The sequence below is a fragment of the Ambystoma mexicanum genome, chromosome 2p, assembly GCF_040938575.1.
Source record: "Ambystoma mexicanum isolate Mex_15411 chromosome 2p, UKY_AmexF1_1, whole genome shotgun sequence".
Classification (NCBI taxonomy): Eukaryota; Metazoa; Chordata; class Amphibia; order Caudata; family Ambystomatidae; genus Ambystoma; species Ambystoma mexicanum.
In genome coordinates this window covers 1,222,227,329-1,223,380,761 of record NC_090923.1, presented here as the reverse complement: position 1 = coordinate 1,223,380,761, position 1,153,433 = coordinate 1,222,227,329, and the positions used below count along the sequence as shown (strand labels likewise).

General features: G+C 46.5%; 1 protein-coding gene across 8 annotated transcripts; it reads right to left on the bottom strand.

Annotated features, from left to right (window-relative positions):
* Positions 1-314,236: 314,236 nt before the first annotated feature.
* Positions 314,237-887,239, bottom strand: CCDC120 (coiled-coil domain containing 120). 8 transcript variants are annotated; one of them, XM_069645499.1, is made up of 14 exons: positions 886,744-887,239; positions 864,217-864,266; positions 846,270-846,319; positions 511,278-511,384; positions 414,433-414,599; positions 413,594-413,690; positions 377,193-377,326; positions 366,682-366,801; positions 362,646-362,874; positions 362,095-362,151; positions 327,023-327,209; positions 325,292-325,393; positions 323,557-324,579; positions 314,237-316,332 (listed from the first exon to the last, which is right to left on the bottom strand). In XM_069645499.1, exons 5-14 carry the CDS (start codon positions 414,472-414,474, stop codon positions 316,215-316,217), a joined length of 2,109 nt encoding a protein of 702 aa, XP_069501600.1. In that variant the 5' UTR covers positions 414,475-414,599; positions 511,278-511,384; positions 846,270-846,319; positions 864,217-864,266; positions 886,744-887,239; the 3' UTR covers positions 314,237-316,214. The 8 variants fall into 8 exon arrangements, with proteins under 8 accessions (XP_069501600.1, XP_069501602.1, XP_069501601.1 ...); XM_069645501.1 differs by lacking the exons at positions 846,270-846,319; positions 864,217-864,266 and adding an exon at positions 429,722-430,065; XM_069645500.1 differs by lacking the exons at positions 846,270-846,319; positions 864,217-864,266; positions 886,744-887,239 and adding exons at positions 429,722-430,065; positions 572,736-573,078.
* Between the last annotated feature and the right edge of the window lie 266,194 nt (positions 887,240-1,153,433).

Below are 1,153,433 nucleotides of genomic sequence, written 5' to 3'. Positions count from 1 at the left end.
TGCAACCAGTGGTTCTCCTGATGTTTTGGACTACAACTACCTTGACCATGCACCCTTGGATAGGCTGGTTTGGGCCGATGGGAGTTGTACTCCACATATGGAGATCCAGAGGATGCTGACCCCTGCACTAACCCTATGCAAGTACCACTGCAATTATGTTGGCAGGCCACTTCATCAATAAACAATAAAAGTCCACACAGAACACATTTGGCAGACCGACCTAATAACTTGCAATAGATCCAATTAAACAGGATGCAATTTAAATGCAAACTATCAATTCGTTTTCTATAACTGATAAGCAGTTTGCCAATACATTTTTTTATTGACTATAAATAGAAGTACAACATGTCTAAAGTCACCAGAAGTCATTTATACCCAAGACATAAAATGACGAACAATGCAGCATTTTAGTGCACATTAGTGAGAAGAGGGTCTGTAAAATGTAAATAAAGCGTTGCTTCATGAATGGACACAAATAAATGGATATGATAAAAAGGCCCTGGAAGTTTTCTGTGTAAGAGTTGGTGTTGCACAGGCTAGTGCCCCTATACTGCATGCTTGCCCCATCAATGCTGTCTAAGGAAAAGTTCTGAGGTTTCATAAATCAAAAAGTTCAATGTTAAAGGAAAGTCGTGGCAGAATACTAAGTATGCAGCACTTTGTTGCAACAGGCAGGCCAATTTTTTTTTAGTCCTTTATTATGCATAAATAGTATGGTAATGTTTTTTATAAAGCGCCTATACACAGGTAGTGTTTCAAAGCGCTCGAGGGTGGGGTGGTTTAGAATAGTCGCTCAGAGCCTTTGAAATTGTGAGACGATAACAGCCTGCACAGACAGAGTAAGTGGAAAAAACAGCTGCGATACAGAAAATAGGCCTAATGGCTATTCTGTGTTTTTTTCAAGAGCACATTAAGGGGTGAAGACAAGAGAGGACAGACGATTTTTAGGCAGAGATGCATTCAGATCGTGCAAGACGGTCGAAGGGAGAGGGGTGGGTAAGTGCACCCAGTCGGTAGAGGCTGGGATAAGTGCAGGCGGCCAGTCAGCTAAGCTGTATGGAAGAGGAGGGAGAGGTGGAAGGGTAGAGAGCTAGGTTAGCAGGGTAGGGGGGGGGGGAGAAGGAGAAGAGTAAGGTCTTGAGGTGTTTCCGGACTTAAGAAGATCAGGCTCAAGACAAAGGGCGGCAGGGAGGCTATTCCAGAGGGAGGCACCTGCTGAGGATAAGGATCTCCCTCCAAATCTCTGCTTGGAGAACCGGCTCACTCGCAGAAGGTTGCAGGTAGAGGAGTGGAGGGCTCGAGAGGGACAGTATTTGGGTAGGTAATGTGGCAGGTAAGTAGGTCCCAGGCCCTAGAAAGCCTTGTGGACAATGCAGAGGGTCTTGAATTTGATCCTTGTAGCCACAGGGAGCCAGTGAAGGGATTTCAGCGCCAGAGAGATGCGGTCCCTAGGCTGGAGGCCAAGACTAACTCTTGCATTTCTGTAATGGATGAGATGCAGAGGACGCAGGGAGGTTGAGATAAAGTTTACAAAATTTAAGACTAAAATTCATAAAACGATATTATTCACAATGCATTAATACAATAAACATTTCATCTGCCATCCTTCCGTGGAGCAACATAGTCACCGGCTAGTAAAGACCAATAAGGGGAAGAAAGGGAGAAGGAAAATTAATAAAAACCCTTTACTGATGGATACATACATAAACATCTTTGGATATCGCCTCTTTTAAATCTCCAAAGTGTACATATACAAAGCCCACTTTAATCCAACCCGATCCACTCTACATGAACTGCTTCACTTCGTTAGCAGTCGTCATAAGTTTATGTAAACGCACTCAATTCAATACTTCGTAGTTACTGACAGACTATTTCGAATGTTCCAGATGGAAAGGTTCTGCAAATCAGCCCAAGAATGTCAGATGAAAGACAACATTTTCCCCATGATAGATACAAAGCAGGTCCTGCGTTTTTTGTAATAAATGAGGGCATTTTAATGCTAGGTGTTTCAGCGTCTCAACTTCCGGTCACACAGAACCAACAGATATTGACGAACGCCTCTTTTTTCGACAGCAGTCCGTTTTCTTTTGTGAAAAGCGTATTGAGCCTGAAACTCAAGTATTACACAATTTCTTAGAAGACAAGGTCGGAGGCGAATGTCAACCCTTTTGTGCACTATTCTCAGGTCAAGGAATCTTTTGTTAAGACGCCCTCACACGTTTGACACCAATCGGCTCTCCAAAGTAATTTAATGTTTTTTTTGTTTTTAAACGCCCCCGCGTTTGCCATTACCCTCTCATAATTTAGGCCATGGCATTCTAAAAGCCTTCCGCAATTTGTGATAGGTCAATTTGTGGTCACCTGGATCTCCCCCGAAAAGGTAGCAAACAGGGAAGCAGCTGGCAGGAATTCCAGCTTTCTACATAACGATTTTTCCCCCCCATAATATACTTGCATTCAAAACGTACCACAATCACAGGGACTGCAGCTCACAGGGAAAGGGTCCTTTTCAAAAAAGATCCTTCAAAGGTGATGAATCTCAATGCCGTAGAGAAAAGCTGGGACCATTTTGGCTTCGTAGAATTTTCATGCAGGTAGCAACGAGAATGTTCCATAATTAAGATGTGCATCTGAATAGCCAAAGGAATAACCCTCTCACAATAGAAGGCTGTTAAACGACTTTTACTTGGCTGGACTGAGAGGAGATGAAAAAGGAAAGGTACTTTAACGCATTAACCACCTCCAATGGTTGGCCTTTTAGTCAACCACCAGATCTTTCCTTGCACCCCATTGCAAATAATACGGCTTTGGTTTTAACCGTGTTCATCAGCAAATCGTTATGTCTTCGGTCTCAAATGCACTTAGCAGCCATTGTAACCTAACAGGGGTTTGATCCATCAGCATGTCTTCATCCACGTAGGATATCAACGGGATCCTGGCCCCCCCCCCCCCCTAAGGTTTGGCGCGATAAGGAGGATTCACTAGTACACCTGCCTAAATCTACTAAACGAATGTTGAATAGAAAGGGGGTCAGGCTACATGCCTGGCGCCGACCACTCGGAGGGGGAATTTCTCAGATGAGGTCGCCCTCCAGATCTAAAAAATCCTAATGGTTGTGTTGGTATGAACGTAGATTAATATTCTTAGTAAGGCACTCATCAGTGCCAGATCCCTTAGTTTTGTCCAAAGAATGCCACAAATTACCCGATCGAATACCAGGGGGAGGTCCATGGTGGCTGCAACAATATTCATATCGACCTCTCCCCAGACTAACTCCTGGACATTAGCACATATCCTGCACAGGTTGTCCCGACTCCTGCCCTAATACCAACTTGGTTCGGACAAAGAATGTTCTTTCGTCGGCCCATCTTGTTAATTCCAGTAGCAGGAGAGAAGCGAACATTTTGGAGTAACATCCAATAGATATCGGGCTGTAACGTGAAAGGGGACAATCGGCAAACCCCTTTTAAAAATGGGTACCAAGTGCAACTGTTTCCAGGTATGTGGAGTTTGCCTTCCATTTACAAGTGCCTGAAACAAACAAAATCGCACAATAGCTTGGCCGACATCTTAGCACTAGTTCTCAGCACCAAATTGCTCAGTCCATTCTGACCCGGGGCCTTTGATTTGCTGCTCTTTATGATCAAGATTTCGATTTGATCACGAATACACAAGCTCACCTCTGACTCCAGGTTATGCGAGGCCATATTGTCCTGTTCGTAAAGCTTTACAAGTGGTCAGTCCATATACTCTCTTCGCTGAGGTTCGCCTGTGCCAGGTACTGGAAGACTTCACCTTGGTTTACCAACCTCCACTACCAGACGTCGGATTTCCTCTTTGTACAGGCCAACATTCTTTCTCCATCCATCGGATGTTGAGAGTCTAATTATCAATTACGGACCTATATAATCTCTACACTTCTGGCGAAAACACCATTGGGATTACAAACTGCATTGAATAGAATACAAGGATATATGGACAAGAATGAATTGGTTATCAATGTTACCAAAACTAAAATCATAACTAACGCCGCAGACACAAAGAAAGAAGCAACCGGTCTTCTACGTAAAAGAAAAACTCTAGCAAGTCCGCACGTATAAATATTTAGGCATATGGATCAATCCGAAACTGAGCGAAGTTGGTTGATGCATTTAAAATCCAAGGCCAAATCCTTGTCAAGGCAAGGCGCGATTATACACCAAAAATATGGCAAATTCTCCATTAAACCTGCTGTTACTTTTTTACAGACAAAAAATAACGCCAATTCTAACGTATGGCGGAGAAACATCAATAAACATAAATCAAGCCATATGAGAGCAAATAGAGGCAATCTACTGGAGGAAAGTCCTAGCGCTACCTCAATCAACACCTATGCCAAGGATAAGATATGAACTAGGCCTACAGTCGTTGCGCTCAATAGTCATGTGGAAAACCTTGGATCTCTTTTGTAAACTTAACGGAGAATATATACCAACGCTCAATATCCTGAGAACAGACTTACACGCCAATGATACTGTACTGATTAGATGGAAAGAAGCCGCTAGGAAGATATGCGCTGAAAAAGAGATAACCATGGATATGCTAATAAACAGGCCACAGAAAGCGAAAAAAACAACTTGCAAGAACTGATTGGATTAACACCCAAAATAGGAAGATTCTTTATAAACTAACTTTAAGGTGAGATGGCGAAGCATGATCATTGAATGAACTTCCTAACTATCTCAGCCTCTTCGCCAATCGCCAAATCAGGGATAAGTTTCAAAGATTTAGAATGAATCTGCTCTAAACTCGAGAGATCATCAGGAAAAGAAGCCTCAAAGAAATCAGTAAATCGTGCAGATTCTGCAAAAAAGACTAGAAACCATCAAGCATATCGTCATGGAATGGTAAGCACTAAACCATGAACGTGTTGAATTCAGCCAAAAATATTCCAGTGCTCCAACAGAGCTAGAAGAATCTGAATGTTGGTCCGAGATACTGATTGGGAACAATAGACGAATGGTTACCACCATTGTACATTTCTGGACACTCATATCTGCAGATGAATACTCTGTGGAAGCATGTGCACTTTGAAGACATCTTTAATGTATCATTACTAAATAATGACATAATCCGAATTTTATCTGAACTAAAAGTAAGGTTTAAGATATAAACCATAAACATTATCAATTACATGTAGACAAGATGGCTCTTTAAGTCACTGATCCCAACGTTTTGATATAGCATGCTAAAGAACAAGGTACTTACCCCTGGTAACGTTCTTTCGACTGGATGTTCCTCCAACGTATTCCTCATCTTTGACAGACTCCCAAAGCAGTATTTACGATAGGAAGAGGGTGTAGAATTTATAAATTAAGGATTTTCCAGGGCAGAGTAAAGTACTGCCTTACCAAAGGCAACGTCTTGATAATGGGTAGCATCCAGACAATAATGCTTTGTAAACGGGTGTATGGATGATCACGTTGCAGCATCACCTATTCCCACTAGGAACTCCCCTTTGAAGGGCTGTAGGCGTAGCCATGCCCCTGGTGGAATGAGCATGCAAACCTTCTGGAGGGTCTTTGTCTGCTAGCCTGTAGCATTCAGATATGGTAACAGCGATCCATCTAGACAAGGTCTGTTTGGAAACAGCCTGGCCTAATTTGTGTCCTGTGTAGCCTATAAAAAGTTGGTCATCCATTCTCAACTTTGACCTTCCGGAGATGTAAAAATGTAACTCTCTCCTAGGATCCAGTCTGTGAAGCCTTTCCTCTTCCTTATCAAGATGAGGTGGAGGGTAGAAGGCACGTAGAACAATGTTAGAACTTCTATGAAAGTCTGAAACTACCTTTGGCCAGAAGGAGTGTTTTACCCTTAACACAATCCTGTCCTTGTGGAACATGGTAAAAGGTGGCTTGGAAAAAATGCCTGCAACTCGCTCAGTCTACGGGCTGATGGTAGAGCTACCAATAGTATTGTCTTAAAGGTTAACAACCTTAACGGACATGTGTGCAAAAAGGTGCAAATGGAGCACACATCATAAGTTTCAAAACCAGGTTGAGGTCCCAACCCGGAACCTGAAAAGAAGATGGAGGGAACACATTAGCGAGCCCTTTTAGAAAAGGAGTCACCAGTGGGATCTTGAATTAAGAAAATTCTTCTGATGAGCACTGCCAAGTAACCCTTAATAGTGCCAACCTGAAAACCTTTATTTGCTAATGAAAGCAAAAACGGATAAAATATCCTGAGTTTTACACTGAAAAGAATCAACATTTGTTTCTCTGCAACAGTTGCAAAACATATTCCAACAGCAACGGTAGAGACTTTGTTGCTGGCCTTCTGGCTGAAAGAAACACCTCCATAACGTCATCCGGGAGGTCTCAATCCTTCTATCTCAGCCTTTCAGAAACCAAGCATGAAGGTTGAGTCATGACCTCTGAATGGAGAACCCGACCCACCGAGAGAAGGTCCTTTTTGTGGAAGGCGCATGGGAGACAGATAGACATGTCCAGAAGGTCTGGGTACCACATTCACCTGGCCCAATCTGTAGCAATTAGGATCATGCGTTTCCTGAATCTTCTCAAACTCCTGATTACATGAGGAAACTCATACAGGAGTGGAAACTCCCAGTCCACCACAGCGTCTCCTAGAGCTCCTCTTGGGGGAATTCCCTTAACGGTACTGCTCGCACTTTTGATTGACACTGGTCGCGAACAGATTCACATGAGGGGTTCTCCAAAGAGTGAAGATCACTTGAAGGATTTCCTGAGCTAGTTCCCACTCATGGGAGACTGCTCTGCCTGCTCAGAGCGTATGCCGCAGTGTTCTCCTCCCCGGCTAGGTGAACTGCCGATATGGAGATTCCTGCTCGATTTGCCCAATACCAGAACTGCATTGCCTCTGTGCACAGTGGTAGTGACCCAACAACTCCTTTCTTGTGGAGTTAGTACATGGCCACTGTGTGGTAATTATCAGGACATGCTTTCCTCATACAGAGAGCAGAAAAGCCTTCAGTGCTAGTCCGATTGCTCTCAGCTCCAAAAGATTGATGTGTAGTTTGGACTCCGATGGAGACCAACGACCGCTGATTGTCAGATCGTTGGCGTGGGCTCCCACCCCGTGAGTGAGGCGCCTGTCACTACTGTAATCTCTGGCCATGGTTGCCAAAAAGGTTCTCCCTTCGGAATATTTTCCTTGCAGGCCCAACTCAGAAGATCCTGTAAGACTCTGGATGGAAACTGATGTCAGTCCGACATCCTTCCTGAGAATTTGGACCATTGTGTTCTGAGAGCACATTGAAGGGATCTCATTATTAAGCGGGCCTCCGGCACCAGAAAAATGCAGAATGCCATGAGGCCGAGCAACCTAAAAGAAAATAAAAAGCCAGAAGACATTGGGCACTCTGAAATTTGGTTATCATCTGGAAAATTTCTTGAGCCCTCACATCGGGTGGCGAGCTCTTTCCCAAGGATGTATCCATCACAGCTCCGATGTATTGGAGCTTTTGGGAAGGTGTCATATGGGTCTTCTTGAAATTGAGGGAGAAGCCCTGTGAAGAGAGTGGCAGGTAATTTTGAGATGATTCCGGGCTTGTTCTGGAGCATGCACCCTGATCAGCCAATCGTCCAGGTAGGGCTAGACATGAATCCCTCTCTCCCGAGACTCGCTGAATCACCGCCATCAATTTGGTGAAAACCCTCAGGGCTGAGGTCAGCCCGAATGGCAGGACTCAAAATTGATAGTGCGAGCCACCAACCGAGGTATTCTCTCGGGTAGAGATGATTGGCACATGAAAATAAGCATCCTGAAGGTCCAATGACCCCAACCAATCCTGAAGTTTGAGTGCCTGAAGGAGCTGAGAAAGAGGGACCATCTTGAACTTGTCCTTCCTGAGGAACTTGTTCAAGTATTTCAAGTCCAAGATGGGTCTCAGTCCTTTGTCCTTTTTTGGGGGATCATAAAAATATAGGGAATACTAACACTTGTTCCTCTTAGGCACCAGTTCTATAGCACCTTTCTCTAGCAGTTAAAATGTCCTGCACAAGGAGCGGATCCGGAGTCTTCAAAGAGTGTTTCCCCAGTGGATTGCTCTGAGGCCTCTTTCCTCTTTATAAAAAGGAAGGCAGTAACCGCGGGCTATTGTTTCCAGAGCCTAAGCATCTGAAGTAAATGTCTCAGCATTCTTCTAGATGCTGAGACAGTCTGCCCCACACTGGTGTGTTGTGACTCAAGCCCTCAGAGTGGTTTTGTAGCAGCTGTTGCAGAGGCCGATGGTAAAGTGGCTGTTGCTTGAGCTGGCTTAGCACCTCTACCTCGTCCACCATGAGGACATGGTCTTTGGCCTCTTTGACTGGCCATTCCCCTCGCCCCTCTAAATGAGTAGTAGTGAAAAGATCTACCCCTCCAAGGTTGTCTGCTAGGACTAAAAAGGCTGAGGTTGCCTAACAGCAGCACCTAAAGATTTGGCCGCCACCTTTGAGGTCTGCAACCACAAGGCTCTTGTCAGCCTTAGTGCCAGAAAGATGAGACCTGTCAAATGGCATGTTGAGAAGTCTAACCTACACATCAGCCATGGACCTGCTGATGCCATCTGCAGAAACCAATCCAGATTGAAGGGACTCGCACATGGCTTCCTTGCCATCCTTAATAGCTAAGAAGCCATCCTTTTTATCCCCTTCAGGAATATGCTCTGCCGCCATAGAAATACACTGCCATAGAGTGTACAAGAACTTTGCAAGGGCACAAGTGGAATTGTCAGATTTTAATGTAATGCTCCCAGCAGAAAATACCTTTCTCGCCCATCCATCTACGTGCTTGTCGTCCCTATCAGGAGGGATGGTAGGGTATGCAGCTTGTTTCGAAGTAGCCGTAGCTGCCTGGACCAGCATACTCTCCGGATTGGGGTGTTTGACAGGTAGCTGGGGGTCGCTACTGGAGGGGCGGTATTTTTTGTTGAGATGTGCGTCGACTGCCGGATTAGTTTCCGGTCTCCCAATTCCTGGCCACCCTTTTTTGAAGTAGCATATGGAAAGGCAAAACTGGATCAGTAGGTGGACCCTTGTCCAGAATGTCAGTTAGATCATCTTGATCACAGGGGGCTGGAGGCCTTGACCAACCCAAGTATTCAACAACCTTAGACAGTAGCTGCCTGTAAGAGGAGTCAGCATGCTCCCCTGGTTCTGATCTTCCGAACTCTGGAGAGGTGTCAATTCCACTTGCATTGTGCAAACTGTCATAGATCTTGCATTTTGCTTTCCTCTGAAATAAGGCATTCAGGCACATTAGGTGTACCATACTGAAGCCCAAAAGGGGCATCTTCATCATCTGAACGTTCTTCCTCCTCAAAAATGTAAGTTACTGAATTAAGTATATATTTTTTTTCTGGTTTTGAAACCAGAGGCTTCGACTTTGTCAATGTTTTCTTTGACAGTGCCTTTTTGGGGGGGGGGGGGGGGGGGGAAGGTCACTAGGTTGTAAGGGTTTAGCTGGAAAAATTGGTGCAGCTGGTGCCGACGGTTTCGGCGTCAATATAGACACTGGCGTAAATATCAACACTGCTGTCGATGGCAGACAGTTTAGTCGGGGTCGAGGGCCTGATGGGTGTCATAGGCACCAACGGCGCGGAGGGTGTCGATGACCTCGATCTGTCCCCATGTCTCGAGTGATCCTTTTTCAGAACGCAGCCTCGAGGGCTCTCGATGCGGATCACACCTTTTACTCAGGCTCGAGGGCGTGCCCAAGTTTTAAGCCGAGACCACTACTTTCTGGCTTCCTTGGAAAGCTCGGTCAGAGGGGGACTGTCTTTCAAAGCTTTTTAGCATTTCCACACGGACAGCTTCCCATTCTGCGGTTGTGGACTTTTTGGACAGGCATGCAACTCTGTCGGGGGAACCGTCAGACATGGACGAAGGTGAACTGTGGTGCCGTCTCTTCGAAGACTGTACGCTTGGCCTTATTCCTCCGAGGAGAGTTGACTATCGGTCAAAGGTCCAGCAAGTCGGGACTTAGGGAACTTAGAATCTTTTCTTACCTTACGCTTGCTTCCCCTTTCGTTACCTCCAGTCTCTCCCGCCCCACCCCCACCAGTCATGGACTGGCACAAGCATTTGTATCGTGGTCCTCTCCGAGACACCACAGGCAGATTATTCAATTCAGGTTGGTTAAGGACATCTTCGATCCGCAGTCTCTACATTTTTTTTTAACCGGACTCAAGTGTCGATGGTGTAGACATGATCGTCGAGTTGTTCGAAAACAAAATAGAAGCTATAACTTTCACAAGTTATGAGGCGCGCCAAGTTTCTCACGAAGCAAACGCGTTTGCAGAAAAACAGAACTGAGGCCAACAGGCCCCATGCGTGCTGCAGATAACCTCCGATGATGTCACCCTGGACGGATGCCTTCGAGACGCCATCAACGCACGCCGCCCTCTGCCGAAAATGTTTTTTGTAGCAGCTGAAGCTGAACAGAACATGTCAAAGATGATGAATAGGTTGGAGGACACAATCCATTCGAATAACACTTTCAGGAGAGGGCATGGCCAGTAACGACCCTCAAGCCCGAGCCAGGTAGGCCCAAATGCAGCATTCCAGCCCTGTGCATCTATGAATCCATACTTATCCCTATAGGACTGAGCCACAATCTAGGGTGTGGATATATTTGTTTTTAAAGTAACCAGGCTTTTGCACAATTCATGCTTTCCTTAAAAATAAATTATACAGGTCTGGGATTTGAAATAACTTTGCAGGAGTCACACAAGTGAGTGGGCGGGATGACTGGGGCGGGGTGGGGGGGTGGGGGGCGGTCGAGACGAGGCACTACAGTAGAGACTCTTTGGCATTGTAAGAGTGGAGGAGACGATTACTGCCGACTCTCGCTCGCTCCCCCCCCTCCCCCATTAGTCCTGTTGAACTGGTAGTGAACACAGAAAAGAGGGTGGGGAAAGCCCTGATGGCAAGAGAGGAATGCAGGGGGAGGGGGAGGGGAGATAAGTTTTCCTAGAGGAGGCCCATTTAAATCGCAAGCTAAAGTGTCAAAATTATTTAGCAAACCTACAGAACTATGTAGCAAACTTACGTGACAACCCTTTCTGCCTTGAAATTCAGAGAAACTCGGTCAGGAACTCAATGCCATGTTGAGGTGCTACATACATTATACATCATTGCCTGCTACTGTGGCTAGGGGCAATTTAGCATAAAGTTTCAAAAAGCATTCTAGCAGTGTTTTCGCTCACTTTTTTCAGCCTAAACAAGTATGAAGGTTAGGGGGAGTAGGGGGGCACAAACAGAGTCCAGAGTCGATGGAAGTCGGCAGAAATGAGAATAAAATCCAAGAGGATATGGACATCTGCGTTGGCCAACCAGCCAACTGGTATTCCCACATTTCAAACTAAATGCCTTCCCAAGATCAGAAATCAAAAAGGTTAAATAAAGATGGGGCAACAACGCAGCCCTGGTGCAGAACTTGACATCTGTAATGGCTCCGACAGAACACCTTGGGAATTCAGTCAAATCTGAAAATTGTGAATTATGAAAATAACTCAGTATGTTAAGTAATTGGCCAGACCCACTTCAAGTACTTCGACTACAATAACAACCCAACCATGGTAAAATCCACAAACCATGCAAATTGTTTTGTTTAACATTTTGAATACAGGTTCTTGTTTGCAGGTAGCTTAAAATTAGACCATTTATTTAGGTGCCTAGATGTTTTAAAAGCACATTGGTTTATATCTTACATACCAAGCTAGCGACAAACTATCCAGTTAAGAGTACTGAACAAACTGTTTCACTACAAACATCTAGTAAAGCTATTGTGTGATAATTCTTAGGCTGCGCCCCATTCCCTGGTTTGAAAACTGGAATTATTTGATTAGTTTTCCAGGAAGAGGTGTGTGATGAGTTCTTAATCACATGGTCAAATTTTTAAAATTCTAGAACGCAAGGCAGGGTTGTTCCTCAAGGTAAGATTAGATGGACCATCTGGTCCTGGTGAACGACATTTTTTTTAATGGTTTCTGAGAGATAGTCTACAACATAGTTTGGCAATCAGTCGGACTGCTGATTAAAGGAGTTCCACGAAGGAGGAGCATGCAGAAGCTGGTAGTCATTTACCCATTGTACCCCAAGTACGTGTTAATCAGGAAATTGAATAGTATGAAGACCATTTCAAATAACTTTCAGAATTTGTCATAATCAAGCTACTAAGCATCAGCTGTGAATCCTTCGGTGTAATTGCTACGTGTAGCTCTGCACCAAGTTTTTTTTTTTAAAAAAAACCTTTATTTTAGCTTAGCAATTTCGGTTTTTCCGTTGTAAAGAAGAGGTTTTAACTAATGCTTTCAAAAGCATAAAGGAGGTGCGTTTTGCTTTTCCTGAATGGTTGCGTCAAATGTGTGATTATATCTAAACATTCCCGGTTTCTTATCAAAGTTCTTAGCAAAAGGCAGTAAAGATGCGCACACAATCAGATGAGAATGCATCATTAAATAATACCAGCGAAAATGTGCCCACCTCAATATTTAGATGGAAATTAAAACCGCTAGTGAAGCAAGGATTCCATCTAAGCCTATTGGCTCCCAAATTGATCTTTACAGGAGGTACCTGGCTGAATTTAGAGGCGAGCAAGGTGTCAACACTTCATTCAGCGTAAATGGGAAGATGATTACTTTTGTCAATTTCCAGTACGTTAAAGAACATTTATCAAAGACATTGCGAGACAAACATGTAATCCAAAAATCGATTTAGCTAGGCCACAAAACCAAGTATGATGAGCAGGAATATCCCCACAAATGTACATTTTTTACTTTCAATTACTTTGTGTATCCCTACTTTAGAGATATTCGAATAGTTCAGTGCAATAGGAGCCTTTCCAAAACACACAGTTGCATTGCTGCCTTTAAAAATTTGTAATTTTTTTAAAATTACCATGTCTGTCTCTATGTAGACCGCATTGATGGACTTACAGACCCCTACAATGGGGGGAAACCACAGACACGTCCAACATCCTAATGATGAGGACAAGCAACTTGCGCACAAACTTTTTTTTAAATTGTTTTTGATGTGGTCTAAATTATAACAGTAATGTCCATTTTCTATTGAACAATGGTATGGCTACATACATGTGATGCTACATCGACCACTATTCTGAAGTCAACAGCAACCTCACTCACTTTTCAAGTCATTTCTTTACAATATTCCTACAGTTCAGAATGCTCTTGTTGACGCTGGCATATCGATCTACTCCCTACTAATCCTGAAAAAGCCAAAACACAACTTTACCGTTATGATTGGATTGTGACTCAGATTTGTGCATGTTATGTAGATTTCGATCTGAATTTGTTTCCACACACGAGATTCAGACAAATGGGATATACATTTTAACATTTCCTTCCACATCTGTTCACTCTCAAATGTTGAGATTACGTCTGAATCTGTGCCCTACCAATCAAATTCTAGCTAGATGAGGTATAATCTCTAAAAATCAAGCTTTGTCGATTCTGTAAAAATCTAAGGCAGTTAGAGACTCATTGAATAGTCGAATACCCGACACTCACTGGTTTACGAGAACAGTACTTTCGAAATCTATTGCAATTTTCATGTGTGCGCTCGCCTTATGAAATTTGGAGCTCCTGAATTACGAGCAACAGAACTGTTATACATATTGCACTTACCCAATTTATAAAAACAATTCTCCCTTGCGTCCTGTCCTCTAAGGGAAATTGAAAATGTTACTCTGAACAAAATCTGTTACAAAGCACAAACCAATGTAATAATATTTTAAATATTCCATGAAACAAATGGTTTCCTTTTACTAAAACTGTTTTCTTGTGTAAACAAATCATTCATGTATTAGTATGAAGCTATGTTCTAACAGTGATTTTGTCTTGATTGATGTTTCAGAATGATGTAGTGTAATGTTTATTAAATATTTGTTTTATCATGTAACTAAAAGTGTAATTTTGAAAGGTTGAATTTTTCAGCCAAATCAAATAAAAGAAAATATACCGACAGATCAGACTATACAAAAATGTATTTGTATTTGTTCAAGTTCAGCTTAAAACAGATTGATTATTGGTATGTATATTAGCTTTTCATACTAATCGCTGTAAGGCTTCTTTGTTAATATGAACTATCTTTTACATGTAATTTTAGTTTTTTAATGTTCTCTCTTTATTATTACAATTACTGTTATGTAGGCGGAGCCTGGAACTTCAACATACTATTCTTCTACTACAACCTGTCTGGAGGAGGTATGAGAAGTGATAATAACTATTAGTATACATCAATAAATTAACTCTTTTTTACATTTAAGATAATGGTTTGTGGATAATTTGCATTACAGTCAGCAAATATCAACAACCTTGATGTATTTAGCGCAGAAACACATGCAACAATTAAAGTAAACCTTCAGAAAAATGGACTGTCACTGAATGATGAATGGTGTAGGTTTTTGTTTATAAACTTAAACTGCTTAGCGAAAAATTGAAGCAGTGAAATAAAAACAACATTACAACGCATTAAAGGGACAACAACTTAGTCAATATGTTTTGCAGGATGATCTTGCACAAACTCCCTGAAGGTTATCAGGTAGTTTTCAAATATGCCTTTTCAAAATGTTATATGTACAGTGGCCGACTTTAGGTCAATAGTAATTTAAGATTGTGAAAGCAAACGTAAAATGCTATTTAAAACAGACAATATTCCCCGTTCCCCAATACATGTGGACAAATCGGAGAGATCACACAGAAATAAGTGAAGCACCTTCGCTACTGATTGACAATTGTGCTCGTGATGTGGACTTCACTCTTCCTAGTGTTGAGGACTTATCCACCTCCATAGAATCGCAAACCACTATACTTATGGACGATTGGTTATTAAAAGGAACCAAAATACATTGTATTCAACTTCTGCCCAATTGAGATTAGGAAAATGATTAAATGCGTTCATAAATTGCATAGGAGGATTAGTAAAGTTTACTAGTGTAGTCAAAGGCACCAACCTGAAGATCAAGGGTAGCGGCATAACTCATTTTCATGGTCTGCTCAAGCTGTACTTGGAAAAATGCCTACTGGAAATTTACTTTGTTCATCTGATCAATGTACAGTACAATTTCACGTTTTTCTACCCTTGTGGGACTCACCCAGGACTACAAATATAAGGAGGATTTCTTGTTCCCCACTATTAGCCAAACATGGACACTAACAGATGTTGGACAATGAGCTTGCTGGCAAAAGGCTCTGGCTTGGTGACAGTCCAGGTTTCTCTGCTAAATACTGCACTAACCACTTCCAAGACGTGGAAACCAAAAACATTGTGATTTCAGTCGTCGGGAAGTATCTGAATGTACATATTCTGTTGCCATGGAAAAATATGGTTTCATCAAATCCATTCAAATTCTGCAATTCAGAGGAATGCAAATAGACCAGATAGCCACAGCCATGCAAGAGCAGTTCACAGACAAAGCAGCAATATTTGTATTTGTTTATTATTTATAGAGGGCACCTACCTAACCCTGAGGTATCTGAGCGCTTGAGCATATACAAGGTTGTTACAATAACAGAAGCAGTAAGTTAATACAGTTCACGATACAATAAAATAGTTCTTAGGGCCAGGTTACACAAGGTCAGGGTGGAGGTGGCAATCGACAAAACAGGAATGAAACAGACAAGCTCCAGTTCATTCTAGATACGTAGTGATCAGGTTAGTTACGTAGTGATCAGGTTAGTTAGGCAATGAGCCAAACATTTACTTTAGGTCTGAAGGAACAGAAAGAGGGTTCTGCTCCGATAGCTGTAGGGAAGGAGTTCCAGCATTTCGCTGCCAGCACTGGTAAGTGCGACCCCCCTGCCGTTTTCAATTTAAACTTAGTTATATTAAGGCAGTCCATTTAGGTGGGTCTGCTGCCATGAGAATTTGTCTGACCGATATTGTGGAGCTATGTTGGCCAAACATTTATGTGTAATGACGAGTGTGCGAAGTTTAATTCTGTCACATACTGGTAGCCAGTGAGAGTAGCGTCTGGTGGATGAGATATGGCTCGAACATGGTATGCTCAAAGCACAGCGCAAGGCATTGTTCTGAAGAACTTGGAATGTGTTCAGATTGTGCTTGGAGGAGCCAAGGAATAGAGTGTTACAATAGTCCAATTTGGACACGATCAAGGCCCTGGCTAGAGTAAGGCAGCTATTAGTGGATAGAAAAGGTTTGCAGGCATCGATGAGTTTATTGGTGTATGCAGTGGTTGAAGCTGTAGAATGTACCTGTTTTTTATCTGAAAGGGTGGAATCTAAGTAGACACCGAAGGTTTTAACTTCTTTGGCAACTTTGATGGTGTTACCATCGATGTTAAGCTTGGGTGCCGAGAATTAAGAGCTCCGTCTTGTCATTTAAGCAGAGGCTGTGTGTGGCCATCCAGCACTGTATTTCACTGTAGATTTCATTCATCTTTTCGGCCTGTCTCTCATAGCAACCAGTGAGGGTGATGAGGACCAGAGTGTCATCTGCATAGTTTGTATAGGTCACACCCAGGTTGTCAAGACGTTCAAAGAGGAGCTTAGTAAATATATTATAAAGGGTGGGAGAAACACAGGAGCCTTGGGGTACTCCATAGTGGATGGGTACAGGGTCGGCGGGTGCAGTGGGAGCGAAGACTCTTGTTGCTCTATTAGTGAGGAAGGAGTGGATCCAACTGGCAGCATTTGGTGAGAATGCTGATGCAGAGGATAGATGTGAAGTCAACATTTGGGCGTCAACAAGGTCAAATGCTGCCGAGAGGTCCAGCAGGAGCAAGAGGGCCAGTTTGCCATTGTCTTTGGCTTTGTCCATCTGGATCTTTAGATCCAGAAGGGCCGTTTCCATTCCATGTCTAGGTCTAAAGCCTGATTGACGAAGGCCGAGAAGATGGTCTTACAAATGTTTTTGAATTTGAAGATGCGCTACTCTATTATCTTTAGCAGAAATGGGACCATGGTTATAGGTCTGAAGTTTGTAGGTATATTTGGATCTACGTTGGGTTTTTTGAGGGGCATGACCCACGCCTCTGAGGATTTTAGGGACTATGCAGTATTTGAAGGATAAATTGATCAGAGTTGAGATGAAAGGTGCTAGTTCTTTTGCTTAATAATTGAAGTAGAGCAGGTGTCACCCTGGCAATTCGAAGATTTGAGGCCTAAGATTATTTTAGTCACTTCTTCGCTGGATATTGGAGAGAAGTGGAAGGGTGGACATGGGGGCCGATGTGGAGTAGGCACATTGGGTGGGTGTTCAGGGCGAGACCAATCTGACTCGATTTTGTTTTGTAGTAAGACTCATTTGTCTGACAAAGCTTTCTGGATATTTGCACACCAGGCTTTGTCTTTGGTGCAGGCCTCTGTGGGAGGTGCTGGAGACTCGTTCTCTTAGGATAGAAAAGAGCTCTTTAGTGCCAGATTTGGCGTTCAGAATTCTGGTATTGTAGATCTCTTTGTATTGGTAATGGCAGTTTTGTAAGTGGTTGCTAACAAAGTGAAGCTAGGCTTGTGGGGCAGGGGGTGGGAATGGAGATTTTCTCCAATTGGCTTCAGATATCCTTTTGATATTACGCAGAGATTTTAGTTCAGCTGTGAACAATTGTTTAGATGGTCAATCGGTTTAGCCTTTCTGAATTTCATAGGTGTGATTTGATTTAGTGCATGTTCAATGGTGTTGCTGTACAAGTCAACCAATGATGCAGGGTCAAAGTTGGAGTTGTGAGGAAGATCCGTAATGGATTGTAGCAAAGGTAGAAAGGTTGTCTAGTGTTAAGTTGCATTTGTTCCTTGTGAGAGTTGGAGGGGCTAGGGCGGCCTGGGTGGTATTGTAGGTGTCTACCAGGATAGAGGAGATGCAATGGTGGTCGGACCAGGCACATTGGGCATTAGTTGTGGAGCAGTTCAGGTCAGCCAGCCAATCCAGCGTTCTACCTTTGGAGTGGGTAGGTTCATTGATGTGATGTATAGCAGCATTAGAATCATTAGCGTCATGAAGGCCTAAATTAAGGTCTCCCAGGAAAATGATTAGAGAGCCCATTTTGGTATTTTGTAAAAGGAGGTGGATGATATCTTCTTCAAAAGGAGGAGATATCACCTGGGGGTCAGTAAATGAGGTGGAAAAAGATGGTGCGGGTGTTGGAGAGCGGGAGTTTCACTGAGAGCGTAGGCCTATGTTGGCAAATTCTCTGATTTTCAGATGGGATGTGGCTATAAAGGCCATTCCGCCACCTTTACCGGAGTCTCTGTCTGCAGAGACGATGGTGTAGTTGTCTGGGATGGCTAACAAGAGGGAATGACCAGCAGCTGGGTGAAGGCAGCTTTCTATTACTGCAAGGAAATCCAGATTGTTAGTTGAAATGAGGTTGGCAATGTCCAGAGCGTGGGCGACCAGAGAACGTGCATTGACAAGGGCACCTTTAAAAGGGAAGGGGAGACAGTGGCTGCTGCAGTATGCCTGGCATCAATGGTAGGGGCGGCATGTTTGCACATGCGAGTAGGGGGGAATGGGTTGTTTGGGCACTGGTCAACCTGTTGTTGTCAGGAGGATCTAGAGCTTTGTGAGAAGTCTTGCTAGGAGGAAAGCGGGAGCCTAATCTAGTGTTTGTCATACTAAGCGGGCAGGGCACTAGAGGTGTTGGCTGAGTGGCAAAGGGGGTGATCCCTTCCACTGGGGTGATGGAGGTTGCACGGGTGGGGGGTGGCCGTTATTGTAGTAGCTGAGGAGCTAGGAGGTTTGGACTGTAGAGAAGGTAGGAATTTGGTGGGAACTATGGAATGAAAAATTGGTAAGAGGGTAGCCATGGTAAGCGTAACTCTGTAGGGAAGCCATAAAGGAGGATTGCCTCCTAGGTCGAGGTAGTTTGGTGTTGTGGCACAGATAACTGGTGATCTGGCACGTTGCAAAAGCGATTTCGAAACAAATGACAGCTGCTGGGAAGAAATAAAAAAAGAAAAAAAAAAAAAAAAGCTACAGAAAACATTTTACATTGGTCACAGTCTATCAGTAAGCATCTTTGGTGGATCTGTAGATATTCCGCTTGAAAGATGGCTTTCTTTGATACACCAATGTTCTAACACACACTGGGTGGGGTTGGGAGGACGAACATTTCCACGAATGGGCACATAGACCATTGAGCAGGTAGCAGGAGCGTAAGAAAAGGTGGTTGGGCCCTGGCTCCCCCTCCTCACAGCAATTGATTGTGCACGACAAAATACTTTAAAAAGACATGAGGGGACTCCCAAAGTTCTGCCAAACTGGATATTTGGAGGTGTTCCACAACATGTGCCTTACATAAAGGCCTAAAAGGTTGCATTTTGGCATAGACTGTATGGAGTTCAGAACAAGACTGCCTGTACTTGCACACAATGAGAATGTAGGAAGGGAACAAACAGAAACTGCCGGGTTGCCATGTTACAACAAGGAGTTGACCAAAAGAAGCAAACAGTGGGTGACAAAGCCAATCTTCCAGCAGATGGATTTGTTAAAGATCTGACATTGAATGTGCTGGCCATGTAAACACATGGAATTGATCCAGATTTTGTTTCCAGGGCCCAGTCTATGCCACAGAACATTGCAAAAGAGGTTTGCTCTCCCAAATGTGAACTTGTTGAAAGGTTGAAGATTCAAATAATGTGTGGCTCTCTTTTGAACAAAGCCAGTTTTCAAGCTTTTGCACAGTTTGGAAACGCCTTGTACAATAAATGGAATAGTAGGTCAATTGAGATGTAATTGTCAAATAATGTATTTTTAATTTATTTGTCAAGTCACTAGGCAGGACTTCAAATTTCAATTTTTCATTGATTTGTGTATTTATTACCATCAATATAATTGATTTATATTAAAACAAAGGTCCATCTGATTATTTCATGTATGTGACTCAAATCAAATGTAGAAGAGACTGGTGAGTTTAAAACCAACAGCTACCAGGAGCTACTTTTGGTTCCCCAGGCAAACTAATTGAACGCTATAAACTAGCTCCTTGTTCCCTAGTGGTAGCTCCTGGTGACCAGTTACCGCTGGATACCCAAGCACTGCTTGTAATTCCCGCTTATCCAATCCTAATTTCGAGCCCTCTTTGTAATGAACATGCAATAGTTGCAGAATCTAAGAAGAAAATTGAAGCAGCAGACATACAGAAACTCAATGTCTCCAGAGCTCTGGTCCTCTCCAGGCTGGACTACTACAACAGCCTCTTCCTCAATCTGCCTAAATCCTCCCTTCGCCCCCTTCAAATAATCCAGAATAGAACTGCAAGATTTATCCTTGGCCTCAAGCCCAGGAACTGCTTCTCTCGAGCCCAAAATTATCTCCACTTGCTCCTGGTGGCTGCAAGGATCAAGTTCATGACCCTCCGAATCCTCCACAGGGCTTTCTGGGTCCAGGGACCCCACTACATCCGACTCTTTCCCTAAATACCTCCCTCTTAGAGACCTTCAGTCATCTAGCTGCAATTCTCTGCAGACCAGATGCAATTTCTAGCGGAGTGTGGGGTAGATCTCCTTCCTCTGCAGGAGCATCCCTCTGGAATTGGCTCCCTGCCCCTCTGAGGCTTCTGCCTGATCTCCTTCAGTTCTGGAAGATTCTCAAGACTCAACTTTTCTCTTCTTCATCCCACCCCCTGCTAATGCCGCCCCCCCCCCCCCTCAGTCACATTGACTGGCTACCTGGTCCCTTCTGAACAACACAGGGCACCAGGCCCTCCTTGCCCAGTATACCCCAGCACCCTGTCTTCCTGCCCCCAACCTGCATTTGCCCTCCTGTGCCCCTACCCTCCCCCCAAAGCAGGCGTGCATCCCTACCGAGCCTTGTCCACCCAGTCTTTGCGCTTTGCATTTGGTCCTCACTCCCTACTTCCCCTGGCACTTGCCGACCTTGCCTAGCTCCATTGGCCCTCTTCCTTCTTCCTTTCTCCCTTCCTCCCTGCATCCCTCCCTCCTCCTCCTCCCTGCACTTGTATACCTCCTCTTACCCCCACACCTCCCTCTCACCCTAGCATTTTCCCTTTCTGCCCCGACCCACACCTCCTACCCACCCCCCCCCTGTGCACTTCTTGTTACTGATCTTGCATGATCCGAATGACAAGTCTTAGTGGGACCGTTATTGTTTTTTTCCCTGCCCCTCTTTTGTCTCGTGGCACCTTAAAGACACGTTTGTGTATAGGCGCTTCGCAAATAACCAATAAATGAATACAATAAAGTCTAACCTCCCTGGCAAGTAGGATCATGATCAGTGGCTGCATATAGCCATAGACGAAAGATTTATGTGCAACAGTGTCAGCCAACATTGAAATAACGGGCGAAGGAATAAGTCTTGCTAATGTGCACTATGAACAATCGTGCTAAACTTTATCTGAGGATTAAATTTGTCCGCCCCAATTCATTGCCATCAGTCCTCAGGGACGGGCTAAATGGTGGGAATGTACAGGCCTTGAATAAATTCCAAGAAAAAAATCTGCTTTTCTTTCAGGAGATAGGTTGGACCCCTAAATGGTAATATGGCGAGGGTTGAATGCTAAAATCTCTTAAAGAGGTAGCACAGAAATGGGACTGGGTGGTCAGTCAGGATGCGGTAGTGAAACTGAAATCTACATACGTTCTATAAAATGCTGTTTAAATATTTTAAAAAAATGTAAAACTGCTACCCTCACCTGCAATGCACCGAATCTTCATGGATATTAGATTAAACAGACTGAATGTCTTAGAAGAAAGGGGAGCCTGGACTGACATGCCTGCCGAACTTCGAACCTGCAGAATATGCTCTGATCAGTGTGTTAAAATCAGCTAGGCAAGTATTGACAGGCTGCTCCAAAATGAGTCGTATCGATAAAAAATACTTTGCCAAAATTGAGTATGATGATGAATATATCAAATCTGAGGTATTCTGGCTACGTTGTCTCAGGATATAATAAAGGATTGATAGTTGCAATTACTCAAATTTGGAAACATGTCAACATGTATCTTCGCAAGTTTGAGGAAGAAGTCAAGCTGCTGATACATCTTGATCAGACATGTTAAAAGCAATATGGAGAAATTAATGTAGTGCAACAGTCTGCCTCTCTTTTGTTTCTTCTTTTTCCCAATAATATTGAAGACTAAATTGTTTACTTCTGATCAGTAAATTCTGTAATTATGAATTTGTTTAAAGGTTATAACTAAATCCACAAGTGGCCTTTGCACATTTACATCTTACTCTGGAGGCCCACATGTGGAGGACTACCAGGTGTGCATGGATCAATGTGGAAATCAATACAACTGCTGGAATATATAATACACACAGATGCCAGTAAGCCTTTCAAAACTGCACTCATTCAAGGCATGCTGGAATTTTAGTAATGCTTTTTTTCCCTTTTTATTGTTGCTCATGTCGCCCTAGCTTCAACAGACCACCCAGCCTAGTGCGAAATCACCATCCCCTCCACCCCTCACTTCGCAGTCAGTCTGTGCCGTCTCTATATATTAACCTATAAGTACTGGCAATAACTTCCAGTCAAGATTAATTCAAAAGTTAGTTAATTGAATACTTGATTAGTTACCATTAATAAATTCATTAGATTCTAAATTTAAGAAAAAAAATAGTCATGGTTTAATCTCATGTGTTCTCACACTTATCAATGTATTAAGAATGTGCTGTAAATGTATCATAATTCAAATGATTTCTTCACAATCAAATTCGAAACAAAAATTACAAAGGTTCAATAAAAAGCTCTTTCAAGAGTTAATATCTCTTCTTCAGGAGCAACAAAATCCTACATAAACTAAATTATTCTTTTGAATTGTATTAAATCATAATGCATAGTAATCGTGCATTTGTTTTCCTTTTGTAGAAATGGTTCCATATTCCAACATTACAGCCTTAGGCGTTAGAAAGCGCTGTAGTCAGTAACTGAAGTCCTATGAGTTTATTTACTGCACTACAATTCCCAATAGCCCTTTCACAGTACGCGATTACGTTCGCCCTACCAGCACGCTGTGTATATAATGCTGTTGCTTAGCAATGAGCAGTTGCTGGTCACGGCATCGGCGAAGCATATCGCTTGTGAGAAACGTGAACTTGAATCCACCATATGTAATCTGAACGGACTTGTGATTTAATGATAAGAATGGGCACAGCCACGTAGTAATGAACACGTTCTATCCCATAGAGAAGTGAAAGGATTTTATCACGATCGCAAGTGAAGCATTTGAACACACTAAGCGAGGCGCAGTGCTATGAATACATACTGTCCTTCACCTGAAAACAATCTAGAGGTGAGCATTATGTACAATTCTTTCCAGCATCAACTCTAGTATACAGGAATTACAGAGCATGCATCCCGTGCTCTATGAGTGACTAACCATTAGGCTTAGCGGACAAACTGATGATTTCAAGGCATACCAGTTTAAGAATGTGTAATGTATAGAGTGATGTAACCAAGCACTCACACACATACCTGTATTGCGGGGCAATGAACTTACTTTGAAGATGTCATACACAAGCTAAATATGGCTACAAATATATGAAAGTGGAATCTTCTACTGTGTAGAGGACCAAAATACCTGATTCAGGTAATATAATGTAACTATTTATCCACATTCATTAAGTAATGTGTGGATATAAGTTTGGACATCTACAATTTTCAATTATTAATAACAGTGTCATTTGTATCGATTGCAGGGGACACTTCATTACCACACTAGAACAAGAGTAACCATTACTCCCCATGGGGATATGAGCTTATGTGAACAGACAAAGTGATGTTGGAATATGGAACCACTTCTACATAAGGAAAACTAATGCACGGTTACTATGCATTCGAATCTTTTGAATTGTATATAGGACGTTGTTGCTCCTCAAGAAGAGAGATTAACTCTCAAAACGCGTTGAGCTTTTTACTGAACCTTTGTAATTTTTGTGTTTTGAATTTGATTGATAAGTATCATTCAAATGATTTCTTCACACAGTATTAAGATTATGGTATGAGGTATGTGTATGAGAATAAACCATAACTATTTTTTCTTAAATTTTGAATCTAATGAATTAATGGTAACTAATCAATTAACCAATTAATTTTTGACTGGAAGTTATTGCCAGTACGTATAGGTGTGCAGGGGGCGGGAGTGGCCATAAGACTATGGGTACTTCATTATTTCCTTGACTTTTGTTACCAGAGTCATTTCATTCTCCCCCGCAACCTTTATTCTCATTAACACCCCAGGAGCTCTGAAAAATATGAACTTTGAACTCAGTTTCTCCAAAAAACGGTGTGCTTGTTCTCTATTTTTGTTCAGTAGTCTATATATTAACCCACCGCTTTTTCTTCCAATTCTGTTTAGTTCAGAAAGGAATTGGCCCACTTTGGCCCCAAAAACTGCCCCACGCTATTAGATTTTTTTTGGGACATTGCCCTATTGAAGTATAAGGAAATCTGAGCGTTTACACCTCGCCGAGTGTCATCTTTGAAAGAAAACGTAAATGTTGTGGGGCCAGGAGTATTGATACCGTTCAAATGGAAGTAAATGTTTTCATATGTGGGACACTTCTAATAATTTGCTTTTTTTCACTGCACAGATTGCCATTAATTCTGCTCAATTTTGTGGGATGTTCCCAAAACAAAACTTCCTCCGACATGCTGTGAGCACTGGATGAAGGGTCGCAATTGATGTGTACTTAAATCTACTGCACTAACAATTTGAAGGGCGAAATGTGTTGCATATCCATTAAGAAAGCTTACGTAGGAATGTTACGTTTATATTACTGAGCTCCGTCTTTCGAAGCGGTTGGTCATCCATCACAAAGGGAGAATGGAAACAAAAGATGCAATGTAAGCAAAGTTTTAAATAATATTTATACAAGCGAGGATGCTGTATGCTAAATGATTAATGTTATGGACGGAAGTTCGATTGGACGCAAATAGACATTGTACCAGTTAATTGTAACTTAAAATTGATAGATAAATATGTACTGTACATATACAATTTTAAATTGGGTACTGAAATATATTTTTACATAGCTATATTATACTGATGTGCACCTGTCCTGGGTACAGTTTTACTCCAACTGCAAATTGGACAGTAACCATCAATAACGCATCTGTGACCATCATCTGGGACGATCGCCAGACACCAATTTGCGATTGCAGTTCCAAGGAGCAACATGGCAGCCTATAGGTTCTGAAAACATGCAGATGTGAAAGTGTTGCATTTGAAATTTAAACCATTAATTTCTTCTCTGTAATGGAACGTAACATGCGCAGATCAGAAATCGGCGATGGAAGATAACTATGTGAAGAATGCAAAGACTGGGATTAATCAATCGATGAACAGAATCAGCATTATAAAAATATCACTGCTCACACTTAAACCAAAAAATTGGAACCATGCGATGTTTGCTAGCTATAACCTGGATCAGAAAAGTGTGTCATGTTTTCGTGGACTTAATTACCGCTTTTCAGCGTTATGTCAAAATTAAAAGTACTTGTTACGCTCCCGACTATTGCGATTTTCATAAACAGTTTATCATTTTTGTTAAAAGAAACAAGTTTTGCGTCTGTTGGGGAGATGTATGTTTATATTCCTGGTTAGATAACATTATCACGTTGGTGATGACAGATTACGTTTGGCTACGCTGCCAACTAACGTCGTTAAAATAGGTGGAGCTCATAGACAGCATCTAGTGATGTCATCGTTAGGGGCGGATGATCTGAATTAGTGCTGCGAGGGCACTTGAATTTAGGGCGATGGATCAATAGCTAAGATCAGCACAAGATGGCCGTACCCGCAAGTGTTAAAAGTGAGAAAACCTCTGGTAAGATGCATTGGAATTTTTAAATGTTTTTATTTAAGAACAATAGACGTAGGATCTAAAATACATGCCTGGTCGATTGGGACAAAAACCTCTTTAAGATTATTCCCCAAGCACACAAAGCCAGTCAGTCCGCCCCCAACACCCCCCACCCTGGAAGGGAATCTTTAGTATAATCCATTAATGGCTGTGAAGAGTCCACTTCGAAGTCATAGGATAAATAATTAGGTTCTCCAGCGATAATACTACTATTAGAGTGAGATGTGATTAAACAAGCCACTTGAGATATTCTTAAGGGGTTCCAACAGACAGTGAGCAGAAATGAATAATTCACACCTTGATATATAGAGGGGTCCCATGACATTTCTACACCTTGGACAAAGGGCTTACTATCTGACCAGTTCTTCTGTGCAATGCCCAAATGGATTATTACACCAATCTTCAGGTCGCATAAGAGCGACTCTTAGTACCTTTAATGCCTGGGTTTAGTAGTGTGGTGAATCAGTCAAGAATGAGTTTCTCTCACAGCCAAGACTCTTGTAGTAAAAAGATCAAGACAGAAGGAAATTGTTTGAAAAGGTTACCGTGACCTTAAGTATTCCAGGAAGTATTTTTATTGCCTGGAGCCTAAAGCTGTTGCATATTCACTGAATCTTTAGAAGTGTTAGGTTGCAAGGAGTTTGCCAGGCAAAACCAGTCTTTCCAGGTTGAGAATCTATTTGAAGTCATGGTAGCCGATAGACTACTTCTAACCACTTCTAACTGTGGGATGAGATATCACAACGAATCTGTTAAGTACCTCCTGCTTTTGGTCATAATACAAACTCTTAGGGGCCCATGGCGGATGGATTCACTATTGCCACGCTTTTCGCATAAATCTTAACCCATGCTCAAAAGAGAAGCTGGCTGCCTGTAATAAGGTCTACATAATTATTTGTGACCACACATGTACACATACTGGATCATAAACAGAATCACTGTGGAACTCCACCTTGTTGTCCAACCTTAGAGGCCAGTGATCTTAACTATGGAACTGTACGATAGTACATTAGAGCCATCATCCAATACTAAAGCCCTTTCTACTATGATCCGATACAGTGATGAAAGCGAAGGAAATAGCCTTATGTACAGATGGGACAAAAATTAAATTTGAGTGTCTCCAGTTATGGGTATTGGCCAGAAGCACCAAATAGGTAAATGATTGCCTTTATTAATTCATTCAGTAGTTGTAATAAGTTCTGCCTTGGATATCAATTCCTTGTCTGAGTAAATCGGTAACTGAAGCACAACATTACTAATACTAACGTCCGGAATATCATCCTCCAGGTCATTGATGATGGGATCGGCAGCCCTCGATTTTATAGTGGAAGAAATGTTTCCTTGCAGGTTCTTAAATCATTTTGTAAACTTTTTTACCCCAGAAGGTGACTCCTCTTCGTCGACCAGTTTCCTTAAAAGTTTCTTTTAAATTATATAAATCTCCTAGAGCCAGTAGGGTTGATAGTATTGTCACCTTTCTGGTTCTAAGGTGTTTTTTTTCCTGTGGTTTAACTTTGGGACTGCCACGTCTTTCTCCTTTGAAAGAAAATTACATAATTTAGGGTCTCCCGACTCAATTGACAGTCTAGTGGTTCGGACTCCTTCATGTGCCCTAGGATAGAGACTACTTGAGGCGCCAGAGTTAAAGAGCCTATTAAATGTACAGGTGACAGATGTGTGCACTGTGTCTCCTCATTAAGAGGCATAGAGAACCATATTCACTGGTGCTTACCCCGGATTCTATTTGTTGGGGGGAAAGGATGAATTGAAGGAGTATTTGGACGTTGTTCTGGGTCGGAATAAAACCTTTAATAAGTGAAACTCTAGCAAAGCCTTTACATCATTGTGATTTTCTTTTGTTTTCATATACTCTACCTAATGAGTTGAGAACAAAGTTTAGTGCGGCTATGGAGGAAGGACCCAACGTCGATTAGCACAAGGAGCCATACATCATGCCTCTGGTGTTGCCCATTATTTCTTTTATGAAGGACAGGGGCAATCTTTGAAACCTCTCTCGATACCATCTTGAATTTTGGCCCGATTTACAAAAGAAGTAGAAGCAACTGGTACCAAATTTACTGTTGTAGGCAGGTGATTAGTATGAAAGGCATGTACATTTTCACTTTTAAAAAGAAAAAAAAAAAAAAGCCTCCATAAAAATGTTGCTGTGCGATTGGAAAAATAGAAAACAGCCATACTAGCATGCCGCAGTGTTCAAAGCTAGTCAGAATTCTTATATGTAGTTGTAAATAAGCCCCTGGACCTCGTCCCATTCTATGACAATGTCATACCTTTTTAACTGCCCTTCCTTGCATGGCAGTAGAAAAATTACCAAGTGCTTTGGCGCACTGCAAGGAGGAGGATGCTGCTTGGAAAACTAAATAGATATTTGAAAATGAATCAAGGGATGACCTATATTATCCAATTTGTTCGCTCAAAAATCCAGGGTAAATCAATGGCCAAAAATTGCATGCGTTGAATCTTCTATGTATCCATGCCTTACTTTTTGCAGCAACGGAAGCTGGAAACCTCATAACAAAGTTGTGCAGTTCACCTCTGTAGCAAGGAGCATAGACAGTTTGCTTTGAGGCCATGCTTCTTCCATTTTGCCAGGCAAAGTTTTACCCCATATTGAAATATGGGGAAATACCACAGTGAATGTAATAGAATGTGCGCACACACCAAAAAATAAAAACAAACATTACTTTCTTTAAATAAAGACAGCACATTTGTGCATAGAATATTGGGGTTCCCATTTTGCACACTGGAATTCACAGAATGAAGGGAGATTAAGTGCTTTCAATCAGAATATTCCCTGCCTTGTTGCCCACACTTTTTGTAAAAATAAGAGGGTGGTGTAAGTATTCAAAACAACTTATTTGGTTTGAGATATTGGAGCACCTCCTTTAATACGCTCATGCCCCCATTGGTTTTGGAGAGGTGGAACTGCACTCATTTAATTAGGTCAATCCTCGAGATTATGTACTGGCAACAACATTTTATTTAGAAAAAAATATTGCCAAAGAAAGTGACTTCAGGGTTAGTATGTAGGGGCAGGCTACAGTACGTATATATGTGAACCTACTTGAAGATGCTCAACATCTGGGAACTATCCCCTTCCCAAGACTTAGAATATTTAAAGTCACAAAAGTAGGATTAACCCGATTGCCTGCGAAAGCAATTGTACTGCAATTGATCGGTGTGTGATCATTTGGTGGGGTGGAAAAATGAGCATCTCCATTTGCTATGTTCTAGGAGGTACAAAAGACCACATTTGAATGAGAATAGAATATTTTAAAGAGGAAAGGGGCGCAAATGTTTCTTCTAGAAATGGAGTAATCTCCAATACTTGGTAACATATTAAGTAGGAGGGTTGGCGCCCGAGAGTCCAACTAAGATGGTAGTGCTTATGCAAATGAACCCAGCCTGAGAATCAGTAATGATCCTGGTAGAAAAAGCGATCTGCTCACACCCAGACTAGATCAGTGTGGGGAGCGCTGCACCAGGGAACTGATAATTACCAGCGGCTCTAGTGCACTATAGGTCGAAGATTCACATCCGGTGGTACATACACGGCAGAGGAAGGGAGGGCCTGGATGCTGCTCGTGTCCAACGGAACGAGGAAGGCAGAGACGGCCACTTGCGAGGAACAGCTGTGGGACACTGGACAGGTTCTGAACCACCGGCTACATTGATCAGCCGCAGTTAAAGAAGTCAGAGACAGTACATAATCAGCCAGGGTCTGACGTGGAAAGCGAGGCATCGAGCGAACAGCCAGGTGGCACGTGAGGCAGCGCCATCACGCAAGGGAGAGCTCCGCTGTCTGAAAGTGCACCCAGTTGGCAGGACGTTGGTGGACAGTGCTCAGTGTGCTGAGGCAGACATTGGGCTGTGCCACAAGGTAGGTGAGGACAACGCTGAAACCGGGTGGCCTGTCCATAGGCCCAGGTGAAGAACTACAGTGAAGGGGTTGGATGGGCACCAGGAGGAGGCCCTTGCAAAGTTAACATTCTGGTAATCGATGACTGGATGCCAAGGGTGCCAATACAACAGAGATGGGAGGCTGGTGATCCCCATTGGAGCGGACTGGAATAGTGGAGCCAGACTCTGTGGTCTGAGGGGGGGGGCTGCAGGTGGGTTTGGGTCTGCAGAACCATTTGTGAGGTTGTCTATGGGCTGGAGCGACCGAGATCCAGCTACCCAGACGGAGAGTGTGTGAACTCGCTGCGGGACCGTGTTCAGACCCCCAGCACTATGTGAGCGCACAGGTGGAGCAGCTAGCACAACATAATGGAAAAGGGCGATAAGCATCAACATAAGCTGCCCTTAAAAGCCACGCTGGCTTTAAAAAAAAAGTATAAAAACAGCTGTGTGCACCCCCCACTGTACAGGCCAGTGGAGAGCAGAGTGGGCTAATGGAGAAGGACCCCTTCACCTAGCTGAAAATAATGAATTCTGCAACTTCAAACTGGGATAAATCAGCTGGATGCCCTTGCAGGAAAGGTACACTTAGTACAAACGAGGCTTGGCGAGCACGGGGCTCAACTGGATAAGAATGAAAACGAAATATCGGAACTGGACGAAATATCTGAATCAACTGTCTAAAAACTTCCAGTAAAGGGTCCCTAAAAGCAGTATAGGGCAACAAATGGATATCTGGAGAACCGTGCTCAGCGGAGCAACCAAGATGTTTGGAATTCATGATAAGCAGATACAAGGTCCAATGGAGAAATATGTTGAGACTATGTACATATTTGTTTGGTCAGGATTAGCTCTCACCAATGTTGACAATCTCAGTCATACCATCAAGGTCAATCCTTGCGAAAATTCTCAATTATCACGACAGAAAGACTATCTTGGGCTTAGCCAGGCCAAAGGGAGACCTACAATATGATGGCAACAGAATAAAAATATTTCTGGGCTTTTCAACGATGGTTCAACCCACTAGGACAATGTTCCAAGGAGTCAAACGACTACTGTGGGAAAAGACATTCCATGTTGTTCCCTGCCAAATTGAGGCATGTGTAGGAGTGTAAGGATATTTGGCGTGTTACAGCACAGAGTACAGCACTACTGCACTGGTAGCAATTTTTTTTATGCAGCACCACCACAAGGGTGCGGTGCATTGCTATATGTGTTACCAGATTAACAAGGAAAGACAGGCTATTCAGTCAAAAACGATTTTAACATATAAGATGCAAATCTATTTTTACAGTTAAAAGCACACGTGCACATTCAAAAATGCACACTATTTTTCACCTGAAATGCCTATGGTGCAAGAGACACATTTGAAAATTAATAACTAACATTACTCATAAATAACCTGACTAATAAAATTGAATTTAACATAACCCACTAATAAAAATGTGTCTCCACTGCAGAAATAGGCCTACTCTGAAGGTGAACTTTTAAACGCACATTCATTTTTTTTTTCGTTTTCTCTGCTGCTCTGTCCACATAACTACAGGAAGCAAAAGGGCTCGAAAGAACAGGAAATCAGTTGGTTACAAAGTATTACTATAAAAATGAGCCATTGTGTAGAGAGGGAGGAGATGGCATGATTGATTCTGATTGGAGCAGCGTCGTAGCAAGTATCATGCTAGAGGCAGTGATTGGGGTTTTGCTGGGGGGAGTTTGAAGAGAGAGGGAGGACAGTGGAGATTGAGAGCTGGGAGGACCTGTTTTTTCCTGGTTGGAGCATTTCTGCTGAAAAAGCTGAGAGTTCCAGGCAATGACCCCGGTTTGAAAACGAAAGGCGCTCGTTTCACTGGGGTTAATCTTCAAGGGAGCCACATTCAGAAAGAGAACAGCTGAAGAAAACTCGGGCTGAACAGATAAGGTAATTACATAACTGTGGGAGCTGAGTGTGTACGAGAATATTCAGTCAGTGTAGGAAAGGAGATTCCTGTGCCTTAATCACATGTTAATGTTGCAAATCGAGTTCTTTTCTCCGCCACTCTCTTTTCAGTGTATCACAGACAATGCTGTTACTGTGCTATTTTATTTATTTCTGTAAAGAGTGAGATCGTGTTTAAATGCAACTTTTATAATACAGAAAAATATTTGAAAGCAGACGGGTGGTGTGTTTTATATTTACCAATACAGTGCTGATGATGAGGGGAGATTTTTAAACAGTGCAATTGTCATTTTAAGACAGATGTGTGCATGATCATATTCAGTGTGGACAGTTGAGAGTGATTGTTTGTAGCATAGCTCGTTGGAGGTACATGAGCCAACGGGAAGAGGGACTCTCTGGACATAGTTCCCTACCGTATATAAGGTAGTGGAAATTACCACAAAATTACCACATATAGCTCTCTGTCGTAAATAAGTCAGTGAGATCGCCCATGGTGGCACACTAACACTAACACTGAAAATGTGGTATTCCTGAAATGTAGGTCTGAGGTCTCCTCTAGTGATTACACGAAAAATCTAAGCAAAGATAAGGGATTCTGGACATTGGGGCCACAAATAAAACAAGGGAATTATGCTCACCAAAATACCACCAACCACGCATACCAACCACGCATACCAAATATGCATGTCTGGGTGCTGAAATAATGCATGTCCACTGTATTATTGTTGCACATGGCCCAATCTGAATACAAGGAGTGATTGTTGCCAAGTTATTTTTCGGCGGTAATAAAATACCGTCAGGCCCCAAATCTCCACAAAATACCCAACAGGAGGGCCTCTTTCATGTATTTGTATCTCCCGAAGCAGCCAGAATCTTTGCAGAAAAGACTTGTTAGCGGAAGAAACAAGAGCGCAGCGGAAAAACCACCACTTGAATGTGAAGAGTGATATTGGACGATGTTATAGGGTGATCCTCCAGGGAGTTTTTGCAGACTATATGCTTATATGAATGTGGCAATAGTCAAGGAGCTGGGGGAACACTACCAGCGGTCGCCTTTTTGGATCAGGCTGGCTGAGAAACTGGACGTTTTGAGCAACCCCTTGCGAATACCGCATGCTGGTTTTTAGGGGCTGGCGGGGTCCCGAGTCAATTGGGGTTGCCAGATTGGGCCGGAGAAGGGTCCATTTGAATCAGGTTGTGTCGAGTAGTTTTTTAATGATTGGCAGTGAGAAATACAATGCACTAGAGGACCAATGTCCTGAAGGGTACGGGCATGAGGCCGATAGGCAGGCACACGATATGTACTACTTAATGCAACACCAGGTATGGCGGACACTAGATTGGGAGTAACTGGGAGGGACGGGAAGGCTAAGATGAAAGGGTGTAACCCAGAGAGGGTCAAAATAGCCACATGGAATGTACTGTAAAGTAATAACCAGCATAAAACTAGATGTTGTATATGCGCAGGCACAATATTAAGGTCACGTTTCTCCGTGCTGGAATTAATGATTTATGCAGCTCCTTCTGCCTCTCTCCACACGGGCTCCTCCTCCAACAATATGGGTGGGAAAAATAAATAAATAATAAAAGACTCTGGCCCCCAGACCACTTCTCCTTCACTTCACTCCGCCAAAACATATCAACACACTGTTGAACCTGCATTTGGGATATCCATGACTAAAAGTTGTTTCGGGGAAAGGCCCAAATGCTCTTCCACAGGAAGATTTTCAAACTGACACATTGAGGCAGCAGGCACTCATGTGGTTGCTTTCAACAAGGCTCCTTTGGTATGCACCACCAAGGATTTGGCTGGAGTAATTTCCAAAAACAAACCTTCAATTCCGTCATGTACCAACCCAAAGGAATAGAGGTAAGAACTTCAGACAAGTAGCATAATGGGCGTCCATAGTAAGCTTACCTACCACTCCAATTCAATGCCAGGAGCTGGATAGTAGTCTTGCCCTTTTTCTTTTCAACCAGGGAAAACTGAGCCATGGAACAAAGATTGTTTCATGCTTAGAATTCTACACACCTTTTAGGCACGCCATTTCTCTTCCTATCCCGTTCTTAGTGCCTTTTATGTCTCTGCAGTGGTTGGCACAAAGGTTTGCACCCAGCGGTTAGCCTCAGCGATGCCAACTCTTTTGTTCTGTTGAAAGGCACTCATCTCCTCAAAGATAATCATCTTTTGGTGGACTGGTTCATGAAATGCTATCTCAAGGAGGCTTACGTTACAGCCCTGATTTTATCAAGTCACTGTAGTTACTCCAGTTCTGTTGGAAAGGGTAAACACGACGTCTTTCCATTCGGTCTCTCTTCCACCCTGTGGCGTTCATCAAATTACCAAGTGTGAGCAGATGCTCAAGCCCTCTGCCAGGCCAAACTCCGTCTTATCCAGCAAGTGGATCACACCAACCCTTTTCAAAATCTTAGGAATATAAGAGAGCTACTTGGTGTCCCAATAAAAAGTAAAAATTAGTCCTCAGATCACACACAGAGTTCAATTCCCCTAGAAATCTCTCAATGTCCGAAGTCTCCAACACGTTTATCTCAGGTTCTTAGCAAGAAGTGTAGAGGTCTCTTCGAGCCAAGCAATTTATCCCCAAGCATCACCACACCCAGTCACCTCTGCAGTGGTCTTGTATACTCGGACATCTCTTCTCGAGCCCAGAGTAGAACTGTTAAGGTGCCTCCAAAAGACAAAATATCTTTAGCACTCCCCAGCGCTGATCAGAGAATAGCAGGCAGCTCCTCTGGCCGGGGGGGAGGGGGGGTGAGAGCAACTATTAGGACATTTCTACAGTAGTGAGGGGGGGGGGGCGCTTGTGGTCAGTCGCAGAGAAATACCTTGACATCAACTGAATGGAACGCCCGAGGGGATTCTTTGTCATCAAGAGCCTCCCCCAAAGAAAGTCCCTGTTTGCACACTTCTCCACAATGCGTCTGCTAGTCAATAAACCAGCAAACTAGGACGTGCCAAACAGTTCTGGCATTATAGTCTCAGCCATCACATGATCAGTCAAAACAGATTATCTTGCAGGATTTCACTACATGATTGTGCATTGCACTCCTGCCACTGCCAGAAAATGCATCCTCTTTTTTTTGGCCCCGACAACCATTTGAGGCCTCCATGCCTTGCCTTCCTCTTCAGGTTTAGTCTGGATCTGTAAGCCTTGACCTATTGAAACAATCTCTTTAGGGTAAGCCGCAAGGCCTCTTTGTTGCCATTCATCATGACCTCTAGTCAATGGTCCACACAATCTTGTGTTTCAGCTCTTCTAAAGCTTTCTATGGATTCTTCAAATCAGCTTCCTACGTTTCGTCTTCCGAATAATCCCTTTCTCACCCCAATCGTTCTAGATAGACCACGATCATGAAAGCATGGCTGAATTCAGGCACACCTTCAATGTGCCAGGCCTTTCAAGAGACTAATGAGATAAAAAAAAAATCATGCGCCCCAAGAAAAAACAGAACCATGCATTGGCCTGGTCTCTATGGGCTGGCTAGGGCTCTGGTTCGTCTAACACTACACAACTCATGGTAGCTATTTTCAGTCTGCTCCATTTACTGAACGCAAATGCATTGATTGCCAATGTTTTTCTATCAGCTATAATGGCCAGTCCTGCTCACGTTGACCATGTCACTAAAAAAGTATGCCTCATTAAACAGTTAATGAGCTTTGCAACTTCAGCTCTGTCCTGTCCCTAAATAATTTGTGCTGTGTACAAATGGGCCTTTCTCATTTATCTGCTGAAAACTCATCCACTTCTTTAAGGTTGTTTCCACTAAGCTGGAGATTCTTCTGTACCTCATTTCCTTTCATGGAGATTACGAATTGTGAAGACTGGATGTGGCAAACCAAATTTACACTGTTGTGTGTTTTTTTTTTTCATTTCTTACAGAGTGTTGTTCGAGCTCCAATTACCTCACCAGTGTTACATGATAATGCTGTGTTTTATGCAAATCATTGAGAAACACGTAAATCGAACAGCTGACCTACAGCCTCAGACTAACCCTCAACTACTTATCTGCTTCCAGAAACCTCACCTTCCAGGGACTTCCACCACCACATCCAGGTGGATCAGATGGGTTACATCCTTACCTAGCATGGACATATTCTTCTTTGGTGCCCATTCCACTTGTGGGGCAATAGACGCCAGAGCCTTCAAGGTTGGTTCCCTCTTGAAAAAGATTCAAAAGGCTACCGACTGGTCCAATAAAAATCGACTCTGAAGACTTAATTTCAAAACAGATGAAGTTCATCACACTTTGGCAGGTTGATCGGCTTTAAATTAGGCTTCCTTTTTTACCCAAAATGCCAGTTTTCCTAGATAGTGTGATGCAACAATAACTAAAAACATAATGGCAAGTATGCCTCCACACCCTGCCTCGTCATTTAATATATTTTAGAGGTGCTTATTCATTTTAGCTTCCAGACATAGCCACGGATAGGACAACAGTTCTGTGAAAAAAATTCAAGTTAAGAAGGAGGACTTCATTGGGGTGCTGCAACTATCGCTAAACCAGCACATCAGAGAAACTAATCCTATAACATCAATGGCTGCCTTATGAATGCCAGCTGGGATAATTGTACATTATCCTTTTTATAGCACTGTTTTGGTCATTGCTGATGTTTGGATGATTAAAGAAAGCTAAAGCATAAATACTCTGGGTCTTTAATAAAATTTTGATTCTATGTGACAATTATGGAGAAAACTCAGCACTTTGCTTAAGGAGTGGACTGGCAAAGTGTAGTGGATTTCCCCAGTATCACACGATTTTGGTGATGTTGGGGAGCTGGGATTGAAAACCACGTCTCCTTGTTCCCATTTCTAGATCTTCCCATCAGTGACACCAGGCCTTCCACAAATATATCCTCAATGTGCTTTGGGTCACGATTGATGCAAGGGCTACATTTGTACATTATTGTTGAAGTTGGGGCAGAGAGCATTGCTCTGGATACACAAATGCGGCAAGTGACTTATGTAGTTCTAGTAGCTTGCCAGGTTTTGCACCCTGTTCAAAATCAATAAAGCAATAACATGGCACAACTGTCTAAAGTGAAGAATGAGAAGACAATGGGTCATGTCCAGAAGCAGCAATGCTCAGATACATACTTTAAGCCTTTTTAGTGCAGGTGCAAACATACCACGTGAGAAACAATCTCAACCCCAGAATACACTGCTAACGAGGTAAAGCTGCAATATCACATCAGCCGAAATGCAATGGGTTCTCTGCCTCCTCATTAAAAAAATAAATAAAGAAGCGGTGTTGTAAAACCAGGTACTATTTATGTGCATCAATCAAAAGGAAGTGGTTATTGTTAAATGATACACTACCTCACATTTTTGTTAAAAAGATACACCTATTGAAAAACTGGGGTTGACGGGTACAAATCTGGCCAACAAAAAAAAATAAACAGCTACAATAAGGGAAGGGTTACTACATAACGGAGATTAGAAAATTACTTTTCCAATATATTTTATTGTACTAGGGTGCAGTATCTAGTAGTAACTCGGCCAGCTGTAATAAATGTACCTCAAAGATATATGGCTGAATAATAAGACCAAGATGTTTGCTGCTCATTTAGTATTTTAAACTGGGTAGTCATCGGATTAGAACAGTCAAAGGAGCAGAGAAACATTTCTTCTTTGGAACTGTCTACTCCTCTGTAAAATAGCTATTCAACATATACAGCCCTATCCTTTTTTAGAGAAGACCAGATACTGCATTTTATAAACGTATCATATTCGAGCTGCAAAAAAAAAAAAATGCTTTTATGCACACAAAAAATGCATTTATACTGTTCTAAATCGTTTACATTTGTAATGCTTCGATTGGATTTATGCAAAAGGTAGAGCTAGATTTGAATAGCAATTGTATAAAATTATATATTACACATATGATTGATTGGACGGCTATGCTGGCCTTGCGCTAATCAAATATCCTAAAGGGGATACAAAAAAGATGGGATGAGAAACGTAAAGAAATCATTCGTGGACTAAAGGGCCGACACATGGGAGAAGGTTAAGGAAATATATTGGACAGGTAGCAGCCGTTTAGCTCACGTTTTAAAGAAACCAGCCAAAAGAAAGGCAGAATCAATACTATACACACTTGGAACACATCAGCTTTAGTGCGTCAAATACAGATTCCCGTTCAACTTTAGGGGAACTATTAATGCTCGTTTCTTTCCTTTGAGGGGGGGGGGCGTAAAGGGGCAAGTCCCGATGTATGTTATCTTAAGCCCCAAAGGGTTGGGCATTTGGCAAACCAAAAATCTGGCATGGCATAGCTGAGCTACGTTTTGCCTACACATCTGTTTCTGCAAAGCCACATCTTTACAATACTTAGTACATTTCATGTTCATATTATTTCATAAATGCAGTTGCAGGATACATCAATCTGAAGCATATATGACACAAAATAGGGGTCGTTAGTGCTCCTCCGGGTTGTGTGCCATTGCACCTTATTTCTATCATCCCATACACGTGGTTAAAGAAGAAAGCCGTCAGTTCAGAATGGGCACGTAACATTTTGCAGCGCCAGGACTCTGGAAAGTGGCAGTCGAAGACTTCCAGTGGCCCCACTGAGACTACTCCAACTTGGAGGAGTCTTCTGCTAACTACTTGCAATTCATACAAGCCCTCGTGCGGTCAGTAGGATGCTACCATGTGATGCTGGGCTTCGCTAGTCTAAATACGCACCACATGCACTTTTTGATGGATATTTACTGATGGGGTCCGGAGGTTTGTAGGTCAGTAAAGTAGGAAGGTGACTTCAATGGAATCAACCGTCAGTAAAGTAACATGGCCAATTCGTGTATTTTTAGGGGTGAGGTCTTTAGCCTCGGGTGTCTGCATAGTATGGAATCTGATCGCGGAAGAACGATTCCTAATGGCTTCTGAGGTTCGGGGGTATGCTTTATGGACATGGGGGTTTTCGGTACCTGAAGAAATTGACTTTCTTGGGAAGAGTTATTTTAAAGGGCAATCTACCGTCTTGTAAGTCATACTGAATGTTTAAAAGAGCATAGATGCAGATTGGAAACTTCCTGGTGGGGGCGGGTTCGTTGAATTGGAAGATATTTGAAAGCAGTTAGTGAGGCGTGTATGTCACTTGAGTGACAGAGGTATCCTTCAAAGATGTGGGCGGGTGTTAAGGGGGCGGTAACCTAGATTTACTTCAGATAGCCTGTGGTATGTTCATTGTGCGCCTCTAATTGTGCCCTCGTTTATAGGGTCAGGTGTTCACTTTCCGTGGTGCAGTCAGTGGCAGCCTGTGCGAGTGCCGAGCTCTTCCAGCAGTAGAGTGCTTGGCAGTCTGTAAGGGCTGATTCAGGGACAGGAGGGGTGATCTTTCAATGTCTCTTTGGAAAGTCGACATCTGTTGGAGAAGAATCGCTTAGTGGGTAAGTATTTAATTGAAAGAAGTGGGTGTCTTCATAGGCCCCGCTCTACCACCCGTTCCCACACAACCAGTTCCAGTCTTACCCCCTCCGGTGCCGAGGCCCGCTCCCGGGCTCACCCCGCTGCTCCACAAGATGCTGGCGCCGATGCTGTCGGTTGATAGGTCTAAGTAGCCTTCCTGCTCTGCCAGCCCAGAGCGTGCTGATTGGTCACACCGGAAAGCAGGGTCGCAAGACCGGCGAAGAGTTGCACGCTGATTGGCCAGACCGGGTGGGACAAAAGGGAGCACGCGACACCGGCGAAGACCAGCACACTGATTGGCCAGACCGGAGAGGTGAAGTGGTATAGCGACAACGGCGCGCAGAGGGTGACACACAAACTGTATGCTTATTGGTCCGACTGGCGGGAGAGACGGGCGCGCGCGGTGCTGTCGTTATTGGAGAAGGCGCGCGCGGGACACGCTGGTGCAAGTCGCGAGATGGTTAAACGAGAGGCGGTGCATAGACTGAAAGAAAGGTTCTACGCATGCTCACAACGAATAGACCTCCAATATTGAGTAGCAGGCCTGAGCGCGAAGACCCGCCTCCCTTCTTGGAACATGCCAACGGAGGGGGGGCACTAACGAGAGGAAGCTTCCCACAGCTCGCTGCTCACGAAATGTCTACATGGCATTAATAGATTTGTTTAATTGACTGCCCGGCCTTCTTCACAGAAAGCCGATGGAGGTAGCTGAAAAAGGGACTAACACTAGCAATCACCCCCTACACCTTGTACTTGGTAGCGCCATCTGAAGGTGTGTCTAGTGCCAGTGGGCTCGCTGGGAATTGTAGTACTTCGTTGGCTTCAGTGCCACATGTGTAGCATGGAGGAACTAGGCTGCCCCGGAGGCAGCTTCAAGAAGCGCTTAAGAAGCAGCTGGGGGAATTAATAGACGGAGGGGGTGTAGTGAAATAACTTTGTGATAAATGTACAAGTAACACCAGTACATTTAGCTTATTAATTAGTTTAATAGGAGGAGCCCCCGAAACGGGCTTTCTCATTCAAGCTACGTCTTCGTGTATGATTCCATCAACATTCTGGAATCGTAACTATGGTAACACTTAACATTCTTACAGGGGGGATAGGGCTTTGCTCGCATGTATCATTTATTTGGTTTTTATAAGGCCAACTGCACGTTCAATTACTTTGTAGACCCTCCAAATGGAAAGAAAAGGGTGTTCGTTAAGTGCAAGGGAGGGAGCATGGAGAAGAGCAAAATAAGAAAATATATAAATACTGATGGGGAAAGAAGGTACAAGTGACTACCAGTGCTTTGAAGTGCAGGTACTCGCCAGTCTACAGTGGTAGTCTACAGTGGTAGAAGTGTACCGAAAAAAGTGGAATTGTGGTCTCAGCAGGGGAGAGGGTAGGCGGAAGCATGGCATACCTCTCAACCCACCACTTAGGCTCCTCTCTCACCAGCCAAGATCCCTACACGCCAATAGGAATCAATGGGCTTTCATCCGCCAAATACGAAATCAGGTGTTTTCACCCGCCTAGGGGCCATGAAAGGTTCAGAGCTGTGGCATAGTTCAACATGTGAAAAGGGGCCTCATTACAAGTCTGCTGGTCTGGAATTAAGGGTGCCGGTACATTGCCATTCCGGGCTGCCAGACTACAACTGTACCTGCCGGGGCCTCTGTGCCCAGAAGTTCTGAACTGCCGGGCGCATTGGCCCCAGTAAGCACAGTTTTCACTGAGGCACCGTTAGCAACGGTGCCAGTGCTTCTGTCTCCCCACTCCCATAGAGTCCTATGGAATGGGGACTTACAATTCCCGCCGCCTGAGTTCCCGGGCCACCAGGACTTGCAATGTCCTGGTGGCACCAGGATCTCAGGCGGCGGAAAAAGTGTTATGGGGTTGACGGTAGAACCAACGGGTTACCGACAACCTTGTAATGAGGCCCAATGTGTTCCGTCCGGGGCATTGCAATAGTTTAAGTGACTAGTAACTAAGTCTCCTATTACAACTTTACATTTGCACAAGCACATGAATGGAGAAATCCCTCTGTATAGAATGTGGTATTGAATATGGTCGTAAAAAGTAGAGGAATGGTAAATGGAAAAAAATATAAGTAGTGGAACACCACTCCTGACCGTTCCCGCTCACTTTGATCACTGCCAGTCTAGACTTTAAGTGGGATGGGGCTCAGCCTTGGGCAGTCTTAAAATCACTCTCAAGCTGGAGCCCGGCCGAGGATCATTGACCCATTTCAATTACTCTCACAATGCGTGTAATTTTCCAACTACATTTTCCTAGTTCTCGATTTGTCTCACTTTCTATGTGTGTCACACTGTTTGTATCTCATTCTCTATTTGTGTCAATTTCTATATGTCTCACTCCCCACAATCCCACTTCAGTTATGTTCACACACCCTCATTAAATCTCTGTGCAGAGTCGGGGTCCTGGGAGCATTCTCTGCTGAAACATCTCATTGTTTCCAACCAAAATCTCAGCATAATGGTTTGCTGTTTGAACATTACGTTTACATTTGATTCTGTCAGCCTAACGCAACCTTCTCTAAAAGACGCTCATCAATCACAGACTGATTTTGACCTATTTTGACACTGGTATTGCCATGTGTAAAATATGCCAGGCTTTGAGTATTTTTGCAGGCAATGCACAGTGAGATTACATTATTTGCCAAGGATCAAACACCTTGGTTAAGCAGTGTGTTTGGGATTCTTTCACACAAACGTTTCATTTGTTGTTATGCATTGTGTTAAGAAAATTTGAATATCCATATAAAATGTGACTTTCTTTTTTGTGTGTCAAACTAGCAGATAACATGGCTGTAAATTAAAAGGGGAGTTTTAATATTGCTCACTTTCATTATCTAATTATAAGGAATTTAGTAGGTAACTGGAGCTGTGTGTGGGTTTTCTTTTTTTCCAAATCGAATTTTATTAATTTTAAAACAACAATTACAGTACAGTCATGAACAATGTACATATGCAAGAGACTACACTTCTCCCATATCCTCCCACCAAAGCATTCAACATTCTAACCCAATTCCCTGCAAAACTCACACCCGCCCATCAAACCCTATCCATAAGGACTCACCCACAGGTATGGTTCCCATAGACAAAAAATAAACCTGTGCCCTGCTGTCTCTAATCACAGTACACAAAAAGAACCCCCCACATCCCCCTTTTAAGCTGCCTATTCAGGGAACACTATCAAGGGCTCTATCAATCCTTCAGGTTGGCCAGTTCTTGGTGTAAACCTCCACATTTCTCAATCATCGTCTTGACTCCTATATTTAGTCACAAAGAGAAACCACTCCAGCTCAATATCACACTGCAATTCCTTAAAGGGATGGTCTAGTAAAAATGTTTATTTAAAAAATAGATAGGCAAGATAAAAAAACAAATACTAGCATTCTCCGTTTTAAAACTTCCTATGTAAAATTTTGAGCTATTCAAGCTCAAAATTCGCAAAAGCAAGCACATGGGCGCATCCATTTTGTGAAATGGAGGCCCTCCTGTGCTGGCTTTTGCGGCACTAATGAAGGAAAAGCCAGCCAGCTGTAGTAAACAAAGGCTACCGCTGGGTGGCTTTCCCTTCATTAGTGCTGTAGGCGGAGGACGGGGACCGGAGACCAGAGCAGGAAAGCTGCAGCTGAATCTCGGTAAGTGCTATTTATTTTTTTTAAAAAAATAAGCACTAGCTGCAGTTTTTTTTCTAAGTTTTCCGGGCTGGAGGAGCCCGGAAAACTTAGAAATAAAACCGCAGCTTTAAAAATGTTGTATTTATGTTTGCGGTCGGCTTTGAAGCGACCGCAAACATAAATACAACGTTATTGTGTTGGAAAACGCTGCGGTTTTTCTTTCCAAGTTTCTCAGGCTCCTCTGGCTTGGAGGAGCCTGAGAAACTCGGAAAGAAAAACCGCAGCGTTTTCCAACACAACTGCGTTGTTTCTGCCTGAATCTGCTTTCCCATTTGGGGTTCTCGGGCTCCCCACGGGAGCCCGAAAGCCCCAAATGGGAAAGCAGATTTAGGCAGACAACGCAGCATTTAGCATTTCCCATTTGGGTCTCTCGGGCTCCCCACGGGGAGCCCGAGAGCCCCAAATGGGAAATCAGCTGTAGGTAGAAACACTATGCGGCATGTAAAAAAAACCGCGTTGTGTTTCTGCCTGCTGTGGCTTTCACTTTGGGTCTCCGGTGCTCCCACCGGAGACCCAAAGTGATAGCCACAGCAGGCAGAAACACACGCGGTTGTGTTGGAAAACGCTGCGGTTTTTCTTTCCAAGTATCTCAGGCTCTCTCCTCACAGATTCTTGTGGTGCGTGCCTCAATGGCCTGCCTCAGGGAAGCAGTGTTGTCGCACCCCTCCTGCCTTGCCTGGGCACTGTCTGCGACAAACTGCCTCACTGGGGCTGTGAGCTCCTCCTGACGATGTGCTGCATGTCCTATCTGCTGCACCCCCGCCTGTACACCAGTGGAGGGTGCATGTGTGACATCCCCAAATCCATGTGGGTCCTCTGTGGGACTCATGCTCCCTTGTACGGCCTCCCCTCCAGACTGCTCCGGTGTGGTGTTGTGGTAGGAGTAGACAGGTGTGAACTGGGGGGATGGGGCGGGACTGGGTGTTGCAGGAAGGTCCGAGGAGTCGTCCTCGACAGGTACACATACCTGGCCCTGCACATCATCATCTGTCTGGGGTGCCCTAGCTGCTGCCTCCCCAAAAGAGCTGTTCTCTGCTGATTGTGCCCCATCGCCCACCGTCTCCTGTGCAGGTGTCACAGGTGTTGTGGGGACTGTGGTAATGTGCCTTAGCGGCACCAGTGCCGTGGCATCCTGAGCTGTTTTTGACTTCAGTGCCTGTCGTGGCTTGTCTGGGCCTTTTGAAGTGGAAGGCCTGTTGCCTTCATCCCAGGCCCTCTTCCGGGGTGTAGTCGCCTGTGGGGGTGAATCCTGGGGCTCGCTGTCAGGATTTGAGCCTGTGGGGTACCAAGAGAGGGACGGCATGAGTGATGGTTTGACAAGCATCATGCATACATTAGTATTATTGCTCTTCTATACCTTAGATGGGATTAGGCAGTGGAGATTTGATGATCACGTTGCTTGCTATATGGGTGCAGCATGCAGGCATCTGTCGGGGTCACTCATGTTGGGGCGGGCGTATGCTATGTGACATGCATTTCTGTTGTGGGCTGCGTGCAGTGTGACTTATGCCATTTTCATATTTGTATGGTGTGTGTCAGGTATGGCATTGCCATGCTGCATGCATGTGTCTGTGCTGCGGACGGCATCTAGGCAGGGATGTGTCAATGTGGACTGACAAATTGGTGGACTATCATCATACTTAGCATTACAGTGTTTTCTTAGGACACTCATCGCCTTCCGCTGATGAGGTGGCGTCACGCTCCATCTCACCCACACCTTCTATGGCCTCTATGCCAATCGTGCTGGCGCAGATCTCCTCCCACCGGCTTAGCTTTATGGGTGAGCTAGGACCACCGCCAGTAGTCATGGCCTGGCTCCGGTTTGCGGACAGAATGTTCCTCACTCTGAGGCGCAGGTCGTCCCAGTGCTTGCGGACATCCTTAATGGTGCGGGAGTTGTTGCCTGCTGCGCTGACTTTCTGGGCAACAAGTTGCCAGATCTCTTTCTTTTTTGTTTGCACTTCCCTCTTGAGGCTGTTTGCAAAAACGACCTCTGCATTGTCTGCAAGTGTCTTCTTGGCCAGCATAGTGAGTTCATCTTCATTGAAGCGCTCTTTGCACTGCCGGGAAGCGCCTTTCTTTACTGTCTTGGGCATGATGCTGGTGCTGTGGGTTGATTTCTGTAGTCAGAAAGAGGATCCAGATCCTGTGTGGTGAGGATGGCAATGGATTGTGTTTTTAAAGATGGCCGCCATGCTCATTCCCGTTCCTGTGCGATGACGCTATTTCCGGTCCCGCTTATTTACAGTCACCGCTGATAGCGGTGCCCGCTAATGCCGTAACCATTGATGCCGGTAGTGTTGCCTGCGCTTTCCATGATGCCGCTAAGGGCAATTTTTTGGACTTCAGCGGCATACCGGTAATGTCGTTACCAGTATGGCGCAAAGTTTGTGCACCCAAACTCGTAATAGCCCTCTATTAGCGGGCTCTTTACTACACGGACGCGGTATTTGCTCCATGCCGGTAAGGACTGTTCCTTACCTCCAACCTCGTAATGACCCCCTATGTGTCATTTGATCCAAGGGATTTAGCCCTCTTCATCTCCCACTAACCCAAATAGAACCAACCACAGATCGAGCACCCTCTCTATGTGATCCAGATCTCTTATCCAAGACAGCACCTCAGGCAAGTAAGTTTGCATCAGCAACACAAACGGAGAGAACTGGTACCCAATTACATGCAAGAAAGCCAAGCTGCAGTATATTTCCACCGGTGCAAGAGTTTAATTGGTGTGCTACTGATATTGGGAAGCCACAGATATCTTGGTCATCCCTGACATATTTTCCTCTAGAGCCTGTCTTCAATCACCTGCTCCAGGTCCACCTGAAAGTTCTCCCAGGCTTTCAAGGGATCCTAGGGGACTGCCACCACCAAGAAGTCTTCCAGCTTTGAGATCCTTCCCTTATCTCTCCTAGACATCATCAAAGCCTGTTCGAAAGGCATAAGGACCCTCCGCAAATTGTCCCCCTGCATTCTCGCCAACATCACCCCATCATGCTGTAGATATTGAAAGAACGATAACTCCTGTAGGCGAGTGATGGAGAGTAACTCCCCCGTGCACATAATTGTCCTGCTTTTTTAAGTCCCCCTCCATATCACTCCTGAATCCTATTGGCACCAACAATGCTGTTTCTAATAGCAGGTGCCCATACAAAACTCAATGGAGAGGGCCATGTAGAGAAGCACTTGCTGTCATCCCTTTCCTGCCACACATCCCACAATACAGCCAGTACAAAATGATGTTGAATTCTGTACTTCTCGGGGCCCACAACCAATCTGCAACTGTAACCAGATGTAATACCACATTTTCTAGCTCCGCCCACTGTTTCTTGTATGCTGAGTCCAAGTGGTCAACAACAACCCTTAGTTGCGCAACCTTGTAATACAACCACTCACCTCTCCTTTCTCTTTAGGGAAAAGCAGAGTCGCATAACTGATCCTATGGTTCTCCTTCCCCCACAAAAGTCTCAAAATATCCCTTTTTATATCCCCCAAAAGACACATTGCACAATCACTGGCAACATAGAAGCCTCTGGAGTATATTCATTTTTATCGTGTTCAGACTCGCGATCCACAATAAGGTCTTTCTACCCTACCTCTCCATGTCCTTTTTGATCGTGACCCACAACTCCTCATCAATTTCCGTTAAGATCTCATTAAGGTTGTTTGGCACATTTATCCCCAAATACTGAAGACTCTTTTCCATTCTAACAAAGCCTGTGAAAATGTGCCCATTGACATAAAAGTGGCCTTTGATTTATTCACCTTAAACCCTGAATGTTTCCCGTATTCCTCAACCTCCGTAAGCATGTGCACCGTGCGCAGGATTTCTTATGTATAGCAGCACATAATCAGCAAACAACACTATCTTATACTCCCGTCCCTGAACGCAAACCCCCTAAACTGCGACATTCTGTCTAAGCCTCACAGCAAGAGACTCCATTACCAAGGCATAGAGCAGGGGCGACAGGGGGCATCCCTATCAAGTACCTCGCTCTAAAGGGATTTCCGCAGAGCCAACACCATTTTTTGCTACCTTTGCAATAGCGGTGGAGTACTGCTGAGTCACCCACGTGATCCAGGGCGACCAAAGCGCAGCAATATGCTCTTCAGAAAGGATCAGTAGACCCTATCTAACGCTTTCTCAGCATCCATCGCCAATAGTCTGCATGGGCCTCTTACGGGAGCTTAAGAAGATTCAGGGCTTTGTCAAGTTGTCTAGCCCTTGCCTTCCACGAACAAAGCCTACCTGACCCCATGAACAAGTTCTGAGAGGCACTCCTCCAGCCTGGAAGCCAGGACTCTTGTAAGGATCTTGGCATCCACGTTTAGTAGGGAGATATGTCTATAAGAGGAGCATAGCGACCCATCCTTACCCCTCCTTTGCAATCACTGATATAATCGCATTAAAAAAGGAAGGTACCGGTCATTACCCAAATTCACACCGTTATATATTTTAACCAGGAACGGTGCCAAAACATCTCTATACGTCTTATAAAAGCATGCAGAGAAACCATCTTCCCCAGCACTTTTCCTACCTTAAGACCTTGAATCGCAACTCTAACCTCTTCCAAGGTAATGCCCTGCTCCAAAGCCTGAACCTGCCCCACCTTTAATTTTGGAAGTCCTGTTCCCTCAAGGTATTCTTCCATTTCAGTGGGATCAACCTCAGCTCCCTACCATCGAGCATCCAAAAATAGAAGGCAAAACACTCCACTGCCTCCCCTGGCCTACTCCATTTGTTACCATACTCATCTATTATTATGCGCACCCTCCTCTTATCGAAGGACCTTAAGTCTATTAGCCCGTAGCGATCACGCCCATCACCTTTTTCATAGTACTGCTGTTTGACTGCCCTCAAGTCCTGATAGACCAAGCTGTCTTCCTGTAATGCTACTCTTACCCTGCAAATATTGTGAGGGGTCAGAAATTAGAGCCGGACACATGGTTGTCATGTTCTTGTTAAAGATATTTGTTAAATGAAAATGCCTCTAACCCTATGCTAAAGAAGAGTTTACCTATCTCTAAACCAAAACTAAGGAGTCTGTCTGCATCAGGAAGTCAATAACTGAAAAGCAGTCCTTGTGTCCAAAACCTCCTATCCTGACCATTGCACTACAAACAAAACAACACAAATCTTCAACTTGATACTGGCAAAAAGTGTTCACAACTGAAGAAAGAATAGTTCCAACAAAATTGTTCTCCAAGGTGGAAGGATCCAGAGGGTCGACCCTTTCCCTGGATTCTTAAGTAGGATGACAATAGTCTCTTTTACTGACAGTTCTTTTGTATCTTGCCATGTTTCACAAGGTTCCTGTTTAAGCAACACGTTCTGAAACAGGCTTTCTTTAACTGGTAAACGCACCTACCATTTCCACCAACTGATATCCCAGCAATACTGGGATATTACTGGTAGCGGAACAACTGGTAAATCCCCATTCAATGGAGTCCCATAGGACTCCATGGGGGGATTTGCCAGTATTCTGGACACCAGCAAAACCAGTGCCAAGAATTCTCAGGAAACAATGGCAATTCTGATTTCTCACCTATGTCTTCAGGTGATTCCTCGTCCTGCTCACCTTTCTTCTTGCGTCTTCTAGTTCCACGCTTCTTTACTTTCTTAGTGAAGAGATAAGAGCGAGCTCCTCCGGAGGCCACCTTGCCTGGTTGAGGAACAAGCCAAGCAGAAGGGACCGTGTGGAGCCAACCCCCTAACAGGGAAAATGCCTTTCAGCGTAAAAAACCCTGACGGTGTATCCGATGTTGCTGACTGGAAGATGATGCATAATAGGAGGCAATAATAGCCGGTGGAACACCGCTTAAGATGATGAGTACCGACGGGGAAAACTGGAACAAAAGGCAGCGTGGGTAACCGTTCCAAAGGAAAAAGAAGACAGAAGCAAGGAGGGTCCAAAAACCAAGACAGGAGGAAGATGTATAAGGAACCAAGCCAGGAAGGAGAAAAAACAAAGGTGAAAGGGAGTCCAGGGAAAAAACACAGAAGCAAGGGAGGCAGGAGGAGGGCAATTACACGAGAGCGAGACTTGGCAGCGTCTGACCCGATAGAAGGAGGGTTACAACGCACCGAGTGGGAAGGCTGGTCGGAAGATAAACAAACAGCGCCCATTTTAGGGGAACACTAGACTGCGGATGACGGTCGGCGAGGATGTTGAAAACCAGCCTCGCCACCAGCATCTACATAAGCTCCAGCGGTTGGTTGTGACAGTATGCCTCCTCCCTACCTGAGGTCCCCCAGTCTTACCTGGCTATCTCCTATGAAACTGACAAATCAGTCGAGGTGCATTGATGTTTCGGGTAGGTTCCCAGGTCCTTTGTTCTTCTGAAAAGTCTTTCCAAAGAACCAAGTATTGTAGAGTTCCATGTCTGTATCGTGAATCTATGAGTCTGGATACTTAATATTTTTCAGATGTATCAGCCCTTTACTTGCTCTGTGTTAGACTCCGGTTCCACCTCCCCTATCTCCTCACCTGATTCTTCAGAGGATAGATCCTTGAGAGGATTCTTCTTCTTTGGAAGCTTCTTCTTCTTGTTGCTAGATGACTTGTCCTTATAAATCCAGACCTTCCTTTCGCGGAGATAAGGTCTTTCCCCTCCAGAGGCCACCGTGACAGTAGTGGGAACCTGTCTTGGGTGCCTCCAGTGGTGCCAGCCTCACTTTCAGGGAAAAAGCCAAAGCAGAAAAAACCCTGTAGATCTTGATGGTAGGAGATGAGGTGGACAGTCCTTGATAACCCAGGCCGTTGGAAGAAATAATCTCTCCTAGCAGAAACCGCTGTGGGCCGACGCTGAAGGTGGATAGCGAAGGCTGACTGGAAGTAAACAGATGTCCGCGACCAGTTTCCCAGACAGAGCTCGGAATAAGACTTGCAGGTAGAACCTTTCGATAGCAACAAGGAAATCGTAAGTAAGTAGCAGGATAATAGACGAAAAAGAGGAAAGGAAAGGAGAATAAATGGCCTAAGAAGGAAACCCGAAATGCATACCCAGTGAAAGGAATAGATGGCAAGATACCGCAGAGTAGAAAATAAACCAGATACAGGAAGAGAGTGCCGCTTTCCGAGCGGAGCCGAACAAAAGTTGGAAGTACCGGAAGACAAATGTAAGTAGCAAACAGTGCCGCGCACAGAGAAGGCTGCAGGCAGCAGGGAAGGAACGGCGAGAAGCCGAGCAGGAAAGTAGGAGGAGCCACGTACCCAGGTAAGCAAGACAGCAAGGCACTGAAGCAGTGAAACCGCGGAGTACACGCCGTGAACCCAAAGATTAGATGGTAGGGTTGTAGCGCGGCAGAATACGAAAGAAGGAAATGCAGCGAGAAACAAAGGTTGTACAAGATTAGGATATAGTTGGAAACTAAGGCGGCTAAGAAAGCCCAATGGAAGGTAAAAACTAGAGAGTAACGGAGCGTTAGCGTGCAAGAAGCAAACACAGATACAACGCACCGCACAAGGGGGCGGAGTCAGTACTTATAGAGTCCTCCGCCATATTGGATGAGGACTAGAGCGAGGTAACCGCTAGCTAGTGCCGCCAGCGGTTCCATAACTTCCACCCCTGATTCCTGACACTCTGTCCCTTAATATTGCAAAAAATAGGATCTTGAAGACGAGTCTTATGAAGGGAGGTATGAAAGACTGGATGTATCCTTCTTAGTCTCTGAGGTAGTTTCAGTCGCTAAAAGCCACAGGATTGAGCATAGTTTGTATTTCAAATGGACCGATGTACCGTGGAGAAAACTTGGTGGGTCGAACGTCCCAGGATGGGTTCCTTCTTCTGCTACGGTCGGCAGTCACATTGTAGGTCTACTTACTCCTTTCCAAATTTTGAAGAGCTTCTTTATGGGTTTGAGATATGGTCTCCAAAAGGGCATCTACAGATGGAATCTTGGAAGCTGGGAACCCTGTAGTTGGAAGGTGTCTGAGATGGTATCCGTAGGTGCAGAAAAATGGACTCATACCAGTAGCAGAGTGTATGGTTTTGTTATAGGCAAACTCTGCAAAGGGTAATAGGTCAGACCAGTTGTCCTGTTCTGGGTTACTATAGCAACATAGTTACTGCTCTAGGGTGGCATTGAGTTGTTCTGTCTGGCCATTACTTTGCGGGTGATATCCCAAAGACAGTGCACAGTGGATTCCCAGACATTTAATGAAAGTAGCCCAGAATATAGAAATAAACTGAGAACCTCTAACCGGTACAGTGGTGTGTGGAAACCATGTAATTTGACTATGTCCTTAAGGAAGACTGGGGCTGTTAGAGGGGCTGAAGGAAGTCCTGCTAGCGGTGAAATATTTGCTAGTTTGCGGAATGAATCAACTATAACCGTTAGGGCAGGATGTCCTCTACCAGGAACAGCCTCATATGAGAACAGGGATGCAGACCCATTGGCTGAACATTGCAGTTTTGAAGTTCAGATGTGTTGTAACCTCACAGAAAGTCAGCATTAAGGTTGGCACCTGTGTTTTGTGAATTTTAAGTGCTTCCATGTTAGGTGAGCAATTGTTGCAGTATCTCCATGAAAGGAAGCAATATTTCAAAATCTTCATTAAGCAAGCTGAGAAAAAAGTGGAAAAAATGTAGGAGGAGCTACTTGATTGTTTGGTACCTTGAGGGCCATTTAAGGAAGGCCTCTCAGGTTGGCCCTGAATCCTGCTGTGCCCATTGTCTTCGTGAATCCTTGCCTACATTTTTTGTTCCCTTGCAACATTACATGCCTCGCTGACCTGTGCAACTGTTTTCACTCTGCCCACTGCTTCTATGCTCTTTTCACAGTTTTATTCTCTGTTCTCCTCTCCCTTCCCCCTTTTTTCTCTCCCCCTCTTACTTTTTCTATGCACTTACTCCATCTGATTGGTCCCGGACCTATTATGATAGTAACTTTTTTTGTCTCCTCTCCTCCGCCTCACTTGTCCCCCCCCACCCTCCAGCACTATCTGACATGTTGTCAGGCCTAGTACGATAGTCGCTTGTTTTGTTCCTCACCCCCTTCTCTACCCCTCTCCTTCACCTTGTGTAATTCTCCGGCTCTACCAGAAATGTCGTCAGGTTTAGTAGTGTAGTCGCCTGTCTGTTTCCCATTTCCTTCCTATTTGTGTCTTAGCACTTGCACTATCTGAAATGTCAGTAGGCCTAGAATGATTGTTTTTCGACATCCTTGGCCCTCCTCCTATCCCCACCTGCGAGGCCAAGAACCTTGGTGTCACCTTTGATTCCACACTCTACTTCTCCGCCCACATCGCTGATGTATCAAAAAAGTCAAACCTCCTACTGCACCTCCTCAGAGGTATTCTTCCTTTCCTCTCTTTCCCCCAGAAGCTCACTGTCTCCCAAGCTCTGGTTCTCTCTAAGTTGGACTATTGCAACAGCCTCTTTCTTAATCTACCTGCTTCTACTCTCCGCCCTTTACAACTTATCCAGAACAGGACTGCGAGACTTGTCCTTGGCCTGAAGCCCTGGGATCGTATCTCTCCAGCTCTGAAATCTCCCCATTGACTCCCAGTGGATGCAAGGATTAAATTCAAAACCCTCTGCATTGTCCACAAGGCTTTCTGGGGCCTGGGTCCAACATACCTTCAGCTATCCCTCCGCAAATACCTCCCATCTCGAGCACTCCGCTCCTCTACCTCTAACTCCCTCAGGGTCAGTCGTTTCTCAAAGAAACGCGCTGGGGGTAGATCTCTGTCTTCGGCTGGGGCCTCCCTCTGGAACAGCCTCCCTACCACTCTAAAACTTGAGGAGAACCATCTCCGGTTCCGGAAGCACCTCAAAACATTCCTCTTTGCTTCTGCCTTCTCCTTCCCTCTCCCCTGTTGATTCCACTCTCCCTCGGCAACATGCACCTGGCCACCCTCTGTCCTCCGGTCCCAGGTACCTGCTCATCTTGCCACCCTCACGCACTGCCTCCGGGCCACCCCCTGCAATGGGATCTGTATCTGTACCCATACAGCCCTCCCCTTCTCTTCCTGCACTTTCAGACCTACACGGCCTGCTGCCATAAACCCAGCACTTGCCACTTGCTGGCTGCACTCCGATTGTTTGTTGCCTTTTATTTATTATTTTACTATTATTTTTGTTTTTTCCTTCTCGCTCCGCACTCTCCTTTTGTTCCCTCTCCCATGCACTTCTCCCCCTTATCTCTCTACCCTGCACTTGCACGTTCTAAATGTCAATGGGCCTAGTAAGATCGTGGTTTTTGTTCTCCCCTGTTCCCTTTCCCTTGCCTTGGCGCGCTCTGAAACACCTGTGTATGAGTGCGATAGAAATAAAATATCATATCATATCATTCTTATTGTTCACAGCCTGTAAGAATGTTTTGTATTTTTCCCTTGTTCCCTCCCTTTGTTGTGAAGTGTTTTGAAACACATTGCGTATAGGCGCTATATAAATAAACCATCATATCATATCAAGGGGGGAGATCGACAATGAAGTCTCTAGAGACGTGTTACCAGGGTCCTGTAGGAGGAGGTTTTTGTTGAAGTAACCCTAAGATGTACTTGTTTCGAGCACAACATGGGCATGAAGATACGTACTGCCTCACATCCCTGTTCACAGTGGACCATCAGAAGTAACGGTTGATTAATTCCAAGGTGGCAGCTTGTCCTCTGTGTCCCGCTGTTTGTTGATAATGGCACCATGACATTGCCAACACCTGGAGATCCTGTGTGGGTGTAAACAATCTCTTCTCCTGAAAGAGAAGTCCTTGTTTGGAGTACAAGGTTGGATAGGAACCTTTTTGCTTGCAAGTCCCGAATTCCTTGGAAGCGTCCTTGACTTCCTGTAAGAAGGTCTCGATCTCCCCAATGAAGTGTTTTCCTGCCAGGATCCTTTCACAACTCTGGTATTTACCAGAGGAATCACCTATGCTTCGTGATAAAGCATTAACTAATACGTTCTCCTTGCCTGGTATATATGAAATCACAAAATCAAATTGGGAGAAAAAGTAAGCCCATCTAGCGTGTCTGGTGTTGTGGCATTCCATCTGCTGAAGAATGCGGAGGTTACGATGATCCGTTAGGACTTCAAATGGATAGGAAGCTCCCTGTAAAAGGTTGCAGCATTCTTCACACGCTTGACGGATAGCCAGCAACTCCTTTACCAGGACGGAATCATTCCTTTCGCTGGGGGTGAGGGTACAGGAATAGTATGCCACAGGACGCGCTCTGAAACACATGTGTATGAGCACAATACAAATAAAATATCATATCATTACCACCCACTCCTTTCTGAAGAAGTATTGCCCCCAGTGCACCTCCGGAAGCATTGGTCTCAACCATAAAGGGAGTGATCTGGTTGTTGGAGAATAGGAGCCGAACAGAAGGCTGTCTTGAGTTTCTGGAAGGCAGAATCGGCTACAAGACTCCATTCAAAGTGTACTCCCTTCTTTAGCAAAACTGTTACTGGGAAAATGATGTTAATGTTAGTGCGCGGTCCAAATGTCCTTTAACATTATCACCACCAGAGTGGTCCCCTGGCACTCTGGCAGCTTTGAAAGAGGAAGGGAAAGGCGGTTAGTGGGAAGTAGTTGGAAAAGTGCAAGAGAGCAGTGATGTGCTGTTGGCGGCCTCAGCCCGGTGGGTCCATTGGCTGGGCCTAGGTTGTTTTGCGGCTGGTAGTTGTCGTGTACTGTTGTGCAAGTCTATGTGTGTTTTTTGTTTTGTTGTTGCAATGTAGTGAAGTTTTTGCAGTTTGCTGTGCTGTAGGTTTGTGGTTGTGTTTGGTTTGGAGTTTGAGAGGTGTATGCAGAGGGGGAAATTGTTAGTGCAATTGTGTTAGGCGATCCTCTGCACACCGATCCACTGCACACCAGAATACTGCTCACATTTCCCTAACACCTCTCTCCAGGGTTCGAGGCTCATGTGATTCGGTTTACCCAAAGGACCGAAAGCTCTGTACCAGGTATGATTTACGGGCTCGATTGCAACCCTTCCTGCACTGGCAGTTGCCATGGAGAACATACAGCAGAAGAGGCGGCGTTACATCTACATGCCGATCGGTCACTTGCTCACGTGATCCAGAGTGGCGTTCATCACGTGACCTTGGTGGACGTCACATGATCCCGAAACGCTCAGTATATAAGGCTTGAGACACGGAACACTCATTGCTTCTCAGCTGTCTTCAGACCCTGTTTGGCGTTACGTTTTGGTTTGCTTTCCTGGTTTACCTTGATCTTGGAACTCTCTCTTGGACACCTTCGGATTACCGCTTTGTACCTTTGCTTGGAACTGTTTACCTGTTGCTGGATTTCGGACACGACCCTGACTTGCCCTTGGATCTTCCCTTGGTACCTTGTTGAACTTTTATGCCATTTCCCTTTTTGGGATTCAAGTCACGCCTTCAGTCCTACAGGTGGTTTATCCTGCATCCACACTTGTCTGCGGTCCTCATGTTCTAGGGACCGCCTCATCTGAGTCTCAAACCTCCCTCCTAGGTTTCCTGAGTTTTCTAAACACCGGATAGGTAAGGCTATTCAGATCCTTTGGTTATTGTGATTATATACTGTAATTGCCTTGTACTTAACCTTGCTCTTTTTGACAGCAGCATTGGTGTTCCAGAGGTTCCGTGGATCCGGGAAGTAACATCTCCCACCTGTGGCCCCAAAGGTCGCACAGCGGGTTTCTTTTAGTTCCCCTGTGCGTCACTTGAGGACGGAGGTTTCAACGGTCTACACGACACTCAAGTCAGAACAAATTGGTTAGTTGGCATCTTTATCCTGAATTGAGGCGCTGGGCTTCTGTAATTTCCCCAGGTGGGGTTCGGCAGTTCCCCTCTGCCTCTGTTTAGATCTTGGTCCGTCCGACCTTCGAGGTCCCTTTCACATCTGGTCCCCTCCTTCCCCAGTCTTCCCTTCTCACTCATACGGCTAGCGCACCTGCCCATGTCCACAGCTCATATATTGTGGTGATTGCTAATATCCCAATAATTCCACTATACTGTGGTACCCCGTGGCAATTTACAGACGAATGCAGTTGTTGGGTGGGAAGTTGATTCCGTCTCAGTTTGGGTGTCGCCTGTGTTCCCCTCTAACCTACGTTCTTCATCCAGTTGCTGTGGGAGCTTCTTTACATCGGGAGATGTCCACCGTCTGTACTGGAGGTTGTCCGAGTCCAGTTAATTCATCCCTTTCCTTTCCGATTCGGTTTTCAGTTTGAGTCTGTGGTGTTGAAGAGCCAGGTTTTTAGTAATTTCCTAAATTTTAGGTGATTTTTGGTGTTTCTTATGTCTTTTGGGATGTTGTTCCAGGTTTTTGTGGTTAAGTGATAGAAGGAGGTGCCTCCCAGTTTCTTCTTGAGGTATGGTTTAGGTTCCAGGCAGCTTTCATTGCTTGACCTGATGGGTCCTGATGGTTTGTAGATTGTTATTTTCTTTTGTAGGAGTCTGCTCCCTGTCCACTGATTGCCCTGTGCGTTATACACATTGTTTTGAAGGTGATGCGATGTTTTATTGGGAGCCAGTATAGTGTTTTTAGGGCAGGGGTGATGTGTTCTCTTCTTGACAGTTTGAGGAGTAGCCTGGCTGCTGCATTTTGGATCCATTGTAGTTTCTTCAGGAGGTATTCTGGAATTCCGAGGTAGAGGCTGTTTGCATAGTCGATACTTGGCATGATGAGGGCAATGATAGTGAGTGTTTTGTGAATGAAGGAGAGGAAAATTAGGATTCTTTTGCCGTGTGGAGGAGAAAGAAACATTTGTTGACTGTTGCGTTTACTTGTGGTTCTAAGGTTAGGGTGTTGTCCATCAGGACTCCCAGATTTTTTACTGCCTTAGATGTTGATGGTGCGGTTCCCATTTCCGTTGGCCACGGGATGGTGATTTCGTTCTCTTGGTCTTTGGATATGAACATGATTTCTGTCTTTCCTGGATTGATTTTCAGGTTGTTGGCAGCCATCCAGTTGAAGACTTCTTGTAGACACTTGATTAGGGTTGAATCATCAGTTTGGGTGTCATTGATTTTGTAGATGATTTGGGCATCATCTGCGTAGTTGTAGCAGTTGATGTTGTACTTTTTGAAGATTCGGATAACCAGAGTTTGGTAGATGTTGAAATACAGTGGTGATAGTGAGGATCCTTGTGGCACTCCCCAGTCGTTAACTTTTGGAGCGGATTTGAAGGGTTTAATCCATACGGTTTCTGTTCTGTCTGCTAGGAATGATTTAGTCCAGAGTAGTGCTGTGTCTGTTATGCCTTTGTCTTCTAGTCTTTTGGTTAGGGTGTCATGACTAACTGTGTCGAAGGCTGCGGAGAAGTCGAGTAGAATGAGGGCTGAGGTGTTCGATTCTGCGTTGGTTTTTAGGTCGTCCCAGATGGATAGTAGTGCTGTTTCCGTTCCTCTTGCGGGTCTGAAACCGACTTGGTCTTGGTCCAGCAAGTGGTGTTTTTCTATGTATTCTTGGGTTTGTTTATATACCAAGGTTTCCAGGAGTTTTGCCGGGTAGGGAATGTTTGAGATTGGCCTGTAGTTGGAGAGGTCTTCTGTGTCGCCACTTGTGTTTTTCAGAAGTGGTTCGATATATGCTGATTTGAAGATCTTTGGTACAGTTCCTGTTGCTAGAGAAATGTTCATAGGGTTTCTGTAGTATTCTGCTGGCGTTCCTTGTGCAAGGATTGATTTGTAGATGTCCGGGGGACAAGGATCCATGGGTGTTCCAGCTTTCTTGCTGTGTTTTACCAGCAATGCGAATGCCTGTGCTGATATTTCAGGAACGTTTTTTAGTTTGTGCTGAGGTTCTGTGATGGGTTCACTTTGCAGTATGTTGTGGTCAGTTGGTATGTTTTGTATGAATTGTCGTATGTCGTTGATTTTTTTTTTAAGTGGTCTGCCAGGTCGTTGCATAGTTTCTCTGAGGGGGTTAGGGTGTTGTTGCAGCCTGGTGGGTTTCTCATCTCTTTAATGATGTTAAACATTTCTTTTTGTGTGTCGGCGGCATTGGTGATTCTGTCATCATAATGCCCTTTCTTCGCCTTTTTGAATTTCCTTCTTGTATGCGCGGATTTGTCTCTGGAACAGTGTTTTTTTGTCCGGGTTGTATTCTTTTCTCCATTCCAGTTTAATTTTTGTGTTTTCTTTTTTCATGATGCTTAATAGTGGGGTAAACCATTTTGCCATTGCTCTTATATTTGATTCCTGGTCGAACTCTTACTGAGGTGTGGGTTTTGGGGTGTCAGCGTCTTCGAAAAGTTCTTCTAGGTTCTCACTCAGGTTTTTGTTTTCATCGGGTTTGTCTTCCATGAGTTGTGGTTGTCGATTGGAAGTTCTTCTTGCTTTAGTGATGAAAGGTGTTATCACATCAGAGGTATGTTTGTTGTTTCTTGTGTTATTCATCCTTCTTCTGCACGATTGTGTGGGGTAGTTTGATGTTGCGGCTTCTAGCGTTGGGTTGGTTTGCTCTGGTGACCCATGATCGACGAGGTAAGGAGTTAAGTAGAGGGATTTGTCTCTTCTCTCAGTGTTGGTTCTATTCTTGTTCCTAACTTCGGGGGTGTGTTCTGTAGTTGTGGTTCTTTGTTGCTGTTCCAGAGTGTTTGTTGCTTCTTCTATTTTTCTTTCTCTCGGGATGGGTCGTTTGTGCGGCATTGTAAGAGGTTGTTTAGTCTTTATTAGTTTGCTGATGTCCAGTTGGTTCTGCTTAGGTCTGGTTGTCTTGTGGTGTCGTAATGTGCGTGTAGGGCTGTCCGCTAACAGTTAGGTCTCTGTCTGTGGGTGGTATTTCTGCCAGATGTTGTCGGCTCATTCAGTTGCTGTCTAGAGAGGGGTAGGGGAGGTGGATTAGGGGTTATATCGTTAGGTGTACTCAGTGGCTCTCTTTAGTGTCCGTCTCCGTATACGTGGTTCACTGCAGTGAGCAAGCAGTGAGGGTTTAAGGAGGATATCAGCGGGGTTCGGGAGACCTGTCTAAGGATCTGTCAATGAGATCTGAATATCGTGCTATGCAATCTAGAACTGGAACCCCTACTAAGCTTGAGAGACCTGTATCGCGTGAGAGAGACCTATCAATGTAATCTAGATATCACACAATCCAATTTGGACACAGAGACACCTGCTAAATTTGAGAGACCTGTATAGTGGGAGAAAGGCCTATCAATGCAATCTAGCTAACACATAGTGCAAATTTGGACTCTGAGGCCCTGTTGGATTTGAGAGAGAGCCCTGTCAAACGTTCTAGATATGACACAATGCAGAATGCAATTTGGACACAGAGAGCCCTGCTAAATTTGAGAGACATGTATAGTGGGAGAGAGGCCTATCAATGCAATGTAGATATCTTACAGTGCAATTTGGAGATAGAACCCCCTATTAGATTTGAGAGACCTGTATAGTGGAAGAGAGGTCTATTAATGCAATTTAGATATCATACGGTGCAATTTGGACACAGAGACCTCTACTCAATTTGAGAGACCTGTATAGCCGGAGGGAGGTCTATCAATGCAATGTAGATATCATACAGTGCAATTTGGAGATAGAACCCCTACTATATTTGAGAGACCTGTATATTGGGAGAGAGGCTTATCAATGCAATTTAGCTATCACACAGTGCAAATTTGGACACAGAGGCCCTGTTGGATTTGAGAGAGAGGCCTGTCAAAGCGGTCTAGATATCACACAATGCACAAGGCAATTTGGACACAGAGAGCCCTGCTACATTTGAGAGGCCTGTATAGTGGGAGAGAGGACTATCAATGCAATCTAGATATCATACAGTGCAATTTGGACACAGAGGGCCATCCTAAATGTGAGAGACCTGTATAGTGGCAGAGAGGCCTATCAATGCAATCTAGATATCATACAGTGCTATTTGGAGATACAACCCCTACTAGATCTGAGAGACCCGTATAGTGGGAGAGAGGCCTATCAATGCCACCTAGCTATCACACAGTGCAAACCTGGACACAGAGGCCCTGTTGAATTTGCGAGAGAGGCCTGTGAAGGCGCTCTAGATATCACAATGCACAATGCAATTTGGACACAAAGAGCCCTGCTAAATTTGAGAGACCTGTATACTGGGAGAAAGGCCCATCAATGCAATCTAGACATCATACATTGCAATTTGGAGATAGAACCCCTACTAGATTTGAGAGACAAGTATAGTGGGAGCGAGGCCTATCAATGCAATCTAGCTATCACACAGTGCAAATTTGGACACAGAGGCCCTTTTGGGTTTGAGAGAGGGTCCTGTCAAAGTGTTCTAGATATCACACAATGCAATTTGGAAACAGAGAGCCCTACTAAATTTGAGAGACCTGTATAGTGGGAGAGTGGGGCCTATCAAAGCATTCCAGACATCACACAATGCAATTTGGACACAGAGAGCCCTGCCAAGCTTGAGAGACCTGTATAGTGGCAGAGAGGCCCATCAATGCAATCTGAAATGTCTGAAAATGTATGAATTAATTTCCTATAGAAGTTGGCGAGACCTAGAAATCGCTGGACTTACTTGACAGATCTAGGTTCTGGCCACTGACCGATAGCCTGAGTGTTCCTCAGACCCTTTGGACCCCTTCCTCGGTAAGGATGAATCCTAGGTAAGATAACGTAGAGGAATGAAAAACACATTTCTCCAGTTTGGCCAGCATGTTGTGTTGAAGAAGACGGAGCAAGACCTCTGTGATATGTCGTCTATGTTCTATCATAGAAGTAGAATAGATTAGGATGCCGTCAAGATATACCACAACCGAAGAGAATAGGTCATCAGCGAAGATCTTATCCATAAATCGCTGAAACACAGCTGGGGTGTTAACAAGTCCAAACACCATTACTTGATATTCGTAATGACCTAGAGGAGTCCGGAATGGCGTCTTCCATTCATCGTCCTCTCTAATGAAAAGCAAATGATAGGCCCGTGGAAATCGAGCTTGGTGAATACCCTGGCTCCCGGAACAGATTCAAACACATCCCTTATTAATGGCATTGGGTATCAGTCTCATATGGTTAGACTGTTGAGTCTGCTGTAATCGATGCAGGGCCTCGGCTCCTTCGAGTTCTTCTTGGGGATGAAGAATGAAGAGGCTCCAGCAGCAGATTTAGACTCACAAATGAAACCATGTTGAAGATTACAGTCCAGGTATTCTCTCTGGGCCTTCCTTTCTAGTAAGGATAAAGGAAACATCCTGCCGCATGGTAGTGTCTGATAGATGGTCGATGGCACAGTCCTCCATGCGATGTGGGGGTAATTCTCTGGGTGTAACCTCCTCAAAGACGTCATGGAAGTTCTGGTAATGATGAGGTATAGAGAGCACCACTGATGACGACAAGGTGATGGGAGCTCCAGCTTGTGAAACGTCAATCTCTTTCTTGAGACAGAATTGAGAGTAGTATTGTGATTGGAATTGGATGGTATTTAAGGTCCAGTCAATCGTCGGATTATGCTTCCGCAACCAAGGAATACCCAGAATAACTGGGAAGTGAGCTGCATGAATAAGGTCAAAATAAATGTCTTCTTCATGATGAAATAAAGATATGTGCACAGGACCGGTTTAGGTTAACAGAGACCCATCTAACCCTTCAACTGGAATAGGCTCCTTCTTGTTCTATCTGGGAATTTCTCTTTCCATGGCCCATGCAACATCCATAAAGTTCCCTGCTGCTCCGCAGTCTAACATAGCTTGCACTTCAAAGGGAGGTCTGTTAGCTATGGTCAACCACACACAGAGCAACATCAGACAATTGTCTTCGGTTACATCCTTCCTTTGAGTGTGATAACAGGGACTTGTGATTCATTCCCCGCCCTTAGCCCTGCTTAAGGTCGGGGGGTTTCATTTCCCTGGCAGCACGGAGGAACTTCCGGACAATTTTGCAAAAGGTGTTTATTGGACCCACAGTTCATGCATAGACCCTGGTCTCTCCTCTTCTTCCCTTCTTCTGGTGTCAAAGGGCCTCTGGCTGTTCCTATTTGCATTCGTTCTTCACCTCTGGTACCTTCAGCTTGATAGGGTATTGGTGGAGGTGGGGCCTGAAAACCTCTGGTTCTTTTTCTTTCAGTTCTTCTTTCTGCCAGACAGTATTCAATCTGAAGTGATAACGACACCAATTCCTGGAAAGTAGCCGGTCTGGCTACCCTGGCTAATTCATCTTTGATCTCCTCATGCAGCCATCTCAGTAATATGGTCTTTTGAGCTGTCTTGGGCCAGCGGCCTCACATGCCATTTTCTGGAAAATCGAGACGTCAGAATGGATGTCTGAAAACCCCTGATGTACGTCCAACAAGTTTTCGATTGAAGAAAAGAGTACTTCAGGTCTCTCAAAACGCTCCTTAAAGAGTCTGACGAAATGATTATAGTCATTTAAAGAAGGATCTGATGTGGTAACCATGGGTGTAGCATTACCCACTAGATTAGATATACAAAAACAACCCTTGCTAGGTCGGATTCATAGAACCTTGGGCGGAAGGTGTAGTATACCAGACAGGCATCTAAGAATTCCACCAGCCGATGTGGTGCAACGTCATATTTCCCAAAAGGGAATTCTAAGGGCAGAAGATCACCTCTCTGGTCTTCTCTAACAGCTACTTGTTGCCTTAGAGCGACAGTCTCTGATCTCAGGTTCTGTACCTCCACAGTGAGTCCTTGACGGGCCACAACAAGTTCTTGATATTGTTCCAGGCTGGCCATTGCTGGTTCTAGGCATTGCAATCTCTCAGGTTACAATGGCAATTCTGATCCCTCACCTCACAATCTTCAGGTAATTCCTCTTCTTGCTCACCTTTCTTCTTACGTCTTCTAGTCCACGCTTCTTCTCTTTCTTAGTGAAGAGATGAGGATGAACCCCTCTGGAGGCCACCATGCCTGGTTGTGGAACAAGCCAGGCAGAAAGCACCCTGTGGAGCCAACCCCTTAACAGGGAAAAAGCCTTTCGGCGTAAAAAACCCTGACTGTGTATCCGATGTTGCTGCCTGGAAGATGGTGGAAGGATTCCAGGTCCGTAATAGGAGGCAATAATAGCCGGTGGACCACAGCTCAAGGTGATGAGTTCCAACAGGGAAAACCATAATAAAAGGCAGCGCGAGCAAAAGTTCCAAAGGAAAAAGAAGGCAGAAGCAAGGAGGGTCCAAAAACCAAGATGGAAGGAAGATGGAAAAGGAACCAAGCAAGGACAGAGAAAAAATAAAGGCGAAAGGGAATGCAGGGAAAAAATATAGAAGCAAGGGAGATGGAAGGAGGGCAATTACACGAGAGCGAGACTCAGCAACGTCTGACCAGATAGAAGGAGGGTTGCAGTGCACTGAGTGGGACAGTTGGCTGGGAAATAAACAAACAGCGGCCATCTGAGGGGAATACTAGACTGCATGATGGTCGGCGAGGATGTTGGAAACTAGCCTCGCCGCCAGCATCTCCATAAGCTCCAGCGGTTGTCTGTGACAATAATATAGGCTGTTTTATGCCAGTGGGGGCGGAAGCTACCTCCAGCTCTTTACTGGAGGTTAGTCAAGTTACCCCGTCGGCATACTTGTACTCTGCTAGTCTGGTAAAGTGCTGGTATATGTTAATACCAGCCCTTTATTACCAGACCACAGGGTCACAATGAAGCCCACTGTCTTTCTTTAACACCAATCTCTCTTTGGCTAAGAAAACACTGTCTTTCTTTATAGCCAATCTCTCCTTGGTTCTGAAAACATTGGGCCCGACCCTGCCGGTCCGGAAAGAACAGTGGTGGTAAAACCGCTGCCACCGTTCTTTCTGGACTGGCTAATTAAGAGTCCTGCAGGCGGGAGGTGTCACTCCCACCAGGTCTGACCTGGCGGGTTTAACACCACCCGCCTGCAGGCGGACATGAAAACACCGGCTCTATCATAGACGGAACGGTGTTTCCATTGTCCACATCCCCTATGGGGCTCCATGGGAATGGGGACTTAAACAATTCCGCCTCCGGAATTCCTGGGTCACCGGGGTCATAATGCCCCGGTGATTTCGGGAATCACGGAGGCGGAATGGTAATATGAGTCCGGCGGTAACCTGCCTGTTTTTCCGGCTCGGTTACCGTCAGACTCGTAATGAGGCCTATTGTCTTTCTTTAACATCCCTGGAAGCTTTGCAAATGGCCTGGTATACTCCCCAACCAGGTTTCTTTATGCAATGTCAACTGCCTGGTGTACTCTCCTGCCAGGACTCTTTATGCAACATCAACTGCCTGGTGTATTCGCCTGCCAGGTCTTCACTTGTGAATCTCACTTGCCTGGTGTACGCCCCTGCCAGGACTTCTTATCTGTTTCAATTTCCCAGTATCTTTCTTTGCTAGGGCTTTGCATGTGTTTCAATTGCCTGGTGTCTTGCTTTGCCTGGGCTTCTCATGTTTTTCAATTGCCTGGTGTCTAGCTTTGCCAGGCCTTCTTGTGTATTTCAATTGCCTGGTGTTGTGCTTTGCCAGGGCTTCTTTTCTGCATTCAAACAATCTTCTCCCAGTGTTGATAACAGTATTACCTTCAATTTGCGGTTGGCACGGTCACCGGAAACGTCCCGGGGTCCGCCTTTGGCTTTGTGTAGATTTACCTGTTTTATCCAGCGTTTCCAGTCTGGTTCGCTCTGCTGCAGTATGTTGCTTTTACCCACTTTCCCCACTGAAGTGTGCAGACGTTCTTCAGCTTCCTTTGCGGCTCCACAGTCACTCACCTGCTTCCCTTCAGGTTCCGGAATGGAGAACGCCGCCATCTCAACCTACCGAGCACCCAGGACCTCTTTTGCGGCTCCCACATCTCCACGGCGCTCCAGTCTCCGACACAGGATCAATCCCTCTGTTGTGGTTGTTTTCCTTGCTCTGCCACACCAGTATGTGATCGCTGCATTTCCGAGACGTAGGACAGAAGCCCACGTCTTCTCCTGCACTGCGTCTCCGAATAGTGAGCTTGCCAAGATTAAATATCCCACAAACAGGTGCCTCGGAAAAACAACTAGACGGCATATTGTATTTCAAGCGCTTGGTACCTTGTTCAAACTTCTGCATCTTCCTCGTCTCAGTACTTGGGGAATTCTGGGAGTTGAGGTCCATAGGTGTCATTGGACACATGATATTTGAACAGTTCTTCTTAGTGATTTTACTTAAAGGTATTTCAGAAGGAAAGGTGTTGGAGCTTTGTGTGTTTGTGTCATAGGTGGATGTTTGACCAGAAATATAATAATAATTTGTTTCAAATAGTGTTTTAATCTAAAGCGCTTTACATAGGACATATTTACATACATTACTATTATGTTATGTTACTATTATGTGATGTTACATATTACTATATGAAGAAGAAGTTTCTTTACTTCTTCTACAAGGGGGAACAAGTATTTGACAATATGCCATTAGGGTCTCGGGTATTAGTGGGTCTTCCTCATGGAAAAAGATCTTGGGTATCAGAGGATCTTCTTCATGGCAACAGGGGAGATCCTGTGTCTTGTCCAATAAAGTCAGGACATCTCCCCGGTAGTTGTCTCCTCCCATGTGGTCCACCCCCATGTGGTCCACCCTCATAAAGCCGCCCCCAGGATCAGTTAGCAGCTGCCAGTCCCTGGCCACATGGGAGGAGGTCACCGCTAGGGAATCCGTGATGACTCCATTGGATTCATTACAATATCCCTTAAAATCTCCACTCTATTCTCCCAACCCGTCCCATACCCTTTTTCTAGAATTCTGGCAGCTCCCTGGAGCTCGGCCATAAGAGCTCCACTGGCCTTCCTCTTGGATGCCTCTGCTATGAAGCGCCCCCTCACCATGACCATAGCAGTCTCCCGCACCGTTTTCCCGGCGCCTTCCTCTTTAAAAAAATGTCGTATCTCATTGCCATGCCAGCTCGTTTTACCCCTCATTACGGTTTCAAGCTTTATTGCAACTTTCATAATTTCATGGTCCGACCATGATATCGGAACTATGTCAGCGTTCCTCAGAAGGTACTCCTTCCCTTCCAACACTAGGAGGTAATCGATTCTGGTGTAAGTCTTATGCACCAGAGAGAAAAAGGTGTATATCCCCTTTCGCCTTGATGAAGCTCTCTCCAAGCATCACACCAAAAGTAATCCTGTGTTCTTTAAATCGTGTGCCCCCTAGTCCCTCTGTGTCGTGCTGGCTGGTATCCATTGCCACCCTGTCTATATTTGGCTCCTTAATAGCATTACAATCCTCCCTACCACTGTGGTACCCTCTGCCCATTTTTGTATATGCTGTGCCGCCCCTCAAATATAGTCAACGTCTGGTCCTAGGTAACAAAACAGTTTTCCTTTTTTCAGCCTTAGCACAACTTATTGGCGAACCTTATGTATTTTAAGTAATAGTATATTTAATGTGAAAACGTTGCTGTCAAAATGCCTGCACGTTGGTTCCTAAATCTGAGGCTGATCAGACTTGTAGAAATTCAAGTTATATGTAAAAAGAACGGAGACCGATTATGTTGCGCCCATCTTGCAATTGTCACTTGATGTATGTAGTAAAAGAAAATTTCTTCGAGTATTAAGTTTTAACAAAAATAAGAGTCTTTTCCAACTTTTATCTTACTTGATAAAAGAAGCTTTAATTTTCAGAAAAAACTTCAAAAACCTATGTTAAGGTCTTTAACAGATAAGTAACATCCTCATGTTAAGGTCTTTAACAGAAAAATAACCTCCTCGACATGTGTTTTTCTGTCTTATATTGGCAGACAGTTCTTTAGGAGGAAAAGAAAGCCTTACATTCGGCTTTAAACGTGGCAAAACAGCTAAAATAAAATAGCAATTTACATCAGTCATACGGTTTTAGCTAGAAAGCTCATATCTGTTTCTTATTGGTTTAAGGACTTGCCTTTTTAGAAGAAAATAAACTATAACCACATATTTATAAACCAAAATCGAAGTCTCTGCTTCATGAACCACGGTCATTGATTGCACGTTTGAAAAGTTGACTAGAAGTTTTATATGCATAGTGTGTTCCCAGGGATAGTATTGTGAAGGTAGGGAAGGGGACAGAAAAGCTGGGCTTGGTAAATTGCACATACTCTAGTTCAACTACTTTTTATAAGGGGAAGCTGCACAATTTCTATACCCAAAAATAATCGCCCCCTTACCAACGTCTGGTCCTGTATTTTCCCCTTGACCATGAGGAGTCTCCCCTCCCGATTCACCTTCGTGACTATATCATCTACCTTGACGTCCCTACCTTGCATTATTCCTACACCCCTGCTCTTTGCAGCATTGGGGACCAATATGTTTGTGAGACAACTTCACCCGAACTACTTGGTTCCTCACCCTTTTTCATGTGCATTTCTTGTAGAAAAAAGTCAGACACCACACACTACTACTCCTTAGAAACTCCCTCGCCAGTCGTCAGTAATACCCGTTTTGTTGGTGAATTCAACCCACTCATGTTCATGGAAGCAAACATCAGCCTCCTATCAACACAGTCACCCATCACTCTGTATGTGGTGTCTATCACCCTTCCATCCAGTGCTAACACTGAGGCCCCCAGTCAACGCTTTGCATTTCCCCTAACAAAGTAATCCCCGGAGTTCGAGGGGCCCGTCGCCCAGCGACGTCCTGTAATGGCGTCCACCTTCAGCATGCTCCCTCCAATCACTGCAGTACCTTTGCTTCTCCACGTAGCAAGGATTCACGTGCCTGGAGCCCTCCAAGGACGTCCTGTGCCATTGGCTCCGCTACAGTCCCGAGATTATTTTCCACCTCATACTCATATCCCTCCAGACTGCCGATGCCACCACCGTGCAATCCGGTTACAGGCACGCTGCATCCAGTTAGTAATTAGTAGGGGGGGATTCCTTGTTAGTTCTTGGATCTGTGGTGTAAATGATAATATTATTCATTATAAATCTTATAAATCTTAGATTTCTTTGCTGGCACATAGAGGCTGGAAGGGGTCCCAATGGAGGAGGGTCGGGCATATGGTAGAGACGCAGGATTAGTGCTTCCAAGATAAATGATTTAAGTCTCCATGGTATTGAGGAAGAGGTGGTTGTCTATTAGCCAATCCGAAGAAGGCAATCAGGGATCCAGCGCAGGTCAGCCGAAGAGACATGGAGGTGGAAATCAATTTGCATATCATACTCATAAATCTGAAAAATGGCAGTATGTGGTCTACAGAAATCTGCCACAGGTTTTTGATATTCATTGAATAGCCAACGTGATAGGATGGAGCCTCCACAGACTAGAGGGGATGGTTTTGAAAGAAAAGGACCAGGCCTGACCTGGCATTCTCTGTCTATCAGAAAAGAGGAGTCTAGAATCAGATATGCCAAAGGATTCCACAGGCTAGTTTCGAAGGGTGGTGTGATCAACGAAATCAAAAGCTGCCAAGTTATTCAAAAAGATGAGAATGGTTGTCTCGTTCGTATCTAGAGACTCAGAATTTCTTGATGGCTTAATTAAGAGGAGGGATTTCAGGGATTCCAAACCCAAATTGAGACTTTTTAAGGGTGCGGTAAAAAGGCAGATGTCACAAGCCTTATCTGTCTCACATCAATGTAGCCAAGATCCAGTTGAGATGTAAGGCAAGATTTTGCCATTCTGATAGGCTTTGACTGGAGGCAGTTATGATCATACCACAGAAGAGGGGGTGCCAGGATATTGGATTAAGGATTGGTGAGATGGTCAAAATAGCATGCAATGTGTGTCCTCCAGAATGGGTGGGGCTCGTAGCCAAGGAGTTACACACATCGGAGTGGGGGATGTGATTCTTGTGCTTTGCAATGAGAGTGCCATTCTCAAAGGTTTTGACTACAAATTCAGCGGTGCAGGGATTTGGTTTGAATGTACCCTCTTATACCCCCAGTTTGTTCTGTCATAGTCTTTCTTCTGTCTCTTAGTGATGTTTTCTGAGATCTTCATTGTCTCAGCTCCCCTCTTCCTCATCCCAGTGTTTGTAGAAGAAACCAGTGTGGAGGGATTGTGGGAGTTGTAGTTTTTTTTTGATTAATTAGGGGAAAACTGTATGGGGTATTTGTCCAAATAAACGGGATAAATGTGCAATGGTAAATACATGCATTTGTGTGGTTTCACAGAAAGTTACTGGGGCATAATGGAACTGGTTTGACAATATTCTATTTCAACTGAAGGAATGTCGGGTGGTGGCATATCTGAGACAAGGGGATAGTCTTGCGGTTGTAATACGTGGGATGGTAATTGTAATTTCTTTCTCCTGGTTCTCCCATGCTTCCTTTCTGATTTGGTACTTGTTGGAATTAGGGAAGGGGTAACAGAATTAGGGAGGGGGTAACGGGACAGGATTTAGAATAACCTACAAAGGGGCAGGAAGTGTCAAAGGGGGGGGGACACCGCATCTCACCATCGGATGTCTCACCCCCATTCCCCGAGGATCCCTCTCCCAGATGATCCTACCGCACTTGTCCACCCCCAGGGTCTGGATCCAAGGGCGATGGCCATGCCCTGGCCACCTGAGAAAGAGATCCCCAGGGTTCAGACAGTGAGACACCTTCAGGTTTCTCACACTACTCAATAAGGAGGTGCATGTTACACATATATCATTCCTATTCTATTGGGTCTTAGAAACAAACTTTCATGTATTTGTCCATCTCCTTAAAAGGGGAAACAAACAAATGAGACCTTCATATCACGCTTGATGCTGAGTCCAGCCTCTAAGCACGGGACTGGGTATTGAACCCATTCTGATCAATGTTATCTTGCTTCCAAGACAAGCACGTTGCCCATGACCTTTCCTCCTGGCCCATTGGTGAAACATAGGAGTCAACAATTTTGATGCAAGGATTACATCTACGTGCTTGTTTTTTTATTTATTATTTTGGGGGAATTTAAGGCAAGTAGATGGAAAGGTAATTATCGAGTAGTTACAGACAATGTCACATGGCGAAGTAGCCATGTTGGTGAAGGAGAGGAACTGAGCTCAAGAGGTCAAGGAAACTACAAAGGTGAGTACAAGGACAGAAGCGATTAGCGAGGGGCAAAGCAGACAGCAAAGCAGGAGATCGCCGGGAGACAAAAACACTAGGCGCAGGTGAAGAGAATATTGGGTAACAAAGAAGGAGTAAAATGAAGCAGAAATGCAGAATGGAGATCGAGGAAAAAGGATAGAGAGACACTTTCAGCAACCACAGCAGGAAGAGAAAAAGAGGGGCACTAGCAGCAGTCAGAGGCCATGCCAAGTCAGGAGTGAGTCCAAGAGAAGTAAGCAGAGTGTAGATGGGTAGCCGAAGAGCAGCTGCAGTGGTGTGAAGCACAGGGTAGGCAGAGTAGTGCACAAGTAGGAGTACACTATTTAGGTCAGTGGAGGAGAACAAGAGGGGTGGAGTTAGACAAAACGTTCAGACGAGAGGCTTGAGGGGACAGGAAGCATTCCAGGCCAGAGAGGCGTGCAAGAAAAAACAGAGTAGCAACCAGCTATCTGTTGCCAATAATTACAAAGGCAAAAATGCACCCAAAGTGGAGGAGGCAAACCAGGAAGTAGTGAGCAAAGCAGAGCAGAGAAGAGAGATGGTAGGTGACAACAGCACAGCAGATGTAAAGGTTAGGAGGGACACACAATAGAGAGGATATTCTGCAGGGCAAAGAAAAAGGAACGATTAGTGCAATAGAATTGCTAGAGGTGGCGAGGCAAGCAGCTAGGGGAGGGGAGAGACCGAATGCTAGGTTAGAGAGTCTCAGGAGGTGCGCAATAAGGGTTGTACACTATAAGGCAGTTTATCTGAGATGACGAAGGGCAACAACAGGGTATAGTGAATCAATGCATGGGGCTAACAAATTGTCAGACAGAAGCAGAGACATCTGTGGCAGGGAGATGAGGCAGCGAGAGTCAGATATTAGGGCCCAGGAAGAGTGGAGGTGATGGGTTATAGGATGTACCCATTTGCAAAACCCATTTGTGGAGCTGGCATCTCCCAACTGACTTAATGAAGGCCCAGCATCCAGGCACAGCACACCAATCTGATGGCACTCCTCAGCTAAAAAGAGGCAATTCAAGCTCAGAGCAGGCATTTCAGATCATAGGGGCAATCAGCAGTGCTTCCATTTTGTGATGTGTTTGTAGTGATGATCTTCTGGCAGAGAACCCAGGCTCTGGGAGGTGTCAGAAGGTAGGATGACAAATCCTGGGAGATCGGCGCTGCTTTTGGTGGGGGTGCCCCTTCTCCATGAAGCCAAGCAGGTGAGGCCACTACCCAAGAGTCCTGACGGTGGTACTCAGAGGGAGGATCTCATGGGCAGGGAAAACCCCATTGAGAGTGATGACGATCCCCGGAGAATGCGGTACCCCTTTGGCCCTCCGACTTCTCCTTATCAACACTCTCCTACCACCCTATCAGTTACCCCATGTATTTTTGCTATCCATCCCAAGTAGAGGCCACTGAGAAGGAAAAGATCCATAAGGTGCGTGATAACAATACTAGGACGAGGAAGAAGCCAAGAGCAAGGTAGATCAATAATGCAAACCAAGGCACATACTGTAGTCTCTCGATTGATCCCATTGGCCAGCTGTCATTAAAAACGAGCGAGGGAAGAGAACAATGGCCTCTTCATCTCGGCTGGGACCGAGAGCTTGGCAGGCTACGTGCTGAAGGACAGAGCAGAGAAGCAGACAGTGTCCAGAAGAGAAGCGCACCCGCGAGAGACCCACAAAGCAGGAAGAATATCGGAGAGGAGGAGTTACACTCACCAGTGACCGATGGTGCTGGGGCACAGAGAAAACAACGCCAACCTACTGAAGAGACCCACGGAAGACCAGGGAAGGTCCTAGTTAGCCAGAGAAGCTGCAGAAGATCCTGCAAACAACTGGAGGGCAACGGCCAAGACTCTGCAGGTTCTAGGGTGGCTAAGTCCAGGGTTGGGGAGACCCAGAGGGTGCAGGAGGCCCTAGGAAAAGTATTGAGTGACTCTTCACCGAGACAGAGCAACCAGTGGTCATTAATGCCAATGGAGTTGGGTTCTGACCATTTTTTTAACAAATTTACATGATAGATTTTGTCCATGGCGGTTCGGTCGGGTTGGTGTACTCAGTAGCTAACCGGACCCACCACGTCCAAATTACATAAGGTCCCCTCCATCTGGCCAGTAGTTTGTTGGTACTAGTGGGTAATAGCACCAGTACCTGGTCGCCCGGCTGGAAGGTTCTCATCTCACTTCCCTTATGATATGCCTTTTCTTATTAGTTTGAGCTTGACCTAGATTTTCCTTGTCCAACGATCTTAGGCTATTCAGATATTCCTTCAAGTCCTCAGCATATTCGGTTAGAGGTACTTCTTCGTTGTTCTCCCATTTTTCTTTCACGAGATCAAGGATGGTACGAGGTTGTCTTCTGAATAGTAATTCAAAAGGTGAGAAACCTGTAGAGGACTGTGGTGTATCACGCAACACCATAAGAATCAATGGGAGCGCTCAATCCCAGTTCTTTCTGTTCTGACTTGAGAGTCGTGTAGACCGAAGATACCCCCGTCCTCAAGTGACGCACAGGGAAACCAAAAGTACTCCCTGTGTGACCTTTGGGGCCACAGGTGGGAGATGTTGCTGCCTGGATCCACGGAGCCTCAAGAACCACAAAGCTGATGTAGGAAAAACGATATTAAGTACCAGGCAATAACAGTAATGCAATGCAGTGTATAACAAGTTGAAAGGGTCTTACCTATCCAATGGGTTAGAATGCGGTAAACCTAGTGGTGGTTCGAGACTCAAGTGCGTGGTAGCCCCAAGTCCTGCAGGGACCAGCGCTACGTGTGGTTGCAGGCTAACCCACCTGAGCGAAGGGTTTGCTTGTGTAGCGTAACTGCCAGAGAACAAGAACGTAGCCAAAGTACTTTCAAGTGTCCAAGGGAAATCCACATGCAATGTGAAGGACGGTCCAAGAGTCGGCAACGAGGTAACAGTTCCAAGGTGACAAAGCAAAAGGGAAAGCCAAAGAAGTCCAGGTGAGTAATCGAAGGTCAAGGTAATTCCAGGAAGCTAAACAAGACGTAACGCCAAACAGGGTCCAGAAGACAGCTGAAAAGCGAAGACTGTTTCGCGTATCAAGCGTTTTGTATTGGGCGCTTCCTGGTCACGTGATGCATACTGCTGTCACGTGACGGACGCCGCGAACCACGTGATCTGGTAGAATCAGCTGGGCGATGCGGAAGTGTTCTGCCGATCCTCCTAGCTTTTGATCTCCATGACAACTGCCAGTGCAAAAAATGATGTAGGCGAGCCTGCATATTGCACCTGGCACGCGGTAATCGGTCCTGCGGGGCAACCAAAGGACATGAGTCTCGCACCCTGGAAATGTTGTGCGAGGGGGAGGAAGGTGTAGCGGAAATGCTAGCAGTGTTCTGGGGTGTGTGTGGATGAGTGACAGAGTGCCTAACAGAGCCCCCCCCCCAAGGGCCCACAACCTCGTGGGCAGGACGGATGGTCCAGGTGAAAACGGGCCACCAGTCGTGGAGCATGGACATCCACGGCCGAGACCCAAGAACGTTCCTACGGACCATACCCCGTCCAGTCCACCAAGTACTGCAGACGGCCCCTAAAAAAACGAGAACCCAGGATAGCAGATACCTCAAACACATCAGGGGTAGACAAAGATACCGGGGCCACCGGGGCACAGAGACGGGAAGCATCGGGGCAAGGTTTGAGAAGGGAGACATGGAGAACGGGGTGAATGCGCCAGGAAGCCGGGAGAACTAGACGGTAAGCCAGCGGATTGATCACCTGAGAGATCACATAGGGACCAACAAACCGGGGAAAAAGCTTGCCACAACCAGCCAGGCGCAGATGACGAGAGGACAGCCATACACGGGAACCCACAGAAAAAGCCGGGGCAGCCAAGCGTTTCCCATCAACACCCGCCTTCATAGAGGCTTTTGACTCCCCGAGGTGAGCAAGGGTACGTGCATGAACAGAAGACAGGTCCCTAAGGCAAGCCGCAGCAGCAGGATTCGAGGCCACGGAGAAATCAGGGACGGGCAACACCCTGGGATGCTGACCGTATAGGGCGTAGAAAGGAGACTGGCCCATAGAAGAATGAAGCGCGTTGTTCTAGGCGAATTCGGCGAGGCGCAAAATGCCCAGCCAGGAGGTCTGCTGCTGTATAACCAGGCAGCGCAAATACTGCTCCATGGACTGATTAGTCCGCTCAGTCTGTCCGTCGGTCTCGGGATGGTAGGCCGAGGAAAACCGTGTATCAATGCCAAGCAGCTTAGTCAATGCACGCCAAAAGCGTGAGGAAAATTGAGAACCACGGTCAGGGATGAGAATGGAGGGAAGCCCAAACAAAGAGAACACAGATTCAAAAAACAAGTCTGCCAGGACTGGAGCTGTGGCAATCCCCTTACACGGAACAAATCGGGCCATCTTAGTAAATGAATCCACTACCACCAAGATGGTATGAAAATCCCGAACCCTGGGGAGATCGGTCACAAAATCCATGGTTAATGTGTGCCATGGCCTCAGGGTTATGGGTAGCGGTAACAGAAGTCCTATCGGACGACCCCTTCGGTGTTTGCATTGCGCGCAAATGGAGCAAGTGTTCACATAACCCTCTACATCACGCTTCATGGAGGGCCACCAACACCATAGTTTAAGGAGGTCCATGGTGCGTTTCTGGCTGGGATATCCATTGACGGGAGCGTCATGGGACCATTCGAGGGCCAAATTACGGGTGTCGGGTGTGGGTAGAAACAGGCGATCGTGGACAAAGGGCAACCCTTCATGGTAAACCGGGTCCCACTCCTGCAGTTGGTCAGGGTGACCTCTTGTCCATTCCCGCACTGAATCCAACAAAGGGAGAGAGGGCGTACAAAGACAAACCACGTGGCATTTGTCGAGAAGAGTCTCAGGGTAACTTGGAAGGGAGACCCCGCCTGGAGAACGAGATAGGGCATCCGCCTTACCATGTGTGACCCCAGGGCGATGCATGATGCAGAAATCAAAAGCATCAAAAAACAGATGCCACCTGACTGGTCTACTATTGATACACTTCAGTGAAGCCATGTCCTGCAAGTTCTGGTGATCAGAGTACACAGTGACTTGATGTCTGGCCCCCAGGAGATGGTGCCACCAAACCCGAAAGGCATCCATTATCACAAGGAGCTCCTTCTCCGTCACCGTATAATGGGCCTCAGTACTGGTGAACTTGCGGGAATGATACGCTACCGCATGAAGTTTGCCAGAGGTAGGACAGATCTGTGACAGGACAGCACCGAGGGCGAATGAAGAAGCATCTGCTTCGACTACAAAAGGGAGCTCAGGATTGGGGTGTGGAGAACCGGAGCTGTGGTGAAAGCGGTTTTGAGTGCCTCAAAGGAATCCTGCTGCTCTTTCTGCCAATGATAGGGTACCTGGGGACTGGTTAAAGTTGTAAGAGGTGCTACAATAGCAGAAAACGAAGAAATTAAGAGTCTACAGAAGTTGGCGAAGCCCAAAAACGCCTGTAAAGCCTTGAGTGTCTGGGGAACCGGCCATTCCAGGACCGCTCGTACCTTAGATTCATTCATTGCTAGTCCTCCATGGGTGATGTGGAAGCTCAGAAACTCAACAGAACTTTGGTGGAATTGGTATTTTTCAGGTTTGGCAAATAGGGAATGTTCCCTAAGGCGAGATAGAACTTCTCGGACATGCTGCACGTGCTCATCCAGATTTTGTGAAAAGATAAGGATATCGTCCAAGTACACTACCATGAATACGTCCAGAATGTCCCTGAAGATGTCGTTCATAAAACGCTGGAAAGTTGCCGGGGCATTGCACAAGCCAAAGGGCATGACTAGGTATTCGTATAATCCATAGCGAGTACAGAAGGCGGTTTTCCACTCATCCCCCTCGCGGACGCGTACCAAATTGTACGCACCCCGTAAGTCTAGTTTGGTGAAAATGGATGCGTGAGACAAATGGTCCAGAAGTGACGTGATCAAAGGGATCGGGTTTCTATCTTTTTTAATAATAGCATTGAGGCAGCGGTAGTCCACACAGGGACGGAGGTCCCCTTCCTTTTTTGGGACAAAGAAAATGGGACTCGCGGCTGGTGAAGCAGAAGGGCGTATGTGACCTCGCTGTAAGGCTTTCTGTACGTATAATTTCAAGGCCTGTTCCTCTGAGGGGGATAAGGAATAGATCCTACCCGAGAGAATGACAGAGTCAGAGACTAGCTCTATCGGACAGTCGTAAGACCAGTGAGAGGAAGCGCCTCAGAGGAGCCACGGTCAAACACCTTCTCGTAATCCCCATACACAGGCGGAACCCCGTTGGCAATCACCCCAATAGTGTGTGTGCCAGGGGACATGGGCCCATTGTCTTCCACCATGAGATGTGCTATAGTGCCCAGGGCCTGTGACAGCGTGTCGACCCCATGATGATCCAGGAGACAGTAGTTTTGACAGATCTCTGATTCAAAGACAACAGTACCCTTTTTCCAGTCAATGAGTGGGTTATGATCATGTAACAAGGGTATTCCTAATATGATGCCAAACTGGGGCATGGAAATCAAGTCAAAACTCATCGTCTCCGTGTGGATGTCCTGAATGGTCAATAAAAGGGGCGCAGTTTGGTGCTTGATCGGACCAGAAATCAAAGCAGTCCCGTCCACGGCTTGTACCGGTTCGGGTCAGGACTTAACTACTAAAGGTAAGTTGAGCGTGTGAGCCAAGGCAATGTCTATAAAGTTCCCCGTGGCACCCGAATCTATGATTATCATGACTGAGTGAGAAACACCCGAAGAGGGACGCAGGATGGCCTGCACAAAAATGGGGTGTATGCGACCAAAAGCAGGAGGTGTGGCCGAGGATGAAGATTGAGTGCTCGACCTAGTCCTCGGATCTACGGCCGAGCAGTCCAAAAAACCTGAGGCTTATTTGGACGATGGGGGCACTCCTTAACATAATGTCCTGTTAAACCACAATAGTAACATGCGTTGTCCACCCTCCTCTGTTCCCTTTCTAGAGAGGTAATGGGACTCCGTATTCTCCCCACTTGCATGGGTTCTTCTGAGGCGGATGCAGTTGGAGTGACGTGTGCTGACTGAGAGAACCCCAACTCAGCCCTGCGCTCAGATCGACGTGCGTCAACCTGCTGCGCCAGATCGACGAGTTCTTGATACTGAGTGGGCAAGGAGGGAACCATTGACAGTGCATCCTTCATAGGATTATTCAGACCCCTGTAAAAAACCACTGCCCATTTACTTTCTGGCCATGAGGTCTCTGCGACCAACTGGTTGAAGTGTGTAATGTAGTATATAAGGGAACCCCTGCTCTGGGCTAACTCAAGTAACTCGAAATCCCTGGACTGCACCTTATATCTGGTGTCGAAGACTCGGGACATTTCAGCCACGAGGAGGTCGAAGTCATAGGGCCTCATTACACAGATGGCAGTAAGGATTTACCGGTACCGGTAAAATATCGGTACCGGTAAATCCTTACCGCCTTACTACGAGGTCCCTTTGCGGGTTGGGGGATTTAACACCTGCTTTTTGCAGGCGTTAAAAACCAACCCGCAAAGGGACCCAGGGAGCTAATTACGGTACCGCAATTTGCGGTACCGTAATTAGCACCTTCCCCATTCCCATTGAGCCCTATGGGGCAGAAATGGGAATGGGGAAGGGCAATGGTGGAAGGGGGAATTACCGCCCCGCCAACCTTGGAATGGGGCGGTAATTCCCCTTTCCGCCAAGGCTGTGCCGGTATTTTACTGGCATGAACCATGGCGCTAATAGCACCATGGTTCTCCGCCATCCGTGTAATGAGGCCCATAGAGTGCAGGGCTGTTATTCTCTAACAATGGATTAGCCCAGGCAGCGGCTGTACCTGCCAAATGCGATAAGGTAAAGGCTGCTTTGGTGGTTGCATCAGGGAAGGTCAGAGGTCTACACAAGAAGTGTAGTTTACACTGATTGATAAAGGTCCTGAATTTCTTGGGATCGCCATGATAGCGTTCAGGAGCTGCTAACGGGAAGGGTGTTGGGAGAACTACGGGAGCTGGGGTGGGGGTGCTAGGCACCGGAGGTGGTGTGGGTGGAGTGGCAGCATCCCCGAATTCGGGGTCTGCAGGGAGGGGATGCTATACGCTCTGTATGGAGTCTAGCCTTTGGTGTATAACCGTATTTGCCACGGCCATACCTGCCCGTAATACTGTGATAGCCTGAACTAGCGCGGCCATGGGTTTGTCCGTGGATCCCTGCATGGTCCAACACGACTATACGGCTTCTCAGTCTGTTCTGACTTGAGAGTCGTGTAGACCGAAGATACCTCCTTTCTCAAGTGATGCACAGGGAAACCAAAAGTACTCCCTGTGCGACCTTTGGGGCCACAGGTGGGAGATGTCGCTGCCTGGATCCACAGAGCCTCAAGAACCACAAAGCTGCTGTAGGAAAAATGATATTAAGTACCAGGCAATAACAGTAATGCAATGCAGTGTATAACAAGTTGAAAGGGTCTTACCTATCCAATGGGTCAGAATGCGGTAAACCTAGTGGTGGTTCGAGACTCAAGTGCATGGCAGCCCCAAGTCCTGCAGGGACCAGCGCTGCGTGTGGTCGCAGGCTAACCCACCTGAGCGAAGGGTTTGGTTGCGTAGCGTAACTGCCAGAGAACAAGAACGTAGCCAAAGTACTTTCAAGTGTCCAAGGGAAATGCACGTGCAGTCTGAAGGACGGTCCAAGAGTCGGCAACGAGGTAACAGTTCCAAGGTGACAAAGCAAAAGGGAAATCCAAAGAAGTCCAGGTGAGTAATCCGAGGTCAAGGTAATTCCAGGAAGCTAAACAAGACGTAACGCCAAACAGGGTCCAGAAGACAGCTGAAAAGCGAGGACTGTTTCGCGTATCAAGCGTTTTGTATTGGGCGCTTCCTGGTCACGTGACACGTACTGCTGTCACGTGATGGACACCGCAAACCACGTGATCTGGTAGAATCAGCTGGGCGATGCGGAAGTGTTCTGCCGATCCTCCTAGCGTGCGATCTCCATGGCAACTGCCAGTGCAAAAATGATGTAGGCGAGCCTGCATATTGCACCTGGCACGCGGTAATCGGTCCTGCGGGGCAACCAAAGGACGTGAGTCTCGCACCCTGGAAATGTTGTGCGAGTGGGAGGAAGGTGTAGCGAAAATGCTAGCAGTGTTCTGGGGTGTGTGTGGATGAGTGACAGAGTGCCTAACCCTTTCCTTCTGGTCCTGTTACTCTTCGTAACATCGTTTCAATGGTTTTATTGTATCTCTCCACAAGTCCGTCCATTTGTGGATGGTATTGTAACGCTCACCTGGTATCCATGGGGACGTCACTCAGCCTGTTCTGACCTCTTACGACCTCAAACCCTTCCCTGGAGTCTACTTGACTAGAGACTGGGCCTGAAACACAGGATTGGCAGAGTTTAACTCCCTATTGTCTCTGTGTGCTTGAACCCCTTATTCCCCGGGGTCCAACTTCTCCCTTTGATCCACAGCTCACCTTGTTTTCTTGGAAAGTGTGCTCACCATCGTGCTTTCAGCGCAGGGGTGCATTGATTGATGCGGGCTCGTTGCTGCCTAGTTACTTGACTGGCAAGAGTCTGAAAGGTAAGTATAATGATTCTTTTGAACAGTTCTCTAACTTCGTTCCTTTCCTTCTTTAGATGATGGCCGGCGTCCAGGGATGGTGACGTGCTGCTGAGATGAGTAGCGCTGAAGGTGAGTGAGAGCGCGATGAGCGATGCAACCCTTTCGTATTTGTATTGAACTGAGTTCTTTTTCTGTGTCTTTTAGGTGCCGCGACGTTTTCAGCGTGGATGCCGGTTATGAAGAAGAAATGCGGTGAGTAAGCGCGATATGCGGCGCCTCTAGATGTTTCCACTCTAACCTGGAGTGTTTTTTTCCTCTTGCAGATGGATGAGAATGTCGCAAACGTCGGTAATGTCCTCTTCTTCAGACGACAACACAATTTTTCCCCCTTTCCCCGACTCCTCACCTTCCACTTTCTTCTTTGATTTTTCTTTCTTGAGGCTTGTAGGTCTCTCTTTTTTTTAATGAAGATAAGGACATCCTCGGTAGGATGCCACCATGCCACCTAAAAAGGTGTAACGGGGGTAACCCCTCCAGGAACGCCAATAAGGGGAAAAAGCCAGAGACTTCCTTCAGGAAAATGAGGTGAACGTGGCTGAGCACGGTGGAGTATGGTAAGATTCTGGCACACGCTGGTCTGGTAAGTACAAGGGCTGGGCAAAAGTCACTCCAGGAAACATGCAGTAGTAGGGTACACAGCAGATCCAGTAGGATCGAGTGTCAGACAAGGGCAATCCAAAAGACAGGCTGAGGTCGGGTACACAGCAGATCAGTAGGCTCGAGGGTCAGACAAGGGCAATCCAAAAGACAGGCTGAGGTCCGGTACACAGCAGATCAGGAGTAAACAGGAAAGGAAAAGGTAAGAAGGAGTAAAGGAAGAATGCGGGCTGAGAAAAAAAGGGGGGACCCGAAAGGAAATAAGGAATAAGAGGGAGGGGAAGAGCAAAAGAAGGGAAAAGGAGGCTAGGGGAAAGCAGCAAACCGTGAGGAGCACGAAAGTGCTAAAAATACCAAAATATAAACTAAACAAGAGAAAGAGCAAGACGGAGGGATACAAGCAAGTACACAGAGGGAGCGACAGCAACACAGGGAGAAACCCGGAAACGTTGCAACGCGTCCGTAACCAGGAAGTACGGACCTATATACTTCCGGCTACGTACGCGTGCAACAACTAGAACGATGCGGGAGGAAACGGAAGACGTGCCGGGAAACGATATGGCGGACAATAACGCCAGCGATTCCACACCCGCCATCCTTGCCGTGATAGGACAGAGAAGTTCCGGAGACAGAGTTCCCCCAGAGCATCTGGGATTCAGGTAAACGTTTGAAGCTCGTATAGACATTAAAAAATAAGCGAAGATTTGCTGAATGCTTACTAATGCCTTTTTTCTGTTCTTTTCCCTTTTCCTTAGGAAGCGGTGTGCCGAGATGGGAATGACACCACCGAAGATGCCCGCAGAACAGAAGGAGCGATGAATGATGGGCAGAAGTGCTGCAAGGTAAGGCTGTTCCTAACAGTGTTCTTGTTCTTGCAGGAGCTGAACGCAGAAGAAAGATGCAGGCCTACTGGAGACCGATCCGAACACGGTGAGTGTCACGCTGCAGGTGCAGAAAACACAAAGCATGTTTCTCAGCCTGGGCATGGCTTAAATAGTCTCTGGGTATCCCAGGTGTCTCTGGGCTGAATCACACCCAAAAGACTAGACTGCACATGCAGTTCTGGGAACCGAAATATGTGAGGGCATCCATCTTGTCCCCATCAATGCACTACAAGTCCAATCCCCAATGTTATCTTATGGGAATGAGTGAGTCTGGTGCCACAAGCACCAAGTCTGACTCCAAGTGGGTCTTTGGAGGGATGGAGAGGCCCTTGAGGGCCATGTAGGTGATCATGGCCTGGCTCCAGACTGACATCTTGGAGGGCTGGGGACATGAGGGGCAGGAATCATGACAGGTATACAGACATCTCCAGTTGTTTTATTTGCAGTCATTCACATACTTGGTGTAGCACTGTCGACATGAAATGAATCCCCTGGTCTGTGAGGACTTCAGGCGGTAGTCCCACTCTTGCGAAGAACGGTATTAGTTGATCACAACCCTGTCATGCTGAAATTCCCTTCAGAGTTCCAGGTACCTTGTTGTGTAATCAACGATAACCAGAAGATACTTATGTCCTCAACAAGCAGGCTCAAGGGGTCCCACTATGTCCATGCCGATTCTTTGGAAGGGGAGGGTTATCAAAGGCATTTGTTGCAATGGTTCCCTTGCTGGTAATGTCATGAGCCATCGGACGTGGCCCTTCTGGACTTCCTGGTCCCTGACCCATAGGGGCTTGCACTCAGCAGTACTCCCAAAATGGCCGTCGAACGTGGAACGCAGTTTACCAGTTTCCGCACCGCACGCACTACGTTCCATAAAGCGGACACACCCCCATGGCCCTGCGTGTCTCAACGCTATCGCTTGCCGTGGCTAGACGTGTGCTCTTTAGTTCGCTTTGCTAATCCTTTGATTCCTGGTTCCCGGTCCCCATAAATTCCTCCTCCTTCATTCCTCCCCTTTGTTTTGTCCTCTACTGCATCCCGGATCTCTGTGCACTCATCTCCCCGAGTGCGCTCTTCTCCGTTTCCTGGACTTTTCCCGGACATCTGAATGTTCCCAGAAGACGGGACGCTGAACGCACGCTGGAACCCGAGGACCTACGCACAGGGTTATACAAGACCCGAACTGTGCGAAAGAAGACTCCACCGAAGAACCCCAACAAACAACACAGACAGGTGAGAAGGGGGGAAACCTGTGACAGGTAAGGCTCCACTGGTCAGTTGACAAATTGCACATTCCTTACAAAATTTGGCTACATCGCCATATATTCCGGGCCAATAAAATCTTTTCAGGATATTTTGTTGGATTTTTAACAATGCCATGTGCCCCCACAAGGGAGGTTGTGAGCCAATTGTAAGACGATCATATGATATGCCTTTGGTAATACCAGTTGTTCCTTCTTATTCCCGTCTTCGGCTTTATATACTCGATACACCAACCCATGGCGGTAGGTGAACCCAGGTCCCTTTTCCACATCAGGGTCTGTCCCCCGGAGGGCCCCATCTTTGGCAACTTTAAGGGTTGGATCGCTAAGTGTTTCTCCACGGATGGATTCCTCATGGTCCTCTAGATTCCAACTGATAGGTTGGGTTAAGTCTGAAGATAGAAGTGTTTGTGGCAGTCTGGGCATTTCAATACTGGCTGATAGATCAGCCGACCGACTGGATTTCAGAGCAGCCGTTAAGGGTATTGCAATCTTCGAAAATTCAGGGATAAAACAGCGAAAATAGCTGACAAAACAGAGGAAGGCCCATATCTGTTTCTTCATTGTAGGCACAGGAATTCTGACAATGACCTCGATCTTCGTGAGTTGTGGTCCAATAGTACCCCCACCAACAGTATAACCCAGATACCTGGTTACCTGTGCTCTAATAACTGTTTTCCTCGGATTAGTATGTAGTCCAACCAGTTCCAACGCCCTGATCACCCTGTCCAGGTGAAACAGATGTTCCTCCCATGAGTCGCTGTAGATCACGATATCATCCAGATAAGCTGCTGCATACGTGTCGTGAGGCTCCAGAATGATGTTCATCAGTGTCTGAAAGGTCGCAGGGGCTCCATGCAACCCAAAGGGTAGTACCTTGAATTGATATAAACCCTGAGGGCTAGAAAAGGCAGTCTTCTCTCAATCAGAGCGTCTTAAGGGGATTTACCAATAATCATTGGTGAGGTCTATGATACTGAAGTATTATGCTGAGCCAAGTCTTTCCAACAACTCATCCACTCTAGGTATAGGATATGCCTCATAATTGGATAGGGAGTTTAGTTGTCTGTAGTCCATAGATCCATCCGGGTTGGGTACTAAGGCTATAGGTGAACACGGGGGTCTGGGGCCCTGTAAGAATTCAAGGATTCCAGCAGGTATTTGTATGCAGTATGATTTATTCACTGAGATACTTCAGCAAAGAAAATATTGCAAAAATAATGTCCCTTTAAAGTTTCTTCACTGTCAAGGGTTTCTCTGTGGTTCCCACCACCTTTCTGAGCTGTCGTCTGAAGCCCCGCAATATGGCACCCTTCATTGTGGGACGCCGTCATCATGGCAGCGATAGATGCTGTGTTGTTGCTGTGGACTGTTGCACCGCAGGTAAGGGTGTGCACCCGTTCTGACACCCAGGCGGAAGGTGCCTCATGTTGCATGTTGTAAGGAGTTGCGGGCTTGAACTGAGTAAGGGCAGTCGTCCAGGCTCTATGAGGTGGAAAGACATATGTGAGAAGGCATAATGTGCGTAGGCAAGAGGACGTCCAGGCTGGTCAGGCAGCTGAGGTGGGACACCCATGCCGGTCGCATCTCAGAGGGCCATAAAGGGGAAATACTTCCCTAACGGCAGTAAAGAAGAATACAAACGTTGTATCTACAAGTGGTACACATAGACCTTGGCAGGAGAGTAAACCAAGGCTGTGGGTCAAAGTGAAGTCGGATAAAGAGAGCTGCGAGAGGGAAAGCGTTGAGGACCCTATTTGACAGGAGAATGAACCATGGGAGTACTGAGAACAGGGTCTGGGACCCATGGCAATTGGGAGGAAGATCTGAATCTTTCTTCCTCGTCGCAGTACCTGGAAGCCGTGTCTGCTTACAAAGGGTCTGGGACCGTCAACCCAGCTTGGGAAAGACATCCAGGCTGTTCTTCTTTATCACAGTACCTGGAAGCCGGGTCTGCTCGCAAGGGTCTGGGATCCTTAACACAGCTTGGGAAAGGCATCCAGGTTGTTCTTCATCACAGTACCTGGAAGCCTGATCTGCTCACAAGGGTCTGGGACCCTCAACACAGCTTGGGAATGACAACCAGGTTGTCCTTCTTTGCAGCAGTACCTCGAAGCGGTACTCTTGTCCGCTCACAAGGGTCAGGGACCCTCGGCTCGGCTTGGAAGAGAGTATCCAGGCTGTTCCTATTTGTCACTGCACAGGGAGCCAGGTTGGCTCAACAGCATCTGGGACCCGTTTCTTTTCAACCAAGAGAAGACAGACATTTTATGAACCCTAAAGGGACTAAAAGTGGAGGGAACCAACGCTTTGGAACTTTTGGGGAACTTTAATTGTTTGGAGCAAATTATTTAGTTTGAACTTTAATGGCTAATTCCAAAACAGGGCCGCTGGTGACCAGCCCAGAGACATTTTTTACCTTATAAAAAAGGTTAGGATTTGGACACAGGACTTTGAACTTGACTTTGGACATTCTGACACAGACAGTTTCATTAGCTACCTTTGTTGAGGCAAGGAAACCCCTTTTAGAGATAGGGCTAGTTAGGATTTTCTCCAAAACCCAGTTTTTGTTATTAATAAAAGTCTTCACCAATCAACAAACCACCCTTGTGTCCGAGCCTTACTCCTGCACCTCTCATGAGGGTTACTATAACCAGGGGAGTACAGGCAGTGTGGTAGGGGCCAGATGTCACTGGAAGTTCAACCACTCGGCTTACACTCACTTTTTACAAAACAAATACTTTAATTTACTTGAAATATACCCGGTGACCTATACAAAATAAGCAATGACAAAGCCACTAGCTTGGGCTTTCTGGGTGATGATAGTGTTTACTTTTTTGCTATGTATTATATGGAGATATGGTGATTAGTCATCAGGATCAGTGAATATGACTGCAGGCCGCTGCACAGCACGGCACTTGAGCTAGGTACAGACTCAGAAATCTTTCCAGCTCTGATGCACTTGTGTGCTGGGACCAACCTCATCGCTCTTTATCACGCTGATGCTACCCGCATCACATCGGAATGTGGGTGGAATGCCTTGACTGCCACTGCAATCTTTGTGTTGGCATGGACATTGGGACAACCCTGTCTTTAAGAATGCAGCTCGGGGTCAGTAGCTGGCCCCGTCCGCATCCTGCTTTCTGAGGGTCCTACCTATCGTTCCGTGAGGACAATGTGGCCTCACATGCTCTCACGGAGCCAAACAGCAGGTACATTTGACCTTCAGACCATACGCCTTCAGACCATACCAATGGTACATAAGGCGCTATATAAATGCAAAGTAACATAACATAACATAACAAAATATAAGCATATGAAATAACATAAGGCAAGTCCCCAAGCATTTATACTGTTCTATAACAAAAGACATTGCTCAGGCAGCATTTTGTCAGGTGGTGTTTCTCTTCTTCTGCACAAACAAATGTCCACTAATGGTCAATTTCCTGACCACTCAACGTTCTATATGCAGTCGTATTCCACTGTGACTCTGGCACACCGCCTCACCCAGCCCTCGTGGCAAACAAAGCAGGAGAGCAGAAGCAGGATGTGGGTTGCTGATTCTGCAAATTCATTTGGCATTGTGCATCTGCATGTTCTCCTGTGATTCTCAGAAAGCTCCTGGTAGCAGTCAAGGTTGTGTGTGATTTGCCAAGAATTCAAGGTTGCTCAGGCAAAGGTTACTTGCGATGAGCTGCACACTAAAGAGAAAACATTTTCAGTTTCGGGGTAGAGGAGGGAACATCACAAAATGTAGACCTTCAGTAAAATAGGGTTTGTAATGCTAACAGGTGCTGCTACTTTTTCTTTGAATCCAAAACCATTCCACCTTACATTAAAAAAGATTCTCCAAGTTCTCCATCACTTTTCTCGAACACCTTTCCCTAGTTATCACAAATAGCTGTCTGCAGATAGTCTGCTGATTATTATCCACCTCAATACACCAATCAAACATGTTACACGACGCAGAACAAACATCAACATTGAACTCCAGTTTCTTCTTTTTTTATTTAAACCTTTTTTAAATAAAAGCAAGATCATCATACACAAGAATCATAACAGATCCAGTAAACCAATAACAAGAGAAAACCCGAAAAGAAAAATTAAAACGGAAAAGACAAACCCATGCGGGGAGGGTCAGGGCAGTGAACACAGAAAGTTAGGTATAATGCAGATCAGTCTAAGCAAGTCCAAATAAGTCCAAATTTTTCCGGGCTGAGGCCATAGTGAGACTTGACCCCATCCACACACAATACAATTTTCCATCCCCAACAGGGTAGCAGCCATGTGTTGGGCCTCGAATCCTTCAACAGTGAGGCACAGACTCCTTACCCTTTTACCTTCCCACCTGTTCCCAACCCAGAAGTACACCAACCATCCCAGTCACACCGATATCATTTTCCTTCAAATGTACTGTTCAAACAAGTCCCAAAGGTGTTGCGTCTTTTCAATCCCTCGCCTATTGACATATGCCCGTCCCTCCAATATACACAGACTGGATACCAAACCCTTCCAGACTTTCATGAGCGGGCCATCCAGCGATTTCAAGTTAACCAAAATGGCTTTCCGGGCAGCGAACAGCAGACTGCAGCTTGACCACATTGACATCATCATGGCATCTTCCAACCCATACCAAAAATCACAGCTTTAGGTTCAAGAGCTAAGGTTACCCCTGATATCCCCACAGTGCCCTGCCTCTCCCCCCAAAACCTTTGTACCACAGGGCAAGACCAAAACATGTGACCCAGAACTCCAGTTTCTATATCCATAACTCACATTGGTTTGTAAATGGGGAGGAGAAGGAATCCTAGCATTTTTATTTGTAGCCTGGTCTGGCAGGTCAGTGCATAACATGTTGCTTCATCAAGCATTATCGTGGCTTTGATAAGTCTCTGTATGCATGTTGCTTGTTTTTATCATTGATAACACCACCATAGATATTCTATCAAATATTTATGTTTAATTGCACCCAACACTATGGTGGAACTTCCCTGTGTGTGATAGGTATCTTCTTCCCTAGTGTATGCTCTGACAAAGTAGTTATCAATTTGAAAAACAGATTTGTTCCAATATCACTAATTCACTTGTCGCAGACTGTGATATTTTCTTCACTCCTTGCCTTGTTCATAGCCTTTGCAATGCAGTGTACTGTTCACCTGCACAAAATTGGGGATTGTAGGGAGCCTCATCACATTGTTGTCCAGCCACAGCTCCTCTTTGGATACCGAGCAACCGCACAAGTATGTGATACCACACAGCCACAACATTCACTTATTAGGTGTCTCCATGTAACATTAACTACCTTTACCAATGGGGGTCGGGTGGTGCTAAAATGTTAGAGTATGCATCTGCTATGTCCCCAAGTGCTTGGAAATCACTACTGACTCAAGTTCATCATCTCACCCCTGTGCCTTTGATGTGCCCCTTCTTGTGAGGAGGTCCTCTGCCTGGCTGTTGGGACTGCACGTTCGGTGACTCAAGGGTCTCGGTCTCTTTGCATCAAACTAATTATTTCGCAGAATTTGTGAGACCTGCAGTGAACTCCAACGCTTTGCGGATACAGTGTTACTACTCCAAATTCATAGGAAGAAAAGGTACAGTATCATTGCTCCCTGGCAAGAGATTATCAGTCCCGCAATACAGTGTTTTAATTTCACCATTGGCAGAATTTGAAAGAGAAACGGTGTTTACAGAGCATTACCAGTGCGCTTCCATCATCTAATGCAGGGACTGGAAGCACAGGAGAGCTCTGCATAGGCAGCACCAGATAGGGTTGGAGAAGGATAACTAATTTCCAAGATAGCTGATAGGCCAGGTACAGGCTTGGTCCAGCCCTCTAAACAGCCATAGGTGCAGTCAAGAGCAACAACTAATCCAAGCCCTCACTCAAGTGCAAACCCTCACTAACAGTCTTACCCATGGGGAGGATAGAGCGCTGTATAAAAGCATTTCGTCACAGTTTCTCAGGGCAGATGGTTGGAGAAGGTTTTGGCAGGAGGTGGCAGAGTGTTGGAGTGCGAAATGAGGAGTGGTAAGGAGGTGCTGAATACGAGAGGGGGAGAAGACAGTGGAAGAACTGGCAGTCAGAGAAAAAGACGTGGTGATGACAAAAGAGGAGAATGTGGTAACAAGTGAGGAGTAGGTGGTAGTCGGAGTGGAGGAAGTGGTGGCAACAGCAGAAGAGGTGCAGGGCTCAAGTTCATGGTGCATGCAAGTGGACAGTGTGCCCCCACTTTTTTCAGAGGGCACCTTGATATGCTCATTTCTGGTGTCCCTGCATTCAGTTGGTATGTTAATGAGTTCCCCCACTTTGCTTTTTGGGCTTGACCCCTTAGTATTGACAGCAGAGCAGGAGGTGGTAATAAGGCAGTGGAAGAGAAAACATCTGAGGAGGAGGGCATCCCCCTGCTCGAAAGGCTAGTAAGACATAAAATGGTTAAGTTGCCTCAAGGCAGGATGAAGAGGCTGGTGGAGGAACAAGACCCAGGCAAGAGGAGTACTCGGGTTAATTAATTATAATTATACCATAACAGCAAGTGGTTTCTAAGCATGGGATCGGGATTCAAACCTGTGTTGCACTGTCTTGTGTCCAAGACAAACGAATTGCCCCTGAGCTATCCTTCCTCCCCCAGGAGGAACAAGGAACAGGCCCAAGACTTGAGGGAGGATGGACCCCAGAACTGAGAAAATGTGAGGTTTCAACTCTCAGCTGCAGTGACACCTTGATCCTCCTCATCCCAAAAGTGATACTATGGCTACGCCAGCAACTGGCCCAAGAGAAAGTTCTATTGACAGGCTTTTTGCGTCTGAGGAACGAGGATAGAGAATCCCTGGAGAACTTGAATCTTCACTGGGAGGTGAGACATTACAACACCCAGTGTGAGAGACTTGGCTTTTGTTTTTATCTTTCAACCCCATTTGTATTGGGTTTTGTGTCTATAAAAGTGTCTGAACTATCCGTCCATAGTCAATCTTTTATGCATCCTGTATGGCTCTCCTTACAAAAGTGTGAGAAACAGTAATATTTATCTCGGATAAGGGCAGCCGTTTCTCTTGCACCCAACAGAAAAATCAGTAAAGTGTGTCAACGTCACAGTTGATAGGCTTGCTGTGAAAGACTGGGACACCAACTATGTGATACTACCTGTAGGGGTGCGACATGGTGGATCCCCCAATGCTCCTCCATTCTTCTTAGATGCCCCATGCCATACTCATGGTCACCCTTACAGAACGATAGTGTCACCAAGAAAAAATGTGTACACCATGAGCACTGAGTGGATTATCCAATATTTCCATGTTATAGCGTGAGTGGAAGTGGGAAATCCCCAGGAAAGATTTGACATTTATGTAATAGAAGTGGGTGGTTTGCCAAGTATGTCGAGCCCCGTACACAATTCCAGAGTATGACTTGGTAAACAGTCCACATTGGGTGTGCAAGGCCCGTGATGGAAAGCTGGGAGCTGTGGCAGGTTAGAAGAAGAACAGAAGACTGTGATTTGCCATTTCACTGTAGTCGTTTATTGAGAGAAAAGTGAAAACCCATAACTTTCCCTATGCTACAGGTATTCCCTACCTACCAGACTAACTAAGGTGCTCATCAGTCATCGGTGAAAGTCCCAAATCGGATTCAGTACACTGTCCAAAACAAAGCTGTTCTGAACCTACCCCTATTAGAACAGCTAAGGCACAGGAGAATGACCCCCTTCTCCTGTATGCTGGGGTTTCCCCAAGTTCAGTTCAATATAGTATTCGTAAGTAGCTTTTATCAACCACTCACATCAAATTGTACAGTTCAGAAACTGGATTCTTCCAGGTTTCAATGGTTTCCTTCACTTGCTTTTTCTTCTTTCTCTTTTTATTCCCTTCTCATTTCAATGCTTTATCTCGACTGGGGCGAATATGACCATTCCAGTAACGAGCCTCACCCTTTTCAGGTATTCTCAATACTTTATCTTGACTGGGAAGAATATGACCATTCCAGTTACGAGCCTCACCCTTTTCAGGTATTCTCAATACTTTATCTTGACTGGGAAGAATATGACCATTCCAGTAACGAGCCTCACCCTTTTCAGGTATTCTCAATACTTTATCTTGACTGGGAAGAATATGACCATTCCAGTAACGAGCCTCACCCTTTTCAGGTATTCTCAATACTTTATCTTGACTGGGAAGAATATGAGTGTTCCAGGAATAATTCTCACTCACTCCCGTTTTGCCCATGAGCTGTATTTTGTGAGGTAATGTCACTGGGATCCTTAATAGACTGGGATCTTCTCCTTGTGTCAGAATGGCTTCTTTCCTTTTCAAGTGTATTACACACAGCTTCTCCACTCTTCTTGTGCTTGCTTTACTCTGCAACACCAAATGTGGTATTAACGATGTTCATGCACCTACTGGTCCACCGCATCCGGCTAGCGGTCACGCCACCACTTTTCCTCTGCTCCGACTCAGGATGCCTTTTGGTGCATCCTCCCTTCACCTCAGCATTTGGCACCCTTCCGTTTACCAACACGTTGCGTTGGCGGCTTCACTCTGCTCTCTTTCTCACATCGGACGAGGCGCGTCCTGAACGCCTTCAGCGGGTCTCTACCAGCTGATTTCAAACTCCCGCGCTCTCTTGCTTCCCAGGGCCCGCATCTTAGTTTTATGATTTTCACATGGGGCTTCCCTGGTACCTTATCAAAGTCCTTTTTTTCTTTTGGAATCATACTCAGCATGTTTCCAATTATCTTCTTTGTTCCAGTTTTCTTAAAGCTTTTTTTCATAGACACCAATGATGTATCTGGTGCACAATAACAAATGTTGATTTGTTCTTTATAGGGTTTAAATGACAACGGGGTAGTGATACTTTGTTTAGGGAGGTCCTTACAGGTACGGGAGTCCTTGTCCCCAGAGGGAGGGTCCCTCCTGGTGAGGTCCTGTTGCCTCTACCCCTAGGAAAGGTATTGTGTAGTGTGCTTACCTCCCTAGCCTCACAGGGAAAGGCTCCCCCTGGGGAGAAGGGAAAGAATGCCGCAATTAATCACATATCCCAGCCAGAATCGCAAAGCATCAGAGAAATTCAAACAGATTTGACCCACGTGCAGGCTCTTGGCGAGAAAGTAAACTTACGCACACCATTTATAGCACAAACACTGGAGCACTGAGCAGGGGAGTTGCTAGGTCTGGAAAAGACCCGGGGCTAAGCTGATGTCGGAACTGTTGGGACTGGGGGCTAGCTAGTCTTTTGGCTGTAGCTCCTGAGATTCTATCCGGGGCTACAACCAAAAGATCAGGTGCTATAGCCCCCTTAGTCCCCCCCTAGCAACGCCCCTGGCACTGAGCCACCATTGCCAGGCCTCAGTGTGCACCACAATGACCGGAGCATCTGAAGCTAGGAGAGTGGCGCTTTCCATGTTGGCTCTACTGCGGTGGCATTTTCCGCACTAAAATACCCAGGATCCCATGCTAGCCTGTACCCCAGCAGCACTATGCCTCCTAATGGTGCCAGCAGCGTTTGGCATTTAGAAATTACTTCAGAACCTGCTGCTGTTGGATATATGCATGAGTGGCGTTCTGTTATGTCCCCCTACTTGACCATGGATCTTTGGTTGCTTGGACCAATCTTGTGGGTTCTCCATTTGTTATATAAAGTATTGGACACCAGCTGTTACCAGGCCCTCATCGGATTTGGGATTGCCCTTGGACTTTCCCCACTATTGTGACTTTGGTCTTTCGGTGATCAGGACTCTGGACTGGATTTACACTCGGTTTGTTGGACACCGCAGATTGGAACTTCGCTTGGAGTGAACTTTTCCCTTTGGATCCCTTGTTCTTTCCTGGAATCCTGGACTATTTGAACTCTTGGACAACGTGCTCCTGTAATCTCCTGGTTCTCTCGTCCCTGCTTTCCGAACAGGGTTTCCTGAAAGGCTTTCATCAGTGGGATGTACCCACATAGAGGTTTGCCAGGCATTGGTCTTGATATTGGGAGGCTGGAGAAGGGAAAGCTACTAGTAATTGTACTAATTCAGGCTTTCACCTCCTTTTTCAGCCTTCAGGGGAGAGCTTTGAAGCATTGCTCCCTGACCTTTCCGGTAACTAGTGCTCCGACAGCCTTTTCTTTGATGACCTGTGGGTGATCAGGTGGACAGGAAGATCTTGTCCCTGCCTTAGAAAGAGCCCCAGCTGGTCTCAGATCAGTACATCATGACAAATTAAGAAGACACGGTCCTCATCCGGGAACAAGATGGGAGCTGCTGTAGACCCCTTAGCCACAGTCATGAAGGCCATAGGGGCGCTCGGATAGATATGATGGCTAATGCTAAACTGCACTATGGCATAGATGCAATACTGTGTGTGCAGCAGCTGCTAAGCAGCTGAATTCGGCAACACCCCAGCTACTCCTCCAGCTCCCCTGCTTCACGGTGCTCTGGGGTCCTTCTGAGAGGACGCCTGCTTCTGCCACTCCATCGGTAGGCTTGGGAACCCTGAGATACTCCACCTCGGTTTGGCACCCTGTTCCCATTGGCCCCACTGAAGCGCTTTTAATGACATCCAAAATCTTTTTGCACCTTCATTAATCGGTGCAAGTTGCCATTCTTGTGCAGGTCTATGGCTTTTCCTAAAGAAGTCGATACGCTTGTCTTCTCCTCCCATCTACATAAAACATGTCATCATGCAACCAGTTCATGGGTTCATGGGAGGGTGACCGCACACTAACCGATGAGCACGTGTCTTTTTTCACTGCAGAGTAATTTTGTGCCTACCAATAATATTCAAATATGATGAGGTAGCACATTTTTATGGGATGGTTTATGGGTGGGATCTTAGATAAGAATTGTCCAATCATTAGTTGGGGACATATAGAATTATATATGTAGATTAGTAGAGTGAGCCAATGACCAGGAGAGAGAGGTTTTCATAACTGTGACATCAAAATGCCTATAAACCTGCTGTTTCCTGTTGAGTGGTGGAGAAAATCTTGAGTGAGAGCTTGGCTGTTAATCTTGCTTTCCCCCCAGTTCATATTGCAATTAAAACTATATGTATATATGTAGATTAGTAGAGTGAGCCAATGACCAGGAGAGAGAGGTTTTCATAACTGTGACATCAAAATGCCTATAAACCTGCTGTTTCCTGTTGAGTGGTGGAGAAATTCTTGAGTGAGAGCTTGGCTGTTAATCTTGCTTTCCCCCCAGTTCATATTGCAATTAAAACTGGGTTACCTTGTATTTGGCATACCACAATCACTCTGTGTTGTCTCTTTTTTGGCAAATAACAGTTAGAGGGCTATTTGGTTTTTGACCTTTGGTTATCATCTGGTAGCAGAGTAGGGTTGGCGTTTGTGGACGTTGGGGTGCCCTGCAACTCTCCATTTTGGACAGCGGACCGATCTGGGGAGCAGATTAAATGTGTTGGTTGTGCACAACTTAACAGGAAGTACAGCTCGGGTCGGCTTTGGAGTGGAACCCTGCCTGATCTTCCACCCCCCACTGGAAGCAACAGGAGGAGCTGGCCAATTTAGGGTAGCCCAGGACCCACAACCCTCAAAGGTCCACGGAAACGTGAGTATGCTAGGTGCATGGTAACAAATGGGAGGTGGAACATTTATTGTATGATAGTTAAGAAACTGAAGTTGATTAAGGATAGCCCTAGACGAGGTCTTGAAAGACTGCACTGTAGGGCCGGTGAGGGCCCAACCTTCTTTTGAGGGTAGAGTTAAAGAGACAGAGAGATAAGGATACCCGGGGCAAAAGAAAGAAACTGGAAGAAAGCTGTATTTTATTTTGTTGTATTGTGTTTTTATTGATTACATTGTTGATTGCCAACATTGGGCCTCATTACAACTCAGGCGTTAAGGGTTAACGCCGTCGTTAACCCTTAACGCCTGATTCCGATTTTAACGGCTGCTTTTAGCAGCCGTTAAAATCCATGGCGCTAAACCGCCTTGGTGCTAATTACGCCACCGTAATTTACGGTGGCGTAATTAGCGCCTTCCCCACTCCCGTAATGCCCTATGGGGCAAAAATGGGAATGGGGAAGGGTAAAATGGGAAATGGGGATTTACTGCCCCACTCACCTTGGAATGGGGCGGTAAATACGCCATCCACCATGGTGTAAACATAGTTTACACCATGGTGGTAAAGTTGGCGTACTTACCGCCTGGGTCGTAATGACCCCCATTGTGTTTTGTTGTGAGACAGGTCCTGTAGAGGTGGGTTTTTCTTTGTGTGTTGTAGAGTAAGTATGAGCATTTAGATTGTGAGCGGATTTTGTTGTTGTGACCCAGAGGTAGGATTTGGATATTGGTGAGTGGCCCAAGACAATAAAGACTGATTTAATAGGTGGTGTATATTTGAAGTAGGGAGGAGGCGTGAGGGAAATGTGTGAGAGAATTGCAAAGACTATTTCTGTTCTAATTATTGGTAAACTAACCACTATTTTGCATGGTCTATTCTGTGTAAGTGCCAAGCTGTGCGCTGCTTAAAACTTGCTACCATGTCAGATACCCCAATAATTCATCTATGCAAAGCATTTCCTAGATATAGGGCCAAAATCATTAAGTATCATGCTGAGTGGGTGAAAGGAACTGCTGGGAAGATGTACCTGTTGTGTCCACAAGAGGGCACTCACTGTAAAAATGTATTCCAACACATGTGCACATACTTACACGCCACACACAAGGGCAGGAAGCTCAAGAACAGGCTTGGTGTATTAGAACCCTGAAAGGCCTTTGAGAAAGAAACAGAAGGGCCTAAGCAGGAATGGATGGTTAATATGTGTCAGAGGGAGCGCAAGCAGCCCACAGCCTCACCGCCTCCTCCCTCCAAGGAAAGCGCTTATACACAGCCAACAACTCCGCCATCACCAGCTGAGGGAGGCATCCACACACAATTCACAGTACCGCGTCTGTATGAGCCTCGACCATCCCAGGAATATACCCGGTACAAGCAGCAGCTGTTGAGTATAGTAATCCCAGGTATGAATCCGCTGATGAGGAAAGTGATGATAGTAGGAGAAGGGTGACATTGGTAAAAGGAAAGCCACCAATAGTGCAAATGAAGAATGAAGCATGGCACAGCTCAGAGACACAGTTAAGGGATGGAGAAGAGTAAAGAGGGCTACATAGCTTAGAAAAGCATCTTAGAGCAGCTAAGGAAGAGCTCCGTAGGTCACAGGGTAAGAAGCATACCCATAGGTAATCGAGAGTGTGGAGAGACTATAATGGAACCAGAGAAATGGGTAGGAAGAAGAATATTGTTGGAACTCGATGGGAAAGGCACAGAAAATATTTATGTAGCGTATGAAGAAATGAAGGAAGCAGCCCGAGAGGAAGTCAGGAGGGGGACACAGGAAGAGATAGAGCAAAATGCACAAAGGGAGAAAGAGATGGGACGGAGAGAAGCAGCAGAGAAGATGCAGAGAGAGGAACAGGAAAGACAAAGAAGTAAAAGGGAGGTAGGAGAAAGGGATGAGTATGTAAAGAGGTTAAATGAGAAGAACAGGAAAATAGCAAGAGAAAGGGAAGAAATTGAAAAAATTAGGAAGGAGATGAGCCAATGGATGAGCATAAATATGATACCAGAGATGTGGGAGAAGAGAGTGGGACAATAACCCCAGTTACCAGGGGCAGAGATGCGTTGCCAGAGATAATGAGCCGAACATATGTAAGGGAGCCTGTTAAGGGAGTGAGTTTTGATCTCATACTTGAGTATGACGACAGTTTAGAAAGTGACAGAGGGACAGATTGGGTAGACATTGATGATGAAGAGGGGGGAGAAGAGGAAGTACAAACCCCACAAATGGATACCACACGACCAGGCATAGGAGAGATAGCAGATTTGCTTGGGCCAAACTTAAGCCTATATCCACCCCTCACATCATTACTCCCCATAAATGAAGACCATAAATCACCATATTTCTTAAGAAACTTGCCAGAACGCCAGCGGCACCGTGTAGCTGAGACATTGAAAAGGAGAACTCGCGCAGCATCCACTTTGCATATGAAATGGGTCACACAATTCCCACTGCTCCACAAGGCATTAGGGCAACCCCACTATACTCCATGGAATCAGACAGATAAAAATAACTTGATGGATAAGCTGCCGTCATTGATAGCAGGGGCGAGCCGGTGGATCGACAAGCTAGAGAGAGAGAGACAGCTGGGATAGCATTAGCTATAGGTGACATGACAAGCCTATTTGCATCCATATTGGGTGACCAGGCAGAGGATGCGTGGAAGCGATCAGGCTATTTTGCAGTGATAGAACATAACACCACTAAATATGATGTGTCACCATTTAATAATTGTAGAGCTAATGTATAGAAGGCCCTGAGGGTGCTATTTCCAGATCAATCTGACAAGAGCGCCATAATGACTAGGAAGATGGGGCCTACTTAGGAACCCGTTGTTTATATTTCAAGACATTAAAGAACATTGTGTAATAATTAGACAAATTACGAGGAATTTGAATACACCGAAAGGTTACCTTAGAGAAACACCAGTCGTTCTCCCTCCTATGCTTCCTTCTTCAGAAATGGTTCCGACAGGGGTAGAGAATGAGTGCCTCCCTGAGACCCTTCCTCCGCCTTCAATACAAGGATTAAGGAGGGGAAGGACCCCAGGGAAACCCTCTGGAGAAGAAAACCCTGTGTCGACGGCCACTGGATAGATGTCGTCTGTCTGGAGAGGTTTTTGATACCCGGACTATCCGCTGGAGGGGAGCCGTCTGGATAAAGACAGAGGAAAGTGGTAAGTTTAAGAAGGGTAAGTAGAAGGCAGAATATGGGTAGAGAAGACGAGGAGTACCTGATTGGAAGGGGGATACGACTTATCGGGCTATATTGTAGGTCTTCCGATGAGACGCGGATAGGAGTAACCTCGAGGACGTCCCAGGAAGAGAATGAGTCTCAAATCTCAATGCTGCGGATCGGACCCCGCATATCCCTGCTTCTGAATAGGTGAAATAATATCAGGTGTCAATTCTGGTTCTTCTTCTAACCCCCGGATATACTAGGGACTGACTATCAATTCTCACGTACCGCACGCCAGGGAGGAATTCTCACTAGCGAACCGATCAGTGAGGTTCAGCTCGTAACGAGTGTGGCTGAGAGAGTACACTCGAGTCTCCGATGTCGTGCAAGAGTTGGGAGAAGGAGTCAAGTCTGAAACAGGTGAATGAAAGGGTAGAATTACACAGAAGGAATGACAAACAAACTAGTATGCAATAGATCCTAGTATCGAACTCACGAAGCGCTGTTGTGGAAGAGTAGCAACGCATCCGTGCGTTGTCCGCAGGAACAGATGAACCGGCTCCGGAGCAGGGGGGCGGTCCTTCCACCGCGCGGCCTTGGTGTAAGTCTAGACCCACACCATCCGTAGCGGCGGCCATCTTGGGAGTAAAGATGGCCGCAATCCGTCTAAGAGACCATCTATGCCAGTGACCATGGTCTCCGCAGGGGCGTGACAGTATGCCCCCTCCGAAGGGCAGGGGCCCCCGGCTTCCCCGGATGGTTACGGAAGAACCGGCGAATAAGAGCCGGTGCATGCATGGCAGAGGCAGGTTCCCAGGAACGATCAGCAGGAGAATAACCTTGCCAGTCAATCAAAAACTGAAGGCGACCTCGAAAGATACGAGAGTCACAAATATCCGCCACTTCATATTCAGGACCTGACTGGGTAGATACCGGAGGAGGGTGAGTATTCCTTAATCTTGAAAACCGATCATACACATCTTTCTTCAGTTGGGACACATGAAACACAGGATGAATCCGGGACCAAGAAGGGGGAAGCCTGAGTTTGAAAGCAGAGGAACCCAACTTCCGTAGTATGGGAAAGGGTTCGAAATATTTAGGAGACAGCTTGGACGGGACCAGATGCCGTGGTAAGAAACGAGAGGCCAGCCATACCAAATCACCTGTCTTCAGGGAGGGCGCTGGAGAACGGTGTTTGTCCGCAAACCGTTTGACTCTATCCTGAGCCTCAAGTAGCGAAGATTTGGCCGCCAAATGACCTGTCTGGATAACTTGAAGTAGGTTATCCACATCTGGAAATCGTGATGAAGAGGGAAGGCCAGTAGGAAAACAGGAAGGGTGAAATCCATATGAGCAAAAAAAAAGGACTGGAACCCAGAGCGGAATGACGGGAGTTCTTGTAGGCAAACTCCGCCAATGGTAATAGAGAAACCCAGTTGTCCTGTGAAGCTGAGATGTAGCAGCGCAAATAGCCCTCCAATGTCTGGTTCAGTCGTTCTGTCTGGCCGTTAGTTTGAGGATGGAAGCCAGAACTCAATGCTCGGGAGATATTAAGGCTCTTACATATCTGTTGCCAATAACGTGAAGTATATTGGGAACCACGATCGGAGATGATAGTTTCTGGAAGCCCATGGAGCGTGAAGATCCGTGAAAGGAAACTTTTCGCCATCTGAGCTGCAGTGGGAATGCATGGTAGTAGATGTAGTAGTAGCAGATGTCGCCACTCCTCAAAGGCTCTCTTAATAGCTAATAATTCCTTTTCGAGGACCGAGTAATTGATCTCCGAAGGTGAGAGTGTCTTAGATAGATAGGCCACAGGACACTCGTCTCCTTGTTCATTTTCTTGAAGTAGAACGGCACCTACCGCATGGTGCGAGGTGTCCGATTCTACAATGAACTTCTTGTTTTGGTCAGGGGTGAGGAGTATAGGTTCCTTGGTGAAATTTTCCTTGAGACTCTCAAAGGCTATTTGAGCCCTGTCTGACCAAAAGAACTTTGCATTCTTCTTAAGGAGAGCCGTCATAGGGAGGATCTTCTCCGAATAGTGGGGAATGAAGCGCCTATAAAAGTTGGCGAATCCCAAGAATCTCTGCAGATCTTTAACACACAGTGGAACTGGCCATTCCGTTATAGCAGAGATCTTCCTGGGATCCATGGCAACTCCCTCGGCGGATAGTATATAACCCAAATAGGCCACTCTATCCTTGTGGAATTCACACTTGTCTAACTTGAAAAAAGATGATTCTCCTCTAGTCTCTGCAAGACTTCCTTCACATGTCGGATATGGTCAGACATGGAAACTGAGAAGACCAGTATGTCGTCTAAATAGACAATGAAGGTATGTAGAAGTATATCCGAGAATATGTGATCCATAAAACGTTGGAAAACAGCTGGGGCATTGGAAAGTCCGAATGGCATCACTTTGTATTCATAGTGGCCCAAGGGAGTATGAAAGGCGGTTTTCCATTCATCCCCCGCGCGGATTCGGATAAGATGGTAAGCTCCACGTAGGTCTAGCTTGGTAAATATCTTGGCACCCTTTACTGCCTCAAGAATATCCGGGATTAAGGGCATCGGGTAGCGATCCGGAGTGGTGATCTTGTTCAAACCCCGATAGTCTACACATGGTCTGAGTTCTGTCGAATCCTTCTTAGGGATAAAGAACAGTGAGGCGCCAGCTGGAGAAGTGGATTCCTGAATGAGGCCGCTATGTAAGTTCTTCTGGAGATACTCCTTTAGGACTTCCCGTTCGCGCGCTGATAGTATATACATGCGCCCAAAAGGGATTGGAACATCAGGATCAAGTTCTAGGGTGCAATCATCTCTACGATGGGGAGGTAATTCAGCGAATTCTGAATCGGAAAATACTACTTGAAATTCTTGGTAGTCAGGAGGAATCTCCTGGATGTTATGTAACACTGAAGTAGAGCAATTCCTTTCTTGGACGGAGTGTGTGGAACGGAACCCCAACGCTCCACCAGAAAGGCAATGAGTAAGGCAATGTTCCGATCCTAGAAAAATTGTGCCGGCCTTCCAATTGATGTATGGATTATGGGCTCTAAGCCACGGTAACCCCAATATCAAGGGATAATGTGCTGTGCGAATGACATCGAATACGATAGTCTCTTGATGAGATGCAATCTTCATTTGAATAGGTCTTGTTTGTTCCCTGATAGGACTGGAAATTAGTGGACTTCCGTCCACAGATTCTACTGGGACAGCAATGGTCTTAAGGGAGCATGGTATATTCTTGTCGTTCTTCCAATGGGTGTCTACAAAATTCCCCGCAGCTCCGCAATCAATCAATGCGGGAACCAAAATTGGCTCGGAGGTGCCCCATGCCATTGAAACCTGTATGACAATCATGGGAAGATCGGGTGTGTCTGTGACTTGAGAAGTTAAAGACATGGTTGAGGAAACTGTTATTGGCTCCCTAGCCGCGGTTCCCCGTGCGGTTGGGAGGAAGCGTTTCCCTGTCGTTAGGTAGGGGTGATTGGGCAATCCTGTACTGGGTGGTCTTTGGACCCACAATACATGCACAAGCCTTTAGTTCTCCGTCGATTACGTTATTCCGAGGTGAGTCTACCTCTTCCTCTTGTGATTCCTATCTGCATAGGTTCATCTATTGGGGTCTTCATAGGACTAGGAGGATGCGTAGTCAATGGTCTCATAGAACGATTTCGACGTCGTTCTCTGAGCCTTTCCTGTAGACGGTAATCCATCTGCATCACTAATGTAATCATTTCCGCTAGGTTGGGAGGTCGGGACACTCTAGACACCTCGTCTTTAAGTTCCTCATTCAAACCCCTACGAAATAGTGTTACCAGAGCATCATCAGCCCAAGAGGTTCCAGCAGCAAGCTGTTTAAAAGAGGTGATATAAGACAGTAGATCCTGTGATCCCTGTTTGAAGTCTAATAATTGCTCTTGGGAAGAAACTGTGATCTCTTGTCTACTAAACATGGACCTAAGACTGTTCAGAAAGGCGGGATAGGAGTCTAGCAGAGCGTTGTTTGTCACGACCACTGGTGTAGCCCATGCCAATGCCGGTCCAGTCAAGTTAGCTATCATATGTCCCACCTTGTCACGATCATTCTGAAAGAAGGCCGTTTTGAATGAAAACTGGACAGTACATGCTTCGATAAACGCTTTAAGTTTGTGGGGATTCCCATCATATAAACCCCCTGGAATGGGACCTGGAGGTAATTCTGAACAACTAGGTACCCTTCCAATCTGTTGTCTCAAGAAGGCATTTTCCTGCTTTAATGCCTGTACTTCCGCAGTCAAAGACTGGACTGCAGAAACCAATTGCTGCTGTTGGGCTGCGTCCATGGTATCTCCTAGAACTATCGAGTTCTTTAAGGCAACCGTTCAGCACCTGGGAAGCCCCAGTATAGTCTTTCTTCTAATATTTTTGGGCATTGCTAACTGTAATAATTAGACAAATTGCGAGGAATTTGAATACACCGAAAGGTTCCTTAGAGAAACACCAGTCGGTCTCCCTCCTATGCTTCCTTCTTCAGAAATGGTTCCGACAGGGGTAGAGAATGAGTGCCTCCCTGAGACCCTTCCTCCGCCTTCAATACAAGGATTAAGGAGGGGAAGAACCCCAGGGAAACCCTCTGGGGAAGAAAACCCTGTGTCGACGGCCACTGGATAGATGTCGTCTGTCTGGAGAGGTTTTTGATCCCGGACTATCCGCTGGAGGGGAGCCGTCTGGATAAAGACAGAGGAAAGTGGTAAGTTTAAGAAGGGTAAGTAGAAGGCAGAATATGGGTAGAGAAGACGAGGAGTACCTGATTGGAAGGGGGATACGACTTATCGGGCTATATTGTAGGTCTTCCGATGAGACGCGGATAGGAGTAACCTCGAGGACGTCCCAGGAAGAGAATGAGTCTCAAATCTCAATGCTGCGGATCGGACCCCGCATATCCCTACTTCTGAATAGGTGAAATAATATCAGGTGTCAATTCTGGTTCTTCTTCTAACCCCCGGATATACTAGGGACTGACTATCAATTCTCACGTACCGCACGCCAGGGAGGAATTCTCACTAGCGAACCGATCAGTGAGGTTCAGCTCGTAACGAGTGTGGCTGAGAGAGTACACTCGAGTCTCCGATGTCGTGCAAGAGTTGGGAGAAGCAGTCAAGTCTGAAACAGGTGAATGAAAGGGTAGAATTACACAGAAGGAATGACAAACAAACTAGTATGCAATAGATCCTAGTATCGAACTCACGAAGCGCTGTTGTGGAAGAGTAGCAACGCATCCGTGCGTTGTCCGCAGGAACAGATGAACCGGCTCCGGAGCAGGAGGGCGGTCCTTCCACCGCGCGGCCTTGGTGTAAGTCTACACCCACACCATCCGTAGCGGTGGCCATCTTGGGAGTAAAGATGGCCGCAATTCGTCTAAGAGACCATCTATGTGTCAGGAGTGGCACTCTATTAAGAGTGGCACAGGACACCCAGAAAGGGTTTGGGTGGTTGTGCCAAATAAAGTGGACAGATAAGAACACACACAGCGGAAAGGAAAGAGAACGAAGAGTAAGCAAGAGTAGCAAGGGAAAAGATACAGAATGAATACCCTCTTGGGGTGTATGCAGATATAGGAAAAGAGTATTCCACGAACCTTGGAAATACTCTAGCCTTCTGCACAGTTTGCTATAACAGAGGCCCACGCTGATTGCTCATGACTTGGAACAGCAGCTCCGGGTGTCTGTAATGTAGAAACAGGACAAGGGAAGGGGCAGAGGTTGACTGATGGGAACCAACAGACAAGCTCTGTACAAAAGGGTCTACAAACAGTACAAGAGAAGATACTACAGACAAATCCAGTAAAGGAGGTGATAGCAAACTAGCAGAAGGAAATGAAAGGAAAGTCGTGTAACAGGATAGGATAGCAGAGGACAGTAAGGAACAAGGTTGAGAGCTCAGTGGAGCAGGAAAGCAATGAGTAAGCCCACAGGGGTAGGACTGTAAGGTAGAACGCCCAGAGGAAAAGGGCTTAGGGCAGCAGAGTAAAGCAGACTGCACGGCAAGGATCCCGTAAGGGCCGGGCAGTAAGGAGTGAACCCTGAGGGACAGGGCCGATGAACGTAGAAGGTAGCAGAGGACTGTAGAGAGCTGCTAGGCCGAGAACCCAGCGGAAAAGGTAGGTAATAGGCAGCGAAGCGGGATAAGCTGCAAAGTAGGAAGGCCCAGAGGACAAGGGCTGTAGGTAGCCAGAGAGAGGTAGGCTGCAGAGCAGGGAGCCCCAGAGGACAAGGGCTGAAGGCAGCCGGAGTGAGGCAGGCTGCTGGGCAGGGAGCCCAGAGGACAAGGGCTGAGGCAGGAAAGCAGCAGAGCGTGATCAGCTGCAATGTAGAGGGTACGCAGGGCAAGGGCGGAGGCTGGAAGGCAGCAGAGCGTGATCGGCTGCAATGTGGAGAGCCCGGCAGGGCAAGGGCGAAGGCTGGAAGGCAGCAGAGCGTGATCCGCTGTAATGTGGAGAGCCCGGCAGGGCAAGGGCAGAGACTGGAAGGCAGCAGAGCGTGATCCGCTGTAATGTGGAGAGCCCGGCAGGGCAAGGGCGAAGGCTGGAAGGCAGCAGAGCGTGATCCGCTGCAATGTGGAGAGCCCGGCAGGGCAAGGGCGAAGGCTGGAAGGCAGCAGAGCGTGATCCGCTGCAGTGTGGAGAGCCCGGCAGGGCAAGGGCGAAGGCTGGAAGGCAGCAGAGCGTGATCCGCTGCAATGTGGAGAGCCCGGCAGGGCAAGGGCGAAGGCTGGAAGGCAGCAGAGCGTGATCCGCTGCAATGTGGAGAGCCCGGCAGGGCAAGGGCGAAGGCTGGAAGGCAGCAGAGCGTGATCCGCTGCAATGTGGAGAGCCCGGCAGGGCAAGGGCGGAGACTGGAAGACAGCAGAGCGTGATCCGCTGCAATGTGGAGAGCCCGGCAGGGCAAGGGCGAAGGCTGGAAGGCAGCAGAGCGTGATCCGCTGTAATGTGGAGAGCCCAGAGGAGCAGGGCTGTGAGGCAGGGAGCCTGGAAGGCTATGGCTGGAGGCAGCAGGGTGGAGCAAGCAACAAGGCAGGGTCCAAGCAGGAGTGAAGGTAAGCAGCATACAAGATCCGTAGAAAGAAGCAAAAGGTGGAGGAAGAACTCTCAGATGCAAGAGGCTGAGCCACTGCAGGCAGCAGCCTTTATACTGCCTAGCCCAGCACAGAGGCAGGCTAATTGGTTGCACCTGGCTAAACACACCTGCAGGCAATCGGCCACCTCCCTTTCTGTTCCTGGGCTGGTGGAAGCAGGGCAAGTCTCTAGGGCTTCTGGGGGGTGTAGTTCCATTGATAACCAATAGGAACAGCCAGGAATCAATGCTTGTAGCCAGGTGCATTATGGTATGCGTAGTTTGTTGGAAATAATAATTAAGCAGCAAAGTCTCGCAAATGGGAAATAATGTTTCCAAAGTAAATATAGATAGATCCAAGAGTCTGTTGTAAATAAATGATAAACATATAGTCCAAATTGAGCGTAAATGGAGGCGCCCATGGCGCAGGCATGACAGTATGCCCCTCTCCAGGCCCCTCTCCAGGCCCCTCTCCAGGTTCCCTGAAGACCGACCTATAGGAAGAATGTCTGTCACACCGTACAAGAGTCTTACTCCAAAAAGGCAAAACATGAAGCACCAGAAACGGGTTGCAAGGTGAGAGTCTTGAATGGCTGTAGAGAGTATCAAGGCGGTAGCAACTGGGTGTGTGGGTGTCATGAGAGAGCCAGCGGGCTGGAACGCACCTGAGACTGGTAGAGTAGAGTCTGGCAGTCTTAGTGCTATAGATACACCAGCAGAAACAACTGGAGCAGTAGTCTTAACAGGAAAACCCTTCGCTGACCCTGCAACAGTTAGCATGGCGGATGTAGGATCAGGAAGAGAAGGTGCTGAGGGATCAGGTTGTGTAGCAGAGGATTCTGCTGCAGCGAGCACAGCTGCGAAGGAAGTAGAAATCTGGGAATCGGGAGCATCAGAATTAGCAGTAGCTTCAGGAATCACAGTAGCTATAGCAGCCTCAAGATTTGCAGCAGAGACTTGAGGAGTCTCAAATGTGGCAGGGAGTTTAGGAACCACAGCAGCAGGAAGATCATGGATTGCAGTTGGAAGTTCGGGTGCTGTAGCAGCTACAGATAGTTCAGGTGTTGCAACTACTGGTAGATCGGGTACCACAACCACTGGCGATTCAGGGGGTATCGAAGAAACTGAAGATGTTGATTGCTCAAGAGTGTTGTCTGATAGCACAGCCACACTTTGGCAAGCCCCGCTTGCCAACTCAGCATGCTCGGTGTGAACTGCGCCAGTCTCTTCAGCTGCCATTGTCATTTCAGAAGAGGTTGTAAGTGTGAGTACTGGACAATAGGCAAGGGTGAGGGCGGAACCATCCTTTGACTCAGAGGGATTTCCAATCAGAAGACCACCCTTGTTTTGTGGTGTAATGGCTGTGTGCGTGATTTGACCCACCGGAGGAGTTAATTCTTTTCTGTCAGTACAACAACCTGAGTTTCTGTGGCTGGAAGGTGAAAAAGCTGTGTCAGTCTTTAGAAGGGATACATATGCTATATTTAGGTCTTCCATCTGCTTGGTATAAGTCTGTATACTTTTCTGTATGGCAATTCCAGGCCTTATCATGTCGATCTCTAAAGATAAGATGTCAGGTGTTGGACATAGTGTCAGATGGTCTGGTGACTTGTGTCCCTTCATAAGATTCTTATAATGCAAATAAACAAAGTCATCATAGAGGTCTTCGGTCTTTCTTTTAAGGCGTAGGAGTTGTTTGTGTAGCAGGTAAGTATCATTAGTTTGATCTAAAGCTTCAGAAGCTGGTGTGGCAGAAAATTCGGTTGTAGCAATGGGAAGACTGACCTTAGGGTTATTGTGGTTAGTAGATACTGTGGAAGCATTAAGACAACCAATGGTTAGTATAGGTCTTTTGTACCCAGGACCAGATGCACAAACCTCAGGATAATGACTGCCCTGTCCTGTCAAATAAGGGTTTCCAGCATTCTGGGGAGCTTGCCAAGCTGATCTTGCGCATATCACTCTGGCAACAGCGTATTCTGGTTTAGAGTCTCCCACAATGAGTGCTATATCCTTGGCTGTTGCGGTGTTAGAAGGCTTGTCAGAAGACGCAGGAGTGTTTTTCACTGTTTGGTTTAACAAGATCTGTAAGAATTCATTATCTTGCTGTAGCTCTGCAACAGATAAGGACTGCGGGTCATAGTCGCAAATGTCATAATAATTGTACATGGAAGAAGGGTCAGCTAGCCAGTGAGTATAGTACCGTGCTTGTAAATCTTTGTTTACTAAGGCGAGACTGTCCTTTAGACTAAGGTTCTTGTTTGCTGTCTTTAGGGAAACCATAGGTTTATGCAAAGGTTTCTTAACCCGAAAGGAAAGCATCTTTGTTCTGTGTGTGCCTTTCCGGCCTATGGAACAAGAAATCTTTAGCTCTTGCATTCTGTCAGGAGTGGCACTCTATTAAGAGTGGCACAGGACACCCAGAAAGGGTTTGGGTGGTTGTGCCAAATAAAGTGGACAGATAAGAACACACACAGCGGAAAGGAAAGAGAACGAAGAGTAAGCAAGAGTAGCAAGGGAAAAGATACAGAATGAATACCCTCTTGGGGTGTATGCAGATATAGGAAAAGAGTATTCCACGAACCTTGGAAATACTCTAGCCTTCTGCACAGTTTGCTATAACAGAGGCCCACGCTGATTGCTCATGACTTGGAACAGCAGCTCCGGGTGTCTGTAATGTAGAAACAGGACAAGGGAAGGGGCAGAGGTTGACTGATGGGAACCAACAGACAAGCTCTGTACAAAAGGGTCTACAAACAGTACAAGAGAAGATACTACAGACAAATCCAGTAAAGGAGGTGATAGCAAACTAGCAGAAGGAAATGAAAGGAAAGTCGTGTACCAGGATAGGATAGCAGAGGACAGTAAGGAACAAGGTTGAGAGCTCAGAGGAGCAGGAAAGCAATGAGTAAGCCCACAGGGGTAGGACTGTAAGGTAGAACGCCCAGAGGAAAAGGGCTTAGGGCAGCAGAGTAAAGCAGACTGCACGGCAAGGATCCCGTAAGGGCCGGGCAGTAAGGAGTGAACCCTGAGGGACAGGGCCGATGAACGTAGACGGTAGCAGAGGACCGTAGAGAGCTGCTAGGCCGAGAACCCAGCGGAAAAGGTAGGTAGTAGGCAGCGAAGCGGGATAAGCTGCAAAGTAGGAAGGCCCAGAGGACAAGGGCTGTAGGTAGCCAGAGAGAGGTAGGCTGCAGAGCAGGGAGCCCCAGAGGACAAGGGCTGAAGGCAGCCGGAGTGAGGCAGGCTGCAGGGCAGGGAGCCCAGAGGACAAGGGCTGAGGCAGGAAAGCAGCAGAGCGTGATCAGCTGCAATGTAGAGGGTACGCAGGGCAAGGGCGGAGGCTGGAAGGCAGCAGAGCGTGATCGGCTGCAATGTGGAGAGCCCGGCAGGGCAAGGGCGGAGGCTGGAAGGCAGCAGAGCGTGATCGGCTGCAATGTGGAGAGCCCGGCAGGGCAAGGGCGAAGGCTGGAAGGCAGCAGAGCGTGATCCGCTGTAATGTGGAGAGCCCGGCAGGGCAAGGGCAGAGACTGGAAGGCAGCAGAGCGTGATCCGCTGTAATGTGGAGAGCCCGGCAGGGCAAGGGCGAAGGCTGGAAGGCAGCAGAGCGTGATCCGCTGCAATGTGGAGAGCCCGGCAGGGCAAGGGCGAAGGCTGGAAGGCAGCAGAGCGTGATCCGCTGCAGTGTGGAGAGCCCGGCAGGGCAAGGGCGAAGGCTGGAAGGCAGCAGAGCGTGATCCGCTGCAATGTGGAGAGCCCGGCAGGGCAAGGGCGAAGGCTGGAAGGCAGCAGAGCGTGATCCGCTGCAATGTGGAGAGCCCGGCAGGGCAAGGGCGAAGGCTGGAAGGCAGCAGAGCGTGATCCGCTGCAATGTGGAGAGCCCGGCAGGGCAAGGGCGGAGACTGGAAGACAGCAGAGCGTGATCCGCTGCAATGTGGAGAGCCCGGCAGGGCAAGGGCGAAGGCTGGAAGGCAGCAGAGCGTGATCCGCTGTAATGTGGAGAGCCCAGAGGAGCAGGGCTGTGAGGCAGGGAGCCTGGAAGGCTATGGCTGGAGGCAGCAGGGTGGAGCAAGCAACAGGGCAGGGTCCAAGCAGGAGTGAAGGTAAGCAGCATACAAGATCCGTAGAAAGAAGCAAAAGGTGGAGGAAGAACTCTCAGATGCAAGAGGCTGAGCCACTGCAGGCAGCAGTCTTTATACTGCCTAGCCCAGCACAGAGGCAGGCTAATTGGTTGCACCTGGCTAAACACACCTGCAGGCAATCGGCCACCTCCCTTTCTGTTCCTGGGCTGGTGGAAGCAGGGCAAGTCTCTAGGGCTTCTGGGGGGTGTAGTTCCATTGATAACCAATAGGAACAGCCAGGAATCAATGCTTGTAGCCAGGTGCATTATGGTATGCGTAGTTTGTTGGAAATAATAATTAAGCAGCAAAGTCTCGCAAATGGGAAATAAAGTTTCCAAAGTAAATATAGATAGATCCAAGAGTCTGTTGTAAATAAATGATAAACATATAGTCCAAATTGAGCGTAAATGGATGCGCCCATGGCGCAGGCATGACACTATGCCACAGTGACCATGGTCTCCGCAGGGCCTTGACACATTGGCATTTGGAAACTAAAGACCATTGGGATAAAAATATACCAGTGTTTTATCATATTATATGTCAGGGCCTACCTGAAGAAGTACAGAGGCAGTTAAAAAAGACTGGGGATTGAAATGAGACCATGGTCAGAGATACAATTAACTCTTACACTGAAGGTTAAAGCAGGAGAAGGATCAAAAGAAAATAGAGGAAAGGCAAACAGAAGAGGCAAAATTGATGCAGAAGAAATTATCCAAAATGGCGGTAGAAGGAGCTGTATTCATAAATACAGGAGATGGGATTAATGGACAGGGAGCTGTCATGCCACAGCAGGGCATGGGTGGTTATTTTGCAGGAAGAGGTGAGAGTCGTTTTAACCCAGAGGAGGAAGAGGATTTGTTCACAGATGGAGAGGATTTGGGTTTGTGGGGGACAGTTTCACTTTCAGAGGACCTGGGGGCACTGGAGCAGTATGTTGGACATGTGGAAAGTAGGACACATTTCACGGGTGTGTAGAGTAGAGGAGCAATGCAGCAAGGTGCAATGCCGTATAGGCCAAGAGGAGGGATAGCATATCCAGCACCATATGGTGCACCACAGCAAACCTATGAGTACTATGACTACACACAATATTCACCAGATCAGACACAAGCACAGCAGGTGCAGCAACCCCAACGGCCACAGATACAGCCACAGATAGCACCCCAACAACCACAACAGACATTAGCACAGCAACCACAGAGTGCAGTGCAATCGCAACAAGCAGTGACACAGTGGGATAAAAATATTCTGCCCACAGACATCACGGAGAGGAGGAGTTACAGCCGTTGGGGGGTACCCTTTCTCAAGGACAGGACTGAACATGTATCTCCAATATGACAGCCCACAGAATAGCTTGATGTGCCCTATCCTATCAGTAACCACAGACACTGAACAGGAACAGAGGGTGGAAATATCTATAGGCGACCAGACTCTTTCTTTCTTAGTTTACACTGAGACAACAACATCCTGTGACAGTAGGAGATCAGCTGATAGCTATCCCATTCCTGTATTCCAGGAAGACACCTGTTAACATATTGGGAAGAAATCCTATGGCCAAACTCAATATGTCAATATCATTCACAGAAGACGGCATAATATGCTCTACATCAGGCATACATTTCCAGACAGCAAAAGAATACATACAAGCCTTTCATAGGCAGAAAGTACAGAGGGGAGTACCAGTGGATCCTGAAGTATTTTTCTATGGAGTACAAGTGATGTTAGCATGGCTTCCACGCATTGAGGGACAGTTATTGAGACTACCCAAAGAACTTTTTATTCAGAACACAAATACCTGCAGATGTAACTGAAGGGGAACTGGTTAAAATTGAGCAAGAGATGGCTGTAGTGAGGGAGGATAGAATGATTTTACACGGCACTGATGAGGAGGTTGACTACAGTGACTGTGATGATGAGGTATTGTTTGAGATGAATATACCATGTCAATTGAGAATAGAGTATACAGAGGTGCCACAACAAATAATTTATAGAAGAAGATTTGGCAAGGGTACCACGCACCCTATGGATGACCTTTCCATATGGTGTGGGGATGTTAAAAGGAATAGGAGCAGTAAAAATAAAATTAAAGAAAGGGGCAATTTTACCTCGAGTAAAACAGTATCCAATGTCCAAAGAAGCATATGAGGGTATTTTTATGAAACATTAAATGTGCTCACTAAGCAGGGAGTGATAGCGCCATCAGAATCTCCATGCAACACAGCAGTATACATAGTGGAAAATCACAGGGAGTGTCGTGGAGATTTTTTATTTACTTTACTTTACATTTATAAAGTGCACAAAACTCCCGGGCATCAAGGGTTAGCATGATTGCGTGACACACTACATAAGGACTGGATGTATTGCCTTCTGCTGGCTCCTTTTGCCCTGCGCAATCAGCAAGGCTCAGACGATCACTTGACTCCTTATGAGTTGGTTACTATACTGAATACACAGGAAAACCCTACACTGTGGACCCGGGTATTACCATAACCAGGTATACTGAAAGATTATCCAGAGGACTACATTCAAGAAATGTGTATCAAAAATATTTATTTAGCTTGATACAAAAATTGTAAATGGCAATTAATCATGTATGAATCAACACTAAAAGTCACAATTAGGTTGCAGGTAAAATGACATTTAAAACAGGGTAGATGACACAATTCATTTCTACACTGAACTATTCAATCATTCATTCAACAGACATCCTCATACAAACATACACATACAAAAATGCTTACATATACATTTTAGATCAAATTCAAATGACAACATAGAAATAAATTGTTTAAATATTTGACAAATTAGCAATATGTCGCCAAACTTTGGAATGGATCTTAATAGTAATTGCAATGTGCTTGATCACATCTCCAGCTAGTTTCAGTTTCTGACCGGTTTCGACGTGTTGGATTATTTTATCCACGTCTTCATCAGGGAATCCAAATATTATACTAAAACAAAATATAAATGAAAAGATATTAATGGGAAAAGCTAAAAAACAAGAACATTATTTATGTAAAAACCCACAACAATACAAATACAAATAAGCCAATTCATGAACGTGCACCAAAGATTAATCAATTACGTATCTCACATGCCAGGGTGCACTCATTTTTATTAATGTAGTGCCCCAAGTTTCTGAGTGCCTATAGGTTAGTGAGGCCAGTGATGAGCCTCTGAAATGTGGTGGTGGGAAACTGACACCTGAGGAGACCAACCCAACACTATACCACTTATGAGGTTTAAAAAAGCCGCTGTGTTTGAAAATGCATTAAAGCAAAATTTGAGAATACCTAATTATCCAATTACTAGCTCCATGAGCATAGGGAGCTGTGACTGCAACTTATTTTCTGCAACCATGAATCTTAAACTAAATCAAAACCAAATAAGCAAATTGGACTACCGAAAAGGTCAGTCATTCTTAAAAACTTATCAGAGAAAACCATCTCACCTCACATGTAGAAAGGCAGCACGGCACGTCTCTCTTGAAATCAATGATGCCCTCACTGTAGTGACACGTTTTTTTATGCAATTGTCGAAACATGGACTAGCAGTCATCAACGGTAGTACTTGAACAGGGGAAAGTGTGTATTCCATTTCAGCTGCACTAGGCAGAATCTAAACAGGTGGATGAAAAAAGAGGGGGGGCAGATGACGTACACCCATACACCCAACCTTTTTTTCCCACAACCTGTAAGATTGTAACAATTCTAAACCCTTGTATAACTTATACGCATGTTATATCAGAATATAGCAAGGACTTGATCCTCAATCATGGACTCACCAGCGGAGTGGGATTCTTGAACACGTCTGTGTCCGTGGGTTAGGAGAACCGATGCTATAGGAATCCCCCTGAAGCCCCTCTCTCACTCTGTGACAAAAGCCCCAGACGGACAGAAGAACTCCAGGGAAACCCTGGGGGGGGGGGGATAAAACCCTGTATGTCTGGAAATCGTCTGCTTCGGGTGTTTCTTCTAGGCAGGAGCTGATTCAGAGCTGTGGTGTCTACTCATAAAAGATGAGATTGACATGGTAAGTAATAATAGATAAAAGATACAGTAAGGTAAGTAATGAAAGAGAAGCGGATGAGATTCACCCCTTTAAATGTTGACTGCGGTGAGAAATGACACATAGACCGAAGATCTTGAACCTTGGAAGGCTTCACTACCAAAGAAATTAGTGTTAGACAAGAATAGTGAGAAGGAACAGTGACTGGGGGCCTCATTACAACCCTGGCGTAAGGGGGTAACGGCGCCGTAAAAGGCTGCAGTGCCGTTAAACCCTTAACGCCCGATTCACACTTTAACGCCTGCTTTTTGCAGGCGTTAAAGTCCAACCCGCTAAGGGACCTTGGTGCTAATTACGGCACCGTAATTTACAGTGCCGTAATTAGCGCCTTCCCCATTCCCATTGAGCCCTATGGGCCAAAAATGGGAATGGGGAAGGGGCCATTGAATGGGGATTTACTGCCCCGCCAACCTTGGAGTGGGGCGGTAAATCCGCCATCCACCATGGCGGAATCCGGCATGGACCATGGTGCTAATAGCACCATGGTCCAACGCCAGGGTTGTAATGAGGCCCTGGGTGTCTACCGACTGGTATGTACCTGATATGCGCAACAGGATTGTGTCTGAGCTGTGAATCAAATGTTGTATATTGCTTCCTGTAAGGAGAGGACTGAAATATAGAAGATTACAGAGTTAGGCGAAGAACTAGTGATTGAGCTGAACTAAGAAGCTAGCACTGCCCTTCGTACCTCAGAGGAAGCCGGGGAAAGATTGGAGTTGGAACCCGAAGGAGAAATCAGTGTAAGTGCAAGCATTCGTTCCGGGAGCTCTGGAGCTGAGTTTTCAGATCCGCGGGTGAAAGTTAAATCGCGCTGATAAGTAGAAAACAGAAACAGAAAGTGAGCATGAATAGAGTTCGTAAGATGGACAGGAAGACAAAGCCTAAATTCGTACTTACGAAGTGTTGTTTTGGCAGAGTAGCAACGCATCTGCTTGTTGGAGAGAGAGCCAGGTATGCTGTGCGCGGTGTAGGTGGCGGAGTCAAACTGCCATTCGGGAGTCGAACAACTAGACTGCAGCAAGTGGAATGAACTGCCATTTTAGGTGAAAAAATGGATGCCACATACCTTCGAGTCCAACGATGCTAGAGGGACCAGCGCCTCCTAAGGAGCGTGACAGTATGCCCCCTCCGAAGGGCCGAGGCACCTGGTTTACCAGGGTGACAATGATAGAAGGGACGAATCAAATAGGGGGTATGGACAGCAGAAGCGGGTTCCCAAGAATGATCCGCCTGCGAATAACCACGCCAATCAACCAGGTACTGAAGACGACCCCGGTAATAGCGGGCCAGCCACTTCAAACTCATGGCCCGAAGGAGTAGAAACAGGAGGGGGACGAGAACCCTTGAGTCTAGAAAAACGGTCCACCACATCTTTCTTCAGCTGGAAACGTGGAAAACAGGGTGAATCCGGGACCAAGACGGAGGGAGCCGGAGACGAAAGGCAGCAGATCCCACACACTGTAGAATAGGGAAGGGACCGAAGTACTTAGGAGACAGCTCAGAAGGCACCAAGTGACGGGGCAGAAAGTGAGAAGCCAACCATACATGATCGCCTGGAACCAACCGTGGGGCTGGAGTACGGCGTCTGTCGGCAAAACGTTTGGCACGTTCTTGAGCGGCCAAAAGAGAGTTCCGAGCAGACCGCTGGCCCTCCCGTATGTCCAATAGTAAACTGTCCACATCAGGAAACTTTAACGGGGAAGAGAGACCCACAGGAAAACAGGTAGGATGGAAACCATATGAGCAAAAGAAAGGGCTGGCGTTCAGTGCAGAATGTCTAGAGTTATTATAGGCAAATTGTGCCATGGGCAACAATTCGCATCAGTTGTCCTGGGAGGCTGAAATATAACTGTCATGTCTTCGGGTAGTTCCTACGGCCATGTCCCGACACCCAGTCCAGTGACCTACCCCTCCCATTCACCTGTCTCCCGGGGCTCACGCAGGCAACCCAGTTTGGCTCGCGCGCTAGCCAAACAAACGCCATACACCCTACAGTCACGATTGCGGCCGTTTCTCCATTGGCAGTTGCCATGGAGATTAGGCCACCGCACGAGCAGTAACACACTCGCTCGTACCGTTGTGGCCCGATCACGTGACCCGAGGAAACGGTCACGTGCCCCGGGTTCGCGGTCACGTGACTCCGTTTAACATCATGTGACCAGGAAGCGGACGATATTTAAGCAGTGCAGTGCCGGTATCCTACGCTTCACAGCTGGTTTACCAGGATAACTCTGGTGGCTTTCTTACCTTTGTTGCTTACCTGGCTTCCTTGGACTTGGCTTTCGTTTTCTGGACTTCTTGTGGATCACGCTTGGATTTGGCTGCTTCGGCTTTTCTGCTCATCACGGCTCCTGACCCCCGACTGAACTACGGACTTCCTCTGGATCACGTTTTTTGTTTTTCCCTTTGGTTCGGACGGCTCTTCCTGGCTTCAGACCTTCTTCTGCAACGGATCTCTTTTGGGCCTACCTGATTGCACCTCTGCACGGGTAATCTCACTCTCCAGTTGGTGGCTGCCATCTGATTACCTGGGGCCCATCTACAATACACTCTCCAGGTGGAGACTGGCGATGAACATCTAGATCTATCCCGCAGGGTGGGTCCTACGTGAGTCCCGGAACCATCCTCCCGTTCAGGTTCACCATCCCTTTCATCAGATCCCCGGTAAGACTCTGATTGTCTTCGGATTATTGTATGTAGTATCCTGTCTGCTTGGTATCTAACCATTGCCTTTTTTCACAGCTGCCTTGGGGTTCCTAGTACTTCGGTTCCGGCTTCGGATTATCTCCACCTGCGGCCTCAAAGGTTGCACAGGGAGTGATTTAGTGATTCTCCCTGTGCGGCACTTGGGGACAGAGGTCTTCTATATCTTCACGACTCTCAACACAAGACAATAACAACGTAAGTATCCTTCAAGTGTCTGATTTAGGCGCTCTGTCTGTCTATTGGTTTGCGGATGGAAACTAGAACTCAGAGCCCTGTTGATGTGAAGACTCTTGCAGACCTGGCGCCAGTATCGCGAGGTATATTGCGTCCCTCTATCTGAGACATTGGCATCAGGGAGACCGTGCAGTGAAAATATCCGTTCAATGAAGATTCTCGCCATTTGAGCGGCAGTGGGAACCTGTGGAAGCGGAATGAAATGAGCCATTTTTGTAAAGTAGTCCACGGCCACCATGATTGTCGTACAACCCTCGGAAACGGGTAAATCCACCACAAAATTGGTAGAAATAAGTTGCCAAGGACGAACAGGAATGGGCATCGTGGAAAGAAGGCCCAGCGGGGCAGAACGTGGGGATTTGGTTTGTAAACAGGTAGAGCATGCTGAGACGTAATCCTGTATATCTCTGCCCAAATCAGGCCACCAGAAATGTTGTAGAACCAATTCAGTTGTGTTGGCAATACTTCTATGTCCAGCCATCTGAGAATCATGACATAATTGCATCACAGTTCTTCTGAGATTCTCTGAAGGAACGAATAAACGTTTCTCACGGTAGGCACATCCTTGGGACAACACCAGTTTCAGGTTATCCAGAACAGCAGGATCTGCTTCCAGAAGGTGTTTCGTAGCTTCTGCGACTGATTGCAAAAATGTAGTAACCACCTGTAGAAATACGGCTCTGGGAAAGAGGGGTTCTGACCGAAAAGGGTTAGAAAACGTGGTGTCGTTTCTTGATAAAGCGTTGGCCTTGAGATTGATTCTGCCAGGAATAAAAGTAAAAATAATCTCGTAAGGAGAAAAAAATGTGCCCAGCGGCTTGTCTACTGTTCCGTGTTTGGGCATATTGTAGGGCACGAAGGTTACTGTGATCGGTTCGAACTTCGATAGCATGACAAGCTCCCAACAAAAGATGTCGCCATTCCTCGAAGGCCCGTTTGATAGCAAGCAGTTCTTTCTGCAGGACGTTGTAATTCCGTTCGGAAGGAGAAAGAGTCTTGGACATGTAAGCCACGGGACATTCCACTCCCTGGTTATTCTCTTGTAGTAAGACTGCTCCTAATGCATAGTGAGATGCATCCGACTCTACAATAAACCTCTTAGTTCGATTAAGGGTTTATAAGAATCAGTCTGGATACGAAGCACTTTTTGAGATTTTCAAATGACCATTGAGCTGCATCTGACCAACAGAAAACCGCTCCCTTCTTGAGAAGGGCGGTCATTGGTAAAATCTCTTCCAAATAATTGGGAATGAAACGCCGAAAAAATTAGCGAAACCGAGGAACCTCTGAAGTTCTTTAACACTGCCAGGAGCAGTCCATTCGGTAATTGCAGAAACCTTTTGTGGATCCATGGATACTCCTTTGGCCGATAAGATGTATCCCAGATACGCCACCCTTTCCTTGTGAAACTCACATTTGTCCAATCTACAATATAGGTGGTTATCAGACAGTCTTTGGAGTACCTACGTGACGTGTTGAATGTGTGCAGCCGTGGAGGAAGAGAAGACCAGGATATCATCCAGATACACGATTACTGAGTGAAGAAGGAGATCGGAGAAGATGTGATCCATGAAGCGCTGGAAGACGGCAGGGGTGTTAGAGAGACCAAAAGGCATAACTCGATACTCATAATGCCCAAAAGGTGTACGGAAAGCCGTCTTCCATTCGTTGCCAGCTCGAATACGGATAAGCTGGTAAGCCCCACAGAGATCCAGTTTCGTACAGATTACAGCCCCTTTTACTGCCTCAAGAAAGTCAGATGAGTGGCATGGGAAATCTATCGGGGATAGTGATCTTATTCAATCCACGGTAGTCAATGCATGGTCTGAGTTCCGTAGTGTCCTTTTTAGGAACGAAAAATAAAGAAGCCCCCGCAGGTGACATGGATTCTGCAATAAGACCCTGACATAATTTCTTTTGAAGGTATTCTTTAAGAACTTCTTTTGCTCTGGATGATAAAATGTACATACGCCCAAATGGAATAGGGGCATCAGGCACCAATTCGAGAGCACAGTCAACTCTCCGGTGAGGTGGTAGTTCTGCATATTCTGTATTAGAAAATACTGTATGAAACGTCTGATAGATGTCAGAAACATCCTGTATATGATTAAGTACAGTGGCGTTAGGCTTGCGTTCTTGGGAGGAAGACACAGGATGAAAACCCAAGGCACCACTCGAAAGGCAGTTTCCTATACAGTATTCTGAACCCATAAAGAATGTTCCAGCCGTCCAGCCGTCCAGTTAATATATGGGTTATGAACCCTAAGACAGGGTAATCCAAGTATTATTGGATAATGGGTAGTTTGAATGATATTGAGTATGATGGTTTCACTATGGGAAGCTATCTTCATCAGAAGAGATTGTGTCTGTTCTGTAATGGGCCCAGAAACCAGTGGGCTTCCGTCTACTGACTCCATCGGAATAGCTAGGGATTTTAATGAACTAGGTATTCCCATCCGTTTCGCCCATTGATAATCAATAAAATTACCAGCAGCCCCGCAGTCTATCAAGGCAGGCACCTCCACAGGTTCTGCTGTTTTCCATAGGAGGGTAATGCGTAGAACGACCATGGGAAGCTCAGGGACTTCTGTAATCTGAGAATGCACATGTACAGGTGAGGAACCTTTCGCTAATTCCCTATCCGTGGTTCCCCTAACAGTCGGGTGCGCACGTTTCCCTGCCCCCTAACAGGAGCAATGGGACAATTCTGCACAGCATGATCCTTCGCCCCACAATACATGCATAGTTTTAGTTGACGAAGTCTGTTTCGTTCATCTGGAGTCAAGCGACTGCGTGTCAAACCAATCTGCATAGGCTCGTCTGTTTGGGCTTTAGTGGTAGCGGAGAAGGGAAGTTCAGAAGAAATTTGCGGGTTTCTAGTTTTACGACGTTCCCTATGTCTTTCTTGTAAGCGGTAATCCATTTGCATCACAATGGAAATCAATTCTGTGAGATTAGGGGGTGAGGCACTCTATATACCTCATCCTTTAATTCCTCATTTAGTCCTCTTCTAAATAGCGTGATGAGAGCATCATCAGCTCATGAAGTGCCTGCTGCCAATTGTTTGAACCTGGTAATATACGATAATAAGTCTTGCGACCCTTGTTTGAAATCTAAAAGCTGTTCTTGAGCTGAAACTGTGATTTCTTGCCTCTCAAACATGGTCCTAAGGCTATTCAAAAAGTCCTGGTAAGAATCCAGCAAGGGATTATTAGTGGTAACCAATGGGGTAGCCCAAGCTAAGGCGGGACCAGTTAGATTTGAAATCATGTGCCCTACTTTGTCACAATCACTGTGGAAAAATGCAGATTTAAATGAAATCTGGACAGTACAAGCTTCTATGAAAGCTTTTAATTTATGAGGATCCCCATCATCTGAACCCCCAGGAATTGGACCGGGAGGCAATTCGGAACAACTAGGAGTCCTTCCCAATGACTGAACAGCAGTCAGCAATTGCTGTTGCTGAGCGGGGTCCATTTTAAGAACCGACAGTCAACCAGAGACCACTAGCAAGGGTCCAGTTCCTGCTCTACTCGATATTTCTTTTAATTATGCGTTGCTAACTGTAAGATTGTAACAATTATAAACCATTGTATAACTTATACACATGTTATATCAGAATATAGCAAGGACTGGATCCTCAATCTTGGACTCAACAGCAGAGTGGGATTCTTGAACACGTCTGTGTCCGTGGCTTAGGAGAACCGATGCTATAGGAATCCCCCTGAAACCCCTCTCTCACTCTGTGACAAAAGCCCCAGATGGAGGGAAGAACTCCAGGGAAACCCTCGGGGGGGAATAAAACTCTGTGCGTCTGGAAATTGTCTGGTTCATGTGTTTCTTCTAGGCAGGAGCTGATTCAAAGCTGTGGTGTCTACTCAGAAAAGATGAGATTGACATGGTGAGTAATAATAGACAAAAGATACAGTAAGGTAAGTAATGAAAGAGAAGCAGACGAGATTCATCCCTTTAAATATTGACTGCGGTGAGAAATGACACATAGACCGAAGATCTTGAACCTTGGAAGGCTTCACTATCAAAGAAATGAGTGTTAGACAAGAATAGTGAGAAGGAACAGTGACTGGGTTTCTACCGACTGGTATGTACCTGATATGCGCAACAGGATTGTGTCTGAGCTGTGAATCAAATGTTGTATATTGCTTCCTGTAACGAGACGACTGAAATATAGAAGATTACAGAGTTAGGCGAAGAACTAGTGATTGAGCTGAACTAAGAAGCTAGCACTGCACTTCGTACCACAGAAGACGCCGGGGAAAGATTGGAGTTGGAACCCGAAGGAGAGATCAGTGTAAGCGCAAGCGTTCGTTCCGGGAGCTCTGGAGCTGAGTTTTCAGATCTGCAGGTGAAAGTCAAATCGCGCTGATAAGTAGAAAACAGAAACGGAAAGTGAGCATGAATAGAGTTCGTAAGATGGACAGGAAGACAAAGCCTAGGTCCGTACTTACGAAGCGTTGTTTTGGCAGAGTAGCAACGCATCTGCTTGTTGGAGAGAGAGCCAGGTATGCTGTGCGCAGCGTAGGGGGCGCGGTCAAACTGCCATTCGGGAGTCGCACAACTAGACTGCAGCAAGCGGAATGAACCGCCATTTTAGGAGAAAAAATGTATGCCGCACACCATAGAGTCCAACAATGCCAGAGTGTCATGCCGTCCTGGAAACTATGGGGAAGTTGGCGGCGCCATTATTAGTTCCATCACGTTCTTAGCACGTTCTTTGGCAGCGGTCTAGTTTCTTCCAAGATGGCCACCGACAGCGAATAAACACACAACACAGCTTCGCCTATGCGCGTTGCACCTCGGATTTTCCGTGCTACACGTTCTCACTCCATTTGCCTTACCGTAGCTGTTTTTCTCCGTTTCCTGCTTCTGCCCTTGTTTTTGCTCTGTTCCTCCTCCTCACTTTCTCTTTCCGCTCCTCTTCGTGTCCGGGATACGCTCCTGTATCTCCCATTGCCTTTTGTTTTTTCCTCTCTCCCTGTTTTCCTCCTGTTGGCCATCCGGCTCCTTCCTTTTAGTTTCCTCATTCCCCTTTGGTTTCGTGCTTCCCGTTGCTTCTTGCTTACCTGTGGTTCCCTGCTTGCTCCTAGCTTCCGCTGTTCCTTTCTTTCTTTCTTCTCTTGTATGCATCGGCTGCTCCTTCTGTCCCCAGCGTCCGGTACTGTGTGCCTTTTCAACGTTCATTTTGGATTCCTTCCGCCCTGCCAGGGTGGAAGCCAGCAGTCAGATTTACAAGAGCCTTGGGATCTACTTGAGGAAGATTTCATTAAGGAACGGACTCTCGTCTTCATTGACACAAGCAGCAGTCTCCTTGAGACTAAGGATCTTCCGGATAAGACTCACAGGGTTTTTATACCTGGAGGCCTTTCCCTGTAATTTTGGGCTAGCTCCTGGGGAGACTACCCTGTTGGGGAGCACCTGAGTGACAGGCTGGCTATGGAGAGAGACCCTATCTTCTTCAAAGGAAGGAAAAGAAAGGAAACCCTCTTCAGAAGAGCTCCAAGAAGAAAAAGAAGACCCCTGAAGAGGAGTCACTGGAGGTCTCAGGTGAGGAGGAAGGGAGGGAGGAAACACCAGGTATTGACACAGAGGGACCAGCGCCTCCTAAGGGGCGTGACACAACCACATAACGAGCATAAATCGTCACTCCACATGTGCATTGTGTTAAACCAGGGCTGGTTTCCCCTGATTATAGATGCCCCATTACCAAACATTCTCATCGAGGGGCATACTCAAGAGGTGAAACCAATAAGCAGCCCGATGTTGTTAACTGGAGTGCTAAACTCACTCACTGTCTATTATATCCATATCTTGATAAATGAAAAAACAACTGCACATGATAAATGAACCAGGGTCACTATACGCCACTAACCCGGACTCCTTCCTATTATTTACCATCCTACTGTCTTAATTTTAGCCATTGCAACCGCCAAGCGGGGAAGCTATATAGCACCATTAGCTTTGGTAATCCTTTGATTCCTGGTTCCCGGTCCCCATAAATTTCTCCTCCTTCATTCCTCCCCTTTGTTTTGTCCTCTATTGGATCCCGGATCTCCGTGCACTCATTTCCCTTAGTGCGCTCTTCGCTGTTTCCTGGACTTTTCCCGGACATCTGAATGTTCCCAGAAGACGGGACGCTGAACGCACGCTGGAACCCGAGGACATATGCACAGGGTTATACAAACAAGAACGGAACTGTGCGAAAGAAGACTCCACCGAAGAACCCCAACAAACAACATAGACAGGTGAGAAGGGGGGAAATCTGTGACAGATTGAGACGCCAACAAACTGATACAGATACTGACATGGAGGCTGCAGTTCAAGATCACATGCGCGGCATGCAAGAGTTAACCACAGAAGTTCAGAATCTCAAAACTGAGAATGCCGCGTTAAAACAACTTGTCCTGTCACGTGATTCCGCGACAAAGGAAAGTGTATTGCTGGGCAGAGTAGTGGATAAACATGATGGCTCATCAAAGAACCTTCGTGGCTTCCTTGATTCGTGTTTAGTGCACTTTACCTTTAAGCCCTACTACTTTTCCATCCCCAGGGCAAAGGTGGGTTTTATGATTTCGCATCTTTCTGGGAATGCATTGACCTGGGCTACGCCTTTGGTTAATTCCGGAGATGCCCTCCTGGATGATTATGATGGGTTCGTACGGGCTCTAAAGAACAGGTTTACAGTGCCCAAGAACGTCTATTGGATTTCCAACAAGGTTCCCAGGATATGCTTACCTATGTAACACGCTTTAAGCAACTGACCAAGGAAGCAGATTGGTCATCGGAGGCCTGCTTTACCCTATTTTGGAGAGGACTAAATGAAGAGATAAAAGATGAGCTAGCCAGGGTAGCTTGCCCAGGTTCCTTCCAGGCTCTTATGGACCTCTCATTACAAATAGACTTTCGTATCCAGGAAAGGAAGGCGGAAAGGAAGAAGACAAAAATGCCTTACCAAAAGACCTCTATTGAATCTTCCTCTAAACCCGAGCCCACTTCTGCCCCGACCACAGACCCAGAACCCATGCAGCTGGGGGCTTTCCGTGGACCTATATCCCCGCAAGATAGATTGCGACGGATTCATAACTTGTGTATGTACTGTGCCTCAGATAAACATCTTGTGAGAGAATGCCCCTTGGCCCCTCCACGGCGTTCGGGAAACGCCAGCTCCTGATCCTAGATGGAGCACAGCTTCGGGAGAGAGATGTTTGCTCCACATCTATTCCATCATTGAACTCTCCTGGACAAAACAAACTTGTGATCTTGCAGGCGTTTCTATCGCCGTCCAAGAAAGAAACCTACCCCATTGGGGCATTAGTGGATTGTGGAGCCATGGGGATTTTTATAGATCAGGATTGTGTCACTACCCACCACATTCCATATGAAACTCGAGACATCACGCAACCTGTAGAGGCCATCGATGGAAGACCTCTTTCTTCAGGACCCATAACCCTGCAAACGAAAGAGATCCAGCTCTTGATAAACCATCATCAAGAGCTGATCAAATTTGACATCATAAAATCTGCCCATTATCCAATGGTACTGGGTATGCCCTGGTTGCAGAAGCACAGCCCATACATCAACTGGGCAGCAGGATCCTTGTTTCTTGGCTTCGAACATTGTATGTCTCACTGTCTATCCCTGGATTCCTCGTCAAGACCCTCTGAAGGTACACTGACAGACCATGCAAGGCCCGTTCACGGTCTCCAGTATTATCCAGGTCACCAGGGCCTATCAGGATTACACTGATGTGTTTTCAACTGCCATAGTCCAAGCCCTACCCCCTCACAGACCTGGAGACTGCGCTATTGATACTGAACCCTCAGCAGTGATTCCCTTTGGAAGGATGTTCATCCTATCAGAACCAGAGAAAAGGGTCCTCTGAGAATACTTGGATACCAACCTAGAAAATGGCACCATACGACCATCCAAATCCCCGGCGGGAGCTTCGTTATTTTTCGTTCCCAAGAAAGATACTAAGGAGCTTATACCATTTCTTGATTATCGTGGTCTTAATCAATGCACCCTCAAGGACCGCTAGCCATTGCCCTTAATTTCGGATATCCTGGAAGCGGTGAGAGGAGCTGTAGTCTTCCCGAAATTGGATCTCAGAGGTGCCTACCATCTGATCCGTATAAAGGCAGGTGACGAATGGAAAACAGCCTTTAGAACACCCTTTGGTCACTTTGAATACCTGGTTATGCCCTTCGGACTCGCCAATGCCCCAGCGGTTTTCCAATGTTTTATGGACCGGGTGTTCTCCGATATGCTGTTCCTCTTCGTCATAGTTTACCTGGACGATATACTGATATACTCCAAGGACCATCTTAAGCATGAAGAGCATGTCAAGGCAGTTTTACAGCGGCTACGTGAACATAAGCTCCTGGCTAAACCTGAGAAATGCCTTTTACATGTCTCTACTGTTCACTGTCTCGGATTTGTCCTTAGCCCAGAAGGAATTGGAATGGACCACTCAAAAGTAAATTCCATACTATCCTGGCCTGTTCCAACTACTGTGAAACAGGTTCAATCCTTCCTGGGACTTGCCAGCTTCTACCGGAAATTCATACTTTCCTTTTCGGAGATAGTTCAACCGATCATTACATTATTGAAGAAGGATACCCCCTACCTCCGGACAGCAGCCCAAGATGAGGCATTGCAACGATTGAAGTCGTACTTTACACAAGCCCCCATCCTGGCTCAACCTGACATTGACTGACCTTTCCTAGTGGAGACGGATGCCTCCAACTATGCCATCGGAGCAGTCCTGAAGCAGGAATTTGAGGACAAGATAGAACACCCCATTGCTTATCTCTCGCAAACCCTAACTCCTAGCGAGACCCATTATTCTGTTCTGGAAAAGGAACTGATAGCCATCCTTCAAGCCTTTACAGAGTGGCGTCATCTACTCCTGGGAGCTAAACATCCGGTTCAGGTCCGTACGGATCATCGGAACCTTCAAGTTCTACAATCCCTGGAATGTAGGCATAGTCGTCAAGCACGTTTTGCCTTTTTCTTTGCCCAGTACTAGTTCCAAATCCATCATGTTCCTGGAACACACAACATAATTGCTGACGCCTTATCCCGGCGTCCCGACTACGAAACTCTTGACAACCGATCCTTCCCAAAGATGTTTCCCCATACAATTTTCGTAGCACAAGCAATCACTCTCCTGGAAGACATTCGGCTTCAAATTCAGTCCTCTGAGATCTGGAAGGAATTTACTGGGAAGAATCGATGGAATCTTAAAACAAAAGATGGGTATTTGTTCAAGGATAATGGCCTGGTCATCCCCACGCAGAGACTGCGACAAAGGATTACAAGCCTCTGTCATGATACCCTTCATTCAGGACATCGTGGCATAACCAACACTCTCCGTTTGATACAAAGACAGTTTTGGTGGCCAAAAATGAAAGTTGACGTCCAGCAGTACATCCAAGCATGTGCAGTCTGCAGTCAAAACAAGCATGACAAGAGGCCGGCGGGTCTCCTACTCCAACCAACGCTACCAACTAGACCCTCGGAATTCATCGCTACGGACTTTATTGTGGAACTACCACCTTCCAGGGGATACACAACTATCATGGTTACCATTGATTTATTCACACACATGGCTCATTTTACGCCCTTGTATAAACTATAATCTTCCTCAGAACTCGCTGGAATTTTCCTGGAACACGTATTCCGACTTCATGGACTTCCTTCCAAGATCATATCAGACAGAGGACCTCAATACATATCTCAATTCTGGAAACACCTATGCCGTATACTAGGAATCCAACAGGCTCTCTCCTCAGGTTATCATCCACAGACCAACGGAGCCACAGAACGTGTGAACCAAACCCTGGAGCAATATCTTCGTTGATTCTCCACCAAGGTCCAGGACGATTGGTCACTCCTAATACCTGTGGCTGAATTCACCTACAACAATTCGGATCACTCATCTGTCAAGACCAGCCCCTTTTTCTGCAGCCAAGGATTCCACCCTGCGGTTCTGCCATCCATTCTCCCACATCCCACACCAGTTCCTACAGTCGACTCCTGGATAGAAACCCTCATCAACGTGCACAAGGAAGCCAAAGAACACCTCAAAAGGGCCCGAACTAACACCAAGCGCTATGCGGACTCCAAATGGAGACCAGGACCTTCCTATGCAGTGGGTGATAAGGTCTGGCTATCCTCAAAACTTCTGCTTCGACACCTACGACCTAATAAGTTGGCTCCTCGGTACTATGGCCCCTTTTCCATAAAGGAAATCATTAACACAGTGGCCTTCTGACTCAAACTACCAGATTCCTGGAAGAGGATCCACCCAGTGTTTCATACGTCTCTAATGAAACCATACGTCCAGACCTCCCGGTCTGCTCCAAGATCTACCCCTGTGATTGTTGATGACCAGTTAGAATACGAAGTCTCCAGAATATGTGACTCCAGGTACAGACGTGGTCAGCTACAGTATCTGGTTGAGTGGAAAGGGTACAAACCCAGTGAACGCACCTGGGAACCAGTCTCAAACCTAAATGCCCCCAGACTACTTCAAAGGTACCATCTTATACACCCGGGCAAACCCGGAGGAACAGGCCTTCAGAGGAGGCATGCTGTCATGAGCCATCGGACGCGCCCCTTCTGGACTTCCTGGTCCCTGACCCATAGGGGCTTGCACTCAGCAGTACTCCCAACATGGCCGTTGAACACGGAACACAGAACACGGTTTACCAGTTTCCACGGCGCACGCACTACGTTCTATAAAGCAGACACGCCCCCGCGGCCCTGCGCGTTTCAACGCTATCGCTTGCCGTGGCTAGACATGTGCTCCGTAGTTCGCTTTGCTAATCCTCTGATTCCTGGTTCCCGGTCCCCCTAAATTCTTCCTCCTTCATTCCTCCCCTTTGTTTTGTCCTCTATTGCATCCCGGATCTCCGTGCACTCGTTTCCCCGAGTGCGCTCTTTGCCGTTTCCTGGACTTTTCCCGGACATCTGAACGTTCCCAGAAGACGGGACGCTGAACGCACGCTGGAACCCGAGGACCTGCACAGGGTTATACAAGACCCGAACTGTGCGAAAGAAGACTCCTCCGTAAGAACCCCAACAAACAACAGACAGGTGAGAAGGGGGGAAACCTGTGACAGACACATTAAAGATGGGTAAAACTTAATTTACCACCGGTATGCCGAGTTGTGTGTTTGGAAGTCCCGAAATGCAATGTCACACAGTGGGGCATTCGACATTAGCATGTTGTGGCAGGGATGTCATTTCACCAAAAGGCCAGGAGTAGTGGAAGTGACATCACATGACCTCTGATGACATCATATGAAGTGATGTCATTTGACCCAACCCTGAAGTGACGTCACGGGGAGCGATGGAACATGGGCCCTTGACAAATCAGGAAGAGGCATCACATAGCATTGTTCCTAAGTACAGAACGAAAAATATAGTTATATCACATCAACATGATGTGATATACATTTCAGACAAGAACAGACCACCATATGTATCGTTAATATCAGTGTGTATCGATCCATATTATCAAATTACTGTGAATGCAAGCAGACGTCCTAGGCCAAATGATAATGATGTGTCATTATAAAGCACCTACGCTACCTCAGAAGGATGAATGGCTGAGTTGAGGTGAAGTGTGCCTGAAATAAACCTTTAATGAGTCTAGCAATTATTGTATAGAATTCCAGAAAGACAAATTATTTGTTATTCCTATTCTTTCTCAAAGTGTTACACTTGTGCAGCACTGTTTTCTTCTTTTTTTTTTTCAAGAGGCCCGAACAAGAAACCAACCACTCCATAAACAAGGAGCCAGGAACTTACATTTAAAAAAGAAAAAAAAGTGTATTTTTGTGTATTTTCTTTAGGGGTTGCAAGGAAGACCACAGAGGTAGCAAGCAAGTCCACAGGGGTCACAGTTGCGCCCCTGCCGACCCTCAAATGACGTCCCTGTGTTGTGGGCTGCTCGGCCTTCCTGGAAATATTTGCGGCCTCTGCGACCGCCCCTTGCTCAAAACGGTTGACCACCCAATTGATCGTTGTTAGATATTTGGTTACTCGTGTCTTCATTCCCCTAATTACTAGATGAGGTATCTGAAAACGTGACCTATCTTTTTCTACCAGTGACCCCATTAGGTCCTGAATTGGATTTCCAGAGCAATTGATAGCTAAAGTCATTTGCCTAATATGGGTATACTAATTCCTTCTTTAAAAAAAAGGGAAATGTCTATTTTAAGTTTATTTGTCTTTTTCCCAAAAAACATGTAACTACTGTGAGGGCATCATTGATTTCAAGAGAGGCGTGCTGCCTCGCAACATGTGAGGTGAGATGGTTTTCTCTGATAAGTTTTTAAGAATGATTGACCTTTTTGGTTGCCCAATTTGCTGATTTGGTTTTGATTTAGTTTTAGATTCACAGTTGCAGAAAATAAGTTTCAGTCACAGCTCCCTATGCTCATGGAGCCAGTGATTGGATAATTAGCTATTCTCAAATTTAGCTTTAATACATTTTCAAACACCGTGGCTCTTTTAAACATCACATTAATAAAAATGAGTGCCCCCTGGCAAGTGAGATTCGTAATTGATTAATTTCTTTGATGCACGTGCACGTGAATTGGTTTATTTGTATTTGTAGTGTTGTGGGCTTTTACATAAATAATTTTATTGTTTTTTTAGCTTTTCCGTTAATATCTTTTCAATTATATTTTGTTTTAGTATTATATTTGGATTCCCTGATGAAGACGTGGATAAAATAATCCAACACGTTGAAACTGGTCGCAAACTGAAACTAGTTGGAGATGTGATCAAGCACATTGCAATTACTATTAAGATCCATTCCAAAGTTTGCCGACATATTGTTGATTTGTCAAATATTTCAAAGATTGTTTTCTATGTTGTCATTTGAATTTTATCTAAAATGTATATGTAAGCATTTGTGTGTGTGTATGTTTGTATGAGGATGTCTGTTGAATTAATGATTGAATAGTTCAGTGTAGAAATGAATTGTGTCATCTACACTGTTTTAAATGTCATTTTACCTGCAACCTAATTGTGACTTTTAGTGTTGATTCATACATGATTAATTGTCATTTACAATTTTTGTATCAAGCTAAATAAATATTTTTGATGCAGATTTCTTGCATTTAGTCCTCTCGATAATCTTTCAGTATACCTCCTTATGAGTTGGTGACAACTCGCAGAATGCATGTGCCCATTACCTCCCCCATGCGCGCGCATACAGATGCCCAAAGCACTGCAACTGCGTTTGTAAATGAGTTACACGACTATTTGAGGTCCATGACTAAATACCTCTCGCTTTCATTTCTTGACAGGAAAGGAAAAGTGGGGAGGTATCGCTAAAGGCACAGAAAAACCAAATAGAATTGATTACCACTGCAGTTGTCAACTTGTTTCTGTGGGTCAACAAAAGACGATACAAGAGTGCCACCTCCCTGCCCAACTACCAGGATCCCGAGGGAGAAGAAAACGAAACCAGAACCAGGACAAGAGCTCAAGTGCATGCTGAGAAAGAAGATAAAAGGAACTTGAGAATGAAGAAGATATGAATCACATTGCACCACTCGAGGAACACTGATGCTGTACTATCACTGGAACAGTAAGAAAGGAGTTGATGCTGATGATTTTTTTAACGCATCACCAGCATAGCATTAAGGACTATTTTTCACAAGAACATACATCTATAACAGACTATTATTTCTACTCTTCTATCTTTACATTTTTATTGAGACTATTTTTCTACTATTTTTCACAAGAGCATTCATCTTTAACAGACTGTTTTTTCTACTTTTGTGTCTTCATATTTTTATTGGGATGATTTTTTATCTTCCACATCTTTATATATGTTATTTATATCAGCGCTATTTTTCTATTTTTCAATGAACTACATAATAGTGGAAGTGGTTTGAAAATCATCAATCAAATCTTTTATTATTAGCATTATAACTGGTTGTAAAATGTTTTGAAAAAGGTATATACAGCTCGCCTCACTCACCATTGAAAAATAGTATGAATGTTTTCATATCCTTATGTTCCTGATATCTTCATAATATCCTGATCAATACACCACAGGACTCATCTACACATGACAGACATTATGGCTATTGCGGTCCTTCTGTTTTCCTTTCTCTTTTGTTGTTTTTATTTCTTATTTTATCTCACACTGCATTTAACTGATTATAATAAGATAAATGTGTCCCTATGGCATAATGTTGGGGAAGAAGTTAAAAACCAAGTAGATTTCTGAGTTAGGAAATGGTATTCCGCCCAGTTGTGGAGACAGTAAGGGCTAGGAGAAGTATTGCAGATGATGAATATTATATGAAAATGTATTTTCATAATTCCATAAATATTGAACTAAACTCATGGTATAGGTAAATGGAGAAGGTGGGGAGAGAGAGATAAAGGCAAAGCTGCTTTGTTTGCTCACTTATGCTCTATGCCAGGACAGCCTCTGGAGTATTTATTCTTCAAGAAGTACCCGAGTACAGAGCACACTGCTTGGTACATCTCGCAGTATGCCAGACCAGAGGACAAATTAAAGAACAATTGGCCATGATGAAGTATCTCACAGTATCAGAATTCCCATATGTAGACAACTATGTAAAAGAGGCACACATGATTGAGAACATAAGAATGGTAAGGTGCTCAAGTACATGCTATCAGGTCCAAAAAGAGGAAATGTCGAAGTAGTGGATCACCAAATATTAAGGTGTAGAGATGCGCAGTTTAATTTGATACCTCATTGTGCCGACAGACCGCAATTGCATATAAAAGGGAAAGTATATTCCTCAGGGGGATGGGTTGATGGAATAATGGGATGCAAAGCAGTGGCAATATGGACTGCACCAATAGAAGTGATAAAAAACACAGAGTGTGCTGTGAGGAATGGAAAGAAACTGCAACATTTTTAACATGGGTGGAAGATGAAGCAGGACCACTACCGATAACCAAACTACAAGCACCGACATTATGCTTTAGAAATAATGGTTCAGTAAAGCTTGGTGACAATGAAGGGTGCAAACGCATTATGTATTTACCAGGTATGAAAGTTGGCACAGCTGTACTAATGGACCATTACTGGGCCTGCGGCACAAGAGTTTACATGCAGCTGGGGTGGCATATGTACAGTAGTGCTACTAAATGCACCAGCATTAGTAATACCACAAAGTGAGGTTGACATTGGGACTTTTCCTTCAATGGCGCACAACAGGAAGAAAAGATCCCAAGGCCTAAAACGCACAAAAAGAACAAACTATTTTTACAAAGAAGCCAATGCTGCATTTGATGAAATCCCACAGAGTCATACGTTGTTTGGTAAAACAACAACGTTCTTCACATCCTTTCTAATGCCCGGCCTGCAAGCAGCAGCAATTGCACATTGGATCCAGATAACTAGGTGGGAACTGTTACAAACAACTAATGCCACAATTAAAGGCTTTAATGCCATCAAGGAGGAGTTACGATCGGTCAGATTGATGACCCTACAGAACAGGTATGATCTGGACCTCCTCACAGCCATGGAGGGAGGAGTGTGCGCAAAGATAGGGCCATGTTGCTGTACATATGTAACCGCACATGATGAGGAGAATGGGACCTTAACAGAGGGGTATTAGTATATTTGTTCGCATATATTTGGCCGAAGTACATTTGACCGAATTTGGCCTGTACCATTCAATGAAATATATTCAAACACATTGGCTAATGCATACTGAACATGTGGAGCTGGGTTTGCGGGGGTGACCCCCACTGCCCATGTCCGGTGTGTATTAGCCTTCGAGGGTTGCTGGGGTGTCCCCCACTTCCTTGATATTGGAAGCAGGGGACGAAAAAAATTGAAAAAGGGACCCAGCTACGATGGATCTGACCAGCGTTAGAGGGACGGATCTGACACTGCAGGGTTGAAGTGGACCAGGCGGCGAATAAGCAGGTAAGTAGGGAAGGGGGGGTGGGAGGTGGTGGGTGTGGGCAGTGGTGTTTTACCATTTGAGAATTGCTTGCACGCAGGCTGTTTTTTTTCGAACAGTTTGCCGCAATCAATTTTAATACGATCAAACACCCCTAAACAGACAGAGGCCATATAATCCCTGAAAAATCTGCATGATAAAATGGAGGAGGAAGTGGATGACATTGAGGACGATAGATGGTTCAGTTATCTATTCTCCTTGATGTCTACCTGGCTGACAGATGCATTCAAATTCCTGTTGGCAATTTTGGTACTGGTCTGGTCCTAATGGCTTTTTGCATCCCGAGAATAGCAATAAGCCAATGTAAAAAGACTGTCAAGAAGACACTCCAAATGACAGTAATGGTTAATGTGACTGACACTATACATCAGTGCACACAAACTGATGATGAAGTTTACTGTCCCATGTACTCATTGGGTCAGCCAGCTACACAACCTGGAGCATTGTTTACATGCCCAAAAGATACCCATAACTACAATAAGCACTGGAGGAAATGTGACGACAATGGCGAGTGCTAACTTATGACATGTAGTCCAGCCGAATACGTAGCACAAGGACGTAACTTGAGGGGGGGTCACCAGACTGTGGCTGCCCAAGGATGGCTATAATATAATGAGACAAAATGAAGGAGCGGGGAATGTAGTGGGGCAATTATTGACTAGAGAGCACGATCAAGCTCTGCCCCCCTCTCTCGCCCAAAGGAAACAAATGTATAAGATTAAAAAGGACACATTTGAAACTGCCCTTTAAATTCTCCTGGAAATGCAGCTGGCACAAAGAATAGTGAGTTTCGCTACACAAGTAGGGGACAGATAAGGAATTAGCTTGCACAATTAGTGTGTTTTAAAATAGAATAGATTAGGTGACAGGAAGGCATGTACCCAAGATAGGGACTCACTATACAAGTAGGGCAGAACGCCTCTAGGCAGATATGGTTGCTGTTACCCACAGGCAGAGACATCATGTGCGATGCATGCACCAGGTACTCTGTAGATGGCAAGCAAATTTGTCCTGCAGAGGAAAATAATGTGACATGCTGCCACCAATTTTAAATTGCTTCAGCACAGCAGAGAATTGAGCTCTGCAGCTTTAAGAAAAGGCCCCAGTTAATCACGCTTGAAGAAATACATTTAAATCAGGAAATGCTGTGGCAGCTGAACATAGCTGCTTCCAAGGAATGTGAAAACCCAAGACTTCGTAGGGGAGGGTTACATGGCGGAACAAGATGTCATTGTTTGCATCCAACTGTCAAGGTGAATCAAGTTACAATAACACGGCAGCCTGTTTGAGGTTATGGGGTGGAATGAAAATCCCAGGACGTTCATAAGTAGTTGGCAGATTAATGTCCCTGCGATCAGCTAGGCGGGACCGAGAAACGTGATGCGACTAAAAAGATAAGTAAGTACCGCACATGTGGTGAAAGCAGAATGACTCATAGTAATAGTTATTAATAAATGTCTCAAGACCGGGATGGCACGGTCTGCAAGAACAGGTCTTTGAGACTCGAGACATCATGGCGGGGACAATATGAGCTGTTTTATTTAATTAAAGAACAAAGGCGATACGCTTGTCTTCTCCTCCCATCTACATAAAACATGTAATCATGCAGCCAGTTCATGGAGAGTGTGACCGCATGCTAACCGATGAGCACATGTCTTTTTTCACCGCAGAAGTAGTTTAGGGCCTACCAATAATATTCAAGTATGATGAGGTAGCACATTTTTATGGGATGTTTTATGGGTGGGATCTTAGATAAGAATTGTCCAATTATTAGTTGTGAATATATAGAATTATATATGTAGCTTAGTAGAGGGAGCCAATGACCAGGAGCGATAGGTTTTCATAACCGTGACATCAAAATGCATTTAAAACCTGCTGTTTCCTGTTGAGTGGTGGAGAAATTCTTGAGTGAGAGCTTGGCTGTTAATCTTGCTTTTCCCCCCAGTTTTTATTGCAATTAAAACTGGGTTACCCTGCATTTGGCATACCACAATCACTCTTTGTTGTCTCTTTTTTGGCAAATACCCGGTAGAGGGCTATTTGACTTTTGACCTCTGGTTATCAGGAGTACATTGCAAGGTTTAATGAGCTAGCTTTGGAGACCTAATGGCCAAATGTAAAAAGCCTTCTGATTTCTAGCAAGGACTCAACAGCTCCCTCAAAGACACACTGGCCGGAGTTCCTGCTGTTCCTAGCTCTTATTCGGGCATGGTTGAGCTGGCCTTGCAGTTGGATGCCCAACAGGTGGAACTATCAGGGGAGCAATGCCTGTTCTGGTTCCACTTTGTTCCTGGGATTTCAGGGGAATCGGCCCAAACTGTTCCACCACCTGAACCCATGCAAATTGTGGTATGCGCCCTCTGCTTACACGGGAAGAATGGAAAGGAGGATGGACACCAGCCTCTGTGTGAACTGTGGGAAGTTGGGAATTTCATCAAGGAATGCCCACAACGACCCACGGAGAAGGTGGAAAACTACCCGGCTCACTCGTAGACAAGGCCACTCAAGTAAGCCTCTTTGAATTATGTGATCCTGCAAGTTACATTTACCGTACTTGGACAGGATGAGATAAGGACTTCAGTGCTAGTAGATTCTGGTGCCATGGGAGCAACATGGATCTTGATTTCACATGTAACCATTGAATCCCAGTGACACTCAAAGCTGTTCCAGAGTCCGTATGGGCTGTGGATGGTACCACCTTCACTTCTTTGGTATGGGAACAGACTGTAGGGTTTCTCCTGACAGGGTTAGAACAGCCCCATACTTAGAACCTTCACCTTAACCTTGGATTTTCTTTCTGCTCAATATTTTGGAGTAATCCTGGGCATACCCTGACCACATACACACAATCCTCTCATAGATTGGGCACAAAGAGAGGTTCTGTTTGTCTGTGCATTTTGTCAAAACTATTGTTTCTCAGCAGCAGAACAACCTGCAAACCCAGATATGGCATTAGCCATGGGTCCACACTTGGTGGCTTGGGTGGAGTCTGGCGTACCAAAAAAAAGAATATTCTGAGAACCTTGATGTGTTCGATAAGAAACAGGCAGAACATTTACCACCACACAGACTGTATGGCTGCCCCATACACCTGACCGGGGGGGTGTAGTACTGCCCTCTCACAGGATATACTCACTGTAATGCCTTTCATTAAAACAAAGCATCTGTGCGCAGTGCATTTCCGGTGCTCCCAGAGCCATACTGGACATTTTTATTCAGGCCTCAGTGAAATCTGCACATTTTCTTTAGGCTTCAGTGAAAGCTGCATTTTGATGTGAATCTGTAACGTGGTTTGTATTATTTCTTTGCAGCCAGCATTCCACTGGCAAACATGTTTTCTCGCTTTTGCATTGCTTCAAGGACTGTTTTGAATAAAGGTAAGAGCTGGTTCCTGATAACGTTGCAAAGCTGAAGAAAGGATATGTAGCTGTTTTTGCGCTTTCATAAGAAAGGGAGGTGTTTTACCTATTGTGGTTTCCATAGGTCACACCGCCTGGGGGTCTGTGGGAACTGTCAACAGTTAGAGACTTTGAAAGCTAGAAAGTTCTGGAAAATGTCATCACGCATTTGTGGGAGGCTTAAAATGAGGGGCCCTGGGGATGGTTAGGCAGAATCTTTCTGTTAAGAGTGGACGCACTGCTTCCATGCCGATTGATGCTAAAATCTCTCTGCCTACCTGTTTTTTTAGCTTTTCAGTGCAAGCCTGGCGAGATGAGGATTTCTTTTGCGGTGGCTTCAACAGTGAAGTATTTGTAGACTTTTTACATTCTTTCTATGTATAGTAATTATTCATTAATTTATTATGTTGATTCATGTATTTTGTGTGTGAATAAAAGGACAAAGAGACATTTTTTGCAGTTTGACTGAGTGCTTGTGTGCATAATTGTCCTTCATTGTGTAACGTTTCTTCATATTGTGGTCTGAGGCTGTGAAATATTTTCTGTGCACTTTAGAAGTAAAACATAAGGCGCTGTGAGCAGGATTGCCTTGTGATGTGGAATTCCAGGCATTCAGGGATCTGTGCTTAAATGCTGGTCGACAAAAGATTTATGTTGAAAGTGAGTTTTCTTTTCTTTTCTTGGCAGTGGTTCTTTGGATAAACGTTCTGTGTGTGCGCTTGATGTTCATAGGCTACTGTGCATAGAGCATTTTAAATTATTGTAAATAAGACTACCTTGTTTAAGAAGAAAGATAGGGGTTCTCCACAGGCAGAGATTGCTTAATTGTTATTCCTGGCTGCGTGAAGAGCTCATATGATAAATTGGAAAAGGAATGGGCATGCAGTGCTGGGCTGAGCAAGCTATGGGATGAAGGTTTGGGTGTTGCTGAGCCTGCAGAAGTTGTGTTTTGTTTACAAGTCCGTGTAGAAAAAGGGAAAGAATTTGCTGCTCTTGGGGAAGGGGCTGGATTCTCTTGCATGCATATAGAAAAATGCACCAGAAGAACGTTGAATTAAGCAAGGATATTTTACACTTATAAAAGGAACTGGCTGCTGAGAAGCACATTGCATTGATGCAGCAATTACAATTTAAAAATATGGCATGGTAAAGCAAATAAGTTCCAAGAAGTTGCTAAAGGAGCGTCTGTCAGAGTTGCTCGATATAAATATAAAAAACACGTGGCAATGTAAATAAGAGAAAGGTGGTTGCTTTGATCGCCACGTCAGGGCTGCACTAAGATTAGGATTCGGACCTAGATAAATGGGATAATGATATTTTGAATTCCACTGACTCAGAATGTAGCTCAGAGGTAAAAGAAGAATCTGAATTGAACCGGGATGAGAAGGTTGTTACTGCTAAGCCAGTAACAAGGCATAGGGCTGTCCTCCATCCCCATAACCCAGGGGAGGGGGGTTGTGGATTTGACTACACTTAAAGGTTATACACAACAGGAGGTTGGTAAAATTATTACTAGATTGAGGCAGAAGTCAGGGGAGCCCCTACTTGCCTGGATGGTGAGAATGTTCGATGGAGGGGCCGGGGCGCTCTTGGTAGACTGGGCCTCCTCAAGATATGAATTGCCAAGCTTCGCAAGTATCTCTGGTGGACCTGGCGGCCCAAGGGTGTAACTGCAAACATCCTATCACCACGGAATATCCTATCACCACAGATTGGCCCACTGAGGAAAAGAAGTGGTGTATATTGAAGAAGGCAGTTAAAAAAAATCAGAGAACATGCTATGAAGGATGCAATTCATGTAGCTGAACCAGTACATTTTGGGGTGGTGCCACTGGCAGTGTCAACCAGAAATATGGTCATAAGAACTGTCATAGGAACTGCCCCACCCGCATATAAGAGTGGATAGAGTCCTACGGGAGTGGGGACCCAGAAGCACCGGCACCGTTGTTAATGGTGCCGGTGCTTCCGTAATAGCTTTGCCTACCATGACCACTATGCCTGTCAGGGTCAGACCTGTCGGGCACAGCGGCTCCGGCAGGCAAATGCGTAGTTTGCCGGTCCCGAAACAAGGGTGCCGATGAGATTACCGGCAGACCCTTATTTCTGGACTGGCAAACTCGGCATGAGGCCCAATGACTCTTTAGTGGAGGATTCTTATGTGCGGCAATCGTTTTCCATCTAAGAATATTGCAAATTCTGTTAAGAAACAAACCTTACCTTACCCAGACAGTGACTTACAATATCGCTCATGGTGATAAGTGCTATAACATGACTTGTGAACCTGTCCGGTCCTGAAAACCAAGAACTGTCCTTGAGATAAACACATTCAAAGACCTTCTCTGAAGAGGGTCCTGCAGTCTTTTTTCCAACATCAAAGGGCGTTGATCAAAAGAAGTCCTTAAATATGAGCACTTATTGTGCACAATTTCTGCAATACCCCCAACACTTGAAGGTATGTCCAAGCTTCCGTCTTTCATGGGAAGCCCATTATCTAACGGAATAGCCGGAACTTCCTTTGCTGGCATAACCATCTGGTTATCATGAATCGAGGCCCTCTGAGGGATTATACCCGGGATATCATCCAAGACTATGTTCTTCCCCTTGGACGGCCCCTTCTCGGACGGCTCCCTTGAATCTTTTGGAGGCAAGCCTCCCATCTTACTCCTCAGGAAAATCGGAGCGATCTTTAAGGGGTCGCACAGAGTATCGGTCTGGATCCCTACCGTAGCTTTTATAGTCAATGGGTTGATTGCCTCAGGAACAAAAGAAATTTCATTTTTAGCCTTTTTTCTTTTTTTCCCCAATGCTCACTTGGGGATTTTTCCCAGACTTTTTTTGATTACTCCCTGCTTCAGAGTCCACAAATTTCAATGTTTGGATAACATGGTTCACATAAATGCCCCTAGTTTTCTTGCTTTTTGAGCGTTTTGAAGTCTTTGGCTCGGGACCACAGCCACTGAATCCTCGACAGAGGCTAACTGGTGCTTTTTCCACCTTTTTTGTTTTTTCTATTGATCTTATTGGGTTTTTCTTTGGAGGCCTTGCCCTTCAAGGGTGCCCTTCTAGGAAAGGAGCTCACAATGAACCTCTGTGTCTCAACGTCTTCTGTAGATTGGGCAAGACATATGAATTCCTCTGAAGTTGAAGCCGAAAGGGGTGTATCATCCATTATTATATCAGAAGGCTCACTCCTCGGGTTTACTAAGCCCAGAGTACATCTTGTATGGTGCAAACAATGGCCACCCATGATCTCTTCAGCTAGGTCGATATTCAGAGCCTTGAATTGCTCCTTCACCCCTTGCCATTCCTTCTGTAGGGAATCCATTTTTCCAGATTGTTTCTTAGTGTCCTCTCAGATCTCTTTTAGGGCATCAAATATAGAGCCATTAATTGCGGATTTCAAATCTACCAGTGTAGATTCATTAACATCCAGGTCCTTCGTTATTTCCAGCAAAAAGCCGGAATGCTGTCGAACTTCCATTTATTTTTATTTTTTTTATTGGAATTGTATTGATTTTGAAACGTAAGGGTAATGCACACTGGTACACTCTTGTTGTCTTCACATTGTTACATCATTATAGTATTATGTTTTAACAAGGACCAAAGAAATATCACAATTAACTTTCCCTTCCCTTTTGCGTTAAGTTAGTTTCTGTCCATTCCCCCTCCCCCAAGATGGTCAGTCGGTTTCATCCGAATCGTTGGCAAGAACTTAGTCTGTGTTCAGTGCGAGCTGGGATGTTTATCTCGGTTGGTGTGCGTGTGTTCATGTTGTGCGACAGGCCTCTTCACCTATGGATTGGTGCGTGGTGTTCGGCTCTCATGTGAATGTGTAGCTTACGGAAACCCCAGGTCTTCGAGTTGTCTTTGTCTTTGGTTTGGGACATATATTGTGGCAAAGTCACTCCAGGTTTCTTCATGGCGTGCTGCTTTTCCATGGAGGGCCGCCGTGATTTTCTCCATCGTATATATATTTGTTGCAATGCTAATCCATTCCTTTTTGCTGGGAGGTGTGGAGATTTCCATTTGATGACTAGGCCGGCTCTCGCCGCTAGAAGCAGCGGGGATGCGAGTCCCTTTATCCTGATTAGTTTGTTATCTTCCTCTCAGGATTATGGATGTTAGCATGTACCACACTTTAGATGGAATTCTTGACTTAATCCTGCTTCGCATCTAGACATGATTATGAATTTTAGCACGTACCACACTTGGATGGAAATTCTTGAATTTAGTCTGCGCCGCATCTAGACAGGATTGTGAATGCTAGCATGCACCACACTTAGATGAAACTGTGAATGATGACAATCATGATCACTAGCCTTTCTCACATCTAGACAGAATTTTGAAATTAGCAAGCGCCACACACTCAGAAGGAATAGTGAATGATAGCAAATATCACATCTAGACACAATTGCAAGGACTGAAAGGCCAACTAACCAATCCAATAACAATCTCTTCTCTCTGCATATACCGCTCAAACTCTAACCAAACACAACCACAACCCTAATACGCAGCAATCCGCACAAACTTCACTACACTGCAACAACAAAATAAACCACACATAGACTTGCACAACAGCACACAACGACTACGGACCGCAAACACCCCAAGCCCAACCAACGGACCCACCGGGCTGAGGCTGCCAACAGCAAATCACTGCTCTCTTGCACTTTTCCAGCTTATTCCCACTAACTCACCCCCCCACCCCTCTCCCTCTTTCAGAGCCGCCAGAGCGCCAGGGGACCACTCCGGTGGTGATAATGCACGTATAAATATCCTTTAACATTAACATTCTAGGCCGAATAAAGTCAGGAGGGGAGTTGAGTTTCTTTCAATGCTGTCTATTTGTTTAATCCATCTGAGCACCTCATTCCAGTATATGCAGACTTTGGGGCAGTCCCACCACATGTGCCAATAGTTGGCGTTCGTTCCGCATTGTCTCCAGCATTTCGGGCTGTTGGTCTGGTACGTTTTCGATAGTTTGTGGGGGTCATATTGCCATCTGTGAAGTCATTTTATTGCGTGTAGTTTGTATTGTGCGGCGATTGATATTCGGGATGGTGTTTTTCAGATTGTGTCCCATGCATGTTGGTCGAATTCTCTGTTGAAGTCCTTGTCCCATTTCTCTTTAAGGCGGAGGCTAGGGTCCTGGTCTTTACCGATCAGAGTGCTATACATGCGTGCTATCAGGCCTTTATTCGTGGAGGTTGTGTCAAGAATTTTCTCGAAGGCGGTGAGTTCTCTACGTATCTTGGTTTTCCATTCTCCTTTGGATAGGACGCCCTTCAAACGTAGATAGAGGAGGAAGATCGGTATTGGGTGCAGTTGGAGGGCTTCCTCCAGTTCAGTAATTGCTATGAATTTGTTGTCTCTCCATAGCTGTCCGACCCTTTTGAGTCCCACAGCGAACCAGGTTTGATATCTGGGATGTTCTGGGATTTCTTCTCTAACTCCTGGGGCCCATAGGTGGCTCATGGGGGATGGCCATGTGGTTACTCCCGTCATTCCTTTTCCTTCCTTCCATATGTTCCATATCGTTCCCAGTATTGGATGGTCGCGTAGTTTTCGCGTGAGTTTTGGACTGGGGACCCATAGCCATTCTGAGAGCATCACGGAGGTCAGGTTATCGTTGTCCAGCTGTACCCATTGCAAGTCTTTCCTGTCTCTTAGGTGAGGAACGAGGACTCTTAGCTGGGCCGCCTGGTAGTATCGCTCGATATCGGGGAGGCCGAACCCCCCTTGGTCTTTGGGTAATATGAGGGTTTTGTAGGGTATTCTGGGTTTCTTCCCTTTCCACAGGAATCTGGTTATTGCCCTTTTTACTTGTTTAAAGAAGTCTTCGGGGATCGTCACAGGGAGAACATGGAAAGGATATAAGAAGCGTGGGAGACTAACCATCTTGATGGCGTTCAAGTGTCCCATCAAAGAGATCGTGAGGGCTCGCCATTTTGCGAGGTCCACGTTAAATGCGGTAAGAAGTTGGGGGAAGTTGGCCTTGTATATGTCAGCGACGTCTCTCGTCCGGTTGATGCCCAGGTATCGGAGTGTGGGGCCTCCGATGGTAAGGCCCAGTTGATTGAATTCTGCTTTCTGGCTCGTGGTGGATTCATGTAGTGGGAAGAGAATGGATTTGGTTCTGTTACTTTTGAAGCCTGATAGTGAGCCATATTTTTCAATGAGTTGAATCACTAGGTGGATTGATGTCATCGGATTTTGTACATGATATGATATGATATGATATGGCATTTATAATGCGCCTATACACAAGTGTTACATGGAGTAAAATATCATCTGCATATAGGGCAAACTTATATTCCCTTCCGTGCACACGCAGGCCCTCGATGCCTTTGTCTGTTCTGAGCGCGAACAATATTGCCGAGGGGGGCATCCTTGCCTCGTGCCTCTGCTCAGTAGGAACCAGCGAGAGTACTGAGAGTTCACTGTTACGGATGCTCGAGGAGAAGTGTATACTGCTTTGATTCCTTGCTGAAGAGCAGGGCCAAGGCCTATTTTCTTTAGTGTTGCTTCCAGGAAGTTCCTTTCGACTCTATCAAACACCTTCTCCGCATCGATTGAGAATAGTGCATGTGTATTTGGAATTTTCTTGGCTTTGTGTATGAGGTGGAGGGTCTTGCGGGGGGAATCTGCTCCCTGTCTACCAAGGATAAATCCAACCTGGTCGTTGTGGATGACGGCGGGCATGTGTGTTTCCAACCGTGCAGTGAGGACCCGCGTGTACATTTTGGCGTCTATATTTAGGAGGGAAATAGGGCGGTAGGAAGCGCACTGCTTGGGGTCTTTGCCATCTTTGGGGATGGCCGTGATTAGAGCTTCAGAGAAGGATTCAGGTGCGGAACCGGTTTGGAGGATGTGGTTAAAGAGCTCAGCCATAAATGGAAGGAGGGTATCAATGAAGGTTTTGTAGAACCCTGCCGTGTAGCCATCGTTTCCAGGGGCTTTCCCTGTTGGGAGCCTTTTGATTGCATCTTCTATTTCTTTATCTGTGATGGGGACGTCAAGGGCTTGTGCTATTTCCTGGGATAGACTTGGGATAGTTATCTTGTCCATATATTCTGTGATTACCCTCTCATCTGGTATGGTATCTGAGGTGTACAGTTTCTCATAGACGTCGGCAAAAGCTTCAGGGATGTTAGTGGGGTGATCCCCGTGGGGGTCATTCTCATTTTCTATAGTTGACACCCATCTTTCTTTATGTTGTCCACTGAGCCTGGCTGCAAGCAGTGCGTCTGCTTTGTCCCTTTTCTCGTAATGTTTCTGTTTCAGATATTGGAGTTTGCGCACGGTTTGGTCAGTTTCCAATTGTTGCAGTTTCTCTCTCTTCCTGGTTGCCTCTGCTATTTCTTTTTCTCTCTCAGTGCCGGCGGATTGGGCGCTAAGGTCGAATTGTGCTATTTTGTTTCTGAGCTTATTTTCTATCAGATGACGTTCCCTTTTCTTTGCTGCTCCTTCTTTGATTAGTATGCCTCTCCATGTGGCTTTCCCTGCCTCCCATACCATGTTTTTCGAGACTTCACCAGAGTTATTTCGTTCGATGTATTCGCAAATGTCCTTCACAAATTGTTCTTGGAATATTGGGTCCTTCCAGAGCGTTTCATTGCAGCGCCATTCCGAGCTTCTGTGGAGGAGCGCCATCCGGCTGAGGGTGACTGTGACCATGTCGTGATCTGACCACGTTATGGGGATATTTTCGATGTGGACAATGCCTCTGTTAACTCTGGTGTGAGGTAAATGTAGTCGATTCTGGTATATGTGGTGTGTGGTGTGGAGTAGAATTTGAAGCTTGTTTGCTGGGGGTTCATATGGCACCATGCGTCTTTGAGTTTGTAGGTGTCCATCATGTTTATTACTTCTGAACGGCCGGTCTCAGGTGGGTTATTCGCCCGTGGGTTGCCGCCTTGTCTGTCCAGTGTCGGATCTGCCCACATATTGAAGTCGCCTAGGATCACTTCGCCTTCTGCTTCAATCATGACTTTGGGAACTATATGTTGGAGGAACCTGGACTGTCCAGAATTGGGGGCAAATATGGAGGCAAGTGTGATGGTAGTGCCCTGTATCTTGCCGACCAGCATGATTGCTCTGCCGCTTACATCTGCCTAAGTTTTCAAGACTTCAAATTGGAGTCCTTTGCTGATTAGGATGCCGACGCCAGATTTCCTGAGTGGGCTTGAGCCCCAGTATTCGGTGCCGGTCCTGGCGTACAGAACTCTACTTTCTTCCCCTTTAATGTATCTAGTTTCCTGTAAGAAGAGTATGTCGAGGTCCGCCCTTTTGAATTCCCTGGTCACTAGTGACCTCTTGGTGGGGGCATTGAGTCCCTTGACATTCAGTTTCCCAATTTTAATTGTGCTGAGCCTGTCACTTACAGTGTTGCAGTTATTGGCCATTGGTATGTTTTCTTTGTTTGTTCACCGGGTCCCATCTTTTATCGCTGGATGCCAACGAGATTGGAGTGTTCTGTTGAATGTGCCTGACCGTCTTGAGTTTCAATGTTTTTATCTCCCCTCCCCTAACCCTCCCCTCAGAGTTCTGCAAACTAATACCCCCTTCCCTCCACCTTCGTTCTCCTTCTTTCCCTCTACTGTCGAGGGCTTCCATCCAAGATTGGTGGTGTCCGATTCGTACTGGGTGAAAACTGTCAGTTCAACGTCGGACCACCGGTGGGAACCGTTACCGCATGGTCCTTATTGCGAATACAATCATTTTAACATTTTGAGTCCTGGAAGATGGTTATCTGGGCTCCTCCGAGGGTGAGGGGACCTCCAGATCTGGCTTTCTCTAGAATCCTGGCTATGTCCTGGCATCAATGAAATCTGGCGAGGACTGATCTTGGGCCACAGGTGGTCCTCCAGCCCTTTGTATTCTCTCTGTTTTGGGCTCATCGATATCTTCGTCCGCCTTCAGGATTTTGATAATGTTGTGAATTGTTTTTTTGAGATCTTCTTCTGTTTCACCTTCGTGTTCCGGAATGCCGAAAAAACGTAGGCTGTTTCTTCTCTCACAGTTCTCTAAATTGTCCATTTTTAGTCGAATTTTCTCCTCTCTTTTCTCAATTTCTCGTATTCTGAGGTCCATTTGAGTTTCGAGGGCATCTATGGAGACTTGATTATTCTCAACCCCTTCTAGTCTTTCCTCAATGTTGTCTATTCTCTATGTTATCTTATCTATTTTATCGCCAAGATTGGCCCCCATAGTTTTTATTTTGTTCAAGAGGGCTGCGATGTCACCTTTGGTGGCTGCTGCACCTATCTCAGAGGCATCCATTGTCTCTTTGTTCTTGTTCCTTGATGTCGGTGGGAGTAGATTATAGGCATATCTGGCCAGTTTCATCTTAACGTTCATGGGGTGATTACTGTGACAGAGGAGGCACACACCCCTAGTTCGGGGGCACAACCCTCTGCGCTACAGTGTGTCCGATGGCTTTAGAATGATTCCAGGTTATTGGTCGGTGATTAGACTACCGCATGCGCAGAAGGCCAATGGGGGGTGCGTAGATCTCTTTGGTTAATCTTTGAGCACCGTCTGGTCCATTTGTGGTCAGGAGTTATTTAGGTCGCCTTCTGGTTCCCAGATGAGTGCTGCGTTGCATTCTTGCAGCAACTTGGAACAGATTTCTCTTCGGGGCGCCCTTGTTTGTTTATGTTTGGTGGGGGCTATGATCTGAGTCTGGTGTTTCTTTTCACTCTGGTGTGGGGTAATATGCTGGTCTTCTGCACTCGGGTGTTGTTATGTGTTCATTAGTGGGGTCCTGTGTGAGAGTGCATGGATGGTAACATAGGTGGCTTTTCCCCTCTTTTGCCAGTTCTCTTCGCTAGGCGTGCGGTAGGATGCATTTCTTGGATGTTGGCTGGGTGTTCTGTTGGTTCTGGTGATGTTGCTCTGTGCGTGCACGGTTCGTCGGGGCGTCGGGGGCAGCTTTAGTGAGGTGTGCAGACTTATCTTTTGCTGTATCTCATTCACTTACTTCGGATGAGGTACACAGGAGTTAATTGTGGAGACGCTCAGGGTTTGCGTTGCGTGGCAGCATTGACATGGTTATGTCCCTGGAGCTCTCATATCAATAGGTGGGTGCTCTGGCCTCTCTTCCCTCCTCCTCTCGCCGCCGGACGCCACCTGGGGCTGGCCTGGTGATGGCACACTGGCTACTGGAGTCGATGATCATTCGGCGGGGGGTATCGTGTTGGGACCCCCGGGGCCTCCCGCGGGGTTGGAGACATCCGCCCGCGGGGTACTGCGCTTCCGGGTGGTGTGGCCTCGCAGGCCCTACCGCTCTGTGGATGTTGGGGGGCCTCTGCTTGCCGCGGACACTCGGGAGGCCTCCTCCGATCCTCGGGGACACACAGGCTGGAGTTCATTGCAGGGAGGTCCCTCTAAGCCTGCTGCACATGCAATATTTACACTGCTTCACCCCCCGCCTGGATGGAGGGTGCGGGGGGAACCGAGAAAGGTGTTCTGCGGGCCGCTTGCCCAGGCGACTGCTATCCCCGGAGATCCATTTCCAGGCTGGTGCGTAGGTTTCTGGAAGTTTTACTTTCACTTTTGAAGTGTCCTGTGGCATGCAACTTCAGACGATGGTTTCTCACCTTTCCTCAGTCGGATTTTGTTCGCGTTTTCTCCTGGGGTGGGTCTTTAGACAGCCTCTCCTCAGTTTGTTTTTGGGGGGGGGGGTCGTGAGACGGGGGCTCAAGTCACGTCGCGGACCTACGGCAGAGGAGCTCACACGGAGTAGAAACTCATCTGTGCGCCCCCTGGTGGTCTGAACTTCCATTTTTAAGACTTCAAAGACTTTGACCAAGGAGCTAAGAACAAAGTTTAGAGCGGTAAGTGTTGGAACTGAATCATTATGCACCTCGGCCGTCTGTGAATCCTTATGTTTAAAGTGGATCCTGGGTTCCTTTCATTTTGGACCTTTGCATTTTTCATTCGCCACTTTGGAAACCCCCATCAAGGCAGAAATGGCGTTTAACCCGAACGAGGAGTCTAGGGCGATGTGGGGGGCCAAATACGTTCCTCCCTCCCTGTCAGAGCCCTGTAAATTCATGCCATCGGACGTGTTACAATTACCATCCTCCTTAAGCAGAGGTGAGAACTTCTCCCTGACAGCCTGTTGGACAACATTCAGAGTATGTGATCCTCTTGATGGAAATAATTCTGATATAGTGTTCTTTAATGTGGTCGCAGTAAGTGTATACTCCACATTTGATGGGAGCACGCCCCTCATGACCGAATGAATAGGAGTAGACTCAGATGAGGCCTGTTTGTTGCCTTTATTATTTATTTATTGTTATTTATCTGTTTCTCCTCTGCTTCGCACTTTCCACTTCTCCCCCCTTCCATGCACTTTTCCCCTCCACCTCTCCCTTGCACTTGCATGTTCTCAATGTCACTGGGCCTAGTAAGATCGCTGTTTTGTTCTCCCCTGTTCCCCTCCCTTGACTTGTCGCGCTCTGAAACACTTGTGTAGGAGCGCGATAGAAATAAAATATCAATATCAATATCACATCAACGGCAGCAAAACCACTTGTGCCTGAACCAGTAGGCACTTGGTTGTCTTTTACAAATTGACTGTCCAGTGGAAAAAACCGACTCCCATCTGCCGGATAGGGTTTAAAGATCGATTTTTCCCTCGTCCCAGGGGTTTTTACATGCTCCGCAAGAATCTCCAGTCTTGAGGTCATCCCCAACACTATATAATCGAGCCATCACCTTCTGTTTTCTTTTGAGTGATTGCACTATTTGAAAAAGGCACACAGCACCGGGAACCTTATTTGGTTCCCGGTGCAGAGTTTTTTTTGAGTCTATAATAGGGCCTCATTACGACCCTATGGGAGCTCAAATGGGAATGGGGATGGGTTTTTTCAATGAGGAATTACTGGGTCCTCCAAGGTTGGAATGGCCCCGTAATTCCTCATTGAAGGAATCCGGAGCTGGAACCCGGTATGGAGGTAGCCATGCCCTTATCAAGGGCATGGCTACCTCCATAATTGTAATGAGGCCCTCTGACAAGTAATGACCTCGTTTCTCTCACTCTCCTCCACCCTGGTTTCAGACTGGGTGTCCTCTAAGTAGCACACTCTACCTGCCCACGACCGACTAATTCCTCCAGCCATTTTCTGGCCAACTCTAGCTCACTTCTCTCTTTACATTTTTGTATATATTACCGTACTGCATCATCTGCATCTTCAGGTTATACACTGCCTCTTTTATATATATGGTTTGTTTTTTGATGTGTAACTAAGCTGTAATTTGTATTTGTGTATACTGGTGTGTAACTAAGCTGTAAGTTATCTTATGCAATGCGCCCTGATACTCACGGGTCTGGTGCGCAATACAAGTAATAAAACAAACAAAACAAACAAACACACTCCAAGGTATATAATGACAATAGAATGGTCAGGGAAAGAACAGCAGAATCTTCTTGAGCTCTGTTCAGCTGAAATTGCCCAGAGTGTTACAGCCAGGACTGGCGCTGGGCGTGTGCGGCTGCACTTGGCCCCACGCCTAGTAGGGACCCGCACCAGGCTGCAGTGCGGGCCGTGTGCTCAGAATCCAGAAGCTTGCTGTAGTGCACTCTAAGCTCATGGGCGGAACACACTGCAGCATGCATGATGACGGGGAATCTGCCGGCAAATCTTTTCCAAGTGGCTGTTGTTCCTCGAGGTTTGGTGAGGTAACGTGTCACCTGTCAACCTCGTGCTGCGACTCTGGGGAGACAACCCTCCCTCAAAAGCACTGTTGATAGCTTTTTTCTTAAATTAGAGCGTTTAAAGTGGGTGCAATTTACTATTGATGGCCTTTTTATAGCGCTCATCCTGACAGATTGTCCATATCGACTAGTCTGTGCTTGTTGGTTCCGCAAAGTGCTGTTCAGCACTCCGCACGTCTTCTTCATCTCAGTCATACCATGATTGTTCTCCACTGGGTAACTGATGATCTTCCTCATCTCTGTTTTAAGATAGGATTCACATGGGTAGTCCTTACTCTTCCTTGTCTGAGTATAAGGTAGTGAGATAGAATGGTCTACCTTACGTGTGTAGATGGAAAATTGTGGGACTAATTAACCCTGTCTCAGGTAAGAGGGTGACAGAGGTTGTAAGGGGGGCGTGGATACCGCGCCCTCCCTGATATGTCGTCCCTCATCTCATAAGGGGTTCCTCTCACCATGTGATCCTTCCACGATGCACCACAGTGGGACTATTGGACTGTGGCCACAGCACTCTGACCACATGAGATGGGTCTCCCCCCATGGGAGAAGGGACGACATCCAAGGATTTGTCACAGCGTCCCACAGGCACAGCGTTAACACCTCTCCGTTATCGGCATATTATGTGGGCAATAGGACATTTGCATCTGAAAGACAGCAGGAGCGCCCCAGTTAACAACCAAGCATGTGGTCCCATCCAGGACAATTAACGTGAGTCAAGTAAACGATCTGATTTTTCAGACTTCCAACACAGACTATTTGTAGTCTTCCATTCAGGATGTGGAAAATAAAGCTGCAATCAGACTCTTCTGGCTAAGTAAAAGGAGTTATACATTGCCAGGTTGCTGATTTGTGCACTTTGTAAGCAGTCTCTATGTGACAGTAATATTGTAAATTACACAAGAGCGTGGAGCCCCTCTACTGGGAACGAACATGGGTCACATACCCTATTCTATGGAAAGCGGAGCTTCTCTAAGGCACAGTGAGCAAGGGGTCCATGTCTGGAGTACCCTGGGTTACTTAGGGTGAAACCCCAATTACACAAGAGTGTGGGAGCCTCTCTGAGAACGAACATGGGTCAAATAACCTGTTGTATGGAATTTCCTCCAATTAGGAGAGTCTACAACCATGCTTTAGCTCGTTGCACCCTTCACAGAGAAGACATATTCATTTGCATATCCGTCTGGTCTGCTCTGTTCTGTAATATTGCAGTTCTTGAAAACCACAACTTAAACATTTGTAACATCTGGAGTGCAAAAGGTATATTGACAAGTGCCAAAGTGTGGTTATTCAAAGTCCACGACCCTAGGCAAATAATGTTATTTCACTGGGCCACATTTTACATACAGTGTAAATTGCATGCAGGGGATCACAAACATTTGCATGAATGTGCCATCAGGGCCCTATTAGGACTGATTTTTCTAGACTCTGGCCTGGTGGACAGATTTATAGAAGGCCTACCTATATTGTGAAAGGGACAACTTTGGGAGCTGTAGCCAAACCAGTTAAAGGTAGCAGTTACGAGAGTTCTAGGCTAAGTCTCAAGATGTGGTGAGCTTGTAAAGGGTCCACAATGAGTACACACAATGGGAATCACAAATTACACTTAGACAGTGTGTATAAAAATCTAGGTTATTTATTTATGGCCAAACAACACTATGCAAAATGACTACTAACAGGTAGAAGTATCGCACAACACAAATAATAGACTAGATATATACAGTCACTAGAGTAGGGCATACTCGAAATCAAAACCCTGTAAAAGAAAGTACAGATGGTGTATGCTCTACAGATCCACAGAGAATTAACCCCAACTTCAAAAGTCCTTCCCCAAGTTGTCTGAGGCCTTATGCCCAAAGCTTCAGGAAAAGTTCCGAAATAGTTCGTGACACTTGAAAAAAATGAAGGTACGGTCTCTGGGGGTCCAGTCAATGATTCCAAGGGTTAGAGGTCAAGTTATTCTAACTAATAAAAGTGTCCCCAACTTTGAAAGGGCTGGGCGAGCAAGCTATGGCAAAGCCAAAGTATTGTAAAAGTTTTAGAAAAGTTTGCAAAACCTTTAGGAGCAGGTAAGAACCACTGTAGCTCACCCCCCGTACTCCGATTCTTCACAGGACTTGGCAAGTCAATGAAAGAGGGTCTGAGGTAACTTCCCTCCGTCAACCTCAGTCCTGGATTTGTAGGGGTTGCATGTTCGAGCAGCTCTCCGTTCGGTGTCTTTAGATGGTGCAAGGACTCTCGGATGAAGAATGCAGAAAAACATGATGCAGGACCCATCTCAGGATTGGACTGGACTCAGCTAAGCTGTTTCAGACAGCGGTCACTGCAACACGGCGACGCAAAGGGACTCACTTGTTGCGTCAGACTTTCCCTCCTATCTCAGCTTCCCTTCACGCTAGGACTCAGAAATTCTGCTGAAGTAAGTCTTGTAAGACAAGAAGAGGATTCCCCAAGTGTCAGGCCTCAACGCGGAACGGCGATGTCAGCAGCAGCACGGTAGCCCAGACTGAGAGCTGGTCAGCCACAGGGCAGTCCCTGGACACATCCGAAGGCTCTTCTTCGCAGGGTACTGAGCAGACATCAGGAATTGATGATCCCTTTACTCCACGGGCCACAGCTCCCCTGCAGGACTGCTGAAGATCAATAGCAAGACAGGGCTCTTCCAGGACAGCAGCAGAATTAGTTGGTCGCCAGGCCTCCTTCAGACGGTATTAGCCTAATTGTTCGTTTTTAATTGATCAAATGGTACATTTGACTGAATTCTGCCAGTACCATTCGATCGATTATAAACAAACAATTAGGCTAATACATAACAACCATGTGGAACAGAGGTTGCCCAGGTGTCCTGCGCTCCCAATGTTCGGTATGTGTTGCCTTGGGGAAATGCAGGGGTGTCCCCTGCTTTCTCAACATGGAAGGCGGGGGACCGAACAAAAAAGAAAAATAGAAAAAGGGACCCTGCAGCATCAGATTTGACCCACGTTAGAGGGACGATCGAACGCTGCAGGGGTGAAGGGGACTTGGCGGCAACCAAACAGGAAAGTAGTGGAGGGGTGCGGGTGCATTTTGGTATAAGTTCGTTCGTCGGATGATTGTTTGCATGCGAGCAGTTTTTCTTTGAACAGTTCACCGCAAACAATTATCAGATGAACCAACGACCCCAAACCCTTCAGACGGGTCTCCGGTCACCTCATGGATCTCACAGCTGGACAGGAATCTTGGCTCTGTCAGGTTACTCCAAGATCTCTCTAGAGTGGGTGCAGAATCCTATTTTAAAATTGCATGTAGATATTTGTAGAATCGCGATTAGAAGCTTTAACCTTTAGTCTTTTTTAATGTTTTAATTTTCGTCATTTCCGTAACAACTGCTTCGCATTGTTTGTTTTACCTTTGTGCTTGATTTGAAAGGGAAATGCTAGTTTAGGCATTGAATTTGGGCATAAACAGAACGCAAGCAGAACTAGAGTAACGCTGCCTTCTGCACGCGTTCAGGGCCTCAGGAAACTACAATCCCCAGCAGGATTGTAGTTATCCAATCACATCTCTTTTCAAACCCGGCGCGAACGCGCTGGCGCGCACGGGCAGGCACAGTCTGCTTTAGTCTGTGCAAGGAGGAGCTAGGTGGTCCTCAGAGGTAAGAGAGGCAGCGACCCTGTTAACCCCATAGGCGTAGCTTAAGCGATCAGTAGTGCCCCCTCTGCACACTTGGTGGTTAATTAGGCCTCAGGCACGTAGCGGGCTGGCCACAGGAACAGTAATGTTGGAGCCCTCTATGGAGACGAGGAGCAATCAGGAAGGTGTTGACTCCCAGCAACATTCTAATAATACACCAGCATAACAGTGTGTCATAGGGAGCACAGAGTTTTCCACAAAACAGCCTAATATTAAGTCAAGGCAGAGTAAAGTATGCACACAAGACACTGTAACCCTGAAAATAGGCCTCCTAAACACACGCTTACTAAACAAACACGCCCTTAGCGTTCATGACCTAATCAAAGAGAGGGACTTAGACCTCCTTTGCTTAACAGAAATCTGGCTGAAGGAGCCTATTGGCCCAGTAGCCTCAACCGCTGTCCCAGAGGGATATATCTTGTATAATAAAAACACAGACAAGGGACAGGGCGGTGGAGTGGCAGTAATAGCCAAAGAAGCCCTACACCTCTTCAAAGCTAGCTTTGAATGTATAGGTTGCGAGTCCATTCAACTAAAACTGACCTACACACCTAACAACTGTCTGAATATCATTGTGGTATACAGACCCCCCTCTCTAATCGCAGATTTTGAAAATGAGGTTGCTGTTCAAATTAGCAAGCTACTCTCGGTAAACTCCTCCACTGTATTAGTAGGCGATATGAACAGGTGGCAGGGGAACCCAGTAGATAAAGAGGCTATGGCATTGGAAAAGTCCTTGAACAACATGGGTTTTTATACAATAAATAACAACCCCACAACACCTCAAGGGAAACAACTGGACTGGATTTGTACTAACAACCTACAGTCAGCGCAAGACTCCACTGAGCCTTGTATTTGGTCCGACCACAGTTTGGTCACTTTTGAGATAATATTAGAACCCCCTCCCAAAAGGCAGAAAAATCCTCATGTGGAAATTCGGAGCAGGAATTTTAAGAATTTAGGGCCCAAACTTCTAAAACCTTGTTTACAGCAAATCTTAGAGTCATTTGCAGAAAATGATAGCTCCGAGCTCATGCTATCAAAATACACCACACATTTGCAAAAATTAGTAGACAAGCATGCCCCTTTAAAAAATAAAGTCAGTCAGGAAAAATAACAACCAATGCAAATGGTATAATGATAAAATCAGAATACTTAAACAAGCGAAACGTGCCAAAGAAAGAGTGTGGCTACGGAACCAAACCCAAGAAAATAGGAATGACTGGAAACGTATAGATAATGAGTATAGAAAGGCAGTCAAAGAAGCTAAATTAAACTATTATAACAAAGAAATTGAGCAAGCCGCTAATTCAATGAGTAAACTCTTTGAAATACTCAAGACAATTGAAAAACCCAAGGTACTCTCATTACCCCATAATCCATCTAAAGACTGTGATAGAGTGCAAGAAGCATTTGCCGCAAACATTTTAAAAGCCAAAAACAATATAATACAAGCAAGGGACTCTACTAGCTCAGAAACTCGCCCCACTGAAAACCCTCTATCTGAAAATAGAGAAAATTTCAGTTTTGAAGCCATCACGGAGGAGGATTTTTGTCGGGTGCTGACCAAAATGAAACCTACCTCTTGTGCGGAGAACACACTGCCCACAAAGATCATTCTGGACAACAAAGAACTTTTCGCATCCACTCTTACTAGAATAATCAATGCCTCGTTTTTAGAGAGAAAAGTTCCAAACACCATTAAAGAGGTCACAATAACCCCCCTTGTCAAGAAGGCGGGTCTGGACCCCAAAGATCAAAGCAACCTACGCCCTATAACTGAATCGAATTTTGTTCTGAAGATATTGGACACAATTGCCACGAATCAGTTGCAAAAACATGTGGAAACCTTAGAGATGCTACACAACCAGCAATCAGTCTTCAGAACAGCTCACAGCACTGAGTCAGCTATGCTTGACTTACAATCACACATGCTAGAGTTCATTGACAAGGGTAAATCGGGGATGCTCATGCTGCTGGACCTCAGCGCGGCGTTCGATCTGGTGGACCATCAGTTGCTCCAAGCTGCATTAGATAAAATTGCTGGCTGCTCTCCTCCAGCATTGGCTTGGATAGCGTCCTTCTTGAGTGACAGGAAGGCAACAATTCACTGGGGCGATACATTTTCAGAAGCGGCCCCTACCATGTTTGGAGTTCCTCAAGGAGCCAGTCTGTCTCCTTTGTTGTTTAACTTATACATGCAAAGCCTCTGTGACCTACTAGAAAGCATCAGTGTATTTTTCACAAACTACGCCGATGATACACATCTGGTTTTTGAATTAACAGGAGACTATGTTACAGATAGCACCAAAATAGAGGTGGTCTATAAGGTCATCGACATCTGGATGCAGAGACATTGGATGTGCCTTAATAATAGTAAGACAGAACTTATGATTTTCGGATCTCGCCACGTAAGATCCAAGCTAGGAGCCCAATATAAGGAGTTTGCGATAAAAGAAGCCACCATCCCAGTGTTACCACAAGTTAAAACACTAGGGATGATGGTGGAAGCATCAGCGGGTGCCGAAGCCCAAGTTAATTACTTGTCTAAAAACAATGCATATTACATGCGCTTGTTAAGAGCCATCACACCCTACATTAGCAAAGCAAATACTGCCAATATCGCAAGGGCGATTATACTGTCTTGCCTGGACTACGGCAATGCTCTGTTAATGGGAGCTACCAAGAGGGAGTTACAGAGATGTCAGGTTATGCAGAACGATGCCGTTCGTATTGTCAAGAGAATTAAATACGGCAAACACATATCGGCAGGAAGGAAAGATCTTCACTGGCTTAGAATGGAAGAGAGTCAATTTTAAGGCCATGATGATCGTACACAGATGTTTATTTGGTGTGGCGCCTTCCTACTTTAAAGAAAAGTTCTCGCTTTACACACCTAAGAGAAGCCTTAGATCAGCCAATGTAGGCTTCCTGGTGATCCCAGAGGTTAGTCGGGCAGCGGGAAGAGGTAGAGCTTTCTCGGTCAGGGCAGCCAAGTTTTGGAATAGGATCCCAACAAACCTGAGACAGGAAAGTAATTACATCACCTTTAGGAAATCACTGAAAACATTCTTATTTCAGTAAATACCAAGGTAACAGGCACTTTCTAGGTATAGCTATGGCTAACCTAGAATTCAATCTTCCTTTATCCTCCTATTTTCATGCAAATCTTTTCTCTTAGGTTTTCTCCGCGCCCTGATGCCTGCGGGCTTTCGGCGCGATACAAGCACATAGAAATAGAAATAGAAATAGAAATAGGGGTCCTCTTCTTATCCCAAAAGCCAGGTAAGAGCAGAAACTCCCACTAGCCAATAGCAGAACTAGCCCCACACACACCGTAGCAGTGGTCCAATCAGGACCACTGGCAGTAACACTCATTCATACCACTCAGACACATGGAAACCAGTTTGTGGATGGGGACCAGACAGTCCCAGCCCACATCCTGCCAGAAAACACACATAGCCCTCCAGTAGCCCGCCAAAAGCTTCTGCTCTCCTGGTCACTGGAAATCCATATAAGGATTTTCCTGGCCTCACAGCCCAGGAAAAAAGCTAAAAGACAAGATGGCCAAAGGACAATTGAAAAACCTTGTGGCATGGCCATGTTTGGTCACTAGCCACAGTTAGTAGCAAAACATGGTTAACACGGTAAGGCTAAAACGAAAAGCACCAAAAAATGCTAAAACGTTACTGCTGCCACCAGCTTGTCCATTTAGCACACCTAGAGTAATCAAAATGTATTAGTCTAGGGCAAAGATAAAAGTGTACCCCATCGTACTGCATTGTAAAATGCATGGTACAATGATAAAAGTTACAAGTGATAACAAGTTACTAATAGTAGTAACTAAGTAACAAGACTAATGGAAACAATGTTTCCCAGTACTCACAGCCTGAAGTACATGTCAGTTTCCCCATAACAGATGATCAAATGATAGTGTAGTGAAGCTTAAGGTTTCACTGCACTGTAAAATGTCCTGGTCAGGATAAAAAATAAAAGCAAAACGTTTGGGGGTCTATTAAAATGGAAGGAAAGGTGCAGTAAAGTGAAATATTTCCCAACACCCGCCCCTCCTCCCCAAAGACTAGGAGCAGGGGGAACTACTCCACCCCAGGATGGGTACTCTGTTGCAGTCGGTTATCCCAGTTGGACAGACCATTACAATTGCTAAATTTGGGATCTGGCCTAGAACCAACAGTGAAGTTAAAATCCTGCAGATGCATTCACCACCTGAGCCACTTTGGATTATCTCCCTTAATATCCACCAACCACTCCAAAGCCTTAGGGTGAGCATACACAGTGAAGTGAGTTCCAAGGAGGTAGGACCTCAACTTCCTAAGACACCATATGATGGGAAAACATATTTTCTCCACCTGGGGCCACCGTCTCCATGCCTAAACGGGTAGCTGATATGACTTATAGGTTGTTCCTCACCTTTGTAATCAAGGTGTGAACGTTTCCCAACTATCCGAGTGTCATAGGCATCTGTCTGCAAGAAGAAAGGTCTCTTCCAATCAGTTGCCCTTAAACCAGGGGCCTGTCTAAGGATTCTTTCAGGCCATCTCACACTCAAGGGTCCATAAGAATTCTTTAGGTCCCCTATGAGTAGTGAGGGCAGTCAGAGTGGCAGCTATATTGCTATAGCTTGCCACCTTACTCTTGTGTTTCCCAGTGAGGCACAGGAAAGTCCTCACTTGGGCTTGGGTAGTGGGGGTTGCCCAGTCCTGCACATGAAGTACTTCACTGACAAGAGGTTGCATCTTGTCTCCACATACACCAACTTTATGCTCAAGGAAGGCCAATGGCTCCTCTTCAGTTTGACACTTGGTTGTCTCCCGGAACAAGTTGGCCTGATGAAGGTCCTAAGACCCAGCCTCTCGGGTTATTCCCAGTTCCTTCCAAGTGGGGGTTTAATCTGCCATGTCATCCAGACATGTATTGCTGAGATTAATTTCCTCATTCAGAACAGGGGCTAATCTCATTTGACAGGTGTCATTTGCAGCCACCAATCCAGAAGTCTATACATTGAAGTAAGGATCTGAAAAGGCAGAAACTGTTGTCTCCTCTTCAGCATAGACTCCAAGGGATATGTTGTCGTGTCCTGCAAAGAGACCAAAAGGGAAACTGTACTTTTCAGTACAGAGCTGATACATACTCTCCACTAATAGGTAACAAATTGGTGTATCTGTCTTGGGGACAGACTACAGAGCTCCAGTGTCCATTCATAATCCCAAACTGGCTCTGCCTGTATGTTCCTCCAGGTCCTCAGAACTGGACTCTAGACAGCTAGAGTGCTTAAACACTCCTTGTTCCAACACAGGGTGGATCTCACACCAACTGTCAGAACTTCTTGTCAGGTCTGAACCACCACAACACCAACACCTGGTGGGTTCACCAACTCCCAGAATACAGTCTGGTTTACACCAATCTGTTATTAAGGTTTTCAGTGACAAGGGGGGAGATTGCCTGAGCACAGGGCACGGAGACTCACAGATTTATCTGGCTCCCTCTTTGTAGCCATACACAGGGCTCCAATTCTACCAAGACAAGTTTATGGCAACCTGGACAGGTCCACCAAGGCCACTTGAATAGACTCTCTTGCCAAGCTGTGAAACATGGCAAGGCCCAGACCACTTACATGTGTTCAGGGATTTCCTAAATAGGTTTGGCAGGTGAAGGTCCCACCTCCTTCTCTGGGGCTCACAACAAACGTAGGAGAGATCTGACAGTTCTCTCTCTCTCTCAGACCATCTTCCTGTGGATGACAGATAAGTGACACTTGACAGGTCATTTCACTCTCCCTCCACTGGGTCTGACCACTAGTGAGTACAGCAAAGGAGCTAACTCTGGGACTGTCATTCAGTAGGGCATCAATGACTGACTTGGCAGTCATTCTTTGTAGGTAAGCATTAAGGCATAAGGTGTTGTGATCAGCAACCACCAACTTCAATTTACTGCCCGAGGTCTCCAGGGGCAAAGGGCTAAACAAAGTAGGCCTTGCCTCGTGTACAAATGGGCTCACTCCTAAAAGTGATCTCTGGGGTATGTGAATACTTGTCTCACTTCTGTCAACCTGGTGACAGAGAGGGAGACTCCTGCAGTGGGCTTCTTCTGGGACCCCTATCATGGGCCAGCAAGAAAGTGTGTTAGACCACTCTGGTGGTATCCTTACACTAGGATGCACCACTAGGCGAATTTCACCCCCCAACTGTAGGAGGAAGAGCCTCACCCCCCGAGAAACCTCCAATCTCTCAAGGTTTTCTCTGATGGGCTCTGTCGGCTTACTTTCTAGTAACCCGTCTTCCTGTTATATCCTTTGCTTCACTGGAGGGACACTGCCCCACTGGAAGCAGACCTTTCTCCAAAGGTGCTAGGTAGGATGGTTTCCTTCTTTGTTGGCCCATACTAATCTCTCCCTGAGGGATCTCCTCTACCAGCATGCTAGGTAGCTTAGGATCCCTAGATTTTCTGTGAGTCCTTCTTCCAAACCAGGAATAGAGACTCTACCAACTACCTCAACAGATGTTGTAGGTAGGACACAGGGAATCTTCTTGTTCCCTATGTCTCTTCTTCTGACTCCTCTGGCCATGGGTTTCCCCTTAGGTCTATGCTTTACCTTAGGCTTGGCTAAGGCAGCCTGATTCTGAGACCAAATGCTTGAAGGGTCTGTTAGGACCTACGTCTTGAAGACTGATCTCACTTAGAAAGCTTCTAGGAACAGCTCTCCTAACATTGGCAAATGCCCTGACCAGTTCTCTACTCACAGCTCTGCTGACATATGCTACTAGAACATTGACAGAGGGCCCATCAGTCAACTGAGTATCCCCCCACAGGACTTCTGGCAAGGCCCTGTGGGTTTACCCTTGAAGAAGCTACTTCAGTTGGACTGGCCCCATGTTCCTAACAGTCGAGGTACTTATACCTACTACATGAAAACTATCCTCAGAGAACACTTGACTAAGGAGCACGTATGGGATGGGAACAGAAGTTCCAGTACTACTATATTCCAAAGAGTCCAGTCTGTCTTCAGACTCTTCACCAGCGGGGAAGTAATCTAAATGGAAGGACACCCTGCAATCTCTTGTTCCTCATACTGAGAGAAGGCCAGACTTGCACAGTGGACCCCCACTTACCTCTTATCCTTACACCTGGGGTCCCCCTTCTCAGATGTAATAAGTCCCACTGGATGTTGACACTTAAGGATGCTTAGAGAGACCACTCTCATGCTTGGGAGTTTTAGTCCCACTACCATGACCTGACTCTGGTGTCTTCCCCTCATTAAACCTTTTGTGGGGCTTCTTGGACATAGGTTTATCTGTACCCCACCACCCGTTTTCTCCTTCTGCTTCTTTCCCTCCTCCTGCTTACATAAAGCAGGCTTGTCCTTAGGGGACGCTCTATGTGAGACACATACATCAGCAGCAATGGCTAGCCTCTTCAGCTATAACTCCTTTGAGTCAGCCAAATGCTACTTAATGCTCTAGGGAACAAGAGACGAAACTATGCTCAAGCATGACCAAATGTATCATGCCCTCAAAGTTGGTTACCTGATAACCTTCTACCCAGCCACACACGTTTTTTTAAGACACAGCATCAAAAATCACACAGGTCCCACATCTTTCTTTTGTACTCTCTAAATCTCCTCAAATATTGTGCAGGAGTCTTCCCAACCTTTAAGATGAGAGTTTGATTAAGGTTTCCAAATATTGCCTGTCAGTTTGGACATTTCCATAATGGCACTGCAGCCGGAATGGGGCAGTCTGCTGAGCAACCATGCAATTCTATCAGCATCGCCCACTTCTTGTACTTCACATGCATACTCAAAAGGTATAAGCCAACCAATTATGTCATTCTTATCTTCATACATACTAGGAAGATCTTTTGGGAATCTAGAATGTGAAGAGGACCTGGCACCATCCCCAGATCCTCTGGAAGAACCTTGTGAAGCCTGAATCTTAACATGCTCCATCTGGTGATCTCTGTCCTTCTGCCTCTGAACTCTCACAAATTCTAACCTGGCCATATTGAACTCAAGCCCTTTTTCCTTAAGCCTGAGCTTCTCCTTTTTCAGGTCAAACTGTGCCTCAGCATCTGAGGTGGTTACAGATAAAAGTCCAGAAGCTTCACTTTCCTCCTCATTTTCCTCGCCACTAGAAACTGCAGTGGCAGCAACTCCATTGCTGCTGCTGGGTCCATCCCCAGCCCCACTGCCAGTACCATTAGATAAGGGGGGTACACCTTTGCACTTCTCAGAATCAATTCAGCTTTATTGCCAGAGACTGTTAGGCCCCTGTCACTACACAACTTTTTAAAGTGATCCACTTTAGAAGAACCTAATTAGTGAAAGTAACTGTCTCCGTGTTATCTATATCAGTAGATGACTGTTAACTACTAGGCAATCAAAAATCACAGTGTACTGTGTAAGTATTATCTGGACACACCACCAGTGCACTACACTCAGGTACCCAATACTGATCAATTTCACAAAACACTCACTCTCCGCCCTCTGCAACTCATCCAGAACAGAACTGCGAGACTTGTCCTTGGCCTCAAGCCCAGGGACCGTATCTCTCCAGGACTGAAATCTCTACACTGGCTCCCAGTGGCTGCGAGGATTAAGTTCAAAACCCTCTGTATTGTCCACAAGGCCTTCTGGGGCCTGGGGCTTAAATACCTTCAACTCTCTCTTCCTAAATATCTTCCTTCCGAGCCCTTCTCTCATCCGTCTCCAACTCCCTCAGGGTCAGCCGCTTCTCGAAGCAACGAGCTGGGGGTAGATCTCTCTCTGCGGCAGGGGCCTCCCTCTGGAACAGCCTTCCTGCCTCCCTGAAACTTGAGGAGAACCATCTCCGGTTCCGGAAGCACCTCAAAACCTTCCTCTTTGCTTCTGCTTTCTCTCTCCCTCTCCCCTGCTAAATTCTTCACTGAAACTGCACTGAATCTGCAACTGGGCCACTCTCACCGACCTCGGTCCTGGGCCCAGCCATTCTCCACTTGCACTGCCTCCCTGGCAACCCCTGCACTGCGGGACTGTCTCTGTATCCCTACAGCCCCCCCTTCCCAGCACTTGCCTGCACTTACCTTGCACTTGCCACCAGCTAGCCCTATTTATTTATTTTATTCTACTTACCTTGTACTGCACTTCCCCCCTCCCCTTCCCCTTGCACTTTTTCCCTTCCCCCTACCCCTGCACTTGCACAATCTAAATGACACCTGGCCTAGTAGGATCTTTGTCTGTCTTCCCCTTGTTCCCCCCTACCTGCCTCGTCGCGCCTTGAAACACTTGTGTATAGGCACGTTACAAATGCCATATCATATCATATCATCATATCATATCATATCAGATGTTAAGTGGAGAGGGTCATCCCACCGCTGTACACCAACTTGTTAGGACTGATTTAATATGCTCTGGCCTACTAGACAGATGCATAGAAGGCTAACCTATATTGTGACAGGGACAACTCTGGGAGCTGTAGCCAAACCAGTTCGAGTTAGCAGTGATGAGAGGTCTAGGCTAAGTCTCAAGAGGTGGTGAGCTTATAAAGGGTCCGCAATGAGTACACACAATGGGAATCACACATTACTCTTAGACAGGATGGATAAAAATACAGTTATTTATTTATGGCCAAACAACACTATGAAAAATGTCTACTAAGAGGTAGAAGTATCACACAACACTAATAATAGATTACATGTATACAGACACTAGAGTAGGGCTGGAAAAAATTAAGGTTGTGTCTCTGGGATCCAGTGAACAATTCCAAGGGTTAGAGGAAAAGTTACTCTAACTAACAAAAGTGTCCCCAAATTCCAGAAGGCTTGCAAAGCCAAAGTATTGTAAAGGTTTTAGAAAAGTTAGCACAACTTTTAAAGGGAATTGAGGGTCAGGTAAGAACCACTGTAACTCACCCCCCGTACTCCAATTCTTCACAGGACTTGGGAGGTCAATGGAAGAAGGTCCGAGGTCTCTTTTCCCGCCGTCAGCCTCAGTTCTTGATTCGTAGGGGTTGCAAGTTCGAGCAGCTCTCCGGTCGGTGTCTTTAGCTGGTGCAAGGACTCTCGGATGAAGAGTTCAGAAAAACACGATACAGGACCCCTCTCAGGACTGGATTCAACTAGGTAAGCTGTTTGAGACGGCGGTCACCGCAGCACAGAGATGCAAAGGGACTCACTTGTCGTGGTCAGACTTTCCCTCCTATCTTGGGTCCCCTTGGCGCTAGGACTCCGCTGGGCTAAGTCTTGTAAGACATGCTGAGGATTCGCCAAGGTCCAGGCATCCACACAGAACAGCGACGTCGGCAGCACGGTAGCCCATTCAGAGCTGGTCAGCCACAGGGCAGTCCCGGGACACTTCCTAAGGCTCTTCTTCGCAGGGTACCGAGCAGACATCAGGAATGGATGTTCCCTCCACTCCACTGGTCGGAGCTCCCCGCAGGACTGCTGAAGATCAATAGCAAGACAGGGCTCTTCCAGGACAGCAGCCGAAGTTCCTCCTTCAGACGGGTCTCCGGTCTCCTCACAGTTCTCACAGCTGGATAGGAGTCTTGGCTCCTTCAGGTTACTCCGTGATCTCTCCAGAATGGGTGCAGTGGTCCTCTTCTTATCCCAAAAGCGGGGTAAGAGCAGAAACTCTCACTAGCCAATAGCAGAACTAGCCCCACACACACCCCAGCAGTAAACCAATCAGGACCACTGGCGGGAACACTGATACATAACACTCAGACACACTGAACCCAGTTTTTGGATTGGGACCAGACAGTCCCAGCCCACATCCTGCCAGCAAACGTGCATAGCCCCCCAGTAGCCAGCCAGAAGCTTCTGCTTTTCTGGGCACTGAAAGTCCATATAAGGATTTTCTGGCCTCACAGGCCAGGAAGGAAAGACAAGATGGCCAAAGGACAAGCGAAAAGCCTTGTGACATGCCCATGTTTGGTCACTAACAACATTAACCAAAAGAAGACAAAAAGGGCTACTAGATAAAGCTGCGAAATTCGTCCCCCTTAACTCGGCCTACGCTCGTTTCAAAACATAAAGAATCTCGCAGCCTCCATATAGGACCCCCTCTTAGGTATTGAAATTCACCAAAGGTCGAAAATTACAAACAGTAAACCATATACACCACTGAATGGTCTAAATCAGTATAATATTTTATTAAATTGACATGTTGAACTGTTCAATTTTCTTACAAGAAATATATTTGTTAAAAACAAACAATCACTAGAAGCCTAAAATCACATTAAGAATCTCGTAAACATCCTTACTCATAATAAAGTGCACAGTGAACCCAAAACTATTGGGAAAATATTTCTTTTTAAAAAAAGGGAAAATAGGCTCTGCTACAAACAACTAACTTCATTGTCAAGTTGTAAGAACAGAGTAAAAAAGACCCAATCTCATGAAAACTTTGCGTTTTGATACTAAACTTAGTGGGAGTCCCTACTATACCGGGTACAACCTCTCTATAACAAATACCTGGTTCGGTGAATCCGCCTGATGTAGGATTGGCGGTTCTAAACAGTTAAATATAACTTTAGTGTATCAAGATGTTGGCAATAATACAACATCATCATAAACCCAACATGTTTCATTCTCAAACAACGATTTATACAATTGCGAGAAATTCATCAGGGGTGGAGCAAAAAAACGACAAAAATAATAGGTCTTGGAACTGAAAACTTCAGACACTTCGGTTTAGTTTCCTTCACGGTGAATATCATTTACCTAGGGGGAACAATATGGAGAAAACAGCTATAAGTAAAAGCTGTGAATACTATGCATAGCTCAAGAAACAGCAGGATTGTTAATTACACCACTGTGAGCTTACCGTCAACGTTATCAAGTAAACTGTGAAGGGACGGGTAGGTAAAGGTATCTTCTTAGTAGATACAGATGAATCTAGAACAGACAATATAACAACGCTTAAGGAAAAAACTCATCACGGGATTTGCAACCTCAAAACATTTATAATTTTAGCCTAAATATTACAAAAACAGATTATCCAAAGGATGGATGAATTAATGAAGGGTCTCTTACAGGCGGAGTGTACTCCAAAGAATGAATAGATGGATAGACAACTAGAACTCTTAACATTCTAATATTTTGTTAGTATATTACATAGTTCGCCTATTCTGAAGTCTGCAGGAAAACATTCAGAAACTGTTGAACATGTAGCAACTGTTCAGCTAAAGTTTGAAGACCAAAGTGGTCAGCGTCTTGACATATAGCAACATTTACCTTGTGTTCTAAGTACCTATACGTTCACTCTCGCCAACTCCAATATGTGGGGACTGGTACTAGCCCATTATGGACTTATCCCCGATGGCAGAAAGGACAAGATGAAAAAACCGCTCAGCGTAGATACGTGTGTTCTCAGTCGTATACAATGGCGAACTCCTGGATAAAAAGAAGGAGAGACGCCATGAGTGGGACCATTTAGGCATAAAAGTAGCTGTTAGAAAAATGTCTCGTTAACCGATGTATAAAGTGGCAATACACGATAACCGCCTCAACACTAGCCGTTGTTTAGCCTCTGTGAATTCTGAAGGTAACTGAGCTCGATCATTACTTACTTCATGTCAGTTTGTCGAACTCGCGAGCTTCTGTTTCCAGTTTACGAATTCGGGCCGCCGTCGACTGTGTTGACGGATGTGACGAATTTTTAAAAGCTCCGCGTCGGAGATTGTGAAACAAGAACACCTGTATAGGGAATTGCTGGCTGTTTAGTTAAAGGGGCAGCGCCCGTTAGGTAACACAAGGGAGCCGAGCTCAAGCCAAAATAACCTACTAGAGAGAAATGGGCACTGGTCTGAGAATTGCAGTAGAAAACTTGCACTGCATATCCATTCGGTACTACTCGGTAAAGCTAGCGAAAACTAGGAAAAACGGAACTAGAGTTTTACATGCTATTCCAATCGATGGCTTCGTTTAGTCCGATCTCTGTTGTATTGCACAAAAAAATTAACCAGGTTTCTTTAGTTAATAGACGTTTCGTAACAGAGTCACCATCCGAGCCAGCAGCAATATGCAATAACACGGTCCATCTAAGTTCATCTGCTTTGTGGTTCATAACCACAAAATGGCCTACCATAGGTGCTGTCATCACTTTATTCTTAATGCAACTCCTGTGTTCGGAGATTCTTACTTTCACTTTGCGTTTGGTCATTCCTATGTACATTTTACCACAGGGGCACCATATTGCATAAACCACATTGCTAGAATTGCAGTTAGTAAAGGTTTTTTGTAACCAAAGTTTCTTAAGGCCAATATCAACATGCAATGTTCTGCTAGTAAGTATACAATTGGTACAATGGCCACACGGTGCATGGCCCACCGTTTTTGGTAGACCCCACATTTCAGTAACACTCTTTTGCCGGTGTTGACCTCTGGAGATGTCATTCTTCGTGAGGAGTTCTTTGAGGTTGGGTCCTCTTTTGAATGCACACATAGGTGGATCTAACGGGCATTCGCCTTGTCGGAGGATGTGCCAATTTTTCGTAATAATTTTTACGACTTGATTAGCTAAAGGGCTGAAAGTGCTAACAAACACTAAGTTTTTACTTTCTGTGGACTTGTCCCGATATTCTAGAAGTGCGCCTCGGTCATTGTTCACGGACCTCTTGTAAGCACGCTTAATAATCTTTTCAGGATAACTTCGTGCTTTCAATTTGGACCCTAAGGCTTGAGCTTCTTGACGGAAAATATCACGTGTAGAGCTGTTTCTTTTAAGGCGCAGAAATTGGCCAAACGGAAGATTTTCCCTCGTATGTCTAGGGTGGCAGCTCCTAAATTCTAATAGTGAGTTGCGGTCGGTGGGTTTATGAAAAGGTTTGACTTTCAAAATATTTAACCCGCTATCTACCCAGATGGTAACATCTAGAAAGTTAAGTTCCTTGTTGCTATGGGTGGAAGTGAACTTCAAATGTCGGTTTTGTTTATTGATCCATTCTACAAATTCTTCAAACATGGCCAAAGTGCCATTCCAGATGATTAATATATCATCAATATAGCGTCGCCACAACCCCAGATTGTTAAAAAAGGGGTTAGAGGGGTTGTAAATCACACCTCTTTCAAAACTTTCTACGTATAGGTTAGCTGCTGAGGGGGCAACTGATGACCCCATGGCTGTGCCATGAACTTGATGGTATAGCTGGCCATTGAACCCGAAATAATTTTCGGTTAAGGCCATCTCGGCGCACCACAGAATGAAACTATTGGGTACTTTGCCCTTTGTTCTTTTGGTTAGGAGTGTTTCTTCCAAAACTTGTAATGTATCCTGCTGGGGGATACAAGTATAGAGAGACACTATGTCAAGACTAACCATTAACTGCTGATGAGGGTCGAATTGCATGTCTTCAACCATGTTAATCACTTCTGTGGTATCTTGTACAAAGGAATACATGGCTGCGACATGTGGTTTAAGATACCTGTCGGCAAACCGCGAGAGTGGTTCTAAAATCGCACCAGTACCTGAGACAATCGGACGTCCCGGAGGGTTCACCATTGTCTTATGAATTTTTGGAAGAATGTAGAATTTCGGTATAGTGGGATCTTTAACTTGTAAATAATCGCACTCTTGTTGACATATCCAACCACGTTCAAGTGCCTTCTCTACTTTGTTGGTAATGAGTGCGGCCAAACGTTTAGTAGGATCTTCCGTGATGGGTTGGTAGAAACTTTTATCGTTGAGTTGGCGTAAACATTCATTAATGTAATCACTCCTGTTAAGCATGACTACCGCTCCTCCTTTGTCCGCTTTTCGCAAAATGATATCAGGATGACCGGCCAAGTTTTTAACTGCCAATCGTTCTGAATTGCTCATATTCTGGAAGATATGTTGTGGTTGTAGATTTTCGAGGCGTTCGATATCATGCCACACTCTCTTCGTAAACACAATCGCTTCGGGTGTAAAGCTGGCTGCCGGAGGGTTAAAAGAAGATTTATTACGAAAACCGCTTTCATTGTTCTGGTCGTCATAACTGTTCTGGAAAAAATATTGTTGCAAGTGAATTTTGCGTAGCAATTGTTCAACTTCCACACGTGTGCGGAACTTATCATAATGAACTGTTGGGACAAAACCCAACCCTTTATTAATCACAGAAACCTCTTCAGCTGATGGACTATAAGTCGATAGATTTACTAATAGGGTCTGTTGCTGCGCAGCACTCGGGGAGCTAGCCACAGTTAGTAGCCACATGCGGTAAACGTTGTAAGTCAAAAACAAAAAGTACCAAAAAGTTGTAAAAAGTCACACGTCTGAGTGTTAGTCTATGACAAAATCAAAAAGGGTACCCCATTGTACTGCATTGTAAAATGCATGGAACAAGGATAAAAGTTACCACAAGTGACAAGTTACTAAAAGTAGTAACTAAGTAACAAGACATAGGGAAACAATGTTTCCCAGTACTGACAGCCTGAAGGACATGTCAGTTTCCCCATAACAGATGAGCAAAAGACAGTGTAGTGAAGCTTAAGGCTTCACTGCTCTGTAGAAAGTACAGTTCAAGATCAAAAATAAAAGCAAACAGTTTGGGGTTCCATTAAAATGGAAGGAAAGGTGCAGTAAAGAGAAATATTTGTTAACAGGCCCCTGCATGTATTTTTCAATTTTTGTAAAGCAAATTGCAAAAAAACAAGTATAAAAGAAGACACAATCACATATGCACTCATTTTTATAAAGGTATACATGTTTCATGGAATTTACACTTTGAAGGAAACATTTACAATGGATTTGTGTGGATTTTGTTTGCCTTTAATGGGTGCTACACACAGACAGATAAAATAAAAATATATTGGTTTTATGTCAGTATGAAAATCTTGCGCTGACGTAAACCGGAGTGGTTTTTGTAGGCAGGAAGTGAAAATAGAAACTTATTTCACCTCCCGTCTTCCAATCGGCCTGCAAAATGCGATAGAAATAGGCTTACGTCTCACTTTGCCGCCCCGGGACTTGGAGAATTAGCCCTACTACATCTTATCTGACAACATTGGGAACCCCTAGAAGTGATACCGTTCATGCTATTCATTAAAAAAAAACTCACAATGGGGCTGATTTTTTGTTGTTACGAACAAAATGGTGTCCTCTAATGTTTCTCAGCTATTGGTCCCACAGGCTGTCACCTAGAATGTAGAGCTGGGAGAGACTGGCTGGGCTCAAACCGGAAACTTGGGGCAGTGCCTGCCCAAAGCAGGGCGTGGCCACGAACCCCGAGAGCAAAATGTGTTTTAAAAAAGAAAAGAAAAAAAATAAAAAAAAAATAACGTGCCCAGCCTGACTTCCGGTCCAGGCCACCTGACTTTCAGTCCCACCCCAAGCCCTCATTGATTGAAAGGTGTGAGGGTGAAGAGCGTAGAGGAGTTTTGGTACTTGGGGGTGATTTTGGATAGGAAGTTGAACTGGAATTTGCAGGTGGATGGTGTGGTGGATAAGTGTAAATGTAGGTTGAATTTGTTGCGGGCGGTGTCTGGGAAAGAGTGGGGTGCGCAGCAGAACTGTTTACGAATGTTGTATAAGGGGTTGAATTTGAGTGTGATGGATTTTGGATGCCAGGTGGCAGTGGGTTTCACAGCGAGTCAGAAGCTGTGGTTGGATAGGGTGCAGGCGAGGGCATTGAGGGTGTGTTTGGGTGTGATGAGGTCCTCTCCAGTGAATGCGGTGCAGGTGCTTGTGGGGGAGATGACATTGGGGTTGAGGAGGGATGCGTTGAATATGAGGTGGTGGGTGAAGTGCAGTGAGAAGAGTGTGGCTCATCCGGTGCGTGAATGTTTGAAGTATAATTGGAGGTTTGACTACTATGGGGACCGGTGGAGGAGGAAGGGGGGCACTTTAGGGGTTTCACATGTGGGAGAAGGGGGTGCAGTGGGGTGTGGGCGAGTTGTTGGCTGTGACGGGTACGGATTTGGTGAGATGGCCGATGTGGATGATGGGGTCTCCAAAGGTGTGTTTAGAGTTGGCGAGTGTGGTGTCGAAGAAGCGGGGTTTGCGGGGTGAGATCAAGACTTTGGGTCAGGCGTATTTGGCAGGGAAGGAAGGATGCAAGGTGTTCACGGATGGTTTGAAAGATCCTATGTCTGGGAGATTGGGTATGGCGTATTATTTGGAAAGCACTGGGGAGTATAAAGTGGGGCGACTGTCGAATGATGTGTCTATTTGTACGGCTGAGTTGGTGGCGATTGCATTGGCGATTGATAGGGTGTGCGAGTTGGGGTATGAGAAGGTGGTGGTGTTCTCGGATTCATTGAGTGGGTTGCAGGCGATTGTGGCAGGGGATGGTGATAGGAAGGATGTGATTTTGGACATCAGGAGGAAGATTGATCGGTGTGTGCGTGGGGGAATGGATTTGGAGTTGGCGTGGGTCCCCAGTCACAGTGGCATTTTGGATAATGAGTTGGTGGATATGGCGGCGGGTGAGGGTATGAGGAGGGGAACGGTTGATGTGAGGTTGCCTTTGAGTGTGGATGAGGTGAAGGCTGTGGTGGTGAGACGGGTCATGGATGAGTGGCAGGAGAGGTGGGTGAGTGGGGTGAAGGGCAGGTGGATGTTTGGTGTTCGTGGGAAAGTGTCGGTGAAGGTGGATGCGGGGAGTCTGGAATGGAGGAGGGGGGAGGAGGTGATGCTGAATCGGTTGAGGATAGGGCATGTGGGGCTGAATGACTGTCTGTTTCATGTGGGGAAGCGTGAGTCGAGGGACTGTGCGGTGTGTGGGGTGCCTGAGACTGTGGGACATTTTCTGCTTAGGTGTGAGAGACATGTTGAGGAGAGAGAATTGATGAGGGTTCAGTTGTCTGCGCTGGGTGTGGCTGAGCTGAGTGGGAAGGCTTTACTGGGAGGTGACGGAGTGAGAGGCAGGAGGAGGAGCAGTGTGCTGTTGGATTTTGTGAGGCAGACGCGGCGGTGGGAGGAGTTGTAAGTTTATGTGAGCTAAGTATTGATTGGTGGGTTAGGTGCACATCATCCTTTAGGATGGGGAAGCGCCTGCGTGGGTCCGCCCACGCATTCGATAATTAAGAAGAGGAAGAAGAACCCTCATTGATTGGCTGGGACAGGACAGGAGTGCTTCCCAGCATGACATGCAGCAGCTGGCGGCAAATTCAAAGGTAAGCCAGCACAAAGAGTTGGTAGGCGCTGCCTACCAACTCTTTGTGCTCCTCTGGCATGCACTCCCCTTCCCAACTTCTCAGGTGCTTCCCCCACCCCCAAAATGCAGCCATCCCCTTTTATTTTATTTATTTATTTGACATTTGCATGGCGCCTACACACAGGTGTTTCCCTTCCCCCAACCCCTCCAACCTCCCCAAAACACCAGTGCAGACCCTATACCCTAGTTACAGCCCCTTTTCTTGCCCCAGCACACTTTAGCCCCTTTTCTTGACCCCAGCCCAGTTTAGCCCATTTTCTTGTCCCAGTGCCCAGTCCCATTTAGCTCCTGTTCCTACCCAGTCCCTTTTCTTGCCCGAGTCCCTTCTAGCTCCTTTTCATGTCCCCTTTAGCCCCGTTTCTCATCCCAGTCCCTTGTATTCCCTTGTCCAGCCCCTTTAGACACTTGCCTTGCCCCCAGAGGCGTCTAAGGCCTTTTCTTGCCCCCAGTCACCTTTCTGGTCCCCCAGCCCCTGACACAGGCCCCTCCCCTGTTTTACAAGAACTTTCCCCCAGCTCGTGTTTGGCCCTAAGAGCCAGGCCAGCTCCCCTGGCTCGGCCCTACCCCTGAATTCCCTGGCTCTCCCAGGTCTACTAGAAATTGGTTACTGTAACGCCAGGCCTAGACCAGTACCATTGCACTAGATTTCACAGGATTAAATCTACTCACCATCCAGTCAGGGCACCTGAGAGTCTAGTTTAGTGGTTGGATTGCAGCAGAACCAAAACGAATGTCCTCGCCTGCTACTGGAAGTCACGGAATAGCTTGGGCCAGGCTGAGATCTGGCCCACAGGAGAATGAGTACAAGGCTTTTCTATGCCCTGTAGGCTATGCTATTGGGTGATGGATAGCACATCTTCTGTCAGGATCTGGGAGCGCAAGGGACGGGTAGGGAACAAGCAGGGCAAGGCTGCTTTAATGGAGTACAGAAAAAGTGGGGCTCGGCGTGGCCCGTTAGACATGTTGCAGGTTGTCGATAGGGCTGTTAATGTACGCTCTAGGCGATGTAAAATGTTTGTGGGGTAGCTGGCAGGGGGGCATTTAAGGAGAGCGTGGAGAGTTGTGCTGCTGTACCTGTAGTCGGTTAGTGTGGTGCTTAGAGAAACGTATTGTAGACACCTAGCTTGGGATGGTGTGCACATTTCATTGTTTTAACCTGTGGTTCGGTTTTGGAGTTGTTTGGGGTCGGTTAGGACGAAAGGTAAAATGATGTAGAGGTGGCTATTATGCCATACCTTGCTCAGTTGACCACGCCAATAACTGTGGAGAATCTTTTTGACTTTGTAAACATAGGAAGTTGTTTGTTTATAGCCATTCAAATCCCCCTTTCTCCACCTCTGATGCATTGTTCTGCGATATTATGCAATGTCAGGTTAGGCCAGGCTACTCTGTGCTAGTGCGCAAATTCAGGGCCCACAAATTGTAGTCAGTTGCCTAGCGCCTACCTTCTGATGGCCCGCTGCCACCTCAAAGACACTCCAGTGATAGTGCCATTCCGACTTCATTATTTATTGTTGATTTGTACAGGGGTGATGGGGGAGGGAGGGAGGAAGGCAGCCCACTTGCCACTCGCATTTCTTGGAGCATTTATATCAGAGTTGGCACTATATGAGACTTTTTTTTCCAGGGGTAGCCAGCGCCGGATCTTCAAGGCCGGTGTGAAGTGGTCCAGCGCTTTGAGACGCAGGACCAGTCTAGCCGCTTTGGTCTGCATCTCTTAAAGGATGTGTTTAAGATATTTTGGAAGACCAAAGTCTAAGATGCTGCAGTCGTCTAGGGTGGCTAAAACCATAGCTCCAGTGACTTCGATGTTGTGTTGCATGTTCAGGAAAGGCATATGTAGGTGAAAATGGCACGATTTGGAAAGTTCTCTGACCTGCTGGCTAAAGGAGAGTTTGTCAGTAAAGAAGAGGCCAAAGTGTATCTGCTTCAGTGATTGGTGTGGGGATGAGAGACGAGGAAGAAGGCCAAGTGTGGGGGAGTGCAGGGTGAGAAGAGGCCAAGAGAAGAATCTTTGTTTTATCCACAATTAGGCTCAGGTGATCAATAGCCCAATCTTGGAAGGTGGCCAAGCACATAGACACGCGTATTGCAGAACTGACAGAAAGTGGCACCTTGAAGAACATCGGGGTATCATCAGCAGAAAGCTGGAAAGGAGTATTGAACGTGTCCAGCAAGCCTGCATGAGATTTCATATAGCAGTAGAAAAAGAGTGGGGCAAGCACAGAGCCTTGGGGGACTCCTGTGTTAGCGGGTACATGTTTGCATCAGGAGGACCCTAATTTCACTTGAGGGGTTCTGCCAGATAGGAGGAAATCTGATGTAGTGCCAGCCCCTGGATGCCCAGGGAGCTCTGAAGACTTTGAAGCAGGATGACGTGATTGACTGTATCAAAGGTGGCTGACAAGTCAAATAAAAGCAGAACGGCAGGGGAGGGGGCGGGGGGGTTCTCCTCCACCATGGACAGTTTAATGTCAGGCTCTTATCCAGAAGTTTATGTTTGGGGTTCATGATCCCTGGTAAAACCAGAAAACTAAAATGGGAAATATAAGGTGAGATCTCTGTTAAATACTGTGCAATATCCTGAGACAACACAACCAATACATTTGTTGATTTCATATGAATATTAATAATACGTTTCCCATGAGAATATTTACAAACATCACAGGCAAATGGTTTATTTGAAAGCACATTCCGTAACTTAGAGAGGATTTAAGTACAAGCTAGCAGGGGTAGCCCACCGGCTCCTCAGCACATGTCATGAACCAGGAAGCTCTCCCTGTTTCCTGGTTCCTGTCTACATGGACCGTGGGAGCTGGACGCAAAGAGTAGTTAAGGAGGCTACATCTTGTCGAGTCTGGAGGGAAACAGATAAGTGGGAACGCTTTTTTTTCTGTGGCATGCATGCGTGTAAGGATTTTATGTATGCATGAATGTGTGTGCATGCACATGTGAATGTCAATGGGTGTCGTAAGTGCAATTACGTTTGCGAGGGACTGTCTGTAAAGGCACGTGTATGAATGAATGCAGTCTGAATGGTGTGCATGGGTGCACGTGCACATGTTGGTGAGAATGCAGTGTGAATGTTTTGGGTGTTTGTGTGTGAATTAGAGAAGCTGTATGGGTGCTTGACTTGTGGATGAATGTGTATGAATGGGTGTGTATGTGGGTGTGTGTATGTCTGCACGCGCGCCTGTATGCTATGGTGTGGCCCAAGGGGATTGGAGCATCAACATTTTTTGACAAGGGTATGGCATGTTTTACTGGCGTTTTTAGGCAAACCAAAGCCAACTTAATGAGTGTTGTTATGTGGAGGAGGGGTTTGGTTGGGCGGAGGCTACTACAGTGGGGCTGGTGGCCTGCATCTTTTCTTACTGTGGCATGGAATTTTGTAATCTCATTAAGGGCAAAGCTTACATGATGAGTGTTCTTACATGGGGGAGGGGAGGGCATGTTTCCTTATTGTGACAAAGCATTATTTACTGGTGTCAATGTCAAAGACAACATTATTTTAATTGGATTGTAATTGGTTATCTATAGCGCTCTTAATACCCAGAGGTTTCTAAGCGCAGGACCGGGGATCAAACCTCACAGTGTTCTTACATGGAGGGGGCATTTGAGCAGCCTGCAGGGCAATGTTTTCTTACGGATGTTTGTCTCTGGAGGACAGCTCAGGGGCAACACGCTCATCTTGGAAGCAAGATGATGCAGAGCAACACAGCTTCAATCCCCGAGTCCACGCTTTGAAACCTCTGGGTATTAAGCACGGTATAAATAACCAATTATAATTACTGTGGGTTCGCATTTTTTACTGGCATTAGGGGGCAAATACAACACGATGAGTGTCCTCATATGGAGGAGGGGGCGCATTTGTGCATTCAGCAATGACATGTTTTCTTACTGTGGCATGGCATTTTTATATTGACATTAGGTGAAAGCCAATAGGATAATGTTTTTATGTGGGGATACAGGCATGTATTGGCAGAGCCAGTATGAACATGTTTTACTATAGTATTATTAATTGCATAATGGGCAAAGAACGTTTCTTATGTGGGTATACTGGCATATATCGGTGTACCAGCATGGACATATATGGGCACAATCAGCATGCAAATATTGTTTACACTGGCATATAGTGGACTAAGGCATTATGAGCATTCATTGGAAAATGTTCCTGCCCATTGTGGGTGACTTGGCACCTAATGGATTTTTTTTAATGTCTTACTCTACAAGACCCATTGTAAATTGTGTAGCATTTTACCACATTTTTCACAAAGCGTACGGTAACAATCACCAGTTTCACCCCATTATTTAAAAAATGATCTTGTGGAGGAGAAACCTCCTGAAACCTTCTTGGATGGTGCGGGCTTCCTCCCTACGCCCGGTCGCCTCCTCACATTCAGGCGGGGCCAGAACGAGCCCCCTTCCCTCTGAGGGTGGCCCTTGGGGTGGGCCCTATTTCATGAGCTTCAGGGCCCACTTGTTTGACAATCCTGGCCACGCCTCTGAGAACAGCAGTTGATCTGTTAGGTGCTGGGTGGAGGCCTGATTGGTGGTTGTGTAGAAGATGGTGTTTTTCGCAGTAGGCTAAGAGTTGGTTTCTGGTACTTGGTTCTATAATCTTGCCCCTCAACTGATTGTTTAAAATTGGGCAACAGCAATGAGGGGCCAGCTGGCATTTGTTTTCAGGACGGGGCACAATGCTCACTTCAACATGAGAAAAGGAGCAGTTGATGAGGGTGGTTAAGACACAGGCCAAGATGATCATTTTTTTTTGTTACAGTGATTGTAGGGCAGGGGGGCTTTGCAGTGAGGAGGCATTCATTTTAGAAACAGTCTTGATCACATTGTTAGAGGTAATGGGCTGGGAAGAGAAGGCATCTGCAACGTGGGTTGGGCATCTGTGGGGGTAAGTTTGGCCTACCCACGGGGCGGACGTTGTGAGAGATTTTAGTTACCCCAGAAGACGGCTGCAGGGACATCAGCTTGCAAAACCAGGAGTGTCCGAAAGGGTCTGGGGGGGGGGGGTCACTAAGCTGCTATGTACGTAGCTCGTTTTGGGACCTCAAGAACACGTCCCATAATGTTTTATCAATTCCTCATTTATAACTGTGCTTACTCTAAGCGTGGACCTGGGGATCGAACCTGTATTGCTCTGCGCTTTGCCCCCCGAGCTGTCCTTCTATACATCAGTAATTCTAAGGGATTAGGTTTTGCATGCGTTACACAGCATCTCCGACTTTCAAGAGGCACTGGCGGCTCTTGGCTGCAGCACGCCCTCTCTATCCATCTCCATCACTCTCGCCTCTGTGGATCTAACACTGCTAGCGGCATGGACAGGATTGTAGAGGCGCATGAAGTTGAGCCAAGCGTCATCATGTTTTTTGGGCACAGACAGCCTTGATGTTTTTCAGTGGCAATGCTAGCATATATTATTTGGACAGGAGTCAGAAATGTCTTTCTGCGCACCCAACTTAAAAGGGGGTAGCAATGGCATGTATTGTTTAGACAACTTCCCACGCTTGGTAACTTTTTAAGACATTGGGCCTACTAGAGGATGCATATTGTACTCACAACCAGAGCTAAATGCAAATAAAGATTTAGGAGCAGCTACTGTGTTCATGCTCTTACATCATGGAATACATGATTTTGAAATTGTATTAGCTAACTATGTGTGTGTGTGGCACACTTTAGCCCCATGATCCCACGCCCCAGTGGTCATAGGTCACATCCCCAATTTCATGGCTGCACCTTTTCAAACTGTTGAGAGCCACCGGGGCCTTGGCTACAGCGGACCAGTAGAAGGAGTAAGACCCGGAGTGGAGTGGAGCAGGATCGAGTAGGTCAACAGAAATCACGCACGGAAGTTACAGTCTGGCCCAGGCGCAAGAAGCAGCAACACAAGTAAGGCACTTGATATCGTTGTGGGATCCCGGAGGCCGCAAAGGACACCCGAGGTCTCACTGCAAGCCGCAACTGTCTGTAGCAGAGCAAGGGGACTAATCCAGAAAGCTGGGCGCTGGAGCCGAAAGGAAGGTACATGCTAGCTACCGCCTCATCCCCAACGCAGGCCCTCGCTGCTAATACAGGAAGAGCGTGGACAACAGCACTTTGCACGCAGTACAGGAGGCCATGCACCCACTACCGCTCGTGCTTATCTGTATGCAGACAGGGCTGGATTAAGATTCTGGAGGGCCCAGAGACTTAGAGCATCTCTGCAGAAAACGTATTATCCAGTCGAGTGATCTTGGATTGGAACCTATAACCATCAGGCTACACGCATCTCTGCAGCAGGCACATTGACATGCACAGCTATCCTACTAGGATTGGAATCCAGCTGCTGCGCTACCACGCCAGTTTACCCTAGGTGATTTTGAAAACATGCATAGTCCTCCATAGCAGCTACTGTTTACATACAGTGATTGATAGATGCAGAAGAGTTGTCTGATGAAATAGAATTTGTGACGTCCATTCGAATTGAACTCCCTCCCCAGTTCCTAACAGGAACAGTTACCCTGTATAATGGCACCCCTCTTACCACCGTGTAAAGAACGAAATGCTGACAAGTGAACATTTGCGAGTGCGATTTGTGAGAACTGTGCAAACGTTACACATATTGTGATGTCAAAAAAAAAAACAAAGCTGGAGATTAGTAGTACGTATGATGGCGCAGCTAAAAGAGCAACGTCGCAGTTGACCTTTGAGCCCGCCTCTACACAGCTCTTGTGTTTGTGCTGAATGGTGTCGCCTCCCAGCCATTCCTGTGACTTGCACACCCATTCACTAGCCGGTGCCAAACGAGGCAACACAATACATCATTATCAAGTGTGTCTTCAGCGAGAACTCTTTGCATGAGAGCATGATCAGCCAGGATGTGGTGGAGCTTTAAAGAAGTGCTGCAAACAACCCAGAAACTTAAAGTGGTCATTTTAGTGTTCTAGTATAGTCATGTGTCATATTGCCCGACAGCCAATAGAAAGTGCTCCCTTAGCTACACACCTCCAGGCCATCTTCAGATTTGGCGTAGCGCACGTAAAGCGGCAAGCGGGGTAGGCGGGAGGGTCACATGTGACTCTATGAAAGATACCAGTGCTGGAGAACAGGATTCACAGGCAAGTAATTTATTCCTTCTCCAGCATTGGACCTTTCATAGATTCCCATGCTGTATGAATAGATTACACAGCAGTACCAAATAACCACAATGGGCGTAGGTAAGCTCCTTCAAGAAACACTTACCACAAGAGACACTCACCTTACGCAAACAGGTTATGCAGAACCACCTGGCTGACCTTGGAATCCTCTGTGGAATCCCTGTTGACACAGTAAAACCATGTAAAGGTATGCACAGACCTCCAGGTCGCAACCCTGCAGATGTCCAGCAAGGGGGCCCTGGTGAGGAAAGCTTAGTGGCAGCAACAGCCCTTGAAGAATGAGCCATGCGCTTGCCCAGGAGAGGCCTGCCAGCTAATGACAGAATGATATGCAGGAGGAAAGCCACCTGGCAATCGATTTGGAAAGTGCATTTCCCATTCCAGAAGGACCAAAAGTCACAAAGATCTGTGAGTGCTGAATGTCTTTGTGCAAACGACATACATTCTGAAAGCTTGCATGGTTCCATGTGTTAAAATCGCAGCAGAAATGGCCGTGGACACAAAATATTGCGGCAAAAAGGCAGTGGTTTTGATGCCGCAATCCATGTAAAGGATGCGGGGGAAAACCCTGCAACACCCGGACCCATTATATCAGCCACCCCTGCTCGCCTTAAGTGGTGTAATGGGGTACACCTTTAACGGGTCAAACTACAGCATTTTTGCCGCGATGTTTTGTTCTGGCAACATTTTTGCCGCTATTTTATAACTGCATAACGCTCGCACCACATCTAGAGTGTGTAGAGGATGTTTCACAGGTGAGGAAGGTGTACCAAAGAAAATGGGCAACACCACTGGTTCATTGAGGTGAAACGACAAAGGAACCTTGTGCGCAGCACCACCTTGGACTTGTGGAAAACCAAATAGGGAAGCTTGCAGGAAAAAGCCTGAATTTCATCTACCTATCTAGCTGAGGTGATTGCAACCAAGGGAGCAGTCTTCCAGGATAGGAACTTGAGGGAGAATTTATGCAGTGGCTCAAAGGTAGGGCCCATGAGCATTGAGAGGACGACATTCAACTCCAAGGCTGGGGCCCGTCACCGGACAGGCTGAAACAAAGCGTCCTTTGAGGAACTCCTTGACCAAGCGGTGCAACCACAGAAATGGTGTGGAAGTGTAATGAGTATAGCGTGAGATTGCTGCAATGTGCATTTTGATGGAGTAACGCACCAGACCTGCCCTAGCCAAGGATAGCAGTTATGGCAGGACGTCTTCAGGCTGAGCGTTGAAAGGGCCAAGGCCCTGACCCACACACCAGCAGGAAAAACGTTTCTATTTACTCCTGCAACAGGCAAGCATGGAAGAAGCGCAAGCCCTTGCCAGAATGTCCTTACAGTCTTTTCAGTAGCAGAATATTGCCAAATTCTTGGAGCATAGGAGCCAGGCCGTCAGATTCAGGGAGCCCGGATCATGGTGCAACACTGCGCCGCTGCTCCTGGACAGAAGATTGCACAGGGGAGGTAGCTTCATGGACGGGACCTGAAAGAAAGGGATTCAACATTCCAATGCAAAAGAACAGCTTCTTATAAGAAACAAATGCGTTTATGCCAGGAAAGCAGTTTTATTGCATGCTAACGATCGGGAGGGGCTAGTCAGTTCCTTGGAGCTGAAAACGAACCAGATTCTCTCTGAATGACTACAAAGTTACAGTCTATAAATCCTGTTAGACAATTTACATAATCAGAAATATTTTGTTATAAAGGCATCTCCCAATCCTCCATTGGCTAACTCTAATACAGAGTAATTTAATCCCCTTCGTTCTAAAACCCCATTGGAAACATACACAAAGTGCAACCCCTTTGACATGTGATTTTCTTTCATAGTTAGATATGACAGTCCACATAACAGATTTATCTTTCATGAATAACTCAGTTTATTGTTCAGACTATGTGATAGAAACCCAAATGGTGATTGTGTCAGGCTTTCCATAAACACTTTAAGGCATGGGGAGGGAGAGAAATAAATAAGCACACCTTTGAAGCAGCAGTAAAAATCTTTATCCTCCCAGATGCTCCAGGCATCCCATATCATTTTCCCTGCATACTTTCACGTAATCCAATTTGCAACTGCCATCTCAAGTCATACAACCTTCTGCATTAATTCTACTTATTTCTGTGAAAGCCCATCAGCTCTCAATTAAACCCTCAATGTAGCCGGACCTTTCTGGTCATCATAAAACAAGCTTTCATGCTCCTAGGGAAATTACACTTTGCATCCAAGAACCCAATCCGGCCATACAAATCTAACAAATTGATTTCTATTCTGTGCTCGCCAGGCCTTTGCGAGGTTATCACAATTGCCCATATGCTCTCCAAACCAAGCAAAAACCATCCCTGCGAATCTAGGGACTCTGCAGCCTACTAAGACTTCCAAGTCGGTAAAACCTGCATTCTGCAAAGTCTCCATGTTCCCATCGTGAACCCCATATTTTCCAATGCCCTCAATGTGCCTGCAATCTAAACCATTGTTGAATTCCCACGTTAGTTTCCCCTTCAATTAACTCCTCTCTCACATGCATAAAGCTCCCCACTGCATACTTCTGAGCGCAAACAAATTGTACATCGCACAATACATTGTATCCATGCTACTGCTTCTCATGTTGATCCCTACTGTGACTCTAAAATGTGTCCAATGCGATGAACCAGCAATGATTCCCCCAGAAAACCTGGCCTGGGACCCTTCTAATGTGGCCAGGGAAAGGCAGACACTTTCTGATCCCAACCCTCGCGGTGGTGATCTGTGGGAGGATCACATATAGGGATGGGGGGAGTAGATCAGGAAGAACAGGAAACCCCCTTGTTCAACTTTCCCCAAAGCCCCACTCTTCTAATGGCTTATTGTAAAACAAAGACATAAGAAAACATAATTTTCCCATAATGGACTTCAAGTCCCATATTTCACTAGGTACTTAGACGAAGAAGAGGGCTGAAAAGGTGCATGTTGTAGGAGTGGTCAGTTAATTAATGCAGATGACTCACACCTGAGCAGACAAAGGCTTAAAAGGCTCCCTCAGGTGCAGGCCATAGAGTTGGCGTTGTTGGTGAAGAGTAGAAGAAGCCAGAATCAGAAGCGGCGTGGTCCGTGCTGGCATCCCAGGCAGAAGCTGGAGGAGAGAGAAGACACCACGACCAGATATCAGCTGCTGTTCCTGAGAGGGTAATTGCCCCCATAAATCTGAAGTGCAGAGGTTGTGCCGCGGGAAGTGTGCAGGAGGAAAGCGTTCCCCCTTTTGACCTGTTCTGCAGAGGCTGTACAGCGGGAAGTCTGCAGGAGGCTGTCTCCGGTGGCTGGCGTGCACCAGAGGGCCTCAGGAGTGAGAGGAGCTCCAATTGGAAGTGGCGTGGGTGAAGGCAGACTAAATGAAGCAGTTTGCCGGGTCGCATGGAGCTACAACATCAGATGTCCTGTGAGCGGCAAGGTTAACAGAGGAGCATCTCTTACCTGGTGAGTTCACAATCAGTCAGTGACCCACGGCACGCTCTGTCCCCGCTTGCGTGTTGAAAGCAGACATTCCGCGAGTGAGCAATGCTCGCGCAGAAGCAAAAGTAGTGCAGGGAACAGTTTTGAATAACAAACTATTGCAAAGCAGCAGAAGCAATATGACTATAACCTTAAAGGCGTGAGTCTGTAGAAACCCAGCAACCCGAAGGGGCAACTTTGTTAAGAGTTAATGTCAATAAGCATTGCCCAAGCCAAGAGAGACTGAACCCAAGGCAAACGCAACCTAGCCAATATTTTATTTATTTATTGTGTCATGGTTTATCAACACACCTTTCACAATTTAATACAAACAGCAATTTACACTCAAATCATAAAAACAAACAGCTTCACATAATAACCTTTAGGTAACCAAAACCTTCTTCCCTACTTTAAAAAACATGTATGCATAAAAACTATTTCGTGATCATCCACACATGCTAAAACCAATAAAACAGAATTCATACTAAAATACTTCTTAATAGGACAAATAACATTTCATGTCAAACAAATGCAACAGACTTATCATACGATGCAGAGTGCGAAGCAAAAGGAGTAGCTAAGTAAAAGCTCTTTCTTAATGTGCTACCTGAAAGACATAAAGTGCTAACTGCCTATTAGCAGCTATTTCATTTCATCTATAAAATCAGATTAACACATTTCATATCATAACCCAGTGCAGCAACATGATCAAAAAGTGCAAACTGGTAAGTGCAAAAAGTAACTAATTTAAATTCTTTCTTGAAGTACTAGCTTAGAGAAAAAAGGGGCTAGGATCCTTTTAGGAGCTATTTCAATTAGTCTAAAAAGTATGGTTTATAACACACTAAAATACACAATAGCGTGACAATCAGAGTCAGGAAGGCAATTAATCAGCCTTAAAGATTAGGTTAACATATCTCATTACGGCTACAGACAACATATAGTCTGGGGCAATCAACAAACGATGCCACATACACTCCCAAGTCTGAATTCCACATTTTGTCATACTTCTGCAGAGTGGTGCCCTGACCTCCTTTTGTATGTAAAAGGAACTTGGGGTTGGCCTCGCTAAGTTACATAGGGTTATTCAGACGTGGACCCCTTGCTCACTGTTCTTAGAGAGGCACAGCTCCACCTCACTGATAAGGCCCAACTAGGCCGAAACACGTGTCTCGGGTTGCTGTTGGTATTCTTGTTCAGAGGAGGATTGCCATAAAATGTCAGTGTTGGACTGCTCAAATGGGCGGGACAAAGACTAATATGCAAATGGACATTCTTCCTTTGTGAAAGGTACTGTGAGCTAAACCATGTGGCTGCCGACTCTGAGTGGGTACATTCCCACAGAACAGCTTATCATGCCAAGTTCTATCTTGCAGAAGGGCACCCTGACCTCATTTTATCTGCCAAATGCTTCTATGTGCATTTCCATCAAAGCACTACATGAGATCATCAGATGTTTCAAAGTCTCAATATCGATGTGGAAGAAACTACATATTCTCTCCTTTCTGGCTATTTTCGCTCTCGCTTCGATAACTTCGTTGGTGGGATAAAGATTAAGTTTGACTCTTAGAACGTTTCTACATGATTTTGAGATATGTTTTTGCAAATATGGTTGTAGAACCTTAAAAGATTTTACATCGCTATAAAAGTGATCATACATTTCGTACCTCGCCAACAAGTTTCTATTAGCAACTCAATCCTGTTCTAAGAGTTTTTTTCTTTACCCAAGATCAGCCTCATTGGAGTCGATTTTGGTGAGTATACGTAAACACACAACCACCCATTTGCTCAATACTTTACATGAGCCATTACTCCATAAATCTTTAAGCATGGCAAATAAAGTATTCTCAATGGTATACTCAAAGGGAGGTCCAAAACCCTCTTTCATATTCTTGATTCAGTCTTTATCCAGTCCCAACCTTCCTCAAATGTCTACACCATGAATCAACCGTGGTATAATCTTCTGGTTATACATAGTAACCAATGGAGCCAATGAGAAAAGCCCATATTGCTTATCGAGTAATCGCAGCTGCGCTGCAGCACTTCCTGTACTAGCTTTATTATGGGCATCACGTTCTTGTTGAGACTCCTTATTACAAAATAGGACACAGAGGTATTTAAAATGTTTCACAACGCTAAGTTTCTGATTTCAACTAACCAGTTCTAGGATTTTTTCTTTACATTTTTTTCAAGGGATTCCTTACAAGCATTCTGGACTTGGGGATATTAACTTTAAGATCCATACCTTTAAAAAATAGATTAACAGCCTCTAGCGAATGTTGTAGTCCGATTGGTGTATAATCAATTAACACCAGGTCATCCGCGTAGAAGAGATAATCAAACTTGTATGTTTCCCGATCTAAGAGGGTTCGCACCCACACTCTTAAGGCTATCCCCAATGCCAGAAATATACACATTTAAAAGAAAGGGGGCTAGCACACATCCCCGGTGAAGGATCCACTTACTAAAAACCCAGTTGGATACATTTCCCTGCGGATCCAGTTTGATCTGGAGCCTTGTGTCTCAGTGGAGTTCATGCAGCATGCCAACAGAGAAGAAGGGTAACCCTGTAATTGCATGATTTCCAAAGTTCACATCTAATAACACAATCAAAGGCCTTAGTTATATCCAAGAAGGCAAAATATAAATATTGATTTGCTGCCCTGGTGTTATGCAACCCAATATTTCCTTGATAACTACAACCACAAAAAGTATACGTGCATATTAAGAAAAGGATACACGAAGGATCCGGGTCTTTCTTCTCAACCTCCAGTGACGAATCCTCAAGGAAGAATCCTTTCCACTGATTCCCCTCACTGCCTGAAGTAATATACAGCCATAGTGAAGAATCAATTGAAAGGATGAATAACTATGCACAGCCTCCAATCTGTTATAAGAAAACAAATTGGTAAATAACAGCACTTCCACTGGGATATCCTAATTCGCCACTAAAGTGTGCACTAACCTTAATTGAATAGATGACTTGATGATGAAGAACCGTGATGCTCCAGATGAATCCAAAATAAAGAAAAACAACGACAAGGAAGGGAATGTTAGTAGGAAGCTAATCCCGAACGGAACAAGGGTTGAACTAGAGTCGGGATGGTGCAGTCTGGATAGCGTTCATTGTTCAATGCACAAAACAAAATCCTTAATTCTCCAACATGGTAAGCTGTTAGGTTCTCACTTAAGTGCAGTACATTAATCACCCTTGAAGATTTAATGAGTCCAAACTAATATACTCCAATGATGAAAACAGTATAAAATAGGAACTCAAAACCCCACTGGGTTGTAAGGCAGTTTCACCCAATGGAGCAAAAAATAGCACTTCCGTACTTCTGGAAGTAAGTTGGAGGATTCTATAAGGAAATTAGTAATGACAAAGTCTCATACCTTTAATAAACATAACCAGCCTCTGCGGTTGAAACAGCCCCTGGCAGGACCGCTACGTAGAATGCTCTGCAGCTGGTAGTTCACAGAGGGAAGCTGGAATCGTCCCGCGTATAAAGCCACTGACAGGGGAAACCGATGTGGCCGGCAGGGAAACCGCTGTATGGAAATGGTGGAGTAGCAGATGAAAGCCGCCGGAATGAAGCGTCCTAAATGGCTGAAACAGAAACCTCCGGGAAGATGAAGGAAAGCAGTTCGGGAGTAACCGAACAGTCCACGAGGAAAAACCTCAATCAGATGCACAGAGCGTTCTGAGGAAAGGACCTAAATACGTGCCCTAGACACGGGACTGATCATGTAAACCAACTCAGATTTCAATATCGTTTGGCAGGAAGCTTGGAGAAGTCTCCATTTAGTATAGAAAGGGTTGGCTGCCGTTCTAAAGGCGTAAGGATTCTTGCTGCTACCATGCCTCACAGGTGAGTGCATGACAGTACCATCCCCAAAAGGCATCTCCACACCCCTTCTTTCAGGGAACCTACGGAGTAACCATGGTGCATGAATGTTGTCCAGCAGTTTCCATGTCCGGTCTTCAGGGCCATAACCCTTCTAGTCAATCAAATAGTAAGGTTTGCCCTGACGCATTCTCATGTCCATGATCGATTTCACCTCATATTCATCGGAACCTCTAACCTTTACAGCCAAAGGTCTAACAGATAATCTGGTTTTAGTATCACATGGTTTGATCAAAGAAACATGAAATACGGGATGTACCCTCCATCGAGTAGGTAACTCCAGACCAACAGCTACAGGATTGATAATTCTGTTAATGACAAACGGACCATTGAACCGTGGAAGGAGTTTCTTCTTGCCAGGTATCTTCAAATTTTTTGCAGATAACCATACTTTCATCCCAACCCGATATACGGGTGCAGATGTTCTCTTGGCATCTGCGTAACGTTTGGTAGTCTGTTGAAAACAGACCAATTGTTGTTGGACTCTTGTATGCAAGGATGTTAAATCTCTCAGAGTGCATTTTGATGCTGGATTGTCTGACGTTAGGTCAAGATCCAATGGAATGGACCTGGTATGTTGTCCATAAAGGACAAAAAACGGAGTGCTACCAATAGACGAATGAAGTGAATTGTTGTCCACAAACTCCGCTGCTGGTAACATAGACAACCAATCGGACTAATACTGCAAACACAGACATCGTAAATACTGTTCCATGGTATTATTAGTTCTTTCGGTTTGTCCATCCGTTTGAGGATGAAAAGAGCTAGACATTCTGTCATCAATCAGCAGAGCAGAAGTAAGCGCTTTCCAAAAAAGTGAAGAAAACTGAGAGCCTCTGTCAGTAATGATGATAGATGGTAGGCTGAAAAAGCGAAAAACATGTCGTAAAAATAGATCTGCTATTACTGCAGCAGTTGGTAGGCCCTTACATGGTATGAACAGGGCAAGTTTGGTAAAGTAATCCACTACAACCCATATGGTGTTAAAACCATGTTCTAGCGGCAACTCAACCACAAAATCCATAGAAATCATATAACATGGTTTATGAGGTACTGGTAGTGTTTGCATCAGCCCCATGGGTTTGCCAGGCCGATTTTTGCACTGAGCACATACGGAACATGAATTGACATAGTCGATCACGTCTCTGGACATGGTAGGCCCCCAACACCATCTTTTCAGTAGTTCAACAGTCTTCTTTTGCCCGGGATGAGCCGCCATAACTGAATCATGTCCCCAACGTATGGCTCTGGAAGGAATGTCTTCAGTAGGAAGATACAAGAGCCCTTGCATAAAAGGGAGACCCTTTTGGATATCCAAATTCTGTGATTGTGCTTCCTGCGGGTGATGCAATACCCACTCCTGTAAATCATGTTTTAATGAAGAATGGGCAGAACAGATACAAACAACATGATTTACCACTAAAGGATGGGGTTCTGTTCTGACTTTGTCAGTTCCCAAACGTGACAATGCATCCGCTTTGATTACTTCACGTGAAGGACGGTAGGTAATCTGGAAATCAAACTGAGAAAAGAACACATGCCATCTGGCTTGACGTGCAGTTAGACATTTCATTGTCTTGAAGGCTTGGAGGTTCCGATGATTCGAATATATTATCACTGGATGTTTGGCTCCTAAAAGATGATGGCGTCATTCTTGTAATGCGTCTTGGATCGCCAGGAGTTCTAGTTCTGTCACTGTATAATTGCGTTCATATGGATTAAGCTTGCGTGAGAAAAAAGCCACAGGTTGCTCTTCATTGCTGTCTGGACAGATTTGAGAAAGGATGGCCCCTACTGCAATATTAGAAGCGTCCGCCTCTACAAAAAATGGTAGATTGATATCAGGATGTTGTAAAACAGGCGCAGTGGTAAAGGCCTCCTTCAAGGTTTCAAATGACTTCTGTGCTTCTTTGTTCCAGACAATGGACAATTTTGAACTGGCGAGGGCTGTTAACAGCGCTACCGTTTGTGAGAAGAACTTGATAAAGCGCCAGTAAAAATTGGCGAATCCTAAAAAGGACTGCAAAGCTTTCGTATTGTTGGGTGTTGGCCAGTTCAAAATGGCCTTAACCTTAGAATTACTCATACGTACTCCTGTACTGGTAATGTCATAACCTAAGAATTCCACCTCATGAGTATGAAATACGCACTTTTCAGCCTTCACAAAACAATTTGTGCTCTCGTAGTCTGCTTAATAGTCTGCTTAATACTTGAGTGACATGACGTATATGTTCTTGGAGTGATGAAGAGTAAATGAGGATATCATCTAAATAGATGACCACAAACTGATCTAGAATGTCTCTAGAAATGTAATTCATAAAAAATTGAAAAGTAGCAGGGGCATTGCATAGTCCGAATGGCATAACAAGATACTCAGAGTCCATATCGAGTTTTGAAAGCAGTTTTCCATTCGTCATCCTCACAAATGCGTACCAGATTGTATGCCCCTCGAAGATCTAGCTTTGTGAAAATGACTGATGAGCCCAATTGGTCTAACAAGACACTGATTAATGGTAATGGATATTGTTTTTTTACAGTTAACTCGTTGATTGCTCTGTAGTCAATACAAGGTCTAAGATCTCCGTCTTTTTTTGGGACAAAAACAATAGAGAGGCTGCAGGTGACTGTGATGGACGAATGAAACCCATCTTGAGTGCCTTATCAATGTATTCCTTGAGAACTACATCTTCCTTCTGAGTTAAAGAATATACTCTTCCTGTTGGAACCTTAGAGCCTGGAAGCAGTTCTATTTGACAATCGTAAGGACGATGGGGTGGTAGATGGTCAGCCCTGCCTTTGTCAAAAACATCACAAAAGGTGTGGTATTCTTGTGGAACTTGAATATCAGGCGAAGATACTGCTCCGATAGTAAATGCTGTGTCTAATAGGGAAGCAACAGATGACTCTCTGACCAATTCATTGTCTTTGAAGCAATGCTCATTGCAATATGAGGAAGGATACTGTATTTGACCTGTCTTCCAATCAATGAAGGGATTATGGAGGCTCAACCAAGTGATACCAAGAATTAGTTTGTACTGAGGTGCTGCAATCGAATACTACTTCCTCAGTATGTCCATTGCATTGAGTCACCTCAATAGGAATAGTTTCTTTAGTAACCAACCCAGAAGTAAGAATAGAACCATCAACGGTGTTAACGGTTTCAGGTACCTTCTTAGTCATTCTAGGTATGGCAGCCTTGTTCAGAAAAGACTGATCAATATAATTGTTAGTAGCCCCCGAATCAATCATTGCCTGAGTTTGTATCTTACCACTGTGGAAGAGTAATTCCACTGTAATTGCAATGGGAGCAGTCTTACTGGAGTAAATTTTAAAACTTGGTACAGAGACCCCTATTTAGGCCGAGTCTTGGCATTTCCCGGATGCCGATTTGATTTCTTTGGGCATGCGACCAACAAATGATCTGCAGAACCACAATACATGCAGAGATTGTTCATTCATCTGTTCTCCCTTTCAGCATTCGAAAGACGCCCACATATGGCCCCTATCTGCATGGGCTTGGGGTCACAGGGAACCACCACTGAAGGATCAGACTGTGCCATTGAGGGCAAAAACGGCTTCTTTTCTCCCTTACGAGCGTTTCTGCGAGCGTCTATTTGTAGAATGAGGTCAAGAAGCTCATTAAACCCCACAGGTACCACCGGTACAGTGGATATTGCGTCTTTAAGATCCTCCCACTGTCCTTTGTAAAAAACAGCTTGCCTTCTTCTCCTCAGGCCAACTTGTTTCAGCAGTTAACTGATTGAATCTGGCCAGATATGACAATAAGGGTTGAGTACCCTGTTGAAGGTTCAATAACTCCAAATCATTAGATTGAGTGGCATATCGCATGTTGAACACCTTACTCATTGCTTCTAATAAAGCGTCACAGTTATATAACAATGGACTGTTGTTTTCAAGCAACGGATTGGCCCATGCTGCTGCCGTGCCACCCAAATAGGACAACACAAATGCCGCCTTGGTGGTTAAATCCGGAAATGAACTTGGCCGACACAAAAAATGCAAACGCCACTGGTTAATAAACGTACGATATGTTTTGGGATCTCCAGTGAACCTCTCTGGAGGAGCGAGAGGAAATTGAGTAGGCATCAGCACTGATTCCCTTGGAGGTATAGATGAGCCTGAAGCCGAAGTGCCAGCTGCGGGAATCCCACTACCTTGTTGCAGAGATGCACGCATTTAATCCTGAAGGACATCCATGCGATGACACAACATATCCCGGGCAGTTATCATCTCATTCCGTAGATCTGCTATCAGCCTTTTTAAGGCTTCCAGAGGATCTACTACCTCCTCCGATTCTGTCATGCAACCCAATATTTCCTTGATAACTACAACCACAAAAAGGATACATGTATATTAAGAAAAGGATACACGAAGGATCTGGGTCTTCTCAACCTTCAGTGACGAATCCTCAAGGAAGAATCCTTTCCACTGATTCCCCTCACTGCCTGAAGTAATATACAGCCAGAGTGAAGAATCAATTGAAAGGATGAATAACTATGCACAGCCTCCAAACTGTTACAAGAAAACAAATTGGTAAATAACAGCACTTCCACTGGGATATCCTAATTCGCCACTAAGTTCTGCACTAACCTTAATTGATTAGATGACTTGATGATGAAGAACCTTGATGCTCCAGATGAATCCAAAATAAAGAAAAACAACGACAAGGAAGGGAATGTTAGTAGGAAGCTAATCCCGAACGGAACAAGGGTTGAACTAGAGTTGGGATGGTGCAGTCTGGATGGCGTTCATTGTTCAATGCACAAAACAAAATCCTTAATTTTCCAACATGGTAAGCTGTTAGGTTCTCACTTAAGTGCAGTACATTAATCACCCTTGAAGATTTAATGAGTCGAAAATAATATACTCCAATGATGAAAACAGTATAAAATAGGACCTCAAAAACCCCACTGGGTTGTAAGGCAGTTTCTCCCAATGGAGCAGAAAATAGCACTTCCGTACTTCTGGAAGTAAGTTGGAGGATTCTATAAGGAAATTAGTAATGACAAAGTCTCGCACCTTTAATAAACATAACTAGCCTCCGCGGTTGAAACAGCCTCTGGCAGGACCGCCGCATAGAATGCTCTGCAGCTGGTAGTTCACGGAGGGAAGCTGGAATCGTCCCGCGTATAAAGCCGCTGACAGGGGAAACCGATGTGGCCGGCAGGGAAGCCGCCTCTTCAATGAACGTGCTCTGTAATTGCACGCAGCCTGTAGAATCCTTTGTGTGTAAAAGGTGAACACGAGGAGTTGCCGATGGAAGCTGGCGTGGCCGGCAGGGAGGCCGCCGTATGGAAATGGTGGAGTAGCAGATGAAAGCCGAAGCTGGCGTGGCCGGCAGGGAAACCGCTGTATGGAAATGGTGGAGTAGCAGATGAAACCCACCGGAATGAAGCGTCCAAAATGGCTGAAACAGAATACTCCGGGAAGATGAAGGAAAGCAGTTCGGGAGTAACAGAACAGTCCACGAGGAAAACTTCAATCAGAAGCACAGAGCGTTCTGAGGAAAGGACCTAAATACGTGCCCTAGACACGTGACTGATCATGTGAACCAACTCAGATTTCAATATCGTTTGGCAGGAAACTTGGAGAACAGTCTCCATTTAGTATAGAACGGTTTGGCTGCCGTTCTAAAGGCGTAAGGATTCTTGCTGCTACCATGCCTCACAGGTGAGTTCATGACACCTTGCCTGTTTTATCAATAAACGCAACACAAGGCAATTTGAGAAGACGTTGGATCCTTTTTTAAACTCGGATTGCCTCGACCAGATGTTAAGGGCTCGTAAGATTAATGTATAGAAGATTTTATAGTACGCATCCAGGAGCGATATCGGCCGATAATTGGAAGGATTCAGCCCATTCCCTGATTTAAAAATAACCACTGTTGCATCCTTTCATGAGCATGGAAAAATGCGATGTCTCTTGATGTTGTGGTATATATCGAGCAAAACCTTTGCAAAACCTTTGCCCAAAGCGATTCATCAGATTTGAAAGTCATGTTCGAAAGACCATCTGGTCCAGGGGCATTTGAGGCTTTTGATTTTAAAATTGCACATCGGCTATCATCGTATAAATGAAGTGAAGGATATAGCAAGAAGGTGACTCACTATGCATTACAGTAATTGACTGATCACCATCAGAGTACTTAAAACTTGATAAAGGGTCTTAAAATGCCACTCCCACACTTGTCCCACAACTGGTAGTGCTTGCATAGAGCTCTGTTGGTCAACAGATTTTAACAAAGGCCAAAAATGTGAACCACCATTAGGCTGGAGACTATAAAGCATTGATTTGGCATCATTCCGATGCATATGTCGGTGGCTTTTCACCCAATTGGTATATGCTTGCCTCAATTATTTTACCATGGTAATGGCTGCCTCTCCTTGCTTCATGAGTAATCATACCTTTTGTTCTCTTTTTTCATGTAGGACCCTAATATCACATTTACGGGAATGATGGTGCATTTATGAAACCCTTAATAAGATTCCTTGTTGAAAACGAACCCTTTAACAAGTTTTGGAGCAGGGACACAAAATCGGAAGGCTCCATCTCAAAAATCTTTCCTTTGTCATATTGCTTATTCATTTGCGAGTTAAAACTCATAGATATAGATGGCCTCCGTATTATAGCATGGTCTCTTGCTCTAATTTCCAAACATAGATTTGTAATCTTTGTAATGTCACTTATAGTTTTATTGACCAATGTCACAACAACCTGGAATTATCTCTACCTTTTTGGGATGTCACCTTAAAATCTTTGCACCTAGGAAAAAGGTTGTGAGAAAGAAATATGTAGTCTAAAGTAGGCTCTGCAAAAGAACTTCGCCATGTACATTGCGCCGGTATTTTACCTGTTTGATTCCCATTTAAAAATCTCATACTCCACTCCTCAAGAGTGCTTCTAATAATATGCCCTCTGTCCCTCGCAGCCACTGAAGACCTTCAGTGGCTGAAGGTTTGGCAGTTTCCCAAATAGAGTCAACACATATCTTCTGTTCAAAGGGAATGCTCCTCTTACTGAAAACTTAAGTTCCAGGTTAATATATAATAGAACATCTCCCTTCTAACTAAACTGTGATTTTCAGCCCCTAAGGGCACGTCTCAAATTTGTGGAAGTGGTAATTGATCAGTCCTTTTGTATTCTTGTTGGAGCGGCTCCTTCATCAGGTCAGTATGTTTCTTCTCCAACTGAGCAATCAATTTCTTTCTCTTATCTTCCAATAAAAGGAAGATCGGGAAATCATTAACCGGGACACACGTTTTTTGGGTGCCTGGTATAAATGGTGCTGCATTTGATGACAAAGACGAGATATGATATGATATGGCATTTGTAACGCGCCTATACACAAGTGTTTCAAGGCGCGACGAGGCAGGGAGGGTGGAACAAGGGGAAGACAGACAACAATCCTACTAGGCCAGGTGTCATTCAGACCGCGCAAGTGCAGGGGTAGGGGGAAGGGAAAAAGTGCAAGGGGAAGGGGGAGGGGGAGGGGAGTGCAGTACAAATAAGTAGAATAGAAATAAAATAATAAATAAATAGGGCCAGCTGGTGGCAAGTGCTGGGGTGGGGGGCTGTAGTGATACAGAGACAGTCCCGCAGTGCAGGGGTTGCCAGGGAGGCAGTGCAAGTGAAGAGTGACTGGGCCCAGGACCGAGGTCGGTGAGAGTGGCCCAGTTGCAGAATCAGTGCAGTTTTGGTGAAGAATTTAGCAGGGGAGAGGGAGAGAGAAAGCAGAAGTGAAGAGGAAGGTTTTGAGGTGCTTCCGGAACCGGAGATGGTTCTCCTCAAGTTTCAGGGAGGCAGGAAGGCTGTTCCAGAGGGAGGCCTCTGCCGCGGAGAGAGATCTACCCCCAGCTCATGCTTCGAGAAGCGGCTGACCCTGAGGGAGTTGGAGACGGATGAGCGTAGGGCTCGGGAAGGAAGATATATAGGAAGAGAGAGTTGAAGGTATTTAGGCCCCAGGCCCCAGAAGGCCTTGTGGACAATGCAGAGGGTTTTGAACTTAATCCTTGCAGCCACTGGGAGTCAGTGTAGAGATTTCAGTCCTGGAGAGATACGGTCCCTGGGCTTGAGGCCAAGGACAAGTCTCGCAGTTCTGTTCTGGATGAGTTGCAGAGGGCGGAGAGTGGAGGCAGGCAGATTAAGATAGAGGCTGTTACAGTAGTCCAGCTTCGAGAGAACCAGGGCTCGGGAGACAGTGAGCTTCTGGGGGAAGGAGAGGAAGGGAAGAATACCTATGAGGAGGTGCAGCTGGTAATGTGACTTCTTAGAGACGTCAGATATATGAGGAGAGAAGGAGAGTGTGGAGTCGAAGATGACCCCGAGGTTTTTTGCCTTGCAGGTAGGAGCAGGAAGAGGGCCAAGAGAGGCCGGCCAGAGAGCTGCAGGGAAGGAGGGAGTGGGTGTGCCGATGAGTAGGATCTCAGTCTTACTAGCATTAAGGCAGAGGTCATTGGCAGCACACCATTCCTGGATAGCAGACAGACAGTCAGAGATGAGGGAGAGGAGGAGGCCGAGGGTAGCCTGAAAATGAGCTGGGTATCGTCTGCATAGCACTGAAAGTTGGGGCAGAGGGCGGCGATGCGGTGGGCAAGGAGTGCCAGATACTGATTGAACAGCCAGGGAGAGAGATTAGATCCCTGGGGAATGCCACAGGTGGAGAAAAAGATGTCAGAGAGGAAGGACCCAAGTTGGACCTGGGAGGGTTGATTGGAAAGGAAAGAGGTCAGCCACGCCAGAGCCTGACCAGTGATACCCAGGTTATCACGGAGACGGTTGAGCAGGATGGCATGGTTGACAGTGTCAAAGGCAGAAGAGAGATCGAGCAGAATGAGAACAAACGGAGTGTTGGAGTCGAGGTTCAAGAGCAGGTCCTCATGGATGTTCAGGAGAGCAGAGGGGCATAGTTAATGCTCTCATCCCAATTTCACCCACCACCTTTGCCACTACAATTGCAGTTTGATCATCTTCTATATGTTTCAGTAATTAGTCTAAATCCTCTTCTTCTGTATAAAGTGGGGAGATGTTAAAGTTAAATTGACGAGATAAACCGGCCTTAATTCACAAATGGGTTCTAAAGATTCGTATTCAAACCACTACCCACCTTTTTATTGTTTTTATTTTGATTTGTGTGGTTTGATAGAGGCTCTTGTTCAAAGCCCACTGTTTGATGCTGTGCTAAAGGAAAAATCTTTTCAGAGGCTACTTTCAATTCTGTTAATTTTGAGGGACCCATCCTTGGGGATTCCTCTTAATTTTTATCCATCGGGGAACCCATTACAAATTTCAGGTACCACAAAAACGCCAGGGAGCACTTTCTTCCCTGTTGTGGCATATGTCAGCGTAGGACCCTCAATACATTGCTCATCCGTTGTTTGTCTTTCCTTCGACCCCGTAGTAGAAGGAATATTATTTGTTAAGTCCAATGGGCTAGTCATGTGGTCAAGATCTAAAATAGTCTGACTATCAACCACTAATGACTTAACTTCCGTGAGATCACAAACAGGCACCCCCATGGATCCCATTTGTTCTTCCGAGGCCACCTTAGTTATTAGAGTATCGCTTGTCATAACATAGCCCTCTATAAATATTCATTTTTGCACACTGGTCACGCAATTCAGCTTGAATTTCTCTTAATGCATAATGAACTAAGTTGTGGCCTTTATCCATTGTATTCAGGATTCTTGACAGAACCGGAAAAGAAAAGGCATCAATAATTTGCTTCCCTTGTGATGAGTCCGGCAAGTTTTGGGGGTTTTGGCGCTTTGAAATGCAATTCTGTTGTATAAAGCGCTTTACAAGTGCTCAATAAAATAAATGATTTTCCAGGACAACATCATGATCCTCTGTTTGCACACGAGTAGAGGGTAACTCCTCCACCAAAAATGATACTGTAGGTCTCATGGATTTATCAAGTAGTATTGGAGATGACTGTGTCACTGTTTTTGGGGTTGCTCTGAATAGGCCCACTTCCTCCTTCTGTCTCATACAGGACTACAAGTAACACCAGAAACAATAGACTGTTGAACACGTTTCTATAGCTCTTGTGAAACAGGAGCAAGCATAGATACTTCCGAAATTAAGTCTATGTTCTGACAGTCTAATAGGTCTTCTGCATCAATGTGCTCCAGAGAACATGAAGCCTTTGAGGTCTCGGCCTCTAGGTGCAAATTGATGTTTAGTATACCACCGTGAACATTTCCCAAATTAGGTTAACTACCCTGAACATTTCCCAAATCAGAGGTGGGACCCATCAGGGGTATTCTACAATACTCTCTTTCTATTCTTTCTCTGGTTCGACACACTTTGCCGGACGCACCGTGGATGCTCTTATCTCCTCAGACATCCCCCTCTCTAACCCTCTCACCACTCCTCTCTCTTGGACTGGCCACTTTCTGCTCTCCTCGCACCTGAAACTCTCTGTCCCACAGGCTAAGCCAACCTCAGCACTGCCACCTACCTTCTCGGTCATTCGGCCCATTAAGCGTGTGTCAGTGCATGTCATGAACTTCAGATCACGCCCCTTTTGGACCTCCTGGTCCATGTCTCAACGGGGCTTACATTCCGTACTACTTCCAACAGGGCCGTCCAGAGCTGAAGCCCTTGCTCGCTCCATGCACTGAACGCAGCGTGATCTATTTATAGACCACGCTTTCCGCGGCTCCGCGCGTCTCAATGCTATTGCAGAGTAGCCTCAGACGTGTGTTCGTAGCTCGCGGTATTGTTTCCTTTGTCCCAGTGCTATTACCCGCTCCTGACCCTTTCCCCCTTCCTGATTCCGAGCATTACTAGCCTTTCACAGACTCCCGGATTCCTGGACTCCGCGCTCCTGGAACTAAACGCAACCTGGAACCAGACGAACCCGAGCAGCGCTGTTCAAGACCAGGAGTGTTCGCAAGAAGGCAGCGATCGAAGACACCGGCAAACACCGGACCCAGGTGAGAAGGGGGGAACTCCTTGACAGTGCATGCCTTTGCCTCTACATTCTCTGCCCCTCCTACGCCTGCGGCTGATTCAGACTCTGACACAGCCCTCTCTGACCTGTATCTCCAACAATCTGGACATCCTTGCCCCGGTCATGAGAATCCACCTGAATCCTACCTCCAAGTGCAACTTTTGGTATGAGTCCTATCTCGCCGCCCTGAAACGCAAGTGCAGGGTGGCTGAGAGAAGTAGAGAGCTAAGAGCACCTCCTCTAACAAACTAGCCTGCTGCCTGTTCCAAAGGCAATACAGGCACTCTGTCCTGTCCAAGAAGAGAGCCCACATCCAAGCACGCCTCTCTGCAGCCCCTAACACAGCCAAACTCTTTAAAATCTTCAAGGAGCTGGCCAATCCTTCTGCAGTCTCCACCTCTCCTGTTCCCTCCCAGGCCCTCTGTACGGCTCTGGCTTCTCACTTCACCACTAAAACTCAGGACATCCTGTCCCCTCTCTCCTCTTCCTCTTCCTCTCTCGGCCCCCTCTGGCCGCCTCTCCCTGTCCTTTCTCTTCTTTCTCTCAGACAACACCCAACAAGGTTTCTAGACAAGTCTGATCTATGAAAGGGTCATCCAAAAAGGTGCTCCACTGCTCCTCCAGAACCCTCAAGGACAACATTGACACTCTCGCTCCAGCCTTGGCCGATTTCTGCAATCAATCCTTCGCCACTGGATCTTTCCCCACTCTTCTCAAGCACTCCCTTAAGCAACCCCTCCTTAAAAAGCCTTCTGCCGATCCGACCTGTCTGGCAAACTACCGCCTGATCTCTATCACTCTTTTCATAGGCAAACTCCTGGAAAAGCTGGCCATCTACCAGCTACTCTACACACGGAATATGTTGGTTGTCTCCATGACCATCAGTCTGGCTTCAGAGCAGCCAGACGCATGGAAACTGCTCTCCTGAACACCCATGAAGATCTGCGCACTAATCTGAATTGCAGCCTTCCTTCTGTCCTCATCCTCCTTGACCTTTCCTCTACTTTTGACATGGTCAATCACCCCATCCTGATCAATCGACTCAGTGAGAACCTGGGCATCATGGATCAGGCCTTGGAGTGGTTGACCTCCTTCCTCCTGGACCGACCCTTCCAGGTCCTACTTGGTCTCCTTTCTCTCCACCACCGCTCTTCCCACATGTGGTGTTTCCCAGGGCTCTTTCCTCTCACCCTGGCTCTTCAATATCTTCTTGGTCTCTTTGGCCCACCTGATCTCTACCTTCTCCTCTAACTTTCACTGTTATGCGGATGGCACTCAGTTCTCTTCCAGGCTCCCCTCATCCTCCTCTCATCTCTCTCTCATTCCTCTCTGTCCGTGATTCAGGATTGGTGCGCCTCCGACGATCTCTGTCTTAATACCGGTAAGATGCAGATCCTTCTCATTGGGATCCCTGCTCCGGCTTTCCCTCTCACTCTGGCTACCCACCCTCCTTGGGCCATCTTCCTTCACCTTCCTGTGTGGCAAAAAAAAACCTTGGTGCCATCTTCGACTCCATTCTCTCCTCAAATCACAGACCTTGCCAAGAAGGCCCACTATCAGCTGCACATCCTGAGAGGTATTCTTCCTTTTCCCACTTTCCCCCAGAAGCTCATTGTCTCCGGAGCCCTGCTTCTCTCTAGGCTGGACTACTGCAACAGCCACTTTCTCAATCTGCCTTCCTCTACTCTCTGACCTCTGCAACTAATCCAGAACAGGACTGCAAGTCTTGTCCTTGGCCTGTAGCTCAGGGACTGTATCTCTACAGCCCTGAAATCTCTTCACTGGCTCCCTGTGGCTGCAAGGATCAGGTTCAAGACCCTCTGCATCATCCACAAGGCTTTCTGGGGCCAGGGCCTGCACTACATCCAACTCTCTCTTCCAGAATACCTTCCTTCTCGAGCACTTTGCTCAGCTACCTCCTGAGTGTCAGACACTTCTTCAGGCATAGCATGGGGGGTAGATCTCTCTCCTCTGCAGGGCCTCCCTCTGGAAGGGCCTTGCTGCCCCTCTCAAACTTGAACCGGACCACCTAAAGTTCCAGAAGCAGCTCAAGACCTTCATTTTCTCCTCTGCTTTCTTTCTCTTACTCCTCTGCTCACCTACCTATCTTCTGCGCAGGCTGGTTGCTTGACTACCCTCAGAGTCTCACTAGGTACCAAGCTCCTCCATGATCAGTCTCCCCCTGCACTGCCTGCGGGCCTACTGCACACTTATGGGATGTAACTGTAACCCTAAAGTACCCTGCCTCCTTGCACTTACCTAGAGCTGCACTGCCATGGCTGCACTTACTCAGAGCAATGCTGCTCTGATTTCATTTCCCACTTCCCCCTTCTCCCTGCAATTTGCGTTGTTGCACTAGCACGATCTGAATGACACAAGACCTACTAAGATTGTATGTCTCGTCTTCCCTCCCTTGTCTTATCGCGCCTAGAAACACTTGTGTACAGGCGCGTTATAGATGACATATGCAGGACTAGTGTCCCTGATTTCTGATGATCAACTTGTACTACCCTTTCTGCCATAGTCGGTGCCATTTAGCTTTTAGACTATCAGTCTGATGCAATGATGTCAATTGCACAGATAATGAACGATTTATCCAGACTTTTTTTTAGTGTCATTTTACTTATAGATGACATGGCAGACTTCATCACTTTAGTACCACTCCTAAGACCATATATCATATGAGCATAGAAATACCAAAGTGCTGGGGCCTACTTAGAGTGTCAAGTTAAGCTGCCCCAAATGGACCCAATGATATCTAATTTCAGATAAACACTCAATTAGGCAGGATACTTTTCAGTCAAACAAGCGGCCCAAAACGATCACTGCTATGCGCCAAAGTCTGCCACAGACCGAACAGTAATCCCTCAAGTCGTCAGGGTCCAGAAGGCTACCTCGGAGGACTGGGACCATCCACTGTGCTTTGCTGGTTTATTTCGGTAGGTGGATTGACAACAAATCGCAACACAGTTCGCCACTCCCTCCGGGTGACGGCTGCTTTTGACTTACGAGGCTGCTGTATGACTGGCCTTCTGTCACACTGAAAAAAGTGGTCCTCTTTTAATAATAGTACATCAAAAGCATTCAAGCTGTTTTAAACGGTTAAGTGTTACCAAAATATAAACAGGGCTTTATAAGGCAGTAGATAAAAATACTCCAATACGTTTTAACTTTAAGTAATAATCCGACTTACATCTGCTCCAGCCTTATTCCACAAGAACTTACTAAATTAGCAGAGGTACCGGGGCGAAGGCGGAGACTCGCTCGGTTTCCTCTACACGTTGCAGCCGTAGGGGCCACAGGAATACAGTAAAACTCCTGCGCACTCCGCCAACAGCAGAAGGGGGCTAATGCAAGGTTTATAAACTATGAAATGTGTTGCCCATATTGTATACAACTTATGGTGCAGGATGGGATAAACACACACTGCCAAAACTGGGAGAGGCAGGAAGAGACCCTATCCCTGTCAGTCTTTGGTTGCTTGTGTAGTGGGGAAACAAGAGTGGCAAAAATGCTGCCCTTCTGGGAAAAGATATCCAGAAGGAGAGGATCATCATTTTGCAGAAGAGTATTAATGAGTACCAATGTGAATCTTGTTTCCCCGAAGAGTTGTTGAAAGCTTTGAAGCTGCAATTTGTTGAATGCTATGAAGCTGTTGTAACCTCTTGTCAGTTGACAATTACCACAAAAGCACTTGTTATTGTAAAACGCTGTTTGCACAGGGGAGTATACCCGGATGGCAAATCTTTGGAGATTGCAGGCCTGGCATGGAAGCAGGTCAGGTAGAAGTTGAAGGAGTGCTAGAAGGTGGTCCTGACAGACATTTAATGTGTTGGTAGTACTAGTAGGGGAAGAGCTGTGTATGGCTGTTGTGGAGAAGTTGTCTCTTTTTGAGTTATCAGAGCGTCAAATCATCCTGGCCAAGATAACATTGTTGACACTATCCCCCTCCTCCCACCATCAACTTCCCAGCATGGCCACTCATAGCAATCAGTGTCCCACAGTCCTTCGCAAACGTGGCCTCTTCGCCCCCCACACCTCATGCCAGACCCTGGTGATTTAGGCACAGAAGGTGGTGTGGCTGTCCCTGCTGTGTGCCCTGCTGTGACCCTTCTGTGGGTGTGATTGAGGTGGAAGGGACAGAGGCTGTCCCAGGTTTGTTTAGTGGTTGTACCTCCGTGCTCTGCCGGATGGCCTGCGCCAGTGCAGAGACTCCTCTGTCATCTCCCTCACACGCTGGGCGTACAGTGGTAGGGCAGCCATGTTGGCTGTTGTCTCTGTCCTATTTTGCGCAATGGCACGCACAATCCTGCGTGGTTGTAGGCATCCTGTGATGTTTGTGGATCACACACAGGAGTCACTAGCAATGACAATCAGCTGGATATCTTACAGAGCCCTTTGATTGAGCACCCACGCGGTGCTGGACTACTCTGTCAAAGGTATTGTATTTTGCTTTGTAAATTAAATCTCTAATCAGCAGTTCAAATTTACTTGCGACTTTTATCACACACTTTTAACAATGTTGCTTAGTAAACGTCTTCTTTCTTTAACTATTAAATTTGTTTATTGTTATTTTAAATACCTCTTCTCTTGTCTGCAGGTTTTCAGAAAGCGGAGGAAAAATACATTTGGAAGATGCAGTGGCTGCGGAAGAAACTGACTGAAATTGCACCGACTACAAACGAAAACTGTTGACTGAAGGTGCTGCGGCGGTGAGTGAACCTTCTGGCGGAAGATGCTTCAACTACGAGCGAAGACTGCTGACTGAAGATGCTGCAGCGGTGAGTGAAACTTCTGACGGAAGATGATGCAATTATGAGCGAAGACTGCTGACTGAAGATGCTTTGGTTGTGAGTGAAACTTCTGATGGAAGCTATTTGCTTCTGAGATAACCTTAGACAGGTAAGTCTTTTCTATTAACTTAGGGAACTCTGTAGTTTGCTGTACAACTAATGTCTCTATTATCTCCTTTTCCAGGTTCTGTGAGGAGAAACGTTGGTAGCGTTACCCGCTGTCAGCGGAGCAGACGCAAAGTGCGCGTTCCAGCAGAAGTGGGCTTAAATAGCTCCCTCTGCAATATGAATAGAACGTGCTGCAACTTATAAAAGGACCTTGCGGCGGCCATGTTTAGAATATGGAATTACTGTAAAACATCTCAAAAGGCTATGGAAGTGTATGCTGAGAATAATGTAAATGCCATGTGTGCTAGGCTAACACCCACCTTTGACCTGCTGTTGTAATTAATATTCTACGCCTAGCCTGAAAGCCTGAATGAGGGCTGTGCCCACTGACTGGGATCATGACAGATTTCTCCCCCAAAACCACTCCCAAGGATTGACCTTCCGGCCCTGGCTTAGTGGGGTGATTCTGATGAAACCTCTGAAGCAATTTGGGAGCATGAATATGTGAACTAGGATCCCAATTCCTGTCCTTTGGGCCAAACCCTCTCCAATCCACAAGGTAGAATAATGTTCTTTTGACAATCTTGGAATCTAACATTTCTTTCACTAAGAATTCTGGTACACCGTCTATGATCAGGGGTTTTGGAGATGGTTGTAGTCTGGTCCCTGGATTCATTGGTTTTAGCAGGGAAACATGGAATACAGGATGAATTTGCATGTGAGAGGGTAGGTTCAATCTTACCTCTACAGGTTTAACAATGGCTTCCACAGAGAATGGGCCCAGAAATCTAGGCTGGAATTTACGTGGGCCCTTAGGTGCAATGTGTTTCGAAGACAACCATACCTTGTCTCCCACTTTATACTCTGGAGATTTTCTTCAAAGTTTATCTGCAAATTTCCTTTGGCTTTCCTTTGCTGTAGTCAAATGTCTCAGAACCTCTTTTTGTACCTGGGTGATGTTCTCATGAATATTCTGTACTGCTGGCATTTCTAAGGATTCTGTTGGATCAAAGGTAGATGTTCGAGAATGTGAACTGTTGAGGATGTAAAAAGGGGTGTAAACTGTGGAAGTGTGTTCAGAGTTATTATAAGAATACTCTGCTACCCAAAGGACATCCACTCAAGAACTATCTATCTGGTGGAGAAGACATCAAAGGTATTGTTCTAGAGTCTGATTGGTTCTCTCAGTTTTACCTTCAGTTTGTGGTGGCTAGTAGATAAACATACTTCAATTTTATCCAACTCACAACATTTCCTCCAGAACTGAGAGACAAACGGACTCCCTCTATCAGAGATCACCGCAAATGAAAATCCATGAAGACGCACAATTTGCTCTAGGAACACCTTTGCTAAAACTGATGACGTAGGAAGCCCCTTGTGGGCAATGAAATGAGCCATTTTGGAAAACAAGTCCACCACTACAAGGATTGTGTTATAACCTGAACAAGGGGAGCAACTCAGTAATTAAACCCATAGAAATGGTATGCCGAGGCGCCGGTGGGACAGGTAACGGTTGAAGAAGTTCTGCTGGTCTCTACATTGAGCTTTTAATTTGGGCACAAATTCCACAAGTTTGGATGAAATCTATGATATCCTTGCGCCATGTTGGCCACCAAAAATGTCTTTTGATCTTGGCTGTGGTCTTTGTGATTCCACGGTGGCCTTCTAGTGGGGCCTCATGGTAATCTGCCATGACCTTCCTCTGTAGCTCCTGGCAGGTAAAGACGACTCTGGAAATAAGGTAAACCTTCTTGAATGCAAAACTTGGGTCCTTTTGACTTCCCGGCTTCTAATTCTTAAGGGGTCATGCTGAGTTGAATCTGTGACTTTAGATCTTCTTCGGAAGATCCAGTGACTCCCAGGACCTTTTCTTCTGGAATTATATTTACTGGATCTGAAGTACCTTGGATCTCTTCTTTCTCTCCAAACCGTGACAAGGCATCCGCTTTACCGTTCTTTACTCCTGGGCAGTACGTTATAACAAAGTCATATTCCACAAAAAACAATGCCCAGCAGAATTGTCGGGATGATTGAGCCTTTGAATTGCGTAAATATTGCAGATTGCGGTGGTCAGTGAAAACTGACGGTATGCCGGTCCCCCAATAAATGGTGTCTCCATTCCTTGAAAGCATTGTTTATTGCTAGTAATTCCTTATCTTTGATACTGTCATTTTATTCTGTAGTTGAAAACATTTTAGACCAGAAGGCCAGTGGATGCAGTTGTCCCATTTCGGTATCTTTCTGAGATAATACAGCTCCCATTGCTTGTAGCGATGGGTGTGTGACGCATGGCCACTTGTTCTTTGGCCTGCTTGTGGGGAGGGCAGGGTGCCCATGCTGGGGGAGGTTACGTTTGACATGCATGCTTGTGGTCCTTCATGGCCCAACATCCCCTCCCCATGTGGCACTCACATGGTGGGGGGGTGGCTTAGTCCATGGCACTGGCATGGCTCTACGGGGCACTGCTGTGCAGCCAGCAAGGCTGAACGGTGGTGCATGGTGATTGGCATGCTGGGCACATGTCAGTGTGGGGGACGTGTACTTCCCTGTCGTGTGTCTGCCATGCCAAAACGGGGCAGGTCAACTGGGCCCGCTAAATGCTGGTGTGACTGCTGCATGGTGTTGTGGTCGCTCATGCACCTCAATCCTCCTGCCACAGAGTGCACCAGTAGGGGTGTGGTGTTATGTTGAGGTGTCTCCTAGAAGGGTGAAGGCGGGGTGGGAGGTCGGGATTGCCACTAGGGAGTCACTGAGTGTGGTAGCAAGTGTTGGTTGTAGCAGGGGGGTTCTGTAGATGAGCAAGAAGCTGTGGGTGTGCGAGGGGCTGAGGATGAAAATTGCTAGGAGCGATTCACGGTCTGCGTTGCATACCTGTACCTCCGAGTGCGAGATATATAGGTGCGGTTTGTAGAGGATGGTAATCCCACTTGCTCTGCTAGCTCCATTGTGAGTGATGAGAGTGTAATTGGGGGGGGGGGGGAATTCCTCATGTGCGATGAGTCGGATGTCGCTGGAGAACCAGGTTTCAGTGATGAACAGGATGTCTGGGTTTTCAGAGGAGATGTCATCGTAAATGTTGTGTCTGTTTTTGGGGACAGATCTGGCATTGAGCAGAAAGCATGAGTGTGTGAAAGAGGTGAGCTTATGGCCCTTGGAAACGTGCATCTGTTACTGGATGGGATTACACCAGAATAATTCTAAGTCCAAATAACCGGACAAACTCAAGAAGATGGCAAGCTGCTGTTTTATTAGCAATTATATAAAACAGGGAGTTTACAACAAACATCAACGGACGTACGCTCATTCTCTCCACGACTTCCACATGAAATACAATGATATACTTTCTTTGTGCGTCAGAATGATGTCATGCTACGTAACAATAGTGAAAAACCTATCAAAGGCTGGGATTGGTTAAGGGACATATCTAGATATACAATCATATAAGAGCTAGGTTTGTTATTGGCTGTCAGATATCAGGTGGACAATTTATGACTACCTCTTCATACGTGTCATTTAAGAAAAATCCGTTACATACTGTTTCATTGGTTTCTCAAGCTAAAAGGTCCTTCGTTATATGGACTAATACACTTGGTTTGGCACGCTTGTGCCATGTCTGGAACATTCAATTCAATTAGCAGCACATAAACCAAGACCCAGTTGCAAGTAGATAGGACATGGAGCTGCCCTACCACCCAATCAGCCCAACATCTCTCATCACCCAGGCCTTCTGCCATGAAATTCTCTTTGTACTTGGCTTTGCAGAGTATTATTGTCCTAGGAATGCAACAGGAGTGAGGTCACTCGCCATTGTGTCTGGAACTCCAAGTTCAAGCCCTATTTTCAGCCTTGACTCACGTGACAAGAGACCACGATTCTGTTCATTCTGCAAGCTTTTAAATGCTTTAATGAATAAAGACTTGGCATCTTCTGTGTTCTTTCTTGCACCTTAACTTGAGAGGATTCATCCTCCGCACAAATGTTCCTCTTCAGTGTAGATGGCTGACCTCGACTTCTCAGTTCTTGACTTCCGGCCAGACAGCCTCCCAACACAGCTCTGACAACCTGCTATTCTACTGCAACACTGCCTTTCATTTTCTCTTCTTTGGGCTTACTTATTTCATGATACCAATGTCCAGTTTCTGTACAATGGCTGCTCCATCTGCATTCTATTCACTACTTGTAGCTAGCCTATACAATAACTTTATCTATCTTGCGTTTCAGCCTATGTACATTCATTATATTTCTGGAGCTCTTTCTAATGTGTAATCTTCTTCTTTTGCACTTTTAAGGTTCCCTTGATTCTTTACTTCATCATTTCTCCTCTAGGATTCATGCATTGTCTTTATTCAGTATTTCACGACTCTGTGCACACTGTTTTATGATGTCATCAGTCCATTTTCTAAGCTCTTTCTCATATTCCTTCAGGGATATCCTCCTGCAGGCTGCCATCAACGCAAGGGTACATTCAATATGGTTTTCTTAATGGATACCGTCTTCCAAATACTAGCTGCATTATTGGCACAATAGCTGTTAGACATGGCACGGTCTCATGTCTCCAATACAGGGGAGGCAGTGTGCTAGGACCTCCTGCCGCTGTGTATGTCTGCTCCTCTAAAGAGGGGTTGGGATAGTGGACCCCTGGGGAAGTGGGCGTGGCATGGCAGGAGGGTTGGATAGGGAACATATTGGGGGGGAATTCCACAGTGGAAGTGGGGAGCACGAGGGTGTTGTGGTGCCAGTGGAGGTGATTGTAGAGGGGGCAGGTGGGGAGGAAGGGAAGGGAGTATATGTCTGTGGGGTCTTGACTGTCTCTGCTGTTATGAAGGAGGGGTGGAGGCTCTGAGCGTTTCTTAGAGTCTCCGGAAAGAGTTTGTCCTGTGTGTTATTTGGGGTGGATGTCGGGTGTGGAAGGGGAGAGTGGAAGGAGTTGTGGGAAGCCGGTAGGAGTGCTGGTGGGGGGGAAGTGGCGAGAGGGGTTTATAAGCGAGGAAGTCACGGAGTGGAATTGGAATGATGGGAGGGGTGTGAGGTTTGGCCTAGTGGCAAGTTGCAGATTTCCCAGGAGCAGGTTGTTTGTGTCAGGGGTGATTGTTGATTCGTTAAAGAGGGATTTAACTGGACAAGGGAAGATGGGGGATGATATGGTTGTGGACAGGGGAGGTGGAGGCAGATAACGGGAGGGGGAGTATTCGCCTACATGCAATACAGGTAATGCCCAAAAGTATTAATGTGGCGTTAGCACTGTGTTCCAAGGGCTGGATTAGGGGTGGGGGATAACTGCCCAGCAGCCCGAGTTAATGGCCTGAGTGAAACAAGGTCAGTTAACGAGGGCCCCTGGCCGTTACCCCATTCCAGCTCTTGGAACGGGGTGATATCCCCATTAGCAGCCCACGTTAGCAAAGCGGCAACGCAGGTTGGTAAAAAAAAAAGTATTTACATTCATTTAATGGGACACCATCCGCGTCACATTCAATTAATGAAAATACTTATCCAAAATTCCTGCCATGGTTGCAGAAGGCAGGGTGTTGTAAGGAGCCCCTCTTCTATTACCACGGAGGCCAGAAAAGCAAGGAGGGAAGCTGCTATGTTTTGGATATTTCTTCTCTGTAAAAGACAGTGAGCTAAAGAATCTGGTAAGGTTCTCGTTGCCAGGACTGATGTCTGGCAGAGAGACTCCCAGGACCCCCTTGTTAATTTGGATAATTTAAGCAGCTTTGGGTCTCACCCTAAGTTATGAGGGGAATGCAGACGTGGATATCTTGCTCACTATTCTTAGAGAGGCACAGCTCCACCCTACTGATGAGGTCCAACCAGACCGAAATATGTGTCTGGGGTTGCTGTTGGTACTCTTGTTCATAGGAGAATTGTCTAGCATTTCAGTGTTGGACTGTGTCATGCGATGAAGAATTGGGTGCTTGACAAATACCCTCCTTGGTTCCCTCCTCCTCCTCCTCACCTGTACTGGGTTCTTCTGATGAACCGTCTGTGTCTATGGCTCTCCTTTCTCTCCAGAGGTCCAGTCCTTTCTTGTTGAGTTTGGGACGAGCTCCTCCGGAGGCCACCTTGCCTGCTGGCAGACAGCAAGGCAGAGGGGGCCCTCAGGGAGTCCGCCCCCAAAACCAGGGAAAAGCGTGGCTGAAAAACCCTGGTGTGCTGGAATGTAGTCAGCACTACGGATGTAAAGGCAGGAGGCTTTCCGTTGAAGAAGATGAGAGGACTTAAATTCCCAGAAGACACTGCTGGAGGCGGGCTGGCGTGGGTATCCGGAGCGGCTGCTTGGAGGGATACAGTAGCCGAGGAATAAGGAAGAGGGCTGCAGAATGCTGCGGTGGAAAGGAGCGTACAATGGCAGCAGTGCGCAAAACAGGGAGAGGACACAGAAGGCACTCGAGCGGGAGAAGGAACAAGGGCTATTCAAGCGGGGGAAAAGAGGGGAGGAGGAAGCACCAGGAGGGATAAAGGGCTAGGAGCCGAGCGGGCAATCACTGCAGGCGGACAAGAGGAGGCAAGCGGGGAATCACAAGCGGAGCAAGAGAGGAGCACTAGCGTACGAACCTGGCGAGGAAAGCAAGGTTGCAACGCGTCGACTACCGCGTGTGATGCCTATTTGTATGCGTCATGACGGTGACGTGCAGTGCGTGGGAGACTAGACCGCTGGTGGAGGAACGGGATCAGCCCTTCCATTGGCTCCATAGCTTCCATGGAGCGCGTGTCATGACAGACTGCCCCAGGGCAAGACAAAGTGTCATGATCACCTCCAGGGTTGAAGGTTGGGCACCAGGTATGCAGCCCAGCAAGGGTTCTTTGTGCAGATCTGTGGGGGGGCTAGATGGTTATTAGCACGGCGTACCAGGCATTCTTCACACTCCTCAGCATCCGATTCACAGTGGGCTCCCATAGAGATCTAATGGTTTATTAATTTCCTTAAGATGGCCGCCTTGCGGTTCACAGCAGGAACAACAATAGAGAACTAGTAGTTGGGCATGGAGGACTATATAAGCCCCGCCCGTGCCATAACACGCGCTTTGCGTTAGTTCCGCTGACAGCGTTGTGTAACGCTCACCGGCCCTTTGCTCCCAGTCCTGTAAAGATAATAGAAAAGTCATGTTATGAACTTATCAAGTTACCAGAAAATCCACAGACCAAAGATTCAACGTACCTGACAAGATGTTTCTGCAGCCGCAGTACTCCAGCAGGTGGAAACTTCCTCCGAGTTCTGCGCTGCAGTCTGCCATTTTCTTCTTCAGCCGCGACTTCACCATAGATACTTCGACCGCTGTTAAAACCTGCAAGACAAGGTATTTAGTTAAAGAAAGACACTTAAGAATTTGTCACGAGTGAAAATAAAACTATGCGCTTACTTACTCTAAGCTCCTACGAACTTTCAGAGCATTCCAAAGCCCGGCCTCACAGAGAGCGAATCTGCAGCTTGGTCACAAAGGCACATATCACTGCTCACCTTTTCAAATTACGTGTGCATGCTTATCTCAAGAGAAGACGATGCCCGTGTTTCCTCAAGTGAGATTCTTTCCTCAGCAAACCTGCAATAGAAAGAGAGAGAATTAAGACTTTCATCAAGAGAAACTATCTCTCCAGTCAATACTTTCCCTCAGATGCTTCAACACTCAAGTGACTACAGTAAAGCCCACTCAAGCATCAAGACACTTACCACCTTGAGGCTTTTCAACGTTTTTCCAGTCTGAAGTATCCTTGTTTTTTATTTATTTATTTATTTTATTACATTTGTTATACGCCCAGACCCGGGGGTATCACGGCGTAGTTACAGACGATGAGAGAATGCAATCTTAAATGTGAACACAGAAATACACAGGAATAACAGTCAATAATATACAACAATATACAAAATAGTCAGCTATGTACAGTTAATTGGAGCGGATTGGTGCTCTGGTTCAGTTAGTACTTGTTGAATAGCCAAGTCTTCAAAGAGCTTTTGAATTTTGGGAAGGATGTTTCGTTCATAATGTGAGTGGGTAGAGCGTTCCAATGTTTGGGAGCCAGTATTTTGAAGCTACTACCCCCTGCTTTCTCTCTTTTGTATCTGGGGGTTTCAAGGTATGCGTTTTTATTGGATCTGAGGAGTCTGGTCTGGGGCCTCTTCATGACTATGTTGTTGAGGTATTTAGGTGCTTTGTTGGCCATGCATTTGTGAGTGATGATCAAGGTTTTAAATAAGATTCTAGCTTGGATAGGGAGCCAGTGATGGTCTCTTCTGGTGTTAGAGATATGTTCAGATTTTTTGATGCCAAGGGCTGCTCTGAGGGCCTTGTTCTGCATGAGTTGAAGTTTGGCTATGTTGGCTTTGGAGGTGCCAAGGAAAAGGATATTACAATAGTCTAGCTTAGACAGTATGAGTGCTCTGGCTAGCGTAACACAGTTATTGGCTGAGAGGAGTTTGCGGCTAAGGGAGAGGAGTTTGGAAGTGTAAGAGGTGGACGAGGCTAATGTGTTTACTTGTTTAGACATGGATAGTGTTGCATCTAAGTAAACGCCAAGGGTCTTGACTTGTTTAAGAACGGGGATTATGGTGCCATCGATGGTGAATGATTTGAAAGCGGGCTCAAGGGTATCGATTTTGCTGGAGGAGCCTAGTATGCGGAGCTCGGTTTTGTCATCGTTGAGACAAAGGCTATTATTTGCCATCCAGTTTTGAATGATTTAGTAGATTTGGTTGACCAGGAGTGAGTCTTCTTCGTGGTTACCTGAGAGTGGAATGAGGATTTGGGTGTCATCGGCGAAGTTAGTATAGATGACACCCATGGCATCCAAAGCTGCGAATAGTAGCTTAGTATAGGCATTATACAGAGTGGTGGATAGGCAGGAGCCTTGCGGCACACCTGCAGGGACTGGCACCAGGTCTGCTGATTCTTTGCCGATGGATACTCTGGTGGTCCTGTCTGCCAAGTATGATTTGATTCAGTTGGTGGCATTCTGAGCTAGGTTGAAATTGTTTGCTAGAGTGTTACAGAGTTTATCGTGGTCAACCAGATCAAAGGCCGCTGAGAGGTCCAGGAGCATTAGTAGACAGAGTTTACCTGCTTCTCTAGTGGCATCCATTTGGATCTTCAGATCAAGGAGGGCTGTCTCTGTGCTATGGTTGGGACAGAATCCTGACTGACAGTCTCCTAACAGTTGATGGTGTTCCAGATGGTTCTGAATTTGGCAGTAGGCTATTTTATCAATTATTTTTAGGAGAAATGGGACCGTTGTGATAGGTCGGTAGTTGGTGGGTATTGACGGGTCCAGGGATGTTTTTTTTAGAAGTGGTGTCACCCAAGCTTTTGCGATACTGGTGGGGACTGTGTTTGTGAGGAAAGAGGCATTGACGAATTTGGTGATGATAGGTGTAAGGGTGGGGGCGCAGAGTTTCACTAGGTGGGAAGGGAATTGGTCTTCTTTACAGTTGGAGGCTTTGAGTTTCGTTATGGTGTCAAATACTTCTTTGTTAGAAACTGGTGTGAATTGAAATGAGGGGCCAGTAGTGGTATTTGATGTGGTCATTGATATGGTGGGTGGAGTTTTGTCAGCTAGGAGTGTTCTTTTACTATCGATTTTGTTTTGCAGTAGGAGGATTTTGGATGAGAGGGCGCTTTGTATAGTGGTGCACCAGTCTTTACTAGAGTTGGTAGGTGCTGAGGTTTGACAGGGGTTTTCAAGCTCTCTAAGGATGGTAAACAGTTCTTTGCTGTCTGAGGACGCATTAGTAATACAGAGGTTAAAGGCATTGGCTTTTTGGGTGATTATTGCCGATTTGTATGTTTTGTTGGCTTCAGCAAAGGCTAATGCTGATTCTGGGGTATTGTTTTTCTTATGGAGGTGTTCAAGTGATCTTTTTGTGCGTCTTAAGGCTACAAGTTCCTCATTAAACCAAAAACAGGATCGTTTGTCGGGTCTTCGGGTTTTAGTGGTGATGGGAGCAAGTAGATCAATAGTTTGGGTGAGGCATTGTTGGTATTGTTCTGCTAGATAGGAAGGGTTGTTGGTACCTAGAACCGTATGGGCAAGAGCAGCACAAGGCTGGAGTGAGTTTGTCAGATGAGAGCTTTTTGATATTTCTGGTTTCAAAGGTGTCTGGTTTTTTGGGAGTGATGTGATCTGTACTAATATTGTCTATTGTGAAGTTGATTACAAGGTGATCTGACCATTTAACTGGGAGGATGGAGTCAATGGAGACTTGAGAGTTAAGAGTGAGAAGCCAGTCCAGGGTTCTTCCTTTGGAGTGGGTGGGTTTGTCTATCAGTTGTGCGAAGTTCATTTCTGACATAGCTGTATAGAAGGTGGATGCATCAGAGTCCAGGGGGTCATTGTATCCTAGGTTGAAGTCACCGAGGACTAAGCATTTAGTTTTAGGCTTGATGAGGGGAGTTAGGAGTAGCGGGATGTCCAAATCGGGGTGTGTATTTTTATTGGGTGATCTGTACACCACTAAGAAGTTGGTAGTGGTTTTGGGGTTGGAAGTATACTTTACTAGTAGGAGTTCATAACCTTGTATCTGTTCTATTGGGCAGTCTCTGATTTCCAGAGTGGTTTTGGCTATTATGGCAACTCCACCTCCTTGGGTGTTTGTCCTATCTGTTCTGAAGATGCTGAATCGCGGGGGAATAGCAAGGGCTAGTAGTGGTCCTTCCGCTGGGTGAAGCCAAGTTTCAGTGACTACCAGCATATCAAGATGTTGGTCCTCGATAAGGTCATGGATATCTATTGCACCCCTCAATATCAATGCACCCCTGCACAAAAGCAGGATGGAGAGCTCCCTAATAAAAAAGCACAGGTGAGAAGGCCAACGGGGCATCCAGATAGTAAAAGGGCACTCATTAGGTGGGGAGGGGTAAAGCCATAGTATAGTGACCTGCATTAGGTTAATTCCATGTCCCCTTTCCTTTCTCTCTTTTGACCACAGGGGGTATTCCTGTTTATCCAGTATTTTGCAGATGACAAGGGTATACAGGCCATTACGCTCCTGCAGAGATAAGGTAAGCGTTACACAAAGACTGATATGTTTTGGATATTTCTTCTCTGTGAAAGACAGTGAGCTAAAGAATCTGGGTAAGGCTTTCGTAGCCAGGACTGATGTCTGGCAGAGAGACTCAAAGGACCCCCTTGTTAATTTGCATGATTCAAGTAGCTTTGGGTCTCACCCTAAATTACTAGGGGAATCCAGGCGTGGACCCCTTGCTCACTATTCTTAGAGAGGCACAGCTCCACCCTACTGATGAGGTCCAACCAGACCAAAACACGTGTCTGGGGTTGCTGTTGGTACTCTTGTTCAGAGGACAATTGCCTAGCATTTTGGTGCTGAACTGCCCCAGGGCAGAGCAAAGACCGATATGTTTTGGATATTTCCCCTCTGTGAAAGACAGTGAGCTAAAACATCTTGGTAAGGCTCTTGTAACCATGACTGATGTCTGGCAGAGAGACCTCCAGGACCCCCCTTGTTAATGGACAACTTGATGAAAGACTGAGATCACGAGGGTACGCCAGAAGACTGCTTACCAGATTCCAAAAATTGTCTAGATTTACAGACATAGAAGCCCTTCTGACCCTTTGGAACGAAATAGAAAATGAGAACAAACAGATGACATGTGTTATTTCAGATGGTAGCCATGCTTTCCTGGTTAAACAATGTATAAGCAGATACTGGCCATTAGTGCAACTGAACCTACCTGGTGAACCACTACCATGCTTTGCTTTTAAACGGGCTAAGAACTTGTGGGACCATCTGGTCCATTCGGAATTCACCCGAGAGGCCCCATGAAAAGGCCTTTGGAATTTATGTGCTATTATGATACACTTTCCCTGTGAAAACGGTGTTGCTTGCAAGTTCACCAAGAAAAGGCAATCATTCACCATAGACGAGAGGGTCTGGACACTTCACAATCTGACCAACTGTAAAACAAACCAAGTAGTCTACTGTATGGAGTGCCCATGTGGCCTGCTTTACGTGGGACAAACCAGAGATCTATCCATACTCTATCTCAGAACACATATCGAAGATTTGCTGTAGAAATGTCACAGCACTCATGTAAATCACTGTATTGAGTATCAACATTTACCCAATGACTTACTGTGGTGGGTACTCGATATAGTCAAAGAAACACCCAACATCCAGAGAAGTTTACTGGAAAAAAGGAGTCTGTTGAATCCACAGACTCGACTCCTTTAATAATGGACTCAACAAGGAATTTCAACCCCTCTAATATACTTTAGCGACTTGCTTCGCTAACAGTAGGTCCACATACCCTCTCGACCATTCTGCCTCCTGACCCGCTAACAGTAGGTCCACAGACCCTCTCGACCATTCTGCCTCCTGACGCGAGGGTCTCTTTAGGGGCAGTCATCTCTACAGTCCAGTTATTTAATTGTCCACTCTCAGGCCATATTTTGTGATCAATTGTGCAGCAACTGGGTTGATCAAATATCCCCCAGAGCTGACGTCTCACTTCAATTAATTGCAGAGAACTTGGCACTTTACCCACCATCATTGTTCCTTGCCCCATGCCACCTTACAGCAATTCTGAGCTCTGGTGCCCCTCAGATGTGCTACATTTATCACAATCGTGGGCACTAATTTACACTCATTTGTTTGTTGGGTCCGTTAATTGCATTGGACTCGCCTTATGAGCAGGGGCCCATTCAGGAGCACTACGCTCTGTACTTCTAAATGCTTTTTTTTCATCCCGGGCAGTTTACGTGCCAAATGACATATTCTACCATTTGGACCTTACTTCTGTCTGCACTGACCGTTAACACAGTATTTCTCATGAGGCAACAGTCACACATGACGTGGCTTGGAGGTAACGGAACTTCATCCATTTATTGTACACAATACGCAATACCATAGCAACGATGGGATTACGTCATCGCGTTGTGCCTGGGCTGGCAAATCCGAGCCAAATCCCACTCAGTTCGGGAGTGATTTTCACGGGACGGATTATAGTCAGCCATCTGGCGGATACACTAGCAGCATTTTAAGTTTTAAGGGCAAGTTCGAATTTACAGCCGACATGACCTGCCATGACGCATTTCTGTGCCGGCACCTTTCAGCACTACTTTTAGTAATGCTAGCACATTATCCACAGATTGCACGTATACTTTGATGGAAGTCGCCGCCAGGATATACTCTGTATACTCTCTCCCACTATACAGGACTCTCAAACCTAGCTGTGTTTAGGATTGTACTCAACTATTCTGTTAGGCGTAGACCTCTCTCCCAACATACAGGACTCTCGAACCTTGCAGTGTTTAGTATTGTACCCAACTGTTCAAACGACTCTCAGATCTAGCTGTGTTTAGGATTGTACTCAATTATTGTGTTGGGCGTGTGCCTCTCTCCCACTATACAGGACTCTTAAACCTAGCTGTGTTTAGTATTGTACCCAACTGCTCAATTGACTCTCAAATCTAGCTGCGTTTGGTATTGTGCTCAATTGTTCTGTTGGGCGTCGGCCTCCCTCCCACTGTGCAGGACTCTAGGCTTTAGCTGCGTTTGAGATTGTGCTCAATTGTTCGGTTGGGCGTAGGCCTCTCTCCCACTGTGCGGGACTCTCAGACCTGGCTGTGTCTAGTATTGTACCCGACTGTTCAATGAACAGATTTCCATTTCATGTGTAATTTTCCCTCCAGTTGTATACCCCCCAACTTTTTGCTGATGTTTAACACCATAGTCTGACTTTTCCAGAGGAGCCCAGCCTTCTGCTACACTCCTCTAAGCTTTTCTCTCACTTTGTATGGGGAAACCGACATGCCCTTAAGACAATCAGTACTGGTAGACTTTGTGTTCCCTTAGTCCTTTCCTGTGTTGCAACTTTTCTGCACCATGTAACAAGTGTTCAATGTACCTTCCTGTACAGTGCACTTGGGTCTATTAGTCATTTCCAAAGGCCCTAGATACTCTTGAAGGATTTTTTAGGAGAAGTGCAGATGTGCCTTGGACAGGGCTGGTGACAGCTTATCATTTCGTATATTTTTAACCCTTTCCTGCCAGCTAAACCGCGATTACCGCCTTTGGCACGAATAGGTGGCCTGGCTCCAAAATGCCCATGCCACAAGGTACTATGTCCTGTCCTTTGGCCATCTTGCCCCTTCACCTTCCCCAGGTCGAGCCGACACGGCCCAATCCTTATTTGGGCATGCATTTTCCTGTGAAGCGCCATGCTTTCACAGGCTTCTGCAAGCCTTGTGTGTGCCTCCAGGATGTGGGCTGGGATGTCTGTTCCCAATACACATCCTGGGTGCCAGAGAGTCTGTAGTGCTGTGAATGCCTGGGACCACCGTGGTCCATGATTCCACGTATGGTATGCCTGTATGTGAGAAGATCTCCCATTGGGTCCTCTTCATTTTGGCACAAAGGAGATTCTGGATAAGAGAAGGTCCCAAACACCCATACCATGTCGATCTCTGGAGTTCTCACTGAACGAAGGATAGGATCCAAGTATCCTGAAACTAAGAAGCTGAGTCGAGGAACCGCAGGTGACTAGCTGGAAGATTTGGCACCGCAGCCTGAGCCTTTTCAGTCGCCCGATTTGAAGATACCGAAAAATAAACATTTATCCTAAGTTATATTATTTAATGGTGATTTTCGCAGCCATGTTCCGTGTTCAGGATCAGAACCCTAGTCGTCCCAATTGCAGGCACAGAGCTTGGCTACTGTGCCACTTGGAACTGCTTGTAAATCCACTGACAAAAGTCAGTATCACGTTATGCTTCTGCAGGCCGCCTGTAGTACCACAGTTGGCCTCGTGCGGCCCCAGGACAGTCTTTCTTAAGCAAGCTGCTCTTGTTTGCCAGAGATGTTGGAGGGGCTGGGGCAGGATCAGGATCATTGTGACCACGCAATGAAAATATCACAGTAGCACTGCTGCTCGCCTGGAAATGTTCAAAATAATATTTTAAAAAATGGTGCAATTTCTTTCCAAATTCCACACCGTACATTTCCACTTTAAATCACTTCCATGACACAAGTACACCCACTTTTAGTACATTAAGCAATCCATAGACACGCTGTACAGTAGAAGCCTACCAGGGCAGTTCAGCAGGTTGACAGACCGATGCTGAGATGTTATATATTCAAAACTACAGGTTGTTAATCGTATGACTTTTTGCAATGCATTATAAACAACGTGCTATACAATGTGTTTGGCCAGGGTATGGGTGGGCTGGTTGCTTGCTTATATTCAGGGCTGAGGTGAGGATATTTCTGCCCCTGTGAAAATCAAAAGTTGGCACCCATGAACCCTCAGTTTAATTTCCTAAAAACTGCTGTCAGCATAACAGAAGCATTTGTGATTAACCAGTTTGACAAGCATATCACATCTTTATAAATATAACTTGTGCTAAAACACAGAGGGGCACACAAATAATAATGATGTGTTATTTATATAGCGCCTTAATCCAAAGCGCTTTACAGAGCACATATTTACATGCAATATCACCCAACTGAAATTGGTACGTGTATCGACCTCAGAAGGATGAAAGGCTGAGTTGGCCTTGCCGGGATTTTAACCTGCGACCTGCAGATCACGCTCAGATAGCAGCAGCGAGCGCTTAACCCGCTGAGCTATCTTACCGGCAAATAACAGAGTATGTGTGGTGTCTGACAAATAAAAACATTTCAAAGAAAACTTTTGAACGCAAGCAACATTTTTCAATTTGGAAATTACTTTTTTTTTATTTGGAAAATAATAGTGTGCCTAGCATGTAGAAAGCCTGCATAAAACGCAAAGGAAGGGGCACAAAAATTACTGGATATTTGTATGGTAGTCCAACAAATATCTGTCTTTTTGAGACAGCTACTAATAAATAATAATGCAACAAAGAGGTTTTTGAAGTTCTTAATATATTCGTGAAGGCATAGGTTATTCCATCGGTTTATAGAGGGGAAATAATCGAGCCAAAAAAATATTGGTAAAAATTCCGAGACTTATAAATATCCCCACCCCGATATCGTCCGCTAGTAGCTCTCCACTGTTGGCATCCACTACAAGTAGCTCTAGCTAACGTAAAGGTTGGAGACCCCCTGTCCTAGAAGGTCTGCGAAGATGCTTCGACCCATTGGAATACTGGGACCAACTATTCTCGGCACCTTGATCAAACCCTGCAAGTAAGCCTTCTTGGAAGTGTCCCTGGGCCAACCAGTGGGCTGACGAGCTTACGCAGACTCTTCGCCCTGATACTGCTGCCGTTTTGAGGTACGACGCAAGCTCTGTGTTCACGGCACTCTCACGCCGAATTTTGTACACTTGGCCTTCCCAGGTCTGGAGTAAAGTGAGTGCTCCCGAACCGGAGTATACACGGTTACCGTGTCGCCCAGCCGTGGTGACGAACTTTGTAGGTGCACTGCATTTGTGCCCCTCTTGCCCCTGAAGCCTGCTGCAGTGAAACTGACTTGATCCATCGACCAGGAGCAGAGAAGTCGCTGCTGTCCCGTTTGGGAATCATCTCTGTACCTTCGTCGCTGAAAGCCGCCGAGCTGCCAAATGGACGCACTTGAACCTGCAACCGAAGTGGACTGGACTGCCGAAGTTTGGTCCGGATTGCGCCAGGGGTCGGTGAGTAATCGTAACCCTAACCGGTGGCCCCTAGTGCCTCCAACCATTTTTACGCACGAGTGGCCCCTGGAGGCCCCTCTCCTTTCCACTGCTAGTACAAACTATTCCCAACTCTTGGAATTGACTCTGCCCTCAAGTGGAGACCCTCCCCGAATAGTGGCAACCTATTCTTCATCGCCTCACCCACCTTCCTGAGCTGCTACAGACCCTTGAAGAGACCCCGTTTTGCCCATTTGAACTACTGTGTGCGCTAGCATTGCATGTACATTTGAGCATTAGGCTCCACTCTTAGGGATTGGACTGCCTCTTAGTTAGGGGTGTGTTGGATGCAGAAGGGACTAAAGACTATTTGCACTGCCTGTGTCCTCCCCCTTTTAGGTTTTGGACCCATTTCGTGCATTAATCCTTTAGACCCCATTGGTCTTGTATATATGTATTTAGATAGGATTGTGTTGACTTAATAGTATTACTGTGATTTGATTTCTGTGTTGAAACTCAAAGGCCTTGAAATAAATGTATTTGTATTTTTAATATATCTACACCTGACTGGGAGTGATTTGTAATTGTCCTTTACTCTGTGTGCTCATTGAGGTCTTTCAGTCACCCTCACCCCTCCTGAGACCTAGTCTTGACCGCCGCCAAGCTACCTTGATTGGTCTGGCTTGTCCAGAAGGTTACCGTGTTCCAAGAAACTAGGCTGGCCTCCTGAACCTCTGCCCACCAGGTCAGAGTTCAGAAATCCATCTTAACAACTCTCAAAACTAGCTGTGTTTAGTATTGTACTCAACAGTAGCTCATTTGCTCTGCTAGGCGTGGGCCTCTCTCCCACTGTGCGGGACCCTCACACCTAGCTGTGCTCAGTCACTACTTGAAGCCAAGCCTCTCCCGCTGCCCAGTCACCTCAGATCTAGGCGCTGAATGATTACTCCCTAAAACCCAGACCTCCTCTATCTACCAAGGGGTCCCGAAACCAGCTACTCGAACCAACGTTCGAGACCATTTGAAACAGGGTCCTCCCACCCGTCCGGTCCCCAATTGAAGCGTAAATCACTACCTGCCATTATTGATCATCCACACCGGTGAAACCAAGTCCAACTTCCTGCCAATACCCTGAGATCTATCACTACTCTCTCTAACTGAGTCCTAAACCACCCGACAGCCGAACACCCACCTCCCATAAAACTCTCGACAGTGCACCCATAGGAAACACACCCGACCCAACCAGAACCTGAGAGCATCCAAGCATATCAAGACTAAAGTAACATCAATACTGTGCATGCACAATACACCACAGAGGACTACTTGCCCTGCTACCTCTGCACCGTGAACCAAAATGCCCCGACCTAGAAAGGGACGCCGTGAAAGAGAGCAAGATCTTGCAACAATGGCCATGGACACACAAAGCCAACAACACCCAGCAGAAGCAACCTCAAATTCATGAATCACTTCGCCTAACATGGTTACCACCAGAACAAACCACATAAGAGAAAAACCCTTATATCTTACACCTTACCTCGCGACAACCACGAAGCGTTGATACCTCAACAACAATGAAATCACGACACATACAAAGAATCCCCCAAAACACCCAGAAAAAAGAAGGGAGCACCCAATAAGAGAGTGGGATAATTCCAACCGCCTTACCCCATACTTCACAAAAACAGATGGCCACCATCGACATCCACAACACACCAGACAAGACAATGAAACTTTGGTAACCAAAAACCCTACCATTAACCTAACAGACCGATTCAATGAAGAAGAAGCCATTGCTAATCTTCAACCAATTGTCACCACTAGAGAAGCATCGCAATCGAACAGCCATGCTATTAACCTAGTGGACCACTTCAATGAAGAAGCAGCCATCGCTGTTCTTCATCCAATAAACATCAACACAGAAACACCACAACGGAACAACTGCAAACCAGAAAAAGGAACAACCAATAAACAAAACCACACCAAGAAAATCCACTGTAACCTAATAAACGCAAGATCAATGTTCAAACATTCAACCGAAATATACGACCTCCTTTCCGATGGAGGTATCGACATCCTATTTGTAACTGAAACATGGCTAGACAACAACTACAAGATCACCCTCAACTGCCTGCTGGAAAACCTCAAATGCATCCAAGCAAACAGGAAAACTAAAAGAGGGGGCAGGGGGAGGGAGGAAATGGCAATTATCCACTAGGAACACCTGGCTATCAAACTGGAAGATCCATTAAACATCGATAAATGTGAATCCTTAATACTACGCCTATTAGTAAGCCCCAAGACAAACCTAAAATTCATACTGATATACAGACCATCAACCTATGATGCAACCTTCGTAGATGCCTTCACGGAAGCAATCACCTTCCTAGCCATCAAGCACAATCTGATCATCCTCAGAGATTTCAACATCTGGTTTGATGAAGAAACCACAACCACACAAAAATCTTTAAAACGCCCAACTACCAGCAATTAATCTACAACAACTAGCCAAAGGAGCAACACACTCGGCAGGGCATACACTTGATGCAATCTTCGCAAATAAAGAACTCATTACCACGTCACCCCCAATTCAAATACTCTGGAGCGACCACCTCATCATTGCATTCATAATCACAATGGCCGTTCCAATGAACAAGCAACAAGACAAACCACCAATCACCATGAAAAGAAACTGGAGAACCATCACAAACTCCAACCTAACAGAACTCCTCGAACTCAGCAAACCACAAGCAACAATTATGGAAGAAGCTGACCTGGACAAAAAGTAGCTTTACTCCACACTTGGATCGTAACAACCCTAGACGACATCGCCAAAGAAAAACCTTTCACTCCCGAATGAAAAAAAACAATGGCAAAATGGTTCACCCCACTACTCAGCTCCAAGAAAAGAAAAAAAAGAAAACTAGAATAAAAAAGGAGGATCAACAACAATGCTGCAAACAAACTGAAATTTCTGCAACAGATCTGCTCATGCAAAAAGGAAATACAAAAAATGAAGAGGAAACATTACGATAACCGAATCTTCAAAGCACCAAACACCCAAAATGAACTCTTCAAAATCATAAATGAAATAAAAAACCCACCGGGATTCAACAACACGCCAATTCCATCGATGAAACTATTCAATGACCTAGGAGACCACTTCAAAAATAAAATCATCACCATCCAAAAAACCATACAAAGCAGACCACGCGATCACACTACAGACCCCACCTAAGCTCACGAGGAACATCTGGACAAACTACAGAGCTTTCCCGAAATATCAGTGGAGACTTTTATCAAACTGGTAAATCAAAGCAACAAATCAGGCTCTCCCGAAGACCCATGCCCCCCGGACATATCCAAATCTATTCTCAAACAAGGAACTCCCATGGAATACCATAGGACCGTCCTCAACCTTTCGATCTCAACAAGTAAAGTACCACAGGCCTTCAAATCGGTATACATCAGGCTGCTACTCAAAGACACAACAGGAAACGTAGAGGACTTATCCAACTACATACCCATCGTCAATGTCCCGTATATAGCCAAACTGCTAGAAACGTACGTTTACAAAACTACCCAAGAATTCATAGAAGAGCACTACTAGACCAGGCACAAGTTGGCTTCAGACCAATGAGAGGAACGGAATCAGCTCTCCTCTCAATATGGGACGACTTAAAAGCAAACACAGACTCGGACAACAGTACTGCCTTGATACTTCTTGACCTATCCGCAGCATTCGACACAGTCAACCACAACATCCTTATATCGAGACTAGAAGGACTGGGAATAACAGACACTGCCCTACTATGGGTCAAATCCTTCCTAAAAAACGGAACGGAAACCGTATGGATGAAACCTTTCAAGTCCAACCCAAGAGACTCCACATGCGGAGTACCACAAGGATCATCTTTCTCCCCGCTTTTATTCAGCATCTGCCTATATCTATTAATCAAAATCATCAAAAGACACGGCCTCACCTGCTACAACTACGCCGACGACACACAAATAATCTTCAAAATACAAGACACCCGAGAAGAAAGCACAACACTAGAGAACTGCCTTTGTGATATATTCAATTGGATGAACTTGAACCACCTCAAAATGAACCCAGGCAAAACAGAGATAATGATCGTCACAAAAAACGAGGAGACATCGACTACATCCCTTGTCCAAGAGAACTCGGTACAACCCCTGCACCATCATCAATTGTAAAAAACCTGGGGGTCCTGATGGACAACAATCTCACTCTAGAGCCACAAGTAAATGCACTACTCAAGAAATGCTTCTTTCTCCTGCGAGCGGCAAAAAGAATCCTGCCGTTCCTGTCATTTGCAAACAAAACACTTACCATCATCGCTCTGGTCACGTCAAGAGTAGATTATGCCAATAGCCTATACCTGGGTATGCCCAAACGACTTCTATAAAAACAACAACGCATACAAAATACAGCAGCCAGACTCCTTCTCAAACTACCCCGAAGAGAACACATCACACCCACGCTAAAAATACTACATTGGCTAACGATAAAACAACTAATAAAATTCAAATCAATGTGCATCACGCACAGAGTAATAAACAACCAAGGTGCAGAATTCCGGAGAGATAAATTCCGCCTAAACCAGCTGCCAAGAATGCTCAGATCAAGCGACGACATCCACCTGGAACCGAAACCCTACAACAGAAGAAAACTCGGAGGATCCTCTTTCTCTCACCAGGCACCGAAAACTTGGGATGACCTACCAAAGAATATACAGAACACAAGAAACCACCTAGTATTCAGGAAACTGCTCAAATCCTGGCTCTTCACTGAGTAGCTAGAAGACCACCCACAAGAAGACCCACACCACCAAAACAACGATGAATAAAGATACCGATCCCGGTTCCCACCAAACAACCGAACATGAACAGAATCCAAGGAACGCACTCCACGACATACAACAAGACATAATGAGAGCTAGCCACCAGAGGAGGAGGCTTCAGACTGAACACATAGACAGACCAAGACGGTAGCACTTAGACGACTCTCCCATAGCATCCCGGCCTGTACCACATCCGAAGTTCCACCCCCCCCTCTCCCCTGCTATAGACACATATTTGGTATTTGGTCCCTTACTCCCATGACTTTCTCAACCATTTACGTTCGCCCAGTTGATATGTTCCAGGCTTCTACCTGGCTTTTGGACACACCATCATTTTCCTTTTTTCTTTTTACATTGATTAGATTCTTTTGATGTTCCCTTGCATGATTTGAGTCCCTTTGCAGCAACAGGATACGCGGCTAGGCACGGGTCCTTTCTAGCTCTCCCAGTGAACCTGTTGCCCCATGAGAAATACTGTGTTGCCGGTAAGCGCAGACAGAAATAATGCCCCCCAACACCCTCCCGGGGGACAACGTGAAGTCGGTGCCCCTGCCTGTGTGCAAGCGCATACAGGGAGACCTTGCCATATACATGGTCGAGGCATCTTTTTATTTCCTTTTTTTCACATTGGTATGCATGCCAGCTGTTAGGGTTGCCCCTCTTCCTGTCTTTTCCTTTCTCAGTCTCCCGACCCTCAGCACTATAGGGATCAGAGATACTCAAGCCTAGGGAAGCAGTTGCTCTTATGTGAGCTACAAGGAAACTAACCCTAATTACAGTTGCATTACGAGTGCAGTACCAGCTCTGCTGCTGCCGCCGGCCATCAAGACGGGAGAAGATGCATGGAGCACAGCCTCCCCACCTTTAGGGTAAGTGATACAGTGCGCCAACTGGGCTTTTTGCTCATTTTTAGGTTCACTTCTGGAATGACACTGAAACACTGTTATATGTCCCTACAAGGTCTTCGAACATGCCCTGAGGAAGGCAATTCGACCACCAGCGTCGACTGCCGAAACATGTTACAATCAGAGGCTCTGACAAGCAGTCAGGTCCCGCCAATAGTATTGAGAAACATCACACACGTTGGCAGACCCCCCCCTGTAGAAAATACTCTAGTGATTGATAACCGTGTACCCAAACATACAGGTGATGCCAGGAATTAGTTATATGAATCTAGCTAACTGTAAACCAAGTTTATGACTAGGTCACACATGCTTGTATATTTTCAACAATTATAGATTCAGAATTGAACATGAAAAGAAAACCAAATGATTAGACATTTCGATCAAGCCCTATAAGATTGTTGGGACACAAGTACAACATTACTTGCGTTACTTCTTAATTCTGGACCGGTTCTTGATTTCAATCTTTTGTTTTATATCTTCCCTATACACACTCTTCTAACTGGTCTATATTGGGTTGGCAAGAAGGGACATTTGCCGCGACTCTGGCAACCTCACCCCTCTTTTTCTGGTGTTCCATTCTCTTTCAATTTTATGCCCAAGGTTCTGCCCTTTGGCCCTCTGCTAGTTTGTGTTTAAATGTTTTATTTGCATTTTGCCATTTTCGATATTAGATGTCCATATTTAAACACAAAAACATTGATGGAATAAAGATTTGTCTTTTACAGGAACATTTCCACAACCATTATAAGTTTTGTTCTGTTGTTGTATTTAGCAGTGCTTATCCAGGACGACAACAAGCGGGATATCAGGTCCAGATACCCACATACGTCTACATTTATTAAAACAATTCGAGGTGGGATCATATGTTTTATGCATTTGTTAGACTCCTAGGTGAGCTACGAATATCTCTTGCGGCTATATTCACTCCAGGTGGAGGTCGCACCTTCAGCATGGCGCCATGTTGGGCCACTGTCGCTCCAGATCGTCGTTCCCAGCTCTACCTCGGAAGCTTTACGGGCAGGAACTGCACTGATGTCCCTTGCAGGAGCACTCGTCTCCTGTTTGACTCCACTGCGAGTCGGGTAGACACTGTGCTACTCTATGGATCCGGGAGAGGAGGGTTGCAGGCTTTGCCTTCAGATCACAGTCCCCCTCCTGTGCCTTCTCCCTTCAATTGTTTTTGTCCTTTGGTCCTTGCTACCTCATAGGTTGTAGTGTAGCTGCTCACCCAATGCAGGGTGCCATTTATTCAGGACTAAGCATTTAGATCTGGCTTGTGGGTTTGCTCCCCAATCCACCCGCATATAAGTGCTCACATAAGGTCTTGCCAACAAAGAACTGACCGGCTCCTCTGTAAGGGACAGGAGATCACTGTAGTCGTGGTATGGGCCCAGCGCGGCAGTGGGATGCTGCCATATTCGCCATATACTAACTCTATGAAGCTTGTGTTTTTTAGCATTCCAGCTCTGGTAGGCCGGCTTACCTGAGCGGTGGAGACCCCTATGGGGTCAGTGCCAAAGGTGATTGCTCCATTTCACCACAGCTCTTGAGGAGAGAGAGGGTGTCCCAGTTTCACTCCTGTATGTGCTACCAGCCAGACCATCTGGGAACAAATCCCATAAACGCTGTTTGGATGTCGCTCTGTGAAGGTAAACTCGCCCGTTGGTTTGGCGGTTCTTGGATTGCATGTTGCACCATTTAGCTTTTAGCAGCCGGATAAGCCCATTGTCTGATACATAACATTGGTATAGACTGCATGTTGCTTCTTAAATAACAATCATAGGTTGTAAACTCATTGTATAATATTGTTGGAACTCTTCCACCTCTGAGTTCATCGATGCACTGCTTAGGTTCTGCAACCCTGGTTTTAAAGGCACTGCCTCTGCAAGCCCTAAAATAAATACTGTCCACTAGTCTGGACACACCAGTTAGGGTGTAGTTTCAGATATGAAAACAGGAACAAAAGATGACTTGCCCTCGATGCAGCCTTCTCATGCCAACACATGAATAACATGTTCCACAAAAGCAAGGCTTTTGCTTAACTTCGAGGTTCTCCGACCTCCACATGTTGCGGGCTAAACAAATAATTATTATTATTTAAAATGTTGCATTTATATAGCACTACGAACCCTCGGGCATCTGGGCGCTGCTTATCATTACCCACGGTGTGTGGTGCTCATTTATCGACCTCGGAAGGTTGAAAGTCTGAGTTTGGCCCCGCCGCGATTTGAACCTGTGTCGGCAGCCTGTGCACCGATGTCAAAGCGAGCTCTGAACGGCAACGAGCATAGCATCCGATGAGATGTCTATGGACCTTTTGTTCTACAGTCCTAGAGAAAAAGAAAATCCTAAAGATGGAGTATTTTTCAACCTCTACTGGAAAGACAGAGCACATTCTACTCAGGAGTTAGACCAAATGCACCCAAGTTCATAACTGCCTAGCGCAAATTGAACTAAGATGAGTTTCCCTACTCCCCGTGACTATTTTTTTGCTTCCTCATCGACTATGACTTTACCTTCATTCCCGCCTCTGGCTTCAGAACTGACGTCCAAGCCTTGGTCCTCTCACTAGATGGCACAACGACCTCCCGCCCTCTGCTTTGCCGAGGTCCGTAATGCCACCCTGGTCCACTGACAGCTGCCAGCATGTGTCAGCCTGTGCCAACAAGCAACTGATTAGCCTGCATCCCCTCCTATCCACCATCGCGGAGCTGCACTGGCTATTAGCCCTGCAAGGCTGCACCATCTTAAAAACATATTTAGAGGAAATGAGGAGAAGGAACGTAAGCAGAAAATGTTTGAGACTAAGAGGGCGGTGTAAAGTGATTGGCTGGGGTGTTGCAGGTGTGGGGGCATAAACTTCAAGTTATAAGGGCAAAAGTTTTAGGATGGTTTCAAGTTCGGCCCATATTAAATACAAGACAATGACAGCCAACGCACTGACCCACCTAGCTACAAAGAAAATCTCCTGAGGTTAGTGAAGCACCTGAAGGCACAACAGTTTCAGACTGGAAAACAAGCAGCAGAAAACTTGTGAACAGGCCTCTTTCTGTTACACTCTAAGCATCTGAAACACACAAACTCACAGACTTCCCGCACTCTTTTTTGCGCTTCAAGAAAAAACTCAAAAGACACTGCCTTTTGAAGAACACCTCAGTAATCTGATGCCTGCTGCTCTTTTTCACCACTTAGCAAGCCCCACCCACCTGGTGCCTTCCTGGTTGCTGCTCTTTTTCCCTACTTAAGGAGCCCTCCAGCCTCTTTTCCTTTGCAGATGGGGAGCAGGTGCAAGTGGATCTAGGTCACCTGGCCTAAGCCCCGCTCTCCTGGTACCTTCCAGCCTGCTGCTCTTTTTCACCACTTAGCAAGTTCTGCCCACCTGGTGCCTTCCTGGTTGCCGCTCTTTTTCCTTACTTAAGGAGCCCTCCAGCCTCTTTTCCTTTGCAGATGGGAAGCAGGTGCAAGTGGATCTAGGTCATCTGGCCTAATCCCCGCCCACCTGGTGCCTTCCTGTTTGCGGCTCTTTTTCACCACTTAGCAAGCCCCGCCCTCCTGGTGCCTTCATGTTTCACGCTCTTTTTCACAATTTAGCAAGCACCACTCACCTTCTTAGCCCTGCCTCTTCCTTCCTGCTCCGAACTATTAGATCAAGGGCGTCTCTCGCCCGGGCGCCCTAAGTGAAGGGCAGACGAAGAAAAGGGGAATTCCTGTTTGGACCTGTTCGGACCAGGAGGACCCAGGGCCCGACCCCCTGCTCAGACAGCAGGTAGGCATGCACCAACATGTGTTACTCCCTCTGGTCCCCCCGTGATGTTCCCTTGTGCGCCCCCATTCTCGCACACAGGTGTTGCCTGTTTTGCTTGATTCTTCTACCCTGCTCCTCCCTCATCCCACTCAAGCCTACTACTGCAGGAGTCTGTCCTGATACATTCTGGTTTCACCATCACCGTCTTGTGGACAATGCTGGATTTGACTTTTATGGACTTCATTCATTCATGGTGCGTCGCCCTTTCTCAACTCTCATGCTGAACTTCTTTTGCTTCTTGTACTCATGGTGGCCCTGAATCATGCTGGTCCCATCTTCATCTTGTATCCTGGCTTGCAACATTATGTGTTACTACTGACTTCTGCAATTGTATTCACTCTCCCCTCTTGCTTCTCCACTCTTTTGACTGCTAACTCTCTGTTCTCTCCTCCTTTCCCTTCTCCCTTTTCCTATCTCCTACCTTTACTTTCTTCTATGCACTTACTCTATCAGAATTGTCCCTGGACCTAGTATGATAGCAACCTCGTCTGTCTCCTTCTCCCTCCCCTTACTGTTTTTTTCCTCCCCAGCCCCCTTCCAGCACTGAAATGTCGTCAGGCCTAATATGATAGTCGCTTGTTTTGTTCCTCCCCTACCTTTCTACACCCCTCTCCCTCACCTCTTGTTTTTTTTTCCGGCTCTACCAGAAATGTCAGGCCTAGTACAATAGTCGCCTGTCTGTTTCCATTTCCTTCCCGCTCTCCCCCTCCCTTCCTTTTCTATGTTTTAGCTCTTGCACTATCTGAAATGTCGTCAGGCCCAGTACGATAGTTAATTTCACATCCTTACTGTTCAGGGCCTGTAAGAATGTCATTGTTTTTTCCCTTGTTCCCTCCCTTGCCTTGAGGCGCTTTGAAACACATTGTGTTAGGCGCTATATAAATAAACTATCATATCAATGCAAACTGTCGGGCGGCACAACTCGTTCCCTGCACCATTTCTTCCTGCCTTTCAGCACTCCCTATTGTCACAGATTACTACCCAAGATTAGGAAATACTTTACTTAAATTCAGTGCTTGCACAACTTAATTACAAGGAAACCCATGCTCCCATCTGCATATGGGTGGACAATGCTGGAATGACCCGTGAAGATCCCACAGTGAGAGACCACGCTGCTCACCCAGGGCCATGCTGTTGAACTGAGAGGCAGATGAAAGCTAGGACCCAGCATGCTGCTGTTGAAGGGGAACATAAAATTAAAAATAGGGGCCAGGGGTTTTATGTCTTCCGGTCTCTGCCTATCCTGGTTGTTGTGTACACGAAGCGCGCATGCGCGGCCCAGCGGGCCGGCGCATGTGCGCTAGTTAATAAAGGCAGTGCCCGGGCAGTTCGCGCCGGAGCACCGGAACGAGCAGACGTCTCCGGCGTGTGTTCTTGAGCGCTGCCTACGCGCGCTGGTGTCCCGACCCTGGGAGGCCCGCGCACCACCACAGGGCTTCCCCAGGGCACAACACTGGCGACGAGGAGGCACGGACTGCTTCCGTGCTCCGACAGCTTCGGAGAGATGGAAAGTCTTCCGTATTACGGACCCGCGGAGCGCCGGCGGCCATTTTGAGTTCACTCGCTCCCCTCTTCACACGTGGCGGCAGTGGTTGCAGCCCAAAAGGGTGCTCGTGCGCCACATACCAGCTGTGTTGGAGGTCACAGACAATTTTTGGAAAACCCACAGTCCTGCAGGCGCAGGGCTGTGGCATTTAAGAAGAAAGAAGTGGGTTTCTACACCCCAATACTACCACAAGACCAGGACAAGCCGCCTTTCTCTCAAGAAAGACAACTGTGAGTACGTGACGCAGAAATGGGAGAAGAGACCGACGATGAGGGTGCCGCTGCCCCAATCCCCCGCAGATCTCGCAGCTCCCTAGCCCCCATGCCTGAATTCGATACTACTGGCCCCCCTTCCAAGCTGGGCCCAAAGTGGCTATTGTGGGTCAAGAGACTAGATATGTTCTTCAGGGCATCGGGGCTGAACGATGATGACACCAAAATCGCGACTATGATCTACTCGGCAGGCGCAGAAGTCCACAAGATCTACGACTCCCTCGTCATCCCCGTGGTCACGTATGATGCAGTCAAGCAGGCACTCAAAGACCATTTCCTCCCCATGGCTAACGTGGATTTTGATAGATTTGTCATGGGTGCCGAAAGGCAACTAGACGACGAGCCCCTAGACAAATTTTGTGCCCGTCTGAGACACCTGGCGACCTCCTGCAGATGGGTCGATGAGGAAGAAATGGTCCGCAACCAACTACTGCAGGGGTGCAGCTCCGGCAAACTTCGAAGGCAGGTACTGAGAGAACCTGGCTTGACCCTCCAGCAAATTTTGGACCTGGGAAGAGCACATGAGCTAGTGGAAGCCAGAGGTGCGAAAATGGACGCTGCCACGCGACCGAAGAACGACGAAGACGCATTTGTTGTGGGGCGGTCAGCAGCAGGAAGGTCAAGGTGGGCGTCAAGAAGGCCTGATACCCCGCCCACGCCAGGCAACACCTCATCGTGCTCCTACTGTGGGTATGACCTCCCCCACAGCGGTGAATGCCCGGCGAAGTCGAGAACGTGCGGCCGGTGTGGCACACCGGGGCACTACGCCAGGATGTGCCGGGCTGCCGCCCCTGTTGCGGCAGGAAGAGGACCGGAGAGAGTTGGACGGGGAGGCGCTCGCAGAGTGAGAGGCATCTCTTCAATCGATCAGGGCCTGCAGGACCTGGACATCGCGGAAGAAGAAGAGGAGGAGGAAGAGGTTTTCTTCATCTCCAGCATCGTAAAAGGCCCTGGCACGAGGCGCCAACCCACATGCACTGTCAACATCGATGATGTCCCCACCCCCATTCTCATTGACACTGGGGCTTCGGTCTGCGTGCTAGCCACCAAACATTATGAGGCCCTGCCAGGCCCACCGGAGCTGTCAGCATCCATGGCACGAATATATGCATTCTGTGGGGACACCCCCCTTCCCATCCAAGGCGTGTTCATTGCCCCGGTTTCTCATGGACAAAACACCATCAAAGCAAGATTCTTTGTCACCAGCGTCAGCCCACATTCCCTGCTGAGCTGTGCGGCGTCAGAAGCACTCGACATTGTCCGTTTCACGTTTGGGGTATACCACGCCGATCTAAAAAGCATGCTGCACAGGTTTGAAACTCTCTTCAAGGGCATTGGCAAACTGAAAGCAGAGCCCGTTCGCTTACACATCGACAAGTCCGTAAGGCCGACAGCCCTCAAACATCGCCGGATTCCTTTTCACTTAAGAGCCCAAGTGGAAGAGGAGTTGCAACAGCTGGTCGACCGGGACATCATTGAAAGAGTGGAAGGCCCCACCCCTTGGGTGTCGCCCATTGTGGTAGCCCCAAAGCCGAAACAGCCGGGGGCGGTACGCATCTGCTGGACATGAGGCTCCCAAATGCCGCCATCAAAAGGGAGCGTCACCTCACACCCACTCTAGACGACATCGTTGGAGAACTCCAAGGTGCCAAAGTCTTCTCCAAACTGGACCTCAGATCTGGGTACCACCAGTTGGAGCTACACCCCGAGTCGAGGTACATTACGACATTCACTACTCCCGAGGGGTTGTACCAGTACAAGAGACTAAACTTTGGAATCTCGTCCGCGGCAGAGGTCTTCCAGAATGCCATCAGAGGAGCCCTGTCCGGACTGAAAGGTGTCATTAACATGTCCGACGACATCTTAGTCTTCGCCAAGTCGGAAATTGAACACCTTAAACGGCTAGAGAAAACTTTTGAGAGACTACAGGCAGTGGGCCTGACCCTGCACCAAGAAAAGTGCGAATTCCTCAAAGACCGACTGGAATTCTTTGGGTTCACCTTCCATGCGGGGGGCATATCCCCAGACCCTGGAAAAGTGAGGGACATAAGGGATGCGCCTCCACCCACATCACCGGCGGAGGTTCGGAGCTTCTTGGGGATGGTCAACTACTGCGGCCGTTTCATCAAAGACCTAGCCTCTCTGTCGGAACCACTGAGGGCACTTACGAGGAATGACGTGACTTGGCAGTGGACGGAGATTGAACAACGATCCTTCAAAGCCATCAAAGAAGCCCTGTCAGAGCAGGAGACAATGGCCTATTTCAACCCCAGCCGGGAATCGGAGATTGTGGTCGATGCCAGCCCGGTGGGACTGGGGGCAGTACTCATGCAGGCAGACGAACTAGGGGTCATGAGGTCCATAGCATATGCCAGCAAAGCCCTCACCGACACAGAAAAGCGGTACTCCCAGATAGAAAAGGAAGCCCTCGCCATCCTGTGGGGGTGCAAACACTTTAGAATTTACATCCTCGGCAAACCCGTCGTCGTGATTACGGACCACAAACCCCTGATTCCTATCCTGTCGGGAACGTCATCCAAACCGCCTCCCCGCATCGAAAGATGGATGCTGTCCCTCATTGAATACGGCATCAAGCTAGTTTACCGCCCAGGCACCCATAACCCAGCCGACTACCTTTCTCGCCACCCAGGCACGAGGAACACCCAGAGTCCCGTAGAGGTAGCAGACGCTGGAGACGCCGTGCATCTCGTCATTGAATCAGCCCTGCCAGTAGCCTTGTCGAGAGAGGACATTGCGGACGACTCGAACTCCGAAGAGGCGTTCCTAAGAGTGAAAAGGGCGGTGGCCACAGGAGAGTGGCGGGACGTCCTTCTAAACAATGCCAGGAGGAACCCCGAGGTACAAAGGTACCTACAACTGCTGTGGAAAGCTCGACACGAGCTCTCGGTGTCCACGGACGGCCTGTTGCTGCGAGGGAACCAGATTGTGATCCCCAGGTCGTTGGTCATGAGAGTCCTCCAGTAGGCCCTCACAGGGCACCAGGGCATGGCCAAGATGAAGGCACGCCTCAGGCTGAAGGTCTGGTTCCCTGATCTGGAGCACAGGGTAGCCGAGTTTGTGAGGACCTGCATTCCCTGCCAGGCCACGAGTCCTGTGGAAAGAGGCCCACCCATCCAGGCCATGGAACGGAGCAACGTGCCATGGGGAACGGTGCACGCAGATTTCGGCTCGACAGGAAGAGGCCTATATTTCCTGGTGGTCACAGACCAGTGGTCGGGGTATCCGGAAGTGGAACTCGTGGAATCCACCGGCAGCGATCACACCATCCTGGCGATGGACAAAATCTTCGCCACCCATGGGTTCCCATTTGGGATTTGCTCAGACAATGGAGCGCCGTTCCAAGGACAGCGGTTTGCCAGATACTGCGCGGAACGAGGCATCAAGCACCGGAAGGTAATCCTGCTATGGCCAAGGGCCAATGGAGAGGTTGAGCGTTTCATGCGGACACTAAACAAAATTTTTCGTATTTCTGTCAATGGAGGGGAGGACCTGCGACACAACCTAATCGACTTTCTCCGTGAGTACCGGTCCACCCCACATCGATCCACCGGAATCGCGGCCGCTGAGGCACTGTTCAAGCGAATACCCAGAGGGCTGATACCCGAAGCGGGAGACCGACGCCCAGGTGTGATCGATAGCGCACGGGTGACAGCAGACAGAGCAGCGAGAAACGAGAGCGAGACAACAAGGCGGAGGCTGCCAGGAAAAAAGATAGCAGTAGGAGATACCGTCCTAGTCCGGAACAGGAAACCGGAAGGGAAACTCTCGATGACTTACGAAACCCAGCCAATGGGGGTAACTCATGTCAAAGGGTCAATGGTCACAGCTGCGAATGCGCGAGGGACGGTAACCAGAAACGTGTCCTTCTTCAAGCGCATAGGACCCGTGGCCACGGAGGAAGAAACCAGTCCTGCCGAAGGACAAGCAGCAGAGGCACCGCAGGAAGGCGGTGAACCGCCCGGGGACCCTGGGGGGCCAGAGGACCTCGAGAGAGGCTCGCCCAGGTACCCGCGCAGGGAAGGACGCCGTCCACCCCAAAGGTTCCAAGATTTCATCATGGACTCGGCAGCCTGAGTAACGAAGCCTGTTAAGTACAGTTTGATTTGAGCCACGTTGGCTCCCCTGTTTAATGTGTTTGTTGTTTGGGGGAAAAGGAGGGATGTTGTGTACATGAAGCGCGCATGCACGGCCCAGCGGGCCGGCGCATGCGCGCTAGTTAATAAAGGCGGTGCCCGGGCAGTTCGCGCCGGAGCACCGGAACGAGCAGACGTCTCTGGCATGTGTTCTTGCGCGCTGCCTACGCGCGCTGGTGTCCCGACCCTGGGAGGCCCGCGCACCACCACAGGGCTTCCCCAGGGCACAACATGGTGACATCACCAGGGTGGGCGCAGACAGGAAGCCTAGAAGCCCCGCTTCCCGCACCCTCTAAGTACAGGGCAACTGGTGTAGGTCACAGGAACCCATGGAAGGCCATGCAGCTTAGTAATAACCCAAGGTGAGGAGAGGGGAAGATCCCCGACTATACAAAAGCAGAGCCAGCAAATCATTTTGAGTGTGGGAAGCCGCAGTACGGGATGCTGGAGCTGCTGAGCCTTCCTGGGAACTTAAAGAGCAGCTGTCAAGTGGCAAAGAGACTGCAGGGTTTCCTTCCTGCAATGCGGGCACCTCAACCCAGGCGAGGCCCGCACCGATAAGCGCTACTCTCTGGGGCCAGATAATTTAACCTTTCTGCATTTCCCTGCTTCCCTGGATTCCAGGGTTTTCAGTCACGTGCTGGGACAGGCTGCCACATGCCGACAGTTGTCAGTGGACCAGGGTGGGATTACGGACCTTAGCAAAGAGGGGTGTTGTCGCCATCTAGTGAGCTGCCAAGTGCCAAGGAGACTGCAGAGTTTCATTTCTGCAATGCAAGTGCCTCAACCCAGGTGAGGCAAGTACCCATTGGTGCTACTCTTTTAGGACAGCTACATTAACACTTTAGGCACTGATCTTCTTCCCTGCCCTCCCTCAACACGCTGAGGACACACATGCACTCCTCATTCTTCATATGGCATTCTATGGTTATGGACCTCGCAACAAATCTAGCCCCCCGATGTGCACCCTCCCCCGGCTAAATCTGGCACCTGCTTGTCATGTCGCCTCTGCCATGTCCTGCCACTCTCTCTGGCCCAGATCCAAAAGGCTTCTTAACCAGGACTGAAGCAATGCCTACAGTAATTCTGCTCCTTTGTGTCCCACCATAATTGGTGATATACAGTGATTGTGCTATCTGATATCACATCACAATTCTGCCCCTTGGTGTCCCACTGTAATTGCTGCTATTTTGTGATTTTGCCCCTGATGCTTAACCGCAATTCTCTCTTGAATACACACCATACTCTCTGCTATGCTGCGTTTGTGTTCCCTGGTGTCCCAGTGCAACATGTGCGTTATGCTGCGATTTGGCTTTCAGGGTATCCCAGAGGACGTTCTGCTATACTTTAATGTGTGGCATATTACCATCAGCTCCCTTGTGCCCAATGCTGTTAGTGCCCTATAATGATTTACTTCTAATGTCATTTACAAGACTATTGCACCAACTCATAGCATGCTCAGTGATTGCTAGGCTCCACACCAGATTTCTGCCCTCTCTGGAATCCCTATGCTAAACCCTCCTCAGTAATTATTCTCACCCACTCTCTACTTCAGGGATCCACAACCTTTGGCTCCCTAGAGATTTGACTACAACTGCCATCAGCCCAAGCAAGCATCGTCATTGTTGAGGAATCCTGGGCGTCGTAGTCTAAAATATCTGGAGAGCTACATGTTGCAGACCCCCAGGTCCACTTGGTACCCGCTGCTGCATGCTCCCTGTGTTCCCCCCATACCCACCGGGTTACCCCTATTCTCAGTTAGGACCAGCGATGACACACTGGTCACTGCAAGACATACCAGTGCAAACAAGAGAACCTGAGGAGGTCTCCAACCTGAAGGACACCACTACCGAGATGTTGCACAAGGGCTACCCCTACCAAGATGTTTCCACAGAGAGACAAGTGCCCTACCTAGACTCCACTAACCTCCCCACATCAACATTCCCAACTTGTACACTCAGACATACTATACACAAACCAACTCAGACACTGCAATTTAATAGCCTTCCCAACAGAAATCAAACACCAAAACTCTACACCTCTACAACCCAACTTGGATATCACAGCAAATGCCTCCTAGTACCATGGGCTCATGAGGCATCCCTCTGTACAAGAATGCCTTTATGTTGTTGGAATAGAACACCAAGAAACAGACCCGCCTGTAGGGCTCAGGGTGCTTCCAGCCTGCAAGTGTCATGCCTGCCAATGGCTTCTCCTCGACGTCTTGTCATTCAGCCAGGCGAACGGCTAGACCGTTCTACACTCGCTGGCGGCTGTTTAATAAACTACTCGGCAAAAGAATACGTTGACATTATTCACAAACATTTGGTAATGAATTGTACTTTGTTTACTTACCTTCCTTCTATTCCACCTTCATGTGCGTAGTGCCTCTTTAAGGACTTTCCGGCATACGCGATAGCCAGTTGACAATGCGTTGGTCATGTGTTACGCGCTAATCAGCTGACACGTACTTAAACCCGGAAGTTCCGGTATTCGGCGCTTCTGATCGTCGTTGGTTCTACGTTCTGGAGCCGTTGCTCTTGCTTCTTTCCTTGCTCCTCCACGGAATACGCTTGGCTACTCGATCTCCTATTGAGTCGCCGTCCTGGTTGCATTACACTGTGACAGCCATCTGAATATTCCGAACTCTGCAACCTCCCGAAGCGGCACCTGCAGTCTTTCCCGCGGGGCCATTATCCAGTATTGGCTGCCCCCGCTGTCCTGGCCGCATTACCCTGCGACTGCCACCTGAATATTCCGAACATTCTGCAGCCTCCTATTGTTGTACCTGCAGCTCTTACCGAGGGGCTGCGCTCTGGATTCACCATTCCTCTCCATTGTCTCCAACCAGCTATATTCACGGAGCGAACATTCTTACTCCTTCTAAGGTGAGAGAGGTTTCCTCTACTCTCTTCTGTTGTACAACCTCTGAGGGCAATTCCTGCAAAGGATTTACCAGCTTGTATTTCGGTTCTTCTCATCCCACAAACTTCCATTTTTACTCCAATCCTGTCTCTGTTCTTGACCTCCATACATCAAGTGCACTGAGACTTTATGGACGCTATCCTGCGTGCACCATCCCAAATCTAGTGTGGCCCTCATTTCGTGCGGGTTAGTTTTTCCCTACTAACCTTCCTTTCCCTGTCGTTGGTTAGGAGTCTTCTATTGTGGGGATTACTAAAGACACAACAGTAGCAGGTTGATCGTTCCTACATACTTCTCGCCTTTAATAGAAAACAGGTCAGTGGCTTTTCGAACCGAAACATACTGTCTTATATTGTCTCAATCAGCTCCTAATATCTTCTTTATCCTTCTCCTAACAGGCTGGTGGTTCCTATATACTTACTCGCCCTTTCCACTGATTCCTCCCTTGGGCTGTTTCCTTAACAGTCAAAGAGTGCAGTCAGTTGGAAGGTCGTTATTCAACAGATACTAGGTACATCGAGTCATCTGGAAGACTCTACGTGTATCCTTTTGGTAAAATCTACCCTACATGTATCCTTTTATGCTGGTATTCTGTACAATTGTTGGTTTATTGAAGTTACCAAATCCATTTCTCATGGATTTATAACAGGATTTCTAACAGAATCAGAAGCCTAAAAATGGAGGGTTCCGATCCCATAACTGTACTCACTCAGCTGGTGGCTGACCTGAGACAGGAAATGATATCAGCTCAGGATACATTGCGCCACCGTATGGACATGCTGCAAGATGCCATGCACGCATCGCCACAGGGGGTGGCAGGCTTGAATCCCGTGGCCTCGGGTTCGGGTCCCCAGGCCACCCAAAGGGACCCCGTACAGGTGCTCATGCCAACCCAGTTTCCTTTGGCCCCTCCGGAGAGGTTTATGGGGGAACCTAGGAACTTTCGCACCTTTGTAAACCAGTGTCGGCTTCACTTCCTATGTCGACCCAGCTCTTTCCCAGATTTGACCACTAAAGCAGCGTTTGTGCTGTTGTATCTAGGGGGAACGGCTGCGGCATGGGCTAATCCTTTGCTCAAATCAAACAGTCCTTTGTTGTATGACTGTGACGCTCTATTGTTGGCCTTGGATAAAATTTTCGATATGCGACACGCTACCCAGGCTACGGATCTTGAACTATTAAACTTACAGCAAGGCAATCAGACCTTATTGGCCTACCTTGCTCGTTTCAATCAACTCACAGCAGAAACCCAATGGCCTGAGGACAAGAAGTCAGCAGTCTTCTATAAAGGCTTATCTGAAGAGTTGAAAGACGCCTTGTCAGCGGTCCCTGTGGTTCCGTCAGCGTTTTCGGACCTTCTAGATCTGGTCCTCCAAATAGACGCCCGACGATCCGCCAGGAAAGGAGAAAAGAAACCCTTCATGTCAACACCTGGTCGTTCTGAAGCTTCTCAGTCCGCTACTTGCGAACCAGAACCCATGCAAATAGGCGCAGTACGTGGCCGTCTGTCTAATTCTGAACGTGAAAACCGCCGCAAGAACAACTTATGCATGTACTGTGGCTCCTCTGAACACATATTAGCGTCTCGCCCCAAGAAACCGCCTAGAAAGACGGGAAACGTCAAAGCTCGGCAATAGCAGGGGTCCCTTTGCCGAGTACCAAGCAGGACTCCTCTGTCTACATGGCTTCCTCCATATCAGTACCTGTGTCCTTAGAATTTAACGGGACGACTTTACAATCCCAAGCTATGCTTGATTCAGGTGCCTCTAATTGCTACATGGATGTAACGTTTGTGGCCCGGTCAGCTATACCCACGGTTCCTAAATTGGTTCCAGAAGCAGTTCATAACATCGATGGTTCTTCTTTGTCTTCCGGGTTGGTAACAGAAGAGACCATCCCTATTAAGCTGTCTTTACCTGACGGTCACACGGAACCTCTGGTCTTTGATGTGATAGCTGCACCTCAATACCCATTGATCTTGGGATTGTCATGGCTCAAACTGCATAATCCTATCATTGACTGGACCACAGGCCTCATTCAATACCCCTTGGATTTTTGCAACAATAAGTGCCTTCCGGGAACTAAAGGGAGCCATTCTCCAGTGTTGGCATTCCTAGTGGGGGCTCCTAGCATCGGCTCGCTTACTAACAAATCCATCCTGGTACCTCGGGAGTATGGGGCATACGCCGATGTGTTTGATAAAGGTAAAGCAGAAGTGTTACCACCTCACAGGCCTTATGACTGTCCTATAGAGTTGGTGGCTGGCGCCAAGACTCCTACAGGGCGTGTCTATTCACTTACCCAACGGGAGGATGAAGTACCGAAAGAGTACATCGATAAAACACTGGAAAACGGTTTTATTCGCTCTTCCCGGTCACCAGCTGCTTCACCCCTGTTCTTCGTCCCGAAGAAAGAAGGGGACCTACGCCCGTGCATTGACTATAGGGCCCTCAATGCTATCACTGTAAAAAATCAGTACCCGTTACCGTTAATCAATGTACTCCTAGACCAACTGGGTGCTTCTGTCATCTTCACTAAACTGGACTTGCGGGGGGCGTACAATCTCGTCCGTATTCGACAGGGCGACGAATGGAAGACCGCTTTTAAGACCCGGTACGGTCTCTATGCGTTTTTAGTCATGCCTTTCGGATTGTGCAACGCCCCCGCAACGTTCCAATATTTTATGAATGATATCTTCAGCGACTACATTGATCAATTCATGGTCGTCTACCTAGATGACATCCTGATCTATTCGACCTCCATGGAGGATCACCTCACACATGTTACCAAAGTACTTCAAAGATTGAGAGAAAACCACGTATTCGTTAAAGCCGAAAAATGTGTTTTCCACACTCAGGAAGTTGAATTCCTAGGGTATATCATCACCAGTAAGGGGGTGAGAATGAGTCATTCCAAGGTCAAAGCAATCCTAGACTGGCCTGTTCCTAACTCAGTCAAAACCTTACAATCCTTCCTGGGCTTCGCAAATTTTTATCAGAGATTCATCCACTCTTTTTCTAAGACAGTAGCACCGCTCACAGCCTTGACCAGTCCTAAAGCTCCATTTCGCTGGTCGACAGAGGCACAAAAGGCCTTCGATATGCTGAAAGAGGCCTTTACATCAGCCCCTGTCCTACAGCATCCCGATCCTGATACACCCTTTATAGTAGAGGCTGACGCTTCCAGCTTGGCTATAGGGGCTATCCTCTCACAGGAATGTGCGTACACTAGAGAGGAACACCCAGTGGTGTTTTTCTCACGTAAATTAGCCCCTTATGAAAGGAACTACACTGTCACAGAGAAAGAGTTACTCGAGATAAAAGACGCGTTCTTAACATGGAGACAGCATCTTCTTGGGGCAAAACATCCGGTACTTGTGTATTCAGACCATCGCAATCTTCAAGAAATAAAATCGATGAAATGCCTAACTGCTAGACAAGCTCATTGGCACTCGTTCTTTGCCCAGTTCGACTTCCATATCGCTTATCGTCCAGCCAAAGACCACACCAAAGCAGACGCATTGTCACGTCTCCATTCTGGTCGGGTCGATGGTGTTGACCCAAAACCCACTTTATTGGCAGAAAAGGTTATTTGCAGTTGTTCTGTTCAACCTTCCCTCAAACAGGAAATAACCAAATGGGTCTCGCAAAACCCACAAAAGGTTTTGGAATTGAATCTGGATGTCAACGATGGTCTCCCGTACTACAACGGTCTTTTATATCTACCCACGGACAAGACTCGTCTCAAGGCACTGGAATGGAGTCATGACTCATTAGTCGCGGCCCATCCTGGTCAAAAGAAAACGTTGGAATTGGTTCAGCGATGGTCTTGGCGGCTGGGTATGTCACGGGATATCATAGACTACGTTTCTTCCTGTGCTATATGCGCTCAATGTAAAAACACATCGAGAAAACCCATGGGATTGCTGCAGCCTTTACCAGTGCCTCACAAACCTTGGTACATGGTTTCTATGGACTTTGTAGTGGAACTACCTCCCGTACAGGGATTTAACACGGTGTGGGTTGTCGTTGATTACTTCACTAAAATGGCCCTGTTCATACCTTGTCAAGGTATTCCTACTGCCATTGTCTTGGCGGATCTCTTTCTGAAACACGTCTTCCGATTTTTTGGTCTTCCTGCAGTAGTGATCACAGACAGGGGATCGCAGTTCGCTTCTCGTTTCTGGAAGGCTTTAACATCTACATTTTTGATGGACATACGTCTGTCTAGTTCTTATCACCCTCAGACTGACGGGCAGACAGAACGGGTTAATGGTGTCATGGAACAGTATCTACGATGTCTATTGCTACAACATCAGACCTCCTGGCTTGCAGTTCTGCCTGCGGCCGAATTTGCGTATAATAACTCGGTGCATGCCTCCACTGGTGTATCACCGTTTTACGCACTTTACGGTCAGCATCCTCGTTCCATTCCTGTTCATCCTGAATTGCCCGGTTCTGTCCCTGGGGCGGTCAACAAACTACGGAACATCACTTCCCTACAGGCCAGGATCAAAAAGAACCTGGACGAAGCCCAAGGTCGCTCAAACAGCATGCTGACAAACACAGACTTGTCGCTCCTCAATACAAAGTTGGTATGTCAGTCTGGCTATCCACCAAACATCTGAAAATACCTGGAAAAAAGAAACTGCTACCCCGTTTTGTAGGTCCTTATAGGATTACTAAAGTACTTAACCCTGTGGCCGTCCGTTTGGCACTGCCTTCTCGTTGGAGGGTTGACCCAGTGTTTCACGTCTCTCTCGTTAAACCTTTGGCCGCTGGAACTCGGTTGCCGGTTAAGCCTCTAGCAGTCTCGGTACAAGGTTCAGAGGAGTACGAGGTGAAGGCTATTCTGGATGTTAGGTTGCATGCAGGGGTTCCTCACTATCTTATTGATTGGAAGGGTTACGGCCCTGAGGATCGTTCCTGGGAACCATTGTCCAACATCCATGTCCCCGCTCTGTTGCGCCGGTTTCACGCTTCTAGGGGGGGTGGGGCGCTCTTTGGGGGATGGCACTGTCATGCCTGCCAATGGCTTCTCCTCGACGTCTTGTCATTCAGCCCAGCCAACGGCTAGACCGTTCTACACTCGCTGGCGGCTGTTTATTAAACTACCCGGCAAAAGAATACGTTGACATTATTCACAAACATTTGGTTATGAATTGTACTTTGTTTACTTACCTTCCTTCTATTCCACCTTCATGTGCGTAGTGCCTCTTTAAGGACTTTCCGGCATACGCGATAGCCAGTTGACAATGCGTTGGTCATGTGTTACGCGCTAATCAGCTGACACGTACTCAAACCCGGAAGTTCCGGTATTCAGCGCTTCTGATCGTCGTTAGTTCTACGTTCTACGTTCCGGAGCCGTTGCTCTTGCTTCTTTCCTTGCTCCTCCACGGAATACGCTTGGCTACTCGATCTCCTATTGGGTCGCCGTCCTGGCTGCATTACACTGTGACAGCCACCTGAATATTCCGAACTCTGCAACCTCCCGAATCGGCACCTGCAGTCTTTCCCGCGGGGCCATTATCCAGTATTGGCTGCCCCCGCTGTCCTGGCCGCATTACCCTGTGACTGTCACCTGAATATTCTGCAGCCTCCTATTGTTGTACCTGCAGCTCTTTCCGAGGGGCTGCGCTCTGGATTCACCATTCCTCTCCATTGTCTCCAACCAGCTATATTCACGGAGCGAACATTCTTACTCCTTCAAAGGTGAGAGAGGTTTCCTCTACTCTCTTCTGTTGTACAACCTCTGAGGGCAATTCCTGCAAAGGACTTACTAGCTTGTATTTCGGTTCTTCTCATCCCACAAACTTTCATTTTTACTCCAATCCTGTCTCTGTTCTTCACCTCCATACATCAAGTGCACTGAGACTTTATGGACGCTATCCTGGGTGCACCATCCCGAATCTAGTGTGGCCCTCGTTTCGTGCGGGTTAGTTTTTTCCTACTAACCTTCCTTTCCCTGTCGTTGGTTAGGAGTCTTCTATTGTGGGGATTACTAAAGACACAACAGTAGCAGGTTGATCGTTCCTACATACTTCTCGCCCTTAATAGAAAACAGGTCAGTGGCTTTTTGAACCGTAACATACTGTCTTATATTGTCTCAATCAGCTCCTAATATCTTCTTTATCCTTCTCCTAACAGGCTGGTGGTTCCTATATACTTACTCGCCCTTTCCACTGATTCCTCCCTTGGGCTGTTTCCTTAACAGTAAAAGAGTGCCGTCAGTTGGAAGGTCGCTATTCAACAGATACTAGATACATCGAGTCATCTGGAAGACTCTACGTGTATCCTTTTGGTAAAATCTACCCTACATGTATCCTTTTATGCTGGTATTCTGTACAATTGTTGGTTTATTGAAGTTACCAAATCCATTTCTCATGGATTTATAACAGGATTTCTAACAGCAAGCCCCCATGCAACCTCAAAGCTGCCAGGCATGTTCCCCCTCTCCCCACTGACCTAACCCACACCCCTCTCTTCGAGGTCCACCAGAGCACCTGGAGACAATGAAAGTGGCAGCAGAGTTCTGTATAAAATCATCAGTCTTCAAAGGTTCGAAGGAGTACAATGATTTAGAGGAGGAGAAGGAAGTAACTGAAGGGGGTAACTATATATTGGTGGGTGTATGTTATGTTACTTGCCATTTATATAGCGCTCTACATATCATTGGTATGACCTCAAAGCGCTGGTAGGTTGAACGCCCTCTGGAACCATAGTTCTGGTCAGTAGAGAGAGATAGTGTCGTAGGGTGCGTGTGTGCAGCTGATGTAATGGCCGGGTGGTAGCTGCATCCTAGTGTTAGGTGTGGTGCTGGAGATATCAGTTGAATGTGTGCAGTCTGGTGGGTGGACATCCAGACTGGACTTCTGGCTGCGTTAGGCCTGAAGGACGCATATTTGAGCAACAATGCCGGAATGTGCTCGGCTAGCTGCTGCATTTTATTAGGGTGATGAGGTGTTCATGGGCCTGTATTCGTATGTGAACAGCTAGGCCAAATTAATTAGGCTTATAGCTGTGTTCTAGTTTAATGATGGTGTATAGTAGAGAGTAAGCGTAGTGATGTGATATGATGGTTATCTTGAGAGTGCCCGAGACCAGGCACATGAACAGGATGGCAGGGAACATAGCGACACATGGACACAGAGACAGAGGGCTGGGTTTACAGCGAGAGGGGGGGGGGGGAGATACGGATATATAGCAACAGCACGGGGAACAGGAAGACAGGGTACACAGTGATACATGTGTGGGGCGTGTTGACATCAACATTCGTATTTCTATCCAGATGCGATTCAGGCTAATGATCACAGCTTCACCCAAGTGTGCGGCATGCCAACATTTGCATTTCTATCTACAAGCGCCACAGGCTAACGTTCACAATCCTGTCAGGGTCTGGCGCAGGCTAATGTTCACTGTTCTAACTGAGTACTCCATTAATTCCATCAATTTTCCTCAATTTCATCCGGTCAATCCTTTTCTTCCATTCCCTCCATTCCACCGACTTCATCCATTACATTCATTCCATCTATTTCATCCACTCCACCCATTCCATCCACTCGGTCCATTCCATCCCCCCACACCATCCATCGATTCCATTCCATCCATCCATTCTATCCATTCTATACATTTCATCCATTTCCATATTATCCATACTATTCATTTCATCCACCCCATCCACTCCATCTGCCCCATTCATTCTGTCCACTATGTCCATTCCATCCATTTCATCCATTCTATCTATTCCACACACTCTATCCATTTTATCTATTCCGTTAATTCCATCTATCTCATTCATTCCATCCATCCACTCTATCCATTTTATCTATTCCGTCCATTCCATCTATCTCATCCATTCTATCCACTCCATCCGTTCACTCCGTCCATTCCATCCATTTCATCCATTCCAACCATTCTATGCACCCCGTCTACTCTATCCATTCCATCCATCTCTATCCATCTCATCCATTCCATCCACTCAATCTGGTACATCCACTCCATCTACTCCATCCACTTAATTTATTCCATTCATTCTGTCCATTTCACACATTGCATCCACTCCACCCATTTCCTCCACTCAGCCCCCTCCATCCACCTCATCCACTACACCTATTCCATCCATTTCATTCATTCCACCCATTTTATGCGTTCCATACATCCGCCTCATCCATCCATTCCATCCACTCAGTTCACTCGGTCTACTCCATCCGTTCCATCAATCAATTATGTTAGGGTTGTTGTACCGTGCGCTGTTGCCACTTGCATGGTTTCTTGGCGCTTTGGTAGGTCTGTAAAGCAAGGGAGCTGGAGAGTATGTTAGTAGGACTGAGCGGGAGAAAAGAGCAAGGGAGCTGTGATGGGCTCTGGCAGCTTCAGTTCGGTTGACACTGTGCACTGAGCATAGGTGTGTTTTTTTTGGTTTGTGCCTGCCATGTGCTGCTGGGAGAGGCTGTGTGGGGGTGGTTTCGTTGTTGTGTACGATTGCCATCCAATGATAGGTTAGTAGTAAGAGCAGGAACATTATTTGGAATCGTCCTTAAATTTGACTGCATTACATGAAAATAGGCCTCTCCCAACTCAAGATGGCGTGAGGGCGAAAGCCGATTGAATATCTCTTTGCAGTTAGGTGGTTTGGATTTTCACTGAAGGTTCTAACAGTCCTTCACACATCTGGCTTCAAGGAGCAGCTTTTCTTCTGCAGCTTTACTTCAGAAATGGGTCTTAAGTTAACTGGATGGGGACCATTGCTGTGAGGCACAGCGCAGTAGTGGGGGGCCAATAGCATATTCCAATGCAGACACAGTGCTAGGCCACAGTTGGTTGAAGGAGAGATTCGTGTACTCCACAGCTGACTCAAAATAGTGTCTACACAGGCAGATAGAACTCGAAGACACATGTTTGTGCATATATGATTGGAAAGTTGGAGGATTTAAAGGACATGGCTTGTAAAATGTAACTAGATCGGAATGATCTACATAAAATAAATTGATCGTTTTTTTATTATAGAAGAGACTAGTTCAAGTGTCCAGAATTAATTTAAAAGTACTTCACATTTCAAATAGCAGGCTTAGATAGTAGAAGGCGTAATTCAACAGTCGGCTGTAGTTTTAAATGAAAACTTTGGGCATCAAAACTGGAACAAACAAAAAGACATAAAGACACCAACTAGAAAGAACTAAAAATAACAAAACCTCAAGACCAGGGTCTTCATTGGGTAGCCTTCAGCAGTGGTCGAAGTGAGTGGGAGCGGTGCTCCTCTTTTCTTAAAACATTTTACTGTTCCTATACTTCATTTATAAAAAGAAACCGTTGCGGAATGGTTTCGTTTTAAAATAAAAGTGCAGGAAGAATTTGAAACTTGCACTGCACTGAAACTTCCCTTAAACAGCAGTAGGCGCATGTTTTTGGGGGTTTGTATTGTGTGTGTGAGGGGGTGTGGCAATAGAGTTTGTGGGGGTGGAGGGGGTGGTTGTAAGGCCAGTAGGGAACACAGTTCCACTACTTCTTTTCATATGATATGATAGGTTATTGATAACGCGCTTAATACCCAGAGGTTTCTAAGCCCGGAGCCGGACCCAAGAAGGGGCGATGAAAGCCTTAAGATCGAGGTCTCACTAATGTCCTGACTTAAACTGAGAAACATCTTGACTCATTTGTAGCTTCCAAGTAAATGCTTTAAACTTAGTCCAAAAAACAAGGGGAAAGAGAGGGGAGGCAAAAGACCAGCCTTGCGGTAGGCAGCCTTCACAGCTGCCTTCTGCAAAGTTGACCTTTTGTTTGCGGGGTTGAACCCCATTTCATTTCCTTTAGGAACTGGCACCCATTCCTGCACAATGGTGCTATTGGGGCAACACTTTGTAAATACAGACTGAATGCAGGGTGGTGCCCCCATCATCACGGAAGTTGCAGGCAGGCCTGGGGTAAACTGATGCACACAACCCGGGGGGGAGGGGCATGTCAAATTGTATGGCTTCTTCAGCTTGACACTGTACTAAACCACCAAATTAGATGTAAAACACCTGTGTCTCTAACCCGAATACGGGGGGAGAGAGGATTATTAAGCCGCCTCTCTTCCTAGAACCTTTCCCTAGGGAACATTGATGTACCACTTGTCAAAAAGAAGGCCGAAAAGGCACAGCTAGAAAGTGGTTACCCTACACTGCTGAGCTATAATCTTTTTCCATTGGATGTAGTGACTAGATTGAATTGACCTTAGAGGTGTGGATGCAATCCACCTACCTTCCAGACTGGATTTCAAGGGAGGACTAACATTTGGTCCTGGGGCAAGTGCAACTCAGTGGCCCACGGTGCAGCAGCCCCAGCCCATGCTTCGTGGCCCCAAGCACCGTTGTCTATGCATACCTGGATGCTAGAGATAAGGAATATTCACAATAGAATAATATATAGGCAGGGCCCCGGGTCAGTACCCCATAACCCAGGTGGCCATAATTATACAGGCATGCATTCATATATTAATGCAGTGCGCTTGGCAGCCAAACACTTATAGGTCTGTGGCGCATAAAGGATACAAGTAGACGGGCCCTCGTGGCACCTCAGGTGGATACATTCTTGGGTTCCCCTGTCTCTTGTATGCCATTTGTTTTTAACATCTTTTAATGTTATAAGTCACACTATGTAGACTGAAGGCATCAATAAGTAGGTTTCTGGGGACTATCTGCACTGAAGCACTTGCAAGCTGAACCAGCACAGCAAATTAAGCACAACATCCATTCCTTGTTTTTTTTAGTTTGTATATTTCACTTAGTTCTTCTAATGGAAACTCTTATTTACTCCCAATATTAACAAATATGTGGAATGGGTGGTAAAGGGATTTGCCCAGGATCGAACTTTGGTTGTGTAGGAAAACTGCAATTGTATCCCAGTTCCCCCGTTTCAAAATGTTATATCTTCTCCTACATCCTCTCCCTGAAGCTGTCCACCTCACCCACAAGCACTATCAGAATCCGCCGCACCAAACAGCCTCCTGGCCCAACCCTAAGCGTCAAAGAGAATCTTCTTCATGTCCTTGGAGACAATGGAAAGGCTTAATAAAAAATTCTCCTCCTGAGTGACCTAAACTTGGGACTCGATGATCCTGAGGACCTTCATGCCTCCTCAGTATCCAACTGCCTCAAGGCACTAAGCTTTAGGCATTGTATCAACAATCCAACCCATGCTAAGGGCCACACGTTGTACCGGATTGCAGACCTCAACTGCCAGATTGCCATTGGATCTCACTCCCCTTGCCCATGGCCAGACCACCATATTATCGATTTTATCATCCCACACTCCAAGATGCTCAAACCCACTACCTTACCCCTACAACCCTGACTGGTGCGCAGCTCGCCTACTCTTACCAAAGAACGCATCCTTCCTTTGCTAGACACGCCTAAACTAAAGCCTCCATACTTGAAGGATCCCAATATTTTGGCAGTCCTCTATGTCTCCACCTTAAGCACTGCAGTTAACACCACTGCCTCTCTAGCACCTCACAGAGCCAAACCTGTCAAGACACTCAAACTCTTGGTTCACCCAGACATCCCAGAACTCCGTAACAAAAAATGGCTTGCAGAATTGAGCTGGGGAAAAAAACCTTGCGACAACCTGAGACTGGAGTACATTAAGGTATCGAAGGTATACAAACAAGCAATTATCTCTGCAAAATCCACCTCCTTTAATTCCAGAATCGCTAATGCCAAGTCAGGCACCAGAGAGGTTTTCACCATCCTTCGAGAAATCAAAACCCCTGCCACCCCTCCTTCCTCCCTGACCAAGGACGAAGCCTGATGTAGCAATGTTCAAACTGCTATGCTTAACAAAATGGATACACTTAATAACAAACTCCTTATCAATGAAGCCAGCCTGCACTCACCTCCCTGTTTCTCAGTCACTTCTACTACCCCTACGTCCTCGAGCCTCCTCATCCCACAGTTCACTGAGTTGGAAGTCTTAGCCATCCTAGGGAGCCTAAAACCCTCCAGGTACAAAGGGGATATTTGTCCTGCCACCATCATCAATGACTATTCCGAAATCCTAGCACCATTCATTACTACTTTCATCAATGCCTCTTTTTCTGCAGGAATAGTGCCCGCTAGCCGAAAGGAAGCCTGGGTACTTCCTCTGCTGAACAAATCCTCCCTTGACCCTGCAGTTCCTAATAACTATCGGCCCATCACTACCGTCCCTTTCTTACTGAACATATTAGAGCAGTTCATCTACAAGTTCAGCATTATTTGGAAACCAACCAGATCCTGGGAATTCCGCCAGTCAGGGTTCCGCCCATGCCATTGCACGGAATCAGCACTTCTCGACTTAAACCAGATGGATGAGATCAGGGATGAGGGGAAGCCCGCCCTCCTCCTCCTTCTTCTTGATCTGTTGGCTGCATTCGACCTGGTCGACCATAACAATTCTCCGTTACCACCTTAATACCTCAGCTAACTTCTCCCCTGAAGCTACAACATGGGTTGCCTCCTTTCTAGAGGGGACCGTCATGAGAGTTTTTGCTGAAAACACCAGCGTCTTGCCAACTTCCATCCCATGTGGGGTACCACAAGGATCTTGCATATCCCCCATGCTCTACAACATCGTCACCAGACCCCTCTATGACATTCTGGACTGCATCAGCATAGCCTACACCAACTATGCCAACAATACAGAAATCATCCTGCTCATTGGTAACTATGCTGAAGACTTCAACTCCCTCAATGCCGCATACTCCACCATTCAGGCCTGGATGGCAGTGAACCGCCTTTGCCTGAATGAAGACAAGACAGATCCTGCTGGTAGGCCCCTGCGGTGTTAAAAAAAAAACCTCAAACAATATTCAGCATTCAAAATTGATGAGATTCTGGCCCCTGTCTTTTTTTCACTGAAGATGCTAGGTGTCTACCTTGACTCCACCCTCTCAGTGTCCCACTAAGTGAACGCGATCACCTCCTCCGCAGCCTACATGACCAAACTGATAAATGCATCCAGACCCTTTCTGTCTACAGATAGCTGCCTAACCATTGCACAAGCAGTCATTGGTTCCAGGCTTGACTATTGTAACATCCTCGTCACCGGGAAACTCATCCAAAAACCTCCAGAAGATGCAAGTCCTACAAAATAATGCTCTCCGAGCAGCTCTCAACATCCTCGAATGTTAACACATCTCCGCAGCCAGTAGAGTATCACACTGGCTAACAATTTGCAAAGTATTATCTTTAAAACCTTGTCCACTACCGACAACTGTCTCTCCAACGCTGCCTCCCCTACCTTTCACAGAAAATCTCCAGAGCCCACTTGTCCAGGCCAACCAGGACCCCATACGCTCACCACCTCCTCCAGCCTAAAGTCAAATGTTATAAAGCTGGAAGTATGAGCTTCCCCTGTATTGCAGCCAAACAGTGGCACTCCTTGCCTCCCTCCTTGAGAGCTGAGCCATCATACTGGGCATTCCGGAGATCCCTCAAAACCTGGTTGTTTGCCTAGTCTGGGATACATTCTCTCTTGTACCTCTGTCTGATGCAACTTATGTATTTATTGGGTATTTATAATGGGTCTATACATATACTGTCAACTATTTTCTGTTTATTGCAAGTAACTGGTCTCTGTAACAGCACCTTGATGCCTCCGGGTTGTTTATGTGCTTTATAAATGAATAAAGAAATAAATACAGTGCAGTGTGTCCAGGAGTGCAGGCCCAGTGTATCTACACAGTGAGCTAAGCTTTAAAAGGATAAAGCAGTATAGAACCGTATAACGCTCAGTGCACGAACCAGCAGGGGTAATGCAAACTGTAAAGAATGGGATCCTGAATAAGTAGAAGGATATTGGGGAACAAAGGTCGACCTATTTCCCTGTTTTGATGACCATTTTATTACCGTGCCATCTTCTTTAGGACCAAGCGATTCATTTGTTCTATTTTTTGGACAGGTCACATTGCTCAGTTAAGTACGGATATAGTGGCCATCCCGTGACCTATAAGAAAGGACATCATTTTTCAGTTTCCAAGTTGCTACTTAAACTGCTATATTTTCATCTATACAAAAGGCAAAACCGTGGGGGAACGGTGTAAAACCCGGAACGGGCTGGAACACTACCCTAATATATAAAATGGCAGCAAAATTCACCTGAAAATGATGCAAACACACATGAAGAACATTTTGGAAATGGGGAAGGTTGAACAATGTGCTGTCATTAACCCATTACTGCCCAAAATCTACATTTTCACACGAAAAAGGACCTCTGGGAAGCAGGAATTGACTGTTCGCTGGGACGATCTCTGGGGATTTTGCCTTGGTTGTGGGGCTGACCTGGATGATCCAAGAAGTCAATATATGGCACTTTTCCACAAGCTAGATCAGGGCTTTATGTCATTTTTCAGGGAGCTGTCCATGCTGAACCGCGAATATTGATCAACAGTGTTATGTGAAGTCAAGCCTGTTTTGATGTAAGTTGTCCATTGGTACGTTGTGGATTGTGGTGGATCTGGGACATGTCTGGTGTATTTTGGTAAAGACGTTGCCTATGTTAGTTGAAAGAAGTTGAAATTTGGTTTGTTCTTGCATGTTGATTTAACTTTTGCCTCCACAGGTCAGTCAGAATTTGGACGTGAGAATAGGGCAAGGATTTATGGGGGTTACTTGTGTGTGTTGTGATCACTGGGTGGCCTAGCAAACCACCTTGTGGGGTTAGACAGTTTTGTTCGTGTTTTGTGTGGCAGGGTAGTGCCAGCCACCTGGGCTGCTAGCTGCCAGCACATGGCACACCACAGCACTTTGGGGAGGTATGTGCCCGTGCCATTTGCGTTCATGGTTGTGGCTGGAGAAATGTTGAGTGTAGTTTACCTCATTAGTTTGTTTCTGTGGAGGTGGACCCCACACTCACATGTTTTTATTGCCATTTAGTCAAGTGTGCTTTGCCATTGTGTGTTGGGGGGACCCCAGTACCCTTTGTGGGGGTGTCGCTCCCACACCTTGGATGTGGTGGTCTCAACCTATGTTTTGTTCTTGTGGTTGGGGTGCTCCTTGTTGGGGCACTGGTGGTGCATTTTCATGTGCCATCTATTTGCGGTGGTGTAGTGTTGCTTGTCTGTCGAGCAGCCTCAGTGTTGGTTTGGTTAGGTGATAAAGTGGTTTTGTTTGGTTCCGGTGGGTAGTCGGCAGTCGTTCCGAGGGGTGTGGGGCTGGTCCCCTGTGTGAGTTTCTGCTGTTTGGTCAACATTGTGGATGGTGACGTGTTTTGGGCTGTGATGCTTTTCTAGCATTTCATTGGTAGGAATGTTTAGGGGATTTTATTTATTTTAATTTAATTTATTTAAATATGGTCCCGAAGGCCCGCAGGCATTGATTGGGGCTCAAGGTAACATCAACACCAAAAGACATACAGAAAGACGGGACAGAAGTCAGGGAAGTTGGGTCAAGTCAAAGGGAGCATTACTTAAAAAGAAAGTTTTGTAGCTTTGTTGGAATCGTGTATTGTTTTGTTCTTGTCTCAAGGTTAAGGGGAGAGAATTCCAAAGGTTGGCTGAGCGGACTGGGAAGGATTTTCCCAGTCTGTGAGCCCGATTGACGCTTGAGATGGTTTGAGTGGCCAGTTTCCGTGTTCAGAGCAAGGTTTATAGTGACTGAATATTGTACCTGTCATGGTTCGTTCCTTGGCGGGCAGTTGTAAGTGGGCTGCTGGATTGAGTGGGTGCCGGTGGATGTCTCTTATGTCTTTCTGTACTTGAAGATCCTTTTGTACTTACCTGCTACCTAATATCCTAGAAACTTGTATGTAAGTAAAGAAGATACCTACCCCTGCCTGGCCTCCCTGTGTCATCACTGAAGTACCCAATTAACATAATGCAAAAGAAGTGAAACATTTCACCTCATACATCAAATACTACTGTAACAGTGGTAACAGTGCAGAAGTAGTCTATGTATGTTGTGCCAAATCCCAAGCTATTTCCCATGAGGCCAGGGAGGTGAGGCCGCTACCCGATAATCTCCCTGGGGGTGGTACTCAGCAGGTGGATTGAATGGGGAGGGAAATCCCTCATGGGGCCAGTGACAATCGACTTGGGAGAATGCGGTATTCCCCTCCTTCACTTCTGTCCTCTACTTCCCATCACCCAACTCAGTCCCCACTTTCCTTATCTTCTATTCAGACCCTTCTGTTCCCCCATACTTTGTATGTTACAGTGGAGTGAAATGTATAATTCACACGAATGGGATGAGGAAGAGGGAGACTCACCCTAACTTAATGCAAAGGATTACTGAGATGAAGGAGGCAAAATCCCACCGTGGAACCAACACACACGGTACAGTTGTCAAGAAGCAATCCCAATCATAAAAAGGGAAGGACTCCTGGTCGGTGGAATCCGCCCTGGAGGAGCAAGGAACAAGATGCTTGTTCTTTGCCATAGAATACAAAGTCTAAGAGCTGAGACGCAGAGGCGTGTAGCAAGCAGAGAGAGGTCCAAGCAAGGCGGACCTGGCCAGAGGCAGGGAGAAAGGAAGCCAAACCGCCGAAAGCAGACCGAGAACGAAGACACAGGCAGCCGGAGACACCAGTAAGAATCCGGAGCTGTGGAACCGCGGGAAAGAGAATGCCAAACACAGCTGCAGCAGACAAACTCTGCTCTGCTACCTGATGAGACTGGAGACCACCCAGACGATTCCCAAAGTTAGGGAAAGGGTTGGGCTGGTGGTGAGGGCATTAAGGGAGCTAGAGCAGCTGAAAACCCATGCAGGCATATCCCAAAGAGCACACAGGGATGCAAGTGGCACTTTATTTGATACAAACTATGTAAATCATGCAAATATATTCCGAAGAGCACAAGGGGATAGCAGTGACAATGTATGTGATACAGATTTGATAAATCACGCAAATACATCCTGGAGAGTACAAAGGGTTGAAAGAACTATGAGAATGTGGTAAAGCAAAGATGTCATCCTAAAGATTTCAAAAGGATAAAAGAGGATACTCAGACAAATGACAACCTCAAGAAAATACCTATTTGTGATAGTACCTGGCAGGGGAGTATACCAGGTCTGTCCGAGTGGTTGGTATGGTTTTTGGGTTGTTGGGCTCAGCCATATGGGTATTTAAGAGGGGTATGACAGTGGCCATCCAATGAAAGGAACAGCACAAAAAAGGGGATAGGGAGGTGCAGTTTAGCGATGTCAGTCCTTTAACATTCTGGGGTACGAAGGGGTCTGTGGGCGCACAGGAAGGGTTGGCAGAGCAGAGGATGGCAAGTGTGGAAAAAATCTGAGTGAATGGGGGATGAGAATGTGGGATAGTGGAGATAAGGTACTGAGGAGTGGGAGGGAAAGGAGGCTAGTGAGATCAGGGATTTTGAAGCCTTTTGCAGTGAGAGACGAAAGAATTAAGTGTGGTCGGGGGGGAGAAGGGTAAAAACCGATGGTCCTGGATAGTTTGTGACAGTAGAAATGGAGAGAAGAGATGAGGTTGGTGTAGCAGTGTGATGTGACAGAGTGCAGGATGTAACAGAGTATAGGGAGTGATTCCTTGTAGGCGACAAGAAGAACCTGGGAAAGGATTTTACAGCAGTGATGGATGTCCATGTAGTATGATGAATCAGTAGTGATTCCCCCCCAGAATCTTGACCTGGGACTCTTCTCATGTGGCTAGGGGAAGGCAGATGCTTCCTGATCCCAACCCTGCGGATGGTGTTCTGCGGGAGGATCACATGGGGTGGGAACAGGCCAGGAGGAAGGAGAAACTCCATTGTTTAATTTTCCCTGAAACCCCAATCTTGGAATGGCTTATTGTAAGGTAGAAGAAGTTAGGAAAACTAACTTGGTTGGCAGGGACTTCAAGTCCCATAATTCCTTCAGTACTGGGACGAGGAAGGGGGATGCAGAGGAATATTGCTGTGGGAGCAGTCAGCTCATTAGTGTAAAAGACCTACACCTAAGAGAGACTGAGAGGCACAAAAAGCCCCCTCAGGTGCAGGAAGAGGGAGAACATGAACAGCAGGAGCAGTAGGAGAGGAGAAAGCAGTGCGGGCTGCAGAGGAAAGTGAAGCTGACGTGAGAGAATGCTGGGACCATTGTGCAACCAAGAGCGGTGTCAAGTCCTGAGAGGGTCTTTGCCTTGAGCTTTTTCTGTTGCAAAGGTTGCGCAGTGGGAAGCGTAAGAAAGGAATGCTTGCTCATTGAAGGCTCGTTGTGCAGAGGTTGTGCAGCAGGAAGAGGAAGTAGCGAGTGAAGTCTACCCTCGTTAAAGGCTTTAGGTGGCTGGGTTGCACCTGAGCCTCTGTGGAGCAGAGGAAGCCCCGATTTTGAGTGGTGTGAGGGAAGGTGGACCAGAAAGGCTGTTTGCCTGACCACGAGGAGCCACAATGATAGAAGACCTGCGAACACCAAGCAGAGCTAGATCGAGCGACTTACCTTGTGAGTTCACAGCTTGCAAGTGACTACGGAGCGCTCTGATGCTATCCACGGCAGGCATTTTCACTCGCATGTGCGTGAGAGAAGCAATGATTACAATTCTGAATACCGAACCGTACAAAACCAACAAATGTTTTACTTATTAAACCAAAGTGACTGTGCAAGCAAGCATGTGAGTTGGTGGAAGGGCCAAAAACCCTGTGACGAAGCTTTAGTCCAAACAAAAGCGTACAAACAATACCAAGCCAAGAATATTAAAAAACCCAGCAATACTAATACAACAACCATTGCTCAAGGTCTCGGGAGGATAGCTCAGGGGCAACATGCTCGCCTTACAAGCAAGACGACATGGAGCACCAGAGGTCTGATCCCCGGGTCCGCGCTTAGAAACCTCTGGGTATTAAGCGCGTTATAAATAACCTATCATATCAAATAACCTATCAAGACAAGAGGGGAATAATGGGAACCCCAAGAGCTGTAAGAAATTCTATTTATGTGTTGTGAAATACAGATCACTAGATGATATAAGCACACATTGCCAAAGCCAAGACAGAAATAGTGTAAGACCACTTTCTGGTCACTATTTGGTTGTTGGTGTAGAGGGGAAAGAAAGGTGGCAACAAGGCTGCCCTTCTGAAGAAAATTATCCAGAGGGAGAGAATCATAGTTCCAGAGGAATCCTAAAGAGTACTAATGTGATTCCTTGTTTCACCGAAAATGGTTTAAAGTGTGATGCTAACTAAACCTTGTGAAGTTGTTGTTCTTAGATGGAAGTTACCACTGAAGCACACTTTGTTCTTTTGTGAAGTATTAGACGGGCAGGCGAGTAAACCTGTGTGGCAAGTTGCTGAAGTAGAAGTCCTGGCATGACTGAAAACCAGGTAGTTGATGAGAGTGCGAAACTGTGGTTCTAACAAAGAACTCTAAGTCTGTTCTTATTCCGGGAGGAGTTGAAACACACTATTTCTTTTAAAATCAAAGGTATGGAATGGAATGGAATAGATGGAATGGAATAGATTTTGTAAAGTGCAACATTTGCCTGAGGGCATCTTGGTGCTCCCTACAGAGCAGTGAAAGAGATAGCCTAGAAAAGAAACATTTTCAGAGCTTTGCGAAAAGCCTGAGGAATCGGGGTAGCTCTGAGAGAAAGAGATAGAGAATTCCAGAGAACTTAGAAAGCGCGGCCACCAATGCAGCTATACCTGACCGATGGAACAGTCAGCAAGCAAGCGTTAGCTGACCACACAGCATGGCTCGGGATGTAGGGCGAGAAGTTTGCCATGAGGTATTCCACCCCCTGACCATAGAAAGCTCGGTGGACCAGGCAAAAGGCATTGAATTGAATATGTTTGGCCACCGGCAGACAATGGAGTTTGCGGAGAACAGGGGAGATGCGACAGCCACGAGAAGTAGAAGTCATCAATTGGGCAGCAGCATTCTGAAGGACTTGCAGGCCATGAAGTATATAAGCAAGTTGGCCAAAGTACAGAGTGTTGCAATAGTACAATGAGGATGTAACCAGAGCAGAAATGACTAAGACACAGAGATGCTCCGGGATATAGGGGAATGACCCAACACAAGAGCCTCCACTGAAAATGGCCCCGCTGGCACACTGAGCTGGCTTGCGACTGCATGGACAAGGACGCAGTCAGTTTAACCCCAAGGTCCTTGACCATTGAGACTGACTGAGGAAAGGGGCCCAGGGAGGCAGGCAGAAAGCTGGCATCCAAAGAGTAGCATCTGTGGGGCCGGGGTGGGGCGGGGGGTGGCACCACCAAAACCTCGGTTTTATCACCGTCCACTTTAAGCCAGTTGGAATTCATCCATTCTCCCAAGGCCTCCAGACAGGCACGAAATCTGGCAGCTGACTCAGGGCTGGAGAGATCCAGACAAACCAGTATCTGCGTGTCGTCAGTGTAGGAATAACAGAGGAAGCCGTGAGAGAATATCAGTTGGCAGTCAAAGGCTGGATGTAGACATTAAATATGACCGGGGAGATGGCAGACCCTTGAGGAACCCCACATGATCTAGCCATAGCTGCAGGAAAAAAAGGAGGGAGTGATAGAATTTGACAACGGTCGGAGAGGAAGGAAGAGAACCAATCAAGGACGGTGCCCGAGAGGCCGGCACCTGCCAGGTGGCCTAGCAGGACTCCATGATCAATGATGTCAAAGGCGGCTGATGGGTCCTATAGAATCAGAGCACTGATGCTGCCCTCATCATGAGTCTGCGCCAAGTCGTGCATGGCAGAGACCAGGACACACTCGGTCCCACGTCCTGGGCGAAACCCTTATTGTGAGGGGTGAAAGAAAGGATTCCTGAAGAAAAATGGAGAGTAGTGGACAGACCAGGGATTCAAGAAGTTTCTTCAGGAATGGTAAAAGAGATAGGACGGAAGTTAGAAGGGATCAGTGGATCCAACAAGGGTTTCTTTAACAGTGGGATAACAGTGGGCAGTTTAAGGGAGGCCAGGATCACTCCCACAGAGAGGGATGTATTAACTGCTTCTGTCAACAAATGAGCAATGTGAGGAAGGGCATCATTGATAAGATGAAGAGGAATAGGATCAAGAGGGGATGATGACCTGAGCTTAGTAACAGCAGTAGTCACTTCCAGAACAGAGAAAGTAGGAAACACAGAGCAAGAAGCGGCCGGCGGAGGCTCAGATGGCTCAATATCATTTGTTGCTATTTAAGTTAGCTGTTTGTACCATTTGCTGCTATTTTAAAGTTAGTTGTTTGTACCATGTGCTACTATTTTAAAGTTAGCTATTAGTACCATTTGCTGCTATTTTAAAGTTAGCTGTTACTAGCATTTGCTGCAATTTTAAAGCTAGCTATTAGTACTATTTGCTGCTTTTTTGACCTTGGCTACACCCAGTGACTACCCTGTGCTACCCCCATCCTGCCTTTCCCCCATCCTGTCCCTGCCCCAACCCCCCTCTGCTACTCTCGCTTTTATTTCCCCTCCTCCACAACACCTATGGCACTCTCTGTCTCTCCTATTATTTCTAACGGTTTACCCATTGACTATTCTACCCTTCTCACCAAGTCTGGTAGGAAGAAGTTCAAAAAGGATATTTTGGCCTCTAATCCTGCTCTCCCTATCGCTGACACCTACTCCAGAGCTTCCTCTAGACAGACCCTCACCGACATCCTCTTTGTCGTTCCTTTGCCACACCTTTGGACTCTTCATATAGTCTCTGTGCTCTCTCCCTACTCTTCCTCACCTATTAATGGTGGCACCCAGTGGGAGGCACTCCTGGACCCCCTTCCACTCCTCTAAGGTAATCATTAATGTCTACTTTAATGGCACCGTCATGGTCCAAGGCCCTCAGGCCAACCTTCTCTTTGATAGATGCTTCCCACGCCTCATCAATTTCCTTTCTTCTCCTGCTGTCCTATCTCTCCCTTCTTCCGCTTTCTTGCCTGCCCCTCTGCCTCCTCCTTGGCTACCTTGCCCTCTCCTCCTTCCTCTTCTGTCCCCCCTCGAGCTCTTTCTACACCTCTGCAGGGCATACCTCTGATTTGTACCCCTCCCCGTAAGTCTTTCAAGGATGGCAACCTTCTCCATATTGCCACTCTCAACTCTCGCACAGCTGTCAAACACTCCTCTGACATCTGCCACCTCCTGAAGAACTTGACCTAGATGACCACAGTCTCACCAAGACAAGGTTCACGGCCAGCTCTGTCACAGGCCTTGACACTCTCATCCCCGATAGCTACTGACCCTCTCTGTGCCCAGATCCAACCGTTCCGGCGGGGGGTAGACTTAATCTTCCAGGAGTAGATTCCTGCCTCTGTCATTCCTATGCAGGCTTACTCCTCTTTCAAATGCCTTGTCTGCAGGCTTTCTCTCTCTCCTGGCCACTCTCTTACCGTGGCTACTATCTATTGGCCACTTGGTCAAATCACCTCCTTCCTCTCTGAGTGGGTGGACCTCACCTCTTCCCTCCTGGCCTCAACCACTCAACTCCTCCCTCTTGGAGACTTCAACATCCATCTTGATGCTTCCTGTGCCACCTCTGGACACTTCCGCGACCTCTGCGACTCTCTCTCTCTCTTTCTATTCTCCCATCTGGCCCGACTCACTCTGCTGGGCACACTCTGGATGCTGTGATCACTTCAGACCTTCCCCTCTCTATCCCTCTGACCACTCCTCTCTCCTGTAGTGATCACTCTCTCCTTTCCTCCCATCTCTCCCCCTCAGGCCAAGCCAACTCCAACAATGCCACCTACCTTCTTGGTCATCCGACCCATGAAACTTGAGTCAGTTGAGGCTTTCGCTAACACTTTCTCTTCCCTTCCTCCTCCTCCTCTGGCAACTCGCATCCTGACACAGCCCTTTCCATGCTCTACTCTTCTATCTCTGATACTCTTGATGTTCTTGCCCCTGTCTTGAAGATCCGCTTGAAGCCCAAAGCCAAGTGCAACTCTTGGTATGACTCTGACATAGTTACCCTTAAACGCAAGTGTAGGGTGGTTAAGAGGAAATGGCGGGCTTCTTGTGCATCCTCTGACAAACTGGCCTGCTCCAAAGGCAATACTGGCTCCTTGCCGCACTTAGAAAAGAGCCCATATCCAAGCCTGCGTCTTTGCAGCATCTAACAACTGAGACAAACTCTTTAAAATCTGCAAGGAGCTGGCCAACCATGCGGCAGTCTCTACCTCTCCTGTCACCTCCCAGGCCATCTGCATGGCCCTTGCCTTTCATTTCATCTAAAATAATCCAGGACATCCTGTCCACCCTCTTAACCTCTCCTCCTCCCGCTTCTCTCTCCGCTACCTCTGGCCCCCCTGCAGCCGCCTCTCTTCCCTCTTTCTAATTTTTTCCTCTGTTCTCCCCCGACGAGATTTCCAGAAGGTCCCATCTATGAAAGTCTCATCAAAACAGGTTATTTCCTGTTCGTCCAAAACCGTCAAGGACCACATCGACACCCTTGCTCCTGCTCTAGCCGACTTCTGTAACCACTCCTTCGCCTCTGGAGACTTCCCCTCCCCTCTGAAGCACTCTCTTGTGCACCCTCTTCTCAAGAAACCCATAACCGACCCTTCTTGCCCTGCTAACTATCGCCCGATCTCTATCAATCCTTTCCTGGGAAAACTTCTGGAAAAGCTGTCCATCTCCCAGCTTAATCTTCACATCGATTCTGTTGGTTGTTTCCATGACCATCAGTCTGGCTTCAGAGCTGCCAGAAGCAAGGAAAGTGCTCTCCTGAGCATCTGTGAAGACCTGCTCTCCAACCTTGATTCTAATATTCCATCTGTCCTCATCCTACTTGATCTTTCTTCTGTCTTTGACACGGCCAACCATGTCATCCTGCTCAATTGCCTCTGTGATAACCTTGGTATCACTGATCAGGCCATGGCCTGGCTGACCACCTTCCTTTCCAACCGACCCTCCCAGGTCCAACTTGGGTCCTTCCTTTCCTCTATCTCACTTTCTACAAGTGGTGTTCCCCAGGGGTCTAACCTCTCTCCTTGGCACTTCAACCAATACCTGGCACAGCTTGCCCACTGCATTGCTGCTCTCTGCTCAAACTTTCAGTGCTATACGGGTTGACACCCAATTTGTTTTCAGGCTCCCCTCTGCCACCTCTTCTTCCTCTCTCATCTCTGACTGTCTGCAATCCAGGTGTGGTGCACCGCCAACAACCTCTGCCTTAATGCCAGTAAAACAGAGATCCTCCTCATCGGCACACCTGCACCTTCCTTTACTGTCACTCTCTGGCTGGCCTGCCTTGGCCTTCCCCCTGCTCCCACTTGCGAGGCTAAGAAACTCTGGGTCATCTTTGACTCCACGCTTTGCTTATTCTCCACACATCTCTGACGTCTCAAAAAAGTCCAACTACCACCTGCACCTCCTCAGAGGTATTCTTCCTTTCCTCTCCTTCCCCAGAAGCTCACTGTCTGCAGAGCTCTGGTTCTCTCTAGACTGGACTATTGCAACAGCCTCTTTCTAAATCTGCCTGCAACCACTCTGCACCCTCGGCAGTTCATCCAGAACAGGACTGCGAGACTTGTCCTTGGTCTCAAGCCCTGGGATTGTATCTCTCCAGCCCTGAAATCTCTTTATTGACTCCCAGTGGCTGAAAGGATTAAATTCAAGACCCTTTGCATTGTCCACACGGCTTTATCGGGCCTGGGTCCACAATACTTTGAACTCTCCCTCCGTAAATACCTTCCTACTTGAGCTCTTCACTCCTTCACCTCCAACTCCCACCGGGTCAGTCGCTTCTCCAAGCAACGAGTTGGGGGTAGATCCCTTTCCTCGGCTGGGGCCTCCATCTGGAACACCCTCCCTGCCCTCTGAAACTTGAGGACCATCTTCGGTTCCGGAAACACCTCAAGACCTTCCTCTTTGCTTCTGCCTTCGCTCTTCCTCTCCCCTGCAAATCTGTCTGCTTTGGCACCGGGCCTACACCTTATTTTCGCACTTAAACCTGCTGGCCACACTATCTGTTGTTCTATCATGTGTTAAGCACTTTCCACTCCTCCCCTGCCCCTCGCACTTTCCCCTTCCCTCTCCCCTGCACTTGCACGTTCTCAATGTCACTGGGCCTAGTAAGATCGTTGTTTTATCCTCCATTGTTTCTCCCCCTTTGCCTCGTTGCGTTCTGAAACACTTGTGTATGGGTGCGATACAAATAAAATATATCAATATCAGCCTCAAAAGAAAGGTGAGTAACAGCAATATTCGATTGAATAGAAATTATTTTATCCATAAAACACGTGGACAAGGAATTACAGAGGGCCTGAGAGGAGGGAACAGGAACCGGTAAGCCAGTAGAGTGATTACAAACCGCTTTGAACAACTTCCTGGAGTGATTCACAGACGTTTCAATAAGAGATGTAACGTAAGAGATGCGTATTTCATGGCACATGAAATGGCAAGGTGATACTTGGAGGTGACCAGAGACCAGGCAAGCTTGTCCCTGGGGGTATAAGAGCGCCTCCACTTTCGCTCCATCTGCCTGCATTGTAGGCAAAGGGCACGCAGGTCGTCCATGAACCACTGCTCAGAGGGGCATGAAGATAGCCTCGATGTCTTGAGCAGAGCAAGGCTGTCTGCAACGCCGCTGGACTAATTTGGCTGGTGGAGCAGATGGCGGGCCCTTAATACCCCAGGTGAAGGGAACAAGAAAATGATCAGACCACGGGATTTGAAAGGCTGCAAAAAGAGTGATCTCAGCATCTGCTGAGAAAAGCAGGTCCAAGGTGTAACCTAAGGAATGGGTCTGTTCATTAGCCTGCTGGGTGAGGGAGAGTTCTTTCATAGAGGACAGAAAGCTTTGAACCTTAAAGTTCTCCACCTCATTGACCTTAAGATTAAAGTCACCCACAATTGTAATTGGTTATTTATAACGCGCTTAATACCCAGAGGTTTCGAAGCGCAGGCCCGGGGATCGAACCTGCGTTGCTCCACATTGTCTTGCTACCAAGGCAAGCATGTTGCCCCAGAGCTACCCTCCCGACACAATGGCATATTATCCTGACAAAGACAGTTGTTGTTTACTTGAAGGAGACACATGTAAAACCTGTTCTTACTCCAGGAGGAGTTGGAACCTATCACTTCTTTTTGTACATTGTTGATACAACTGAACTTTTTATTATCAAGTTTTGAATCTGCAAGAACTGTGTTGGAACTTTGTGGCCAAACAGAATTTCCTGATTTCTTATGAACTGTGGAGCAAAACCTTGCTCAAACCTGGGGAACGGGAATTAACCCAGGATATGAGAAGAGGCAGTGGCCATATTGTGAATGTGGTTTTATGTTATATTGTTATATATAATTGTTGGATTGAACTGCCATACATTTCCTTATTGATTTATTGAATGAACAAGTGTGAGGGAAAAATATTCTTTTGTTAGAGTGTTTTCTTTAGTTTATTTTAGATGGGGAAATCCTTGTCAGGGTAGGGATACTGACGCTTTTATCCAAACTTTTTATTTAATAAAATGGCTAAAGTAGAAAACTCTTCACAAAGTTGTCCGCCTCACATTTCCTACCACTCACAATAGGTTCTGAGATGCTGGATGGTTGGGGAAATCCAAGGTTCAGGCCACAGGCAAGAGGGATAATGGTACTTAACGAGAGCACTAGTGCTAGGTTAAAATCTTGGAAGGCCTTCTCACCAGAGTTGGTAACAGATGGAAAGACCACCTAACGGAAGTGCCTGACTTTATTCAGATGAGGAGTTATTTAGTCCAGTGAGTTTCAGAAAAATTGGGTCGACTGATTGGGGAAGGTGACCAGAAAATTGTCAGAGTATGAGCAGTCAAGGTGAAGACAGTGGCCGCAGTCATGTTCGGCAGGTTGAATTGCCAGGAGTTCAGTGGCAGAGATTTGATTAAGAGGTCCAAGTCATTGGAAAAGAGAGATTGAAGACTCAAGGGGGTCAATAGATGAGAATTGTGCAAGAGGAGGTGGAGCAAGGAGCTGAATACAGATGTACTCAAAAGAAAATGAGATTAAGTCATTGGGGCGAGAGGTGGATGGCGTGAGCTCCAGGGCAGCCTTGCCTGAACAGCCATCGGCTAAGGACCAGAGGCAAAGGGAAGCGCCCTCCAGAGCAGCTCCACTCCCTGTTTGCCCCTGTTAGCCCATGGACGCCTGACGTAAACAATCTACAGTGACTGACAAGGTAAAAGTGGTGTGGGCGGGGAATACAGCCATTACTGTACTCCAGTAAAACACCACTCTTATTATATATCTACCTGCATTACATATTTTGCATTAAAGCTAAATGTGTAAGTTAGACCTGCGTTTCTTCTAACTAACGGTACTAAAAACGATCAAATTCTGCATACTGAACTGCAAACTCTGGCCTGGACACAACCATACCTCTACCGCACCACAACCTGCATGCACTTCACAACAACCAACCCAGCATAAAACCAAACCATGCACAATCATACCTCTGCACCACATGCCAGACACCAACCAAAAATGCAGCAATGCCCAGTGACCGGTTTCTCCGAACTGAAGCTGCCAACAGTACCTCAAAGCACTCTTGCTCTTTTCTCTCTCAATCCCACTAACAACCCCTCCACCCCAAAACTCCTGACATTGCAGATCTGCCAGTGTGCCAAGAGACTACACCAGTGGCAACATTGTGCGGTACAAGATCTCATAACATTAACATCATTTGCCAGTTATGGTATCAAATGCCCAGCTTCTTCCACAATATGCTCAAGCACTTCTGTGATACGACTGTGCTCTTCTGCCATACAGCATACCCTCATACATTTAACTGACAAGTCCTACTCCATATATTCAGGTACTGGCAGAGACATCACTATAGACCATATTCATGAGTAATGGGTTAATGTCAGGCATCATTTAACCTTTCTCATTTCCAAATGTTCTTCATGTGTGTTTGTATCATTTTCCGGTGTGTTTCGCTGCCATTTTATATATTAGGGTACCGTTCCGGGTACTTTTTTGTGGTAAAATGTAGATTTTGGGCAGTAATGGGTTATCGACAGCATATTGGTAGAGCTTTCTCATTTCAAAATGTTCTTCATGTGTGTTTGCATCATTTTCAGATGAGTTTCGCAGCCGTTTTATATATTAGGGTAGCGTTCCGGCCCGTTCCGGGTACTTTTTCGTGATAAAATGTAGATTTTGGGCAGTAATGGGTTAATGACAGCATATTGGTGGAGCTTTCCCCGTTTCAAAATGTTCTTCATGTGTGTTTGCATCATTTTCAGGCGAGTTTCGCTGCCGTTTTATATATTAGGGTAGCGTTCCGAGTACTTTTTCATGATAAAATGTAGATTTTGGCAGTCATGGGTTATTGACAGTATATTGATGCACCTTTCTCATTTTAAAATGTTCTTCATGTGTGTTTGCATCATTTTCAGGTGAGTTTTGCTGCCGTTTTATATATTAGGGTAGCGTTCCGGCCCGTTCTGTGTACTTTTTCATGATAAAATGTAGATTTCGGGCAGTAATGGGTTAATAACAGCATATTGGTGGAGCTTTCTCATTTAAAAATGTTCTTCATGTGTGTTTGTATCATTTTCAGGTGAGTTTCGCTGCCATTTTATATGTTAGGGTAGAGTTCCGGCCCGTTCCGGCTACTTTTTTGTGATAAAATACAGATTTTGGGCAGTAATGGGTGAATGACAGCATATTGGTGGAGCTTTCTCATTTCAGAATGTTTTTCATTTGGAACACCCAAGAAGAATGTGGCTAGAGTCCGACCTCATCACCCCATACATCACAAGAACAGAAGGACACCAGCACCATACCGGACATAACAACGACGAAGATCTGATAACCAACAACCCAAACATGAACCTACCCGACCAATTCAACGAAGAAGAAGCCGTCACACACCGTCACCTAACCAGCACAAACAGAGAAGCAACACCACTGAACAGCCAAGCTGCCAATCTAGCAGACTGCTCCAATGAAGATGCAGCTTCCGCTGATCCTCATACACCCTCCTACAATGAAGATGCAGTCTTTGCTGATCCTCATCCACCCCAACTCAACGCCAATAGCGATGCACGGAAACCAAACAACCACAAACCAAAACAAGGAATAACCAACAAACAAAACCACACCAAAAAGATCCACTGCAACCTCATCAATGCAAGGTCAATGTCCCAATATGCCACCGAGATATACGATCTGCTCTGCGATGGAGGAATCAACATCTTATTTGTAACAGAAACCTGGCTAGACGACAATTACAAGATCACCCTCAACAACTGCTTGCCTGAATACTTCAAATGCGTCCAATCAAACAGAAAAACCAAAAGAGGGGGAGGGCTGGCAATCATTCACAAGGAACACCTGGATATTGTACTGGAGGACCCACTAATCATCGATAAATGTGAATCCCTAATCATACGTCTGGCAGTAACACCCAAAACAAACTTGAAATTCGTACCAATATATAGACCACCAACCTACGATGCAACCTTCGTAGACTTCTTCACAGAAGCAGTCAGTGTCCTAGCCATCAAACACAATCACCTGATAGTCCTAGGAGACTTCAACATCTGGTTTGAAGGAGAAAGCACGACCATACAAAAATCGCTAACCAGCCAACTAGCAGCAATGAACCTACAACAACTAGTCAAAGGAGCAACCCACTCGGCAGGGCATACACTTGACGCAATCTTCGCGAACAAACTACTCCTCACCATGGCACCCCCAATTCAAATACCCTGGAGCGACCACCTCATCATCCCCTTTGTAATCAAAATGACCACGCTAAGAAACAGTCAACCGGACAAAACAACGAAAACCATGAAAAGAAATTGGAGAACCATCAAAAACTACAACCTGAACGAACTCCTGGAGCTAAACAAACCACACCCAACACTCATGGAAGATGATGACCTCGACAAAAAGGTAAGCCTGCTGCTTTCCTGGATTATAACTACTATAGACAACATCGCCAAAGAAAAACCCTTCACTTCTTCTAATAAACGGTCAATGGCAAAATGGTTCTCCCCACTACTTAGCACCATGAAAAGAAAAAACAGAATACTAGAACTTGATTGGAGAAAAAAAAACGACGCAGCGAACAAACTGAAATTCCTACAACACAACCGGGCTTACAAAAAGGAAATACAAAAAGCTAAGAGGAAACACTACGACAACAGAATCTTCGAAGCACCAAACACCCAAAAAGAGCTCTTCAAAATGATTAAGGAAATCCAAAACCCTCCAGGATGTAACAACACACCACCTCTGTCCGCGAAACTCTGCAACGACCTTGCAGACCACTTCAATAACAAAATCACCAACATCCAACAAACCATACAAAGCAGACCGTCTGATCTGACCACAACCCCATTTTATACCGGGGAGGAACACCCTAACAAACTACAAAGCTTTCCAAAAATATCAGTGGAGACATTCGTCAAACTGGTGAATGAAAGCAATAACTCAGGGTCCCCCGAAGACCGCTGCCCACCAGACATATACAAATCCATTATTTTTTTTTAATATAACATTTTATTGTTTTTTATTAACACAAAGAAAACATACCGCCCCGACCAACGGGGTAACCAATACTTCCCTTTCCCACCCATTCGTAGTTCCACACCTTGCTTTACATACAGAGGAGCTTAGCATAACCAGACATTTTACCACATTAATATTACGCAGGCTGGTTCCCTTACGAGTCCTTGGGTTTTAGCACAGTCTATCCATATAGGTTACTGCTCAGTGTGCATCTTCCCATTTTTGTCATATTTTCTGAGCTTTCTCAGGACTTCCCCGGGCTGTATATACTCTTTTTTCCATTGCAATACAAATGTCCACATCTGTGATCCATTGCTCATAAGTCGGTGCTGTTGCAGAGCCCCAGAGTTACGCTATATTTTTTTTGAGTATTGCAGAGGTGGTAGATAAAAACGCTTTTTCATAACGTGTTAGCTCGATATCCTCTTCTATTCCCAGCAGTAGTTGTTTGGGGCTCATGTGAATTCTTTTGCCCATTACCCTTGACAGTTCGCTGCAGCACTGCTGCCAGTATTGTTGGATGACGGCACATTCCCACAGTATGTGATAATAGGAGCCTTCCTCCCTTTTACATCTCAAGCAGTGCGGGTCAGTGGTTTTCCCCCAGTTAAATAGTGCTACCCTCGGGTAATAGATTCTATACAGTATGTTCAGTTGTATTAACCTGAACCTGGAGGAGATAGCCACCTCTCTGGGGAACATTAGTGCAGCCACCCAGTCCTCTGGAAATATGGCGCCCACATCCCTTTCCCACTTGGCCTTCAAACCTGACAGTTCTTTCGTGGCGAAAGAAGTTATGGCACCATATAAGGTGGACGTGACTTTGTGTCTAACCATTTCTGGGAATAGGTTGCGTTCCAGCGGGGAGTAGTCTGGCATGTCTATCATATCGGGGAGATGAACCTGTAGCGCATGTTTAAGCTGCACATAGTGGTACTGTTCATTAGGGGGAAGTGTAAAGGTAGTAGCTAAAACTTCGAATGGTATTATTTTGTTTTCTCTCACTACGTCCCCAATTTTCGTAATGCCTAGTTGGGACCAGGAGTGCCATTTAGGGAGTTTGTTCACTTCCGGGAGGTGTGTTATTCCACAGTGGTTGTGCTGGGGTTAGCTTTCCATCCCAGCCTAAGTATTTGTGAGTATCTGACCATATCAGAGTTATATGTGTCTGCATGGATGGGACTGCAGCCCAGTCTTTTGGGCAATAGAGGTATTTCATGATGGGTCTTTCTTGTGGGTTGGAATCCGGCATTCTATTGTGCGGTAGTGTGGTGTCCCCCGTGTAGTTTATCATTTATTATTGTCATTTGACTGGCCCAGTAATAAGTTTGTAGCTGGGGAGTCAGATTCCGCCTTCCCATATGGATCTTTGTAGGGTCGTGAGTGCCAGGCGTGGGCGTCCCCCTTTCCATAGTAGTTTCCTGAGTGTTTGATCTATTCTATGAAACTCACTGGGCGCTATGGGTAGTGGAGCATTTTGTAATATATAAAGAAAGCGGGGGAGTGCCATCATTTTGAAAAGTGCAGCGCGCCTAATAGTGTAAGTGGTAAGGACATCCAATGTTTGACGTCATCTTTGAACCTTAACATTATAGGGAGTAAGTTCTTGGACACATAGTCTGTTAGTTTATGTGTAATTTGTATGCCTAAGTATCTAAATTGCTCCTTTTCAATGCGGTATGGGCATTCGTCTGGCACTGCATTGTCTATCTGCCTCACTGGGAAAAGTATGGATTTAGACCAGTTGCCGCGAAGGCCGCTGAACATGCCGTATCTTTTTAACAATTGCGTCACGATAGGGCAAGAGTCACGTGGGTCCTGTAGGTATATTAGCAGGTCATCTGCGTATAAGGACACCTTGTCCTCCCAGTCTTCTGCCCACCTGAATCCACTCCATGTTTGTGTGGATCTTAGTAGGATTGCTAAAGGTTCGATCGCTAATGCGAATATCACAGCTTCGGGAAGGTGGTATAGCAGCTTAACCCAGCTCATGAAGTACGGTCCTATACCCATTCGTTGCATAATCGCCCATATTGCTTCCCAATAAACAGAGTCAAAAGCCTTTTCAAAGTCTATAGCCAGCAAGGCCAGGGGGCTCTGCAACCCAGGTAGTTTTTCCAGTGCTGTATGTAGTCTATATAGATTTTGTCTAGTGGATCTCTGCGGCATGAACCCGCACTGGTCTGGGTGTACCAGTGTGTGTATAACTTGCTGTAGCCGGTTGGCCAGTACCTTTGCAAGTATCTTGGCCTCGCAGTTTATTAGGGAGATGGGTCTGTAAGAGCTGCACCTGTCAGGTGGTTTATCCGCTTTTGGCAAAACTATTATCGTGGCTTTCATAAGGTCTGGGGGGAGGCAACCCTGTGAATGTGAGTGTTGAAAAAGGCGCAGCACGTGCGGGGAGATTACATTTGCGCCAATTTTCTTTCATATTTCGACTGGGAAGCCGTTTGGACCTGGGGTTTTCCCTGATTGGAGTTCTGACATTGCCTGGGTTATTTCTTGCTCAGTGATTTCTTGTTCTAATATGTTGAGCTGTTGCACACTTAAAGTAGGGAGAGTGATTTCGTCCAGTATGTCAGTCGATAGCGGTGAGGATGGTGCTCTGTACAGTTCTGTGTAGTACTTTGCGAACCCCTCCGCTATGTCCTGGTCTGTTACTAGTGGATCTGGTCCTTCCGTTATTAGTTTCCTGACTTGGGTAAGGCCCAACTCCCTACGTTCTAGCCATGCTAGTATTTTCCTGGCTTTGTCCCCTGTCCCGTATACCCTTGCTCGCATCGCTGCGTGTGCTTGTTTAGCGTTGTTTAAAGTTATGTGTTGCAGCTGTTTTTGTGCTAATTGTAGAGTACGGTGCGTTGCGGGTTGGTCATGGGTCATATGCTCAACCTCTGCGTTCTGCACCTTTATTTCGGCTTCACGTATTGCTTCTAGATGTTTTTTTCTGTGGGCTGAGGTCCAGGTTAATACAGTCTTTAGTGCCTCCCATAGCGTTATCAGGCTGTCTACAGAGTCAATATTCATTTCAAAGTACGATTCGGTGACCTTTTGAATATGTTCTACCAGTTCTGGGAATCCTAGGTAGTAACTGTTTAATCTACAGCTGGGTGAGGGGATTGATCTGTTGGTCTTAATCTTTATTGAGTGGAGAGTGATCTGATATACCTCTGGTGAGTAGGTGTCCCTCACATGCTTCATGTAATTGCTTAATGGTAGGAAAAAATAATCTAGCCTGGACAGTGAGGCATGTGCTCCAGAGTGGTATGAGTATTCTCTTGTGTTGGGATGCAATGATCTCCATACGGCTTGCAGCCCCAGAGCATTAGTGAATGTGGCGAGTTTAGTGCGTGCTTCTGGACCTCACATGTGTTCTGTCAATGTCTACATTCATTACTTCATTGACGTCTCCCCCAATTAGTGTAAGATCTGCAGAGTTGGTGGCGAGTAGGGGCGTAATTTCATTGGTCAGAGAGGTTAGTAGATTGGGTGGTGCATATACAGCGGTCATGGATATGGTGCGTTCCCAGAGGGTTCCTGTTGTGTGTACGAATCTGCCTCCCGTGTCCTGTGTAACAGTATTGAGTATATATGGGAGTCTTTTGTGTACTAGGATTAATACCCCTCCCGATCCCATCGTGAAACTGGCGTGTAATGCCAATCTGTAGTTCGAGCGTTTAAATAATGTGCAGTTTGTACCAGCGAGATGCGTCTCAGTTAGGAAAGCTATGTCTGGGGAGTTTCGGTTCAATGCCTGCAGGACCAGTCGCCTTTTGATGCTATTAACGAGCCCGTTTACATTCCATGTCATCACCCGGATGGTTCTATTGCTGTTCATGTTGGAGGTTCCTGCCATTTGAGCTGTGTGACTATAGTGACGTTGTGTTGGGTATTTAGAGATGCTGCGTGATACAGCGGCCTGTCCAGGGATTGGTCGTGATCGTGCGTAAGGTGGTTTTCTGTCGAGACATATGTACTCCAGTGTTTTGCGTGGCTTATTAGCAAGGAAGATGTTACCATGCGTGTGTCGGAACTGGTGCGGTGCTTAACATTACAACTTTGATCCCACCACCCCCACCCCATACTCCACCCAACTTGAAGCATCTGCCGCCAATATAACAAATTGAACACACTGTCAAAAGGACAGTCAACTCATTAACTAATAACTATTACCCTATTTTCTTTTCTCTACTCGTTCTGCCACACCACCCAGATTGTTCACAATCCTCACGGAACTCGGGATCGTAGGTGGTGGCCCTTAGGGGCCCGCTGCTTACATCATGTTCCTTTGACGGATTTACGGCAAAGTGTTAACAGGGTTTGACAGTACCCTTGCATGAGTGTCTAGTGCGTGCCCTGGTGAAGTCTCGCTGGGTGTAGATCAGTTGCCATACCTGGTTTACTGCGTCAATTTTCTATCTCTTGAGCCGGATCATTCGGTTCCAGTCGAGGGGGGAGCCGCCCTCGTCGCCCTCCGTCTCCCGGGAATCTGGGCCTGCCCCCAGGGTCCGGGATCCTCGGGTCCCAGTTCCCGGCGATATGTGTCTCGGCCCATTTCCAGGCCTCTTTTGGGTCCGTAAAGTGCACCGTGGTGCCATTGTGCTGGATCTTGAGTTGTGCCGGGAAAAGCAGTCCATATTTGATGTTCATGGAGTGCAGTTTCCTCTTTAGATGTTCGAAGGATTGCCTGGCTTTTTGGACTTCCCGGGTGTAGTCAGGGAAGAACGCGATTTTGGAGCCATTGTATGTAGTCGGGCCTCCGGATCGGGCCATCTGCAGTATTGCGTCCCTGTCCCGGTAATTCAATAGCTTTGCGATGCCGGTCCTCGGAGGGGCCCCAGGTATTGGGCGCCCTGATGGTACTCGATGGGCTCTCTCTATTGAAAAGAAATTAGAGAAGGATTTCGGTGCCGCCAGGTCCGCCAGCAATTGCTCGAGGAAGAGTTCCATACTGGGACCTTCTGCCCCTTCCGGCACTCCCAAAATGTGAATATTGTTATGGCGTGATCTGCCCTCTCCCTCCTCCACTCCTGCTTCCAGAGATTTTAGACATGTGATTGCCTGTGATAGCTGCAGGTGGACCCCGCCAAGATCGTCCTCTACGTTCGAGACCCTCTGTTCTACTTCCCCTGTGTGAGAGGACAACTTTTGGAGGTTGTGTCGGAGGAATGAGACCTCTGCTGGGATGCCATCCATTTTTTTCTCCATTGAGGAGCGAGAAGTAGCGTTGGCGGCCATCACATCCTTTAATGTCAGGTCTCCAGCCTCAGAGGGGGAGGCCGTCGGTGGTTCCACCTCCATTGCAGTGGTGGGGGTGCTAGTTGCGTATTGGTCCATGGTGCTTTGCGTGGTTCCCAGTTTCGTTTTATCTTTGCCCATGGTGTGGGAATCGTTGTGGGTCCCCTGCTCGTACTTTGTGTGTGCGGCCTGTGGTGATCTCCACCTCCCCCCACCTGTGTACTAGACGACAGGCAGCCTAATTTCGATCCGTGCCACCGCGGCCCAGACAGCAGGTATCAGGGCCTTGTGTTTTCTGCTCCGCCCAATACCAGGCCTTTAGTCACGTCCTCACTGTTCTTGTGACGGCACCCGTTATCGGCTCCTCTTATCTACCCCACAGTAGGTATGTGGTGCCACGCCGGGGTTTCATATGTATGTGGTCAATCAGCATATGAGTGCCATGGGGGGGGGGGGACACTTCTTGCAGGCTTGAGATCGAGCGCCCTCTGGGCTACGGCAGAGTTGCATATCCGGATTTGCTGTTCTCCAGTAAGGCCACCCTTCCGGGTATGCGTGGGAGTCAACTCTTCCAGTCGTTGGAGTGTGGGGATCCAGCGAGTGCTAAATAAACGGTTTAGGGTCCCTTTTTTGGGGGTCCCCCCTGCGTTGTATGTGCTCAGGTCTATGGTATTGCTCTGGGTACAGGATAGCGTTCTGGGTTTCCGCACCGTGCCGTGGCTGTCCACCTGTTGCCACCGCTATACGTCCCCTGTGCCTCCCCCCTCGGGTCTTGGGGAAGGTGGCAGCCGTATTTGCCGTGGTATCTGGCCGGTTCCCTCCGTGCTTGGGCCCAGAGCCTACTCTAGTGTTTACGTGAGGTTGGTGGTGGGGTGCGGGGCAATGCTGGTTGGCTCACCTCGTTTCAGGCTTATATGCAGGTTCCCAGATCATCGTCGGGTCGGTGGCGCGGAGCTCCACACCCGCACCGCCGGGTTGCCGGCCACACCACTCGACACAGGCAGGGTCGGGCTCTGCGCAGGGGGTCCAGCGGATTGGGTGGTGTTCGTTGCCCCGCGGTGCAGCATGATGTGTCCGGGGCACCAGCGCTTGTCTCACCCCTCGACCCAGTCGTGTGTGTGTCTCTGACACTGCGTAGGTCCAGCTGGCAATCTAGGATCCCGCCGGGCCAGTGCACGCTTGTGTTCCGCGGACCCGTGTGAAGGAGATGGCTCCGGGTCCCTCCTCCCCTACTTGCAGTGCTTCGGCGACCCATGTCTTCCTCAGTCATTGTCCGCGGCGGCCATTTTGGCGGGCATTTCCTCGCGCCCAGGGGGCCTCCGGGCTTGTCGAAGTAGATGCAGAGCGGATTTCGTCCGGGAGTCAGGATTTCTTCCAGGCGTGCTATACCGCTTTAGGTCGGCTCGGGTGTCTTTCCAGGCCGTTTTGGTCCGTCCAAAGGATATTTAAACAGGATATCGCGGGGGCCAGAAGGAGCTCACGGGACTCACGTCCTTGCTGCTCGCATGCTGGCCACGCCCCCCTATACAAATCGATTCTTAAACAAGGAACGCCCATGGAATATCACAGGAACGTCCTCAACCATTCCATCGCAACTGGGAAAGTGCCACAAGCCTTCAAAACGGCATACATCAGGCCACTACTCAAAGATACAGCAGGAAACGTAGAGGACCTCTCCAACTACAGACCTATCTCCAATATACCGTATATATTTGTATTTGTTTATTTATAACGCGCATGCCATCAGGCCCAGAGGTATCAGGGCGCAATTTGTACAGCCAAGCTGCTCAAAACGTACATGTGCAAAACAACCCAAGAGTTTATAGAAGAGCACGACCTACTAGACCAGGCACAAGTTGGCTTCAGACCACTGAGAGGAACGGAATCGGCTCTACTCTCAATATGGGACGATCTAAAATTCAACACAGACTCAGACAACAGCACTGCCTTGATACTCCTAGACCTATCGGCAGCATTTGACACAGTCGACCATGACACCCTCATAACGAGATTAGAAGGACTTGGAATAACAGACACCACCCTACTATGGATCAAATCCTTCCTAACAAACAGAACGGAAACCGTATGGATGAAACCCTTCAAATCCAGATTGAGAGATTCCACCTGTGGAGTACCACAAGGATCATCCTTCTCCCCACTACTATTCAACATCTACCTGTATCTACTTATCCGAATCATCAAAGGCCACGGCCACACCTGCTACAGCTTCGCTCAAGATACACAAATAATCTTCAAAATACAAGACAACCTGGAAAGAAACAATGCTAGAAAATTGCCTCTGCAATGTATTCTTCTGGATGAACTCCAACTCCCTCAAAATCAACTCAGGCAAAACTGAAATAATGATTGTCACAAAAAATGGAGGATAAAACCAATTCATCCCTTGACCAAGCGAACTCGGGACAACCCCAGCACCCTCGCCGATTGTAAAAAACCTGGGGGTACTGATGGACAATAATCTCACGCTAGAGCCACAAGTAAACGCTCTCGTCAAGAAATGCTTCTTCCTCCTGCGAGCGGCAAAGAGAATCTTACCTTTCCTATCGTTCGCCAACAAAACAACCACCATCATTGCCCTCGTCATGTCCAAGGTAGACTATGCCAATAGCCTATGCCTAGGGATGCCTGAACGACGCCTAAGAAAACTACAATGCACTCAAAACGCGGCAGCCAGACTACTTCTGAAATTACCCTGGAGAGAACACACTGCACCAGCGCTGAAAACACTACATTGGCTACCAATAAAACAACGAATAAAATTCAAAACAATGTGCATTACGCACAGAGCAGTACACAATGAAGGCGCTGAGTTCCTAAGAGACAAACTGCGCCTACATCAACCAACAAGAACGCTCAGATCAAGCATGGACATCCGCCTAGAACCGAAGCCCTACAACAAAAGAAAACTTGAGGATCCTCCTTCTCTCACCAAGCCCCGAAAACCTGGAACGACCTTCCAAAGTACATACGTAACACGAGAAACCACCTATTGTTCAGGAAATTAATCAAAACCTGGCTCTTCATGTCATAACTATAAAGACTGGCCACAGGGGCACGGACATAACTAAAAACATCAATGAACGTAGAGCGACCACGATACACACCGATCAATCAATGGGAAAGGATGAGGTAAATATCCCACGGCATACTAAAGGACCAAACGGGAGACAGTCGCAATACGACCAAAGACAGTAAACATAGCAAACTAAGACAGAAAGACTAGAACGAATCATCAAGAGGACCAGGACCTAACTAGGACCGTCCCCAACAGCCCTTAGAACAAGACAGAGAGGAAAAGGAAGCCCTGCATCACGGGCCCAATGCAATGGGTGAGAAACAGAATGTTCCATCACTACACACGGCCCACCAATACAAAGCAGGAAGCACAATGCCCCACCACACAAAACTACAACTAAACATCAGTCCCAAGGATATTCACCCCACGGAAATCAAAGAACTAGTCAGGACAGAAGGATACAAACGTCTGAATACACACGCTCACCAAGACGGATCCACTAGGACAACACTTCAACACGACCCCAAGCTAAAATTCCCCATTGGAATGGTCTGGTTTGTCAAAAGAGACCATCTGTGCCTCACTTGTGGGACACGCAGTGTTTTTAGCAGCAGATATCATTGATAGCTTAATGGAGGGAAAGTTCTCTCTCCTTTTCTTTTAGATAGGCGGCACAGCGCAGTTGACCTATACATTCCTTGTGTGCTATCTGCTGATACTGTTTATAATGTTGCAGAATGCATTTGTCTTATACCTGTGAATAGCTTTCCCCCCCAGTCTGATATCTCTTCCTACAACAGTTTGACACAAAGGTAGCTTTCTAGAGAAAATAAACTCAATTCCAACTCCCCCACGCTCTAAAATAAAGACATATACAAATGTATAGCGTGCATTGGGTAGGAATGATTGACATTCATTTACATGTTTAATCTGAGGAAGGGATGCAATATTTGTTTTCAGGTAGTGTTGTTCTCTCTTTGAGACTTAGGCTGAGGGATGCCCATACCCCAGATATTGTCTTAGTTCAGCAATCATTTACCTTTTCTGTGGGAGAATTGTGACTGACAAGAGAAGGCGGTCTAAGTGGGCCAGGGACAATTCAGCCTGGCTCATGCACTTGAACTATGGCCATATATAGAACAGCACTCTATTACACCATGCATGAGTGAGCCCATTTGTATAGTGCAAATATACTTTACAACAAATCGCCACCATTTTATAAGCACAGTGAGGTAAAGGGATTTGGACACAAGGATAACAACATATGTTGAAGTCGGGAGGTCAGGATTTGAGCCCATGTCCTATGGTTGCACAGTTTGCAATTTGGCAGTAGATTGCATCCACTAATGGGCCAAAATGGAACGCATGAAATCATGCATTGTGCAGGCTGCCAATCACAGGCTTTCCCTCTGGAGGTTAATGTGGGTAAGGTGCACCCGGACACATCGACCACATTGTACTCCAAAGCTATGGGGTGGGGGGCGCACAGGGCCATTTAGCGGAAAGCAGAACTTCTGCAGTTTCACATACACTTTATCAACATGCCATGTTAATTTACTAATCTATCTAATCATCTTTCAATAAAAGGCACTTTGCAACACGGCCCATGGAATCCTACACCATATTAATAGCAATGCTCTCCGATCAAGTTTTCTGATGGGAATATATTATATGGGTGTAACTGGAAGATGCTGCTAAATTTGAGGGCAGTATGCGTTTGTGGACATTGGATAGGAGCATGGCACGTACTGTGACCACTGAGACAAGCACATTCATAGTACATGCTTCAAGTGGAAATATAGATCAGTACTCTTGCCCATTATGAAATATGCACCAAGCACTGCTTGGGCTTCTAATAACCCTTCCTGAATTTTCCATTTGAAATGCACTGCCGTCTGAAGGGCTGCAAGCATTTTTTGGGTAATTCAACATGAAAGTATCACTTGTTTTCAATTTAAGAGCAGCTGGTTGCATGCATGGAAACATTGTGTTTGAAGGCACACAGGGGTATCAGAAATAATTTTTTGGTGTGTGCACGGGAGTCCGGATGAAGCATAATACACACATTACGCCAGAAACATGCCTTTTCTGGTGGAATATAGCTCCTGCAAATCGGTTCGGAATAAAATCCTCATATCAATTCAAGGGAAAGTCTGTCAAAGAGGTACTCTCAGGATTAAGCAATCATGACTATCCGAATCATAATGCAAGCCAACTTTGTTGAAATGCATGGTGTCTCTGGGTAAACACAAAGTCTGATATCCTTTCCCCTTTAATGACACTTGAAATCCCAGATCAACATAGAACATTGAAAATGTGGTAGATGCAGGAAAGCCACACCTCCCCCATTCATTTATTTGTGATATCCCTTCAATGGTGGCGGTGTGTGGCAAGATTTACTTAACAGCTGGCAACCTCCCAACCGATCTGGTGACCTGCAAGCCAGGACCATTAACATGGTCTCCAGCCTAAAATGATAGCCTCCGCAGTGCCACTGCCTGGCAACCCAGACTGACGTACATGCGACAATGTTAGATGCGGACCATGAAAAAATAAACAAGCGACTGGTCACTTTCAAGTACTTTTATGTGAACTGATGGGGGAATACTCGGTTTAGGCTCGTAAAGCACTGTGACCATCAATTCGGGAACTCGTTGCTGGAACAGCATGTCCGGCCAATTGAAGTTGGGTGAGCAGATTTTGAGGCTGTATCAGTTAACCGGGATTCTATACGCGGAGAGGAGCTGGTTCATGGCATCTTTTTCTTTAGGCATATAAAGGCAGATCCATTGATGAATACTAGAGTTTAGGAATTAGATTTATTCCATATCAAAAGAGGTTTTTTGAATCTATTAGAAGAGTAAGTTGATAAAGGATAATGTATGAGTTTTTGGTAGGCAATATTGAATATACATACTGAACTTAATTGACAGCTTTATAGCCCATGAAGGATACACTGGGATATACGAGGCAACACTGCAAAGTCACAAAACAACCGATTATGCAGTCAGAATTTTGGGGTTAAAGAGAATTCACTGAAGGGGCTATGTTTTAGGAGAAACTTCTAAGAATATCTTTTGTCTTTGATTGTATTTGAATTTCTCTTTACTTGAAGATTAAAACAATATAGTACAGACACTGAGAGCACCTATATTATGGCTGAAGTGATTGTATGCTGAAGTTTATTAAGGGGAAATCCCGTTTTGGAGTGCACCTGGATTACTTGTTGGTGTCAAAAAGGTCATGTTTGTTTAGTCATGAAAAATAAAATAACAGTTGGTCACCACCATGACAGACACACACACACACACACACACGCGCCCCTATCGCATGCTTGTAAAGTAAGCTGCTGTTGAAATAATTCAGTAACATATTTAACGCACTTGCTTGCTGACAAGTTGGAGGGCGCCCTTGGAAATAAGGACAGGAAAAAGTGTGTCCTGAATCTTAAATTAATATTAGTTGTCAAATTAACAGAATCAAGACGCAAGAAGCACATACAGTGTCACATTGTATTTTGCAGCTGCTCTGCTCATGATTTATAGATGAAAGCCAGCGCGGCCGTGTTGACTGACTACGAACTAGCTCAGTGTATGAAGCACCGCTCTCTAGACTGCCAAGGCTGCAACTTGCACAGTTTCGAATCCTGGCAGGGGCGATTGTGTGAGTCACTGGCTAGGCTAGGCTTGGTCGTGGCTCCTGAAACGTGAAGTACATAGTCATTTTAAATAAACACAGGGAGGAGTAATTATTACAATTTACAGCCATCTCAAGGAGAGGACATTTCTGCTCTCCTTCAGCTTACTCCGGTTACGAGCCCAGGCCGCCCCTGATTGTAATGAGCCTGTGGTGCAGGAGTTGGCTGTGGTTCACCCGCACTTCATCCGTCGGCGGAACACAGAACTCTTTACCAAAAAGTTACAACCAAAGAAATTATTTAACAAACTGATACGGGTCAACCCCTCATCCTTTGATTTTATTTCATCAGCGGTAGACAATGCACAAGAAAGAAACCCAAATTAAAACGATGTATGCGTTCTGGTGTCAACCATCAATATAGTGCCCCCAAAACCGCGATTGTCAACTGGTTTCTGCTGTAGAACTGTTCCAGGACATAGTGAAAATCAGAGTCAAGCCTAGTTTACTAAAGAAATCCTTTAGGAAGGGTTACTTGTGGCCAGTAGCTCACCCGCTCCTTAACCCTTCCCGTGGCTACACTATTAAGCTGTAACAGATGACGCTGAACAAGGTCCGATCCTGGGTTCTCAACTAGTCAAGCTATTTACAGAATACTAAAGAGCCGCCGGACACAAATATTTACTGGTGCCCGACTTCCCGGTGCCACCCGGAGAGTGCAACCTCTGCGGGCCGGAAAGTCCATATGACTCTATGGCAATGGGGACACGGAAGCACTGGCACCGCTGTTAACTGTGCCGGTGCTTCTGTGGGTATCAGGTAATAATATCGCCACATATATGGTCGCCGTAAATAATATTGCCAGGAAAATGTTGTGGCGATATTATTTGGGTGACCATATATATGGCGACAGGGGCAAAAAAAAAGGGGGTTGCGGTGGTGTCCCCCACATGTTCCATGCAATAATGTATGCAATAATGTCGCCACAAAAAACGACCATTTTTCGGCAATATTTTTGCATGGCGATATTTTTGTGGCGACATTATTACATGGAACCCTTCTGTGACAGATCTGCCTACCGTGGCCACTGTGCCTGGCAGGGTCAGTCCTCTCGCGCACAGCGGCTCCGGCAGTTAGACCTGTAATATGCTGGTCCGGAATCAACAGTGCCGGTAAGCTTACTTGAGGCCCAGAGTCCATTACAATTTTCGGTGACTCGCCTTTCACCGGCATGCCTTTCACCTAGACCTACTCATGTTTCCAGGTTTCTCTTAACTTTTGTTAGAAACGTGTGGACCCCTTTATGGCAGGCGAATCCTGCATGGAAACCGAGGCACATCACTGATCACAGTTTCCTGACAATCACCAAATAGCTAATGGCTGCTAGGTCAGTTCTTAAAGGGGAAAAAATAAAAGAAAAATGCGTCTGCACCCTTTGACTCCCTTGGTTTACAGGGCACTGGAAATTAGAATGCGGGGCGGTTGAACATTAGAAGAAGCTTATTGGTGAACAGGGCCACAATTTAGGACAAAACGTACTGCAAAAGCAGCAAGTTGAATGGGTGGGGGTCACGTGCTGTACCAAACAAACGCACAAAAGAAAGACGACAGAATTCCTTTTTTGGAGAGTCTGCTGTTGAAACGTTATGGGACCCCTAAACGTTTTACTCTTCCTCTTTCTTTTCGAGACCTCTGGATAATTTTTGTGGTCAGAGTGACTTCTACTGAAGTCCCCTGCCACTAAAACACTTTAGTACATGGTCTTAAGTAGCTCACATGGCTCCTAGGAAAGAGGTACTTTTTAAGCACCCCATTTTGGCTCTCAGGAGTTTTTAATCACCCTACATTGGTTTAGAAGATTAGGCCTGCAACAGCTGTAATTAGGTTTTGGCATCAACCAGGGTCCCGATTTACCACGTTAGTAGTCCAGTATACCTTTTTGTTAGCCTTTTCGGTACTGAAGTATTTTTAGAAGTCCCACTCTCAGACATTTTGGTTTTGGGCCTTTTCTTTGTTTAGGGAAAACCAAGGCAGGCTCAAAATGGCCGCTGTGCAAACATGGGGGGCTGACTCTGAACCCTGTCAAATAACCTATATAACGGTTTGGATTAGTTTAAACTGGTTCCACTTCCTGACCCTATACAATTCAAGTTCCTTATTGGTCATTAGTCCATCAACTACACTCGCATTATGCACTATTCGTTGCTACTTTTGAAAGAGTATTTTTTTGTAGCGATCTTCACAATTATTAAACTGATTGTTCTATAATTCTTTGGATGCGTTTCCATCCTGCCATGATCAGCGTCCCTTAACACATACTTGCATTGAGCGTGTTCTCAGGTGAGAACATACACACCTTATTTCTATGATTTGGCAACATAATGTATAATTCCTAAGCAATCTTTATGGATTAGTGTTTAAGAATGCAGCATGACGTTGATAACAATTAAAAATATGTTTTCATTAGGTGTATTGATGAATTGCTGCTTATGAGTAAAAGTAGTATGGAAAAGTCTACAGACTTCCTAGTCTTTGGAACACTGAGTTCAGGACGATGGTTTCTCCTCCAGCAAAAGGAAAATCACCCTCAATGGAGGCCTCGAGGTACATCTCTGCCAAGGGAACTTGGCTGGTGGGCATAGATGTTATAGTGAGAGAGTGTAAGGAACCAGCATGTTTGCATGTAGCTCAGTGACTTGCAGTACACAGGTGTCACCTAACCACCGAGGTGGTGTAGACATGACAGCAGAAGTTGAGGGCTTGGTGGGCCAGGAGGACAGATGTTCACTAGGGTAGGGGCTGTGTTCTACGTGCTGGTGGATTCGGTTACTTGACAGGAAGGAGACTATTGTACTCTGTTGGGGAGGGGCATTGTTCAACTGTCACTGTTTGTTTTTTGCTTCGGCCACTATACCTAACCTTTACATAGCGTCTCTTTTGTCAGGTGGCCCTCTTTGCTAAGGGGCTGTTGGGAGTGTCTGGTAGTGCTGTAGGGTGCTTTCCTGTAAAATACTTGTGGAGCTGGAAGTGTTGGAACCAGGAAGCTGAGGGGTTTCGCAGAGCAGCCGCGTGGTGGTGCAGTGATGGCAGGCCCACTCGCATGCCTGGAAGACTGAGGCGGCTCACAGCGCAGCAGAGTTGGGGGATCCTGCTTTCCCTTCTGAGCAGTCCAGAGGACGAGGCTGGCTCCTCGGGAATGATTGGGCGGCAACAGGGCGACGTACCGGGCCCGGAGTGAGAAGGTAGTAGGAGACCGATGTGGGTTTGGTGCAGCGTGTTACTCCGGTCAATGCCCAGTGGCCAAATATTGCCAGTGAAAAATATTATGCTGGGCCATTGAATGTTGGGAGATGAAGTCAGTTTGTGAACAGAAGATGTACAACTACAAGCCAGAATGCCGAGCGCTTGGCAGCAGGCTGACAAGGGAGTTACATCATCATTGAGTGCCTTTATATCTCTTTGGAGTAATAGGTTCAGATTAGTCTCTGGCCTAGTGTTGTTAAAATATGATTTTTACAGAATAGTTTCCATAACTAGACAGAAGGGCTTACTCTGCATAATGGTGACTTGCATCACCCCACAGTTTTGAATAGTCATATATGCTGAAATAAATGGAGAAACAGTCCATTGGTATGTTTCGATAATTGGGAAAGCCAGGTTGCTGCGTTTTGCATTTTACTGACATAGTGCCCAGGCTTCTTACATTAAAAACATTCAGCATTTATCTGGACTGTGGAGTTATTTTGTTCTGCCAGATTTGGCCATTACACATAAAGTAGCGGGAAAGTGTCAATTGGCTAGCTTATGATTGGGGGAAGGAGAAAGTGGTTGGGCATGACCACATAACTCCCTCTCCAATGCCCAAGTGTAGGCAAGTCCTGAAAACTGAACAGCCACTCCCAGTAGGAACATCACACAATTTCAACTACTCCAAGATTCTCCCACTGATTAGACGCCATAGAAAGAATAGATTTTGTTTACATAAAGGGATGTGGTGGGGTGTTAAGGGGAATACGGCAGACAAACTGTATTGATGAATAGAGAAGGTGGACCCTGAGATGGAGCCATGTTGGGTAGGCAAAAAGACCCTCTCAGAAGAAGCAAAGGAAGTAGAAGAGATACTTCACCTACACAGTTGGGGAGAAAGGATAGGGGCAAACAAAGCTCCCACAGCAGAGGTGTATATGATATTAAAAACTTTCTAAAGTGTAATATTTGATTTATGAATCTATATATATATTTTAATTTTTTAATTTTATTTACTTGATTAAATCACATTAGCGATTTTTATAAGAAGTTGTGTTAAGGTTCATTTGCTGTCTCAGAACAGCGAGAAGAGTAGTAGGTCAGGTTAAAAGTTTAAAGTTCCGTATGGGCGGAGTTGTCCTTGTAGTCAAGCTTCAGACTGAGCCCCACTCCTTTAAAAATTTTTTCCAAAGGCGGTTTGGAGGGTTTTTGTTGTCGCTATGACCCATGAAGTCTTTTCACTGTTAATAAGGCGTAGCCACCAAGTGGCTTTGTCGCAAAGGAGTGCTGGAGAAGAGTGATGTTTTAGGTATGTCCTTCGAGCGACTTGTGTTTCTGGACAATCTATATATTTACATAGATGTACTCATCACGTATCATGTTTTTGAATGCGCCGTTTCATGTAGGCCTTTTGCATTTACTTTTGGACAGACTTATATTACTTTAGGGGGAAACTGTTGACTTAATTAGTACATGCTATGTTTTGGAACGAGTTTCACCCCAGCTTTTAGGTTTACGTAACCCCATCAGGCTTCTCCTTTACATTGTATAACCTCTGTGACGGTATCTGGACTTTTCATCGAAATCCAAAGCATCTAAGACCTTTCCATCGAATTTTATTCAACGAAAATACTTTCCATCAAAATGCATTTTCGTTGAATAAAATTCGATGGATTTTTTACATTTAAAATTAGGGTTAGGGTATGGGGTAGGGTAAGGGGTAGGGCAAGGGTTAGATTTAGGGTTAGGGTTAGTGTAAGGGGTTGGACAAGGGTTAGATTTAGGGTAAGGGGTTGGGCAAGGGTTAGGTTTAGGGTTAGTGTAAGGGATGGGGCAAGGGTTAGATTTTGGGTTAGTGTAAGGGGTTGGGCAAGTGTTAGAATTAAAGTAAGGGGTGGGGTAAGGGTTAGTGTAGGGGGTAGGGCAAGGGGTACAGTTAGTGTAAGGGGTAGGGCAAGGGTTGGAATTAGGGTAAGGGGTGGGCCAAGGGTTAGGGTTTTGTTGTTTTCGGAGTTGGGGGAGGGGTTTGGGGGGAACCTCCCCCCAGAAAATGTTTTTTTTTTTTAAATGCAACGTTACATGAAGCTGGCCAGTGCCAACATCCTTTGAAGATTTCAGTACTGGAGAAATCCATGTAACGTTTTAATGTTAAGAAAATGCATCAAAATGCTATTTTTTACATTTAAAAGTCCATATCCTTCTAAACTTGTCCATTTATATATTCGATGGACTGGTTTCGGTGGAAATGCACTTTTACATGTAAAAGGAAGAATTTCGATGGAATGGCATTCGATGCATTTCCATCGATGGATATGCATTTTGATGCATTTCCATCAATGGAAAGACCTGACCTGTTTGCACTCTATGAGTCACAGTGCATCGCTGCTACTGGATGTATGACAAACATTACTTACACTATAATTGTCTTTTTGTGGCTTGTATCTGCTTAGAATCACATGCACAGGCCACCATCGATTGGTTGGGGCGGAGTGTTCTATCTTGTCTTTGTTTTCGAATTCGAAAATAGGGAGCCAACAGGGGCATTGCTGTTACATCATCCCTATACTACCGACGTCCTGAGATTATGTTTTTTCTCTTAGGCTAATGCACACTTTTTTTTTTTTACTGTGCTTTCACTTCAAAACAGGGAGTATGGGTGGGTACATGCGATTCTAAGCAGATACAAATTACAGAAAGATTACTGGGTAAGTCATGTTCATCTTCTGAAGCTTTTGAATCTGCTTAGATTCACATACTTTGCATAGGTTAGCAAGTAGTACCCAATTAATGAGGCAGGAGAGCTGAACGGACAATAGAAAATAGATGCTTTTAAACTGCTTGCCCCACCTTTGAGTATGCTCTCGCTTGTGTATCTACAAAATAATGCTGTGTGAACATGTGCACTGAACTGCTTGTTGCCGCTTTAAAGATTGCTTCCAGAGGTACATTTGCAATGAAAGCGAGTGCTGCTGCTGTGCTGCATGTAGAGTTGGCCTTAGATGTAAAAGGAAGCAACCTTTGGAAAGGATATAACAATGTTGTATGCACCTAACAATCAATTTGGCAATGTGTTTTGCAACTAGCTCTCCCCTTCCCCCTAATGCCATGGAGACAAAGAAGTCAGCTGTTTTACAGAATGTCTTTGTTCTCTTGAGGAATTATATCACTGCCATGAGGGGTAAACAATGCTAACCTTCGTATCTTGTATTTCCTCTAGGAACTGCTTGCTTTGTCTTGGATTTAGGTATGGAGTGTGTGGAGGCGCACTCTGTGTTAAATACTTTCCTTCTTGGAATAAGATCAATTCCTATGGTCCTTAAGTGGATTTCAAGGTGCTCCCAGCTAGTAGTGTGCTACCTCTACTCTAACAAAATGTGAAAAGAAATGGTACAACGAAAACCTCGTTGTACAAACTGAGGCACGGCATAAGGCAAAACAAATTTTGCTCCGGGTTCTTTTGCAATTACCAAAAACTTAGTAGTACATCATTCAATTGGTGCATGTTAATTTAAATTAATCATCTTTATAGTTATAAAATACATTTATTTTCATATAATCATTACTGTTTCAAGATTCAAGTTATACATCGCAAACAAAAATGTAATTCACTCATATACATTTTTTCTGACAATACATAATGCTTTCACATGTTTTCTCATGTGTTACAAACTGTTAATTGTTCACGTGATCCAATAATCTTGATAGGTTTCCAAATCTAGTTGCCTATCTTCTAAACTACACGTTTCAGGCAATTAATGCCCTTCTTCAGATTTTAAAGAGTATTGGATTATTTTCTGTAAAACAAATATTACATAATATATTCAAATTATTTTTATATTATGTTTTTTCTGAAAACTAAGAATTACACTTTTACTAGCTCAAAACTAATGAACTAACCTTTAGAATTTGTATCAAGAGAAAAGCTTGCTGCCCAGACAGGGTCAATTTCCAAAGCTGTAATGATAAAAAATGAAATGTGTGTCACCATAAAGTGATCGTCAGTAAATGGGGCGGTGGTGTGCAGAGGGAACAGCCGCTGTGGTAAGCGCTGGTACCCTGTGCGCATCACCTAATTTATACGAGTCTCAAGAGCGATACATATTTTAAGGAGTTGCATTTTTCACTCACCACTGTTAAAGCAGTTGAGTCTGTGGGTCACTGCCACTGTCTCATATGTTGTTTACATGTCGGCAAACCCTGAAAAAAACATCAGGGGTAAATCTTAGGAAACGTACTGGATGCGGTTATCAAAGATTCTAACCCAAGACCCATTATTATAGGTATACGAGCAAAGTAGAAATTGGGAAGGACCCCGAATAAGCTGTTCCAAAAAGCTTGTCATTTACCAACTTCGGTTATCTTGAAGCAAGCAAGCAACTGCCTACATACGATCAAGGTAGGAGATATGTGGAAAGGGGAATAGTCATTAGAATCTTTGATAACCGCATCCAGTACGTTTCCTAGGATTTACCCCTGATGTTTTGTTTTGCCTTTGCAGTGCCTCAGTTTGTTCAACAAGGTTTTTGTTGTACCATTTCTTTTCACATTTTGTCTTGGATTTAGACAACATCTTTTCGTTAATGGAAAATCCCAATTCATTTAGATTTGTCTTGCTCTGTGCTCTTTCGCATTATTAACCAGCCATCTAGGTAAGGGCACACTGAAACTCCTATGCACCACAGATGCGCCGTTGCTTGGTGACTACACAAGGTGCCAAAGCAAATCCAAAAGGAAGTACATTGAATCGAAATGCATTTTGTCTATTTTGAAACAGATATTTCCGATGACCAGTGAGCATTGAATTATTAAAATCTGTATCTTTCATATCCATTGTTGCCATGCAGTCTCCTTTCTTTAGTAGGGGAATGACCTCTTGAAGTATAGTTATTCTGACTTTTTTGGCTTGACATATTTGTTTCTGGGCCTTCTGTCTAGTACCAGCTTCTTTGTTTTGTTTCTTTTGGGAACTAGAAAGTAAAGTGAATACATTGTATTGTGTTTATTTGTATAGCGCACAAGGCCCGAGGGCAACCGGGCACATTATTTAGTTAGAGTCAGCTTACATAGAAGGATTTACATTTAGAATATACAAAATATGATTGTGACATAATCAAAGGTATACAATTTACAATATACAAGTGACATAATCGAATGTATACAATTTACAGGATAGGGCAGAATGCAATGGCAGAGACATACAAATAGCCTGTGGTGTCATAGAATATTGTAACAGGCAATAGTCATCCTTAGTCGAGGGTGGATAGCCAGCTTTGGCATTACGCTTGAAGGCAGTGAAGGAAGGTTCAGCTCTGAGTGGGTTGGCTAGTGTGTTCCACAGCTTGGCTGCTATGACAGGGAAACTGCGATCTCCAGATTTTTGGAGGTTGAACCGTGGGATGACAAGGCAATTAGTGTGTGCGCTTCTGAGAGGTCTCGCAGCTGAGTGCGAGATGAACCTGTTGGAAAGGTGGCTGGGGGCTAGGTTAGCAATACTTTTATGTGTGAGTACCAAGGCTTTAAGGTAGACTCTTTGGGTAACAGAGCCAGCGAAGGCTCCGTCTGTATTCGGAGATATGTGCAGTTCTAGGAATGTTCAGGGCCGCTCTAATAGCGTTGTTTTGGATGATTTGAAGTTTTCTGATATTGTATTGGTTAGTGCCCAGATAGAAGGCATTGCAGTAATCGATTTTGGAGAGGACAAGAGTCCTGGCTAGAGTTGTGCAATTGGCAAGAGACAGGAAAGGGCGGCAAGCTGTGATAAGCTTGCAAGTGTAAGATGCGGCTGAGGAGACTGCATTAGTTTGTCTGGATAGGGAGAGGGTGGAATCAAGATACATACCTAATCTCTTGGTGTCCTTGGCCACTTTGATGGAGTTACCATCGACGCTGAAGGACTTGAATGAGGAGTCAAGTTTACTGAGTTTTTGGGGTGAACCTAAGATGAGGAGCTCAGTCTTCGTCATTTAAACACAGTTCATGCTGCGCCATCCAGGCCGGGATGACTTGATAAATGGCGTTGATAGCTATGGAGTCAATTTTGTGGTCACCCGTGATGGGAATAAGTATTTGGGTATCGTCAGCGTAGTTGGTGTACGTGACGCCCATACGGTCCAGTATGTCAAATAGAGGTTTTGTGAAAACGTTGTAGAGTATCGGGGACACACATGACCCTTGGGTGACACCACATGTGACAGGGGAAGGTTGAGCAGCGGCAGAGGGGGAGAAGACCCTCATAGATCTATTGTCCAGGAATGATGTAATCCAAGCTGTGGCTTTCTCCGAGAAGTTAGCCGCTGATTTAGTGGCAGAGGATTTGATGATTGACTAAATCGAATGCTGCAGAGAGGTCTAGAAGGAGTAAGAGAGACAGGTTTCCCTTATCTTTTAAGTCTTCTATTTGTGTTTTTAAATCTAGTAACACAGTTTCTGTGCAATGGTGAGGAAGGAAGCCCGATTGCCTAAGACCCAGAAGGTTGTTGGATTCAAGATAATCTTGGATCTGCAGGTATGCCGCTCGATCGAGAATTTTTAAAAGAAATGGCACTATACTGATAGGTCTGTAGTTGGTAGGAGTGTTAGCGTTCAAGGTAGGTTTTTTCAGTAAGGGAATAACCCAGGAGTCCTTGAGGTGGTCAGGGACGATCCCCGACTTGAAGGAGTTTATGAGTGTAGTGATGAAAGGCGCCAGGTGCAGTGAGGCCTACTTGATAATAGTGGCAGGGCAGGAGTCACCCTGACAGTTAGAGGGCTTAAGACTGTTAATGATGTGTTCAACTTCAGAAATAGAGAGGGGTGAGAAGCAGAAAGGTTGCTGACGTTCAGTATTCGGTTTGTAGTTAGCCTGAGGGGCAAGCTGTGCTATAAAGGAGTGTAGACTGTTTTTTTCTCATTGATTTTGGTTTGGAGCATAGCATTTTTTCCCAAGAGAGCCTCTTGGATGTTTGTGCACCAAGCGCTGTCTTTGGAGCAGGTGTCTGGAGGAGTAGCAGGCGATTCCAGTTCCTTTATGATTTTGAATAGCTCCTTGGTGTTCGATCGGGCCTGTTCAATACCTTTATAGTATGTTTCTTTTTTAGCAGCCAGTATGGCTTCTTTGTAACTTAAAGTGGCTAGAGCCATGCTTGCTTTATTGGATTCCGTGGGGTGGCTTCTCCAACGAGCTTCAAGGGTCCTTTTTTCCTTACGTAGGGATCTTAGCTGAGGCATGAACCAAGTGTTAAGGTGAGCCCGGGGGTTTAGGTTTCCGTAGTTTTGAGGGAGCGATAAGATCAAGTGCCTTTAGCATAGTCTGATTGTAACTGTCGACCAGGACAGTAGGGTCCGTACATGCAGAGGCAAGATCATCGAGGGAGGGGAGGATAAGTGGGATAAGTTTAGCACACGTTATGTTGCTCTTGTTCCTAGTGGACATGGCAGGTGCTATGTTAGGGATGGGGTGAATGATTTTAGTGGGGATGCTAAATGTGATAAGGTGATTGTCCGTTCAGGCACATGGTAAGTTGGAGTTGACCTTAGAATCACAGTTAAGGTCAGCTATCCAATCTAGGATTCTGCCCTTAGAGTGAGCAGGTGCAGTGACACGTTGTATGAAGACTAGATTGAGTAGTAAGCTGTTGACATCATGGGCCGATGCATCGTTAGGGTCAGAGAGGCCTAAATTGAAATCACCTAGTATGATGATTTGTGAGGTAGTCTTGGTGTTTTCAGACAGGGTGTGGGCGAGATCCTCAATAAAGGTAGATATGGGGTCAGGAGGCCTGTATATTATGTGGATGGTGATGGAGAGATGGCGAGCTTCGCTGTGAGGGATTCTGCTGATTTGAATTGGCAAGGAGTGGAAAGCCGGAGATTTAGCACGGTTTTGTGGATAATAGCTATACCTCCGCCTTTAGTTTGAGCAGTGTTACGGTCATTTCTGATGATTGTGTATCCTTCAGGGAGTGCAAGGGATAGAAGGGGACATAAGGCCGCATGGAGCCAAGTTTCAGTAACAGCTATGAGGTCGAGGTCATGAGTAGTGATAAGATCCACCATGTCAAGGGAATGGGCCGTGAGAGACCTGGAATTGATCAATGCTGCCTTAATGCATGTTGAGGGTTGTGTATTAACCGGTGAGGTGCATGCATCAGGGGTGGGTACTAACAAAGGTGTGTTCAAGGAAGGGGTGTCCATGGAGGGGATAGGCGTATGGTGATAGGTAACTGCTGTATGCTTGATGTCAGATAGTTTGGCAGGTTGGGCCCTGCTAGAGCGGTGGTAAAAGGTGTGGGGAAGTCTGGACCCTAGTCTAGAATTTCTCAATGAGACAGAACAAGGTTGGTTGGGTGTAGGTTTCCTGGCGAAGTCATGTAGCCAAAGAGCTGGGTCGTTGAGGTAAGGGTTGGTCAGAGGGCCATCCATGGTTGAGTGAAAAGGGAGTTGTTGGTGTAAGTTGACAAAGGTACCCCTAGGGTGTTGTATGTGCATAGTAGGGTAGGTGTACAATGTGTTGGGAGTCACAGAAGGGTGACAAAAGGACGTGTGTGTGTATTTCTGTAGTGGTGCTGCTATGGGGGTGTTGCGGCTGGGTAATGCTGAGTCTGTATGTGCAATAATAGTGAACAAGAGGCAAAATAAATTGACATAGAATAAATGCTGCACTCTGGGGATGCATAATAACAGGGGAGAAGGCAAGAGGGTTATCAGTTACTCAGTGAACCCGGCAAATAAAGCGTGCAGTGCCGTGTCGTGTCAGTTTCAAAAAGGCAATGTAATGGGCACATAGCAGTTCAAGACAGTGGAAATATGTTCAGCAGGCAAATAAGAATTCAATAAGGCAGTGCATTGGGCACATAGCAGTTCAGGGCAGTGGGAATACGTTCAGCAGGCAAATAAGAATTCAATAAGGCAGTGCATTGGGCACATAGCAGTTCAGGAGAGTGGGAATATGTTCAGCAGGCAGATAAGAATTCAACAAGGCAGTGCAGTAGGCATCAAAGCAGGTCTAAACTATGTACGATCTGCAAGCACATGGGCATACGCTACAGTCCAGGTGTTCACAGGTAAAAGCCAGGCAGGTGACCAACGTTGTAGTGGGCGGGACGATCACCCAGTGTGCGATCCGCAAGAGAGTAGCGCAGTGGACCAAAATCAACAGTAAATGGCAGAGCGAGGGGTCACGTAAAGTTCTGTGCAATGGGGCATACACTCAATTGACATTCCGCAGGCAGGTCAAAGAACGAATACGTAACAAAGTCGGCGGCCGTGCAGAGCGGTAACAGGCCAATTAAAACAAGAGTGCTAACAATGACAGCCCAAGTGCCAGGCTTGAAATGATGACTTAAAGGCTGAGTATACGCGCCAAAGTAGTGGAGAGGACGTATCCGATACCGTGAGGAAGGGGGCGAGGCTAACACGCAGGGGAAAATATACACGCTAGTACATCAAGCGACGTGTTGCTAATGGACAGAGATGTGTGCCTTGTAGCCTGATAGGAGAGCATGGCATCATAATTGAATATATGTACTCGCGTAAACATTGCTTGGTTTATCTGATTTTGAGGCACCTGCTCTATGGCTCCCTAGGGTGGTGGGGTCTTTATTGCCTCCTGGTGATTTTGGGTTGACCCGGCAGTAGTTTTCTGCATCTTGGAGGCAGATCACAATTTGCGTATAAACTCAAGCAATAGCCTTGCTTGCCTGTGGAACGCACCCACTTGCCAGATGCTATCCCCGCCCACGTGTGGGTACATGATGTAATTCACCCCCCTAAAGGAGTGACATGGGCAGAGTCCTGTGTCAGTTAGTTATTGTTTAGTGGTAGTAGCTGCCGTTCTTGGGGTTTGTTCTCTACCGTGACCTCTGCCATGCCTGTATTGAGGTTGGGGTCCAGAGGAAGTTGAGTGATGGGAACCTTGGCTGGCATACCACGTACTGGAACCTAATGAGTATGTGTATTGTGTAGCAGCTTGCAAATCGTGTTGGGAAAGAAAAATGCACCAGTTATCAGAGGCTACCCTAGGCTGGAAAGGTTTGTTTGTAATTTAATTTAGAATTTTTATTGCTTTGTGCTTTTTAAAAATCTTTTCCAAAGAGCATTATCCACTTCCCGAAAAGCGCGATTCTTACACAGGCACATCTGGTACTTTCTGCTAACTGTCGGCCTGCAGAATTTTTGTTTACTGGATTTTCTGATGGCTGTCCCTTAACAAATATTGTATTTATTCTGTATTTTAACTGTTCTGGAACCTCCTTTATGAGATCATCCATTTGATCCCATTGTGATCGGTTGTATCTTGCCATTAAGAGGGTACCACTTGCAATGTGCACTCCATAGGCAGCTAACGTGGATACCTTGCAACCAAGAGCATATTTTCTTTCCGTGTTGTAGTGACAACCAGAAAATCTGGAGTTAAATGACCCTTGATGTAGACTGGGTCAAAGAGTGGGATTATATTTCTTTCTATTCTAGGGTGAACAGCCTTTTTTATGACTGGTTGGCCAGTGAAGCTGGGACTCTGATGGATTACAACCAAGGAATGTACTGGGGCTACAGTCTTCCTTTCGTGCAAAATATCCTTGATAAAAATCAGTATCATCATCTGATGCGTAGTTTCTATTCCAAATTGGTCTGGTGCTTTTCTTATGAGATCATTGTAAAGACTTGATCATCGCGAGTGAGGCAGTTATGGATGGCTCCACCTTATCTGGGGAAGGCATAGGGTATTCCTCAGGCCTAATAACATTTAGGATTCCCAGGTCTTCGAAAAACAAACATCCTTATCAAACAAATCTTAATCTTGGCCTGCATGCTCTATCTGGACCTTGGGCTTTTTAATGGGCTCTACATAGTCAATACAGTCTTGTTTTCTTTAGAATCATTGTCCAACTTTATTATGCAAAGGACCCCTTGAATGAAAATATTGTTTCTAGGCCCCTTGTACAAGCCATACACGCATGTATTTCCTATTAAATGCTTATATTTTCTATTTAAAACAGTCCCCGTAATCCCGTTTTAAAGATCTTCTTTGCACCGCTGTCATCTTTGGGCCCTTGAAGACCACAGTTTTAAACAGATGTTTTTCTATGAATCCATAAAAGAGGTAATCCTATTCATTGGCGAATGGAACGGTTCTTTTGTCCATTTCTCATCTTGAGTTGCAGATGGGCCCAAATCTTCCTGTTTAATTATATTTGCAAGATGGACGACACCTTTCTTTTTCAATGTTAGTAAGAGTGCCATCCTCCTCAGTTGTAGCATGTGAAGTAACTTATGTCTGTGTGTTTTGGGTTTCCGAGGGAGAATTTAGCCATTATTGCTCCACAGCATCGCTCGATGTCTGCCCTACAGAGCTGGGGGCCGACTGTGAGGAAACAGACTTTTCCTCAGTTCAAATCTGTTCCTCGGTTTTACTCTCGGAACAGACGCTGGTTTCTTGGGAGTGGAGTTTCTCCGCAGTAGTGGTGGTGGTGGATTCACCCAGACACTTAATTATCTGCATACCGTCTGCAGCCCAGCATTTTGCTGGACCTTCTTTTAATGTTTTGGGCCTAAAGAGGCGATGAGCTGGGCACCGTTCCTGCTTATGATACCACGGACGACAACTATTACACACACGGTGTGAATCTTTACAGTCAAACCTTGAGTTTCTGGAGGGGTAACACTTAAACAGAGTATCCTCCATGGGAGCTGAATGTAAACCAGGAGCTTGAAAATGTAAAGGAAAGTGAAGAAAATTGAGAGGCTGTTCAAGGTAAATGATTTCCCCCAATCTCCCTACTGTTAAGCCTTTTGGCATAGGGACTATATCCGATGTCGCTGAGCTCACATTTCGACTGTCTTTCATTGCAGTCAATGTGTCACGTTCAGTGTCAAAGTGGAATTAACAATGTTCTCGTACAGTAACAACTGCTAGAACTAATAAAGTCTGCATTTTGCGTCCAACCCGATGGTGGTGGGAAAAAAAAAATAAACAATCTGAAGACAGTCTTTCTCTGCTTTTCATCTCCTTCCCCCAGAAGCTCACTGTCTCCAAAGCTCCGGTTCTCTCTAGGTTGGACTGTTGTAACAGCTGCTTTCTAAATCTACCTGCTTCTACTCTCCACCCTCTGGAACTAATCCAGAACAGGACTGCAAGACTTGTCATTGACCTCAAACCCTGGGATCGCATCTCTCCAGCTCTGAAATCTCTCCATTGGCTCCCAGTGGATGCAAGGATTACTTTCAAAACCCTCTGCATTGTCCACAAAGCTTTCTGGGGCAGGGTCCAAAATACATTCAGCTATCCCTCCGCAAATACCTCCCCTCTCGAGCTCTTCGCTCCTCTACCTCCAACTGCCTCCAACTGCCTCAGGGTCATTCGTGTTTAAAAGAAATGAGCTGGGGTAGCTCTCCGTCTTCGGCTGGGGCCTCCCTCTGGAACAGCCTCCCTGCCACTCTAGAACTTGAGGAGAACCATCTCTGGTTCCGGAAGCACCTTAAGACCTTCCTCTTTGCTTTTGCCTTCGCTCCTCCTCTCCACTGCTGATCTGTTCTCTCATGGCACCGTGCACTTGGCCACCCTCTGTCCTCCGGGCCCAGGTACCTGCTCACACTGCCACCCCCCCCGCACTGCCTCCAGGCCACCCATGCACTGGGGTCTGTATCTGTACCCATACAGCCCCCCCCTTTTTCTTCCTGCACTTATCAGACCTACCCTATCTGCTGCCTTAAACCCAGCACTTGCCACTTGCTGGCGGCACTACCACTGTTTGTTGCCTTTATTATTTATTATTGATCTGTTTCTCCTTCGCTCCGCACTTTCCAATTCTCCCCACTTCCATGCACTTTTCCCCTCCCCCTCTCTTCATTCTCAATCTTACTGGTCCTAGTAAGATCATTGTTTTGTTCTTCCCCTGTTCCCCTCCCTTGCTTTGTCGCACTCTGAAACACTTGTGTATGAACGCGATAGAAATAAAATATCAAATCAAGCCACAGGTGGGATCATGGGTAGCTGTACACGTAGCATAGGGATAATGTAACTGCAACAACCCTGTCAACAATCTCCCTTTTCGATTTCAAAGACAAGATAGAACCCGCTCCACCATTCACAATATGGACACTGATACAAAGCATCTAAATCTAAGCAGATTGGCACTCCTCATAAATTAGTATACCATAATTTATGTGGCATAGTTGCTCACACCAATGGTAGCAGATTGAGTTTACATTGCAGTTACAATATGCCAATTCATCATCCCTGCATATTTCACACTTCGCATTAGTGAATTTGTCCTCATTAACCATTCCAACTGCAACTCATTGGCTGGCCACCATAACATGTGCATCATTTCCAACACAGCAGAGTTCTCCAAGTACCCCGGTTAACTGACACCCCACAGAAAGAGCACGCCAAGTACTCCGGGTGTCGACACCCCACAAGATGCCTGTGCTGGAAGATCACATTCTTCAACTTCAGCAACTCCAATTCAGAAAGCCAAGCATGACCACACCTCATCATGAAAATGCAAAAAAGAAAGAAATTGCACACCCTATATTATAAATAAATTGTTAGTCTCGGTTAAAGAAATTCAAAGCTCCAATGGCTTGTTCAGTCATTAAATACTCTTTAGGGGTGTGGGGGAGAAAACCAACAACCTCGGTATCAAAGGTCAGTAATATAATGAAAAACATGGAATTCCTATTAATAATAGGAACTCCCGTCCCCTGCACACCTCTTGATATTGGAAACAAGATCCAACCAAAATTTAAATAAATGTCATCATTTTCACTAGTTTATGTTTTTGGAACAGCTAAATTCGTAAATCATTTTGTTTTGTAATTCTTAATTAGAACACCCCTAAATAGTATTTAACGACTGAACAAGCCATTGGAGCTTTGAATTTCTTTAACAGAGACTAACAACTTATTTATAATATAGGGTGTGCAATTTCATTCTTTTTTGCATTTTCTAGTATAGTATGTCATTGATTTGGTGAGGTATCGACACAAAATTAGCACCCCACCACTCTGAAGTGAATACCCTGGTTCTTTTCATCAGAAGATTGCATTTATTTTAGAAAAGGACCTTACAAGTAAACATGCAAAAACGTTCGCATTTACAGAAGAGGAAGCTGTACGGATATTGGGCTTAATAAAAAGTACAGGGAAACCAACGACAACTCAGGACAAACCATATAGAATCATCAATGACCTAGAAAAACTCATTAGGAGAGAAATAGCACAGAAACTACATGCTACAACCCTCACTGAATATTATAAATCACAAAAAATACAGAGAGGACTACGAATTGATCTTAAGCCAACACTCTGCAAGGACAACAGCGATTTTGTGGCTAGATGGGAATGCATTTTAAATAAATGCTCACTGGCCCGAATTCTTCTTACAATTGAAGAACTACCTTCATCATTATCTAAACAAGATACAGAAATAACAGAATTGAAAGATCAACTAGTTTCGTTAACCTCTGTAGATGAATTGAAGAATGTTTTGGCATTTACTAATGAGAAATTAGATTCATATAAGAAAGTCATAGAACAGAGGAAGATCTGAAAATACCGCAGAGATACATTGGATTATTCAAGGGACATAGTATTCACGTGGCAAGAATATTACCATCAGCAGAATCAGCAATTTCAAAATTCAAAACAAAGAACACCTCCACACAAAACACCAAGAAAAGGAAGTAAAAGCACAGATCCATCAAGTGAAATATCAAGTGAGGGAAGAGAACCAATATCTACACAACCATTACCATCAACATCAGGAGTCACCCCGATAGGAACAACTCCAACACCCCAAATTCAAGAAGTTCAACATGACACTCCTAATTTTTTAGAAGACGGCGAGTGCGAAGAGGAAGGAAGAAAGCTAAGGAGCAAAAAGAAAACCCCAACTTGATCATAAATATTTCAAGTTTTCAATAAACAACAACTGGACCTGCTCAGTTTAGGTTTATCCTTTGTACCAACAAACCAAACAAATCTGTTTGGAAGTGAACTTATTTAAACTAATAAGGAAAATGAAATTGAAATTATTTTTTGATTCTATATCACCAATGCAAGAGAGATCAACATCATTTGACACATTAGAAATGAAGCCCAAAAGTAATTTCATCCCTAATGTTAGAAATTCGACCATAGATTTGTTCGAGATAAAAATGAAGAAAGATCTGAGGTCCATGAAATTTGCAGAAGTTAGACAACAAAATCTTGGGAAACATCAACACAGAATACTTCAAGAATTAGCAAATGACAGGACGATCGAGATTAAACCAGCTGACAAGGGGGGGCGCAATAGTTATAATGGATGCTGAGTTATATAAACAACGCTGCCTGTCCTTACTCGAAGATACTAACACCTACATGATTCTTGAGCATGATCCAACAAAAGAGATCCAACGTATGATTGAAGTAGTGGTGAATGAAGCAGCAGAAGAAATGTGGATCACAGAGAAAACCAAGGATTTTCTATTGAATAAAAATCCAATTCTTCCGGTATTCTACGGATTACCTAAAGTTCACAAAAATCTAACAAATCCTCCATTCAGGCCGATTGTGGCAGCGACCGAAAGTGTTTTTGATCCACTGTCTAGGTACCTGAATAAGTTACTTCAACCAATTATTCAGGCAACATCAACTTATCTAAGAGATACCCCTCACCTATTGAATATTTTGAACATGTTAGATCAAGTTGAAGAGAACTGGATACTGTTCACACTTGACGTACAATCTTTGTACACATCAATCCCGCATGAAGGAGGACTGGAAGCTCTAGAATGGCTGTTACTTCAACAAGAATTTTTTCCATGCAATAAAACCTTTGCTATTCAACCTGCCAAGATGATTCTTTACAACAATTACTTTAGATTTTAAGGTCAATATTATTTACAGATATCAGGAACTTCAATGGGGGCAGCCATGGCCCGGCATATGCAAATACTTTTATGTTTTATTTCGAAACTCGGCATGTTCTAGAAAATCCAAGATGGTCAGACAAATTGATAATGTGGCGACGTTATATTGATGACATTTTTGCAATATGTAGAGGCACAACAAGTTTCATTGTATACCTGAATTCATGTAACAGCCGTATTAAGTTTACCCTTGAAATTGGAACACCGGCAGTACATTTCCTAGATACAAGGATCTACCCAGAAAATGGGAAATTGCAAACAACGATTTAAAGGAAACCCACTGATGTGAATAACAGTTTATTCTTCATGAGCCATCGCCCTCAACACCTGAAAAACAATTTACCTCTAAGCCAATTGCAAAGAATCAAACGGATTGTCTCAAATGAAAATACATATGCGGAAGCAGAGAGAGAATTGATTCTACGATTTGGAGAGAGGATTCCCAGAAAAAATTCTAACAGAAGCTAAAGAGAAGTTCCAAGTAAAAAACAGATCAGATCTTCTGATTCAAAAAACTAAACAAGACAAGGATAATCCTCCATTGATCTACCTGTCATAATACTCCACAAAAAGTAGACAAATTAAAAGGATATTGCATAAAAATTGGAAAATTACTAGATTGGACCCACAACTCTGTACTTTGTTCCCAAAACCACCACTAATGGCCTACACAAGAGGAAGAAATTGATGGGACTCATTGGTAAAGGCAGAGAGAACAAGTACAACACAACAACGGTTATTGTTGAAACCAAAAAAAGGAACATTTCCATGTTTAAACTGTAGCCAGTGTAACAATATCCAAAAAGGTCCAATAATCAGACATCCATACACAGGTCAAAAGATCAACTTACAACACTTTGCCACCTGCGAGAACAAATGTGTAATATATGGACTAATTTGCCCATGGGGCAAATATTATGTTGGCCAGACGCTGAGACGGGTGAAAGACCGCATCTCGGAACATAAGTCTAACATAAGAACAGGAAATTTGAAGTCACTGGTTGCAAGACACTTTAGAGATCACAAACATACAATTTCACAACTCAAATTTGTTGTTCTTGAAATCATTACACGACCAGCCAGAGGAGGGAACCTACAACAAATCCTATCCCATAGAGAAATGTTCTGGGTACACAAATTAGATGCCTTTGAACCTAGAGGCATGAATGAAGAGTATTCTCTGACTGTATTCTTATGAAAAACAACAATGAAATAGTGAGATGACTAGCAGGTGTTGCTGTGGAAAATGTTGATTGATGTTCCCTTGAATTTTCCCTTGTCATCAATATTTGTTATTTATACCTGCCTTTATATTCATTTTCATATTGTTGTATAAGTAATAATCAAGGTGAAATGATGCGGAATAATGGAAAGACAGCTTATTGAACTGCACATTGGTGAAACAAAACGAACAATGAATATGTGTTGACATACCATTCAGTATAAAAGACTACAATTCCCAGAATTCCACACCATCAGATGAAATACCTCTATATACACTATTAGATATAGATACCTCTCGACTACAAATAAACTCATGCCCGCAAGTGCTTGTAGACATATCCACTCGTTGAGCATTGCTATTCCCAACAGTTAGATGTTTCTAACCACACGAGTTTAATGTGGGACAAAGTGTGGGACAAAGTGAGAGATTGAAATGTCTTTGTAGGTCCGTGGCCACTACAACTCCCAGAAGTCTAGGACATCACGTGACGGAGATCATATGTCACATGACAGTAAATCACACGTCACATGACTTTAAATAATCATAGATAGTGAGTGAACCGTGTTACTCGCGAGAAAGCTGTAGGACAAATCCTTTGAGGCGAGGAAATCATTGATATATCTCTTGAGGCGAGGAAATCACCGACATAGGTAAGAATGCAGACGGACCAGTATCTAAAAATGAGTAATACGTAGTTGATCATTTAAAACACTTACACACATTCTTCGTGTAGATTTTTTGAGAACCAACGGGAATGGACTTCTGTGCTGGGATTGTTAACATCACTATTACCCCATACTGCAGCAACACACAGGTAACACACTGACTTTTGAATCTTAAATTTTTAGAATTTGAAAAGTGTTTTTTCAGCCTGACCCATATTATTATACCTTATATAGAATGTAAGCTGACTAGGCATTACGGTGGATAAACACGACGATACACTGTATTACAGAATCTGGAAACACACAGGACTTGACAATACTCAGGTAGGAACAAGGATACTTATCCTTCTAACACCGTAGTGACGAGTTGATCTAACCATTATCTAATACACATATCACTATTATTATTCTCAGAACATATAGAACTGTCTCATAAGATGAAGTTTCCATCATTCCACATCAAAATGGACAATTGAAGTCCTAAAGAAAAAGAAAAACACTGGTTTTGTGTTTGGAAGAGAAGTTATTTGTTGAAATTTAGATTTAGTTAGAGGATTGCTGAATTATCATTATTAGGAAATAATATGTTTAATGAAATAGTTATTGCTCCTGAAGAAGAGAGGCATACTCTCGAAACGCGTAAAGCTCCCTATCAAGAATATTTTGTTTTTTATGTAACCATGAGTGAACTGAACTCTGATTTTTGTTGAAAATAAGCACTAAAAACATCATGTGGATAAAATAATAATTTCTGTATAATACTGTGTCTATTGAAACTTGCTTTCTAATTAAGAATTACAAAACAAAATGATTTACTAGTGAAAATGACGACATTTATTTAAATTTTGGTTGGATCTTGTTTCCAATATCAAGAGGTGTGAGGGGACGGGAGTTCTTATTATTAATAGGAATTCCATGTTTTTTCACACCTCATCATGACGCACGCACCAGAGAATGCAGAACACATATTCTCGACAGTCATCACAGTTCACTAAACACATTAAGATAAACCTCCCTTACTGTTTTACTTAAAGCATTGAACCTATGCAGATTAAATTCTAATTCAATGTTCTTCAGTAAAAATCCAGCCTGTAAACTAAAACTACCACATTACCCCATTAATGTAGGAGGTCCATGTCCTAACTAACTTTAAAACACAAAGTTCAACCTATAAAAGAAGGGGTTACTACACAGCTAAAATTAGTGAAGACTAAACCTCAGCAATACAAAACTAAATGCACAATAAATCCCTCTAAACAAAGGCCACGACTTCCAAAATACAAGCACACCAACAGATGTAGAATATTAAACAGGCCTCACATTACACTATTCCAAAACCCTAATGTGGATTAAACTCTAAAGCCTCTCTGTTCAATTGATATCTCCCTGAAGAAATTCAAGAAATCAGGATCCAATTCCTGGAGTACCAACAAATTGCTCTTTTCCGGACTTTCCACTAAAGCACCACATAAAGGACAGACACTTGAAAGAAGAGCTGCTCTCTTCTCCATCACTGTCTCGTGGTGCTGTCCAAAACAGTGTACACAGGTTTCCCCCACAGTACCTTTATGGAGACAGGTCCACCTTCCTCTCCGGCCATTTTTCTCACAAAGGGAACTACTTCCTTCTTCATTCTAGCAAGATTAGCCCGTTTCACGTGGATCCCACAAGAGCCATCAATATCACAGGCATGCCTCACTTATGCAAGTAGGTCTGCCCCTTGCAGTTCACCAGTTTCCTCTAGCAAAGTCCCAGTTAGCTCTTCTCTGGCCCGCACTGCTTTACTTCTTATGCCACATCTGGATACTGGCTCCTTCGCTGCCCCTCGCGGACATAACTGGTTCCTGCAGTCACTACTGGCCTGGGTTGGCTGCCCCTCGCAGAGTCCAAACTTAGTAATATTGCTGTGTGAGGCATTCAATCCTATCAGCCTCTTGCAACGCTGGTTTGTCTGCACCTGCCCCTTGCAGACTCTTTAGGCCCCCCAAAGTTTGTCTACCCCCCCTGCAGACCCGATGGGCCCTGCAGTGTCTTGTCGACCCATTGCAGACCGGGTAGGCCCCTGGCCCGGCAATATCTTTGTCTGCCCCTTGCAGACCAGATAGACCCCTAGGGCATAGTGCTGCCTCCTCACATCAATGACTGGCCCTCACTCCCCAACAGTATCTTCCTCAACCTGCCTCTTATTTCCCTCCGCCCCCTTCAACTAATCAGAATAGGACAACAAGACTTATCCTTGACCTCAAGCCCAGGGACCACATTTCCCCTGCCCTAAATTCTCTCCACTGGCTCCCGGTGACCGCAAAGATCAAATTCAAGATCCATTGCCTCATCCACAAAGCTGTATGCGGCCTGGTACCTCTTTACATACAGCTTTCCCTCCCTAAACACCTCCTGGCCAGAGTCCTTTGGTCATCTGGCTCCAACTCCCTGCAGGTCAAACGTTTCTGCAAGCAGAGAGTGGGAGGTAGATCCCTTTCCTCGGCTGGCTCATCCCTCTCGAAAAGCCTCCCTCCCCCCTTCAGACTTGAGCCGGATCTTCTTAAGTTCCGTAAACGTCTCAAGACTTTACTTTTCTCCTCTTCCTTCCCTCTCCCCCTCCCCTGCTAACTCTCCATCCGCAGTTGTGACTGGGACATGGTCCCTTCAGAGTCATACAGGGGCCAGACCACCCCCTACCTGACCCCTCAGCATCCTTTGCCAGCACGTGCCTTCGGGCTCTGTTGAGGACCAGCCCAAGTTGCTCGTGCCTGCCACCGCACTCACCCCTGCCCCTTTTTCCCCTGGCTCTTGCCGCCTTGGCCCTCCCAGCACTTGCCCGACCCCACCCCTGCACTTTTCCCTTACCCCCTTCCCTTGGCACTTACCACCTTGTCGTGCACTTGCACAGTAGGATTGTCACAATAGCCAATATAACTGTTTTTGCCGTTTGATTCCCATGTCTCCCCCCGCCACCCATCTTATCTTGTGGCGCCTGGAAACACCTGTGTATAGGTGCCATATAAATATCTATTAAATTAATAAATTACAAATTGACTGATGGCTTTACCAGCACTTGTTCAGCCCGCTTTAAGGACTCACGCAAAGGGTACCTGTGGCTCATAGGTCACTAAGCCCCCTCTCTAAAAGCAAAGGGAGGATGTTTAAAGTGTAGAGCTCTCCAATTACAGGGCGGTGTATGAACTTTATTTTACCTATTAGTTCTTAAATTGGTTTATTACTTTCTATGTCTTTTTGTTCACTTACTTTGCTACATTAGTGTTCTATTGCTGATCTTACTGTGTTTCAAGGTTTTGGTGTGATCTAACCAGAGGATCCCAAAAGTGAATGTGTTTGAATTATGTGGTAAAGCAGAAGGACTCAGACTACTGTGGGCCATAGTTAAAGATGTTTATGAAATCAAAAATAAAACGCCTAACTAGCCCCATCACTACGAGGGAAGTTCACTACCTAGCAAGACTAACTAAGGGTGCACGTCAATTACAAAGTGAAACGTCTTCTGCCTGAATCCCAAACAACTAACTAGGCCTACCACTTTAGAAAACACCCAACTGAAAGGAGAACAAAAGGAGAAGCTTGCACACATGCCTCATTATGGGCCTGTGTCTGGCCTGAGTTGCGATGGACGTGTTCCCAGTCACAAAATTCCACTAAAACACAATAATATAGTCTGTACAAGCTTCTCAGAGACCTCCTTGGTATATATTATAAGTATCTTCAGTATGGATTTCACTCTCCCCTTCGACAAAGAAAACTGTGCCTTAGGTTTTCCTCTTCCAACTTTATTTCAAATCCCTCCAGGATTACTTGACAAGACACTTTTCAGTCTCCCACTTTCTTAGCTCTGGGACTCCCCAAAGTCCGGTGGTTCTTAGTTAGGTGTCTTTTTTCACAACACTAGTATTTATTTTAGGATGTCTGCTTGTTAGGGTACTGTTCCCCTGACCTTATGCCCTTGGCTAGCCTTGCTGCAGAATATTCACCTTTCTTTCACTCTGGTTTTCATCATAAGTATGAGTGTTCGTCTTTAGTAGCCTTGTTGGCTATTCCAGCCTTGATATAGTTTCTCTTAGGTTTCTGTGCTTTCGGCAGCTATCCTAAACATAACATTTGCATCTTTCACTCGGTTTTCCGGACCTGCGTCGGTTTCGGTACTCTGTGAAACCAACCGTTACAAGCCTAACTGGCATCCACGCCTTGATAGTGTCTTTGTTCCCATCAGTACCTCTTTCGGTAAAACAAGTGCTTGCCAGATGGAGCTCGGGATCCTATTGTATCTCTGGTTTCAGATGCCTGGCGCGCGGCCCACCACTGATTTTCAGTGCTCACACCACCAGAGAAGACTGGTGCCTTCCCATTGCATCTCTTGTGACCAGAGCCTCTTGCTTCGTCAAGGCACCCACCAGTCCAGCCTCAAGCAAGTGGGCCTCACTTCCTTTAACGCCACCGCTGGCGCTGCAGATTGATGTGGCTCCACCCATCCAGGACGTCATTGATTCACAGGTTTGCCTCGGTTTAGCAGTTCACCTTCCTCCGTATGGGTCTCGCCTCCATTCACAGTATGCTTTCCTTATGCACGTCATTGGAAGGGAATAGTTTACCTGTTACTCCAGTTCTCCAGCGTTGGTATCTTTCATGGATTCACATGCTGTGAATATTTCCCGTCAGGCTGAGAAACCTCAGTAACTTTAACTTAGCGTTTTCCTATGGAAAACTGCGACACTTAGTGTTCCATCAATGTTCTTTTTGAGTGCCGGCAGCCACACCAATAGGACGTCTGATATAAATAGCCTGCCCCCGCGGCTTCAATTCTGATTTTAACCTCCAAATTAGAGGAAACCCAAACCAAAAGTCGACTGCAGGGGCGGCCGGTGGCCGCATGTGAATCAATGAAAGATACCAACGCTGGAGAAATGGAGTTACAGGTAAGAAACTACTCCCTTCTCCAGCATTGGATCTTTCATGGATTCACATGCTGTGAATAGGATTATATAGCAGTATGACAACTTGGGGGTGCATGACAGGCAAACCACACCCCATGCCGAAAGACATGACAATGAATTCAACAAATGAAATGTACCCCCAGACATGATAACACAAACAGCAAGGCAAAAAAAACAATAAAACACCCCCTGAAGCTGCGGGGCCTACCTTACTGAAACAGGCATTGGAGGACTGCCCGTCCCACCTGTACATCTTCCACATGCTGCTGCCCCAGACAGTAGTGCCTGGTGAAGGTATGCAGCACCGCCCAGGAAGCCGCATGGCAAATGTCGACAAGCGGTATACCAGCCAATAGCCCTGCCGATGACGCAGTGGACCGTGTAGAATGGGCCTTAGGAGTGCCCCTCAAAAGCTTGTCAAGTTTTGCATGACGAAATGAAATTGTAGAGGAGACTCAACAGGAAAGTCCTTGCTTGGAGATAGACAGCCCCTTGTTGGAGGGACCAAAAGCCACAAACGGCTGTTTCGACTTCCGGAAGTCTTGCGTACGGTTCAGATAAAACTTCAATGCCCTTTTGATGTCCAGAGAATGCATGGCTTTTTCTGCCAGCATGGACGCATTAGCAAAGAACGAGGGTAAGGCAATCGAAGCAAGTTTGTGAAACGCTGACGGCACTTTCGGGATAAAGTGCGGATTAGTAGCCAGGAGAACCTTGTCCCTCAAATCTCAGATATGTTGCGTCAATGACCAGTGCCTGCAATTTCCACACCCGTCTGGCTGACGTGATCGCAACCAGAAATGCGACTTTCCACAAGAGGAACTTCAAGGAAGCAGTTGCTCTAGGTTCAAACGGTGGTTTCATCAAAGCAGAAATAACCACATTGAGGCTCCACACTGGTGCAAACCTCTTCTCCGGGGGAAATGGCCGAAACAGTCCTTTCAGAAAATGTTTAACCAACCGATCACTAAACAGTGGAGTTGCATGGCACCGTCTTGTGAACCTGGAAATTGCGGCCAAATGCACCTTAATTGATGATAACGCCAGGCCCCCTTGCACAAGATGTAATAAGAAAAAGTGATTTCCTAAATAGGAAAACTACGTCCCCTGCACACTGTCAAAAAGGCGTGAGCCTAAGTGTTGTTTAAGAATTCCAAGGATAAGTAGCTATTCAGGGCTCCCACTAGGGGAAACATCCGAACAGATAACAGCCTTCTATTTTAATTATGTAATACATTTTTTCTAGGCATTTCTAACATTAATTACAAGGCAAAACTGTGCCATAAAATTATGCTTGACAACTTTGAGATAGATTTTCATTATACAGTTTTTAATTTACAAAAATTATGTAAGTTGGCCCAACGCGTTTTGAGTTTATCACTCTTCATCAGGGGCAATAATTCATTTTCATATACATTTCGATGAAAAAAGGAAACATTTAAATTATATCCAAAAGTAAGAGTTATAATTACTCAAGTACAGTTACAGTTTTTCAAATTCCATGGTTCACAAGGTATGCAACAATCTTGGTAAAGTCTATCCTGGATCACAGTTAGTTACATTTTATCCTATTTCTATAGGACATTTTAAGAAAACCATCATGTCTGTTTAGATATTATGGTGGGCTTGATGCTGGAAAAAATATATATTTGATGCTTACCAAAAACTGAAGAAAAATGAACTGGTTCTTCTGACTGTTAATTGGGGAACCGTTGTGGTGTTTAGCCTATCGACGTAGGTTAAATAACGTGATTTGCCGGACCTATAGAGGTAATAGATGCATGTCAAATTTTGGATGAGTCTAGATGTTGGTTAACCACCATGTTATTATAGAGTATCACTAGACCTTCTTACCAGGTCTTGGTTCTTAAGAAGATATAGGTATCTTGGGCATCGTTGAAAAAAAGATGCAGGTTTTGCTTCAATAGTTGGTAGGTGTAGATTTAGCTAATTCCCATTCTGGTGTGAGCCCCAGTGCGGAAGGCTAAAACAGGGGATAAGGATAGAGAGATTCAAGCTAACGGCTATTAAGTATTAAAATCTTGTAGCCAAGTAAAAAATGTTGTTGCACTTACTCAAAACAACATGTCAGTCCACATGCGGAAGTGCCCAGTCTGTAGTTCTTGGTAAGGTAGTTATCTTCAAGAGTGTTCTAATCTATGGCTCTATAAATCATGAGGAAGAAGGAGTGTTGCTGTGTCGTGGGTTTTTAGACAGAGATGGGGGTCATTTGGTTCCTGAGACTCCCGTGGTCAACCCAATGTGGAAGCAATAAATGCTGCGATATTTTGTTTTAAATCTAATCCTCTTGACAAAACATGTAAGGTACGAAAAGGAGGCAAGTATCTAAAAAAAAATCATATTTTTAATATATGTAAAATAATGAGGAAACAATCAACAAGAAATACAAAAAAAAAAGGAAAAGCAATAACATAGGCCTCAAATCACATGAAACAATTTGGTGTAGTGTGGCACACACCTGAACTTAGTCTGTTATTTAATCACAGAAAAAGATAAGTTTGATTCAAAGCAGTGGTGTCCAAGTAACAACAGAGATGCAGAAAGGAGAAAGGTAAAAAAGTGAGGTAGGCTGAAAATATAGACAGGAAAAGTACAGCGAGAGTTAGCAGCAAACAGTGGGGACAGGGGTGTATCTGCCTGTCCCAACACAATTTCAGGAGCAAATCAAAACGGTCAACGTTGTGTTGTGCTGCTATGGTTGGGAAGTGAGTCCTCAATGTTCCCAGTAAAAAAGTCTGGAGAGATAAATGTAAACAGAAGGAATCCTGGTATTGCTTCTCAGGTATATAATCTTTTTCCAAGGTTTGCCAAGACCTATAGTCACAGGGACAGAGGGTATTTTCCATCCATTAGCTATCTACCTTGATACAGCACAACAACGGGCAGTACAAGACACCCCAATTTACCTGAAGGACTCTACCCATTTGCTGAATATAATTAACTCCATTAATTTGATAGAAGATAATCTAATTCTCTTCACGATGGATGTCAACAGCCTGTACACCTCAATCCCACACAAAGAGGGTATAGAATCATTAGAATGGTTCTTACTATTAAACAACCAAGTCAACATCCATAAAGTACTAGCAATGGAATTAATCAATATCATACTTTACAATAATTATTTCAAGCATAATGGCCAATTCTATTTGCAAATCTCAGGAACATCTATGGGGTCATCAGTGGCACCATCATATGCAAATATATTTATGTACCATTTTGAAACAACCTTTCTTCTACAAAATCCACAATGGAAAGACAAAATCAAATGTTGGCAACGCTATATTGATATCATCTTTGGAATATGGCTAGGAACGGAATGTGAACTGTTATAATTTTTTTAATACCTAAACAGCTGCATTGAGAGAATTGGATTTATAATGAAATCAGTAATCCAACAGTCAACTTCTTGGACGTAACAGTAGAAAGATCAGGACTTGGTCTTAAGACAAAAATCTACAGGAAACAAACAGATGTCAACAGCTGTTTACATAACAGCAGCTTTCACCCAAAACACTTGAAGGAGAATCTCTCTTACAGCCAACTGTTAAGAGCAAAACGAAGCACATCAGATACAGACACGTTACAAACCGAATACGAAACCATGAAGAAAAGATTCACCGAGAGAGGCCACCCAACTGACATCCAGAAAGCAATAACAAGGATGGATTCACAAGAAAGAAAGGCACTACTGAGAAGTAACACCAAACAAGATCCAAAAAACCTAATACATTCACTTAAATACTCAAGCCAAAGTTTCCAGGTGAAAAGGATCATACACAAGAACTGGGACCTGATTAAATCAGACAATACTCTACGAGAACTATTCCCGGATCCACCTATGATGGCCTATAAGCGTGGCAGAAACTTGCGAGAACAACTCATCAAAGCGGAAAAGCTAAAAAAAAAAAACTCCACAAACAACTCTAAGCAAACAAAAAGATGGAACATTCCCATGCCTCCGCTGCCAACACTGCAATAACATTATTAAAGATGACCATGTACGACATCCAAACATGGGCAAAAAAATCCCCTTAAGACACTATGCAACATGTGATAGCAAAAATGTTATCTATGCCATCCGCTGACCCTGTGGCATCTATTATGTGGGCAAAACAAACAGAAAAGCCAAAGAAAGATGGACAGATCACAAGTCCTCCATCAGAACTAAGAATACTAAATCTCCACTCTACAGACATTACAGGGACCAGAATCATAACATCTCTCAGCTAAGAATGATCATACTGGATGTACTACACCCACTTCCAAGAGGAGGAGATCTACCCAAACAATTAGCACAAATTGAACTAATTTTGGATTCAATGACTTGATGCCATGACTCCATTGGGTATGAACGAAGATTACTATCTTGAACCATTCCTCTAAACACACTACTTCACTATGCCGACCGCTAACAGAGGTGAATCTTATCCGACCAAAGATGGGATTTAGGTAGATTCCTACATACAGTCCCCTTTTTCAAAAATAACCATGCATTACAACAAAGCTTTAAAAAAAAGCCAGATCCAACAAGGCTACTAGCATTACTAATGTAACATATACCATTGTATTTACAAATGTATTAGAAATAGAAATCTATGACTATACTTTGGATTGTGGGAACCGTCGAAGATTGTACACCCACACATACGGGTCAGCAATTGGAATAATACATTGTGTGTAAAATAGGCCTAAATATGAGGTTTGTGGGCATCACCATCAAATGTTTGCTTGAATTACTAACTTATGTATTTACCTACTGCTAAGTCAAATGTAAACAGGATCCAATGATAGGTTAACAAACACGAGATTACGACCTACTTTTCAAATATCACTTTTTTTAATTCGAATCTTTTCCAGAACCAACTATTCCACCCCCCATTTTTGGGATGTCAAATGTATTCCCATGGCTACAGCTATATTCCACTGCCCAGATCTATCGCTGCTAAAAATAGCTCATATCTAAGAGACTAAAAAATGCTCTGTACTGAGTTTACAACCCTTTGGTTGTATTACAAATTGTATCGATGCTCATAATTTTACTCATGTAAAAGTAGTAACACCTTTGTGTACAATTAAGGATACTCATTCTTTCATTCTGGTAACCACATGCTCATCACAAGATATGGCATCACCTTTTTTTTTTAAATTAATTTTGCTAATTTCGAGTTCTGTGACAGCCGCACCCCCTTTAGTCACAGCATCATTTTGCTGTTATGAATGGTAACACTATCCCCAAAAAAAACATTATATGGCTGTAATCATTACTTAAAAGGGATACCCAACTTCCATTTCAGCATTCATCAAACTGCTGAACATCTTCTATTTTGACAGAATCCTTACAACCTTAATTTAACGCGCCGCTCGCGCGAGTGACGCCAAACTCTAATGTAAACATGAGTGACGCATGCGCAAGTGACGTCACGCGCATTGCCGCATATATAAATATCGGCAAAATTTAATATGGCAGACGCGGATCCTGCACGGATAACCTTGGAACCAGCTCCTGCATATGACCCTAAAAGAAAAGAATACAAGTAGTAAGTACATCTGCAACCACAAATAGTGTACAATTTATTAGACTAGAACTAGCATACTTACCTTCTGTATCTCGATTCCCATAGGAAAATCATTCTGCTTATGCTGAGCCATAGATTAGAACACTCTTGAAGATAACAACCATACCAAGAACTACAGACTGGGCACTTCCCTAGGTGGACTCACATGTTTTGAGTAAGTGCAACAACATTTTCTACTTGGCTACAAGATTTTAATACTTAATAGCCCTTAGCTTGAATCTCTCTATCCTTATCCCCTGTTTTAGCCTTTTGCACTGGGGCTCACACCAGAAAGGGAATTAGCTAAATCTACACCTACCAACTATAGAAGCAAAACCAGCATCTTTTCTTCACTGATGCCCAAGATACCTATATCTTCTTAAGAACCAAGACTGGGTAAGAAGGTCTAGTGATACTCTATAACAACATGTTGGTTAACCAACATCTAGACTCATCCAAAATTTTACATGCATCTATTACCTCTATAGTTCGGGCAAATCACGTTATTTAACCTACGCCGATAGGCTAAACACCACAACTGTTCCCCAATTAACTGGAAGAACAACCAGTTAATTTTTCTTTAGTTTTTGGTAAGCATCATATATATATATTTTTTCTAGCACAAAGCCTACTATAATGTGTAAACAGACATGATGGTTTTCTTAAAAAGTCCTATAGAAATAGGATAAAATGTAACTAACTGTGATCCAGGATAGACTTTACCAAGATTGTTGCATACCTTGTGAACCATGGAATTTGAAAAACTGTAAATGTACTTGAGTAATCATAACTCAGATTTTTGGATATATTTTCTTCATAAGTGAATAATTTAAATGTTTCCTTTTTTCATAGAAATGCATATGAAAACAAATTATTGTGCCTGATGAAGAGTGATAGAAACTCGAAACGCGTTGGGTCAACTTACATCATTTGTGTAAAAAAAAACAGTATATTGAAAATCTATCTCAAAGTTGTCAAGCATAATTTTATAGCCCAGTTTGCCTTGTACTTAATGTGTCAGAAATGCCTAGAAAAAATCTATTACATAATTAAAATAGAAGGCCATTATATGTTCGGATGTTTCCCCCAGTGGGAGCCCTGAATAGCTACTTAGCCTTCGAATTCTTAAACAACACTTAGGCTCACACCTTTTTGACAGTGTGCAGGGGACGTAGTTTTCCTATTTAGGAAATCACTTTTTCTTTGACTTACTTTCCAGCCTAGATACCAAGGCTGAGCACTTCTCCCCCGCACCTATATTTACCCTTATATGAGACCTAATTATCTCAATTTTCTTTTCACAAACTAAAACAAACATTGTCCAGAAAAAGGTGTGCTTGGTGTAGTGTTCACTTTTGCAAGAAGTAATAAGTACAGGAAAATCTGGGCTGGAGAGACGTCCAATGGCTGTACCTATTGGTGCCCCTCACACCAGGCACAGAACCTTGCCCATTTATGACTATACAACACATTGGTAGAAGGGGCCCTCGCCGCCTACAGGATCCGACGACACTCCTGTGAGATACCTAGATAACCGAACTCGGCATGGTCAGGAGCCACACAGCCAGGCTGAGAGATGCTGGATCGATCGTGATGCCACACTCTGCCTTTGTCCTGCGACGGGAGATCCTGTTGCGCTCCTAGACGAATGGCTCCCTGACAGCTAGATGAAGGAGATCTGAGAACCATGTCTGCCTGGGCCAGATTGGGGCTACCAAAATCACTCTGCACTGGTACTTGCGCATCCACTGGATTGTTCTCTGAGTCAGTGGAAACGGTGGAAACTCATACACGAAGAGACCCGTCCAGGGGAACGAGAACACATCAACCATTGACTCCGGATGAGCCACTCTGCTGGCAAACCCTGGACACTGCTCGTTTTCCTGCATGGCGAACAGGTCCAGCGGGGGAGACCTCCATTTTCGTAAGATTTTTGCAACCTGCTCCTTCTTCATCCGCCACTCGTGCAGCTGACTGGTGTCCCTGCTGAGCGCATCTGCCTGAACATTCGGAACCCCCGGCAGATTGAAAGCTACAATATGGATCCCTTGAGCCAGGGACCAATGCCAGACCTACTGAGCCTCCTTTGACAGGACCCTGGAATGCGTACCGCCCTGCTTTCTCAAATAGAACATCGTGGTGGTATTGTCTGTCAACACCCGCACCACTGCTCCTTGAATGCGAGGTAGAAACAACTTCAGAGCCCGGTGCACCACTCTCAATTCCAGCATGTTGATATGCAACAATGTCTCCTCCCGAGACAATAGGCCCCATACCTGTGACTTGTTGAGGTGTGCCCCACCCCACCTGGGAAGAGTCTGCCACGATCGTAAACTGAAACTCTGGTTCCAGCAGGGGCATGCCCCGTATGAGATTGTCTGATCAAGTCCACCACCGAAGGGCTTTTACCAGCCCCCTGTCGACGACTACTTTGCCAGACCACAAGCCTCGACTCTACGACCACCTGTCTGTGAGGAATTCCTGCACTGGTCTCATGAAAAGGCAGGAATTTGGAATGAGCGGAATGCAAGACGCCATGTCTCCCAACAGCGACATGTAACTTCCAGCTGAGACCACCCGACCATGGTCCTACTCACCAGATCTGGACCGCAACTTCACCACTCTTTTGCTGGAAGGTTTCACCAGATTTTCCTGGGTGAGAAATTGAGCCCCCAGAAACGCCAACTCCCTGGAAGGCGTCAGATAGGATTTTTCGAAGTTGACGGTGAATCCCAGCCATTGCAATAGGCCCATGGTCGCCACGAGAGACTTCCAAGTCCATACCGACGACAGACCCCTTACCAACCAATCGTCCAGGTAGGGGTAAACATGATGGCCTTCCCTGCGGAGGAAGGCTGCCACCGGAGCCAGGCACTTTGTAAATGTCCTGGGAGACGACTTCAGGCCAAACGGGAGGACATGGAAATTGGTAATATTCCTCCCCCACCACAAAACGCAGGAACTTGCAGGGATTTTGCCTCATCAGGATGTGAAAGTAGGCGTCTTCCAGATCGAACGACGCCAGGAACTCTCCTGGTTGCACCAAGCGGATGACATCCTGAAGTGTGAGCATCTTGAACTTCAGGCGTTGCAGATTCTTGTTTAGCAGCCAAAGATCTAGAATAGGCCTCCACTTGCCATTGGGCTTTTTGATGACAAAATACTGGGAGTACACCCCCTGGCCCTGTTCCGAGACTGGAACTGGCTCTATTGCCCCTTTCACTAGCATGAGTACGTCCTCCTGGCACAAGACTGGAAGATGCGGGTGCGCCACATACACGGGCGGAATGGGGACACGGAAACTCCCGAGTGGCCGAGACGTGCTGTATTCAGCACCCAGAGGTCTGACGTGATAAGTTGCCACTCGTCGACGTGGTTCACCACCCTGTCCCCCCCCTACCCCCCCAGGCCGATTGCCCATATGGCAGTCACTGTTGAGACTTCGACTGCCGCCCTTTAGCAGCCGAGGCATGTATACCTTTCTTGCGCTGTGCTTGAAAGTCTCTTCTGAGCCGACTGGAACGAGCACCTGTAGCATTGAGATGAATAGCTGAGGCGCCCGTAACTTCTGTCTCGAGAGGCGGCAAGCCGGGCATTACCAGAGGCTCCACGAAAGGCCCGAAATGAGCGAAATGAACGGCCACTCTGCAGGGAACCTAAAGACTTCGCCGTCTCAGTATCCTCTTTCATTCCCTTCAGGGCCTCGTCGATCTTTTCACCAAACAAGTGTTCACCCTCACAGGGCATAGACGACCTTATGCTGGACTTACGGGTGAAAATCTGTGCACCTCAGCCAAGCTTGCCGGAGTACCACACCATTATTGATTCGCTTAAAACCAGACTCTGCAAGGTCCACTGCAATGTTGATGCTGTGGTTGGTGGCCTCCGCCCCATTACAAACCAGCAGCATTGCCTCCTTGCGGTGTTGCTCCGGGAGATGATCGGGCCAGCCTGTGCCACATCTCCCTGTCATACCTGGCCATAAAAGCCAAGGAATTTGCAGCTTTCACCGTGGTAGTCCCCACAGTCAGGACCTTCTTCCCAAATGCGTCCTGCTTTCTGGCTTCACTGTCTGGGGGCGCAACACTTGTGTTGGCTTCTGGCCTTGCGGCTAGCCACCACCAAGACCACAGACTCGGGTGTGGGCTGCGACACAAGACATTTGGGGGTGGACTTGGGCGCCTTGAACCTCTTTTCCAGACACCCCTTCAGTGCAGGTTCAAAAAAAGGGTGGCACATCGTGCGCAGATCCTCCTGCCACACGTGATCCAGAATTCGAACCGAGAAGACTGCCTTCCATCGCTTTCCCATATGGTCTAAGAGAAAACAGTCTTTTCCATCTTCTACAGGAGCCAGGCCAAACTCCTGACATGCTTTTGCCATCATGGCGTGGAATGCCCCAACATCATCCAGTGGAGACGGTTGAGCCAGGCTACTAGGCTGTACCACCTCAGGATCCGTATCAGACCACCTTCAAACCACAGGTAGCACAAGGCCTAAAAAGCGATTTTTTCTGGGCCACAGATGACATACTGGCCACATATGAAAAAGCATGTGTAAACACGAAGATAAACACGAGGGGATCCCAACAGTTTGGAGAAGGTTGAAATCTGAAGGGAAGCCGCGGGGTGGGGCTATTTATATCAGACATCCTATTGGTGTTGCTGGGGGGCGGCACCCAAAAAGAACGTCGATAGGACACTAAAGTGTCAAAGTTTTCCATAGGAAAATGCTAAGTTAAAGTCACTGAGGTTTCCCAGCCTGACGACAGGAAATATTAACAGCATGTGAATCCATGAAAGATCCCATGCTGGGGAATGCATGGAAACGTGTCAGTCTTCCTTGATCATAGCATTCAGGTGAGGTTCAGCATTACCCAAAGCCAATAGAGTCAAAAAAAGAATCTTTGTGGATTATGTTTGTAACAGGGAATGCCAATGTCTTTCCAACATGAATGTATGCAGAAAGGGTGGTTTGGACTGGGAGTTCCTTATTGGAATGCAAGTCCTTGTCCCCAAGAGGGGAGTCACTCCCATTGAGGTCCCACTTGCCTAGACCCCTAGGGCACGTCTGGCTTAGAGGGCTCACGTCCCTAACGTCAGCGGGAGTGGCTCCCCTCTGCGGAGAAGGAACACATTGTCCAGATTCATCACAATTAGTGTGTGTGTAGTGATTCCTTACGTGGGATTTTTGATTGAGAGTCGTCCAAGGCCTAAATAAATAGAACTGTATTTTTGTACATTCGGCCTAACCTCTGTAATTAAGAGTGCTCTGTGTAAATGTACCCTTCACCCCTCTCACAGCCTCCTAGGTCTAAGCCTCACTGTTCAGTCACAGTGCCCAAACAGACGCTGGCTAGACATTAGGGTGTGTTCGGTTTCATCAGAATAGGGTGGCCTCTCAATCTGTCCACAGGACAGATTCTGAAAATCCATCCAGTCATGAAAGGTGGTTTCACTGCCTTCTTCCACATTGTGGATCCCTGCATTCACTTTTTTACACAACCCATCCTTCACAGTTACCTCAAAGTTTGCTTGTCATTTCCAGATTTTTCCCAGGCATTTGCAGCGTGCACCTAAAATAAATGCTACGACAATTCAGGCTCCCCCACTTCCAAGTGCTTTCCAACCACATGTTGGGCCATCGCACAACCATGCTTTCACTAATTCCAGTGCATCTGCCACAGTACTAGAAAGCACCATCCCTGGAGGATGTGTTTACCAAGAGACCCATTATTTCCCCCCTTTCGGGATTGCATTCGTCTTGATTCACTGCCTACCACAATGCATGCACCCTTACTTATACAACCGAATTCCCTCCAGCACAATCCCATCATATCTTCCAAATGTATTAATTCTGTGCATCCCAATCCCATTCCAGCTTTTCCTTGTCCAGGTTTTCCTTTCTTCTTCCTCCGCAAACTATGACCTGGTTTCTCCGGCAGTGGCACAGTGCATCAATTTCTCGGGCAAGGTGGCAACGCTCTTAAGACCACTATGGTGGCGATTGGCACAGCATACAAACTCTAGAACATAAGATTCATCAATAACTCAGCTTGGCTTTTTGGCAACGTTACTATTGGCTAGGCTTGTTACTCCGTTTTCATTTCATATAAATGAAAAGCCATTGTGGTCATTTTTGCATGTCTTTATTGTTAAATCTGTTTGAATGCGAACCAACATCAGTCAGTTATGTAATAAAAACAATATACATTGATATTATCGTTTATTAGTGGATGAAAACAAAGCGAGCAAAACAATTACCTCCTACAAAAAAGGGGCAGTGTATTTTTTATATAAATTTATTATCTCTTTACAAGTGAATTGTTTTACATAATACAACAACATTCAAGTCAAACAGTTAACTAGCTGTTTAGAAGGCAGAGTGAAAACAAGTTGGTAACGTGAATGCAAAGTGAAAGGCGGAAGACCAGCTACCGTCTTTTTTACTGTGGGACCTCTTCCCTACTTCTCACGGAAAAGAAGAAACAAGACTACTCCTAAAACATTTGCCAATTAGGAGAACAGAACAAGGACTAGATAGCGAAAGACTACACTTGGACAGTAGCAAGGGACTGAAGGCTGCATTGTAGCCATCTTGGATTGAAGTATTGTATGGCTGCCATCTTGCACTGGATGCAGTTTCCCAAAATAATGTCAAAATAGTGTTGCAGTTCCATTAACATTTGTATTGTTACGTCAATAAGAAAATAGATCAAGGCATTTGGGAAACATATTTCACTTATTTAAATGCATCAAAATGTAAAACTGGTTTCATATTGGTACACAAACGGCTGTAAACAGGATTTAAAATTTATTTTTGAAGCTGAAGAAAAACATTACCATTCTTGGGAACACCTCCGTATTAGTGGGCATTTGGGGTAAGACTGGTGACCCCAATCATTAGATGTGTTGGTGTGACCAGACCGTTGCGTTCTCCCTTAATTCCATATTACTGAAGCTGAAAAGGACTGTCCACCCATTAAAGCAACATAGTTCAGTTCATAGTGGTAAAAAAATGGTATTCTCAAATAAAAAAAATATACTCATTATGAAAAAATAAGGCTACACAAGGCTCTGAGGGAGTTACAGTGCACTCCCCTATAGCCAAGACTTGGTTTGGGCCAAGGCAGCAACACATACAAGTATGTCATAGTTGTGAGACTATGATATGTTCTCTTTATCTGTGAGGTTGGTGCTGCAATTTAAAGAACACAACGATCACTTAATCAAAACCAAGGGGTAAAGTCAACATTTGACATTTCTCTGGCTAGGGACTCTTTGTGCATAATGATTAGATATTTAATGTACTTGCAATATCTGCAGGTTTTTGTTAGGTAATTAATTAGTTCTCAATCGAGTGTGGGGTACTGCCTGCCAAAAGAGACCAGGCCCCGTTGTGTCCAATCACTTGCCAGAGTGGCACTGTTTCGCAGACACTTAACATCAGAGAATTCAAATAAAGGACTTAACGGGCTTTCCCAGTGGGTGATAATTCAAGGTCCCAAAGTGGGAGATTACTGGCCCAATAATGAGACGCTTTCATTTGGGTTCCACCAATAGGAAACACTTGATACGCCCAATAATGGAACCCTTTTGTCCTTGTAGGGATAAACACGCTACAGCCTTCAACAGGGGGCAATTTAGCTACCACAATAAGGAGGATTTTTAGGCCAAAACAGAAGTCGGAAGTAGAAGCAGCATAGCTAGAGGCAGAAGGTGTTTGCGGGAGTGAAGTCTGATTCAGGAGAAGGGTTTCGGGTGAAGAGGGAGGTCGCCTGTCCAAATCAACAAGAGACAACAGACAAACATCTTCACAGCATGCAGAAAGCGCATTCTAGCATGGACTCTGAAAACACGCCTATCCCATTTTTAAAAACAAAACGTTTTTTAAAAAACACATATCCCTCCCACACAGAGACACAAACAAATAATACACTTAAAACAGTCTTGAAGTCAGGCAATCCCATGTTGGAGTTCAGGCATTGCGTGTTCCATTGCACGACGAAACGTGGCCCACCTGGCTCCATGGTCAGCATTTGTGACCGGCAACTCACGTGTTCGTTTTTTTAGTTTATTTTAATACGGTTTTATCTATGGTTTTAGCGTTCTTACACCAAAGTCCCTGGGGAGTTCACATCTCTCTCCAGTGGGAAACCCCGATCGAACATGACGAGTCCGTTCAAAGGATTGCTCAGTTCCTCCTCGTACAGAAATTCAGTGTAGTGTCTTTGGGAGAAGAAGGGGGAGGTACACATTTTGGAAAGAGGGTGGGGGAGGAGGGGTGCCAGCCAAGGAATGCAGGAAGGAAAAAAGGAGCAGAGAAAATAATTGTTAAGCAGAGAGGCAATTACTTAGCGATACAGTGACAGAGGAGGGGTTTGTTGGTGTTTAGAGAAGCGTGTTGCAGGCAGACATGGATTTAGGATCTCTGAAATGGTGATGGGATTCTATGGGAAAATGCCCTCATGTGTGCCGCTTGCTAAAAGATTTGATGTTACCATACGCGTGGACTTCAATTTCACGGATGCCCTTAATGGCATTGTGCACATAGCCTGGGACGGATATTTAAGGAACAAGTAGGTGTGTATTCAACAGCATTTATCAATCATGTGCATAAAGAGACAGCATCAGAGAGCTTCTAGCTAGTGGTCAGGGAATGGCAGAATTACACTTACCTGAGGAAATGGTAAAAATGACTTTCCCAAGCACCAGTCAGTCACAACTTGTGACTATATCCATCTATGGAAGGAGTACCAAGATCCCAGAGACCTTTTTTTGTTTATAGCTATCAAACATCTAGTGGGTCTAAAGTGATGTAACATAACAGCTGGAATAGAACCTCTTCAGCCGGACATCTGGATCAGTGCTACCAGCAGTCAAGCGATCATCAATGGTCAGTGTTGACAGGGGTGATCCTGGAGCAGATATTGCCTTGCCTCACTGTCTGCTAATGTGTCTAGCTTTGTAGTCATCTCACAGCTGGAACAATTCTTGGATGAGGCTGGTTTCTTTGATGTCTCACAATCTGGATTCTGCCAAGATCCGTGGGGTGCATCATTTGCTGATAGCCATGGACAGATATTATACTTTAATCCTAGTCAGACATGGAAGGCAAGCATGGGATCCAATGTTTTGCTTGCTACCCAATACCATCATTGGGTCATGCGAGGAATCAGTCTTGTGCCCTCTACTGTTCAATAGTTGATAACATTGACACTCGGTGTGTGACGCAAGAACGTAGGCATCAGTCTGAGCCAGTCCTGAGACAGCCGCAGAATGCCTTGAATCTTGTTTCCCTGAAGTCGCCAACCAGGTGGAAACACACTGGCTGAAACTGAGCCAAGATAAGATAGAGTGATAATAGTTGTGGGTTTGCCAGGACAACTGAGGTTAGTCATGGGAGAGTAGGAGCTGCCGTTAATGGCATGCAACTTCTAAGCATGGTGTGCTATCTCAGCAACCTTTTTGATGTCATCCTTGGCATGCATGTACAGGTGCATCGCCAGTCTTGGCTGTATTTTTTGTATTCACGACAGTCCGAATATTGAATGTGTCCCTCCTGTCACACACCTTTTCACTGTGGTAATGCACTAAATTGAAGGATCCCATTGTGCTTGAGCTGGCACAGAATTCTGCATCATGTTTCCTGCCCAGAGTGTGCTGTCCCATTTCTGTGCTACCAGTTATTTTTCATTTCAAATAAAAGTTGGACAATATGACCGTCAACATTTTTCAGTGCATTGGGCCACAATAAGAATTCTTTTATGGTGCGCTCAAGGATGACCCTGCACAACTTGCAGTCCTCAGAGGAGCCGTTCATTGCTGTGGGAAATTCACGGAACGTGTGGAAGTTAAATCTCTGAAAGTAGCTCCAGGTGTATAGAATTCTCAGCACACTGCTTGAAGCGTCACATCGATGATGTACCTGTTGTGGGTATGATGTAAGAGCCATTAATTGTGGTCTAGCCTTTCCCTTCTGATGTGAATACTAGGGTCTCTTCATTAGGATGGGCAATGCCTTGACGCAAGCCCTCACAACCTTCCTCACCACCTGCCTGACTCTGGGAAGAAGACACTCGGAGGAGAGGTGGCACGAGAGGTGGGGAGGGTAATGGCCCCCTAGGTGTGCAGCCGGCCCTACCTGCAACCCCATAGGCTTGTAAGGAACAGAGTAAAGGTTAACAATTAGTTGATATACCCTCTCCAAGTACCTCCACTCCATTGGCTATTATATGGTACCCATTATGGTCCTTTACAGGAAGTACTGCAGGGATATCGAAGGCTGTAAGTCCAGAACCCATCGGCATGAGGATGAACCAGACAGTACGAAGACGAAATAAGTTCAATAAGGGATCCACTGTGTCAGTATGCAATTTTGCGAAAGTCCTAATCCGAAGAGGTGGTATCAGTCCACCCACTCCGGCTGGTCTGATAAACAGCAAGGTGTTGCTCCAGCAGGCCCACCTTTGAATTCATGGGCAGCAGAGGGACGGCTCCCAACAAGTCAATCTTGGAGAACACTGCACCAACTGGGCATTCATCTGGGTTGAGCGAAACAAAAAGGGGTTCCAAGAAAAAAAGAGACACCAGCTCGGCAGAACAGGTTAGACCTTCAGCGGCATGGAGGAGCTCGGAAGGTTAGAAATTGGACTTTTTAATGTGCGTATTGCATGTGCATGCATGGGGTCCATGGGAGATGTAGTCTCCATTCCCAAGAGCTGTACAGTGAGCCCTTAACTCTGGGCTTAGGCACGCTGCCACACAACACTTTCTCATATTTTTTCTGAAGTGTTCCTTTTCCTTAACGGCGGCCTGGTAACAATCGAAGGTTTCAGATTTCCATGGCATGATCCTCGCAGAAAAGCACACCCATTCAAACGACGGTGTGGTTTCAGGTAAGAGGTATCCTGCAGGATCAAGGACCCGGGACAGTCTACACACCACATTTACCAATACATAGGTGACTCATCGTTTTAAGGTTACTTCCAGTATACTACATGCAAGTAGCAAGGAGGATTCATTTGAATCATTAAGTACTCCTACAGCATTCACAGTGTTACTAAACACTAGACTATTAAAAGATTAATGAAGACTATAACTGAATGGAACTAACTTGACTAAATGGAATATCACAATACACCCACAGCACGGGAGCGAATTGTGTAAATTAGGAAAGTAATGAAATAGCCATTGCCCCGATGAAGCTCACCAAAGGTTGTGAATAAGTATGTCCTTGTGAGCAAACACGTGTTGGCACTTAGATGGCACATCAAGTAAATGATTTAGAGACGGTACAAGAATACAAAGTACCAGATGTTTGTGTGTGTTGTAAATTCAATGTACACACGAGGTGGAGTTTAATTTTCAAGAAGACTACAGAAATTAGTTTCAGACAAAGAATTTGAATAGAATTGCGATTGCCAAGAAAATGTGCATGTTCTTTGGATTGAGATATCTTAGAAAGCTCACTTCTTTCGATCAGAACACCATTTTGTGAAAGATTTAAGGATGGGAGTTTCTTTTTTTTTTGTGTTCCAATTTGAACTAGGATACGATTTCAAAAATGTTATACTAAACTAAGAAATCGTGAAATAAAATATTTACTTGCGTTTATCAATACACTCTACTAAGTTTCAGCTCTGTAAAGAGATGATCCATGAAACATTATGCACAATTTAAAGGATTATTTTGTAGAGGAATACTGCTTTCCGGTAAGAGTTGGTTCTTGCTCTCCAGAAATGGATTCTTTCAGTTCCCAGTAACGTTACCATCTCCTGTCCAGGTCACCTTGAGACGTGCCTCTGCAATCTCAATAACACAGCAGCGCCTGCTGAGGCATAAAGCGTCAGAAGACTATTAAAGTAAAATGGAAATGCTCTGGAGAAATGCTCTGCCAAATCTAAAATCAGCTCTAGTGCCACAAGTCCAAATATATAAAATAGAATTGGTTATTTATAACACGCTTAATACCGAGAGGTTTCTAAGCGCGGACCCGGGGATAGAACCTCTGTTGCTCTGCGTCAGCTTGCTTCCAAGGCGAGCGTGTGGCCCCTGAGCTATCCTCCTGAGAAGAAAACAAACACAAACTATTGTGAAATAGAAGCACAATGCCTACCTATCTCAGTCAGGGAAATGTTCCTTTTAAATGCATGGGGAACAGGATTTGCTGTTGCAAAGTACTTTTTTTTTTAAGCCACCCAGCAAAGGTTTATTTCAGCTTTGTGAAAACGTAAAAACAATACACTTGAACGCCACATTTGTGATAGTATTCCTTTTACCACCAAATCCCATAAAGAATGGGTTATTTTATTAGAATTGTATTCTGGAACAGTGGTTGGACTAATCGACACTACTTTACAACTGCAGGAGTAAATAGAAGAAATAAAATTGTAAGTAAGAGCACAGCCAAAAAGGCCAGCATTTCACAAATCCTTTTTACTGATATAGTAACTAAAAGCTGCATTGATTCACAAATTGTTCCAGGAGCTTAACGGGTGGACCCATCAAGACTCCTAGGAGGGGAAGGCATGAGGACATAATCTGAAGAATGTTTCCTTTCAGCCTTACAGACTGAAGGGGGAGGGGCATGAGTTTGGTGTAATGGCCAACCCTCAAGTTATTGCCCAAGGGTTCATGAACCATCCAGACGTTTAGAAAACTTAGTGCATGCCGCAGTGCAACAAAAAAGGCTGATCTTCAAGTCAGGATGTTTGGAATAAGGTCTACAGTAGAGATTATAGGATGCGTTCCAAGCATTCAGATTGGCTGAGAGGGGATCTAGAATGGTATCCTCGTGTTAACACCTATTCTTCCATTACAGAAGCTGTGAAGACTACTCCAAATCCTAATCGTAGAAACTAAAAACGGGAGAAATTAAAATGAAAGGCTTGCCTTTGCAAGTTAGTAGAAATGACTGTCGAATAGATTTGTTTCCTGAAAGCCAACTAGCTCAGGGAGTTACCAGACACCTTGTAGACCGTGGTGGTATCAGCATTTCCTAATTTCCAAAGCCAAGACTTAAATCCAGCTACGAGGCATCCAGTTTCAGATTAAAAGGAGGATCCTTTGAAAGAGGGCTCTCCTGGATGTCCATACTCAAGCCGAACCCCTAAATAACAAGTGCTTTCTCAAAGAGACTTCCTTAACCAGGATTACCAAGTACAGCGACAGGAGAGTCAAAACAGAGATGGTGGCCATTTGCATACCCTCCTGATGACCCCAAAGGATCATGCTTCATCAGAAGAACACTAGTTGGCTAGAGTTAGTTCTAGATTAGAAATATTTACCCAATGTACTTGTTTGGCATGAGCCATGCATGAGACCATTGGCTATCTTCATCAGGACAAGCTGAACATGCGAATATTCAGCGGCTGTTCAATCCTTTTGCAAGGAGTCTCACACAGGAGCGGATATAGGTTTCATTTTGTCACTAGTTTAATTCAGGCCATGTTAGGAGGAATGCCTGCTATAACTTCTAGGCACTGTCCACTCTTCTTCATGGCAAGAAGGTCTTCTGTGACCATCTGTGGGGTGCGAATGAAAACAAGGATTACTTGTTTTGATTTAGTGCTTGCTGAGGAGTCGTGCAGTCTGAGTAAATAATGAGTTTTACTGTCACACAATTCCTTTCTGCCCAGAATTTCGCTGCATGTTACAAAGTGATCTGCCACCTCTCCAGGATCATTAAACCCTCTTCTGCTGGTTCCATCCAGGACCAGTGTGATAATGTGGCTTCTACAATAATCTCAGCTGCCTGTCAGGGAGGATTTTGTGGTTGCCATTTTTTTAGAACAAAATCATTGTGTGCAGCCGGAGTTGAAAAACGGGGGCTGAAATTAGGTAATGCAAAAAGGAGCCCTCCATTTCCTGCACATAGTTTTGATCAGAAAAGTGTACCCAATTGATTCAGAACCTCGCAAACCCTCCCCACAAAAGGCTCCCAACATAAGCACTGAAGCCAGGGTAGTTGAAGTCCTGTCCACTAAGACTGTAGGGGGCAAATCCAATAGAGGAAGATAATCCCTGTGCAGAAGGCTCCCACCAGCCAATGGCCAACATGAAACTTACTGAACAAGGCCTACTCCAAGTGTCGAAGGGCCATAACAAGGGTGCATCTGATGAGTAGCAGGAAATCCTGAAAGAACGGCTCTCTTCAGTGTTTGAGATGATGCAAGGCTTAGCATAGATTTGTCGCCTATCCGTGGAAAGAGGACATACAGCATCACTGGCCATCTTTCAAATGGCCTCCGTCTTCCAGTTCCTGCCCTCCAAGCAGCAACACCAGAGGCTATACGGCATGGTTTAGGAGAGAAGCCCAAGGCCGCTAGTCGACTTTCCTGAAACTCCAGAACTTCACTGAATACTGAAGAAACCGAAGCTCATTTTTGTCTTTCCTGTTTTCTTCCTGTGATGATTGAAAAAAATGGTGTAGTCTGTCCTACCGCTATGTGTAGAAGATTGCCCAAATGGATACAGTCCAGAGAGGATTCGGTTAACTGGCACCAAACCAGTTACACCATTAGCAAAGAAAGATGACGACTAAAATCAGAGGCAAGGGATTTGCAGCAAGTCTGAAAAAAAGACTAGGTGGGTTGGGCCATCTTTTAGCACCATAACAGCTAAGCAATCTCATCTGATGAACCAAAACGGAAAGAGATCTTTGAAAGCCAACAGGCAAAGCAGCCATTTGATCTGTCAATACCCTTGATATAGGCAGTTTTGCAGGATCGCTGCAGCAAAGCACGCAAACCACAAACGCTTAATGCCAAACCTTGCAGACAGGGTTTCTGTCAAAAAAAAGAATCCCACGTGAGGTTCCAAAGTTCGGCAGCTGGTGGAAACCGTGACCCAATCATCAGGCAGTAATGAAGAATTAGAGGTTTGGCAGACCTTTAAAGAACTTTCTGGAAGTGCTGCTTGAGGGATTATTCCAGTTGTGAGGTTACTACATTCTTGACCAAATTAAATACAAAACAAGACTTGCAGGACAGTTTATTTTGCTGCGGTCTTCTATAAAGTAGGCCAGTGCTTAAGGTTGGAATTTCCAAATTGTGACTGAGAGGAGAGGTGGGAGATCTCTGTGAAGTGTAGGATTCCAGTGGCATGGGGTGAGGGAGACACCATTCAAGTAAAGGATGCCAGCGATAGAGAGCATAAAGAGAAGTGCACTGCGGTGAGTGTAAGAGCCAGTGATGTGAGGAATAAGGGAGACTCCATTGAAGTGTGCGATGCTAGTGATGCGGAAATGGAAGGTGACTCAAACACAACATAAGACTAAAGTGAAACAGGGTGTTCAATCCTTTCATATTGTGACACCTTAATCTAGCCTGGAGACCCTCCATCCAGTGTACCAAAGAAAAACCTGTCAAATAAAAGGTTGAAGCGTGGAATGGAAGATGGGGAAGAATAAGGGGTAATGTGAATGATCTGGTTTACGAGAGCATTCCATACCTGCTGGCTAGTGGGGGCCCGTTGAAGCTCATGGAGTGAGACATAGGAGAGCTTGAGTAGTACTGGTCCTGCTGGCCGACATCGTAATAGCGCTGGTTATGCTGTGGCTGCTGGGGAAGCCTCCTATCCAGAGGAGGCCTATGCCCTGCGGCATTGCGAATGTACCAGTCACGCAGTCCTTCTAGGGCCAAGGCTTTGTGCATTCTACGGTCCGCAGGGTCTGGGCCTGGGCACCTCTGTTGGCTTCTCGACCGTGGGGTGTGGTGGGCCCTAGGAGTGGATGCATCGTGCTGCCAGTGCTGCTGGAATTGGGCCTCAGGCTCAATGGGTACATGTGGCCCACAGGATTTAGTGCGTGTCACTTTAGCTCTGTGTGCCTCGGCCCGGCTCCTCAGGCCGGGGCTGTCCATGTAGGCATAGGATTGTGAAGGCCCAGGGTGAGGGGCAACAAAGTCCTGGTGGTTGGATGTATGCCCATCCCTTCTTGAGAAGTGACCAATCCCATCTGGCTCTTGCCAGACTCTTCCATCAGGCTCCACCCACATCCTCCCATCTGATTCCACCCAAACTCTCCCATTTGGCTCTGCCCAGATCCTCCCTTCTGGCTCTGCCCAACCCCGGGTCTGCTGCTTCCCTATGTAGTAGTCCAGCAGGATGTCTCCATAAAGCTGCTTGCTTGGTTGGGGTGGAGGGTTGTTGGTCCTGGGAGTCCGGGCAGTGTTGAGCCTCTCATACTGGTAGTGGGGATGCTGGTGTGGGTCCGGACTGGAGTAAGCTGTATTCTGCGTGGAGAAACCCCTGTCACTGGTGAGGGCCTCGGAGCTCTTGAAGGGTGGCTTGACTGAAGCGTATAGAGGCTCATTTTCATTGGAGAGTTCACTTGTGGTGCGCTCAATCAAGGCCTCCGAGCTGTTGCTGCGCCTGCTCCGCGCAGTGTACAAGGCAGCCCGGTCGTTAGGGAAGCCCATCTGAGAATCCTGGCTGCCGGACCACTGGCGATTCTGAAGACCTACACCTTCAGGCCTAGAATGAGAAGAAAAGACTAGTCACCATTGTGCAATACAAATCCCAGCCGTGAGGGATGGTTACTTATAACTCTTACCACTATCCAGAGGGTGCCCAAGATGTGCAGGTGGCAGATGTGGAATAAACCATTATCCTGTTTTATGGGCCTTCTCATATTGCTTAACAATATGCCTCCTTGCTCAATAGAAGGCTCTTTTTCACTACCTCACCAATGGTAAAACAATCAGGAATGAACCCAAAATTGTCACTCTATCCCATGCTGCGAAATAATCCAGTGGAAAATCAGGTTGGAGGACCGCATCAGAAAAGAGGCTTCATACTACTTGGACACACCCTGTGTCTTTCTGCTAGGAATTTGCCCACTACCATCTGAACTCTGTTTACTACACACTCTGCATAGAAATCAAGAGAGCACCCACATTCACTGATGCAAGAAATGGCGGCATCTTCAGCGTAAATGTCCTCTAAGATAGCTAGCCATTACCTTCCTCTGTTGGCCACCTCCAGAGAGCCCCTACCCCCGCATTACAATGTTGGGATCCTTCCTCTTTATGATGCGCTGAAGGGGGCCTAAAACAGGAACTTGTTTGAGAAGAACATTTCACTACATGGGACATTGTCGTCACAGGTTGAAGGGAGCTACTGTATACCACACTCCGCTCACCATTTAATCGCTCTCAAAAGACTTGATGGGATCAACTGCTCCTACCTCAGATGGTTGCCACTTAAGGCGTTCCTAGTCAGCACTGGGGTCGCAGGGACGCTTCTCCCTTCGAAACTGGAGACACTCCTCGGGAAGGTTCTTGTTGGGCTGGAGGAAGTTGTTGGGATTTAGAAAAGGGGAGCATTAGAGATACAAGGAGGGTATACATGTGAATGAACATCCCTGTGTCAACAGGGACAGGGTGCAACAAAATCAAAATCTTCGTCCGACAGTGGCATGCCACAACCATTCACAAAAGATCACTTAGCTCTGCCCTGATGCACAAAATAAAAGCCACTGTACAACAGCCTGCCTTGTGCCAAGTTATTCATATGCAGGGATGGAAATTGAGATTTGATGAAAGCAGCTCCTGGGTATTGGCTGTCACCCGGTAGGTAGGAGCTACCTCAGGAGAATCCAGAGCTAGTATTCAGCACGCCGCTAATCTAACATTCGCATGAGATGCAAACACTACATTTTTGTACAAGAGGTATGTTCCATTCTGCTTTAAATGTGCCGTAGATGTGCCCTTTAATCACCTTTATTCATGTTATCAAACAGACATATCACACCTATATGTTTGTATGATGCCAGTTGGCATGGGGAGTCAAATGTAGCTCCTGGTAACTGTTGGTTTCAAGCTAACCAGGCTCTCCTAAACTAGAAGCAGGAGCTAAATGGCTCCCAGCAATTTCAAACCCTGATATGCCATCCCTTCCTAAGCTACCATACAACATCCCTGCCCAAATTAAAGGCCATTTCAAAAAGGGACTACCCCAAACTAACCAAATGAAATACCATTGTACAGGATCCCTGCTCAGACACGGGAACTTCTGCTTATTCATGCTCAAAGTGAGGCCATCTGGCAGCCAACCTGGAGCGAAATTAGGCTGTATATTAAGCACATCCCATCAGATAGTCTTCCTGCCAAATGACAGACCCTTGCACGTTAGGTTTGCCCGAGCTAAGGTCTGTAGCATCACATTAATCAAAGGTCAAAGACAAGGCCTCCACACAGCACTGTTGCCCGTCAAAGTGCCCATTGTGCAGCATTCATTTCTAAGCTTGTGTCATGCATGCCTTACTAAGGCCACCAAAAAGCATATATGCCCAACGATGGGCCATCTCATAGAAGCTTTCACCTAACACAACATTGAGCAACACGCCTGCTCAGAGAAGAGTTTATTGTGCTGCGCTCCTCTCTGCAAAATACAAGACAAGCCATTGTGCAGAGAACTCCTCTCCAAGCCACTGTAAAGGATTCCTCTCCAAAGACGATGTCCAAGAAGAGGCCATCCTATATCATGCCTGCCCCAACAAAGGTTGCATTACAGAATTCCATTTGAGATGATCTATTTTTAGGATTTCCCTGCCCAAGGAACATCCCTAGCTGAAAATAGTCAATTGTATTGCATCCCTGCCCAAGGCCAAACCATTGTAGAGCAGCTGTACATCAAGATGTCAATGTAAAGCATTCCTGCCCATACATGTCGAACCACATTCTTGTTCAATTACAGGGCATTGTTGAGTATCATTGCACAGAGAAGAGTCATTATGGAGCATTCCTTGGGCAACCACAATGACCAATAGAATACGCCCATCTAAAGACAGAAAGGGAAGTCAGATTCCAAAGAGTATTGTTTTTGGGGGAAATAGCTGGCACTGATGCGCTACAGTGGTTTGGACTTATTTCTCACGGGGGTCTTATGTTCTACATGGCTCGCAGCTGTTCCTTACCTTGTAGGACTGGCCACCGAATTGCGTCGGTTCTTTATTTCACAGTAGATCTCGGCTGGGGAGAATTTGTAGCCAGGCCTGCGATCAGGACTGCTGGATACAGCCCTCATGTGATCTCTGCCCCTTGGTGGAGAAGGCCGGTCTGGCAGCAGGTGAGGCTTGGACCCGGAAAAACCATGAGACTCATCTGAGGAGGAAAGAATGACAAAAAAGGAAGCAGTCAGTCGAACCACCAGAAAGGCAAAGTCCCAATAATTCTCACAAGGCCCCCAAACAAGTTTGGTACAATGCAAGTAATGTGCCCGGAAGTGATCAAGCTGAAGGCAGTAACAGTAGAGTGGTGGGACAGCATGCTGCATTGCGGGCTGGCATGGTGGGTCACTCTGTACGTCAGCCCTACAGAAAGATAGGTACATAAGAATAAAACACAGCTTTATCAATTAGAAGGAGCAAATCTGAAATTAATAACCCTGGCCTACGAATGTAAATCCATGTCAACCTTGTTCACAGGAGAAGTCTTGTTTCATGGGTTAATCTTGAAAGAATACGAGTGATTCCCTGCCCTGTGCCACCAGGTTCAATGAGGACAGGGATTATTTTGTGTTCCTTTCACAGTCCTAACGCTAGACTCTTGAGCAGCTCCTACACGCTTTGTGGGCAATGTCCAAGATCATGTTTCAGAGCGTGCCAACATGCTCGGGGCTAAGCATACCCTCCAGACACGTGGTCCTGCCACCTAAAGGCCCAGGGCTGAAGCTGCAGTGACACACTGGCCCAGAACTGAGGTGCTGCGGCCTACTGGCCAAGACGCTGTCCAGGTTATATCACAGAACCTACATTGTCATGCACGTCCCTGAAGTGCCCTATGCATTAAGTTCGCCTCCAGTTATCAAGTTGAAGACCTACACCAAAAACCTGTTTCTAAAATGAATGTGCTATGTTTTTATAGAATGTGTGGAGGCAGCTGATTTGCTATTCTGTTTCATTTAGGTTTTCCAGATTAGTGGGGCTGAGGGAACAGATAGATCCGTGACCGCTCTTCCGGGTATTCATATCTGTATGGATGATCATGCTTTTCTAAGAAATCCACGGAGGCATCCAGCGCAGTACATATTGCATTTTATGTAGATAGCAAACCAACTCAAAAGTCTTCTCTCTATCCACACAGTGCCTTGGGATTGTCGGTAAGAGGGCTTTTCAGAATCAGCCATGTGGCCAGATTCTGAGAGGCCACCCCTTTCAGGTGAACAGGAAAAGACACGAATGTCTAGCCAAGCTATTAATGTATTGTGACTATGCAGTAAGGCTTACCCTTAGTGTGGGGGTGGCAGAAGGGTGAATTTAAGTTCACACACAGAGCACTCCTAATTCAACATGGGATGTATACAAATTGTTATATTTATTATGCCTTGAACAAGCTTATCAGCCACATATCACGGCTAAGTAAACTACTAAACATACACCATCAACACATTAACATTCACCTTGCCTTGGCTGCAGAGCATCTACACCTTACTTTTAACACAGTTAGACCAGACTTCTAGAACACTACTATAATAGAGCAAGTGAAGACAAAAGTTAAGTAATAAACCAGTTTGAGAACAAGTAAAGAAGAGAAAAACGCCATGCACAGCAGTAGAACAATATGGCCTTACACTTTAAAAAGTCCTTCCCTTGTTAAATGAGAGGATGCCTCCGGTCCTAAATGTTATAAGCCCCAATGTAACCCTTTGTAGGGGCATAGAGTCTTAAGAAGGCTAAACCAGTGTTGGCAACCTCAGCAGGCAGATGCAAGTGTCTCAAGTAGTAAAGAACAAAAGGAAGCAAAGTTGAAAGGAGATCCTCTACCAATTCCACAATCTTGGGGGACCAGAAGGGGATGGGGGGGATCCTTGGCTAGAACGCCACTGATCACGACCAGCCAACGTATAGGTAGGTTTTGGACAATGCGCTGGTTAAACCCTATGGAGGTAGGTGCTGTAGAAACCAGTATGTTAACTCACCTGCTGTACTCCAATCTTGTCAGGAACCACTTTAGAGGCTCCCTAATCAGCCTGGCCCACTTAAAGTCTTCGCTCCATTGGAGGGATTTTATAGGGGTTTTGGGGGACAGGGGAGTTGCTGGTGCGGAGATCATTTTCAGCTTTTAGATTTATGTCTGGCTAGTCTGTGGTTCTGCGCTCTGGTGAGACAGGTTCTGGCTCTGGACAGCTGGATGAACCTGGTGCAATGCAGAAATTACCACAACATTGTTGACAACCTTGGAAGATGCCCAGGACACAAGGCAGCCAGGAGACAGTGATGGCCACATCAATCAAACAGCAGAAGATTACCTTTATGGCTGAAACAATGAAGCTGGTCTTACAAAGCCCTTCTTTATGCCGGAGAGCAGCAACTGCAGGAGAATCCCTCGTTTCACTAGTAGAGGGTCTGCAGAGTCCTACGTCTGAGCTCGGGATGCAATTGATGCAGCGAGGTAGCCCAGGCGGGAGCTGACCAGGCCACAGGGTGTTCCTTTGGCACTTCTGAAGGCTTCCAAAGGCAGGATACTGGAGCAGGGGTTGAGACTGGTTGTTCTCCACTGTGAGGAGCCAGGATTGAGACGTGGACACAGTCTACGACTTATTTATTTCAAATGAAAAGGGGGTTGGAAAATGCTTTGATGCCCCTTAAGAGGAATTTCCCTGCCTAAAGTAAATATGAAGGCTCTGTCCAGTGCCAAGATGTCCAAATCAGAATGTCCTGTGCCCAAACTACTATTTTGGCCTTCACATTCTAAAAATAATGCAAAGGTGAAAAGGCTAATGTCTTTGACCTTGAAAGAGCACACATGTTAAAAAAAAAAAAAAAAAAAAAAAAGGAAAGGAGTAACTCCAACACAAAAGTTCCCAATGGATAAAGTTCACAGTTCCAGAGGATGGCTCCCTTCCCCTGGATTTCTCTTCCATGCACTTTAAACCCTTAAGGATACACGTTTTCCTTGGCTTCTCTGGTCAACAGGACAAACGGTATGCAACTTGGGAGTTTAGTCTTAATTATGTAGGATACCTGGTGTACTCATTTGACAGGTTTCTTCTCTTTAATATAATTTCAACCCAGTCTCTGGCTATATCCGATGCATACTCGTATCAGGACTTCCTTATGTGATTTACTTTACACACTGTCCAACTTGACTTTGCCTGGTATACTCTCCTGCCTGGGCTCTCTTATGCGCTTCACTGAATACACTTGCAGACGTGACAAGGAACAAGTTACTTACCTGTAACTGTTGTTCTCCAGCATGGGTCTGGCATGGATTCACATGCTCATGAATATTCCCCGTCGTCAGGCTGGGAATCCTCGGTAAAGAAAAAACCAGTATCAGTTTCGTTTCTGATCTGTCTTTCGTAGTAATAACCAATCACTGGTCTCTGCGTCATACTGACCACAGCCAATGACTGCCCTCTACCTAAGCACCGCCTCTGGCAGCCATCTTCAGATTTGGAAGCACGTGAAGTGGCAGTATGACCAAGTGAAGAGCCGCAGAGGGGTAGGCGGGAGGGTTCGCATGTGAATCCATGCCAGACCCATGCTGGAGAACAACAGTTACAGGTAAGTAACTTGTTCCTTCTCCAGCATGGGGTCTGGCATGGATTCACATGCTCATGAATAAAGAATACATAGCAGTACACACATGCACAACCACGGGAGGTGGCAAAGGCTCAACATTAAGCATCACATCAACTCAACATTAAGCATCTTACCTCCTCACCAGGCTCACCTCAGGCGAACAGGTTGCGCAGCACTGCTTGGCCGACCCTGGACTCCTCCCTGGAATCCCGGTCGACGCAGTAGAATTTCGTGAAGGTGTGCGTCGACCTCCACGTAGCAGCCCTGCATATGTCCAGCAGGGGCACACCAGATAGGAACGCCGTGGTAGCTGCGATCGCTCTGGTGGAATGGGCTCTCGGACGGCCAGGCAGCGGTCGGTTTGCCAACCGGTGACAGTACATGATACAGCCGGAGAGCCATCTGGAGATGGAAGCCTTCGAGAGAGCCTTCCCCTGATTGACAGGTCCAAAGTTCACAAAGAGTTGTGACGTCTTCCGAAAACCTTTCGTGCGGTCCACGTAGAACTTCAGCGCTCTAGCTACATCCAGCGAGTGCAAAGTCCTCTCAGCCGGCGACGAAGGCGACGGGAAGAACACAGGTAACACCAAGGGTTCGTTGAGATGAAAGTCCGACGGTACCTTGGGCATGAAGGAGGGGTGCGTCCTGAGCACTACCCTCGTGTCGTGGAAAGTCAAGTACGGGGCCTTGCAGGAAAGGGCCTGGATCTCTCCCACTCGTCGTGCGGAGGTGATGGCCACGAGAAAAGCTGTTTTCCACGATAGAAACTTCAACGGGGCCGAGTGCAGAGGCTCGAACGGAGGTCCCATGAGCTTGGTCAGCACCACGTTGAGCTCCCACGCCGGGGCCGGAGCCTTCACCGGCGGGAACGATCTGAACAGTCCCTTCATGAACTCTTTCACCAGACGATGAGACCACAAGGACGTCCGGCCCGTGGTTCTGGTGTATCGGGAGATCGCAGCAAGATGAATCTTGATGGACGCGTGTGCCAGACCAGCTTTGGCCAGCGTCAGCAGGTACGGCAGCACTTGGGGAGCCGTAATCCGTAGAGGGTTAATCTTCTGTGCGTGGCACCAGACAGAGAACCTCTTCCATTTGTGTCCGTAGCATTTAAGAGTCGAGGACGCCCTGGCCTTTGCAAGAACCTCTCTGCAATCGGCCGGTATGTCGTATCCTCCAAACTCTAGCGCTGCAGGAGCCAGGCCTGCAAGTTCAGCGACTTCGGGTCGTGGTGGAGGATGGCGCCTCCTTCCCTGGAGAGTAGATCCGCGTCCGCCGGCAGCTTGATTGGCGGGGACGCCGACAAGTCCAGAAGGTCCGGGAACCATATCTGCCTCGGCCACGCAGGTGCGACGAGGATCATCCTGCACCGTGACCTCTTGAGCTGGTTGACGAGCCGGATTAGCAGAGGCAAGGGAGGGAACGCGTAGAGGAACAGGCCCTCCCAGGGGAACGAGAAAGCATCGCCCATGCTCCTCGTCTGGGGAAACCTGCTGGCGAACCTCCGGCACTTGGTGTTCGTCGCCGTCGCGAACAGGTCGATCTGGGGTGTGCCCCACCGTCGGAAGAGGCGATCCACCAAATCCTGCCGTAGTTCCCACTCGTGGCACGAGCGCAGCTCCCTGCTGAGTGAGTCGGCGATGGTGTTTTTTATCCCTGCCAGATGAAACGGCACCAGAAGAATCCCTTGGGCGACGGCCCAATGCCACAGGTCCTGCGCCTCCTTGGACAGCGCTGGGGACCTGGTTCCGCCCTGTTTCCTGATGTAAAACATGGTGGTGGTGTTGTCGGTGAAGATCCTCACCACCTTGCCCTTGAGGGACGGAAGGAAGGACCTGAGGGCCCAAAACACTGCACGGAGCTCCAGGACGTTGATATGCAGGGACTTCTCCGTCGGGAGCCAGAGTCCCCTTGCGTGCAGATTTTCGGTGTGCGCTCCCCACCCTTCTAGGGAGGCATCCGTGGTCACAGTCACCTGGTGGGCTGGGGTCTGGAAGTCCATGCCCGCCGTCAGATGCGCGCGGGTGCCCCACCACCGTATCGCTCGTCGGAAACTCTCGTCGAGCTTGATCCTTTCCTCGAAGCTGCCCGTCGTCTGGATCCAGCGCGCATCCAGGAACTCTTGCAACGGGCGCATCCGGAGCCTGCACATGGGAATGAGGTAGATGCAGGAAGACATCATCCCGAGGAGGGACTTGATGGACCTCACCTTGGCCGCGTCGGCCACCAACATCCGTTGCACCTTGCCCAAGATGGTCCTGGTCCTCTCCTCCGACGGGGAGGCCAGAAGGGACACTGTGTCGAGCCTCGCTCCCAGAAACAGTGCGACTTGCGCGGGCACCAGGTGGGATTTGGCGTAGTTCACGGAGAATCCCAGGTCCGTGAGGAGTTGGACGGTCCTTGCCGTGTGGACCACGGCAAGCTCCCTCGTCTTGGCGCGGATGAGCCAGTCGTCCAGGTAGGGGTAGACGTGAATCCCCTCGCGGCGCAGCTGCGCCGCCACCGGTGCGAGGCACTTGGTGAAAACCCTGGGTGCCGACCGTAGTCCGAAGGGAAGGGCTTTGAACTGGTAATGACGCCCTTGGACCACGAATCTGAGGAATTTTCGGTGCCCCTTTAGGATGGGAATGTGGAAGTAGGCATCCTCCAAATCCAACGACGATAGGAAGTCTCCTTCCTCCAGCTGACCCAGGACGTGCTGGAGGGTGACCATCCGGAACTTCTGCGCCTTGATGAACTTGTTCAGGCGTCGCAGGTCCAGGATGGGGCGCCATCCTCCCGTCTTCTTCTTCACGAGGAAGTAACGCGAGTAGACTCCGGAGCCCCGAAGCCTCTTTGGGACGAGTTCGATGGCGCCCTTTCTGAGCATCGCCTTTACCTCCAGGAGAAGTTGAGGGACGTGAAGTTCTTTCCTGGCCACGGGGGGGACGCGCGGGCACCTTCTTTGAAACTCGAGCGCGTGGCCCCGGGCCAGGGCGTCCAGCACCCAACGGTCGGTGGAGATGGACTCCCACACGCTGACGAAGCCCGCCAGCCGGCCTCCCACCGGGGTGCTTCGGTGGGGGCCCGACCCCACGGCCGGTTCAATCCTGCTTGGACGCGGCCTTGCCGCCTTGGCCTCCTTGGCGACGACGGCGGGGTCCGCCAGACTTGCCTCGTCCTCTGTAGGCCTCTTGCGACGACGAGCGGGCCGCTTGACGGTAGGAAGCGAAACCGCCGCCGGAACCTTTGGAGGCGCCCTTGCCTCCGCCGCTCCGAAAGGGCGTCCGCCGTTGCTGCAGTACTCCAAGGGCCCGGGCCGTCTCAGTATCCGCCTTGATGGCCTGAAGGGAATCGTCCACTGTCTTCCCAAACAGGTTGTTCCCGTCGAAGGGCATGTCCAGGACCCTGGTCTGGACGTCCTGCCGAAAGTCCGTAGCCTTGAGCCATCCGCGACGTCGAAGGCAAACGCCGTTGCCCATCTGGCGGAACCCAGTGTCGGCGATGTCCGTCGCCACGGTGATGGCGTGGTCCGAGGCCACCTCACCTTCCTGCAGGATCTCAAGGGCCTCCGCCCTCTTGTCGTCCGGCAGAAAATCCAGCAGGGGAGCTATCTTGTACCAGAGTTCCCTGTCGTAGCGGGCCACGATAGCCAAGGCGTTGGCCGCTTTAATCGTCGTCGCCGCCGACGAGATGACTCTGCGTCCCATGGCATCCAATTTCTTTCCCTCGCCGTCCGGCGGGGAAGTCGACGTGGAGGCCGCACCCCCCCCCCGCTTTCTTCCTGGCTGCCGCGGAGACGACGGAGTCCGGGGTAGGCTGCGCCCGGAGGCATAGGGGGGCCGAGTCCGGGACCCGGTACTTTTTCTCGTACCGGTCTCTTTTCGCTGGCGTCGTGGAAGGGTTCTTGAGGAGGGAAAGGCCCTCATCCCAAATGTCGTCCAACAGAGGCACTGCGAGGACCGTCTTCCTCTTGGCCTCGCGCCGTTGGTAAAGGAAGCCTTCCTTTTTCTTCTCCTCAGGGCAGAGTTGGAAAAGCTCGGATGCCCTGGCGATCATTGAGTGGAACGATCCAATCTCGTCGGGCGGAGAAGCCCTGGTGGGAGGCGACGACGGAAAATCCTCGTCGTATGCCTCGTCGTCCGTACCCGTCGCTGCCGTGTCAGTCCCCGTATCATCCCCTCGGGTGGACGGGGAGGAGGGCTGGACGGGGCGCGACGGTTGAAAAGGAGGCGGTGGATGGATCCTTCTTTTCTTGGTAGGGGGAACACCAGAAGGTCCCGGTTCTGGATCCCCCGACGGGAGAGGTTCCTCCGTCGGTAACGGTAGTCTCGTCCTTATCTCGGAGCATAAGGACTGTATAGCCAACAAAATGGCCGCTGAGTTGTCTTGCGGCGCTGGCAGAGGGGAATCCGACGGGCGAGCAGGGGCCCCGTCGGTATCCTCGACGATGTCGTCGTCGTCACCTGCGTCGGGGCCCATTCCGACGGGCTGGTCTTGTTCCACGCCTAGGCCGTGGCTTAAGACCTCGATCAGTTCCTCTTCTGAGGTTGAGGCCGAATCTACGACGACGCCCTGCCCCCCCTTCTTCTTCCCCACGGAGGGTTTCACGGGGGTCCTATCGATGGGCACGAAAGAAGACTCCCTCCGAGGAGGCAGGGAGATTCTGGGCCCCGAGGCCGCCACCACTGGTGCAGCCTCCACAGGCTGGGCCAGGGCCGCCGCGACCGTTTCGATAGAGGGCTTGGTCGAATGGATCAAGGCCTTCACCACCTTAGGTGCGCTCACCGCCTTATCCTTGAGGGAGGGGGCACTGCCACGCTCCTCCTCTGCCTTAGAGCTCGACCGGGGCCTCTCCAGGAGCTTCGCCGGGTGCTCGGCCTTCCTCTTACCCGACCCAGAGCGTTGGCTCGTGGTTGATGGTGCCGGGGAGGGTGCGCCCTGCCTGGCGCCCGTAGAGCCCGACCTTTCGGCGCTCCCGGTGCCAGCGGACTCGCGGTGCTTGGCCTTATGTTGGGCCCCCGTCGCCGGGGCGCCCTCAAAGGTCTTAGAAGACCGCTCAGATTTCTTCTTCTTCTCGCCAGACGGGCTCTTACCCTCCAGCCAGCTGGCGAGACGTTGATGGCGGTCCTTCATGGTCCGTTCCGACATGTTGCCGCAAAACGCACAGTCCTTCTCCACGTGCGTCTTGTCCCCATGAAGGCAGTAAAGGCAGAAAGAGTGTTCGTCCTCCTTGAAGACGTTCTGCAGCTGGCATCCAGGGCAGGCCCTGAACAGCTTTCCGGGCGTCGAGCTTCCCTTCTCCTGGGCCATCTCCGAGACCGGGCCTGAGAAGCTTCTGGAGTCCTCCGAAGTGTAGCTCGACGAAATCTTCACCCTTGAGGGGCACAGATGAATCCGACACGGGTCCCCGTTGATCGGATGTAGGATCGGTGGAGCTTGAGGCTCTTTTGACCGAAAGAATCGAAGTTTTTGTGAAAAAGCGCGAAAAAATAGCACTAACGCTCGAGAGCAATAGCACGAGGATCCCAACACATGAACGTGCGGTAAAAATCTGAAGATGGCTGCCAGAGGCGGTGCTTAGGTAGAGGGCAGTCATTGGCTGTGGTCAGTATGACGCAGAGACCAGTGATTGGTTATTACTACGAAAGACAGATCAGAAACGAAACTGATACTGGTTTTTTCTTTACCGAGGATTCCCAGCCTGACGACGGGGAATATTCATGAGCATGTGAATCCATGCCAGACCCCATGCTGGAGAAGATCTGGTAATCATTCCATTATTTCTCTTTTGGAAATACTGAGTCTCACATTCTGTCTTATATGCTTAACGTATGCTTATTTGCCTTCGGTAGGGACGCTCCAATGTCCCAGCTACCCTTTTGTAGACTCCCATACTCCGTGGCCTTCTTTGGCTCTCCAGCAATAACCCTGCAATGGCTCTTCAGCGGCCCGTTCTTTCTCCCCGGGTTAATCAACTTTGCTTTGCGGCTTCCATGTCTCTTGGGGTTCCTGCTTGCCTGCAAGGTGCTGCTCTGTGCTAAAGCTGCATCTAGGCTGCTCTCGGTACCCACGTATGCCAGGAGGCCTTCGCTTCTCTTCTCTTTCTCTCGAGGCGTTCTCACGACAGACCGGCTTTAGCAGTCTTCTTGCTTTGGCCCTCTCCACGGTTCTCCCAGCAGCACAGTGGTCCCTTGGTGAATACCGAGGACGTGATTCTCTCAGCCAGCATCTACCTCCTGTCAGCTGGTTCAGTGTTTTAAATGTTCAACCACCAATTGTGCGCTCAGAACTACTAGAGCACAGTGTGTGCTTCTGGTCTTTGATCTTCATTACTCCCCCTCATCTTGCTCGCCACAGTACCTTTATATTCATGGAAAGGGAAGTCAGTTATTGGTGATTTATATACAGAGCATGGGAATTCTTAATGGCTCCCATGAGTGGGTGAAAGGAAGGAAGACAATATGCCATTAAGGCAGGGGGGATATAGGGGGTATCCCTAAAAGAACAAAGGGGGATACCATATCTCATACAATGAGGTTGTGTCACTCCCTTGAAGTCCCCCCCACCCCCATGTCATCCTCCCTCAGATAGACACCCCCATGGTCAGGATTAGGTAGCGGCTGCTGTGCCCTGGCCACATCGAGAGGGGTCACCGCTGAGAAAGGAGGGACACCATCTGATTCACCACACTACCCAGGGTATCAGGGGTTGAAACACTGATAAAAGCTTTCAGATCATCAGACAAAGGAGCACAGAGCTTTTCCGTGACAGCTTAAGACCATGATAGTTGGCTGCAACAAGTTCCGGGTGTTCATGGGAATGCTCCTCTTCAAAGGGACTTTGGCTCAGATGACGATCTGAAGAATGGCTCCAGGATTCCTCCTTTTATCCTAAATTCAAAGTGAAAACGCCCCCGAGCTCACCAATGGCAAGGATCTGGAAAGAGATATCTAATCATGGACAGCCTCCCGCCACCACATCTGCCCAATAACACACACTTTGGCAAGTATGTGGCAGGGGACCACACAGTTCCAATCCCCACATGTGGCCACAAACGCCCACTGCCTCTTTGCCTGGGAAGGCCAAAGCTTTGCCTGTGAAAGGGCTTTCCATATATGGCATATCCAGAGAGGGCAAGTACAAGTCCCAAATACAGATGGCCAAAGGAAAAGCTGAAAAATCGTGGCACAGCCATTTTAGAGTACATCGTATGTTAACAGGCATTATTAAGTAAAATGCAAGAGTGCCTCAGTGAAAGTTAAAAAAACAAGTAGAAAATACTCTGATTTAAGTACCTCAGCATTGAAGAAGATTTTGCAGGAGGAGGGCTTCAGGGTCTGCAGCCAAATACCGTGTCAGTGGATTCCTTGTCGTGGTGACTGAAAACAAGACCTCTGAAGGAATTTTGTAGCAGGGATCGATGAAGGCTCTAGGCAAGGTTGTCCTCGCAGCTCAATGCGGTTCTGCGGATTTGGCGCCTTTTCAAGGAGCACAGAAAAAGACAATCATGGCTGAATTCTCATCGTTACAAAGGACAAGCACTGTTGAGGGGACTTTTTCTGGACTTTATTCGTGTCTCTGGAGAGCCACCAGGATGCCATGAAGTTTCAGCGAGATTCGGAAGACCGTGCACTGCACAGTGGCTCGAGGTCCCAAGGTATTGGGGTATTGCAACAATGCAAGGACGCAGCAACGCGTGGGATGGCTCAAAATGCATGTCTTCTTGAGTCTAGTGGTTCTCCCCAGGCTCTGTGTCAGGGTCGCCGTTTTCGGAGTCTCCAGGTCGATTGGAAGGAAGGGCCACAGCAGGCTCTGGATACACAGCAGGCTCCCCGGTCGCTGGAAATAGTTTCTGCCGCTTTTCCTTCATTATCGTCTTCGATTTTGGTTCCAGTGGTCGACTACTCTTCAGCTTCCAGGTTTGCAGTATTTAACAGGAACTACAGCACAACCTCTGCATTCTCTCCTCGCATTTTACAAGAAGGTGCGGTCTGGTTGTCCAATCAGGACAGCCAGCCCCCCACTGGGATTTGTCCCCATTCATGCAAGATGGAAGACAAAGTGCTGTGGACTTTTGGACTCCTCCCTCGCTTCCTGCCCTCAAAGACAGACTGGAGCCTGGGTGGGGAGTGCAGGGGACTCCCGCCGAAGATAAAAAACACAAAGGAATTTCCCACCCTGATGTCAGGGGAAGGAACAAGAAAGGACAATAAACACTAAAATGGCAAAACAAGAAGACAGGGGCCATTTTGGTTAAATGAGCCCCCTGCCTGTGAACACAGCCCGCGGTAAAGGTGCACCAAATCAATATAAGTTATCACTGCTACCAGCCATTGAAGGCAAGCTTGTCCCTGTAACAGAATTGTTACAGTTTTAATGTGAAAGGGGATACATTGCATCTCCCCAGCACTTCACACAGGGTGGGGTGTGCTGGTTTCACACAAAATGTAAAAGGGATCCAAAGATCCTTTCTACCCTTTGGAACTTTAGTTCTCTCAAGGTTAGCAAAGGATAGTTTATTGGGGAGCCCCTAGGGTAACCCAGCAGCAACAGGCACTTATTGCCAATAAGATGTTAAAGAGGATAACTTTAAAAAGACACTATGGAGAGTCAGAAAAATGACACCCATAAAAAGAGTTAAAGATTATGTGAGCGTGGAAAAAGGTTCCCACTCACAGAGGTATTAAGGAGAAATATCCCACTAGTAAAGCAAAAGGTTCTGGGGTTGACAGGTCAGGAAGATTTACCAGTTCTGTGAAAATCTTACCCAACACCTTCACGTTTTCAAAACACTATTAGATGAAAAACATTGTTGGTCGTTTGTGTTGATTGTATGAAAGGCAACTACCATTCGTCCTGTGCAATTTGTGTGGTTATGCAAAGCAAATTGAACGAAATCTGCATATTTCACGTTGATATGCTAATTTCTGGTGATATCACATCCCATTGTGCTTGTTACAGAGTCCACCCAGTTTAATTTTTTTTAAGACTTGGCCCATGCTGACGATACATCAATCGACATATACAACAGAGAACAGTAGGGTGCATTGTGGGTGCGATTTCTCGCCGTCCATAACCAGTACAAGAGGGACCCTGCAATAACTCAGACAGAAAAGAGCCAAGTTAACATTACTTTATTAATGCACAAGCATTCGCGAATGGGCAGCAAGTTCAAACGTCTCGCAAAGCAAGTCGTCAAAGTGCCGCCCTTTGCCCTGCACATCGTGGTCCTTTTATACCCATCTGTTTTACATTGTCATACATTGCTGCACATAGATTATGTCCACCACAAGGCGGTTCCTCCCAGTCATGACTTTGCATCAACGGTCAACAGTTCAACATCTGCTATTGTGGTTTCCTGTTATCTGTTATTCGCTCTCTCTCGTGCCCCTCTGTGTATCTCTGTGCACGAGGCTGTGCTTACTCATTCCTTCCCCACCCGTAATCTGCAGATAGTTTTAGCAGGCTCAACATGCTTCGACATACAGTGACCAAACACAATTCTTCTGTTAAAAACAAGTTCTTGCCAGGTCAGCAGGTCTCTTTCTAGTTTGCAATTGCTATTCATATATGGCCATTAAACGCCACCGTATAAAAGAGAAGGCCTCTTCTTTTAGCAAAAAGTACATTCTTTTAACGCATATGATGATTAGTACAAACTCCAAGTGTGAGCACAACATTACATATGTATGCGTACCTTCAATCCACCCTTTGCTCACACTTGAGCATCAATCTAAACCTTCCTAGCATAAGCAGATGGCAGGAAAGCAACATCATCACATACTGTATGTACCATAATCTTCTCCAGGCCTCCCATGTCAAAAAATTCCTGTTGTACATGGCTTTTATCCATTGGATTTAGGCGCGTTATGCTGGAAGAACACATGGAAACACAGCACGACACACATACCGGGAAACATTGGATGCAGAGACAAATACCTACAACTATTGCCGCTAGAACCAGTATAGGCGTAAGAAGTTGCCATCCAATTTCTTTCAGGAGCTTCATCCACCAGCTATCTCCTGACCCTTCCTCCTGGTGGATGCTATCCGCCACTTTATGCAGTTTGTTTACTCCATCCAGGATTCCTGTACTCCCTTCTGGTATGTAAACACAGCATTGGGATCCCACCAAAAAACAGACTCCGCCCCTTTCTGCAGTGAGTATGTCTAAGACATACCTATTTTGGAGAGCCACTAGCCGAATTGCTTTCATTTCATAAGTGATGTTTTCCATTAGGTCTGCAGATTCTTCGATTACGAACTCAAGGGCCCTGCTTAGCTTTTGGATTTCTTGACTGTTCATAAAGATGCCCGCTGGAGGAACCAGGACCCCCATCAGATCTATAAACGTTTCCCATCCTGTAGGTTGATACGTAGGAATTTTTGGGTTTACTGCTCGTTTATTTCTGCTGTGTATTTCTTTATGCAGAGTAGACGGGGCATATACCATCACAGCCGGCATTATTCTGGCTATGTAACATACCCCAACAAAATCTTTGGCTAACCACAAATAAGCCCTCTTGTTACAGACGTAGGCATGTCCTTCAATCTGTAACAATCCCTTTGTGTAGTTATTTAGATTCACCATTTGACTGCACCCCGAGATCATTCTTTGATTACCTCTTGCGCTCCTCTTAAAACATATATTCTTTGGCCTAAACTCTTGTGTGATGGTGATAGGGGGAGGAGGTTCTCTTACTATCTGTACCATAGCAGGTGCAAGCCCGATTCCCTCAGTTTTGATTTTATAGCGTATCTTTTCCTTTAGAAGGGTTTTGTTCTCTCCTCTAACATAACAAGCGGTATTCGGTATCATATATTGCTGTGCTGACACTATTCTCATGTAAATTAATGTACACCCGGCATCCTCAGTAACTGGCGATGCGTACACTGGGATGCCTTCACTGCTATGTCGGGGCATGTGGGTGCAGATCCAGCAATCAGTTTTATTCACTACCCCATATGTTGTGTTTATTATCTTCACGTATTCATTTTTAGCATAGTCTTCCGGGTCGTGTTGGTCATAGGCATCTCGATTCCTGCTCTTGACCCAATCTGTTCTCCCTGTTTCATTTGACTCGGGCAACAGGTTCTTTAATTCATATCTAGATGGATGTTCCAGATACCAGAATATTATGGCAAATGCTATTAGTACTACTATCGTGCATACAGAAAACAAAATTTTGCCTCTTGTGGTACAAACTGGTATTTTCCTCTTACCTTCTGTGTTTGAGGAGCATACACTTATCCGTTCAGGGACTAAACCAGCATACACGGGTGTAGACATAGTTCAGTATATGGCTCAGTATACAGCGTATATCAGTTGCAACCTAGCGATATAGCAATATCCCCTATTTAAAGCACCAGTGTCCTTATTACTCTAGTAGTGGTAGGTCTCACTGAAAACCTTCATCCGATCTGTCCCACGTCTCGTAGTGCCTGTCCCAGGAGGGGAACGCCGAAGGCCCTTCAGGCTACAAGCCCGTCGTCTTCAGTAAGGCACAATTCTGCTAAAACCAACAAGAGAGTCCAAATGTTCATCTCCCTAATGATCAAAGTTCAAAACAGTGTCCTTACACGTTGCTTGGCACATACACGTCACGGGATCGGAGGCGATGGGCACACCTGTCACTGGCATCTGGCAGTACACTTGCAACCTGCGGTTTGTCGGTTCCCTTTTCTGGAGGAATCAATAGTGGCAGCGTCTTCTTGACGTGATTCACGTGGTACCAGTGCGGTTTGCCATCAACTTTTACCGCAGTTTGTGTTGCGAGGAGAACCTGAAACGGGCCCCTCCATCTGGGTTGCAGTCCGCTGGTGCGATCGAAGGCTTTTATAACAACCCAGTCACCGGGCTGCACGTCGTGACCTTCTCCTATCAGAGGAGATGGAGCTACTGCGTTCACCTGTGCATTAATAGAAATCAGTCTATTAGTTAACCCAATACAGTACTGTTGTAATGCAGGCCATGCTTGCTCAGACAATCTCTTAGGTGATATGGGGGTCCCAATACTTGGTGGACGCCCCATAACAATTTCGAAAGGAGATAAACCATGTGTACGCTTAGGCATAGTACGCATACTCAATAATGCAATAGGCAATGCATCCGGCCATTTCAGTCCCGTTTCAGCACAAGCCTTTGCCAGTTTGTTCTTCAATACCTTATTTGTGCCCTCTATAATCCCAGCTGATTGAGGATGAAAAACTGCGTGGAAACGTTGATCAATACCAAGGGCCTTGCAAACTTTGCGTACTACTTCACCAGTAAAATGAGTCCCATTGTCAGACCATAGATATCTGGGGACCGTATACAAGGGCACCCAGTGTTTCAATATGCATTGTGCTGTGGAGGTGGCACTATTGTCCCGCAGGGGATATGCTTCCACCCATCCTGAGAACCCACATTTCATCACCAAACAGTAGGAATGTTTATTTACAGGCTCCAGCTGTATAAAGTCCATATACACCACCTCAAAAGGGCAGGTGGGTAACTTACTGTGGCCCGCCGGGGCCGGTACACCTTTCCCCACATTATATAAAACACATATTTCACATTGTTTTGCCCATTGGCGACAATACATTCCCAATCTTTTGTTGTACCACACAGTACTTAAAACTTCTTCCATAGTCCTTGCGTTAACGTGAGTTGGACCATGAGCCACACTCACTATCACAGGTAAGTATGCGTCAGGTAGTACCCAAGTATTCGTATTGGTATGTGCCCATAGCCCATCTACCGTCTCCTCGTATTGATCATCCTTGTGCCAAGATAGTCTTTCTTCAATGGTTGCATCTGCTTGGATTTCCTTTACGCGCTCCTTCGTCCCTTCCATAGTCACATCCCTCCCCACTATGAGCTGTCGGGCTTCCCACCGAGTGTCCCTTGTGGCAGCTAGTTTAGCCATCTGGTCAGCCAAAGAATTTCCCTGCGTGACATAATCCAGTGTTTTTTTATGCGCTGAGCACTTCACTACGGCCACCATTTTGGGCAGCGTAAGGGCTTGCAATAATTCAGCAATCAATCGGGCATGTTTAATAGTATCACCTTGGGAGGTTAAAAACCCACGCTCTCCCCAGAGTTTACCAAAACTGGAAACCACCCCATGAGCGTAGGCTGAATCAGTATAAATTGTCACTTTCATACCGCTGCTTAACACTAATGCTCTCGTTAGCGCAATTAATTCTGCTGCCTGGGCCGATTTTTCACACACTTTCCCACTCTCAATCAACCGTTCCCCTGTAGTTACTGCATACCCTGCTGTTGTCTCCCCATTTGGCAGTTTGAAACAGGAACCATCACAGAATAATATACCCTCATTATCAACCAGCGGGGTGTCTTGCAGGTCTGCTCTACCCTTAGTGTGTTCTTCCATTTGAATCACACAATCATGCCTAATGTCATCAGGTGAGGTGGGCAAAGGAAGCAGTGTCGCTGGATTCAAAGTGTTACACCGTTCAATTTTTACATTACTGGCAAACAGGATCATCTCATACTGTGTGAGTCTAGCTGTAGTCAAATGCTGTGTATGCACTCTATTCAGAAGAACATCTACCGTATGTGGAACTTTTACTGTTACTTCACTCCCTAGGATGATACCTGCACTTTGTTTTAGGGCTGTCGCTGCTGCAGCTACTGCTCTCATGCATGGGGGTAGGCCTCGAGCTACTGAGTCCAGAGTGCTAGAAAAATATGCACATGGTCTCTGTTTACCCCCTTGTTCCTGTGTCAAGACTGACACAGCGCAACCTTCCTGTTCATCAACAAAAAGGCAAAATCTCTTAGTATAATCAGGTGTGCCTGTTTCCAGCTCCCGTGTCTACCAGACATCTCAAGTTTCGGTGGGGGCCGATCCTAATAGAGGCATAAGGCCCCCTTTGGTCTATAGGAACCTGCACCACTCCCGCTATCTCATTCCGGCATCCTCAGGACATATCGCTTGTGTTATCCTGAAAATCATCGTTATAGTATACCCCTTCTCCACATTCTTCACCCTGGCATACACCTTGTACTTGTGTCGTTTGTTGTGGCTGATACAGTAGATTGGGGGGAGGCGGGGCCGGCCAGGGAACATCCCCTCTTGCTTGTCCGTCAAAGGCATTGGGTTGAGGGGGTTTAAACATTCTATTGTCTTGGTTGCCGTACCCACCAGTCCTATTTCCTGGGGCAAATGTTGTCTGTGAAGGGGGCCGTACGCCCCTTCCTCTCCCACCACTCTGGGGACACTGGGATTTCCAGTGTCCGGGTCTCTTGCAGAAGGCACATACATCTTGGGGTAGCCCATCACTCCTCCCATATAGCGCACCTCCTTGCACTGTACCTCTTCCTGTCCCTTGGCCCCCTATCATGTTGCTGCTATAGCCCTGTGACGGGCCGTTATTATTGTAGTTATACCTGCCTTGGGGCCCTTGATGCAACTGTTGCATCAACACTTTGGTTTTTAAATCCTTCTCTTGTCGTGCCTTTTGTTGTCCCTTTACTCTTTCCCCTCTTTCATAATACCTGGCCATTTCGAGGAGATCCCGGGGGTTTCTAGTCATCCATGTACTTTCTGCCCTCCTAATGTTCTCCTGAATTGGCCCGTGGAGCCCCTCTACAAAGTTTGTGGCAAAGTACCGTTGGCCCGTTTCAGACCCTATCTCTAGCCCACTGTGCGCTTTGAATGCTGCTTCATAACGCAGAAAGTACTGTGCTACCTCCTCACTTGCACCCTGTATCACAGCGGACAGTTTCTCCACATTCACATCAAATGGGGGTAACACCTTTTCTAGAGCCCTCAGGACTGCCATGCCATGCCCCCTTAGGGGTTCAGGATATTCCTCATGCAGTTTTCTATTTTTGCTCGCATCCATTACATCTTTCCATTTTATTGTTTCATTGTCTTTGGCACGAAAGGGGGTCCATATTTCTTCTGGGACAATGGCTAACAATATGTTATCTACATCCTCTACGGTAAATAACCCTGGTCTGAATAACTTTCCCACTTCTTTGTAGAATCCTGCCGGGTCTATACGGGGGTCGGGGATGGACTTGGTGATATGCATTAATTCAATTCGGGATAAAGGGACATACACATAGGTGCGCATCATGTTACCAGTGGCTGCCTCTATGGTGGGTTGGCACTCTCTCATTGGCATTAATAGTGACTTTTCTGTATTTGTTTGTTCACTCACAAGGGCCTGCACTGGTGATGAAGCAGAGGACTGGTGACTAAGAGTTTTCTCTTTTATTTTTTTATAATCTTTTAATAGTTTCTCCACCTTAGCCATCCTCCATTCTTCCGCCCCTGAATCATCCACTCTTATATTAGATAGCAGTTTCTTATCCAATTCCGTCCTAATCCTATTCCACTGGGACACATATCTAGGCTCCTTTTCCTCTTCTATATCATCCACCCTAATAAGAAGATATTTAATTACGTTTACTTGTATAGGCCAGCCAAGGCCCTCCATCAGACTCACCAGGGTGGACATGGACTGCGAGTGTATGGATGCTATCATACGATTAGCTACGTTTTGGCCCGCCTGGTCTGCATCTTTGAGTTTAGCCTCTCTTTCCCTCACCTCTCTTTCCCATGCCCTCTTTTCCTTCTCCCATTCAACACTGCCCCTTATGACTTCCTCTATTATGTCTGACATACATCCCCATAACTGAACACTGGACGCAGTCACTGGTAGTAACGCGACAGCGTCCTGATATGCTGAGGGCAGATCCGCAGTACTCTGTCCTCTCAATTTACAGTTACCCTCATGAAAGGTATATAGTTTAGTGGCCACTGTCCTAAATTCCAAAGGTGTCAAACACCCCAATTGGTCCCGTAGGCTGTCATTGAGGGGTGTGCCATACAGCCCGGTCATAAGGATTTGCAAGTCTCCATCTCTATCCTTTTCTACAGTAGTCGTTCTCCTATGGTCTATCAACCTATCTGGGTCCCCATACTTCATTGGGAATTCCACCCTTTCACCCTCACTGTCTGCCGGTGGAGCTGTAGCTCCTGGAAACAATAATTCAGTCGTTGTTTGTTCTGCTTCTAGCCCTATCACATCTTCATATCGAGGCACCGGCACGGCAGGATACATACCCCCACTGTTCTTAATCATCATATGTCTATCCAACTGATCTAGCCTCTCACCCTTCTCTTTTATCTCTAGATCATGTAATTTTTGATTTACCGTTCTCTTCTGCTCCTTTGCTTTTTGTTTATTCTGAGCATTGCGCCTGCGCATTGCTTCTACCCTCCATAGTCGTATAGCCTCAAACTGTGCGGGTCTAACCCGTCTTTTTACTAACTCTATTTCTACTTTGGATATGCGGTCCACATCAAAGGACCCGGTGTCTGGCCATTTATGCTCAATCAAATCTTTTGTGTATTCGGACCATTCTTTTAAGAACAATGTTGAATTCAATCCATGTTTAATCAACATATCAAATGCAGGGGTTCCTTCAAGAGGGGCATAGTGTCTCTTGCCTATACCACTCTTGCTGGAAGCCGCTTGACCCATTTTGTTGGTATACCGCAATTGCCTAAAACACTCACCTTTCCCAAATATGCACCTATTGGTTAACAATAATAATACATCCTCCTGGCGTATCTAACATATCATATCATCATTTCAACATTACTTCTTCATAGACGGACTTACCACCGTCCTCTTCACAAACCCTGAATCATTATTCCCTTATTCCATCATGCATCCGTCCATACCACTTATCTTAAGGGTCCCGCCAGAGTGTTCCGGACCCGAAGGGCGACAGCCTGCTGTTCCACCGCCGACGGAGCCGGAAAAACAAGGATGACGCGTTGGTTGCAATCAAAGGTGCGGATTCAGTTGTTGGGGCCCCGTGATCAATTCCTTCTCCGGTTCCGCCGCGGCGTTCCTCACCCAGTGACGGACTGTCGCTCCTTCGCGTCCCACTTCTGACACCAAAATTGTGGGTGCGATTTCTCGCCGTCCATAACCAGTACAAGAGGGACCCTGCAATAACTCAGACAGAAAAGAGCCAAGTTAACATTACTTTATTAATGCACAAGCATTCGCGAATGGGCAGCAAGTTCAAACGTCTCGCAAAGCAAGTCGTCAAAGTGCCGCCCTTTGCCCTGCACATCGTGGTCCTTTTATACCCATCTGTTTTACATTGTCATACATTGCTGCACATAGATTATGTCCACCACAAGGCGGTTCCTCCCAGTCATGACTTTGCATCAACGGTCAACAGTTCAACATCTGCTATTGTGGTTTCCTGTTATCTGTTATTCGCTCTCTCTCGTGCCCCTCTGTGTATCTCTGTGCACGAGGCTGTGCTTACTCATTCCTTCCCCACCCGTAATCTGCAGATAGTTTTAGCAGGCTCAACATGCTTCGACATACAGTGACCAAACACAATTCTTCTGTTAAAAACAAGTTCTTGCCAGGTCAGCAGGTCTCTTTCTAGTTTGCAATTGCTATTCATATATGGCCATTAAACGCCACCGTATAAAAGAGAAGGCCTCTTCTTTTAGCAAAAAGTACATTCTTTTAACGCATATGATGATTAGTACAAACTCCAAGTGTGAGCACAACATTACATATGTATGCGTACCTTCAGCATCCACAAAAAGAAAATCTTTTGAATCAATACCAAATAAATTGACCTCTGTACCAATAAATCAGATCGAAAATAGTGTTGGAATTGTTTCTTCAATCTACCCATATGGTTCAAGGGGTTTCCGCAACCTCCACTTTGAATTGTCAGCCGTCATGAGGCAAAACCTTTGTAAAGGGATCTCCTCCCCTTAGTCAGGTACCATCACAGTATGCTTTCAATTCAAACACTGTCACTCAAGTTGCGGGTTTATGGGGTTCCTGAACCTTTTTCCTCTCTGCAGGTTTATGGGGTTCCCAATTCATTCTCTGTTCCCATTTGGTGCTTCTTGAGTCCCGGAGCAGAGGCTGTAGCAGCTTTTGGTACTGATGTGACTTAGGAGAGGGCAGTAGGATAAGAGGATGGCCAACTACGCTGAGTTTATAGCTTCCTAGAGATAACCAGGACTTTAGGCCCTGCCCGCTGTGTGTCCCCCCCCAACCTCTACAGCCCTATCCTGCCAATGTGTGCCCCTGCTGATTGGCTCTTTAATGAATTGGTTACATTTTCTTCAACTAAGTACTATTTAAACATTCAAATTTACATTATTAAGCTTCAGTGGAGGCCGTGGTGGGGTCAGATAGGGAGGATAGAGGCCAGGGCATTGTTAGCAAGTAAGTGAAGTTTAAGCCAAGCAACATCCAGTGGAGCAGGGTGAGAAGGAAGAAATGGCAGAAGCGAGAGGAGGCACAGGGAGGGTATGGGACAGTGAGATGGAGTGGAGAGGATGATCAGAGGGGACGAGGTGGTGAGTAAACAGATACAATCAGCCAGCTTCTGAGGAGCACCACAATCGACAGCGTTATAGATTAGGAGAAGGAATTTGATGAGAGCGGTTGTGCATGCAGAGCCAGCAAGCATGCTGTAAGTGGGTGGGAGTGCAGGAGGATCTGGGTAGGTTGCACAGAGTGCATTTGCACATTTCAGGTCTTTCTAGAGGGGAGAAAGTAGATAGTGTAAGGTAGAATGTCCATGTGGTTTATAATTCTCCCCACTTATTGAGTCCCTGAGCACGTTTTGCTGTACTTTTGGATTTGTATCCAACTCTGCGAGTGAGAACATTTTTCCTCACTGGCTCATTCTTTTCTGTTAATGGACATTTGTACCGCGCACTATCACCACCGGAGTGGTCCCCTGGCACTCTCTGAAAGAGGAGGGGAGGTTGAGTTAGTGGGAGGAAGCAGGAAAAGTGCAAGAGAACAGTGATGTGCTGTTGACGGCCTCAGCCCGGTGGGTCCGTTGGCTGGGCCTGGGGTGTTTTCGGCCGGTAGTCATCGTGTACTGTTGTGCAAGGCTATGTGTGTTTTTGTTTTGTTGTTGCAATGTAGTGAAGTTTGTGCGGTTTGTTGTGCTGTAGGTTTTGGTTGTGTTTGGTTCGGAGTTAGAGAGGTGTATCCAGAAAGGGAAATTTTTAGTAGGGTTGATTAGTTTGCGTCTCTATCCTGAATTGAAGCGCTCGGCTTGCGTAGTCTACCCTGTTGCGGCTCTGTCCTGATCTGGGTCTGACTGGTATACAGGTTTCATACTCCTCTAGTCCCCGCCTCTAATATGCTCTCTGATAGGTCCCCTTATCCTCCATTTAGACTCTAGTGGGCCTGCCTATGACAACCTCTCAGGTGGTGGGGTAGATTGTCAGTGTCTCGATAATTCCACACCAATCTGGTACCTGACTGTAATTAAATTAAGGGGCGGGCGAAAGTGTTGGTGGGATGGTCTGGGTTAGTTGACTCAGTCTCTGTGCGTGCCACCTGAGTTCCTGTCTATCCGATGTCACCCGTCCAGCTGCCGTGGGCTTTACTCTCCCCGGTCAGGGATGTCTGTGTCTTTTTGGTTTAGTTATCCCTTTTTCCAGGTTTAGTCTGTGTTGTTGTAGAGCCAGGTTTTTAGTGATTTCCTGAATTTTAGGTGATCTTCAGTGTTTCTTATTTCCTTTGGGATGTTGTTCCAGGTTTTTGCGGCTCAGTGGTAGAAGGAGGTGCCTCCATGTTTTTCTTGAGGTATGGTTTGAGTTCCAGGCGGATTTCGTTGCTTGATCGGAGGGGTCTCATTGGTTTGTAGACTGTGCTTTTCTTTTGTAGGAATTCTGCTCCTTGTCCGCTGATTGCCCTGTGCGTTATGCACATTGTTTTGAAGGTGATGCGATGTTTTACTGGGAGCCAGTGTAGGGTTTTTAGGGCTGGAGTGATGCGATCTCTTCTGGATAGTTTGAGGAGTAGTCTTGCTGCTGCATTTTGGATCCGTTGCAGTTTCTTCAGGAGGTATTCAGGTATTCCGAGGTAGAGGCTGTTTGCATAGTCTATTTTAGATATGATTAGGGCGACGATAGTGAGTGTTTTGTGCGTGAAGGAGAGGAAAGGTAGAATTCTTCTTGCCGTTCGGAGGAGGAAGAAGCATTTCTTCACTGTTGCATTTATTTGTGGCTCCAGGGTTAGGTTGTTGTCCATTAGGACTCCCAGATTTTTTACTACCTTCGATGGTGTTGGTGCATTTCCCATTTCCGTAGGCCATGGGATGGTGGTTTCGTTCTCTTGGTCTTTGGGTACGATCATGATTTCTGTCTTTCCTGGGTTGATTTTCAGGTTGTTGGCATCCATCCAGTCGAAGACTTCTTTTAGACAGTCGGTAAGGGTTGAATGGTCGGTATCGGTGTCTTTGATTTTGTAGATGATCCGAGTGTCATCTGCATAGTTGTAACATGTAATGTTGTATTTTTTGAAGATTCTGATGACCGGAGTCTCGTAGATGTTGAAATATAGTGGAGATAGTGAGGATCCTTGTGGTACTCCACAATCGTTAACTCGTGGAGTGGATTTGAAAGGTTTTATCCATACGGTTTCTGTCTGCTAGGAATGATTTGGTCCAGCGTAGTGCTGTATCTGTTATGCCTATGTTTTCTAATCTTTTGGTCAGGGTGTCGTGGCTAACTGTGTCAAAGGCTGCGGAGAGGTCGAGCAGAATAAGGGCTGAAGTAGTGTTTGAGTCTGTGTTAGTTTTGAGGTCGTCCCAGATAGATAGTAGTGCTGTTTCCGTTCCTCTCGCTGGTCTGAAACCGATTTGAGCTTGGTCCAGCAGGTGGTGCTTTTCTACGTTTTCTTGGGTTAGTTTATATACGTAGGTTTCTAGAAGTTTCGCTGGGTAGGGGATGTTAGAGATCGGCCTGTAGTTGGAAAGGTCATCTACGTCACCACTTGTGTTTTTTAAGAGTGGCTTGATGTATGCTGATTTGAAGATCTTCGGTACAGTCCCTGTTGATAGTGAGATTTAGAAGGTTTCTGTAGTGTTCTGCTCACGATCCTTCGCGCGAGGATTGATTTGTAGATGTCTGGGGGACATGGGTCCATGGGTGATCCCGCTTTCTTGCTTCGTTGAACAAGCAATGCGAATGCCTCTGCTGATATTTCAGGAAAGCTTCAGAGTTTGTGTTGTGGTTCCGAGTTGGGTTCGTTGGGTTGTATGGTCGCTTTTTTATGGTTTGCCAGATGTCGATTTTTTTTTTGAAGTGATCTGCCAGGTCGTTGCATAGTTTTTCTGAGGGGGTTGGGGTGTTGTCAGAGCCTGGTGGGTTTCTCATTTCTGCAATGAAGCTAAACATTTCTTTTTGTGTGTTGTGGCATTGTTGATTCTGTCATCGTAATGTCTTTTCTTTGCCTTTTGAATTTCATTCTTGTGTGCACGGATTGGTTTCTGGTAGTGTTTTTTTCCCTGGGTTGTATTCTTTCCTCCATCTTTCTGTTTTCCTTTTTCACGTCGTTTAATAGTGGGGTGAACCATTTTGCCGTTGCTCTTTTTTTTTGATGGGGTGAACGGTTTTTCCGGGGCGATCTGGTCTATCGTGTCTGCGATCCATTTGTGCAGTATCTTTGCTTTGCCGTCTAGGTCAGCCAGCTCCAGTTCTGTAGTTGAGGGTTTCGTTAATTCCAGTTGTTCGAATAGGTTTTTTTTTTTTTTACGTGTTTCCAGTTTCTTTTGGTGGTGGTTGTGAGTTTCAGGTGTTGGATGTAGGCTTGGGTAGGCAGAGTGATCACGAATGGGATGAGGAGATGGTCGCTCCATAGTATTTGTATCGGAGGTGCTGTGGTGATCGAGTTTTTCTTTGGCGAAAATTGCGTCTAGGGTGTGACCTGCCGAGTGCGTTGCTCCTTTGACTAGTTGTCGTAGTTTCATGGTGTTGAGTTGTTCAATTAGTGAGTTTTGGGAGCTGGTGTGGCTGTCTTCAAACCAGATGTTGAGGTCCCCCAGGATGATTAGGTGTTCGTGGTTGATGGCTAAGTTGGTGATGGCTTCTATGAAGTTATCGACGAATGTTGCATCATAAGTTGGTGGTCTGTATACCAGGATGAATGTCATGTTGGTTTTTGGGTTTGCCGTTAGGTGCATTACCATGGTTTCGCAGTTGAGGATGTTGAGTGGTTCATCAGTTTTTATTTTCAGCTGTTCTTTGAATGCTATAGCGATGCCTCCTCCTTTTTTTATTTGTAGGCATTTGAAGTCTGTCGGAAGGCAGCTTTGGAGTGCGATTTTGTAGTTGTCGTCCAGCCATGTTTCTGTGATGAACAGGATGACAATGCCGTTGTTGAGTGGGTCGAAGATCTCTGTTGAGTGTTTTGACATGGATCTTGCGTTTATTAGATTGCAGTGAAGTTTGGAGGTGTTTGGTTTGGGTTTTGTCGAGGTCGTCTTCCATCCGGTGTTGAGGTTTCCTTCTTGGTCGGCCACTTGTTGGGCTGCGGGTTTGGGCTGTCAGCTTCTTCGAAGAGTTCTTCTAGGTTTTGTCTTGGGTTTTTTGTATTTTCATCGGGTTCGTCTTCCGGGGGTTGTGGTTGTTGATTGGAAGTTCCTCTTGCTTTGGTGATGTAGGGGGTTATTGGGTCGGTCGTCTGTATGTTTGTTTTGGTCATCCTTCTACTACTTGCTTGTGTTAGGTTGGTTGATGTTGCTGCTTCTAATGTTGGGTTGGGTTTGATTGCCGTGGTGGCCAGTTGTCTGCGAGGTATGGAGTTAGGTAGAGGGATTTTTCTGTTCCCTCAGAGTTCCTTCGGTTTCGGTTCCTGCCTGTGGCGGTCCAGTCCATCGTTGTTCTAGGTTGCTGTTCTGGCGTGTTTGTTCTTTCATCTCTTCATCTTTTTCTCGGAATTGGTTGTTTGCTCGGCATTGTAGGATTGAGAATTGTTTAGTCTTTGTTTGGTTGCGTCTGGTTGGTCCTGCTTTGGACCAGTTGTCTTGTGGTGTAGTGGCTGGTGAGGGGGTGTCCGCTACTAATTTGGCTCCGTCTATGGTTGGTCTTCCGGCTGGAGTTGACCACTCGTTCAGCCGCTGTCCTATGAGGGGAAGGGGGTTGGTAAGGGTCATTAAGCTGGGTGTTATCGGTGGCTCTCTTTAACTGTTCGTCTCCCTAAGCGCGGTTCATAGTGGTGAGCAGGCTGTGTGGGTTGGGTAGGGTCTCAGCTGGTTGGGTAGGGTCGGACGGGCGTAGCTTGGACTTTTGCCTTGTGATGAGCGAGGCCCTAGTCAGAGTGACCCATCACCGTGGATCGCTGGTGGTTTCTGTCTCACTGGGGAGTTTGCTAAGTGTGCGAGTGAGCTAGATTGAGATACCTGTGAAGTGGGAGAGCGGCTAATCAAGTTTGAGACTCCTGTATAGTGGGAGAAAGGCTTATCAATGCAGTCTGGAGGTCACACAATGCTATTTGGGCACAGAAGCCCTGCTATCAATGCAGTTTGGGGTCACACTCTGTAATTTGGGCACAGGGGCCCTGCTAAGTTTGAGACACCTGGATGGTGGGAGTGAGACCTAACAATGCAGTCTGGAGATCACGCAATGCAACTTGGGCACGGAGGCCCTGCTAAGTTTGAGACACATGTACAGTGGGAGAGAGGCCTAAGCATGCAGTTTGGGATAAACCTAACGCAATTTGGGCACAGAGGCCCTATCAATGCAGTTTGGGATTAAACAAGGCAATTTGGGCACAGAGGCCCTGCTAAGTTTGAGACACCTGTATAGTGGGAGAGAGGCCTAACAATGCAATTTGTAGATTGCAAATTACACAATGTAATTTGAGCACGGAAGCCCTGCCAAGTTTGAGACACCTGTATAGTGGGAGAGAGGCCTAACAATGCAATTTGGAGATCACACAATGCTATTTGGGCACAGAGGCCCTGCTATCAATGCAGTTTGGGATTACACAATGCAATTTGGGCACAGAGGCCCTGCTAAGTTTGAGACACCTGTATCGTGGGAGAGAGGCCTAACAATGCAATTTGGAGATTGCAAATTACACAATGCAATTTGGGCACGGAGGCCCTGCCAAGTTTGAGACACCTGTATAGTGGGAGAGACGACCAACAATGCAAATTGGAGATCACACAATGCAATTTGGGCACAGAGGCCCAGCTATCAATGCAGTTTGGGGCAATGGGCGATAATTACATTGATCGACATTGGTTTTGCCTAGTGGTAAGGTATCTATGGTAGAGTTGTACCTCTCCCCAACCCAAGCCACCCTACCTTACGGGTCCTTGTAGTTGCTGGTTGATGGCTGGCCACTGGCTTCCCCTGCGGACACCTGCTGACACTTCCTGGAGCCGCCCTTGGCCTTGGGGCCCTTAGCCGCAGGGGGGCTGCCGGGCAGAGGGCTGCCATGGGAGGACCAGTGATGATGGGCTCACGGCCCAATCAGAGCGGGGATGGGCGGGTAGGGAGGCGGGAGGTGAGTGGAGACCAGGAAGAGGGTGTGGGGTGGGAGAGGGACGCTCGGTGGGGCTGGGGCCTTGTTGGCTCCCAAAAGGAACATGCGGGTCCCCGGATGGGTTTCCTTACCTCGCGCCGGCTGCCTGCAGTAATGCAGGGGCCGGTGTGAGGAGGGTCGCTGGACCCTTTCGACCTGGGCTCACGGCCCAATCAGAGCGGGTATGGACAGGTTGGGAGGCAGGAGGTGAGTGGAGACCAGGAAGAGGGTGCGGGGTAGGAGAGGGACGCTCGGGGGGCCTGGGGCCTTGATGGCTCCCAAAAGGAATATGCAGGTGCCCGGATGGGCTTCCATACCTCGCGCCGGCTGCCTGCAGTAATGTGACAGAACACTTTTTGGTGTCTTTTTGGGACAGCCACCACCTGAAGTTTGAATGTTGGATGCATGTTTATTACCCGAGTTCCAGCATAAAAGGCGAGAGTCTTGATGTTGACAACTGGAAGATTCATTACAGAGAAGAAGAGAGGACGTCTGCAGCTACCTCCAGCAACCGCCAAAGCCGAATGAGTGACTGCTGCTGCTCCACCCCTTTCTTCTGTCTGACAGGGAAGATTCAGACCGGACAACTTCTTCCAATGGACTCGTGGGCCTAACCAGTTTCGAGACCAACTACAGTTTGAGCCACCCCACAAAGTGATGTGACTTCCAGACCTGCAATACCCAAAAACCCTGGGGCCTCTGGCACTGCTGTGGTGCATAGTCTCATCGAGCATGGTTCCGGCTGCAAACCTGTGGGCATCTGTCTGGCCCTACATTGACTCCATCCTAATTGTAATAGTCCCTTCAGAAGAGTCGAGGACCGGGAGAAGGTAGAAAGTCTTCCGGGTGACAACCGTCGCTGCTAGAAGGCATGTGTCGAGCCTCCACAACCAAGTGCTGCAAAGATTGTCTGCTGGGCATCCCTGTGACTGAATCAAACTGTCCGCTCCCACCAAACGTTCTTCCTCTAGCTCCCAAGGCCAGTAACCCAAACTGGAGCTGCTGTCGTCTTACCTTGCGGACACGCTGTTCATCATAGAAGGTACTGTGACTCCTGGGTATTTACCTGGGCAGTTGCTGTGTTGTTCATTTTCCCTGAGCTTCCTGAGTCATGTTGGGTGGATGACCAAACCATGTTCTCCTGGGCCTAAGGACATCAGTCCTAGAGGCTGAAATCCTTCAGGTGGCATATCTAGCCCCCCTGAAACCTTTGAATCCAATTCCGTTACCTACGTGTTACAAAAATGCCTTTTCTGATATTTGACAGCACCTGCCTTGCTTTGTTCTGCCACCCAAGGGTCACTGGTCCCCCAGTGCCCTCATCTGACTTTTGAGACATTCATTCCCCAGATAGGATTGGACTCCTAAAGATGACTTTGCTAAAGTTGCCTACCTACCAGTATTGGTCATTAAGTAAATGTTGGTTGATGACTGATTTGCTAACCTGAAGCTATTCTATACTTACCTGTTGATCATCTAAAGGTCTACTATTGAACTGAGTATTGCAACAGCAAATCTCTAATGTATATATCTGTTTGAACTAGTTGTACTTACCTGCATCTTACTTATTTTAACCTTGCCCTAGTGTGTTTGTAAACCAAACCTTTTGGGCAGTTCAGGCCAAACCTAGGAGTTGGAGCCTCGTACTTCTAAGAGTGAGTCTTCTATAGACCTGGAGTAGGAGTAGGCTTGATCAGTAGCCAGGTTTGCTGAGCACGAGAGTGGAGATTAGTCCTTTTCTTACGGACCAATCTACAAAAACTCTATATGTTGATGGGGTAAATACGATTAGCAGAGGTAGTGATAAATTGTTGCCGTCAAAGGTTGCTATCATAGAGGACCCCAAGATTGCAAGCCTTGGGTGAGGGAGCAAGACGGTCAGGTGGGAAGTGTGAGGAACCAGAAGGTGTCTCACCCACTAGTCCCCAGGCATCTGTCATCCAGGTGGTGAGGAAACGGCCATCGCTTTTGGATCCAGTTCCTGGGGGTGGACCAGTGTGACAGGATCACCTGGGGAGTAGAAGTGGGACACCGGATGGTGAGACGCGGTATCGCCTTCCTTGTAAAGCATTTACCCCATCCTACTAGGTAGGATATTTAGGAACTCTACCCCCGTCCCCATTGTACAACACGAACACTTTCTCACAGACAGCCCGCTATGAAAGAAAACAGACCAACACCGAGCAGTATACCGGACATGTCCCAATACAATGGTCAGATGATTTCAGGCAATTACTGACCATCACACACACACACACCTGACTTCCATTAGACTTCCCCACACAGATAAAAGGCTGAGGCAAAGCACATGAGGAAATAGCCATTTCGAGACAGCAGCTGAATCAGGACAGAAAGACGGCAAACCAGGAGGTGAACGTAAGGAGAGCCCTTTCCTTTGCCTTTCCAACAAGCCCTTACGCTTTCTATTCTCGAGGATTCTTTAAAGTAAGACCTGCAAACCCAGCTGAAGAATCTGCATTGTGTGACGGAGATACCTGGGGCCCAAGTAAATCAAGGCGGGGAGAAATCGACAGCCGGTGTGGTTCAGACATTGGCTCCAAGAACAAAGCAGCACCAGTGAAATCAACACAGCCGGTGAGTTGGGGAGACCGATATAAGACACCGGTCTGTGTTGCTGCCAAGGTTGTAAAAAGCAACATTGCATGGCGAGTGCGGGACCGAACATTGTTAAAACACGTGTGATAAGAGGTGCAAGTGAAGTTGAACTGCTGTTGAGTTGTTGAACTTTAAAGCAAGCTACAATATCTTTGACAGAGTGGTCCGGCACACGTGGGTGCTCAATCAAAGGTCTCTGCAAGGTAACCAGCTGAGAATAGACAAAAGTAGATACATTTGGTCTGAGCCCGATGGAGGGAGATCAAATGAACAAGAATGAATAAATGTGCATCAAAGTGGTCCTGCGACGGGTCAAGCGAAATCCGGCGCACAATCGAAAGTCTTTAATTTTGATGAAGTAGACAAAGTTTGGAAAAGTACATGAGTTCGATCTGAGCTCGGCAAAGGGAGACCAATTGAAGGTTTTGTGTTAAAGTGGGTCTGCACCCGGCAGAGAGGGACCCAGGGTGAACAGTTAATCACCCGAGAAGTTGTGCAAGTGAAAATCCTGAGAAAAAAGGAACTTTAATGTTTTGTTGTGTTGCATCAGGACCTCTAAAATAAGAGACTTTGAATGGCAAAGAGACTGACACAGAAGGACCTGATGTGGAAGTTTGGCACTACATCCTCGTGCTAGAGAAGCAAGAGTGTGCTAAGCTCGAGTGTGCCGCCTTGTCCCATCCTGAAAACATGGGGAAGGGAAGCCAACAGCTTGAATATCCTGACATATCATTTCTTGAACACTTTTCTTTTGCATAACGTTGTTTCCCACACTATTTGTATTTAGAAGTAAGGATTGCAAATAGGTTTATTAGCATAGGCCCTTTTATAATAATAATAATAATAATTTGGCATTTATATAGCACTACGAACCCTCAGGTATCGGAGCGCTGCTTATTATTACCCACGGTGTGTGTTGCTCATTTTATGGACCTCGGAAGGATGAAAGGCTGAGTTTGGCCCCGCCGGGATTCAAACCTGCGTTAGCAGGCTCTGCACTGATGTCAAAGCGAGCGCTCTACTCGCTGTGCCACTTGACCGACAGACTCTTCTAGGACTGCGTTATTATTTGATAGTCGTAGCTTGCTCCCATCTTTAGATTTGGATTAGATGGGCATTTTTCAAACCCAACTGAAGTTCAATAAACACCCTTTAACTGTGATCACTTGTCTCTGTCTTACTATTTGATACCATGCCTTCCTTACAGAAGGAGACAGGAAGGGGGCTGGGGGGGTCAGGAGAAAAAGGAATTCTGTTTATGAAGAGTTTAGCATGAGGAAGCGGAGAGCCATCCAGTGAAAAATTGTAGTGAGTATTTGTAATCTGCTCAGAGATGGCTGGGGTGAAGGAGGGAAATGAGAAAAATCTTTGAATGTCATAAGCCATAAAGGTGATCGAGAACGCTAAAAGGATCAGAAGTCTTCCTAGGGCAGAGATATAGAGGATGAAGAGCTGAGATCCAAGGGCTGATGCTTGGGGGACGCCAACGAGAGAGGGTTGGTGTCAGAGGTTTGCGAGTTCCAAACGATTTTAAAGGATCGACCTTGCAGGTAGGATTTGATCCAGGCAAGAGCAGATTTGCGAAACCCTGGATTCTGGAGAGTGAGAAGGACAGAGGCATGGTCGACCGTGTCGAATGTAGCAGAAGGGTCCAAAAGGAGGAGTACAGAAGAGAGTTTGGAGAGGTGAGCATTAGAAAAATAGACACATGTATGAGTGGTGTCTCGGTGGAGTGTTTACTACGGAAGCCAGATTAAGTGGATCTCCAAGGCCATTATCCTCAAGTTACTTAGTGATCAGGTTGAGGACCAGCTGCTTAAGGACCTTTGAAGAACGAGGAAGAGAAACTGAGCAATAATTTGCTGGGATGTTGGGATCAGCAGAGGGTTTCTTCAATAGGCACAAGATGGATGCAGATTTGAAGGAGACCATGGAGAGTCCAGCAGAGGGGAGAGAGGTTAAAGAGCTCAGATAGATTAGTGCAATTGAGACTACTTCTTTAACCATTTGGGGAGCAAAAGGGTTGATGGGAACGCATGATGGGTTGGCACTGAAGGATCGGTGCCAATTCAATAGGAGAGGTAGGGGAGAAGGCAGATGCTGCAGACGTCCTCTTCTTTATTCTTCTTTGGGTGGATCTTCCAGTGGTCGACACTGGCTTCAGCATCAAGACCCTCCCTTCAAAGTAAGATGTGGGCACTGTGTGACCAGCAACCCTTGGGGGCCAGAACAAAGGAAGGCAGACTGTCAATGTTGTAAAATGTCAGAAGAAGCGTTTTCATAACAAGTAGGTAATGGAATTGGATTCAAAGGTTTCAGGGGGTAAGATAGGCCACATCAAGAATTTCTGCCTCTAGAACCGATGGAAGATGCATGAATAGGGGAAAGACAGGAGAGAGGTCCTCCCATTAAAGGTAAGGAGCAAGAAAGTCCTGCCTGACTTTCCTCTTAGTTATTGAAGAAGGGAGATTAGGAGTAGAAGATGGAGGGCCCAAGATGTTGAAGTGAGCGAAGGAGTGATCAGATGGTGAGGGGGGTCAATGGAGAGGTCAGAAGAGGAATGAATTAGAGAGAAAGACAATGGCATGAGAGGGCCCATGGCATGAGAGTGCCCACCAGAGTGGTTAGGCTGATCATGGAGGAAGAAGAGGAGAGGGAGTGGTCAGGTCGGAGGGATGTAATTTAAGGCAGGTGGCTGCAGATGGCATGGGGAGGTCTAGGTCTGCCAGCATGACAAAGGGGATGTTGAAAGGAAGTGAACCAAGCCGAAGGGTCAGATCATGAAATGAGTTCAGGACCATGGGGTCGGTAGAGAGCTAGAACAGTGAGAGGCAAAGGGGGGGGGGTGAATTGTGGCATATTCAAAGGAAAAATAGATCATGTCAGACGGGGTAAAGGCACACTGTTGAGGGCCTTATTGATAAGGAACCACACACTGCTGCCCTTCCCAAAAGGTCAGGTAGAGCGAGAGAAGGTAGCAGAATTCCAGTTGTCACTGGGATTCTGCCAGTGGTCACCATCCCTTTCCCCAAAGGGAAGTCAGGATTTTAAAGAAGTAAAAAAACTGTCTGGTCAGTACTGCCAAAATTCGGACATTGGGTCGCTATGACAGGGGTATCTTCCAAACTCCTCCTTCGGGTCCTTCATCCTCTAACTTGGAGACATATTCGGTCACTTTTGTCACCATGATTCAGGCAGAGGGCTTTGTCACACCGGGATTAGAACATGGGTTTCCCTTGCAGAGATTGGATCTCATCAGCACCTTCCCTTCAGTCCACCTCAATAGGTCTGCATTCCTGTTTTTTCTGCACCAAAACTGCCACGAAAAAAAACACATGCTTTCTGTCTGGCAACCGCGTGGCCTGAAACATGGCTTGTGGAAGCTCCCAGAGCACCACCTACATGATGCTCTTCCAGCATCAAGATAGTTTAATGGCAGCAAAGCCCATGGGTGGTGAACTCGGACCTTGCACAGTAGGCCAGACCCATATGCCCTCTCAGATGGACAAGAGATGATACTGCTGCTTAGTTAAAAAGGTGGTGGCAACGTGGACTGGAGTCTCTCGCCCTTGGACAAGTCTTTGGGAACAATTCCAAAAAGTTTGAAAAATTCTCGAATGGCTTATGGGCCACCCAATTCATGAGATATAGACTAAACCTCTTACCAACAGGAGAAATCCACCAGATTAGGTGCTCAGGGGCGGATGGAATAGGGGGTTGTGATCTATGTCAAAATGAAGTTGTGATACAGAATAGAGAACACATCTCTCTGGAAGGCACCGCAAGACCACAGATCTTTTTGGTTGGGTAGGTTTCTACACAACACTGGATGAGGGAACATTCTTTACCCGTATTTCCAGTGGGGAGGAAACTGTTGTAACAATTGGTGTAGTAAAGATATTACATCATCAGACGCGTAGACAGGGTAGGGCCTGAGCGGGCAAGGCCCACCCAAAATCTATAAATGCCCACTGAGCAGCGCTTTGTGGGTATTGACGTGGGTTAATGTCAGTGCACTGGGCACAACTACATTAGCTTCAGGCCCCCCTTGTTAGACAATCCTGGCTAGGCCTCTGTGTCAGTCTCTTTAAGTTAAGGTGGCAATGTAGACAGTATATTGGATCTTATTTTTCACCTAATGCATCTGCCACTTGGGGACGTTTGCACGGAAACTTGCTTACCCAGAAGATTGGTCTTCTCTTTTCTCTGTTACGAATGTATAACAAAATGCATTTTTTCTATAAACCAGTGGACAGAGATTTTAATTTGGCGATTGACTACATAAGGTATCGATTTGTTTTTTTATTAATTTATTTGGTTTTCTCTGCTATTTTTTCAAATGTAAATGGAGTATTTTACCTATATCCGTTTAAATCTGTGTTTCTTCTAATGTGTACGGTTGAGTATGCACAGCTGATAACAAAAACAAAAAACGGACTGGGCAAGGTACCACTGGGGATTTCCCAAGGCCTTGTGACCGTGACTTCGGATACCACGGCGCAGTCTTGGGAACTCACCGTTCTCGTGGCTGGCGGATTCCGACAGGGAGCTGCTCTCAGAGTGGAGCGAGTCATCTGTGAATAAAGAGCAAAAGAAATCATTTGAAACGGGAAGCATGGGTAGACACTCCAAAGTGAGAACAGGTACGAGACATCTGCCAGCCCCCCATGCCCTCTCGCTAGCCCATTTTAGTACGTTAACACTACAATATCGGCTAGGGTGGAATTCATCACCTTAAAACTATTCAGTGCTCTCATGCACAGACTGACCCATAGGTAAATCTTGGCTACACACCAGCAAACCCACCCAATAGGGGATAGGACGAACAAGCTGCAAACCAGACTTCCGCCCGAAATGTGACTGACCGATTTAGCATCATGCAGTTCTGACTAGCAACTATTTCTGGCAAAGGTCCATCATTCTTCAAAATCACTGGCCATTGATTGACAATGACATGGCATTGACGCAGCCCAGCCCAACAAGCCTTTCACAGGCAACTGTCCAGTCAATGAATCTGCTAGAGCACGAACTGTACCGTTTCTGGCCTCAAACCCCAAACTCTACCCACCTTGCAGGATCTGGGAAACCCTCTGCAGGGGCTTTTTGCCCAGCCGGGCCCGGTGCTCGTTGGCCTGTTCCTCCAGGTCCTGCAGCCTCTTCAGGGCGTCAGCGTACACCTGCTTCCTCTTCCTCCGCTGTTCTGCATTTAGGTCGGCTGACACCACCAGTTTCCTGGCAGCCTCCACGATCTGCTGCTGCATGGTAAACTCGCGGTCCAGCTCTTCCAGCTGCAGGTCCTGAGGGCAGAGGGTGGGGGTGGATGTCAGGGTAAAATGAGACTCCCAGCTAGCAGCATTGTCTGTTAAAGGAACTTGGTCCACTACAAGCTTCCCTCACACAAAACGAGGCAAGCTTTCCTTACATTCAAAACGGACACAGCACAGTCAGAACTCCTCCCAACCACCTCCGGCCCCACCATTCCATCATCTTATCTGACGACAGGTCCTGAAGCCTCCCTGAATGATTGGAGAAATGCAACTACTGCCAGTTTACAAGGTTAAGACTCTAGAGAAGCCCGACACGCTTCAGTGCCTACAGTTGGAAGGGGCCGATCATGTTTTAAATTCTGTTCCTCAAATCATAAGTGCAGGCCCCTTTGGTGTTTGGCATCTGTAAGACCAAAGTGGAAATGTGAGCACACAGAGGGTGCGGCAGCCAGTGAATCATTGATAAAATCAATATTTTTATTTCCAAGCAGTCTGCAGTAAATTAAGTAAGGGCTCAGGCCGATGCAGGACACAGGTGTCAAGTTGGAAGGCTGTAGGTTTATTGAGGCCATCAAGTAAGTCACGTACAGGTCATTTGGTAAGGCAAGAGTTGCAGGTCTGGATCAGGGAACATCCACTCCTCAGCAGATCCAGGTCTAGCAGACTGGCAGAACATTCACTCCCGTTCCATTCGTAAAATCCCACGTGACATCACGTAGACATCCTCCGATAATACAGGGGGCGAGAACGGAACAGAGCCCATATCTGTAGTCTACATGGGAAAACAAATACCTCGACTTTGTTCGACTACCAAAATGGTTGAATCATATTTCGTAGCATTTTTCTTTTTTAACCTATTGTGAAGGCATCATGAAGTAAACACATACAACTGAACTCAAGTTTGCTCTTTATCAAAGGGAGGGTTGGAAAAAGGCCTAACTTGCCCTATGCTAAGGTGGGATTTCTCTACCTAAACGAAACTAAGGATTGTCTATGTCAGGATGTCCAAAGTAAATGACTGTGTCCAAAACCTATACTTGCCATCACATCTATTTGGATACAATGTGTACGGATGTCAGCGTCAAAATCATAAGTCTTCTCAAAACAGTTCCAAGTTTCTTTCCGGCTCCTGGTTGGAAAGGATCTCCCTTCCCCACGATTCAAGATAGTTCACAAAGCACCAAGGGGTTTCCCTTCCCCAAGGCTTCAAGTTTTTCAACAATTTTCCAAAGGTAAAGTCTTTAATTCCAGTTCACACTAGGTTTCCTTTAGATTCACCCACAAGCTCCATTTCAGGTATTTCAAGTGGCTTTTCCATAGGCGGTCAGTCTAGGTGCAGTTGTTGGACCACACGCACGGTCCACGCATTACAGGTCACGCAACCCTTCACCTGCACATTGTCACTGTTTCAGCTTTATAGTGGGATTTAGTTTAGGCTCCTTTTTCATCCTCTTGATGGTTTACCATTACTTGTTTGCCACTATTCACATGTTGCATTTTCACATACTCTTGTGGCTCTGGCCAATGCTTGTTCTCTTAAAGCACACAATTCCTTTATATTCTTAAGTTTCCACAAAACTGCTTTCATTCAGATCAGTATTCAAAATGCTTACTTTCGCTCAACTTACTTTCATTCAAATTGGTATTCAAAACGTCCTTGTTTCTGCTTGAAATGTCATTTGCATTTTGCTTGGCTTCAGCTTATTTGGATATGGCTCTCCCAAGTTAACCTGGTGTCTTTCCCTGCCAGGTTAAGGCTTTTCCACTTTGTTATTTCTTTATACAGGGCGCCTCCAATATACGCTAGCGTCTCATTCCCACTTCACAGAGCTCACCGTTCTTTTCTGGCGCCTTTGGTTCCTCTGCCAATGAACCGCAGCAATGGCTACAGTGAAGTCTGCCCTACTTTTGCTTCCTTCGGCTTCTGCAGTCTCTACTTCTCCCAGCGTGTCGGGTAAGAGCTCCGGTAAGCCTCATCCGGCTTGCCCGCACCTGCGACCACCCCAGCGCTTTTATTCTGCTCTCAGCGTCCCCACAGCCGGCTACTTTATTGCCGTGACTCTTGCCGGTGAGCCTCCTCGCTCCACCACACCGGCACTCGCTCTTCCGCACAGCTTCCCAGGGAGGTTTGGTCCTTTCGCGCCCACAGCCGACACTGTCGTCCTTCCTGTATCACAGGCATTTAAACATCCTGCCGAGCTGATTGGATCTCCGACTATTAGACCGCACATTGTTGGTTCTGGGGTCTTGTCTCTCTGTTGCTTCTTCCTCGTCCCAGTACCAAAGTGGTGTGTGTATGAGTGAATGTCAATGGTTAAATAGGGATCTGACCTACAGTAGCCCACAAAGGTCTGGCGGACTGAGGGGACATTTTGAGAGGAAAAAGGGGATACTATGTTTCATCTAAGGGTACGGAATCTCCTCTACCCAAGTCTCCTTCACCCAGGTAGCCCTCCCTCACATATCCACCCCCAGGGACACAATCCGATGGAGACACCCTTTCCCTGGCCCCCTTAGGTGGAGGATATACCGGGGGAAGAAGTGAGGACGCCCTCCGATTCCTCACACTACATGCATTCTTTTAACCTTTATTTTAAGCACACAAAATATAGTCGTGGGGTGGGGATAGGTATATAGGAAGAGGGCGAGGGGGTACGCGAGTGAGGTGTGGGCCCCCCCTAAGCCCCTCATTTTGCAGCAAAAAATGCTGTACTAAAAATGCTACAAAATGTGATTCAGCCAGTTAAAGTCGGTCAAATCGCACAGATCCGTGAATACAATGGAAAAGAATAAAACAAAAAATAAGTGCCCTAAATAGGCCAGACCGAGTCAGTCTTTGTATAAGGTAATAATTCTCTGCCATGGCTCACCTCATGCTCCAGCCCAAACAGGACACCCTAAAACTAAAATAGTTTAAAACTACAGAGACGCTGGATAGGCTACATGTCTGGTAGATGCTGTGGCGCTCTGTAAAACGGCCACTGCATAGCGAGAGGTGGGGGGAGGGGAGGTTGTGTGGTGAGCAAAGTTCCGTTATCTAGGTCCTAAGTTTGCACTGAACTTGACCCCCTTGAGGCTGTCTTGTTGGGATTGTTCGCACTTCTGTGGTGGGTTTCTAGTACAACCTACAGAGGCTGGATTTCAGAGCTGGAGTGTGGCATCCAGTATATGCAGGTTATTCTGGAACACCCTGGCATTCTATGCTAGGGGTTTCAGATCGGTCATCCCTGGCCGATAAAGTGTTGCGAGGCTCGTGGGGTCTCATTATCACTTAATACTGTTAATGTCTCACATGTGGTGGTCACTTCAGAGTCTTCTGGAACAGGAGCAGGCTGCAACTCTGCCTACCGACTGAACGCATTTCTCCCCGAGGCAGGCTAGCTGCATGCATCGCCCTGACCATAGGGTGTTTCAGACCCACCACAGCCTCCTCTTCCCCCATCCCATTGGTCGTCCTTGTTGTTCAATGATAGGATTGGTAGACTGTAAAATAAGCATATCTGCTTCGTTTTGGCATATGGGACTACCTCCCAACCCCCAAACCTTATCTTTGCAGAGAGGTAGTAACTGCCCCCAACCCAATGCATCTCTTGGGCAGGCCATATGCCCACACTGGCAGCAACAGTGCATTATACACACACACCCACACACACACACAGGAGTGCAACGGCGCAAGCTCTTCTCTCCCAGCATGCATACCAAAATCTATAGAACAGGCAGTAGCAATGGAAGCTTCCTTAATCTGCAAAACAGGTAGCAGCAGCGCAGGTCTGTCACATAGTACTCGTCCAACATGATCCCATTCCCTAAGACTACACACACAGTTCCGAGCCTCACCTCTCCTTTCAGAGCCATTAGGTTTGCCATTCTGTACACGGCTCCCGCCCTGCGGCGGATGTGCGGCGGCCGCTCCCCAGCTTCCAAAGGGTACTCCACCGGGACCTGTCCAGTCAGCTCCTGCAAAGGCAAGAGACGAGACAAGTTAGATATGGAAGGTGGACTGATGGAAACCCCTTCTAAAGCACTCAGACATCCAATTCCGCCCCATGAACACATTCCTCGATCGACCGCGTGGGACGGTGTGATGAGCCATAAAGCTCGTGAGTAGAAGATCATTGGAGTAAAGGGCAATTAGCACCCGGCACGGGGGAACCAGACAATCGGGTGGCTAGAAACGCAGGCTGTAACCTACAATCTCAGCCAGCATTCAAAGCCTCCTGGATGCCATTTTCCTGCACCCTCCGTCCACATATTTTTCTTTTTTTTAACCATTTCCCACCCCCCTCCTCCCCAACCCCACGTACCTGTGTTGCGGCACCTCTGCAGCTTCTACGGGCACTATGGAAAGGGAAGGCGGTGCTCCGTAGGGAGCCACGCCTTCCCTTTCCATGCCGGCAATCTTAGCACAGTATTTTCAGTCATTGAACGGGACGCATTCGATTACTGAATTATTTTTTAGCACGCAGGGTTACTGCCTTGGTAACCCAGGGTGCCAATGGCGTTAAGCCCCCGTTCCAAGGGGTGGAACAGGGGTAACGGCCCGGAGCCCTCGTTAACTAACCTTGCTTCGCTTGGGACGTTAACTTGGGCTGCCGGGCCGTTACGCCACAGTCTCATCTGTCACTGTGTTTCTACAGAACACCCACTGCACACAGAGATCAACCCACTCCCACAATTTGGCATTTCATAAATGGTTCCATCAGAGAAGTGTTGGGTCTTAACTCTGCAGGACTGCTACTAAGCCATGATAGTGCCCAACAATTGGCCTTTCCGTGTCCTATGTATGAACGCATTGGGACTTCTGACCCCACTACAACTCACAAGAGGGTGAATAAAGAAATGCACATACATGTTTAAGAGCATGTCCGGACAGGCCCAAGAGCATCAGGAGAATGACCATACTGTCACCTCTGAAAAGCAGGCACTGCTGGGGCAGAGTCCATAACTTGGCAGGTGCACCCCTTATGTGGACGATTTCCCCCGAGACCGCTCCGACTATCAGTGTCATCATCCATTCCCCCAATTTTTCTTATAGGCAAGTGTTTTGGTGGAAGAATGTTATGTCATGCCCCTGGGACTCTTACGCCACCAGGGGTCGAAGTGGGCTGAACTAAAGGGTACAGCATCCCCTTACTTTTTTTCCACCCAAAACACCATTCCTGGGTGGTAGCCGAAGGGCACTTCCGTTTCTTGCTGCCGCCATCTCGATTCGTACCCGCATTCTGCCAGAAAGGGCCCTATGCCACATCTTGCAGAGCTACGCTGCGGACGCGTGTGGCAGAAGGCCTATTCCCCAACCATCAAATAGGACTGAACCCAGTGATCAGAGTTTGCGTTCTGACTATAATCAAATCAATGCTAAATTGCTGCAGTCACGGTCCAGTGCTTGTAATTGGAGGGATATGTCCTTTGGGAGTTGTGACTTGTCTGTGTTAAGAAGGTGGGCGGCAGGAGAGGTGCATAGGGCTGCAGGTTGTGGTGGTCGTTTAAGATTCGTTTTCTTCAGTCTAGATAGCACTGTTGTGAAACAGTATTGGCCGGTAGAGTGCAGTAGAGGCAGGACCTCGGCATAGGGGTTGAATTGGGGAAGAAAGAGTATGGGCGGAGTGTAGGGGCAGTGGGGAGAGAGGGAGGGGCTGGGAATGGACAGGAGGGGGCAGAAGGGAACAGATCCACTACTTCTTTCATACACTTTAATCCCTAAATGCCATTTAGGGATGCAACAGCATAGGAGAGACAGAGAGGGAGCGGGCAGGGAAGGGGAAGCCTGTTGCAGTCTCGTTGCAGCCCAGGAATTGGCACCGGTCCTTGGAGGCGCTTCTTGGGAGTGGCCGACTAGTTCATCCTGTACTTGGGATTCATTCACAGGCTGGGGCAGGCGCAATGTTTCACCACAGGAAATGACTCGCCACTGCTCACCTCTAGCGATTACTACTGAGACCCTGCTGCAGGTAGGCCTGCACAGACACGGACACACCTGCCTTTGGTGCGAAAGATTTATGGACTTTTGGTAGGATGATCATGTGCTTTTGAGCAACCGGTTATTTATTGGCATCTGTAACGCACTTGTGCAGAACTTGTTTGCTTCCTGTTGCGCGTTGTATCATGACGGTACATAGTATGCTGAGGTGGATATAAACACAACGTGGACTTAAGGGGCGGTGGAACAATACGATATTGCAACAATGTCCAGGTTTGCAGATGCATTTATTTGGGTGCTGGATCCGCATCGGTTCTGGTCTCTGTTGGTGGGGTGATAGCCTGGTATCTGCCAGTCTTCGCTTTAGGACCATCTTGTTGGTCTTCAGGTTGGTTGTCTCCCAATGTTGGAGGCAGAAAATCATTCCATTGATAGGACCTAGAGTAGAAGGACCTAAATTTAGCATGGTGTAGGAGAGGGCTTGGTCAGCTGGACTTGTGTCAAGTTCAGACAGATCCCACATCTGATACACCTGTGGCAGTGCACACAAAATACAGAGAGACATAAGATGGAGTTTACTTAACATAAGATATGTATTGTATGAGAAACCTGAAGGTACTCGCACCACCCAGGAATCTTCTATTCAGGTGGCCAGGGAAGGGCCATCGCTTTTGGATCCTGACTCTGTGGCTGGATAAGCGAGGGAGGATCACCTGGGTGGAGGGTCCTTGGAGATTGGGGAGAGAGTACCTGAGGGCGAGACATCGTATTCCCCCCCTTCCCAACACTGACCTACCCTTCCTCAGCATTTATGGGTTATATACAATCCCAACTCATACTTCCCCATTCACCCCTACCTATTATTGAGACGAAGAAGAGGGGTATGCAGGCATGTTCCAGTAATTGGGTTTTTCATGGTCAGGCAATACCAATCAACACCACACACCTGAGGGCCCTTAACAATGCTCAGGTGTATAAAAGGTTGAGCCCAAACCATTGGGACGAGAGGGAGCTGCCTTGGTGGAGCGAGCATGTCGCGTGGAGGGTGCAGGACCAGGAGCCTGTGAAGCTGTGAAACTGGAGGACAGCTGGCGCTGCCGAACAACTGAAAACAAGAACGGCTTCAGGCTGCAGCCGTTCCGATCACTGGAGTGTGCCGAATGGGCTGACCTGGTTCCTCTCTGACCGACCCTCCCAGGTCCAACTTGGGTCCTTCCCTCTATCTCACTCTCTACCTGTGGTGTTCCCTGGCCTTTCAACCAATACCTGGCACCTCTCACCCACCGCATTGCCGCTCTTTGCTCCAACTTCCAGTGCTATGCGGGTGACTCGGCTCGTTTTCAGGCTCCCCGCTGCCATCTCTTCTCCCTCTCTCATCCCCAACTGTCTGCCTGCTATCCAGGAGTGGTGTGCCGCCAATTATCTCTGTCTTAATGCCAGTAAAACGAAGCTTCTCATCAGCACACCTGCACCCTCCTTTCTCGTCGCTCTCAGGCCAGCCTCCCTTGGCCCTCTTCCTGTTCCCACCTGTGAGGCTAAAAACCTTGTGGTCATCTTCGACTCCACACTCTTCCTTTTCTCATCACATCTCCGACTTCTCTATGAAGTTAAACTACCAACTTCACCTCCTCAGTGGTATTCTTCCTTTCCTCTTTCCCCCACTGTCTTTAGAGCTTTGGTTCTCTCTAGGCAGGACTACTGCAACAGTCTCTTTCTAAATCTGCCTGCTTCTACTCTCTGCCCTCTGTAACGCATCCAGAACAGGACTGCAAGACTGGTCCTTGGCCTCAAGCCCAGGGATTGCATCTCTCCAGCACTGAAATCTATTCATTGGCTCCCTGTGGCTGCAAGGAGCAAGTTCAAGAACCTCTGCATTGTCCACAAGGCCTTCTGGGGCCTTGGTCCTCAATACATCCAACTCTCTCTTCGGAAATACCTTCCTACTCTAGCTCTTTGCTCCTCCACCTCCAACTCACTCAGGGTCAGTCGCTTCTCCAAGCATCGAGTTGGTGGTGGATCTCTTTCTTCAGCTAGGGCCTACCGCTGGAACAGCCTTTCTGCCCCTCTAAAACTTGAGGAGAACCATCTCCGCTTCGGGAAGCACCTCAAGACCGTCCTCTTTGGTCCTGCTTTCTCTCTTTCTCTCTCCTGCTGATCTCCTGTCTGATGCTGAACTGGTCACCTGGCTACACTCCGATTTTGGGTCCAGGTCCCTGCCTGCCCAATTGCATGCCCACATTGCCTCCTGGCATCCCTTGCACTTGGGTCTGTAATCATACAGTCCCATTACCTGCACTTTTTGGACACCTGCTGTCTGCACTTACCCTTGCACTTGCCACATGCTGGCCACACTTGTTATTGTTTTGATCTCATGTATAGCACTGCCCCCCTCCCCCGGCACTTTTTCCCCCTCCCTTCTCCTTTGCACTTGCACGATCTCAATGTTTGGCCTAGTAAGATAATTGTCTCTGTCCTCCCTCTGTTCCCATTCCCTTGCGTCGTAGCGCCTTGAAACACTTGTGTACAGGTGCGTTATAAATGAGCTATCATATCAGAGAAGTGCCCGGCAAGGAAGAGGAAGCAAGGCAGTCTGCATCCTGGCTGGCAAGAAGGTGAGCGGGAGCAGCAGGGTCCGCCGCAGTGGAGCTGTGGAGAGCTGATGGTGTGTGTCAGAGGAAGCACCAGAGCATTGCAAAGGAACTGCATGCAATTAGCGAAATTACGCATTGAATACTGAACGAAAAGTACTGCTGAGTGAAATTATGCAATATTGAACACCAAAGTGAACAAGAAGTACTGTTTGAATGAAAACGTGCAATAACGAATGCCGAATTAAATGGAAAGTACGGTTTGAATTATAAACAAGGCATATGAAATACAGAATGAAAATTGGAAAATAAACCGACAAGGAATGTCAGACTGGGTGAAAGCAGCACCGTGAACAGAGCCAAAAGCAAATCGGTTGATATACCAATGTGGAGAAGACTTGTGAGTTTATGGGAAAAGCAGAAGCCTGAAACAGAAAAGGCTGTAAAGGAATTAAGCAAAGCCAAAGGGCAACTTGTGGTTACAAGACCTGTTATGGGTGGACCATATGGTCGGACAACTGCGCCTAGACCAGGGAGCCCTAAATGGTGACAAGCAAGAGAGTTTGTGAAGGAACCGCAGAGAAGTGGGAATTGAATGTTAAAGCAAGCTAGAAGGCAGGTCAAGTGGACCTATTTTCTTACAGGGAACGTCAAGCAAATACAAGTCATACGAGTACTATAGTGAAATCTTGGGGGAAGGAAATCCTGAGAACTGAAAAGTACTGAGAAACGCTGTCTTGGGGAAGGGAACCTCAAGACCCCCTTTTGTGTGAACTGTGCTAGAATGAACTTGGGGAAGGGGGCCTCCAGACCTGGCAGAACATTGGTAAGACGAGCAGCTATTTGAACTATATTAAACTCGTTAAAGAACTTGCGCTGAAACCAGCTGAGACTCTACTTTTGAACACTATTCTGTTGGCTAAGAAAAAACCCAGACCATGTGTATTTCTAGATGTGAGGGCAAGCATAGGTTTTGACACAGACCGACTTTTGATTTGGACTTCCAGGAACCCGTTCCTTAGTTTAATTGAGGAAGGAAATTCCCACCACGGATATAGGGCAAATTTGGAGTTATTGCATCCTGATCATTAATAAAACTTTTGATATTGAATTTTACAACTGTAGTTTGTCTCATCTCTTTATACCATGCCTGTCACAGAGGTCCAGTGTCTGGAACAGTCAGCCTTTGGAATTGACAAAGCTTCTTTCAGTCACCATCGCCCCGACTTCCACCCCAAGATCATCTGAGACTGGGAACTTAGACTTCAACTCCCTGCAGGCCTGGGGTCTGCAACAGTTGTCTCTCCAGATGTTTTGGACCACAACTTAACTGACCTCTCATCATGGATTATATCGGATACAGCAGATGTTGCAGAGCCAGCCAAAGGCTGAGGTCGCGTTGACTGTAGATGGCAGAAATTGACAGGTTAACATTTTCTGCATAGTGTGAAACTGGTTTGAAAATGTCCTTTCCCGTATACAGAATGCAGCATCTGCAGGCAGGGTGATGGTGGAGTCCAGTGTGGTAGGGCGTGATCAGTGAGGGGCAGGAGATCATGATGGACAGCTTTCTGTGCCTTTCCCGTGTTTTTTTCTCCGTCTTTTTTTCCTTCACTTTTTGGACCTTCTCCTGGTCGTGCTTTCTCCAGCTTCCTCGCAGTCCTGCCTCTTGCCCCTTACCGGCACCAACGAGCCTTGATTGGCTCTTGAGACCAGATGGCTCCCAGAGCACCAGAGTCTTTACCATGCACAATGGTCTCGTTTTCCATTTGCAGCAAGATCCTGCAGACACCCGATGTTGCAGTAACTCAATTGGAATTCAGCTTTTTGGGCCTTTCCCACGTTCTCTCTGGATTTGTTTCACTTTCCATTTGCCAACGGCTCCAGCTCTGGTAGGTGCGTTTTTTCACTCTTGGGTTCTACATTGTGCATTTTATGTTTGCTTGTGTTCTGGGCATCCCCCATTTGTTTTACTTGTTCTGGCCTGGTTCCCTCACTGTCACGCCTTCTTTTGTCACCGTCTGCCCTCCTTGCCTCCCATTGACCCACGTGAGCAGAACTTCCTTCTTCAGAGCCTCTCGCAGGGCAGCCTGCTATAGCAAAGGGCAGCTCCTTTCTGGGCAGCTCATCTCTGTTTGCCCCGGTTCATCCATGGACACCTGATTATAGCACCCTACAGCAATAAGTAAGGTAATGTGGTACGGGCAGTGAGCACAGCCATTACTGTACTCAATTAAAACCCCCGGTTCTGCGCACAGCCTCTTTTTGACTGTACCCAGATTTCAAAACAGTACGGTGGGAGGACGTGCCTTTCCAGTTAAAGCGCCAAAACTCTGGAATAACATCCCAATGCCTCTTCGGGCAACTGAATGCCAATTAGCCTTTATAAAATCATTAAAAACTGTTTCCATCAAGTGCTTAGCCTCCAGGTTGCCAACTTTTGTTTTTCACACTCAATTTGTGTCCCCTGTTTGTTTGCTTAGCACCAGGACACGCTTTTGGTCACAGCTGTGCTTTAGAAGACCCATTATCATAGCATAGCACTTACTCATTACTACCTTCAAAACAGAACATTATGTAGATTACCTGCTGAACCCCTTGGATAGCCTGGCGGATCTATTTTGGAAGGCGGACGTTGTGTTGTACTTGAGGCCTTTTTTGAGGCAGGCAGTGGGTCAAACTATCATTTTATTTGGGGGCAGGAAAGGTGTTGGACTTAAATGTTCGCCTAAATGACTCACACAGAGAACCTGATAAAATAGTGGCGTCACCATCAGAGCTCCAGCCAAGCCTCCAGGTACATATAAACGCATCACTTCGGTGGACATCGGCTGCAGGCATGACTACCCACGCGCACACATCAGAATGCAGCAACAACCTACAACAAATTCAATCTAGCATAACGTTTTTGCCTCCTTACACCAGATCAAGTCTCTGCCATCAGAATACAGCCATGTCCTACAACAAACATTCGGTCCAGGTGGACACAAAGTCTCTTGCGCCCTCACACGCTCCTGACCTCCTCTGCACCTGTCCACATGCCTGATCTCTTGAGTTGCTTACTGGAGCCCGGCCGGCCCACCCGATTCCTTACTCCCAAAAGCGATCAAAGAATAACCTATAATGAATGAGTTAGGTACGGTACCAACAATGTTTCAATTCCCTAGTTGTAAAGAGACAACAAGGGAAGTTGAATCAACAATCAAACAGTTGTTTTATAATCTTCAAAACAAAAATGCAGAACAAGTCTTCATCAGGGCTTAAAGTTCAATCAAGGGATGGGGATCCATCTAAGCGCTCCTTAACCCGATGAGTAACTGCCGCTGTCCGGCTGTGTCCCCAAAAGACTTGGTTTAGAAAATACCAAAACATTCTAAGGCTGCAATGCTCGATACCATTCAAAAACACATCTGTAACTTGATGCTGTATGTTTAAGGCGAAGAAATAAACTCCCCTTCATGTTCAGCAGCAATCTGCTTTGCATAAAATGTCTCTGATTAATGTATCTGCTTAAGGCAGAGAGGGAGGGAAAGGGGGAGAGAGTGGAGAAAGGGGGGGTGCGAGAGTGGAGAAAAGTGGGGGCGAAAAGGGGGAGAAAGGGGGGCGAAAAAGGGGCAAAAAGGGGGAGAAGGGGGGCGAAAAAGGGGGGCGAGAAAGGGGGCGCCAGAGGGGAGGAAAGGGGGGCGCCAGAGGGGAGGAAAGGGGGGCGCCAGAGGGGAGAAAAGGGGGGCGCCAGAGGGGAGAAAAGGGGGGCGCCAGAGGGGAGAAAAGGGGGGCGCCAGAGGGGAGAAAAGGGGGGCGCCAGAGGGGAGAAAAGGGGGGCGCCAGAGGGGAGAAAAGGGGGGCGCCAGAGGGGAGAAAAGGGGGGCGCCAGAGGGGAGAAAAGGGGGGCGAGAGAGGGGTGAAAGGGGGGCGAGAGAGGGGTGAAAGGGGGCGAGAGAGGGGTGAAAGGGGGCGAGAGAGGGGTGAAAGGGGGGCGAGAGAGGGGTGAAAGGGGGGCGAGAGAGGGGTGAAAGGGGGGCGAGAGAGGGGAGGAAGGGGGGCGAGAGAGGGGAGGAAGGGGGGCGAGAGAGGGGTGAAAGGGGGGCGAGAGAGGGGAGGAAGGGGGGGCGAGAGAGGGGAGGAAGGGGGGCGAGAGAGGGGAGGAAGGGGGGCGAGAGAGGGGAGGAAGGGGGGCGAGAGAGGGGAGGAAGGGGGGCGAGAGAGGGGAGGAAGGGGGGCGAGAGAGGGGAGGAAGGGGGGCGAGAGAGGGGAGGAAGGGGGGCGAGAGAGGGGAGGAAGGGGGCGAGAGAGAGGAGGAAGGGGCAAGAGGGGAGAAAGGGGGCAAGAGGGGAGAAAGGGGGCAAGAGGGGAGAAAGGGGGCAAGAGGGGAGAAAGGGGGCAAGAGGGGAGAAAGGGGGCAAGAGGGGAGAAAGGGGGCAAGAGGGGAGAAAGGGGGCAAGAGGGGAGAAAGGGGGCAAGAGGGGAGAAAGGGGGCAAGAGGGGAGAAAGGGGGCGAGAGGGGAGAAAGGGGGGGCGAGAGAGCAAGGGGGAAAGGGGGACAGAGGAGGGGAAGGCTGGAGAGCGAGGGGGCAAGGGGGAGTGAGGGAAAGGGGCAAGAAAGGGATGGAGAGAGAATCTTTCTGTACATGGTTATACTTTACTTCACTTTTGCCAAATGAAAAATATTTAACATTACAAGATAGGACATGGGTGAGCAGTTCATCCACTTTGTGAATCTTAAAATTAAACATCAACATCCAACGTTGGTTCATAGCCTCCAACCCTGGAACAGGGCTCTTTTAGCAGAAACCCAGTCTGAGGTGGTTTCTTTTGTTGCTTATATATTTCCCCAGCGAGGCGTGCGTTTGCTACTTTATTGATTCACTAGGCACTTGTTTTATTCACCCAATTTCATCTACTTGTTTCCCATCCCCACCCAGGTTATATTCTCTCCTTACTGCTCAAATGTATTTTCTTTTTCCTTAGCAGATGTTCTGCTGGCTAAAGAGTCGCCTTGGATCCTTGGTTACTTGTTATTAACCTCCCAATCTCTTACCCTCTTCTGACCTACAATTTGAGCATAATGTCTATTTTCACATTTTCTGAATGTGTTAATTGCCCTCAGTTTGCAACCACTTCCACTCCCTGGCTTCTCCAGCAGGGCCCAACCTTCTCTGCGACCAGTAACCTAGTTACTGCTGACAAGGCCGAACAACCTGGGTCAATTCTCCTGCACGACTTCCTTTAATTCAGTGATACAATACAAAAGATGTGGTCACTCGAATCCTTTCACTCTTGGACATCTTGGAAACAGTACAACCCACGCAATTATTAGCCATTCATTATTGAAAATCAATGCGTATATTTGATTGCAAGCAACTCAAAATTGTAACTGCCAACTCAGTTTTCTTTCTACATATTAACTCCTCTCCATTTTCTGCTCTTGGCGACGCAGACTAGTGACAAATCCACTTTAATGGCATCTTTCCCCGCGGCAATTCTTTGTCCATTTTCTTCTCGTTCCACCTCATCCTTGGCCTGGATGGAAGTCCACTCCTTTTAACTAATCCCACATAATTAAGCAGGCCCCTTCCTGTTCTGCTTCCGCCACATCCAATCCTACTCACCCCGTCACACCTGCACATGGCCCAAGCTCAAAAACTTCAGACCGCAATACAGAACCTTGGACCACCATTCAGACCCACAAGCATTCTTATGCACTCCTATATGGGCCACAATACCAGGCTCAACATTCAGTACATCCTAGTTTACTACTGGCCCTCGTTTGGAAACATCGCTGAGATGACAGTTAACGTCGACAGCCATCGCCCCAACCCTATTGCAGGAGGTCTACTCACTGCTTCCTGCAGGCACAGTCTCTTCAGCTCCTTCAGCTTCAGGCTCAGCGCATCCTGAAGGGTTCGCTGACGCTCCATCAGGTCCCGGATTCGCTCGGCTTTCAGCTTCGGGCTCATGTCTCCATAGGGGGAGTCTGCAAGCAGAAGGAAAGTAGGGTTGGTAGGGATAGAGGAAAGAAGGAGGGTGCATTTTTACATTTTATTTTATTGCCTATAGCGCAAATCTAGCTCAAGAGCAGTGGAGCGTTTAACATCAGGATTGTGTCAGAATTGGGCTTGGCATTTTCTACAGTAACGCAGTACTGTTGGTGGAGTGAGAGGGGGATGTGTATTTCACCAGCAGTTATTGTTTTTAAGAGCCACATTTTTTGTGTTTTTTGCAACTGCAGTATGGTAGGGGCATTTCGAGCCTTTACCGCGATGGAGTTTCACGTGGCCTGAGCGTGGCAGGAGAAGGACTTGCGAGTCTTCGCTTTTTGGGCTAGCTTGGGCTCCAACCTTTGATAGTTTTGCTTTGTGAGGTACGAGAGATTCCAGAGGTGTGGAGTTTAGCTGCCCAGTGTGCTGGTGCTCCATTTGAGACTGCTTTTTAGGTGATACTGCAGTTTATCTGATACTGGCGGGGAGTGGTAGCCAGTGAAGCGTGCACAGTGTTGGAGATAGTCGAATTTGAGGGCACCTGCAATTAGGTGGGCTGCAGCATGGTGTGCAGATTTGAGGGTGGCAGGTTGTGCGGCTGCAAGCTCAGCAAGAAGGGCATTTCCCCAATCGATGTGTGAGATAACGAGGGCTTGGACCACAGTACGGAACTCGTTCGGGGAATGAAGGGTTTGATTTTGCAGAGTGGATCTGTAGGCGCACAGTTTGTGCCTTTAGGGCATGTGCTTCTGAAACGAAAGGCTACTGTCAACAATGAAGCCTAAGGATTTGGCCGAGTTTGACAGCTGTGTGGTGAATCCTTCCACGCGCATGTCATCCGGCCATTGTTGCACGAGTTGTTTGGTGGGGGGACTGATTAAGACAAATTTGGCCTTAGTTGGGTTCTGTTTAAGGTAAGTGTTCGACATCCATGTTTGAATAGAAGCCAGGCATTTGTTGAGGCAAGAGGTCTTTCGGGCCACTGACCTTAAGGTACAGCTGAATGCCAGCAGTGTACTGATGGATGGCTATGCTGGTGTCATTTAGGAGATTTCCCCAAGGGTTCCATGTATAGATTGAAAATTGGGGAGAGAATGGAACCTGGGGGAAACCAACACCCGAGTGTGAGCTGCTTGGATCTGAATGAGCCCATCTATATGTCCTGGTGCCTACCAGATAATATGATGCAAACCATTTTAGGACAGTTCCAGAGAAGCTATGCTGTTGGTGAGGAGGGAGAAGAGTATTTGGTGACCAACTGTGTCAAAGGCAGCTGAGAGGTCTAAGAAAACTAGGAGACACAAGTCCCCCCCGTGTCTTATTCGGAGCGCATCATCCACCACCTGGAGGGTTGCAGTCTCGGTGCTGCGTTTGGAGCAGGTGTCAGACTGGTAATCGCAGGGGAGGTCAAGCTAGTAGTTTTTGGCAGGTAGTTGGATTGCAACTACTTTCTCGATAAGCTTCCCGGTGGGCGGGAGACTCGTAATGGGTCTGTAGTTGGCTAGGCCCCTCTGGGTCAAGCAAGTTTTTTTTTTTAAGAAGGGGTTGTATGAGACCTGTATTCAACATATCTGGGAATGGTGGGTAATGGACGCATATCTTGTGCTGAAAGAATACCAATCCTTGTATTAGTTTGATTTATAATTATTTAATTAGTGCAATTAGGTCAGCGGACATGCATTTCAACCCATCTGGGTCTTTTTCAAGGATATTTCAGGATGCCACATATGGTGGGTGTATTGGTTCTGTCAATCCTTATTGGGAGTACATGGATGGTAGCTCTGGGCACATCCCGGTTGTCTGGTGAATGTTTTGTTAATGGCCCTGTTGGGCAAGAGATAGCTGGCCTTTTCGCTTAATGTCAGGGCATTGGGGGTCCTTTCGGCTTGGCTGCTGTGCTCTTGTTCCTAAGATTGACAGAACCAAGAACCCCACCAACCCACCATACGTGGCACCCTGAAATTACCATAGCCTTGAGAAAGACCTACATGAGTTGAAACACGTGTGGGCTGACCTAGTTATACTGCTAATTAAATAGGTTTTTGGATTTATGTGGCGTAAACCTAGCTATGAAGAACAGAGCACCGTATATGTTGTTGGAAAGAAGTGTGAGGGCTTACAATACATGGGATGTCCTGGCCACGTGGTGGGCTGTGATCCGTGAATGCAAAAGTGGTGCCTGGGTAATGACTGAAGATCTAGATCTTAAGTTCCTTCCTGATCTGTGGGAGGGTCGGTGTGGTGCGGTCCCAGGAGTCGAAAGAGGTGGTCAGTTTTCTGTTTTTTTTCGTTGTTCGCCAGTTTCTTTTTGAGCCTGGTGACGGCCTGGCTGCAGGAGGGGTGTGACCCACGTGAGCTACACAGTTGTGCAGCTAGGTAGGCAGGTGAGCAAGCGCTGGTTAGCTTATGAAAACGAAATAAATAAACCCTAGTGTTGTAGGAGGGGTGGTATGTGAAATAGAATGGGGCAGCAAGTGTGTGGGTAAGGGGCAAGAGGGAGGAAGGTGAGAACAGGAGAGTTCATTGGAAACAATAAATGAGGCAGAGGAAGAGAAATAAATGTGGAATAAAGCACCTGGTACAGAAAGAAGGGCCACGGGGTAAAGTATTTTTTTTAAGAAAAACACAAAAATGCCCCACAGGACTACAAACACGACAGCATCGTACGGGGACTGGCTCCTGACCATGGGGCTAGGTCTCTTTGCCCACCATGTTGTCTTCATAATCACTTTTTAAAATGGCGACTTTTAAAGGGATTTTGCGCACATTTGGAGAAGACCAGTAAGGTGAGCGGTATGTGTGCGTTTGGGGTTAGGAAAACTCATTTTTCAGGGACCCATTGGGAATATTATGCTTTTGCATACACGAGAAACTGTTGCTTGAAAATGAGGACGGGCGCTGGAAAGCTGTGTGAAAAGCATAGTCTCTCATCTGTTAAGCGTATGCGCATTTTAAAAACAGCATTGTTAGCATTCAGCACCACGAAAAACCTCCATTCGGAGAGGGCCGAGTTGCTGCTGATGGCGCGGTTTACAGATATTGTATACAAAGCTGGAACCGTCAGTGCCACCCAGAGACCTTCGGGTCATAGGTTCAAATCCCAGCAGGCCCGAGTCAGCCTTTCCTGCTCGAAGCTTTAAAATGAAGACCATAGAGTTGGGCACAAATAACCGCCATTACACAAGCACAATTCAAGGCAGGCACAGACCGGCCCAAGTACAAAATGTGGCAAGCGCACAAGAGTACAAAAACGGGAGTATAGTTTATCTTCACGAAACTGTCAATTGAGACTGAGCAGTGTACACCAGTAGCTTTTTAAACGATTATAGAGTTTCTTCGGAACTCCGTGTAAAACACTTTTTTTTAATGCTCTTTTCATGTTATGATTACTTTACTAGGCTCTCGTAACTTGGCTTAGACGATCCCCCCCCCCACCCCAATAAAACATTTGGAGATAATGGAGAAGACCGACAGCAGAGTAAACTTAAGGCAACGCAAGGCATGCGGTCTCCCGAGCTCGGGGACGGAAAAGGGGCCGGCGCGGCCTGCGCCGACACGCCGTTGTTTTGGCGGTAAAGCTGCTGACACGGCTTGGCTGCTGCAAGAACATTGTTTCAGGAGCTCCCCGCTTCCCACCAGCTGTGAAAAACAGATCACATCACACGCAGGGTGAGAGGGCTCCCAACCGAGGGCACTGTGCATATTGCTCGGAACCTTTACAGTCAGCTCAGCTCGGTAGGCACTGGGAGGTAATCAGGAATGGGGACCCTCCCCCATCCCCCAATACTCACAGACACGTGCACATACTGATATGCTTACTCTCGCCTCTACACCAACAAACAAAAGACTGCAGCAATACCCGTCCATCAATTTGAGCCCTAGCTGTGCACCTAACTACACACCACCATGAACACCTCAACAGTGTTTAGAACTTAGCTATGCTATACCACACGAGAAAATTAAAAAAAAATATCGGCCTAGCTGCACACAATATCATACACCAGCTCCAGCACGGCCAGAATGCAGACCCATGGTCAACGGCCTTGTTGCACACATTCTGATCCCACACAACCACAGCGCAGCACAACGCCTAGCATTAGAATTCGCACCACGTAAAAAAATGCAATGCCTGAACACATACTCTGTGCACCCAAGCACCATTTACTACCCTACTCTCGCCACTTATCTGGACTACGGTCCCCAAGGGTGTTCAACCCACAGCGCTTTCAGATAATACCAATGGTATATATGGCGCTATACAAATGCACAACAACATAACAAAACTTAGGGAGGGTGAAAAAGTAGGTGTGGACTGGGACCCAAAGAGGCCATGGAAATACTTTTCAAAGTGGCCCCATATCACACATTTTCAGCAAGTCCAACCCTTTTCCTTCGAGAACATTTGGAAATAAAATCAGCTACCGCAAAAGAGGCCCAGGGTGCAGGGGCCTTCCCGGGAAATCTCAAGTGTCTCAGGAGGATTGCTCACGGGCAACACGCTCGGAACACAGGTTCGATCCCAGGGTCCGCGTTTAGAAACCTCTGGGTATTAAGCACGTTAAAAATAACCAATTACAATAGGACAGTTCACCACTGGAGAAAAGTAACTTATTTTTAGCGAAGTTGAACCTGTGCGTTACAGTTTTCTGTTGCGGGTACACAAGCGCATTCAACTAATTAATCATGGTATGCTTTTTATAACGTGCCGCTGTTCACGACTGGCAAATGTGGCGTGATTTTGAGAGCATCCAATACAGGTTTGCCCGTTCACATATATCTGGATCGCACCCTACATATTCAAGGCGCTGCAACTCTTCAGCAATTGTAATCAATGCCGGGAAGGAAGAAGTCGAAGTGTGGGGAGGGGCGGTGTTACGTGGTACATTTCTGATTCTGCACTTTCTTTTGGTTCGAGATACATCACATCTGAAGCAGGAACACTGGCCTAATGATTTGACATAAGGACTGGCCTAAACATCTAACAGCCATGAAAGCAGATGTCGCAGAGAACCACCAGAGCACAACCAGCCCAGCTAGCTGTGGAATGCCGCAGGCCTCGCAGAGACGGGCATGAACAGCCCTCCCTTCGAGAATGTACACAGTTCGGATGCTGCTGGCTCAAGTCCCAAGGTTGATAAGAGCCTGACTTGCAAAGACAATCTGAAGTTACGAAATGTACTTGATTAACTTTTCTTCGGCGAAATGAACTATTGTTATGAATACGTACGGCTAATGGGAGGAGATTAATATGTAGCTTTGCATTGTACATAAGTATGAGCCAGGCCTGGGAGGGGGCAGAGTCGATGCAGCCCTCCAGAGCCTGGTGTGTGTGTTAACATTACAGCACTTTTACAACCCCACTTCTGGCTTTGTGGGTTATTTGTGTCCGAGTGCCAAGTGCGTGGAATGCCTGAGACGGTGCGAGGGAGCTGGATTTGCACTAGTATCGGGGAGAGCAGGACGAACGATTGTAACATATGGTGCCGAAACCCGGGAGCTCTTCTGTTCATCAAGTGCACAGAGATAACAGCAATACAACGGGTAAGTGAAAACATTTTCGCGGACCCTGTTGCATGTTGCGGTAGTGGAATTTGGGGAATTTGGAGTCTTCAGGGACTCTAGGAATAATACAAAGATAGGGCAGAGCATTCTTAGGCACCTGTAATACAGTCAGAGCACCGGGGCGTGGAGAGTGGGTGTAGGGTCGATGCTGTAGAGGGCACAGAGTGGGAGGTCTGTCTGAAGGTTGAGTAAAAGAGGAATAAAAAGAGGAATAAAAGAGATTAAAGAATACAGATTACAGAATACAGTTTCAGTGGCAACATGGCAGATGCCGGTCCACTGACAAGGCAAGAGGCGGGTGAAGATCTGTCATATAAGTCGGGGGCAAGGGCTGTGCTGGAAAGGCTGAAGAGCATGTTGCACAATTGGGATGTGATCCCCCAGTCGGTACAAAGGAAGAAGGAGTTTGGGGCTGCCCACGAACATCAGTTACAAAGGGTGGTGAAGGGAATGGACAAGGGAGGAAGTGCTGAATCACAAGAAAAGGTACAGAGTGATCAGAGACGCTCAGATTTTGAAGTAATGCTTACACAAAAGTTCATGATCGGCACAAGATGGCAGCTGCTAGTAGAGATAAGGAGGGTGGTTGAAGGGAATGTGGAGGAAAGGTTAAGATCCGCCAAGGGGTGGGCAGACATTCTGAATGCAGCTGATGACGCATGGCTGAAAATGAAAAAAACAGTGTTAGTAAAGGAGGGGGAGGAGAGAGGACACACAGAGGGGCAGGAATGTGAGGTGCCAGCACCAGTGCCTTTGGGGGTTGGGGTGGATGACGCACAACGCTGTGGGGATGGCTCTATGTATTTCCGAGAAAGGGAAGGAAGTGGGGGAAGATACCGGAGGGAGGACATTTTGGAAGAGAGAGATGCAATCACTTATTTGGCAAACGGGGTCCTGACAAAATGGGGGAAGGCATGTCCAGACAAAGGGGCAATAAATAAACTGAATTTCAGAAGGACAGGTGACTGTGCAGTGTGCACCTTAGACAAGGAATTGAACAAGATGATAGTGAAAGGTGTAGTGTCAAGCGAATACATGCCAGAGAATGTCAAATCACAACAAGACGCTTTCAGGGCATGTCCACCAGAGAAGCACATTGACAGGCCCACATATGAAGTTGGTGGTCAGTGTCAGCGTCACTTAATAGTGTTTGGGGGGGAAAGAGCAAAGCATGGTGAAGCACAATCAGTGGTGCTGCATCTGGGAAGAAAGATGGTAACTGCATCTGAGCGAGAGTGGCCCGTGGCACCTGACAATGATCCACAGCCAGAGCTAATGGCATCCATAGAAGATAAGGAGTGTCATTTGATGGAGGGGCCACAGCTTGAAGTGGTGGAGATTATCTTACAGAAGAGCAAGAAGCAGGATCAAAGGAAATGTGAGCGCCTCCTGGGTATTTGGAAAGCAGAGGATGAACTAATGATTCAGCTTCTCAATGCAGAGAAAGGGCAAGACAATGCATTTCAGTGCCCGACAGAGAGGGCCTGGGGGCCCACAGCAAAAGATGAGTGGCAGGAGCACATGGACATTTGTGTGGCTCAATGGAAGAACAAACAGAAAGAGGTGCCCAAGAAGGAGCAGTTCAAACAGATGGATGAGAAAGACACACAGTGGCAAGACTGGCTGTCATTTGTTCTCCATGGACTGCTGAGAGAGTTTTCAGCGACCAGGTATTCACCATGGAAGATGCTACTTGGGAAAAATATGACAAGCACTGACAAGTGGCTGCTGACACTGACTGCAGGTGCACCTAGGGAATGGGAGGTACTAGAGGGTTACTATCTATTGGAAAGTAAGGGAGAGTTTGACTTGGACAGTGCAAACAAACATGACAGGCACATGTATGTGGTGTTGCTGAATGTGAGAGTGACAGGGATGCTCAGAGCTAGAAAGGGCGGGACATGTAGTTATGTTTGTTTTAGATGCACTGTAGATTATGGCTGAGGTTAATAGGTGGCAGTGTTTATGCAATACAGTACAGTGAAGGGCTTTAGATGAGTAAAGACATAAATAAGCTGTCTTAGTTTGGTAATGTTTTTTGTTATTTTTCTGCTTCTTTATTGAGTAAGAATAGTTTTATTACAATGTGCTTATGTAGAAGTAGTGCAAGGGTTTTCGTTAGTGATTGATAGATAAAATAAGAAGAGATGAAAAAAAAGTGGGCACATGTTACGTGGTACATTTCTGATTCTGCACTTTCTTTTGGTTCGAGATACATCACATCTGAAGCAGGAACACTGGCCTAATGATTTGACATAAGGACTGGCCTAAACATCTAACAGCCATGAAAGCAGATGTCGCAGAGAACCACCAGAGCACAACCAGCCCAGCTAGCTGTGGAATGCCGCAGGCCTCGCAGAGACGGGCATGAACAGCCCTCCCTTCGAGAATGTACACAGTTCGGATGCTGCTGGCTCAAGTCCCAAGGTTGATAAGAGCCTGACTTGCAAAGACAATCTGAAGTTACGAAATGTACTTGATTAACTTTTCTTCGGCGAAATGAACTATTGTTATGAATACGTACGGCTAATGGGAGGAGATTAATATGTAGCTTTGCATTGTACATAAGTATGAGCCAGGCCTGGGAGGGGGCAGAGTCGATGCAGCCCTCCAGAGCCTGGTGTGTGTGTTAACATTACAGCACTTTTACAACCCCACTTCTGGCTTTGTGGGTTATTTGTGTCCGAGTGCCAAGTGCGTGGAATGCCTGAGACGGTGCGAGGGAGCTGGATTTGCACTAGTATCGGGGAGAGCAGGACGAACGATTGTAACAGGCGGGGATGAAGGGTAGAACAGTTCCTCTACTTTTGTTCCTGTACAGCAGGTGAAGGTCAAGTTTGTTTTTGTTGCTCCCCCTCCTGGGGATTCGAATCTAGGCCTCGATGGGAAAGCTCCTGTGCAGTGGTATTCAAACTTCTTTATGCGGAGCCAAACCGCGAGTAAAAATAGTGTTGCAGCCCCCTCCCCCCCTCTTCCTTTCCTGCCGGGTCCACAGTTTGAAGACTGCTGCTCTTTTGCCACATCTTGCTGAGCTATCTTGGAGGCACCGGTTTGCATGAGTTTATTCCCCTCACCTACTTGAGACCAAACGCCCATTCCCGAACTGCTACATACTCCTACAGTGATCAGTGTTGCTCTACTGGATTGCAGCACGATTAACATGAAATTGCTGCAGGCACAGCTGTGTGTAAGAAAAGGGTGGGGGTTACTATAGGCCTTGGATTGTACCTTAAGAGGTGCAAATGGTGGGTGATTAGGGTGGGGAAACAGGAGGGTGTGTAATGCTGCATGCTGTGGGGGGCAATGACTGAAAGTGATGGTGGTTGCTTAAGAAGCATTTGGTTTCACTGTGTTGATCTTTATACTACAGTTCTAAAACACAGTGTTGGGAGTGGAGGGAAAGACAGGACTCGCGTATTGGGGGAGTGCGAGGGAGGGTGGCTACGGGTCAGGTGGGAGGTCACAGGAAGATCAGAGGGGGGAAAAAGGTGAACATCGTTCCACTCGTTTTTTTTTGTTGGGTACTCAGACTTGCGCGTAGGTAAATAGCCAGCCTACAGGACAAGCTGGGCCTTAAGATAATTACATTGCACACAACACTTGCTTGCTTTTTTCTTTGACTGCTGTGCTGCTATTTGAGCAAATACTTGCGTGCACGTTATTCTGTGACCCTCTCTCCCCTGCCCGTCAGGGAGCAATGCTGAAGCTCCAATCAAAAAAAAAGTTTCTCACAGTGACTGCTCTATCACTGCAACCCCATTGCCAAGGCTTTAAGTGGGCTGGGGCTACCCGGGGCCGAGTCCCAACAGTCTCCAAAAAGGGCTCCCAAACCAGGGCCCTGGTGGGGGCTCGCTCTTGATCTTAACACCTGCACGCAGCCTGTGTAACCGTGCAGTGCTTCGGCTACACTGGCTGCTTGATGTCTCTGTACTCAGAAACAGGAGGAGGACTGGACTGCCCAACTCTCCTTATGTTTCCAAGTAAAGAGTCATCACACAGCATGAAGCACCTTGGCTTCACGCTACGTGTTGACTTTACTCGAAAACAAAAGGAGAGCCGGTCAGTTCAGCCCTCCACCTGTTTCTGAGTACAGAGCCATCAGCAGCAGGCAGCCCTTTCATTCAAGGAGCCCCCGTGGTTAAAGTGCTGCACCACAGGCTCCTGGAATGAAAGGGCTGCCTGCTGCTTGCAAGCTGGGGCACACTGGTGTCACACCTTTAGTGCACCCAGCCCCTTTTGTTTAAAAGGAGGGGCTGGGCACATCAAAGGTAATAATGCCAGTGTGCCCCAGCTCTACTCCTTTTACCAGCCCCCCACATCCCTTTAGGCGAGGGGGGGGGGGGGAATTCTCCTTAGGGGGCGTGGCCTTAGACTTGGCCACCCCACCTAAAATCCACACAAGCATTTTCGAACGAGTGATTTTTCCCATACCTGGACTTTGGTCCCCAAGGGCGTTCAACCTACAGCGCGTGGAGACCATACCAATGGTGAAAGCTGCTAAACAAATGCCCATTACATTACATTTTTGTTTTGAACAGGTTTAGTGATATGTGGTTTATTGCCATCCATCTGCTTGCCCGCTATAGGCAGCTGGTGAAGGCATTGGTGCTGGTTATTTTGAAGATGACTTGAATGCCATCCAATTAGTTGTAGCAAGCAAGTCCCTGTTCTTTTAGGACCCTCCAAAGTGGAGTGGAGCCATGCAACTTTTAACAAGGAGGGGTGATCGACAATCCTGGCAGGAATCCACAGGTTAGGTTTCTGAAGTTGGAGTTGAAAGGGGCAAGCCTGGTTATTTTGGTTCTATCCGCACGGAAATAATTAATTTGATGTAATGTTCAACTATGCACTCCAACATCTTCCCCATCACTTCATTAAGGAACCTTAGTCAATTGTCAAATGCTGCCGACATATCAAGGAGTATAAAGGCAGAGGTGATGTCGGTGGCTGCATTGATTTTGAGGTCGCCACAGATTCTCATTGGTCCGACTCCTACTTGTGCATAATATAGGATGTTCTTGGAATCTACGCGTTTAGGAATTGGCTGGATACACAGCTTGCTTTCTAAAATCTTATCTGGGTATGTTTAAGACAGATCAGTAGTTGTTGGGATCAATCGGGTCTCTGGTGGGGTCATTGAGTGGTTTGACATATGCCATCTTGAAAGACCATGGTACAATCTCTGCTTGTATGGAAGAGTAATGAGGTTATGAAAATAGAGTGCAGGGCCTTCTTTGGCAAGGATTTCTTTATAGAGGTCCATGGGGTAAAGGTCTACTGGGGAGCCCTGATTGGTTACTTCACCACTTTGGTGAAATCGTCTCCCGTGACTGGGTTGAATTGGTTGAGTGGCGAGATTGTGTCGTCGTTAGGGAGGGTTACCGCATTTCCATCAGTTTGCTCCCAGAGATTTGCTTGTTCAGTGCTTTTCACTTCATTTTGCAAAGGATCGGGGAATAGCTCATAATTTCTGGGGGGGGGGGGGATGATTTGGTGCATGATGCAGAGCTGCTTTTTTCCTTTATGAGGTTGACGATTTTTCTCTGGGTAGGTTTGTGCCAAGATACGCTCTGTAGAAGAAAGGTTTGCCTTCAATAATGCCACTTTGCAGTGTCAAATCTGTCTCGGAAGTGCTACTTTCACTTGCAGTTTGGTGTCCTCCACTAATGTGTCAAGTTCTTCCAGTTTCTTTTGGCTTTGGAGATTTGGCCTTGGTGAGTCTGGAGCTTGTGAACTGGTGGCGTTGATGACAAAAGGTAGAATGAGGTGGTCATTCTACAGGACAGGGATCGCAGGGGCTATAGTTGGTAAACCTTCACAGAACCTTGAATGAAGTTTATGGCGAGCAGCATGCGTTGCTCCCTTGACCATGTCTTTATGGTGCAAATGGGCTATTTATGGAGCTCCAAGATTTGTTGGAAGTTTCATCTTCTCCCTCAAACGAGATATTGCAATTCCCAAGAACGATTAGGTGCAGTGTTACACCAGGAGGTTAGCTACTGCATCCAGGAGAATCTCTGCAAAAATTGTGGGAATGTAGGAGTGCCGTCTGTATACAAAAAGGAAGAGATTGGTTCGATGGTTTAGGGTAAGATGGAAGAAGAGAGCTTTGCAGTCTTGATATCCTGTGTGGGCCTGCTGAGCTTCTGAGCTGTTCCTTATCTGTCTCTTCAACCTATTTGGTCGAATGGTTTGGGATGATTTTGTGTAATATTTTGTAGTTGTCCAATAGTCATGACTTGATAATGAACACCATCTCCTTTGTTGAGAATTTCATGGACACAAGTTAATTCTTCTCAAGATTATTGCTAAGTTTAGTAATTTGGCTATGCCACCCATAGACAGTAATTATCTATTATTATGATATTTATTGAATGCAATCTTAGTTTCAAGAAGCAACAGAACTCTTTACAGAGGTATGCAGCAATACAGATTCATAGCAGAGAGCTTTTCAGAGGAAACCAAACAGATATACAGTGGTAAAGAGGGGCACAGAGGAGCGGTACAGCTGTACAGGGTAGCAGGGAGGGGCAGAAGGCATCTAGTGAGTCACGTAGAATGGGGAGCAACGTGATGGCCTAGGTTTTGAGGATGAGCGACTCCTTGAAGAGGTGGGTCTACAGTTCTTTTCTGAATTTTATGAGCGTCTGATGTCGACAGGGAGAAGGTTCCATAGTCATGGGGCATAGGCAGAGAAGAACAAGTTACTTATTCGTAACGTTCTTTCGACTGGATATGCCTCCCATGTATTCCTCATCTTATGATCTCTCCATATCCAGCTTTAGCTGCTTCAGAATTTTTTTCCAGCAGGCCATGCTGTGCATCGATTCCTGTCGACTCGATGTCCCTCAAAGGCCTCCGTCTCAATGTTAATGTCATCGATGGCATATAGCACGCGCAGTGACCGTTGGCTTCAGAGTATTCAATTATCCTACGCCCGACAGTTACTCACCCTGAAAGAGCGTAAACTAAAGTAACAAGGAAATTCTACTGCGGGTAGGTTGTGAGGGGCGATGAGAAATACGCGAGAGGAACATCCAGTCGAAAGAACGTTACCAGGGTTAAGTTACTTGTCCTTCGAATGGATTGTGTCCTCCCAAGCATTCCTCATTTTATGAGGACCTCCCAAAGCAGTGCTTGCATTTCCGGCTGAGGGAGTCAGAATTTTCAACCTTTAATAATAATTTAGAAGTTCATTGGTTTGTGTGTACAGAATGTAAGACTGCCTTCCCAATAACACCTTCCTGGTCTGAGGAGGAGTCCAGACTATAATGCTTGGTGAATATGAGAATGTGTGGACGGAGGACCATGTGGCTGCCGCACAAATATCCTGAATTGGAAAGACGAACTAGCCATGCCCCTGGTCGAATGTGCTCCGAGACCCTCAGGTTGATTTTTTACAGCTAGTCTAGAGCATTCAGAGATTCCTAAAATGATCCACCTAGATGCCAAGCCTGTGTAATCTCTCCTCTTCCTTTCCAGGATGAGGTGGAGGATAAAAAGAAGGTAGTATGATTTTCCAAGTTAAATGAAACTCTGACACAATTTTGGGTAAAAAGGTAGGTTTAACCTTAAAGAAGACCGTAAGGAGGGTTACAGGACAAGGCTTGAAGTTCACTCACCCTACGGGCTGATGTAAGAGCCACAAAAGGATGGCCTTTAAAGTTAACAATCTTAAAGGACAGGAATGAATAGGCTTGAATGGAGCACACATTAGACATTTCAAAACTAGGTTGAGATCCCAAACCGGGACTGAGAAAGGGACCGGAGGAAATTAATTTGTCAATCCTTTCAAAGACTGTATAACCAGTGGAATCTTGAAGAAAGATACATCTTCAGAGGAGCGCTTAGAAATAGATAGCGCTGCCAGATACCCTTTAATTGTGCCAACCTGGAGTCCCAGATTAGCCAGGTGTAACAAGGATGATAACGCCATAGGTGTACTGCATATAACAAAAGGGACCACATTCTTATCCCTGCACCAGCTGCAGAATTTGTTCCAACAGCAGCAGTATAAGGATTTCATTGCTGGCCTTATGGCCGAAAGCAAAATCTCCATTACGTCGTCTGGGAGGTCACTGTGCTACAGTAATTAAATAAGAGGAACACAAAGAAAAAAAAAAAAAGACATGAAAAAAAATCGAATACACTTTTAGAATCAGGAAGGCTGTCCCTAGTACAAAGCTGTGAACTTTTGAGGACCGAGCGCCGCACAGAAGAAAGTAATCCACTATGCTGGCACACTTTTCTTTCAAACACAGGCCAGGAAAAACAGCCCCACTTCAGATTGTGGGAACAAATCCCAAATGAAAACAGGTGGCCTTGCTGGGTTCAGGGCAGCCAACGCCCGCCACAATAATCGTACTCCACACCCCGTAGCTGGACCCCTTTGTGGGCGGTAAAGCCACCTACTCCTTGGCAGAGACTTGAAAGTCATTCTGCACAGCACGGTGACCCATAGTCTTTTTTAAACTTAACTTTTTAGCTCCAATGTTCGACATTTTTCTCTGAAGAACATTCCTTTGCAGATTAAGACCTCCTGTTTGCTCTCTTCAGATCTTTGAAGTTATCCAACACGGGCAAGAATGTTAATAAGTCAAACTCTTCTTCAGGAGTTTAATGTGGTACTACTGTACTGTACAAAACGCCACCACCAAAAGATAAACACCCTGGTGGTACCAGAGCTTGGAGTTGAATTCCTTTTCTGCCGCATCCCCTCTAATCAGTTTTTTTAAATTTATTTTTCATTTAAAAATGGGTTTGTTTGGTCATTTGAATTCTAGTCTGGTGCAAATTAATCTGTGTGGGTGGCAGGCGACCCAGGGGCACCAGGTTACCACTGAAAATGCTTTTTTTGTGCAATAACCTAGAAATCTAAGTGGAAACACTAGTGAACCGCCTTCCACCAGTTTCTGACCAGTAATTGGATTAGTCCCAACATAACAATGATACGTGTCCCAGGTGTGGGGCGAGGGGAGGGAGGTTGGGTGCGAGGCAAACAGCCTCCACCCAAGCGGTTATCTGGTATATGACCCTAAGTCAGACGCTGCTGTTGTGTATGGAACACGAGAAGACCACCTTAAATGGGAGACAACCATATGGGTTAGAAGGAAGGAAGGAGATTGCACGGGCAGGGAACAAGGGAGGAAGAGGAGGGGCTACTAGAGCCCGGGATAGAAGACTGTGGAAGGGGAATAAAGGTGGTTCCGTTACAAGTCAGCTCTTCTTCATTATTTTGCTTCTGTGTGCCTTTTCTCCCAGAATACTGCTCTGTCCCTCCTTCCACTCCGGGCCCCAACTGCAAGGGCCACAACATCTGGTGACGAGGGGAAACAAATAATAATGTGCACAAAAAAAAAAAACATACATCAACGGCAACTCTGCCGACAGAAAAAAAAAAAACTGGACAAAATCCATAAGGGAAGAAGGGAAGTACTAGAGAAATAACGGACGGGCCAAACTCCCCCCTCCGCCGTGCCCGGCGTCCAAAGGCAAAGGATAACAGGGTATTCCATCCTCTGAGAAAAAGGGTATCCCGTAATCTGCCAATCCCGGCATACACATAAAAGAAAAGAGGCAATCCGCCCAAGTGAAGAGGCACTCCGGCCTCCACTGATCCCTGCATACAGCTAACTGAAGAAGTAGAAACCCGCCGAACCCAGCAGGGACATTTTAAAAAAAAAAGTTACAGCAGCTCTCTGCCGATCACGCCACAAGATTGACGGCACCCTGCCGCCACACAAAGGACATCCATCCCATCCGCAAACATCCAAGTTGGATAAGGCTGTCTGCCGCCTCATAGAACCTCTCTACCCTACCCTTTGCGCATTGAAACATCTGCTGTATAAGCGCATAATAAATGAACAATCAATCACCCACCGAACAGACCATCTGACATCCGCACCACCATCCGGTGTGGCACTCTGGAGGGCTTCCGCTCACCCATTTCCATCCACCGGCACACAAGTCGTCAAGTGCAGGCACCATCCGCCTGCTTACCTCCATATGCAAGCCCTCCCGCACCAAGACGCCCAGTGCAGGTACCATCCTCCCATTTCCCTCCACCTCCAGGCCTTCCGGCACCCAAGCCGCCCAGAACAGGTCATAAGTGCCCCAGAGGGCATCCGCCGCATCAGCTGCCTGCCTCCATCCGCACGCCCTACGGCAGTAATCCGCTGATCCTGGACTGCCCACAGCACTACGCTCCTGCAAATAGAAATCCACGGCTCCCGGTACTACAGGCAGTATTCACAACACAAAGTTGACCCACCACCCGAAAAAAGGTCCTTAATACAGAAGATGTTCACCCCTTCCTCCAAAGTGCACAAGGCATGCCCGCTTGCCTCCTGGAAACAGAGCGGCTCCACTGGGCACCATCCATCCCAACGGCAACCCGCTGTCCGGCAAGTCCAGCTGTCTGGTGTTCCGCCAAGCAAAGGACAGACGCACCAAGAAAACTCATGGAAAACTAACTGGGGAAAAAGGAAGACTGTTCACATAAGGAACAAAGGCATTCCACAGGTGGTAAATCACGTCAGTGAAGAGCTCCCCACTTCCGAGGACATGAGGGCAGCCGAGGATCCAAGCCACAAGACAAAGGGCAAGAAACAAGGATCAAAACATCTCACACGTCAAAGTTCAACAGCAGGATACTAGATCCGGATGGAAAGAAATAGAAGACCACAAAGGTCACCAAGATGTAACGGAACATATAGAGACAGCGAGAGGAAAAATTGAGGTGCGTGAATCGGGACTCGTAGGAGCCGACAATAACATTTAAAGCCTAAGTGCCAAGGACGAGAATGCTCGTCCTTTTTACATAGACTTACATAATAGACTGGCACTTAAGGGGTTAAATATTCAGAACTCGGCCAGCCAAAAATAAATATCACACTGAAAAGAGTGAATGGTTACAGTGACAAAAGAACGACTGCCGCTGAAACGTGAATAACGACCAAGAGATGCCCAGAGTGGATTGGACGGCATGGCGCATGCGCGCGAGCAACAGGGGATGAGAAATAATAACGGGTACGTGGGAGGGACTGGAAAGCAATAGAAATGTTGGTATCAGCTAGGAAACAGTCGCTGGGGGGAGACCACTACTGCGCAGGTGCACGAGGAAAATGTGCAGTTCATCGAGAATAAACCCAAAGACACAGGACAGAGACCATCATTGTGACCCTTTCCAGCTTGAGAAATAGTGAAGGGCTACGAGAGTGTGGAAAGCTGGCGGAAGTGCGTCTGAATGACAATCAGGATTCAGAAAGTAGTAATAAAACCCCCAAGAACTTATCAGAAGGAACACTGACCCCACAAAAGATGTTAAGCAGGGGAGAAGACGTGTATGGAAAACGATAGGACCACCTTAAATGGGAGACGACCTTAAGGGTCAGATGGAAGGTGATCAGAAGGGGTTCGGGGGAGACGAGGAGGGACAGAAGACTGTAGAAGGGGAATAAAGAAGGTTCCGTTACAAGTCTGCTCTGCTTCGTTCTTCTGCTTCCTTGCGACTTTTCTCCCAGAGTACTGATCTGTCCCTCCTTTCACTCCCTACTCCGACTGCAAGGGCCACACCAGCTGCCACCCAGGAGGACGGCTGTGGCAAGACTTTGGGAGGATACCTGGGCCCCCACTAGATTGTCAGGCGAGGAGTAGGGAGACACTTTACTTCACCTTGCCTTGTTTCAGCCCTCTAAGGAGCCTTTCACTTTTTGAGCGAGACGCGTCTCAGCAAACAGCACCACCTCCCATCAACAGAGCAGACCGTCAAGGGACGAACACGGCATACCCAGAGACGCCTTTGAAAAGGGTCGCTGGCGGCTGCGGGGGAGAAATTGGAACCCACTATTAGTGATGCTATGGACGCAAAACCAATACCTACATGAGCTAGCTCCTTTTTAGTTTTGGCTATTATATGGTGCTGCAAGTGCCACCTTTAAACTATTCGATGGGCAGCAGAGTTAAACAAGGTGAGAGATGTGAGGCGGGACACAGTCTGTGGTTGTCCCGTTACCCAACCATTGACCTCCCATGGTCATGAAAACGCTCCTCTCCTCTGGGATCTCTCTAGATGCCATTATTACCTCTATGTAATATTCTGAGAGGTCATGACTTCATTGGTGTAATGAAATGTCTTAACCAAGCATGCCTTCAGCCACTTGGTTTACAAACAACGTGGCTCTCTTTACATCTCTTCCTTGCGCGGACTTCCTGCTAAAAACAAGCACTGGCAAAGCCAACAGTTTGGGCTCTTGTATAAGCAAGAGATAGGCTTTGGGCAGATGGGGACGTAGTGTGGCCCAGTAGGGAACATTTTCAAGCCATTGCCAGCTTATGGCTAGGTAGTCCATTATGGCAGTGCCTATCCAGCGCCTAGAAAAAATGCAAAATGTTTGTCTTCTCCGATAGCAGCACCCATTTCTCAATGAGAAGGAAAACAAAGCCGGTCAAAGTAGTTTTTTTTTCTTGTGTGCAACAATCACATGTCGGATTCCCTGTGATGAACTATTGTGGGGTGATCTAAGAAGCTCTCCTGCTTGTGCTTGCACTCTGTTCTTTTACATGCACTGTTATTTAAGCAGTTGAAGGACTCAGCCATTTGCTTCACAATATGATTCGACTTGCTCGACTCCACATCTTGCTGCTCCAGTGGAAGGTCATGGCTACGATTTGCTTCCTCGTTTCACAACCCGATGACCTCATGACTAATGAAATTCTCTATTCACAAAGTTCTTTCCTTTCTTACCGGCAGCCTGAAGACTTCTGTAGGAACACCACCAGGTACTAGTGAAGCAGACTAACCAGGGGCAACGAGTACGCGGGTGCTCTGGGACTCGGGCACTGCACGGGTTAAGCCATCAGAGCTAAAGTATATACTATACTGTCAATGGGACTTCTTAAAAATCTGCCCACCGCGTGACCCCCCGGGAAAATCAAAAGTCAGCTCTCCTGAGACCAGTGGTCAAGTCCTAAAGAATAAAGTGCGAGGACTCGTTAACCTACCAATGGGAAGTGACAACACCAGAAATTAGCATATCAAGGGGAAATATGCTCATTTTCAATTGGGTTTGCATAACCCTACAAATTGCACAGGCAAATGGCATTTGCCTTTCAGAAAATCAAATTAGACAAAAAACAAGGCAGGATATTTCCTTTTAATATTGTTTGGAAAACGTTAAAAAGGTCTGTGGCGTTTTAAACTCGAAGAACCAAAACCAATGTTTTCCCTGGAACATGTAGTCCAGAAATGGGACATTTCACCTTCAGTTGTGTGCTGTATTTCATCAGGCTATATGGTGCAGTGGTGAATGTCCTGGCCTGCGAACTGGCAACGCGGTTTGAATCGTTGGGTTGGTGTAAGCAAGGCCATCAATGTTTCTCGTTTTACACAGCTCAAAAATACCTGGGCGGACGGCATCCACCCTCTGAAAAAGTGTGTGGGTTGGGCGGGGAATTAGGTGTACCCTCGACTTGAGCCCTGCCTGAGACGAACCTCCCTGCCCCACTACCAACCATACTTCAATATTCACAGCCTCGGTAACTGCGATGTCCTATTGCAGCAGTTGGTCTTCAGAGCTGGGATCTCCAGCACCCAAAACAGCCCCCCTGTTCTCCCATGCAGGCCGTAGCTCGCCAACCTATCACCTGGTGGTTTCTTGCCCTCATGGCATAGTTCTAGGGCAGGGGTGCGGAATGCTGGTTCATGGCCCTAGGGGCCCTTCTGGATCCAGCTATGTTGTGGCCCTGCCTGGGCAGCGTGAAATGAGACAGGTGGATGGGCTGTCGTGTTTAGAGGAGGGCCGGTGAAGCAGAAAGCGTGTGCGCGCGTGAAGGAAAGAACGCTCCAATGTTTTGCCAGGTGTTCTGCTTTCAATGGACTTTTGCCAAAATAAAGAATCCAGGTGAATGCATTCCTTCGCCACTGGGACGCTTCCTCTGCAATCCTACATCCTACCATTTTACAGTGCCCTGCAAATGCCAGCGTAAAAACAGCATTCCTTTCAATCTCTCGCCCCTTCCTTAGTAATCAGTTCTATTTCATCACCCAAACAAAAGGGATTGAAGGAGAAGCTCATCTGGCGGAGGTTTGTTTGGAGAAAACATTTGGGAATATGAAATGACAGTTCACGTCATGGTGTGTGTGGGAGGCGGTTGGGTATGTGCACAGAGCTGTGTCCTCCCCCCCCCCCCCCGCCCCACAGAAGCCTGAAAGGATCTGTATTTGCAGTGGCTGGGACATCAGGGACATTCCCCTGTGTTGTGGCAGTGGTTTCTGGTTTATTAATGTGGCAAATAAAAACAATGGATGCCCGAGACACAATGGCGTTTCTGGACCATGAAGCCAAAGTTTCTTGAAACTGGGGGAACCTCTGGAGAACACCCTCCTGTGAAGGATGGAATCCGGCACTGGCAAAAACAGCAGTTTGGGCATTCCTAAAGGAACCCCCTTCAGCTGCACCTTGCACCTCCCAGGTCCTCAGCAGACAGAACGGCGAGGCAGCCGGCATGCCACACCAAGAGGAGTGCAGCTTCCCCACCCGCCCCATCGACCACTCCTTTCCACCTCCCCGTGCCCGATGCCCTTCAGTGTGCATCGATCCAATTCCAATTTCTGTACTCATCTGGGGCTCCATGCCGGATTCCTACTGCTCGCAAGAGCTGCGTTAATAGGTGGTAATGGACCCTTTAATGGTATTCAATGGCTGCAAACTTGCGAAGTAAAGCATGCCCACCATCCCTAGCGCCCTCCGTTTGGCACTAACGCACTACCCAGGAGACACAACCTTGGTGCTTTAGTCGGACGCGAGCGAAAACTAAGTAGCATGCCGCGAGCGTGCTGCCTTATTGTGCCGGCACAATGGCAATCTTCTCTTAACACACTCACTAGGCGGTGTGGCATAGAGGTGGAGGAGGGAGTGGAGTGCACCGAGGTAAGCGGGCAAGGAGGCCCCCCAAGTGGCATTTGGGAGGCGAGTGCATAAGGGGGAAGAGGAACAGGGGGAATGGAGGGAAGAGTGGGTGTGAGGATGCTTGCAGAGAGGGAAGGTGAAAGCACCGTCAGGAGGAGCGGGATTGGCAGGCAAGGAGTGTGGCCGAGTATAGGGTCGCAAACACGAGTTACTAATTAACCAAGAAATGCAGTTCAAGAAATCACAGTATCCCAGATGACCAAGAAATTGCGTATGAAATATAAAACTCTTGGAGGATGGGGCCACCAGTAGATCAAGGCCATCCTCCTGGAGCCACAGTGTGACCAGACGCAGGCTGTGTTCAATGGGATCTGTAGAGGTTTTCAGCCTGGCCAACGAGGGTGAGGGGGTCACGAGTGTGCAGCGGGTGGCTTGGACATTGCAGCTTTCCACGTTTCATGCGTACATTCTACCGTTTTGGGGTGTGAGGGGTCCGATATTCGATTGGCGATGGTACTTTATATAGTTGCGGGGGACGATGGAGGGTTGCCCTAGGTCTAGGTTGCGGGGAACGATGGAGGGTTGCCCTAGGTCTAGGTTGCGGGGGACGATGGAGGGTTGCCCTAGGTCTAGGTTGCGGGGGACGATGGAGGGTTGCCCTAGGTTGCGGGGGACGATGGAGGGTTGCCCTAGGTCTAGGTTGCGGGGGACGATGGAGGGTTGCCCTAGGTCTAGGTTGCGGGGGACGATGGAGGGTTGCCCTAGGTCTAGGTTGCGGGGGACGATGGAAGGTTGCCCTAGGTCTAGCACTCCTTTCCACGGTTCCGTTCAGAGAACATACGGTGACCTTATTTTCGATCCCTTTCTTCCCTCGTGTCCCAGGCCCAATAAAGTTTCACGTCCAAAAGTAGGTGCCCTATGAACGGTCAAGGGAGGGCCTTCTAGGGCACTGTTTTTTTTTGTACTGGGCCAGGGAGCTGTTTGCAGCGTAACTACGTTTGAATGGCCATTGTGGGCCTAAACGGTGGACAACCTACCAAAATAAGCCACCATTTGGTAAGGGTACAGGTTCCATTTTGGATGAGTTTGTTCTTGCTCCATCTGTGCTTCTTATCATAGGGTGCACTGGCCCGAAAAACGTATCGCATATGGAATTCATCAAAAGCAAAATGGCACAAAGTTACCCCCTGCGTGACCTAGAAATAATAGGGGCCAATATGGACCCGCTCCGTGGTGCAGTGTGGTCTGCGATACTCGAAATGGGGTTTTCCCCAATTCTTGGGTACGGTTCTTCTATTCCACAGAGGACATGCGCACACCCGCATAGACTTGCTTTTCATATGGTCCAGAGCTGGCCCTGGTTACTGTGTTAGAGTATTAAACCCAGTAGAGGATCTGCTGGATCGCTTGCTAGAGCAGATAGCGGAGCGCCGTGTTCTTGAAACCACAACCTGTTGCGATGAGAATGAGATCAGTCACAGTCTTTTTTTATAAAATAGTGGACATTATGGGGATTCTGCTGTTAGTGCAGACTTGACGCCATTTTGAAAGCTTAACAGATCCAGGAAATAAAATCACCCAGGAGGGTATTTTTAATGCCCCGGACCATAAACATTAAAAAACGTGCTTAAGACTAGCACTTTCTTCAAAGATCGGGGTCATTTTCAGTGTTTTGGAATACGGCGCAGAGGCGCGGATCGGAATGACCGATCCCCCCCCCATTTCCACCAGCATGTCATTTTGGTGCAGATGCGGCTGCATTGGATTTCCATGGAAGCCACCAGCTTTTAGCACCCGATAACTGTCAGATCCCATTGGAATCGATTAACAATTCCCCCGCCAGGCAAAACAATGGGGAAAACATTTGCAGTTCGTTTCAGAAAAAGGGTACAAGGCGAGATGTTAACTTGGGCGGCCCAGATTTACCTGTTCATTCTGCATTCCCGTTTGAAATGAATCCAAGCTCTAGGAGGGAGCTGAATTCACGGAAATGCTAACCAAGGCGGTCCCGCCGCTCCATTTGCAAGGACTTGCAATAGGATCCCCATCATGTGCTTAGGGTCCGCCTCCCTTACTGGTGCATTTTTGCAACGGCCCCCCATTTTGGTGTCATACTCCACTAGCTCCCATTGACCAGGGAAGGGTTTTAAAGGAGCCATTTCTGGCAGCTTGGTGTCCTGCGCTGGTACACATTCTGGCCCAAGTTCTGTGTGCGCGCTTCGGGGAAGATTCCTCAAGGGGATTTGTCCAAGGGTTGGCACTAGAGCCTTCTGGGCCAACCTGATGCTCCCCCTGCCCAGATCTTATGCAATGCGTCTTTTCTACCGAGGGGCCGATGCACTCCAATATGACAGTCCATGTGGCCTGGTCCAGCCTCCCAGTAAAGGTGTTTCTGGACACCAGGATTCCAAACCCCCTTTTCCTGACCTGCTTGGTGTGGGGGATTGAGGAGGCCATGATGGCTTCTAGAGAGGGAGTGACAGAGGAAGTGAGCGGAATAGAAAGGGGGGGGAGGGGTGGAGAGATCGAGACATGTCTTCCTGGTGTTAAGGATGCAGTGCTGAGGCAGGAATCTACACATACTGGAGGGACATCCCCTAATGTCTAGGAGCTAGGGACAAAAAGGCAACAATGATGACATATGGGGCCCCGACATGGATTTATCCATCTCAATTTAATCACGTCTCAAAACATACATTCATTCAAATTATCCAACTAATGCACCCCCTTAAAGTTAAAAATCTAAACCTCTGACCTGAAAACAACATGACGGTTGCTGGCTGTACAGTGCTGAAGTGCTAGCGCTGAAAAAGAAACACAATCAATGCAACGAGAAGTAAGGAAAGAGAGCGGTTGAAGCTTAAAATAGACATACAGAGCTGGATGAGCAAACAGACTGAAGAACAACACGCTTCATCCGGGCATTAGTAAACCTGTAGTAAACCTAAGCATTACTACCTGCTCCTTGGTTCAAAATCTATTGACCTCAGGGTTGATAATTGCGTTTGCATTTTTACGTCCCAACTTAATGTGTGCGCATGCTAGTTTTTAAATACGCAAGCACTACATTTGAGATTCCTCGGATACCAGAGGAGTCGGTAAATTGTTACTGGGACGTTTCGGTGGGATGTACCCTTTTCAAATCAGCCTTCCTCAGGGCAGGACTTCTTACATCAACCCTTCTATTGTACCCATTCAGATCAGTAGGTCTATTTTAAGCTTCAACAGCTCTCTCTTTCCTTGTTTCCCTTGCATTTATGGAGTTTCCTTTTCAGCACCAGCACTTTATCCATGGTTTGTTGCACTTTAGCACTGTATAGCATGCATCATGTGGCTTTCAGGTTAGCCGCATTGGTTGGGCCAGATGCAGGAATGCATGTTTAGAAACATGTCATTAAATTTAAATATGTTTAATGAAGCATAGCGTGATGCATGCGTTCTTTGTCCGGCAATGAGAGGGTTGCACTGCAGAGAATAAGCAATTTTGTCTCTACTCTTCCCAAGAACGACAGGTCGGAGCCCATATGTTATAAGAATGAGGAGTCCACTGCTCCTTTAACTGACAGAAAACATTTGATGTCGCCAATCTGTGTGCGAAGGGTTACCCAGAAGCGGGCATCAGCCACCGTTCTTTGGGTGTCACAAAATATTGCTTACATGCTGCAAAAGAAACCCAAAGTCTATAGAACTTTATACTGACAAACAAGACTCATGCTGGGAAAGTGTCAACGCCTAGAATCCCCCCTTCCAGGGTTGGATTGGCCCCTTGGCCTTTCAGCCCGTGGCCGGGTCGAAATCGTCCCTGGAGAGTGGGGGGCCGGTTTCTGGCCATCCCTGGGCTGGTTTGGAAAAAAGAAATATGAAATAAAAAAATATTTTTTTCACTTTTTTTTTTTCTTTCAAAAAGCCTTTCATCCTTCTTAGGTCGATAAATGAGTACTAACACAGGTTGGGTGATATTGTATGCATATTTGTTCTATAAAGAAGAGCTTAAGCGTAAGTGCTATACAATAACATATCATTTGTCCTTGGACGTCTGCTTGGATTCACAGTAATTTAGTGTACTTGGGATTTTATGCAACTTCCTGTTTTGTCAAGGGGTGAAAGGTCGTGTTTCATTGCTTCCCATGACATCACTTCCGGTGAGGTCATCAGATGCCGAGGGGTGGGCCACTTTTCTTGTCCCAGTCCGACCCTGCCCCCTTCCGTCATACATTAGCACTGTGGCTGGGGTGCGCAGCCAATCGGGCTGCACTGAAACCAGGCTTCAATGGCGGACACGCAGCCCCGGCCTTTGCCCTCATGCCCACCTCCATTAGCACCTGCATTAGTACCTGCCGACAGGGTCGGCCTGGGCCATAAAATTGTCTCGGGCACCAATGAAAAAGTGGCCCACAGTTGTAAATGGCGGTTCATTCCTTTTGTGACACTGTTTGAATAGTACCCAAGGGGGAGTTTTTTGATAAAATGTGATGCAAATTTAGTTATTCAGCAACACTGGTCACAACTATTACCCACATAGTGAAGTAACAAAAAAGTGGCCCACTTTGACCAGAAATCTGGTCCACGCCAACATTTTACTTTTTTGGTTCGGCCATCGGCCTATTGCCATATATGGCCAGTCCGAGCCTGCCTGCTGAACACGGAGACAAAAACGAAAAGTAAACATCCACTTCAGCCTCTGTGACGACGCTCCTCTTTGCGGTCGTCCATTTTCCACGTGGTCTACATTCGTGCAATGAACTATAGCAACCAAAACCAGACATCAACGGTACATGTTATTTGGCATGTGTTTACTTGGAAAAAAGGCTTTAGCAATTGCGTTTGCGAATGACGCTGACCTAGCTGGTGGCCCACATCTGATGGGTACGTTAACACTGCCCATGCACTGCTCCACTCTGGCCCTTAACCTGGAGGCAGGCCGTTATCACCAGTGTCGGTGGCGAACTCGGTAATGTGTGCCACAAAAGCTGCATCATGGGAAAGAAAATCTCAACCCTCAGAGAAAGAACTGCAGGTCCTAAGTATAAGGCCACTACAGCAAGCTCCAGTCTACCCGACATCTGAGATCGGACATTAGCAAATGCAAAATAGAACTTCACTTTTCGTTGAAATCCCCTAGTTGGACTTCTTGGTTTATGATCGAGTCTGCCACAGGTGGCATTCAGTGCCTCCGTTAGGGCATCAGCATGGACCATGTACATTGGGTACAGCTTAGTTGGAGTAACATCACTGCATAGGCCTTACGGAGACTGCCAGCTTCTCCTTCCTAGTACAAGTGGGCCGGCGAACAAAAAGCACAAGCCTCCCCCCTGCGTGTCCACCAACACCAAATGCTTTGGATGTGGTTTCGTCGATCAGTTTGGCAGTGGATATATAGTTCAACCCATTGTGTATAGTTTGACCCAATGGGAAGGGGGGCTGGGGACTTCCCCCTTATACTACCATGCACCTTCCTCTTGTACACAAACCTATTTTTGGGTCAAACTACCAAACAGGTCTAACTAAATGTCCACTCACAAATTGTGGCTGACTATATACCCACTAAATGGTATGGCCAGCAAGGGATTGCCACACATTTGGGTGGCTCCTTCACCACTTACAGACTAAACGCTTTGGGCAGGCAAGCCCCCTTCATCACTATGACATTCATGGGGCTTGTGAAGAGAGCAATAAGGATGTGTCTAGAGGCATGCATTCATTCATGGGCGGGATCCCAGTGAGGTGCGGTGATCCTTGGCAGCAAGAAATTGGGCATTCAATCTCCCTCCTTCAATAAGGAAACTAATTAAACCTCTCCATAAAGTCCCCCTTCATCTCTGTGGGGAGGTGTATCCTGGTGGAGGTTGTGTGGGTTCCTTAGTTTGTTCAAACATTCAACATTAGCACAGAGCAGATGCCCCCAACGAGTTGCTTAGGGATATAGATTGAGGCGACGTAAACAGCTTCCGCATGCCAGAGCTTTGTGACGCAGCGCAAACACACAGTGGATGCGTTATGCACCATTGCAGTGCCTCCTGCGACCACCGATTTATAACTAACTTTATGTTGAACTTAAAGCACAGTCCCACTTAAAATGGTTAACACTCAAGCTAATATTGGAGTTCTCTGCAAATATTTCTGTATTCCAACATGAAATCTTTTATCCTCTAATGCCGTGTCTGGCCGCAACCTATTTGAAACCCTGAACTGTTGCAGCAATGCACCTCCATACAATCCACAGCAGTTGGAGACTCTGCCAATCGCCGTTTATCACGATACAAAGGCCACCTACCACTAGAATATATACAATAAGATATCCCCGTTTAAAGCTTTACAGTAGAACCCTATTCTATTGCTCCCAGAATTAAGATGGATTTCGTTAATTGGGCATATAGAAAATGGATTCAAGATTCATGCAGCAAGCAGATTTTATTAGACACATTACTGTGGATTAGGAAACGCATTAGATTCTCAAACAATGGTGAACTGCTGACAAGATTTAATTATGCTTCAGAGACAGTGTGTTATCATGAGCTGGTCTACGATGCAGAGTTCCGAATTAACAAATGTCCATCTAGTAAAAAAATGTTCGAAGAATGGTCAGAACAACAACTGACAATCTATTATCTACCCGGCCAAATCGGAAAATCGCGGTTAAAATCTAAGAGAACACCGAAAAGCTGAACAAAAAGGAAAAATGGGAGGACTCGCCAAGACTAACTTGGTTTAAAATAGAACAAAACATTGATATGCAAACTTTAGAAAATGTATCCTGATGGAGCAGAGACATGCCCAAAGGGTTACCACAGCACATGATTTATAAAAAGGTTTTCATACCACAACCATTCAAAGTGGTAAAAAAGACAGAATTTAACGGAAAACTTAAACACTTGAACCGCAAGAAGTCAATGCAACAGTAACGAAAAAATGCTTCTTCCTCCTCCACACAATCAGCGGATACTACCCTTTTTTACCTTCACATATAGAACACTCACCATCATGTCTCGTATGAAGAATAGAGCACCAAAAGCCTCTATTTTGGAATGCTAGACTACCTTACCAAAAACCTACAACAAATACAGAACGCAGCAGCAGCAAGACTACTCCTTAGACTGACTAATAGAGAACACATCACACCAGCATTGAGAACCCTACATTGGCTATTAGACAAAACACCACATTTTCTTCAAAATGCGCTGCTTAACAGAGCAATCCATGGCCAAAGAGCAGCGTTCAGACAGGAAAACATTTCCCAGCAACGGCATTCCACTCAAACCTAAACAATAAAAGCAGAAATTTGGTGGAATAGCCTTCTCCTGCATCACGGCAAAACCTTGGACCTTGCTTCCAAAGGAAACAGGAACAAAAGATCACCTAAAGTTCAGAAAATTGCTAAAAAACATGGCTCTTTAACTCACAAAGCTAAAAAGGAAACCTCAAAGTGAAACTGCCAACACATCACAATAGAAACACCAAAAACAACCGAAGCCTGAGGAACGAAACATGGCTACCCAATGAAATAAAGCATTGTACTGCAAATCACCGTAGAGTAATATAAACTCGAGAGATCAACATAACCATGGCACAAAAGGACACATGACTCCCCTAGCCCTACTAAATACTCCATATATCCCGTACACTCACACTCAAACACTAAACAAAACACACTCATACCCCTACCACAGCAAAAAACCCAAACCACCACAAAATGCACACACTCTGCAACACCCAACAGGAAACTACCAATTACACGCAAAATACCCCATGGACACTCAATACATCAATCACCACATAAGGTCTACCAACTAAAAACAAACCAGCACAGAGGGACCCGGTTTTACCGAACTGAAGCTACCAACAGCACATCAAAGGTCTCTTGCAATTTTCCCTCTCAATCCCACCAATTAAACCCTCCTTCCTTTTTCAGTTCGCCAGAGTGGCTGGAGACTATGCAAATGGCAGTGGTGCATGGAATAAATCACAATACCACGACATACCGCTCCACGCCAGATTCCTCCTGCTTCTAAGCTCTGTAATAAAAGGTGTCATTAACCAATCTAATGGCACTCAGTGTTGAGCTCGGAAGGATGAAGAGCTGAGTCGGCCCTGCTGGGAGTCAAACTTTGTGAAAGAGCAGGATGGCCCCATAGTGGAGTCGAGTGCTTAACTTGTGAGCTTAACTTGTGAGCCATCCTCCTGGAATGTAATACCTTTGCTGTGGTGCTATTCCAAGCCAAAGCTAGGCTTGGAAATGCTCAATACCATCATTTTGGATGATAGTTCTCAGCTTTACTGCCAAAACATTACGGTACATTTATTTACCAGATGCAAATCTGTTCGCTCTTCCATCACATGCCTGTTACTAAAAGTCTAATCATGAAATACTGGAGCGAACAAGATCCTCCCCAAAACATTGTCCTATGGTAGAATTGGTAGAGAGCACGCGATAAGTTATTAGATAGGAGTGGACAGAACATGCATAAATCTGTGAAATAATTTGATTAAAAGTAAATGGGCATCATTACTACCTAGGTTTATATCAAGACCTATGAAAAACTATACTATTGTATTAGAGTAATGGGACATAGTTTGCCCCCAATCTCCCCTACTTTGGTGTACGTGCCAACCGAAAGCAGGAATATTTATTTTGCCCCGTCTGGTGGTTGATTGGGTTTTGGCTGAATGGATGCCAGGCATGTCTGGAGGTCGGTGTGTAGGGTGGCTGAACGTGGATTAGAAGACCTTTTGGAGTCCATGTGCAAACTTAGAATGCATTAACTCAGCTGGAAAATGGAGGACTAATTGAGCCAGGAAGGGTATCCTCAAGGGTCATCTACCTCAATACACTCGGGAAGCAGATGCTCAGTCACTGGACACCGTGGACAATTTAATCTACTCTTAGCTGTCAAATGAGACCAATTATGGGAACATTTACAGGGGATTGCTTCCCAGTAGGAGGGAATATTCACGGTTATTTCAGAAGTCATAGCATATTTCCTTACAGCGATTTAATATGGAGGAATGCATTAATAAAAGGTTGAAATGCTGGAGGAATAATTATCATCATTAATCCTTTATAGCATACTGCAGGCAGGAGACGTGAGGATGCTCAGCTAGAGAAGCGAGGCAAACATGTGCAGCAGGAGTGCAAACTCCCACACACTGCACTGCCAGCCTGAAGTTAGCCTTGGGTTTCGAGGGTGGTGGTGTTTTGTGTAGAGGGCAGGCGGCAGCCACTGTACATCGGAAACTGAACAGACTTTAAAACTAATTTCAGGTGTGTTGTCAAATGGCAACAAGGTGGGAATTACTATGCACCGCCAACGGCTCCAGCATTGATCACAAGCAGACCCGTTTCTAGGGCGGCCCGAGCTGGCGGCTGCCCGGGGTGCATTGGGGCATGGGGTGGAGGGTGCCACTGGGGCACATGTGCATCTACCCCAGGGTGTCGGTGGTGGCCAAACTAAAGAGGGCACCATAAACAGAAGTGGCATTGTTGTGCAGAGTCTGTTGTATCTCTCGTCCCTAGATTTCCGACCGTACAGATATAGGTGGAAGTGGAGGCAACCCCATAGTACGGCTATCGCCTCTTTTTCAATATGGGAATATTGCTGCTCCGTCAGTGTTAATGCCCCGGAAGCATAGGCAATCAGCATTTGCTCTCCCGTGTTCGTCCCCTGTATGAGAATGGCCCCTAGGCCCACGGGGCTGGCGTCCACGTACAGTTCAGTGGGAAGTGCTGGGTCGTAATAGGCCATTGTGGTGTCAGCTGACAGTGACGTTTTGATGTGTTCAAACGCCTCTTGGCAGGTGGGTCCCCACTCCCACTTCGTGTTGGTCTTTGTAAGTTCTTGCAGAGGTTCAGAGAGCGTGGCTAGATTCGGGATAAACCTCCCACAGTAGGTGGCCATACCCAAGAAACTGCGCACCTCCGTTGGTGTGGTGGGAGGTGTGGCAGCTTGGATGTCAGCCGTTTTCTGGGTGTCTGCTGAGATGCCTGTGCCATTGAACGTGTACCCAAAAAATGAGATTTCATCCTTCAGGAATTCACATTTTTCTTTGTGTATTGTCAGGCCTGCGCTTTCCAACCTGTTGAGTAGCATATGCAGCCTTCTCATGTGTTCTTTGTTGCAGGCATGGATCAGAATGTCGTCACTGACATTTAAGCCTCCCGGTATGTCTCGGATCACCTCCTGTATTGTTTGCTGGAAGACCTCGGCGGCTGAGGAAATTCCAAAACTCAGGCGCTTGTACCTGCGTAGGCCAATGTGAGTTGAAAATGTCGTTATGTACCGGAGTCCCGGTGCAGCTTCAGCTGGTGATAACCGGCGTTCAGGTCGACCTTAGAGAATATCTTGGACCCAGTGAGGTCTGCTACTATCTCATCCAGGGTCGGGGCGATATGGCGCTCCCGCTTGATTGCTTCGTTGGGTAGGCACATGTCTATGCATATTCTGACCTTCCCAGGTTGTTTTGGCTTTTTGTGACGACCATAGCCGGGACCCATGGCGTGGACCCCGTCACTTCCTCGATGATGGCTGCTTTCTCCAATGCCCTTAGTTCCTTTTCCACTTGGTTGCGGATGTGGAACGGCGTCCTTCTGTGTTGCACAGCTCTTGGTTGGACTGACTCATCGATGTGTAATTTGATCGATTTTCCTTTCAGGCATCATATGCCCTTGAGTAGTTTAAGGTTTTCCTCCAACACATTTTCGACTTCTTGTGAGTCATTCACTTCACAGATGAAGCTTACCAGCCCCAAGTCCTCTGCTGCATCTCCACTTGGAGGCATTCAATGCCCGCATTTACCATGTAGATTTTTGATTGCAGTGATTTTTCACCGTGGCTGATGGTGGTTCGGAACCTGCCTACTATGGGCAGGGGGGTCTTGCACCCGTATGCAAATAGTAGCGTGTCTGTTGCTTTCAAGTCCGGTGGGGGCACTGACGTCTTGAACGTGGTCAGTGGCATCACGTTTACAGAACCTCCAGTGTCTATGATCATCAGTATGTTTTGGCCCTGGATCGCTACCTGGCATTTTCGTCTTCAGTTTTCTCTTTGGCGTGGTGTTTCCGTGGTTGAGGGCGGACACCAAGTAAACCTTCCTTCCTTCCTTTCTTCCATTGCTCCTTCGCGGAGTCCTGTTGGAGCTGTGCTGCGTCATCTCCTTCCTCCTCTGCGGAAGAGTTTGTGGTTTCGATCTGCCGGGCGTTGGCCTGGATCTTACCTGCCACATGCACCGCATGTTCCCTGAGCCGGGCATTTGCATCTTCCGTGGCGAGGCCCTCCGCACCACCCACATTCCATGGGTCCTGGTGTTCGGGGCTGCCATCTGGGGTGTGTGTAGTTTCCATCAGTTTCATCCCTCGTGGGTTGGCGATTCGTGATCTGGGCCACGATGGCCGATGTGAGGGCAGGCTGTAGTTTCTGAAGGGTCGTGCCTATATGTGCTGCCCTGGCGTGTGCTAGTTCCCTCTAGCGGCCCAGTTCAAGGATTCGGGTCAAGAAAATGCCCTTCTCGCTCAGTACCATCCTTCTCAGTTTCTCTGACTGGATGCAGTTTGAGTTGCCGACAGATTTCTTTCTCAATGTCTGAATTCACACGATATTGGCGACTTCCGGAGTCTGGTGTGGTAGGCATCTAGCGTCTCCTCTTCCAGCTGGATTGTCGTGCAGAATATGAATGTCTCATAATCTGGGTTGAGTTGGGGGAGAAAATGGGCCATCAGGGCATCCTTTGTCTGCTGGTAGGCATCAAGGCTTTCGTCGATGGTCAGTGAATTGAAGATGCGTAATACTTCATCCCCCACATTTAACAATAGGTGGGACTTCATCTTCCTTGCAGTGGTAATGTCTTTACACTCCATTGCCACCTCAAACTTTTGTAGTCACAATTGCTATCTCGGGCCAACTGATGATGGGTCAGTGTATGGGTCAAAAGGATAGAGACACTGATGAGCCACCTTGTGGGCGGATTTGTGGCGTGGACATCGACAGGTTTGCGCCCATTCGGGGTGGCGTGCTGGGCCTGAGGGTGGACATGCCAGTCGCCATGTTTGAGAGTCACTTGGCCACGTGTGGGGGTCAATGTCTCACCTGGCGTGCCCCTGTGGGAGTCCTCGGCCTTCTTTCCATGTTTCCACATGCTGGGTGTGATTGAGTGCTTTCTCCCCTTGCAGGTTCCTGCTCGACGGTGTAGATGACCTCCGGCTCCGTATGGCTGTGTGGCGTGGTCAATCCGACGTGGTCAGTGGGTTAGTATTGTTTTCGGAGGGGGCGGGGCCTTTGAGCGCTTTGCATCACCGCGTAGCGGGACACAAGGCAGATATAACAGAGGCCAACACCAGGCAGGCAGCCTGTTAGGGGATCTGTGAATGAATCGCCTGGAACACGTGACACCTGGGGCTTGGCAGGTTTGCAGTGGGCCTGTAAACAAAGAAACTGAGGCTCAGCAGTTTATATGAGAACAATCATTAGTTCTCTCCCTCTCCCGTGCTCTGTGCACAAGACAGGTGCTCTGTACTCTATAGCAGGTTCTTGCTATAAAGTGCACACGTTTCTTTATTCACGCGCTGACGAAAGGCCGAGAATGTTTGCAGGTTCTGTACTCACGGACTTTTAAATTCGTAGAGAACCCCATGCGTGCAAAAACGATGACCCAAAAATGTGTCCATCTTTAGAAATGATGTCTGTGTACGCAGCAATCATACCGGAAAGGGCTTTTCTCTTTTCATGTAGCTATTGTACCTGGCCATCTATCAACATTTGGATTGTAACAGAGCGACTCTTCAATTTGCTTTTAAACCTGCAGAACAAGCTTTTCTAAAGTGCAATTTGTCATGTTATTGTATATTTGTATAATTTGTTGTCGTTTGCAGATTTCAAATGTCTGATCTTCTGTAACAATATTAGGCATATGTAGCAACAATATTTGTTGTGAATATATACGATTTAAGAGATTGTGCGAGATGCGCAAACCACGTTGAGGACTTCGTCGTTGCTGTGTAGCAGACACATAGGGGACAGGTCAGACCTGGATGGACGTGTCCCTTAGACGCACACTGCCTGGATTAATTTCTTGAATTCCTTGAACACATGCAGTTGTGACTGTAAACAAGGAAGGCTGCCACTGTGGAAGCGCCAGCCCTTGGAGAGGCCATTATAGCAGAAGGCCTCGCGCTGCTTGCATGGAAACTGCCCATTGATGCGCACTGAAGTGGGTGCATAGATCAGAGGGCCCCGACATGGCAGCTACACTGTTTAACTAAAGGCGAGTCTTGCACCCTGTAAAGTCAACGGGGTTCTCACACGAGGAATGCTGGTGTGAGCTCTGCAGAGTGAAGCGGCCATCGGCGGTGCCGGGGCCAGCTGTGACCAGGGCCATCTTAAGCACTTTTGGGGCCCTGGGCACGAAAATCTTTGGGGCCCCACTCCACCAAACCAAAGGAATTAAGTGATAAAAAAAGATCTGCACCCACTCCCCTGCACGCGATCACAAGCCATAGGTTGATAGGCTGTGTCACAGCATTCAAAATATGCATGTTTAATGCCTTTAAGTCCTCTTACCCTCTTCATTCTTGCTCTATTCATAATGACAAACAAGTGCCATATTATCAGTCTACAAAGAGGTTACTTCTGTTCTAGTGTAGATACAGAAGACTTTTTATCAAAAGCAGCCAGGAAGGTATGCAAGCTGAAGTATTAATGCAGGACCGTATGTAACAGGTACATGTAAGCCAGAATAGGCAGAGAGCTCACATTTGCTGCCTCACAGAACGCAAACGTGCTCAAGCATGGATAGAGAAGACCAATTGGAAGGAAGGCAAAAGATACATATACCCTATCATGGATACTGGATGCAGATTATAAAATACCAGGAAGGTGTCGGTATCCAGACAGACCAAGATTATAAGTCGGACATGGTTTTCAAGTGGTGTTGCCATTAGAGATCAAGGGAACAAATGCTTGTGGTGTCCAATATATCCATTCTCATTATTATAGTGGAAGCAACACTATAGCCACTGGAACCATGAGTGAGGCTGTTTTGAAGATCATACCCTGAGAAGGAAATCACTCTGAAGGGCTGACAATTTTTGAAAGGTATAGGGACTGGCAATTTCGAGAGGCTAGGCAATACAAGATTAAATGAGATGCCCAGGATCACACATTGGTTAAATTGTGAAGCTGGGATTTGTGCCAACAATTTCTGCATTGGACATTTTCATTTCCAGTTCTTACCATGAACTAAAATAATTTCATTTTATAAAACTAACATTTTATAAAACTAACCTGTTTGGTAATCACATTACCAAACATGACAATTTCTAAAAACATTACAGAAGGGTGTAACACAGAATGATTAGAGCTTCATTCTCTCCATCATCAAGAGAAGTATATAAGCACCAGCATACCAATCAGTGTGACTTAACAGATTTAATCTGGTTTTGCCTTTTGTATTTTAAAGCTTTACATACATCACTGGCTTGTGAAATTGTCATTTATAAACGTGTAGAAAAACCTCGACTTTTACAAAAATGCAAAGCGTTCTTTTGTGTCAAATGAGCAGACTTTAAAATATGCTTGCCAGAGTCCTGCACCATCTGGTCCGCTCAATTCTGTCTACCACCCCTTCCACTCAAATGGCCTACATAAGAAGAAAGATCAAGTAATGGGCTAAACGATGCCACCAGCATGCGAGAAGGCAAATTTCACAGAAAACAGTACAGTAATGTACGAGATATTAGATGATTTGACCAGGATCAATGTATTGTCTGCTGGCAAAGCCAGGATACAAGCATGAATGCTTTGGTTCCAAATTTGGATACTTATTCATCTCTTGGACTAACAGTTTATGCTCATCGTTCTCAATTCAAGCCATCTTTTATAAAGCTTTGCCGTCGACAAATGTTTAAAAAAAAGATGGCATGGAAAGTATGCAAACCATAAAGGGACGCATACAAATATATAAATGTTATATAATTCTGTGCGTACCTTACTATGGTGTGTGTACTTTCAAGCCACCTTGATGTAAACAAAACATAGTAAGGCACACAAACAAATATATAAATGAAAGCATTTATACATTTATGTGCGCACCTTACTACCTCAACATGGTTTGTGTACTTAGCAAGCCATCTTTTATAAACATATTTATAAAAGATGGCTTGCATAGTACACAAAATGCTTACATGCATTTATATATTTGTTTGCGTACCTTACTTTGTGTACTTTTATAGGCCATGTCCATCCCATAAGCCACGCCCCCAAATGAGCCCCCACTCGATTTCTTAACCCACTTAAAGCACTGACAGCAATGTACAGTGGTGGAAAAGGGTGGCCTTAAAAAGGGGAGAGTAATGATACATTGCAGCGTTTGGTGGGTGAGGGGGTATGACTGGGTCTTGGGCCTTGACTGAGTGGCGAGCACGCCTACACAATTCCTTTTGCCATCCGAGATGTTGGAGGCTCTAGCTGTGGGGCCTCTATGCACTACCATTTTTGTGTCGAGGCCAAGAGGGCACTGTGATCCTGAACATAACTTTGGGGGTGCTTGCGTGGTGTTCACAAAGTTTGCATCTTGGGAGTGACCTATACACTTGTGGGTGCGGGGGAGCACATTTTTGTTGTTTGCCCTGGGCACAATTTGGCCTAGAAACTACCCTGGTCACAAGGATTCCCTCTGTTCCCTGCCAGCAGCCGGACACTAGGCAACGCTGCAGCGCGTGACCAGCGGCGCAGCTCGCTCAAGGAGCATTCAACTACACGGTGCATCAGCTTCACATGCTGGGGTTCAATGCGCCAATTGAAGTACCTGTAGAAGTGTAGCTGCAAGGTGTGATCAGCTGGCCTCTGACCTCCATTTTGGGCGTCCCCGGCCTGCTCCGGCGCCTCTCCAGTGGCGTCCTGGCCTGTAGAGGGGACAGAAGCAGGGCTGGATTTATTATCCTACCATTTCATTTCATAAAAAGGGACAGAGGCCGAGTGCACACGGAGGGGGGGGGTCCTCACCTAATGTCAACCCACTCCACAGAAACAAGAAAACCAAGTCAGAAACCAGCAAGGCCACCTTGCACTGGACCACAGCATTACAAGTGGATTCGGGATGAGGTTTACACTCGTCTCTTGCATATATTTTCCTGTTAGGGCGGCGCCAGTGGCCCTTTGCTTTTACTGTCGACTGGGGACAGGCCTACAGGGACATCTTGAGACGGATCTCTGCCTTTCAGAGGGTAGTTGGATTGGGAAGAATAAGTAACATGTTAGGCTGAGGACCATTCCCCCTACTCCCCAAGAACCTCTTCAGCATCCAACTGCAAGGGTCAGTAACTCGAGGATCCGCAGGCCCTTGGAGCATGCAAGTGGAGGACCAATCTCATGGCAAAAGGAGACATTTTTTCCAGACTTTTCCTGAGGAAGCAAAGCCTGGGGCGGATTCTATCAATGCCAGGAAAGTCAAGGGCAACGTCATCAAATAAGGGAGCTAATCATGGTCACTGGTCAAAGCACTGATCATCAATATCTTTACATAAACTAGCGCGCGCCACCCCCCTTCATGACTGCCCGCACCCAGTTTAGCATCACACCGAAGCTGATCCCCCTCAAGCCCTCAAACCCTTGTGCTCCCCCGCCCCCCCCACCAAGAGGACTTACCGTGCCCAGAGTTTCAGATGGCCCCGGGCTGCTGGTGGCCATTCACATTGCCACCACCATTCCCAGGAGAGGGTGGGGCCTCCATACAGTCTCCGGCAGTGCCGCGAGCGAGGTCCAAGGAGTGAAACGGTGGAGGCCGTTGGTTCAGTCACTGCACACGGTGGTTACTGTGGAGAGAGAGAGAGAGAGAGAGAGAGAGAGAGAAGGGGAAAGATGAGTTATCTGGGGATTCCTGGTTGATACCCACTTCACCACATCAACCATTTCTTTTTTGATGGTCTTAATATGACCTCTGATGGAAAAGTCAATATTTTGCGGGCATAGCCATGACCTGCAAATTCTTAGTAAATTCAGTGTGCGCCAGGCTTGCAGGCTGTCGATTTTTAATGGCCCCTAGTGTGCATCTACAGGCTAGTGCAGCTACATCCGTAGGGTGTCACTGTTCCTGGCCAGATGGGGGGTGCACAGATATGGGACTCTACATCAGGCTTTTAGTGGGCTGGGAGTAGCTGCAGTGCAGAGCAGGGACTCTGCAAAAAGTGGCCCTGGATCAGGGCGTCCTTGCTCCAGTACGAATAAGCACCTGACACCATCTGTGCTGAGGAAGAATTGGAGCCTGTGGTATGCACAGGAGACTACAGTGGTTAGAAGCTGTGGAAGGAATACGTGCAGGGAATCCGGAAGGCGCTTTCGGCTCAAGCCGGACAGCCAAAGGCTGAAAGGCTGAGGCAGTGCAATTGAGGATAGGACTCTTGTTTTGCAAACATTGGACTATTAGTGTATGCTCACAAATGAAATGAGCCCGGCCAATGAGAAACACGTTGGGTTGTAGGCGTATATCACTCACAACTTATTTGTCAATTATACAAAAAATGGTAGTCCTTTGTAGGTTTTCACAATGCAATTATTTTATGCAAAGAAACCAGTAGCTTACATTGGTGCCATTTGCCACCCTCCCCTTTCTCAAAGGTGATATCCCGCCAGGCTGAAGATGTATGCGGGCCAATTTCAAAATGCTGTTTGGTGCCCCTCCTCCCTTCTTCAGCACCTGTGTGGTGCATGGATTAAATGCAAAGGTTTCGTAATGCATACTCCTATGGGCGATTTGCTTCTGTTTATCATTGCGTGTGCCTAATCCTAAAACAAACCGCGAACTTCTTTATTCCCCAAGCATATCCCCTGCCCCACACAAAGAGCTCAAAGCAGGGTACAACCAAGCAGTGATAAGTTAACACTTCTGTCTTCAGCCAGAAAATCCATATTAGAAGTGACAGCATAGCGTTAGTGAACAGATGCCTCCTTAGAGGATATGTGCATATCCTCATCCCCACCTTGGGGTTTCAATCCACGGCAAAAGGAATGGGGGGAGGCGGTGAACGGCTGCAGGTTAGGGGACCTGGGAATTGACCTCTGCACGGCAGAACAAAAGAAGGCGGTCAGTAGGGAGCTGAAGCACTAAATCACCACCACAGGGCTAGCAAGCTGGCCCTGATGCCAAGCCCAGGTTTCTTATTTACAGAATGTTGGTGATTTACCCACTGCTTAAATCATTTATATATACCGATTGAGAAAGTGGTTTAGATGCACAATGAGCCAGATCGAGATTTATTTACACTATGTAGACTGGATGTAAACAAGACCACCCGAAACAATGGGGTGTAACCCAAAAGACAGGTTTAAAGGGTCTCACTATTTGTTTATACCCCATTGTTAATAGCACCCCACTTAAATGACTGGTCTACGTCATTTCGACGATGCGCCAATGTCCACCCAAACCAAAAAGGCAGAACAGCAGCCCATACAGAACGGCAGCAGCAGGAAACCATGAGGGAAAGTGACTCAGGAACGGCCTGTAGTAGGGTTGGCAGAAGAGGTGTAGGGAGGGCCAGGCAAAAGCAGGAAGAGAGACAGTGGAGCAGGAAGCGCCAGGCCAGGAAGAGCACTCATTGCCAGGCGCCTCGCAGGATACCCTCCACACAGGATGGGAAAGCTCTAGAACAGGGATGCCAGTAAGAGAAAACATGATGGACTGGGAAAAGAAAGGGCGAGCTGCTCCTGCACTCTTTGCATTATTGTATATTGCAGCTCACTTCAAAACTGGGACCCCAGAGGCTACAGCGACAATAAGCCAGGGTTCTTTCTCTATTCCGGTGTCAATTCCCCACAGGGTAAAGGGCAGGTGGCCCTGGAGTGCAAAGGCACGTTGGCATTCTTCGGATCCATCTACCAGGCTCCTTTCCCATGGAGGGTAAAATGATTCCCAGAAGAAAAAGCACTGTGCCTTGGAAGGAAAAGAAACCTTACCCCAGAGGCGATGGCTGTGCACCATAAAGCTGGCGGCGCTCTATGGTTTGGTACCATTGTGTTGCATAGAAGGAGCCCCTTGAAGTCTGTGTGTAAGCTTGCACTGTTCTACAAGCAGCAGAACATTTTCCGGCACGAAAAGCTTGCATTTACACGTTCACAATTGTTAAGATGGATTTCCAAAATCAGCCCCTGTGCGGAGGATTTTAGGAGGCCATCCTATGGATGGTAAAGGCAGAAGATACGCAGAGGTTCGTCAAAACCCAAATCAAGGTAGAGTTGAAGAGCAGTCGAGGCTTAGTGGACCATACTCGCTTAGGGGAAGCGAGTATGGTCTAGGGTTACAATGATGAGTCCACACAGAAGAACCCCAATAACCCAAGTAAAGTCAGTAGGTTTACAATAATACAATTATGCATTAGGCCTTTCTAAACACACCAAGCATAAAAATCACAGGTAAATATTGCACTCTAAACTATATTTTGTGAGGAATCTCGAGATGTAGTAATTTCTATCAAAGGGTAAGTTCTTTCCCATGAGACTAGGGAGGTGAAGCCGCTCCCTGATCGCCACCCTGGGGATGGTACTTGGGGGGGGGGGGAGTGGGGGGTGGGGGGGGCGGCGATTTCTCCCCTCCTTCCCCAGAAGGACGGACGACTATCCAGGGAGAAGGGGAGAACACTGTATTCCAATCATCCACCACACCCAAATGCATCTTCCCATCCTATGCACTTTACCTTCATAACCCCCACCTCCCTGTATGTTAGGCTAGTGGACAACCCATTTCCCACTGAGACGAGGAAGAGTAGGGACTAACCAAAAGCAATACATTTGGCAAGTACTGGGATGAGGAGGAGGTGCAGAACCATAATGAATATTCTCAGAACGTCTGATGAGCATTCTAGTGTTTCCTGAATGTTTATTGGAGAATCCATGATTAAAACAGAGAAAGGACTAGGAAGAGAGTTCAGCCCTCCATGGAGGAGCCGCAAGCAAGTTGACAGTGTGCCGGAAAGAAGCCAAGCAGACAGGGACGCGAGGCGAGAAGGTGAAGCGTCTCTCGAGGGTCAGAAGTGGAAAGACCCTTCTCCCTACTGGAAAGCAGCTGACGTACCCGACCGAGGAAGAGGGTCTGTGCAGACTGTCGGTAGAGCAGCCCAGAGGGAGCCAGCAGCTGCGGAGCCACGGTAGCAGGAACAAAGTAGGCAGAAAGAACGCCAGTCTCAAAGGCAACGATCAGGACCAACCAGAGCCCACAGCAACTCTCCCTGAAGGTAGGGGCCAACACGGGCTGGCCAGTGGGGAAGAAGAGAGGCTAGTTAAGAAGGGTGGAGATACCCTGGGAAAATAGCCCAAGAAAAAAGACTGAGAACGTAATATGTAAAGCAATACAGGTCGGAGACCTGCACCAACAAAAAGGAAAGTTAATCAGCCATCTTCATAGTCGCAGTACCTGGCAGGTTAGTGAACCAGGTCGGCCACACGACGAGCACAGAATCCTACGGGTCTGGGACCCACACCCCCAAGACTGGAAACCAAGTGAAGAGAGGCATTCTCCAGGAACCCAATAGTGCAGAAGCAACTATGGGCAATAAGGAATGTTGATGTTTGAACTGGAACTTAGCCACTATTTGGCATTATAACCTGGAACTTTGTAGTGTGCCTTGGAAAGGGATGGAGACCTGGGGAAGGGAGTCATTCCTTCAGGTAAAGTTTCCATCCAACAAATTGAAATGGGCTGCTGTTCAGAAAAGGGGAGCCATTCTTCTGGCCCAAGAAGATCCACTACCTCTTAGTTTAGTTATAAGTGTGAGGGACAGAGGTAGGTTTTTGACACAGAACGGTGGACTATTGATCTACACGGACATCTTGAGAAATCCATTAGCACTTTTAGTTGAGGTAGGGAAACACCTCTTAGAGTTAAGGAAAGTAAGGCGTTCTCTTTATTTTCATTACTAATACATGTTTATGCTAACAATCATGCCACCTGTGTACCAGTCTCCTCCTTCTGCACCCTTACAGTATATACGTATACATACATACACATATACACACAAATACATCCCCGCTGCCCCAATAAAGGTATCACATACCAGTTGTCAACAGGTGAGAAATTACATGTAGGAAATACACAGCTTAAATAAATAAACTAGAATAATCACAACCCAGTTCCCTATGCCTTATGAAGTCCAGTCCTAAAATGTTAGGGTGAGGTAGGTTTAGGCTCTAGGAATGGAACCTGCCTGTGCTAAGCTGCATTTGTATTGTGATTGTGAGTTTTAGCAAGATCACAGGACTGGTTTTGGGGTTTAGCCTCAGCCCCAGTTTGGTAGGTAGGAAAAAAGTCTTTACTCCCGGTTATCTTGTTTGGAATATCTGAAATAATTATTTGTAACACTCGGGGGTGGACTGGGAACTAAGGGAGGCCCTGGAAATATTTACTGGGGACCAAAAGAGGCCCTGGAAATAATTTGCAAAGTGGCCCCATATGACAGATTTTCAGCAAGCCCAATGCTTTTCCCATGAGAAAATCTGGAAATAGCACAAAATAGAGGCCCAGGATGCAGAGGCCCACCGGGAAATCTCCAGAGTTCCCTATAGGCCAGTCCATCCCTGGTAACACTCTGGTTAGAACAAAATAATCCGTTTTTTATTGGTGTTTTCTTGAGTGGTTCATTCAATAGATACATTTGTGGGTGTTTTAGAAACACTGTTTAGGACTTGGTGTGCAAGTTCGGTCAGCCGACATGCGTTTTGACCCATAGGGTCTTTCTCAAGGCATGCATTATTCGCTGTGTGCCCTCAGTGGGGTTCTGTTGGAATTAAGACTGTCCTTACGGCAGTCTTGGCTCCTGTTGGGCCCTGTGAGCGCGGTCCGGCGTCCTGGGCGGTGCTGTGCTGTTCTGTGCTGTTCTGTACTGGCCATGGGGTGCAGCCATGGCCAGTTTCCACAATCCATGGGGCATGGGCTTCGGCCATGCCGCATTCCCCAATAGGCAAATCAAAGTAGACATGTATCCTTGCCGAGGGCCAGGCCCACTGCCCAGGCAGCAAAGTTATATCACTATCGTTTTACTTTTTGAGACTTTCAAAAAAGTAAAAGACCGGCCAGATTTGCAAAAGCATGCTTTCAGGTCCTTGCTGATGCTCCTCGTGCAGGTTTGCTGCAATGCCGTCCAGCAATTCAGGCTGTAGCCGCAAGCAGAATAATTATTCCTTTTCAAACCTAGGGCTTCAGCTATGCTGCATGCACCAATTAGCAAATCAGAGTACACATTTGTCCTTGCCCAACTTTTGTACTTACATTTTGACAAAAAGACAGCACAGATTTGTAAAACCATGCTTTGAGGTCCTTGCTGATGCTCTTCGCGAATGTTTGCTGCAATGCTGTCCAGCACTTCGGGCTGTAGCCACAAGCAGAATTTCTCCTCCCCCGCCCCAGATTCAAACCTATCCAGATTTCAAAATACTTTACCACATAGCGAGCCCCTGGTGGCCATGTCCACTTTTACCCCATTGCTGGACCCTCGTGGTCATGGTAGCCAGATTGTCCACTGCCCATGGCACAAGCTAAACCTCAGTCACCAAATGTGTTCCCTATTTTGTGTACCTACATTATGACACTTTTCAAAAAATAAAAACACACACATTTGCAAAACCATGCTTTCAGGTCCTTGCCAATCCTCCTTGCACGAGTGTGTTGCAAATCCATCCGTGCTTTATTTTTTGAGAAGTGTCAAAATGTACATACATAAAATAGTCATATAACTTAACCCACTTGACAAAATCCATTCAGACTTTGCACAAACATTCAAGGTTGGGTCTATAATCTTTCTGGAAACATGTGCACATTCGTCAAACGGCAACAAAGTTATGAGTCATCTAAAAATGTTGAGACCCCCCCACCGATTTTGCCCACTCTTGACAAAATCCCATCAAACATTCCAATCTGGGTCTAAAATCTTTTTGCAAACTTTTGTGCAGATTTGTCAAATGGCACCAAAAGTATAAGCCTTTCAAATATTTTGGGACCCCTCGCCCCCCTCTAATTTTGCTGCCTCTTGGCAAAACAGCACCAAGGTCTAGAACAGAGGTCTTCAATCTGTGGGGGGCGCGCCACCATGCCTGGGGGGGCGCGTGATGCCTTCCAAAAGAAAAGAAAACTAGTAACGCTTTTTTTTTTTTTTTTGGCCGCACTGAACTGAGCATGTGCAATGGGGAGCCACTGGCTCCCATGCACATGCTCAGCCAGTGCGATGTGGTGGGGGCGTGGCCATGGAAACAGGAAATAAACGCAGCCTGGACGCGCGCTTTCCTGCATTTGGATCGCGCGTCCAGGCTGCGTTGTGGTGTCCTGTGTTCCCTCTTGTTGTTGCTGCCGCCGCCGACGAGTCCGAGGTAAGTGACTCGTTCCGCTTTATGTTTAACACGGCTCCCCCGTGGCAATCTGCCATGGGGGAGCCGCGTTATTAATGCAGCACCGGTCCCCCTGCGCCCCTCTCTCCCTGCATCCCCCACATTGGGGGGCATGCATGGGGGAGAGGAGGCGAGCGGGGGACCGGAACTGCTCTGTTGGTGTTTTTTTTTACAACGCGGCTCCCCCATGGCAGATTGCTGGAGCCCAGCAATCTGCCATGGGGGAGCCGCGTTGTTAATGCAGCACCGGTCCCCCTGCGCCCCTCTCTCCCTGCATCCCCCACATTGGGGGGCATGCATGGAGGAGAGGAGGCGAGCGGGGGACCGGAACTGCTCTGCTGGTGTTTTTTTTTACAACGCGGCTCCCCCATGGCAGATTGCTGGAGCCCAGCAATCTGCCATGGAGGAGCCGCGTTGTTAATGCAGCACCGGTCCTGCTTCATTTGCCATGGCTGTGTTTCCAGTCATCCATTGGATCCCTAGCTTGCGCAATGCTCCTCGTTCTGGAAAAAATGTGTTGGTTAAACCAGGGCTCTCAACCTTCACCCGCCAATAGCGAGTGATCATGGGGAGTATATATATGGTGTGCATTTGGCGAATTGAAGTAGTGAGTGACTTCTCATGCCTGGTAGTAACTTGCAGCTTGAAATTTATTTCTCTGGATATGAAGTCAGGTTCGTTTTCAGTGTTGGTCCTGTTTGACAGATGATTTACTGACTTTTGGAGAATGTTTTTCAACTTTTGGTGGTACCTTTTTTCTTTCCCAATTCTGAGGTTGATACTCCTTTCGGCAAAGCCTCTCCTACAAACTGATGGCACTTGGCCATAACTAAGGTTCTTGGCTCTAGGGAAAATCCCCAAATGGTATGTAATACCACATCTGTCACTACTGCAAATTCAACTACTACACTAAGCTCATTTCCTTTCTCCTCCCCTAAACGCAAGCTATCTATGGACCCCTAGTCAATGCTTGCCCTCCTCGTTCCTGCTCAGATTGCGCTACCGTTCCATTTTTCCCAAAACTGAGAGCTCCGCCATCCACCACCACCACCCCTTGCCGGTATGGATTTCACAAGGCCCCATTTTCTTCATGCCGTATGCCACCTCTCACTGCAAACCCATCTCCTTTGGATTCTCATATCCTGTATTTGATGCTATTGAAGCTGGGGCAACACTATTTTTAGTAGAGTCCTCTGTATTATAGCAAAATAATCGGAATGCTTTGTTCACAAATATTTGTCCTCATCTGATTTGAATCATTGCAAGCAATGATTTTGAAACAACGTGGTGTGTGGCATGCACTCCTTCGTTGGGGGCACCATTATACTCCAGCGCGCGATAACCGTTCGCAACCGAGTAACATTTTGGAGTACATGTGTATAGGGGGGGCCTGGGCCGGAGAAATTTTTCTTAGGTGGGGCTCGGGGTCAAAAAGTTTGAAGACCACTGGTCTAGAATGATATTGCAAAACATCATGCCGTTTTTTGAGTGGGCCAAAGTTATAAGCCATTCAAAAATTGCTTTTCACCAACACTGTAATTTAGAAATAGGCATGGATGTCCCCGAACGTCTGAGATGTTCGTTAACATCACAGGACTGTATCGAACACTGGGACCGTTTGCAGACTTTGGAGTTGAAACAAATCTTGTTTTGTGTTTTTTTATGGCCAGATCGCATCCCATCCTCATCACCCCTCACCTCCCCAGAGATTGTTTCATTATAGTTTGGCCAGTGCAATGTTGTGTTTTTTTTTAAATGTTTTTACCTCAATGTCTGCGACAATAGTGGCTAACCGCGAATCCACCATGGTGACCATTTCAAAATATCTGATGCAGATCATGTTTTTCACCATTCAAAATGGTGTCCGATGTCCGTGGACATCACGCCGAGCCCAGATTGGTCCAGAGGGGTGTCTGCGGACCAAATAGGGTAATAAGTCACCGGACCCAGATATCAATATTTGTTTACCTACTTTTTGGTCATTTTTTAAACTACTGGACGGATTTACACCCAAATTTACAAAAGTACGATTTCGGGACCAAGCCGCCACTCCTGGCGCAAATTTGGTGAAAATTCGTCCAGCGGTTTGGGCTGTAGGCAGGAGCACATTTGTGTTTCCATTTAGTCTACGAGGATTTCCATAAATGTTGGGACCCCCCCCCCCTGTACATTTGCCTCCCTCCCCAGGACTAAACCACACCAAACTTTTCAGAATCATTCCGAGGGGGCCATATACTTTTGTTTGCAAAGTTATGTGAGGATTCGTCCGGGGGGGGGGGGGGTGAATTGATAAGCCGCCCAAAAAGTGCTTTTCCTATGGGTTGAGCAACTTAAACATAACTACAGTGCCGCTATCACAGGCCCTGTAATATATGTTCTCCGTAACCCTTCTATATGCCTGCGTTGGTTTACCTACAAAAGAGCATTGTCCTGACTTGGTGCACGATGTCCTGACACATGTCAAGCCATACCTGATAAGTAATTCCATTTTAATAATGAGATCTGCTAGTATAAAGAGAAGGATCGAGTGACAATGGATAGTTTGAGTCATCCTAATATTTTGGGGAATTTGTTGGCACATTCCAGACGCCCTTGGTAATTGTCTGGTAATCTCACGTGGGCGTGCCCAGTCTCGGGGTGAGTATGACCTAACAGTAAACTTTGTGCAGGGACAATTTGCTCTTGCCTTCCTGTATGAATGTCTATTTTGAGCTCTGGAAGGACCTGTTCTTTCTGCTGGATTTTGAAGATCTCGGCCTTGCTGCGAATCTACTGGTGAGAAGAAAGGGTGCAGGGGTTTAGTTTCTTCGACCATGTCACCAGTTAACAGCCAAGTAGTAAACTGGTCCAGTGACGTATGGACCTACAGTTAAACCATACCCAATTTACTCAAATGCACACACAGAGGCCGACAGCGGGACACACGCATAGGCCGACAGCGAGACACACACACACAGTCAGCAAGAGACACACACAGGCCGACAGCGAGACACACAGAGGCCGACAGCGGGAGACGGAGACACGCACACACACCCCGACAGCGAGAGACACGCACACACACACAGGCCGACAGCGAGAGACACACAGAGGCTGATATCGAGACATACACAGAGGCTGACAGCGAGACACACACACAGGCCGACAGCGAGACACACACACAGGCCGACAGCGAGAGACACACACAGGCCGACAGCGAGACACACACACAGGCCGACAGCGAGACACACACACACAGGCCGACAGCGAGACACACACACACAGGCCGACAGCGAGACACACACACACAGGCCGACAGCGAGACACACACACACAGGCCGACAGCGAGACACACACACAGGCCGACAGCGAGACACACAGAGGCTGATATCGAGACCTACACAGAGGCTGACAGCGAGACACACACACACAGGCCGACAGCGAGACACACGCACACACATGCGCCGATGGGAATCAAGAATTGCCTATTGACAGGTCCACCACTGCAGCTCAGGCTGAGGAGATTGTGCGTCAGTGATAATTTCTAGGGAGGAAACTGTCCGTGACAGTTTCACTTCCTGGTTTGTTGAGGTGCACACTGACTAAAGACTCCTGCGACGTGCTCTCAATTAAGCAAGGTCACGCCTATCTGCGCAAAGGATAGTCCGTGTTTGTAGCTAGGAGACAGACTGCAAGTCGTGAGAGGGCTGAAATGGGTGAATTTCTATTACACACAAATCACCCGTTATGCTCAGAAATCGACCACTACAGCGAGCTAGTCGTACAGTTAGGTTGAGTACTCATTTTGGGGGGGGGGGGGGGGGGGGCGTGAAGACGCTTTAGGGGGAAGGAGAGAAGAACTGGGTGTTTGGAGTTTTCCAGAGAGCAAAAGTGTAGGTTCCATGGGCATCACATTGCTCACGTATTGGTAGTGGTGGACAAACAATCAAGGTCAAGCGCTCAGGAAAATCAAGGGCAAGCGCTCAGGAAAATCAAGGGCAAGCGCTCAGGAAAATCAAGGGCAAGCGCTCAGGAAAATCAAGGGCAAGTGCTCAGACTGGGTGGGCCAGAATGAAGAGGAACACATTACTACATTGATTAAAGCAATAGAAACTCGGAGGTATATTTAATTAGGGTGTCCAGATGTCCTGGTTTTCAACAGGACTGTCCACGAATTGGCTGTTCCGACCCCTGTCCAGAGCTTTTTTCTTTTTTTTTACATCCCTTTTCAGTTTTGGAGAGAGGGTCGGGTGACCGTTGTCCTACACTAAATCGCGTGTACATTTTTCTTTTAGTCTATCTGCCATCCTCTTTGCCCTCGGACAAGCACTATAGTTATGGTAATTTATACATAATGCCCTATCCAGGCCTCTATTGTATATATGTAACTGTGTAACTTTAAGAAATGTGCCCAGATGCCCAAGGGCTTGGCACGCTTTACAAATAAACAAAATACAAATACAAAGACCACCTGCAGAATCCCTGCAGCGAGTGCATCGAAAATGCACAATCTCAGATGGAGCACAAAAGAGATGGATTTCAATTCGTGTCTACCAACAAACCAAACTAATAGTTTAATTGTTATACACCAAGTGTCATAACAGTTTGGTGATTTTACAATACTTCAAGCCAGACCACCATCATCTCTGGGTGTGCTCGAACCACCTACCTTTCAGTTCACAACCATATGCTCAAACCGCTGGGGCCAAAAACACTTTGGGTTATGGTTTCATAGCCGGGCCTGGAACATCAATCTGAGCAAAATCTGCTTTGTGTTGAACATGCTTGGAGTCAAGGCCAAAACTGCATGGGCCATAGATTGTGAAATGCCTGTGACTCCTCCACCGCCCCCACTCAAATGAGGTGCAGTCATGGCAGCTACTGCCACATTTTAGGGTTACTTTTATGTTGGTGGGCAATCTCATTTTTTATTTTGAAAAATCTGGTCACCCTACATTTAATATACTTTAAGCCTTGTTCCACGTAGGCAAATCTTTTAGCACAGTTAAAGGTCTAGTCAAGCAAAGGTTAAGATTTACTACGTCTCAATAGGGAGACACCATTTTAATGGGCAGAGCAAGACACTGTCCGGATGCTTAATGGGAGACCGTAACCAGTCTTTACAGTACCCAGCACTCAAGGAGGTCCTTCAAGTTCCGTGCAAGTATTTTTTGGGAAAAAAGTGTCAAACACTTATGACATTTGTGATCGGTGGGTGTTTCCACAAAGAGCTGCAGATGCGAGTAGGGTCAGATGTTCCCTCTAAGCTGTGCGCATGTGCGCTTGCCCAGCTTCCTTCTGGGTGCCGCTCAGAAGATTTCTAGCAGCGCACACAGACAATTCTCACCTATTCAAAAAGATTTAATAAGGCGCAAGAGACAGCAATTACCTGAAATGTTCTTTCTCTTAAAATAAGCAAATAGTCTTGATATTCTGCTAATTTGCCTTACACTACTATGCAACTAAAATCCCTAACAACAAAATACAGCACAAGAGGTTAAAAACAAAACGAAAAACTGGCTCCATAAACGGAAGAATCTAACCAAGATATGCCTGCACACATTAACCAACAATGATCCCTCCCCACGTATGACTCCACCACACCTTTACCTTATGACTCTAAATTCTGCCCTAGAGTACATTAAGATACTACCGGACAACCTCGACTCTTCCTCTCTTGGCTCTCTGAAAGGTTAGCAGTCGTGTAGTTACATTCACTTGTTTTATGTTTGTTGTAACATGAATAACATTCACGTAACAGAATTTCTGTTACTCATTATGCCTTACCAAAATCATCACCCACACAATACAATCGAACTACCAGCTCAAATATCGGATACTGACTATAGGTAAGCAGGCTACTTGGATGTGTTACCAAATCCCATTCTTCCTCTTCTTTGAACATATGTAAAGCAAGTGCTTTGAAGCAGCTACCCTGTAAGTTAACGCATCATAAAACTCAAATATTAATTTGTTCTCTAAAGATTTTGAAAAGACAAATGTGATGTACAGCATTTCCTACTTTCGCATTACTAACATTACCCTGCAAGTAGAGAGCAACATTGCAATATCATTTACTTAGCCTACAAGGGATAATGGGTATGGACTATGTCTGGGATTACTCGTCCATAGTATCAGGGCACCTGATATTCAGACAGGAGAATGCTTATCACACAATCTGCATCGTTTCCAAGTGTTCAGAGTTCCTTTGGACATAGACCTTCACACATTTTATAGTAACTTGCTTCTATACAAAAACAGTTTCACTGAACACTTGTGTAATCCTACACAATGATATAAGGGTGGGGTATGTTTCAAACAATCTTGTATGCACTGCAAAAGAATTGTGTACATGCAGAGTCATGACATTCTTAAAACGTACATCATACGTTGAGACATTTAAATATGCCTTCATTGCAAAGTACAGTGGGTCTTCAAAAATCCCGGTGGGTGTTTACTGCTACAATCCCTCACTATTTATAGTGCTCTATCAACTAGTATTACAGGCAAGCACAAGGGCTGGGGAAGGGTATGGGAGGATGCATCACTCCTTGTGGGTAATGAACGAAGCATCACATTTCAAAGACCAAGCCAGACGTTTCAGCAGTACACTGGAGAAAATGTGTAGCGTGTTTGCTAAAGGAGTACCCATCTAGACAACAGCAACTTCTTTTTCTTTCTATGCTCAACTGCTGAGAGTTTTTCAATATAACCATGTGTTCTGTGTCTTTAGCATCTCTCAGCATCCTATTTAAGTGATCACAAAGAATTACAGAAGAAGGTTCCATAGTTACAGAAGAAGGCACTCAATCAGTTGTATCTCTGATGAATTAATGCAATTAACTTAAAAGGCATGAATGTGTGAATTTTTTCAATAGGCTCCATAATAAACCTCATTAAGGCGCTTGTTTATTTTTATCTAGGTTGAGGTGTGGAAGGATGGGCAAAACTACACACTTTATTATCTGCTCTGTCATTTCACTCCCTATTTCAGGAGTACAAGCAGGGCTCTAATCAGATTTGGCTCCCTACTTAGAGTCAAATGTTTTTTCAGGGAGTAAAACACTTATTAGCTTTTGCCAATAGGGATACTTTCTGCTTATTAAAAGCTGTTCTTTCCCCATAACATTCAGTGGAGCTTTGTGGGTTGAAGCACATTTTACTTTTTTAGGAAGTAAAAATGCATGGTGCATATATCTCTTGGCTCTAAGGCTGGTGTTCTCACTACTCACAGTAGAAAGTAATGTGCATAGTAAGCAGAGGCACAGGAATTTTGGATCATCATAGTCGAAGGTGCAGTTATTCTGATGCAGTTATCATCCTTACACAAATTATTAGATACATGTTCTCCTGGCCCTTGAATTACTTCATTAAAGAGGCACTTGAACTCCTTTCAGCATGTTTTTGACAAATTGCTTTTAATTGCCATTAATCCATCGGCTAATGAATTCTGTCTGAGTTTCTTGACAGCTACATCAGTTAAAAAGAGATATTTGAGGGCCACAAACACCAGGGACGTCATTCACAGCAGTAACAGGCTGACAAGCCAGCCTATTCAAGGAGTGGAACCCATCTACCCCAACACACCACCAAGAGCCAACCTACCTAATGGTCAATGAACAATAATGCACCAGCCCTGATAAAGACCTCTTGGGTCGAAACGCTTGTTGTCTGACCATGAGATCGCTTCAAGAATAAAATTCCCTTTTAAAAAAAAATAAGAATACAAAAGAGCATTTCTTTAAGAATAAATATTGTTTGTGCAAGATATCTGGGAACACAACTAAGAGATATTTGTGTTTTGTAATACAAATGAGTGATTTTCCAGTGACATAAAACATACAGGGACTCAATAAGACGAATTACTGTTATCACCACTTGGTCCGTAGGAAATTCCGTCGGATTACAACTGGTGGAGGCGGTGTAATTCCCCATTCATATTGCATCCACTGGACTCAATGTGGCTTTTTTGGTGGAATTATCACAGCAGAAATTCTGACGATTTCTGTGTCAAGTTGAGGATTTACGTCCAAGATTTTGCTGGAGGCAAATCTTCCACTCCAGGCCCAAAATCGTAATTTGGTGTAGTGGTAAAGTTGGCAGTAATGGAGTGACCACCAACTTTACCACTTACCACCAAACTCATAATGAGGCCGATATATTTCTCTGCGCAGAAGTACGTTTGCAAGGTACTGTGGCAGATATTGTAGTCTTGGACTGGTTTATGAGTTTTGTGTACAATCACAAAGCCATATTTAATTTAGCGTATGTGTTTTGAAAAAGTGTTGTAAGGTTTTTAAAGAATTGCAGTGGCTGGGAAGAGGAAATCGCTTTCCAAACGCTCCTCTGCAACCGTAGCTCACAAAGTGGCTTACCTCATTAGTCAGTTGCGCACATGGAAAATAATGTGCGCACAACAGCCAACCGTTTCCGCACATAAAGAAAAATAATTAGAGGGAACATTGGTCAGAGGGTGCAGGGGCAGTGCTCCGAGAGTTCCATTGGTGGCATGGAAAAAGCTGCAGATTGATTTGCAAACTGAAACAGCAGATGAGAGACAATAAAGATGAAGTGATGGAATGACGTCACATACCGGTCCAATCAGACGAAGGCACACCTCCCTTTGAGGAAATTGCCAAAGAGGAGCACCTCAGGTACGGAAGTCAGCCCTCGAAGTGCTTAGAGTTCATAGATTTTGGCGGGGCGGGGGCACAGGGCATCAACATATGCCTTTCAGTGCATCTCCGGCCTGATGCTCGTGGCTCCGTGTACCAAGATCCATGCACGGAAGAACAACTCCTAGGTTGATGTGAAGATGGACTCGCAGAATCGACCGTGGGGGCAGATGCTTAAAGGCCAATAAATGTTGGTAAACAGGAACCAGTCATGGTAGAGCAGCAGGGCAGCAAGACAGACTCAGGAGGGTGCGAGACGGGTCTAGGACACAAAGCACTCCAATAATTCCAGTTAGACAGAAGATTTACAAAAACGCACAATTATTAGGCCTTTAGAATACACACTATGCAGTTAAGACTTTAGGTAAGGATTATCACACAACTGCTACATATACATTTACTAATAGGGGTTCTGCTAAAGGAACACTGATGCTGTACCTTTATAAACCGTTAAGCAATATTTTCCAAAGTCAAGAGCATAAAACTTTAAAAAAAAATGTGGGCCTCATTACAAGGTTGGCGGTATTCTGGTGGTAATTCCACCACAATATGGCCAAAACGGAATTACTGTTACCGCCACTTGGTCCGGTGGAATTACTGCCAGATCACAAGTAGTTCCACGAAGTTGGCAATGGCAGTAATTCCACCAATGGTAATTCCGACGATTTTGCCAATTTTTGGCAGTAAGGTGGCAGAATTAGCTCCCACATTTTGCTGGAGGTTTTTTTCTCCGCCTCACCACCAAAGTTATAGTATGGCGGTGTGGTAATATTGTGATAACTGAGTTCATGGGGGTCCATAACCAATCTTTACAGTACCACTGCATTGCCGCTCTTTTTACTGTACCGCCGTACTTGTAATGAGGCCCTGTGTGTGGTAAAGAAGAGAAAATACAGCAAACAGCAATTTAGAATCAGCACAGACAGGTAAGTAAATTACATCAAATACTCAGTTAAACCGAAGACAAGGTCCCTAGTTCTTAAAAAAGCCAAAACATGCTAAGAATTGGGTCCTAGTGCCCAAAACTCACAAGTGCCACAATATTAACTTTGCAGGAGGACAGGGGTGTTGCTAGGTCTGGAAAAGATCTGGGGTTACGAGAGATTGTTGGGACTCGGGGTAGCTAGCCTTTTGGTTGTTGCTCCCGAGCTTCTATCCGGGCTACAACCAAAAGACCCGGGGATATACCCCCCCCCCACCCCTCCCCAGCAACACCTCTGCTGGAGGATTTGCTACGTGATTCGTGAACAAGAGTAGGCAAATCCAACCGTTGTGAGTAAATGTTCCAGAAGAATAATTTTTAAAAAAGTAAAGCTCTTACAAGTTTCACTCCCTATCACGCCACTCTAGGGCAAGCCCAAGGGGGTATCCTTGACCACACCACCTATTTTAGCAAGGGAGAGCTAGGGTTTGGACTTTACACCCATACAACTCTATGGCGGGAGAAGGGGGGTAGAAATAGCTAAGCAAATTCACCCACTTTACTCCTATTCCTTCATCATCCACTTCAGAGCTTCTCGAATCTGTTGGGGCCACTAACTTATGTGCTGTGTCTGGTCAGAGAGATCTAGGGGCTGCGGGTAAAGAAGGCACTTTTGGCTTTTGCATTAGGTCCGCATAGTCCACGGTTCCATACACGGGTGATAATATTCTGAAGACTGGGCAGCTGGACACACTTGGCACAAAAGGATGAACACCACCACAGAACAGCAAACTCAGGAGACCTCCAGGAGACGAAGATAGGTTGCAGTGAAAGTCATCATGGATAGGCAGCAACAGGCAATCCTCACAGTGTGAATAAAGGAAGGATCAGGCTCATCACAGCATATTTTAACCAAGAAGGGCTGAAACCGCAGGGGCAGGCATCTTGTTCCATCATTTGAAAATCCATGAAGTTCCAAGAGTGAACTTTGTATGGGAGAGCTGCAGCGAGGCAACCTTGGAGAGAGCTGGCCAATCCACCGGGCTGCGCCACCGTCAGATATAGGTTTCTAAAAGGGTGTGTGAAATGTGTTCCTGGTAGTGTGTTCAGTTTCCAGACGACTATGTGGTGTGCACGTCTAAATAGTGAGATTACAGTAATTGTAGGTCATGTGTGGTTGTGTTCCGTATGTGCTCATCACACTGGGCACATCTGTGTATGCATTTTCTGTATGTTGTGGACAGGAACAAAAAGCATCCATATATTTGTGTGCACTTGCATGTGCTTTTTCAGAGACAAAGAGAGAGGGCGACACATCGAGGGAGACAGAGAGATGACAGACTATTGTGGAGTTTGTAGAAAGATATACCAAGCTCGAGAGACTGGCGTGATTGTGGAGTATGTGGGGAAGAGAGAGAAAGAGACAGAATATTTTGTGAGAGGCAGGATACAAATTACACTGTATGACAAAACATACAGGATCCTGATTTTCAGCAAAGCTACCAGGCCAGCCAATGGGGAGAGAAGGTCGAGCTGCGAAAACCTGTGCATTCCTTTAAAATGCACCTGATGGATGAGTACATGCATAGATGGTCTGCTTTTAGGGGCAATACTTTTAAGATGCAAGTTACTAGCCAGCCATAAAAAGTCACTTGCCACCTCATTTCTACACATGCACACCATTTCATACTCGCCAAGAGCCAATTATCACTTGCCATTATTTTCTGGAGTCGTTTCCTCAAAACACAACGAAAGTTGAGGAGTACAGTTTTGCTAGCCCTCGTAGATCCGTGCAAATCCACATATTAGATCCATTTCTTGCGTAACAGGAATCTGTTCTGGGGTATCCCGGAAGCCATGCTGATCTGGTTAGCTCCCAGGGATGGCACACAGTAGTTTCGTTACTACTCTGCCCCTGGTCAATGCCTTTGAGCTACGTCATAACACGAGATGCACCCAGAACCACAAACAAGATGGATGCCAGGAACAAAAATAACTGGCAGCATTGTGCCCAAGCCTGTAGCTTATAAGAACTTGGCGACTCCAAGGCAACGGGTGCCCTACAACTATATGCATGCGACATTCGATCTATGTGGCCATTTCTTATTCCTGTAAACATGCATCTTAAATCAGATTTAGAACTACAATTATTTTAATGATATATTTGTGATATTAACAAGTCATCTTGTGTACGTTTTGAAATTAACTATCTTAAAGCCTGTTTATTATTCACTTTTTATTTTACTGTGTATCATTTTGAGAGCTGGACTAAAAAGTGTTCTGCTCCATCTGGATGATCTGCTTCTCCCAATTTCTGAACAAGAGCACCCCAGGAGTTTAGGTCTTTGAAGATGTGTGCATCAGGCCAGGGTTGGGGATTCGTGAATGGTGTTCCACTGTCACGGTTTAAGAAGACCTGGTCCTCTGCAAGGCTGCACTTGCACCCTTTCCCGCTACAGTCCTCCCTGCCAAGTGACCGATGTCACAGTACCCACCCCCACCCCCCTCTTCTTGCTTCCATGCTGGCCCTCTCATAAGGAAACTCTTGCATTCTCTTCCTGCCCTGCTGTGGCGCCACACTGTTCATGTCTTGCCCCGCCCCATACGTACTCGGCTTTGCCCAAGTAATCCCATCAGGCAATACATTGCAAATCTCACCTGTAGCCCTGCCAGCGCCCCGAGTGTGATCAAGCTAGCTTTGCCCAACCAATCTAATCCATGACCTCAGTTTCACCTACCCAGAGCAGCCTCTCTCGGAACTCAGCCCTGTGCTGGACTTTACTCTGCCAAGCCCGTCATCCAGGTAGGAGCTGTCTGAGCCTGTCAGTATGCGTGACCCAAAGCTCACCTTCGTGCTTTGCTGGCATGTACCTCGCTCCCTGTACCTCCCGTCAGCCACCTGTTTTCTTAGCTCACTGGTGACCTGCCGCGGGATTATGTATTCTGGGAACAGCCTTTGCTTAACAAGAATCGGCCTGCCATTTTCTCTGCACTTTGCCTACAATCCGAGTTGCCATCGCAAAGGAAAGCCTCATGCTCTCCGATTTAGCAAAATCGGCCTGGGGCTTTCAAGAAATTAGCATTGGCGACAGGTAGACCCTCTCCTTCTAGAAGCGTCCCGCTACCCTCCTGCTGGTCTGCTCCCAAAGGCTGTTCGCGCTCCGGTTGCGCACATGGCGCATCTCCTGCTGCTAGAATCCAATGATCTTCCAGAATGCTCTTTTTTGGGTTAACGTAGCTGTTCCATCTCTTGGCCTTTCATCTTGCACTCCACAGCCAGATCGATTTCAACTGGTGAACTCAACCTTCACCCGCTGTCAGATTCCAGAAGCCATGTTCTCCCTGGTTTCCTGGACAGTCAAGCTTGCATGAGGTAGACTGCCTCCAATAGTGTGTGCATTATTATAGAGAGTCTATGGATCAGGTGCAGCCACTCCATAACAGCTCTTGGGCTCCTTTTAATTTGTTTGTTGCCCAAAATGGGCGGTTGTGTTCACTTGTAAGCACAGAAAGAGGACAAGCATCCCTTGTGCTGTACCTTTGGACATCTCCCACCCGCGATGGACCGTTAGACCAGTCAGAGATCCACACCCTTAGTGTAATCCACAAGACTATTCAAGTTTAGGGCCCACTGGCCCTAGGAGCATGTTCACGTTTAATGAAAGCACATACACGACAAGCTGTTCAAAATACTCAAGAAACAAACAGGACCTTCAGAATCAAAGCCCTTGCTACGCATTCATTAATTCTACAGGCAGGTAAAGGCACGCACTATTACACGGATGTTGCATTTGGTTACTGTGCTGGGATTTTATTAAACACAACCTAAAGATATTCCACACGATGTTGCTACTGTGCCCATTTTGCTCTCGAGATGTGCAAAGCCCAGTCCTTTCTGATACAACTGCATCTTGGAAACACAGGATTAAAGATACCAGAGGAAGTCTGCACACACAAGCATTGGCAAAGCTAATAGTTTTGGCTTTTGCCGTGGTTCATCACGTTTTACATTTATAGAAAAGCGTTTGCGGTTGGCCAATGAAGGACAGATGGAGCACAAAGGCCACGCAAGCGGAAGGGGCTAGTCAACGCGTGGGCAGTTGGCCTCTGCCGGCTGATTAAATACTCCAGTGAATAAAGTCTCACACTAACCACGCAAGAACTGTGCAGCTCTCTCAAACGGACTGGTTTCCACATCTTACTTAATTCACAATTTATACAGATAATACTTTGAAGCCTAAATACATAAAGCTACTCACATACAAACCAGCACAAGATTTCCAAATATTCTTGATCAGATAATTTGATCAACCATTCAAGTTCATAAGTTTGACAAATAGAGTTTTAATGATACAAGTGATTTATAACGCTCCTGTACACAAGGGATTCTAGGCGCAACAAGACAAGCAAGGGTAGACTTACTAGGCCTAGTGTCATTTAGATCGTGCAAGTGCCAGGGGAAGGGAAAGTGCAATGGCGAGAACGCAGTAAGTGCTGCCAGGGTGGTGGCTTAAGTGCAGAGAGGCAGGGGACTGTAGGGTTGCAGATACAGTGCTAAGTGGGTGGGCAGCCCAGAGGCAGTGCGTGGGGCTTCTGGACACAGGTCGTACAGGAGCCTGGTGCCGTGAGGTTCAGAGGGCGACTAGATAACCAGTTAGCATAGCAGACAGAAGTATCAGCAGGGGAGAGAGAGAGAGAAAGCGGAAGCGAAAAGGAAGGTCTGGAGTTGCTTCTGGAACCTTAGGGGGTCCTGCACAATTTTGAGAGAGGCAAGAAGGCTGGTCCAGAGGGAGGCACCAGCCGAGGAGAGAGAGATCTACCCCCCACTCTGCCTAGAGAAGTGTCTGACCCTCAGAGTTGAAGGTGGATGAGCAGAGGGCTCGAGAAGGAAGATGCTTAGGACATAGGAAGAGAGTTGGATGTAGTGTGGTCTCTTGGCCACAGAAAGGCTTGTGGGCGATGCAGAGGGTCTTGAACTTGATACTTGCAGCCACCGGGAGCCAGTGGAGAGATTTCAGGGCTGGAGAGATATGATCCCTGGGCTTGAGGCCAAAGACAAGCCTCGCAGTCCTATTCTGGATTAGTTGCAGAGGGTGTAGAGTACAGGAAGGCAGATTGAGAAAGAGGCTGTTGAAGTAGTTCAGCCTAGAAAGAACCAGGACTCTGGAGACAGTGAGCTGCTGGGGTAAGAAAGGAAGAATACCTCTGAGGAGGTGCAGCTGGTAGCGTGACTTCTTGGAGATGTCAGATGTGAGGAGAGCAGGAAAGGGTGGAGTCGAAGAGGACACCAAGGTTCTTTGCCTCACAGGAAGGTGCGGGTGGGGGGCCAGAGTGCAAGACGGAAAGAGGGAGCAGTGGTCCCAATGAGAAGGATCTCTGTCTTACTGGCATTAAGGCAGAGATCTCTGGAGGCACATCATTCCGGAATCACGGATAGACAGTCAAGTATGAGCAAAAGATCAGAGGAGGCTGAGAGGAGCCTGAAGGAGAGCGGAGTGTCATCCGCCTAACACTGAAAGATAGCCAAAGATTTGCTGAACATTTTTACTTTTACATTTGTAACATTATACAATCAATACTAATTCCCACAACATTTTTGTAAAAAACAGAATCTCATAATACTGTGATATAACAAATGGACTTAATGGAGCGTTTTACTTAAAATATATTGTAGTTCTTCCTTTTTTTAATTAATCAGGAGAAGGGCCAGGGGAACAGAACCACAATGTACATTGTGCTTGTAGAAGTTCTCGGTGCTCAACGGGGTCGAGTCAGTTTCAGGGCGCTTTGCAGCTCCTGCAAAAGAGTTCAAGATGGGAGACCACTGTGGGTATCGGGTGGCAGGCAGTTTGGTGAGCGAGACTGGATGGAAGACTGCAGGCTGGCCTACACGGTGGTTCGGGGTCAGGAACCGCCGTCTCAGTGCTGGATGGTGGGTCTGAAGCACTGGTCGAGGCGTCTCGGATGACACTGGTGACTGAGGCATGACAACAGTCAGCTGTGAGTCAGCTGCAGCTCTAGGGGTTGACTGGCTCGAAAATGTCCATTAAGGCAGACGCTGGTTGATGCTCATCTATGCCCTCCCCTTAGCTTCTTCACCGGGCTCGTGCCGTCCTTGAATGTGGGTGGCCCCAAGCTGAATAGTGTTGCAGGCAACAGCCTTGTCCATGGTTTAGTTTAGAGACTCTCTGGCACTTCCCAACTAGGAAGCTTGCTTGCACAGCCTAGCAGGGCACGCTGTGGGCTGGGCTGGGCTGGGCAACGTTTCTGCAGCTGCTGGAGGGTACTGTGGATTCACTATCTCCCTCTGTTCCCTAGGAGATGTTAAGGGGAGGAATCCTGCTTTCCTTTTGGAGTTCCTGGTCTTCCTACACTGGTGGAAGATGTGAGGCAGACTGTACCTTTAGCCAGGGTTCAATGCAGAGTTCTTCTTGCTACTCTTTGGAAAGTCTTCAGATGATCTGTCCAAAAGAGGGGCTCAGCCCCCTTTTAAATGAAAATGGGCCAAAGTGATTAATGAAGGCCTAACATACACCAATGAACCACTCCGGGGTCCCCACCAACAATCGCCTGTATGCATGAGGTCATAACCAGAGTGCTTTGCAACAGAAAAGGTAAATGGATGAAAACATAATACTAAGTCCCACCCATCTTCCTGTCTGTTGTGGATCAAAGGGCCTCTCCAGTTAATGGAGCTCTCTGTGGTTCCCGATTAAAGCGACAGGTCTCCCTTGAAGACCTGGTGCGAACAGACTGTCTCCATCAATCCATATACCCCCTTCTGAATGGAGTCCCCCTGCGGTGGTTGCCTACTGTTAACACATTGTCCCAGACAGGACAGGTCACAGCCCTTGATACTGAGAGGAGTGACCTGGCTTCAGGTTGACACAGTGCATATCAAAGGTTGTTGAGGTTTCCTGTCTTTTGTTAAACCTCTGCAGACAAGCCCCATATGGGCCTGTTTGAAGTGTACTCTATTAGTATGGTAATTATGTTAATTGCTGCCACCATCTGCAGAGGGTAAACAAATGGACAGGGCAGATCCACGTAGCCTTTGATGGTTCATTAGGCTGGCCATGGCAGGAGGAAGGGTTTGCCTCTCCCCCCACCTCCCCCTTTTGAGATGCCTTGATGTACTCTTGGCTGTCAAATTCCAACTACATACGACCAGGGTCGGACTGGGCCAATCGTCTCACGCACCAATAAAAAAGTGGCCCACAGGTGCAAATGGCTTATCATTCCTTTTGTGACACTGTTTGAATAGTAACAAAAGGAGAGGTGTTTTGACAAAGTGTGATGCAAATTGTGCATTTTAAAAGAACATGTATTCAGCAACACTGGTCACAACTACTAGCCGACAAGTGAATGCACTCAAAATGACCCAAATTGGCCAAATAAGTGGCCCCACACCAGCATTTTGTGTTTTTGGTTTGGGAACTATAGGCCAGCCCGAGCCTGGCAGTAAATCTCCAGCTAAATGGGAACACTGGGCCAGGGTCTCATCTTACTACATACAGCGGTCGCCTGGCTATTCCTACTCCTGGAGCCGGTTCTAGGAATTCGTGAGTCCGTGCAGAGCAAAAAGGGTTGCCTTAATGCCTGGGCAAGCATTATTTAACCGTGTGCACAGACCAGCCGATTAGAGAGCTATGTTCACTAATTTCATAAAGTGCCTAAAATTATTTTGTTCATTTTTTCCACCAGTCTCTCTGGTGCGCGCTCTCTCTCTTGCTCTGACTTTCTCTCTCTCTATTACTCTGGCTCTCTCTCGCGCTCTGGTACTCGCTCTGGCACTCACTCTCGCTCTGGTGCACACGCACTCTGGCATAAGAGACAGTGAAGAATTTTATGCTGCATGAAGAGTTTGTAAGTGGCCTGATAAAATGACATGTAATACAGTCTATGTGAATTGCACGGTTATGCTGAATCAGCCACCCCAAAGCCAGAACGAAGAGCCGATTGTTGAATTTCAACATTTCACCCCGAATGCCTTTTGAGGTATGTCTGGAATGGAAGCTCTGTTCTTAAGTATGCCATTTGCAGGCAAGGACCGAGTATAGCAGCTGCTTCACTTGTCCCACAGGTGCATAGGAAGGCAGGGATGCTGGATAAATGTTACTCAACCAGAAATCTGCATATGCCCTTCATCATCCTATCAGATCTTCCCTACATCAGTTATATTTAGCTTGTATATATAAATTTGGATTCCCCCTTATCATTGGCTTGGTTTGTAACGTGGTGCTGGGTTTTGGTACAGCACAGTATTCTCATTTTGCTGCCCCAGTACATCCCCGATTACTGCCTGTCAAAAAGCTATGTAACACCAACTGTATAAAGACTTTTTTCTCATAATAGTTTAGAGGCACGGACGAAGCAGTTGCTGGTTGTCTGAGCCCCGCTTAAGTGAAAAAATAAAACTATGGCCTTTGAAAATCTTCTGTGCTGGTGCCTCATTAAGCTGCTTATGGACACAGGCGGGTGTTATGAAAGGTACTGCCCACAAATTGGCGACCCATAAGGGATCTCGTCGCAGTTAAGATCCAGTTGGAATATTTTGTCACGGTCGGACAGCAGGCACTGGACAGGTGGAGGTCATGGAGCGCACTGTGCAAGGTGGACAGAGGTTTCCTGCAGCCACAACTTCACACACCAGCTGGTCTCTTCGACACATTGATCTCTGCAACTGAGGTTCCCCAGTCTGTAAGTGGAAGGGGGACTTGCATTCCTGTCAGAAGACTGCAGGGAAAAAAGGGTGAGACCGTTCATGCACAGAGCGTGTTGCTCTAATGCAGAATGATGTTGGAAGGTCTGATGTTATGAATATGTAATGTATTTTCTATGGGAGCCATAGAGAAAATACACCTTGTGTACAGAGGTTGAAACCATGGGGTGGATGAATCATGAAACTAGCATGTAGTTTGTATTGATTGTGGGTGCACTGCGTTAAGTGGGACATAATCAATGCAACCTTGTGATCACAAGAGATAGTGACTGTACAGAAATGGGAAATTTGTGCACTAAAGGAAGTGTGGGGGTGCATTGTTGTAAGAGTCATTCAGAATTGGAAAAACATGTGGTACTCCCCTGCAAGGTAGGCCAGGATGGGAGTGGAGGATCAAGAAAGGCTTAGGGGTAGCGTTTTTGCGCAAATGGCACAAATACACCGCCAACAACCCTGATTTGCAATTCCCAGAGCATGAGTATTTTGACCTAAAAGAAATATTTAAGGGAAACGTTAGCCACTAAGGATGACAAGGCCATTAGGCCCCTGCACTGGGAAACATACAATGAGAAGATTATGCTAGTCAAAAATCTATGAGAGAAGCACAGATTAAAAAAAAAATGAAAAAATAAAAACAAACACCACAATCCGAAAAGGATAAAAGCGCACCTATACGATCATAAAGAGATGAAAAAGGATTGGGAAGAGAGGAACTGAAGATAACATGAGAATTAAGGGTATGCATGTAACTAAGGCTTGTCCCTCAGCAGGACACCTGAAAAAAAGAGTGATCTTAGAGTATAAGAGACCCGTTGTTAGAATGTCTAATGGCGAAAGGCCTCCCCACCAACCCGCTAGCGGGTACCTGGTGATAAGGTGCTCTCCTTGCCACCTTGTGCCCACAGGATTACAGCCCATGACACAAACCACGGAAAGGGTAGTATTGGCATGGATCAAAAACAGGGTATAAGGAATAGAACAAACCAAAGTGTATGTGCCACAGCAACGAGCTACACTTATATTTGCAATAGCACAAAAGCTATGCAAACAAATGTGGCTGTTACATAAAAGAGTAAATGAGAGACATAGCCAGAGCGAGCCAGAGACACACACGCACACACACAGAGCGAGTGTTCCGAGAGACACACAGAGCGAGCGTTCCGAGACACACACAGAGCGAGCGTTCCGAGACACACACACACACACAGCGAGCGTCCGAGACACACACAAACAGAGCGAGCGTCCGAGACACACACACACACACAGAGCGAGCATCCGAGACACACACAAACAGAGCGAGCGTCCGAGACACACATACACAGAGCGAGCGTCCGAGACACACACACACACACACACACACACACACACAGCGAGCGCCGGGGAAACACACACACACAGCGAGCGTCGGGGAAACACACACACACACACACACAGAGCGAGCGTCCGAGACACACACACACACACACACAGAGCAAGCGTCCGAGACACAGACTCCAACCACAACGCTACCAGGACTATACTGCACGGATGATCCAAAATAACAGTGAAACCAGGTATGTAGTTGTCCGGGCAGCCTCGCAAATGTCAGTCTTGGGTTGATTAAGCCATCTGTAAAGTAGCACTGCCCTCTTAGCCAAAGAATGTTCTGAAGAAAAAGGCTTGCTTCTCAGCTAATTTGCATACCCATAATGCCTCACTGTTGTGGCTCAGAACCGGAGGTGAACTTCCATCGATGGCTGGAGTCAAGGCTCACGCTCCACAGAACCCCTAGTAACCATCGCTGGAAATTCACTTGCAGTTCTGAGCCACAACAGTGAGGCATTGTGGGTATGCACACACTTTGAGGTGTGGGGTAGGTATGTTTAAACTTCAGCTATAAACTGACACACTAAGGTCCCCTCGAAGCAATCTATGCTGGCAATATGGTTCGACTGCAGGGGCAGGACTAATCAATCTTTATAAAAAGAGCAGAGGCTGAGAGCAGGATGCAAGTGAGATTGGAATAAATGCAAGGGCATTTACAGAACTTCAGTCAGTTCTGAGAACAGGGATTTCTGCATCACATACTCAGCCCCATAGGAGCCTTCAAATCTATAACTGAATTTTAGGAAATAAAAAAAAAAAAAAAAAAAAAAAATAGAAAATCAGCAGGGTACTGACTGACCAGACATTCTTAATTGACAAGATACCTGCCAAGGCCTCAATGCAAAACTTAAATTTAAGCACTGGATTACCCACCCAAAGACATGGTTGCTTGCCCAGGGGAACACTTCAAGACGCTGGGTTGTCTCTGGACAAGAAGGCCTGCAGGGTATAGGGACCAACGCAAGCCGTTGGATATCCAAGCATCCTAAACCAGAGCCACGCCCATCAGAGACCAGGAGTGAAGGTGCAATGGAGTCCTTCTATATTTGGGAAACCAAAACACCCTTTCTTCACTGCACCATTGAGCAGGATATTAATGTTGTGCCTCATAAAAAGGATATAGATAGGGGCCACTTGAGCCGAAAGGCCTCCCAGATGCGTGTTACCAGTGTTAGGTTAATGACATAGGTCCTCCACTCCTCCCTGTGTTGGAGGGATGCTTGTCCCGCGTTTGCAGTCGAGAGTTAATTTGGCTAAGAGAGTAGTAATGGAATTAAACATATTTGAAGAGCTAATTTCTGTTGTCATTTTTTAAGCAGAGACATTTTTCCTATTGCATTTTGTTGATATAAAAATAAATGTGTTCTATAAATTACTACAAATGGTGAATAAAATGCTCACATGGAATTGCCTTACTGAGCGTGTATGTAGAATGACGTACTTTTTTTTTTAGGGGAGCTGGGGCGTGGGAGGGTGTTCTGTTTATTCCAAACACACAGGGTGGAAGGAAGCACTATTGTGTACCTTCGGTTCTAAATCAATGTTTTAATGCTGGTCCAACATGAATTCCTTGGCAGCGTCTTCCCGCCACTGGCTCCTTGCAGCACCAGGCCTTGGTGCGGTGCGACATTGCACGCAGCGAATAATCCGTTTGGACATGGATCCTGGTGTTCGATACACATTCTCATTCAAGATATCACTGCAAGCCGTGTGGGCTTCGCACGGCCTTGCAAGCCGGCAGGTCCGGAGTGCAGAGTCCGGGCTCCACGTCCTCACATCAGTCTCAGCCGCTGATGAATAGGAATGCAAAGCACGAGATACCGTGGGTTTGACGAGGGCGTTGACAGGCCGCGTCATACCGTGGCTGCGCTGGGACAGCGCCGCTTTGTTCCCAGATTCTGCCCCAGAGGCTCCTGTGCCAGAAGGTTTCCTTGATGTCTACTCTCAGGTGTGCACACAAGGGCCTGATTGCCGTCGCGGTTTGCAAACTATTACATATATTTATTTTAACAACCAACAGTACTCTTAATTTGTTGTCGATGCATAAGAAAATAAGCCAAGTGTAGATGCCGATATGGGTCTAGTGGCTAAAACATGCTCTGAAAACTGAATGTCCTCTGGCCATGCCCTCTGTGGTGTGCTCCCGACTGCCCTGTAGTGGAGGGAGATATATATATATCTATGTGAGCAGGAACCAGAAGTGAGCTACTGGGACAAATAGGTGCACACCATCTGTTTAAAAAAATAATGTAAAAGTAAATTGATCTTTTAGATCATGCTTCATGCCCGAGACCAGCAGCCTCCAAGCGCAGGTCCGGGTTTCGAACCTGTGATGCTCTGCAAGGTCTTGCTTCCAAAACAAGCGCGTTGCCACCAAGCTATATTGATGGAGTTGAGCCTGGCCATGTGGACTGCAAGTAAGTCTGGTTCCATGCCAAGGCATGGATGGGGACACTGCTGACCCGGAAAGCAGACTTAAGAAGGCCTTTGTGTCAGAGCAGGAAGCTACCTGGAGGTGGCCATGGGTGGGGATCTGCAGAATCCCCCTCCTAGTCCATGCCCCTTTCAAAGCCAGGTAGCCACAGCAACACTCCTTGAACTTCCTCCTACAGTCCAGTACCACAGATACACAGGAGGGCAGTGGCAGAAACCCCATGTGGCCAGAAGGAGAATCATGACTCGAGGGACAAAGATTCGGGTGACTAGCAGGCCTGTAGCCGCTATATGCCTACCGAAGCCAGACACACCCATAACACAGAGTACTGCCACATACCGGGGAACCCCGCCTGTCCAAAGGGACACTAGCGGGCATACACTCACACCAAGAAAAGAAGATGCAGCCGAAGAAGGCAGTTCCCCAGGCCACACCGTGGCGTCTTGTATGCCAGGTATGAGCCTTGTGGAACTATCAGATGCTGGGGAATAAGCACTGCTGAAATTTGTATCGGCACACATGCCCTCAATGCAGGATCCCATGTGTGTGCTGTGTGGTGGCGTGCCTGCGCTGTAGGAAGTCCTGGAGCAAAGTAGGTGCAGGGAGCAGCCGCAGACCCCAAGGAAGAAAGCGAGTCTTCTGCCCAGTCAGGCATCCAGGCACTTTGAAGCCTTGGTGGACTGCTGAAGAGCTATGAAGCAGCCACAACTGTACCAAGCCATCACGAAGCATGGCACGACCAAGACACAACCCATCAACACCATGCCATACCACACAGACAACATGAGGAAGAGGCCTGACCAGCAGTCAGCCACAGCAGATTGAAGAGCAGGACAACAGGCAGACGTATCCTGGAGACCATCCAAATTGGAAAGCGAGCCTGAACAGAGTATGCCACTTGGACTGCCCAAGAGAGAATTATCTTGAGGGCGTCACAAGGCCAGAACTCCAGGAAGGCACTGCATCCCTTTTGAATAGAGTGGGGCGCTCAATCCCGATAGAGGTGCACTGGGTGCTATATATTCCCGAGACTCTGCTTCGATCCTGGATCAAGATGGAGGCCAGTGTGCCCATTAGTGGGATAAATGAATGCACCATAGTTTGTCCCTCTCCTGAACCATTTAATTAAGCTGTTCCAGAGTAGGAACACCCTTTCAGTTGTAGATAAACCCCCCAGGCCTCCTGGGTGTGTATCCCATTGCCTACCCCAGCAAAACAAATTAAAACCCTTGAACGCAAAGGTCTGCCACATGTGTACCAATTGCCCATTTCAGAACACAGGCAGTCAACCCTTCCAGAAATTAGAACATTTTACGACTCATGCCAATTGCTTGGTGTGGCGGTACCACAAGGGAAGGCAGGACGGTGGGTGACAGGAACCATCCAACATCCCCAATGTCCCAGTGATTCAGTCGAAGCACTTGCGTAGCGGAGGATAGCTCAGGGGCAACGTGCTAGCGTGTTATATATAAAGCAATTACAATTACCAAAACTCCCCGATACCGAGAGGCTAAACCTTTACTAACAGGAACGAACACCAGCCTGAAACTGTCTGCGAGGCCCCAGCTCTGCCGTTGGAACACTTTCGAGAGGGCAAAGGAGGCGCAGCGCGATATTTTAAATAAAATAGGCAATTTGATTACTTTACACACAACTTGCCAGCTTATTCCCCATGTTCATTAAGGATTCAAAAAGGGGTTACAGTAACTCACCTGTGGTAACAGAAATAAAGGAAAACTCTTCATGAATAAAGAATGACTACCGCAAATGGCTTCAAGGCTGTACTGCGGTTTCGGTCCTTGGTTTTGGGGTCTGATGGCTCAGGGCCATTGCCATTGGTTTGTGGCACGAACAAAGGTTATTTAGATGTGGGATTGAACTACCCAGAAAAATAAAATGAATACGCCTTTTCGCTTTCACAATCCTTCCATTCGTATAATGCTGTGCCAAGCTACTTGTTCAAACTAAGAGAGGGGGATAGAACAACCAGGTGCACAGGTAAGGCAACCAGAGGACTTGATACTAATGTAGAACTAAATGATTTAACATTGTACAGCTGAGCATTTCAGGTTATTAAAGTAATGGTATAAAAGTGTTGTCTGCGTGACTATTTTAAGCGCTACATGAACTATTAGCAAATAAAAGACAGGGATAAACTAGTTACCAATAATTCAAAGATGAATAACTTGTTCAAGACTAGTACCCCACTCCCACATGGTCCGATGGAGACTATGGACACCCGGTTTCATCTTAACCTCCCTAAAATGTTTCAGGTGCTGCATTGTGGGTCCAGAAAAAAACAAATAAAACTTCAGACGAGCCAAGATGAGAAAAGACCAATCAATCCAAGAACCTACACTTGAGACCTACGTAATGAAGAGCATCCCGTGTTGCCGTTTCACCAAAAAGACATTCGCCAATTACATTGGGATATACCGCAATGGTGCTAGCGATTGTGGGCTTTGTAAACAGTTTGTATTTGGATGATAATGTTAACTGCGACTGAAGCTTTTCCATGTAAGGGATTATGTTGGGGGAAATAAACCCATGTTGATTGCTTCAATTTTGATTCATGAGAGCCACCAAAAGTTTAGGACCTGAATTTAATCAAATTAATTTTGATTTTAATAGATTAGAATTGTTACAGGTGGTCTCTCTTAAAGACGGTTTTGAAAGTTCCTGTTTTTTTTCTTACTTTTCAATTTTTTTCTTCCCTTTCAATTTTATTGGAATGTACTATATCTGTTGAGATGCGAAAAGGAAGGGACAATGATTTATCCCCTTTCTTTTTTTGTTGAATGTTTTCTTTTTATCTCATGTATGTTTGTTAAAGGTTATTTGATTAACCACACAACCATTTTTTTTTTTATAACAAAAAAAATAAAAATAAAAAGAATTGGGATAACTCCCGTACAAGAATAGCAATAATTCTTTATCAGTTGGCAAGCGATATCACCAAACCCCTAATACGGTTGGGAGTGTAGTACTCAGCGGAGTATCACGCTATATGGTTTGCGTGTCCATGCTCATTTTCATGTGTACACTGGTCATTTCCCCATTCAGTGCATGCAACTCTGCTTGTTTACGCAGGAAACGCCAACCCCTCCCTTATGATCAGGAGTATGCATTAAAACGAGCCTCATGATCTTTCTGCCCAAGGACATATTCTGAAATGCCCCCCCTCCCATCACTCTGGGGAGAGGTTACTGTCCACGCCATTGAATGCTCAATCTACACCTACAATTCAGAAAATTACTAGAAACCTGGCTCTTCAACACCACAGATTCAAACTGAAAAACCGAAACAACCGAATGCGAAACACAAAGGACAACTAAATTTAGGATGACAACACCCAGAACCACCAGAAGAAACTCTTACTACAACAGTAGAGACACCGCTAAGTCGAATAGGACACAAGCGAGAGCCATAAGGATGGAAATCAGCATCCCTAGCCAACTCCAACCAACAACCTCACCCGCCCCATATTTGCTATCAGGTATCATACTTGTATAGAGTTGGATGAATGCTAGCAGTTGCCACACTTGAACTAAGTCATGGACATTGACCATATGGAGTTGTGAATGAAGGCAGGTGCCACCCCTGGACGTAATGGCAAGTTTCAGCATGTGCCACGCTTCGAAGGGGCTGGGAACGATAGCTTGCATAAACAACGGAATAAGATGAACGCCAACCACCTGCCACATATGGATGGAGTAGCCTTGGCACCAAATGTACTGGCAATGCTCTCTGGCCCAGATTTGAAGAGACAAAAAAATGCCTGCCTGCCCCGCATACAGACAGGTGTCACATAGGTGGCCGAGGCCAAACTTGGGCAAGGCTATGAATATGAATGAATGCCATGTATGAAAGCGATTTTGAGCATCGGACGGCTCAGATCAGGACTGAGGCGTAGAGATGTCCTGCACCCCTCATGGAGAGAATGCAGAAATTTAGCAACTCAGGTCCAGACAGCAACGCCAATTAACCAATCCACTAAAAATTTCACCCCTCTGCATACACCTCTCAAACCAAACACAACCACAAGCCTACAACATAACAATCCACACAAACTTCACTACACTGCAACAACAAAACAAACCACACAGACTTGCACAACAGCACACTACTACCGACCATAAAACACTCCAAGCACAGCCAAAGGACCCACCATGATGAGGCCGCCAACAGCATATCACTGCTCTCTTGCACTTTTCCAGCTTCCTCCCACTAACTCTACCCCCCCACCCCTTTCCCCTTTTTTCAGAGTCGCCAGAGCGCCAGGGGACCACTCCGTGGCGATAGTGCGCAGTACAAATATCCTTTAAGATTAACTTTAACATACATTTTCAATGTTGAATTCCTTTCCATTAAAAGAGCTTACCTTTCAGCTTCATGGAAAAGTCTAGCATAAATAAAATAGAACCCCGGGAGCACGCTTTGCAAGAGTACCCTCACTCCACTATTCCCATCGGCTAATATTCATCCTACATGCAGGCCGACTTGCATTTACACCGCTATGAAGGGTCTCCAAGCCCATCTGTATTACAGCCTCTATTTAGAGAATTCTGAGTCGGGGGTGGTGGGGCAGCAGGAATAGTGGGACAAAACCTCTCCAATAAATAACCTTCACCGCATGATTCTCACGTCCTCTGTCAAAGAGTCAGTACAGGGAACCTGGCCATAGGATGCATGATGTTTTAAAGTGGTGTAGACCCACCGCTCAGCCTGGCAGCAAGATGCAGAGCATTATGGCACGGTGCAAATGTCAGCCCTCCCACCCATTGGTCGCTCATTGCTAGGCATTCCCCCCCCACTCTATGCTCTCTAAATGTGAGTGATCTAGCCTGGAGCGCGAGCTTCACAGCAACTACCTGTTAATCTCCAGCCAAACAAAACCTCTCCCCCGCCCCGCCTCCCGCCCTCCACACTTACCTGCAGGACCACAGCTTTTAGCTCCGGTCCGTCACACCTCCTACTTTGACGCCATAGAAACAGAAAAGCCCTACGGAAGCAGCCATCTTTTTTCCATTATTCCCCTCAGGATATTGGTTGTGCCAGCAGCATAAATCTCCAGAAGGGAAAAAGGAAAGTCATTCGCACCCTGGAGTGTGAATGGATTTTATACCCTGGCGGGGGGGGGGGGGGGGAAGAGGGGTGGGCGGACATGGCCGGCAACAGCCCACAGCCCTCGCTTTGGCTCGGGCCTGTGCTGACTGGTTATCACTACCCATGTCCGCCCCCCCCCAGCCAGGTCGTGAAAGGCATATTATGATTCAAATGTAGTCTAGAAGTGTTTAAATACCCATTTATAAATATTCCCAAACATGCAGAGTTTTAATGTCACTTGGGTATGTTGATATGGCACCAGTTGGCCTGGTGAGCCAAATGTAGCTCCCAGTAGCTAGAGCTAAATAGCTCCCAACAATTTCAAACCCAGACACAACTATTTCCTACTCAAGCTGATGCGAGTTGTCGTCCAAAACATGTTGTCCAGAACATGTTAGCCAAAGGAGGTACCGCCCTTGGTTAAAGTGCACACTTAAAGATCACATTCCTATCACCATGGTCAGCATAATCACCTGCCTCCTGCTGTGGGCCATACTTTGTTGGCCAGTGCAGAAAAAACTCCACCTGACTTGTATCGATTGCACAGTCCAAGGTGTGTCTGGATACCACGGAGCCCAGCACAGCAAAAAAGAAGGCCTCAAAGGATCCCCGATGTGTGTCCATGTGTGAGGTTCCAGATGCACCGCTCTCATTGGTTGAGTGCCCTAGCGAGGAGCACAGGTCGGGTGCTAGCTCCCAGGATGGGATTGTTATTCGGAGGTCTGGATTTGACTCAGTGGAAGGACACTGGCATTCTATGTACACCCACCATTGGCTGGGTCTTGCTCTTTTAAAGGTGTGCTTCCTCCGGACCAATACTAAAATGTTGCCCCAAAAATGTCGACCCTTCCATTACCGCACCTTTGTAATAAAATGCAGACCCACACTAATGGTTGCGGGGGTGTTCCCTGCTCCCTTTTGTCGGTGTAGGGGGCAGGGGGAGTGGATGGTAAGGGTTTGCGCAGGTGTCCTCGGCTTCCATTAGATGGGAGCAGGGGGACAAAGCAAAAAAGCAAAAAAATGAAAAAAGGACCCTGCGATGCCAGTTCAGACCCACGTTAGTGGCCGAGAACTGATGCTGCAGGCTCAGGGTGGAGACAGTGGCACACTTTACGGTGTACCGCCAAAAAGGTAAGTGGGTAGGGGACGGCAGTTGTGAGGGATGCAGGACACAGTGATCTATGATTGCTGCACCATAATGGGGGTCAGAAATTTAATAGTAGACATTATGGGCGGCGCGGTGAGCACAGATTCCTTCCTTCCACTGTTAAATGTTGGCGGTGGTTTGTTTTTGTCTAACAACATTTAGTTCACTTTGTTGTTGGGCACCTCACCATGACTGCATTATGGATTATCATTGCCATTTCTTTCTTGCTGATTTGCTTTATGTCTTATTTTCTTAGTTTTCCTCCTTCTCTGGTATTAATGGACATGATTTCATTCTGTACCAATTCGTACATTTTGTAAAGTGCCTTGGTGAAGATGCTCTGGCAATAAAATAAACAAAACCGGGTTCCCTCACGATGCCAGGCTGAGGACTTTGTAGGCTCAGTGGTATCTTGGTGTTGACTTAAAGTGGGCAGCAGGAGGGCAGACAAGTGAAGTTGTAGCTCTTCCGGCCGGGAGAAATCTGGCTCTTCCTTGGGATTTGAGGCATAGATGCTCCTCCACCGCCACAGGTGGGATCCACTCGAAGCAGCGGCTACTGGCCTCTGGGAAAAAGGATCGAATGACATATACAGCAATAAGGCAATGCCAGAAGGGCCGACCAAACATGCTATTGTGGGCTTTTTTGGGTAAAAGTGGGCCTGTTTTAGTTACTGCGCCACACAGCTGATTGGACCAATGTTGCTGACCAAATATGCTTTGATATGCACCATTTGATCAAAATCTCCTGCTTGGGTAAAGGGCTGGGACTGCCAGAGTACCCAAGTTCAGTGGCGGGGCCTTGCAAACTTTTCAGCTGAAATTGGCCTCGAGCCTCGGGGGGGTGGGGGGATGGGGGGCAGTAACTGCCCCATGTTGCCAGTCAGCAGTCTTATAACATGGCACTATATTCCTTTCTATATTACTGTGATGAATGAACTTCCAGGGCAACAGTGGTCCAGCGGTGAATATCTGTATCTAAACCATCCATCAACCCCACATCTCTAGTACACCAAAAGGGATCCGAACTGATTGTTATTCCAATCAAATTATAAATCTCCTTGTCTAATTTTGGAAACATGGACGGAACGGCAGGCTTCTCTCCAAAAGGTTATGAATCGTTGGTTCGTTGCCAACACACCGACAGTACAATTATTACCCAATGTTGAAAGGGACTGTCCAGTCAAGGTTGTATCTAAAATTATCTACTATTTTCTTTATAACACAACAGACAGTTCTAGCAACACTATGAAATACAACCCACCAAAAGGGATGCACTCTGGATACTGACAGGAGGGTAGTCGGTATGGTGAATACACAACTGTTTAAGTTTACTTGGCTTCAGCACAAAGGGAGCAATGGGTCTTAATGTCTCATGCGGCCTTCTAGGAAGGACCTGGGGGACAGAACCACAATGTACCTTTGGCTGTACATTTTCTTGGTGCCCGACAGGGTCAGGTCGGCTTCAGGGTACTGCACAGCGTCTGACAGTTGAAGATGGGAGTCAGCTGTGGTATCAGGCGGCAAGACGGTTCGATAAGCGTAGCTGGACGAACGGCTGCAGGCTGGCCTACATGTCAGCTTGGGGTCATGAATTGTTGCCTCAGCACTGTTCAGCGGTTCTGAAGCACCGGTCGAGACGTCAAAGATGTCTTTTAAGCGATTGTGGTTTGGCAACTGTCAGCATTGCAGTCGGTTGCAGCTCGATGAACTCAATTGGTTCGAAAATGTCCTTTAAGGCGGCCGTCAGTAGATGTCGTCAATCCACTTCTCCCAGCTTCTTCAATGGGCTTGTGTCGTTCTTTAAGGCGGACGGCCTACAGCGGAGGAGTGTGTTACAGGAAGCTGCCTTGTCCTTGGTTGTAGGTTCAGAGACCTTCTGGCACTTCCTATCCAGGAAGCGTGCTGCACAGCTTAGCAGGGCACGCTGTGTGCTGGTTGGGTACCGGTTCTGGAGCGGCTAGAGTGTCCTCCGAGTTCTGGGTCTCCCACTGTTCCTTGGAAGATGTTTAGGGGAGGGATCTTGCTTCCCTCTTTGGAAATTCTGGTCTTCCTTCACCGGCGGAAGATGTAAGGCAGACTGTACCTTCAGCCAGGGTCCAAGAATTAGTTCTTCTTTCTACTTCTGGTGAAGCCTTTAGATGCTCTGCAAAAAGAGGGGGGCAGCCCTCTTTTAAAACCAAGTGGACCAGAGGGATTGGTTCAAGCCGAGCCTACCTTAACGAACCAACCCTGGTGTCCCCACCATAAATCTCCTGTATGCATGAAGCAATAACCAGAGTGCTTTGAAACAGGAAATGTAAAGGGGGTGAAAATGTGTAATACTAGGTCCCACCCATCTTCCTGTCATTAATCAAAGAATCTCTCTGGTTAATGCATCTCTGTGGCTCCTGATTAAAGTGGAAGGCCCCCTTTGAAGCTGTGGCAAGACCAGACTCTCTGGCTCCGGAAAACCACATTCTCGTGCCTTATGAATGGTGTCCCCCTACCAGGGTGGCCTACTGTAAACATGCAGTCCCAGAAAGGACAGCTCACCGTCATTGATACTGAAGGCGGGAGCTTGCTTCAGGTTGACACAGTTAAATATGAAAGGTTGTTGGGGTTTCCCCGTCTCCTTTGTTAACCTCTGCAGCCAAGCTCCATGTGGGCCTTTTTGAAGTATCCCCTAATCAGTATGTTAATCACTGCCAGGCCAAACAAAAGAGCAGGGCGGATCCATGGAGACTGTTGGTTAATCAAGCTGGCCATGGCAGGGGTTTCCTTGGTCCTCCTTCCCTGGAGAGGACAGTGTACACTTAGCGGTCACATTCCAACCAAATATGACAGGGCTGACTATGCTGGTAGGCTGTGTCCACCCAGAGTACACGGGTCTATGCGTTTGTCGTGGTGTGAGCATAGGAATTAGTCCCACACATTTTCCTAAGGTTGGTATGTATCATTCCATTTAATGAAAACATTTCAAAAAAGCCCAGGTGAGCGCACACCAACCACGCAGATGGTCGAATGCCTCGCAATTACTTTCGTTCTGGGGCTTTAAATGTGTGCTTTACAGCGCTGCCTTACAGGCTGTGTTTGCTGGAGCCCTTCCCGCTGTCGCTTACCTCGAGGTATAAAGAAGTGCTATCATCCAGTTGCCTTTTAACACTGGTTCTGCCACATCAGCCTCTTGCTGACAAAAAAGTATAGCTTTACAGTGGGCATTTAGTATTTCAGCTCCCTGCTGGCTGGCCGTATCATAAATCGGTGGCTATTAACTTCAGGCTGTATTTCTTGGTCTCCATTATAATGTATGCACCCAACAGGGGTCTCAAGCTGCTTTCCGCTCTAAGAAAGGAGGGTATTTCCACAAACAAGTAACACTTAAGCCAGATGCTGCCACCAGCTGCTACTGTAGCTATAAAGTTGACCTTCCCAATGGGAAGTCTCGTGCGTATGTAACTCCAGTCGCATAGTTGCCAACTTGATCCACTCCAATATATAGGTGCTTATCGAGTCCTGTTTTTTTTCTTTGCATTCTGGCACTTGTAGTCTGATTTTCATAACGGGCAAAGTAGAACTACACATCCCAGAATGCAAAGAAAAAACGAAGACTAGATAAGCACCTACAGATTGGAATGGGTCGTGTTGGAAACTACGCAGTCAGTGTACCTGGAGGCAGCAACCAGAGACCGCACACACGACCATCAGAAGCTCTGGTGGGCAGGGAGCAGAAACAAGAGCACCAAAAGGCAAACCATTCCAGGGCGGCTGTGCTGCAGCGCCCCCCCCCCCCCTAGCCAGTACACCTCTTGAATGGATGGTCGGCGATATACCAGTCACATATCGCGTGCTCCTGCTTTCATTCGGTTTGATCTGGGACCCGCCATGGAACGACAGACATGTCTAGTCCTGAATCTACTAACCTGGCCTGACGCGCTGCCACGAAGAGCCGTCGACTGTCTAGACGGGTTCACCTCTCCTGCTCCGTTCACCAGAGTCTAACCACAGGACTTAAAATCGGGTTCCAAGACTCCAGCCGAACGTCGGGTTCCTGCGAAGCCATGTCCCTTGCACGGCCCTTCTGCACAAGTGGTAATTCCGCAGCTCCCCAGCAAACACCTACGGCAGAGCCGTTCACCCATCCCACGCTTGAGAAATGCATTAAGACCTGCTTTTTTTCTTGGAATGGTGGGACTTGCCAAAATCCAGAACTGCAGCAACAACAAAAAACGGGTCTAAATGTCTCTCTCGCGCATGAAATGGGAACACTTGCGAGCTCTGCTATAGGATGAGCATGAAGCAGTCCCACCCAATCACCAGGTGCATCCCCCCCCCCCCCTCCTGCAGCTCGCTGGCTCCACTCCCCTCAAACTGACGCAAATAACCTAGCAAAATGGGTTCCTTTCCAAACAGCTTCTACTGGGCCGCTGAGGTCTAATTCCAAAATGTGTAGCGCCACTTCAGGACCACGTTTAGAATAGAATGAGCTGCCCAAGTGACGTGGGGGTCCGTTGAGCGACTTGGAAAGGCAACTTCTGATCTGGGGTCCTCCGACTGCACACACAGACTATATCCAACATATCACCAATCCTCTCATGGCAAAAAAACGACTGAAAATCTACCTAAAGTGCTTTGACGCCCCAATGACAGACAGGAGGTGCTATACAATTGCAAGGTGACATAAGCAACACCGCCTTCGCATGAGCAAAAACCAAAAGCACGGCTCTTTGGGAGAGGGGCAACTCCGAAGAGTGCCTTTATGTGATGGGGGTTATTGTGCAACTATTGGATCCCACCTGTGTACATTCTAATAGCAGGAACACACTCGCACATTGCGGAAATATGCAAAATATATACAACAGTGTGCCCCGAGCTGAGAAACGTTCCCCTCCCCACAACAACTAAAAAATGACCTAGGGATGCGGGCAGCTATTGGGATGAGGAGTATATGCGCTTTCGCGTGGCATGGAAATAAAGACGGCCGACGAATTTGCCGTTCTCTTTCTGAAGCACAAAAGTCTCCTTTCAAAGAAGGGGCTTTGCGTAAGAGCAGAGTGGGAAACGTAGAGGGGAGACCGTGGAGAAGCACGTGACGGAAGCATGTACTATAAATGTACGCCATCTCTTCAGGTAACTTGAAATAATGATGTATTCTAGTCAATCTAAATGGCACACAAACGCAATGCTGTGAACACATCCATTGTGTATATTATGGAGGAGGACTCGCCATTGGCCACATCCCCATGCTCAACGCTTTGAGGCCGTAAACAGATGAACGTGTTGGCGCTGCACGGGGTTAGGCGCACAGGTGCCCTGCCTGCATGTGGCCGTCAGCGCCCCACTGCTGCTTGAAAGGTTCCGGGGGCGTCAGGAGAGCAGTTCTATGTGCTAAAGGGAATAACGCCGGGGAAGCTCGGAGTATGCTCACTGAGGCGCTCACTCTACCAGGTAGGTTCCGATTCCGACACAACCGTGAAACGAAAGGTCTTCAGGTAGGGGCATTTTGGATTTTGAGAGCCTGGAGGGAACTACGGAGGTTAGTTTAATACAAGTCTCGGTGAACGCAAGATGGCTGGGAATGTGGCTGTGGTAGCAGTCATTTTTCAGCTATCCCTGTACCGAGTACACCATGGAAAGAAGTGCTCGTGGCGGAGGGTGGGTGGGTGGGTGCAGCCTAAATCGAGGGTCTGGCCCACTCACCTCGTCCTTGTCGGGGAAGCCGTGCCTCGCCGGGGCAGCTGGACGCAATGGGCTGCGTCTCAGGCGCAGCGCAAAGTTTCTTCACCCATTCCCACCTCATGTCAACAGCAGGGCGGGGAGGCGCCGTGGAATGCTGCCTCATGGGGCGGAGGCTGGCCCAGCGTCAGCCACGCCGATGACTTCAGCACCACCAATGCATGTGTGTCAGCAGGTGAGGTGTGGCTGACTGACTGTATGAGTGTGAGGGCGAGCAGATCTGTCTTGCAAGCTGTGCCTGCGTGTGGGGTAGGAAGTCACCGACCGCAGAGAAGGAGAGCATTGCTGACCCCGGTGCTCAGTATCCCCACTCCTATTCACCGTCTCACAGTTATTATAGCCTGCATCCTGGGGTCAAGTCCTGAAAATTAAAGTGGCAGGGCTCATCAAACAACGCAATCTGATGTGACTTCGTCAGAAATTAGCATATCAACGTGAAATATGCGCATTTCATTACATTGGCTTTGCATAACCACTCAAATTGCACAGGACGAATGGCATTTGCCATTCATAAAAACAACACACAAAACCAAAAGAAGATATTTTATTCTAATAGTATTTTTAAAAACGTTAAAAGGTGTGCTTGTTTTAAACTCCAAGAACCAATTCAAAAGTTTTCCTTGGAACTTGCAGTACCGAAATGAGACATTTCACCTTTAGATGAAAAATAATAAACATCAGGTTATATAGTGCAGTGGTGTAGTGTCGGACTGCAAACTTGAAAATTGCGGTTCGATACCCGAGGTCGGCTTAAATTCAAAGTGAACATTCAATTTTTTTCATTTTAACCGGGGGGGGGGGGGGGGGGGGGGGGGGGGGGGGAGGGAGGGAGGGAGGGAGGGAGGCTGGCTGCGCCCACCGGCGTGTACGCTCGTCTTGAGCACTGCCTTCATGGCTTTATACAATGGACTTCTAACTGTGGGGTGATACAGGAGGCAATTTACATTCTCAGAATTACAATGTTTTTTTGGACTTCGGCAGTTTAATTGCTGATCATTGTTAGTAAGTTCCTGGAGAAACTGTGGGAAAGGTGCCCAGATGTCTATGGGGCAATCTTTGGTGATCCGACTCTCGATAGGCAGGTGCCATGTCGCAGATCCAATGAAGTCACCTAGCCAGGTGTGGGTGCTAGGAGATTGGTGGTTAGACCAGATTTACAAGATACAACATTTAGCAATTATCACACACAGAGACACCAATTTTTGTTAGGTTCCTGTCTGACCACTCATTTCCCCAGAGAGGCAGCATGTTTGATCTTGAGGAATGGCAGGGATGGCTATTTTCAAGATTCATTTTAAGTTAGTTTCCCAAAACGTAGAAACTGCCGGGCATGACCAAACCAAGTGGGGGCAAAATCAGCATTCTCAGAGTGGCACTTGGTGCATGTTCCACTCTGTGTCGGGTCATACTTCTCTTGGCAGCTAAGGGTGACGTGGGCCTGGAGTAAAATGTTGTACAAAATGTATATTTTGTGTTGGAGACCATAAGCGTGTACTCACATAAGCCTGTCCAGGCCTCTTCCCCTAGTGGTCTCCTGGGGTCTCCCATTGTGCCCAACTTCTCTGGATGTGGGGAGATGAGGGACAGAGACGGGTCTTGCACTCATTTATAAAGCGGGCACATGATTTGATGGCTCTTAGCAGATACTATGTATTTAAGGATGGGAGAACAGGGTGGTCCCTGGGGAAAATGAGGGCTCCAGGCCTTCAACGCCTAGTGCATATGATGGTATTGAAAGAGCATACAAAAATTATTACCGACTTTTTAAATTAAATGTTCATTGGAAACGAATATACCGTCTTGGGTACAGGACGTACATGAAATATACAGCTTAAATGGACCAGGTTTTCTTTCTATCCTCGTCGCACGTAGGGTCAGGCTCCTTAATGCTCCAGTGGTTTAGTTCCGGTGTGGATTGGAATGGAATATTCACACGTGTGTTCAACCTCCCCCCAGGCCTTCATGGTGCAAGATACTGGGTCGAACTTACAGGAATCAATCGGTTTGGGAGAAAGTAAGGTTATTTCAAGTGAGTGCGCATGGACAGAAGTTTCTATAGCCTCAAGTGTGGAAAGAACAAAGAACCCAGCATCCAGTGAGATGCAAATTGGGCTCGAGCCACCGGGTAATAGAGCTCTATATCTGGTGCAGCCAGACCTCCCTGCGGTATAGGGCATATCAGCTTTTCCCATTTTATCCTAGGATTTTTGGGATGGCATACTAAGTTTATCAGAGGTGATTAGAGCTGTTCGAAAAAAAGTTCCACTTGGCCATACCAGATATTCTTCCATATGTACATACAGGCAATGTTGCCCACCGATATACTCTCCGATATCAGATGGCTTGGAAGTCTCATTTGTTTGGGGAAACAATAGGGATTTGGACCAGTTTACCCGGACCCCTGAGAATTGACCGAATTGTCCCACCGCTTGAGTGAGCAGGTGCAGATTAGTCTTGCAGTCTTAGCAAAGAGCAGGACAGCGTCTGCGCCAGAGGCGTTGACAGGGTAGGGCTTGAGTGGGCAAGGCCCACCCAAAAACCTGTAAATGCCCACTCAGCAGCACTGCGTGGGCATTTACAGATGTTAATGTGACTGCAGTGGACCCAACTACATTAGCTACAGGCCCCACTTTTTAGACAATGCTGGCTACGCCTCTGGTCTGCGTAAAGGGTTATACTTTCTTTTTTGCCTCCTAGCACTAGACCGCTTCTCGATATGGAGTTCTGATTTTGGCCACCAATGCCTCCACGGCAATAGCAAAAAAGAAGGGTGATCAAGGGCAGCCCACTAGAACCCTTGCCTATGGCGATTGAGTCCGACTGCTTACCTTTCATGCTGATCGTTGCGGTAGGGTTACAACAAAGTAACCTCACAGATTGTAAGTAATAGCCCAAAGTCCCAAACTGCTTCAGGGTAGCAAACAGGAACTCCCATGTTGGCAAGTGGAATGTGTTTTCAGGGTTCAATAACACAGCCACCCCTCCGTTATAGCAAGATGGGCCATAATCGCCAACAGTCTGCATAGGTTCAGGGTCGTTAACCTGCCTGGGAGGAATCCACATTGGTCAGGATGCATAAACAGGGCTGCCTGTAACATTAAGCGATCAGATACAAAGTTTGCAAAAAATAGTATCTATATGTAATGATTTAGACCTACATAATGCACAGGGGGTGGGTTCTTCATTAGGCTTTACTATTACAGTGATGATTGCTTCACTCATAGTAGCTGGAAAAGTGCCTTTCTGTAATAGTTCAGTTTACAGGAGACGTGGGGCTAATTTAGGGAGGAACACTTTATGAAACGTGACCGTCAGGCCACTGGTCCAGGGGATTTAGAGAAGGAAGTCCTGAAATGCTATTCATGTCTGTCGTGGTTATCGGGGTATTCAAAACATCTTCCCCTTTCACATTTAATATGTGCATTGGCGTATCATTCAGGTATTCTAGTGTTTCTTCCAGGGATCGTGCTTCTGTGTTGGCATAAAAGTTTTTATACTTGCTTTGTGGACTGCAATCTGGAAGGATCTGGCAGGCAAACCACTTTGGAAGCAGCTTTAGGGGCTGGTTGATGCTCAGTGAGAAGTTGTACATTGATTGTAATCTATTTTTGCCCTGTTTCATGTACTCTAGAGGAGAGGTTTTTTTTCCAATCGTTTTTGTTGATCAGTGTGTGCTAGTCTGGTGGGTTTCTCTAGTGTTTTTGTGGCTTCTGACCCTCACTTTATTGTGCTGGCCTGCATCTAGAGTGTACAGTCCCTGGGGTGTAGTCCTTTGTTTGGGTCTGGCCTTTACCCAGTACCACCCTTCCCCTCCCGCCTCCCACGATTGGTACATCCATCTGCTCATAACTGACCTTCCCAGGGCAGCCCTCTGCCCATGCGGGCCCTGAGGCTAAGGGCACCAAGTCAAAGGGCGGCTCCCACAGAGGCAGCTCCAGATTGTGTCTGCAGGTGTCAGCAGGGGAGGCCAGCTGCCAGCCAACCACCAGCAGAAACCATCAAGGTAGGTGTGGCCTGGGGGTGGGGAGGGGCAGTAGAGCAATCACTCTACTCCAGAAGCCCTGCCACTCTACCTGCCCTCAGACCATAGCAGACCAGGATATTAACACTAACCTGCTTAACAACTAGATAACAATTGTGAGCACTGGCCTGCATCACATCTGGATAGAATTGTGAAGGTTACCAAGTGCCACACTTACGTAGAATTGTGAACATTAGCCTGCGTCACATCTAGACAGGATTTCAAAGGTGGCCAGTGCCACATTGGGATACAATTGTAATATTGTTGTGCGCTATATATATATAGACATCATTGTGAATATTAACCAGTGCCGGATCCAGATAGAAATGCAGAGATATTCATGTGCCACATCTAGAAAGAACATGGAAATTTAGAACATATCACTTCTAGATAGCGAGGCCAATAACCAACCCACTAACAATTTCACCCCTCTGCATACACCTCTCAAACTCTAACCAAACACAACAAACTGCACAAACATCACTACACCGCAACAACAAAACAAACCACACAGCTTTTCACAACAGCACACAAAGGCTACCAACCGCAAAGCACCCCCAAGCTCAGTGAACAGTGTTAACCAAACTGAAGCTGCCAACAGCACATCACTGCTCTCTTGCATTTATCCCGCTCGTTCCCACAAACTCACCCCTAACCCCTTTCCTTTTCTGATCCGCCAGAGCGGGGACCACTCTGGTGGTGATGGTGCGCGGTACAAGCCAATCCGCAAACCGGTAGGCGTCGCCGGCCTCCAGTAACAAGGCCTACAGTACTAAGGCTACCTACCTGTCCCAGCCTGTCCACGCCTTCCAGGCCGTTGGCCAGTTACTCTGCCTGCTGAACTGCCCACACAAGGTATGTCTAATGGACACTATATGAGCATTGTGAAAGTACCTTTACATTATGTATGCTGTTTCATCCCTGCTTGCAACTAAGCGCCCCAGCATTTATAGTATGGACTGCCTCACCCTTCCCACCATGTACTCTGTATCATGTCGTCACTGGTCTGTATTTACATGGTAGACTAAGACCTTACTCTGAGACTCCCACATATCACTGCCCATCTGCCTGTTCAAATTAGGCTCGGACATTAACACCTAGTTTGCGCAATAGCTTAGCCTGCGCCACCACTAAATTAACCGGATTTCTTTTTTCTGGGGCACCAATTGATTTAGTTACTGTACTTCCACTAACTGAGATACTAGACATTGTTACGCTTCAAAGGCACTCAGCGCAGTATTTGACTGCTGCTTTAGACTTGTATCTGATTGCTGCATTTACCAGATTACTGCTGCCTTTAGTATCTGATCACTGCTCTTAGCCCAGTATTTGACTGTTGCGTTTAGCCTATTACCTAGTACCTGATTGCTGCATTTATCTTGCTTTAGACTTGTATTTGATTGCTGCATTTACCCGATTACTGCTGCCTCTAGTATCTGATTACTGCTCCTAGCCCAGCATTTGACGGTTGCTTTTAGCCTATTACCTAGTACCTGATTGCTGCATTTATCTTACCTAGTATTTGACGACTGTACCTAGCCTACTCTGCCCAGTATCCAACCTAGAAGCTAAGTCCAGTCCCACTAGTTTACTAATAGTAACATTATGTACTCCTTCCTGCCTAACCCAGTCCACCAAGCATCACTCACCAATCTGATAGTTATACTTCCCATTGTCTATATGACCATGCTTACATTTCTGTCCACAGAGGGCCCAGGAGCCCACATACAACCTATCTCCAAACCTTGCATTCTAGCACAGAGGAACCTTAGACTCCGGGCTCGACTTCCCAAAATATTCGAACCTATTATTAAATACAACATTAACCTGGAACACCTTCGACCCAAATTACTTCGACCATTGGTAGCCACAGCCCCTCCCAGATGCCAACTCTACCCCAGAAACAATATACCTTTGGCCAACCTCCCTCTCACAGCGCAGCCAGAACCTGAATTAAAAGCTGCTTTAATCAATGCCAGATCATTAGTCGCTCATGCTACTGACATAGCAGATGTCATACGGGAAAATGACCTTGACTTCATCGCCATTACTGAATCATGGCTCCACGAGGCAGCAGGTCCGGCTCTCACTCTGGCCGTCCCAGAAAACTATACCACCCTCAGAGCTGACAGACCAGACGCACGTGGTGGAGGAATAGCAATTATCGCCAAATCTGATCTCTCTATGAGAATCACCTCCACACCCTCCCTTAAATCTTGTGAGCTTCTCTCTATCAAACTACCCACCTCTAACTCTCAAACACTAAATATCTATCTCCTCTATAGACCCCCTGGCCCCATCAGCACCTTCAATGAAGATATTACCACTGTTATCTCTGAGAAGCTAAAAAATTCCTCTCAAACCTTAGTGTTAGGAGACTTCAACCTAGGGTTCAACGATATCAATGACCACCAGGCTACGGCCACAGCCAATACCCTGTCAGAACTAGGTTTCACGCAGACTGTGAATACTCCCACACACACTAAAGGAAGAACTCTTGACTGGATTGCCAGTCACAACTGTAACCCTTCTATAACAGCCATTGCCCCCCAAATATGGTCAGACCATCACCTTATCTCCTTTACCCTCAACACTAAAAGACCCACAGTTTCAACACCCACGCCCGCCATACCCACTCTAACCAGAAATAAGAAAAATATCACAGCGGATAATATTCTGCCCCACATCCTACCCAAACTTAATTCTCTACCTGACCATACCGTCCCAGGCATCCTAGTGGATGAATTCAATAATGCCATGTCCTTTGCTCTTGACAGAGTTGCTCCGCTTAAACGTAGGAATAGTAAACCAAAAAAGAGCATCTGAACTCCTGGTTTACACCCCACCTAAAAAACCTAAGACTACAGAAGAGAAAATGCGAAACAGCATGGAACCGGCATCCTACCGCTGAAAACAAAACCAACCTAATAAACATCTCTTCGCAGTACAAAAAAGATATTATCCTGGCCAAACAAGAAACCTATAATAACAGGCTCACCCAAGCCAACTGCAGTATGAAGGAGCTATTCTCCATCTTAAAAGAATTGGAAACTCCGATCGCAGTACAGGATGACTCCATTAAAGATAAAACCTGGTGCACAGACATACAACTGGCACTAACCAACAAAGTGACCAACCTCCAAACTAAAATTGCCCTAAAGAAAGCCTCATTACCAACCCAACCTCCGTTGGACAAAATTTCCACACCCAAACCCAAAGAATCCACCCAATTCCGCTTCTCCAAGGTCTCAGTTATTGAGGTAGAGAAGACCATTCGGACTCTTAAACCCTCTAATTGTAAAGGTGACCAATGCCCCGCACAACTTATCAAGGACGCGGCTAGAGATCTAGCCCCCTTCATCACAAAACGTATTAATGCCTCCTTCACTACGGGCACCATCCCTCACAATCTAAAGGAATCTTGGGTGCTCCCCCTTCTGAAAAAGCAAACATTGGACCCCAACATTCCCACAAATTATAGACCCATCACCAGGGTGACTTTCTTACTAAAAATATTAGACAAGGTAGCGTACACCCAAATCCAGAACTTCCTAGAGATGAACCATCTCCTTGGCGCCCGCCAATCTGGTTTCCGTCCGCAACACGGCACAGAAACTGCCCTTATCGACTTAAAGGCCCAAATAGACTCACTCAGAGACCAGGGCAAATGAGCGCTCCTTCTAGACCTCTCAGCCGCCTTGGATTTGGTGGACCATAGAGTCCTATGCAATCACTTGGACTCGGCGGCTCACTTCTCAGGGGAGGCTATAGTCTGGATACAGTCATTCCTTAATGACAGGACCATGAGGGTGTTCTCCCCCGCAGCGGCAGCAGACCCGATTCCCATCACCTGTGGAGTGCCCCAGGGATCCTGTGTCTCGCCGACACTGTATAACATCTTCACCAAGCCACTCTTCGACGATCTCGATAATTTGGGTATCACCTATACCAACTACGCAGACGATACCCATATTCTCCTACCACTTACTGGGGATTACGTTGCAGATCTGGCTTTGGTGAACAGAGTCTATAGCATCGTTCAAGCATGGATGGCCAACCATGGCCTTTGCTTGAACGATGACAAAACAGAGCTCATCCTCCTGGGTACGGCAGCCCGCATCTCCAAACTCAACCAAAACTACTCATCCTTCATCGATGGCAACACTATCAAGGTCGCCATAGAAGTAAAAACCCTAGGTTTTTACCTTGTGCGACACTATCCTTAACCAAACAGGTGAACTCACTAGCCTCATCCACGGCCTATACATGCAAACTAATACGAGCTGGGAAACAATTCCTATCAGATGACAGCTGTCTTATCCTAGCGAGAGCCCTCATCTTATCAAAATTAGACTATTGCAACGCCCTTTACGTAGGGACAACCAAACAAATCATCAATAGAATCCAAGTGCTCCAAAACAATGCACTTAGAGCGGCCCTAAGTATCCCTAGAAAAGTACATATCTCAGAAATAAGACGCAAACACAGATGGCTCTCCACCCAAGAAAAAATTAACCTCAAATCTGCTTCCCTTATCCACAAATGCTTAAACAACAAAGCCCCCCCCGCTACCTCTCAGAACGCTTCAACAGAAGAAATCCCACTAGATTTACAAGGACAGTCAGCCCTAGCTGCCTCCTAGTGCCTAGATTTAAACTAGCCACTATTGGAGGATCCAGCTTCCCAGTTAAGGCAGCGCAATTATGGAACGCCCTACCTCATGCACTTAGATCTGACCAAACGTTCAACAGCTTCAGAAAGAACACCATAAAATGGCTCATTGAGAATGCGATATAAATGACACTCTACCCCTCGCACCTCCACTTGTACTTCACCTGACACGCAACGACCCACTATATTGCTCGCTCGCCACTGACTTCCTATACTGTTCGTCTGCCATGGATTTGATTGACTGTTTTATCTGCACCTGCATTTGCACTACCATGCAGAGTCAAGAAATGTCCGCTCTGCCTGCTCTACAACCTGTAACTTGTAACGTCTATGACCAAGCTGTAAATTTCCTTGTTCTCTTGCGCCCTGCTACCTCAGGGTCCGGTGCGCACAATAAATAAATAAACAAAACAAATATCCTTAAACATAAAAAGTTTTGGAATGTCCCAAATATTTCTCCTGGGGATGAAGTGAGTGAGTGTGAGTGAGAGAGATGAAATGGAATGATGGTAGACAAACCAACTAATCCACACACATTTTCCTATGCTCACAGCATGACAAACTCATGGACCTGTGTATTCTGGGTGGGCACAGCCTACAGGCACAGTCCGCCCTATCATATTCAGTTGGGCTATAACAGCAGGAGTACACTATGCAGCTCCATAAAGGGTGGACCAAACATTCCCCCGGCCATTGCCAGCTGATTAACAAAGGCTCCATGGATCCGCCCTGCTCTTTGGTTGGGCCCTGCAGCTGGTGGCAGAGATTTGCATACCAATTAAAAGGTACTTCAAACAGGCCTACATGGGGCTCGGCTGTAGAGGTTAACAAAGGAGACAGGAAACCCAAACAACCTTACATATACAACTGTGTTAACCTGATGCCAGCTCCCTCCCTCTGTATCGATGGCAGTGAACTGTCATGTCTTGGACTGCAGGTTTACAGTAGTCCACCCCTCAGGGGGACCTCATTCAGAAGGTAAGAGTATGTGGTTTGCAGGAGCCAGACAGTGTGGTCTCGCCGCAGCTTTTGATCCACAACAGATAGGAAGATGGGTGGGACTTAGATTTACATGTTTTCACCCCTTTACCTTTTCTGTGGCAAAGAACTCTGGCTGTGATCTCACGAATTATACAAATAAAGGGCAAAATCCCAAATTTTTGTTTTCGGGGAAGCAATTCTCAAAACGGGACGTTTATCAGGGAGCAAAAAGGGTGCGTCAAGCACAGAGAATTGAAAACCCCTCACTACTGCGACCCGGGGGGGGGGGGGTGGTAGAGATTGACCGATTATCTTCACATACAACTTAACACCATATTAATATCACCAAAATACACATTGCAGTGAAACTCATTGAAGCTAGAAGGCAGTTATCACAATCCAGATCAGGAAAAATATATATACCTCACTTTAAAACAGTACATATTCATACAACAGTGCATATTCATACAACAGTGCATCACGAAAAACACAAAAGACATCTGTCTATACAATAGGGAGAGTGGAGATTTTATCAGTCCTACTTTCACATTAGAGAAATTTGACTATAGCAGTTATATTTAAACGCTGTTAGAGGAAAAGAGTGTCGACATGTTTCGGCCAAACGTCAGATTGGACACGTTCCCAAGTGTTCATTCAGGAACAAATAAAATGGCCATCTTCAGGACAAACATTTCTTTATAATGAAGCTGATGTGTAGTTTGGATGAGACATCATGGATTTAATTCCACTGGGTCGGGTGTGCTGGAGTAGATGCAAAATTTCATCCATCTCAAAATTATTTTATATACGGCTGGCGGCACACTGGCAGCACAAATCGTAGAATCTATGGCAAAGTTCACCACGTCAGTTGGTTTAGTCACCAGCGCCCTTTCCACTGTGTGTTAACACTGGGTCTTTTAATTCCGCAAAGGAGCTGCATGGATGGAGGAAAAGTGACCACAACAAAAGGTGGAGGTGTACACCCCTCTCAGAAGGCTCGTAATATATCTGCCGTGGCAAAGTAGCAGCCTCTTGTACTGGTTACACTTGAAACCCCGGGCGTCTGAGCGTCCGATTGAAATGCTGGGCACGTTGTTGGCACAAACTCCTAAGTTTAGCCAGCACCCGAAGCGGACGAGTGATCTCTGAACCTCCGAGGCCCAGATCCCTACAGACTTCGTACTATTGCTTCATACTTGACACATGTGCCAACAACGTGCCCAGCATTTCAATCGGACGCTCAGACGCCCGGGGTTTCAAGTGTAACCAGTACAAGAGGCTGCTACTTTGCCGCTCACGGCAGATATATTACGAGCCTTCTGAGAGGGGTGTACACCTCCACCTTTTTTTGTGGTCACTTTTGATCCATCCATGCAGCTCCTTTGCGGGATTAGAAGACGCAGTGTTAACACACAGTGGAAAGGGCGCTGGTGACTAAACCAACTGACGTGGTGAACTTTGCCATAGATTCTATGATTTGTGCCGCCAGACGTATATAAAAATTCTGAGACGGATGAAATTTTGCATCTACTCCAGCACACCTGACCCAGTGGAATTAAATCCATGATGTCTCATCCAAACTACACATCAGCTTCATTATAAATACATTTTTGTCCTGAAGTATGCCATTTCATTTGTTCCTGAATGGACACTTGAGAACGTGTCCAATCTGACCTTTGGCCGAAACATGTCGACACTCTTTCTCTAACAGCGGTTAAATATAACTGCTATAGTCGAATTTCTCTAATGTGAAAGTAGGACTGATAAAATCTCCACTCTCCCTTTTGTATGTCCTATTGTATAGACAGATGTCTTTTGTGTTTTTCGTGATGCACTGTTGTATGAATATGTACTGTTTTTAATATTTATTAATAAAGTGAGGTATATATATTTTTCCTTATCTGGATTGTTCCAACTGCCTTCTAGCTTCAATGAGTTTCACTGCAATGTGTATTTTGGTTATATTAATATCGTAAGTTGTATGTGAAGATAATCGGTCAATCTCTACCACCCCCCCGGGTCGCAGTAGTGTGTGATCTCACACATTCAGGAGATTGTTGGTGGGGACCCATGATTGGTTCATTAAGGTAGGCTTAGTCTACACCAATCCCTGTGGTACAATTGGCTTTAAAACAGGGCAGATACCCTCTTTTGGCAGATCTGAAGGTTTCACCAGAATCAGAAGGAAGAACTCATCATTGGACCCTGGCTGAAGTTATAGTAGTCTTACATCATCCACCAGTGAAGGAAGGCCAGGATTTCCAAAGAGGGAAGCAAGATCCCTCCCCTAAACATCTCCCAGGGAACAGATTGAGAGCCAGATCTCAGAGGACCCTCTAGCCGCTCCAGAACTGGTACCCAACCAGCACACAGCATGCCCTGTTGGGCTCTGCAGCAAGCTTCCTGGATAAGGCGTGCCAGAAGGTCTCTGAACCCACAACCAAGGACAAGGTAGCTGCCTACAACACACTCCTCATCTTTGGGCCGTCCGCCTTAAAGGACATAAGCCCATTGAAAAAGCTGGGAAAAGTGCCTCTACGAGCATCTACCAATGTCTGCCTTAAAGGAAGTTTTTTGAGCCAGCAAAGTTCACGCTGCAACCAACTGCAACGCTGACAATTGTCAAGCCGCACTCTGTCTCAACCAGTGCTTCAGAACCGCTAAAGCAACGATTCCTGACCATGAGCCACCGTTTAGTCTAGCCTGCAGCCGTCCATCTTCCCTCACCAAACTGCCTGCCGCCCGATACCCGCAGCTGTCTCCAGTCTTGAACTCTGTCACAGAACCTGCAAAGTGCCCTGAACCGACTCAACCCTGTCAAGCACCAAGAACCTCTACAGCACAAGGCACATTGTGGTTCTGTCCCCCGGTCCTTCTCTTAAGTCTCCTAGTGACATTTTATGATCCATTGCTCCCTTTGTGTTGGAACCCAGTATCCTTGAACTATTGTGATTAATTAATATACCCTCCAGTCAGTATCCAGAGTGCATCCTTTTTCCTTCTTTGAAACTGTGTCCTCTGCATACCTTTACAGGATGGGTTGTATTTTGTAGTGTGCTAGAACTGTCTGTTGTGATAATAATAAAGTAGATATTCGTATACAACCTTGACTGGACAGTCCCTTTCAGCACTGGGTAATAATTGTATTTTCACTGTGTTGCAACTAAACAACGATCCACACCCTTTTGGAGATAAGCCTGCCGTTCCGTCCATGTTACCAAAATGGGACAAGGAGGTTTTAATTTGCTTGCGTTTCCAATCCTTTCTGGTCCCTGCTGGTGTACTAGAGGTTTGGGGCAGAAACCGATATTCATCCCTGGACCACTGGTGGCCCCGGAAGTCGATTAGTCACAAGGACACTAGTGATATGTTCCATTGAGAACGAGAAATTAAGGTCCTTTAGGAGGAAGCCAAATCACTAGACGATTCGTGGTTGAGGAAGAAACTGATCTGGAAGTCGCATGGTTTCCCTCCAGAAATAATCCAGGGTTGAGATAAGAGTTCCAGCTCCTCAGGGAAAGGCCATAGCCTGTTGCTAAGAATCCAGGTGACACTTGAACACAGACATGATTACAGACTACAGTGTAGAAGATTACTGTATTAACAGATTTGAAATAGGCTTTCGTTTTCTTTCGGATCACTGCCATGATGCCTTTATAAAAGAGTTGAGAGCAATGTTCAAATGAGCTATGCCAAACAAGCCATGCGTAGTGGACAGTAAGCACAGTAATTAGGGGTAGCCCACTTTAAGGATATAACCAGAATCTCCCAGTCTACTGAATAGTGCAGTAATAAAACCCCTTTCCAGAGGCTACAGCACGAAACCAAGGGTGCTCCGTCTCAAACGGTGCATCTTCTGGAAGTCAAACAAGCGCATCGATTTTGGAAATCAAGCGGAACATAGAGTCAGCAGAAGGAAATATTGATCCATGTGCCCATAGAGCCATGTTCCATTTAATGATGTCCCTCATTAGATCTCTCCAACTGGAGACACAGTATTGCCATGAGATTGTTCCAGATCTAGACTTTCAAGATTGCGCGATGCCAAAGAAGCTCCCATTCTCAGCGTGACCAGACCGATGGCCCGAACGACCACGCGACTAGGGTTCTGAAACGCTGCACAGGAGGCAGCAGGACGGCAGGTTTCATCTGTTTTTTTTTTTTTTTTTTAATGACACATTTTACGCAACATTAAATAACGGTCATTGTCAGGCTCCGTGTGCCACTGAACCATTTAATTTACTGTAGAAAGTTGTGCAGGCTCATTGCAAGCTGGATCACGAGCAAAGAATCCATCTTGCCAAGAAATGTGCACCACTTGTACAATAATGTTGTAACCATACCTTAATACAGGATATAACCAGTGCTGGAAATTGACAAAATGTTACACCCTTCCGCCCCCACCCCGACCATATCCCCAGCCCAGCCCCATCCTCCACACAGGTCTACGTGGAACGGGGCCCCAGCAAGACAGTTTTTGCAGGGGGTAGGCAACCTACTTCCGGCCCCATTCCTCGCCTGGATAGAACACAAGCCAGCAGCACAGGTACTAGAGAATATCACGAAAATAGGCTGCCCATGTACCTTAAGTTGTGTACATGAGCGTTTGCCAGGGAACGAAGAGGGCACGATTTTGCATGCAGGTGTACATTGGACAGCCGGAGGGTGCACAGGGTGGGATAAGAGTGCAACCATGGCAAAGAAAGAATGCCAGGACTGAGCCGCGAGCCCACCGCAGCCTAGACGGAGATCTTCCTTGGCAAGCAGCAGTGGCTGGCACCGTGCAAGGGGGTAGGGGAGCGGGGGGGGGGGGGGGCGTTGCTATGTAGGAAGCAGACACAGACAGTCCCACGATGGCATGAAGGGGATCATTGTGTCGGTTCACGAGAAGTATTCCCTCTACACTGGCTGGATAAGACTTGTAGTAAGTCTGCTAAGTAAACTGGTAGGGCCAGGCCTTCCCAAAACCGGGAAGGGGGGGCGGGGTGGGCACATGCGCCGAGCAGCGCGCGCATCCTAGAGCTGGAATAGTAGTTGATACAGATCACGATAAAGTTGCGTTGGAGCGCCCAGGAACCCTCTTTGTGAACCAACTTGTTTGGTACACCCCCAATACCCCTTTCAATTTCCGATTAGGATGTATGCTGCCGCGACCACCATGGTCCATAGCAGGGGCGCCTCTGAGACACTAAATGGCGAATAGGAAAGAACAAAAAAAAATAAAAAAAACACGAAAGAGAAAAACAAGAGAAAGGGAGGCAAAGAAAGAGAAACGAAGGTAAAGGGAGAAATAAAAATAGAAGTGGGAGAGATAGAGAGACAATGACATGGAATTGAAAGCCCATCCTAGCTCTTTCATGGGACCTTTGTCACAATAACACCCGATTACCCCCATACTAGAGCCGCTACCATAGAAGCTTTTTGTTGAAAGCCCAAACATCGAACATTCTCGATTCAGGGGAAGAGACATGGATTCCGGAACACTCCACGAGCGCTTCTCCCTTTGGCCCAGATCGAGAAAGGTCGCGCAGCCTCATTTGCCCGATTTCAGAGACAATGTCGGGCTGTGGCGTCAGACAATGGGCTCGTTCGCGCGAGCACACCCGTGCTATGCTGGCTTTGGACGGCCAGGTCCCTGCACGTCAAAGCGACAGGCACGCCAGGGCAAGTATGGCTCAGATTAACAGCTGCAGATGAGGCGACAGACCACCCTGTGCCCCACGTGTTCAGGTAACTTCCATATTATTAGGCAGATTTCACAAACCGCCTCCTGGTGCTAAAACCGCAGCTGGCATAATTACCCAGATTAGTGGCCCCAAAATTGGAAAGACGAATGCTGTAGGTGCCCAACTAAGATGCGACCACGTGGGTTCCACCCATTTTATTTATTTTAGAAGCCATTTTATTTGCCCTGGTGCGTTTCGGCCGAAACCCTCCATCTCGCTGAGCCTTCCTCAAGGATTTTACATTTTCCCCAAAATACTGCAGTGGGCAGATTTAGCCACAGCAGGGGTCTGCAACCTTTGGCCCTCCAGATGTTTTGGACTACAACTTCCATCAGCCACAACTCGCAAAGGCAATGTCGAAAGATCATGGGATTAGTCCTTCAAAACATCTGGAGAAATTAAGAAGACTCTGGCAGGCCACTTGCATGTCCGCATTGGCCCACTCTTCAGAAAGGCTTGTGATGATGGGCAGTATGGATTATACGTGGCCGGGCACGGACTGGCCTATAGGGCAATGCCGGAATTGCAGGCCCAAATTGCAAGTGTGGGCCCCTTTTTTGGCCAAAGTGGGCCAGATGAGGAGGTACTTCGTTGTGCCGCTAGTAGTTCTGTCCAGTGGCACTGAACCAACATTCTTTCAAATGCACAATGTGTTCGACATTTTACCCCAAAGAACGCATTTTTTCCCCATTGGTGCCAGAATTAGTTTTATGTCCTATGACCGACTGAGGCGCAGCCTTCACGTCAACAGCAACCCGTCCACACACTAACGTCACACATTGAGCAATACACTTTGCCCACAGCACGGAGATGGCGTTTGCGCACTGCCAGAAGAGCTTCTTGCGATAACGTAAGGGAAACAAAATTACATGAGATCAACCGTCTGCCACAGTGCTACTACTGTGCCACAAAAGTGAAATAAAAAAAGGACACCATGACAGAGTTACTGCACCTGAAAGGCTTGTTGGGGGAGCAAAGATCCACCTCCTGAAGCTCAGTGCCTACCACATACAATCCTCGAATTCACACAGACTGTTAAAAACATGGGGCTTTTTCCGTCCATGCAGGACTATCTGACATAACTCTAGAAAGCTTCAGGCCCCAGATGGCCACCAAAACCCTTGGTTTCCATATTGAAAACCATACGAACCAGAAGCCGACTTCCCAGTAGCTTTCGATGCAGTAGACTTCTTGCACCTAGACCGCGGCTTAAATCAACCCAGTGGCATCCTCAACACCGACCGGAAAGGCACTATGCACATTATGCCAGGGGCAGCAGAGGGACAGTGAACATTGAAATAGATCACACCTGTGCTGACCGAGTTTCAGGGGCAGGTCCTGCCAGTTCACATTTTCTTCAAGCTCCGCTGCATCTTCTGCCCAGCGGTTATGGCAAAGTCACTTATGTACTGTGGCCAACTGACCAGACAACATCCATACACAAACTTGCAAGGGAGGTAGACTTTCCACCAAGGGATCTGTGATGCAGAGCCTTTAAGAAAGCATCACTAGGATAACAACGGGAATGTAATGTATGTATTATTAAAGAATTTCTAGAGCGCAACCAAGGCCAAAAAGACATCTGGGCGCTAAAACAGCCCGAAGCAGGGGGGGGCGAGAGTGATTGCAGCCTCCTCAAAATAGGGTGGTCTTCGGAGCCTTTACGAAAGCGCAGATGATCCGGGATCACTCGCAGGTACACAGACAGTGAGTTCCATAGTCTAGAAGTCAAAACCGAAAACGAGCCCCTGCCTGCTCTAGATTTGCTGAAGCGTGGAACTTGCCACAAACTAACGGAAGCAGAGCCCAGGGGCACAGATGTATAGCGGATGAGTATCGACTGCAGAAAAGCCAATTCAGTAAGAGAAAAATCCTGGTGTGTAACGCACAGTGCCTTACATTTTATACAGCTTCTCACCGGAAGCCAGTGCAGCCTAGCAAATAAAGGCGTGGCAGAGGACCGTCTCGGCACATAATGCCACACACGCTGCTGAATTTTGTAGTATTTGGAGCCGTTGGATCAGAAAGTCCGGTTGATCCAAGTAGATACAGTTGCAGTAGTCCAATGCTCCCATTATGGAGGCTGTGACTACTGTTGCCCGGAGCTTCAGCAGGACAAACGGTAGCACTTTCTTCAGACGTCTCGTTTTTTAAAAACCTGTATTACAGATCGCTGCGATCTGCCCTTCTCTGTAACCGAGGGGAGAAACTCAACTCCCAACTTTTAACAGAGGGACTGGGGGCAGGACAAGGGCCCAGAGATTAGGGCCAAAAGTCAGAATGCCAGAGAGAGTGAGTGTTCGGAGGAGCCACTAATAGAATCTGTTTTCTCGCTGTTTAACCTCAAAAATGTTTAGGTCACCCACCGGTCAATCTCTTACAAACAGGATTTAAGCTTAGTGGCAGGTTCTGCTGCCGGATAATTAATCCTAAAAAATAGCTGTGTATGGTCAGCAAAGGTATAAAAATAACCGCCAGATTATGCAATCAGGTCAGCTAAAGGCCTCAAATATAAGTTAAAGCGTAGCAGGGATAAGGATGACCCCGGAGTAATCCCACACACGGCAGGAGTAGAAGGAGTGAAAAGGGCAGCAGTGAAACAGTCGGCATACGGTCCAACATGAAAGTAGAAAGCCAAGCCAAGACTGGACCTGACAAACCCACTTGTACTAGTCGCAGTAAGATAATCTTATGATCAATGGTGTCCAACCCGCCGAGAGATCCAGGAGAATCAAAACTTCTCTGAAGTAGGGCCAGATAGTCCAGATTTGATATCTTTATCGATTCTGTCCCCATAAGTGGCCTGAACCCAGATTGAAACGGGTACAGGCACCGGTTTTCTTCAAGAAATCTTGAGAGTTTGGAGTAACAATAGTTTCAATTTCATAGTAGCGGGCAAGAGCGAAATAGGACGATAATTATCTGGAGACAGAGGATCCAATTGTGGTTTCCTCAATAGTAGCATCATCGAGGGTTTCAATGAGGTCACAATAAATCCGCTCGTAAAAGAACGGCAAAGAGTGGCAGTGAAAGTGCAATGGAATCAGTTGGAAGAGATTGAAGAGACAGCGGGACTGGATCAGAAGGTGATGCCGATTTAAGCTTACGAAAAGTAGCTGGAAAAAAAAATATAGTCTGAAATTGGTTCAAAATTAGAAAAAGCAGCAGCGCTGCCTACTCTCGGAAAATCCTATGAGGCGGCAGCCACTGTCCCCATCCCCGACAACAGGGAACAGGAAAGGCGAGATCTGGAATACTGTTGGCTGAAGTCGTAATGAGAGCCTCGGAGCGAATCGGTGTGCCAGCAGAGCAGTAGTCGAAGATGAAGGAGCCACAACACATTAGAAGAGTAAAGAGACCAGAGAAATATGCCAGACCCCTGGCCAATGACAGTTGTCATAGATGGCTCAAAGAATAGTCCAACTCCCTCCGATGGTTCAAGGTTTTTTTTTTAATGAATATTCAGTGGGGCTGTCCATCTTACTCTAGTCTAGAATTGGCATTTTCCACCTAAACTCAGATTTGCCTATACCCTGGGTTAGTATATATAAATATTCCCCCTCCCCATTAATGTCTGCTTAGGATCAACTAAAGGCAAAAGCCATTCCTACATAGACTTCCTCAGCGACTCCCTGGACTCACCCTACACTATCAGTTGGTTAGTAGATAGAAGGGGCGAGGGGAATCTTCCTTCAGACACTCCACCGCACTGGATCTTCATCCTTTCATGCCATTATGTTCCCCTATCTACCTCTATGCTTTACTCCCTTCCTTTGATGAATCAAGTTCCGGAGCACCAGTGGTGCAGGGATGAATATCAGTTTCTAAACCATCAATTACCCCCACACCTCTAGTACACCAGAAGGGATCCGCACATATTGGAAACACAAGTCAATTATAAACCACCTTGTCCAATTTTGGTAACGTGGATGGAACAGCGGGCTCATCTCCGAGGGGTCGTGGATCATTGGTTAGTTGCAACACAGCAGAAATACAATTACCCAATGATAAAAAGGGACTGTCAAGTCAAGGTTGTATAAAAATATCAACTTAATTATAACAGACAGTTCTAGCACACTACAAAATACAACCCACCCTGTAAAGGGAGGCAGAGGACAGACTGCTTCAAAGAAGGAAAAGGGATGCACTCTGGATATTGACAGGCGAGTAGTCGGTATAGTCGCAATAGTGAAGGATATTTGTTTTCAACACAGAGCAATGGGTTGTTAAATGTCACTTGGGGCCTTCGGAGAAGGCCCAGGGGGCAGAGGGGCAGAACCACAATGTACCTTGTGGAAGTTCTTGGTGATCAATAGTGTAGAGTCGGGTTCAGGGTGCTTTGCACCTTCTGCAAACAGTTACAGACAGGAGACAGCTGCAGTATCAGGCGGCAGGCAGTTCGGTGAGCAAGGCTGGACGGATGGATGGCAGCAGACTGGCCTATATGGCGGCTCGAGGTCAAGAATCTGTGCTTGTCAGCAGTCCTGAAGCATTGTCAAGGCGTCTCAAGACGGTGTTAGCGACTGCGGCGTAACAGTCAGCAGTGCAGTTGGTTGTAGCACGAGGGATTCGACTGGCTCGAAAATGTCCTTTAAGACGTACATCGGTAGATGCTTGTTGATGTACTCCTAGCTTCTTAACTGGGCTCGCGTCACCCTTTAAGGTGGCTGGCCCAAAGCTGAGGAGTGTGTTGCAGGCAGCTGCGTTGTCCTTAGTTTGGTTCGGAGACTCTCTTGCACTTCCCAGCTAGGAAGCTTGCTGCCGAGCCTAGCAGGGCATGCTGTGTGCTGGCTGGGTACCGGTTCTTTCTTTAATTTATTTCTAAAAGCACTTGGGATAAGGGCCTTGAGGCATAAAAGCGCCAAGGCTGACAAACAAAAAACCGGAATAAGGAAAAAGATAAAAAGGAATCAGGAAGAGGTTCCAGTGTTGAGGGTGAGTGAAGTAGTCCTCCAATGTATTCAGAAACAACAGTTTTCAATTTGTGTTTGTGTTCTGGTGCTGCCTGAGGGTCCTCTATACTAAGCATCTCCCTCTGCTCCCTGGGAGATGTTTAGGTGAGGGATCGTACTTCTCTTAGAGGTCCTGGCCTTCCTTCACTGGCAGAAGATGTAAGGTCGACTGTACCTTCAGCCAGGGTCCAATGCAGACTACTTCTTTCCTGCTTCTGGTGAAGCCTTCAGATAATCTGCCCAAAAGAGGGGCTCAACCCTCTTTCGAAGCCAAATTGGCCACATTGATTGGTGTTGGCTAAGCCTACCTTAATGAACCAATCCTGGCTCCCCACCAACAATCTCCTGTATGCGTGAGGTCATAACCAGAGTGCTTTGCAACAGAAAAGGTAAAGGGATGAAAACGTGTAATACTAAGTCCCACCCATCTTCCTGTCTGTTGTGGATCAAGGGGTCTCTCTGGAACCATCAATCCACATACTCGTACCTTCTGAATGGGGTCCCCCTGCAGGAATGACTACTGTAATGGTCTCAGTCGCAGACATGACAGGTCACTGCCCTTGATATCAAGAGGCAGGAGATGGTTTCAGGTTGACACAGTGCATATCAAAAAGGTTGATGGGGTTTCTGGTCTCCTTTGTTAACCTCTGAAGCCAGGCCCCATGTGGGCCTGTTTGAAGTACACTATTACTATGCTAATTGCTGCCACCATCTGCAGGGCTAAACAAAAAGGACAGAGTGGATCCATGGAGCCTTTGTTCGATAATTAGGCTGACCATGGTTGGCGGAAGGTTTGGCGCTCCCCCTTCTGAGATGACATGGTGTAATCCTGGCTGTCATATCCCAACTAAATTTGACAGGGGGAACGGCGCCTGTAGGCTGTGTCCACCCAGAGCACACAGGTCTGTGTGTACATCATGCAGTGAGCACAGGAAAATAAAAATGTGTGCGTATTATCCCCACACATTTACCAGAGTTGAGTGCACACCCACCGTGTGGATGGTCGAATTCCTCACACCTCCTCCAACCACCTTTACTCCTACTCCCTGCGTCTTCCTCCCCTGTCTCCCTAATGTCGCACACTCCTATGTGCCTCCACTCTTCAATGTTACTCCTCCCTCCTACACACTACCACTACCACTCCACCTTTCCCCCACTCACCACTCACCCATTAACTCCACATTCACTCTCCACACTCGCTCTTTAATACACTTTCTAGTCTTCCACACGCACTCACGATTATAATTGTTCTTTTATAACCCGCTAACATTTTCAAACCCACTGACAATTTCACCCGTCTGCATAAACCTTTCAAACTCTAACCAAACAACCACACCCTAAAGCACAACAAACCGCACAAACTTCACTACACCGCAGCAACAAAACAGCTTTGCACAACAGCACATGACTGCTACTGAACGGAAAGCACCCCAAAGCTCAGCAAACGGTGTTAACTGAACTGAAGCTGCCAACAGCACATCACTGCTCTCTAGCACTTTTTGCGCTCGCCCCCACTAACTCAAGCCCCCACCCCCTTTCATTTTCAGATCCGCCAGAGCACCAGGGGACCACTACAGTGGTGATAGTGCACGGTACAAATATCCTTTAACATTTAATATTGTTCTTTACCACTTGCTCTCATCAACCAATACCTCAACCATTTCAAAAATTGCTTCCCCGCTCTGATCCCCGTCCTTCCTCCCGCTTGTCCCTTGGTCAGAGGAGGAGCTAGCAGACATCGCCCTCAAAACAAACACCTTCCTGTTTCCGGTGGGCCTCATACACCATGTCCACCCTTGCCCTCCTCTACTCCCACCTGGCAGGGATCACAATTGCAGAAAGTTTAAAAGAGCGGGTTAAGTTCAACCCCTTTTCTCTGCATGGGGCCACTGTGCTGCAATAATGACAGCCCACGCTGCAAAAAGTCGGATTTCGTGCTAGGGGACCTTGGCTCAGTTCCCCTCAAGGTAAGCGCAGTTAGAGAGCGAGAGCGATATAGGGCACGAGAGAGAGCGAGAGCGCGCACGAGAGAGAGAGCGCGAGAGCGTGCACGAGAGCGAGAGCGCGCACGAGAGAGAGAGCGAGAGCGCGCACGAGAGAGAGAGCGAGAGCGCGCACGAGAGAGAGAGCGCGCACGAGAGAGAGAGCGAGAGCGCGCACGAGAGAGAGAGCGAGAGCGCGCACGAGAGAGAGAGCGAGAGCGCGCACGAGAGAGAGAGAGAGAGCGAGAGCGCGCGAGAGAGAGCGAGAGCGCGCGAGAGCGCGCGAGAGAGAGCGAGAGAGAGCACACGAGAGAGCGAGAGCGCGCACGAGAGAGAGCGAGAGCGCGTGCACGAGAGAGAGCGAGAGCGCGTGCACGAGAGAGAGCGAGAGCGCGTGCACGAGAGAGAGCGAGAGCGCGTGCACGAGAGAGAGCGAGAGCGCGTGCACGAGAGAGAGCGAGAGCGCGTGCACGAGAGAGAGCGAGAGCGCGTGCACGAGAGAGAGCGAGAGCGCGTGCACGAGAGAGAGCGAGAGCGCGTGCACGAGAGAGAGCGAGAGCGCGTGCACGAGAGAGAGCGAGAGCGCGTGCACGAGAGAGTGCGAGAGCGCGTGCACGAGAGAGAGCGAGAGCGCGTGCACGAGAGAGAGCGAGAGCGCGTGCACGAGAGAGAGCGAGAGCGCGTGCACGAGAGAGAGCGAGAGCGCGTGCACGAGAGAGAGCGAGAGCGCGTGCACGAGAGAGAGCGAGAGCGCGTGCACGAGAGAGAGCGAGAGCGCGTGCACGAGAGAGCGAGAGCGCGTGCACGAGAGAGCGAGAGCGCGTGCACGAGCGAGAGCGCGTGCACGAGAGAGAGCGCACGAGAGAGAGCGCACGAGAGAGAGCGCACGAGAGAGAGCGAGAGAGCGCACGAGAGAGAGCGAGAGAGCGCGCGAGAGCGCGCACGAGAGAGAGCGAGAGAGCGCGCACGAGAGAGAGCGAGAGAGCGCGCACGAGAGAGAGCGAGAGAGCGCGCACGAGAGAGAGCGAGAGAGCGCGCACGAGAGAGAGCGAGAGCGCACGAGAGAGAGCGAGAGCGCACGAGAGAGAGCGAGAGCGCACAAGAGAGCGCACGAGAGAGAGTGAGAGCGCACGAGAGAGAGTGAGAGCGCGCACGAGAGAGAGCGCACGAGAGAGAGCGCACGAGAGAGAGAGAGCGAGAGAGAGCGAGAGAGAGCGAGAGAGAGCGAGAGAGAGCGAGAGAGCGAGAGAGAGCGAGAGAGAGCGAGAGAGAGCGAGAGAGAGCGAGAGAGAGCGAGAGAGAGCGAGAGAGAGAGCGAGAGAGAGCGAGAGAGCGAGAGAGAGCGAGAGAGCGAGAGAGAGCGAGAGAGAGCGAGAGAGAGCGAGAGAGAGCGAGAGAGCGAGAGAGAGCGAGAGAGCGAGAGAGAGAACGCGCACGAGAGAGAGCGTGCACGAGAGAGAGCGTGCACGAGAGAGCGCGCACGAGAGAGCGCGCACGAGAGAGCGCGCACGAGAGAGAGCGCGCACGAGAGAGAGAGAGCGCGCACGAGAGAGAGAGCGCGCACGAGAGAGAGAGCGCGCACGAGAGAGAGAGCGCGCACGAGAGAGAGAGCGCGCACGAGAGAGAGAGAGCGCACGAGAGAGAGAGAGCGCACGAGAGAGAGCGCGAGCCCGCATGAGAGAGAGAGAGAGCACGCACGAGAGAGAGAGCACGCACGAGAGAGAGAGAGAGAGCACGCATGAGAGAGAGCACGCACGAGAGAGAGAGCACGCACGAGAGAGAGAGCACGCACGAGAGAGAGCGAGAGCACGCACGAGAGCGAGAGCACGCACGAGAGAGAGCGCACGAGAGAGAGAGCGCGCACGAGAGAGAGAGCGCGCACGAGAGAGAGAGCGCGCGAGAGAGAGAGCACACACGAGAGAGAGAGCACGCACGAGAGAGAGAGCACGCACGAGAGAGAGAGCGAGCACGCACGAGAGAGAGCGAGCACGCACGAGAGAGAGCACGCACGAGAGAGAGCACGCACGAGAGAGAGAGCGCGCGAGCGAGAGAGCGCGCGAGCGAGCGAGAGAGAGAGAGCGAGAGCGAGAGAGGGAGCGCGCACGAGAGAGAGAGTGAGAGAGCACTTGGCCAGCACTTTTGTTGAGAAGCATGGGGTGATGCAAGTTAGTACTGCACATGTTAAGATGGGCACTTGGAGGAGACAGGAAATGGTAACGTCTTAACTGCCACCATACCCATATGGGGTAAGAATGGCTCTGGTTCTACCCTGGTAAAGAGGTCCTTCTTTCCCCCCACCCCCTTGTGACAGGGGCAGGTTACAGACCTTGTTAAACTGTCTGACAGTGCATGTGGAGTGCTAGAGGTTCTACAGTACTGTAAACCAGTATGGGGGAAGCAGACTAATCAGAGACTCACTCCTGCTGTTGGCAAGAAAAAAGGAACCAAGCTTTTTAAAGGAGCTCACCTAGTGGAAGGGGCAGCTTTTGCTGCCTGAGCAGTCAGGAGGTTCTTAAATAATTAATGTTCAGTGGCGGATGGTGAATATTTTAGAAGGGACATTAATATTTACCCCAAATTACTGTAAGCAACCAGGCATAGTGGTGGAGCCGCGCAATCCAAAAATGCTACATTTTGCAGCACATTTGTTGAATAAAATGGAGCAAAAGATCATACAATCCTGGGCCTTCATGGGGGCAATTGTGGTAATTTCCCTTAAAGATACAATGCTATGTGGAGGATTGTGATTGCTTCAAGTTCAAAACGTCAGCCCTGTAATACTTGCAGGGTATGTTCCAAGCTGCAAGTACGATCTGAAATGGTCAAATCGTCAAAGTGAATGTCGCCTCCTGGTCCGTCACAGAATAGTGGATTTCTGGTACTTGCAATGCTCAAGCTATTGTTCTCTCATTTGTCCCATTGGGTTGGGTCAACAGCACCCCCAACCAGTACCTACTGACATTAACTGTTTACTTGCGCTACTAATCACTGGTAACATTTTGCAACCGATGCAAGTAGTTTTCATTTCCATAAAACTGTGTTTTGCTTCTTTCCCGAACAAGCCACTTCCTCCTTTCGTACCACTCGCATTGGTTCTTTGACTGAGGCAAAATTGGCTATCAATCGGGCACAGAATTCCTAGTTGGATCTAAAGGTATTGATGCGTATCTTTTGGTGTGGGCATTTAGTTGACCACCTTCCAAAGGCCTTCCCTTTGGCTTCACTTTGTCCTCCGAGATGATGTCCTCTTGACCTTTCTGCGAATTCGTTTTTATTTTCCTTCTATAAAGGTCATTGCATGATGCTTTAAGAAAGCCAGTTGTTTTGCCAATACTACACATTGTGTTTAGATTCAGATCGCCCATATACAAGAAAATCTTCAAATGCCATTGCACACAATATTTTTCAACAAATGATGCGGTTCTTTGGCGCGCTGTGGATGCTAGCCTAAATAGCATTCTTGGCTCCTGCAAAGAACTGTGTGGCTTTATGGACGGGTTTAGTGTTTGTAATTCTGGGTACCACTCTACCTAAATGATACTCGGAATGCAAGTCAATACAGTAGTATTGGCAATAAAAGGCAAGGTCATTATTTCGTGTGTACGTGGTAGTGGGACAAGGGATCCTAAAAACCACTCACAGCCATAGCTCACCAATTGTTTTGCTTGCAATGACCACTAGGATCAGCCGAAACCCTGGCTGGATTAAACCGTCCTTATGAAGGTTTCGCAGCATGTCCATCCGCTCCTTTCTGGCAGCCAGTGAAGAGTGAATCTTGTGTTTTACCGGGAGTTTCCCCACTCTTGAGCTATGCATTGATCCCTAAAGGCCCACGGAAAGTCTTCATCGAGATGATGGTTATGGCCGCTCAGAATCTACCGGGCACCAAACCACTTTTTCTGCAATTCTGACGTGGGAAGAAAAAGATCACCATACTGCAATGGTCTTCCATGCCGACTCAATAGCCGTTGCAACCCTCTTCCTGCATCTCCTCCTGGTCAACTATCCCCACCTCAAAACTCATATTGCACCACCTCCTGCAGAACCTCAGGAACGGAGATCATTATTACCACATGCAGCACGCGTTTCCAATAGCCGGATATGGGGCGCGGGCTGCGCAATGGCATTTAGATCTACAACAGTGCCATTTCCCCTCTTCGCCTTGCGTCACAATCATGGTTCTGTGCCCCGCAATTGACATTCTCCAGTTTCTCTGTGGTTCTCGTTCCAACTCCTTGATCAATCTCATTGAGTGGCTGATCCCCTTGGCGACGTCTATAGTTGGTTCAAAATTAGTGTTCCAGAAAACGGAGACGTTCTCAGACTACCTTCTTGAAGCAGGGCACACATATTTGGTCACGACTCGGCTCTTTGGCAAACACCTGAACCTGCACGGTGCTGCCACTATTGGTAATACAGCAACAGGGGTACAATTCCCAAATTCGGTTTCTGTGCAGGATCGTAAAAGCTGTGCCTCTAAACTCAACTACTGGCACGTTATAGTGAATGCACACAGATGGTGTACGCATGCTCACTTGTGTGTGTAGACTGGTGGTATTTAAGTGCTGTCGTGGTTCTGATGCAGGCTAATACAGCAGTTCGTTTTCTAGTCTGGATTGCAATTGTGTCGCTACAATGCCTCAACAGAATTCACTTTTTGTTAAAATGATATTTATAACGCACTTAATACTCAGTTTCTAAGCGCAGACCCGATCGAACCTTTGCTCCGTGTCGTCTTGCTTCCAAGACGAGCACATTGCCCCTGAGCTATCCTCCCAAGACGATCCTTTTTTATCCACATCATCGGTGGATGCCTTGAGTTTGTTGCACTAGGGTGGTAAATCGACACCCTGCATTCTTGCCATGGCTCGTTTCCAGATGTTTATGCATGCTTAGTGCTGTTTTGCAATAAGAAGGATGGCTGAAACCCTGTGTCCATCGGCGCTGGATCCGTGAACGATATTCACATCTGGTTGTTTCCAATAAATCAATGGTTAGAATCTTGGTTGTTTATTGAGTCTTGATTTAATCAAAGGTCATATGAGGAAAGACAACACATTATTCACAGATCCAGCGCCAATACACACAGGGTTTCAGCCATCCTTCTTACCTCTACATATGGTAATCTGCGAGCTTGTCCCCTTAAAACCCTGAGAACCAACTGAGCGCAGGGGTGTGCCTTTCCTATAAGCTCCCTACCAACCATTGTACTGTTTTGCATTAAGCAGCCAACAGGCCCCCAATGTCCTGTGTGCCTGAACGCCCTCTTTATGGTGGAATTCGGCTGCCCTAATGGCTGACCCACTCACGAGTCCTTTTAATGTTTTGCTGGCCCCAGAAGAAGCCCTTTAATGCTTAGGGTTGTCGCCGATATAGCTGGGTGCACGTCCCCTGGCCCTTCTAGCAAGGAGCCATCAAAAGATGAGCTTTGCAGGAGAGCGATGGACTTGTGATCTTAATTGAGGAAACCAATGGAAAACCCACTGCAAAGTCTTAAATGGCACACGGTCGCTTGCACATTCAAAAATCAAGACCCATCATTGCGCCACCACTTTTCCACCTGCATTTGCTCACGTGACTCTGCACACATGTATATGTTCATGTAGCCATCATGCCTCCAGAACACTCCCCGCAATTTAATGATCACTGAACCATATTGCTCCCGTGCGCCTAATTGACTTTTGCCCGACAGGAGTACAAGGATGAGCAGAGGTCAAAACAACCACACAGACGTCCCTTCTACAAACCGAGAGCCAACACAATCATAAAAGGTAAAACTGGCGCAGTAGAGGGATCTACCTTCTTCACCTTTTGTGGTGACGTGGGCGCAGGGATGGCTATACTCTTAAGAGAAGTGTGAATGTGATCCAACAGTGACTCAAACACAGTAAGAGTCCAAAATAAAGGGAATGTCCAATCAAGGTTCAATACAAATATATATAATTAATCAAAACACACCATTTGCTAGAAAACACTTTACAAAACCCACCCCTGTGGAAAGAGTAGAGAAGACGCAATAGATGAATGACGAACTCCAAGCATGAATACAGAGATGACAGGCAAATTATAAACCACATTAAGGATAGGTCTCTGGATGAAAACGTTTCACAATTGACCCAACCAGTCTAGGGCCCAAAATGGACCAGAGGGGCAGTTACTGGTATATATTATCTTGTTTTGGTTCTTTGGTGGGTCAACTGTCATTGAAACCGGCTTGAGCAGTGGTGCAAGCAGATCGATCACAGTTCTGGTACATAGCTCGTGTGGGCCCAAGCAGTAAGCAGGCGTCAAGCAGGTTCAAATGAGGTAGCTCTGTGCAGCTCGAAGGCGGCGTTCAGAGACTCAGGGCTCTCACCAGGATCTGTTAGACGACAAGCCAGATCGAAACCAGGAAGGGTCGATGAGCGACGCTCCACTGGTTGGAGTCGGCAGGTGACGGGCTGAGCAAGGGCATGATGCAGTGTCGAGCGGGCTGGAGATGCAGGCACTGTGGTTTGGAGGAGTGTCGAAAAGCAACACAGGTGGAAGGCCTCGGCGTCGAACGTGGCTCAAAGTCAGTTCAGCCAGTGGTTAGGCAGCAAAACGGGGAGCCATGGCTGATCTGGTCCTCCAGATGCTGGGAGAACCAATTCAGGGGCTTGAGGACAGGAGGAGTTATTTTGGCGTCTGCTTCCTGTGATGAATTTGGGGATGACTTCCCTTCTCGAGACACGGGGGGTGGGGGGAGACCTTTCTCATGGGGCCAGGGCGGTGTAGTCCCCCTGGGGGTGTTGCACCGAGTGAGGATCACATGGGGAAGGGACCCCTCTAGGTGACTGGGGACGACCATCAACAGAGAACGCGGTAGGATCCTGCTGCAATACACAACTCCTTCAACCCTAAATCCTCCTCCCCTCTCTGGATACAGCCAATGTGTTTTGTTGCCAGGTCAGTCAACCTAGCATACATGACAAGACTGAAAAAACAGAAAGTACAACGTGATATGCATAGTGTTGAAACTGGTACTATAAACACGATGTTGGGGCCAGGAGTCCAAGAATCACTCCAGAGAAGCAGAGTGAGAGGTCTAGCTTCTCAACACAAGTGATTGGCCCAAAGCAGTACAGCAATCCCACAGGGGAGTTTGAAAGCGGCTCAGCTGGCACACGGAGGGCTGAGAGCGGTCCTCTAAGGAGGAACAACAGGAACAGCTGACATGAGCCAAATGGAAAGCCGTAGCCGGAAGAAAGGGAGAACTTGAACGTGGTCCATCAGGAAAGGACTACTCGGGTTGCTGCAGCGGGAATCCTCTGCACGCCCCAGGCCCCAGAAAAGTGCAAGAGAACACACGCAGCCGGGAAGCATCTGAAGACTGAACACTACCAAAGCCTCGAAAAGGGACACAGCTGCCCGGGAACCGCGGATACCTGCAAGGAAGGAAGGAAACAGATACATGGGTTGCCCAGGAGGCGCTGAAGGTGTGGGGAAGCAATGGGGTGAACACAGAAGGCAGAAGAGGGTCTGGGACCCTGAATGTGAACGAAGCAAAGCAGGAAGAGTCGTATGCTTGGCAGGAGAGGGAACCAAGCGGACAACACACCAGTGAGGTTCTGGGACCCACACGCAAATAAGAGGTCAAGAATAAGGAGGGTCTTGGACCCTGATAAGAAGCAAACAAGGAAGAGTTGTATGCTTGGCAGAGAAGTAAACCAAGCAAACACTATGCTACACTGCGAGTCAGGCACTGCACCCATATGAGAAACCAACATTTAAAGGGACAAGGATTACGAGGGTGTGGGACCCTGTGAGAGGAACAGACAGTCCCCGAGAGAACCCCGACTTGGCAGGAGAGTGAACCAAGCCATGTAGAATATTGTGAGTCTAGGGACCCACACCCACATGAAAGGTTGAGAGCAAGAGGGTAAAAACCCTAGAACTAGAAGAAATCCTACGCTTGATAGCAAACTGTGCCAAGTTGGTAGGATAAAGAAACAGGAATACAAGACGCATTACCTTGTGAATTGCCCAGTGACACTATCTGAGGAGACCTAAAAGGAATAAGCATAAGATAAGAGGAAAGGAGCCCAACCGTAGCCTTGGAATCTTGTGTTTTGAAACATTGTTTTGCGTCACTTTATTACCAGAGAGACTGGGAACTTTTATGTGTGTTGGAGACCCAAAGAACATGTTTACCTTCAGAAGAGATCAACCTTTCGCAGTTGCTTTAGTTTATTAGTCTTAGGGATAGAGGTAGGTTTTGAGACACAACAGTGACACACATTTTAGTTGTGGACTTCCTGCCCATTTCACTAGCCTTACTTCTGCATGATTGCATCCCCCCAGCCTTGGGAGATTCTGGTGCAGAGTGGCAGGTCCTGTGCCACAGAAACTGTCACCCCTAATGTGCCCTGCGAACGGTGAGGGAGCAGAGCTTCCCTCTGCCTCGTAGTGCTCCTTCACCTCAGTGGTTGATGGCTTTGGAAAGTGCAACTCTCCCAAAAGATGTCCAATGGATCCTTCTCAGGTGTTTGTACCAGAATGAATCTACAAAGTGGTGGGAGACCCCTTCTTTTGAAGATACAGTTGTCTCGGGATCCGGCCAGAGGGAGGGGGAACAAAGAAAGCGCCCGCAATCAAACTAACTTCCTCTGGTGGCCCCGTGCAAGGGGTCGCAAGAGGAAGTTATAGTCCTCAGCCACGACCCAGTCCTCAGCCACGGGACGGTTTATTTATTTATGCAATGTTTGTCGGATACCTGTATCGGACAAACATTGCATGAATAAATAAATACCCCTATTAACATCGGAACTATCCCACATGATGCAGCCACCCAACTGCTTTCAGAGAGGAGTTGCAGGAGCTCTGCCGGGTGGGGTTCAAGTAAAAGAAAACGTTGCTTATAGCAAACAGAATTCACCCTGTTTGAATAGTACCTTAAGGGGAGTATTTTTTATGAAAGGGGATGCAAATTGTGCATTTTAAAGAATATTTACTCAGCAACACTGGTCAAAGCTATTATCCATACAGTGAGGTAACTCATCACCAGTGCCATGGAAGTGGTTAAAAGTGGAATTGATATATAGTTTTGAAAAGAAGCAGCATGAAAGAAATAGTGCCGTTTTAAACTATTATTTTGGACATTTCCTTTGATCGGAGGTCAACTGCCAGCTCTTCCCCTAAACCCTGCCTCCTCTGGCACCGCCCCCCAAACTCCACCCCAACCTCGGGCCTTGTGGGATTCCCCCACCAATTTTTGCCCATTTCCACCACTGCCCAGTGTTGCGTGCCACCCCTCCTGGAAGCATGGTAGCTCCCAGGATCTGTATAATTGTCACATGGTGCTAACCATGTGACCAAGCTAATAAAAAAAAGGACGAGTCGCTTCCGGATCGTCAGCACTGTTGCCAGGTCCGCTTATTATGAGCGACTTTGGGCTTCTTTTTGCCCAAAGTCGCTTATAATTTTTGCTGGTCGCTTGTTGCGGTTTTTGTCCACTTATTTCCCCTAATAACCGCTTATTGTTGCGCTTATTCAGTTCACTGAATAAGTGGTTAAGAGGGGTAAGCGGGCAAAAACCGTAACAAGCTGAATCACTTCCCCGGCAGTCTGCACTCTTCAATCTAATTCCCGTTGCGGCGCAGCGACCCCTGCTGCTAAATTCCATTACCAGCAGGGGTCACTGTCTGTGCCGCAGCAGGGATGTGTAAAGTACTACAATAAGCCAAAGCGAAGTTAAACTCTTATTTAAATCATGGTCTAGGAGTTAACATCACCGTGGCTTACTGTGGCGCCTTCACTTTTCCAGATGCAGTGCTTTCAAGGGAAATCCTGCTTTTTTGTATGAACCCGTGACTTTAAGTGTACTGTAAAGGTTAAGGACACTCTCCGATAACAGCGTTAGACCGCCTACCCTGCCCTCCCTTTTGTGCCACTTTTTCCCACAGCTCTGGACACACTGATATGCTTTCTTGTGCTGCCGAATTCGTCACGTCATAACACAAATGATAGAAATGTTTGAAACAATGGAGTAATTTAGGCGAAGGCTGGGCACAGGATGGTGTGGGTCACGTGGACATGCTTGCATACATGCAAACATCTACATTGCTTTGGAGGGAGATTGTCTCACCGAAATCGGGAGAACCGAATTCTTCCATTGGATTGCATTGGGGGTACCATTATTTTAGGAGGGAGAAATGAAAATGTTGCAGTATTTTCAAATGAAAAATCGGGACCCTCCGCCTAAAGCGGGAGTGTTGGCATATATGATGCTTGTGTTTGGCAAGTGCTAGCCAGCCTTTTTTCACATTCCATGGAGGAGATTGATGTTGAGAGGGTTATGTTTTTAGGCGAAGGCTGGGCACAGGATGGAATGGGTCATGCGGACATGCTTGTGTTTGACAAGTGCTAGCCAGGCCTCTTTCATATTGCATGGAGAAGGTTGATGTTGAGAGGTATTATGTTTTTAGGCGGAAAGCTGGGGACCACACCAGCACACATAATAACGACTTAAAAATAAAATACTTTTTTAAATAAATGCTTTGTTCTAACATTTTTTGTGTTTTCTCTATGTATAGTTGCATTATTGTTATTTTTCTTACTTTTAAGACCGATCCACAGTGTTTTAGAGGTGTGCTTGTTTTTTCAGCTTATTTGGTTGGGAGTCAGCTTGTTTTGGGCTTGTTTTGAGTGGGCATTCAGCTTATTTTTTTCCTTTTGACCTGGCAACACTGATCGTCAGTCCAACAAGAACGGACTCCTGTGTGATCATTGGAAGCACCATGCTGGTGCCACGCTGTGTGCAGAAGGCCTTCTGGGCTGGCCTTGCAGTCGGACGGTGCCCCTGCTGGGCAACACCTTCTCCACTGTATGAATCTGCTGTGCAATCACGGCAACTGGTGCAACCTCGGCCGGGGTGCCCCAAAAGCCGGGGCTCCGGTGAGCTGGGTGCCCCCAGCCCAGGTGTTCCCCTCTGGTGATCCGGGGCGAACAGGGTGTGCCCTGCGGTTTCTGAGATACGTGGACGCAGCTCCATGGTCTATGTCGGGTGATCCAGACATCTGCTGAGGCCTGCTCCAGTGAACCGGGAGCGGGCCTCCAACACCTAGGACTACATATTCCAGAATGCAAAGATAAAGCCAAGACGGGACTAGTATCTCGTAAACGGAATAGGGCATGCATGCTCATATTACCACCATTCCTCTTACCTCCCTTTCTAGGCGGTTTGACAGAACACACTGCATGCAGTGATGTTCTCTTGTCGTGAAATTTTAGTTCCAATTGTCTTTGCTCATACCCGATTTGCAGTTTTCAATATACAATGCTAAACCATCCATTTGCTCGCAAGTCAAATTTTTAACAGACAATGTAGGCCCATGCATAAGTATGCGGCTGGGCTAGTACCCAACTCCATTTGGGCTCTAGAGGGGTTTCCTTTTCTGGCTAGCCTGTCAGCATTCACTGTGAAAGAAATGTTACAGTGGCGCGAGCACAGGGAAGGTGCCCAATTGCACCTCCTCTCCCCCACTCGTTGACCTGGGTCACCTAGCTGGCACAGAACGTGGTTTCGGGCTTCCTACTGGCACAGGTACGCACTTCTTTTTTCCGGCGGCTCCGAGCAGGTCCCAACAAGACGTAAAGATAAACAGAGCGCTACTTGAGCCCGCATGGCGCCCTACGCCAGCCAGGGAATCGGGCCGGCGATTTACGCCGCCATGTTCCCGGAAACACCGGGCCATGGAGGAGATCCACAGTCAATGACGAACAGCGTGCCGCCCACTCACTGGCACCTATTTGCTTTTGGTAATTAAACCAATCTTTACCCACGTAAAAAAAATAAAAAACCAAAAAAAAAAAAAGTACTTTTCCGTTCTCGCTCAGTTATTAATAGGGGCTTGGAGATATCGGATGACAGAGGGGAGGGGAAACTGGACCCAGTATCGAAGGCGTGTGCGCACCATTGTTCAGTCAGCCCATTCACATGGCCTTCGTTATCAGTATTCCTCGAGGCCGCCCGACACAAACACACAATTACTGTGACTGACCCCCCGCGGCCGCGGAGTGACGCAGCAGGAAGGAAGCCCTATGGAGAGGGACATTATGTGAATAACCGAGGGAGATTGCTAATCGGTAATGATCCCCCTCGCCACGTTTGTCACATCAAGAATCCCGAAGCAGGACTTCCTGAACCCTCGGACACCTTATACCCATTTAAATACATTGGAAAAGATCATCTATAGAAGACTGTTCTGGAACGTTGGCCTGCAGCAAGGCACTGGCGTATGGGAAGGCCCTGCCACTTTTCTTCCCCTGGCCAGGCTCAAAAGACAGGGAAGAGTTACCATCAATAAAAACACTGCCACTAAGGGCAAAATAAACTCTGCCAAACTAAAAAAGTACCAACTAAATAATGCCACTGGCGCCCCAACCCTAGGATTCGTGCTATTTTACAACAAGTCGGAGATTCCCAGCCTCTGAGTTTGCGGCAAACACTGCCTCCTTGTGGCCATTTTAGTTGCCCATGGGATGGCTCGCTCACCGATTAAGCCAGGGAGAGGATGGACTGGGTTGGGCGCTCTGTGGAGGAGTTCCCTGCCGCTTGCGGCCTGCCTCAAATGACACTAGGGGACTACACCCGAACAGACCAAGCTCAAGCGCTAACAAGGGAAGAGTCCATGCTTGCCACCAAGTTCATTGGCAAACAACTTCCACCTGGGGTCTCAGAATATCACATTGGAAGGTAAATATTTTTAGGTTGGGTTATTAGGTGTTGCTTGCAACACTTATAAGCCAAAACTATGGCATTAGAGTACAGATGGGGAGGAATGGCATTTGAGGAGGGACACTAAGCTTTGGAGGGGTTTGGTAATTTGCCCACCTATTGACTGCCCATGTCCATGCTAATCACTATTGCCATTCCCACCCAGTCCCTACCCTTCCCACATGGGAACTGCTTTAATCAATATTTCAAACTTTACACTCAAAGTGCCGGACAGTGTTTTCTCAAAGCAGACTTAAGAGTGTTAATGACTTGCTTGCAGTTGTAAACGTGCCACTTATGCAATAAACATGTCTTGACCAGGTCTGCCTTCAGCCACTCGGTTTATAAGCATTATGCGTTTCCTTCACTGAAGTCTGTTAAAGACAAGCACTGACAAAGCCATCCGTTTTGCTTGTGTATAAGTATTAGGCATTTGCCAGGCACTGCTATTAGATGCCCGGGTACTCCTAGCATTGTGCACCTGCTACCATCAATAGCCTGTTAATACCATAAGGGCCGTGCCAGACAAGCGTCTTTCCCAAAATTAGACAAAAGCCCAAACGGTTGGCCTTACCAATGCTTGTGTCATATTGGCAGTAGTCGGCCCGATGTAGCGTATGCTTAAACTTGCAAAAGCCATTTTATTTGCAAATACGTTATTGTTCGTAACTCATGTTCACCATTTAGAGTGAAGGCCAGGTCTGAGTCATTATGCGCTACTTATTTATTACTTCAGGTCAATGCTAGGGCCATGAAAGTCTCTCACTGGAGGGCAAGTCAGAGAGAAAAAAACTCTAAACTGGAAAAAACCTGCTGAAAAATCCTGGTCGTTAGACGAGGAAGGCCTGATTAATGAGATGGAAGGATTGGACTTGGGCTAGGTAGAGGTGCAAGGAATCGAGTTTAAAATGCACACTTTGAGATGGGGTAGATGCAATGGTAGAGTTAGGCGGGGGAATGGAGATACTGAAGGAGAGGCTCGAGCCATCGGATGGGGAGAGGTCAGCGCTCCAGATAAGATTTTGAAGTGGGAGTATTTTACTCCCTATTTTTTAAAGTTTGAAGTAAAATGCTTTTTTAGGGAGTGAAACAAGTCAGAATTCCCAATAGGAGTGTTTTATAAGCGAGTAAAAATATTACACTGAATATTTTTCGCCTCGTTGTTAATGCACATTAAAACATGCATTTTCCCTCCCCGAATCATTCAGTAATAGTAGTTTCTTCCTCTGGCATTATGTGTACTACTGGTGCAAACCTATCCATGGAGCTCGCGGTTTGGCATAAAGCATGGGCACGTGCCTGTTACTTGTTGGTACTGCCTATTTTTTTAAAGGAGACTTTGCCTATTTCTAGTGAGTAAACACCACTTACCTGTAGGGCTGGGAGGGGTCTGTGGAGAGATCAGAAAAGGAAAGTGATGAGAAGATTTAGGCAAAGTTAAAGGAATTGCCCTTGTAATGAGTGGGAAGACTGTAGTGAGGCAAGGGAGTAGTGGGTAGGGGGGGGAGCCAGGGTGCGATAGGAGGTCGAGTCTCCCATGAGAAACCCAGAGGTTTTATTGGTTAAGGTGTGAAGAAGGGGGTGAAAGTCAGGGAAAATGAGAATGGTGATGGCTAGCAGTGAATTCAAATGGCAGTGGTAGAATGTCTTAGGGCGGGCGAGAGTCGAGAGCTTTGACAATCAATAGACTAACCCCCCTCCCCCCACCACATTTAGAAAAACGGGAGGTGTGGGAGTGGTCAGAGTGCCCCCGTAATGCACAAGGCAGCAAGGGATGGGGCGTGAGAATCAAAGTGGCCAGGCACAAAGGAGGTTTGAGCATATAGGGCATGCCAGAGCCCAAATGTGAGCGTGATGGGCAAGGAGAGGGGCAGACGAGAGGGATAGGTAATAGTAGTTGTGCTCGACAGGATGTCTTTTGTGTGGATAGAGTGGTTGGAGCGCAAAAGGAAGGAGAGGGGAATAGTGGGGTGGAGAGGAGGTGAATGGTTATGGAGGAGTGTGTCTGCAAGGAGTGAGAAGGCAAAGAGAAAGTGAGAAAAGCTGAAGCAACAGATGCAGAATAGAAGCGAAGAGCAGCAGCCAGTGAGGTATAAGAAAATTGTGGTGCATATTTTTGCACTTTACAACCGCCTCCACCTGCACGCCAAGAGAAACACACAATCTTACTGACTGAAAATCTGTTCCAAGCCTTGTCCCCCCAGTTTAAAGGCCTCTCCTCAGCCTGAGGATTGACAAATCACTCCCCCAGTCACAACTACTTAAAGGTTCATGGAATCCCTCCAACTACAGGATTGAATGGTAGGTGCAATTTACCATTGAGTCCAATGGGAAAGAGGCTTTACCCACCGCATCATGGAAAGAACTTGTATCATAAGATTAGGCACAACAGCTTCACTGTGGGCACCTAAAAACATATGCATCTATATCACCACCTGTATAGTTCAGTTTGCGTGTCCTGTGTCAACCAATGGAGATAGATGGAAGATTGACAAGTTGATCCTGTAATTAGCCACCCCACACCACCCCACTTACCTGCTTGCTCGCCTCCAGGTCCCCTGCAATCCTGCAATGTCAGATACATCCCTCCAACGTGGGTCGGATCAGACGCAGCAGGGTCCCTTTTTCTTCTTTTCCCCTTTTTTTGGTCCCCCGCCTCCCATGTTGAGGAAGCGAGGGACACCCCTGCAACCCCAAAGGCCAAACATAGTGAACACAAGGAGCAGGAAACACCCCCGCTCCACATGTTTGGTATGTTTTATAATCGATCAAATGGTACTGGCCGAATATGGTCAAATGTACCAGTCGATCGATTATAAACTATCAAATATGCTGCGGGCTCGGTATTAGCCTAAGGAAGAATGTATTCCCCTTTCAGTGTACAATAAGTGACTTGGAAAGCAGTGCCTCGAGGAGGCGGCCATTCCACGTAAACACCCATCACTAAAAACCCCATGAGCCCTCACCACGGACTATATGGCTAGGGCTGATGGCAGTTGTAGTCCACAACATCTGGAGTGGAGTACTTTTAGTTTCAGACCTTGGCATAACATATACCTGTGCCGGCGAGCCAGAGACAGGGCCAGCGTCCATTTTGGTGACTGGCTGGGGCTCAGAGGAAAACTTCAAAAGGTCTTCCAAAATGTACCCATTCCCCACATTCATGTGCGCAGCCATATATGCTGGAGACACCTATACCCAGTTAACTTATGCTGGGAACATCTTCGCGTGCCTAGGTTTAGCCTCTTGCCCCCTCCACCCCCCCCATGTACAGCCTTCATATGACAAATCAATTCTCTACAACAATAAAAAAAAGTGTTTTTGCTGATTGTTCACTGCTGCAGTTCTCCTGCTTCACAGCATTGCAAATTACAAACGTTACACTCAAGGCTTGCTCATTTGATACACAATAGAAGGAGGGACAGCCCTACCCTAATTCCAGCACATACTTGCAGGTTGCACAGATTTCCGCATCCTTCCACAGACCTCTGAAGATTTGTATTTGAACCTGGTCCTATCGGATGAACCTACTCTATTATTTATTTATTTTTACATTTATAAAGCACGCCAAACCCAGAGGCATCAAGGCGCTGTTAGATAAACCAGTTATTCATGTGAACAGCATGGAGAAGAAAGCATCATTTACATATAGTGTTCAGCAGACATGGGTTGATGGACAAACCCCATGGGGGGAAGAAGCCATAGTAGACCAAGTTAGGGGAACATGTTTTTAGCGCTTTCCTCAAGGTCCAATAAGACTGTTCAGCCTGCAAGGTAGGCTGGAGAAGGTTCCACTGGTTGGCAGCGCTTGCTGGGAAACTAGATCCTCCAGATTTAGCCGGTTTAAATTTGAGCTGGGTGATGCGGAAAGGCATAGGCTGCTCTGGTTGGTCTTGAAGAGAACGCATCAGTGATTGTTTTAGATAAGTACGGCGGGGTATCATTGAATAGGCATCTATGCTTTATGGAAAGTGTTTTGGAGAGAATAAGCTCCCAAATCAGGTGTCAGTGGGCATTGTTTCTTGCTGCAGGGATATGGTCAGCTTTAGGGATATTCAGTGCAGCTCTGAGTGTTATTCTGAATGATCTGCATCTTCCGAAAATTTATATCAGTAGTACCTGCGAAGAGGGCATTACAATAGTCAATCCTGGATCCTACGGCGACTCGGGATATAGTCAGGCAGCTGTCGGGGGAGAGGAATGGTCTGGAGGTATTGATTTGTTTGATAGTATAGGCGGCAGAGGAGGCAATGCCACCAACTTATTGTGATAAGTGAAGTGTCGCATCCAGATACACGCCAAGTGTTTTCACAAAGGGTGAGACACGTATTGGGGTCTTATCAATGTTAAAGGATGAGTATTGGGGGTCCAGTTTTTTTTTTATTACAATGGGAGGGCCCAGTATAAAAAGCTTGGTCTTCGTGTCATAAGACAAACGCTGCATGGCCATCCAGGCCTGGATGGTCATGTAGACGAGTTGAGAGAGGTGGAGTCCTCATCGTAGTTTCCGTAGAGTGGGAGTAAGATTTGCGCGTCATCCGCATAATTTGTATAAGATATGCTGATAGAGTCCAGGATGGTGAATAGTGGTATCGTGAAGATGTTATACAAAGTTGGGGACACGCAAGACCTTCGCGGATCACCGCAGGTGATGGGTGAAGGTTGTGTGCTGACATTCTCTGCAAATACTCTAATGAATCTATCCCCTAGGAAGGATGCAATCCGGCTATGTCTGCCGGGGAGAAGTTGGCAGAGGTATAAGTGCTGACCTAGGATTTTGTGGTCCACCAGGTCGAATGCCGCTGAGAGAGCGATGAGAAGTAGCAGGGCAGGCTTGCCTCCAACCCCAATTCCGTCATTCTGGATCTTTAGGTCGCGTAGAGCCGATTCTGTCCCATGGCTGGGGCAGAATTCTGATGGCGCATGACCAAAATGTGGTTGGCTTCGAGATAATCGCTGATTTGCAGATGCTGTGGTCCTGCACGATATTAGTGTTACATTTTGGTTTTGCTACACAACAGTAATCTTTATGTGAAACAGCATAACTGCCTAGCATAGAAGTCTGGAAGCCTACAAGAATAGCCATCTCTACAAACAATTGTCCGCTGTTTTGGGGGGTGAGCAGACTGCTTTTAGTTTCACCCACCTGCTCAACTCACTTGTTTTGGGGCCAGTCCCCATGGCTCCTTTTACAAGGGGTAGCTTCTTCGCCATAGGTTTTTCTTGTGTCTTTGTTTTCTAACACAAGCCACGCTAAGGGGCGTGTTACAGGGATAGTGTTTTTTCTTTGTCTCGCAACATTTTACATTTTTTAAAACTCTGCCTGCTGGTGGAATTTACCAGTGCTTTACAACTTTTTACTGGTGCGCTACAGCTCACCATCTTTTTTACCATAATACCATTTTCATTACCGTGTACACTCAAAGTGGCTGCTCCTTGCATTTTAAAGTAATAGTGCGCTCAAAAATGTTATGGGCTTAAAAGATGGGCAATAATACAAAATATATAACAAACATCTTTTTAATGCAAGTTCCTATGTAAAATTAATGTTTAAACCCGTTTAAAATGTAGCACTAGGAGGCGTCCATTTTGGCAAATGGACGAGCCTCCTGTGCTGGAGTTAATCTCTGCGCTAGCGGCACTAATGAAACAAACGCCACCTGCTGGTAGCTTTTATTACAGCAGCGGCTTTGATTCATTAGTGAGACGCGGAGAGCAGAGAATGCAGGCAGGAAGGCTGCTGCCTGGTAAGTGCTTATTTTTTTTTACTTTTTATATTCAAACCACCGCAATCATAAATACAATTGCCTTGTATTTATGACTGCAGCAGCTTTCGTTTCGAGTCTCCCGGCTCCTCCGGGTTGTGTTGTATTTATGATTTCCATGGCTTTCTAACTATGGCAATCGTAAATACAACAACATTGTATTTATAAAAAGCACTCTCTGCATCTCACTAATGAAGCAAAAGCCACCGCTGTAATAAAAGCTACCAGCAGGTGGCTTTTGTTTCATTTGTGCCGCGAGGGCAGAGATTAACTCAAGCACAGGAGGCTCCTCCATTTCACAAAATGGACGCCTCCTAACGCTTTATTTTAAAGGGGTTTAAACATTATTTGTGTAACATTTCACATAGGAACTTTCATTAAAAAGATTATATATTTTGTATTATTGCCCATCTTTTAAGCCCTTTAACATGTTGAGCGCACCATTCCTTTAAGATTGTCCTTTGACCATCTTGTTTTTGATCTGCCTTCCTGCTTGCTCAAGCTAGAAATGTCCAAATAACGGCATGCACTCCCTCGGGGGTTCTGCGCTGGAGCCCCAGTAAGTGCTTGGTGTGACGGGAACTGGTTGAAACAGGGATGGATAATGTCTGGTCCAAAGCCATATTTCTCCCATGGGATGTCTGTTGATGGGCAGACGTGGGATAGCTGGCTGGCCATGACTGGACAGCACTACCTCGTTTTAAAGGTGCAGCTCCTTCTCACTGGTGGGACAGGCCATCCCCAAGCCTGGATTTTGGATAAGAGAGGAGAGGGTCTGGAGCCTTTCTGGAGGTCATCCACTGGAACTAAGAGTCCGTATAGAGTATACAGCAGAAAGAAGACCTGGAGGACTGCAGCGAAGGCATCCAGCAGTACTCAATCAATCTACCACGGATCCTCCGCTTCATCTCCTACAACCCAGCCAGATCTTTGCCATGGCCTCCTTCCCCTAGATCGGTGGGGCAACCAGCCTCCTATCCTGCATCACTGTCCTGTGGTTGGTGGACTCCAGAAGCGTCACTGAACTCTGATGGAAGCTAACCATGGACTTACTAGGCCTCTCTGCTGCATCAGGCAAAGTCACGATTTTGGCGATTTCCACTTGGCAGGTCTACAATTCAAGGCCCAGGAACCTCTGTTGACCTCCCACAATCACCTACACAGTGATAGCTCTGAAGACCCCCCTAAAATTCAGAGCGACTTAAGGATTGCCCCGGGAGCAGGCTTGGGACATCATGTGATGTCTATGTCTGGAGTTAATTTACCAAACTATTGTAAAAGGTTTGGTGGGCTCCAGATCTACCCTCCTTCAAACCAGTGGTCAAAACTACTCCTGCCACCAGTACGAATACCAACGCAATGAGGTGTCGAGACAGAAGCAATAAGTTCCTAGAGATGTGGGGCATGGTCGTTGCCAGGCTGACAATGTAGAAAGCCCTTCAGGTCAAGTCCACTGCGACAGGGTCAGGGTCTTGACCCTGACAAGTGAGGATGGGGACATCTCAACCTGGAGCCAGTCCTGTCCCAGAGGGGGGGGGGGGCTAGGAGGGCCCCAGCATCTGCCCACTGTACTTGTGACTGGCTAAGTAAACCAAGTACCACCTTTTTTGACCCATACTTGTTGTGCACAATGCTGGCCAGACATTTTCTTTTTGTCGCATAGGATTAGATTAGCCAGAAGCGAGCAACTGCAAGAACGTGGAGCGATGCACACATCAAACGACAATCCCAACACTCAGCGCCACAAACAGCAGAATGGATTGTGCTTTCGCAAGGGAGAAAGCGAGAGAGAAAGAAGGAGAGAGAGCGAGAGAGCAAGAGGCGAGAGAGAAAGAAGGAGAGAGAGCGAGAGAGCAAGAGGCGAGAGAAAGGAGAGAGCGAGAGAGAAGAAGAGAGAGAGGCGAGAGAGAAAGGCGAGAGAAAGGCGAGAGAGAAAGAAGGAGAGCGAGAGAGCGAGAGAAAGAAGGAGAGAGAGAAAGAAGGAGAGGGAGAAAGGCGGAGAGAGCGAGAGAAAGAAGGAGAGAGAGAACGAGAGAAAGGCGAGAAAGAAGGAGAGAGCGAGAGAGGCAAGAGAGAAAGGAGAAGAGAGCGAGAGAGGCAAGAGAGAAAGGAGAAGAGAGCGAGAGAGAAAGGAGAAGAGAGCGAGAGAGAGGCGAGAGAGAAAGGAGAAGAGAGCGAGAGAGGCGAGAGAGAAAGGAGAAGAGAGCGAGAGAGAGGCGAGAGAGAAAGGAGAAGAGAGCGAGAGAGAAAGAGAGCGAGAGAGAAAGGAGAAGAGAGCGAGAGAGAAAGAGAGCGAGAGAGGGAGAGAGAGCGAGAGAGGGAGCGAGAGCGAGCGCGAGAGCGAGTGCGAGAGCAAATATTAGGCATTGACTTTTAGGCCATCACGACCAGTCAGTTATTAAAAAGTAGGGGTTACACCCATCTGTAGGGACCATCTTTTTGAATTGTGGACGCCTGAGCTAGATCCTGCCCGGGGGTCGGGGAGAAAGAATTTTCAGTCATTTCAATGAAAACCCTTGAACCGTCTTCCAGAGTTGGTGCGTTGTTGGGACCCATAGTAGACACCCACAACTTTAAAAACTTTGGAATGACTAGATGCAATTTCCGGATGAAGCCTCTAGAACGAAGGGTCATGTACCGGTGCAAATCGAAAATAGAATCACACTATAAAAACTACGCATCCCTTGTGCCCACTCACCCAATGTATAAAACCACTACCTACAAGGCAGAGACTCGGCCCTCTGGGCCTAGAAAGGAAACCAGCCTCATACCTCGGTTCCCTAAATAGAGTAGGTGGGTGGCATGTGTATTCCGTGGCAATCCACCGAGTTGGTATATGTTGATACGTTCCTTTAGCATAAACATTTGCATTATGTATTCCCAGCAGGCGCCGGATTTTGGAACAGGTGGTTGGCACAGAAACATTACTCCTCTTAACAACATTTAACTCCTGGGACTCAAAACACATGTGGATTCGTGAAGGGCACTTCCCAGCCTAGGCAACAGGCCATGCCCAGCTGCCAGATGTTTGGCCTCCAGCTGGCACGAGAGAGTTGACACGCTCTGCCAGCACTGGGATACTACAGGCCATTCTCACGATAGGTTGGCATCTCTGAAATGCCAAAAGGCTGGTGCAAAATCAGTCACATGAAGCCTGTGAAAGGGCGCAAGGGTTCTCAGAAGCAATGTTAATTGCAATTGGTTATTTATAACGCGCTTTATACCCAGAGGTTTCTAAGCACGGACCCGGGGATCGAACATGTGTTGCTCCGCGTCGTCTTGCTTCCAAGGAGAGTGCGTTGCCACCGAGCTATCCTCCCGAGACTGGCCCGGTCTGATGCCTGGTGGAGCAGGGAGTTTTCCATGTAGCCGCCAGGCACATAGGTGCCACGTGCTGCGGGTTTTCTAGTTAACAATCATTCAACATCACAGAAACGGGCTTAAACTTGCAGCTTAATGCAGTTCTTAAATTAGAACAGCTGTACAGTGCCAACTGATATCTGTATGGAACCTGCCAACTCAGCCCTGTACAAAGTGGGCAGGCACTGGCAGAGTACCAGCAGCCTGCCAAAAGTGCCATATACAGTACATGCCGTGGAGCTCAGCAGCCAGAACCAGTCCAAATTCTGGGACATGGAGTCCAGAATCCCAGAGCAAAATGGACAATACTGTCGTCTACGGTGTATTGAATCCAAGCTCCCAGACAGAACTGCAAAACCCTCGGTGGTGAAAAGCACCGGATGGAACACTCAAGCCCAATAAGCACCAAGCCTGAAAGCTCTGCATGCTGGGATACTGAGTCCAACAACCCAAAATGAACTGATCTGAAGGGTATTACCCAAATTGTTCGTTTACAATTGTTCGAATGAACAATTGACCGAATTTAAAGGGTCACAATTGACCTTTTCACAATTCAGTCAATTGTGAAAAGGTCAATTGTAATTCGAACAGTTGTAAAACAAACAATTCGTATACTATACAACCATCTGAAGACGACAAACGTGATCACCTAGCATGGATATATATATTATTTATTTCTTCCATTTATTATACACCCAGACCCCGAGGTATCATGGCATAGTTACAGACAATGGCAAAGTACAATATTAGAATAGAGCACGGCCCTAACCTTCTCCCTGGAGTCTGTCACGTATTGTATCAAAAAGCGTTGTGGGGGCTCCACAAAAGCCATACCCCTCTGCACGCAGTAGTTACTGCACTACCATTGCTTACTCACGAGTGGCAGGAACTGGAGGGGGCGGCACCAGTGCATGTGTGCAGATAAAACAGCACCACATTTCAAACAGCATGAAGCAGTGTGAGTGAAATAATTAGGGCTGGTGGTGTCAGGGCTCAAATCGAGGGTAGACACGAGTGGACTGAGTCCACCCACTTTTTTCAGAGGGTGGACTCAGTCACCCACCAGCCCCCAGCTAAAATGAGAAATATTGAACACCTTCCTTGATTTTATGTATTAAAGCCAACCTCAGTGATAGAACCAGGTCTTTGGGTTTGCAGGCGGACACTTCACCACTGCACTATATAACCTGATGAAAATGAACAAACAACTAACGTTGAAATGTCCCATTTCGGTACTGCATGTTCTAGGGAAAACATTTGTATTGGTTCTCTGAGTTTAAAACATGCACACCGTTTTACATTTTCAAAAAACACCATTAGAAGAAAATATCCTCTCTTGGTTTTGTGTGTCGATTTTATGAATGGCAAATGCCATTCGTACTGTGCAATTTGAGTGGTTATGCAAAGCCAATGTAATGAAATGTGCATATTTCACCTCGATATGTTAATTTCTGGCGACGTCACATCCCATTGCGTTTGTTGAGGAGTTCCCCCACTTATGTTTAGGACTTGACCCCCTGGGTGGTGTTGAATTTAGTGGTAGTGCTGTGGTTTGCAAACAGGCTCCTGCGAATTCAGAAGCACCGCATGTGAAGGCAGGGATGGAGCACACAATAAATCCAGTAGGCCCATTTCCAGGAGCACCGCATGTGAAGGCAGGGATGGAACACACAATAAATCCAGTAGGCCCATTTCCAGAAGCACCGCATGTGAAGGCAGGGATGGAACACACAAATCCAGTAGGCCCATTTCCAGAAGCACCGCATGTGAAGGCAGGGATGGAGCACACAATAAATCCAGTAGGCCCATTTCCAGAAGCACCGCATGTGAAGGCAGGGATGGAGCACACAATAAATCCAGTAGGCCCATTTCCAGGAGCACCGCATGTGAAGGCAGGGATGGAGCACACAATAAATCCAGTAGGCCCATTTCCAGAAGCACCGCATGTGAAGGCAGGGATGGAGCACACAAATCCAGTAGGGTCATTTCCAAGGCAGCTTTTTAACACAGGCTGGAGCTTGGCACTAGAACCAGCCATTTTCCTAGCAGGGTGATTAAGAAACGCTTTGCCCGCCTAGAACCCCAAGTGGCGGGGCAGGACAGGGCGCCCTGAAGGGTGCATAGGACAGTTCTGGTGGCCTGTTACTCGGGCGGGTGCTGTGGGTACTGTGTCAGGTGCCCACGGGCCAAACCAACAATGCACGTGTAGCCACTGCAGAGACCATACCACGGATACTGGTGTGCGCCTATATCTTGGTGCGCATGCTTCTTTAACTGGAACACAAATCCTCTCTGCATGTACTGCCAAGCATGACGGGGCACATATACTAGGAAACACGTTCCATACTAATTCTGCTGCAGCAAGTACACCATGGATACTATGGTACCAAGCTGTTGGCTGCAATGCACCATTTATCATTTCATTGCGTCTAGCGCTGGAGCAGCAGCGCAGTTTACAACGGGACGGTGCCAGCATTGGGCTTGGCATTTTATATCGGAGCACAGCTGGTGCAGGATTGTTAGTAATCCGGCAGGTAGTGTTGAAATGCCAGGTTTTCAGTGTGTTGCAGAACTGGAGGATGGCGGGGCCATTTTAAGCTTTTGACAGGATTCCTTTCTAGTGTTTGCAATGGCAGTATTACATTTGCACAATCAGTCCAACCGCAGGTACAGGAAATGGCATCAATCAAGGACTTTGCCTTTTAAAAAGGTTTTTTTGTCCTTTTCTTGGAAGACACTTAACCATCACGGGTGTGCTGGCCTTGTCCAGGGCGTTATAGGCAGTTGACAAGCAGTGAACGGGTGTGGGGACTGGAGCATTAATGCTAGGTGTCCTGAAAGATCAGAAAAGGAGTCGATCAATAAAACGTTACGCCTTAAAATCACCCCATGCTGCACTGATCAGGGTCTTTCGCCCTCGAATAAAAGGCGCGGCAAAGCAACGCGGCCAATTCAAAGCTCAGGCAGGGCTCGAGGCAAGCAGTGTGAGCTAATCTCGTCCTTCCAAGATATAGATAGAGACGGAAGGAAAGTTACAATGTACGTTTATTCTGTAACGTAGGAGACAACACTGGGACGTTCGCCCGGTACCGAGGGTCTGGCTCAACTGCCGTCCCTCAAATGGAACCTTTCCCCCCACACAAACACACTGTGCCGCGAGCACAACCGCCCGTTACAGCACACTGACTGGCCTATGACATCACCCATGAAACACCAGCACAAGACACGACACAGTGCAGCGGTCCAGGTTACTGCCCAACATCAGGATTATTAATCCCAGGAAAGTGAAGCAGAGGGAACAGTACACAGACGCCTGTGCTTAATAGCACCCTCGCGGCTTCAATGAGGTATCGAGGCAGCGGTATCCATACACCACGTGCTACAAAGAGGGCCTCTATGAATGGCTTTCCTGATCGTATGAGGGCATTAAAAACACAAACTACTCAGTTATAGGACTTCATCATTTGGGGAAAAGCATGGCTTACAAAATAACAATTTAAAATGACAAGTATATTTTTACCGGATTAAAAATCAACCGGTGGAGAATTGGTAACTACATGCTTACTATACATAAACTTAGTGAGATAGAGTCTCCAGTGTCTATACAGTGCACGTGGCATTGCATTCCATTATGGCGCAGGGTCTATACAGTGCACGCGGCATTCCATTCCAATATGGCGCAGTCTCTATACAGTGCACGCGGCATTCCATTCCAATATGGCGCAGTCTCTATACAGTGCACGCGGCATTCCATTCCAATATGACGCAGTCTCTATACAGTGCACGCGGCATTGCATTCCAATATGGCGCAGTCTCTATACAGTGCACGCGGCATTCCATTCCAATATGACGCAGTCTCTATACAGTGCATGCGGCATTGCATTCCAATATGGCGCAGTCTCTATACAGTGCACGCGGCATTCCATTCCAATATGGCGCAGTCTCTATACAGTGCACGCGGCATTCCATTCCAATATGACGCAGTCTCTATACAGTGCACGCGGCATTGCATTCCAATATGGCGCCGTCTCTATACAGTGCACGCGGCATTCCATTCCAATATGACGCAGTCTCTATACAGTGCACGCAGCATTGCATTCCAATATGGCGCAGTCTCTATACAGTGCACGCGGCATTCCATTCCAATATGGCGCAGTCTCTATACGTGGCATTCCATTATGGCGCAATGTCTATACAGTGCACGCAGCATTCCATTCCAATATGGCGCAGTCACATGTAACACCAACAGCCACAGATTGGAGGCTCCGACGCTGCTGGACAGGGGGAAGGTCTTCATTGGGAGACTCAGACTTGAGGCCTAGATGAGCAAAAACGTGCACAGTTTATGGCGGGCCGCAGAGTCACCCCTGACCCCAAGGTGGACTACGGCTACACCTGCCACAAGATGAGCCCAGAGGTCGCCCAGGCGGTGCCAAGGGTGAGGGCCAGTGCCCCCAGAGCGTGCATTGCCAAGCAGGGAGCCGACTTATAAATTTCCCAGGGGGAGGTGGGAATACTGGAAGTGACATCACTGGTAGTTATAGGACCGCAAATTTGCATGTAGTCGCCAACTTGGTGCAACGGCGGGGGGGGGGTGGGTGGAAGCGCGCGCAGCGCAGAACAGTGGAAACATTGGCTAGCATGTACTGCATATACTAAAGTCAAGTAAGAAGGAGATGTAAGCCTTCGAATTGCATTCCAGTAGGCCATCACTGCCCCTACTCCACCCCTCTATAATCATCCAGGTTGTAGTAGCCCTCAAAAGGCAGAGCAACACAACTAGGATTGGAGAACGAAATGCCGTCCCATCCTGCAAGTGTGTCAAACGTCAGAGCAAAGACACTGCGTGTGCCTCCTACCTTGGAGCACAATCTCACTAATTTGGTGCATGCAAATCTCGCAAGTGGTGGGAGCATGGCAATCCCCTGCATGTGTGTGGGCTGGAGACCCCAGATCACATGCTCACTTCTTCAGTGTAAAACTTCGGCCAAGGCTCTTTGGGCAAGCCTTCAGGATGGGTCTCACACCTATAAAGAGTGCGATATATTGAGTGGGCACCTAACTCCTTGGAGCATAGTATCAACCGCTGCTGGTAATCTCACAACTGAACGTACAGTTTCACTCTTGGTCATCTCAGTGACCCCATGTATATTAATGGAGTCAGTCTCCCATCTGGGAAGACAATTATATTTCTGTTAACACACTCTGAATTGTCACTCCAGTTTTCTCGATCTATAGATCCATACCATATTCATTCAATGTGTGTGCAGGGGTGATAACTTGTGTCAGAGATCTCATTCTTTCATTCAGGAGAGGTAAAGGGGTAACAACCCCGTGTATGTGGGATCAGGCTCAGTTTGCCCCATGGTCCCTCCAGAAGGAGTGAGCAGGTTTTAAGACCCTGCTGATTCTGCTATCCGACAGGCTCGAGCCTTCTATCCCTTGCCCCATCACGGCTCCCAACATCCTGAGCAGCAGCTAATGGACAGCCGGCAGCTCCGGACAAGCCTGTTGCCAATTGAATGTAGACAGATCTACTATTTAGACACTGGGAGAGAGCCATGAATCCACATTGGTGGTGAAGAAGCACTCAGACAGAACACAACGGTATAGTGTTGCAGTCCTGCTGAGAAATGACAATTCTGAGCATGTGAGCAGTAGGCTGGATCAGTGCTACCCCATAAAAGGTGTAGAAGCCTCTGTGAGAAGTGGCAGTACTGCCCAACGGTGAAAAGTGTAGTATTTTCACATTAACTATGCTAAAGAACTTTGGGTTATTAAATAGTGCTGCTACATTCTGAGTAATTCCATCCCTTTAAATACATGAGCTCTTGTATACCCACAACAGTGTTGAGTTATTCTGATGATGAGACTTTCTCAATAGTTCTGGTTCTGTATTATTAAATGTACAGAAGATCTTTAAAGTATTGGAAGGATAGCTCAGGGGCAACGTGCTCGCCTTGGAAGCAAGACGACACAGAGCAACACAGGTTTGCTCCCTCAGTCCGCACTTAGAAACCTCTGGGTAGTACACGCATTATAAATAACAATTAAAATAAATACATTTCTTCAGCTATACTAGACTTGGTGTTGTACTTATGTAAATAGGGGCTGGGTGGAGGTGACTGGGGATGTGGTGAATTAGGCTGTGGGCTATGTGTGGTTATATGCTTCAATGTAATTAGTTTTTTAAAAAAAAATGTGTTTTGATGGTTTCAAGTACTTTAAATGTCTTATGGAGTGTATTGTAATGTATGTGATTTTATAGTTTTGTAAATAAAGTTTCCAAAAAAAAAACTATTAAAATAAAATAAATACATTTGTTGAGAAGTGCTCCAGCCTTGTCAATAAGAGTGTAGCAGCTTAACTGAGAGGTACTGATGCTGTCCTATCAAAAGTATAGCAGCCCCACTAAGATGAACTAGCATTGCCTCAACAAAAGCATAGTGTTATCGCTGAGAAGATTCAACAATTATAGAAGCCCTGTTACAGCAGTACTATCCCATCAAGAGTATAGCGAGCTAACTGAGGAGTACCAGCGTTGCCCCATTTCAAATATGGCAGTTCTACTAGTAAGTGCCCTGCCCCCTCCCTCACTTTGCATCTGTGCCTCCATTTCTAAAAATCCTTCTGGTTTGGGTGTACTTCTACATCTGTGCACTCCTCTTGCCAACAGGGGTGCACAGATGTACAAATACACCAAACCCAAAAGATTTTCAGAACTTGAGGGACAGATGCAAAGCAAGAGGCTCTTGCTTTGCATCTGTCCCTCAATTTCTGAAAATCTCGTTTTTCCCCTGGCTTTTACCCGGGCCGCCAGAGAGAGACACAGTATGGATGGAACAAAGGGCCATCCATACTGCGTCTCTTCTCTCCGGCGGGGAGGCCGGGGGGGGGGCACGGCTCAGCCCCGACTTCATTCTGCTGGGGGGGGGGGGCGGGGGCGCCGCAGCCCCCCGTATTCGGCGCCCCTGTTACCAAGGCCCAAAGCTGCACTTGCTAAAGCCGAAGCCCAGAATCCACGGCTTGCTGCGGTGTGTAATACGGGCCCTGGCCTGGAGAACCGAAAAACATGAGCATTACATGTCTGACAGCAGCAAAAGGTCCAGTGCAAACACCCGACAAAACCGCAGCCTATCGTTCGGGGCCCGGATGTCTCCATTAGCTTCAGTGCGAGACCCAGCCCTAGGCCCTGCAACCAGCGAAGCCCAGACCCCAGACATCTTGCCCAGAGAGCAGTAAACCCCCCAGCCCCATCTGTCCTGAAGGTGCTCCACGCGGGCCCTAAACCAAACCAGATGTTTGCTGCTTTGAAGCTCGTGGGAATTCGCGCGCCCCCTCCTCCCTTTTCTCCCCCCAGCCGCGGAGCAGCACATGACGGCTTTGTACTCTGAGCGCAACCCTGAACACAGATGCCAGGGGAACGTAGGGTGGGTGTCCACCTGCCACCCACCCGCTCACTCGCCAAGTGGACGCACGCCGGAGGCCCAATCCTCATTCTAGCACACCTGTAAAGTGTATAAAACGAAGAAAAACACCAGTGTCCTGTTGTAACTTCGCAAAACAAGAATCCACTCATTCTCCCCCCCTTTCAGTGGAACGGGCCCTCCAGGGTGGGAGTTCCATGGTACCTGCCTGTTGCACACGCAGTTATTAAACGTGGCAACCCCTCGAGCGTCCACGCTGGACTTCGCAAAGCTGACCCTAGACCTCCAGAGCATGCGCTGCTAGCAGTATCCCATTTCCCTGCCCGTGTCCAGTGCACCGCTGACCCCTGGCCTTCAGCCGCGCACAGGGTCGGGCTGCAGGGTCGCCCAAAAAAAAAAAAGGTGGCCCACCCCTCGCCTCACGATCCTTGACCTCTGATGACATCACCAGAAGTGATGTCATTTGACTCCACCTCAAAGTGACATCCCGGGAAGCGATGAAACACGGCCTTTAACCCCTTGACAAAACAGGAAGTGTCGTCAAACAGCATTGTACCCAAGTACACTAAATTACTGTGAATCTAAGGAGACGTCCAAGGCCAAATCAATATTATTGTATAGTACTTACGCTGAAGCTCTTTTTTATGGAAAAAATATGCATACAATATCACCCTGCCAGTGATGGTACCCATTATCGACCTAAGAAGGATGAAAGGGTTTGTGAGAAAAAAAAAAAAATATGAAATAAAAAAATTGAAAAACAATTTTTTTTTTCCTATTTTTTTTTCAAAACCGGCACAGGCATGGCCAAAAACCGCACCCCCATCCCCAAATAAAAGGTTGGAGGTGGGAAATTTAAAAAAAAAATGAAGGGGGAGAAATTACAGGGAAACCCCCCAAAAATAAATTAAAAAAAATAATTTGATGACATTTTTTCAGAAAACTTCCTGCGGCAAACACCCGCCATAAAAACGGGTGTCGGTAAAATGACTTGGAACAGTAAAACATATGGGGGTCACTCTTGACGCCGAGCTCTCTATGAAGCTCCATGTTGCCCATGTCCGTGCATCCTGCAGCTACATTATCAAACTGCTCAACTATATCCGCCCCTACATCTCCTTCAGCAACGTCGCCCTTTCCACCACCGCTCTTGTGAATTCCCGCCTAGACTATTGCAATAGTCTATTGCTGGGCACATCACATCGCCATTTTAAAGCACTGCAGACAGTCCACAACGGAGCTGTGAGGGCCATTCATGGGCGGCACGGAGAGGGCTTCCTGTTCAACATCGTGGGACACAAACTACTCACTCTGACCCACAAATGCCAGAACCACGAAGCCCCTCAATACCCAATGGACCGCCCCAGTCGTGTCCTTTGGTCTCAAGACCAGGCACAGTTAGTGAAGCCCAGGTTCAAGCTTCCAAAATTTGGCGGAACCATCTTTGATGTTCAGGCACCTTCTGCCTGGAATAAGCTTCCACTTGCCCTCAAATCAGTAAACTCTCTCAAAGATTTAAAGAAACTGATCAAGCGTATCTGTTCAACCTTAAACCCGGTTAAGTTACCTGCTCTGCTGGCTCGCACCCCTCTTCCTGGGCTCCCCTCCCCGGTGTGTTGTCCGTCTGCGTTCTGTGTGCGCCCCGAGGCCTAGGGGCGAGTGGCGCTTTACAAAAAAAATATTACATTAAACGACATCAGTTTATGAAAGATCTGCTGTGTGCCCAGCACAGTGTGACAACCAGTTCGGCGGACGCTGGGGCGTGGGGGGGGTTCGCGGGAGGGGATTACGACATAGGCAGGCTTCGCCTACCCTAAAGGTGAACAGGGAGCGACCCATGTATTATGGCGTTTGCTAAAGCGGTACGCGGTTCTGAAGCACGCGTCCAAGCGCTTATGCCAGGCGGACACGCTCGACGCACCTGTTGCCAATGCTGCGATTGTCAGACCGGCCGATGAGTTACTGGGTCTGAAGCAGAGAGACCAGCAGAGAAGGCTCAGATTAGCGGGGAGGGGGGGGGGGGGGGGTGCACGGTCCTTAGAGTGGTGCTGCCCATACACTGGCGAAAGCCATCATTGACAGGGAAAGTAAGATATAGGACGGTTGACATTCCAAGCAGAAAGAGGGGGAGGGGCCCCCTAACTTTACCCTCTGCTTCATGAGCTGCACAGCATGTCAGGCCGATGCTGAGCTCTGGTAGTGCCCAGGGGACAGTGAGCTAAATCCCGCCACTCCTTATCACTTCCTGGCCCGAACGGCAAGATTCTACAGTCATGAAAGTTGCGTGGGACTAAAGGCACTCTTTAGGGAGATGGGGTTGGGGGTATACCCTAAAACCAGGGTCTGCAGAAAGGCTCACGGAGCGCAAGGGCTTGGGCAGAGAGGCCAGGCCTACCATGGCTGGCTAGGCTCACACGGTTCCCAGGATCCCGGGGGTGAGATCACGTCCTCCTGCAGAGGGCCAGAAACAGAAGATGTCACACCTCCAGGGGCAGCAAAGTCAGCGCGCGCGAAGCAAAACAAACCTCATGTAAGCTAAAGTGCCATAAAGATTCCTGGCGCTGATGCAGGGCACACGCGTGTTCCGCGAGTGCTCGGAAAGCGGGGCACAGAGGGCAGCGTTTGCGTCAAGTCGGAAGAGCAGGGGCGCTGGCGGAGTTGCGAGAGTGGTTTCTAGATTGGAATCGCTGGGGCGAGTGGTCAGAAAGAGGGGTGCATTGGCAGAGCAGTGTCTGCATCTCGATACTAGAATAGCGTAGAGCAGTTTAGATCAGGATTGGGGCGCACCGACAGACCGGAGCAGGGTTCCAAGCATTTTAATAGCAGGGCAGATGCTTTGCTTTTTAAAGTCAGCTGCCAGGAGTCTCCGGCGCCTTTGCAGCAGTACTGCAGACCCAGGAGATGACATGGACTCCACTGCACCTGTAGCACGAGAGTGTGAGAGAGTGACTTTGTGGGAGAGTGTGTGTGTGTGTGTGTGTGTGTGCAAGAGAGAGAGGGTGTGTGAGAGAGAGAGAGAGTGTGTGCGCGAGAGTGAGAGAGGGTGTGTGCGCGAGAGTGAGAGAGGGTGTGTGCGCGAGAGTGAGAGAGGATGGGTGTGTGCGCGAGAGCGAGTGTGTGAGTGGGGGTGTGAGAGAGCGAGTGTGTCAGAGAGAGAGTGAAGGGGTGTGTGTGTAGTCTTTCAGAGAACACACCATGTTCTGATGGGCGCACCCTTCATTTCCTGCCTCAGCAGAACAAAGGCCTTATTGTGGACGGGACAGATCCTGTATTGAACTGGGACCGAAACATATAGCTTTTCAACCAATATGTTTAAATTAAAAACTACACCCCCCTTTCTTTGCTTAAGGTTTTTATTTCGGGTTTACGCAAGATGTCATTTCTTTTTTTTTGTTCCTCATAATCTTTAATCAATTTAGAACAATGGCGGGAATATAGTCGGTAAGATTTTGTACTCGATAGCTTTAAAGTGTATTTTGGTTATCACTTTTCTTGAAGGGGGGGTATGTCCAGAGTGAGGGATTTAGACGCACCCTTAGGCCGACAGCAGCCAAAATTCCTCCGATTCGAAAATGCAGCGCTTGGCCCGTTCCCCTCCCTCCCCACCTCAGGGTGCCGCGCTCAGCTCTCTTCCTGGCTGGCTCAGCGTCTGAAGCAGGCACCAAACCACAGACCACTCGCACCTCTGCGGCTTCTACTGATGATAGTGTCCGAGGCCTCTTGGCGAGGCACAGGTTTGGCACTTACTTCTTGTGTCGAGTCTGGACAGGCCCAGCTGAAGAGGTGTGGGGACCCATTTCAACATGGTGGTTGCGGGGGGGGGGGGGGGGCTAGAGGGCCCTTGCTCAGAGCGGAAAGCAGTCTGGGGGCACTAATGATTCAAGATGGCGAGCCTGCAGAAAGCTGAAACACTGAACCCCCACTGAACAGCTATGAATCCTTCTTTGTAAGCAAGTGGCAGAGGTGGAGGAACCAGTGTTGCAAGTCAACGAGGTGCGACCACTTCCGTTTTCCCCAATGGAAGTGACTGGCAGACAGGCTCCACCAAACACAGCTTGTGAGGCGAGTGTTGCAGAGCTCGCACTGTGCAAGTCCCACAGCGTAAGGAACATATGAAGGAAGATCTCGCTGCGTTATTGCTGACTCGCAATATGGGGGCAGCTGCCCCCCACGCCCCATGAGGCCCGAGGCCCCTTTCATTTGAAAAGGGATGAAAGTCCCGAAGCCGTCTTGGGTCTGGACGACCAAGCATTTGAAAAGTGGGTAGGGCTGGGGTAGTTAGTCAGAAACAGCACCAGACCAACTGGTGTTCGACTGAAAGCAAAGGAACGGGTCTGCAAAACTAACACCACTGCCTCTGCTCTATACCCCCACATCACTAAGAATAAAAGAAAGCCTACCACACTCTTACAATGTCACTTTTTTTTTTGTAATGACCCTCACCTTCAGGCATTCCTGCCGTTCCTGAGTCGTGTGGAATAGTCAGGGTCCGCTCGTCACAACGTTGAACAGGCCTGTCCTTGGCCAGCCACTGCACGTCGGAGGGATATCTAGGAGACAACGAGTCCGTATTTGTAATTGTTGGCATTTACCACGACATGTGCGCACGCAGACATCCCCCACACTTTTTTAAATCCTCCCTCCTTAATATCCTATTCAGTTATTAATGCAAGATGGCTATGAACATTTGCTAACCCACATAGCAAATTGTCGAGATACTTAAATGGTACCTAGTGATATTATGCATTCTTAAGATCGGGCTTTCATCAAGGTCTGAACGTTTCACATCTGGCATTCGAACATGTGTCCCGGGGGTGTCGCACAGATCTCCACAGCAGACACTCATTGCCCCGAGCGGACTCACAAGCTAACACACACCGCCATTGTGCCTTCCCCATAGACCAGGATATCCCCTGGTGGGACGTGGGAAGGCAAAGAGTATTGGGGTGCATGGCGCAAGGGGCGGGGTGTGGTCAATGACATACGCAATGGGAAGAAATTGAATTCAACTTGTTTGTCCCCCAATTGAAGAACGTGGCACAGGACAGTAACCATTACCCAGAGAACAGATTTGACGGTTACATGGCTAGTATACAAACAGGGTATATCTAAAAATCTGCAACACAACGTTATGTAGAGGAGACTGTCACAATGAGCCATTTCGCCGATTCACAATCAGACACTGGCCAGATCCCAGACAGCCCCGCGGAGGCCTTGGCCCATCGAGACATGTCCCCAATTTGACTTTCTTTAGGAAGATTCAGAAACCAAGTGACCTCTTCGCAAAAAGAAGAACAAGGCTACTTTGACTCCATGTGCTGCCAGCGCCCACTCCAGAGCAGAGAACAGAGTTTGCGTCCGTCCACCCCATACAAGCAGCCAGACCCATTTATTTTATTTGTCATACGTCCAGACCCGCAGGTATCACGGCATAGGTTGCAGGAGGCTAACTTTTCTGGTTACAATGTAGGGTCATAATATGCAGGCTTACTTTTCTGGTTACAGTACACGGTTAATACATGGATTGAAGGATGTTAGCTTTCAGGTTACATGGTATGAATATTACAGTTCAGATTGCAATGTGAGGTCATTAAAACATTTACTTTCCAGATTACAGGTATGGATATTACAGCGATTAGGATCATTTTTGAGTCAGTGCTATTGTTATCGTTAGGGCACAGCGGGAGGTGCGAGTCTAGTGTTCCTAAAGGGAGTAGTCAAATCATGGTCTTTCGCTCAAGTTTGCAATTCATTCTGGTAAGATGTGTTGCTTTTCTCAAATATATAGCTTGAAGGCAGCGAGTAGAATGGAGAAGTGGATGAGCAAAGGGGATCTGGGCAGGGTGATAACTAGGCAGCGCTGCAATTCATTGAAAGGGTTAGACAAAATCTAAAAGGCAGCTCCTGGGTATGAAACCTTTAGAAGGATTTTTCTTAAGCAAGCACCGCTGTTCAGGGCCCTGGCACATCCACCTCACTTGGTTCACATGATTTCCCTATAAGTGCCACAGGCTCTCCAGTGATTAGGATGGCAGAGCAACCAAGGCAGCACTAAGGAGGTAAGCAGGGTGGTCTGATGGTACAGAAAATAATAGTAGAATATTTCTAGAGCAAATGCAAAAGGGACAAAAGCACACTACTTTTACAGGCAAGTAAAACTTTGTAAGAGCATGGTGTTCAATTAAAACAATGGTGAGCATTCTCCAAAAGTTCTGAAAATTATTTTTCAGTGGAAGGAGAGCAATTAAAGCTTGTTACCATCTTTTCAGAAAAGAGCGGTGAAAGCCGGAAGTTAATGGGACAAGGGTTTTTCTGGAAAAGCAGTGCTCTTTGTTAAAAAGGTCTCACCTTTGTGAATAGTACAATTGCACTTCTAATATTCCAGTCAGATCTGAAGGGGTGGCCGACCCTTGCATCCAAAGGGCACCCCCAAAGAAGGATCATGGCAAGGAAGATCTCCAGCAGTGCCCGAGGTAAGAGCGGAACCCCAGGACACAGCCCCGCTGCTGATGTGGTGCACGGTTCCCGGGGCAGTTCAGAATGAAGGTTCGCAGAGTGATGCTTATTTGAAGGCAAAAGGGGCATGTGGCCCAGGCACCGACCTTGGAAGGAGCCCCCACATGTCCGCCCGACAAAAAAAAAAGTCAGTGCCCGTTTTTTACAACACAAATACACATTTCTTGTCATTGAAGTGTGTTGCTGTGCCCCGAGCCGGCTGTCTGGCTGATGTTGATAAATACTCTCCAATCTGATTAGTTAATCTTATCATGCATTTTGTGTTCACTAGTGCACACGCGTAATGCATCATTCTCACCGTTCTGTGGAGAATATATTGATCATGTGCAATAACCACATTTAAAATGAAGATTGGGTAATGCGAGTACCGCTCAATATGTTGAGCACTCATTACAGAGACCGGTGTTCATATGCCAGATCACAGTACCAAATTCCAGCAAGGCCGACCGAGCCGGTCCTCTGTCGGAGGTGGATATACTTTTGCCAATGGTACCACCTACTGTACTACACGTCAACATACCTGGTAGCACTTGGTATAAAAACAAACAGAGCAGCAGTATGGTGCAGGTCAAGAGGTTGGTTCTGGCAAACAAGGGCTGAAGAAACCGGGCCCGGGTCCCTATTCGGAAGCCAAATTCACGTCCGAGGAGCGGAAGCGTTTAGGCTTGTATCACGGCTTTGCCACTAGACGATACAGGTATGTCGTCATCTTCTGTGACCAGGTTTGACTTCTCGCATTCAGGTGGCATGGTGCAGCCCATTGCCCGCTCTTTCTTTTTATGAAGGCCTTTTGAGCAGAAGGCGTCATACTGAAGGGAGCCGACCAAATGTCACAGACGTCTGGCCAGCTTACTCGACAACTGTACCATTTCAAATGTTCTTCTGCACGTCATGAATACTAAACTGCAAGCCTGGGTGCTGGGCAGGCACAAAGCTGTAAAATGCAGCAGTAAAATACGGATGCGATTTGTTTACGATCACCTCCATTAGTATTCCGGTGCTGGTATATTTTTCTTATGATCTAGAAAATGCAGATAAAATAATTCTCCTTTTGAAAATCATGCTTCTGTAAACTTTTGTTTAAAACCCATTGTCACAAATAGTTATGCGATTGGATCCTTTCTATGTCCGGGCCACAAAAGAACGTATTATTTCAGATCAGGAAAGTCCAAATGGTCACAAATTGCTGCACGCGCTGTCGCGCTATATGACAAGAAGTGGGGAAAATATGTGGTCTAGTGCCGATGGAGCAGATCCAGGGCAACGCGTTTAATCTCAGGGCCTAGCCTCAGAAGTACTAGTCTCCAAGAGTGATTTAGTGCTCATGCGATGATCTTGAAATAGCTGGAGCCACCTCTACCAGGCCATAGTTATAGGTTCATATGCATTTTGCATCACAACGTCGTTTTGTTGTGCACTAATGGCCACACCACTTGAAAAGGATGGCCCTCCTCTGTGATCAGTCTCCACTCGTGTATGTGCACCTTCATGGCAGCTTCTAATCTGGATCCAACATTTATGCTATGTATGGTGTACCTTGCTCAATACTTCCCCTCGGTCTCCAAGCTTCAGCACTTGTACATTATGTGAGGATGCTAATTGGAGTAGGTGAATTTTTATTTTTTTTATACCGCTACTTATCGATGTCCTGCATCTGCACTTAAGCCGGTATCCCTTATTGTGGCCGCCATTGGAAAAAGTGTCCTGTGCCTATTCTAGAACACAAGTATCCTCGTTGTGGACTGCTATTGTTAGCCTTAAAATGTCACTCGATTATTCCAATTCCAGCAGGCATTAAGGGCTTGTGGCAATTTGAAGTGAGTGGCCGTGCATATGTTGATGGATGCAAAGGGCACAATGGGTTGTGATTGAGTGGAGGGAGACAAGGGGGGGGGGGTGACCAGAGATTCAGGATGCCTTCATGTCTTTGGTTCAGGCGGGGCCCCAGAGGCATCTGTTCCTAGGTCTGCAAAATACCTTAAGATGCCCATGACTTGCCCAGAGACCCCCAGCCCCCCCGCCCCCTAAGGTTTTAGCGATGGTGCAGAGGGTACCAGCCGACCATTGGGAAGATGGATTATTGAAGACTCTGCCAATTCAGCCACGGGTCCGAACCAGCAGCACAGTTAGTAGGCTCCGGTGTCCTTGGGGTTGCAGTTGGCTTTCACCAGAGATGCATGGTTCCTGCATACACCACTGGCTCACAAGCGGGATTTCAATGATGGGGTAAGATTCAGGAGACCCCAGAAAAGGTTTATAATGGGGACTCAGCCTCTGGGTTGCAGATGCAGTGATGCTGATGGGGAACGGGTGGCAAAAACCCTTGGGGAACTTGGAAACGGGACACTTGCCAGATTTCCCCAAATGAAGACAACTGGATCAAGCAGTCACAGAGGAGAAAGGCAGCTGCTGTTTCTGGCACAGGCAAAGGCAAAGCCAGGAAACTGTGCCTTGGCAGAGTGCTATAGCTGGATACGAGGGAGGAAGCGCTGGAGTTGCTTCTTTCTTGGTCTGTGGAGAGGCAGCGCTTCACTATCAGATTCCTTGGAGCCCTTCAGATGTTGGTGCAAAGCTTCAGTCCCCTTCCTGATGCAGCAGGCCTATCACACACAAAGCTACATTCAAACATGTGTGGGCCACCAACTCTGGCATTCAGAGAGGGCTTTCACACACAGGACCAAAGCCATATTTGCCCCCCAGACTGGCATCTACATAAGTCGGCTAATAGAACCCCCATCTCAGGGCGACAGGCACCCTATGGCAACTTTACGAAACCCACAGCCATACACGCTGCCATTTGACCTCCCCAGATACCCTTTCAGAACTGCAAGGTGAACAAAGGCAGCTTCCTTTTTAGCTAGACAAAACGGTGCTACAGTGGAGGGCATTTCCCACAATGGAAGCGGTCACCAGCCTCGCCACAGGTCTAGCAGGGAGGATGCATCCAGCCTGTGACACGATTGGGCACCTTTACAGTAGCCCTACTTTTGGAATCTTAAGGTAGGGATCCAAAAGAGCGACCTTCCCAGACAACCTTCAGATTAAGCTTGTCTGGAAGGAAAAGGGGAGTCATAAACCGAAGAATGCAGAAATAAAGTACAGTGGGTCACCACATCGGGTGTAAATGGGAGCTTCTACCCAACACTAGTATTCACCCAGTAAACTGGAGCCATTTATGGGGAGGGGGCCGGGAGGAGCTAGAAAATAGCATGCCACAAATCTAGCTTCTAAATAAAATGCTAAATATAACTTTAATGTCTATTGTATAAGACACTTAATGCTTTGAAGGACTTCCAAGGGTGTCCCATTGCTTCTTTAAACATCTCTCGCAACACCAGAATGAATGTCACGTAGGTTAGGTTTGTGTGGCATAAGTTGACCCGGGGAGTCAAAAATAGCTTGACACCAGGAGCAACAAGCCTCCTCTAGGCTACAAACAGTAGCTGAATGGCCCGCAGTATTTTCAATACCTGCCTTAAGAAAGGACTCCAAAGCGTATGCTGGTTGGGGCATATATTTTCCTAGATGGGATGAAGTAGAATAAAGATGCTTGGGTAACAAAACCGCAGATTCCCCAGCTCCTTCGCCAGGTGTGACTGGGCCAACGGGAGATGACTCCTCTCCACGAATGGTCACTTTCTTCCCAGATCGGACCATAGAAAGGGGAGAGGAAAACAAAAAATGATGGGGCTGAATCAAGGCGGGGGGGTTGGGCAGGCGAGGGGTGCCAATTCTGGCACCTCATTTCACTGAAAAGGGTGAGCGTTTCTGCAAGGCTTTTGTAGGGCAGAAGACCTGCTTACACCCAGATCAATTCTGCACTGGATCTTTTGAGGGATCTTGGTGCGACCAACCAGCATTTTTACCTTAACATAGAATAGGAGGGAAACAAAGAATAAGTAATCTATTCTGCTGCGACACCCAAAATAATCCTCCAGCCTGCCAATGGAAAGGTCAAGTTTGGCATTTATTCAGCATCAACAGAGACGCAACTGCCGCTTTGATAGGTGGAGGTCGCCAAATTGCATCTTTTACATAAGCCAAAAGCCCAGTCTGCAGACTGGAGGGTCACTTTCTTTCCAGTACTGGGAATGTTGGTCACAGACTGATCCTGGGCTTTTAGTTCCACCCAGTGTCTTTACGGCCGAGAGCCCAATAGAAGGAGGTAGAGGGGCCCGGCTGCCACCATGTAAGAGCGGGAATGGAATATCATACCTCTGCTCGGTTGCCTTCTTTCTTACTGCCAATGGCCATCTTCTATGTGACCTCCTCTTGGAGCTACTCATGTGCCATTTTTACTACTTTATTTTATTGATGTCAAGTTTTTTCTTGCCAATGTTAATTTAGACTGGTCTAATGCTATTGATAGTACATCGACTCCTTATAAGAATCACTTATTCTTCACCAATGTAGCTTGTTCCCCAAAACAAAAACTCTGTGCAAGCTCCCATTTTTGGTGGAGATAATCCATCTGGCCTGCTTCAAAGTTGATCTTCTGGGAACTTGACCAAAAGCTCAATTTTGTTTGTTTCACTGAAGTCACCTGCCACTCTAAGCTTTGGAGCATTTGGATTTCACTTTATATCTTGTTCCCTAATCCCGCCCACACTAATGAGAATTTGTGCTGCCAGGTCAGATATGAAACCATTACCGTGAAGGCTCAGGATCCAGCTGCAGTCATTTGGTCAGATCATGCTCTATCCACCTGTTCGATACCCGATTTAAATTAAGGGTTGATCATCTTCCTAACATCCCCTTCTCAAAAGTTGGTCTTTGGTGCTTGATCTTAGGTTCCATTCCCTCTTTTCATAAGAAATTAATTTCAAGATTCCCAGACAACTTTGCTTTTTATTATGGATCATACAGGTCCTCTATATGCTCCTGTGGGTCACAGAAAAACGAGCATTGTAAACCCAATGGGTCTGGATTGGTGAATGTGGGTTTCCGTTGTCTGGTGGTATAGGGCAGCCTTAACAAAAGAACAAACATCAATGTAATGCAGAACTAAAGTGAAAAACGACGTACAAAGCAAAGGGCAAACAAAACATGCTTTTAACAGCATTCCCAAATCTCTTCCCAACTCACAGCTCCACTTGCTCCTACAAAGGAGTTTTACACCATGACAAACTTGGTCTGCAACAAGGAGCAGCCGACTAACTGCACAATCCCCCACTAATATGCATCTTCAAGAACTTTGGCAGACTGCTAAAGCCCTTTCTTTACAAACGTCAAAATGTGCTCTTTGTACTACTCCAAATTACACGAAATAGATTTATGTTTTGCTCATTTGAACAGTGATGGAGGTCTGAAAGAAAGGGCTGTGACAAGTCCTATGATGTCGTCCCTTCTCGCCACGAGGGGGTTGGGGGGGGGGGGAGGGAGACGCTTTCCATGAGGCCAGGGAGGTGAGGTCGCTAGCCGATAATCCCCTTGGGGGTGGTACTCAGTGGGTGATTTCATAGGGAGGGATTCCCCCCCTGGGATAAAGGGAGGACATCATGTGATAGCGTGGTAAAATACACCCTCATTCAACTTTCTTCCCTTGCCTTGCCTTCTTTTCCTTCCTCTAATCACCCAAGTGTTCACATGTGTTTATGGTGTTGATGCTTTAGCTATAGTACCACTAGTACTGGGAAAAGGAAGATTAGGGCAGACTCCACTGAACCACTGCCTCGATATACTGCGATAAGGAAACGCAGGACCGACTCCACCGAACTGTCACATCAATGTACTGAGACGAGGAAGAAGTTCTGCACCAGAAAGAACTCACAAGTCCATCTCATTGAGCAGTCCAGCTTTTGTGTTCTGTGAAACTTAAAATGGGAATAAGGACTAACAACATTGTCAGTCCCAACCCGGAGTCACCACGAGCAAGGCAACCACTGCGCAGACGGAAGAGCTGAACCTGCAGCTACTGACCGGGACGTGCTGGAACGGCGAGACTGTGCCAGTACCTTCTTAGTAGAGGACCAAAGGCCGGAAGAGGCTAAGGCTCCCGACGCGCAAGAGAGGAGAGGAGAACGGTCCAGCAGATACGAGCAGCCAGGCTCCCAGGAAGTGCTGCAGAGTTGCGTACAGCAACACTCAACAGGAAACAAGGCAGAACAACCGTCAGAAGACACAAGGAGGCCAGAGACCAAGGTGAGAAGGTACAGGGACGACCAGGGAACCTCAACAACACTTGAAAAACCAATGTGAAGGGGTCAAGGACCCAAGAAAGAGAAACCAATGTGAAAGGGTCTGGGACCCAAGAATAAGAAAATCGTAATAACAGGGTCAGGGAATCGACAGTATTTGTACCAGGGATACTGTAAAGAATCAGTCAAGCATACACAGCGGTCAGGGACCCAACCGTGCACAAGGACAAGGTCCTCCTTCTTCGTTGCAGTACCTGTTAAGGTCGAACACCAGATCTATCAAGTGAATTACTGGAGGGGCTCATCAGCGACCTGAGAAAGGCCAGGGGAAGGGAGACATGCTGCCTACTTTGTGGAACTATGAGAATAAGCCTGAGAAAAGTAGGCATTCCCCTTACTTCATTGGACTGCCAAATATATCGAACTGTGCATGTCCAGAGGTAGGGAGTCCAAGACTACAGTGAACCAAGTTTGTTTTCAAGTCTAAGCATCGGGCCTGCTCACGTTGCAGTTGTACGGAGTTGGAGCTTCCATTTGCTGCAATTTAGTATTACAGCTCCCAGAGGGCTTAATGAGGGCATGCATGGACAACAAAAGGGTTAAAAAAAAGGAGCCTGCACACAGTCACATGCACTTGCGATTATTGTGGTTGCACATGTGAGCTGGCGTTGTACAGTCTTTGCCAGGGTTCGAGCAGCAGCAGCGACTTGCAATGCCTTGCTTTGTGAACGTAGCCTGCAGCATCGATTAGATGAATACCCAGCAGCACGCCGATCAACGCAGACCGACATCAGCCTCTGGACTCGCCTGTGGGTTCAGAGGCAACACACAAGTGCCTTTGAGTTTCAGATGTTATTCGTGTGAAGCAACACAAGTGCTGAAGAGAGTTTGTGGAGTCTTCATTTGTTTTTTTTTTCCAGTGGCTGGAGTACGGCCATGACAATGCACACGTGTGGACACAAGTGGAATAGCGCAAATTAACATTAATGGATCCATGTTGAGGAGCACAGTGTGACAAATTAACTTACGGGGCTCCAGTGGTCCAAGGATGAATATCGGTTTCCAAACCATCAATCAGCCCCACACCTCCAATACACCCGAAGGGATCCCATCAGATCGGAAACACAAGTTAATTATAAACCTCCTTATCCAGTTTTGGTAACGTGGACGGAACGGCTCATCTTCTCTGCAAGGTCGTGGATCTTGGCTAGTTGCAACACAGCAAAAATACAATTACTTAATGATAAAAGGGACTATCCAGTCAAGGTTTTATAAAAATACCTACTTTATTATCAGACAGTTCTAGCACACTACAAAATTCAACCCACCCTGTAAAGAAATGCAGTGTACCAACAGTTTCAAGAAGGAAAAGGGACGCACTCTGGATACTGACAGGAGGGTAGTCGGTAAAGATCACAATAGTTCAAGGATACTTGGTTTCAGCACAAAGGGAGCAATGGGTCATAAAATGTCCCTAGGGGCCTTTGGAGAAGGACCAGGTGGACAGAACCACAATGTACCTTGTGCCTGTAGAAGTTCTTGGTTCTCGACAGTGTAGAGTCGGTTTCAGGGCGCTTTGCAGCTTCTGCAACAGAGTTGAAGACGGGAGACAACTGCGGGTCTGCGGCGGCAGGCATTTCGGCGAGCGAGACAGACAGCTGCAGGTTGGCCTACACGGCGGCTCAGGGTAAGGAATTGTTCTCCCAGTGCTGGTTGGCGGGTCTGAAGCACTGGTCGAGGCATCTCGGACTGCGTGAGCGACTGCAGTGTAACAGTCATCGGTGCAGTCGGTTGTAGCTCAAGGGACTCCACATGCTCGGAAATGTACTTTAAGGCAGATGCTGGTTGATGCACTCATCTCAGCTTCTTCAGCGGGCTTGTGTTGTCCTTAAATACGGATGGCCCAAAGCAGAGGAGAGCGTTTCAGGCAACGGCCTTGTCCTTGGTTTGTTTCCAAGACTCTCTGGCACTTCCCGCATAGGAAGCTTGCTTGCAGAGCCTAGCAGGGCATGCTGTGTGCTGGCTGGGTGCCCGTTCTGGAGATGCTGGAGGGTCCTCTGGATTCAGTATATCCCCTCTGTTCCCTGGGAGATGTTTAGGGGAGGGATCTTGCTTCCCTCTTTGGAAATCCGGACCTTCCTTCACTGGCGGAATCTGTAAGGCAGACTGTACCTTCAGCCAGGGTCCAAATGAGTTATTCTGGTTACTCCTTGCAAAGTCTTCAGATGATTACCCCCCCACTGCCTCCCAAAAAGTGGGGCTCGAGTCATTTTTAAAGCCAAATGGGCCCCAGGGATTTTTGTAGGCTAAGTCTACCTTAATGAATCAATCCTGTATCCCCACCAACAATCTCCCGTATGCACGAGGTCATAACCAGAGTGCTTTGCAACAGAAAAGGTAAAGGGGTGAAAACATGGAATACTAAATCCCACCCATCTTCCTGTCTGTTGTGGATCAAAGGGTTGCCATGGTTAATTGAGCCCTCTGTGGTTCACGATTAAAGCAGCAGGTCTCCCTTGAAGCTGTGGCAAGACCAGAACTTTGATCTCCGCTAAACCACATACTCGTACCTTCTGAATGGGGAACCCCTGCGGGATGACTACTGTAAATGCATAGTTCCAGACATGACAGGCCACTTGCCTTGATACAGTGGCAGGAGCTGACTTCAGGCTGACACAGTGTTTATCAAAAGTTGTTGGGGTTTTCCTGTCCTTTGTTAGTCCTGCAACCAGGCCTCGTGTGGGCCTGTTTGAATTAACTCTGTTTAGTATGCGAGGCTGCCACAAGCAGCTAACAAAGGAAAGGGTGGCAGATCCATGTAGCGTTAGTTAATTTGAATGGCCATGCCAGGGGGGGGTTAGGGGGAGGTTTTGCCCTCCCCCTTCTGGAGAAACATCGTGTACTCCACCGGTCAGATCCCAACTAAATATGACAGGGAGGACTGCACCTGTAGGCTGTGTCCACCCAGAGTACGTGTTGGTCGTGCGGTGAGCATAGGAAAATGCGTGCGGATTAGTCCCACACATTTTCCAGAGGTTGATCTACCATCATTGTATTTAATTTAATATTTAAAAAAAGCCAAGGCGAGCGCACACCCACCGTGCAGATGGGCAAATTCCTCACACACCCTATACTCGTGAATTGGTCGAGGTGTTTCATCTCTCTATGGCTCCTGAATTCCACTACTTTTGTGGGGGTTCACTAGGACTACAGCATTCGCAAGTCAGTATCTTGGCACTTGCAGCACTTGATACAAAACAAAATGAGATTACTTTTAGGGGTGAGGCCAACCACCAAATTGGTCATTCCTTCCCCTCCCCGACGAGGGCACCTGGTCTGCATACATGCGAGCCCCCAGCCCTTCTCTATGAGTGGCAACGGGACAAAGGAGGCAGGCAATGGGATCCGGCCTGTGCAGAGGGAGATAAGAGTCTCCATGGCAGCGTGAGTGCCCAGGCAGCTGCCAGGTAACAGTAGCCAGGTATGGAAATGGGGGTCGGGGGGAGAGGCAGCAGGAGAGAAAGGGCGAGGCAAACAGACTCAAGCATGGGAGAAAGAACCAGAGAGAGGGACGAAAGGGCAGGGCAGATGGTGAAGAGGGACTATGAAAGCGTGCAAAGAAAATGAGGAAGAGGCAGGTAGTGAAGTAGAAGAAGAAAAAAAATGGAGGAAGAGAATGTCGCCAGAGGGAAAGGAACCAGCACTGAAAGCGAAGAAAGGAACAGCAGAAAGTGGCGAATGATTAACCCAGCCAGAAAGTAAAAAGTAGGACAGATCCAGCGAGAGAAAAAGAGGTGACAAAAGAGGGAACGGTACAGGGGAAGAAAGGACAAGTGACAAACAGGAATTCAAGTTTGTAAGTCAATCTCAACCCCTGACATTGCCCTGTGCGATCCTCAAACATGTTCAGCCTGCTGCGCCATTACCCGAGGGGAACGCCATCCGTTTATCCGCCGAAGTCCTGCCGAAACTGCTAGGAAACGGCTACTCTGCATGAGACCATAGGCAACCCCCAAAGAGGTTTCAGATTCATAGGGTTGAACAGACTGAAACTCCAGGGTTTGGACAATTACTCAGAGCAACACCAGTGATTAGAAATAGGACAGATTCAAAACCTTCCATCCATCACTGTATGTGGGACAGTAGTCCCATGTGTGGCTCCCGGAAATGATGTGCCTAAAATGGAGTAACAAGCTAGACCTCACGGACAACGTCCAATGCGGCTAAAACAGGTCTATGGTTGAACTATAGCGCAATAGCCAGACAAAAGCAAGAAGGGAGAAAGCAAAGGACTGCAGAATCTAGAGAACAGCAGGGAAGAAACTGACCACAATTCATACTCCAAATCCAAGACACCAGAGAACCTAGGGGGCCTCCTGCCTGCTTGCCACTCCCCGGCCGCCATGTTTTCTGGATTCATGTTTCCCTTAGCCTTTACACAGATAGGGATTCTGTGGGACAGAGAAGAGGCGGAGGTTCAAATCGTACTGTGGCCAACGTCCTTCCAAAAAGGCAGTGGACGCCCCCAAACTCAGGTCTTCAAATACTTCCCCTTTTCCTGTGAGCAGTCACAGGGTATTGACTTGCATCATTATAGGAGGGGCGCGAGGGTGGGCAAGATACCACCACTGAGAGAGGCAAACCAACATCCCATGAGAGAGCGCCCGCTCTGCAAGCTTTCCTGGCTGGACCACACTGTCTGCCCCTGCCAGACTTGAAAAATGGTTGGTCTTGATTTTTAGGGACACATGAACATTTTGGTCGGCAACCTCAGACTTTCAGAAACTATGTTTTTCAAAAAACGAAAAAGGAACTGGAAAACGGACTACTTCCGTTACATTACAGCAAGAAGGAGACTTTGTAAAAGGTCTGTTTCCTTTGGAAAACCGACGATCTGTTTGGGGTGGTAGGGAGACAGGGCAGGACCCTGCAGTAAAACCATCTATATGTGCGCCACGGTCAATGCTCATAGCACGGCCGGGGTTGGTGGGCATGAAGGACACCAACCTGAGTAGGAGCGACTCACTGCACAGACACGTATAGTGGTGACCGACAGCACCCTTATCCCACTGAGAGCGCAAGTAGACAAATGGGTGTCAGTTGGGGATGGCGTAGATGTCTTTTGCAAAAATATGCACTGGAGTAATGCTGTGCCAGGCACTGGATCTGCGGTCCTGCCCATCCCGCATGTTGCGTTTGCCATGGACTGCACTGCGGCGGATACCCACAGGTTGGCCAGAGCTCCACACGTCTCCTTCCAAAAGTGGCATCATAAGCACAGGACAATGGGCACGTTAGGAGATCCATAGACAAGGCCACACATCAACCAAGCTAATATGTTTTCCAAAGGCCCCATCCGTGTAAATGGCAGGCAGGAAGCCAACATTAGCGCTGTGTACCAAGCAAGAGACTAGAAAAGTCAGTGAAGCACTCAGAAGTGTGTGTGTGTGTCTAATGCCAGTGGTCCATTATGCTCTCCATCGGAAGAACACAAATAAAGTTCCCCAATCCTCACATTGTTTGGGTAAGAGTCAAATTGGCCTAGAACAGCCTTTTCTGGAAGAAATAAAGGCATTGATGGGCCAGTTACAGAGCCTCGTCTGCGGGCTAGTACTGAAAATATCAAAGTTGAAACTCTAGTGCAAGTCCATCTACTTTCAGTCGTTTGGGTCATTCTTAAGAAGGTTTCGCTTTTCCCTTTGTTCAGTGAGGTGTTGTGGAGGAGACAGACCTATTGCAATGCAACCCAGTCTCCTGCTATGTTTTTCGCGGACTTATGGCCGAGCAGTCAAGGGCAACTCTTTAAGAGGAGAATAGGATGGTTAAGGGACAGTGTAACATTGCCTTGACTGGTTTCTGATTGGCTTGAATGGGGTCGGTTTCAGCGGTTTCTCTGCCTTAGCGTCTAAGAAAGGTGCAATCTTAAGTATAGGGCTCAAATGGCATGGAGCTGATGGGATTACCCAATTTGATCGAATTTTACTGATCATACATCTGACCGAATTTGGCCAGTACCATTCGATCGATAAAATATGGTAATAAATGTCGAAGATGGGGAGCAGGGCTGTCCCCCCCCACCCCCGCTCCCCATGACGGCATTTTTGGCCTTGGGGGTTTGCGGAGGTGTCCCCCGCTTCCCGAGGATAGGAGGTGGGGGATTGAAAAAAATAAAAAAATAAATAAGAAAAGGGGACCATGCAGCATTGGATCAGACCTGCGTTTCAGGGACAGAACTGATGGCGCAGGGTCAAGAGAGGCAGCGGCTGAGGAAAATGTAAGTGGGGGGATTGAGGGGGACACATATTTCCGGGGTTTGGCTGCTGTAAAATAGCATTTGCAGCGGAATGGACTACGGTCAATTCCACCGCAAACAATTCTGCCATGGCCAAAATCACACAGATCCGAGCCGATACTCTCAGAAGGCCACGTCAAGCAGCCAAACTGTTAGTTTGGAAAGTCAACATTTATCAGAGTCAGCGCTGGCCTCTGGTTCTTCATCAACTGTTCTGGTGGTTACAGAAAGGTGCTGAAGCTGTGAAAGACCGGTGGCTGTGAGGGGTGAGAAATGAGAGAGACACATGGGTATGGTTTTCTCAAGTTACCATTTTATTAAATTAAAAAGGGTGCAAAACGCATAGCTTTCCTTAACCTAACAAGGACTTCCCTACCTGACAAACTAGGACTAAAGGAAAATGACCCAATGTACAAATCTGTCTGCCACTCACAGAAATAAATACAACAAAATCATACAATAATTATTCTGCGGTTTAAACTTCACAAAATAACATACATGTAAACACAAAGGTTACAAACAGGAATCCTTGGGACCAGGGTTGAATCCCCTTCCCATGGATCAATTCAGGATTTTCAAACCTTTTCAAATTTCAGGAAAGTTCTTTTCACTGGCCAAGTTCCACTCAAGGTTGAATACAAAGGTATTCTCATTCAATATATCCTTCACTTGGCAAAGTGCCTCTTATTTTCCACAGGGTTTTTCACAAACGACAATTGTTAAAGTTTCCACCACATCCTGCTTAGCAAACAAAAAGTCTTCACACTTCAAATCATAAGTGCTCTTCTCTCTGAAGATTAACCACTTTTTCCCCCATCACGTCAGGTTTCTCCTTTACAATCAACACCTCTGTCAGGACAGTTCTCTTAAAAAGGATATACTTCAGTCAAGATGATCATACAATAGGTAATTATACACAGTAGTGGAATTGCCACTTTTCCACCATAACCTTCTACCACATTCACAGTACTACTTCTTCCTGGTCCACTCGCCTGCCAGGACTAACCACTATTTGCCCATTTCCTGGTTGACTCGCCTGCCAAGATAAACTCCTACTACAACGTGTATTCTATGGTAAGGCTTGTTCCAAACTTTCCACACATGAATCCTCAATGGAAAGAGTTGAGCCAACAACTGCTTCTCAATTTAGTCTTTTGACTTTTAACACAATTGGTTTATAGCTTCTTTCCCAAATACTTTGCAAAAGGCAATGATTCTCACATTGATACATTTGCCATTGGCAATGCAAGGTACAGTTCTCTCCCCCTTGATCCCTTTCACAAGGAGGGTTTGGCTCCTGCAGTCTTTAGTTTCTCCATACACAACCTTTTGGCTGTTGCCAATGTAGATTACAACTTTCTTCCCTGGGGTATCCTGTTTTGGGAACATCATATTCAAAATGCCTTGGTGTCCCCCTTTGCTATTCTATTGCCCTTCTTTGGCTATGCGGGTTACAATATCCACTATTTGACATCTCTTAATAGGAGAATTGTACCCAGTTTGTTTAATTCAAGTGATCAGTATTCAAAAAGTTAATTTCTACCTACTGGTCCCCTTCGGAGCACCCCAGGGTCACGTGTATCAGGCCAACTCACCGGTATATACCCGCATCTCCTTCTGACTCGCCGGGACTGCTTCTTTGTTCGTCGGGATTTACTCAGCGTTTGGCAGCTCTTTTCAGTCTGCCTTTGCTTGCGACTACCGTCAATTGAGCTTTCACAGATCTTTACACTCTCCAGTGCAAACATTACACTGGAGCAGATAACAGGACACAAAGAGCATCTCTCCCCCTCAGGGTAGCTGGCCTCAATACCGGTTCCCACTGTGTGTCCTCTGCATAAACCAGGACTTCGACTTCTGACACGTTTTCTGGACGGCATTGTGCTGTCAGGACAGCGACAACTGGACCGTTCACCACAGTTTGTTAGCTCTGGACCACTCTTCCTCGTCTTAATACTAAGAGCATTATGGGACTTGGAAGTCCATAATGTTCTTATTTGTTTACTCATTTTTGGGAGATTTAAAAGATGTATATTTAAGGCATGATTTAAAAAGTAAGTAATGACGTTCTCTTGAGTTTAAAGTCTGAACACAATATAGAATCAGAACTACTAGAAGTAGTAATATTAACTCCTTGACCCTTATATACATCATGTTCAGAAAACATTCCTATACTTGGGAAAGTTTGGAAGGATGAACCCTACTGTGACAACATGCCATTAAATATTCTGGCACTAGGCAAACTCATCCTCAGAAGCGTCTCTCTTGACAGAGTCACGACTTCCCCTTGACAACCTCCTCTCCCATGTGATCCTCCCTCCTGGTACCATCCCCTAGGGTTAGGTTCAGGTAGCAGCTGCCTTTCCCTGGTCACATGGGAGGAGACTTCAGGCTGAAATTTCGATGACCCAGCTGGATTCATCACATGGCTCATTGGAGAAGTTGCTGAACCAGACCGAAGAATAACTCCTGAATTTGGGGCACAGTTCTGCGGGTATAGTTCCAGGACCAGGCAATATAGGCATGTTCCAATGGTCAGAGTTGAGGTATGGAAATTGACTCAGCAAAGTCTGAATGAAGCTTGTAAAGTGCTTAGTTTTTTTAATACTAGGCTTTGGGCAATTCCCGTTCCTGGCACTTTAATCTTTCTGCTGCTGCCACCACGTTTTAACTGATCCACACAGGCATAAGCAGCAAAGCTTCTCGGGGCGCAGGGGTCCTTTAAAGCTTTCAACCTAGCTGTTTCGCACTAGATTAGTGGGCATCTATAGATTCCCTCTGGTAACTTGAGAAGTCAGGCCCTCCGAGAACCCAACAGAGCTTCACAGTCTGGCCCGTCTTGGCACGCCTCTCACATAGGCTGCTTTGGTTTGGCATGGGGTTTCCTCGTGCCTTTGGGCTCATTGCAGGGTTACAATGATACCATAAACAAAATAAACAAAGGAAAAGGAGAACCTACCAGGTTGGGTGATTATAGGCGTATTGGGAGCAAACAGATTCCAACCAGTATGGCGCAACCATTCAAATATTTGGTGGTCACCGATTAACTGGTGGTTGCCAATTTAACACTTTCACAAGCTACTTTCTTGCGACACCCACAGATGGGACGCCACTCAGGAATCCCAGATAGTGTTAAAGCATCCGACAAGATCTGGCGTTGGCTTGTCCTGGCCCTTACAAGGCAGACAGAGGGAAAGCCCACATATGGCATCAGTTTTCTTTCCCACAAAAAGGGAGCAAAGTTTGGGTGTCAAACTCACACTGGACACATCTGGACAAAACGTATTTTAATTAGTCAAGAAAAAGCTAAAAAATGGCAGTGCCCTTTGCTAGAAATAGCGTTTAGGCTTACTCCCTTAGAGTTTGAGTTGTAGCATTCCTTTACAGCATGTTCCAAGCAAGCTTCGAGCATTCACAGTGTTTGGGTTGCCCTCTACAGAGTTCTCAAACTGACGAGTTTGACTCCCAACATGTCCCTGCTACACCTCTTCAAAAGCCGCCAAGTGAAAAGAAAAAGACAGTGGGCGGATGGTTCCACAAGAACTCACAATCCGCCAACAGCAGGAGGAGGAGGAGGAGTAGGAGGAGTGTGTATTTTCCTGCGTGGGTTCGAGGCCTACTGTGCAGGAGTCAGTCTGCCATTGTTACACATGAAGAGACGGTGCAGGCAGGCTGGCAAGATGGACATAAACCAGGACGTTTAGGCACAGTGAAGCAGCGAGGCAATGGAGTTTTAGTGCCGGACAGGACCCTGTTAGAGGGGAATGTGCCCCCCCCCCAGACCGAGAGCAGGGGGCCTAGCTGGGTGAAAGCCAGAACCAGCCCAGTCCCAAAGATGGGGTTTGTAATTTTTTTGGGAGGGACGGAGGGAGTCCAGTCCCCAAAGCCCCCTCATGTGTCTTGAATGTTGATGTGGGTACCATCCTCCGTCTCACAATTCCTCCCAGTAATTGTTCTGGCCAGAATTATATCGTATTTTTTTAGGACAGCAACTCCCAGAATGCACCTGGTGCCACCAGTAAAACCCAGACTGGGCCAGTTGAATGTAATCTAGAACAGAAGCGGAATGGACAGGTATCTTTCTCACTAAACCCGAGACACCCAAACACTAAATGACCAACTCTATATGTACCCCAAGAGAATAGTGGGGCAACAGAAAATGAGCAGAGACTAGCCTGTAGGAGAGACACAGAAACCCTACCAAGAACTGAATTGGAATCCAAAATCGCCAGCACATGAAGAAAGCCACAAGGAAAACTAGCAGCCTGAGCACTTTGCTGCTGCCCTGCAAATGGGGATTGAAAGGGTGATGGACGAAGAAGCGATTTCAAAGCTTGGTACCTGTGCAACCCAGCCCCTAGGGAAAGATAAGCCACAAAAGGTGCGCGAGTGCTGGAACCAAGGAAAGGTGGATAGAGAACAAGGAGCAGAACAGTATAAAAAGGAGAGTGAATGATAGATGAGCAGGGCTCAGGTCAGGATGCGTGGTGGTGGACGGCGCCCCCAGGAGCAGGAAGGACAATGCTGGGAGGAGGGAGGGGCAGTGGGGGGAAAGGGTGTTGGACAGTTGGTGGTAGCGTGGAGGTGAGTTATTGAGACACAAAAGGGGGCGCGAGACAAAAAAAAAAAAAAGAGCACGAGAGAGAGAGAAACCAGAGTATGGAAGAGTGGGTAAAGAAAAAACAGAGATAGAGTAAAGACGGAGAATGAAAATACCAGAGGGGCTTGGAAAGGAGCAAGTGATAGTAGAGGAAGAGGCAGAAGGAGTAGGGAGATGTGGGAAAGGAGACAAGAGGAAGCGTGTGCATTAGAGAACAGACCATGGTGTCCGTTACTGTCATGCATTCCACATGGCGGCGTTTGTGGGACATCTGGAAGCGCCATTAGCGGTTCCGTTACGTCGGCGACCGTTTGGATTCAACGGTCTAGTTGTTCCCCAAGATGGCCGCCGCATCTAGTAGTGCCGGTCCGGTCCTTTCCTCCTTGCTTTGCACCTTCTACGCTCCGCGAAGGTAACGCTACCGAGTGTGTTTCGTTCTTTGTTTTCGCTTCCCTTCTGCTATTTTTCTCCCTCGAGTATCTCTCTCTCTCTCTCTCTTGCCCCCGATGCTGCTCGCGTCCCTGCCATTCAGACCAGTTATCCTTCCCGGATGTCTTGATTTTCCCTCCTGTGTATCCCTGCTGCTTTACATTCTCTTCCTTGCTTCCCGGTCTGGGTTCCCTCCTCTCTGGGCATACTTACCTCGCAATCCTCTTGTTGGAATCTCCCTTGGATCTGCTCCATTATCAGCTCCAGTAGCTCCTTCACGCCAAGTTTCTTTTCAAACGGACTCAACTACACACATCTCCAACCTGTCCTGCCTGCACACTGTGGAACCAACTAGCAGGGTTTTTTCTGCCGTGTGGCTTTTTCCCTGCTCCGGAACCGGCTCCCGGGAGTCCCCCCCTGTCCGGTTATCTCATACCGACAGCGTGGCATCCCAGGGAGCTCGTCCCTTTTTGCACGATAAAAAGACCAGGAAGAAGATAAACACAGAGAGGCAAGAGAGACTGAAGAAGAAGACAGGGTACCAAGACGGTTCCACAGATCTTTCAGGTGAGGAGGGGGGGGAAGGGAGTTACTTCAGAGCTTGACAGTTACAAGCACAAGAAAATCATCATTCCTTTTGAAGCAATCCTGAGGAATGTTGGGTTAAGGAGGACCCCTTGGAAGAAAGAACCCCACTCGTGGTCAAATTGATAAGGCCTTGGAGTTTAGGTCCTCACCTGTAGCTAGCTTCTCGATAGTGTGGTTTACTGATCACTAGTTACCAAACCTGGGGTTACAGAATCCTGTGTTTGGGTCGAATAAGCCTACAGGTGGTTGCGTCATCCATAGAACCATTTTTACTATTTTTGAAATAAAAACCTCAAGCCATCTTCCAGAGTCTGGGAGTTAATGATGCTATCTGTGACATGTGGCCAACAGGACCAGCTTTTTCATGGATTTAAGAGATTCAAGGTAAGAGTATGCATAGGATTTGGAGAAGATGAGCCACCCATCTTAGTGCTGCGATTGGGGGCGGGTGATTAGAGGTTGACTGTGTGAAGATAAATAGGAGCACTTTGTAAAGTTGAGGACTTCGTTGAAGGGCTGGAAAGAGAGCAGAGGAAGACTATGGAGGCAGGAATTAAGTAGACCGAGTACAGGGCCATTGTAGTGGGACTCTTGTAGAGGGGCGAGGGCTCTTTGAGAAATGTAAGCGATGGTATTTAGCAGAAGTTGGATGATGAAGACAGAGATGGACACCTGTCAAGAGGACAGCAAGGGTGTTTGCATGTGGTTACAGGCAGGATGGAGTCAGGGGAAATCAACGATGGGGAAAGGGATGGCCTTGCAAGTGGGTGCGAAGGTGGATTACTGGTTGCAAATCTTACCATAGTCCAGTAAGAGACGGTGGCAGGCCATCGAGCATTAGCTGGAGGAGTGACAGAAGTCATTGGCAGGTGGCAGAACATTAAAGAGGAGATCCGAGTTCCAGTCCAACCGAGAAACTATTCTCAAGAGAGAGCGGAAGTTTTATTTGGAGTGGGCATGGTGGTGATGGATCTGGCTGACAAAAGATCTTTGGGAAAGGTGCGACCAGAGAACAGTTTAAGACTCCTGTGCAGAGATTGAACAAGATGGCTATATAATAATAATTTATATATGCGTTTTTGCCCAAGCGCTTTACATAAAAAATGTTCACATACAATCATCAACCAAAGAAAACTGGTACTAATGTAATGAGCTCGGAAGATGGAAGTCCGAGTTGGCCTCGCCAGGATTGTAACTTGAAGGTCACACACAGGTCTCAGCAGCGACTGGAAGTGGGGAGCTGTTTGTAAAGGGAAACTTGCATCGCTCATCAAAAATAAATAATCACTTCATGCTTAATATAGCACTTCAAGCAGATGTCTCACTCTTCTGAGCGCAGTGATAATAGTGGTCATCATAGGTTTAATGAATGGTCAGCCTTCCGTAAGCGGTCTGGCCGATCAAGTGCTAGCAAAAGCTAGGGCAGAACGCCCGCCAAATCCCACTGAAGAAAAAATGCACATAAGATTTGCTTTCCACAAGAAAGATTCCTTATGAAAGCGCGCCAATGCGTTTCTCCGGGAAACCATGCAGATGGAAAACGTGAACAGGCACGGACTAATAGTTTTGGCGATTGGGCCATGTGGCAATTCAACATTAAGCAAAGTATTGTGTCACACGTAGACACAACAGATTGCTTCAGTGCAGAGAAGTCAGTCCGTCCTCTCTTGCCAACATGGTTTGCTAGACTGACCTCGGGCCACAGGTGGAGAATCACTTTTTGGTCTAGTGTTTGGCATGAGGGCAATGGGACACAATGAATAAATCACCAACTACCTTACCAAAAAACAACAAATACAGAATGCAGCAGCAAGACAACTCCTCAGACTCGCTAAGAGAGAACACAGCACAACAGCACTGTTGGCTACCAGCCAAAAAATGAATCGTCTTCAAAACACTTTGCATATCACACGCAGCAATTCATGGACAAGGAGCGGAATTCATACAGGAAAAAAGCTCCATCTACAAACCAAACTGAACACCAAGGTCCAGCAACAACATTTGCCTTGAACCTAAACAATACTCAAAAGGGAACATTTGGGGGAATTGCATTCTCCTGCATGACAGCAAAACTTTGGAACTCGCTCCCAAAGGAAATGCAAACAGAAGATTGCTTAAGTTCAGAAAATTGCAAAAAAGACGGCTTTTTTATTAAGTATACAGTTATAAAGAAAGGATTACATAAATATCGTGTTTATACAATATATCGTACCAAAGCAAAACCATAAGAATCAGCAGAGAAAAAAGAATATATCTACACACACAATTCTAAATCAGATTCTAATAAAATAAGACAAAATAATTCCATTTACATAAGAATCAAATCAATCAAATACTCATTTAAATGTTTAAATGTCACGTAGTACACGAGCTTCACTTATACAACTAAATCACCTTTTACACAATACCAGGTACGATAAAAGAATCATACAAAAGACACCAAACAGGCAGTCCCTACATAACAATCAATGAGCTCCTGTAACACCTTTACCTCTTCCTCAACATTTCTTAGGCGCTTGTCGGCACATTTCCTGCGTAATGGCTATGATAACAGTCTTGCTCTGACCGTCCATACATCTCAGTCAAAACGCCTCCCCTTTAATGTATTCAATATCATCTACGTGATATTGAAACATGTCTCTATAACTCACTGAGCTTAACAGGACAAAAAAAAAATTAAAAATTAAATTCAAGGGATACTGCCAACACATCACAATGGAAAAACTACAACTGAACCGAAACATGACCACCCAACAAAATATAACTTTCTACCACAAATTAAAATAGAACAGCAAGAACGACAGATCAACATAACCATGGCACAAAAGGACACAGACTAACCTCCACTAACCCTTCTAAAAACTCTCCAATATCCAGCTTACTCGCCCTCAAACACTGAACAAAACACACTCCTACCACTACTGCAGAAAAAACCTAAAACTACCAGAAGCTGCACGCATTCCGCAAACACCCAACAGCAAACTAATTGCACACAAATCACCCATACACATTCATGCAACATACACCACATAACAACGAACACCTAAAAACAGACCCACACACCGTGGCCGGTTTTTCCCGCGCCAATTGAAGTTACCAACAGCGCATCAAAACTATTTTGTGCTTCTCCCTCTCAAGCCCATTAACTAAGGTCTCCTAGCTCTCCTTCCTTTACAGATACGTCAGAGACCATGAAAATGGCAGCAGTGCATGGTATAAATCACAATAACATAACTGGGTGTTGAGGCCCAGTCAGCTTAACATCAATTTTACTGTCCACCACATTTTAGCATCCGCTGCATAGAGGATCACTTTGCCTTCTGGGAAGGCACACAAGACCTGCCCCACCAACCCCCCTCAGTCTTGACTGACAATCTGCCTTTTTGGTGAATTTCACGCCCGGACAGGTAGGCTGGGATATCTATGAGGCACACCAAGAAAGTACAAAGCATGCACAGAAGAGACTTCCATAGACCCGCAGGACAGGACCTGCACCCCATCAAGTAATCGGCCATGGCTCACCGGTATGTATCACACTCCATCGTGATGGAAGATCGCTGTATCTCTCCGAAGGCACAGCCACCCACCTACCCGCACACATCTGCATCTGCTACTTTAAGACACTGCACAACACCTCTGCCCTAGAATGCAGCCAAGTCCCACAATAAAAATTCGGTCTAGCTGGACACAAAATAAGTCTCCTTGACTCGCATACTCTGCAGACAGCCTTCACAGCACCCATCCAAGGGACTCAGCCAACCCTACACATCTTCATACTGGCTACAATACATGCACGCATTCTAAATTCCTCCGACCAATCTCTCCTACCTCGGTCCTCCAAGGGTGTTCACCTGCAGCGCTTTGAGGCCATACCGATGGGAAAAGACGCTATACAAATGCCATAGTACATTACATGGCACAGCCCACTACCACCTTTGTGTCAGTCATGGCACCTCCAGGAACCCCAGGTACTTACGAGGCAGCAGTCTTCCAAATTAGGAAATTCACAATGCATCTTCAAGAAGGAAATATCACATTTCGAATCGTCTACATCATTGAAAGGAGTTAGTCACCCATTTAATTGCCAGGGATTCCTCAGACAGGAGATACGCCTCTTGTTCCAGTCCTAAACCGTTATCTAGGTTTCCTTCACCCCCCCTCAAATCTCAAAACTTTAAAAGAGCAAAAAGAAGTGGGGCACAGAGCAATACATTCCACCTACAGATACCCATAATTTGGTTGGGGTTGTAGTAGGGTGACCAGATTTAAAAAGTAAAAAACTGGGACAGGGCAACGAACATAAAAGTAGGACTGACTCTTGAAAGTGACCGTCACGGCACTACACTGCAGTAGCAGTTGTAAGAGAATGGGGTTTAAGTGTTACTGTTCAAATAAACAATTTAACACAAACGACCTATTTTAAGTTGTAAAATGCAGCATCTCTTCTGTGCGAGCTGTGCCTGCCAGCTATCAAGACCTATTACCAAAAACCGATCCCACTGCAGTTTCCAATGGAAACAATCTTGACAAAGTGGGACAGAGCGCCAATTTCAGGGACAGTCCCGGCAAACTCGGGACGTCTGGTCACCCTACGTTATAGTCATTCTAGGGCAGTGGTGTTCAAACTGTGGGGCTACCCCTCCCCCCCAGGGGAACACAAAGGGTGTAGGGGGGCACAAGACACTTTAAAAACATTAGAAATTATACGAATTTTAGCTGCGGGGGCGGAAACAATAGGTTTACTCAAAGTGGGGGGGGGGGGCTCAGTGTAAAAACGTTTGAACACCACAACTCTGGGGGAGGGGGGGGTTCGGTGGCCAAAGACTATTAGAGGCGTCCCCCAGGAATTAATATTCTACAGCCCCACCACCTCCTGCTGCTCAGGGTTTTGGACTAACAAAGGGAGGAGGCAATGCTGATTGGCTTGTAGGGGGATTGGGGGGGGGGGTCCCCTGCCAATACAGGCCTGTGTTTTATAATGGACCCCCTAATGGATTTAAAGACCCCCCTAATGGATTTAAGCAGCGGGAGGTCGCAGTCCTCTGCTGGGTCCTAAAGGCAAGCTACAGGTGGCCTGGACAGAGAGACCAACATGGACAAAGGGGGTGATACTTTTGAGGGGTCCCAGAACTGGCATGCCTTTCTCATGTCACGATCAAGCTGGCACCTCACAAAGCGAGGGTGAAATTAGAGACCGTACACACAAGCGAACCCATTTGTGTGGCTTCTCTGCCACCACCAAAAACGCTAGTCTGCGTTTTGCCATGGCAGCCATGGGCTGTAAAACCGTTACAACCACACAAGAAAAGGCGCACATTTACATATATTGATATTGGAAACGTGTGTGTTATCTGCCCGTAGGCACACGATGCCAGACCAAGTGCGAACAGTAAAATGGTCGTAAATCAAGTGTGGCCTTTGCAAACGGCCTTGCTGGAGCTAAGTGTGTGGTCTAAGGCTGGCGCTCGCCCCGTGGTATTAGCAGCTGGAACAGAGTGCAAACGGGGTCTCCTGGCAACTGACTACAACTGTCCTCCCAACAACGGCCGGTAGCTATAAAAAAATAAAATTAAAATAAAAACAAAAAAGAGGACGCATGTTCCGCTTTCCCCGCCTAATACCGACGATGAAAGTAGGCCCCAAACTCGGCGGCCTCCCCCAGCCACGGATCACGTAATAATAGGGTCGGGACTCGAGCAGGATCCCTGCCCCCGCCCTCATCCCTGAGAAAGGGCCATTTCCCACTCTCAATACAAGGACAACTTCCCATCGCACAAAAGAATGGGCGCTCTCAGCGCGCCGAGTCTCTTCCTGCGAGGAAGGAAGCCGGTGGCAGAGGCGCTGCGCGTGACGTGGGACTTCCTGTATGGAGACCGCGATTGGGCCAAGCACCTCCAACAGGGGAGCTGGACGACGACAACCTTCCTCTACGAGTCTATATCGTATGTGCAAATATTTGCACTCTTGTGCATACATGCCAACATTCAGAGGCACCTAGGAGGGAGATTTCACGAGAGAATTCTGGAGAAATTAATTTCCCCATAGGCATGCAACGGGGCTAGAATTATTTTAGGCAGCAGAACGTGAAAAATAGCAATATTTTGCAATATTTTTCAGTTCAAAATCGGGAGTCTCCCGCCTAAATCGGGAGTGTTGGCATGTCTGCTTGTGCGACAAGAGTGTAACGCTGATGCCTGTACACTACCAATTTCGGGGTGTGAGCAGGTGGAAAACACTAACTTTTTCGGTCAGGCTGAAGAAGGCGATGGCTCTCCGTCATAGTAAAAGATCTTTAGATGAAGCACACACATTATAAAGGGTCTCTAGAAAGCCAAGACAGTGTCAGTGATGTAGAAGATTCAATTGGTGGGTCTCCGGCTCCGTCACCATTTCATACTAGACCTGCGAGAGCCAGGGAATTCATGAGCAGGGCTGACCTTGAGGTGTGGCTGGCTCTTAGGTCCAAATAGGAACCGAGTCAGGCAAATGACTGCAAAAACTGGGAGAGGGGCCTGTGTCTGGGGCAAGAAATGGGGCTGGAGGCAAGAAGAGGGGCTGGCGGGAAACAAGAGGCTAACCTGTAAAGGGGGCAGGGGTGTGAGGGGGGCGGGGGGGGGAATCAACCAAAGGGGATGGGACAACAAAGGGGATAAATGAAACTGGGGCAAGAACAGGGATTAAAGTGGACTGGGGCAACTAAAGGGGTTTAAGGTGTTGGGCTAAACAAAACTAGGAGCATCAAAAAGGGTCTGGATGCAATAAAAGGCGCTACAAGGGAACTGGGTCGGGTGCAACAAAAAGGCAAAAGGGTTTGAGGGGCAACAGAAGGGGCACAACGGGACTGGGGCAGCTAAAGGGGTTGGGCAGAAGGGTTTAAACTAGACTGGAGGGCACCGAAAGGGGTTAAGAAAATGCGGGATACACGTTACTGGGGAGAGGGAGGGACAATAACAAGAGCTAGTAACAAAGGGTCTCACTTCCCTTTAATGTGCTGCCGCTTCACAGCACCACCAGGCAGTGTTCCTGTCCTGCCCCAGCCAATCAATGAGTAGCTGGGGAAGGGCCAATAGTCAGGCAGCCACACTCCGGAGTATAACGCCGCGTGCGATCGGCACACCAAGAGTGTCTTATTAAACCAAATTTTTTAAAAAATGCACAGATGAATGGACGGCCCCTGCTTTGGGCAGGTACTGACCCGAGAGTAGGGTCAGGCTAGAGACCTAGGCCAGGCTTGCCCAGCTCCATTTCATACATGGCAACATTCTGCAGCACCTAGGAGCGAGATTTTGCCAACTAAATCGGGAGATTAGAATATTTCCACGATTGTCTTGCATTGAGGTTGGACTTTTTTTTAAAAACGTTCTCCCTGTCAAAATAAGTTAGAAAAAAAGTAAACATTTAAAACAGAAAAATCATGAGTCTCCCGCCTAATTTGGGAGGGTTGGCATGGGGAGGAGGGGAGCTACCCAGGAAGACCAGGCCATTAAAGTACAGAAGAGCCACGTAGCTCCCGACTATTTTACCAGGATGATGGACAACTTGCTCCGAGTGGCCAGAGGTCCCACCGTACCCTACAGATACCCAGGGGCATTGCTAGGGGGGGGGGCTAAGGGGGCTATAGCCCCTGGTCTTTTGGTTGTAGCCCCTGATAGAATCTCAGGAGCTACAGCCAAAAGACTAGCTAGCCCCCAGTCCCAACATCAGCTTAGCCACGGGTCTTTTCCAGACCTAGCAACTCCCCTGCAGATACCCTATGATAAATGTCTATCCCTCAAGATTTAAGCCCTTCACACAGACGTTCTAGAATATGCAGCAAGCATCCAAGGCGTTTCATGCTCATTCTACGCGTAAACTGTTTACCTGTGTATTCAGTGCCCGGTAGATCACCGAAAGTTCCAAAAGCTGAAACAGCATGGCGGATCTGCCGGAATCCCCAGATGCTAGAGACTCAAAAACATGTTCCGAGTGTTCGACATTGGATTATATTTATATATATATATGAAACATCAGGGTGATCATGTTCACAGCCTGGACACACACTATCAAAACTACCACCTTTTGGTGACATTGCCGCAACACACAAAGCAAAAAACTGCATTTTATAGGGTCTGGTTAACAGCATCAGATAAATCATACAGGCAAACAGTCGGACCAGGATTATCGACTGCATTGTAATACAGTGATACTGTGGAATGAATATTCGTATGAGGTAAATCGGCCTAAACGAAATACCGTGGAACGTTTTTTTTAGGAACCTCAGTATTATGGTGAGCTAATGATTTGAGTTTTTAAATAATGTATGTTAAATAACGAGATGATACGATGTAATGTATTTTTAGTAAGAGCGATTTTAGATTAACTATTTAAGTCTGTTGTATGGAAAAATTTGTAAAGTTTATGTACTAATACACATTAAATAAAAAATATGAAGTAATTAGCTGCTCCTGTACTAGCATCCTTACTTGCCTTCCAAAGTAGAGAATAGCTTCAAGAATGCTTCTTAGTGGACATTTCTTTGCTCAACCCAATACTGCATTGTGCTGTATTCTTGTCTTCCCTGCTCCTCTCCAAAGTGCTAGCCTTGATCGCTAAAACAAAGCTACGACCAAGCAATACATGTTAGCAAAGAAGGCAGAGACTGTTTTCTGAAATGCCAAGGGTATATCTCCTAAACCTGGAACCCGGGGGAATTCTTCCCATCACACATGCTGTGATCCACTCCATCGTCAGGATTTCTGGATGTCTGGTGCATATCCCTTATGCTGTCTCTTGTCCGATGCCTGAACATGCTCAGAGAATTTGCTTAGCAGGGTTTACACCGCATTCATGCATGAACTTGAGGGATGACACATTTTAAAGCACATATTTTGTGGTGAAAATAAATTAACATGTTTGGATTGATGAGTTAACTCCGACCCTTGATTTTTCCAAAAGACACCTGTTGACTGAAGTGGTAGCATTCCAGGAGAACTAAATGTCAGCATGAGTCTAACAGCAAAGGCGTCCAGTTATCAGTGGCAGCTGGTGAAGGACGGGCGTAAACATTTTCCACTAAATGCACAGCAACCAAGCCCCAACAAGGGATCCCCAACAAACCAAGAAGGAATGGGAGGTCTTGCCTTGAGAACATTTTTTTAAAATGGTGAAAAGGGGCAAGGGATTCACTTCACACTTTAAAGAATTGGGTTAAAAGCCAGATTACAATTGGTTTTGTATGGCAACATGAAATAATCCAACAGATGCCAAGTCACAAACTGCATAGGGCCATTCTCACCGACGTGACATTATTCAAACATAAGAGCCTACTCATTTTTCTTTACCCACAATGCCAGCACTACAAGAAAACATGTCTATGCTGGCTCGGCCAATGTACGCTAGTATCACCCACATAAGAGCATGTTCCTGTGGGATTTGCCCAAAATGCCAGTAAAAAATAAATAAAACAAAATTCCATGCCAATGTAAGAAAACATGTTTATACTGGCTGCCACAATGTAGACCAGTATTCCACACAAGAACCCTCACGGTGGATGTGCCCATAATGCCAGTAAAACAATCCATGCCACTAAGAAAAAAAACATGCACACTGCCTGCTCCAGTGTAGGCCAATACTCAAAGAACATTTTTCATGCGGGCTGTACCCATAATGCCATATTATAGTAAGGAGATGGTCATACTAGCTGCTCTGCTCCAATGTAGTCACACCCATCAAGTTGGCTCCGTCCATCGTGCTAGTAAAACAAGCCACCCCTGAAAGAAACAGTGCCTCTTGGCTTGTTCTCCTTTGCCCCGCCACCCTTCCACCTCTGTCAAGTGTAGGCACCACCACAACAGTCCTGTCGCGTTCCTTGGCACTTCATGGAGTCTCAAGGGACAAGGATTACTGTGCTTGTGCTTCCAGGTGCGGCCGTGATCATGCACACAACTAAAATGGTGACCAGGAGAAGACAATGCCCCTTAAAAGTCGCAGTAAAATGAGCACCTGCCATTCATTTTTGGTGTGGTGCTCTTCCTTTTCCCCCCTATGGCTTTACCTTTCTTTGATCATCTCTTGCTGAATAGTTTACAGTTTTTGGATGAGATTTTGCCTTTGGATTGCTTGTCGCCCAATGTGCTCTTGGATTATACTTTTTGTGGGGATTGGAACCCTATTGTACGCAGGCGCTGGATCATTTATTTTTTACCCATTGTCATATGTTAGTACGTTAGTTCATTGTTCAATAATATTGGACACCTTTTAGGCTTTGGGAAAGTGGTTTCAAGGTGGACGGCTGGATAGCATCCGTGCCGGTTGGGTTAGGGGTTAGCTGGTGGTCTTGTAGTGATCTGCTGGATAGCGATGAACAACTCAGAAAGAAAACCCACACTGTACAACCAATTTACCCAAACTTGCCTTGAGAAAAACCATCGGTTGAAACACGCGTCAGCACCTAAATCTAAAGCATGCAGCTTACGATTGCATTTTGAACAACGTACGCACCAGGATGTATGTCACACAAGTGACAACTAATTATAACCCATGAGCATAATTGACCGACAATAAAAACAATACTTTCCCAAAGCCTAAAAGGTGTCAAATATTATTGAAGAATGAACTAACGTACTAACATATGACGACGGGTAAAAAAAAAAAAATCCAGCTCCAGTATACAACAGTGTTCCAATCCCCACACAAGGTATATTCCTAGAACCTGGACTCCAGGAGCTCTGGAAACCCACATACAGGCAGCTGGAGGAAACCTAGCCACCATAAAATCAAGAATCAACAAATACTCATAACCTAGAGCAGAGATCCACAGTTCCAACAAGCTCCAATCTCATCACTCTTGGATTATAGGACTGGAATTTTGCTTGGATTCCCCATAGCGTTTTGGAACTGTTCTTGTTGAAACTGGACAATTTTGGATCCTACCTTGAGGCTGATAAGTAACTTTGTTCGGTCCAGGAACATTTTAGTACTCCCCAATTTGCGCCCTCATGCCGCCCGGGACATGCCACATTTGGCGTTACATTTTATGGGAACCTGGGTTTCCGGTTTACTCCTTTTCCTCGCTGGGTGGTGTTCACAAATTACCCTTCTCCCATCTATTCAGACTTCCAACATCTGTCCAGGTAAACTGGGGAACATATTGGGGATGTGGGGTAGATAGCTGTGACAAAGCAACTTCCGGGGCAGCAGTGGTCCAGGGATGAATATCGGTTTCTAAACCATCAATCAACCCCACAACTCTACTACACCAGAAGGGATCCGAACAGATTGGAACAACAAGCAAGTTATAAACCTCCTTGTCCAATTTTGGTGACTTGGACGGAACGGCAAGCTTATCTACGCAAGGTCATGGATAGTTGGTTAGTTACAACACAGCGAAAATACAATTACCACCAAATGATGAAAGGGAATGTCCAGTCAAGGTTGTGTGTGTACACACACACACACACACACTTTATTATTACTACAACAGACAGTTCTAGCACACTACCAAATAGAACCCACCATGTAAAGGAACACAGGGTAGACAGTTTCACAAAGGAAACGGATGCACTCCAAATACTGACAGGAGGGTAGTTAGTAAAGTAATCAGTCTTACTGTTCAATGTTATTCGTTTCCAGCACCAAGGGGGCAAAGGGTTGTAACAGTCTCCAGGGAGGAGGGTGGGGAGCAGAACCACAATGTACCTGGTGCTGAAGAAGTTCTTGGTGCTTGACAGCGTCGAGGCGGTTCCAGGGCACTTCACAGCCCTCGATTCAGAGTTAGTGGTGTGAGACAGCTACGAGTATCAGGCGGCAGGCAGTTTAGCAAGCAGAGCTGGACGGACGTCTGCAGGCTGGACGGCGCAGCAGTTCAGGGCAAGAATTGTTGTCCCTGTGCTGGTTGGCGGATCTGAAAGCAGATCGAGGCATCTCAGACGTCTCTGGTGACTGCGCGTGACAACAGTCAGCTGTGCAGCCGGATGTGTTCAAGGGCTCAACTGTCTCAAAAATGTCCTTAAAAGATGGATGGCTGATGATGCTTGTGTGGCACTCCTCCTAGCTTCTTCGCAGGGCTTGTGTTGTCCTTTCAAGGCAGACGGCCCAAAGCTCAGGAGACTGTTTGCAGGCAATGGCCTTGTCTTTTGTCCAGAGACTCTCCGGTACTTCCCACCTAGGAAGCTTGCTGGCAGAAACTAGCATGGCACACTTTGTGCTGACTGGGTACCGGTTCTGGAGCTGCTGGACGGGTCCTCTGAGTCTGGTATCTCCCTCTCTCCCTGGGATATGTTTAAGGGAGGGATCATGCTTCCCTCTTGGAAATCCTGGCCTTCCTTCACTTGTGGAAGATGCAAGGTAGACTGTACCTTCAGCCCGGGTCCAAATGAGTCCTTACTCCTTTCAAAGTAGTCGGATCTGCTAAGTGAGCTGTTCTGGGGACTCCGTGCAAAGTCTTCAGATAACCTGCCCAAAAGAGGGTCCCAAAGCTCTTAAAGCCAAATGGGCCTCAGTGATTGGTGTAAGCTAAGCCTACCTTAATGAACCAATCATGGGGCCCAGCCAACAATTTCCTTTATTACCAGAGTGCTTTGCAACAGAAAAGTTAAAGGGGTGAAAACATGTAATACTAATCCTACACCCATCTTCCTGTCTGTTGTGGCTCAAAGGGTCTCTCTGGTTAATTGAGCGCTCTGTGGTTCCTGATTAAAGTGGCATGCCTCCCTTGAAGCTGCAGCGGGACCAGACTTTTGGTCTCCGCCAAACCACATATGCTCATACCATCTGAATGGCTCCCCCCCTGCAGGGATGACTAATGTAAACACATAGTCCCAGACATGACAGGTCACCGCTCTTGACATTGAGAGGCAGGAGCTGGTTTCAGGTTGACACAATGCATATCAAAAGTTGTTGGGGTTTCTCTCCGTCCTTTGTTAGTCCTGCGACCAGGCCTCCTGTGGGCCCGTTTGAATTAATTGGGCTAGCCATGGCAGGAGTAAGGTTTTGGCCTTCCCCCATCTGAGATGGCTTGATGAACTCTTGGTTGTCATATTTCAACTAAATATGACAGGGGGGTGGGTGGGAAATGGCGCCTGTAGGCTGTGTCCACCCAGAGTACATGGGTCTGTGTGTATGTTGTGCTGTGAGCATAGGAAAATGTGTGCATTTTCCAGATGTTGATCTGCTATCATTCAATTTCATTTAAAATGTCAAAAAAGCCCAGGCGAGCACACACCCGCTGTGCAGATGGTTGAATTCCTCAGAGGTCCGGCCTGCTTCCAGACATGTTGAAATGGAGCGTCAGAAACCACCAATCCAGAATCTTTTGATGCATGGGGAGGCACATGAGGACCCCTACACACATGCCCGTTGTACAGTGCTCTGCTGCGCTCTAGCTAGGTCAGCAATTTAAACAATAAAATTATTTTATTGTATAAAGAGATTTTTTTGTTATTTTTATACAAAAACAGAAAATAATCCATGGCCCAATGGGCATGCATGCTGAGGAACTGCCAAATGTAAAGGGAAACTACATGCCTCTGCTTTTGCAGGCCAAGTCTTTGGCGTCCTCCATAAGCACCCCGTTGCCCATTATGGACGAGCCCCCTCTGCTAGTTATGGCGAGACTCCATAGATGAGTGGGCCGGCAGATAGAGACCAATCAGGGGCTTGCATCAGGAGAGGAGTCAAGATAAAGGGGAGAAGATAGGAGAGGGGTAAATGGAAGCCAGGAACTTGAGAACAACTGTTTCAGACTTTCTTTAACGAAAAGATGGAGGCAAGTGTCCGCCCCAAGCAGTGTTGCTGCATCAATGCATCATCTAGAAGCTAGGTACTGTGTCTGAAATAGACAAGTTGGGTCTATGCAGCTTGCTTGGATTACCAGTGGTAGACTTGGTCGAGCACTTGAGGTCTGGCCTTAGGAGGAGTGTGTGTGGCAACAGGTTTATTATCCAATTCGGTTTCGTTTAATGTCCTACGAGAAAAACTAGCCCTTTAGTCACCAACCTAATGCCACTGAACTCATTAGGTGCAGTAAAACATGTCTAAATAAAAGCAGCTGTCTGCAAACATGGCACAAACACGTAATGGCATCAATGTTTTCGTTTCTGATTCAGGTGGTCTTGAAGGTTGGCACGTTTCTCGTTGCAGTTCTATGTGCCTGGGCCCTTTGGAGAGATATTTGCTTTGACAAGTCGGGGTTATTTGGGCACCAGGTTGGTGTCTAATGCTGAAGGCCCCCAGTTCAACAGAAGATATCAATGCAAGGCATGTCACTGAAGGATGCAGCACCAGACATGACGGGGAGCATTGGGGAATTGGACCAGTATGGGGAGCAGGTGCAAGTGGATCTAGGTCACCTGGCCTAAGCTCCGCCCACCTGGTGCCTTCCTGCTTGCTGCTCCGTTTCCCTATTTAAGGAGCCCTCCAGCTTCTTTTCCTTTGCAGATGGGGAGCAAGTGGTTCTAGGTCACCTGGCCTAAGCCTCACCCACCTGGTACCTTCCTGCCTGCTGCTCTTTTTCACCACTTAGCAAGCCCCGCCCACCTGGTGCCTTCCCTCACCATCACTGTCTTGTGGCCAATGCTGGATTTGACTTTTATGGAATTCATTCATTCACGGTGCGTCACTCTTTCTCAACTCTCATGCTGGACTTCCTTTGCATCTTGTACTCATGGTGACCCTGAATCATGAGGTTCCCATCTTCATCTTGTATCCTGGCTTGCAACATTAGGTGTTACTACTGACTTCTGCAATTGTAGCCGCTCTCCACGCTTGCTTCTCCACTCTTGTTGACTGCTTAATCTCTTTTCTCTCCTCCTTTCCCTTCTCCCTTTTCCTATCTCCTCCCCTTACTTTCTTCTATGCACTTACTCTATCAGAATTGTCCCTGGACCTAATAAAATAGCAACCTCGTCTGTTTCCTCCACCCTCCCATTACTGTTTTTTTCCTCCCCACCACCCCTCCAGCACTATCTGAAATGTCGTCAGGCCTAGTATGATAGTCACTTGTTTTGTTCCTCCCCTCCATTTCTGCACCCCTCTCCCTCACCTTTTGTTTTTCTCCAGCTCTAACAGAAGTGTCATCAGGCCTAATACGGTAGTCGCCTGTCTGTTTCCATTTCCTTCCCACTCTCCCCCTCCCTTATCTATGTCTTAGCTCTTGCACTATCTGAAATGTCGTCAGGCCGAGTATGATAGTTAATTTCACATCCTTACTGTTCATGGCCTCTAAGAATGTGGTTGTATTTTCCCTTGTTCCCTCCCTTGCCTTGAAGCGCTTTGAAACACATTGTGTATAGGCGCTATATAAATAAACGATCATATCATATCATATTTGAGCCGGCTTGGCGACACAGATTTCGCAGAGGACCAGCTCTGCACTCTTTTTAATCTGGGGTTAAATCAAGGATTCATTTGATGTAGGAAGAACCGAACACTGCAGCCCAGATACCAACAATGCTGCTGCCAGTCTGTTGTGGGTGCAGCTTCAGGCACCCCAGTCTTCAGATTGTTCAGTCTCATGTTGTGAAATGGCCTCTTTGAATCCCTCACCTGCAAGCTCTGAGTCGGATGGTCCAGACGGGGGTTCTCAGCTATTCATGTCAAAATAAAAAGACGTGCAGTAGGCAATTGGCCTCACCCTGGATTTTGTGTTTTGTTTTTAAAGAACAAAGTCCCTTGGTTCCTTCGGAGCTTCACCTGCACAGTCTTACATAGGTTTCCCCGACTTTTTCTACAGTGTTTTACTTCATTGCCTTATCGTCTGCTTCAAGACTAGGGGTGTGTGAAATAACCACCTCTAGTATCACAGAAGCAAACAGCGGAAACGGTGGGCAATCCACCACTGACAGCATTATGAGTTGCTGTGGAACAAAGAATTTGGAACATATAATGTGGAACAACAGGAGCAAGAGAGGGCGCCGTTGCAGGAGCAAGCATAAGGAGATCCTGCTGCTGGAGTCTAATCAAGTTTGTTTTACTTACAATAAAGAAGTATCAACATTACCTACCTCGTTCTTAGGTCTTGTTCGAGAAGATCAGCACAATTTGGTGACGAGACGACATTGGTACCAGAGCCCACACAAACAAAAAAAGCGAAAAGTGAAAGGAAAGCTGGATAGTAGAGGAACTCGGGTTACTCGTTGTCTTACGTGCATCATAAGAGAATGTGGGATTTAAAATCCATAAGAGAAAGACAGCAAATTACACAGCGACGACAGAAGCATGAGCAGGACCACGCAAGGATTAGAAGAAAGCACCGCAAAATGTGTAGCAACGTCAACAGAAACCCAAGAGGGACTCCAAAGAACACATATTTCATTAAAATAATAAAGTACAAAAAACATACAAAGAGGATTCCCATGTCAGAATGGAAAGGATATTGGGGCAATTGCATTAAAAAAAAATTTAAAAAAAAAAAGGCAGAACAAACGAGGTTTCTCAGCCCCAAACCTAACCCTGTACTGGGTTGCGGCACAGGCCCATCATTGGTATGCACACTTAAACCCACCTCCACACGTCAAATTGGAAGAACTGGCGGGAGACGGGAACAACATTATGACTCTGTTGCTACACCATAAGTTCCAGACCGAAGCACCTGCAGACCCCGTTGCCACCACGATTCGAGCATGGAATATGATTTTGAACCCAGTGCAAGTGAATTGCCCATATTACAAATGGCTACCCTTACGCCAATTCCCAGGTCTTTCCCCCGCGCACGATCACCATTTCGTCCAACATTGGGAAGCCCTGGGATACCGAGCACTTATAGACCTTTACCCTGATGGTAAGCTCATTACCCCCCCAAACATGGAGACCCGGGCACTCTAACTCAGTGCTTGAGCTTCTACAATACTTTAGGCTAAGAGCGGCGGTCCAGGCGATATGGCCGTCATACCCTAATGAACCCCCAGACTCACCCGAACTCCAGTACATAGCAAACTCCATGGGCTGTAGGGGTATAGTGTCCTCCTTGTATAAAATGCAGCTAACGAAGTGAGAAAACACGTCCCTCAAACCACAGGAAGCCTGGGCCAGAAAGATGGAAATAGAAAATCAGTGATGACATGTGGTTCAAAATGTGTGCGCACACGCGCAGAGTCTCCCTTAATGCTAGATTCCACTGTATACAACATAAACTACTCAATAGACTGTTACACACCGCTCAGAGTGGCGAATTTCACACGCTTCCCTACCCACAGGTGTCTGAAATGCAGCTCTGAAGAGGCGGATCATATGCACATGTTTTGGCCCTGTGCTGCGCCGAGTGCGTTCGGGCTGGAAGTAACGAATGCGCTCACAGAGATAATAGGGTCCCCAGTAGATCCCGACCGCCTGCTGTTCGGGATATGGTCTGGTGCAAATGCAAAAAAATAAAAAAAAAAGTCCAACTTCTTAAATGTAAGTGCTATTGTTGCTAAAAGATGCATTCTGCAAGGTTGGAAACGCAGCTCTCCCCCCACCTTTGAAATGAAATGTGGCTGAAGGTCCTCACCTGGGTGCAGCCATGTTAGAGGGGTATATCGGATCCTTGTCCACGCCATCTCGTCCAAAAAATGTGTGGACAGAATTCTGCACTTACCTGAACAATAGAGATGAGGTTGATTGGGGCCCCGCTCCCCCGCCGGATCGGCCGAGCACATTGCCATAATCACTAGACACCTTGCCTCCTTTTGAGTTGTCAATACCCCCCTCATTCTGGAACCATCTCCAATTCACGATGTAATTCCCAACTGTGCTATTGTGATGTTTTTGTATCGCCGTGCAAATGTACTATACCAGTCTTGACTTTCTGCCAATAAACAAAAGGTTAAATAAATAAATAAATAAATAAATAAATAAATAATGGTAGAACACAAGTCTAAGTTTAGAAAGAAAGAGAAAAATATATATATTAAAAAAAAGGATTGTTACTCCTACATGCACTTGGACCATAAAAGGACAACGAAAGTACAGGAAGCGCTGTGACAACCCTGAGGGTTTTCTACTCCCCTTGGATCCTCTATACAGGTGGCCTGGGAAAGGCCATTGCTTTTGGATCCGTCCCCGGGGGTGGACAAGGGAGGGAGGGTCCTTGTGGATTGGAAGTGGACGCCCTTAGGTAAGACATGGTATTCTACACCTTCCTTTCAAGAGAGAACCCCTATCCCAGAAGTAGTTATAGGATGTTCACCATGTTCACTCGTCTCTGAGAAGGGCAGGATATATTATCACCACAGACGTGTTAGAAAGAGGAGGAGAAGGATTGGGGGATGAGGCCCCTTGGGACAAAGCACAGTATCCACTTTATTCTAGTGACAACCAACCCAACCTTCCATTTATGGGTCATTGTAGAGCAGTTGCCCTTTATTCCCCTCTTGGGATACCCAACAGTACTGAGACGGGGAAGAAACAACTTTGAGTAAGGAACGTACTCTTAATACCTTGGTACTGGGACAAAGAAGACGCAAAAAGGTCAGGCATGTCCTTGTAATCAGAGTCAGTCAGCACCGATTGATGTAATGCAACTGCAGCCCATTGAAGGACCACAGGTGTTTAAAAAGCTGGAATGCAGAAGCACATGAGAGTAGCACGGGAAGAGGAAGCAGGAGGAGGAGAGACCTGGGGAATCTGGGCAGAGATCATTTTAATACCCTGGACCTGGATGCGCAGAGTCCTGCCAGTGGGACTGTGCAGGATGGGGAACCCTCGTAAAGGAAGGCGGGCAGTAGGCGCTGCCGTGGAGCAGAAGTGGAGTTGAGCACAGAGGTCGGGGTGTGCTGAACGAAGCACAGAGTGAACAGGCTTTCCCGCCAGGGGAGAAACTGCCAAGAGGAGCTGCCCGGTGCCGCTATGTGTCAGGGACACTGGAACCACCTGGCAGCTCCAAGGGACTGTGAATACAGTAGCGGTCCATGAAAGTAAGAAACATTTATATTTATTGAATACTGAACTGAATGAAATAAGCTAAACTGCATTTATTGAAAATACCGAACTGATTGAATTAAGCAACACTGCACATATTGAATACCGAAGTGAAAGAAAAGACAGTTTGAATTGCATGAAACAGCACAACTGCTAACATTGACTGCAAATAAAAATATACTAATATTGAACTATGAACTGAAAGAAAATAGGAAACAAGTTGAATGAAGGACTCGGACCGCAGAGTTGAAGTCAGGGCTGAGAAAGTGCTTGTTGTGGAGCGGCATTTGAAAATCCACTTGTTTAGCTGAATATTGAACTACTCAAAGAGAACTTGAAGTTCCTGGTTGCGTGACCTCTAATGGGTGGATCGTGCGATCCAACAACTGCGCCCAGACCAGAGAACTCCTACATGTTGAATAATTAACTGCTGAAAGCGAATGCAAGGTTCCTGGTTGTGTGACCTGTAATGGACGGATAGTTTGGTCGAACAACTGTAAGACCAGAGAACCCCTACATACTAACAAGGAAGCTTGCTATTGTGTCAAAAGGAAAAGTACCATTGGTGCATACAAGACTTGGGGAAAGGAACCCTGAGCTGCAAACAATTGTTGAAACTCAGTTTACAGACAAAGCTTCAAGATACTTCTTTTTTTGACATTGAACTTGGGAAAGGGAATTCTGACATTTAAAAAAAAAGGTGTGGAACTTTATTCTCAAGTCCAAAAGAAAGTAAATTGAACATTGTGCCGAACTTGTTGACACTTGGGGAAAAAAGCTGACGATTAAGCCCAAGCTGGAAATAGCTCAGATTTTTTAATTTTGGAGCACTGTTTAGTTTATAGTTAACATCCCTACACATTGTTTTGTCTTAGTTGGGAGGGCAAGCATAGGTTTTGGACCCAGACAGACTTGTCAGTTGAACTTGCTGACAGACTATCCTTAGTTTCTCTGGGTAGAAAAATACCACCTTAGAAAAAAGGGCCAGTTAGGCCTCACAACATCCTGATATTTGAGTTAATAAAAGCCTTTTGTTACGCATTAAATCTGTTGGCCGTCTCCTTCCATGATGCCAACCTCACAGTACCCCCCTGTAGCTGAAACCCGACCAGGAGACAATGTATATGAGAAGTCCATGAGACAACGATGGATGCTTTATGCACCAGATCAACGCGGCTATAAACAGGTTGAAATTTTGATCAAGAATTCAGAAAGCTGATGAATCAACCAAACAATGCATTTCAGCATTCCAAATTTGGAATAGGGAATAACGACTGAGGAGCTGATCAGATAACAAATAACACACTGATTCAAGAGAGACTATGGATATGTGGGGATCCTACACTAGCAGAGACAATAGCAAAAAAGACTAAACATGACATTATGATCAAAGGAGATCAGAGAAGGAAAAAACATCAAAACACATTTAAGGAGGAAGAAAGCCCTACATACAAAACCTGAAAATGAAGGCACCACAGCAATTGTACACAAATCAATGCAGAATGCAGTAAGAAAGATGGAAAAGTGAATGAAAAAGCACACAAAAAAATAACAAAAAAAAAAGAAAAAAGATGCACTGTTCAAATGATGGAGATAAGGAATGAAGTGGCAGGAAAAACGGACATCAAACTGGTACCAGACTGAAGGAGAGGGAAACCGATGCTTTTGTTGTGGAAGAAATGACATTGCCCCAATTCGAAGCTTTGCCCGGCATTAAATGTGCAATTTGTGGTAGGAGAGGACATTTTGCTGTCATGCACAGGAACAAAAAAGTTACACTAGTACAAGAAGACACGCCTGATGGAGAGAGTTAGGAGAACAAGATGTGAAACAGAAAACTCTGGAGGTGCCCAAGCTGCGCGATACAGATGGATGGAGTGAAAGTGAAAATGATGGTGGACAGTTGCTCTCCGTATACGATCCCCTCAAAAGGAAGTGGGAAGAGTTAAAACAGAGATGCTGCAAAGCAATCTTACAAAAGTCTGATATAAAAAAAAAACTGGAACATTCACATTCTAGGATCTTTCCATGCACTAGCTGAATTCAAGAACAGGATGGCAGCACTTAAAGTTTAAGTTGCACAGACCGGGTGTAAAGGTTTTGGGCTGGGGCACCAAGCAGCCCCCAAAATAAAACGGGATCCATGTCTGGAAGAACCTGTCCTATGCGTGCAAACAAGATGGAAATTAAAAAGGAAAAGTTTGGGAAAGTGTTCACTTCAAACACTGGCTTTCTCAAAGCAGGGGCAGTGCCTATAGTGCAAAAAGCAAGGAGCCTTCCGTTTTTCTTGAGAGGAAGTGTGGAAAAAGAATTGGATAGATTGGAAAAGGAACACAGAAAATTGAATCAAATTAGTGGCCCAACAGTGGTTGCAGTTAAGAAGAATGGCAAAGTAAGGGTGTGTGCTGACCTGAAGGATGTGAACAAGAATATGCAAGTAAATACATTTCCCCTAACAAAGATATCAGAGATGCTGAATTGCGTGAGTCAAGTGAATCTATTAGCCACCTTGGACCTATCAGCTGCATACTACCAGATTCCTTTGACTGGAGATACTAAGAGCATCACCTCGTTCATAATGCCATATGAACTTCATAGATGCAACAGGATGCCATTTGGACTGGTGTGAAGACTCAACTTCCGGGGCACCGGAATTGGATTGTTGGTTAGTTGCAACAACAAAAATACAATTATTTCCCAATGATAAAAGGGACGGTGTAGTCAAGGTTGTATAAAAATATCTACTTCATTATTAACACAACAGACAGTTCTAGCACAAACTGCAACCCACTGTGTAAAAGGACAGAGAAAGGAAAGGGATGCACTCTGGATACGGACAACAAGAGGATAGTCGGTAAAGCAATCAATATTAACTGTTGAAAGTTATTTTGTTACAGCACCAAGGGGTCGTAAATGTCACTAGGGGCCTTTGGAGAAGGAACAAGGGGACCGAACCACATGTACCAGGTGCTTGAGATGATCTAGATGCTCGACAGCGTCAAGTCGGTTCCAGGATGCTTTGCAGCTCCTGCAACAGAGTTCCAGATGGGAGACAGCTGTGGGGAATCCGGCGGCAGGCAGTTCGGCAAGCAAGGCTGAATGGACAGCTGCAAGCTGGCCTACATGGCGGCACAGAGTCAAGAATTGCTGTCTATGTGCTGGTTGGTGGATCTGGAATGCTGTCAAGGCATCAGACTTTTTAGTGACTGCAGCGTGACAACAGTCAGTGGTGCAGCCAGTCCCAGTTCGGGGGCTCGACTGCCTCGAAAATGTCCTTAAAAGATGGATACTGGTTGATGCTTACTGTGGCACCCCTCCTAGCTTCTTTGCTGGGCATGCGCCGTCCTTTAAAAGGTGACCGGCCCAAAGCTGAGGAGAGTGTTGCAGGCAACAGCCTTGTCCTTTGTCCAGAGACTCTCTGGCACTTCCCACCTAGGAAACTTGCTGGCTGAACCTAGCAGGGCACAAAGTGTCCTGCATGGGTACCAGTTCTGGCACTGCTAGAGGGTCCTCTGGATTCAGTATCTCCCTCTGCTCCCTAGGAGATGTCTAGGGGAGGGATCTTGTTTGCCCTCTTGGACATCCTAGCCTTCCCTCACTGGCAGAAGCTGTAAGGCAGACTGTACCTTCAGCCAGAGTCCAAATGAGTCCTCCTTAATCCTTTCGAAGTCAGATGATCTGCCAAAAAAGGGGCTCAACCCTCTTTAAAGCCAACTGGGCCTCAGTGATTGGTTTAGGCAAAGCCTACCTTAATGAACCAATCCTGGGTCCCCATCAACAATCTTCGGTTATGCGTGAGGTCATAACCAGAGGGCTTTGCGTGTAGGTGAGCCTGCAGCTGTCTGTCCAGCTTCGCTCACCAAACTGCCTGCCGCCCGATACCCGCACGTGTCTGCAGTGTCACAGAACCTGCAAAGCGGCCTGAAACCGACTCAACCCTGTCGGGCACAAAGAACGTCTACAAGCACAAGGTACATTGTGGTTCTGTCTCCCTGGTCCTTCTCTGAAGGCCCCTGGTGACATTCTACGACCCATTGCTCCCCTTGTGTTGAAACCAATTATTCTTGAACTATTGAGATTAATGATTTTACCGACTACCCATCAGTATCCAGAGTGCATCCCTTTTCCTTCTTTGAAAAGGTCTGTCCTCTGCATTCCTTTACAGGGTGGGTTGCATTTCGTAGTGTGCTAGAACTGTCTGTTGTGATAATAATAAATTTGATATTTTTATACACCCATGACTGTACAGTCCCTTTCCTCATTGGGTAATAATGGTATTGTCACTGTTTTGCAACGAACCAACGATCCACGACCTTGCGGAGGGTCCATCCACGTAACCAAAATTGGACATGGAGGGTAATAATTGACTTATATTCCAATCTGTTTGGATCCCTTCTGGTGTACTAGAGGTGTGGGGCTCATTGATGGTTAAGAAACCAATATTAATCCCTGGACCACTGGTGCCCCGAAAGTTGATTAGTAATATAGGTGGCAAGAGAAGTTAATCCTGGAGACTGCAGTTCTTTTTTCCCTAATTGTGGCTATGTGCTGCTTTAAGGGCACAAGTAAACGATACATGAGAGTGTACAGAGTTACTTTTTTAAAAGGCCAGATGCAACGCTCTGGGGTATTTTTTTGAGGTTGGCAAGCTTGCTCAAGCATTTGGCTACCAGGTTGTCACGTGTCGAGTGCAGACACTTATCCACAAGACGCATAAAAGGATCATCAAAGCACACATGCTTGTGTTGGAATTGCGTTGTCTAGGGAATATTTCGCAGAGTTAAAAAGGTGAGCATCTTTTTATACTTAGGCTGCGGATTTAATGAAAAATGCCTCTCTATTTTTCTGGTGAATACTTTTTCTTTTTTTAAAAGGCCAATGCTAATTTGTCTGGTACACTTTCTTCTAAGGGGAAAAGTCAAGTGAACTAAATGTGTATCTTTCTTAGGTATGTTCACTTACTGTGGGTATATACTTGGGGGCCAGTTTTTGATTTTTGCTATGGGGTAAAAGTTCCCACACTGAGTGAAGCGCAGGAGCCCTACTCATCCGCATCCCAAAACACCACATTTTAGAGCACATGTTGCTGCAGAAATAGGAAAGAACACATACGATTTACAGGAAGGTCTTAACATAAAACATCTCAGCAACTGTCTCCCGACCTGCTCAGTTGCCTTTGCAACTTTCTGCTATCGGATCCCTGCTATTCTACATCCGGTGAACAGTTTTGGCCTGCTCACCCCTTCCAATCAGGGGGTTCATTTAATGAGGCTACCTTCTCATTTTGGAGTGAGCTGCATTTGATAAATGTAGTCATTTGCTATTCTTATTGTTTACAGTCAAGATCATTCTTATCTGTAGCTTCTGAAATAAAAGCACATTGCTAATGTGAACAATGTGCCCAAATATATAGACAAAAATAAATAAAATCATGAAAGTTCTTCAAAAACAGCAGTTTCAGTTAGCTAGACACAATCACCATATGTTTGCAAAGTCTTCCACCGATAGTGTTTTTAAACCAAAGTTTCAAAAGAGCGTTTTCAAACAGTATTTCTTTCAATTTGGGAAAAGAGGTGCTAATGTTCCTGAATTGCGGCCTTTGCCACTTAAAGTGAGTGCTCTCACACCTTTGGTCACACTACGGGGCTCGTATGGCGGTGTGGGAAAACATTGGGAGCAACTGAATTACTGCCACTTTTCCTGCACCTCCATACTAAGAGTCTGGTCCCCGCAAATCCTAGGGGTGGCCTGGCTGGTACCCACTGAATAAAGGGAAACCTGGAACTTCTAGCGCCACGTGCTCGTCGCACCTGGCATAGGCCATGTATCTGGAAGCCCTCTGTTTCCAGCAGCCCCCACTCCAGGTAGACAATCCCCGGATATAGGGTTGGTAACCTGTGCATTCCAATAAACCTGGCTCGTCAGCGCCGCACTCGCCCTGCACGTGACAGCCTGCATGCAGCACTTGTATCTTGGATGCAAGCACCAGCTCCTGGCACCCTGGTCTGACAGGAAGCCTGGCTTTGTTATCACTGTAGTCTCTTGTGCCGTGGGTAAAAGGCAGCCTGGCTGTGCCAGCAGCACGCTCTCCCGTTTCGTTGTGGGCACTCCTGTAGTCTTTGTTCAATGATGAAGCACATGTTCTTTCTTGCAGAAGGGACATTTCGTGTACATCAGCTGGAGCAGCTCGCTCCAATCCCCGTGTATGATGGATGGCGCTCTGATGACGGCCTCTCGCACACCTGTCACGGAAGGTTAAGTGGTATACAGTACCCAGCGTTCGGGCTCTGGCGCAGCCTGGCCAGCTTCACCACATCATCGTGGCTGCCGCTGCACAAAGACCTGCACCGTCAGCCATGGGTGCTCTCACACGGTCGCGTTCAAATAGACCTGGTTTGGATTTGGTGCTGCAATTTAGGAGCTGCGTGTCCGGATTGGGGTGCGGCTGCGAGCTGTGTGGGGGGTCTCGGTGCTGTAACCCACGTGCTGCATATCCGGATTGGAGGACCTACGGAGAGCTGCGTGCGTTTTGCTATAATCGGGGGTACTATATATCGGGATTTAAGTGCCTAGGCACAGCTGTGGGTGGGTCTAAGTGCTAGCGAGGATCCGATAGGTCAGGACTGGGGAACATCCATACAGCCTCGTGTTCCTCTCCTATTGCAGTTTTCTCATGAATCGCTTTATGACGTCATCCCCGGATAAGAAAACGACTTCCTCCCCAGCCCATCATACGAGTTAAATAAACATACAAGGTTTCGTTTCACCCTGAGGTTGGCACGGTGTGCGTGACAGGAAGTTATACAGGATGAGTACTCGAGCCCTGCCTCCAGGTGACCTCTTGCGCACACATGCCACGTCCGGCTGCGTCAGGCCTTGTGCCCAGCCAGGGTCTTGGCACAGTGCAAAGTGTTGCAAAACCCGGGGTGTCTCAGATCGAGGATTGCGTTTCCTTCCTGCTTCGGCGGGGGCCCGTTTGGCTTTGGTCCCGAGAGCACTCCCTGCTCCGGGCTCTCATCTGGGAAGGGCTCGGCTCCAGGCCCATTCGGCTAGAGCAGGCCTCTCCTGTGGTGCCGCCCTCCACCCAGGAAGTCTCTCCCCAGGAATCCGAGACCGAAAGTGTTACGATACAATGTGCTTCACTGCGTCCATGGAAAGTTTCGCGGTTCATTTTTCTCAACTGCGCGGCGGCTTTTTTAAATTATAAAGGGGACTGTCCAGTCGAGGTTGTATAAAAATATCTACTTTATTATTATTCAACAGACCGTTCTAGCCCACTACGAAATACAACCCACTCTGTAAAGGAATGCAGAGGACAGACGATTTCAAAGAAGGAAAAGGGATGCACTCTGGATACAGACAGGGGGGTAGTTGGTAAAGTAATTCATTACAATAGTTCAAGGATACTTGGTTCCAACACAAGGGGAACAATGGGTCGTAGAATGTCACTAGGGGGCATCAGAGAAGGACCAGGGTGACAGAGCCACAATGTACTTAGTGCTTGTAAACGTTCTTGGTGCTCAACAGCGTCAAGTCAGTTTCAGGGTGCTTTGCAGCTTCTGTGACAGAGTTCAAGACAAGAGACAGCTGCAGGTATCAGGCGGACGGCATTTCGGCGGACGGCTGCAGGCTGGCCTACACGGCAGCTTGGGATCAGGAACCGGTGTCTCAGTGGTATTGGCTTGTCTGAAGCACTGGTCGAGGTGTCAGACGGTGTGAGCAAATACGGCGTGACAACAGTCAGTTGCAGCTCGCGGGGCTTGACTGCCTCGAAAATGTCCTAAAGGTGGATGCTGGTCAATGCTCGTTGGTGCACTCCTCCTAGGTTCTTCACTGGGTTTGTGTCATCCTTTAAGGCGAACGGCCCAAGGATGAGGAGAGTGTAGCAGGCAACTGCCTTCTTCTTGGTTCAGAGACTCTCTGGCACTTCCCACCTAGGAAGCTTGCTTGCAGAGCCTAGTAGGCCACACTCTGTGCTGGCTGTTTAACGGTTCTGGAGGGCCCTCTGGATTCCGCATCTCCCTCTGTTCCCTGGGAGAGGTTTAGGGGAGGGATCTTGCTTTCCTCTTGAAGTTCTTGGCCTTCGTTCACTGGTGGAAGATGTAAGGCAGACTGTACCTTCTGCCAGGGTCCCAATGAGTTCTTCTTGCTGCTTCTTGCAAACTCTTCAGATGATCTGCCAAAAGAGGAGCTCAACCCTCTTTTAAAGCCAAACGGGCCCCAGTGGTGGTGTAGGCTAAGCCTACCTTAATGAACCAATCCTGCCCCCCCCCCCAACAATGTTCTGTTATCCGTGAGGTCATACCCAGCGTGCTTTGCAAAAGGAAAGGTAAAGGGGTGAAACATGCACCCATCTTCCTGTCTGTTGCGGCCTAAAAGGGTCTCTCTTGTTAACTGAGCCCTCTGTGGTTCCCGATTGAAGGCAGGTCTCCCTTCAAGACGTAGCAAGAACAGACTTTCTGTCTCCATCAAATCACATACTCCTACTTTCGCGGGGGTTGCCTACTGTAAACTCATGTACCAGACATGACACTCACGACTTCTCTGCAGCATTTGACACTGTGGACCACACTCTTATTTCTTCTCTTTCCACTTTGGGTATTTCAGGGTCTGCTCTCAATTGGTTCCCACTCCTATCTTTCACAACATACTTATTGTGTCACTTGAGATGGACACACTTCTTCCTTGCTCCCTCTTCTTTACAGTGTTCCCCAAGGCTCTGTACTTGGCCCTCTTCTTTTTGCCCTCTATACCGCTTCTCTTTCTGCTCTTATCGCTTCCTTTGGTCTTTTCCTTCACCTCAACGTTGATGACACGCAGAACCTCCTTTCCTTGTCTTCCTTTGATTCAGTTTTGCATTCTACTTGTTTTCAAAATGTTTTAGCAGTCCAGAACTGGATGTCTTCTCACTTTCCTCATCTTAATCCCTCAAAAACGGAGGTCCTGTTTTCCCCTTCTTCTACCATTTCTTCCACTCCACCCCCTTCTCTTTTTTCCTCTATTTTTCTTTCCTTCTCTCTCTCAGCGTGCAATTTTGGCATTATGTTTGATCCTTCTCTCTCTTTTTCTTCTATTGCCCAGATCATGCTTTAACATTTATAGTGTTTGCTCTTATCTTTCCTTTCATTCTACTAAACTTTCTTCTCTTGTTTTTTCACGTATCGACTACTGTTCATCTTTATTGCTTGGTCTCCCTGCCAATCATCTCTTCCCTTTTTGTTCTATTTATAACTCTTCTCTTTGCCTTCTTTTTTCCCCTTTACCCCCTCAGGCCTCTCTTCCGTGCTTTCAATTGCATTACTTCCTTTTGAATCTCTTTCTTTCAATTGTTTTCAAATGCACTCATTGCTTGGCCGCACTTTACCTTTCCTCTTTACGCTTGTTCCATGTCCCGTCACGCTCCTTGCGATCTCAGAATCTATTTCTCGTAACTGTTCCTAAGCCCCCTTGTGCCCAGTCTCGTTTCCATTCCTTTTCTCTTTTGGCCCCCAAACAATGGAACGCTCTTCCTCTTTCACTTCGCTCCTCTTCATACCTTCATATTTTTCAGACTAATCTTAAACTATCTTCTTTCTTCGTTACCTTCTTAAAATTCTCTGGTTTTCCTCTGCTGATGTCATTTTTCTCATTTGTACCCACATGATTGTTCTGCCTTTTTTGTGTATTCTTTTATTGTTCAGCACCTTTGGGGAAAGCCGCTCTGTACATTTAATAAAATACAAATACACTGCCCTTGATATGGAGGGGCAGGAGCTGGCTTCAGATGGACAGTGCATATCGAAGGTTGTTAGGGGTTTTACTGTCTTTTTTGAGCCTCTGCAGCTAGGCCCCATGTGGGCCTGTTTGAAGTATACTCTATTATGCTAATTATGTTTAATTGCTGCCACCAAAGGATAGGGCAGATCCATGGAGCCTTTGTTATTTTATTTAGGCTCGAAGGTTTTGCTCTCTCCCTTTTGAGATGCCTTGATGTACTCCTGGGTGTCACCCAAGTGGCACATTCCACTTCCAACTTAATGTGACAGGGAGGACTGTGCCTGTAGGCTGTGTCCACCCAGAGTACAGAGGTCTATGTAGGTCGTGTGGTGAGCATAGGAAAATGTGTGCAGATTAGCCCCACACATTTTCCAGAGGTTGACCTACCCTCTTTGAGAAACCAAAGGGTGTCTCACCCGGTACTCCTCGGGGACTGGACAGCCAGGTGGCCAGGACACAGCCACCACTTTTGGATCCAGTTCCTGGGGGGTGGACCAGGGCAGGAGGATCACCTGGGTGAGGGGTCTTCGGGAGTGGTGGTGAGGCAGCCGATGGTGAGACGCGGTATTCCCCCCCCTCTTTTGTTTACCTTACCCCTCCTATTCTTTAGGAATCTCCGAGGTCCCAACTCACCCCCCCCTTTTTTTTAAATATATATATATATATTTTTTTTTTTACACTAACACTGGGCCGAGGAGGCGGGTAACAGAGTAAGAACATTAACTTTCACACATCATACTGGCCATGTCCTGCTAATCGGGTCAGGCAAATTCAGGCACTTAATTCTAAGTGCAGACACCTGATACCAATTATCCCTCCTCACACGAATAAAAGGCAGAACCCAAAGACACACTGTGAGCAAGGCGGAACACGAGAATGAGCAGGGGTTCCGTGATGAAGGCAAACCTATTGGAGCAATGCGGCAGACCAAGGGGCGAGAGAAGCGGATCGGAAAACCCCAGAGTTCCCTATTGGAGGTCGTTGTCTCTGACAGGCTGTGAGAGACACGTGGAGAAGGCCAGATCCTGCAAGTGAAAACTGCATGGTGTTTCAAGGACGCCAGCAACCCTCCCGGGTGAACGGCAGAGTTGGGGAGGCGAGGCTAAGCCTATGGTACGAACTTGGACTCGCAAATTGGAAATCGTAAAGCAAAGAAGAAACGCACACAGGTGGTGAAAGACCGGTGTGGGTTAAAGTTTGAAACAGCAACATTTTATCACAAGTGAAGGCTGCAGGCGTGTGAATGAGACACGAGGAAAGGCAGACCTATGAATGAACTTTGAAGTAAAAGGCAGCTCGATTTCAGCAATACTAATTAACGGAGTGGTCAGGCGAAAGGAAGTAGCCCACACCATACTCTGTGAAATGGAAAATTGTTAGAAGCAAGAAAGCAAATAGACAGCAAAAGTGATGGAAAAGCTTAACTTCTAAAAAGGGCAAAGTGAACTATACATTTTGAGTCAAAGTGGTCCTACAGTGGTCTGAAAAGTAAGTCACGCACATTCAAAATCCTTCGACATCCGAAAAGTGGTCCGAGCCCGACAGAGGGAAACCCGAAGTGAAGTAAGCTTGAGGAAGGGAGCCTCCCCTTGCAAGTTTGTGTTGAACTTTATCATGAGAGGTCTGAGCCCGACATGGGGGGAGCTATGAGAACTGTGTGGTGAAGGGTCTGAACTTTTTGGTTGAAACATTATTTTTGGACGTCGAGAAAAGAGACTTAAAACGTGCAAGGCATGACGGGCCATCGATCCATGTTCTGGAACTGTATTTGTGTTGGAAGCTGAGCCAGAGTGTGCTATCCTCCCTACTGGGACAGCCTTACTCCGTGAGGTCTAATGTGGGGAGGAGAGCTGGTTCAACCACATGTATTCATTTGAACACTAATCTTTCCTTTTGCATACATTTCTCCTTCATTCACTTTTTTGTACAAGAGATAGGGCAAGCATTAGGTTTTGTTAGCATAGGCCATTTTAATTAGACAGACTCCACTAGGACTGCGTTATTTATTATTTGATGGTAGAGACTACTCCCATCTTAGTCATAGGGCAGACTGAGTTTCTCCAACCCCAACAATTCCAATAAAGGTTTTACAAATTGTACCCATTGCGTCAGTGTCATACTTGTGATACCATGCCTCCCCCTCACTCAATTTCATATACATTATTTTTTTAAAAGCCCAGTCGAGTGCACACCCACTGTGTGGATGGTTGAATTCCTTACACATATCCTGGGGAAATATTCAATATTTGCTTGCCCTCTCATCACTACCCCTCCTCAACCCCACATCTGCCTTTCAACAATACTCTGCTTTATAAAGATGACTTGAAAAGTACACATAATGTACCCACACAAATATATAAATTATTACCGAAATATGTTAAGCAAAAAGTGTACCAGTGTGGCATTACTCCCCCATCTTAGCTGGGAGACTACAAATACCAAAATGCAATTCAGCAAAATGCAAAAAAAGGGGTTTTGAAACTATATTTTCAAGACGTATAACATGTAATTGTGTGTGGAAAAGGTTAACTGTGTGTTTCGGCGTTTGACAAATGCAGGGATCATACAAGATGTGATGAAAATATCACATGCTACCAACAATAAACTCTTTTTGGTGCTTTCAATATGAACATCTGAAAAAAAAATGTAGCTAATTTTAAACTGTTTTTGTTTGATGAATTGTAATTTACTGGAGCACAGCATAGATTTAGGCAGCTAACTGGTGCTTTGTGTGTGCTTGAAATGCCCATTTGCATTTCTTAAGACAGAAATGCTATGCACATCTCCTCCAAAACAATGGTCTCTTAAATGGGCCATCATTTTGAAGTCGCCCCCACTTTAACGAGCTGCTTGAATAAAGAAAGTGATAAGCAGTCATTAAAAGGGCCTGCAGCATCTGATGGGCTGCTGGGTTGGGAGGGGACATGGTGGTCTCAGGTAAGATTCGTACATGGAAGCTGCACAGCAGTTGAGGCAGACACTGGCACCTTGCAGGTCCCCCTGTGACAGTGGGGCTCTGGGCCACCGCGCAGGCTGCCCATCCCTCGGGGCGGCTCTGGGTACCAGGCCAGTATCCAAGGGAATGGAAGCCCCATAACACCTTAGGGGACACTGAATAGTCAAAACCTACATCTCTCTTAAGGCCCCTAGCTCCAGATGACCACTCAACCTACTACATCCATTCTTCAACCCCCACACTTAAGCGGGAGGAACCTACTGCCCCCTGCTGTCCTCATACTGGTTACCACCCCAAAACGTGGCCCTCCACTTCATAATTAGGTGTGCCCTGAATAAAAGACAACAGAGCCATACTATAAGTTCAACGACTTCCATCTATTTCCCCCTTGGTTGTTATTGCTTCTTAAAGGGGAAGAAAGTGAGAGGAGTGTCCTTTGCACACTAAGCTGCATCTTACTGATGAAGCCCAACAAGGCCGAAATATGTCTGGGGGGTGGGGGGAGGGGGTCGCTTGTATTTCAGTCAGAGGGGATGCAGCTAGGAACGTGGATGGATTACTCCCACTGGTGGCAGGACTAAGACCGATTTGCATCTGTGTGGTCTCTTTCTGTGTTGGAACAGCAAGATAAAAGCAACATTTCTTGTAAGCTGCCCAGTGCAATAGTTTCTAATCAAGCCAGAGCTTGTATATATTTTGGTGTCTACTGTACCTGGTGTGCCAGGATTTTTGTTATACAGGGCGCGTCCGTGATGTACCATGCCTGTGCCAGGTGCAAAGAGAGCAGAGGGCTGGAGAAGCCACACACCATAATATTTGATTGGCAGTAGGCCCAGAGTGAACCCATGCAGGATACTTCCAAGGACAGGTGGTCACGGACCTTGAATACCCAGCTATCGTGACTTCATTAAATCGCTAGACCCACCAATGCCATTTGCAAGGACATCACAGAACTGGTAGAGCGTGTACCAGGGAACAAGAACACATTACAGTTCTGAGCCACATTCGGTCACGGAAACACCGGATTTCAGGAGAGATCCGCATTGTAGGTCACCGGTACTAGGGCACCACATGGAAGGGGGTATTGCTTGAAAATATCAGAAAAATAAAATTAAAATAAAATGCTGAATGTGCGTTTAGTGCGCATTCGGCAGTGACAAAATGCACACAAAATAATAATAATAAATAAATATACCACCCTGCTCCCCTTGAGCGGTATCATGGGTTTGGGTGGTGTCTCCCGCTTCCATTACATGGAAGACACGGGAGAATGATAAAACGAAAAAGAAAAAAAAAAAAAGAAAAAAAAAACTAAACGAAGTGACCCTGCAACCAAGTTCCAACCCACTTTCGGGATAGGGAACTGACGTTCCAGGGAGAGGGCCCAGATGGGGCAAAGAAAAGGTGGTAAGTGCACCAGCGAAAGTATAAAGGGGGAATGAGGGGTGCAGGAAATAGTGATCAATGTGATCACTGCGCACCTCCATTTTCTGATTCGCCATATTCGTACGCAAAATTAGGGGGCGGGCAGCGATCGCATAGATCCCATCGAAAGAGGAAGAAGTCAGCCTCCAACGTCTGAATCAGATGCAAATTAACGGGTGGGCTGGAACTCCACTTAGGTCAGGTCAGGTTAGGCCATGGAGAACAGTCTGCAATAGGCTAGACTGGATGCTTTACCATGTCCTCCTTAGTTTCAGACTCAAAACGTTGCATTCCTGCCGGGCAATACTCTGCTGGGACATGTTGGGCCCGCTGCAGTCTTTGCATCCCTTCAGACTGCTTCTGTAGGCCCGAGGCTGCAGTTTAACATGGCAAAGGTTTGAGCAAACACACCTGTCGACTTGGAGGTGTCCAGGGGATAGAAGGGTTAAAAAGGGACACAGCAAGACTGTTTGCTCATCTTCCCCCCCCCCCATCCTCCGAAGCAAATAGGACAGTGCAAGTCATTAGTATCTGGCATATGCCCTCGGCCCCAGCAATGATCCGTATCTGCCGCTCTGTGGGGTAATGACACATTCTATCCTGATTGGGTGGATCATTGGAATAGCATTGTAGCCCGTCCATGAAGTCAATGCAAGTCTATATATGCACCACCACTGTAATATGCGAGAGCCTAGAATATTCTGCAGGTGACCACTAGGAGATAGGTGGAAAACCAGCTCAAACCAAGGGACCCCATTTTCAGCCAATACAGGGGGGTTTGTGGGAAGAATAAGTTATCTGGATGGACTCGCAATGTAAAGTGGTCTTATGTAGCACCCATTTGCCAATAGTGTTGGCCTCGCTCTGTGCATGGCTCTGTAAGAAAGGAGGGCAGGGTGTGTTAATCGGATAGTGGGAAGGCAGATGCAGAAACGTTTGGTGTTGATGGATGCAGGTCGAAAGTACCAGTCACCTGTGTCCCGATATGAGCATCTCTATGTTTGTGGCTGGTACAGACTGGGCAGGTTAGCTATATGGGCTTAAAAAATGAATAGCACTGATGCCTTTGAGAGGACAGCAGTTGGGCACGAATGTCAGTCACCTGTTAATCTGCTTATGCTCAAGCCATATCGACCGTTCATAGGCACAGGCTTGTCACGACAACCCGGATCTCGATGTAGGTCAGTTCATCTCCATTTCTGGACCGACATGTGACTGACTCTCCTCCAGCCCCGGCGGCCTTTCAGCCTGCCCAGTGTTGACACAGTGTTTCAACTCACGTATAGGTCTGTAAATAGGCCTCAAGAGCACAGACATTGTAGAGAAGCAGACATGTACGTCACCGATAGGCTTCACCCACCTCCGTCATACTGAATGACAGGAAGACACTGTGCATGACACCAGGTATCATCCCAATACTGCATCGAGCGTATGAGACGTGCTATGCACTTAGACAACCATATCAATGTACCTTCGTACTGAGGTGGTAGCAGATTTGCCGACACCACTGAATATCAATGAGTTTTAAAGAAGACAGGTGCAAAGTGATGCCATAAGGAGAAGATACACCGACGCACCAAAACGATAGGAGAATACTTAAAGAAGATGTAACTGAAGAAACAAGAGTAAATTTACATACAAGCAAGAACAAATCATATATACAAAGATAAGTAACAAGGTGAATAATACATGTATATACGCAGAAACGCAAGGTAGATGAGTCATATAGAAGATTGCTGGAGTAGAAACATAACACAGGTCAAACGCCATGTTGAAAAGATGGACGCCGGTTCCCAATGAATGTAAGCGAAGAGCTCGAAGAAGCGAGAGCAGAGCTGCAGAGCTGCAGAACCGACAGAGGCTAGAAATATAAATTCATGCATGAATAAAGAATAGCTGCTGGCCAGAGACCAAGGATGCCACAGCGAGGAGCTACTGAAGGGTACAAGGGGAGTTACCGAGAATAAGTAGGACATATTTCTCTTGGATTAAGTAAATGAGTGAACATTTACGAGTGCCAAGTATTGACAATAAAGATGCAGAAACGCCTATGTGAGATGGAGCAACAAAGTCTCGGAGGCCGAAGAGGATAATGACACCTGAAGAATCAAACAGCACTAAATAAAAGGCGAAATAGACAAAATAGTGGCCTCTTCAAACGTGGTGCAAGATCAGAAAATAAGGGCTATTCATAAGTCCTGGCTGAAGATAACGATGTACCTGAACTCCCTTTAAAGTTCCAGAGAAGAGAGCATCCAGCAAGGTCAAGTACAAAGGAAAGGCCTTGGCTGATCGGATGATGCAACTAATTGTGCAGCAGTCTGACATTGTTCTCTGCACCAGAGTTTTGTTTTGCATGCATGCTGCCAGTGACCGGAGTGTCCAAGGTTGGGAGAAGATGCCAACCTACCACGAGGGCCTATCCAACGATGACCATACAATATTGCATGAGCCAATGCGCTAGTTCTGCTACTATAAGCTGTATTATACAATAGTTATGGGGAAATTAGAGGCTTGCATGCCAGAGAAGGGGCAGCCAATAAGGTTACTAACACTTATAGACTCTATAAGTAGGCATGTTCCCCTAACCAATCCCCAGGTCCGATGGGTTTTATTATTTGCCACATGTCATAGCTGACACACATTGAGGTATAAAGTCTTTGTGTACCCGTGTGTGGACTACAATTTATTGTTCGCCAGATTGCCCTACTTTATTCAATTGATAACAAAAGTAGTATTTTGCCATATTCTTTGAGTTTGTCAGGTTATTTGGGTCAAAGATTATGTTATGTTAATTCCATTCTGCGCATAGATATGCTCAAAACGTCCTACTGCACAACACTAAAACAGAACAGGTTATTAGTCCACATTCGTTCTCGGTAGAGGGGCTCCCACACCTTTTGCACATATGTTTAGGGACCTGGAGTTTCACCCTAAGTTACCCAGGGCAATCCAGACATGGAGCCCTTGCTCACTGTGCCCTGGAGAGGCTCAGCTTCACCTCGTTTATGAGGCCCAACAAGGCTGAAACACGTGCCTGTGGTTGCTGTTGGTACCCTTGCTCGGAGGAGATTTGCCTGGCGTTTCGGTGCTGGACTGCACCAGTGGGTGGAACAAAGACTGATATGCAAATGTATATTTCTCCTCTGTGAATGGTACAGTGAGAGAAAACGTTGTTGTCGACCCTCCAGAGTGGGCACCTTCCCAGAGAACAGATTTGGCCGTGTTTGTTCTCCGTAGAGGTGCTCCAAGACCGTTTTTTGCTTTAACTAAAACAGATACTGCTCTGCTCGATACGAGTCCGATTTACCCCCACTAGGCCTTTTGGCGAGACGAGCCTTCCGGGCTGTTTGTAGGTTCCCAGACAGGGCAGTCCGTCGTCGACACTGACGTCGGGGCTCAATAGTTCACTTCTTGGGAAACGTTCGAAAAGTGAACGGAAGGTGCTCGGCTGACAGCACTTTCGCCTTCCTCCTTCCTGCAGAGATGTCCGGCCCTCCCTCCCCCAGGTGCTCCCTGTTAAATCATTCACCAGAGTAAGCCAATACTACATGACTGGCAGCCACTGGGGCGTACACTGCTGTGCCCGAGGGGCATCAAGAGAAGGCGGAGGGGGGCAGAACCAAATGACCTGCCCCAGAGGTCACTGCGGAGGAAGAGGGCAGTCATGTACAATGGCCCCATGGAGCGTGGGGCAACCAATCACGTGCACAAAAAGGTGCGTGGTCTGTGAAAGCCACCAGAGGCACGATCTGGAATTACAATGATGTCGGGGCGTGTGTCTGTGCGACATAGGACGCGGACGGGGGCATTTCTTTTTTGTAGAACGCGAATTGGAGGGGAAAAAAGGCATTCCAAAGGTTGAAAATCTGTAACTCACATTCATGACTGATTGTAAAAGGTGTGTGCTTTGCTAAGCCACTCGCGTGTATATAGTTATGTTTTAAGTTAACATTGTGAGGCATTATGGCGCCTCAAGAAACCCCCCCACACGGCCATTATAAAAGGTAATGGGGTGGTTGTGTGCGCGCGCGTTCCCGTCAATTTTACTCTCTGGTAGTACCCAACAAAGTTATTCGTCATAGCGTTTAAAGCATGCAGCCTAGAAACGCACAGCTGAGACCTACCCAAAGACCTCTGCGCAAGTATCCTAACCCACCGAGTCCCTTGCAAAAATGAAGTTCGTTTCCGGTTAGAAAACACCTGCACTGCTTCCTCCATGGACAGGGGCAACACACTCTTCAGACCGCCTCGGTCTTTGCTCGGACAGTGGGAATACTTCCCCAATGTCCTTAAACGGCTCTTTTTACCACAGCAGTCAAAGGTTTACCCGACACCCTCTTGGGTACCGAGTCTGCCAGGCCTAGACACCCAAGCTACTCCTCACTGATGACGCCCAACAAGGCTGAAGCATGTCTGGGGATGCGTGTGGTCTCGTGCAGAAGGGATGTGACCAAGCAGTTCGGGCTGGACTGCCCCTTGTGTTGGGATTCAGCTTGAATTGTATAGGGCCTTTGCCCTTATGTAATGGCTTGGCAGGCAAAGAATGATGCTCTGGAGGGTTGCCCAGAGCTTTGCCTGTGGTTACCATCGATGCAAAACCTTCCAGGCATCACCTTTTCGTTTTGCTTCACGCTCTCGGTGCAAGACTTGGGCATTTACATCGTTCTTGAAGCATGACATGATGTTAATTGCCAGTCCACCCGACCCCCCCTCACCTGTCCCAGACAAGGCTACCGTGCGGACCCCTTCTTCTGGGACACCAGCTCTGAATCTTCAGTCACCACGCCCGACCCCTTTCTTGCCAGACAAACAAGGCTCTGCAGAAGGGGTACCAAGGCAAGTCATGCCCCCGCCAGAAGTCCATCGGGAGGTTCCTAGAAGCAGAGGCGTTGCTAGGGGGGGCTAAGGGGGCTGTAGTGACCCCGGATAGAATCTCAGGAGCTACAACCAAAAGGCTTAGGCTGCCCCCCCCCCACCCCGGGTCCCGCCAGTTCCGACATTAGCTTAGCCCCTGATCTTTTCCAGACCTAGCAACACCCCTGCCTAGAAGTGTTCAGCTCAAGACGCTATACAATACTGACATGTGGACGTCAGAAGTGGAAACAAGTCTCAAAGTATAGAACAATACTTATTCTCTGCGGACGTGAAAACCATCCCCCCTTTGGACAATTTCCATGCTATGCGAGCTGGTATGGCTTGGAAGCCTCATAACCCAGAAACAGAATCACCACTCTGGCGCTCACCGGGACTGTCAGTGAAGCATTCATTTAGCTGGGCCGCACCCGACAGACATGACCTGGGCACTCCAAAACACATGGCACTCTCTTTACATTAAACCAGGGTTGCTCTATAAGGCAATCCAGCCAGTCCCCCCCCCCCCCCAACCAAGATAGGCAGATTCCCCCCAGTGCCGCTCCCCCTCTTCAAAGGGAGGGGGGGGGGAACAATCGAACAAAAGGAGAGGGAAGAGGCAGGAAGCCACACACACAGATGCTAAGTGGCTGTCGGCACAAGCCGGCCATTTGGGTGGCCAGTAGCCATATTCATGGCATAGCCCAGGGCACATATGCCCTACTATATAGGCAGGGCTGCAGAAAAAAAGAAAAAAAAAAATACACTGCGACCGGAATGTATTTGGACTCTGCATTCGCAGACCCAGCTTCTCGTTTGACCCAATGCCAACCACCCCTGCAAAAGGTACAATTGGTCTAGCAGGAAAGGCAGCAAGGGAGTGCTCCCCAGCCAATTTACAGATCCCAAACACACGGACCTGGGAGCCCACGCTGGGGGGCAGCCTGTGAGCAAAGAAGGGCAACTTCCAGTTCCTGGCCCAAGTGGCCAACTAAGATAACGCTGCACACCCGTTTGTTGAGAACACCCATAATTCTCAGTTATGTATTATTAGTGTTGCGTTTAATAAAAAGCCACAGCCTTTTTATTGCCAACACAAAACAAGTTTCCAAGTATGTTTGTATGTATTTACCGTGTAGCGTGTATGACCCGTAGGGCTAGCGGTTCCACAGCTCAAAACCCCACCCTCGGGCCTCACTGAGAGCCATGGGCACATAAAGCTCTTAAATACCCTCGCTGAGCTCGGGCCTTTAACTCTGTACACGGCCCATAACGCCTGCCAGGACTTCTTCAGGATAGGTCCATAAAGCTTAAAGGGCCCGAGGAACTCGACACAACCAGCACTGGGCACTGTATCCCAGATGAGGCCTCGTTCAACGCATGCGCAGGAGTAACACTACTTCACCCAGGCGATCCCCCAGCACAGAGACCCTTAATCCAAAGATGTCCGAGGAGGGGAGACTCGGGGAAGTCTGAAGCGGAAGGGGCTACACAATGAACAAGGATTATTAACGTGCAATACGACAAGGAGGAAGATGGGGTCCAAAGCAGCGAGGACTCCGACTCTTTCCACTGCTCTTCGGAAAGGAAGGAGGGTTTCAGCAGCCCCGTCTCAACAGGATGGCTGGGGGGTCAAAAAGAGTCAAGTGATTTCAGAGTTGGCGCAGGACGGTAAAGCGGTCTGTGTTACGCTTTAACAGAGTTAGAAGTTTAGGGGGACTGGGAGCCACTTAACTCCTGCAAGAGCCTGGTCAGCTAAAGACCAACTAATACGTTTGGCTCCTGAGGCCAACTGATGCCGTACACACACACCTATGTGAATTTAACTCTCTGCATTTCAGACAAGCTATAAAGAAACTTTGGGACACGTCTATACAAGATTTACAGCAGAAGGGCTAAAGGAGAACATATAGGGATAGTATGTGGAAGTTCTATATGTGGACGGCAGTGTGCTAGTCCCTGGTCACTGACTAATGCTGGACACCCAGGAACTGCTACTGCAATCTTCCTTTCGATCCGTGCGGTCAATAAAAGGACCAGTTGTAAACAAAACACTATGATAATGCTTCGAGGCAGGAAAGAGTGCGGGTGGGGATAACTGTACATTTGTTCGAAAGTAAACGAACTAGAGAGAGCGGCCCCATGTACAGGGGAGGGCGGCCAAGACAAGGGGGTGTCGAGATACGATAACAAAAGAGGGGCGGGGGGGGGGGTGGAGGAGGAATGACATTTGCCAGCTAGCTATAATGTAAAATATACAAAAACAACCATTTCGAAACTTAGATTCTCCAGCTTATACTTTATAAAACTTTGGTGTTAGTTTTACCCTGAAAGGGTTGTTACACCAGAGATCGGCGACGTCTACACGTACGTTGCCCAGCATACAATAAATAGCGTGGATCATTTAATCAACCTTAGCGTGACAAAAGGCAGAGCCTGAGGTGACGGGCTGCGGCAGGCCCGGGGCTCACACACACTCTACCCAGCAGAGTCACCCCCATCCTGCCCGCTTCTCAAGGCGGCACCGGGCCGCCCTTACCACAAACACAAGGCCGGGGGAGTGCTGGCTGGCGTCTCTCTGACGCTCGGACTAGGCGGCATCAGAGTGTTCCCGTGCACTCACCCGAGTCAGGATCGAACGAGTAGCCCCTGCAAGTCACAGAAGGCAGAGGCAAACGGGAGCTCTATGCCCATTCCATCCCACACCCCTCTGCTGCAGGAGGATACCCAATCTAAACAGGAGGGACCAGCAGTTCAGCCGTTCTAAATAGGTGCCCTCAGTCCTGGGCTGGTCATTGTAACCCTGTGTTCCGCAGACTGATCAGACATGCAGGAGTAGTAGAAAGCGCCAAGGCCGTGGAGATTACTCGGTACCCGCCTAGCCCACCCCCTGGGCACATTGCAAGGTAGACAGCTATGCCAACTGTGGAAGTCCCAGGACCCGGCGAACGGGATCCATTCACGTGGGTGGTATAGCACCCCCGCCTCCCTGGGACCCCATGCCAGGAGCGATACTCTCATCCCGCCAGGCGTTTGTCTATTTATGGTTTTCTGGACCATATCTCAACACTAAATACAAGACTGTAGGTAGGCGTACACGGGGCTAAAAGTGGAGGGTACACGCGGGTGGACGCAGTCCCCCACCCCCTTTATTCACAGGGCACCTTGATATGCTAATTTCTGGTGACGCCACATTCAATTGGTATGTTAATAAGTCCCCCACCTATTTTTTAGGACTTCACCCCTGAGGGGTGGGGGGGCAGGTTGCTTCTCACATCTGACAGCTTGCTGGCACACGGGCACCGTACAGCGCGGGATACAGGGGCCGCTTGCGGTTCCAAGCAAAGGGGAAGCGTTGAGTTACGCTCCAACGGCGGCGATAGAGATGCCAAGAGAGCAGGTCGCACAGCAGCAGCCTAGTATGTGGGACTTCTATCAAAATGACCACTAATAATCACAAAAAAAAATACCTCACCTCGCTTCAACTGCCCAGCACTGCTCTGTTTGGTCAGACCCAGTTCTTCATTGCCACCCCCTTCTTGGGGTCGAAGGTCCAGCCTCTGCGAATGCCGGACTCTCCCCAGCGGATCTCCGCAGAAAGTGCCCACTCCAAACAAACTGTCCTCCCCGAAGGCTGCCCGCTCGGGAGTACAAAAGCTGCCCTCCCTCCCGCAAGCGGAAAGTTGCCAAAACTCGGGGTGTGGGGCGACACGGGTCCGGTGCCGCTTTCCCCTGCCCGCCCGATAGCCGGCCAGCCGGCGACGCTCTTTGCCGGGATCCCTGCCTCTGGCTTTCCAGCCTTATCAGCCTCTGCAAGCCGAGTTCCTGTAACTCTCACTGGGACGCCCTGTCCCTCCCCGTCTCCTCCTCCCCTCCCCCTCCGTTCCCAGGGGAACAGAGAACACCTGATTCCTGCCTGGATCCACTTCCGCCAGTGAAGGGAGGCCTGCTGAGCTGCAACAAGTCCTGCCTGTTGCGTACACCAGCAGAGTGCCAATGTATACACCGGCTGTACGCGAGCAGCAGAGCGCCTACATACCCAAGTAAAGAGCGCCATCAACCAGGAACTATATTCATTGTGTGGATACCAGGGGATTTTCCAAGATGGCCCTCACTGTACAACGCATACGCTTCCTACACGTAAATGTACGTTGGTTTAATGCTATAAGAGAACCGCGATCCTTCAGAAAAATATATGCTGTGCATATCCTAGTAGAGCCCCCTATAGATATACCCCAGCAGGGCACCAACATTAGCAAAAATACACACGAGTCGAGGACTGACACCCTCCATAAATATGCACTATGTGTCCAGGAGCACAGCACGACAGTGGAGTAACTTTACTGAAAATGTTGGGGGGCGGACATGACACCTGTAGAAAAGCCGGGTGCCCCAGCCAAATGAATGTCGACAAAATGGTGAGCCATGAAAGTTTGGGGGTGGGGGGGCAAACACCCCTGCCCCCCATAAAATTACACCCATGCAGCACGATCATCTCCCAGAAATATCAGCCGCAGCCGCATGAGCAGAGTACAACCATCACCGCAGGACTGTACTCAGACTGTACTCACTCCGTGTACATGAGCCGAACAGCCACATCCCAGCAGGCGTAACCAGACACACATGGGCAGAGAGCCATGGCAACCCCTGCAAACCAGACACACATGGGCAGAGAGCCATGGCAACCCCTGCAAACCAGACACACATGGGCAGAGAGCCATGGCAGCCCCTGCAATCCAGACACACATGGGCAGAGAGCCATGGCAGCCCCTGCAATCCAGACACACATGGGCAGAGAGCCATGGCAGCCCCTGCAAAGTGTACAGGCTGTACATGTGCCAGTAGAGGACACGACACCGTTAACATGGGCAAATGGCGATCAGCCCCTAGAAAAATACAGCAATTTTACTCCCAGGACGCTCCAGCCGCACTGCAAATATACTGTTTCGTTTATTGTTTTATTTAGTTTAAACAAACCTTTATCCAATCTTTTAAACAATTCACAAAGTTAGTTAATACATTTCATAATCTTTTTTCTGTGCACTTCCAAAATCTGCCGTAAGTCTGTACCATAATTTCAATTTATATACAGTTCGATCAGTCTTATCAAGCCACCATGACCAATCATAACAAAAACCGAGCCAGCCAACAAAGTGCTGCACGAGAGCTACCGCCCCTGCAACCGCAACCTGAACCCCAACCCCAAAGGAAACCCAAAGGAAATACAAACCAAACACGTCACCAAGAATGCAACCGTGACAATCCATACCAATAAAATAAATAAAAGGGAGAAACGACCCCGACACCAACCACACAGCGGACCGCCAAATAACTCAAAATGCAGCGAAAACAAATTGGACCAAAAGAAAGATAATGGTCAGAGAAAACTGTCACCCTCAGTTAAGTCTTTGCATCCAGCGACTACAAGCCAAATTGCAATCTAATCAAATTGATAGGGATACTTTCAGGAAGACCTAAAATAAGTCGCCAACACTGCCCTTCTAGTTGCAATATTTCCCTAAACTCAAACCCTATTCCATAAAAGAAAGTGACAAGCGATCTCTCGCCAGAATGTCAAAACAATGCAACAGTCCTCCGTCTGAAATCCTACTCTAACCTAACCAGTTTCTCTATTAAAGAAACTTACAAACAGCAGAAGAATTTGGGGAGTTTTGTATTTTGAGAGATGGCTGCTGGCTACTGACCCTCATTTGGGTGTCCCTGTTAGAAAAGGCCTGTGCTCTTGGTTCCAGTTTGCAGTAGACAGTTCTTGGTGGGATGCACTTGTGTCCAGAGGCCCCAGCTCCAAATCTCTCTGTTTCTTTCCAGTACCTTTGAGACTCCTCCCATCTCTCCCCTTGGGGATTCTGTTAGTCGGGGTTCCTCTTCACTCAAAGGGTTTCTCAGTCTCTCCCCACCCTGAGCTTTTCTCCCTCTCACTCTGGGGTTTTCTCTGTCTCTCCCCACTTTGGGGATTTTTCGGTTCTTCCCCACTCTCGGGTGTTTCTCATGCCTATTCTGGGATTTTCTCGGTTTCTTCCACTCTATGGGGAATTCCTCTTTCTAAATTCCCACTCTATGGTTTTCTCTGCCCCCAGCTCACACTCTGGGGTGTACCTCTTTCTTATGCCCAACTCCAAGGCACTTCTCTTCATCTGTCCCCTTTCTGGGGCGCTTCGCTTTATCACTACCCTCTCTGGGGTTCTCACTGTTCTGCCTCAATTTGGCCTTTGCTTCTTCCTCTCTCTTTTGCCATCCTCCCTTTTCTGTTGAGCCGCCGCACACCTAATTGTCTGGAGCGGTGCTCCTCAGGAGGGGCATGGGATTGGGTCAGGTCTCTTCTCATCTCAGAGACACTTATGCAACTCTTTAACTGGGCTCCATGGTGGCTAGTTGAGGCTCTGCTCCCTTTTTACGCACAGTTCAGTCTCGGTGGAGTCGCATGCACGACTTCTCAGCTGGGCTCTGCGTCGGCTGGTCGAGGGTCTGCTCCCTCTTTCTCGCAGTCTCTCAGTGCCTCTTTGGTCAACTGTTGAGTGCATCCTGCTGCACCCTCCTGGCGCATCCGGGTCCTTCACACAGGCACTGGAGAGCCAAAGGGCTAGCAGAGAGACTACACAAATAGAAACGCTGTGGAAGGGTGAACCGAAAATAACAACCCTAGGTGGGGATACGCGCCAGCAGATAATTCAATGGCCTGAAGGACCAGAGAGCCAAATTCAAACTCAGAAGCCAAGCCACTCATGGAGGGTGGAGAATCACGATAAGCCAAATCTGATATTAGAGCCAGAGGCTCCATGTGGGACCAATAAAACACATTGCCTGGAAGAAACCGAAGCACCCTGGAAGGGTGAGCACAAGGCACAAATCACGCAGTTGAGCGACATACAAATCAAAGTGTTGAATATACAGAACAAACTTTGCAAGTTGAGCAGGGCATTGGTGAGGGGGATAAGAGTTCCCTTTTGTATAGAAACCTAAGAAAATCTATGGAACTTGATTGAGCTGTACTAGCAGGCCAAGGACCTGAAACACGAAGAAGAGAACCTGAGAGACAATTGGGTGGGGGTCACGCACCAGCCCGCACAATCAAGAAAAGGGGGGGCAGGAACACTTCTCTTGGCTTAGTTATGTTGGTTTTGTTATTAGTGGTATGGTCAAAGGAGGTCTGCCCTGAGAGAGAAGATGGCTCAAGGACTGCTAAATGGGTGCGCGTGACAAGATGTTGAGAGTGATACAAAGGATGAATTGTCTTAGTGTGCACAGAGGAGATGGGTGCCAAATGGTTACCTGCAGTGTTTGTGGGGCCAGTAGATGTCTATTGTGTAATGTGGACAGTAGAATGGTGATCTCTGTCATGAGTGTATAGGTGCAGTCAATTGAGATAAAAGAGGCAAGCTTTGGCTTTTGCCAGATACTAGCATAACGGTACAGCCAGGCCGATGTATGGCAATTGGTGTTCATAACTGTGCATATTATAGCATTGCCTTGCAAATGCCGATCTCATGCTTATATGCTTATAAAAGAGCCAAAACTGTTGTCTTTGCCAATGCTTGTTTTTTTAACAGGAATTCAGTGCAGGGAACACATGCAAGGGCATACAATTAATGAAGTGGCTGAAGGCACGCTTGGTTAACACATTTTGACTACATTAGGAGCGGATTTACAGATGCAGTTCAGCCATTACCTCCCAGAAGACGGTTTAGACAAAACGAAGAGACCCCATAGTTGGATGTTACGGAGCAATAGAGATATTTTAAAGAAATCCGAAGAGGGTCTGTTTTGGGCGGGAAGGGGCATCTACTGGGTGGAAATAGCCATAGGGAGCAGCCTAGCCATGGGCGGACAATGGATGAGCAAAGACCAAAATAACACCAATAGGCTGTGTCCCCCTCACACCGCATCTTCCTTCTATCTGTACTCCCATGCCGATATCCTTGGTTAATTGCCAACATTAAAAAGGGATTTCTGAGCGAATTATTCATAAACATGTTTCTTAACATTATGGTTTATAAATGTTAAATCTTTTTTTTAAATTTTTTTATTGAAAAAACTACAGTTTGAATTCATAAAACAAACTTTTGTTTCAAAGGATAAGCAAGTTAACCAGGAAAAGAAAAAAGAGAAACAGCCAAACGAACAAGAAAAAAAGGATATAGGAGAAGAAAAAAAAACAAGTTGAGCACCACGAGCACTCCCAAGGAATAGCACCACCGATACTAAGGTTTAAACGTCAACTTTCAAAATCATATCAAAGTAATTCACAGTTGCAGATGCAAGTTTTATGTTGGAACCGGAAATAATCCTAGCCCACCACCCCTCCATATCATCATCTGAAGGTGCGAATTGTCCGAGATCTAAAGATCGTTGAGTGGCAGTCTGCGTACATTCAATTAGCAGATGTTTGGCTGTTTCAATCGAATCTCCACAGAAACGGCAGAAATTATCTTTTAAGGAGTTGTCCTTTCTTTGCCAAAGAATTTCCTTGGTTTTTAGAATGCTGGCTCGGAACCTTAGAAATTGTTCTCGATGATAACGAGACGGACAGTGCAATAAGTAGCGTGCTGGTTCATTTAGTTTCCTACAATCGCCGCCCATCAATTTTGTTGACTTCAGCTTTAGTCTTAAGTCGTTATTGATGATCCACGCCCAGTTGTCGAATTTCTTTTTTGCGTGTTGTGGGCGAGTTAAAAGATCTTGGTTACTGATGTTTGCTGCAGATAGAAAAGCCGATAATTTACAAAACCATGTATTAAGAAGGTCTCGATTGTTCGGCGTCTGGTTGTTGGCAAAGAGTTTATATGCCGGTGCCAGTGATTATAGGGACATTTTGCGCATTGCTGGTATTGAGTTCCAAACCACTCTCATATGCAATGAGTTGATCGCAATTTCGTATCCCAATATAGCTATCAAAGTTGACTGTGGTAGCTTCAGAAGTTTCCGCCAAAAGCGACCTTCTAAGACATGCCAAGTTGTCTCGCTTATATTCCAACCAGCCACAGCCCCAAAGATTATTATTGGAACTACTTTTTGTTGATAGAATTTGAGGACGGGTTCCAGTGAGAATTTTCCATAGTTCCTGTTGATTTTTGCAGCTTGCAGAGCTAGCTTTGTCATTTTTGACGTTAGTTCCGCGACCCATTGCTGTTCTCTGATGGAATTATTAAATTGGATTCCCAAATATCTTATCGCGTCAACAGATGATGTGTTGATTTCAGCAATTTTCCACCTAAATGCTTTGTCTTTTTTACTTCTGACGTTTCCAATAGACATAATCTTTGTTTTTGTGGTGTTTATTGACAATTCATTTAGAACCATGTACGTTTGCAGACCTGTTAATAGACGCTGCAGCCCAATTTGAGTTCTGTCCATCAGAACCAAGTCGTCCGCATAGACTATACATTTGATCGGAGTTTGATTTATCTTAGGCGGGAAGCATGAAACTTGGTTAAGATAGATTGGTAAATCAGCCAGGAATAGTTTGAATAGCTCCTCGGCTAAAGGGCATCCTTGCTTGACACCTTTGTGCGTCATGATGGATTTGGATAGCACACCGCTGTTGTTTAGCCTGACTTTAATTGATGTGTAATCGTGAAGAGCGATAATTGGTTCCAGAATAGATGCCGGACAGCGCCATTTTAGCAATTTCGCCCATAATAAACTGCGATTCACACCATCGAACGCTTGTTTCAAATCAATGAAGGCAACATCTATCTTACCATTCTTCTTTAAGGTTTCCAGTTTTAAAATTGTCAGAATAAGCAGATTTACGTCCACTCCAACCCCCTTCTTGAATCCGGTTTGCCATATGTCGTTTATCTGTGACGTTTTTGCCCATTTTGCGAGTTTAATGCGCAAGTTCGAACCAAATATTTTTCCAATCGTATCTAGCAAGGCAATTGGGCGATAGTTGTTCGGATCGTCCCAACTGCCCCGCTTGTGAATTGGCACCACAATCGCGGTCATCCATGATTCCGGCAATTTTTTGGCCAGGCTAATTTTGGTGAATAGCTTTCCGATGAAATCCGCCCACTCGCTTGGATGTTTTTTTAGATCGATGTTTGAAATCAAGTCTGGACCAGCGGCACGCGAGATCTTCAAGGCGTTAATTGCACAGACGAGTTCATCGTGCTCCATCTGCACATCCTACTGATTGTCAACAGTGCTGATCGTTATCGCGACTTCAGATTCAGGTTTTTTGAAAACCGAGGAAAAATGTAAGTCCCATGCGTCAGCTGATATGGTGTTTATTAGATGTGGAGTACATTTTGAAAGATCCATATTCAGGATCTTCCAGATGTCACATGTGTTCTTTGTCATGATTAGACGTAGCATATGCTCAGCATGATCTTGCTCGATGATAATAGCATGCGACCTTGCCCAATTTCGATAGATCGTGCGTCTTGATTTTATCGCTTTTTGGATATCCATACTTGATAAGCATTTTCCTAGTTTCCTCAGATCTTTCCGTAAGACCTTTTTTGCATCTTGTAACACCTTACAGTATATATGTCGGTGAGTCCGTCCGATATTTTGTGAGGTTTTTCCGGGCACGGTGAAGTCTGTCAGCAGTGGAGTATAATCAGGCCCTTGAGTAGCTGGATTGTTCAGTAGCTTCACTCCAAGATCTTGGATCTGGTTGCCACTTAGTCGTAGACGATTTCCACTAGAGTTTATTTCTAAGGTGTCATTGATGGAACTCTTCGGCTGATACATATCTGCCATGAAGCAGAGTTGCAATAGGCTGTGATCGCTATATTTCGTTTTTTTTATTTGTAGATCAACTAGCTTTGGTTCAAGATTACTTGAAATCCATATGTAGTCGAGAATGCTGTGTGTAGAATCACGATTCCAGGTTGGCTTGGCAGGAATATCCCCTTTTGTTGTTCCATTCAGCATGTGTAGATCGCGCACACTCATGGCAGTCTGCCAGCTTTGCTCTCTGTCTTCAATCGTGTCGTTCGGCAACAACTGATAGTTTTTCGAGGGAAGATCGAACTGGAACCAAGTGCAGTTCAGATCTCCACAGCAGATGACTGACAAGTTTTTATATTCTAGCATCGCGTCGTCAATTATCTGTGTGATTGCCGATATGAGAGCGTCTGAACTGATCTTTGTTGGGTTCCAGTAAATGTTTATAATCAGTAAGTGTTGCTTCTCTGTACGATTTGTTCCCATTGTGTGCATGATGGTACCTTGCACGTATGGGTTACGATTTATTGACTCAGGCGCAGACCAGGATTGAGTTATCCTCACCATTGTTATAAGGCCTGAACTTGGGCGGCCTTTGGCATTTTTAACAGCAGCGTTTAATAAGATATTAAATCCATTGCAGATGGGAGGTGTGCAAAGCCATGTTTCCTGCAAGCATATAATAAAGACGTTTTCCAAAGGTGTCTCAAAGTCATTAAATAGATGTTTATATCCACAGGTGTTCCAGGAAATAAGTAAGATTGGATTTTCACTTTTGGTTAGTCATGGCTAGTGCTGATTTCTAGCCTGGTTTTGCTAGAATTTTTTCGGTGGGGCGTTTCTTTGCAACAGTTGGTCCGGTCTTGAGCTCATGGTGACACTCATAGACTGCCTTAGTGCAGCCGAATCAACAGGTTTCTTTTGTTGCTTGTTTCCTTCTTTTACTCTTTCTGTGCGCTTAAGTTCGTCTTGATCTGGTTCAGGCAGGATTTCAAAGCCGAAGAACAGCAGCTCGTCGCTAGCCTTTAGAAGAGTGCTGCGTACGCTTACTGAGTTGATATGAAGCAGCACCTTGTCTGAACATTTTTCAGTGGCGTATTCAACGATCCGTATTGTCACCGGGGTCGGTGATATCTTCTTCCGACAGTGTAGATTCCGAGATCTCCCCCTCCCCCGACTCCTCACCTTCTTCTTCCTTCCAAGAACCCTTCTTTTCCTTTCTTCGTGATCGCACCTTTTTTTATGTAGATAGGGCCGACCCCGGGAGGAAGCCACTGTGCCCCCCAAAAAGGGAGACCAAGGGGCCCCTGCCCCGGGAACGACCAGGAGGGGAAAAAGCCCTTAGGCACAAAAAACCCCTGTGCTATCGCCGGGTGCTTTGGAGGAGTGGAACCAGGAATCCTTGTAGGGTGAGAGCTGGTGGAAAGTGTCTGGAGGCAACACTTGGGAGGGAACCCCCCAGGGACACAGGCAGTCCAGTAAGCGGTCCGAGGAACTGGTACACGTGAGGCTAGAAGTGGAAGTAACAAAACGGTAAGCAAAGGCAGTCCAGGGGAACAGGCAGGAGACTGGTACACGGTAGGTCACAGCAAACTTATCCGAGTGGTAGGCGAGAGCAAATCCAATGGACAAAGCAGGGAACTGGTACACGGAAGGGACGGAGCAGAGCGAGAGGCAGAAGGATACAGGAGGACGGAGCAAGCGGAACAGTCAAGACGAAGAAAGGCGGTAAGTGAAGATGGGAAGGAAGGAGGGCAAGCGAGTTGGAAGGAGGGCAGAGGAGGCGGGCTAGAGAAGCAAAGCCAAGGGAGCGAGAGAAGGGCAGGCAGAAACAGCAGAGGCACGAAGGATGAACAGAGAGGGAGCCGGACTGGGCGCAAGGACCCAACCGGCGGAAAAAACAAGTAACCCAGAAGAGAGCAAAAGAGAGCAAGCAACTCAGAGCTAACGGGACGAAACCGGAAGCGTTGCGACGCGTCCGTGGCCCGGAAGTGGCTGGTTAAAACACTGGGCCGCGGAGCGCTCAACCAATGAGAACAGAAGGAAAGTGAAACCGGGAAATAGGGGGCGTGACAGAAAGCTGCTGGCGGACGGGACTAGGTTCCGCGTCGCCAGCGGCTCCATAGACGCCAGGAACTCTGCAGCATGACAGTATGCCCCCTCCTATAAGATCCTCCCCCTGGTTTCCCTGGATGAAAGAAGTGGTACTTGCAAAGTAAGACAGGAGCATTTATGTGTGTGATGGGTTCCCAAGAGTTTTCCGATGAAGGGTAGCCCTTCCATTTAACCAAATATTCCAGCCTGCCTCTATGATACCTGGAGTCACAGAGTTGGGCGACCTCATATTCCGCCCGAGTAGAACCCTGAGGAATCGGGGCCTGTCTAACCTGATGTGCCCAAGTGTCAGCATGAAAGGACTTGAGTTGAGAGGCATGGAAAACAGGGTGGACCCTTTTGAGGTTGTTGGGTAATTTCAAGCGAAAAGCCACAGGGTTGATCTTCTGTATGATCTCGTATGGCCCTAGGTACTTGGGAGATAGCTTGGAGGGATGGACCCAACGAGGTAAATACCTAGTGGAGAGCATGACCCTGGTACCCACATCCCATCCTGGTACAGGTCTTCGGTGTTTGTTGGCTTGAATGCAATTCTGAGCTTGGGCTGACTTAAGGCCTTCCTCTACCTTCTTGTGTGTCTCTCTAAGGAGGGAGAGGGAAGAATCTACCGATGGTAAGCTAGTAGAGAGGCCCGAGACAGGAAGAATGGAACGAGGGTGAAGACCATAAGTACCGAAAAAAGGACTAAACCCCAGAGCGGTATGTGTGGAGTTATTGTAGGAGAATTCTGCTAGAGGGAGTAGCGTGCACCAGTTGTCCTGTTGGGAGTTGATGAAGCACCTTAAGTACTGTTCCAGGGTTCCGTTCAGGCGTTCGGTTTGCCCATTGGATTGCAGATGGAATCCAGAAGTGAGAGCTCTTTCGATACCTAGTCTGACACACAGTGCCTTCCAGAACCGGGAGGTATACTGACTACCCCGGTCTGAAATTATTTTGTTAGGCATACCGTGTAACCGGAATATGTCTTGGAGAAACACTTCCGCCATCTTGGCTGCAGCGGGAACACCAGGCAATGGGGAGAAGTGAGCCAATTTGGTAAATGAATCCACTACCACCATGACACAGGTGCATCCTTGAGACGGGAGCAAATCCACTATAAAATCCGTAGAAATCGTGCTCCAAGGACCCTTTGGTACAGCACTTGGTTCCAGTAGACCGATTGGTCGTTGACGGGATGACTTACTCCACAGACAGACGATACATGACTGAACATACCGATCTACATCCCTTCTCATCGTAGGCCAGTAGAAATGTCTTTGAAGGTATTCGAGAGTGCCAGCCACACCCCTGTGTCCTGCAAGTTTGGAGTCATGACACCAGGTAAGTGCCGTCTTGCGGAAAGCCGGTGTGGGTAGATAGAGTTTTCCTCCGACAAGGTAAAGGCCGTTCCTGATTTCATAGGCCAGATCCTTAGAATGTCTTTCCACTTCAAAGCGACCTCCAGAGTCCTCCTACACCTGCTTAAGGAACTTAGAAACAACTCTGATAGTCCTGGACTGGGGAAACATCCGTTCAAGAGGTGCATCTGTCTCTGGCATGTAATCACACCGGCGGGAGAGAGAATCGGCTACAACATTCATCTTGCCGGGGATGTAGGTTATGTGGAATTCGAATTGAGCGAAGAAATTAGCCCATCGGGCCTGTCGAGTGTTGTAGCACTCGAACTGTTTGAGAACCTGCAAGTTCTTGTGATCGGTCCGAATGGTGAACGGGAACCTTCCTCCTTGAAGCAGATGGCGCCATTCTACACAGGCCGCCTGCATGGCTAACAGCTCTCGCTCTATGACCGAGTAGTTCCTTTGACTGGTGTTTAGGGTCTTTGAGAAATAAGCCACAGGATGTTCTGTACCCTGGATTTCTTGAAGAAGCACAGCCCCTATTGCGGCTGATGAAGCGTCCGTCTCTAGAATGAAGGGTAGATGTTGGTTTGGTTGTTGTAGGATGGGTGCAGAACAGAAGGCTTCCTTAAGATTCCCAAAACTGTCTTCCGCCTCTGCTGACCATTTGAATGGAGTTGCAGACTTCTTTAAAAGAGAGGTGATGGGTACTATCTTTTGAGAGAAATTAGGGATAAATCTCAGGTAGAAGTTTGCTAACCCCAGGAATTTCTGTATCTCTTTGACTGAGGTAGGTGAAGGCCATTCAATGATGGAAGACACTTTGTGTGGATCCATGGAGATACCGTGGTCGGACAGTATGTATCCTAGATAAGGAATGGAGGGAGGAGGCTGAAAATACACATTTGGCGAGTTTAACAGACAAATGATTTCTCTGGAGCCTTCGGAATACTTCCCTGACGTGTTCCACGTGGTCTTCAGGAGTGCGGGAGTAGATCAGAATGTCATCTAAGTATACCAATGTGGTTTGGCACAGGAGATCGGAGAATAGTCTGTCCATAAACCGTTGGAATACCGACGGGGCGTTTACCAACCCGAACGGCATTACCTGGTACTCGAAAAGTCCGAAAGGAGTCCGGAATGCTGTCTTCCATTCGTCTCCTTTCTGCACCCGGAGTAGGTGATAAGCATTCCTCAGGTCGAGTTTGGTGAAGATTGTGGCACCCTGTACAGCTTGTAGGATATCAGTGATCAATGGCATTGGATACCGGTCTTTTATGGTGACCTTGTTTAGACCGGGATAATCTATACACGGCCTCAACTCCTTTGAATCTTATTTAGAGATGAAGAACAAGGATGCCCCTGCTCGGGACTTTGAAGGCCTTATGAGCCCATTTTCCATGTTGCTGTCCAAATACTTTCGGAGGTATTGTTTCTCTTCCAAAGACAGTGAAAACATCCTACCGAAGGGTACCAGTGCTCCTGGGGTGAGATCTATGCAACAGTCTTCAGGCCGGTGCGGAGGAAGCTCGACGGGTATCTTTTCAGTTGCTACCTCGTTGAACTCCTTCAGGTAGTGTGGGAGACAGTGTACTGTTCTGACCTCGCAGCTATTTGTGGTCTTGACGGTCTCGAATCTTGGTTCTGACAAGCATTCCGATTTGCATAGCGAGGACTGAAAACTAAGTAAGTTTCTAGACCAGTCAATACTGGGGTTGTGTCTGCGTAGCCAACAGATACCCAGGTTTAGGGGGCAGTGAGCAGCCCTGATGATATCGAATGTGATGCTTTCGATATGTTGTTGGATGGACAAAGTGAGTGCTTCTGTGGTGTGATTGATCAAACCCGAGCTCAAAGGTTCGCCATCAACCCCTTCCACCTTTTGATCTTCTCGTTTGGCTATCCTTTTCACTCCATGTCGTTCTGCCCAATGGGTATCCATGAAGTTCCCTGCTGCTCCACAGTTGAGTAGAGCTAAAGTGGTTACTTCCTTGGTGCCCACTCTGAGAGAAACTGTGAGCACCATCAACCGGGAGTCCTCAGACGTTTCTGTGGAGGTTACAGAAAGAGGCGCGTAGGGACTAATAGCAGCCCCTCGGTAATGTGTCCCAATGTTTACCGAGGGCGAGCGTTTCCTGACCTTCTGGGCGGTACTTCCGGACAATCTCTTAGATGTGAGGAAGACCCGCAGTACATACACAGGGAGCTCTCCCTGCGCCGTTTCCTTTCTTCAGGTGTGAGTGGGGCTCTGGTGGTTCCGATCTGCATAGGTTCTTCCTTAGCGGTCCGTTGGAAGGGCACTGACGCGGGTGAGTGAGTCTCCAAGAGAGGGGGTACACTTAACCTGGTCGTCTTCTTTTCTTGACGTCTTTCCGTCATTCTGAAGTCAATTCGGAGGGCAGCTGTCAGGAGTTCGGCAAAAGACACTTGTCTTTCTATCCGGGCTAGTTCGTCCTTCAATTCCTCCCTTAAACCTCGCTGAAATATGGCATACTGGGCCTGTTCCTGCCAACCTGCCTCAGCTGCCACCTGTTTGAAAGCGGTGATGTATGTCAGTAGATCAGAATTCCCCTGACGGGTGTCAAGGAGGTCCTCCGAGGCCAAGTAGGTACTCTCTGTTCGCAGAAAGGTTTGTTGAATCAGAGCCTTAAAGGCATTGTAGTCCTGTAAACCCGGGTCTGGCTGGTTTACTAGAGGGGTAGCCCAAGCCAGGGCATTCCTGGTCATGTGGGTGATCATGAACCCACCTTGGCGTGGTCTGAGGCAAAGGTCTGAGGGCGAAAGGAAGAATGAAGATTGCATGCGTCCAGGAACTCCTTAACCCTTTTAGGGGAACCATCGAACTTCCCTGATACTAGGGGAAGTGGAGGTAAATCGGTTAAAGGTCTTTCCCTGTCCGTCAGACGCTGTTGTAGGGTGGCGTTAGCTGTCTTGAGGTTCTGCATCTCCAAATTTAGACTTTGTACAGCGGCTACGAGTTGTTGTACCTGCTCTGGGTTGGCCATCTCTTTTTGGCGTCGCAAACTGTCACCGGGGTCGGTGATATCTTCATCCGACAGTGTAGATTCCGAGATCTCCCCCTCCCCCGACTCCTCACCTTCTTCTTCCTTCCAAGAACCCGTCTTTTCCTTTCTTCGTGATCGCACCTTTTTTTTATGTAGATAGGGCCGACCCCGGGAGGAAGCCACCATGCCCCCCAAAAAGGGAGACCAAACGGCCCCTCCCCCGGGAACGACCAGGAGGGGAAAAAGCCCTTAGGCACAAAAAACCCCTGTGCTATCGCCGGGTGCTTTGGAGGAGTGGAACCAGGAAGCCTTGTAGGGTGAGAGCTGGTGGAAAGTGTCTGGAGGCAACACATGGGAGTGAACCCCCCGGGGACACAGGCAGTGCAGTAAGCGGTCCGAGGAACTGGTACACGTGAGGCTAGAAGTGGAAGTAACAAAACGGTAGGCAAAGGCAGTCCAGGGGAACAGGCAGGAGACTGGTACACGGTAGGTCACAGCAAACTTATCCGAGTGGTAGGCGAGAGCAAATCCAATGGACAAAGCAGGGAACTGGTACACAGAAGGGACGGAGCAGAGCGAGAAGCAGAAGGATACAGAAGGACGGAGCAAGCGGAACAGTCAAGACGAAGAAAGGCGGTAAGTGAAGATGGGAAGGAAGGAGGGTAAGCGAGTTGGAAGGAGGGCAGAGGAGGCGGGCAAGAGAAGCAAAGCCAAGGGAGCGAGAGAAGGGCAGGCAGAAACAGCGGAGGCACGAAGGATGAACAGAGAGGGAGCCGGACTGGGCACGAGGACCCAACCGGTGGAAAAAACAAGTAACCCAGAAGAGAGCAAAAGAGAGCAAGCAACTCAGAGTTAACGGGGCGAAACCGGAAGCGTTGTGACGCGTCCGTGACCCGGAAGTGGCTGGTTAAAACACCGGGCCGCGGAGCGCTCAACCAATGAGAACAGGAGGAAAGTGAAACCAGGAAATAGGGGGCGTGACAGAAAGCTGCTGGCGGACGGGACTAAGTACCGTGTCGCCAGCGGCTCCATAGACGCCAGGAACTCGGCGGCATGACACGTATGTCGTCTGAATCAATGGTTCGCAGTGAAGGCACGCATTTAAATAATTTCATAATGTTTGCTCGGTTGAGGTTTACTTCAGCGTCATCGCTTTGGATGTTTTGTAGACGTAATTTATGACAGCCAAGTGGGTCTTTGGTGTGATTATTCTCATGAACTCTGCTTTTAAAATGAACGCGTTGATTTTGTTGATTCGATGTGAGTTTTGGATTCAGCTCCGACACAGCTACATGGGCCTGAGAAGATTTTGCTAAGCCCACAATGCTTGTTTGCTGGTGCTCAACCATTGGTTTCACTACTTTTACAGGGCCATTGTTTGGGTTCTCGTCAGATATATGAGTTGTGACGACAAGATGGCAGGATGAAATGCTTTCTGCGTCATGGTCGTCTTGAAGCGAGTATGTAGACAAGTCGCATAGATTTGTTGAGATGGATACGATTGTAGTGAAGCTTGTCTCCGAGTCAGAAATGATTCTTCTTTGTTTCAAGGAAGGTTTATGGTTTTCTTGAGTTGGATGAGCACAGATAGCCTTGTTTGAGGCAGAGTCGGGCTTGGACTTTTTGTGGCCCACGTTGCGTTTAAATAAGCTCAGTCTCGGGGCCGTGGATAGGTTCCTTATAAATGCTTTGGTCTTAGAGGAACCCACTGGTTTAGAGTGTGTTGAAGTCTTTGTTGTTTTCCCACTTACTTTTTTCCCAACTATATTTGTAACAATTTTAGGTGGGATAATTGAAGTGGTTTTTGCTGGGCCAGTGAAGATGCCGAAGGAAGAAAAGTGGCTGCTGGGCAGATCAGATTGTGATTGAGTGTTGTCCTGGTGCGATTCAATGCTGACGTCTTTTATGCATTTATCGTTCGGTTGGCTTCCGTGACCTCCAGAACGGTTCTCCTTTTCAACGGTAAGGTCGGTGTCCAGACTAATATGCGGAGACTTCTTTCCATCTAACCTGGTTGGATTGTTGATATTTTGTTGACAATCTACTTCGTTACTTTTTGTCGCGCTGTCAGCAACCATTGAAACTGTAATAGGTGTTGTTATGCTTCCAACAGATGGTATGTTGGAGGTTTTCTTAACAGGCTGCTTGGTGCATGCACCATCATGCTCATGCATCATATAGCATTGACATTTTTGTGTTGACTTCAGAGCTTCTATCAGGCCATCGACTAGTTTCTCCTGTTGGCAACTATTTCGGAGAGCTAAGTCGTATTGCCTTCGTTGCCACGCTGCAGTTCGCTCGGCTTCTGCCTGAATTTTATCTTTTAAGTACATATTTGACTTTTCAGCTTCAACTATTTTCTGGGTTAGGTTCGCTAAGAGTGCCCCTTGGTCCTGAATCCGTTCGCTTAATGCTTCATAGAGTTTAAGGAAGGGAATCATCGCCAAGGAAGATGCCGCTAGAACATTATTGTGAATTTGCATCGCAGCGGCTGACGAGATACTGCTCTGATTACTTACCGGTAATCTTCATTACTCCTAGTCCTACTCTTCCTCGTCACAGTACTTACTTCATGAGGCCCCTGCCTCCGACACAGGACCTTCTTCTATTTCTTTAAATTCCTATAACTCCTCCCCCACATCCACGTCACTCAGTTTCATATTACCAAGCCAGAGCATGGGACCTTCCCCGCAGGGAGGGTGAGGAGGGTCGTCAGTACTGTGACGAGGAAGAGTAGGACTAGGAGTAATGAAGATTACCGGTAAGTAATCAGAGCATTACCTCCACGTCCACTCTTCCTCGTCCCAGTACTTACTTCATGAGGTACACCAAAGCAGCAACGGGGAAAAGGTCCCAATGAGAAACAGAGCTAAAAACAGTGCAGCAAACACACCCACAATAACTCTTAATTCACATACCCACAGATAAAACTCCAACCACGAAGGAACCAACCCCCCCACCCCCCCGAGTGGGAGAAACTCAACCCATAGCGGTTGATGGAAATCCTTAGACCAGCCAAGGTGGCAGCCATACAAATCTCTTGCAGAGAAAAACCCTCCTTGCATCGGCCCAGGAAGCCGCCAAACCCCTGGCGGACCGCCCCTGATCGTGCGCAGGCACAGGCAGGCCAAAAGCCAAATAGGCACTGGGATCACAACCTGGAACCATCGGAAAATGGAAAACCACAGATGTGTTTTGCCCAGCCCCAGCCGGACCACAAGCAATCAGAAGACTATCAGATTGGTGGGAAAAAGCAAACCTAGCCAAATACTCCAACACGTCCCGCCGGACATAATGTTAAGCCAAGCCACCTCCTCATGCATTCTCGGATCATGAAAGAAGTCAGGGAGAACCAGATCCTGAGAGGTATGAAAACCGAGATACAATTTAAGGGAGGAACTTCGGGCCACACCTCAGCAGCACCGAGTCTGGCAGCACCCTCAGGAAAGGAGGGTGACATAAGAGAGCCCCAATCTCCCCAAGCCTACGGGCAGAAGTGAAGGCAATAAGAAAAGCAGATTTCAGTGTAAGATGTTTGATATCAATCTCGGAAAAGGGCTCAAAAGGAGGCCCTTGAATGAACCGTAATACAAGAGGGAGATCCGAAGGGGGAAGCCCTTTATCAGAACAGCTTCAGAGTGGAGGGTCTAAGAGCATCCATTATGTACTCAACTACAGGATCTGAGAACCCCCGAGATATCAACCTAGACTGAGCAATAGCCACACTGCCCATTGCATCCAGTGGAATTCCAACCGCAGATCCCCTTGAAGGGGACACGGCCACCTCAGAATCAGCCAAGGTTCCTAGGACCGAAGCTCCAACAGAGAGGGGAGCCAACTCCGGCGGGACCAGAACTGAGCTAACGACAACACAGTCACCCTGGACACTCTGATGCGCCAAACCATGCGGGGCAGAAGGGGAATAGGTGGAAAGGCATAAAGGAAAACCCCAAGGCCACTGTACAGAGAGGGCGTCCATTCCCCAATCCCCCCGGCCTGAAACCGAGAGCAGAAGAGGCGAACTTCTGCTGAGGCCGGGGATGCAAACAGGTCTAGAACCGGGGACCCTAATCTGACACAAGTCACTGCAAAGACCTGGGCCAACAGGACCAGTTCCGCTGAGGAGTGAAAACCAGCATCTGAGAAGATCCGCTTGAACATTGTCCACCCTTCTGATACGTGAGGCCACCAGAGACACCAGATGAGATTTCTCCCAGGTGCCTATCAGCGCTGCCAGAGCATGCAAGGAACAGCTGGAACCCCTTTTGCAGTTGACATATGCCAAGGCCGTCGTATTGTCCGATCAGATCAAAACCGCCGACCGTCCAGCAACTCCTTGTAGTACACCAGAGCTTGGACAATGGCACAACTCTTGCCAATTGGATGATCGCCGGCTCTCCCCAGATCACACAACCCTTGAGCTGAGAGGACCCCCAATGTAGACCCTTTCTGCTGGCGTTGGTAGTAAGAGAGGCCACAGGAGGATGGACCATGCACACCTCAGCCTGTAGACCTGAAACCCCCCGCTACCACAGCGGGGAGACTCGCAGCGCTGGGGACATCGAAAACACAACTACGAAAGCCGAGACGTCGGAAACCAGTGGGAGAGAGTATAAGACACCAGGGGACATAACCGAAGACAGGCTCAAGGAACCGAAAAACGCAAGACGCCACGTGCCCCGTAACTTCAGCAACAGGCGAGCCGAGACACACTGCCTTCTGAAAACCCAGCACAGACCAGCCAGCAAGTGCCCCCCCTGCACAACATCCAGAGTACACTCTCCCCAGACGTCCGGACAAGCAGTGCAGGGTTTTGAGACCCATAAGCAGTTGACACATCCTAGAAGGCATAGGGACCAGGAACACCCGCAAGTAGAAAACTTGACCCTGAACAGGGAGAGGAACGGGCAAGACGGTAACTACTTCGACTGTGAGCTGGGTACCAAAGTCCTAACCATGCAAACCTGGACAGGAGGAGACAAGAACTGCAACCGATACCCCCCTCCGGAAGGAGCCCATTACCCAGGAAGCCGAACCCCACCGGTCCCATACACCTCAGAGAAGATAGAGACGAGGAGCCAGGGAAAACCGCCAGTCACTGCACTTGCACCAGAGGAAAATCACAGGACGTTGAAGCATGCCTGCTCCACAATATAACAGCATGCTTGTCAGCCCACAAAATGATCTGACTTATCAAAAGGAAGATACAGGACAGCCCAGAAGTCCAGCAGACCAGGGCCCCCCCAGCCGACAGAGGAGCCACCAGGCTGGTGTCAAAAGGGCAGAGTACTGTCACAAAGCAGGGCAAAGCAATCCATCCCGGATAGCAGACATCAAAGGCAACCCCCCACCTGTGGTATTCCTACACTGGAAAAACCCACTGAAGTGACATCCCCCTCCACCGGCACCAGGGGCTCTGAGAACCCCTCTAAGCACAGACATGTGCCACCATGTGCCATATCACTTCCCACAAGTCTGAGAGGAGGCGTGAAAGCAACACGTCAGCACCGGAGGACCTAGGCCCTAAAAGAAGAGACACTGGGAACCGTCTGAATGGCCATTACTTCCATGATGCATTTTCTATAATTCCATGCCGGACAAGGGAAAAGAAAATCATCTCCTTTGACCTTCCCTCGTGCAGTTCAGAGGAAGAGGACGGGACAAGGAGTCTGTGTCCATAGCTAGCACAGACCCAAACACACCACTAACTCGCCACATTACTGAGAGGTGGCTTGAGCCCTGTATCCAGTAGCTGGTAGCCCCAAGCTCTAAATCGTTCCAATGCATCCGTCTAGGAAGGATGAAATGCTGAGTCAGCACCGCAGAGACTCGAACCCAAAGTGTAGACTATGCCAGGCCGGTACTCTTCAGGCCAGTTGCAGACGCGTCCAAATCTGCGCCGTTTCACAGGCTGCACGCAAAGAATGCAGCCAACATCCGGTGCATCCTGGGCTGCGTTTGTCTGAGGAGCGGGTAGTATGTGACATGCCTGTGACAGAACAGAGCCCCAGCACTTTCAAAAACTCTCTGCCACTGTCACCCCACGACAAGAAGCAGAGAGGCCTCACAACAAAAAGGGAAGGCTAGGCCATACTGCCAAGTGCTTGCCATTATTTCCAATAAAGATGTGTATACAGAGCACGAGGAAACGGCATGTTGAAGGAGTCAAGATGGCCATACCAGCAGGAGAGGGGAAAAATATCAAGCACAGTCCTCCCCTCTCCTTACCTTCCCCCAGAGAATGCAGCTAACATCCGGTGCATCCTGTGCTGTGTGTGTCTGAGGAGCGGGTGGTATGTGACATGCCTGCGACAGAACAGAGCCCCCGCACTTTCAAAGACTCTCTGCCACTGTCACCCCACGACAAGAAGCAGAGAGGCCACACAACAAAAGGGAAGGCTAGCCCATACTGCCAAGTGCTTGCCATAATTTCCAACAAAGATGTGTACACAAAGCACGAGGAAACGGCATGTTGAAGGAGTCAAGATGGCCATACCAGCAGGAGAGGGGAAAAATATCAAGCACAGTCCTCCCCTCTCCTTACCTTCCCCCAGAGAATGCAGCTAACATCCGGTGCATCCTGTGCTGTGTGTGTCTGAGGAGCGGGAGGTATGTGACATGCCTGCGACAGAACAGAGCCCCCGCACTTTCAAAGACTCTCTGCCACTGTCACCCCACGACAAGAAGCAGAGAGGCCACACAACAAAAGGGAAGGCTAGCCCATACTGCCAAGTGCTTGCCATCATTTCCAATAAAGATGTGTCACAGAGCACGAGGAAAAGGCCTGTCGAATCAAGATGGCCAAAACAGGAAGAGAGGGGAAAAACATCAAGCCCAGTCCTCCCCTCTCCTTACCTTCCCCCGGGCCATGCAGGACCCGGGACACAATGCTCACGCTGCGGTCCGGAGCCCAGCAAAGAACCGAGCGAGGCAATCCTGCTCAACTGTGACCCCAAGCCCCGCAGGTGGCCCAGGAGCAGCGCCGCACCTGAGGGAGCCGAGGGCCCCGCCACACAGCCCCCCCCCCAGGGGGCCAGCAATCGGTGCTCCCCAGTGCCCCGCACCGGGAAGAAAAAGTCCAACCTGCCGGAGGCAGGAAAAATTAAACTGAGTGACGTGGATGTGGGGGAGGAGTTATAGGAATTTAAAGAAATAGAAGAAGGTCCTGTGTCGGAGGCAGGGGCCTCATGAAGTAAGTACTGGGACGAGGAAGAGTGGACGTGGAGGTAATAGCTTTTGATGGAGTTTGCCCATTGTTCTCTGCGCCACTTGTCAAAAGACACGATGAGTCTTTAAATTGAGCGTGTGCTTCAGTTGTCGGGTTGACTTTTCGTGCCGACTCAAGGCCATTAATACTTTTGCTTTTCCTTCTGGGCGCCATCGGGGTGCTTGTAATTGGTTTATCAAGCTCAAGCATTGGAGACGGCACGGTACCCTTTAAAGGTTTCCTTGTTGCCGTGTTCGTGTTGTTAGCATTACCTATATCCAGACATGAAGACATGAGTGGGCCCTGTGATGTCTGAGCTGGATGTTGTGGCATGGACTCTCGGTGTGTGTCCAGGACAGGTTGAGTGGACAGTCCATGGCTAGGGTCGCGGACATAAAGATTGCCATCCTCCCGCAGATTGCGGTTGGCCAAGGGCCGAGATTGATTGCTTAAGGCTGGCAACATGCCGCCCTGCAGATTTGTTTCCTGTGATGTATCAACAGGGTGCAGCACGTAGTTATATCATGTGTTTCATTAGAAAGCAATATTGATGGATTTGGAATTTGGCTTGCAGCTTTGTCGAGATGCTTTTTGTGGAGTGTCGGATGGTAACGTATCACCTTGCCTCCGGAAGGGGACATCCCCGTATGTCAATCAGCAAGATTTGTAACTGTGTGTACAACATGATTTAGCACAGATGAATGTATTCAATAAGAAAACTAAATTGGTGTAAAGGTTAATCAACACAACGGACACGTTCAAGTTAATCTAGTAATTTACAACTCACCAGCATGCTACAAAGACAAACGAGTTAGTTACAAAAATATACACAAATAGATTAGCTGTCTACAATATCACAGGCAGGTAAAATAATATAGTTTCATGTTAGATGAATCAGTTGGTATACCTTAATGCTTCATCACTCTGCTACATCACTCTTGGGCATCTGTACTCTGGTGCTCCTGGATGAGGACCCCCGGTTACCTGTCATATTATACTCACTTTTACAACTGATCCTGAGTGATTCAACCTTTATAACATGTTGCCATGACAGAGCTCTCTCCGCCTTCTAATAGTGAAGTATATCTCCAATGTGTCAGGACCGTGTCAGGAGGAACGGAGCCCGACACCTGGCACCCCTCTCATTCTGAATCAAGTGCAGGCAACCGCCCTCGCTACCCTTCCTTTTAGCCTTCTCCAAGCTCTTCGCCTGTCACACCCCTGAAAGCAATATAAGTTACTGGCTAGGGTAAGTGGCCCATCCAGGGTGGGGGAGGTGTATTTAAGGGATAGCCTGAGTGAAGTTTAATGTGGGTTAGTTGGGTGAGGATAGGAGATGGAGAAGGACGCACGAGAGACCAGAGGAGGAGAGTGCAGAAGGAGAGTGGAGGTTACTGGAGAGGGGATCTGTGGAGCGTTTGTGCGTGGGAAGAAGGAGCGAGTGTAGTAGACGTAGAGTAGGAGTAGGAGGGGTGTGACAAATCTGGACAATTCATCCCTTCCCCCAGAGGGGAGACACCCCATGTGAAGCTAGGGTGATGAATCCTACTGACTCCTCATTAATTCCCTGCCTAAAATCTCCTCCCAGGTGGCCAGGGAAAGGCAGATGCTTTCTGATCCTGACCCTGGGGTGGTGTTCTGCGGGAGGATCATCTGGGAGGAGAAAAGGGTCAGGGGAATAAGACGACTCAGTGGGATGAGGTGCAGTATTTGTCTTCCTTTGGGAAGGATGACTGCATAATGCCAAAGTGTTTAATGGCTTGTAAAAACCATCTCGCTGTGTCACAAAAAAACACATGTAACCAGGGGTAAAAAACACTCATGAACCTGTAGGCCTTAAAATAATAAATTTTGAAGAAATTGTATGGATTGTATGATGGGAGATCAACCTCGGAAAATGTGTGGGGCTAAACCGCCACATTTTCCTATGCTCACCGCACAAGAAACACATAGATCTGCAGACTCTGGGTGGACACAGCCTACAGGGGCTGCCCCCCCCCTTAGTTGGGATGTGACACCCAGAAGTACATCAAGGCATCTCAAAAGGGGGCGGGCAAAACCTTCCCCCTGCCATTGTCAGCCTAATTAAATAACAAAGGCTCCATAAATATGCTCTATCCTTTTTTGGCCTGACAGAATGGTGGCAGCAATTAAACATAATCAGCTACAAATAGAGTATACTTCAAAAAAACCCAAACAAAAACTTTGATATGCACTGTGTCAAGTGTCAAGGGCAGTGAAGTGTCATATCTGGTACATGTGTTTACAGTAGGCAACCTCCACAGGGGGACCCCTTTCAGAGGGTAGGAGTATGTGATTTGATGGAGACAGAAAGTCTGTTCTCGACACAACTTCAAGGGAGACCTACCTTTAGTCAGGAACCACAGAGAGCTGAATTAACCAGAGAGACCCTTTGATCCACAATAGACTGGAAGATGGGTGGGACTGAGTAGTGCAAATTATCACCCCTTTACTTTTCCTGTTGCTAAGCACTCTGGTTATGACCTCATGGATAATAGAAAACTGTTGGTGGGACCCAGGGCCCTTAGCCTATACCAATCACTGGGGCCAATTTGGCTTTAAAGGAGGGTTGTGCCCCTCTTTTTATGGAACATCTGAAGACTTTGTAAGGAGTAGCAAGAAGAACTCATTGGGACCCTGGCTGAAGGTACAGTCTGCCTTACATCTTCTGCCCGTGAAGGAAGGCCAGGAACTCAAAGAGGGAAGCAAGATCCCTCCCCTAAACATCTCCCAGGGAACAGAGGGAGATACTGAATCCAGAGGACCCTCCAGCAGTTCCAGTACCCAGTCAGCACACAGCGCCCTGCTAGGCTCTGCAAGCAAGATTTCTAGGTTGGAATTGCCAGAGAGTCTCTGAACTGAACCAAGTACAAGGCAGTTGCCTGCAACACTCTCCTCAGCTTTGGGCCAGTCGAGCCCCTCAAGCTGCAACCAACTGCACCCCTGACTGTTGTCACGCCATCCGAGATGCCTCAGACCCATCAACCAGCACTGAGACAATGATTCCTGACGCTGAACCACCGTGTAGGCCAGCCTGCAGCCGTCCGTGCAGCCTCGCTCGCCGGACTGCCTGCCGCCTGATACCTGCAGCTACCTCCCCTCTTGATCTCTGCCGCAGAAGCTGCAAAGAACCCTTAAACAGACTCTACGCTGTCGAGCACCAAGAACTTCCTCTACAAGCACAAGGTACATTGCGGCTCTGTCCCCCTGGTCCATCTCCGAAGGCCCCTAGTGACATTTTATCACCCAACGATAAAAGTACTGTTGCAGGCAACGTTTAGACACTGATAGGTATTTGTAATAATCATGGATCTTGACATGGAGACTGTAAAAGGCAGGACCAAGAATGTCCTGCATGTCCTATGTCAACAGAGGGGACTTCCCCACAGCACTAATGTTAATAAACCCGAGTTGCTGACCAGCCTCCAAGCTTGGGTAGAAGTGAGGGCGGTTGGAGCAAAGACCCCAGGGGACGAGCTAGGCTCTGTGTAAAACGGAAAAGACCTTCCGGAGGGGGAAGTGGAAAATGACAAGGAAGACAGCATGAGCAGTGTTTCTCGCCAATCATCGTGCCGGGGAGGGGCAAGCACTGTTTCTCAACACTCTAGTGTGGCATCCTGCAGGTCCCAGGCCTCAGCACAGATTTTTAAGCATTGGGTATCTTATGAACATTTTTGTAGTACATATTTTCAAGATGTTTAATGTTAACATTGTAGACATCATCCATAATTGTGTACTGAAGAAGAGATGGCTTAGAATGAGGCGGTGTGAGGCGGTGTTCCGTTGAAACAAGTCGACTTTTTATTTTTAATTTTGATTTTCCTGACTTTCATGGCTGCAATTGTGATGTGCTAATATGGAACTGTGGCTTAATTAATGTTTTATACTTAAAAGAAGTGTGTGGTAGATTGTTTAATACGTGTGTTTGTAATTTACTATTTAATCACCGCTGAATTAATTAGTAGTACATAATGTTGCAATAATTGTGAATTGTATTAAATTACTTATTCGTTGCTCGTTCGATGTTATTTTTCAAGCTGGAGTGATACTCCAGAAGGAGGAAACTTTGTGGCCTTACTTTGAAAAGGCACTTATATATAAGTATGTATCCATTCTACATAAAATGTTAGCATGAAAGATGAGCAGGCTTCCATGGAGTAACCCTTTTGGGATTATCAAGCAGCCTTGTCCCTGTGCGTGAGATGACGCAGCAGGCCGGGTACTCAGCCTCTGAAGGCCAGCAGGTTGCACGTGCAGCAGCTGGTGACGCCTCGCCCCACGTAGGGCTGTTTTCGTGTAATGGTTCCCAGCCCAGAGGCCTGGACGCTTTACTCGCATGTCGTGGCTTGCAGTGCTCGGTCTCGCGTGCGCGGTAATGTGCTGTGCTGGATGCCATCGGGTCTGTGGTATCTTATCTCCAATGAACTGATGAGGGGAACCCCTCCCCCTATCCTTATGCAGACATCGAGAGAGGATCAGGAAGAAAGCTTCGCCTTCAAAGTCCTCTCAGCACATAGCTGTGCATCAATGGCGCGCCGTCTCTTTTCAAATGCAAAAGCCCCCTCTGACAGAGCGTGGAGCCCGCTGCCTCTTCCCTGCTGTGGGACCGGCCTCTGAAAGCAAGGAGCCAAGGGTCTTTGTAGGCTGTGGTGGAGCTGTACTGGTGAGGGGTGCTGTGACCAGGGCAGCTTCTAGGCAGTTAGGCGCCCAGGACCAACAGCTAAAGTGCACCCCACCCCCAACTTGTGGCAAACTTGCCCCTGTGTGCAATCTCTCCCGCGGCATACCCAAGATCATTGTGCCCCTCTTGCCCCAGACATCATAGCAGAAGTCCCAGCTTCCTACTATGGGCCCAATGACCTGGGTTTGGCAAAGGCATTTGTGTATGATGGCTCCCCGCCCAGTTAAAGGTCTTGCCCCAGCCAGATCCACCTCTAACCACCAAACACTGCAATATATTATTCGCATCACTCATAAATCTCAATCTTTTTGAGCTGGCCAAGTGGATGAAATCAGATTTAGCGCAGAGAGCCTGTTGAAACCTACGAATGGTATTTGCCTAGCTGTGTTTATGAACTGGATCCATGGTGGGTGACACGCACCACAGCCGTGTGAGTGGAGAGTTATGCCTCACGATTCTGTTAGGAAAGGAAGATACCTTGCCTGTGATGATGCCATGAGTGAGATAAGGCAAGCATTCACCTGTGGTGCGCATCACACAAATGATCAAGATTATTTATAAAAAAAATAGTGCAGACCTTAAAACTGTATGAACACTTTTTTTGGAGTGCAGTATGGTGTTTTGTGGGCTGGATAATGGCCTGACATTTTTCAGGTGTTATCTAGCAACATGTTAAATGTTAAAGGTATTTGTACCGTGCACCGTCACTAACGGAGTTGGTCCCCAGGCGCTCTGGCGGATCTGCAAGTGAGAAGGTGAGATGGGTTAGTAAGGTGAAGAGGGAGTAGGATAGTGAGAGGAGTGGTGTTCTGTTGGCAGCTTCAACTCAGTATAGACCGGGTGCTGAGCTTTGGTGCGAGTATCGGGTCAATGTCAGTCCTCGTGTGCTGTTGCTGCAGCAATATGTTTTCAGGAACTGTTGGTAATCGACTTAAATACCAATACCAGTCATTATCAGATATGGCTGAGTTCTGACACTCAGTGGAGAAACTTTGCTGAAAATGTTGGGGGGGACATGACCTCTGAAGAAAATGTACCCCATTCAAATGAATGGGGAAAAAATAGTGTGCCATGAAAGTTGGGGGGGACAAACACCCCCGCACCCCCTAAAATTACACCCATGCTGACACTTACCTGGGCCACCACCACCAAGTATCATACAACTTGTCCAGGCAGAGAACCAGCTTGTTATGGAGTAGGAGGCACCCAAGATCCAGGGAGAGATGAGAGCATTCCTTCCTTCATCTTGTTCCCCTTTTCTGTCTGTGCAGCAAAGCGTTTCCTGATCCCCTTCTACTCCGTGTTCCTACTTTCGGCAAGCTTTCTCTCCCTCTTACATCATTTCCTTTTTATTCCATTCTGTATTCTTTTTATTTTTTGTTCAATCCCCTGTTTTATTTTGATCTTTTACCCTCTTTCCTCTACTGTTTTTTCTCAATTGCGCTTGATTTGCTCTCTTCCCCGCTAATTGCCTTTTGTTTCCCACGCAATGCTTACTTTCTTCCTTTTCCCGCTCTCTTCTTTAATTCTTGTACATTTTCTTTCTGCGTTTTAACCTTTCATTCCTGTGTTCATGTTCTTTGCTCTTTTCCACACACTAACCCCACTCTTGATCTTTCTCCCTCTCATTTTCTCACTAACCCATCCAGCACTTCAAGTTCCCCCCTCACCCATCCTTCCTTTCCCTTTAGTTTTACTTGGATTCAGCTTCTATTGTCATGCCTTTCAGCACCCACTCAGCCATGGCCTACCCCTCTCTCTGGGGCCTAAAAGTTGATCCCAACTTGTCTAAGGCTGGCTGGTTGAAATGCCCCGGTAATTCCGGGAATCACGGAGGCGGAAGGGTAATACGAGTCCGGCGGTAACCAGCCGGTTTTACCGCCGCGGTTACCGCAGGACTCGTAATGAGGCCCACTGTCTCCTTTACATACAGGACTGGCAAACAAATCCGTATGAAAAGACTACAGCCATGAAGATTCCTTTTGAGGGGCAAATGCTATTTGGCGATTCCCTGCGGGACAAAACACACAGGGTTTCTAAAGCTGATAAGCATTCTGCAAAGTTTTGGAAAAAGCCAGACTCAAAATCCAAGCCCTCGTATTCTGCCCAGAGGTATGGCAAGCCACAGGCTTCGAGCTATGCCTCGTGTAGACGCTCTGGGTGTGACAGACAGAGGTGGGCCCAAAAAAACAAAAAGATCACCAGTATCCCTGAAATCGCAGACATCCTGACGCCACACCAGTTGGACCTGACTCAAGTGGTTCTAGAAGGAATGGTGCAACGTTTTGAATGACGCTTGGGTCAACAGACTAATTCAAGGGGGTATGGAATAGAATTCTGCTCTGCACCAACACCCTCTGGGATCACTCGCACTCCCTTGCTCAGAGGCCATTTCAATAGAAAAGCCATGCTAAAGGCCAACCATGAACTGGTCAGAGAGGTGGAAGGGCATTTACTCCATTCTATTTCTAGTTCCCAAACCAGCAAGGAAGTACACTGTAGACCCAAAGCGACTGAATGTCTCTGCAGGCACACCACTTTTCCAGATGGATTGTCTTCAGTGAGTGATTCCCTTTACTCAAGCCAAGTCCTTTCTGGCATCCTTAGACCTGCAGGATGCCTACTTTCACAACCGTTCTTAAGATCTGCAGATGGCAGGGGCCATTTTCAGTTCAGAGCCCTCCTCTTTGGTCTGAAGTAGGCTCCTAGAGTTTTTACAAAGGTCCTGGGGCTTATAGGAGCCCTGATCCACCTGAAGGGGATTCAGGTCTTCCCTTATCTGAATGACTGTTTGTCATCACAAGACCTACTGATGCAACACATAAACATACATTCAGGACCCTTGAATCAGTAGGGTGCATGCTCAACAGAGCAAAGTCTCATCTTCTTCCCTCCCAAGATCTTCAGTTGATTGGTGCAAGATTATGAACGGGAGGAGGGAAGGCGATGCTCACAGAGAATGGGGCAGTCAGTTTGTAGGCAGCCCTGAAAGACCTTCTGTCCAGATCACAGGTGGCCGTGAGTGAGTTCCTCTAGATTAAGGGACACATAGCCTTGTGTGTTTTTCTGGTGCCCTGGGCATGCCTATATATGAGACCCTAGTTGTCACATCTCCATAATTTATGGTTATGAGATTCTAAGGACTTTGAGGACCTGGTCCCAATCCCCGAGATTGAACCTCAATTTACAGTAGTGGTTGCTGTTGGACAAACTCCTGAAGGGAGTTTTGTTTAACCCAGTCCTTGCCCATCACTCTTTCTACCAACACCAGCCAGACGGGTTGGTGAGCAGAGGTACAAGATCAGATGCATCAAGACGAATGGACAGTCCAGAAGGCGTCCCACTCTGCCAATTAAAAGGGAGCTGGTTGCAGCATTTGGGGCTCTACAATTTAACACCCTGTTACTCCAGGATAAAGCTGTGTTGCTATGTCCTGTATCAACTGACAAGGGCAGGGGAGTCTAGCTCCAAAGCCCTAAGGCATCTGGTGAAAGCTCTGAGAAGATTGCCCAAGGGGAACCTACTTTCTAACACAGCAATACACATTAGGGGCTCAAACAATACTGAGGCTCACATACTGGGCAGGGTATTCCCTTCAACTGAATGGGAACACCAGGAGGACGTTTTCCTCAATCATATGCAGGGGATTTGGGACCTAAAGACTAGTCCTCTTTGCCTCTCCACAAAGTGTAAAGACGCCTCAGTTTTGTTCAAGGTTCTCATGCCCAACAGCGGGGGGAATAGATGCAATGGCCATACTGTGGCCGGAGGCACTGTTGTATGCCCCCCCCTACCTCCTGTTGACCCCTAAAGGGATTTTTTGAAGTTTAGGAAGTAGTGAGCAGGGGGGTAATTCTGGTAGCCCCTTACAGGGGCTGATTTTCCCAATCCTGGAACTTGTAGTCACTTTGGAAAATCTCCTCCCGAGCTTCCCATGCCCCATAAAACAAAGTCCTCGGAAGGGCAAGGCCAAACATTCTGGTCTGAGGGGCCTGGAAATTGAGAGGCGAAGCTTACAGCTCTGGGGTATGCCCTTAGACTTGGTACAGGAAATCCAGAATGATAAGAGGCCATCTACCTGAAAGCTTATGATAGACACTGGCTAACCTTCAGGGCTGGTGTGAGAAGAAAGGCGAACTAGCCGTCCAGTGTCGCATTCCAGTTGCGTTACACTTTCTTCAGGAGGGGATCAATTTAGGTCTCTCGGTTTCCACCCTTATGGCCCATTGGTCAGCTATCAGGGAATTTGGGGAAACTGGATGGAGGGACTCAGGGGATTAGGCCCTTATGAATCACCTTTTGAAGTATTATTCTCTATCAAGACTGGTATCTGCGTATAGGATGCCCCCCTGAGATTCCCCACTGGTCCTAAATGCATTGAGGTCTGCCTGTTTTGAGCCCTTAGAGACGATATTGTTGAACCATCTGACCTGAAAGACAGTATTATTCCTTGGCCATCACTACTCCTAAGCGATTGGGGGAAATATGTTCCCTGACAAGCAAAGCTTCCTATTTGATAGTCCAGGTGAATACTCTTTTTCGTAGATGTGATATGGTCTTCATGCCCAAAGTAGATTCAAAATTCCATATGTCATAAGAGGTTGTCCTCCGTTCATTCTTTCCAAACCCCTCTTTCCCAGAAGATATTTAATGGAGTTACTTAGATGTAAGGAGGGTAGTTCTGATTTTTCAGGGAAGATCAGAGGCCTTTAGTAGTTGAGATAGCATATTTTGCACATTTCGGGGTACTCACCCTGGCCAAAAGGCATCAGTACCCACAGTTGGTAGATGGACTAGAGAAGAGATCTCCATTGCATAGGAGTCCGATGGAGTCACTTCTTTCTTTAGGGTTCAGGGGAGATCAACTAGGATAGAGGTCCATGGAGTGTCTATTGAAGACATGTCTAGCTGCCATCTAGGTAGATCCCAACAAGTGTTGCACGCCCATTAAAGATCCAAAGTGAATGGATATGCACACCTACGTCATACATGTGCCTTGAAACACTTGTGTATAGGCGCGTTATAAATGCCATATCATATCATATCATAACAACCCTCCCGATTTAGGCAGCAGACTCCAGACTTTTCACGTTCTCTCGTCTACAATAATTATAGCGCCAAGGCGTTCCTATGGGGAAAATTACATCTCCTGATTTCTCTCACAAAATCTCCCTCCCAGGTGTGTCGGAATGTTTGCATGTATGCTACCTGGAGGCTTCCCTGGCAGCTGGATCAATGCTGCATGGACTACCAGCCCAGCAATCTAAGCGGCTGTGCGCTAACCAACGTCATCACACACGCACATCAATGAACCTAATGCAGAAATACCCATGTTTGTCTTCAGAACACCTCTACGCAATAGTCTTTTCGACAGAGAGCAACGTTCGATCTTCATGCTGTTTCCTGAATCCGTTACTCCATGATTCCTTACTTCGGCCTGCCCTCTGGATTTCTTATGCTTCACCCTACCCTTCTACTGGAGACTTGGCACACCGACTTAGAGTTTGTTTTCTGAACTGTCTCTGGATGTTCCCTTATTGGCTTCTGGGGTTAATTGGTGACATTTGGATTGTGTTTCTTTGTTCGTGTTTTTGTTGTTTTACTTATTTTGCTTTGAATCTTTTGAAACATTATCATGCAAACTTCATTGTTTTGGAACATTGTGGAACCATCATTGTGGATTACATTTTGGCCTGTTTTTTCTAGAACCCTCTTCCATTAGATTTCGTCCTTGTGCCGTTCGTGTTAGGTACATCGCTGTGTTTTCTTCTTTTTTCCCTCACTGGGAACGGGTTACCTGATCTGTGGACATCTTGATCAATGAATTAATATACTTCTTCTTGTTAATGAGTCATTTATCTACCTTCCCGGTAGGAATGTTCCTAGGAACGGGTGGGTGGGAACCAGTCATTGAACACTCTGTTCATATTGTCCCTTTTCTTCTTTTCAGCTGCAGGGGGGTCCTCAGGGCCACCAACACACCCTTCCACCCTCATCCTCTCCCTAGGCTGACTAATAGGTCTGCGTGGTGGATTGGGGAGGTAGGTCTATCACCTTCCAGGAGTCCCGTAGAATCTCATCTTGTGACAACACGTTTATTAAGCACTAAAGCTTGAATTTTCACAGATATGGGCCCGGCACTTTTCAAATTGGTGTTTTGAGGGCAGAGGGGCTCTAAATTCACGTATCTTGTTTATGCACTCTCTTAATAAACCAGTGACGGGTGGTGTGCATAGCATTGGGGGTCTTATGGTCACTAAGGATGAAGAGGGAAAATGGGAGAGTCCCTTCCCCCCATTCTCATCCAAACCATGGCCTAGGATGTCACGGACCAAGCACCCCCACGAGAGGAATTAGACCCGCTCACTTCCACACCAGACGGCAAGATCCACTGTGGCCACGCCCCACACGGCCAGGGAGCCTGCCCATTAATGAAGAACCCACAGCTAAGGCTGCGATGTTGCAATCTACATGCCGAGTCACCCTGCGCCAAGGTTACACCTGCCACTGCTAAACGCTCCTCAGAGCCGAAATACAAATCAAATGCTCACAATTCTGTTCCAGCCACAGACTCATCACACATGACCAAGCCAACCTGATACGATGCCAAGCCTACGGGACAGAAAAGCGCTGGGGTCTCACGTCTGGGACACAGTCTGCAACAATAAAGTGACAAACTGGACACCTACAGCGACGGGAAAGACATGCACACTGGTCAGACCTGTCCATTGTTCGTCACTGACACATAGTCACACATTGTTGCCAGCACCAGGTACAGCACGAGCTGGGAACAACGATGATCCCAGGCTTGAGGGCTCGTGGGTGATCCAATCAGAATACGAGGGGCACATCATGACGCCAATATAATTTAGCCAATCACCAAGTGTTCCCCTGTAACAAATTTGCTGTAGCAATTGTTAGGGATGGCCCAGGCATACCACCTGACCCTTCCTCACCCAATAACACCCTTTCCTATTGGAAACTATACTGACCCTACCACTCGGGGATCTAACCCGAAGTGGCGCTAGGTTTTGGGGACAGTTTTCCCAGGTGACGCACGTAGTGCGTCATACAACGGTAAAAAGGGCATGCGAGCCCACAAATGATGAGAGCCTCCCGGATGCATCTGGTCTGAGAGTTCGTCCCTGCCTGTTTCTGTAATAAACAGCAGTATCTACCTTGCTCTTGTGTGTGCCTCATACTCCTTTTGGGACGTGGGAGGAGTTGGGGCCTCCCCAGCCCCGGAGGTCCGTGGACGGCCCTGCCAGTCCCCGTGAAATCACCCCGACAATTTGGAGGCACTGATGAGATCTGTTTGAGATCTGCTTAAATTAAGGGCAACCACGACAAGACCTCTTGCGTCAGCGTGGCCCCCTCTGCCGTTGCCCCCTTTTGAGGACTACAGGACCATTGCGGAACTGCATGATGACCGGACAGCGCAATCCGGAGATTGGCCGTTGGGAGCCGACTTGAGAAGTATCCCGCCCATGGTTGGCGAGTGTCCAGACGTGGTCCAGATGAGGGGAGGCAGCGAGCTGATTGGGAGGGGTGCCCACGGTCGAGCAGCACCGGCGAACGAGGACTTGATGTGAGTATGGCACACACAACCTGCAATGTAATGTTGTGCGGGAGGGGGGAGGAATTGTAAAGAGGGCGGAGGGCGGTTGTAACAGTGTGTTGAAAAAGATTTTGATTAATAAGCGGCGATAGATGTGTGAGGTGTAGTGGGACAGGCATGAGGGCCATCCCCTACAGCTTCACGGAGCGGATTGAGTGGGGCTTCGAGCACCCACGTATGACTGGCGGATCGCGCTGATTGGTCTAGACTGTGGACACCTGTATGAGGGAGGTGTGGCTTTCCAATGAATTGACATTGTAGATCAATGATTAGACGAGGATTCCTACTAGTTGAGTGTTTTAGCTTGGCGGGTAGATTGTGTATTCCCACAAGAGGTAGTTAGATTGTTTCCCAAGTGCGGAAGATAATTGGCTGGTTAAGCTACCCTAGAAAGGGGGCCTGTCACATGCGAGGCAACACAGCGTGCGCAGACCGATTATAACTATTTATTAATTGTTGGATACTCCACTCCAGCCGCGGTGGGAAGACAGCTGTGGGGTTAACGGGGAATAAGGGTGTCAAAGATATCGTGCATTCATTGAGTGTGTAATTGTACGTACCGGTCATATGTTGTAGAGGTTGGGGACGTCACCCATAAGGATTGTATAGGACACGACAATCATCTCGTCTTGATCTGGGGGTGATTGGGGCAAGGACATACGGCAAGGGAGGGGCGACTGGGGAGAGGCGGCCGCGCACAGAGAACGCCGGCCCGCGCTCGACATGGGGGTTGCACCAGAGGGCGGTGTGGCAGACGGGAGGGGATAAAGAAGTACAAACTGTGCAGGCAGTGTGGACGGGGGAGGAGGAGGGGCTAAGTTGAAGGTGTCCCAAGTATCGGCGACACAGGAAGGTAGGGCGGCTCATAAGCACGCCACCCAGGACACGGCCGCAGGGGGCCATAGTTGAACATCGAGAAAGAAGGACGATAAGAGCATTGTAATAAAAAGATTGCCGTTCTTTACAGCGGACAGTCGAAAGTCCCAAACTTACGGGGCCAGGTAAAAAAGGGTGATATTGAAAAGAGCAAAGTGTAATATGTCCACATACTATGGGATAGGGGCGGGAGCGGGACTAGGGCTCAGAGCGAGCGCTTTAATACCACTACAACCCATCTGCACGGCATTAACACCGCACAGAGATAAAATAGTAAAATATAGCATTGAGTGGACACAAGGAACGGACAACAAGTTGCGGATACCCTGGCCGCTGAACGGAGCTTTGATATGTGTACGCAACACTCTCTGCTGGCATATCTACACAATACATACAAGGGGAAGAAGCTAGCGAGTCACTTAGAAATCTTCGATCTCTGGAAGATGTTCCAGGGGTGTGCAGCAGGGGCACCAGGAATGTTCACCATGCAGGGGGTAAAGGAGGAGAAAGAGGTAAAGGAGATAAAGGAGGAGAAGGTGGATGGTGGAGGCGGGGGTACAGCATGAAAAGACCCACCCGGTACTGAAGAAAGTGAGGGAGAGTCAGAAGGATTGTTTGCAGTGTCAGAGGTAAAGAAGGATGGTGCAGGAGAAATAATGATAGCTAAAGAAGTGAAGAGGGAGGAAGGGGGGTTGTATCCAGTAACATAGTTGAGAGAAGCCGCCCGCTCACAACTAACAGCCGCTGAGGGATATTCCAAACCTGCATACAGCCCGCCACCATACGTGCCAACGGATAGCTACCAAAAGGGGGCGGGGGAGAAGAGCACAGCAGAAATAAAACCAAAACAGGCAAGCACGGGGGGCGGACAGCGGGCACTGAGAGATTTTTCAAACATAGAGCCTGATGAATGGATAGCAGCACAGGTGCTTCTGAAGCTCTGGGGGACGCTAACAGGGGAGGAGGAGGAAGCAGTGAGGAAGGTAAGTAAGGAAGAGATGGAATATCTACAGACATGGCACGCGGTAAGCGAAAAGGTGAAAGGACAATTGTCACAGGACAAGGAAGAGAGGTTGGAGGAAAGACTGGCAGAGAAGTACGGAGCGCACTAATAAGACAGTTCGAGCAGGAAACGTGGGAAAGAAAGGAAGAGAAGAGAGCAAATGAGGAAGAAAAGGCGAGGGTGAAGGAAAAAGAGGAAGCAGGGAAAAGGGAAGAAGCACAGATAAGGGCGACTGCGGAAAGAGTGGCACGCATGGAGCAACGGGAGATGAGAATGGAGGAGGAGGAGCGAGAAGAGAATGACAGGGAAATGGGACTATGGAAAAAGAAAATAATATCAGAGAGCGTGCGAAAATATGAAGAAGGGAAGGTTATAGGAAGCATATTAAAAAGGGAGGGGGGAATATGGGGAAGCAAGGAAGAGGAGGAAAGGATATTAGGAAAAGTGAGCAATGCAATAATGGGTGAACTTTGCAGAGCACGAGCGAAAATAGGTGGTGAGGTAGTAAAGAAAAAGAATGAAGAAAGAGGAAAGAGGAGGATGGGGCATGGGGCCAAAAAGTATACGCGCCAGGATAAGGAAGTTGCGACAACATCAACACAAGAGGCCGCGAAGAAGGGAGGTGAGTACACAGACATAGACTTAATAGATTTAAAGACAGTAACGGTGGGGGGAAACGCACAGAGTGGGGATTGACATTTCCAGATGGATTCTTCAGCGAGGAGGAGGAGGGTTTGTGCGGAGGTCGAAGTGATGGAAATAGAGAAAGTTTAGGTAAATTATACTTAACACGCACTGACTGCGGGTCACCCTGGGAATGTGGGACATGGGGAGAGCAAAACACAGAAGAAATGAAAAATAGACAAATAAACAGAAAAACGCCACAGCCACTAATGACAACCCCACTACACACGCCATATGTCAACCGATTTAGGGACCTCCTGGGGCGCAAGCAGGAAGACAGAGTTGACACACACAGAATAGGGCAGGAAGGTAACAGGAGGGGGAACAAGAACATAGGGGGTGACAGAGCAACATACCGTAATATTGACAGTATCGAGGAGCTATCGAATATAGAAGAAGACAACGAATACACTGTCATACCCCACACAGACGAATGCCGGGGAAGGTGAGGGAGTACAATTTAATGCCACTCCTAGAGAGAGGGGGATCTAGACCACAATATGTCCCCTGGAAATATGCAGACAAAGAAAATATAAAATGCAGACTTCCATCTCTGAGTGGAGGAGCTGGGAAGTGGATATATGAAATGGAAAACACACTGCGGGTCAAAGGTTAGCGGTGGGTGATGAGAAGGGGTTGCTAATTTCAATACTGCGGGATGCTGCAGACGACATTTGGAAGAGGGCGGGATTCCCAGGGGTAACAATAAGCGACACGTCACATGATGGAGCACCATTTGCTAACTGTAGGCACGCTCTTTGGCAGGCATTGAGGGTCCAATACCCAGACACCTCAGACATAGGAGCAATAACGTCACGCAAGATGCGTGAGAATGAAGATCTTGTTGATTACATCCAGGAAATTCAGGAGAAGTGGTGCCTGGAAACGCGGGAACCATGGCACAAAACACTAGCAATTTTTTTATCACATACTGGTGCAAGGGCTCCCAGAACAAGTGCAGAGACAGTTGAAGAAATTAGTGGGAATGGAAGCTAAGGCATGGCCAGAGATACAGCTGACAATAGTGCACCACTGCAGGATGTGGCAAGAAAAGATTAAACAAAAGGAGGAAGACAGAAAGACAGAGGAAGCGAATTTGGTTCAAAAGAAACTATCCAAATATGCCATGGAGGGCGCACTAATAACAGCCCCCACCACCACCAAGGTCACAGTAACACAAGACACTACACAACAACAGATAGCACCACTACAACAAGCACATATAATGACACAGCAGATGCCACCACCATCACCATATACAGCACAAATGGGAGGGGGTTATATGCAAATAGGAAATGGGTACTCAAACAACTACAAAGGGAGGGGCGGACAAATGAGAGGGAGAGGATTTGGCCCAGCGATACAACAACAACGGGGAGGGTTCCGGGGTTACAATCAATTTGGACAGCAGGGGTACTCAGACAACACGGGGGGATACCCATGGCAAGCACGAGAGCCACCAACAACTGGATATGTGGCCTGGTAGGACACATGTCACGCACTTGTAGAATGAGACCGGCACAAGCATCTTGGGGAGAACAAGGACAGCAAGGGCATAACGGGGAACAACAATTCTACCAGCAGCTGCAGCCGCAACAGGGGGCGGGAACACTACCACAACAACAAGCACCACTGCAACCCCAACAACAAGCACAACTGCAACCCCAACAACAAGCACCGCTGCAACCCCAGCAACAACTTCAAACATACACACCACAACAACAAGTACAACACCAACCACAACAACAGGCAGTTACAACACAACAACAACAGGTCCAACCAGTGGAGCAGCTTACACAATACAGGACAACGCAATATCATCCACTGACACACCTATACAAAAGACACAGCTGGGGAGGGCGACAATACTGGGTCACAACCCTTACACAGGAAACGGACAGTCACTATACCCACAATAGGACAGCCCACAGATGTCTTTGATGTGTCCCATCCTATCAGTAACACCTAACCCTGCAGAGGAACCACGCATACAGGTGGCGATAGGTGACAGAAAAATGTCCTTCCTAGTTGACACAGGGGCCACTAGGTCTTGTATAAGGGAGGGAAAGTTCAACATGTCAGGCAAAGCTATGTACACTCAAGGATTTTCTGGGGCTCGAGGGTTGGTTCCCTTCACTGATAACATCTCCTTATCTGTAGGAGATCACGATATGTCTCTCCCACTGCTATACTCAAAGCAATCACCCATAAACATACTAGGGAGAGACATCATGAGCAGACTGAACATGACCATCTCCTTTACTGAAAAGGGAATAGTATGCTCTACACCAGGTATTAATATGCTCACAGCACGCCAAATCCTACAGGCTTATTGTGGCAAAACAGTGGCCAGGGCAGACCCAGTAGATGGAGACATCTTCCAATATGGAACAGACATGGCAATAGCATGGCTACCTGGAATTGAGGGCAAAATTTGGAGAACAACAGCAGCTTACCTTTTCAGACCCGAAACACTGGCTAGCGAAAAGGAAGGAGCCATGATATCAGTGAGCATCGAGAGTATTGTGGCAGCCACAGACTACGTTCATGCCCAGGATAGGGAGGGGAGAGCATGGAGAGCAGTAATAGCATTAGCTGAGGGATGCCGATTAACACAGGTATCAGATAAGGAGCTCTTCTTGGATGATAATGGAGATTGGGAGATGGTGTTTGAGATGACCGTCAACATATGGTTGAAAGTAACATACAAAGAAGTAGCACAAAAAATGGCAATGGCACTGGAGGCACCTGCCACTACAGAAGTGCCATTTTATGAGGAAGACTTAGCAGCAGTACCAGCATCTCAATGGACCACTAATCCATATGATGCAGGTTGCATAAAGAGCATTGGAGGGGTAAAGATAAAGTTGAAAAAAGGGACAATGCTGCCCAGAGTAAAGCAGTACCCACTATCCAAGGTGGCAGATGAGGGGATCTATGAAACAATAACCACCCTAGTGAATAGAGGAATACTGGTGCCATCGGAGTCCCCATTCAACGCTGCGGTGTATCCTGTGCACAAGGCAAAGGGAGGGTCCTGGCATTTCATCTAAGATTTAAGACCCCTCAATCACATTGTAGAAGCAGAATACCCTATAGCAGCTAACCCAGCCACTATACTGTGTGGAATACCTGCAAAGGCATCACAGTTCACTGTGATTGACCTCAAAAACACCTTCTTCTCAATACATCTACACCCTGACTCACAAAATCTAACAAGGTTCACATACCGCAATACAAAATGGAAGCACACAAGACTACCACAAGGGTACTGCGAATCACCATCCATCTTTAACAGAGTGATACAAATAGATTTGGGAAACATAGACATGGAAAGTACGGTACTGCAATATGTAGACAACATCATCATCTGCAGCACCACAGAGGAGAAATGCAGGAAGGACTCTGTAAAAATGCTCACAGTGTTAGCCATGAAAGGGTACAAGGTAGGCAAGGAGAAACTGCATTACTGCCAAGAACAAGTGCTCTACATAGGCCAGCTCATTCCACAACATGGAAGAAACATTGAACCACAAAGGGCACAAGCCATAACAAACATACCACAGACAGTGAAAGAATTACAGCAATTTCTGGGCCTATGCAACTACTGAAGGGCAAGGGCGTTTGACTACAGTTCATACGTAGGACCACTGCTTGAGGCCCTCAGAGAAGCACAGAGGGGGGAGAAGAGGTTGGGATGGACACGAGAAGTGACAGAGGCTTTCAATGAACTAAAACATGCCATCTCAACTGCACCAGTACTAGCCACACCAAACTATGAAGAACAATTCTACATATTCTCACATTGTGATAGAGCAGTAATGAAAGCAGTGCTGACACAAAAAAACAAGCATGGGACACAGACCAGTAGCGTTTTCAGTGGACATTTAGATCCTGTAATGATGGGTCACTTCCCGTGCGAACAGAGCCTGGCCGCAGCAGCATTTGCGGTAGAGAAATCATCCTCTATAACAATGGGGTGGCCCACCACACTGTACGTGGAACACGCTCCTTTTGCAATATTGAACAAACCAAAATCCACATTGACCATTCAAAGGACGACAGGTTATGAAATAATACTGTCCAGACCACAATTGAAAATTATGAGGTGTAGCAACGTAAACCCAGCACGGTTTATAGCAGAGGTAGTGGAAGATGGCAACTATGCCCATGACTGCACACAAGCCATTGAAATGTACTCAAGCACAAGGAAGGTTGAGGAAAATGCCCAAGAGAGGGGGAGAGATAATGTACATAGATGGGTTCTCAATAATTGACCAGAGTGATGGGGTGAGATGAACAGGCGCAGCAGTGATAAGACTGAGGGACGATTGGACGTACGTTCCAGTGAAATGCGTCAAGCTACCACAACACTATTCAGCACAAGCAGCAGAGCTAGTAGCATTGATTTTAGCCCTCAAAGAGAGTAATGACAAAAGGATCACAATATACTCTGCCAGCGCATATGTCACATCAACAGTGCACTCAGGATTAATAAAATGGCAACAAAGGGTTCAGAAGAGCAGACGGCACCTCGGTGCAACATGCTCTACTACTTGCTGAACTAATTGAAGTAATTGAGGACCCTAAAGAAGTAGCTCTGGTGAAATGTCAGGCCCACAGCAATGGGGACGGTCCCATATCAAAAGGTAATGAAACAACAGACGCACATGCCAAACATGCTGCCTACTTTGTCGAGACATGGACCCTCCCGGAAAAACAAAAAGATAAGGTGGGGGTAAGACAGATGTTGATGAAGGATGGGTACACACACATCCCTGAAACACAAATAATGGAGCTACAGGCAGCAGAAAAGGGACTATGGGTCAAAAGAGGATGCACAATGTCCCCAACAGATGCATTATGGTGACAGAATAATACAGGCAAAGTAGTGATGCCCCTGGCCCTATTAAAAACAGCTCTGGCTCAACTACACCACCCCACACACACAGAAAAAGAAGTTATTGCAGCACGAATAAAGGAAGCGTGGTTCTGTCCCGAGCTAAATTCACACGTTGCAAACTTCATTAGCAATTGTCTCACATGCCAGCAATTTACGGCCAGTCACACTCTGCAAGTGATGAAAGGTACTATACCCCGGCCCGAAGTACCCTTCCTGCACCTGCACATTGACTACGTTGACATGATTAATGTATGTCAAGGATACAGATACATGATTGTAGTAGTATGCCCATTTTCTAGGTGGATCGAGGCCGGTTCATGCTCCCATGCAGGCAACTTCAGGGCAGCAAAATTCCTGTGAGGGAGGTGTTCCCGAGGTGGGGAGTATGCGAAGTGCTACGGTCTGACAATGGCCCACACTTTGCCAACAAAATGTTCCAACACATAACTGCCCTCTTAGGAATAAAGCACACGTTTGCATGCGCGTATCATCCACAAGCAAATGGCTTCTGGAAACACCTCAAGGACCTCTCAAAAGAAAGGACACCAAATGCACCTTCCACTCACACCACCATCAAGAGCAGTAACAGATTGCCATGCCGTGCACAATGTCTTTGGTGAAGAAATGTATGAATATGTCTCTTCCCTGGTTACTAGTGTCGCCTTTATCTCTCAACAGATTGAACGTACACGGGGATGGTCGAAGAACAATCAACAAGGAGAAACAGCAAACGAAGACCAGGAATAAACTGCACAGTGGACAGTAAAAGAGGGGGCCAGGTCCTCCAGAGGAACTTTAACAGGAGGTGGAACAGCCAACGCTTCACTGGGCCCCACCACCTGGAAAAAATAGCTCCTAGAGCAATAAAGATACAGGGAAAAAATGTGTGGACTCACTTCCACGACATCAAGCCCTACAAAGCACAGACCCCCCCGCACATCAACGGAAGGGCCAACGGATCAGCAACGACAACCGACGACAACAACGACACAGCCCCAAACCCCTCAAAGGACATAAATGAACAGTCACCCATAGCCCACCCTATGGTCACGAGATCCCAGAGTAAACTAAACCCTGCCCCATCCACCACCTAATAAAGAACATTGTCCAACGATCTACAATATATACCACACTGTGCAGACACGTGCATGCTCTCTTCTTTTTTGTCTCGCACATGCAGGTACGGCGCAGTATTGTTGTATAAGTAATATAAAGAGAACTGAATATAAGCCACCAATGCATACGTCATTGCCCAGGGGTAAATGCTGCCCGCGGACGATAACACCCCAGAAGCATTGTTGCACCAATTTGTTTACGTTATAAAAAGACCAAAACACTTAAAGAAAAGAAGAATACGTGTGTATTATAACACGTTCCTTTTGATAATTGAGCAATCTTTCCCACATTTCCACGAAGCATTACCCACCCTAAGAGATAGGAAGGTAAGGAAAGCGTGGGAACAGCTTTTTGCCTGGGCATTGAACGATTACCTGATAGGGAGGGCTTGAATAAAAGATACTAACAAAAGAACGCATATTTTTGAGAAATTTTCCAACGGGCATCTATATCATCTAAAAGAAAAGTGGCTGCAGGACCGCAGCAGAGGTAAGAGAGGTATGCCAGTGGTATTAGCAATTGTGTTAAAGATGTTAGGGATATTTCTTACCACTGGTCTAATTAATGCTTCCTATGTTATGGCATCACCCTCTACCAACTCACCCCCTACCATGGCTGCAACAGGTACGGCGTCAGGTGGTACAAGTAGTACAAAGTACAACATAAAGAGAGATAAACGTAGTGTTTCTGTTGATACCCACGGGGTAGATACATACCTTACAGAATCCGCACACATCTGAAACAACATGTGGTACCAGCACATGTCCAAAATTGGTAAAGGCATAACAAAAGACAACTGCTATGTGTGCACGTTGATCCCATATGCCATGAGTGCATCAAGAACATTTGTGGCAACTGAGGTACCTGCAACATCAGTGGAGTGCCTGATATACTTGGCCCTTTTCCAAACACGAGGAAGATTTCAAGGAAGAAAAGCAACAGTAACATGGAAATCAAGATCTACGTACCCCTATGAAGACAACTTTATAAAAACACTACCCATGTATGACAACTATTGGCAGCTGATGCAAGGGCTCGAGTACACGACGGATGGACCCGACAAAGGAGACACAAAAGAGGTCACATTGAACTACCTACCATGCGAATGGCACGCAAAAGAAGTTGCTGGTGAACCAGGATGCTGGGAAAGACCGCTAATATTAATATATGGCAAGGTATACACTAAAGAAGGATGGGTGGAAGGAGTTGTAGGAAGTAAAATGGTGACTTTGGCAAAGTCATCGGTAATGACAGTTCAAGAAGAGAACGACAAATGTTACACTGAATGGACGAGGAGTGCAGCACTGGTCACATGGTTGGATAAGGACGAGGAACCGATAGCAATACTTCCACTCACAGAGCCAACACTGTGTTATCAGCATGACAGAGAAGTTGATGTTGGGAGAAATGATGGTTACAAAAGAACAATAAAGATTCCTTAGGGGGGTGCGGGAACTGCAGTTCTGATGGACCACTATTGGGCCTGCGGAGCAAAGGCATACCACAGCTTGCCACCATTGTGGAATGGAGTATGCACTATGGTACACATCAACGTACCGTCCTTGGTGGTACCACAGAAACACGTCACCATGGGGAACTTCCCTAAGATGGACGAAGGGAACAGACGGAAGAAGAGGTCAGTGAAGATATGAGGAAGCAAGCAACGGGACGACACGTCCAGCCTGTCCAGAGTGAAAAGACAAGGAGAACCACTGACGGGGAACTACCTGTGGGGACGGTCAGAAAGAAGCTCTGGGTGACATTACACCAGAACACAGACTGTTTAGCAGAGCAGCGATGTTCTTTTCCTCCATAATACACCCAGGGATGCAGGCATATGCTAATGCGATATGGCTCCAGATAACAAGATGGGAGCTAATGATGACGATCAACTCCACTGTTAATGGATTCAACGCGATAAAAGAAGAACTCAGGGCAATAGGGATGGTAGCATCCAGAACAGATATGTACTGGATCTCCTGACAGCAATGGAAGGAGGTGTTTGCGCAAAGATTGGGAGCTCATGTTGCACGTTTGTTCCTGCCAACGACGAGGACAACGGCATCCTTTCTGAGGCAGTATCACAGCTGGCCAATATGCATGCATAAAATGGAAGAAGAAGCAAAGGGAGTGAAGAAGGATGGTAGCTGGTTCTCCTACATGTGGTCCTGGATGCCATCTTGGCTTTTAGATGGTCTCAAGATTGTGGCAAGATGCATAATTTTAGGAATGGCCATTCCGATGGGGATTAAGGTATGGAAAGCAAGATCAGCATGCACTACTGAAGAAATGATTGAAATGATCGGCATGCACACCCTAATGCCAGCTGAAGACGACAAACACACAGACATAATTATAAAAGAATGCGAACGCTTGTGCCAGCAGATAATAGAAGCTGATTTGTATCCACCATCAGTAAAATTAGAAAACCCAAGGAACCCGAAAAGTTACGTTGGAAAGTTGGTCTATTGCAAATGCGGTGGCGGATGCATCTATATGTACTGGTCATTTGAAGATCACGTAAACCAGTACGGACACTTGGCAGGAATAACATAGGTATGGCGAGTACGCGGAGACAAAAGAGTGGATAATTTTGTGGTCGACAAGTCGACCACAGGGGGGACTGAAGAGGGAAAATGGGAGAGTCCCTTACCCTCATTCTCATCAAACCATGGCCTAGGACATCACGGCCCAAGCACCCCCCGCGAGAGGAATTTGACCCGCTCACTTCCACACCAGATGGCAAGATCCACTGTGGCCACGCCAGAGGGGGAGAGATAATGTACATAGATGGGTTCTCAATAATTGACCAGAGTGATGGGGTGAGAAGAACAGGCGCAGCAGTGATAAGACTGAGGGACGATTGGACGTACGTTCCAGTGAAATGCGTCAAGCTACCACAACACTATTCAGCACAAGCAGCAGAGCTAGTAGCACTGATTTTAGCCCTCAAAGAGAGTAATGACAAAAGGATCACAATATACTCTGCCAGCGCATATGTCACATCAACAGTGCACTCAGGATTAATAAAATGGCAACAAAGGGTTCAGAAGAGCAGACGGCACCTCGGTGCAACATGCTCTACTACTTGCTGAACTAATTGAAGTAATTGAGGACCCTAAAGAAGTAGCTCTGGTGAAATGTCAGGCCCACAGCAATGGGGACGGTCCCATATCAAAAGGTAATGAAACAACAGACGCACATGCCAAACATGCTGCATACTTTGTCGAGACATGGATCCTCCCGGAAAAACAAAAAGATAAGGTGGGGGTAAGACAGATGTTGATGAAGGTTGGGTACACACACATCCCTGAAACACAAATAATGGAGCTACAGGCAGCAGAAAAGGGACTATTGGTCAAAAGAGGATGCACAATGTCCCCAACAGATGCATTATGGTGACAGAATAATACAGGCAAAGTAGTGATGCCCCTGGCCCTATTAAAAACAGCTCTGGCTCAACTACACCACCCCACACACACAGGAAAAGAAGTTATTGCAGCACGAATAAAGGAAGCGTGGTTCTGTCCCGAGCTAAATTCACACGTTGCAAACTTCATTAGCAATTGTCTCACATGCCAGCAATTTACGGCCAGTCACACTCTGCAAGTGATGAAAGGTACTATACCCCGGCCCGAAGTACCCTTCCTGCACTTGCACATTGACTACGTTGACATGATTAATGTATGTCAAGGATACAGATACATGATTGTAGTAGTATGCCCATTTTCTAGGTGGATCGAGGCCGGTTCATGCTCCCATGCAGACAACTTCAGGGCAGCGAAATTCCTGGTGAGGGAGGTGTTCCCGAGGTGGGGAGTATGCGAAGTGCTACGGTCTGACAATGGCCCACACTTTGCCAACAAAATGTTCCAACACATAACTGCCCTCTTAGGAATAAAGCACACGTTTGCATGCGCGTATCATCCACAAGCAAATGGCTTCTGGAAACACCTCAAGGACCTCTCAAAAGAAAGGACACCAAATGCACCTTCCACTCACACCACCATCAAGAGCAGTAACAGATTGCCATGCCGTGCACAATGTCTTTGGTGAAGAAATGTATGAATATGTCTCTTCCCTGGTTACTAGTGTCGCCTTTATCTCTCAACAGATTGAACGGACACGGGGATGGTCGAAGAACAATCAACAAGGAGAAACAGCAAACGAAGACCAGGAATAAACTGCACAGTGGACAGTAAAAGAGGGGGCCAGGTCCTCCAGAGGAACTTTAACAGGAGGTGGAACAGCCAACGCTTCACTGGGCCCCACCACCTGGAAAAAATAGCTCCTAGAGCAATAAAGATACAGGGAAAAAATGTGTGGACTCACTTCCACGACATCAAGCCCTACAAAGCACAGACCCCCCCGCACATCAACGGAAGGGCCAACGGATCAGCAACGACAACCGACGACAACAACGACACAGCCCCAAACCCCTCAAAGGACATAAATGAACAGTCACCCATAGCCCACCCTATGGTCACGAGATCCCAGAGTAAACTAAACCCTGCCCCATCCACCACCTAATAAAGAACATTGTCCAACGATCTACAATATATACCACACTGTGCAGACACGTGCATGCTCTCTTCTTTTTTGTCTCGCACATGCAAGTACGGCGCAGTATTGTTGTATAAGTAATATAAAGAGAACTGAATATAAGCCACCAATGCATACGTCATTGCCCAGGGGTAAATGCTGCCCGCGGACGATAACACCCCAGAAGCATTGTTGCACCAATTTGTTTACGTTATAAAAAGACCAAAACACTTAAAGAAAAGAAGAATACGTGTGTATTATAACACGTTCCTTTTGATAATTGAGCAATCTTTCCCACATTTCCACGAAGCATTACCCGCCCTAAGAGATAGGAAGGTAAGTTAGCGTGGGAACAGCTTTTTGCCTGGGCATTGAACGATTACCTGATAGGGAGGGCTTGAATAAAAGATACTAACAAAAGAACGCATATTTTTGAGAAATTTTCCAACGGGCATCTATATCATCTAAAAGAAAAGTGGCTGCAGGACCGCAGCAGAGGTAAGAGAGGTATGCCACTGGTATTAGCAATTGTGTTAAAGATTTTAGGGATATTTCTTACCACTGGTCTAATTAATGCTTCCTATGTTATGGCATCACCCTCTACCAACTCACCCCCTACCATGGCTGCAACAGGTACGGCGTCAGGTGGTACATGTAGTACAAAGTACAACATAAAGAGAGATAAACGTAGTGTTTCTGTTGATACCCACGGGGTAGATACATACCTTACAGAATCCGCACACATCTGAAACAACATGTGGTACCAGCACATGTACAAAATTGGTGCACGTTGATCCCATATGCCATGAGTGCATCAAGAACATTTGTGGCAACTGAGGTACCTGCAACATCAGTGGAGTGCCTGATATACTTGGCCCTTTTCCAAACACGAGGACGATTTCAAGGAAGAAAAGCAACAGTACCCCTATGAAGACAATTTTATAAAAACACTACCCATGTATGACAACTATTGGCAGCTGATGCAAGGGCTCGAGTACACGACGGATCGACCCGACAAAGGAGACACAAAAGAGGTCACATTGAACTACCTACCATGCGAATGGCACGCAAAAGAAGTTGCTGGTGAACCAGGATGCTGGGAAAGACCGCTAATATTAATATATGGCAAGGTATACACTAAAGAAGGATGGGTGGAAGGAGTTGTAGGAAGTAAAATGGTGACTTTGGCAAAGTCATCGGTAATGACAGTTCAAGAAGAGAACGACAAATGTTACACTGAATGGACGAGGAGTGCAGCACTGGTCACATGGTTGGATAAGGACGAGGAACCGATAGCAATACTTCCACTCACAGAGCCAACACTGTGTTATCAGCATGACAGAGAAGTTGATGTTGGGAGAAATGATGGTTACAAAAGAACAATAAAGATTCCTGAGGGGGGTGCGGGAACCGCAGTTCTGATGGACCACTATTGGGCCTGCGGAGCAAAGGCATACCACAGCTTGCCACCATTGTGGAATGGAGTATGCACTATGGTACACATCAACGTACCGTCCTTGGTGGTACCACAGAAACACGTCACCATGGGGAACTTCCCTAAGATGGACGAAGGGAACAGACGGAAGAAGAGGTCAGTGAAGATAGGAGGAAGCAAGCAACGGGACGACACGTCCAGCCTGTCCAGAGTGAAAAGGCAAGGAGAACCACTGACGGGGAACTACCTGTGGGGACGGTCAGAAAGAAGCTCTGGGTGACATTACACCAGAACACAGACTGTTTAGCAGAGCAGCGATGTTCTTTTCCTCCCTAATACACCCAGGGATGCAGGCATATGCTAATGCGATATGGCTCCAGATAACAAGATGGGAGCTAATGATGACGATCAACTCCACTGTTAATGGATTCAACGCGATAAAAGAAGAACTCAGGGCAATACGGATGGTAGCATCCAGAACAGATATGTACTGGATCTCCTGACAGCAATGGAAGGAGGTGTTTGCGCAAAGATTGGGAGCTCATGTTGCACGTTTGTCCCTGCCAACGACGAGGACAACGGCATCCTTTCTGAGGCAGTATCACAGCTGGCCAATATGCATGCATAAAATGGAAGAAGAAGCAAAGGGAGTGAAGAAGGATGGTAGCTGGTTCTCCTACATGTGGTCCTGGATGCCATCTTGGCTTTTAGATGGTCTCAAGATTGTGGCAAGATGCATAATTTTAGGAATGGCCATTCCGATGGGGATTAAGGTATGGAAAGCAAGATCAGCATGCACTACTGAAGAAATGATTGAAATGATCGGCATGCACGCCCTAATGCCAGCTGAAGACGACAAACACACAGACATAATTATAAAAGAATGCGAACGCTTGTGCCAGCAGATAATAGAAGCTGATTTGTATCCACCATCAGTAAAATTAGAAAACCCAAGGAACCCGAAAAGTTACGTTGGAAAGTTGGTCTATTGCAAATGCGGTGGCGGATGCATCTATATGTACTGGTCATTTGAAGATCACGTAAACCAGTACGGACACTTGGCAGGAATAACATAGGTATGGCGAGTACGCGGAGACAAAAGAGTGGATAATTTTGTGGTCGACAAGTCGACCACAGGGGGGACTGAAGAGGGAAAATGGGAGAGTCCCTTACCCTCATTCTCATCAAACCATGGCCTAGGACATCACGGCCCAAGCACCCCCCTCGAGAGGAATTTGACCCGCTCACTTCCACACCAGATGGCAAGATCCACTGTGGCCACGCCCCATACGGCCAGGGAGCCTGCCCGTTAATGAAACCATGTGCGGGAACCTCAGGTGGAACTGACATCGACCTTATGGACCAACACGATTAGACAGTAACCACAAAATGCCATCATCGTTAGAGATGCCATGACGACATAGCCAAAAGAAAAGAGCACACCGGTCACTCACACACCAACCGGCACGGAGAACTTACTCAGTGCTATGACATAGAGGACCGTATACACCCACAGACATGCATCGTTGTTATTTTCCACATAGGCCACCTACAGCGCCGCAGAAACGCAAGACGCCTGAAGAGCTCGTTTATATGCTTACAGACGCTTTTCGCCACTAACGCCATGAAGACGCCACCCTACACATATACTAATGCATATGACACTCTTTCGCCCCTCGCGACCCCCATATTATGGTGCATGTTCCGCCACCCTGAAACTAGGCAGAGGTAGGCCGCAAAGCAAGAGTCCCCATGCAAAAGCCTCTCAGACGAAAACTGCAAAGTGCTGATCACGCAGAACGAGCCCCAATGAGAGCCCACAGCCAAGGTTGCGATGTTGCAATCTACATGCCACGCTCCCCGTGCCAAGGATACACCTGCCACTGCTAAACGCCCCTCAGAGCCGAAATACAAATCAAATGCTCATAATTCTGCTCCAGCCACAGACTCACCACATGTGACCAAGCCGATCTGATACAATGCCAAGCCTACGGGACAGAAAAGCGCTGGTGTCTCACGTCTGGGACACAGGGCCTCATTACACGGATGGCGGTAGGGATTTAACGTTACCGGTAATTGAATACCGGTAACGTTAAATGCCCATGCGGATTACGACCCGGCTCACCACCATTAGCGGCACCGCTAAGTACAGTGCCACTCATAGCGGTCAATCCGCGTGCGCGCGACCCGCCATCCCATAAATAACGACATGCCACTAATAGCACACTATCACAAAGCAAGTGCGCATGGCAATAGCGGCAATGGTAAATCCCCCAAAACCCCTTACCGGCATGGCTCTAATACCGCCATCGCGAACCACCCGTTAAAAGAACTAAGCAGTGTTAACACCTGCCACAGGTGGCCACAATCAGCACAGGTGGAGGCAATGGAGGCTGTGGCTGCTCAAAAGAAGCACACCACACCCCTTCCCACATCCCTTCCCACACCAAGATGGTTCCAATACTGGCAGCATTACATGGCCTGGAGGACCTGATTGCAGCGCTGCTGCTACAACAACAGGCAGCACAGAGGAGATGCAGGAGGAGGTGGAGGGCTAGACAGGCACAGCAAGCACCACCACGCCACCTAATCATACCACAGAGGCACCCACCAATTCCCCGGATCAGAGCCAGTCCATTTAACCTAACACCTGAGCAGATACACACCCTGTACCGTCTGGACCGGGACACCATCACCAGCATCGTGGACATGATACACAACGACATTGTGAGCCTCATAGACATCAGAACTGCCATCCCCCCTCTACTCAAGGTGGTGACAGTGCTCCACTTCCTGGCCACAGGAACCTACCAGCATACAGTGGGGCAGATGCATGGCATCTCCCAACTAGTATTCTCACGCATACTGAACCAGGTACTCGATGCCCTCCTGAAGCATGCACCCGAACACATATCCATGCCACGGACTGCCCAGGAGATTGCAAACACCAAAGTTGGCTTCTATTCACTGGCAGGCATCCCAAGTTGCATTGGGGCCATCGACTGTACACATGTGGAATTGGTCGTTCCACATCACAATGAAGTAGTATACCGAAACAGGAAGCAATTCCACTCCATCAATGTCCAAATGGTATGTGACGCCAACAAAATAATCACACATTGCTGTGCCCGATTTCCAGGATCTACCCATGATTCCATGGTCTTGCGGAACTCAACTATCCCCCGCTACATGGAGCAACAAATGGGACAACGTTCTTGGATACTTGGTAAGTAGCAGGCCAAGCACATGGCAGTGTGATTGGGGGGGGGGGGGTAGATAGATACTCCAACTGGGGGTGCATTGGGGGGGTAGATAGATACTCCAACTGGGGGTGCATTGAGGGGGGTAGATAGATACTCCAACTGGGTGTAGCCTGTAGTCCGTCGCCCAAATGCACATACAGATGTACGCAAATGTCCATCTGGGAGGGCAGCAACATACTTGAGATTAACGGACATGCAAGTATATGCTACACAACACAGCTGACAATCCAATTCTAGTAACTTCAAAAATCAATCCTCATCCACATTGCTTCACACTCCATGCCACGAAATACACAAATGTCATTCATGCCGTCAACATAGTCATGCAGCATTCCTACAGCACAACATCAACAATGCATTGTGCCCTTCAATGCATGCGAAGGGATACCCCCTAGCCATGGCAATGCACCACAAACCCATGGCACCACTGAAGTGATGCCTCTCAGCATGGCAACAGCAATGTTGGAAGGACAGTACACCACCAGTGTGGTACCAAATGTGCCTGGCCACAGGGACACCTATGACCTGGCTTCACCCAGAACATGTCAATTACTGTTGGAGGCATCAATGGGGCATGTCTACTTGCAGGCTTGCTCTCACCTTTGCACAAAGCAGTTACACAGACCATTTTCATTTATGCAGTTGATTGTGTACATGAATCCCAATGATAGGTCAAAGTATGTGATATGAATAGGCCACACTTGTGTTGAAAAGTAACAGGACCCCATTCCTTCCCCCATACAGGTGATGCCGGCTATCCCCTGAAGAGGTGGCTCCTCACACCTGTACGGCACGAAGAAGAATATAATCGTGCACATACCCGTACCAGCCTCGTGATCGAGCAGACTTTTGGACTTTTGAAGTCACGGTTTAGGTGCATTAGCAGGTCTGGTGGCGCTCTCCTGTATGGCCATGATAAGGTGGCAAAGATCACCATGGCATGTGTCATGCTGCACAATATGTGTATCAGGCGGAATGTGCCACTGCCCCCTGACGTTGAAATGGTGGCACCTGATAGGGATGAGGATGGAGGTGAAGGGGATGCAGGTCATGCAAGAGGGGATGGCCAGGAGGGACGTGCTGTGAGACAGCATTTGATCAACCAAATCTTCTGAGTACCATGTACTCGTACTGTCACCTGTATATGGCTGGTGATGCACTGATATCTGTTTGCTAGCTCACAATGGACCTTGGCATCAATAAATTGCACATACAGAATGAAGGAGTCCAGGCCTGTGTTTTGCTCAAACAACAGTGTATTTATGAACTGAAACAGAAAAATGTGCAAGTCCCCAATCATCCCACCGCCCTTCCCCCACACCCCCCACAACTGTCCCATCACACCCTTCCCCCCACCCCCCACAACTGTCCCATCACACCCTTCCCCCCACCCCCCACAACTGTCCCTCATGAGTCTCCAACAATGTTTGCGTCCAGGCATGCACACAGGGGAATGGACATTCACACCCTATTGGTCATTGGCAGGACCAGCATTTGGGGGCTGGCTGGAGGTGCACCTGGTGGTGCGTGCAGAGCGTCTGAGTGGGCTTGTCTGCCGCGAACTGGTGGACGAAGAGGTGGCAGACTGTCCTGGTGCTGGTGGTGGCGGGAATTGGCGGTCCATTGCATCCGCAATGCGTGTGAGCACCTCCCGGACGCGTATGAGCTCCCCACAAAGCCTGTCTGTGCACGACTCCATCCCCTCCCTGGTGTGCCTGGATGTCTCCCCGAGCTCCGCCCTGAGACGGGCAGCCTCCTCGACATGCTGACCAACCAGCACAGTGAGAGCCTGTTGCCGCTGGATGATGCTGGGCAGGTCAAGGGCAGTGTCGGGCTGTGGGGGTGTGGCTGCTGCGCATTCTGATGCTGGCCGGTGTACAGATGTAGGCTCCGGGAGGCTACTGAAGGCCTCCATTGTCTTGTCACCAGTGACGTTGGTGACAGGTGTGTGTTGGGGTGATGGCTCTGGGGTTCGAGCAGGGCTTGGGGTGTGCATGGCCAGGTTGAGATCTGTAGGCTCATCCACATCAGACAATGGGGCAATGGCTGCCGTCTCTCCTGCCGAACTGGCTGCAGCTGAGGGTGGACCCTCGGTGGCTGTGATTGGGGGGGGGAGTGAACCTCCAGAGGTGGGGCAGTAGGGTTTGGCGTGGCACTGGCAGTGGCGCTCAAAGGATGTTTTGAACGCTGCAAATGGAGCCTTGAGCCTTTTCCCCTTGATGTCGTTGGGGCGTCCTCGCTGGGCTGTGGCCTTTTTTTCTTCGGCACAGGGGGTGCCTGGGATGCATCCTCACTGTCTGTATGTGACCCTGTCGGGGACAAGAAGGGGGATGTCATTGGTTATGGTTCAATGTACTCAATGCAGGCTACATCATGAATTCAGTTGGGGCCGTTTGGACTTCATTGTGAAGGATGCAGGTGATGTGTCATTTCAGTGGCTCATCCATGCAGTGTTGTGTGTGGCACTTGGCTCTGTTGATGTGTGCATATGTGTGTGTTTGGGTCTGGAACTGACATGGGCAGGGTGGGATGCGTGTGTGGATGTTTGGCCATCCGTGAGGTGATCCAGGGCTGACATTTGTGGGGACCTGTACATTCACATTGCATGCTTGCATCAGTGCACTTACCTCCATCAAAAGTGTCTGCCACGCCATGCTCCATCCTCCCAACTCCCTCAATACATTCGACTCCAATGAGGTTGGCGCATGCCTCCTCCCACTCCTTTAACTTGATTGGCGACCCAGCTCCGCCAGCGGTGGCAGTTTTATGATTCTCTGCCAGGATCATTCTGACCCAGAGTCTCAGGTCATCCTATCGTTTCCTGCACTCATGTACAGTGCGCGTGCTGCTGCCCACAGCACTCACTTTCATTGCCACTTCGTTCCAGATAGCCTTTTTCTTAAGGAGGGTCTCCCGCCGCATGTCATTTGCGAAGACCAATGCAGCATTGTCTGATAAGGTCTGAGTCAGCATGAGTAACTCCTCAGTAGAGAACTTTTCCTTCCGCTGGTGGTCTGTGGTTTTTTAAGTGCCTTGGGCATGGTAACGGTGTTGCAATGGATCTCAGACAGCAAGGTAACGCAAACAGGTCCAGGGGGCAGAGGATGGCAATGGATTGTGTTTTTAAAGATGGCCGCCGTGCTCTTTCCCGTTCCTGTGCAATGAGGCTTTTTCCGGTTCCGGTATTTAACGGTCATCGCTATTAGCGGTGACCGCTATTTGCATGCTGCGTCAAGGCGGAGTTGCTATCTGCACTGTCGAGGAAGACGGTAAGTGACTTTTGGGGGAGTTTAGCGGCAAGGCAGCAGGGGCATTACCGGCATGGCGCAATGCTCGTGTCCGCGTACTCGTAATGGTACGCTATTAGCGCCCTCCTGCGAGGGCGGACACGTTAAGGGCGCCATGCCGGTAATTTGCGGATTTTACCGCACAACGTGTAATGAGGCCCACAGTCTGCAACAATAAAATGACAAACTGGACACCTACAGCGATGGGAAAGACATGCACACTAGTCACTGGTCAGACCTGTCCATTGTTCATCACTGACACATAGTCACACATTGTTGCCAGCACCAGGTACACCACGAGCTGGGAACAACGATGATCCCAGGCTTGGGGACTCGCGGATGATCCAATCAGAATACAAGCGATACATCATGAAGCCAATATAATTTAGCCAATCGCCAAGTGTCCCCTTGTAACAAATTTGTTGTAGCAATTGTTAGGAATGGCCCAAGCGTACCACCTGACCCTTCCTCAACCAATAACACCCTTTCCTATTGGTAACTATACTGACCCTACCACTCGGTAGCTAACCCGAAGTGGCGCTAGGTTTTGGGGATAGTTTTCCCAGGTGACGAACGTAGCGTGTCATACAACGGTAAAAAGGGCCTGCGAGCCCACGAATGATGAGAGCCTCCCAGATGCATCTGGTCTGAGAGTTCGTCCCTGGCTGTTTCTGTAATAAACAGCAGTATCTACCTTGCTCTTGTGTGTGCCTCATACTCCTTTTGGTACGCGGGAGGAGTTGGGCCTCCCCAGCCCAAGAGGTCCGTGGACGGCCCTGCCGGCCTCCGGGAAATCACCCCGACAAGGACCTTGTTCTAAATGGTAGACCCGGGATCCTTTTTTCAGGTGGCCAGGGGAGGGCCATCGTGCTTGGATCCTGGCCCTGGGGGCAGACAAGCCAGGGAGGGTCACCTGGGGAAGGGGTCCTTGGGGACCACGGAAGGAATGCCCTTGGGCAAGACGCAGTATCCCATTTTCTGCAATACACCCCTACCCGCCAACCTCTCCGTCTTTATGGGATATTGCCACCACAGTCCCATCCTACCCCAGTACTTCCCTTTAAGAAAAGCTAGGAGAAAATACATTTATCCACAACAACCGACCTGTTCCCCCTTTCTGACAATAATCATCCCGCCTCTTCAGTGGAACACTACAAACCCTATAATCCCTGTTTTCTTCTTTTCAATACTTAAACCCTGTTTTCTTGTTGACAAACCTTTTACTAATTATTCAGCCAACTTTCTCCCAAACTCTGCAACTCACATTTCCCAGAATTTCCTTCATTCACTCTGTCCTTCAAATACTGCGAAGAAGAGGAAACAACTAGGAGGAATGAAGATTACCCATAGGAATCCCTGGACAATTGACTCCTATGTACGACCACCATTTTGTCCCTCTAACGAGGACAGGCAAAGTCAGGCATTCCTTTACAACCATGCACACTTGAACCAAATCACCACTCCCAGGAAGTATAAAAGGTGGGCAGGAAAGCACACTTTGAGTGAGTTGGGGATGCTGGAATGTGCAGGAAGCGGAGGAAGACCAGAAGAGCTGCAGAGAGCCTGGGAAGCGTGGAGGAGTAGATAACCATCCTGACACTGGCCCTGTGAGTTCAGGGGAGACTGCCCTGTGGAGAGGGAGCGGTACCTCCAGAAGGCCAGACCAGGGGCAGCTGGGTTTGCTTGGTGGTACCCACAGCAAGACTCCTACCCTGGGCCAGTCAGGCGAACCCAGGTCTCTGAGAGTCAGCAGAGGAGACACTGACCTCAGAATGATGTCTGAGGTTGATCTCAGATCATTCATTTTCATTAGAAAACTTTAAAAAAGCCCAGACGAGTGCACACTCCCCGTGTGGATGGTCATATACCTCACATGCCCCCAGCCTCAACATGTGAACCACCACCCTATTGAGGGTCTCGTTCGTCATCAAGGCAAAAGTACTGGCTGAGGCCATATACATTCCCATGCTGGGAGCCTGGCTTGTGCTGGATGTCTATATCTAATCCCTGTAGGAATATGGCCCAATGCAAAAGCTTAGGGTTCTCCCATTGCATGGCCATTAACCATCGCAGATGCAAGTGGTCTGTCTGGATCATAAAGTGAGACCCAAAGATGTAGGGTTTCAGCTTCTTTACGGCCCACATGGCCGCGTACACCTCTTTTTCTACTACAGCCCAATTCCTTTCCCTTTTTGTCAACCGCCTGCTAATGTAGGCGACAGGTTGCTTTACCCCTTCGGAGCTCAGCTGAGATAACACGGCTCCAATACCAAAATCGAAGGCGTCTGTCTGGATAATTAACTCCTGACCATAGTCTGGCACTTTCAGGACTGGGGCCCTGCACAATCCATCCATAAATCCTGAAGGGAGGTTTGACAGGCGGGGGTTCAAGTTACCTTCTTCGGTATCTTCAAGGAAAGTTACATCATTCAGGGGCATGGCAATGGTCCCATACCCTCTGATGAACGACCTTGTGAGACCTAGAAAGGCTCTCACCTGTGTCTGTGTGGTGGGGATGTCCCAATCCTTCACAGCATGTACCTTTGCTTCGAGAGGTTGTTTCTTACCTCCACCAACCAGGTGGCCTAGGTAAGTGATGGTACCCGGCACCAACTGGCATTTTGTGTCCTTGATAGTCAGACCTGCATTCTACTGCACCTGAAGCACTTCTTTCAGCTGGGGTATGTGATCCTCCCAGGAGTGGCTGAACACAGGGTTCCTAGTCATTGCATCGAATGCCAAACCATCGAATGCCATACCATAGAAAAAAATGAATCGAAAAAAAGCATTGAATGCATTATTTTTTTTAAAACCCCTCTTTTTTTAAGCTTTAAAAGCCATTATAATTAAACTAAACCCTTTACTATGTAAAAAAATGCAGTCAATACTGTTTTTCGATGTATTTATTTCTATGGTAAGGCATTCGATGGTTTGGCATTCGATGCAATGACCCGATACCGAACACAGGACTGTCGTCTATATAGGCGACACTGAAGTTTTCCAAACCAGACAAAACCTGGTTAACCATCCGCTGAAAAGTGGCAGGGGCATTCTTCAATCCAAAGGGCATCACAGTGAACTGATAATGTGCGTCCGGGGTTGAGAATGCTGACCTCTCTCTCGCTCCATCTGTCATGCCGACCTGTCAATAACCCGCTGTGAGGTCAAAGGTATTCATGTAATTAACAGCGCCTAGCTTGTCAATGAGCTCATCTGCCTGAGGAATGGGGTGAGCATCTGTCTTCGTGACATAATTGAGCCCCCTGTAGTACACACAAAAACGAACTTCAGTCTTCCCACCACTGGTCTTTTTAGTGAACAGTACCACTGGGCTAGCTCAGGGGCTGTGGGATGGCTCTATTACTCCAAGGGACAGCATCTTGGAAACGTCCTCCTGGATGGTGTCCCTTATCGGACATCGAGTGAACACTACTCTTTACCCGATTGTCTCTCTCCTAAGAGGTTGTGTAATTGTAGATGCTTTTGAATCTGGTTGTACGCAGCTTTGTCCAATATCGTAAGAAGAAAGGGTACCGTAGTGATGGGGCGGTAATTAGTAGGGATGAGGGGGTCTAAGGTCTGCTCTTTAAGGAGGGGGAGCACCCAGGACTGTTTAAGTTTGGCCGGGATGGTGCCTGAGGCAAAGGATGCGTTAATTAGTTTAGTAATAAAGGGCGATAATTCTCTAGCAGCATCTTTTATTAGTTGTGCTGGGCAGATGTCCCCTTTACAATTGGAAGGTTTGAGCGAAAGGATGATTTTTTCTACTTCCAGGGTAGTCATTTTGGAGAAGTGGAAGGTATTACTGTGCTCCAATAAATTATTGGTGTGGGGCATTTTAGGCAGGTCCTGAATATTCAGTGTTTCTTTTTTTGCAGAATTTTATTTTGGAGTGTGATAATTTTATTTGCTAACGCTTGTTGGATATCTGTACACCAGGATTTGTCCTTGGTGCAGGTGTACTGTATGGCAATTGGAGACTCAAGTTCTTTTAGTATGGAAAAGAGCTCTTTCATACTAGAATTGGATTTGGCTATACGATCGTCGTACGAGTTGCATTTGCCTGGCAAACTTCTTTTTTGTATAGCGCAGAGAAAGAGGTTAAATTAGCTTTGTTATCAATTGAAGGGCAGAGCCTCCAAATGGTTTCACTTTTTATTTTCAGGATATGTAGGTCTCTTAGCTGAGGTGTAAACCATTTGTTTAGATTAGCTTTTGGTTTGCTTGATCTAAGTTTGAGAGGTGCCAGTTTGTCTAGAGTAGAGAGCATAATGTTATTAAATTCCCGCACTAAGGTGCTAGGATTTAGATTTTCTGATTTCTCTGCAGTAATGCATTTTTTATTTCAGGTTAAACATGGCGGCGCCAGTAAAGGGGCCATATGGTTAGGTCTGGAGGTGGCTAAGTTAAAGGACACCAGTGAATGGTCTGTCCAGGGTAAGGACATTATGGAAGAGATAGTGGCTGCACAATTGCAGTCTGCTATCCAATCTAGCGTTCTCCCCTTCAGGTGCGTGGGCTTGTCAACTTTTTGGGTTAGGCCTAGTGCATGAATCGTGTTGGCTACCACTGAGGCATTAGTATACGTAATGTCTTGGAAGCCTAGGTTAAAGTCCCCAAGAAGAATTAGTTGAGAACATGGTTTAAGGTTGTTAGTGAGTAAGTTATGGAGATCCTCTTCAAAGGTACCTAGAGGGCCTGGAGGTCTATATAATAGGTGAATGGTAAGTGATTGATTATTATTTATCTGGAATTTGGCAGATAAAGTTTCGCATGATTGAATCATTTGGGTGGGGACTAGACTGAGGGAGAGGCTCATTTTATAAATAATGGCGATACTGCCACCTCTTGCACCTTCACAGTCTTGTCTGATTATCGTGTAACCGTCAGGGATGGCTAGCATAAGCAAAGGTCCTGCGGCATTATGTAGCCATGTCTCAGTAATGGCGAGAAAATCGAGGATGCCTTCTGTAATAAGGTCGGCTATGTCAAGGGCATGGGCGACGAGCGATCTCACATTTAGAAGTGCTCCTGCGATGGATGGGGTCTTAGTGACATCTGTATCTTGGAGGGATTTAGTAGTAGATGTATTAGGTAGTTTAGGCTTATTATTGTCGTGACTTGCCGCGTAGTGAAGAGTAATGGACCTCTGTCCACAAATCACCTACAGGGATGAGTAAAGAAACTCCCTGTGCGAGCTTTGAGGCCACAGGTGTTTTGTTTCTTCGTCGGATCTGATGACGTCCTGGACCCCGGAGGCTGTTAAAGGGAAGGTAAGATTAGCACAGGCAGACACAATACTGGGATATGCAGAAACGTGTATAAATCTCTTACCTAAACCCAACCGGGATGATTCTGGGGTGCCGGGGGCCTGGTGCGAGGGAGAGTCGTAGGTCTGGACAGCCGTGTCAACCGTAACCCAGATGGTAGAGGCTGGTTGTAACTAGGTGAGCACCTGAGTTTGCCACTCAGCGCCAGTGGCCAAAATCGTAGAGTCAAGAAAGGGTGATCCGTAAGCAATCCGTTAATCAAAAGCCGAGGGTCAAAAGTAACAATATCCGTGCAACAAGATCCGAGGAGTCAGCAAGCCAGTCCGTAATCCGTAAACCAAGGTCCAAAAAATCCGTTGTATCCAGGTATCGTGAATGCTGCAAAAGCCGAACAGAGTCGTGGAACAGCTGTGAAGCGGTGATGGAACTCGAACTTCCCGGTTTTATGCGTGCCGGCTCTTGATCACGTGAGCGGGATTCTGGGCACGTGATCGGGAGAGCGCCGCGGAACCAGGAAGTAAACGCAGTCGGGTGTTCCAGCTTGAACGTAGTCTCCATGGGAGTTGCCAATGGTAACGAGGCAACAAACCGGGTCGGACCTTCCGCACTGCCCGCCCTCGTTGACCATGGCGACTCCCTCGCACCCTAGGTATGGAAATGTCCCGGGAGGTGGTCTGCAACCCAGGGACAGTACCTGTGTGTGCTGGTGTGACGGTGCATGGTGGCGGGACTGGTTTGTGTATGACAATTATTCAGAGCAGGGTAGTCATCAGAATTGGGTGTAGGGTGTGGCAATGGTGGCCTAGTGGGGCTCAGTTTACTAATCTGCTGATAGTTAGTTTTAATGTTGGTGGGAGGAAGAGACCTACGGAGAGGTACATGCAGTTTGGTTAGTCTGGCACGAAGTCTAAGGTTTCTGCTAAGTGTAGCACATGGTAGTGATACAAAGGTAGCGGTTTCAGGGGACCTGTAGCTAAGATGTAAGTGTTGGCCAGAAGTGTCACAGTTCAGGAGTGTCGCAGACACCAGGGAAGGCAGAGTGTGAGGTAAGTTGATGTCTAACATGATGAGCAAGTGTAGGATGGTCCTGAGTAGGACTGTGTAGATAGCTGGCAGATACATAGTTGTATAAGGTGGACTATCTAGAATTCCATACTGGGCAGTAGGCTGGAGCAGTTGGCGATAGGGTATATTTGGGTTCAATGAAACATAGTATGTACTAAGAAGCAGGGTGTGAATGGGTGGAGCAGTTTAGCAGCAAGGTTCACCTAAATACAAGACACAATGTATGCTAAAATGCAGTGTATCAGCAAGTAGGAGTAATTTGGCGGCAAGGTTAGGAACCATTAGCAGCACGGTTCACCTACATACAAGACACAATGTATACTAAAAATGCAGTGTATCAACAAGTAGGAGCAATTTAGCAGCGAGGTTCACCTAAATACAAGACACAATGTATGCTACAGTTCAGTTTGGACATAGATATATACCGTCACAGTGCAGCAGGTATGCAGATTGCCCAAGATGAGTTAGTTTAGTTGGAAGAGGCACAACACTGGGGGCCCTCGAGACAACATGTGCAGAGAAGAAGAGGAGAACTTTGCAAAAAGATGGAGGCTGCTTGATGCTTATTTGTGGCAATCCTCCTAGCTTCTTTGCAGGACTCGTGTTGTCCTTTAAGGTGGACAGCACAGGGAGATGTTTAGAGGATGGAACTTGCTTCCCTCTTGGAAATCCTGGCCTTCCTTCACTGGCGGAAGCTGCAAGGCAGGCTTTACCTTCAGCCAGGGTCTAAATGAGTCCTTCTTCTTACTCCTTTCGAAGTCGTCAGATGATCTGCTTAGTGAGGGGCTCTGCCCTCTTTTGAAGCCAAATAGGCCCCAGTGATTGGTGCAGGCTAAGCCTGTCTTAATGAACCAATCTTGGGTCTCCACCAACAATCTTCTGTTATTTGTGAGGTCATAACCACAGTGCTTTGCAACAGGCAAGGTAAGGGGTGAAAACATGTACTACTAAGTCCCACCCATCTTCCTGTCTGTTGTGGATCAAAGTGTGTCTCTGGTTAATTGAGCTCTCTGTGACTATTGATCAAAGCGCAGGTCTCCATTGAAGTTTGTGGCGAGAACAGGCTTCTGTCTCCATCAAATCACATACTTCTTCCCTTTGAAAGGGGGTCCCCCAGCAGGGGTCGCCTACTGTAAATAGTTGTCCCAGACATGCCATTCACGGCCTTTCATACAGAGGCGTGGGAGATAGCTTCAAGTTGACACATTGCATATCACAGAGGTGTTAGTGTCCTACCCACTTCTGTTAGTTCTGCGCTCAGGCCTATTGCATGCCTGTTTCAATTAACTCTCATCAGTATGCGCTGCCACCAGCAGAACGTTAGACAATAGAAAGAGCAGATCCATGAGGCTGTTGATATTTTAATTAGGCTGGCCATGGCCGGAGGAAAGTGTTGCCTTCCCCCTTTCTGGGATGCTTTGATGTACCTGTGGCTGTCACATTCCAGCTGAATGTGACAGGGAGAACTGTGCCTGTAGGCGGTGTTGCCCCCCTGTTCCCCTAGAGTACACTTGACTAGACTATTAAGAATAATAATTTCACATTTATATAGCGCTACGAACCCTCAGGCTTCTGAGCGCTGCTTATTAATACCCACGGTGTGTGGTGCTCATTTATCTACCTCGGAAGGATGAAAGGCTGAGTTTGGCCCTGCCGGGATTCGAACCTGCGTTAGCAAGCTCTGCACGGATGTCAAAGCGAGCGCTCTACTCGCTGTGCCACTTGACCGGCATTAATGTGTTTGTTGTGTGGTGAGCAGAGGAAAATGTGTGCGGATTACCCCACACATTTTCTGAGGCTGATCTCCCATCATTCATTTTCATTACAAAACTTTAGAAAAGCCCAGGCGAGTGCACACTCCCCGTGTATATGGTCGAATTCCTCACAGAAACTGCCTGCAGGGTTCAGTTTTTACTGTAGGTTGAAATCTCACTGCCTGCTTGTTAGGGAGAATTTTCATGTTAGTGCTTCATTCCTCCCACCTTAGAGACCCCTAGCTCCTTTGCTGGACTTTAGGACTTCATAATTTTAACCCTGGATAGAGTGAGCCTTTTCGCTCACTCTCTCATGTGTTTTGATCTGATTTGGATTATGTGTTTCCTCTGATGTTGGAGTCTGACAAACTCCATAGGCATCCACTTTTTGTATATTGACACAGTGGGGGTCATTCCGAGTAGGGCGATAAGGGTTAACGGTCACCGGTAACGAGACCGGTGCCGTTAAACCCTTACCGCCCTATTCCGAGTTCCCTTTGCGGGTTGGTACTTAACGCCTGCTTTTTGCAGGCGTTAAAAAACCAACCCGCAAAGGGACCTAGGAGCTAATTACGGCACCGTAATTTACGGTGCCGTAATTAGCACCTTCCCCATTCCCATTGAGCCCTTTGGGGCAAAAATGGGAATGGGGAAGGGCCCATGGTGAATGGGGAATTACCACCCCCGCCAACCTTGGAATGGGGCGGTAATTACGCCATTCACCATGGCGGAGTCGGAAAGATACCGGCGTCAACCAAGGCGCTAATAGCGCCTTGGTTAACGCCAGGGTCGGAATGAGGCCCAGTGGCTCAGAGAAATCCTTTAGATTTCTCATAAGGTTTAAATAATGTTTTTTGTGTGAACTAACGTTCCCAAAAATAGTAAAGTGAAATTGACTTTACTTATCTTTTCTCTTTGTAGGTCCAGCACCCTCCATCTTATGTGGAGTGCTGGGGAGTTACCTAGTAGCCCCTTATCCTACTCTCTCATGTAAAAAATGTTTTGTTGCCCTGACTTTTTTAAATGGCTGGTGGCAGTGGTTTAATTTTCCTACCATTGTGCTTTTCTACCAGAGCTGAATCCTCAGCTGCAATATAGCACCCATGGGTAACCATTTTGTCAAAATGGCTCCGGTCTTCTTTTTTCCCCATTTTCTGTTTGTGAGGTTTTTCTTGGGTTTTACTCTGTGCGTCAAAGCTGAGTTGGGCCCTTTGCTCATTTTGCCTTTGGCGGGCTTCAGTCCTGAAACCCGCCTCTGGCTCCATTGTGTCTGGAAAGGTAGGATGTGAGGGAGGTTCCCGAAACTTCCCTGTACTTTGTCCCTAGGAATGCCTGTATGCAACCAGTCCTGATTGGCTGGAAGCCACCCTGCTGTGTGATTGACAGCCTAGGCTGTGATTAAATGGGAGAAACCTGCTTAAAAGGTGAGGTTTTTGGGACTGTAGTCAGAGTCGAGCGCTGGGAGAAACACCTAATGAAGAAACCGTGAATGAAGCTTGCTGCATCCTCCTGGACCTTTGAATGGCCCGGTGAAGCCCTGCTGCTGTGCTGAAACTCCTTTTTCTAATCGACAAGAGAAGCTTCTGAAGGGACGACTTCTTCTCTTGGATTAGTGGGATCAACTAATCCTGAGACAAACTCCACTGGACCATCTTCCCCCGACTGGCTGTACTTCTTAGCTGCTGCAGGAACCGAGTGCCAGGGGTGGAGAAACCTGGAGTTGAGTGAAACGTCTGAAACCTGGTCAGAAGCTCCAGGAGTCTCTTAAGGACCCTCAAGAAGCTGGACGACCAGAGCTCGAGTGCCCTCACCAGAGTGCCGGATTCAAGAAGTGAAGGAAGCCCAAGCAGTATTCGGGATCCGCAGTGGTGCTGTGTATCGCGTGCTGAAACCGTGAAGTGCTGCTGATCTGAAAAGAGCCTGTAGCTGCCGAGGACCTCCAAACTGCTGCCGCAGGAGTCCTCCAGACGTCCTCCCTCTTGTTCCCATGACTGAGGCTCAGGAACACAGGGTCTGCACCGCTGCAACAGGACAGAATCCAGCTGGACCACTCTTCTTCAAACCAGAGGTACTCTTTAGAATTGGGGTACTTACCTCAGCGTCTCCTTAGCTGTCTCAGTTGAGACTTGCATTGGCTACATTTGTTGGAGTTGATTCCAACTTTGCTTTGCACAAGTGTAACGGCTTGTCACCCTACAAGTGATTTCAACAAAACTCTCTAACTTTGTGCAAGACTTTTATTATCTAAGAAGTGCCTCAGCTCCATAGACTGTGTCTCAATTGACCTTGGCTGCCCTGTCTCCCTGCAGACTCATCTAGTCCATTGACTTTGATATTTCTGTCCCTCATAGGTGGTAACTTGTTTTAGACTGTTACTGCTGGGAAAGGCTTGTCTAGACTTCATTGGAAGATTTAAGTATACTCGCATGCCCTGAGAACCTATTTAACCTTTTTCCTTCCTTTTAACCTTTCCTTTCTGCAAACCTCAGCATCTGCGAAGTATAACTAGTGATATATAAATGCCATTATTGGCCTTGTGCATGAAGTCACCTCCTGGTGTAGGAAGTGTGTAATACGCATATCCAAAGAGTATCCACAAACTGATGCTGCTTCTGAAAAGTATTTTTAAAGTATATTTGATTGTTACATATCTTTCCCTTTTTAAAGAACGCTTATTTAAAAATTGATTTAAAATAAATAAATAACTTTTTGTAACTGAAACTTTGAGTGTAAGTGTTACTGGCTGCTCAGTCACACTACCAACTTGTTTAGTACAAACCTATACCAAAAGGTGGGTTACCTAATACCAAGCAGATGAGTGTTGTCTAGTCTCTCACAGTGTTACTACCCCAATTCTTACCTAACACTGCTCACGACTTTGACCACTTTGACCACCATGGTGAGCATTTGCGCCCCTTTTAGCCCCCTGCATTGGCTGCACGGGGTAGAATATATTGAGAGAGGTCAGAGAAGGCCAGCAAATGAGTTAACTGGGTCTAATGGAAACCAGACATGATGCGCTAACAGACCATAAAATACTATGCTATAAGGATCTGGAAATTACGTTTCCTAGAGCTCTTGACTGACCAGCCAGATAGCTCGGTGATAAGCACCTGTGGCCGAGAGTTCTGCTTAGTCTGCAGGCCAAAAGCCTGCGGAACCCTTAAGAATCCTTAACTTTCTAATTATTTAAAAAATAGTACCACGTGAATACGGTAACTTTATAACTTAATGAACTATTGTTGTGGTTTGCCGGGAAGCACCAGGGCTGCGACAGCAAGCATGTTATTTTATACAACTATCGCGAGCACTGAGTGACTGGGTTTTGCAACTGTTCCAGTTGGCACGAGAGCTGCTGTTCGGCCTCCTCTACGCTCTGCACGGGAGCCGGCCCTCCTCACCCCGCCTTGGACGAGTTCTTCCTTATGCAGCAGATTTCTCGCTTCCCAGATGAAGCCAGCTGCTGCAGACTAGCAATCTGCGCCTGGGTGTGGATGTTCACACCCTTCTATGTTTTGAAGTGTTTTCACTTTCCCGTGGGGAGATGTGTATCCCAGCAGCTGTGATAACTAACTCACATGTTTGAGGTTGACTTTTAAAGCGCTCCAGTGCCCAGCCAAATGCAGAAAGCTGGAAACTGGCAGAGCGGCAGAAGCCGCTTTGATTTCCAATGTTCCTCAGAGACAGGGGTGAACTGAGAACCAAAAGACAAGAGGCCCTGGAAATAACTTTCAAAAAGGCCCCATATCACGCATTTTCTGCAAGACCAACCATTTCCCTATGGGAAAATGTGGAAATACCAAACAAAAAAGGCACAGGGTGCAGAGACCTACTAGGAAATCTCCAGAGTTCCATATAGGTCAGCCCACTCCTGCTCAGAGACTACCGCCATCCATCAAAGTTCACTCCAATACTAACAGGCAAAGAGCCTCTTGCGTTGGAGGGAAGCCTTCCACCTTACATGTCTCAAGGGCCTGTAGACGTTAATGGAATCTTCAGTATCTATAAACCCATTGGATACGTAACCTGTGACACAGTTTCACCCCGTGGCCTCATAGACTTTAATCGGGACTCCCTCCAGGCCCACTGGGACGAATCAACTTCCGGGGCACCAGAGGCCCAGAGATGAATATCGGTTTCTAAACCATCAATCAGCGCCACACCTCAAGGGATCCGAACAGATTGGAAACACAGGCCAACTATAAACCCACCCCCTTGTCCAATTTTGGTAACGTGGACGTAACGGCAGACTTATCTCCGAAAGGTTGTGGATCGTTGGTTAGTTGCAACACAGCAAAAAAACAATTATTACCCAATGATAAAAAGGACTGTCCAATCAAGGTTGTATACACATATATACTTTATTATTATCACAACAGACAGTTCTAACACACTAAAAAAATACAACCCACCCTGTAAGGGAATGCAGAGGAGATACAGTTTCAAAGAAGGAAAAGGGATGTGCTCTGGGTACTGACAGGAGGGTAGTCGGTATAATAATTTATCACAATAGTTCAAGGATACTTGGTTTCAACACAAAGGGAGCAATGGGTCGTAAAATGTTACCAGGGGCCAGGGGTGTTGCTAGGTCTGGAAAAGATCTGGGGCTATGCTAATTTTGGGACTGTCGGGACTGGGTGCTAGCTATCCTTTTTGGTTGTAACCCCTGAGCTTCTATCCGGGGCTACAACCAAAAGACCCGAGGCTATAGCCCCCTCAGACCCCCCCTAGCAACGTACCTTGTGTTGTAGAGGTTTGTGGTGCTTGACTGGATCAAGTCGGTTTCAGGGTGCTTTGAAACTTCTGCAACAGAGTTCAAGAGGGGAGATAGCTGCGGGTATCAGGCGGCAGGCAGTTTGGCGAGCAAGGCTGGACGAAGGACGGCTGCATGCTGGCCTACACAGCGGCTCAGGGTCAGGAATTGGCTCCATGCTGTTCTGTCTGAAGCACTGGTCGAGGCGTCTCAGACAGCGTTACCGACTGCGGCGTAACAACAGTCAGCAGTGCAGTCGGCTGCAGCTCGAGCGGTTCGACTGGCTTGAAAATGTCCTTTAAGGTGGATGTCAGTAGATGCTCGTTGGTGCACTCCTCCTAGGTTCTTCGCTGGGTTTGTGTCGTCCTTTAAGGCAGACGGCCCAAGGCTGAGGAGAGTGTTGCAGGCAACTGCCTTCTTCTTGGTTCAGAGACTCTCTGGCACTTCCCACCTAGTAAGCATGCTTGCAGAGCCAAGCAGGGCATGTTCTGTGCTGGCCGGGTAATGGTTCTGGAGCTGCTGGAGGGTCCCCTGGATTCCGCAGTTCCCTCAGATCCCTGGGAGATGTTTAGATGAGGGATCTTGCTTCCCTCCTGGAGGTCATGGTGTTCCTTCACTGAGGAAGATGTAAGGAAGACTGTATCTTCAGCCAGGGACCAATGATGAGTTCTTCTTGCTACTCCTTGTGAAGTCTTCAGATGATCTCCCGAAAAGACGGGCTGAACCCTCTTTTAAAGTCAAATGGACCACAGGGATTGGTGTAGGCTAAGCTTACCTTAATGAACCAATCCTGGGTTCCCACCAACAATCTCTTGTATGCATGAGGTCATAACCAGAGTGTTTTGCAAAAGAAAAGAAAAGGTAAAGGGGTGTAAACATGTAATACTAACTCCCACCCATCTTCCTGTCTGTTGTGGATCAAAGGGTCTCTGTGGTCAATGGAGCTCTCTGTGGTTCTTAATTAAAGCATCAGGTCTCCCTTGAAGCTGTGGCGGGACCAGCCTTTCTGCCACTGTCAATCCACATACTCGTATCTTCTGAAAGGGGTCCCCCTGCATGGATGACTACTGTAATGCATGCAGTCCCAGACATGACATTTCACTGTCCATTGATACTAAGGGCAGGAGCTGGCTACAGGTTGACACAGTGCATATCAAAGGTTGTTGGGGTTTCCTGTCTCCCTTGTTCACCTCTGCAGCCAGGCCCTCTATTTGTATGTTAATTATGTTACTTTCTGCCACCATCTGCAGGGCTCACAAAAGGACAGGGTGGATCCACAGAGCCTTTTGTTAGCTAATTAGGCTGGCCATGGCAGGAGGAGGGTTTGGCCCTCCCCCTTCTGAGATGCCTTGTGTACTCCACCTGTCAGATCCCAATACAATATGACAGGGGGTACTGCGCCGGTAGGCTGTGTCCACCCAGAGTACACAGGTCTATGTGTATGTCGTGCAGTGAGCATAGGGATGTGTGTGCAGATAAGCCCCACACTTTTTCTGGATGTTGATCTACCATCATCCAATTTCATATAACATTTCAAAAAAGCCCAGGTGAGCGCACACACACACTGTGCGGATGGACCAATTCATCACATCCACCTCTCTTGCAACAGAGACTTACATGTAGTTTCACTAACAGCAGGACCAATGAGGCTGTTGGGTTAGGTGTGGGACTCCATTAAAGCTAACAGGCGCCCTCAGGGTGGTCAGGAGGAATGAGACTCTGTTAGAGTACATAAAGCAACCAAATAACACTCTGCAGAGTAAATACAAAAGGTGTGATAGCCTTTCTGCTAGACTATTGCCAAGATAGTGCCCTACTTCCAATAATGTGACTCTGTAATAAAAAAATAAAAAAAGGGCTGGGGGTGATGTTAGTGGAAGAGCTCTCTCGTCTTCTTTCTCCTCTCACCTCTGACCCCTCTATTAACTCCACCTTATCAGCCACTGATTTTGCAAAATGTTTCTCTTCAAAGTGGCCTCTATTCGCTGTGTCATTGAGTCTTCTTCTTCTTCCCAGTCTTTTTTGAAGCATCAACCTCAATTTCTAAGGGTACTATTTCCTGTTTCTCCTCAAACGCCAACGCCCATCCTACTTCTTCTACGTCTAAACCTTTACCCTCTGCACTTATTCCTAAAGTCTATCCTTCCCTTGTTTCCTATCTGACTTCTTTCTTTAAAATCTGTCTACAATCCTCTAATTTTCCAACTTCCTTTAAACATGCAACTGTCATCCCTATCTTGAAGAACCCCTCTGCTGACCCTTCTTTGACTTCTAACTTTCATCCCATTTCTTTGCTGCCTTATCTGTCTAAAAAACCTGAGCGCATTGTTTATTCCCAGGTCTCTACTTGCGTCTCTGATATCAGCTTGTTATTCTTAACACTCAGAGTAGTGCCTTCTTATTCTTCTTGATTTCTCTGCTGCTTTCGACACTGTTCATCACTCTCTTCGCCTATCTTCTCTTTCTTCATTTGATTTTACTGGATCTGTTCTTTCTTGGTTTAAATCTTATTTGTCCCAATGGACATTTTCAGTCTCTTGGTCTGGTGCTTCTTCTGACTCAATCCAACTCATTCATAGTGGCCTCAAGACTCAGTCCTTGGTTCTGTTCTTTTCTCTCTGTATTCCTCTCCCCTGGGTGATTTTATCTCCTCTTCTGGGCTCTGCCCTCACTTTTATGCTGATGATACTCAGCTCTTTCTCTCCTTTTCCTCATTTTCCACCGTTATGCATGCTCAACTTTCTGGATGTCTTTGTAAGGAAGACATGGCATCACAAGTATGACACTGACACAAAAGATACAATTTCAAAACCTTTATTAGATTTGTGGTGTTTGGAAAAACTCCTAGTTTGCCCTATAGCTATGATGGGTGTAAGCTCTACCACCAAAAAACCTTCCTAGTCAGGCTCTGTGAAATCAAAATGGCCTATACTAACAAAACCTAATGCTTGCCCTATCTCTTATACAAAAAGTGTGTAAAGGGGAATATGTATACAAAGAAAAGTGTTATAACATAAAGAATCAAGATGGCTGAGTTAGCTCTCCTTCCCACTTTGGACAGCACAGAATAAGGTGGCTTCCCATAGGCAGGATGACACACTCTGGCTCAGGTTATCAAGTAGCAGTTCAAAACGTGGGTCGAGGCCCGCAGGGCCTTCCACGTTAAAGTCATTGGTTTTCCAGTTCACCAAAGTTCTTCCACAGTTCAATAAAAAGTTCACCTAGGTCTCCCTATGTCTGGCTCAGACCTCTTAAAGCAGGAAGTTCACATAAGACTCCCTCTGTTGGGCTCACACCTCTCAATAAATCATAGTTCAACAAAAGGTTCATGTAGGTCTCCCTCAGTCGCGCTCGGTGCTCTGAAAGCAAAATGTACCTGATTCAACGTAGACCTCCCTCAGCCGGGCTTTGAACCCACAATCACTGCACTTGCAGGGGTTCCCTTCCCCAAGCTTTATTCACATTTGTTAGGGGTTCCCTTCCCCTAATTTATTTCACATTCCAGGTCTCCCTCTGTCGGGCTCGGATCTTTCATCGATGTCGAAGACTTTCGAATGTGCGAGACTTTTACGATGGACTGCTGCAGGACCACTTCAACTTCACTTCCACTCTCCTTTTGTGTTATTTATCCAGTGTCTCTTGGTCTTGTTAGTTCTGTACCATAAGCAAAATGTTCAAAGAAATATTTATCTTCAAGCATTCACATTTTCACTGCCCCTTTTCCCGGGGTTAATCTTGTCTATATGCATTTCAGAGGTCATTCACTTTGCAGCTTCAATTCAGCAGTCAAAGTTAATACCACCGGCTTGGCCTCGCCTCCACAACTCTATCTTTCATCCGGGAGGGTTGCTGGCATCCTTGAAACGCAATGCAGGCTTCTTGTCTGGGATTTGGCTCTCTCCTGGTCTTTCCGAGGCAACAGCCACCTGCGGGGAACTTCCGGGTTTCCCCAACCCTTCGCTCTGGTCCCTCGATCGGTCTTTCTGCCCCGGAATTAGCCCAGACCATCCCACTCCATCCACCCTCTGAGGGACACATCAGGTACCGGCCAGGCCAACCCAATCTGTGCTGGCTCACCCCCTTACACAAACGGATCAGGAATTTCCCTCACTTGCCACAGTACCAGTACCCAGAAACTGTAGAGACACAAAATACCCTGCACACAGTCAGATAGATGCTACAAAATACCTTGTTTGCACAGGGACATCTTAAGGATTTGTGGGGAACAAACACATGTCTGCCCCCCTCTCAAACCATAATAAATAAGGCATCCAAGAATTACTGCTCGAGACCCGCTCATCATCCCAATCACAACCCATAGCTTAATATCTTCCCTTGGCTTCGATCAACACAAGTATGGGATCTCCCTTAAAGTCCCTTAAATTCCTGTATCCATGCTGGAATCAGAATAATTACCGTCATTTCAAGGTTCCGGTATGCTAGGAGAGGCAAACTCTAAAAATAATGGAGAACACTGCAAATGATTACCATGATTAATAATATCAAAATGCACTTTAACATCCGCAATGTGGACAATGGAGTTCTTGAAACATATACCCTCTGAAGAACTTTAAGTGGCTTGCACCCCAAAGAAAGAATGAACTGCGGCATGTGAAAAGTACTGCGAAGGCATCCTGAAGCAAGACACAGATAACAGATTCAAAATTCAAACAAAAGTAGTTTTATTAAGTTACGTGCCAGGATGGTTGAAGGCCTAACGTGTCCTATGCTAAGGTGGGATTTCCTTACCTAAATAAATTAAGGAAAGTCTGAGTCAGTAAGTTCAATTTAAAAGTCTGTCTGTGTCCAAAACCTATACTTGCCCTCACAACTAAAGCTAAACAATGTGTAGGGATGTCAGCAACAAAAGAAATAGTGTTCCAAAAAAGGTCTGAGCTTCTTCCAGCTCCCCAAGTTCAAGACAGTTCCACAAAGTCTCGGAGTTCCCTTCTCCAAGAAGACAAAGGGGTTCCTTTCCTCAAGACAACAACACAGTTCATAGGGTATTAGGTTTCCCTTCCCCAAGACATCAGCCTTTTCAGCTTGCCAACTTATACTTAGCTTCAGTCTCTCAATATCCAGACCCAGTTCCAGGTTAACTTTACACTCCTTCTGGTATCTTGACAGTTCAAACAGATTGCTTTCTTCTGCTTCACTTCAGCAATTGCTTACATACATTTGGATTGGCTTTCTGTATGTTTCCTTGGCTTTCACAGATAGGGTATCTGCAGTCTAAGTGCAGTTGTTGGACTTCACGGACCAACCATTGCACTTGATATTGATATCGATATTTTATTTCTATCGTGCTCGTGCACAAGCAACCGGTAACCCTAGGTTTTCTTGCCCACACAGTTACTCTTAGTCACTTGCAGTTCACCTTGCCAGCCTTTTGGCTTTGCCACAATGTGTTTTCCTCTTTTCCAGTCTCTTGACTTTGCCACAATGGGTTCTTTCATATAGTTCACTCCATGGTGCTCTTTTTCCTTCACCACATTACTTTCACACTCTTCAGTAATATTCAATACTTGCTTTTCACTGCATTTCATAAGATTAGTTGTTTGCTTTCAATATATATTGTACATGTACGTCACACAAACTTATCTCCTATTCACAAGCTTATCAAAAGCATTCATAGGCATGTCAAAAGCTTCCCTTTTGGTTCAGTATTCAATAATGCTTCATTTTTATTCTTATGCTCACAGTTCATCTTATTCGTATTGTTCATCACAACCCTTCACTTTGGGTTCACAGCATCTTGCACATCTCCATTTGTTCATTCGGCAATTACTTTTGCCTTTTAACAGCCCCAGGAGCACCCCTGTTTGAGTGTTCCCTTATATTCACTCACCGGTCCCTGACGGCTTCTCCGGGAAGCTGCTTTCCTCTTCTGCATACACATTTCCGCTGTATGGCGAGCCCCGCTCACACTCTGATCTTCTTTCTGTGGGTTGCCAGTAGCTTGCATCAATCGGATTCTTTCCGTGCCTCACAGCTCCTGCGGCAGGCACCCAACCACGGCGGCCCCCACCACTGTGACCCTCTCACAGCCCGCCCGGTCCTCGGCACCACATTCTCTCCGGGGAACTTGCCAGCGTCCTGGTTTCCCAACAGGACCCTCCTCTGCAGCCTCTTTCTCCAGAGGCTTCTCATCACTCAGGCCCGCACGGCTCGGCCCGGAATCCCTCCTGCTGGTCTCTCCTGTGCTGGTCTCTATACCTTTTATACACCTGCAACCATTTAACAGGGGCCAGGTGTGAGTCCTCAGCCCCAATTGCCTAACCATAATTAGTAGAGTTCTCTGGTCATGCCTGTTCCTTACAACAGTCTGCAGGCCTCTTCCTTGTCTCAGCACTAGAGTGGTGAAATGACATGTTAGTGTGTCTTCCTCGTCCCAGTAATATAGTTGAATGAAGGAGGGGAAATGAGGGGAAGTGATTGACAACAGCCTATGAAGGCAGGGAGAGGGTGCAGTTGAGTATTACAAGGAAAAGGGGGTACCATGTCTCACCTGGGGTACCATGTCTCACCTGTGAACATCTCCCCAATCCCCAAGGACCCTCCACCCAGGTAATCCTCCCTCGCTTCTCCACCCCCTGGGCCGGGATCCAAAGGTGATGGCCTTTCCCTGGCTACCTGCGAAGAGGACCAACGGGAGCAGGCGTGAGAATGCCCTCAGGTTTCTCACAGCACCAATGTATCTACAAGAGGGAAGCCTATTCATTGTCTGTATCCTGCAGTGACAACATCTGAGAGTAACACAATTGTACAGACTAAGATTTTAATAATAATGAAAACTCATTATATTTATAATTTTAGTCTGTGCAGTTGTGTGTACATTCAAAACACCAAGTCACATAATAAAGCAATCGGAACAATATAAGAGAAGTTTTAATTGAAACATATGTTCATAAACCAAGTATGCATCACTTTGTCAGAAAAAAGAAACACGTCAGGACAGTCCCACAATTGGGTGCAGTGGCATGCAAGCCGGGCTCAGATCTCAGCAACACTCAATCAACCTGCTCACCTACTGTTCCAGACATGAACCTCTGTCTCATTTACCCAATTGTCCTTATCTATCATGCTCCGGTATCTTTCCCTTACACACCATTCCTGATACCTCTTCACAATTAACTTTCAGACCTCTGTCCACTTTTGCTCCATTCTCTAACCCTAACTCAATCCCCTTTCGTTACCTTACACGAACCCCATTCCCTTACCCACATTGCTCAGTCACAGATTCCTTGCCCCTCACCCCCTTCAATTGCACATCACACCAAGCTCATTGCTCACCACCACCTTCCCCTGCCCTGGCCAACATGTATACAGTATACCACCTTGACTTGCCAGTCAGCGTCTGTCACACAAAAAAAGCTGAGGTTGGGGTCTTGTTGGTAATTGTGGCTATTGGGTCTGCACTTGTACATCACAGAGCAAAAGATCACAAGGGGACTTTGTGAGGAATTCGACCATGCGCACAGTGAGCTTTTTTTGAAATTTTAAATGAAATTGAATGATGGTAGATTAACCTCTGGGGAATGTGTGGGGCTTATCCGCACACATTTTCCTATGCTCAACGCATGACATACACATAGACCTGGGTACTCTGGGTGGACACAGCCTACCGGCTCTGTCCCCCATGTCATATTTAGTTGGAATATGACAGCCAAGAGTACATCAAGGTATCTCAGAAGGGGGAGTGAAAACCTTCCTCCTGCCACGGCCAGCCTAATTAACTATGAAAGGCTCCATGGATCCGCCCTGTCTTTCTGTGTAAGTATGGCAGAATGGTGGCAGCAATTAACAAAATGTGCATACTTTAGAGTATACCTCAATCAGGCCCACATGGGGCCTAGCTGCAGAGGTGAACAGAGGAGACGGAAACCCCAACAACCTTTGATATGCACTGTGTCAATCTGAGGCCAGCTCCTGCCTTTCAGTATCAAGGGCAGTGACCTATCATGTCTGGGACTATGTATTTATAGTAGTCATCGCTGCAGGGGGACCCCATTCAGAAGGTACGAGTATGTGGTTTGGTGGGGACCAAAGGTCTGGTCTGGCCACAGCTTAAAGCATGGGTGCACAACATACGGCCCGCGGGCCAGTTGCGGCACGCCATGCTCTTTTGTCCGGCCCGCGAGGCACAAAGACTTTCCTAATGGAGGGCGGCCCGCGGCCGCCCTCCATTAGGAAAGTCTTTCTTGTCTTTCGGGCCGGACAAAACACTGGCCCTCATTGGCTCAGCACACACACACACCACGTCGCTCCTACGAGCCATGTAGTGTGTGTGTGCTGCACCAATGGAGGGCCAGAACTACGGCTGGCGTTGTCCATAAGGCTTGATGCCGGAAGGCATTTCAGCCTTGGACCATGCCAGCCGTAGTACGATTCCAGTGTTCCAGCTTACCTGCCTTCCAGCCTTCCAGCCTTCCAGTACGTCTCCGGTAAGTGCTCTGTTTGTGTTTGTGTGTCGGGTTTGATTTGCTTTATGTTTGTGTGTGTATGTTGAGATGCGGGGGTGGGGGCGTGTGTCGGATGTGTATGAATGTTTGTATTTGAATGTATTTTGTGTGTATGTTGAGATGCGGGGGTGAGGGGGTGTCGGATGTGTATGAATGTTTGTATTTGAATGTATTTTGTGTGTATGTTGAGATGCGGGGGTGGGGGGGTGTGTCGGATGTGTATGAATGTTTGTATTTCAATGTATTTTGTGTGTATGTTGAGATGCGGGGGTGGGGGGGGTGTCGGATGTGTATGAATGTTTGTATTTGAATGTATTTTGTGTGTATGTTGAGATGCGGGGGTGGGGGGGTGTGTCGGATGTGTATGAATGTTTGTATTTGAATGTATTTTGTGTGTATGTTGAGATGCGGGGTGGGGGGTGTCGGATGTGTATGAATGTTTGTATTTGAATGTATTTTGTGTGTATGTTGAGATGCGGGGGTGGGGGGTGTCGGATGTGTATGAATGTTTGTATTTGAATGTATTTTGTGTGTATGTTGAGATGCGGGGGTGGGGGGTGTGTCGGATGTGTATGAATGTTTGGATTTGAATGTTTTTTGTGTGCTGAGTTGGGGGGTGGAGGTTCAGGTCTGTATGGGTGCATGTTTGTGTGTGTGCTGAGTTGGGGGTTGGGGGGTTCGGGTCTGTATGGGTGCATGCTTGAGAGTGTGTGCTGAGTTGGGGGGTGGGGGTTTGGGTCTGTATGGGTGCTTGTTTGAGAGTGTTCTGATTTTTGGGGGGGCGGTGGGGTGTTCGGGTCTGTATGGGTGCATGTTTGTGTGTGTGCTGAGTTGGGGGGTGGGGGGTTCGGGTCTGTATGGGTGCATGCTTGAGAGTGTGCTGAGTTGGGGGGTGGGGGTTCGGGTCTGTATTGATGCTGGTTTGTGTGTGCTGATTTGGGGGGTGGGGGTTTGGTTGGGGTGAGGGGGCCATGGGGTGGGGGGTTTGGTTGGGGGTGAGGGGGCCATGGGGTGGGGGGTTTGGTTGGGGGTGAGGAGGCCATGGGGCATAGTGTTTGGTTGGGGGAGAGGGGGCCATGGGGTATAGTGTTTGGTTGGGGGTGAGGGACATGGGGCATAGTGTTTGGTTGGGGGTGAGGAGGCCATGGGGCATAGTGTTTGGTTGAGGGGGGCATGGGGCATAGTGTTTGGCTGGGGGTGAGGGACATGGGGCATAGTGTTTGGTTGGGGGTGAGGGGGCCATGGGGTATAGTGTTTGGTTGGGGATGAGGGGGCCATAGGGCATTGTGTTTGGTTTGGGTGTAAGGGGGCCATGGGGCATAGTGTTTGGTTGGGGGTGAGGGACATGGGGCATTGTGTTTGGTTGGGTGTAAGGGAGCCTTGGGGCATAGTGTTTGGTTGGGGGTGAGGGACATGGGGCATAGTGTTTGGTTGGGGGTGAGAGGGACATGGGGCATAGTGTTTGGTTGGGGGTGAGGGTGACATGGGGCATAGTGTTTGGTTGGGGGTTAGGGGGCCATGGGGCATAGTGTTTGGTTGGGGGTGAGGGACATGGGGCATAGTGTTTGGTTGGGGGTGAGGGGGCCATGGGGCATAGTGTTTGGTTGAGGGTGAGGGGGCCATAGGGCATTGTGTTTGGTTTAGGTGTAAGGGGGCCATGGGGCATAGTGTTTGGTTGGGGGTGAGGGACATGGGGCATTGTGTTTGGTTGGGTGTAAGGAGGCCATGGGGCATAGTGTTTGGTTGGGGGTGAGGGGGCCATGGGTATAGTGTTTGGTTGGGGGTGAGGGACATGGGGCATAGTGTTTGGTTGGGGGTGAGGAGGCCATGGGGCATAGTGTTTGGTTGAGGGGGGCATGGGGCATAGTGTTTGGTTGGGGGTGAGGGACATGGGGCATAGTGTTTGGTTGGGGGTGAGGGGGCCATGGGGTATAGTGTTTGGTTGGGGATGAGGGGGCCATAGGGCATTGTGTTTGGTTTGGGTGTAAGGGGGCCATGGGGCATAGTGTTTGGTTGGGGGTGAGGGACATGGGGCATTGTGTTTGGTTGGGTGTAAGGGAGCCTTGGGGCATAGTGTTTGGTTGGGGGTGAGGGACATGGGGCATAGTGTTTGGTTGGGGGTGAGAGGGACATGGGGCATAGTGTTTGGTTGGGGGTGAGGGTGACATGGGGCATAGTGTTTGGTTGGGGGTGAGGGACATGGGGCATAGTGTTTGGTTGGGGGTGAGGGGGCCATGGGGCATAGTGTTTGGTTGAGGGTGAGGGGGCCATAGGGCATTGTGTTTGGTTTGGGTGTAAGGGGGCCATGGGGCATAGTGTTTGGTTGGGGGTGAGGGACATGGGGCATTGTGTTTGGTTGGGTGTAAGGGGGCCATGGGGCATAGTGTTTGGTTGGGGGTGAGGGACATGGGGCATAGTGTTTGGTTGGGGGTGAAGGGGACATGGGGCATAGTGTTTGGTTGGGTGTGAGGGGGACATGGGGCATAGTGTTTGGTTGGGGGTGAGTGACATGGGGCATAGTGTTTGGTTGGGGGTTAGGGGGACATGGGGCATAGTGTTTGGTTGGGGGTGAGGGGGACATGGGGCATAGTGTTTGGTTGGGGGTGAGGGGGACATGGGGCATAGTGTTTGGTTGGGGGTGAGTGACATGGGGCATAGTGTTTGGTTGGGGGTGAGTGACATGGGGCATAGTGTTTGGTTGGGGTGAGGGGGCCATGGGGCATAGTGTTTGGTTGGGGGTGAGGGACATGGGGCATAGTGTTTGGTTGGGGTTGAGGGGGGCATAGGGCATTGTGTTTGGTTTGGGTGTAAGGGGGCCATGGGGCATAGTGTTTGGTTGGGGGTGAGGGACATGGGGCATTTTGTTTGGTTGGGTGTAAGGGGGCCATGGGGCATGGTGTTTGATTGGGGTGTGGGACATGGGGCATAGTGTTTGGTTGGGGGTGAGGGGGGCATGGGGCATAGTGTTTGGTTGGGGGTGAGGGGGACATGGGGCATAGTGTTTGGTTGGGGGTGAGTGACATGGGGCATAGTGTTTGGTTAGGGGTGAGGGGGACATGGGGCATAGTGTTTGGTTGGGGGTGAGTGACATGGGGCATAGTGTTTGGTTGGGGTGAGGGGGCCATGGGGCATAGTGTTTGGTTGGGGGTGAGGGACATGGGGCATAGTGTTTGGTTGGGGGTGAGGGGGCCATAGGGCATTGTGTTTGGTTTGGGTGTAAGGGGGCCATGGGGCATAGTGTTTGGTTGGGGGTGAGGGACATGGGGCATTGTGTTTGGTTGGGTGTAAGGGGGCCATGGGGCATAGTGTTTGATTGGGGGTGTGGGACATGGGGCATAGTGTTTGGTTGGGGGTGAGGGACATGGGGCATAGTGTTTGGTTGGGGGTGAGGGGGCCATAGGGCATTGTGTTTGGTTTGGGTGTAAGGGGGCCATGGGGCATAGTGTTTGGTTGGGGGTGAGGGACATGGGGCATTGCGTTTGGTTGGGTGTAAGGGGGCCATGGGGCATAGTGTTTGATTGGGGGTGTGGGACATGGGGCATACTGTTTGGTTGGGGGTGAGGGGGACATGGGGCATAGTGTTTGGTTGGGGGTGAGTGACATGGGGCATAGTGTTTGGTTAGGGGTGAGGGGGACATGGGGCATAGTTTTTGGTTAGGGGTGAGGGGGACATGGGGCATAGTGTTTGGTTGGAGGTGAGGGGGACATGGGGCATAGTGTTTGGTTGGGGGTGAGGGGGACATGGGGCATAGTGTTTGGTTGGGGTGAGTGACATGGGGCATAGTGTTTGGTTGGGGGTGAGTGGCATGGGGCATAGTGTTTGGTTGGGGTGAGGGGGCCATGGGGCATAGTGTTTGGTTGGGGGTAAGGGGACCCTGGGGCATAGTGTTTGGTTGGGGGTGAGGGGGCCATGGAGCATAAGGGGTCATTACGACCCAGGCAGTAAGTACACCAACTTTACCACCATGGTGTAAACTATGTTTACACCATGGTGGATGGCGGATGTACCGCCCCATTCCAAGGTGAGTGGGGCGGTAAATCCCCATTTCCCATTTACCCTTCCCCATTCCCCTTTTTGCCCCATAGGGCATAATGGGAGTGGGGAAGGCGCTAATTACGGCACCGTGAATTACGGTGCTGTAATTAGCACCAAGGCGGTTTAGCGCCATGGATTTTAACGGCTGCTAAAAGCAGCCGTTAAAATTGGAATCAGGCGTGAAGGGTTAACGACGGCGTTAACCCTTAACGCCTGGTTTGTAATGAGGCCCATAGTGTTGCACTCCAAGAGTGAACCCAATAATAAAGCTAAAACAGGCACAGTTAGGAGATGTTCATCTTTGGCTTTTTGAGGAAACCTGACTCAACGAAGGCCATACTCCTCTTGGGCAACCCACAGAGCAAACTGTAGCAGTCCAACATAACGGCATGTCCAATCTAGGGTCAATAAAATATATATAAGTTAATTAAACAGGCGAGATACAATAACTAAATAGAAATAAATTATAACAATGGAAAATGTGTAGTACAAAATGTAAGTTTGAAATGCAAATAAAAATCGTTACTCCTCAAAAACATTCTTTTTCCATGTGTTTAGTACAACTTGGGGGTTTAAAAAGCCTCCTGCCACGCCCCGCCTACCGCCCCGCCCACATTTACTTTTCGGCCCACTATAGCCCTCATGTAAGGTACTTTCGGCCCTCTGTCAAAATCAGTTGTGCATCCCTGGCTTAAAGGGAAACCTGCCGCTTTAATAAGGAACCACAGAGAGCTCAATTAACCAGAGAAACCCTTTGATCCACAACAGAAAGGAAGATGGATGGGACTTAGTATTACATGCTTTCACCCCTTTGCCTTTTCTGTTGCAAATCACTCTGGCTATGACCTCATGCATAGAGGATATTGTTGGTAGGGACCCAGGATTGGTTAATAAAGGAAGGCTTAGCCTACACAATCACTGTGGCCCATTTGGCTTTTAAAGAGGGTTGAGCCCCTCTTTTGGGAAGATCATCTGAAGACTTTGAAAGGAGTACCAAGAAGAACTAATTTGGACCCTGGCTGAAGGTACAGTCTGCCTTACAGCTTCCACCAGTGAAGGAAAGCCAGTATTTCCAAGGGGGAAGCAAGATCCCTCCCCTAAACATCTCCCAGGGAACAGAGGGAGATACTGAGTCCAGAGAACCCTACAGCAGCTCCAGAACCAGTACCCAGCCAGTACACATCGTGCCCTGCTAGGCTCTGCAAGCAAACTTCCTAGGTGGGAAGTGCTAGAGAGTCAAAGAAACAAATCAAGCACAAGGACATTGCCTGAAACACTCTCCCCAGTTTGGTCCATTCACCTTAAAGGATGACACAAGCCCGGTGAAGAAGCTAGGAGGAGTGCATCGTTAAGCATCTAGCAGCGTCCGCCTTAAAGGACATTTTCGAGCCAGTCGACCACCTCGAGCTGCAACCGACTGCACCGCTGGCTGTTTTTACGTTTGCAGGTGCTAACACCGTCCGAGATGCCTTGACCAGTGCTTCAGGCCCAACAACCAGCACTGAGACCGCGATTCCTGACCCTGAGCCGCCGTGTAGGCCAGCTTGCAGCTGTCTGTCCAGCCTCGCTCACCAAAATGCCTGCCGCCTGATACTCTCAGCTATCTCCCATCTTGAACTCTATCGCAGAAGCTGCAAAGTGCCCTGAGACTGAATCTACACTGTCGACAACCAAGAACGTCTACATGCACAAGATACATTGTAGTTCTGTCCCCCTGGTCCTTCTCCGAAGGCCGCCAGTGACATTCTACAACCCATTACTCCCTTTCTGCTGAAACAAACTATCCTTGAACTATTGTGATTAATTACTTTACCAACTACCCTCCTGCCAGTATCCAGAGTGCATCCCTTTTCCTTCTTTGAAACTGTGTGTCCTCTGCATTCCTAGGTGGTAGTTTGTAGTGTGCTAGAACTGTCTGTTGAATAATAAAAAAAAGTTGATATATTTTTACAACTATGACTGCACAGCCCCTTTTATCATTGGGCAATAATTGTATTTTTTGCTATATTGCAACTAACCAACGATCCACGACCTTGTGAAGATAAGCCTGCCGTTCCATCCACGTTACCAAAATTGGACAATGAGATTCATAATTTGCTTGTGTTTCCCATCTGTTCGGATCCCTTCTGGTGTACTAGAAGTGTGGGGCCGATTGATGGTTTAGAAACCGATATTCATCCCTGTACCACTGGTGCCCCGAAAGTTGATTTGTCACAAACTTGGCATTTATTATCCTGCCAAATTGGTAGAGTGGGTTTGTGTGTGTTTGTGTTTATGTCTCAGTTTCTGTTACTGTGGTGATGTGTTTGGGTGTATTTGTGACTGTATAAAGTTGTAAGGATGCATCGGTTTTAGAAAGCCGTAGAAAGTCACACAAAAAAAATCAAAAGGCCAAAGATGCCGAATTCGGCATTGGAAAAATAACTGCTTAACCATATTGTCGATCAAGGAGAGCAGGGGTTGCAGGGGTTTCCCCCGCATCCTCTGATCAATATGGTACTTCAGAGGTTGCAGGGGTGTCCCCAGTTCCATTAAAAGGACAGAAGGTGACCAAGAGTTTACAAATGAAATGTTTAAAAAAGAAAAGAACCCTGAGGCGGATCGTACGTCGCAGAGTGAGCATTGCAGTGAAGGAGTGAAGGCACGTTGGATGCCGGAGGTAAGTATGGATGCATTAGGGATAGGGAGATGGAAGGAGGAGCGATGACAGGCAGTAGTGATGTTTGTGATTATTTTCTTTATGAACATTTCAAATTCGTAATTTACATTTTTGAAATATTTGTATTCTAAATAATCACATACATCCTCTGTTTTCCAGTTACTTAGTAGCTATCTACTCCCTCCCCCTCCCCACTGCGGGTTAACAATTCAAATGGGGGAGAGTTGGAAAATGGCTGGCTCTACAATACAGTTACCAGAATTCCCTGCTGCCACTGCCTGGTACATACCAGAGGGATTGAACCCTGCACACCTGCATCCAATCAGCCTCCCTGACGATTCCTGAGGCATGAAAGCGTGCTCGGAGGAGTACATCATTGGACTGTTTGAGCTTACTGCAGCTGGGACCCAGAGTAGCACCCCTGCCACCCTCTTGTTTTGTTTGCATATCTACCTGGAGACTGGGGCTCACCAGGGGCTGCACCTGGGCTACTCCTGCCTAACTTTGGAGTGCCATTCTGATGGTTACTCCCTCCCCCTCCTCACTGAGGGCTAACATTACAAATGGGGGAGAGTTGGACCCCGGCTGGCTCTACAGATTCAACCCTGCACACCTGCATCCAATCAGCCCCCCTGAAGATTGCTGAGGCATGAAAGTGCGCTAGGAGGAGAACATCTTTGGACTGTTTGAGCTCACTGCAGCTGGGACCCAGAGTAGCACCCCTGCTACCACTTGTGTTTTGTTTGCATATTTGTTTATATATATATAGGAATCCGTTGATGATTTTCATGTGTGTCTTTTGTTGGTCCCATAAAGAGTGTTCTAGCAACACAACGAAAAACACTCGCAAGTTGAGGGAACCATTCAGTGTTGGATGGTAGCCGTGAAATCAACAGTATCTGGCAAATGTTAAGGGTTTGATCAAATCCTATCCACCTATTTTTAACCCTACCTCCACAGGTGCTTCCCTTCAATAGAGTGAAAAAAGTATTTACAAAGGGCCATGTTAACGGGGTTAAAATGTTGGGCATTTACGATTGTCCCACCTCTCATCCCTTTACCCATGCAATACAGAAGAGGGTCAGATTTGACCCTTTTGTGCCTAATAAAATGTACAGTAGTAGCATGAGCCACTATTGTACACTATCCATTTCCACCTTCAGAGTCAAGCTGAAAATGGCTGAAACAATCTGAAAAACCACCTTTTTATGTTACCACTGATTGAGGTGGTATTTCTGAAATAGCTCTGGATGTATTCCAGAAATACCACCTCAACTGGTGGCAATCTGTGAATGGGGTGGATTTTCAGAAATACCACCAGCAGAGATGGTAACTTTCTCCAGCGGTATTATATTTAAACAAATTCACCCAACTCTGAATGACCGCCTTAGTTTGTAGTGTACTCATAATGAATACCTGAATGTTACATATTTATTTATGTGTGTTTTTAAACTGTGCCCAACGATGCTTTTAAACGCTTTTTGCAATAAACTCCCCATTGGTCAAGAACTTCGCCAGCGCATAGGGGAAGCATTCTTACAGAAAGAAGTCAAACTCCAATAAGATATGGACCCTTAATTACTTGGCAATAAGAAATCTGGATGAGCTGCTGTGGATTACAACAGATCAATGGTTTATGGAGAACAGTGGTGCCAACATTACCTTCCATAGTCAGACAACCTGTCATTTAGATGTGTACATTTCTGCTAGGTGGTGTGAACATGCCCCACCACCCCTCACTCCCTGTGGAGCCCCATGTGTGGGGGCAACCCAGGCACATCTCAAAATTGATGGAATCAAGATGAGTGCCTATCCCATGTACACAGAAACCGAACAGGCCTTGCACCACTCCTTTTCTTTGAGACAGGGGGCCTCATTACGAGTCCGGCGGTAACCGAGGCGGTAAAACCACCTGTTACCGCCGGACTCGTATTACCATTCCGCCTCCGTGAGTCCCGGAATTACCGGGGCATTACAACCCCGGTTTTCCAGGAATCACGGAGGCGGAATGGGGATCATGGAAACACCGGCAGCATCTCGTAATGCTGATGCTGCCGGTGTTTCCTCGTCCGCCTGCAGGCGGGCGGTGTTAAACCCACCAGGTCAGACCTGGCGGGAACATCACCTCCCGCCTGCAGGAGTCGGGAACAGGCGGTCCGGAAACAACGGTGGCGGCAGGTTTACCGCCACCGTTATTTCCGGACCGCCTGATTTGTAATGAGGTCCAGGGTTTGTATTTTCCAATTTTCTTTTTTAACATATTGCAGCTCTGGCCAGGGAGCAACAACCCAGCCACGCTGGGTAGAGGTTAGGGGGAGGGGAATTGCCCTCTTGCCCCCGGCCCAGTCTGCCCCTGCCAGTTACCCACTATCTCCAACATTTTTCCCCATAGTACCTCCTTTTAAAAATAAATTATTGTATGGTTGCAATAAATTCAACCTTTTAATAACATTCTCAAATTCTTCCTATTCAAGTTCAATTAAGTCGGATTCATGAACCCCTAGTCACATTCACACTGTTGCTCTGAACAGTCTTTCATCCTTGTCTACTGCTGCTGGTGGAGACGCCGCCCCTACTTCCCCAAAGCCACTACGCGGAGCGGTGTAGCGGAGTGTGGGAGAAGAGTGTGTTTGACGGTGTTCGGCCTAGTGGCAGGCGGCTGCAGCAAAATCTCTACTCATCTGGGCATCTTTGTAGCCACCTTGACCCTTGCTCCTCTAGGTAAGAGAAAGTTACCTCATCGATAACCATGCTGGGTAAGACGACTACAAAAAGTAAACATTACAACCGCCGAAAGAGCAAACCACATGGGAAATGCTCTGGTTACCAACGAGAGGAGAGAGAATCAATCAATAATAAAAACCGTGATACAGTGAATACCTCCCCCACTATTACTAAAGACCACAAAATACGGTCTCGTAAAACTAAACCTCACTGCAACCCCGCCCACATCACAGATTTCTTTAAAGTGGGGAATGAAGCCCAACCAAATGTATGTCCACCTGACGGTACTGTTGCTATTGCTGAAATTCATCCACCGACAGTGTGTACAAGTGCCACATAACCCCCTCCTACATCTGACGATGCAACGATGATAACTCCTTGCTGGATCTTTGCTACCGCCTCTATGGGACAAACAGAGCAACGGCTGAAGCAGAGGTTGCAATGGCGGACCGTATGAAGGATAAATCAGCCACGCAATTGCCTGAAGTAACGTGGCAAATTACTGGTCCATCACCACGTATTTCCAGCACCCCTTCCTTACTGCCTTTATCAGGTCTTCCCAGCTACCAGACGCCTGATATGCCCGTGCAGTCGGAGGTTATCAACATCACCGATCACAATGGATCAGGCTGCCCTCCTTCTGTGGCTGGCGAGAAAGAAAAAACAATCTCCGAGCCGCCATCATTCCCTTCAATCGGCATATTACACTTTGCTCTGAAAATTCTGATCTAGTTAACAAATCAAATCTACTATCAGACTTTGAAAAACGGACAGACATTAGACTCATTTATACAATTAAAAGATACAGCACATGTAATTAGTCCTTTAAAAAGTACTAATGACAGCCACAGAAAAATAATAGATGAACCCGTAGCTTCCATTCATCCTGCTGAATCTATTGAAGTGGCTAATTCATACAACATTACGGAATCACCTTTAAGATAGGAAGCATACGAACAAGTGTACGCAACGATCACCATCCCCAGTTCCTTCTAACAGCGTAAGCGTTGAGGACGATAATAATGAATATAGCCAGCCACTGAATGCTACGGTCGCTTCACTTGTTGCTATTAAAGCTAAAGCAAAGCCCCTTAGGAAGCGCGTTAACAGGAAAAAAAGAGCATCTGCTAAATTGGGACCGTTGACAAGTTGGTTGACCATTAATGACAAAATGAATGTGAAAGAACTCATTGCTTCTATCAAACAGAGTTCTGTGCTCAATTTACCTGTTGAAACCAGGGATAACACTATCCAAAGATCGGGAGAGAGTCTATCATGTGAAAATATACATGAAAATAGCTCCCATGAAGAAGAAGCGTATAATGACAGCGCCACTGCTAAGAACAAAAGAGTGGTGACAATTAGTGAAAGGACTGACAAACAAATGAAGAAACCATTCAAAAGACCCTTACTGCTCGAATTGTCCGCTAGGATTCCTGCACATCGCATTTTTAAATCCTGTGATTTTGAATTTGTGCAACCCCTAAAACGTCAATTTGGAGCTATTTCACTCGTCCATTGTGTACTTCCATTTATTGCTTCCCTTATTCGTGCCCAATAGGGCTCATTGAATTTTCTTGGATACGAATTGGACATTGTAATCCCTAGTAGTACTGACCCTCAAGCCTGCGATCAGTGTGGCACACGTACATCTAAATCCCCCATGATTCACCCTGTGCATAATGAGAACTCAGTAGAGAATCAAGCAGGATGGAAATGGCTCAAGAAATTATTGGGACAACTCGAAGTGGGCCAACCATGAGCGATTAAAGTCGCTTCTTGGAACACTTGAGGGCACTCCCATTTTCTTAGCCTGGGTGGTTCTCTTGATGTAATTGCTATCTACCCTATTTTCCGCTTACAAGAAACTTGGCTTATGGATGATTTCCACACAGACACCCACTGTATTTATCAAATGCATGCAGAAAAGGGAGAAAAAGGCCGCCCTTTGGGCGGTCTGATCATGGGTACCGGCCATGATTTTTGATCATGTGAATTAGCTGTAACATCTGGCAACGATTCTATCTTAGCGGTAGAAATTAAAGGCAAAGTTGGTATGCTTATTCCTAATATCCTGTTCATAAACATATACAATCCTCCTACTAAAGAATGTACAGTGGATACACATGATCTACTAGACAATCTACTTACAACTTGGTGCCTGACTGATGGTAATGATGTGGTAATCTTGGGTGGTGATCTCAATACTCATTGTGGGACATCAACGATGAAGGCGGAGTTTGAGAACATCTTACGTATCAATGTAATGGTTAGATATAAGAGAAATTCTAGAGGCAGAATGTGGAGTAATTTTCTGAATGACTGGGAAATATGACCCTTAAATGGAAGAACTATTAGTGACACTCCAGGCCAATGCACCTGGGCCAAGGGTAGTAAGTTGGCTACCATAGATTACATCTGTGTAATTACAGCAGCCTTAACTTATATGAGTGATTTTGAAGTCGTATCACTTCCTTTTAGTGCTCACTCCATGGTTGTAGCCCATTTTAATCTGTCTCTGGTGCTAATAACAATGAGGTAATGTCACGCACTCACGGCTCCGTTCAAGTACGCCAGTCATACACCCCTCATCCTCACACAGCTCTCACACACGCTCTCATGTCCGGGGGGTGTCACGTGAGCAGGCTCATCTCTGGGGTCGGAAGCACCAAACAACCAGGTACAATAGGAGCTTTCCATACCTCCACTGGCGGCTTCCATGGCGCTTACGGGACAGCAACTACAGACAAACGCCTCGGCATTCGTCAACACAGTTCCAGCGTGCACTTCCTGGTCCCGGGTCACGTGACACGCTCACCGGTCCTGCTCGCGGATCAGCTGACACAGGGACACACAGGATTTAAACGCTGGACTCCCGCGAAACAGCGCTTCACAGCTGTTCGCACCGGAGGACTCTGTTCAGCTATTCTGATTCTTGGATTCACGGCTTTTAACACGGATTTCGACTCTGGACCTTGCTCTGCTCTTCTGCCCCTCCTGACTACTTGTCTGCTTTGGAACGTTATTCGGAATTGCCTTTGGATTGCCCCTTACGGATTTTGTGTCTCGGATCTGGCTTCTCGCCATTCCAGCTTGCGCATATATCTCTGCAGGTTGGTTGGGTGGACCCTCGCACGACATTGGTCTTGATACTACTGGGAGGCCAGCTCACTTGATCACCCCCCCTCTCCACGAAGTACCCCAGCATAGGTATACGGCATACCAACTCTCCACATAGGTAAGACTCTGCCTTCTGTTTTCATCAGTGTGTTTTATTGTGCTCGCTTGGTAACTAATCAGACCTTTTTCTACAGCTGTCTGGGGTCAGCAGTTTCGTGGTATCAGACCGGCGAGGAACACCCACCTGTGGCCCCAATAACCGCAGAGGGAGTGCTTTTACTCTTCCTCTGTGGTGCTTGGGGACGGAGGTTCCATACTCTGCACGACAATCAAGAACAGAACAGACTGTGAAGCCTCTTGTCGTGCGGAGTATGGAGGGTTCCACGAATGACCCCATGGCGGCCTTAGTGCAAGCGATCACAATACTCAGAGCTGACATGGCCGCAGCAACCACAGCCCTTCATCAGCGGCTAGACACCCTCCAAAGCACACGCCACCCTCTGCCCGTTGATACGGAGTTCGGAGAAACGGTACCACCATTATCCACGCCCCGAGGCTCGACCTCGACTTCGCCCTCTCCCCTGGTTCTCCCTACTCCTTTCCCCCTGGCTGTACCCGAAAGGTTTCAAGGGGACCCTGACAAGTACCGCACGTTTATCAATCAGTGCAAGCTACACTTCCTTTGTCGTCCCACTTCCTTCCCCGATGCCACCTCAAAAGCTGCCTTTTTGTTATCACATCTGACTGGTACTGCGGCAGCCTGGGCTAACCTCCTACTCGAAAGCAATAGCCCTATGTTATACGACTTTGATCTTCTTGTAGTCGAAATGTCACGCATCTTTGATACTCGCCACAAGGTACAATCCCGGGATTTGGAACTCTTGGATCTCCACCAGGGCAAGGGAACACTCATTGAGTATCTTACGCGGTTTAACCAGTTGTCCGCAGAGACTTCCTGGCCAGAGGGTAAGAAAGCCGTCGTCTTTTATAAGGGCTTGAACAATACCATGAAAGACGCGCTTACCGCAGTGCCTTCCCTGCCCACTTTGTTCCCTGATCTAGTGGACCTGGCTCTTCAGATCGATGCCAGACGTCTTGAACGCCGATCCGAAGCCCGGTTCTCTGGTCACGCCTCCACCACTGTCTCTCCTTCCTCCGAGACTACTGCGGAGCCCATGCAAATCGGAGGGCTCCATAGTCCGTTAACTTCCTCCGAAAGGGAGCGCAGGAGACAGGACAACGCCTGTTATTACTGTGGGTTACTGGGACATTTCGTAAAAAACTGTCCTCGTCGTCCCAAGCCCAGGACGCAGGGTTTTCGGGAGGCTCGACCCTAGAATCGGGGGCAGGATCGAGCACTGTTTGTCCTTCCCCGAACCCCTCGCCTGCCTTTGGTACCATCCGACGCCTTGCGGTGCAGGCTTTGTTACAACCTAGTACAAACAACCAACACCCAGTCACCATCATCATAGACTCAGGTGCCACTGGCAACTATATGGACATTTCTTTGGCCCTCTCTTACAACTTGCCGCTTATCAACAAAACCCGACCAGAGCAGGTACACTCCATTGATGGCAGCACGTTGGTCTCTGGGCCTGTTAAACACCAGACAGCCCCCCTTATGTTGATCGTACAAAGCATACACAAGGAAACCATTAGTTTTGATTTGATTACCATGCCACAATACGGGGTCATCTTGGGTATTCCATGGCTACGGCTACACAATCCACTGATTGATTGGAAAGCGGGTACGGTACACTTTGAGTCGGATATTTGTCAGGAGTTTTGCCTATCGACTCCCCCTGGTGAGGATTCCCTTGCCCAGGTCCTTAGCTCCATCGCGCATCTCTCCATGGAGGTACCTTCCACTTCTGGGCTCGATGCGCACACAGTGGGTCTGGTTTCTGATGTAATTCCCGAGGCTTACCGTGACTATGGTGATGTTTTTGATAAAGGGTCCTCGGAATTACTCCCCCCTCATCGGGAGTACGATTGTCCCATCGATTTGCTACCTGGTTCTGTAGTCCCTACGGGTCGTATCTATTCCCTGTCCCCGGGGGAGGAGCGGACTCTCAAGACATACATTCAGGAGTCCTTACGTAAGGGTCACATACGTCCCTCCTCGTCTCCTGCTGCCAGCCCCATTTTCTTTGTGCCCAAAAAGGAGGGTGACCTCCGTCCGTGTGTTGACTATCGGCGCTTGAACGCCATTACCAGGAAGGATCGGTATCCTATACCACTGATCACACCCCTATTGGACCGCCTCACACACGCATCCATATACACCAAGCTCGATCTTAGGGGCGCGTACAATCTCGTACGTGTGAGGATGGGGGACGAGTGGAAAACGGCTTTCTGCACTCGTTATGGGCTTTATGAGTATCTGGTTATGCCCTTTGGCCTCTGTAATGCCCCCGCCACTTTCCAGCGCTTCATGAATGAGGTGTTCAGTGACATTTTGGACGTTTTCATGGTCGTCTATTTGGACGACATACTGGTATTTTCACGGTCACTGGAGGAACATGTGGTACATGTGCGGGAGGTATTGAAGCGCTTGCGCACCTTCTCCCTGCTTGCCAAAGCCGAGAAATGCCACTTCCACACTGACAACATCGAGTTCCTGGGTTTCCACATCTCCCCTCAAGGCCTCACTATGAACCATGCAAAAGTCAAGGCGGTTCTGGATTGGCCGGTCCCTACTTCACGGAAAGCTTTGCAATCGTTCCTTGGTTTCGCAAATTACTATAGGAGATTCATCTCTGGGTTTTCTTCCATAACTGCTCCACTTACACTTTTCACCAGTCCCCTCGTCCCATTCAAATGGTCCTCTGAGCAACAGTTTTCGTTCGACACTCTCAAATCCGCTTTTACCACGGCCCCTGTCCTTCAGCACCCCGATCCTGAATTGCCTTTCGTAGTGGAGGCAGATGCATCCTCTTTCGCCCTAGGGGCAATATTGTCCCAGGAGTGTCCCACTACTAAACGACTGCACCCAGTCGCGTTTCACTCACGCAAGTTTACGCCGTCGGAATGTCACTACACCGTGACAGAAAAAGAGCTTCTGGCGGTTAAGGAGGCTTTCCAGGTCTGGCGTCATCACTTGTTGGGTGCAAAGCACCGGGTCACGGTATTCTCGGACCATCAAAACCTACGTGACTTGGCGTCCATGAAGTGTCTGAACGGCAGGCAAGTCAGGTGGCACTTATTCTTCGCCGCCTATGATTTCACTATCACACACCGTCCTGGTTCATCCAATGGCAAGGCAGATGCATTGTCCCGTTCTCCTGGTGGTGTCTCGTTGCCCGCCTATCCCGAAACCTTGCTTGACAAAAAAAACGTCATATGCCTCTGTACCCCTTCTTTGCCTCTATTAGACGGCATCCGTTCCTGGACTACCGCCCATCCTTCCCTGCTTCCTGACTGGGACTTGACGGTGCGGGACGGCCTGCCCTTTTTCCATGACAAGCTGTTTCTGCCCACTTCTGATGCCCGGAACCTGGCCCTCGAATGGTCACATGACCTTCCTGTTCACGCACATCCTGGTCAGCGTCGGACTCTCTCCCTGTTACAGCGGTGGTGCTGGTGGCCCTCTATGAGGAGAGACGTGGAGTGTTACGTCAGCACCTGCTCTGTCTGTGCCCAATGCAAGCACCGGAGAGGCCGTCCGTTAGGCTTGCTTCAACCCCTGCCCGTCCCTCCTCGGCCTTGGCATACTTTGTCGATGGATTTCGTAACAGACCTCCCCAGGATCCAGGGTTACGATACTATCTGGGTAGTGGTTGACTCCTTCACCAAGATGGCACGGTTCATCCCGTGCACTGGTATCCCCTCGGCCCCGGCGTTGGCAGGGTTGTTTTTTCGTTCCGTCGTCTGTCTCTTCGGTTTGCCGTCTGTCTTGGTATCCGACAGGGGTTCCCAGTTCACCTCCCGCTTTTGGCGAGCCTTGACCACGTTAGTTGGGATCGACTCCCGCTACTCTTCGGCATATCATCCCGAGACGGACGGTCAGACCGAAAGGGTCAACCAGACTATGGAACAATACTTACGCTGTCTGACCCTCCAACACCAACGGTCCTGGTTGCGCATCCTGCATTTAGCCGAATTTGCCTATAACAACGCAACTCATTCATCCACAGGGTTCACCCCATTCTACGCCTTGTATGGCCAGCACCCTAAGATCCTGCCCATTCCCGACTATTCGCTATCTGGCAATCCGGCCACCTCTTCGTGCATCCGTGATCTCTCTGCTGTCCACTCGCAGACCCTGGTGCATCTCAGAGAGGCTCAGGCCTCGATGAAAGCCTCTGCGGATCTGAAGCGCTCTGACGCTCCTTCCTTTTCTGTTGGGGATCGAGTGTGGCTCTCGTCCCGTCACTTGCATTTGCGGGGTTGTCGCAAGTTGTTACCCCGTTTTGTGGGCCCTTATCTGGTCTCTCGGGTCATCAATCCGGTGGCTTATCGCCTTCGGGTCCCTTCCTCTTGGCGGCTGCATCCTGTCTTTCACGTTTCTCTCCTCAGGCCATGTCCTAGCCCTACTCGTCTTCGCTTCCCCGCTGCCCCGGTTTCTCCGTCCTCTCCGGACGTTTTTGAGGTGTCTGCCATTCTAGGTTCCTGTCTTTTTCGGGGGGGTCTTCAGTACTTAGTGGACTGGGTCGGTTATGGTCCCGAGGAGCGGTCTTGGATCCCTGCTGGGGATGTCTCTGCCCCTCGTTTAGTCTCCCGTTTCCATAGGGATAATCCGTTGTGCCCACGGGGTCGTGGGCCTTTGGGGGGGGCTCTGTCACGCACTCACGGCTCCGTTCAAGTACGCCAGTCATACACCCCTCATCCTCACACAGCTCTCACACACGCTCTCATGTCCGGGGGGTGTCACGTGAGCAGGCTCATCTCTGGGGTCGGAAGCACCAAACAACCAGGTACAATAGGAGCTTTCCATACCTCCACTGGCGGCTTCCATGGCGCTTACGGGACAGCAACTACAGACAAACGCCTCGGCATTCGTCAACACAGTTCCAGCGTGCACTTCCTGGTCCCGGGTCACGTGACACGCTCACCGGTCCCGCTCGCGAATCAGCTGACACAGGGACACACAGGATTTAAACGCTGGACTCCCGCGAAACAGCGCTTCACAGCTGTTCGCACCGGAGGACTCTGTTCAGCTATTCTGATTCTTGGATTCACAGCTTTTGACACGGATTTCGACTCTGGACCTTGCTCTGCTCTTCTGCCCCTCCTGACTACTTGTCTGCTTTGGAACGTTATTCGGAATTGCCTTTGGATTGCCCCTTACGGATTTTGTGTCTCGGATCTGGCTTCTCGCCATTCCAGCTTGCGCATATATCTCTGCAGGTTGGTTGGGTGGACCCTCGCACGACATTGGTCTTGATACTACTGGGAGGCCAGCTCACTTGATCACCCCCCCTCTCCACGAAGTACCCCAGCATAGGTATACGGCATACCAACTCTCCACATAGGTAAGACTCTGCCTTCTGTTTTCATCAGTGTGTTTTATTGTGCTCGCTTGGTAACTAATCAGACCTTTTTCTACAGCTGTCTGGGGTCAGCAGTTTCGTGGTATCAGACCGGCGAGGCAAACCCACCTGTGGCCCCAATAACCGCAGAGGGAGTGCTTTTACTCTTCCTCTGTGGTGCTTGGGGACGGAGGTTCCATACTCTGCACGACAATCAAGAACAGAACAGGTAATTAATAATGGATGCAGGCTAAGATGGAATCAAACCAACATTAAGAAAACATCTAAAACATTACAACAATTCCCGTGTTGTCTTACTCATGATATACTTGATTTAGATAGTGACGCAATTGAGACACTTATCAGCAAATGGACTGGTGAAGTAGCTTCAGTGCGTGGTATTCCGGCCGTTGCATCCTACAAGAGATATGAGTTTCCATATGATAGAGAAGTTGTGTTCAAAAGACGTTTATATCATACTGAACTTTGTCATTTGAAGAGAACTTCTTTATCACGGACAGATTATACCACTCATAGTAATCACCTGAAAAATAGGTATAGAGGATGGTGTAAGGGACACCGCTTTGAAAAAATGTACCTAAGGTGGCAAGATCTAATTGCAACCATACAAAAGGGCAATAGTAGAGCAATATGGAAAGTATTAAACAAAGCCAGAGGTAAATGCTTGTCCCAGCCGCTGAACGCCATTGACGAACAGACATGGGTAGAATATATCTCTGCTAATATGTACGATGACCATATAGTGTATAAAGCTGCCTGTATAACCGGAGCCTGGCCCTGACATTTAGTAGAAGTGATATAATTAATATCATAGGCAAGCTTAAAAACTCCAGAGCTCCTAGCCCTTATGGCCTAGCTTCGGCTGTAGTAAAGCACGACCCCCTAAGCTGGTTGTGTGTCTTGATGATACTATGAAATAAGGTGTGTATAGAAAAAAAGATACCTGAGTCATGGACAACCTCCATATTGAATCCCGTTTATAAAGCTGGTTCCAGGACCATGCCTGGCAACTATAGAATGTTATCCTTACTCATTACTACGAGTAGGATATTCTCAGCAATAGTTCTCCACCATCTGCAGAGCTGGACAGATGAAACTAGGATACTTCAACCCTTCCAGTCTGGATTTCGTGCTGGGTCGAGTACCATTTATAACATCAGAATACTGGATGCTATTGTGACCAAGGCCAAACGACCCGGCAATCCCTTAGTATATGTCACTCATGTCGATTTTAGTTCTGCGTTCGACAGAGTGAACCGCAATAAATTGTGGGAAATCCTGTCCAATTATGGTTGCCCAACATGGCTACTTGATATTCTGATCAAGTTGCATAAAAATAACACGGCTCAAGTTCGTCTCGATAATAATAGAGGATTAACAGGCTTTTTTAAAATCAATAAGGGAGTCAAACAAGGCTGTCTATTAGCGGCTCTCCTTTTCAATTTGTACACCGCCGAACTAATTTGGTGCCTAGAAAAACATGCGCACTGCCCCATTAGATTTAATACCACTAAGGTCTCAGCGTTACTGTACGCTCAGGACCTTGTAATTACTGATTATACGATAAAGGGTATGAAAGCCATGCTGGACGAACTGGGACGGTTTACAACCGAATATGGCATGGCCATCAATCTAACAAAGACCAAGACCATGCTTGTAACATCTAGAAAAATGAGTAGACCTGAAATGAATATCAGTTGGGGAGTTATCGATTACACATGCTCCCATAAATATCTTGGAGTGGAGATGACAGTAAACCAGGATATAAATCACTGATTGAGAGGGAAACTCAACGTGCCAGACACATTACTAACCTTGTTCGTAATTATGTATCACAATATGCTGGGTACACCTTAAAAGGTATCATGTTGCATTCTACCCAATGGTTTATACATGTGCTAGTATATGGCCTCAAAGCCCTAACACTTGTTAATCTATCATGGCTGGATAAAGTGGAAAGATACTTCTGGCGGTCTATACTAAGCCTCCCCACCTCCTGTCCTATCCAATACATATGAGTGGAATGCAGATTAACCTCTATAAAAGCAATTGTCCAATATCAAAGAGACCTAAAGCCATGTGCCATCCGATCAGTGATATGCTGAGAAGTATGGGTAAAGGTATCTTTAACTTTAAATGAGGTAAGAATCAGGAAAGGTACAACCTCCTATGTATTAACTCATATTTGACTCTTATTTGGTCATTGGATCACTCACAATGTGGTAGATATAGTGCTATTAAGAGAGCCTACAAACACAAATCCAGGATTAAAGACTGGGTTAACAACTTTGAGCGCATGGATAAATTACATAACTATGCATATCTGGAAGGGATCATACATAGTTATTGTTGCCCGCAACGGTATCTGATTAGATGTCCATCACCAGCAGTGCGTAGATTTAGGCTGTTTATGCGACTCAATCAACTCCCAGTAAGAGCTACGTATGGTACGCAATGGCAACTTGAGCCATCTCAAAGGTACTGTCGAATATGTAACATCGAAGGCAATTTGGCAACATTTAGACATATACTGACTGCGTGTCCCAAACTTATATCCTTATATAGGTGTATGTACAGCCGTTATGTGCATAATTATGAATATATTGCATCCAAACATTTTTGGTATTTGTGTTTGAATACCTCGTCCAAAACCTTGATCGTAGCACTGTACTATGTATGGAAAACAGTTACGTTTACCATTAATCTTGATATACGTACATAAGAGATGCTTTCATACACTGCTGTCTGAACTCTGACCCATAATATCAAGACCACTTAATAATTGAATATGTATGAGTGTGGATGGCATCAATCAATCAGATATGTTGAGTGGTAGTTAAAATTACGATGTTAAGGCGATATTGAAATATTAATTATTGTTCTCTGTGAGAACTATTAATGGCTACGAGATAGCAGAATAGAATGTATTTTAAGGAATCTTATTGTTCATGAAATTATCACTATTGATATATAATGCATTTAATGTATTGTTGAAGAAACATGTGTTTATTATATGTGTTGTATTTGCTGTTGTAAAAGTTCCTTTTTTTTGTTGCTATAAACAACAATAAATAAAATAAATAAGTAGCGCCATAAGAGCACCCACTTCAAACTTAAACAGGAAGCACATATATAGTTTCAGCCCTTTAATAAATCCTGTGACTGCAATTACAGTAGAGGTGGTACGCCCAGCTAAACAGGTAGACCATTCTTGATTGTTCTCGTCACCAGAATTAAAATGAAAAAAGAAAATTTAATATAAAAGTTGCAAACTTGATAGTGCCTCACAACCTATCAACAAATGTTTAAGCGTTTCACAATGTCCAACCAAATTACAAACACAGCATGATGCTTGATCTAATGGTATCATGCCGTATCTCACCAGGATCTGCTTGGAAGGAATCGAGTTCTAATGAAAACAAAGGAAAATTGACCTAGTTAATTTGTCTGGGTAGATACTAAGAAACAGGCCTAAAATTCCAACAATGATAAACAATGATAAAAACCTCCAGTGTGCTCTCGCTCTCAACGAAAACAATCACCAGTTCATATCCAATAACATCAACAGGGAGAGGGTTTGGTAATCTTAAAGTTCTTTTCCATATTTTCGCCTCAAGAACAGGTAGGTAATCGAGCATGCAAAGTGATTAAGTCTCAATTCTGTACAATAGTTTAGGCACAATTTTAGATTCATAATAACGAATCACAGACTTGAGTGAAAATTTGCCAAATTTCATATCAACCTTAACCAGCTGACTAGCCAGACTGGAGGATCCATTTTTTAACCACATATGGCAGCTTAATAAACTGTGCTTAGAGTTAATCAAGAACACCAGATATGTCGGTGAATTTACATTAGACACAGCAACATTCCATATATGCCAGGAAAATGTACTCTTGTTGCTACATTTTATAAACTGAATAACCTTCGTTTTTTCAGGGTTAACCATCAGGGCGTGGTTTTCCACATACTTCTCGAATGCGTTAATTAAACGTTAGAGGCCTACATTTCTGCAATCGGATAAAATATAGTATTCCACGTAGGCCAGCCAACGAAGTCGCAGACTGTGAGGTTTAGGAGAGACAAATGCTGAGGGATTCAGGTGGTCCTCAATATCAGCCAGGTATATGTGAAACAGGCAGGGTGCAAGAACGCAACCCTGCCTAACCTCCCTGGCAGTCGGGATGTTCCGTGACAAATCTCCAGAGTGATTCAAATGGACTTGAATGTCTGTGTTGGAATACAGTCCACAATATTAATTTTAACAGGCCCAGTGGATGCCCCGTGAGTGTAATTTAGACCATAACCGCCTACGATCCACTGCATCAAATGCTGCAGTGAGATCAAGTCAAGCAATATATATACTCTCGTATTTCCCACTCCAAGCTAAATGCTACAGACAATTCACTTCCTTTTGTTTTCATTGTTTGGCAGTAGCCATAGAAACAGATGATCTATTAAGAAGGAACAACCCGAGGATTAATTAGATTTTAAAGCTGCATCTGCATAACAGGATACTGTCTACAGCAACAAATACTTCCGTAGTTCTCAACATGATGTCCAGAAGGACTTAATACATTGGGTGCTTAGAGGGAGCGGGATGCGTGATTATGGGCCCGAAGTACTTTACGCGCTCACGAGAGATGCATCCAGCCTCTTGCAGCTGGAACCTACGCTTGTTTCTAAATGGAGGAAATGCTTTCATGATATACTCTTTATTTTGTATGGTCTTATCTCTTGTAAAAGTTTTTTTTTCTATGTTATCCTGTCTTTTACACAAATACTGTCTCTATCTTCACCCTCCTTCCCATCCTTTTCTGCCTTCTTCTCTCCAGACGCTCCCACGAGCATCTGATGCCTTTGCACCCCATTATGCAAGCGCTGAGGTGTTTGGTTTGTGATCAACGACCTCTCCCGATTCGGGTTCTATAGCTTTCTTAGATTGCAGTTTTCTTTGTAGTGCCTTTGCAGCTTTACACTGTGCCATGCAATAATTATACGTATTGGCCAGACTGTATGACTAGCATGCACCCTGGACTCATAGTTTACAATTCGCAAAATACTTGCTGACTCTGTTTCTTATGTTATCTCTGTGCTTCTCTCATCTTCTCTCTACTATGCATTATTGTTTTTCTTGCTTACTTCAAAAGCAAGTGAACAGAAAATAGAAGAGTCTGTTGAAAACATGGAGAAGATTAAGGTGGCAGAACGTGAGGAAACATGTTCAATGGGTTTAGGGGTTTGGACACTTGTCTTGGCACCACACTGGTGATATGCCAATATATTTGCATCTCATTAGCATAATGGTAGCATAACAAGGCAAGCTGTATAAGGCCGTCCTATCTAATGCAGTGGTTGGGTGTAAATATTAACGAACAGAGGGAACAATGGAGAATTAGGGTTTCACGGAGTAAAATTCTATTGATCGCAGACTAGTCACTCCCAGATTATGGTGTTGTAGGAAAAAAGCCAAACCAGTAGTGGCAATTCCCTGCTTTTCTTTAGTTCTAGCTGAAGACCAGTATCTATTGCACACTTCCTCCGTATGGCCTGGCCCTTTAAAACACATTATGAAAGGATTAATTATTGATGCTCCTTAGCTGATTAGCTGATTGCTTCGATGCTACAACTTGAAATTAAGCCGAACCTGATCATACCTGGCCAGCTGTAGCGGGTCGCATGAAGTGGAGCAGGTGGTGTGAAATTGAAAGCATCTCAAGGCACATGGCCAGGTACTCTGGATAGATAGAGTGGCAAGTAGCTACAGAGAAGAGTGAACAAATGTAGCATTTTTTTTGCCTCAAGGCGAAATCTGAAACAACTTCAGACCAGAGCTCCCAGTACGAGGGTACCTCACGGTTTCGCCCCGCGAAGTGTCCTAACTTTCTGGTATTACTGACCTTTTAGGTTTTACTGAACTAAATCCAATTCGATTTCACAAAAATATGTGTAGTTCCCGTTACTGCCATTGTTGAGGCCCTGCGCCCTCGTGTTCCCATTCTATTCTAACCATCTTTGTCAAAGGTGGTTCCTCTGCTTATCATTTTGAAGTGCACGTGACTTCTGGTAGTGTGTCTGAGAAGGGCCCCACCTACATCTCTTTCTCTCACTGTCCTGCCTCCACTTCAAACTTTCAATACTTTCACTTGCTTCTTTTTTTAAATGTATTTCCGTTAACGGAGAGCAATTTGCTTTTCACTACATTGTTTATATTTTGCTTTCAGGCCAAGACAAATGAGCCACAATCTGTTAATAATTCTTCTAGACTTAGACTCGTAAATTAGTACCACATTTTTTTTTCTAGAACCCGAGAGACCTGTGGACTTTGCTAATTATACAGTCTCGGCCAGGTATGGCTCTGGGCTACACCAGGGTTCCTTGAGCGAGTCATTGCGTCTTTAAAATGCATTCCCTCCTGCACGCCTGCCTCAGCCGTTGCTCTTTTCTGAGCTTTGCTCGCTTGTGACGCACTCCATTTCCAGCTCGAGACTTTGTAACGCTTCCTTTGCTGCTCTAGGCTGCCCACACGGATCCTGGAAATGACGCGTTCACAGAGCGCTACACATTCACAGAATGCATTGTGCTGCTCCTATCTTCTTCCCCTGCTCTCTCTCTCATAGATTATTCCGTTCAGCCAGTAGTTCCGGCTCGCCTTTTCTAGAATAAAAAAAACACCCGGTTTGTAATAATTTATAAGCACCCTTGTAGATAGGGTAAAGCACGAGAAATTAGCAATGGGAGGCCTGGGGTTTAGGGGGCCAACTTTACAGAATGGTTTTGCAGGACACTTTAGGCGTGGTAGCGCATTAGAAGCGGCCTGCAGTGCCCGCAGTTCTATATGGTGTAATTTGTGCCCCCTGCTCCCCATCCACTTTTTTTTGGTAACATTAGTGGTAGATGACATTTAAAGACATACACAGCACAAAAATAAAAGAGTAGGACCATTGTACACGCAGGACACTCATCTGTTAGAGGTCTGTCCAGGCCTGTGGAACAAAATATATGCAAACATCCAAATGTGCATATGCGTTAACAACATAAGTGACTTCACAGAAAGAGCACTGCAAAAAGCATCACCAGTCTTTGCTACTTTGAGACACTAAGGGAAGTGACATTACAATAATTTGCAATGGGGTAATTGAGTGTCAAATAACTTTGTGGTGTGAAATGCACGAATGGCATGGGTAGCAGCTCTATAGCTATGAAAACCAGGAGTGAAGATTTATTTTTTATAACATCGTATAAGATAATGGCATAATAATAGACGCTATGAACTGATCACTTACAGGAACTCCAGATAAAACACGGTGAGATTAAATGATTTGCCCCAGATCACACACTTTGGTTAGTGAGTGAAATAAAACACTGGCATTAAATGATTTGCCCCGGATCACACACTTTGGTTAGTGAGTGAAATAAAACACTGGCATTAAATGATTTGCCCCGGATCACACACTTTGGTTAGTGAGTGAAATAAAACACTGGCATTGAATGATTTGCCCCGGATCACACACTTTGGTTAGTGAGTGAAATAAAACACTGGCATTAAATGATTTGCCCCGGATCACACACTTTGGTTAGTGAGTGAAATAAAACACTGGCATTAAATGATTTGCCCCGGATCACACACTTTGGTTAGTGAGTGAAATAAAACACTGGCATTAAATGATTTGCCCCAGATCACACACTTTGGTTAGTGAGTGAAATAAAGCATTGGCATTAAATGATTTGCCCCGGATCACACACTTTGGTTAGGGAGAGAAAATGGGATTTGGGCAATTTAAGCAACTGACCACATATCTTTCAAGGTTTACTTGATACACATATTTATTAAGGCTTTGTTTATAGAAAGGCCTTGGAAAAAACACATACAACATAAAAAACAAGCATCTCACAATAAACTAACCTTACACTATATAACTTGCCATAGAAATATGTTGAGTTTTATTTTCCCCATCCTACATGAAAGGTCACAGCAGCATCAGGCATACTGATGTGAGACAAATCATTCTCACTTGACTTTCAAAATCATAGTCTTATTTCAGACACAGCATGCTGCATTATGCACCCCCCCCTACTTCTAATCACTCCCAATTCACATTTCTTGAAGGAACAGATGTCCCTGCTAATATTCCCCCTCCTCCCATTGATGTCTAATTGCTGCCATTGTAATGCTCTGTTGACAGAGCAATGTGTTAAGATGCTGCACACCCTGCAAGAGGGGCTCTTCTGCCCTGAGCTTCAACTATCACACAGAAGTGTGAGCTCAGGGCAGAAAAGGCTTTGATCAGCCTGGGGTGGAGGCAAAGTCAGGACTTTTGACGCCCCGCACAGGGTGCCTGCAAATCGCGGGACAAAACCCATCAATGCAGGTAAGTGCCGCAAGATACGGGTCGCTTGGCCACCCTACTGGGGTTGCTATATGCTGCAAACTGAAATGGAGGTCTTGGGTTCATGGCAGAGTTCCTAGGCCATCCTTTTACATTTTGAGAGGGGCTAACCCATGGGAGGGTTTGTGTGGGGGAGGGGGCTAACTACAGAGACTGTGGGGCAGGGGAAAACTGACTTGTGTGGGGGCAACTAACTACGCATTGTAAAGGGAGTATTCTGATGCAGTTTCAATGTTTCAAGCATTTAACTCTTTCATTCACGTGTGAAGCCACACACTGAAGGACTGCTGTGAGAATGAGCTTTTTCCTGCCCTCTCCTTTCAATCACTCCCCTGGCATGCAAATACTAACACCCCATCATGATTTCAATTGTCTAAAATGATATGCTACGAATGCAGTTGCTAACAATAAAATGATTTACATGAGTAATTACTGGGCATGTGTTAACTCTGCAGCCGCAAGCACCGTTTATTGTCTGTATCCATGGATCTGAGGGTCAGCCACATAGCCCAAACTTTCGTGGGGGGGTCTAAGGCCCGATACGCGCAATGGTTGTTGCGCCACTGACAAATGGGGTATCACTAGCTGAGCTCTGCGTAGCATGCAAATAATATACATTGGTTAGTGCAGAGCAGGTGTGCCACAAGGATACAGTTACGGTCGTGGGTTGCGGGGGGGAGAGGAATTCAATGATCAACGCAGGGAGTGTGCGCTCGCCTGTTTTTTTTGTTGAAGTTTCATAATGAAAGTGAATGATGGGAGATCAACCTAAGAAAATGTGTGGGGCTAATCCGCACACATTTTCCTCTGCTCACCACACAACAAACACATAGCCATGTGTACTCTGGGGGGACACAGCCTACTCTGGGGGGGTGCAGCCTATAGGAACATTTCTCCCTGTCACATTTAGTTGGGATGTGAAAGCCACTGTACATCAAAGAATCTCAGGAAGGAGGCAGACCACACCTTCTTCCGGCAGTGGCCAGCCCAATTAAAATATCAAAGGCTCCAAGGATCCGCCGCCTCTATTGTCTAAGTTCTGCTGGTAGCAGCGCATACTGATGAGAGTTAATTGAAACAGGTCTGTGATGGGCTTGATGGCAGAACTGACAAAAGGGGACAGGAAACCCCAACAACCTTTGATATGCACTGTGTCAATCTGAAGCCAGCTTCCACCTCTCAGTATCAAGGGCAGTGACCTGTCATGTCTGGGACTATGTATTACAAGTAGTCACCCCCACAGGGGGGCCCCATTCAGAAAGGTATGAGTTTGTGGTTTGGCGGTGACCGAAAGTCTGGTCTGGCCAAAATTCAAGGGAGACATGCCGCTTTAATCAGGAACCACAGAGAGCTCAATTAACCAGAGAGACCTGTTAATCCACAATAGACAGGAAGATGGATGGGACTCAGTATTACATGTTTTCACTCCTTTACCTTTTCTGTTGCAAAGCACTCTGGTTATGACCTCACGTATACAGGAGATTGTTGGTGGGGACCCAGGATTGGTTCATTAAGGTAGGCTTAGCCTACACCAATCACTGTGGCACATTTGGCTTTAAAAGAGGGCTGAGACCCTCTTTTGGGAAGATCATCTGAAGACTTTGCAAGGAGTAACAAGAAAAACTCATTTGGACCCTGGCTGAAGGTACAGTCTGTCTTACAGTTTCCACCAGTGAAGGAAGGCTAGGATTCTAAGAGGGAAGCAAGATCCATCCCCTAACCATCTACCAGGGAACCGAGGGAGATACTGAATGCAGAGGGCCCTCCAGCATCTCCCTAACCGGTACACAGCCAGCACACAGTGTGCCCTTCTGGGCTCCACAAGCAGAATTCCTAGGTGGGAAGTGCCAGAGAGTCTCTGAACCAAATCAAGGACAAGGCCGTTGCCTGCAACACTCTCCTCAGCTTGGGCCATCTGCCTTAAAGGATGACACGAGCCTAGTGAAGAAGCTAGGAGGAGTGCATCGACAAGCATCTACCAGTGTCCGCCTTAAAGATTGAGAACAGTATTTACTACAATTTCACTGCACGTTCCTGCTTACAAGCACCCCAGGCACCTCTGGTTCGAGTTCCATCAAGAACCGCTAACTGATTGCACCCGAATGCAGCTCGAGGATCTCAGCCGCGCCCGCGCCATCATGGCCTCCCGCCTACTCAAGCTCTAATGAGGTGGATCTCATTTGTGTTCCACTACTCCTGTGACTCTCCACCAAGCCCGCGCAAGATCTGACAGCGGGTCACCTGCGGCGCACTGGCCTGGGCAGCTGGGTCCCCTGCTCCTGACATCTGAGGCAGTGGAGTGCATCCGTGTTCCACTCCTCCAGGGGCTCACCTCCAGGCCCGCACAGGACCTGACAGCGCGCCGTTCGCTTGAGAGCTGCAGCGGTTACCACCCAGCAAGCCCCCACTAACCCGAGCCTGCACCGCACTCTCCCCTGACTGTTGAGCCCCCCCCCCGCTCCTTCGTGCGCATTTACAGGCATTTTCCTCAGAGCTGTCTGGGAAGGCCGACGCGTCCGCCTTGTACAACTTCTGCTGACCCTCCCTCCTATGGCTCCTCCGCTTGTGCACTGAGCCCCTGGTCCTTGCTGTGAGTAGTTTTGTGTACCCTAGTCCAGCATCCAGCTACGTTGGGCTCCGCCACCGGCTGAAGCTGAGTCCCTCTCCTGTGACGCTGTGCTCCGAATCTTGCTGTGGTCCTTGGTGTGAATTGTGTTGTGCACCCCAGTCCTGCTTCCAGCTACATTGGGGCCTGCCGCCGGCTGAAGCTGAGCTCCTCTCCCGGTGCTATGCTCTGAATCTCCCAGGACTCCACTTCCCCCCTCCCGTGGCACTGTGCTCTGGAGCTCCCCTGACTCCACCTCCTGCCCTGTTCCCAGCTGCAGACCGACGCCTCTTCCACCTACGACCTCGGCGGACTCTCCTCCAGTGGCCTCCTGACGACGCTCCACTCTCCGGATCATCTTTGTGGACTGCATTGGTCACCCCCGTGCTTTAACTCGCGGCGCTGCCGGCAGCAACTGACTGAGTCAGGCTCTCCTCACCTGATGCATTGAGCCCCTTTGCTACCTGACTGCACCTGACTGCACCATATACTCCTAGCCCCTGCTCTCTTCACCACCACCACCATGGTTTTCTCCTCTGTGACTACAGCGCCAATACTGCGCCTGAACTACCAACTAAGAGCACTGTGCCCATTTTACCCCAGCACCATAAGGGCCTGCCACCGGCTGAAGCTGAGCTCCTCTTCCATGGCGCTGTGCTCCGAATCCCCCACGTCTCCACACCCGCCCTCCCGTGGCGCTGTTACTGCGGTGCTCCCTTGACTCCACCTCCATCTTGTCCCCAGAAGCAGACCAACGTCGTTTCCACCTACGACTTCGGCAGACTCTCCTCCAGTGGCCTGATGCATTGAGCCCCTTTGCTACCTGACTGCACCTGGGAAATCTCCCAGCCGCTGCTCTCCCGACCACCAGCACCGTGGTTTTCTCCTCAGTGTCTTTAGTGCCAACACTGCACCCGAGCTACCAACTGGGAGCACTATGCCCACATTACCCCAGTAACTTCATCTGAATCGTAATTGGGAAACCTCTATCACCTTAACTATCTGCCATCACAGCTCACTCCTTCCCACCTGCCCCTCCCTATCAGCTCCATCCTACAGCTCCATCCCATCTTCCCACTCTGCAATCCCCGTAACTACCACTGCTGCGTTTCTCTGCCTAAACCTCCTCAACACCCACTGGCCGGCCTGCTCCCTTGCTCCCCCCTGCTACAATCTCCTGCCAGCACCTTTCCTGCCCCTCCTGTCTGATCCCACTATAGCCTGATCCCCCACTCTCCCTCACTCCCCCCACTCCACCCTCTGCATACTATCTCTTACCACCTCTCTTACGCACTCCAGTGTCCTTACTGCAAGTGCCACCTCAACTCTCTCCTCAGTCCAAGCTTCCACCCTGCCAAACCCACATCAAACTCCTTCTCCTCACCTACACCTCCACCTGCTCCTATTGCTCCTTCAGGCATGGGTGACCCCACCTACCACTTCCCTCCCCTTTCTCATCCTCCGCTCTCTCATCCCTCCCCCCATTCCACCACGTGGCCCTTTCTCAAAACCCTCTGCCTGATCATTACGACCATCTCCACACTCAACCTCCCCTCCCCTACCCATCCCCGATCGTCCCAACACCCATCTACCCTAACTCACCACCCCAACCTCATCTATCCCCCCATAGTTGAACCCTCCAGCATCATCAACATCGCCCTTTGGAATGCAAGATCTCTCTGTAACAAGACTGCTGCTGTTCTGGACCTGTTTCTATGGCTAAATCTTCAATTCCTATGTATCACTGAAACCTGGATCCCCCCTTCAACACTAGAGTACCTGCTTCTGTCACTTCCTCCTCCTCCTCCTTTACTCATGTGTCCTGTGCTTCTGGCCGTGGAGGCGACATCTGTCTTCTCTTTCACCCTAAATGCCAGTCTAATCCCTTTCCAACTCCTCTCCCTGTCTTCCCCTCTTTTGAATACTTGTACAAAACCTTCACCTCCCCCACACTATATCCTTTCTAATTATTTACTGGCCACCTGGCCCACTTGCCTCCTTCTATGATGACCTTAACCACCTCCTCTCCCTCATCTCACCCACCCCCACACCTCTAACTGTACTTGGCGACTTTAACCATCATTTCTCTACCTCCAACCAAACCTCCCCTCTTTTATCTATTCTCGACTACTATCTTCGTATCCCCCTCCCCACTTCCCCTACACACTCTTCTGGCTCCACTCTTGATCTTATCTTTGTCTCTTCCTTCTCCCCCCCGTCTCCACCCTCCCCAACTATCTTATCGATCATGCTCTACTCTCTTTCTCCCTCACTCCCCCTGTCTCTCCGCTTCCTTCCCCCTCTTCCTCCATCTCTTTCTCTCAAACGGACCTCCGTAACGTTAACCCCTCTCACTTCTATGATACCTACACCTCCTCCCTCCCCCTCACCTTTCTTCTCTCTCTGCAAATAAAGCTTTATCCACTCTATCCTCCTCCCTCTCCTCCAGTCTTGATCAACTACACCCTCTCTCCCCCTTCCGCCCCTCCCGCAAACCCGCCCAACCCTGCTTTTCCCCACACCTTCTGTCAATGCGCCGCTTTCTCTGACACCTTGAAAGATGTTGGCTTAAACACTGCTCACTAGCAAACCTAGCCTCCTACTTCTCTTACCACTCCCTTTATGACTCCTGCCTCAGCTCAGCCAAACAATCCTATTTCTCTAACCTTCTCCACTCTCAATCTTCTCACCCCCGACAAATCTTCCAAACCCTAACTCGTCTTCTCTCCCCTCCCACCCCTAACAACTCTACCGCCTCTCCTCTTTCACCCTCTGACTTCGCTGGCTTCTTCTCTTCTAAGATACTCACCTTACGCCAAAACATTCTGCGCTCCCCCTCTCACTCTCCCCCTTCCCCATCTCACACCACCCCATCCTCCTACATGTCTAATTTCACCCCTGTCACTCACTCTGATGTGTCCCTCCTCCTGTCCAAAACTCACCCTACTTCTGCCCCCTCTGATCCACTACCCACCTCTCTGATTCCCAAAATCTACCCTCTTCTCATACCTTATCTCACCTCTTTCTTCAACATCTGTCTCACTACTGCTACCTTTCCATCAGCCTTCAATCCAACTTTCGTCCCATCTCTCTTCTACCATTCCTCTCTAAGCTCCTGGAACGCCTAGTCTACTCCCAACTCTCTGCATTTGTCTCCAACCTCTCGCTCCTCCCCCCTACTCAATCTGGATTTTGCCCCAAACATTCCACTGAAACTGCTCTCACCTCCGTTCTCAACTCCCTCCTCATCGCTCGCTAATCCAAACACTCTTCCGTTCTCATTCTCCTTGACCTCTCTGCCGCCTTTGACACCGTCGATCACCCCTTACTCCTCGACACTCTCTCCTCCTTTGGTCTCAAAGGCTCAGTCCTCATCTGGTTTTGCTCCTTTTTTTCCAACCGCTCCTTTGCCGTCTCTTGGTGCGACCGCTCCTCCCCAACCCACTTCCTCGACTTTGATGTTCCCCAAGGCTCTGTGCTTGGCTCTTTCCTCTTCTCACTTTACATCTCCTTTCTAACCCCAATCATCTCTTCCTTTGGTATATCTCACCAATTCTACGCTGATGACACCCATCTTTTCCTCTCCTTCCCTGCCTTCACTCCTGACATCCACCTCAAACTTTCTTTCTGTCTCATTGCTATCAAAAACTGGATGTCCTCCCACTTTCTCACCCTAAACACTGACAAAACTGAAGTTTTATTCCTTGTCGCCAACACCATTCCTCCCACCTTCCCCCTCCTTACATCCTCTTTCCCACTGCTCATCTCCCCATCTCTGCCTCTTCCCACAGATTCCACTTCGACTCCAACCTCTCCTTTACTCACCATATCTCTCTTACCTCCCGTTCTTGTCGCTATCATCTCTACAATGTTTGCAAAATCCAATCGTCCATCACCTTCCATGCCACCAAACTCTTAATTTCTTCCCTTATCTTTTCTCATCTCTTCTACTGTTCAGCTCTCCTCTTTGGCCTCCCTGCCTCTCATCTTGCCCCCCTCAAATCCCTCTACCATTCTGCAATCCGCACTCTCTGCTCCCTCTCTCCTCGCGACTCCATCTCCTCTTCGCTTTCCTCTCTTGGTTGGCTTTCCTTTCACTCCCAACTCAAATTCACCTTCCTCTGTCTTGTCTTTAAATCTCTCCATGATCTTGCCCCTCTCTACCCTCCCTCCCTCCTCTCTGTCTACTCTCCCTCATGCCCCTTCCGTTCTGCTGATCACTTCCTACTCACTGTCCCACCCGCACCTTGTGCCCCTTCCTGCTTCCGATCCTTGCAGCTCCTTGCCCCTCTACATTGGAACTCTTTACCTCTCCCTATCAGCTCCATCTCCTCATACTCTTCTTTCCACTCCTCCTTAAAATCCCACCTTCTTCATTCTCCCTCCTTACAGCTCTTTACTACTTCATCCACTGCTTTTCCCCTACCCAGGTTTTTAATCTAATGATCTCTGCAAATTGTTCTGCTTACTGTTCTTGGTTATTTGACTCATGACTTGTACTTATTGCTTCTAATGTATTCATGTTGTTTTATGTAAAGCGCTTTGGATTAAAGCACTATATAAAATGCAATAAATACAAATAAAGGACATTTTCGAGCCAGTCGAGCCCCTCGAGCTGCAACTGACTGCACCGCTGGCTGTTGTTACGTCGCAGTCACTAACGCCATTCCGGATGCCTTGACCAGTGCTTCAGACCCGCCATCCAGCACTGAGAGACCAATTCCTGAACCTGAGCCGCTGAGTAAGCCAGCCAGCAGCCGCCCGTCCAGCCTCGCTCACCGAACTGGCTGCCACCTGGTACCCTCAGCTGCCTCCCGTCTTGACTCTGTCACAGAAGCTGCAAAGCACCCTGAAACCGACTCTACACTGTCGAGCAAAAAGAACCTCTACAAGCACAAGATACATTGTGGTTCTGTCCCCCTGGTCCTTCTCCAAAGGCCTCCATTGACATTTTATGACCCACTACTCCCTTTGTGCTGAAACCAAGTATCCTTGACCTATTGTGATTAATTACTTTACCGACTACCCTCCTGTCAGTATCCAGAGTGCATCCCTTTTCCTTCTTTGAAACTGTGGCCCTCATTACGAGTTTGCCGGTCTGGTAACAACGGTACCGGTAACCTTGCCGGTACCATTGGTATCGGACTGGCAAACTCCGAGGTCTGCTCGCGGGTGCCTTCCTGCCCGCCAGGTCAGACCTGGCGAGCTGATGGGCACCCGCAAGCAGACCTTGATGGATGCGCTGCACCGTTATTAACGGTGCCGGTGCATCCGGCGTCCCCACTCCCATTGAGCCCTATTGGGCTCAATGGGAGTGGGGACTAATAAATAAATGGAGATGTACCGGGTCCGCCGGGGCTGGAATGCCCCGGTTCATCCCCATTGCCGGGTGACGGTAATTACTGGCACGGCTATCGCCGGACTCGTAATGAGGGCATGTGTGTCCTCTGCATTCCTTTACAGGGTAGGTTGTATTTTATATCATGCTAGAACTGTCTGTTGAATTTTTAAAAGTTGATATTTTTTTACAACCATGACTGGACAGTCCCTTTTATCACTGTGTAATAATTATATTTTTGCTGTGTTGCAACTAGCCAACGATCTACGACCTTGCGAAGATAAGCCTGCTGTTCCATCCACGTTACCAAAATTGGACAAGGAGGTTTATAATTTACTTGTGTTTCGAATCTCTTCGTATCTCTTCTGGTGTACTAGAGGGTGGTCGGTCAAAAAACCGAAAAAAAATATCGAATTACAAAAATATCGAATTGAAAATCTCGGAAAAAAAAATCTCGAATTATTTATTTATTTATTTAAACGTATTTGTGGGTAAAAATAAATGAAAAAAGGGGGGTTGGGGGAACCCCCCCCCATTTCAAAATAAAAACGTATTAAAAAAAAAATCGAGATTTTTTTTTTCGAGATTTTTTTATTCGGTTTTTTGACTATAAACCATACTAGAGGCGTGGGGCTGATTGATGTTTTAGAAACCGATATTCATCCCTGTACCATTGGTGCCCCAGAAGTTGATTTATCACAGTGGGGTGGTGGTGGGGGGTAGGAGGGGGGTTAACCCGTCAAATATTGGGAGAAGGGCTCACTTCAAAGACTGTGGGGAAGAGGAGAACTTACTTGTGTGGGGGCATCTAACTTCTTTACACATTCTAATCAGCCTATTCTGGTGCAGCTTCAATGTTACAAGCTGTTAACTCGCTCCTTGATGTCTTAAACCACACACTTAAGAACTGCTTTGAGAATTGGCAACCCTACCCTTCCAATCCAACACCTGACATGCAAGTACTAACACCCCATCACGATTTCAATTGTCTAAAAATGTATGCATACGAATACAGGTGTTAACAAGGAAACGCTTTACATGAGTAATAACCGAGCAGTTGCTAACTGTGCAGCCACAGGCATAGTTTGTCTGTGTCCTGTTCTGCCAGGGCTCTGTAGGTCTGCCAGGGAAAGTCAACTGAACCCAACATTTCGGGTGTGCGGGGGGTAGGAGGCAGTGGCGTAACACAAGCTCTGGGGGCCCCCCTCCAAGCCATGCTGAGGGCCCCCCCTGCAACTCTGCAACAAATCACGAGTTGGACCACACTCTGGGCCGCCCTAGATTACCACGCATGCGCAATACACAAAAACGTGTTGCTTAAGGGGTATGCCACACATGGTACTAGGAGAAAGATTTAAATATGTGTTTTAATGCAATATACAGCACACTTTCTGAGAAAATTTTACTAAAAAGCCACAGTGTTTGCTATTGTTGTGTAGGGTAACAGCAATCCAAAACATGTAAGTCACCAACAGTGCACATGAACATTAATGCTTTGCTATTACAAATGCCATGGCACAATGAAAACATGTCCAACTGGCTGCACAATGTAGACCAGTGTAGACACAGAAGAACATTACAGTAAAGCATGCCAGGCCACATTAAGATATACCTAGACTGGTTGCACCAAAATGTCAGTCAAAGCAATAAGACTCATCAAGAAGAGAGCACACATTCAAGCCTGAGTCTCTGCGTCCTCTAACAACACAGCCAAACTCTTTAAAATATGCAAGAAACTGGCCAATCCTGTTACGGTTTCTACCTCTCTTGTTCCCTCAACAGGTCCTCTGTACGGCTTTGGCCTCTCGCTTCTCCGCTAAAACTCAGGACATCCTGTCCACTATCTCCTCTTCCTCTCTCGGCCCCCTTTGGCCATCTCTCCCTCTCCTCCTCCTTTCTCGTCTTTCTCTCTAACACCCGACAAGGCTTCTAGACAAGTCCCATCTATGGAAGTGTCATTGAAACAGGTGCTCGCCTGACACCCTTGATCCAGCCTTGGCCGATTTCTGTAATCATTCTTTGGCCACTGGAACTTTCCCCTCTCCAAATTCTTGGAAAAGCTGGCCAACTGCCAGCTTACTCTCCACACTGAATTTGTTGGTTGTCTCCATAACCATCAGTCTGGTTTAAGAGCTGCCAGAGGCATGGAAACTGCTCTCCTGAACACCTGTGAAGATCTTAACTCCAACCTTGATTCCAGTATTCCTTCTGTCCACATCATCCTGGAACGTTTCTCTGCTTTCCACACGGTCAACCACACCATCCTGATCAATTGACTCTGTGAGAACCTGGGCATCATGGATGAGGCCCTGGAGTGGCTGACCTCCTTCCTCTTGGACAGCCCCTCCCAGGTCCAACTTTGTCCCTTGCACTCTGCCATCTCTCTCTACATGTGGCGTTCTCCAGGGCTCTATCCTCTCACCCTGGTTTTTCAACCTCTACTTGGCCCCTTTGACCCACCTGATCTCTACCTTCTCCTCTAACTTACAGTGTTATGCGGATGACACTCAGCTTTCCTTCAGGCTCCTCTCAGCCTACTCTCCTCTCTCGCTCATTCCTGGTGTCATCTTCAACTCCACTCTCTCTTTCTCTCCTCACATCTCGGACGTCGCCAAGAAGTCCCACTACCAGCTGCATCTCCTCAAAGGGACTCTTCCATTTATCACTTCCCCCCAGAGCTCACTGTCTCCAGAGCTCTGGTTCTCTCTCTAGGCTGGACTACTGCAACAGCCACTTTCTCAATCTGCCTTCCTCTACTCTCCACCCTCTGCAACTAATCCAGAACAGGACTGCGAGACTTATCCTTGGCCTCAAGCCCAGGGACTGTATCTCTCCAGCCATGAAATCTCTCCACTGGCTCTCGGTGGCTGCAAGGATCAAGTTCAAGACACTTTTCATTGTCCACAAGGTTTTCCGGGGCTGGGATCCGCACTACATCCAATGCTATCTTCCAAAATACCTTCCTTCTAGAGCCCTAAGGGTTATATGCTTCTCCAGGCAGAGAGTGGGGGGGTAGATCCTTCTCCCGTGCAGGTGCCTCCCTCTGAAATGGCCTCCCTGACCCTCCCAAACTTGAGCCGGACCATCTGAAGTTCCGGAAGCAGCTCAAAAAGTTCCTCTACTCCTCTGCTTTCTCTCTCTCCCTCCCCTGCTGAACTACCTGACCTACCTGTCCGCTGTACCAACTGGTTGCTTGGCTCCCCTCTGTCTCACTGAGTCCAGGCTCTTTCTTGATCAGTCACCCTTGCACTGCCTCCAGGCCTATCACGCAGTTAGGGGCTGTAACTGTAACCCTACAGTCCCTTGTTCTCCTTGCACTACCCAGAGCGGCGCTGCCCTGGCGGCACTTACTCAGAGCATTGCTGCCCTGTTTTCCCCTCCCCTCTACCTTGCACTTCCCCCCTCCCTTTCCCCTTGCACTTCTCGTTCTCGCACTTGAACGATCTGAATGACACAACGCTTAGTAAGATAATTTGTCTTGTCCTCCCTCGGTTTTCCTTCTCTTGTCTTATCGTGCCTAAAAACACTTGTGTACAGGTGCGTTATATATGACTTATCATATCATAACATATCATTTTATCACAGATGCCCAGAAAAATATACAGTGCTGCAGTAAGAAACGGCTAGACTGGCAGAACCCAAATGCCAGTCTAGCCAGGTAATTACACTTAGCAGGACTGCTTTATCAGAAATGACCAGTTAAAAAAAGTCATACCAAACTGAGGAATGACTAGATTGGCTGCACCAAAATGCCTCTCTAGCCACTAATGCCACATATCATGCCTGCTTAGCATGGACATGGACGGCCATTATGATTTATTGCACAACCCCAACCCCCCCACACATCCCTTCTCCCTCCCATCCCCTACCCCAACCTCCAAAATCAGCTAATTGGCCCAGAATTACCTCAGTCCCTCTTCCTTGTCCCAGTGCTTACGTATGAGGCTCCTTGCCTCACTGGTAAGTACTGGAGGAAGAGTGGGACTAGGAGTAATGAAGATTACAGGTAGCTAAGTCAGGCATTACCTTCATGTACCTCTACCTTATCCCAGTACTTGTGTATGAGGCATAGTGCCTCATACACAAGTACTGCCTCATACACAAGTACTAGGATGAGGAAGAATAGGGCTAGGTGTAAAGAAGATTACCAATAATTAAACAAGGCATTAAACACAAGTAGTGGTGCAACACCATTGAGCTGACTGGGCTGCAGCACTCCCCCACCCACACTGAAATTGTGGGCTATGTTGACTTGATTTGGCTGACCTACAGAGCAGTTGCCGGACAGACAAGGACACAGATGTTAAACGGCACCTGGGTTTTGCCGTTAACAAGGGCCCGGCCCAGCAATTACTAATGTACAGCATTTCACTGTTTGTACCTGCATTCAAATGCCAAATTTTTTAAGTAACTGAAATTGTGATGTGGGTTTAGTACTTGCATGACATGGGAGTGATTGGAAGGGTAGAGCGGAAACAGGAGACCAGTCGTTCTCACAGCAGCTCATAAGTGGGTGCTTTCAGACATAAAGGAGGGAGTTAACTGCTTGTAACATTGAAGAAGCACTAGAATAGTCTCATTAAAATGCGTAAAGAAGTTAGATGCCCCCACACAAATAAGTTTGTTCCTCTCCCACCACACATGATGTTAGCACCTCTCCCAACATTTGAAAAGTTACCCCCCCTGAAATGTAGGTTTTGTTGCACCCCTGAACACAAGCACACACACCATTCACCATATACACACACACACACACACACCCTGCCATCCATATATTTAAGAGTGCACTCTTTCACCATACAGGCACACCCAAGCAGCCACCCATACATTTAATTGTGTATCCTTTCACCGTACACGCACACACGCATACCCAGCCACCCATACATTTGTGTGCACTCTTTCACCATACACTTACACACGGACACGCCATGGGTTGAGGGGAGCCATAATACTTCAAAAATACATTGGGCCTCATTAGGACCCTGGCGGTGACGGTATGAATGGTGCCGGTAAGGCACCGGCACCGTTCATACCATCCCACCGCATTACGAGCTCTGACTGCGGGTTCCCGACAGCCCGCCAGGTCGGTGCGGCACCCGCAAGCATAACTCTTAATTGCGCCGGTGCAACCATGCTCCTCACCCCCATTCTGCCCTATTGGGCGGTGCCGGTAGCAAGCATACAGGCACGGCTACTGCCATGCTCGTAATGAGGCCCATTGTTTCTTTTTGAAGTCACTCTGACTTCCTAAAGAAATTATTTCCGTTAAGGACTGAACCATAACGGAAATAATGTTTTATGAAGGCAGAGTGACTTTTTTTACTTTTGAAGTCATAGGGTTCCCCCACCCCATGACATGGAGGCCTCCAGCCTAGGGTCTTCATGTCTTGGGGTGGGGGTAGCCACCAGACTTTTTGTATTCACTCTGCCTTCATAAAGAAATTATTTCTGTTACATAATTTCTTTAGAAATTCAGAGTGAATTCAAAAAGAAAATGAAAAAAGAAGAAATTTGGAAAAAAACATTTTTTATTTGTTTTTACTCCAAGTGGGGGCCCCTTCCAGAACATGTGGTCGCGGGCCCCCACGCACCGTGGAGGGTGCGGGGCCCCTGTTACGCCAGTGGTAGAAGGGTTTAAAGCCCAGTTTGGCCAGTGCAATTTGCACCACTGGTACAGAGACGTAGAGAGGCCAACAAGGACCGAGGACTCTGGGGTCCTAATGGTAAGAAACATGAATACAGGCGTCTCATTATCCAAGCCCTGACCACGACGTGCGCTTCCCTTATTATAGGCGATAGGCGCACTGCACAAGGCCTCTTGTGCACTGCGGCCTCTCTATGGTGGGATCGAAAACACAACTCCATGGCCACACATAACCACATGTTATGCATGTCACTGTCAAATGTGTTTTGCATGGCCCACGGCTGCCATTGGTTTGGCTTTGCAACAGTGTTTCCCTGGCAGAAGGGGCTAGACAACACCTAGGGACCCGGGGTCTGGATGTGCTGTGCCTTGGAGGAAGCTTGTGCGTATCTGGTGACTTGCAGGTGTAAGGTGGGGGTGGCCTGGGTGCTCCGAACACAGCTGATGGCTGCTGCTAAATGGTGCCAAGGTAGGCTGTGAGGTGAGCAGTGCCTGCAGTGACCAGTGCAGTGCAGGGTATTGCTCTTGTACTAGGCCCCTCTGTATCCACTCGCAGTGAATCAAGATTAAATATTGCTTCTCAGTGTGTTTCCGATGGAACTTCTCACGTTACTTGGTTGTGAGGGAGATGGTAGCTAAGTGTCCTGTCTGTCTCTGGTCCCTGCTGTGAAGCCCCTGTGACTCCCAATCCATCGCCACCACTCCAGGTCTATCTCCCAATCCACAACCCATCGCCACCATTGCGGGTCCAATCTCCCAACCCATAACCACCATTGCAGGTCCAATCTGCTAACCCATCACCACCATTGCAGGTCCAATCTCCCAACCCATCACCACCATTGTGAGTCCAATCTCCCAACCCATCGCCACCATTGTGAGTCCAATCTCCCAACCCATCACCACCATTGTGAGTCCAATCTCCCAACCCATCGCCACCATTACGGGTCCAATCTCCCAAACCATCTCCACCTTTGCGGGTCCAATTTCCCAACCCATCGCCACCATTGCAGGTCCAATCTCCCAATCCATCGCCACCATTGTGAGTCCAATCTCCCAACCCATCACCACCATTGCAGGTCCAATCTCCCAACCCATCGCCACCATTGCAGCTCCAATCTCCCAACCCATCGCCAGCATATTGAGTTCAATCTCCCAACCCATCACCACCATTGCAGGTCCAATCTCCCAACCCATCGCCACCATTGCGAGTCCAATCTCCCAACCCATCGCCACCATTGTGAGTCCAGTCTCCCAACCCATCACCACCATTGCAGGTCCAATCTCCCAACCCATCGCCACCATTGCGGATCCAATCTCCGAACCCATCGCCACCATTGTGAGTCCAGTCTCCCAACACATCACCACCATTGCGGGTCCAATCTCCCAATGCATCGCCACCATTGCGGGTCCAATCTCCCAATGCATCGCCACCATTGTGAGTCCAATCTCCCAACCCATCGCCACCATTTCAGCTCCAATCTCCCAACCCATCGCCAGCATTACAGGTCCAATCTCCCAACCCATCTCCATCTTTGCGGGTCCTATCTACAGAGCTGCGCTTTGAGGGAAATGATCCCTGGAAAATTGTCTGTTGGTTTCCGCAGTGAGGGCTCTGGTAACTATGGCTGGGCAAGGGGTATCAGGGGGAGAGGGCAGTGTATAGGCATGGTCAGTGAGAGGGCTGGCCCCAGGAGGTCACTGAAGTGCAGGAGCTGTTCCAGTGCAGTCCGGTCCCGTCTGTCAGTGTTCGCAGTGAGGGTGCTGGTCCTTTGGAGCTGTCAATTGAACGCTGCAGTGAGGGAGCTGCTCCCCTCGCCGACATGTCCTGTCTAACTCTAGTTTTGTGCAGGGAAGGGCTGGGACTGGTCTGTTCTTCCTATCTCCAGACAGTGCAGTGAGAGAGCTGTCCCCCATCTCCTGTGCATGTTCCAGTCTGTGCAAGGGAGGGTGTATTTCTGTGCCCTGCCCATCTCTGGGCCATGCAGTTAGGGAGCTGGTCCACAAGGTCCTGTCTGCCTACCTTTTCCTTTGCAGTGCGGGAGCTTGTCCCCCAGTGTCCCGACTATCTTTAGGCAATGTGCAGTGAGCTAGCTAGGCCCTCGCCCTCCTGGCCAGGCTGTGGAAGGGGGTGTGTCCTCCTATGTCTTGCCTATCTGTAGTCTGTACAGGGAGGGAGCTGCCCCGGCCCCCCCCCCCAACCCCCCTCCAGCCCCATCGTGTCTATGTCTAGCCTGTGCAGGGAGTGCACTGGTACCCAGAGCTTCTGCCTGTCAGCCGATATTGGTACGGTCTATAAGCATTTCTAATCCTCGCCCCCCACCTTTGTTAGTCCCCCATTTCTTTGCCTAGTAGCCAGAAGGGTCGCTAGGGGTTGGCTGAGGGGGCTATAGCCACAGATGTTGGTTGTAGCCCCGGAGAGAAGCTCTGGGGCTACAACCAAAAGGCTAGCCAGCCCCGAGTCCCGACAGTGCTGACATTAGCGCAGCCCCAGATCTTTTCCAGACCTAGCAACACCCCTGCACTTGCATCCTAGTGTCTAGGCCGCACAGCTTTCGTGTGGTGAAGTTCATGGCACCCCGGCCTGCGGGAGAGCAAGTGCCCCCTCAGCATTACTCGCCACATAACTCCTTCCAGCTCAGACTTTAGGAATGCGCTGCGCGAGGCCAGCCGGTGTTTATCTATCGTTAACATGCTTAATAAGTAACAACAGAGCTGGGAGAGGAGACAAAAAAATCAATGTGTGTGGAAACATTGGAACACTTTTGTTTGCAGCATATGGAGCCGCAGCCGGCGAGACCTTGGCAATGCCAGAAAGTGCCCTCCTCTTAGCAGGAGAGCTTCCGGGAGGGAGAGTGTGTGGGAACAGGAGCTGAGGTCAGGTTTGGGACCTCAGAGATTAGGGGTGCAGGTGCACCTGAGGCAAGCTCTGAAGTAACCCGTCACGTCACTACCCGATGGTCTGCAGCCATTCGGTCCTGCTGTTGTCGCAGTACAACTGAATTCAAGAGGCCATTTGACATTTGCAAAAGGGCCTTCTGAATAAGGTTCACAAGCAAAGTATGTCAGTCATGGCGGAAAGAGGTAATGTGGTATTCTGCATCATTTTGTTTTTAAAATATTGAAGTAATCATGCTTGGCACCTTGGACAGTAGCAACACACTGTTTGCAAATATGTAAATTAGCTCCCAAAATGAGGCGTGAAATGGACTCCTTTGGTGAGATGTGGGGGGCCATTTTAGAATGAATCTTTGATACTTTTTTGGCAACTGCTACAAAATACTAAGATGAGGTTGATGACTTCAAGGCTGAAACACGTGTCTGGGGTTGCTGATGGGACTCTTGTTCAGAGAGGAATTGCCATAGCATTTCGGTGCTGGACTGCCCTTGTGGGCGGGACAAAGACTGATATGCAAATGGTTATTTCCCATCTGTGAAGGTGCAGTGAGCAAAAAGCAATGGCTGTGAACTCTCAATGTGGTTAATAACCACTGAACAGGTTATCATGCCTTGTTCTTTCGAGAGAGGGGCTCCTGCTACCTTTTTTGTATTGATGACTTCAAGTCTGACATTGACCAGGTGAGGCTACTTCCTGCACCACACAAATCGGTCCATCACAACACATACACACCCTCTCGAGAGAAAGACAGACTTGGTCTCAAATGTCAATTTCAATGCTATTGTCTACTGCATAGTGCAGTGATACAATGTGGTCACGTGTTTGCTTTCCGACAGGAGGTTGCCTATCTGGTTGCCTCCAGGATCTCGATCGCCAGCTTAGTGGGAGGCCTATTGAGAAGTGCTGGGCAAGGCAACCGAGGTTCGGCCTGGCCCGGCCTTGGTCAAAACAGGGCTTTTAGCCTGACTCTGGGACTCACCCACGAGCCCCACCCTGACAGACAAAATGCTTGGAGCGTCCATTGGATTTGCTGGTCATCCCTTTGAGCTTGCTGAATCTCCCTGAATGTGAACAAGGGGTGTCTCCGGTGCCCTGTTGGGGGTGGGGTGCGAGACGACCTCACAGGAGGGAGGAACCTTGCTTAAGAAAACACCTCATCAAGACTCCACACCTGATCCCACCAGGAGACCACTTCGTAGCCCTGTTGGGGGGAGAGGAAAAAGGGAGGGCAGAAATAGGAAGCGGGCGCAGGTGCAGATGAATGATAACTTAGGAAGTTAAAGTGAAAAAGCAATGATGGTGAACACGGCAATAGTTGGCTCCCCGCAGCCCCATGCGGCGGTGCTGGGTGAGTGGGAGAAGGAGCAGAGGGGAAGAATGGGGAACAGGGAAGAAGGAGTCACTTTCTCCTATACCCTCCCCCAGGTCCCTCATGCTTCTATAAGGATGTATGTATTCGTTTGGTTCAGTATGTGACTTGTGCACTTTTCAAGTCCTCGCTGTAAAGCAGTATTTTCTGGTAGTTGAACCCCAAATATGTATGAATATTTGTACCGACCAAACTCAGATGATGTAGTCATTGGCTAAGTGGCAAAAGGATAGAGAGGGCTGAAATACTGGCCACACTGTTTAACTGGTGTGTGATGTTGGCCAGATAATTCCATGACACTGTGCCTTATGTGCCAAAATAGAGGGGTCGGGGGTGGGGGGGCCTTACAAGTTAACCATACGATTTGAAAAATATTCCAGTCCAAGATAAGATATGGCTGTGTTCTTGGCTTGGGAGGATAGCTCAGCGCTGTGTTCTTGGCTCGGGAGGATAGCTCAGGGGCAACGTGCTCCCCTTGGAAGCAAGACAACACGCGCTTAGAAACAGTTGGGTATTAAGCGCATTATAATTAACCTATCATATCATACTTGTGGTTGGCTTTTAGAGCCAGGGCAGGCCAGGCTCCCTGGCTCAGCCCTACCCAGGAGCTCCTAGGCTTTCCAGGCTCTAATGTTAGCAAGAAGAGCAGGCCTTCCCCCGAAGTAAACATGGAATATATAAGTGTTGCCCCTGACATTTGGTTAGTCTGAAATTTCTCCCAAAGGCTCTGGTGCATGGCTTCCTGTAAACGAGGGTGTGCTCCTGGATAAAAAGGCAAGAGGACAGGACGGAACTACTGACAACCTTAGAAACATAGAATGCACAGCACATGAGAACTGGGTTCCACAAAGCTATGCAACAGAGGCCTGATAGATGCAGCACCCCTGCCCACAGAGATGAAAGGAGAATTAGAGCCAGAATCCTGGCAGGATTACCGGGCGAGATCCACAGAGCCATCATCCTAAGCACCTGCCCTGGGCAGCTCGATCATAACTCTGATGTGGGTGGAGTGAGCTAGTCTGGGAGCTTTGGAGGCAGGTCAACTGGTACCTGTCCAAGAAGGAGGACTTGCAATGCTGGAGCAGCAACAGAAAGAGAGCTGGGACCCATGCGGAGTTGGCACCAAGTGCCCCACTCCTACCGACACGTGCCCCTATCTGAGAGACTGTAGAGCACCCTCCCCCCACACAACCATCATCTTGACTGAACCCAGGGCCGCACTGGTTCTCCAAAGCCCGGAATCCCCTCTTTTCATCGCAAGTGATTAGGATAAGAATTGCGGCCCTGCAAAATCTTATTTATTTATTTTATTTCATTCTTGACCCCTACAGCATCCCTGGAAGTGATATTGCATGTCCTTCGCACGAGACATCAAAGCGAGCCATATCACCAAATGGACTGTAAATCCAGGGGAACACAATCTCATATTGTTTGTCACATTAGAGTAATTAAAAGTCCTATTCAAGCATTGTCACTGGAGATCTGTGAGCTGTGTCGACAGGTGGCATGGTGTATAAGAAAATTACATAGCAGCTCATGTCAGTGTCCCTCTAAAAACATTGGTAGAAAGGGGGGAAGCATCAGTCCCATATACCCTGGGGTGCGTCTGACTCACCAGCCGTACCAGTATTTTTCCGAAATGCCCCATTTTGCCACTCTTTTGAAGCACATCATTGTGCAACTGGGTGGCCTGGTGCTTTGCTTGCTATCTCAACAGTCCACTAGCAAACAGACAAGTTCCCACATGGTCACAATAGTCGCATGGATATTTGCGATCAGTCTCAGCAAAGAGAAGAAGGATTGGACATACATGAAAAATATACTGGCACCGGTGGACATGACTGTCATGCCTTCCCTGCCATCGCAAGCCTCCGCCCCCTTACCTTCCTTGCTGGAGCCTAGGCGCTCTCACGAACCGCGGGTCCCTTCCGCTTGGTACGCGGTGGCACCCCGCCGCTCATGGTGTCCTTGGTACCTCTGCCCCCGTCTGTCCTGGGGTTTGCCTTGGCGCTTTCGGGCGCGCAGGGGTGCCCTCTGACTCCACGGGCACCCCAGGAAACCGACGCTCCACAGCAAGGGGTCACGTGAACCGACTAGCGGTCACGTGACCCGGAAGTAATGTAGGAATCGGTCACGTGACCAGGTGGGCAGTCACATGACCCGGAAAGACGCTTGAAAAAGAGCGTCGGTCCGCTCCTCAGCGCTTCTCAGCTATTTTCATCGGCTAGTGGCTATTTTTGAACCCTCTTGTTGGATTTCACAGATTTTTGACCTTGCTTTGGTTACCTGTATTGCCTTTTGGACTTGCCCACTGAACCTTGTATCCTCAAACTGTTTTGACCCTTACTGGACTGCCTTACTGGACTGCTGCCTGGATTAACCTTTGGATTTGTTTGCCCTTGGGACTATCTGGTTGTGAATTTCCAAGTACCGAAATGGGACATTTCACCTTTAGTTGTTTGCTATTTTCCATAATGTTATGTAGAGCAGTGGTGAAGTTTCCAGCTGGCAAACCTAACGACTGCAGTTCGATCCCTGAGGTTGGCTTTAATTTGTAATTTCAACAGAGAGTTCAATGTTTCCCATTTTAGCTGGGGGGGACTGAGTCCACCCTCTGAAAAAAGTGGAGGGACTCTGTCCACCCGCGTGTACCCTCGACTTTAGCCCTGTCCTATTCGCACTCATTCATTGTGGTACTATAGTATTAGCATTCTAAACCTTGCCTTTCCTTTCAACCACCCGGGACCCGGTGCCTCCTGTTCCTGCCTTTATCCTGCAGCACCAATAACCGGTCAGCGATTAGTATAGCTCTATTCTGACTGGTACTTGGGGACGGATGCTTTATAATCTACGTGGACCTCAAGTCATAACAGACTGAGAAGCCTCCCCCCACGGGATTATGGATGCCTCTGCCGGGGACCTGGTGGCTGTCCTTGTCCAAGCAATCACTGTTCTAAGAGCGGATTTGACGGCTGCTACTGCAGCCACCCATCAGCGATTAGACACAATACAAAGCGAAAGACATGCCCTACCTCCTGATGAGGAATTCGGGGACGCCCCTTCCCAGCTCGAACCCCCTGCGGCACCAACCGCTCAAGCCCCGCTTTATGTACCTACACCCTTCCCATTAGCCGCCCCTGAAAAATTCCATGGTGACCGTCGGAAGTTTCGCACCTTCCTAAATCAATGTAAGTTACACTTTTTGTGCCACCCGCAAGCCTTCCCCGATTCCACCACCAAAGCTGCTTTCACTTTGTCCCATCTAACAGGCATCGCCGCCACTTGGGCCAATCCATTGTTGGAAAACGATAGTCCTGTGTTATATGACTTTGACAGGCTAGTAGCAGAAATGACTAGGGTGTTTGATACACGCCACAAGGCACAGACACGTGACTTGGAACTCCTTGAATTAGTACAAAGAAAAACCACCTAATCGAATACATAACACAGTTTAATTAGTTATCAGTCAGAACGGCCTGGCCAGAAGAAAAGAAAGCAGTTGTTTTCTATAAAGGACTAAGCAATCACATGAAAAATGCCCTTGCTGTTGTTCCCTCACTCCCTACACAATACCCTGAATTAGTGGATTTAGCATTACAAGTAGATGCCAGACACTCTGAAAGAAAGACAGAATCCAAAAGACCCAATCCCTCATTTTCCTCACATACTACCGTGTCCGAACCACCCAGTGAACCCATGCAAATCGGGGGTGTCCGCAGTCCCATATCTCCTACCGAGAGAGAAAGACGCAGACAAGCCAACGTCTGCTTCTACTGCGGCCTGAATTGCCATTTTGTTAAAGAGTGTCCCAGACGGCCCAAACCACGATCCACAGGTTTTCTGAAGGCTCGTCCCTAGAACAGGGGGCACGGACGAGCCTGCCAATACAGCACACTATGCCCCCTCCCTTGTCACAAGCCACGCAACCTTTGTCTCTCCCGCCTGTTCTGATTTCAGCTGATAACATCAAACATCAGGTGCAATTGGGCATCGATTCTGGAGCCACGGGTAACTATGTTGATATTTCACTGGCAGCGTCCCTAAACCTGCCTTTACAGAACAAACTAAAACCTGAACCAGTACAGGCCGTGGATGGGTCTCCTTTACTTTCAGGTCCTTTCAGACAACAAACATCACCAGTGACCCTTCTCATGTAGGACACACATCAAGAAGTCCTTACTTTTGACCTGATTACAACCCCACAATACGGCTTGATCCTTGGCATCCCATGGTTACGTACACACAATCTCGTCGTCAATTGGTCCCAAGGTGTAGTGTTCTTGAGTCAATGTACTGCCAAGAGCATTGCCTTACCCCTTCGGATCCAATAACCACACCCGCCCAAGTACTGGGTGCCATGGCCCAGATGTCCATACATGAACCACAACCGATGGAGCTGGACATCTCGGAACATGTAGTCGGTCTCGTTACTACCAACATACCTCCCGAATACCATGAGTACTTAGAGGTTTTTGATAAAAAAGACCTCGGAACATCTGCCCCCTCATTGGTCTTACGATTGCCCCATAGATCTGGTTCCTGGGGCTGCTGTACCTTGCAGACGGATATACTCCCTCTCCCCACCAGAGGATGCCATTCGAAGGGAGTACATACACCAGTCTCTCCAAGTAGGACATATCCGACCATCTCAATCTCCCACTGCAAGCCCAATTTTCTTTGTCCCTGAAAAAGAAGGCGACCTCCACCCATGTATCGATTATCGTCTCCTTAACCATGTCACAGTCAAAGATCACTATCCCATTCCCCTCATCACTCCTTTACTAGACCGCCTAGCAAATGCCACAGTCTTTACCTACATGGAGAGGCTATAACCATATACGCATCCGTAAGGGTGATGAATGGAAAACAGTTTTTTGCACTAAGTACGGTCTTTTCGAATACACTGTTATGCTCTTCGGGCTCTGTAATGCACCAGCAACTTTTCAAAGATTCATGAATTCCATCTTCCATGACATCATTGACACCTTTATGGTAGTTTACCTGGATGATATATTGGCATTCTCACAGACCCAACAAGAACACATTGTGCATGTCCGGGAGGTCTTAAACCGACTCTGTACTCACCATCTCTATGCCAAACCAGAAAAATGCCAGTTCCACGTCCATGAAGTAGACTTTTTGGGATTCCATATCACATCTGGGGGTCCAGCCATGAACACCACCAAGGTCCAAGCAGTGGTGGACTGGCCCATACCAAAAACTGTGAAAGAACTACAATCATTTCTTGGTTTCACCAACTTTTACAGACGTTTCATCGCAGGTTTTTCCTCTATTGTTGCACCATTGACTCACGTTACAAGTCCGCACACCCCATTTATATGGACCTCTTTGCATCAGAACGCATTCACAAACCTCAAGACGGCCTTCACTACTGCCCCCGTTCTACAACACCCCAACTCGGAATTACCCTATGTCCTAGAAGCCGATGCCACATCCTATGCCATGGGTGCCGTCTTATCCCAAACATGCCCTACCACTGGTCTATTACACCCCGTCGCCTTTCATACGTGTAAATTCACTCCAACAGAAAGCCACTGCACGGTCACAGAAAAATAACTCTTGGCTGTTAAGGATGCTTTTCAGGTGTGGCGACACCATTTATTGGGGGCTAAACACCAGGTCACGGTTTTCACTGATCATCGCAACCTCCAATATCTGGCATCATTTAAATGCACCAATAGTCGACAAGTCGGTTGGCGTTTGTTTTTTTCTGCCTATGATTTCGTCATAAAACACTGCCCGGGCACCGCACATGGAAAAGTGGACACCCTTTAATGCATTCCCAGGGGCACGTCACTCCCCATCTTTCACAAAACCCTTTTGGACAGAAACATGTAATCTGTTTATGTACACCACCGCCGGACTTGTTAACTACACTCCGCAGATGGGTTACCATACATCCAGACCACTTATGCGACTGGGAGTTGGAGATACATGACTGGTTGCCATTCATACAAAACAAACTTTACTTGCCTACCTCCGACACACGCACATTATCCTTGGAGTGGTCCCATGACGCAGCCGTCAATGGACATCCTGGCCAAAAACGTACTCTAGCCTTGCTCCAGGGTTGGTGCTGGTGGCCCTCTATGTGCCGAGACACAGTGTCTTACGTGGCCTCTTGTTCTATCTGCGCTCAGTGCAAGAATAGAAAGGGTCGACCCCTAGGGCTATTGAAACCAATACCCCTTCCATTGAGACCATGGTACACCGTCACCATGGACTTTGTAACAGACATGCCCAGAGTTAAAGGCTATGACAGGATATGGATGGTGGTTGATTCCTTTGGGAAAATGGAACAATTCATTCCCTGCACCGGAATACCCACGGCCCCTGCCCTGGCTAATCTCTTCTTTCGTCACATCTTCTGTTATTTTGGGTTACCTTCCATTCTGATTTCCGACTGAGGGTCACAGTTCACATCCTGGTTGTGGCGGTCCCTCACGAAGCTACTAGGAATCGACACACGCTTCTCATCCTCTTACCATCCTGAGACAGACGGGCAGACTGAATGTGTTAACCAATCCATGGAGCAGTATCTGCGTTGTCTTTCCTTACAACATCAGCAATCCAGGTACCAGGTACTCCATGTGGCCGAATTCGCATACAACAATGCACCTCATTCATCCACAGGCTACTCACCCTTCTATTCCCTTTACGGTCAACACCCTCCTGTCTTTCCGATTCCTGATCTACCACCCACACTACCTCCCTCTGTTTCTTCCTGTGTTACCAATTTAAGGGAAATACACGCTCAGACCTTACTACACCTTCGGGAATCACAGGTCCAAATACGCAAAGCAGCAGACAAGAGATGTGCTACGGCACCTATCTACACTGTAGGGGACAAAGTCTGGCTTTCCACTAGACATCTTCCATTGCTGGGCTGACACAAGCTCCTGCCCCGCTTTGTCGGTCCATACCGAGAAACCCAAGTCATCGATCCTGTAGCCTACCGCCTCTCGCTGCCCGCCTCCTGGCGTATCCACCCAGTATTTCACACTTCCCTTCTTAAGCCCTGTCCGGATAGCATGCGGGTTGTCCTGCCTCCTTCCCCAGTTTTGAAAGACACCTCGGTCGAATACGAGGTCAGTGCTATCCTTGGATTTTGTGTCATTCGGGGTTGTCTCCACTATCTGATAGATTGGTTGGGGTATGGTCCAGAAGAAAGGTCCTGGGAGCCCGCTAGTAAGGTTCATGCCCCTTTGTTGGTTGCTCGTTTCCACAGGGATAATCATCTCAGCCCACGAGGACGTGTGCCCCTGCGGGTGTGGGGGGGGCACTGTCATGCCTTCCCTGCCATCGCAAGCCTTCACCCCTTACCTTCCTTGCTGGAGCCTAGGCGCTCTCACAGACCACGGGTCCCTTCCGCTCGGTCCACGGTGGCACCCCGCCCTCGTGGCGTCCTTGGCGCCTCTGCCCCCGTCTGTCCTTGCAGGCGCGCAGGGGTGCCCTCTGACTTCACGGGCACCCCAGGAAACTGACGCTCCACAGCAAGGGATCACGTGAACCGACTAGCGGTCACGTGACCCAGAAGTAATGTAGGAATCGGTCACGTGACAAGGTGGGCAGTCACCTGACCTGGAAAGACGCTTGAAAAAGACCATTGGTCCGCTCCTCAGTGCTTTTCAGCAGTTTTCATCGGCTAGTGGCTATTTTTGAACCCTCTTGTTGGATTTAATGGATTTTTGACCTTGCTTTGGTTACCTGGATTGCCTTTTGGACTTACCCACTGAACCTTGTATCCTGGAACTGTTTTGACCCTTGGACTGCCTTACTGGACTGCTGCCTGGATTAACCTTTGGATTTGTTTGCCCTTGGGATGATTTGGTTGTGAATTTCCCACAACTCCTGGAACAATTCTGGTACTACCCTATTCACTGTTTCCCCGGATTCAAGTACTCCGCCAATCTTAGCAACTTTGACTGCCTGCCAGCATCCTGCTCTCCGCTCCTTCAGCTGGGAACAGTTAGGTCCCACGCTAGCACCGTTACCTTGGGGTAGGTGTTTATTATTATCCTATTCACCCTTATTCATTGTGGTACTATAGTATTTGCATTCTAACCCCTGCCTTTCCTTTCAGCCACCCGGGCCCGGTGCCTCCTGTTCCTGCCTTTATCCTGCGGCCCCAAAAACCAGTGAGCGAGTAGTATAGCTCTTCTCTGACTGGTACTTGGGGACGGAGGCATTATAATCTACGTGGACCTCAAGTCATAACAAAGACCAACCACGTGGAGATGTTCCAGTACCTTTATTTACCACTAATCAGGATGAACGGTTGAGAGAGATGCCTAAGGGAAGGGAAGCAACACAAAGGGGAGATTCCAAGGTAACAGTGCGAGGAAGGAGGATTAAAGGATCTGCTGTGTAGGGCCTACTCTAGTGTCCGGCATCCAAAGTCCAATTGATAAAACATTTCTTCACAGCAGAGTGATGCGATGACTTACATATTAATTAATTTCCCAGATGCGTGAACTCAAGACCTATATGCAACACTTAAGAAATCTTTGTTTTTCATATTTCCTCTAAATACATCAGCGCTTACCCCATTTCCCAGTGAATAGGCCCCATTGGTCCTCAATGGATCCCTTGTTGTGAACTGGGTAGCCAACTTCTCCATGAAGTAAATAGCCCACATCTTGTTTAACCAGTCCCGCTTGTCAGGCACCAATTGATTTTTCCATTTCTGAGCTACTGCCAGCTTGCCCGCCCTCAACATGGCTTCCCACATCCTAGGGAAACGGTGCAGCGCACTATCCTCTGAGGGTATCCACAGAAGTACGAACGGGGCGTTCAGCTTGAGTTGTACCTCAGTTCCCTCTTTCATCCAGCATAAATCCTCGGTCCGGTACATTAGGATGAGCGAACACGACCACCACACATGAGCCAAAGACCCCATTTGCCCACAACCCCTTGCACACTGAGGGGAGACACCAACATACATTTGAGATAGATGTAGCGGGTGTCTATGCCACCAATGTAGTACCTTGAAGTTGTGTTCTATTGCGTGGGTGGAGAGATGTCCATGAAAGGTGACCATATATATTTTTTCCCAGATTGGCGCTGGGATTTCTTCCCCATACAGTGATTCCCAGTCTTTTTTTAAAGTTTTGCCGACCTTCCAACTCACAAGTAATCAGGACCGTATACAGTTTTAGATTAATCATGGTTCCGTGGTCGCAGCACACTTCTCCATCTGCTTCTTTGCCTTCGTTTGCATCTTTGTCTTGACTTTCTCAGATAACACAAACATCGCCTTGTCTCCCGGGATGGGGTGGCCATTCCCCCAGGGCAAGTGCTGTATCCTAACCCTCCAACTGCAGGGGTTCCTTAGATGCTTAGCTGTGCTTCCGCTCTTCACTTAGGTGTACTTTTTATGCTTTTGGATAGGGTACTTGTGCCCTACCTGGCTTCCTTTTGGGTAGGAGTTCCACCCCCACACAACACCTCGGTTCTCTAAGCTATCGAACTATATTATTTGTGCTGGTGACTTTGCCATTATCACCAGTCTCTGGGATAGAGCCCTCGGCAGGCAATTCTCCATTTCCTCCTCTGCAGTGCCTGGCATCTGCCAGCCATACCTGCCTACATTTGAAAATCAAAATTCCTGAGATTTATGCCCCGCCCACAGCCACACAAGACTTCGCTCATTTGCACACGGCTCCGCCCACACGGCCCGCCCACATGTCAAAAAGGTAAACTCGGTTGCTGTAGCCTTCAGTTTGCTTACTATAGCATTGAAAATAATTCATTCAATGCTATAGTAAGCAAAATGAAGGCTGCGCCGCCGCCGAAATAATAGTGCTTTCAATACATGTCTTTGCTTTGAAAGCAGCATTATTTCGGCAGCGCCGCCGCCGCCTTTATTTAGCTTAAAATAGCACTGAAAATCATTCATTCAATGCTATAGTAATCAAAATGAAGGCGGCGCCGCAGCAGTAACAATGCTGCTTTCAATCCAATGACATGGATTGAAAGCAGCATTATTTTGGCTGCGGCGGGACTTCATTTTGCTTACTATAGCATTGAATGAATTATTTTCAGTACTATGGTAAGCAAAATGAACGTTGCACCGCCGCCGTAATAATATTGCTTTCAATCCAAAAATATGGATTGAAAGCACTATTATTCTAGTGGTGCAGGCAGTGGGCACGAACATATCGCGCCGTTTCCGGTCCCGTCATATTCTCCACTTGATTGGTGAAGAATATGACAGGACCCAGAAAGAATCTCAAAATTCCTGAGATTCAAGGAACTTTCCCGGAGACAGGCAGAGAAATGCTTGAAATTGCGGAGTCTCCTGAAAAATTTCGGAGGTTAGGCAGGTATGCTGCCAGCCCTTGTGCCCAGGCTCTTCCCAGTCTTTCTAGCCTTCCCTGTCCGACTGACCTTGTCTAGAGTGTGTTCTGACCAATGCAGGTAATCTAGCTCTACCTCCCCGCCTCAGTCTCTACAGCACAGCTCACATTCTCGAATGCTTTCCTAACAGCATCAACATTAGGAGGTTTGTGCCTATGTTTACAGGTGCAGTTTAGGAATAATTGCACTAATGAGTGCTCCAGTTGGTGGGTCTGCTTCCCCAGTAGGGGCTTTATTCATGATTGGTCTTTCCCTTACGGTTCCAATTCCTCCTCATAGAGCTTCAGCAGTACCTTGCCCCCCCCTACAGAAAAGGCATGGCCTCCATGCTGGGGTCAGGCAGCATTATCATGGTGGCACACCGATCCAACGTTCCAGCTCCCCTGTTTATCAGAGTGTTTAAAGTCTTGCTCTCAGCCTCCCCAGTAGCGTACTGACCGGGGGAAATGAGCGGCCAGCTTGCCGCCGCCCCCACCCTCCAACCCCACCCCCACACAGGGCTCCACAGCAGTACCGGAAATGGGACATTTCTGAGCAGTGCAGCTCCTTTCCCCAGCTGCCTGCTGTCTCAGGGGACCTGTGACTGCAGAAAGTGTGCTGGGTGCTCATTCGCTCTGGTGTCCTTGTTCGAAGAGTTTTTCACACTTGTCTGTGTTTCGCCTAATCCCCAGTTAATGGGCAGCAGACTATTGGCTGCAGCCAACCCCTTCCCGTGATGGGCCTTTGCTGAAGGGACCTCGCCTTTGATCAGGAATTAAATGTAGATGCGCAACGGCAGCTTAACAAAGACCTCTCAATTACTGTTCAACATTTCTTCTGCTTGCAGGGCCTTTCTTGGATATGGACGTTTTGGCGCAGTGATGAGACATTTCCCAAAAAAAGCACCAGTTAAAGATTCATTTATATTTATCATGTCTGCTCGCTTGATGTGCTAAAAAGGATTTGCTTTATTCTCCCTGTGGACTGCAAACTCCTCCCCTCACTTCTGATCTTTAAAAAGGACATTAAAACACTTATATTAAACACGGCTGATTAAATACTCTCTTTTTTACTGCTTGACCCCTTTCCTCACTTATCCATCCTGTTCTGTTTTTTGTGCCATGAGGCCTGCAGGCGTGTGGCACGTGAAGAATTTCAAATAAATTAATTAATAAATGTGGCTAGCCAATTGTTCATAAGATCATGCAGAACGGCAAGCTGGAAGTGTGTGACAATCTTCATATCCAGGTGACCTTAGTAGACAATTTCTACAAAAACACCCGCAAAAGACCCATTTTTAAAAAAACAGACAACATCTGCATTTACAACAAAAATAGTCATTCGATTGGCACATGAGGGAGTGTTGGGCCAGAGTCCAGGGAGGCAGCATTGGTCCAGAGAGGCAGTGTTGGTCATTGGGCCAGAGGCCAGAGAGGGAGCATTGGGCCAGAGAGGGAGTGTTGGTCATTGGGCCAGAGGCCAGAGAGGGAGCATTGGGCCAGAGAGGGAGTGTTGGTCTTTGGGCCAGAGGCCAGAGAGGGACCATTGGGCCATAGAGGGAGTGTTGGTCATTGGGCCAGAGAGGGAGCGTTGAGCCAGAGAGGGAGTGTTGGTCATTGGGCCAGAGGCCAGAGAGGGAGTATTGGGCCATAGAGGGAGTGTTGGTCATTGGGCCAGAGAGGGAGCGTTGGGCCAGAGAGGGAGTGTTGGTCATTGGGCCAGAGGCCAGAGAGGGAGCATTGGGCCAGAGAGGGAGTGTTGGTCATTGGGCCAGAGAGGGAGTGTTGGTCATTGGGTCAGAGGCCAGAGAGGGAGCATTGGGCCAGAGAGGGAGTGTTGGTCATTGGGCCAGAGGCCAGAGAGGGAGCATTGGGCCAGAGAGGGAGTGTTGGTCTTTGGGCCAGAGGCCAGAGAGGGACCATTGGGCCATAGAGGGAGTGTTGGTCATTGGGCCAGAGAGGGAGCGTTGGGCCAGAGAGGGAGTGTTGGTCATTGGGCCAGAGTCCAGAGAGGGAGCATTGGGCCAGAGAGGGAGTGTTGGTCATTGGGCCAGAGGCCAGGGAGGGAGCATTGGGCCAGAGTCCATAGATGGTGTGGTGGGTTAGAGTCCAGAGAGGGAGCATTGGGCCAGAGAGGGAGTGTTGGTCATTGGGCCAGAGGCCAGAGAGGGAGCATTAGGCCAGAGAGGGAGCATTGGGCCAGAGTCCAGAGATGGTGCTGTGGGCTAGAGTCCAGAGAGGGAGCGGTGGGCCATAGGGAGCAGTGCGCAATGCGACAGAGACCAGAGAGTGAGCGACGGACCAGAGAAGGGAGCAGTGTGCCAAAGTTCAGATAGGAGAGGTTCGGACCATAGAGGGAGCGGTGGGTCAGAGAGGGTAATGGTGAGCCAGAGGCCAGAGAGGGGAACAGTGGGCTAGAAGCCAGAGTGGGGAGTGGTGAGCCAGAGGCCAGAGAGAGGAACTGTGGGCTAGAAGCCAGAGTGGGGAGTGGTGGGACAGAGGCCAGAGAGAGGTACTGTGGGCTAGACGCCAGAGTGGGGAGTGGTGAGCCAGAGGCCAGAGAGAGGAACTGTGGGCTAGAAGCCAGAGTGGGGAGTGGTGGGCCAGAGGCCAGAGATGGCTGTAGCAGACAAGAGGCCAAAAAGAGAGTGATGGGTCAGAGACGGAGAGGTGGCCCAGAGAGGGAGTAATGGGCCAGAGAAGGAGTGACTGGGGGAAAGAGGAAGTGAGCAGCAGGTTAGGAGAGAGAATGGTTGGGAGTGAGAAATAGACTTTGGGTGAACATGGGGAAGATTGGGGCAAACTGTAACACTTCGACTCTGTTGGAGGTCCTCCCGATGCCAAGGACGCGGTAGAGCCTCCTGGTTGCTATGGCGGCAATGGAAGCTTGCCGGGCTTAGTCTTGACACATCACATACATGCCGTCGCATCAACGTATTATATCATCTGACGCAACTCATCACCTGAGACCTGTTGGACGGTGTTTTAAACTCTGAAAGGAATTGCTTGTGTGCGTTGCGACTCGGGTAATTCTGCCTACTCCGTTGTTACCCAGGTTTTTTTCTTATACTTCCTCTGTGTTCCTCCTTCTGTCCTCCAACGCTTTGCCTGTCCTGCCTGTTCCTCGTTCCTTCCTTACTTCCCTCCATCCTGTCCGTTGGCCGCCTCCTGGATCTTTGCCTTCCGGATCACTTCCCGTACTTGCCTCTTGACCATCTCCAGCAGCGTAGAAGTTGTTTCCCCTTCGGGAGTTTTCCTCTATTTTTCGGAGGTTCGTTCTGGCTGTCATCCCCTCCTTTTTTTTAGACCTGTGGAGGGGGTGGCTTCCAGAGAGGGCCATCCCTTCCTTCGGGACACTCTTTCCAGTCATCGGCATAGGAGTTTAGCACGCCCAGACTCTCCCACACCACCTCCTGGACCATCAACATCTTCTATGAAGCGTCAGGTGAGCACTAGCACTCAAACAAACAGATACTGAGAGAGAATGAAGGACTGGAGAGTGGAAAGGGAACTGGAGAGCGTAAGTTGCGACATTGGGAGCACGGTTCCGAGTGTGGTAGGACTGGAGAGTTCTAGTTGGTAGTGTGACAGTGCTAGTGAGTACGCGCATGACTAGCAGAGTGAGATGTTTGGGAATGTAAGTTGTGATAGAAAATTGGTGAATGTGAGAGGTCTTGGTCAGTGCAAAGGGTGTTGGTGACTGGGGGATTGGAGAACACAGAAGGCAAAGATGTGCCTCATTACAAGCGGTAATGATCACTAATGTTAATGCTATGAAATAGACACACACGTCAAAAAAAGTAGAGCAAAACAAACGCTGTTCTGTCAAGCCTGGCACATCTGGGTCTCTTTCTATTAAATTGACAGCAGAGACAACATACAAATGGTGCAAATAATGACAAGCTGGCTGTCTTGCAGCCTTGCGCTCACACTGGCCATTTCTAGCACCCTGGCTCTTACAGCCTGGTTTTCACACACCCTCCATCCAATGCAAATGTGCCGCAGAAAAATACAATTTCACGCTGCAACATTTGCTTTTTTATGCTGACAAATTTTTAATTTCAAGTTTCAATATCCAGGTGGGTCTGCTTGAAGTGCTAAAAGTAGAGTGGTGTAAAATAGGACTTTTTAAACTTCCCGTTGCTTTGCATTATGAGACTTGTAGTTTTTCATGTGGGATGTGCAAATAAAGCAGCATATATTGTTTTGGCTTTATGTGTTTCTAAAACGATTTACATATTTTCAGGTTGCTTTACTACGTGATTTCTGTATTTTGCAAGTAATTACTAGAAGACAGTGTTATTGTAGTCACTGAAAGCCAACACTTAAATACTTTCCCCAAGTCAAACATGGAAATGATGTGGTCAAGTGCCTGAATTGCAGAGTGGGTTAAAATCCTGGATTCAATTCTTAGCAAAGTGTGTGATCTGAGCAAAACGCGTATTATCACTGTAACTCAACAGAAAACAGTGGAGTCCTTAGAAATGATTAAGCTCACACTACTTTAAAAGAACACTTTGACAATGAGGCAGATTTAATGATTTGCTCTTGCTCCTCTGTTTGTGCTATTGCTACACTGGCTCTCCCTCCATCCCATAACACTGGATTTGACAGGCAGGTACATAGCCTCACCAGCCACCCAGTACACCAGAAATTATAGTATAGGAGACTGAATGCTGTAGGACCAACGTTCATTTCCAAACCTGTTGCTGCCAATCACTGAGGTTGCTTGGTCAATACAGAGTACTGCCTCACAGGCAAATGAGTGAAACTCTCTGAAATGTCCTAATATGTTGGGTTATTTAGTCTTGCATTGAAAATCATCTGCTGTTTTCACAAGGCCATGGAGCTTGAAGATCTACAGGGGGTTTGGGGACTAACATAGAAGCAGGGAGAGCAGGGTAAGCTTATTTTGTTGCGAAGTCCCAGAAAATGTCAGGAAAGAAATGTTGAATGCACAAAAAATGCGCATTCGGCATAGAAATAAAACCTGACTCCCATTATATCAAACTGGGTTTGCGGATGTCTCCCCCGCTTCCCATGTTCGTTATATTGGGCTTCGGGGCTGTAGGGGTTTAAAAAAAAGAAAAAGGAAAGCACCCTGCAACGGCAGTCACTACCAATTTTAGGAGTCGAGACATATGTTGCAGGGGAAGGTGCCCTAGGAGGATTGGAGAGGAGAGAATTTAAGTGGCAATAAGAAAGGTATGGCCCGGGGGTCGCAGGTGGGCGGAAAGCAGGATTCAAAGTTTTCTTAATGCAAAGTTTTACACTTCGCACAATTGCGCTGTGCTCCCTTCCGCTACGGATACATCACATATATCCATTTTGTTGCAATGCTGATATGTGCAAACCAGAAAAGTTAGGGTTTTCTGTGTTGTGTAAGTTGTAGATATGATGCAAGTGCCCTGGAGCAGTAGTTAATATACGCCCCAGGTTGCTAGTGTCAATTGTTCATGTGGGTCTGTGGAGTCTGTCAGACAGGTGCTTGTGTGGAGAGTTGTGTCGGTGTATTTATGGTGAGTTAGTGTGGTCTATAGGGAAGTTTAGTGTAGACATTCAAGTGGTGTATGTTCCATTGTGTAACCTGTGTTTTTTTCGGTGCTGGAATTGTGTGACAAGAATTGTCTGTCAAGGTTAAGGTAGAATGGGTTTGAGGTGGTTATTGTTAACTTGTCTTGCCCAACAAACAGCCCGATAACTTTGGACAACCTTTTTCAAAATGGGAAAGAGAGTAGGTCCCATTTTTCCTACTGCTGTTCTGCCTTTGTGTGCTTATTATAGGGTGCTAGGCGAAGTGATTCTATGTCAGGTTGCACTGTGCCATGCCTCATATTCAGGGATCACAGCTCTATGCAGCTGCCCGGGGCCACTGACACATCAGAGACGGTACGACGTTGTCACATCGCCAGGTTTTTTTTTTGCTGAGTTTTTTGCTGAACATGTTCAGCCAAAAAAAACACATCAGGGGGGAAAAGGGGATACATGGGGTTGAGGGGTGTGGGGAATAGGGTTAAGATAATAGGGACAGGGGGTTTAGGGGTACACCAAAAAAAGGAAAACATTTTGACACGTTTTTTTGGCTGAAAATATTCAGCATAAAACTCTGCGAAAAGAAACTGGTGATCTAACAGCATAGAAAGTCATATACACTGTCGCTGAGTCATACGTGGGATTGTGGCAGAATGCAGATGGATAATGGCCATGAATTATCAATTGAAATAACCACCATTTGAAGGTTTCATCAACCCGAACCCCTGAAGTTTCAATGTAGTTGCGCGCTGGGCAGACGATATTGCAAACAATGCAGGGTTCGCCCATTCCTCAGCTCTCCTTAAGCATCACAGATCATTGTTGGATGTGCAAATGTTGCGGAAACGATGCATACCTTTGTCAAATACTGTTTTGTAAGCAGTTTGGTTTATCACAAAGGCTCTTTTGGGGGTGACTGCGTACTGAACGTATTAAGACATATTGGGCAGTTTAAGGAGATCTCAAGTTCTCCCAGGTCGGGTGTGAAATAATTAACCATTCCTGGATTTTAGACTCATAACAATGATAAAGGATGCATTTCAATTTTGCATACATGTTTGCGCGAATTTGTTTATGTGTACATATGTGTATGCATGTGTGTGTGTGTGCCTGGGGCAAAGGCACCGTTTATGGGCACTGAGAGTGCCAGGATGCAGAAATGGGGTCAGTGTGAGCATGGATTGAGACAGACTGCAGGATTGGATTTGGGATTTTTGAGACAGGCCTTTTTTGGGCACTAGCAGCATGACAATGGGTTTTATAGGGCGCTGCTGACATGTATTGCTGAGAAAGGCCTCATTATTTTCTTTGAACACAAAAGCATCAAACGTGGATAGACCTTTTGAATGTGGGGCAATGCTGACATATATTGTTGAGAGAGCCTCTCTGATTTTCGTTTGGGGATAGCTGGCATCAATCAATACCTGTTAGAAAATGCTCCTGTGTGCAATTGGTGACCTGGAATCTATTGGACAGTTTCATGTATGCCTTGTACAGCAGAGTGTACATTCTACACTGTTACCCAATTTTTCCAAAATTGTTTCTGTGAAATTCGCAATTTCAACCCATCATTGAAAAATAAATGGGTATGGCAAAGCACCAGCCAAAACCATAATGCATTAGTTTAGGTGTTTTTGCGCCGATTCAATTCAGGGGACACAATTACACCCCTCCATTTAACAAATTCACCAGCTCTACAGCAGCCGCGCTAGACTATAGTAATATTGTATTGTCGCAGTGGGGCAGGGAAGCCCATGAAGATGGCTAGGTAGGTCTTGCCACCTTCTTGGACGGCACATTGGGAGAAACAGACTGCACCCATCAATATCCAAAAAATGACTTTTTCCATAGTTTGCCCCTCCCTCCTCATACTCTTTACTTGCTGGATACTCCCCTGAGCGTGGACACTTGCTCTGTGTGTGTTTCCTAATTGTTGTAAGACTTCCATTGAGCTCAGACTGCGTTCTGTGCTGGGCTTTGCTCACACAGTGTGCACGGTTTGCTGAGGCTCACTACGCGCTTGGAATCACAAAAGGGGCTAGAACTGGGTGCCAAAACCCCTGCTTGACTTCCACAGCTTTTCTGGGAGTGATTTATTCCAGGTTTTTATCACCAAGGACTATGGGTGGCCTCTGAATTCAGTGCTGGAATTCCATTGCCCCTGGCTGATCTAGGGTCAATGTTTTGAAACTTGGCAGCCTTAGGCTGCCTGAGGCGGGACTGGGGAAGCTCTGGGAGATCCTCCATGTACCACCTACAGAGGATATATCACAGAGTGGGTGGCTCTCTCTGGGGCCCTTTCTCATTGGTCCAGATACAGGCGCCTCGTCACAGCACCCACTCACCTTCCAGTCAAGTCCTGCCTAAATAGAGGATGAGACGAGGCGCATTGGCAGCACGGGAGGATTGGCGACATTTGGTCTGGAGGGCATAGTTCAATGGCCCCAATTTCCAGGATAAGTAATCTCAATGCCAACCTCTTCACCTCCCACACATTCTCAAGTACTTTCCTTTTCTGCAGCATATGTTTCAGTTATTTTTGTGGCTTCTTAGAGACCCGGGCCCCTGGGAATTCTCCCATTTATCAAACATAGTAACATTATTACACCGGAATAATATAATTGGTGAAATGGGAAAGCTGGGATTGGAGCCCAATTTTCAATGTGTTGCAGTTTGTAATGTATCAGCAGACTAAATCTCCTCCCATCTTGTCTTTAGTTTTAGAACAATGTAAAGAGGTGGCGAAGCCAGAGAATTAATTGGTAGAGCAGAGCCATTGGTGAACCAGGGGGTCTAGGTTTGCTCTCAGAGTCAAACATTAGCTGGCATGGCAAGAGGCCCATCCCTATATCCTGCCCCCAGCCCAAAACCCATACCTGCACAATGTGCACCCCCACTCCCACACAACATAAGACCATCACTTGGCATCCTGTCTCTTCACTAGTATGCTTAACATGCATTGTTAAAATTATTTATAGACGAACACTATACAGTATAAATCAATATGAGAGAGGCTTTCTCTACAGACAGATAAGGAAAACAAGGCACAGTGATGAAGAGTGTGGAAGGTTGGGATTTGAGCCCTGCCTTGCCGGTTCCAGTTTCGAATTCAGAAAACAGAGGAGACTTCATCTCATATTCCATCTTCAACATTAGAAACAAAAATTCTACGAAGTTGTTATTCAAGGGATAAACTAGTATACTGGTCAATAAATCTGGTTTTCAAAGCACCAATGTATCTACGAGGGAGACACCTGTTAATTGCATCCTGAGGCAAATACATAGGACAAACTAAGATTATAATTCTAATGAACACTTACTATAATCATAATCTTAGTCTGTACAATTGTGTGTACTTTCAAAAGGCACATGATAAAGCAACCTGCAAAATAAAATAAATAGTAATTGAAACATATGTTCATAAGACATCTATTCATCACTCAGAAAAAGACAGGGGGGTCAAGTCAGTCCCACAATTGGGTGCAGTGGCATGCAGGTCAGACACAGATCTGAGCAATAGTCAACCTGCTGACCTACCATTGTAATCGTGTACCTCCATCTCATTTACCCTAATTTCCTTACCCATCATTCTCTGGTGTTGTTCCCTTGCAATATATTTTCAATGCTCCCCTGTTGCTTACAATTAACTTTCAGACCTCGGTTCCACTTTTGCTCCATCCATTAATTCAATCCCCTTCCCGTAACTTGCATACCTTCCCTTGCCCACATTGCTCAGTCCTGATTTCCTTGTCACTCACACCCTCTAGTTGCCCATCACCTCCGCCTCTTCCTTACCCCTCACCACCTTCTGTTACCCTGGCTTACAGTTAGGCAGTAGACCACCTTGATTTGCCAGCCAGCCTCTGCCAGACACGACAAGAAGCTATAGGACCTGCACTTGGATACTGCAGAGTGAAAAACGTCGAGGGAACATGGCTTTTGTTGCGCTCCCAAATTGCACTTTCTTGGACAGTCAGCCCCATATTTAAACTCACAGAAGCAAAGAGAACCCCAAGGGCGAATACGCCTTGGACCTGGTGCTGGAGAGTGCTGGAGAGGGAGCAAGAGCGACCTTATATATTTATGTGTGTTTTAAAATAAGATTGAGTGTGTGTTTCAGTTTCTGTGACTGGGCTATTGAGTTTCAGTGTACGTGAGACCGTGTAAAGTATAGGTGGAAGGATGTATCTGTGTTCATGTGACTTTAAGTATAGGTGGAAGGATGTATCTGTGTTCATGTGACTTTAAGTATAGGTGGAAGGATGTATCTGTGTTCATGTGACTTTAAGTATAGGTGGAAGGATGTATCTGTGTTCATGTGACTTTAAGTATAGGTGGAAGGATGTATCTGTGTTCATGTGACTTTGCATGTATATATGTAAATATGGTTTTGATTTGCATGCGTGTCTTTTGTTGGTCACATAAGAGAAGGGTGTAAAATCGTGAGTATTTGGCAAATACTGTTGATTTTACTATCCACCCAATTCCGTATTTGATCAAATACCATCAGAGGTATTCCAGGAGAATACAGGCAATGTTTTTTTAAGTGGAATGTTTGCAAAAAATCCACCTATTTTTGCCTCCACCTTGAAGGTGGCGGTAAAAATCTAAACTGCCCCCAATTTTTTTAAATATTTCTTTTTACCAAACAGAATGGAACCGCTGGTTCTTCCCTTCAATAGAGTGAAAAGGTTTTTACAAAAAGCCATGTAGAGGGGATAATAAGGTGTGCATCCCTGATTGCCTCCTCTCACCACCTTACCCATATGATGCATATGATGACCCTTCTGTGCCTACAGAAAAATCAGCAGTAGTGATATGAGCCACTACTGTACATAATCCATTTCTCACTTCACATTGATGCTGAAAATGGCTAAAGGAAATGTGTAAAAACTCTTTTTACATTACCGCTATTGGGGGTGGTATTTCTGAAATAGCACTGGAGGTATTCCAGAAATACCACCTCTGCTGGTGGTAAACTTTGAGTAAGGCGAGATTTCCAGAAATACCACAGTAGGAGCTGGTACGGTTCTTAAGGGGTTAAAAAAATTCACCCAACTCTGAATGACCCCCTTAGTTTGTAGTCTACTAATAATTAGTACCTGAATATTACATCTTTCTATGTGTGTTTTCAACTATGTCAAATAGCAAGTAGCACAAACAGTCCAACAGCCATTTCTATAACCCCAATATAAGTAACATCCATGGGTGCTATTAAACTCTTTGTATGAACACACTGGGATTAAGCAAGTCACCAGAGCATAGGGGAAGTTTTTGTACAGAATCAAAACAAGGACAAACCTAAAGATATGGACCCTTAGTTCCTTGGCAAGTAGAAGTCCTGATAAACTGCTGTGGATTGCAACAGATCAATGGTGTGTGGGGAGCAGTGCTACCAACATTACTATCCAGGGTCACAGAATCTGTTATTTAAATGCATACATTGCAATCGGGTGGTACAAACAAGCCCCTGCAGCCTAGACTCCTCTACCTCTCAATCACTGTGGACCACCATGTGAGGGGTCTATCCAGACACACCTACAACATGGCTGAAATCAAGACGAATGCCTCGTCCCATTGACAAATAATCTGAGCAGGCTTTGCAGCACGCGGGTCCTTTGTGGCAGGCTAGAGTCTGAAGGATTCCATTGTGTTGCATTGTGGTGATCTGGTCCCTGCGGCAACAGCCCAGCAACCCTGGGGGGTAATTGCCCATTTGCCCCTCTTGCTCGTCTGCCCCTGATTGGCAGGATGAGGGAAACTTGCACTGCCTCTTAAGCTGTCACTCGCCTGGAGCAGGGGTCTTTCATTATAGTGCCCTGAAACCGTCTACAATTGAAAGCGCTACAATTCAAAATAAAATGATAGCCACGTCCAACCGTGGTACGGCTAGCAAAATGGCACATGCCCGGTGCTATTGACATGTCTGGCATCATTGTTTCACTAGCATTATTCCCATTCTTATTGCGTCAACAAAAGGGGCACAGTGTCACTAGTAAAAGAGAGGCCAAATCACCGTCACTTGCCAACATGCTCTCTCGCATGAGGCGATTGGTGTTTATGTGCAACACTTTCTAAACAACCGCAAAGAACCTCTCGGCCTATAAATCCTCTGCAAGCTGCTACTTGCCGTCCATCACAGCGCAGCAACCTTGGTGTACCAAGCAATGGGACTGCTGCCAGGTACTGCCATTAAAGCGCGAACGAAGCGGCCTGCGGTGGAGGAGAAAGCGAACTCTGCACGCTAAGACGCTTCCTTCCCGCGTCCATACTGGCTCGCAATTTCCACCCTGGAGGTCCAGGAAGTGGTCTGCGGGTCAGTGGAGCAAAGACAAGTCCTGCAGGCAAGGTGGGCACGTTGTTAAACAAGCACTAACAATGCCAACAGTTTTGGCTTTGTGCAGTCATGGGAAAGGCATTTGCCAGGCACTGTCGTATTGGTATTAACTGAATAGCAACACTGTTTACTTTGCCAATGCTTGTTCAGTGAAGGGCAGGTATAGTGCTTAGAAATGGAGAGGCTGAAGGCAGACCTGGGTAAGACATTTTAATTACACCAATAGTTGGTTTACGGCTCTAGTTAGGTCCTTAACTCTCAGAAGACTACTTTAGAAAAAACACTGGGGGACACTTCGAGCACAAAGTTTGATGGCAATGCTTGATAAAAATAGCTACAATAGATGCCAGGAGGTTGCGTTTTGGGCGGCGAGGTGCAGGAAGTGGGTCGGAATGGCCATAGGGATTAGCATGACCATAAGCATTCAATGAGTGGGTAAATGACCAAATAACACCTACGAGCTGTGTGTCCCTCCTTCTATGCCATTTCTCCTTAACTGTACTCTAATGCAATAGTTTTTGCTTATATGTAGCGCAAAGACCAACCTAATAGCTAAAACTATAAAGGAGTAGAACAAGAGCAGACACTACGCTGCTAACTCCTGCAGGGGGACAGTACAAGCTGCGCAAGTCACAGTTTATGCAATAGAGCTAGGAAAGAGCCGGGGAGGGAGTGGAGGGACGTGGTCAGGTGGGCTATGGGGGCTCAATGTGAAAAAGTAATATGGCAAGAGAGAACGAACGAGAGATTGAGGTTGCACAAAGGAAGCCAAGGCAGTTTTGTAAGGTTACTTGCCTAAAGCTGCTACCATGAAAGTGTAATCTGTCTTGCTCCAGTTACACTGTGCCATGCACACCTTCTGCATTCTGATTGGCTTTTAAGCGGGTGTAGCCAGACATGGCACAGTAGTAGTGTGGACTGGCATGAGGGGAGCAGGTGGTACCTATGGCTACCCTTAAATGATACCCCTCCTGTTTCAGCCTTTGGCTGGTTCCAGCTAGGGTCGGACTGGGCCATATAATTGTCTTGGGTACCAATGAAAAATTGGCCCACAGTTGCAAATGGCTATTCATTCCTTTTGTGACGCTGTTTGAATAGTACCCAAGAGGGAGTTTTTTGATGAAATGTAATAAAAATTGTGCATTTTAAAGACTATTTATTCAGTAGCATTGGTCAAAACTGCTAGCCTCATAGTGAAGTAACTCATCAAACTGGCCCACATTGGCCAAAAAAACGGGCCCACACCAGCATTTTGTGTTTTTGGTTCGCCATGCGCCTATTGCTCAATAGGCCAGTCCGAGCCTGGTGTCAGCTCTCTCATTTGATAACAGGAACATGTTCCTGGGGTCTCCACGCACCCTTTAGCCTGTGTTGATCGGTTTCCTCCTGCCAACAGTGTCAGCAACTGTGACTGGCGCTTCGCTACAATTTTCACAGAAATAGCATTTCTCATTCCAGTTAGACCAGACATATCCCGTGGCACTGGCGTGATTACACCTTCATGGATGGACATTGACCTGCCACGTTACCCATCTCTAGTCCCTTCTTCTTCCCCTCCGGAAGAGTGGTCTATGATCTGAAAAGTACCTCTACATTAATCCTGACAAAAGATAATGCTTGGCAGAGCATCAAATAAAATCCTATAATTTTTTACAAACACTCCAGCTTGGACCTTGGGTTCTGTACATCCTCATTTCTGTGATTAACTGGACCTGTTCATTTCAGCACCCTCAGTAACCCAGGCAAAGTTATGCTGCTAAGCTGGGACTTCACTACAATAAGTCGAGTCAAAGGCTACTACCAGGATCCTATGTGATACGCCTCTCTGTCTGCATATTCTCAGATACTGCATTTTGCAAGCTCCGCTAGAGCACATTAGGCCACTTGCCACTTTCCCACCTTTACTTTCTTGAGCTTCGTCCTCAACCCGTCAGAAACTTTGCCAGCTTGGAGATCGTAACCTTGACCCATGAAGCGCGTGTCAGTCGAGGCTTTCGCTGCCACCTTCTCGCCCGCCCCCTCCTCCCCCTTCGGCTGACTCCCACCCTGACACAGCCCTCTCCATGCTCCACTCTGCTATATCTGATACTCTTGATATCCTTGCCCCTGTCATGAGAATCCGCCTGAAGCCCAAAGCCAAATGTAACTCCTGGTATGACTCGGATCTCGTCACCCTTAAACGCAAGTGCAGGGTGGCAGAGAGGAAATGGCGTGCTTCATGTTCATCCTCTGACAAACTGGCCTGCCGCCTGCTCCAAAGGCAATACCAGCTCTCCGTTCTCACCAAGAAGAGAGCCCTTATCCAAGCCCGCATCTCTGCGGCATCTAACAATTCGGCCGAACTCTTTAAAATCTGCAAGGAGCTGGCCAACCCTGCTCCAGTTTCTACTTCTCCTGTCCCCTCCCAGGCCCTCTGCACGGCACTTACCTCTCACTTCATTTCAAAAACTCAGGCCATCCTGTCCTCACTCTCCTCCTATCACCCCCCCCCCCCCATCCCCATTCCCTGCCCTTCCTCTGGCCCTTCTGCAGCCACCCCTCCTATCTCCTTCTCTGCCTTTCCCCTTTTCTCTACTGACGAGGTTTCGAGACAAGTCCGATCTATGAAAGTCTCGTCAAAACAGGTCCACCCCTGTTCCTCCAAAACTATCAAGGACCACATCGACTCCTTGGCTCCTGCCCTTGCTAACTTCTGCAATCACTCCTTCGCCTCTGGAGTCTTCCCATCCCCTCTCAAGCACTCCCTTGTGCACCCCCTTCTTAAGAAACCCTCCTCCGACCCTACCTGCCCAGCTAACTATCGCCCAATCTCTATCACTCCCTTCCTGGGCAAGCTCCTGGAGAAACTGACCATCTCCCAGCTTAATCTCCATGCTGAATGTGTTGGTAGTCTTCATGACCATCAGTCTGGCTTCAGAGCTGCCAGAAGCACGGAAACTGCTCTCCTGAACATCTGTGAGGACCTGCTCTCGAACCTTGACTCTAACATTCCATGTGTTCTCATTTTGCTTGATCTCTCTTTGATACTGTCAACCATACCATCCTGCTCAACCGTCTCCGTGATAACCTGGGTATCAATGGTCAGGCTCTGGCGTGGTTGACCTCTTTCCTCTCCAATCGACCCTCCCAAGTCCAAATGGGGTCTTTCCTCTCTGACATCTTTTTCTCTACCTGTGGTGTATCCCAGGGATCTAACCTCTCTCCCTGTGTGTTCGACCAGTATCTGGCCACTGCATCACCGCTCTCTGCCCCAACTTTCAGTGCTAAGCGAATGATCCCAGCTCATCTTCAGGCTACCCTCGGCCTCCTCCTCTCCTTCCCTCATCTCTGACTGTCTTTCTGCTATCCAGGAATGGTGTGCCGCCAACAACCTCTGCCTTAATGCCAGTAAGACTGAGATTCTTCTCATCGGCACACCCACTCCCTCCTTCCCTGCAGCTCTCTGGCCGGTCTCTCTTGGCCCTCTTCCTGCTCCTACCTGCAAGGCAAAAAACCTTGGGGTCATCTTCGACTCCACCCTCTCCTTCTCTCCTCACATATCCGACGTCTCTAAGAAGTCACACTACCAGCTACACCCCCTCAGAGGTATCCTTCCTTTCGTCTCCTTCCCCCAGAAGCTCACTGTTTCTAGAGCCCTGGTTCTGTCCAAGCTGGACTACTGTAACAACCTCTATCTAAATCTGCCCGCCTCTACTCTCCACCCTTTGCAACTCATCCAGAACAGGACTGCAAGACTTGTCCTTGGCCTCAAGCCCAGGGACCGTATCTCTCCAAGATTGAAATCACTACACTGGCTCCCAGTCACTGCGAGGATCATGTTCAAAACCCTCTGCATTGTCCACAAGGCCGTCTGGGGCCTTGGGCCAAAATACCTTCAACTCTCTTTTCCTAAATATCTTCCTTCTCGAGCTCTTCGCTCATCCGCCTCCAACTCCCTCAGGGTCAGCCGCTTCTCAAACAATGAGTTGGGGTCATATCTCTCTCTGCTGCAGGGGCCTCCCTCTGGAACAGCCTTCCCGCCTCATTGAAACTTGAGGATAACCATCTCCGGTTCCGGAAGCACCTCAAAACCTTCCTCTTTGCCTCCGCTTTCTCTCCCCCATCTCCCCTGCTAAAATTACTGAAACTGCACTGAATCTGCAACTGGGCCACTCACCGTTCTCGGTCCTTGGCCCAGCCACACTCCCCTGCACTGCCTCCCGGGCAACCCCTGTACTCCGGACTGTGACTGTATCCCTACAGCCCCCCTTCCCAGCACTTGTCTGCACTTACCTCACACTTGCCACCAGCTGGCCCTTGTTGTTTATCCTGTATGCTTTTAACCCTGTACTGCACTTTCCCCTCTCTCTCTCCCCCTTGCACTTTTCCCTTTCCCTTCCCCTCTACCCTTGCACTTGCGTGATCTGAATGACACCTAGCCTAGTGGGATCGTTGTCTGTCTCCCTTTGATTTGTTGATTTTTTTTAAAATAACGTTTTTTATTCGAAATGGGGGGTTCCCTCCTTCCCTCCCAACCCCCTGACCCCCCTTTTTAATTTTTTTTTTTTACCATTTTTTTTTTAATCCCGGACCCCAAAATAAATATATAATTAAAAAAAGAGAAATTCGAGATTTTTTTTTCGATATTTTGACTGACCACCTCATATCATATCATATCATAACCTCAAGATATGGATGTCAGTTAGCAACTCTAATTCCTAAAACACAAATGCATTTTGAAGACACTCCCCCAACCAAAGACAAATCTAACTTGGAGACACTTACCAAAGTGAATGGCCCAGTTGTAGACTATGATCCCCAAAAGATGGGCCCACAGTCAGTGGAGTAACTTTGCTGAAAATGTTGGGGGGCGGGGGCATGACATCTGAAGAAAAGGTGCCCCAGCCAAATGAATGCAGACAAAATGGTGTGCCATGAAAGTTGGGGGGGGGCAAACACCCCTGTCCCCCCTAAAATTACTCCCATGCCCACAGTGGCGGTATTAACCCCCGGGTGTTGGGCCCGACTTGGAGTCATTGAACCTGAAAAGATTAACACCAGATCCAAAGGAAAACACAACCTGGAGCCATTTACAAAACAAGAAATGTATGCAGCCAGGATTTGCTGACCTGAAGAGACAAGCTCAATGTCTATACCCTTGCAAGAGCAAAGCCCAAATTGGAGACATTGTGCTCAAGAGGCAAGACCAATTGATAGAAACTACCTCCAAGAAATAAACCTGACTTGGACACACTATTCCTTAGAGACAGCCCATCTGTTTCCCTAACCTTGAGAGACTGGCCCGCTTATTGATACTAACTTCGAGAGACATACCTAATCTGAAGTCACAAACCTTAACCTTAAAATAAAATAAAATTTTACAGAAACTAAGCCCAGAAGACAAGCCTTACACAGACAGTACTCATAAGCGTTCTGCCAAAATATACATTAACCTCTGGATACCATCCCTACTTGTAGGTATGGACCCCGAGACAAAACCCTAACTTCAAAACTTGAACCTTAAGAGAGAATTAGGAAACATTTAGCTACAGTCAGTCCAAGAAACAAGCCCAACTTGGAGACAAACACAAGAAATAAGCCCAACTTGGAGACCCACACCGAAAGCAAGCAAGTGAAATTAGACACACAAAACTGAAGTGATAGACCAAAATTCGAGATCCTCTTCTCTAAAATAGGAACATTTTGAAGAAACTATTCCCAAAAAGATAAGTCCAACTTTAACGCACTAACCCTCCAACTTGAAAAAACTAACTTAAAGAGAAGAGCTCAACTTCAACACACTAATCCCATAAAACAAGCCCACCTTAGAAATGAGCATAACTTAAAAACGAACTCCAATATATAAGCACCACATTAGGCCGTCTATGCCAAGAGATAAATAAAACATTGAGACAATAACCTCAAAACATGCGAAGCTCAAATTGGAGAAACTACCCTGGAGAGGAGCACACTTTAGAGACACTAGCTCTAGGAGACATGTCAACTTGGAGACAATCCTCAGAGAGGAGCCCAACTTGTTAAAACAAGCATCAAGTTTATAGCCCAACCTAGACATATTAACCGTCCAAAACATTCTATTATTTTGGTACTAGCCCAAATGACTAAACCAAGTTGTGCACCTAAACCTTACGAGACATACTAGTCCCAGGAGACAAGCCAAACTTGGAGGCATTAACCCCATGAACTGACATGTATTTGGATACTAGCCTCTGGAGGTGACCCTCACTTGAAGACATTAATCCATAATGGAATGCTTAACATGGAGACATTAAGCCCAAGTCATGTGCCTAAGCTGAAGACAAACTTTGGATGGGTGGGATTCATTGGTACAGGAAGACAAGCTGAAATTGAAGTCCCTGACCCCCGAAAAACAGGTCAAACTTGGGAATACTAATCCTAAAGTACATGCCAACATGAGTAAATTTACCAGAAAAGAGCAACCCGCAGAAATGAGCCAACATGAAGAAACTGACCGAACAGGACATGCCTTACAGGGAGACACAACACAAGCTCAAAAGATACATTTAATGTGGAGACACAAACCTCAAAAGACTGTCCCATCTTGGAGACTGAAAACACAAATATATTAACCCAACTCCCAAACACTTACTTTGGGAGATGAGCAGAATTGACGACTCTAACAGGGGCCCAACCTGGCCACAATAATACAAAAGACTTGATCACATTTACCTAAGGTACCATCATGTCTTAGAGACACTAAACCCATGGAGAAACCACTAACTTAAAATCACTAACTTTAAAATACGAGTTTGCTTGGGCACAAAACCTCTGACAATTGAGCTTAACTTGGAAACACCCACCCAAAAAGGCATGTCTAAATTGGAGACACCAGCACCTATAGACAGGCCGAACAAGAACAAGTTTAGCTAAAAAAGTGAATCCAGTCTTGGAGATACTAACTCATAAAGACAAGCCAAGCTTGGACACACTAATGCAAACAGACAAGCCCAACAGGGCACCATTTGTCTTAAAAGACATGGACTACAAGCAGACACCAACCCCAAAAGATGAGACCACTTTGACATACTAACCTAAAAAAGACAAACCTCTCTTGGAGAATCTAACACCCACACACAAGCCCAAAATACTAATAGATACTAACCACAAAAGATGACATCAACTTGAAGACATGACCTCCCCTCAAAGATCGACCAAAAATTAAAGGGACAAGACTAATTGGATACTGTAGAGGAGCAGATGGACACGTCATCCCTAGCTCCCGTCCCCTCACCTTCATCATACTGGAACAGCAGGAGAAGAGCCCTATGTGGGACACCAGGTATTATCCCAATACCTCATCGAGTCTATGAGAGACGATATGCACTCAGATAACCGTATCGAATGTGCCCTCGCAATGAAAGGGTGGAAGAATGCACACACCATTGTACATCGAAGAGCTATAAGTGAAATCGGATGAGGGCAGAGGGACGTCATGAAGGAAAGACACAAAGACGCACTGAAACGATATGCAAATACTTAAAGAATGAAGATGTAACTGAAGTAACCAGGGAAACATCTAATCAAATTTGAAGGAATCATGTGCACCAAAGAAATTAGTGAGTAGAGACAAAGTGAATGTATATACGCAGAAACGCAAGGTAGCTGAGACATACAGAGGTATGCTGCAGAAGAAAATATAACATGACTGAAGCAGCCATGAGAAAAAGATGGATGCTAGACTTGTGTTGAAACCAATCAAGCCACCTCAGAGACAGACCAGGGCTGCAGAGCCAAGAGATGCTGGAAAAACAGCTTTGAATGAGGAGTAAAGATGAGTTTGTTGGCCTGGGATCAAGGGTGCCACATCAAGGAATAATTGCAAGGCACAAAGGGAGTCAAGAGGATAAGCCATATGCGTAAGACATATTTCTCTTAGATTAAGGAAAGCAAAGAAGAAAACATCGGCAAGTGCCAAGTATTGGACAATCAAGGATGGGAAAAGCATTTGCCATGTGGAGTGATCAAGTCTCCAGAGGCCAAAAGGAGTAATAACACCCAGCACAATTAAATCAAAGAGCAGTAAATAAAAGGTAGAAATTGGCAAAATCGTGGTCTCCTCAAATGTGATTCAGAAGTCGAAAACAAGGGCTATTCATTAAGCTCTAGACAAAGATAATGGTGTATGGACAATCCATTGAAGACCCAGAACAGAGAACACGCTGCAAGGCCAACTACAAAGGAGAAGCCTTGGTTTACGGCCTGGCCGGTGAGAGATGACAGACTAATTTGGCAAGTGGGGAGTAGTCTCACGTTGCTCTCTGCACCTGAGTTTTATTTTGCTTATGTGCTGCTAACATGCCAAATGTCCAAGGTTGGGAGATAATGCCAACCAATCAGAGGGTCTATGTAGCAACATACTATACAAAGTTGCACAGTCCAACCCACTGCTGTCATACTGCTATAATCTGTATTATATGCATTTAGAGTTGATTCAAGGCGTGCATACTAGATAAGGGGCATCCAGTGATATTATTAATACTTATATGGTATATAGGTACATATGTTCCCTTAACCAATCCTCCCTTCAATAGGTTTTACAGTTTGCCACGTAGGACAACATCATAGATGATGCATATCAAAGTATAAAGTCTTTGTATAATCGAAACTTAAGTGTGAGTGCGTGGGCTACAGTCTGTTGTTCGTCTGATTGCCCTACTTTATTTGAACTGATAATAAAGTAGTACTTATTCTTTGAGTCTGTCTGGTTATTTGGGTCTGAGATTATTATTGGTAATTCCGTTGAGCACAAGAGACACTTCAAGGTGCTAGAGCACAAGACCTTATGCCTGAGCGCAGTTCGATCCCCGGGTCTGCGCTTAGAAACCCCTGGGTATTAAGCCATTATAAATAATCAAATATATATATATATATATATATATATATATATATATATATATATATATATATATATATATATATATATATATATATATATATATATATATATATATATTGCCCAACTTTAAGGCTTCAAATGCAAAATACAAGCCCAACTTGGAAACACTACACCTAGAGAGAGCATCCTAATTTGGTGAAACTAACCCATGAGAAAAACATACACAAATTGGTGACAGTAACTAGAGAGCAGAGCCAACGTTGAGGCACAAAGCAGAAAAGACAATGTTTGTTGCTTTGTAATACAGAACAGTATCCTCAAAGGCTTTGAGTTACTCTCTTACCCACTTTTAAGAAATTGGGCCTCATTACAGTGGCGGTCCGGAAACAAGGGTGCCAGTAACATTACCGGCACCCTTGTTTCCTCAATGTGTCCTCGATGTCTAGCCTTCTGGAAATTACTTCTAAATTTCTGGACTTTCACTTCCAACCTTTTGTTCAAAGTCTGAATTCATACAAACGAGATACTTCAGATTTATTGAACAAGGTGCAAAATATCTGTTGGGGACCCACTTACATTCTGGATGTGGTTTCTCTTTACACTTTGATTGAACATTCATTTGGTATACAAGCCTGTCAATATAGAGACACACGCTCGATCAGTTTTAAACAACAAAATGAGATGCTTTTATCTATGCTTAAGTTTTGTTTAGAGCACCAGTTTTTCATCTTTGACAAGACACACTACAGACAAATCTGAGGAACTGCCATGGAATCTTGTATGGCTCGCACTTATGCTAATCTGTACATGGGCTGGTGGGAACAGACTGTAGCCTGGAGTGAGGAATTTGATGACTTTGTTGAACACGTAGTTGTATGGTACAGATTCATTGATGATTTGTTTTTAATTTGGAATGGTCCTTATGAGAAGCTTGCTAGGCATGTTGCTTGCTTAAATAACAATGGGCCTCATTACGAGATTCACGGTAAAAACCAAACCTTACCGGCATGCAGGCAATACCGCGTCCGGGTAGCACTGACGCCGCTAACAGCGGGCGACACGTGCGTAGAGGCATGCCGGTACCGTCTGTACCGGCATGGCGTTAATGACCCTAAAACCCCCATTAGCGGCATAGTGCAAAGCGCTGACACCTCCTCCACCTTCGTTCACCCCTAAATAACAGGCACCGGCAATAACGGGCACCAGCAATAATGGGCACCGGCAATACCGTGCCCGGCAATACCAGAAACGGAAGTAATGTCATCACGCCGGAACGGGAAATGCAGCGGTGGTCATCTTGAAAAACACAATCCATTGCAATGCTCCAGACACAGGACCTAGATCCACACACCATCAGCTACATCTGCAGCACAATGCCCAAGGCCATCAAAAAAGGTGCCTCCCACCAGCGAAAGGTGCGCTTCTCTGAGGATGAGTTAAATATGCTGCTAGACACCCTGGCACAGAATGGAGAAGTGGTATTCGCATCAGACCTCAGGCGACCTGCCCGGCGGAAAAAAAAAAAAATATGGGAGGAAGTGGCCCAAAAGGTCTGTGCAGTCGGCACCACCCCCGCACCGAGAAAGATGTTAAAAAAAGGTGGTATGACCTGCGCCTCCGTGTGCGCAATATCCTATCGGCGAATCGGAGCCAGGGTCTGGCTACAGGCGGCGGGTCCAACTCCCCATAAAGCTCACCCAATGGGAGGAAACATGTGCCAGCACGATTGACATGGAGGCCATTGAGGAAGTGGGAGACATGGAGCGTGGAGTCTCATCATCTGCAGATGGAGGTGAGTGTCCATCCAAACTACTGGAATGCAAAGCAGGATGATGGGCCACAAATGTGACAGTGACATAAGCCAATGCATGGGCCATCCCACACACATGGACACATCCCTGCCTAGATGCTGTCCCCAGCACCATCACATCAACATGCCAATGCCATACCTGAGACACACCCCACAAACCGTGAAATGGCATGTGTCACACTGCACGCAGTCCACAACACAAAGGCATGTCACACAGCATACACCACCTTACACATGTGTGAACCAGACGTATGCCTGAATAACCCCCCAATATAGCAAGCAACCTGTATGTCACAACTCCAAGACAGCAAATCATCACATGCGAACAACTGCACTAATACCAATGTGTGCATGATGCATGTACAACCATCACTGATGCCGTCCCTCTCTCGGTCCCCACAGGCTCCGATACCGACAGCAATGCAGAGGACACAGCTGCACAGGCCACAACACCAACCCAAAAGGCCAGCAGCAGGAATGACCGCAACAGGCCATCCACATCTAAGGGCCTAGGCAAACAACAACAGCCACGCAAGGCAAAGCCAACCCTGGATGTCAAGGCACAGGGGCAGCAAAGTACTGCCGCAAAACCAACAGTGGGTAAAGTGGTGTAATCCACTGATCCCGAGCCAGTGGCAGACGGGACCCTGTCTCCTGCAAACAGCTCTGTAGAGGAGGCAGCTGCCACAGCGCCCCAGAGTGGTGAGGAAGGACAGTGCCAGGCGGAGGTATGCGTCCCCAAGTACGACAACCTGTCCATGGATGTGGTAGGCACACCCCACCCCAGCGCACCCCACTGAGCACCTCCAACAGCACCACACAAGACCAGTCAGGAGGAGGGGCAATACCAGAGGCCTGAAGCCCCGCCGAGGACACACCTGCATTGGGCCCCTCGGCAGATGTCCCATCCACCTCAACGGCATCCAGGATGGAGAGTGGCGCATGGCACAAATGGAGGGGTGTCAGCAGGAGCTCACAGGGCTCCTCAAACAGTATGTTTGTTAGAACACCTACTTGTGCGGGGCGACGAGGCTCTAGGGGGCATGCTGGTTCCTGGCAGTTGTACCCACGTCCGTCTCAGGCTGTGGAGACGTCGCACCGCTCTGGGCACATTTCCCCGGCGGAGTTACTCTGTCCTGACCCGTGTAGGGCACGGGTGCCGTTCGCGTAACTGTTCGAGCGAGTTTGCGTTCCAAGACTCGTTCGCGCAGCGGCATCCATTCGCGCATGCGCATTGCAGCGCGGTCCAAGCCTCGGTTTCACACAGGACCGCTATTTAAGCGATCCGATTCAGTTCTTCATCACGTCTCAACGCGGTTGGTTCCCTTCCGCTTCGCTTCCTGATTCTGGGGTTTTGGATCTTGATCCTGGTCCTGGGTTGGGTCCTTTCCTTTTCCTCCTCTGATCTGACTGCCTTCTTCCCCTTCCCATTCCTGTTCTCCTGTGTTCTCTGGTCCCTTCCTCCTGGTTCCCCTCCTGCTCCTTCTATTGCCTGAGTTGCCCGCCTATGCTGGGGTTCCTGTGGTCCTGGCCCGCTTCTCCGGCTTCTGTGGATCCCTGTTCTTCCTCCTACATTGGTACCGTGGACTTGCTGCTAATCGCATTTTGGTACCTTGAACATTCTGCTTACCTGTACTGGCTACCTCGAACCTACACCATCCTGGAAAGCTGCTTGGGATCCTTTGCCAGTATTTGCCAGTAAGATCTACGACCTTCCCGATCAGTGCTTGCACTGTTCTGGCGCCACGTTAATATTGGGAAGTGTCATTCGTGGCGTCGGGAGCTGGCCCCAGTTCAATCCTGTATTACAGGACGGGTCCGGGGTCGGTTCTTTGCGTCACTTAACTTCATCAGCTACTTGTCTACATCTACCACGACCTGGCTACCTTGGCACGCAAGACTCCTGGAGATACAGGTACGCCTCGTCCTCGGGACACACAACTTAACAGATTGAGACGCCTTACCCCCAGTTCTGAGACTGAGATGGAGGAATCCCAGGATATCCATGACGAGGTCAGAGCCTTAAGAGCTGAAATGGCGGCATTACGTCAGGAGAATCTCAATCTCCGCCAGATGGTCATGCAAGACACCCCTGCTAATCCACAAGTGGAGACACCAATGGCTACTACTGCACCCATGAAGTTCGATGGTGATCCTAGGCGTGTGGCAGAATTCTGCAACCATTGCAGGATACATTTTTTGTTCCGGGCATCACATTTCACACAAGAAAGGGCTAAGATTGGCTACATCTTGGGAAATCTAACAGGAAGTGCCTTGGCTTGGGCTTCTCCCTTGGTGTCTGCTAACAGCCCCATTCTTAATGATTTTGTGGCATTCGAGAAAGCATTTTTGGAGGTTTTTCAGTCTCCCAATTTGGCGACTACGGCACAGAACCAATTGATGGATTTAAGACAGGGATCCAGCGATATGATCACTTATATAAGCCGCTTCCGCCAATTGGCTACGGACTCTCAATGGCCCGAAGTAACGCAAAAGACTCTGCTCAGACGTGGTCTAAGAGAAGAATACAAGGACGAGTTACTTCACATACCCGAACCTGAGACTCTGCAGTTACTCCAGGAGCAGGTCCTACGAATTGACCATCGCCTGGCTGAACGAAGAGGTGAGAGACGTCGGCTAGAGAGGTTCCTTCCCAGACCTCTTCCTCAGGCTGGAGGCATACCTGCCAGTCCGGAGGTGGGCCTAGAACCAATGCAGCTAGGGGCACTAAGAGGACCATTATCGGAGGCTGAGAAGAAACGCAGGAGAGATCTCCGTCTTTGTTTGTATTGTGGGACTGCCGGACATTTTCTCAGTACTTGTTCATTACGACCAATCAAGAAGTCGGAAAACTAATAGGCCTGTCGCGATGGAGGAAGGCAGTGACAGGCCCTTCGATCTCTTCAGTCCTTCCTATTCCTGTGACGACCCATCCACCCATGACTCCGGTGGCCCTTATGGCTCTTCAGATCAGGGTTACTTGGCACAGTAAATCAGTGACAGTATTGGGTCTTCTGGATTGCAGAGCCTCAGGTAATTATGTGGACTTTGAATTTTCCAAGAAGAACGGGATTCCCCTGCTTGATAAGGGTTGTGCTACTCTGGTGGAGGTAATTGATGGAACCCCTTTGGCCTCCGGTCCGGTTCGCCAACATACCGGAATTCTACAGCTACAGATTGCTGAACACCGTGAATTGATTTCTCTTGATGTGATTAAGTCACCCTCATACCCGATAATTCTGGGGTTACCGTGGCTATTACATCATACCCCATTATTGATTGGGCTTCCCGTACCTTGACCTTCGCTTCCAATCGATGTGGTCGGGAGTGTTGTACCTTCGGACCTAGTACTAGATCTTCCACCATTGCCACTCAGACGGAAGGATCAGGACCGTTCCAAGTGTGTACTTTGTCTTCGGTACCTTCCGACTACAATGAGTACCATGAGGTCTTTTCTGAACCCGGTACCATTCCTTTGCCACCTCACAGAGTCTTTGATTGTGCCATAGAACTACTGCCCAATGCAGTAATTCCCCATGGCAAATTGTATTCCTTATCACCCCAAGAAAAAGAGGTTCTGCAAGAATACTTGGATGACTGCCTTCAGAAGGGTTATATAACACCTTCTAAGTCACCTGCGGGATTCCCTTTGTTCTTTGTGAAAAAGAAGGAGGCCACTTTACGTCCCTGTGTGGATTATAGGCAGTTAAATGACATCACACGAAAGGATCGATATCCGTTGCCTTTGATACGCAACATTATGGAATCTTTACGGGATGCCCGAATATTTTCCAAACTTGATCTCCGAGGGGCATACCATTTAGTACGTATCAAACCCGGCGATGAATGGAAGACGGCCTTTAAGACCCCAGCAGGGCATTTTGAGTATCGTGTAATGCCATTTGGTTTGTGCAACGCTCCGGCCGTTTTTCAACGCCTTATGGATGACATATTCTCGGATTTGATTGGAGTATCTGTATGGGTATATCTCGATGATATATTGATATTCTCCAAAGAGAAGGAGGAACATCTACGTCATGTGAAGGAGGTCCTTGGTCGGTTACACCAGAATCACTTGTATGCCAAAGCCGAGAAATGTCACTTTCATCAGAGTAGTATCAAATTTCTTGGATATGTCATTAGTGAAACCGGAATACACATGGATCCTGCTAAGGTACGGGCGATTCAGGAATGGAGACAGCCTTATAATTTGAAATCTCTTCAGCGTTTCTTAGGATTCGCCAACTTCTACCGGCGCTTCATACCTGCCTATTCTGAAGTAACCGCTCCCTTGTCAGATTTGACTAGCAACAAGACTCCGTTCATATGGAATTCAGTAGCGACCAGTGCTTTCAAGAAACTTAAGGAGGCATACAGTACTTCCCCGATTTTACATCATCCTGATGAGAACAGGCCATTCATTGTGGAGGCAGATGCTTCCGATTTTGCTGTTGGGGCTGTCCTACTTCAAGACGATACACAGACAGGGTTGGAGGTTCCTGTTGCCTAGTATTCCCGGAAGTTAACATCCAGTGAACGAAATTATGCAATCATTGAAAAGGAGCTTTTGGCCATAAAGGTTGCATTTGAGGAATGGCGTCGCCATCTTCTGGGGGGAAGATTCTCAGTAGAAGTACGCACTGATCACCGGAACCTACAGTATCTACGCTCCTTACAGTGTCGTACTTCTCGTTTGGCTCGTTGGGCCTTGTTCTTTTCCCAATTTGATTTCACGATTTCTTACATTCCTCAGTCACGCAACCTGAAGGCTGACGCCCTCTCTCGCTCTCTAGAGAACGACGTTGAACTGGATCATCGAGCTCAACAATTACTTCCTTCTAAACACTTCTTGTTGGTTACATCTCAATGCTTGGATACCATCCTACAGGACACTTTAAAGGATCCCAAGTATTCCTCACTTCTACAACACCCTCTCGTGAGGGAGAACGGTGGCCTACTCTTCTTTCACAATCGGTTATATCTCCCCACTGAGGTACTTCGGACTGCCGTCCTGCAAGCTTTACACGATTCTAGGATTGGGGGGCATCGCGGCATTCGATCCACTCAGGAACTGATTTCTCGTCAATTTTGGTGGCCAGGATGGGCTAGGCAGACAAGAGAGTATGTGGAATGTTGCCCAGTGTGTGCCCAGGTCAAGATTCCACGAAAGAAACCTATTGGACTTCTACAACCCACCGAGAGAGCACCATATCCTTGGCATACTATTGCCACCAATTTTATTGTGGACCTCCCTCCCTCGGAAGGATATACTTGCATCATGGTGGTCATCGATTGTTTTTCTAAGTTAGCCCATTTCATTCCATTCCAGAAGGTGCCTTCAGCCGGTAGTACGGCCCAGGCCTTTTTTCATTCCATTTATCGCTTGCATGGACTTCCAGAGAAGATTATTTCAGATCGTGGATCTCAGTTCATTTCTGCCTTTTGGAAGCAACTTTGTCGTCACTTGGGAATCCAGCGTGCTCTCAGTTCCGGCTATCATCCACAATCCAATGGCCTGACGGAACGAACTAATCAGACTTTGGAGCAATACTTACGCTGTTTTTCCAATGCTTCTCAATCCAACTGGGCAAAACATCTGGACCTAGCGGAGGTGGCTTATAACAACTCTAAACACTCTGCCACTGGAATGAGTCCTTTTTATTGTTCCTCAGGTCTTCATCCCAAGTTGATTCCATTTCATCCTGTTCCTTCCAGTACGGTTCCTTCTGCGGATCAGATGGTTGCAGACATACAGAAGAATCAGATCCAGGTCACGGGAGCCCTCGCTAAGGCATGTGAGAGTATGAAGGCACAGGCGGACAGGAGAAGGAGTTGTGAGCCAGCTTTCCAGGTTGGAGACATGATGTGGCTCTCTTCTAAGAATTTACCAGTACACAATCTCCCGACTAAATTAGCACCCCGTTTTCTGGGACCCTTCCGAGTGATCAGACGAATTTCCTCTGTGGCATTCAAATTGGATCTGCCGCAGTCTTGGCGGATTCACCCCGTCTTTCATGTGTCCCTCTTTAAGCTATTCCGGTCTGATCCGTACGGTCGTTCACATCCCCGACCTGCGGCTATAGATGTTGGGGGCACTCAGGAATTTGAGGTGCAGGAAATTTGTGACTCCCGTTTCTTCCGGGGAAGGCTTCAATTTTTGGTGGACTGGAAGGGTTACCCTGCTTGTGACCGTACTTGGGAGTCTTGTGATAACGTCCATGCCCCCCGATTACTGTTGGAATTTTTTCGTAGGAATCCCTGGAAACCGGGTGCTCCGGGTCTTTCTGGTGGGGAGCATAGTGTTAGAACACCTACTTGTGCGGGGCGACGAGGCTCTAGGGGGCGTGCTGGTTCCTGGCAGTTGTACCCACGTCTCAGGCTGTGGAGACGTCGCACCGCTCTGGGCACATTTCCCCGGCGGAGTTACTCTGTCCTGACCCGTGTAGGGCACGGGTGCCGTTCGCGTAACTGTTCGAGCGAGTTTGCGTTCCAAGACTCGTTCGCGCAGCGGCATCCATTCGCGCATGCGCATTGCAGCGCGGTCCAAGCCTCGGTTTCACACAGGACCGCTATTTAAGCGATCCGATTCAGTTCTTCATCGCGTCTCAACGCGGTTGGTTCCCTTCCGCTTCGCTTCCTGATTCTGGGGTTTTGGATCTTGATCCTGGTCCTGGGTTGGGTCCTTTCCTTTTCCTCCTCTGATCTGACTGCCTTCTTCCCCTTCCCATTCCTGTTCTCCTGTGTTCTCTGGTCCCTTCCTCCTGGTTCCCCTCCTGCTCCTTCTATTGCCTGAGTTGCCCGCCTATGCTGGGGTTCCTGTGGTCCTGGCCCGCTTCTCCGGCTTCTGTGGATCCCTGTTCTTCCTCCTACATTGGTACTGTGGACTTGCTGCTAATCGCATTTTGGTACCTTGAACATTCTGCTTACCTGTACTGGCTACCTCGAACCTACACCATCCTGGAAAGCTGCTTGGGATCCTTTGCCAGTATTTGCCAGTAAGATCTACGACCTTCCCGATCAGTGCTTGCACTGTTCTGGTGCCACGTCAATATTGGGAAGTGTCATTCGTGGCGTCGGGAGCTGGCCCCAGTTCAATCCTGTATTACAGGACGGGTCCGGGGTCGGTTCTTTGCGTCACTTAACTTCATCAGCTACTTGTCTACATCTACGACGACCTGGCTACCTCGGCACGCAAGACTCCTGGAGATACAGGTACGCCTCGTCCTCAGGACACACAACTTAACAATGTTTCTGATGGTGCCCTGACAAGGCAGGAGCCCCGTGAGAACACTGCCTGTCATGCAATTTACCAAGCAGCCAGGCACGTCATCCAGCATGTTGCTCCATGTAGCGTGGTATTGTGGAGTTCCACAGGACCATTGAATCATGAGTTGATCTGGGATATCGGGCACAACAATGTGTGATGAACTTGCTGGAGTCACTTACCATCTGCACATTGACGCGTGGAATAGCTTACGATTGCGGTACGCCAACTCCATGGCATGTGGGACCACCAATTCCACATGGGTGCAGTTGAGGGCATTGATACAATTTGGCATGCCTGCAAGTGCATGGAAGCCAATTTTAGTGTCAAAGATTTCCTGGGCAGTCCGTGGTAGAGATATGTAGTCGCTTGAGTGCTTCAGGAGGGCATCCAGCACTTGGTTCAGCATGCGTGGAAAAAAAAGGTTGTGATATGCCATGCATCTGCCCCACTGTGTGCTGGTAGGTGCCTGTGGCCAGGAAGTGGAACACAGACACTACCTTCAGTAGAGGGGGGATGGCGGTGCGGATTTCAATAAGGCTGACAATGTAGTCATGTATCATGTCCACAATGGTGGTTATGGTGTCCCGGTCCAGGCGGTACAGGGTGTGGATCTGCTCAGGGCTTAGGTTGAAAGGACTGGCTCTGATGCGAGGGATTGGAGGCTGCTTGCGTGGTACCACTAGTTGCAATGGTGGGACTTGGTGGGCCTGTCTCACCCTCTTTCTCCTCCTGCATCTCCTTTGTAGTGTCTGTTGTAGTTGTTGCTCATAGTGTAGCAATGCAAGCATGTCCTCCAGCCCCAATATTGCAACTACAAGTGGGATCATTTTGATATGGGAAGGGGTGTGGTGTGTGGGTGTGCTCCTTTTGTGCTGGGCCAGACTCCAGTGCGTCCACCTGTGCTGATTGTGTGCACCTGTGGCAGTTGGGAACACAGCACATTGCTATTAGCAGATGACCCGCGATGCCGGTGTTGCCGGCATCGTGGTATCCTATATTACCACCTTCGGGATGCCAGTAGATGACTTGTGATGCCCTCCTGTTAGCGGCATCCTGGTATTGCGGCCCCAAGCGCCGCGTCCCTGCACGCATGCCAGTACAGAGGAGCATGGTCTAAGCGGTGGCGCTGATACCGGGTTGTCGACTCGTAATAGGCCGGAGCGGTATGCGGTGCCGGTATTCCCTTACCGGCATCGTTTTTCCATTACCGCGAATCTCGTAATGAGGCCCAATGTCATGAATTTGCAATTAACTATGGTCATTAGTACCACTCCGTTAACGTTCCTTGATTTCAACTTTATGATAGTTAAGGACAAACTCACCTCTGATTTATACAGAAAACCCACTAGAGGCAATTCTATTTCCCATGCAGCCAGCCACCATCCTGCTCCTTTGATTAAATCTATACCCTATGGGGAATATTTAAGAGCACGTCTCAATTGCTCTACGGAAGGCTACTTTCTGAAAGAATCTGCTAACATACGTGAAAGAGTTTTTACAGTGTGGCTACCCCTCCCGGGAAGTCACAAATACTTTTGTAAATGCTGCATCTAAAAACAGAAGAGAGCTTTTGAATAGTTCCTAGATCAATAAATCGACTATCTCTGGAGATATAAGATTTATTACAACCTTTGACCAGCAATCGGGCAATATTAGATCAATCCTTAAAAAGCATTGGCCAGTTCTATTGACAGACAGAGATCTTAAACAAGCCCTCCCTGGTCATCCTATGCTCACTTTCTCCAAGGCACCATCTCTGACCTTCATACTAGCACCCAATAAGATCTTTTGATGCAATGTTCAGAAGAATTGGTTGCAAACTCCGAACAACCCCAATGGCTTCTACACTTGTAGAAAATGCTAAATGTGTAATTTTTTTTACAAGAATCTTTACTGTTCCTACAGAGCTAAGAGATTCACTGAAAAGGTAGACATGGCCAACAGGACGTAGATATGCTAGAAGAAGCTGTTATTACAGAGAGAACGGCATACAATGTCTGGACTTAAAGGTTCGATGTTCAAAAGGTCAGGGTTCGAATAGTCGAACACCTGTAACAGATGTTCATTAGCATCTGATTCAGTTCACCATCCTCCTATAGTTGGTTTGAGACATGATGTCGCCTGCAGTCATACAAACAAAGGTTCAAATTATTTTCCTGCCCTAGTTACCAGACTGTGCATTTATTTTGCGGAATGCAGCTTCCAAAATTTTTACTGTAGCTAATGCCCATGATGTTTTTTTACCTGACATCAGCCTGTTCCACAATGTCGTTTCTTCGTCTTCTTGTAATCCCGCAAAGTCAGTTCACAGGTTGTTTAGATATGTAGCACGTATTTCTCTTAGCTCCGGACACTGCATCAAAAGATGGCGTACTGTTTCCAGTTTATTTACGTCGCCACATAATCTACATTCTTTAGTGGCCAGTTTTAGTCTAATCGCTTGAATTTCGCGGGTAGGGAGAAGGCTTAAACGGGCTCCCATAAAGGTGATCCTGAGTAGTTTGTCGGGGAACTTTCTACAGTATGGCATTGGCCCGTTCAGTCTGTTAAAAGTAGGTGGCAGATGTTTCGTGAGTTTGTTGGATTGTGCCTTTTCCAGAGTATTGATCCAGTCTTGAGCTTCTAATTTGGATTTTACTCTTGTGGGGTTCCTTTGCAAGTCTTCTTCTGTACACACCACTTCTTCCAATTTGTTCCTTAGTTTGTCCACCCATCTTTTCAAGGTGGTCAGCTTGCGGTTTGTTATTTCAGTTCCGATGATCTTGTAGGTCAGCGGTGCCTCAGGTAGTGAGGTGTTTCTAAAGAGTTGCATTGCACCAAGAGTTACCGATTGTTCAAGAGAGAGCAGGCCTAGTTCTTGCCTGATGAGTTCTACTGAAACTGAATTTGGTAGACCTAGTAGGGATTTCCAAAGAAAACCTTCCAGTTTCCTCCATATGGTGTTTGGCATGTTCAAAGTTGCACCCATCCCATAGGTGAGAGTCGGGACTACCTTTCCTTTGTAAAATTGTATTACTGGGATGACTGAAAATGTCCCGTATTTCCTGTCCAGGGTCTTCATTTGAGCTGCTAGATTCTTAACGTTTTTCCAGAGCGTTGCTTGCATTGTCTCTTCCTGGCTCGATGCATCTATTAAAACTTCTAGATATTTGTAGGATGGCACTACCTCGATGTTTATGTTTCCCAAAAACCATTTGTTATTTGCCTTCTTTTTCCAAATATCAGAACCTTTGTTTTTTTCTTGTTTATTTGCAGATTGTTTTCATCCATGTACGCCGCCAAGTTGTTTAGTTGGCGCTGAAGGCCAATCTGTGTCTGGTCTAGCAGAATAAGGTCGTCTGCATATAATGTTCTTGAGATGTTCACCTTCCCCAAATTTGGAGGAAAAGACCTTACAGAAAGTTCGGCTTCCTTGAGGTCACCTAAATAGGCGATGAATAGGGCTGGGGCTAAGGGGCAGCCCTGTTTCACACCGCGCTTTGATGGAATTTCGCGCGATAGCGTCCCTTGGGTGTTAAGTCGCACTCTTAGTTTGGTGTTTTCGTGTAGGGCCATCACAGGATCGAGTAGCTTTTTTGGACAATTCCAGTTTTCCAGTTTAGTCCATAGTCTTCGCCTGTCTACTCTGTCGAATGCTTGTGACAGGTCTATAAAAGCCATGTACACTGGCGGTGTTCCTTGTTTTACCTTCGCTTTTATCAGATTTAACAAACAAATGTTCACTGAGGTACTTCCATTTTTGAGGAAGCCCATTTGGAAGGGATCATGTGCAGGTAATGTTTCTGCCCAGGTGCGAAAGTGGGCTAAAAGTAGGGTTGCAAATATTTTCCCTATTATATCCAGGAGTGCTATCGGGCGATAGTTGCCGGGTTCTTCTCTGTCTCCTTGCTTGTATATCGGGACAATCACTGCTTCAGTCCAGGATGCGCAAATAGCTTTTGTTTCTCTACAGTGTTCAAAGATGGTACTGATGAACTCTGACCTTTCCTCCGCGTTTTGTTTAATGTCTATGTTGCTGAGTCCATCTGGACCCGGTGCCCTTGAATTTTTGAGTCTTGTTATTACGGCTCTTATGTCTTGTCTGTCAGATAGGTCAATCGATTGATGCTCTGTGTTTCTTTGTAGAAGCACCTCGCTAGATGTTGGGGTTTTGTAGAGATCCTCAAAGAATGTGGCCCATGATTCTTCACTCACTGCATTGATTGTTTTAATGGCTGTTTCTTTATTTGGCCTTTTGATAAGCGCCCACAAATCACTGGTTTTCTTGGTGCTAAGTGCCCTAAGCATTTGCTCCGCGTCCTTCTGGTACTGAATGTGCCTGTGCCCTAGGATCCAGGATTTGTATGACTTTATCTCGCTTTGCAGCTTGCTCCACGCCAACAAAGTGTTTGCTGACTTGGCTTGTCTTTTTGCTTTTCTTAAAGCTCTTCTTTTTTCCACCACTTCTCTATCATATGCATGTATGTTTGTAGTTGTGGCGTGATTTCCGTCTTTCATTTTCTTTCTGTGCTGTAGGAGGAAGGGCAAATAATCCGGTCGTGCTAAGTTGGTTTCTGATTTGTTGGTTTGATTTTTATAGGCGTTCGTAATATGTGCAATGTTAGTTGCAGTTAATCGCAGCCGCGTACGTTGGTTATTTACCTCTATCTGATGTTTGTAGCTTTGAGTTAGGAGGGATGTTGATGCCCATGCAATTGCGACCAAATTGTGATCGCTCTCCGTAGTTTTGACTACCGAGTAGTCTTCTATGTAATTTAGCATGCTCTCAGAGGTAAAAAAGTAATTGAGGGTAGCTTTCGACTTTCCTCTCTCCCATGTGGGTATCGTCCCTGACCATGATTTCACTGTTGCAATGTTATGTAGATTTCTAGAATTCATCAAAGCCATCCATACTACTCCTCTCTCTGCGGCTTGTGAACGAGCTTTCTTCGCCCCCATGTTGTCTAGGTCGACATAATTTTGTATTTAAGGAAAGGAATGTTAAGGAATGGATTTTTAAACACAGGATTACCTGCTTGTCTAAGTTGATCGTCTATCGCATAGAATGCACCTGCGGCTTAAGACCCATTGAAGCTTAGAATCCTAAAGCATTACAGAACCATCAAGAACACAGACATGAATTATCCCATGGCAGTCCACTGTTTGGATAATCATAGTAAAGATGTTGGTTGCATGAAGTTTGCAGGATTAGCACACATTCCCAAACATCTTATGGGACTGCACTGGAATGAGGACTAACATTTACCGGTACCTAGTTTGCCGGTCCGATGGGACTTGTTATGTTCCGTTGGGACCGGCAAGTGTCAAAGGAGTTGCCCCATGCTGTGTGACTCGTTGCAAAATGTGTCTACCAAATGGATGCACAGCTACAATACTGACCCACAACATCCAGTATTAAAAGGGGTCCACCACCAACTCAGTCCCTAGGGTTCGCAAAACCCATTGCAACAGTGTGGAGTATTAAAGCACCTTTGCTGCATATTGTGAGGCCATGGTAAACCTGGTAGATTGTTCCCTGACAGGAGACAAAGAGGAAAGTCTAAAACCACAACACCCAACGGCCTGGAATCAGTGCACCTAGACACAGGAAAGGTAGAAGGGCCTGATGCTCTGTCCCTTGCATTGGATAACATTACCTCAGCACACCGTGACTGGGGAATCATTTCATTTCTATTTATTTTCATTAAAAAGTAAAGTTTGTTAAGCGCCACTGTTAACAAGGGGTATGAGTGGGGAGGGGTGTTCAATAAAAACATAAAAGTAACATGTAGAAATCTCTGTAAAACGACAGAACAACCAGAAAATCAAAACAGCAAAAAATCAAAGTAAGAGAACTCATCACAAAAGGTTTGCAGAGGACAAAAGGCTAAAAGAGAAGCGATCACTTTCAGAGATAAAGGCGAGTTCCAGAAGCAGGGAAGTGCAATCGAAGAGGCCTACGTTTGGGGTTGGGCCTTTCTCGCTCTGGGAGTAAACAAGGTCAATTGATCCCGATTCCAGGGAGCTGTAAGGGCCAGATAACTCGGCTGGTGAATGGCCAATGTTGTGTACACAATTTGGCCTAATTTAAAAAGAATTTTGGACTCAAAAGGTAACTAATGAAAAGACAGAGGAAAAAGTGGAGTTACTTGGTTAAATCTTCAAACTCCCATGACCAGACAGGAGTCCCCACTAGCCTTTTCCACTGCCCAAGCTCCTCATTCTTCCAACCTGCACCTCCGGTCATCTCTCCTTCTGTGGCCCTCACTGCTTTGAAGTCTGTGCATGGGTACCTTCTCCCGCCTCTGCCATTTGCCAGGTACCAACCCTGCCTCCTTGTACCTTCCAACTCTGGCTGTTTTTGACTTCACTTCCTCCAGTTGTTTTAGCCTGCCTGCTACTGCCACCCCCTGCAGTTCTTCACCACCTCCTCCGGAGATTAGCACCTCCTCAAACTTTTCCCCATTTCCTCCAGATTGTACCATTTCCCCCAACTCTTTCTCGCCACCTCCAAATATTACAACTTTCTCCAACTCTACCCCACTTCCTCCCAATGTTACCCTCTCCAATTCTGCACAATCTCCTCCAGATATTACCACCTACACCAACTCCACACCACCTTCTCCTGATATTACCACCTCCTCTAATTCCGCACCACCTCCTTCAACTCTACATCAACTCCTCCTAATTTTACCCCCTCCAATTCTGCACAACCTCCTCCAGATATTACCACCTACACCAACTCCACACCACCATCTCCTGATATTACCGCCTGCTCTAATTCCGCACCACCTCATTCACCTCGACATCACCTCCTCCTGTTACCCCCTCCAATTCTGCATAACCTCCTCCAGATATTACCACCTACACCAACTCCACACCACCTTCTCCTAATATTACCCTCTGCTCCAATTACGCACCACCTCCTTCAACTCAACATCACCTCCTCCTGACTGTAAAACCCTTTTTAACGCCACACCAACTCCTGCCTTCCAAACACATGGAAACAGCAGTGCTATCTTGGTGATGGGCTGAGTGGACTCCACAAGACAATGACTGCCCAGCTAGGAACCTATGCGGTCAATGCTGGTGGGTTCAGTTTTATGAAACCTGTTCCAGCCCACATGAAGTCCCATCGCCTGCGCACAAGTCGATGGTGCACACGGGTGAACGCAGTGCCCCTTCTTATTTTAGAGAAGGGACTAAATCTTCCCCTAGGTCAGTGGAGGGATGGACTGCATCCAATTTAAATGTGAACCTGTAGAGCTGAGCACCCAAGCAGAGTCTCATGCTGGGCGGATATTGCTTGCTATCATTCCATTCCTGTTTTCGGCCATGATTGCTGGAAAATCCCCAGGGCAGGTGAATTGTGGCCCCTCCAGCACCCCATAGCAGGCCAGAAAATGTATGTGCGTGCTTTTAAAAGCTTGTTGCGAGAGGCCGTAAAGGTGACCGGCTGAAATAGCTGAACGAAAACCATTAACAGTCCTGTAGGCTTTTCCTTCCTTATACAACTCCACTAGAAAATTAACCACCTCACCTCTACAGGAGGGGCAGAAACGGGATTGAGGTGCCGAGCCACACACCAGCTAACCCATTTGTTCCATGCTGAGGAATACCCCGCCTTAGTAGAGGGCGCCCAGGAGTCCCTGATGACCGCCATAGAGTCTTGCGAAAGTCCTCTGAAGCACCTGGAAGAGCTGAAATCTTCCAAGCCATAAGGGCAAGGTGTCCCTGCAGGACCAACTCGTGAGGGAGACCCTCCGGATCCACCAGCAATAGGGGATCGGGAGGGAGAAGACGGGGAATATCTATTGCTAATTCCAGAAGGGCCGGGAACCAAACCTGAGAGGGCCAAAAGGGGGTGACCAGAACCAGAGCCGCCGCCTGTGTGCGAACTTGGACCAGAACCCGGGCTATCATGGCAAAGGGAGGAAAAGCATACCCCAACTGACCCGACCAATCCTGGAGGAAAGCGTCGGTGGCCAGAGCTAACGGATCTGGTCTCCAACTGTAAAACCTGGGAACTTGACAATTCAGTCTCGAGGCAAACAAGTCTATGGTCAGGGGACCCCAGAGGGTCGCTAAGCGGGCGAAAAGAGATCTGTTCAACATCCAATCGCTCCTGTCTTGCAGGTGCCTGGAGTTCCAATCTGCAACTTCGTTGCTGACTCCCTAGAGGTATTCCGCTTTCAATATAATATCCCTGTCGAGGCAAAAATGCCAAAACTATCTTGCCAAATCCGCCAAGACTTTGGACCTGGTACCCCCTAGGCGATTGATGTATCTCACCGCAGAGATGTTGTCCATGCGGAGGAGAACACAACAATTCCCCTGATCCTTGAGGAGACTCCGAACCGCAAAGGACCCCCCTAACAACTCTAGGCAATTGATATGTAGTTGTTTCTCTGACTCCGACCATTTCCCACCTGTGGAAACCTGACCTAATCTGGCTCCCCAACCCGATCTGCTCGCATCTGACTCCAGTACAACATCCGGAGATGGGCCAAATATTGCCTTGCCATTCCAGGCCTCCATGTACCTGAGCCACCACAGGAGCTCCAACCTGGCTTCCGGCGGCAATTCCACCATTTGGGAGTAAAAGAGACACTTGCTCAAATGCTTGGCTTTTAAGCGTTGCAGAGCTCTGTAATGTAGGGGAGCAAAAGAATTCCTTCCATTTTGAAGTGGTGATACACCACAAAAGAGTTGAGGGCTTTCAGGTTGATTACTGGGCGAACCCCCTGGTCTGGTTTCGGGACTAGAAAAAAGGTACTCAGAAACTGAGAGGCCTTGTAAGAGGCCGGGACTACCGCCCCCTTGGAGATGAGATCCCTTACCTCCACATCTATGAGGGATTGTTTGACTTCGTCGAACACCAAAGGAAGGGGAAAGGACAACTGACAAGGTGGGGCATAGAATTCTATCTGATAACCCTGAACCGTTTGTAACAACCAAGGATCCGAAGTGAGGGCCTCCCACCGTGGAAGAAACCTGGCTAGTCTGCCACCTAGACTTTTGAGGGAAAAAACTTTTAGCACCTGAAAAAGTACCTGATTGCCCTCTTGTTCTTCCGGCTCCTCTGCCGGCACGTCCTCTCCCATTCAAGATTTGTTGTGGGTAGAACTGGTTATGTGCTCCTCGAGCAGAGGAGGTATGGTATGCGCCACGGGGCGCAAACTGGCGGGGACAGGAGGAGCCCTGGGAAAAGTGGCTGGAGGAGCGGGCCCTACCTCGTCCAGCCTTGTTAAAAACCTTTGGGGCAAAGACCTTTTTTATATTAACCTGCGCCTTGTCCAGCGCCGTAAATGTGTGAACATAAGCCGACAAGTCTTTCAGGAAAGAATCCCCAAATAAATTACCCTGAGCTGAAGGGCCACCTTCCCTCTCAGCCATGTCTGCCAGTTTGGAATCCAACCTCATTAATAATGATTTTTTCCTCTCCCTACATATGGAGGCATTAGCGTTGCCGAGCAGGCATACCGTACGTTGGATCCAACCCCTTAATGAGTCAACATCTACTGGGGTATTAGAGGCCGCCGCCTCTTCTGCCATTTCAAAAATCTGCGTAACTGGACCCAGGATGTCCAACAGTCTGTCTTGACAACTACGCCATGCTTTATCGACCCCCTTCTTGGGGTCCTTCCCTTTCTGGGATAGAAAAACCGCCATAGACTGGTCTATTTCTGGCGCTAAAGCCACCTTGTCTGCAAGCACAGGTCTGGGACACTCCGACCGCAGCTTATTACGATCCTCTTTGGGCATAGGGCGCCTTATCCAGAACTTGAGGAAAGAGGAAACTTCCTCAGAGGGCTGCCACTCGGCTGACCTGGGGTGCTGTATCAGGGCAGGGTCAAAGAAAGGTACTCCGCTACCATCAAGCAGGGGCGCTTCCTGAGGGGCCACTGATGTTACTTTCTTTTTCCGCCTCTTAGGGGGTGAATCAGAATCAACAGAACTTTCTGAGGATGACACCGCAATAGGGGACTCCGCCGGCGCGAAACGCGCGTACGCTGGAGAGGGTGTGGAAGTGAAAGGTTGATGAGACTCTTCCCACCCTCTCTTTAAAGTTCTTTTAGGGGAAAATATGGGTGAAATGGCCAAGGGGGGACTGAATTGTCCCTGGCTATGTTTAGTTTTGGCCGTACACTTTTTAGGGGCCTGGGTTGCAACAGATGGGGCAGCATCTTGGGAGGGGTGGAAATCTGCAATGCGAGTGATTAATCTTTCAAAGGCTGACGCCAAGGTGTTATTTAAACCTGTTAAAGCTGTGTCCAAAGAGGACTGAATAGCTTGAGCCACTGAAGGTTGGGCATGACAGGATTGATCTCCCACATTGTCTCCAGACCTATCACTTTTCTTGGCAGTACGTACTTGAGTGCTGGCATCAGCAGAGGAGGGGAGCACCCCCTTATCCATGACAGCACTTGGCAGTATTCCACTCGGAAAAATATATATAAATATATAGAAATTTGTAAACAGAATATACAATTGCACCAATAAATTTCACACACTTAAACCACCAGGCGGATAGCAGGCTTGAACCGCCAACCTCCAAACTAGAAGTGGCACGCTTACAGCATGTGCCAGAGACCTTGTGAAACACGCGAGCAGTCTGTCAGAAGATAAGCTTCCTGACACTGGCTGCCGCGTGACGAACAAACAAAGCAGATGCCGCGGCCCTGAACAGGGACGCGCGCCTGAGATAGAATGCTGAAAGCTTTAGCAACAATGTGTCCAGAAGGACCAAACCCACCGTGTGTGAGAAAACGCTGCGCCTTCAGGCAGCGCGCAACACACCAGACGCAGAGCGGGCTCGAAATTGGAAGGCCACGCTCGCGTGAGGAATTGAAAGGAAATATCGATGTAAAGGAAACACACGCTTTCAAGCGAACGCCGTAATTAAAGCAAACAAAGATATTAAAGTAATAAATCAAGCAATTCCTACAGAAATGCCACAATGTAACAAGTACAAGCTAAGCAAACTAGAGGTGTGACTTAGCTGTGGGTCAGCAGCAAAGAAAGAGGGGGAGTTGTTAAAGGAATGGACCTATATGGGACTGGTTTGCTCCCTATTGGCTACCTCCAGGGCATGACCTGCCCACCATGTTGGACTGGGATGTTCCCATTGCATTGTTATAACTTAATGTTTATTGGAAAAAATGTCGTTTTACAAAGTTTTTATTCTTTGCTGCTGTGGATCTCAGTAAAGATTGTAATGCATAATATGAGCCTCCTGTCTTGCCATAGAATCAAAAATTCAGAGATATGATTCATGCTGGCATACACGGTCTATTCAAAGTTGAAAGAGTAGTGAGATGACAACATGTGTTGCATGCTGGGGAACCAAGTCTACACAAAGTCTAAATGAGCATTGAGATAATGTTATGCATCCTGGGAAATTATGCATTTTCAGCCCTCATTAAGAGTTTGCAGGTATCTCGCCAGTATTACCGGCGGGATACCACCAAACTGCCCTTACCGTCTCCGCTGCCCGATATCACAGAATTATCAGGATATTATGGGCGTCAGAGAGCCTGTAAATTTCCATGGGATGGGATTGCCTGAATCACTGGTACCAGTATCACCGGTGCCGGTGATTCAGGCATTTAATTGCCATTAGGGGTCTGATTTACCGGTCAGGCCAGTCGGGATATCCGTGGGCCACACTGGCAAACTTGTGTTTTGTCAGTCTTAAAAAAAGGCTGGTGCCGGAATTACCTGCATTTTTTCCATACTACTAAACTCACAATAGTGCTCAGAGTGTAAAAGTCAATGGGAAAAAAATGCATGTTGCATACTGGGAAGTGAGCTCCATTCAATGGGCCTCATTATAACCCTGCCCGTCACGGTAACAACGGTGCAAAGTGTAGCATTGTGTTGAGATTAACAAATGAACAGAAAGGGGGAGGATTCTGGAGTGGGAGCCCATCTGCTGAGGACCCTGATGGAGATGAGGGTGGGGAGGGGGGCGGTCCTTGTACGGATGTTCAGGAGTTTAAGCCTGGCATCCGAAGCTCTGGATCTAATGACCTACTGATGCTGTTAAAGAGAACACCGACCTTGTGAGCCTTGGGTGAAGTGGGGGGGGGGCAGGTCAAAGGAAAAGGGAGAGTGAGGTTGGCATGGGAGGGTGATAGACAGATCACTTTCGCTGTAGATGAGTAGATCATCAGGCAAACAAGGCCATCTAGTGATGGATGCCAGGGAGGCAGTTGGTGATGCGAGAGGGAAACGGGAGTGAAGGAGCAGAAGGATATTTGAGTATCATCAGAAAATAGATGATATGAGAAGCGAACCGAGATGAAGAGGTGCAGATTGTGAAGAGTAGGTAGCAAACGACACACACATCGGGACCCAGGAGCAGAGTGGCAGAGGAGGTCCCAGTGTGCCTGGAGATGTTTTTTTTTTTGCGATTCACATTTTATTAATCATGCAAGTATACCTCTGGTGTCTAAAAGTGGTGCTAGTGGAGCCGCATAAAGATAACTCTCTATATCTGGTACTCCCAAGCCTCCTCTTTCTCTAGCTGTCATTAATGTCTGCCGGGCAACGGTAGGGAATCTTTTAGCCCAAATACATTTAAATACCTGCGATTGAAGATCTAGTATAATTTTCTTAGTTCTAGGCAACAGAGTCATTTTCACTGCTGTTACTCTCCCCAGCCATGACATTTTGGCCATACCCGAGCGCAGCAGGTCGCCCTTTTGACTCGCCTGTAGCCCCGGAATATTACCCCGATATGACTGATCGTATCTGGGCGCAAGAGTTCCTGGAGATGTTGAAGTAGCATTTAGTCATGTAGGAAGCAACCAAACTGAGGGTGTTCTCCTGGAAACCAAGGTGTGGTGAGTGCCGGGGAGTAGTAGCGAATGAGTTACAGACGTGTGCGTGTACTGTTGTCGCCATTGGTTTCCTATTGCAGAGACCATATTGAAGGGGGTCACTGGCCCCTTGCCCTCCAGGTAAGTGGTGATTCGAGTGACACCGCGTCTTAGAAATGTGGGGTATTGAGGATGGACGGGAGAGATGGGCTAGTATTTGGTGGTGGTGTTGGGTTCGGTGTGTCTTTTGTCTGGGTGGATATGCCAGGGAAAGTGAAAGTTAGAAGAGAGGAGAGTGCACACATTTCTTGACTCCTTAGGGTGTGTACTGATCATATGGAAACCAGGAGCTGACCAAAGGATATATGCCATTCCAACCAAGATGGTGGGTGGGACGGTTTATAGTGACTTTTTCGAATGTCACATTTTCAAATGCCTTTTTCTCGACACAAATATGGCGTCAAAAACATTTTTGGAATGTTTTTTTAATTTTATTTTGGGGGTTCCCGCCCTCCCGCCCGAACCCCCTCGTTTTTGTTTTATTTACTTTTTTTTTCTAACTAATCCGAAAAAAACATATAAAATAAAAATAAAACATTCGGAATTTTTTTTTCGGCAAATGTGTTTTCGACAAAATGGCATTCGAAAATGTGCATTTGACAATTTAACTGGATACCGGGTGGGACACCCTTAGTGAGAAGAGAATGTGGGTAGGGTGTAGGAGAGGAAGAGAAAGGAGGGAGAGACGGTGAGGGACATTTCTTACATTTTCCGCAATTACGGAGGCCAAGAATACGGCAAGGTCCTCTGCTGGGATTGGGCAGGATAAATAGCGGGTCCAGTGGGGGCAATTTCAGAACCATCAAAGGCGTGTTCTGCTCCACCCCTGTGGCCTGCATTGCTGCACACAGGCGCACAGACCCACTGAGAGAGCTGATCTTTTTGAGGCAGCAGCTCTGCCAATGTGTCTGGTCTTGCACTGGAGGGGGCTTCTCGCCCACTGGCATCGTGCCAGCGTCCCCGCTGTGAACACCCCCTCCCTCTCCTTACCCACGAGGGCCCCCTCCCTCCTCAATCCGCTAAACGTTTGAGGACCAGCATGTGCCGGGGATTATCAGTTTCTGGAACAAGCCTGCGTGCACGTCTTTCTTCGTGATTTCTTTTATTGCGGTTAATCCTGCCCTGTGAAAGATTCTGTGTGTTCATATAAACCCTCTCAGAAGGACGAGGGGGAGGGCTGTGTGTAACTGTGAACTGCAGGGGAAGCACGGCCAAGGAATACCCGAGGGGTGACATGGCACAAAGTAGTGAATAACTCGGAGGCTTAATGCACCTGTGTTTGTATGTGCGTGTATGTGTGTGACCTTTATTGCCCTTCATTTGTATAACGCTTCATATCTTGGTAGAGACTTCTAGGCGCTTATGGTGGGTACTCATTTTATCAAGCTGAGAAAGATGAAACGCTGAGTGGACACCATTAGGGGATTTAACTCTGATTGAAGTGGGAGGACTAGGTTTTCTGGTGCTCCCTCTTCCAGCTGAGCTATACTAGTGAGACTACTTAGCTGGCTAATGCACCTGTTGCAGAGCTCTGCGAATAGCCAGTTTGTTTAATTAACCACGGAACACAGGACCCACCTCTTCAAGGAGTCTCTCCTCCTCGGCACCTAGGCCATCACGTCTCCCCCACGCCATCTGGCTCGCTAGACACCTTCCGCCCCTCTCCTCCCCGCCATCCTGTACAGCGCTACCCCTCCTCTGTGCCCCTCTGTACCCTACCCCGTCTGTATTTCTGTTCTGTTGTTACCTCTGAAACACGCTCCGTTATGCATCTGCACTGTTCTATACCTCTGTAAAGCGCTCCGTTGCTTCTCAAAGCTATGTCCGTGCTCAATAAATACCATAATAATAATAATAATAATACTAATTATAATAACGGAGGTGATGCTGCCTTTCTGAGGTCTGTAAATTGAGGCTTGCAGTAGGTGCTACCTGAAATCAAGGTATTTTGATTTTTATCGTATGCCGCCGCAGACTACATGTTGCATGGGGTCCTCTTAGTAAGGCGGTTCGCTGGGTAAATACTGTACAGGTCGGGCTTGGGTTTTTTTTTATTCCAGAACTCACCTCTACTCATGAGCACTATCCTCTTTGGTCTATGTGACACTCCAATGCTTGCCCTGTTGACACCCATTGTTATCTACCTCTTGTCCCGAATCATAAGCCGGTACCTAAGAAGCCTACTAGTCAGGACGCGGCCCAAATCTACATCTTGTCGGGAATCATAAGCCGGTACCTAAGAAGCCTACTAGTCAGGACGCAACCCAAATCTACATCTTGCCCAGAATTATAAGCCGTTTCATAAAATGCCTACTAGTTAGGATGGGGCCCAAATCTACATCTTGTCCAGAGTTATAAGCGGGTACCTAAGCTGCTTACTAGTCGGGACGCAACACAAATCTGCATCTTGTTCAGAATTATAAGCCGTTACACAAGAGGTCTGCTAGTCAGGAGGCAGTCTAAATCTACATCTTGTCCAGAATCCTAAACTGGTACCTTAAATGCCTACTAATCTGGATGCAACCCAAATCTACAGCTTGTCCAGAGAAATAAGCCAGGACCTAAGAAGCCTGCTTGTCATCTTGTCGAGAGTCATAAGCCTTAGAAGCCTGCTATTCGGGTTGCGGCCCAAATATGCATCTTTTTCAGAGTCATGGGGCCTCATTACGAGTAGCGTGCTAAAAACATTACCGGCATGGAGGTACGAGCAGGTCTGTGCTCGTATGACACCGCTAATAGCGGGTGATTACGAGTGCGCAATCACGCGCGAACCCCCATGCCAGTAAGGGCCATACCGGCATGCCGCTAAAGGCTCTCCAACCCCCCGATAACACCATCACGGGACCCGCTGATACCGCCTCCGCCTAGGAGGAACCCCTTAATACCGACCCGGTAATAACAACATGCTAATACCGGGCTCGTAATACCAGACCCGGAAGTAACGTCATTGCGCCAGAAAGGGAACTGCGCCGGCGGCCATCTTTAAACACAATCCATTGCAATCCTCCCAAACCAACAGTTGTTTACAGGAGAGACCAGGGCAATACATACACCATGGCGAAGGCAACCCGGAAGACTACCCCCCGTCTGCGGAAAAAGCGCTTTTCTGATGCAGAATTGAACATGCTTGCGGACACCCTTGTCGCACATGCTGATGTGATAAAAGATCAGAACCTGGCAGGAGGTAGCCCGCAAGGTCTACGCTGTTGGAACCACCCCACGGACAGTGAGGGATTGCAAGAAGAGGTGGGATGACCTCCGCGTTAGGGTCCGTAATATCCTTGCAAGCAACAGGAGGGTGGCCATGGCTACAGGCGGGGGTGCCCACTCTCCTGCCAAACTGACCACCAGGGAGGAGACGGCAAGCACCTTCATCAATCTGGAGTCCATCGAGGGATTTGGGGAGATGGAGACGGGTGCGGCAACATCAGCAGATGGAGGTGAGTGACCCTGCAGATCCCTGTAGGGGAAACCATGATGTAGCACAAGTGATGTGGAAGAGAGTCTAGGCAAGGCAATGCATGTCCCAACATACACATGAACATATTCTTGTCCAGATGGAGGGCCAAACCCTGCCACACTGAAATGCATGCTGAGTGCCAATCCCATTTCCAACACACAGCCAACACACACGGACCGTGCCCATGTAATACATCACACAAACCCCAACATAACGGAATGCCACCTGCCATGCAGCAAATGCCAAAATGCCCCCTCATACTACCCTGTGTGACACACCTGTAAAACATGAATGCATGATTAATGAAATACTCCACAGCACCATAGAATGCATCTGGCATGTAACACCATCACTGATGCCCTGCATCTCTTCTACCCCCCCAGGCACCAATGGAGAAGATGCCAGCCAGGATACCACACCAATGGCATCCACGTCCCGGCCACAGAAAACGGCAACCGACACCACCACCTCCGGGGCAGCCTCGCAACCCACACCTACACCCAGTGCGCCTGACACTGTGGACACCCAGCTGCCAACATCTACACCCAGTGCGCCTGACACTGTGGACACCCAGCTGCCCACACCTACACCAGTGGAAGGCGAGGCCCTAGAACCACTGGCCACCACCGAAGATGATGTGGAGGCGTATGTGGAGCAGGAAGGAGTGACGCCTGTGGCATGTCCACACACCCCAAGCCCTGTGTCCACCCCCCACCCCAAACGCAGCCCTCACCCACCTACAGCAGTGCCAATCCCTGCCTGCACGATTCCGACCTGAGCCCCATCCCCGAGGACAGCCCTGATAATGCAGGCCCCGTGACAGCACCCTCGACCACTGCTGCTCCCACCAACAGCCTTGAGGTACGGCTGGTGAGGGTGGAGGCCAGACAGGAGTCAATGTTGGACCTGCTGCGCCAATATATTGCGGATGGCGAGGACACCAGGCGGTAGATAGCCACAGCCATACCGGGGACCACAGCCGCCATAACGGCCAACACAGCCGCAGTCATTGCCTCGGCGTTGCTGATGAGAGACTGTCTGGGGGCCATCACACAGGTCCTGACATCCATCCTGCTGCACATGCAGCGGCCACGACTTGCAGCAGGCGTGGAAATCCCCACCGACTCCTCACCATCCACCACACCTGCTTCCTCTGTCCCCACTTCCTCTGGACCCCCCAGCCCTGTGTGTCCTAAGAGAAGGAGTGCGAGGCACACTGAAATGCTGCCCCCAGACAGAAAGAAGTCCCGCAAATAGTGTGGGAGAACTATGGTAGTGGCTCAGATGGTGTTGGGGGTGAATGGGAGCATTAGGGGGAGTTCACTGGGGGGTATTGGGAGTTTACTGGGGGGATTTGGGAGTTTACTTGGGGCTTGGGGGCGGGGGTTGTCACATTTTTGCAGTTTGAATCAATACACACGTTGTGTGAAAAAACATTCAATGCCTGGACATTGCTCATTTCGTGTGTATCCATTTAATGTATGATGGTGTTCAGAGTCCAACTCCCAACGTTCCCTGTGTGCTTGTCCACTTGGACCCAGTGTGTCACTGACACATATCTATCAAAGTCCCTGTGGTTCAGAAGTATTTGTGAATCAATGATTGGCGTACTGCATGGCCATCCTGTGCACCACGTACTGGCAGGGGTGCTGCTTCACCCCCGTCTCCATCCTCATCATGCTCACCCGGTGCATGCATGTCAATGTCAGGTGGCAGTGGTACATTTCTCCGGATGCACATGTTGTGCAGCATGACACAGGCCATGGTGATCTTTGCCACTTTCTCAGGCCTATAAATGAGTGCTCCACCAGACCTGCTTAGGAAACGGAACCGCGCCTTCAACAGGCCAAAGGTCTGCTCAATTACAACATGGGTACGGATGTGAACCTGATTGTACTCCTCGTCATGGCTGTTCCGCACAGGGGTAAGTAGCCACGGCTTCCAAGGATATCCTCCATCACCTGCAAGCAAATACAAATAGGTGTGTGTCACTCTGAGCTGCCAGCTTCAGGATTCACAGTCATGCCCGCAGCTATTTGCTGTGGACATGCACATGCCCATGTGCATATGCACAAATATTATGTAGATGCATTCTATACTGCTACAAGGTGTGGTAGTTCTTGATGACGTTGAATAGATGATGCAGGGTGAAATAATGCATGCTGAGGCGGATGTACTGTGGTTGTATGACAATGTTTAGCCTCCAATTTATGCTGTGTATACTACACTGTGCATGGTCACACTAGCCACATTGGCGCAGTTGCGATCCTATTCAGTCATGCATTGCTTGACATACACATGGTGGCCAGGTTGTGCGTCTTACATGTGGTCATTGATATACGTAAATGGTCAGATGTGTGCCAATGATGTGTCATGTTGGGGTTGGAGGTTCAGGTGAGGTCTCATTAGCTCTGCTTGCATTCTCCACTCACCGTCCATTCCCACCGAGGAGGAGTATGCATCCCCCCCATTCCCACCCAGGTGGGGTATGCATCCCAACACATCACTGCCCCAATGCACTGCCATGGGCCAGTCAGGCAACTCACCAAGCAGCCAGGCACGTGGTCCAGCATGTCGCTCCATGTGACGGGGTAGTGTGGAGTTACGCAGCACCATGGCATCATGTGTTGATCCGGGAAATCGGGCACAGCAATGTGTCATGATCTTGCTGGAGTCACATGCCATCTGCACATTGATGGAGTGGTATTGCTTGCGATTGTGGTACACCGCCTCTACGGCATGGGGGACTACCAATTCTACATGGGTGCAGTCCAGGGCACCAACACAATTGGGCATGCCTTCCAGGGCTCGGAAGCCTACTTTGGTGTCGGCTATCTCCTGGTCAGTCCGTGGTAGGGATATGTGGGTGCTAGCGTGCTTCAGGAGAGCATCCAGCACTTGGGTCAGCATGCGTGAAAATAGTGGTTGTGAAATGCCATGCAGCTGGCCCACTGGGTGTTGTTAGGTGCCTGTGGCCAGGAAGTGGAGCACAGACACTACCTTCAGTAGCGGGGGGATGGCAGCGCGGATTTCTATGAGGCTGGAAATGTCGTTGCCTAACATGTCCACTATGGTGGTGATGGTGTCCCGGTCCAACCGGTACAGGGTGTGGATCTGCTCAGGGGTTAGATTGAATGGACTGGGTCTGATGCGAGGTATTGGCGGCTGCCTATGAGGTACTTCTGGCTGCACTGGTGGCAATTGCTGGGCCTGTCTCACCCTCCTTCTCCTCCTGCGTCTCCTCTGTGCTGCCTGTTGTTGCTGCTGTAGTTGTTGTTTTAGTTGCTGTTGTTGCTGTAGTTGTAGCAGTATAGGCATGTCCTCCAGCGCCATGATTGCAACAGCTAGTGGTATCATTTTGGTGTAGGAAGAGGTGTGGTGTGTGAGTGTACTCCTTTTATACTGGGCCAGACTCCATTGAGTCCACCTTTGGTGGTTGTGTGCACCTGTGGCAGTTGGCTTGATTGCTGATTGCTGTTTACGGGTGGTCCGCGATGCCTGTATGGCCACCATTGTGCAGCCCCTGATTACCGCCTTCGGGATGCCGGTATTTGCATGCCCGCGTGGGTTGTGATGTCCTCCTATTACCTGCCTGCCGGTATTTGCTCCCCGAAGGGGCGCGTGTACGCGCCCATGCCGGTATGAGGGGGCACGGTACGGGCGGTGCCGGTATTGGCGGGTTGTCGGGTCGTAATGACCCGGACCCGTTAACGATGCCGCTATTACCATTCCGCCATCATTTTTTCATTACCTCCATTCTCGCAATGAGGCCCATAAACTGTTATCTTGGAGACCTACTAGTCATGATTGGGCTCAAATATACATCTTGTCCAGGGTCATAAACCGGTACCTAAGAAGCCTACTAGTCAGGATGGGACACAAATATACATCTTGTCCAGAGTAATAAGTGGGTACCTTAGAAGCCTACAAGTCAGGATGCACCCCAAATATACATCTTTTCCAGAGTCATAAACCGGTACTTTAGATGCCTACTAGTCAAGACGGGGCTCAAACCTACATCTTGCCCAGAGTCATAAGCTAGTATCAAGAGGCCTACTAGTCTGGACGCAACCCAAATCTACATCTTGTCCAGAATCAAAAGCCGTTACCTAGGAAGTCTACTAGTCGGGACGCTGCCAAAATCTACATCTTTTCCCAAGTCATAAACTGGTAACTAAGATGTCTACAAGTCAGGACGCAGCCTAAATCTACTTCTCGTCCAAAATCATAAGCCAGTACCTAAAAAGTACCTTAGATGCCTACTAGTCAAGATGGGGCTCAAATCTACATCTTGTCCAAAGTCATAAGCTGGTATCAAGATGCATACTAGTCTGGACACAACCCAAATCTACAACTTGTCCAGAATCATAAGGTGGTACTGTGAGGAATTCGACCGTCCGCATGGGCAATGTGCACTCGCCTGGACTGTTTTTTTTGTTTGTATTTATTAAGAAATGCAATGTTGGCAGAAAAATCTCCGGGAAATGTGTGGGGCTAATCTGCACATATTTCCCAATGCTCGCCGCAGAACAAACACATAGTCAACTGTACTCTGGGGGACACAGCCTACCGGCACTGTCCTCCTGTCATGTTCAACTGGAATTTGACAGACACAGGTACTTCAGAGCATCTCAGGAAGGGGGAAGGCAACACCTTCCTTCAGCCATGGCCAGCCAAATTAAAATATCAGAGGCTCAATGGATACGCCCTGCCTATTGTTAAGTTCTGTGTGGTGGTAGCGCATATTGATGGGAGGTAATTGAAGCAAGCCTGCAAAGAGGCCTGTTCACAGAACTAACAAAGGGCAGGAAACCCCAACATCCTTTTGATATGCAATGTGTCAACTTGAAGCTAGCTCCCAACCTTTGGTATGAAGGGCAGCGCATGTCGTGTCTGGGACAACTGTTTACAATAGGCAATCCCTGCAGGGAATCATAAGCAGGTGCCTAACATGGCTACTAGTCAGGACGGGGCTCAAATCTACATCATGCGCAGAGTCATAAACCGGTACATGAGAAGCCTACTAGTCTGGACGCAACCCAAATCTACACCTTGTCCAGAATCATACGTTGGTAACACAGATGCCTACTAGTCAGGATGTGGCCCAAATCTACATCTTGTCCAGAGTAATAGACCGCTGGGACCACAGCCGTGCGAGGAATGTAGGCTCAACCATCCCTATAGCACATGACAGCCTAATCCTACTTGCAGACCGCTGCCCGCATGATTTAGTGATCCCAGTCGTAGGGCAGCCAGCACAGAGTTAAGTGGGCGGCTAATGCTGTGAGCTCCAAACTCCATGTGGCCCACAGCCAGAGGCTTTAATTATAAGAGATTACACAAGCTCCCTTGGCTGGGACCTCCTGTCATATCATTCAGCTGCACCCACCCCATAAACTACTCAAAAGAAATCGCCCAATGCAGCACTAAGCCATCCACTACAACGGCAGCCACAGTCACAGTCCGCGGCAAAGGCGACAAACTTGCTGTCCTGAATCTCTAACAGTGAGGGCCGAATTTACACTGTAGCTCAGAGAATTTACAAAAACAACCCCGAGGAAGAACTTTTGAACGAAACACGTGTGCATACATAATATAGAGGCCAACAAAGCTTATGTTCAGGTAAACTCTGGCGTCTAGCAACAGCATGTAACAATGTATACTTACCAAAGATTTCTGCTTGGTGCACCGATCTTTAATTGTTGAAATAGCCTTGTTTTGCGCAGTTTAAAGTGGCAGGCTCAAAGCAAAACTTGTTTCATTTTACTGATGACTGACTTCTGTCTACAGGAGCTGCTTTGTATGCAGTAGCCCCTGCACTATAGCTCCTTGCTCTATCAACAACAATGCATAATTACATTTCCACTTCCACGCTGAGAGACAGAAGGGTGCCAGGGGGAGCTTCAACCAATCAGGGAAACAACATCCTAAGAGGCAGGCAGATATAAGAGTATAGAAACCCCTTCCCCTCTACCCCGCGGATCTCATGCTGTTCCATGCCAGGTGCAAGCAATTCATCCAGTCCTAGTCTTCCCTGTGCAGACTGGTACTCGGTTTATCATTCCCCAAGTGTATCTGCATGACTTCAAGTAGTAGAAGGCACAGGCAAGGGCAGGACGAAACAACCCTCCAAGTCCCTGGGAGACACAGTTTGAAATATTCCTTGTGCACCTATTCGCAGTCAACTAAAGGCAGCCATACCAGAGACACGACATGACAGAAGGGGGCGCGTAGGTAACTGTGGGCTGACTCACAATGCACACAAAAGGCAAGCACCCGTGCTCCCTATCTTGAGTGACCTTGCACGCGCTACAGCATGGACTGACATGGCGCCAACAGCCCTGACTGTGAACAGATAGGCCTTGACACTGCACAGTACCGGGGACGGCCTATTCTTAGCCCATGTCATCAAGGCCGTGGTGCAGCTATCACGGGCGAGATAAGGGCTCTGGGGGGGGTTAATTATTCCTCCCCGTGGCCACCAGTAACGATGGACGGCTGCTTAAAACCGCCTGGCGAGGCCTCACCTGGGACTTGCTTTCAGTTCTGTAGGCTGCATGTTCAGTGCTGGGTTCAGTTCTAGAGGCCTCACAGAGAGAGTTGTGGGTTATGCGAGAGGCCACATCTGGAGCGATGTGTCGAGGTCTGCAGTTTCACAGAGTTGTGAGTTATGCGAGAGGATGCATCTGGAGTGATGTGTTCAGGTCAGCAGTTTCACAGAGTTGCGGGTTATGCGAGAGGCCTCATCTGGAACGATGTGTCGAGGTCTGCAGTTTCACAGAGTTGTGGGTTATGCGAGAGGATGCATCTGGAGCGATGTGTCCAGGTCTGCAGCTTCACAGAGTTGTGGGTTATGCGAGAGGCCGCATCTGGAGCGATGTGTCCAGGTCTGCAGCTTCACAGAGTTGTGGGTTATGGGAGAGGAAGCATCTGGAGCGATGTGTCCCGGTCTGCAGCTTCACAGAGTTGTGGGTTATGCGAAAGGACGCATCTGGAGCGATGTGTCCAGGTCTGCAGCTTCACAGAGTTGTGGGTTATGCGAGAGGACGCATCTGGAGCGATGTGTCCAGGTCTGCAGCTTCACATAGTTGTGGGTTATGCGAGAGGCCACATCTGGAGCGATGTGTCCAGATCTGCAACTTCACGGAGCTGTGGGTTATGCGAGAGGCCACATCTGGAGCGATGTGTCCAGGTTTGTAGCTTCACAGAGTTGTGGGTTATGCGAGAGGCCACATCTTGAGCGATGTGTCCATGTCTGTAGCTTCATGGATCTGTGGGTTATGCGAGAGGTCACATCTGTATCGATGTGTCCAGGTCTGTAGCTTCACAGACCTGTGGGTTATGTGAGAGGCCACATCTGGAGTGATGTGTCCAGGTCTGTAGCTTCACAGTTGTGGGTTATGCGAGAGGCCACATCCGGAGCGATGTGTCCAGGTCTGCAGCTTCACAGAGTTGTGGGTTATGCGAGAGGACGCACCTGGAGCGATGTGTCCAGGTCTGCAGCTTCACAGAGTTGTGGGTTATGCGAGAGGCTGCATCTGGAGCGATGTGTCCAGGTCTGCAGCTTCACAGGGTTGTGGGTTATGCAAGAGGCCGCATCTGGAGCGATGTGTCTGGGTTATGCAAGAGGACGCATCTGGAGCGATGTGTCCAGGTCTGCAGCTTCACAGAGTTGTGGGTTATGCGAGAGGCCACATCTGGAGCGATGTGTCCAGATCTGCAACTTCACGGAGCAGTGGGTTATGCGAGAGGCCACATGTGGAGCGATGTGTCCAGGTCTGTAGCTTCACAGAGTTGTGGGTTATGCGAGAGGCCACATCTTGAGCGATGTGTCCATGTCTGTAGCTTCACGGATCTGTGGGTTATGCGAGAGGTCACATCTGTATCGATGTGTCCAGGTCTGTAGCTTCACAGACCTGTGGGTTATGTGAGAGGCCACATCTGGAGTGACGTGTCCAGGTCTGTAGCTTCACAGTTGTGGGTTATACGAGAGGCCACATCCGGAGCGATGTGTCCAGGTCTGCTGCTTCACAGAGTTGTGGGTTATGCGATAGGACGCACCTGGAGCGATGTGTCCAGGTCTGCAGCTTCACAGAGTTGTGGGTTATGCGAGAGGCTGCATCTGGAGCGATGTGTCCAGGTCTTCAGCTTCACAGCGTTGTGGGTTATGCAAGAGGCCGCATCTGGAGCGATGTGTCCAGGTCTGCAGTTTCACAGAGTTGTGGGTTATGCGAGAGGAAGCATCTGGAGCGATGTGTCCAGGTCTGCAGCTTCACAGAGTTGTGGGTTATGCGAGAGGCCACATCTGGAGCGATGTGTCCAGGTCTGTTGGTTGAGAGCTGTGGGTTATGCGAGAGGACACATCTGGAGCGATGTGTCCAGGTCTGCAGCTTCACGGAGCTGTGGGTTATGCGAGAGGCCACATCTGGAGCGATGTGTCCAGGTCTGTGGCTTCACAGTTGTGGGTTATGCGAGAGGCCACACCTGGAGCAATGTGTCCAGGTCTGTAGCTTCACGGGTCTGTGAGTTATGCGAGAGGTCACATCTGGATCGATGTGTACAGGTCTGTAGCTTCACAGAGCTGTGGGTTATGCGAGAGGTCACATCTGGAGCGATGTGTCCAGTCCGGCAGCTTCACAGACTTGTGGGTTATGCGAGAGGCCACATTTGGAACCATGTGTCCAGGTCTGCAGCTCCACAGAGTTGTGGGATATGCGAGAAGCCACACCTGAAGTGATGTGTCCCGGTCTGCAGCTTCACAGAGTTGTGGGTTATGCGAGAGGCCGCATCTAGAGTGATGTGACCAGGTCTGCAGCTCCACAGAGTTGTGGGATATGCGAGAAGCCACACCTGAAGTGATGTGTCCAGGTCTTCAGCTTCACAGCGTTGTGGGTTATGCAAGAGGCCGCATCTGGAGCGATGTGTCCAGGTCTGCAGTTTCACAGAGTTGTGGGTTATGCGAGAGGAAGCATCTGGAGCGATGTGTCCAGGTCTGCAGCTTCACAGAGTTGTGGGTTATGCGAGAGGCCACAACTGGAGCGATGTGTCCAGGTCTGTTGGTTGAGAGCTGTGGGTTATGCAAGAGGACACATCTGGAGCGATGTGTCCAGGTCTGCAGCTTCACGGAGCTGTGGGTTATGCGAGAGGCCACATCTGGAGCGATGTGTCCAGGTCTGTGGCTTCACAGTTGTGGGTTATGCGAGAGGCCACACCTGGAGCAATGTGTCCAGGTCTGTAGCTTCACGGGTCTGTGGGTTATGCGAGAGGTCACATCTGGATCGATGTGTACAGGTCTGTAGCTTCATAGAGCTGTGGGTTATGCGAGAGGTCACATCTGGAGCGATGTGTCCAGTCCGGCAGCTTCACACACTTGTGGGTTATGCGAGAGGCCACATTTGGAACCATGTGTCCAGGTCTGCAGCTCCACAGAGTTGTGGGATATGCGAGAAGCCACACCTGAAGTGATGTGTCCAGGTCTGTTGCTTCCCAGAGTTGTGGGTTATGCGAGAGGCCACATCTGGAGCGATGTGTCCAGGTCTGTTGGTTGAGAGCTGTGGGTTATGCGAGAGGACACATCTGGAGCGATGTGTCCAGGTCTGCAGCTTCACTGAGCTGTGGGTTATGCGAGAGGCCACATCTGGAGCGATGTGTGCAGGTCTGTGGCTTCACAGTTGTGGGTTATGCGAGAGGCCACACCTGGAGCAATGTGTCCAGGTCTGTAGCTTCACGGGTCTGTGGGTTATGCGAGAGGTCACATCTGGATCGATGTGTACAGGTCTGTAGCTTCAGAGTTGTGGGATATGCGAGAAGCCACACCTGAAGTGATGTGTCCAGGTCTGCAGCTTCACAGAGTTGTGGGTTATGCGAGAGGCCGCATCTAGAGCGATGTGACCAGGTCTGTTGCTTCCCAGAGTTGTGGGTTATGCGAGAGGCCACTCCTGGAGCAATGTGTCCCATTCTAGAGGACTCCTGTGGAATAATATGTGCGGTTCCTTTGCTCACATCGGTGGGGGTGGGGTGCGGGGGAGGTTGGGCCCTTTCTGGAGGCCTCATCTTGAGCGCTATGGACATCCCTAGTGGCCTCTAGTTGAGCATCATGTCCAGTTTTGGAGGCCTGGCCTGGCCTACTCAGTGCTTTTGGGGAACCTGGCTCATACATATAGTTTTCAGCTGTGGAGGCTACACTTGCCAGTTTGGGTCCAGTTCTGGAAGACTGAAATGGAGAACTCTTCCCCCTACTTAAGGATTGTCCTGGAGTATTGCGCTCACTTATCAAAGCATCTAGAATACTGTGGTCCCCTATGGCGAACACTTATGGATTATTGTTCCCACTCATGGTGGCCTCGCCATGATTTTTGCATCTAGTTCGGGAGACCTCTTTACTATGGTTCGTCCATTCCGAAAGACACGTATTAAGTATTGTGTCCAGTTCTAAAAGTTTCATCTGGAGCATTGCATCCAATTCCAGTTGGCACATCGAGAGTTTAACGATGTAGGCAACGTCTGGACTAATGATGCCGCTTCTGGTGACCTCTTCTTCTGAAATGTTCTATGCAATGCCAGGAGGTCTAGCACAAGGCCTTAATTGGAGCAGTGCGGCCAGTTCTGAAGGTCAGCCACACCTGGAGACTTACTCCCGTTTCTACAGATGCCATCTGCTTGTTTGGCCGCTTGATTGGGGTATTAGAAAAGCACCATTGGAAAAGAAATCGCCTCTAGGCACTTAGCACAGGGGCAACGCACTGGTCTTGAAAGCAAGACCATGCAGAGTGACAGAGATTCGAATCCCGGATCTGTTATAAAAAACAATTAAATAAATAAACCTATGGATCATTTTAGACAATTCTCCAAATGATGCTTCTGAGTTGTGTTCGGACAGGCATTGGTTCAGGCCTTTGCAGATGTCTCAAGGTACAGCTCCCAGGAAGGGAGAGAAAGAGAGAAAACTTGCATCAGGTGTTTGTAGCCTGACTCAAAAAGCCCCTGTCCACCTCCATAGTAAATGTGCTTTTGGGAATGTTTAGATTAATTTCACCTGTGGACCTTAGCACACTTAAAGCTACATATCAGGCCAAGGTATTACCAATAACACTTGTCTATGCTATAGTTGTGCCCTTCATAATCTTACTGGTAGCACTGTGTTATCCTCTGAAATAGTTGCATTAAAGGAAATCCTCCATACAGTCTATTGCAGGAGTGCAGTTGGGTCCTGCCAGGGGCACTCACCCCAATGGCTCAGATTTCCATTAGAGGGACAAGAATAATTCTGTAAATTGAACACATGCTATAATAACAGGGTTTAACCAGTCGGTGAAATTGGTTGTAAAGAGTAATTCCCTCGTCCAGAGCAGGACCCCGGGTCATAGCCTTGGGTGGAGAGATGGGGTATAATTTCAACGGAAATAAGAGATACCTTCGAGGAGGTTTCGGGGGGCCTAAAATATACATCCCCTGTATCAGATCCAAGAATCATGGCCTCTGCTTTGATTTTGTTCAGCTGGAGACAGCCCTGACTCATTCACTGCTGATCGTGACAGAGGCACGACCCCAGCTTCCGCTCCTCCTCAGTGATTGGGTCCCGTTCTCAAGGTATGGAGGTTTGTGTCCAGTTTTCGAGGCCGCATCTGTAGGTTTGTGTGTATTTCCTGAAGGCCTCCCACAGAGCCTTGGGAGCAGTTCTGGAGGCCTCATCCGTTAGGATGAACTGGAATTGTAGACGAGATGGCCGACCACAACGTGAATGGTTTATACCACAAATCCTGTGGGGGTAGGGGGATGCAAATGTAATCAAAACTTGTAACTGTGTGGATTTGTGTTCGCCTTCATGTGATGATATGCAAGATCAATACAAAAAGGGTTGACTTGCCTCTGGCACACCTACGGGGACTGAACAAAAGCGAAACATTGCTCCTGAGTAAGCAATTCAGTTGGGAAATGTATTGCCTGATGAGGCGGCACTGGCAGCCATTTTATTTTGGGAGTCCCTCTTCCGGACTTCTCTTTCTCCATCTCAGCAGTGTATAGGACCTTCCACTCGTACATAAGCAGTCCCTTTGGGGTACGCTGTGTAGCGCCTCTTGCCCCATCCCTAGTTTAGGTATCAGGTATTACCCATCATCATCCAGCCGGTCACTTGCACATTATCTCCCCCTTTTCTGCAAGGTGGTGCAGGTTTGCCCGCAAATACTTGTGTTACAATACAATGAATACAAATGCAAGTAAATAAATGTGCCTGCTCAGACCTGCGGCAGAGGGGGCATGTGGCATCCAATCCTAAGAGTGATCAGACCACTTATGAACCATTCCTGAGAGAGGGCCGACTTTATATCATCCAAAACCGAGAGCAGCTACGCCCTGTTTCAATCAATCCGAAGTACTGCCAAAGCTTGTAGGCAACAATCCTGAGATCAATCAGATCTTGTATCAACCAATCCTGGTAGCAGTCAGTCAATCCTGAGAGTGCTAGACCTTCTAACTACCAATCCTGACAGTGTACAGACTTGCTAACAATAGATCTTGTGGGCGGCACAGGCAGCAGGGCCAGTGAGAGACACCAGACACAAATGTTCTTTGGAAGACATTAGGCCGCATTTATTACATTTCTTATATCATCAAAATGCGACAAAGCCATGCACGAATAAGATAATCAAAACTGTTACGTCATCATTATGTCATCATTACGTACTTGAACGTGGGGGAGTGGCCGTAGCACTCACTCCCCACTCTCCGGGGAACGGGGCTGAGGGCAATATGCGACCCCCTGAATCGACCAGACCCACTCCCCCCTTGCACTGATTGGTGAGGACCGTTCTATGGGCCCCTCGGCATGGCATCACACCGTTCTGCGCCGAACCTGGGACCATATCATAAATCAGCAGTAAGTCTCCCTTCCAGTGAATCAAATGGTTGAGCCCATAACTCAATTCAATGCAATATGCCCTAACCTACCGCCACAGAGCCACTGGCCTACCGGCCAGGGGTCCTCCCTGAGCAGTTAGACCTTGTACGAAGCCATCCAGAGCAGCCAGTCCAGGTTTGAACCTATCCTGAAAGCGAACAGAACTTGCATGAGCCAATCCTGAGAACATCCAGTCCTTGTATCAACCAGACTGGGGAGCAGCCAGTGCTTGTGTTGACCACTCCTCGAAGGGTTCAGTGCCTATATCAACCAATGGAACTGCTGTGCTATTGGGTGTGTGTTTGCTGGTTTTGTTTATTTTCATATCTCATAGTGCATTAACATGGTACCTTTTCACTGTAATACCAAACCAGCTTTGACAAAGCCAATACGTTTGGCTGATGTATAGCATTTTTCATTCATTTCCCCATATGGCCAGATATTCATATTATTTGCCAGATACTGCCATCAAAGGACCAGGGAGTGCACCATTTTCCCGTTACTTTCATAACATGTTCTCATACTCAGGTCATATGGCAAAGATTGTTATCATGTGCAGAAATTGCCATAAAAAGGACACTGACATTTCCAGTTTAATATCAAAGGTCCAGGTACCTGCACCATTTTCAAAGCTATTCTAGCTAGCAAAACCATGCTACATGACATTATGCCCAGTTAGTGAAAGGAAAGGGGTGGTACCTCGAGAAAACTCGAGGTACAAACAGGTGCATAAACAACAGCAGCCCAATAGCTACTAAAATTAGTTCTTTAGGCAATGTAATTATTTAAACAAAGTGATCCCACACAATAATCTTTAAATAAAAGGTAATATTATTGATAACAGTGACCAATCAACAGTCTTTGTTGGTTTGTACTCTATACATAGTATTCAGACAAAGGTCTGATTCACATAAGAGCAAGTTTCTCATACAATTAAATCAAAAAAACAGAACACATAAGTATTTGTATTCAAATTACACAAACATATCTCATTCTTTTAACATTGGATAACAACATAAATATTTCATTCAGTTTTGATCTGTTAGATACAAATTATAGTCAGATATTCTGATATCTGGACAGGAGAGTGTTGATGTTGTCTCTTCTGTCTCATACTACACGTTTCGGGTTATTAAACCCTTCTTCAGTTGACTCTTTCTAAAAAAAATTGATATAAGATAGTATTACTAATTAATTCAACAAATACTAAAGTTAATTAACTGAAATAATGATTAAGGGCTGGGTTAGTTAGTTACTTCACTAACCTGTTGCTGTTGCTGTGATCAGTGATCCTGGTCAAAATATCGTAAGAGATTCTTGGTAGGATATCCCAATCCTATAGAGAACAAAACGGTAATGTGTATATTATAAAATCTATGGCTTACATATTACCTATCTAGATTGAAGGTGATCTATCACGGGACCAGTGGCTTAAAAAAGCACTGGGTCCCGCTCAAAGATCGCAAGCTTTATAGTTAATCAATACTTTTGTAGTAACATGATTTATAACTCACCTAATATGATATCTGGTTGAAAAACATATCATCCGCGGACACGAGACGTGTCTCCACAGTGCCACGGCATCATCTTAAGGAATATAATGGCGGCTACAATTAAAACAACAAAGTTTGGGTTGTAACTCGGGAGTACTCTACATCGTTTGCAGAGAAAGAAGCATGTGAATCAATTTTTAAGAGAGGACAGTACCTTCAAATTAGTTCTGTGAGATGTCTTCGTATTCTACTGAGAAATATGTGCTCAGACTCGAGGATGAAGAAATAGAGTCCGGCTTTAAACCGTGATTGCTGTTTCACGTGCGCGGTCATTTAAATCTGTGCATAATACGGTAAATGGGTGTCTAGCCTCGTCTAGTGATCATACGCTGTTCTAAACAAAAACAGAGAGAATCTCTGTGTAAATCATCTTTATGCTCAGATAATTATTGAGTATAACCGGCAGCACAACGACCGCTGGATCCTCGCATTCAGATGAAGGGTGTTACCTGTGTGTAAGTGCGCTGGAGTGTCTCTGTGTTTTAACGGGAACGAGCGGAGAAGTTGATAACCCACAAGAATAGAGTGAACGTACACAGCAACCCCAAGTACCAGAGAGAACAACGAGGCTTTAGCCAAACACCCAGTACTTCTAAAGCACCAACTTCTGATATAGCTACTACGTCTTACTCTTTTTTGGACCGGCTAAGATCCGACGAGGCAAAAAAAAAGAAATCCAACCAAGAAGATACCTCCAGAGCCCAAGAAGACCTAGTGGTGAATATTTCTAAATATAAACTTAGTAAGTTTGAACAACAGACACTTCAGAAAGGTATTTCATTTGTACCACACTACTCCAGTACCCCACTGAAAGAAAAAAATCAATTTCTTTAAATTAATGCGGAAGATGAAAGTTAAAGTTGTCTTCGGTTCAATTGAGATATCAGAAAGAGAAGACAATTCTGAATTCCTCGAAATGAAATCTAAGAGCACTTTTGTCCCTCCAGAACAGAACTGCATCCTAGAATCCTTTCAAAAATCAGTTCTGAGTGACTTCAAAAGAATTAACTTTAAAAGGAAGCAACGTACAAATCTGACTACAAGAGAAAAACAGGTTCTTGATAAGCTTTGGCAAAATCCTGACATTATCATCAAACCAGCGGACAAAGGCAGAGCATTGGTGATCCTAGATACAATGAAGTATAAAGCAGAGGTTGAAAGACAACTGGCTGACACAGAAACATATATGGAAGTTTCTACAGATCCAACAGAACAAGTGAGAGGAATAATAAAGAAAGTCTTAGACGAAGCAGAAACATAAGAAATGATTACTCATAAGACTAAGGCCTTTCTAATTAACTCACATCCAATTATGCCTGTATCTACATGTTACCAAAAATCCACAAAGATTTACAAAATCCATCAGGACGTCCAATAATCACTGCAAGTAACAGTCTCCTGGAACCACTGGCACAATATATTGATAAAATTATCCAACCCCTAGCACACCAGGCCACCTCATCCATCAAAGACACCAATCACTTCCTGTCAACAGCATATGATCACTAGACGCGGCTAGACACCCATTTAGCGTATTATGCACAGATTTAAATGACCGTGCACGTGAAACAGCAATCACAGTTTAAAGCCGGACTCTATTCCTTCATCCTCGAGTCTGAGCACAGATTTCTTAGTAGAATACGAAGACATCTCACAGAACTAATTTTAAGGTACTGTCCTCTCTTAAAAATTGATTCACATGCTTCTTTCTCTGCAAATGACGTAGAGTATTCCCGAGTTACAACCCAAACTTTGTTTTAATTGTAGCCGCCATTATATTCCTTAAGATGATGCCGTGGCACCGTGGAGACACGTCTCGTGTCCGCGGATGATATGTTTTTCAACCAGATATCATATTAGGTGAGTTATAAATCATGTTACTACAAAAGTATTGACTAACTATAAAGCTTGCGATCTTTGAGCGGAACCCAGCGCTTTTTTTAAACCACTGGTCCCGTGATAGATCGCCTTCAATCTAGATAGGTAATATGTAAGCCATAGATTTTATAATATACACATTACCTTTTTGTTGTCTATAGGATTGGGATATCCTACCAAGAATCTCTTACGATGTTTTGACCATGATCACTGATCACAGCAACAGGTTAGTGAAGTAACTAACTAACTCAGCCCTTAATCATTATTTCAGTTAATTAACTTTGGTATTTGTTGAATTAATTAATAATATTACCTTATATCAATTTTTTTTAGAAAGAGTCAACTGATATCTATACCAAAAGAAGGGTTTAATAACCTGAAACGTGTAGTATGAGACAGAAGAGACAACATCAACACTTTCCTGTCCAGATATCAGAATATCTGACTATAATTTGTATCTAACAGATCAAAACTGAATGAAATATTTATGTTGTTATCCAATGTTAAAAGAATGAGATATGTTTGTGTAATTTGAATACAAATACTTATGTGTTCTATTTTTTTGATTTAATTGTATGAGAAACTTGCTCTTATGAGAATCATGCCTTTGTTTGAATACTATGTATAGAGTACAAACAAACAAGACTGTTGATTGGTCACTGTTATCAATAATATTACCTTTTATTTAAAGATTATTGTGTGGGATCACTTTGTTTAAATAATTACATTGCCTAAAGAACTAATTTTAGTAGCTATTGGGCTGCTGTTGCTTGTGCACCTGTTTGTGCCTCGAGTTTTCTCGAGGTACCACCCATTTCCATTCACTATTTTGAATCTAGTAGCATAGATTCCAACAAGGAGCACTAGTGAGTTTACCGACGTCCATTGTGAACTATTTACCTTCATTTAAGCTCTATTCAGCTTTTAGGAGTGCACCTCTACAACCATTTTTTTTCCTATTGTGCCCAGTTAGCACAGCAGTGCCAGATTCTACCATACCTAATACAGTTTTCCCAAATCCCTAGCTAGCGCTGCAAGTACAATTTACAGTATTCCAAGTTAGCATAGCATTACCAAATTATATTTTTCCCATGCAGTGGAATATGGACAGATTGCATTATGCCCAATCAGAATAGCAGTAGCATGTTCCATTATGCCTACTTAGCACAGGACAGACAGATACATTAAGACCAACTAAAACGCAAATGCCAGATTACATTATGCCATGTTAGCACAAACGTGCAGCATTAGATCACGGTCAAACAGCACAGTAAACTCAGATTCCACAATGCCAAATTAGTATTGCAGAACCAGATTACATTATTCCCAGTTTTGCTGGATTCCGTTTTGCACAGATAGCCTAGCAGTGCCAGATCCCATTATGCCCAGATAGCACAGCAGTGTCAGGTTTCCGTTTGCACAGTTAGCATAGAAGTGCCACATTTCATAATTCCCATTTAGCTCAGTACTGCCAAATACAAATATACCTCATTAGCACAGTGAAGCCAGCTTCCATTATGCCCAATTAGCAAAGCCGTGCCAGATTCCAAATGTCTCACTTAGAACAGCAAGTCCAGATTCCACAATTCCCAATGAATGCAAGCACCAGATTCCTTATGTCCAGAAAGCAAAAATTAACCAGTCCTGGTTAGCAAAGCACGTCCAAATGTCATTATGCCCAAGTACCCAGTAACGCGCGATTCTGTTATGCACAGTGGCCCCAGTAAGGCCACATTCGAGTATGTACTGTAAGGCTAGATTGCAATATACCGATTTAGATGAGTAGAGTCAGATTCGGTATGCCCAGTTATCACATAGATAGGAGCTTGTCATAGGAAAGAAGTGCCCAAGAAGTCAGTAGGAGACTGCCATATCCGTCCCTATTGAGGGGTAGTCGTGACGTATTGCAGTGGTGATGGATCTATATTGCAGTGCCCAGTCTGTCAGCTTTTCCCATAAATTGGTGTGCATTGTTAGGGCCATGCTATTATCCTTCTCCAATAGCGTGGTTCCGGGGTGAGTAGTCAAGTATTTGGCAAGAGCCTCGTTGTCAGTGCTCCACATTTTGCATATGTATAGGGGAGATGCCCCAAATCGGGATGCTGGCAGAGGGCAGCATATGCCTCCCATCCCCTCATCCTTCCCTTGGTGGCACTGTCAGACCTACCACCGCAGAGTCAAGCTGCATCTGCCAGCAGGCCCTGTGCAGACAGTCTGCTACAGGTATACACCATGTCAAGTTTGCTGCTCTCAGCCAAAGCCAGCAGCCAATCTATGGCAAGCACTACAGCTGGAGTCACATAGGTGCAAAGTACCCAACCCATGTTGGAAGGGGAAGAACTTCTTGTCCACTAGCAACTCCTCGTGGTGGGAGGTGTTAGTACTCACGTACCAAGGTTCAGGTCGCCTGGATACTGGTACTAGTCAAGATTCGTCTGCATAGTAGATTCCACAATCACGACTTGATCACAATAAGGGTCTCCTCAATAGAGGGCGACCTTTCCCTTGGGCTTGGGGCACCGCAATGATTCAAATGAAAGAGCAAGGTACTACCAGTACATGCCAAGCTGAGGGAAAAACAGAAAAGACCAGTGTTACCAAATTAAAAGGTTCCAATACAGAAAAAAGAAATATAAAAAGGGAACAAGACTAACCTTGATATTAGTTATCCGGGCCCAATAATCCAGGAATTTTGAACTGGAACTGGACAAAAACTCATAAATCTTGGAAGGTAGTTAAGGCTGAGATAAGAGTACAAAGGGATAATGACCGAAAGGAAAGGGGTGTTAATTGGTTAGTAGCTCCTGCCCCTGGGTGGAAGGAGGACGCACTACCGGTGAAAAGCAAATAACTTGGTGAATCACTGCATAGCGTCCAATAGTCCAGTACACCAAGTTGTGGAGTTCCAACAAATATATTCTAGTCCACAATTCAATCTGAGAGTTCCCAGAAAAGATAAGTAGCAGGATCAGGCAAGGGGACGTTGCAAAATGGAAGTCTGTGTAACAAACCGTGGTCTGGCAGCGTTCAAACAGGAAGCAGGTATAGGAATAAGCCAAGAGAAGCCTGTGAAGCAAACCGGAGTCAAGAGGGTGAAAGCAGACAATAGGCAAGTAACAAGAGCTAAACAGCAGATACGAATAGGAAGGTAGCGAGCCGCGTGCCATCTTCAATCAGAAGCACCAGACGGTAGTCAGGCTGTGACTACATAGCCGTACGGGGAACGTGATGATGTGCTCCTACGTCGTTACCATGGTTATTGGACACTACCGAAGCATCGTGTAACGCTTACCAATTGCGTCCCTGCCGTTGCGAGAGACGCCATGGCAAGCGCCAGGGACGTGGATGGAAACTATAGTTTCTGCGCGGTTGGCGTGCTGGAGATTGTGAAGACCTGTGCATCTTTGCAGGAGGATTTACCCTATTATAGGGAAAGACAAAGATGGGACTCCGGGATCTTTCCTTTGGCAAACATTCTGGACATGGCTAGTTAAGAAGTCTGGCTAAGATGTGGCTCCTCGTGATTGTATCATTAACAAGTATGAAGTTACTGTTCTGACTGGCTGGTATTTCTGTGAAGTACCTGATAAGCCAACAGATGGTGACCACCTTCATGGCCTTGCCTTATACAATCATCTGTTTATTCAAATAGTGCCTTCTGTATTCATTGTGTTTTATCTATAGCCATTCTAGGGTTTCGCTGATCATACATGTTCAAAGTAGAGAAGCACACTTGTTAGTATGTGGCGGGTTTGTAACTGGCCTTCACGGTATGGGTATGGTCTCTGCTTCCATAGACCTTACTATGGGTTGTTAAATCTCTGGGGGGGTCTAACCCCGTGGCCAAGGAGAACAAAGCTCCCCCCCCCATGGTGCGGCTCAGTGGGCAGGTGGAGCTACGAAGGGTCTTTTTGAAGCCAGGAGTGCAGTAAGCTATTTTCAAGGCATCTTTGGAGGGTGAGGACAAGTTAATCCAGAGATTATCTAACCGAGCCCTAGTAAATAAATGTGGATTGTGGTGGCCGCAGTCGCAGCGGTATGGTAGGCTAAATATTCCTAGTGGCCTGTTAAACAAATAAGTGGTGTAGGAAAAGTATGGCCAGGTGGCTGTTCCTTAATGTATTGCCATAATGTACCAGTTTCAGAATTAAAAGACAAATTGAGCACAGGTTCCACAGTTCGCACGAGATGGACACGGTGAACTGTCTCCTATATGCTTTGTCAAGTGAGCAAGCAGCTACTACGGACACAGGCTGTAATAACCACCCTTCACCTCACTAACCCACTCATCCCGCATCTCAACCATACACTTCACATACCAGCCTTTAGCATCCTGGCCCCTTAAACAGTCAGCCCCTTAATCCCACCCTCAATAACATACAGACCTTAGTCACCATCCCACCAGAGCACAGCCCTCCACAAAACCACCCATGCTTGCAGGGTGGAAATTGTTGTGAGGCTACCCTATGGCAACACAAACCCTACGGTCCTTCCCCAACTCGCCTAGATCTTGCTAGTGCCCAGAGAACAGATGCTTGTGATCTGAATGCACCAGCACCGCCGGCTTTACATCTTGCCTCTCCCTCTTCCCACACTAACCCTAGGCCTATCCCATTCACATGAATGCCCTTCCATTGTGGTCTTTCTTTTATGCCTATCACTTCAGTTAAAAAATGAAAGCAACTGTGCTGGAAAAGGACATGGGTACAGATATCTGATACTCTGGGTTGCTTTCCTGTGCTTCAAAGTATAATAATAATTTTTGCTTTTTATATGGCACTTTATGCCGCATTACTCCCGCTTCTAAGCGCTGTAATAATCTTAGGCCTTACCACTACCCAATTTAATGTTACTTATTTTTTCAGCCTCCAAAGGAAGCAGGGCAGAGTCAGCACTGTTGCACATGGGACTCGAACTTGTGAAGTGCAGGCTAGCTCATGTTCGGAAGCCTGTCCGGGAAGTATCAGTGTTCTACCATCACAAGTTCCAGAACATTCTGTGACTTGCGTAAAAAAAATCATTCTACTGAGGACAAATACACGCATCCAAAATACATATAGCCTCCTGTTGCCAAAATCAGACATGGAGCAGTACATAGTGTTTCCTAGCATGTGTAAGTGGGAACGTGAGTAGCTATCCTGTATGACTGAACATTTCTTGTCACTGAGTCACCTGGTTCTCCCTCTTAGTAAGTGAGCTAAAATGATAACTGAAGGTGCTGCCCACCTCTGGCGTGCAGTCACCCATGCCTTCCTGGCATAAGTGTGATGAGGGCTGCGACATGCCCAAAGTACTAGTAGATATGCACCCATCCGCCAAAGCCACACTCCTCTCACCGCACTCCATGTCATTACTTTTGACTGAGACAGGTGGCACTAAGGTGCAACCTGGAAGCCAAAACTAAAAAGGGGATGGTTCAGATAGCAAAAGTGAAAAAAGTAAAAGATTTAATAAAAAAGAAAAAAGTGAAAAAAGCAAATATCAATGCACTGCAATATTTTTTTTTAAAGATTTATTTTATTATTTTCATATACAAACTGGGAACACAAAACCGTCCCTCAACTCCCCCCAACCCTCCCCGGAAGATTTCTAATTATCTCTGTTGTTCCTGGGAAAGTCTATGATCTGAAAATGTCCGATATTCTTATATTATGCGGGCACCATTGTTCCATATAGTCTGATTGTAGGTAGTCTAAAATCTCTCCCCATTCCTTTGTAAAGGTCTCTTTTGATCCTTGTATTGTGTGTGTAAGCTTTTCCATGGTCAGTTGTGCCCAAACTTTTTGGAGCCATGTATATATCAGTGGGGGTTCTTGTTTTTTCCAGTTTTGGGCTATTGTCGCCCATGCTGCTATGAGTAGTCCCATAAAACTTCTCCATTGTGGTTTCCTACATTTCTTAGCCGCGTGATCTTTTATACCACATAGCCACTTTTTCCCCTAGTTGTTCCACCTCAGGGAATATCTTAATGATTTCTGTCTTTATTTCCCACCAGAAAGATTTGATCCCCATGCAGTTCCACCAGATGTGTTTCCACGTGCCCAAATCTGAGCAGCCTCTCCAGCACTTGTTAGATGTTTGGGGGTACATGGCGTGCAGCCTTTCCGGTGTGTTATGCCATTGGGTTACTATTTTTAGCCACATTTCCCTTTTTTGGACTGATCGGGTCATTTTTGGAATGGTATTCCACAGATCTTCCCACTGCTTTTGTGGACATCCTCACCCAGTGTCCTTGCCCACTTGACCATATATGCCCATTTGACTTCCTCTTCCTTGGAGTTGATAAAAGCGTAGAGTAAGGAGACCAGTTTACGTGAACCAGAGTTGGTTATTAGGAACTTCTCAAATGGCTTGAGTTCTCTAGTGGCTGCTGTTTTGACGTCTGGCGTTGCCAGCCAGTGTCTGAGCTGTTCATATTTGTATCTGTCTGCTTACGTTAGTTTTGGTATCGTTTTGCATTCTTTGCATGATCTTATTTCTTCATTTTGGTACATTTCGCCTATTTTTGTGTATCCCCCTGCCTCCCGTTTCTCATAGGCTCCGTGCTCCATTCCCAGTGGGAACTGGGGGTTCCAGCATATGGGTGTGAAGGGACCATCCACTGTGGTCATGATGCCCCTCCGTGTTTGTTCATTCCATGTCTCTAGGGTGGTTTTCATGATCTCACTTATACGGAGGTTGGGATGTCTATGTTGTTTTGCTTTCCATAGGGTTTCCTCTAAGGGGGATCTGGCGACCGCCCGGTCTTGTGTCACCCATACTGTTTGTTGGTTGTCTCCCAGCCATTCTCTCAGGACCCAAAGTTGTGCTGCTTGATAATATTTGCGGAAGTGTGGCAGGGACATTCCCTCCTCCCTTGTTGGTGCTGGAAGGATCGCTCTAGCGATCCTCGGGGGCTTTTTATTCCAAATATAGGACGAGGTTGCTTTGGAGAGTGCCTTAAAGAAAGAATTGGGAACTTTGATTGGGAGAGCCTGAAAGTGATAAAGCATTTTACGGAGGACGTTCATCTTTACTGCTTGAATTCTACCCCACCAGGACACCATTAGGGGGGTCCAGCGCTCCAGGTCCCTCTTTACCCGTTCGAGGAGGGGGGTAATTCTCGTTATAAAGTGCTTCTATCTTGTGTGTCAAGGTTATCCCCAGATATTTGATTCCTTTGTCAGCTATTGTCAAGTCCAGTGATGCTGCTATTCTTTCTATTTCCGGCCTCTCCCCGCTAAAAGTAACAGTTCTGATTTTTTCTTGTTTGTTTTTAGACCCGAGATTGCCCCAAAAAATTCCAGCTCCCAAGTGCTTTGGGAAGTACAATCCCCGGGTTCGTTAGGGCAAGCAGCATATTGTCTGCGTACGCTATTACCTTATGATGTGTGCCTCCCATTTCTATCCCCGTTATGCGGGCTGTCTCCCTTAGTCTAATTGGGAGTGGTTCCAGGAAGATGGCGTATAGGAGGGAGGACAGCGGGCAGCCCTGTTTGGTGCCCCGTGCTATCTCAATTTTGTCTGTGACCACCCCATTTATGGCAACCCCGATGTTTGGGCAGGTGTAATTGGCTTTTACCATTTTTATAAACTGTTCCCCAAATCCGATATGTTGTAGAGTTTTGAATAGTATTGACCACTCCACCCTATCGAAAGCCTTTTCGGCGTCTAGTGAGAGTAAGACTGCCGGTGTGCGGGTGATCTCTGTCTTTTCCACTAGGTGTATTAGTCTTCTCAGGTTATCGGGCGTTTGTCTCCCTGGGATAAAGCCTGATTGGTCTGGGTTTATTATGGACGGGAGGATTGGGGATAGCCGATTTGCCAGGATTTTGGTATATAGTTTGGCATCTAAATTAATCAAAGCAATGGGACGGTAGGAGCTTGGGAGGGATGGGTCTTTCCCTGGTTTATGGAATACTAATACCTTTGCTTCATTCATTGAGTGAGTCACATTACCACTGACTTTAAAAGAGTTTAGGAATCTCGTCATGACGGGGACGAGTATCTCTGCATATTTTTTGTAAAAGGGGGCGGTAAAGCCATCCGGGCATGGTGCCTTGTCATTTGGAAGTGCCGCTATTGCCTTTTTTACTTCCTCTTCCGTGATCGGATTCTCTAAAGCTTCTCTGTCTTCTTCTGGAATTTTTGGGATGCGGAGAGATTGCAGATATGTGTCTTGGTTGGACGATCTGAGGCATACAGTGTTTGGTAGAATTCCCGGAAGACCTTTCCTATGTTCTGGGTTCTTGTTTGTATTTTCCCTTGCGAGTCTCGAATGCTCTTTATGTTTATAGTCTTTTGTTTGTCTCGGAGCTGTCTCGCTAGGAGTCTGTCAGCCTTATTGGCTTTTACATACAGACGTCGTTTAAGGTATTGGAGGGATCTTTCGGCCCCTTTGGTGCAAAGCATTTCTAGTTGTCCCTGTATGTGTTTTAGGGCCTTCTTGAGGGTTCTGGATGGGTGGGACATAAATTCTTCTTGTGTGTCTGCTACTTTTTTTTCAAGTTCTTTTTCCCATCAGTGTCTCTGATTTCCTTGGTAGCCTGTAGTGCTATGAAGTGTCCGTGGGTTACCGCTTTGAATGCCTCCCAGACTGTATTTAGTGGGACCTCCCCTGTGTCGTTGTGAGTGAAGTATTCTATTATCTTGTCCCTGATCGTTTCTCCCAGAACTGGGTCCTGGAGAATATCCTGTGAGAGCCTCCAGCGCCAAATCCCTCCCCCCTTTTCTGGGTTCATTATGTCTAGCCAGAGCGGGGCGTGATCTGAAAGAGATATCGATCCCGTTTCTATATCTTGGATTGTACCCATGAGGCCCACCGACACCCAGAAATAGTCTATCCTTGACATCGTATTATATACGTGCGAAAAGTACGTGTAGCCTCTCTGATGGCCTTTTTGTTGCCTCCATACATCGCAAAGTGCCAGTTGGTCAATTTTTTGTCTGAGTAGTTTGGAAGGGGCACCCTGTGTACAAGAACCCCCCTGTGCTCCTATCTGTTTGTGGATGCCATGCTAGGTTTAGGTCTCCCCCCATAATCACTTCCCCCTTTGCATATCCCTTGAGCTTCTCCAGAGCGTCTCGAATGAAGCCGTCTTGACCCGTGTTAGGTGCATATATTGAGGCCAGAGTCAGGTGGCATCCATCCAGCTGAATATTAAGGATCGCGAGCCTCCCTTCCTTGTCCGTTAGCTTGTCTGTTAGGACTACGTTCGTTCCTTCTTTTATCGCTATCAGGACTCCTGCCTTTTCTCTTTGGCGTTGGATTGCGCCCATATCCGGTATCCCCTGATATGTATTTTCTGTTTGTCCTGGGCTTTAATGTGTGTTTCTTGAAGTAGGAGAATGCTCGCCTTTTCTCTCTTCAGCAGGGTCTCTACTTTCTTCCTCTTGACCGGAGAGTTCAGGTCTCTTACATTGTATGTTAGGATTCTAAGTTTCCCCATATAGTATTATGGCGTTGTGAGTTTTAATGATTCCCTGTACTGTGCGATCTTGGCTTCTTACGGTACATTTCCCTGCCCCCCTCCCGCCCTGTCCCCCCAACTTAGCCCCAACTTCAAACTGTGAAACATAGAACTTCCTGAGGAGGGCCCGGGTACCTAAGGTTGCTCGGGCGTTGAGCCTATCGCTCCCGGCCCCCAATGCGCTCGGTATCAACTTCGCGGGGGATCCTATACCCTGCATTTCCTCAGACCTTCCTGAGTTTCAGTTCCAGGGGCTCCTTACCGGGCCGCCAGTGTATGCTTTCCATGGACATTTAAATATGTTTACGTAATTACCCATTTTGCTTCTTCTTTTGCCGTATCTCTTCCCAGCCTCTCGGCCTTTTGTGGTACCCACCGCTTGTTCTGTTGGGCCCTCTCGTCTCCCCCTCTGTTTGTATGTCCAATACGTGTAGACCTTCATCGCATGTGGTCACTCTTCTTTGTTTGCCTTCCCATGTGAATAAAAGGCCGCACGGGAACGTCCATTTGTATCGTATTTCCTTCTCCCCAAGTTCCTTTACAAGTGGTGCTATATCCCTCTGTTTTTGCAATGTCACCGAGGCGAGATCCTGGTACAGGTGGATGTCCGTCCCGTTCATCCTGATATGATCCAATTGTCGCGCCCTCTTCAGAATTTGTTCCTTTTGTGGGTATGAAGATAGGGCTGCTAGGACATCTCTGTCTTTCTCCGGGCGCCCCTGTTCTTTTTGGGCCCTGTCGATCCCTATGGAGTCCGCTTCCTGTTCTTCCAGGATGTCTCTGATCACTTCCTGGACTGCCTTCTTGAGATCCTTGTCCAGTACCGACTCTGTGATGTTCTTGATTCTAATGTTGGATCTCCGGGAGCGATTTTCTAGGTCCTCGCACTGGATCTCTAGGTTGTGGGTTAAGCACACCAAGCGTTCCTGGGTCTCTCTGTATTGGCGTGTTTTGTCTTCGAGGTTTTAGATAATTCTCTCAGCCATGTCGGTCCTCTCTTCGAGTTTGGCGACGTCCCTCTTGACTTCTTGGACCACCTGTTTCATTTTGTTTCTCATTGTGGCAAACTGGTCCTGGACCGTGGTCATAAACTTATCCTGAAGCTCCACGAACCATGAGTGCATATCCTCCCTTGATGGAGGTGGTGGGGGGGCGATGGGGTGGTTGCGATCATCTGGGGGGTCTTCCTGAACCCTACCTCTTGTGTGGACCTGGTGGTCCGCCGACCACATCCGTACTAAGTTTGCATCTTGTTTGGCAGGCTGTGAGTTCGGAAGTGCAGAGCTCCCCTTCCCTTTAGCTCTCCACATGCCTTCCCTTGAGTATATCTTTTTCCTGTGGTTGCTGGGTGGCGTGATGTGCATTTGGAGGGTCCCAGGGGCTGTCTCTTGTTTGTCGCCCTTATGGTCCTCCCCCTTGTTGTGTGGAGAGTCGTGGGGGGCCGAGGGTCTTCCTTTGATGGGTAGGAGCCCTCATGGGGGGCTACCGCCTTAGGCAACGTCTTCCCCCTCTGCCCCTCTCCCACTCCTCTCGGCCCCAGCGTAGGGCCTGAGCGTGGGTTTGGGGTCGGGCCAGTGTCCACCAGTGTTCTCTTGTGTTGTGGGGGGGGGCTCACCTTGTGCGCCTCCGGGCGATCGATGACGTGCGGCGTGTTGATCAGGCCGCGGCCCCTCCCCAGTGCGGGGCCCTCCGGTCCTGCGTTGTCTACGCTGGCCCGCTGCTGCTTGTCTCCTCGGTGGGGGGGGCGGGTGTGCTCCGAAGGTGGGGGCTGCTTCTCGGTCCCACCCGAGCCCGCTCCGGGGGCCTCGCAGTGTGCGATGTGTTTCCGCGGCCGCCTGCGCCTCCCTGCTGGTTCCCTGCCTTCGGTGAGGCCCGCGGCTGGCTCCGGTGGGGGAGGGGTGGCCGCGTCGACCAGCCTCGGTGGCCCCGCGTCTCTTGGACCTCACAGGCGAGGCCGACTCTCGCCTGCCGGGTGCTGCCTGAAGTATATCGGGTAGGTTTTCGTGATGATTTACTCGTTTCTGTCCACCTTTATTGAAGTTTTAGTGGCGGCCCGGGCGGAGAGAGATCTATGTGCGTCTCCCTGTCCTGGCGGCCATCTTGGAATGCACTGCAATATTTGCACTCGGTCCCGGCACCCTTATTGGGCCTAAAGCCTTTGATGCTCACACACAACCTCTTCCAGGTATTTTTTTTACTACGGTTCCCCCTTCTCTATAGTTACAGATGCCAGCAGTTAATGTCTGCGGCTGGGGATGCCAGTATTTTGAGAAAAGTAATTATAAACAAAAGCTTGTAAAGGCGGATTAAGAGGTAGGTGCCAGATAAGTGTAAATCAAAGGCAAGAAGGAATAGGCATGGGTAAAAGTATGTTAGTCGTTGGAATTCAGCTGTTAGTACAGGAGGCATAGGACATTCTCTTCCATCCAAGGACCAGTCGTCCCTCAGCAGGATACTCCATGCGAGATACTAGTCTCGTGAGATGATCGGGCACTTGCAAGGAATGGCCAAACTGCACAGGTGTATTAAGGGTGTGGCCTCCATAGTCGGAGCTCCTGATTTTCTTTGTAGTCTCCTCTGGCATTGAGAGGGTTGGTGCTCCAAAGACCCCCGCCCACCCCCACCTGTCAAAGCCACTCACAGATTGTTCACTTTCCATCAAGTAGGCATTATTCAATGTTTCTCTGTCTCCCTGATCAGAGTGCATTTTCGCACCAGTGAGGTTTTGAGTTTCGCTGGAAACAGCAGTTCAGCTCTCCTGCCCATCACCTTGAATTCTCTCTTGATGACTGGCATAACATTCTGTCTGGCCTCGTTTTCAATGGACACATCCCATTAAGAAATGAATGGGTTGGTTTCACACTGGATGTTACCCTTCAGGCTTAAACACATTGTCTCACATGGGCTTGCCTATCAATGACATCAGTGTAGTTGCCCCGTCCTAATAGGGGTGTTCGGTGTGTAGCATTGAAGAATACTGATGCCGCGTGGATCCTCTGCCATGGCCGGGAACTCATGTAGCCATTCACCAGAAATTCAGCAAGTCCCTGCACTCCCTGGGCCCAATCAGTCAATGCTCTCAGCTGGAGCTCTAGCCAATCTACCATGGATTCATGTCTGTTTCCTCTGTACAGTATCAATAATCTCTAGTCACTGTAGCAGTGGCATGGCACATCTTGAGTTGCTTAACATTAAGCAATCCGTAAACAAATTAAATGTTCCTTTAAGAACCACCTTTCCCAGTTGAATTTTTTTTTTTTAAATGTGCATACACTCCATCTACTTTATATTTCTCAGTAAAGGACATAGACGCAATAACATTTGCCATTAACAATCTAGATTTGCAAACCAGTAACGTGTGCTACTAAAAAAGAGGATTTGTTGTTCTAACACGGGACGCCTCTGGCGTCCCGGATTAGAAAACAAATTCCTTTTCCAAGATGGCCACAATAAAAAGGGAAGGCGGATGTTCCATACATGGCCCCTCTTCGTTTTCCATGGCAGCCTGCAAAAAGCAAAAAGGAAACGCTGTTAACATATTACCACCAGCACTTTTTTCCTCACTTTCAAATGTATCCTAATGTCGGACAACTTTACCACAAAGCCGGTTCCAGGTGGACATGGCCACTGTAATCCTATCTTTTCTCCCTTCTGGTCATGGCCAGTAGCCACATTGTGCTGATCATGACCTTATACCATGACCCTGACATTCTGCCCACCCCCCATGGCTGCAGCCTACCCCTCAGTCAAAAAACGTATACTGCTACGTTTTTGAACTACATTACGACACTTGTGTAATATGAAAACACTCCCACATCTCGTCACATAACCAACCCTAATGATATTGTATACTTTTTTGGATGACGTTCCTCTCCAGCGTAGCCAAATGCGCCCATAAGGACCTACGTGTCATGATGCAGAACCTGCAAATGAACACACAGCGACATACAACGTAGCACATTACATTTTGAAATGATAAACTAGTTTTAAAAAGAAAACATTAACATTTTAGAATTTGTAAAGTACTTTAATTTCAGAAAAAAACTGTCAGAGACCATCAGACTATTCCCATTTTCAATGAAATAGTAACTTTGTTTCTTTGGTCGTCGTCGAAAATGTTATTCGGGAGGTACACGTTGATCTTTTCGCATACACAAAGTGTTCGTTTTCGATAAAGCAACCGCTTCGGTTGCACAGTGATTTCCAAGACGTCGCCATGAACTTCAACCTACACCACCATAAAGGATGTTATGTTACTCCTAATGGCCACTCCAGCATATGGACAAATGGGGCTGGGCCGGTCGTCCCACAATACAGTGACGGTTAGGCAGCCGGTCACGAGTACGTGCTTCTGGCGTGCAAAGAAGCCATCACTTGGCATCTGGAATCCATGGCAATCACAGTACGGCAGAATGTAGCTGTTTGGAAAACATAACAGAAAATACGTATCAATACCCAACCTTTACCAAACAATTTCAAAAAAGACAAAAAGAACGTGGAAACTGATACACAAATTGATGTGGTCATACATGACATTTAAAAGAAATAATAGCGTTGAACATAGTTGAACTTAATGATAGCCTTCAAATGCTGAGAATCTGCACTCTCCATAAGTTTAAAAAAAAATGGCAACTACACAGAAAGATAGTACCTCAGATACAATGCCAAAATTGTTGTTCTGGTAATAAAAAATTTAAACTTTTTCCGGTGTAGAGTCGTCAAAAGTAAACTTACACGATATTTACTGTCTCCATTGTGTTCGTTAAACCCAGACAGCGATGCACTTGCAGCAAAGAATCTTCCTAAATTGATATTACATGTGCCTTACAAACGTTTTAAATACATAACCTTATCAAATGGTATTTTTTCCAAACTGGCACTCCCTGCATTCTTACTGAATTTTCCCTTTCGCTCAAGGTTAAAAAACAATTGACCCTTATGGGTTCAGTCGGATGCGTGGGCCTACTGAGCTCGCAACCAAAAAAGCAAACCAAAGTGACCTTCACTCAGAATGAAAATACATTCTGACTTTGCAACAACATATCTGAATGCATGCATGAGAACTGCTACTCCCATACACTTGTACAACCGCTGTTTCCATCAAACAGTGCAGGTGGCTGCCTCAGATTTCAAACTCTAGGACGCCAATCTGACTGCAATATTATTTTAAATACATTGTAACGCAGATGCACTAAATCTTCCCCTGTACTTAGTGGACACTATATTGAGCAGCAACTTTCAATTTACCGTATGACTTTGGTGACAAGAAAACAACACTTTTTGACTTCCTGCTGCCACATCCCATCACAGCCTCATTAACCCTCACCTTCCGAAACAGTATTGCGTAAGGTTAACAAGTGCAATGGTGTGTTGTTTTATGTGTTAGCGGTGATGTCCGCGTACACCAGACACGAATGAAAGATGGCGGGCGCAGCGAGAATCTGACGCACGTCACGCTGTTCAACATCCAATCAGTGAACGCGCAACATGTCCGCGAACATGACGCTATGGATTAGCCAATCGGTATCTTGTCCACGGAGCAAACAGGGAAGTGTGTCCACGGAGCGGACATAGATATCACTATTTTTTTTTTACTTACTTTTTGGTAGTTTTAAAGAGAACGACTGGACGGAATGTCACCAAATTTACAAAAGCACGCTTTTGGGACCAAGCTCCTGCTGCAAATTTGGTGAAAATCCATCCAGCGGTTTGGGCTGTAGACGTGCGCAAAATTTTTCCCCCATTCCGTCTATGGGAAAAAAAGACATTTTGGGACCCCCCCTATAGCTTTTCCCCCCTGGACAAAACATCACCAAACTTTGCAAAATAATTCACAGTGGCCCATATACTTATTTTTGCAAAGTTTGGTGTGGATTCGTCCAGGGGGAGCGGAGTTATAAGCCACCAAAAAAGTGCTCTTCCTATGGAAACAGCAACTTAACCATAACTACACGGCCACTATCGTGGCCATGTAATATATATATATATATATATATATATATATATATATATATATATATATATGACACAACACAAAGTCATTATTGATCTTAAACTTTTTCAAAGTTATTAGGGTGCGGGGGAGGGACAGGGGGTAAAAACACCTGGTACATGGTGTCAGAAAAATATCTAAAAATGTTGCCTTGGGAAAAAACTTTTGAGTTGCACCATGTCTGAGCTCTTGTCGTCCTCCAACCTCCCTATTTCCTTCCCTGCGTCTTAGAGTCTTGGAGTAGAGGTACATGGTTTGTCATGTGGGGCAGCTGTGTTGTTCTTCATTTTAAGAAAGTCTTCTCTTTTGTCTGAACCCCCTCCCCCCCCCCTTCTTGCCCTCTTCTCTGCGTGAAAAGTCGCCCCTTCAGCTCCATGGGTCTTTCTTTATTGGCCTGCAATGCTGCTTATTGAGAAGCGCATTCTAGACCCTAGGTCACCTACATACATTCCAATCTTACCTATACATTGTTGAGTGGGTTATCTCTCTTGTGGCATGACAGCCTATATATTATTATTAAAGTATTTATTGAGCCCAGACCTAGCTTCAGAAAGCAACGGAGTGCTTCACAATCAGAGGGAAAGAACAAGGTTAGGGAGCAGAGAAGCAAGCTACTGGGTATCTACAGACAGCTTTCTGAAGCTTTACCTGAGCACTTTGCACTTTCTGTACCTTACCTTTCGAATGAGGAGTAGCTGCTGCAGAGAAAAAGTGAACAAGGTTTCGACTACATTGTTTTGACACTGGTATGCAGTGATGCTCCTCTGTTTTGCTATTTGTTGGTGGATTTTGGTCAGGGGGTTAAGTAGCATGGGAAACACGAGCCGGGGCTCATTAAGAGGCAGTGGCATACAAAGGGGTGTGGCCAAACAGCCGGCAGGCGACCGCCGCGAGGTAGCCCTTTGCAGCGATCATCACCATCTCACCAGGGGTGCGAAGGTGATAATCCCTGCATCTCTTAGCTAAAGGTATGTATGGCAGGGGTCTGCACCACACCTTTTCATCCTTAATTGTGGTGCTGATTCCCACCAGGCATCCCTTTAACCAAGAGCTGCACAGATCATGATCCTCACACACCAGTTGAGAGGGTGCTGATCGCTGCATCCCTTAAGTAATGCCTGGTGGGGGTCGACCTTTTTTGGATCAAAGGGAAGAGGCAAAACCTTTTTTCTAAAGCCTGAAGCTCTCACAGAGGAGCGAGAGCTTCAGGCTTTAGAAAAAAAAACTTGATTTTTAGCAGCCTTGCCTTCAGTTTCATAATTGTGGAGCCAGCCCCGTCAGGCACGGGGGACCTACACCTCAATTATGGAAGAAAGGGGATTTTTTTCTAAAGACTGAAGCTTTCGTACTGAGCGAGAACTTCAGGCTTTAGGAAAAAAAGTCTCGGCCTGGGCTCATCAGCTGGTGCTACCGGGAACTTTGGCGAGCCCTGGCAGGGCCTCGTCTCTGAGATTTTTTTCAGACTACCAGTGCTCTGTCCCACTGTGTGCACTGCTGATGAGAAACAAAACCACTTTCTCTTGGGTGTCGGTGAGGCATGATGGTACTCTGCCCCTTTGGTTTCCATGTGAGGTGGTGTCAATGGGATTGTGGGTGTTTATGCAGCAAAGCAGTGCTGCGATGTAATATATATCCGAAATGTGTTGCTGCCGAGAAATGACGAGTCAACGGGACCGGGCATGGTTGAGACAGACCGCGTGTGTGCTGTTAAATCTACCCTAATAAACACGCCACTGCACCGCTCTTCTGCCTTTTGATCGCGGCTGTGCTGTTGACGGTCAGCGAGGTGTGGCGCCAGTGAGCATTTAGACGTCGAGGCAGGAGCACGCAATCACGCCCGCAGAGGCTGAGGCAGGGTGTAGGGGATGATGCAACGCCACCATACAGAGGAAAACGCCTTCTCCCGCCCTGCGCCTCCCACATTTAGGAGAACGTCATACGTGTGTGGGTTAATTGTGAAGATGGGTAGGTGGGTACACACCATGTCCCCCACATGCCATTAAGAAAAGGGGTTTAAATAAATGTCATAAATACATTCGATGGCGGTGACGGCAACTTCCTTTTTGGACCGAGGAAATAACATGCAAATGCACGACTATGTACCAGCTTTCTCGTACGCAGATGTGTTGTGATGGCCCTTGGAATAATATAAGCAAAGCATTGTCCGTCTATGGTATATAATCATGTTTAATCAAAATGGAGAAGGCGCCTTGGACAGGTGTCAATGGAAAGTTGAACAGAAGACAGACTTGTTCTCCGGAAGCTCTCATTCTTAGTCCAGCTCCTTGGCACCCCCTGGTGGCGAACCAGTTTAACACAGACTCCTCTGGGTCTTCCTCAAATCATAGGACCCGAATCGTGAAGCACATTCGTTTATTTGTCCTGCCGAGTTAACAACTGCACCCCCTTGCCCTCCAAAACGAGAATCTTCAGTGTTCCTGTGCAAATAGGACGTGGTGAAAGGAGTTGTGAGAAGCAGGTGGGACACACCCACAGTTGGAGCCATACATATGATGGGCGCTATCAGTTTTAAAAGGGGTCACCTTGCATACTTTTTTTGTTGCCCTGCACATCCTGTGCTCCTTTTCCTACCTGCATCATTCAGAAATTTGCCATTATTTACTCCGTGTTCAACCCCCTCCACCCCCACTGTTGGACACCACTTTTAAAAGTACATGTGTGAATGCAGTGTTTCCACATTTGACCGTGTCATGTGTGAGCTTACTGACAGAAACTTGCACCTGGGAAAAATGCTTTCTTTGTGATTCACAGTACTTTTCAATTGCAATGTGTGACATGCACAAATTGCAACTTTGTGTGTGATACATTTTGTGGCTCACCTTGCATGCAAAAATTGTGGCGTCAGCGTTTTGCACCTGTTTCAACACTGCTTTGTGAAACTGGCCAAAAGACCGCAATGGAAGCTAAGGGCCTCCAGATTTCCCCATTCTGTCTTCTCTATGCCAACTTACTTTTCCGTGCATTCACCAGCCCATTCTGTGAAACTATATTTCCCATATGTTAGTCTCATCTCTTCCTCTCTGGTCTCCTTTTCTTCTGTATGACCTTGAGCCACTCCTTATAGGACATGCACCTTAAAGCATGACCACTCTTGTCTGCCAGCCTCAGGGCTGTCTCCATTCTGTGTTATGCTTCTGGAGATATGGCCTCAGAAGTGGGCAATATACTCCAGGCAGAGCCCCCTGCAGTGGACACAGTACTTCCGGGGAAGCCCTGAGAAATGGGCACAGTGCTTCAAACATGGCCAAAGGAATTGGGCCCAGCAATTGAGTCATGGCCCATAGAAAATAGCACATTATTCCAGGTGAAGCTTTTAGAGTGGAGACACAATACTTCCGATGAGGTGCACAGAACTGCACACATTGCTCCAGTTGAGACCTCTCCAGGAATCGGCACAATGCTCCAGATGGGACCGCCCTAGAACTTGACACCGTTTTCCAGATGAGCCCATCTAATAACTGGACACAAAACTCCAGACGGGACTTCAGCAGAGCTGGACCCAATCCTCTAGCCAATCTCTCCAAAACTGGACACTTTTCTGTAGATGGGGTGGCCCCCGAACAAGACCCAAAACACCCAATGCGGTCACTAGAACTGGAATATGGTATCCCGTTCTTACATAGACTTTCATAGACACGCCCCAGATAGGCAGGGCCGTACCGAAAGGGGCTGATACCACTTCTCCATGGCCAAAAAGGGTAGTCTTTTGTCCTCTCCAGTACCGCAGGAGGGGTGTTCCTGAAATTTGGGCCTCTACTGTGAAAGTATTTTCTAAAAAATGGAAGAGATTGAATCATCGGAGGGTCAGAAGACCAGTCTCAGTTTCTCACAGCAATATATTCAATCCGTTTTTTTCTTGGGTAAGATGGGACTATTTTCCAGAGCACTGACTGCATTGAGCATGTGACCTGAAACTCAGGGCAGCCTGTGGAAGGCCTGTAGACCAGATCCAACTAGGTAATGTGGTTTAAACCCATGTAGACTCCTGCAGAATGATCTTGAGTTGATGTTCCGTTTTGGGGAAGCCTTAATACATTGGGTTCTCATAATCCAATCACAGATGCTTTTTTTACGTACCCTGGCTCGTCTCTGTATTGTGGAGGCGCATGGTGCCAGGTTTCCGAAGCATTCCGGTGGACTTTGCTGGTCTCCAGGGCGTGCAGATCATGGGATTGAAGAAGGGCTATGTTTCATTATTCTTGGGGTTTTGATTTTTCTTAAAGACCTGGTGGGCATATCGGTTCCTTTCTTATCTTAGCTCTGGGTGCAGTTTATTTCCTGTTGATGGCCAAGGTAGTGGCTTCTCAGCCAAAGGATTTTTCATTGAAACTAACCATAACTAGATTGAGAGTTGAAGCTGAGAGGAGGCCTCTGATTGGGCCAAATAGGTTGACCGTTGTTTGTTGGCCGCATGTGGTACTATTGTTCAGACCTTCGAGTTGCAGTGAAGACTTGAGAGGATCGGCATTATGTGGCCTTGTTCCTGTGTTATAACAACAATCTAGCGAAGCAATTTCACAACGGTGCAGATGGGATGGCATACACCTCGTGGGGAAAATATGCAGAGCATTGGGTGGTCATGGACCGACCACTGCATAGTCCCTGAACAGCAGAAGAGATGGAGGAACATCTTTTAGTGCAATTCAAATTCCTTGTGAAACAGGCCATATGATTCCTTTTAAACGTATTATATTATCTATAATGCTATATGTTTTACATACCATTTCCTATTACATACCCCAGGCGTATTTCAAGAAAAACTCCCACAGGTTAATTCTCTACCGAGATTTCGGTGTTGGGAAGCAAGGCGAATCGCATTCCTAGGACAAGTATGGGGCATAAATGTTTGTAAACCAGTGGAAGAAAGGTTGTCCGATCACAGGGAAGCAAGAGCAGAGGTTTATCTCCATATACGTTTGCAACATGGCCAGGCAGTTGCCTTCAGGGACTAGTACACCTCCACCAGAGAGTGGCCCACTTGAAATGATGGTTGGTCAGGAATTAGTAACAAATTAACCAATGTAATGCTTTTACGAGGATTGAGTGCAAAGTGAGAGGTGGACCTAGAACTCCTGGAGGAGAGGGAATGACAAAAAGCCCCCCAGGAGTTTAGGGAAATTAGTGCCAAACTGAGGTTGATACAATTGAATTACTTACTCCGGACATATTATTCCAGAGTAAATGTATATCATATTGGTAGAGTAGGCAACTCAATCTGCTTCAGTTGTAAGATAGCGGTTGGTACCCTTTTTCACACAATATGGTTATGCCCTGACATATGGAGATACTGGTTGGAAATTCCTGAAAACCTGTCAAACATTGCTGGAGTGTACATAGCTCAGGACCCTGTTCTTCTTGGTATTTGGGCAAATGATACCTCCCTTCAAAAGGTTATAATGTTAATGTCACTGGGCACTTTTGTAGGCAACATGCATGGGTGACTGTTGATTCTCCTGTATTGGCACAGTGGTTGAGAGGTAGGGATACATTTTCTGACCAGAAGAATATAGCAATTGGGGGTGTACTGGACAGGATAACGGCCCGCTAGCTCCAGCCTAGCTACGGCCAAGTGAAGAAAGGCCCTTGTAGAGGTCTGAGGGCTGTTACCAGACCTGTATGTCCCTGAAAAAGGGGGTGAAAGCTATTAACAACCTGTGGCTCCCTCGGGGGTGCATATAGAGTAAAGGTCACCTTTTCGATTTCTATGACGGGCCCGATGGAGACTGCAGGGGAGCGCAGCAGGCCGTGAAGCAAGCTCTGGGCCATCAGGTCATTTGTGGTTGTGGGCAGGTGACGGTGGGAGTGCAGGATGTCGTGTGGGCTGGGAAGTGGGGAAGGGAGTGGAGGGCCCAAGAAGAGGGGGATAAAAAAATAAATAGCAGCATCCTGGAAAGGGGGCGAGTTGCAGTGAGAACAGAGGTGGACACTGACTTGGTTCCCTCATTACACCCATCTATGAGTTCAATTGATATTTAAACAACATGGATGTCCGGGGAAATGTGAAAAGATCTGGTGAAAATGGGTCAGGTTATCTGGTTGTGGAGATAGGAATATAGTAGAGGGCAAGTAGAATGGGGGCATTAGCAATGGGGAAGGTACATTAATGATGTCATGTGCCATGTACACTGGGGGATCCATGACATCTTGGGTTGGGATTTATAAAACTTCTAGTTAGTCTATACTTGAAAAGAACACGTAGCTACAGAACTATTAGAACGAAATTGCTGCTTGAATCCTAACTAAACCCTTCAGCTGAACAATTGAGTGCCCTCATACAAAAGATGAAAAAACTTCCAAAGCACAGGATATATCATATGTCTTAATAACAACCATTGCCAAACCAGACCTCCACAAGATCCAAAACCACATAAGCAAAGCCTTGAGAAAGCATAGCCGTGCACAAAACACATGTTGGTTGTTAAACCATTGTACTATTGCACTGTAACCTATTATCATATGCACAACAGATTAAAATGCTGTGTATATAGCCTGGTGGCAAAGATCATTATTGTAAACAATGATTGAATCCAAGTCAATGCTGTGTCTACTTGGGTTGTTGTATGCAAAACAGTCTCTAGAACATATAGATGCAAAAGAACAAGTCACCGAGGCACAGGTACACTCAAAGTCTTAGATCTGTGAATGTTTGAAGCAACACAATCTAATTAATAACCAGAACGGATACCAATTGAATGTGTGAAGCAACACAATTTGACTACGGATACTACTAATAAACTATAGTTTGAAACATGAACATTTGTCAGAGAGCTATTTGATCTGTTGACTCACCCAAGAATCAACAAACAAAATTGATTATAATGGTTGGCGCACTGAAGATTTCTTCCCTTCCAAACACACCAGCAGTCTTAGAACCTTTGCCTTTTTATTGCAGTAGTTAATACTGGTTATATTAATAGCCCTGGCTTTTAATGAATGCGCAATGCGCCTGGCTCAGGACAGGTTATATACGTCTTAACTTGCGTTTCCATTAGTAGGTGGGTTACAAAGAAACACCCAAAGGGAATAACTTTGGAGAAATGGTCTGGAAGACCCATCAGTGATACAGGTGGGTGAGACTGTGGTGCGTTCTTCTTACTGCCTGTAAGAAGCAGGGCTGTCGCCGATCTATTCAGGGTGAGCCAGTTGTGGTTGGTTCTTTCTTTAGTGGTAGCAAAGATGGAATTGTGCCTCTTAAGGTCTAGGTAGAGCTCACCTGTAAGTTTCACAAATAGTTAGCTATCATTGCCACAGTTGAGATGAATCACACGCTGAGAGCCACAGTAGGTCACAGGGAGGTTTTGCAATATATATTAACTAAGGGGGGGAGTGTGAAAAACCTGAGGGTATTCTCCAATGTAGACCTTGAGGATCCCTTATTCAGGTGGCCAGGGGAGCGCTGGTGCTCTCAAATCCCAACCCTGGGGGTGGACGAGCGAGGGAGAATCACCTGGGTAGGGGACCCTGGGGTTGTGCTTGGGGAAATAACCCAGGTGAGATGCGGTATTATGCCAGAGAAGGAGAGGAGGACGAGATCTATGAGACCTTTTGTAGGTTGTACCACATCTGTCTCCCTTCCTCCCTATACATTTCTCTTGCCCAAATCCTATAACACCTCTGCATATAACAAATGCTCTAGGATCCCAAAACCTGTTGCACCCAGAAACTATCTCTCTCAGACTCCCTGTTTTCCAGTTTCCTACCCAAAATGCTCCCAATTGTTCTTCTCCACGTCCCTCTGCTTATCTTTCCCAAACACCCAGTCTACTTTAACAAAACACTGCCTTTCCCACAATCCTCCTGGTTCATTTTACGATAATAATCCCGGTCATTCTTATTTATTTCCCAAACCCTACCAAACTCATCCTTCTGAGTTTATTAGCCCCCCCCTGGTACAAGGTTTGTAATTCCAAATAACACTGTCTTACCCCATTTAAGACAACAGATTAATGCTAAAATTGTTTTCCTGTCATGTCCCAACCCAAGGGTCAGGCAAAGTCAGGCAATTAACCAGAATCACACACACCTGAGGGCCCTTTCCTTTCCCCACAGGAATAAAAGTTGGAGCACGAGAGCACAATACAAGCGAGGCAGGCCGCACGATGAGGGAGCTAACTCAGCACAGCAGTTCAAGAGGAGGAGAAAGACAGCGCGGACCGAGAGGGTGACAAGGAGAGAAGCGACCTTGCCCTTTCCGACGAAGGCTCATAAAACCTCCAGAGAAGGAATAGTAAGACCGCAAACAATAGCCAGCGTGTGTTTCAGCAGATGTAAACGGTACACAGGGCCCTGCTCTCCAGATAACCAAGCCGGGGAGAGACGCTTGTCTCCGTAGTACCAACCTTGACTCCAGAGAGAAGAAAAGCCAAGTGGTTCATCACAGCCGCTGAGTTGAGGGGAGAGCCGATAAGAAACCGAACTGTGTTGAACGAAAGTAGCAAATGGCTAATCAAACTGTAAAAGTAAAAAGAACTGTTGATACCAGAAGGGGGAAAACCAGCTACAGAGGAGTCAGGCACCATATGGGTGCTCACTCAGGAAACTCTGGGCGATTACCCGATTGTTGAAACTACTATTACAAGAAGGCCTTGAGAAAGGCAAGAAAGGGGTCAAAGTGGTCATACAGGGGTCCAGTAAAATCCTCTGTATAGTCCAAAGTCTTTGACCGACAGATGATTGTGAAGCTAAGGGAAGAGAATCCTGTATCGTAAGAATTGATTGAGAAAATGTGTGATTGACAAAGTTGCCAAGAGTGAACCCGAAGAAGGGATGCCGATAAACGGTGGCAAAGCCTGAAGTCCCAATATACAGTCTGTTGACAAGAGTGAACCCGTCAGAGGGATGTCCACAGTGAAGTGTTTGAAAGGGCATTAAGATTTGTGAACATCACAGAAGAAATTGTGTTGAAAGCCGTAGTGAAACCGACAGAGGGAAGGCAAACAGTCGAGAGGCTTCTGAGCCTGAAAGAGGGGGATCCAGGGGTGAGAAGCCAACACCCCACCGACACGTGAATGTAACAGAGAAATCTTTTGAATACAAGCCAGGGTGAACCCAACGGAGGGAGGCTGATACTCGAGAGGGGTCTGAGCCTGGAAGATGGGGACCCAGGAGTGAAGAAATATCACCTCCAGTGCAATCAGGAAAGAATGTTTGTTTATTGTTTTGAACCCATCAGACCCTCGTAAGCAAGGAACTTAATTGCCAAAGGTCCTGATATTGCAAAGGACTTTTTGGTGGATCTGAGCCCGGAAGAGGGGGAACCAGGGGTGAAAAGCATCACCCATTGTGCAAGCAGAAAGGAACTATTTGTTTATTATTTCAAAACTCATCACGTGCTTGGAGGCAAGAGACTTTTTGTAGAAAAGAGACTTAACCACCGAAAGCCCTGATTGCTAAGAGCAGAACTGTTGGCTCATGCTGGGAAAGCTTAAAAAGCTTGAGCGTGTGTTGTTCCCTAGAATCCTACCTTGTTCCATGCTTAGAACGTGAGGAAGGGAGACCCCAACTATTGCATCATGACTTATTATTTGTGAACATTTCCTTCTTTCTTATAAACATTTTCGCACACTTCTTTTTGTATTTAGCATAAGGATTGGCAACCGGTTTTTTAGTATAGGCCCTTTCATTTGACAAGACGCCACTCTGACTGCCTTATTTTTGTTTGATGGTCGAAGCTTGCTCCCATCTTAGATTTAGGTTTAGATTAGGCGTTGTTCCATCTTACCTATACAGTTTAATACACACCCTTGAACTGTGATCACTCGTGTCTGTCTTTACTGTTGCCACCATGAGTTCCTTACAGAAGGATGGAACCCATTGGAATTTGGCCAGTAATGTTGATGGAATAAATTGACTATTTTCAAGGCCTATTTATTAGTCCTGGTGTAAAGAAAGGCCAGCCACGATTGAACCTTCCCTGACCCCCAGGCACCCTATGTCAACTTTGAGTAGCCTCAACGTAATGAAAGATTATGACCTTTACTCTCACCCTAAACTCTCAAAGTAACTGAGTATCAAATACACACAACCAGGAGCTCAGGATGTGGCATTAAATGACCTTGCCACAGGATGCAAACGATGCTACAGAAGATTTGGGGGTAAGGGGGCTTTCCTCATGGTATTCCCGACTTAGTGATTCCTTACCTGGTAAGAGTGCTGCTATCTTGACCTGGTGAGTGTGGTCAGTTAAAAGCAGGACGTACATTTAAGTGACCGTCCTCAGATTTCCAACCAGTTTTCATTTAGTCTCTTAGTACATGGTTTACTATTGTCTTGCACACAGCCGATCCGAGGCATGTGCAGTGTACCGGTGGCACAAGGCCTCGCTGTCAGGGTGGGGCCCCACAGACACCAGTGCCGGCCTCGCCTATAGTAGGTCACATTATTTTAAAGAGGGGTTGTGCTGCTTTCTTGGACAATTTGCGCTTTTTCCGAGCGAGGCCGCAGTGTCACTCCCGAAGCAATTGTGATACACTTAAGACAAATACTCCTTCCCATCGGCCCATCAGACGCTGCAGGTCCCATAATTACTGCTAATCAGTTTCTTCACTCTAGTCTAGCTTTTAAAGCAGTAGCACTTTACACGTCATGGCTCCTTTAAGAGACCATTGTTTTGTGCCAGGCGTTTCTGTGTTAAGAAATGCAAAGTGTCATTTTTATCCTAAAAGCACACACAAAGCACCAATTAGCTGCCTACATTTACGCCAGATGTTCATATTTAACACACTAAAATAGTTTCTTTTTGGTAGTATGTAATATTTTCATCACACCATATGTAATGCCTGTGTTTGTCAGACATTGAAACACAAACAGGTAAGTAACCCTTTCTCGCAATAGTCTAAGTCTTGAAAGTACATTTTCAAAACTCAAAGGCCATGTTTTACCTTCTGCTGAATTGCATTCTGGTATTTGTAGTCTCCCCTTCAAGAAGAGAATAATAATGCCACAATTTAATTTTTTTTTATATATTTGTGTGAATACCGTACTATGGTTTGTGTACTTTTTAAGTCATATTTATAATAACAGAGTACTGTTCAAAGCCACACATGGGGGTAAGGGCCAACGATGAGCAGGCAAGCAAGTAATTAATATATGCCCAGAGGTTGCAATCCTGGAGATATTTTCCCTCATTGTGGACATGTGTTGTTTTTTAGGGCATGAGTAGAGGATACATGTGGGTGAGCATATTTTCAGAGGATGGACGCTACCACGCTTGGGTATTTTTGAATCCGGCAAACTGGCTACAAGGATTTCACCAAGGTGGTCCAAGTGCATACCCACAAGACCACATAAAAGTGTCATCAAAACACATGTCTCTTACCAGGATTTTGTGTTCCCTATGGATTGTTGGGATTGAAAGGTGGGCACCGTTTACACTTTGCCAGCGTAGCTATTGGAAAATTTCCCCTCTGAGGTCATTTTCTGGTTTTGATTAATGTTTTTTAAATGCCAATGCTCTTTTGTCAATTGAATCAAATGTGTGTATTTCACTTGAAGATATGTACACTTACTGTGCGTATATACATAGGTGCCAGCATTTGATTTATGCTATGGGGCCAGACGTTCCTACACTTACTGATGTGAGGGAGCCGTATCCATCCCATAGTCGCACCAACACATTTCACAACACATTTTGCAGCAGTAATGCGAAAAAAAGGCCATATGATTTACAGGAAGATATAAACATAACATCTCAGTAACAGTCACTGAACACGCTCAGTTGCTGTTGCAAACTTGTGTCATGGGATTCCCTGCTTCCCCTTTCAATTCCTGCACCCCACCAAACAGCTGTGGCCTGCTCAGCCCCTCCAATGAAAGCTCAGGGGGTACATTGATGAGACTGCATTCTCATTGTGTCTGCTACCCCAAAAAAAGCCTCACTCCTGATATTGCTACCTAGGTAACCGTGACAATTCGTATACTGGACGTCACATTGCATTTGTCTCCCGCCTTACTAATGGCAGCGTATTTTTAATGTAACTGGCCGTGGTATTTTGTACATTCAAGACTCATTCTGTGTAATAATTGTCTGTAATATCACGGGTCACCATTTATGCAAATAGGCGAGCCTCAGCACATCTTATACCGCCCAGGGCCCCGCAAATCCCAGAGCCTGCTCTGGTCTTGCGTATGACCAGTGAGACTAATAAAGTTTGCTCTCAACAACTAGACCTCTTCAACCACCAAATATCTTCATGTGTGTATGTATATATGCACTGGTTTTGTAGTGCACATAATTTCGCCTAAACGTGGGCATCAAGGCGCATGGGTACATGCCATAAAATGGACAGTGCAGTGCAGAGACCTAACTGGCATTTATCCAAGTGCGTCACAACTCTTTTTCTAAAAAAGAATTTAGTCAAAAGAGACACATTAGATATCGGGCTAAAGTTATCTTCTGTCAAGTTTCATTGCCCCCAAATCGACATATAGTTCTCGTGACTTTTGGTGGAGTGGACCGGGCACAAGTCCCCTGATTTTGAAAATACAAAGTAACACAAGGACATGAAGAGCAGCAGAAGCCGCTCTCTGTGCCCCCTCAAACAGGTTCTTGTGAGAGCCAAGGACAGGCTATCTGCCGGGTGTTTGGTGGGAAAGTCCGAGGGCACAGCTGTAGCTATCTGCAAAAAATCATAATTTTGGGGATAGATAAAGATTGCAACTTGTAAAACTTGTCGGTCCCATAGCACAGCGAGCAGAGCGCTCGCTTTGACATCTGTGCAGAACTTGCCGGCGTAGGTTTGAATCCCGGCAGGGCCAACCTCAGCCTTTCATCCTTCCGAGGGTGTATTAAAAAAAAATAATCAACATAAACATAGTTTAAGAGGGCGCCATGGGGATGGCAATGCTGCAAGTCCTTTTAAAATATGTTGGAGAGTTTTAAGACCTCACTCATTTTATGCTTCTGTTTGACTTAAATAACAGGTTTATTTTGCCTTAAAATCTGTTAGTGTAACCTCGCGGGCTTGAATTTTTGTCTGGCTCAAATGTGGTACATTCTGGGACTAACAAGTTCCACTTCCCAGCCCCCAACCCCCTCTCTGTCTCTCTCTCTCCCGCTCACTCTCTTTCTCACACGCGTGATTTCTCCTATATGTATGTTTAATTACTTTAATAGTGAGCACACTTTGAGCACTTGGGTGTTATGTTTATGTTCCAACCATAGGGGGCGGTACAAGGCTGGCAGTAACTAGGCATTCAGGCTCTTTATGAGTTTTTTGCGGTGTGGAAAAAAGTGGAGGTAATTCCATTTACTTCCATTTTCCTGCACCGCCAAACTTACCGCCGATTTTTGGAGGTAAAAGTGGAATAAAATTGTAATTACACTGTCAAACCACCACTTGTAATCTGGCAGTATTACCGCCGCATGTAATACCTCCACTAGTGGCGGTATCAGTAATTCCGTTTGCTGGTATTCTAGTGGATTTACCGCCAGCATACCGGCGAACTCGTACTGAGCCCCAATGTGCTGTATATTCCCCCTGCCGTATTGCACGCATGGAACTGACCCGGATGACCACTAGAAGGGGAACGGTTGAAGTAGGGTACAGACGAGGACCCTAGCCAGGGCTGCAACCACAGGTGGCTCCAGTGGGGAGGGGGCAGAGGTGAAGGGTCGCTAGCCTGCCAGATTCCCCAGTGCAGAGAGCGTAAAACAATGGAAGTGGTAGTCAAGCTAAGACTCGTGCCAGGAAGGTCCCGGCCATGCGGGTAGTCGCCAGACGCAGCCACCATAAACTGGGATCATCTGCACGCAATGCGTCATTCCTCAGTCAGACTTCCTTCCTCAGACGCTGAGCTCGAGCCAGAGCACAGGGCATGTACTTGAGTGGGTGCTGCGTCACAGGGCACCTAACTGCGTATAATACCCGGATGGGGAAGAGCTCTATGCTAGTGAGCCTCCTTGACTCACCTAGGTCCAAAGGCCAAGTCAGCTTCCTCTATCCCTGGTGCACTGATGTGCTCCGCGACATGAAATGCATGTACATAAAGAGTACCCCGTTGGGTGCTTTGGTATTTGTGGCTTGGACAAGAAATATAAATCCTCTCTGTGGGCTAAACGCCTTCACAAGTGTTGCATAATGTGTTCACTGTCGATACTAACTGGTTTGCTTTTCGCAAGGATTACTACAATATCAGATGCAATGCACCTGGCCAGAGCTGAGCCATTTACTTCCATCGGGTCTTCCTCAGCATGCCCAGGGACGTTAATGGCCTCCCCTAATGACTCAGGGTTTTAGCCATCCCCTATGTTTACTAGGCATTGCAGGTTGCCTTGCACATATATTCCTGGTGTAGCAGGTCTAGGGCAGAGGCGTGCCCAGACTCTTTTGACTGGATTGGCCCAAATGGGGCATTGGCTTATGCAAGGGTGGCATGAAGTATGAGCGAACACACACATATTGATCACAGTTTAGGATAATGGGGTGGCACCTGGGGTGGCCAATCAGATTTCAGGGGTAGCACGTGCCACCCCAGGCTACTCCCTGGACACACCACTGGTCTAGGGTGGGGATAGGCTGTGATATGTGCTCACGCCTGATGTGGTGGTAGTGGCCATGCACCTAAGGGACAAAACTTCTGGGGTGCACGTGTTCTACCTCACTGTATTTTTGTCAGTGTCTAACTCTTTTTTTTTTGTTGGTTTGTCTGTGTTTTAGCTCTCTATATATTTGTCTGTCCGTCTATTTTTTTTTATCCGTCCACATGTTTGGATTTTGTCGGGATGTCTCTATTGCCTCTTCTTTTGAATGTATGTTTATCTGTACCTTTGACTGTCTGTACTTTATAAGTCTACCTCTTAGTATTTCATGTGTCTGTCTATCTCTTTGACAATATTTCACCTGTCTACCCTTTTGGTCTCATTGTATTCATTAGGATGAAGGGAAGAGCTTTGACAAGAAAGTCTGTACCTAACAACGTATGGCTGACTGGGCTATCGCTATCCCAAGATTGGGTGCCTGCAATTGGTGAGTTTGGTTTAAGAAGAGCTCCATAAACCAGGTGTAGTAGGGAGGTAGTTGAAGACCAAGAGGGGATGGCTCTTGTTGTGTACGTAGTACACAGAATGCGCATGCGCGGCCTACAAGCCGGCGCATGCGCAGTTGACAATAAAGGCGGCGCCCGGCAGTTGGAACCGGAGCGCCGGAGCAAGCAGACGTCTCCGAGTCTGTTCCTGTGCGGCGTTGCAGCGCGCTGGGCCCATACGCCGGAGGGGCCCGCATCACACCAGCGGCCCCCCCGATCACCACACTGGCGACGAGGAGGAGCCACGGCCCACTCCCGTGCCCGGCTGCAACGCTGTGATTAAGTCCGCCGCGTCACGGACTGACGACGCACCGGCGGCCATTTTTTTTTTCTTCGACCCGCTCCCCGTCACGCGCGGCGACCGTGGTTGCGGCCCAACAGGGTGCTCGTGCGCCACTCGCCGACGGCGTCAGCACAGGGAAGAGAAAAAAAAAAAAAAAAAACAACAAGTCAATTTTTGCAACACCCACAGTCTTGCTGGTGCAAGACTGTGGCACATAAGAAGAAAGAAGGGGATTTCGCTCCCACCACTACCACAAGGCCGCATCTACCACCTGTGAGTACCTAGCAAAAGAAAATGGGTGACGGCGCAGACGATGAGGGTGCCGCAGCCCCGATTCCCCGCAGAGCCCGCAGCTCCCTAGCCCCCATGCCAGAGTTTGATGCCACTGGACCCCCTTCCAAGCTAGGACCGAAGTGGCTGCTGTGGGTCAAAAGACTGGACATGTTCTTCAGGGCAGCAGGGGTTAACGACGATGATGAAAAGATTGCGACCATGATCTATTCAGCAGGCGCAGAAGTCCACAAGATCTATGACTCCCTGACCATCCCGGGGTCACTTACGACGCTGTCAAGCAGGCACTCAAAGACCACTTCTTACCCATGGCCAATGTGGACTTTGACAGGTTCGTCATGGGCGCTGAGAAACAGTTGGACGATGAACCCCTTGACAAATTCTGCGCCCGCCTGAGACACCTGGCGACCTCTTGCAGATGGGCCGACGAAGAGGAGATGGTCCGCAACCAACTACTGCAGGGGTGCAGCTCCGGTAAACTTCGGAGGCAAGTGTTGAGGGAGCCTGGCCTAACCCTCCAGCAGATTCTAGACCTGGGCAGAGCACATGAACTAGCGGAGGCCAGAGGCACGAAAATGGACGCTGCCTCGCGACAAGGACACAACGAAGACGCATTTGCAGTAGGACGGTCGGCTGCGAATAGGTCGAGATGGGCGCCGACAAAGCCCGACACCGCGTCCACTCCAAGCACCGCCCCATCGTGCTCGAACTGTGGGTATGACCTCCCCCACAGCGGTGACTGCCCAGCCAAGTCAAGAACATGCGCCCGGTGCGGCATACCGGGTCACTTTGCCAGAACGTGCCGTGCGGCTGCCCCTGTCACAACGGCGAGAGGACCAGAGAGAGTGGGGCGAAGCAGTTCCCGCAGAGTGAGAGGCATCTCCTCCATTGATCAAGGCCTGCAAGACCTAGACCTCGCAGAAGAAGAAGAGGAGGAGGAGGAAGAAGTCTTCTTCATCTCCAGCATCGCGAGGTGTTCCAGCACGAAACGCCAACCCAAGTGCACCGTCGACATCAAGGGCACTCCCACCCGCATCCTCATCGACACCGGGGCTTCAGTCTGCGTGCTAGCCACCAAACACTACGTAGCCCTGCCAGGCCCACCAGAACTGTCGACATCAACAGCGAGGATATATGCATTCGGTGGCGACACCCCCTTACCCATCCAAGGTGCATTTGTCGCCCCAGTATCTCATGGACAGAACTCCATCAAGGCAAGATTCTTCGTCACCGACGTCAGCCCCCATTCGCTGCTGAGCTGTGCTGCGGCAGAAGCGCTTGACATCGTGCATTTCACATTTGGGGTATACCATGCAGATCTAAAGAGCATGCTACACAAGTTCGCGAGTCTCTTCAAGGGTATCGGCAAACTGAACGCAGACCCCATTCGCTTGCACATCGACAAATCCGTAAGGCCGACAGCCCTCAAACACCGCCGAATTCCATTTCACCTGAGAGCACAAGTGGAGGCGGAATTGCAACAGCTAATGGACCGAGACATCATCGAACGGGTAGAAGGGCCCACCCCGTGGGTTTCACCCATCGTAGTGGCCCCGAAGCCGAAGCAACCAGGGGCTGTGCGCATCTGCGTAGACATGAGGCTACCTAATGCTGCCATCAAAAGAGAGCGCCACCTCACGCCCACCCTGGACGATATCGTCGGCGAACTCCAAGGCGCCAAGGTCTTCTCCAAACTGGACCTCAGATCCGGCTATCATCAACTGGAACTGCACCCCGAGTCGAGGTACATTACTACGTTCACGACGCACGAAGGATTGTACCAATACAAGAGACTCAACTTCGGGATCTCATCCGCGGCTGAGGTCTTCCAGAACGCCATAAGAGGAGCGTTGTCCGGCCTGAGGGGTGTCATTAACATGTCCGACGACATTCTGGTCTTCGCCAAGTCAGAGAGCGAACACCTTAAAAGGCTAGAACGCACGTTTGAGAGACTCCAGGCGGTAGGTCTTACACTACACCAGGAAAAATGCGAATTCCTGAAAGATCGGCTGGAATTCTTCGGGTTCACCTTCCATGCGAACGGCATTTCACCTGATCCCGGCAAGGTAAAAGACATAAGAGATGTGCCTCCGCCCACATCTCCTGCAGAAGTTCGGAGCTTCCTGGGGATGGTCAATTACTGCGGCAGATTCATCAAAGACCTAGCCTCCCTATCAGAACCATTGAGAGCACTCACCAGGAACGACGTACCGTGGCAATGGACAGCGGCAGAACAAAGATCATTCAATGCCATCAAAGAGGCCCTGTCAGAGCAGGAGACGATGGCCTACTTCCACCCCAGCCGAGAGTCAGAGATCGTAGTTGACGCCAGCCCCGTAGGACTAGGGGCAGTCCTCATGCAGGCCGATGAACTGGGAGCGATGAGACCCATTGCCTACGCTAGCAAGGCCCTCACCGACACGGAAAGGCGCTACTCGCAAATCGAGAGAGAGGCCCTTGCCATCCTGTGGGGATGCAAACACTTCAGGATATATATCCTCGGCAAACCCGTCGTCGTGGTCACTGACCATAAACCCCTGATTCCCATCCTGTCCGGCACTTCCTCAAAGCCGCCTCCCCGGATCGAAAGATGGATGCTATCGCTCATCGAATACAGCGTCAAGCTGGTGTACCGCCCAGGCACCCACAACCCCGCAGACTACCTGTCCCGCCACCCCGGCACGAGGGACGCCCAGAATCCGGTAGAGTTATCCGACGCGGGGGACAGGTGAACATATTACAGCGGGGGTAATCAGAAACATTTTCTGCAGGGGTCTTTCTCTACAGGCTGCATTGCTCGCTGGCCACTGCCCAACCATTGTAGCACTATCAAAAATGAATGCCGCCATATTAATGAAAGTCAGGTTCCCAAGTCCAGAACAATATTTGTCTTTAAAATCGCCCCAAGGGAGTACTCTTGATAGAGCATGAAAGGCTTCTAATATCATAGCTGTGCTTTTTTACTTTTTGAAAATATATTTTTATTGAAATGAACGAAAGAGGCAAAACATGTCACATTGGCGAAAAATACATCTTGCAAAATCATATAACTTCTTGAAGGTCAAGAATCGGACCTCACGACAAACCAAATAGTCCAAAGAAGAGCAGCAGTTGTCACAACGAAAAGCAATATAATAACCCTCCCTGCTCTCCCGTACAACATTACCTCTTTCGTCACCCACCCACCCCAAATGTGACGATGGAGACATCAGAGGAAGGGTGCGAGGGACGGCTGACAATGGCAAATATTGTCAATAGGGCCTTCTGGCTTGATAAGGCAGTAAATGCAAATTTCGACAACCAGGCATACATTCTATCACTAAATAAAAGGATTTTTGTGACGGCAGTCCAGTCACACAGTTGGTCTCGCTCCTTCCTCACCCACGGCTTTCTGTGCATATAACATTCCATAAAAGGCAGCCATTCCATATCTATGGCATAGGTGATTTTAGTAGCAGTGCAGTCATACTTTCCTTCTCGTACAGCTCATGTGCTTTATTGAACCATTCCATAAAGGTTTGGGGGTAGGCTCTCTTCCAATGTATGGTGAGACAGACCCTTGCAGCCAGAAGGAGATTCCTTTGAATATGGCCCAGAAGAAAGTACTCTTCACCTTGCACTTCAGGACTAAACAACGCCAATAGTGGGGGCATGTCTCTCGCTATCCCGTCAATGTCACTGATTCATCCAAAGACCTCTTACCAGTAACCCTGAACTAGGAGACACTCCCACCATATGTGCCAGTACGTTGACAATTCCTCCAACAAAGGGGGCTAACAGTAGGATACTTGTTTGGCGATCGAGGGGGTCAACTGCCACCTAAATAAAAGCCTGCCGTTATGCATCTTATACTGGACCGCCTTGGTCGAGGACCAGGCAGCTTTGTATATCTTTTTGCAAACAGCTACATCGCATCCAAGCTGGAGGTTATCGCACCATTGCTTTTGGGTAGTGGGTATCCCTTTATGACCTCTCATTATTAGTGCAGTTTATCGTTCTGAAATGAGGCCCTTTCTATCTGTATGGGTGTCTAGGATATGCTGAAATTGTAAGAGCGGTAGCCGAAGTGTCTCTGCCCAACAGGAGTCTGTCAGGACTCCTTTTAATTGAAGATACATCAATGGTGTAATTGCGCTTCCTCCAAGGGCGACTTCCAACTCGTCTTTTTGCAGAAAGCAGCCTTCTTTTGCACAACGGACCTGCCCATGTCAAGCCCACCTAATAATGGGACTGGTGTGCAGAGGATCTAGTATTTTGTCTCTCAGTCGTAGGGCCCAAATACAACTAAGTGGTGTTGGCCAGGTCGTTATTCCTTCCATTTCGTTCGCTCTCCCCCAGAGGTGCCGTAATACCAAAAGGGCTGTGTGTACTCTGCATGGGATGTTTCTGTAGGGAACCCAGAGCCATTCTCTCAGGGTGACCTGAGTAAAGAGAAGGTTCTCCAATGCGATCCATTGTTTATCCTTGTTTTGCCTTAACTGGTCAACCAGGAAGCCCCATAATATTCATAAGAATCTGGGAATCCAGCCCACACTGTGCCTTTTGGCAGTGTCAAGGTATTATAAGCTATTCCTGGTTTCTTCCTCTTCCCAAAGAAAATCTAGAAGCGTTTTCTTGACTTCAGAGTGACACGTCAGTGACAGTACTATAGGAAGGGCTTGGAACATGAACATTAAGCATGGCAGCAAGTTCATTTTTATTGCCATCAGGCGTGCTGCCCAAGACAACATTATTTTGGACCAGGCTAAATGGTACGTTCCTTTTTTATTGTATTCCATATAAGCAGGGACTTTGCATCATAGAGACGCTCCAGATGTGCAGTAAGATAGACCCCCCCATGTACTTTATGCTGTCTGTACAAAGCTGCACTTCATGGGAAGCTAACGTCTGTGTTAAGAATGGGGGGCAGAATGTCAGTGGGAGTGCCACTGCTTTAGTTAGATTCATTTTAAATCCTGCAAGTCTGCCATATTCTGAGATGGTGGCAATGAAAGCCATGAGTGACGTAGCAAGCTGTGTAATGTAAGCCAACATATGGTCTGCATATGTCCCGCTTTTGAGTCCCTGATTCTCTCTATTGGAATGGATTAACATTGCTTATCGTTCGATCGTGAGGGCAAAAATCAATGGGGATAATGGACTCCCTTGGAGGGACCTTAGACTTAGAATTCAGTGGACTCCACGCTTTTAACTACCATAAAGCACCAGAGTTCCTGCAAGCCATCTAGAGCCGATGCCAAATTGCTTGAGTGTTAATTCCATGAAGTGCCATTCGATTCTGTCGAAGGCTTTTTCTGCGTCGACTGACACCAGGAGAGCACCTGGATACCTGTCATCAATACTCGCAATAAAATCCAGTGTCTTGCAAATGTTGTCCGCACCCTGCCTGTCTGCCCCTAATGAATCCCACCTGGTCATTATGATTCAACTGTGGCAGGACTGCATTCAAACGTTCCGCCAGGATGCTCGCATAGACTTTGCCATCTACATTTATCAAAGATATGGGCCTATACAACCTGCAATCCAACCTGTCTCCGTTCTCTTTACGAAGGACAATGATCCGTGCCTGTGTGAAAGTATCCAGTGCGTGTCCCCCATCAAATATGCTATTAAACAGTTTTGTTGGGAATGGGGCCAGCAACAAACCATGGCTCTTATAAAAGGCTGGCGTAAATCCGTCTTGACCCGGCGCCGACCCCACTTTCAATTTAGACATGGCCTTAAGGACTTCCTCGCTCGTGATGGGTGCACCCAGTGCCACTGCCTTCTCCGGCATTAGTTTATTGAGGGGAAGATCCTGTAATAGTTGGATGTATCTGTAGGTTCACTGTCGCCTTCAGCCATGTATAATTGCACATAAAAGTTCCCAAAACGTAAGGTAATTTCATCAATATTACTCAAAATTCACCCCCTCACATCTCTAACCTTGTATATCAATCATCCCTCTCTTTTACCTCTCAGGCGGGCCGCCAATAGTGTATGGGCCTTATCCCCCTTTTCATAATAATTCTGTTTTAAAAAACTGAGTTGGAAAACCGCCCTCCCTTTCCAAATATCTTCCTTTTCCTGCCTTAGGGCCCTAATCTTGGACACTAGGTCCTCAGGACAGTCCCCTGTATATTCCTTTAACTCCTCTTCTTTATTTAGGATCACCTGTTTCACCTTAGTTTCACATAATAATCTCTCTCTTTTTTTGCAGCCCCTACCGCTATGACAAGGCCCCCAAGAGTGGCTTTGCTCGCATCCCAATCAATGTGGTGTCTTTCCCGTATCACTCCACAGGAGGAATTCCCCAATTTCCTTACGAAAGCACTTTCCAAAGACCAGATCTTTAAATAGCGTGTGATTGCAAACCCATCTCCTATCTATTGGGATTTGTGGTCCCACATCTATGATTATGGTGCACATGTCATGATCCGACCAACCAACAATCTGAATCTGCCCATCTCGGACCAAGTATTCCTGCGCTGCATCAATTATGATATAATCAATTCTGGTGAATGTTCTATGCGGGGGTGAATAAAAAGTATATGCCTGAGCCTGTCGGTGGGTGGACCTCCAGGCATCGATCAAGAAGTGTTCTTGCAAGAGAGTGCCCGGTACAGTACCCTCCTGTGAGGACAGTGGGGCAGCACCAACTCTAAGCGATGATCAGTCTTTCGAGAAGTCAATTATTTTAATCAGATCTCCTCCACAAATAAGGTGACCCATTCTCCCAGACCCTAATAAGGCTAAGGATTTGGTGCAAAATGCAAGCTTTTGCTGATTGGGGGCAGAAAGTGCATATAGTGTTACTGCCATATGGCCAATGAGGCCGTTTACCCCAAGAAACGTCCCTCCATGCCTCTCTTTATTTTTACCACTTCGATGTCCATTGTTTTCCGGAATAAAATACCTACCTCTGCCTTCTTGAATGAGTTTTATGACCGCAAAGCCCTACCAATCTCCTTCCCTCTCCCCATCTGTTCTTCCCCTGCCCTGAATTTAGTTTCCTGTATGAACAGAATGTCCAGCCCTGACTGCTGGAATTCGCGATACAACATTGATCATTTCTCAGGTGAATTAAGGCCTTTAACATTTAGTGAACCAACTTTAATACCATTGGCCTGCATTATGTTACCACCATTGTAATGCCAAATGTTTGTTGTACCACCTGTTCAGACATGACCTTGACTGCCCAGTCCAGACCCTTAAGCATCATCACTCCAGTTGCTGTCCCCCTACTGACACCGTCCACCCCTAAGTACTAAAGTAGTAATCTGTTGCCATCGGTTCCCCATCGTCCCAGATTCCTCTGTCGCTCCCACCATACGACCAAGTGGGACAGAGATACTCCCAAATCAGAGACGCCCAAAGATTCAAGGGCCCCCTAGGAAAGACCCCTCACCCGAAGCAAGCTCAACACAAAAATGCAACAACCATGCACATATCTCTTAATGTTTAAAGATAACAAGAATAACCATGACTTAAAAGATACTCGTGGGAATCAGTTACCCAAATCATATTCTGTGTCTCGGCCATAGGTCCAGTGCCTGCCCGGCTGAACAGAATATTATGCTTTGTCAGCTTATTGAGTCAGGGCAGGTTAAAGCAAAATAATTTTCTGGTGCCTGCTGGCCGACCCCTTCTCGGGCGGGATGCTGCCTTCGCCATGTCCATACGTGCTGTGTCATTGATGCCCTCCAGGTCCGAACTACGATCCGATGTTGATATTTGCTTCAGAGCACCCTGTACCTCTTCTTGCGACGTGACTCTGTAGTCTTCTCCACGATATTAAAATGACAATGTAAACAGGTATCCCCCACAATATTGGATATCTCGTTCTTGGAGCGAATGTCTGAGTGGGCAGCATTCCCTTCTTTTGGTGAGCGTCATGGTCGATAGGTCTTGAAATATCCAGATTGGAGCACCTTCAAAAAGCCGTTGTCCTTTCTCTCTCGCTTTCAGTAGTATATCTGTTGTTTGCATAAAGTAATGGCACTTCGCCACCGCCAAGTGTGGGCCAGTAGGGGGCCCACCCCCCTGGATGGATTCTGTCAAATGATATTTCTGCAAGGGGGTTGGAGGGTCGTCAAAAAGGTCATTGATGAGAGTCCTCACACGGTGCTCAAGGGTGAGAGCGGTCTCGCCCCGTGGCTACGCCGGCCCCATAATTCTAATGTTGGAGCATCACTTTCGGTTCTCAAGGTCATCCACTTTCAGTGCAAGGTCTCTTTCGTGTTGCTCTGGTTCTGAAAAATGGCCCCCTGTTTTCATTTCCAGCAACTATATCGAAAGTTAGTTGTTCTCTTGGGCTTCTACTTTCTCCTTGATCTTTTTACTCCTTCCCATCAAAATCATCATTGCCACTGACAAGTCAGTCTTTAAGGACCGAATCTCTTCCAGAAGTAGGCGGATGTCCGCTTTCGTGGACCCCTCTTGGTCGGTGCCCCAGACGGTAACCTAATCCTCCATTTGTGTCACTGTAGTGCTTTCTGTATGCCTGTGAAAGCTACTGAGCACTGTAGTACTGGTAGGATCCAGCTGATAGCATTCACGAGCACTCATGTGCGTCTTCCAAGAGGTCGCTTTATGATCGGGGGACTCGGCAAGGCGCCCTATCGTTCAAACCCAATGCAGTGCCCTCTGCGTACTCGCATTGATGTTGTTATTCTCGGTAGTCCCTCCTTAAACCCAACATCCACATGCCACTTAACAAAGTGCTCCTGCAACTATTCCTTGTGCCCGGCCCATGCGGGTGTTGCCAACATATGACCGTTGCTGGCCAGGGGGCTTGCAGGGGAAGGGGCCCACTACAAATCCTTTGACACACTGGGGCCACACTTGCAGTCTGTAACTTCTTAGTAGTGCAGGGCGAGGCTGCCCTCAGCCAGGACAGATGCCCCGCACAGCAAGAGTATGCCAAAGTCAATGTGCGGCCATGCTCACCTTGTATAGCCTAATCCTGGTGCTGCTTCAAAGGAGGGTTTAACAAAATACACTACGTATAGACTCAATCCTCACTAAATTGCATCCCCACATCCAGCTGGCACTCTAAGGACAGTGCAGATCAGCCACATGCCATTGTTTTCGGCAGGGAGGGTTGCGCCCACTTCAAGGGATCACTACAGGCTGCATCGCCTTACCGTGGCCGTACACCGTGCCATAGCTGTAATGGTGCAGGCTCAAGGTTGCGGTGCAAAGCCGGCCATTGTCCTAGCTCCATTGCTCATCCGACTTTGCATTGATGTCGACAGCGTATTCATGCGGCGTGAGAAGGTCCCACCAGGTCTTCTGCGACTGCGCGTGTGCCGCATCTCAGAGAAGGTCCTCCCCTTCTGGCGCAGCACCTAAAACATTGGGTCGCTGTTGCAGAGGCTGCTGATCTGCAGAAGCGTATATCTCTGTGTCGCAATGATCGTCAATGCTGGTAATTTCCTTAGGGGTGAATGGCTCGTTCCCACATCTGCTGATATAGTCTCATACTGAAGTGTTCAGGTTAAACACCCTTAATCGTCCATTTTTCGCTGTGGCGCGAGGGTGACGTAGCGTCAACCATTCATTCTGTCAGAGCCCCCTGGTTGTCTCTCATAGTTGTGCTTTCTAAAGCATGTTTCACAAGTAACATTAGAAACACCTGAAAAGGTGTACAACATAGTCTGTACGGCAAACGTAGGAATTCTGCCCCAAGAAATAATTACCAAAAATAGAAAGCATGCCCAAGCAGGCATTTTAAAACTGTTTGGTACAGTAATACTGACAGAACCTTTATGAGATACAAAAAACTACAAAGATATACACTGGGATTGGAGAACTTCACAAAGCCTTTTCAGAAATGGTCATTTCATGTATTATGAAAAAAATTGTCGTTCCCTCCCCAGACCTTTGGACTCCCAATATGGTCTCTGTTTTCTCCCCTTTCTCTTCTTAGTCCATTATAGTGGAACCAGATGGGAAGTACTCTTGGCATAATTCCTATCCTCTAGGGGGCATCATTAATGTCTACCAGAATGGCACTTTCATGGTACGGGGCTCTCAGCCCAACCTCCCCCTTCTTGATAGACGTCTTCTGTCTCTCATCAACTCCCCCCCTTCTCCTGCCACTCCTCCTTCTATCACCCCTCTGGCCATTCGCCACCACCGACGGCATACCGCATTCCTGTACCCCTCCTCGGAAGACCTTCAAAAGTGGCAACCAGCTTCACTTAGCTACCCTCAACACTTGCTCTGCCATTAAAAACTCCTCTGACATCTGCCACCGCCTTGAAGACTTAGACTTTGATGTCCTCGCTTTCACCGAGACATGGTTCACTGCCAGCTCTGTCACTGTTTTTGACACACTCCTCTTGGAGGGCTACACAATCCTCTCTAAGCCCAGGTCTAACCGGGCTGAGGGCAGAGTGGCCCTGATCTTCCCTGAATGGGTCCCTTCTACTATCATACCCGCTCAGACCTACTTTTCCTTTGAATGCTTCTTCTGCAGGCTTAGTGTCTCTCCAATCCTCTAGCTGACTCTTGCCACCATCTATAGGACCCCTGGTCCAGTCTCCTTCTTCCTTTCAGAGTGGTGTGACCTCACCTTTTCTGGCCTCCACCTCCAAGCTTCCCTTCCTCAGAGACTTCAATATTCACATTGACTCTCCAGATGCGGCCACTGAGCTCTTCCACAGCCTCTGTGACTCTCTTTCCCTCACCATTCTTCTCTCCGGTCCGACGCACTCCGCCAGACACACCTTGGATGCCCTCATCTTAACATCCATCCCCATCTCCAACCCTCTCACTACACCTCTCTCCTGCTCTGACCATGCTCTCCTGTCCTCTCATCTGAATCTCTTAGGCCCACCGGCTAAGCCTTTGCCCATACTGCCAGTCTCTTTCTCTGACATTCGACCGATGAAGCGAGTGTGAGTTGCTGCCTTTGCCGCCACTTTCATTCCCCCTCCCACTCCGGCCACAGACTCTCACACTGACACAGCCCTTACTGACCTTGACCTCTCCATCTTCAACACCCTTGACATCCTTGCCCCTGTCATGAGGATCCACATGAAGCCTGCTTCCAAGTGCAACACCTGGTATGACGTCAACCTAGCCTCTGTGAAACGCAAGTGCAGAGCTGCTGAGCGGAAGTGGCAGGCTTCAAGCACATCCTCTGATAGACTGGACTGCCGCCTGCTCCAAAGGCAATACTGACTCTCCATCCGCTCGAAGAAGAAGGCTTATAATCAAGCCTGCATCTCTGGGGCCACTAGCAACATGGCTGAACTGTTCAAAATCTGCAAGGAACTTGCCAATCCTACTGAAGTCTCACTTCACCTCTGCCATCCCTGACCATCTGCACTGACTCTCACTTCATAACCAAAACTCAGGACATCCTGTCCTCACTCTCCTCTACACACGTCCCTTCTCCCTCACCCGCTCTCAGGCCCCCATTGCCCCCCTCCCTCCTTCTCTCCTCTTTCTTGCCCATAGCACCAGGTGAGGTCTCTAGACAAGTCCTCTCTATGAAAGTCTCCTCCAAACAGGTGGTCCCCTGCTCCTCCAAAACTATTATGGACAACATTGCCTCCCTTGCTCCAGCCTTAGCTGATTTCTGCAATCACTCCTTTGCCACTGGCTCCTTCCCGCTACCCCTCAAGCGCTCCCCTGTGCACCCTCTTCTCAAAAAGCCTTCTGCCACCCCTCCTGCCTGGCTAACTATCGCTCTATCTCCATTACCCCCTTCCTGGGCAAACTCTTGGAGAAGCTGGACATTTCCCAGCAGATCCACCACACTGAATCTGTTGGTTGCCTCCACTACTACGTAAATCTTGATTCCAACTCTCCTTCCGTTCTCATTCTTCTTGACCTTTCCTCTGCCTTTCACACGATCAGTCATGCCATCATTATATTTCGGCTTTGTGATACTCTTGGCATCATGGACCAGGCTCTGGACTGGTTGACCTCCTTCCTATCTGACCGGCCATCCCAGATTCAACTGGGCCCCTTTCTCTCTTCCATTACACTCTCCACCTCCAGCGTCCCTCTGGATTTTATCCTCTAACCGTGGCTCTTCAACGTCCACCTTGCCCCTCTAGCCCATTTGATCTCTCCCTTCTCTCCTCACTTCCAATGTTATGTGGATATCACCCAGCTCTCCTTCTAGCTTCTCTCCACTGCCTCCTCTTCTTCCTCTCTCATTCATAACTGTTTGACTGCTATTCAGGCATGGTGCGCTGCTAACAAGCTCTGTCTTAAGGTATCCGCTCATGTCTATAAATGTCTTAGTGCTGTCACACACGTCCCACAAAAATTCATAAATAAAATGTTTAAAAAAACCTTTTAAAAAACGGAGATCCTTCTCATTGGGACCCCAGCTCCATCCCACCCTCCTACTCTCTGGCCCCCCTCCATGGGTCCTCTCCCCTCACCCTCTTGTAAGGGGAAAAAACCTTGGTGTCACCTTCAACTCCTTGCTGTCCTTCTCTCCTCACATCACGGACCTTGCCAAGAAGGTCAACTTTCAGTTGTATCTCCTCAGAGGCATTCTCCCTTTCCTCGCCTTCCCCCAGAAACTCAATGTCTCCAGACCTATGGTCCACTCTAGGCTGGATTACTATAACAGCCTCTTCCTCAATCTGCTTAAATCCCCCCTTTGCTCCCTTCAACTCATCCAGAATAGGACTGGAAGACTTATCCGTTTCCTCAAACCCAGGGAATGCATCTCTCCACCATCTATAATCTCCCCACGGGCTCCCGGTTGTTGCATCATACAGAAGGCTTTCTGGGGCTCGGGACCTCACTACATCCAACTCTCCCTCCCTAAATACCTCCCTGCTAGAGCCCTTTGGTCTTCTAGCTCCAACCCTATGTAGATCAGACGCGTTTCCAAGCAGAGTGGGGGGTAGATCACTCTCTTCCACTGGAGCCTCCCTCTGGAATGGCCTCCCTGCCACTCTCAGGCTTGAGTCGGATCTCCATAAGTTCCTCCTTTTCTCTTCTTCCTTCCCTCTCCCTCTCCCCTGCTAATGTCCACCCCTGCCGCATTTTGACTGGCTGCCTGGTCCCTTCTGGGTCATGCAGGGCACCAGGCCCTCCCCGCCCAGTCTACACCATCATCTCGGCCCCCGACCCCTCCTCCATTTCTGCTCTTGCCCTTCCAGACTCCCTCCCCCTGTTCTAGCCTGGCAGGGCCTGCACCCCTACCGAGCCCGGTCCAGCCCCGTCCTTGCACTTAGGTTGTGGACCTTCTTCCCCTGCACTCCCCTGGCAATTGTCCTCCTGGACTCCCCTAGAACTTTCCTAGCCCAGGGGCCCTCTCCCCACCCCTCCAGTGCTTGCTTGCTCTTCACTCCGACCTGAATTTCCCTTCCCACCTTAGCATTATTTTATCCCTCTCTGACCGGCACTCCCCCGGCCCCTCCTGTACTTCTTGTTACTGCACTTGCACAATCCGAATGGAATAAGGCCTACTAGGACCGTTTTTGTTATTCTTCATCCCTGTTCCCCCCTAACCCCTCATTCTTTGTCTTGTGGCGCCTTGAAACACCATATGCTGTATAGGCGCATTAAAGAAAAACAAAAATACCCAATAAATAATTAACCCATTCTTATTTGCATATCCGTGAAAACAGGTTGCTTGTATTCGACACTGGTGTTTTCTTCCAAATGTTCCAAATATTGCATGTTCTTTCAACAAAAGTGATGCAAATAGAGCTATCTCTCCGGCCCCAGCAACCTTTTTTTATTTTTTAAACTTTTTTATTGGTTTTTATATACAACTCATTAACAACCAAACAACCATACAACCATACATACAATGCAACATAATAGGCGGGGGCGTCATACAACATATTGTCTACTTGGTGCGCTTTCAGGTCTTGGTTATTGTCCTATTTGCATCGTCTCTTGTGGATTATTAGGTTGCGTTCTTTTGGGAGGGGGGTGCAAGCTCTGGTCCTCCAGTTCCCGACTGTCAATGGATCCCAACTGGTGTTGTGCTTCCGCCCTTTGTCCAGGTATGTGACAGCGGCTTTACTATTTTCCAGGGCCGTCCCTGTCATGCTCAGCCGCAGGTGCAAACATCACTTGCACCAGTGTGGTCCATGCGACTATCCTTTCACTGCTTTCGTGGGCACCTCTCTGTAGTGCCCTGTGCCATACTGTCAACTCGACTAGTGACCATAGCTTCAAGTCTGCCCAATCTCTGGTCCTGTTTTGGACTTCCAGGCTATCGCTATTCGGCGTTTCGCTCGGATGCACATTAAATCCTTCATTTTAGCCAGATGCACCCGCTGCCTATTGCCTCTTGGGAATAGTCCCAGCAAACAGGATTTCGGTGTCCAAGCGTGCATTTGAATGTCCCATTCAGCAGTTTTTGTTTTAATTTGTTCCCAGAACATGTGCAGCATATTTGCATCTTCCGTTGCGCATCGGGGACAAGTCTGGCTTGTCTTTCTCCCCATCTTGGCTATTCTGCTCGGGTGAGGTATGCTCTCTGCGTTACATATAATTGTGTGAGTTGGAACCTGGCATTTCTGGAGACTTTTTTATGCACATTAAGGCCTTTCCCCATTCTGCGTCTGTAAGAGTTTTCCCAAGTTCAGATTCCCATTTCCCGCATGTGGGCAGTTCTGTGTTGTTCTGATTATGCAAGAGCAGTTCGTACAGTCTGGACACAGTATGCCCTCCTTCCGCCACATCATACCATGCGTCAAGCACTACATTCATTCCCTCCCCGGTTTTGAGTCCCAGCCATCTTCGATTCATCGTCTTCACCATGCTTTTGTATATTAGGAATTGGCCATTGTGTTTATTGTTCTCTTGCATTAGGCTGTGGAACTCCATCCACTGCCCCTCTTTCCATAGGTCTCCTACTTGGGCTATTCCTTTGGCTTCCCAGTGTCTTCGGTTTGCGTTGAGTGTATCCGGCAGGTTATCAACAAGACCCGCTAGAGGGACATGTACTGAGCAGGGGTCCAGGTTTTTCAGGATCCTCCATGCTGTCTGCCTTAGGGTTAAGCCCAGTGTGACTAGTAGGGGGAGTTTCTGGTGTAGGGACTTTTCCATCCATATGATCTCTTTTAGATAGCAGTGTCGTAGTGTGGTTTGTAGGAGTAGTGTATCTAGGGAAGACTCTTCTCTCAACCAGCGCGCCACAAACTGCAGTTGGGCCGCCAGGTAATACAGCTCAAAGTGCAGTAGTTTGATCCCAACCTGGTCATAGTCTCTCTGCAGTGTGCCTAGGGCTACTCTGTTCCTGCCCCCTCCCCACAGGAATTTCTTTATTGTTGTATTCAGTTGCCTGAAGAATACTATTGGTATGTTGTAGGGTATATTGGCGAAATGATACAGGAGGCGGGGGAGTACTATCATTTTCAACAGGGCTGCCCTGCCCGGCCTCCCCAGGGGCAGCTTTTTCTCGAGGGTCATAGAATATGTGACGTTCCTCAGTACCACTAGCGTGTTGCCTTGGTGTGATGATGCTGGGTCATGGTGTATATCGATCCCCAGGTAGCGGAAGGAGGTCTACGCCCAGTTCAAGCCCAGGTTAGGCAGCTGGTCCATAATTTGTTCTTTAAATGCTGCCAAAGTAAACAGGGAGGCTTTATCCTTGTTTATGCATGTGCCCGATAGTTTGGTGAATTCGGCTATAACGTCCAATAGGTATGGCGGGTTATCTTCCGGATTAGTAACATATAGAAGCATGTCATTGGCATATAATGAGATTAGGTGAGTGGTATTGTCTATGCTTATTCCTGCAGCCCCAGCAACCTTGTGAAACTATTAAGCTCTCTTGCAATAAACAGTCATCTGTAAGTAAATATGTTCCCCTAGTATGGTCATTATTTGTTGGGTGCCTTGTTATTATATTCCTTAAGCACTCTAACAGGGGTAGCCCTGGACCAAGACAAAAATCAAAATTCTAATAACTAACTGCAAAAATAGCTAAAACATTGTAATCTAGCAAACATGATTAAACATTATTAATGTGTGAAGCTACATGTAAACAAAACTTTCAACAGCTCCCTCCCCACCCAACTTAGAGCGCTGGCTCAAACAAAATGGTTTATCCTATAGGAGAGCCTGGCCATGATGACTTTGCCAGACGGTTTACTAATTTCCAGGGAGATTGCATAGTTCTAATTGTTGAAGGTCTCCATTTGTTAACTTTAACGGAGATTGTAGCATTTGGTGCACCAAGTTGAATGTTCCATTATGTCTTTGGCCAGAAAAGTGTCAGTGCTTATCAATGCACCATGGTGCAGCTGGCTCCCTTTACAAAATATAAGGTTGCATGTAAATGCAGCACATTAGTATATACATCAAAACACTGTCAGGGTAGACAGAAGAGCACCCGCATGCAACATTCTCCAACCACTCCCACCTTTCACAGTAGCCCTGGCTTTTAGGAAATTACTATTGTTATTTTTTTATTATTTTTTTTTATTTTTTATTGAAAACTACAGTTTTAACATATAGAGAAAACTTTTGTTTCAAATAATCACTTCGAAAATTCAAGCAAAACAAAACAACATCCCAAGAATTCATCATAATTAGTTCACGGTTCAAAGGTTTGAAGATGTCTTTGAGGTGGATAATTTAAAATGTTCTAGAACTAGCACAAATCTTCATTCATGAATAAACTAAAGTCAGCAGAAGAAAGAAATAAAAAAAAAAAATAAAGAGCAAAATTCAAGATGCAACATAAACAAGCTTAGACTCCATCTGCTGCTATCAAACAGATAAGTTTCCAAGTCCAATTGAAGCCTGAGCACAAATGCTCCCAACAGATTCAAGTCAAATAGTGATGAAGTCACGCCACCAGCCCCCATAAGTCACGCCCAACTTGTTAGCTCAGATTAACATGGAGATTGAAGCAATATGTTTAAGTAATTTACGATGGCACATACGTGTTTAACGTTATTGCCACTGGAAATTAGTCGCCACCATGCCTCCATATCTCCATCAAGAGGCGCAAATTGGCTCAGATGCTTTGAACGTAAGTCACTGGTGGCTAGACAATCAAGAATTAGATGTTTTGCGGTTTCAATGGACCCTCGACAAAAACGGCATAAATTGTCCTTCAGCGAGGCATCCTTTCTTTGCCATAAGATTTCCTTTGTTTTCAAGATGTTTAAACGAAATCTTAGGAATTTTTCGCGATAATGTCTCGAGTAGCATCGCAAAAGATAGGGTGATTGAGCGTTTAATTTTTTGTGATCGGGGCTCAGCCATTTTGAAGAGGCCAATTTCTCGTGTGCTTCCAAGTTGATAATCCATGCCCAGTTGTCAAATTTTCTTTTCGCATGTTGTGGTCGTATAAACAGATCGTAATTACCAATTTCCGCGGCATCAACCCAATGTTGTACTCTTGATCGCCATAGGTCTAGTAAGCAGGCCCTGGTGGAGTTGTCCTCACCTGAGAAGATACGATAGGCCGCTGGTTTGGTGTTTTCTGTCATCTTTCGCATCAATGCAATAGATTTCCAGATCATATGGCTATAAAGAGAGTTCAAGGACAATTCATGTCTTAAAGTGATAGCTGGTACGCACTTCGGAAGGTTTAATACACGTTTCCAGAAGCAACCTTCAAGCTGGTTCCAGGTGTGTTCATTTATGTGCCAGCTAGCTTCTGCACCAAAGGTCAGAATCGGTACCACCTTTTGTAAATAAAACATTATGATTGGGGTTAGCGAAAATTTGCCAAAGCTTTTGTTTATTTTGGCCGCTTGAAGAGCCAATCCTAGGCATTTAACTTTCAAAGCATCTACCCATGAGTTTTCGCAGAGCGAATTGTTGAACTGCACTCCAAGGTAACGTATTGAGTTTACTGATGACAAGAGCTGGCCACCGACCGCCCACTTAAAGGCTTTGGCCCTCATTACGACCCTGGCGGAAATCGAAAAACGATGGCGGAAATGCAATACCGCCATCGAAGAGCGCTCGGTGCGACTACGACCCGTCACCGCAAAGTACGATGCCATTAGCGACACCGTAGTGAACGCTAACGCTAACTGCACCAAGTACGCGCGCGCGCGCCATGCCAAACCGTAAATACCACCATGGCGCAAGGGTACGCGAATTCCGACCCTAGCGGACATGTACCTAACGCCATCAAGCATGGCGGAAAGTACCAATCCGCCATGGTGAGAAGTACGGCATCGCGAATCAACCGTAAACGGCCCCACTGAGTGCCTGTACACCGCTCCCTGCCCACAAAGTACAACTCCCCGTAGGTGCAATGAAGTCACACAATGCAACCAGTGAAATGTACAAGTCACCCATGCATGCCAACGAACAAAAGATTCACAAGAGGGGCCAATGGGAGCTGCAGGGCACAGATGGCACGAATACAGAAGCCATTCCAATGGACATGACCACAGTCCCCCCCCCGAAACGCACGCAAACACAGGCACCTGTGACCAGCAATATTCCGAAAATCGCATCATTCCACCAGTCCACCTGGCTGACCGGCATCTGTTACACAAAACCCAATCCCCCGCCCCTGAGCATGACAACATTCAAACTGTCATATTGGCAGCCCCCCATCCCTGACCTCACTGGTCTTCGTAGGCAAACGCGCCCAGCACAGTACCACGCAACTAAACTCCGAATCTGGAACCCAATGCAGATCTCCTCACAATACATCGCTCCCCAAATAGGAATATGCCACATCACTCTCAAAGAAGAACGCAACACGGCCCATATCAGAATAGAAATTTAATGCACAACAAAATCACCAAGCCCATACAGCCATTAGGCCATGAACTCCAAAACACATTACACCATTGTGGGCTGCATCCGCAAGAAATGACCAGCTACTACTTGTGTGACGCCCTGTTCCATCATGGTACACAGAGCCACATTCACGTACGAAAAGGCAACATGGAAGCGCACAGAACCGCAGGGCCGTCCCAATGGGGAGGCACTAGTCCAGCTGAAAGGCCGAAATGTTGCTCCGAGCCACTAGTACTGCGTAAGGGCATGTGGCCCATTGGCGATCGTCCCATAAGATCGTGATGCTGCTCCACTGATTAACACGAAGCAGCAGGTGTCGGGAGTAAAAGCCATCTGCAGGAGTGGCATACAGATGGCAGTGGCAAAAGGGGAGGAGATACCTGTCAACCAAAAGAAAAGAAAAAGAACAGAATGGCCATCAGAACTACATTCGAACAACTCACTTCAATGATCACACTAAATCCACAGCCATATGCATGCTAGCCCACTCCAAAGGATCATCACCACCCCAAAACCACTTGCGACTCATAACCATCTATATCGAGGTGTAAACACCATCACAAACGAGTGTACCTGTGCATGCGTCTGTCAAAACAGAATGCATCAGATGGGAATGTTAACGTGCATGGACACAAGTGTTTGAAGGCGCGTCGAGAAAGGGAGGGCTCAACAAGGCCAGATAGACGATGGTCCCACTATGGCAGCCCTGCATCACATAGCGCAGGGGAGGCGGATAGATTCCAAGAAGCCCTGTACATGGCAAACTCTGTATCAAATCATCTGCCCATGCATCCATTCATCATTCCCTCATCCCGGTATAAAAACGCCTGAATATTACTCACATCACATTAGAAATATCCATTGAGTCTGTGCGTTATGCAGCCTGCTAAATCCACAGTGCCCCAGCCCGTAATTCCAGTGTTGTGAAGTAACATGTATTTGGGAACGACCGGCCTCATCGCCCACGTCGCTATTGCGCATCCCAAACTATTCATATCAATCATTGCACCCTCGCCATGGCCCCTGTCTCAAGGACATTGAACAATAGAACGTTATATTTGCAGTCAGACCTGTGGGCATCTCCTCGCCGCTAGCTGACAACCGAAAGCGCCGCCCTTCGAATTCCTCATTTGCAACATCACGTCGGAAAGGCATCTGTGGCCGTTTGAAATCACAAATTAATCCATCTAGTGCGGCTGTGTGTGAAAATGGCAACTGCCTTCACCCACAAATGGGACGCCCCGCCCGTCGGTGCAACTCGGTACAGTGATGCATGAGGGCCCACCGTTACTCGAGTACTACGTTCCACTGACCCTTCACAAGTCTGTTCGCGACTGCAAAGATTGTATGTGAAGCAATGGGACCATAGCCGAATGTACATATCAACAAATGTCACACGGCCATCGGGTACAAATACATGCCATTACTCGAATTGCAGCGTTGTGTGCGGGACGTGCTCGGCCAAAGGGGAGAGCAGCTTGCACAGGTGGAATGAATCACCACAGGTGGAGGCCATACAGCCTGGAAACACATAAATTGCACACCCAGTCTCCTCCCACAACCACACCCACTCCGAAATGCTACCGGCAGGACTCGCGATGTTGGCCATGGGGGACCTGATAGCACTGCAAGTACTCCGACTCCAAGAAGAAGACGAACACCAACTACAACCGGCCGCACGGAGGGGACGCAGGAGGAGGAGGAGGCCAAGGCAGGGCCAGCAAGGGCCGCCAGCACAGCCACTACCACCATGCAGGCAGCCCGCAATCCCACGCCTCCGAGCACATCCGTTCGACCTCACTGCTGAGCAGATCCACACCCTCTACCGTTTGGACCGGGACACCATAACCGCCATTGTGGACATGACACAGGCTGACCTTGTCAGCATGATAGATAGCCCAACCGCCATCCCACCCCTACTGAAGGTGGTGTCTGTACTACACTTCCTGGCCACAGGCACCTACCAGCACACAGTCGGACAGTTGCATGGCATTTCTCAGCCACTGTTCTCACGGACACTATTGCAAGTGCTCGATGCCCTCCTGCAGCACGCAGACGACTACATCTCCCTACCACGCTCGGAGCAGGAAATTACAAACACAAAAGTGGGATTCCATGCACTTGCCGGCATACCGGGTTGCATTGGTGCCATCGACTGCACCCATGTGGAATTGGTCGTCCCACATGCCATGGAGGCCCAGTACCGCAACCGGAAACAATTTCATTCTCTGAATGTACAAATGGTGTGTGACTCCAACAGGATCATTACACATTGTTGTGCCCGATTCCCTGGATCAACCCATGATTCTATGGTCTTGAGGAACTCTACAATACCACGCTACATGGAGCGACACGCAGGGAACAGATCCTGGCTACTCGGTGTGTCTCATTACATGCATGATAATGTGGGGTATGTGATTCGGCAATGACCTGGCAGGAAGGGGGGGGGGTGCGTACGTAGCAATGGCATTCCACATAATCCGTTTATCGTCCACATACAGGTGATGCTGGATATCCACTGAAGAGATGGCTCCTCACACCAGTCCGGAACCCACGGGACCAGCATGAGGAGGACTACAACCATGCCCACTCACGTACCCGTGTAGTCATTGAACAGGCATTCGGCCTACTGAAGACTCGTTTCCGCTGCCTCAGCAGGTCTGGCGGGGCACTCCTGTACCGCCATGAGAAGGTTGCAAAGATGGTCATGGCATGTGTCATGCTCCACAACATGTGCGTACGTAGAAATGTGCCCATGCCCCCTGACGCAGAACTGCAAGCACCTGAAGATGGTCATGATGAGGGTGGGGATGTGGCAGCACCTCAAGGAGTCCCCGAGGCACAGGAGGGCCGTGACATTCGTCAGCATATCATAGATGCATGCTTCTAGCACTCACGCCTGCTGGCTGATACATGGACACGGTACTCGTGGCACTGTGTGTGTCTGGGACATGCACAATATGGACTGTACGCCTATGATGGCCTAGTACACAAAGATCATTGTCCACACATCTCATTGGTTGTTCGTGCACTGTTTATGGCATATGTGATATCATATTGAACACCCTATCGACCCGCCACCCAAGTGAGCCCAACACACCCCCTCCACCCTCCTGCCTCCCCCCCGAACACCAGTGTCCAAAGATGCTCATTGTCAGTGGGCTGTCGCTATTACAAGCCCCCTCTCCGGGTATCAGGGGCACCCCTGGCTGTGGAGCGCAGGTTCCTCCCAGATCTACGTTGGGGGCTGCCCTGGACGGAACTTGCGACGGATGATGTCTCTGCCTGCTCACGTCCATGCATGTCCCTAAGTGTTTGTGAGAGTTCAGTGAGCACACGGCGCACAGCGGCAAGTTCGGCACATACGTCTTTGGACGTCGCATGCAGTTCCCCCCTCAGGCTCTCGGTGCTTCTCTCCATTTGGACTCTCAGGCTCTCGGTGCTACTCTCCATTTGGACTCTCAGGCTCTCGGTGCTACTCTCCATTTGTGCCCTTAGTGTCTCGGTGCTTCTCTCCATTTCTGCCCTAAGTGTCTCGGTTGATGTTTCTATGTCTGCCTTAGTGCCCCCACACTCATCGGCATGGTCCTTGAGGAGCGTGGCCAGTTGCTGCTGTTGCACGATTAACTGGTCGAGGGACTGTTGCCTCTGCTGGGCCATGGCCATTTGCGGGGGTGTCACAGAGGGGCTGTTGTCCTCATGTTGCCTTGCCACAGGGCTTGTGGGGGATGGCCAGTCGTCGTCTTGTGGCTGCCCCTGCGTGGTATCCTCATGTTGTACGGGATGGGACAGACAGGGGGATTGGGACAGGTCATGGATGGATCTGACTTCGACATCCCCGTTTTCTGTGTCGGAGCATGCTGCCATCAATGGGGTGTCACCTATGGTGCTGCTGCCACCAGAGGCAGTGCCTTCTGTGGCATCCGTTGGGGGGACCTGTGGTGGTGGTGGTGTGGCCATGCTGGCTGCTGGGGTGCCTGTTGATGTTCCCTCCTCTGTGCTGCCACCTGATTTGTGCTGCTGCCGTGTCTTGATCCGTGCACCTGAGGTGGAGGGTCTTTGGCCGTTGGTCTTGGCCCTCTTTGCAGGTGTGCTGGTAGGGGTGTCCTGGAGCTCGTCGTTTGGATCGGACCCTGTGGTGGAGTAAAGGAGGGCGAGGTTAATGATGGGTCTGTGGGTATTGGAATGGCATTGTATCACATGCATTGGGGTGGTACCTGAGGGTGATTTGGGTCGGGGCCTTGGAGGTGGTTTCATTTGTGTGTGGAGTGAGGGTGCAGTTGTTTGGCAGCCTGCAGTTAGGGTGTGCCTGCTGCACGTGTAGTAGGTGTTTTAGGGGTTTTTAATTATTTATGTATTTATTGTGGTTTTAAAGTGCGCTATCAGGCCGATGTGTGTGGACGTTCTCCTGGACATGTGTTTCTGTTGCACTATGTGGACACATGGTACTTCACATGATTGGACATTGTGGTTTTAGCATTGTTTTATTTGGGACACCTACCTGATTCTTCGGATGTCTGCACTCCTTTCTCCATCCCTCCGACTCCCTCGATGCTCTCCATTCCGATGGTGGAGGCACAGATTTCTTCCCAGGGGGTCAACTTGATGGGTGATTCAGGACCTCCCCCGGTGGCTGTGGCAATGTTGCGGTTGGCAGATAGTATGCTGCGGACGCGTATCCGCAGGTCATCCCATCGCTTTCTGCATTGCTGTGGGTTGCGGGGTGCGGTCCCCACCGCACTTACACGCTGTGCCACCAGAGCCCATATGGCCTTCTTGTTCGCAAGTGCCGTCCTGGTCATTTGCGTGGAGAAGACGACGGCAGCATTCTCCTGGAGGGTCTCTGTTAGCACGGTGAGTTCCTCACGGGAGAAGTGGACCTGCCGCTTGCGGTTGCACGCTTTCTTCGCTACTTTTCCCATTTTTCTTGGTTTCGCTAGGGTGGATGACGGGTTGGGGTGTGTCTCAGGGTAGTGTTTTTAGTGGTTGTGTGGTTTTAGTGGTTTTATAGGTGTATGGCGGGATGTTTCCCGTTCCGGGCCCATGTTTTTACTTCCGTTTCCGTATATTTACGGTCACCGTACTTTCCGGTTGGCGCTCACTGCGGTGTCCGCTAAGAGGGGTGGCGGTATTGCACCTAGGGCGCCGTACGGCGGCGGTGTGGGCCGTTTTGGGGTCATTTCCGCCATCGCGGACTTTGCACTTCCGCCATGGCGTGGTGCTCGTGCCCGATGGGTCGGAATGGGCCGGACTTTGCTCCATCGTGCAATGGCGGAAACGCTATTTACGCTGTGGCGGTCCGGTCAGTCACTTTCCGCCAGGGTCGTAATGAGGGCCTTTGTCTTTCCTACTTCTCACAGGGCCAATTGTCACGATTTTTGTTTTTTCAGTGTTTATTTGAAGCTCGTTAGACGATAGATAATCGTAAAGACAGTGAAGTAATCGCTGCAAGCCAACTTGAGTTCGATCCAACAACACCAGGTCATCAGCATAAGCGATGTATCAAACAGAAATCTTGTGTATTTTAGGAGGGAAGCAGTGGGCTTGATATAAATGGGGCTGTAGATCTGCCAAAAATAGTTTAAACAGATCAGCCTCCAAAGGGCACCCTTGCTTTACCCTTCTTGTTGTTATGATTTTATCAGATAGTTCCCCAGCCTTATTTAGACGAACTCGCATTGAGGTATTTGAGTGTAAGGCCATGATGGGATTGAGTATACCAGGTGGACATTTCCATCTTGATAATTTTTGCCACAGCAGGTTACGATTTATACCATCAAAGGCTTGCTTTATGTCAATGAAGGCCAGATGTAACTTGGTGTTTGCTTTTAAGGCTTCTAGTTTCAGGATGGTTAATATTGATATGTTTACATCAACACCAACGCCCTTTGAGAAACCAGTTTGGCGGTCATCTAAGATACCAGCGTCATGAGCCCAGGTTGCCAATTTTGATCTCAAATTTGATCCAAAGATTTTACTGATCGAATCAAGTAGGGCGATCGGGCGATAGTTAGCAGGAGAATCCCAACGCCCCTTTTTGTGAATGGGAACAACAATTGCAGTTAACCAAGACTCAGGCAATGATCTATGTTTGGTGATGTTCTTGAACAGACATTCAATGAAAGGAGCCCATAACAACGTGTTTTTTTTAGCATTACGTTACTGATCAAATCTGGGCCGGCTGCACGTGAGTTCTTTAGCAGTTTAATGGCGCAGATTATGTCAACCAGCGACATTTCTGTGCTCCATAGCTCACCTTTGGACCTCGACTGTAGTTCCGGTTCAAAAGTCTGGCTGTTAAACACTTTGGTGAAATGCTCACACCAGACATCGGCTGAAATGATGTTCTGTGTCGAATTCGTGCTATTTGCGTGGCCTATATTTAAGATTTGCCATATATCGCGTGTGTTTTTAGTTAGCATAAATTTCATCATTAATTCAGCGCGGTCTTGTTCTATTATCATACGGTTGGAGGTTACCCAATTTCTGAACAGTGTACGTCTGTCTCTCACTTCCACTGATAATTTTTGCTTTGACATGTTTCTTTTTTTTAGACACCTCAAGTCTCTTCTTAGCTCTTTTTTTTTCTCATGCAAGAGCTTGCAGAACAGATGTTTATGACTTTTTTGTTGTGTTTTCGGGCCATTAGAATTGGTTATATGTAGCGATAAAAGGGGGGTATAATCCACTCCAATAGGCAATCTCAGAAGTTTCTCAGTTAAACAGCCAATCTGGTTTAGACTAATCCGCAGCCGATTACCGCTCTTGTTTGATTCAACGGGTAAGTTGTATATGTCTTTGGAGATTGCAGTAATCAGGAGACATTCAAGGTTTAATAATCTATGGTCGCTATTGGACATTTGCTGGACGTGCAGTGAGTTAATCTTTGGCTCAAACATTCTTGAAATCCAAAAATAATCGATGATACTATGGAGATGCTCTCTATGCCAAGTTGGTTGTGCTGGATTATCGCCTTTGACCGCACCATTAAACACTACACAATTACGTGTTTTCATTGCCTTTGAACATCGTTGAGCTCTGCCTCCAATCTGATCTTTGGGAATCAGATGGTAGGTATGATCCTTTGGGGCATATTTAAACCAGGTGCAATTTAAGTCTCCACAGCAAATAATTGTTAGATTGCTGTGTTTTAAAATTGCGTTATCCATTAGAGAGCAAACGGCATCTATGAGTACCTTCGTACTAATATTAGCCGCATTCCAATAACAGTTTATGATTAAAAGCGACGTTTTTTTTTAATCAGCATTGTCGCATAATGCGTGCATGATTGTACCTTGAACAAAAGGGTTTGGATTAAATGCTTCTGGTGTTGACCATTTTTGTGACAAGCGAACCATAGTTATAAGTCCTGCGCTTGGGCGCCCATGAGCATTTTTGATGGCTAGATTGATTAAGGTAGTAAAGCCATCTCTCAGGGGGGCCTCGGACAACCATGTCTCTTGTAAGCAGATTGCAAACACCTTTTCGAGTGGAAATTCAAAGTAATTGAATAGATGGCTAAACCCTCGAGTATTCCAAGAGAGGATTGAGTAAGGAGCCTCCACTACTGACCATCATGGCTAAACTTGAGCCTGTACTCTCGAATGGATCACATGATTCCTCTTTTGGTGCTTTATGTGACCGTGAGTACCTACTGTAGTTAGGAGCTTTCGAAAATTTGCAACGTCTTCAACTTTTTTAGCAAGCAGTTGCTTGTCAAACTTCTTGGCGGAATTGTTTACGTGTTTAGTCTCAGGTTCACTTGAAATTTCAAAGCCAAGCATCAGGAGGTCGTCTGCAGCTTTCAATAGAGTTTTACGGACTCCACTTGAAGCGATGTGTAGCAGGACGGAATCAGAGCGTTGCTCTGTTACATATTCAACCATTTGGATGTCCTCTGTGACAATCAGCCGCAGAGGAGGAATGTGTTTGAACAACCTTAACACATTTGTCCGGTTCAAGTTTAACTCATTGTCATCGCCCAGAATGTTTTGTAATCTCAATTTATGGTTGCTTTTTGATGTTTGCTGAGAACTTCTTTCAGGACCCTTGAGATTAGAAGTGAGCTGCAATTTGCGCTGATTTAACGTTAGTTTTGGGTTGAGACTTAAACTCTCCAGGGCGGCAATGACAGGTCCACCATCTGTCGCACTCCGCCTTGAAGAGATTTCCGCTTCTCGCTCCTTGGATATGACATTTTTAGCCGAAAAGGACATATGGCGTGGAGGCTGAGGCAAGGACAAGCCTGCCTCGCCGCATAGTTGAGACAATTCGTCGTCACCTGAAATAGAGTAAGTTGATAAATCACATAAGTCGTCGGAGAAGAATTAACTGACACGGCGGAAGAGCTATCTTCTGAGATTATACGCCGCCGCTTCACTCCAGGTTTCAAAGATGAAGGTTGGCCAATGCCTTGTGTCTGCACATTTCCAGTACAAGGTTTCATGTTACGCTTAAATAGGCCTAGTCTTGGAGGAGTGGATAAGTTCCTGATGAAGCTTTTGGTGGATAAATGTATGGCTTGCTTTGGATTTGGACATAATGTCATAGTTTTTCCCTTTCTCAAAGGGGCTGTGGATTTTGCACTTTTCATCTCAGCTTTCCTTTTTGGCACCGCACCCAGGTCACCTGTTTTGGCTGGACCTGAGAAAATGCCAAATGATGAAAATGGGTTGTTAAGAGGGGCGGATTGGAGCACTGGATGCTTTGAGGAGACAGTGTCCTTTGGAGGGCCTGCGTCGGTAGCTACCGATGACTCAATTTCTGGTAAAGGTTGAAATGCATCAGATGAAGGTTGTGGGATTACCTTTATAGAGTCATCTGTGCTTGAGGTTGCAGTCCGTGCAGTGGGTGTCGAAATATTTGCTGCATCTTTCGGTTCAGAGTTTTGTGAACTTACATCCAAAGAAGGAGGCATCAAATGAGTATTCCTAGCCAATGAACAAGTGTGCGTACTCACAGTAGCATTTCCGATTATATTAGGTGATAATAATCTGTTGGCTAAGTGTGCGGTTGCATCCATAAGATCTGTGAACCGGGTTTCATTCCTCCTTTGATTAGTTAAGAGGACATCGCTAATATGCGAATGCCAGCGTACACATGAGCCTTCTTCAGATTGCATTTGTTGTTTTGAAAATGTAATGAAGTTATCAATTGTTTCAAGTTTTGACGTAAGGTTCAATAGCATCGCTCCTTGATCGCGAATGGTTTCATTTAAAGACTCGTACAGTTTTACAAAGGGAATCATTGCTTGCGAGGAAGCCGCAAGCACGTTGTTATGAATTTGAATTGCAGCGGCAACTGATAGACTGGACTTAGAGCTTGGAGTTTTGCAGGATTCATTGGCAGAGCTTGATTCATGTGTTGAGTCCTTGTTCGGAGTGTAAAGTGCAGGCAAGGACACTGGAGTCAAACTAGCACTCACTCTTTTTTTGCTCAAGTTCCCAACTGAACAGTTGCCCGCCTGTTGCGGTATTTGGAAATTCTTTTGTTGTCCGTTCTGAGGAGAAAACTGTATCGACAGCCGTGCCGGAACTGAGAGTGAGCTAATGTCAGGATCTAAAGGCTGACCGCTCAAGTTCAGTGATGGATTTCGCAATGTTAGACTGGGTATGTCTTTCATCAAAGGAGCTTGCAGAGATGCATCGGACCTGTTTGTAGGAAAGATTTTTGCTGGCACTTTAGGAGTATGACTTTTATGAGGGGCATTAGTTCTCTCCGGGCACTCATGTTGAGATGTGCATACAGAACCAGAACTAGCAGTATGTAAGTCTGCAATATGTAAGTCTGCTCGAATAGGGTTTGATGAATTGATTGTGCCACAACGTGGGTCTAGCTGTTGCATCCTAAGAATATTAGAGACGGAGGCTTGCGAGAGCATTCTCGACTCTTGGATTGAGTCGTCTTTTTCTCTTGGACCTTCAGATTGGAGAGCAGAATTTATTGGACAAAGCATAATGGATGATAAAGCCTCTGTATTTCCTACATGTTTTGACGGAAGTGTGACTTCGTTCAAATTGACAACTTGAGAAGAGGCAAGAGAAGGAATATTAGATGGTTGTTCCTGGTCCAAAGTATCTGCACACATAATTTCCGCATCCGTTAAGTCGAAAGGAAAAAAGGAAATGTCGGTAGCAGTTTGCATAGAGGAGGATGTCTCTTCTGGCCCTTCCACCACAGACGGCGCTGGATTTAAATTTGAAAGAGAAAGTAGCGGTATTGGGCGTAATACCTTTTCTTGAGTTGAGTCACTGTGCATATTAATCAATGGCCTGTCAATAGTTGAGGGAATTGAATCACAGGAGGCAGGGTCAAGGTCAAGGTTTGCTGCCAGATGAACTTGAGCGGTTGTGTTGTAAGAAACAACAGGTGCATTTGAATCAACCACTTGCTTGCTTACCTTTACACCATTCTTGATTTTTTCTGGAATGGCAGTCCATGGATTCAGCATTCGTCGCTGTTGTAATGTTTTATGTCTAGTCTGGGGGCCACGAGCTGGAGTAGGGGCCGCTACCTTTGGGGAGTCGACCATGTCCCAGCGGCGTACCAGCGTACCAGCAAACAGCCAAACAGCCGCTGAGAAAGCACTCGCCCTTCACACACGAGGGCTTAACGCCGCGAGGGCGCTTGGGTCTTGTTTCTGTAGGTGCCTTCCTGAAGGGGGCGGGGCTTAGGTCCGCACCACACGCCACACGCCGTCTTGCTCCACGGCAACCAGGAAGGCAAAGAGGCAAGAAACAGGAATGACTGATTTTCAGTCAGGCAAACGCCAAACAGCCGCTGAGAAAGCACTCGCCCTTCACACACGAGGGCTTAACGCCGCGAGGGCGCTTGGGTCTTGTTTATGTAGGTGCCTTCCTGAAGGGGCGGGGCTTAGGTCCGCGCCACACGCCACACGCCGTCTTGCTCCACGATAACCAGGAAGGCAAACAGTCAAGAAACAGGAATGACTGATTCTCAGTCAGGCAAACGCCAAACAGCCGCTGAGAAAGCACTCGCCCTTCACACACGAGGGCTTAACGCCGCGAGGGCGCTTGGGTCTTGTTTATGTAGGTGCCTTCCTGAAGGGGGCGGGGCTTAGGTCCGCGCCACACGCCACACGCCGTCTTGCTCCACGGCAACCAGGAAGGCAAAGAGTCAAGAAACAGGAATGACTGATTCTCAGTCAGGCAAACGCCAAACAGCCGCTGAGAAAGCACTCGCCCTTCACACACGAGGGCTTAACGCCGCGAGGGCGCTTGGGTCTTGTTTATGTAGGTGCCTTCCTGAAGGGGGCGGGGCTTAGGTCCGCACCACACGCCACACGCCGTCTTGCTCCACGGCAACCAGGAAGGCAAAGAGTCAAGAAACAGGAATGACTGATTCTCAGTCAGGCAAACGCCAAACAGCCGCTGAGAAAGCACTCGCCCTTACTATTGTTATAACAGAGCCTTGGCCATGATGCACTTGGATATGTGTAGTGGAGCAACTGATTGGCATCAGAGTCCTCTATGTAGTGATACAAAAGCTCTGTCAGAGAGTTAAAGCTCTTTAAAACTAGACCCAAAGACTCCCCCTATGTGTCAATGCCAAATGTTTCAGAAAAGCCAAAGTTATAACTTTTATCAATGCTTTTTTATTATTATTTCTCTTACTCTCTCGCGGTTCCTGTAATTATGGCTATTTTCGCTAATACCACTTGCCGCCCTGTCAATGTGGAAGCCCATGTTATTTACCACCTTCTGCCTTGATAGTTACATGAAGCTGACAGGAAAACTAAAAAACACTGCAAAGATTCAGCTGACAAATGCTAAACTCTGGGGGCAAGCCCTTTTCAGTTGTACCACTGCTGCGCACGGCTTGGCAGAAGGGCGGAGTAAAGGTGGAAATCAGGGCGGGTGGGACAGAAAATGTTCTCTTGTCTACAAGTGGCGACTGGAGAATATAATAAGGATCCCTGTATTACACAGTAATCATTTGGAGCAGAGTTGTCCATCTCCAGGCCTCGAGGACAGGAAACCGGGCAGATTTTCAGGATATCCTGCATTAATATTCATGAGAAAAAATGTGCATACATTTCGAATCATTGTATGGAAATTTATCTCAGGAACATTAATTAGGGATACCCTGAAAATCCAACCTGGATCCGGTCCTCGATGCCGGGAGTTGGACAACCCTGATTTGGAGTATTAACACATGCTTACAAGATTATCAATTTACATAATCAACATCTATATTAATGTTAATGTTAAAGGATATTTGTACAGCACACTGTCACCACCGGATTGGTCCCGTGGCGCTCTAGTGGCTCTGAAAAAAAGGGAGGAGGGGGGCGAGCTACTGGGAATAAGCTGGAAAAGTGCAAGAGAGCAGTGATGTGCTGTTGGCGGCCTCAGCCCGGTGGGTCCGTTGGCTGGGCTTGGGGGTATTACGGTTGGTAGTCATTGTGTGCTGTTGTGCAAGTCTATGGGTGGTTTGTTTTGTTGTTGCAGTGTAGTGAAGTTTGTGAGGATTGTTGTGTTGTAGGCTTGTTGTTGTGATTGGTTAGAGTTTGAGAGGTGTATACAGAGGTGTGAAATTGTTAGTGAATTGCTTAATTGGCATTGCTGTCCGGAAGTGAGGTGCTGAATTTCTGTATTCTCTCCAGGTGGGGTGCAGGAGTATCTCTGCGTCTTTCCTGATCTGGGCCGTCCGATACTCAAAGTCCCTTTCACACATGATATCCACTCACATTCATAACCTTACCCAAGTTCGGCCTCGGCCAGCTACGTGACACCTGTCACATGACTACCAGGTTGTAGGGCAGGGTGGGAATGATGGAGTGGGAAGTGGGGGACAACAGCACCAGATAACTCTGTTGCTCCTTCAAGGAAACAGAGATTTTTCTCCAGGTCAATCTTGAAGCCTGATTCAGTGGTGGTGAACTTCATGTCAGGCGGTAGGAAGTTCCAGTGGCAGGGAGTGAGTAGGGTGAAAGAACAAAAATGATGGATAGCGCAGAAAAAGGCGGGAAGAGAGAGGTCAAGGAAGGCTTGAGATCTCAGGGAGCAAGCAGGTGACTAGTAGGAGATGCAGTTGCTCAGGTAGGCGGGGCTTATCCATGGATGTATTTATAGAAAAGAAGAATGAATGTAGAGAGGGAGTGATTGTGTATGGACAGCCACCCCACCTAGAGTCAGTGCACAGAGGTGGGTGAAGTTCGAGGGAGGCTGAAGAGGGTGGTGGGTACCAAAGTACCATTTCAAATGGGGTAAGGGGCTAGAGAGGAGACACAGGGAGGCTCTAACAGTAATCCAGGCTGCTGAAAACGGTACAACGTCCTTTCATCGTGGGATTTCTTTTGCTGGTTTTTTTGCCGCAAATTATTTTTTGAAAAAACCCATCAAATTTTTTAGGGGGCGTTAGTAAATTATATTTATTATATATATATGGGGTGTGGGTGTTTGGGATTAAAAACAAATTAAAGAAAATGGAGTGGTTGGAGGGGAACCCCCCAGAAATAATTTAAAGAATATTAGATGGGTTTCTTCGTTAAAGAAATCGCGGTACAAAACCCCCCAATTAAATGACATGGAACCCAGAAAATAAGGGTGGAGAGGAGAGTTTTAGCAGAGTGAAAGGTAAGATGCGCTTAATGTTTCCAGTTATCAGGAGGTTGAGACTGGCAGCCAGGTAGTTTGTGATATGGGAAGACCGCTTTGAGGAGAAGATACAAAATTAATGGCATTGGCAAAGTGATTGTGATTGTGCAAGAAACCAAAGGTGGAGGTTTCCTGGCCATGGGATGAGGTGTAGAGAGTGAATAGGAGGGGACCAAGGACAGATACTTGAGAGACCCTGGTGGGTAAATGGATAGCAGAGGATATACCACCATTCCAGGAGACAGAGAAGGAGTTAGCCGCCAGGTAGATGTATTTGTTTCTGTGCCTGAGAACCGGTCTGTATTTCTGCCTGTCTCGGTCTGACTGTACCCTATACCTATCTGGATATCTGGCTGTGTTTACTTTTGTAGATCACCTGACTGGCAGTATTTCATGCATTTATGTTATCTGTCTCAATTTTCTCTATAAGATTAACTTTGTATTGCTGTGTCTGTCAACCTCTCTTAGGACCTCTTGCAGTTTCTGCCTCTTTTTTTCTCTTAGATGGGATTGCAGATACGTTAAATAGGAAATGTTCTAAAACGGTAAGCAGGATGACCATTCTTACAAAGGCTCTTAATGCCTTAGGCTAACCAAAAGGTGTGTCTTGCAAACGTATCTTTTAGCCTCTCCCTGGTGTCACTAGTATCGTGGCACAACAACCAGTTGCTGAATCACAGATCACTGTAGCTGTTGAAGGCTCCCGGGTATGACAATTGTCCTCTGGGTCTCTGACTCTGGTTTGGTGTCCGGAAAAACCTTAATGATATTCAACACAAGGTTCTTAACTCCTTGCCACCCAGGTCATCAGCCATAGCTTTTCAGTGGCAGAGTGGCTGCATCTACATGACAGGTAGGCTGGGGCAGAGACACTGGATGATGCTGGCTGGAACCTGGCCCTCTGCTAGCCCCGGGGTTCTGATCCTAGGAGCTCCCAATCCAATATGATTCTATTACCCATCCCCTGATGCTGGTCTATACATAAAGGACCATCCCCTGGGTCTTCTTTCTTCTTTTGCCTTTTCTTTCGCTCTCTCCACCTCTTCCTTTGCTCTTTCTAATACCCCCTTCCCCTTATATCTTACTCTCTCCACTACCTCATCTGTACCTCTTGTCCCCACCTTCTCCTAAGATCTTACTCTCCCCTCCACCTCCTTTGCTCATCCTACCACCAGCAACCTCCCCTCTGCCTCTTCTTCCTCCAGCTGTCTCAAATCTCGCACAAACTCTGACTCCGCACACATTTTCTCTTTGGGTCCTATTTTCTATGACCCTGTCCCCGCACTAAGGCAGTGCATCCGATAAGGGATTCTGCATGCACGTGATGTGTTTTACTAGTGCAGTATTGGATGTTTACTAAATGATTCTCTGTTTCAGGTGCGTCTGTTGGGTTATCTGCTGGACTGACCCTACCCCAGGGACCCTACATAAAGACGGTCCTCCATCTTGGATTAACTGCATGTCTTGTGCGTGCGAGCCAGAGCAGCAGCTCCACTTCAGAGAAGCAGGGAAGGTTTTTTTTGGTTGCAGCTCTTTCGTGGATTGTTTACCCGAGTCTGATCCTGGTAAATCCTGCTACTGTTCTGGTTGCTGTGCAATTTTTCCACATGGAGCCTGAGGAATTTTCCAACCAGACGCCCTGTCTTAAATGGGTCTTTGAGGTTCCTAAATTGACTAACAGAGTCTACAAGGGTCTATGGGTTTCGAGAAGAGTTGGCTATTACTCTGGCAGCGATATGGCAATGGCCTGCTTTTTGACCTGGGTGTTGTGGGCGTAACCAGGGGATCCTCCTTACAGCACCCCTGGAGGCTGCATAAAGAAGCTGGTTGCAGCCCCTGGCCCACATGGTCGCCCCCAACACCCTAAGGGTTAGGAAGGGGACATCACAAGTGTTATTCAAATTTCCCTTTATTTTGAGTTGGAATTGCATGGCGTATTTATTGCATGGGGACCATAGAAAGTACTGCATGGGGTAGAGACAGATTATTTACCACAGGGGGTACATTCTATGTATCGCATGGTGTACATTTCCAATTCAATCGCAGCTTGCTTTTTTTATAAATCATCCCAACTAAAAATGAAATATTGTAATAATAGGAGACATTCAAAATATCAAACTTTTTCACCATTACCACCGTACTCAAAATGAGGCCCTTAGACTGGCTATGGATATCTCTTTGTCGCACATTTGTATTGGCACATTAGTGCCACCTTTTTCCAAAAACAGTGCTACCGAGAGGAGATGTAAGGGAAGTAGCGTTGGGGGGATGGGAGGGAGAATATCTAGTTGGCATGGCAACTGCTAATGCTGTTGGGATACATTGGCTGTATCACAGATACTTATTTTGTGTGTCCTGCCACTCACCATGCTTTCTTCTGCCAGCATGTCTCAACACAGGCATGCATAAACAAAAGAAGACTGCATAGCCATGTAGCTTATTGAGTCTGAATTACAGTAACGGTTTCCCATTCTATTCCTAGTCCCTCATCCTGGGCTCTTATTTTAGTCCTAGTGTTTCACCCTAGTCCTAGTTCCATTCTCATCGTAGTCCCACCTGCTAGTCACTCTAAGTAGTCTCTCATGCTAGCCTCTCATCCTAGTACTGGTTCTCTTGTCCTAGTCCCTGTTCTCTTGACTTCGTGCCTTGTTCTAGTCTCGCATTCAAGTCCCTGTCTCTCTTAATCTCTTGTCCGAGCCTCTCACCCTAGAGCTAGTCCATTGTCCTAGTCCGTCCTTCTAGGGTCTTATCCTTGCCCTTTATCCTAGGCCCTCATCTAAATACCTCATCCTAGTCTTAGTTTACCTTTTCTGTCATGAGGGGTTGTTTTACTGTGTGCCAATCAGCATGCTTTCATCTACCTGCCAGGTCCAGATTATAGTCCTAATCTTTGACCTAGTTCTCATCACAGTCCTAGTAAACATTGCAGTCTTAGTCCTCATCACTCTTTGTCATAGTTTGAGTCACAGTTCTAGTGTTAGTCACAATCCTAGTCACAACCCTACCCCTTGTCCTCATCACAATCACATTCCTAGTCCTCATCACAGTCCTAACCCTAGTCACAGTCGTAGTCCCCATCACAGTCCTAGCCCTAGTCACAGTACTAGTCCTCATCACAGTCCTAGTCATAATCCACATCAGAGTCCTATTTATGGCCCCCCTCACAGTCCAATCACAGTCCTATTCATGGTCCCCCTCACCGTCCAATTCCTTGTCAAAGTCCTAGACCTAGTCCTCACCACAACACTAGTCCTCTTCACAGCCACAGTCCTTGACCTCATTACAGTTCTAGTCCTGTAACAGTCCTAGTCACAGTTAGATTCCTTTGACAGACCTAGTTATTTTCACAGTTCCAGTCCTCATTACATTCCTAGTCATAGCCCTAATCCTGGTCAAAGTCCTAGTCCCCCTCACATTCCAAGTCCTCATCCTCATCACAATCCTAGTCATAATCCACATCACAGTCCTACCCCTGGTGCCTCTCACAGTACAATTCTTTGGCAACGTCCTAGAGCTAGTCCTCATTACAGGCCGGTAGGATAGCTCAGGTGCAAAACATTTGTCTTAGAAGCAAGACAATGCAGAGCAACACAGATTCGAATCCCAGTCCTGCGCTTAGTAACTCGTCTCCAGTATTAGGCACGTACTAAAAAGATTAATTTAATAACGAATGAGTCTTCTTCGCAGTCACAGTTCTTGTCCTCATTACAGTTCTAGTCCTGTAACAATCTGAATCCTTATGACAGTCCTAGCCCTAGCTCTCTTCACAGTTCTAGTCTTCAATACATTCCTAGTCAAAGCCCTAATCCTGCTCAAAGTCTTAGCCCTCCTCACATTCCAAGTCCTCATCCTCATCACAGTCTTAGTCTTCATCAATCATTGCCCTCGTCACAACTCTAGTCACTTTCCTCATCACAGACCTAGTCCTTGTCATCATACCAGTCCTTATCTTAGTTCTAGTCACATAATCTCTCTGCCAAAGCTAGTCACAGTCAGTCCCTCAACCATAATCAGTCTCTCAATCACAATACACGCACAGTCACGGTTTCCCCGTCTCTTGCTCTCACTCTCTCTCTTTGTCTTGCTCTATTTCTCTGTCTCTTGGTTTCTCTTTCTCTCTGTTCCCCAGCTGCTGTCTCCCTGTTTTCCCCCTCTTCTCTCTCTCTCTCTCTCTCTCTCCCTTGCTCTTCTTATTTTTTCATCTCTTTTTTCTTCTCCCCCCTCCATGTGAGACCCTCCACCCTCTCTCTCTTTCTAGGTTTCCTTTTTTATTTCCTTGCTCTAATAACTGGGGAATGTGGTGCTGGGCAGGTGGAAAGGGCACAAGAGAAGACCAAGAAAGAATGAAGGTCGCTTGGAAAGTTTGTAAGGGGCCGGGCGTGGAATGTATTAAGTGTGAGGTAATCTATGATAATGTCACTGTTATGCTGAAACAACAACTTCCTAAATCTGTATGAGGATCTGCGATTGGTATTTCTACATTTTGCATTGGGGGAGGGAGGCAGGGGCTCTCTTGTTTGAGGGGTTGAGTTATGGATCGAACTTACGCTCTGTTATTAAGTATGAAACTTGCAGGCAAGCACTGAGTAGAGCAGCTGCTGCAGTTGTCCCAGAGGTAAAAGGTAAGGTGTGAATGTTTTGCTAATGTTCTCAGCCAGAAATGGGTATATGGCCTTTACACTGTCGGCTCGTCCTTACCAGTTATAACTAGAAGGTTTCCAGGAATGATGATGTCTTCGTTGTATGGGAATGACTGTTAAACCTTTGTAAAGTGCAATACAGTAGTTACCAAGCAGCACACGCCCCCAACCCCCACCCCGGACATGGCCTTGTATATCATGTATGTCTGTATTATACTTCACAGCCCTCTTTTATGGCCCTGTAGTAAACAGATTGTTAGCGGTAACAACGTTCTTTTTGATATTGTGCATGGCGCAGCTTAATTGGGACTGAATGGTGTGTTTTAACATTACTGATAATTCCATGCTATATAGTACACAGGCTCGGACTGACCTATAGGGCAACAGGCCCATGGACGAAACAAAAACGCAAAATGCTGGCGTGGGCCAGTTTTTTGGGTCAAAGTGGCCCACTTTTCTGCCCAATGTGGTCCAGTTTGATGAGTTACCTCGCTATGCGGCTTGTAGCTTTGACCAGTGCTGCTGAATAAATAATCTTTAAAATGCACAATTTGCATCACATTTTATCAAAAAACTCCCCCTTGGGTACTTTTCAAACAGTGTCACAAAAGGAATGAACTGCCATTTGCAACTGTGGCCCACTTTTTCATGGTGCCCGAGACAATTTGATGGCCCAGTCCGACCCTGAGAGCAAGAGCACTGTATAGGGCACCGGAGCCGGTTGTATAAGCACCATGCTCTGTGCCTCAGCTGCCATTGTAAAGTGTTCAAAGTATATCATTTGTCCTCCCAATAAAAAGAAAGTGGAAATATGAGGGATATATTTTCACATACAAATCAACAGATTAAAGAGAAACAATAACACAACACGTCGAGCAAACTTATTTCAGCTCTTATCTTGAGACCCCCTTCTGTTGGTAGATGCCTAGCTGCCTCTTTCGCAGAGGTATTTTATCCGCCAGCGGAGGCTAACAGCTCCTGTAATAATTATGATTATTTCAATGCTTTATTTCGGCCATTGGCCTTAAAAGCAACACAAAATAAAACTGTAAAACCAGTAATTAGTATAATACAGCAAAAAACATCATGTATGTCAAAAATTCAAAATATCATTGTCAAAGCTAAAAGATATGGACAATTATCCTATACACCTTGATATACAAATCATAATTTGTCAGTGATGTAGTAATAGTCACTTGAAGACTGTCCCTTCAGCTTGGTTGTTCGTTGAGCTGGACCCCGAAACCAATTCACTGCTATAAATGTAAAGTGTAATGAACAATTATAATTTTGTTGAACTATTGGCTTTGCCAATGGCTGTCTTTTTTTTCTATAGACAGATATATATCCATGTAATGTAATGCGTGTTTTGTATCGAGCGATAATCCCTTGAGCCTGAAGTCTGCTCCTGTTCTTCTATCCCACAGGCCTCGGCGGTTTTTTGTTGGCGTTGAACCGCTGGGGGGAACTGGAAGCGCAGTGACTAGTAGAAAGACTAGATGAAGGCGGCCATGGACTGGAAGGAGGGAACCGCGGTAGGACACTCTTGAGGTGGGTCGTGGACATTCTTCTAACACTTTCCGGCAGGCAATATAAGCACAGGCCTTGAGGGGAGACGAGGGCGAGGGGCCTGTTGCTGCCGCCATTACTCGGGCAGGCATGCTACTACAGTGGAAGCATGATTGTGACGTATCTGCGCCAGCACCGAGATGTGCGCCTGTTAAAAGGGCAGGCTTGTGGGAGGCCTGCGTAGAAACAGGAAGGCTGCAGTGGGGGTTACTGGAGGCAGGTGTCAGGAACTTTGTCCTCATTCCTGCAAATCAGTCAGCAGCCCACATGCACGGGAAAAAAGCCCCCGCGCCCCGCACCGCTGGTCCTGCGAGCATACCATGCATTCGCCATTAACTACAGCCGATTTGTGTTCATATTTTTAAACACAGTTCTCTGTTGCCCTACCTGGTAGATTTTGTTTTCGATTTTGAAAGTGCAGTCAGGGGAAAAACGCATTCTTTAATTTGAGGCTTCTGCTTCGATCTCCACACCCGGCTCTATAAAATCGTTATTCCCTAAATCCTCTAACCCTTTGATAATCCCGAAGCATATTGCTGAAAGCACTTCGTACCAGATTAGACACCTAAAATGAGTTCGTTTCATGCAGTGGTCCAATTTAATAGCATTTGATGTAAATACCTCTTTATTTCCAACAACATCTGAATTATTGAAACAATTCATTTTTTTTTTTTTTGCATTCAGGGCAGACAGGAGAAAAATGGATGAGTGGGCAGCGACGAGCTGTCAACGGGGCATGCAGAAAACTGGAGGCACCTGCTGAAGCTTGCAAACCTCAAGGAGATGAAAGCAATGGGGACGCAGGGGAGACATGGCCAGCAACTCCAGGGACATCACTCACTCACTCACGCGCTACAGACGAGAAGCATCCTGGGAACTACATGCCAGGAGGAGCTTGTCAACGGGAAGGGTGTGAGTCACAGCTAAACTAAGTATGTGCCCACGAAAAGAGCGAGCTACTGAAATCAAGGCAGCCTGGGTCACCAGGGAAAGGGGTGCCAGACGAATCTAAATCCGTTTTTTTGACGGGTGACCAGGGAAGAAGGATGAAAGCTGAGTGATGCATTGGGTCTACTGAAAAGTGCACCCCTGTAATGGGAAGATGCACAGAGAGCGGAGGAACAGTGGCTGCCTTGTGGCTGTTCACTTCTGGCCTCGGGAAGCCTCTGGCCACTCCTTCCAGGGTGTGAATGCTACATCCTGAGGTTTCCTCCAGTCTCATGATAGTTAGGGGTACGAGTGTGTGCTATGTTGGGAACTCAATCCCCACCATTGTCATCGCTTGTCCTCATTGTGTCTGTGTGCTCACAATAACCCACCCTTCATTCTGGGACCATCATGCATTTGTCTCCCCGTTCTCTGACTTGAAGCCTGCAGTGGATGGTCTCCAATTTTTCCCCTCATTTTAGGCCCTACAATGGGGATACTCGGGCACAAAGCAATTTTTTTTTGTAAATTTTTTTCTTGTATTATTTAAAGCACTGACCAAGCTTGGGAGCAATGGAGTGCTGTAGAGAGTGTGGGTTGCCAGTGTTTGGGCTGGCATCTTTGAACAGTACAATATTGGAATAAAATGAGGGGTGGAATTGCGCGTTTACACCATTGAAGATCAACAACTACAATCAAAGGAGAGTATTTAATGAAGTAGAATACAGCCGACACGTGTTTCGACACTCGGGTCGTCTTCAAGGCTGGCCAAGTAGCTCACCGTGATCGTATAGTGGTTAGTACTCTGCGTTGTGGCCGCAGCAACCTCGGTTCGAATCCGAGTCACGGCATTGCCGGCAATTGGGCAGATATTTTGAAGGTGTCCTGGGTCGGTGTTCACTGTGGGCCGAGTTCCAGTCGATGCAAGTGGTGGCTGAAGGAGTCCTGTGAGTGCTTCGGATCGGAGCATTAACGAAGAAAAGGTAAGTTACTGCTAGTAAACAATTGTAATAGAATAAAAAAAAAAAAAATTAAATAAAGAAATAATGCCGATAATAATAAATAATATGTTGAGTAATATGCAAGTAGGCGGGGGGGGGGGTACCGCATGATGCGCGCTATCTCAGATAGGCAGCATGAGTAGGGTTGAGGAAGGTTCAAGGGGATTACTGCATTGGGCACTGCGTGGGCAATGGCGGGTGGCGTGGTAGGTCAAGGGTCCCTCTGCTGCTCCTGCATCTCTCGCAGTATTCTTTGCTGCATTAAAGCGCAACAATAGCATTGTTACCTAAACGTATGAGGGGAGGCTAGGTGGTTATAGCGCCTTGTTTTTACAAAATGACGTTACCTGAAAGAAATAAAGTTGTAGGAAGTCTTCGTGGTGGGGGTCCATAAGATCAGAGTCAAATTCTAGGAAGAACAGAAATTTTGTGTGAGCAGCGAATATTGCCAGGGCGTTGAGAGAAAGAAGGGGCGCTTAATGTGATGAATATGTGGCCCCACGAGCTCAGAACTAGTCGGATAGCTCAGTGGGTCATGCGCGCGCTGCGGCGTTCGGGGTGATCCACAGGCTAGAACAGCATGAGGGTAAGCCTAGTCCACGCTACCTTTACACTTACACAAACGCAACTTACCCGCGAGGCAAACGGGTGTGCGCATGGTGTGACCTTGGACAAGCCGCACAGGGCCATAGTTCTGGTCATCATTCGGCTCTGTGGTTTCATGGCGGGCGGGAAATTAAAGGGTCACCCAGTGACCTCAGTTTGGGGCCCGAGCGCAGGGGATAGCAAGTTTGAGATAAAACTGGTGCTGGCAAGGCTATGTGTGTGTGTCGCTTCGGGAGTTTTACATGGAGTTTCAAAGGTAGTGGGGGGGGCGGATCCGCGTAAGTAAGGGCGGCAAGCGCGAGGGTCAAACAAGAGATTTGAGTGACCAAGAGTTGTGTGTTAGGGCGCCAAAGCGAGCATTATTCGCCGTGGGAAATAAGGGCACAACGGGCATATACAAAATCGGGGCTTGTATGTATGATGCCAGCAAACATGCACTAACATGGCGGGTACGGTTTAGCGAAAGAAAATGCAAACAGATATGGTTGGATACGTTCTGCAGCGTGGGGAATTGCGGGGGTTGTAGTTGGGATCAGATTTGTGCAGAGAAATCGCAGGGGGATGGGGTGGGTGGGGGTGGTGAGTTAGATGGGGGAAGGGCAATGCAGGTGAGAATTCCGACCAACCCAGGTGCCAGATGCTGTGCTGGCGCCAGAGATAAGGAAATGGGGGAGGAGGGGAACCACCGAGCTGGCTGCAGGGTTTTCGCTAGGGACTGTTTACTTTAATGCGTGTTGGTGACGGGGCACGGCAAAGTGAGGTAGCCTGGCAGGAACGGGTTAGGGAGAGGGTGTCATTTCCAATGGGGCACCGGCACCATACAGTGTGGAAGAAAGCATGATATGATACGGCATTTATAACGCGCCTATACACAAGTGTATATTAGATGGACACAGTTAAACTGGCACATAAAGCGCACACAGCACAGCTGGTCCAAACGCGAGGTTCGAGGTGGGTGAAGGAGATGGCAGTTCACCTGAAGGCTCGCCCCAGTGAGAGGGATAGCCTTTAGGTTAACATGGTGAATATTAATGTCAAGTGCACCATGAAGGACGGGGCCTCGGTTGAAAGCGCGCTCAGTCGGGCACTGACTTCCAAAGACAAAAAAAAAAAAAAAATAGGCCAACGGACAGTGGGTCGCTCTGCGGAGAGCCCAATCATTGTATGGGCACCTGCGTTTCAGGCGGGCTCTCATTGTTGTGCTACACTGGACGTCGTTTAAAAGAGATGAATGAGTGCAGCTGTATTTGGATTACGTACAGGCATTAGTCGATGGGAACTTGTTGCAAAGGGGGGCTGGTTTCCATGGGCTGAGGTGCATGGGGTTGGCAGTGAATGTGGGGTGGGGAGGAAATGGCATCATAGCAAGATATGGAGCGCAATGAGTGAAATGCACAAATGGTATATATACATGAACGGGTAACAGAGAGGCCCGCGGCGTGCAGAGGTCGGAGGCCCGGTTGTGTAACCTCGGGGCCAATGGCATAGCTCTCAACTCACACGCTTTTGGCGGGTGTCACCCGCCTTCTAAACAGCTGACTCACCCGCCAAGCCTCCTGCATGCCCATACATTTCAATGGGCCTCTCACCCGCCAAAAATAAAATCGGGTGTTTTCACCCGCGTTTGTGACACAAATGGTTGAGAGCTATGCCAATGGCGGCTAGTTTGGGAGAAGGTGGATGGGGGTGGGGGGTGGGCAGTGCAGACAGTAGACCAATGCGAGCAAAGTTCAGCGTATGAAGAGAGGCCGCAAAGTGGAGGAACCGGGAGAACATGGCCTTTGTCGGGGACCCCCGGCCAGAGGCATGATGGCGGGTAGTTGGGAGCTACCACACTCCAGTTGGCAGGGGCACATGATTCAAGCGACGGTGGGCTGCATGGGTAGTCGGCGTGGCTGCGTGGCAGGGACCGAGGTGCAAAGGGTTGGCGGGGGTTTCCAAAAGGTTGGAAAGTGTTTATTACGTACGGATTAGCCACGGATAGGATTACTGTATGAGATTATATGTACCAAGGATCAAACAAGTCATCACAAATGCAGGGTATTGCTAGCAAACGATTGTGCAAAGGAAGAAAAGGTCACTTGGTAATGTTTTGTTAACTGTTCGGCTGGACGGGGGCTTTTCAGTCCGGGTTTTCAGTCAGAGTTCAGTGTACAGTGAGGAAAGGAGGTAGCACTGGTTTGCAGAGGGTGGCCATTATGAGGGTGAAGTAAATTAATGTCTCATGACCTATACTAACACAATTTGTCTTTTGTTTTCAAGGTGGCCACGTGTGGGAACAACATAAGGTAAAGGTGGGCCCACAGTTACAAGACGACCGTCCTGGGTACAGAAGGGCAAATGCACTTGCGTTTAGTGAGTTAATAATAGGTTTAGGCAATAGGACGCATATAGGTCGGAAGACGAAGAGACACAACAGCCCGAAAACAGGTAAAGTAAAACAGGAAAATGCCTGCAGTCACCCAAACGGAGCTGTTAGATATTACAATGGTGCGGAGTACTCAAACAGCTAGGGCAATGGCGGGGCAAAAAGGGGTAAGGTAGGGCGCGCATGTTGGATCCTTTTCTACCTAAGGCAAAAAATTGCGGGGGATAGCAGCGCCACGACCAATGTTCCGTGGGCGGAAAATGCTATAGCAAAAATATTCAAACTCGGCGCGGCGCAGGGCTTGTGGTGAATTACCTGGCATGGAGCTCATTCAGGGGGCGCGTGGCGTTGTAGGGTAAGAAAATGTTATGTCAGGGGGGGGGACGAGAGTAAGAGCTGGGGGGACAAAGAGCTCGCAATGCCTTGTGGGTAAGTGTTAAGACTGAACTAAGTTGACCTCCAACCAAAGGAAAGGTACAAAATAATATTTTAAAACAGCGCAATTTCTTTATATATGAATTCAACCTTAAACCACTTCCATGGCACTGCTGACGAGTTACTTCACTATGCAGCCAATAGTTTTGACCAATGTTGGGAGCAAGACCACACGGAGCACCACACATTCGCTTCGAGCCCCCGCACCCCGTGCAGAGAATGGCTGGGGATTGGGGTGCTCGTTCCGGCGAAAGAGGGAGTAAGGGGGCACAGTATTAAGGGGTACGGAACCAGACACCGGGAATTGGGGGGGGGCAAGGGTGAGAGCACAAATACCACATTCAAGCTTGATCTGTAGGGCAAGACAGTTCTATTAAACCAACCAGTTAAGCATCACAAGGTAACGTGCCGCAAGAGCTCAGTGCGGATTAACGGAGAGGCATCTCCTGAAGGGGGCAGTAGAGAATCCACTCGAATTCACTGGAACTAATTGCAAACCCACTCAAACAAACTACACGTAAGGGCATCGCGTATTTAAGGTAGGGTTCGAAATTAGGTATTTGCCTACTCCATCACAGTTACGAACCAACCTGACCTAGGCCTAGGTCCTCAACCCGGCAATGGCAACAAATGGAATATCCTCAGCCCAACTCGTACACCCCCCCCCACCAGATCCCCCCTCCCCCCAGTGCGTTTACTTCACTGCTGCCTGGGTGTAGGGTGCGCGGGCTGGCAGGGGAGGCAAGGCCTTGGAAGGACGGGGGTGGGAGGGGACAAGGAGGCAGGGGAGGCAAGGCCTTGGAAGGACGGGGGGTGGAGGGGATAAGGAGGCCATACACCAACCAAGGAACAACAGAGCAAGCGGAAGGGTCAGCTATGGAGCGACCTGTGCAGGCTGGGGGGAACTCTCTGCCGCCGGCAACCACCAGAGAGTCTTGGAGGAGTCACAGGTCGATCCCTGTAGCGAAGTACTGGCAGGCCCATAGGGGAACGCTCAGCCAACAGCTTAGATCTTACGGCGCCCCAAGAGTACTAGGCTCAGGGGAGGCCCTGGGAAAAAGGGGAGGGACGTAGGGGACTTGGGAGCCAATTCCAAGCCCAAAATTGCGGGGGTGGGGGAGGAATCAACATAAACTCACAATCAAGGCCATCAAGGGAAGGCGGTCGGGGGGGAGCAAGTGGAGACTACGGGGGGCTCAGGTAACAGTGACAAAATCAGCAAGGGGAAGTCTTCACGGAAGGAGGGGGGCATGAGGGGGAGGGAGGTGGAGGATCCAAGATAGTGCGGCTAGGCGAATAGAGGGAACAGGGGGGAGGAAGCCAGCCCCAAGGAATAAGGGGGGGGGCAAGGTCCAAAAGCTGGGGGACAGGAGACGGGGTACGGAAGAACAGGGCTGGGAAGTCTGCCTCTGGGGGGAAATGGAGCTAGGAGATGGAGGGGCAGAAACGGCAGGGAGGGGGAGGGTTTGGCAGGACCCAAAAAACTGGGGACCTGGTGAGTGGAGGAGCAAGCGAGGGAAAGGATGGAAGGAGATGGGATAGGGTACACCTAAGAGATATTACGCTGGCAGGGGGGGCACTGGGCCAGACTCCACAGGGAGGCCTGGGGGAGAGGGAACTGGGAGGATTTAGGGGCTCGGCAAGACGGAAGGGAGACATGGGGGGCAGCATAGATAGGATAGGGCTTCCGGTACAAGCGGCACCTGGGGGACGGAAGGGGGGGAACGGAGTAGAGTAGAAAGGCCAAAAAATAGACGGGCATCGCAAAGCGATGACCATATAGGCAGGCAGAAAGTTGTGGGCCGGCACCGGAGGGCGGTGTCGGCTTTAAAGTACGGATATGTGTAACGTTGGGGCACTTGTGGTGGTGCCGGTATAGGAACCTGATCACTAGCGAGGCACCGCGTGGCTGCCGGTTTTACCTAGACCCAAACACAGGACACGGTGAAGTGTCGGGGGAGGGGCAGGGGATTCCCAACAAAGACCTAGAGAAAAAGGGGGGGCCTATGTCAAAAGTCGCTCATGGGAAATCTACAAAAGGCCAGGGGTAGAGAGAGGTTAATAGCAAGGGCCGGGCTCAACCTGAGGCGTCCACCGGACGAGGAGGGTAAGGGAGAGGGAGGGGGGGGAAGGGATGCCTAGGTAGCCGCACACAGTAGTATACCTGTGGTGGTGAATTACAGATCGCCTGTAAGATAACTCCAAGACTTTATGCAAAATAAAGCTGCTGAGGCATTTTACTCTTCCAACTTTATAAGGTGTCTGAGTTGTTTTTTCAACATGTGATGTATGACATATGCCGGGTGGTATGAGGGAAGGAGGGGGGGAGGGGAGTGAGGGGCCAGGACATGGAGGAGGGGGGGAGGTCAAGGCACTGGGGTGCCCACGCTATGGTGGGCGAACGCGCCAGCGAAGGTGGCATGGCGGGCGCCGCCCCTTAGTGGGGGCTGCCCAGCCGGCCTCCTCTACTCAAGCAGGGCAGGGGGGCAGGGGTGGGGGAGGAACACGTAGCCCGCGGACGGGAGCGCGTGAAACGAAAGGGGCGGGGCAGGGAGCCTAGGGAGAAGCCGGCCTCATAAAGGCACGGGTTTTTCCAAACACATTCTCCCTCGGTTTCCCGCCCCCACCGGATCGTGGATTTTGTTTCCCACCCACCCTCCCATGAAACAAAATGTCTGTAATGATTTGTCTTTTGTTTTGCAGGTCGCCCAGCGGAGTTACATTGCGATCCCTGTAGCGAAGTACTGGCAGGCCCATAGGGGAACGCACAGCCAACAGCTTAGATCTTACGGCGCCCCCAGAGTACTAGGCTCAGGAGAGGCCCTGGGAAAAAGGGGAGGGACGTAGGGGACTTGGGAGCCAATTCCAAGCCCAAAATTGCGGGGGGCGGGAGGAATCAACATAAACTCACAATCAAGGCCATCAAGGGAAGGCGGTCGGGGGGGAGCAAGTGGAGACTACGGGGGGCTCAGGTAACAGTGACAAAATCAGCAAGGGGAAGTCTTCACGGAAGGAGGGGGGCATGAGGGGGAGGGAGGTGGAGGATCCAAGATAGTGCGGCTAGGCGAATAGAGGGAACAGGGGGGAGGAAGCCAGCCCCAAGGAATAAGGGGGGGGGGCAAGGTCCAAAAGCTGGGGGACAGGAGACGGGGTACGGAAGAACAGGGCTGGGAAGTCTGCCTCTGGGGGGAAATGGAGCTAGGAGATGGAGGGGCAGAAACGGCAGGGAGGGGGGGGGGGGTTTGGCGGGACCCAAAAAACTGGGGACCTGGTGAGTGGAGGAGCAAGCGAGGGAAAGGATGGAAGGAGATGGGATAGGGTACACCTAAGAGATATTACGCTGGCAGGGGGGCACTGGGCCAGACTCCACAGGGAGGCCTGGGGGAGAGGGAACTGGGAGGATTTAGGGGCTCGGCAAGACGGAAGGGAGACATGGGGGGCAGCATAGATAGGATAGGGCTTCCGGTACAAGCGGCACCTGGGGGACGGAGGGGGGGACAGAGTAGAGTAGAAAGGCCAAAAAATAGACGGGCATCGCAAAGCGATGACCATGTAGGCAGGCAGAAAGTTGTGGGCCGGCACCGGAGGGCGGTGTCGGCTTTAACGTACGGATATGTGTAACGTTGGGGCACTTGTGGTGGTGCCGGTATAGGAACCTGATCACTAGCAAGGTACCGCGTGGCTGCCGGTTTTACCTAGAGCCAAACACAGGACACGGTGAAGTGTCGGGGGAGGGGCAGGGGATTCCCAACAAAGACCTAGAGAAAAAGGGGGGGCCTATGTCAAAAGTCGCTCATGGGAAATCTACAAACGGCCAGGGGTAGAGAGAGGTTAATAGCAAGGGCCGGGCTCAACCTGAGGCGTCCACCGGACGAGGAGGGTAAGGGAGAGGGAGGGGGGGGAAGGGATGCCTAGGTAGCCGCACACAGTAGTATACCTGTGGTGGTGAATTACAGATCGCCTGTAAGATAACTCCAAGACTTTATGCAAAATAAAGCTGCTGAGGCATTTTACTCTTCCAACTTTATAAGGTGTCTGAGTTGTTTTTTCAACATGTGATGTATGACATATGCCGGGTGGTATGAGGGAAGGAGGGGGGGAGGGGAGTGAGGGGCCAGGACATGGAGGAGGGGGGGAGGTCAAGGCACTGGGGTGCCGACGCTAAGGAACTTTGTCCTCATTCCTGCAAATCAGTCAGCAGCCCACATGCACGGGAAAAAAGCCCCCGCGCCCCGCACCGCTGGTCCTGCGAGCATACCATGCATTCGCCATTAACTACAGCCGATTTGTGTTCATATTTTTAAACACAGTTCTCTGTTGCCCTACCTGGTAGATTTTGTTTTCGATTTTGAAAGTGCAGTCAGGGGAAAAACGCATTCTTTAATTTGAGGCTTCTGCTTCGATCTCCACACCCGGCTCTATAAAATCGTTATTCCCTAAATCCCCTAACCCTTTGATAATCCCGAAGCATATTGCTGAAAGCACTTCGTACCAGATTAGACACCTAAAATGAGTTCGTTTCATGCAGCGGTCCAATTTAATAGCATTTGATGTAAATACCTCTTTATTTCCAACAACATCTGAATTATTGAAACAATTCATATTTTTTTTTTTTGCATTCAGGGCAGACAGGAGAAAAATGGATGAGTGGGCAGCGACGAGCTGTCAACGGGGCATGCAGAAAACTGGAGGCACCTGCTGAAGCTTGCAAACCTCAAGGAGATGAAAGCAATGGGGACGCAGGGGAGACATGGCCAGCAACTCCAGGGACATCACTCACTCACTCACGCGCTACAGACGAGAAGCATCCTGGGAACTACATGCCAGGAGGAGCTTGTCAACGGGAAGGGTGTGAGTCACAGCTAAACTAAGTATGTGCCCACGAAAAGAGCGAGCTACTGAAATCAAGGCAGCCTGGGTCACCAGGGAAAGGGGTGCCAGACGAATCTAAATCCGTTTTTTTGACGGGTGACCAGGGAAGAAGGATGAAAGCTGAGTGATGCATTGGGTCTACTGAAAAGTGCACCCCTGTAATGGGAAGATGCACAGAGAGCGGAGGAACAGTGGCTGCCTTGTGGCTGTTCACTTCTGGCCTCGGGAAGCCTCTGGCCACTCCTTCCAGGGTGTGAATGCTACATCCTGAGGTTTCCTCCAGTCTCATGATAGTTAGGGGTACGAGTGTGTGCTATGTTGGGAACTCAATCCCCACCATTGTCATCGCTTGTCCTCATTGTGTCTGTGTGCTCACAATAACCCACCCTTCATTCTGGGACCATCATGCATTTGTCTCCCCGTTCTCTGACTTGAAGCCTGCAGTGGATGGTCTCCAATTTTTCCCCTCATTTTAGGCCCTACAATGGGGATACTCGGGCACAAAGCAATTTTTTTTTGTACATTTTTTTTCTTGTATTATTTAAAGCACTGACCAAGCTTGGGAGCAATGGAGTGCTGTAGAGAGTGTGGGTTGCCAGTGTTTGGGCTGGCATCTTTGAACAGTACAATATTGGAATAAAATGAGGGGTGGAATTGCGCGTTTACACCATTGAAGATCAACAACTACAATCAAAGGAGAGTATTTAATGAAGTAGAATACAGCCGACACGTGTTTCGACACTCGGGTCGTCTTCAAGGCTGGGTAATTGGACCAAAGTCAGTTACCAATTGACAAGGAAGTAAGACATGCAAATAAATAGTAATATACATTAACAAAAATCACAAATAAAAATTGACAAGGACAAATAATATGTATGAAAAAATTATTTTAAAAAAATGAAAAAGAAACACAGACATTTGTCCAATATGGTAAGTGGAGTTGTGACATTAGCCATAGAAGAACATTAGCAAAATATCAATAAATGAGAAAATTGATAAAGTGTTGACGAAAAAAAAAAAAGATAAAATACGAAGCATACCATGTCAGGTAGGAAGGTAAGAGCAGCGTTTGCGGAACAGTGAAGGAACACTGCAGAGAAAATAAAAATGAAATGAATAATCATGAACATGGTAATGTATGATAGTACATTAAAAAATGCATAACGAAAAATCACAGTGCCTCACACGAACTGAAATCCCTCATGCAGTTTGTGCACCAGCCACATGAGGAGGAATTGGATAGAACAACGCGGAAGGCAAAGCTGAAAATGCAAAAGGCAGAGAAGAAAGTAAAGCTAACATAGTGAGATAATTAAATCAACTGCGAAGCCAATAAAAGCAAGTAAGTGTACAAGCATCTAAATTGGAACTCGAAGATAATAGCAAAGTGATTAAATGGGCAAGTGGATCCAAGCAAAGTAACTGGTGGGTGGTTGCCATAATCAGGGTGGCACTAGTGGTAAGAGAGCCAAAGCATAGGGAAAATTATAGACCAGTTAAGGGTGGTTAGTAGAACCCGAAAAATGCTTACCACGTGGGGATACAGATGGCGAATGGACATGAGAATCCTGTAGAATTGGGATATGAAGTCAGGTAACACTCAATATTCAATGTCGCTGATTAAATGATGAGAAATGTGTTGTCACATACCATGTAATAATCTGCTGGATGGTGCCAGAAAAGTCGCATTCACGTTTGAAATGGAAAACGCCGTAATGGCTCAAACCCAATATATCGCCTATGAAGTAACAAAGTGAGTGAGGGACAGGCATAGCGAAGATAAGGTCAATATTAGTAATAGGGAAGAAAAGCAGAGGTCCTACTTACTCGTTCAATCGCGTAGAATCTCTATATGGCTGGAATGTTCCAGCGAGCCGCGTATGCAGCCGCGTTTAAATAATAAAGATGGCCGCGTACGTAACGAAGTTGACGTGGGCGGCAGTATGAGGGAAATAGGTCGCAGGGGTGACGTATTAGGTAAACAATGTCCGTAATCGCGTTGGTAATGTCGCGGCTGCCACGTACGTCACGGGAGTGACGTAGGTGACAGCGCGATTGATTGATATCATTAGCGACATGTAAGAGATACAATGGGAACATCAAGAGTACAGTGTTAGTAAATGAATGATTGGTGATGGACTGAAAGCAAATAGAGCATGAAAAGAAATAAATAAAGCTAAGGCCAAGTAAGGAAAAATAGACTGTAAATTAGGAAAGGAAATGAAAGTAAGGAAATAGAGGAGAGATCAAAATCAAAAGTCCTATTGAGTGCTGGTGAGCAAAGAGACACGGGAGAAAAACAGGGTGAAAGGCAACTGTATAAATGAAAATGACTGGATGTTATCAGTGAATACAAAGAGATATTACGAACAGCAGGAAAATCATATTGTGCAATGACACCATGTTTGCAAAAAGACATGCATCTCATGGTCAGAGTTAAGACCTCGCGTGGTACATCGTAGGAGACAAATAAGTTTGGCTTCCATTTGTCGTAATTTCAGTTTTAGATCCCCGCCCCTTTTCCCCCTATGCGCTTTCATTAGTCCAATGTAGCATAGATCAGAGGAGAGGTCCAATTGATGTTCCAGTTGCCAGTGAACAGTATCTTTGAACAGTAGCTCAGTACTGTGAGGTGCAATCTGTGGTATGTGTGTCCATTGGGATTAGTCCTTGGTCAGGTGTTGTTGAAAGCACAATTATTTGTCATGCTCCTTTTGTGAAATATGTGTGTGTGTGTGTGTGTCTGAGGAGTTGTTAGGAGGCTGGATGTCTGGGTTAACCCATTTCGGTGGCTGTGCGTAGGTCACTGGAGGAAGAATCAGCGCTAGAAGGTGCTGGTAATAGGTTCGGGCGTGGGAGTTGGTAGGTGTAAGTGCATTGATCATTTTCCGAACCGTGCCGAGTAGCATTACACAGGCAGAATAGTAGGGAAGACCAGGTCAGGACAGAGTGTGTGAAGAGCGCATGAGTGCAAACACATGTCTGGGGACACGAAGATGAGATAAAAACATGGCCGTGCATGTTCACCCCGAGGGGAGTCTCCTGACTTCATAGACAGAAAACAGATGTGCATTGTTACCCAACCCAATGGTATTCATTTTGTCAACGTTGCAGGACTGAGTGGTCCTGCTGGGTTTCGAAACTGTGACCGTGAGGTTAAACACAGATCCCTCTCGTGGATGCATTAGTCAAGTGAGCTACAGGCCAGTTTAGAACAGCACGTGTCACAGGATAGGAAAGATGAAAATATCACACAGACATCACGTGCCTGCCTTCAGTACCATCAGAACTCACAAAGGACACGAACGAGTCAGAATCAAAAAGATTTGTGACTTAAGAAATCTCTGACTGATCCGATTTGTACTTTAAATCTTTTCTATGGCAGTCCTTACCATAGACGTCCATAGTGATTATGATTTCGAGGCTTGCTTGCCTTATGACGCTGACTAGCAATTGCAGGACGATGGCCAACAGGCCTGGTCCACGTGACCCGAACACAAGTGTCATTTAATCTTTGCATCTTCAACCTGGTGCTGACTGGTGTGGGAAAAGCACCTGGAAGGATAGGCGTGTAGTGCGAAAGCCTGGACAAGCATGTTTTTTTATGGTTTGTCTACCTGCACGAATTTGAGAGAATACAAAAACTCTAAGGAGAGGGTTTCCCCATAGTAATTGGAGTTGGGGGCATGGGCACCAAGTGTTTAGTCTCCTTCACATGTCCCTTGATTACCAATTTTTGTAAGTCCCTACCCTTCGGACTTTAGTCAATAATTGTGCTGAAGTTCTTTTGCCCGTGAATTTTGGTTCCTTGGTGCAATGTCTTTTCTGTAACCTTATTGTGCTTTACATGGCTTAAGGGGCAGCGTTCAAAGCTCTTCGGATGCTATTATACGCAGGAACCAGCAGTTATCCTTGATTTCTAATCCAAGGGTAGTTCCTTAAGTATTCGCAAGTGAGTCTTGGGAGGATAGCTCAGGGACAACGTTCTCGCCTTGGAAGCAAGATGACACTGAGCAACAAAGGTTCGACCCCCGGGTCCCTGCTTAGAAACCTCTAGGTATTAAGCGTGTTATAAATAACCTATTATATCATATATCTGCTTCCTGTGGGGCCCATATGCTGGGGCAGTTTCGGTTCGGACTTACTCTGTACTTCCTCAAAGTCTGTTGAGGTAATGATGGTGCAGACCACAGGTCTGCAACCTTTGCCTGTACAGATATTATGGACTACAACTCCCATCAACCCGACCCAGCTTAGTCAATAGCGAGGGACCATGGAAGTCATAGTGAAAGCGTCTGGAGAACAGTAAATTGCCCACTGTTGACTCTAATTTGTACAGGGGCAAACATACATTGTTTAACGCTGCTGTGGAAACTGGGCAAAGGAGTGTTATTGGCAAAAACTGCAGTGAATTGAATTTTGTCTGCTCCTGGAGCAAATCTTTCATTTTGGAAAAGCACGTGGATTTTGGTAGTGCAAACCTATTGGTTACCCAGTGTTATGGGTGCATTTTTAACACTTTAGCTCAGTTTAGAATGGGTTCTGAAGATGGTAGCAGCAATAAATACATTGCCTTTATGTAGTGGCAAGGTCTCTCGATTCCACCATATTTATTATAAACGTTTGTTTCTGCCATAAAAGAATTGTGTGATGGTTTAGTTGCGGCTAAGAATATGCCCCGCTGCCACACTGCTGTATTGACGTGGGTCTTTGCAGGGCTTTTGAGAATCGACTAAAGTCTGCTTGGCATCAAAAATATTATCTTACTTAAGATTTGGGCGGCAAGTTAAATGTCATCTTAAGCACAGTTCCTATACATTCCCCATACAATTATCGTGTTTAGGTTCAATTGCACGTACTATATCAGGCTTAAATTAAATGGTGATTTCCTTTCTTGGGCAGGTGTTTTGCTGTGCTCTAGTGGCAGCTTCATTTCTCTGGCACCGCTAGCCAGTCGGGTACATGCCTGTGCCCAACGGAGGAGGAAGGGTTTGGCAGTTCAAGACTAGAAGGTCAAGGGAATTAGTGCAGGGACGTCATTTAGGGGTCGCCAGCGGTTGCACATGCGACCCCTGGGCTCTCCCTTGCTACCCCTAAAAAAAGAAACGAAAAGAAATGTTTTATTATTTTTTATTTTATTTAAATTGAGGCTCCTTGGCTGTGGCCAGCAGCATGTGGCTCTTTGTTTCTGCAGTGGCTGGTTTTCTGATAGCTATAGCCGGTAATAATGCTCACTGGGTTGAGCGCTCACTGCTGCACTTTGTGTGTGATCTGCAGGTTGCAAGTTCGACTTCCGGCAAGGTCAACTCAGCTTTCCATCCTGCTGAGGTTGATAGATGAGTACCAACACAGGTTGGGTGATATTGTATGTAAATGTGTTCTATATGAAGCACTTACACATTAAGTGCTATATAATACCATATCATTAGGCCTTCGACGACTGCTTGCATTCACAGTCATTTGGTAATATGGGCCTATACGCGCTGATATTAACGATACATATGGTGATCCTTTCTTGTATAAAATATATATCACTTTACAGTGATATCGTAACCATAGTTTTCGTATTGTACTTAGAAACAATGCTATGTGATGCCACTTCCTGTTTTGTCAAGGGTTGAAAGGTCGTGTTCCATCGCTCCCTGTGATGTCACTTCGGGGCGGGGTCAAATGACATCACATCCTGTGATGTCATCAGAGGTCAAGGGTCATGTGATGTCACTTCCGCTACCCCAGGCGTTTTGGTGAAATGAAGTCCCTTAATTAGTGCCAATAGGCAACAATAATAATATGTGTCTTTAAGCATATCCAAGATAAAAGCCCTGCACCACCCACAATGCTGGACTATTGGAAGGTCTGGAACCAGAAAGCTAATGTTCATTGCAGCGTCAGCCTCTGTTTAATGTACGAGTTTACTTGAAGACTTGGAACTGGAATTGGAAGGTTTTTGAAGCGCAACATTACCATTAATTTCCTGTGCTGGTTTAATGAAAGATCTGGAACCGGAGTATGGATTATTCTTCCTTCCTAATGGCATGTTACCTGCAGCACATTTCGCAACAGTAGCCTTAATGTCCTGTGCTGGTCTAGTGGAAGACCTGGAACTGGAGTATGGATTATTCACCCTTCCTAATGCTGTGTTGCTTTATGCCATGTTACCTGTAGAACATTTCTCAAGCTGCCTCCTACTGAGCTATTGCAATCCACAGAGCTGGCAGTCAGAGTCGCAGATCCAGGCTGAGGCAACACCCCGTTAAATCCCGACCCGAGGATGGAGTTCCTTCTTTTAGGACAGGCCTCAGAATGTGCTCTAGCCACTAGCCTTTGGCGAGTGACAATGGACTCTTGGTGAGTTTGACTTGGGGTGCTGTGTGCATGTGGAGAAATGTGGGTGCGAGTGACTTTTTATGGCTGGCTAGAAGCGTGCAGCTTGAAATGTGAGCCGCTGCTCTATATTGCAAGCACAGGTGATTTCATTTTCCTCATTAGTGGCATGTCCTACCAGAGCCAGTGCTTAAAGGGCACTATTCTGAAGCCTGTCCTCCAGGTTTTCCATCACCGTGTATGACATCCAATGTGGAAGCCCTGCAGGAGATGGCGCGTCCTCTCTTCCAGCATTTCCATATGCACTTTCCCAGCAAAGCAACTCTGCAACTGAGGGCGCTTCATTCTTTTTTTGGGGTTGGAGGGCTGATTGAGGCGGCCATTTTTTTTGTCTTTGTTCACTGGATTTCCCCTTCCACGTGAGTTTAGTGAGGTGTTCTTGAACTTTCGTTTTTTTCTTGTTCTGCCTTTGTGCGGCTCCCAGGATTGAGGCTGCATTTGGGGTTTTACCATAAAGCAATCACAGCCCCCTGTGTAGTAACCCACTTGTTTTCTTTGCTGTACAGAAATTGCACATATTCATGCTGTAGTGAACCCCAGGCAATTCCAGTTTCCAATGGTTTTCTTCCTGAGAATTCCGTGGAGTCTTACTATACACTATGCATTCCCTGTTCCCATTGCTCCTCCATTCCAGTACACACTCCCAAACCCCTTTTTAAGCCCCTTTCTCCATTTTTTTGTTGTGTTTATTATGTGGCACCTCAGCACCACCTATGAGCCCAAAGTACTGCATTGGGGTACAGGTAGGAGAGGGATGGGATGTTAGGAGGGACACACAGCCTGTCAATGTTGTCTGGGTAATTAACCACCCTTTGAACACCCATGGACATGCTAATCTCTATGGCCACTTCCACCGACTACATGCCCCTCCCAGCCGAAAACATATCTTCCTGGAATCTCTTTGAGCTCGTTCTATAATGCATCAACATCACACTTTGTGACATATAAAACATGCAAATGTTATTTATAAGCAGGCTTCTGGCAGTAAATTAACTCCTGGTGTCTTCACCAATATCTGCCTTCAACCACTTGATTTATAACCAATGTGTGTGTCCTTGCATCTGTTCCTTGCACAGAGGTCCTATTAATAACAGGCATTGGCAAAGCCAACAATTTTATCTTGAGTAAATGTATTAGTTATTTTCTATGCATTAATAGCATATGCTCGAGTTCTCCCACCATTTTACAACTTTTGACATCTTCTGGCTAAGAAGTACCATTAAGTCGGGAGGATAACTCAGGGGCAACACGCTCGCCTTCGAAGCAAGACAACGCAGATCCCCGGGTCCTGCTTAGAAACCTATGGGTATTAAGCGCGTTGTAAATAACGAATGGGAAAAAAAGGTAGTGCATGGCAACTGCCGATCTCATGCCTACACAAAAGGCAAAACTGTTGGCTTTGTTGACATTTCCACCCCTCTTACTATACAGGCCGGATGGTCGTGATGCTCGGGCAGTGACCTAACGTTGTACACAGACAGGATGGGGCGTGTGTTTTGGTTCCATCCTTGGTGCCCGGTGGTAAAGTGAGGGTGGGTGCGGATGGGTTCAGAAATATTTAGGGCACAGTTTGGATGAGCAACCTTCATGGTGAGAGTGATATTTTGGTTGGAGTTATGCCAATGAGGCCATAAATAGTCAGAGGGCATCCTGGAAAATGGCGCTGGTCTTAACTAAGTGATTGATGATGCACTGGAATACAAATATTCAATTTGACCGAAAGCACACCTTTGCGGGTCAGAATTATGATTCTTGCGCTTCGTTTCAGAATCCAGAATGTATGGGCCTTCGAGGCAACAGCCGCAGAGAAGAGGACTTGTTTCCAGACAGATCTATGGAAGCTTGGCCGTCAGTCCTTGCAAACCGGACTGCATCCTCTGTTATTCCACTCAGAAAGCAGCTTAATGAGTTTTCCTTTAACACACTCCTATTTTCTGGGAGCACAAAATGCTCCAGCCCCCTCTTTCCTCTTGAAGAGTTATCAGTCTTTATATCACATATGAGCAAAGAAAGATCCCCAGTCGCCTACGGCTCGGGGCATCTAGCGGCCATGAGAGACTTTGCTAAGTTATCTAGAGCCCCAGTCTAAGCAGCTCATCTTCTCATCGGTTTTGAGGGTTGAGAGGCAACGATAGTGTTGGCACTGGATGTAAAGAGGAGGCTATGAGACGGGGATGCACTTCTAAACACTCCGCATGCCAGGCATCATTCCAGTACCAAGGGGAACCGCACTCATGCTCCCCTCCGTTGACTCATCGCATACAGTTGAATTAGTCAGCTCAGGACTGCACGCCTCATTGGAATAGCACTAGTAGCCAGGGAAAGCAATCCCTTTGTGTCTGAGATGCTGGCTCTACTGCAAGTAGTGTCCAAGACCTATAACTGCTCGAGCATGATCGTCAGAAGGGCTCTTCCTGCACCCGAACAGCTGTTTCCACTGAGGCTACAGTCGGTAGGTATAACGTCCTTTCATCGCCAGTAATTCCTACGACTGGCTTTTAAACCTGTACAGAATTACGAAAAAGGTAAACGAAATGTTTAGGGGGGGTGGGAATGCACAGATAAGTGCTTGGGCGGTAGGCAAAAGGTAAAAATAGGTGGAGAATGGAGGGTTTAGCTGGGTAACCCCCCCTAAAAATGTGAGGATATTTTTTGTAATTTTGTACTCATTAAAAAGCCAGTCGTAGAAATGACTGGCGATGAAAGAACATAGAACCCTGCACCCTTGGAACGGGAATAACTGCACTGATGCCCAGCGCCTGGTTCAAGTCTCTTGGGCCCCGAGATGGATTTAGCACTTGTATGACGGGCAAACGGTGAGCGGGCCCTGCAATGTCCTCTTCCGTCACCTTCCCAATCTCCTCACATTAGCCACAACACATACACTCTCAACCCTGCTTTCTGGTAAGCCAGGCACCATACCGGAAAAAAGCCCTCTCTACCAACACCGGCATTGTGGGTGCTGGTGATGACGGCAAATTCCCTCATGGAGTCCTCTGGGACTCCATGAATGGGGATTTACACCATCACTCCTTCACCCGTAATTCGGCGGCAATGCTGCTGGGTCGGGTGCCGGAAATGGTAACTACATTTGCCGGTTTCCTAGCAACTCTACCGCCAGTATACCTGCAGGTACAGAATGAGGCCCAAGGTCTTGAGTTAAGGTGACAGCAGCTAGCAAAGGGCAGCCTGTAACATGCACACAAAGCAACATGCCCATTTAATGCCATGATAGAAAGACATATGTTGCTGTGTAGTCAGACTGCCAAAACAGAGGCAGCTGCCCCCCCTCCCCCTTCCTGAGGCTGTCGAGCGCATACACAGAGCAACAGAATCACAACACTGTGGGACTGTTAGGCATACAAGACACTGATATGTTCTAATTTGTCTTCTGGACCTGTCCAGCAAAAGATATGCAGACCCATAACTTGCACAATATGAATTGACATGATCACAAGTGACATCACAATAAATAACATTACAACCAGTGACATCAGTCTTCAATTCTCTAGGACACCATTTGTAAAGACATTAAAAGACGTTTCGACGTGTAAGCCAAGAGAATAATGTGCGTTTCAATAAATATTGAATTATTAATATTCAACAATTCAATAGTTTAGTAAACCATGAAGGTTTTTCTTTATAGCAAGAATTGCAACTAAATCACTTATAGCGACACCCAATGGCAGCAGGTCAGGCACAGTGAGATTAAATGATTTGCCCAGGATCACACATTTCGTTAAAGTGGTGAAATCAGTATTTGGACTCAGGCTTTGATTTAATCACTTGACCACATACCTTCCCAGTAATAGGTCACAAGTATATTTTATGGTGTGGGTTTCCAAAAACAAAATAATTCGTTTTTCTAGCAATGCCCTGAAAAGTACACAAATCACATAAGAAACCATCCTGACATTATACATATATATTGTTATAGAAATAGGTCAAGCACAACCACATGTATAGCTTTATTTTTACCACCCTGAATGTAGGATTGCTGTAGCAGCCTGAATGTGGACCTAAAAGCAATATCAAGGTATTTACAGTGAAACAGAATTCAATATAAGGTCATCTGCTTGAGCCAATAATTTACACAGCATGCAGCGTTGTACTCCCCTTCCATTTATTATCACCCACCAATCGCACCTGTTAAGGGACAACAGTCCTTACCAAGGCGCCCCTGTGTCTGGGTCCTCATCCTCTAATCGGTTTATTGAAATGATGCTGACACAAAGCTAAACCTGGGAGTGCTGCGGAGCAATGAAAAAGGTGTGGTGCCTTTTCTTTCTCCATTTCTGCCAAAGGTTATTTGTTATAAAGATCCCACTCTCTTTCTCATTTTGCTGCTATTTGCATACTCACCTGCCTTCCTTCACTCTCTTTTCCCTCCCTCTTTTACCCACATCACACGATTTGCCTTTACATTGCTGCACCTCCACTCTACATTCCTCACTCACGTGCCTCCCTTCTCTCCCTTTCTCTTGCCCTCCCTCACTTTTCATTTCTCTCTGACTCGTTAGACCTCTATTATTCCCCATTCTCCCTACAGTCCTGATCCTCTGCTCTCTATCTCCCCCTTTCATCCTTTTTACCCTGCATTTACCCCCACTCTTGTCCCTCATTAACTATTGCCCCATTCTCCTGCCCTCGTCCATTCTCCATACCCATTCACCCTTTTACCCTCACATGGCTCCGTACAATCACCTTATCTCCTGCCTTCCCTCACTCTCAATCTCTCCCTCATGCTGCTGCCCTCCTTCATTCTCCACTCTCCTGTCCCACCAGTGTTCATGTTACCTCTCCCTTCTGTACTTTCCTCCCTCACTATCCTGCCCTTATTTCCTCTCCATTTTCATTCACTGCCCTGTAGAGGGCCCTGTGGAGCTCGAGATGTGGGGAGAGGGGGTCAGTTGGAGTTAAGGGGTCTTTTAAGTTCCACAAGCAGCACCCACAAAAAAAGATGTTTTGAGATGAAAAGGTGAACTCCTTCAAGTCTGTGATGTTCAATGACATTTCAAGTGTGTGGGGTAAGAACACCGGGGACATGCATAAAATGGTTGTGCATGCTATAGGAATTATCCAGTGCAGGGCCGCTGCTATCACTAGGCAAGGTTAGGCGCTTGCCTATATGTGGAAATGTTAGAGTGGAAAAATGCTGCTTTAACACCTCCACGCTAATTGTATACTAACTGCCTTACCTGTGATAGCACCGGCCCTGACTGTCTGCAGGCTGGGGCTGGCTGCAGCAGCAGCAGACCAGACGGCGCCGCCACGCCGCGAAGGTTGGGGTCGGGTCAGGGTCACACGTGGCATGGGCGTGGCAGCGCTGGCACAGTCCGGCACCTGTGCATTTTCACTCAACGTGCCAGGCCATGGACGAAGCATCATACGATACGTGCCCCGTCGAGTCTCGACCGATCGACGTGATGGTCATGGTGTGAGTTTATCAGGGAATGCTGAAGTGCAGTGTGCAGCCTGGCTGAGCCCTCTGCCCTCAGAATGTTAACTTATTGGTCCACTGTCCGTACCGTCCATCAGACGTGGTGGCCTGTGCACCCTGGCTGGAGGCCGGCAGCAGCCTTTTTGTTACGTCTCTGTCTCCTCCCCGCAGGCATGGGCGACTTGCCGCTTCATTCCTGCAGCGTTGGCAGTTGCCATGGAGCCATGGAGACTTAGCGTTTCCTGGGCCAGGTCACGTGCCCAGTCAGCTGATCGGGACGCAGCGAGGCAGGCTCCGCCCCCTAACAAACATACGCTTCTAATTAGTGTTCTTCTATCCTGATTCTTTTTGGACTGATTTATTGTATTTTGGACTTTGCTTGCCTACTCGACTTGCTACAGCCTGCTCCTTCTTTGTTTTGGTGAACCGGACTTGCGTCTTTTACGCATTCGAGCTTTTGCTCACTTTTCAATTACCTGCGTCTCTCAGGACGTTCTGATCTTGTTTCCTCCTGTTCCCTCTGGCGGTTGGCTCCCTTTTTCCGCTCTTGGGGACACGTTCTTGCTACCTGGGAAACCATTCCACTTCGCTTTATCTAGATCAGTACACTACTCTCCTTCCATCTAACTACTGTCTTCCGCTCTAAACAATACCTCTCTCCTGCCTGGACATCCTCTTCTGTGGTAAGTGTACAACCCAACCCTGCTGCAGCTCTATTTGGATACCTACATCTTTGGAACTATACTTTATTTTGGATTGTGCTGTTTGATAAAGACACTCTTGGAACCAACGTGCACTCCTGGACGCTACCCTGATTCGTGCACCACCCCGACTCTAGTTGGCGTCCCTCATGCCGTCTGGGAATTAGTACCCTTACTAACCCTTCCTTTTTTTTGTACCTCCGTTGTTTCTTGAAGTCCTTTTACTCTTCTACCTCGGGTAAGCTGATTCAGTGTTGGTTACTATCTTTATGACTTATTAGATAGACGACTTTACCCATCTCCCTTTTTCTTTTAGTTGCAGCTCTTCTAATAAGGCACTACCCTACTGGTGTTCTGTCCAACCCTACCAGGTAGAGCCAATCTTTTAGGGCATCCTATTGAACAGGTTATATCATCCTGATATCTAATATCTCGCATTTTTTCTTACAGCATTGGTTCTGCGGTGTGGACATCCCCGCTCTTTTGAGGAATCAACTCCTCTGTCTGGGTTTCTTAAGACAGAGGGGCGTATTGCCTAAAAGAGCTCCTCAAGTTGAGGAGGCCTGGTTCTGGGAAACCCCTAGTGGGATCACCCCAGCTTTTTGTTACGTCTCTGTCTCCTCCCCGCAGGCATGGGCGACTTGCCGCTTCATTCCTGCAGCGTTGGCAGTTGCCATGGAGCCATGGAGACTTAGCGTTTCCCGGGCCAGGTCACGTGCCCAGTCAGCTGATCGGGACGCAGCGAGGCAGGCTCCGCCCCCTAACAAACATACGCTTCTAATTAGTGTTCTTCTATCCTGATTCTTTTTGGACTGATTTATTGTATTTTGGACTTTGCTTGCCTACTCGACTTGCTACAGCCTGCTCCTTCTTTGTTTTGGTGAACCGGACTTGCGTCTTTTACGCATTCGAGCTTTTGCTCACTTTTCAATTACCTGCGTCTCTCAGGACGTTCTGATCTTGTTTCCTCCTGTTCCCTCTGGCGGTTGGCTCCCTTTTTCCGCTCTTGGGGACACGTTCTTGCTACCTGGGAAACCATTCCACTTCGCTTTATCTAGATCAGTACACTACTCTCCTTCCATCTAACTACTGTCTTCCGCTCTAAACAATTCCTCTCTCCTGCCTGGACATCCTCTTCTGTGGTAAGTGTACAACCCAACCCTGCTGCAGCTCTATTTGGATACCTACATCTTTGGAACTATACTTTATTTTGGATTGTGCTGTTTGATAAAGACACTCTTGGAACCAACGTGCACTCCTGGACGCTACCCTGATTCGTGCACCACCCCGACTCTAGTTGGCGTCCCTCGTGCCGTCTGGGAATTAGTACCCTTACTAACCCTTCCTTTTTTTTGTACCTCCGTTGTTTCTTGAAGTCCTTTTACTCTTCTACCTCGGGTAAGCTGATTCAATGGCACACCTCTTGCCAATTGGATGATCACCGGCTCTCCCCAGATCTCACAACCCTTGAGCTGAGAGGACCCCCAATGTATACCCTTTCTGCTGGTGTTGGTAGTAGGAGAGGTCACAGGAGGAAGGACCATGCACACCTCAGCCTGTAGACCTGAAACCCCCCGCCACCATAGCAGGGACACTCGCAGCGCTGGGGACACTGAAAACAAAACTACGAAAGCCGAGATGTCGGGAGCCAGTGGGAGAGAGTATAAGACACCAGGAGACGTAACCGAAGACAGGCTCAAGGAACTGGAAAACATGCAAGACGCCACGTGCCCCGTAACTTCAGCAACAGGTGAGTCGAGACATACTGCCTTCTGAGAACCCAGCCCAGAACAGCCAGCAAGCGCCCCCCCTGCACAACATCCAGAGTACGCTCTCCCCAGACGTCCGGACAAGCAGTGCAGGGTCTTGAGACCCATAAGCAGGTGACACATCCTAGAAGGCATAGGGACCAGGAACACCCGCAAGTAGAAAACTTGACCCTGAACAGGGAGAGGAACGGGCAAGACGGTAACCCACAACAACTGCTCGGAGAGAACGGATCCCATGGCCAACTACTTGGACCGTGAGCTGGGTACCAAAGTCCTAACCATGCAAACCTGGACAGGAGGAGACAGGAACGGCAACTGATACCCCCTCCAGAAGGAGCCCATTACCCAGGAAGCCGAACCCCACCGGTCCCATACACCTCCGAGAAGATAGAGACGAGGAGCCAGGGAAAACCGCCAGTCACTGCACTTGCACCAGAGGGAAATCACAGGACGTTGAAACAGGCCTGCGCCACAATATAACAGCATGCTTGTCAGCCCACAAAAAGATTTGACCTATCAAAAGGAAGATACTGGACAGGCCAGAAGTCCAGCAGACTATGGCCCCCTCAGCCGACAGAGGAGCCACCAGGCTGGCGTCAAAAGGGCAGAGTACTGTCACAAAGCGGGGCAAAGCAATCCATCCCGGATAGCCGACATCAAAGGCAACCCCCTACCTGAGGTATGCCTATACTGGAAAACCCACTGAAGTGACATCCCCCTCCACCGGCACCAGGGGCTCTGAGAACCCCTCTAAGCACAGACATGTGCCACCATGTGCCCTATCACTTCCCACAAGTCTGAGAGGAGGCGTGAAAGCAACACGTCAGCACCGGAGGACCTAGGGCCTAAAAGAAGAGACACTGGGAACCCCCTGCATGGCCGTTACTTCCATGATCATTTTCCATAATCCCATGCCGGACAAGGGAAAAGCAAATCAACTCCTTTGACTTTCCCTTGCGCAGTTTAGAGGAAGAGGACAGGACAAGGAGTCTGCGTCCATAGCTAGCACAGACCCAAACACACCACTAACACACCACATGACTGAGAGGTGGTTTGAGCCCTGTATCCAGTAGCTGGTAGCCCCATGCTCTAAATCGTTCCAATGCATCGGTCTAGGAAGGATGAAGGACCGAGTCAGCACCGCTGAGACTCGAACCCGAAGTGTAGACTATGCCAGGCCGGTACCCTTCCGGCCGCTTGCAGATGTGTCCAAAATCTGCGCCGTATTCACAGGCAGCACGCAAGGAATGCAGCCAACATCCGTTGCATACTGGGCTGTGTGTGTCTGAGGAGCTGGTGGTATGTGACATGTCTGTGACAGAACAGAGCCCCGCACTTTCAAATACTCTGTCACAGTCACCCCACGACAAGAAGCAGAGAGTCCTCACAACAAAAAAGGAAGGCTAGCCCATACTGCCAAGTGCTTGCCATCATTTCCAATAAAGATGTGTACACAGAGCACGAGGTAACGGCCTTTCAAAGGAGTCAAGATGGCCATACCAGCAAGAGAGGGGAAAACATCAAGCACAGTCCTCCCCTCTCCTTACCTTCCCCCAGAGAATGCAGCTGACATCCGGTGCATCCTGGGCCGTGTGTCTCTGAGGAGCGGGTGCTATGTGGCATGCCTGCGACAGAACAGAGCCCCCGCACTTTCAAATACTCTGTCATAGTCACCCCACGACAAGAAGCAGAGAGGCCTCACAACAAAAGGGAAGGCTTAGCCCATACTGCCAAGTGCTTGCCATCATTTCCAATAAAGATGTGCACACAAAGCACGAGGAAAACGGCATGTTGAAGGAGTCAAAATGGCCATACCAGCAAGAGAGGGGAAAACATCAAGCCCAGTCCTCCCCTCTCCTTACCTTCCCCCAGATAATGCAGCCAACATCCGGTGCATCCTGTGCTGTGTGTGTCTGAGGAGCGGGTGGTATGTGACATGCCCGCGACAGAACAGAGCCCCCGCACTCCCAAAGACTCTCTGCCACTGTCAACCCACGACAAGAAGCAGAGAGGCCTCACAACAAAAGGGAAGGCTAGCCCACACTGCCAAGTCGAATCAAGATGGCCAAAACAGGAGGAGAGGGGAAAAACACCAAGCCCAGTCCTCCCCTCTCCTTACCTTCCCCCGGGCCGTGCAGGACCCGGGACACAATGCTCACGCTGCGGTCCGGAGCCCAGCAAAGAACCGAGCGAGGCAATCCAGCTCAACTGTGACCCCAAGCCCCGCAGGGGGCCCAGGAGCAGTGCCGCACCTGAGGGAGCCGAGGGCCCCGCCACACAGCCCCCCCCAGGGGGCCAGCAATCGGTGCTCCCTGGTGCCCCGCACCGGGAAGAAAAAGTCCAACCTGCCGGAGGCAGGAAAAATTTAAACTGAGTGACATGGATGTGGGGGAGGAGTTATAGGGATTTAAAGAAATAGAAGAAGGTCCTGTGTCGGAGGCGGGTGCCTCATGAAGTAAGTACTGGGACGAGGAAGAGTGGACGTGGAGGTAATGCGTGTTTTGTATCGAGCGATAATCCCTTGAGCCTGAAGTCTGCTCCTGTTCTTCTATCCCACAGGCCTCGGCGGTATTTTGTTGGCGTTGAACCGCTGGGGGGAACTGGAAGCGCAGTGACTAGTAGAAAGACTAGATGAAGGGTGCCATGGACTGGAAGGAGGGAACCGCGGTAGGACACTCTTGAGGTGGGTCGTGGACAGTCTTCTAACACTCTCCGGCAGGCAATATAAGCACAGGCCTTGAGGGGAGACGAGGGCGAGGGGCCTGTTGCTGCCGCCATTACTCGGGCAGGCATGCTACTACAGTGGAAGCATAATTGTGACGTATCTGCGCCAGCACCGAGATGTGCGCCTGTTAAAAGGGCAGGCTTGTGGGAGGCCGCTCCTGTGCTGCGTAGAAACAGGAAGGCTGCAGTGGGGGTTACTGGAGGCAGGTGACAGGAACTTTGTCCTCATTCCTGCAAATCAGTCAGCAGCCCACATGCACGGGAAAAAAGCCCCCCGCGCCCCGCACCGCTGGTCCTGCGAGCATACCATGCATTCGCCATTAACTACAGCCGATTTGTGTTCATATTTTTAAACACAGTTCTCTGTTGCCCTACCTGGTAGATTTTGTTTTCGATTTTGAAAGTGCAGTCAGGGGAAAAACGCATTCTTTAATTTGAGGCTTCTGCTTCGATCTCCACACCCGGCTCTATAAAATCGTTATTCCCTAAATCCCCTAACCCTTTGATAATCCCGAAGCATATTGCTGAAAGCACTTCGTACCAGATTAGACACCTAAAATGAGTTCGTTTCATGCAGCGGTCCAATTTAACAGCATTTGATGTAAATAACTCTTTATTTCCAACAACATCTGAATTATTGAAACAATTCATTTTTTTTTTTTGCATTCAGGGCAGACAGGAGAAAAATGGATGAGTGGGCAGCGACGAGCTGTCAACGGGGCATGCAGAAAACTGGAGGCACCTGCTGAAGCTTGCAAACCTCAAGGAGATGAAAGCAATGAGGGCGCAGGGGAGACATGGCCAGCAACTCCAGGGACATCACTCACTCACTCACGCGCTACAGACGAGAAGCATCCTGGGAACTACATCCCAGGAGGAACAGCAAAGAGCTTGTCAACGGGAAGGGTGTGAGTCACAGCTAAACTAAGTATGTGCCCACGAAAAGAGCGAGCTACTGAAATCAAGGCAGCCTGGGTCACCAGGGAAAGGGGTGCCAGACGAATCTAAATCCGTTTTTTTGACGGGTGACCAGGGAAAAAGGATGAAAGCTGAGTGATGTATTGGGTCTACTGAAAAGTGCACCCCTGTAATGGGAAGATGCACAGAGAGCGGAGGAACAGTGGCTGCCTTGTGGCTGTTCACTTCTGGCCTCGGGAAGCCTCTGGCCACTCCTTCCAGGGTGTGAATGCTACATCCTGAGGTTTCCTCCAGTCTCATGATAGTTAGGGGTACGAGTGTGTGCTATGTTGGGAACTCAATCCCCACCATTGTCATCGCTTGTCCTCATTGTGTCTGTGTGCTCACAATAACCCACCCTTCATTCTGGGACCATCATGCATTTGTCTCCCCGTTCTCTGACTTGAAGCCTGCAGTGGATGGTCTCCAATTTTTCCCCTCATTTTAGGCCCTACAATGGGGATACTCGGGCACAAAGCAATTTTTTTTTGTAAATTTTTTTCTTATATTATTTAAAGCACTGACCAAGCTTGGGAACAATGGAGTGCTGCAGAGAGTGTGGGTTGCCAGTGTTTGGGCTGGCATCTTTGAACAGTACAATATTGGAATAAAATGAGGGGTGGAATTGCGCGTTTACACCATTGAAGATCAACAACTACAATCAAAGTAGAGTATTTAATGAAGTAGAATACAGCCGACACGTGTTTCGACACTCGGGACGTCTTCAAGGCTGGGTAATTGGACCAAAGTCAGTTACCAATTGACAAGGAAGTAAGACATGCAAATAAATAGTAATATACATTAACAAAAATCACAAATAAAAATTGACAAGGACAAATAATATGTATGAAAAAATTATTTTTAAAAAATGAAAAAGAAACACAGACATTTGTCCAATATGGTAAGTGGACTTGTGACATTAGCCATAGAAGAACATTAGCAAAATATCAATAAATGAGAAAATTGATAAAGTGTTGACGAAAAAAAAAAAAAGATAAAATATGAAGCATACCATGTCAGGTAGGAAGGTAAGAGCAGCGTTTGCGGAACAGTGAAGGAACACTGCAGAGAAAATAAAAATGAAATGAATAATCATGAACATGGTAATGTATGATAGTACATTAAAAAATGCATAACGAATAATCACAGTGCCTCACACGAACTGAAATCCCTCATGCAGTTTGTGCACCAGCCACATGAGGAGGAATTGGATAGAACAACGCGGAAGGCAAAGCTGAAAATGCAAAAGGCAGAGAAGAAAGTAAAGCTAACATAGTGAGATAATTAAATCAACTGCGAAGCCAATAAGAGCAAGTAAGTGTACAAGCATCTAAATTGGAACTCGAAGATAATAGCAAAGTGATTAAATGGGCAAGTGGGTCCAAGCAAAGTAACTGGTGGGTGGTTGCCATAATCAGGGTGGCACTAGTGGTAAGAGAGCCAAAGCATGGGGAAAATTATAGACCAGTTAAGGGTGGTTAGTAGAACCCGAAAAATGCTTACCACGTGGGGATACAGATGGCGAATGGACATGAGAATCCTGTGGAATTGGGATATGAAGTCAGGTAACACTCAATATTCAATGTCGCTGAATAAATGATGAGAAATGTGTTGTCACATACCATGTAATAATCTGCTGGATGGTGCCAGAAAAGTCGCATTCACGTTTGAAATGGAAAACGCCGTAATGGCTCAAACCCAATATATTGCCTATGAAGTAACAAAGTGAGTGAGGGACTGGCATAGCGAAGATAAGGTCATTATTAGTAATAGGGAAGAAAAGCGGAGGTCCTACTTACTCGTTCAATCGCGTAGAATCTCTGTATGGCTGGAATGTTCCAGCGAGCCGCGTATGCAGCCGCGTTTAAATAATAAAGGTGGCCGCGTACGTAACGAAGTTGACGTGGGCGGCAGTATGAGGGAAATACGTCGCAGGGGTGACGTATTAGGTAAACAACGTCCGTAATCGCGTTGGTAATGTCGCGGCTGCCACGTACGTCACGGGAGTGACGTAGGTGACCGCGCGATTGATTGATATCATTAGCGACATGTAAGAGATACAATGGGAACATCAAGAGTACAGTGTTAGTAAATGAATGAATGGTGATGGACTGAGAGCAAATAGAGCATGAAAAGAAATAAATAAATCTAAGGCCAAGTAAGGAAAAATAGACTGTAAATTAGGAAAGGAAATGAAAGTAAGGAAATAGAGGAGAGATCAAAATCAAAAGTCCTATTGAGTGCTGGTGAGCAAAGAGACACGGGAGAAAAACAGGGTGAAAGGCAACTGGATAAATGAAAATGACTGGATGTTATCAGTGAATACAAAGAGATATTACGAACAGCAGGAAAATCATATTGTGCAATGACACCATGTTTGCAAAAAGACATGCATCTCATGTTCAGAGTTAAGACCTCGCGTGGTACATCGTAGGAGACAAATAAGTTTGGCTTCCATTTATCGTAATTTCAGTTTTAGATCCCCGCCCCTTTTCCCCCTATGCACTTTCATTAGTCCAATGTAGCATAGATCAGAGGAGAGGTCCAATTGATGTTCCAGTTGCCAGTGAACAGTATCTTTGAACAGTAGCTCAGTACTGTGAGGTGCAATCTGTGGTATGTGTGTCCATTGGGATTAGTCCTTGGTCAGGTGTTGTTGAAAGCACAATTATTTGTCATGCTCCTTTTGTGAAATATGTGTGTGTGTGTGTCTGAGGAGTTGTTAGGAGGCTGGATGTCTGGGTTAACCCATTTCGGTGGCTGTGCGTAGATCACTGGAGGAAGAGTCAGCGCTAGAAGGTGCTGGTAGTAGGTTCGGGCGTGGGAGTTGGTAGGTGTAAGTGCATTGATCATTTTCCGAACCGTGCCGAGTAGCATTACACAGGCAGAATAGTAGGGAAGACCAGGTCAGGACAGAGTGTGTGAAGAGCGCATGAGTGCAAACACATGTCTGGGGACACGAAGATGAGCTAAAAACATGGCCGTGCATGTTCACCCCGAGGGGAGTCTCCTGACTTCATAGACAGAAAACAGATGTGCATTGTTACCCAACCCAATGGTATTCATTTTGTCAACGTTGCAGGACTGAGTGGTCCTGCTGGGTTTCGAACCTGTGACCGTGAGGTTAAACACAGATCCCTCTCGTGGATGCATTAGTCAAGTGAGCTACAGGCCAGTTTAGAACAGCACGTGTCACAGGATAGGAAAGATGAAAATATCACGCAGACATCACGTGCCTGCCTTCAGTACCATCAGAACTCACAAAGGACACGAACGAGTCAAAATCAAAAAGATTTGTGACTTAAGAAATCTCTGACTGATCCGATTTGTACTTTAAATCTTTTCTATGGCAGTCCTTACCATAGACGTCCATAGTGATTATGATTTCGAGGCTTGCTTGCCTTATGACGCTGACTAGCAATTGCAGGACGATGGCCAACAGGCCTGGTCCACGTGACCCGAACACAAGTGTCATTTAATCTTTGCACCTTCAACCTGGTGCTGACTGGTGTGGGAAAAGCACCTGGATGGATAGGCGTGTAGTGCGAAAGCCTGGACAAGCATGTTTTTTATGGTTTGTCTACCTGCACGAATTTGAGAGAATACAAAAACTCTAAGGAGAGGGTTTCCCCATAGTAATTGGAGTTGGGGGCATGGGCACCAAGTGTTTAGTCTCCTTCACATGTCCCTTGATTACCAATTTTTGTAAGTCCCTACCCTTCGGACTTTAGTCAATAATTGTGCTGAAGTTCTTTTGCCCGTGAATTTTGGTTCCTTGGTGCAATGTCTTTTCTGTAACCTTATTGTGCTTTACATGGCTTAAGGGGCAGCGTTCAAAGCTCTTCGGATGCTATTATACGCAGGAACCAGCAGTTATCCTTGATTTCTAATCCAAGGGTAGTTCCTTAAGTATTCGCAAGTGAGTCTTGGGAGGATAGCTCAGGGACAACGTTCTCGCCTTGGAAGCAAGATGACACTGAGCAACAAAGGTTCGACCCCGGGTCCCTGCTTAGAAACCTCTAGGCATTAAGCGTGTTATAAATAACCTATTATATCATATATCTGCTTCCTGTGGGGCCCATATGCTGGGGCAGTTTCGGTTCGGACTTACTCTGTACTTCCTCAAAGTCTGTTGAGGTAATGATGGTGCAGACCACAGGTCTGCAACCTTTGCCTGTACAGATATTATGGACTACAACTCCCATCAACCCGACCCAGCTTAGTCAATAGCGAGGGACCATGGAAGTCATAGTGAAAGCGTCTGGAGAACAGTAAATTGCCCACTGTTGACTCTAATTTGTACAGGGGCAAACATACATTGTTTAACGCTGCTGTGGAAACTGGGCAAAGGAGTGTTATTGGCAAAAACTGCAGTGAATTGACTTTTGTCTGCTCCTGGAGCAAATCTTTCATTTTGGAAAAGCACGTGGATTTTGGTAGTGCAAACCTATTGGTTACCCAGTGTTATGGGTGCATTTTTAACACTTTAGCTCAGTTTAGAATGGGTTCTGAAGATGGTAGCAGCAATAAATACATTGCCTTTATGTAGTGGCAAGGTCTCTCGATTCCACCATATTTATTATAAACGTTTGTTTCTGCCATAAAAGAATTGTGTGATGGTTTAGTTGCGGCTAAGAATATGCCCCGCTGCCACACTGCTGTATTGACGTGGGTCTTTGCAGGGCTTTTGAGAATCGACTAAAGTCTGCTTGGCATCAAAAATATTATCTTACTTAAGATTTGGACGGCAAGTTAAATGTCATCTTAAGCACAGTTCCTATACATTCCCCATACAATTATCGTGTTTAGGTTCAATTGCACGTACTATATCAGGCTTAAATTAAATGGTGATTTCCTTTCTTGGGCAGGTGTTTTGCTGTGCTCTAGTGGCAGCTTCATTTCTCTGGCACCGCTAGCCAGTCGGGTACATGCCTGTGCCCAACGGAGGAGGAAGGGTTTGGCAGTTCAAGACTAGAAGGTCAAGGGAATTAGTGCAGGGACGTCATTTAGGGGTCGCCAGCGGTTGCACATGCGACCCCTGGGCTCTCCCTTGCTACCCCTAAAAAAAGAAACGAAAAGAAATGTTTTATTATTTTTTATTTTATTTAAATTGAGGCTCCTTGGCTGTGGCCAGCAGCATGTGGCTCTTTGTTTCTGCAGTGGCTGGTTTTCTGATAGCTATAGCCGGTAATAATGCTCACTGGGTTGAGCGCTCACTGCTGCACTTTGTGTGTGATCTGCAGGTTGCAAGTTCGACTTCCGGCAAGGTCAACTCAGCTTTCCATCCTGCTGAGGTTGATAGATGAGTACCAACACAGGTTGGGTGATATTGTATGTAAATTTGTTCTATATGAAGCACTTACACATTAAGTGCTATATAATACCATATCATTAGGCCTTCGACGACTGCTTGCATTCACAGTCATTTGGTAATATGGGCCTATACGCGCTGATATTAACGATACATATGGTGATCCTTTCTTGTATGAAATATATATCACTTTACAGTGATATCGTAACCATAGTTTTCGTATTGTACTTAGAAACAATGCTATGTGATGCCACTTCCTGTTTTGTCAAGGGTTGAAAGGTCGTGTTCCATCGCTCCCTGTGATGTCACTTCGGGGCGGGGTCAAATGACATCACATCCTGTGATGTCATCAGAGGTCAAGGGTCATGTGATGTCACTTCCGCTACCCCAGGCGTTTTGGTGAAATGAAGTCCCAGAATTAGTGCCAATAGGCAACAATAATAATATGTGTCTTTAAGCATATCCAAGATAAAAGCCCTGCACCACCCACAATGCTGGACTATTGGAAGGTCTGGAACCAGAAAGCTAATGTTCATTGCAGTGTCAGCCTCTGTTTAATGTACGAGTTTACTTGAAGACTTGGAACTGGAATTGGAAGGTTTTTGAAGCGCAACATTACCATTAATTTCCTGTGCTGGTTTAATGAAAGATCTGGAACCGGAGTATGGATTATTCTTCCTTCCTAATGGCATGTTACCTGCAGCACATTTCGCAACAGTAGCCTTAATGTCCTGTGCTGGTCTAGTGGAAGACCTGGAACTGGAGTATGGATTATTCACCCTTCCTAATGCTGTGTTGCTTTATGCCATGTTACCTGTAGAACATTTCTCAAGCTGCCTCCTACTGAGCTATTGCAATCCACAGAGCTGGCAGTCAGAGTCGCAGATCCAGGCTGAGGCAACACCCCGTTAAATCCCGACCCGAGGATGGAGTTCCTTCTTTTAGGACAGGCCTCAGAATGTGCTCTAGCCACTAGCCTTTGGCGAGTGACAATGGACTCTTGGTGAGTTTGACTTGGGGTGCTGTGTGCATGTGGAGAAATGTGGGTGCGAGTGACTTTTTATGGCTGGCTAGAAGCGTGCAGCTTGAAATGTGAGCCGCTGCTCTATATTGCAAGCACAGGTGATTTCATTTTCCTCATTAGTGGCATGTCCTACCAGAGCCAGTGCTTAAAGGGCACTATTCTGAAGCCTGTCCTCCAGGTTTTCCATCACCGTGTATGACATCCAATGCGGAAGCCCTGCAGGAGATGGCGCGTCCTCTCTTCCAGCATTTCCATATGCACTTTCCCAGCAAAGCAACTCTGCAACTGAGGGCGCTTCATTCTTTTTTTGGGGTTGGAGGGCTGATTGAGGCGGCCATTTTTTTTTGTCTTTGTTCACTGGATTTCCCCTTCCACGTGAGTTTAGTGAGGTGTTCTTGAACTTTCGTTTTTTTCTTGTTCTGCCTTTGTGCGGCTCCCAGGATTGAGGCTGCATTTGGGGTTTTACCATAAAGCAATCACAGCCCCCTGTGTAGTAACCCACTTGTTTTCTTTGCTGTACAGAAATTGCACATATTCATGCTGTAGTGAACCCCAGGCAATTCCAGTTTCCAATGGTTTTCTTCCTGAGAATTCCGTGGAGTCTTACTATACACTATGCATTCCCTGTTCCCATTGCTCCTCCATTCCAGTACACACTCCCAAACCCCTTTTTAAGCCCCTTTCTCCATTTTTTTGTTGTGTTTATTATGTGGCACCTCAGCACCACCTATGAGCCCAAAGTACTGCATTGGGGTACAGGTAGGAGAGGGATGGGATGTTAGGAGGGACACACAGCCTGTCAATGTTGTCTGGGTAATTAACCACCCTTTGAACACCCATGGACATGCTAATCTCTATGGCCACTTCCACCGACTACATGCCCCTCCCAGCCGAAAACATATCTTCCTGGAATCTCTTTGAGCTCGTTCTATAATGCATCAACATCAAACTTTGTGACATATAAAACATGCAAATGTTATTTATAAGCAGGCTTCTGGCAGTAAATTAACTCCTGGTGTCTTCACCAATATCTGCCTTCAACCACTTGATTTATAACCAATGTGTGTGTCCTTGCATCTGTTCCTTGCACAGATGTCCTATTAATAACAGGCATTGGCAAAGCCAACAATTTTATCTTGAGTAAATGTATTAGTTATTTTCTATGCATTAATAGCATATGCTCGAGTTCTCCCACCATTTTACAACTTTTGACATCTTCTGGCAAAGAAGTACCATTAAGTCGGGAGGATAACTCAGGGGCAACACGCTCGCCTTCGAAGCAAGACAACGCAGAGCAACACAGGTTCGATCCCCGGGTCCGTGCTTAGAAACCTATGGGTATTAAGCGCGTTGTAAATAACGAATGGGAAAAAAAGGTAGTGCATGGCAACTGCCGATCTCATGCCTACACAAAAGGCAAAACTGTTGGCTTTGTTGACATTTCCACCCCTCTTACTATACAGGCCGGATGGTCGTGATGCTCGGGCAGTGACCTAGCGTTGTACACAGGCAGGATGGGGCGTGTGTTTTGGTTCCATCCTTGGTGCCCGGTGGTAAAGTGAGGGTGGGTGCGGATGGGTTCAGAAATATTTAGGGCACAGTTTGGATGAGCAACCTTCATGGTGAGAGTGATATTTTGGTTGGAGTTATGCCATCGAGGCCATAAATAGTCAGAGGGCATCCTGGAAAATGGCGCTGGTCTTAACCAAGTGATTGATGATGCACTGGAATACAAATATTCAATTTGACCGAAAGCACACCTTTGCGGGTCAGAATTATGATTCTTGCGCTTCGTTTCAGAATCCAGAATGTATGGGCCTTCGAGGCAAGAGCCGCAGAGAAGAGGACTTGTTTCCAGACAGATCTATGGAAGCTTGGCCGTCAGTCCTTGCAAACCGGACTGCATCCTCTGTTATTCCACTCAGAAAGCAGCTTAATGAGCTTTCCTTTAACACACTCCTATTTTCTCGGAGCACAAAATGCTCCAGCCCCCTCTTTCCTCTTGAAGAGTTATCAGTCTTTATATCACATATGAGCAAAGAAAGATCCCCAGTCGCCTACGGCTCGGGGCATCTAGCGGCCATGAGAGACTTTGCTAAGTTATCTAGAGCCCCAGTCTAAGCAGCTCATCTTCTCATCGGTTTTGAGGGTTGAGAGGCAACGATAGTGTTGGCACTGGATGCCAAGAGGAGGCTATGAGACGGGGATGCACTTCTAAAACACTCCGCATGCCAGGCATCATTCCAGTACCAAGGGGAACCGCACTCGTGCTCCCCTCCGTTGACTCATCGCATACAGTTGAATTAGTCAGCTCAGGACTGCACGTCTCACTGGAATAGCACTAGTAGCCAGGGAAAGCAATCCCTTTGTGTCTGAGATGCTGGCTCTACTGCAAGTAGTGTCCAAGACCTACAACTGCTCGAGCATGATCGTCAGAAGGGCTCTTCCTGCACCCGAACAGCTGTTTCCACTGAGGCTACAGCCGGGAGGTATAACGTCCTTTCATCGCCAGTAATTCCTACGACTGGCTTTTAAACCTGTACAGAATTACGAAAAAGGTAAACGAAATGTTTAGGGGGGGGTGGGAATGCGCAGATAAGTGCTTGGGCGGTAGGCAAAAGGTAAAAATAGGTGGAGAATGGAGGGTTTAGCTGGGTAACCCCCCCTCAAAATGTGAGGATATTTTTTGCAATTTTGTACTCATTAAAAAGCCAGTCGTAGAAATGACTGGCGATAAAAGAACATAGAACCCTGCACCCTTGGAACGGGAATAACTGCACTCATGCCCAGCGCCTGGTTCAAGTCTCTTGGGCCCCGAGATGGATTTAGCACTTGGATGACGGGCAAACGGTGAGCGGGCCCTGCAATGTCCTCTTCCGTCACCTTCCCAATCTCCTCACATTAGCCACAACACATACACTCTCAACCCTGCTTTCTGGTAAGCCAGGCACCATACCGGAAAAAAGCCCTCTCTACCAACACCGGCATTGTGGGTGCTGGTGATGACGGCAAATTCCCTCATGGAGTCCTCTGGGACTCCATGAATGGGGATTTACACCATCACTCCTTCACCCGTAATTCGGCGGCAATGCTGCTGGGTCGGGTGCCGGAAATGGTAACTACATTTGCCGGTATCCTAGCGACTCTACCGCCAGTATACCTGCAGGGTCAGAATGAGGCCCAAGGTCTTGAGTTAAGGTGACAGCAGCTAGCAAAGGGCAGCCTGTAACATGCACACAAAGCAACATGCCCATTTAATGCCATGATAGAAAGACATATGTTGCTGTGTAGTCAGACTGCCAAAACAGAGGCAGCTGCCCCCCCTCCCCCTTCCTGAGGCTGTCGAGCGCATGCACAGAGCAACAGAATCACAACACTGTGGGACTGTTAGGCATACAAGACACTGATATGTTCTAATTTGTCTTCTGGACCTGTCCAGCAAAAGATATGCAGACCCATAACTTGCACAATATGAATTGACATGATCACAAGTGACATCACAATAAATAACATTACAACCAGTGACATCAGTCTTCAATTCTCTAGGACACCATTGGTAAAGACATTAAAAGACGTTTCGACGTGTAAGCCAAGAGAATAATGTGCGTTTCAATAAATATTGAATTATTAATATTCAACAATTCAATAGTTTAGTAAACCATGAAGGTTTTTCTTTATAGCAAGAATTGCAACTAAATCACTTATAGCGACACCCAATGGCAGCAGGTCAGGCACAGTGAGATTAAATGATTTGCCCAGGATCACACATTTCGTTAAAGTGGTGAAATCAGTATTTGGACTCAGGCTTTGATTTAATCACTTGACCACATACCTTCCCAGTAATAGGTCACAAGTATATTTTATGGTGTGGGTTTCCAAAAACAAAATAATTCGTTTTTCTAGCAATGCCCTGAAAAGTACACAAATCACATAAGAAACCATCCTGACATTATACATATATATTGTTATAGAAATAGGTCAAGCACAACCACATGTATAGCTTTATTTTTACCACCCTGAATGTAGGATTGCTGTAGCAGCCTGAATGTGGACCTAAAAGCAATATCAAGGTATTTACAGTGAAACAGAATTCAATATAAGGTCATCTGCTTGAGCCAATAATTTACACAGCATGCAGCGTTGTACTCCCCTTCCATTTATTATCACCCACCAATCGCACCTGTTAAGGGACAACAGTCCTTACCAAGGCGCCCCTGTGTCTGGGTCCTCATCCTCTAATCGGTTTATTGAAATGATGCTGACACAAAGCTAAACCTGGGAGTGCTGCGGAGCAATGAAAAAGGTGTGGTGCCTTTTCTTTCTCCATTTCTGCCAAAGGTTATTTGTTATAAAGATCCCACTCTCTTTCTCATTTTGCTGCTATTTGCATACTCACCTGCCTTCCTTCACTCTCTTTTCCCTCCCTCTTTTACCCACATCACACGATTTGCCTTTACATTGCTGCACCTCCACTCTACATTCCTCACTCACGTGCCTCCCTTCGCTCCCTTTCTCTTGCCCTCCCTCACTTTTCATTTCTCTCTGACTCGTTAGACCTCTATTATTCCCCATTCTCCCTACAGTCCTGATCCTCTGCTCTCTATCTCCCCCTTTCATCCTTTTTACCCTGCATTTACCCCCACTCTTGTCCCTCATTAACTATTGCCCCATTCTCCTGCCCTCGTCCATTCTCCATACCCATTCACCCTTTTACCCTCACATGGCTCTGTACAATCACCTTATCTCCTGCCTTCCCTCACTCTCAATCTCTCCCTCATGCTGCTGCCCTCCTTCATTCTCCACTCTCCTGTCCCACCAGTGTTCATGTTACCTCTCCCTTCTGTACTTTCCTCCCTCACTATCCTGCCCTTATTTCCTCTCCATTTTCATTCACTGCCCTGTAGAGGGCCCTGTGGAGCTGGAGATGGGGGGAGAGGGGGTCAGTTGGAGTTAAGGGGTCTTTTAAGTTCCACAAGCAGCATCCACGAAAAAAAGATGTTTTGAGATGAAAAGGTGAACTCCTTCAAGTCTGTGATGTTCAATGACATTTCAAGTGTGTGGGGTAAGAACACCGGGGACATGCATAAAATGGTTGTGCATGCTATAGGAATTATCCAGTGCAGGGCCGCTGCTATCACTAGGCAAGGTTAGGCGCTTGCCTATATGTGGAAATGTTAGAGTGGAAAAATGCTGCTTTAACACCTCCACGCTAATTGTATACTAACTGCCTTACCTGTGATAGCACCGGCCCTGACTGTCTGCAGGCTGGGGCTGGCTGCAGCAGCAGCAGACCAGACGGCGCCGCCACGCCGCGAAGGTTGGGGTCGGGTCAGGGTCACACGTGGCATGGGCGTGGCAGCGCTGGCACAGTCCGGCACCTGTGCATTTTCACTCAACGTGCCAGGCCATGGACGAAGCATCATACGATACGTGCCCCGTCGAGTCTCGACCGATCGACGTGATGGTCATGGTGTGAGTTTATCAGGGAATGCTGAAGTGCAGTGTGCAGCCTGGCTGAGCCCCCTGCCCTCAGAATGTTAACTTATTGGTCCACTGTCCGTACCGTCCATCAGACGTGGTGGCCTGTGCACCCTGGCTGGAGGCCGGCAGCAGCCTTTTTGTTACGTCTCTGTCTCCTTCCCGCAGGCATGGGCGACTTGCCGCTTCATTCCTGCAGCGTTGGCAGTTGCCATGGAGACTTAGCGTTTCCCGGGCCAGGTCACGTGCCCAGTAAGCTGATCGGGACGCAGCGAGGCAGGCTCCGCCCCCTAACAAACATACGCTTCTAATTAGTGTTCTTCTATCCTGATTCTTTTTGGACTGATTTATTGTATTTTGGACTTTGCTTGCCTACTCGACTTGCTACAGCCTGCTCCTTCTTTGTTTTGGTGAACCGGACTTGCGTCTTTTACGCATTCGAGCTTTTGCTCACTTTTTAATTACCTGCGTCTCTCAGGACGTTCTGATCTTGTTTCCTCCTGTTCCCTCTGGCGGTTGGCTCCCTTTTTCCGCTCTTGGGGACACGTTCTTGCTACCTGGGAAACCATTCCACTTCGCTTTATCTAGATCAGTACACTACTCTCCTTCCATCTAACTACTGTCTTCCGCTCTAAACAATTCCTCTCTCCTGCCTGGACATCCTCTTCTGTGGTAAGTGTACAACCCAACCCTGCTGCAGCTCTATTTGGATACCTACATCTTTGGAACTATACTTTATTTTGGATTGTGCTGTTTGATAAAGACACTCTTGGAACCAACGTGCACTCCTGGACGCTACCCTGATTCGTGCACCACCCCGACTCTAGTTGGCGTCCCTCGTGCCGTCTGGGAATTAGTACCCTTACTAACCCTTCCTTTTTTTTTTTTGTACCTCTGTTGTTTCTTGAAGTCCTTTTACTCTTCTACCTCGGGTAAGCTGATTCAGTGTTGGTTACTATCTTTCTGACTTATTAGATAGACGACTTTACCCATCTCCCTTTTTCTTTTAGTTGCAGCTCTTCTAATAAGGCACTACCGTACTGGTGTTCTGTCCAACCCTACCAGGTAGAGCCAATCTTTTAGGGCATCCTATTGAACAGGTTATATCATCCTGATATCTAATATCTCGCATTTTTTCTTACAGCATTGGTTCTGCTGTGTGGACATCCCCGCTCTTTTGAGGAATCAACTCCTCTGTCTGGGTTTCTTAAGACAGAGGGGCGTATTGCCTAAAAGAGCTCCTCAAGTTGAGGAGGCCTGGTTCTGGGAAACCCCTAGTGGGATCACCCCAGCTTGGGCTGAACTATTCAACTTCGCTCCCTCTTGTCTGTTGATTCGAGGTGGGAGCAACACCCCGGCCTGGCCAACACAACCGTGAGTAACACTTTTGCTGTCTGGTGCGCCAGGCCAGTGAGTACCTGTCACGTAGGCCACCCACCCTGGACGCAGCGGCCCCTGCTGTGCTGTGAGAGCGGCCCTGGAGTTGGGCCCTGCCTGTACTGGAGCCTGTGCTGAGAACGGTCCATCCGAGGTCACGCAGGTGAGGACTCCACACTCATTGTGTACTGCGTTCCCTAGATAGGATGGACCATGGTTTCTTTGCACACTCCCTCCTCCTCTTCAAATCCCCCTAGCAAGAACTGGTACCTGCGTTAACATCTGTGCTCTGCTGTACTGAGCACGCAAAACTAGGAGACTGACACTGTGCAGATTGCATGCTCGTGTGTGCCTTGTGTCTCCTTCACACTCCACTACATGAAAGTCAGTGCTTCCCCTGCAAAAACCTGTAAAACATAGTTTGGGTTGTACACCCATTTGTACCCTTAATCTAAATGCACTGACTATAACAGTGGAAAATAGCACAGAGTGTAGGCAGAGGTGCGTGCATGCAATATATTATGCATTAACTTAGCTCACTTTGGTAGACGCCCCACCCGTGTGCAATGCAAACCCTTCCGGTCAATGGCACTAATGCAAGCAGGACCGACTCCACCTTTCAACCTTCCAAGGTCAATCAATAACATGGCTGCCATTTGCTTCCTTGGGGCAACACTTGTTCTTGATAGAGCCAGGACCTCGAATAATGTAGCCAGTCCCCCAAGCTACCCATTTGGGGATTTGGAATATAGCTTTTCTACGCATCAAGGCAGCAGGAGGCAACAAATTCACGGAAGGCCCCACGTGGAAATGAATACGGGATGTTTACTGAAACCCTGGAATGCAGGCAATCCCAGTGTCCCTGCAGGTCGCAGAGTCTTCCTGATTCTCTGACATTGTTTTAGTGATTACATCAAATGTGAAGAACATGGGCGGGCCGAGTTGCACCATCTACCTTAGTGGGACACTTGTGCCCATTTGAGCTTGCAGTCCATTGAGTACCTAAGGCCATACTAATCCCTATAGCCAGCCATTCCCACCCACTTCCTGGCCCAAACGCATCCACTCCTGGGATGTCTTTGAGCTCGCTTTACTCAAGCCAATAGCCCCATATCGCGGAAAAGTAATCTCAGACTCAGCCATTGGCCCCATCAGTCAGGCTGCACCGATGGCAAAAGATGTTTTGAGTAAGTGCAGTTCATTACTGCTTGGTCACAGCTCTGCTCAAGTAGGTCACTTTGAAATGCAGTTGTTGCTTAAAAAAGAGAGTTGGGGGGCTGTGAGGAGTGCCGGCTCATCACACTTCCTCTAGTACTGGAGTGCAAGGTAACCTATTTAAGGGAACATCATGACACCGATTTATTTATTCTTACTTATTTTATTGTTCATTTATACAGCGATTATACATAGGTGGAGTGCTTCAAAGCACTTCAAGGCGGGAAGGGAACAAGTTAATCCAGTAAACACTCTAAGGCCTTGAAGTTTCTGAGTGATTGACAAAAACTAGCATACTCGGCCTGACGGCATTTCACCTAGTGCAAGTGCATAAGTGCATGAAGTGTTACAGTAGCGGCCAAGCTAGGGAGAAAGGACACAAAAGGGGCGAGGGCAGTATGGTATGCAGTGATTATCATGAATACCAAAATAACTGATACCATTATAACGAACCTAAAATAACCAATTCCAAAATATTGAATTTGAAATAAAACCAAAAAAGGGGTTTGGGAGGGGGAATAGTGGTTTTGGGGGTGGGGTAAAAGTATTAAGAACAATAGAAATTGTTTTTTTGGGGGCGGAACCCCCCAAAAACAACAATTAAGGAATTTGTTATTTGGGAATTCGTTATTATGATATTAGTTATTTTGGATTTGTTATAATTACATGTAACCGACAGGACACATTTAGGTCATGCATGCGTACAGATGGAGGTGCGAGGAAGGAGGGACTGGGGGGAACAAATGAGTCCAGTCCAGCAGGGCCCTGGGTTAAGTGCAGCGAGGCTGCCCCACTCGTGGAGCGTGATCTGAAAGTGCAGTAATGCTGAACATAGTGCAGTGGCACAGAGGCAAGTGCAAAAGACTGGCAGGGGAACCTGGGACCTGTAAGGCTCTGGAGGTGAACAAGGCAACACAACTGAACAGAGTTAGGGAGGAGAAGGAGGGTGGATAGAAAAAGAATTAAGTTTAGTATGGGAGAGGGAGAGAGAAGGAGGAAGAGAAGAGGAAGTTCTTGAGGAGTTTACGGAACTTAAGGTGCTCCGGTTCTGTTCTGGATGAGTTGTAGAGGACAGAGAGTAGAGGTAGCAAGAGTGAGAAAGAGACTGTTGCAATAGTGCAACCTAGAGAGAACCAGGGCTTGCGAGGTGGTGAGTCTCTGGGGGAAAGTGAGAAAAGGCAGAATACCTCTCACAAGGTGCAGTTGGTAGTGGGACTTTTTGGAGATGTCTGAGATGTGAGAGGAGAAGGAGAGATGACCCCTAGATATTTTGCCTCATTGCTAAGTGAGGGCGCAGGGCCTAGGGAGGTCGGCCAGTGTGAGAGTGGGAAAGCGGGAGTTGTGGTCCCAATGTGTATGATCTCTGTCTTACTTCGGGCAAAGATCGTTTGCAGCAAACCAAGACTGACCTGCGGATAGACAGTCAGGAATGAGCGAGGAGGATGAGGCCGAGGATAGCCTGAAAGAGAGCTGCGTGTCATCTGCAGAACACTGAACATTAGAGGTAAAGGTAGAGATCCTGTGGGCCAAGGGGGCCCTGTAGATATTGAAACACCAGTGTGATAGGTTATATCCCTAGGGGACACCATAAGTAGAGAGAGTAATAGAGGAGAGAAAGGACCCAAGCTCCACCTGGGAGGTCTGGTCAGAGAGAAAGGAGGTGAGCCACGACAGGGCCTGATTTGTGATGCCCAGGGTATCACGGAGACGGGTGTTCATGATGTTGTGGTTTACCATATCGAAAGCAGAAGAGAGGTCGAGAAGAATGAGGACAGAGGGAGAGTTAGAGTCGAGATTTGAGAGCAGATTTTCACAGATGTTCAGAAGAGCAGTTTCCGTGCCTCTGGATGCTCTAAAGCCAGACTAATGGTCACGGAGACAACCAACAGATTCAGTGTGGATGGTAAGTTGAGTGATAGCAAGCCAGACTGTTTACACTTTACTTTATCAGCCAGCATCAGTCATATATACAAGCAAAGCCTGCTGTGTGCATCCCTCTGTACAATAAGTGTCACACTGACATGAACACTCCATGCAGTGTGAAAGAGTCCCTTTGAATAATAACCCTGCACAAGCGATTAGCTCTCGGTTGCTGTTCCTGGCCATCTCTCAACCTGCCATCACCCGCTGCAAGCATGTGTGCAGCTGACACACAACTGCATCCGAGAGCCTTCACAAGGCAGCCAGCCAGCCCACAGGACCCTTTGCCTAAAAGCTGCCGCTGCTTGGGCCCAGTGATGTCGCCCAGGGTCCTTGTTCGATTTACCTCGGCTGCTGCCCACTAATGCCCACCCTGCACCTTCACAACTGGACCGCAGCTCCGGCAGCTCCTCTTTTTACTTCTAACCGGAGGCCTGCTGCTGGATTTTGCTGCATTGACACTGGGCCCAGAGGAAAGTGTTGGCCGCCATTTCAGCACAACCATGACTTGTGCTGACTCTGCCTAGAGTTTAACAGCTCATTTTGCCTTCAACTGCAAGCTTTCATTTTATGTGTGTCACACTGAATAACATTGGGTTTGAAGTAAGTTAAACAAATCTCACCAGAAAATTCTACAAACCTGTTTCCTGAACTTTTTGTGGCTTCTACAGAAATCTCTACCTTTTGACTCCTAAAACACTGCTGACCTGTAACATATTGAAATATAAATTCTGTTAAAGCTTTTAAAGGCTATATTTCAACACATACGAAGACATTCCCATACTGTGTATTGCTGTATGCTACCCTGCACCTTTTCTCCATGATGCTCTACTCATGAGAGTATAGTCTTGGCTGCTCTGCTACGTTTACCCCTGGGCTATATACTGAGCAATGGTTTATAGTCATCTTTTCGAACACAAAAATGTCGAGTCATTTTTTCGAAAAAATATCGAATTTTTTTAATTATGTTTTTGATTCGAAATGGGGGGGTTCCTGCCCCTAACCCCCCTTTTTTTTAAAAAAATGTTTTTTTGTTTTACCCATTTTTTTTTATTCCCGGACCCCAAAATAAATATAGAATTTTTTAAAAAAGAATGAGACTTTTTTTTCGATATTATTTTTTCGACATTTTTGTCTTTCGACATTTTTTTTCTCGAAAGTATGACCGACCACCCTGAGCAATCCTTCGACCAGCATGTTGGAGGATCTTCCTGATCCCTACACATATAGGGTGTAGCAAAACCCTTTAATGCCAAGCATTATAGTATAAGTATATGAGAGAGACCTCCGTTATCAACTCTCAAGATTTTACATTGCATTTTTTCAGGACTGGAGATGCTGATACTGTGGGAAGAGAAGGAAAGGTTTTATTAGACCTGTCGGCGGCCTTCGATACTCTGGGCCATCATGTTCTTCTATCCAGATTGCACACTGCTGGCATTGCGGGACCTGCTTTAGAATGGTTTCAAGCTTTTCTGGCATGTCGGATGCAATCTGTGTCATGCTCATCGGTCAAGTCTCTTGCAGCTTTTGTTTCTTGTGGTGTCCCTCAGGGGTCGGCCCTTCCTCCATTACTTTTTAATGTTTTGTTTATATTCAGCCTCTTACATGCTTTATCCGGTCCTTTGGAACTTGTATTTTTTTCCCATGCAGACAATACACAGCTCTTGTTCAGGCTTCATCTTGACCAAAAAAAGGCACTCCTTAACGCTTGAAATCTTGTCTTCAGGCGATCAGTGAGTGGATGAGTGCCAATTGATTAAAACTAAATGGAGACAAGACAGAGGTGATGATAGTTGCCCTCCGAGGACCTGTGGTCCACTGATGGCTGGCCAGCCGCACTGGGGTCCTTACTGACCCCAGTCAGAACTGTGAGAAATCTAGGGGTTAAACTTTCCCCCGCTCTCTCTATGGAAGCACAGATTCATTCTATCTGTTGCACTGATTTTCTGAAGCTAAAACAGTTTAAGAATAATTTCCCGTTTATCCCTGAAAGTTTTCATGCCCCAGTTGTAGCAGCTGTATTAAATGGCAGCCGTGATTACTGTAACACTGCTCTTTTTTTCTCATCGGGCCTATATACTACAGTGCCTGCAGATACAACTGAATGCAGCTGCTAGTCTGCTCGTTTGATAAATGGTATTCTGTCCGGTCAGCTTGTCTCTGAAGCCAGACGAAGCCTACGCTGGCTCCCAGTTTCCGCCCGGATAAGCTTCAAGGCTTTGTGTATCATACATTGTGCTTTGCACAAGAGAAGCTGTCTCTCGTTGCAGGAGAAGATTAGATCTTAGTATCCTAGCCGTTCCCTTCGCTCTACAGACGGTGCACTCATAGAGGTCCTTCTCTATGGCGAGAGCGTGTCCGGGCGGTGCTTTTTCATTTGCTGGTCCCAGACTGTGGCATTCACTCCCCTTGTCTCTTCAGCGAGCTTTGATTTCAGCCAGTTCAAACGTGGTCTGAAAATATATATTTATAAGTCGTTTTTGCGTCTGTTTTACCAGCAGGCTTGGACTGGCTTATAGGGCAATAGGCGCATGGCCGAACCAAAAACACAAAATACTTCTGTGGGCCAGTTTTTTGGGTCAAAGTGGGCACTTGTTGGGCCAACGTGGGCCAGTTTGATGAGTTACTTCACTATGCAGCTAATAGTTTTGACCAGTATTGCTGAATAAATATTCTTTAAAATGTACAATTTGCATCACATTTTATCAAAAGCCTCCCCCTTGGTCCCAGCCCGACCCTGCTTACCAGTAGCATTTCTAAAGCGCCATGATGCCCATAGTGACTGCTGCGCCCAGTAGATAGATAGATAGAAAGAGGGGAGGTGGGAGGCTCAGATAAAACCCATTTAGCACTGAAATTCCAATTGTTTCGAGTGTTACATTCACCCTTACATTTTGTACCAAAATGCTTGTTTAGATGTCCTGGCTATGCCCCATTTGTTTTCTGTCACATCTTTGTTTGACCCATGGCCACTTTCTGAATATTAGAGCCAGGGGTCAAAAAGCATGTGGCACGCTACAACTCTCACCCTGTGAAAAATGACTTGGCTCAACTATCAGTTGTGACTTGTCATCCAAATCACATATCCCCAAACAGCTGGCGCTCCTCTGCAAAGTCGAGCCCTACTTCCCCACTGTGGGTTTCAGAAGAGCCATCCAAGTCCTAGTCATCTCCCACATGGAATGCAGCAACGCCCTACTCGCAGGAGTCCCAGGTGCCCCCTTTGCCCCCCTAAGACCCATCCCGCATGCTTTAGCAACACAGATCAGACTGGCCACCTCCATCTTAGACTTCAGTCAGGAGCTGGAGACCCTACTCGTCAAAGAACATCTTGCCAATCGTGCCACTTACCTTCCACCAACCGAGCTGCCCTTCCCTGCTTGCCCGCCCTACCCATTCCAGTCACTTCTGCTACCCCTGCACCCTACCTCTAATGCGTGTGTGTGTACGCACTGTGCCCATGTCTGTTGCTACCCAAGTAGGTTTGCGCTTTATACATCTTATGCACGGATGCTATGATGTGCCATCCTACTGGATCATGCCAGTAGCCTGCACTTACATCAGCTGTGTTTGGTGGTGTTTAGCTCCTGGAAACACACATTCCTGCTACCAGATTTGATCGTTGTGCATTCGGGTGGAAATCAGCACGGTCGGGTCAGGTAGAAAAGGGGGCGGAGATTGGCTGCTCGCCACATTTGCCCTGGTGTGGAGTTATTTTTTACCATTTGGTGTGCATGTTTTCAGAAATTCAGTATGCAACTAACCAGACCTGCACGTGACACCAGGCACTTCAAAGGACTCCGCCCTGTTTTGCTTAAAAGGCTACCCGTGATGTTTCACAGTGACTGGGCACATCTGTCCTGGGTGGCACACCTATATTCATGGACGTTTTAGTTGCTTTGGCAAAACCTCGCCAGGGTGTGGGGGACAGGGAGGGCTGAGTAATAAGTAGGCACAACATCCTTGGGCATAGCTGTTTTTGTCATTGGTCACGGGCTCACCAGGACTGCTAATAACTAGATCCTGGTAATATAATTTAATTCTCATAGATTTGGAGGCAGGAGCTAGAGGGCATGTAATGTCTGCTGCTTGGCACATGCCCCTGCCCCTGGGGTGATGGGAAGTCTGGGCGCAAGGTTTAGGGTTACCTTGGATGACCACCTCCTTAAGCAGCCCCAGAGAACTGTATCAAATGTGTGTCACTCCCACATGAGCTAAGCAGCAGGCAGGCAATGGGTGGGTAGCTCCAGAGCGACTGGTAAGCAGTAAGGCACAAGACCGGAGGGCCTGTAACGTGGCCCCTGGGCTGTTGTCAGGGAGTTATGGCCTTTGCTGAGGAGCTTCTAGCTATTCGTGTTCCGTGCCATGGGGATGGGTGGTCCAATGGCACTAAAATGGGGGAGTGTGCCGATAAAGAAGGCAGAAACTGGACAATGGATTATGGAAAGGTAAAATGGACTAGCCAGAGACGAGAGGTGGCGCGGGAGAGAGTAGGAGCTGCGGCCTTGAGAGTCTGCGCAGTAGAGTGGGGTGGCAGTAGGGAAGGGGTGGTGTGTGAACGGGCTTTGTGTGGCACAGAGAGCGGAAACCAGCACAGGAGGAGTGAAAGGAGGCCGGCAGAAGAGGAACTAAGAAAGCAGCAGAACTCAGAGGCATCACGAGCTAAGGACCAACGATCAGCCAACAGGAGGGTGGCAATGTGGGGTGAAAAGTACTTTTGGAACATGCGTCTTTAACCCCTTATGTGACAAGGACGTATATGCTCGTCCTTTTGCATAGACTTGCATAATAGCCTGGCACTAGGAGATGGGATCAAATGCACGAAGCAACCTTCAGGTAGGAGCGCTGCAGACAAAAACACTTAAGGAAGGCCTGATGTGGGCACGTGAGCAGCTGCGTTCAGTAAGCGAGGACAAGGCTGGAGACCACTTAAAGTCTCTGCTTCAAAAAAGGCAATGCAATGGGATACTTCTCTGTCATTATCTAATGCCAGGCTTCTAAGAACGAGTGATGGCTAACTGTCGTCCGGCAACAGCGGGGAAAATTAGTTTAACGTGTGTTTACATTACTCAGTCACTGGAACCAATGGAAACTCAAACACTGCAGTGTGCACCTCATTCCAACTCGAAGAGGTTTATCGTCATCATACAACAAATTGGGAAAACACAAGAATTCCTACATGCACCTCGTTCCTACTCAAAGAGGTTTATCAATGGTGGAAACACGAGAATTCAACTCTGAGCTTTATCATCATCGTCGAAACACGAGAATGCAGGTGTGCACCTCATTCCAACTCAAAGATTTAGCATCATCATCATACAAAAAATGGCGGAACCACGAGAATTCACACATGCACCTCATTCCAACTCAAAGAGGTTTATCAATGGTGGAAACACGAGAATTCAACTCTGAGCTTTATCATCATCGTCGAAACACGAGAATGCAGGTGTGCACCTCATTCCAACTCAAAGATTTAGCATCATCATCATACAAAAAATGGCGGAACCACGAGAATTCATACATGCACCTCATTCCAGCTCCAAGAGGTTTATAATCATAAAACCAATGGTGAAAACACGAGAATTCATCCATGCACCTCATTCCAACTCAGAGGTTTATCATCATCAAACAACCAATGGTGGAAATACGAGAATTCATTCATGCACCTCATTCCAGCTCAAAGAGGTTTATCATCATACAATCAACGGTGCAAACACAAGCATTCAGGCATGCATCTCATTCCAACTCTAAGAGGTTTATCATCATCGTCATTACACAGCCATAGGTGGAAACACAAGATTTTTTATAAATGCACCTCATTCCAACTCCAAGAGGCTTATCATCATACAACCAATGGCGGAAACACACGAATGCATACTTGCCCCTCATCCCAGCTGAAAGAGGTTTATCATCATACAACCAATGGTGGAAATACGAGAATTCATTCAAGCACCTCATTCCAGCTCAAAGAGGTTTATCATCATACAATCAACGGTGCAAACACAAGCATTCAGGCATGCACCTCATTCCAACTCAAAGAGGTTTATCATCATCATCATCATACAACCAATGGTGGAAGCACGAGAATTCACACATGCACCTCATTCCAGCATTCATGTGTGCTTCATGTATCGCATTTCCATTCTGATGGGGTGTATTCTACTTCTTAATCACAAGAGTCAACAACACCCGCTACATAGATACCTTTTCCAGCAGGGAGCGGTTTATTGTCATTGTTGAAAACCAATGATATCTGCAGAAGCACACGCCACGTCACTTAATTCCCATCCTTAAGGTATTCACCACTCCTCACTCGATCCAGGGAAGAAGTGCACTCAACAGGCCTGGCATATGTACATTTCTCCCAATCCGATGTGATTTATTGGCGCTACTTTATCACTGGTAGGATTAAAAGAACAATATCGACCTCTTTCCCAAAATGAAGCGATCTAATGCAATCGTCGATTTTATGGTAGAATGAGAAGCACGGTTACCACTCCACACGTACACACCTCGTTTACGCAACTAGGAGTGGTTTATTTCTACCGTTCAATCCTTAGCAGGAGCGAAACAGTCACTCTCTGCACCTTACAAGCGATGTATTTGCATTGCTCAATCGCCGATATGAGCAGAGGCGCCAAAAACCGCCCCATGCACCTCTTTCCCATTCCCAGGTTGTTTATTGTCCACATTCGTTCATAGAAAAGGGGGGGGGGGCGCGAGAAGAGTGGCCTACACCGCCAGCCCTGACCCTGGCTGGGTTATGGCCACCAACCGCTGGTGGAAGCAGAAGGAGCCGCCGTGCTCCATGGCCGGCGGTATTTATCGATTCGCCTCACCGTCTCATCTTCAAGAGGGAAGCCCAGGTAACTGACCGTGGGCAGCAAGCAGCTCGGGGAAGCCCCCTTGCTTTTAGTCTCTGGGGGAAAGGGCTTCTGCGTGAGATCCCCCAAACCTCACCTGGCTCCAGTGGGTCGGCAGGGACTCCCCTGGCACGGATCCTGCCCCGAACTCCCAAAGGGAGAATCCTGGTTCCCCATGCCTCACCTGCCCCGGGTACCAGCAGGCCCCGCTAAAGGGGCACATCTTTTGGCGGCCCCTCATCTGTAGTCAGCACGAGCCTCCGTGCCTCGCAGCTGGCGCGCCCCCTGGCACAGGCGTGCACGTACTTAGCGCCGCTCCTGATCGATGCAGGCAGCCCCATCGCTTACCTCCCCGGCACCCGGCGTCTCGGCTCTCTGTGCAGACATCCACCCAATGCCCGGCGTCTGTGCAGCCCCTGCGCCGGCCTGGGCCGAGGCGTGCTATGGTCGGTGGTACCTTGCAATGCACACGCCGAACCGTCTCTGGACACAATCACACCGAGCGCAGGGGGCGGGGGCGAGGCAGCAACGCTGGGGGCGCCCAGTGAACGCCATCGCTCACCCCGTTGCCCCCAGTGGCCGGGGGACCCCCCATGTGAACCCGATCCGCTGGCAGCCCCTCAGTGCTCTGCGGCCCGAGCGCCATTCCTCATCCATGCCGAGGGGGGCGGAGGGTGTGGGCTGACGGCTGGAGGTTGGAAGCAGACACACCGCCCCCCGGCCCCCTCCTCTGCAGCAGCGCTGCGCTGGGCGTGCGCCCCTGACGGGACCACCCCTCCGCTCTGCCGGGGTTTACATCAGGTACAGCCTGGCAGTGCCAGGGCAGGGCAGGTCCTCTCACACCTCGTGAGCCAATGCTGCCAGAGGATGCCACCCCCCTAAGCGCCGCAGGGGGCCGCCCTCGCAGACAGGGTCCTTCCTCTGTAACCAAACTTCTGCTATTCTATGAGGGGCCCTGCGGAGAGCTTGTTTTTACTCCTCGCCAATCTCTTTAGCAATTAAGGGCGTCTTAATAAGCAGGGACCCCGAGCACGCAGGCTGCAAGCACACCCCCCACAGCACCCGAACTCATAACCATCTCCATTATATTTTAACATGCACCCCCTCAAACACAAATGAACCAACTCAATCACTCATAACATCACAGACGCGCGCACGCTACACTTTTTCACACAGATGCAACCTCTCAAGGGATCACTTTGGTCTCAAACACAACTTCATGCGCTCATCTTCACAGACACCTGCACGCACGCATGAAGACAAGTGACCTCTCACGCACAAGCACACATCACCGCACACTAATCCTGGCGCATACATATAAACACCGCCGCCTCTCTCTCACTCCATCTCCCTAACTCTTCTATACAGGCAGAGGCGCACACGGGAGCATAGGTACATCACCGAGTAACAGACAAGCTCATACACGCCTGTCATGTCATCCAGATGTTCCTATCTTTATCCGCACATCGGCACAGCTGCCCCCCCCTCTCTCTCTCTCTCTCTCACACACACACACACCTCTCTTATACTTACCCTAACCACACATGTTTAGTTTGCTTTCAAAACATACGTCTGCACATCGACATGTCTCTGTCATAGTACACACCCACACACATATATAACCTCACCCACCTACCTATCCGCACACACATATCTGCACATTTAAACACGTCCTCAGGCAAAATCATACCCGCACACATAAGCATACATGTTTCCCTGTGTCTCTCGATCTCTCTCTGTCTCACACACACAGCACGCTGATGATACATGCACGCATGCAGAAGACAACGGAAACCTTCACACAGGTAGCGTCGGGGAAACGCACAACATCCAACTATTAATTTGGTGACCGCCCAGTGAGAATCCACAACAATAGCCCGAATTCAGGACATGTGCCCCTCACTATTTTCATAAAGCCAGGTGTTGGAGAATGTTGCAAATGCAAAGATGCAAAGGCACACGTCCCCATTACTTGTGGGTACCCACTGAGAGCACACCAACGACTTGACATAACCCCATTACCCCACCACACACAACACCCCCCTCTAGCATATCGCAGTCTGCTTATCGTGACAGCCGCCAGCGCCAAGAGGCTGTGTCAGTAGAGGGGGATGCGCCTTATAGCGGTTGCCTATACAGTTCCTACTTACTTATTTACAGGGTCGTGATTTGCATAACATCCTTCACTGCATAACTCAGACACTTTCTCACACACGGGCCGTCTCACACACATCCGCACGTTTCTTCACGCACTTCTTTCTTTCCATCAGATGGAGGCGCGCTCTCTGCGGGATGACAGCTGCAGATGGGGACCGGAGCCTCCCATTAGTATTCCGGACCCATGGCGCGAACCATCTGATGCTGCCGGGAGCGAATGAGAGCCGAGCCCTCTCTCCCACCCCCTCTTCTTCCTCCCCACTTCCCTACACCCTCTGGCATCCCTTTCTCTCTGTCTCCATTTTACCTCTCTCCCTCTCTCCCTCTCTGTCAGTCACCATTTCTGTCATTCATTCCTGCACCCCTTCACTCTTCCTTCCCGATCCACCGGCTGCCACCCTCGCTCTCTCTCATCCTCTCTTGCTCCCTCTCACTTATTCCGTCTCTCCTTCCGTCTCCCTAACTCTCTTTCTTCTTCCTCTGTCTTTTTCACTGACCCTCCTCTGTCCTGTCAGTCCCTCTCTCAAACTTCTCTCACTGTAACGCTGCTTGTCCTCCGTCCCCATATCCCCTTCCCTCAGCACTACCCCCCCACTCTCTTTTAAACCCCTGTAGAGGAGCAGGTAGACACAAATACCCCAACTCCCGGCCCCTCACCGCCGTCATACTGGAACAGCAGGCGATGAGCTACACGTGGGACCCCTGTGTTGTCCCTATACTGACGCTATGCACTCAGACAACTATACCGAATGTAATCTCACGTTGAGACAGTGGATCGATGTCTGCACGCACCATTAGACATTGAGGAGCGCCGAGTGACATCTGACGAGGGTAGAATGATGTCATGAAGAAGATATACGAGGGCATCCTGAAACAATATGAAAATACTTAAGAATGACGATGTCACTGAAGCTGCAAGAGAAACATATCCGAAATTATAAAGCAATCATGAATGTAAAAATAAGATGAAATAACTTTTGGATTAATAAGTGTAAATACGCAGCAATGCAAGGTAGATGAGACACAAAGAAGCTTGCTATAGAGGAATATATAAAGTGCCTGGGACGGCCATGATTGGAAAATGGACGCCGGCTCGTGCAAAGATCCATTCTAACTACCTCAGATACAGATCAGGGCTGAAGAGTCGGGAGATGCTGTAAAACAGCTTTGTGCACAAACAAAGAGGAGTCTATGTTGGCCTGGGATCAAGGATGATATTTTAAGAAATAACTGCAAAGCACAAAGTGAAGCAGATGGAGAAAGCTATGAGCATGAGGCACATTTCTCTTAGATTAACGAAGATGAAAATATGTGCAAGAGCTAATTATTGAACAATTAACAGTGAATAAGGCTCATACAAGATGGAATAAGGAAGTCTCTAGAGGCCAAGGTAGCAATAACACCCAGCTAAATTGAATTAAATAGCAGTAAATAGCAGGATGAAGACAAATGGGCGAGACTAGCGCCGTCTGGAAAACAAGGAGCGTAGATAGATATGATTATGGATGAGATTCTCACAATTCCCGTTATTTGAGAAAGGGGGGCGGTTTCCTCACACATGATGCAGAAGATGAAAACAAGGGCTATTCATTAAGCTGCAGTTGAAGGTAAATTATGCCCTCATACTCCCTCGAACATCCTAGAACAGAGAGCAACAGCAAGTTCAACTACAGACGGGAAACTTTGGTTTATGGTCAAACTGATCAGAGATGATGGACTAATTGGGAAAGTGGGGAGTAATTTGACGTGACTCAAGCACCTGGGTTTCGATTTCCTTAAGTGATTCTAGAGAGCTGAAGGTCCAAGGTTGGGTGGGATGCCAACCAATCAGTGGGTCTGTGGGTCAACCTGCTAAACAATGTTGCATAGACAAATCCACTGCCATTTTGTCCGCTATAATCAGTATTATACGTATTGAGAGGTAGTTCGAGGTGTGTCTTACAGATAAGAGACCGCCAATGAAATACTAGTCTGTATACTTTCTATAAGTAGACATGTTCCCTTAACCAATCCCACCCGCCAGTAATATTTACAGTTTACCACGTAGGATGACATCATAAATGACAAATATTGGGTATAAGAGCTCTGTGTAATCAAGTTTGTTTGTGTGTGTGCAAACGCCAGTCCAATGTTTGTCGGTATAACCTGCTTTATTAAAATGAGAATAAAGTTTTACTTTGCCATACTCTTTGATTCTGTCCGGTTATTTGGTCTGAGATCTATATTGGCAATTCCATCTAGCACAAGAGACGCTTCAAGGTGCGAGAACACAATTTGGTTGTGGTGCGGGTGGTTCAAGGTCTTATCGACCTAGACCCAGACAGGGACGTCATTTCACCAAAATGCCTGGCGTAGCGGAAGTGACATTACACAACCCTTGACCCCCTGATGACATCACAGGAAGTGATGTTATTTGGCCCCACCCCAAAGTGATATCGTGGGAAGCGATGGAACACAACCTTTCAACCGTTGACAAAACAGGAAGTGACATCACATAGCATTGTACACTACGAAAAATATGGTTACGATATCACTATAATGTGATGTACATTTCATACAAGAATGGATCGCCATATTTAAGGTTAAGATCAGTGTGTATAGGCCCATATTACCAAATTACTGTGAATGCAAGCAGACGTCCGTGACCAAAGGATAATGATGTGTTATTATATAGCACTTACGCTTAAGCGCTTTATATAGAAAAAATATAAACCCAATATCACCCAACCTGTGTTGGTACTCATTTATCGACCTCAGAAGGATGAAAGGCTGAGTTGAGGCATTTAAGAACAGACTAAATCAGTGACTCATAGAATTCCAGAAAGACACATTATTTGGTATTCCTATTCGTTCTTATTTAGTGTCAGTGCTGAAAGTGTTAGACTTGTGGCACTCCTGTTCTTATTTTTCTTCTTTTTTTAAGGCGCCTGAACAAGAAAGCCAGCCACTCCAAAAGTAAAGAGCCACATGGTGCTGGCCACAGCCCAGGAGCTTGCATTACAAAAAAAAAAAACTTTTTTTTTCCAGAGGTCGGAGGGAGGGAGACCACAGTTGTGACCTCTGGTGACCCCTAAATGACGTCCCTGGACCCAGACCTCCAGACAATTGGTTGCTCCCGCCACTTGGCAGAAGACCGTAGAGCTTCCGGTGGCGATCGGCGCGCAAACATCATGTGAAAAAAGATGCATTTGGCAGGTGCCCCTTTGACAAAATTCTTGTCTGGTCCCCGCAGGGGCCCCGTGGATGGAAGGCAAACTGGTCGATTGACGGAGAATCGATGGCGAGGGACTCGAGCTGAGACACGGATGTAAGTAGATCATCGAAGGTGGCAAAAATAGGGGGTGGGACTGTGTTGTAAATATACATGCATAAGTAACAGGATTTTTGGGGGTCATAAAGAAGAGAAGTAGATACCTCGATTCCCGGTTCCAAGGGGACAGTAGGATGCGCACTAAAAAGACTCCACATAGGGGTGGTAAGGATACCTGGGGCAAAGCCAACAAGACGAATGCGCGTCAAACTTCAAGATGGAGTAAAAGTGAGATGAGAAAAATTTGGTAAAGATAGTAAAGGAAGGCATACTCAGGGGAAATTATTGACGTGCACATGTGAGGGGTTATAAATATGTCAGCGTGAATCTTTTATTGTGTTTAAACAAATAGATATAAAACGCCAGTAAAAAATTAAGGTGATTTTTTTGATCAAGAGATTGACGTCAATCAGAAGGATAAAAAATAAAGGAAACTAATAAATAAATAAGTTCTTAAAATATCAACAATAGAACTACAATATACAAAAAATTGATAGAAAGTGTAAACAAAGGAACACAAAGAACATTGTTGCATAGAACTTTGAAAGCGGATACACTATTTTGATTTTTGGGTAATTTACTGTCAATTGATTGTGCCTGCTCACATTGCTCAGTGCAGTATATTTGATAAAATAAAGAAACAAATTAAAGTTCTGGTAAGTATAGACAGTCGAAATCGACTTGTCGCCATGGGAGACACTCCACTTCTACATCTATGCAGGACATTGTCTTTCTTATGCAAAAAAGATATTTTATAATCTCAAATGTAATAATATAATAATACAATTAAAGACAGAGAGCAGATGACATCACCAATACATTTCGGATGGAGAACTATGAAGTGAGCTGTAAGTGAGATGCTGTTGGTCTGGTGACTTTGCTGGAGACTTTGCTCTTTGTTACTTGCTGGCGCCCTCATAATCTGTGACAAGCTGTAAGGAGCTGTAAGGAGGAGAGGAAGAGCGGGCTACCTTATTGAGGCGAAAGGACCGTTGGACTTTTTTTCACATGCATTTGGACTCCACTAACAAAAATCCTGTACGTGCTTTGGCCACGCCCCCAGGTTCCCAGACTCCCGCCTTTTCCTACTAAAGCTGCGGGTCTCACGCATGGCACGCACGCATGAAGTGAGCTGGAAGTGAGGTGCTGTTGGGCTGGTGATTTAGCTGGAATCCTTGCTCTGTGTTACTTGCTGGCACCCTCATAATCTGTGACGAGCTGTAAGGAGGAGAGGAAGAGCGGGCTGCCTTATTGAGGCGAAACGACCGTTGGACTTTTTTTCGCGTGCATTTGGACTCCACTAAGAAGAATCCTGTGCGTGCTTTGGCCACGCCCCCAGGTTCCCAGACTCCTGCCTTTTCCTACTAAACCTGCGGGTCTCGCGCATTGCGCACACGTATGAAGTGAGCTGGAAGCGAGGTGCTGTTGGGCTGGAGACTTTGCTGGACACTTTGCTCTGTGTTACTTGCTGGTGCCCTCATCATCTGTGACAAGCTGTAAGGAGGAAAGGAAGAGCAGGCTGCCTTATTGAGGCGAAACGACCGTTGGACTTTTTTTCACGTGCATTTGGACTCCACTAACAAGAGTAAATATCCCGGACACGGGTAGCCTCTTTGCTGTATCTGTATTGGGAGAGTGTGGGTTGGGCTCTGCACTAGTGGGTTGGGCTCTTGAGTCCAGAGGAGGGACTGTGAGTGCCAGTGCCTAACAAGGGCTTTTGTTTGTTTTTGTGGCTGCAGATCCTGTGTGTGCTTTGGCCACGCCCCCAGGTTCCCAGACTCCCGCCTTTTCCTACTAAAGCCGCGGTCTCGCGCATGGCGCGCACTGGAAGTGAGGTGATGTTGGGCTGTTAGGCTGAGAGGGTGAGTGGGAGTGGGGGTAAGATTGATATATAGCCACCTTTGGGATTTGTTTACCTATTGGTGTTACCTTTGTTGATTTTGAAGTGGCTGGAGATATCGGTCAAGTACACGCTTGAGCTTGTTCAGGGCAGTTAATTTATTTACTGAGCTCCTTTCAGCCAGCAACGGTGGTAACCATTTGTGTCTCCCCGAACCCCCCGGTCTCAGGTATATTGCGTCACTCGCTACTAAGTTTAGACTTGTCCCCTCTGTGGTTTGACGAGTTCCTTCCAGGTTTGGAGGAGTCGGGTTGGAAGTTCTGAGGCTAATAGCCCGGGGCAACCTGTGATTTCAGGCAAAATGGCAACAGTGCTAAGGAATGGAAACATTTGCTACAATCTACAAGTACAATCTACTTCCATCAGTGTAAAAAGTTCAGGCGAAGCCCTGAGTGAGAATTTACATTTCCCCTGTCCCAAGAGTGTGGATGGGGTTGTTGTGTTTAAAGAAAACCTAGTAGCCTCATGCTGTTTGGATGGGGGAGGTGTGGCCTTGGATGCGAGTGAGATGGAGAATAAAATAAAATCAGAAATTATGCAGGAGCTTGAGATCTCGCATATGTACTCCCAGATACACGCAAAGAGGAATGGCCATGAGTCGGGTGATGATGAAATCTCGTTAACCCCGGTTGGCCTCTCATTTGAATCTCAGGCTCCACCACAGTCTAGTTTTTTGAGTATACGAGAGACACAAAATCAACATGTTAGTGATGAGGCAAATGACATAAATCTGGATGTCTCTATGATGTCGCAAGCTGTGAAGATGGAATTGGGTAAATGCACCAGACAGTCCCAGTGCCCCTCAACTCCGGTGAATGCTGCGCGTAATGGTATAGATAATGTACACCTCTTTAACACCTTTCCCCGAATGGGGTCTTTCTCACCCCAAAGAGCATTTTCTGCAAATGCTAAATTTCCTCTCCCATCGGCCTCACTCATTACTGAGGCCCAAAATATGTTAGGATGTGATGGGAAAAGTGAGCCAGGTATGCAGGATGGGTCAGTGATGTCTGAGAAGCAGGGCGATGTAGATTTACCACGGCCAGCTACTCAGGCCCCTATTCCATTGGCCTCACTGACTAGTTCCCCTATACCTGAAAATAACAAATATTTTGAGGAATCACTACCAGTGATTTCTAGAATACTAAATCTCCTGGACAAGGGGCATGAGCTAACCCATTGGGAAGTGAGAGAGCTCAAACACATTTCTCTGGATACCCAATCCAAACTAAATAGAGATGAAGGTTTCCTACTGGGCATGTCTTATGAAAATCTCCCACAGGAGCCTAGGGCTCTGGCCCCGCAATGCTTGATATCAAAATCTCAAGGATCCCAAACCCTCGAGGGTGTAAGTGCGGGTCCTAGCTATTGTGGGGCTCCATCCTCACAAACTATGCCTAATAAAATGGAGGGAATAACTGGGAATAGTGTTCTGAAACTTGAAGGAGTAGGGGGAAAAAAATTTTTGAAGCAATTGAAGAGCTTTCTTTGAAAATGACCAAACTGGAACATGGGCCTTCGAACCTGGTATTGAACTCTACTGTATAACAACCTCTGGGGTGTCAATGCAGGCTCCTGAATAGGAAAACTCCAAATATGAGTCACCGGACAGTCCTTCTGCTTTAACTGACATCATAGAAAATGCTACTCTTGCAAGGGGACCGGTAATTAGCAGTCAAATTCCGGAAGATGAACGAAACTCTGGCTGTGATGGCTATTCACTGTCAAGGGGCCTCATTACGACCCCAGCGCTAATCCATGGTGCTATCAGCACCATGGTCCATGCCGGGGTCCACCATGGTGAATGGTGGAATTACCGCCCCATTCCAAGGTTGGCGGGGCGGTAATTCCCCATTCACCATGGGCCCTTCCCCATTCCCATTTTTGTCCCATAGGGCTCAATGGGAATGGGGAAGGCGCTAAGTACGGTGCCGCAAATTGTGGCACTGTACTTAGCAGCAAGGTCCCTTTGCGGCACCCTACTTCAACGCCTGCTAAAAGCAGGCGTTAAGGTCGGGTCCTGCAAAGGGAACTCGTAATCAGGCGTTAAGGGTTTAACGGCGCGACACCTTTTACCAGGGTCGTAATGAGGCTAAAGGCGTCAAAAACGCTTGGCTTTGAAAGCAAAAAATAGGCAGCTAAAGAAAAGCCTGAAGTTTAATAAGGCTCAAATAAAAATAAAAGAATCCAAGGCCTTGACAAACGAAGTTGCTCTTTCAGACTTGATACAATTGAATGAAGAAAGCCATGTGGCGTTGCAGCTTCACAATATCAACGTCGGCACTATTCCACCCTGTGCAACCTTGGCAAACTAAAAAATAAAAAATAAATTTAAATAAACAACAGAAGGGCCCCACTGCATTTCCTGATGTCGATGCAGGAGTGGGGATTGAGAATCCTACATTACCCACAAATATGACTGGGGGGGAGTTTAAGGAAGTGAAGCAATTACAAATGTCAAACTTCTATAGGCTACTAGAGAAATTGACCTCTCGACAAATCATCCCACGGGTAACGCAGCAGCAGTTGGCTGATGTCCCTATGACATCTGCTGAATCAAATTGATTATGCTTTTCCTCGCAACCATTGGATGAAAACCAGGCCCCTCTTCTTCCAGGGGAACGAAACCACTCTGGCCTCGCTCATAATGATGGCAAAACACAGTTGAACTTAGGAGCGTCCAGTAACAGGGATGCCTTTATCTATGACTTAGCATTGTCCACAAATCCTGCACTGCATCTATCTAGGGAGGGGGCAGGGGACCAAAACAAACAGGATCTGTCAAAAATCATAAAAAACTATAATGGAACTATTGACAGACTTATCTTGGTTTAGACAATCGGGGCACCCTGCCAACTCCCACGAAATAAATGGAGTCTCTCCTCCGGGTGGAGTGTTCCAGCAAAACAAACGAACGACCTGGTTGGTAGGAGCCAAATACATCAGGCACAGGTAGTCCAGTTGGGCCCAGGGGACAAATGTGAAAAGGAACCAGAGATGACCACAGTACCGTCCACTAATTCTCGAGTCATTGCCCACGCAAAGGAACCACTGGATGCAGAGGCTCAGGCATCCTATGGGCCCCTTATGCCAGCTCATATTAAGGACAGTGACTTACGGAATGTAAAGTGGCGGAAAATAGCCTTCCCTGACTATCCCAGCATACTACTGTATAATCTGTGTGATATTGGAGGTCCACCGTCCCTTCATAGATCACATGTCCTGTCTTTGTTCAATGAGGCACCAAGATTGAGGCTGATTTCCTCGGCAGACATCTGCTTGGTGGATTTTGTTCAACCAACAAGACTTAATCATGTGCAAATTGCTCCTAACTCTCAGAAGATTTTTGATCTTATCTTGCAAGAGAGTGAGCAATTCAACAGGATGGGTTACGACATACTCATCTTCAATAATGGGTGGGAGAATGGAAGGGACCTTTTGGACCAGCAGCACAACTCTCATCCTGCCAGGCAGGACTTGTAGGAATACATGGAAGTCAAAGTGTCAACTAAGGGGGAGGACGAACAGGGTTGGAGATGGCTTGCGCTATCCCTGAGGGAGTCTATCTCCCAAATTAAAACCATGCATCAGAAACTTTAGTCGCCCAAATGCTATCCAATACTGGCGACTTTTATCATGGAACTCTAGGGGCCATTCTAACTTGATGGCTTCTAAAGCTTTGTGTACCAAATTTAAATCTCTGGATCTGATATGCATTCAAGAATCATGGATGACAGCCCCTCTCCAACTGGATGGTTTTGACTGCAGACATCAATTTGCTAGGACAGGGCGTTGAGGAAGGCCTGCTGGAGGCCTCCTAACTGCAGTTAAAGTAGCGATTGGCACGAGAATTCTGGAATCAATCACAATATCGTGTGGGGTATTAGCGGTGGTCCTGGAACGTTTTAATGTCCACCAGCCGATCCTCATATTGGTGCTTAATATGTATTGGAACCCCTATCAATCTCTGGGTAATGCAATAATGTCTTTGGACACCTGCCTCTCGACCATGCTGCTTAAATACAGAGGATTAAATATTATAGTAGCAGGGGATCTCAATTCAGAAATCAAATATGGATTAGGGCTGAAAAAAAAGATGGGCTCCTCCTCTATTAGATCTATGGGGAATTCTGGGGCAATCGAAGGGGCGCCTTTTGCCGCCACACGTAAATCCACTCATGAGCAGATTAAGCGCAAGCTATTTGATTCATGGGGCCTTACTCTTATGAATGTTTATCTTAACTCCTCTGAAAAGGAGTTTTCATGGTCGAACGGGCTTTATAAATCCACCATTGATCGTATATTTATGTCAAACAGCCTCTCGGCTGCATGTGTTGAATTTTCAGTGAATGACTCTAACATGAGTGACCACAGATTCATAGAGGCTAAAATAGTGTGGAAATTTAGCACAATCAATCAAGGAAAAATACCCATGGCCTCAACTGTCTCCTGTGGAGGCAATCGCTTAAAATGGCATGAAGGCAATATAAGCAAACTGAATGCTGTTTTTGTACATGAATACCAGTGCACTTCATTGCCCACCAGATCGCTTCTATTTTCTGTGCCTTTTTTTCAGATTATGTTAATTGTCTGATTGATAGTTCTGTGAAATACACAAATAACGGGGTCCTTAGGTATCCTCGTACGCATGTCTATGATCCAATGGTAAGATTAAAAAAAACTCACAAATCGCAGTATCCGTGTAATCTTGAATTCAAACCTAGATCAGGACACAAAATCGATGCAAATTTGTTTAATTAAACAAGCAAACACAAACGGGCTAAAGAAGCATAAGATGGCCATATTAGAAAAAGACAATATCTCCATGTTAACAGCCTTCAGAGATGTCTCTAGCCGTCAGTTCTAGCCCCTAATAAACTTGATGGAGAATTTACAGGTGGTGGTGCAATCAGTCTGCGTACAGGAGGACGCCTGGGCAACGCACTTTTCTTCGCTATATGTGGGGAAATTTGCGCTGACAAAATCACTTGTTGAAATTAAAAAGGGTCCTTGGAAATGTAATATCACTATCGCCTCAATTGAAAAACAGATTACGGCAGCTAATGATTCAAGGGCAGCCGGACCAAATGGGCTCACAAATATCACATTTAAGAGAAACGCAGAATTTTGGGCTTAAGCACTTTACATCCTATTCTCTGATATTCTAATGACCCGCACCATCCCATGTTCTTGGAAGGTCTCATATATCATTCCAGTATATAAAAAAGGGGACAGAAGGTGTCCGTATAACTACCACCCTATTTCAATCATGGACGCGGATTCTAAAATATTTGCAGGAATAGTGCTGAGGAGTATAGTGGAATGGACTGAGACAAATCACATCCTGTCGGATCAACAGTTTGGCTTTCAAAAGGGCATGGGCACTGAAATAGGAGGTCTGCTCTTCACCCTATTACTTTAAAAGGCTTGCAGGAAATCTGCGAGTCCTATCTATCTCGCTTCCATTGACCTTTCTCTTGCTTTTGACAAGGTAGATAGGGTCAGACTTTGGACGAAGTTGGCCCTGATGTGAATACCATCCAGACTTCTGACCATTCTTATCCATCTACATGAGGAATCAGCCATTCAGATCCGGATAAACACGGCTGGCGATCTTTCACAGCAAATTCAAACTTGTAATGGATTGAGACAAGTGTGCCTATTTGCACCTACGCTTTTCAATGTATACATTTCTCATTGATGGCACCCCGATTGGGCTTCAGCAGAAACTGGGGGCCCTGTCTACCTATGTAGGGATAAATGGGCTAGTCATCAGTGAAAATAAATCAGTAGTAATCTGTCTTACAAATAGGAACATCTAGCTTTAAATGGAAAGTTAATGCCTGTATTCTAACTAAGGTAAGATCTCTATGCTATTTGGGCTTTCCAGTATTAGTAGATCCACAATTTATATGTACTGGAATTACTACTTGGACAAAGCGGATAAATTGATCTTTCAATAGAAAAAGGTGTCTAACAAATACTGTAAATACTCGGTTACTCCACTAATCAGGTTCGACAACTCCAAGATAGTGCCGAAACATTCCTATGGTTTCGTAATTCTTCCATTTGCAACTCTACGACTGGCAGATAAGTTGGAATCGAATCAAAAATATGGCGTAAAATTCTTTACTATTTACCGAGGTGGTTCCTATGAGTGCCATACGTTTCGAACTGGGCCTTCTATTTCTGAATGGCAGAGTTTGCTGCAGAAGACTGGCTCTCTATCGAAACCTAATAATGACCAGAGAACACTCTTTCTATGCCTTCATGGGAAATAGACTAAGAAATGGCACCACTGTATCTAAATGATTGTTGACCCTTCAGATGGACTGTGTGAAATCTCTTGACACTATCAGCCTAACACATGAAACACTTATTTCCAATCCAGAGAGGGTGAAGTCCCGGTTACACTCTATGGACTGGATGAAATCTATGGAGACTATTAGGGCATCTAGGATATATGGTCACCTCTTATATGATGGGAAGAAAATGGGTGTCCCTGAATCATATCTTATCAAATTTCCGGACACAATGAGGAGGGCCATATATCTGAGATTTCGCTTTAATGTTCTACTCACGGGCGAAATTCTTGAAAATCGCTCAGGAGTAATACAAAAAATCCCATGCCGCTTCTTTTTCTGTAGCAACTCATCTGAGTCATTAAAACATCTATTCCTGGAATGCGATGCGCTGATATCTCAACGCTTAGCAGCCTTTGGCAGATTTATTCATGATCCTTCCAGGGTGGACATCGAGGATCTTTGGTGGACATGTTACATGGGAAGTTGATTGCATTAAAACTGGCCGTAGTCACATTTCTATCGGAAGTGTGCGGGTTACTAGTAACAGGTCACCAATAAAGCCGTAGATCACGGGCAGGCTGCGAGGCCAAATTGAAGGGCGAAGGACAATAATCTGTCTATTTGTTGGAATCTTATGTTGGGGTTGTGAGACTTGTTTCTGCGTAAAGAAATACCCTTGATGAAGTGTTATTTGTTTGAAATTGTTGAATCTTTTGTTTTTTCTTTTTAAATTTAAATGTTAAAAGGCTGTCTTGTAAATAAAGACTGTGAAATATGTTTTATTGCCATTTTTTTTATCATTCATGAGTTTTATTTGCTTCCTTTTATTGTAAAAATTCGTTTTTTGTAAAGGTTTATTATGTTTAAATCAAATCCAAATAAAACATTTTTTTTAAAAAATAGAGAACTATCCTTCATCAGGGCGCATCTAGAAAAAATACATATGGCAAGCCCGCAGGGATCACGGGTGAGGGGTTGCGTACTGTTTTTTTCACTGAATTTGCCCCAGGAGGGGCTCCATGTGCTGCTTGGGGCTAGGCCACGCCCCCTTCCACAATAAGGACTCCTGCTACACTCGCCAGGGCCGAAGCCCACGGGGATGAAGGGCGCGGATGTTGCGCTCCCACAGGGCGGATGGCTGCTGCCAAGAACTGCTTCCCAGTGGTGGCCATCTGCTTGTCTGCCGTGACCCTCTGCACCCTCCATACTTCAAAGGGCTCCTACTGCTTGCTGATTCAGCAGGACAAGGCGAGGTGTGGAAGAAGGGGGGCACACCTGGAAACTGTTACTATTGCCTTTGGTTGTTGTCCTGGTCACATTTTTTCTTTCTACCACTCACCTCTCACTTGTAATGCCCGCTATGGTGTCTGGCACTCCCTCCCCCTTACCGTCACAAAGCACCTCTGCACCCAGTATAGCCAAGCAGAAAAATTTGATAATAAAGCAAAGGCGGCAGAACCCACCCATTTTAGCCCTCCCCCCCATCCAGACGTTTATTTCATTAAATGTATTTATTGTTTTTTTATAACACGCCAAATACCATACTTGAGTGCAGTTTCTAAGCGCAGATCCGGGATTCGTACCTCTGTTGCTCTGCGTGGTCTTGCTTCCAAGAACCAGCGTGTTGCCCCTGTGCTATACTCCATTCATTGAACTGGCAGCTATGAAGAATCTTCTAATGTGGATCCTTGATAACTGGAGTTGTAGGTGGTGGAACTGCGTGGGAATTTCACCTAAGCACCAAGGTCAACCAAAGTAACCCTGAATTAGCAGTGGAGAAGTTCAGCCACACTCCAGCTAAGGACGAGATTCAGCCTGCTACAACCACCCCCCCTTTATTCTGAAGTGCCACCCAGAGTGTCAGCAAAAAAGGCACCTTTGAAGCAACCTGATCATGGTATCTTCCTCAAAGTCAATAAACTGTATTATAACCTATTACAAACGTCTGGGTAGGCTGGTTCGGAGGAGGGCAATTGCGGGGGCCAGTATAATGACAGGGAGGCAAGATGGGGTGTGGAGATAAAGCAGCAGATCACAAAGTGACCCCAGAATTGGTCTCCCACAGTATCCGAAAGCCTCAAAACGATCTAGGACAAAGCAAGTGGTGGGGAACAATGAGAGGGCCTGGCAGGGAGGGTGGTATTTTTGCACACAGTTCCCAAAACCCCCAATGACCAGGTGCAAGTTAGTGACTCCCTCACAAATAAATGTACCCATTGTCTCAGATTACCCGTCTGGGCCCGTCCGGGTAACGGGCGGGTCCAGGGGAGGGGCTTTACCATTGTGCTATACATGTGACATGCTGCTGGCCTTATCCCAGGTACATCTGACTCTTTTGATAGGTATGTTGACTGGTGGCACATCCGTGTTAGCGGCCAACAGCCAAAGCAATGTCCTGTCTTTGGATGAGGTCCTGCTGGACACTCAACGTGACCTGGTCTTTGTGACCGAGACCTGGTTAACTGAGGCATCGATTCCCTCTTTCTCCCATGCCCTTATGGATCAGTATAGTTTCATCCACCTAGACAGGGTTTCTGAGCACCCCGGTGGTGGGGTTGCAGTTATTTTTAAATCGTCGCTATTGATCTCCATGATTCCTTTGCCTCACGCCCGTGTATGCAGCTGACAACATCGATTTTTCCATGTTGTCTGACATCCTGGTGGATGTTGCAAATCATGTGGCCCCTCTTAAATTGGTTCAAATCAGGAGACACCCCTCTGAGCCGTGGTTCGCTGAGGCTCTTAAAGCCTCCCACTTGTTGGTAAGACGGGCGGAGCGTAAATGGTGCTGCGCTTATGGGACAGCCGAGAAAGCTTCTTTTTTTTCGTTGCTTTTCAAGAGCCTACTGTTATCTTGGCTAAACAAGCATATTTCACCTGTAAAGTGGAATTTGCTCTTAGTCAATCAAAGGAGCTCTTCTCCGTGGTTAAATCCTTCTCTTCAGCTTCTCGGTTCTATCTCTCAGCGCCTTCCTCTCAGGCCTGGTGCGACTCGCTATCTGAATTTCTCCATACTAAAGTAGCGGATATTTGCGCCAACATCTCGGGGAATTAACAGTTGATGGTTACCACCACTGTGGGAGACAGGTTACCCATGGAGAGAAGCGGATGGAATAGGTTCCCAGTCTTTCAGGCCGCAGACATTCATTAGGCTGTTGGGCGCCTGAAGTCGGCTGCCCCTTCTGACCCAATCCCTCTAGCCATTCTCAAAAAGATTCAGCCCGATATGACTCCTTGGATCGTAGAGGCGGTCAACTCCTTCTGCTGGGACGGTGATGTGCCACCGGAGCTAAAACAGGCTATGGTGATCCTGCTCCTGAAGAAACCATCTTTGGATGTGTCGGTACTGGCAAATTTCTGTCTTCTTTCACTGCTTCCTTTCTCCATGAAGGTACTGGAATCTCTTATTGCCCCACTGCTTTCTTATTTTCTTGAGTCCCCTTCCTTTTTCGACCCCTTCCAGTCAGGGTTTCGACTGGGTTGAGGCACCGAGAGTGTCCTAGTGTCTGTAGTTAAGGATTTGACCATGTTAGCTGATCAGGGCAGTGTGGGACCCCGGATATCATTAGATCTGTCAACAGTATTCGATAAAGTTGGCCATGCCATCCTGTTATCTCGCCTACAAGAAGCTGGCCTCTCAGGGCCTGTCCTAAGTTGGTTTCCTTCCTTTCTCACTGATCGGGGTCAAACTATTTCTTTACCTCCCATTCTCTCTTCTTCTCAGATTCTATCCTGTGGGGTTCCTCAGGGTTCGCCCTTGTCCCCCATGCTGTTTAATATCTATATTCAGCCGGTGATTCGCCTCATCCGCTCCTACGGTTTTCGTAGTTATCCCTATGCCGATGACACGCAGATCCTGGTCCGCTTGGATCAGGGTCCTGGTACTGTGTCCCTGTAATTTTGGGACTGTTTGTCGGCAGTAGAAAATTGGATGAGTGCGAATTGGCTAAAGCTGAATGGGGACAAGACTGAAGTTTTAGTGGTGGGTTCTTCTTTGGTCACTACTGAATGGTCGGGCTCTTTCTGGCTGTCTACTTTGGGTGACTGTCCTACTCCGGTGAAGGTGGTTATGAATCTTGGGGTCTTATTATCATCTGATCTATCTATGTCACCGCAGGTTAGTGCAGTCTGCAAGACTGGTCATTTCTTTCTTAGGGTTCTATGCTGGAACATTTACGACCCTTAGTGATGTCCTCTTTGATCACAAGTTGGCTTGACTATTGCAATGTACTTTATCTGGTGCAACCTCTTGGGCTGGTGCACCACCTGCAGCTCTTGCAGAATTTGGCAGCCAGGTTTGCCACTGAGTCTCCGTACGGAGCTCATATAAACCCAGTACTCCAATTACTACACTGGATCCAGCAGCCCAGCGGATTCAATTCAAGGCTCTATGCTTAGTACATCATGCCATTCTTAAATAGGGACTTGAATACTTGCAGTCGAAGTTTCTTCTGTATGTCCCTGGCAGATCACTGCGGTCAGGAGATGCCAATTTAGTGTCCGTCCCAAAGATATGCAGAGTTTGTGTAGGAGGGTGGGATTTTTCATATGCGGCCAGCAGGCTCTGGAATGGGCTGCCCGCTGGCCTTAGAGCCATTGCAAATCATCTTCAATTTAGGAAAGCCCTGAAAACGTTGCTGTTCTAGGGTCACTGCTATGGCTGTATCGCCCCCAGTCCTCACGCCAAGATGCCTTTGGGTGGTAGTGCGCGCTATAAATTGCTGTAACATAACATAACAGAGTAGTTTATGGATGTCGTTCCATAATCAGAGAGGGCATTACAAACCGTAAAAGACTGTGCTGCACAGAGGGAAACATCCATGACACCATTTGCATTGAACTAAGGGATCCAAGACAGGCCACCAGTTTATTGGATATTGAATGAGACACCGCCCACCGACAAGTAGTTCAATAGTAATTCGTGCTTTCCCCTTCTGTACGAATGGCAACCCAATAGGAATTATGTACCCCATGAGAGCGAGGTCCACCTACCAACTACCTTCTCGAGCCAACCTAGCACCATTGGGCAAAAGATCTGAGGAGGCTATTAATGAATGTGGGAATGCCTGATAAATGCTACTTATGCAGTATTCGAATTGTGCAGAGGCAGTCAATATCAGAATTGCCCTGGGGCAGTAGATATGGGTAGCCACTCTCCTTGACATGGGGGTTCAGTTGTTGTTTATTATTTTTATTGTACATGATTTATGTATTATGTTTATGATGCATTTGTCTTTACGGGCGAATAAAGTTCAAGGAACAAACATATGGCAATGTGGACAAGAATGAAGAACAAAAGAAAAAACATTAGGAGACAAAATCATTGATGCAATCCCAAATCGCCCACTCATAGAAGCCAGAGTACACCATATATTGCAACATATAGTACTGGGCGGAAGATAGTACCTGCCTCTCATAGAATGTAAAATCCACTTCTGAGCATTGGTCGAAGTGTATGAAAAGAAGTAGCGGAACTATGCTGGCCTCCCCCCCCCAGAGGCCCCACCACACAAACCCCGTCACCATGCCCCCTCCCACATGCAATCCAAACCCCCAAACAAACGCACCTGCTGTTTAAGGGAATGTTCAGTGCAGTGCAAGTTTCAACTTCTCCTATCCTTTTAATTTAAAACGAAAGCATTCCGGAATGTTTTCTTTTTAAAATAAAAGTATAGGAACAGTAAAACCTAAAAAAGAAAAAGAAGTAAAGGAGCACTGCTCCCAACCGGTCCCACCCACTTCGACCATTGCTTCTGAGAAGAGAAAGATTGACAGATAAAAATGACTCCTCTGCATCATCACAAGTAACAAAACACCAATAAGGGACATGAAAAAACTCGGGTGGCAGGAAAATCAAAAGCAAGAACTAGGAAGACAACTGTTTCTTGGGCCAGTACAAGTCAGCCTCGGTGTGGAAGAAAGAAAGGTATATATATATATATATATATATATATATATATATATATATATATATATATATATATATATATATATATATATATATATGTATCTTGAGACTGTGTTTCAACAGTCCGAGTGAGAGGCACTCCCCCGTTCCTTACGAAATCACCAGGCAATCAATTCTCTTTTGGAAAAAATGTCCTCTTTATTTTGCAGACCATGCACAGCACATGACTGTCAATAAAAACCATCTAAAATGTGGTGCTCCATAATGTATGGCTTAATCTGACGCGTTTCGCAGTTACCTCACCGCTTGTTCACAACAAGTGATCCATACAAACAACACAGTTTAAAAACACCCCATGTGACAGGAAGTTTGCCATAGAGAGAGGACTGAGTGGGCCACAATTTCGGATCGGCCATTTTGGAACGGGTTCAACCATTCAATGTTTCTTCATGTTACATTTTACATTTTCATTTAGAAACCTATTTCACATTTAAGAAGATAATATTCTTGCCGTTTAAAATCCGTTGACATAAAAACAGAAACAAACAGAAAGTGCAACGTGCAAACAATTCCTTAAAGTGCATAGTGCATTACCCATTTTTAATATATTTGGGTGGGATCATTCCCTGTGCAAACCTTGCAAAATTAAAGTGCAAAATGGTATTTTTAAAATGCATCGTGCTGTTGTTTCTGTATGTAAAGTGCTTAGTGCAACTATACTTCGTCTCGTGGGATATTTCTAATTTGTCCCCATCTGTAAAATCTAAATGTAACAGATAACATATATTCACAAATAAGAATAGCCCGTTTCACAATCTGTGCCGATACCTATCTTTTCCAATTTCCCATAATAAGCATCTTATGGTATTCAACCGGAAAACATAGAGGCATCAAATAATGTCACTTCAAAGTTTTTCATTTAATAAATTAGAAGGACATAATAACTTTATTTAATGGACCTCGATTCCAATTCAACGTTTTAGATTCTATTAGAATCATTGTTTCAGTCATTGTTAATACAATCACGATTCATTCAAAGACCAGTGTCTCAAAATCTGTCCGTCCACTCAAATATATAAGAAATTTAAGAAATGAATGCCTCTTTAAAAGTGTATCTTATAAATAAGAAAATTTTACCACCACAAGTATTAAAGTATGCCGGTCTCACTTCAGAAATTGTATTAGTGGCGCCACTCTTTCTTGTCCTTTCAAAACTTGACACATGAATCACCATTAAACTAAGTTTAAAAATCACCCTAAGTGCAAATAACCGAGAAAGAAGGTAACCTCATTGGGCCTTCATATCACACAGCTGCCTAATCTCTTAAGTCATAATTCAAAAAAATAGAATAAGACATGAAACATAAGAATAAGACAGAGGAGGGTGAAAAGTAAAACAGAAGGAGATACACATATCATGAGTGGAGAAATTAGAATAAAATGAAATGGAAAGGTGTCAAATACTTAAGCATGAACATTTTCTCTAAAAGTACAATGTTTGGAATAAGGAAATGAAAAATCAAAGAGAAATAATAATACTACTCTGAAAGCAATTATTACAGATTGACTTCCTTATAAAATCATCATTGTCCCAGAAATGTATACATTTCTTCATCCATATTATGGCCGGCTGGATGTTTGGTTTCAAAGTCTAGTATGCAACATGTCTCTTTTTCACAGAGTGTTTTTTCACTATCACCTCCTCTCGGTTCTTTGTCAATTTTATAGATACCAAAGAAATAGAAACCCTGCATATCACTGGCATGATGGTCTTTGAAATGTTTGGCCATTGGATAGTTGGGGTCCTAATGTCGGATGGCCCATACATGTTGCTGAATCTGTATCTTCAGCTTGCATTTGGTGCTGCTTATGTACCATTTTTTGCAGGTGCATCCCAATGCATATACCACGTACTCTGTTTGACATGTAATGACATCCATTATCTTGATTGAGTTCCCCAAGATTGGATGTTCAAAAGTTGCACAGTTTCTGGCATATCTGCAGATGTTACATTTTGTGCATTTGTAAAAACCCAATTTTTGTGGTGCAAGCCACGTTCCCTTTGCCATTGTTGCATCACATTTCATAAAACTTTAGACCAGGGTGTCTTTCAGAGAACAGTTGCGTCTCAGGCTTATTTCTGGGCACAATTTCAGGCTCATTGCAAGGTCTTTATCGGCCAGAAGGATCTTCCAATGTCTTTGAAGAATACATTTGATTTCCTGTGTTTCGCTATCAAACGTCAAAATCAATCGTGTTGTATCTTTCTCCTTTTCCAATCTGGCTGTTGTCTTGGGACCTGTGAGAAGATTCGATCTTTCTTGCTTTCTGTCTTTTATATAAGCTTTCTCAATAAACTTTTTCGGATAACATTGGTCAGAAAACCCTTTTGCTGCAATTTTACTTTCTTGATCATAGGCCCTCAGTGTTGAGCTATTCCGTCTGATCCTTATAAATTCACCATACGGTATGCTCCAAATTAGCGTTTTCGAGTGGCCACTTGTCGCATGCAAAGGTGTATTTGTTCCGGTTGGTTTTCTGTGCAGTTCTGTTGTTAACATATGGTCCACGACTCTGATGTTCACATCTAAAAAGGTTAAAAGAGTACTGCTGTGTGTCTCTGTAAATCTCAGATTGTGTTCATTTGTATTCAACAGCTTCACAAAATCAATCCATGTTTTTTCAGATCCCTTCCAAATGATAGAAAGATCATCAATGTATCTCAGCCAGAGTACAATATTTTCAGTTAGCAAGTGATTTTGATCAGACCAGACATCGGAGGCCCCCCATACCCCCATAGTAAGATTTGCATATGATGGGGCAAATGTTGTACCCATCGCAGTACCTTGCACTTGTCTGAAGCATTCGTTGTTGAAAATAAATACATTATTAGTTAAAACCAAGTCAATCATCTCTAAAACCATCTTAGTATGTTCTAGGTAGTATATATATATACCAAAAAAGGCATCTATACAGATAATAGAGAGAATCACAACACTTAATTCATAGACAAAAACATAAGAAAGAATACCTGCATGTGGTTTCAAAAAATCCCCCAAAAGACTAAAAAGCACACGAGAGAAAATAAAATTGGAGGCAAACTATGCAGAGCATAGCAAATATGATCAACAATAAAAATGTTACGGACCAAGCAAGTCACAAGGAACTCACCATTGGTGTCTCCAAAAGGATGGTCAGAGAACCGCTAGACAAAGAATACGCAGTGAGTAAAAAAAAAAGAGATAAGCATTGGCATTTATGAAAGGCATCATGAAAGCATGATGAAATTCTCATGTAACAGAGCAATGATCTCATCGCGTATGATACGGTCAGAGTACTGGCCGAAAAGATACGGAAAAAAGAATATAAACAATGGTATAGAAAACATAATAATGATCAAGCAAAAAATTAAAAATTAAAATGCTAAAAATGTTAAAAAGAAAATGAAAGGAGGGAAGCAGATATAAAACAAACAAGTTGATAAGGATAGCAAATATAGGAGGAGAGCACAGAAAGGAGGTCTGTACATACAGGTAAAGATAAATAGGGAATCCAAATGACATTGGGCATTTTAAAAAAAGGAGAACAATATACAAGAGTACACGCTAGAACTAGATGTACATACGGGATAGGTTAGGGCTGGGCAAGGTAGAGTGGGGTAAGTCAGGGAGTGTGGATGTATAAAAATTAAAAGGAACAACGCATATAAACTGGACATTTGTAGTGATGGAAATAAGTAGATACTTATAATAAGAACTTCTGGCTATGCACATAAGTGAAAGAGGTTAAAAAAAGATATCTTGAAAACAAAAGGGATTAATAAACAAGCGACAACAACAGTCTAACAGACTGTGTTTTAAAGAAGGGTGTCTAGATTTATATTTAATATGAGGATCCATGCCTGAAAGCTAGACATATGTAATTATAGAAGTAAGGAGTAATACACTGCTAACTAAGTATGTACGTAAGTAAAAAAGGTACCAATTCCCATGCTAAATGCATACAAATGAGAGTCGCAAAACAAGTGACAGCAACAGTCAATACAGCCTGAAACAAGTATGGCTCATCAATATATAAAAAAAAAAATCCTTAAAAGCAGGTCAAATTGAATTCTTGCCTCTAGGGGAAAGATGTCCAACCGGTGTATCCAGAAAGCCTCTCGGCAACTCAACTTTTTGTGGATGTCCCCATGGGGATTAAATGTGATGACTTCCAGAATCTGTAAACGTATTTGCGCCAGTTCATGTAGTTGTTCTTGGAAATGTCTTGTCACTGGTGAATTGGTGTTACCAGTTCGTATGTTGGACTGATGTTCATTCCAACGAATCTTAGCTGCCCAACATAATATATACTGCATTGACATTTTATAGCATAGATAATAAACGCAGTGCCACAAGTAGTGAAATCCTTCAATTTTATCTTTTCACCTGTCCTGGGGTGATGCACAATTTCTCCTGTGATAACACTTTTGCAGTTCAAGCAATGTAAACATTGAAAAGTTCCACATTTTCTAGACACTCTTTTTTCAGACTTGTTAGGCCCCTTGGTGCGAAGTAATAGGTTGCTTAAGATGTGACTGCTGTTGAAACCAGAGGCGTTGCTAGGGGGGCTGAGGGGGCTATAGGCCTGAGACTTTTGGTTGTAGCTCCGGATAGCTCAGGGGCTCCAACCAAAAGGCTAGATAGCCCTGAGTCTCGCCAGACCCGACATTAGCGTAGCCCCAGATCTTTTCCAGTCCTAGCAACACCCCTGGTTGAAAGTAAAAGCAGTTGAATGTGCAAACAATGATTTAAGTTCTGGTGTCAGTTGTGATGATGTTCCAATGTTTGGAAATTATTCTCCTGATTCTGTTACTCTGTACTGAGTATGTTGAGACAAAAGTAAGGACAGGGCAGCCCCTTCTGCTAAGTTTAATGAATGTTGATTCTCTGGGTATGGAAATCCTATTTCTTTCAATGGAAGAATCACATCGTCCTTGTAACAACGTTTATGTTTCATTTTGTCAAATCTAGTTTTCCTTTGTTCATCCCCACTGACTATCCTCTTCACCCTAAAAAGCTGGTTAGGTTAGGAGGGTGAAAGCCTAACCTGTGTAAGAGATTATTTCTGTCAGTGGGGTTTCTGTATATGTTGGTTAGGAACCCATAAGTATGGTGTGTAACTAATACATCAAGAAAGTGTACTTCGGGACAGCCAATCTCCAAGGTGAACTGTATTCTGGTATTGATAAGGTTGAGATAACCTATGACGTCATAGAGGGATGTCGCTGGACCGTTCCAAACCCCAAAGATATAATCAATATAAAGGCCCCAGTATCTGAGATATCTGTGCAAACAGGGTTTTGTAACACGAGATCTGTTTCGAATTTAAACATAACGATGTTAACATAAGATGGTGCCATGATGGCACCCATAGACACCCCATTGGTCTGAAGGTTGCAGCTGTTGTTGTAGCTAAAGTAGGTGTTCTGGAAAATAAACTCAAGCATGTGCCCCTCTACCAAAAACAACCATTCAACTGCTTCTAAGCCCAAGTCATGTGGGATGCTAGTGTATAGTCTCTTCACATCTATGGTGAAAAGTGTGTCGCCTGGTTCAAGATGTATACTGGATAAGGAAGTATGAAAATGGGTTGTGTCCTTGATATAGATACTGGTCTTCTGTACGAAAGGCTGGAGGAAGTGATCAATGTAGACACCTGGGGGCTGTAGAATCTGATTGGCAGCAGCTACTACAGGTCTATCTGGAGGGTAGCTAAATCACTTATGGATCTCAGGTAAAAAAAAAGAAAGATGGAATACTAGGATGTGAGTTGTATAGGAATACCTTTGTTTTGTCGCTGATCCACCCCTGCTCCTCGGCTTTATCAAGAATATATGTGAGATTATTGAGGATCTCAAGAGTAGGGTCATTATCCAGTGGTATGTATGTAGAGGAATCACTAAGTTGTCTCATGCATTAGTTATTATAATCAGTAATATTTAATTTAACGAGTGTTCCTTCCTTATCCACTGGTCATATGGCGATGTTAGTGTCCCCATACAATGAACAAACGCGATCCAATTAAATCCTCTTGATGATTTAGTGCTTGGGTAGTCTAAATGATATTTTCGTGAATCAACCAGGAAAGTGTCAATACTAGGGATAGAGATGAGAGGCATGAATTTACTTTCTATTTATTTTAAATTCAATGTATGGTTCCTCTTCATCTGAAGAGAGAATAGTGTCATCTTTCTTGGTTTCTTTGTCTGCAAAGAAACAACATAATTTCAATCTGCGGATAAAGCGGAAATAGTTGAACCTGGGTGTTGAATAAATTAGAGCTGAAGGTAGGAACACAACTCAAAACATTCTGTATAGTATTTATTTCTTTAGCAGTGAGTGTTCCTTTAGATACATTAATCACTAAATTCTGTTGCTCTGCAATCGGGGTTGTGTTCTGAGATTACACCCTGTGTCTGGTCCCCTTCAAGTTCTTTTACCGTTTACCTTCTTCCTAAAAATGTTTTGCCAACTGCTAATGTCGGATCTATCCCGCTTTCTTATGGTGTAGGTTTGTTAGTAGCTGTGGGCCCCTGGGTGTTGGTGTCAACCATACTTTTACTATCCGAGCTAGAGGGGTTGGATGAGCTACGGCTATTGTTCTTGTTAGTTGTCAGTATAAATGTGTCCATCCAAGTGTAAACCTTGTCATTCATATAGTCATAGCTATCCCTCTTAAACTCTCTGATCTTCTTTTCCTCTAATTCTGAGCGGTAAGAGTCTAGTTTTGTATCGACGTCAATAATTACTGCTTGCAATTCATCCTGGGTCACGAGTGTGCTTAGTTCAGCCTGTATTAAACTGATCTCCTTATTTAAGTTGATAGCACATTTCAATAGTTACTGGATGGAAAATAGGATCACATCGGGGGAACACTTATTCAGGATCTGTTCCCAGTTGGTCACACGTTCCTTATTCTTTATGCATAACATAGGTTTCAGTGGGATGCAGTCCTCTAGGTATGCGTTGGAGTCTATAATATCGTCCTAAAGTTACTGCATGTAGTTTGCGGTTGACCTCTTTTGTATAAGGTATTATAATTGTTTAATTTTCTTTGAAGGATCCTATTAGAGGTACTATTGATGGTGTCACTGATCAAACTTAAGATGGCATCCGCTTCCTCTGCAGAGAAACCTAAGATTTCAGCTTTTTTGTCAGTAATGTGTGCTATTTTGTCATAAGACATAGTGGGTGTGCCACCACTCAGGAAAGGGTCAGAGTAGAACTACGAACAAGAGGTAGGAGTGGGCACCACCCTAATAGTAAATATAGGATGTATTATGATAATTTGGAATAATCAGAATGAAGCAGACTCACTTCAATACTGTGTGCTCACAAAAGAGGGCGCAACAGAGGCACCACCAACTTGTATGTACAAAATTAAAGATCCCTTACACTAAAGTAATACAAGTTACATAAACAGACCACTGGACCATGCACACCCAAGTCATTTCTCACCCCGACTGGCATATTAAAGAACACTCACTCATTGCTATACTAACATTCCATACTAACATTGCACACATGCATCCAAAATCCTAGCAAGCAGATCACTACACTTAACCGGTGTTATAGATATGCTATCATAATATTGGCTTGCAGCTTGCTGTTTACTCTTCATAACGCGTGGCTAAGTATGGCATGAAACTAATGGGAACAAGGGCCTCTTCTGCTGGATATACAGGACACCTCAGTTTCAGCATACCCAGCAGAAAATTAGAGAATCAGCTGGGGCTATAATATCTTAAAATGGAAAGCACCCCAATAAAAGTGGCAATGGACATTTTTGAAGGCAAGTGTCATGCATTCATGGAAAATGTGGGATCGTTAACGGCGCCATTAACAGTTCCATCACGTTTTTTTCCAGTTGTTGTTACCGGTCTAGTTGTTATTCCAAGATGACCGCCGCCAGCCAGACTTAGGCTCACAGAGTCTGCAACGCGGTGCATTGCACCTCAGTTTCCCTATGCGCTTCGCTCCGGTCGCTGATTCTTTGGTCAGCAGCTTTTCCCATTTTTGCTCGGGCGCCCACCCAGTGCTCCTTGCCATACTACTCTTAGGATCGGCACTCTAACTCTTGTTCTGCCTTTTCTTGCTGTTATATTTCACCCCTTCATTTCATGGTTCCCGCTCCTTGTTGCTTTCCCTATTTGCTTTTTCATCGCTTTCGTGTTTTCTCCCTCTCTGTGCTCTGCTCTGTCTAGTCGGGATCTCCTGACACTTACTTACCTGGAAGGTCCATTCTCGCGACTGCTTGCCCCGGAGGTCTTGCTCCCCCCTTCTGCTGGCTGCATCCTTTCACGTTCGACTCTGCTTCACTCTATACCGCACTCCTCCTCTTCATCGTGCAGTACGTTGGAGTCCTGCTTCAACATTCTCTCAGAGTCACCTGCATTTCACAGTCCTCTTCATGTCATCTGAGCCAATTCCTCTACAAGCCATCTCAACCTTCGAGGGATTTCAGGGTTTTTGAGCTAGGAGGCTTTTCCCTGTTTATCGAGGCTCCCTTCGGGGGAATCCTAGCTGTTGGAGTTCTTCCTACCAACAGTGTGGCTTCCCGCGGAGAAAGACCTTATTTGCTGCAAAAGAAAGAGAAGAAAGTGAATCTTCAACTTAAGACATCTCGCAGAAGGAAGAAGGATCTGGAGGAGAACTCCTTTGAAGGTGAAGGTGAGGAGGAAGGGAGGTAGGGAGGGAGTCTGACAGCAAGGTCACATCTCACGCATCATGTGGTGTGGAGACTTTCGCACTAGCAGAGCCTTGAGCACAACAGGGAATATTTTCCTAAAGAAATTGAAATTGTTAACCTCAAATGTTTTGTTACATGAAAAATTGGAAATTCCTTGTATTTGTAATAGGGTTTTTACTCAAAAAACCTCTTTTTTGATGGGGCTATGGCAAACAACAGTCAATTGCCATGCTGTGATTTACTCAAGGGTGTCAAGAGTGAGCATGGAGTACGGGGATGCGGGTGTGCCTGATGGACTGGGATGTGTAAAAGCATGAAGCATTGAGATGTGAAAAAGCATGAGGACCTGAGACGAGGAAGCGCATGGGGAAGGATATGAGGAATGGAATTAAGGAATGAGAAGAGCATGAACCATTGGGATGCGGATGAGCATGAAGAACTGAGATGGGGAAGAGCATGAGGAACTGAGATGAGGAAGGGCATGAGGGCATAAGATGAGGAAGAGCAAATAGAACTGGAAAGAGGAAGAACACAAGGGGCTGGAAATAGAGCATGCTGTACCAAGACGGGCATGAGGGACCAGGGCTGAGACCATATGTAGCATGCACGACTGGTACAAGGAATAGCATGAGGGACTGGGTTGAGGAAGAGCATCAGGCACGGGGACAAGGAAGAGAAAGAAGGAATCTGACAAGAAAGGTGGAGGTGTAGAGGAGCAGAAGTTTATGTCACTGATAGGCTCCACCCCCCCACCTCCGTCATACTGGATGAATGAGAGGAAGACATCTTGCATGCCACCAGGTATCATCCCAATACTGCATTAAGTGTATGAGAGATGTTATGCACTCAGACAACTGTATCGAATGCACCCTTGTACTTAGGTGGTAGCAGGAGATTTGCAGACACCATTGAATATCGAGGAGTTGTAAAGAAGATCTGACAGGTGAAAAGAGATGTCATAAGGAGAGGATACAATGACGCACTGAAACAATATAAGAATACTTAAGAACGAAGATGTAACTGAAGAAACAAGAGTAAACATATATACAAGCAAGAAGAAACCATATATTTAAAGAAGATAAGTAGCCAGATGAGTAGAGAATGCATATACGCAGAAACACAAGGTAGATGAGCCATATGGAAGCTTGCTGCAGTTGAAAACATAACACAGTGAAGTGGTCATGTTGAAAAGATGGACGCCGGGTTTCAATGAAAGTAAGCAAAGAGCTTGAAGGAGAGAGACCAGAGCTACAGAGCTGACAGACGCTGGAAATACAAATTTGTGCATGAACAAAGAATAGCTCCTGGCCAGAGATCAAGGATGCCACAGGGAGAAGCTACTGAAGGGTACAAGGGGAGTTAGCGAGGATAAGTGACGTACGTAGGACATATTTCTCTTAGATTAAATAAATGAGCAAACATTTACGAGTGCCAAGTATTGACAATAAAGATGCAGAAAAGCCTATATGAGACGGAGCAACCAACTCTCTGGAGGCCGAAGAGGATAATGACACCTAAAATAATTGAATCAAATAGCACAAAATAAAAGGTCGAAATTGACAAAATCGTGGTTTCCTCACACATGATTCAGAACTCGAAAACAAGGCCTATTCATTAAACCCGGTCTAAGTAAGTGTGCTAACATCATGTAGTTTCAGTGGTTTGGAAATACCAGTGTGTATTGCACCAAAGAGTCAGGACACATTTTCTCTAAATTCTTTTAGAAATTAGAGGATTTCTATTGTGAAATAAGAGAAGAAGGAATGTGTCTCGCTACATGTCAGAATAGCATGGAATGCAGGAAAAGGAACTCAATGGAAAAGTCCCAAGTAAGTTGTTGTCTCCAAAACCCTTAGGTGAATGTCTTGATAGATGCATGCTTAGATGTATGTGAGAAAATAAAAAAAAACACTTGATTCTAATTGTTTGATTTTGGTTGATAGGAGCATATTATCAAAAAGGAAAAAGAAGATCTGGGGAATCCATGTTCAGAAGTTGGGAGTTCAAATGCTGATTGATGTCGTGGGGCTTTTGAATAGTTTTTTTGTTCTGAGGAAGGCCTAATTAAAAAAGAATTAGGAACACTCGGCATTGAATAAGCGGATGCGGCGTGGAAAGGCCGAAACACAAGTGTCGACATGTTTTCTACGTGAACACAGAATATTGTTGGGGATTGTGTGGTCTGAGAAGATTACAACCCAGACTGCGGCTGTTAGAGGTCTCAGGACTGTGGTGGAGTGATAACATGTTTGGTCAATACAAATGGGAGAATTGGATATAAATTAAGAAATGACCAGACTGATAATGTAAACCTAAATGGTCCAGACCAATAGATTGCGTTTGCCAAAATGTGAATACCGTGCTTTAGATGTGGTAAATAATTATGTTGTGGTTCAATTTGGCACTGTAATACTAACCCCACAATTGAAGTATTTTTGTTATAAAAAACTGGCCTTTTGCATTTAAAAAAAAATTCACAAATGTGTGGTTTTGTGTACATGGAAAAAAATTGTGATTACTGAGCAATCAAATACATGTTTTGTAATACAACCTTTGATATTAAAAATGAGAGAATAAAAATTTTAGAATATATTACAAAATGTGTTTTTGTTGAAACCAGAAGGTGGAGTCTAGGGGGGTGCTGATGAGCCGCCGAGCAAGATAGCCACTTAAGTGTAGGGCTCCCGCCGAGCAGAATCCGTTTATTGTCAGAAATCCGATTACACCCTATGATGCAGCATCTCTCTACTGCTGGTGGATGGGGGCTTGTTGGCTGTCTCTGCATGCTGCAATTCAAGTAAAATCGGCGGCTGTGCTCCGTGCCCTGTGCCCTAGGAACTAATATGCGGTGGAGGACCGGTGGGGAAGGCGGGAAGCGCTGATCTCATCCGGCGCTGTGGTCCCTCTGCGTCGGATCAGGGCGCTGACTCTGCTGATTTGCTGGATATTCCTGTTTTACTCCTGGTCGCGTGGCCGTTATCCTGAAGCGCCACTGGCTGGAGCTGGGGTCTGCGAGGAGGCGGTGCAGGCTTGGAACGAGTGGGTGCTGTGTGGCGTCCTGAGCACATGCCCGAGCTTGTGCTTTGCCCCCCGGAGAGGAGAGGAGGTGCGGCTTCTGCGATCCTCGCCGGGTGCCGAGATTGTGGACTGACTCTGGGTGGTGCTCTGCGCCCTGATGCCGACGCTGGCAATTGCTTTCCCACCCGAGGTGAGGAGTGTTGTGGGTACGGCGGGCTGAGGTTTTCAACCGTTGGCCGTGCGCGGCTGCACTTTTTTTGGGCGCGAAGTCGGCCCACGTATGGGCCTCTACAACGGGACGGATTAACCCCATATGCTGGTGCTGTATTGGTGCTGCGCCAATTAACACCCGGCGGCCCTCTCCCTGTGGGGGGGCTCTGTGCCCCTGCGCCTCATTGCACCATCTGTTGGATGCCGGTGGATGAAGCAGTGACTGTTGCTTTGGCTGAAATATCCCTGCTCCTTGTGCCTGTGCGATCTGCTGAAGACTGGTATATTTCTTTTTTTAGACAGGGCGTACGCAACAGTTTTCAATAAGGGAGCCCATTGCTCTGGAGCTGACTGAACAATGGAAACACCATACTAACGGGGGCCAGTTGGAGCTTGTGGTGCGTTGCTGGGGTGCTGGTGGGGATATTGTTCTGGCTGTTCTTTGAGGCTTGTTGTGGATGGGTGCTATTGGCCCTTTGGACATCTGTGGTTGAAATTATCAACGTGGCACTTCATTGCACTGACTGGACTGGTCAGCCCTGCTGAGATAACATTGCCTGTCTGTGTGCCTGTGCTGCATACATTTATGGCCAATAGACAGAAACCTTTGTCTGGCGTGCTGGCTTGTCTCCACCGGCCCCCCTTGTGTCCTGTGCCACCTGGGTTGCCGTGTGTGCTGGTGCAGGGGCCTGCATGACATCTCCCTGACACTCCCCTGCGGCTACACTGGCTGGCTGGTACTCCCACTCTTGTCTTTGAGGCACCGGTGCCTTCGTGGTGCACTCCCTGCTTCGGGTTTCCATTTCTGGCCTGGTGACAACATCCCTGAGTCATGACCAAGGGGGCCGCATCTAAGAAGAAGGGCCCAATGAACTCTTATACCAATACTCCTGCCAAATCCCCTGTCCCTGTGGTTGACCCTCCGGTGGATGTTCCATCCCCCTCTTCTATGGCATCGAGGGAAGACCACCTGCTGGCGACTGTGCAAAACGGCTTTCTCGCCGTAAATCTCAAATTGGATTAAATTGTCTCCACTATTGGCTCCCTGAAGTCGAAATTGGAAAAGGAGAGAGCTTGCATCACTGATGTTAAGACCAGAGTTGGTGTAACGGAGGATCAAGTTGCAAAGCATGATCGCGACATAGCTCATCTCCAACAGGAGTTCAACAGAGTCTGAAATAAATGTAATGATTTTGAATCACGTTCGCGCCGTAATAAAATTAGAATTGTCGGGATTCCCGAGGCCGCCTGTAAAGGCCCGATGGAGAAGTTCACCGAAAATGTACTCAAGACCGTGTTTGATCCTTCTGGATTCTCGTAGCATTTTCCTGTGGAAAGAGCGCATCGGGTCTTGGCCCCGGTATCTAAGCCGGGTGCTCCTCCCCGAACCACTGTGTTCAGACTTCTAAACTACCGTGACAGGGACTTGATCCTGCGTATGGCCCGTGAGCATGGTGAGCTGCGATATGAATCCTATCGGCAGCGCTCTCCCGACGAAAATCATTCGATCCTGTCAAGAAGATGTTGCGGATGCATCAGGTGCAATATGCTCTGCTGTACCCAGCCAAACTTCGTCTGCAGCATGGTGGCAGGGCCCATTTCTTTGAAGAGCCTAATGAGAGATATCGTACATTGAGGCCAATATTCCCATCCCTCTGCCGCGTGGGGACCGTGGTGACCGGAGTGGACCCTCGGCTCTTACTGGTGCCCCAGACATTATGAATAACGATTGATGCCGTCGGCCATACTTCCTCGTCCACACTTTTAGAAGGGGTGTAACCTTTTCTGGTGGGGGGGACTGTACTGAGGTGGTTGGCCATGCATTTTGGTTCTTGGGCGACCTCACAGTGCACGTCATGGAGTTTGTTTAGTTTGTTTATGATTGGATATTCATCGTCAAGGTTTGGGAGATGATGAGGGTGGGGTTTAGGGGTGTGGGTGTTTATTTCCTTGTATTTGATGCAACTGTGAATGTGGGTTTAACAGGCTGTTACTGTCCATTGTTAAGAGTGCTTAGTCATATCTTGAAAACGAGTGAAGATCTCTCCAATTGCAATATACATAACTCATCTCTGCACAAGGCCAGTCTGTTGCGTTACGCATATTGCTTGGGTCATGAATAAAGTGAATGCTAACCTACTTTTTCTTTCTTGGAATGTGCGTGGCCTCAACCACCCCATTAAAGCCAGAAGCTGTCTGCTTATTTGAACCGCTGTTGACCCAAAATAGTTATGCTTCAGGAGACTCATGCCCTTGGGCCAATTAATGAAAGATTTGCCAAATCCTGGGGAACTCAGCGTTTTTATACCAGCTATTCATCCCAGGCGCGGGGTGAGCTCACTTTGATACATCATTCCGTTCAATTTCAAGAGCGCAGGCACGAAATAGACCCTTTGGGAAGATATGTGGTGGTGTGAGGCTGATTGCTTGGAGTCAATGTTGCGCTGGTTAACACGTATGGCCCTAACGTCGACGATCCTCAATTTTATTCTCATATACTTGACCTCCTGATTAGGGACCCATCCCTGCATGTTATTTGGGGGGGCAATTTTAATCTTATTCTTGATTGCACCCTAGACCGTTCAAGGGACAACCAGAGGGAGCTGTCTGCAGCGGGCCGTCTGGTAGTGAATGTTATGGGCCATCTAGGGCTGAGTGATCCCTGGCGCAGTCGTAACCCGACCAAGCATGAGTATACGTATTACTCCACTGTGCATGATGCTCATTCTAGGATTGATCTATGGTTAACTTCTGACTCTCTCATGACACGGGTTAATGACCACTCTCCCATCACACTGACACTAGGCTGGTCTGATGCTGTGCAACCGCGGCGCCTATGGCGTATTCCACCGGGTTGCTTATCAGACGCTGCACTGTCTGAAAGCTTACACACTGAATCGGTGGAATTCTTCCTAAGGAACGTATCGTCGGTTCCCCGGATGGGTGCACTCTGGGAGTCTTATAAGGCATGGGTCAGGGGTGAGATAATCTCTAAGGCCCCCGGGAGGCTGCGTGAGACAAGGGAAAAGCTTGCTGAGGTTAATGCAGAATTGAAGAACTTGGAAGACGAATACGCACGTACAGGTGAAAGGGCGCTACTTGGTTGCATTAAGAGTAATCTCTTGAAGTTAAAAAAACTTGCGGACCTAGAGGTCCGTTTGATATACCGCTCTATCCAGTCTAGGAGATATGGGGAGGCAGGCAGACCAGGTCGGCATTTGGCTCGGCGGTGCGGGGAGACATGAGATCGCATCTCGGGAATTCAGGGGGTGTCAGGTGATATCATTAGTTCTCCGGAGGCTGTAAATGCAGAATTCCTTGAGTTCTATACGTCGCTCTACTCCAACACAGATCACTGTTCCCTGGCGGAATTGGAGCATTATCTGGACGCTATTCCAATTCCCAAAATCACAGAGGAGACATGTCAAGAGTTAGATCTCCCCCTTACTACTGATGAGATTGTGGAGGCTATCAAATCACTTCCCTCAGGAAAGGCACCTGGACCCGATGGCCTCGGGATCGAGTTACACAAGGAACTGAGCTTGATTCTGGCCCTGCAGCTGCTCAGTACCTGGGAGGAATCTTTGCAATGCCGACTTCTTCCCCCTTTGATGTCGGAAGCACTGCTAACGGTGCTGCTGAAACCTAATAGACCCCTGAAAATATGGGCTCTTATCGTCCGCTATCCCTGATTAACTCAGATACTAAGGTCCTAGCTAAATTATTAGCATCAAGGCTGCTTCTGCATATGACTTCGCTGATCCACCATGACCAGTCAGGTTTTATCCCCGGGCGTACAACAGCATATAACTTGCGCAGGCTCTTTGGTGTGCTCTCACAGTGTCATGCCTGCGCCATGGGCGCATACATTGGCGATCAATATGGACAAATTGTTATTCATTTATCTACAGAAAACTCTTGGATCAACCGCTATTCACTATTTGGACTTTATTTCCCATTTGCAAGACTTTGGTGCTTTTATATTTCTCCCAGAAAACTACACTTACCATAATGCACTTGGCTATAACCATCTATTCCTGGCTATTCCTATTTTTCTTCATCAGAACTACAATCCCCAGAAGCCCTAGGGATTTGCTCTGCTTCCACCAGCTCAGGAACAGAGAGGGAGGTGGCCGATTGTCTGCAGGTGTGCTGAGCCAGGTGCAACCAATTAGCCTGCCTCTGTGCTGGGCTGGGCAGTATAAAGGCTGCTGCCTGCGAGAGCTCAGTCTCTTGCATTGAGAGTCCTTCCGGCACCTTTTTGCTTTGAGCTACAAACTTTGTATGCTGTTTCCTGCTTTCACCTGCTTTTTGTTCCAGTGCCCTGGCGGGCTCCTGCCTTGCAGTCTGCTACACCCTGCTGCCTACAGCCCTAGCCTTTTGGGCTCCCTGCCTCAGCCCTGCTCCTCCGGGCGTCCTGCCTTGCAGCCTGCTACACCCTGCTGCCTACAGCCCTAGCCTTTTGGGCTCCCTGCCTCAGTCCTGCTCTTCCAGGCTCCTGCCTTGCAGCTGATCACGCTCTGCTGCCTTCCAGCCTCCGCCCTTGCCCTGCCGGGCTCTCCACATTGCAGCCGATCACGCTCTGCTGCCTTCCAGCCTCCGCCCTTGCCCTGCCGGGCTCTCCACATTACAGCCGATCACACTCTGCTGCCTTCCAGCCTCCGCCCTTGCCCTGCCGGGCTCTCCACATTGCAGCCGATCACGCTCTGCTGCCTTCCAGCCTTCGCCCTTGCCCTGTCGGGCTCTCCACATTGCAGCCGATCACGCTCTGCTGCTTTCCAGCCTCAGCCCTTGTCCTCTGGGCTCCCTGCTCTACAGCCTGCCTCACTCCAGCTGCCTACAGCCCTTGTCCTCTGGGCTCCTTGCTCTGCAGCCTGCCTCACTCCGTCTGCCTACAGCCCTTGTCCTCTGGGCTTCCTACTTTGCAGCTGATCACGCTCCGCTGCTTACTACCTACCTTTTTCCGCTGGGTTCTCGGCCTAGCAGCCCTCTACAGTCCTCTGCAACCTTCTACGGTCAGCGGCCCTGCCCCTCAGGGCTCACTCCTTGCTGCCCGGCCCTTCTGGGTTCCTTTGCGTGCAGCCTGCTTTACTCTGCTGCCCTAAGCCCTTTCCCTCTGGGCTCTCTATCTTACGGCCCTGCTCCTGTGGGCTTGCTCATTGCTTTCCTGCTCCTCTGAGCTCTCAACCTTGTTCCTCACTGTCCTCTGCTATCCAATCCTGTTACACGACTTTCCCTTCATTTCCTTCTGCTAGTTTGCTATCAACCTCCTTTTCCTGGATTTGTCTGTAAGTATCTTCTCTTGTACTGTTTGTAGACCCTTTTGTACAGAGCTTGTCCGTTGGTTCCCATCAGTCAACCTCTGCCCCTTCCCTTGTCTCGTTTCTACATTACAGACACCCATAGCTGCTGTTCCAAGCCATGAGCAAACAGCGTGGGCCTCTACTATAGCAAACTGTGCAGAAGGCTAGAGTTTTTCCTAAGGTTCGTGGAATACTCTTTTCCTATATCTGCATACACCCCTAGAGGGAATCCATTCTGTTGTATCTTATTCCTTGCTACACTTGACTACTCTTCGTTCTCATTACTTTCAGCTGTGTGTGTACTATTCTGTCCACCTTACTTCGGCACAACCACTCGAAACCCTTCCTGGGTGTCCTGTGCCACTCTTAATAGAGTGCCATCCCTGACACACAGATCAATCCAGACGCACAGGCCGTGGCCGCCTCATTAGATGCCGAAAAGGCGTTTGATTCTGTTTCTTGGCAATTTCTGTTCTCAGTTCTCAGGCGTATGGGCTTGGGCGAGTTCTTTATCCAATGCTAGAATATCTCCCATATTTATGCTCGCCTGGGGCACGCGACAAGGGTGTCCCTTATCCCGCTCCTTTTGCTCTCTCCATTGAGCCTTTGGCTTGTATTATGCGTTCCAGGCATATACATCGCAGACTTCGCATGACCGGCCTTTCTCATATAATTTCTTTATATGCGGATGATTCCCTATTATTTATCAGAAATCCGTCAGTTAACCTCCTCCCAATACTGGAGGAAGTGCGTAAATTCACTATATTCTCTGGGTACCGCATAAATGAAGATAAATCGGAACTATTCCCATTAAACGAATCTACGGTCCCCCGGCAGATCTGATGGGCTTCAAATGGGCGCAGGATAGGTTGAAATATTTGGGAAATATTATCTCGTGGCAACACCATACATTGCTCTCTGAGAATCACTGGAAATATATTTCTGTACTTGCTGATAAGATGACTTTATGGTCCAGACTGCCTCTATCGCTGTATGGCCGACTGTCTCTTCTGAAAATGGTTGTTGTCCACAAGTTACTCTAATATTTTGTTATTGTACCTCTGTGGCCGGGAAGGAAATATTTTGATAAACTTAGAACATTGGCAGTAGGCTTTTGTTGGGGCTCGGATACACCACGCATGAAGTGGGAGGCTATGACTAAGCCCTATGAGCAAGGCGGTCTACAGGCGCCTGATTTTCAGCTGTATTACGAGGTAGCCCAGGCACACTTCGTGAGCCATTGGTATGCCCGCACTCCCGCCCTGTACACCCACGACTGGAAAGATTCAGCGCTGCCCCTACTTGTTTACGCACCATTGTTCTTGCTAACAAACAATTGGATACTTGCACTTATGACCCGGTCCGCACCACTGTCAATGCCTGGGCGAGGGTATTTAAAAGATTGCAGTCCTCTGAGCCATATGCAGGTTCTATTCCCCTATGGAAGTGCCCTGGCCTTCCACCCACCTATGACAAAACGATCAGGAAGGATTGGGATACTGGGGTGAAATGACGCTGAGAGACCTCTTCCCTGAGGGCACTTTTGTTACTCTATCAGAATTTGTGGAAAAGTTTGGGGGAGGCCCCACCCGTATACTACAATACTATAGAATAAGGGTTGCAGCCAGATCAACGTGGTCTTCATTCCCCAGAGAACCTATTGAATGTCAGCCCCTGTAATTTGTAGTCACCACTTGGTATACTCGAGGTCTGATCTCCACACTATATCAGAATTGGCAGGACATGAGGGGGACGCCCGGCGCTGCCAGGCTGTTTTGGGAGAAGCACTTACACGGCCCGCTCAATGACGTTAGATGGGCACGCTGGTGCAGGCTTGCTAAGGATGTCTCGTTGAATAGTAGGCACCGCCTTTTTCAATTTAAGCTGCTAAATGGTTTGCACTATACTCCTGAGAAGATTGCCAGATTTGCCCCTTTGGCTTCTCCCTCCTGTGCCAAATGTGGTGCCGCTGAGGCCGATACACATCATATGTTCTGGTCCAGCCCCCCCGGTTGTCCGGTTCTGGGAGGAGGTGGCTAAGATTCTTCATGACTGCACCAATGTCTCCCCGCTAATGTTATTTCCCAAATATTTATTTGGTGACATCGGGAAGGCCACAACCAAAAAGAGACAGCTTTTCAATCTCGGATGTCTAATTGCCAAGAAGTTTATTCTGCTTAAATGGAAGTCTGTGGCGGCACCAGGGATTAATTTGTGGCTGAGGCAAATGACTCATTTATGTGAATGTGAAGAAACATATATTTAATTGGTTGTGCCGACCTGCAGACCTAAACACATTTGGGGACCATTTCAAGAGTACTTACAAGGTCAATTGTCTAACAATGTATAACTCCTACTGTTCCCCTTTTTTCTTTATTCTTTTTTTAATGTTTGGAGTGCTTTGCATTTCATGGACATTGTTTTTGTTAAGGCTTGGCTGATGAGAGATGGTGGACTAATTGGGCAAGTGGGTAGTAGTCTGATGTTGTTCCGTGCACCTGAGTTTCGTTTTGCTTACGTGCTGCTAGTGAGGCGAGTGTCCAAGGTTGAGAGAGGAGTCCAACCTATCATGAGGACCTATGCAACAATGAGGATACAATGTTGCATGAGCCAAAACCGCTGCTGTTAAACTGTTATAATCTGGATTATACGTAGTTAGAACCAAGTTCAGGCTTGCCTACCAGAGAGGAGCAGCCAATAAAGTAACTTACACTCATAGACTCTATAAGTAGACATGTTCATCTAACCAATCCCCAAGTCCGATAGGTCTTATTGTTTGCCACGTAGGATGACGTCAAAGCTGATGGACATTGAGGTATAAAGTCTTTGTGTAACCAATCTACGGTGTGTGTGTGTGGGGCCTACAAACTGTTGTTCGCCAGATTGCCCTACTTTATTGAATTGATAATAAAGTAGTATTTTGCCATATTGTTTGAGTATGTCCAGTTATTTGGGTCCAAAATTATTTATTGTGGAAATTCCATTCTGCACTTATATATGCCCAAAAAGTGTTACTGCACATTTGGTAGCAGTGTGTATGGTTTAAGATACAGACCCTCAGATGCTCAATGTCTTCTACCAAAAGCCGAAAGACCGCAGAGTTTCATGAGAGGAGCAGCGCTATAACACATGTGACCCGAGACGGTGGGCAAGTTCTTCTTCAAAGAAATTCCTGTCCAGTCCCCACAGGCACTGTGATGCTGGAAATGCATCAGAGAGACAGGGCCTCCGTATCCTTGTCGTTTACTGTTTTTTATCTTGTGTTCTGTCGTGTTTTCCACACAGGAGTTCATGTGGGACTCCTGGCGGTGCAGCTCTCTCTTCTTTGGTTTGGTGAACGGACCCTTGGGATACCCTTATGGCACCCATGGGTAGGGGTACAACCCTGTGTCCCTAGTGTATGTTTTTGGGCACCTGTGTGTGACCCACAGAGCAGGGTATGGGCTGGTGGCAGCTCCGTGCTGAAATGACTGGTGCCCTGAGCGTCCTCCATTTTGGGATGCACAGGCCCTGTCATTGGAATCGGTAGATTCCTGATGGAGACAAAATGGCCCCCATGGCCTCTTGCCTTCCATCAATTGTTACCCTGATCTTCCCGAAGTCCCGGGAAGCCCTGCCTCTGTCCCTTCCCCCTAACTGGCTGTTGGGTGGAAGTTCTGTATATGGTAGTGTGGGGAAGTGCCGACCAGACTGGCTGGAGCCTTCTCAATGACCGTATGTTGTGGGAGCGCCTGTGGGTGGGACCTGGGTGAATGGAGTGTGTGACGAATATACATGTTGTGGCTGTCTAGTATCTGGTGGTTGACACAATGGTTGAGACAGCCCTGCCCGAAACCGGTATGAATGCAGCTTGGAGTGTTGAATGGCTTGGTACTTGTCCCAATACACATAACTTGTTGTGAGTGTCTGGAGAGAAGTGAATGGCCTGAATACCTCGTGTGCCTGATTGGCTGCCTGCCTGCATGAATGCCCGTAGTCGTGATTGGATGCTTGAGTATGACCCAGAGGAATGAATGGGAGATCAACAGTATTTCTGGGGACCTCTCAGTGCTAGGAATCGTGTTCAGAAGCTGAAGTCCACTACGACGAGTAACTGGAGTGAAGCTTAACCTTGAGTAGAATTGCTGTTGCTCTCCTTCGCAATCGGAAAGCTGCTGTGCTTCAAGGCCTGACCCAGAGAGGACCTGGTAAGGCGCCCTCATCCCGAGCTATGAGGGACCATCGTGCACAGCTGACCTTTGCCTAAGCTCCCTGGTAGACAGACCTTCGACAGGCTGCCGACCCGATAGAGGGACTGCTGCGGAACTCCAAGGAGAAGAGCCCAGACTGTTGTCCGTCACTGTCGTCGACCGCCGTCGCCGACTGGAGCCGCCGTGCTCCCGTTGCCTAAGAACTTCATTGATCCAAGGGCGCTCTTGTCTGCATCGTCGCCGCTGTATCCTGCTGGAGAAGGCCTGACCGTCAACGCGCTGAGGAGCATCCACCGGTGGGTTTCCAGCCACCCAAAGACCACAGAGACGCCGATGACTCGACTCCCTTGCTGGGCCACAGTTATTCAACTCTTTGCAGTCCAGAACTATCGACACCGAGGTGCCCCGCACGCCTCTTCCTTGCAGGACGTTTACACTTCCCCATCAACGAGCACTGCTACGAACGATGCGGCCACTTCACCGTCATTGCTCGACTTGTTCTCTGTCGGACGTTCGACGACCCGTGACTCCTGCCTGAAAGGGAGGACACTCAAGAAGGGTTGTCGATTTCCCCGACACGGAATGCTACAACACCAAGGTACTTTGGGGTTGCAGAACTATTGGGAAGTCTAAGGCTGAACAATATATGGACTGGGCTTGTATCTTTCTTCTACATGTTGCCCAGGTGAGGGGATCTCCACACAGAGCTGTGTTTAACAGTAGTTACCAGTATTCTGCCTATTGCTCAACCATCCTGCTTTCCTTCCTCTCTCTACTGCTGGTTTCCTCTTTAGTTTGATCTGTGTGTCATTCTGACCGTATGCACTTTAATAAGATCGAGTAACGTTAGTGGTACCACTTTAGAATTGTATATATTTACCATTGTGGATTTTCAGAGCACAAAGTGAGTTATCGTGATCGTGTATATGACTTTGAATATTAATTATATAAAGACTGTGTTTTAACTGATACAGGGTGTGGACATTCCTTTGTGGGTGCTTGGGGACTACACTGTACTTAAGAACCAACTCGCATCACCTCCTGAGAAGCTAGGGCTTGATTGCTCGACCACAACTACCAATACTAGAGAATCTTGGCAGGGGTCTCTTTGCCTCCCCTCTGCCATATAGAGAGCAGAAGTACAGACCCCCCACTTCGGTCTTTACAGGCGCCCCGTGGACTTAAGGCGAACTAGTCGATTGGGGAAGAGTCGATCCAGAAGGCCTCGAGCTGAACAACGGATGTAAGTAGAAACATCGAAAGTGGCAAATGAAAGAGGAGGGGTCATATTGCATGTACATAGTGGGAGATCGTAACAGAATTTGTTAGGGAAAAGGAGATACATCGATACCTTTCCTCAAGGAGTAAGAAGGGACCGCACCACACTCCAGAACAGAGTATTATTTAAGGGACTCCTGTTGCTACAGCCAAGGAATGGTGCATGACACACTCCTAAATAGAGTAAAATAGAGGTGGGAGACGTCTGTCAGGAGGATGAAACAAGACGATTGTAGAAAACATGTCCACACATGTTTTGGAGGATTTTGAAAAATATCAGTGTAGAAAATATATTGAAGTGTTTTATATTAGGGGTGATAAAATAGGTTGAAGGTTTAAAAAGTATAAGAATGATAGCAAACAAATTTGACTAATTATTAGACCCTCGAAAAGAAAGCGATTGGCACAAATCAAATTCAGGATGGGAGTATTTAAAGAAAAGGCGAATTCAATCAAACTCAAACCTAGGAGGGATAATATCCAAAGAAAAGTGTGAAGCAGTGCGGGAAGAGGACACTGAAAACAAGCAGGAAACGATTGTTGCGAGTTTAAGAAGAGGACTAAACAGGATAAAATGGTCTGTGTGATGACCTTCAGTCCTTTAAGTAATTTCATTAGAAAAGGAGCGCTGACAAATTGGAGTATCTTACAGACAGCTAATTTGGCAATGTAATACTAAACACACCATTGCAGTATTTTTGTTGCAAAAAACGGCTAGTTTCACTTTAAAAAAAATTCACATATGTGTGGTTTTTTGTACATGGAAAAAGAATTGTGATTACTGTGTAATTAAATAAATGTTTTTTAATACGACTTTTGATATTAAAAATGAGGGAATACAAGTTTTTGAATATATTGCAAAATGTGTTTTTGTTGAAACCAGAAGGTGAAGTTTAGCTCCTGGGTGAGTGGTTTATGAGAGAGTTAAGGGTGAATAGATGGAGAAACGAGTGTCTTTTAAAGGAGCTGTGTTATAAACATTTATGAGAGCCGGAAGCTGCAGAGGCATTGAACCGGTCCCCATCTGTTTTGATCTATTCATTAAGCTCCAGGTAAAGATAGTGGTGTACCTACACTCCCTTAAAAATCCCAGAGAAGAGAACAGTCTGCAAGGTCAACTACAACGAAGAGGCCTTGGCTGAAGGCTTGGCTGATGAGAGATGTTGGACTAATTGGGCAAGTGGGTAGTAGTCTGATATTGTTCTCTGCATCTGAGTTTCATTTTGCTTATGTGCTGCTAGTGAGCCAAGTGTCCAAGGTTGGTTAGAGGATTCCAACCCTTCATGAGGGCCTATGCAACGATGAGCCTACAATGTTGCATGAGCCAATCCGCTGCTGTTATACTGTTAAAATCTGTAATATATGTAGTTAGAAGGAAGTTTGAGACTTGCATACCAGAGAGGGGCAGCCAATAAAGTAACTACCACTTATAGACTCTATAACTATACATGCTCCCCTAACCAATCCCCAAGTGTGATAGGTCTTATTATTTGCCACGTAGGATGACATCATAGCTGAAGAACATTGAGCTATAAAGTCTTTGTGTAACCAATCTACAGTGTGAGTGTGTGGACTACAAACTGTTGTTCATCAGATTGTCCTACTTTATTGAATTGATAATACAGTAGTATTTTGCCATATTCTTTGAGTCGGTCTGGTTATATGGGTTCAAGATATTAGTTACGGTAATTCCATTCTGCACATAGATATGCCCAAAAAGTGCTACTGCACATTTGGTAGCAGTGCGGATGGTTCAAGATCCAGACCCTCGGTGTCCCAAGTCTCTCCTCTTCTCACCTGTTTTTCCTGTTTGCTTGAGACCTTCTTTTGTGACTTCTTTCGCACGGTCCGGGATTTGTATAAGCCCGTGCGTGGGTCTTCGATTCCAGCGTGCTTCGTTCAGATTTTCCGGGATGGAACCAGGAAGGAACAATGTCCGCACGCGGAGGCACGGAAGCCGTGACTCGAGCGCGGGGGTAAATCCAGGAAAGTTCTGTAAAGTTTGAAGGATGAAAGGAAAGGAGGAGGAATCAAGGAATCAGGAAATAGAATTCAGGAAATTAGCCATGAGCGAACTCCGGCAGCACACGTCCAGCTACGGCGAGCAGTAGCATTGAGATGCGCAGAGCCGCGGGGGCGTGTCTGTTTTGTAGAGCGTGTAGCGCAGAGACTAGCAAGCAGCTTTTCGCATCAAGCGGCCATGTTTGAAGGATTACTGAGTTCAATCCCCTATGTGGCAGGGACCACGAAGTCCAGAAGGGATACAGACGGCGGTTCATGACAGTATGCCTCCTCTGAAGCCCAGCTCCTCCGGGTTTGCCCGGATGTATAAGATGGTATCTTCGAATCAGCCTGGGAGCATTCATGTTTGACACAGGTTCCCAGGTGCGCTCACTAGGAGGGTATCCTTTCCATTCGACCAAATATTGTAGTTGACCACGTCGGTATCTAGAGTCACAGATTCTGGAAACCTCATATTCGAGTTGGTCATTGATAATCACTGGGGTAGATCTAGGAACAGTTTGAGAGGGCTGAACATATGGTTTCAAAAGAGAAGTGTGGAAGACTGGATGGATCTTTTTCCATGATTCTGGTAGCCGAAGTCGAAAGGCCACTGGATTGATGATTTCTTTTATATAAAAGGGCCCGTAATACCTGGGAGTCAGTTTATTTGGTCACAGATCTCGAGGAAGGAGTTTCGAGGATAACCAGACTTTATCGCCTACTGAGTAAGAAGGCCCAGGTCTTCTTTTAGAGTCGGCATGATGTTTAATGTCTTTTCGGGCCTTTTCTAAGTGTTCCTTTGCTTCTTTGTGTACATTAATAAGGGTTTCAATCCAGGAATCAACCGTAGGAACTGGGGTAGGGTGTGGGAGAATGGAAGGTAGAACTGAAGGATGAAATCCTTGACTACAGAAGAAAGGACTGGTGTTGATAGCTGAATGATCCGAATTGTTGTAAGCAAATTCGGCCACAGGTATTAAGAGTGACCAATCATCCTGGACTTTGGTGGCGAAGCAATGAAGAAACTGTTCCAGAGTTTGGTTTACACGTTCAGTGGCTCCATTGGTCTGTGGGTGATACCTGAGGACAAGGCACATTGGATTCCTAGTATACGACAAAATTGTTTCCAGAACTGTGATATGTATTGGGGTCCTCGGTCAGAAATGATCTTGGAGGGTACCCCATGAGGCCAGAATATGTGTTCCAGGAAGATTCAGGCGAGTTCCGATGAGGATGGCAGTTTGTATAAAGGTGTAAAATGAGCCATATGAGTGAACAAATCAATGGTAACCATGATAGTTGTGTATCCCCTGAAAGATGGTAGTTCCACGATACAATCTGTGGCGATGAATTCCCAGGGTCTTGTTGGTATTGCTGGTTGAAGCAGTAGACCTGCCGGTTTCTTATTATCATGTTTGTACTGATTGCAGACTGCACATGCCTGGATATGGATCCGGATATCCTCTTTCATCCTCGGCCACCAAAATTGTCTTTGTATTAAACAGAGGGTGTTGGTGATGCCACGGTGTCCTGAATGTAAAGTATCATGACATAGGCTTGTGATTTTTTGACGCAGTCCAGGAGTGGGGATGACCAAGCGATTGTCCTTGAACAGATAATCGTCCCTTGTCTTGAGTTTCCATCAATTGTTTCTCTCAAACTCCTTCTAGGTTTCAGAGGACTGAGTTTGAATTCGAATATCCTCCAGGAGGGTGATTGCTTGGGCAACAAATATTGTGTGGGGAAACATCTTAGAAAAATTCCAATCTTCAAGGGTTTCGTAATCAGGACGTCTGGATAAGGCATCGGCTGTTATGTTGTGTGTTCCAGGGACATGATGGATTTGAAACTGATATTGAGCAAAAAAGAAGGCCCAACGGGCTTGACAACTGTTTCTACATTCTAGGGTTTGCAGGACTTGAAGATTCCGATGGTCCGTGCGGACCTGTACCGGGTGTTTGGCTCCCAGGAGAAGATGACGCCAATCAGTGAAGGCTTGGCGGATGGCTAGCAGTTCCTTTTCCAGGACGGAATAATGAGTTTCACTGGGAGTCAAGGTGCGAGAAAGATAGGCGATGGGGTGTTCTAACTTATCATCAAGTTCCTGTTTTAGGACTGCCCCGATGGCGTAGTTGGAGGCATCAGTTTCCACAAGAAAAGGGCACTCAATGTCGGGTTGAGCTAGGATGGGAGCTTGTGTAAACTCCGACTTCAACCGCTGGAAAGCCTTATCTTGGGCTGAAGTCCACTGAAAGGGGGTATCCTTCTTTAGCAATGTAACAATAGGATGTACAATGTCCAAAAAGGCTGGTATAAATTTCAGATAGACGTTAGCAAGCCCCAGGAAGGATTGAATTTGTTTTACAGTAGTTGGAACGGGCCAGGATAGAATGGAATCTACCTTTAAGGGTTCCATTCCAATCCCCTTAGGGCTAAGAATGAATCCGAGATAGTGAACAGTTGATACATGGAAAAGACACTTCTGAGGTTTGGCCAGGAGCTTATGTTCACGTAGATGTTGTAAAACTGCCTTTACGTGTTTTTCATGTTTCAGATGGTCCTTGGAGTATATCAGTATGTCGTCCAGATATACAATGACGAAGAGGAATAGCATGTCAGAAAACACCCGGTCCATAAAATGTTGGAAGACCGCTGGGGCATTAGCAAGTCCGAAGGGCATAACCAGGTATTCAAAATGGCCAAAGGGCATTCTAAAGGCTGTCTTCCATTCGTCACCTTCCTTTATATGAATTAGATGGTAGGCACCCCTGAGATCCAATTTTGTGAATACTACTGCACTTCTTACTGCTTCCAGGATATCCAAGATGAGAGGCAATGGGTAGCGGTCCTTGAGAGTACACTGGTTAAGGCCACGGTAATCTAGACATGGTCTAAGCTCCTTGGTATCTTGGGAATGAAAAATAACGAAGTGCCCGCCGGGGACTTGGATGGTCGTATGGTGCCATTTTCCAAGTTAGTATCCAGGTATTCCCGGAGGGCCCTCTTTTCAGGTTCTGATAAAATAAACATTCTCCCGAAAGGGATCACTGCTGAAGGTTCAGTATCGATGGCACAATCCTCAGGTCTGTGAGGAGGAAGAGCTTGAACTATGGCAGTTGAAAATACATCTGTGTAAGCCTGATAGGCCCTGGGAATTCGGATGATGTTAGAGACAGTGACTGGATTTTGCTGGATTTCTTGCGAGTTTTCAGAAGACTTTGGCAAGGAATCTAGGAATAAGCAGTGGGACATACAGAGTTCAGAACCAAGAAACAAGGAGCCTGCTGCCCAATTGATGTAGGGGTTATGCTTCTGTAACAAGGGCATGCCTAGAACCATTGGATAATGGGCAGATCTTATGATGTCAAATTTGATCCTCTCTTGATGGTGATTTATAGAGAGTAGTATCTCTTTAGTTTGAAGGGTTATGGGTCCTGAAGATAGGGGTCTTCCATCAATTGCCTCTTCAGGTTGCATCGTCTCTCGAGTTTCATGTGGAATGTTGTAAGTAGTGACCCAATCATGATCTATGAATATACCCATGGCTCTGCAATCCACTAATGCCAGAATGGGGTAAGATTCTTTCTTGGAAGGCGATAGAAAGGCCTGAAGAATCACAAGGTTATTTGGTCCAGGAGAATTCAAGGAAGGAATTGATGTGGAGCAGACATCATTCTCCCGAAACTGTGCCCCATCTTGGATCGGGAGCTGGCGTTTCCCGAACGCCGTGGAGGAGCAATAGGGCACTCTCTGACAAGATGTTTATCGGAGGCGCAATACATGCAGAGACCAGTGTGAATACGGCACATCCTTATTTGTGTGGTAATCGGTCCACAGCACAGAATGCCCACAGTTGCATGTGTTCTGGATCTGAAGTCAGAGAAACTGTGGGTTCTGGGCTAGAAGGGTGGTCTATGACAGCCTTTTGGAATGGTGATTTTGACTTCTTTTTCTCGGCCTTTCTTTCCTGGATTTGAAAATCTATTTGCAAGGAAAGGTCCAAGAGGGCCTGGAAGGAATTAGGGCGAGCTGCCCTGGCTAGCTCGTCCTTTATTTCTTCATTCAAGCCTCTGCGAAAGAGAGTAAAGCTAGCCTCTTGGGACCAATCAGCTTCCTTCATAAGTTGTTTGAAACGGGTGACATAGGTAAGCATATCCTGGGATCCTTGTCAAAAATCAAGTAGACGTTCTTGAGCACTGTAAACCTGCTCAGGACAATCAAACATGGCCTTTAGGGCTTCCACGAATCCATTATAATCATCCAGGAGGGCGTTGCCCGAATTGACTAGGGGAGTTATCCAGGTTAATGCGAGGTTAATGCGTTGCTAGTGAGGTGTGATATCATAAACCCCACCTTTGCTCTAGGGGTGGAAAAGTAGTAGGGCTTGAAGGTGAAATGCACCAAGCATGAATCAAGGAAGGCACGAAGGGTCTTTGGAGAGCCATCATATTTGTCCACCACTCCTCCCAATAATACACTTTCCTTGGTAGCAGAATCACAAGACAATACCAGCTGCTTTAAGGCAGCGTTCTCAGCTTTCAGGTTTTGAACTTCTGTGGTGAGTTCCTGCATGCCTCGCATGAGGTTTTGAACCGCGGCTTCCATCCCTGTATCCGTATTGATTTTTTGGCATCTCAATCTGTCACAAGTCTCTCCCCTTCTCACCTGTTTTTCCTGTTTGCTTGAGACCTTCTTTTGTGACTTCTTTTGCATGGTCCGGGATTTGTATATGCCTGTGCGCGGGTCTTCGGATTCCAGCGTGCTTCGTTCAGATTGTCCGGGACGGAACCAGGAAGGAACAATGTCTGCACGCGGAGGCACGGAAGGCGTGACTCGAGTGCGGGTGAAAATCCAGGAAAGTTCGGTAAAGTTTGAAGGATGAAAGGACAGTAGGAGGAATCAAGGAATCGGGAAATAGAATTCAGGAAATTAGCCCCGAGCGAACTCCGGCAGCACACGTCCAGCTACGGTGAGCAGTAGCGTTGAGACGCACAGAGCCGCGGGGGCGTGTCTGTTTTGTAGAACGTAGAGCATGTAGCGCAGAGACTGGCAAGCAGCGTTCCGCATCAAGCGGCCATGTTGGAAGAATTACTGAGTTCAATCCCCTATGTGTCAGGGACCACGAAGTCCAGAAGGGATGCAGACGGCGGTTCATGACACTCGGATGCTCAATGTCTTCCGCCATTAGCCGGAAGACTGCAGAATTTCCTGCGATGAGTGGTGCTATAACACATGTGACCTGAGATGGTGGGCAGGTGTTTCTTTGAAGAAGTTCCTGTCCGGTCCCGACATGCGCCCCGTGGACTGAAGGCAAAGCGGTCAATTGGAGAAGAGTCGATACAGAAGGCCTCGAGCTGAACAACGGATTGTTAGGGAAAAGGAGATACCTCAATACCTTTCCTCAAGGAGGAAGAAGGAACCCTCCACACTCCGGAACAGAGTATTATTTAAGGGACTCCTGTGGCTACAGCCAAGGAAGGGTGCGTTACACACTCCTAAATGGAGTAAAATAGAGGTGCGATCCGTCTATCAGAGGATGAGATAAGACGATTTTAGAAAAAATGTGCACACGTGTGTAGAGGAGCAGCTGAATGCCTCTGCAGGAAGTCACGCCCCTATTCTGTCTATATGTTGGAAACCGGAAATTGCAACATGGGCAACACAGTAAGGGTACCTATACCAGGAAGAGCCTTTGAGACAAGGTATCCACTGAGAAAACCCTACATGATCTATCCCGAAAAGATGACAGTCTCTTGAGGGAGATCCCTGAAGAAGTGTGAAGACGTGAAAAGGAGAGGCTGGTAACGTCACAAGAAATGAGTGTGACTCACTGAGAAGGATGACCAAAGAAGAGACAGCACAGACGCTATAGAATCTGGTGGCAAAGTAAAGAATTGAGAAGACTTTCATGTGCGGAAAGAAGATTGCACGTGTGAAGAAGCACTGCAGAAAATGTTATACCTGTACAGATGCCGTAACGGAAGTAGACTAAATAATCATAAAGGCTGGCTATACGTAGTGTATAGACTGCAGGCGGTGCCGCCAATACATATATGTAGAATCTGGACATTTAATGTCACAATTTTATCAAGCACAACACGTGGAGAAAGGAGGATTGATAGCTGTTTGTGTCGCAGCAAAGAAATAAGTTGAGGCTCGAAGATGGACCAAAGGAAGACTGCTTGGCCTGGTGTCAAAGGCTAAAGCAGCCAAAACTGGTTATCAGTCTTTGAAGAACAGTGAATGTGAGACGCTGAGGTATCCCTTGTTAAGTTGCAAAGAAAGAACACCATGAGTGCCAAGTTTCAAGACAATTAAATGCTATAAAATGGGCAGATTCATAGTCTCCTGTCACGTGAATCCAAAATGGAAATAGAAGTGGGCATGCAAGCCTGAACCTTGATAAGAACGTCCTCACACTCCCTCATATTCCCAGAGAAGAAAAGCTACTACAAGGCCAAGTTCCAAGACAATCTGAATGGCAGAAGGCATGAGTGATGAGAGATGATGGGCTAATTGGGTGGGGAGGTATGGTCAAGTCCATCTACAAGCACCTGGGATACCAGCTTACGTGCTGCTAGAGAATCGAATGTTCCAGAAGGGTACAAGCATGCCAACCCATTGTAGAGGGCCCTATAACGAAGGACCTTATAGTTTGAGAGCCAACAATATATTGTGTTTCTAATTACTGTCAAAGAAGACTTGCACTAAGGGAGGGCATGAGTTGCCCACCTGATTATAGAGACCCAATCACAATCCAATCCCTTATGGAAAGTATACTTAGATACTCCCCTTAGTCCAATCACAATCCCATGTAGGTTTTGGAAGTTTGCCACGTAGTATGACTTCACGTATGGCACGTTTTTGCTATAAAAGTAATGTTTTTTATGAAATGCATTGAGTCCATGCTGTGCGACGTCCGTTGATGTCTGCTGTACTCCCTGGTTTAGATAATTGAGAATACAACGGACATTCTGACAACTTCCTAAGTCAGTCTTCTTATTTGGTGTGAGAGTTATTCTCCATCCCATCCATCGTACGATGTGTTACCTTAATTAAAAGGACCATAAGGGTTCACATGTTTTGGAGGATTTTGAAAAATATCAGTGTAGAAAATATATTGACGTGTTTTATATTAGTGGTGATGAAATATGTTGAAGCTTTAAAAAATATGGGAACGTTAGCAATAAAATTTGACTAATTATTAGGGCCTTGAAAAGAAAACGATTGGCACAAATAAAACTCAGGAGGGGAGTATTTAAAGAAAAGCAGAATCCAATGAAACTGAAAGGGCTTTAACACCAGTTACTGGGCATTTCAGGTGTGGTAAATGCTCAGTGTGTGAACTTACAAAGGACATGCCCATGCGGGTTACTATACATCGGGAAATTCAAAAGAGAGATCCGCCAACGGGTGTGTGAACATTGTTCTTGCATTAAACATCAAGTGGCAGATAAACCAACCGTGGCCCATTTTAAGGATATATCACATAAACATACTGATTTCTTCTGGTTTGTCATCCAGACAGTTAAGTGCCCACCCCGAGGTGGACACTGGGATTTGATACTGAGAAAAATGGAACAAAAATGGATATACAGATTGGACTCAGCTAACAAAGGCCTCAACACATCTATTGAATGGAATTTGTTTTTACATTAAGAAGATGTGCAAATTGGGTATTTCATATTCTGATGAAATATGAAGCTCATCCAACATTTTCCTTCACATGGTATTTTGGACGACCCAACAGCAGGGCTGACTTTGGTATTTTGTTCCAGTATGGCTCATTTCAGTTATGCTTCTTTGGGGGCCATATAGATGGTGACAATCAGTAGTGATGTTTTTACCCCCTTTATAAAATGTAGGTACCAGTATCCTGAGTGTTTGGGTGTACTCCTGATACCATGGTTAGTACTAGCTGTACACTTTACGGTACAACTCCGTTTTTGATTACGGCGATACATTGCATATTGGGGCCGCGCATGTATTACAGTCAATTGAGCTGTGCATCGTAACTGGCTGTCACAGCACTCTGCCCTTCCCAAAATGACTCTGTGCTCTCTCTTAAGCAGCTAAGTGCGCGTGTGCGCACCTACACGGAAGCTCACAATCAAGATACGATCACAACAAAGAAGTCGATACTATCATGCCAGCGTTGAATAGGTAAGAATGCTACATGTCCCGGGGCTGCAGTGAGCAGCAGGATTCATTCATTTACACTATGTTTGGAGACAGTTTTATGACTGCACTACGGTGTACCCGACTAAGGCGAACCTTGATTTATACGGCAACAACATATCCTTACCTAGTGGGGCACACACTTTTAGGGTATTATGTATGTGCACCCATATGGTTTTGCTGGAATGTGTCACGTGAAAATATAAACTTTGGAGCATCAAACTTTAGATAGTGTGACCTAGAAACCACTAGGAGCTTTCATTAAAGGGATACTTCCTCCTCCTTTTTCAGATTGATCACGTGAAAACCCTGTGTACTCTGAATACTTCTAACCATCTCTGTCCCAGGAGGGCCTCCAGTTGAAGAACAAGCTGGCTAACCCATCCATGGTGAATAAGTGGAAGATCGAAAGCCACTAAGAAGCAGGTAACTTTAACTTACCTGTTCTGATGGCACTAATATAATGAGTGAACAAATATGAGATTCAAGATAACAGTGGCTTTGTCTCTCTTTTTCTCTTCTCTCTCTGTTTTCAGTAAGAGGAAAAACAAATACACACTTAACGTTGATGTGTGTGAAAACAAGTGGCCCAATACACAAAGAAGAAATGAAAGGTGGGTAGGCAGCTACAACACGTAGGCAGTACACACAACGCTACCCCTTATGGTCAGTTTTTAATCAATTATTTTACATTTTTTCTTTCTTTGTCTGTCCTGAGAGGTTCTGCATAATTGGGGAATTTAACTGTTTAACATCGCGTTGGGCTTTGTCCTGAAGAAAGCTCAGAGGGAAAAAGTATAGTATGAACTGAAGCAAGAGACAGATTGCCCTCGAGCTAGAAACACTAATGTGTCGACCTGTCCAGTGTAATTGTTTTAACACTGTTACTAACTACACTTATATAGGGTATCTATATCATGCTAGCTGCATCATTATAATAGGTTCCGCAAGGTGCCCTCGATCCGAGGGGGCAGGGAAACTTCATTAATTGTGACGTTATGTTTTGAAAAGGTCTATGTCTGAAATGAGTGCATTTTGATACGAGTTGTTAATAAATTGGTTTTAACTGTTCAAATTGGTGACTGACCATATGTACTGTTGAATCATACATACTGTTTTGATTTTATTCTGTATCTATCCACGGCCGTGTGAAAGGGTGGGGTAGCCTGAGCTCAATTGTTGTTCTCTGCTATTTCTGTGTTCCCTCATGAATTAGGCCCCCACGTTAAGATAAAAGAGGGCTTTACCCAACATTTTTATGACATCCCAGCTAAAGCCAAACATTTTACCATCATAGATTTAAAGAATGCGTTATTTTCAATTCCCTTTTGTGAAGACTCACAGGATTTTACTTAATTTTCTTATATAAACCAGCGCCTGAAACACACAAAACTGCCTCAGGTGTACTGTGAGTCCCCATCATTCTTTAATAGAGTCTTTCAGATGGACTTGGGCAATGTACAACGCGAGAGCATGATAATTCAGTAAGTGGATGACATTTTGGTGTGCAGTGAGACAGTGGAAAGGTGCAGGGAGGACTCAATTCTACTAATGACAATGCTAGCAGAAAAATGAAACAAGGTAGAGAAAGAAAAATTACAATATTGTCAGGATGAGGTCCTGTATATAGGACAGCTCATCTCTCAAGAGGGGAGGAAAGTGACATTTGAGAGAGCAGAGGCAATCATGAGAACTCTAAAAATTATTGCTTGGGCCAGGGTTTTTGACTAGACCGCATATATTCAACCACTTTTAAAAGGATTTAAGGAAGCACAGATAGGTAAAAGTAAAATAGAATGGGAAGACAACATGACTGAAGGATTCAAAGTATTAAAAAGGGCGATTTGCACAACCCCGGTGTTAGGAATACCAGACTATAGTGAAGCGTTTTACTTATTCTCACATTCAAATGGAGAGGTGATGACAGCAATACTCACACAGAAGACGTCATTAGGACATGGACACAAACCATTAGCTTATTATAGTGGGATTCTAGACCTAGTAATGAAAGGAAATTATCCTTTGTGAACAAGCTTTAGCAGCTGCTGCTGCCACGATTGAAATAGCTGCCAATATTACAATGGGATGCTCAGTAACACTATGTGTGTCGAGCACTCCTTATTTCCCATTTTGAAGAAAACCAAAAGTACATTGACTACACAAAGAGTGTCTGGATACGAGATGATTATTTTGAATCCAGCAGTCAAAATTGTTAGATAGTGAATCCTGCAACATTTATATCAGAACCAGTAGGAAAGGAGGGCAATGTACATGACTGCACAAAGTATACTGAGTTTTGTGATGATATTCCCCATGTTAGAGAAAATGCTCTCAGAGAGTAGAGGTTCTCTTTATTGACGGTTCTTCAAAAATTGGCCAGACAACTGGTGAAAAGCATACTGGGGCAGCAGTAGTGAAGTTAAAAAAGAATGGTGAATTTGAAGTAATGATGAGTGCGAGATTGCCTTCACATTGTTCAGCACGGCTGCAGAATTAGTGACGTTCATTGCCGTGCTTCAGATATTTGAAGATGAGGAAGTGACAGTGTATTCTGATTCTGCCTACGTGATGACAACTGTACACATAGGGTTGTCACATTGGAAAAGGAGGGGTTTCCTCAACTCAGATGGCACTCCAGTGCAACATGTGCTTGCATTGGGCAAGCTTGTTAAAGTATTAAAGCTCCCATTGGCTATTGCTGTGGTGAAATGTGCCACCCATACTAAAGGCTTGGACCTAATTTTTCACGGAAACAAAACCGCAGATGTAGAGGCAAAAAGAGCAACATATCTTCTAAATATTTCTGATTTTGAATTAGAAGATGTTAAGCAAGGATCAGAGCGATGTATGTTGATGCAGCAAGGATTTAATATGTTATCCATTGTTCAGTTAATTGAGTTGCAAGGTCGAGCCCCACAGGAAGAACAGGACCTATGGAAAAGATGGGGGTGTTCGTTATCCCCCACTGAGGCTTTATGGAGACAGGACAGCACTGGATATCCAGTTATGCCTGTAGCATTATTGAAGGTGGTGCTGGAGCAGCTTCACTAACCTGCGCACACCACCAGAGAGAGCCTTGCTGCAACAATTGGAGAAGACTGGTTCACACACAATTTATCAGAACATGTGGCACTGTTTATTGTACATTGCATTGTGTGTCAGGCTTTTACAGCAGGGCACACTTTGTGCACAGTGAGAGGAGCAATCCCTAGGCCCAATGGTCCATTTCAGCATCTACATATAGATTATGTGGATATGTTACAACTATGCAACAAATATATAGGTACATGCTGGTAGTAGTATGTCCCTTTTCCAGATGATCGAGGCAGGTCCATGCATGCACCCCGATGCCACATGCGCTGTCAAATTCCTTGTGCATGAGGTGTTTCCTAGATGGGGCATGGGCAAAGTCCTGCAGTCTGACAATGGCCCGCATTTTGTAAATGAGGTGTTTGAACAGATAGTTCTTCTATTAGTAATAAAACATAGGTTTTCCTCAGCCTATCACCACAGGCGAATGGTGTCTGGGAAAGGTTAAACAGTCTTCTAAAAGAAAGGATTGCAAAAGTAAAAATGTCCTTGAGGAAGGGATGGCTACATTGCCTACCCCTTGCTTTGTTTCCCCTGAGAAATCAGCCTGACTCAGATCACCAACTAACTCCTCATGAGTTGGTGACTGGACGCTGCATGAGAGTACTTCTTGCTCCTCCCACTCGAGTAAAAACTGATGGCCACAGTATAGAAAAAACATTAGCTGATGAGATGCATGATTATTGAACAAGTATGACAGCTAGTGTTTCTATTATTTCTCAACAGATCAATACTGTGAGGGAAGAATCGAAGAAGATTGAGAAAGATAACCAACCGACTGATTTAATTGACTCTTTTAAGCAGCCTATTCTGTATCCAGGGGGCCAGGTGCTTGTGAAGAGCTTTGTTAGAACCTGGAACAAGCCCTGTTTCAAAGGTCCATATTTAGTAGAGGTGGTCACCCCCACCGCTATTACAATCCAATGGAGAAGAGCCTGGCTGCACCTGAATGATGTAAAGCCCTACAAAAGAGAGACCCTGACCCCCCCGGCACCCAGTGACAGTGAAACAAGAAAAGAAGTTGCATGCATGCAGACCAGATCGGCTACCAAGGGCAAGGATAAAGAATCGATGGGTTAAAAAACAATATGGAATAAAATTGACATTCTCCAAGTCTAATAGGGGATGAATAAACTTGCAGCTTTTCCAGAACATTCTCAGTTGAATTAAAAGTAAATTGAACATTGAAAAACACGGCATGAAAATTGCATACCACATTCTATATTGCCTGACATGTTGCACACATTTTTGCATGCTGTTTTTGTTTACATCCTATGAACCTATCCAGCTCTAGTGCGACAACACGTGGATTTTGTTGCCTTATAACAAAATCACAAATTTTTAAAGTAATTGAAAGGTGAATAAAGTAAATCAAAAATGGGAATTTTCCATTATATAAAAAGTACATTCAGAAGAAGACCAGCAAGAGAGATCATGTGACACTTGAATACTATGGCAATACTTCTCACTACTACATTTTGCCTTATGTGTTGTTTGTATTTTCTTATGCTCTTTACATTTCGAGAGATATTGTTTCATAATTCAAGTGAAATACCTGAGAATCAGACATCTGTTTCTATCCCTGACATAGGCACGAGTGATATTTATTCTGATATTTCTGAACAAAGTTCCCTATCTAAAATGGATATCTGGGAAGACAATGAAGATTTAAATTCATATCTTGTCAATTCAGCCCATTTGAAAAACAAAATGTGGTATCAACACATGAGAGAGGTGGAGAAAAGAATGTCAAATGAAAGCTGCTACGTATGCTCTCTCATCCCTTATGCCATGAACGCAGCCAGAACATTAATTGCAAGAGAAATATCTGCACACAATGCAAAGTACCTCTGCCATCTAGCAGCTTGTACAACAAGAGGTCAATTCAAAGGAAGATAGGCAACCATACGATGGTGACCGAAAAACTCATTTCCATATGAAGATACTTACATACAACCGCAGAATATGGCAAAACATCCGGGTTGGACAAGCAGAATGCTCATATAATAATTTGTTGCTTTAACTGGAGAAATGATAAGGATTGCTGAATAGAAGAGTCTGTGATGTGTAGATGTACAGGAAACACCGGGATTGCCAGAATGCTGGGAGGGACCTCAGTTATTGATATATGGACGAGTTGCTACTAGCACAATATGTGAAGAGGGAATGTTAGCATGTAGTGCACATTTATTGATGAAAGAATCAGTAGACATAATGCAAATTGTAAACGATGGATGCCTAAAGTCATGACCCAAGCATTCCATATTACTAGCATGGGTTGAAAATGAAGCCGGACCGGTGTCCATAATACCAATAAAGAATGCAACAACATGCTTCAGGAACAAAGCCTAGGTTCTAGTTGGAGAAAATAAAGGATGAAAGCAGATGCTCAAACTGTGCTTATGGATCGCTATTGGGCTTGTGGCTCGAAGGCTTATATGCAGCTGCCTATAAATTGTGATGGAACGTGTTCTTTGGTTATCATACATGTTCCTGCATTGGTGATTCCCCAAAGTGATCTTCATGTTGAACATTTCCTGAAAATGTATGCACATCTGTGGATGAAGAGAATGCTTAGCCTCATTCGACGAAAGAGGGAGAACTATTTCTCAGCAATTCGATAGATGCCTATTGTGACATTCCAGATGACATCAACTGTTCAGCAGAATGGCAGTGATATTTACAGCTATATTCATGCCAGGAATCCAGACTGGGGTAAACACCAAGTAGATACAGATCACCAGGTGGGAGCTGCTACAAATGATCAACACGACAATAAAAGGGGCTAATGCAATCAAAGAAGAATTGAGGGAAATCAGTCTCATGACCCTCCAAAACAGGTATGTCCTGGACTTAATTACAGCAATGGAAGGAGGTGTGTGCACCAAGATCGCGCCTTCTTGCTGTACATTCACATCTACCCATGATGGAAAATGTAACGCTGTCTGAAGCAATAACTATGCTGTCAACCCTGCATACGAAGATGGTGGATGAAGTAGATGAGACCGAGGATGAAGATTGGCTGAAGATTGGCTATCAAACCTCTTCTCATGGGTTCCAACTTGGCTGGCAAATGCATTCAAACTACCTGGAGCAATACTAATGTTAGTATTGATGGGATTCTGTCTTATAAGAAAATTAATTGGACAATGCAAGAAGACAGCAAAGAAAGCAATTGGTATGAAGATAATGATCAATGTGAATGCTGTGACTGATAAGCACACACAGACCGACAACACTACACGTGAGCACCTGAAAGGAAGATCCCTGGCACCCCCAGGAATGAAGTTCTATTACCCAAAGGATCAATAGAACTATATAGGGAGTTGGGTGTTCTGTAAACCAACTGGGCAGTGCTTGAGTGTGGATGAACACATCAAGCATGTAGCTGACCATGTAGAGGAGCAGACGTGTACATCATACTGGATGAACGACAGGAAGACATTGTGCATGACACCAAGTATCATCCAAATACTGCATTGAGTGTATGAGAGGTGTTAGGCACTCACACAGCCGTATCAAATGTCCCCCTGTACTGAGGTGTGTAAGGAACTCATGGAGGCAACAGTAAAAACAGACAGTAGTGATCACAGTTCAAGGGTGTTTATTAAACTTTAAATGCAGGGTGGAAAAATGCCTAACCTAAATCTAAGATGGAAGCAAGCGTCGACCATCAAATTAAAATAAGGCAGTCCTTGTGATGTCATGTCAATATAAAAAGGCCTATGCGAAAAATAACTATTGCCAATTACTTACAACTAATTACAGAAAGAGTGTGGGATAGGGTTTTCAATAAAGAAAGAAGTGTTCACAAATAATAAGTCAGGATGTGATGGGGTCTCCCTTCCCCACGTTTTCACACGGGACAAGGTGGGACCTTGGAGCACAACACACACTCGAGCCTTCACAGCACAAGCCAACAGTTCCGTATTAGCAATCAGGTTCTTCAACGGTTAAGTCTCCTTTCAATAAAAGTCTCTTGCCTTTGAGGGCCTGATGCTTTCAACAAACAAACAAAAAGCTCTGTTCCACATATACTTTGGGTGACGACTTCATCCCTGGGTCCCCCTCTTCCGGGCGCAGACCCCTCACCAGTCGTATTCCACAAAAGAACGAAACAGTTCCTTTTCTCAATGAACTTTGGGTGAGGACTTTTCACCCCTGAATCTCCCTCGGCCAGGCTCAGACCCAACTGACAACGGGGACAATTCACTTCCCCTGGTCTTGCATTCACAAATCTTCAATGTCTTTTTAAACAATTCTTCAGGCTTTGCGCCTTGGGTCTCCCTCTTCCAGGCATAGACCTTTCACAAATCGTATTCAACAACTCAATTGAACTGTTTCCCTTTTCAACCAAACTTTTGGGTGGTAACTTTCCACCCTCAGATCTCCCTCTTTTGGGCTCAGACCCCTTTCAGATGTCAGCCTGCCTCCTCTGGGTTCACTATAGCTTTTCTTATTTTCACAGAACAGTTCTTCGGGCTTCGCCTCTTTTTGTTAGCCTCCCTCTGCGGGCTCACTCTTGCCAACTTTAAAAAACACAGTTCATAATGGGACTTTAGGCATGGTCCCGTCTCGTTAGCATCCCTACACCGGGTTCACTCTTGCCAACTTTACTAAACACAGTTCATTGGGCTTTGCCCTTGGTCGTCAGCTTCCCTCTGCCAGGTTCACGTCTCCTTCTTCACATTCATCTGTCGGTCAAAGAGTTTCAACGGTACGGGGGATTTTACAAGGCCCTGTGTGACCACTTTGACCTTTCTTTGCCTCTTCTGAAAGGCCTTCAGTTTATGGTAGTCTCTACCTCTGGGTAATTGCCCAGAGTTTTATGTAGTTGTTGGTCACATTTGACTGGGAGTTCAGAAAGTGATAATCAGAGGGACGTGAAGTAGAATGATTGTAATATCCAAGTATAAGACATGATAGCAGGGATTCTGGGAGTTGTGGTTTTTAATGGGTTTTCCAGACGTGGATGGGCTGTTGGCTTTACCTTTGGGTAAGGGAGATTCAATGGGTGGAAGGGATGATGAGCGGGAATAGCTTCCCTTCACCATCCTCCCTGTGATGGTACAGCGTCTCACCTGGGGTATTCCTCCAAGCATAACCCCAGGCTCCCCTACCCAGGTGATCTTCCCCCACTGGTCCACACACAGGAACTGGATCCAACAGCGATGGTGAGTCCTGGCCACCTGAGTCAGGTTTCTCACGGGTGGTAGCAGGAGATTTGCAAACAGCACTGAATGTCGAGGAGCTTTAAAGAAGATCTGACAGGTGCAACGTGATGTCATAAGGAGAAGATAAAAATGACACACTGAAACAATATAAGAATACTTAAGAAAGAAGATGTAACTGAAGAAACAAGAGTAAACATATATACAAGCAAGAAGAAACCATATATATGAGGGGCGCTCGAGAGCCGGCAACCAAGATGGCTGCCGAATTCTAAGCTCTACGAGAGGTCTGCAGAGTGAGAGGACCGCCAGCTGCTGGAGCCCATTTCTGTGGTCCTGAGAGCAGCCGATCGATGCGGCAGGTGATCCTCCATATGCAGCAGTAATTTATGCCAGCAGACACGGTGGCTGGACAGTGCTAGAGGTGCCCGAGTGGGCACCCCCATCCCCTCTGAGAGCCGTGTGGGCTCGGCTTGCGCCGGAGACTGAGGACTGTTGGAGGCCGGGCAAGGCCTAGTGGCACTGGTGGGCCCCAGCGGCCTGGAGGACGGGGTGTCTGGGCCGAAACTCGGAAGCAAACAGAGTGCTGGCACCCAGGGGAAGCAAGGAGGCTGGAAACACTGACGATATAGCAGTGGTGAATGGGGTCGGCTGAGGCGGCTCCGCTAATTGGTGACGAGGTGCAGTGGCCACATTGAGTCCTGGAGGCCAGGGGGGGGATTGCATGTGCTGGCTGGAGAGGGACGTGCTGACATCCCTGCCCGAATGATTAAAATCTTGCAGCTAGGGATCCAGGCCCCCTCGTTGTTTTGTGGGCTACATTGAGAATGTGCACCAGAAGGGGTGCACTGGTGGCATCGCAGCCACAGCCGCTTGACGGACGCAGGATCCCCTGGGTGAGGTGGCCTGCCGCAAGGCCCCACGAGGGATCTGTCTTACTTACTGTGCCGGATGGCAAAGGGAAACATAATGCAGGGCTGCCAGCAGTTCATGCAAAAGGATGGGTTGCCACTGAAAGGGGGCTCCATGGCCTCCCCTGGATTGGAGGAGAATGACGCAGAAACAGCTCTGGAACTGTGTGCCGGAATGCTGGCGAGCAGTGGGAGTAAGCCCTCTGAATTAAGCCTGGTCCTGTCGGAGATGAAAAACGGCTTTGCATTGGGGAACACCAAGCTGGACGGCACAAAAGTACAAAATGGACCACATGCAAGAGAGGCTTGACAAGGAGAGTGGTAGGTTCTGTGAGTCTGAAAACAGAGTGTGGGTGCATGAGGACACTAGTACTGAAGGGACAGAGATCATTTGAGGCCTCCGGAGGGAAATGAAAGAAGTACGTGATAAGAATGAAGATCTGGAGGCGCACTCCAGGTGTTACAACATCCGTTTGATGGGAATACCGAAGCCGGTGTCTTCACGCAATATGGAAGAATTTATGGAATCCTTTTTCAAGAAGGTGTTGCAAACCCCCTGCTGTCTTCCCAGTTCATAGTTTAGAGAGCCCACCGGATATCAGGTCAGGTGGCGAGACCGGGTCAGAACCCCTGCCCGGTCATTATGAGAGTGCTAAGTTAACACTAAGGGACACCATCCTGTGCAAGGCCCGGGAGCTGGGGGAGGTCCAATACAAGGGAGCCAAAATATCCTTTTTTCAAGACTTTACTCATCTGTACAAAAAGCTAGGCTCTCCTTCCTGGTGGCGAAGTATATGCTACAAGAGAAGCAGATACAGTACGTAATGCTGTACCCATCCTGCTGAAGTTGTGCCTTTGCAGAATCCTTGCCATCGCCTTAAAGATGGATGAGGGGGCCCTGAGTTGGACCCTCTAACTGCTATATGTTCCGAGATGCTTATGGGAGGCGGACTGCTCTGCGATCTTCCCAGGATCACTTTATTCTGTGGTTCGAAACAGTTTCTGAAACAAAATGGGTAATTTGCCAATTATAATGTTGAAATAGGTCCTCTCTCTCATGGGATGGGGCAGGTGAGGCTTGTGTGGGCTAGGTCACTGTGTCGTTTCCCGTGGGTGGTTGCCCACCAGTTAAGTGTTGTTGTTGGGGTTGGGTGGGGGAGGGGCTGTCACTGCTACGGGGGTGGGCATTGTGGGAGGGGAATAAGGGTAGGGGTAACAAAACAGGGGAGGAGTTCATGAGGATGCGAGGGAAGGGGGGTAGGAGAGTTGGGAGCTTGTTCAGTTTACAAAAGGATTCACGTCATTTTATGGAGTGCCAATGCAAAACGGAATGTCAGATTTCTCCAGGGGTATGTCAGATTGTAACATTATAAGCTGGAATGTTTCATGGGCTAAATAACCCAAGGAACACTAGAAAGGTGATTAATTACTGCGAGAGACACAAGTCCAAGGTGATCATGTTGCAGGAGACTCACCTGATGGGGAGGGCCAATGAGGGGGGTCGCTAAATCATGGGCACCTAACAAATACTACACCTCGTACTCTAATTATTTGGCGGGGTTCGGACATTGATTCATAAGTCAATACAGTTTCACCTGCTGGAGCTAGTGGTTGACCCAAGGGATAGATTTATTATTGTGCCACAGAGTTGGGTCCACATCTTAGTGACTTCTGTGAATACCTACGGACCTAACATAGACGACCCAGGCTTCTTTGTATCCCTTCTCTCTGGTTGTTACAAGTTTAGGCACACAAATATTGTCTGGGCAGGAGATTTGAATGTGATTATGGAGGCATCATTGGATAGATCAGGAGGGATTGTCCACCTGGCCTCCCAGGCGGCAGTCCAGGTGGGCGGGTGCTTGGTTGCGTTAGGTCTGGTAGATGTGTGGTGTGTTCTTCATCCGGGGCAGCAAGAGTTTTCATTCTACTCATCAGTCCATGGTGCGTTGTCTAGGTTGGATTATATATTTGCAGGTCTGTATTTAATGACGATGACAAAGGAATGCGTGTTTCTCCCAAGAACGTTATCAGATCACTCTCCGGTCCTGTGGTCCTTGGAATTGGGGAGGGAGATGGTATCCAGACCTAGGTGGAGATTTAAGGCAGTGTCCATGGCAGATATAGTATCCAATATATTGGTAATGGCCTCAGCTGTTGAAACAGAGTTATAAGGAGATAAATGTATGAAGCACTTACTAGCCTGTGCCCGGCCCATTGATGCAGGCTTACTTATTGGTGCTCAGAGTGCCTCTCAAATCATTAGTTGCTATGTGAGTCTTAGGAGAAGTGTTCCTGATCAACAGTATCATGAGTGGTTAGTGCCCACAGTGTCTCACCAGATGCGCTTCCTTACCTCATGCAACAGTCATGCAGCAGTTGCCTGCTTCTCACAAGAAAACTGTTAAAGACATGTTCTAATCCTGTTATTGATCCCATGAGGGATCCCGGGCTAGTTGCCCTGCTCCTTACCTCAGGAATGTCTTTAATTCAGTCAATGGGATCGATCCCGGGTTCCTCGTGTGTGTAGTGCATGCTGGTGCCATTTTGTTTGTTGATTTATGGAAAGCTATAAACATGTGACGTCACGCGCTTTGTGCGTTGTGGCATCACAACTATATTTGTATCTATGTGTACAATTATACTGCTCTTTCTTCTAACATATAATCAATATATGGGCGGTTTAGTCTGCAAGTTCTCTTCTGTATTGATAGTTTGCTGGCATTCATGAATTTTGCCGAAATATTTAAATTATTAAATAGTTTAGTGTGAATGGGTAGTCTTCACGCAGTTTGCCAATCAAAGAGTACATTTTTGATCACTCCTGAGATCCCAAATAGTTGGTCTGACGTGTAGTAGGGTCCTTAATAAGAGAATGTTATATTCAATCCTCTATTACTAATGTGAGGTCTTGTGTCAACCTGGCAATGGTGCGTTGCGTGCTCCATACATCCCCTCTGATTTAGATGTGTCACTGTGTCATAACATAAGTAACACTAAAACGAACATATTACTCTTGAATATGCAAGTCCCTCGTGGCTCAAAATGCTATGTAACAATCATGCAATATATCTGTTCATTATACATAATCATAAGAAGACATTCATCTCGTGTTCGGTGTTGAGCCCTTCCTTGACACAACGTAAGTAACAGATGCATTTGGACTCCATGCACCTCAATTTCATTTTCAGATTTCCTCCTCTTACGCCACATTTTGCCCTCATTTATCCAATGAACCTTATATCTTTTTTGTCTTCCAACTGGTGGCATTCTTGCCAATGCACTGCAAGTCTCAATTTGTGTTCTTGGCTATTCAGGCTTGCTAAATCCTCTCTGATCCTCACCCGTAGTTCTCTATTTGTGCTCCCCACATACAGTTTTGTACACACACAAATGATAGCATAGACCACATAGGTAGTTCTGCAATTGATGAAATCCTTGATCTTGATCCCAATACCCCCTCTATCGGAGTATTCATGACAGTCAGCATGCGCATAACGGAACATGTTGCAGGTTCCACACTTGTGGAAAAAGGTCAGTTTTCTGAGCCAATAGTGCGATTGGTTCCTTATAATGAGGGACACAACTTATTTTGGATTGTGGGTGCTCTTGTGTACACAAATTTGGGTTTGCGGTCTAGATGCTGGTGTAATTCGCAGTCCATGAGCGAAATATGCCAGTCTCTTTGCACTATTCTGTAGAGGATGTGTGTGTCTTTGGAGTATTTCGTGAGGATGTCAATATTCCTGTGTACTTTACTGACTTTACTGGTAGGTTGCAACATGTTTGTTCTATCAAGTTTTTTAGTTTTGTCACGTGATTTATTGACAATACCAGGTGGATACCCTCTCTCTTGAAGTCAGGAATTGACATTTACTTTCAAATTGCGTGCCATTGCTGCAATTACGGCACGCTCGATAGAATTCTCCAGCCGTATGTTGTTAACTGTGGATTTGCAATGACAGCTCCCTGCATGCAGTGTAGAATTGACCTCTGTGGTCTTACGGCATGTGTTTGTTTCAATTTTGCCATCTAAATTGTAAATGTGTAGGTTGAGGAAGTCAATACTGGTGTGGCACAGTGCCCTGTTATTGTGATACCAAACATGCAAAAGTGTGTCAAAGTGCACTGATATCTGGCAGTTCAGCGGTTGGGGTGTGGGGTTTGGTCAGTGACGCCGAATAGGGGGGGCTGGGGAGGCCCGGCCCCCCCCTCTGAAATCCTGGGCCCCTCTCTTGTACCTCCCCCCCCACACACACACCTCACATGGGCTGCTCTCCATGCACTGTCAACGCAGCACAGCACAGGAGCTGAAAAATAGGATAGTGTACCGTTTTGCAGAAATAGATAGTGATCTGAGGCTGTCATAAGTCTTCATAAGCAGTTGGTTTGACTCATAAGCACAACAATCAAAACAGTTCAGTTCCCCCTGCAGCTAAAACCAGCCCCTCCAATCAGAATGTAGTGCAGGAAACTGCTAAGGATGGGCCTTTATCACTGAATGATTTCGTGCCTGCATTCTGATGGGAGGGGAGGTGCAGTGGGGTGTGGGTAGTTGGCGTGCACAAAAGCCTCTCTGCAGGAGTGCTTGTGACGTCACACATTACCTTTCACAGGCAGCCCCCTACTTTTGTCTGTGCCCCCCACTTTTTTCTGTGGCCCCCCATACTTTTATCTTTGCCCCCCCACCCCCGTGCCTCTCCTAAATTTGATTCCTGGCGATGCCACTGGTTTTGGCAGATTGGAGGGTGTATTGCTAAACTGTGAGTAGCCGATTTTATATTTTAATATTTTTATCATAAAGTTACTATGTATGACCTACGAAGCAAATCTGTGCCGAATGAATGCACATTGAGTAATCACCCCGAAGACATGAAACGTGTTTCCCGCCTGGACTGCTGTGGGCAAAACCATCCATTAGAGTGCAAAGCTTTGAACCCATAGGCTGCTTCCACTTTAACATCCGCTGACATGGGGGTTGAGACCATGATTTGCCGGCAGCATCAATTTTGAATAATAGCATTTGCCCCTCCCCCAGACCTCCCCTAGCCCTACATCAGCACGTGAATGCTCCCCTGACTTTAGAAGTGCAAGAGGCTATTGTTCGTGGATTTGGGGCCTTTGAAGATTCCAAGGAAGTACAGAAAGTACTGTTGGCTGTTTGGAATCTCTGCTCTCCACATTTGAAAAGTGAAAGAAAATCGAGCAGGAGGGCGTTTTTGAGTGCTGCACCGCTTTTGGACTAAAAGCCTGCTGGTCCTTTAAGAAAAATCCTGACCCTTTGATCACATGACATCGTTAACCTGCCCTCCAGGAATAATCAAATACTCTGCTTCTTGCGCACCCTGCACGCGCACCCAAAGAAGTACAGAAAGTACTGTTTGCTGTTTGGAATCTCTGCTCTCCACGTTTGAAAAGTGAAAGAAAATCGAGCAGGAGGACCTTTTTGAATGCTTCACCGCTTTTGGACTAAAAGCCTGCTGGTCCTTTAAGAAAGTAAATACAAACAAACTTTTTTGAAAACCGTTGTGCTAACACAAGCACTTTGTTTGTAGGTTCGTGCATGTACTGTGTAGTTTGTGTAGTCTGTAGAACCGCCCCTTTTTGGCAGTGTATATTAAAGTCCTTTTTCTGTTCTCACTGTAGAATCCTGACCCTTTGATCACGCGACGTCCTTAACCCGCCCTCCAGGAATAGTCAAATACTCTGCTTCCTGCGCACCCTGCGCGCGCTCCCAAGGAAGTACAGAAAGTACTGTTGGCTGTTCGCTGTGCGATGCGCGGTAAGCAGGGTGCTAATTGTAATTATATGTAAAGAGTACCGTAGGTATTAGGCAGCCTATGTTGGTTGGTGAGCTGTTTATTTGTGGTTGACTCCTTGAGAGAGGGTGAATCGATACAAGAACAGGCCCACAAGCTATTCCTCGCACGGAGAGCTTATCGCTTTCGCATAACGAGAAATCCCTACTTACTGGCTAGCCCGGACGTTGGCGTACCGTTGTGCATGTGCACACTCGATCTAAGTTAAGCTTCTGATTTCTTAATGAAACTCACTAACTACTTGGCTTCGACTACAGTAGTCTTGACTAATCCACGATACTTAGTGCCATGGCTGGAGGACTGCGGAGCAAACGCAATGAGTTGGGCATGCTTACTCCTGCATCTACTCTTTCATCTACGAGTATAGATGCGCTTGTCTGTAATGGCTGCACCTCCTATATTGAATCTGCCACTTAAGAACCAACAACTTTGGGCATTCTTGGGGAGATCAATACTTGCTCAACTTTCACATCACATGCGGTTATGATACATGCCACTGAAAAGAGCTTACCATCTACCCCTTTCCCCGCACTTCCATCTTATCATGGAAGGAGTAACAGTTCTGCTGGGTGACCCCCTGATTATGCTTATGGAATCCGCCCCGAATTCCCTCTGACTAACCAACTCTCTAACGATCAGTATGATTGCACTATAAAAAACATGCTTGCCTTAGACGACCAGGTATCTCGTGCTATCAGCACGTTAACCCCGCTCGTCTGTGCTCCTCTGAAATTACAGCACTTGACAAACTTGCATTTATCATGCGATTTAAGCCTGGTCAATACGCCTGATAGAGATAGTCAACCGGACATCAATCATGAGGAGTTGCCACCGCGCTTATCTTATTCTCCAGATTCGGATGATGTTTCTATCAGGCCCAACAAAATCAATCTATCAGGAGCCAATATTCATACCATTGATAAAGACCCTCCGTGTACCTTTCCAGTGATCATAACAAATACTTGATTTACTGGATAAAGGACACGATCTGACCCACTTGGAGCTAAAGAACGTCAAAGTGATTTTACATCATTTATGCTCCCAAATGGATAAGATTGAGGGGTTTATTATGGCTGCTGACACGTTAAGATCTATCAATAATCAATCTGTTCATTTAGCTCCTGTTCAATTAGAAAAAAGCACCCAATCGAGCGAAGAGGCAAAAGTATTGCCTTCGCCTCAGTCAGTAATTCCATCTGTTCCATCAACGTGCAACTGCATTCCTGTAATTGAGGAACTTAAAGCATCCGTAGAGGCAATGAATCTTTTAACTGCCTCCCACTTTGTCCAGACATTTCAACCGGCTGATGCTTCAGATAGTCCTTCAATTCTGGTGGATGTACTTAATGAACAGCAACAGAAGGAACATGAAAACTCTCCCACTGAAGCAAACCTTTCTTTTATGTCACGTCGTGCAAAAAAAACACACTTGAGCGCAATGAAAAGATTCGCTAAGAGGAGAAAGGAAGCGATGGCTAAAAAGTCCACCAATAAGGTGGCTAATAAATCGGAATCATTATTGCCAGAGGCCTCTCAAACTACCGGCCAAGAATCAGCGATAGTGATTTCCGATGAGGAAAGCATTGATGTCTTGCAATTATCTAAAGAAAGTCAGGAGGCACTCATACCTATACCAAATCTGAAAACAAAATCATTTTAAAAAAACTAAAAGGATTGACATAAGTTCTAGAAATCGATAAGCCCCGACCTTACTCCAGCAGATATACCTGGAATAAGCTCTATAGACATTGTTGAAATAAGAGCTATTGAAGTAGAGGGCAACGCGACTAAAATAATCTCGCTTCCTAATATCAAATCTACTTTAGCAGCTACTTTCCAATTTCGGGAAGAAGCTGTACGACTAGGAAGGAACCCACATTTAAACAACTTAGCCCTAATCATAAAATCAACATTGATCCTAAATTGCTCTCGAAAAAATCATACAGTGCTGCATGTTCAGAGACAACTTGTTGCTCAAAGCCCTCTTTAAAAACGAATATGAGAGGTAATGCTATTAGCTCTAACACATCAAATGGTACGGGCAAAGTCACCCACATAGATATCCAACCATGCAAGGGCAATTCTGACTCAATAATATTTTTAAATCTCAAAGAAAGGATCATCCCTCCATTTAAGGAAGCGTTGCTGGGATGTAATTTCTCTTCTAAAATGAAAACTCTTACTGAGAAAGAAGAGTCTAGAATTGCCTTTGCTCCAAATCGTATTTCTCTACATGGTCCTGCCCTTTGTAGATCCCTGCCTGAAAACAGCAATGGGGTCCCACTTAAGTCCTATCAGGACCCACTTGATATATTGAAGAAAGCTCTTCATGATGGCACCCTTAATGTTGATACACTAATGAAGTTATCATCTTCTGCTCCATTGCAGACGGACACAATTGAAATGACCCCTCCCTCTAGTTTGGCACAGAAAATCACTGAGAATACCAATTATGGTATACGGGAAACCCAGAGAGAGGCATTTTATGAGGGACCTTTGAATGTTGAAAAATCTATTCATCCTTTATCTTCTATCCCAGTTCAGATGGCCAGGATAGAAAACAGTCCTCCATTACGAATTGAAGACAATATTCAGGACAAAAAGTCTTATCTTGTTGCTTTGAAGGAGATATCTCTACTACTGCGAGTAGGCACATTAACCGTTCTTTCATTTTGGCTCTATTTTCACGCATTCCCCAATTGAGAATGATAAAATCAGAGGACATCCTGAGAGTATCTATAGCTCAGACGAATAACTGTAGAGCCCTATGTTATCTCAGTTCAGAGAATATTTTGAAGTTTCTCTGGTTTAACCGAGAAGAGATAAAAAACCAAGGACTTAAGCTATCTACTTTTGAACTCAACTGCGCACGATTTCTTAGCATATTCTAATCCAGCTCTTGATAAGATAACATTGTCTGGTGAGTCCTCTCAGTCATCTAATGTTATCACTGAATGTGATCTGCATGCACTTCTGTCTCAGGTAGTCACGACAACTGCCATTCCATGGCTTGAACCATTGTTTACAGCCCTTGTGGAGAAGAAAATCCAGCCCCCTTCCTCATAGCCGCATGAAGAAGCTGAAAAAACCTCTGTAAATGTCCTTTCATGGAATTCATGTGGCTATTCTAATTTCATGTCCTGGCATTTATTAACATTGCCTGAGAACCTGCCAATGATCCTTATCCTACAGGAAACAATGAAAACAAGTACCTTTGCCATCCCGGGGTACACCACGTATTATGCGCTTGCCAAGAGGCCCCATCAAGGCCGTCTGAGTGGGGATCTTGCAATTGCAATCAACAATTCTGTTAATCTACAATCAAAGTGGATATGGGAATCGACAAGCTTGCTAGGCGTTCTAGTAGAAACCAACTCGACAAAATTCCCTCTAATCTTAATTATATCATTATACTGGAATCCTGCCAGTATTACGATTGATGCAATGCTGGATGAACTTGATGATTGCTTAGAAAAAATATCCAGCAAACACCAGCCTTTAGAAATTATCATCGGTGGGGACTTCAATTGTGATTGTAGGGATTTGAGTGAGAGTGGTATTTTTAAATCTTCTTACTTATCACGTGGAAGGGGTGCGAAATTCAGAGACTTACTTGGTGACTTGGACATGGAAATGATAGTAAATATGGATAGGAAAGCACAAATTACCTGGTCTCGAGGGACCAGAACTTCCACAATAGATTTCATATACATTACGCAAATTCTAGCCTCGCTTACGTCACCTCTACAGATTAATCAAATTTCAGTGAGTGACCATGCACAAATTTCTTGCATGCTTAATCTGGAATGTGAGCTTCTAGCCTGTGAGCCAGCTTTGGCCTTAGTAGAGATTGATCACCCACAAATATCTATTAGATGGAACCATAATTTGTGCCTGCAATTTGTTAGGTACGTTTCGCATGAGATACGAGTACTCAGCCATCAAAATACGAATAATGAAATGCTAATGATGAACTCTTATTCAGAATTGATTAATAGAGCATTGATTGTTTTTAGTAAAAGATATTAGGGTCGATCACCCCATCCCTTTGACTCTACTTGCAAGCTGCTAAAAAGAGAGAAAAACAAGGCTCTTAGACAGCTCAAAACAACCTCACCGGGAACATTGCTCCGCCAAAACAAGCGGCTGCAAATTCTGAAGGAATCTTAGACATGCCTGCATCCTCAAATATAACAGGGAGAATTGTGATCTCATAAAAGCTATTACATCTCATGACACTCGTGTAATCTGGCGCACTATTACGAGCGGTGACAAACCCTCTGCACTGGCCACTCATAACTGTATAGCGGATCAAGTATAGCAGGATTATATAACAGCTAAATTTCATATTCCAACTAAATTTGAGGATCTTCCAGATGTGCAGCTATGCTATAGTAAGATTGCCCGATTGGAATGGTCATTGACAGATCTCAAATGGGCTATTTCAAGACTATCCTACTCCAAATCTGCAGGCCCTGATGGCCTTCCCCCATGTCTCTCTAAAGCTGACCCTGAGTTTTGGGTAGGTTTTTTGAAAATTAAATTTGATTCCATTATTAACACCGGGGGGATTCCCCCGACATGGACTACTGCAAATATTGTTCCACTTTTTAAAAAGGGTAATCCTACCCTTCCGCAGAATTATAGACCTATTTCTCTGATTGATACAAATGCGAAGTTGTTTGCCATTCTCCTCCTTTTCGATCTTGAAAAATTCATAGAGGATAATTATCTGTATTCGAGATACCAAATAGGCTTATGAAGGGAACGAGTACTTCTTTGAATGCTGCTATTATGGCTTATATGATAGATAGCACAAGAGGAAAGAACTCTCAATCTGTCTATATAGCCATGATAGATATGACATCAGCGTTTGATAACGTAGTACGCAATATCTTGTGGAATAAAATGAGAACCATGGGAATTCCTTCTGTGCTGCTCTACTGGTTCATTGAACTCCATACTAACACCTCCTATAAAATTAAAATATCGGCTGATGGCAGAACCACGGAACCCATTAAAACATCTATCGGCTTAAGCAAGGTTGTAACCTCGCAGCCACATTCTTTAATTTATATCTCTCAGATCTCGATAAAGAATGGGAACATAGCCATCTGTTTTCTGTAAAAGTTGGCTCTCTGCGCTTAAAATGGATTGCGTTTGCAGATGATATTATCATCATTGATCCTACTCCCGCGGGTCTCCAAATGAAGCTCCTTCTGTTTGGAGAATTTGCAGTGGCTCATAATTTAACACCAGACCCTGCAAAAACTGCTATTTTGAAATTTGGCACTAAACAAAACAGCAAGGAGTATCGATGGGAGATTATGAATACCCAAATCTCGATCTCTAGTAGTGCGATTTATTTGGGTTATAATCTTCTATCTCAAAATTCAATTAAAGTCTGGACAGACTTAATCAAAAATAAGACCCGCCCATTACTGTCCCAACTAAAAATGATCTACTCAAAATTTTGTAAGTTTTCATTAACCCCAATGCTTGATTTTCTGACGCTAAAAATAGAAAGTGTCATCCTATATTCTCTTGACATCTGCCTGTGTGACATGAGTGCAACATTAGATTATATCCAGGGGACAATGATAAAGAGCGCTATGCATCTTTCAATGTCCATACCAAAGGCAGTCATTCGCCACGAGTTCGGGCTTGTGGCTCTATCTGGAAGTGGGAAATGGCGTCAATTATGTCGCTATGAAAAAATCCACTTTCCTCCAAAAAATTCATTATATGAGGATTTTCACGAAATGTTGGATTCCACCAATTTGGCGTCTTTTGCCCAATATCAACTTAAAATGCAACATTTACTGAATACTTTATGTAGTTCAATCGAAGATGTCCATACACGTCCATCTTACGCCAAAAAGAAGCTTTTTGAACAAGACTGGCGGATGACTATAGAAAGTATATCTAGTTATAAGATGTATAGAGAGTATGGCGCTTTTCTCAAACAACGTATACCGAGATTGGATCATGTTGTTTTATTTCCCTGCAACCACACGAGAAAAGCTTACATATGGTACAGAATGAATTTATATCATACTAGGGAAATAATTGCTAATTGGAGTACTAATGATGAACCCAAACAAGTTAAATGTCGCTTTCCTTCATGTAACGAGTCTTTAGAAACTATGAAACACCTCATTCTTGAATGTCCTCATTTTCAAGCAATGCGCACTAACCGTTAGATGAAATTTGTGAACATCGATTTTGAAGACTGCTTGCAATTCCTATGGACTCGCATGATGCAAGGCACGCATAAACCTCTGGTCTTTGACTTGGTCAGCTTATGTAAGCACATTGAAAAAGAACTTCTTTGTTTTAACAAGTAGATTAATTTAGCGTGAGTTGCGATAACTTCCCTTCTCTTCTTTAACTGTAATATGAATGTAAATGCGAATGTAAATGCAAATGTAAAGATTTTTAATTGTCTTTTAAGGTTTTATATATTTTTTTTAAAGGTTCTGCATTTTGTAATTGAATCAAATACAAATAAAAAAATATATATATATTCCTCATTTAAAGGTTGAAATTGACAACCTTCCAGTAGAAACCCCAGGAGAGCTTCCTATTAGTTCCCCTCACTTGCCCAGCAAGCGGGAGGTGCCCGCGCTTCCTAGTAAAAACCAATGGCTGCAAGGTTCAACGCAAAAAGGGATAAAATATTTATTTTTTACGAGTGGTACAAGCACAGAGCTGCGCCCTATTGTCAAAAATAAGATGCCCCACCAAGGGGAAAGTCATTTTATCAATGATGGTAGCCTCCTTGAACTGGTCCTCCCTGCTGACAAAGTTGTTATTGGCCCTCACCGGAACGCTAGCCCTTTGGGGGTGGGATCAATGACAACACCGAAGTTCTCTGGAAGAAATCTATAAATCTCCCCTTTTTGATGAAGGAATACCAACCTTCATCTCAGCAGGGCATGCACCATACCCTCAGAGGCCTAGAGGATCAGGTGAAATTGTCATTGCCGGAAATGTCTGCCCTAAATATGGTGCTCAGCTCCTTTGCCACTTTATTGAACAACATAAAATTAGAACTGAAGGTCCGTACCCTTGCATTGCAGTCGGTTCAAGGTCTACAAGAAGGTCAGGGGAGCAGTGTTCCAGACCCCCTAACGAGGCTGTGAATACAACAAATGCTCCAGCTGTAGCTGAGGGCTCCTTTCTGTCTAACTCTGTGGTGGGATCTACAGTAGAGCACTAATCCAAGCAACCACCGCTGGCTCCCCACAAGGCTACCAAAACATCGAAAAACGGTAGGAAAATTGCTGGCAGGAGAAGCGCTACAAAATGTTTGCGCAATTTAAATGCCACTGAAGCTGAGGTGGACAGGCACCACTTAGGCATGCGCTCCCTCAATGTCTGCTGCTGTCAAGACGCGTCGATGATCCATTTATACTCGACTGTCCCTCTCTGGCGCTTGTCTCAAATATTGCTGGAATGTCTCCTAAAGCTCATAGAATTGCTATGACGGGTCCTGGTCCCTTGAAGGACCAAATAGGGTCACGATCATCTTCTAATATGGCGAATGCGATTCTTCCCACTCTGGCAAGGCAAGACGAGAAGAGAATTCAAACCCCGGACTGGGAAGAAGTTCTTATTGCCCCTAATAAGCAAACTTTGGGGTCTTCTATCAGGAAGCCAACTGTGGTGGTCGCTGACCCATTGTATCAAAAGGCAGCGCTGCAACTGACGATGTCCACATTTTTTTGGGAACCCCAAATTATGGGTAATGCTAGGGGCCCTGTCTCTTTGTTGAATGCTGCATCGAATTCCTCTCTAACTCGCACCACTTTCCATCCTCCCCATAAAGAGTGCCTCAGCGCACCCGAAAATTCCGTGCAAGATGGCGGTGTTTCCGCAAATACTGTGACCCGGGAGCTCATTGTCCAATCTGAGGTGGAAGTTGTACTCAATAGATCTAAGGTTCTTGGGCAGCTTTGGCATGGAAAGAGTCTGGTGGCTAAGCCTGAGAAGGAGGCAGCAGACAGGAAGCTCTGCTGCTACCAGGCCCACCGCTATTACTGCTTCCGTGATTGCAGTTTCCTAGGGAATCGTACAAAAATGTCGACCTGGGAATTGCGGTGGCCGAAAATTCAGACTTTTTTTTTAACCCCCCCTCCCTTACATCACATATATATGTGGGGGGGTTAGAGTATAATATTAATATGGGGGGGCTGCAGGGGTCTCCCCCGCATATATATGTGGTGTAAAGGGTTAAAAAAAAGTCAGCATTTTTGGCCGTCGCAAAAACCACATAGATCCCAGTTCTAGGACATGTGCTAGTATACCTGCGGCTTGGCTGGCCCAAAAGAGTACTCGATGAACAAGAGAGCTGCCTGTGTGTTCTGGCAGTGGCCAGGTGCACAGAGACACTGCAATTATAGCAGGTCCAGAATGCTGCGCTGAAGTTGCAAGCACAGGTGGGCCTGACTCAGTTGCCCTGCATGGGTTTGTGAATGCGGAAGTGATGGGTGAGGAGAATGTGTACTTTAGCCCAGAAGCGGAGTGTCCTGGAGTGTGCAAACTGAGCGATGATCAGTGTGACTTGCAGCAATGACCGCTGATCCATAGGTGGCAAATGTTTTATGGATGAATTGATGTATGGAATGGCTTACAGGAGAGGACAGGCTACACGTACTGTTCCTGTTGGAACATAGGGGGGCTCAATGGCATACACCAAATTGCTGACGAGGATGGGCTTGGAAAATACTCTGAAGCACTTGCCCGACCCCCGGCCTGATGCTGTCCGTGGCCAGTGGCGGCTGGTGATTTTTTTAAATGATGGAGCGTAAATGTTTAACACAAATATTAGGGCGCGACCAGGCATAGTGAGGGAGAATGAACCAACCATGGAGGGTATGAGGGGTGCCGAGGGGGAGGAGGGTGATTGGTGCGTTCTCGCTCACAAGAAAGTTTTTTAAATAATGGGTAAAAATTATGCATTTTACAGCACACTTTCTGAACATGTGGGTAAAAGGTCACACAGTTTGCAATCGGTTTTGTAAGGTAAAACATGTAAACAATCACCAACAGTGCAGTGGAGCATTTCCCCAATACCTTTGTTTTTTATATGGGCATATATTGTGGGCATTTTCATGCTGGCTGTGCCCAGACATGTCCATGCTGGCTACACCAAAACATATGTCAGTTTTCCCATAGAAGAACATAGTCATGTTTGAATTGCCCAGTAAGGACACTATACGAAATGATGTACACAGAGGCTCTGCCAATATATGCCAGTACCCCTATATACGAATATACTACTTTTGGCTTTGCCAGTATTAAAATGCCATTCTGCAGTAAAAACCCATGTCCGGACTGGGTACACCCATATAGGCCAGTATGGCCATGTATGAACACTCATCATGTTGGCTTTACCCTGCATGTCCAGTGAATAATGTCATGTCACACAGTAAGTAAATAAGTCCAAATGGGCTTTTGCTGAACAAATGTAGTCTCTCCCTCCACCCGGCCCGGCACACACATTCATATAGCATGCACTTTCTCTCATACATGCTCAATTATAAAAAATGCATACACTGACAGATTCACCCACACACCCATGCAACGTGCATTCTCTCATTCACATCCACATCCAAACAATAAACTCTTGCTCAGACATACTAACAGACACAAATCCTTGTATGCATGCATGCTAGACACAAACTAAACCCAGAGGGACGTCCACCAAAATGCCAGGGTAGCGGAAGTGACATCACACGACCCTTGACCTCTGGTGACATCACAGGAAGTGATGTCATTTGACCCCACCCTGAAGTGATATCCTGGGAAGCGATGGAACACAACATTTCACCCCTTGAAAAAACAGGAAGTGGCATCACATAGCATTGTTCCTAAGCACACTACGAAAAATATGGTTACTGTATCACTATAATGTGATATACATTTCATACAAGAATGGATCACCATATGTATCGTTAATATCAGTGTGTATAGGCCCATACTACCAAATTACTGTGAAGGCAGGCAGATGTCCAAGGCCAAATGATAATGATGTGTTATAATTTAGCATGTACGCTTAAGCTCTTTATATAGAACAAATATACATACAATAACACCCAACCTGTGTTGGTACCCAATTTTCAACCTCAGAAGGATGAAAGGCAGAGTTGAGGTGTTTAAGAACAGACAAAATCAGTGACTCCCCCCCTGAAGTGTGCCTGAAATAAACCTTTAATGAGTCTTGCAATTATTGTATAGAATTCTAGAAAAACACATTATTTGGTATTCCTATTCTTTCTTATTTAGGGGTCACTGATGAAAGTGAATTGCGGAACCCCTGTTCTTTTTTAAACAATTAGAACGCCAACCACTCTAGAAGCAAAGAGCCACATGGCGGTGCTGGCCACAGCCCAGGACCTTGCATTTTATTTTTTAGGGGTAACAAGGGAGACCACAGGGGTAGCAAGGGAGACAGACCTCAGGGGTCGGGCGACCCCTAAATGACGTCCCTGTAAACCCACAAGAATCACATGCTCCAGCTGGAGAAGCACAGAGGCAGAAATGCCAGCCCACTCTCCTTAAGCCCAACAGATCATTCAGAATGGAAAAAAGGAATCCGTGGCCAATACCTTTCTGTGCAGTTTGTAATGGAATCTGTATTGATGGGAAATAGTCACCTGAACCCATAAACTTTAGGCTAAGCTCTCTTTTGACTTTGCTATACATTTAAAGGGCACATACTCATGCCCCCATATCGCTCATACTCAACGTAGCACTTCAATGTGTGGTGACAGCCGTCCAGATGTGTTAAGGCAGTAATTCTTCCGGAGTCGAGCAGCGACGTCTCCTTTTGCCAACAGGTCCTCCTGCACAAAGAAAGCAGACATCTGCAGAAAACGAGAGACACCTGTTTATCAGACACTGCTGATGATGAATAGAGTTCTCTAACGCACGGGCAAATAACCACTACTCAGCCAAGTGGGACGCTGGATTCGGAGCAGTCTAACAAACTTGACATCCCAAGCCCGTATTTCAAGTGTTTTGCAGAGTTTTGAAAACACGGTGAAGCAGCCACTCCAAAGGGAGACAAATAAACACGAGGTGGGGTTGAAAAATAATGCCATAGACGCCTCTGTGCCCCTTCCCTCACAAAACTTTCAAGAAGGCTGCCCAGCAGGTGAGTCCATGTCATTTCCACCCCAGAGGAAAGCCGCACAGCGCTTGTTTACAACCGGGACAACGGAGTCAATAACAAAATGGTTTCTTCGAAAACAGGCCTTTATGGTCATGGAGAGGGGAGACTGGGACACACGCCTCCTGCTGAGGTTTGGTGCTCCATTTAGTCTTCTGACCAGTTTTTGCTCACGCACATGAGCTCTAATTTATCAGAGTTGCGTTATTGCTATTACCCCTGCATGTATGAAGTGCGTGCACGCATTTACCACCCGGCCTATGATGATTAACGTGCTCGTGTAAGCATTGAAGGCGTTTGAATTATGCACAAAATCCATGAAAACACGTGGAAAAAAAGCGAGCGCTAAAGGGACAGTGTGCTCCATAGGTTAACACACACACGGGTCTAATAACACCTACCTTGTTCTTTTCTGACTGTCTGTCGTCACTAGCAAATAAAACATCGTACAACACACATCTTTGAAACGTTACCACTGAACTCTCCAGTGGTTTGTAAACAATAAATACATACATAGCAGTGCGTGTATAAAACAGCTTTATGTCTGTAGTTCCGTCCCACATCGCAGGGTCGGATAGAGTCAGATTCCCAATCCGTATGGTTGTGATACCGATTGGAATTGAACTTTTCCCACTGTCACTGTAAATGAGGCACGCGCTGCACGTTAACGTGGCAACCCCAATTATTGCAATAGAGAGTCGAGTCTGAGCGACTATTGTGCCAAACCGCCAAATTATATTCCCTGATCCCCTTCGAAGCTCAACCCCGAGTTGCCCACAGGCTGGGTTTCGGTTGTGATTTACTTCTAATGTTACTAAAGTGGCTGGGGCCTCCCTCTGGAATAGCCTCCCTGCCAGTCTAAAACTTGAGGAGAACCATCTCCGGTTCCAGAAGCACCTCAAGACCTTCCTCTTTGCATCTGCCTTTGCTCCCCCTCTGCCCTGCTGATCTGCTCTCTTGGCACTGTGCACCTGGCCACCCTCTGTCCCCCGGGCCCAGGTACCGACTCACCCTGCCACCCTTCTGCACTGCCTCCTGGCCACCCCTCCCACTGGGGACTGTACCTGTAACCCCCATGCCCCCCATGTTCTTCCTTTATGCACTTATCAGACTTACCCAGTTCTGCTGCCGTAAACACAGCTCTTGCCACTTGCTGACCGCACTCCCTCTGTATTGCTTCATCTATTTATTTGTATTTATTATTATTTATCTGTTCTCCTCTGCTCTTTCCATTCTCCCCCTTCCATGCACTTTTCCCCTTTCCCTCTCCCATGCACTTCCCAACTATAACACACCATCTCTGATTTCCTAAGCTACTAGCCAGGATCTTTAGCTGTGACCTTGGCTTTGTCTTGTATATTTGTTCTGAGAATTTGTGAGGAGTGAAGGCCTTGGTCTATCTGAGTCTGGGGCTAATGAATAGCCCCTGTTTTCCAGCTACAAGTCACGTGTGAGGAGACAACGTTTTGAATTATCCTGATCGGCTTTTACTAGGATTTTAGACTATTTTAGTGCAGGTGCTTTTACCCCTCCGGTCCACTGGAGACTTGTTTGAGCTACTTTTCTTCTAACATTAATCCTTAATTAATGAGCACCTGATCTTCAAGGACTATTTGTTTCTTTACTTAATCTAAGAGAAATGTGTCTTGCCCTTGGGAATTATTACCTTCTGCTCTCTTCAGTTTTAGTCCAAGCCTCCCTTTTCTACCGTAGCCTTGCCAGGAACTGTGCAGCTATCGTCTGATCTACTCGGATCTGTACTTTGAGCCGATTCAATAAGTTGAACCTTTCTGCAGCTTCAAGGTTTCTTCAATGCTTCCCAGTCACTCGGACGTGGCTGCACCATCCATGTTATACAAAATGGCCACTCTTTATTGTTGCGTTTCTGCGTTAAGCAAGCATTATATGTATTCTTATGTGTCTTGCGTTTCAGCGTATACATTGGATATATGTTTTTCTAGTGTCTATTGAATGCAGGTAACATTCTTCATGTCTAAATGCAGTTTGACCTCATGTCCATGTAACTTTGTGGTGAGTGCATATCTGCTTCATGTCTAATGCTTATACGTGTGTCCATTTTGTCAGCAATGTCACTTGCTTTTGCCGTCTTTGGTTACAGCGGTATGGTGGCAGAGAGGGGACAGATGCCATAAATGATGCACTCCTTTCATTCCTATGGTATAGAGTTGGGGGAAGGGACAACTCAATTAATGAGGCATTCATTTGCCTCTCATCAGTACTACTAGGGAAAGCTGGTTTAGTTCACTCAATTCATGGCTGTGATGTACCTGCAACATGGAGGCATCAGGTAAAGGCAGCAGAGTGTCGACTGGCTCCTCTGTCAGTGGTCTCAGGGGTGTGACTGGGCTTGTGTGGCTGAGGCAGGGCTTGACTTCTCACCTAAGCTGCGCATGCATGCAGGGTATGCATGCCGTAATGTGCAAGGCAGGCGGACTGCAGCCCTGCCTGAACCTCACAGCCTCACCTCACCCTGCTGTTGCTGTGTCTGCTGCACGTGGGGGCTGTGGGGACCAATGCCCTGGCCCTGCTACTCCATTGCCTGCAGCCCAGGAGCTTAATTTTTTTTTTAATGGTCTTTTTTTTTACAATTCTTTTTTAAATATAGCTGGGGTTGCAAGGGAGACCCTAGGGGTCCTAGCTGTGTAGGGGTGTAGGGGTCATAGCTGTGAATGCAAGGGCTGCAGCTAGGACCCCTAACAACCACCAAATGACATTCCTGGTCCCTGGGTTTCAGGAGACAGATTGATGCTTTGGGGAAGACGAGGAGCTGAGGGCGCTATGCCCTCCCCTTCATGCTGATTCATCATCCACTCTTTTGCAGGTGGCTCTTCTATCTCTTCCCCATACATTTTCCACAGTTCTAGAATGGCTAATCATTTTTCAAACTTCTTCCCTTTGTATGCGGCATGCAAATATATTGTCAAGTGTTGCAGATCTTATCTCAAAAGAGTGCCTTCCTGCGGCCAAAGCATAAACATCTCGCTCACAGCGCCCTTCACCCACTATGCATGGTACCTAGTAATTTTGTCCTTGTACCGGGTAAATGTATAAGGGAAGTGTCTCCCTTGATGGTACATCACAATTTTGATTATCGATACTTGCCGAACCTCTATATCGGTTCCACCTTCATTCCTATTCACTCCTCCTTCACACTCTTCCCCCAACAATATTTCTCTTTTATTCCCAACACTTCTATGTCTCCCCCAACACCACATCTTCTGCATCACAACAACTACCAGGGCAAGCACCACAAACGTGACCGATGCTCCAGACAAACCCTTTAGGTCCAAACCACAGCTTCACATCCTCCACAATATATACCAATATGTGCAAAAATTCACTTTTCACAAACTAAACCACCTTACACCCTACAGCTAGCACCAGCAATCACTACACATATGAATACACTACAAATATGATACAGCTGTCTTCTCATCACTTGGTGAGATAACCTTCTCTTTTTATCATACCCCGGAAGGGGGTTTACAACGCTCCCTTCGGTGAACTTGTCCCGGGAAATCTCATTACCATTAATACCTTGTGAGAGGTTTAGTGGATTGCCCTCTGCGACCTTGTCACAGGTATTGCACCATAATCAATCCTTTATCATCTCACAGTTACCCAATATACAAACAATTCCCTCCCCATTTCCATTTTACCAAGCCAATGCTATATACTTACATCCGTGAATCAGCCGAGGCTTCGGTATCCCCAATCAGCCAGCCGCCTTTCACCCTCCGGGGTGCCCCACGGGGATCAGACAAGGATTTCTCCATGGGGGCTCCTGTCGACCTCGCTCAGTTCACCCATGATACCAGACTCCACAGGTCACCTCGCCGTCAACAAACCAAGTGCCCTGGCCAACCCTCTGATCCGCTACCATATGCAATGATGGTCTGGAAAACTCTAGTTTAAGCAGAAATGATAGGCGGCAATCCCACACTCAATAACGGCAATAGTCAAAGTGAAAAACAAAACCCACTTTATTGAACATTGACATAAAACAGGGACAGTATACAAGCATTAAGGATCTCACATCACTCTCAAAGCTTCTCATGCAAAACAACAGATTATAAGTCAAAAAATGAATGTCACATCTTATGTTATGCTAAAATCTTGGTTACAAAAACATATGCGCTAGAGGTATTGGTTAAGCCAATTGTATACATATAGAATATATAGGAGTTAGTCTTCTCATTGGTCTTTACCGATCTGATGGCTCCACCTGCAACCACTTCTAAATTAATGGTAGGACGTTCATTCATTCAGGTTTTTTACATGCAGTATTTTTTTGCCGAACATCTTTGCACAAACCAAATGATTATTGAAAACTATGGGTGGGGTCTGAGGGTATAAAAGGGGTAGGGTGGGGTGAGGAAGGGGGAATAAATAATATGGCAGGCGGGCTTGGGGGTGACACCCACAAATTAAAAAAACGTGTTTCGTTTTTTTCATGCAAACATTTTGGAGATAAATGAACATAGAACCAAATTAATAATGGTGAATACATGTCATCTCTTCATTACTTGATTGGTTAATCATCTGTTGGCATCTTTTGTTACCAATGTTGATCAATTTACAGGTCATCAACACATGAGCCAAAATGGCAGTAGAGGGAGAGAGGCGCAGGAACTGTTTCCCTTTCAATTAAATAAGATACTATCCCTTATTCCTAGGCCATGAGCCAGAGGGATTCCTTTGTGGTCGACCTTGCAGGGCGATTAATTTCTAAGAATATGTGGGGAGTCAAAGCCTATCTGTGTCTGGGGATAATGAATAGACAATCTTCTTGAATTATGGGTCACATGTGAGAAAATCATGTTCTGAATGTTTTCACACTGCATTTATTGAGATTTTAGCTAATGCGAGCGTGAGTGTTATTACTTTCTCAACCACTAATGACTTAGTCAATCCATTTCTTATAAAGGTTTGGGCTTGTAATTATCCTGCACCTGACTTTCACAGGCTAGTTTTTCTTTAATTAATCTTAGGGAAATACGTCTTGGGCCATGGGAATTATTATCTTGTGTTCTTTCTGAACCATTCAAACCCTCCCTAATTTCTCAGTAACATTGGCCGGGTCAGCACAGCTACTTGTCAGTGAGCTGTACGGCTCTGTATTTCAATAAGTTCAGCAGTTAGAGCTTCCATGAAGCCTCGAGGCATTTCTTTCATTTTAATGCATGCTGCGACTTCCATTTTGGAAAAGATGGCTGCCTATTACGGCTACGTTTCTATGTTAGTAAGCTATATACGTCTGTTGTTCGTTTTGCATTTCAGTTTATAAATTTCATATGTCTTGTTCTTCGTGTCTTTATGGTTGCATTTGATATTCGCTGTGTATAAATGCATGTTTAACCTAATGTCTGTGTTTCTTCATGGTGAGTGTACATGTGCTTCGTGTCTATTGCAAGCGCTTGTGTCAGTTAACAATGATTTCGCTTATTGTTGCCATCTTTAGTTACATCAGGTCAATTTCCTCCGTTATCTGTCTGGGATAAGGCTGGCATGGTTGCCTTAGGGAATAGCGTTTGTCACCAGTGCGATATTGGGGTGGAGGAGGGGCAGTAGCTATGAATGACGTATACATCTGTCTTTGAGGGGTCAGTGGGCAGTTGGAAGTGAGACTTAGCCGACTGACTACACATTGTGGGTCCTGAGTTTGCACCATGACACACTAGGACAGGTTTTTTTTTCCTTCTCAGAAACCTCCACTTGACCAATGTCTCTGCTGCTGGAATGCCTCTTCTAAGGAAAGACGTGTCAGTAACAAATTGTCCTTGCCCTGGAAAGACCACATGCACTATTGGAAGCTTCTGATGGGTCTGAAAATCGTTTTAGGTGAACATCTTTTTTTTATTTATAAATAACGAAAACAAAAAAGATTGATTGAGAAAGACCACCACTCAGAGACAGCTCCGAGTGGTCTTTCTAAATTGAACTGTCACGCCTTTGAATGCGCATGAGTGCATGCAGGGTCTGATAGACGTGGCCAGGCCAAAGAGGGAAGTTGTCAGCGTTGCTGTTGTGTGGGTGGTGAAATCCCCCGATTTCTAAGAAATCCCTCCAGCGCGGTAGAGTGTAGGAGTGGTGGCAGGTGAGGGATCGGCTTCACTGGGAGTTGGGGGTGGGAGTAAGCCGCACATAATCAGCTAAATAAAAAATCAGTCTTCTTGTGTGCGGCCTTCAAAATGCAGAAATATCCCATAGAACGCTGAAAATGCTTAGATGACTGCATGCAGTTACATGAGGGATCCATATTAAGGCCCTAAAAATGGCAGACCACTGCCAGCCAAGAAATCATTTTAAGTGACGTGCTTTGCCCCTCGCAATAAGAGATGAGCACGAGCGTGCAGCAGGAGCGATAGAGCACGAGCGCGCAGCAGGAGCGATGCCTCTTTTGTGCGGAAAGCTCATTACGAGCAGAGCATGCAGAAGAGCCGATGCGTGCTCCATGCTCTTGGCCATTGATCTATAAACATGTATATATTTACCCATGATTCAGCTCCCTCTGAGGCCTTGCTTTTTGTTAGTAGCACTGCAAAAGGAGGGATTAGCAGCCCAGGGACAGCAATGAATGCAGTGGCAGCTGATGAATTTTTAATTGCAAGGGTGCAAATATGTGCAAATATTAGCCGGTAAGATAGCTCAGCGGGTTGAGCACTCGCTGCTGCGAGCTGCACGTGATCTGCAGGTTGCAGGTTCGAATCCCGGCAAGGCCAACTTAGCCTTTCATCCTTCCGAGGTCGATAAATGAGTACCAATTTCGGTTGGGTGATATTGTATGTAAATATCTGCTCTGTAAAGTGCTTTGGATTAAGGCGCTATATAAATAACACATCAATATCGTTATGTGGCACAAATATGTGAGAGCGACCAAGCCTAGTGAAGGAGCCTGATATAATCAATCAGAGTTCTGGCTGATTCCCCCGTAGGTATTTTTTCGAATAATGGGTTAAAATGGTGAATTATACAGCACACTTCTGTGAAAAACTGGGTAAAAAGACATACAGTTTGCAATAATTTTTCCAGGGTAATTCATGAAAAAATACAAAAGATAAAAGTCACCAACAGTGCACCAGAGCATTTCTGCAAACATGTTCACGTTGGCTGTGCCCATACATTTCCATGCTGGCTGTACCTATATATGCCAGTGTTCCCATACAAGAACATTGTCGTTTTTGCTTTGAGCTTAATGCCAGCAACGATATCATAAGAAAGCACGTCCAAGCTGGCTCTGCAAATATATGCCAGTATCTGCACATAAGAACATACTCCTGTTGGCTTTACCATTAAAAATGCCATGCCACAATAAGATAGCATGTTCAAACTGGCTGCTCCAATGCAGGCCAGTCCATACACATACCAGTTATGTTTGCTTCATCATAGATGCCCATTAGAAAATGTCAAACCACAATAGAATATTATAGCTGCAATAAAATGTCAGTCTAGCCATGTAATAATGCATATCATGCTTGCTCTTTCATAGATGTCCAGTAAAAAAAATGCCATGCAACAGTAAGAAACAGGTGTACTGGCTGCACCAAAATGTCAGGCTAGCCGCATAGTAACACTTATCATACTTGCTGTATCAATAACACAGCAAGCATGATATGTTTTATAACGTGACTAGAATAGCACTTTGGTGCAGCAAGTCTAGCCATTGCTTACTGTGGCATGTCCTTCCTCAGACTGGACATTAAAATCCCTGATGAGGATGGAGCAATTTGGGGACTCCCGTGTATTTCAGAGGCAGATAGGGCCTTATTAGAATGGGAAATCCATGTGAAGAGATACAGGCAGCTGTCAAGGCACTGCTTTTAAGCAAAGTGGCTTATTTGACTCATTTTATATTCAGTTTGTGACACATGGGAAAAACCTGAAGGTTTTTCACGACTCAGTCACCAGGGATCCCTTATTCAGGTACCCAGGGAAAGGCCATCGCTATTGGATCCCGACTTATGGGGTGGACAAGCGAGGGAGGATCTCCTGGGTAGGGATTTTTAGGGAGTGGGGAGGAGACACAGGAAGGTGAGACATAGTATCCCCCATTACCTGACAGATATTCACTCCATATTCCTTCTACCTTTATGGCACACTGCAACTCCCATAACTCCCCTCTTTTCCCTATCAGCCAAACTACTGAGGCGAGGAAGAGGAAGACAGACTAGGAAGATCACTACTAGTAACATGTGGAAACATCCAAAAAGTCCGAAAAAAAGACCGAATGGGAGATATGGCCGAAATTCGGCGTTTGAAAATTCCGAACACCAGAAAGTTTTACAAAATCCCCCATTCATTGGCAATGGCTGTGGGGGCTGTGGAGGTTTCCCACACACCCTTGTTCACTATACTGTGAGTTGGCATTGCAGGGGTGTCTCCCGCAGCCGGTACCGTAAAAAGTAAAAAACAAAAAAAAGGAAAGGACCCTGCAGCATCGGTTCCCAATCACGGAAGTGAAAGGGAACAAGTGTTGCAGGGGCACAGAGAGTCGGCGGTACACAGCGAAGTGTGCCGCCGCAAGGTAAGTAGGTGAGTGGGGGTGGGGGTGAGGGCAACGGCAAAGGCTGAAATGTTCAGGGGAGAGAAGACCGAAAGTTATTTTTGGAAAAATAACTTTCAGTCTTTTCTTCCTCAAACATTTCAGCTGCAGGCTTCCAACCCTGATCCGTAACATGTATTGGCCATGTCCCACTAATAAGGCCGGGCAAGGTCAGGCACTCAGTCACAATCACGCACACCTGACACTCTTGGACTGTTTGTAAGGAATCGGCCCTGGAGACTATGGGACTATTGGAGACACTAGTTTCCAAGTGTGCTCCGCTCTAGTCCTCACCCAAGATGGCCGACGCTACTACATAGGTCGGCTCCTCCCCTCTTGCCGGTGCGTTGTATCTGTTTTCTTTCAGACCGCGCTGCTGTGTGTTGTGCACAGTTTCCTCCTTGAGAGCCTTCGCTTCTATTCTACTCCAGTGCCTTCCCTTGGAAGCTCCCTTCCTATTAGGAGCTTGCTCTTGGTTCTACCTCACCTCCTTTCCTACCTTAGCTCTGTGCATTACTTTTTTTCTACCTCACGGATTATAACCGTGACATTCTGCTATTCTTACCCACGTTTTCTGTAGCTGACTCTGCGCTTTCGCCTCTCACTCTATTTAGCGTCTTGTGCTGACTCTGCTCTTTTTCGTTTGCAGTTTGCCGGTATTTTATTTTCTTACGGCATTCTGTCCTTTATCCTTCCTGGTTTCAGGCTGTTCCTCTGCAACCTTTACTTTCTACCTCTTCCTATTCCGGAGGACCTGCTACTTCAAGGAAGTACTCTAAGGAGTTTCAGTCTGGTAGTTTATTCTACCTTACCTTCTTTTTTCTGGACTGCATCTCCCAGAATCCTGTGTATCCAGTCATATACCATCCAGAATCTATTCTTGGATACTGCTCTCTCTGGACCGAAATACCTTCCAGCATACGAACTCTACAGGGTTTTTTCTGCCTTCCGGCTTTTTCCCTGATATTGGAGGCTGGCCCCCTGGGGGTCCCCAAGGATAGACTCTTATCTCTGTCAAGGTGGCCTCCTCAGCGGCCAGACCTTACTTACACGAACGGAAGAGTAAGGAAAAGATTCCGGAGAACAAGACGAGTCGCCTTAAGGTGAAGAAAGCCTCCAAGGACACTATTTCCGAAGACTCAGGTGAGGAGTTAGGGGAGGTGGAGCCGAGGCCTGACACTGTTTTTCAAACTATAAAAGGTAGAGCACGGAAAGACACAGGGAGAGAAAGGCAGGGTTCAAGAAGGAAGGCAAGCTGGATGGTGAGATGGAGGAGCAGCTGTGCAAGAACTGGAGAGAACCAGTCCCCGCAGAACGGGGGCTTCCTGCCCTTTCCTGGGCTTTTGTTTCTTGTGGCGCCGTTCGGACGCCCCTCCCTATGCTTTCGCGCCGTTTCCCTCCACCTCGCGCCTAAACTCCCAGACCCTCTATCGTCCCGCATTTCATGCGGCCCGGGGCCTGGGGCATTCACATGCACATCCAAACAATAAACTCTTGCTCAGACATACCAACAGACACAAATCCTTGTATGCATGCATGCTTGACACAAACAAAACCCAGAGGGACGTCATTTCACCAAAATGCCAGGGTAGCGGAAGTGACATCACACGACCCTTGACCTCTGATGACATCACAGGAAGTGATGTTATTTCACCCCACCCTGACGTGATATCATGGGAAGCGATGGAACACAACATTTCACCCCTTGAAAAAACAGGAAGTGGCATCACATAGCATTGTTCCTAAGCACACTACGAAACATATGGTTACTGTATCACTATAATGTGATATACATTTCATACAAGAATGGATCACCATATGTATTGCTAATATCAGTGTGTATAGGCCCATATGACCAAATTACTGTGAAGGCAAGCAGACGTCCAAGGCCAAATGATAATGATGTGTTATAATTTAGCACGTACGCTTAAGCTCTTTATATAGAACAAATATACATACAATAACACCCAACCTGTGTTGGTACCTAATTTTCAACCTCAGAAGGGTGAAAGGCAGAGTTGAGGTGTTTAAGAACAGACAAAATCAGTGACTCCCCCCCTGAAGTGTGCCTGAAATAAACCTTTAATGAGTCTCGCAATTATTTTATAGAATTCTAGAAAAACACATTATTTGGTATTCCTATTCTTTCTTATTTAGGGTCACTGATGAAAGTGACTTGTGGAACCCCTGTTCTTTTTTAAAGAATTAGAACGCCAACTACTCTAGAAGCAAAGAGCCACATGGCGGTGCTGGCCACAGCCCAGGACCTTGCATTTTATTTTTTAGGGGTAGCAAGGGAGACCTCAGGGGTCGGGCGACCCCTAGATGACGTCCCTGTAAACCTACAGGAATCACATGCTCCAGCTGGAGAAGCACAGAGGCAGAAATGCCAGCCCACTCTCCTTAAGCCCAACAGATCATTCAGAATGGAAAAAGGGGGGACACGGGGGGAACGCGAAGCGTTTCCCCCGGGGATGTTTTTGGCGCTGCACACGGCCAGCGAGTGGCCGTGGGGGGCAGAGCGCCTCCCCAGGGTATTTAAGGGGCCAGGGAAGGTTCGGGAGGCAGGCGACAGTTGGACTTGGTGATTGTCCCGTTGCCTGCTCCCGAGCCTTCCCTGAGTGAGTGGGGCCCAGGTCGTGGTTAGAGCAGGTGAGGTAGGGTAGTGGGGGTAGTTAGAGTGGAATGGTTGATATAGTGTCAGGTATACAAAAATAATAATAATAATAATAATAATAATAATAATAATAATAATAATAATAATAAGACGGCTGGGGAGTTCTGTCTAGTTGGGGGTAGCGTATATAAGTTACCCCCCCCCACCTCCTTACCTGATCCGCCGCCGGGGTTTAATTGCATCTCGGTGGGCGGCGTGGGTTCGGGAGGCTTTCTTCCTGTTTAGGCACCGGGCTTCGGGGATCCGGGTTGTCTTTGCTGGAGCGGGGTTGGTGGTGCAGGACGCGTCTCTTTTACGGGGTCTGCGCGTTTGGCGGGTCCTGCGCCCGTTAGTGAGGGGAGGGCGAGGAGGGAGAGGTCCCCATCAATTGAGGTGGATAGGGCGGGGTGCGGAACGCCCCCCCGGGTAGGAGGAGTGGGGGCGGAGGGCGCTGCGCACCCCCGCTGGTCAGGTGGAGGTAGAGGGTTTGAGAACGGCCCCTCCTCGGTCAGCGTATGGAGAGCCTAGAGGGTGCAGCACGGCCCCTAGCAATGAAGACTCCAGGGTGGAGGTCGGAGCGCCTCGCCCGAGTGAAGAGGACCAGGAAGGGGTTTCCACGGCCCCGCCAAGAAGACGTCAAAGGAGTGGCGGGGTGGACACCCCGGGCTCGCAAGAAGAAGATCAACTCGACTGGGGCACGGGCTCGCAGCCACAATGGTATTGGACGGGTGATGAAGTTGGTTTTGAGGATTATGTGGGGCAGTGGGAGGTGGATGGTTATAGGACTGTGGGTGAAAGGGGGGAGGAGAGAGGAAGTTGGTATTGGGAGCGGGAAAGGCAGGTGCAGGGTGGTCGGGGGGCAAGAAGGCGGGGGAGCAGTTGGTTGGGTGAGTCTGCTGACATGTTTTGTCCCCGCAGTAGGAGCCCCATAAGGAAGGAGATGAGGAGCATTGGTGTGGACGCGGAACAGCAGACGGCAGGTGCGGAAAGAGGTGAGCGGGAAAGGGAATGGTCATCTGCATGGCAGAGAGGGGTCCCAAGTGGGGGGACGGGAAAGGAAGGGTCTGGTTTGCAAGGGCTGAGGAAAGAAGTTGGTGTACAGGCCATTGGAGCCTTGGGGGTTGAGAAGAGCATTTGCTCGGTGGAGATTCAGACGGACAAGGTGGTGGAGCCATTGGGGCTCGAGGTGCAAGGGGGAAAAGAAAAGGAGGTTGAAATGAAAGGAAAGGAGAGAAAATTGCAATACATGGGGATAACAAAACCGTTGGGGGCGCACTTGATGGCGGCGACCAGGGAAAAGATTCAGGCAGGGGAATTTGTAGATGTTTTTAAATTGCTCCATAGGGAAGTGAGAGCTAAGGAGGGGTCTAAAGAAGAGGAGAGGGAACTGGCTGCGCGACCAAGGGTACCAGTGACTATTGAGAAATGGACGTCGGCATTTATCATTTATGCCAGTGTATATTGTGAAAAATTCCCAGAGCGTTGCGTGGCCCTGCTTAAATATATGGACGTAATTAGGAGGGCATTCACAAGTTTTGGGGGTTTTGCCTGGGTACGCTATGATGAGGAATTCAGGGCGAGAATGGCGGAGGACAGTCAGGCGGTCTGGGGGGAGATAGACATGGATCTTTGGCTGCAATGGATGGCTCCAACAAGGCCTGCCCCGACATTGCACACAGCAAGTGGGCTGCCTGTGCCTTACCGGCCCTTTCTTGGTCGCCCCGCCCATGAGGGGGCGGGGGAGGAGGCAGAGGTCAGCCCTCGACAGCATGTTGGGCGTTCAATAAAGAAGGCTGCACGAGGTGGATGTGCAAATTTAAACACGAGTGCAGCCGGGGTTTGGGTCGGCATCCGGTTACGGATTGTTTTCAGGCAGGGGACAGTGGGTCAGGGCGAGGAGCGGGGCAAGGAGGTGGGGGGAAGGACCGCATGCCAGTTAAATTGGGGTGTGCTGGTAGGTCAGGCTCAGTTTAGCGTAAAAGGTGGGGAGGAACAAGGTTTGATGAAAGGTTTTGGGGGCGATTTAAAGGGGGTAGGAGAGAGGTGAGGAGGAAGATTAGTAGGTAGGGGAGGGCCGCAGGGGGGTGTAGTTGTGGAAATTGTTAAGGGGTGGTGGCCGTCGTTTGGAGGGCATGGTTGACGGTGGCGAAGCCCTCATGCTTGCCGCACGACAGGGTGAGTAAGCTTCAGGCTGCATGGACGGAGGTGCGGGAGCGCCTCTGGTGCAGCAGGGGGAAGTGAGAAGAAGGGTCTGCATGGACGGGGGTGCACTAGGGCCCCTGGTGCAGCTGGGGGAAAAAAGTGGAGCAACGAAGCAAGGTGCCGGAAGAGGAATTTATGAGGAATGGTCTGCATGGACGGGGGCGCAGGTTTGGCCCCTGGTGCAGCGGTGGAGAGGAGTAAGGAAGAAAAGGGGCCTGCATGGACGGGGGTGCACTACGGCCCCTGGTGCAGGTGGGAAACAGGTGGTAAGGGACGCAAGGAGCTGGAAGATGGTTATATGGAAGGGACTGCATGGACGGGGGTGCAGGTTTGGCCCCTGGTGCAGTGGCGAGAGGAGTAATAAAGTAAAGGGCCTGCATGGACGGGGGTGCACGTGGGCCCCCGGTGCAGGGGGGGCAACGCAGGGCCAAATTAATAAGGTGATGGAAGGTGGGGGGGCAAGGGTCAGCAGGAGGGCAATAGTTTAGGGGAAAAGGGGGGGGCCAAGTGGGTTTAGGTGTATTGTTTAAAGGTTAGGTGAAAGGGGCGGAATATAGGGGGACAGGTAGGAGAGGACCTTCGGTGTTTCCGGAGAGGGTTAAGGAGATGGCCAGAAAGGATAGGGTACGGAGGAAGGTGTTGCTAGTGGTGTGGGAAGGGTTAGGAGGTTGGAACTCATTCACTTAGGAGGGGTGCAGCATCTGAAGGTAGCAGGCTGGACTATTCAGAGATGTAGGAGAATAGCTTGGGACGCTCGGAGTAAGGGAGATACAAAGGGTATGCCAGGGACCGGGTCAAACGGAAGGTCGTTATAAAATTTTTGCAGCAGGTAGCAGGAGTGTTGCATTTATTAGGATGTTGTTGATTTGCAAGTGATTTTGTAATTTCTTTTTCAGATGCTGCCAGGAGGTATGGTCAGATGTCAAAATCTGTTTTTTGGGAAATTCTAGGGTTAAGTGGGCGGGGAAAGAAGCTGAGGAAAGGGTTGTTGACAGGCAACTATAAAGATGTGGTGGTAAGATGGTCCGGTTTTGGGGGCTGGGCTGGGATCAGTTGCTTCCTATGTGGGCTGGTTTGAGGGAAAACTAGGGGCCTCCAGTTGGAGGGGGGGGGATTAGTCTTGGTGGGGAAAATGATTTGGTACGGGATACGGGTGTGGCTCTTTTCAGGAAAATAAAAAGGGTTTTTGTTATGGGTCCGACAAGTGTGGCCTCAAGCAACTGTAGGGGGGACTAAGTGTTTGCCACAGAGAGTTGGGAGGGGAGCGAGAAATGAGAGTCCGATAGAGCGGGCAAGGAAGGGGATAAACAGAGAGATGGTGGAATTTTGTACATCGGTGTCAGTACAGGTTTTGGAACGTAAGGAGATGGTTTAGAAAGGATTGATGAGAGTTAGAGAGGATGGTAAACTTTCCGGTTTGGGGAACAATCATTATCTGGCGGACTTGAGCTCTTGGCTGGGAGATTGGTTGAGGAGTTAGAGTTAGGAGAATTGGTGAGGGGTGGGTGGGGCAGAAAGAACACCTCGGGGGAGGGTTTTTCTGGTGCCGGGGGCATGGCCCCTTTTGATGTGGGGGGAGGGAAGCACAATGGGGGAATGACACGAGAAAGGATGGGGTGGCGCTGTTTGCACAAGCGGGCCACCACGGGGGAACAGGTATTGAGCCTGGAGGGGCATGGCCCCGGGGAGAAAGCGGGACGCCTGGAAAAGGGGTAAGGACACGGTAGGGTCCAAGAGATAGTTAGGGAGGAAATGGCTTTATTTAATTATTTAATTGTTGGGTAAAAAATGAGAATGTTTAATTATTTAATTGGTTGTTTAAAATATGTCTTTAGTTTGTAAGGCCATGGAGCCAGGTAAGCGTTTAATTATAAGCTTTGGCCTGTCACATTAAAGCGACCTTTTCCACTTTTAAATGAGTCTGGGTTTTTGTGCAGTAAGCCAAAAGGGGGGCCCTGGGGGAACGCGAAGCGTTTCCCCCGGGGAAGTTTTTGGCGCTGCACACGGCCAGCGAGTGGCCGTGGGGGACAGAGCGCCTCCCCAGGGTATTTAAGGGGCCAGGGAAGGTTCGGGAGGCAGGCGACAGTTGGACTTGGTGATTGTCCCGCCCTCCCACCCCCTTCATTTTGGGTTAGGTCTGGTGTCTGGTTTTAGGAAAGGGGGATGGGGGACCATTGTACTTGGTTTCGGCGGGGGTTTTTTACGTCCCATGTCAAGGTCTTACGGGGTTTTTTGGTCTGTTAAGGAGCTATTATAGGGTAGTTTTGTGCGACAGGTCGGGGCATCAGTGAAGTTGTAAGGTGCAATTTTGTTGCTGATGTGGCAGGTCAGACTGGCTGCAGGTCATAGGATGGGGGAGATTGGTGTAGAGGGGAGTATGAGGGGTATTGAAGTGGTCCTGGGCTCCGGGGGCATGGCCCCTTTTGATGTGGGGGGAGGGAAGCACAATGGGGGAATGACACGGGAAAGGATGGGGTGGCGCTGTTTGCACAAGCGGGCCACCACGGGGGAACAGGTATTGAGCCTGGAGGGGCATGGCCCCGGGGAGAAAGCGGGACGCCTGGAAAAGGGGTAAGGAGACGGTAGGGTCCAAGGGATAGTTAGGGAGGAAATGGCTTTATTTAATTATTCAATTGTTGGGTAAAAAATGAGAATGTTTAATTATTTAATTGGTTGTTTAAAATATGTCTTTAGTTTGTAAGGCCATGGAGCCAGGTAAGCGTTTAATTGTAAGCTTTGGCCTGTCACATTAAAGCGACCTTTTCCACTTTTAAATGAGTCTGGGTTTTTGTGTAGTAAGCCAAAAAGGAATCCGTGGCCAATACCTTTCTGTGCAGTTTGTAATGGAATCTGTATTGATGGGAAATAGTCACCTGAACCCATACTCTTTAGGCTAAACTCTCTTTTGACTTTGCTATACATTTAAAGGGCACATACTCATGCCCACAAATCGCTCATACTCAACGTAGCACTTCAATGTGTGGTGACAGCCGTCCAGATGTGTTAAGGCAGTAATTCTTGCGGAGGCGAGCAGCAATGTCTCCTTTTGCCAACAGGTCCTCAAGCACAAAGAAAGCAGACATCTGCAGAAAACGAGAGACACCTGTTTATCAGACACTGCTGATGATGAATAGAGTTCTCTAACGCACGGGCAAATACCCACTACTCAGCCGAGTGGGACGCTGGATTCGGAGCAGTCTAACAAACTTGACATCCCAAGCCCTTATTTCAAGTGTTTGCAGGGTTTTCAAAACACGGTGAAGCAGCCACTCCAAAGGGAGACAAATAAACACGAGGTGGGGTTGAAAAATAATGCCATAGACGCCTCTGTGCCCCTTCCCTCACAAAACTTTCAAGAAGGCTGCCCAGCAGGTGAGTCCATGTCATTTCCACCCCAGAGGAAAGCCGCACAGCGCTTGTTTACAACCGGGACAACGGAGTCAACAACAAAATGGTTACTTCGAAAACAGGCCTTTATGGCCATGGAGAGGGGAGACTGGGACACATGCCTCCTGCTGAGGTTTGGTGCTCCATTTAGTCTTCTGACCAGTTTTTGCTCACACACATGAGCTCTAATTTATCAGAGTTGCGTTATTGCTATTACCACTGCATGTATGAAGTGCGTGCACGCATTTACCACCCGGCCTATGATGATTAACGTGCTCGTGTAAGCATTGAAGACGTTTGAATTATGCACAAAATCCATGAAAACACGTGGAAAAAAAGCGAGCGCTAAAGGGACAGTGTGCTCCATAGGTTAACACACACACGGGTCTAATAACACCTACCTTGTTCTTTTCTGACTGTCTGTCGTCACTAGCAAATAAAACATCGTACAACACACATCTTTGAAACGTTACCACTGAACTCTCCAGTGGTTTGTAAACAATAAATACATACATAGCAGTGCGTGTATAAAACAGCTTTATGCCTGTAGTTCCGTCCCACATCGCAGGGTCGGATATAGTCAAATTCCAAATCCGTATGGTTGTGATACCGATTGGAATTGAACTTTTCCCACTGTCACTATAAATGAGGCACGCGCTGCACGTTAACGTGGCAACCCCAATTATTGCAATAGAGAGTCGAGTCTGAGCGACTATTGTGCCAAACCGCCAAATTATATTCCCTGATCCCCTTCGAAGCTCAACCCCGAGTTGCCCACAGGCTGGGTTTCGGTTGTGATTTACTTCTAATGTTACTAAAGTGGCTGGGGCCTCCCTCTGGAATAGCCTCCCTGCCAGTCTAAAACTTGAGGAGAACCACCTCCGGTTCCGGAAGCACCTCAAGACCTTCCTCTTTGCATCTGCCTTTGCTCCCCCTCTGCCCTGCAGATCCGCTCTCTTTGCACTGTGCACCTGGCCACCCTCTGTCCCCCGGGCCCAGGTACCGACTCACCCTGCCACCCTTCTGCACTGCCTCCTGGCCACCCCTCGCACTGGGGACTGTACCTGTAACCCCCATAGTCCCCCATGCCCCCCATTTTCTTCCTTTATGCACTTATCAGACTTACCCAGTTCTGCTGCCGTAAACACAGCTCTTGCCACTTGCTGACCGCCCTCCCTCTGTATTGCTTCATCTATTTATTTGTATTTATTATTATTTATCTGTTCTCCTCTGCTCTGCACTTTCCATTCTCCCCCTTCCATGCACTTTTCCCCTTTACCTCTCCCATGCACTTCCCAACTATAACACACCATCTCTGATTTCCTAAGCTACTAGCCAGGATCTTTAGCTTTGACCTTGGCTTTGTCTTGTATATTTGTTCTGAGAATTTGTGAGGAGTGAAGGCCTTGGTCTATCTGAGTCTGGGGCTAATGAATAGCCCCTGTTTTCCAGCTACAAGTCACGTGTGAGGAGACAACGTTTTGAATTATCCTGATCGGCTTTTACTAGGATTTTAGACTATTTTAGTGCAGGTGCTTTTACCCTTCTGGTCCACTGGAGACTTGTTTGAGCTACTTTTCTTCTAACATTAATCCTTAATTAATGAGCACCTGATCTTCAAGGACTATTTGTTTCTTTACTTAATCTAAGAGAAATGTGTCTTGCCCTTGGGAATTATTACCTTCTGCTCTCTTCAGTTCTAGTCCAAGCCTCCCTTTTCTACCGTAACCTTGCCAGGAACTGTGCAGCTATCGTCTGATCTACTCGGATCTGTGCTTTGAGCCGATTCAATAAGTTGAACCTTTCTGTAGCTTCAAGGTTTCTTCAATGCTTCCCAGTCACTCGGTCGTGGCTGCACCATCCATGTTATACAAAATGGCCACTCTTTATTGTTGCGTTTCTGCGTTAAGCAAGCATTATATGTATTCTTATGTGTCTTGCGTTTCAGCGTATACATTGGATATATGTTTTTCTAGTGTCTATTGAATGCAGGTAACATTCTTCATGTCTAAATGCAGTTTGACCTCATGTCCATGTAACTTTGTGGTGAGTGCATATCTGCTTCATGTCTAATGCTTATACGTGTGTCCATTTTGTCAGCAATGTCACTTGCTTTTGCCGTCTTTGGTTACAGCGGTATGGTGGCAGAGAGGGGACAGATGCCATAAATGATGCACTCCTTTCATTCCTATGGTATAGAGTTGGGGGAAGGGACAACTCAATTAATGAGGCATTCATTTGCCTCTCATCAGTACTACTAGGGAAAGCTGGTTTAGTTCACTCAATTCATGGCTGTGCTGTGCCTGCAACATGGAGGCATCAGGTAAAGGCAGCAGAGTGTCGACTGGCTCCTCTGTCAGTGGTCTCAGGGGTGTGACTGGGCTTGTGCGGCTGAGGCAGGGCTTGACTTCTCACCTAAGCTGCGCATGCATGCAGGGTATGCATGCCATAATGTGCAAGGCAGGCGGACCGCAGCCCTGCCTGAACCTCACAGCCTCACCTCACCCTGCTGTTGCTGTGTCTGCTGCACGTGGGGGCTGTGGGGACCAATGCCCTGGCCCTGCTACTCCATTGCCCGCAGCCCAGGAGCTTCATTTTTTTTTTAATGGTCTTTTTTTTACAATTCTTTTTTTAAATATAGCTGGGGTTGCAAGGGAGACCGTAGGGGTCCTAGCTGTGTAGGGGTCATAGCTGTGACTGCAGGGGCTGCAGCTAGGACCCCTAACAACCACCAAATGACATTCCTGGTCCCTGGGTTTCAGGAGACAGGGTGATGCTTTGGGGAAGACGAGGAGCTGAGGGCGCTATGCCCTCCCCTTCATGCTGATTCATCATCCACTCTTTTGCAGGTGGCTCTTCTATCTCTTCCCCATACATTTTCCACAGTTCTAGAACGGCTAATCATTTTTCAAACTTCTTCCCTTTGTATGCGGCATGCAAATATATTGTCAAGTGTTGCAGATCTTATCTCAAAAGAGTGCCTTCCTGCGGCCAAAGCATAAACATCTCGCTCACAGCGCCCTTCACCCACTATGCATGGTACCTAGTAATTTTGTCCTTGTACCGGGTAAATGTATAAGGGAAGTGTCTCCCTTGATGGTACATCACAATTTTGATTATCGATACTTGCCGAACCTCTATATCGGTTCCACCTTCATTCCTATTCACTCCTCCTTCACACTCTTCCCCCAACAATATTTCTCTTTTACTCCCAACACTTCTATGTCTCCCCCAACACCACATCTTCTGCATCACAACAACTACCCGGGCAAGCACCACAAACGCGACCGATGCTCCAGACAAACCCTTTAGGTCCAAACCACAGCTTCACATCCTCCACAATATATACCAATATGTGCAAAAATTCACTTTTCACAAACTAAACCACCTTACACCCTACAGCTGGCACCAGCAATCACTACACATATGAATACACTACAAATATGATACAGCTGTCTTCTCATCACTTGGTGAGATAACCTTCTCTTTTTATCATACCCCGGAAGGGGGTTTACAACACTCTCTTCGGTGAACTTGTCCCGGGAAATCTCATTACCATTAATACCTTGTGAGAGGTTTAGTGGATTGCCCTCTGCGACCTTGTCACAGGTATTGCGCCATAATCAATCCTTTATCATCTCACAGTTACCCAATATACAAACAATTCCCTCCCCATTTCCATTTTACCAAGCCAATGCTATATACTTACATCCGTGAATCAGCGAGGCTTCGGTATCCCCAATCAGCCAGCCGCCTTTCACCCTCCGGGGTGCCCCACGGGGATCAGACAAGGATTTCACCATGGGGGCTCCTGTCGACCTCGCTCAGTTCACCCATGATACCAGACTCCACAGGTCACCTCGCCGTCAACAAACCAAGTGCCCTGGCCAACCATCTGATCCGCTACCATATGTAATGATGGTCTGGAAAACTCTAGTTTAAGCAGAAATGATAGGCGGCAATCCCACACTCAATAACGGCAATAGTCAAAGTGAAAAACAAAACCCACTTTATTAAACATTGACAGAAAACAGGGACAGTATACAAGCATTAAGGATCTCACATCACTCTCAAAGCTTCTCATGCAAAACAACAGATTATAAGTCAAAAAATGAATGTCACATCTTATGTTATGCTAAAATCTTGGTTACAAAAACCTATGCGCTAGAGGTATTGGTTAAGCGAATTGTATACATATAGAATATATAGGAGTTAGTCTTCTCATTGGTCTTTACCGATCTGATGGCTCCACCTGCAACCACTTCTAAATTAATGGTAGGACGTTCATTCATTCAGGTTTTTTACTGCATGATTTTTTTGCCGAACATCTTTGCACAAAACAAATGATTATTGAAAACTATGGGTGGGGTATGAGGGTATAAAAGGGGTAGGGTGGGGTGAGGAAGGGGGAATAAATAATATGGCAGGCGGGCTTGGGGGTGACGCCCACAAATTAAAAAAACGTGTTTCAATTTTTTCATGCAAACATTTTGGAGATAAATGAACATAGAACCAAATTAATAATGGTGAATACATGTCATCTCTTCATTACTTGATTGGTTAATCATCTGTTGGCATCTTTTTTTACCAATGTTGATCAATTTACAGGTCATCAACACATGAGCCAAAATGGCAGTAGAGGGAGAGAGGCGCAGGAACTGTTTCCCTTTCAATTAAATAAGATACTATCCCTTATTCCTAGGCCATGAGCCAGAGGGATTCCTTTGTAGTCGACCTTGCAGGGCGACTAATTTCTAAGAATATGTGGGGAGTCAAAGCCTATCTGTGTCTGGGGATAATGAATAGACAATCTTCTTGAATTATGGGTCACATGTGAGAAAATCATGTTCTGAATGTTTTCACACTGCATTTATTGAGATTTTAGCTAATGCGAGCGTGAGTGTTATTACTTTCTCAACCACTAATGACTTGGTCAATCCATTTCTTATAAAGGTTTGGGCTTGTAATTATCCTGCACCTGACTTTCACAGGATAGTTTTTCTTTAATTAATCTTAGGGAAATATGTCTTGTGCCACGGGAATTATTATCTTGTGTTCTTTCTGAACCATTCAAACCCTCCCTAATTTCTCAGTAACATTGGCAGGGTCTGCGCAGCTACTTGTCAGTGAGCTGTACGGCTCTGTATTTCAATAAGTTCAGCAGTTAGAGCTTCCATGAAGCCTCGAGGCATTTCTTTCATTTTAATGCATGCTGCGACTTCCGTTTTGGAAAAGATGGCTGCCTATTACGGCTACGTTTCTATGTTAGTAAGCTATATACGTCTGTTGTTCGTTTTGCATTTCAGTTTATAAATTTCATATGTCTTGTTCTTCGTGTCTTTATGGTTGCATGTGATATTGTTTGTGTATAAATGCATGTTTAACCTAATGTCTGTGTTTCTTCATGGTGAGTGTACATGTGCTTCGTGTCTATTGCAAGCGCTTGTGTCAGTTAACAATGATTTCGCTTATTGTTGCCATCTTTAGTTACATCAGGTCAATTTCCTCCGTTATCTGTCTGGGATAAGGCTGGCATGGTTGCCTTAGGGAATAGCGTTTGTCACCAGTGCGATATTGGGGTGGAGGAGGGGCAGTAGCTATGAATGACGTATAGGGGTCAGTGGGCAGTTGGAAGTGAGACTTAGCCGACTAACTACAAATTGTGGGTCCTGAGTTTGCACCATGACACACTAGGACAGGTTTTTTTTTTCCTTCTCAGAAACCTCCACTTGACCAATGTCTCTGCTGCTGGAATGCCTCTTCTAAGGAAAGACGTGTCAGTAACAAATTGTCCTTGCCCTGGAAAGACCACATGCACTATTGGAAGCTTCTGATGGGTCTGAAAATCGTTTTAGGTGAACATCTTTTTTTTATTTATAAATAACGAAAACAAAAAAGATTGATTGAGAAAGACCACCACTCAGAGACAGCTCCGAGTGGTCTTTCTAAATTGAACTGTCACGCCTTTGAATGTGCATTTGTGCATGCAGGGTCTGATAGACGTGGCCAGGCCAAAGAGGGAAGTTGTCAGCGTTGCTGTTGTGTTGTGCTGTATTATGTTGTGTGTCTGTGTGTGTCTGTTTGTGTGTCTATGTAGGGGAGGAATGGGAATGTTTGTGGCGGAAATGGAGGAGGCAGGGAGCGGCGGGTAAGTGGGAGCCTGTTTCCATGTCAGTGTGGTGTGGGGTTGAGGGGGTATGATTTGGGTGAGGAAGAGAGGCAGTGGGGCTGGAGAGGGGGTTTGGGTGGTGAAATCCCCCGATTTCTAAGAAATCCCTCCAGCGCGGTAGAGTGTAGGAGTGGTGGCAGGTGAGGGATCGGCTTCACTGGGAGTTGTGGGTGGGAGTAAGACGCACATAATCAGCTAAATAAAAAATCAGTCTTCTTGTGTGCAGCCTTCAAAATGCAGAAATATCCCATAGAACGCTGAAAATGCTTAGATGACTGCATGCAGTTACATGAGGGATTCATATTAAGGCCCTAAAAATGGCAGACCACTGCCAGCCAAGAAATCATTTTCAGTGACGTGCTTTGCCCCTCGCAATAAGAGATGAGCACGAGCGTGCAGCAGGAGCGATAGAGCACGAGCGCGCAGCAGGAGCGATGCCTCTTTTGTGCGGAAAGCTCATTACGAGCAGAGCATGCAGAAGAGCCGATGCTTGCTCCATGATCTTGACCATTGATCTATAAACATGTATATATTTACCCATGATTCAGCTCCCTCTGAGGCCTTGCTTTTTGTTAGTAGCACTGCAAAAGGAGGGATTAGCAGCCCAGAGACAGCAATGAATGCAGTGGCAGCTGGTGAATTTTTAATTGGAAGGGTGCAAATATGTGCAAATATTAGCCGGTAAAATAGCTCAGCGGGTTGAGCACTCACTGCTGCGAGCTGCGCGTGATCTGCAGGTCGCAGGTTCGAATCCTGGCAAGGCCAACTTAGCCTTTCATCTTTCCGAGGTCGACAAATGAGTACCAATTTCGGTTGGGTGATATTGTATGTAAATATGTGCTCTGTAAAGTGCTTTGGATTAAGGCGCTATATAAATAACACATCAATATCGTTATGTGGCACAAATATGTGAGAGCGACCAAGCCTAGTGAAGGAGCCTGATATAAGCAATCAGAGTTCTGGCTGATTCCCCCGTAGGTATTTATTCGAATAATGGGTTAAAATGGTGAATTATACAGCACACTTCTGTGAAAAATTGGGTAAAAAGACATACAGTTTGCAATAATGTTTCCAGGGTAATTCATGAAAAAATACAAAAGATAAAAGTCACCAACAGTGCACCGGAGCATTTCTGCAAACATGTTCACGTTGGCTGTGCCCATACATTTCCATGCTGGCTGTACCTATATATGCCAGTGTTCCCATACAAGAACATTGTCGTTTTTGCTTTGAGCTTAATGCCAGCAACAATATCATGTGCCATGCCACAATAAGATAGCATGTTCAAACTGGCAGCTCCAATGCAGGCCAGTCCATACACATACCAGTTATATTTGCTTCATCATAGATGCCCATTAAAAAATGTCAAACCACAGTACAATATTATAGCTGCACTAAAATGTCAGTCTAGCCATGTAATAATGCATATCATGCTTGCTCTTTCATAGATGTCCAGTAAAGAAAATGCCATGCAACAGTAAGAAACAGGTGTACTGGCTGCACCAAAATGTCAGGTTGCCGCATAGTAACACTTATCATACTTGTTGTATCAATAACACAACAAGCATGATACGTTTTATAACGTGACTAGAATAGCATTTTGGTGCAGCAAGTCTAGCCATTGCTTACTGTGGCATGGCCTTCCTCAGACTGGACATTAAAATGCCTGATGAGGATGGAGCAATTGAATTATACTTATTGCTACAAGGATAACCTGTATACTTTAAGCACACCTTTCCAGAAACCACATAGTTGCACTTCAGGATGCTAAAGTTAATCTACAGCGTGGAGAAAGTGACAAAAGTAAGAGACTGGAAGATTACCTCTCAACATTAAATGGCACCGAGGCCTTAAAAAGGGTGAACAGCATGTGGTGGGACTCCTGTGTATTTCAGAGGCAGATAGGGCCTTATTAGAATGGGAAATCCATGTGAATAGATACAGGCAGCTGTCAAGGCACTGCTTTTAACCAAAGTGGCTTCTTTGACTCATTTTATATTCAGTTTGTGATGCATGGGAAAAACCTGAAGGTTTTTCATGACTCAGTCACCAGGGATCCCTTATTCAAGTGCCCAGGGAAAGGCCATCGCTATTGGATCCCGACCTAGGGAGTGGACAAGCGAGGGAGGATCTCCTGGGTAGGGGTTTTCAGGGAGTGGGGAGGAGACACGGGAAGGTGAGACATAGTATCCCCCATTACCTGACAGATATTCACTCCATATTCCTTCTACCTTTATGGCACACTGCAACTCCCATAACTCCCCTACTTTCCTTATCAGCCAAACTACTGAGACGAGGAAGAGGAAGACAGACTAGGAAGATCACTACTAGTAACATGTAGAAACATCCAAAAAGTCAGAAAAAAAGACTGAATGGGAGATATGGCCGAAATTCGGCATTTGAAAATTCCGAACACCAGAAAGTTTGACAAAATCCCCCATTCATTGGCAATGGCTGTGGGGGCTGTGGAGGTTTCCCACACACCCTTGTTCACTATACTGTGAGTTGGCATTGCAGGGGTGTCCCCCGCAGCCGGTCCCGTAAAAAGTAAAAAACAAAAAAAAGGAAAGGACCCTGCGGCATCGGTTCCCAATCACGGAAGTGAAAGGGAACAAGTGTTGCAGGGGCACAGAGAGTCGGCGGTACACAGCAAAGTGTGCCGCTGCAAGGTAAGTAGGTGGGTGGGGGTGGCGGTGAGGGCAACGGCAAAGGCTGAAATGTTCAGGGGAGAGAAGACCGAAAGTTATTTCTGGAAAAATAACTTTCAGTCTTTTCTTCCTCAAACATTTCAGCTGCAGGCTTCCAACCCTGATCCGTAACATGTATTGGCCATATCCCACTAATAAGGCCGGGCAAGGTCAGGCACTCAGTCACAATCACGCACACCTGACACTCTTGGACTGTTTGTAAGGAATCGGCACTGGAGACTATGGGACTATTGGAGATACTAGTTTCCAAGTGTGCTCCGCTCTAGTCCTCACCCAAGATGGCCGACGCTACTACATAGGTCGGCTCCTCCCCTCTTGCCGGTGTGTTGTATCTGTTTTCTTTCAGACCGCGCTGCTGTGTGTTGTGCACAGTTTCCTCCTTGAGAGCCTTTGCTTCTATTCTACTCCAGTGCCTTCCCTTGGAAGGTCCCTTCCTATTAGGAGCTTGCTCTTAGTTCTACCTCGCGTCCTTTTCTACCTTAGCTCTGTGCATTACTTTTTTTCTACCTCACGGATTATTACCGCGACATTCTGCTATTCTTACCCACGTTTTCTTTAGCTGACTCCGCGCTTTCGCCTCTCACTCTATTCAGCGTCTTGTGCTGACTCTGCCCTTTTTAGTTTGCAGTTTGCCGGTGTTTTATTTTCTTACGGCATTCTGTCCTTTATCCTTCCTGGTTTCAGGCTGTTCCTCTGCAACCTTTACTTTCTACCTCTTCCTATTCCGGAGGACCTGCTACTTCAAGGAAGTACTCTAAGGAGTTTCAGTCTGGTAGTTTATTCTACCTTACCTTCTTTTTTCTGGACTGCATCTCCCAGAATCCTGTGTATCCAGTCATATACCGTCCAGAATCTATTCTTGGATACTGCTCTCTCTGGACCGAAATACCTTCCAGCATACGAACTCTACAGGGTTTTTTCTGCCTTCCGGCTTTTTCCCTGATATTGGAGGCTGGCCCCCTGGGGGTCCCCAAGGATAGACTCTTATCTCTGTCAAGGTGGCCTCCGCAGAGGCCAGACCTTACTTACACAAACGGAAGAGTAAGGAAAAGATTCCGAAGAACAAGACGAGTCGCCTTAAGGTGAAGAAAGCCTCCAAGGACACTATTTCCGAAGACTCAGGTGAGGAGTTAGGAGAGGTGGAGCCGAGGCCTGACACTGTTTTTCAAACTATAAAAGGTAGAGCACGGAAAGACACAGGGAGGAGAAAGGCAGGGTTCAAGAAGGAAGGCAAGCTGGATGGTGAGATGGTGGAGCAGCTGTGCAAGAACTGGAGAGAACCAGTCCCTGCAGAACGGGACACTGAGACGCTGACAGGCTGCAAGTTGAGGCAGGAGAGAGCATGGTGAGGGAGCTGTGTCTCCAAGAAGCCAGAAGAGTTCAGAGAAGGGAGCTGAGGGGCCGACTATTCCCTTTCCTCCAAGCACCAGCAACCTGCTTGTCTCCTCCCCTGCACCGCGAGGCTACCCGGGAGTGTCGGGGCAGGTGGTCAAGATCCTGACCTCGACGAGTTGAAAACTGAAGGACGTGTGAAAGCAATCACAGCTGGTGAGTTCTAAGAAGGGGAGAGCCGGTTTGTGATACGCGTGATTGTGAAAGCTATAAGGTTACACGCAAGGTTATGCGTGGAAGGATAAAGACATTGAATTGCAAGCTTGAATGTATTTATCCAGTGAGGAAGCTGATGAGATGATGAGACACAAAGTAACAGAGCAGTGCCTTGTAAGAAGGCACGTTGTTGAACGCTTCATGAAATATCAAAGAACAGTGAATAATGAAAGTAAAATGTGTTGAAAGCCATTGAAGGGGAGGGCACGAGGGAAAGAGAGCTTGCAGAGATCCCAAAAGGCTAACCTTGAAAGTGAATGAACATTGTTGTGAAACGAGGAATAGAGTGGCTGTGGGCCCGTCCTATTGAACTATATCTTTTTGTGAAATGAGGAACAGAGTGGCCGAGGGCCCATTCTGCGAAACTAAGCTGAAGAGGCACGGATAAAAATAAGCTAACCCTATTGTCATAGTGGCCACGCATAGGGGTGAGAATACTGTGCGGTTGCAAAGTTCTCTGACAGGAGAACATTGCGAAAGAAAAGTTAAGGTTGGGAAAGGGATTTTTTCCTGAGCTCTGAGAAGTGGAACTGTGAACATTGAGAAAGAGAAGTACACAGGTTGGGGAAGGGAGTTTCCCTGGGCTCTGAGAAGTGGAGCTATTCAGCTGGAAAGTGTTTCAGCCGTGTTTAAATGTTTGAAGACAAGCAAGGGCTGCCTGTGTGTTAGACCAGAAAAGTAACCCTATAATCGAATGATATGTATAGTATGTTGGCCAGAAACCAATCGCATCATGTGACAAACATCGCAAACCTAGAATCGTCAATGTAACCAAAGGGTGTCCATTTTGTGTAATGTCGGCCATTTGCTTTTTTTCTTTCTGTTAAAGCGCTTCGCAAATATATTCTATGCTTCGAACTCACACACAGTGCGAGGCCACAGCCTGAATGCTGAAATACTAACACAGACAGGAATGTCAAACTATGCCGAAATACATTGTTTTTCTCTCTCACTAAGTCCTTGAAGTTAAGCAGAAGCCGCATCTAATCAGTAGTCCAGGTGCCGGTTTGTCTTGACAACGCTGTAGAAAAAGGCGGTGCTCTTTCGCTGAGATTGGTATTTTCTGCTTCAGAACTGTCTGACCCTTAGCTCATGAACCGAGACACACAGATAACGTAGTAAGGAATGTTTCCCTGCTAAGAACATGATATCCTTGCCGAGCCAGAGCTCCATGTTTCCCATAACAGAAAGCTGTCTCTGCTGCCTTTGCTAAAATAACTATGTTTAGGCTGAATGAAGACTTGTCATAACGTTTCATAATTGTCATAATTGTCAATCACTGAACCCTAGCCTTTATGACATGTATGTGGGCGGAGCGAATTGCCTTCACAAAGATTATGTCTAATGTATATATATATTTCTGCTTGAGCGCTGCTCGCTCTCTCGTATCTCACAGTGTTTGGGAACACACGTCGTGAGACATGAGACCCAGTCGGCCGACTGAGAATACTTTGAAATAAACCAGACTTGTTTGGAAAACGAACCTCGTGTCTGACTTGTCACTTTAGTATATGGTTATTGTGCCTTAGTTTAATATGCAGTCTTTATGGCCTAGCATGTGAAGCTCTGAGAAGCACAGCTGTTTGAAATGGGATGAGGGAAGCCCGAAAGAATCCCTTGAAGAGAACTGTATTGAACTGACATTGAAATAGGTGAGGAGAGCCTAACTGATTTATGGAAGATCTTTGAACTGTGCACACTACCCACATTGAAGGAACTTTGTAAGAACCCCAGTGAACTGAACTTGGGGAAGGGAGTGGTGAACCACTTCCATTGCCATTCTGACATTCTTTTTAATACACTATTTATTTCCATCCATTTTCCCACACTTCATTATTGTGAAATGTGACGACAAGTACAGGTTTATGACACAGGCTTTATCCTTTGTTTGACTGACTGACTTGGACCATTTTATTTTACTTTGATGGTCGAGACTACTCCCATTATAGAACTAGGGCCAGTCAGGAGTTCTCCAATCCCAGTCAAACTTAATAAAGGTGTTTAAAAGTGTACCTCTTGTGTCTGTGTCCTTACTTGTGATACCATACCTGCCTCACACACACTTAGTGTCACAGATTGGACAGGGTAGAGGTCCTGCCATGATGAATTGGGCCATGGCATCAGTGTGTTGGGTCGAGCTTCCGAACAAGGTCTTAATCTTCACGGGAGGATAACTCAGCGGCAACGTGCACGCCTTGGAAGCAAGATGGCATGGCGCAACACAGGTTCGATCCCCGGGTCCGCGCTTAGAAACCTCTGAGTATTAAGCGCATTATAAATAACCAATCATATCATATCAATCCCACTTCTGACCACCATTACCGCAGATTGAACATTTGGGACCAAGAAGTATGCCAAGACCACATGTTCAAATGTCAGCATTTTTATTGGGGACTGTATACAAGAATGGGCCAACTTAAATATAAACAATATCTTCCCCAAAGAAAAAGCAAACATATGATGGCTTTCTCCCACAAATGCTTCTCAAGGTGAGTGGTCAGGCTTTCAAATCTCAGCCATTACTGTTCCAAAGTCCCAGAGGAGTTACCTCCCTGCTCCTTCCAGGCTGCAGAATGTACTATGCTATTTGCTGATCCTTTGAGCCTAGGTGTGGGCCTTCTGGGGTCTAGAGTTGATGGTATACAGTTCTGAGCCTAAGGCTGTGAGGGTTAGGATTGGCTATGCTCTCTCACTTCCTGATGGCCAGAATGAGGCTGAAGGGGCTGGGCATAATCTAAAAAAAAGCCCTGGTGGCCGTTTTGAAATTCTGTGTGCTTTGAGAGGCCAAACAAGCTGATTATGTGGAGGACATATTGCTACACAGCTGTTGGGAAGGAAAGTGTGTTAGGTGGGCTCTGGGGTGCTTAGGTTCCTCCCCCACGGTCTTTCTGTCCTTAAATGGGTTTCCTGTAGTCTCCCTGATCCATTCTGGGTTATCTCGTTGGGAGAGAAGGATACTGTGGGAAATTTAGTCCACCTGAGGGTGGTTTCCTGTACAATTTTGATGTGTTGGCTCTGGGACATGTTTTTTTGATGTCTTCCCCGGTCGCAATTATGCTTTCCGGATCCAGTCTGGGATTTGTTTTGGTTCCTGAGTGGCATTATGGGATATGTATTTTTCTCTAACTGGGTTGGCTAGGAACTAGCTCCCTGAGTCACCTGGCTCGTGGTCACGAGACGAAGTTCCAGGCAGGGAAATTTGTCACAATAGTTAACCATTGCAGAAGGTATCCAACTAATTTCTAAAGTAAGAAGAATTTTGGATTCAGTTGCGGATTCAGTCAATACCTTCATACTGAAGCGAGGGAAGGCGAATACAGATTGTGGAACATACTGCCCAATAACTTGCCTGAATACGGACCCTAAGTGTATTCTAAAATCCGAGCTATCCGATTAGCAGAGTTCCTCCCTGGACTAGTGCACCAAGATGCAACTGGGTTTGACCCAAGTAGAAGAACTAATGATAACATCTCCATGCCCTGGAATATCATCAAAATGGGAACGCCACTAGGAACACCACTCTCTGTTAACTCTAGTTGTGGGCAAAGAGTTTGTTGGTGTCAATTACAAGTACATTGACCTGTTACCTTTGTCATGTGATTTTGGCCACAAATATTTAAAATTGTTTATGGCTAGATTTTAAAAACATGAGGACCAGGATAAAGAGAAACTGGGATTTTTACAAATCATATGGTCTACACAGGGGGACGAGGCAGGGCAGTTTGTTTGGATCAGTGGATCAGTGGGTTTGGATCAGGGATGATATTAAGGGTTTTAAAATAGGAATATGTTAGCACAAGCTCTCTCTATACACAGACAATGCCCTTTTCTTTGTGGTGGATATGCCAACCAGTTTGCCCCAAGATCCTTGAGACCCTATCGGAATTCCAGTTAATCTCTGGTTTCACTATTCATCTCACCAAATCCAAAGGCCTGAACATAACTGAATTTCCAGAGTTGATGTTGGACCTTAAAGGGAAATATGGCTTTACTAGGCAAATTGTCATCTTAGAGTATTTAGGGACCATGTTAGCCAAATTGCAAATGCACCTCTATAACCATAACATTGTTCCACTGTTGAAAACGATCAGACAGGACATTAAGATGGGAACAAAACTTTCTGTGTCTTGATTTTGTAATAGTATACCCGAGGACAGGGGGTGTTCACATCAGTGATAACACAAGTTAGCAGATTATCTGGGGTCCATCCAACCCCACCCCTGTCAATAACGGAGAACTCAGGCATGGGGCAAAATGTACTGTCTTTATTCTCCAAAAGACTGGAATCATACAGGAAACAACAAAATCCCTGTCAATCTCGGCCTCTGAGCCTGTGTCACCCGATTGTATTCCTAGGTGACATCACAAACACCAATCCATCCCCGAAAACCTAAGGGACATCCTCATTGGGTGGCTTGGGTGGTGATGTCTACAGAAATCCCCTATGTTAATCATACTATTGGTTCACCATGTCAGGTGGCTTTGCCTGAGACTTCCCTAAAAAAGGGTCGCACGATGACCATTGGCCCGTGCAACATTCTACACCACTTGATGATCTGAGCATCTGGGTTGGTTGGAGTGGGTTCCCCCCATGCCTGGGACCCTGTTCTGTTCACAGTTCTCAGTGTGCCTTTTCAAGGTATTGAGAAATACTATGTGTCCCCATTGTTGCCACTGGTCCTATCACCTAGCCTGAGAGAGTGCCTGCAGGTTGCTGGTTTTGGTGCAAAACTCACATATCAATCTTGTCTGCTTCGCTGGGAACCGCTCCTCTTCTCACCATGAGTAAATAGCCATGTTTTTCGGCACAGCAGGGTCACGTGTGCGAGGACCAAGAAACTGAGCCTTTCTGTCTGCAATTATTGAGGATTTTATCCTGCATTTCACAAGTAGCTCATCACCTTGGGAATCAGGAATGTTCCACCCGCCCTTGTCCTTGGCTGTGAACATTGTCTCAGTGCTTCATGCTGCAGATGCTGCATCTCTTCTTCCATATTTTGAGGCCTATGTCTTCATGCAAATTCACTAGTCATTCTATGATTTTCCTATAAATTCTAATTTCTTCTCTAGAGATTAGTCGTGATAGAGCCCTACATGTCCCTTGTGTGTTCCCGTAGGTCCTTATGATTAGTTGCGTTAAAGCTGTTGCAAGCGTGGCCTGTGTTTGCTTGGCTTCCTTCCATTTCTGCATTTGGCTAGTGGAAAGGAAAGGCTTTCGACAATATGTACATGTATATGTCCTCTATCTATATAAGGGTGTAAGCATGTTCTTCGTGTATACGTTTGTGCATCTGCGTATCTTCGTGCAGGTATGCAAATTTGCTGCATGGCTAACGCTGCTATGTCATGTTGTCACTAGTGTCATCAGTCAACTTGATCCAGTGATGGGACACCTGTCTCTTTGAGGCCATCAACTGGGTACGGTTTGAATTGTCGTTTGAGAGAATACCTTTTTCCATATGTGGGATATATTGGCGCGCCTGGTAGCTGGCCTAACAGTGAGTTACATCTGTCGGTTCTCAGTCTTTGGGCTGATATACGCATAGAGGACATGAAGGCCATTCCAGGGACCCCAGGTGTCCATCAAATTTGCCATGGCCATCCAAACTCCATCTCACGTAACAACAATCTCCTTCAGGTTTGCACCAAACCCATTTTCCCCAATTTTCACTGGATTTGTCAGGGTTATCGAACACTACTCTAGTCGGGAACAGTAGATAACCTGTTATCTGTGCTCTCAGGGTATCTCAAGCTATTATTATCTTGTCATCTTCGGAAGCCGTTAATACCAGTATTTTCATGACCACTGTCTTTTTGGTCATTTTTCTGCATTGTGTAATGCATATCCTGATGGCGCAGAGTGTCAGCAAAACTAAAACTAATGCTGCAAGTAAGAGCTTGAGTCCATTGGCCATCCATGTTGGTATTCATGAGAAGATGTATGATAGCCAGCCTTCATCTTTGCCTGTATCTTTTGTTTCTGCTTCCATTTTAGCATGCATCTGTGATAACCTGCTAACTGCTTCAGTGGGTGTTCAGTTGTTTTCGTTATTTTGTTGGAACAAATGTATAGCAAGAAGACCTGATTTTGCCTCATACTCCTCCTTCCAGGGCTGTGAGGAGGTTCAGAACATATCTATTATGGAGGGCCATTAACCTTACTGCTCAGAGCTCTTCTTTTACAGCATTGAAGCCATTGACAGTTGAGTTTATTGTTTGCATCAGCTCCCACCTCGTGAACTGGAGCCATTTTGCGTTCATTTAAGTTTGAAATGTGGGAACAATGGATGCAAAGATTATTTCCGTCCTGCTGAATAATCTACCCTGGCGTGATATTTCATCTAGAGTCTTCCATCGCTGATGATATATAGTTTCCTCTCTTCACCCTAGTTAGCTCTATAGATCTCTTCTTCCTTTTGTTAGAGTCCATTCTGGGAAAGTCATCCATTTTGATGTTCCTTTGTGGTAGTACTAATGCTGGTGTATTGATATGTACTAGTGAGCGTGTCCCACCCCAGTTGGGTTGTAGCTTTTTGTACGCCTTGGGTCTGCAAGCCTAATAATGATCAATTGATACTGCTGTCCAACTCTCTGGCCTGGGGCTTGTATTGTCTGCTTGCATTATTTGTTTCCTCTGACCTTTATTGCACCGTTGTTCAGGAAACATGATGCTGCTCTTTTGAGTGGTACTATGGGTAGGGGCCGAGCCTCATTCTCTACCGATGTTAGTAGTTTTGCACTTGCCGCCCATTCTTTAAGGCATTTGTCATTCTCCTTTTGTACTGTACAGACTGGAACTGTTAGGAGTGTGTGCGCCTTGCTCCCCACTACTCCTTCCTTCCATCCGTCAGCTGTGTATGCTTGGCCATACACAAGCATGTGTGGTCTTTCCCAGCATCCTGGTTCTCCTCCTATTTCTTTTGGTCCGTTCTTAGGACAGGGCAATTTCTTCAATGTTATTGTTTTCATTTCTCCTTTTTGCGGTCCTTCAGTTATGTATTGTATAGCCTGGTCTTTTATCAGTAGCTAGTCATCATGCTAGTATTTTTATATAGCTGTCTTCATAGGGGAAAGTTGTCTTAGACATCAACCTTAAGGTTGACGTCTTCGCTTGGAACCTTCCTCGGGTGGTACACATCGATAGGTACAGAAGGCACTGTGCTCCTGCTGCTGGAATTTCAGTTGCCATAAACGTTCTGGAGGCGCTCATGGCATAGGGGACGAGAGAGCAGACATAGCAGCTCTCTCCAGTGGTTTGTTTGCCTACTCTAATCATGTGTGTTTGTACCACATGTTGCTAGACACCCGAGTAGTATCGGTTAGATAGGAATCAACCCATCCTATAATGTCAGCACTGCACCTACCTCTCCTTACTACTCTGGCAGTGCTTATCTCCTGACCTGACTTGGTAGCTGTACCTGCCGGAATGGGGGTTACATTAGTAGGGGTCACAACTCGGTTTTCTACAACAAACGACATTCGCCAAAAAAAGAGGGTAAAGATGGAGAGTGAGAAAAGAACACAAATCATTCTTATCACACTTTTAATAATGACACCCATAACTTACTCTGCTTCTGAACCTTGTGTAACTTTAAAAGATGACGATTAACCACCTGAAATGCACTAGAAATGCGTTATTATATTGTTAATACATATTAGTTTTAAGCTCTGTGCCGTCATAATATTGTGCGATAAAGAATAGTTGTTCCCACACAATGCGTATTCTAGGCTCATGTAGTAATGTAGTATCTCAATTACTGAGGGACTTCCTTGATGAAGTCGTGGGTATGTCTGGGCAAAATAGCTTAGGAAGACACAGAGGAATACATTTGGACAGGGTCTCCCTTGAAAGGTTGTGTGGGGAGGGTCTTGGGGAAGCATGTAACAACAGAGAAATCACAGTCGCTACATAATGAATGCTTCAGTGTCAAGAAAGAAAAATAATAAACAGTGTATCCTCACTCTGGATGTGATGGAAGTCCTTGCCCTATCTCTCTCGCTCGGGAGCGAGTAATCATTGGTTGGCCTCTGCTGGGCTGTAATACTATTTGCTGCTCTTTTTGGTCTTCTTCGTGCAGGCTGTTGGCTCCTTTGCTGTTGTTGCTAGGAGAGGCCGCTGCTCGACAGGGCTTGACGTCCCCAAGAAAATTCCAGGCCTTTTTGCCTCTTATTGTTACGGCTCGATCAGTCACTTCCTCAACTGTATATGGTCCTGCAAATGTGGGTTTAAACCGGGTATGGGTAAAGTTCTGTAGGAGTACCGGATCACCCGGGTAGAGTTGTGGTGGCTTGAGCCGATCTTTGTTGGTTTCTGTATTGTTGCCTTCTTTGTTCCCTTTGGGCCTCTCCCGTCGCGCCAGCAGTTGATGAGAAATAAAAGAGGCACTAGCCATCAAGGCAGCAGTGTAATCATACAGTTCTTGTCCTTGTACATTAGACATGGTTAAGTGTTAGTCAGACCCTGGTTTGTTGTGCAATGCGAATAAAGCTAAGGGCAAACAGTGAAGCCAACTTTTATTCAGGGTTATTTTTATTTTGGCAATGGTTTCCTTTGCATACCCTGTTCACCTGTGGGTGGTACGCGGGTGTTACGCAGAGAAGAATTTGTGTTGGATTCCTAGCAATGTTGCTATGTGTTGGATCATCTCATTGGCGAAGTGAGGGCTGTTGTCAGACCGCAGGACCTCACACACGCCCCATCCTGGGAAAATCTCTCTAACTGGAATTGTGGATGGGAACAGGGACTGACATCAATCCATTGAGAAAACGGGCACAGAACAACTATCATGTAGCGGCAGCCCTGGAATACTTGGAGCATGTCAATATAAGGAGGAGAATCCATCTTGAAACCTTTTAAAGAAGTAGAGAAATTGAACTTGCCCAAAATGAACTGCAAGTCCCAGAATCCCTCAGGGACTTAAAGAAGAAGAGGGCTGAAGAGACATGTAGCAGTCCAGGTAAGGCAAGCAAGCCTAATAGCTTTTGGTAAGGTCAGGCAATTAGTGTTAAGGGTCTGTACCTGAAACCAACTAACCCAGCCGAGGGGCATAAAAGGCTGCATCAGGCAGGAGCAGTAGAAAGAAGCAGGAGCTGGAAGGTCGGCAGTGGCAGAAGCAGAAGAAGCAGAGCAGTTATTGAAGATAACAACCTCCTGGGCGTAAGACAATCAGTCTTTAGACCTAGGCACGGAACGGAAACCGCCCTCCTGGACTTAAAAATCCAGATGGATGAGCCAAAAGACAACGGTAAACTAGCCATGGTCCTGCTGCTCGACCTATCGGCAGCGTTCAACCTCGTCGACCACCAGATCCTCACAGAACACTTGACCTCAGCCGCTGCCTTCTCTAGTGAGTTGTCCACTTGGGTACAATCCTTTTTATCTAACCAAACTACTAGGGTTTTCTCCCCATCAGCCTCAGCGCAACCTATACCTATCCACTGTGGGGTCCCACAAGGCTCATGTACCTCTCCAACCTCTCCAACCTTATACAACATCTTCACTAAGCTCCTGTTCGACCGCCTTGACAACCTGGGTGTCACCTACACTAATTACGCAGATGACACTCAGGTTCTCATCACGTTGTCGGGATGCGATGATGAAGACTCCAAACGGATTAACGATCTCTACTTGGAGATCCAAGCCTGGATGGCGGAACATGGCTTGTGCCTAAATGACGAGAAAACTGAGCTTCTTCTCGTCGGCTCACAACCACGGCTAAATAAGCTCGAACCGTGCTACATAGCCATCAACATAGACAGCAACTTGATCAAAGTGGCCAAGAATATTAAAACCTTGGGGGTCCACCTGGACTCCACCCTGTCTCTGAAAAAACAAGCCAATGCCCTTGCCTCCTCCACAGCATATACCAATAAGCTCATCAATGCTTGCAAAGCATTCCTCTCACCCACCAGCTGTCTCACTTTAGCTGGAGCGCTAGTGCTCTCAAAAATAGACTAGTGCAACACCCTCTTTCTCAGCACCTCAGAGCGTAATCTGAACAAACCCCAGGTTTTGCAGAATAACGTTCTTAGAGCAGCACTAAGCATTCCACAGCACGCTCACATAGCCACCCACAGACATAACGCACACTGGCTCCCAGTAAGAGACAGAATCGCCCTTAGATCACTTGTCATCCTCCATAAATGTCTTTCTAACGATGCTCCAAAGTATTTGGCAGACAGATTCAACAAAAAGTCTTCGGTCAGACCAACGAGAACAAGATACTCACATTGTCTCAACATTCCTAAATTCTCGCTAAAAAAAGCAGAAGCGTCAAGCTTCCCTGTGTTAGCTGCCAAACTATGGAATGCTACTCTGATCAACCTTAGAATGGAACCCTCATTCTGGACCTTCAGAGCTAAAACTAAATCCTGACTCTCTAACAAGAAATGTGCTACTGCTTGAACATTTACCTCCCTGTACATGCTTTGTTCCTCATACTGTCTCACCATTCTGACCACTTTGTAACCTGGTCAATTGCACTTATATCTACTGTCTTGTATAATCTGAAAACATTCTGTAAGCTATTGAAATTCGCTCTAAGTCTCTGGCGCCCAGTTACCTTTGGGTTCGGCGCGCGGTACAAATAAAAAAACTAAACTAAACTAAACAAGGCTGGCAGTTCCCAAGTAAGTGTGACCACAGAAGGGATGCCGGAGCAGAGGAAGGGCAGATTTCACCCGCAGGCTCTAAGTTGGTCCTGTGCTCACCAACCCTGTTTGGTGTGGTAGCATTGGAAGAGACTGGAAGAAACAGGCAGTCTTTCCATGTGCACTTAATTGCTGTGAATGCAGAGCTGAAGTCTTGCATTCTCTCAAGTCCTGTGTGCATAAGCAAGCCAAGGGAAACTGGAGAGTGGAAGACTCTCCCTTAATGAGGCTGGATCGGAGACCCTCATGCAGCAGAGTGGTGTGGGTCCAAATAGTGCCCATAGCAGTAGCAGGAGAAGAAACCAAGCCAGGAAGCAGAAGCAGCCCACAGTCGTCGTAATTGTGGCATCAGAAAACAGAAGCTCAGTACTCCTGAACAACAGAAATACCTTGCTGGTAACTGTAGCCAGGTTTATTCGCACTTGCATATACATCTAAGCAAGTAGAAGTTGTTTGGAGAAGTGGGAAGTCTTTCTAATAAGGGAAATGTGACACACGCTTAAGTTAACAAGTTGAAGTGCCTTTGTGTGGTGAAAGCAACTCTATTCCCCATTATTACAAATCACTTGTTGCCGAGCGGTCACGTGGCTCCTATTAACATGGAGAACGTTGCTGATAAACTTAATTGAAGCAGAACTGACTTTCCCGAAATGTTACAAGCATAGTTTAAAGAGGCTGTGCATCACACATATTTTTCCACTATCTTGGAAGCTGAATACTGAACCAAAAGGTGGCAATGTGCATCTTTTTTGAAGTGGCAGTCCAAGAGTAAAACGAAATTGTGTGTGCCTAATTTTGTTTCCATCAAGAAACCCATATCTTGTAACATATCAATAACTGACGTATAAGTTGTAGAAGTGGCTGAAGCTGAACCAAGAACAAGCATTATCCAAGCCCATAGAGTGAACTCTATAAAAGTGAATCCTGCTCAATTAACAACTACAGACCATTATTCTGGAGTCGTTGAAGTTGTTGTTACCTAAAGAGTCCTCTAAACTAAATGTGACAAGGTCATCCAAGGCTGAAAGAGTGGCACCGCAAGTTTGGGGTAACTATTGGAGGAAAGGTACATATGAAGCTGGGAAGGGAGCTGGATATTTGTTAAAAGAAGCTGATCTGAGACTATTTGAGTGGAGAAGAAATAGTCTGAAAGCTAGATGCAGATTCTGTGGCAGCTACAAGACAGAAAGAAAGACAAAGAGGCTGCCATTTCTTGCCATACAAAAGAGAAGAGTGCCTTGCCCACCTGTAGAGGTCGAAGAAGTCTTGTTGAAGTTTCCTAAAGTTGATGCTGCAGTAGTAGCAGCAAATTTGCCCAACTTTAGAAGTTGTAGTAGCAGCAGTAGAACTGTGATCGTCAATATTCTTGTCAGAATTGCAGCAGCTGGAAGAAGTAAAAGTAGAAGTCAACTGTGGGGCAAGGGAACCTGCTTGCACAGTTTCACTAGTAGAAGGGAGTTGCTGAAGAGAGAGCAAACCTTAAACAGAAGCATCCTGACACACTGTGTATAAAAGACGCTGCAGTTGAAAGAAGAGGAGTTGATGTAAACCGAAGTGGTACTTTTGTCTTCAACTTTACCTATTCTTTCCTGGAAGAAAGTCATCAAGGAAACACCATTGGTGCCGTTTATTTCTGTGTGGAACTGGAAAAGGGAATCTTTTCATCAAGCAAGAAGAAGAGACTTTTGCCAGTGGATTTTATTTGTGTGAACTTTTGTTTCTTTGAAACTTTTCAAGACTTTCTTTAAGACTTTCTTTTCTTTGGAATAAATTAACATTGGACAATTCCTGGGGGAGCTGGATCTGCCCTGGACCAGTAGAAGTCATCCAACACACTGGTTGCTTCATAACCTTTTACTTATGTTGTTTTCATGTTGCCTTAAATGTTTAGGTTGTTTAGTGTGAGCGTTAGTTTTGTGAATGATAGAAGGGTTTCCCTTAGATCCTAGACTAGGTAGGGAATCCCGTGGTAGAGTAGGTTTAGTTAGGGTTTATTTTATAATTGTGTGTTAATTAAAATGTCGAATCTTGAGAAAGCTAAACACAGTTGTGAGTCTCACATTACTGACCCTCACATATGCAAGTGCTAGCTTCAATACTGTGATATCTTGATTCCTGTCTACCCTGGAGGATTTCTTTCTGGTCCCCAGGCACTAGGCAACCCCTTCCTGAACCTGCTGGAGAGCAGTGTGATAGCCGGCAAGTGCATGAAATATGCAGACCTCTTCAGCCCCAAAACCTCTTCCCGCGCCTCTCCAGCCCCATGATAGGTTATTAATTGTAGCAATAACTAGGTGTTCTTTTTCTCTAAAAAGTAAGGCTGTGGTGGACCAAGAATGGCAGTTTTCTGGGGGTTGACAGAATTAGAAGTTCTCAGCATTTTTTTCTTACAAATGGTTGGACATTAACTCAATTCTCCTCTCATGCTACAGTAAGTCCAAGCTTTTATACTTCTTATTGGAAGAACTGAACTGTTAATGCTAACATGGTGAAACGGCATGAGCTTCGAAAGTCCCCTGGAGTTCTTCATCAGATGGTGGTCACAGAAAACAATGATCAACAAAAACAGTTATGGACATACCTTTTACACAGAAAAAGGAAGAGAGAAGTTTTCAATTCAAACTCCATTGGCTTCAGGAACAAGTATGCATAGTAGAAGGGAGGAGAAAAGTCAGGTAGACAGTTGGGATGAGGGCGAGTGATACGATGCCCTGGAAGGCATGAGAAGGAAAAGGTGGAGGAGCTATGTGTGCAAGTGTAGCACATTCATAGTGGGACTCACTGTATTTTATCTCTTGGAAATGGCTTTGTGGAAGACTCATTCAAGGACTGGTCCTGGCCGTGTCATTGAACAACGCACCTTGCACAGAGCTTTCAAAATCCTAAATGCATTGAGCCCCACTCTAGAGAGAAGTGCAGCCTCCCCTCCCCACACCTCACCCCGTTAAAAAAGATTAAAGAAGAGTCATGTATCAAAGCCTATGACATTTAGGTGTTATGTTCGGCTCTGTGTTGTGGGGACAACATGTGTTGTCACATAAATTAAAGATAAATGCACACAGAGACAAATGGCCTCAGCTTGCACCCGCACAATCGGTTTCTTCTCTCATAGTGGTAGCTGACTCATAGATACATTTATAATCAGGGAATTTTGCTGATACTAAATCCTGATCAATGATTTAATTTTCAGGCCTTGCTCATGCAGCATTCTGCTCCTGGGTAAACAGACAGTGCACGCCTCCCCAGGTCAGTGCTGTTTTGGCTTGTTTAACACATCAATGCCACAGAAAACGAGTACTTCTGTGTCTACTGATCTATAGATGTTTCATACACTAGCTAAAGCCTGCGTTAGAGATTTCGTTACCATCTTACGAGTAGTGCAATATGTATGTTTTACATATGGGCCCCACATCGAATTTGGAAAATAACATTTCCCAAATGTGTGATCGTGGACAAATCACGCCTTCCTCTGTGCCTCGGTTGTTATATGTGGCTGAAATGAGTGCGCCTGGAAACACAGTGGTGTTAGAGGCATCTGAAACATCTGAAGGTTGTGTGCCATCCCTTCCCAGAGGTCAGAATGTTGTCTACATATTGAATCACTGTAATGCCATCAGAATTCTCATGTAATGGGGTGGTGTATCCAGTAAAAAAGGCAACACAGGCGTGTGGAGATTTATTCAGGATTTACGGCCCCTGAGCAAAATTGTTGATGCTGGACCGGAGACACCCGTGTTGAAGAAGGGTGTGGGCCCCACGTGAGCCCAAAGAAGTAGCATATGTTGAGGAAGGCGGGAGAGTGAAGCAACCCACAACCTCGGTGTCCCTGAGGCCGGTGAATGAAGCTCATCACGCAGAAACACTTAATAAGCCTTGCCAGTAACTGTAACCAGCTTCAAAGCAGCTTGCCTGGAGTTGAAAGCTAGTAGAACTTTTTTGTCACTTTCATGTACACCGTTGACAATAAAGATTTAACATGCACGCATGTTCTGAAAGCCGCAGTGTTAGCGTGGAAAGTAAAAACCATTCTATTTATTGTTAGCCACTTTTCGTATTACCATAGTGGTCGCGTACCTTTAATTGTGGGAAAGGAAGGCTGTTTGAATCTATCTCGAGATACTGTCCTAGAAGAGTTACTAGTGAAACAAGCACAAAGGAAGGTTGCGTGTGACCATTATGTTTCCTGAACGAAGTCAGAAGTTGCGTCTTTAATCTTCCATGGGAATACAATTCTGTTCAAATCTTTAAGTTTGAAAATCCATCTTAAAGAGTGATTGCATGTGCCTAATTATGGTTTCACTTTGAAGACTAAACCTTGTAACATCCTGAATTGACACATAATTTATGAAGTGGCTATACGGAAGAAAATAACAAGCAAAACCCAAGCCAAAAGACAACCTCTTTTTCCAGTTATGCAAGTAATGTTTAAACCCCTTAGCATAAAAGGTGAAATTGTCAACAGTCCAGTGACCTTAGGTCTAAGTGTGCCATTGTTACCTGAAGCTGGAAGAGTGGGACTACAGCCTCTGGGTAACTACTGGGACAGAAAGGGTGTTAACAAGTCTAGGGAAGGGGAACTGAGTGCTTATAAAGAACATTGAGGGAGTAACCTGTAATGCTGAAGACTGTTGTAGCTGAGAGGAAGTCAGTCTTCTGGGCAGAGGCAGGTTACTCATGGTGGCAGTTAGAGAGACAGAAGATTAGAGAGGATGCCCCCTTTTTGGAAGTCACAGGAGGAAAGAGTGCCTTGCCTACCTGTAGAGGTTGAAGTGGCTTGCCGTTACATGCCTAATAATTCTGAAATATAAAACTAAAGCATAAGTACCTGAACTGTGGTGGCATATAAAATTGTCAGTGAATGTCACATTGAAGTGGTTTGGAGTAGTGGCATACCGTGATACAAAGGTGACTGTTCTCAGAGTAATAACAGTAGAAGGGTGGTTGTTAAGAGAGAAGCAGTAACCCAAAGAGAAGCATCATGACATTTATCCCGAATGTACTGGAGAGGTCATACATATGTGTAAAGTTGTAGATGAAGAAATTCTACTCTTTGAACTGTGGCAACCAATATTGAAGAGAAGATATCCAGGATTTCCATTGGTGCTATTTTCTTGGCTGGAATTGGAAGGGGGTCTTTTCAACCAAAACCAGAGAATTGTTACCAGTGAATTTTTGTTTGATGAACATTTGCTTTAACCTGGAACTGACAAGAACTGGTTCAAGACTTTTCTTTTCCTTTGAACATTTTGAAGTTGACTTTGAAAACCTGGAAAAGGGATTTCTCAGGACAGGTGAAGGTCATCTAGATACTGTTCAATACTTGTTTATTATCTTATGTTATTTGATTATTATTGTTTGAATGTTTTGAATGTTCTGTTGTTTAAAGTGAGGGCCAGTTTACGTATGTCAGGAGTTGTTCCCTTAACCTTTAGACTAGCTAGTGAATTCATTGATAGACTAGGCCCTAGTCTATGGCAAGCAAGGCTTTATTTGCAAACCTTTCATTAGTAGTCTGCCTCGCATGACTGATCCCTCACAAAATGCAGGTGACAAGGTACTTTGCAAAGCTTCACTAGGCAGTGGCACAAGCAGATGTTCGAAGGACCCTTTGTAGTAGAAGAGGTAACACCAACAGCTGTAAAACTGCAAGGAAGACGGGTGTGGTTGCACTTCGGTGACATCAAACCCTACAAAGGAGAGATCCTTAGAGACCCTTAGATATTCACTTTTGACTCATAGACAAAATAGTGCACATGGTTATTTACAAAGATTGGATACGTTGGCAATGATGCATTTAGCAAATTATTTGCATTTTGAAGTCTCTATTTTATTATTATCATTGCATTAAGAGAGTTGGTCCTTTATAATGTATTCAAACCCATATTCAGCAGCGTAACTCATATCCCCATGACAAATTAAATGAACACCCAAACATTTTATGTGGTTACTACGCAAATCAAAAGGCTTAAACAAAGTGTGATGAATGACTCTAGGGACATTTATTTGTATATAACCAATTCCGCTCAAGTCACTAATAATTTATGGTACCAGCACATGACCCAAGTGGTGAGAGAGACGTCTGTTGAGAGCTGTATGTATGCTCTCTTATCCCCTATGCCATGAGTGCATCCAGAGTTTTTTGTAGCTACCGAAGTACCCAGAACCACAGCACATTGCCTAGCACGCCTTGCACTTTGTCTGACTAGAGAACAATTCCAGAGTCAGACTGCTTCACTAATACGGGTGAACAAAGCTAAATCCACACAGGAAGATAATTACATACAAAATATGAAAATTATGATAAAGGCTGAGACACGGCACAAGGTGATAAAATAAATACCACCTGAAATAAAAGGGGCAGGGATTAAAATAGACCGAAATAAGATGCTCCAGTGTAACGATGAAAATGGGTAGGACATACATGTTGGAAAAAGGGGCGAATTGCAAATAAAGGAGACTGTACACACACATATGGGATGGACTGAAGGAATTGTGGTATGCAGAGCACTAGCCGTTTTAGAACAATGTGAAGAGGTTGTGGTAAACGCAAATGCAGCATGCATTGACCTATAGCCAATAATCCCAAAGTTACACACATGTGTCAATAACAAGGGGGGACCAGTCCAAATACTACCCCTGAAAAACACCATCCTGTGCTTCCAAAATAATAGTACAATACATGTTGGGAAGAACACTGGGTGCAAACATGTTTTTGATGTACCAGGCATGAAAACAGGAACAGCAGTGTTGATGGACTACTATTGGGCTAGTGGTTCAAAAGCATAAATGCAACTGCCCCCAAATTGGGGAGGCCTATGTTCCATAGTGCAATTAAGTACACCAGCTCTGGTGATACCCCAGAGTGACATACAAATTGGTGATTTCCCCCAAATGAATGCACATTTCAGAAAAAATAGGTCTCTTATCCTCGAACGCAGTAAAACGGATAATTACTTCTCGCTAAAATCAAAACAGGCCTATTAGGACATACCAGAAGAGCAGACATTATTCAGCAAAACAACAATGATTCTCACATCCATATTTCTCCCCAGACTGCAGGCAGCTGTGAATGCAAAATGACTGCAAAAAACAAGATGGGAGTTGTTGCAAACAATTATTGCATCTGTGAAAGGCTTTAATGCCATAAGGGAGGAGCTAAGAGCCATCAGGCTTATGACACTCCAGAATAGGTATGTCCTCAAGTTAATAATGGCCATGGAGGGTGGCATGTGTGCAAAGGTAGGACCTTCTTGCTGCACGTACACACCTTCCCCGATGGGGAAAATGGGACCCTCACAGAGGCCATAGCCACTTTAATTGAATTACATGCACAAATGGAGGAAGAGACATATCTACCTGAACATGATCATTGGTGGGATAATCTGTTCTCCTGGATACCCTCCTGGCTGGCCAATGCATTTATGATACTCATTCACATAGTACTACTCATACTACTGGCCTTCTGTATTCTAAGAATAGCAATACAAAAAGGCTCCTGAAGGAGCAGTTGGAATGGAAATAGTAATTGACTTAAATGCTCCTGCACATGAATTTGCCCAAACAGAAGACCCATTATGTGCCCAAGTAAAGGAAAGTGCTATTAAAAATTCAAGATCAAAATGTACTTATCTCCCAGCCCCACGTAATTACACTGGGTGTTTTGTAAGCCCAACGGGGAGTGATGCTATATGACCTGGATTGTGGATGAACACATAAGGTGTGAAGGCAACTTGAGGTGGGTGACCAAGTTATGGACTCCCAAAGGGCACTAAAAGGGGTGTGGTCGAAGACTCGACCAGAGAGGGAAATGTTAACATCATTCATAGCTACTGCCCTCCCCCGCCCCCAATATCACAATGGTGACAAACACTACTCACTAAGGCAACCATACCACCTTATCCCAGACTAATACAGGTGGAAATGGACCTGATGTCACTAAAGATGGCAAGAATAAGCAAACTCATTGTTTACTGATACACACGGATGCACTAGACATGAAGCAACACAGACATTAAGTTAAACATGCATTTATACACAAACAATATCGCTTGGAACCATACAGACATGAAGAACATAACATAAGCAATGTATAAGCTGAAATGCAACACAAACAATACAAGTATATAGCTTACTAACATAGAAACTAAACAGTAATAGGCAGTCATCTTTTCCAAAATGGAAGTTGCAGCATGCATTAAAATGAATAAAAGGCCTTGAGGCTTCATGGAAGCTCAAATTGCAGAATTTACTGAAATACGGACCTGTGCAGGGCACTGACAAGTAGCTGTGCTGACTCGGGCCAATGTTACTGTGAAATTAGGGAGGGTTTGAATGGTTCGGAAGAACACAAGATAATAATTCCCATGGCACAAGACATATTTCTCTAAGATTAAGTAAAGAACAACTAGCCTTTGAAAGCCAGGTGCAGAATAGTTACGAGCCCAAAACTTTATAAGGAATGGATCGATTAAGTCCCTAGTGATTGAGAAAGTAATAACACTTGCGCTCACAGTAGCTAAAATCTCAATAAATACAGGGTGAACCCATAATTCAAGAACACTGTCTATTTGTTAGCACCAGAGACAGATAGGCACCTGCTTCGACTTGTCACATATTCTTAGAAACGAGGCACCCTGGAAGGCCGACTACAAAGGGGTAGCTCTGGCTCATGGCCTAGGAATAAGGGATAGTATCTTATTTAATTGAAAGTAAAGCAGTTCCTGGGACTCTCTCCCCCTACTCCCATTTTGGCTCATGTGTTGATGGCCTGTGAATTGCTCAAGGTTGGTAACTAAGATGCCAAACAATGAAAACTCTCAATGCTGTGCCGCCCTGTAGATGTTGCATTAACCAATCAAGTAATGAAGAGATGACATATATTCACCATAATCAATTTAGAGGTGGTCTCAGGTGGAGCCATCAGATAGGTAAAGACCAATGAGAATACTAACCCCTATATATTCTGCATGTATACAATTCCCTTAACCAATCCCTCAACCCTGTAGGTTTTTGTAACCAAGATTGTAGTATGACGTCAGTTGTGACGTGTTTCTGACTTACAATCTGTTGTTTTACATGAGAAGCTTTGAGAGTGATGCGGGATCCTAAATGCTTGTATGCTGTCCCTGCTTTGTGTGGATTGTTAATAAAGCAGGTTTTGCCTTTCACTTTGACTATATCCATAATTGAGTGGAGATTTCCCAGTCTATCATTTCTGCTTAAACTGGGGTTTTCCAATCTTTACAATTACATTGGGTGACAATACAATACAGTTGGACACACTCCATGCGCTAGCAACTGTCATACCCAGACAATCATTGCAATCAAGCACATTACCGCATTACCTGACTGACACACATCCGTAAAGTCTAGCCTACTACATTCTACTGACTTGTTATGCTAGTCCGCATGCAATGTCATGCTAATGCCCATTTGCAAAGTATAAATGCCTGAAATGTTTTCCAGTTTGCAGATTTCTTAGTCTGTCATTTATTATACATTAGTAGGCAGCACAGATGGAAGAAATCGCTGGCAGCTACCCCTGGCATTGCCTTGCCGAAAGTCAATACCAAGCACAAACTAACCTTTCAGTCTCTCGCCCTAACAGACACCAAATCCCTTCCCACCACGGGACCACATAAATACCCCTTTCTCCCTCAGTCAGGGTCTCACAAGAGAAGGTGCCTCCAAAAACACATAGAAGCTGACACACACCCAGATCTGGGTTTCTGGGCAGCTGCTGTAACTGTGCTGCTGCATGTAGATTGGTAGAACTAGGTTGGCCAACTTTCTAAAATCATATTGCTGGACACTTGGCACACACAAAGCGGCGACGAAGTCACATTTGACCTGCCCTCAAATATTCTTAAAACAGTTGGTGAATTGGGGTTTAACGTTCTAACACCTGGCCTAATTGTGCTGCTAATGGTTTGTCTTTGGAAGGTGATGGTCATGTTTTTGAACTGTAAACATTACCATCACAACCCCATGAACAAAGCATTAGCATTCGAATGAAGCTGATTGTCAGAGCGTTAACAGTCAGCACGACTGGCAGAGCACGTGGCAGCAGGTCGACCTGCAGGCACGCAAAGCAGCCTGGGTAGAGAATGATAAATGAACAGAAAAAGGACTTTTCCTGACTGCCCTCCAAAACGTGACAGCCCTGCAAAATACGGGACAGATGGCCACCCTAGCCCAGCCCTTTTAAAGATCACAAAACAAGCACGTCGTTTGCAGGTGCCTATGTTCACATTATGGAAAGCAGTCGTTACGTGTTTCAGGTCCATAAAAACCAGTCACTCCGTCCAAACAATCTTCACGGAGGAACGCTGTGGGTTAACGGGAGGAGTCGACCCCTGCACCCTCTTTGCAAACACTGTGACGCTTTCACTTCCCCGCGGCAGCCAGCACATTCCTTCAAGTCAGCCTTGTGTGAAGCAACCCTTCCCTGAAGATAATCTAATCTGTTTCACATACGTCATGAGGAATGAGTGCGCGTATGACTCCGCTGAACATGAAATCGAGTGTAGCCTTTACCTGTAGTGCTCTGTGGCAATCCTTTGACACATTGCTTGTGCTAGATACACTTTCATGACTCGACACATTTCCAGAGTCCTTTTTAGGTTAGAATCGTTCTACGGATCCATTGGCCCGAAGCCACAGTGGGGTTACTCACCGATGCTGAAATCCAAAATGCCAGGCAAATAATCTGAAGTCATGTCCCTGAAGTGAGGGCCATAGCCTGCGTTAACCGTCTTGGGAATGCTATTGGTTGAAACTATTTTGTCTTGGCCTAGGGTGATAGAAGTAGTAGCAGTTGACGGAATAATGCGTAGCTATGTTATGTTATGTTACTTGGCATTTATATAGTGCCGTATATATCATTGGTATGACCTCAAAGCGCTAGTAGATTGAACGCCCTCGGGAACCGTAGTTCAGATCAGTAGAGAGATAGTGGCGTATGGTGCGTGGGTGCACCGGATATGTGTGCAGCCGGTGTGGTAGTTGGATGAGAGCTGCTTTCTAGCGATAGGTGTGGTGCTGAAGAGATCAGTTGGATGTGTGCAGTCTGGTGGGTGAACACCCAGACTGGGTTCTGGCTGCGTTAGGCCTGAGGATAGGATAGGATATTGAGAGATTTCATCAAGGAATACAACAACAGATGCACCATTTTGATGGGCTACACAGCATCCAACTGCCATTTCTTCCCATACACCAGCAAGGAGAACAGACATGTATGGGGAGTTACACTAATATGGATGCAGCAATGTTTCAGGTCCCTTCAACCACTGCTTGCGCTTTTCTAATGCCATAATCTCTGACGCAGAATCTGTTTAGTGGACAAACACTATACACATGTGGTCTCCGTGGACTAGTGCTATTATCTTCTGATGTGACGAAGCGGGGATGGCGATTCAGTTGCTTTAAAGCAGCACACCTGAAGTTGACAGGAAGAGTTCATCTTTCACTAAATAAAATGGCTTCAATGCATTTACATCAATGTTGGATGTGGGGTGAATGGACGAGTTGACATCATACCACCTTCCTGAGTGAGGGCGTTCCACGACAACGACAAGTGTGGGATTGATAGCAGTTGCTTCACTTATGTCTTGGAGCAGGGGAGCCCACTTATGAATTTCCCGGGGGGTGCCCAAATATAGGAAGTGACATCACCGGCATTTATGACCGCATTTGCACGTATTCACCAACTTGGTGCAAGGGTGGGGGGTGAAAACATTAGCTAGCATGTACTGCATATACTAAAGTCAAGTAAGAAGGAGGTTTAAGCCTTTCAGTTGCATTCTAGTAGGCCATCACTGCCCCCACTCCACCCCTCTATAATCATCCACGTTGTAGTAGCCCTCAAGAGGCAGAGCAACACAACTAGGATTGGAGCATGAAATGCTCACTAAACAGAAGGTACAGCTGCAAGGTGGAGTACCACCACCAACACCAAAAAGAAGTTCCCAATTCAAGGGAAAACAAGTAAAGAAGTTTCAACATCCCTCGACAGGCAGCTCTGGCATTGCCAGTTGGGGTACACTGCATGTAAGTGTAATGCTTTTGGGACTCCAAAAATTAGCCTATTTCTTTGAAACAGTACCCAATTTCTAACTGAGTGCTTGTTTAATACTGGATTAAGCTTATGGAATCCATTCGTACCCCACAACTTTCATGTTACCTTGAGTCAAACACTCTAGGCAGGCTTTAGACTTCTTAGATGAATGGAATCTGTGATGATTTCTGTTCTTGATGTCATGATCATGCTCCAGTAACGCGGTGAGGTCAGAGTTCTCATTTTACTTGATCTTTCCACGGTTTTCGATACGACCAACCATGCCTTCCCATTTTTACTGTGAAGTTGTGGTTTGCTCTCCCACCTCGACTTCGAGAGCTGTCTGACCACCTCCATTTTCTTAAGGCCTTAAAGACATTCCTTAATGTTTAAATCTCTCGATCAGGGGATTTTCGGCAGTCCTGCTCCTCAGCGCCAAGATGTCTTTGAGCCTTGGATTCAGGCTTTATAAAGCAAAATACAATACAAAATTATCTCAAAGCTCTCTAATGAAGTTAGGTAAGGATATTGGTCCAAGCGGAAAATAAGCAAGATAGCTAAACGGATCAATGCACCACCTACAGATAGTTGTGTGCATAAAGGTTTTTCTATGTGAAGGAGTGGCCCGAATACAAATGTATATTTACCATCTGCATTTTTGCATAGGGTAGAAAAATGGCTTTCCCTCAACCGGATGAAGATTATTGTATTAAACCAGGCGAAAGAACTTCAAGTTGCAAGTTACTAGCCAGGCATAAAAAGCCACTCACCCCCACACATACCCACACACCATTTCTTACTCAGCACTAGCAAATTACCATTAGATAATAGCTAGTGGGAAGTGAACATTTTGAGGCCCAAATAAACTCATAGTTAAAGGGTGCTTCTTGGTTGATCTAATGTTTATACAGTGCTCGGATACGCCAAAGAGGTCAGCTAGTGCTGTCCACTAGAGTCCCACTGAAGGAGATTTAAACACTGTGCCTTACTCTAAAAGGACTACTTCTAAGGGCAGTGTGGGCACCTGTAGACTCTCATAAAGCTATTGAGAGGGTTGTTCACTCGGGAAACACCCATTTCTTAAGGTGTCTCCAAAAACTGGTATGGCATGTACTGAAGTCCGTTGTCAGGACCCTGGTGTATGTGTGAGGGTACCTCAAGTGGTTGGGTCCCACCACCCACTTCATGATGAAGGTCCTGGAGCAGTGTAGGGCGGGTTCCCTCCGCAACACAAGGAGTGGGCGGCATGGGATGGCTTCCTGGTATCAATGAGTGATGATAATGGTAGCTGGACAATCAGTGAGATGTAATGGAATAGAATAGAAATGCCTGCAATATTAGAGTACCTGCGCATTTCATAACAACACAGCCAATGATGGAACTCTGCTACTTGGTCATAACTTGGAGACAGCTGGCAAATAGAGCAAGTACCAGAGAGCCTGGCAAATGCCTCTCCAGTGCCTACACACAAGAAAAAAACTGTTGGTTTTGTCAAGGTTTGCTTCTCCTGCAGTCAACCCACACATGCTTACTTCTTATGCATAAACAGCTAGAATCGCACTCTATATATTCGGGATCATAAAAGTGTATCAATAATCGGACATCATATTCCACGCTTGATAAAACAGGATACACCTTGTTCAATAATACATTTATCACAGCTAGTAAGATGACCATTCCCGAAACCCTAACTGGAAGGAGTTTTGCAAATATAATGCTAGTTTTCACCATCACTGGCCCCTCCTCTATCGTGTACATCTCAATGCCCCTCTGTTTCACACCATATCCCTCACTTGCATACCATATACCCAGGATTTGACCTCTATGCCCAATATTTTCTGTAGAACATGCTCTGCATTTGTGTTATTTACTATGCCCACATGTGCAACCCAATACTCACTTCCTTTTGCACTCCCACATTCCCCTCATTTGAATCATAAGATTTCAACATTTTTCCTCATCATTTGTGTCATCACATGTGCCCTCTCTAGCTCTTTCACATCCTACAATGAAACTCTATTCACCAAAATGTATGCATGCTATCTGTTTCTAGGAGGCAGTACCAATGTTTGCTTTTAATAGGAATTCAGTGCAGGAAGCAGATGAAAGGACATACCAATTGAAGGCACACTTGGTTAAGACATTTATATTTCACCATGATTTTTAGAAATTGAGGGACAAGAGCCTCTTGCTTTGTATCAGTGCCTCCATTTCTAAAAATCGTTTTGGGTTGAGTCTACCTATACCCCCCTGGGGGGCACAGATGTACAAATTCACCTAACCCAAAACTATTTTTAGAAAATCTGTCCCTCAATTTCTAAAAATCGTTTTTGGTTGGGTGTACCTCTACATCTGTATAGATGTAGAGGTACACCCACCCAAAATCGATGGAGGCGCAGATGCAATGCAAGAGGGGTGCACAGATGTGCAAATACATCTTGCTTTGCATCTGTGCCTGCATTTCTAAAAATCGTTTTGGGTTGGGTGCACCTCTACATCTGTGCAGCATTGGTGCACAGAAGTAGAAGTATACCCAACCCAAAACGATTTTTACAAATTGAGGGACAGATGCAAACAAGAGCCGCTTGCTTTGCATCTGTCACTCATTTTCTAAACATCATTTTTTTTACCAGGGCCAGAGAGAGACACAGTATGGATGGAACAAAGGGCCATCCATACTGCGTCTCTTCTCTGCGGCCTGGGGGGTGGGTGGGGTCAGCCCCGACTTCATTCTGCCGGTGGGTGCCCGGGCCCCGGAGAACCCGCGTACTCGGCGCCCCTGTCTTGGAGAGTCATTGGGCTTCATTATAAGGTTGGAGATAGCCTTGCCGGTAAAACCGGCAAGGCTACCTCCAAACCGGCATGCAAATCCGGCACCCGCGAATGGGCAATTACCAGGGTTTTCTGGCCCAGCCAGACCCGGTAATTGCCCTTTCGCGGGTGCCGTGCCGGTATATCCCCATGCCCATATGAGCCCCATAGGGCTCATTGGGAATGGGGATGCCTGTAGCACCGGCACCGTTCATAACTGTGCCGCTGCTACAGGCTTGCTGTGCTCGCGGGTGCCTTTCATTCCGCCAGGGCAGACCTGGCCGAATGAAAGGCACCCGCGGCACAACTCGGAGTTTGCCAGTAAGGTTACCAGTACCAGTAAGCTTACCGGTACCGTTGTATCCGGACCGGCAACCTTGTAATGAGGCCCATTAACTGAGGTCGGATACTGTGAACTGCATAATTGATATATTGTTCTACAGTGGACAAAGTAGACTCTTGCATCAAGTGTAATTGGTGACTGGATAAACAGTCTGCTGGATTTTATTATTTGCCAGGCGTGTGAATAATGTCGAAGTTGTACTCTTGAAGGCATAAGCCCCACCTTGCAAAGCAAGGAGGCATTTTTCCTTCGTGCTTACCTTAAATAGTTAAATAGTTGCCAGTGCTTGTTGATTGGTAATGACCGCTAATTTCTTGCCACAGAGAAAAAGGTGCTAATGCTCGCAGGCCCAGGCCTTCAGGACTTCCACCTGTGAATATGCCTGTTCAATTGTGCTTCTTCTAGCCCAGGAGACCACCGGACACAGTGATGTAGACGTTGATTAAATGTAGCCCCCAATCTGATCGGGTTGCCATCCAAAGTAGCCTCTGTGGAGAGGTCTGGTCTGGTCTAACAAACCTTGGCAGGTAAAGAAAAATACAAACTCTTGTCCTTGCTTCATAAGTAGATGTAAGGGTGGGCTGATTGAGGCACAGGGCTGTATGGGCCAAGTACAAGAACTCTCCAGACCTAGAAATGATTGCAATGTGGACAGGTTGGTGGGATTTGGGATTGGTGGGAGAGCTTGCATCTTATCTGGATCTGGTCTAAACCCTTTCTTTGAAAATATGTTCCCAAAGAACTTTAAGGTGGTCTTACTGATTTGACATTTGATTTCCTTTAGTGTCAGGTTAGCATCTTCCAACGCAATGTATGCTTTTCTTAGAGTGATGTCATGTGACTCTTGGGGGTGGGGAGTACTGAAAACTAAAATATCATCACTGTAATTCAGGCAGTATGCTATGTGCCTTATAACTTTGTGAATCTCTTCCTGTAACATATCTGCCACTAATGATATTCCAAATCTCTGGTGCTTGTATCTGAAGAGACCCCAATGGGTTCAACAATTTGCTATGCACCCTGATGATGGAAGGAGTTCCAACTGATAGTATCCTTTATCGAAGTCCAATTTCGAGAACCTGGTGGCTCCATCTAAAAGGTGCATCATGTCAGTCATTCTCAGGGCAAGGTGATGTTCTCTTTGCCTTGCCTGGTTAGTAGTGCACATGTCGACGCATATGTGGATGCGCTCTTCTGAGTTCCTCTTGGGCACCGGTACGATGGGGAAACCCCATGAGGTAAGATCCCTTGCCCTGTTCTCTGATATCTTGATCCAAGAGACCTTAAATGAATGGTTCGCCCAAACATTTTTATTGCAAAAAAAGATGGGCAATAATAAAAAAAATCGATTGCCACTTTTTTTTTGAAGTCCCTATGTAAAATTTTGAGAAAATGAAGCTCAAAATTTTAAAAAGGAAGCACATGGGGGCATCCATTTTGTGAAATGGATGCCCGCCTGTGCTTGCTTTTGCGGCACGAATGAAGGAAAAGCCAGCCAGCTGTAGTAAACAAAAGCTACCACTGGGTGGCTTTCTTTCATTGGTACCAGGACTCGGAGGACGCAGACCGGAGACTACAGGCAGAAAAGCTACAGCTGCATCTCGGTAATTGCTATTTATTTTTAAAAAAATAAGCACTAGCTGCGGTTTTTTTTCTACGTTTTCCGGGCTGGAGGAGCTCGGAAAACTTAGAAATAAAACCGCAGCTTTAAAAACGTTGTATTTATGTTTGCGGTAGCTTTTGAAGCTACCGCACACATAAATACAACGTTATTGTGTTTGAAAATGCTGCGGTTTTTCTTTCCAAGTTTCTCAGGCCCCTCCGGATTGGAGGAGCCTGAGAAACTTGGAAAGAAAAACCGCAGCGTTTTCAAACACAACCGCGTTGTGTTTCTGCCTAAAGCTGCTTTCCCATTTTGGGCTTTCGGGCTCCTGGGGCGCCCGAAAGCCCCAAATGGGAAAGCAGCTTTAGGTAGAAACACAACGCGATTGTTTTCTGAAATGCTAAACGCTGCAGTGTTTCTGCCTAAAGCTGCTTTCCCATTTGGGGCTTTTGGGCTCCCCGTGGGGAGCCCGATAGCCCCAAATGGGAAAACAGCTTTAGGCAGAAACACTGCGGCATGGAAACACAACCGCGTTGTGTTTCTGCTGCCTTGGCTTTCACCTTGGATCTCCGGGAGCACCGGAGACCCAAAGTTATAGCCACGGCAGCAGAAACACAACGCGGTTGTGTTTCAAAAACGCTGTGGTTTTTCTTTCCAGGTTTCTCAGGCTCCTCCGAGCCGGAGGAGCCTGAGAAACTTGGAAATTAAAACCGCAGCGTTTTTGAAACACAACCGCGTTGTATTTATGTGTGCGGTAGCTTCAAAAGCTACCGCAAACATAAATACAACGTTTTTAAAGCTGCGGTTTTATTTCTAAGTTTTCCGGGCTCCTCCAGCCCGGAAAACTTAGAAAAAAAAACGCAGCTAGTGTTTATTTTTATTTTTAAAAAAAGCACTTACCGAGATGCAGCTGCAGCTTTTCTGCCTGTAGTCTCTGGTCTCCGTCCTCCGAGTCCCGGCACCAATGAAGGAAAAGCCACCCAGTGGTAGCTTTTGTTTACTACAGCTGGCTGGCTTTTCCTTCATTAGTGCCGCAAAAGCCAAAGCAAGCACAGCGGCGGGCAATCCATTTCACAAAATGGATGCGCCCATGTGCTTCCCTTTGAGCTTCATTTTCTCAAAATTTTACATAGGGACTTTAAAAAAAAAGTGCCAATCGATTTTTTTTATTGTTGCCCATCTTTTTTTGCAATACAAATTTTTGGGCAAACCATTCCTTTAAAGTTCCACTTCAGCTTGAATATGGATATTGAAGGAAATTCCCCTGTAGTGTTAAATGAGTACTAAGTGTTAATGTAGTGTTTATTGTTTCATACCCATGAACCTTTATTTGTCTTTTTTGTATTTTCCTAGTCCTCATAAAAGAGAAGGAAATAGTTTGACGATCATGTCTTTTGCCCTCGTGGAATGGTACGTCATTATTGGATACAAAATGTGAATTAGGCAAATTTCATTGGCTGTCTTAAAACTGAGCATGCATCCTCCTTTGATGTCCTTGTGAACGACATGCAGATCAATTTTTGCAGCGTAGTATTTGTATACACAAGTGGCTCAGAACATTCCTACACAAGAGAGCGCAAGTGTGGATCCAAGGGTAGATGTTTAAGGCGGCTGGTCTCAGCTCTGTTACTTTTGACAATGACGCATATTTTCTTCTCATTGATGGCATTCTCTGTGGCACCAGTATCCATTAGGATTTCAAAAGCATCACCTTTCATTTTTAGTAGGAGGATCGGGCTGTGTTTGGTTGCAGTCGGATTCCCAAGAACTAACACATAGCCCCTCTGCCCTTTAACCCTGGAGGAGGCGTCCACTTCACTGCATGGAATTAGTTTGGAATCCAGGTATTGTCTCTTGTGGCTTGTGGATTTGTAGTCAGGAGACTGATAGGCACGTTCAGAAGAACATCTGTAAAAATCAGGAGATCATGTGTGTGATGTCCTGAGTGAATGCATGCTCTCTGCTGATGAATGCCTGTCACGTGAGGGTGGGCCACACTTTTGATGTTATGCTTACTGGTTTCAAATGATTGTCATGGCTGCACGCTTTGCACGATTGCCCTAATGCTGTACAAGTGCCTGCGTGGGGAAAATTCATAGCTGCATCTAAAGCATTTCTTAACTACTGTTTTCTTTGGGAGTTGAGCCTGCTTGATATATTGGCATTTACATAAATGTGGTCACTTCGATCTTTTCTATGATATGATGATAGCTTATTTATAACGCGCTTAATACCCAGAGGTTTCTAAGCGCGGAGGCGGGAATCGAACCTGTGTTGCTCCGTGTCCTCTTGCATCCAAGGCGAGCATGTTGCCCCTGAGCTATCCTCCTGAGATCTGGCGTCTGCCTGCGCATCAATGGCTATCACCAACGTTGCCATGGTGAGTATTTATGCTAAGTTGCAAGAATTTTGTAGTCATTTCTTGCAGATAGCAGTGGATTTGTTGCTTCGTCATTTGAATAGCTATTGAAGTCACAGTGGTTCACTGACTCTGAGATGCAGGACCATATTGTCCATGGGTTCCATTTATGGTTGTGAGGGGGCCTTCTGAATGCATGAGTAAGGAAGGCCCTATATTACAAATTAATAATGTTGTTTTGCTATACCATCTAAATTTGATAAATGTGTTTAACGCAGTGTCATCTCATGTACTGCATACAAAATGCAGTATGAAGACTCATTGTTTATTAATGAAATAAATCTCTGACATTGCACTGAATTGCCTAATGTGTAACCTGTACATCAACCCCACTTCCTGTAACTAAGTCACATTCTTGAAACAGCGCCTCGATGCCTCCGGGCTGCTGGGCGCTTTACAAATACAAAAATAAAATACGTAAAATATGTTAAATGATATAGGGCCTCATTACGATCCAGGCGGTAAGGGGTTTACGGCAGCGTTAACAGCGCCGACCCTTACCGCCTGAGTACAAGGTCCCTTAGCGCCATGGCGCTTTTAACACCTGCTTTTAGCAGGTGTTAAAATCCATGGCGCTAAGGGACCATGGAGTTAATTACGCCACCGTAATTTACGGTGGCGTAATTAACGCCTTCCCCACTCCCATTATGCCCTATGGGGCAAAAATGGGAATGGGGAAGGGTAAATGGGGATTGGGGACTTACCGCCCCCGCCAACCTCGGAATGGGGCGGTAAGTCCGCCAACCACCATGGCGTAAACGTAGTTTACGCCATGGTGGTAAAGTCACGGCCCAGGCGGAAACTTACCGCCTGGGTCGTAATGAGGCCCATAGAAAGGATTGCTCCAATATCTTTATGTTAAAGATGGAGAGCAGGATTCAGAGGTCCGTGTAAACATAGAAATGCATTGTTCCAAGCCAGAACCCTTTTCTTAACTGCACCATATTCTGACAGGGGAAGAATGTGGTGCAGCGACATGAAAGCCTCAGCGTTTGCAGGACCCTGACTTACGGCTTGACAACAGCCTTAGCAACCATGAGGAACACAGGGCAGCCGCATGGAGGGGATTCTCTTCCCAGCAGCACTGGTGCAGCACGTCAATAAAATGAGTTAAAATACACCTCTGAGGAGCCGTTAAACTGCACTGCACACTTTCCCCCTATAAATGTAAACATAGCATTTCTTAGACTGCAGCACCACTTTTCTGGTTTAATTAAAAGTTTACGAAAACTTTCTAAAATTAGAAAAGTGGCAGTCTTTAAATAAATGCCCGCAATGCCACTGGAGCACATGTCCCCCACAACGGGAACTTTTAGCAGCTTTTGCTGCAGCAAAGTACAACATCTTCCCTTCCCTATTACCACCCACTTCAGAATGGTGGTGCTGGAAACTGGAGGGGAGAATGTGCTATTTCCACACACCTTTTATCACAAGCTCAAAATCAGCCCTCTAGTTTCGTTATAATATACAACTATAATTCGTTAATAGACTATATTTAGCAGAGCTGCTCGCATGATAAGTATTACTTCACCCCAACAGAAACCGGGTCCTACTTACGGAATATTAAATACTTTTGAAATGACGGCAAATTCTGGCGTCCTTCTCAGAAGTGACGATTTTGTGCCCTAAACTACACTGCGTTGCTGACATGAAATTAACAAAAACCACAACCATATGAAATAAATGAAAATAGCCTATTCTTAGCACTATGTTGTTAGATTCTTCCACCCTTATGTTATGTCAATAAGAACTGTTATATACGAATTAAGCGGAAACTGAAAGGTAACGCTCATTCTGCAGGGTTCATCTTGAAACAATTTAATGAAACAATTTATATTTCTTGCCATCAATGGTTAGTGGGTTTATCTATTTTATATAAAGGTGAGATGTGCACATAAATATGTTCTTAAAATGATAGCACTGTAATGTTTCTAATATCACAATTCACTTTGACCTTTACAATGATGACAGCACCAAATTAAATTTCCCTGTAACACAAAAAAAGATGTGCAGTTTTTGTTATAACGGTTACACCACTAATAAGGTTTGTTTGTCAATACAAAATGACTCCTCAATGGTTTTGTCAACACATAAAAAGCAACTGCATAAAAGACAAAATGCATCTTTAAACATTATCCCAAAAAGAATCTAGATTTGATTAAAACAAATTAAAATGATGCATGATAGTTATTAATTAAATAATCAGAAAACCAATTCATGAAATCAAACTAACAATAATATGATTAGAATCATATCAAACAAGATAAATCACATTCTGAATGTACACCTCTCGGAATCAAAGCATTTAATCTTTTAATCTAAACAATTTCTTTCCTGGCCAATATTTGATTAATGTGTTCAAACCAGCTTTATTCAGCAATATTAACCATAAAAGCATTATTACATTAGCATCAATTATAAAATGGGTTACATAAAGAGTTAAAATTCATATACGACTAGTACAAATAAGAGTGCATACCATTGTGCAGCTAAAACACAAAAAGAATACAGCAGTATTCACAAATGTTTAAAAACAAGCTTCCATATAAGGGGGGTTTCACCTTCCTACAATACCAACTTCCCTCTTTTTAACCACGCCCTATGGAGACTTTTTGCAATAAAGTAGACTGCTTTCACATCATTAGTACTTTTACAACATGTCATAGCTGCCTCAACTTGCCTAACACCTTTTAATCTGAGTAGTGGGACAAGATAACATCTCCTAAGATCCGAGTAACTGGGAAAAAAGATCAGGAATAATTTTATTGTTTCTTCCTATTTATCACAGACTTTACAATGAGCATTTGAGGAGCAAGACCACCTGGCTTTAAAAAAAGCCACCTTAAGTGTATCTGCACAGAGCTGAAAAACAGAGCTCGAGCATACCCAGCTGCAACACCATCTAGATACGGCTCAAAGCCCTCAGTCTGTTTCAGCCTTAGGCATGGTCCAAACCACAAGCTAACAGCTCTTCAATTATTGCATTGATATATAAACTAAAAAGGAGGGGGGCCAACATACACAAGTCGCACCCCCCTCTACCGGAAAAGTATCAGTAGTCTCCCCACCCAACCCCCACCTTACAGATGCACTGTTATTGATATAAAGAGATTGGAGGTTAGACAACAGCGAACCCGACACCCCTTTACTTCTAAATACTGACTACAGCTTACATTGGGACACACTGTCACATGCTGTTCGTAAATCATCCAAACGCAGCATATATCCTATTGTGTTGCAGGGTGATATGCTTAGCCAGGACTGCATACAGCCGAATACATTGGTCCACTGTACCAATGCCTGGCTGAAATCCAGCCTGTAGATGGTTTATGTGATCACCCTCAGTAGTCCAGAACTGTAGGCGGGTCGGCAATACCTTTGCATAGACCTTCCCACTGCATCTAGCATCTAATATTTGATTAACGTTACCACCTCTGAATGAAGGTTTTACTTTTTCCAGAGTAACAAACTGCATTTGTTTCATGGGGTGTTGAGCTTCCCAAAAATGTGTAGCTATTGGTGATTTTATATTTTTAGAACCCTTGTTCAGATTTATGTTCAATCCATCTAGTTTTCACCTTGTATGTTGTTCAATGCGCACAATAGAAGCCACAAGTAAATTTAATAAGACAAATAACATGTTTTATAGCAACTTGATGTATGGTTCAATTTAACTTTCTTCCCAGAATAAGGATGATGAATAGTATCTCCCCGAACGTTTCAAAATCTGCAAGGAGTTGGCCAATCCTGCTGCAGTCTCTACCTCTCCTGTTCCCTCCCAGGCCCTCTGCACGGCATTGGCCTCTCATTTCACCACTAAAGCTCAGGACATCCTGTCCACCCTCTCTTCCTCTATGTCCTCCTCCTCCTCCTCTACCAGTCCTGGCCCATCTGAGGCTGTCTCTCCTCCTCCTTTCTCCTCCTTTCCCCTGTTCACCCCTCACAATGTTTCTAGACAATTCCGATCTATGAAAGTCTTGTCAAAGCAGGTTCTCCCCTCCTCATCCAGAACCATCAAGGACCACATCAGCATTCTTGCTCCAGCCTTCGCTGATTTCTGCAATCACTCCTTTGCCACTGGAACTTCCTCTCCCCCCTTAAGTTCTCTCTTGTGCACCCCCTTCTAAAGAAGCCCTCGGCCGATCCTTCCTCTTTGGCTAACTATTGCCCAATCTCCATTACCCCTTTCCTGGGCAAACTCTTGAAAGGCTGGCCCTCTCCCAGCCTTATCTGAATACTGAATCTGTTGGTTGCCTGCATGAACACCAGTCTGGCTTTAGAGCTGCCAGAAGCATGGAAACTGCTCTCCTGAACACCCATGAAGACTTGCTCTACAATCTTGATATAATCTCCCTTCTGTCCTCATTCTCCTTGATCTATCCTCTGCTTTTGACACAGTCAATCATGCCATCCTGCTCAGTCGCCTCAGTGACAACCTTGCTATTACTGATCAAGCTCTGGCCTGGTTGACCTCCTTTCTCACCAACCGACCCTCTCAGGTCCAACAAGGGTCTTTCCTCTCTTCTAGCTCACACAATACTTGTGGTGTTCCCCAAGGGTATAACCTCTCTCCCTGGCTCTTCAACTACTACCTGGCACCTCTTGCCCACCACATTGCTACTTTCTGCTCCAATTTTCAATGTTATGTGGATGACACTCGGCTCTCTTTCAGGCTCCCCTCAGCCACCTCTGCTTCTTCTCTTATACCAGACTGTCTGGCCGCAATTCAGGAATGGTGTGCCGCCAATGATCTCTGCCTTAATGCCAGTAAGACTAAGATCCTGATCATTGGGACACCCATTCCCTCCTTTCCTCTTTCTCTCTCTCTGTTCGCCCTTTCTGGGCCCTCTTCCTGCTCCTTCCTGTGAGTCTACGAACCTTGGTGTCATCTTCGACTCCACCTTCTCCTTCTCTCCTCACATCTCTGACGTGTCTAAGAAGTCAAACTATCAGCTGCATCTCCTCAGAGGTATTCTTAATTTTCTCACTTTCCTCCAGATGCTCACTGTCTCCAGAGCTCTGGTCATCTGTAGGCTGGACTATTGCAACAGCCTCTTTCTAAATCTTCCTGCATCTACTCTTTGACCTTTACAACTTATCCAGAACAGGACTGCAAGACTTGTCCTTGGCCTCAAGTCCAGGGATTGTATCTCTCCAGCTGTGAAATCTCTTCATTGGCTCCCCGTAGCTGCAAGTATCAAGTTCAAGACCATCTGCATCGTCCACAGGGCTTTCTGGGGCCTGGGACTGCTCTAACTCCAACTTTCCGTTCCAAAACATCTTCCTTCTTAAGTTCTCCGCTCATCCACCTCCAGCTCTCTGAAGGTCAGGCGCTTCTCCAAGCAGAGAGCTGGGGGCAGATCTATCTCCTTGCTGGGGCCTCCCTCTGGAACAGCCTCCCTGCCTCTATCAAACTTGAGCAGAACCACCTCCAGTTCCTGAAGCAACTCAATACCTTCCTTTTCGCTTCTGCTTCTCTCTTCCTCTCCCCTGCTGAGGCGCACTGGTTACCTGGTCACCCTCTGAACTCGGGCCAGGCTCCTGCATGTCTAGATGCCCTCACACTGCATCCAGGCTCCCCAGCACTTAAGGGTCTGTATCTGCAACCCTACAGTCCCTTCTCTCTGCACTTATGAGCCACCCACTGGCTGCACTTGTAAGTTGGTATGGTATGGTATTGTTTATTTGTAAAGTGCCTATACACAAAGCAAGTGTTTCAAAGCGCTCAAGTAGGGAAGGAACAAGTGGGAAAAAAACAACAGTCATTCAGAGCCCTTGAATTTCTGAAGGATGCAAGTCTGCACAGGCAGAGTGGGTGCATAGAACAAGTGCATATAATACAATTAACAGTGTAGATGACAGCAAATAGGTCTGACGACGATTCTGCAGTTTTTTCAAGTGCATTGAGGTACCACCATACAAGGAGGGGAGACAAAGGAAAAACAGATAGACGATCTTCAAGGCATGGTGCATTAATATCATGCAAGTGCGCAGACAGGTGCAGGAGAGGGGAGGGGGGACAAGTGCAGGGGGTGGGGGTTGTGGGGGGACCAAGTGCGCCCAGTCAGTCAGAAGCTGGGGCAGGTGCTGAGAGATGCCACTCTCATGGGTCATTGAACAAGTGTAGTAACGATGAGGCAAGTGCAAGGCCCGGAGGCAAGTGTGAGAGGGCTGGTGAGGGTGCCGGGGACCTGTGAGATTCTGAGGCTGCATGGAAAAGGAGGGAGAGGGGGATAGAGCGGAGAGAAAGGTTAGCAGGGTAGAGGGAGAGAGAAGGAAGAGGAGAAGAGGAATGTCTTTTTCCAGAACTTAAGGAGATCAGGCTCAAGACAAAGTGTGGCAGGGAGGTTATTTCAGAGGGAGGCCACTGCAGAGGATAAAGATCTCCATCCGAATCTCTGCTTGGAGAATCGGCTCACTCGCAGAAGGTTGGAGGAAGATGAGCAGTGGGATTGGGAAGGACAGTATTTAGGTAGGCAGCATTGCAGATAGGTAGGTCCCAGGCCCCAGAAAGCCTTGTGGACAATGCAGAGGGTCTTGAACTTGATTCTTTCAGCCACAGGGAGCAAGTGGAGGGATTTCAGCGCCATAGAGATGCGGTCCATGGGCTTGAGGCCAAGGATAATTCTTGTGGTTCTGTTCTGGATGAATTGCAGAGGGCACAGAGCAGAGGCAGGGAAGTTGAGAAGGAGGATGTTGCAGTTGTCCAGCCTTGAGAGAACCAGGGCTCTGGGGACAGTGAGCCGCTGGGGGAAGGTGAGAAAAGGAAGAGTACCTCTGAGGAGGTGTAGCTGGTAGTTGGACTTTTTAGAGATCTCCGAAAAGTGAGTGGAGAAGGAGAGAGTGGAGTCGAAGATGACCCCAAGGTTTTTTGCCTCGCAGGTGGGTGTGGGCGCAGGGCCAAGGGAGGCCGGCCAGAGGGAGAGTGGGAAAGCGGGAGCAGGGGTCCCAATACCAATGATCTCAGTCTTACTGGTGTTGAGGCAGAGGTCGTTTGCAGCACCCCATGACTGAACTGCGGACAGACAGTCAGCTATGAGCGAGATAGAGGAGGTGGCTGAGGGTAGCCTGAAGGAGAGTTGTGTGTCATAACACTGGAAGTTAGAGATGAAAGTGGCAATCACACGTCCAAGGGCAGCCATGTAGACATTGAAGAACCAGGGGGATAGGTTAGAACCCTTGGGAATGCCACAGGTTGAAAGAGTGATAGTAGAAAGAACCCAAGTTCCACTTGGGATGGGCGGTCGGAAATGAAGAAGGTTAACCACACCAGAGCCTGACCTGTGATTCCCTTGGTGTCATTCAGACGTGCGATCAGGACGTTGTGGTTTACCGAGGCAGAGGCAGAGGAGAGGTCAAGAAGAATGAGGAAAGAGGGAGTGTTAGTGTCGAGATTTAAGAGCAGGTCTTAACAGGTATTCAGAAGAGCAGGTTCCATGCCTCTGAATGCTCTAAAGCCAGACTGATGGTTGTGGAAGCAACCAGCAGTTTTAGTGTGGAGTGTGAGCTGAGAGATAGCCAGCTTCTCCAGAGGTTTGCCCATGAAAGGGGTGATAGAAATAGGGCGGTAGTTTGCCGGAATGGGGGGGTCGGCAGAGGGTTTCTTAAGTAGAGGGTGCACAAGGGAGTCCTTAAGAGAAGTTGGGAAAACTCCAGTGGCAAAAGAGAGATTGAAGACATCAGCCAAGGCTGGAGCAAGAGAGTCAATGTTGTCCTTAATGGAGGGGCAGAGATCTGCCTTTTTTGATGAAGCCTTCATAGACCAGACTTGTCTGGCAACCTTATCAGATGTGATGGGAGTGAGAGAAGAGAGAAGTGTTGGAGAGGCCAAGGGAGGCACCAGAGGTGTTGGCGAAAGAGGTGGTGTGGAGGAGAGAGAGGAAAGGATGTCTTGGGTTTTTGCAGTGAAGTGTGCAGCCAGGGCCGAGCAAAGGTCCTGGGTGGGTGTGACAGAAGAGGAATCTGCTGCAGGATTGGCCAGTTCCTTACAGACTTTGAAACGTTCAGCCGTGATTGATGCCACGGGGATGCAGGCTTGAATAAAGACTCTTTTCTTGGTGTAGATGAAGAGTCCATATTGACTTTGAAGGAGGTGGCAGGCCAGTTTGTTAGAGGGTCCGCCCGACGAATCCCATTTCCGCTCAGCTGCCCTACAATTGCTTTTAAGTGCAGCCAGATCAGAGTCGTACCAAGAGTTGCACTTTTTGGAAGGCTTCAGTCAGACCCTCATGACAGGGGCAAGAGTATCAAGGGTGTTAGAGATAGATTGATTGACGTTAGCGAGGGCTGTGTCAGGGTGGGAGTCAGCCGCAGGAGTAGGAGGCGGAGAGTAGGTGGAGGCAAATTCAGCCGCAGTCACTCTTTTCATGGGTCTGGTGACTTTGAGACTGAGAGGCCGCGCCGGGTGTGCCGATGCAAGAGGAGAGCTTCAAGTGTGATGAGAGAAGAGAGTGTTCTGTCCAAGAGAGAGAGGTAGTGAGAGGGAAAGAGAGAGGGATGTCGGTAGAGATTAATGCATCCAAAGTGTGCGTGGATCTAGAGGGTAATATAGAGAGGGAGAGAGAATCGCATAGGTTGCGGAAGGGTCCTGAGGAGTCAGGAGAGTCCATATGGATGTTGAGATCACCCAGCAGGAGGAGTTCAGAGGAGGAGGAATGTAGAGAGAAGGCCAGGGCAGCCCATTCCAAGAGTAAGAGAGTGAACTGTCCTGGTGGCCAATAGAAGGTGGCCATAAGGAGAGAAGATTTAGGAGAGAGAGAGAGCCAGCGGACTAGGCACTCAAAGGAGGAGTAGGGATGATGGACACAGGTATCCATTCTGGGAAGATCAGGGCCACTCCCCCTCCTGTCCCCTTGGGTCTGGGCACAAGGAGGATCTTGTATCCTTCAGGGAGGAGTGTGTCAAAGCTTGTGACAGAGCTGTCCTTGAACCATGTCTCTGTGATGGGGAGCACATCAAGATCCATGAGTTCAAGGAGGTTGCAGATGTCAGACAAGTGTTTAACAGCAGAGCGAGAGTTAAGCGTGGCAATATGGAGCAGCCTGCAATCTTTGAAGGTCTTCAAGGGTGGTAGAAGAGCCAGAGGGATAGTCGAGGGTGGCGTAGGAGCCAAGGCCGACAAGGGAGCCGGGACAAGGGAGGCGGGGCAGTGAGAAAAGGAGAGGGAGCCTGTGCAGAGGAGGAGGAGGGCACAGTAGGCAAAGGGGCCTGTGCGGAGGAGGAGGAAGGCCCAGTAGGCAAGGGAGCCTGTCCAGCGGGAGAGGTAAGGTTTGAGAGGCGAGGTAGGGGCCTGTCAAAGAGGAGAAGGTTGGGTTGAGGACCCTGAACCATGATGACTCCATTCCGATAGACATTAATGAATACCCTGGTAATGGCTAAGAGGTCAAGGAGGACCTCCCAGAGGGTGCCACCGTTAATGGGAGAAGAGGCGATAGGAGAGAGAAAGGCAACCATGTGGAGAGTCCACAAGGCGGGTGAGGGAACGACAAAGAGGATGTTTGTGAGAGTCTCACTGTTGGAAGCCGTGACATAGGTGTCTGCAATAGGAAGGTCTGGGTTGGAGCCCATTATGTCCTGCTTAAGTTTCTTCCGGACAGATTCAGTAATAGGAGAGGGATAGGAAATAGAGAAGCAGTTAGAGAAGATAGGAGATAGCAAAGTTCTAGTTATTGTATAGTTAACTGCACTTCTCCCCTTCCCTCTTCCGTGCACTTGCTCTATCTGAATGAGACAAGGCCTTGTAAGATCGTTATTTTGTCCTCCCTTTGTTTCCCCCCCTCCTTGTCTTGTCGCACCTAGAACCACTTGTGTACAGGCGCGTTATAAATACCAATTCATATCATATCCTATAAGATTACAGCAAAGTTGACAATTATTACAAGCGATGGTTCCTTTTGTATCAGATATTAATTGCGTCCTAATCAGTCATTCACTTTAATTAATACATCTTGTTGAGATTGACCCTTCCTATAGTCAAAGGTCAGTGACATCCGTATTCAAGTCTTTATTGCTGAGAGGAAGACATTTTATTTAAGCAATTCTTGTAAGTAGAGGAATTTTGTTGTAGATCTGAGAAGGTGGGAATTATCATTGAATGTGAAGTTGACAAGGGGATAGAACCATATTTTTGGGAAAGAATTGGTGAAAGCTGCACATATTACTTTGAATTCAGTTTCTTTTTATGTATGTATTGTTACCTACGGAATGTGTTCATAATTTGTTAGGAAGATGTATTTCCTTGATTAGAATGTAGGGGGTTACCATCAGGAATAATGGGCTCTCTGCTGTCCATCATTTAAGATTTCAGTTCATATGCTGGAGAAGTGAGAGCGCCTAGCTCCCGACGTCATCTTCTCATACTTTCCATTCAATATTTTTTAAAATGTGAACATAGAATGGATTGAACGGCGTGCACCTCTTATTAGTTTGCTTCACGTGGGGTTAGTCCCCATTCTTGGACTCCACAGGACTCCTTGGGGAATTTTTCGGAATTACCACGAGCCGTAATTCTGCTGCTGCAATTCCAATGAGTTTTAGCCGAAAGGTGGAGGGTTTACCTCAAGCTTTTTGCTGGAGCTACATAGTCCACCTTGCCGCCAAAACTCTTCATATGGTGTTGCAGTAATGTGGAGGCATTGGAATTTCTGCAATTTTCTGCCACTTTTTTTGATCACACTGCCATACTCATAAAGAGGTCCACAGTGTCTTAGGTAGGGTGATACTCCTGGCCAGTTTGTCCATGAGCACTGGAGTATCTTTCTTGCTAATTAGCATTGTACATTTCACCAAAGGAAATGTGTAAACGGTTTTATGTTGTCAGATTTGTATGCAACGGAGACAGAGCATGGCGCATTGGTGCACATATGCAATGAAAAGTGCACCACATGCACAATGCCACTGATGGCAAAGTAGTGGAGCACTATGAAATCAACACACCCAGCAAATGATGGACACTTGCTGGCGATGAAGACCGCCAGTGGGCTAAAATCCGCGAAGCTGGAGATGAGTAGCGCAGCAATGCAGTCAGCAAGCACGTGACAGGCGGGGCCAGTGCACCCCGCAGCAGGAGCTGTTGGGGATCTGGGGAGCGTGCAGCTCGTCGCTGCTCCGTCGGGAGATGGGAGTAAAGTTCTGCTCATCACCAGGGTTATGTTCAGACTGGGCGCCAGGAATAAGTCGCCAGAGAAGGTAGTACTTTGTAACTTATTTTTTCTTGTCATACTAAAATGAAACACAACTCTCACAACCGCTCATCTTCCTGTTCCTGTCTTCCCTCGTAAAACTTCATGGGCACAAAGAGAGGACAGAACAATTATCCTGGATGGTTGGGCGCCTTGGGAGTTCTGCTTCTCTGCATTTTAGGCTCTCAGTGACTACCACAGTGACCCGATGTCTGTTCTTCTTTCTCTCTGCCCAATTTCCTCTTCGATTCCAGTCACTTATTTTCCCCTGGACCTATGGCCTTTTCCTCTGCTGAGTTTTTCCGGGCCCTTCCTTGACAATTACTGTCATTATTGGACTAATAGAGCCCTGTCTTTAATTGTACCCAGTCGCGTAATTAGAAATCAATATTAAGGGGGTTCGGGGGGGAGCAAACCAGGGGACACAAATACAACAAAAGGGGGTGGGCCATTGGCACATCAAATAAGGGTCAACAGGTCGAACTGGTTTAAGTGTACCCATATTTTACCAAACTGGTCAAAGAAAATAAGTCACTGTGCATGCTCAGAGTGCGTTTAAGACAATACAAGGGTTGCATAAAGTTAATATACATCCTCAAAAGTTAATTAATGTTGAAGAGTTGCAAAAATGTCGTATGCACTCAGCAAGAGACTGCATTCTTTTAACTCAAGCAGACATTACTTCCAGCACAGCTTCAAATAATGTGTAGTTAAAAGTGGTATTTAGGAGAACAGACATCGCTTCCAGTTCAGCTTTAAATAGTAGCCAGCCAAAAAGAGTCCGTTTAACAGAAAGGATATCACTCATACCTCATTTTCAAATCATAGTCTAGGACAGTCTGTATAACATATGAAATATCACACACAGGCGCCAACTACAGGGGGGAAGGAGGCGCTCCCATGGTTCTTTGGCAATGGTTGCAGGAATCTCACTTTGCCCCCATAGAATTGTTTACAGTTTTCAGTTTGTGGCTGTACATCCCAGGGGTGGATGGTGATTTTTTTTTTTTATTGGACGTAAATATTTCCCCTAAGTATACCAGAGCAATAGAGCATAGCAAGGGAGACACAACCAATCAAGGCGTTAGGGGATCCCCCAACCTGAGAATTGTTTGGAAATAATGGCTTAAAATGGTGAATTTTTCAACAAGATGCTTAAGAAAAAGTGGGTACAAAGCCAAACTGTTTGCAATTTGTTTTCTAGTGTAACTCGTAAAAAATGCAATAGATGCAAGTAAGCGCCAACGCACAGGAGCCTTTCCCCACACATGTTCATGATGCCTTTGCCCACAATATATGCTATATATTTATTTGAATTTATAGAGCGCACTATCAGCCCAAAGGCATCGAGGCTACTATAAAAACATTTTCATGCTGGCTGTGCCCATACATTTCCATGCTGACTACACTAATATCTGCCAGTATTCCCAGAAAAGAACATACTAATGCCAGTATTGATACTAATAGAAAGCATGCCCACACTTGTTCCACCAATATATGGCAGTAGTCCCACATAAGAGCACACTCCAGTTGGCTTTACCATTAAAATGCCATGCCCTAGTATGAAAACATGTTCAAAGTGGTTGCATCAAAATGCCCATCTAACTACGTAATAACACTTATTATGCTTGCTTTATCAAAGATGCCCAATACAAAATGTCATGCCAGAGTAAGGAATGGCTAGACTTGCTACACCAAAATGCTATTCTAGCATTGTAATAACACTTATCATACTTGCTTTATCAAAACTGCCAAATACCGGGGCGGGGCTTAGGCACCTAGGATGATGGCCGCTCCGACACACCAATATTTAAATAACTTTATTTCTGCACTTACCGTCTTCTTCTCGTTCCTGTTCTTCCTTCGGGATCTAGAGGTTCTTGTGTGCTGCCTCTAAACAGGTGCCTGCCACCTTGGCATTTGTTTTCCTTTCTCTGCAAGCCATGGAAACCGAGCGCTTGCTGCTCTCCATAACGGCCGCCTCTACTTCGGTAATAGCCGGCGTCTTCGTGACACAACATGCAGGTTTCGGGGCTTGTCGACTCTTTTTTGCTTTTTGATGCCACCACATGCCCACTCAGGATATTACACCGGCTCTCAAATAAACCAGCATTATTAAGGTATATGTACTTTTCTTTTGGGCAAACTATGGATATTTCTGTTGCTGCCTCCTTTCATGTTTGAAATGTAATGATATACGGTGCATTCTTGGAGTGCAACCTTCTACAAAGATATTCTACCTGTTTTGGAAGTAACTTCCCATACTAAGCTATTTTTAAGCGTGGCTTATGGACATTCTTTTTTTGTTCTTTTTTGTTGTTGTTGCTGCTCATGGAAACTTCTTCTACTTAAATGTTATACTGTGCATCTTAGCAGTGCTTGCTCCTGTAAAAGAAATTACACTGGCTTTCTTACTTACTCAGAATATCAAGGCTAAGTTTTCCTCAATTTGGCGTCTTGTGTATTTTTTTGTTGCTGCTCCTCAATATTTTTGAATTTCAACGCTGCTTTGTGCGTTTTGGGCGCCCCATCTCTTTGTCTTGGCTACTTACCTTATACTATCTGCTACTATGGCCCCTGGTAAAGGCAACTAAAAAACGCTGATGGTCAACAAAGAATCAACCCCTTCCCCGGCCAACCTTAAAAGACAAAAAAGCGATTCACCTCCACCGCTCCCCACTGTGGACCCTGCTATTGAGGTGATTTTACAGGAAATAAGAGCTTTGAAGCCCTTCATTGAAACTACAAACCAAAAATTACAGCAACTTGATGACAGGTGGAAGGGATTTGAAAGCAGAATGGATGAAATGGAGATGAGGGTTGGTTTTGGTGAGGATGTTTCTCCAAACGTGGTGATGCTGGAAAAAATGGTTAAAGATCTCCAGAGACATAACGAAGAGTTGGAGAACAGAAGCAGGCACAACAATTTACGCGTCTCCGGCCTGCCAGACGGGTGCGAAGGGTCTGATCCCTATAGCACTCCTACAGAAGATGCTGCCAGCCCTGCATCAGCTTCCATCGGACACATCTTTCAACATCCAGTTTGCTCATCGTATTGGCCCTGTAAGAAATTCTTCATCCTCTCACCACCCTCCTTGTACGCTCATATTCTATCTACTTGAATACACACAGCTTCAGCTCAAGGCTAAAGAGAAAATCTCCCTTTGTTGGCACAGAAGCAAAATTCATGTTTCGCAAGATATGGCGAAGATTATTGCTTAACGTAGAAAATAATTTCTGTCTTTGCATCCTGCTTTGAAACAGCTCAAATTGAGATATGGGCTATATCTGTCATGAACCACCGGATGCGTCCCTTCTGGACTTTGTGGTCCCTGACCCATAGGGGACTGAACTCAGCAGTACTCCCAACATGGCCACTGAACGTGAAACGCTGTTTGCCAGTCTCCGCGTTGTACGCTCTGCGTTCTACAAAGCCGACACGCCCCCATGGCCCTGCGCGTCTCAACACTACCACTTGCAGTAGTCAGACGTGTGCTGCCATAGTTCGTACTGCGAATTCCACTGTTTCCTGGTTCACGGTCCCCTAATTTTCCTCCTCCTTCATTCTCCCCCTTTTTGTCCTCACCTTGCATTCCTGGATTTCCTTCGCACTCGACCTTCTAAGTACGCTCTTCGCCATTTCCTGGACTTTTTTCCCGGACATCTGAACGCTCCCTGGAGACGGCACACGAACCGCACGCTGGAAACCGAGGACCCCCGCACTGGGTTAAACAAGACCCGAACGGTGCGGAAGAAGACTTCATCGAAGAACTTGAACAAACAACACAGACAGGTGAGAAGGGGGGAAACCTGTGACATATTGAGACGCCAACAAACTGATACAGTTACAGACATGGAGGCTGCAGTTCAAGACCTCATGCGCAGCATGCAGGAGCTGACAACAGAAGTTCAGAATCTTAAGGCTGAGAATGCTGCATTGAAACAACTAGTCCTGTCACGTGATTCCACGACCAAGGAAAGTGTATTGCTGGGCGGAGTGGTGGATAAATATGATGGGTCATCAAAGAACCTTCGTGGCTTTCTCGATTCGTGCTTAGTGCACTTTACCTTTAAGCCCTACTACTTCTCCACCCCCAGGGCAAAGGTGGGCTTTATGATTTCACATCTTTCCGGGAATGCATTAACTTGGGCAACGCCCTTAGTTAATTCGGGTGATGCCCTCCTGGGTGACTATGATGGTTTCGTACAGGCGCTAAAGGCCATGTTTGACCGCCGAGAACAGGTGTACAGTGCCCAAGAACGTCTATTGGACTTCCAACAAGGATCCCAGGATATGCTTACATATATTTAAGCAACTGGCCAAGGAAGCAGACTGGCCCTCTGAGGCTTGTTTTACCCTCTTTCGAAGAGGGCTGAATGAAGAGATAAAAGACGAGCTAGCCAGGGTAGCTCGCCCAGGTTCCTTCCAGGCTCTCATGGACCTCTCTTTACAAATAGACTTTCGTATCCAGGAAAGGAAGGCGGAAAAGAAGAAGACTAAAATGCCCTATCAAAAGACCTCTACAGAACCTTCCTGTAGATCTGAGCCCACTCCTTCCCCGACCACAGACCCAGAACCCATGCAACTAGGAGCCTTCTGCGGACCCATAACTCTGCAAGAAAGGGTGCAATGGATTCACACCGGGCTGTGCATGTACTGTGCCTCTGATAAACATCTTGCGAGAGAATGTCCTTTGGCCCCTCCACGGCGTTCGGGAAACGCCAGCTCCTGATCCTAGATGGAGCACAAATTCGGGAGAGAGATGTTTGCTCCACATCTATTCCATCCTTGAACTCTCCTGGACAAAACAATCTTGTGATTCTGCAGGCCTTTCTATCGCCTTCCAAGAAAGAAGCTTACCCCATTCTGGCATTAGTGGATTGTGGGGCCATAGGGATATTCATAGATCATGATTGGGTCACTACCCACCACATTCCATATGAAACACAAGACATCATGCAACCTGTTGAGGCTATCGATGGAAGACATCTTTCTTCAGGACCCATAACCCTGCAAACCAAAGAGATCCTGCTTTCTATAAACCACCATCAAGAGAGGATCAAATTTGACATCATAAGATCTGCCCATTATCCAATGGTACTGGGTATGCCCTGGTTACAGAAGCACAACCCCTACATAAACTGGGCGGCAGGATCCTTGTTTCTTGGTTCAGAACACTGTATGTCCCAATGTATATCCCTGGATTCCTCGTCCAGATCCTCTGAAGAAACGCGAACAGACCAGCAAGGTCCATTCACGGTCTCAAATATCAGCCAGGTTCCCAGGGCCTATCAGGATTACACTGATGTGTTCTCGACTGCCATAGTTCAGGGCCTACCCCCTCACAGACCTGAAGACTGCGCTATTGATACTGAACCCTCAGCAGTAATTCCCTTTGGAAGGATGTTCATTATATCAGAACCAGAGAAAAGAGCCCTCAGAGAATACTTGGATACCAACCTGGAAAATGGCACTATACGACCATCCAAATCCCCGGCGGGAGCTTTGTTGTTTTTTGGTCCCAAGAAAGATACCAAGGAGCTTAGACCTTTCCTTGATTATTGTGGTCTTAATCAATGCACCCTCAAGGACCGCTACCCATTGCCCTTGATCTCGGACATCCTGGAAGCAGTGAGAGGAGCTGTAGTGTTCACGAAATTATATCTCAGAGGTGCCTATCATCTGATCCGTATATAGGGAGGGTGACGAATGGAAAACAGCCTTTAGAATACCCGTTGGTCATTTTGAATACTTGGTTATGCCCTTCGGACTCGCCAATGCCCCAGCAGTCTTCCAACGTTTTATGGACCAGGTGTTCTCCGATATGCTGTTCCTCTTCGTCATAGTTTACCTGGATGATATACTGATATACTCCAAGGACCATCTGAAACATGAAGAACATGTTAAAGCAGTCTTAAAGCGTCTACGTGAACATAGGCTCCTGGCTAAACCTGAGAAGTGCCTTTTCCACGTGTCTACTGTTCACTATCTCGGATTTGTCCTTAGCCCAGAAGGAATTGGAATGGACTGCTCGAAGGTAGACTCCATTCTATCCTGGCCTGTTCCAACTACTGTGAAACAAATTCAATCCTTCCTGGGGCTTGCCAACTTCTACCGGAAATTCATACCTTCCTTTTCGGAGATAGTACAATCGATCATTACATTGTTGAAGAAGGATACTCCCTTTCACTGGACAGCCGTCCAAGATGAGGCGTTTGAACGATTGAAGTCGGAGTTTACACAATCCCCCATCTTGGCTCAACCTGACACTGATCGATCCTTCCTAGTGGAAACGGATGCCTCTAACTATGCCATCGGGGCAGTCCTAAAACAGGAATTTGATGACAAATTAGAACACCCCATCGCCTATCTTTCACACACTCTGACTCCTAGCGAAACCCACTATTCTGTTCTGGAAAAGGAACTATTAGCCATTTGTCAAGCCTTGACAGATTGGCGTCATCTACTCCGGGAGCAAAACATCCTTTTCAGGTCCACACGGACCATCGGAATCTTCAGGTTCTGCAATCCCTGGAATGTAGGAACAGTCGTCAAGCCAGTTGGGCCTTCTTCATTGCCCAGTACCAATTTCAAATCCATCATGTTCCTGGAAAACACAATATAATTGCTGACGCCTTATCCCGACGTCCCGACTACGAAATTCTTGAAGACCGATCCTTCCCAAAGATGTTTCCCCACACAATATTTGTTGTCCAAGCAATCAGTCTCCTGGAAGACATTCGGATTCAAACCCAGTACTCTGAGATCTGGAAGGAGTTTACTGGGAAGAATCAATGGAATCTCAAAACAAAGGACGGATACTTGTTCATGGATAATGGTCTGGTCATCCCCACGCAGAGACTGCGACAAAGGATCACAAGCCTATGTCATGACACCCTTCATTCAGGACACCGTAGCATCACCAACACTCTCCGTTTAATACAAAGACAGTTTTGGTGGCCGAAAATGAAAGATTACGTCCAGCATTACATTCAAACCTGTGCAGTCTGCACTCAAAATAAGCATGATAACAAGAAACCGGCGGGTCTCCTGCTCCAACCAGCGCTGCCAACAAGACCGTGGGAATTCATCGCTACAGACTTTATTGTGGAAATACCACCTTCCAGGGGATACACAACTATCATGGTTACCATTGATTTATTCACTCACATGGCTCATTTCACCCCCTTATGTAAACTACCATCTTGCTCTGAACTCGCTGGAATCTTCCTGGAACACATATTCCGACTTCATGGACTACCCTCCAAGATCATATCTGACAGAGGACCTCAGTACATATCTCAGTTCTGGAAACACTTATGTCGCATACTAGGAATCCAACGTGCTCTCTCCTCAGGTTATCATGCACAGACCAATGGAGCTACTGAACCAAACCCTGGAGCAATATCTTCTCTGTTTTGTCAGCAAGGTCCAGGACGATTGATCACTTCTAATATCCCTGGCTGAATTCGCATACAATAATTTGGACCACTCGGCTGTCAAAACCAGCCCCTTTTTCTGTAGCCAAGGATTCCACCCTTTGGTTCTACCATTCATACTCCCACATCCAACCCCAGTTCCTACAGCTGACTCCTGGATTGAAATCCTCATCAACGTACACAGAGAAGCCAAAGAACACCTCGAAAAGGCCCGAACAAACACCAAGCATTATGCGGATTCCAAAAGAAGACCTGGGCCTTCATACGCAGTGGGTGATAAGGTCTGGCTATCCTCGAAACTACTACCTCGACACTTACGAACAAATAAGTTGGCTCCCCGGTACTATGGGCCTTTTTCCATAAAGGAAATAATTAACCCAGTGGCCTTCCGACTCAAACTACCAGAATCCTGGAAGAGGATCCACCCAGTTTTTCAAACTTCTTTGTTGAAACCATACGTCCAGTCCTCCCGGACTGCTCCAAGATCTACCCCTGTGGTTGTCAATGATCAATTAGAATACAAAGTGTCTGGAATTTGTGACTCCAGGTACAGACGTGGTCAGCTACAGTATCTGGTCGAGTGGAAAGGGTACCCTCCCAGTGAACACACCTGGGAACCAGTCTCAAACATAAATGCCCCCAGACTACTCCGAAGGTACCACCTTATACATCCGGGTAAACCCGGAGGAACTGGGTTTCGGGGGAGGCATGCTGTCATGAACCACCGGACACATCCCTTCTGGACTTCGTGGTCCCTGACCCATAGGGGTCTGAACTCAGCAGTGTTCCCAACATGGCCGCTGAACGTGAAACGCTGTTTGCCAGTCTCCGCGTTGTATGCTCTGCGTTCTACAAAGCGGCAATAAAGAAAGTTGAAAACATCTCAAGAGATTCTTTACTACTTGATAAACCAAAAACCACAGATATTAAACGCAAGACTCAATTCATAACACAGACTCAAGGAAGATAAAGAAAATATTATCAGAGAACTGGAATATTCTTCTCACGGATTCAAGCTTAAGAAACCATGTGGATGAAAAAGCAAGCATTTGTTTTCGTAAAGCTCTGACCATAAGAAATCTAGTGAGCCCGAGTTTTCTAAAACCATTACCGGACACAAGGAAGATATTTTTTCAATCACTAATGAAAGGTACTCAAAAGTGTGGACATTGCAAATTATGCCCATTCTTGAGCACAGGAAAAAAGGAAATGTTATTACCCAATGGCAATATTAAACAAATTAAACAACTTATCAATTGTAATTCCACATTTGTGATTTATGGACTGGAATGTGTCTGCAAAAAACTCTACATAGGCAGCACGATAAGGAAAATAAAAGTTAGAATGTTTGAACATTTAAGAGCTATTCAAAACCGTGACCTAAGATCTCCCATTGCAATGCATATTTTGGAAAATCATCCTATGTTTGATATATCAGGATTGAGAATATTTGGCTTGGAAAAAATGTCCCTACCGCCAAGAGGGGGGAACAAAGGAGACATTTTGAGAAAGCAGGAATGCAAGTGGATTTGCATAATGGATACATGTACAACTGGTTTGAATAATGATACAGAAATGTATAACTGGTTATGAGACTATTTGTTTGGACAATGACACTGTAATTGGCTATGATATTATATTTTTTTATTTAATTTATTTATGAAGTGAGAAAATTGTTTGGCCAAAAAATGTATTTATATAAAGTATTGTGTTTTTTTATGTTAGGATATAACACTTTGGTTGGTAAAATAATTTTGTATGAGAAATCAGATCTTTCTTATCGAAAGGTAAAATAGTTGCATACTTCCTTTTTCTTAAAAATTTGACTACTTGCATGAGCCTGTATTTTGTGAGCACATACAGGATCGAATTTAGAACAAAATGGCCGCTACAGCGTGAGCGAGCGCAATGACGTCACCGCGCTGTGTGAAAAAACGTGACGCGTGACGTGATGACGTCATCGCGACCCGCGCGAGCCTTATAAATAGAGTAACAAGCTACAGAGTGGCCGCGAAAGCATCCGGCGGCACTCTGCTCTGGAACCTGGACAAAAGCAGGACTTTGAGAAGAAAAACAAAGCTAAATAACAAGGTGAGGTATTTGGATCTGCATTTAGTCTTAGAATTCAAAATTTTGGTTAGAAAAAAGGACTCCAATAGCCAAATATTTGTTGAAATTGAAACTTTAATATAAAATAAAACAAGACCTTCTTTATCCCCTATAGAATCTGAAAGGAATTGACAGCAGAGGGCTGCAATATTAACAACAGTGTAATATACAAAAATAAATAAGGATTGAAGTGAAAGTAACCCTAAAAATTAAGGGAAATGTAAGAATAAGCTTTTTTGGTGAGTATAAAATAATATTTGTCAAACTATTAACTATATAAAGAATCACTATGAAGTTAAAAAGCATATGGCAATGGTCCCTTTTCTAAAAGTTATCCTTTTCTTTTGATTTATTGTCTTTTTTACAAAAAGGTTATCAAGATTATGTTAAACTCTCCTGAAGAACCATTGCAAAGAGTGATGGGGAAACACGTGTAGAGAGTATTTGGGAATTGGAATATATTAAATGGAAAATTGAAAAACAAATTCAATGGATAAGTTTGCATGTGATGCTAACATGTGTAGCCTACAATAAAAGGAATATTGGAACTACAAAGTTGACTACTTGCAATTATTAATCTGTGGAATTTTGCTTTTCATATTTTTTATGAGAGTACTCACCGAAAACAAATTCAAAATAAGTGGTTGGCGCATTAGAGTAAAAGTATAACTCTTATCGATTCTTAAGTTCTAGCTTGCTCCAAGATCTACCCCTGTGGTTGTCAATGATCAATTAGAATACAAAGTGTCCGGAATTTGTGACTCCAGGTACAGACGTGGTCAGCTACAGTATCTGGTCGAGTGGAAAGGGTACCCTCCCAGTGAACACACCTGGGAACCAGTCTCAAACATAAATGCCCCCAGACTACTCCGAAGGTACCACCTTATACACCCGGGTAAACCCGGAGGAACTGGGTTTCGGGGGAGGTATGCTGTCATGAACCACCGGACACATCCCTTCTGGACTTCGTGGTCCCTGACCCATAGGGGTCTGAACTCAGCAGTACTCCCAACATGGCCGCTGAACGTGAAACGCTGTTTGCCAGTCTCCGCGTTGTACGCTCTGCGTTCTACAAAGCTGACATGCCCCCGCAGCCCTGCGCATCTCAACGCTACTGCTTGCAGTAGTCAGAAGTGTGCTGCCATAGTTCGTACTGCGAATTCCAGTGTTTCCTAGTTCCTGGTCCCCTAATTTTCCCCCTCCTTCATTCTCCCCCTTTTTGTCCTCACCTTGCATCCCTGGATTTCCTTCGCACTCGCCTTCTGAGTGCGCTCTTCGCCATTTCTTGGACTTTTTTCCCGGACATCTGAACGCTCCCTGGAGACGGGACACGAACCGCACACTGGAAACTGAGGACCCGCGCACTGGGTTATACAAGACCCGAACGGTGCGGAAGAAGACTTCATCGAAGAACTTGAACAAACAACACAGACAGGTGAGAAGGGGGAAAACCTGTGAAAATATCATCCTTGCTCCTTCAAGGTCTCTCATGATGGGCGTACTGCTATTTTTGATGATCCAGCTGACCTGACTTCCTTTATTCACTCCATTAAAACTGAAGGCATAGACACGTCACTTCCCTTGAATTCTCCCTCTTCTTCGGGATCTTGATGCACTTGTGTTGTTACCAATGTTGTCCTATATTTTGGTGGGTCGGCGCAGTTCTGATGTCCTTCTCCTGCTGTGAGCTGTCTTTTCTTTTCTTTTTTGACGGCTCTGTAGGTGTGACCTACTCCCAGTACGTTTTTTTCTTTTTTCTCTCCCATATCCTACCCTGATCCTATATATTGTCGTATATTTTGATGAGTTTTACTGCCTGGTTCTGCGGCCACTCCCTCCATTTTTTGATGCATTCAATTTGTGGTTAGGCTTCCCCTCCCTCTCCCTTTCTCCTCTTGTTCCTTCCTTTTATGTTTGGCCCCAGTTACTGGGCCGTCCTGTTCATTATTGCATATCATTGGTTCACGATTCTAAAGCACTGTTTGTATCATTCCGGTCTGCTCATATGTTGTGATATTTATTGGTCCATATCTTGCACTTACTTCTATTATTGCACTACTATGATTTTTAAATGTATAACTTGGAACATCAAGGGATGCAACAATGCAATTAAAAGACACAAGATCGTATGCCACCTTAATAGGCTTAAGCGATCAGTAGCATGTATACAGGAAGCACATCTCTCACTTGCTAAAGCCATGAAATCCTTTTGGGTCAAAGACTTTATTGACAGTCCTGCAGTTGGCAGGAAAAATGGGGTTGCTATTCTGCTCAGTAAAAAATTGTCTTTCAAAATTCTGGGTCAAGATGCAGACACTAATGGGCGTTGGGCATGGGTCAAGCTATCGATTGGTTCTGAATCTAGTTCCAAACATCTATGGTCCCACCCTACCTGACCCTGGGTTTTGGGTTTCCATTATGCAAATCATTATTAAATCTGGTCTTACTAATCTTATTATGTGTGGTGATGTTAACCAGGTGATGGATCCCTTCTTAGACAGAAAATCTAAGTGTATGTTCAAAAGAAGCAAATCCCATAAAGCCTTTACATGTTGTCTGACTGAGATTGGCCTCGTTGACACCTGAAGACTTTCTCATCCGACTCATTTAGAATATACCTTTTTCTCACCTCCTCATGACACACTTTCTCGCCTTGACTATATTTTGTCATCTAAATCCCTTACTGATACTATTATCGATTCGACTATCTCTAACATTATAATCTCTGATCATGCCCCAGTAAGCACCTCCTTTAACTTTGTTGACATCAAAAAGCCGTCCTCCAGACGGAGATTCAATAACTGTCTATTACAAAATCAACAGTTTATCCAGTCCTTTCAATCTTTCCAACAACAGTACTTTGCTGATAACCTAGATCATGGCACTTCAGTGGTCACCAATTGACATGTCTTTAAAGCCGTGCTTAGGGGACGTATTATTGCTTACTCTAGTAGGAAAAAGAAGCAGCATAAACAATATCTTGATGATTTGTAGCTTCAACTTTCCAACGCCGAAAAACAGTTCTATAGATCATCCTCTGACACAAATCTTCGCTCTGTCTTATCCTTGCACTTTCAAACTAATACTGAACTTACTGAGATGGCTTCTGGTGCCTTATTAAAATATAAAACCAAAATCTATCAGACTTCCAATAAAGCTGTTAAATCGCTTGCAACATACCTGAAGACCAAAACGGAAAACACTTTCATCTCTCACATTAAAGATAAATCTGATACCACCCTTTCAAATAATGATGATAGTTTTAGCTGCTTCAAGCAATTCCATAGTGACTTATATACCCCTGGAACCGTAGTAGCCCCTGCCAGTATTGATTCCTTTCTTAATAGCATTAGTAGGTTCTCATACCCCAAGATTGATCTTTCTCATTTCGACAGCGATATCTCGCTGCGTGAGATTAATCGCGCTATCAAGGGATTGGGTAAAGGGAAGGCCTACGGTCCTGATGGATTATATATTAATCCAGGTTTTTTGATCATTTTGCCCTGTTCCCGTACTCCTAGGCGCAGTACATTATTTTCCTATTTTGCCTCCCAGAAATGCTCTTCTGGATCCTTTTCTGAGGCTCTACTCAAATTATTCCCCAAAGTGGATAAAGACTCTGATCTTCCCAACAACTATCAACCGATCTCCCTCATTAACACAGCAAGCAAGATTTTCGCTAAGGTTCTTGCTAACAGAATTGAATCATACCTACCCACTTTGGTTAAATCCGATCAAGTTGGCTGCGTCAAGGATACGAACATATCATCGAATGCAAAACTTCTATCAGATGCTCGCTCTGCATATTGTCTCAAAAGATCAAAAAGACATACAAGGCTATGCAGCTATTGCGCTGGATGCTGAGAAAGCCTTTGTTCGGGTCAACTAGGATTTCATGTTTCAATCGCTGCAATGGCATGGCTGTGGCGAAAATTTCATATCTCTCACTAAGCTTCTCTATTTATGTCCCAAATCTTCTATTTGTATAAATTGTCACACGTCAGCCCCGATCCACCACCCATTCTGTGTGTTATCATCATCATCAGGGCAGATGCATTCCTTCAAGAAAGCCTTATGATAGGACCATTGCGCTCCGCTGGGGTGTTTGGCATTATGCAGGACCGTTTCTGTTGCGGTGGCGACTACCGTGGAGACTGGCTAGTGCTGCAACTGTCAGTTCAACTTCAGACTGCATTTCCCATGAAGTTTGATTGCAGTCTGTAGTCCTATGCAGTAACGGCCATGTGTTTCTCGGCTCCGCCTCCTCATTTGATATAATCAGCAGCAGCCCGGGAAAAGATGCTTCTGTTTGTTAGTTACAGCCAACGTCTACGAAGTTCCGTCTTCACTGGCCGCTTTACTTCTGAAGCTTTCTGTAAACCGAACCTACGTTTGTTTAAAGGACTGCCTTGCCATCGCTTGGCCTGTGTTCCACACCTGCCCGTGTACCGAACCTTCTTCTGTTCAAAGGACTGCCTTGCCACTGATTGCCTGATGGTCTACGCCCGCCCATGTACCGAACCCTCATTTGTTTAAAGGACTTCTTTTGCCTGCCTACTGTTCTACATCTGCCGTCTACTGGACCAGATATCCTTACAAAGGACTGCTTTCACCGTGTCTTTTGCCTGCCTCTGTTCCGTCCTCCATATGCAGCTTGGACACTTCAGGTACACTTCTTGTTGAGCCTACATACCTGTTGTTGGGGTGTTCTGAAATGCCTCTTTATTGATCACTTTGAGTTGATTGGTATTTTCACAACCCAGTTCTAGCACTTGCCATCTAGGACACTCTGTATTGGAATTTTTCCTGTTTGGACATTGTTACCTCTTGGTTGTACAAATACTATCAGGAACACTTTGCTGGTATTACTTCCACCTGCTCCACTCCATCTCCATAAGTGCACAAAAGGATGCCTTGCTGTTAGTGCACCTACCCGTACCTAGTGCGCCCCTCCTGCCGCCCGGGACTAGCTACCTAACTAACCTTCCTGTTTATTATTTTGTACCATCGTTGTGTCCTATCTTGGAGCAGCAAATCTCCCTAAACTGCCCCGGGGTAAGACATACAGTTTCTTTCTTGCACCTATTCTAATAATTAGGGTAGTCTATAATTTCCTTTCTGCAATTGCAGGAAGTTCCAGTGCGTGTTCCATTGATTTCAGGGGAGAGGGTTTTCAGGTACTTTCTTTCTTTGTTTATGCTTAATGAACATCCCTGTTGTCTTTGCTTACTGACCACTTGTCTTTTCTTTCAGCTGGGTCCGTGGCGGTGAGTTCTCCCCACCCTTTTGGGTGATCGGTCACTCTGCCTGTACATTACACAGCAGAGAGACATATCATCAAAATGGGTTCTTTCCCTCATAGAGAGGAGGCTCGGGTGGATGTTCCAACCCAAGCTCGTCAATCAAACTCCCAGTTTCGACAGCCGGGGTCTCCTGTCTTGGCTACTCTCCGTCGGGTGAGTAACATAAATGGCCAGCCCTCATCCTTCTTTCCTTTACATAGGGGCACTAGGCAGGGCTGTCCCTTGTCTCCTATTCTTTATATTCCTTCTCTAGAGCCTTTATTAGAACTTATTAGATCTGATAAGAACATCCCTGGGATCCCTGGTGGGAAATCTAGCACTAAAATAGCTGTGTATGCTGATGATATTCTAATTCTCGTAAAGAATCCCAAACTTCATATCCCTTATCTATTGGATAGACTCCATCAGTTTTCCCCAGTATCTGGTTATAAGCTTAACAAGGACAAATCTGAGATTTTACCCCTTAACTCCTTCTCTATTAAACATGATTTAGATGCATGTGTGTTTAAATGGTGTCATGACTCAATTAAATACTTGGGTCTTCGGGTTTGCTTCTTCTGTGATTGATACTGTCAAACTCAATGCAGGCCTTCTGGTCAACAGACTCAAAAGAACTAACGTCAATGTGGTCCCCTCTCTATCTTTCCTGGTGGGGTCGTCTTGACACCATTAAAATGATGTTGTCCCCATTGTCTTGTATTATCTGCAATTGCCCCTGGTCCATCTTCCTCTTTCATTTTTTAAGTCCATCAACTCCATCCTTCTCAGCTTCTTATGGGGAACAGGGAAATGTAACAGAATTGCAGTGAATAAGTTGAAAGCTCCATATCACAGGGTGGTGGGGAGGGGGGAGAGTCAGGTTCGCGGACCTCAAGTTGTATCACTCTGCATTTCTTCTCAAACCGTCCTGTTGCTGTTTTGCCCCTCCCGAATCCTTTAACACCCCCTCCTGGTGTGTGTTGGAAAACCAATTAGCACATCCTTGTGACATTACTGACCTTATTTACGTATTCAACCACTTTTCGGCTGCACCTTTGGACCCCATCAAGGCCTCTATTTCTGCCCTTACATGGTTCCTCTTCCCCAACTGCAAAACCCTGTCCAAGGAACTTTCCCCTTTTCTGTGACATAACATTAATGGTAGGGCTCTATATTGCAGGTCTTGGTTAAATAAAGGCATCAGATCATTAATGGCTGCTCCCTTCTCTCATTTCAACAGCTTAGAAGTCTGTTCCCCATCCCTGTTTCGGACCTTCAATTTTACAATAACTTGTTCAATGCATGCTTAGATGCACTTCAGTGTTTTTCTAATAGCACTCTCATGCCTGATGCCTCAATACTTCTGCTCTTGACCATGACTTCCGATATCAGAGCTACCAAATTCTACAATGTTCTGACTAATGTGGGGCTTCCTGCCACCAATACGACTGTGCGCTCAAAATGGGAGTGTGATCTTGGTTGTGTCCTAGATGATCATACTTGGTCGCTATTGTATTCTAGAATCAGGGGCATCTCTACCTCCGCCAACATTACACAACACCTGTACTTCTCTATTCATAGAGCCTTCATTAACCCCCTGAAATTATTCAGTTTTGGCAAGAGGTGTGGCGAATTCTTAAATTAATCTTTTCTGTTGATATCCCTCTATTGTTTATACATGTATTCCTTGGTAGCCTCGCTGTCATAGATGTCAAGTTACAGACCTCCACCAAGCTGTAAGATCTTTTTATTGCTCTTGCCCTGAAGCTTCTCACTGCCAACTGGAAACACCTAGAAAATATCTCCTCTAAAGGTTGGTGGAATAACATTTGCCATGTACAGAAGATTGAACATTTTATGGCTGCTTACCTAAACGCTATACCCAAGTACAATGCCAAATGGATTATTTTCATTCAGTACTTAGACTACTTTAGTATATCCACTCATGGCTCTTGAGATGCTTATTGTTTATCTGCTTAATTTTGAGTGCATCCTCCCTTTCTCTATATTTGATCATCAGTTCTCTTCGCTTTGTGAATCAAGATTTCAGGATATATATTGCTGTGCGTCCCCTACCCCTTCTTCTTTCCTATTGTTTTCTTGTCTGTCCCCTGGTTCGTTCCCCTGTCTGTCTTTCATTTACAAACTTCATTGCTTATTTGCAGATTCAATAGAATATGAATTATCGCAAGTCTGTATAATGGCATCACTCATTCGTTTTTTTCAAATCGTTCAATGTGTTATTTTGTTGCCTCAGCTCAAATTTTTAACTTTATTGTTTTTATTATATTAAGCATTGCTACTATTGTATTGTTCTTTGCCTTTTTAAAATCTCAATAAAGATGATCAAACAAAAAAAAGAAGCCAAATACAAAATATTATGCCACACTAAGAAATGGCTATAGTGACTGCTCCAAAATGCCAGTCTAGCACTATAATACCACTTATCATGCTTGCTTTATCAAAGATGCCAAATACAAAATATCCTGAAACAGTAAGAAATTACTAGACTGGCTGCACCAAACTGCTCATCTAGCCACTAAATAACACGTATCATGCTTACTGTATCAAAAATTTCCAATACAAAATGTAAGACAAGAGTAAGTAATCGATACAGTGGTTGCATTAAAATTCCAGTCTAGCTTCAGCTAAATACCAACACCTATCATGCTTGCTTTATTAAAGATGTGCCATGTTCCGCTACAGCCTCTGGTCAGTTTGGCAGCGGTGGAGATGGGGCCATGCGCGCTTCCTTCTGTCAGCACGTCTGCAGGGTTTAGTTGCTGCAACAAGGCCTGATGATGTTGACGGGTACCGGTTCCCAAACAAGGAAGACTTCAAAGGCATTGAAGCCTTGGATACCAACTCGTCTCTACTCTCCTAGCCACAGCGCTTATCGTATGTTCGCTTCTAGTATACCCTTATTCTACCTGTCCCTTTGTTCTTCCCTTGTGTCTATCTTTCTACCCACACGCCTCTCTCTCTAATGCGTTCCCTTTTTACCATAGCTGTATCCCGGCGAACACCCTTGCTACCTTGCTTTCTCTGCTCCAGTTCCCTTCGTCCGCATTGCCTCCCAATCCTGTGCTCTTCATTGCCACTCACTCCAGCCTGCACTGTACTGCTTTGTCACGCTTGCAGCATTTCACCATAGCACTACTCTACCACGTACCGGATTTTACATCATGAGGGCTTAATTTCTTGGACCAGACTTCACCCCTATAAAGGACTAATGCTACATGGTTTTATGACCCAGAGGGTTTCCCTGTGGCATTTGTTGACCCTGTTTTACTCAATCAGGGACGTAAGGGCTTCGGGGCATTCCTTGCTGCCTTCACTCTGTTGCTGACATCTGATCAGGTTAGTGCCATCCCTGTTATCAGCATAACAGATAACAACGTTTACTTCATTATGGATCGGATGCGGCATCTGATGGCAGGAGTTCAGAGCCTTACTTTAGAGGTACAGAGCTTAAAACATGAGAATGTGACTTTGCACCAACAAATTACATGTACTCCTGGACCTACAGACATATCGCCAGAGGCATTGCCAGGAGGGGATGGAAACCTGCATAAGTTAAAGGAGTTTATAGACACCTGCACGGTCCAGTTCACTTTCAAAGCCGCCTTTTTTCCTACAGAAAGAGACAGAAAGAGACAAGGTTAGCTATATGATTTCCCACCTTACTGGTGGGGCTTTGGCATGGGCTACCCCTCTCGTAACCACCAATAACCCAATACTAGATTCCTACCATGCCTTCGTTAACAGCATTTGGTCCATGTTCGGCAGACTGGAGGTAACCGTATCAGTTTAAGAACAGTTGCTGAACTTCAGACAAGTGTCAATGCGTATATTGGTTTACATGACCCGTTTCAACAGATGGCCTCAGGAACAGCCTGGCTAGATGATGCTCTGATAACCTTGTTTAGAAGAGAACCTACTGAGGAACTGAAAGATGAAGTCTCCCAGGTCCCTCGCTCTGCTAATCTTGCTAAAATGATAACCTTAGTACTGCAACTCGACTATCGTTTGCAAGAAAGACATTCATGATGCAAGAGGGGAAGAACCATCAGACAGACCAGTGATCAACCCCGGATGAGAACAAAGAGTCCTGAACAGGAAGAGCCAATGCAACTGGGAGTAGCCCAAGGTCAGCTTTCTGCAGAGCAAAGGACACAAAGGCGTTCTTTGGGGCTATGAATGTACTGTGCATCCAAGGGACATCTGGTGTGCAATTGTCCTCTGGCCCCACCCAGGTGGTCGGGAAACACCAGCTACCGATCATAGGGGGTACTACGATCTGGGAAAGCCAGTCCAGTTCCCCAGAGTGGAAACTGTCAGGCATTAATCAGTCCATGGTAGTCATCAGTGTCACGGTTACACTTTGGGAACATGAATTGACCAACAAACCAGCATTAGTTGGCTGTGGAGAAGCAGGTCTGTTTATCAATGACCAGTGGGCCAGAGCCAAGGGTCTCCCGAGAGTACAAAAAGACATAACCATTCCCGTGGATGGTGTGGACAGCCCACCATTGATCTCAGGTCCCATCAAAGAACAGACCATGGCACGTTCCATGAGTATCGCCACACACTCTGAATTTATTTAGTTTGACATCATTAAGGCAGCCCACTATCCAATAATATTTGGTGTTACATGGCTAAGATGTCACAATCCTTTCAGGAATTCGACTGCAGGTTCACTTTTTCTTGGGTCAAAATTGTGTGTTTCCCACTACCTGACAGGGTGGGGGTTGGTGGGTCTCAATTATTTGACCTCGGTCAGGCCTCCAGTGGCTCCAGCTACCCTTGTTGAGAATGTTAAAACAATTCCGAGTCCTACCACTCTTTTCAGGATGTATTTTCAGACCTCCAGTTTAAGGATTTACCTCCTCATTGACGAGATGACTGAGCTCTGGAACTTGTGCCAGACAAACTAGTCCCCTTTGCAGCATGTATATCCTCTTGGAGAAGGAAAGGAGGTTCTGAAAGAGTAATTACAGACCAATTTGAAGAACAGATTTATAACCGAATCAAAATCTCCAGCTGGAGCATCTCTGTTCTTTATCCCAAAAAAGAACACCACAGAATTACATCCGTGTATCGACTTCCAGGGACTCAACAAAATCACCATTCCCAATCATTATCCCATACCCCTCAGACCTGATATCCTGGAAGCCTTTACAGGGGCCTCTGTATACACAAAGCTAGATTTTCAGGGGTGCTTATCATCTCATTCGTATTTGCACCAGGACGAGTGGAAGACGGCCTTTTGTATTCCGTTCAGCCGCTATGAGTATTGAGTAACGCAATTCGGTCTATAAAATGCCCCTGCGATTTATGGATCATGTTTTGACAGACTTGCTTCTCCATTCAGTTATCGTGTATCTAGACAATATCCTAGTCTTCTTGCAATCCATCCCTGATCATGTACTGCATGTACAGACCATTTTACAATGATTACAAAATAATCATCCCTTTTGCAAACTCGAGAAGTGTGAATTTCATCGCTCAGAAATCACTTTCCTTGGGTATGTACTCTCTTCTCAAGGTACGGCAATGAATCCGGACAACGTTTCTGCAGTCCTGGATTATCTTTCTAACACCCAGGGCCTCATTACGAGTCTGGCAGTAACGCTGCCAGTGCTATCGGCGGGTTGCCGCTGGAATCGTAAAATGTTACTGGCGCCTGACTTCCTGGTGCCACAGAGAGATTACAATTCCGGCGGCCAGGGAAGTCAGGTGCTGGTAAAATGCTAGTCCCCATTCACATAGAGTCCCATAGGTCTCTATGTGAGTGGGGACTCAGAAGCGCTGGCACTGTTGCACCCTTGTTTCCGGACGGGAAAACTTGTAATGAGGCCCCCTGTCTTTATCGGAATTCAACTACACGGTTCTAGAGAAAGAGTCCATGCCCATAAAATGGGCTTTCCAAGAATGCCGTCATCTCCTTCTTAGTTCTCGTTTTCCTGTTGAAGAAAAGACTGAGCATCAAAATCTGAAGAGTCTTCAGTATGGTGAGACACAAAGCAGTCGTCAGGCCTGCTGGGCCCATTTATTGTCTCCTTATGACATCACATTTATTATAGTCCCTAGTGCTACTAACCTTATGGCAGATGTGTTGTCACGTACGTCAGGGTCGACTTTGGCCAAACTGCAATCAGAAAGAATGTTTCCTAAGGCCATCTTTTTTTAATTTGGCATCTGACTTTATCCAGACCTTACGACGGGAGACCAGCATAAAAGAACAGCTCTGTAGAACTCTGGCAAACAAATATGCTCTCTTCCAGAAACAATGATTGTAATTTCATGGTCATCAGGTATTAGTCCCTACCCTGCGGTTACATAAATCTGTTGTCTGTATGTGTCATGATTCGGTGATGGCAGTACACTGAGGAGAAAAGGCCACCTTGGAACTTATTCATCGTCATTTCTGGTGGCCAGGAGTTGCTTCAGATGTCCACAATTACCTATCCTCCTGTGTGGTTTGTCCGCAGACTAAAGTACCTAGGAAACATCCTTTGGGAGAACTAGTCCAGCCAGGCCTACTATCCAAGCCCTGGCAAACGGTTTCCACTGCCTTTATCGTCGACCTGCCCCCTTCTACTGGTTTTATGACCATAATGGTGGGCATCAATTATTTCATCAAGATGGTGCATTTTTTGCCCTTACTTTGGATTCCCATGGCACAACACATGGCTCGTTGATTCCTGAGCACTATATTCTCTTGTCATGGATTGCCTGACACCATCCTTTCAGATTGTGGATCCCAGTATACCTCTGCGTATTCAGGTTTAGTCTGCAAGGCCTTAGGTATGAAAAGAGCCCTCAGATTTGGGTTTTACCCACAAACCAACGGACAGACGGAGCACTTAAACCAGATGTTGGAAGACTATCTCAGGTGTTTTATTTCTGCAGCCCAAGATAACTGGGTGGAACTTTTTGTCACATGTGGAATTTGCTTATAATAGCTCGAGTTATTCTGTCTTGGGAGTGAGCCCGTTCTTCGGTACATATAGATACAACCCCTCGTATTTACCAGCAGTGGTAAGTGAGGAGTCAGAAATGCGAGGCAGACAACTTGATAGAGGTTTTTCACAAGTAGCCATTTTATTAAATTATAAGGGTCTGATAAACCCCTCGCTTTCCGTAACCTAACCAGGATTTCCTTGCCTGTAAAACTAGGACTAAACAAAATTACTCTAACATCAAAAGGTATCTGTCCCTCACACATACCGATATACCAAAATCATACAGCACCAGGAAGCTGAGACGGCGACAACAATCCCAGGAAACCTGCCAGAGGGACTGGGCGGTGCCAGGAGCCCTTGTATGGGAAGGCTGGCAGTAGGTACTGCCGTACAGCAGAGGGGGAACAGAGGCCAGTGTGAGCTTTGTGGCATACCCAACGAACTGGCGGTTTGTTTCCCATTATCGAGAGCCACCGGAAGGAGCTACGAAGAGCCGGTAATTGTCAGAAGACACTGGGGAGACTGGAGCACTTTGAAGGGACTGAAAATAAGTAACGATCCACGAATGCAAGTAAACGCGGCATTTATTGAATGCCAAATTGAACAGAAGTTGATATTTGAGTGAGCACAAGAAAATGCTGCATCTATTGAATACCGAACTGCAAGAAAGTCGCGAGTTGAGTGAGCATGAGTAAATGATGCATCTATTAAATACCGAACTGAAAGAAAGGTGCTATTTGAGTGAGCCCAAATCAATGCTGCATATATTCAATACCGAACTGAAAGAAAGGTGCTATTTGAGTGAGCACAAGTCAATGCTGCATATATTGAATACCGAACTGAAAGCAAGCTGCTATTTGACTAAACTACGATGTGCTGAATGGTGAATTAACACTTTAAGTTAAATAGTCATATCAAGTGGCACACTTACAGTAAAACGCAATAGAAACAGAATTAAAGACGTGATGGACCTGAAGCATTGGTTTGAGCATTACAAATGCAAAGAAGAAGAATACAAAATATCAGTTATAACCACAAAAGTGACAAAGTGTCATAAGTATATGATAAGCCAAGTACTGGTATAAAAGAGTGTCACAAGGAATATAAGTGTGGAAAGTGAAAGCCCAGGGCAGAAGAGTCAAAAAGGGGCCCAGTAGCTTTAGGGAGACTTATGGTTGTGTGACCTCTGATGGGTGGACCGTGCGGTCTCACAACTGTGCCTAGACCAGAAAGTCTCCTAATGTGAAAGTTACCAACATCAAGAATCAAGCCAGAGACAAAGTATAGGGTTACTGGTTACGTGACCTATGATGGGTGGACTGTGTGGTCTGACAACTGCGCCTAGACCAGGAAGCCCTGAATGGTGATCAAGCTGCAAAGAAGTGTGAAACAACTAGTGAAGCATACCTAAAGGTGAATCAAGCGGACCAGGTGTTTCCTTTTGAACTTGGAACAAATGAAGCCAATGTGAGTGCTAAGTTAAATTCTTGGGGAAGGGTGTCCCACGACCTCCATTTTGTGTGAACTGTGATACATTTGAACTTGGGGAAAGGAATCCCAAGACCACCTCTTTATGTGAACTGTGATACATTTGATCTTAGAGAAGGTAATTTCAAAACTTGACCAAGCACTATTGAAGTGAATCTCTATTGGAACTGTATTGCACTTGAAATAGGGAACTGAAGAAGAACTCAAGCTGGAAGTAGCTTAACCTTTACTTTTGAACACTTATATTTTGCTGAGAAAAGTCCCCCACCATGTTTAGTTATAGTTGTGAGAACAAGCATAGGTTTTGATACAGACAGACACTTATTTTGGACTTGTAGACACAGACTTTCCTTAGATTCTTTAGGTAGGGAAAATCCCACCTTTGCGTAGGGCAAGTTAGGTGTTACACCATCCTGAAAATTAATAAAGTTTTGTTTGGAATTGTAAATCTGTGGTCTGTGTCATCTCTCTTGATACCATGCCTGTTTCACACTTGCCACTTTCTTTCCACCATAACCTTTCATCACAATGCAGTACTGCAATGTCTTGTTCCTGGTCCACTAACCTGCCAGGACTACCACTAACAATCCCTTTCCTGGTGTACTCACCTGCCAAGATAAAACTCCTACCACTGCTACAAGTACTCTATGGTGAGGCTTACTTCAAACATTAGCAAAGTCTTTGACTTTCAACAACATTGAGATTCACAACTTCTTCTATAAGGGTACAACATACATTGATGTTGTTTATTCCACTGATGTGTTTGCAACGTACAATGCAGGTTACACTCCTCCCCTCCTTGATATTCCCTACAAGAAGGGTTTCTCTCCTGCCACCTTTGGGTTTCTACTATCACACAAAGTAACTGCTGGTAATATTTCTTATTCAGGTTTCTCTCTTTAAGAAAGCCTTTTTTTTCTTTCATTTAAAATGAACCTTCTTTGTCTTGGTTTAGTCAGTTTAGTTTGTTTATTTATACCGTGTGCCGAGGTAACTGGGCACCAGAGACTTGGAGTCTTGGGCAATGTTAGTTATCCGTTTTAAATTGTGCCTCCTCTTCACTTTTGCAATGTTGGTTATACTCTTGTATCAATATTGCTCCTTCTTTATTCTTCCCATGATGTTCAGTCTTTCCTGAATATTGCCCCCTCTTTACTTGGGCAATGATAGTTACCATCTCTCGCCTGTCGTTTCCTCTCAATATGATTACTGCGCTGAAAATACTTTCTTTCATTAGTTTGGTATTCAAAATGGATATAGGCAGGTAGCATGTTTATTAGGGAACGCCCCCTGTTCACCTTTCAAAGGCTAACTCACCTGTTTCTTATTGCACGTCCGTTCATCCTTCTACTACCTCCACTTTTTCTTCGGTCATCAGACCAGGAGCTTCTGACAGCTAGGGTGTGGTTACCATGATCCGGGCCTGTCACAACAGGAGCATTTATTCCTTCGTGCATTCTCCGATGCTCATTAGACAGCCGAGTCGGGCACAGGATATGGCAAGTCTCTCTCTCCCACGGGGCAGCTTGTTACACCGCTGCTTCCCGCTGCACAACCTCTGCAGTTTAGGCTTCTAATTTCTGGAACTCCCTCGGACCATAATCCGCTACAAATGCGGTTGCAGTCCTGGCATCTTTATTTCTTTGCCTCTGCTGAATACACAGCTGCTCACTACTTCTACTGCTTCTCTTGGTGTGCACCTGAGGGGGCTTTAAATAATCAAAAGTCCCGCTCAGGTGTGGGCTATAAGAAACACTAGACTGCATATTGCTGTTCTGCACCTCTGAGCCCCTTTCCTTCATCCCAATACCTGGAGCATTATGGGACTTGAAGTCCCCAATGTTCTTGTTCTTTTCATCAAAGGTTTCGATTTTGATCTCATCTGACTCACTCTGTTTATAGAATGTCCCTCTATAAAAGGGTTCTAAAGGAAATTCATCGTTGATTCACAATTTCATAGCTCAAATAGAGAGTGACTCACATTTATCAAAAGCAATGGTATTGATGTTTTGATCCTTACATGTTCTATTAAATTCCCATGCTGGCCATTAGCGTTTATACTACTAATACTTTGTGTGTTTTTAGAACGGGGAGTCTTACTCTGACAGCATGCCATTAGGTATTACGTAATTATGAAAGTCGCACCTTTCGAAGAAGATGAGTACTGTGTCTATCCTAACACAGTCACCTTATTTCCTTGGTGACCTTCTCCTTCAAGGTGATCCACCCAGCTAATATCACCCGCAAGTTTAGGATCAGGTAGCAGCAGCCTTCCCTTCACCACCTGGAAGGAGACATTAGGCAGAGATTCTGTGAGGACTCCACATGATTCATCTCAGGTACCCACAGCTACTCGGTTTCCGGCGATCGCCACCCTAAATTTCGGACATAAAGGTTGGACACAAGACTCCTCTTGTGGCATTGACAGTGTCCCAAGCCCATGCCAAGCACTTTGCGGACCAGCATCGATCACCAGCTCCTTCTCTTTGTCCTGGCGACAGTGTCTGGTTCGCTTCTCATTTTCTTCCTCGTGACTTGGTTCCCTCCAAACTCTCACCCAGATTCTTCGGTTGCTTCGAGATTCTGGCTACCAAAAGTCCTGTTGGTTATAAACTGTGTCTTCTTCCTTCCTGGTCTCGAATTCATCCTGTGTTTCATGTTTCTCAACTGAAACCCCATATTATGGATAATTTTCAGTGGAATGCAAGACCACAGCCTCCTTCTGTTGACATGGCCACCAGTCCTGAACTCGAGGTGTCTGGCATTTGTGGTTCCTGATATTTCAGAGGAAAGCTATAATATCTGGTGGACTGGAAGGGGTATGGTCTGTCAGATCACGGTTGGAATCACGCAGCATTTGATCATGTCTCAAGATTAGTGAGTCTTTTCTACAGGCTACATTGTGCTAAACCTGGTACTTTCTCTCATGGGAAGGGTGCATATTGTCATCCCGCTACAGCCGCTGGTCGGTTTGGCAGCCATGAAGACAGGTCCATTGCACGCTTTCTATTGTTGGCACGTCTGCAGGGTTCCATTGCAGCAATTTAATTGCTGTGGCATGGCATGATGACGTTTACGGGTGCTGGTTCCTAAACAAGGAAGACTTCAAAGGCAGTGAAGCCGTGGGTACAGACACATCGCTACGCTCCTAGCCACTATGCTTATTGTGAGTTTGCTTCTAGTATACCCTTAATCTACCTTTCCCTAAATTCTCCCCTTGTTTCTGTCTTTCCACCCGCACACCACTCTCTAATGCTCTCCTTTTTTGCCATAGCTGTATCCCAGCAAACACATTTGCTACCCTGCTTTCTCTGCTGCAGTTGCCTTCCTCAGCATTGCCCCACACTCCTTTTGTGTTCTTCATTGCTACACACTCCAGCCTGCACTGTACTGCTGTGTCACACTTATAGCATTTCACTGTAGTGCTTCTCTACCATGTACTGAATTCTACATCCTGAGGGATTTATTTCTTGGACCCGATATCACCACTGTAAATGACTAACGCTACAGTTATTTCTGCCCAAAGGATTTCCCTGTGGCCCTTTTTTACCCTGTTTTTATTCAACCAGAGAAGCAAGGGCTTTGGGGCCTTCCCTCCGTTGCTGACATCTGATCAGGTTAGTGCCACCCCTATTATCAGCATAACAAGATGCCCCCTACGAAATGTCATACCACAGTAAGAAATTGGTAGACTGGCTGCATTCAATTGCCAATCTAGCTATAGAATAAAACTTATCATCTTTCCTTTATTGAAGATGCGTAATACAAAATGTCATGCCACAGTTAGAAATGGCTAGACTAGCTGCACCAAAATGCCAGTCTAGCCATGTAATAACACTTATCATGCTTGCGTTATCACAGGTGTCAAATACAAAATATCATGCCACAGTAAGAAATGGCTAGAGTGGTTGCACCAAAATGCCAGTCTAGCCATGTAATAACACTTATCATGCTTGCTTTATCAAAGATGCCCAATTTTATTTGGTATTATTATTTGGTTATAAAAAACCTTTTACACATTTTAATACATCATTATTGCATAGAATAAATAGTGAGTCTGTTAATTAAAACCATTTCAAATCAAACCCAGCCTAAAACTTCAAATAAGAACATCCTAATAAAATGTAAATAAAAACTTCTTTAAAAACTAAATAATAGCCTTCCATTTCAATACAAATCAATTAAGGCTGGTCAACACTGTGCTGTTCCCATTACTCCCTAGACAAAAGTGCTAAAAGTGCAATCCTAAAACAAATTCCTTCACCAGGGGATTTAATAACAGTGAGTCTAAGTGGTTTGTTAATGCAATCAAAGCCATTCTCCCAGATAAACATAGTTTCCACATGGACTCATGATTACTTAGGGAACATAAATTCACATATCTGTGGAAATAAATTAGTCTTTATGAATGACTGAAAGTTTCCTTTCCATTTTCCGCCTCACAAAATCTACAAAAACCCATTTTAGGGAGCAATTGCCCATATCCAATTGAAACATCCCTGGTGGGTAGCATTTTCCACCAAAATTGGAGAAAGCTACCTCTAATTCGAATAGGGGGATTAATCGTTAAATATGGAGCCAACATACCCACTTTTTGTAATCAGCACTCAAGTGGTTCAAAAATGTGTATGTGTGCATCTCATCCATAGTAGTAGCCCAATCATAGTGTAAAAGCTGCAATTGAACTTTCACAGGATTTGTCTCTAATTCCTTTGCGGATGACCCAATTTGGTTAAGAAGATTGCAGCAGAATGTTAAAAATGAATTAGTAAAATGGTCACCTTTATTCTCAGAAATGTGGTGTAGGTCGGCAAGTAAAGAATCCTTAATTGTATTTAAAATTCTATAATACAATTTTACATTTCCAATTGGCCCTTGCTTTAAGAGAAAACATGCCCAGCTCGAAGTGAATCAGTGCCATTGGTGTGCAATTTGGTAGCTGCAAAAATGTTGTCCAAATGAAACTTTCCAACGAGGGTAAAAAAATCTAACACCCAGATGCCTGAATTTCTGAGCCATATAAAATGCTGGGTACAATTTTCCCATAATAAAATCTCAATGCTTGAATCAATGAGAATGTGCCATACCTACTATCAATTCTGCGCAATTGACTAATAAAATTTGTCATCCGCGTCTTCAACCATGCTTTAATAAATTCCTTTTGCGGTCTCACTACAATAGGAAAACCTAAGTAAATAAAATTAACAACCAACTCTACAGGGCTAGTTTCCACATACCAGACACATTTTTTAGCCAACCTATTCTGCATGCATTGCATAATTTTTATTTTCTCCACATTCACCATCAGAGAGTGAGCATTTGCAAAATTCCAAAAAAGCATTAATTAGGCGCTGTGTACAGTCAAAAATGATAAAATCGTCCACATAGGCCAACCATGTAACTTTAAAGTTACAAATTTTGGGAGAGGCAAAGGCAGCAGAAGTTAAGAATTCACCAACATACGACATGTATAAATTAAAAAGGATTGGCACCAGCACGCACCCCTGCCTTACACCCCATAATGTCTTAATTTTTTCAGACCGGGAACTCTGCTTATCTTATCTGATTTGTACATTTGTTCCTTCATAAAGACCCATGATGCAGCGCAGTAACCCTTTCGGAATACCCCATTGATCCAATTTGGTCCATAAAAGGCAACGATCAACCGCGTCAAACGTGGCCGACAAATCTATGGTGGCCAGAAAGATGGAATCATACTTTAAGGACCATGCCTGATCAATAACGCCCTTGAAAACAAAGCCCTTAATAGATGTCACCTGATGTTTGCGGAACCCCGTCTGCCACTTTGAAATTGTCCCTGTCTCTAACTGCCACTGCTCGAGATGGACCAACAGCAAGGCCGAAAAGACCTTGCTGTTGGCGTCGAGAATAGCAATTGGGCGGTAATTAAGAGCATCCGATATTAGCCCCTTTTTGAAGATTGGTAGAATGAAAGCAGTAGACCAGGAGGGAGGAAACTGATAGGAGGAGGCAATTTAATAAAAAAGGGACTGCCAAAATCTTCATTTACAGCTCTGGATTTCCTTTGAATAACAGATTAGATAACTTGTTGGGCCAGGGGCCCTTGAGGGGCTAATTTTCCGTATAATATCCTCGATCTCACTAGTGACAATTGGCAGGACCCAATCCTTTTCTGCGTAATCGTAATCCCAGATCCCTTTGCCAGTTGAGTTACTAGGCTGAGCAAAGAAATCAGTAAAATGAGAAACCCAAGTCGATTCTGAAACAGGATTTATTATGTTCACCGATTCAGGGGAATCAATGTCATTAATTGTCTGCCAAAAGTCCCAAGAGTTTTTATTGGGCAAAATAGACAGCATGTGTTCTGCTTCATGTTGACCCCTCAAAAATCAAAGACCTGTAAGGCAATTTTAATATGTCTGATTAGCTTTTTTACAATCTTGATTTTTTTATGATACGAAAAGCTTAGGGGATCTCTTTATTGCTCTTATTGCTGCCTTTAAACTGTTCCTTCTGCCAACTATCTCTCTATCATAAAGATGCAGATGTTTCCTTTGAGAATCTTTGGTAGATGTTGTAAGCATCGGCACACTTTGCTCAGTTAAGGAGCCAACTGAATCCTCAGATTTTCCCCCTGCGAAACAGGAGAGCAGAATGGCAGGGGAGTTAGTGATCACAAATATGGCAAATAGGGTATTGGGTCTTCTAAATGATACAGGATTCCAGCCAACTCTATTTCCAGCCATAATTACTCTCAAATCCATGATAATGGTTCCCGTTTCTAAACCAGTGAGATCTCCCATCACAAATCCTGCAGAAAGTGTGCAGTAGTCACTAAATTCTGTGGGGTTAATATTTAAGGAGTAACATCTATCAAACAGACGTTGGCTAACAAAGATGTAGTCCAATGTTGATTGACTGGAGCCATTAAACCATGTCTAATGGCTCGGGACATCCCCACCGACTTCTCCATTTAACATTACTAGTCCAATCACACTGAGCGCTTTGGAACAAATCTGGCCCATATAATCTTTTGTATCTTTCATTGTTCTGCCGCTAGATGATAGCACAGGAGCCCTGTGTACAGCATTAAGATCCCCTGAGAAGAATATAACCCCTCTCTCCCAGATATCCAAACATTAATTTATACATTCCATAATTTTTCCTAAAAAATCCCCAATGTTACCTACCCCAGATGCCAGTATACGATTATGACAAAAACGTCAATTATTAAATCAAGAGTAATTCAAACATGGGTCGCCAGGATACCAAAAGGGATTTCAACATGAACAATTATAGATAAAACAATAGACGATTTAACCAAGAGTCCACCATTTGGTCTTCCCGCCAAACCCCTTAATGCAAGTTGAAAGGAATAACCATAACCATCGATCAATGGAGCGTTCGTAAACCATGTTTCTTGAAGATGTATTACCAAGTTTGGATTGAATAAGAGGTTTACCAATGGTTTAGTAAACAGATGAATGTGGCCCTGCGTGTTCTATGAAATAAATGTCAATTCAAAAGGCTTAATGCTTTGTGCCGTGCCCTGAGGATGATCTAAATATAAACAATGTCCTTGAGTGTCCCCACAGTTCCTATTGGTTGAGATCGATGGAGAATATTGTCAATAAGTTCCTGACCAAGGGGATCGGGGACCCAGCAAATTATCTCTCTTACTGGTTGAGTGGGAGCCTTGGGGACATCAAAATCTCTCAGTATCATGTATGGATGTAGGCTTATAACTAGTCTGCGTTGGTTTCACTGATGCCCAATACGTAATGTCAGGCCCGGTGGTCAAAGTGGGTGGGAGCGGTTGGGAGCAGTGCTCCTCTACTTTTTTTAATTACGTTTTACTGTTCCTATACTTCTGTCTTAAAAAGAAACAGTTCCAGAATGGTTTTATTTGAAAAGAAAAGTTTAGGAAGAAGTTGAAACATGCACTTTCAGTGCACTGCACTGAACGTTCCTTTAAACAACAGGTGCACGTGTTTGGGGGTTTGTATTTTGTGTGGGAGGTGGCATTACAATGGGGTTTGTGACGGGCGGGGTCAGACCAGTAGGGAACATAGTTGCACTACTTCTTTTCATACACTTCAACCACTGGTCATGCCACAGTAAGAAATGTCTAGACTGGCTGTATTAAAATGCCAGTCTAGCTACATAAAACCTCTTATCATTCTTGCTTTATCAAAGATACCCAATACAAAATGTGACACCACAATAAGAAAGGGCTAGACTGGTTACAGTAAAATGTTAGTCTAGCTACATAATAACCCTTACCGTACTTGCTTTATTAAAGTTGCCCAATACAAAATGTCATGCCACAGTAAGAAATGGCTAGACTGGCTGCATTCAAATGCCAGTCCAGCTACAGCATCATACTAACATTTAGCATGCTTGCTTTATCATAGATGCCCAGTACAAAATGCCATGCCTTCCCCATTTCCCACCACCCAGCACCTTGTAAGTACACAATGTGATTATGTGTGCATGCGAGGCATTAGGGGCGGTCCAAGTGCAGGCATGGTATTTTTTGACGAGGCTTCTCTCATAGATGGGCTGTAAAAAATACCATACCTGCCCGTTGGCCCACCAGCACCTCACACGGAGCTGATTTGGTCCGGTGGGAGTTGGGGGGGTTGTGCAGCAAGCCACCTCCCACCAAAATCAGCTCAACAGCCCAGCACAAACACATGTGTACACACATTCATATGTAGCATGCACTCCCTCATTCACATACACACCCGATCATCATACACTCATTTGTTACACACAACACAAGCATACACGCATACATGCATATTTAAATAAGCGTACCTTCTGCCCTGGTCCTGAAGTTTCCTCCCAGTGTGCCAGCTCCTGCATAGCACGAACATGAACCAGTAAGCAAAAAGTGCATGGACATGTGCTTCTGGGTAACAGAGCTGTAAAACAGAAACCTTGCATCACTTTGATAGTTCAAGCCAGCCAAGGTGCGCTCCCTAAGCTGGCTCCTCGCGTCCTCCATAATGGGAGAGGGTGCTTGTGGGTTGACTGCCTCTTGCCTCTTGACCATTAAGGACTAGCCATCACCACCCTCAATGAATCTATGTACAGGGTCAGTGTGGCTGGAGATGCAATACTGTTGACTTTGAAATCATGTGCATGAAATACACTGTTGGTACTGTAGTGATTTGAGTACATTAAGGGATCCATAGACACACTTTACAGTAAAAGGCTGCCATGTTAGCTCAGCAAGTTGAATAACAGTTGCTGAGATGGTATATTTTAAAAACTGGTTGTTCATCTTATGACTTTTTGCAATTCCTTATTAAAAAAAAGTGCTATAAAATGTGTTTGGCCAGGGGATGGATTGGGCTGATCGCTTGCTTATATTCACGGTGGGGGAATTTCTGCCCCTTTAGAGAAAATCAAAGGTTGGTACCCATGAACCCACGGTTTAATTTCCTAATAAGTGTTGTCAGCACAATAGAAATGTTTATTTGAGAACAAATTGACGAGCACATCATTAAAAATATATCCTGTTATAAAACACAAAGGAAGGGCACACAAACCACAGGGTATTTGTGTCGTAGTCAGACAAAAAAAAAGAAACACATTTTAAAGAAAACTAGTGAATCCAGTTATAAAGTCCCTAAGTAACTTTTCTGAGGTAATTGCATTGTATGTGCATAAATTAAGAGAAGAATATGACAAACCACATATCATCATCTGTGGTGACCTGAATGCTCACTGCTGGAATAACGAGGGATACGACACAGATGATGATCCAGTAACTCTAACTCCAGCTATATTGAGAGTTATAACTTGGAGAAGGTCTGTGACCCAAAGAGGTATAAGAATCTTAACTGATCATGAATCAGAGGACAAACCAGGAGCAGCGACATAGAGGGGAAAGAAAAGTAACCAAATCTTAGACTATATTTGCATCTCAGAAAATCTTACGAAATATCCAATTTCGATGCAAGTGGTGGAGACACTGCAAAGCGATCATAACCTCTTGGAAATGACATGGGCGTGTCACATTGACAACACTAAGGGACGCTATATGGCTCAACCAGATATAATGCCAGGTCGCAACAGGCTATGCATAACACCTGCTCAATTAACGCAATTATACATCAACCTTAAAGCGTTAATAACCTCAAGCACGCAACCATTTGGTCTTGAAATACAAGCATTTCCTGCATTACTAAAAAGGTTTGAAAAAAGACCCGGACTTTCTAACAAACCGAGTTGGGCTCACAAACACACCTACAATCATGAAATTGCTCAGCGGAAAAAGCTAATGAGTAAGGAACTGCGAGCTCTGAAGCATGTTGAGCCTGAACACCGACAATTACAAACCTTAAAAATCAAACAGAAATATAGATTATATTGGAGAAAGACACATCTGAAAATGAGATGCAAAATGATGCTGAACAGATGTTAAACGGCATGAAGGCAAAAAATTCAGCCCAAATATGGTCATTGATAAATAATATTGACTCCCCGCAAGACGCACTAAAGTCAAATCCAATTACGGCAGCGACCTGGATTGCGCATTTTTCAAAATTCTACTATCCGGATTTTGAAGGGACGAATAATCAAAAAGAATGTCGAGAAGGCTGGAATATATTTCAAATCAATCTTATCTCGGTCAGAGAAGCAATAAACAAACTGAATAAATCGAGAGCCCCAGGGCCTGACGGCCTCCCAAATGCATTGCTTAAAGAGAACTCCGACCAATGGGTGGAAATTCTAACGCTGCTATTCCACCAAATAATCCAAAGTCGACATATCATAAGATCCTGGATAACAGCTGTTATAATTCCTATATTTAAAAAAGGCTTAAGAACTACACCAAGACATTATCGGCAAATAGCACTACTTGATGTGGTGGGGAAGATGTTTGCCTCCTTTGTTGCGAAAGCATGGAGTATCGAAACCGGCCACCGCAACAGGTGGCAAAGTTGGTTCGTGAAAGGAATTGGAACCACCTTAAACCTTTTCATAATCAACATCCTGAAGGCCCAAACTGAACGAATTAAAGGGAAGAAGCGCTTCATCGCATTAATCGATCTAACCGAAGCCTTTGACTCAGTCAACAGAGCCAAATTGTGGACAAAGTTAACACAGTGGAGATGCCCGGCCACAATTCTCCACGCTATCCATGAGCTGTATACAGATACCACTGTTCAATATGGTTAGATCTATCCGGGACTCTGACAAAACCGATCACAACAAAGAGCTAAAACCGGGCTGCCCTTTGGCAGCAGACCTGTTTAATTTGTTTACATCGGACATCGGTCATGCATTCAACGACATCAAAAGCTTTCCGCCTAAAATTGGAGGCATACACATAAGTCGCCTCTTGTACGCTGATGATGTGGTCCTAGTGGACCAGACCCCAGTAAGTCTTCAACGTCAATTGGCTGCTCTACAAATTTATTTCCACAACAACGGACTAAAGATCAATCCATCCAAATCCAGAGTGATTGTTTTTGGAGATCCACTGGCAAGACACACTAGAAAGCACAAAAACAGCTGGTACATTGACGGAAAAAAGATCCCCCAAGTATCAGCATTCACTTACTTAGGATTGTGCATTAACAACAGCAAGTGTGACAAACCGAGACTGGATCAATTAAGAGCTAAAGCAACACATTTAGCCAGCCAAGGCAGGATCCTACTGAAACATTATTGTGAATTCTCCTTGAAACTTTTGATATCTTTCTACCGGCTCAAAGTCATTCCCATCTTAACCTACGGTGCAGAAACTGTGTTTACATTTAGTTCCCAGAGTTGGATAACAATTGAAGGTTTATTCTGGAAAAGAGTGCGTCGAATTCCACGAAGTATGCCAATCCAAGCCTTGCGCATGGAATTATGCTTAACTTCAATCAACGCAATAATAACTCGGAAATCCTTAGCACTATTCCGCAAATGTGCCGATCCACCCCAAAACAGTGGTTTTCAAGCATTATGGAATGAATTCACCAAAAGCCATGATCAGACATTGTCTGCATGGAAAACACTATGTCTCACCATTCTTGAAGACCTAGGCGAAACTGAGGTGACCCTAATGGAAAACCCTGATAAAATTAAGAAGAAACTTTACATTCAGGACTGGATGAAAACACAAACAAAAAGATATAACCTGAAATTATATGGGAAATCATTCATTGAAGGCAGACAGCTGAACACCTTACCAAAATACTTGGAAATCTTTCCAAATGTGCAGTATCGAGATCAATACCTGAGGTTCAGGTTGAACTTGTTTCCTATTAGAGAAATAATTAATGCAAAATGTAAACATCTTCAAAAATGCAGACTATGTCTACAAGATGACACAATAGAATCACTGAAACATCTGGTTTTATTCTGCCCAGCAATGGTCACAGTAAGAACGCAATTAATGGTGGAGATTACCTGTACATTTCCGTATCGAACAATTAATGAATAGTGGCTTGAACTGCTAAGAGGACAACGACTCTGATTAACACTGGCTCTGGTGAAACTTTTGCTAGCAATTTTTAAGAAAAGTAATGCTCTGAAAATTGACAATTCTGTGAAATGATGATTTGGGAGATATTGTGTGAGCTGAAGTACAAACCACTTTATTTTGTTTGTTTTTATTATTTTTTCGTTTTAATTTTATTTACTTTGGTCATATTTATAATAATGTTTATTTAATTGTCACTAACCGAAATAAGTTCTTGTATTTTGTGCGCTTTTGTACAATGAATCTAATGTTAAAGGTAAAAGGTTTGAAAAAAAACAAACCGAATAAAAAACCTTTTAAAATAAGAAACATTTTTCAGCTGTTGTTTTGCTCTATGCAAGTGTAAGATGCCCATTTGGAAAACAATTGTGTGCCCAGCTTGTAGGAAGTCTTCTTTCACAATATGCAAGGGGTGAGGACCCTCTCTTTTGTTAAGGGGGGGCCTATGTCATGAGGGTATGTAACAGTACAAAAAACACTAGACTAGACAGATGTTTCGTTATGACAACCACTTTCTAAGTCACGACATGTACTAACCCACACTGTGAATAAATCAATTGCAAATTGTTATTGTATGAGTTTTGAATATGATATAATTTGTGTTGACTCCCATCAACTACGGCTAGGAAAAAGGTTCTGAATGCATAACGGTCGCGATATGCCATTTTTAAGCCACATTGGAAAATAAAATTTGTAAATTGTGTAACATGCAATTTTCGTGCTCTCTTATGTACATATCAAATGCTATGGTCTGTTAAATTGCGTGCTGTATACACTACCGGCAAGTGTCAGAAAGGTGGGGTAGCAGAAGTCTTCTTTCAACAGTGATGGCCTCTGCCCCAGTGATATTTATGGCTCATTGATTCCCGTGGTGTCCCTTTCAGGCCAGAAGAAATAACATAGGATGAGCAAAGAAGGCCTACAAACGCGTGAATAGCGGCTGGACAAAGGAACAACTGTACAGCTCCTGGAAAGAGTTCTTTGTCAGCAATTGGGGGGGGGGGTTGGAGGACAGGACGGGGTCAGCCCACCAATTAGGGTGGCAAAGCAGCAAATAGGGGGCAATAGACACCCTTGGTCCTCCTCTATGGACGTCTATGATTGTACCATGCTATACATGTCTGTTCTTTTCTTTATCTCCACAAGGTTGGTGTTGCTGATTACACTGGACACCGTGAAAACCTTTGACAACTGATTCCGCATGTAGTATCCGTGGAAACTCAGAACCGCCTGACAGTAGGCATATCACGGGCAGTGGCCACGATAGCCCCGTCATGCAATTAAGACCATGCTACAGGTAGGTCCAGGTCGCCAGTAGCCCCATCACATCAATAACCCATTACCTCATACCTGTCTAGTCTCCGGGTTTATCCCGGGTTTATCCCGGAGACTCAGGGTTTTAAGCTCTTTTCCGGATCCCCGGAGAAGAACGTGGAGTCTCCGGGATTTCTGCCATCTGCTGGCAAGATGGTTTTAGCTTGAGCTCGGCTGGACATGCTCTCATTACACACACTTTTGGGCACAATGTGTCTGGGAAGCATGTTGGTGACACTGCTGTGTGCATGTGTGTGGGCCAGCTTCATTTTCCCACTGCCTGTTTACAATCTTGGGTCCATGCAGCTGTTTTCCTGACACAGCTATCAGCCTACAGTGGCAGGCGTTGAACATGCCATCTCAAGCCATTGGGTCATTTTAACTTTTTCTATTGTGTCATCAGAGGTCTTGCTGCCAGGCCCGGCTGAAAATGTGCTGTAGAGGAGCAGCTATATACCTCTGCAGGAAATCCTGCCAACCTACCTCCTATATGTTGGAGGCCGGAGTTTGACACCAGCAGTTGTGTCAATACCAAAGCGGATATTTGAAAGAAGGTACCCACTGAAAAAACCCATTCAAATGTATCTCTGAAGAGACAACAATCTGAGGGAGGAACTCCCTGAAGGGATATGAAAAGGAGCGAAGAGAGTAGCTAGTGACATCACAAGAGATGAGCGTGCACCCCCCGAAAATACTGACTGAAGAAGAATGCATGGATCTTACAGAAACTGATGACGAAGTTGAAAATCGAGTAAACTTTCATGTGCGAGAAGAAAGATTGCACGTGTGCGAAGTGCTGCAGAAAATCAACCGTTCAATAATTTACAGATGCTGAAACGCAAGCCGACTAAGTCATCATAGAAGCTGGCTATAAGTAGTGAATAGACTGCAGGAAAAGTGGCCATTGTATAGGAGCTAGACATCGGTGTCATGAATTTAGTAAACTGGACCCATGGAGAGGAAAGGCCGAGAATTGTGTTGCAGCAAGAATAAGCTGAGATCGTGGAAGCCCTTGGCCTGGCAGTCTGGCCTGGTATCAAAACTAATGCTGCCATGGTCGGTTATCATGAAAGCAGAGAATGTGCGGAGGATGAATCATCCCTTGATAAGGTGCAAAAAAAGAACAATAGAGTGGCAGGTTTTATTCATTTAAGACATTTCAATGCTGCAAAATGTACTAAATCGTGGTCTCCTGTCACGTGAACCAATGATGGAAATAGAGTTGAGCTTGGAGTCCTAGAACAATGATAGTGAGAGCCTGCACTCCCATATAGTCCCACAGACAAGGATATTTTGCAAGTATAATTTCAAAGACAATCTTCATGGCAGAAGGCATGGGTGATGAGAGATATTGGGCTAATTGGGTGGGGAGGTAAAGTCAAGTCCACCTCCTGGCACCTGGGTCTGAGGTTACATGTTGCTAAGTGAACCGAATGTTCCAGACATGGCACGAGCATGTCAACCAGCTGTAGAGGGCCGTATAACAAATAGCATTATGGTTTGAAGACCAATGATAACCTGTGTACTTAATAGTGTTAAAGATTACATGTTTTAGAGGTAGGCATAAATTCTCCACCTGACAGTGGGCAGCCAATTACAATCCTAATCCCTATAAAAAAAGTATTAAAGTATATTTAGATGTCTCCCTTAACCAATACCACCCCTTGATAGGTTTTCTATTATTTGCCACGTAGTATGACGTCACAGCTGATGTATTTTTTGCATATAAGATGTTTTTATGAGAAAATTGTCTGGAGCTGAGCGAACGTCCATTGATGTCTGTTGTAACCTCCCTGTTTTAGACAATTGTTAATAAAACAGACTCTGCCATCTTCCTGAGATGGTTTGATTATTTGTATTCAGAATGACTCTGCGCACCCATCCATTGCATGCACGTTACTAAAGGGCCATACGTCCAGTGCAGAGGCCCATTTCCACATGATACGCGTTGGGTTTGGGTTTTTTATTCGTAAAAACGGTGCTCGGGTGGTGGGTGGGGTCTTGCTGAAAAGGGGGCGTTGCGTCAGTGACATCATTCTCCGGGTTTCTAGTTTTCAATTGTAGGCAGGTATGCACTACCTTGGTGAGCCCATTACATTAGTAGGTTTGTTTAATGAGAAGGGACATAGAATCCGTAGGGCACCGCGCCTGTAGGCCAGTGGCTCTAGTAGAACAGTGATGTCGTGTGGGCCAAACACAACGTAGCCTATCACATCAGTAGGCCGATGTTGCCAGCAGGCAAATCATATCATATAAGTATGCCCATGGTGCCAATAACGGGTGGCGCCACACCATTGAGCTGACCGTGCTTCAGCCCCCCTCATCAGCCAGACAATCCCCCCCGCCCCCCTCCTCCTGGGCTATGTTGACTAGACCTGATTGACCTACAGAACCGTGGTGGGACAGGACAGGACACAGATGTTAAACGGCGCCTGGGCTTCCCTGTTAACAAAGGCCCTGCAATTACTAAAGTAAAGCATTTCACTGCTAGCACTTGCATTTTTATGCATACATTTTTAGGCAATTGAAATTGTGATGTGGGGTTAGTACTTGCATGCCATGGGAGTGATTGGAAGGGTAGAGAGGAGGCAGGGGACCGCTCATTCTCACAGCAGTTCTTAAGTGTGTGCTTTCAGATGTGGCGGAGAGAGTTAACTGCTTGTAACATTAACCCTTCACCAGAATAGTCTCAATAGTCCCCACCATCTCTGATGTTAGTGCCTCTCCCATCAGTTGATGCGTTTGCCCCCGTCCTAATTTCGGTGTTGTTGCCCCCTGCCTATAACCTATCACGTCAATACCCACACGGATGCCTCCATACGCGCATTGTGCCAGTTGGTCCATTCCCTTAAGTGCTACGGGCTTCTATCCTCATCCTTTTTCCTTGGAATGCATAATAGCCCAAAACCTCTATAGGCCCATGCTGTCAGCAGCATGTCCATTGCGACTGTAGGCCTATCACGTCAAAGCCCGTCAGTAAGCCGGTCATGTCCGTTGGTAGCAGGCACGTCATTTCCTTGGGCACGGGGGGGGGCGCACGCAGAGCATTATACCATCCTTTCCTGTCGTCTCACCTCCCCACCCCCACGCCAGGCAGTAGTGCTGCTGCCGAGCCTGCTGCAGGACATGACACATGGGCGCGCGCTGACAGGTCAAGTGGGGGATTGGGAACGAGCTCATGAATATTCAGCAGAGAAGGGGGTCACCTCCTCCTACTGCGCTTTATGCCCCCTTTACTCTCTGCAGCGGAGCAGAACTCAAAGAAGAAAAAGGGGGACAGATGTCTGCATTACACATGCATGCTGCATCCCCAGCACGACACACAAGCAGTGATTCTGACTCCACGGCACGGTGTACACAGAGAGACGCTGCACCCACAGCACAGTTGCAGAGCGCTGTTTGCACGGGCCTGCGTCCACACACAGAAAGACTGCATCAATAGTTCACAGTAGACCAAGGGAGCACTTTCGTCGCATCACAGTACACACGGAAACAATGCATGCACAGCACAATACACATGCAGGATATTTCCGTGGGCAGCATCAGTGCACAATTGTGGATGGACACAGTCGTGTATCCACAGCACAGTGCAGGCGTCCACTGCAGAATGCATCCAAAACACAGTGCAAGCACAGAGCAGGGTACAGCTGAGCACACTGAATCCACAGCACAGTGTATACACTGGAACTCTGCATCCACACTATAGTACACACATCTAAAGCACATCTAAGGCACACGATATCAAATGCGCCATCAGATGTAATTACATTGCATTGCACCCACAGCACAGTTTACACCAGTCACCAGGAGTGCAACGAACCCTACTTTTGGGGGGGGGGGGGGATTGGGCTAACCGGTGATGGACGGGGCCCACTTCAGAAACTGGGCAGGGCAAAATTGGAGGCGCCGCCCCCTCTGTTCTACCCTTAGGGGTTGTCCGTCCCTCTCCACCACACACCCACCCCGCATAGGGACGCACACCATTTGCAAGTCGTTGCCATTTTATGGCCAGGCAGTACCTTTTGGCAGTGCCTGTCCAATGCCTAGCCCACGCCTACAGACAATCGCAAAAGGTTAGCTTTGCCAATGAGTGTTTGTCTTTTGTTTGGTGGTCATGTGACAGGCCCCCTTAGCATCCATTCATGGTGCCGACTGTGCAAATGCACCTGGAGCTTTTTCGCTCAGCTGCTCCCATTTGTTGATTTCTTTCAACTCCAGGCGGCCCTCAGGCCAGGCCCTCTCACGCTGTGAGCATCCAGCAGTTGGGCCCAATTCAATGGAGTGAAGCTGCAAGTGTCAACAGCAGCTGCTTGCAGCCATTTTACCTGGGACCACGATGATGCATGAATAGGGTCCTTGTCTTTCCAAATACAGTACTGGAAATGGAACAAATTACTCTGGGATCACCATGCTCCATGTGAGGAAGGGGGAGGGGGTTGGGACAAGGGGCATGGCCAAATGGCATGGCCAAAGCCAGGTTACGAAACCCCTTATCTCTTCATGGAACCCAATCTTGGCGTTTTGCATAAAACCAAAGAGCATTTTGGTTACAAAAGAATGTCACAGTTTTCTATTTTAAAAATGTCTGTGCTGGTGATTCCCCAAGAAGCCCTCTGAGTGAGTAATGGAAGTGTGGATCTGCGCTTTTCATTGGTCACAAAGCACACCCTAACAAAAGTATGTCTGTAAATAGCAAGACATATATACCAATCACGAGTCTGGCAGAATTTTTAAATGCGCCAATTTAACACCTATTTTCGGGCATAATCAGCGTGGCGCTATTAGCGCACTCTGATTGCATCAAAAATGCCCCTTTGAGTCCAATGGACCCAATAGAGAATGGGGAATACCCATTACCGCCCAACCCTTGACCTGGCGCTAATAGCAGACTGGGTGGCGGTAGCGCTATTACCCCGGTCGGTATCCCGGCGGTAATACCACCAGGATACCGCCCAACCCGTGATGAGGCCCACAGTCAGACAGGTACGGAGGAGAAAGACCATTGATAGCTTTGTAGACTAGGAGATGGAACTTGAAAGTGGAGTGGTTGTGCATGGAGAGCCAACCAGAACAGTGTTGGTAGGTACAAGTGTAGGTGGATCTGGGGAGGCTAAGAGAGTGTGGGTAACGAGGTTGAAGACTTTGGGCCTCATGACGAGTTGGGCGGTATCCTGGCTGTAAGACTGCCCAACTGTAATAGCATTAGCGCCCACCGGTCCGGCGGTATTACTGCCGGATCACGGTTTGGGACACGCACACTAAATCCCCATCCCCCATTGGGTCCATTGGATATAATGGGGCATTTTTGGCACTAATACCGCACGCTAATACAGCCGGTAGTAATACCGCCGAAAACAGGGTGCTAAATGGGATTTTCACCTCCAGAAAAAGCTGGAGGTAAAACAGCCCATTTAGCGCATAACTCGTTATAGGGCCAGCCCTTAAATGCGGTTTGCCAGCAATGTGTTTCTGTGTGACTGGGAGGAGGTTCTACGCTGTGGAGCTCCGTTCATTCGTATTGGGACTTGTGCTTCCTGCTTCCTGATTCATCTGGATTTGTGCTTCCTTCATTTACATCAAATCCATCTACGTTCTCCATAAACACACTGCGCATGCGCGGAGCTCGACGCGGTGTGCCAGCAGTGTGTTTCTGTGTGACTGGGAGGTTCTACGCTGTGAAGCTCCGTTGGTTTGTATTGGGACTTGTGCTTCCTGCTTCCTGATTCATCTGGATTTGTCCTTCCTTCATTTCCATCAAATCCATCTACGTTCTCCATAAAAACACCGCGCATGCGCAGAGCGCAGCGCGGTGTGCCAGCAGTGTGTTTCTGTGTGACTGGGAGGAGGTTCTACGCTGTGGAGCTCCGTTGGTTTGTATTGGGACTTGTGCTTCCTGCTTCCTGATTCATCTGGATTTGTCCTTCCTTCATTTCCATCAAATCCATCAATGTTCTCCATAAACACACCACGCATGCGCGGAGCATGGCTCGGTGTGCCAGCAGTGTGTTTCTGTGTTTGCGTGTTGTGGGGCAGTGGCGCAGGCTTCATTCTGCTCCATCCTGCGGTCCTGCACTTAACTGTATTTAGAACAGTAAGACTGTTCTTTCACAGCCCATTGAGGGGCCATACAGGCTTATTAGCAGTCATTGCTGTTTATACTCTAACAATAATTGGGGAATAACATTGAAAAAGTGACTCAAGCTAATTGTTGCGGTGTATGTACTCTGTGAATGTACTCTGCATAATCCTTGTTAGGGGCTCTTAATTTCTGACTTCTACGAGTGTGCAGCTAGGCTATTTAGTGCCGCCAAGTTGCGTGCATTGGCATTTAACTTGTGCGGCAAAAGACCTTAACGACCAAGTTCTACAAAAACTGTTTGGTTGACCGCGTCATCAGATACCTCCTTTGTTTCATGTGTGGGGTTCCAGCCTTGAAACAAATCCTTTGCTGCGAGGGAGGCGTGGAGCTCTGATTTGCCTCACGTACTGTGTTAAAGAAAGATTTCACTGACTTTTACCGAACCCTTAAGTACTTCACACTGTTACGCTCTTCAAAAATTGTGAAGGTCTCATGACACGATTGATCTTGTGTTAATAGTTAACGAGCTGTGTTTATCTTGCTTGATCTCCGATGGTGCATGGGGGATCTTTTTTGCCTGGGAGCCCTAACTTGGTATCTTTGTGTGAAGGTGACTGTGGGGCATTATAGCCTTGGACCCTTCATAATACTTAATTTGCAGTATGTGATTTAACGCACTTGAAATAGGTTTGTGCTGAGGGGTGTAACTATGTACGCTTAGTGTGAGAGGGTAACCATGTGGTATAATAGCCTTGGAGCCTTCCTGATATTTGCTACATTACTGCATATGGTTTAGTACAACTTTTCCATGGTAAAGATATAAACTGAGAGGGTAACTGCGGGCACTGTGCCTTTGAACCCCCATATGCGGTAAGTCTATCTCCAGTCTAAGGTACCACTCGAATAGGGGCGACTGCGGGCCTTGTGCCTTTGAACCCCCATATGTGGTAAGATTTTTTCCAATGTAAGGTACTATCTGAATAGGGGTGACTGTGGGCCTTGAGCCTTTGAACCCCCACATGTGGTAAAACTCTCTCCAATTTAAGGTAATATCTGAATAGGGGTGACTGTGGCCCTTGAGCCTTTGAACCCTTATTCCTGCTTATGTATAACATTGCGAAAACTTGATCTTGGTGAAGAGATCAATTTGATAGAAATGTATTGCGCCGGTTCTTGATACGCTTTACCTATCTAAGGTACTAATTGAAAAGTCTGTTCTGATAGGTTTAGTAAAAATGGCTACCAGCATAAGAAATGGCAAACGTTTGACAGCTGTAATAGAAAAAAAGAACATTGGAGCATCAAAAAATAAAAATAGAAATGTGATTGATCATGATGACACACTCTTAGATGTCACTCCTGAACGGGTTAAGAGAGCTCTCATTCACTATACCGTCCATAATACCTTTGCTATCGAAATTACCCTATAATGCCTCTGTTGTTCACATTGAAGAACATGATGTATGTCATTCATTGCATTCTTCTCCCACTTCCAACAAAAATGACGTAAAGGTATTGTTTTTAAGTGAACTTAATGGGAACAATTAGATTGCTGAAAATGGGCTAAATAATGGTACTGACCATCCGCATGAAATGTCCCTACCAAGTGAAACTCTATGTAGTGGTGATATTGCATATGTTTCAATGTTGGCCCCAGTTATTATGGCCAAATTAGATAGACGAGTATGTTTATCTAGAGGACCCTCCACACCTGTCTCTACACCACAAAAATAGAGAGATTTTGTAAACTTACACACTCAAAAAGAAACTGAGAAATACTGTCACACAGCCGCTGTGGTAAGCTCAGGTATAGGAAAACCTATTGTGGCAGTTGTTGTTGTTCATCACCCACCATTCTTGGAGATTCCTAAAGTATGGGACCATAATGTATACAAAGAATTTGATCCTTTACGTAATCCCATTACTGGCACCACAGATAATAACTTGAAGTCACAAGGGAGAGAGTCATTATTTCTCAAAATTTAACTGATGAAACAATGTTGGATCTCAATGAACAGAATTGTCACACTTTTCCTGTCATATCACGTATTATGAATCTCCTAGATAAGGGTCATGAATACACACATTATGCAATAAAAGAAATGAAAGGATCACTGGCTGAAATCGTAGGGAAACTGAACAAAATAGAAGGGTTTATGTTTGCATATGAAGGCATTGCTTCTCTTAATGCAAAGAGACCTGTTGACACGGTTCCCCAGGTTACTGTCAAGAACCATCAGGGAATCATGATATCTGAAGCTATCACAAACTATGACACCACTTACTAAAGTAGTGTGTACTTGCGTCCAGAGTGAACACCAGATATGACCTCCAGGCTCATATTTCCCCTCCCAAGAGGATATCGAAAAGATTGAGCTCATCAAGTTAGCCAAATCACACCATGAGAGATTGAGATTTTTGGAAAACTTGATGATTAATGAACTGAAGGTAACTAAGTCTCCCCAAAATGTTGCCAATACAGATCCCTGTACTGTGACAGACACTCTCACTCCTGACAGTCCCTCAGAGCTTGTCAAAATCATCGATCAACAAGATGATATCCAAAAGGAAGCGCAGACAGCTACATTAAACACAAATGAGGTATCCTCAGATAAGAGTTGGAAATTCTTTATGTCTAAAAAGGCAAAGAAATTACATCAAAGAGCAATAAAACGCAAATAAAAAATAAAAAAAGGACTGTCACTACTTCACCAAACAAAATTGAAGAGAAGAAAAAGACTATGTCCCCTAAAAAAGGTTAAAAAAAGTAAAATGGGTGACACACAGATGCCTCAAACAAACGATTTTGATTTTGACCAATTAGATGCCAAATCCAGAGTGCATCTTGAAATTGAATCTCCACCTGAACAATCTCAGGGGGACATTAAGAAACACCAAAATGTGACCATCCCAGACACTGTTCAAGGGGTAGTGGAAGTCCCTCAAGTAACAAAACAAAAGGGCAGTAACCCCTCGCTTAAAAAGGCCCAATCAAATAACATGAAACAAATTAATTTAGCTGGGTTCTATCAGGTTACGAAAAACAAAACAACATTTAAGAGAGATGGCTGTAATGGGGAAAGTGAAAAAACAATCATCCTTAAAGGTCCCCAAATAAACGTAGGGTCAAAAAGTGCAAAAACACCATTAGTACCCCGCAATTCTCAGATTACAAGCAATGCGCACCTAGGTATGCAGGATACAACATCTAATGGTCTGCCGGATAATACGAACAAAGGTCACAATAATGAATGTTCTAATGATCCGGTAGAAATCCCCAGTACAGACGATTCGAGACCCAACATCCAACAAGGGGGCTCTGATATCGGGGGGAAACTGAATATCCTTGGTGTTGTGAATGAGAATTTGTCAGATGCTTCAGAATCACAGAGTAGGAATGAGAATGATAAGGAAATGCAACTGATTATTGGTTGGAGTAGTCATCCACAAATTCTTGGGAAAAACAGAATTAACCGGTCACATCTCCTAAGCATGTTTCAACAAATACCAACTCTAAGGAACTTGATATCACATGATATCGATTGGAGCAAACTATCAATCCTTAATAACCACAGGATGGTATGTAAGGTACAATCAATGTTAATTGCACAAATGTTATGGGAGCAAAATGACAACTTTGAGATGTTGGGCTATGAATTGCATGGTTTTGGTGACATGAATGAGGTGACTGAATTCATAGAATTTCAAAAACCTCAGCTGTCACGTTCCATTAATGCAGAAGGGAATCTGAGTGCTGATACAATGATTACACAAAATCTATTGACACAATTGACCTCAGTGGTTAATGCCATTAAAGAGCTAGCGGGACTAGAATCATTATTGAAAGAAGCTGGTTCTTCACAGTTAGCGCAAAGTCATTCATAATTTTCCCCGGTATCAATAGTGAGCTGGAACTGTTGTGGCTTTAACAACTTACAAACATTTATAAAAAACAAGATGTTATCATCCGATTCCAGTGTTATAATGATACAGGAGACAATGGCAATCAATTCAATCAACATAGATGGATTCACTGCCTTTAACCATCTAGCTACGAGGGGTGTATTGGGGCGACCATCTGGAGGCTTATTGACGCTTGTGAACAATGACTGTAAAATGAATGCTAACTTAATTTACTCCTCTGATGTTCTCTTAATCATTGAAATTACAGCTGGCACTATTAAGGTTATATTGATTAATCTTTATTGTAAGCCTAAAGCTGGCCTATGCTCCAGAATTATGAAGGAATTAGATGCCATATTACAGAAACTGCTGGTGGGGGATGTTAAATATGAGGTCATTCTAGGAGGCGATTTTAACGCTGTTGTGATTTCAGTCCCTCTAAATTATCCAAGGCAAGAAATATGTATTCAGTCTGTGCAATGGAACAGGGATACTTCTGGTCCGATCTCTTATATAATTGGAGCTTGCACATAATTTCTCATGCTCCAGACCAGAAACACTACACATGGTTTAGAGGTAAATTATGCTTGAAGATAGATTACTTTGTGGTGTCAGAATGTCTACTTAAAATAGTCAAACCTATTGAATTAAAATTCATGGCTTGTGGTGACCATATGATGTTAAATTTAGTGATGCAAATATCATTGGAAAATTACATGAATATTAGTCATCTATCTCTTATTGAAATGGACAAACCAACAAAGTCAGTAAGATGGAATCCAAAATTATGCCGAGAATTTGCATATTCAGTAAACCGCGACATCTGGCACCATGAGGCCATGATCACATTGGTATGGAATAAAACCGAAATTAACAAATTAAACACAGATGTGCTCAAACGTCATCTATCAGTTTTAGCAAATGAACAAAAAATGTATGTAAAACCATGTGACTGCAAATTTAGTGTGCAAATATCCGAAACTAAAAGAAAACGTAATCGTGAGATCAGAAGTGCTAGAACTTTGATTGGTCACCATAGGGAATATGCCATAGTAAAAGGAAATATACAGCTGACGTGCAGACATACCATTAAAGAGATCAAATGTTTGCAACATTTAACAGAAAATCATAAGCTTATTAGCCTAATCTGCAAACGTAAAGTAAAGGATATCTGGTGAATCTTACGCTCACAGGGGAAAGTATCACAACCGATTTTCCATTCAGCAATTTCAGCCAAAGTATGGTCTGAGTACATACTGGAGAGATACAGGCTCCCTATTGAGTTTAAATTACATAACATCACTGATTTCACTGAAAAAGTTGCTAGTAAATGTCCTTGGTCGTTGAGTGAAGTCGTATGGGCCATCAAAAAATTATCATACTCAAGGGCGGCTGGCCCAGATGGGATTCCATCCTGTGTACTACAAAACAACCCCCAATTCTGGGCCAAAGTTATTAAGCCTATATTTGAATCAGTTTTTGAAACCAATGTCATTCAGAAATCTTGGCTATCAGCTAAAATTGTCCCCATACATAAGAAAGGTCCGATTGAAAACCCAGCAAATTTTCACCCGATATCCTTGATCGATGTGACAGCAAAGGTTTTTGCGAAGCTATTGTTATGGGAATTATTAGAGTTCTTGGTTGATAGCAAACAAGTGCTATGTAAATATAAGGTCAGATTTAGAAAGTCTATGGGAACCACACTTAATGCCACGATTTTCGCTCACTTACTACAAACCTCTCATACTACATCTTCAGGGGCGGTCTATATGGCATCTTTGGACCTCTCAGCCGAGTTCGACAGTGTTATCAGGGAGCGTCTATGGACTAAACTCATAAATTACGGGGTCCCTGGTCACATTGCGGGGCTTATAGCCCTCTTACATTCTAATACGTCCTACATGGTGCGGATTAAGCAGGATGGAACTACCAATGAGGCTATTGAAACTGAGATAGGTGTCAAATAGGGATGCCAGTTGGCGGCTATACTGTTTAATCTTTATATATGTGATATAGATAGGTTGTGGGATGAATTAGTGGTATTTCCAATAAAATTGGGAGACACTCGAATCAACTGGTTGGCCTTCGCTGATGACATCATTTTGTGCGATTGCACGCCCTATGGGCTACAAACCAAATTAAATGCCTTTCAAATATATGCAAAGAGTAACAACTTGGCTATTAATGCTAATAAGTCAAATATAATGGTTTTTGCTAATAGAAAAAAGGTATGTAGGTACACTTAGCAAATGAATTATATCTTTCAGCGTGTGCTAAAAACCAGGTATTTGGGCTATAACTTATGCGACTCTAATTCTCTGCACATGTGAAAGACCACCCTTAACCAGAAAGCAACTCCTCTCATATCACAGATGAAAGTTATATATTATAAATATGCACATTTTTCCCTCAAACCTCTGTTTGAATTCTATACCTTAAAGGTGGAAGGTGTTTTACTGTACGGTCTAGATTTGTGCATTCTGGATATTACAAAGATATTGAATATGCTGCAGGGAAAAATATGGAAAGCTGTATTGGGCTTACCTAAATCTGTACCCAGTTCAATAATAATACATGAACTTGGGCTAAATTTGTTTGCTTCGAAATTTTGGTTGCGTAAGATAACAAATTATAGCAAAATGCTGTATCCTCCTCCTAATTCATTGTACCAAGATTTCTGTTGTATGCTTATGAAACAAAATTCAATGTCGATCAAACGACATGCTGAGAAGATGGAAAGGCTACTACCTAGTATAACGATAGACCACAAAGAATTATATGAACGATAGAATGTGGTAAAAAGGAAATCTTTCCAAATGGATTGGGTAAACATTATAGAGGCAAACGCAGCATACAAATCTCTCAATGATCATTATAATTTCTTTCATAAACAATTGCCTAAATTGCATTATTTACTTATATTTCCCTAACCTAAAGCAAGATATCTTTACTTGAGATTTAAATTACTTCCTATACACACGGGAGAAAGAATTAAGTACTGGTTAGAAGACTCAAATCGCGGAGTTGGAATGTGTTGTAGACTTTGCCGCAACAAAGATAGCACTGAGTCGCTCAAACACCTGGTAATATACTGTAATGAGCTTGAAACCATTAGAAGTTTTCACTTGGGAAAATTCGATAACAGTAATCTAGTTCTATCACGAGAGTTGCTATGGTCACAATGTGTAACGCTCACCTGATTCCCGCAGAGGCGCCGGTCTTGACTGGGTGAATGCCGTATCTTCAAAGGTGATGTGTAACACACGGTTGGCTCTTTGGGCTGGACCTCTGTGCACTGTATGTCTGACTCGAAGAGTAAGATGTCTTAGGTAAGTGAACGCCGAGCTCTCCATCTGCCTCGGGGCAGGGTGCCGTAACCAGTTTCTTCACTGGATAAGGGTGCAGGCCTCTTGACCTCAGAGGACTGCTGTCCGTCGTTAACTGCACGAACGGTAAGTTCTGGGCACTTCAAATGTCTTAAAAGTCTTTTGTAATGATATCTCTTGTTTTGCAGGGTTCCGGCGATGGCGGATAGCGGGCTGATGAGAGTTGAGGATCGAACCCGCGTGAGGAATAGAAGCGCCTGGAAGCACGTAAGTAAGCGCTTGTAGCCTGCTTCACGATGCGCACTAACTGTCCCTTTTATCTTGCAGGTACAAGTTCGGACCTTTAGAGAAGCTGAAGGGTGCTCGAATACCCACTGGATTCGGCGTGGGACGGAGTAATGGCACGTGAGTAATAAAGTTGCCCAATGTCTTTAAACGCACCTTCTTTTGTCTTTCAGATGCGGGATGCAGCGCCGAAGGCCTCCGGAGCGTGCGAAGAGCTGGTAAGCTTTTGTCTTTCAGATGCCGGAATGCAGCACGAGGCATTGGTGACAGCCGATGGACCAGGTAAGAGATGCGCTGCCACTGAAGACCGTAGTGCTAACCTGTTCTTTCTTTGTCTTTACAGGTGCTGCTGAAGACTGGATTCCAGGATGGTAAGCCTTTGTTCCCTTAGGCCCAGGATCAGAAGCAGAAGACACGATGAGCGTTCTGCTGCAGAGAATGCAGAATAACACAAAGCAAGATTCATCCATCGGGTGTGGTTTAAATAGCCTCCTGTAGTGCTTAGGTGTCTCCTTCCACAGCCACGCCTAGGTAAGAAAAGAGTTCCTGCTTTCCAGAAGAGTTCCAGTGTTCTGAACCTAGGGAGTGGCTCCTGCCCCACCCAACAGGAAAAGTAGTCCCAAACAGAAGAGGATCAGGGGTTCAACTGGCAGGTAAGTAAGCAGCATGGTCTGCTGCAGGTAAGTCCACCCAAGCATTATGAGCCCGGCGCTTCCAGCGCTGGGACTGGGCATCTTTATGAGCCTGGTGCCACTGGCGCCAGGACAGGGTCCAAAAGGTCCCAATTGGGACTGGCTGGCACTCGGAACCGGGGTTATGGGTCTGCTTCCAAGGGAGTCGGGCAAGTCCTGATCTTTTGGAAGCAGAGATCATGACAGCACCCCCCCTCAAGGCCCCTCTAAAACCGGGCTTCTCCGGGGGTTTGGGCTTGTTAGGAAATGTTCGATGAAATCTTTTGATTAGACGAGGCGCGTGGACATATTCTGCAGGTTCCCAGGATCTTTCTTGGGGACCGTAGCCTTTCCAGTCAATCAGGTAAAATAGTTTAGATTTGGAGATCTTGGAATCCAGGATGCTTTTGACTTCAAACTCGAGTTCTCCATCAACTAGAATAGGTTTTGGAGATGTAGTTAGTCGGGTTTGAGGTTGCACGGGTTTTAATAGAGAGACGTGGAAGACCGGATGTATCTTCATGTGAGGGGGCAAGTCCAACTTGACCGCTACTGGATTTACTATGGTAGTGATGGAATAGGGACCAAGGTATCTTGGGTTGAATGTGCGTGGTCCTTTTAGAGGTAGATATTTGGTGGATAACCAGACTTGATCTCCTACTTGATATTGGGGGGCTTCCTTCCGATGTTGGTCTGCTCCTTTCTTGTATTGTTCTTTAGCCCTTTGAAGGTGAGAAACGGCTTCCTTAAAGGCTTGGGTGATTGTAGAATGCAGGTGGTCTACTGCTGGTGTTCCAAGATCTTGGAGTGGATCCAACTCCGAGGTTCGAGGGTGACTACCGTATAAAAGAAAAAACGGGGTCTTCCCAGTTCCCGAGTGGACAGAGTTATAGTAGGCATATTCGGCTATCCAAAGGATATCTTTCCAAGTTTTTTCAGTTTGTTGTAGCATGCAGCGCAAATACTGTTCCAGAGTTTGATTGGTCCTCTCGGTTTGTCCGTCGGTTTGAGGGTGGTGGCTGGTCGAAAGTCTCACATCAATTTGAGCCGACCGACAGCAACTTCGCCAAAAATGAGAAATAAATTGACTACCTCGATCCGAAATTAGAACTGAAGGAAAACCGTGCAGTCGGACGATGTTTTCGAGAAATTCTCGGGCCAGAGTTGCTGCTGTTGGTAAGCCCTTGAGTGGAATGAAATGCGCCATCTTGGAGAATAGGTCCACGATTACTAGGATCGTATTGTATCCGGAGCATGGAGGTAGATCGGTGATGAAGTCCATAGAAAGCGTATGCCAAGGGCGAGGCGGGATGTCAATAGGGCGTAAGAGGCCGGCTGGTTTTTCCTTTTGACTCTTGTTTTGGGCGCATACTCCACAGGACATTATAAAGTCTCTGATATCTTTTTTCCAAGACGGCCACCAGAAGTAGCGCTTGATCTTTTCCGAGGTCTTGGTCATACCGGGATGTCCTTCCATTAAAGAATCGTGATAACAAGAGATTACCTTTTTCTGTAAATCTGTGCTGGGCAGGTATAACCGTTCTTGGAAATATAATAGGTTGTCCTTCACCGTAAAGTCCTTTCCCTGCAGATGCCAATTCTGTATGTCTGCTGGAGTTACCAGTAGCCTGGCTTTATCCTTAACTTCCTCCATGGATTGTGTGGCGATTACACCTAGAATTCTTTGTTCGGGAATGATAGGTACAGGTTTAGGATTGATCAAATGTTCTTCCACTCCCATCCGAGAAAGGGCATCAGCTTTACCGTTTTTTGTACCAGGTCGATAGGTAATTATGAAGTCAAACTCGGCAAAAAATAGTGCCCAACGGAGTTGCCTAGAGGATTGAGCTTTTGCGGTTTTCAAATATTGCAGGTTTCGGTGATCTGTAATCACAGTAACGGTGTGTCGGGCCCCCAGAAGATAATGCTGCCAAGCCTTAAAGGCGGACTTGATAGCTAGAAGTTCCTTATCAGTAATAGTGTAATTGATTTCAGGAGGCGAGAATTTGCGGGACCAAAATGCCACGGGATGCAACTGATTGGTTACTGGGTCCTTTTGTGATAGAACTGCCCCCATGGCAAGGCTCGAAGCATCAGTTTCAACGATGTAGGGGAGTTCTGGGCGAGGATGTTTTAAGATCGGTGCAGAGATAAATCTAGTCTTCAAATTCTGGAAAGCTTGTTCCGCCTCGGTAGACCATTCAAAACGTTTGTTTTTCTTTAACAAGGCGGTGATGGGCTGGACTATTCGAGAGAATTCGGGGATAAACCTGCGGTAAAAGTTAGCGAAGCCTAACATGCTTTGAACACCTTTTACGGAGGATGGCGATGGCCATTTGAGAATTGCATCGACCTTCTTTGAATCCATACGCACTCCGCTAGGTGATAATATGAATCCCAAGAATTCAACTTCAGTCACGTTGAAAACACATTTTTCCAATTTAGCGAAAAGTTTGTGTTGACGCAATCTCTCGAGGACCATTTTCACGTGTTTCCGATGTTCAGTTTCCGATGAAGAATAAACGAGGATGTCGTCAATGTAAACAACAACACACACATCTATGAGCTCTCTGAGGACATCGTTCATAAAATATTGAAAGGCGGCCGGGGCATTGCAAAGTCCGAAGGGCATGACCTGATATTCAAATAGACCATACTTGGTGCGGAAGGCCGTCTTCCATTCATCGCCCTCTTTTACTCGTACCAAGTGGTAGGCTCCTCTAAGATCCAGCTTTGTATATATGCATGCTTTTCTGACTTGGTCCAGGAGTTCAGGGATCAAAGGTAACCGATATCTATTCTTAACGGTGATCTGGTTCAGGGCGCGATAATCTATACAAGTTCTAAGGTCCCCTTCTTTTTTTGGAACGAAGAACAAAGCTGAGGAAGCAGGGGACTTGGAAGGACGAATAAACCCATTCGCTAGGTATTGATCCAGGTATTGTCGGAGGTGAAGATTCTCAGGCTCGGTGAGGGCATAAATTCTACTACAAGGAGGAGTAGATCCAGGTATCAGGTCTATCTGGCAGTCATAAGACCTATGAGGAGGTAGAGAGTTAGCCTGATCCTTCCGGAAAACATCTTGGAATTCTAGGTATTCAGGAGGTAACTGGGGAGCCTCCGAGGAAATTGCTGCCAGTGCAACACCAGGTCGAGGGTGACAAGTAGAGACGCATTCTGGAAACTGAACCTTTCTTGCTCGCCAATCGATCTGAGGATTGTGCTTCTCTAACCAAGGAATTCCTAGAATAATCTGGAACTGAGGGGCCTTGATCACATCGAACACGATCTTCTCATGGTGTCCATCTTGACTTACTAGCGTCACTTCTTGGGTGGTATGCGTTACTGGTCCGGAGGCTATCTCCGTACCATCCACCGTAGTAATGACGTCCTTTACAGCCTTTGGACAAAGAGTCAGATTCATCCTCAAAACCATTTCATGATCCACATAATTGCCGATGGCACCGCTGTCGACGTAAGCTTCAATCGCATGTAATCGATCCGGATGTTCAGGGCTAATGAGGACCATAGGTATCACGAAATGCGAGGTCACTGAACTGGTTTTAACGCTCGGCAAGAGGACCTCTATTCTTGTCGGGCGAGGTCGTTTCCCTGCTCAGAGTTTGTGACCCTGGTAACTGCAGCTCCTACTGCCTTCTTGGCTGGTTTCACTGGACAGTCTCGAAGAAAGTGCCCCGAGTTTCCGCAATAGAGGCATAATTGCAGCTGTTTTCTCCTTTACCGCTCCTTTTGTGTTAGTGGTCCTTTCAGGCACCCTATTTGCATGGGTTCCCCGGAGTCTACTCCTTTGGTAGGAGTTGGTGGTTTGGAAAATAGTCGAGCATCAAACTTGGAACGATCGGCCTTCCTGTTCTGCAGTCTGTGGTCAATTTGAACGACTAAGTCAATATAGTCTGAACAGTCTTGCGGGGGATTCACTACTTGGGCTAACACATCTTTGAGCTCTCCACGTAGACCTCTATAAAACAGCATAATCCTTTTGTCCTCAGGCCATCGAGTTTCCACTATCAGTCTGTTGAAAGACGCAATATAAGCCAAAAGGTCTTGATTACCCTGTCGCAATGAAAGGAGCTCATTGTCCAAGGCCTGCCCCTGTGAATGTCTTGCAAACAGTTTTTCCATACTGAGCTGAAAAGCTTGAAAATCATGGAGAACCGGATCATCTTGATTAACTAGAGGGATCGACCAGTCTGCCGCATTGCCACTAAGGTACGAATGCACGAAAGCTACCTTAGCTTGATCAGTTGGAAAGGCTGCTGGCCGGCATAAGAAGTGCAACCGGCACTGATTAATAAATACTGCAAACCTCTTTGGGTCACCAGAAAATCGTTCGGGCGGAGCCAGAGGTACATTCCCAGGTAGGTTGATCTGCACTGGGTTCGTAGAGGATGTTGAAGGAAGATTTGCCCCTGATGCGGGTAACGGAGTTTATCCGGCTTGTGACTGTAGCAATTGTCTAGCGAGATCGTCTGTTCGCTCCTTGGAAATAATCAGTTCCCTTCTTAGATCATTCGTTTCCTGACGGGCTGCATGCACTTCTGCTCTTAGTTCCCCAAGTAACTGGGCTAGCTGGTCGGTATCCGAGGTTTCCATAGCGCCTGGGTGGGAGTTTTGCGGTAGGCTTTGTGTTCTGTAACGCTCACCTGATTCCCGCAGAGGCGCCGGTCTTGACTGGGTGAATGCCGTATCTTCAAAGGTGATGTGTAACACATGGTTGGCTCTTTGGGCTGGACCTCTGTGCACTGTATGTCTGACTCGAAGAGTAAGATGTCTTAGGTAAGTGAACGCCGAGCTCTCCATCTGCCTCGGGGCAGGGTGCCGTAACCAGTTTCTTCACTGGATAAGGGTGCAGGCCTCTTGACCTCAGAGGACTGCTGTCCGTCGTTAACTGCACGAACGGTAAGTTCTGGGCACTTCAAATGTCTTAAAAGTCTTTTGTAATGATATCTCTTGTTTTGCAGGGTTCCGGCGATGGCGGATGGCGGGCTGATGAGAGTTGAGGATCGAACCCGCGTGAGGAATAGACTACGCCTGGAAGCACGTAAGTAAGCGCTTGGAGCCTGCTTCACGATGCGCACTAACTGTCCCTTTTATCTTGCAGGTACAAGTTCGGAGCTTTAGAGAAGCTGAAGGGTGCTGGAATACCCACTGGATTCGGCGTGGGACGGAGTAATGGCACGTGAGTAATAAAGTTGCCCAATGTCTTTAAACGCACCTTCTTTTGTCTTTCAGATGCGGGATGCAGCGCCGAAGGCCTCCGGAGCGTGCGAAGAGCTGGTAAGCTTTTGTCTTTCAGATGCCGGAATGCAGCGCGAGGCGTTGGTGACAGCCGATGGACCAGGTAAGAGATGCGCTGCCACTGAAGACCGTAGTGCTAACCTGTTCTTTCTTTGTCTTTACAGGTGCTGCTGAAGACTGGATTCCAGGATGGTAAGCCTTTGTTCCCTTAGGCCCAGGATCAGAAGCAGAAGACACGATGAGCGTTCTGCTGCAGAGAATGCAGAATAACACAAAGCAAGATTCATCCATCGGGTGTGGTTTAAATAGCCTCCTGTAGTGCTTAGGTGTCTCCTTCCACAGCCACGCCTAGGTAAGAAAAGAGTTCCTGCTTTCCAGAAGAGTTCCAGTGTTCTGAACCTAGGGAGTGGCTCCTGCCCCACCCAACAGGAAAAGTAGTCCCAAACAGAAGAGGATCAGGGGTTCAACTGGCAGGTAAGTAAGCAGCATGGTCTGCTGCAGGTAAGTCCACCCAAGCATTATGAGCCCGGCGCTTCCAGCACTGGGACTGGGCATCTTTATGAGCCTGGTGCCACTGGCGCCAGGACAGGGTCCAAAAGGTCCCAATTGGGACTGGCTGGCACTCGGAACCGGGGTTATGGGTCTGCTTCCAAGGGAGTCGGGCAAGTCCTGATCTTTTGGAAGCAGAGATCATGACACAATGCATGTGGGGGAAATCGCAGATGGTGATATTGGCATTGATACGCTTCATTGTTGTTCTGGAGGAAAAACTTAAAGGCTGCTATATGAGTGATTAAGATCTATAAGAACGATGAACTCGTGATGAGGCCCTTTGTCTAGACTAGAGGGAGGAAGGGGGAGAGACAGGAAGGCCAAGGGGTGGGTACAAGTAGTAGCCGTGTTTGTTGAGTTTCTCGAATGCAGTCGTTAAATTAAGTTGAATATTACAGGTATTTTTTTTTAAAATGCGGCAAAGAAAATCAAAGGCAGACACATAATGGTTTATCATGTTGCTATGAAGTGTTTCATATGGATGTGTGCCGATGTTTCAGTTAACTAGACTTCACCTTGTTTTTTTGTCCTGTGCCACTGTTAAAACCCCTCATGCTGCAACAGGAACCAGTAGAAACCATTTGCAAATGGCCAACAGGAAAGTCCTGCTAAGTTTCTTTGAAATTCAGAGAAATTGTTAGACTATCGAAAAGCACAGAGAGACACATTCATACATAGTGAGGGTAACAGTGATAAACTCAGCACCTGATAGTGACATACTCATGGCTCTTGAGTGAACCACTATTTGAGTGACTGATCCTCATTTTACCTTTGTGGAAATTCCATCCAACCAGTTACAAATCGTTTTTACTGGATCCATTTGGTAGCATGTGGGTTTTTGGCCATCTGCACTACCATGGAGACCCACAGGAGCACATTTTAAAAGAGCCTGTAACGTAAATGAAAGTGGGGTAGGGAAGGCTTTTTACGCCATCCAGTCACGTCACTGCTCATTTTTATGCATTTGTATGGCACAGAGGAAGGGCGGAATGTAACGTATATTGCCACCACTCCCTTCCCCTTGCTCTCCAGCATACAAATGCTACAGCATTTGCGCCAACATTTATTTTCATGCAGGCACGTAATTTCAACAAAACGCCTGGGGTAGCGGAAGTGACATCACACAGCCCTTGACCTCTGATGACACGACATGAAGTGATGTCATTTGAGCCCACCCTTAAGTGATATCACAGGAAGCAATGGAACACCATTTTTCACCCCTTGACAAAACAGGAAGTGGCATCACATAGCATCGTTGCTAAGCACACTACGTAAAATATGGTTACGATGTTACCATAATGTGATATACATTTCATATAAGAAAGGACGCCATATATATCGTTAAGATCAGTGTGTATAGGCCCATATTACCAAATTACTGTGTATGCAAGCAGATGTCCATGGCCAAATGATACCCTTAAACACTTTATATAGAACAAATACCAACCTCTGTTCGTACTCATTTATCGACCTCAGAAGGATGAAAGGCTGAGTTGAGGTGTTTAAGAACAGACTAAACCAGTGACTCACCTTGAAGTGTGCCTGAAATAAACGTTCATTGAGTCTAGCAATTATTGTATAGAATTCTAGAAAGACACATTTTCTGGTATTCCCATTCTTTTTTATTTAGGGTCACTGCTGAACGTGTTAGACTTGTGGAACCCCACTTCTTTTTTTATTTTTTTAAATTTTTTAAATTGTTTACAAGATGCCTGAACAAGAAAGCCAGCCACTCCAGAATCAAAGAGCCCAGCACCTTGCATTAAAAAAAAAAGTATTTTCTTTTTAGGGATAGCAAGGACAACTACAGTTGTAGCAAAGGAGACCGCGGGGGTCGCAGTTGCGACCCCTAAATAACATCCCTGCACGAATGCTCGGAATGCCTATGGAGTCTACTGGCTTTTTAAACCAAGGAATCCATTGTAAACGTCGCATGCCATGCCTACATGGCAGGCTGCATTTACTTGATTTGCACGGCGCAGTGCAAAAGGCCAGGTAAAACGGGTACGCCACCGTTTTACCCTCCCCTTTTGCACTCTACCGTAATGAGGAGATTCAACAACGGGGTCCCGTGCACATGAATGTGTATAGGAAACGGTTCCCCGTCGCCGAATTACACAGGACTTCAAACATGAGGCCGAAAGAGTTGATCCTTGTTCTACCCAGGAATTGGGTATTAGGGTCCAATGGTGGTTGATAGTATTGGTTGACATTTCTATGCAACTAGTAACCTGTCTGTTGGTACTCGGGTTCCTCCACCTATAAAGCCAAAGGAGAGTTCTGGTGTCTCTGCTGGGCCTGTGCAAAAAATAGTACGGGGGCATCAGCAAATGTTTGGCCCCGGGTTTCAGCGAACCCAGTGACAGCCCTGAATGCTGGTAAATGTGTGTGTGGGCCTTGGTACTGGAACAGCATTGGGCGCCGCCTGCAGGTCAGTATAGAGGTGCCTTTGGAATGCGCCCCAGTAATGGAGAAAAAAACCCAGAGGTCTCTGCATATCAAGCCTGATGTGCATCAGTGGAACCGTCACGGGCTCTCTGTGTTGGCACAGCGGGTGTGCAGCACGTCAGTATAGACGCGCAATGGCGCTGGCTGTTAAGTGGTCCTCAGTAAGCCAAAAACAAGTGGCCCAAATCACTGGCGTAACTGGGGCCCCTCACCCCCTGCGATGCACGGGGCCCCGTCCATGTCCTGGTAGGGGCCCCTCACAATAACGAAATATATTTATTTTACAATTTCTTTTTTTTTAAACTGAAAGAAAAAAAAAGTTTCTTTTTGGAGTACTCTGCGTTCATAAAGATTTTTTTTTACAGAAATGATTTCTTTATGAAGGCAGAGTGACAAAATAAAGATTCTATTTTTTATGGAGTCCGAAGGCTCCCCCACCTCACCTCATTTCGTGGAAGCCTAAAGGCTAGTGGCCTCCAAGGCATGAAGCTGGGAGCCCTATGACTTCAAAAAGAAAAAGGGTCTCATTATGAGGATGGCGGTAAACCGCCAGTGTGACCGGCAGGTTGCTACCGACCTCGTAACACCATTTCTGACACCTAACTTCCCAGTGCTACTGGGACATTGCAAGTCCCGGCGGACCGGGAAGCTAGGTACCGGAAAAGGTTAGTCCCTGTGGGTTCATGGAAGCACCGGCACTGTCACTAATGGTGGCAGTGCTTCCGTGATGAGTCTGCCTACTGGGGCCGCTGCGCCTGCCAGGGTCAGACCTGTCGGGCACAGCAACCCCAGCAGGCAGACTCTGAGTGTGGCGGTTCGGGAAACAAGGGTGCCGGTAAGCTTACCGGCACCCTTGTTTCTGGACAGCCACACTCATAATGAGGCCGATAGTGTCAGTTTTAAGTCACTCTGCCTTCATATTGTTTTTTTCTGTTCCGGTTTGGTCCTTTAACGGAAATAATTTCTTTATGAAGTCAGAGTGACTTCAAAAAGAAACATTTCATTTTGAAGTAATGGGACGCCCCTCCCCTCCATGAAACGGGGGCCGCCCAATCCTCTGCAGATGACAGGAACAAGCATTCCTGGCTACTGCAGGGAGCTGAAGATCTCGTTCCCTGAACCAACGGATTAAAGGTGTGTGTGCGTACATGTAAATATGTGTATATGTATGTATATAATGTAATGTGCATTAATGAGTGAGTGCATGATGCAGCCTGGGTATGCCTGCGTGAGTGTATATTGAAAGTGTGCACAATCAAATATATGGGTGGCTGGGTGTGTGAGTGTATGGTGAAAAGGTGCACACTTAAATGTATGGGTGGCTGCCTGGGTGTGCCTGTATGCTGAACGGGTGCACACTCAAATGTACAGGTGGCTGCCTTGGTGTGTCTGTATGGTGAAAGGGTACGCACTTAAATGTATGGGTGGCTGGGTGTGCGTGTGTGTGCATGTATGTGTCTGGTGTGTGTGCTTGTGTTCAGGGGCTCAACAAAACCTACATTTTGGGAGACCGCTAACCCTTCAAATGTTGGGAGAGGTGCTACCTTTGCGAGCAATGGGGGAGGGGCAAACCTATTTGTGTGGGGGCATCTAACTTATTTATGCATTCTAATTAGAATCTTCTAGTGCAGCTTCAATGTTGCAAGCAGTTAACTCTCTCCTTTAAGTCTGAAAGCACCCACTTATGGACTGCTGTGAGAATTAGCGGTCTCCTGTCCCCTCTCTACCCTTCCAATCTCTCCCCTGGCATGCAAGTACTAAACCCACATCATGATTGCAACTGCCTAAAAACGAACACTGAAATGCTTTACGTTAGTATTTGCTGGGCCTTGACGACGAAACACAGGTGCCGTTTAACATCTGTGTCCCGTTCTGTCTAGCAACGGCATTGTAGGTCAGCCAGGTCGGGTCAACATAGCCAAAATTTCAGGGGCTCAGGGAGAGGACAGAGGACTGCACAGGAAGAGCTGGCCAAGGTGAGTTTGCCCCAGATACCTCTACAACTCTTTCAAACACTGTAAAAGTGTTTTAAAATGGCAGCTTTGCATGCTCGGCGCTCCAGTCCCCTTCCTCCTTCCCACCTCCTTCCCTAGCCCAGACCCGCCTCCCAACCCTCCCCCTGCACCGTGATTGGTGTCCTGAGCCCAAAAAACCGAAAAACAAACTCACAGTGCGTGGCGTCCTCGCCAGCACCATCACTGCACAGGAAGAGCTGGCCAAGGTGAGTTTGCCCCCAGATGCCCTACAACTCTTTCAAACACTGTAAAAGTGTTTTAAAATGGCAGCTTTGCGCGCTCGGCGCTCCAGTCCCTAGCCCTCTTCCCCCCGCCTTCCCCAGACCAATCCCACCTCTCAACCCTCCACCTGCACCCTGATTGGTATCTTGGCCACATATCATGAACCCTCCCAGGGCAGCCCTCAGCCCGGCAGCCCCTGTGGCTAAGGGCCCCAAGTCCAAGGGCGGCTCCGACATTGGCGGCTCCAAGAGGTGTCTGCAGGTGTCCGCAGGGGAAGCCAGTGAAGCCAGTAGGCAGCAGACACCAAAAAAAACTGTAAGTGTTGCATGGGTGGGGAGTAGAGCAATTACTTTACTCCAGAAAACCCCTGCCACTCTATCTTACCTCCCAACAACATAGAATGCCACAATATTAGCATGTCCACACTTGGATAGAATTGTGAATATTAGCATGTCCACACTTTGATAGAATTGTGTATATTAGCATGTCCACACTTGGACAGAATTGTTTATATTAGCATGTCCACACTTGGATAGAATTGTGAATATTAGCATGTCCATGCTTGGATAGAATTGTGTATATTAGCATGTACACACTTGGATAGAATTGTGAATATTAGCCTGTGTCGCATCTAGAAAGGATTTGAATGGTAGCATGTCTGTACTTAGATAGAGTTGTGAATATTAGCTTGTCTTCACTTGGATAGAATTGTGAATATTAGCATGTGTACACTTGTATAGAATTGTGTATATTAGCATGTCCACACTTGGATAGAATTGTGAAAATTAGCATGTCCACACTTGGATAGAATTGTGTATATTAGCATGTCCACACTTGTATAGAATTGTGAATATTAGCATGTTCACACTTGGATAGAATTGTTAATATTAGCCTGCGTCGCATCTAGATAGGATTTGAATGTTAGCATGCCTGCACTTAGATAGAGTTGTGAATATTCACTTGTCCACATTTGGATAGAATTGTGAATATTAGCATGTCGACACGTGGATAGAATTGTGTATATTAGCATGTCCACACTTGGATAGAATTGTGAATATTAGCCTGTGTCGCATCTAGAAAGGATTTGAATGTTAGCATGCCCGCACTTAGATAGAGTTGTGAATATTCACTTGTCCACACTTGGATAGAATTGTGAAGATTAGCATGCCCGCACTTAGATAGAGTTGAGAATATTAGCATGTCCACACTTGGATAGAATTGTGTATATTATCATGTCCACACTTGGATAGAATTGTGAATATTAGCCTGCGTCGCATCTAGATAGGACTTTGAATGTTAGCATGTCCACACTTAGATAGACTTGTGAATATTAGCATGTCCACACTTGGATAAAATTGTGAATATTAGCCTGCATCGCATCTAAATAGGACTTTGAATGTTAGCATGCCCGCACTTCGATAAAGTTGTGAATATTAGCATGTCCACACTTGGATAGAATTGTGAATATTAGCATGTCGACACTTGGATAGAATTGTGTATATTAGCATGTCCACACTTGGATAGAATTGTGAATATTAGCCTGCGTCACATCTAGATGGGACTTTGAATGTTAGCATGCCCGCACTTAGATAGAGTTGTGAATATCAGCATGTCCACACTTGGATAGAATTGTGTATATTAGCATGTCCACACTTGGATAGAATTGTGAATATTAGCTTGTCCACACTTGGATAGAATTGTGAATATTAGCAAGTCCACACTTGTATAGATTTGTGTATATTAGCATGTCAACACTTGGATAGAATTGTGAAAATTAGCATGTCCACACTTGGATAGAATTGTGTAAATTAGCATGTCCACACTTGGATAGAATTGTGAATATTAGAATGTTCACACTTGGATAGAATTGTGAATATTAGCCTGCGTCGCATCTAGATAGGATTTGAATGTTAGCATGCCTGCACTTAGATAGAGTTGTGAATATTCACTTGTCCACATTTGGATAGAATTGTGAATATTAGCATGTCGACACGTGGATAGAATTGTGTATATTAGCATGTCCACACTTGGATAGAATTGTGAAAATTAGCATGTCCACACTTGGATAGAATTGTGTATATTAGCATGTCCACACTTGTATAGAATTGTGAATATTAGCATGTTCACACTTGGATAGAATTGTTAATATTAGCCTGCGTCGCATCTAGATAGGATTTGAATGTTAGCATGCCTGCACTTAGATAGAGTTGTGAATATTCACTTGTCCACATTTGGATAGAATTGTGAATATTAGCATGTCGACACGTGGATAGAATTGTGTATATTAGCATGTCCACACTTGGATAGAATTGTGAATATTAGCCTGTGTCGCATCTAGAAAGGATTTGAATGTTAGCATGCCCGCACTTAGATAGAGTTGTGAATATTCACTTGTCCACACTTGGATAGAATTGTGAAGATTAGCATGTCCACACTTGTATAGAATTGTGTATATTAGCATGTCCACACTTGGATAGAATTGTGAATATTAGCCTGCGTCGCATCTAGATGGGACTTTGAATGTTAGCATGCCCGCACTTAGATAGAGTTGAGAATATTAGCATGTCCACACTTGGATAGAATTGTGTATATTATCATGTCCACACTTGGATAGAATTGTGAATATTAGCCTGCGTCGCATCTAGATAGGACTTTGAATGTTAGCATGTCCACACTTAGATAGACTTGTGAATATTAGCATGTCCACACTTGGATAAAATTGTGAATATTAGCCTGCATCGCATCTAAATAGGACTTTGAATGTTAGCATGCCCGCACTTCGATAAAGTTGTGAATATTAGCATGTCCACACTTGGATAGAATTGTGAATATTAGCATGTCGACACTTGGATAGAATTGTGTATATTAGCATGTCCACACTTGGATAGAATTGTGAATATTAGCCTGCGTCACATCTAGATGGGACTTTGAATGTTAGCATGCCCGCACTTAGATAGAGTTGTGAATATCAGCATGTCCACACTTGGATAGAATTGTGTATATTAGCATGTCCACACTTGGATAGAATTGTGAATATTAGCTTGTCCACACTTGGATAGAATTGTGAATATTAGCAAGTCCACACTTGTATAGATTTGTGTATATTAGCATGTCAACACTTGGATAGAATTGTGAAAATTAGCATGTCCACACTTGGATAGAATTGTGTAAATTAGCATGTCCACACTTGGATAGAATTGTGAATATTAGAATGTTCACACTTGGATAGAATTGTGAATATTAGCCTGCGTCGCATCTAGATAGGATTTGAATGTTAGCATGCCTGCACTTAGATAGAGTTGTGAATATTCACTTGTCCACATTTGGATAGAATTGTGAATATTAGCATGTCGACACGTGGATAGAATTGTGTATATTAGCATGTCCACACTTGGATAGAATTGTGAAAATTAGCATGTCCACACATGGATAGAATTGTGTATATTAGCATGTCCACACTTGTATAGAATTGTGAATATTAGCATGTTCACACTTGGATAGAATTGTTAATATTAGCCTGCGTCGCATCTAGATAGGATTTGAATGTTAGCATGCCTGCACTTAGATAGAGTTGTGAATATTCACTTGTCCACATTTGGATAGAATTGTGTATATTAGCATGTCCACACTTGGATAGAATTGTGAATATTAGCCTGTGTCGCATCTAGAAAGGATTTGAATGTTAGCATGCCCGCACTTAGATAGAGTTGTGAATATTCACTTGTCCACACTTTGATAGAATTGTGAAGATTAGCATGTCCACACTTGTATAGAATTGTGTATATTAGCATGTCCACACTTGGATAGAATTGTGAATATTAGCCTGCGTCGCATCTAGATGGGACTTTGAATGTTAGCATGCCCGCACTTAGATAGAGTTGAGAATATTAGCATGTCCACACTTGGATAGAATTGTGTATATTATCATGTCCACACTTGGATAGAATTGTGAATATTAGCCTGCGTCGCATCTAGATAGGACTTTGAATGTTAGCATGTCCACACTTAGATAGACTTGTGAATATTAGCATGTCCACACTTGGATAAAATTGTGAATATTAGCCTGCATCGCATCTAAATAGGACTTTGAATGTTAGCATGCCCGCACTTCGATAAAGTTGTGAATATTAGCATGTCCACACTTGGATAGAATTGTGAATATTAGCATGTCGACACTTGGATAGAATTGTGTATATTAGCATGTCCACACTTGGATAGAATTGTGAATATTAGCCTGCGTCACATCTAGATGGGACTTTGAATGTTAGCATGCCCGCACTTAGATAGAGTTGTGAATATCAGCATGTCCACACTTGGATAGAATTGTGTATATTAGCATGTCCACACTTGGATAGAATTGTGAATATTAGCTTGTCCACACTTGGATAGAATTGTGAATATTAGCAAGTCCACACTTGTATAGATTTGTGTATATTAGCATGTCAACACTTGGATAGAATTGTGAAAATTAGCATGTCCACACTTGGATAGAATTGTGTAAATTAGCATGTCCACACTTGGATAGAATTGTGAATATTAGAATGTTCACACTTGGATAGAATTGTGAATATTAGCCTGCGTCGCATCTAGATAGGATTTGAATGTTAGCATGCCTGCACTTAGATAGAGTTGTGAATATTCACTTGTCCACATTTGGATAGAATTGTGAATATTAGCATGTCGACACGTGGATAGAATTGTGTATATTAGCATGTCCACACTTGGATAGAATTGTGAAAATTAGCATGTCCACACTTGGATAGAATTGTGTATATTAGCATGTCCACACTTGTATAGAATTGTGAATATTAGCATGTTCACACTTGGATAGAATTGTTAATATTAGCCTGCGTCGCATCTAGATAGGATTTGAATGTTAGCATGCCTGCACTTAGATAGAGTTGTGAATATTCACTTGTCCACATTTGGATAGAATTGTGAATATTAGCATGTCGACACGTGGATAGAATTGTGTATATTAGCATGTCCACACTTGGATAGAATTGTGAATATTAGCCTGTGTCGCATCTAGAAAGGATTTGAATGTTAGCATGCCCGCACTTAGATAGAGTTGTGAATATTCACTTGTCCACACTTGGATAGAATTGTGAAGATTAGCATGTCCACACTTGTATAGAATTGTGTATATTAGCATGTCCACACTTGGATAGAATTGTGAATATTAGCCTGCGTCGCATCTAGATGGGACTTTGAATGTTAGCATGCCCGCACTTAGATAGAGTTGAGAATATTAGCATGTCCACACTTGGATAGAATTGTGTATATTATCATGTCCACACTTGGATAGAATTGTGAATATTAGCCTGCGTCGCATCTAGATAGGACTTTGAATGTTAGCATGTCCACACTTAGATAGACTTGTGAATATTAGCATGTCCACACTTGGATAAAATTGTGAATATTAGCCTGCATCGCATCTAAATAGGACTTTGAATGTTAGCATGCCCGCACTTCGATAAAGTTGTGAATATTAGCATGTCCACACTTGGATAGAATTGTGAATATTAGCATGTCGACACTTGGATAGAATTGTGTATATTAGCATGTCCACACTTGGATAGAATTGTGAATATTAGCCTGCGTCACATCTAGATGGGACTTTGAATGTTAGCATGCCCGCACTTAGATAGAGTTGTGAATATCAGCATGTCCACACTTGGATAGAATTGTGTATATTAGCATGTCCACACTTGGATAGAATTGTGAATATTAGCTTGTCCACACTTGGATAGAATTGTGAATATTAGCAAGTCCACACTTGTATAGATTTGTGTATATTAGCATGTCAACACTTGGATAGAATTGTGAAAATTAGCATGTCCACACTTGGATAGAATTGTGTAAATTAGCATGTCCACACTTGGATAGAATTGTGAATATTAGAATGTTCACACTTGGATAGAATTGTGAATATTAGCCTGCGTCGCATCTAGATAGGATTTGAATGTTAGCATGCCTGCACTTAGATAGAGTTGTGAATATTCACTTGTCCACATTTGGATAGAATTGTGAATATTAGCATGTCGACACGTGGATAGAATTGTGTATATTAGCATGTCCACACTTGGATAGAATTGTGAAAATTAGCATGTCCACACATGGATAGAATTGTGTATATTAGCATGTCCACACTTGTATAGAATTGTGAATATTAGCATGTTCACACTTGGATAGAATTGTTAATATTAGCCTGCGTCGCATCTAGATAGGATTTGAATGTTAGCATGCCTGCACTTAGATAGAGTTGTGAATATTCACTTGTCCACATTTGGATAGAATTGTGTATATTAGCATGTCCACACTTGGATAGAATTGTGAATATTAGCCTGTGTCGCATCTAGAAAGGATTTGAATGTTAGCATGCCCGCACTTAGATAGAGTTGTGAATATTCACTTGTCCACACTTTGATAGAATTGTGAAGATTAGCATGTCCACACTTGTATAGAATTGTGTATATTAGCATGTCCACACTTGGATAGAATTGTGAATATTAGCCTGCGTCGCATCTAGATGGGACTTTGAATGTTAGCATGCCCGCACTTAGATAGAGTTGAGAATATTAGCATGTCCACACTTGGATAGAATTGTGTATATTATCATGTCCACACTTGGATAGAATTGTGAATATTAGCCTGCGTCGCATCTAGATAGGACTTTGAATGTTAGCATGTCCACACTTAGATAGACTTGTGAATATTAGCATGTCCACACTTGGATAAAATTGTGAATATTAGCCTGCATCGCATCTAAATAGGACTTTGAATGTTAGCATGCCCGCACTTCGATAAAGTTGTGAATATTAGCATGTCCACACTTGGATAGAATTGTGAATATTAGCATGTCGACACTTGGATAGAATTGTGTATATTAGCATGTCCACACTTGGATAGAATTGTGAATATTAGCCTGCGTCACATCTAGATGGGACTTTGAATGTTAGCATGCCCGCACTTAGATAGAGTTGTGAATATCAGCATGTCCACACTTGGATAGAATTGTGTATATTAGCATATCCACACTTGGATAGAATTGTGAATATTAGCTTGTCCACACTTGGATAGAATTGTGAATATTAGCAAGTCCACACTTGTATAGATTTGTGTATATTAGCATGTCAACACTTGGATAGAATTGTGAAAATTAGCATGTCCACACTTGGATAGAATTGTGTAAATTAGCATGTCCACACTTGGATAGAATTGTGAATATTAGAATGTTCACACTTGGATAGAATTGTGAATATTAGCCTGCGTCGCATCTAGATAGGATTTGAATGTTAGCATGCCTGCACTTAGATAGAGTTGTGAATATTCACTTGTCCACATTTGGATAGAATTGTGAATATTAGCATGTCGACACGTGGATAGAATTGTGTATATTAGCATGTCCACACTTGGATAGAATTGTGAAAATTAGCATGTCCACACTTGGATAGAATTGTGTATATTATCATGTCCACACTTGGATAGAATTGTGAATATTAGCCTGCGTCGCATCTAGATAGGACTTTGAATGTTAGCATGTCCACACTTAGATAGACTTGTGAATATTAGCATGTCCACACTTGGATAAAATTGTGAATATTAGCCTGCGTCGCATCTAAATAGGACTTTGAATGTTAGCATGCCCGCACTTCGATAAAGTTGTGAATATTAGCATGTCCACACTTGGATAGAATTGTGAATATTAGCATGTCGACACTTGGATAGAATTGTGTATATTAGCATGTCCACACTTGGATAGAATTGTGAATATTAGCCTGTGTCACATCTAGATGGGACTTTGAATGTTAGCATGCCCGCACTTAGATAGAGTTGTGAATATCAGCATGTCCACACTTGGATAGAATTGTGTATATTAGCATGTCCACACTTGGATAGAATTGTGAATATTAGCTTGTCCACACTTGGATAGAATTGTGAATATTAGCAAGTCCACACTTGTATAGATTTGTGTATATTAGCATGTCCACACTTGGATAGAATTGTGAATATTAGAATGTTCACACTTGGATAGAATTGTGAATATTAGCCTGCGTCGCATCTAGATAGGATTTGAATGTTAGCATGCCCGCACTTAGATAGAGTTGTGAATATCAGCATGTCCACACTTGGATAGAATTGTGTATATTAGCATGTCAACACTTGGATAGAATTGTGAAAATTAGCATGTCCACACTTGGATAGAATTGTGTATATTAGCATGTCCACACTTGGATAGAATTGTGAATATTAGAATGTTCACACTTGGATAGAATTGTGAATATTAGCCTGCGTCGCATCTAGATAGGATTTGAATGTTAGCATGCCTGCACTTAGATAGAGTTGTGAATATTCACTTGTCCACATTTGGATAGAATTGTGAATATTAGCATGTCGACACGTGGATAGAATTGTGTATATTAGCATGTCCACACTTGGATAGAATTGTGAAAATTAGCATGTCCACACTTGGATAGAATTGTGTATATTAGCATGTCCACACTTGTATAGAATTGTGAATATTAGCATGTTCACACTTGGATAGAATTGTGAATATTAGCCTGTGTCGCATCTAGAAAGGATTTGAATGTTAGCATGCCCGCACTTAGATAGAGTTGTGAATATTCACTTGTCCACACTTGGATAGAATTGTGAAGATTAGCATGTCCACACTTGGATAGAATTGTGAATATTAGCCTGCGTCGCATCTAGATGGGACTTTGAATGTTAGCATGCCCGCACTTAGATAGAGTTGAGAATATTAGCATGTCCACACTTGGATAGAATTGTGTATATTATCATGTCCACACTTGGATAGAATTGTGAATATTAGCCTGCGTCGCATCTAGATAGGACTTTGAATGTTAGCATGTCCACACTTAGATAGACTTGTGAATATTAGCATGTCCACACTTGGATAACATTGTGAATATTAGCCTGCGTCGCATCTAAATAGGACTTTGAATGTTAGCATGCCCGCACTTCGATAAAGTTGTGAATATTAGCATGTCCACACTTGGATAGAATTGTGAATATTAGCATGTCGACACTTGGATAGAATTATGTATATTAGCATGTCCACACTTGGATAGAATTGTGAATATTAGCCTGCGTCACATCTAGATGGGACTTTGAATGTTAGCATGCCCGCACTTAGATAGAGTTGTGAATATTAGCATGTCCACACTTGGATAGAATTGTGAATATTAGCCTGTGTCGCATCTAGAAAGGATTTGAATGTTAGCATGCCCGCACTTAGATAGAGTTGTGAATATTCACTTGTCCACACTTGGATAGAATTGTGAAGATTAGCATGTCCACACTTGTATAGAATTGTGTATATTAGCATGTCCACACTTGGATAGAATTGTGAATATTAGCCTGCGTCGCATCTAGATGGGACTTTGAATGTTAGCATGCCCGCACTTAGATAGAGTTGAGAATATTAGCATGTCCACACTTGGATAGAATTGTGTATATTATCATGTCCACACTTGGATAGAATTGTGAATATTAGCCTGCGTCGCATCTAGATAGGACTTTGAATGTTAGCATGTCCACACTTAGATAGACTTGTGAATATTAGCATGTCCACACTTGGATAAAATTGTGAATATTAGCCTGCATCGCATCTAAATAGGACTTTGAATGTTAGCATGCCCGCACTTCGATAAAGTTGTGAATATTAGCATGTCCACACTTGGATAGAATTGTGAATATTAGCATGTCGACACTTGGATAGAATTGTGTATATTAGCATGTCCACACTTGGATAGAATTGTGAATATTAGCCTGCGTCACATCTAGATGGGACTTTGAATGTTAGCATGCCCGCACTTAGATAGAGTTGTGAATATCAGCATGTCCACACTTGGATAGAATTGTGTATATTAGCATGTCCACACTTGGATAGAATTGTGAATATTAGCTTGTCCACACTTGGATAGAATTGTGAATATTAGCAAGTCCACACTTGTATAGATTTGTGTATATTAGCATGTCAACACTTGGATAGAATTGTGAAAATTAGCATGTCCACACTTGGATAGAATTGTGTAAATTAGCATGTCCACACTTGGATAGAATTGTGAATATTAGAATGTTCACACTTGGATAGAATTGTGAATATTAGCCTGCGTCGCATCTAGATAGGATTTGAATGTTAGCATGCCTGCACTTAGATAGAGTTGTGAATATTCACTTGTCCACATTTGGATAGAATTGTGAATATTAGCATGTCGACACGTGGATAGAATTGTGTATATTAGCATGTCCACACTTGGATAGAATTGTGAAAATTAGCATGTCCACACTTGGATAGAATTGTGTATATTATCATGTCCACACTTGGATAGAATTGTGAATATTAGCCTGCGTCGCATCTAGATAGGACTTTGAATGTTAGCATGTCCACACTTAGATAGACTTGTGAATATTAGCATGTCCACACTTGGATAAAATTGTGAATATTAGCCTGCGTCGCATCTAAATAGGACTTTGAATGTTAGCATGCCCGCACTTCGATAAAGTTGTGAATATTAGCATGTCCACACTTGGATAGAATTGTGAATATTAGCATGTCGACACTTGGATAGAATTGTGTATATTAGCATGTCCACACTTGGATAGAATTGTGAATATTAGCCTGCGTCACATCTAGATGGGACTTTGAATGTTAGCATGCCCGCACTTAGATAGAGTTGTGAATATCAGCATGTCCACACTTGGATAGAATTGTGTATATTAGCATGTCCACACTTGGATAGAATTGTGAATATTAGCTTGTCCACACTTGGATAGAATTGTGAATATTAGCAAGTCCACACTTGTATAGATTTGTGTATATTAGCATGTCCACACTTGGATAGAATTGTGAATATTAGAATGTTCACACTTGGATAGAATTGTGAATATTAGCCTGCGTCGCATCTAGATAGGATTTGAATGTTAGCATGCCCGCACTTAGATAGAGTTGTGAATATCAGCATGTCCACACTTGGATAGAATTGTGTATATTAGCATGTCAACACTTGGATAGAATTGTGAAAATTAGCATGTCCACACTTGGATAGAATTGTGTATATTAGCATGTCCACACTTGGATAGAATTGTGAATATTAGAATGTTCACACTTGGATAGAATTGTGAATATTAACCTGCGTCGCATCTAGATAGGATTTGAATGTTAGCATGTCTGCACTTAGATAGAGTTGTGAATATTCACTTGTCCACATTTGGATAGAATTGTGAATATTAGCATGTCGACACGTGGATAGAATTGTGTATATTAGCATGTCCACACTTGGATAGAATTGTGAAAATTAGCATGTCCACACTTGGATAGAATTGTGTATATTAGCATGTCCACACTTGTATAGAATTGTGAATATTAGCATGTTCACACTTGGATAGAATTGTGAATATTAGCCTGTGTCGCATCTAGAAAGGATTTGAATGTTAGCATGCCCGCACTTAGATAGAGTTGTAAATATTCACTTGTCCACACTTGGATAGAATTGTGAAGATTAGCATGTCCACACTTGGATAGAATTGTGAATATTAGCCTGCGTCGCATCTAGATGGGACTTTGAATGTTAGCATGCCCGCACTTAGATAGAGTTGAGAATATTAGCATGTCCACACTTGGATAGAATTGTGTATATTATCATGTCCACACTTGGATAGAATTGTGAATATTAGCCTGCGTCGCATCTAGATAGGACTTTGAATGTTAGCATGTCCACACTTAGATAGACTTGTGAATATTAGCATGTCCACACTTGGATAACATTGTGAATATTAGCCTGCGTCGCATCTAAATAGGACTTTGAATGTTAGCATGCCCGCACTTCGATAAAGTTGTGAATGTTAGCATGCCCGCACTTAGATAGAGTTGTGAATATTAGCATGTCCACACTTGGATAGAATTGTGAATATTAGCCTGCGTCGCATCTAGATAGGACTTTGAATGTTAGCATGCCCGCACTTAGATAGAGTTGTGACTATTAGCATGTCCACGCTTGGATAGAATTGTGAATATTAGCCTGCGTCGTATCTATATAGGACTTTGAATGTTAGCATGTCCACACTTAGATAGACTTGTGAATATTAGCATGTCCACACTTGGATAGAATTGTGTATATTAGCATGTCCACACTCAGATAGAATTGTGAACATTAGCAGGCGCAGCATCCTGACAGGATTTTGATTGAAGGATAGCATTCCCGCGCCTAGATGAAACTTGAATGTTAGCATGTGCCACACTTAGAACTGTGAAAACTAGCCTGCGCCGCATCTAGATAAGATTGTGAATGTTAGCATGCCCACACCGAGATAGAATTCTAAACATTAACCTGCACCACATCTAGATAGGATTGTGAAGGTCAACTAGTGCCCCACTTAGACAAAACGGTGAATGTTAATTAGCATGCTAAAAGTAACCCACTAACCAATATAAGCTCAAACTCTGCATACTTATCTCACTCAAAAAACCCACACAACCATCTCTCGCACAACAAGCCGCACGCACTTCACAACACTGCAACAACACATATGCCGGAGCAACAGCACACGCGGACTGACACCGATCCAATACCCGCACCAAAGCTCAGAACCCGGTGTATACCGAGTTGAAGCTGCCAACAGAACACCACACCTCTCACTATCCTACTCCCTCTTCACCTTACTAACCCATCCCACCTTATCGTTTACAGATCCGCCAGAGCACCTGGGGACCAATTCCGTTGGTGAGGGTGCGCGGTACAAATACCTTTAACATTTAACATCAATTGTGTTGTGTCACTGCTTGTGTTTAAAGCCATGATTACTTATTGGTAAACCTGTTCGTCCTCATCCCAGTACTTGTGTATGAGGCACTTTGCCTCATACACAAGTACTGGGATGAGGTAGTGGGACATGGTGGTAAGGCCTCGCTTAGTTACCTGTAATCTTCATTACTTCCAGGCCCACTCTTCCTCCTCCTTGTACTTACCTATGAGGGAAGGTGCCTCATACGTCAGCACTGAGACAAGGAAGAGGGACAGGGAGGTAATTCTGGGCTGATGTGCTGATTCTGGCGATTGGAGTAGAGGGTTGAAGGGAGAGGGGATGTGTGGGGGGCAGGGATTGTGGGATACATCGTAATGGTAATCCATCTCCAGGCTAAGCAGGCATGATATGTGGTATTAGTGGCTAGAGAGGCATTTTGGTGCAGCCAATCTAGTCATTTCTTAGTTTCGCTTGACGTTCTTTAACTGGCCATCTCTGATAAAGCAGTTCTGCTAAGTGTAATTACCTGGCTAGACTGGCATTTGGTTGCTGCCAATCTCGCTGTTTCTTACTGTGGCATTGTATATTTTTCTGGGCATCTGTGATAAAACAACCAGGATACGTGTTATTGCTTTGACTGCCATTTTGGTGAAACCAGTCTAGGTATGTCTAAATGTGGCCTGGCATGCTTTACTGTAATATGTCATTAAGTGTATAGACTGGTCTACAATGTACAGCCAGTTGAACATGTTTTCATTGTGGCATGGCATTTTTAATAGCAAAGCATTCAATTAATGAAAGCATTAATGTTCCTTATGAACTGTTGGTGACTTGCATGTATTGGATTTTTGGACTGGTGTTACCCTACAAAACAATTGCAAATGCTCTGGCCCTTTAGCCATTTTTTCTTAGAAAGTGTACTGTATAATGCATTAAAACACACATATATATATATATATATATATATATATATATATATATATATATATATATATATATATATATATATATATGCTGCTCTTAGTAAAGTGTGCAGTGTACCCGAAGCAGCACGCTCGTGCTTATTGCACAAGCATGCGATCTAGGCCGGCCCAGAGTGTGGCGCGTCCCATGATTTGTTGCTGAACTGGGGGGGGGGGCCCTCAGCATGGCTCGCAGGTGTACCCCCAAATGTTGTGTTACGCCACTGGTCCAAATGCACACCATTGAGGTAAATTCAGTATTACAGCAGCGGGGATGAGAGAGGGGGCTCAGGGCAGGATTCATGTGAGAGTAGTGCTGTTATAACGCTTCGGCCCTGGCCGAGCGTTTCTGAGTCGCAGTATTTGAATAGGCAGGGTTTCAGACTGCGCTTGGGGACTGAAGGTCTGGCGCATTGTTGGAGACGTGTGGTGATTTCAATCAGTACTAGAAAAACAGGGAGTGCCTGGCGAAATCGAGGCCCTTTTGGTGCAGCTTTGTGTGAGAATATGCGCATCGATATTGGAATACCAATGCGTTTTGTGCTGCAAGGCTGGCTTGAGCCGTTTGTGGGTCTCAGGGATGAGATCACCGGTGGCGGTCTTCCACTCTTAGGCTGACATGGCTACCATTAAAGCACTCAAAGGTCCTCTAGATTCCATTAATGCCCTGCCACTCCATGCGAGGCAGGAGGCTTTCCTCTGCGCTGTTAATTGAAGTTGCGACCTCGAAGTGATTTCCCTTCCGTGAGCGCTCTCAGAGTTGACAGCCAAGCCATTTATTTCCGGGTCATTGCAGCTCTCCCGCGCGAGGCATATACAATGCTCGAGCCAGGCAAAGGAGGAGAACGCATTCCCCTGGTTAGGTATCTCAGTGGGTCGACGGTCTGCTGCAGAGGTGTGACTTTTTAATTCCCAGAGGGGCTCAGTGTCGTCCTCAGACGGTCGATAATGTGAGGAACATGAAGTTGAGTAATCAGGGGCATCTTTTAATTAAGTCGTTGGATGCTCTGGGGGTTGAAACATCGTATACACATTTTACATAAACCAAATACTAACAGGATTTAAATTTAGATTTGCATTCTGGAAAGGTTGCACGAACAGTACCACTCTGTTGTGGGGGTAACCTTCTCTTATGAATGTGCTGGAACCAGTGGCTAGGTCGGTGCTTGGCAAACATAAGGCCCATCATTGGGCAGACATTGCGATGCCTCTCTTTAGGCTTGCTGGACCATTCACAGATCCTCTGCGATGCAGGGCAACCTGCTATGAATTCCCCAAGCTTCTGTGGTGGCTAATCCAATGCTCTGTGCACTTCCATCATTGTATAATGGAGCGCCCCAATGAGCGCATGTGCGCTTGCCCAAGTTCCATCCAGGTGCCGAAGCATTTTAGCAGCGCAAATAGACAATTCCAACCTTCTCAAGAATGAATAAGGCACAAGCCCCAACAGTTACCAGATATTTGCTTTCTCTCTAATTAAAGCGAAATGATACTATCTAGTCCTTATATTCGGGTCCAGTCTATTTATATTACCCCATTATGCCTATTTACTCACTGGCCGGCCTCCCTTGGCCCTGCGCCCCCACCTGCTAGTGAGGCAAAAAAATCTGTGGGCCTTTTTTTGACTCCAATCTCTCCTTCTCTTCTCACATCTCAGACATCTCCAAAATGTCCCACTACCAGCTGCACATCCTCAGAGGTATTCTACCTTTTCTCATCTTCCCCCAAAGGGTCACCGTCTCCAGAGCCCTGATTCTCTCCAGGCTGGACTATTGAACAGCCTCCTCCTCAATCTTCCTACTTCTACTCTCCATCCGCTACAACTCATCCAGAACAGAACCGCAAGACTCATCCTTGGCCTCAAGCCCAGGGACTGCATCTCTCTGGTGCTGAAATACCTCCACTGGCTCCCGTGGCTGCTAGGATCAAGCTCAAGACCCTCTGCCTCACCCACAAGGCATTCTGGGGCCGTGGGCCAGCACTATCTACAATGCTCTCTTCCTACATACTCTCCTTCTAGAGCCCTCTGCTCGTCCTCCTCCAACTCTGCGGGTGAGCCGTTTTTCCAAGCAGAGATTTGGGGGTAGATCTTTATCCTCTGCAGGTGCCTCCCTCTGAAACAGCCATCTCGCCCCTCTCTGTCTTGAGCTGGAGCTCCTTAAGTTTCAGAAACTCCTCAAGGCCTTCCTCTTCTGTTCCTTGTTCTCTCTCTCTCTCCACTGCTAACCTCCTCTCTCTTTCTCTCCACCTCACTCCTTCATCTCTCCCCTAACTCTGTTCAGCTTTTGCTGACTGATTGCCTGGCTCACCTCCAGAGCCTCACAGGTCCCAGGCTCCTCTCCAGTGTTTGCACTTGCCTCCAGGCCTCTGCACTATGCTCAGCACTACTGCACTTTCATCATCCGTTCCAAGAGAAGGGTAACCTCTGTGCACTTAACCCAGGGCCCTGCTGGACTTGCCGCACTTGTTCCCCCTCCTTCCCTTGCACTTCTGTCTGTACATGTGCATGACCTCAATTTAATAGGCCTAGTACATTCTGTCTTATCCCCCCTTTGTCTCCCCTCCCTATCTGGTTGTGCCCGAAAAGCTTCATGCACTTCCACTAGGAGAAATGCTGTCAGGCCTAGTACGCTAGTTACTTTTTTATTAGATCATACGGAAACCTCAAGGCCTAAGAATGACTGCTGTATTCCCTTGCTCCCTTCCCACCTTAAAGCGCTTTAAAGCACTTCACTTGTGTATAAGCACTGTACAAATAAACGATGACAATTACAAAAAGTGTGACTTTAAAAATCGAAAAACCCTAAAACAGAATTCACCCTCTAGAGGTAAAGAACGAATATGAAAAAGTGGCTCAAGTACAGAAGATCCAACTAAGATACACCTGCACACATTTACCAAATAACCCTCCTCCCCACCCAAGACTCCTATACTTGACTCTACTGCACTTATACCTTATGACTCTAACTTCCACCCTAGGCCACACTTTGATATCACCAGACAACCTTGACACTGCCTACCTTGACTCAGCGAAAGGTTACTAGACTTGTACCGACATCTACTAGTTTTATGTTTGTGGAACTATGAATAACGTTCAAGTACGAGAATTGCTGTTACTCATGGCGCCTTAGAACAGTGTTACACACACTATGTAACCCAAATGTCAGCTAAAATATTTGATACTGACTTAAGTAAGCAGGCTAATTTGATGTTTAACCTCATCCAATACTTCTAATGTTTGTACATATGTTACACAAGCGCTTTGAAGCTGCAGTACCCTTGGAAGTTAATGTATGATAAACTCAAATATTATGTTATGCTCTAAGGATTTTGAGTGGGCAAATGTAACATTACCCTATATGTGGAGAGCAACATTTCAATATAATGTACTTGTCCTTCAAGGGATAGTGGGTATGGACTATGCCCGGCATTAGACATACATAGCAGAGAGCAACAGATGCTGAAACAGCTAGAATGTTTATCACACAATCTGCAACTTTTCCAAGTTTTCAGAGTTCCAGTGGGCATAAACCCTAAAAATGATATGGCAACTCTCTGCTATACAAAAATGATTCCATTAAGCACTCTTCTAATTCTACCCAAGAATATGGGGTATGTTGCAAACAATCGTGTATGCACTTTAAAAATAATTGTGTACATGCATATTCATTCAATTTTCTTGCTCAAATAACATGGTGTGACTTTAATAAGTTTTGCTTGCAAAGTATTGCGGGTATACAGAAATCCCAGCAAGTGTTTTACTGCTACAATCCAACACTTTTTACTAAGCCCTATCAACTAGTATTGGAGGCTAGCACAGGAACCGGGAAAGTTACGGGCGAAGGGCACAAGAGAACACTCCTTGGGGTTAAAGAATAAATCAGCAATTTGTAAAAACCAAATCAGATGTTTCGGCAGTATAGTACAGTGAAGAAAATGTGTCTGTTTGCTAGAGATAGGAAACTCTAGTAAGAGTCTAGGAAACTGCACCTTCTGTTTCTTTTTATGCTCAGTTGATGAGGGCTTTTCATTATAATCATGTGCTCTGCATTTATTTCCTCTAGCATTTCCATGCATCTTGTTTAACTGATAACATGAAATTGCAGAAGAGGGGTCCTTAGTTGCAGAAGAAGGCACACAATCTACTGTACCTCCGTGTATCGCTGCTGTTAGCTTAAAGGGCAAATATATGTGATTTTCTTCAATGAGGCTCCATAGAAAACCTCAGTAAGACTCCTTTTCAATCTTGTCTAGGGTGTGGTGAGGAAGGGATGGCAAAACTATAAGCTGTATTATGTGCCGTCATTTCACTTCCTATGTCAGGGTTGCAAGTAGGGCTCTGATAGGATTTTACTCCGTATTTAGGATATAATTATTTATCAGTGAGTGAAAAAGTAATTATCTTTGCAAATAGGTATACTTTATGCTTATTAAAAGATGTTCCTTTCCATAATAATTCCTCTTGAGATCGAACCATAATGTTATTTGAATTACTTCCTTTGCCACTGCTCTGCTGGTCACTGATTCGAAAAAGATCTGTGATTCTTTGTGGGTAGAAGCAGAGAGTAGGCTCTGTGGCAAGCCAGAAGGACGCAGACTCTCTGAGGGCATTTTGCAGGATGTTTTATTAAAGTAAAATTATCAATCCTATCTTTACCTATCACTCTGGTTGGTCCCTTCCTATGTTACTAAGGTGCCTGTTAGTCATGCGTGAATGTCCAAAGAAATTAGCACACTGTTCAAAGCTAACCTAACTAACCCTACCACTATAAAAAAAACTAACTTAAACTAGGAGAATGACTCCCTTGTCCTGGGGATACTTCTAGTATCAGTCTGTTGGATCCATAAATAGTCTCGCAAGATTTCTTGGATCAAGTTCTGTAACTCTTCAAATGGATTCTTGCCTTTTTGCTTCTCTTTGGGACTAACATTTGAGGATCTCTCATAATATCTGTTGCCCGGTTGCTGGCTTCAGCGTATCCTTGCAAAATACTATTCCTCTGGTAGGCTCTCTCTCCTGGGGATTTATAGTTCAACTTGTTCTGGGCTGCTTGATTCTGTGTTTGATTTAATTGACGACTTCCTTTGAAGTTTGGTTCATAATGTTGTCTCTCTTCTCTATTATGTGCTTCTTGCACCAAATGTTGTTTTTTTTTTGCCCTTTTCCCAGGGTATTTTTATCCTCTGTTGTTCTCTCTCTACATTCAACTCTTGAGTAGCCCTTTCTGTTATGTCATAACACTTTAATTTCATAAGTTTTAGATGTAACACTGTCTCGTTATTTCCACTGAGAGGAGTGGCTTGCGTGGCATAATGATTCCATCTGAGCCTCCCGTTATTGCCGTTCTCCCTGTTACCTTCCCGTGTGAATTTATTTATTTTATTTTTATTTACTTTATTGGATATTTGTTAGTTCCCTACACAACAAATGGTGTTTCAAGGCGCCACAAGACAAAAAAGGAGGGGGGAACAAGGGAGAAAGATAACAAAAACAGTCCTACTATGCCTTGTGACATACAGATCGTGCAAGCGCAGTAACAAGAAGTGTGAGGGAGAGGAGGGTGAGGAAAGTGCCTGCGCGCATGTGAAATGCTAGGAAGGGAAGGGAAGTGCAGGGTAAAGAGGAGAGAAAGCAAGTAGGAGGAGGGGGTATAGGTGGAAAGTGCATCAGGGGCTAGGCGAGTGCTAAGGGGAGGTCAGGAGGTTTAGTGCCAGGGAAAAGCATGGGGTGCAGTGGGTGAAGGTCAGCTAAGTGCGAGGAAGGGGGTGCACTGTAAGGGGGGGCTGGTGCCCTGTAGAACTCAGAGGCAACCAGGCAGCCAGTCACTGCGGCAGACGCGGGTGTTAGCAGGGGAGGTGGAGGGCCAGAGGGCTGGAAGAAGACAAAAGGAGTGTCTTGAGGAGCTTCTGAAACTTAAGGGGATCCGGCTCAAACCTGAGAGGGGCAGGGAGACCATTCCAGAGGGAGGCTCCTACAGAGGAGAAAGATCTACCCCTCACTCTCTGATTAGCGAATCGTCTGATCTGCAGAGAGTTGGAGCAAGAAGACGGAAGATCTCTAGCAGGGAGGTATTTAAGGAGAGACAGTTGGTTGTAGCAGGGTCCCAGGCCCCAGAAACCCTTGTGGATGATGTAGAGGGTCTTGAATTTGATCCTAGCAGCAACTGGGAGCCAGTGGAAAGATTCTAGGGCTGGATAGATGTGGTCTCTGGGCTTGAGGCCAAGGATACGTCTTGCAGTCCTATTCTGGATTAGTTGAAGGGGGCGAAGAGAGGATAAAGGAAGATTGAGGAAGAGGCTTCTGCAGTAGTCCAGCCTAGAGAGGACCAGGGCTCTGGAGACATTGAGGTTCTGGGGAAAGCAAGGAAAGGGAGAATGCCTCTGAGGAGGTACAGCTGATAGTGGGCCTTCTTGGCAAGGTCCGCGATGTAGAAGAGATGGAGAGAGAGGAGTCAAAGATGACACTAAGGTTTTTTACTTCACAAGATGGTGAGGGGAGGGGACCCATAGTAGGCAGCCAGAGGGTAGGAGATAAGGAGGGAGCAGGTGTCCCAATGAGAAGGATCTCAGTCTTACTGGTATTAAGGCAGTGATCATTGGCAGCACACCATTCCTGAATAGAAGTGAGACAGTCAGGGATGAGAGAGGAGGAAGAGGAGGCAGCAGAGGGAAGCTTGACGGAGAGCTTTGTGTCATCTGCATAACACTGGAAGTGAGGAGAGAAGGAGGAGATCAGATTAGCCATAGGGGCGAGGTAGATGTTGAAGAACCACGCAAGAGGATAGAGCCTTGAGGGAATGTACAGGTGGAGAGTGTGATAGGGGAGAGAAAAGGGTCCAGTTGAACCTGGGAAGGACAGTCACAGAGGAATGAGGTCAACCATTCAAGTGCCAGGGCCGTGATACCAAGCGTGTCACAAAGCCGATTAGTAAGGGGGGTATGATTGACCGTGTCAAAGGCAGAGGTAAGATCCAGAAGGATAAGAGTGGATGGAGTAAATTGGACAGTGGGGGCGAGAGACTGTGTCACTGTGCACTATTCTCCATTATCCATAACAAGTGTGTGCTGGCAGCGAAGAACCTCTGCACAATGAGCCGACCCAATAGGTTCAAATGCTATGTATGTACCAATAAACCTGTTAAGAGATAGTATTCACGCTCAAGCACACCCAGATTCTCTGTGAGTATAAATGGCAAATCATTAATAACTTGAAAGTTATGACAAATGCTTTTTAGAACTTCAAAATCCAACAAAGTGGTTTATTCTTTGTAATTCTTATGAAACGAAAGTCAGCCGACACGTGTTTTGACCCTTTTGGTCGTTCTCAAGGCTGGTCAATTAGTTCAAAGGTTGATAATAAATGAGATATATATAATTGTCAATAAACTGTCAAAATCCAAACAAAAAATAGAGAATCAAATACAATTGAAGAATTGAAAAAGAAAAAAATAATGAATGCTTCCAATGTGTTCCACATACCATAAAGGTGTTGCATACAGAGGAGACCCGCATCGTAGAGCAAAAAGATTTTCAAAAGGAAAAAGAAAAATTCAACTATTTAGAATTTCACCATGCATCGACAAGTATCATTCAATTATTGTGGAGTCCTGCCATGCTAGCATCATGATTGCAAATAGAGACAGTGAAAGAAGAAATCAAACAAATGTCCAATGCAGAAATGACTAAACAAAAAAACTATGAAAAAATGAATGATATTTTGAGAGAGTACCAGTATGACATTAAAATGAGGAAATTCAGAAAATATTTTCGAGATGATAAAGATTATAGCCTGGATAGAATAATCTATACCTTCAAATCCAAATATGACAATACTGGCCCTAGATCCAAACCCAGTCCCTCACACACTACATCAGCAAGTTCAGATCCCGAATCAGAGGAAGAACCTAATGAAAGTAACATCATCAATGAGGATAACACTGAGAATGCAAATGCAAGGAGAATTAGTTTTTTAGAAGAAATTCATCATCGCAAGAAAGGGGATCAAAGATCATACAATCTCAAACAAGTCAGATTTCAAAACACAACCACTGTCGTTACACCAACACCAAACACCATGCAAAGGGCAGGCAGGGGGGGCAACGCAAGTGGAAGCGGCAGTTCAGACGAGGACACCGGACGATCAAGTTTAGTTGTTAATCTGTCTGATCAAAATTTAACAGCTTCTGAGATATCAGTACTCAATAAAGAACTTTCTTTTGCGCCCGACAAGGGCACACATTTTGTAGATTTTCAAATTGATTTATTCACGTTTGCACACAAATTGAAACTAATAAATGTTTTTGCAACAGACGTACGTTCTTTTGTCTCTCAACCAGTTCTATATCCTCTTAGCTCATTCACTCTATCAGACTTGAACAACATTGAGACCCTCACTACATTACAACTAGGCACCAATGCAGACAAAAATACAATCTGTGCAGATTTAGAAATTAAACCTAGGCATTTGACCATTAAAGAATTCAAACCTCATTCAAAGTTTACACCACAAAACACACCAGATAGTGAAATAGAAATCTTTCATAAAGCCACAATCAAAGATATCCATGCTTTTATAGACAAACCTATCAGGAAGACCATTACAGACTCAATCTTACCTATGAAGAACATATTGCTTTAACAAATTTGTCTGATGACTCAACAATATCTATAAAGGAGGCAGATAAGCGGGGTAATGTTGTGGTACTTAACACTTCAGACTACATACAAATGGGTAATAATCATCTTGCTACCCCTCTGTGGTACCAACTTTTAAACAGTAATCCCACTAAGAAGATAGTGGCTAATTTGCAAGATCTAATAATAAAATGGTACAATTTAGGTTATCTAACGGATGAAGAAAAGATATTTTTGTTAATTACTGATCCTACCATGCCTATGGTCTATTTTTTGCCGAAAATCCATAAAGCGTACCAGCAATTGCCTGAAGTAAGGCCTATAATGAGTGGTATAGGATGGGCAACCAAGGGCCTTTCCCAATACCTTGACGAAGCTCTTAAACCATTTGTGATAACCATGAGATCATACATCAGGGACAGTACTCAAGTTTTACAATTCCTGAAGTCCATGAAATGGGAACCAGATTATTTATTAGCAACTTTGGATGTGTCAGCATTATATACAAGCATTGACCATGATCTCGCTATAAATACTTTAGAGTACACTTTTCGCAACAAGTCAGCATCTTACTGGAAGCATGTACTAATGTTGAAAGAGTTTCTGATTTGCACTTTACGGAACAATGTATTTCTATTTAATGATCAGTATTTTCTACAAGCAAGAGGTGTAGTGATGGGGGCCAAATTTGCGCCTGAAATAGCTAATCTTTTCATGTCACAATTTGAGGATAAACACATCTATCAACAAACGTGCTACAAGGACAACCTAATACAATGGAAAATATGTATCAACGATATTATAATCATATGGAAAGGTACACTTGATTCATTTGATGCATTTAAACAATAACGTCAACATGAACAATTTCGGCATCACCCTAACAGGTTATGCCAGTCCTTTAGAGATTGATTTTCTAGATCTTCATATTTTTATTAAAGAAGGCCAAGTCCACACCAAACCTTTTCGTAAGCCAACTGAGGTTAATTCAGTGTTACATGCAACCCGTAGGCACCAAAGGAGCACCATCAACAACATTCCGGGGGGTGAATTTTATCGGGCAAGAAGGAATTGTAGCATGGATTCAGATTTTGCTAGAGAATGTAAACTCCTGACTCACTGTTTCTCTAACAGGGGCAATCCCTGTAAAACAATTAAGAAAGCATCGGACAAATTTCTGCATGTGAAAAAATCAGAGCTTTTATTGGATAAACAGAAGACCCAAACCCAGCCACAAACATTATCAATTATTAATTGTTATTCATCAAATGCAAATCTACTTTACAAATTGGCATCCAGGCATTGGCATATTCTTAAGTTAGACAAAGATTTGGGGCTCTTTCTGACTGAACACCCTAAATAAATTTAAAATTTTCATCAGAGCTCTTACAATCAAGCAGAAATGATGTCCTTCCTTCCTTAATCTATCAACGCAGAGTAAAGGTACGAATTGGTTACAGGAAAGTGTCGGCTTTCACAAATGCGTCAATTGCAATCAATGCTGCTATGCGTTGGACAATTATCAAACTTTTACCGATTATACAGGTAAACAAATTCGAATCACTGAGTTTATTAACTGTAAATCCAGATTTGTAGTGTACGCCATCATATCTGTCTGTGGAAGAAGTTATATTGGCAGCACTATAAGACAACTAAGGGTACGCATCTGTGAACATCTACCTAGTCTAAAGAATCCAGAACTTAAAGCGCCATTAGCCTTACATTGGCAATTAACACATCAGATGAGCAACCAAGAAGATTTGCATTTTGTAGCCCTGATGAGAGTGAAGGAGAGCAAAAGGGGAGGTAATATACAGTTAAAGTTGCGTGAAATGGAATGGAAACTTATTTGTCATTTACGGGCCACAGAGTGTGGCCTTAACACAGAAGATGAAATGTATGTCTTTTTATAGATTTAATGTTAGCGGATTATGCTGTTAATAAGTTTTATGATGACTCATGTAACAATCGTGTGCTAATTCCATTACCGTTGACAAACGCAATATCGGACCAACCCTGTTCACTGATACATTAATCTTAATCATATAACTTCACTATGGAACCAATTAATTAAATCAGGGTGTTGAAACTTTGAAGGAATTCACTCATGGTGCACTTATTTTTGCTTCATAATATATGATCACCTACAGACAAACAACAATGGATTCCAATGGATTATTATATATCAAGTTTTCCATTCTTTTAATAACTATAACAGTATAGATTAATGCAGAATTCGCTAGAGCGCCGTACACAACTTCCCGAATTTGACAAGTTGCAATTTAATTTCTATTTGCATAACGTTCCTTTTCTGACATGAACACCCACGGATTATTTTAATTAACTTAATACTTCACATTACAATCACATAATACGAGGTTTTTGACCATAAGGCACCCCGTTTCGGGATAATATGACATCCTTGTTATTGTTTACATAATGACATCATGCGTATATTTACGTGTGACGTCATCACGCAATGACGTCCCCTAAACAACATAGTCTCTCGTTTGGAGACAAAGGTGTTTTCAGGAATAGCTGCCATTGGAGGCACAGACTGAACATGGGGGATCCAACCCTGTAAAAGGGCTCAGAGAGAGAAGGCAATATGGATTATACTTGCAACATTAGTTTCTAAGTAAGTTTAACGATTATCAATAGACAATACACATAGTCACGGTTGCTTTTCACTACAAGCAATCTTATTCTTTTTTCCTTTCTAGTTTTACATATATATACATATGTATTTCTTGGCAGGGAGACAAAATACCTTTTGGATGGGACAACCCAAGAAATCACGTAGGAAGAGAATTACAAATTAAGCAGAAATATAGAGAGAAATCTCCACAGGTACAAATGTTACATCACATGTTTTACATCCTGACTAATCTCAAATCTCTATTTAAGGTCATACAAACAGGTTATTTTGCATTGTTCATTTTATCTGATTCACAGATTTTACCAAGTCATCCCAAGCTCGGGGTAAGCTTATGGTCACATAACGTTGCATCTTCTACTACCACAGCTAATTAGATTTGGGCTTCCCCAATATAAACACAATACCCAGCATGCATATTCATCATATCACATGGGAATTGAATTTAGAGAATTCTTTTAAATGTTTCCCTTTTTTTTGCATGCCATATACATGGGGGCACTTATATGTACACAGGGTTGGAACGATCACTTGCTAATGCAATGGCATGGAACTCAATTTATATATTAAAGGAGTAAAAGCAGTCTATGAGAGCATGCAATCATGATGCTAGCATGGCAGGACTCCACAATAATTCAATGATACTTGTCGATGCATGGCAAAATTCTAAATAGTTGCATTTTTGTCGTAAATCTCCCCCCGTCTCACCTGGGATCGCTTCTTGCTCTGTTCCGTGGGAGGATTCCTCTTGTGGACGGATCGGGTCTTATATAGGCGCGCTCGAGTCTCGTCCGGCTGCAGAGCGCGTTCAGAGTTCCGGGAAGATCGCTGTTCCAGGATGTCCAGGAAAATAGGTAGTGGTTGCAAGAATGGGAATTCCAGGAGCAGATTAGAGGGAAGGGGCGAAGGAAGGAAGAAGGAACCAGGATCTAGGATTAGTGGATTCGCCGAACAGCACACACACGTCAAGTCACTACCTAATGATAGCGTTGATACGTGCGGGGCCGTGGGGGCGTGGCCAATTTATAGAACGTGGCGTGTGCGACGTGAAAGCTGGTGCGAGGCAAGTCGCTTGTTGCGGCCATGTTGGGAGCAACAAAGAATACAAGCCGCGGCGCGATAAGGACCAGGAAGTCCAGAAGGGGCAAGTTCTATGGGTCATGACAATTTTTCTTTTTCCTTTTGAAAATCTTTTTGCTCTATGATGCGGGTCGCCTCTGTATGCAACACCTTTATGGTATTTGGAACACATTGTGCGCATTTATTATTCTTTTCTTTATCAATTCTTCAATTGTATTTGATTCTCTATTTTTTGTTTGGATTTTGACCGTTTATTGACAATTACATATATCTCATTTATTATCAACCTTTGAATTAATTGACCAGCCTTGTGAATGACCAAAAGGGTCGAAGAATGTGTCGGCTGACTTTCGTTTCATAAGAATTACAAAGAATAAACCACTTTGTTGGACTTTGAAGATCTAAAAAGCATGTCTTAACTTTTGAGTTATTAGTGATTTGCCATTTATACTCACAGAGAATCTGCGTGTGCTTGAGCGCGAATACTATCTCTTAACAGGTTCATTGGTACATAAGAATGGATGGAGAGTTGGATTCGGGATTTTAGAGCAAGTCTTCACTGGTATTCAGTAGAGCAGTTTCCATGCCTCTGGCTGCTCTGAAGCTACACTGGTGGTCGTGGAGACAACCAACAGATTCAGTGTGTTGGATCGGTTGGGATATGACCAGCTTCTGCAGGAGTTTGCCCAAGAAGGGGGTATTGGGGATGGGGCAGTAGTTATCAGGGCAGGAGGAGTCGGCAGAGGGTTTTTTGAGGAGAGGATTCACAAGGGAGTGTTTGAGGCGTGGCGTGAAGGAGCCAGGAAGGAGTGATTACAGAAATCGAACAAGGCTGGGCAAGGGAGACAATGTTGTCCTTGATGGTTCTGGAGGAGCAGGAAAGGTAAACCTCCTTGGGAGCCCGGTACCACAGGGACTGCCTTCCTGGTTTCACTCAACCGTCGGCTTGTCTCTGTCGGCTTCCTCTCACTCTTCTTTCCTTTTCTCCTTTCAGAGTCTCAGTGTTTAATGGGCTGATCAGACACCATGTTGTGAGAAGCCTGCAGTGGTATCAGCGTTGTTTTATGGACCGGTTGTCCACCACAGATCCTTCATGGTCTCGCCACCACCTTCTTCCAGGTTCCTGACTTTCCCGGCTTCTTTCGCTGGGGCTCGCTGCAGCTCTGGCATCCCGCTCTAGAGTGTAGGGCGAGTTTGAAACTCACAGGTTTCTCGCTTATGCTCAATCGACCTCCTGCAGGTGTTAAGTGCTTAGGGGGTCTTCCCTTGCCGGCGTGTGCATTCCTATCTCCCTCTCTTGGTGTTACGCAGGTCGGGCCTTTCTTTGTCTGCGTGTGTAAAGACTGGAGGGTGTATCTGTACTTCTGCCCACTATATAGTTGGGCTAGAGGCACAGAGCACCCCATCCAAGGTTCTCTAATGGTAGCTGTGGATGAGCAACCAAGGCTGAGACTCAAATGAGGATGCAGGCTGGTTCTAGATACAGCGAAGCACCAAGCTCCCCACAATGGAATGTCCACACACTATGTTAGGTGATAAAACAGTCCTTTTATTAAAGGATGAAAGTCAGGTAAATATATACCAATAAATAAGACTCACTTTGTACTAGAAATGTAAACAGCCAACTTAACTTAATATATATGTACAATTCTATGTGTTACCACTGTTAACTTCATGAAACATTACTGTAGATAGGCAGCTAATAATTAGAACACAGACAGGATGCTTTCTCTAGTATAATGAAATACTGTGTGGGGATACCCTCACCTGGGCAACCTGTAAGGAAAAGTTAAGGTGTACTTTATGTTGTATATTACAGCCCAGTCCAATTATGTACATTAATAGTCTGCATCTCTTTCTACAGATCCCATCATTACCCCCAAAGTACCTGGGAAGCCACAGGAGAACAGGAGAACAGGATACAAGACAAATCTGGGACCCCTGGATGAATCCTGAGGATGGAAGATGCTCTTCCTCGTCACAGTACCTTTGGTGCCTTGGCAGACGAAGTGGTGGAGATCTTTGGCTTTACTCAACCAGATCCCTCGAGGATGAACCCCCTTTGGAAGAAGGAGTCACTGGGATGTTGGTGTCAAGAAGAAGAAGCAGAAGAAGAAGGGAACCAAGCAGTGTCGGAAAGGCAAAAATGCATGTCTTTCGCAGTGGTCTCAGATGTTTGGTTGCTACACCAGCTGTGGATGTCCCACGAAGATTTGATTTGCGGTGGACCTCGACAAGGCTTGGTTAAAGAAGATTGGATGACATTCGGTGGAGATGGGTGCAGTGGCACAAGTAGATGTCGGTTTTGGGATTTTGTGGTTTACTGCCTTTTGGTTCTTTGGTGCTGCAGCCACAGGACGGACCACAGGATGGCCTTCTGGTGACCTGGACACAACCACTGGACTAGAATGGGAAACCTCACCAAGTCTGGACCCTCAGGATGTCTGCCTCAGATTTTGGTCATGGAAAACCCAACTTCTCCTCTGCAGGCAGCGACTCTGGGTCTTCTCCGGTGTGGATAGATATTGTGAGACATGGTATCCCCCCTTTTCTTTGAGGATAATCTTCCCATACCTTGTGGTTTACTGTCATTCATCCACACCTTCCCTTTTGAAGCATAGGGAAAACCTTTCCCCACATCAAATTAGCCAAACCTCCAAACTTGATCTATCCTGTATAAATTGCAAGGCCACCTTCTCCAAGTCCATTTTCCAATCATCCAACAATATGTTACCAGCTAAGACTATTGCAAAAGATCATTGAAGATTTAGAAATTGTTATCTCGCTCTACCTTCTGACAATAACTCCTCTCTCTCTCTCGTTGACAAATAGACAGTACAATCAGAAGAGAAGCTTACCTTGCCTTCGGAACCACTAGTAGAGATGAGAAGTTCACCTACCATGCTCTCTCTGTGCTCATAAATTAAGCAACAAGAGACCACGACAGGGAAACCCTCGGAAGGCAAAAAACCCTGTGTGGCTTGAGAGCGCTGGTCAAGAGGAATAGGTATAGTCGCTAGTGAGTGTAGATTTCTCCCTTTTGGAACTTTGGAACTGAAGGATGAAGGATTTAGATGTTTTCTAAGGCTTGGGATGGAACTAAAATATAAAAAGGAGAGTTAATGGGATAACTTTGGTATAGGACGTTATGTATAGAGAGAGAAACTAGAGTACCTTTCCGGTGCACGGAAATGATCGAACAGAGTGCAGACTTGCAGGAAGTCTTGCTGATCGTAAACATGCTTGATTTCTTTTGAGCAAGAAAGGGATAACATTGGTTAGAAGGCAGACAGAACCTGACTTGCTAATCTGTTAGGAATTCCCTCCTACCAAGAGCGCTGCGGATGACGTCTGCGGTGTGAGCGGAGTGAATTCTGGGTGATGTAGTCTTGGTTCTACGGTTCTTGCTTTGAAGATGAGGAAGCTAACACAAGAGTGAAAACACTATTGAAAGAGGGATACAAACAAGACACAGATTGGTTATTAGCTAAGGAGCAGAACCTACAATTGGAATGGGAATCCACGTTCTATTTAGAACGGCAAGGTTAACGTCCGTGCTCGGTAGACGCGTGGAAGAGGATTGTCTAGAAGCACAAAAGAAAGGGAGGTAAGGAATGAAAGGAACCAGAAAGGAAGGTAAGTAAGCAGTAGAATGTTAGGAAACTATTCTCCGGTAACTCACGTAGCGCAACCACCATAAGCAGTAGCAACACACTGCGGTCCTGGTTTCTGATTCAGAAATACTGCTTCCAGGTATGGGGGCGGTGCTTCTTGTATTTCGGTCTACAAGGTTGAAATGATACCCTCAGTATGGTACGCCATCTTGGGGGTACTTCAATATACTGAAGAAATGTGACGCCAGCGATGCCAAATCAACCAGGTCTGTCAGCTCTTCGTAACAGTATGCCCCCTCCTAAGGGAGGCATAACCCAGTTTACCCGGATGACACCGGTAGAATGTGCGAATCAGGCATGGAGCGTGAACTGCAGAGGCAGGTTCCCACAAGCGTTCTGCAGCTGAATAGCCCTTCCAGTCAACCAAGAACTGAAGGACCCCCCGATGATATCTGGTGTCACAGATCCCCGAAACCTTGTATGCTGGACCAGAATCAGTTAGAACAGGGGGAGGTGTACCAGAGTGTTTAGGATGAAAACGGCTTCTAATATCCAGTTTCAATTGAGACACATGAAAAGTTGGGTGAATGCGTCTCTAGGACTGCAGAAGTTGCAATCGATAAGCTGCAGATCCTTTCCTTTCCAAAACAGTGAATGGTCCATAATATTTGGGAGATATCTTGGAAGGGACAAGTCTCCTGGGTAAGAATTTACTTGCTAACCAGACACGATCACCTATTTGTATTAGCAGAGCGGGGGTCCGATGCTTGTCCGCCTGTCTCTTGCTCACCTCTTGAGCTGCCTGTAGAGCTTCGATTGCCTTCTGGTGTTCTTGTTGAATCCCATCAACGAGGCTCTCCAAATTGGGAAAGGGAGAGGCTTGTGGTAAGGATGCTACAAAAACGGATGGATGGAATCCATATGTACAAAAAAAAGGACTGGAACGAGTAGCTGAATGGTTTGCATTATTATATGCAAATTCTGCTAATGGTAATAGCTCCTTCCAGTTGTCTTGGGCCGAAGATACATAACATCTGAGATAACCTTCTAGGGTCTGGTTAAGACGTTCGGTCTGTCCATTCGTTTGCGGGTGGTATCCCGAGCTCGAGAAATCCCTAAAGTGTTGCAAAGATGGCGCCAGTAACTGGATGTGTATTGTGGACCACGGTCCGATATTATGGTTTCGGGTAATCTGTGTAGAGAAAAAATACGATCCAAGAAGACCCGAGCCATTGTGCTGGCTGAAGGTACTGACTGGAGAGGAATAAAATGTGCCATCTTGGTTAGAGAGTCTACCGTGACCATAATCGTGGTACAACCTTCTGATGGGGGTAGATCCACTATGAAATCCGTAGAGATTATCTGCCATGGTTTAGTGGGAAGTTGCATTTGTGTCAATTCCCCAATGGGGGGTTTGCGTGATGATTTGGTTTGTATACAGACTGAGCGGGAACTGATATAATCTTGAACATCCTTTCGAAGCGATGGCCACCAGAAATGTATTTGTATTAATTCCATCGTATTTGCTTGTCCTCTGTGTCCGGCAGCTCGGGAATCGTGACAGTCGTAAAACTTCTCTTTGCAGTGTTTCTTCAGGGACAAACATTCTTTCCTCCTTAAACAATAACCCTCTACTGCAGGTGAGATTATGATGTGTAATAATATCGGTATTGGTAAGGGCCCAGGTTCTACTCTTGTCTTCCACTTTTTGTAAAATGTTATGCACAACTGGAATGAACAATGCTTTGGGAAACAACGGTTCCTGTTTAATTGCAGCCTTTTCCAAAGGATCCCTCCTGGAGAGTGGGTCTGCCTTCAAGTTAGTTCTTCCTAGAATAAAGGCGAACACAATGCGGAATGGAGAAAAAAATGCGCTCATCTTGCTTGTCTGCTGTTGCATGTTTGGGCGTACTGCAAAGTGCAGAGATTTTGATGGTCTGTTCTCACTTCGATGGGATGCTGGGCTCCTAAGAGGAGATGACACCATTCTTCAAAGGCGCGTTTGATTGCCAAACGCTCCTTTTCAAGGACCATGTAGTTTATTTCTGCCGATGTCAGAGTCTTGGATAGATAGGCAATGGATCTCTCAGTGTTTCTATGGTCTGGTTGTAAGAGAATATCGCCTACGGCATGATGAGAAGCATCGGATTCCACTATGAAACACCTTCTTTGGTCCAGAACCGATAAAATGGGAGCTTTTGTGAATAAAGCTTTCAGATCTTCAAATGATTTTTGTGTCTTCGGCGTCCAATTGAAGGTAACTCCCTTCTTTAAAAGGTGAGTCAAAGGCAAGAGAGCATGGAAAAACGGGATATAAAGCACCTGTAAAAATAAGCGAACCCTAGAAATCTCTGAATGTCTTTCACTGATCTTGGTGAAGGCCATTCCGTGATAGCAGATACTTTTTCCGGGTCCATTGCGATACCCTGTGGAGACAGTATATATCCCAGATATGCGACTGTTGTCTTATGAAACTCGCATTTTTCCAATTTGCGCAATAACCGGTTTTGGTGTAGTCTTTGTAGGACTTCGCGTACATGTTGAATGTGTTCAGATAGTGATTGAGAAAAGACCATTATATCGTCAAGATATATTATGACATAATGAAGGGAGATATCTGCAAAAATGTGGTCCATAAATCTTTGAAATACTGCTGGGGCATTTGCCAGGCCAAAAGGCATAACACGATATTGAAAATGCCCAAAGGGCGTACGAAATGCCGTCTTCCATTCATCCCCAGCTTGTATGCGAATCAGATGATAAGCTCCCCGTAAGTCAAGTTTAGTGTATACTTCAGCTCCTCTGATAGCCTCCAAAATGTCTGGAATGAGGGGCATGGGATACTTGTCTGGCACAGTGATTTTGTTCAGTCCCCTATAATCAATACACGGACGAAGTTCCGTTGTATTCGTCTTTGGAATAAAAAACAATGAGGCAGCTGCTGGTGAGGTTAATTCCGTAATTAGACCATTATGTAGATGAGCATGTAAATATTCTTTCAAAACTTCTTTTTCCTTTTTGGATAGAATATACATTCGGCCGAATGGTAATGGACTATCAGGAACCAGATCTATTGCGCAATCATCTCTTCTATGAGGTGGAAGAGAGGAGTATTCTGTCTGAGAGAAGACCGACTGAAAATGCTGATATTCTTGAGGCAATGAAGATACCTGATTGAGTGTTCTGCTGGTAATGCTGTCCTTTTGTTGCCCTTTCGTGTGTCCCAAACATTGGTGAACACAATGTTCCGAACCAAGAAAGAGAGGTCCCGCCGTCCAGTTAATGTACGGATTGTGTTTCCTCAACCAGGGTAATCCTAGTATGATAGGATAATGTGCAGTCCGGATTATATCTAGGACTAATGCTTCCTGGTGAGAGGAGATGTTTAAACCAAGGGAACAAGTTTGTTCTTTAATGGGACCAGATATTAATGGGCTCCCGTCAACGCTTTCTACTGGGATTTCTATAGATTTAGCTACCCTGGGTATCCCATGATGTCTGGCCCAGGATTCATCAATACAATTCCCTGCTGTACCGCTGTCGATCAATGCGGATACTTTCTCCAGCCTAAAGTTATCCCAAGATAAAGATATCTCAGGAACGATCATGGTGTTCTCCATGGGTGTAGAAAGGTGAGAAGATTCCATAAGTAGGGAACCGGTAACTGAAAGATAGCTCTGCCCCGTCGTTCCCTTTACAGTCGGGCTCTTGCGATTCCCGGTTTCCTTGGCAGTGCCACAGTATATTCTTTCACTGTGTGAGTGTCCGATGCACAGTACATACATAGACCCTGTGCCCTTCGTCTGGCTCGTTCTTCTGCCGAAAGTGGTCCTCTAGTAATTCCTAGTTGCATAGGTTCCTCGGCAGAGACCGTCTTGTTTACGGGTGTACTGCTATCGGTCTGCTGTCTGAAGGAGCGCCCCTTCTTCCTTTCTCACTGTCTTTCTTGTAGACGGAAATCCAGTTGCATAACTAAAGCAATGAACTCAGACATGTTATGCGGGCGAGGTACTCTGGACACTTCATCTTTAAGTTCTTCCGAAAGACCTCTTCTAAAGATGGTGATCTGGGCATCATCTGCCCAAGAGGTTTCAGCTGCCATTTGTTTGAATTTAGTTATATAGGAGAGTATGTCCTGGTTTCCCTGTTTGAAATCCAGTAGTCGCTCTTGGGAGGCGATAGTAACTACTTGTCTCCCGAATATATTCTTCACACTATTACAAAAGGCGAGATAAGAGTCTAAGATGGGATTATTGCTGGTCACTAGTGGTGTGGCCCACGCCAGAGCTGCCCCCATCATTTGGGCTATCATATGGCCTACTTTATCTCTGTCAGTAGGAAAAAATGCTGCTTTAAAAGCAAATTGAACTGTGCAGGATTCAAGGAATTCTTTGACTAAATGAGGGTTTCCGTCGAATCTCCCACAAGGCAATGGACCCGGGGGGACACCCGAACTCGGAGCTGAATGTCCTACAGTCTGGCATAGATTGAGGTTTTCTTGTTTAAGCTGTTGCATCTCTGTCGAAAGTGCTTGCATGGCGGTAACTAATTTCTGCACTTGTTGTTCCATGCTGGCAAGCCACTTCGGTTGTATTCTCTAAATGTCAATGCTGAGCGGAGGTACGGGCGTTGCTATCTGTTATCTCGCTCTACCTTCTGACAATAACTCCTCTCTCTCTCTGGTTGACAAATAAACAGTAAAATCAGAAGAGAAGCTTACCTTGCCTTCGGAACAACTAGTAGAGATGAGAAGTTCACCTACCATGCTCTCTCTGTGCTCACAAATTAAGCAACAAGAGACCATGGCAGGGAAACCCTCGGAAGGGAAAAAACCCTGTGTGGCTTGAGAGCGCTGGTCACGAGGAATAAGGATCGCTGCTGGTGAGCATAGATTTATCCCTTTCGGAACTGAAGGATAAAGGATTTAGATGTTTTCTAAGGCTCGGGGATGGAACTAAAATATAAAAAGGAGAGTTAATGGGATAACTTTGGTATAGGACATTATGTATAGAGAGAGAAACTAGAGTACCTTTCCGGTGCACGGAAATTATCGAACAGAGTGTAGACTGGCAGGAAGTCTTGCTGATCATAAACACGCTTGATTTCTTTTGAGAAAGAAAGGGATAACATTGGTTAGAAGGCAAACAGAACCTGACTTGCTAATCTGTTAGGAATTCCCTCCTACCAAGAGCGCTGCGGATGATGTCTGCGGCGTGAGCGGAGTGAATTCTGGGTGATGTAGTCTTGGTTCTACGGTTCTTGCTTTGAAGATGAGGAAGCTAACACAAGAGTGAAAATACTATTGAAAGAGGGATACAAACAAGACACAGATTGGTTATTAGCTAAGGAGCAGAACCTACGATCGGAATGGGAATCCACGTTCTATTTAGAACGGCAAGGTTAACGTCCGTGCTCGGTAGACGCGTGGAAGAGGATTGTCTAGAAGCACAAAAGAAAGGGAGGTAAGGAATGAAAGGTACCAGAAAGAAAGGTAAGTAAGCAGTAGAATGTTAGGAAACTATTCTCCGGTAACTCACGTAGCGCAACCGCCATAAGCAGTAGCAACGCACTGCGGTCCTGGTTTCGGGTTCAGAAATACTGCTTCCGGGTATGGCGGCGGTGCTTCTCGTATTTCGGTCTGCAAGGCTGAAATGATACCCTCAGTATGGTACGCCATCTTGGGGCTACTCCAATAGACTGAAGAAATGTGACGCCAGCAATGCCAAATCAACCAGGTCCGTCGGCTTTTTGTAACAGAAATCAACTACTAACAGTGGGCTTCTTGTCCCATATTTCCTCAAGTACTGGGACGAAGAAGAGGGAAAGAGTAACGCAGCGCCGTGGAAACCAGAAGCCCAGCAAGCATTGCAGTCTTCCCCTGCAAATACCCGTGCCCAGGAAATGTAAAGGATGGAACCGAGATGCAAGAGGCTACTGTTGGCAAGAAGGCATTTCACCTGTCCGTGAGGCTCAGAGAACAGAAAAGCAGAAGCAAGCATGGTGGAGGTAGGCGGCTCACCAGCAGAGAAGAGGGGAGATGTGGACAGAGTCGGTCAAGCTGTCAAGATGCCAGAGGAAGACTTCTGGGTGGGCGCTGACCACTGCAAGCAAACCCTTGATTACCGAAGCCAGAGGGAAGGAGGCTGTTGGGAAGAGACACCATGGGAGACGAGAAGACAAAAACAGGAAACAGCAATGAAGGGAAACCAAGCAGCATACCTTCACCAAATGACCGTGAATGAGCCATAGAATACCAGCAAGAGCAAGTGATCAGCCCAAAAGTAGTGGGGACAATGGGGCATATCAGTAATCACGCCAAGTACCAAGAGCAGTAACAAGAAGCAGAGAAAGAGAGACAACAAATAAACTAACTGTAGAAAGGGAAAGAGAAGTAAAACCATTATCAGTGTGTGAATGTATGGAATGTAAACACATGGGAGTACCAAAATGAAATGTATGTCAAGGGGATGCAACATCAAAACAAGTGAATGTACTGCCATGGAAATGGTTAGAAACCTCATGTGACTGCAAGGAGCCCTGGATAGAGGACAACACAGACAATTACAAGGTTGTAAATAAGAGAAGCCCCGGTAGGAAAGTATACCATGCAAGTTAGAAGTGTGTAGCAGCAGAAGTCCTGGCAGGAGAGTATACCAGGCAGTGGCAAGTGGTTTAAGAACTCCTAAGTTCAGAAATATCAGAACTGTGTTAAGCATATAACGAAAAGCCTAGTCCTGACAAAAAGGATTACAAAGATAGGACAAGTGTGTTAAGAACTCCTAAGTTCTGAAATTTCAGAACTGTGTTAAGCATATAACGAAAAGCCTAGTCCTGACAAAAAGGATTACAAAGCTAGGAAGAGTTGCCTGTGCAATTGTGAAGCAGATAAGACACAAGGAACTGTTTTGTTCAAGGGAGAGAAACTTAGGGCAAGGGAACCCGAGCTCTTCCGTTGTAAAGAACCTTTTGTGTTGAAACTCCAAGGAAGAGAAACCCCAGAGAAACAGAACCCCAATGTGCAATAAGAGCTCTTCCGTTGTAAAAAACTTTTGGTGTTGAAACCTCAAGGAAGAGAAACCCAGGAGAAAGGAACCCCATTATGGAGCATGCGTTCTTCCATTGTAAAGAACTTTTGTGTTGAAACTTGGAAGAAGAGAAACCCAGGGGAAGGAAACCCCTTTGTGGAGCAAGGGCTCTCCTGATATATAGAACCTTTTGTGTTGGAACCACTTATTATTCGTTTATGAACATTTTTGCAATAACCTCAAAAGGATAAAGCCATTTCCCTTTTCACCTTTGTTTTAGTTTTAGTGTGGGGGTCAGAATCGAACTTTTGGACATAAGGACAGTTTCGGACCTCCTGACATAGACTGATCCTTAATTTTTGGTTTAAGTAGGGACATTCCTCTTAGAGCAGGGTCAGAGATGCCTTTTCCCAACCCTTTTATTTTCAATAAAAGTCTTTAACCAAAAGCACGGCTCACTTGTGTCTGAGTTTCATTCCTGACTCCTCACAGCTTCCAGCGGTCACAAACACTCCTCCGAACCCTGGGCAACACAGGTGGACTTCTTGGCTTCAAGATGTCCAGGCACTCCTCTTCTGGACCCACGAAGATCCCTTCTCCGGACTGCAGGCACACAGGACTGGCTTCCAGGACACTTCGGGTGAAGAGCAGCAGTTGCACAATGTTCCCTCGTAGCTGCAGGAAGAGGTCATATTTCCAGGTGCTCTCTCGTTCAGTCATTGAATCAGCACAGCAGCTTTCGAATTTGACAAAGAGATGCAGTTGCAGACTTCTTCCTCCAGCTGTATTCCAGGATGTAAGCTTAAAATGACTTCAGCTTCAGGTTTCTTTATTTATTTTTTCATTTGTAAAGCGTCTAAATCCTCAGGCATCAGTGCGCTGTTGCAACCGGTTACATGATGCAGAACGTTTTAAGGCGAAGATTGCTCTTTGACAGTACACCGATACAAGACATTTGTTGGAACAATTTATGTGCAGATTACTTTCCCCAGTTGAGGGGAAGGCCAGGCAAATTACCAAGTTTTCAGGGCTTTGCAGAAAGCCCAATATGCGTCCTCTGCTCTTAGTTCTGGGGGAGGGAATTCTAGAGGTTGACTGCTGGGAAGCTTACTCCCCCTCCTCTTGCTCCTTTCACTTTCAATAGGGCTAGTTTGTGGGCATGGGTGGATCTTACTGGTCTGGTACAATTAGGACTCTCGATTTTCTGGGAGAGGTTTGCGGGGCAGTCTTTCTCAAGCATTTGTATTTAATGGGTCTTGAAGATAATTCTTTCCCTGATGGGGAGCCAATTAGCCTTTTTCCTGGCGGCTGTTATGTGGTCTTTTTTCGGTATGTTCCGTGCTGATCGAGGGGGTTGTTCTGTATTACCTGTATTGTATTGTTGTATTGTTTATTTATTTGTATAGCGTGCCGGACCGTCAGGCATCTGGGCGCTTGCAATAGTTTAGGTTACAGGTACATGGGTAAAATGAAAGTACAGTACAGTATAAGGCATTGTAAAGGGTAACTGCATGCTCCCTTTACTATAGTTTGCTTGTGTTCCGTTTGGAAGTTTCTGTATATAGGACATTACAGTAACCCAGTCTGGTGCCCGTGATTGCTCTTGCAACTTTCTGTGGAGAGGAATTGTCTTGCTGTATTGATGAGCTTTGCGGTGTAGGCTGCTGAAGAGGCTACATCACTGACTTGTTTGTTGAGATAGCGGGAGGCTTTCGGGTGTACCCCTCAAGTTTTTACTGAGTCTGAGACTGGGATCTGAATTCCATCAATCGAGAATGAGGTGAATTGCAGGCTGAGGATTTTAGCACTGTGGGGGAGACCACTAGCAGGATTTTTGTCTTGTCGTTGTTCAAGCACAAGTGGTTGGATGCCATCCAAGACTGGATTGTAGAGTATACTTTGTGAGAATGAGGGAGTATTTATCATAGGAGCCTTAGAGAAGTAGGAGGACCTGGGTGTCGTCAGCGTAGTTTGTATAGGATATTTCAAGGTCATTTATGTAGATCAAATAATGGTTTAGTGAAGACATTATATAGGCAGGGGGACATGCAGGAACCTTGGGGGACGCCACATAGAGTGAGGATGGGTGGAGCACTAGCAGTGTCAGAGAAAACTCTCATGGATCTGCCTTCCAGGAAGGAGGCAATCTATAGCGAGGCTTCTTTGGAGAAGTTTGCAGCGGAGGTGAGGTGGTGGCATAGGGTGTTGTCGTCCACTAAATTGAACGCAGCTGAGAGTTCTAGTAAGAGGAGGAACGTGGGTTTGCCCTCATTCCTGAACGAGTCCATTTGAATCTTCAGGTCTAATAGTGCAAACTCGGTACCATGTCTTGGTCTGAATCCTGATTTGCGCATCCCTAGATCATGATTCAATTCTAGATAGTGTTGGATCTGGTTTGCAAAAAAGGTTGCAGGCACTGCTCTATTAGATAGAACGTGGCATGATAACCTGTTCAATGGTTTTTACCCACTTTGAGAGTCGGCAGCCATTGCTTTTTGCTCACTGTACTTTCCACAAAGGAGGAATAACTATTTGCATATCAGTATTTGTCCCGCCCACAAGGGCAGTCCAGCACCGAAATGCCAGGCAAACCTCCTTTCAACAGCAACCCCAGACATGTGTTTCAGCCTTGTTGGGCCTCATCAGTGAGGCAAAGCTGTGCCTCTCTGAGCAAAGTGAGCAAGGGGTCCACGTCTAGGTTCGCCCAGTTAACCTAGGGTGACCAACCCCAAGTCCCTTGCAAAAATACCAAAAAGGTAGCAGGTGCCCCTCTCTGGAAAGAACATGGCATGATAACCTGCTTCTGATTGCAGGCTGCTCTGTCTAGGATCTTAAGTAAGACGGGCACTGTGGTGATTGGGCTGTAGTTGTTGGGCACCGTAGGGTCAAATTAAGTTTTTTTCAGCAATGGGAGGTCCCAGGATTCTTTGTGGCTTGTCGGAACCAAGTCCGAAGAGAAGGAGGGATTCATGAATTTAGTGATGAAAGAGACTAGATCTAGTGAGCAATCTTTAATGATTGCTGCTGGGCATATGCCTCCTTTGCATCTAGTTGGTTTCAAGTTTCTAAGAAGCTTGTCTATTTCAGGTTCTGGGACTTCTCTAAAGTGGAACGGGGTGTGGCCTGTGAATTGGTGAGGGCTGGGTGGTTAGTAGCGCTAGTCTTAGCTTTTTTCTCTATTTTCTGCTGAAGTAGGCATATTCTTGCCCACTTGGCGTTCTGGATGTTGGTACACCATGTCGCATCATTATTGATAGTGGAGGGTGGTGTAATGGGGGTTTCCAGCTCTCTAAGTATTTTGAATAATTCTTGGGAGTTAGAGTTAGCTTTGGCTATTCTCGCATTGTAAATTTCTACTTTAGCTGCCGTAATGGCCTGTTTATATTGTTTCGCACTCTTGTTGAAGGCCCGTTTTGGGGGGGGGGTCAGTGTTTTCTTTTCTCCAGATGGCATCTGCCTGACCTTTCATGGAGCGCATGTTTGCGGTGAACCAGGGGTTATGGTGGTCTGTAGGTTTTGAATTTCTAGGGAGGAGTGGGGCCACTAGGTTTATTGCTTTGGTCAATGTGCTTGTATAAGTATCTGCTACGTTTTGAGGGTCTGACGAGGCTAGATTTTCCAGGGCCAAGGGAACATGGAAGTGGGAGATCAATTCTTTGAGATTTATTTTCTTCAAGCTACGCGCCCATGCAGGTGGCAACCTTGGTGGTGGGAGTGGTGCTTATTTCAGTGCAGGCAGCACCCTGTCAGGCTCACTGGCATTCAGGCCATGCACCAGAAACCAGACACCCACAACACAAGTTGTGGATTGGGGGCTATTCCCCAGCCTTTCAGTGCAGCACACTGCATTCATTCCAGGTTCAGACAGGGCTGGCTCAGGCATTGTGCCACACAACCACAATCAGTCACCCACAACACAGAATGCACATTGACTACTCACTCCATTCAGGCGGGCTCCACCGCAAGGGTGTACCCACAGCAAGCAGCCCCTGGTAAGGCTCCAGCCATTCTGACTGGAGGCAGCCCCAGAGCCATATATGGTCCTTCCACCTAACTGCCATTCAGGGGATGGGAACAGAGCCAGGGCTTCTCTGGACCTTGAGAAACAAGGGATAAGGCAAAGGAAGCCAAAAGACCAACAGTGGCCATCTTGCCTTTGTGTAGGAATCCATTGATTCCTATTACAGGAGTTGGGTATCCCAAAACTGAAGAATACCCAGAGTCACTGTCAAGTCAGCATGTAGCTGCCACCAGTCCACACCCTGCTGTGTGACAACACACATGTGCCCAAAAACATACACTAGGGGCACAAGTGTGTACCCCTACCCATTGGGGCCCTAAGGGTATCCCATGGGTACTGTTTACCAAAGGGTATAAATTAAGAGCTATACTGCCATGGGTCCAAACTGGACTCCTGTGCAGAACAACACACAGAAAACACCAACAGAGAAGTGGTAGGACAAGGATGAGGATGCCCTGTACCTCCAAAAGCATTTCCAGTATCACAGTCACCCGCTGCCCCTCAAGACTGAGGTTAGAGTGAACTAATCTCTGTCATACTGCGCCCTTAGAAATGCTTGGATCATTGGCGACTCCATTAGTGGGCGGCCACGCTCCTGCTCATCTTTCTGGTAGCGGTCTAGTTTACTTCAAAGGTGGCCGCCGCAACTACTTCTCTGCTCCGGGCTAGCAGAGCATTGTGTTTCAACCCATCATTCTGGTGAGACGCTAGTGTTATTTTCTCCCTTTGTCTTGTTTCCTCCCTCTATTCTGTGCCCTCTGTTGTGTGATCCCCCCACCCCCGGTGTTTGGATCCCCGAGACGCCACTGCTGGCTTCTCCTTCAACCATGTGTTCTCTGCCCTTTCCTGCAGCACCTCTGTGTCACGCACGCTCTCTCTCCCACTCTTCTAATTTTTCTCAGCGGTGCCTTCCTTCAGTACATGCCAGGTTTCTGTGGATTCTCAGTGGTCTCTCCCTTGCTACCTTCCCATTACTCCTGTGGCTTGTTGTCCTCCATATTACCCGACTGACCTGTTCACAGCTCAGCTTAGTACTTTCTACTTGACTCAGATTATCTGGACCTTGCTTCAGTCACATTTTGGGAGACTGGTTTCTTCACAGAGTCATAGAGTTCATTTCCATTTGGGGCTCCTCCTTCTGAAGGTCGGGCTGAAGCCCAGGAAGCACTTACGCCTCAGTTTGACTATCAACATCCATTTGGGTTTTTTTGGTGCCACAAGGCTTTTTCCCTGACTGGGGGATTGCTCCTCGGGGCTCCTCCTGTATGGTTATCCATTTCCGGGCAAGGGGGCCTCCGGGTGAGCTCATCCCTATCCCTACGAGACAAAGAAGAAAAAGAAAGGAGACAACTCCAAGAAACCTCATTGAAAGAAGAAGACGGAGACCCGCGGTAGCTCAACCGAAGATCCAGGTGAGGAGGAGCAGCGGGAGGTTTCACCAGTGTCTGAGAATCTCCCACGAGATTGTCATCCTCATCCAGATGGTCAACATACCTTCTGGAAAGGCCATCTGTATTATCATGACTTGTCCCTAGTCTATGCTCAATAGTGAAATTTAGCCCTTGCAGGCTAATGGACCACCTTAGCAGTTTGGGGTTGTTATCCTTCATCTGCATAAGTCACTTTAAAGGGGTATGGTCAGTTTGGACCTTAAAGGTAGACCCAGTAAGGTATGGTCTAAAATGCCTAAGGCTCCAAACTATACTAAAACATTCATTTTCAACAGTGGGCCACCTTAGTTCTCTAACTTTCAGTTTCCTACTGATGAAGATTATGGGATGCCCTCTCCCTTTGTCATCCAACTGGGACAAGACAGCTCTAATTCCTGTTTCACTGGCATCAATTTGTACAATTGTTAGGAAAGATTCTCTTTACTGCACCTTTCCTTCCATCTTTATGCAACCCCCAAACTTTTTGCTTTTATTTTTCAATCTGACCTGTACTTTTTGCAGTGCAATGAAACCTTAAGCTTCACTGTACTGGCCTTTGCTCACATGTTATGGGGAAACTGATATGTCCTTAAGGCTATCAGTACTGGGAAACAGTGTTTTCTTTAGTCTTGTGACTATGTTGCTACTTGTGGTTACTTTTGTATCACATGTGGTAACTTTTTATCATTGCACACAGCAGCTTACACTGCATTGCAATGGGGTTCATTTTTGTTTTGCCCTAGACTAACACTCAAAGGATTTTTTGGTTACTCTAGAGGTGCTTAAAAGATGGGCTGGTGGCAGCAGTGACTTTTACTCACTTTTTGGGGAATTATGTTTAGTTTAACCGCGTTTACCGCGTTTGGCTACTTACTGTGGCAACTGGTCAAACATGGCCATGCCACAAGGTTTTTCACCCTTTCTTTTTGCATCTTGTTGTTTAGCCTTCTTCCTGGCTTCAGAGGCCAGAAAGATCCTTATAAGGACTTCCAGTGCCCAGGAAAGCAGCAGCTTTTGGCGGGCTACTGGAGGGCTTTGTGTGTTTGCAAGCAGGATGTAGGCTGGGTCAGTCTGACCCTAATACATATACTGGTTTTGGTGTGTGTGAGTGGTATGCATGAGTGTTCCCACCAGTGGTCCTGATTGGACCACTGTGGGGTGTGTGTGTGTGTGTGTGGGCTAGTTCTGCCATGGGCTAGTGGGAGTTTCGACTCCTACCTAGCTTTTAGGATAAAAAGAGGGCCCCTGCATGCATTTTTCAGAGATCCTAGAAGAACTTGAAGGAGCCAAGAATCCGTCCAGCTGAGAAGACTCGCAAAGAAACCTGAAACCTGTCTGAAGGAGGCCTGGCAACCAACTTCTGCTGCAGTCCTGGTGGAGCCCTGTCTGTCTCGTGATCTCCAGTAGGCCTGCGAACGTGCTACGACCGCAGGAGTGTAGGGACCATCCATTCCCAAAGCCTACTCGGTGCCCAGCACTAAGACCGCCTTCAGAAGTGCCTGGGACTCATCCTCTGGCTGACCAGCTTCGTTTTTGGGCTACCAGGTTATCTTCGTTGTCGTTCCAAGTTTCTGGCTGAAACCTGGCACTCTCTCAGCTGCCACTGCAACAATACCCTCTTCGAAATGTCGGCATCCTAGCACAAAGGGGACCCGAGACAGACCGGAAAGTCCGACCGCAGCTACTGAGTCTTGCTGCATCGCTGTGCGCGGTGTGCACGGTCCAAAACCTGCTTTTCTGACCTGCCTCCAGTCCCGCAAAGGGTGCTGCATCATTTGTTTCTGCATTTCTTCATCAAGAGTCCTTGCGCCAGCAAAAGATCCTAACTGGAGAATCACTTGAACCTGCAACCCATGTAAAATGGAGGACCGCGGAATTTGGTGGGAAAAGCAAGCCAGGACACCCTTCCTTTGTTCTGGAAAGTCTTGGGAAGATTTGGAGTGAGGGGGGTAAGTTACTGAGCTTTTAACATACTCCTGCACTCCCATTATATGTCAATGGACTTAAAATAACCCTTATTCTAACACGATTGGCTTTGCCATTACTTGCCTTGGCAAGACTTCTGACTGTTGGGGGTAATTTTGGGCACTTGTCTATATTAAACCCTGGCTCTAAGAATCCATCACGGGACCCCACAGACCCTACCTACATTTTCTCCTGCATCCTGAGTTATGTGTCTTTGTATACTGAACAATAGGGCACAAGGCCCCAGGCAACTTAGGGTTGGACAATATTAGTTAGGGATCATCTCTGTGGACCTTTATGTGTGTGATACTCACCTATTCATTCCCTTGCAGGAGTATTCTGATTTGTATTATGCACTTGAACCTGTGACTGTATATATGTATTTTAGTTTGATTGTATTGGTTGATAAGTCTACCTGCTTGTATTCATTTTTCTCATAGTGTGTTTGGCCTTAATTAAATAACTGTATTTTTATACATCTTGTCTAAGTGTAATTTGTGACTCCCATTGTGTGACCTTATTGTGGACCGTTTACACTTTCACCCCTCTGAAGAACTTAGCCTAGAACGCCTGTCACTGCTACCTTAAACTGGTTTGGCTACAGCTTCCCAGAGTTGTCCCTGTCACAATACAGGTTGGCCTTCTGTACATCTGTCCACCAGGCCAGAGTATAGAAAATCAGTCTTAACAAATTGTTGTACAGCGGTGGGATGACCCTCTCCACATAACATCTGGGTGTTTTGTGAACAGGATCTGTATTGGGTACCACAGAGTAGAACACTGGTGGTGTGTCCAGATTATACTTACACAAGACACTATAATATGTGATTGCCTTGTAGATATAAGTCACCTACTAAACTAAGTATCATGGAAACAATCACTTTCACCATTTCGAGTGCCTTAAAAGTGGAGCAATTGAGAAAGTTATGTGTTGAAAGAGGTTTGACAGTCTCTGGCTTAAAAGCTGAATTAGTTGTAAAAATTCTGGATTTTGAACGAAACAAAGTTGTGCCTATCTTAACTAATGGTCCTGATAGTGGAGCTGGGGCTAGACCCAGCACCAGTAATGTCATTACTGTCACTCCCGTGACTGGTGTTGAAGATGAGGAGGGAGAAAATGCATCCTCTGAACTTCTGGTAGAGGCCTACTCTAATGCTGAGGCATTGTTCAATTTGAAGAAAGACACCCTCAGGTTCAAGGAAAAAGAACTTGAGTTTGCCATGGCCAAATTGGAAATGGAGAGGGTTGAGAAGCAGAAAGATAGGGATCACCAGCTGGAGCTTGCCAAGATTCAGGCTTCACAAGGTTCTTCCAGAGGATCTGGAGATGGTTCTGGATCCTCTTCACATCCTAAGTTTCCTAAATATCTCCTGAGTATGTATGAGGAAAATAATGATATAATTTACTGGCTTGTAACTTTTGAATATGCTCGTGAGGTACAAGTGATGCTGACAGAATTGCATGGTTGATCAGCAGACTGCCCCATTCTGGCTGTGGTGTCATTATGGAAATGTCAAAGGCTGATAGGTTAAACTTTGAAAAACTTAAGCAATCTCTTATCCTCAAGTTTGGGAAGACTCCTGCCCAATACTTGAGGAGGTTTAGAGAATACAGAAAGAAAGAATGTATGAACTATGTAAGTTTTGTTGCAGATTCTCTGAAAAACTTGAGTGGCTGGATAGAAAGCAATCAGGTAACCACCTTTGAGGGCATGGTCAATTTGGTCATGCTTGAACATATTTTTGCCTCTTGTTCCCCAGAGCTTAAGCAGCATTTGGCTGACTCAAAGGAGTTAAATCCAAAGAGGCTAACCATTGCTGCTGACTTATGGGTTTCACATAGAGTGTCCCATAAGGAGAGCCTGCTTCAGGTAAGCAGGAGGAGGGAAAGAAGTGGAAAGAGAAAGAGGGTGGGGATACTGATATAACTATGTCCAATAAGGCCCACAAAAACTTTAATAAGGGGAAGTCATCAGAATCAGGTCAGGGTAGTGGGACTAACCCTCCCAAGCAAGTAAGTGGCTACTCTAAGCCTCCCTATGTGTCAAGTGCCAGTGGGGCTTGTTACACTTGTGGAGCAAGTGACCACAGGAAGGGGGACCCCAAATGTAAGGGTAAGACCTCGGGGATCCACTCTGTCAGTCTGGCCTTCTCTCAGTATGAGGAAGAAGAGATGGCAGGGGTGTCCTTCCCTTTATACTCCATACCCTCAGAGGATGAGTCTGACGTTTGTCTAGATTCCTTGGAAACTAGCAGTGCTGGAGCCTTGGCTCCCGTTCCTGTCCTATTGCATAGTGTCAATTCTGTTGAGTTTAGTGTTCAGGAAGTAGGTGTAAGAACCTCTACTGTTAGGAACACTGGGCCCAGACCTACTGAAGTAGCTTCGTTCATGGTAAACCCACAGGTTCTTGCCAGAGTTCCTGTGAGGAATACTCAGTTGGCTGGTAAGCCCTCTCTTGATGTTCCAGTAGCACATGTCATTCAAGCTGTGAATAGAGAAATGGTCAGGGTATCTGTCAATGTCAGGATAGTGGTTCCTAGAAGAGTGCTGGGTGAGTTGAGCCTTCAAGACTTAGATCCTGATAGGCCCTCACCAGACCCTTCACGCACCATGTCTCAAAATCAGGCTGTCTTAGCCAAGCCTAAGAGAAAGTCTAGGCCTAAGGGGAAACCCATGGCCAGTGGAGTCAGAAAAACAGTCAGAGGAAAGGAGAATATTCCTCCTGCCTTAACTGCAACTGATGTTGAGGTAGTTGGAAGTGTCCCCGCTCCTAGTTTGGAAGAGGGACTCCCAGAAAACCTTGAATCTTATGGGCCTCCTCAGCTGCCTAGTATACAGGTAGAGGAGAGTCCTAGAAGAAAAAGCTGTGTGGGCCAACAGAAAAGGTTAGGCCTATGGAGAAAGGCCTGCTTCCAATTGGAGGATTCTCCTCCAGTGAAGCAAAGAATTCACCAGGAAAGTGGGTTACTGCAAAGTAAGCCCACCAAGCCCACCAGAGCAAACCATGAGAGGTTGGAGGTTACTCAGGTTGTGAGGCCCTTCCTCCTACAGTTGGCGTGTGACAATCCCCTTGTGATGCATCCTAGTGTCAGGATATCACCTGTGTGGTCTAACACACATTCCTGCTGGCCCATGATGGGGGTCCCGGAGGAAAACCAATGTAGGGGTCTCCCTCTCTGTCACCAGGTTGACAGAAGTGAGACAGGAATTCAATTACTCCAGAGTTCGTTTTTAGGAGTGAACTCATTGTTACCAGAAACAAGGCATTATTGTATTAGCCCTTTGAATCTGGAGACCTCAGGCAATAGGTTGCAATCAGGGATTACTGATCATAGTCCCATATGCCCTTATGCCAACCCACAGGGAATGACTGCCAAGTCAGTCATTGACACCATGCTGAATGACAGCTACAGAGGTAGCTCCTCTGTTGTCATCAGTAGTGGTCAGGCCCAGTGGAAGGATGGTGAAGTGACCTGTCAAGTGTCACTGAGCTATCATCCTCAGGATGGTCTGAGAGAGAGATCTGTCAGATCTCTCAGGAGTTTGATTGGGGCTCTCTGTGAGCCCCAGAGAAGGAGGTGGGACCTTCTCCTATCATGTATGTTGTACAAATCCCTGACTATCTGTCAGTGGTCTGGGCCTTGCCATGTTTCACAGCTTGGCAAGGTAAACTATTCTCAAGGCTTTGATGAACATGGACAGGTTGCCATACAGTTTCCTGTGAATAGTATGGTGGATTTTATCTTGAGAGATAAAATTCGAGCCCTGCTTATGGCTATAGAGTGGGAGCCAGAGAAATCTGTGTCTCTCTACCCTGTGTCAGAGCAGCCTTTCTAATGGCTTCAGTGAGGATTGCCTAGTGTCTCCTCACCTGACCCCACATCAGCAAAGTGAGCTGGAGAGTTTGCTGAGGCAATCTCACATTTTGTTGTCACTGGCACCCTTTATAACAGGATGGTGGGAACCAGACTGTATACTGGGAATAAGTGAACTCACCTAGATTGGGTATTGTGGTGGTTCAGAACCAAGACAAAGTTCTGACAGTTGGTGCGAGATCCACCCTGTGTTGGAACAAAGAGTGTCTGAGCACTCTAGCTGTCAAGAGTTCAGTTCTGAGGAAGTGAAGGGATATACAGGTAAAGCCAGTTTCGGATTCTGTATGGACACTAGAGCTCTGGATTCTGTCCCCAAGACAGAAGCACACTCCTCACTAAAGGGTAACACCTTAGTGGGTCAGCTCTGTATTGAAAAGTACAGTGGCTGTTATGATCTCTCTGCAGGGTATGGCAACATATCCCTGTCCGTCTGTGCTGAGGAGGAGACAGCAGTTTCAGCCTTTTCAGAGCCCTACTTCAGTGTAAGGGCCTCTGGATTGGTGGCTGCAACTGACACCTGTCAACTGAGTTTAGCCCCTGTTCTGAATGGGAAAATGGATCTCAGCAATACATGTCTGGATGACATGGCATATTCAACCCCCACTTGGAAGGAACTGGGTCTGACTCAAGAGACTGGGTGTCAGGACCTTCATCGGGCCAACTTATTCAGGAAGACAGCCAAGTGTCAAAATGAACAGGAGCCATTGGCCTTCCTCATGCATGAAGTTGGAGTATGTGGGGACAAGATGCAACCTCTTGTCAGTGATGTACTCTATGTACTGAACTGGGCAACTCCCACTACCCAAGTGAGGACTTTCCTGGGCCTCACTGGGAAATACAGGACTAAAGTGGCAGCCTATAGAAATATAGCTGTCCCTCTGACTGCCCTCACTACTCATAGGGGACCTAAAGAGTTCTTATGAACTCCTGAGTGTGAGAAGGCCTTCACTGACCTGAAAGAATCCCTAGGTCAGGCCCCTGGTCTAAGGGCACCTGATTGGAAGAGACCTTTCATAGTGCAGACAGATGCTCATGACACTGGGATAGTTGGAAGACTTTCACAGCTAAATGACAAAGGCGAGGAACACCCTGTATGTCTAGTCAGCTACCAGTTTAGGAGTGGAGAACTCAGTTGGCCCCAGGTGGAAAAGAGTTGTTTTTCCATTTTATGGTGCCTTAGGAAGTTGAGGTCCTACCTCTATGGGACTCACTTCACTGTGTATGCTACTCCCCTCAAACCTTGAAGTGGTTTATAGATGTTAAGGGAGAGAATCCAAAGTGGCTCAGGTGGTTCATGAGTCTTCAGGCCTTGAACATCACTATTGGGCATAGGCCAGATCCCAAATGTAGCAATGTTGATGGGCTGTCCAACCGGATTAACCGACTAGAACAACTGATGAAGATTATGGGATGCCCTCTTCCTTTGTCATCCAACTTGGACAAGACAGCTCTAATTCCTGTTTCACTGGCATCAATTTGTACAATAAAGGGTTTTCTTAAGTCACAAGCACTCAAAACAGGTGCCCTGCACAGATGTTACTTCAAGCCATCAAATGCCCTCTGACAGTCTTCAGTCCAATGAACCTTCCTAAGATGCGTGGGTGATTTCAGAGCTGTCAGAGGGGCAGCTATGGTGCCATATTCTGCCATAAAATCTATGTAGTACCTCGTGAGTCCCATAAATGTGCTCACCTGGGTTTGAATAGTGGATGTCTCAGAGTCATGTACATCTTGTACTTTACTAGGAAGAGGTTGGATTTGGCCCTCTCTTACCTCTTGAGCAAGGTAAGTGACATTCCCCTAGACTATCTGGCACTTGATGGCCTTGATAGTGTATTTGGGCCCTTTCATGGCCTGCAACACCTTATCCAAATGAGTCACATGCTCTTCCCAAGTGGAACTGTAGACAGCAATGCCGTCTAGATAGGTCACACAGAAGGCCTCTAGTCCACTGAGGACATGGTTGACTAACCTTTGGAAAGTGGGGGGGGCATTCCTCAACCCAAAAGCCATGACTCTAAACTGGTAGAGCCCCCTCGCCGATCCCGCCCGGGGTTGAGAACGCTGTTATCTCCTTGGCCTGCTAAGTCAGAGCTATTTGCCAATTGTTATAGACTTGATGGTCGTGCAGAGTAAGGATACCTCCGTCCCCAAGTACCACACAGGCAACACCAGTAATACTGCCTGTGCGGTCTTTGAGGCCACAGGTGGAGTAGTTCGTAGGCCTGGACTCGGGAACAGCCGGAAAAGGACCCCCCGATCGCTGCAAGGCAATGGGTTATAGGTAAGCACAGAACAAAAGGCAAGAATATAACAGCCGGGTAAGGATCCTAATTGGCTTACCTATGTGTCAAAGATGTATAACCACAGCGGGCGTTGGGAATCCCCAAATGGCGGAGGGCAGATGGTTGATAAGCAGACAGGCAAACGCCCAGCGTGAGGCCAGAGGCCAAGAGTCCAGGAACAGTGACGAAATCCGTAGGGCACAACCAGGGACAGTCAAAAAGGTCAGGCAGCATTAATATCAACAGTTCCAAGGCGTGGTAACAAGAGGCAAAGGGCACGAGGAATCCAAAATGTAGAAAAGGTAGTCCGGCAACTGGTTATCCAAATTCAAACACTAGGGCAAGGCAGAGGCAGTCCGTGGTACAGGAAACGTGGTCGAGTGAATTCGTAGAGTAAAGCAGAATGAGCGTCGCAGAATCCCGTTGGAAACAGCTGTGAAGCGACGCTCATTGATTTCCGGACGCTTTTATCCAGTAAAGACGTATCACGTGATGAGGGACTGAAATCACGTGATACGGAAGCATTTCTGTAGTGGAGAGTCACGTGACACGTGACGAGCGAATCCTCCTAGGTCCCTTCAGGGCACCTCGGTAACCTGGGAGCCTCCAACGCAACTGCCAGGAGCGGGAAGGAAGGTAAGTGCCAGGTGTATGAGCGAACCCCTGGGTATGACGCCCGAATGGGCGCCTGATCGTGCGTGCATTTGTGTGTATGTGTGAGCGAGTGGGACGGCAGGAGGCCGAGGGTGGGGGCGTGGCCACCTCAGAGATGTTGGTGGGTGCAGGGGTCGTAACAGAGTCCCCCCTCAAAGGCCCACGACCTCGTGGGCAAGCAGGGCAGTCCCTATGAAACTGAGCAACCAGGAGAGGGGCATGGACATCAGAGGAGGGAACCCAGGAGCGATCTTCAGGGCCATAACCCACCCAGTCAACGAGATACTGAAGGCGCCCCCTGTGAAAACGAGAACCCATGATGGCACTGACCTCGAACTCATCAGGGGCGGACAGCGACACGGGAGCAGGAGGCGCAGTGATACGGGTAGGAGCGAGATAAGGCTTGAGGAGGGAAGTATGAAAAACAGGGTGGAGACGCCAGGCAGAAGGGACCCCAAGACGAAAAGCAACAGGGTTTAGGACGCGAGTGATCCTGTAGGGACCAACAAAGCGTGGTAACAGTTTGCGACAACCAGGGATGCGTAGATGCCGGGTCGACAGCCATACCCGATCACCCACGCGATATACAGGGGCCGCGGCCCGCTTCCTGTCAGCCTTTGCTTTCATGACTTCTTGTGCCTCGTGAAGATGGACTAGGGTCCGAGCATGGACATCGGCCAGATCGCGAACACAGGCATTAGCAGCAGGAGTGGCAGAAGTGAGGTCAGGTAACGGGAGAGTGCGGGGATGCTGACCGTACATAGAATAAAAGGGAGAGAAACCTGTGGCAGAATGCCGGGCATTATTATATGCGAACTCAGCGAGATGAAGTAGGTTAAACCAGGAATCTTGATACTGGAGGGTCAAACAACGCAGGTATTGTTCCAGTGCCTGGTTCACTCTCTCCGTCTGCCCGTCGCTTTCTGGGTGATAGGCAGAAGAAAAGTGAGCAGCAATGCCCAGGAGCTTGGTAAGGGCACGCCAGAAGCAGGAAGTGAACTGTGACCCACGGTCTGAAACCATAACCTGCGGAAGACCGAAGAGACAGAAAACGGTCTTAAAGAATAGGCGGGCAAGGGTCGGGGCTGAGGGAATGCCGGTACAGGGGATGAAGCGGGCCATTTTGGTGTAGGAATCGACTATAACCCATATTGTATCATAGCCCTGCCTTCGTGGTAAGTCAGTGATAAGATCCATGGAGATGGTATGCCAAGGCCTGGGTGGGACAGGTAGAGGTTGGAGTAACCCCAAAGGACGTCCTCTACGAGCCTTACATTGAGCACATACTGCGCAGGTGTTGACATAGTTAACTACGTCTCGTCTCATGGAAGGCCACCAACACCAACGGTGTAGCAACTCGAGAGTGCGTTGTTGCCCGGGATGGCCATTGATAGCCGCGTCGTGGGACCAAGCAAGCGCCTGATTGCGGGCGTCGATCGTGGGAAGGTACAGTCTACCCTGAACGAATGGTAACCCCTCTTGAAGTATGATATCCCATTCATTAAGTGCTTGTGGATGTTGGGAAACCCATTGCCTGATGGTCGTAAGCATAGATGGGGATGGCGTGCATAGACAAATGACATGGCCCTTTCCTAGAACCGTGTCTGGGAACAGAGGCAATGCCTCCCCACCCGGGGAGCGAGAGAGGGCGTCAGCTTTGCCATGGATTGAACCCGGCCTATGCTTAACCACAAAGTCAAATGCAGCAAAGAATAGGTGCCAGCGCACCTGTCGGCTATTTGCACATTTGAGCGAGGCCAGGTCCTGAAGGTTCTTATGGTCTGTGTACACGACCGTCTGGTGCCTTGCTCCCATGAGGTGGTGCCGCCATACCTGAAGGGCATCCTTTATGGCTAGGAGTTCCTTCTCAGTCACCGTGTAGTGGGATTCGGCTGCGGAGAATTTCCACGAATGAAAAGCAACCGGATGTAAACAGCCCGTGGCAGGGCATGGTTGCGACAGCACGGCGCCTAGGGCAAATGACGAAGCATCTGCTTCTAGTACATACGGTAATTCCGGGTCAGGATGCTGCAACACGGGAGCTGAGGTAAACCTAGATTTGAGTGTGTCAAACGCCTTCTGGTGTATGGAGGTCCAGGTAAAAGGGACAAGGGGGCTTGTTAATGCAGTCAAGGGAGACACAATGGAAGAAAAGCCTACTATGAATCGTCTGTAGAAATTAGCAAAGCCGATAAATGACTGCAACTGTTTGGTGTTGCTAGGGATCTGCCATTCCGTGACAGCGCGGACCTTGGATTGGTTCATCGATAGCCCCCCAGGAGAAATATGGAAACCCAGGAAGTCCACCTCTCTGACATGGAACGAGCACTTCTCGGGTTTTGCAAACAATGCGTACTTCTTCAGCCGTGATAGGACTTCCCTGACATGAGTAACATGGTCCTCCGAAGAGGAAGAGAAAATCAGGATGTCGTCCAAGTACGCCACCACATACGTGTCCAAGATATCGGAAAAAATGTCATCGATGAAACGTTGGAACGTAGCGGGTGCAATTCAAAGCCCAAAGGGCATAACGGTGTATTCGAACAACCCCTGTCGGGAACAAAACGCGGTTTTCCATTCGTCACCGCGCCGTATTCGGATCAGGTTATAAGCCCCTCTTAGGTCTAGTTTAGTATAGATTGTTGCCCTAGTCAGTCTATCCAGGAGCGTGGAGATAAGAGGGATAGGATACCGGTTCTTTATTGTGATGGAGTTCAACCGCCTGTAATCCACGCAAGGGCGCAAATCATCCTCTTTCTTTGGTACAAAGAATATCGGACTGGCAGCCGGAGAGCAGGACGGCCGGATATGACCCAAACGCAAGGCCTGTTGGATATAGTCCTTTAGGGTTTGTTCCTCGGATGGTGATAATGAGTAAACCCTTCCCTTGGGTATGGGGGCTTCTGGGAAAAGATCGATAGGGCAATCATAGGGCCTATGCGGAGGCAGGCCTTCCGCTATGATTTTATCAAAGACCATGTGGTAATCTTGGTATTCCCTAGGAATGCCTGCCATAACGGCTCCCACGGTGTGTGCTGACGTGTCGTCGAGTGCCATATCATTGATATGGGAAGACGCCATGGCGCCGAGAATGGAAGCAGGAGATGAGTGTGACTCCGGTTCCACGAGACAGAAATGTTGGCATTCTTCTGACTCAAATAGCACTTGCCCCGTACCCCAGTTGATTAACGGATTATGGTGTCTTAACCAGGGTATGCCTAGTATGACCCCGAACTGGGGCGTGGAAATGAGGTCGAACGACAAGTTTTCCTTGTGTGCACCATGAATGACCACTTCCAAGGGCGCAGTTTGGTGTTTAATCGGGCCGGATGCTAGAGAAGTGCCGTCAACAGCCTGCACCTGTTCGGGACGAGTCTTTTGAATCAGGGGTAGATTCAGTCGATGTGCTAGTGCAATGTCCATAAAACAACCCGTGGCTCCGGAGTCTATTACTATTTGGACAGCGTGTATGATGTCTCTGGTGGGCTTCAATAGTGCTTGCACTGTAACTGGTCTGATAGGGCCAAATGTAGGGTCAGCGGGGGTCGAGAAAGGGCTCGCCGGTGCCCCCGATATCATGGGCGAGCCTTCTGAAAACCCGGCGCCTTGTTTCTTGGTCGACGGGGGCATTCTTTCACATAATGTCCGTTTAGACCACAATAGAAACAAGCGTTGTTGGTTCTTCGACGTTCACGTTCTGACTGTGTTATAGGACTGCGGATTCCGCCTATTTGCATGGGCTCAGAACCAACGGAAGAGGGCGCTGGATGGGGCTGCCCAAACGCGGATTCTACCCTTCGTTCGGATCTGCGGGCATCCACCTGTAGGGCAAGGTCTACGAGATCTGTGAAAACAGAAGGGAGGGCAGGAACCACTGAAAGGGCGTCCTTCATAGCACCACTGAGTCCTCGGTAAAACACGATCGCCTTCTTTTCCTCAGGCCAAGAGGTTTCAGCGGCAAGTTGGTTATACCGGGTGATGTACTCAATCAACGATTGTTTGCCCTGCGTGAGGTCCAATAGTTCCAGATCTCTTGCCTGGGCCTTGTAGCGGGTATCGAAAACTTTAGCCATCTCTGTGATCAGAAGCTCGAAATCATACAATATGGGATGGTTGCCCTCTAAGTATGGATTTGCCCAAGTGGCCGCTATGCCTGATAAGTGAGATAAGAGAAAGGCGGCTTTCGTAACCGAATCAGGGAAGGCTTGAGGTCTGCACAAGAAGTGGAGTCTGCATTGGTTTATGAAGGTGCGGTAGGACCGTGGGTCTCCCTGGAAGCGTTCTGGGGCGGCAAGAGGAGAGGTGGTTGGGATCAAAACAGGGGCAGGAGCGGAAACAGGTGCGGCCTGGACTGGGGGGGTGGAATCCCTATGCTCGATGTCTGCAAACGGGGGCTGTTGTGCGTTCTGTAGAAGGTCTAAACGGTGGTGAATGGCGGCTGTGGCTGTGGCCATGTCAGTCCTGAGGGCCGCTACGGCCTGCATTAGAGCGATCACGGGGTCCCCGGCGGTGGGATCCATACTCTGACGGCCAGAGGCTTCACAGTCTGTTATAGACTTGATGGTCGTGCAGAGTAAGGATACCTCCGTCCCCAAGTACCACACAGGCAACACCAGTAATACTGCCTGTGCGGTCTTTGAGGCCACAGGTGGAGTAGTTCGTAGGCCTGGACTCGGGAACAGCCGGAAAAGGACCCCCCGATCGCTGCAAGGCAATGGGTTATAGGTAAGCACAGAACAAAAGGCAAGAATATAACAGCCGGGTAAGGATCCTAATTGGCTTACCTATGTGTCAAAGATGTATAACCACAGCGGGCGTTGGGAATCCCCAAATGGCGGAGGGCAGATGGTTGGTAAGCAGACAGGCAAACGCCCAGCGTGAGGCCAGAGGCCAAGAGTCCAGGAACAGTGACGAAATCCGTAGGGCACAACCAGGGACAGTCAAAAAGGTCAGGCAGCATTAATATCAACAGTTCCAAGGCGTGGTAACAAGAGGCAAAGGGCACGAGGAATCCAAAATGTAGAAAAGGTAGTCCGGCAACTGGTTATCCAAATTCAAACACTAGGGCAAGGCAGAGGCAGTCCGTGGTACAGGAAACGTGGTCGAGTGAATTCGTAGAGTAAAGCAGAATGAGCGTCGCAGAATCCCGTTGGAAACAGCTGCGAAGCGACGCTCATTGATTTCCGGACGCTTTTATCCAGTAAAGACGTATCACGTGATGAGGGACTGAAATCACGTGATACGGAAGCATTTCTGTCGTGGAGAGTCACGTGACACGTGACGAGCGAATCCTCCTAGGTCCCTTCAGGGCACCTCGGTAACCTGGGAGCCTCCAACGCAACTGCCAGGAGCGGGAAGGAAGGTAAGTGCCAGGTGTATGAGCGAACCCCTGGGTATGACGCCCGAATGGGCGCCTGATCGTGCGTGCATTTGTGTGTATGTGTGAGCGAGTGGGACGGCAGGAGGCCGAGGGTGGGGGCGTGGCCACCTCAGAGATGTTGGTGGGTGCAGGGGTCGTAACACCAATAGCCCGATGTGAGATCAAAGGTGCTTACAAACCTGGCAGCATCTTTGGCGTCCACAAGCTCATCAGCCCTGGGCAATCGGTGAGCATCAGTCCTGGTGACTGCATTGACTTCTCTGTAGTCCACACAGAGCCTCCAATCTTTGGTACCTGACTGGGGACTTGCCCTGAGGACCAGGACCATTGGGCTGAACCATGGACTGGTTGAGGGTTCAATTACACCCAGATCCAACATCTTGGCAACCTCAGCCTGGATGTAGTTCTTTAGAGTATCAGAGATTCTGTAGAGTCTGCTTTGACAGGTACACCTGTCACTGTTGTATTATAGCAAACGAGCAGGGATCACACGCATGGAGCAAAATCCAGTCCAGGCACATTGCATCGATTTTGGGCTTGCATGCCACTTTTGTACAGTTGTGACATCACACTCGGCGTTACTTACCAAAATCCAATCCCGAACCTAATGCCACCCCGGGTTGGCTCCCAGAGTGGTAGGTCCAGTATAGGGGCATATATAGCGTAAGATTATTGGTGGCCACTGTGTCAGGTGGTGTACTTGGATCGTCCCTAAAAATTGCTATCTGAGAAAAGTTACATTAGACACCCTGATGATTGGCTGGAGATTCCAGCCACCAGCCCTTATCCCCCAGTGTCCTCATTGGTTAGGTTGCAGGCTCCCAAGCCTGGGAATACTGTTGTTCCCAGCCCGCAAGACACCTGCTTTCATACAATGTATATGACTATGTGACAGTGTGTAACAATGGGGGATTTACTAATGCCATGAGAGCGGTCCAGTCCCAGAGCATATTGTAGATGGGTTGTTGCAATTTTGTAGGAAGCTCAGTCCCCGGCGTGAGACGGCTGCAGCTTCCCAGCTTCCAGGCCTTGGCATCATGTCAGGTTGGCCGGATCACGTGTGAGGAGACCGCTGGTGAGGCCGAATTACTTCGATTAGATTTGTATTTTAGCTTGGGGTATTCTCTGCTGTAGCTGGGCTCATCGTGGCACAGTGAGTGAGGAATGTCACTTGCAACATCGTGGCCTTGGCGGTGGCAGTCCTCGTCAGGGCTATTTTGCTTGCTCAGCAGCTTGCAGCTTCGGAATCTCTGCGAGATGATTCTCGTGTGCTGGATTTGTCTGAGGCCTACTTCAGCTCTGGCTATTCATTTGACATAATTGTCCATAGGTTAGGGCTTATCATGGTTGGCCAGGTCTCTTGAGTGCTCCTGTCCAGCCACAGGATTAGTAGCATATAGCATCTGCAAGCATAAACACAAGTTCTTCTGGCTTCTTGCATTTCTGTGGTTCGGTGGCGAACCGATGTGGCAAAATAACAAACGTGCAGGCAGTATGTACATATCATTGTCATCTAGCTCATAGAAATGTACGCGTATGTTCTTCGTGTGGATTTGTGTGTGAGTGTCTCGACTGTGCAGGTTGCACATGTTCTTCCTGTCTAACGCAGCTATGTCATCATGGAGTCTCTAACGACCTGCAGCACGGCATTATGGGAGCAGCAGTTAATTCAATCCATATAATCATCTCCAGCTCAGTCTTGGTTGTCGTTCCTTGGACTGGATAGAGTTCGTACCACAGCGGGGTTGTATGGTCGGGCGGCTGGGTATCGTTCGTGATGTATGTTTATGCTGTATGCTGAGACCGGTGGGACCAGGTGCAATCTCATATGGTCGATGAT

What these genes read in the sequence shown, in the direction of transcription:
- CCDC120 (XM_069645499.1), bottom strand. Translation starts at nt 414,474, where the DNA reads ATGGCCACCAGCAGCCCGGGGCCATCTGAAACTCTGGGCACG. An exon ending in GGTTTCCCAGATCCTGCAAG is followed by an intron (nt 362,152 to 362,645) that starts GTGGGTAGAGTT and finishes CTTTATTCACAG; the next exon opens with ATGACTCGCTCCACTCTGAG. An exon ending in GGGCCCCCACTAGCCAGCAG is followed by an intron (nt 316,333 to 323,556) that starts GTATGGAATGCT and finishes CTTCTCCCAAAG; the next exon opens with ACACTACACTGAATTTCTGT.